The 1,153,433-nt window shown below is 42.6% G+C and overlaps 1 protein-coding gene and 4 non-coding genes across 14 annotated transcripts; 4 read left to right on the top strand and 1 right to left on the bottom strand.

Annotated features, from left to right (window-relative positions):
- Positions 1-179,217: 179,217 nt before the first annotated feature.
- On the top strand, positions 179,218-1,146,468 carry LOC126174926 (liprin-beta-1). 10 transcript variants are annotated; one of them, XM_049921374.1, is made up of 16 exons: positions 179,218-179,338; positions 181,266-181,396; positions 608,725-608,912; positions 1,024,021-1,024,200; positions 1,026,653-1,026,868; positions 1,027,293-1,027,415; positions 1,049,576-1,049,846; positions 1,061,716-1,061,854; positions 1,068,621-1,068,761; positions 1,076,443-1,076,605; positions 1,084,017-1,084,289; positions 1,086,026-1,086,194; positions 1,093,020-1,093,228; positions 1,095,206-1,095,328; positions 1,124,072-1,124,140; positions 1,144,626-1,146,468. In XM_049921374.1, exons 2-16 carry the CDS (start codon positions 181,279-181,281, stop codon positions 1,144,674-1,144,676), a joined length of 2,433 nt encoding a protein of 810 aa, XP_049777331.1. In that variant the 5' UTR covers positions 179,218-179,338; positions 181,266-181,278; the 3' UTR covers positions 1,144,677-1,146,468. The 10 variants fall into 10 exon arrangements, with proteins under 10 accessions (XP_049777331.1, XP_049777330.1, XP_049777324.1 ...); XM_049921373.1 differs by lacking the exons at positions 179,218-179,338; positions 181,266-181,396; positions 608,725-608,912 and adding exons at positions 980,255-980,276; positions 1,022,109-1,022,255; positions 1,022,492-1,023,159; XM_049921367.1 differs by lacking the exons at positions 179,218-179,338; positions 181,266-181,396; positions 608,725-608,912 and adding exons at positions 1,018,032-1,018,736; positions 1,022,109-1,022,255; positions 1,022,492-1,023,159 and having other exon boundaries at positions 1,027,296-1,027,415.
- On the bottom strand, positions 253,079-253,153 carry Trnas-cga (transfer RNA serine (anticodon CGA)). The gene has a single exon. It is a non-coding gene; the product is annotated as a tRNA-Ser (tRNA).
- Positions 253,277-253,351, top strand: Trnas-cga (transfer RNA serine (anticodon CGA)). Its single transcript has one exon. It is a non-coding gene; the product is annotated as a tRNA-Ser (tRNA).
- Trnas-cga (transfer RNA serine (anticodon CGA)) lies at positions 605,596-605,670 on the top strand. Its single transcript has one exon. It is a non-coding gene; the product is annotated as a tRNA-Ser (tRNA).
- Trnap-cgg (transfer RNA proline (anticodon CGG)) lies at positions 758,655-758,729 on the top strand. The gene has a single exon. It is a non-coding gene; the product is annotated as a tRNA-Pro (tRNA).
- Positions 1,146,469-1,153,433: the final 6,965 nt, after the last annotated feature.

Here is a 1,153,433-nt window from a genome sequence, read left to right as displayed (position 1 = left end):
ATTCGACGCCAGATGGTAGCTGGTTGTCCTGTGTAACCAGGTGCCACACAGTCTGGCGACTTGCGTAAACAACGTGCAGTCAAACTGACGGCCGCGGTCAGTTGTCACGTGACTGGGACATCCGAAGGATGCCACCCAGGTGTCGACGAATGCGGTGGTGATGGTCTCGGCTGTGATGTCCGCGACGGTCATTGCTTCCGGCCAGCGAGTGAAGCGGTGCACCATAGTTAGGAGGTACTGCTTGCCTTGTGAGAGAGGAAGCGGGCCAACGAGGTCCACGTGAACGTGCACAAATCGGCGTGTCGCGTCCAGGAAAGTGCCCACGGGTGCGTGGGTGTGCCTCCCAACTTTGGCGCACTGACATGCGGTGCAAGTGCGCGCCCATTCGCGACAGTCCTTCCAAAGCCCGGGCCAGACGAAACGCGCAGCTACGAGCATCGCAGTGGTGTTGGTGCCAGGGTGTGACTGTCCGTGGACACGGTCGAAGGCGTTGCGCCGGAATTTCTCCGGGAGGAATGGTCAGTGCGTGCCAGTTGAGATGTCACGCCAAATCTTCCGTGCAGAGCCAGGGACAGGCACCAGCTCCACTTGCAGGCCGCTGGAAGTGTCGTGACGGAAGCGGTGCAGTTCTTCGTCACTCTCCTGTACTTGGGCGACATACTCAAAGTTCACAGGGGGTGAAATAACGGCACACGCTCGGGACAAACAATCGGCGACAATATTGTCTATCCCCAAAATGTGTCAGATGTCGTTCGTGAATTGCGACATGTACTCTAACTGCTGGAGTTGGCATGGTGAACACTTAGTGTGGTTGTACTCGAACGCGTTTGTAATGGGTTTGTAGTCGGTGAAAATGACGAATTGTCGGGAACTATGGACGGTCGGAAGTATTTCACCGCAAGCAACTCTCGGTCATAAGCGCTCCAAGCACGTTGCGAATCGGAAAGCTTTTTAGAGAAAAAACCGAGAGGCTGCCAACTCCCGCCGACGCGCTGTTGTAAAGCTGGCGTCCACAACTACAGCTATGTCCGCATCATGTACCTGGTGCGCGAGCAGCGTCGCTTCCACGAGACTCCTTTTTGAGTCCATGAAGCTCTGCTCCATTGCGTCTGTCCAATTCACAAGGGTCTTTCCTTTTGAGGTAGGACCTTGTACCGCCTTAGTCAGCAGCTCTTGCATGGCTGCGGCGTTGGGCAGGTGTCGACGATAAAAGTTCAACATGCCGAGGTAACGTAATTCTTTGTGCATCTGTGGACGCGGCATGATCAGTACTGCTTTCACTTTCTCCGGTAGCGGTGTCGATCCGGTGGGCATAATTAAATGGCCAAGGAACTCGATTTCCATCACATCGTTAATAATGATGTCGGCTTCACTCAGGTGCTGAAAGACGGTCGTTAAGTGGCGGCGGTGGAGTTTGGGTGACTTGGAATACACCAGGATGTTGTCGAGGTACGCAAAACAAAATGGCAAGCCCCGCAAGACGCCGTTCAGGAACCGCTGCCAAGTCTGGGCAGCATTCTGAAGACCGAAAATCATAAACAGGCTTTCGAAAAGCCCAAAGGGCGTTACGATGGTAGTTTTTTCAATATCTTTGGGTGCCACCGGAATTTGGGTGTACGCCTTTGTGCAGTCTATCTTGCTGAACACTGCGCAGACCGCCAAGGTGTAGCTGAAGTCTTGAAGGTGTGGGACTGGGTATCGGTCCAGCACCGTTCGCAAATTAAGGGCGCGATAGTCCCCAGACGGGTGCCACGAATTGTCTTTTTTGGGCACTAAATACAACGCCGATGACCATGGGCTTGCCACAGCATGGCCTCAAACTCTGCCTTTGCTGCTGCAAGTCTGTCAGGCGCGAGTCGACGTGGGCGACATGATGTGGGGGGTCTGGGTGTGGTGATTATGTGGTGCACCGTCGAATGTTTGATGTCTCTCGGTGCACCGGCTGGGCGGGTGAGGTCGGGGAATTGTTCAAGAATGTCAGCGTACGATCCGGGGCACTTCACAGGTTTAACGCTGTAGTATGCAGCCTGCCGGCGCTGTCCCGCTATCTTTAAATTCGTTGTCGCGTCGATGAGCTGGCCGTTTGCGATGTCGGCTAGCAGCCCGTAGTCGCCTAGAAAGTCTGCACCCAGGATCGGCTCATTGACATCGGCCACAGTAAAAGTCCACGAGAATGTGCAACGTAGGCCTAGATCTATATTGCGGCTGTGTGTGCCGTAAGTTTTAATAGCGGAATTGTTCGCCGCTGTAAGGCAGAGTACCTCGGCCTGCCTGCGGTCTCGTAACATAGAAAGGGGGAATATCGAGAGGACCGAACCCATGTCGACGAGGTACCTCACGCCTGCCCCCCATTCCACAACAAACAGACGCTTTGATATCACACTGCAGCCGGGTGCGCCTAGGTCCGGTCGCAGCTGGCGTTTGGGTGCGAGCAAGGAGTGCAGCACCTGGTTGTGTCGTCGCCGAAGCGGGTGTGGTACCAGCAGTAGCCGCTTTGTGCGTGCTCTGACATGTGCGGGGTACCGTTGGAGCGGCTGTTGCTGCATTGCCGGCTGCGCGAGCTGCGTCGCCTGTCGCCCGGTCTGCTGCCGCTGCGGCGCGTGCTGCCCTCTTGCTGCGAACGCGCCAACCAGTCGACTTGCGTGGAGAGAGCTGCCACCTGTTGCCAGAATTCGGCGTAACGGTACAGCTGCCCCTACTTGTGTCGGCAGTGCCGTGGTTCAGCCCTTTGTGCATTGGACGGTGCTGCTGCCACAATACTACACAGAAAACACAAATATTTGGAGCCCATAATGATTAGAAAATTATTTTGTATTTAATGTTTTTTTTTTAAACATGCTGAAGTCTGTGAGTTACATAATACACCAAGGAACATGTGGAAGACAATTGGGCCCTAGTTTCCTTTGGTCAGAACACAATAAAAAATGAAACCAATATTTTTCTTGGCCAGTGGCCTTGCCGCAGTGGTAACAACAGTTCCCGTCAGATCACCGATGTTAAGAGCTGTTGGGCTCGGCTAGCACTTGGATGGGTCACCATCTGGGTCTGCCATGTGCTGTTGGCAAACGAGGTGCACTCAGCCCTTGTGAGGCCTATTGGACACTGGTCACGAAAGCTGACAACTGCTGGGAGAGTTGTGTGCTGACCACATGCCCTCTGTATCCACACCCAGTGATGCCTAAGGGTTGATGATGACACAACAGCCAGTCAGTACCGTTGGGCCTTCAAGGGCTGTTCGGATGGTGTTTTCTTTTTTTTTTTTTTTTTAATTACTTTCTTGAACATGCTGCAACCATGTTATAAATGGGTCTACATTCACTGTCTATTATATCAAATGTTTGCTGATAGTAAATATTGGAACTGAGAATAGTTAATTGAAAATAATAATGTATATTTGATACCCTTTAGAAGCAATCCTGACAATTCGTACTGTGGCACAAATCTGTGAGGATATCACACTTAAAAGCGTTGGCTGTAACTGTAATTAATTTATTCAGGAAACTTGGATACATTTTGTTATAAGGCACACCTTCCATTGTTGTTGTTGTTGTTGTAGTCTTCAGTTCTGAGACTGGTTTGATGCAGCTCTCCATGCTACTCTATCCTGTCCAAGCTTCTTCATCTCCCAGTACCTACTGCAGCCTACATCCTTCTGAATCTGCTTCGTGTATTCATCTCTTGGCCTCCCTCTATGATTTTTACCCTCCACACTGCCCTCCAATGCTAAATTGGTTATCCCTCTATGTCTCAGAACATGTCCTACCAACTGATCCCTTCTTCTAGTCAAGTTGTGCCACAAGCTCCTCTTCTCCCCAATTCTATTCAATACCTCCTCATTAGTTATGTGATCTACCCATCTAATCTTCAGCATTCTTCTGTAGCACCACATTTCGAAAGCTTCTATTCTCTTCTTGTCTAAAATATTTATAGTCCATGTTTCACTTCCATACATGGCTACACTCCATACAAGTACTTTAAGAAAAGACTTCCTGACATTTAAATCTATACTCAATGTTAACAAATTTTTCTTCTTCAGAAACGCTTCCCTTGCCATTGCCAGTCTACATTTTATATCCTCTCTACTTCGACCATCATCAGTTATTTTGCTCCCCAAATAGCAAAACTCCTTTACTACTTTAAGTGCCTCATTTCCTAATCTAATTCCCTCAGCATAACCCGACTTAATTCGACTACATTCCATTATCCTTGCCTTGCTTTTGTTGATGTTCATCTCATACCCTCCTTTAAAGACACTGCCCATTCCATTCAACTGCTCTTCCAAGACCTTTTCTGTCTCTGACAGAATTACAATGTCATCGGCAAACCTCAAAGTTTTTATTTCGTCTCCATGGATTTTAATACCTACTCTGAACTTTTCTTTTGTTTCCTTTATTGCTTGCTCAATATACAGAATGAATAACATCAGAGATAGGCTACAGTAACCCTGTCTCACTCCTTTCCCAACCACTGCTTCCCTTTCATACCCATCGACTCTTATAACTGCCATCTGGTTTCTGTACGAATTGTAAATAGCCTTTCGCTCCCTGAATTTTACCCCTGCCACCTTCAGAATTTTAAAGAGAGTATTAAAGTCAACATTGTCAAAAGCTTTCTCTATGTCTACAAAAAAACTTTCTCTAAGTCTACAAATGCTAGAAATGTAGGTTTGCCTTTCCTTAATCTTTCTTCTAAGATAAGTCGTAGGGTCAGTATTGCCTCACGTGTTCCAACATTTCTATGGAATCCAAACTGATCTTCCCCGGGGTTGGCCTCTGTCAGTTTTTCCATTCGTCTGTAAAGAATTTGCTTTAGTATTTTTCAGCTGTGACTTATTAAACTGATAGTTCGGTAATTTTCACATCTGTCAACACCTGCTTTCTTTAGGATTGGCATTATTATATTCTTCTTGAAGTCTGCAGGTATTTCGCCTGTCTTATACATCTTGCTCACCAGATGGTAGAGTTTTGTCAGGACTCACTCTCCCAAGGCTGTCAGTAGTTCGGATGGAATGTTGTCTACTCCCAGGGCCTTGTTTCGACTCAGGTCTTTCAGTGCTCTGTCAAAATCTTCACACAGTATCATATCTCCCATTTCATCTTCATCTACATCCTCTTCCATTTCCATAATATTGTCCTGAAGTACATCGCCCTTGTATAGACCACCTATATACTCCTTCCACCTTTCTGCTTTCCCTTCTTTGCTTAGAACTGGGTTTCCATCTGAGCTCTTGATATTCATAAAAGTGTTTCTCTTTTCTCCAAAGGTCTCTTTATCATTCCTGTAGGCTGTATCTATCTTACCCCTAGTGAGATAAGCCTCTACATCCTTACATTTGTCCTCTAGCCATTCCTGCTTAGCAGTTTTCCACTTCCTGTTGATCTCATTTTTGAGACATTTGTATTCCTTTTTGCCTGCTTCATTTACTGCATTTTTATATTTTCTCCTGTCATCAGTTAAATTCTATATTTCTTCTGTTACCCAGGAGTTTCTACTAGCCCTCATCTTTTTACTATTTGATCCTCTGCTGCCTTCACTATTTCATCCCTCAAAGCTACTCATTCTTCTTCTAATGTATTTCTTTCTCCCAGTCCTGTCAATTGTTCTCTTATGCTCTCCCTGAAACACTATACAACCTCTGGTTTTGTCAGTTTATCCAGGTTCCATCTCCTTAAATTGCCACCTTTTTGCAGTTTCTTCAATTTTAATCTACAGTTCCTAACCAATAGATTGTAGTCAGAGTCCACATCTTCCCCTGGAAATGTCATACAATTTAAAACCTGGTTCCTAAATCTCTATCTTACCATTATATAATCTATCTGATACCTTTTAGTACCTGCAGGGTTCTTCCATGTATGCAACCTTATTTCATGATTCTTAAACCAAGTGTTAGCTATGATTAAGTTATGCTCTGTGCAAAATTCTACCAGGCGGATTCCTCTTTCATTTCTTACCCCCAATCCATATTCACCTACTATGTTTCCTTCTCTCCCTTTTCCTACTCTTGAATTCATCACCCATGACTATTAAATTTTCGTCTCCCTTCACTACCTGAATAATTTCTTTTATCTCATCATACATTTCATCAGTTTCTTCATCATCTGCAGAGCTAGTTGGTGTATAAACTTGTACTACTGTAGTAGGTGTGGGCTTCGTGTCTATTTTTGCCACAATATGCGTCCACTATGCTGTTTCTAGTAGCTTACCCATACTCCTATTTTTTTATTCATTATTAAACCTACTCCTGCATTACCCCTATTTGATTTTGTATTTATAACCCTGTACTCACCTGACCGAAAGTCGTTTTCCTCCTGTCACCAAACTTCACTGATTCCCACTATATCTAACTTTAACCTATCCATTTCCCTTTTCAAATTTTCTAACCTACCTGCCCGATTAAGGGATCTGACATTCCACGCTCCGATCCATAGAACGCCAGTTTTCTTTCTCCTGATAACAACGTTCTCTTGAATAGTCCCTGCCCGGAGATCCAAATGGGTGATTATTTTACCTCTGGAATATTTTACCCAAGAGGACGCCATCATCATTTAATCATACAGTAAAGCTGCATGCCTTCGGGAAAAATTTATGGCTGTAGTTTCCCCTTGCTTTCAGCTGTTCGCAGTACCAGAATAGCAAGGCCATTTTGGTTAGTGTTACAAGGCCAGATCAGTCAATCATCCAGACTGTTGCCCCTGCAACTATTGAAAAGGCTGCTGCCCCTCTTCAGGAACCACACATTTGTCTGGCCTCTCAACAGATACCCCTCCGTTGTGGTTGCACCTACGGTACGGCTATCCATATCGTTGAGGCACGCAAGCCTCCCCACCAATGGCAAGGTCAATGGTTCATGGGGGGGGGGGGGGGGGGGGGCATCTTCCATTACATTTTGTTATAAGGCACAACTTCCATCAATTTGAACCTTCTTACAGTAGTCAAACATAGGTGCACCTCTGTAATTTTTATCCCACCCACTTCCCTCCAGTACCAAATTGACTTGATTCCTTGATGCCTCGGGATGTGTCCTAACAGTCAGTCCCATTTTTTAGTAGTGCTATTAATTTCTCTTCTTACCAAATTTATTCAGTACCACTTTTACAGTTATTTGGTATACCCATATGATCTTCACCATTCTTCTGTAACCCTACATTTCAGACACTTTATTCTTACGCAAATTAATTTTCAGGTTGTGTAAACACCTACTTTATCACCCTAAATGAGCACTGGCATAACAAGATTGAATAGGCATTTTGTTGTGATGACTGATCTGTAGTGTAACCAGAGGATTAGGTTAGGGTGGCTAGGTGACAGTTCTGTTACTTGTGGCCAAGCTGAATGTGAAAGCAGAGTGTTAAGAGTAAAGTATTGTCCCATACCTGTGCAGATAGTATTGTATGGGTGGGTACAGTGGAAGTGGTGGGGGTTTCATTGTGTGTGAGCACTATCTGGTAGGGGGGGATTCAGTTCAATGAATGAGGCCTACTCTAAAGCAGAACTCCAAATCTTCAGTTAGAGAGTCTGCAAAAGATCATACCGACAGCTCATCCCAATATGGCTAATAATATAACTGACTGAAGTGGATAATAAGAAAATCACCCCATTAACAATTAATGCAACTTCTGATAGTGTACTAAGCACACTGCTCAGCAGATTACTGCATACTAAGATGGTCACTCCTTCGTAACAAAAAGGTAGACACACCTGGGGCTGTGTGGCTGCCAAGCTATTTGGAGCTAGATGTAACATATTGATCCATAGAGCAGCATGATATCTATGTTCATGCCATTTTTAGTGCACTTTTTTTTATAAAAATGAATTGGAAGGTAAATTCAGAAAGCACATACGGGATAACAAACAAGTATCTCGTGAGTGCACAATATACATTGTATGTAATCTACAAAAAAGATGCAGTGGGGGAATGTCATACTGTCTTTTAACTACATACAATAAATAGTTCTAGTTTATTTCGTGATAAATAGTTGAGAAGATCTAACTGGTATTATTACATGGCTTCAGTATATCACTGTTTGTTTATATTCCATGCAGTGACTAAAAATTTAAATATTACATTCTTTTGTCATGTTTTCATATTTACTGTTACTGCTACAAATGCATAGACAAATCCATGAAGAAGGAAACAATTACATTTCTTTCACAGGGCAGTATTACAAATGTTCAATTATATTAGTAGAACATTGCAAAAAAGAAATACACAGAATTTGGATGAAAACAAAGAAGTCATTATATGAGAGTCTGCCATAACAAGAAAGGAACAATGATTTTTTTATCGGTGGTTCTGAGCAAATTACTTTCCTGGGAGCATCTGAATTCAATGCAATCACAGAGCTAGCTGCTGTTGTATGTACACAATGTCCTTATAACAGAAGACTATGTATAAAGTGAAGACAATGATGTACTGTTGCCTAAGAATCCACCTTTACCCCTTTGTGGTGATGACTCATGATTACTCTTATATATAAATGTCAGGTCATTAAAAAATAAAATTGGTATTCTTAGTATTCTGTTAGGTGTAAACAGGAAGACTACATTATGTGTTAATAAACACTGGCTCAGTGAAGATAAGCTACAACTGTACATATCATGGGGGATGGTCCTAGCATACTGCGGCATATCAAGCTGGTATCCACCACCTGCTCTAATTACACCCCAACTACTACCAATATTTTTTTCTCTCTTTTCTGTCTCTGAGTGTCTTTTGGTTCTGATTTTCAGTAATATTTGTATGTGACGTAGGCATAAATCTGCCCATTTATTACCTATTTCAGGTTTCATTGGTACAGTTGTAGTCTCAGTATCCGACAGCAAAAATACCATTAGTTTTGTTTAAAACCATGTTAATTAAAAGTTTATCTGATTAAAAATTTTACTGTAGTCAGGGTGTATACGTGGATGAGGAAAGAAAATTCCCGGATTTCCCAGTTAAAAATACACTTTCTCCCAGATGAAAATACACTTTTCCCGTGTTAAGTAACAGTATTCTTTATCTCGGAACTGTAAAACGTATCAATTCTTTCAATAGCTGTGGTGTTATACACCGGCGTAAAACTTCCCAGCACTTTAGAAAATGAAACTCGGGGGAAAAAAACACGTTTTGGAACATTGTCTGATGGGCAGCAACATGTACACTGCATATTTTCGTATTACAAAAGTATAAATTCGAATTCCACCAAACATAGCATGCTACTTTCCGAAGGATTGAAATCGAGATTGCGATGTGCTTTTGTAAGCCAGTCGTAGCTCATGTCAAGCAATCTCATCAGCTGATGACAGCAGATATTCAGAGCATAGGACATGTGATGTAGTCAGCCAATAGCAACATCACTGAAACTTCCTGGCAGATTAAAACTGTGTGCCAGACCGAGACTCGAACTCGGGACCTTTGCCTTTCGCGGGCAAGTTCTCTACCATCTGAGCTACCGAAGCACGACTCACGCCCGGTCCTCACAGCTTCACTTCTGCCAGTATCTCGTCTCCTACCTTACAAACTTTACAGAAGCTCTCCTGTGAACCTTGCAGAACTAGCACTCCTGTAAGAAAGGATACTGCGGAGACATGGCATAGCCACAGCCTGGGGGATGTTTCCAGAATGATATTTTCACTCTGCAGCGGAGTGTGCGCTGATATGAAACTTCCTGGCAGATTAAAACTGTGTGCCCGACCAAGACTTCTGCCAGTATCTTGTCTCCTACCTTCCAAACTTTACAGAAGCTCTCCTGCAAACATCACTGTTAAGTAGCGCGAACACACAAACAGGAAAAGGTAATGGTTTCAATTTATATACATAGTGTTGCTACAAGAAAAGAAAAGCTTTCACGTACAATATTGATCTCTACAATTAATAAGTTGCAAGAGATAAGTTTTCACACATAACATTGATCTTTTTTGTGTGTGTTAGACTTTAAGATACATCACACAAATGTGCAAATAAAATTTTTAACAGCGACATAAATGTCTGATCATCTGGGCTCAAAAATATTCTAAATGGTCATCCTCAAAGATTGATTTTTGAGTGAGAGTCAAATGCTCTGTGATTTAAGAAATTCATCGGACATTCGCGCACAGAGTTCATCTTGTGTAAAAGGAAATTTACTTTACTTGAAAGTAACGCTTTTTAAACAGCCATTCGGAATATTTTCCCGTGACCTGTTAGAAATAGATTTGTTTCAGCAGTTGCGTCAGATGAAAGGCATTGCCACACTTGAGCAGCTATGATGATGCTGCAAGCCCGTACGTTCGTACGAGTAAAACATTAAAAGATCTTACATTATGTCATAAAAGAAACAAGACATTAGAGGATACTCCATGAGCATGGGAATATTGTGAACCATGCTAAAATGCACAATTCGGCTTAAATTGCACATTGGTATGTCCAGATTCAGATGTAAATTTTCTTGTTGCACCAGTACCGTATTATCTCACAATTGGTTCTTTATTATGGCATGATGTCATACGTGGTAGAAGATGAAAACATGAACTTGAAATGTAGCAAACAGTTGAAACTAGCCAATAGTGTGGATTTAAACACTTTGTTTCAAATAAATTGACTGCCTCAGCAGAAAAGATTAATAAAAGTCGAATTTCTTTACCAAACCAACAAAAATAACTTCATTGTTCTGCAAGGTGATTAATGCTTGACCGTCAGAAAGGTGGAAACAAAATAAAATCTGAAACTAATAACATATTTTAGCCTTCCATAATTATGTGAATGTATTTCAATTCACTTGATAGCTCCCGGCCACAGAAATCCATTTTGTTTTCATTTGATGTGAGAGCAATAAACGAAGAGGAAACAGCAAAATCACTTAATGTCAACACGCGTCACGTGGAGACTACCACCTCGTCACTACAACTCAGACTGCTCTGTGCATCTGGTCTGGATCTACGATATTTCCGGACCGGGGCAATATTAGATAGAGTTGCTCCCCCCCCCCCCCCCCCCCCCCCTGCCCTCGAGTATTTAAAAAATCTACTTTTCAAAAATATCTTCATTTTGTAGCGCACATATTTCTGAAGAGTCTGATACAAAAAACATATATGTTTGAGGGAATGTAACACATGTTATAAGTCTGCTGAAGTGCAGTGCCACGCCTCTTCACACAGCATTCTTCCATCGCACGTCTCTGTATTTCGCTCTGTGGAATTAAATCGTGTAATATTTTGTAATGGGTGCCATCAAACTATATTCAGGCCAGTGGAAATTAAAATGTTCTGTGGATTCTCTCCTGCTCCTAATCAGCCGGTCTAACATCTAGCCCCTCTTTAAAAATCTCGCAATTGATACTGGATAAGGTTATTTGTAACAGTGACAGCAAGAACTTGACAGAAAATTTGCACTCTTAATGGCCTATTAGCTAATAACATGCTGTTTTGTGCGACATAAAATTAAATATAGGATACATAAAACGAGTAAAGACAAGAGACAAGCAAGACAGTACACATTTCTTAAATCCTTAAGTCCTAGCTTTTTTTTTTTCTCTCTCTCTAATCTTGCCACAGCTTTATATGGCGTACTTTCCTTTCTGGGAAAGGATTTATTACCTAGCCAAAGTTCATCAATATTTTGCTACATAAAAAAACGAAATGTCATTGTCTAATACCAGAAAAGCTGTTAATACAAATAGTACCCAAGACTGGTGTGGTTTCTTGATCTGCTTACGTGTATTTTGTCACTGTCTGCTAGATAAAACTAAATAGGCCTGCCTAATATTACAGCAGTTGTTACGCACACAAAATAAACGAGACTGTTTTGGCACAAATGGTCATTTTTATAACACAACAGAATATAATTCATGAAATGACAATATCAAATGCCTATTAGGCCTACTACAAGCAAAAAGTTTTATGTTAGGAAATAGTTTCACATTTCATTTGTACACTCTAGCTTCTGAAGCATGAGATCGAAAAGTAGTAATATGAAATTTTTATATAAATTTGGAATCGTCATATTCTTTCATAATGTGTGTGAGTCTCCATTTCTTCTCCTTCCTTGTTCTAACAAACAATCTTGTTATCACTAATTCTGTAACTATTCCTGCCAGTGTCAAAATTTATTCTCTGGTTAACTTCACTAACCCTGCCACAATCACCAGTTTAGTTATATTGCATTTATTTTCCGGTTAGGCATTATTACGTGTTCATACAATGCGTTTTCCGCGCTACTCCCAGAACAGAACCTTAGCGGCTGCTACCCGGGGACTGTATAATTGGCCCTTAGTAATGTAGCGGCCTGGCCAAAAATTTTCTGTCAAAATTTCATTTTATTGGATACACGGTGAAGACAACACATAATCTTAGTTGCCTGTCATTCCTCTTAGTCATTTATTTCCACTTTGGTAGTCTGAATCTATGGAATTCCCTAGTAATCATAACAATGCTGATCATTTGCAAACCCAGTCAACCACATAAAACAGCGATTGGCATTCGCCCTTTCGGCTTTATTCGCTCAGCTCGTGTAGACCGTCCCCTTCTGTCTGCAGGATAGTCCTGGCATAGACATCACTTACACTATGCACACATTCAAAAATCAACTTATGATTCATTCAGAAATCAACTAGAATGTCATCAAAAATGTTCTAATGTCAACAGGGATGCATTCAAAATCATATGAGTAATCGATAGACCAACGTACGCTGGACGCTAGGCGTTTTGTGAAACAAGGTCTTTTTCCTCAACAATATGAACAATATGAATTTGCCCCCCCCCCCCTTCCCAGGGCAGATACCAGATACCCCCGGTTTGCCCCCGCCCCCTACTCCCGGGCCTGTTGCGCATACGTGAATCTGCCAGCTTAGGCGCACCAGTAAAATTTTTCCAGATAGCATCTGGCTGCTTGCTGCTACTGCCACACTTCTATAGCCAGCAGTGGGGGATGGTACTACTCATACGCAAATACACATGTGCATAAGCTCGCTCGCAATCGCTCAAACGAATCTAATGTGAACAGTTGTGACGCCACGCTCATCGGAGACAATTTGTTGTTATGAAACATTGCATTGTCTTTCTAAAGCCTTTGACACATTTTGCTGTTGGCAGATGCTTACATGAGCACTGTGTTTTGTTCTTGTATATGGTGCATTTCCTTTGCAACTTAAGTTTTATTTTCGTTTTTTTTTTTCTCTCGTTCGTGTTTTATTGCAGCAGTATTATTCTGAAGTAGGGAGATACAGTAATATTCTTTGTTAGTGCATTGGTTCTTACCAGTCAAAGTTACAAAAATTTAACTAAAAACTGAAACAATGAAAAATTCCCGGAATTCTAAAAAATTCTCGGGTTTTTCCCGGTTTTCTCCTGGATGGAAAAATTCCCAGGTTTTTCCCAGATCTCCCAGGTCGTATACACCCTGTAAAGTAAATAGCAGTGAAAATATTTTGAGCTAATAAATAGATTTGGTAAGGATGACACCACTCACTGTAAAGACTAGTATTCCTACTTTTCATTAACATAGTTAATATTTTGTGGAAAAAATTAACTTACAAGATAATTATCATTAAAGTTCAGATTTAGACACATTTTACATTGCAAATTTTGACTCTGTGTTTATTAGATTTCATCTCTGAGTGCTGTACTTCTGTTACTCCAGTTTTTATGCACATGGTGGCTTACTTCATTAACTGATTGAGCCATTAGTTATGAAAATTGTGTAATCTCTCATGATGTTCAGTATTGCGCTTGTACCCATAAACGGATTAGTGCCAATGCAGATGTGCAAAATGATTCCATATACTATTCCAAAGTCCTATATCACTACACTTTTTACTAACCAAATTATTATTAATAATTATAGTCTATCCTGAGTAGTATTTTTTTTTTCATATGACATTAAGAAATCCAACAATGGGACCTTGAAGACAATATATGAAAAAGTGAAACCAAAATTGTGGTGGTGTGTACATTTTTGAGCAAACACCATCCTGAACTCATTAAGATTTTCCACTTCATGACTTCAGAATGATGTGCTACTGAAGAGGCATCATAGAAGAGACTACATAAATCAGGTTGGTGGGCTTACAGTACTTGTGCAATACAGTGTCCTTAGTGTGGATGATACAAGCCTAAAAAATGCAATGGAAGCAGCTGCACTGTTATAGCCCATGTCAAAAATCATAACTATATTTTTTTTACTATATGCCAGACACTAATACTGAAGCATTTGGGCAGTCCTTGGAGAAAATTAACCTATTTTTTGCAAAATGGTCTAAGGAAAGTATATATATTCTTGGAGACATAAATACTGATTTAAGACTAAGGCAACCACACAATTTAGTTTTTTACACACACACACACACACACACACACACACACACACACACACACACACACACACACACGTATTCCACTGCCTACCCAACTTACGCGATATCCTTGTCTGGCCCTATTCCACCCCTGCTCCAAACCAATTGTCCCATGGGTCCTATCCTGTAATAGATGCAGAACCTGACTGCAACATGCTCCAGTCCTGCCCCTGGCATCTCCCATCCCATGAAAGGCAGGGGCAAATGTGAATGCAGTCATGTGATCTACCAAGTTATCTGCAACCACTTTCTGTCATACTAAATGGTCATGACCACTGCCAAGTCGTGTGTCCACATGAATGGCCAGTGCCAAACTGGCTAAGAGATAGTTGGATCACCCATTTGCTGAGCATGCCACCCAACATGATATGCTTGCATTCAATGACTGTTTCACTGACTGGATTCTTTCCACCCACACCACCACCCTGATCTCAACATTCCCTGCTCCCACTCCAGCCCTACACACCCTTCTACCCCACCGGCACACTGGCAGAGTCCTTTTCCCTTCTCTACTTTACTCCATTTTCCCCACAGCCCCAGCATAGCCTGCAGATGCTGCAACTAGCAGCTCATTATCCTGTCTCTACTATGTCCCAGCATCTCTCTCTCTCTCTCTCTCTCTCTCTCTCTCTCTCTCTCTCCTGCTCAGTTTCCTTTTTCCATTTTCTACATTTGCCAATGACTCTATACTTTGTATAGGTATCTAGCCCCCATTTGTAATTTTAGTTTTCCAAAATTTGCCTGATGAACTTATAATTGACTTAACAGTAACTCTTACAAGTACATCTTGTATATGAAGAATAAAAATCTTTACATTCCTCATATGATTTGTTTACTTCACGAAATAGAAACAAACACTTCAAGTGTCAATGAGTGCACTGTACAGTACAGCATTTAGTATTGCAGTTTTGGGCAACCTGTTTTTCCAGTTGGAAAGGAAGTTGCTTACAAAATGCTTTTTTTAATGAGCACTCCTCTCATACTTAGTTGTATGGGTAGCCACATTTTATGTTTAGTGCATCATTAGGAAGCTTTTCATCATCATTAGGGATTCTACAGTTGCCCAATGAAAAGCTAACCACACTATGTAACATTACTGACCAGGTTATATTGCTGGTATTCTTTCATAATGCTAAACTTTTGAAGTCTCATTCTCTGAAATTCGTTGAAGATGTAGTCTAGTTCAGTGATGGGCATGACATCATTGATTTAAACTTGAGATTACTTCATACTTCTTAGTGCCAAAACACACAATGATGAAGTTTTACTTGTGCAATAACTATTTTTATAGTTCAAATAGACCAAGTCAGCTACTACACTTGATGAACTCTAAACAGTGGCAGGTTCTTTCTGTGGCGAAGTCATCATCCAAGTCTACAAAAAAGTAAATTTTCAGAAAATAGCATTTGAAAGAACTGTCACTGAAGCTTTGCTAACACTTTAACACAGAGAAGTTATGTGGATGACTACAGACAGATTTTCCAAACAAGTTCATTAAATAATTACACTGAGTGACTGTAACAGTAAGATCTGCTCATATTAGTGACTTTGACATTGAAATGTGGAATGTATGAGTGCACTCTACAGATTTTTACATTGAGATATTAAGATGAAAATAGCTAATCATGACTCTGGCGTGGATAAGTTACTGTAATGACTACTAGGACCAAAATTCCTATTGCTATATAAAGAGAACAATTTTGAAATTAGTGGCAATGACATTATGGGGAAGCAACTAATAATTTGGTTTATCTACGTGATAGATGATTGGGAAATAAAAAAAGTTGGGTGGATTATATATTTATATCATACGCACTGCCATGGGAATTTACCAAGCCTCTTGCAAATTTAACAGGATAGTAGTTGTCTCCATATGCACTGCCATGGTTATTTACCAAGCCTCTTGCAATTTTAACAAATAGTAGTTGTCTCCATTTCTTAATTGTCAAATTAATCTGATAACCAAAGCTATTTTCTAGTTCAGAAAAATTACAGCAAGAAAATTGTTAACACCTACAATTTTATAAACATACTTAAAGGTCCAAATAATAATATTATTTTCTGGGTGTGGAAACTTTAAGTATGAATAACATTTTAATTAATGAATTTTCACAAATAATAAAATGTTTACTGATAGAGTGAAATGAGGGCTTTCAAATAATCTATGTCATTCTGGAAATAAGCAATTGTTAGCTCACAATATGTTCCTGAGCATATGGCTTCTGAATAAAGCAAATTACAGATTTCTCTTGAAAGAACATGTACAGCAAAAAATTAACTATACCATTGGCATTAGCAGAACTCAGTTAAACTGATAGATACTGAATTTTACTGAAACATCACCTAAATAGGAATTTTGGTGCTTTATGTAAATGTGGTACATCTACTACCAACGAAATATGAAAATGAAGTAAGAAAGTAGTCTAAGGAGTAGACTTAAGGTAAATGGAGATACTCGAACTTGCTAAGTTTCAAGTTCCTCATCTGTACAATAGAAGTATGTATTCTGCTGTCCCCACCTTAAAAAAAGGAGTGTACAGTTCTCACATCCAAATTGGTGCATGTCAATCAGTGTTTATGAAGCTACCGTTGATTGCTTTAGCACTGCAGATAATCTAAGTGGATTATGAAAACCTACCAAATTTGGGATATCTTTAACCCAGCACACAGCTGCATGTTTCTGAGGGGAACACGGTATTAAAAAAAAATAATAAAATGCTGTAAAATAATAATAGAGCACTAGTGTACATAGTACACAGATCTACAAAAGCAAACTTTAGAGATTGGCATACAAGGGAAGCAAAATTAATATGAAAAAGGTGGGAAAAAAGTAAGTAAACTATTCATTAATACTGAGGTACTTGCCATAGTTGATAACACATTTATTCCACTGTAATTGCCTTACAATGATCAACGCTTCTGTGGAAAAATGTTGCCAGGTATGAACCTCTTTATCTGAAGCAAAGGGACAGCCATGAATGTCTTTCTGCAGCCCTTTAAAAATATGGAAATCACATGAGGAGAGATTGGGACTTTATGAAGAATATGTGCTTCCTAATGAAACTTCTACAACATACTCTATACAGCCTTGGCAGGTGTTTTATTGGCAGGTTGCTTAAACTATGCTGCAGAGTTTTGTCTGGGAAGCCTTCACACAACCTCCATACAGTCCCAGTCTCTCCTCATATGATTTCCATATATTTGGAGCCCTAAAGAAATATTCTTGGCCATTCGTTTGGTTCACACCAAGAGGTGCACACATGGGTACAATTATAGTTTCGTAGAACACCGTAAACATTTTTCCATGAAGCGATTGACCATCTTGTCTCACAGAGGCATAAATGTATCCACAGCTATGGTGACTACTTTTCAAATACTAAACAGTTAACTTACTTTTTTCCATCAGTCTTGTTTTCATGGAGCTTTCATCTTGTGTACTCTTTCCGAAGTTTTGCATCAGTGTAACCGAGTATATTACAACAAAAAAAAGACAAATGTGATGAGGTTCAGTTCCCATGCAGAGCCAATCACAAAATATTTTATTTCATTCATCACTTTCAAATTATTTTTTAATTATGTTATGTTGACTCAATGCTAAATCTATAATGACAGATCCATGATTAGGTTGGGATTTCTTAATTAACACAAAAATTCATAAGACAGATTTTGTTTATCAGTTTCTTTGGGTGGCAGTGTGCGTAAACACAACTCAAACACACATACCTGACCCCAGTCTCTGGCTGCCAAGGCCAGAATGTTAGCAGCAGTGCAAGACGCTCAAGTCTTGCCTTGGCAGCCATACTGTGGCCATGTCTACGCATGTTGCATTTGTGTGTTGTGTTGTGTGCTGTCTAAATCTAATGAAGACCTGTTTAGCCGAAAGCTGGGTTTGACATTCTTTTTGTTGTGGCTATCTGCGAATCAGTGACTCCATTATATGGTGGGTAGCAACTATCCTTTTCATAATACTGTCAAACATAAATCTTCCTTTTTCATTGCTGTGAGAAGACAAAGCAATCCAGGTACAGTTACTGGCATCACTATTTTAAACCAAACAACTGCTTTTTTTGTTATAACCAGTGCTCGATTTGTGATGGTATGCTACAGCGATACCTCTGGTAAGTTACAGCACTGGTACCTCTTCATTTTTATAAATCAAGCACTTGTCATAACTGTTACTACTTCTACTTGTTTTATTTCTTCCTGATCATGTCACATCCAAAAGGTCAAACCAAACTGAACATATCTAGAAGAAACTGTTGTAAATAAGTGTTCATTTTCATAGCCCATTATGAACTCCCACAGACTGATCAATCTGAAGTTACAAGCAGAAGAGAGGTGATGTGTGTGTGTGTGTGTGTGTGTGTGTGTGTGTGTGGGGGGGGGGGGGGGGGGGGAAGAGAGAGACTGAACACGTGCCAAATAAGAAGCTGTGTATCACTGGCCAAATGTGTTACAATTGGCTCATTATACCTTATTCAAAACATATACACAGTGAATCTTTGATGAGGCTCACGTTGCAGTCCGGCAGAAATTTTCAGATGTCACTAATATACCTAATACAGCTGATGTCTAACAGTTCACAGTAAGTGAATAAATTTTGAATAATTTAATATATTCTAACAAAACATTCAAAATTCCATACAGAACCAATCACAAAATATTTTAATTTCGTGCTTTTCACAGTTTTACTTTTGAAGAAATGTAAGCAACTCAGCCAAAAAATATTATCCTTGGACCTAAAATCATTAATGGATGGATCATTGAACTCTTCTCAAAAGTGCATGCTCTTTGTGGGGATGGGAACAGGGATTGTGAACAACATACACATAAAATTGGACAATACAACATATGTAAAAGACATAATTCTTTTTGCAATAAACAAATTTATTTTACTGCAGTTGTTTTTAACATGTCATAGTAAAAAATCACATTCACTGCAACAGCAACACCAACGCAAGAGATACAAGTGTTATCCATGTCAATAAACATTTTATGACAGTGTGTTTTCACAGTGGAATGTAAACCATTTCATTTTCTTAAAGTGTATCTATGATACTACTACAGACAGTGACATAACATTAATATATTACCAGACACATTAATTTGGCACAGATGGTAAAATAAAAATAATAATCTTGGGTACTGGCTGTTGCCTATCCTTAGCAACCATCCCAGAAAATATAGGGTGGTGGCAGAGAACATTTGGTTGTGCAATCCTGTAGTTACTCTGTTGTGGTACTGGATTTGCAATGTGCTTCTGAAAATAAATCAAAGATATATTGAATGAATTATTGAATATTTTTTGATAGAACCTAGCAGTAATGGAAAGAACTAACATAAGTAGAATAACATCACTAGATGACAAATTAGAATAACATCAGCACATGTCAAATAAGAAAAGAATTAAGTATGTGCTGATCAGTAACATGAATTTTGGATGTAGAATACACCACTCTGTCACGAATGGGGTGCCAATCAATTTCAAATGAAGTACCTAGGAGTAAAAGCTCCTACATTTGAGCACATATTAAATTGTTAAATGGTGGAACATATAATCAGCTAATCTGATCATGTATTGGATTCACATTGCAACTGGGGTGATGCTACGAATTTACCGACAGTCATTATGTAGGTGCGTCTTCAAGGCATTAAGCATTCTAGTAGCACCTTCACATTGTATACATTTACTAATGTGGCTTGACACAAATAAACCATCACAATTTCAAAAGAATAGAAATTTCTTCTACTCATTCATCATACTCTGTACATCCCACCAAGAAGGTGAACAAGAATAGCAATTTCTTCTACTCTACTACCAAGAAGGTGAACCTACACGGAGCAAGTGAAGGTAAACATTAACAAAAAGACAACCAAACATTGCTTAAGCTGTACACTATATTAACAAGAAACTATCGCAATATTGCTTAATGCTAGTTCTGTTTATGCCAGTTAAATGTGTTCTAGTGAATTAGAAAGAAAGCTGCTGCTACTTCAGTTGTATTAGGTAGCTGCAAGATGTGTTATAAGAAACTTAATATTTACTTCATTAATCAAGTATGTTTTCAAAGAAAACAGTAACCTAAATATGTAATTACATAGGACAGTTTACAACACACTACCTGCCATCCACCTAAAGAAGGAATCAAATCCTTGTACAAAGATAATCAGTGGAAATAGTCACTAATGAGATATGTTTTAAATCATCCTTTGAATTTGCTGAGATAACTAATTACTTGTTGTATGTTGGATGGGAAATTCTCAAATATCATCATAACATAGTATATAACTTTGTTAAATCCTAGTTAAGGATGCGAAGTTTACACAAAAATTACATTTCTGTCTTGTATTGATAGTGCAGATCAAATTTCATCTTGAACTGATTTTTTCACAACCACACTACACCTTGACTAAAATAACTCTTTGTTATTTGGCAGTGTAAGTTAGCGAATGGCCATTCTTTCTTGACACCTATGTTCCCGCTATAATGACTGATTTTTTAGGCACCACACAGCTTTCTCAGCTGCAGTACGATGCACAGGATGGCGAGAGCCAACCGTTTCCCTATCCACCATCCCTACTGATGTACTTCCCACTGCTGCTGACAATGACAACAATAAAAGTAATCTGAATGTATGTTTTGCATGTGCAGCTCTTGCTCGTTCTGCTGGAATGATGTATATAATGAACGACCCTGCGCTACCATAGCTGTCTGTCAACCAAGAGGTTATTTTAATCAAAATTTAGAAGAAAACATAATAATTGTTTATCACTAAGTCAGCCAAAGGTTCACAAAAGTGTTCAACAATAGCCACAAAAGCATTTTATTACTATCCCACTAATATAATCTGAGAGATGCTTAAAAAAAATAAAATAAAATAAAATAAACCAAGACCAGTTTTGAATCACTATCATCAGATGTACATATTTATTGCATGTTTGTAGCTTTGTTGTAGTTGTGCAGCTGTGGCCAGGTGTGAACTGTACATACTTCTAACCACATTCGGTGCGTAGGTGTTTCGTTCTCTTGCCATAACTACATAAGCCACAAGAATGCTGCAACTATGCAATAAATATGTACCATCTGATGATAAATCGTTTGTTAATTTAAAACCAGTCACGGTAAATAGAAACTGAAAAATATAACCAAAGGCAACTGGCTGCTGTAAACCTTTACAAAACTTTAAATCTGAACTGAAATTGCTTCTTCTGGTAACTTCTGCTCTAAAGATGGATATTTAACAAAAACCTTGTGTATAAAAAGACTACAATGATTGCTTGCACTATTTAAAAGTAGATGTAAACATTCTGTAACAGTAACATCAGCAGTGACAAAAACCAATATGTTCATTATCATTACTTTTCAGCCAATAAGCTAGCTGGAATCTGTAAATAGCCAGAATGCAACGATAAACAAAGGCACAGAGTGTACAACCAAAATAATCTACACCATTTTGATAGACAGACCAATGGTCCTTGGAACACAGCATTATTTTTAACTAATCAAAACACGCACAAATTATATCCGAAGAACAAACTCAGTTTATATAAAGTGATCTAGTTCTCAATTATAAAAGGTAGATTGACGTAAAGTCATGACTAGACCTGCCTGATTTGACCAGTAATGCCATCAACGTGATGTACACTATTTCAAACACATACAATATGGTGACCAAGACATCACTCATTATACCTGCGAACAAACAAATAGCATGTGAAGTATTTAACTCCAGCAATAGAATAGAACAAACAGAACAACCAAATGAAGAGGACAAACTAAATAAACAACAGTAAGAATACTGACATCACTGCAAATATTCACCCAAAAATCAAGCACACAAAATCCTCAAAACTTAACAAAAAAATTACAAAAATGAAAACTACTGGTGTTGTAAATCTCACGTGACCTATATATCTCAAATGAAGACCTCAATACCAGTAACCCATACAGAACTCAGAAACTCAACACAATTTTCACTTGGGCTACACAGCTCCAACAAGGCCCTCAATACCAGGAACCAACCACTCGACAACATGAGTGTTGCAAATTTCACTTCACCCACATAGCTCAAAGCCCTAGATACAACACATTCACTTACTCTATCTAAACCAATGTTCGCAGTACAACAAACCAAACCATGTTCACATGACTAATATCAGAAATGTATCCTAAACAATGATGGTAAATCAGTAGCCATGATACCTACCAATAACATTCCAACAATTACTGAACACTAACAAGGAAATCCCAAAAAATCATGAAAACTATCACCGCCACCAATTTCAATATACGCAAACAACTTCACCCATTGCAACAAGCAATGAGCTACTCATAAATATCTATATCTTCTTCACCACAAAAGAAAAAAGAAAAATTTTAGATCTCTGACCACAAGGTACACACGGCACTAATATTTCCAGACATAAAAATCAATCCATCAGCCAAAATATCCAAATTCAAAGTAACTCAACAGAAAGCCAGCGCAAATTCTTTCAATACCAACATGAAACATTCAATTCATGTCAAACTACTTACTAAAAACATACAGCACAACAGAGAGCCACCAAATACTACAACACACAATCTACAAACACAATCTTTAAACTCAACATCAAGGCTCACTATGACATTACGAGTCAAAGCAGATGGTTATAGCATCAGCACCTGACCTTGTGCAAATAACTTCAAGTTAGCCTCAGGTAGAAAATAGTGATAAGGCAATTACTGCCAATTGGCAAGAAAACAGGAAGAAATTATCAAGAATGAAACTTAATTACTGTTGGAACATTTGTTCAGAGTTTGCGTCTTTTTGGTACAACCCAGAAAGGCCAGTACTGCCTGCTTTGCACTTAGGAGATGTTTCTCACTGTACTGGCCCACAAAAAGAATACTTTTATTCAATCTGTCCTATAGCATTTCCTTTCTATGCAGCGCAGCTAGATCTAAAAATTGTCCATTCTAACACTGAGATTCTAATACTTACATCCTAAACCATTTACTCATGAATGGTCCTTAATATTAATAATGAAGAGTAAATTTACTAGATACTGATTTGATTTACGAATTTTGTCGATGTCAGGCGAGACATTCATATGCGGAAATACGGAAGCGTCCGATCCCGCCCGTCTGCTTTGACCCATGACGTCACAAATATGGCGGAAATGACCATAAACCACAATTCCAATATGGTGCATATAAAGTCGTTATGTACATATAAACAAATTTAGACACCCACCCCCATACAAAACCACACAAAAAGACGAAAAAAACTGACATCACAAAACTCCCCAAATACCACTAAACACAATATCATCTGGAATCGGACATTTCCCTTGACCTATATAGCTCAACAGCAGCTCCCGATCCTATAAATTAGGATCAAACACTTCCCTTGGCCTATATGTCTCAAAAACTACTCCCGATACCAATACCAACATACACAGCCACACATTGGGATCGAACACTTCCCTTGACCTGCGCACTCTTAATTTTATCCGTCATATCCATTCCTGAACAAAAACAACAACCAATTAATTTTACTAAAATTACCACACAACGTACAGTGAACCACACTAAATTAACCTTAACACAAAATCGTTAACTCACTGAAACGAATTCCACTACAAACACAGCCGACACTCTAACAATTCTGGATAATGAGCAAAAGCAAACTGAGCCCATTACACCACACAAACGAAAACCCTGAACATACCACCAGAGAGCACAACAAACCACAACACGATGACATCTACAAACATGCCACACTCTCAAACCAAACTCCGCGTCGTCATGACGTCACACACGACAACACCCTTACGTCACGGGTCAAAGCCGACGCATGGGATCGGACGTTTTTGTCGACCCTCATATGCTATTTCAGCATCTTATTTTGCAAATGCGAATTTCACACAGTATCTGCAGTTTTGCTGCATTTGTCTTCCTGTTTTAAGCGAGCTTCATCGCTATATACTTCAGTAACTAAAAATAAAGTCCAACAACTCCATTAATTAACATTTCAACATGTTTAAACGAGAGTTACATTTGAAGAAGCCTTCCAACAGCCACTACAACAGTACTAAGTTGCATACAACACACCTATGGAGCTAAATCTGCCGTTTATAGCGTTCATAAGCACAACACTACACATGCAGCTTGAGTAGATATGTCTCAGTAGTAAATAACTCCTATACATTTATACTGCATGCGAAAATACAATATTCTAACCACAATCATTTTAACCGACCAGCTTGTTTGTCTCCCAGAATTCATATGTATCTTACGTTTCCTGTTTTCTCTCCAACAATTTTGTGTTCCGCTTTTCGTCTCTTAGAAATCACAATACCACAAAGCTTATTACTGAGTCCCTACAAAAGTTCCACGTGGCATCTACCACCTCGACGAAAACAATAACAAACACAGATCTTTCTGCCCGCCAAAAATTTCATCATCAAAGATAATACTCGCAACGCCTTCAACTCATGGAGGTAAAAACAATTCTACCTCCATGCTTCAACTGGATGTGATAATTTCTGTGAACTACGTCACTTCCCGGGTTTCGCTGTCGCTACAGTCTAGTCGACACATAACGGATGAAAGAGACTCGTCCAACACTTTCCAATCAACCACAGATGCTAAAGTGACTTGTAGTAGCAGATAATAGAAATCTTCAGGCTATTGGAGAAGGCGATGTTCATCTTCAAGTTACAGGGCTATTACAAATGATTGAAGCGATTTCATAAATTCACTGTAGCTCCATTCATTGACATATGGTCACGACACACTACAGATACGTAGAAAAACTCATAAAGTTTTGTTCGGCTGAAGCCACACTTCAGGTTTCTGCCGCCAGAGCGCTCGAGAGCGCAGTGAGACAAAATGGCGACAGGAGCCGAGAAAGTGTATATCGTGCTTGAAATACACTCACATCAGTCAGTCATAACAGTGCAACGACACTTCAGGATGAAGTTCAGCAAAGATCCACCAACTGCTAACTCCATTCGGCAATAGTATGCGTGGTTTAAAGCTTCTGGCTGCCACTGTAAGGGGAAATCAATGGGTCGGCCTGCAGTGAGCGGAGAAATGGTTGAACGCATGCGGGCAAGTTTCACGCGTAGCCCGCGGAAGTCGACGAATAAAGCAAGCAGGGAGCTAAATGTACCACAGCCAACGGTTTGGAAAATCTTACAGAAAAGGCTAAAGCAGAAGCCTTACCATTTACAATTGCTACAAGCCCTGACACCCGATGACAAAGTCAAACGCTTTGAATTTTCGGTGCGGTTGCAACAGCTCATGGAAGAGGATGCGTTCAGTGCGAAACTTGTTTTCAGTGATGAAGCAACATTTTTTCTTAATGGTGAAGTGAACAGACACAATGTACGAATCTGGGTGGTAGAGAATCCTCATGCATTCGTGCAGCAAATTTGCAATTCACCAAAAGTTAACGTGTTTTGTGCAATCTCACGGTTTAAAGTTTACGGCCCCTTTTTCTTCTGCGAAAAAAACGTTACAGGACACGTGTATCTGGACATGGTGGAAAACTGGCTCATGCCACAACTGGAGACCGACAGCGCTGACTTCACCTTTCAACAGGATGGTGCTCCACCACACTTCCATCATGATGTTCGACATTTCTTAAACAGGAGATTGGAAAACCGATGGATCGGTCGTGGTGGAGATCATGATCAGCAATTCATGTCATGGCCTCCATGCTCTTCTGACTTAACCCCATGCGATTTCTTTCTGTGGGGTTATGTGAAAGATTCAGTGTTTAAACCTCCTCTACCAAGAAACGTGCCAGAATTGCGAGCTCACATCAACAATGCTTTCAAACTCATTGATGGGGACATGCTGCGCCGAGTGTGGGTAGAACTTGATTATTGGCTTGATGTCTGCCGAATCACTAAAGGGGCACATATCGAACATTTGTGAATGCCTAAAAAAACTTTTTGAGTTTTGTATGTGTGTGCAAAGCATTGTGAAAATATCTCAAATAATAAAGTTATTGTAGAGCTGTGAAATCGCTTCAATCATTTGTAATAACCCTGTACTTGTGACGATAACAATAAATAGATAACTGCTAATGATGTTGTGTATGTTCCAAGCCTTGCTTACAACCTACTGTCGGTTAGTCAGAGAACAAGACATGGATTGTATGTATTATTTGACAATGTGCAGCGCGGTTTCTGGAACACCAGTAGCAACTGCAACTCAAATAAATGGTATGTATCGATTAGATGAAGTGCATCATTACGCAAGTGTTGTAGAAATTGACAGTTATGAATTGTGGCATCGAAGACTGGAACATTTGAATTGTGTAAGTATGCATTTATTAAAAGAAAAAAATGGCTGATGGACTGAACTGGACGAACATCAATTTAGATCCATGAATTCCGTGCATAAAAGGTAAACAGTCTCGACAACCTTTTCCTAAAACATCAAGTAGAAGAGCAAAATATCTACTTGACATTGTGCATTCTGATGTTTGTGGACCAATGAGCATGGCTTCATGGGGAGGATCACGATATATTCTCATTTTTATGGATGATCTGTCAATAAAATCTTTTGGTTATATGCTAAAATCAATTCATCGAATTCAAAGCACAAGTAGAAAATGAAACTGGTCGAAAAATCAAAATACTTTGAACAGACAATGGAAAAGAGTTTGTCAAGCAGCGCATGAAGTTATTTTTAAGGATGAATGGAATTCAATATGAAACAACAACTCCTTACACGTGAGAACAGAATGGTGTTGCAGAACGCTTAAATCGGACAATCATTGAAAAAGCAAGATCAATGTTAACAGATGCAGGTCTAAATAGACAATTTTGGGCTGAAGCTGTAAACACAGCAATTTATTGCAAGAATCGATCTCCAACAAAAGCTGTTAAGAATGTCACTCCTGAGGAATTATGGTGTGGTCGTTCAATAAATCTGAGTCATTTACGGATGTCTGGATGTCGAGCATTTGTACATATACCAAAAGAAAAAAGGACGAAATTAGAAGACAAATCTAAGGAACTTATCTTTGTTGGATATTGTGAAGATTCTAAAGCATATCATCTGATTGATCCAAATTCACCAAAGACAGTTGTGAAAGCCTGTGATGTGCAATTCATCGAAAACTCAAAGTGCACTTGTGGAAACAGTATTGCAAACAGTAACCCAACTGACGATAATCGTTCAGACAGTCGTCAACTAGCGCCAGCACCTAACATCATTCAAGAGGTAACTGAACTGACACAACCTGCTGAAGTTCACAGAAATGCAGTTTATCTTGAATTAGCACAAAGTGGCACTAAGAAAACAGTAAATAGCAACATACATAGTCACAAAGAAGTTGCGCAGCCAGAAATGCAACCAGAAATTAGAAAATCATCACATGAAAGAAAACCAAATACTAAATATTTTAATGATGATTTTGCTTGTCTTGTTTGTATTTTTCAACCAAATTCATATGAAGAACAAAGGAATTGTGATGACTATGAAAAATGGAAGGAAGCCTTAGATAATGAATATAAATCTTTACTTGAAAATGAAACATGGATTTTGACTGATTTACCACCAGGCAGGAAGGCAATTAATTAGAAATGGGTGTTCAAGGTGAAAGAAACGTCAAATGGTGAAATTGAACGTTATAAGGCTCGTTTTGTAGTGAAAGGCTATTCCCAAATACCGGGAATAGACTTTGATGAAACGTTCTCACTTCACATCCTGTTAGCTTTATTTGTGGTGATCTTGATGAAGAAGTTTACATTCGTCAACGTGAAGGCTATGGGAAGAACGGGGAGGAAATGAAGGTTAGCAAGCGGAAGAAGGCAATTTATGGTCTAAAACAGGAGTCACGCATTTGGAATATGAAATTACATGTGACATAACATAAAATGAACCTAAAGAATTCAGAATATGATTCTTGCATTTACTTCAGAATTTAGAAACAAAATATACTCATTATAGCTGTTTATGTAGACTACTTGATCATTTTCTCTAATAGAAATAATAGGTGGAAGAAAGAATTGAAGAAAGGATTAATGAATCAGTTTAAGATGAGAGATCTTGGTGAACATAGTTGGTGTCTTGGCATGAGAATAAAACGAAACAGGAAACAAGGGACAATTAGTATTGATCAAAGCAAATATGCAGCAAACATACTCAAGAAATTTGGTATGGAACATTGTAATCTGGCTGGTTGCATATCCATATGAACCTAGTTCAAAGTTGCAAAAATGTGAAAATAAATTGACAGATGAGGAAAACCTTGTGTTACATCGCATTCCTTATCAGCAAGCCGTAAGATCACTACTGTATTTAGCTCAAAGCACAAGACCGGACATCGCATATGCTGTGGGGGTTCTAAGCAGATTCAGTTCTAATTATCAGAAAATCCACTGGGAAGCGGTCAAACGAATTATGCGATACATTAAAGGCACAGTCAATGTAGAACTAACTTTCCGAAAAAGTGGAATAACTGAAATTGATGGTTTCTGTGATGCTGATTATGCATCAGACCTCTATCAGCGGCTATCAACGACCGGCTACATCTTAAAGTTGGCTGGGACAGCAGTTTCTTGGACTTCAAAACAACAACAACTACAACTACAGAAGCTGAGTATATGGCTCTGTCAGCAGCAATGCTAGAAGCGGTATACCTTCAAGGATTGCTTCATGAATTGTGTGTTGCACATAGCGAAAAACCAGTAAGTGCTGTGATAATAGAGGTGCCATTGCACTGAGTCACAATGGTGTGCATCATGCTCGAACAAAACACATTGACGTGAGGCACCACTATATTTGTGATTTAATTAAAACAGGAAAATTCATTGTGAAACCTGTAAATACCGATAAGCAGCAAGCTGATTTTTTGACAAAGGCACTGCCTAAAGGTAAACATCAGTGGTGCTGTCAAGCTTTGGGACTTTCAGAGTTCACAAATTGACATCTCCAGAACTTGTGGAGGTGTTGGGAACATTCCTATTTTACTCTTTGATGTGTTATATGTATGGTAGTTTAATTTTCTCCTTCATCTTTGTTATGTACATCGCTGAATAAATGGTCTTATAGCGTCCCCAGTGACATATTACGAAAAGACAATATTTATAAAGAAGACATTCATAATTTGTAAGAGATTTTTTTCATGTAGCCGTAAAATAATAATTTCTCTGTCCAGGTTTCAAATGCAAAGAAATAATTTATTACAAAATGATCTAAAGAGGTGACAAGAATACACTCTTTTGTTAATTTTTTTTAGTCGTCTTTATTACTTCTTCTCTTGTTTTTCTTGTGTGTCGACGGACATCTTGCGTGTGCTGACAAATGTAAGCATATTTGTATGAGTTAAGCATATAATATACTGATTTAATATTATTGTGCACTTTTAATTTGTAAGAGGTGATCCCGATTTCATGTCCGCCTTCCTTGAATTAACCTGCATTCAAGTAATTTACAGCTCAACAATTGCAGTGGCCGATGCAGCCAACAACGCCATTACGTGGCGATATTAACTTATGAAAAAATTAGCGGAAGCTGAAAACTCGCCCGCTATTAGCATAATATTAATTTTTCTCCACAGCCGCCCGACGTTGCAGAAAATACTTAGCTTTAAGATTCTTATTTTCAGTACCATAGCCGAGACCCAGAGCCAGGACTCTGACTACAATACAATGGTTAACGGAGGTAAGAAAAATACTCTCGCGTGTGTGTGGGCCGCAATTGTAACTAATAACTAAAGATCTTATGCTTTAAGGTGAACTGACTAGCCGAGGAAATTAGTATGAAAAGTTTATTGCATTGTACAACTTATATGCTCATGTTTTAAGATTCAACGAGTCTAACATTCATTAACGTAACGAATAATTTGAAATTAATATTGTTAAAAAGGAGAACTTCAGGAACGCATTTAATCGTAAAATCAAAATTTAAATGAAATATTATTTTTATTAAGGCCCACCACGTAAGTCGGCAACAATCAAATAATAATAATCACAATAATAATATATATATTAAATTACGATGGCCGAAGTTACGCGAGAGTCTCTAAAAATGTGTGTTCCTGGCAATATGGTGTATTGCGTATTTGATTAAAAGGTCAACTTTATAATCTCACAGAGGGCTAATTACAGTCAATATCTAATAAAATGTGTGTAAGGTGGCATGCTTGACAATTAAACAGTTACAAAACTTGGGCTCTCACATGAGCAAACAGAACTCAAGTAGCCACACTCAACTCATTATTAAGACCGAGTTATGTTTATGGAACCGTTACCAAAATATAATTGCCAGCTAGGTCTCACAAAACTTAAGGTACAATGGAAACACCTCCTGAGATCAAACAATTGACCAAAATATGCAATCCACATATCAACAGTTCCTCTTTTAAAAGGAAGCTCTAAACCTAACACACTGTAAATATGTACATCAATACCACTTCAACTTAGGTAGGCTGAGTAGTGATTGGAACTTGACCATTGATGTTGTTATCTCTAACTCCAGGTAACATGAAATCAACTGTTTCAAAATTAAATGGAATGAGGTCATGGTAATAGTACTGCAAATGACCACTTGCAAAATAATACAAACACAATGATACAGTGTCAGATGGGTTAATGCTGACCATGAATATTTATAAGGAAGGATGTTCTTGAAGCTGATGACAAAGATGAAGATGCTTGAAGAGGTCAAACATGCTCCCATTTGCTCAGAATTAAATTGATTTTCAAAACAATGTCCCACACCAGAATTTTGCAGACTAACAGCAGGTGCGCTCCCGCTGACTGGATGTCTCCAACTGAATACATTTATGTTGCTTTCATTAATCACTAATGAAGCACAACCTCCGTGCTTGGGGCAACACAAGACAACGAAACCATGGATTGATAGAAGAGTGTGATGTGGACACAACGCTGACCAACTCAACAGTTACTGTCTCCATTAAGCCACTTCCTCTCCCTCTCTCTCTCTATCTCTCTCTCTCTCTCTCTCTCTCTGTGTGTGTGTGTGTGTGTGTGTGTGTGCATCATATCAGCCACACTCGCAGCTCACATCATGAATCATGCCCTCTTCTCTCGGAATAGATAACGAGTGCAAGAGCTTGACATTAGATATCGAACACAGAACTGCTCAGCATCCCCTCCCCAAAACTCTAACTCCATGGGCAAGGGTTCACTAACACTAGGTGTATTACCCAGACATGCCAGCTGTAATTTGACTCAGGTGAACTCAGCAATCACACTCGGTCTCTTCTTGGCAAACCAGTAGCACGAATGGAGTGGGCACCTGGAGCACATCACAGAGCCATACAAAACTTGGAGTCAACTTCTCTACCCCCACTCACCACATTCCTTGATGTATACCAAGCCACTGACCTTATAATTACCAACACACCTGCCGCAGTTATGCTGTGTTGCATCCCTTTTATGAGCCCACTCTTTATTCATCCTAGCACTAGGCCAATTATCCCTCAGAGACTTCAGAGCGATTTTCTCAGGCAATAGATCTTGGACAGACCAGGTGTCATATAACAGAGATTTGACAGGTTATGCAACATTATAAAAGGTGGGGTCCCTTTACACGTCTCATGGTTAGCAGTGTTAAATGTGAGTTTCAACCAGGGGAAAGAATGATTCCACTTCGTCTGGGACTCAGCATGAAAAATTACTAAGTCCAACATTAGGTTTCTATTAACACATTCTGTGAAGAAGGGTTGAGAGTAATAAGGGGGTGTGGTTGCATGTTTGACTTCATTCTGAAAGCAAAACATTCAAAATTCAGTCAACATGAAGGCAGGCACATTGTCTGTAATCGTCATCCTAGGAGGATCAAACAAGGAAAATATCTTGGTGTGCTGTTGGATGCTTTGTACCACCATTACTCCTCCACTAGGCACTAACTGCGGGAACCCGTTCACCGCAATAAAAATATACCAATGCCCACCCTGGTAGTGAGGGAGAGGCCCTATGTAATCGATGAACAAATGTGCCATGGGTTTCTCAGCCTGGGCACACTGCAGCACCCCTCTGCGGTCATCAGGATTGGGTTTTGACACCTTACAGGCTGACACTGGCTAACCAATTTCCTCACACCATGGTACAGTGATGGCCATCTCAGAGGCTCTAATATCTTTTGGTTCATCTTATAAATCCCAATAAATACCAAAGCTGCAGGGGGCAGATTTTCACTTCCCCATTGTGGCAGTTCCACATGCTTTTATTTTTATTCGGTTGTTGTTTGTGATTGTTGTCCTCGGTTTCTTCATATTGCGTTGGCTGAAAAATGGGTTGTGGATTCCGACACTGACTACTTTAAATGATGTAGCCGATAGCTGCACGGTTACGTTTTACAGTGCTTTAATTTCACTTTGCACAACCTCCAACATTACACAGTTATACAGCCAGAGCACTATTGTTTAAAATTTCCACAAGCCTCATTAATAGTTTGGAAGCAAAACTCCACATACTGCTACAATAGTTTCTTGTTGAACATCTACGAGCAGTAAAATCTACCCACAAAGTTCACAGTTCTTGAAGAATAATCATTTACATATGTAGCAGACACTGTCACTCTTTTTACACACTGCCTAATTGTTTAACACTTGTTCCACAGTTAATTTGAAGCCTTGTTGTTCTAACCAGCACAAGTTACTCATCTGAAACTCGGCCATGGACTGACTGTCTTGTGACCAAAAATTGGGCCCTTAAATATCATTACAATAATTGGTTCTGAAACTACACACTATTCAAAATTAAATTTACAGAAATTACAATTAAAACTTAACTCATTAAGCTAACTGAATACATCGAATAATTGGTTCTTTTTAGCAGTTTCTTCTACTATGAGGGTTATGCCAAATTATTTGTTTAAATCATGGAATTAACAAATATAGTTACACAAACAATACTTTTGACAAAACTGTTTGTGGATTTTCTGGCTATAGTGACTGACCACACACAGAAAACTACAACTTATTACAATCAGGCACTTTTATTAAAGTTTGAATAATTACACAAAACACAAGAAAAACAATACAGAAACTAACAACACACACATCATAAGCTCAGTCCATGAGACCGAGCCAAAGAACAACGAGTCCCCAAAGACCGTTACTCTGCACTTCGCCGGTGGCAGTTACTGGCGGTCTGATCGATGGTTGTCACAGAGGCCCTCGCCCCGAGTGCGGAGCACTGGGGAAGGTGGGCATCTTCCTGTGTTGTGGTATTGTGGGATGCTCACTGTTTGATAGCAGCGTGTGCGAAGAGTCCCTGCTGTCTGTGCAGGGTGGACTAGCGCTGGTATAGTCCGCCATCCAGTGGGGGGGGGGGGGGGGGGGGGGGGGGGGGGGGGCGACAGACTGGTATTAAGTACGTATTGATTAGTAACATGAATTTTGTATGTAGAGCACACCACTCTGTCGCCAATAAGATACAAATTAACATCTAATGAAGTACCCATGAGTAAAATCTTCTACATCTGAACAAATATTAAGTTGTCAAATGCTGAAGCACATATCCAGCTAATCTGATCACATATTGCATCAAATTATAAGTGAGAGTCGGGAGACAGACACTAGTGTTTAACAACTGTCATTTTGTGGGTGCATCTTCAAGGCATTAAGAATTCTCACAGCACCTTCACAATATATACATTTACCAATGTGGCATGACATAAACAAACAATCACAATTACAAAAGAATAGTGATTTCTTCCACTCACTGGCAATAATGACATCACAGCAAAACAAGTATTCACCCAAAAATCAAGCACACAAAGTACTCAAAATTTAACATAAAAATCACAAAAATGAAAACTATTGGTGTTGTAAATTTCATGTGACCTATATATCTCAAATGAAGACCTCAATACCAATAACCCATACAGAACTCAAAAAATCAACACAATTTTCACTTAAGCTACACAGATCCAACAAAACCCTTGATACCACGAACCAACACCTCTAAAACATGGTGTTGCAAATTTCACTTCACCCACATAGCTCAAAGGATACAACAATTTCACTTACTCTATCTGAACCAAAGTTTTCAGTGCAACAAACCAAACCATGTTCACATGACTAATATCAGAAATGTATCCTAAACAACGATGGCACATCAGTACCCATGATACCTACCAATCACATTCCAACAATTACCTAACACTAACATGGAATTCCCGAAAATTCATGTAAACTTTCACCACCACCAATTACAATATACACTAACAACTTCGAACATTGCAACAAGCAATGAGCTACTCATAAATATCTATCTCTTCTTCGCCACAGAAGAAAAAAGAGAAATATTAAATCTCCGACCACAAGAATCACACGCACTAATATTTCCATACATAAAAATGAATCCATCAGCCAAAGTATGCAAATTCAAAGTAACTCACCAGAAGCCAGCACAAATTCTTTCAATACCAACATAGAACCACCAAATACTACAACACACAATCTACAAACACAAAGACTCAAAAACATCAATGCTCACCATGACATTACAGGTCAAAGCAAATGGGTGTTGCATCAGCACCTGCCTGGGTCGACAGAAGCGTCCAATCCCATGTGTTGGCTTTGACCCCTGACGTAAGGGCGTTGTGGTGTGTGACGTCATGACGTAGCGGAGTTTGGTTTGTGAGTGTGGTGTGTTTGTAGATGTCATCGTGTTGTGGTTTGTTGTGCCCTCTGGTGGTATGTTCAGGGCTTTCGTTTGTGTGGTGTAACTGGCTCAGTTTGCTCTTGCTCATTATACAGAATTGTTCGAGTGTTGGGTGTGTTTGTAGTGGAATCCATTTCAATGAGTTAACCATTTAGTGGTTTTGTGTGAAGGTTAATTTAGTGTTGCTTGCTGTAGGTTGTGTGGAAATTTTAGTAAATTAATCGGTTGTTGTTTTCGTTCAGGAATGGATATGACGGATAAAATTAATAGCGTGCGTCTGAGGGAAATGATGGGGAACACCGCTTTGGAATTGATAAAGTTTTTGCAGCTGTTTGATTTAATTGCCGAGGTCGTGAAGAGCTCTATTTGTGGCGAAGAAATTAAGTTGGCTAAAGTTCCGGCGTCTTGGACCAGGGACGGTTATATGTGGCGCTGTCGAAAGGATGACATTTGGCGTTCCATACAGCATGGTTCCTAGTTCGAGAAGTCTAGGTTGGGCATGCACGAGATTGTACTGGTGACTTATTATTTTTGTTATAGATCCCCACACAGTTTTTGCACGCATGAGACTGGTGTGAGTGAGAGAAGTGTGCTTGATTGGTTTTCTTTTTGCCATGAAGTGTGTTCCAAGTTTATTAAGTAAGTTTGGGAAAAGCAAGTATGGGAGGAGTAAGTCTGTGGCTGGTGTCTGGGTGTGGGGGCTATTGTTTCGGCGGGTGGGTGTTCTGAATGTGTTTTTAGGGTTGTGGAAAGGAGGTCTAAGGCAGAATTAGTGGGGTTAATTGAGGAGTACATAGAACTGGGGTCGTCAGTAGTTTCAGATGCATTTTTTTCATATAGGGCGTTGGGTGAGAGGGGATTCAATCAATTAGTCGTTAACCAAAGCTTAGAGTTCAAAAATTATGAGACGGGGGCTTGCACAAATACAATAGAGGGGATGTGGGGGGCTGTTAAGTCAGTTCCTGGAAAGGGTAAGAGGCGCTCTTCCAAACTTCAGTCTCATTTAAATGAGTACTGTTGGCGGAAGAGTGTCCCTGAGGGCTATTGTGTTTTTCAGGTTTTTTTAAAGACTGTTAGTAAAATGTATAGGCCGAAACTGGTTGGTTAGGATGGTTTGGGTAGGTGGGTGGGTGGCTGTGGCTCAGGGTGGGGTGGATGGTTTATTTAGTGTTAGAGTGTTTGTGGGGGGGGGGAGGGGTGTTGTTTTGTGTTTTAGTTGTGGAGGATCTATTTTGTTGAAGTTTTTGTAGAGTTGTAGTGTGTGTTGTTTTGTGTTTTAGTTGTGGAGGATCTATTTTGTTGAAGTTTTTGTAGAGTTGTAGTGTGTGATTGAGATTTTTATATATTGCGTTTGGTTTTTGTTAACGGGTTTTTTATTTTGGGGTGAGGGGGAGGTTGGGTTGGTTGGGGGGGGTGAGTTGTGGATGGGTCAGGTCTTTTTTTTGTTGAGTATTTTTTCGTTGGTTTGGTTGTGTCTGTATGTGTGTGATTGTGGTGGCCAACCTAGTTTGTGGTGCCGGAACTGTTTTGTGGTAAGTTTTTATTTTTTTGTTTTTAGTGTATGTGTTGTGTGTTGGGGTCGAGGAAAGTGTTTTATTGACTTGTGCGACTGGATTGTTGGTATTGGTATCGGGAAATGTTTTTGAGCTATATAGGTGAAGGGAAGTGTTCGATCCCAATGTGTGGCTGTGAATGTTGGTATCGGGAGATGTTTTTGAGCTATATAGGTCAAGGGAAGTGTTTGATCCTAATTTATGTGATCGGGAGCTGCTGTTGAGCTGTATAGGTCAAGGGAAGTGTTCGATCCCAATGTATGGGATCGGGAACAGCTGTTGAGCTATACAGGTCAAGGGAAGTGTCCGATTCGAGATGATATTTTGTTTAGTGATATTTGGGGAGTTTTGTGATGTCGGTTATTTTCGTCTTTTTGCGTGGTTTTGTATGGGGGTGGGTGTCTAAATTTATTTATATTTAGTTTGTCCCCACCCAAAAAACCCCCATTTCCTGCGCTTGTCCCGTTAGTGTCATTAGGCTTTTTGTGGAACGTTTGTGTGTTTGTTTTTTGATGTATTTTCGTCTTCATAATCAAAAAACATAATTCCAGCTTATTAAATCAGCATAAACAGCTATTGGTTTAGAATTTTCAACAGTCTGCAGATATTATAACTCTACCAAATTTTAACTCAATCAATGTGAAATGTCAGCTATCTTTATTGCATCAAAATATTCGAGGACTGAGAAATAAAATTAATGAATTAACTATCTGCATAGATGAATTATAGTCTTCAAACCCAGCTGACATAATCTGCCTCTCTGAACATCATGTGACCACTGGTATAGAACTTTTAAGTGTTACATGGTTTAGATTAGCATTTCACTTTTGTAGATCAGAAATGGAGAAAGGAGGAGTTGCCACATTCATCAGGAACTGTCATAAATTTAAGAACATAGACATTAATAAATTTTGCCTAGAACAGCATATGGAAGCATGTGCAACAGAATTAGAATTTCACAAAAAATCCTTCATAATATTAAGTGTATATCGAGCACCTGCAGGTAGCTTTAATCTGTTTGTAAACCACCTTGAAGCTGTACTGGCCCATTTAACAACCAAAAACAAAGAAATAGTGGTTGCTGGTGATTTCAATGTAGATTTCCTTAAAGACTCTCCCAATAAGAACTCATTTGAGTTAGTAACACTATCATTCAACTTAATTCCCACTGTAAAGTTCCGCACTAGGGTAGCCACTTGCTCACAAGCAGCCATTGATAATATCTTTATAGAAAAGTCCAATGAACAAAATTATATTACAAAACCAATAGTCAATGGCCTCTCAGACCATGACATGCTGTTCCTTCTGTTAAATGTTAATATTGAACAGGATATAAAATCTGTTAAATCTGAGATCAAGAGGGTAATCAATCAGCCACAAATTGATTATTTTAGGACACTCCTCAGAGACATTCACTGGACTGATGTTTACAGCATGCATGCCATGAATGAAAAATATAACATTTTTGCTAATAAAGTGCTTACCTTATTCGAACACTGTTTTCCCTCAAAACTTACCAAGGTTAGAGCAAAGTCTACAAACAATCCATGGATTACTCGAGGAATAGGGTATCTTGTAAAACGAAAAGAAAACTGTATATGTCAATCCGAAACAGTTCTGATGTTGATGCTATAGCACATTACAAGAAATACTGCAAAATATTAAAGACTGTAATACGGATGTCAAAGCAAATATATTACAAGGAAAAGATAGTCATATCAAATAACAAAATAAAGACAATATGGGTTATAGTGAAGGAGGAGACCGGTAGATCCAGACATGAAGAGGAACAAATAGCATTAAGAGTAAATGATACATTGGTGATAGATCTACATCTACATCTACATTTATACTCCGAAGCCACCCAACGGTGAGTGGCGGAGGACACTTTACGTGCCACTGTCATTACCTCCCTTTCCTGTTCCAGTCGCGTATGGTTCGCGGGAAGAACGACTGTCTGAAAGCCTCCGTGCGCACTCTAATCTCTCTAATTTTACATTCGTGATCTGCTCAGGAGGTATAAGTAGGGGGAAGCAATATATTCGATACCTCATCCAGAAACGCACCCTCTCGAAACCTGGTGAGCAAGCTTCACCACAATGCAGAGCGCCTCTCTTGCAGAGTCTGCCACTTGAGTTTGCTAAACATCTCCATAACGCTATCACGCTTACCAAATAACCCTGTGACAAAACGCGCCGCTCTTCTTTGGATCTTCTCTATCTCCTCCGTCAACCTGATCTGGTACGGATGCCACACTGATGAGCAATACTCAAGTATAGGTCGAACGAGTGTTTTGTAAGCCACCTCCTTTGTTGATGGACTACATTTTCTAAGGACTCTCCCAATGAATCTCAACCTGGTACCCGCCTTACCAACAATTAATTTTATATGATCATTCCACTTCAAATCGTTCCGCACGCATACTCCCAGATATTTTACAGAAGTAACTGCTACCAGTGTTTGTTCCGCTATCATATAATCATACAATAAAGGATCCTTCTTTCTATGTATTCGCAATACATTACATTTGTCTATGTTAAGGGTCAGTTGCCACTCCCTACACCAAGTGCCTATCCGCTGCAGATCTTCCTGCATTTCGCTACAATTTTCTAATGCTGCAACTTCTCTGTATACTACAGCATCATCTGCAAAAAGCCGCATGGGACTTCCAACACTATCGACTAGGTCATTTATATATATTGTGAAAAGCAATGGTCCCATAACACTCCCCTGTGGCACGCCAGAGGTTATTTTAATGTCTGTAGATGTCTCTCTATTGATAACAACATGCTGTGTTCTGTTTGCTAAAAACTCTTCAATCCAGTCACACAGCTGGTCTGATATTCCGTAGGCTCTTACTTTGTTTATCAGGCGACAGTGCGGAACTGTATCGAATGCCTTCCAGAAGTCAAGAAAAATAGCATCTACCTGGGAGCCTGTATCTAATATTTTCTGGGTCTCATGAACAAATAAAGCGAGTTGGGTCTCACACGATCACTGTTTCCAGAATCCATGTTGATTCCTACATAGTAGAGTCTGGGTTTCAAAAAACAACATGATACACGAGCAAACAACATGTTCTAAAATTCTACAACAGATCGATGTCAGAGATATAGGCCTATAGTTTTGCGCATCTGCTCGACGACTCTTTGTGAAAACTGGAACTACCTGTGCTCTTTTCCAATCATTTGGTACCTTCCGTTCCTCTAGAGACTTGCGGTACACGGCTGTTAGAAGGGGGGCAAGTTCTTTCGTGTACTCTGTGTAGAATCGAATTAGTATCCCGTCAGGTCCAGTGGACTTTCCTGTGTTGAGTGATTTCAGTTGCTTTTCTATTCCTTGGACACTTATTTCGATGTCAGCCATTTTTTCGTTCGTGCGAGGATTTAGAGAAGGAACTGCAGTGCGGTCTTCCTCTGTGAAACAGCTTTGGAAAAAGGTGTTTAGTATTTCAGCTTTACGCGTGTCATCCTCTGTTTCAATGCCTTCATCATCCCGGAGTGTCTGGATATGCTGTTTCGAGCCACTTACTGATTTAACGTAAGACCAGAACTTCCTAGGATTTTCTGTCAAGTCGGTACATAGAATTTTACTTTCGAATTCACTGAACGCTTCTCGCATAGCCCTCCTTACGCTAATTTTGACATCGTTTAGCTTCTGTTTGTCTGAGAGGTTTTGGCTGCATTTAAACTTGGAGTGAAGCTCTCTTTGCTTCCGCAGTAGTTTCCTAACTTTGTTGTTGTACCAAGGTGGGTTTTTCCCATTCCTCACAGTTTTACTCGGCACGTACCTGTCTAAAACGCATTTTACGATTGCCTTGACCTTTTTCCATAAACACTCAACATTGTCAGTGTCGGAACAGAAATTTTCATTTTGATCTGTTAGGTAGTCTGAAATCTGCCTTCTATTACACTTGCTAAACAGATAAACCTTCCTCCCTTTTTTGATATTCCTATTAACTTCCATATTCAGGGATGCTGCAATGGCCTTATGGTCACTGATTCCCTGTTCTGCACATACAGAGTCGAAAAGTTCGGGTCTGTTTGTTATCAGTAGGTCCAAGATGTTATCTCCAGGAGTCGGTTCTCTGTTTAATTGCTCGAGGTAATTTTTGGATAGTGCACTCAGTATAATGTCACTCGATGCTCTGTCCCTACCACCCGTCCTAAACATCTGAGTGTCCCAGTCTATATCTGGTAAATTGAAATCTCCACCTGAGACTATAACATGCTGAGAAAATTTATGTGAGATGTATTCCAAATTTTCTCTCAGTTGTTCTGCCACTAATGCTGCTGAGTCAGGAGGTTGGTAAATGGAGCCAATTATTAACCTAGCTCGGTTGTTGAGTGTAACCTCCACCCATAATAATTCACAGGAACTATCCACTTCTACTTCACTACAGGATAAACTACTACTAACAGCGACAAACACTCCACCACCGGTTGCATGCAATCTATCCTTTCTAAACACCGTCTGTACCTTTGTAAAAATTTCGGCAGAATTTATCTCTGGCTTCAGCCAGCTTTCTGTACCTATAATGATTTCAGCTTCGGTGCTTTCTATCAGCGCTTGAAGTTCCGGTACTTTACCAATGCAGCTTCGACAGTTTACAATTACAATACCGATTGCTGCTTGCTCCCCGCATGTCCTGACTTTGCCCCGCACCCGTTGAGGCTGTTGCCCTTTCTGTACTTGCCCAAGGCCATCTAACCTAAAAAACTGCCCAGCCCACGCCACACAACCCCTGCTATCTGTGTAACTGCTTGTTGCGGGTAGTGGACTCCTGACCTATCCAGCGGAACCCGAAACCCCACCACCCTACGGTGCAAGTCGAGGAATCTGCAGCCCACATGGTCGCAGAACCATCTCAGCCTCTGATTCAGACCCTCCACTCGGCTCTGTACCAAAGGTCTGCAGTCAGTCCTGTCGACGATGCTGCAGATGGTGAGCTCTGCTTTCATCCCGCTAGCGAGACTGGCAGTCTTCACCAAATCAGATAGCCGCCGGAAGCCAGAGAGGATTTCCTCCGATCCATAGCGAGTGACCACCTGCAGATGGGTGCACCCTGTATCCTTCATGGCATCCAGAAGGACCCTTTCCACATCTGGAATGACTCCCCCCGGTATGCACACGGAGTGCACCTTGGTTTTCTTCCCCTCTCTTACTGCCATATCCCTAAGGGGCCCCATTATGCACCTGACGTTGGAGCTCCCAACTACCAGTAAGCCCACCCTCTGTGACCGCCCGGATCTTGCAGACTGCCACACCTTGAGATGACCTCCCACTCTACCACAGGTGAGGGATCAGCCTCAATGCAGGCAGTATCCCGGGCAACCACAGTCGTAGTTCGATCGGGGGATGCGTGGGACGAGCTGGCCGTCCCCGACAAACCCCCATCCGGACCCCCACAGTGATGCCCATTGGCAACAGCCTCAAGCTGTGTGACCGAAGCCAACACTGCCTGAAGCTGGGAGCGAAGGGATGCCAACTCAGCCTGCATCCGAACACAGCAGTTGCAGTCCCTATCCATGCTAAAAACTGTTGTGCAAAGAACGTCTGAACTAACCTACAGAGAGCGCAAACAAATCGACACAAAATTTAAACAGTTATTAAAATACAAGGTTGCCTAGTAAAAGCAGTAATGCTGCTACTTGCGCACTGCTGACACGCTGCTCGGCGGCGGAAGGAGACTACGCGATTTTACACTATTCAGGTACTAAAACGCGATGCTACAACTATCAAATACTATAATACGCCCAAAATTTATGAATGAAATAATGCAAGTACCAAAAACACGCAAAGGAATTAAGAATTAAACTATGTAACAAATGAGTGAACTAGGAGTATACAACTTGCTGCTGCAGCTGCTTATCCAACGGCGGCAGGGAGCACACTGACTGTGGCCAACCAACACTGGCCGTTCAAAACAAAAACAGAAGACAAACGACTATGCGAATTTACACTACTCAGGTACTAAAACGTGATTCTACAACTCTCAAATACTATAATATTTTTGAATTAAACAATGCAAGTACCAAAAACACGCAAAGAAATTAAGAATTAAACTATGTAACAAATGAGTGAGCTAGGAGTATACGACTTGCTGCTGCAGCTGCTGATCCAATGGCGGCAGGGAGTACAGTGTATAGTGTTGCAGAACTTTTTAATAAACATTTTATAACTGTTACCGAAAAGATGGGGTTGTCAGGTTCGGTAGATGTTGCTATGGAATACCTCAGACCAGAAATTTCAAGCAACTTCCATAATATGAATTTGACCCTCACTACCCTAACAGAAATAATGTCCATCATTAAATCTTTAAAATCAAAAACATCTAGTGGGTATGATGAAATATCAACAAAGTTAATTAAAGAATGTGTTTCTGAGCTAAGTAACATATTAAGCTATCTGTGTAACCAGTCATTTATCAGTGGAATATTTCCTGAATGGCTGAAATATGCTGAAGTTAAGCCACTGTTTAAGAAGGGAGATAAAGAAATAGCATCAAATTTCCGTCCAATTTCACTGTTGCCAGCATTCTCAAAAATTTTCGAAAAAGTAATGTACAGTCAGCTTTATAACCATCTTATCTCAAATAACATACTGTCAAAGTCACAGTTTGGATTTCTAAAAGGTTCTGATATTGAGAAAGCTATCTACACTTACAGTGAAAATGTGCTTAATTCATTAGGCAAAAAATTGCAGGCAACTGGTATATTTTGTGATCTGTCAAAGGCATTTGACTGTGTAAATCACAACATCCTTTTAAGTAAATGAGAGGATTATTGTGTAACAGGTAACGCTGAAGAATGGTTCAAATCTTGTATCTCTGGCAGGAAACAAAGGGTGTTATTAGGAAAGAGACATGTATCAAGCTATCAGGCATCATCCAACTGGGAACTAATTACATGTGGGGTCCCACAAGGTTCCATTTTGGGCCCCTTACTTTTTCTTGTGTATATCAATGACCTTTCATCAGTAACATTACCAGATGCCAAGTTTGTTTTGTTCGCCGATGATACAAACATTGCAATAAATAGCAAATCAAGTGTAGTCTTAGAAAGATCAGCCAATAAAATATTTGTGGACATTAATCACTGGTTCCTAGCCAATTCTTTGTCACTAAACTTTGAAAAAACACACTACATGCAGTTCAGAAATTGTAAGGGGTGTCCCAAGAGTATATGTCTAACATATGATGACAAGAATATAATAGAGGGTATATGCGGATGGATATGTGTGTGTGTGCGAGTGTATACCCGTCCTTTTTTCCCCCTAAGGTAAGTCTTTCCGCTCCCGGGATTGGAATGACTCCTTACCCTCTCCCTTAAAACCCAAATCCTTTTGTCTTTCCCTCTCCTTCCCTCTTTCCTGACGAGGCAACCGTTGGTTGCGAAAGCTAGAATTTTGTGTGTATGTTTGTGTTTGTTTGCGTGTCTATCGACCTGCCAGTGCTTTTGTTTGGTAAGTCTCATCATCTTTCTTTTTAAATATATGATGACAAGAAGATAGAAGAAGTGGACAGTGTTAAATTCTTGGGATTACAGCTTGATAATAAATTCAACTGGGAGGAGCACACCACAGAACTGCTGAAGCATCTTAACAAATCTCTGTTTGCAATGCGAATTTTGTCAGACATAGGGGATATAAAAATGAAAAAGCTGGCATACTATGCTTACTTTCATTCCATAATGTCATATGGGATTATTTTTTGGGGTAATTCATCAAGCTAAGCTAAAGTTTTCCGGGCACAAAAACGTGCAGTAAGAGTTATATGCGGTGTGAACTCAAGAACATCCTGCAGAAGCCTGTTTAGGGAACAAGGGATACTAACTACTGCTTCCCAATATATTTATTCCTTAATGAAATTTGTCATTAAAAATATATCACTTTTTCAAACCAACAGCTCAATTCATGGAATCAATACTTGAAAGAAGAATGATCTTCACAAGGATTTAAAGTCACTTAGTCTTGTACAAAAAGGTGTTCATTATTCAGGAACGCACATTTCCAATAACTTGCCAGCAGCCATAAAAAGCTTAACCAGGGTGTATACGTGGACAAGGAAAAAAAAATTCCCGGATTTTTCCCGGTTAAAAATACACTTTCTCCCGGGTGAAAATACACTTTTTCCATGTTAAGCGACAGTATACTCTTCCTCAGCACTGCAAAATTCATCAATCCTTTGAACGTTTATGGTTTTATATACCGACGTAGTTCTCGGCACTCTAGAAAATGAGACTCGGTGGGGGGGTGGGGTGGGGGGGACGTTTTGTAAGCCAGTCATAGCTCATGTCACGTGATCTCGCCAGCTGATGACAGCATAGGACACGTGATATAGTCAGCCAATAGCAAAATCACTCTTAAGTAGCGCGAACACACAAATAAGAAAAGTTAATTGTTTAAATTAATATACGTAGCATTCACAGATAATATTGGTCTCGAAGATCAATAAGCTGGAAGAAAAGTTAAGCTTCCACATATAATGTTGATCTTTTTTGCGTGTGTTGCACTCAAGATACACACAAAATGTGCCAGTAAAATTTTTAATAATGACGCAAATGTCTCATCTTCTGGGCTTGAAATTCTTCTAAATGGTCATCCTCAAAGAGTTGATTTTTAAATCAGAGTCAAACGCTTTGTGATTTAAGAAATTCATCATACATTCTCGCACATAGTTCATTTTGCGCAAAAGGAAATTTGCTTTGAATGTAACGCTTTTCAAACCACCATTCGCATTACTTTCCCGTGACCTGTTAGAATCAGGTTCGTTTCAGCAGTGGCAGGAAAGCGCCAGATAACAGGCGTAGCCATGCATGCGCAGCTACGATGACGCAGGAAGCCCATATATATGTTCGTAGGTGTGAAACATTAAAAGATCTTACATTATGTCATAAAAGAAACAAGACATCAAAAATGCATAATTCGGCTTAAAATGCACACCCGTATGTAAATTTTTCTTGGAGTACCAGTACTGTATTATCTCATGTTTGGTTCTTTATTATGGCATAATGCCATACGTGCACTTGAAATGCAGCGAACAGTTGAAACTAGCCAATAGTGTGAAATTAAATACTTCGATCCAAATAAATTGACTCCCGCAGCAGAAAAGATTAATGAAAGCCAAATCTCAAACCGGCATCATTGTTCCGCAAGGCGATTAATGCTTGACTGTCAGAAAGGTGGAAATAATATCTGAAACTAATAACATATTTTGGCCATCCGTAACTATGCAAACGTATTTTAACAAAATACACAAAAATCCGTTTTGTTATCATTTAACATGAGAGCAATTGACGAAGAGGAAACAACAAAATCACTGAACGTAAACACAGGTCACGTGGAGACGACCCACCTCCCCACCACAACTCTGACTGCTCTGTGCATCAGCCCCGATCTACGATATTTCTGAACAGGGGCAATATTAAGTAGTGGCGCCCAGCCATACTTCTGTAACCAAAAGCGGGAGAAGATACTACTCATATGTGACTCAACTGCGCATGTTATGAAGCATTGCAGTCTTCCTAAAGCCTTTGACACACTTTGCTGTTGGCAGACACTTGTATGAGCACTGTTTTGTTGTTGTATATGGCACATTTCCTTCGCAACTTAAGTTTTATTTTCGTTTTTTTTTCTCTCATTCATGTTTTGTTGCTGTAGTATTATTCTGCAGCAGCGGGATACAGTAACATCTTTTGTTATTGGTTCTTACTAGTCAAAATCACCAAAATTTAACTGAAAACTAAAACAATGAAAAATTCCCAGAATTCTAAACAATTCCCAGGTATTTCCCGGGTTTCTCCCAGATGAAAAAATTCCCGGGCTTTTCCCGGATCTCCCAGTTGTCCCGGGTCGTATACACCATGTTAACAACCAATGAAATTCAGTTTAAGAGAAGCCTAAAGGATTTATTGGTGGCCAACTCCTTCTACTCCATTGATGAATTTCTCAGTAAAATCAACTGATTTGTGTATTTATATATATATAAGTACAATACAACTTCTGTGCAATTTCAGTGCAGTAATGTGTTCATTGTAAATAAGAATTATAGTAGCTGTATTACATGTTTATTACCTTATAAATAAATAAAAAACTTTTTTATTTTAAATTCAGTGCATTAGTATTTGCAAAATGACTTTCATATAGTGTTCATTAAAAAATGACGATCATTCCACTTGGGACCTGTGGAATGGTACATTAGCTTATTTGTTTTAGTTGTAAATATTTGTCATGTATTGTTGTTTTTCTGACATGTTCCACATCCTGGAGGACCTCCTCACTATCGATTAATTGCAATGAAAGTAAATCTAATCTAATCTAATAATGTGTACGTAATGACTTTATATGCGCCGTATTGAAATCGTGGTTTATGGTCGTTTCTGCCATATTTGTGACGTTATTGGTCAAAGCAGATGGGCAGGATCAGACGCTTCCGTATTTCCACCTGCCCTTGTGCGAATAACTTCATGTTAGCTTCATGTGATGAGGCAATGACTGCCAATTGATAAGAAAACTGGATTAAATTATCAAGAATGAAACTTAATTATTGTTGGAACATTTGTTCAGAGTCTGCATCTTTTTGGTTCAACCCAAAAAGGCCAGTACTGCATGCTTTGCACTTAGGTGATCTTTCTCACTGTACTGGCCCACAAACACAATACTTTTATTCAATCTGTCCTACAGCATTTTGTTTCTAAGCAGTGCAGCTAAGATCTAAAAATTGTCCATTCTAACATCAAAATTCAATACTTACATCCTAAACCATTTACTCCCTAGTGGTCCTTATGATTAATAATGAAGAGTGAATTTACTAGACACTGATTTGATTTACGAATTTTCCGAATGTCAGGCGATACATTCATATGAACCCTTACCTGCTATTTCAGCATCTTATTTTGCAAATGCGAATTTCCCACAGTACCTCCAGTTTTGCTGAATTTCTCTTCCTGTTTTTAGCGAGTTTCATTGCTATATACTTCAGTGGCTAAAAATAAAGTCCAACAACTCCATTAATTAACATCTCAACATTTTTAAAAGAGAGTTAAATTTGAAGAAGCCTTCCAACAGCCACTACAACAGTACTAAGTTGCATACAACACAGCTATAAAACTAAATCTGCCATTCATAACGTTCATGAGTACAACACTACACGTGCAGCTTGACTACATACGTCACAGTATTAAATAAATTCTATACATTTATATTCTGTGGGAAAATATGATATTCTAACTACAATCATTTTAACCGATCAGCTTGTTTGCCTCCCAGAATGCGAATGTATATTACGTTTCCTGTTGTCTCTCCAAGAATTTTGCATTCTGCTTTTCGTCTCTTAGAAATCACAATACCACAAAGCCTATTACTGAGTTACTACATACAAAAGTTCCATGCGGCATATACCACCTTGATGAAAACAATAACAAACACGGATCTTTCTGCACGCCAAAAATTTTGTCTTCAAAGATACTCGCAACGCCATCAAATGGATGTGGTAACTTCTGTGAACTACGTTACTTCCCGTGTTTCGCTGTCGCTGTGGAACATTGATTATTGATTTTGTGTTGTGGTAGACCACCAACAATGTTGCAAAATCAGTCTAAATGCACCTCATGTCGAAACGAAAAGTTGATTTTCGAGAAAAATATATTGATGCGTTTCCAAGTATTAAACGTGGAAGAAAGGAACAAGAGGCTATTTCCAAAGTGTGTGGGTAAGTACAATGCAATGTAGGTATGTAACATTAAACAATGCTGATCATTTGTAGAAAGCATACAACTGAGTATTATAATTGATCAGATTACCCAACTGTACTTGTTTAAAAACTAAGTCTCCCGCAATTTTATTTTCTGGCGATAGTTTTCAGTTCACTTCAGGGACTCACACCTAGTGAGTACGTGGCTGGCGACCACGGGGTCCCGAGCTGAGTCCTGGCATTGCTTCCCCTTACTTATGCCAGGCTCCTCACTTTTATCTTTCCTGTTTGGCCACCCTCGGCCAACTCTTGTTCTTTTCCGACCCTGACGCTATTAGGTTTCGAGGGCTAGGGGTCTTCCATTTCCAACCTATACTTCTACTGAGCTGAATATCTTCCATGATAAGGAGATTACCTTCTATCAATTGCCAATGGCCTTCTAGGAGGGCGGATGAGCGGCTAGAAGGAAGGGCACTCTCTTGCCCTTGGGGTGGGAAACTGCTCCTAAAGGCGGAGGAGCCACAAGGTGGCCAACGGCATAGAATGGAAAAGGCAACAGGAAACTACTCCATTAAAGACCCCGGGCGGGTATCCCAAGTATCAACAGCTTATGATGGAAAGCTCTTTGGTTAAATTCTCCGGAGGTAAAATAGCCCCCCATTCAGATCTTCGGCCGGGGACAACTAAAGAGATACCAAAATCCAAAAGCATTAATGTAAGAAGGATAGCAACATGGAACGTCAACTCACTTCTTAAATGTGGTAAACTGGAAAATTTGAAAATGGAAATGAAACGAATGGATATTGATGTACTGGGAGTCTCAGAAATGAGATGGCCAAACGCTGGCGACTTTTGGTCAGGGGATTACAGAATCATACACACTGGAACAGCACAAGACAATCCCGGGATTGCAGGAGTGGGAATTATCCTCAGTAAAGAGATGGGGTTAAGAGTAAAAGGATTTGTTCAACATAGTGAGAGGATAATTTATGTCCGATTGGAAACTAAACCAAGAGACACAATCATAATCCAAGTATATATGCCAACTACGAGGCACGAGGATGATGAAATCGACATGATGTATGACCACCTTGAAGAAGTAATTGACAGAATTAAAGGAGCTGAAAACCTTGTCATCATGGGAGATATGAATGCCGTTGTTGGGGAAGGTAAAGAAGAGGATGTGGCAGGGAATTTTGGATTAGGATTAAGAAATGAAAGAGGGGATAAACTTGTAGAATTCTGCCAAAGAAATAAACTTTGCATTACAAATACCTTCTCTAATCATCATCCAAGAAGAAGATATACTTGGAAAATGCCTGGTGACATTAACAGATATCAAATTGACTTCATATTAGTGAAGCAAAGATTTAAAAACCAAGTTAAGGACAGCAGATCATATCCAGGCTGTGATGTGGAAAGTGACCACATACTTGTTATGATGACGACTGAACTAAAATTCAAGAACATTAAAAAAAGAAGTACATGTAAATGGGTTTTGACAAACCCGAAAAACGAAAATACACTGAAGCACTATCAACTAGAAAGAGACAAAATACAAATACACAGGGCTGCAATGACATCCAAAGCAGCTGGGAAAAAATAAAAACTGGTATTTTAGAAGCAGCAGAAGAAGTAATAGGAAAAGAAAGGACAGAGAAAAGGAAGGAATGAATCACTAATGACCTACTAAATATGATGGAAGAAAGAAGGAAATTAAAAAATTGTGTGAAGAAGGAAGACCAAGAGAAATACAAGAGTCTGAAAAACAGAATCAACAGAGAGGCAAAACAAGCAAGAGAAAAATACCTTGATGATCTCTGTATTTCAGTTGAGGACAACATGAGCAAGGGAAATATCGACAAGGCCTATAAATGTGTGAGACATTGCTTTGGAGACAGAAGAAACAAGTGTAGGGCTGTCATGGATGAAAATGGCAATTGTTGGATGACGATGATGAAGTTGCAAGAAGATGGAAACAATATATAGGAAAACTGTACAGCGGACCAGACCTGTCTGAAAACATCATGGAAGAAGAAACAGAAGTAGATGCACACAACATAGGTGAACCTATATTAAAGGAAGAATTTGAACTAGTTCTGAAAAAATTGAAAAACAACAAATCGCCTGGTATAGACAATATCCCAGCCGAACTGAAATCTGGAGGAGCAAAACTGAATCAGGAGTTGTATAATCTTGTTTTCAACATGTACGAGCAGGGTAAAATTCCTACAGACTTTGAGAAAAACATTATGATCCCCATTCCAAAGAAGGCAAATGCTACAAGATGTGAAAATTATAGGACACTCAGCCTAGTTACGCACACCTCTAAAATATTAATCTCAATTATCCTAAAACGCATAGAACAAAAAGTCGAAGCTACACTCTCCGAAGACCAGTTTGGATTCCGGAAAGATAGAGGAACCAGAGAAGCAATATTTGCTCTAAAACTAATAATAGAGAAATGACTAGATAAGAACCTGAAAACATACATAGCTTTCGTAGATGTAGAGAAAGCCTTTGATAATGTTAAATGGGATAAGATGTTTGAGGTACTCAAAAAAGTAGGAATAGACCATAAAGATAGAAAAATGATATGGAACCTGTACAGAAACGAGACAGCAGTTATCCGTGGACGGACAAAACAAGAAGAGGTGCAGATATGGAAAGATGTCTGACAAGGTTGCGCACTATCCCCTGTTATCTTTAACGTATACATCGAAGAGGCGCTGAAAAAAGTAAGGGAAAATTCACAGACATGTGTAGTAATTCATGGCCAATGAATAGATATGATAAGATATGCCGATGATATAGCTGTCCTGGCTGAAAGTGAAGAAGATCTTGTAGTCCTACTGAATAGAATGGATAAAGTTATGGGTGAAGAATATAATATGAGAATTAATAAAGCAAAAACAGAAGTAATGGCATGCGACAAAGAAGATCAAGTGAAAGTCCAAGTTCATGTAGGCAATGAACTGCTTGAACAAGTTGATAAATTTACTTATCTGGGCAGTAATATTAGCAGGGATGGAAGGAGCAAGGCAGAAGTGAGAAGTAGAATAACTCAAGCAAAGGCTGCTTTTAACAAGAAGAAAAACATATTAACATCTAAGAGCATCAGCCTTGAAATCAGGAAAAGATTTTTGAAATCATATGTGTGGAGTGTGGCATGCTATGGGTGTGAAACATGGACTCTCGGGACAGAGGAAGACCAGAAGCTAAATTCTTTTGAAATGTGGTGCTATAAATGCATGCTCAAAATAAAATGGATTGACAAGGTCACAAACGAAGTGGTTCTGGAAAGAGCAGGTGAGAAGAGAAGCTTCTGGAGTTTCATTGTTAAAAGAAGAGTGTTATTTACAGGCCATCTATTAAGACATAAAGGACTCCTGAACACAATCATAGAGGGATATGTTGAGGGAAAAGAGGAAGCGGAAGACCACGACTGAGGTACATGGATCAAATCATGAAAGATGTGGGATGTAACACCTATAAAGAAATAAAGAGAAAAGCTGAAAGACACACAGAATGGAGACAAGCTGCCATTGTAGCTGTTGCAAACCAATCCTTGGATTGACCACTACAGAAGAAGTTTTCAGTTATTGAAAAAAATATTTTCACTGTGCCATCAAATTTAGTTTTCAGGGTGAGCTGTCAAAAACGTGTTTTGAGGCGTAAGAATTTAGTAGTTGTGACATTTCGAAACAAAGCACAATAGATTGTGCATGTTTACGCAATACTGTACATAAACTAAAATGTTAATTCGTGTGCTTTTTGCTACAATTTAATCGCCAATGTAGGGAAACGAGCTCTCAATGACCATATGACAAGCAAGAAACACACAAGAGCTGTGAATTCTGCTTCAACTTCCAAACAGTTGACCAGTTTTTTTAGTGCTAATCAGACAGAATCTAAAAAGGTTGCTGCAGCAGAAGAAACATTTGTGTTTCATACAATTCTTTGCCTTGTACATCAAAAATCATTAGGCCTCATGAAATTTTTTGTGATTCAAATGTAGCAGTTCAGTTTTCAACAGCAAAAACTAAAGCTGAAGCAATTGTTAATAATGTTATAGCACCTTTCATGAAAGACAATGTTAAAAATAGTCTCTCAAAAGTTAACTATGTTGGGATCAGTACAGATGCTAGTAATCACAAAAATGTTTCCTGTTCTGATCCAATACTTTGAAATTACACAAGGTGTTCAAATTATTACATTTGAATGAGTGTGACAATGAATTTGGTGATGATACATCATAAAAAGTGGGTTAAATTTTTTGAGGAATGTGTTTCTAAAGAGCTGTATTCAGAGCTGCTTGCTATTGTGCAGTATTATTTCTCCATTCCAGGACATAATGCCAATGGGAATGTTTTCACTAGTGAATGCACAATGGACAGAAGAAAGAAACAGGCTTTAACATCAGTCAGTGAAATGCTCCAAATCCAATAAAACGTGAAAAACACAAATTTCACAGATTTTCGTAGACTGATTCAGAATCAGAGTGAGTTTCTTTCTTCTGTCCAGGGCTCAGAGAAATAGGCCTATGACTGGTTTAAAGCATAAAGTGAAAGATATATATCAATTGTAGCAGCATGATTGTGTACATGTTAATAATTTGTGTTCAGTGCTTTAATTAAAAAGTTATTTAATGTCAATTGAAATTAAATTTCTTCATCATTGACCACTCCTTTATAGACACCATTAATGCTTGGATTAATTTTCCTTGTTAATTACAACTTCTTTGCTGACAGAATTACTGTTTGAATTATGGTAATTATGAAGATTTGGCTGACGTGCAGAAAGGTGAATGGACATTGTGTGGTCTAGGTTTCAACCACATCTTCATAATTATCACTGTAAATTAATGATGAAGATTCAACTGAAATGCAAACCAATGGTCACTTGCACAACATATCGGTCTGTGTTTCAACCACATCTTTATAATCACCGAATTTTGTCATCGATGTTCGTCTTTGGATTATGGCAACCCTATCAACAGGGGTTGACGAGAGGTTCATGAACTTACACCACTTATCGCCCAAACCACCCGTTTATGAGCCAAAAATATCCTTTTAGAATGGGAATCGTTACCACAAAAAATAATACCATATGACCCAATGAAAATAAGCAAAGTAGACTAATTTTCGTGTTGAACGATCACTCATTTCAGATACCGTTCGAATACTAAAAACAGCAGCATTAAGTCTTTGAACAAGATCCTGAACATGGGTTGGTTGGTTGGTTGGTTTGGGGAAGGAGACCAGACAGCGTGGTCATCGGTCTCATCGGATTAGGGAAGGATTGGGAAGGAAGTCGGCCGTGCCCTTTCAGAGGTTCCATCCCGGCATTTGCCTGCAGTGATTTAGGGAAATCACTTGAACATGGGCTTTCCATGACAGTTTACTATCTAACTGAACACCTAGAAATTTGAACTGTTCAGTTTCACTAATCATATGCCCATTCTATGAAACTAAAATGTCAGGTTTTGCTGAATTGTGTGTTGGAAGCTGTAAAAACTGAGTCTTATTCTGATTCAGCTTTAGTTTATTTTCTACAAGCCATGAACTTAGGCCATGAGCTGCACTATTTGAAACTGAGCCAATGTTGCACACAAATCCTTTACTACCAAGCTAGTGTCATCAGCAAACAGAAATATTTTAGAGTTACCCATAATACTAGAGGGCATATCATTTATATAAATAAGATCCCTGGGGCAACCCCCACTTGACAGTACCCCACTCAGACTCCACATCAAAGCCATTCTTAACATTGTGAATAATGACCTTTTGCAGTCTGTTGCTAAAGGAAGAGGTGAACCAGTTGTGAGCTACTCCCCATATTCCGTAATGGTCAAACTACTGGAGCAATGTTTCGTGAGCAAAACCTTAGTTAAATCAAAAAATATGTCTAGTGTTCAAAAACTTTTGTTTAATCCATCCAGTACCTCACAGAGGAAAGATAATACAGCATTGTCAGTTGTTAAATGACTTCTAAAGCTGAACTGTACATTTGATAACAAATTATGTGATATAAAATGATCAATTATCCTTCCATACACAGCCTTTTCAATAACTTTAGCAGACACTGATGGCATAGAAATAGGTATAAAATTGTCTCCATTATCTTTTTCTCCCTTTTTATAAAATGGCTTTACTACTTAGTACTTTAATCGTTCAGGAAACTGACCATTCCTAAAGGAAAAATTACAAACATGGCTAAATATAGGGCTAACATGTGCAGCACAGTACTTTAATAGTCTGCTAGAGAGACCATTAGATCTATGAGAGTCCTTACTCTTCAGTGATTTAATTATTGACTCAATCACCCTCTGTAGAAACTAAATTTTTATTTAATTCAACAGCAATGCTCAGAAAATTATTGTTAAATACTGTACAGTGTGTTAACTGTAAGACGGCAGAGTTGTGAGGGGAGTGTGAGGAAAGGAGGAAGCAAGCATTGGCTGGTGAGGGGAAGGGAGTGGACCCTTTTTTGGGGGGGGGGGGGGACAAGGCACACCTACCAGTTGCAGTGCTGGCACTATAATTTGCGCGTCATGCTTACACGAAAGCAGACGAAAGGCTTCTTCTAACTGTAGGCCTACCGGTAGGGGTTGTTGGCGACTCCCGAGATGGGCCACCAACTGCCTCTTCACTCATTTTGATAATGTTTAGCAGAACTGCACAATAAAAACACGCAGAACAGTACAGCACAAAACAATAACAAAGCAGACGGCAATGGCTACCTTGTACAACACAGTCAGCTACGTAATGTTGGCAGCAGTCTAAACTGCGTGCCTACCGAAGCCTCCCGACGTTTACCGACTTCTACCGATTCAGGACTAGAGAGAGGTCTGCCATCTAAAAGTTTACACACTGTACATATATCTGATTTATCAGTAACTGAAATAGTTTTACTATGAACTCACTTTATATCATCGACCTTGTGCTGCTGATCAGACACTTCCTTCACAACTGATCAAATGGTTTTAATTTTACCCTGTGAATTAGCTATTCAATTTGTATACCACATACTCTTCGCCTTCCTAATAATATTTTTAAGCACCTTACAATACTGTTTGTAATGGGCTACTGTAGCTTGATTGTGACTAGGCAATACTTCTAACATATTGATGTAACTCCCACTTTGTTCTACATTATATCCTTATCCCACTAGTCAGCCACCCGGGCTGCCTTTTACTGCTAGTACCCAATTTAGAATGTTCTATTGGAAAGCAACTCTCAAAGAGCATGAGAAATGTGTTAAGGAAAACATTATATTTATCATCTATTTTATCGGCACTATAAACATCCTGCCACTCTTGTTCCTTGACAAGGATTAAAAAACTCTCTATTGATACTGGATTAACTTTCCTACATAGTTTGTAATTACATGTGACACTTGTTTGAGTACAAAAGTCTTTTAGTGTTATATGTGCATCATGGTATGAAGGGCCATTCATGATTTTACTAACAGAATGCCCACCTAGTAATGAAGAATGAATAAAATTATTGTCTATGGATGTGCTGTTGTTCCCCTGCACCCTAGTTGGAAAAAACACAATCTGCATCAGATCATATGAATTTAGGAGGACTACCAACATCCTTTTTCTTGCACCATAATATATAAAATTTATACTGAAGTCACCACATATACCTAATTTCTGGTACTTCCTACAAAGTGAATCAAGAACCTTCTATAACTTGAGCAAAAATGCTTTGAAATCAGAGTTAGGGACCTATAAACAACAATAAGAGGTTTAGTTTCACTAAATTCAACTGCTCCTGCACAACATTCAAATATCTGTTCAGTGCAGTGCCATGATACGTCTATAGGCTTAAATGGAATACTTTTTTGTGCACAACCACTCCCCCACCCTGCAAGGAACTCCTTGAAAAAACAGCCAGCTAATCTGAATCCTGGTAAAGGAAGCCTCTGAACTGTCAAATAATTTAAGTGGTGCTTCAATATATTAATAATTTTGGGGGTCAACATCTGTAAGCAGTTCACTAACTTTAACTCTAATACCTCTTATATTCTGATGAAATATGCCAATTCCTTCTCTGCTTGGAAAGATGATGTCCTCTGAAGATGAGCCCTTAGTTAGAGGCACTTCCTTGTAGCAGGTATACCTATCAGCTGACTACAATCTAAAAAAGGTGTTGCTCTAACACCAACTACCACAGGAATTTTTCCATTAGTGATTCCACCATCACCCACTACCTTGTCCCCTAGAAGCTTTGCCAGACTTCCCTTCTGATACCTATTGAGGTGCAGCCCATGCCTAGTGAAACTTGATCTACTGATAAACTCAACTGCCACCACTGAAATGTAACCCATGTCCTCTGCCACCAGTGCCTTCTCCAGCCCCATGTTAACATGCCCAACAGCTGCATTAAGATGAGGCTGATCATGATGCTGAAACAGTTGCACGAAATGCACATTAGTGCCACCACTTTGAGTAGCTATCTTGTCACCATCTACATCATATTCCCCATTCCTATCAAGACTTTTCACTGCTCCCTCCTCCGTAAAATTCCTACATAATTCCCCTATGCTGTCAGTCACCTGAGCCAACCCTGCACTAGGCTTCACAATGCTGGTGACCTGGTACCCATTCCCCAAAACTTCCTGCAACTGCTGGCCCACACCTCTACCGTGCGAACTACCTAGCAGCAGAACCATCTTCTTTCTGTTAGACTTTGCAACTGACCTACGCCTCCTAACTGCTGAGGACTGCTGCATGTTCCCTACATCTACAGCTACAGGAGGCTCCTCTCCACTCAGCTCTGACAGCTGGTCTAATCTATTGCACGTACAGAAAATATAACTGTCTGAATACCTCCTCCTCCTAGCTGCCTTCTTGCCAACTGCCAGTTCCCGTTCCCCACCACCCTTCACCCTCCTCAACCTATTTAGTTCCTCCTTTGCGCATTGTAACTGCACCTGAAGGGCACAGATCATATGCTCCTGCTCCTCTATCAACTTATTTCTACTACAGATGCTGCATTCCCAGGAGAGGATCTCGCTAGAATGCCCACTGGCTTCCTCACTGCATTCCCCCCAATCAAAATACTGTGAACAAATCCCACGCTGGGTTACACTATTCATAAACCTATGACAGAGTCCACACTTCTCACTCATGGTAAAATTTTACAGTTACTGAAAAAAAAACTATAAGTCTATGTTACCTGAGTTCAGTTACACCACTAGAACTATTTATAGAACTAACAATAGCAGTCTCAAAATTCTGTCTACTAAGAAAGCAACTACTTGCTTTAATACTACTTCATCACAGTTAATACCAATACCAACTAAACTTCACAAAATTATTAGCTAAAACCAAAAATTCAAGCAGCCACTGGAACACTCAACAAAGTAAAAGCACTGAATGAAAATTTTACTGAAACATTTCACTAGAAACTGTAAGAAATGTCAGCTGAAAACTAAAACACAATATTTACTAAAGGACTTCAACACAAAAACAGTGAGCGAACGTTTCCAAAAGTTTATTAAATCATTATTTCACCACAAACAGCATGAAACACCGCTGAAAACTATTAAATTTAATGGCTGTATAACAGGGCACAAATAATTTTGTCAGTGCTTAGCTTTATAACTGTTAAACCTGCAACTGCACACTGCAAAATGTAAACACAAATCCAGCAAATACCTCATTGCTTACAATGGACAGGAAATTCCAGTGCTTGGACAGTGTAGTTTACCTGCCTCTTACAAATCTCACATTAGGACAGTGAATTTTACTGTGTCAAAGTCAAAAAAACAGTGAGAACACTTTCGGTTCAGATGCCTTTGATTACTTTGGCCTTAGCATCCAGGACAATGTACTTTCCTTATGGGCTTTTGATCTGAAAGCCAATGTAGATAGCTTGCTTACAGAATTTCCTGAACTATTTTCCAAAGGAATGGGAAAAGCTAATAACTTTGTAGTACATGTTACATTGAAAGACAATGCACAGCCTAAGTTTTTTCAGGCCCACCCCGTTCAAATTGCTTTATGAGACAAGGAAGCCACTGAATTGAAAGAATTGCAAGATATTGATCAATAGCTCCCATTCAGCTTAAGCCTTCTGGTCACATTCGCATTTGTGTTGACCTCAAGTCTAAAACCCACAGACAGTAGTTGGAACTTATCCATTACCTCACCCTAAGGAACTCATGGACAGGCTTGGTGCAGGATGTTACTTCTCTGAGATAGATTTGCATGATATCTATTTGCAAATTCCATTGGATGAAGAGTCACAGAAAGTGTTTGTTGTAAAAACACACTTAGGACTGTTCAAGTATTTGCATTTGGCCTTCAGCAGTGCTTCCGCACCTGCCATTTTTCAATGTTACTTGGAACAGCTGACGACAAAAGTGTCATTTTGCTCAATCATCTTGATGATATTGTCATCTCAGGTCCTACACCAGACGCATTGCCAATTTGTGTGCTCCTTTTCGAGTGTTGTCGGAAGCAGGACTCAAGTGTCATCTCGAAAAGAATGACTTTTTTCAAAGTGAACAACAATACTTAGGTCATGTGATAAACAGTCAGGGTGTGTATCCCCTCCAGTATCATTTGCTTGCAATCCATGACCTGCCTGTTCCTCACAATGTGTCTGAATTGCAGTCAGTACTAGGCAAGATGACATACTACACTCAGTTCATACAGAACGCCACTCAGACCGCGGCTCCATTGCATCGTTCATGTTGCAAAAATGTGCCTTTTTTGTGGTCTAAAGATTGTGAAGATGCATTTCAAAAACTCAAAAATCTTTGCGTAGTGACAGATGTTTAGTGCATTTCCAGTAGTTTTGCAAATCGACGCTTCTTCCTATGGAATCGGCACTACACATTCACACATAATTGGTGCACAAGACAAACCTATTGCTTTTGCCTCAAAGTTGTTAACTCAAATTCAGTGCAGTTATTCTCAAATTGAGAAAGAAGCTCTTGCTATTGTGTTTGGTGTGACAAAATTCCGTCTATTTGTATGCTCGCAAGTTCTATTTAATGATGGATCACAAGCCTTTGCAGTCCTTGTTTCATCCATCATAGCCAGTTCCTACAGGCACTGCTTAGAAACTGCAATGATGGGCTTTGTTGCTTTCTCAGTATTGGTATGCAATTGTTTAAAGACCAATGGCAAAGCATGGCAATGCAGACATCCTATCTACCCTTCCAATTGGCCCACACTCTGATTTTGATGCATCTGCCGCATCTTGTTGCCAAATCAACACACAGGATTCTGAATTGCTGGAATCTTTTTCCTTGCACTACAGAAAAATAGCACAGGCAATGGAAGCAGCCCAGAGCTCAAGATTTTGTTGCACTATATTTGCACATCTTGGCTTTGTTCATTCAACAGTGCCCAGAACTCAGTTGTGATCCCATATTTTGCACATCGGCATAGTCTTTCAGTTCAACAGTGCATGATTATAATTCAAAATGACAGTGAACAATCCCGTGTGCTTATTCCCAAAGTGTTGCAAAAGGATGTGGTACGATTGCTCCATCAAGAAAATTGAGGAATTGTTTGCACTAAACAGTTAGCACACTGGCTCTGTACTTGGCAGAGCTTAGGCGCCCACACATTGAACAGATGATGTCACAGTGTCATGCATGTGCAGAGAACCAATCTTCTCCATCACAGACATTTGCAGCTTGGCCTAAGACTTAATCACCATGGCAGCAAATGCACATAGACTTTACAGGACCATTTTGGAACATTCATTGGCTCATAGTAGACTCTTTCAGCAAGTTCCTATTTGTGGTGCCTATGAACACTACCACATCACGTAGCACCATTCAAGTTTTGTCCTCAATATTTTGCATAGAAGGTTTGCCAGAAGTATTTGTGTCAGACAATGGACCACAGTTCACTTCACATGACTCTGAACAGTTTTGTCAATGCAATGGCATTCGTCATTTAATGGGTGCCCCATTAAACGTGCAGCCCAGCAGAGAAGCAGAACGCTTTGTACACACTTTCAAGCAATAGATGGCCAAGCTTTGCACCTCCCACACACGGGAACAGGTGCTGCAACTCTTTCTCACCTCGTATCGCTCCCACCACGAGATGGACCATCACCAGCAGAACTTCTGTATGGCTGCTGCCATTGGACGCTGCTACACTTGCTACTACCACAGCAGCAGATAGTGCCAACAATGGTCCATAAATATTGCTTTGTGTCACACGATCTTGTTCTTTTCAGGGTTTATGGCAACCGTGGGCACTGGGAAAGAGGCGTAATCAAGGAATGCATTGGCTCATACATGTACTTAATTGCAGGTCCTGATCATTTGCTGCACCACCACCAAAACCAATTCGCACATGTCATTTGCCCCATTACTCTGCTGCTTTTCCTTCCCAAGATTCACAGCTAATGGGACCGCGCAGTCTTTGCAGCTGGCCTCTGGTGCCACGAGGGCACCCCAGGAGGACGATGCATCCTCGCCCCACCGTCCCCACTTGCCGACCCCGTGAACCTAGACCCACCATCGCCATCGCCGTCAGCGCCCCAGCACATGCCCTCAGGTCTGGATGTGTGGCCTGGCAGCAGTTTTCCGGATGGTGGGGTATGGTCATGATTTCGCTGTCCTCCACTGTCACGGCTCCTGGCGCATCACAGTGTCCAGCATCTTGCCTCCCTCCTCCCCATTGTTGTTCGGAGCCTCACTACACGACAACAGTGTGGCATTTTGGGGGGTGGGGGGAAATGTGCTGGTGTATGCTGGTGCCAGCAGACCATGCGACATAGAAGTTACAAGAGTATCGATAGAGGCCAACGACAAGACTCACAAGAAACATGCCGCCAATGCCTTCTCAGCCACCACAATCCTAAATTGCTGTCGCAGACTGGAAGGCCAGTTTAAACAGTTAGAGCCTGCCACACCACCTAGTTCAAGTCTGTATGCTGTGGAGTTCCAGCATGTCACCAAGTTGGAGCCGCAGCACATAGAAACCTTATAGTGGACGTAGCAGACTTCTGCAGCATTGAGGCTATGAGGACTATACAGAAGAGAGCTTGTACCATAGCATAGCTTATTAATTGTGTTTCATTGTGAAACAACCAACAGTTTGTAGCAGTATTTTCTGGACTTCACACATTGCAAGATTTCCTTCACTGAATGTTACATCTAAGTCAAGGACATAAAAATGCAGTGTATTTATTGACACTGCTGGTGTAACTGGTGCCAGCGCACCATGTGGCATAGAGATTATGAGAGAATCGATAGAGGCCAACGACAAGACTCACTGGAAACACGCCGCCAATGCCCTCTCAACCACCGGTGTGGACCAGAGGGCCAGTTTAGCCAGTTAGTTCGAGTCTGTTATGCTCCTTAGTTTGAGTCTGTATGCCATGGAGTTCCAGCATGTAAAAAACTGAGAACCTTCTTTAAAAGAATAATATACAAAAGACCAGTAGTAATAACAATAGAACCCAATGTAAAGACACCAAGATCCTGTTAACATCAAACATAATGGCATAATTATGAAATAATTAATGCAAATAGTCACTGTATTGTTACCAATGTATGCTTCATGAAATTTCAATGCAAGGACTGAATTATTACAACATAGTAATTACATCAAGAATGTTACAATTTGTCAAGCTAAAAGCTGTAACCAGTTTTATGACAACACACAAATTTCATTTGTAAGTTTAATTATGTTCAGTTTGAACAATATGTAGAACATTCTGTGATTGTTGGATGTTATATAAGGTGCAGCAGCAGTAGCCATGGTAAGTTAGTTACGTGTTAGTTTTTCGTCAGTATTTAGTCAGTTTTAGTGCAGTATTAGACCAGTATTGTGTTAGTTGTGGATAATATTTGGTGTATGCCTTTGTAGAAATAAATTGGTCAAGGACTAACTCCATTATGTTGACTGCATCATTTTAATAATTACTGTGTCACAAAAGTCACAAGAATTTGGATACCAGCCATGTTTCATTTTCTGAAACATGATACCACCTGTCTGACAAAAAACAGCTATGAAACTTAAATATTCAAGTTTATTCCCAGAAGCAGAGGAACATTATAACTCCACTCTCATGACGAACTGTGTCTTGGGCTCTGACTGGCTTGAACTTGGACTTGTAGGGAATAACAGAATTGAGTCATTCCATGTCAAATCAACACACTTTAAATAAAAATTTTACCTCACCCTCTTAGATTTTGCTGAAAGTTGGTATACTTATAGTGGGTGCTGAAACTAAGAAAAATATCAAATTTCAATTTTTTACCTCAAACCATTCCTGAAATATGGTCATGTAAACTTTTCAAAAACTGGCCAAAAATGTGTGAACGGACGTTTTTTAAATTGCCCTAGGAGCTGCCCTAATTGAGCTAGAGAACTGGGAAAGGTGTCATTTTGCAGCATTTTCATGCTCTTTCCAGTGATAGACAAAAAATAGCTTCTAATTAATAACCTTTTTCTAAATGGTAATTAATATTCTGATTTAATTTTTTTACAAAAAGTACATAATTGAAAATTTTCAAAATATTTCCATAACTATTTCATACTGTTGTAAATCACATGGAAAAATATAAATGTGGGATGATGACGGGTTCATTGTTAAAAAAAAAATTATTCCGGACTCTTGTTTTTCACTAACGGCTCTAGTTTGACCAAACTGATCTTCAAGGTAGTACGTCAGTAGAGGACCGTACACATAGGGCTTGATGTCTGTACAATAATTCAGAGACTGGAGCCATTGTTGAGATGATGTAGTCTGCATTGTTACCTTCTTTGTGTGCCTACAGCATTATTGCGCACTGTGGTTTTAGTGCAAATCAATTGTTACCTCTGTGTTAACCACTCTGTATCTACTATATTTAATAGTTCATTTTCAAGTAAATCTATACATTGAAGGATAGTTTATAAGTGGTTTTTGTATAAATATGGAACCAAGTAAAAAGTGCAGTGCTGTAAGAGTGCAGTGTTGTAATCCATTGAAGAAGTCAAATCATTTTATTAGTGACAGAAAAAAACTGAGAAAAGTCACAACATGGATGCCCAAATTATTTCCTCAAATACTAAGTGGTGCCAAGATTTGTGATAAATGTAGGAAAGATGTAACCAAATTGAAAAATACACCAGAGCCCATCAGTGATGAAAGTGTTGAAGAAGAATCTTCTGGATCAGAGATAATCATCCGAGACCAAGACCTTGACTTCACTCCAACTTCAGTAGCTGTTAAAACATTTAACGCAACACTTCAAGAAGTAGGTGAGTCCCCAATTGACAAGAGAAAACTAACATCTAGGCATTACGCCAAATCAAAAGTGAAGAAAATCTCATCAATGACACGTAAACTTTTTGTTGCTCCTGAGACTTCTTCATCAGATACTGATACTGATGAATCCGTTCTTGAAAATCTTAAAAGAAACTTTAAAAATTCTATAAGTAGAGCAAAAAAACTAATGATTCTTACAAGTTTACCTGAAAAGTGGAGTATGAGGAAAATAATGAGGGAATTTAATGCTCCTAATTACAATGTTCGGCAGTCCAAAAAAATTTTGAAAGAGAAAGGATTCATGGAAGGTCCAAACCCAAAACCAGGGAAGTGTTTACCAACAGAAACTGCCAAACTGTGCATTCATTTTATGAAAATGATGAAGTTAGCAGGGCAATGCCAGGTATTAAAGATTGTGTGACAATTACAGAAACAAGTGGAAATAAAACAAAAATATCAAAAAGACTTATTTTGTGTAACCTTAAAGAAGCTTACAAGCATTTTAAAGACAAGTTTCCTAACATTAAAATAGGTTTCTCTAAATTTGCTGAGTTGAGACCAAAACATTGTGTATTAGCTGGCCGGAGTGGCACACACACTGTCTGCGTGTGCACAACTCACCAAAACATAAAATTAATGATAGAAAATGCCAAAATAAATACAGTAACAAACAGCAGCTTAAACAATTGTAAGTAGTGCATTGCAAAAATGCTTTGCAACCCATCATCAGTTGATTGCAACATGGGAAACTGTGAATACTGCCCAGGAGAAACTGTCATACGTAAAATTTTAAGAGACTGTTTTTCATGAAAACTTAATTGAACAAGTTCAGTTCCAACAGTGGATGTCAGTTGACCGATGTAATCTGGAAATTGTTCAGAAAACTTCTGAAGAATTCATAGATTTATTTTGTAGTAAGATGTCAACTTTGATTCAGCATGACTTCCTTGTCAAGCAACAACGAACATTCCTTAACTCCACAAGAGAAAACCTGAATTTGTTGTCATATGTGATTTTTCAGAAAATTATAGTATAGTTCCACAGGATGAAGCTCAGAGTTTCCACTGGACAAGACAACAGATTATCATTCATCCTTTTGTTATATATTACAAACAGGAAGACAAAATTGAGCATATGAGCTTTGTCTTTGTTTCTGATTGCCTGGAGCACAATACAACTGTGGTTTACACCTTTCAAAAGAAGCTAATTTCATATCTAACAAATAAATTTCAAAAGATTCCAAAAAAGATATACTATTATTCTGACGGTTCTGCCGCTCAGTATAAAAATAAGAAAAACTTCCTGAACATTTGCCTTCATGAGGAAGACTTCAACATAAAAGCTGAGTGGCACTTTTCAGCCACAGCACATGGGAAAGGGCCTTGTGATGGAGTAGGGGGTTCAGTAAAGAGACTGGCAGCTCGTGCAAGTTTGCATAGGCCATACCAAAATCAGATCCAAACCACACGAGATCTATTTGAGTGGGCAGTAGATAATATCACAAATGTTGATTTTGCATATTCCACTCAAGAAGACTACGCTGCTTCAGAAATATTCTTAAAAAGCTGACTTGAAGAGGCATTGACAATCAAAGGAACACAGCAATTTCACCCTTTCATTCCCAACACTACATCAAAATTAATAGTCAAATGCTTCTCAGGTGATATGCAAAGCTGGGAGAGGGAAGTAACTACATCACCAGACAAACTGAAGTTACAAGATGTATCAGGCTATGTCACCACTGTATATGGCAGAAACTGGTGGCTTTGGTACATTTTAGAAAAAACGAAGAACTTGATGAAGTGAAAATAACTTTTGTTCATCCATGTGGACCAGCTAAGTCATTCTCTTATCCTGCACATGCAGATGTCCTGTGGGTGTCAGTTGTGGATGTTCTCACAAAAGTGAATCCATTTACTCTGACAGGGAGAACATACATTCTTAATGAAAGTGATGTAAACCAAACCCAGTCAGCTTTATTAAAATGTAATATGTGAAGTTCCAAGACAATTTATTGGGAAACTGCTTTCAACTTAAAACTTTATTTTTGTCTCAGGTTAGTGTTAATGTATATTTTATAGAAAGTTGTTTCAATATTATTGTTAGTACCTATTGTGTTAAATTTAGCTATGTACAGATACCTGTTACTCAAAAACAAGCATCACATATTTAATTTGTTTAATAGTTCCATTTCAAACATCATGGACCAGAAATATTATGTAAATACTTGTACTTATTCATACTTTATTTCTGTTTGTAGTTAAATGCTCAATTTCTTGTTTTTGTTATATTGGTTAATATACTGTTAGTGAAGTTGTATGAAATCAACTTAATTATAAAATATGCTGATTAGTTTTGGTTTAATAAGGTGATGTTTTGATATTTCTAATACTTTTTTTACTTACTTTTCAGTATATTGTAAAGAAATTCCTGTTTGTTAAAGGTCAATTTGGTCAAACTAGGGCCGTTAGTGAAAAACAAGAGTCCGGAATAATTTTTTTCAACAATGAACCCATCATCATCCCAGATTTATATTTTGCCATGTGATTTACAATAGTTTGAAGTGGTTATGGAAATATTTTGAAAATTTTCAATTATGTACTTTTTGTAAAAAAATTAAAATTAAATCAAAATATTAATTAGTATTTTGAAAAAGGTTATTAATTAGAAGCTATGTTTTGTTGTTTATCCCTGGAAAGAGCATGCGAAATGCTGCAAAATGACACCTTTCCCAGTCCTCTAGCTCAATTAGGGCAGCTCCTAGGACAATTTTAAAAAAGTCCGTTCACACGTTTTTGGCTGGTTTTTGAAAAGTTTACATGACCATATTTCAGGAATGGTTTGAGGTAAAAAATTGAAATTTGATATTTTTCTTAGTCTCAGTGCCCACTATAAGTATACCAACTTTCAGCAAAATCTAAGAGGGTGAAGTAAAATAGGTGTGTTGATTTGACATGGAATGACTCAATTGTGTTCACATTAATATTGTTAGAACTTTGTGCATGTTCTTATTTGTGTGTGGAGTTACTGGTACCAAACAAGTGATTATGAGGTCAGTTGGACTTTCACGTGCGAACATTGCCAACACGCAATGACAGTAGACAGGTCTATGCAGATGGTGCTTCAAAATTTACTGCAACAGCAGCTGGAAAGCCAAAAATGTTTGGAATTGCAACAACAGGAATACACAGCCATATTGGTCAGGGTTTGACCAGAGTGCTGAAAAAGCCCCACAGCATTAACACATGGTACAGGATGCAGTAGAGAGTATTTCAGGAACACCATTTCCATCCCAAGCCTAATTTTTCCACTCACATGTGGCTGCCTGTTATATACCACCATTTTGTGTTTCCCATTATGCCGTAAATAACATTTAGATTTCCAATTCCAGTGCAATTTATTTTGCAGACTCAAGCAAGCAGTGACTTACCTCTGTCTTTTATGATTGACATTACTCTAAAATCTCTCTACTAAATGCTGGCTGAAAAACTAAAAAAAATCAAATAAAATCTTTTATAACGAGAAAATTATTTAGAACTTAATACATTTATATCTTAACATTATTTATTTTATTTGGTCTTATTAACCTCAAAAATGAGATCGGCAACAACCACAAAATGGCTAAGCAGGGATGGCTAGAGGACAAATTTAAGGATGTAGAAACTTATATCACTAGGAGCAAAATAGATGCCGCCTATAGGAATATTAAAGAGACATTTGGAGAAAAGAGAACCATCCATATTAATATAAAGAGCTCAGATGGAAAACCAGTCCTAAGCAAAGAAGGAAAAGCAGAAAGCTGGAAGAATTACATAGAGGGTCCATATTAGGGTGATGTACTTGAGGGCAAAATTATGGAAATGGAAGAGGACATAGATCAAGATGAAATTGGAGATACAATACTGCATGAGGAATATACACAGCACTGAAAGACCTAAGTCAAAACAAGGCCCCAGGAGAAGACAACACTCCTTTAGAACTACTGATAGCCTTAGGAGAGCCAGCCATGATAAAATTCTTCCATCTGGTGATCAAGGAATACGAGACAGTTGAAATATGCTCAGACTTCAAGAAGAATAAATTATTCCAATTCCAAAGAAAGCAGGTGCCGACAAGTGTGAAACTTACTGCACTATCAGTTTAAAAAGTTATGGATGCAAAATACTGACATGAATTCTTTACAGACAAATTGAAAAACTGCTAGATACCAACCTTAGGGAAGATCAGTTTGGACGCCGTAGAAATATAGGAACACGTGAGGCAATACTGATTCTATGACTTATCTCATAAGATAGTTTAAGGGAAGGCAAACCTACATTTATAACCTTTGTAGACTTAGAGAAAGCTCTTGACAATGTTGACTAGAATACTCTCTTTCAAATTCTGGAGGTGGTAGAGGTAAAATACAGGGAGCAAAAGGCTATTTTCAATTTGTACAGAAACCAGATGGCAGTTATAAGAGTTCAGGGGCACAAAAGGGAAGTAGTGGCTGAGAAGGGAGTGAGTCAGGGTTGTAGCCCACCCCCAATGTTATTCAATCTGTATATTAAGCAAGCAATAAAGGAAACAAAAGAAAAATTTGGAGTACGAAATAAAATCCAGGGAGAAGAAATAAAAACCTTGAGGTTTGTTGATGACATTGAAATTCTGTCAGAGGCGGCAAAGGACTTGGAAGAGCAGTTGAACGGAATGGACTGTGTCTTGAAAGGAGGATATAAGATCAACATCAAATGAAATCAGGTGATTCTGAGGGAATTAGACTGGCAAATGAGACACTTAAAGTAGTAAATTAGTTTTGCTGTTTGGGCAACAAAATAACTGATGATGGTCGAAGTAGAGGGGATATAAAATGTAGACTGGTGATGACAAGGGAAGCATTTCTGAAGAAGAGAAATTTGTTAACACTGAGCACAGATTTAAGTGTCAGTAAGTCTTTTTTGAAAGTATTTGTATGGAGTGTAGCCCTGCACAGAAGTGAAACATGGATGATAAACAATTTAGACAAGAAGAGAATACAAGCTTTTGAAATGTGGTGTTACAGAAGAATGGTAGATTAGATTGGTAGATCATGTAACTAATGAGGAGATGCTGAATAGAATTGGGGAGATGAGGTATTTGTGGCACAAGTTGACTAGAAGAAGGGATTGGTTGGTAGGACACAGTTTGAGGCATCAAGGGATCACGAATTTAGTATTGGAGGGAAGCGTGGAGGGTAAAAATCATAGAGGGAGGCCAAGAGATGAATAAACTAAGCAGATTCAGAAGGATGTAGGCTGCAGTAGTTACTCAGAGGTGGAGAGGGTTGCACAGCATAGAGTATTATGGAGAGCTGCATCAAACTGGTCTTTGGATTGAAGACCACAACAACAGTAACCATAGAGCAGAGTGTTCAGTTCATCTTTCTGTTTCTTTTTTCTTGTTTAAGCATTTATGATTTTGAATACAAAGTTTGAATCCCAGACAAATCATTTGCTACTTTAATGGAAGAGAAAGAAAATTTTATTTAATAGAAAATGAAAAATTCTTGCTTTTTCAGTACCATAAAAAATGGCTAAAGTTCTTTGTCATTTCTTTTTTCATATAAGCTGTTGCCTCCATTTTAGCGCACTGCAGATGTTCCATCATATCAACCAAAAATGCAGTCATTTAAAGCCATGTAGTGGCATGTTTAACTGCCTTATGAAGCAACTGTGTTTGAGGCCTAGGCAGCTGCAGTCAGTCAATATGTAGCTTAACTAAAGCTCCATATATAGAGCTTTAGGCTTAATCTAATAGTCACACTCCTAGTGAGTTGTTTTTACACTGAGGACCCTTGTCCATGACAAGAACACTCGCCGGCCGCCAATCCGGCAGATTCGCTGGGTTTGTAGTGACACTTTGTTTCTTATGAGGGCTTGTCCATGGGACGACATGCCAAAACGACCAGCTCGGCTGCCAGATGCACCTACGGTTGCCCACTGCAAAGCCAGCAACCGGACTGTGTGCTGGGTTCTCAGTTGGACGTGTTGGAACATGTCTGCATGTCCACGAGCCGACAGCTCGCCAGGTGCCGGGAGAGTTTGGTCGCGCCTGGAGCTGTCATACGTGCTACCTGTTGAGTTTCAAGATGAATGCTGAACTGAATATTGATTGTGAAGTTTTGATTGCGTTGGTGGATGAACGACCAGTCCTGTGGGATAGGACAACCGAAGAATATAAGGATAGACGACAGACTTTGGAAGCGTGGAAGGATGTGTACACAACTTAAAGAAGATTTTAAAATGCTTGGAGATAAGGAAAGAAATGACATAGGTATGTAGTTTAACTTCATCTCAAATTTATTTTGTTTCATTTTCATTACACACCACATTCCTTCTCTCTATAATATTGTTTTCACATAAAATCTGAATACATTAGGTGAACTTATCTTGCCACAAAATTTTCCTATTTTCAGAAACAAAGTAATTAGCAAACTGATTTCTGATAGTGTTCGCTGACATGCCATCTCGTACTGCTTGTGTACATGGCAGTTCTTGCAGGTCAGAGTCCACATCTATAGTCATATCCGCACACAGAGTATTAAGACCCTCTCCTTTATGGATGACATTTTGTAAATGTTAACAGCAACCTGCACCTGGGTTGGTAATTTCCTTGTCTGGCTGCTGCTAGCCTATGACAAATGGTGTAGGATGATACAGAATGTTGCACAGAGACCATAACTTACTCTCAAATGGCAGGCACACGTGAAGGTATTAGATGTGCTTGGTGTACAATATGATGATCATCTCTTATAATAATCAGATGTGTTTGAATGCAGCCTTGACAACAAGTCTGCCTGCTCTCACATTCCAATCCAGTGCAACATCAGGCCACAGTCACTGTCACTTCCAAAGCTGAATATTGCAAAATTTCATTAGCCAGCAAAATGAAGACCCACGGTGAGGCTTATTTCAAAATATGTTTCCCATAAATCATGGCATCTCCACTCACTGACCACTCAACATCTGATACTTTTCACATTCCTTATATGTCCTACTAGACCTGGTAAAAACACTTAACATGAACGACACTAGTGCACTGTGGTGGCCAGAATTGCAACTCTAACCATTTACATTCCTGCCAGTGGTGTGTATATGTATGAAGTTATATCAACATTTGACCATGTCTTCTGAGTACTTCACTTTTTTTGTTGATCCATACCAGAAATACATGCTGACTTGAACTTGGCAGATTGTTGTGTGTTCTTGTCAAAACATTATATGTATGTTTTTGCCACTGTAGCTGAAAACAGGCTGTCTCTTACCGTCCAGTGAGTGTCTTTGGTTGAAACAGTGGAACATCTAAGGAATTCAATGACACTCTGTGAACTCTCCACCAACTGATTACCCCCCCTCCCCGTATTCGTTAAAATATTATTTGGATTCACAGGTTCACTGATATTACTAACCATTGCTGTTAAAGGAAAGCTTTGACTTGTATATTTCAGGAAGCCCATACAGTTCTGGTGAGAGGCAGGCTCATAGCAAAAGTTCTTAATAATTATGTGTGTTAGAAATGGAACACTGAGGACACTAATCATCATCATCTTATTCTGATGTGAAAGATGGAGAGCTATATCATAACAAAAAGGGTGAACATCATGTTATTGTAGCCCACATGTGGTATATGGCAATAGTGCTGCACTTGTTGGCTGACGTGTTTGGATAGCTTTGTACCCCCTCAGACAAAAGAAGATCTAAAGCTGATGTGAGGAATCAAACTGACACATAAAGAGGGGTACATTATCAAAAGTAATCCACATCTAGTTGCAATTCAGATAAAAAGCATGTCACCTGTAACACACAACTAGGTGAAACATCAGAATACATGCTCAAGAATGATTGGACACTGTACATATGTTGCCTGTTAATGGTGATAGGAAAGTTATAGAAGTCACATAACTTTGGACCGTGTTTGTATGAAGCATTTAGCATCTATAATATTGTACCCTGCCTGCAACTTAATAACATACTATTTTCTTTCTCTATTGAAGTATTAAGATTGAACGGTATAACTTAAGCACTAAGTCAATGAACTGCGCTTAAGTCAGCGAATATGTAAGCCCACAATAATGTGAGTGGCATATCATTATTATCTGTGTTTTGTTCTATATAAGAATACAGGCCCGTCTTTTTATCTCTCCGCTTCTTCTTCTTTAATGGTGCGCCTTTCCAACAGCATCTTACACTATGAAGGACCTATTTTCTTCCATTTTGTACAAATGAACTAAAATTGTATTCCTGTTAGGAATTTATTTAATCATTCCATTATTATCACCAATTGCAACTACTAGTAGGATCTTATTAAGAATACTTCATTCTTTCACTCCAGAGTTGAACTAAGATTATTGTAATTTCCAAGTATTTCGCCGAAATATGGAACAATTCTTTGTTATGTTCAAAACTGTGAGAATTATTCACAAAATGTTAGATTTCAGTACAAAAAAACTTATTTTGTTAAATATTAATTGTTTAATTTGTTGTTGTTGTTGTTGTTGTTGTTGTCTTCAGTCCTGAGACTGGTTTGATGCAGCTCTCCATGCTACCCTATCCTGTGCAAGCTTCTTCATCTCCCAGAATTTATTGCAACCTATATCCTTCTGAATCTGCTTAGTGTATTCATCTCTTGGTCTCCCTCTATGATTTTTACCCTCCATGCTGCTCTCCAATGCTAAATTTGTGATACCTTGACACCTCAGAACATGTCCTACCAACCCGTCCGTTCTTGTAGTCAAGTTGTGCCACAAACTCATCTTCTCCCCAATGCTATTCAATACCTGCTCATTAGTTATGTGATCTACCCATCTAATCTTCAGCATTCTTCTGTAGCACCACATTTCAAAAGCTTCTATTCTCTTATTGTCCAAACTATTTATCGTCCATATTTCATTTCCATACATGGCTACACTCCATACAAGTACTTTCAGAAACGACTTCCTGATACTTAAATCTATACCCGATGTTAACAAATTTCTCTTCTTCAGAAACGCTTTCCTTGCCATTGCCAGTCTACATTTTATATCCTCTCTACTTTGACCATCATCAGTTATTTTGCTCCCCAAATAGCAAAACTCCTTTACTACTTTAAGTGTCTCATTTCCTAATCTAATTCCCTCAGCATCACCCGACTTAATTCGACTACATTCTATTATCCTTGCTTAGCTTTTGTTGATGTTCATCTTACATCCTCCTTTCAAGACACTGTCCATTCCATTCAACTACTCTTTCAAGTCCTTTGCTGTCTTTGACAGAAATACAATGTCATCGGCGAACCTCAAAGTTTTTGTTTCTTCTCCATGGATTTTAATACCTACTCCGAATTTTTCTTTTGTTTCCTTTACTGCTTGCTCAATACACAGATTGAATAACTTTGGGGAGAGGCTACAAACCTGTCTCACTCCCTTCCCAGCCACTGCTTCCTTTTCATGTCCCTCGACCCTTATAACTGCCATCTGGTTTCTGTACAAATGGTAAATAGCCCTTCGCTCCCTGTATGTTACCCCTGTCACCTTCAGAATTTGAAAGAGAGTATTCCAATCAACATTGTCAAAAGCTTTCTCTAAGTCTACAAATGCTAGAAACGTAGGTTTGACATTTCTTAATCCATCTTCTAAGATAAGCCATAGGGTCAATATTGCCTCACGTGTTCCAACATTTCTACAGAATCCAAACTGATCTTCCCCAAGGACAACTTCTATCAGTTTTTCCATTCATCTGTAAAGAATTCGCGTTAGCATTTTGCAGCTGTGACTTATTAAACTGATAGTTCAGTAATATTCACATCTGTCAACAGCTGCTTTCTTTGGGATTGGAATTATTATATTCTTCTTGATGAGGGTATTTCGCCTGTCTCATACATCTTGCTCACCAGATGGTAGAGTTTTGTCAGGACTGGCTCTCCCAAGGCCGTCAGTAGTTCTAATGGAATGTTGTCTACTCTCGGGGCCTTGTTTTGACTCAGGTCTTTCAGTGCTCTGTCAAACTCTTCACGCAATATCGTATCTCCATTTTCATCTTCATCTACATCCTCTTCCATTTCCATAATATTGTCCTCAAGTACATCGCTCTTGTATAGAACCTCTATATACTCCTTCCACCTTTCTGCTTTCCCCTCTTTGCTTAGAACTGGGGTTCCATCTGAGCTCCTGATATTCATACAAGTGGCTCTCTTTTCTCCAAAGGTCTTTTTAATTTTCCTGTAGGCAGTATCTATCTTACCCCTAGTGAGATAAGCCTCCACATCCTTACATTTGTCCTCTAGCCATGCCTGCTTAGCCATTTTGCACTTCCTGTCGATCTCATTTTTGAGACGTTTGTATTTCTTTCTGTCTGCTTCATTTACTGCATTTTTATATTTTCTCCTTTCATCAATTAAATTCAATATTTCTTATGCTACCCAAGGATTTCTACTAGGCCTCGTCTTTTTACCTACTTGATCCTCTGCTGCCTTCACTACTTCATCCCTCAGAGCTACCCATTCTTCTTCTACTGTATTTTTTTCGCCCAGTCCTGTCAATTGTTCCCTTATGCTCTCCCTGAAACTCTGTACAACCTCTGGTTTAGTCGGTTTATCCAGGTTCCATCTCCTTAAATTGCCACCTTTTTGCTGTTTCTTCAGTTTTAATCTACAGTTCATAACCAATAGATTTTGGTCAGAGTCCACATCTACCCCTGGAAATGTCTTACAATTTAATACCTGGTTCCTAAATCTTTGTCTTACCATTATATAATCTATCTGATACCTTCTAGTATCTCCAGGATTCTTCCATGTATACAACCTTATGTCATGATTCTTGAACCAAGTGTTAGCTATGATTAAGTTATGCTCTGTGCAAAATTCTACCAGACGGCTTCCTCTTTCATTTCTTACCCCCAGTCCATATTCGCCTACTACGTTTCCTTCTCTTCCTTTTCCTACTATTGAATTCCAGTCACCCATGACTATTAAATTTTCGTCTCCCTTCACTGTCTGAATAATTTCTTTTATCTCATCATACATTTCTTCAGTTTCGTCATCATCTGCAGAGCTAGTTAGCATATAAACTTGTACTACTATGGTAGGCATGGGCTTTGTGTCTATCTTGGCCACAATAATGCGTTCACTATGCTGTTTGTAGTAGCTTAGCCGCACTCCTATTTTTTTATTCATTATTAAACCTACTTCTGCATTATCCCTATTTAATTTTGTATTTATAACCCTGTATTCACCTGATCAGAAGTCTTGTTCCTCCTGCCACTAAACTTCACTAATTCCCACTATATCTAAATTTAACCTATCCATTTCCCTTTTTAAATTTTCTAACCTACCTGCCCGATTAAGGGATCTGACACTCCATGCTCCGACCCGTAGAACGCCAGTTTTCTTTCTCCTGATAACGATGTCCTCTTGAGTAGTCCCCGCCTGGAGATCCAAATGGGGGACTATTTTACCTATGGAATATTTTACCCAAGAGGACGCCATCATCATTTAACCATACAGTAAAGCTGCATGCCCTCGGGAAAAATTACGGCCTTAGTTTCCCCTTGCTTTCAGCTTCGCAGTACCAGCACAGCAAGGCCATTTTGGTTAGTGTTACAAGGCCAGATCAGTCAATCATCCAGACTGTTGCCCCTGCAACTACTGAAAAGGCTGCTGCCTCTCTTCAGGAACCACACATTTGTCTGGCCTCTCAACAGATACACCTACGGTACGGTCATCTGTATCACTGAGGCACACCAGCCTCCCCACCAATGGCGTGGTCCATGGTTCATGGGGGGGGGATTAATTTAACATTTCTATTTTCATTTCATAGTAGCAATCACACATTCCCAATTTATAAATGTTACAGTGTTTTTTTACTACATTTTTTCTTATGATGCCAACGCCATACAAGATTAAATTAAATCATTCTGAATCTCTCGCTAGGCGATAAGCTAGTTAGAAATTTCCTTGAGATTACAAAAATACAAATTAAACACTATTCAGCATGCTACAAGTCTACTGACCTTCACTTCAAGTAATAAAAGGTAACAAAAAAAAAAAAGAGTAGAATAAAGTAAAAAGTGGCATGTGTGAAACAACTCATTTACTTTTAGTTAATGATAAGAAGTGATAGCTCTAATTAATCTGTGTACCAATAGTTGTGTGTGATATATAAGTAATAAAAATCAAGAATAATTGGGATACATTAAGTTGAAGAAATTCTGCTTAATAATCAAATATTTATTCAATTACTGAATTATTACACATATATGAATATACTTAAGCTTATTTTACATCCATTACAATTTATGCTAGCCAAAGCATAAATTTCCATAATTCATTAATCATATCCACCCATATTTAGAAAATACCGTAGTTAAAGCTTTAGGGTACATCTCATGGGTAGCTGTATCCAGTCTATTAACAGGCCTGTTTTCTTATGTTGGCAGAGAAAGTTAAAGTGTAAACACTTGTTATACAAGTGATGTTTCTCAAGATGTGGAAGAATTGTAGTTATATTCAAGAAGGATTCAAAAATAACTTGTTGCTATGAGGGAAAGAACCTGGCACCATCTATTGTAACACTGAAATAGTGCCATCACTGGCTTTGTTATATCAAAGAAATGTGTAGTAGCCACCAGAAAGATCGCGGGAGGCGCACATTGGCACGGCGCGTCACGAACGGTAGTCGCCGCCAGTAGAGTCCCATCCACCAGAGGGCACGCGAGAATTCGGACGCGACCTCTGCCGGCGTAATAACAAGAACAACAACAACAACTCTGGCAGGACAGGCCGTGCGCAGTCAGTCAACATCGGGCATGCCTAGGACACAGTCCCGGTCTACGCTAAGTGAAGTGCGACGTAACGTGAACTGTGTTACTACAAAATGCATAGTAAATTTAAGGAAAGAAGTCCTGTAAGATAATAGGACAGATCTGTGTTGCACCTTAGAGGAACTTCCAGGTAGCTGGAGGTGCAGTGAAGTAATGTAGTACCATAGTCATATTCGGGAAGTAGTGCATTAGTTTTAAGACAGAAATCTCAGGAGGAAGTGGGACAAAACTACATTGTGCAGTAAAGGAAGATTTAAATAGTTAGTTGTCTAATAGCATATGCAATTAGAGTAAACAAAAGAAAGATGAAACTTATGACAAATAATAGAAATGAGATTACTGATAAACTCTGCACCAGTAATTGGTGACCATTGTTATGTTCACCAGTGTTAATGGTTTATTTTGTAGAAGAGTGGCCTCTGTCTTTAGTGATAAAATGAAAGAAAATGACTGTGTAGCATTGATGGCTGGGAGGCCCCATCGGGGAAGTTCAGCTGCTGAGTTGCAAGTCTTATTTCAAGTGACACCACATTGGGAAACTTTCATGTTGGTGATGATGAAATGATGATGAGGACCACATGACACCCAGTCCACAAGTGAAGAAAATCTCCAACCCGGCCAGGAATCAAATATGGACCTGCTGCATGGTAGACAAACACATCACCATTCAGCTAAGCAAACAGACTTCTTGAGTGGTGTTTGCTGATAGTGAGTTAGTTCACCTTTATTCTTTACTGTGGATAAAACTCAAAACTAGCAGTTTCAAATGTGAAAATTTTATAGGAACCGAGGTGAGTGATGCAAGTGTGATGGTTGGTGTACACAAGTTTTTATAAGTTGTGTTGAGACATGATATAACTGCAGTGAAATGTGTTTGTCATTCCATCCATCTCTGTGCTGAAAAATCATCCAAAGTTCTACCATGCCAATTAGAGTTTCTAATAAAGGAAAGGCATAAGAGGTTTTCCTACATTCCCAAGAGGTTAGTCAGTACAGGGAACTGTACAGAACTATTAATGGAAACTGCACTCTAAACAAAATTCATAGTCTTTGTGGCATGCACTGGCTTTCAAGATTTACAGTTATCAAGACAATTCGAGAACAGTGGGATAAACTGAAACTTCTCCTTTCGCTAGCAAAAAAATGCGGGTCAATGTTATGTGGCTGAGCAGCTGTATAACATAGTAGACTACCCAACTGACAAAGCCTTCTTACTTTCTTTATGAAATGAGCTAAAATCCATTTGCAAAAAGAATGTGATTTTAAAAATTGACAGTACTGAGCCACATAAAATCTTAAAAGATTTATTTCTCCTATTTCTGTGCTTAATGAAAATGTTGTCCCTTCTTAATTAGATCAGCAAAAGATTCTGACCTCACTCAATTTGACTTTCAGAACTACACAATAATATTCCTGCCATTTACTCGGATTATGACATTGAATGTTAAAACCAGAAGAGTTTGCTGATGTACGTCAATGGCATAAGAAATTTTTGACTGTGACATGCAGCGAGCTGCAAAAGCATGTACTAGCAGAAAATATTTCTATTTTGAAAATGACAGTTTTTCATCATTCTTTTGCAACATCACTGCAGAGAGCACACTTCCTTCTGACCATCTCAAATTTCAGCAGACACAGGTTAAATAGAACAGCTGACAACATAGTGTCAATATGGAATAACCATGAAATAGATGTGTAAAAATACATCGGAAACCATACCATTGTGTGCTGAACTTCTAGCATGATAAATATATAGCTGGGAATGCCTGGTTTGATAACATCGCAAACTTTGCCGTAAGAATACTATCACTTCCATGCCAAATTCCACAGTGGAATGTGCCTTCTCTGTTTTTTAATGCCACAAAAACTAAAATTAGAAATAGAAATTCTTTGGAACTGAACAATAGTGTTAAAAATATGCTACTATTTGAAAACAGAAAGATATGCTGTACGAACTTCCAGTCCTCAAGAAAAATGTTGACAAAATGTAATTTATCTATGTATGACCGAAGAAGGATGGAACTGTCACCCAAGGAATCAGCCATTCTGGAGGACTCAGGAGATCTTAAAGCAGCAGGCTTCCAGATGTAAGTTGAGTTTAGTTAATTTCATATCTAAGTTTAAAGGTGCATGCTATACCAGTCCCCAGTACTTTCTCAAAACAAACTAGGGGAAACTTTGGTGTCAATGTTGGCAACTCTGTCTCTATGCTCTGTGAACTGAGTTCTGCTACTGACATTGTTACTACTCACTGCTGTGGCATAGTTTTGGACTTGATGAAACAGTAGTAGCCCATTGTAATCATGATCACTTCTCAAATTTCTTTATTTGTAGTGCTTGTGTATTCTGTCATAATTATCTGCTATTGATAAGGCTGTCAATGGCAACAATGATAATTTAGGATAAATCTTCAATTAAAATTCACAGATCTCCTTCAATAAATACGTTCTTTAATATCTCTTTATTGCTGTTGTTGTTTTTGTTGTTGTTGTTGTTGTTGTTTTCTGTCCTGAGAATGGTTTGATGCAGCTCTCCATACTACTCTATCCTGTGCAAGCTGCTTCATCTCCCAGTACGTACTGCAGCCTACATCCTTCTGAATCTGCTTAGTGTATTCATCTCTTGTCTCCCTCTACGATTTTTACCCTACACACTGCCCTCCATTACTAAATTGGTGATCCCTTGGTGCCTCAGAACATGTTCTACCAACCGATCCCTTCTTCTAGTCAAGTTGTGCCACAAACTCCTCTTCTCCCCAATTCTATTCAGTACCTCCTCATTAGTTACCTGATCTACCCATCTAATCTTCAGCATTCTTCTGTAGCACCACATTTCAGAAGCTTCTATTCTCTTAGTATCCAAACTATTTATCGTCCATGTTTCACTTCCATACATGGCTAAACTCCATACAAATACTTTCAGAAACGACTTTCACACTTAAATCTACACTTGATGTTAAGAAATTTCTCTTCTTCAGAAACACTTTCCTTGCCATTGCCAGTCTACATTTTATATCCTCCCTACTTCGACCATCATCAGTTATTTTGCTCCCCAAATAGCAAAACTCCTTTACTACTTTACATGCCTCATTTCCTAATCACCCGACTTAATTCGATTACATTCCATTATCCTTGCTTTGCTTTTGTTGATGTTCATCTCATACCCTCCATTCAAAACACTGCCCATTCCGTTCAACTGCTCTTCCAAGTCCTTCGCTGTCTCAAACAGAATTACAATGTCATCGGCGAACCTCAAAGTTTTTATTTCTTCTCCATGGATTTTAATACCTACTCCGAACTTTTCTTTTGTTTCCTTTATTGCTTGCTCAATATACAGATTGAATAGCATCAGGGAGAGGCTACAACCCTGTCTCAGACCTTCCCAACCACTGCTTCCCTTTCATGTCCCTCTACTCTTGTAACTGCCATCTGGTTTCTGTACAAATTGTAAATAGCTTTTCGATCCCTGTATTTTACCCCTGCCACCTTCAGAATTTGAAAGAGAGTATTCCAGTCAACATTGTCAAAAGCTTTCATAAGTCTACAAATGCTAGAAACTTAAGTTTGCCTTTCCTTAATCTTTCTTCTAAGATAAGTCGTAGGGTCAGTATTGCCTCACGTGTTCCAACATTTCTACGGAATCTAAACTGATCTTCCCCAAGGTCGGCTTCTACCAGTTTTTCCATTCGTCTGTAATGAATTCGCGTTAGTATTTTGCAGCTGTGACTTATTAAACTGATAGTTCGGTAATTTTCACATCTGTCAACACCTGCTTTCTTTGGGATTGGAATTATTATATTCTTCTTGAAGTCTGAGGGAATTTCGCCTGTCTCATACATCTTGCTCACCAGATGGTAGAGTTTTTTCAGGACTGGCTCTCCCAAGGCTGTCAGTAGTTCTGATGGAATGTTGTCTACTCCCGGGGCCTTGATTCGATTCAGGTCTTTCAGTGCTCTGTCAAACTCTTCACGCAGTATTGTATCTCCCATTTCATCTTCATCTACATCCTCTTCCATTTCCATAATATTGTCCTCAAGAACATCGCCCTTGTATAGACCCCCTATATACTCCTTCCACCTTTCTGCTTTCCCTTCTTTGCTTAGAACTGGGTTTCCATCTGAGCAATCAAGAACACTCGGCATGCTATAAGATGCGGTTTTATTGCTGATGACGCTTTTTCATTAACACCAATAATTATTAACATTAACAGTAACAGTTATTAACATAGACAGCAGTAATTATTCGAAGCAGGCCGCATTAGGAAGAGAATAGTTTGCAAACTACTCTCTTGGAGATAGATCTGTTCAGTGGAAATATTTCAAAACACAAACATATGTCAATGGGGAGCACTGCTGCGACGTTTTAAATAGATAAATATTGAATAAAGAATGCAGCTTCTTGATTTTTGTAGCCTTCCCTCCTGGCAACAATTTCCCTTAAAAAACAAAAAAAAAAGTCGGCCAACTCCAACGATGGGATTTCCACATCTAGAACTACATTTGCTTGTAGTTTTCGTAATTCGGCTGTATATGTGCTCCTGACTCAATAAATTTTGCCCTGCAGCTCCGATACTGTCAAACTATCTGTGTTCTCATCGCACATGATGGTCTCAGGAGTAGCAATATGTTGCTTATTTTTGCAATCAGCGTCACTGAAATACCACAAACACCTATGCAAAGCATAGACCTCTATAAAGTGATCATTATTCTCCGTTCCCCACTTCATATTTCAGTTTGTCTACACTCTGGGAACACTTGTAACCTCAAAATTCACTAGACTCTAGCAACAGCAAAACACGGGAAGTGACGTAGCTCACAGAAGTTACCACATCCATTTGAAGGCGTTGCGAGTATTATCTTAGAAGACGAAATTATTGGTGGGCAGAAAGATCTGTGTTTGTTATTGTTTGCGTCGAGGTGGTGGATGCCGTGTGAACTTTTTTAGAAACTCAGTAATAGGCTTTGTGGTATTGTGATTTCTAAGAGACGAAAAGCGGAACGCAAAATTCTTGGAGAGACAACAGGAAACGTAAAATACATTCGCATTCTGGGAGGCAAACAAGCTGATCGGTTAAAATGATTGTGGTCAGAATATCGTATTTTCTCATAGAATATAAATGTATAGGATTTATTTAATACTGTGACATATGTACTCAAGCTGCACGTGTAGTGCTGCACTCATGAATGTTATAAACGTCAGATTTAGTTGCATAGCTGTGTTGTATGCAACTTACTACTGTTGTAGTGGCTGTTGGAAGGCTTCTTCAAATGTAACTCTCGTTTAAACATGTTGAGATGTTAATTAATGGAGTTGTTGGACTTTATTTTTAGTCACTGAAGTATATAGCGATGAAACTCGCTAAAAACAGATAAATGCAGCAAAATTGTAGATACTGTGGGAAATTCGCATTTGCAAAATAACATGCTGAAATAGCAGGTAAGGGTTCAAATGAATGTCTCGTCTGACATTCAGAAAATTCGTAAATCAAATAAGTGTCTAATAAATTCACTCTTCACTATTAATCATAAGGACAATTAGGGAGTAAATGATTTAGGATGTAAGTATTAGAATTTCATTGTTAGAATGGACAATTTTTAGATCTTAGCTGCGCTGCTTAGAAAGAAAGTGTTGTAGGACAGATTGAACAGAAGTATTCTGTTTGTGGACCAGTACAGTGAGAGAAAGATCTCCTAAGTGCAAAGCAGGCAGTACTGGCCTTTTTGGGTTGTTCCAAAAAGATGCAAACTCTGAACAAATGTTCAGACAGTAATTGAGTTTCATTCTTGATAATTTAATCCTGTTTTCTTGTCAATTGGCAGTCATTGCCTCATCACCATTTTCTACCTGAGGCTAATGTGAGGTTATTTGCACAAGGTCAGATGCTGATGCTACAACCATCTGCTTTGACCTGTAATATCATGGTGGGCCTTAATGTTTTTGAGTCTTTGTATTTGTACAATGTGTGTTGCAGTATTTGGTGGCTCTCTGTTGTGCTGTATGTTTGTTAGTGAGTAGTGTGACATGAACTGAATGTTTCATGTTGGTACTGAAATAATTTGTGCTGGCTTTCTGGTGAGTTACTATGAATTTGCATATTTTAGCTGATGGATTCATTTTTATGTTTGGAAATATTAGTGCCGTGTGTTGTGGTTGGAGATTTAATATTTGTCTTCTGTGGTGAAGAAGATATACGAGGGTCAGTCAAAAAGTAATGCCTCCTATTTTTTTTTCTACGTTTAATTGTCAGGAAATTTAAATGCAATTACATAGGTTGAAAACCACAACATTGAGGATCATTTTGTCATTTTTCAATGTAATCTCCGCCCATCTCTACAGTTTTGGTCCATCTTTGTACAAGGGCATGTATCCCAGCACGGTAAAAATCACAGCTCTGCTTCCTAAGCCATTGACGCATGGATGTTTTGACGGCCTCCTCATCTTCAAAATGAATCCCACGATGAGCTTCTTTTAGTGGCCCGAACAGATGGAAGTCTGATGGTGCCAGGTCAGGGCTGTATGGGGGATGAGGCAAAACTTCCCATCCAATTTTGACAATCTCGTCAGAGGTGTGACGACTGGTGTGTGGTCTTGCATTGTCATGCAAAAGAAGAACATCTGCCATTGATTTTGTTGGGCGAACTCGCTGAAGACGTGCTTTAAGTTTGTTGAGGGTTGTGACGTATTGAACAGAATTTATTGTGCATCCCTGCTCCAAAAAATCAACCAGAATCACACCCTCTGTATCCCAGAAAACTGTTGCCATAACTTTCCCTGCCGATCGCACAGTTTTGAATTTTTTCTTCCTCGGCGAGCTTGTGTGACACCACTCCATTGACTGCCTCTTTGATTCGGGTTCAAAAAAATGCACCCATGTTTCGTCCCCGGTCACAATTTTTTTCAGAAACTCATCTCCCTCCAAACGGAAGCGCTGCAAGTGTTGGGAGGCTATTGTTTTCCTTGCCTCTTTATTCTGATCGGTTAACATTCTTGGAACCCACCGTGCACAAACTTTTGAGTACCCCAATTGTTTAATAAATCGTGATCACACTGCCTTTACTAAGAGAAATAATGCGACACACTTCATCTGCAGTCACCCGACGGTCACCACGAATGATGTCATCAACTTGCTGAATGTTGTGTGGAGTCACTGCACTCACCGGCCTGCCGCTCCGCTTTTCGTCAGTCAACGGTGTTTGCCCTTCAGCTTCCTTACAACGACGAACCCATCGTCTAACAGTGCTGACATCCACTGTCACAACACCATACACCTTCTTCAGTCTTTCATGAATGCGTATGGGCGTTTCACCTTCTGCATTCAAGAATTCAATCACACAACGCTGTCTCAAACGAACATCGATGTCGGCCATCTTACGAACTTCTGCTGTGCTGCCACCTGTTGACACAGAAAGTTACTACTGCAGTGGATTGCAGAAGAAGGTTTGAGGAATGGCGCCAAATTCAAATTTTTCACTTAACTTAATTTCTTTAAGTAGAAAAAAAATGGGAGGCATTACTTTTTGACCGACCCTCGTAGATATTTAAGAGTAGCTCATTGCTTGTTGGGCGAAATTGTTTGTGTATATTGAAATTGGTGGTGGTGAAAGTTTTCATGAATTTTCAGGATTTCCTTGTTAGTGTTCGGTAATTGTTGGATTGTTATTGGTAGGTATCATGGGTACTGATGTACCATCGTTGTTTAGGATATTAGTCATGTGAAAATGGTTTTGTTTGTTGTACTGAGAACTTTGGTTTGGACAGAGTAAGTGAAAGTGTTGTATCTAGGGCTTTGCTTGAGCTTTGTGGGTGAAGTGAAGTTTGCAACACCATGTTTTAGAATGGTTGGTTCGTGGTATCGAGGGCTTTGTTGGAGCTGTGTAGTTCAAGTAAAAATTGTGTTGAGTTTTTGAGTTCTGTAAGGGTTACTGGTATTGAGGTCTTCATTTGAGATGTATAGGTCACGTGAAATTTACAATCCCAATAGTTTTCATATTTGTAAGTTTTTTTGTTAAATTTTGAGTATTTTGTGAGCTCGATTTTTGGGTGAATACTTGTGTGGCGCCGATGAAATCGACACCAACATCGATATGCATTCATCTTTGGACTCTAAGCATTATCTTTGGCTGTTCTGCCATGTTCAGTTCAGTTCTTTGTGATCCTTGTATGTGTTAAGGTTAATAAATGAAGTACTGTTAAAGGGATGTGATTATTGGTGCAACCATCGCAAACACACCCCTCACTGGTGATGCCGAGTTGTAACGTCTTCTGTTTTAGCCGTTTTACTGTGTCCGCGACCTCCGTGTCGGTTATTTTTGCGTGTATTACATTGTAGCTACTGTAATTTCGAAAGTTTGTCCGCCTGAAAATGTACTGTTGTCCCAAGCATATTGCAACAAACGGTGTATTTCTATCGCTGCTCGTTTAGTTTTTATTGCCGTTTCAAATATACCGGTCATTTTTGAAACACCCTGTGAAAACGTTTCAACAGCATAACATTCTATTTGCCAATATTATTGGCTTTGGAGCAGATGGTTGCAATACTATGATGGGAGTTCGTAATTCTGTAGCAAGCAGATTCCGAGATAGCTGCCCGGGAATTTTTGTAATGGAGTGTGTTTGTCATTCGGTGCATATATGCGCAAGCGAGGCGTGCGAGAACCTTCCAAGAGCTTGTGAGGACCTCGCGGGAATATTTATGGTTTTTTCAAACTCAGTGCGAAGAGGCAGGCAGAGTTCAAGGAATTTCAGGTATTGTAGCATTTTATATCTCATAGACTTTATTTTACGTCCGATCGTGTGGAAATAGGCTAAACATTATGTTTTATTCCAGGTGTTTTTAAACTTGGAACCACACAAATTACTACATCCTTCACAGACACCTTGGCTGTCAATGATCACGGTTGTTAGGACAGTGCTGGAAAACTGGGATGCTCTAATGCTGTTTTTTAAACAAAAATGGCTTTCTGAGCGAGTTCTAAGTCCTGAACAAGTTTTTAACTGTTTACATGACTCCTTTGCAAAAATGTATTATATGTTCTTAGAGTGGATTCTACCAAAGTTTACTACTTTCAACGAGTATTTACAGTCTAGAGCAGTAGTAATTGTTGACCTTCATGACAAGATTAGAGCTCTCTACACAGAAATACTTCTGTATTTCATGAAACGCACTTAAATCATGGAAAAAAAATCTCCGTGATGTTGACCCAAAAAATGCAGCTCATCATCTGGAAGATTCACAACTGAATTTGGGTGTGAAAATTCTGAAGAACGTTGGCACACCAGAGATAAAGAATCAACCACATCTTATCAAGGATTTTTATCATCGATGCAGGAACTTTCTTGTGGTGAGTACACCTCGTTTGCCTGATATCATATATAATTTGTGTTTTACTGTTTTCTATACATTTGTGTGTTTATGGTGGCATACCTAATGAGAGCTATTAATTCTCAAATATTACAGACAGCTTCGTGCCAGATCAAATTACGGTATGATACGGAAGATAAAGGGCTGTCCAAACTAGTGGCACTCAAACCTACAAATGCCCTGTCACAAAGTTTCCGAGATAAACACCTTCACTAATGCCTTTAATAGAACTGTTGCCACGTATAATTCCTCCCTCAGATCTCGATTTAGCACAAACTACAGATGACCAGTGGAGGCGTCTCCCTCTGGTTTTGGCTTGTCTCCCAGACTCACTACAAAAGGAACAATCACCGGATAAAGTGTGGAATAAATAACGAACCTGAAGAATTTAAGGAATTGAGCGTTTTCGCTCTCTCAATTTTGAGTTTACCTCATTCAAATGCAGACTGCGAAAGAGTTTTTTGTAAGGTATGTAAAGCAATGAAGCTAATAACTAGTTAATAATATGATTTCATACTTGTCAGGTTATTGAAGTTTCATGTTCAACTTCAGGTAAACCTCATGAAAACCAAAATTAGGAACAGACTCCAAACCAGTACACTGAATAGAGCACTTCTTGCCTCTGAATTCATTAAAGAATGACCAAGAAACAACGGAACATGTGTAACTTTTGAGCCAACACACAAATTGTACGAGAAAATGACGTCGGACATACTTTATAAAACGAAACAGGAAGAAGATGTAGACATCGAATTTGTTTCATAATTACAAATTCTTGTTCATAGTTTTATTCATTTGTAAATAAGGTTTTGCAAAGCTGCGAATAAAAAATTTTCAAAACGAACGAGAATTTTTACTAAAATACGAGAATTTCATGAGCGTTGGTACGAGAATCGCGCTATCTGGATATCACAACCCTGGTCATGAGACGGTCAGTCCATGGCCAATTTCAGACGAGTAACCTTGTGCTGGTTAGAACAACAACAATGCTTCAATTTAACTGTGAAATAAATGTTAAACAATTAGGCCGCGTGTAAAAAACCAATGACAGTGACTGCTCCGTATGTACCTGATTATTCTTCAAGAACTGTGAACTTTGTAGTTAGGTTTCCAGGGTGTATACGACCCAGGTCAACCGGGAGATCTGGGAAAAACTCGGGAATTTTTCCATCCGGGAAAAACCCGGAATTTTTTTTAGAATTCCGGGAATTTTTCGTTGTTTCAGTTTTCAGTTAAATTTTTGTAACATTGACCGGTAAGAACCAATACTCTAATAAAGGATATTACTGTATCTCGCTACTGCAGCAATAAAACATGTAAGAGAAAAAAACGAAAATAAAACTAAGTTGCCAAGGAAATGCGCCATATACAACAACAAAACACGGTGCTCACAAAAGCGTCTGCCAACAGCAAAATGTGTCAATGGCTTTAGGAAGCCTATTTAATGATTCATAACAGCAAATTGCCTCCGATGAGCATGACATCACAACTGCTTACAATACATTCGTTTCAGCAGTTGTGAGCGAGCGCATGTGCAGTTGAGTCGCGTATGAGTAGTACCTTCTCCCGCGTATGGCTACAGAAGTGTAGCAGTTAGCTGTATAAGCAATAGCAGCAAGCAGCCAGATATTACACAGAAAAAATTTTACTGGCGCGCCTAAGCTGTCAGATTCATGCACACGCAGCAGGCCTGGATATAGGGGCTGGGAGCAAACCGGGGTATCTGCCCCTGCCGGCAATTTCTGTGGAGGGGGGGGGCTTGTTTCAAAAAGCGCCTAGCAGCGCACGTCGGTCTATCGGTTATTCGTATGATTTTGAAACGCATCCCTGTTGAATAACAGGTAAGAAAGATTACGTATTATCTTCTCGGTGTATCCAAGAAAATGAAATTTTGGCAGAAAATCTTTTGCCAGGACGCTACACTGGTAAGGGCCAGTTGTACACTCCCCGGCTAGCAGCAGAAGCTCTGTTCTGGGAGTAGTGCGGAAAACGCGCTGTACGAACATATAATAACGCAAACAGGAGAATAAACGGGGGATAACTAAAACGATGACTGTGGCAGTTCAGTCAAGTTAACCGGAGAATAAGTTTTAACCCTGGCAGGAATAGTTACAGAATTAGTGATGACAAGATTGTTTGTTAGAACGAGGAAGGAGAAGAATCGGGTTCATCACACAAATTATGGAAGAATATGACGATTCCAAATTCATATAAAAATTTCGTACTACTACTTTTCGTTCTCATGCATCAGAAGCTAGAGCTTATGAATGAAATGTGAAACTATTTCCTAATATGAAACTTTTTGCTTGTAGTAGGCGTAATAGGCATTTGATATTGGTACTTCATGATTATATTCTGTCGTGTTATAAAAATGACCATTTGTAGTGGAATCTAAGTTACTGTTTACTGTTTTTTGTTTTGTAATCTCTATCTATCTCTAAAATGTATTTTTTTGTAGTGGGACCTAAGTTACTGTTTTTGTTTTGTTTTACGTATTACCATAAATTCTGGCCAAAAGCTTGTAAAATTGACACGTTCCATATCCTGTGATAGTGTCACAACATGGATCACCGGAACAAGAGATAAATAAATAAAAATAAATTGTGCCAAAACAGTGTCGTTTATTCGGTGTGTGTTACAATTCCTGCGATATTATCTAGGAGACAGTGACAAATTACACGTAATCAGATCGAGAAAGCACACCTGTCCTCGTTATTATTAGTATTAATACCTTTTTCTGTATTAGACAACGACATTTGTTTTTTTCATGTAGCAAAACTTTTGACGAATTTTGATGAGCTAATAGATTCTTGCCCAAAAGGAAAGCACGCCATGTAAAGCTGCACTAAGGTTAGTGAGAAAAGGAATGCAAGTACTTAGGGACTGAAGAAATGTGTACTGTCTTGCTTGTCTAATGTCTTTACTGGTTTTATGTATACTATATTTAATTTTATATCACACAAAAGCATTACAAAATGTTACATGGTTGAGTTCCACAGAACAAAATACAGTGACGTGTGATAGAAGAATGCTGTGTGAAGAGGTGCGGCACTACGTTTTGGCACAATTAAGACCAAATAATATGTATTACATTTCCTCAAACACATATGTTTTATGTACCAGACTCTTCAGAAAGATGTGCGCTGCAAAATGGACATATTTTTGAAAAGTTGATTTTTTTTTAATTTTTGGCGTCCTACCTCTAACGCTCAAGGGAGGAGGGGCGCCACTCTCTAGTATTATTCCAGTTCGGAAATATCGTAGATGCGGGGCAGATCTACAGAGCAGTCTTAAGTTGTAATAGGGAGGTGGGTAGTCTCACGTGACCCATGTTTACGTTTAGTAATTTTGCTGTTTCCTTTTCGTTTATTGCTCTCACGTCAAATGAAAACAACCTGATTTTTGTGACTGGGAGTTATTGAGTGAATTAAAATACATTCACATAATTACGGAAGGCTAAAATATGTTATTAGTTTCAGATTTTATTTTATTTTCCCTTTCTGACAGTCAAGCATTATCGCATTGCAGAACAATGAACTTATTTTTGTCGATTTGCTAGAGAAATTTGGCTTTTATTAAGCTTTTCCGCTGAACCAGCCAATTTATTTGAAATGGAGTGTTTAATTCCAGACTATTGGCTAATTTCAATTGATCGCTGAATTTCAGGTCCATTTTTTCATCTTATAGAACGTATGGCATTACGCCATGATAAAGAACCAGACATGTGATAATACAGTACTGGTACTCCAAGAAAACTTGCATCCGTATCTGGACATAGGAATGTGCACTTTAAGCCGAATTATGCATTTTAGTATGGTTCACGAAATTCCCGTGCTCTTGGAGTATCCTCTAATATCTTGTTTCTTTTGTGACATTATGTAAGACGCTTGTTATCTGGCGCTCTCTGGCAACTGCTGAAACGAACCTATTTCTAACAGGTCGCGGGAAAATATTGCGAATGGCAGTTTGAAAAGCGTTACTTTCAAAGTAAATTTCCTTTTACGCAAGATGAACTATGTGCGAGAATGTATGAGGAATTTCTTAAATCACAGAGCGTTTGACTCTCACTTAAAAATCAACTCTTTGACTACGATGATTCAGAATAATTTCGAGCTCAGAAGACCTGACATTTATGTCGTTCTTAAAAATTTTACTGGCATATTTGTGTGATGTAGCTTAAAGTATAACACGCGCAAAAAGGGGCAACATTATATGTGAAAGCTTTTCTTTTCTTGTAACAGCACTACGCATATTAATTTGAACCATTAACTTCTCCTATTTGTGTGTTCTCATTACTTAAGAGTGATGTTGCTATTGGCAAGGAACATAAAGCTATTGGCTGGCTGCATCACATGTCCTATGTTCTGAATAACCGCTGTCGTCGGCTGGCGAGATCACGTGATGTGAGCTATGACAGGCTTACTAAAGGGCATCGCAATCATGATTTCAATGTTTCAGCAAGTAACATGAGGTGTTTGATGGGATTAGAATTTATACTTTCGTAATATGAAAATATGCAGTGTACATGTTGTTGCAGATCAGACATCTTCCGAAAACGTGTTTTTTGCCAGAGTTTTGTTTTCTAAAGTGCCAGGAAATTCTATGCCTGTGTATAAAACCACAACCATTCAAAAGACTGATAAGTTTTACAGTTCCGAGGAAAAGTATACTCTCACTTAACACGGAAAAAGGGTATTTTCACCCAGGAGGAAGTGTACTTTTAACAGGGAATTCTGGGAAAAATCCGGGATTTTTTTTTTCCTCATCCACATATACACCCTGGTTTTCCTGCTCGTAGATGTTCAACAGTAAACTATTGTAGTAGTATGTGGAGTTTCGCCTTCTAAATATTATTGAGGCTTATCGAAAGCTACATAATAGTGCACTGGCCATATAACTGTGTAATATTGGGGGTTGTGCAAAGTGAAAATTAAAGTACTGTAAAACGTAACTGTGCATCTATCGGCTAAACCATTTAAAGTAGTCAGTGTCGGAATCCACAGCCCATTTTTCAGCCAGCCAGTGTAACAATGCAGTATGTTGACACCAAGGAATACTGTGTGAACACAAATTGGTATGATATATGTGGAAGGATTAGTGAAAGTTACTGGCAACTGGAAAATGGTCACACAAATGTGGGCTTTGTGGAGGTCTTTCAGCACCATGATTGGCCCTGAGTAAATACTGCTGTAAGGCATGTTAACACTGAGCTGAACAGGATGCTCCAGACAACGGCAAAACCTCACATAAGTGCTGTTCCAGCTGATGCTATTGGTAAGGGGTGATACACTACACATGGCCTGAACCTAAATAGGAAGGGGAAAGGGAAGTTAGCTCCTCTACTAGCAGATACTGTAAGGGGAGCCACAGTCACACTAGGGATGATACAGTATTGATTTACTGCTATCTCGTATTAAAGTTTTGTCTCACATCATATTAGTCATTTTTCAAATGATAGGCCGGTGACGAATATTGCAGCAGAGATGGCATCAAAAACAATTCTTTCGAATACATATTTCTTTCTGCAGAGGATCATCAGATATATATATATATATATATATATATATATATATATATATATATATATATATATATATATATATATTTAAAAAGAAAGATGATGAGACTTACCAAACAAAAGCGCTGGCAGGTCGATAGACACACAAACAAACACAAATATACACACAAAAATCTAGCTTTCGCAACCAACGGCTGCCTCGTCAGGAAAGAGGGAAGGAGAAGGAAAGACAAAAGGATATGGGTTTTAAGGGAGAGGGTAAGGAGTCATTCCAATCCCGGGAGCGGAAAGACTTACCTTAGGGGAAAAAAAGGATAGGTATACACTCGCACACACACACATATCCATCCGCTGTGTATATGCGGATGGATATGTGTGTGTGTGCGAGTGTATACCTATCCTTTTTTTCCCCTAAGGTAAGTCTTTCCGCTCCCGGGATTGGAATGACTCCTTACCCTCTCCCTTAAAACCCATATCCTTTTGTCTTTCCTTCTCCTTCCCTCTTTCCTGACGAGGCAGCCGTTGGTTGCGAAAGCTAGATTTTTGTGTGTATGTTTGTGTTTGTTTGTGTGTCTATCGACCTGCCAGCGCTTTTGTTTGGTAAGTCTCATCATCTTTCTTTTTAAATATATTTTTCCCACGTGGAATGTTTCCCTCTATTATATATATATATATATATATATATATATATATATATATATATATATATATATATATATAGAGAGAGAGAGAGAGAGAGAGAGAGAGAGAGAGATTTCTTAACGTCATATGAAAAAATACTACTCAGGATAGACTATAATTATTAACAATAATTTGGTTAGTAAAAAGTGTAGTCATCTGGGACTTTGGAATAGTATATAGAATTGTTTCCAGAATGAGAATTTCACTCTGCAGCGGAGTGTGCGCTGATGTGAAACTTCCTGGCAGATTAAAACTGTGTGCCAGACTGAGACTCAAACTCGGACCTTTCGCGGGCAAGCTACCCAAGCAGCTCAGTTGGTAGAGCACTTGCCCACAAAAGGCAAAGGTCCTGAGTTCGAGTCTTGGTCTGGCACACAGTTTTAATCTGCCAGGAAGATTCAAAACTAATTATATTTTTGCTGGCAGATACGGAGACCACAACTGTACCAATGAAACCTTAAATAAATAATAAATGGGCAGATTTATGCCTACACCACATACAAATATTACTGCAAATCAGAACAAGAAGACACGCAGAGACAGAAAAGAGAGAAAAAATTATTGGTAATAGTTGGGGTGTAATTAGAGCAGGTGGTGGATGCCAGCTCGATATGCCGCAATATGCCAGGACCATCCTCTGTGATATGTACAGTTGTAGCTTATCTTCACTGCCAGTGTTTATTAACACTATGTCTTCTTGTTTACACCTCACATAATACTAAGAACACCAATTTTATTTCTTAATGACCAGGCATTTATGTATAAGAGTAATCATGAGTCATCACCACAAAGGGGTAAAGGTGGATTCTTAGGCAGCAGCACATCATTGTCTTCACTTTATACATACTCTTCTGTCATAAGGACATTGCGTTCATACAACAGCAGCTAACTCCTTGATAGCATTGAATCCAGATGCTCCCAGCAAAGTAATTTGTTCAGAACCACCCATAAAAAAATCACTGTTCTGGCAGACTCTCACACAATGACTTCTTTGTTTTCACCCAGATTCTGCGTATTTGTTTTTTGCAATGTTCTACTAATATAATTGAACATTTGTAAAACTGTCCTATGTAAGAAATGTAATTGTTCTCTTTTTCATGGATTTGTCTATGCATTTGTAGCAGTAATAGTAAATATGAAAACATGACCAAAGAATGTGATATTTAAATTTTTAGTCATTGCATGGAATATAAACAAACAGTGATATGCTGAAGTCATGTAATAATACCAGTTAGAGCTTCTCAACTATTTATCATGAAATAAACTAGAACTATTTATTGTATGTGGTTAAAAGACAGTATGACATTCCTCCAGTGCAATTTTTTGTAGATTATGTACAATGTATGTCGTGCACTCATGAAATACTTGTTCATTATCCTGTATGTGCTTTCTGAATTTACCTTGCAGTTCATTTTTATAACAAAAAGTGCACTTAATATCGCATGAACATAGACATCATGCTGCTCTACAGATCAATATATTACATCTAGCTCCAAATAGCTTGGCAGCCACACAGCCCCAGGTGTGTCTATCGTTTTGTTACAAAGGAGTGACCATCTCAGTATTCAGTAAACTGCTGAGCAGTGTGCTTAGTACACTATCAGTAGTTGCATTAATTGTTAATGGGGTGGTTTTCTTATTTACCACTTCAGTCAGTTATATTATTACTCATACTGGGGTGAGCTGTCTGTATGATCTTTTGCAGATTCGCTAACTGAAGCTTAGGAGTTCTGCTTTAGAGTAGGCCTCATTCATTGAACTGAATCCCCCCTACCAGATAGTGCTCACACACAATGAAACCCCCACCACTTCCACTGTACCCACCCATACTATACTATCTGCACAGGTATGGGACAATACTTTACTCTTAACACTCTGCTTTCACATTCAGCTTGGCCACAAGTAACCGAACTGTCACCTAGCCACCCTAACCTTATCCTCTGGTTACACTACAGATCAGTCATCACTACAAAACGCCTATTCAATCTTGTTATGTCAGTGTTCATTTAGGGTGATAAAGTAGGTGTTTACACAACCTGAAAATTAATTTGTATAAGAATAAAGCATCTGAAATGTAGTGTTACAGAAGAATGGTGAAGATTATATGGGTATACCAGATGAATAAATAGGTGGTTCTGAATAAATTTGGTAAGAAGAGAAATAAATAGCACAACTAAAAAATGGGACTGACTGTTAGGACACATCCTGAGGCATCAAGGAATCATCAAGTCAATATGGTACTGAAGGGAAGTGAGTGCGATAAAAATTACAGAGGTGCGCCTAGGTTTGACTACTGTAAGCAGGTTCAAATGGATGTAAGTTGTGCATTATAATAAAATGTAATGGAAGCTGTGCCTTATAACAAAATGTATCCAAGTTTCCTGAATAAATTAATTATGGTTACAGCCAATGATTTTAAGTGTGGTATCCTCATGGACTTGTGCATCTGTACAAATTGTCATGATTGCTTCTAAAGGGTATCAAATATACATCTGTGTCACTATTATTTTCAATTAACTATTCTCAGTTCCAATATTTACTATCAACAAACATTTGATATAATAGACAGTGGATGTAGACCCATTTGTAACATGGTTCCAGCATGTCGAAGAAAGCTATTAAAGAAAAAAAAACACCATCCGAACAGCCCTTGAAGGCCCAACGGTACTGACTGGCTGTTGTGTCATCCTCAGCCCTGTGGATACAGAGGGGCATGTGGTCAGCACACAAATATCCCAGCTGTTGTCAGCTTTCGTGACCACTGTCGCTCTTCTCAGTCAAGCAGCTTCTCAATAGGCCTGACAAGGGCGGAGTGCACCTCATTTGTCAACAGTACTCAGCTGTCCCGGATGGGGACCCATCCAAGCGCTAGCCGAGCCCAAAAGCTCTTAATATCGGTGATCTGACGGGAACTGGTGTTACCACTGCGGCAAGGCCACTGGCCAAGAAAAGCAGTCCCCCGATCTTGTTGGATGGACAGAAAACACACTTGATATTGAGTTTATGGAGGATCCTACTGATTCTGGCAGAAATAGAGCCAGCATAGGGCAGATATGCCACCTTCTTTGCTTCATCTTGGTCTTATTCAGGAATCTGTGGTATAGTGGCTGGTTGGAGTGCCCTCTCAATTTGTCTGTCCATGTATCCATTCTTGGAGAAAACTGTTTTGAGACGTTCTATCTCTGTAGGTAGATTCCCTTGGTCTGACAGGGCACGTGCTCTGTGGGCCAAAGTCTTCAGAACCCCATTCTTCTGTGCAGGGTGGTGACAGCTGCTGGCCTGCAGATATAAATCGGTGTGTGTTGGTTTTCAGTGCACACTGTGGCCAATTGATCCATCTGCTTTCCTCTGGACTAGTACATCCAGAAATGGCAGCTGGCCATTCTTCTCCAGACAACAGCATTGTGGTACTGCCAGCAGACAAAGGGAACTTCACTGTCATCTTGCAGCGGGTGGATTATGATGAGAAAGTACGCCAACTTCTGGAGGACCCTGCATACAGAATTCTGGAGTGTGACCCCACGGATAAGGTGGCCAAGTAGACTAGTGCTCTCTTGAAGGAAACAGGGATGCCCGATAAGATCATCAGACAACTACGGGAAAAAGTGCCAGTGCCACCTAGACTGTATGGTCTACCTAAAATACACAAGGAGGGCGTGCCCCTACGTCCTATTGTCAGTAATATTGGGGCACCTACGTACACAACAGCCAAGTACTTGAAAGGTCTCCTGTCTCCATATGTGGGGAAATGTATTCACCACATCCGCAACTCAGAAGATTTCCTGCAACGCCTCAAGCAACTGCACATCACAGATTCGGACATTATGGTTAGTTTTGATGTGGTATCGCTGTTCACCAGGGTCCCACTGAAGGACTCACTAGAACTGATTGCAGAGAAATTTGACGGTGCTCTGTTGGACCTGCTTCAGTCATACACTGACATCCACGTATTTCCTGTACAGAAACCAATATTACGAGTATACTGAAGGTGTAGCTATGGGCAGCCCACTGTCCCCTGTGGTTGCCAACATGTTTATGGAGAGTTTTGAGGAGAGGGCATTGGAGACAGCCACATTTAAACCCACATGCTTCTTTAGGTATGTGGATGACACCTTCGTGATCTGGCCACATGGGATGGACAGGCTCAATGAGTTTCTTGAACATCTTAACTCATGCCACCCTAATATCAAGTTCACCATGGAACTGTAGAAGAATGTCCAGCTGCCATTTCTGGATGTACTAGTCCAGAGGAAAGCAGATGGATCAATTGGCCACAGTGTGTACCGAAAACCAACACACGCCGATTTATATCTGCAGGCCAGCAGCTGTCACCACCCTACACATAAGAATGGGGTTCTGAAGACTTTGGTCCACAGAGCACGTGCCCTGTCAGACCAAGAGAATCTACCTATAGAGATAGAAAGTCTCAAAACAGTTTTCTCCAAGAATGGATACATGGACAGACAAATTGAGAGGGCACTCCAACCAGCCACTATACCACATGTCCCTGAAGAAGACCAAGATGAAGCAAAGAAGGTGGCATATCTGCCCTATGCTGGCTCTATTTCTGCCAGAATCAGTAGGATCCTCCATAAACACAATATCAAGTGTGTTTTCTGTCCATCCAACAAGATCGGGGGACTGCTGGGGAGTGTCAAAGACGATCTGGGGTTACGAAAACCAGGGATTTACAATATACTTTGTCAATGTGGCATGTCCTACATTGGCCAGACGACAAGAACTGTGGAGATCAGGTGCAAAGTACATCAGAGGCACACTAGATTAAGACAGGTGACTAAGTCAGCCATTGCTGAACACTATCTAGAACTAGATCACGCCATGAAGTATGAGGATACCAAGATTCTAGCACAAACACCCAGATTTTGGGACAGTGTTATAAGAGAATCGATAGAAATTAAAATGGCTGACGATCTTATGAACCGTGACACAGGGTACCAGCTAAGCAGAGCCTAGTATCCGGCTCTGGAATTGTTAAAGGAGCAACGGGGCCAGCTGCAACACTACACAAACAGAAGAACCAGAGACATGGAGATGGAAAACGAGCCCCTGACGGACTGCCAGGCGCACCAGACCGAAGATGGAACACCCAGAAGTGGGACTGGTGGGCGCGGACCACAGAGGGAACATCCAGAGCCGCAGCGGACGAAAAACGGAGCGGCAACGCTCCAACAGGTCGTGGTGAGCGGGCGCGGACCGCAGGGGGAACGCTTGGTACCCCAGACCGTAAATGAAACCCCCAGGAGCGGGTTTGGTGGGCGCGGACCGCAGAGGGAACACCTAGAACCGCAGCGGACGGAGAATGGAGCAGCAACGCTCCAGCAGGTCGCAGGGAATGGGAGCGGACCACAGAGGAAGCGCCTGCAGCCGTTGGTGGAGGGGGAAGGCCATAGGCATAAATACTGGACCAGGTCCACTTGAGGAGCAGTCTCAAGTCGCACCTGATGAAGGTCACGAGCTACGTGACCGAAATATCGTGCAAGTATGACGCTGATATCCGGCAGAACACCCGACAACCCAAGATGTCAAATGGTTCAAATGGCTCTGAGCACTATGGGACTTAACATCTATGGTCATCAGTCCTCTAGAACTTAGAACTACTTAAACCTAACTAACCTAAGGACATCACACAACACCCAGTCATCACGAGGCAGGGAAAATCCCTGACCCCGCCGGGAATCGAACCCGGGAACCCGGGCGTGGGAAGCAAGAACGCTACCGCACGACCACGAGCTGCGGACCCCAAGATGTCATTAGATCGCCGGGAAAGCCTGAAGAGTGGATATATGTTGTCTAATTCTGATAAATGCCTGTTTGGTTGAAAGCTTTGTTTGACAATCTTTTGTTGTGCCTAACCATTAATCAGCGTATCCACTATACAGGGTGTCCCAGCTATCTTGTCCACCCAAAACATCTCTGGAACAATAACAGTTATTGGAAAACGACTTTCACCGATATCAATGTAGGGCTGGTGCCCATGAATGTACACATTTGGAAACATTCTAAAACGAAAGCATATGTGTTTTTTAACACAAACTTATGTTTTTTTAAATGGACCTCCTATATTTTTTCTTCAGCAATCCATAGCATGACAAAGCACATACACAATGGCGTTGATTGCATCGCAATATTCCCATTACATCCCAAGATATTAAGACACGAAGTTGACGCTTGAAATACCCGACATGCGGTGCTAGCGCACGTCCTGAGGCTCAGGCGTGAACCACATGCTGCCCGTAATTGTGATGTGATTCACATGCGTAATCACACTTTCATACTTATCAAGAGGTCCGAAACAAATAATACGGTCTGCTGCCATCCTGCATTAACGTCGTACATTCCATCAGGTATTTATCCCATAGGCTAGGGGTGATGCGGTTCTGTAACATATCTGTGTACCGCAACGTTAGTCACAAAGTTAACTTCACTTATCTTTAATCCATTACTAAAAAGGTAATGCCGTTCAATGTTAAAACTTTACTTTACTGTAGATCTAGCGCAAGTGACAGTTAATCATTCACTCGTAATAGTAAAATTCATGTTGATGGTTTTAGTGAAACGAGCAAGTGGACTAAAAGTTTTACCGTTGTTTAGGTAAAAATGTTTTGATTTGGGAAGTTCAGGTAGGACATAGAAGATGAATGTAAACATGTTTAACCAATTAGTTTTATTATCACATAATTATCAATGTTATGTTTATCTAATGGGTTAAATGACAAATTGTTGCAAACAAATGTTTCTTAACATCACTGGGTAAAATGGCCCTTTGTAGAAACTTCCACTGTGATACCAGCACTACGTACCAAACATTGCGTTCACATCTCATGCTCAAAGTGATGCCCATTGGCTTGCAAACATAGGGTCACTCTGCGGATGAAGGATGCCCTACTTCGTGCTACTGTTTCCTCTTTGATGGCTGTACAAGCATCAATAATGCGTTGCTTCATGTCCTCTGGTGTTGTTGGTTCATGTTGGTAAACAGCATCCTTCACTGCTCCCCAAAGAAAATAATCCAGCGGTGTAAGGTCCGGAGATCGGGCAGGCCACCTAACTGGGCCACCTTGTCTAATCCACCTACCAGGGAACTTACGGTTCAGAAGTCGTCGTGCTCGTAAGGCGTTATATGCAGGGCATCCGTCATGCTGATACCACATGACCATTCTCCAGTTCACAGGTACGGTGTCCAAGAAAACAGGAAGATTGTGTCGTATAAATCTGGAGTGTTGTCTGCCATTTCGGAAACCATTTATAAAGAAAGGTCCGATAATGGTATCTCCAATAATCCCACACCAAACATTAACTTTCCATGAACGTTGATGCTCTACCTGACGGAGCCATTTTGGATTGTCTGCGGACCAATAATGCATATTCCTCATATTGACAATTCATTTGTTGGAGAATGACGCCTCGTCGGTAAAGAGAACATCTGCAAAAAAATTTGGATTAGTCAGAAGTTTTTGCTGAGCCCACCGACAAAATGTTACCCCATTGCGGAAGTCATTTCCATGAAGATCCTGGTGTAAATGAACATGGTAAGGATGAAATTTATGACGTTTAAGAATACGCTGTGCACTTGATTTCGACAAACCAACTTCACGTTCAATTTGACGTGGCTGACTTGAGGATTCACAGCTATGGTAGCGAGCACAGCAACTTCAGCACGTGTTCTAGGACGATGTCGAGGTCTTGGATTTAAGCTTCCCGTTTCACGTAGACAAGATGTGAGACGACCAAACATCCGGCGCGAAGGCGATGGCTTGTCAGGGAATCGTCTTCTGTACAGTCGTTCGGCCTGAACAGCATTTCGTCCACCTACAACAGGGTACAGTACAGGTATGTAGAGTAGGGTAGAAAACAGACATATTAACCTAATAATCATAATGTTCGCTAACAGTTCTATCAACAAACAAGCAGTCTCATAACGTATTTCCCGTCAACGTACATTCTCCATAGATCAACAGCATTTCTACCATATCTTCATGTATGTACATCACATTATACTGTACAGTATAAGTTCTACAACACAACGTTTATTCACAATGTGTACTATTCCGTGCCGTCACGAGATTACTCTGATGCACGACTACACCGGCAAGTGGTGTACTGCACGCCAAAGCAACAACAAATGGGATGCTCGGAGGGTAGTGGAGTACAGGAGTTTGCATGGGTCACAAATCATAAACAAGGCGAAGTGGTAACTGTGGCAGTAGTGGGAACTACGTTGGACACTTGACTGGGTAGAGCCAGGTCCTGCGCGACAGGCACAATGGGTCATATAACGCATTAGATAAACCTTATTTTGGGTGTGCAGGATAAATAAGACAACCTGACTGGTGTACACCGATCGGTACTGGTTCATATTGTGTACGTAGATACGTAAAACGTGCAAGAGGGAAACCATTATGTGCTTATGAGTGTTGATGGCAGCAGACCGTATTATTCGTTTCGGACCTCTTGATAAGTATGGAGGTGTGATTACACATGTCAATCACATCGCAATTACGGGCAGCATGGGGTTCACGCCTGAGCCTCAGGACGTGCGCTAGCAGCGCATGTCGGGTGTTTCAAGCGTCAACTTCGCGTCTCAATATCTCGGGATGTAATGGGAATATTGCGGTGCAATCAACGCCATTGTGTATGTGCTTTGTCATGCTATGGATTGCTGAAGAAAAAATATAGGAGGTCCATTTAAAAAACATAAGTTTGTGTTAAAAAACACATATGCTTTCGTTTTAGAATGTTTCCAAATATGTACATTAATGGGCCCCAGCCCTACATTGATGCCGGTGAAAGTCGTTTTCCAACAGCTGTTATTGTTCCAGAGATATTTTGGGTGGACAAGATAGCTGGGACCCCCTGTATAATGGGTAGCACCTATCCTTTTTATAATATTGTCAAACAATCTTCCTTATTTTATTGCTGTGAGATGACAAAGCAATCCAGATGTAGTCAGTGTGACTATTTTAAACCAGACAATTGCTTTTCTTATTATAACCAGTGCTTGATTTGTGATGGATTACCATACTGATACGTCTGATACAAAACCATTAAAATGATGTTTTAATACATTAATAAAAAACAGTCCATGGTAGGTCACAGTACTGGTACTACTATTTTTTTTACAAATCAAGCACTGGTCATAATGGTTGCTACTTCTGCTTGTTCTATTTCTTCAAGATCATGTCATATCCAAAATGGCAAACCAAACAACATATCTAGAAGAACTAAGTGTTCATTTTCAGAGCCCATTATGTACTCTCACAGGCTGATCAATCTGAAGTTACAAGCAGAGGAGAGGTGATGTGTGGAAAGAATCAAAGGAAAAGAACTGAACACACGACAAATAAGAAGCTGCATATCATTGGCTGAGTGTGTTACAATTGGCTCATTATACCTTATTCTAAACATATACAGTGAATCTTTGCTGAGGTTTCTAGGACAGATGAATATTCAGTATTTTTTCATCCCATTCACATTGCTGGAAGTTATGCAGTCAAAGGACTGGTTCAGTAAGATCTGACTGCATACCCAGAACTTCATGGAATATTTCCTCACAACAAGAGAGAAATGTAGGTTCAAGTCGCAGTCTGGCAGAAATTTTCATGTCACTAATAGGTATTACATTTGTACCTAATACTGCTGATGTCTAACAGTTCACAGTAAGCAAATGAATGTAGAGTAATTGAACATATTATAACAAAACATTCAACATTCCATGCAGAGCCAATCACAAAATATTTTAATTTCATATTTTTCACCATACACACAAATGATATAACATTATGCAATGATTCTGTACTTACTTTCTCTGGGTGGGGATGGGAGCAGGGATTGTGAACAACACACATATAAAATGGGACAATATAACATATGTAAAAGACACAACTCATCTTGCAATAAACAAACTTATTTTACTGCAGTTGTTTTTAACATGTCATACCAAAAAAATCACATTCATTGCAACAGTAACTCCAACGCAAGAGATACAAGTGTCATCCACTTCAATAAAATTATATGACAGCGGATTTTCACAGTGGAATGTAAACTGTTTTATTTTATTAAGGTGTATCTCTGATGTTACTATTGACAGTGCCATAACATTAATTTGGCACAGATGGTAAAATATAAAATAATGATCTTTGGGATATGCCATGGCCTATCCTTAGTAACCATCCCAAAAAATATAGGGTTCTGGCAGAGAACGTTTGGTTGTACAATCCTGTAGTTCTGGTGTGGTACTGGATTTGTGATGTGTTCCTGAAAATAAATCAAACGTATACTGAATGAATTGTCTAATACTTTTTGGTAGAACCTGGCAGTATAGAAAACATCAAACATAAGTAGAATATCATCACTACATGTCAAATTAGAAAAGTATTAAGTATGTACTGATTGGTAACATGAATTTTGTATGTAGAGTACACCACGCTGTCGCCAGTGATATACAAATCAACATCCAAAGAGATACCCATGAGTAAAATCTTCTACATCTGAACAAATATTAAGTTGTCAAATGTTGAAGCACATATCCAGCTAATCTGATCACACATCGCATAAAAATTGTAAGTGCGAAGCTGGAGATAGATACTAGTGTTTAACAACTGTCATTTTTTGGGTGCATCTTCAAGGCATTAAGCATTCTCACAGCACCTCCACAATATATACATTTACTAATGTGGCATGACATAAATAAACAACCACAATTTCAAAAGAATTGTGATGTCTTCCACTCACTGGCAATAATGACATCACTGCAAAACAAGTGAGGGGTGTGTTCGGGTTGATTGCACCAATAATCACACCCCTTTAGCAGTAGTTCATTTATTAAACTTAACACATCCAAGAATCACAAAGAACTGAACTGAACATGGCAGAACAGCCAAAGATAATGCTTAGAGTCCAAAGATGAATGCACATCGATGTTGGTGTCGATTTCATCGGCGCCACACAAGTATTCACCCAAAAATCGAGCTCACAAAATACTCAAAATTTAACAAAAAACTTACAAATATGAAAACTATTGGTGTTGTAAATTTCACGTGACCTATACATCTTAAATGAAGACCTCAATACCAGTAACCCTTACAGAACTCATAAACTCATCACAATTTTCACTTGAACTACACAGCTCCAACAAAGCCCTCGATACCACGAACCAACCACTCTAAAACAACTTCACTTCACCCACAAAGCTCAAGCAAAGCCCTAGATACAACACTTTCACTTACTCTGTCTAAACCAAAGTTCTCAGTACAACAAACCAAACCATGTTCACATGACTAATATCCTAAACAACGATGGTATATCAGTACACATGATACCTACCAATAACAATCCAACAATTACCGAACACTAACAAGGAAATCCCGAAAATTCATGAAAACTTTCACCACCACTAATTTCAGTATACACAAACAATTTCGCCCAACAAGCAATGAGCTACTCATAAATATCTATATCTTCTTCACCACAGAAGACAAATATTAAATCTCCAACCACAACACACGGCACTAATATTTCCAAACATAAAAATGAATCCATCAGCTAAAATATGCAAATTCATAGTAACTCACCAGAAAGCCAGCACAAATTATTTCAGTACCAACATGAAACATTCAGTTCATGTCACACTACTCACTAACAAACATACAGCTCAAAAGAGAGCCATCAAATACTACAACACGCAATGTACAAATACAAAGACTCAAAAACATCAAGGCCCACCATGACATTACAGGTCAAAGCAGATGGTTGTAGCATCAGCATCTGACCTTGTGCAAATAACCTCACATTAGCCTCAGGTAGAAAATGGTGATGAGGCAATGACTGCCAATTGACAAGAAAACAGGATTAAATTATCAAGAATGAAACTCAATTACTGTCAGAACATTTGTTCAGAGTTTGCATCATTTTGGAACAACCCAAAAAGGCCAGTACTGCCTGCTTTGCACTTAGGAGATCTTTCTCTCACTGTACTGGTCCACAAACAGAATACTTCTGTTCAATCTGTCCTACAACACTTTCTTTCTAAGCAGCGCAGCTAAGATCTAAAAATTGTCCATTCTAACAATGAAATTCTAATACTTACATCCTAAATCATTTACTCCCTAATTGTCCTTATGATTAATAGTGAAGAGTGAATTTATTAGACACTTATTTGATTTACGAATTTTCTGAATGTCAGACGAGACATTCATTCCCTTACATGCTATTTCAGCACCTTATTTTGCAAATGCGGATTTCCCACAGTATCTACAGTTTTGCTGCATTTATCTGTTTTTAGCGAGTTTCATCGCTACATAATACTTCAGTGACTAAAAATAAAGTCCAACGACTCCATTAATTAACATCTCAAAATGTTTAAACGAGAGTTACATTTGAAGAAGCCTTCCAACAGCCACTACAACAGTACTAAGTTGCATACAACACAGCTATGCAACTAAATCTGACGTTTATAACATTCATGAGTACAGCACTACATGTGCAGCTTGAATACATACGTCACAGTATTAAATAAATCCTATACATTTATATTCTATGAGAAAATACGATATTCTGACCACAATCATTTTAACCGATCAGCTTGTTTGCCTCCCAGAATGCGAATGTATATTACGTTTCTTGTTGTCTCTCCAAGAATTTTGCGTTCCGCTTTTCGTCTCTTAGAAATCACAATACCACAAAGCCTATTACTGAGTTACTAAAAAAGTTCACACGGCATCCACCACCTCGACGCAAACAATAACAGACACAGATTTTCTGCGCACCAATAATTTCGTCTTCTAAGATAATACTCGCAACGCCTTCAAATGGATGTGGTAACTTCTGTGAGCTACATCACTTCCCGTGTTTCGCTGTTGCTAGAGTCTAGTAAATTTTGAGGTTACGAGTGTTCCCAGAGTGTAGACAAACTGAAATGTGAAGTGGTGAACGGAGAATAATGATCACTTTATAGAGGTCTATGCTTTGCATAGGTGTTTGTGGTATTTCAGTGACGCTGATTACAAAAATAAGCAACATATTGCTGCTCCTGAGACCATCATGTGCGATGAGAACACAGATAGTTTGACAGTATCGGAACTGCAGGGCAAAACTTATTGAATCAGGAGCACATATACAGCCGAATTACGAAAAATACAAGCAAATGTAGTTCTAGATGTGGAAATCCCATCGTTGGAGTTGGCCGACTTTTTTTTGTTTTTTGTTTTTTAGGGGAAATTGTTGCCAGGAGGGAAGGCTACAAAAATCAAGAAGCTGCATTCTTTATTCAATATTTATCTATTCAAAACGTCGCAGCAGTGCTCACCATTGACATATGTTTGAGTTTTGAAATATTTCCACTGAACAGATCTATCTCCAAGAGAGTAGTTTGCAAAACATTGTCTTCCTAATGCGGCCTGCTTCGAATAATTACTGCTGTCTATGTTAATGACTGTTACTGTTAATGTTAATAATTATTGGTGTTGATGAAAAAGCGTCATCAGCAATAAAACCGCATCTTATAGCATGCCGAGTGTTCTTGATTGCTCAGATGGAAACCCAGTTCTAGGCAAAGAAGGGAAAGCAGAAAGGTAGAAGGAGTATATAGGCGGTCTATACAAGGGCGATGTTCTTGAGGACAATATTATGGAAATGGAAGAGGATGTAGACGAAGATGAAATGGGAGACACGATACTGCGTGAAGAGTTCCTACGGAACACTGAAAGACCTGAGTCGAAACAAGGCCCCGGGAGTAGACAACATTCCATTATAACTACTGATAGCCATGGAGGAGCCAGTCCTGACACAACTCTACCATCTGGTGAGCAAGATGTATGAGACAGGCGAAATTCCCTCAGACTTCAAGAAGAATATAATAATTCCAATCCCAAAGAAAGCAAAAAGCTGCAAAATACTAACGCGAATTCATTACAGACGAATGGAAAAACTGGTAGAAGCCGACCTCGAGGAAGATCAGTTTATATTCCGTAGAAATGTTGGAACACGTGAGGCAATACTGACCCTACGACTAATCTTAGAAGAAAGATTAAGAAAAGGCAAACTTAAGTTTCTAGCATTTGTAGACTTACTGAAAGCTTTTGACAATGTTGACTGGAATACTCTCTTTCAAATTCTGAAGGTGCAGGGGTAAAATACAGGGATCGAAAAGCTATTTACAATTTGTACAGAGAGCAGTTGGCAGTTACAAGAGTAGAGGGACATGAAAGGGAAGCAGTGGTTGGGAAGGTCTGAGACAGGGTTGTAGCCTCTCCCTGATGCTATTCAATTTGTATATTGAGCAAGCAATAAAGGAAACAAAAGAAAAGTTCGGAGTAGGTATTAAAATCCATGGAGAAGAAATAAAAGCTTTGAGGTTCGCGGATGACATTGTGATTCTGTTTGAGACAGCAAAGGACTTGGAAGAGCAGTTGAACGGAATAGGCAGTGTCTTGAAAGGAGGGTATAAGATGAACATCAACAAAAGCAAAACGAAGATAATGGAATGTAGTCGAATTAAGTCGGGTGATGCTGAGGGAATTAGATTAGGAAATGAGACACTTAAAGTAGTAAAGGGAGCAAAATAACTGATGACGGTCGAAGTAGAGAGGATATAAAATGTAGACTGGCAATGGCAAGGAAAGCGTTTCTGAAGAAGAGAAATTTGTTAACATCGAGTGTTAATTTAAGTGTCAGGAAGTCGTTTCTGAAAGTATTTGTATGGAGTGTAGCCATGTATGGAGGTGAAACATGGACGATTAATAGTTTAGACAGGAAGAGAATAGAAGCTTTCGAAATGTGGTGCTACAGAACAATGCTGAAGATTAGATGGGTAGATCACATAACTAATGAGGATGTACTGAATAGAATTGGGGAGAGAGGAGTTTGTGGTACAACTTGACTAGAAGAAGGGATCGGTTGGTATGACATGTTCTGAGGCATCAAGGGATCACCAATTTAGTAGTGGAGGGCAGCGTGGAGGGTAAAAATCGTAGAGGGAGACCAAGAGATGAATACACTAAGCAGATTGAGAAGGATGTAGGCTGCAGTAGGTACTGGGAGATGAAGAAGCTTGGACAGGATGGAGTAGCATGGAGAACTGCATCAAACCAGTCTCAGAACTGAAGACCACAACAACAACAAATTGTCAAAGTTTTATAAAGTTCATAACCAAGTGCTATTTCATAAGACGTCAGAGTCATCTGAGAGGTGGTGTGTTTGCATCCCTCGAAATTTGATTGAACATCTTCTGTGGTAGACTCACATTTCATGGGGTCACTACGGACCAGAGAAATGTAAAAGGAAAATCTCGACTTACTGTTATATTCCGAATCTACATCAGAGAATCCATAAATTATTGAGAAACTGTGTCATCTGGCAAAAGGCAAAATCCTTAAACATTTCCTGGACAATTTTTCCAAGCACATAAGACTGTACACAGTGAAATCGTTTTGTGCAAATCCGATAATTTGTCGCATTGAAAATGATTATTTTCCACGATTCGGCGTTCCTGAATCGATCTTGTCCGATAACACTTCAAATTTCACATCACGCCCGTGGCTTGCATTTCTTGCTCCCCATGGAATCAAACAAATTTTGATATCCCGGTTTCTGCCGCAATCGAATCCGACAGCAAGAATCTTCAAAGAAATTAACAGATTTATAAGGACGTACATTCCGAAAAAGCAATCTAAGTGGGTAGACTTCGTAACACCTTTCAAACACATTGTAAACCACCTTCCTCATCTGTCGACCGGATTCACGCCACATGAGTTAATGTCAAGATCAAAAGTAAGGAATGAGTGGATAGACCCCCTTCCAAAGTTACAAGACAACGAATTGGACCTAGATGCAAAAATCAGGCAAGCTCTCATATCATTGACAACGTATGCTAACCTCCGAAAAAAGGCATTTGATAAGAAGGTAAACAGAGTTATCGATTTCACAGAAGCAGAAAAGGTATTAGTCAGGACTCACTTTAAACCATCCCTGTTCTTAAAGAAGAATCGTAAGTGGCAACACATTTATGAAGGTCTCTTTGTGATAATGAGAAAACCACACATCGGTAACTATTTGTTATCTGACCCTGCCACGAATAAAATCAAAGGATTGTTCCACCATCATGATTTATGAAAATTTTATAACGCCAAGAACTGAGTTAATTTAAGCTGTAAGAAAATTCTAAGGTATTGAAGATCAGGATTAACCAATGAGTGACGAGAACTGAACTGGACTGACTACGGACGTTAACCGGTGCTAAAAGGAAACCTTATGTATTAAAACAATGTGTCTGGAAAATAAAATACAGAATACGTTGTAGACAAGTATTTATATGAAAAATCTTTATGTAAACAGGAGGACATGTCCTAGAGGCGATTTCCAATTTTAGTTATAAGTTAGTATGTAAGAAAAATGATGTACTCCAGAGATATTAATTAGCCCCGAGGTACTAAAATGAGGAAAGAGGAAAGAGTGAATAATGCACTTCTCTCGCTAAATAGTAAATATAAAAATGATGATTATGTGATCTTAGTATTAGTAAGTGAAATTTAATCGAGGACAAATTAATGACCTGTTTTGAAAGAAAATACTTAACGTCCAGACAAAGGAGGAGAGTAGTGTGAAAACATTCTATTCCATGACGCTATTCCCTAATTTCAAATGTGAAGTAAATAAGGCACCACCTGTTAGCGCAAAACAGTCGGTAGATTTAACTTGTAAGTTCCAGCACAGTGCTGTGCCAGCGATAAAATAACATCTCTTTGAAGTAAACAGATACCTAGGATAAAGAATGAACAGTTTGATAACGCAGTGCAATTGTCCTAAAATGACCTGACGTTAACCTTACGTAAAAGCGTGATTGAATAAAAAGGAAGTTTATTATATAACGCAAAGTAAAACGAATCCAGACTATAAACCTGAGTAAAAGAACATATGAGTATCATGGTTCATTATGGCAAATTCACGGTACTATAGAGCATTAGGAATACTGCAAATTCACAAGCTAGCAGCAAATAGAATAAGAATCTCGCCCAAGTTTCACAGATCGCCACAGCAGCAAACAACAACACTCTAGTGAGAGGCTTATATTTACAAATGATAATTAATACCCAAATGTGTAATGCATAAACTTGACTTAGTCTAAGGAATGAACAAAGAGCAGTAAGCAAGCTGCAGCAAGATACATATTAGATATACAAGCTTGAAGTGATAGATTTTATTTTTAAGTGCGCACTTGTTTTCTCTGTGATTATTGAATCCCTTTCCTAAGCGCAAATCCTTTAAGACCCTTGATCCTATCCACTCCCCAGGATCAACTTGTAAATATTTATGTGTGCTTGGGAAGTGAGGCACTACCTACAAAAATGAGTAGGTTGGCGACGCGCAAATTGCTTTTGTTTTGTGCAATGTAAATTAAATTTTCGACCTCGTTGAGGAGTAATTTAAATTCTGTCGACGATCCGCGAGTAGGCCCGCTTTGCCCACTTTTTTCCGACTGTTTGTATTTCTACACGAAATCCAGAGGCCGATTTGCTATTTTCAAATCTGTCCTCGAATTTTCTTTAAAGAGAGAGAAATTTTGACATAAATGAAGCACCACTCACAAGTCATTAAATAAGAAGATCATTAAAAATGTATTGGGCCTACAAAATGAATGAGCAAGCGTGATAAAGATTACTATGAATGAAATTAATTTATAAAGGAGATTGGAATGAATTTGGTCAAAGAAAAAGGACTTTTAATAGCTTACCTGAGACTGTAGGCATAAATGGTAAAAGAAAAGACTAATTAAGAAACAATTGTTCTGATTCAAAGTAGTCAATTACATTATTTCTAGATTTAAATGAACTCTTGTAAATTTTAGTATGTAAATCAACTTGTAAACACAGTGTGATGTTATGAAGTGAGAATTTCATCGAATACAACGTTCATGCAGACGCTCACCACAGTGCAAGTGAAGTTGTAAAGGTCGACGATTTTCAGTGGCAGTATTCTACTGCACCATATGTGTGAAAAATTCATTGATGTGTGCAGTGTGTCATAATCAGTGTCATTCCACACATGCAGTTGCAGCGATAGCTACCACTTACCTGTGAATCCGTAACTGGATAGTGGACAGGAAGTGATGTGAGGCAGTTTCGGTGGCACAAGCTCCCTCCAGCAATCTAAAAAGCGAAAAGCCACGACCCGACGAACAAAAGCGACGCACGACACCTCAAACGCGAAATCAACGCTCTGCAAGTAAGCTCGGGTCACGTGCCCACGCAGATTGAATTTCAAGACCGCTCGCAACACTGGAGGCAGACAGCCCCCATGTGACGAAATTATGTAAACGTTCAACCGCCAACAGCAGTTGCTGTGCGCTACATTCTGTAGCAAAAACATTGACACCCAGTACTGAAAACATTTTTGTATGTATCATAAACCTTCTGAGAGATTACGAAGATAGAGAAGTTAGCGTAATTAGTATAATGACTGATTATACACAGAGATAAGTCACAAGGTCACCTCTAAACACTGTTGAAATGTAAACTGTAATGAGAGGTCACGATGAGAATGAAAATAAGCACACGAAAATACGTCAAAGGATCCGATCCTTCCTATATCCCATCCCACATGTACCTAAGATTAGTTTTGGAAGCTATTCTAATATAAGATATTTTATCTGTTTCATAGGTGAAATAATTCGGAGAACCACTCTCGAGCCCTGAAAGTGAAAGATACGGACTTCCTTGTCAAAGCCATCACCAGTGGACGCTCTACAATCCAAGTCTATCATAAATAGTGTATGTGCGACGAAAATAAATGTATAATTAAGTGCGATAACAGACACAGCAATCAACTGACAAGATGATGACAATATAATGAATACAGTCAAAACAGAAAGTTGTGTACCAGTTGTGATAGTCAAATTACTTTTGCAATGATGAAAAATGAAGTGTGACTCTTTTTGCTTATAAATTTTTTAAATATGTGTACTTATAGCCTTAATTTTAAGTATCATCAAGAAAGACTGAATCCATACAAAGACTGATAGAAACACAGAACAAATTCACAATGATCCACCGTCAGTAATTACAAATTGAAACGTTAATTCTTTTATTGTGGAATGAATGTGAAATGAAAACTTTTAATAACCTGTATGTTACACCCGAAAATTACAAATATTCCAATGGGCATGAGGATGAAATTAATACCTTCGGTATTCCTTCCCTCCTCATGGGAGGCAGTGTAGTATTAATAATTTTCGCCTCACAAACATTAATATACGCTCAATAGTACACGCCTGATGGCTTGAAGTTAGCGAACAATTGTAAAGTAAAAGAAATGAACCACTGCATAGCAGCGACAGAATCTATTATTCTTTATCTTTGCCGTTCTTGCGCGGTGCCTGTAAATCTCTATGTACATGTATCGATTAATGATATAAAAAAGAATTCTGTTGTTTCAAGACAAATGAAGCATTTGACGCGTCACCTTTTACTGTTTGTATTCTATGAAAGGCGGACGCGGACTTGTTGCGTTCCGCAACGGTATTTCATATTTCATGTGAAAATATTGAGTGAATATGCTAATTGTTATTTTTCCAATCAGAAAACGTGTAGTTTCTTGTAACTGATTGCGAACAGACAGCATCAAGAGGACATTTTGACTGTTATGTATAAAGTATTTAATCACAATGGTCATCTATTGTAATTTAATATGAAAAGGTACGTAGCATTAAACAATGGTCAAAGATAAGTGTGCTTATTTTAGTAAATTAATCTTGATGTTTCCATCTCCTCATTTACTCAATTGATAATTATTTTGTGTTAGTTCATCACCAGAAATTACGATCACGCTGATGGGCCGAACGCAGCATGAAGCAGAAGGAACATTATTGTTTTCCTATTATTTCTTAACCAACTTTTTTTGTTAATTGTGTAGTGTTGCATTTCTTTTAAAGTCTATAAATCTTCTGGTCCCTTAGTGTTGTTCCGGGTATGGCTAGATCGCGAATATAAAAATGCACATAAATGATAATGTTTCTCTTATTCAGGCATTTAATGCTCAACGTATGTTATAATAGTGTAATCAGTCCCTGATTCTGTTGCCGAGTGGCCCACCAAAATATTCACTTTTTCGACATTAAAAAAAATAAAATAAAATAACAATTCTTTTTCTTTTTGCCCCCCAAGAGCAACGCTACATGTACTGTTGAGAAAATGGTATCACCAGAAGCTTCGATTGCAGCTGTTCTTCGTTGGTGTCCTTTATGGGACCACGGAAACGACTGTCGTCACAACTGATTCATTTTGGACAAGTCACGTGATGAGGTGGCAGCATAATTAAAGACTATAAGTACAGAATGTATTTCATTATTGTCTTATGTATTTCATTCTTCTAAAACGAATGGCGATAATACAGTTTAAGTAGCATAGCTGAGAAATACGTGAAAATCGTGTTTTCTTATGTGGGAAAAAGTTTGAAAGCTGTCTCGTTTGGACAGCTTCATTTGATGGCCTGTTAGAGTTTCGCCCCGTCTGATAAAAGCCTTGCATAGAGCGTTCGATGTCTACTGTATGTTGCTCATAGATACTCAGGGACCCTTGTAGATCAATGACAGTGGTGTGGAGAACATGTATATTTCACAGTATCGTCAGCAAATTCTGGTGAACTTTCTGTTGGCTTCCAAAATATGCTCCACTTAGCGCTCGTTATTCCAAAAGCACGTTCTGTCGTTGTGGTCTGGAGAAACGTCTGTTGAAATATTCACTCCATGAATCTAAAACACATCGACTGTAATATCTGATAAAATGCCTCAACAATGGATATGCCTATCCTCCAATGAACACAAAAGGTAATCCAGTTGATGCTTGCATCAAGCCAAATACACAAGAAGAAAAAAATCACCACCTGCCCTTTCGTTCCTATATACCCCAACATCTATTATTATGAATTTCCCCTGAGGGTCTGGGAGTGCTTATCGTACGACTGAATGAAAATTTTTATAACGATAAAACATTGTGCGAGAATTTCCTGAGCATTTTAGACGAATGTGTTTCCTGTCAACGTCACTGACAGCATTTGGAAAGTTCTCTATGTTATAAAAATGATTTACAGTATTTAGAAAAAAGCACTCTCAGCTGGTGTGGCTGGAGGCAATCCCACAACATTTTGGTAGCTGATTCCACGATACTTAGAACGGTTGTGAATCCTATTGTGAATGTCGCAGCCATGTCTCGAAAACTCCTTCCGGTTTGTAGGAAACTGTAACAATTCTAGTTTCATCAGCTACCGATGGCCCTTAAAAATGACATTATTTCCTTGGAAAGATCTGTAGTAATTGGAATATCAGTTAGATACTGTAATATCCACGACTATATTTTATTCACAACAGTATCCACGACAGCATTGTGTGTGAAATTTGAGCGAACGTTCTCGTGATATTAATAAAAAATGACTTCATCGATACTGAAATAATAACAAATAATTATTGTCAGTGACATAATATAATTTTCTGTGAAAATAATATCTCAGACAATACTCATGGAAAAAGATCATGGAAATCTTCATCTTTGGTTACCTATGATTCTTCTAGAATAATCTTTCTTCTTGCTCGAACTGTTATAGTGATCGGACATGATTCATGTCACGTTATACAGAGGTATGTAAAAACTGTATTATGTTGTAATTGATATTCGAAAAATAGAGTTTCTGTGTGATTGAAATAAATTTTCTTTGTTTAAAGTTTTATTTTATTGTGATTCTCGACAACTGTAGCGCTATTGATCTGTAGCGCTATTGATCTATAGCGCGGTTTATTGGTAAATGCTGAATAATAAGTTATTAACATTAAGAAATATTTTCAAATGTTGATGCATATAGTGAAGGTACAAGAAGATTTAATATATATTATTTGTTAGTAGTAAAACAGGGCCTGAAGCAGAATCGATAAGTGAATGTCTTATGTGAGCCGCTATCTTAGTGAAACATTGCAGCGGCAGTTTTAAATTGATTTTCTATACGGACATAAACGTTGTTGGTCATAATTGCGAAAATAATTGTGTATTCGTGGCCCAGAATCCACTTTGAGGAAATAAATTCGACTTAGATTGTGAATAATTTTTAAATATAGTGCAAATAGCATCTTACGTGATATAAATTCTTATCTGCTGATGTATGAAGCCTGGCTATTTCGTAACAACTTTTACGAAATATTTTGACAAGAAAAATGCATTAGTGTTGTGTGCGTGTAGTACTGTGTGACAAAACTGTTCATTTTGCTTCAAGAAAACTGCTGCCACCTCGAATAACAGTAGCATTAAATTCGATAAACGATCTGCAACTTAGTGCCATTTCTACTGCTTGACAGACAACATTGCTACACGTTCCCAGGTGGAGATTTCTTTAACAAAATAACGATAATTAGCCGGGAAAAGCGGTGTTTAAATAAAACCTCGTGTTACATTGATAATAAGTATCTAGTTTTATTGCGCAACACGCAATCAAACCACAATTCTCGCACGCCCAACGTGGGGCCCTTTTCATGTATCATTGACAATCCGACATGGGAGAAATCACCGTACCTATTTGCACGTCATCTGAAATGTTGCGAGGAACATCTAAGAACAATTAAGCTGTTCTGTCCATCGATGGCTGAAAAAAGGTAGGAACAGATTTCCATTTTTACGGCTTGCGAGCACAAGCACGTAATTGACGTTCGTTGCGTGTATGCTTTTAAAAATTAGCAACAGTTCAGTTGTAGTGACAGCTGCCTTATATATATATACGAGGGGGGACTCAAAAATAACCGGGATTTCTTTCTAGAAAGCATTTACTTAATTGTTTTCAAATACAACCTTAATCTCCTTCGAAGTACTCTCCATTAGCATTAATACACTTGTCCAAACGTTCATTCCAGCGTTCGAAGCACCTTTTAAATTCGTCCTCTTTGATACCTGCCAGCACTTTCATGCCATTGCGTTTTACGTCTTCGACATCTGCAAAATGCTTCCCTCTCAAGTCTCTTTTCATCCTCGGGATAGGAAGAAGCCTGAGGGTGCTAAATTTGGCGAATAGGGCATGTGGGTCAAGGTAGTCGTCTTCGTTGAGGCCAAAAACTGGCGAACGCTGAGAGCCGTGTGCGCGGGAGCGTTGTTGTGATGCAGGAACCACACGCCAGAATCCCACAAAGCCGGATGTCTTCACGACAAACTTCTGCGAAGCCGTTTCATAACCTCCAAATAGAATTGTTGGTTTACTGTCTGTTTTTCAGGGACAAATTCAGAGTGTACGATCCCTTTGATGTCAAAAAAACAGATCAACTTCGTTTTCACATTCGCTTTCACTTGTCGAGCTTTTTTTGGAAGAGGTGAGCCGGTGACTTCCATTGTGATGACTGTTGTTTACTTTCTGCATCGTATCCATAGCACAATGACTCATCAACTGTAATGACTTTGTTGAAAAAATGTGGATCATCTTTGAACGTGTCCTTCATTTCGAGACAGGCTTGAATGCCATGATCCTGTTGATCTCCAGTAGGAAGCTTTGGCACGAATTTTGCTGCCACTCTTCGCATCCCCAAATTGATGGTGAAGATGCGCTGAATTGAGCTCCAGGACAACCCAGACAAGTTCTCGAGTTGATCGATTGTCCTGCGTCGATCTTCACTGATGAGATCACGGCTTTTGTCGATTTTGTCTTCGCTTCGAGCAGTTGAAGGTCGACCGGAACGGAGCTGATCTTCAACCACCATTTCCCCCATTTTTAAACCGAGAAAACCATTCGTACACTTGCGTTTTACTAAGAGCATGGTCTTTGTAGGCTGTCTGAATCATCGCAACAGTTTCTACTGTGTTCTGGCCGAGCAAGAAACAAAACTTCACTTCCGCATCTTGTTCATAACAACTAGCCATTTCCTCGTGTCTCGTCTGTACTGTACACACACTCAAAGAACTGTCAAAGAAGACACACTTCTCACTGTTGGGTGACGCCGCGTGGCAGAATGACTCAGTAGGGCTTCTACTACAACCCTCTGGCGGCGCAACCTGCTACTACAAGTACACGATGTGCAGCATTACTATTCCAGTTACTTTTGGGTCCCCCCTCGTCTATATATATCGTGCAAGATTAGTGACAAACATGGTTAGACCAAAGAAGCAAGTAAGTCGAATGAGCAGGCTAACGCAGAAATGGCATCAGACCTTCAAATAGATCAACATTCGCACACTTCATTGCAAGTACTTGAGAATGTAAATATTGATGATGACAGTTTATTACCTGATATTCCAAGCGAAAATGAAACTGAGGAGTAGTCAACATAAATGGACATTCCTGCAGTTAAACCTTTAGAAGTGAGTGATAATATTTCTACTGGGCAAGGGGCAGAAATTAGCTACTTTCAAGCTATGCCAGTACCGGATATGTCAGCATTATTATTTGAAAAGTTCAATATAATGGAACAGGAATGCGAGCGCAGGGAGCAGGAACGTGAAAAGGAAAAGCGTAGACAAGAAAAAGCTATAGAAAAACAGGAACGTGAACAAAGGGAGCAGGAGCGGGAACAGCAACACAAGCTCAGGGACCAGGAGCATGAGAGAAAATTCATGGAACAAATAAACAATATTTTTATAGAACGAGATAAGGAGATTGTCCAGAGAATTGATCAGGTCTTAGTCGATCGCGATAAAGCAATTACTACTCATTTCAACAAAGAAATCAGTGCAATAAAGGCTAGTATGAAACTGTTGGCAAACATACATCAAGTGAATAATCTTCAAATTGAAGTAGGTAACTTAGAAACCCAGTTCGAAGCTTTGGCTACTACTGTGGAGTCAATACCGAATGACATCCCCACAGAAGTACAGAAACAAGTCAGAATGGAAGTAGCCAAGGTATTAAAGACAGAAAAGCACAATCTTGAAACAATGTCAGCACACAGCAACGAGGACTCTGGTATTGACAGTCAAAGGAACAATGAAAATTTGCCTATGACCTTGTAACAACAACGACTCTGTACTGTTGTAGATATAAGTAATTCTTTTCATCTGATTTTACGATAAACTTGTGTAATTGATGTTCTGATTTCATTTCTTTTTGTTTCATGCCATTATGTTAAGAAAACTGTGAATAAGTTTCAATGTGAATATTAATTTTTATGTCAAATGTCAAGTAATATTGTAATAGAATTGAAATGTAACAGATATTGAAACTGTTGTAAGATGTTTAAAATTGCAACTGTGTGTCTGGTCCATACGTAGGCAGTGTTTTAGGATATGTAGAATGCAAAACATCGGGTGAATATCCGGTCTGTCAGGGAACGATGAAAGGTGGATGTCAGGCGAGCGCGGGAAAATGCGCGTGGGCACTGCACGGCACAACGGGCTCAGTAGTTAGTTGGAGTTTGGTACTGGTTTGAGCAACACCTTCTGGAGCGAGGAGGTTCTCCTGGAAGACATAGCTTCACTGAGCCTCGAGTATGCCATTCCAACGCCCACACAGAATGGCAAAATTCCATAGGCACTAAACGGAAAAGTATTGCTACGCTAAGAAGAATTAAAGTGCCGATACGTCAAGAGCCATAGCTGTGGTTGTATGTGTGCTCTGTGCATCGCCATCTTGCTGCCGCCAACCGCCGCATCGATACTAGCAGGTTGAAACTTTTAGTGCTGTGTTCGTATGGATCAGAGAGTGAACTGTGTTTGGTGTAATAATAACCTCAATTTTACCAGAACTTTTCCATCATTTAATTATCCTCACAACTAACTTAGACAGGGTCCTTTCCAAACATTGTGCAATCCGAGTGTCCCGAAATGAAAATTAAAAATTGTGTTAATAATAATTATTTGCAGAACTAGCTCCATTAGAATGGTGTTTAAAGAAATGTTTTGTTAATGAACCAGTAAATGAATAGCGAAGGTCTAACGAAGTCGAAAGATGGCTTTAGTATTGATATAGTAATGAACTTTATTATTTCTAGACAGATTTAGAGGCGTTTAAATGAGCAGTAAATAAGATGAAAAGAGTAGTAACTTATATACTGGAAATCTTGAATGAATAATAAATTCAGTAATCATTTTTTTTTAAATACAGCGATCATAACAGTTTCAGACCCCCCCCCCCTGCCCTTATTCATTTGAATTCTGAAGTGTTCTAAATTGGTTTGACCAGTAAAAGTTAAAGTCAATGTAAAAGTCCAAATTTATCAGTGTTTTATCTTTATCAAAATTGACATTTTGTGTGTGGCATGAAAGTACAATTTCTAGGGTAACCTATGCCCGATTTTAATCAGATTAATAGACAGTAAAAAGTTTTGTAGTAAACATTATAGTGTAGTGTTATGTATTCATGATTTTCCATATCAGTACAGAACGTGAAACTATCAGTTCAATAGATTTTCTGGTTCTAAAATTCTACTATATTATGCAGTGTTACAACTTGTTGTTTTGCATGAATATATACCAACTTGTATGGGGAAGAAACTCAGTTAATGCCTAATTAGGCTGGCGACCATACTATTGTCACATTAGTAGCATTTTCTGGTTTGCTTTTGATCCGTCCTGACGGTGTGATTGCATTTCGAACTTACTTGACGTATCATTGTTATTACAGAGTGGATGTAAGTCTGACTTGCCACCATTCAGGTACACACGGTCGATATCTATGCGAAAATCCTTTCTCATAAGGTGAATCCCGCTCACTTACCATAGCACAGGCTTTAACGAGTACAGTGTCACGGAGGTTACAACCTCTATTGCAGCGCATGAAAGACCAAGTTTTGACAATCAACCTATATTAGCACAGCATTTTGTTTCACGAAGAAACCCGAATTATGAAGCAGAGTGTACTTGTAATAAAGTCAGCACACTGCCTGCTAATGACAACAACTCCATGCACTTTTAAACACCGCCAATTCCAGGTATTCAACGAGGAGAGTAAAAAGAATATTCATCCTGTCGTTTTTATTAGAAACTTTAGAAGTGTTCTTTCAAAGCCTTGGATGGAGGAACAGAAAATCTAGTTTGTGGTTTCACATATTTCCGGTGACGCATTGCTCTGGGCGCTGAACGCAGCAGAAACATGCAAAACATTTAACGAATTTGAGAAGGCGTTTCTTGACCAGTTCTGGTCAGTGTCGACTCAAGAATGACTAAGAAAGATTTATATAACGCAGAAATATATAACCTGAAGACAGGCTGTTTGAGAAAATACTTTGAAAAATACATTAATATGACACGGTACTGGGATGAACCACTAGCCACACGGGACTTGTTACGAGTACTGAAGGCTAGATTGCCATTAGATATTAGAGAGAAACTCTTTCACGCCACAGATACTGATTTTAAGGAATTTTTATCTGTGATAGATTCGTTAGACTTAGTCCAAGAAGACGCCAGAAAGAATTAGGTATCCTCGGAGCTGAAACAAAATATACCAAAGTCAACAAACTGATCTCGGTCCCTGTAGGCCTTCGCCAGGAGACCGTGACTAAGAATGAAGGCAATAGGTCTATGCAAGAGAATGTTAATATGATTCGCTATCAGGATGGTAAGAAAAATTGAAGATGACCTCTATCAAAAATCTGCCATCGCTGATAGGGAAGAAAAAGAAAGTACTCAGGCAAGTGTCAATGGAACCATCAATAGTGTAGCAACCATTATCCTCCTCGACACAGGTGCGAGTGTATCGGTGATGAACGGTCGATTTTTAAGAAGGGAACGCAAATAAAAAGACTGCCGATTTTGCGTGTTATAGGAGCGCCTGTTATCGGAGCGTTGGGAAAGAAGGCACAAATTATAAAGTACCAGACACAGGTTGAAGTTTCCTTTGGAAATGATAGCGTTATATGCACGTTCCTATTAATGTATAACTTATCAATACCGGTGTTACTGGGTCTTGAGTTTTTAAGGGACAACAACGTTGAAGCTAAATCAGGAGTTCGGTGCGAGCCTTTCTCTGACAAGAGAATTAAATGTATCTGTCGGCAAACAAAAATTGTTGGTGTTAGAGTATGATCACCCACAAAAGTGTCATATAAACCGAAACAATGATGAACCCAATATCATGAGTGACATCAGTGCAACAATAGAGAAGGTGAAAGAGGCAACTTGCATTGACGTTTCACAGGCTGGACAATTAATAAAATTGTTATCCAGATACCATGAAGTATTTATTGATCGACCAGGTATCATAAAAGATTATGTTTATGATATGAAAGTCTATCCCCATAAGATCTATTATAGTGCTTCATACTCAGTCCCCTGGACAAAGAAAAATGAAGTTATGAAGGAAATCCGAAAAATGCTTGATTGGGGAATTATTGAAACATCAAACTCACCATAAAGTAGCCCTTTGTTTGCCATGACCAAAGCAGATAGAAGTATACGTCTAGTTCTCGACGCACGAGACATCAACAAGATTATAGTGCCAGCGCGAACGAGACCTGAAAACCTCGACGAGCAAATTCAGAAATTTTTAGGTAAAAAATGTCTGACTTCAATGATTTGCGTGTTTCATTTTGGCAGATCCTATTATCTAAGGAATCTAGACAATATACTGCTTTTGTGTTTTGGGGGCCGAATCTACCAATTCTGTGTTCTTCCCTTTGGCTTGAATATTAGTGCTGGTGTGTTCATAGCAGCGTTAGATAACGTACTAGGACCCCAGCTATTAGATCAGGTCACAGCATGTGTTGATGACCTTTTGCTAGCAACAGATACCTGGGAAGAACACCTTGAATTAATACAGAATGATCTAGACAAGTTTCTAGCAAGAATAGTAACGGTAAATTTTTAAAAAATCCGAGTTTACTCGACAAGAAATAAAATTCTTAGGTCACATAATATCGCCTCAAGGAATAAGACCAGATCCAAGCAAAATGGAAGCAATTGCTAATTTTCCGTACCCACAGACGAAAAGAAAACAACTCGAAAGTATCATTGGGTTAGCGTCCTTTTTTCGAAGATTTCTGATGACTCAGCAGCTTAACAGCGAAGCGTTACTGAGCCTGTTAAAGAAAAATGCACATTGGTGTTGGATATCGCAGTGCAGGCAAGACTTTGACAATATCAAGGAGGCACTCATTAATGCACCGATTCTCCATCAGCAGAATATGTCAAAGAATTTCGTTATTGCATCATACGCCTCAAATTAAGGGATCGGGGCGTGACTGTTTCAAACTGAACAGATAAATGATAAACTGGAAGTCAAAATGATCGGATTTGCCAGTAGAATACCAACCAAATATAAACGCTCCTACGCAGTGACCGAACTTGAGGCACTCGCTGTAGTGTTTGCTTTTAAAAAATGCAGTTACTATGTATATGGGAAGCATACTAACGTCCTGTGTGATCATCAGGCTTTGAGCTTTATGTTAACTTGCAAGTTACTGCACGAACCTTTAGCCAGGTGGACTGTAGCTCTACAAGAATATGACTTCGAAATCAGGCATGTTTATGGACCTGATAACGTAGTTGCCGACGCATTATCCAGGCTGCAGCGTCAGTTGGAAACTCCACAGAATGTAAGATCTTGCTGGTAAAAGACAAAGCTAATAGAAACATATATCTAGCGTTGTGGAAAAAACTGAAGCAATGCCAAGAAAATGATCCGATGAGGAAGAACATCAAAGACATATTGCGTCAGCAAAATGACAGTGCTTTCCACAGTATTATTAGTTAAGCAACGATATTCTGTTTTACAAATCAGACAATCCCAACAGTAATTGGCGAGTGTGTATTCCGTCAGAACAGCTTGAATATCCAATTTGGTTAAAACATCGATCATGGGGGCATTTCAGCATTATCAAATGCACAATGAAGATAAATCAGTATTGTTACTATCCGAATTTAAAAAGAAAAATACAAGAACTTATAAGAACCTATAAGATATGCCAGAAAGTGAAACCGAGCAGTGTATGCAAGGACACTGAATTGCATCCCACTATTGCACGATAGAGGGGGGTTGAAATATATCCTAGCAGTGTATGATTTGTTTATTAAATATAAAGAAACGTATCCACTTCGAACGTCAACTGCCAACGTTATTGGGAAAAGGTTAACAAATGATTATATCAAGTTTGTCAGATGCCCATCTACTGTAATAACTGATAACGCTACATATTTTACTGCAAAGAGGTGGAAGGACCTTATGGAAGAAGATAACATTAAACATGTTTTTATTTCACGGTTTTCTCCCAGCAGTAATATGGTAGAGAGAACTTTAAGGGAGCTAAACCGGGTCATTCGAACTTACGCCCACAAAAAGCACACTAAGTGGGTAGAATACCTAAATAGTTTTATGAAAACCTAAAATAATTTACCACACATATCAACCTGTTTTACACTGTGTGAACTCATGCCCTGGCCAGCACATTCTCCAAAGCCCTCACCAGTGGCCGAGCAATTGGCTCGTCACAATACACCAGTCACTGCTCTTGATGAACTGTGGTATCGTGTTGAAGCTGCATGGGCAACTGTACCTGTACACGTCATCCAAGCTCTGTTTGACTCAATGCCCAGGCGTATCACGGCCGTCGTTATGGCCAGAGGTGGTTGTTCTGGGTACTGATTTGTCAGGATCTATGCACCCAAATTGCGTGAAAATGTAATCACATGTCAGTTCTAGTATAATATATTTGTCCAATGAATACCCGTTTATCATCTGCATTTCTTCTTGGTGTAGCAATTTTAATGGCCAGTAGTCTACGTTACTGAAATCCAGGACCATGGCATCAGCCAGAGCGCTGTTGTCCAATGCGCTGCGGATCTCTTGGAGGAACAGAGCAAGAAGCGTCTCGCGGGCCCTGAGGAATCATGACGTCACATCATGACATGACGTCGTCTCTCACGCTAGCCAATATCGCTGGTAGTTTTCGAAACGCGGATATTCTTTGAACATGACATGCTAATCCATTGTGGGTGTGTGTGTATAATGGCGGGTTTTGTTATTTGTGTGCGTTAAAGCTTTTCAATAACGGAAAAAAATGATAATACTTGCTGCAAAAGCAGATGTTTGCAGAGGAGAAAGGATAGTTTATATTCCAGATAATGGACGGTAAATAACTTCCGTTAGTAATCTTATAATGCTCAAGAAAAGTAAAGTGTATGGTAAATCTACAGAAATTTCATTCTTTGTGCCTATAGTATTCTGATGCATTATGTTTTCCAGTAAAGTTTCTTTCAATGCATCTATGTTGATTATTTGTCGTAATGGCGTATTCTCATAACAAATGGCTTCGGTATTTAAGTTGCAATCATCGTAACTTTTTCCTGATCAAAAATTGTGTAGTAACTGTATTCTAATGTCAGTAACCTGCACATTTGAAAACTTTTGAACGTTCAAAATCACATCATTCGTCATAGTCAGTATTTTTTTTACAGTAAAATAGGTATAAATTGCAGTGACTGAATCCAGATTTGTGAGTGATGTAATCTGTTTTTGTAATGGATGTTTCAGTTTCTGAAGTGAAAATCCAAAGAAGAGAAGACAGCGAGAAGTAGCTTTTTGTCTGTTTCATGGTTTATTGGCCTATTGGGGAAACTCGCCATGTAAAAAAACGAGTAACGCATCAAGCTTGGTACCTCTATGGTGATGTGGAAATCCGAGCGTTGTTAATAAAGAAATTAATTCAGTGTGTGTGTGTGTGTTTCTTTTGATTCCTTTATCATGTTGCTTATAGTAGACCAAATTTAATTAAAATACCCAGGTGATAATTTCAACATAAATTGGACTATGTGCATAGCTATTTCTAATGGCTTTGCTGCTTCTCAGAGGCAAAGTATGAATATTTACCATCCTCTGGCATGTGCGTTCACTAGTCATTTATGGCAAAAGAAATCACTGACTGAAAGCATAATTTGCTTGGTATATGCATCTGTACAGTCGTGGCTAAAAAGAACAGCTAGAATGCTAATTACTGTTTCAGGAATTATCCTTTACACAGTTAAATATGTATCTAAAAATGAATTCATGAATAACTTTGTAGTCATTTAACCGTTTGGTTTGTAAGACATTTAAATAAAAAATATTTCAGACCCAAAAATAGTCTGGAAATGGCGAGGAATATCAAATATAAGTAAATATTTTTCCTCAGTAAGATAAAAGTGTAAAATTGCTGATACCTGGTTGTTACTATATCATTGCTAGCCCCAACAGAGCAGTTTGCTGTGACCACCGGCACATTCATGCCAGCCAACGGGTTAATACACAAAACAGGGCAGTGCAAGACTTGGTCCGTAATTCTCATTGGTTGAAGCAACTAAAATCAAATTTCTGAGGTGTGCTGGAACTGTGTTATTGGTATATTCCCCAGCATGATTTGAAATTGTTGCATTGAAATGGCACTGACAGTGCGTAATATATTTTGCAACTGAGAAAAGATACTAAAAAATTTATGTGGGAATATATTTCAAAAAACCCTTTCATACCAAACCTGACAGTTATATTGACACACAAGTAAATCCACCTGAATGGCACATTGTGTTATACAACCATTAGCTGTAGGTGTAGAGTAGGTAATTTACACAGAAAACTTTTCATACAAATTTTATTGTAAAGCACACTAAAGTTAAGGGAAAGGTGCAATGCCTAGATGAGATAAACTTGGACATTCAAGAACTGGTTTTGCTCAGATATATGGAAAATTAACTGTAGTATTATATGACATACAACACATCTGAGGTGCAAATTTGTGGAGAGGAGAGATTGCATTGAACCTGTTGTGTATGGTGCACATTTTGTTACAGTGCTGGAATGATGTCATCCAGATTTCAAAATTAGTGGTCTAGTAATGAAACTCTCCTCAGTTTTAATGCACTCCTGGAAATGGAAAAAAGAACACATTGACACCGGTGTGTCAGACCCACCATACTTGCTCCGGACACTGCGAGAGGGCTGTGCAAGCAATGATCACACGCACGGCACAGCGGACACACCAGGAACCACGGTGTTGGCCGTCGAATGGCGCTAGCTGTGCAGCATTTGTGCACCGCCGCCGTCAGTGTCAGCCAGTTTGCCGTGGCATACGGAGCTCCATCGCAGTCTTTAACACTGGTAGCATGCCGCGACAGCGTGGACGTGAACCGTATGTGCAGTTGACGGACTTTGAGCGAGGGCGTATAGTGGGCATGCGGGAGGCCGGGTGGACGTACCGCCGAATTGCTCAACACGTGGGGCGTGAGGTCTCCACAGTACATCGATGTTGTCGCCAGTGGTCGGCGGAAGTTGCACGTGCCCGTCGACCTGGGACCGGACCGCAGCGACGCACGGATGCACGCCAAGACCGTAGGATCCTACGCAGTGCCGTAGGGGACCGCACCGCCACTTCCCAGCAAATTAGGGACACTGTTGCTCCTGGGGTATCGGCGAGGACCATTCGCAACCGTCTCCATGAAGCTGGGTACGGTCCCGCACACCGTTAGGCCGTCTTCTGCTCACGCCCCAACATCATGCAGCCCGCCTCCAGTGGTGTCGCGACAGGCGTGAATGGAAGGACGAATGGAGACGTGTCGTCTTCAGCGATGAGAGTCGCTTCTGCCTTGGTGTCAATGATGGTCGTATGCGTGTTTGGCGCCATGCAGGTGAGCGCCACAATCAGGACTGCATACGACCGAGGCACACAGGGCCAACACCCGGCATCATGGTGTGGGGAGCGATCTCCTACACTGGCCGTACACCACTGGTGATTGTCGAGGGGACACTGAATAGTGCACGGTACATCCAAACCGTCATCGAACCCATCGTTCTACCATTCCTAGAGCGGCAAGGGAACTTGCTGTTCCAACAGGACAATGCACGTCCGCATGTATCCCGTGCCACCCAACGTGCTCTAGAAGGTGTAAGTCAACTACCCTGGCCAGCAAGATCTCCGGATCTGACCCCCTTGAGCATGTTTGGGATTGGATGAAGCGTCGTCTCACGCGATCTGCACGTCCAGCACGAACGCTGGTCCAACTGAGGCGCCAGGTGGAAATGGCATGGCAAGCCGTTCCACAGGACTACATCCAGCATCTCTACGATCGTCTCCATGGGAGAATAGCAGCCTGCATTGCTGCGAAAGGTGGATATACACTGTACTAGTGCCGACATTGTGCATGCTCTGTTGCCTGTGTCTATGTGCCTGTGGTTCTGTCAGTGTGATCATGTGATGTATCTGACCCCAGGAATGTGTCAATAAAGTTTCCTCTTCCTGGGACAATGAATTCACGGTGTTCTTATTTCAATTTCCAGGAGTGTATTTAAAAATAAACATGCCTGAAAAAGGAAGCTGAATTAGGACTTTCAATGAAATTGGCAAAATGTTCTTGTTTTGCAAATTCACTGCGGATGACACTTACAAGCACGGTGTTAGGAGCTCTTATCGACCTTTGTATCAGCCACAGTGAACATGTTGAAGGTTTTAAAGTAACAAAGTAGTTGTTGACATTGAGGTATTAATGGATGACAGCAGGAAACAGCAATGAAATAATGTGAATTACTTAAACCAGGAATTAAACAAGTCTACATAGCTTTGAACACAGCCAAAAAATGGTTGGTTCAAATGGCTCTGAGCACTACGGTATTTAACTTCTGAGGTCATCAGTCCCCTAGAACTTAGAACTACGTAAACCTAACTAACCTAAGGACATCACACACATCCATGCCCAAGGCGGGATTCTAACCTGCAACCATAGTGGTCGCGCGGTTCCAGACTAGCGCCTAGAACCGCTCGTCCAACACAGCCGGCGAAAACAGTCATTTCACACTTCTTATTCACTGCATATTTGTGTGCTATAACTAATACAGCAACCTTTTATTTTCTCATCTTTGATCTGGAACACATGTCACATCTTACTTGTTTTCCTAGAGCAACTCTAGGTTTACAAGATCCACATTTCAGAGTTCCGGTAATTGCTAGTCCTACCTCATGCTGTAAGTGTGGGTTGATAGCTGTCTCTTCAGATATGATCTCATCAACTGCCATTTCAGAAACTTGAAACAAAAATGTGATTATTCAGTTTTCTGTCAGTGATGAATATATCACTAATGTATAGGTATATTCATGATGGTATAGAACAGTGCAGGGCCATCTTCTGGAACACCTGCTGGGTAGACTAAACTGTGCATTTCACATCCAGTGCATCAATTTCTTCATAGGTAGTATCATAGTACACTACTATCTCAGACTTGATTGTTGTGATGCTCAATGAAACAGCATTATGCCTTGAAGACACTAAACTAACAGCCTTCTTAAGTTTTTGAATGAAGGATATTAGAAGTAATATATCCAAAAACAATTAAGTTTTACATTTTGCTGTCAGGAACTCTCTTGGAATCTTTCCTTTTATTATTATTTTGTACATGTGTGGCCTTTTTGTTTCCTCTTCCCAGTTTGACAAGCACATCTGATTTGCTTAATGGGGATATATATGGTTACAAAAAATAAATAAATAAATATGTGGATACAATGCAACCAGCAAACCAAGATCAGCCTCCAAAACTTTATGAGCCTAGGAAATGAGCACAATGATTTGGACATAATAGCATGTTTTAATAAACCAGATGTTTCAGTTATTACTGAGTACTGGTATACCAAAAAAGAATCTTATTATGCACCCATTAACAAAGAATTTCTGCTCATCTTTCAGTAGGGATATCAAACCTTATGGTGATGTTGCAAAAAGTGGCAATAATTGGTGCTCAAAGATATAATTCCTACGTGTTGAAGGTCTTACTCAACTTTCTACGATAAGCTATAGATGAGAAAGGAAACATAATTTTAGATATAGACAGACCTCCATCTGAAATTACAGATTTGTTTTAGCTAATCTCTATCAGTTGTTTGTAGAGAGAGATAGTAAATACTAAGGGAAAACGGCTGGTAATTATGCTGATAATTGTTCACAGTTTAATAAAACCTTATCTAACACAAATCAAGGATGGCGAGTGGCACACACAGATCTAACATTACTGATAGGTAATACGGGGTACCCAGGACTTTGTACTGGGATACTTTCTTTTGTTGATTTGTGTAAACGACAAAATACTGCTCCTCAAATTCAAGGATAGTTCTGTATGCTGATGCTACACCCATTGCATGCAAGTGTAAAGATCGTGAGCAACTACAAAAACTATGAAACTGTATTACAAATGAAATAACTCAGTATTTCTATGAAAGTCATCTCATTGTCAGCACAAGATAGCAGCAGTAACGGATTTTCACCCCACAAGACAGATTTTTAAATTCAGTTGTGCACTGAAACTGATATTGTCATCAAAGAAAACTACTGCTTGGTTACAGTTAAAACTGTCTATATTTAACATGGAAACTAATTACCGTACAAGAACGTAACTTGGTAGCATTAATGTCAAGGACATGGGGAAGAGAAATAATGCAGAATCAATTCAATTGAAACACTTTTAATGTGCTGCTACAGTACACCATACCATTACATAGCAGTACCATTACTGGTGACGGTGATGGAGGCTGTTATGAAAAGCTTGCGATATTATTCAAATCTGATATGGCAAGTTAACAGAACTTTTGATCCATATGAGTAAAATTATTGTGTAAAATCGATAGTGCAGCTTGTTACAGAAGTCTCTTCAGGGCCTTTGGAGTCTTTCACTTACATGTCAACATATTTACTCCCTAATAGTATTTGTTGTTCATAATAGGGGTAATTTTACTCTGTTCAGTGAAATGAACTTGCAAAATACTGGAAGGAAGGTTTACCAGAAGAAATGTCCATGTAGACTATACATCCCTGCCTACGATTCAGAATGGAATTTCACATTCTGATTGAAAGTCTTTAAGAGGTTGCTGCTTGACATCAGGCAGAAAACTGAAAATCCTAAGATATTAATAAAATACAAAGTAAAAAAATTATTTTATTAGCCTCTCCTTCTATAATTATAATTAAATGTAATGTTCTGACTCAAGAATGCATATGATAGTTAACACTAAGGTTCAAATTAACAGGGTTTTAATGTTACCATTATATGTAGGGCTGCCAGTACTCATTGTAAAATTCTGAAATGCTTTGTACGAAGTATGAGAGAAAAACAGTACTTGAATAAAAATACCATTTCTAGCTTTCAGGGTCATTAGTTCCTTCCTCTGGGAAGATGAATACGTTTTGTGACTGGAAATGAGGGGAAGATCACTTAGACCACCCGTATAGAACACTTATGTGACACATTCATGAGTACTGCTCCAAAGTTTGAGATCCAGGTCAGATTTAAGCAACACATTGAAGCAACTCAGAGGCTGGATGCTAGTTAGGTTACCAGTAGTTTCAAACTATGTGCGAGTATTATTTTGTATAACACTGATGAGAAAATTTAGAAGGCATGAGAAATCAGGGCTCGGATGATAGACAGCCTTTCTTCCCTCTCTCTATTTGCGAGTGTAACGGTACCATTTGGTTGTTTGTGTAGTATGTATATACATACAAATACGGAAGAAAATTGTGACTGCCTACTACATTATGAATTAATAGCTGAACTAACCTAAAGCTTCGTGATTTACTTCAAATGTTTTGTACCACTGACACACACTGACAATCTGTGACTTCCATATATAGCAGCCTTACAATTTGGAGATGTCAGTATTGCTTCGATCTATTAATATTCCCTCATTGAGCTCTTTTTATGTTACGATCACATAAACTGGATTTTTGAGAAAGTACACACAGGAAGATGTGATTGACATATAGCTGTTTGTTTACAGAAAAACAACGATCAAAATTTAAGCATATCGGTAACACACACAGGGCAAGAGCACATATCTGGGCAAGAGCACTATACTGGATTTCGCCCCCTTTTCCCTAGAAACCTTGACTGGAGTAATAACTTTATTTGTCTGAGGTCTACATTAGGTTGAAAAGCGATAATTTCGTTGACAGTTGTGGAACACAGCGAATGAGAAATAAAGGTTGTGGTACAGACAGACATGTGTCTTTGCCTAATATTTGTTTGCGGCATATTTAAATGCACTTTCCCACATTTAACGCATTTCTCATAATAAAAAAAATAAAACTACTAGGTCATCCCCAAAAAACATATATTAGAAAATGAACAAGCATCCGACGTGTTTTGATGCATATTACGTACAGATATCGTACACAAACTGGAAAAATGCAATGGGCGTTCCATTACGCATTCTTTACCATATTTGATTCGTTTTTCCGCATTTGCTACTGCTGGTATGGGTTCGTGCTGCAAACGTCTCAGTGGTAGTTAGCCTATATTAGTAAGCTGCAGTTAATGCGTTAAAAACATTTAGACACATTGTCCGCAATGCGTAATATGTGTTATGCTATAAATCACTCTGCCTTTCGACCAATAATTTGTAATCAGTTGGCTTCAATCAATCACGTACAGCTCTAATATGTAACTTTGACTACGATGCGGATTTATCATGTCACCATAATACAGATTATTCGCATTTAAACCTTCTTTCTACATTTTATTCTGTTAACGGAAGCTTCATTCAAACAATCTGGATTGATTTGACAATCCAAAACAACAGCTGAAGGCAAGTCTGTATAAGCACTGTAGCCATTAGCCAACGTGTGACGTCACTTACATCAACAGAGTTGTTTACAGGTCTAGTCACCAGGCAGCGCTGTCACGCTTTCAGCCTTTTTGATGACGTCATGAAGCGATTCCTCGGGGCCCGCGAGACGCACGTAACAGAGCAAGCTGAGTTTCGCAGGATCTCTGTTTGCGGAATCCATGTCGATTTTTATACCGGAGATGTTCATTTTCCATAAACATTATAATTCTTGAGCATAATACATGTTCCGTAATTCTACAACAGATTAACGTCAACGATATAGGTCTATAATTGTGTGGATCTGTCTTAAGGCCTTTCTTAAAAATGGGAATGACCTGCGCTTTTTTCCAGTCGTTAGGTACCTTTCGTTGCTCAAGCGATTTACGATACATTGCTGCTAGAAGGGGAGCAAGTTCTTTCCCATAATCTGTATATAATCTTATAGGTATTTCATCTGGTCCTGAGCCTTTCCACTACTAAGCGATTGTAGCTGCTTTCCGCGATCGGTTATCTCAATATCTGCCATTCCGACGTTCGGACGGCGATTTAAAGGAGGGGCAGTGTTACGATCTTCCGCGGTGAAACAACTTCTGAAGACCGAATTCAGTATTTCGGCCTTCTCTCTGTTGAATATGAATAGATGATTCTGACCCACTTACTGATTTGACATACGACCAAAATCTCTTAGGATTTTTACTCAGGTCGGTTGACAACCTCTTACTTTCAAAATCATTGAGCGCTTCTCTCATTGTTCTCCTCACGCTCATTTTCGCTTCGTTCAGCTTTTCTTTGTCTGCTAGGCTTTTACTTCTCTTGAATCTGAGATTAAGTGCTCTTTGTTTACGTAGCGCTTTTTTAACACGGTTATTAAACCATGGTGGATCTTTCCCATCCCTTAAAACCTTGCTCGGAACATATTTGTCTAGGGCATATTGAACGAAGCCTTTGAATTTTTTTTTTTCCATTTGTTCTCCACATCTTTGTCCTCATCATCGAATATTTGACGCTGACTGCTGAGATATTCTGAAATTTGTATCTTGTCGCCCTTGCTGTGGAAATACATTTTCTTAATTTTCTTAACATTCCTTGTAGCACCCGTCGTCATAGATTCTGTCACAGCATTACGATAAATGATACCTTCCTCTAAGTTAACTGGTTCGGTAAGTTCAGGTTTGTGTGTTGTCAGGAGGTCTAAGACCTTGCCCTCACGAGTTGGTTCTCTATCTCCTCAAGGTAATTTTCGGATAATACATCCAGAACAATGCCACACAATTTCCTGTCTCTGGCACCAGTTTTGATGGCATAACACTCCCAATCTATACCTGGCAACTTAAAGTCACCCTCTATTGCAACAACATGATCAGGAAAATTACTAATGATATAACTGTAGCTATGTATAGGTCCCCATTGGGAAATTTTCAACTATTTTTGAAAAACTTGGATTCTTTGTTGTGCTATCTGTCAGACAAAGGGAAGCAGATTATTGTTTGTGGAGTTTCAAATGGTTCAAATGGCTCTGAGCACTATGGGACTTAATTGCTGAGGTCATCAGTCGCCTAGAACGTAGAACTACTTAAACCTAAGTAACCTAAGGACATCACACACATCCATGCCCAAGGCAGGATTACCTGCGACCGTAGCGGTTGCGCGGTTCCAGAACCTCTCGGCCACAGCGACTGGCAGGGTTTCAATGTTGATGTTCTGAAAGAATCCGATAGAAAGCTTGAACTTGAACTATTACTTCGTTCTTTCAATTTGATGTCAGTTATTGATTTTCCCACTCGGGTGGTACAGGAAAGCAACACACTGATAGGTAATGGTTTCATAGACCAAGATAAATTTAATCAAATAAAAATTTTTCCTGTTAAGAATGGTCTGTCTGATCACGATGCACAGCTAGTTACAGTATGTGATACAGATCCATACAGTAATGCAAAACAGTCCTCCAAAATAGTGCGTTCAATTAACGATTTAACATTTAAAAATTTTAGGGAAAACTTGCAACAGTTAGACTGGGATGAGGTGTACAGGGAACCTGATGCTAATTTAAAATTTAACCTATTTCATGACACCTTTGTGAGCATATTTGAAAACAGTTTCCCTAAGAAAACAGTGTAATATAATTGTAAGAAACAATGTAAAAAGCCATACTAAAGGGATAAAAATATCTTGTAAACAGAAAAGGGAAATGTATCTTATAGCTAGGAGGAGTAATGATCCCGAAACAGTGAAACATCATAAAAACTATTACACTGTATTAAGAAAAGTTATGAAAGTCCATCAGTATGAGCATTATGTCAGAGATTAGTACATCTGCTAAAAAAATTAAAACAATTTGGAATATTGTTAAAAGGGAAGCAGGGCAACTGAGAGCACAGAAAGATTGTATTTATATCAAAATCAATTAAAAGATTTTTAACAAGAAGTCAGAAGTAGAAAACATTTTTAATAATCATTTTTAAGTGCTGTAGAGAAAATATGGTCCAGTTATTCATTAGAAAATACGAGGTGGTAAATGGAAGAGGCAATACCTATGAAATTTGATAAAAATGTAATTCAATCCACCTTTCCTACTGAAATTAAGAAAATAATAGATTCACTCAAAAGTAAAAGCCAACTTGGATTTTATGGTATTTCTAATGGAATTGATGGAATTTCTAACAGAGTACTAAAAGCTTGTTCCTAACAGATAAATAGGATTGTCAGCTACATATGTAGTAGCTCACTTAAACAGGGCATTTTTTCAGATGTGCTGAAGTACACTTAAGTTAAACCAGGGGATAGATCTGATGCTAACAACTACCGGCCAATCTAACTTCTGACAGCTTCATCGAAAATTCTTGAAAAAGTAATTTTTTCAGGAATAGCATCACATGTTTGTAAAAATGAAGTACTAACAAAATGTCAGTTTGGTTTTCAGAAAGGCTTTTCAACAGAAAATTCTAAATTTGCTTTCACTGATAAAATATTAAATGCATTTAGCAGCCAAACATCACCCATTGGGACATTTTGTGATCTCTCAAAGGCTTTTGATTGTGTGAATCATTAAATTCCTCTAGATAAGCTTAAGTATTGTGGCATGAGTGGGACAGTGCACAAATGGCTTAATTCATATTTAACTGGAAGAATGCAGAAGGTTGAAATTAACAGTACCGATAGTTTGCAAAAATCAGCAGAGTCCTCTAACTGGGGAGGTATCAAGACTGGGTCCCTTATTTTTATTAATATATATCAATGACTTGCCTCTCTGTATTCATGAAGATGCAAGACTAGTTCTTTTTGCAGCTGATACAGGCATAATAATCACACCCAACAAGCAAGAATCAGCTGAGGAAATTGTAAATAATGTCTTTCAGAAATTATTAAATGGTTCTCTGCAAATGGACTCTCACTAAATTTTGAGAAAATACAGTTTATACAATTCTGTACAGTAAATGGCATAACACCACTGATAAATGTAGACTATGAACAGAAGTCTGTTGCTAAGGCAGACTATGCAAAATTTCTGTGTGTTTGCACTGATGAGAAATTGAATTGGAAGAAACACTTCGATGATCTGCTGAAACCGTTAGGTTCAGCTACTTATGCTATTAGGGTTATTACAAACTTTGGTGATAAACATATCAGTAACTTAGCCCACTATACCTATTTTTATTCACTGCTTTCATATGGCATCATATTTTGGGGCAATTTGTCATTAAGAGAGAAACTATTTAGTGCACAAAAGTGTGTAATCAGAATAATAACTGGAGCCCACCCAAGATCATCTTGCATACATTTATTTAAGGAACCTGGGATATTGACAGTACCTTCGCAATATGTATATTCACTTATGAAATTTGTCATTAATAACCCATCCCAGTTCAAAAATAACAGCGAAATGCTTAGCTACAACACAAGAAGAAAGCATGATCGTCACCGTTCTGGATTAAATGTCACATTGGCACAGAAAGGGGTGAATTGCGCTACCACAAAAATATTTGGTCATTTGCCAAATAGCATTAAAAATCTGACAGATAACCAACCAACAGTAAAAAGCAAATTAAAAAAAATTCTGAATGACAACTCCTTCTACACAGTAGATGAATTTTTACATATGAAGTAGTAACTTTTAAAAAATTAATTAATGATTTTGTGTAAAGAACACTTATGTTAAAGTAACACACCCCACATCATTACGAAATGTCGTTTTCATGATCTATGGAACAAGGATTAATGTATGTATGTATGTGTGTATGTAATGATATTCTGCAAGTTCTGTCAGGAGTGCTCTACAACTACAGATCCTGACCCAGGTGGTCTATTAAAGCATCTGATCGTCATTTTTTACCGTTCTTTGACACTCAAGTTCACCCAGATTAATTCATGTTTGGAATCCGTGTTAACTTCGCTAGATTTTCCACCGTTGGCGGCTAACTTATCCTTACGATAAACATTCCCGTCTGAACTTCGTATTTCGTTGTCACTGACGTCTGGTTTCAACCAGCTGTCTGTTCTCAACACTATCCGTGCATTATAACCTTCAGTAAGTGATACTAAATCTGGGACCTTTCCTTGGATGTTCCTGCAGTTTTCTAAAATCATATTAATTGCAACGTGGTGTTTACATGCAAACCAGTGACAAGTGAAATAATAACAAGCACAGAGGACTTGCAAGATACAACTAATTTATAACTGATCAACAGTTTAACCCAAAGGCACAGTATTTACCCAAAATTTTCTACAAGTGTCTCTTATTCACAAGGCAGAAAAATACATTACACAATACCTTTCTAATTGAATTAGGTGCAAACAGTTTCATTTAAAAAGGGCACTTGAATAATAAAGGTGAAATAAGTTTCTTTTAAATAGGTCACCTGGGCAAGCACAATAGGACAATTCACATAATTTCCAATTTCCGCTACCCATCAAGTATTTCTCTTTAACACGTACATAAGTTGAACTCCTGCTGCATGTAAGGTATAGTTCAGAACACTAGTCTCCTTCCTTTATGGTTTTGAAGGTAAATATATAAGCAGTATAGCAAATGGAACAGACACTTTAGCATCCCAATGCAGAGGAAACTTGACTTAATCCAAGATGCCCACTCACTGCAACCCGAAGAACTCAGTGGCCACCCTATCGGTTGCCATTTTTCCCACGGCCAAAAGAACCTCCCGTTCCCTCTGGTACTGGTCGGCCAAGGCGCCGCACTCCGGACATCGATTTAGACATGGACTAGGTGCCCGCTGCAGTGTTGCAACAGAAAAGCACAAACACACAGCAACAGCCAAAAGAAACAATGTTAACAGCCCAAGAATATAGTAAGATAAAATTCTGCAAAGACAGATCACATCAAGACAAAGGCAAATTAAAAATGGTTAAAAGAATTAACTGCAGACCTCAAATTTCAAAATATGTAAAATTGCCCCAGCACGAACAGACTAGTTTTAAAAGGGCAACGATATTACAAAGCATAATATTATTACACCAGTACGTCGCAGTTCCAATACAATATTGGCACTCATAAGAAAAGGTAGAAGCTAGTGATAACACGGGTAAGCCCAAGTGCAAAACTAGAAAGCTTCAATGTCTACTTCTTCAATAGATGGCTGTGTGGTACATAGTTCAACTCCACTAGCCAAAATGAATACCACATTGCTCAGCGTCCTGTGTAGAAGACCATGGCCTAGTCACACCTCAAAAACTTGCAATAACAGGTCCGCATCCGCACTCCGAGCCACATACAGCGGTCAAATCCAGCTAACTCCACGCAATCACAAGTTTCACTCTCTGAGCAGCGACACGTACCGGACGTTCCCAAGCCAAAACCCTGTCTGCCCGCCAGCCCACCAGCACCGCCACCGGCCAACGACGCAAAGATAAGTAATGCCAGAGGGAAACAATCGATCCGGGTGAATTGAACGAAGAAAGCGACTGGCGCCAGCGCCTCCCCACGTATCATTACTGTTTTCTATCTCTAATCTGCGAGGTCCAAGATTCTCTGAGGTCACTGTGGCTGATTTAACAGGGAAATCGTCTTTGATCCCAACGGAGGGGTTCTCTAACCTAAAAAAGCTACATATGCATGCCACACGTACTCTGCTACCCTGGTAGCCACTTCCTGCATGTAGTGCACGCCTGACCTGTTAAGGAGAACCCTCTATCTGCACTCGATAGCGGAGGTCGAGAAATTCTCATCCGATATCGTCGCAGAGTCGTCTGAACCTCTGGTTTAGACCTTCCACTCTGCTCCAAACCAGAGGACCATGATCAACTTTGGGTACAATGCTACAAATAGACAGCTTAGCCTCCACCCCGCGTACGTTGCTATTTGCCTTCAGCAAATCATCCAGCCGCCGAAAGGAGCCGTGGATGGCCTCCGAACCCAAGTGCCAGGAGTGATTCGTGCCGACATGTACCACTATACGCAGCCGGTTGCAGCCAACGTGCTCAATAGTCGCCGGCAGGGCCTCCTCCACATCACTATCTTCTCTTTAGAAAATGTGCCGTCAGACATTTGATTATGGAGCACTGGCATCAGTTGTTTGTAAGCCGCTCTGCTTTTCGTAACGGTGAGCACGCGGATAAAAATAAGGCGAAAGAAAAGCTGGTCTTGTGTACCGTGCTGACTTACTGTAACGATTTCTTCGAAGTATTGTTGTTGTGTTGGCTGGAAGGCGTTTCCCAACTGTTATGGAATAATTCCCCATCACAGTATTCTTAACGTAAGCAACAACAGCTAACTGTAGCATTATCACTTTCGAAGAAAATTAGTCAAAGGACCTGTTTGACTGGTTATTTTTGTTTGTTAGCAACAATCCAACAATATTCTCTCTTCTGATTATTTCCTATTTCAGACTTCTGACATTCAGCATCAATAAACATTATTGTTATTTGAAAAAATCTCTTCTAAATATTTTGCTGCTTTATTTCCTAGCTTATTGATCATTTTGTTGGAAACAAGTCAAATATAATCGCAAAAGGATATAATATGGGACCATCAGTTTCAAAAATGTGTTACATCTATAATCATTTTAATAATACGAAAAGGTTTTCTTTGAAGGTACTGTAATCATAAGCCACTTTCAAATTTTAAGCAATAATCTATCTATAACAATAATTAATCTAAAACAAATACAGAGTGGACAAGCATTAGTTCTCCGAAATATAATAATGGCAGTTTAAGAGTTTTACCCTCCCAGCCCCCCCCCCGCCCCCGCCCCCGCCCCCGCCCCTCACCCCTGCCCCTGGAAAATTTCTCCTGACACCCAGTAAAGCATTTAGTGATGAATGATGATGAAGATGTTCCTCGCCCATGAGGGTCGCATACAATTCCGACTTCCCTAAGAGTTAAGAAAATAAACATGAGTAACATGGAAGAAGGTCTTTGATGGATAGTAACTGTTTAAAATATCTTATTAAAAACTTGAGCAATGGAAACTCCAGGTAAGAACATCCCTTGCTCTCCAGCACCTGGAGGAGCATTCCAGTTTATCCAACCGTCTGACATCCTGCTGCCACCTCGCCACTCCACTGTCCACCTCCTATCTTATCCACAGTGTTTCTCCCTGTCCACCCCGTTTCTCCCCATCCACCCCTCATAGCAGCTACATCCTGCCTAGCTGATCTTTTCACCTTGCCATACCCCCAAAAACTCCCTACCAACCCTGCACCAAATCCAAAGCCAGAGCTAGACCACTCCCACAACACTGTTATTAACCTTTCCATCAAAACCTTTAGCTTTGCAGAAGTTTCAGTCCTGTCCAAAGACCTCATCTTTAGCCCTATACACAAATTTGACCTCGCAGTACCTGTCAAAGACCCACTCTCCTTCTCCTGATTCCTGCAATGGAAGAACTTCTTTGCCACTAATCCCTCTACCCAAAACAGCCCTAATCACAACATTGAACACTGCCTCTTCCAGTTCATACCACCATACAACCATGATCCTTCCACCTCCCTTCCCACCTAACCACCCACTGGTCATGTTCCAGGAATTCCTTACCTCCAACTTAGTATCACCATCCTAACCCAGGTCCCTTCTTCAGAATACCATCCTTTCAGTAGAAGAAAGAACAGCCATACACAACCTCAAAACAAATCCTGGCCTAATTATGCTTCTTGTAGACGAAGGTTTCACCATTGTTGTTATGGTTCGCAGTGATTGCCTGGCAGAAGGACTCCTATTATCTGACTCCTCTACCTATTAACTCTGCCAGAGTGATCCCATTCCAGAAGTCCAACACAAACTCCAATCCTTGTTTAAAGCCTTAGGCCCTTCCCAGAATATCTCCCCTGAATCCATTTCCCTCCTCACCCCTATGAGACCCCACACACACACCTCCTACAAGCTCCCCAAAATCCACAAGTCCAGCAATCCTGGATGCCCCATTGTTGGTGGTTATTGTGCCCCCACTGAAAGAATTTCGGCCCTCATTGACCAACACCTCCAACCAATTGCCCGTAAAACTAGCCTCCCACATCAAACATAAAAACCACTTCCTTCACCAACTCTCCACCATCCCCATCCCATTACCTCCTGGATCCCTACTTATTACTGTTGATGCCACATCCCTATGCATTCATGTCCAAGGTCTAACTGCTATTGATTCTACCTTTCCCAACATCCTTCAGACTCCAAAGCCACTGCCTCACACATCTTATTAACTTTATCCTAACCCAAAACTATTCCTCCTTTGAAGAGAAGGTAAATAAAAAAATCCACAGCACAGCCATGGGCACTCACATGGAACCCTCCATTGCCAACATTTTATGGTCCTTGTAGAGGAGAACTTCTTAGCCTCCCAAAACACCAAACCCCTAGTCTGGTTCAGGTTTATTAATGATATCTTCATGATCTGGGCTCAGGGCCGAAACACCTTATCGTCATTCCTTCACAACCTCAATACCTACTCTCTCATCCACTTCACGTGGTCCTCCTCATTCCAGCATGCCACCTTCTTAGATATTAACCTCCTCCTCTCGATTCACACCTCTGTCCACATTTGCATTTTGACAGCTGTCATCATTTTGCATTTTGATAGCTGTCATCTCTTTCACAGCAAAAAATCCCTCCCACACAGCCTGGCCACCCAGGAATGGCATATCTGCAGTGACAGAAACTACCTTGCTCAGAATGCTGAGAGGCCTTCACAGACAGGCACTCTCACCCAGACCTAACCTGCAAACATATCTCCCATTGCATTTCCTCTCACACCCCCAATCCTCCCACCAATCCCAAGAACCAACCACAAAGGAATGTCCCCTTCATCACCAAGTACCGCCCCAGACTGGAACAACTGAACCACATCCTTCGCCAGGGCTTCGATTACCTATCATCATGCCCCGAAACGAGGGACATCCTTCTCAAGATACTTAACACACCACCTAAAGTGATGTTCTGTCACCCATCCACCCTCCAGATCATCCTAGTCCATCCCTATGCCACTCCTAGTCCCAGTCCCTTGCCACAAGGATCATATCCCTGTGGAAGACCCAGATGCAAAACCTGTCTAATCCACCCACCAAGCGCTTCCTGGTCCAGTCCTGTCACAGGTTTATTCTACCGCATCTGGGGCCAGGCCACCTGTGAAAGCAGCCAAGTGTTTGGCAGCTCTGCTAAAATCATTGTTTACCTTTTTGTATTGGTATGACTACCAACCAGCTGTCCACCAGGATGAACAACCACCACCAAACTGCGGCCAAGAGCAAAGTGGACCAACCTGTGGCATGACATGCAGCTGAACATAACATACTTAATTTCAATGGTTGCTTCACTATCTGAGCCCTCTGGATCCTTCCCTTCACCATCAACGTTTCTGAGCTGCTCACACGGGAATTCTCCTCACAACACATTCTCCACTCCCGTAAATATCGCGGCCTCGACCAACAATAATACACTGAGCCCTCAGCCTCCACCCAACCATTTCCACCCCTTCTGTCTTATCGTCTCCTCCTTATTCTCATTCCACCCTTTTTATTTGCCGCCCTCTGCCAATGCATCCTTTTGTCTTTTCCCGCTCTCTCCTGTTTTTGCTCCTTTCTTCCTCACCTACCTGCCCCACAACCTCCTGAGGCTGATTCTTTTGGCATTCTAGTCCCTGCACACTCCACCAGACAGCGTTCATCTATCCTTCAACCGGCACACTACTATCTCTTCCTCTTCCCCGCCGCCTCCAGATTGCTGCTTGCATCCCACGTGATAGATGTATTCTGCCCAAGATGTGTCCATGATGTGCTTGCTTGTGTGTACGAATGGTGTATGTGTCTTTCTTTTACTAACGAAGGTTGGGGCTGAAAGCTTAATGTAAGTGTCTTTTAATTGTGCCTGTAACTAGCAGTCTGTCTTTTCCTGCATTTTTATTAAAAATTTGAGTACACACTATACATGAAGGGCTTATTTCAATAGTGGTACAAGTCCATTACCTCCACTTTTCTGCCTATAATGCTTTTGAAATTAATGATCCAAACAAACAGTAAGAAAGGTTCAGCTCTAGCAAGAAGCCATGTGTTTGAATATTTCTGGTATCTCAACTACAGATTTTTCAGCGCTCATTGAACTAAAGACTCTGTATCTCCAAATGAACAAAAATGGACTTGTACCACTATTGAAATAAGCCCTTCACATGTTCCTTGTACGAATTGAGTTGTATTATAACTGAACTGATCGAAGTTCATATTCATTGCAACACATTTGAACACAAGCGTCACTGTAACACGTTAATCGAGTACAGGCCATATTGGCATTCCACGCAGACTGCTGAGGAAATGGCGTGACGTCATTAGGAATACGGGAAGCGAGAACGCTACATGCGTACCGGTACTGTTAATGCAAGGAATTCCCAAACTCTGTTGAAACAAATACAGCTGATTGTAAGTTATCCTTGTTTCTGACCGTTTTGAAGTAGCCTACTATGAGCGAAGGTAGAAATCACTGAGCTATTGCAGACTGCAAAAATATTTCTCATAAAACTGCGGAAGTTTTATCATCTATTGAGAAATATAGAGAACGGAAATGGGTGTTAATGTAAATAATGTAAGGATTTGTTTGGATCATTTTCTCCCAAAAGATTAGGAACGAGACTTTAAAAAATGAGTTTCTGGGATTGCCTTCTAGAGGAAAATTAAAAGGTGTGCGGTTACAAAAATTCCAAATTGGCATGGAAATGGATTCGAGATTGTCACAAGTAGCAGCACGGACAACGTGCAAGTAATTTCCAGATATTCATATTCTTTAGAAACATATTTCTATGTAAAACTTTTTTGAAACATTGTTAGTGGAACTAACAGCGGTCAAAAAGCACAACTAAAATTGTTAATAAAACAATTAAAATTCTTGACTGCATACAACAATAGATTTTTAAAAAGTTTTTTATGTGGCCAGAACTGTTCTTAGTTACAATTTTTAACATTTCTATGCGTATTCGGTTTTGGAATTATTCGGGCATCGTTTTTTTTACAGCGATTACAAACTTTTCACATAATAATAGTAATAATAAAATAATAGCGCTATTCTAAAATAAATTTGTTTTATTAACAGCTAACATCAGTAAGAGATCGCCGACGAAAAAGGGAAATGCTGACTACTGTAAAAGCCTTACCTCCAAACAAAATTAGATTTTATAATTCGACCAGCAAAGTGGCAGTTCTAGATCTACTCCTTATTGCTGAAGAGGAAAGAGATTAAAAACGAAAATATAACTGCTGGGGAAAGAAAACTACGCTCTGAAAAGAAATAGATTTGCTTCTTCTGCAATAAAACAAACAACAAATTAGGGATAATGTAAACAGACCAGATTCGATCTTTACGTAATGACGAAAACAGAATGAAGACATTGCTAACGCTCTCGTTTTGAGAGATTTTTCACCGAAATCTTACACTTCTTGTGGCAAAAGAACTACCCTTTTTCTTTCAGGTCAACACTTCAGAAATGGGCTAAACAAGTGCGAGCCTGAAATTCTGTAAAAAGCTAAGATAGAAACATTCAAACCTCTAGAGAAAATAGGCGTCCTATGATTTAACGTAATATACACTCCTGGAAATGGAAAAAAGAACACATTGACACCGGTGTGTCAGACCCACCATACTTGCTCCGGACACTGCGAGAGGGCTGTACAAGCAATGATCACACGCACGGCACAGCGGACACACCAGGAACCACGGTGTTGGCCGTCGAATGGCGCTAGCTGCGCAGCATTTGTGCACCGCCGCCGTCAGTGTCAGCCAGTTTGCCGTGGCATACGGAGCTCCATCGCAGTCTTTAACACTGGTAGCATGCCGCGACAGCGTGGACGTGAACCGTATGTGCAGTTGACGGACTTTGAGCGAGGGCGTATAGTGGGCATGCGGGAGGCCGGGTGGACGTACCGCCGAATTGCTCAACACGTGGGGCGTGAGGTCTCCACAGTACATCGATGTTGTCGCCAGTGGTCGGCGGAAGGTGCACGTGCCCGTCGACCTGGGACCGGACCGCAGCGACGCACGGATTCACGCCAAGACCGTAGGATCCTACGCAGTGCCGTAGGGGACCGCACCGCCACTTCCCAGCAAATTAGGGACACTGTTGCTCCTGGGGTATCGGCGAGGACCATTCGCAACCGTCTCCATGAAGCTGGGCTACGGTCCCGCACACCGTTAGGCCGTCTTCCGCTCACGCCCCAACATCGTGCAGCCCGCCTCCAGTGGTGTCGCGACAGGCGTGAATGGAAGGACGAATGGAGACGTGTCGTCTTCAGCGATGAGAGTCGCTTCTGCCTTGGTGCCAATGATGGTCGTATGCGTGTTTGGCGCCGTGCAGGTGAGCGCCACAATCAGGACTGCATACGACCGAGGCACACAGGCCAACACCCGGCATCATGGTGTGGGGAGCGATCTCCTACACTGGCCGTACGCCACTGGTGATCGTCGAGGGGACACTGAATAGTGCACGGTACATCCAAACCGTCATCGAACCCATCGTTCTACCATTCCTAGAGCGGCAAGGGAACTTGCTGTTCCAACAGGACAATGCACGTCCGCATGTATCCCGTGCCACCCAACGTGCTCTAGAAGGTGTAAGTCAACTACCCTGGCCAGCAAGATCTCCGGATCTGTCCCCCATTGAGCATGTTTGGGACTGGATGAAGCGTCGTCTCACGCGGTCTGCACGTCCAGCACGAACGCTGGTCCAACTGAGGCGCCAGGTGGAAATGGCATGGCAAGCCGTTCCGCAGGACTACATCCAGCATCTCTACGATCGTCTCCATGGGAGAATAGCAGCCTGCATTGCTGCGAAAGGTGGATATACACTGTACTAGTGCCGACATTGTGCATGCTCTGTTGCCTGTGTCTATGTGCCTGTGGTTCTGTCAGTGTGATCATGTGATGTATCTGACCCCAGGAATGTGTCAATAAAGTTTCCCCTTCCTGGGACAATGAATTCACGGTGTTCTTATTTCAATTTCCAGGAGTGTAGATGGTAGCGTGTGTTATGACTCATCGGATGATGTAATTTTAGGATCGCCCAACATCATAGTCTTGAAAACAAGCTTCCTTAAAATCAGTTAGCAACACAGGTCAGCTATTTAACCATGATACACATTTAAGCATGATACTTGACATTACGATGGTTCACGTGGCAGTAAGAGGACGAGCTCGGCAGAACGTACGAACGGTGGCACAACTGTTTTCACACCGTTGTGCCTGAGTTGTTAAATACCTACTAAACAAAGAACAGGAAGGAAATTCAATTGAACTGATCAGTGACCTCTTTGACCTTTCAATGTCAATGGTTCCTAATGATGACAAAACATCTCTCCGAAGTGGCTATGACCTTAATTTTCAAAGACAGAAGAATGCACAAAAACGCATCCTCGACGTTTGCCTGCTGTCATTCCAGAAGGGTTTCATAATTTCAGTAAACTGTCTCTTTGGACATAAAGAATGTGGACCATCGCACATCTTGACGTCTAGGCTAAACCAAAACTGTTTGGAGAACTTTTTTCTGAACTTCGTGGCCTGGGAGCATTTTACAACCCAATATTTTCGAAGCGAAAAATAAAATGTGGCGTCCCATATTGGCTGGAAATACAGAAGAAACACCTAATCGGCAAAAACGTCTGTTGTGGAAAGTACCAGTGAGATGCCGTCACATACTTTTCCAATAGAAGATGAAGCTCATCACAAGCGAGTTATGTATTAACATAACTACAAGTATGACAGGTGATTTGGACTGCTCTAATTTCAGCGCACAAGAGCCATATCTGTTGCAGTTTCCTACTGATGAATCAGCACTGATGACAGCGAATCCCAAAATACACTAAAATATCTCGCGGGTTACATAGCATTTAAATGCAAGTACATTGACAGTTTCTTAGGTTCAGTCTCAGAGAAACGTCTTCCGGATTCAGATTGCATAATCGGTAATAACTGGATATCTATCATCTACAGAGGTAGACTCATTTCTCCTTCCAAAGACTGGTTCAATAAAATACAGGAGTTTGGAGTGATATTTTTCAGTTTTCGTGGGCGAAATGTAGCTACGAATGACGGAGTGATGCAAAAGTTAATTTCTATAATAACCTTAAAGTTTCACGAAATATACGACGAAGTAGTTTCTCCCTTTACATAAGGACTAGAACCTTCATTAGAATAAGGCATCTGAATACAATAGCTAAAACATTAAACATAAAAAAGGCTTAGTGCGAAGAAAAATCTTGAGTGAGTTGCTTTGTCATGTTCCTGAACAACGGTAATCAGTATTCATTAACGCTGTAACATGTTCTAGCTCTTAATATTAAGCCGTTGAAGGCGCTATTTACATAACATGCAAGTTTTTATTTCATAATTTTAGATATAATGAAGTTTAATAATATGCATCAGCACTCAACATCACACAATTAATGAGGCTGGTGATAAACTGTTGGAGATTGAACAGTTTCCCAACGACATCATACGTGTTAGCCAATTGCAGCACTACACCCCAGAAATGACCTACCTGATTGCTTCCAGTTTCCTTCACATCAAGCATTGCCACGTTCACTGTTGCCGGTGCAGTGGTAGATTACACTGAGGTGATAAAAGTCATGGAATACCTCCTAATATCATGTCGAACCTCGATTTGCCCGGCTTAGTGAACATCTCGACATGACATGGACTGAAGATGTCGTCGAAAGTTCCCTGCAGATGTACTGAACCGTGCTGCCTCTGTAGCAGTCCGTAATTGCGAAAATGTTGCCGGTACAGGATTTTGAGCAAAAACTGACCTCTATTATGTTCCATAGATGGTCGATGGGTCCCATGTCGGGCGATGTGGATGGCCAAATCATTCGCTTGAACTGTCCAGAATGCTCATTAAACAAATCGCCAACAGTTGTGTCCCAATGACATGACGCATTGTCATCCATAAACATTCCGTCGTTGTTTGGGAACATGACGTCCATGAATGGCTGTATGTGGTCTCCAAGTAGCCGAAAATAACCAGTTCCAGTCAATTATCGGTTCAGTTTGACCAGAAGACCCAGTCCATTTCATGTAAACAAGGAGCTACCGCCAGCTTGCACAGTGCCCTGTTGACAACTTGGGTCTATGGCTCCGAGGGGTCTGCGTCTCACTCGAACCCTACCATCAGCTCTTATCAACTGAAATCGGGCCTCTTCTGACCATGCCACGGTTTTCCAGTCATCTGGAGCCCGACTGGTACGGTCACGATCCCAGGGGAGGCGCCTTAGGTGATGTCTTACTGTTAACAGAGACACTCACGTCTGGCGCCTGCTGGATAGCCCATTAAAGCTAAACCGCACTGTCCTAACGGATATGTTCGTCGTACGTCCTACGTTGTTTTCTGCGGTTATTTCGCGCAGTGTTGCTATTCTCTTATAGCACTGACAACCCTACGAAATGCCGCTGCTCTTAATCATTTGTCCGTGATGAGAGGTAATGCCTGAAATTTGGTTTCCTCAGCACAGACTTGGCACCGTGGATCTCGAAGTATTGAATTACCTAATAATTTCCGAAATGTTATGTCCCATGCTTCTAGCTCTAACTACTATTCCGCGGTTCAAAGTCTTTTAATTCCTGTCGTGCAGTCGTAATCAGGTCGGAAACCTTTTCATATGAATCACCTGTGTACAAATGGCAGTTCCACCAAAGCACTGCTCTTTTATACGTTGTGTACGCGATACTATTCAAATTGAAATGGCTCTGAGCACTATGGGACTTAGCATCTGAGGTCATCAGTCCCCTAGAACTAATAACTACTTAAATCTAACTAACCTAAGGACATACACACATCCATGCCCAAGGCAGGATTCCAACCTGCGACCCTAGCAACAGTGCGGTTCCGTAATGAAGCGCCTAGAACCGCCCGGTCACAGCGGCCGGCAGTTTTATTTCGTTCCGACCGTGATACTATTGCCATTGTATAAGTGCGTACCGCTATCCCATGAGTTTTGTCACCTCTTTGTACAGTTATTTTGCGATTTAATACACGTGTACAAATTTTAAATCACCAGTGCTGACTTTTCCCAGTGAAGTCAAAAAAATTTCCCTGGGAGGTGCCGGAACGCTATTCCGGTGCGTCCCGACCAAAATTACGCATTGCTGCTGCCTACAAGATGGTGAAATGAATGATCTGTGATCGTGGGTCACGTGATCGTCAATTTCCCCAGCCGTTACTGCCAATAGGTGAAATGAAAAGTCTTAGAGGAAAGAGCTTGAACGAAAAGACCCGTAAGACTTTATAGTTTGATAAACTCCCAGAAACATTCAAAGTATTGTAACTGTTCCCAAAGAAGATGTAGGTAAAATGACTCTCATGGCACATCGAATAATAGAAATGCGACAAGTCAATGCAGTTCATCCAACTCTAAAACAGAAGCTGTCATTACATGTAGGTCCTACATTCCAGTTACATAGAGCGTACATTTGAACAGAAGAAATATAATGCCAGCAGAGATAAAGCAGGAATCATATGGACTATTTTGTTGTAGTAGGAACAGAAGCCGATTGAGATGCAATTAAAACTATTGCTACTACCATTGTCATTTTGCTGTAGATTGTAGACCAGAAAAGTGTGCTCATCGTCGTGAATGATAAAATCGGGATACTGAGAAAAACTAGACACAATAACGGTCAAATGTTATGCCATTGATGTTATTATAAGTAATCAATTTCGCTTGACTATTAAAGGTTGCAGCTCAAGCTAAATACTTTTGGTAGATGGATAAGAAGATGTAGCAGCAAAAAATGGTAAAACTAAAGTGGACGATTATACATCCTGTGCTGCGAATGGTTCTCAAATTCCAAGCTATGGTTCAAATGGCCATTTGTAGTCACAAACATTTCAAAAGTGATATTAGGCATCGATTTTGTTCATAATTTTCGTCTTCTGTTTGATCTTAAGAACATAAGATTCTTTGATAACAACATTCAATTAAAAGCATTTATTGAAACAAATGAAAAAGCTAATTCCTTTCTTATCTCCTATAAATAGCCTGTAATTTGTGGAGTAACAAAACCCAATGTGGTGCTCAAGTCAGTATTCATTGTATTTCAATGTCTAGCAGCTCTCCAGTCTTCTGTTAGCCTCATAGATTATACCCACATTAACTACTCCTACACACGCCGAAGCAAGCTTTTCAGTACATGTTAAACCACATTATTCAACTCTCTAAAGTGATTCTATCGTCTGGATAGGATTACAGAACTAGATGGTCACTGACGTGTTTGTTGACATTATCGTTTTATAAATAAGTGTACCATCCCAAACCACTATCCAATTCCACGAATAGGTGATATGTACTTAATCCCTTAGGACAAGAAAATATATTTTCCTAGGTAGACCTTTTAAAAGCTTATTATCAAATCCCATACTTGGAAGCAGATAAACGAAAACCAGAAAAATTATCATTCCATATAATCTTTTTTAATTTAATTTCAGGGCGACAAGAAACAGACTTAACATTTTTCGAAGATTTGTTAATGAATCATTAGTTTTTTGTGTACCGTTTGAACATCTTATTAAATATAGTCTCAATCACATTCAAGTCTGGATGAAGCGCCTCACACAACCTCACATTCCAGGCCATATGTTTCAGGTCGTTATCTTGATAAAACTTCAAATGTTCCCCAATCCGCATGTTTTTGGGACGCTTTTGCAGATTGCCCCCCAGTATTTTGAGGTACTGATTTGGTCCATTTTATCCTCAATAAAAACCAGTTCACAAACTTCATTCGCCAACGTGCATCCCCACACCATTACAAGTCCACCGCCATACTTCACAGTTACTCTTAGATTTTTTCCTTGAAGCTCAGTATTACATCGCAGCCCAATAGTTATCCTCCCATCAAACTGAAATATTTTAAATGTACTCTCGTCAGCAAATGTAACTTCATTCCATCACATATTGTCGTCTCTAACAGGCTCTTTGGCAAACAGCATTCTCTTTCGAAGATTTATTTTATGAAGCGCAACCGAAGTTCTTGGACGTCCCATATGCAGTACATTGTCAATCCTACCTTTCTCCTGCAATCTCCTGATTATATTGGAAACTACACTCTTTGTTATTTGTAACATTTTAGCAGTTTTATGAAAACTTTTGCCTACAGCATGATGAAAAATTTCTAGCTGCGCTGTTCAAACGTGCTCTCTTCTTCAGCAACCCATCATTAGTTCAGCTGTACTTTACCTCGCTGACCGTGGCTCCTCTGCACACGACTTCTGCAGGACAACTGAGTGTGTCGCAATAACTTTTTTGACACACGTTAATGGCGTTTGAAGGTTCCAGGGTCACTATTTCTCCCCTGTTTCCTAAATATAGACATTTTACTATGGTGTTGTTGTCCCTGTCTAACAGGGATATTATCAGTTAGTTTGCATATACACTATTTTCTTTGAATCACAGAGTTAGTGTGTCGCAAAGGCTAGTTTTTAATGAATGCCCAAATAATAATGTGAGTCACTCTGTGTGTCAAGTTACCATACAGAACATTGACTTTTACAAGGTAAAATACATACCAAGACTAAGTCCAGTGGCTCACACAATCATGTACAAAGAGATAACTTCAGACATAGGTGTTCATCGTGAAGAAACAAGCCAACATAGCTGAGCCACCTAATTGCAAAAAAAAAAAAATCCTATGCTACTAAGCTCCATGTTAGTACTGGGGCAACCTGCTTGCAAGTGCACTCTTCATTGTTGCCATATGTATCCAAGATGGCAGCATGCAGACTTGGCAACAGTGCATGACATCATACAAGATGGCTGCCATGACGTCAGCCGATGACGCAAGTACCGTTATCCAAGATGACGGCTTTTGGTGGGAAAGTGCCACACCTCCCTCCCCCAGAAAAACGGTGGGAAGTTCAAATTGCAACAGGATAATGCATCACACCACAGTTGTATCTACTAAACTAAGAAAATTATGAGACGATAGGCCACTTGACCTACCACCGTAACCTTAGTCACCTGACTGCCAACTCCTTCTAGGAACTGGGGCCAAGTTTGAATTTAGGCGGTAAATTAGAATCAGTTTGCGTATCTCTACTAAGGTAAGAAAATGGCGCGAAAGAAAGGGCACCTGGACTACCCTCAGTCACCCAACCGCCACCTCCTCCTAAGGATTCGTGGGGAAATGACTTGGACATAAGTCTTTTTTTAAACAATTTCATACATTATGGCCATCTGGTGTGTTCACCAAGAGGTCAGGACTCCAACTGACTTAATACACAGCACCACCATCAGAGGGCGTTTTCATCCAAGATGGCGGCCATGATGTCAGGTGATGATGCAAGTTCCGTTATCCAAGATGGCGGCGGTGGGAAATTCAAAAAGTGCCCCACCCCCCTCCCTAGTGGGAAATTCAAATTTTGTCAGATTTTCGCTAGTGCTTCACCCACCTAGAATTGGAAGGAAATAGTTAAAGTCTCCACCACAATTCTCAACCGAACACCACGTCCCTTACCAACCCATGTTGGTGGGCTAACGTGTACTAACATGCACTAACATGTACTAATGTGCACAGCGCATGACATCCAAGATGGCGGCTGTGACGTCAATTGATGACACAATTGCCACATCCCCCTGGTGGAAAGTTCGAATTTTGGTGGGAAGATAGGTCAATTGGGCTTTCTCCACTAACCTAAACCCCCCCCCCCCTCCCCTCCACTCCCTTCACCAAGAAAAATGGCGGGAAGTTCAAATTCTAACAGGATAATGCATCACACCTAAGAAAATGATGTGAAAGAAAGGGAAATTTGGCTACCCCCAGTAACCTAAGTCACCCGACCGCCACCTCTTCCTAGGAACTGGCGCTAAGTTTGACGTTTGGCAGTAAAGACTCATGTATCTCTACTAAGATAAGAAAATGGGGCGAAAAAAGGACACTTGGACAACCTCCACTAACCTAAGTCACCGGGCCACCACCTCTTCCTAGGGATGAGTGAGAAAAGGACTCAGCCTGCACTGGGCTGGTGGAGAGAGGAAGGAGTGTACATTATTTATATTGGAACAATTTATTTACAGATGGAGATATTTATTACACTGATACAAAACATACGCTCTGACATGCTTGGAGTCACGTCACAAAGTCAGCAGACCTGCAAACTACTCGTAAATAACGCAACAGACACGATTGCTAATTGTAGACTGTGGAAGTAAAGCATTCCACAGTCTACACAGATCCAAACTACTACACTGAAATAATTTCAGTACAGACCTGCAAACAAGTCCTAAATAATGCATCACACTGATGTGTAGACACGCTCAGTACTCGTAAACTGTCCAAATAGCTCATTGCACAGCCTACAGACCTGCTCACAAAATACTGCAACACACATGCAAACAACATACGCAGGCACCGCCCGCCGCCCCCCTTTCCATTGGACCGCAGAAGAGGCTAGATGCAACCCCAGCGAAGTGATGCGGTCATCAACTGCCAAGCCACGCACAGGCGCATATTTGTGTCCCTCAAGCACGAGGTGGCGGCATCCCCGTAATACTTGACACACCTGAGAAATTCCTCTCAAAATACGTGGTCACCAAGGCGCCATTGATGACGTGATCGGACGGGAGCGAAGACCTATTTTCAAAGTGCACACGCTCCAAGGTGGGCCACGCGAGCGTGTTTTCGACACCGCTGGCGTGAACGCTCCTGTGGTCCGGCGAAGAGCTAATTGCCGAGCGACACTTCAGTAATCCGTTCCAGAATACCACAAGCTGCTTTCCCCTTAGCGTTTTCTAATGGACCACAAGTGACATGGCCACCGTGGCTCAGGTCTCGCAGTGGAATGCTCGTCCTGCTGTCAATATACATCTCAGAGGCTTTTTGCAGATGATGCTGTGGTGTATCGAGAGGTTGTAACAATGGAAAATTGTACTGAAATGCAGGAGGATCTGCAGCGAATTGACGCGTGGTGCAGGGAATGGCAACTGAATCTCAATGTAGACAAGTGTAATGTGCTGCGAATACACAGAAAGATAGATCCTTTATCATTTAGCTACAAAATAGCAGGTCAGCAACTGGAAGCAGTTAATACCATAAATTATCTGGGAGTACGCATTAGGAGTGATTTAAAATGGAATGATCATATAATGTTGATTGTCGGTAAAGCAGATGCCAGACTGAGATTCATTGGAAGAATCCTAAGGAAATGCAATCCGAAAACAAAGGAAGTAGGTTACAGTACGCTTGTTCGCCCACTGCTTGAATACTGCTCAGCAGTGTGGGATCCGTACCAGATAGGGTTGATACAAGACATAGAGAAGATCCAACGGAGAGCAGCGCACTTCGTTACAGGATCATTTAGTAATCGCGAAAGCGTTACGGAGATGATAGATAAACTCCAGTGGAAGACTCTGCAGGAGAGACGCTCAGTAGCTCGGTACGGGCTTTTGTTAAAGTTTCGAGAACATACCTTCACCGAAGAGTCAAGCAGTATATTGCTCCCTCCTACGTATATCTCGCGAAGAGACCATGAGGATAAAATCAGAGAGATTAGAGCCCACACAGAGGCATACCGACAATCCTTCTTTCCACGAACAATACGAGACTGGAATAGAAGGGAGAACCGATAGAGGTACTGAAGGTACCCTCCGCCACACACCGTCAGGTGGCTTGCGGAGTATGGATGTAGATGTAGATGTAGATGTAGATGTAGAACGTTAAACGTTCACACAGCTAAAAGCCTTTGTACGCTTCCGAACACACCATTAATCATAAGAGCATTCTCCTTGTTTGGAAATAGATCACCGTCTAAGTAAAGATGGGGGCGATTCAGAACAATTATACAAACAGAATTCGAAGCACTGCCATACAGAAGAGAAAAAGGTCATGAATTTGCAGTATCCTACAGCTACAAGTCTGGAGACATCGTAATGTCATAGTGGCGGATGAATGACAGCATCTCTGCCAGAGGTGGCTGGTATGCTTCAAATTGTCTCTGAACACTTGCTTTCTCAGAACATACGTCGCCTCCACCTTGTTCAAATCACTTTGTAGACGCTCCTACATCCCGGAACAAAGGCTGTCTTGTGAATGAATCTAGCATTATGATCGGCTCTTATCGAATTTACCCGCCGAATTACTGATGCCAGCGGTGTGGAAGCACCGTCAGCCTTTTTTCCTTACGCAGACGAGACTTTCAGCGGTTATTTTACACAGACCACCATATTACATCGACAATTAAACCCTGCAACATGCCCTATATGTTGTAAAATACGGAAAGACTCTTACTCAATTACAAATCTCGCCCACTGGGGACAAGAGCTCGAATATTAGAACGTGAAACCGACTGGCAGCCCATCAATATATCACCGTGTACCCTACATAACGTCAAATATGGAAAGACTACTACTCAATTGCACTGTTCTCCCACCAAGGACAGGAGCTTGAATATTAAAACGTGAAATCGATCTCCGACCCAGCAATATATCACCGCTTACAGCGTCGATGTAGTAAATATAAAATACGTATCCTCCGCCATAGAAAATCACACCTTTTACATCAGAAAGCCCTCGGTGAATCGAAGGCACTCTCAGAAATGATGTCCAAAGACTGACCCGTTTCCCCCTCGGTAAAAACGCGCTACTATTTCTGGTCCAGACCTGCCTTCTTGCTTGCATTTCTACACCAATCTCCAGACTCTGGGATTACACGAACACAAGTATTTCCGCATTGTTTGCCATATTATTATACCCTTTTCAATGTAATTCTAGATATCAAGAACACAGCAGTAGCCTACCGATCACTCAAGCAACATATTTCTGAAGATACAGACTGGAAATTATTTCTCTACAAATCCGAAACTTTAGCGCTTATCCTGCCTGTGGGGACCTTTGCATGAGAACTCGAAACAAATAGAGCCAACTGATATTTCCACTCTCGAATAGCGATGTTTGTGATTTAACAGATTCCTAATCATCCCTACAATTTACAAAGTAAATGTCCTGTTTCTCATGACTAGAGAACCAGCAAACCTGTCTTCCACATACTAGATGCATGCACAACAATCTATGTTCTCTCAACTAAATAAAAAAGCGAAATGTGGAGAAGTAGTCAACTGAACAATTTACATGGGAGGGGTTAATGGCCCATACTGAATCTCGTCAAATTTCCACATGATCACGAAAGCTATCCAACACATACTAAGTATTAGTGCGCTATTCAGTCGTCTAGACGATGGCAAAGTTAACTCAGATACATCCCTACATGCCAAGACGACGCCTCTGCATTCAGATGGCTGCTGCCACGAACCAGTAACGTGAATCATTCCCACCACAGACCATGCATACACAGAATCATTCTAGAAAACCGGTCACATATATGTTTTATCATTATACTTACAGTGAGCCCGCCAGATCGGCTGTGCAGCCTAACGCATGGCTTTCCGGGTTTGAAGGAGCGGTGAACCAGCCAGTCTGTGGATGGTTTTTAGGCGGTTTTCCATCTGCCTCGGTGAATGCAGGCTGGTTCCCCTTATTCTGCCTCAGTTACACTATGTCGGCAATTGCTGCACAAACAAGTTCTCATCGTACGGGTACACCACCATTACTCTACCATGCAAACATACAGGTTACACTTGTCTGGCGTGAGACGTTCCCTGGGGGGGGGGGGGTCCACTGGGGGTCGAACCACATAATAACCTTGGGTTCGGTGTGGGGCGGCGGAGGGGTGAAGTGGACAGCAATAGTCATCATGGGTTTGTGGACCACTGCAGCTGTGGTGGGGACGGAGCCTCTCTGTTGTTTCTAGATCCTCAGTTACCATACCATACAATACTTACAATTAAATGTTACAATTGCGGTCTCAATTGAACGGCATTGGTCAGTGGGCGAGGTATTGGAAATACACCCTGCTGAAGGCTGTGGCTCTGGAAATGGAAATACCTCTACCTTCCTAACGACTGGACATAGTCACTTACCTTGCACTTATCGGAACACAAACACATACATTATAAGCCCGATGCTCAAATACGAACAAGTCACGAATCCCCCACTAATAAAAATGGTTCAAATGGCTCTGAGCACTATGTGACTTAACATCTATGGTCATCAGTTCCCTAGAACTTAGAACTACTTAAACCTAACTAACCTAAGGAAATCACACAACACCCAGTCATCACGAGACAGAGAAAATCCCTGACCCCGACGGGAATCGAACCCAGGAACCCGGGCATGGGAAGCGAGAACGCTACCACACGACCACGAGCTGCAGACTCCCCCACTACTACTAAGTATAATACACTACTGGCCATTAAAATCGCTACACCACGAAGATGACGTGCTACAGACGCGAAATTTAACCGACAAGAAGAAGATGCTCTGACATGCAAATGATTAGCTTTTCAGAGCATTCACACAAGGTTAGCACTGGTGCCGACACCTACAACGTGCTGACATGAAGAAAGTTTCCAACCGATTTCTCATACACAAATAGCAGTTGACCGGCGTTGCCTGGTGAAACGTTGTGATGCCTCGTGTAAGGAGGAGAAATGCGTACCATCACGTTTCCGACTTTGATAAAGGTCGGATTGTAGCCTATCACGATTGTGGTTTATCGTATCGCGACACTGCTGCTCGCGTTGGTCGAGATCCAATGACTGTTAGCAGAATATGCAATCAGTGGGTTCAGGACGGTAATACGGAACGCCGTGCTGGATCCCAACGGCCTCGTATCACTAGTAGTCGAGGTGACAGGCATCTTATCCGCATGGCTGTAATGGATCGTGCAGCCATGTCTCGATCCTTGAGTCAACAGAGGGGGACGTTTGCAAGACAACAACCATCTGCACGAACAGTTCGACGACGTTTGCAACAGCATGGACTATCAGCTCGGAGACCATGGCTGCGGTTATCCTTGACGCTGCATCACAGATAGGAGTGCTTGCTATGGTGTACTCAACGATGAAGCTGGGTGCACGAATGGCAAAACGTTATTTTTTCGGATGAATCCAGGTTCTGTTTACAGCATCATGATGGTCACATCCATGTTTGGTGACATTGCGGTGAACGCACATCGGAAGCGTGTATTCGTCATCACCATACTGGCATATCACCCGACATGATGGTATGGGGTGCCATTGGTTACACGTCTCGGTCACCTCTTGTTCGCATTGACGGCACTTTGAACAGTGGACGTTATATTTCAGATGTGTTACGACCTGTGGATCTACCCTTCATTCGATCCCTGTGAAACCCTACATTTCAGCAGGATAATGCACGACCCCATGTTGCAGGTCCTGTAGGGTCTTTCTGGATACAGAAAATGTTCGACTGCTGCCCTGGCCAGCACATTTTCCAGACATCTTGAAAATTCCCCTTGGAAAAATTAATGAACTGCTGTGCTGATAAACCTCTTACATTATTTGATTTTCAAACAGCTGAGCAGAACTGAACGTACTCAGACATTTCGCATTTCGCTCTTTACCTATTCTGATCAACACTAAACTGACATACAATATTTTTAGCGCAACGCAATATGGCTTTGAACAATCCCTACATAAGAATGGCCCTGTCTAACAATAACGTATACCTTTCATGAATCACTTACCTCACAAAAATCTTCGTTACTCGAACTACTGCAATACAGCGAGCATCACTACTGCCAGCTAAATAAAAGATTCTAACTACTGAAGGCACTAACTACTGATAGGCATAGTTAGCTAATGAAAGATTTTGATAGGGAACAAACAATTTATTTACCTTAATACTGTTCAAAAGTCATAATATATATAGCATTTCATGACATCCAGTCTTACAAATTTACTGTCTCTGATGGACACACGTCCAGATCATCCGCTCTCAAAACTCCGCCATCTCTCTCCCCACATCCACCACTGCTGGCGGCTGACCTCCAACTGCGCAACGCTACGCGCTGTTCACATCCAGCTGCCCAACACTACAATAGCAAACAACAATGCAAACCAGCCACAGACTGCACACGGCACAGCCAGTGATTTTTATACCGAGCGCTACGTGGCGTTACCAATATAAAAACCTAAACAGCCTACTTACACTCTCACCAATTGAAAACTCTTGATGAACTGTGGTATCGTGTTGAATCTGCACGAGCAGCTGTACCTGTACACGCCATCCAGGCTTGTTTGACTCAATGCCCAGGCGTATCAAGGCTGTTATTACGGCCAGAGGTGGTTGTTCTGGGTACTGATTTCTTAGGATTTTTGCACCCAAATTGCGTGAAAATGTAATCACATGTTAGTTCTAGTATAATATATTTGTCCAATGAATACCCGTTTATTATCTGCATTTATTCTTGGTGTAGCAATTTTAATGGCCAGTAGTGTAATTGACCAATAAATGATTCTGCATGATGCAAAGTAATACTGACCGAAAATCAACGATTGGTGCATGTCTCTTAGGTTTTTCTTGCGAGTGCTACCACTGTGTCTTAGAAAGAGGGACGTAATTGGCCAGATCTTGAAAAAACCCGATTGCAACAACTGCTGTATGTTACTGTCATAAGCGGTCTTGGTTCTACTGCTGCACGCAAGTGTCCATGCTAAAACCTGTACCCACTTTACAAATCAAGGTACGACATTACCTCTGAATGAGGTGGTTTTTCCCAGACAAATACCATAACGGTGATCGTAGGAATGTGTCTTATGAGACCAATATGTAGCTCACGATGGAACCTCATGATAAAATTAACGCATTTTGAAAGTGATTCGGCTAAGGAACGTGGTATGTAAGCGGTATTTGCGACTCACTCACACCGCTCCAGCTAGATAATTCTATAGTATTTGTAGCGCATTCTGTCAAGATACCATATCGGAGGTTCCGCGATATTTCCACCATGTTGTAGGGGACGACTGATAGAGAAGGGGACACAAACAATAGTAGTAGTAGATGATGTGCTGATTGAGGTCGTAAGAAAATGTACAATAGCCTTTCAGATCGCAAGCGTTACACTATCTGCTAGAAATAATGTCCATTATTTGGAATCAAGTCTTTCCATTCAACCACACCTGCACTAGTTCACACCCACAAGTGAATCATATTTCTGGCACTCTCAAATCTCGAAACGAGACACCTTTCTCGAATATGTCTGCTACAGTAAAGTTACAATCTGGTATTAGCCAGTCCCTACGCATCTTGCAACTGATGCCATTTCTACAGCTTTGCGCATGTGTTCGTTCAAATTTAATTCGGAACTGTGCAGAAGTCGGAGAAAGACATATTCACCACCTTCTGCAATCCGTGTAGAAACAGAACGACCTGAGTTAGTGCAACAGGACCGTGTTTTGACCATTCGGCGGAAATGCGCGCAATGTGGTACATATCCAAACTAGATACAGATACTACAGTCCGAAGCAGGCGTCCATTCAAATCAATCAGCTCGACATATTATCATCGTTATTCTCTATATCCCAAGAGAGAAAAATTACGTACTATAGAAGCTCCACTATCTTCATCCGATATAGGAGTCACCTAGGCACCAATGCCGGGCGAAATGACCCACAGCTGCGATGCAGTCCACCACGGAGATAGAGATTTCGCAATACTGAATAGCGCAGTGTGCAGGCCTCCAAGCATTCCTAATGGTATACCCAGTTCCTCACCGAACTTACTCCTCGAACTGCTGCTGCTACTCCCACCTGTGTGACACGATCCTATTAAATATACAGGCACTGCAGAGGACACTTTAAAGTTTGATCACCTATACTCTAGGTGAATGACCATAACCCACAGACTATACTATATCGCATGAGACGCTCCCTCTGGTCCTGTTTATTTGTTTGAAACACTGTTTTCTAACACGCTTTTGTGAAATCCTAAATGTTTCGTTTTTCTGCCACGACTCTGAGGCTTGTGCCAAGTTCTAAACTGTCATGACGGCATTTCGTAGGGAACTAGACGTTGCACAGTGTAAATCATGTTCTTATGGTGGATAGCATAACATACCACACATCGGCTGATATTAAGTAAAAGACAGTTACAACATAAGGAAACTGGAAAAGTTTTACGGCGTTGGCGTAGGTTTCCAAACTACAGTCCAAAGGTGATTCAAGAGCTCTACATGTAGACTCGTCTCTCAAGCTGACGGCATAGCTGACGGCTCTGCTTTCCCTTCCGACTGATTCCTCATAATATTGCACTCATGTACGCGATCAGTGTTTCGGTGCTATCCACCCCAGAAGGTGCTGTTCATCCAGCAAAACTCTTTCCTCAACTCAAACAAGCGATGTCAGTCAATCATTATGTGGTAACTAACAGCGTGCCAGTGCACAGATGGGATGAAAAAGACACCATCGATGTACTCTAATAATAAGCATCACATTTGTTAGCGTGAACAATTTTAGCAATTTTACAGGCTAATGATGTGACAGCATGTTTCCCCAATTTCAATATCATAGCTAAACCACCCCTTCTCCTCTCTGCGAGTATCATTGCGAACATGGATCGGTGACTGTGAGTACGTCCATTCAGTATTTAAGTCTCGAATACATAAATCATCAAAGTCTACCAGACAGCGCTCCACATATTTTCATCACCTCCAGCATAGTGTTTAATTTATGATCTATCTCTCTGCGTATGAGAGTCACAGAGCATTCTCACTGTCTTACGGTAAAATTAGAGAGTGAAAGATCCTCCTCATACTGTCGTTGACCAACCTGCCATGCAGCACCGTTAGCGAATTAATCTGCAACCGACCAGAAGAAGACCGTTCCACTCCACGTTTCGTGAACGAATGGAGCTTTCTGAGTCCTCACCCATCTCGAGATGCGTCCATATCGAGGAGCTTGGCGCTCCTTATCGATGTATAGTAACAGATTTCAAAGTGCCATGATGTAATAGCAGATAGTTAAGAAGAAGAAGAAACGAATGATTTTCATGCGCAATGGAGCTCCAGATGGATGGAGTTCGACGCATTTTTATGTAAATCAACCAAACTGTCATCTCTAAAGTATTGTTCTAGAGTCTAGGATCGGAACCTGGAAGGTATTGGCAAGAGAGAACATAAACACACGCACTCCTAAGGCTGCAATGTTCTGCACTTAAAACGGGCTATAATGTTAGATCTCCTGTGTTTCCGACCTATCAGTTGTATGGGATGTAGCGTTGATAATACTTCATTGTGAGAAATATATTTCAAGCGTATGAATACATCCTCCTTCCTGGAGAGAGGAAGGAATGCACTTTATTTATTTTGGAACAATTTATTTACGGATGGAGATATTTATTACACTGATACAAAATACACGCTCTGACATGCTTGGAGTCACGTCACACAGTCAGCAGACCTGCAAACTATTCGTAAATGACGCAACAGACACAGTTGCTAATTGTAGACTGTGGAAGTAAAGCATTCCACAGCCTACACAGATGCAAACTACTACACTGAAACAATTTCAGTCAGACCTGCAAACAAGTCTTAAATAATGCATCACACGCTCAGTACTCGTAAACTGTCCAAAGAGCGCATAGCACAGCCTACAGACCTGCTCACAAAATAATGAAACAGACATACAAACAACGTATGGAGGCACTGCCCACCGCCCTCCTGTCCACTGGACCGCAGAGGAGGCTAGAAGGAACCCCCACGAAGCGATGCGGCGATCAACTGCAAAGCCACACACAGGTGCACGTTTGGGTCCCTCAAGCATGAGGTGGCGGCAGCCCAGTGCAGGCTGAGTCATTTACTCACCCATCCCTAGGAAGAGGTGGCGGTCGGGTGACTTAGGTTAATGGAGGTAGTCCAAGGTAGCTGTTTTCCTGCGATTTTCTTAGGTTGGTAGAGAAACCCCAAGTGACCTTCCTTTACCGCCAAAATTCAAACTTGGCGCCAGTTCCTAAGAAGAGGTGGTGGTCGGGTGACTTAGGTTATTGGGTGTAACCCAACTGACCTTTCTTTCCCATCATTTTCTTAGGTGTGATGCATTATCCTGTTGGAATTTGAACTTCACACCATTTTTCTGGGGGAGGGGATGGGAGGGGGATACGTCCTGCCAAAATTCAAACTTCCCACCAGGGGTGGGGGGGGGGTTGGCAGTTGTGTCATCAATTAACGTCACGGATGCCATCTTGGATGGCGTCATGCACTGTGCACATTAGTACACGATAGTGCACGTTAGTACACATTAGCCTGCTAACATGGGTTGGTAAGGGGACGTGGCAGTGAGTTGAGGATAGTGTTGGAGACTTTAACTATTCCCTTACAAGTCCAGGCGGGCATGGCACTCACGAAAATCTGACAAAATTTGAATTTCCCACCTGGGATGGGGGCATGGCACTTCTTGAATTTCCCGCTGCTGCCATCTTGGATGAAGTTACTTTTATCATCACCTGACATCATGGCCGCCATCTTGGACGACAGTGCCCTCTGGTGGTGGCGCTGTGTATTAAGTCAGTTGGAGTCCGGAACTCGTGGTGAACACACCGGATGGCCATACAGCATGAAATCAATTAAATAAAGACTTACGTCTAAGTTCTTTTCCCACAAAACCTTAGGAGGAGATGGCGGTCAGCTGACTGAGGGCAGTCCAAGTGCCCTTTCTTCCATGTCATTTTCTTAGCTTAGTAGACATTCGCTAACTGACCTTTATTTACCTGCTAAAATTGAAACTTGGCGCCACTTCCTAGGAGGAGGTGGCGGTTGGGTGACTTAGGTTAGTGGAGGTAGGCCAAGTGACATATCTTCCCGTGATTTTCTTGGCTTAGTATAGATAACCGTGGAGTGATGTATTATCCTGTTGGAATTTGAACTTCCCCCCATTTTTATGGGGGAAGGGGGCATGGCACTTTCCCTCCAAAAGCCGCCATCTTGGAGAACGGTACTTGCGTCATCAGTCGACGTCATGACAGCCATCTTGGATGATGTCATGCGCTGTTTCCAAATCTACATGCCGCTATCTTGTCTTGGATACATCTGGCAACAATGCAGAGAGTGCTCGTAGCAGGTTGCCCCACTACTCATGTTCATGGTGGGGGATGGTAGCATATTGAATATATTTACTACACAGACTATTTATTTGTACAGAAGGCGATGGGTTGTATGAGATTTATATTAAATGGAACACAGAATTACAGAGTTAAAACATATTGCCATAAACACATAATGCAAGAAAATATAAAAGCTACTAATGCTTACTAGGTTGTTGAATGGAATTACAAGTCATTTCGAATTGCTTAAGCTCTAATAGAATAGTCTTTTGTAGAAATATGTATTAATGAAACCATGATACCAATAATAGAACTGTTGCAGACGTTTAAAACACATGTACTTCTTATTAAATATCTTTTCCACTTGCAACTGAAAATACAAATAAATCTATCTCACTTTGGTTTTATGAACTATTTATATGATAGTGTAGCAATTACAGATGCAAGACTTTTTATTGTTTCAATAAACCGTTATTTATATTAGAGACAAACTGTTTTAGAATATTTACGTGCATTTGCTGACAACTAGATGTCCTATTTTTATGGATCAGGAGTCTGTAAGTTGTTGTGTGCATAATTCAACGCTGTCTACATGGGACTAACACAGGGAGAGCTACAACTGAGATACTGTGAGCATGTGGCATTAGACAGAAAAGATATAGTGAAGAGATCTAATTTTGCAGCACATTTGGTTGCCAGAGAGCATGCTCCCCCAGATTTAACATCATAGTTTAAGCTGTTAGATAGAGGTGCCAAGGGCCGATATCTTCATCTCCTCGAAGACATGAAAATATTCTGCAACCAAAACTGGACCAAAAGTGTCCTGCTCAATGAACAGATGATGAGGAATAGCTTCCATTTTTGGGAGTGCTTCATGGGCTGGCTGACTCCCCAAGTTTAAATATGAGACGTCCATTAGTCTACTAGTAAGACGTTAAAACATCTTTGTGGAGCTCTTATGTAGTACCATGAGAGTTGGTCACAATATGAGAACGTTTTAAATACTTTTTTATCTGTGAACATATCTCTTACTAACTTCATCCTCATTGTATCCCTAATGATTCACAACGTCAAACTATGTTTCCAAATGTTTCATAATGTACTGTATTCATCCATTTAGTGGTCATCATCTGCAAATAAATATTTTTAGAACAGTTGGTCTGTAATATAAATATCGGTTTATTGAAAGAATAAAAAGTCTTGAGTCTGGAACATTCTACTAAGATAGATTCATTTGAATTTGAGATGCCAGAGAGCATAGTTGTAGGATTTCGTTCTGGCTTTCAGCCCATGGTGTACAAGACATTTTAGTAACAAGTACGAGTACTCGTATTTTAAATGCGTGCTGCAATTTTATTGATGATATGATGGTTTCATTAACACATATTCCTAGAAAAGACTATTCTATTGGAATGCAGCAATTCGAAATCACTTGTAATCCCATTCAACAACCTAGTTAGCACTAGTAGCGTTCGTATTTGCTTGCACTATTTTTATGGCAATATATCTTAATTCTATAATACTGTATTCTATTTAACATAAATCTACGTGCAGTCTATTTTTCTGTACAAATAAATATCTTATACTGTAAATGCAGTCAATAAAGAGGGCAGTGTTGGCATCAGTTGTAAGTAGCTGGTTCAGTTTGAGTCTTACTTGGTAGTTGGTATGTTCTTCAAGATAAACACCTGTGATTGGAGATATATTTTGTGCAGGGTTATATGAGTTCACTGGACTTAGTCGTAGCTGGTTCAGTTTGAGTCTTACTTGGTAGTTGGTATATTCTTCAAGATAAACACCTGTGATTGGAGATATATTTTGTGCAGGGTTATATGAGTTCACTGGACTTAGTCTTGGTATGTATTTTACCTTGTAAAACTCAATGTTACGATGGTTGTAGCAAAAGTAAGGTTTCCAATGAGCTACAGCCTCGAGGGAAGGTGCTAGTCAAAATCCATAACAGTGACGTGTGCAGTGGTTCCCCCACCCCGACCGCGATTTGCTACGTCACTCACTGTTCGCTTGGCAGCCGTCAGAGGTGGAAGTGCTAATAGCCGCACCCGCCAAGTGCGAGGTTCGAGTAGTAATCCAGTTTCTCTACGCAAGGAAGTTACTGCCCATGGAGATTCATCGACAGCCGACTGAGGTTTATGGTGAAGAGTGCATGTCCGTTTAGCACGTCCGCCAATGGTGCAGGGCTTTTGCTGGGAGTCACACGGAAATTCACGATGAAGAACAGAGTCAAATCTGCCGGTTTTGGATGCAATTGTCCAGAAGATCAACAGTGTGCTGCTCAAAGACCGGAGGGTCACTGTCCGTGAGCTTGTTGAACCCATTCCTGATGCTTGCCACGGCAAAATTGAAAGAACTTTAACAGATACGTTGGGTTATTGCAAAGTGTGTGCTCGCTGGATCCCCCGGATGCTGACTGACGGACACAAGGAGCAATGCCTTGACTGTGCTCGCAAGTTCCTTCAACAGTATGAGGGAAGAGGCAACAAGGAGAAGTTGTTGGACTCTATCACCATGGCAGATGAAACGTGGGTGTTTCATTACACCCCCGAAACAAAACAACAATCTCGTCAGTGGCGTCACTCCAGTTCACTGCCACCAAAGAAATTCAAAAGAACACAGTCGGCAGGAAAGGTTATGGCGACTGTTCTGGGATCGGAAGGGGGTACTCCTCGTCGATTTCATGCAATCTGGAGCGACAATAAACTCAGACAGATATTGTGAAACATTGACCAAACCCCGCCGAGTAATCCAGAATCGCCAGAAAGGACGACTGAAGGAGGGAGTAGTGCTTCTTCACGACAACGCTCGATCCGCGTCACTAGTCAAACAAAGGAGCTTTTGAAGAAATCTGTGTGGACTCTTATGCCCCATACCGCCTGGACTTAGCCCCTAGCGATTATGACCTCTTCCCCAAGCTATAAGAACACATAGGTGGCAAACACTTCAAGAGCGACGATGAAGTTCGAGCACAGGTCACACGCTTCCTCAACGGGTTGGCGGGAGGCTTCTCCAACTTAGGAATACAAAAACTGGAGCACCGTCTTTAAAAGTGTGTCGAAAAAATGGAGACTATGTTGAAAAATAGACAAAAGTGTAAGCTTTTCAACAATGTATAAGTTAATAACAATAAACAATGTTTTCCATTTGTAAAAAATATGGGAACCTCACTTTTGGTACAACACTCGTATCTATTGTAAATTGACACATATGTTTGAGCACTGATCATTGAGGCCTCACTTTGTACGTTTTATATTACATTTGCACTTAAGATAATCACTCTGTGATTGAAATCGATATGCAATAATAAAAAACGGTTTCAAATTTATGTAACTAATGTTTGCAGTATTTCCTGTCTAGTAGTGGTGCACAAAATTCCTAATGGAATCCAATCTAATGGCTCATCCTTGTATGAGAGCTTGAGTCAAACTCACGTCATCCAAATTTGTCTATCCAAACTTAAAGAATGCTGTTCAACAATGAACTAGAGTGTTTACATCTTGCCAGAAGAGTAAAACTGCAAGGCACACTAACACACCAATCAGAAAATTTTCCATTGTTGGCGAACGTTTTCAGGTGATATATGCTAGTCTGGTGGGTCTTCTACCACTCTCTAATAGATTTACTTCCTATTTAACTTGCATAGATAGATTTACCAGCTGGATAGAAATTGTGTCCCTTCAAAATATTGAAGCAGAGACAGTAACTATAGCGCTTTTTACTTCCTGGATTACCATATTTGTAAAAACATAGTTCAGTCTAGTTTGTACCAAACCTTAGCAAAGATTTGTGGCTGTAAACTGACAAGAATGGCTGCATATCACCAACAAGGTGAAAATGAAAGGTTTTACTACACACTGAAGAGTACCATATGACTCATGCTACAGGCAAGTAATACTCATCGCTCTCCTTGATGTTCATTATTCCTTCCGCTGTGAAAGGAATTCTACAGTGGTTGAAATGTTGCATTGTATTTCCTTAAAATTATCCAAAGACTTCTTCCAGGAACCTTATATCATAATGGATATTGACCTTCCTAGAGACTTTCAGAACATTTCCAAAAGGCAATAGGAGCCTCTGTGATCCACAAGGATCTTAAAATTGCTAATTAAGTGTTCTTTGAAAAAAGAGTGGACTCACACAACCAAACCAAGGGGCTTATGAAGTGATTCAGCGTTTACCAAATTACTTTCTTTTACATAATTAACAATGCTTTTTTTACTTTGTTGGCAAGTAAATTTATGAGTTTATTTTGAATATTTCTTGAGTTTTTAGCCACCTTAAATGTTCCTGAAACCAGAGTCAAATTCTGTTATCATTTCGATCAACCATGAAAATGACCATAATTTTCTCGATAGAGCTTATTGCTAGTTCTCCTTAAGGCCTTATTATGTTGACCTAGGTACCTGATGGTGGGTATAATTCTTTTTAGAACCTGACACCAATGTTCCTTCTCTTTTTCCAGTAGTTCAAGGCTAATTTGATCAATAGTATTTTTTTGTTTCAAACGTATCTCACATTCTATCTATTTTTTGTACAGATTATGTGGTTAAATGATTGTTCATGCTCTTGAAGCCCATTCTAAATGAACCCAGTCACAGAGTGCATCACGTGATGGCTTGCTTGAAGGAGATTATAGAAGTTTACAACAAAAACAAAAAAATGTTGGTAGATTTCTAATACACAAGCCATTTATGATCCTTTTTTCTCCACTTGGTATAGTTGTTACTTAAAAATGAGTTGAATTTTTTTTCTTTTCTCATTTAAGAGATACTGAAAATTTACAATTTTAGATGGGCCTTTCTGTACAATTTCATTTATCATGGAGGATGGGCCAAAGGTACAATCTCAAAAAAATCCAGGGTTAGCTAACCACGAATAGGCTAACCACAGGTTAACTTGGAGTAAACGTTGTATGACGCCATTTTATTCTCTGGTTAGTTATTCCTGGAATAGCCCTTCCCATCCAGTTAACTTGGCCAAAAGTCAAGAGCATTTTTGCATATGTCATTTCATATTTAATTAGTCATTGTCTGCAGAAATAGCGTGTCTAATATGAGTAATAAGCATTCCAGATCGCATCACTATTTGCTTGAAGATACTTTTAAGCTAGTAGCTACTATAAACAAGTTCAAGTGTGTAGCTGAAAAGACGAAAACTGCTGCAGTCTCATTCAGTGCAAATATTAATGAAAAACAATTAACTAATTTTGTTGGGTAGTTGTATGTATAACAGTACAACGATTTGTCTTGAAATTAGATAAAGGATCAGGCATTTGTTGTTTCACCAACAAGAGATTATTCTAAATTCCTGAGTAAAATATGGGAAAAAATATACAACAATTCCATTTACAAACAACTTTACATAGATGGATAGAGAGCTACAACAAACATACTTTTTTAAAAAAAAAGAAATGAACTTGTAAATGTTATGCCTATAAAAACTAGCAGAGATTACAGAATGGTGACGCTCTGTGAAACGTAAATTCCAAGTTGCATACAGTAAAATACGCGATTTGATGGAGTTGTCAATAGAAGGACGCCACAATCAGTTCCATTCAGATGAGTCATTTTTAAACATTGTATTGCCTCGAGAACTTCGGGGTAAATTCTAGAGATCCTCGTATTTCCATCGTCTCGAACACGATTATTTTAGAGATGAGTGTAGTAAAGTAGAACTGTGTCTACTGCACCATAATTATGTGTGCGCAGGACGGAAGTGTATTGGACGGATGATCAGCGTGGGTAAGTAGTTACTGAGCTCGCCTAAGAAGTTACACGTCCAACTCAAGGAACAAACGCGCCGTACTCTGTGCGACGTCAAACATTATTGTGTGAAAATTTGAATGTTGTTGAAAGAATAGAAGAGACAATCACTTATTCATTCATTCACTTACTTTCGCAAGGTCCGGATCGTTGTCACGCTATACTTGGAGAGATATATAGACTCTATTTGTGGAAAAAATGAATGTGATAGTTTCACACGGACCAGAAGGTGTCGAGCTTACTAAAATGTTTTAGTTATATGAAAACTGTTATCTGTGATGAAAATACAGTGAGAATGAGTTCAAAGTATTCTTGAGTGTATGGAGTTATTGTAAAACTATAGAAATTTCCTCCAAAACAGCATATTATCTTCAGAGAAGAAGGTGGGCACAACATCACAGCTAGCTATCCTGAAAAGAAGATCAGCAAAGCAACTACAAGTAAGTTCGATAGCCAAGGGGGAGTGTGAGTCTTGCACACCTGTACCACATTGCTACCCATAATCACCGGAAACCCCCAGAACATGGTAGTATTCCATCAAATGTAGCTGTATGGTAGATGGTGTACTACAAGTAGGCACATAATATAGAAGCAACAGCTTTGCGCAATAGTTGGTTTATTGAGTCTTCAACAAACTGTGACAACACAGACATCATGGAGACTGATTTGACTGACGATTCTGAGAGATATTACTGGATAGCTTGTTGTTATATTTACGTCTTAGAACGATTAATTCATTACAGCAGCTGTGTGTTCTACAGAAAGTTCTTTTGCTGAATTTTTTAACACTATTTGTACATCTACTTTTGCAGTTCATAGGCGCATATAAATACTGTTTCTGTGTTGTGGAGATTTTTATTAATTATATTGATGGTACATATAAAGAATTAGATGCCAAGATTTACAATAAACAACCATTATCTTTTTTGTAATACTAGGGTAGAAATGTACCTAAGGCATACATGAAAGTGCAGGCTGCTGTTATTGGATTTCACCCCAAATGTTTGAGGAATAGAAACTACTCCATACATAATTTTTGGCTTGTGCAATCATCTGTAGCAGTTATATGTAATCTGGGAGAGAAGAGCAAGTAACTGAAGGTATGACACCTTCACAGAGTTCTTCCTGCTTTTGTGCAGTCATCTTAACTTAGAACTGCCAAGTTTGTTTTCAGAATACGAATGCCTGTTCGCATATGTGATAAAAGTATCAGAGCTGCAGATAGTGCTGCTTCAAAAGTAGCATAAAAGGAACTAGAGAAGGGAGGGATAACTGTACTGATTAAAAAAAAAGTATTAAGTTCAAAAATGGGATCCAAAATAAATATTAACACAGATGATTTCAGAATAAAAACAAATTAATCCATATAAATTTATTTATTTTATTTTCATTTAATTAACCAGAGAACTGATATAACTAACAAAACTGTCTCGTGTTCATGTTGGCAGTGTCATACACATCCTTTTAATAATCTTATTGCCCGTTTCCTTGCCAGTACCAATGAAAGTCTCCAATGGATAGAAGAAAATCACCAGAGGCAAAATATTTCAGTGTCAATAGTAGTTGGTTCATTAGGAAACAAGGCCTTCTGAAAGAAATAAAAGAATGACATGATACAATTTGTGTGACAGTTCAAGAGAAATTTAAAAACATGTCTGCCAGCCACTCCTTTCAATGTTACGATAATGTCGATTCATTAAATTGCATTAATACTTGTTCCACAGATCATTAATATGACATTTCATAATGATGTGGAAAGAGCCACCTTAACATAAGTTTTCTTTACATAATAAAATTCATTTTTTCTTTTCTTTACTGTTACCACTTCATATCTAAAAATTCATCTATTGAGTACAAGGAGTTGTCATTCAGAATTTTTTAAATTTGTTTTTAAATGTTGGTTGGCCATCTGTCAAACTTCTAATGCTATTTGGCGAATGACCAAAGATTTTTGTGGCAGCATAATTCACTCTTTCCATGCCAAAGTCAGATTTAATCCAGAATAGTGAAGAGCATCCTTTCTTCTAGTGTTGTATCTATGGATTTCGCTGTTTATGAAATGGGATGGGTTATTAATAACAAATTCCATAAGTGAATATCCTGAGGTTCTTAAATAAATGTCTGCAAGGTGATTTTGGGTGGGTTCCAGCTATTACTGTGATTACATGCTTTTGTGCAATGAATACTTTTTCTCTTAATGATGAATTACCCAAAAATATGATACCATATGAAATCAGTGAATGGAAACAGGCATAGTAGGCTAATTCACTAGTATGTTTATCACCAAAATTTGCAATAACCCTAACAGTGTAAGTAGCTGAACCTAACCGTTCCAGCAGATCATCAATGTGTTTCTTCCAATTCAATTTGTCATCAATGGACACATGCAGAAATTTTGAATATTCTGCCTTAGCAACAGACTTCTCTTCATAGTCTATATTTATCAATGATGTTATGCCATTTAATGTACAGAATTGTATAAACTGTGCTTTCTCAAAATTTAGTGAGAGTAAACTTGCAGAGAACAACGTAATAATTTTCTGGAAGACATTATTTACAATTTCCTCAGTTGATTTTTGTTTATTGGGTGTGATTACTATACCTTGTATCATCAGCAAAAACAACTAGCGTTGCATCTTCATGAACTTAAAGTGGCAATTCATTAATATATATTAAGAACAATAAGGGGCACAAGACTGAACCATGTGGGACACCATTCTTGATACCTCCCCAGTTAGAAGATTCAGCTGATTTTTGCAGACTATCGGTACTGTTAATTTCAACCTTCTGCATTCTCCCAGTTAAATATGAAGTAAACCATTTGTGCACTGTCTCCTCATAATACAATACTTAAGCTTATCTGGAAGAATTACATGATACAGTAACTAAAGATTCCTGTTAGCCGAAAGACAAGTACTTACATTCTTATAACAAACAGATAACAATTACTTCATGCTAAATGTGGGTGTGTTTATGTTGCTATTACTAATAACTGAGAAACAACAGCCATATCCTACAGCTTTCTTTAGAAAACTGACTTTCCTGTTAATTTTACTGTGTTAAACTTAGCTTGAGTAAGCATAAATAATTTATATATTTTTGGGGATAATGCTAGGTGGGGGACAATTTTGTCTCTCTGAAGCAGTCCCTAAAAGATGGAATGTTGTTTTTCCACGGGAGATAAGTGCGAACAATATTTTCTGCTAGAGAAGTGGTTGAGTGAACTCAGGACATCAGTGTACTGTCAAACCTTTTGTTAGATTAAACAATCATAAAAAGCCATCAGTTTGACAAATAAATTATACTTCATACAAGTACAATTTGATGTATAGGATGACACTGAAAATTACTGTAAATTCAAGTAAAGTTAAAAACATAGCATACCAGAAACTCTTTCCACACACTACAGCTATGCAGATTCAGTAACGAGGTTCCTATTCTGCTCTTGTAACATGCATATATAACTATTATTTCATGATAAATATGGATGGGCTTACAGCTACGTTCAATAAATATGGAGGCATCACTTTAAAAATGATAACTTTCTTGTTAATCTTACTGTATTAATCTTAGCTTCAGTAAGCACAAATAGTTCACAGGCTTCAGTGAAAAATGGTAAGTGGGAGGCAATTTTGTTGTTCTGAAGCAATAATTGGCCTATGATCCCAATATTTTCACTGAAAGACAGAAAGTTGTTCTGACTCTGCTGTGGCGTTCACAAAAAGGGTCATTCCCCATAGTAAACAGAGTGGATAAATATTTTCTGAAATTGATGTACTGTTGCTAAATGAAACTGAGAAACTTCAGTTTTATCAAAACATTTTGCAACATGAAAAATCATAATGCTTATGGTCTAAAACAGAAAAGGCTGTTAATACAAATAGTACCCATATAACTGGTGTGGTTTTCTGATTTTACTCCAGCAGTTGTAACACACACCAGATAAAAACTATTTTGGCACGAACCGTCAGTTTAATGTGCCTACTTTACATAAATAACACGACGGAATTCAGGAAGTACTGGAATCAAATGCATATTACTACAAATAAACTATTTCTGAGAACAGAGAAATACTTTCACCTGTCCATAACATGCTCCAGTTTCTCATGTAAGTACAAGATAGAAAAGATGAAGTACGGCTTCTTTTGATAAAAGAAATATGGATATAAATTCGGAATCTGTGTCGTCTTACTTTCTTCTCCTTCCTTACTCTCATGAAAAGTTCAGCCACAATCTCTTTTCACCATCTGCATCTGTCACTATTCCTACCATCTTGAAAACTTATTCCACAGTTAAGTTCGCTAACCAACCAAAAATCACTGGTTAAGTTATACCGAGTTTAATCTCTGATTAGGCGTTATTATGGGTTCGTACAATGCGTTTCTTGCTCTATTCGGAGAACAGAACTTAACCGGCTGCTAATCGAATATTGTAAAATCGGTAGGTGAAGTACCTGGGTCCACATTTATGATGATTACTTCACATTTGTTACTACTAGGCCAACTTGAATGTGGGATTCAAGATTCAAGATTCAAGAGGTTTGCAATCAAATGCTTCATGTTCACTTGTATCTAAAGCACTACAAATGAGAGGCTACTGTTAATGCCATCGTCCTTTAACCACACTTTATTGTCACTGTCTGAAGGTGTTGGTCGAGGAAATTTTTCGAAAGCTCCTTTTTGACAGTTCAGAACTGTTCATGTTGCAGCTTTTTCTTGATCTTCTGAGCACCTGAATCATATTTTCTAACTCTGTCTCTGTTGGCACTTCGAACTTCAGAGGACAGGCAAAAACACTGTATCTTCACACAGAGTGTGCACACAACGCGTGAATTGGCGTGAACTGGAAAAGTACTGTACGCTTAAACTGACAACAATGAACAAATAATTCTCTAGGAAACACCTGTTGACAGAAGAATGTAATGCTTGATCGTTAGCCACAACAATGAGTAGAAAAGGCATGGAGATATGCTCAGATACAGTGAATAACGTATCCCTTAATTTACACATGAGCAATATTCATATGCCGACAATAGATATTACTATAGTGCTTCAGTATCATAGCCCCTGGTTCCCTTGATTCCGATGCAGGCATGATGTCGTGGCACAATGGGTATATATAAGGGTCACTCCAAAAGAAATGCACACCATTTTTGTAATAAACACTTTTCATTCTGTATGCGTGAAAGTTTTATAGTGTGTAGATACATCCTTCCTGCTTGTTTTCAAACTTAGTTCAACCTGTTCCCGTGACTGGCGCCATCACAGCATGTCTTCAAGATGTCTGCTACACTTGACGTTCGTCAGAGGCAACGTGCTGACATAGAATTCCTGAGCTGTGACAACAAAACAGTGGGAAACATCCACAAGAGGTTGAAAAAGATGTATGGAGATGCTGCTGTCGATCGCAGTAGTTACTCGGTGGGCAAGGAGGTTATGTGATGAAAGCGGGCACGGCAATAGTGAGGATTTTCCTCGCAGTGGCAGGCCTCGTACTGCAACAACTCCAGACAATGTGCAGAGAGCTAACGAACCACCATAAATTCTGATGTACATGTGACATCATTGAAGAAACTTCAAGCTCAACTGAGTCATGTTCGATCACATCGGCAAAAGCAGGACGTTTAGCTGTAACACGACAATGCACGGCCACATGTCAATCAAAAAACCATGGAAGCGATCACAAAACGCGGATGGACAACACTGACACACCTGCCTTACAGTCCTGACCTGGCTCCATGTGACTATCATCTCTTTGGGAAACTAAAGGGCTCTCTCTGTGGAACAATGTTTGAAGATGATGACTCCATTGTGCACACTGCCAAACAGTGGCTCCAACAGGTTGGTCCATAATTTTACCGTTCGGGTATACAGGCGCTGGTTCCAAGATGGCGTAAGGCAGTTGAGAGAGATGGAATTTATGTGGAGAAAGGATGTATCTACACACTGTAAAACGTTCAAACATGTAGACTAAAAGATGGATTTAAAAATGAAAATAGTGTGCATTTCTTTTGGAGTGACCCTTGTAACTGAATTATTTACACTATATGTTCGTCTGAGCAGTTGGCAGCGGGCCCTTGCGCATGTGCAGACCTGAATTCACAGATGAGTAGTGCCTTCTCTACTTCCGACTACATGTAAAGTGTAGCTGTTAGTCGTATGAGCAGTAGCAGCAAGCAGCCAGATGCTACACGGCAAAAATTTTTCTGGCCTACCCAACCTGCCAGATTCAAAAGGGGGAAGGAAGTCATTCTCGATGTAACCCGTACTTTTCGTGATATTGCTGTTTTGTCTTTGTTACGATTCCTACATCAAATGAAAAAAAAAAAATCTGTGACCGAGAGCCATCAAGTTCTTCAATACATTCCCATAACCACAGAAGACAGAAATAAGTTAGTAGTTTCAATTTCTGATTTTATATTATTTCCACATTATTAGCAATCAACCATTAATCATCTTGCAGACTAATTAAGTTATTTTTGTCGGTTTGCTAAAGAAATCTGTTTCTATTAATCTTTTCCTCTGAAGCAGTCAATTTACTTGACACGAAGTGTTTGATTCCACACTACTGGCTAGTTTCAACTGTTTGCTCAATTTCAAGTGCACATTTTCATTTCCTGGAATTGTATCATAATTAAGAACCAAACATGAGGTAATACAGTATTGGTACGTCAGAAAATTGCCATCCAGAAAACTACACAGAAAAACTTTAATATTAGGTACTTCAGTGAGAATCTGGACATACAAATATGCACTTAGTATGGTTTATGAAATTCCGATGCTCTTGGAGTAGTCTCTGATGCCGTTTCTTTTATGACACTATAAGATCTCTTAATGCTATGTATGTACGAACATTCATAAATATTCACTTAAAGCTGGCCAATCGGGCAAATTTGGTCAGTAGTACTGAATTATATATTTTATTTCAAATGTACTGACAGCTTTAGGAGAATTTTACAAATCTCCCTTCTGTGAAACACATTGTTTCTCAACCACAAGACACTTGTTTGGTACTTTTCAAGGCTTGCCGTTATTTCTTAATTCATGTTGTTTAAATACGTCTTAAATGCATGAAATAGAATTCTGTGGTAAATTAAATTGTAGACTGGTGCCACACCATGTTTTATAGTTTTAACTCCCCACGTGGCTTCATATTTATTCCTAGAGTAAAATATATACTGCCAGTTGTACAGTTTCTTTGCCTCACAGATAACCTTGTTAATATTTTACACATTTTGTCCTTTGTTCTGATGTGGGCTACACGATGAAATGTTTTTTTAATTTTTTGCAAGAAATCTGTACTCCTTCTTAAGGTACTATTTCGCTGCAACTGCCGGCCGTAGCGGCTGGCAGTGACTGCGGGCAGTTGACTACTGCTCGGCAGTCAGCGGTTGTGACGTCATTGAGACTGCCACGTCTCGGCCGCTGCAGAAGCAGTCAAGCAGTTGGCCCGCGACTGCCAGGTGTGTGACGACTGCAGAAATCAACGATGCGCTATGTCAAAGAAAGGTTTTCACGATGGCGACGACGAACAGTTAGTGGAGTATGTGAGCAGATACTCTATACTGTATGATCATAAGCATACAGATTTCAGAAATGTGATGGCAAAGGATAAGGTGTGGAAGAAGATAGGAGAAGCAATGAAAAAAGATGGTAAGTGTTTTGCATATACACATTTATTTATTTATGTTTTTTTTCCTACTGTCACAAATTGTACAATATGGAGGCTACAACTTCTTTCAGTCACCAAACGATTACAATAATAGTCGTTACGAGTAGTAACAATAATTTATTTCCTTTATTTGAGCCTTAGTTCTTTTCCAAGTTGGAATCATTGATTTGTAGGTTCAAAGAAGTAGAATCACCCTGTTTGGGGCAGGGGAATAATGTTCTGTGGTAAACTCACGTCATGGTCAAGTTCATAAAAATCTCGTCCTCTTTTTTTCTAAATAGGCGTCCCTGAGGAGATTGTGTAGACAGCAACAAGCTGTAACGAGTTTATCACATGTATTAGGTTGCAGATTCAGATTTGTGTAGAACACTCGAAATACCTGACACAAAAGTCCTAACGCGTTTTCAGAAACTCGGCGCGCTCGTGACAGTTTATAGTTGAAGGTCGCTTTTGATTATCTTGCTGGGCAGACGAGCGAGTGTAAGTCTTGAGAATATGCTTTCGCAAGTGGAATGCGTCGTCGCCTACTATAACAAATGGCATCTTGATGTCAGTTAATGAAAGCTTTTCATCTGCTGGAAACACGTCTCCTTTCATGATCATTTTCCCCATTGCTGAATTATTAAATATGCCACTGTCTCCTTCCTTCCCATATGAACCTACGTCTATCGCAACGAATTTACAGTTCGCATCAACCAATGCCAAAAGTACTATGGAGAAGTACCCTTTGTAATTCCAGAAAAGGGAACCACTTTTTACAGGACACCGTGTCCTTATATGTTTCCCATCAATCGCAGCACAGCAGTTAGGGAAACCCCAAAGAGTGTAGAATTCTTTCGCGCCTTCCCTGAAAGATTCTCGAGATGGAGGAGGCAGGAAGATAGGTGCCAAGTGTTGGCACATAGCTTTTACTGTTTCACGAACTATGACGCTCACGTAGCTTGGTGATATCCGGAAACCATATCCAAGGGACACAAAACTCTCCCCTGTAGCTAGAAACCTGTAACACAAACCATAATTATTATTAATACATGAAACATAAATAATATGTCTTGTCCTAATTACACAGCTAAACAAATATCGTTCCGTTCTAGGTAACCAGTGTAAGAAGAGATGAAAAGACATCAGAGATAACTACCGGAAAACTGTTCGAAAACAACAACTGCAAACAGGTTCTGCAGCACCAAGTTCAACAAAAAATGGGCGTTGTTCAACAGACTAGACTTTTTGAGAGATGTAGAAAGGGAGCGGTCGTCTTTTTGTAGTGTCCCGCCAAAGGAGCCAACAAGTGCTGAAGGACTGCTATCTGATGAAGACGGACAAAATGCCAATGAAACAGGACCTGACACTCCACAAGCCATTGCTTCCTTGTCCTCTAGTGACACAGCTGCTGCCAACTCTTCCATCTCAGCTCGCAGATCGAGGAAACCACACTGGGATTCAATCAACCAAAGGGGCCAACAACAGTTGGAATTGCTGCAGCGCTTGGCTAATAATCGGGAGCTGGAAGATGATGTGGGGCTGTTAATGAGAAGCATCGCAGTGTCCATTAGGAAACTAACACGTCACCTCATTAATAAAGCGAAAATTGACATTTTAAGCTATGTTACGGGACTTGGCTCGAAATGGCTCTGAGCACTATGGGACTTAACATCTATGGTCATCAGTCCCCTAGAACTTAAAACTACTTAAACCTAACTAACCTAAGGACAGCACACAACACCCAGCCATCACGAGGCAGAGAGAATCCCTGACCCCGCCGGGAATCGAACCCGGGAACCCGGGCGTGGGAAGCGAGAACGCTACCGCACGACCACGAGATGCGGGCTTTACGGGACTTGACAGTTCTTCAGAATCATCTCTTGTGCCAGTACCTGTCAGCATCAGACCGTCCGGCTTGTCTTCCCTTTCATCTCCTTTCGAACGAACTTCATCAGTTGGAGACGATACGAACACTTTCACCCCGTTAATAAATGTCGAACCACAAGCAGGTATGTTACTTTTGAAAATAATAACTAATCATAATGTAAACACAGTATAAAGATAATGTAAAAATAAACAACAAACTGTATAGGCCCTGAATCGCTTCCAAATAAACCTATTATTTTAATAGAAATTGATGTTATTTCATAGAGATACAAAATTATCCATTTTAAACCATTGTTGATGAATATGTATGTTTTATACAGCTACTTACTATAAAGTCACTGCCATTTTTTCGTCGGCTTCTATTGGAATTTGCACTGCACTGGTAGCTGTTCCTGCTATTAACTTCTTTCACCAGACTTAAAACAAAATCGAACTGAGTCTAAAGAAATTTCTGAACCTCTCTTCATCGTTCCGCAAGTGACCGGTTACTAAGTTAGCATAAATTCCTTCACTTTTCCGTGTTTGGAAAATGCTGTGGGGAGAAGATCTTGTAAGCATTGCAATAATTTCCTCTTCTTCTTTCTCGTCCACCAAAAACCTAGAACGATATTAGCATCCACGTTGCGAACTCGCGTCCGTGTTCCTTTCACAGAGGTAACTCACTGAGTGGCGTGGCCGCTGCGGTCAGCAGTCTCAACGAAATACACAGCCAGTGACGGTCGGCAGTTACGGCTGGCAGTTACTGCTCGCCGCTACGGCGGACAGTCGCAGCGAAATAGTACCTTTACTAACGTTTTGCTGTGCTCTGTAGAAGTAAACCTGATTGGAAATGCTACACAACAATAGTGCAGCGTATGACTAAAAAAATCTACGTTTTAAAGTCACCACGTAACAAAATATTAGGATGAAACTTCCTGGCAGATTAAAACTGTGTGCCCGACCGAGACTCGAACTCGGGACCTTTGCCTTTCGCGGGCAAGTGCTCTACCATCTGAGCTACCGAAGCACGACTCACGCCCGGTACTCACAGCTTTACTTCTGCCAGTATCTCGTCTCCTACCTTCCAAACTTTACAGAAGCTCTCCTGCGAAACTTGCAGAACTAGCACTCCTGAAAGAAAGGATATAGCGGAGACATGGCTTAGCCACAGCCTGGGGGATGTTTCCAGAATGAGATTTTCACTCTGCAGCGGAGTGTGCGCTGATATGAAACTTCCTGGCAGATTAAAACTGTGCGCCCGACCGAGACTCGAACTCGGGACCTTTGCCTTTCGCGGGCAAGTGCTCTACCATCTGAGCTACCGAAGCACGACTCACGCCCGGTACGAGTTCGAGTCTCGGTCGGGCACACAGTTTTAATCTGCCAGGAAGTTTCATATCAGCGCACACTCCGCTGCAGAGTGAAAATCTCATTCTGAAAATATTAGGATACCTACTTTGACCCGTAGAGTCTAGTTTTGAAATGAATGTTATGCCGAGAACTACTTCCTTATTTTGCAGCTGCGTCTGGCCACGCTGATTTAGGTTTTCCGTGATTTCTCTAAATCGCTTCAGGCAAATGTCGGGGTGGTTCCTTTAAAAGGGCACGGCCGACTTCTTCCCCATCCTTCGCTAATCAGATGGAACCGATAACGTAGCTGGTTGTTCCCTCCCCCCCCCCCCCCCCCCCCCCCCGCCCACCAAGTCAAGCAAACAAACTTAATTCACATTCCTTATCTTGATACGATATTATAAAACAATTGCTCCAAGAACAGCTCCGTGTGGCTCCTCTCAACAACACGCCGCAGTACTGCACATGGCACTTGGCCACTTCGTGCCTCGCTACACACGAAATTCCCGACAAGAAATGTGACTAAACGCGTATGAACTGAGCAAACACCAACCACGGGCTTTCTACGTCATCGTAGCTGCGCATGCGCAGTAACGCTTGTTTTCTGGCGTTCTCTGGCAACTGCTCAAACGAACCTAAAAAAGTAGTTTCGGAACAAATACCTTACTTTATGTTTACCATTTATCTTTAATAACAAAATTACGGGTGACAGTTTTCAAATACCTTATAATGTTTTGCGCAGGGTCCTGTCCGGTTGCACCGTTTGCACATGTCTAAGGCCATAGGAATCTGTTATTTGGCTCTTCCATCATATCCATGTTGGTAACAATGACGCGTTCTATCCGAGTTTTATATCTTTGTGGGCTGGGCCTTAGTATCTTTGGTTTTTATCTGTGTTGTGTTTATCGCTTCCGTAGATTCGTGTAACGCGTCTTTTTATTTTTGTTTATATAGGGTTGTAGCTTTTTTCGTATGTAAACAGTGCTTCATAGACGTCGCGGCTCGGTAAGTAGGCTGAATGCCAAGTGATTCACTGTCCTACTCGAATAACGTATTGTTTATGTCAGGTGACAGTTGTTGACAGTCTCATGTGAGGTACATAAGTTCCTGTATCTACTCACTGTGACCCGGTCTGTCAGTTTTACTTAGTCTGACACATGTCTTTTTTAAGTTATACTTGTTTTTTCTTTAGTTATAGAATTGTATAGCGAATTGTGATACCTATTGTCCAGCAAGGTATACTTTTACTTTATGTCAATTCTGTGCGTTAAAACATCGACGAATGAAGCCGGCATAAAATTATAGTTTCCTCCCTTTTCTAATGCAAAACATCTTTGAATAATATAGTCGCCACAGGGAAATTTACGTTATTTTGTGGTGGTTAATCATTTTATGATCACTGTTTACGGAAGTAAAATTTTGTTTACTTGCTGTTGTTATTGGTAGATTTTTGTATCATCAATTTTCTTGTTAGAATTATATTTAGATTACAAACACCATAGACAATAGCACGGATGTGTGACCTGTAGGTATCAGTGTTACACTAGCTCTGTAAAACTTAGGTTAACGAAACAAAACCGCCCACAGTCATACGGGATGCATAGTTTGAGTGCGTTACGAAAGAGGACGATGAGCAAGTTGGATCTGATTACTCCTTCATGGATGACATCTTTAATACTCAGCAAGAACTGTTGATAAAATCGTAAAGAAGACGAATGATTGAAAGATGGGCAATGAGATTTAACTAAGTTCTGGGATAATTATGTTGTGATGTCAAACAATATAAAGAAATTCTGTGCAGAACTTGGAGGACAAGAAAATATGTCATGAACCTCTATAAACTAAAATAAAATTGAAATATCCAGCTAGCATAATTTATTGTGTGTTGCTAAGAGGTCTGTAGGATGTCTTGCCCCAAATGTTGGTCATTGGATCCATGGTACTTGGTTTTGATGATGTTTACATACTCGCATCACACTGTAGACAAATAATATAGCTAGAAAGTAAGTTAGTTAAGCTTTTACAAATTCATGTAAGTTATGAGTGGGGAGAAGACAGCAGTCATACTTGCAAAAGAATATCAAGGGTAACATATCTAATGTGGCAACTGAGAGATATAGTTGTTCCTGATATCTAAGGTTGACATATTTTTGACTGTTCCAGCCTCACATTTGTTATGGGCTACTGTTATAAGGGCACTCTTCTTGTATAAGTGTTATATTGTACTGTAGCCCAAGGTGTAAGTTGTATTGGAGGGGACAATTTGATTGCAAGTTGACAAAGTTGTGTCAAAGACTTCAGTCAACCTGTCCAAATCTGTGCTACCTTGTCATTATGAATTAAAGCAATTAATTTAGAGAAACAAAGCACAGAAAGCAGAAACAATAGTTTTTTTCCATAAACTGTGTGACTGTAAAAAGAATGTTAGCAAATTCCAATCATCCTAAATATTCTCTCGGTTATTGTGTTGTGCCAGATAATAAGTACAGATTCAGAAATAAAAGAGAGCGAAACTTTGTTCTCAAAAGCAAGGGCAGAAGAATACCTATATTGTTTGACAGCAAAGCTTTATATTCCAAATGACATATTTTTGATTTATCTTTTCACATTTTGCCTGCTTGTGTTGCTGGCATGTGTGCCTGTGATAAGTACTCTGTAGTTTCAATAGTTTAGAGACTCAGTTGACATTTTATTAATATAAGTTAAATCTACCATGGTTTTGTGTGAGGCATTACCCAAACAATGTGAAGCTTCCTGTCTATTTAATTACTTCATCCACTAAGAAGTAGTGCCTAGTATAGGGTAAGTTGCAGACTCACATGTTTCATGCAGCAATGTTGTCAGCGTTGTTTCTTCCATGCAAAATATCTTTTGTGAGTAAAGCATTCCGTCATAGTTTCTTTCTGAATCAAGATTTCATTTGCCCAACTAGGTGTCAAAAGACAATGGGAAAGGCAGAACAGCATATCGAAGAACAACGAGAAGCGGCCTTGGGCAGTCCACATGCAGAAGCCAGCAAAATGCTTGAAGCTGCTTTGCAGCAGATGGATGGGATCATATCAGGTAACCTTCTGCTTCGTGTATTTATGGACATCACAGTGAAAAGAATCAGAATGGTTTGTTCTGCTGCACTGTAATAAATCTGAAAGAACTTATTGATTGTTGATTATAATTTCACAAGTCAAATTTATTTTACTGTACTTTTTGTGAACCAAAAGTACGCTTTTGGATGATCTGTAATTTATCTGTATGAAACACTGATAACTGACTTGCAATCTTAAACACAGTTTGTAAGATAAATAATGTAATTGAGATCAGCTTTTTAGAAGTTGTTCTAACAAACTTAAATTTAATGAATCTCTGTGCCTACAGTTTGTGAGGTGTTGTGTCTCTGTTGCGGAATCAGTTAAACAAACATTTCTAAGTCTTGGGAAGTACACATTTGTTTTTAATCGTGGTAGTAGCAGTTTTCACTGAAATATTGTTCTTCGTTACCATTTGGGTTTGTAATGAGTAGGTAATCATTAAAAAAGAAGAAAGAACGTACATCAGTACTTCATCATTTACCTTCCAAACTTAACAGAAGTTCTCCTGCATACCTTGTGGGACTACTGCTCATGGAAGAAAGGATATAGAGGAGAAATGGCTTAGCCACAGCCTGGCAGATGTTTCCAAAGTGAATTTTCACTTTGCTATGAGTGTGTGCTGATTTGAAACTTCCTGGCAAACTACAACTGTGTGCCAGACAGTGACACTAACTTGGAACATACACCTTTCGTGGACAGCTGCCCTACCATCTGAGCCAACCAAGCATGACTCATCACCTACCTTCACATATTTACTTGCACCAGCTTTGCCGCCTTCCAAACTTCACAATATCGTACCTTTCAGGAATGCTAGTCCCAGAAGGTAAGATGGAGAAATTCTGCGATGTTTGGAGGGTAGATGGTGAGGTACTGGCACAAGAAAAGCTGTGAGGGCAGGTAGTGTGTTTTGCCCGCAAAAGGTAAAGGTGTCAGGTTCAAATTCCAGTGTGTCTCGCAGATTTAATCTTCCAGGAAGTTTCGAATCAGGCTCACTCTGCTGTAGAGAGAAAAATCATTCAGGAAGTGAAGTTATACATTAACAGACAGAAGCAGCCACTGCTAGCTCCTTCTGTAAATTATACCAACAACAAATTATGACAGGTTGTAATCTACTCATACTTATACACAGGTTTTAGTGGATGTAACGCCAGATATTTTTATATGTGGCACCTTAATATGTACACACATCAGTGTGTTGGTTGTTTTCTCTCTGCGTCGAACAGTCTTCCCACAAACATGTATCATTTACTACCTTGTGTTTTCTGCATGGTCATAACTGCACCACTGAGTGAACTACATGTCAGTATAGACTAACTGTTTTGTCTCCATGTGCCCACACTTCAACATATGAACTGCTGTCCAGGGGAAAATTAGCATTAATGATATGCTCCTGTCACATGTAATTGGAGATACTAACCAACCTGAAACCACACTATTTGTAGAAGCTATGGTTATTAGTCTGCAAATGATGTAAATACTGATATAATGAGTGTTGCTCAGTACAGTGTCCTCAGTCACAAATAGAAATATCTGCACTTATACTCGATACACCCTGTACATACAGGGTGTCTTTCCTGTGGGTTGTCGGATGCATTTTTATGGTGTTTTGGCAGATATTTGGAGTTTAGTTTTTGTTGTATGTAGGTGGAGCCAGCTCAAGTAAATAATGCTCATCGCACCTTTCATGCCATGCCCATTGTTGACAGAAAGTGTCGGTTTGCGTCCCGTTACAAGCAAAATGATTTTTAAAGAGAAATTTTACACACCCATTTAATAGAGCAGTCGCAAATTAGTCTACTGTGATATAAGTGTTTTCGATGTTCATTAACAGAGACAGTAAAACACGAAGAATAACCAGTACTCCAGCATCGTCCTGGCCCACGCTGGTTGCTACCACCCTGCAGCAGTACTGTTCAGTTGCTGCCAGAGTACCAGTTATTCTTCGTGTTTTATTGTCCCTGTTAAGACAGACTGATGTAACAAACATCATACTTAAGTAACTTGGGTCTGCTCAATCAAATGGGCATGAAACTACTATTTTAAAAATAATTTTGTTTGTCATGGGAAACAAACCAATGACTTTCTTCAACACTGAGCATTGCATGAAAGACTTCATGACCAGCATTTGTTTGGGCAGACACCAGCTACAGATTGCAAAAACAAATTGCAAATATCTTCCAAAACACCCAAGAAAACAGACCTGTGGCTCTTATGAGAGACACTATACAGAGTGAGTCACCTAACGTTACCGCTGGATATATTTCGTAAACCACATCAAATACTGACGAACTGATTCCACAGACCGAACGTGAGGAGAGGGGCTAGTGTAATTGTTTAATACAAACCATACAAAAATGCACGGAAGTATGTTTTTTAACACAAACCTACGTTTTCTTAAATTGGAACCTAGTTAGTTTTGTTAGCACATCTGAACATATAAAAAAATATTTAATCAGTGCCGTTTGTTGCATTGGAAAATGTTAATTACATCCGGAGATATTGTAACCTAAAGTTGACGCTTGAAACCTCCGATGTTCAGTTGCGTGTTGTAACAAACACGGGCCACGGTCGGCCAGCAGCATCTGCAGGGACGTTGTTCGAAAATGTCCCACTGGAAACGCGTCGACGTATGTGGTATCAGCATGATGGTAAACCTGCACATTCCGCAATTAACACTAGGCTGACCCTTGACAGGATGTTTGACGGGCATTTCATAGGACGTGGAGGACGCATAAATTGGCCAGCCCGTTCTCCTGATCTTACACCTCTGGACTTCTTTCTGTGCGGTACGTTAAAGGAGAATGTGTACCGTGATGTGCCTACAACCCCAGAGGATATGAAACAACGTATTGTGGCAGCCTGCGGCGACATTACACCAGATGTACTGCGGCGTGTACGACATTCATTGCGCCAGAGATTGCAATTGTGTGCAGCAAATGATGGCCACCACATTCAACATCTACTGGCCTGACAAGTCGGGACACACTCTATTCCACTCCGTAATTGAAAACGGAAACCACGTGTGTACATGTACCTCACCCCTCATGGTAATGTACATGTGCGTCAGTGAAAAAGACCAATAAAAAGGTGTTAGCATGTAGACGTAATGTGCTGTTCCAGTCTCTTCTGTACCTAAGGTCCATCACCGTTGCCTTTAGATCCCTACGTAATTCGGTGCTCTCCGATACACACGATCGAATAGCGGAGGAGTGGTACTCAAGCGGCAACTTTAGGTTACAATATCTCCGGATGTAATTAACATTTTCCAATGCAACAAACGGCACTGATTACGTATTTGTTTATATGTTCAGATGTGCTAACAAAATTAACGGGGTTCCACTTTAAAAAATGTAGGTTTGTGTTAAAAAACATACTAACATGCATTTTTTATAGTTTGTATTAACCAATTACACTAGCCCCTCTCCTCACGTTCACTCTGTGGAATCGATTCGTCAGTATTTGATGTGGTTTACGAAATATATCCAGCGGTAATGTTAGGTGACTCACCCTGTATATGCAGGGAGTAATGGGTGTAAGTGCAGATATTTGTATTGCTTACTGAGGATGGTGTACTGAACAACATTACATCAGTACTTATGTCATTTCTGACTAATAATTATAACTGTTACGAGTCATATGTTTTTAGGTTGGGTAGTACATCCAAGTTAACATGGCATGACAAAAGCGTTAATGTTCATTCCCCTGGGCAACAGATCAGGTATTGAATCATGGTCATAAGGACACATAACAGATGGTCTATACTGACAGGCATAGTCCACTTGATGGCGCAGTTAAGACTGCACAGAAAACATCAGAACGTAAAGTTTGTGATGTGTTTGTGGGAAGACCGTTTGATGCAAAGAAAAAACAACCAACACATGTGTGTGTGTGAGCGCGCACACTCACTCATGTGTGCGCGCGCACGTATATTAAGGTATCACACATAAATATACGTATGTCTATGTAATCAGGAGAAAATCAACTACTGTACTTAGAAAAAGGCACTGCTCCTCCTGTTCTACTATCCAACTTCTGTTTTCATCTGATACTTCAAACCCAGAATTTTTGTAACTTTACGCATACCATCATCAGCTGTTTACATTAGAGTGCTGCAGTGCTTTATGTTTGGCCAATTAGGACTTGTGCACCAAGGGCCATCCGCACATGGCTTTACACTCCACATCTGTTGTCTAATCATATATGTGAAAAACAGAGCATGACCATTCTTTCTTGATGTCTCCCCTATCATAGCCGTACCACATAGCAGTAACCTGCTCTCTCCCTCCGCCACCCCCCCCCCCACTCTCTCTCTCTCTCTCTCTCTCTCTCTCTATCTCTCTCTCTCTCTCTCTGTCTCTCTACATAATAAATAAATAAATATTATTCTGAACTCAAGGAGATGACTGTCCTTTTTAAGGAAAAGAAACATGAAGAACATTATATACTTGGAATTGTAACTTTTTGCACCGTCCACTTGTTTAAAAGAGTAAAAATTTTTTAGTTAATGTTGATCAGCAGTAGATCACTGATGCTTTCTGGATGTAATTAGCTGTGACAATATGCTAATGACATGTCAGCTTTATTAAAGCACTGTTCACTAACTGTGTTTGTTCCTAGGATATGTAAAATACATCCTGCAACTGCAGCAACATTTGGTAGATCCTTTTGATGTCGGTTCCACCACTTTAAAACGTTATCATGTCTGAAGTGCATTAAAATACAGAGATCTGCTGCAGGCAACTTGTCATTCTTCCTGTTCATGAAACACCGGATGGCAATTGCACTGCACTTTAAGGCTCTATGTTAGTAAACAAAAGAGAGATAAGTAATGTAGAACTGTTGTGGAAATTATGAAGGTCTACCTGGAAAAAATGTGTTTTATGTTGATGGTAGGCTATCAGACACTATTCAATAGCTACACAAGAATGATTATGTTAATGATTGCATGTTGTACATGCATAACTTGCACATGTTTGACACTGCTAAGAATTTCCTGCTTTTCATTTTTGTCAGGTGCACTTAGATCACGAAAAGACAGTCAAAGAAACATAGCATGTTTATATTTGGAAGTAATTGAAGCTTTCTCATGTAGAAAATTCAGGGCTTGATTTTTAATATCTTGTACCTCATATTGAAAAATTCATCCCTGTTAGTGTACATCAGAAATCTATCCTTTCCTCACCTCGTATCATAATGGAGCAGTTTTTGTAACTGTAGTAATTAAACTCCTCACAGTCATCGCCATTGACACTGTAGATTTATTTAAGTTTGTGAAACCAAAGAACAATGAACTGGATAGTATATTATTTTTCACCTTTTAATTTATCTGTGGCCTCTTTAAATGGTTTCAGGAAATCTTTGTAATGTATAACTGACATTATTTTCCATCGTTAAAGCAGCAACTTTCTTATGCTGAGTTTGTAAGGACTGTAGCATAGTGTACTGTTTCAGATGATCAGAGGCCACTACACTTCATGTACTGCAGTTTACATTATTTATTCTTGTTGTGATGTTTGGAGCATAATTTAATAAGAAGCTATCTTCATAAAAAGTGTGGCTAAGTGCTGTGTTTGTACAATAATAGTACATGGAAGCCTTTCGAAATTTGCCAAAGCTTTTATTATATTGGAACCCTGGTCAGAGACAAAAATAAAATTATGGAATCTCCAGCAAAATGTTCTGATCTATTTCTTTCTTAATATTTACTCCCACCTTCTTAAAAGTGTCTGGCAGTTTAGTTTTAAACAAAAGATTATTGACAAGAGATCTGTCTGTGTTTATGTAATGTGCAGTAAGCATCAAATAATGTTCCTGATTGTGCAAATCAGTCCACATATCAGATGTTGCGGCACATGTTTTATTAATAACGTTTGTAATAACAGAAAACATTATTCTGTTTCGAATTGCATTAGACTGATCTTCGATGTGTGTGATCGTAGTAGAAGAATGTCACACAACATTTGAAACACTGCTTTTCATTAATGTTTATCTAGGCCTATTAACTCTTGGCCCAGTGCTTTGAAACATACACCAAAAACAGCATGAAGAGGTCTCATATCTTTAACATACACTGTAAAACAATTTGCTGTTATACTACTTTTTTATTACTGCCAGTGTCTCTGAAGGAGCTGTGTCAGTGTGGGATTTCTTACAACTGTGTTTGTTTATGAGTTTTTCCTGATTGGAAACACAATAATGCAGAGTAGTTTAGGTGCAATATGTACCCAGTAAACTTGCTATTTTTGCATACAACCAACGGAAATTTATTCTACCTTGACTTTTAGGCGCTCTCATTTCTTCAGCATATACAAATTGGCTCCAGTCTTACTACACTGGCTCCCTCAAGCAACATGATTACAGACACACCACAAAGGAAAACTCTGTGCTGAATTTAGTCACACACAGATAAAGATATGTTGAACGTCTTCGGAGTCCGACATTATCTTTAATTTGGTCATAGTTCCTATGCTCACCCACAGTAACTGGTGCAGGCAGTCTATCCAGTTAGGCTGTGCTCACCCTGTCTCACATTTTGTGGTCACTCACTTGCTCTTGGAGCACTCTGGTCTACATATGTACGAGCAGTGTCAGAATATTTCTAACACATTGATGTTATGCATAACTTACATTCTTGAATCCAAATATTCTGATAAATTGTGGAAGAGGTGTGATGTAATCTTCAACTTTTATTAAAAATGTATGATGATTTTCAGTATCCTCTCTGATGTCTACTGCAGACTTTTGTACCAGAATATAAAACTCCATTCTGGACTCTAGAGTGGGATGCATAGGCTATATGAAAATTATTTTTTACTTTTAAGATTGTGATTGTGAATTTCAGACTTAATTTTCAATTCACTCTTGTTTGTTGTTGTGGTCTTCAGTCCTGAGACTGGTTTGATGCAGCTCTCCATGCTACTCTATCCTCTGCAAGCTTCTTCATCTCCCAGTATCTACTGCAACCTACATCCTTCTGAATCTGCTTAGTGTATTCATCTCTTGGTCTCCCTCTACGATTTTTACCCTCCACACTGCCCTCCAAAGCTAAATTTGTGATCCCTTGATGCCTCAAAACATGTCCTACCAACCGATCCCTTCTTCTAGTCAAGTTGTGCCACTCTTGTTATGCACTAGAAATACCTTTAGGAAGTATATGTACTGGCATTTAAATGTAAGAATCAACTGTCAACACAGCTGCCACCTTTCAACCTAACCTGGGTGTTGCACTATGCTACAGATCAATCTGATGCCACAGCTAAATTTGACTCTCACCACAACAAAGATTTCATATTTCTGATAAATTGTTTATAACTCTTTCAACATAATAAGTCTAATATTATTATTTTCTGGTATATAGACAGCATGTAGCTAAGGGATTGTTATTATGTAGAAAATGAGGGAAGGACTGTCCACACGTTGTGAGCAATGTGTCATCTGGTTAAGAGCTTGGCATTGAGTGCCTCATGTATCTGCATCTGGTTGCATACTCTGAAAACCACTGTGAAGTGCCTGGCAGAGAGTACTTAGAATTGTGCTATGTGTTAGGATTTCTTCAGGTTCCAGTCACATATGGAGTGTGGGAAGAATGAATGCTTACATTCTGTTGTATGCACTCTGATTAGTCTAATCATATCTTTGATACTATAAAAGGATAGTATGATACTCACTGTGAAGATGACATGGTGAGTTGCAGACACAATGAAAGGACTGTTACACATTAGGCATTTGGCCAAATACTTCTTCACTTCTCTCCCCCACCCCTCACCAGTGCCCTGCTATTCACCCCCCTTTCCCTCTCCACTCCGAATTACTGCTTCCGTTTAATCCAGTTCCATTCTGGTTGAAGTTAGTGGTCATGTGTGTGTGAGGTGTGCTTACTTTGTGTGTGTGCGTGTGCGCTTCCTTTCTGAAGAAGGTTTTGGCCAAAAGCTTAATCTGTAAGTCTTTTTGTTGTGTCTGTCTTCAACTCAACATGTCATCCTTACGGTGAGTAGTAGTCTGTCCTTTTTATGATACAGCTAATCTTATGTTTGTTTCTCTTCTTCTTCCTTTTTGTCCTCCTCTTCAAGTTGTTGTCCCCTTAAGCACTAATAAGGGATCAAGTATATCTTTAATTCTTCACTTAATACTAGTTTTTGAAACTTTGCGAGTAGGGTTTCACAGGATAGAGGCATTATCTCCATCTGCATCTATATTCTGCTAGCTGTCTTGTGCTGTGTGGTAGAGGGTTTTTTGTGTACAGTACCACTGTCATTTCTCCCCTTTCCTGATCTATTTGCAAATGGTACATGGGAAAAACGATTGCTGATAAGCTTCTGCGTGGACCTGAATCTCACTAATATTATCTTCATGGTCTTTTCATGAGATATAAGTAGAAGGAAGCTTTAGATTTGTTAGCTCTTCTAGGAATCTACACTCTTGGAATTTTAACAGTAAACCACTCTGTGACATAGAATTCCTGTCTTGCAGCATCAGCCACTGCCATTGGTTGATAGGGCTTTACTATTTATCTTCTCTATTTACTCTATCAATCCTGTCTGTTACGGATCCCATACTAACAAGAAGTATTCAAATAATGTCCTTTATTGGCGGACTACATTTCCTGAGGATTCTTTCAATGAATCTCAGTCTGGCATGTGCTTTTTTGCAGTTAGTTTAAGATGATCATTGCACTCTAAATCGCTTTGTACATATATGCCTAGATATTTTATGGAATTAAATGCTTCCAGTGATTGTTCTGCAATCATTTAATGTATAATTATGGATCTTTCTGACTATTTTTTTATTTTGAGGGTGAATTGCCACACTCTGCACCAAGTGTCAATCCTCTGCAGGTCTTCCTGCATTTTGCTACATTTTTCTAGTGTTGCGACTTCTCTGTATACAACAGCATCATTGGCCAAAAGCCTCATGGAACTTCTTACATTGTGTACTGTGTCATTTATGTATGTTGTGAAAAGTAATAGACTTATGAAATTCCTCTGGGATCTGCCCAAAGTCTGAAGACTTTGTCTGTTGAGAATGATGTCCTGTGTTCTGTTTGCTAGAAACTCTTCAGTCCAACCACTGGTTGGTCTGATATTCCGTACACTCGTATTTTGTTCAATAGGTGGTGATACAGATCTGCATCAAACACCTTACGGAAGTTGAGGAACACAGCACCTACCTGAATGCCATTATATATTGCTTTCTGGGTCTCGTGGATGAACAGAACAAGCTGGATTTCACATGATGGTAGTTTCCAGAACCCATGTTGAAGCATTTGCCACTCGGCCTTTTCGCGACAGGCTCCGTTAATTCAAACAAAACCTGTGACCATATATGCTGACCACCTTTGTATTCATTCAGTAACCCCTGTTAGTCCTATATGGTAATGTTCCACACACTTGACCTATATCATAAAATGCACAAGTGTTTTGTAAGCAGTCTCCTTTACAGGCTGTCTCCTTTTCCCAGTATCCTACCAATGAACCCAGATATTTGTCTGAGTTAACTGATTCCAGTTGTGATTCACTGATTCGTGGGGTATTACTCTCCTGTAATTTGTGAAGGGCACAATCTTAAATTTCTGTATACTTAAAGCAAAGTGAAGATCTTTGCACTACTTTGAAATCTCATTAAAATATGAGTAGATCTTTGTGCAATTTTTTGGATACTACTTCAATCAAGATAACTAAGTCTCAGCTTTTATATGCTAGGCCATTAATGTATAACATGCACAGCATGGGTCCCAATACTGGGGCTTGCCTGAAGGTACGTTTACTTCTATTAATGACTCTCTGTCCAAGATAATATCTGCATCCTCTCAGCCAATAAATCCTCTTTCCACTGCTAAATTTTGTTTGATGTCTCATATGAATGAGATTATGTTTAATAAAAGTTATGTTTAATAAATGTTTATGTGGTACTGACTCAATCAAAATACAACAGCAGGCTGATTGCCTTGATGCATGGCTTTCACATGTTGCGTGAGAAAAGTTCAATTTTGAGATCTCCTGATCAAAGTTTTTGCTGTTTATGCTGGTTGGTCTGGTGGAAGTCATTCTGTTGGAGATACTTCATATGTTTGAGTTCAGAATGTGTTCTAGGTTCTACAATAGATGGTCATAATTGAGATTGGAGACAGATCTGATTACTGTTGTTTCCAAACACTGGGCACAGTTTTTTTGTTTGAGGGATCTACAGTATGTTATGGTTAAAATGGGAGCCAACTTGGAGGTAAATTATTTGTAATAAACTGGGTTTCCATTGTACCCTGGATGCTTGTTTTATTTTAGCAATTTCAGCTGTTTCTCAACATCACTGATACTAGTACGTACATCCTTTTCTTTACAGTGTTGCGGATATTGAACCAGGACAGTACTTTTTTTATCTTCCTTTGTAAAGGAACAGTAGGAATGAAGTTCAGCATTCCCCCTTCTTGTTTGCTACCCCCAGTTTCCATTCCTGTGTATTTTTGTGAATGTCTGGACATTAAATTTTGTGCCAGTGACAGCATTTACATAAGACAAGATATATATATATATATATATATATATATATATATATATATATATATATATATATATATATATATATATATATATATTTTTTTTAAGAGATCTATCAATAAGATACAGCAACAGTAGCCAGTGAAAGCATAGAACATTACCATTTAGCATTTGTGTCTCTGGAGCCCTATGTTTTGTCTTACAGCTATTGTGGAGTGATTTCCCTTTCATTAGAGGTTTGTTTACAGAAACTATATACTAAGAAGGAACAGAACATATCTTCTCAGTGCTTCGTCGCTGTTCTATTAAACTTGAGGCACAATATCACTTAATGCATCTGACCAAAGATAAATGTTCCTCTTTGAAATATGACACGATAGCCTCTTTATCTTGTTTGATGAACATGTAATTCTAATTCTTTCTGCTTATTTGAAATGCACTTATCTACTTTTGTAATATTTGTTGGTATACGTGCTTCATTTTCACTGAAACCAGTATCAGTGTGGACATACTGAAAAAGGTCGGGTCTATTTGTTGCCATTAGATCTAATATTTTTCCATCATTAGTGAGTGGACTTCTGAACCAGTCATTCCAAGCAGTTTTCAGAGAAAGAGCTTAGTGGTCTTTTCTCGCTTGCCGCTTACAAACAATAACTAACCCAATCCATTATTATCCAAGATTGATTGGTTCATGTCTCTTTCAGTAATAACAGTATGTGTTAGTGGGTTTAAGTGTATCTCTAAAGTTTCAAGTTACATCTGGGACTGAGTATTGTGGTTGATACAGGGGGCCCAATTACGACTTATGGTTACTCTTGATATCAGGTCTTGGTTAAACAAGCTTGCATGCAGCCTCAATTTCCATTTCAGCAGATATGAGTTTTTTTGTCTAGTGGGACAAATACACCACCTCCATTTGTCATCAGCCTATCCCTTTGACATACACTCAGATTTATCTCCAGAATCTCACTCCTGTGTAATTTGGTGTTATCCAGCCCTCTGTATCTGGTATTATATGCTGCAATTCTTTTTAGGAGTACTTCAAAGTTTGTTGGGAATGCTTTGGAGTTTGATCACTAGAACTCTGCTTTATTGCTGTATCTATAGTGAGACTTCTAGAAATTGAAGTTCTAACATAGCTTCCTTTGTTAAAAAATCTTAGTACCTGATGGAAGCAAAATAGAACTAGAGAATATAAGGCATGGCAGTATGTAACAAAATGCAGTAGTGTTCCGACCTTGCAGATGTCTGTTTTGTATAGCACTGAGAACTTTACTTCCTCTTTCGCCCAGCAGAGAAGTATTCTTAAAACTATGCCCTGCATCCAATATCCATTTGTTCAGGATTCTAGAGACTAGCTATAATTGATACCACTGGCTACCCTTGGTGTAAGAGCAAAAATAGTGAATTTCTGTGCATAAATGTAAGGAATCACTTCTTGGCTGAGCCCTTCATTAAATTTTAAACATTAAGGATGAAATATTTGTCAAATTATACAAGTTGACATACAAGTTACATAGCACATAATTTGGAATATTATGTGCTATTAGGAATGGCTTTTGATCTGGTACATATGCATTGCTGATCTTTCAGTAACTAGTGTTAATGTAGAGTAGCTGCAGAGACACTAATGTCATATACTTTCACCAGTAGATACTTTCTGCTGTTTTGGTATCAAATAGTTTACATTCAACAGTGAATGGAATAGCTGAGCTTTCCTTACAGCACAGCAAGTGTCAGCTCTTCATTGTGCTGCTTATTTTCCAGACCATTCTTGTGTAATGCTTAGCAAGCTTTCTTCCCAGATGGAAGTATGAGTGATGTATTGAAATGGGTGAAAGCTGTGTCACAGAAATTTCTGAAAGAGCACACATGTAATCTTCATTAGCTTTACAGTGTGCAAAGGATTTACTGTTAGCTTCATCCAAAATATTGAATTTAATTGTATCATTGTTAGTTACAGGGGACACTAGTTTCTAAAGGTAACCAGTACTCTGCTTTTCATTAGACTGTCCATTCAAATGAGTGTATTGAGAAATCTATATTTGAATCACAGTGAATTGTTAAAGACACTGGATTCGTCGTTGAAATCAGTGATGTTTAAATCATCACAGCAACATACTAATTTAGATCTAATATACATTTTCTGTGGTTCATATAAATACAAATAAATGGCTGTAATATTTCCTTCAGCAACCCAGTGACTGATTTGTTTGCTCGTCTTAGTCATTCTGAGCTAGTGCTGCGTCCTGAATGAGCTTGATTTCAACAGTATGTTAAATTTTAATATTTCTTTCCTTTTCTTTGCTGCACAGTTTGAAGATCGTGCCGAAATGGAAAATGTATTTCTCATTATTTATCATAAACTATTTTGGGTCAAGCTATTCAAATTGATGTGGAGTTAATTTACCTGCTAAGCAAACAAATATAGAGGCAAAACCGATGTGAAATCCTATCTACATTTTTAAAAAAATCATATTTGTTACAATCCCAGAATGAAGTTTTACTCTGCAGAGGACTGTCCACTGATTTAAATTTCCTGGCCAAGTGCTGGACGGGCACTCAAGCCCAGAACTTTTGCCTTTTGTTGGCAAATGCTCTACCAGCTGAGTTATCCAGGCATGACTTGTGATGCACCTCCACAATTTTACTTAAGCCAGCACTTCTTTCATATCTTCTAAACAGAAGTTCTCCTGCCTGAGAGGGGTACTGTCCTCAGTAAACCTGAGAAGGCAGGTTGCGTTTGTGCACAGGTAGCACTGTTGGTAGAGCATGTGCCCATGAAAGACAAAAGTTTCAGGTCTGAGTCTCTGTCTGGCTTACTGATTTAATCTGTAAGGTAGTTTCATACCTAATAATGGAGTTGAACATAGAGTATTTTACAGGGTGTGATCCTGTAGACTTCCTACATCCCTAAGGACCATCACACTCCATCAGTTGTGGTAGAACCTGCAGTTTGGTGTAAATTGTGAACTATGATGCAAATATACATGTTTAAATGAAAAAATTGCTGGAAAAGGGAGTGAAGTTAAAAGAGTGTCAAAATCAAATCTTGGGACTAGACTGAGCTCCAAAGTCCCAGTCGACACCGCATTCTGTTCTAAACCTCAGGAAGGCATTCAACACTGTCATGCACTACTGTTTAGTGAAAAAAATACAGGCTTATGGAAGGTTGGATCAGATTTGTTACTGGATTCAAGACTTCCTTGCAGAGAGAACTCAATACATTACTCTTAATGGAACAAAATTGACAGATGTGAAGGTAATATCAGGAGTACACAAGATAGTGTGATATGAACATTACTGTTTACAATATATGTAAATGATTTAGTGCAAAATTATTGGAGCTCCGTAAGGCTATTCACAGAGAATGTGATTGCCTACAAGAAGGTAGCAACACCAGAAGACTAGCGACTTGCGGAAGGACCTGCAGAGTATTGTTGAGTGGTACAAGGACTGGCAGTTGGTCCTGAATGTAAATGAATATAACATACGGTGCCTACGTAGGAGAAGTACTTCACTGCTCTACAACTTCACTATTGATTTGAAATTTCCAGAAACACTGTCTGCCGTAAATTATTTAGGAGTAACTACCTGGTACAACATTATGTGGAATGGCCAAATAAAACAAATAGTAGGAAAAGCAGATGCAAGACTGAGATTCATAGGAAGAATCTTAAGGAAATGTTATTCATCCACTGAAGAAGTGGGTGTTCATCAGGTTGGGACCCATACCAGGTAGAACTTGTAGACCAGACAGGGAATATCCAACAAGGAGCAGCACGTTTTGCCACAGGGTAGTTTAGTCGGCACGAGAGCGTTACAGAGATGTACGACAGATTCCAGTGGCAGGCGCTACAAGAGAGGTATTGTGCATCACGGAGTGGTTTAGTGTTGAAACGACGAGAGATTACGTTCTGGGAAGAGTCAAACAACATATTACTTCCTCCCACATACGTCTTGTGAAATGACCGCAGTGAGAGAATTTTAGAGCTAATACAGAGGTTTTGCCAATAATGATTCTCCCCACACGCAATCCACGAATCAAAGAGATAGTGATACCAGAGGTGGCCTCCACCACACACCGTCAGATGGCTTGCGGAGCAGTGATACAGATGAAGATATTAGTTTGGGTCATCGCCGAGTCTTATAAGTTGTTGTTGTTGTTGTGGTCTTCAGTCCTGAGACTGGTTTGATGCAGCTCTCCATGCTACTCTATCTTGTGCAAGCTTCTTCATCTCCCAATACTTACTGCAACCTACATCCTTCTGAATCTGCTTAGTGTATTCATCTCTTGGTCTCCCTCTACGATTTGTACCCTCCACACTGCCCTCCAATGCTAAATTTGTGATCCCTTGATGCCTCAGAACATGTCCTACCAACCAATCCCTTATTCTAGTCAAGTTGTGCCACAAACTCCTCTTCTCCCCAATTCTGTTCAATACCTCCTCGTTAGTTACTTAAATCTATATTCGATGTTAACAAATTTCTATTCTTCAGAAACGATTTGCTTGCTATAGCCAGTCTACATTTTATATCGTTACTACTTTGACCATCGTCAGTTATTTTGCTCCCCAAATAGCAAAACTCCTTTGCGACTTTAAGTGTCTCATTTCCTAATCTAATTCCCTCAGCATCACCCGACTTAATTCGACTACATTCCATGATCCTCGTATTGCTTTTGTTGATGTTCATCTTATACCCTCCTTTCAAGACACTGTCGATTCCATTCAACTGCTCTTCCAAGCCCTTTGCTGCCTCTGACAGAATTACAATGCCATCGGCGAACATCAAAGTTTTTATTTGTTCTCCTTGGATTTTAATACCTACTCCGAGTTTTTCTTTTGTTTCCTTTACTGCTTGCTCAATATACAGATTGAATAACATCGGGGAGAGGCTACAACCCTGTCTCACTCCCTTCCCAACCACTGCTTCCCTTTCATGTCCCTCGACTCTTATACGAGGGCAGTTCAATAAGTAATGCAACACATTTTTTTTCTCGGCCAATTTTGGTTGAAAAAACCGGAAATTTCTTGTGGAAGCTTCTTCATCTCCCAATACTTACTGCAACCTACATCCTTCGTCTCGTATAGTTTCATTGACTTCCGACAGGTGGCAGCGCCGTACGGAGCTGTTAAAATGGCGTCTGTAACGGATGTGCGTTGCAAACAACGGGCAGTGATCGAGTTACTTTTGGCGGAAAACCAGGGCATCTCAGATATTCATAGGCGCTTGCAGAATGTCTACGGTGATCTGGCAGTGGACAAAAGCATGGTGAGTCGTTGGGCAAAGCGTGTGTCATCATCGCCGAAAGGTCAAGCAAGACTGTCTGATCTCCCGCGTGCGGGCCGGCCTTGCACAGCTGTGACTCCTGCAATGGCGGAGCGTGCGAACACACTTGTGCTACTCTTCAGAAATTGAAGAAACGACTTCAGCGTGTTCGTAGGCACAAAAATCTGAACGAACTTCTCCTTCTTCATGACAACGCAAGACCTCACACAAGTCTTCGCACCCGAGAGGAGCTCAAAAAACTTCAGTGGACTGTTCTTCCTCATGCACCCTACAGCCCCGATCTCGCACCGTCGGATTTCCATATGTTTGGCCCAATGAAGGACGCAATCCGTGGGAGGCACTACGCGGATGATGAAGAAGTTATTGATGCAGTACGACGTTGGCTCCGACATCGACCAGTGGAATGGTACTGTGCAGGCATACAGGCCCTCATTTCAAGGTGGCGTAAGGCCGTAGCATTGAATGGAGATTACGTTGAAAAATAGTGTTGTGTAGCTAAAAGATTGGGGAATAACCTGGTGTATTTCAAAGCTGAATAAAACAACCCCTGTTTCAGAAATAAAATGTGTTGCATTACTTATTGAACTGTCCTCGTAACTGCAGTCTGATTCTGTACAAATTGTAAATAGCCTTTCGCTCCCTGTATTCGACCCCTGCCACCTTTAGAATTTGAAAGAGAGTATTCCAGTCAAGATTGTCAAAAACTTTCTCTAAGTCTACAAATGCTAGAAACACAGGTTTGCCTTTCCTTAATCTTTCTTCTAAGATAAGACGTAAGGTCAGTATTGCCTCACGTGTTCCAACATTTCTACAGAATCCAAACTGATCTTCCCCGAGGTCAGCTTCTACCAGTTTTTCCATTCATCTGTAAAGAATTCGCGTTAGTATTTTGCAGCTGTGACTTATTAAACTGATAGTTCCGTAATTTTCACATCTGTCTACACCTGCTTTCTTTGGGATTGGAATTATTATATTCTTCTTGAAGTCTGAGGGTATTTCGCCTGTCTCATACATCTTGCTCACCAGATGGTAGAGTTTTGTCATGACTGGCTCTCCCAAGGCCGTCAGTAGTTCTAATGGAATGTTGTCTACTCTCGGGGCCTTGTTTCGACTCAGGTCTTTCAGTGCTCTGTCAAACTCTTCACGCAGTATCATATTTCCCATTTCATCTTCATCTACATCCTCTTCCATTTCCATAATATTGTCCTGAAGTACATCGCCCTTGTATAGACCCTCTATATACTCCTTCCATCTTTCTGCTTTCCCTTCTTTGCTTAGAAGAGGGTTTCCATCTTAGCTCTTGATATTCATACAAGTGGTTCTCTTTTCTCCAAAGGTCTCTTTAATTTTCCTGTAGGCAGTATATATCTTACCCCTCGTGAGATAAGTCTCTACATCCTTACATTTGTCCTCTAGCCATCCCTGCTTAGCAGTTTTGCACTTACTTCGTGGAAAAGTGGAGTATCCAAAGAGTGCGCCTGGCTGCGCTGCTCGTCTCGCAGTACCAGTTTCCTTTGAGAAAGACGGCCGCGGCAGATTTTGCAGTCGGCTGATCGTGTTGGCGGCCGAGTTGACTTTCCCCTCGGTGTGAGGCGAGGCGCGCGTTAAGCCGCAGGCTGGACCCGCCGTGCGGGCAGCGGCGCACAAAGGCAGGAAGCGGAGGGCGGCGCGTGAGCCGCATTGCCTACCCGGCCTCGGCTCCCCTCGGCCCTCGTCCCGGCACCATTCGTGCGTGTGTCGCTGCCGCACCTCGGTGAACGGGCCATCCCAACCACGTCGCTGTTGGCAAATCACGACACGTCGAAGAGAGCGTTGCGGGGAAAGTGTTCTTGCCGCATCTCGTGTCATCTGCAAAAAAACTGGCCAGGTGCGAGTAAGACTCGCGCACGGAGCCTTCCGTACAAGATTAATTACTTCTATACGTTGTTCATCCAGTCCAGGAATCTGTTATCGACTGTGATACTGGCAAGATATCGGTCCCAGGGATTCCAAGATTGTAGAAAATGGTTTACTTTCAGTGACATGAAGGTTGTACACGTGGAAGAGGCTTGGAGAGACTGGAAGGTTTCAGATAGATTATATAATGATAAGACAGAGATTTAGAAACCAGGTTGTTAATTGTAATACATTTCTCGGGGCAAGTGTGACTCTGACCGCAATCTATTGGTTATGAACTGTAGATTAAAACCGAAGAAACTGCAAAAAGGTGGGAATTTAAGGAGATGGGACCTGGATAAACTGAAATAACCAGAGGTTGTACAGAGTTTCAGGGAGAGCATAAGGGAACAATTGACAGGAATGGGGGAAAGAAATACAGTAGAAGAAGAATGGGTAGCTCTGAGGGATGAAGTAGTGAAGGCAGCAGAGGATCAAGTAGGTACAAAGACGAGGGCTAGTAGAAATCCTTGGGTAACAGAAGAAATATTGAATTTAATTGATGAAAGGAGAAAATATAAAAATGCAGTAAATGAAGCAGGCAAAAAGGAATACAAATGTCTCAAAAATGAGATCGACAGGAAGTGCAAAATGGCTAAGCAGGGATGGCTACAGGACAAATGTAAGAATGTAGGGGCAAGATAGATACTGCCTACATGAAAATTAAATAGAGCTTTGGAGAAAAGAGAACCACTTCTATGAATATCAAGAGCTCAGATGGAAACCCAGTTCTAAGCAAAGAAGGGGAAACAGAAAGGTGGAAGGAGTATATAGAGAGTCTATACAAGGGCGATGTGCTTGAGGGCAACATTATGAAGATAGAAGAGGACGTAGATGACGATGAAATGGGAGATATGATACCGCATGAAGAATTTGACAGAGCACTGAAAGACCTAAGTCGAAACAAGGCCCCGAGAGTAGACAACGTTGCATTAGAACGATTGATAGCCTGACAAAGCTCTACCATGTGGCGAGCAGCATGTATGAGACAGCTGAAATACCATCAGACTTCAAGAAGAACGCAGTAATTCCAATCCCAAAAAAAGCAGGTGTTGACAGATGTGAAAGTTTCCGAACTATGAGTTTAATAAGCCACGGCTGTAAAATACGAACACGAATTCTTTACAGACGAATGGGAATCTTTTAGGAGCCGACCTCGCGGAAGATCAGTTTGGATTCCGTAGAAATGTTGGAACACGTGAGGCAATACTGGCCCTACGACTTATCTTAGAAGATAGATTAAGGGAAGGGGAATCTACATTTCTAGCATTTGTAGATTTAGAGAAAGCTTTTGACAATGTTGACTGGAATATTCTCTTTCAAATTCTGAAGGTGGCGGGGGTCGAATACAGGGAGCGAAATGCTATTTACAATTTGTACAGAACCAGACTGCAGTTATAAGACTCGAGAGGCATGAAACGGAAGCAGTGGTTGGGAAGGGAGTGAGACAGGGTTGTAGCCTCTCCCCGATGTTATTCAATCTGTATATTGAGCAAGCAGTAAAGGAAACAAAAGAAAATTTCGGAGTAGGTATTAAAATCCATGGAGAAGAAATAAAAACTTTGAGGTTTGCTGATGTCATTATAATTCTGTCAGAGGTAGCAAATGACCTGGAAGAGCAGTTGAACGAAATGGACAGTGTCTTGAAAGAAGGATATAAGATGAACATCAACAAAAGCAAAACGAGGATAATGGAATGTAGTCGAATTAAGTCGGGTGATGCTGAGGAAATGATACACTTAAAGTGGTAAAGGAGTTTTGCTATTTGGGGAGCAAAATAACTGATGATGGTCGAAGTGGAGAGGATATAAAATGTAGACTGGCGGTGGCAAGGAAAGCATTTCTGAAGAAGAGAAATTTGTTGACATCGAGTATAGATTTAAGTGTCAGGAAGTCTTTTCTGAAAGTATTTGTATGGACTGTAGCCATGTATGGAAGTGAAACAAGAAGAGAATAGAAGCCTTCGAAATGTGGTGCTACAGAAGAATGCTGGAGATTAGATAGACAGATCACGTAACTAATGCAGGATTTTGGATATATATTGTGTTCGACCATTAAGAATTACCTCGAAGGAAACGGTCTATTGACACACACAGTCAACATAGGTTTAGAAAACATCGTTCCTGTGAAACACAACTAGCTCTTTATTCACATGAAGTGCTGAGTGCTATTGACAAGGGATTTCAGATCGATTCCGTATTCCTGGATTTCCGGAACTCTTTTGACACTGTACCACACAAGCGACTCGTAGTAAAATTGCGTGCTTATGGAATATCGTCTCAGTTATGCGACTGGATTTGCGATTTCCTGTCAGAGAGGTCACAGTTCGTAGTAATTGACGGAAAGTCATCGAGGAAAACAGAAGTGATTTCAGGCGTTCTTCAAGGTAGTGTTATAGGCCCTTTGCTGTTCATTATCTATATAAACGATTTGGGAGACAATCCGAGCAGCCGTCTTCGGTTTTTTGCAGATGACGCTGTCGTTTATCGACTAATAAAGTCACCAGAAGATCAAAACAAACTGCAAAACAATTTAGAAAAAATATCTGAATGCTGCTAAAAGTGGCAGTTAGACCCTAAATAACGAAAAGTATGAGGTCATCCACATGAGTACTAAAAGTAAGTCGTTAAACTTCGGTTACACGATAAATCAGTCTAATCTAAAAGCCGTAAATTCAACTAAATACCTAGGTATTACAATTACGAACAACTTAAACTGGAAATAACACATGGAAAATGTTGTGGGGAAGGCTAACCAAAGACTGCGTTTTATTGGCAGGACACTCAGAAAATGTAACGGACCTACTAATGAGACTGCCTACACTACACTTGTCCGTCCTCTTTTGGAATATTACTGCGCGGTGTGGGATCCTTAGCAGATAGAACTGACGGAGTACATCGAAAAAGTTCAAAGAAAGGCAGCACGTTTTGTATTATCGCGAAATATGGGAGAGCGAGTCACAGAAATGATACAGGATTTGGGCTGGAAATCATGAAAAGAAAGGCGTTTTTCGTTGCGACGGGATCTTCTCACGAAATTCCAGTCACCAACTTTCTCCTCCGAATGCGAAAATATCTTGTTGGCACCGACCTACTTAGGGAAAAGCGATCACCACGATAAAACAAGGGAAATCAGGGCTCGTACGGAAAGCTATAGGTGTTCGTTCTTTCCGCGCGCCATACGAGATTGGAATTGTGAAGGTGGTTCGATGAACCCTCTGCCAGGCACTTAAATGTGATTTGCAGAGTATCCATGTAGATAGTACTGAATCGAATTGGGGACAAGAGGAATTCGTGGCACAACTTGACTATAAGAAGGGATCGGTTGGTAGGACATGTTCTGAGGCATCAAGGGATCACCAATTTAGCATTGGAGGGCAGCGTGGAGGGTAAAAATCGTAGAGGGAGACCAAGACGTGAATACACTAAGCAGATTCGGAAGGATGTAGGTTGCAGTAGATACTTGGAGATGAAGAAGCTTGTACGGGACACAGTAGCATGGAGAACTGCATCAAACCTGTCTTTGGACTGAAAATTACAACAATTGTGACTTAAAGTCACGCGGGAGGCAGGCGACCATTATTATAGCAATCAGTAATTCTCCATTTAGGCTGACTAATCTGCGGTTGTTTGTTTCAGATACGACTTGAAACGCCATGTTCATGTGCAGTGAATAGCTGCTGGATATCTGATGGATGAATTCCGAAACGCATCATACGAGCAATAAAATCATTCGCTGCCTGATGTTTGACTTTTACCATAGCCACCTAGTCAGCCTGAATGCAGAACTACTTACCCTTTTAATTTCAATTTTGACGTCGGGTAATAAATGTCAGAAGAACAGTTTTCGTGTGATATAATTACAAATTAACCATTTTCGGATTTTTTCCGTTGCTTGTACTGTGAAACATTGCTTCTTGCCAAATTTCATGCATCGAGGCCTACGGGAAGTACCCTGTAGATTTTGACGAGTGAGTTTGTTAGTTTTAAAATATGTGACATAAATGGCCATGTCTTTAGACAGCATTAACTTACAAGCTTTAATTTTTTACACCACAAAGGGACCATAGATCTCAGTGTGTGACATAAATTTCAATTTGATGCGTGTATCCGTTCCTGAGGGAAAGGTTTTTAACAGTCGGACAGACAGAGGGAAGGGTGGATGGATGGATGGATGGATGGATGGATGGATGGATGGATGGATGGACAACAGAGTAATCCTGTAAGCGTTTCATTTTTACCGACTGAAGCACGGAACCCTAAAAGTGTGCCTGGGATGATCTCAGGAACCACATTGCTGGTGTCCTATGAATGGTGTCCTAATTATTTACCAATGAACGCCCTATTCAACAAAGAATCGGACTCCCGTATACAAAACAGCTTCAAACGTCTGATTATTTTACAAATGGATCAGTGTGTTAAATATTTGACTTCAAGTATGTAGGGAAGAAAAAGTTTAAGAAAGGTTTGGAGTTACGCTTGAAGTTTGTTGGGAATCGCTAAGTTCTCTAATACCCAAATACTGGATGAAAACTGCGCTCGCTGGTGATCCACCGCGTCCCGTACTCGTTCACTGCGGCGCTCGGGGTCACAGCACAAAGTTTTAACGCCTGATGGTGGGCATTAAGTGCCCGAAACCGGCCGTGTTTAAAATAAAAAGAACCTTACAACTGAAGCGGTTTTTTCAGCCTCTGGAATACAGTCAGGATATTTGCGCGCCGTCAGTTACCCTGCTTCCAGACAAACATACAGTTTCTAATTGTATAACATGTCGTACCGTGTTAAATTTGTAACTTAACATTACGTTTCTTAACCGTCGATTGCTAATACCTCGTAAAATTTGCGATTGCAGTTGTTACCAATTCGCTGTTTCCACCAATCTCGTATTGTCAGTATAGGATGTAGAACAGTACATTGTGTGCTTACTTTGTATGTGGCATACCGTTGGAGACCTTATAATTGTAACTCACTAGTGCATAAACTATAAATTATGATGTCCTTTGAATAAAACATGGAGTAGTAGAATTCACTATGATTTAACAGTGTAACATCCCCCTCTCCTTGAGTGTTCTAGGGTCAGTAATTACATGAAATGTTGAAAATCAAATTTTCATTGTCCTTCGAAGCCATTAGCAACCTGCAACTGGAAGTTTTTCTTTTGTATTCCTTTTCTGGTGATTAGAACAATAAGCTTATGTTTAATCCCCCTTTTTTTGTTTCCTCGGCCTGACATAAATAATGTCTTCCCAGGTGTACTGCCGAATTCATAATTCCGTTTCATGTACAATATTTTGATGATCTACCCAGCGTTTCTTCAGGTGCTGCGAGCTGTTAGGCGTACTCACTGCCTGGACTCAAACCAGTTGGTACCACAGTGCTATTTGTAGCCGAGTTCGACACCCGTTTTATGACCATTTATTTTTAAGAGCCTGTTATTTCGTGAAAAGCACATTCTTTCTGCCTCGAAAGGAAACACGACGCGACTCGTATCGTGGTGCAAACGCCAAGTTCCTGGCACAACGTATTTAAGAAGCCTGTTGAAGTAAAAATGTCGGAAAACCTGATAACAATGACAGATCTTGATTAAGATCCCGCCTGCCATCTCATCCAGCAGAGATGGAACCCTTGAGAGAATGTGTATTTCATGGAATAATGATGTGGACTCTGGAAAACACGCATTACATTTTCACGCAATTTGGGTGCATAGATCGTGAAAAATCAGTACCCAGAACAATCACCTCTGGCCGTAATAACGCCCTTGATACGCCTGGGCATTGAGTCAAACAGAGCTTGGATGGCGTGTACAGGTACTGCTGCCCATGCAGCTTCAACGCGATACCACGGTTCATCAAGAGTAGTGACTAGCGTATTGTGACGAGCCAGTTGCTCGGCCACCATTGACCAGACGTTTTCAATTGGTGAGAGATCTGGAGAATGTGCTGGCCAGGGCAGCAGTCGAACATTTTCTGTATCCAGAAAGGCCCGTACTGGACCTGCAACATGCGGTAGTGCATTATCCTGCTGAAATGTAGGGTTTCGCAGGGATCGAATGAAGGACAGAGCCACTGGTCGTAACACATCTGAAATGTAACGTCCACTGTTCAAAGTGCCGTCAATGCGAACAAGAGTTGACCGAGACGTGTAACCAATGGCACCCCATACCACCACGCCGGGTGATAACGCCAGTATGGCGATGACGAATACACGCTTCCAATGTGCGTTCACCGCGATGACGCCAAACACGGATGCGACCATCGTGAAGCTGTAAACAGAACCTGGATTCATCCGAAAAAATAACGTTTTGCCACCCAGGTTCGTCGTTGAGTACACCATCGCAGGCGCTCCTGTCTGTAATGCAGCGTCAAGGGTAACCGCAGCCATAGTCTCCGAGCTGATAGTCCATGCTGCTGCAAACGTTGTCGAACTGTTCGTGCAGATTGTTGTCTTGCAAACGTCCCCATCTGTTGACTCAGGGATCGAGACGTGGCTGCACGATCCGTTACAGCCATGAGGATAAGATGCCTGTCATCTCGACTGCTAGTGATACGAGGTCGTTGGGATCCAGCACGGCGTTCCGTATTACCCTCCTGAACCCACCGATTCCATATTCTGCTAACAGTCATTGGATCTCGACAAACGCGAGCAGCAATGTCGCGATACGATAAACCGCACTCGCGATAGGCTACAATCCGACCTTTATCAAAGTCGGAAACGTGGTGGTACGCGTTTCTCCTCCTTACAAGAGGCATCACAACAACATTTCACCAGGCAACGCCGGTCAACTGCTATTTGTGTATGAGAAATCGGTTGGAAACTTTCCTCATGTCAGCACGTTGTAGGTGTCGCCACCTTGTGTGAATGCTCTGAAAAGCTAATCATTTCCATATCACATTATCTTCTTCCTGTCGGTTAAATTTCGCGTCTGTAGTACGTGTTCTTCGTGGTGTAGCAATTTTAATGGCCAGTAGTGTACATATCAATAAAACTCATATTGCACCAGAGTAATTTGGGACCGCTTTGTGGAATGGGCACGTAAAATTCCGATTTAAAAAATCATTTTCATTGTAACGGGAGACAAAGCGACGCTTTCCTCGACGCTGGGCTTCGCATGAAAGAGGCGAACAGTATTTGTTTGGGCTATGTTCAACTATACTTCACAAAAACGAAACTGCAGATATTTGTCGAAACACCAGAGAAACTGCACATGACGACTGCTGGGAGACACACACTGTACATGCGCAAGGGCAGTCTATGCTTACCTTGCCCAAACGTGTGCAGGAGACAGCATAGAGAGCAACCATCTGCCCCTACTAACGCATTTGGCGACATCCAACAGATGAAAACAGAAAAGCTATCATAGATGTTAAGAGTCTGAATGTTAAGAAATACGCCGGCCGGAGTGGCCGTGCGGTTCTGGGCGCTACAGTCTGGAACCGAGCGACCGCTACGGTCGCAGGTTCGTATCCTGTCTCGGGCATGGATGTGTGTAATGTCCTTAGGTTAGTTAGGTTTAATTAGTTCTAAGTTCTAGGCGACTGATGACCTCAGAAGTTAAGTCGCATAGTGCTCAGAGCCATTTGAACCATTTTTTGTTAAGAAATACGAAGAGGAACTACACCTACATAGATACTCCGCCAGCCACTGTACTGTGCGTGGCGGAGGGTATCCTGTACCACTACAGGTCATTTCCTTTCCTGTTCCACTCGCAAATAGAGCGAGGGAATATGCCTCCGTATGAGTCCTAATTTCTCTTATATTATCCTCGTGGTCCTTGCGCAATGTATGTTGGCACAGCAGAATCGCTCGGCAGTCACCTTCGAATGCCGGTTCACTAAATTATCTCAATAGTGTTTCTCGAAAAGAAATGCAAAAATCTAATGAGAAGTCTTCCGCAAAGTCAAGAAATTACAAGATGCAGGAGAACAAAACGAAGAAATTATGCGAACAATATCACCAGCAGCATCCGAAAATGCTCCGGTAAAGATAATAAAACCACATGCAGACAGGATCCCAAAAAGAATATTTAACTCAACAAAAAAAAGAAAGACGAACCTACAAACTATTTAAACTAACATGAGTTTGCGAATACAAAAGGGAATCGAACCAACTCACCAAGCTGGTTAGCAACGCCAATGAGAATCCCGAACCGAAACATGGGCTGAGGTATGGAGAAACCTTCGCCACAAACAAACAAGTAGGTGCTCGTCACACATTTAGAAATCTTACTATAATGCGGCACACAAACGATCTCCTCTTATCACGAATTTAACATAGTAACAAAGAACAAACTAAAAGCAAATATTTTCATAGAAGAATAATAAAACAAACAAAACTTCCCTAAAGACCCAAACTTCGACGCATGACGTAAAGAAATAGTCAGACAAAAGCTAAAAATACTTTAACAGAGATTAATCGCTCCCACAGAAAAGAAAGCAGCTCTCACAGCTGAAATAACTATCAGAGAAACTGCTCCAACGGTATCATATCAGACGATTACTCAGTTTCCTGTAATAGGCAAATGCTTCGTGCTAAACATTAATGACTGATTCAGCACATTCGCCGAAAAAGCTATCATCATACTGAATTGCCAAACGGAATTCCGGAAGTGGGCTGCTGCTGCACCATCGATCCTATAGTGCAAGTACGTATCGGTGTGAGAAGAGGCCTCAATATTCTGAACTACGCTTCCCAAATGGAAGAAGAAAACACGGCTTCAACATGGGCGGCGTTATCTACAGCGAACAGAACGAGTTGATTTTCACAATATTTGTACAGAATCCATGTTGATTTTTATAGAGCATAGTTCTGGTCTCCAAAAACACTCGTAATGCCAGAGAATGAAACATCTTCCACTATGCTACAACAGTTTCACCTCCAACGGTATAAGCGAATAATTATGTGCATATGTCGGACGATCCCTCTTGAACCCGGAAATATCTGCTCTTTTTTTCTAGTCGCGTGGTGTCCTCCTTTGCTCAAGCGACCCACGATAAATTGCTGTTTGAAAGGAAGTAAGCTACTTTGCGTAATCTGTGTAGTGTCGCACAGGTATCTCGCTTCGTCCTGTTGTCTTTCCATTGCTGAGCGATCGTAGTAGCTTTTGTATTTCGCTATGTCTTATCTCGGTATCTACCATTTCGATGTTGTACAATGATTGAAAGGAGGCAAGAACATACCTTTGGTGTCCTGCGACCCTGGAGAAAACTGCCCCCCGCCCCCCCCCCCCCCCCTTATCCCTGCAACACTATCTTCCTGCAATTTTTGCTGCGTATGATCAAAAAAATTAATTTTAAGTAGATTTCATAAAAAATGAAGCACTGCTGAGCTGACTACCCAGTGAGATTTGATACTAGGATTACTTGGGTTAAGCGTTTAGCAAAAAACATGAAGATTTTCGGTGCTTTGGCATGTGTTAGTTCATTCGCGTTAGAATAACAACAGAACTGCTAATACACAGGTAAGGCCTTACTTTCAGTAGTCTTACGACGTACATGCTTGAGCAGCAGAAGAGAGGGGTCCAACTCGGAATCCTAAAGCAACAACAGCTTCTTTTGTATCTCCCTCTGTTTTGATAAGGGCAAGGGGACGAGTTGTCGGCCGGCCGGAGCGGCCGAGCGGTTCTAGGCGCTATAGTCTGGAACTGCGCAACCGCTACGGTCGCAGGTTCGAATCCTGCCTCGGGCATGGATGTGTGTGATGTCCTTAGGTTAGTTAGGTTTAAGGACTTCTAAGTTCTAGGGACTGACGACCCCAGCAGTTAAGTCCCATAGTGCTCAGAGCCATTTGAACCATTTTTGGGGCGAGTTATCAGATGGAAAACAGCAGTTTTGACAGTTGTTAGAAAATAATCGGAGTAGTTCTCCTTCACACCTCGAAGTATGTACTTTTTTATTTGTAGGATGTGTAGCAGAGAGGTGTTAATTATAAGTTCAAAAGATTATAGATTCGTAATTGATTTTTGTATGATTGCAACATTTGTACACTGAAATCTAGAGCAATCAAAGCAAAATAGCAAAGCCCGTTGATATAGTGGAGTACCGTGCGGTAATTATTTTCTGTATTTGAAGGTGAACAGAGGTGCAACAGACCGTGCTGAGTTGGTGGAAATGTATGGCAACATCACACCTTCATATGACAAAAATAGCATAGAAACCAGGAATCACAACAGAAGTGGCGTCATAGGGGCTCTTAAGATCGGCGTATGAGAATAGAGGTGATAGTGGAAAAGTGAAAATCAGTCATGGATCAGTTTCCAGCATCCTGCACGACATTTTGAACATGGAAAACGTCGCCACCCGCTGGGATTCGCGAGTGCGCACACATTCAGAAAGCCCGCAGAAATGTTGCAGCCGTGTCAGGGCAGTCTAAATCAGAGGTTTCCTTTTGCTATGACGGAACACTTTGAAGATGCTTGTACTTTGATGGAACGCCTTTATTTTGAAGGTTAATAAAACTTTAAAAATAAAAAAAAACTGTTTTACGTGGTGATTTCCAATTTTAAATCATAACTAGTAAAACGGAAGTCATAATAAAATTTAAAAATGTATCGTCAAAATTTCTAAAAAGAAAAACGTCAGTTATTAATAGTTTTTCGCGGAACACTTACTCACTTCCTGCGGAACATCAGTGTTCCACGGATCACAGTGTGGTAACCCTGGTATAGGTGACTTCGTTTGCCGCCTTATCATCATAGACGATTGTATCAACATGACGCCGAGACAAAGGAGCAAGTAAGCAGTGAAGACGTGTGGATTCACTACCGCCGAAGAAAGCGAAGAATCCACCATCATCGGGCAAGATGATGCTAAGTGTTTTATTGGGATTGACTTGGAGTGGGGCCTAGTGCCAACAGATTATTCGTTAAGAGTAAATCATCACAGAAGCATACTGACGAAATATCTTTAGCAGGTTACGAGACGCCGCCAAGACGAAGCGTCGCTAGAAGCTGTCCTAGAAGATGTTTCTGCTCCACGACAACAGCACAGCTCATTTCGCACGTGACACATTCGCCCATCTCACTTTTATGGGATATCATATTGTGCCTCGCCCATCTTATTATACTGATATGTACCCAGTGACTTTTCCACTTTCCTCGGGTGAAGAAATCATTGCATGACAAGCGTTTCTAGAATGAAGGCGACGTGATTTTCGAGGTGGAAGGTTTTCTTAACAGCCAAATGTAGACGTTTACAACCAAGCTCTCCACGAAGTCATCATTTTGGATACAGAGCGTAGAGACAGACTACCACCAGTACCAAGTTTCATGGTCGAAATTTGGTTTTTCGATATGATAATTAAAACTTTGACTACTCGTATACGTCATCCCATCCTTTTCGTGGAGGTTCTACGACACGTCTCCTTGGCAAGGTCGTTTTTCTGTAGCAGATCTAAAAGGAAACAGATTTAAGGTGGTCTGAAGTGTATAAGAAAGGTCTCAGAAAGCAAAGAGAGCTTTATCGCAGATTTTTGAGAAGTCAAAGTCATGTTGACAAACAAAATCTGAACGAAACCAAAATCTGAGTAAAGAGAGCAATGCGTGAAGCGTTAAATCAATTCGAAAGTAAAAAGGGATTTATGGATCGATGTGACAGAAAAGCCTAAGAAATTTCGTTTTCACTTAAAGTCATTAAACGAATCAAAATTAACTACACAGCCGTTCGGCGATAATATCGACACCGAAACGGAAAACGACGGAGTAGGTCGAAATACAGATTTCAGTGTCCTGAAATTACTGCTCTGCGCAGGACCCTAATACGATTCGTACTTTCGATCACCACATGATTCACGAGATGGCATTTACTCGTACTTCACAGAGCGATTGTACCCCCTTCCCCCCCTCCCCCCCTTCTCCACACTAGCAACAGCAGAATGTAAAAAAGAAATTCGTCCCGTGCATATTCTCTGTTGTGAATGGAGACTGAAGAAAAGTAATTTGGCAGTGCTTTTCACGTGTATGACAAGTAACTTCATTCAAAACGCTGTATCAATCCTTCCCGGTTAGTTCCGCTGGTGGAATTTTGCGTTAGAGTATTCGAGTTGGAGAGTTCGATTCCATGTCTGGTGCAATAGCTTTCATTTGCTAATTTTAACCTGTGTGACATGGCACGAATTGGGCTTCTTAATTGTTATACCGTATTTAAGGCGCGTCTTATACAAAGCGCGTACAATTTCTTCGTACTAACACAGAAATGAGAGTACAGTCGTTTTATTATTCCACTCTTTAAGACGTTCTTTGATTTTGAACGTTCACCTGTTTTCTTACGACGCACTACACCTCTCCATGCACCCGGTCTAGTTACGTTATTTGCATCTTGCGTGGAGTATATAGTTGCAGCTTCTTGCTATGATATGGAACGAATCAGACTTACAGTTACAGTACTACTTCTCAGCGAAAAATATGGCAATATACTAACCATTTCCATGACTGACTTCTCTTACACACGCGTATACTGGTTGGTTGGTTTTAAAGGGGGGGGGGGGGACCAAACTGCTTGGTCATCGGTACCACACCAGGGTTTTGTAACTAACGATATCTCTCTCTCTCTCTCTCTCTCTCTCTCTCTCTCTTTCTCTCCACTTATTTTGTGTTACCAGTTAGTTCTGTTGTCCATTAAATGCTTTACATGACTTGGGTTATCATAAACTGTGTTCCTTCCATTCTTCCTTCCCGGACAATAAGTAAACAGAAAATTTAGTTTTTGTGTGTTTTTTTTTCAATCACTTAACTTATACTTTTCAGTTGAAGAAAACCAGTTTACACAAATGGAGTTCCACAGTTTCCCTACTAGTCATCACCTTGCACGTTTCATCGACAGTTTCTTCCCATGACCAACCGCCTCGTGAACAGTGTGGTTGCGTATATACAATTACTGCACCACTAGGGATAAGTGAGTATGGCATAGTAGTAAATACAGTCGAAGGCTGCCAGTTCGATAGTGTGAGGAGCTACATTTTATTTATTTTCACATATTTTCAGTTTCCTTTAATTAAACTTAAAATTATATTCTTATATGTCAGTTGAAAAGCGGAATTATTATATGAAAATTGGGGCAAGAATAAATCAAAACCGCTTTTGTCACGAAAGTGGAAGGACGAGCTCAAATGAAAATAGGCGAAGTCGTTATTTCAAGCAGCAGACGAAATTTACTTACAGTTATGTAACTGAAAGAAAGTATTAACAAACAACTGCACACAGTTGTTGAATGTAGGTATTTGTAACTCTACGCTGCGTCCTCTGCTGTTGAGCAAGCGTGTCAGTGCATAACACATTGAAGTCCAGTGGTAGCTGGCAGAACATGACTTGGCGACACTCTTGTTTTAAATAGTGTTGCGGGCTACCTTTGACTTGTTATATAAATTGATGGAAGAGGGGGCAGAAAGGAAATGGAAGGGAAGGAAATAATGATATCATCTGCCTTAGGACCTTGTGCGGAATCAGCGGCGACGAGTGAAAATGTGTGCCGGACCGAGACTTGAGCTCAGGATCTCCTGCTTATTAGGCAATTGCGTTAAGCACTGCGCCACCCGGACACAGTAGTGTCTATCGCGCATGCGAGGACTATCTCGGGATGCTACCCAGCCGACTCACATTCCCACCTAGCGCCACCTATCTGCAGCCCCCGTCCATGTACTCCATGCTCGCTGATTTTGAATTCTCGCTGGAGGTCGAACGTAAATGTGCAACCACATTGGAGGTTGTAGACTCATTGCCCATCGGGGCGAATCAATTATATGAATGCGTGGTGTCTTTGCTTCCGTTGATTGGCGGAGCTGTCATCTGCACTCAGATGATTCATGTGAAAAGGTTTGCGACGTGATTGTGGCCGCACGACGGGAATTAACAGACTTTGAACGGGGAGTGGTAGTTGGAGGTAGAGGCAAGGGACATTGCATTTCGAAAATCGTTAGTGATTGCAATATTCCGAGATCAACAGTGACAAGAGTGTGGCGGGAATACCAAATTCCAGGCACAACCTGTCACCATGGACACCGCAGTGACTGACGGCCTTCACTTAATGACTGAGAGCAGTAGCCTTTACATAGAGTTGTCAGTGCTAACAGACAAGCAACACTGCATCAAATAACCACAGCAATTGGTGTGGGATGTACGAGGAACGTATCCGTTATGTCTGTGCAGAGAAATTTGGCGTTAATGTGCTATGGCAGTATACGACCAACGCGAGTGCCTTTGCTAACAGCACATTACCTGTAGCACCTTTCTTAAGCTCATGACCGTACCGGTTGGACCCTAGACGACCGGAAAACCATGGCCTGATCAGATGAGACCCGATTTCAGCTGGTATGAGCTGCTGGTACGGTTCGAGTTTGGTGTAGATCCCACGAAGCCATGGACCCAAGTTTCCACTGTGCAATCTGGTGGTGGCTCCACAACAGTGTGGGTTGTGTTTACGTGGAGTGCACGGGGTCCTCTGGTCTGTCTGAAAGGATCATTGAGGAAATGGTTATATTTGGTTACTTGGAGATTATTTGCAGCCATTCATGGACTTCCTGTTTCCAAACAATGTTGGAATATTTATGGATGTCATGTCACTGGGCCACAATTTTTCGCGATTGGTTTGAAAAACGTTTTGGACAGTTCGAGCGAGTGATTTGGCCATCCAGTTCGCCCAACATGAATTCCATTGAACATTTATGGAACATAATCGAGAGGTCAGTTCGTGCACAAACTCCTGCACTGGCAACACTTTCGCAGTTATGGACGGCTGTAGAGGCAGCATGGCTCAATATTTCTGCAGGAGACTTCCAACGACTTGTAGAGTCCATGTCACGTCGAGCTGCTGCACTTCAGTGGACAAAAGGAAGTCTGACACGATATTAGGAGGTATCTCATGACTTTTGTCACCTCAGTGGACATTCATCCTCCAGCGCGAATCTAAAAGTAGCGAGCATAGAGTCCATGGACATGCAGGTGGCGCTAGGTTGGAGTGTGAGTCGGCTGGGGAGTGTGCCGAAATAGTCAGCGCATTTGCGATAAATACTGTGTCGTCCGGATGGCGCAGTGCTTAACGCTACTCCCCAGTAAGCAGGAGGTCTCAGGTTCGAGACCCAGTCTGGCACACATTTTCACTCATTATCGCTGATTCTTCACAAAGTATCGATGCAGCTGATAACATGTCCGAAACACTAGACACCACGTATTCATATAATTTTAATTTATTGCTGAGCTCAACAAACATGCAACATATACAGCAAATAGCGAGCTTGTGTTGTGGCTCTATATGGTTTCTCCTTGGAATGTCTGTGAGACAGACAATCGCAATGCTGGTAGTACATGCATCTAGTAGCTGTACGTTGCTTTCTACGTGCACATGTTCCTACGCAAGTAAAACGTCAGCTTATTGCCAGCCAGTGTGGCCGAGCGGTTCTAGCCGCTTCAGTCTGGAACCGCGCGACCACTACGGTCGCAGGTTCGAATTCTGCCTCGGGCATGGATGTGTGTGATGTCCTTAGGTTAGTTAGGTTTAAGTAGTTCTAAGTCTAGGGTACTGATGACCTCACATCTTAAGTCCCATAGTGCTCAGAGGCATTTGAGCCGTCAGATTATTTCACTTTATTTTCTACTGTCGTTTTATACAGATACCAGTTACAAGATTTGAGGAAGTTGAATCCCGAACCACGTCGCTTGTCATTTCCAACCTACGAGCCCAAGCAGCAGTTTTCTGAAGACATATTTCTAAAAACACTGTACTTCAAACAACAAGGGAACCAGGCGAAAGGTCATCCACACTGTGAAGATAAACTTTAATCCACTTTGGTATTATACGAGGGGCTTTCAGTAAGTAATGAACCACATTTTTTTTCTCGACCAGTTTGGGTTGTAAATATGCGGAATTTGCTGTTGGATTTTGTGGAATATTCCCACTCCCCCCCATAGTTTCATGAAGTTCCGATATGTGGCGGCGCTATACCTTGCCTTCAAAATGACGTCTGTAACAGGAGTGCTTTTCGAGCAGAGAAAGCACTCCGTCTGCAGGCCGCTAGTGGCCCACCGGGACCATCCCACCGCCGTGTCATCCTCAGATGAGGATGGGGATAGGAGGGGAGTGTGGTCAGCACACCGCTCTCCCAATCGTTGTGATGGTTTGGGTTGTAAATATGCGAAATTTGCTGTTGGATTTTGTGGAATATTCCCACTCCCACCCATAGTTTCATGAAGTTCCGATATGTGGTGGCGCTATACCTAGCCTTCAAAATGATGTCTGTAACAGGAGTGCTTTTCGAGCAGAGAAAGCACTCCGTCTGCAGGCCGCAAGTGGCTCACCGGGACCATCCCACCGCCGTGTCATCCTCAGATGAGGATGCGGATAGAAGGGGAGTGTGGTCAGCACACCACTCTCCCAATCGTTGTGATGGTTTTCTTTGACCGGAGCCGCTACTATTCAGTTGAGTAGCTCCTCAGTTGGCATCACGAGGCTGAGTGCACCCCGAAAAATGGCAACAGCTCATGGATGGCCCGGATGGTCACCCATCCAAGTGTCGGCCACGTGCGACAGCGCTTAACTTCAGTCATCTGACGGGAACCGGTGTATCCACTGCGGCAAGCCGTTGCCTTTCCAAGCAGAGAGCTATCATTGAATTTCTTTTGGCGGAAAACCAGAGCATCGCATATATTCAAAAGCGATTGCAGAATGGCTTCGAAGACCTGGCAGTGAACAAAAGCACGGTGAAGTCGTTGGGCGAGGCGTCTGTCATCATCGCCACAAGGTCGCGCAAACGTTACCGATCTCCCTCGTACCGGCCGGCCATACACAGCTGTGACTCTTGCTTTGTTGGAACATGCGGGCACTCTCATTCGAGGAGATCGACGGGTGAAAATCAAACATCTCGCTGCCCGGTAGAGCTGACGCACTCATTCACCAGCTAGGATTCTCAGAGGTGGTTTGCTCGCTGGGTTCCTCGCTGCCTAACTTAAGACCATAAAGAACAACGAAGGACCATCTGTGCGGAATTTCTTGCGCGTTACGGAGCTGATCGTGACAATTTTTTTGCGGGACATCGTCACAGGCGATGAAACATGGGTTCGTAGCTTCTAACCGGAAACAGAACGGCAGTCCATGGGCTGGCGTCACGGCACCTGTCCTCCGAACAAAAAGTTTCAAGCCGCAACCTCAACCGGGACTCTGAAGGCGTTTCTGTTTGATGTCTTCCCTCATGTCGCAATGATCAACTCGGAAATGTGTTGTGCTACGCTCAGGAAATTGTAGAAACGACTTCAGCATGTTCGCCGCCACAAAAATGGAAACAAACTTCTCGTCCACCATGACAATGCAAGTCCTCAGTAAAGCCTGCGCACTCGAGAGGAACTCACAAAACTTCATTGGACTGTTGTTCCTCATCCACCCTACAGCCCGAATCTCGCACCTTCCGACTTCCATCTGTATGGGCCAGTGAAGGATGCACTCCGCGCGAAGCAGTTCGATCATCTGGAGGCTATTGATGCAGCAAGACGTTGACTCTGACGTCGACCAGCAGAGTGGCACCAAGCGGGCATATAGGCACTGCCAGTAAGGTGACGAAGACCGTCGCATTGAACGGAGATTATATTGAAAAATTGGGTTTTGTGACCAAAAGAGTAGGGAATGATATGGTATACTGGTATCCAGAATAAAACCAACCCGCTTTAGAAAAAATAAAAAAGTGTTGCATTAGTTATTGAACGACCTTAATATATTAGTCGATATGGTTTCAGAGAGCGTATACTGTTCTCAGATAGGTTGGTGAAATGCCCTGCAATTCATAACCACATGCAACACTGGTATCCTATTTTGGAGGAATGTACACGGTACTTCCACGCCGGAGGAGATGGCTTCGAATCCCCGACCGGCCATCGAATTTAAAACACAAGGAAAAAGCGAAGTTACGCCTTTTGTGTAGTTGGAATTTGTGACCATCGTGTCAGCTACGACTGCTTTCTGCTGTTACGCGTGTCTAACTCGTCGGTTGAAAAGGCGGTTTTGCTAGAGACCGAGTAGGTGATTCAAGCGTGTACCATACAAACTGACCAACATTCACAACGACACTCAAAAGGAGATGCCTGTCAGCCACAACTTAAATGCAGGCCTGTCCTAAATTCTGAATTTGCAGACACGCACCCATATTTAGCTGACAATCAGGGTACAAACTGTACATCCCGGAGACGTGGAAACACATTTTTATTTCTAAGGGTATCTGCATCAGTTCTCCCTCACAGGAGATTAGTATGTTTTTTTTTTTTAAGAAGTATATTTGTCCCGAGAATAATAGATGTTATGTCCATAAAGCCTATGTTATTTGAAATATTGAACTTGACTATAAAATAGTGTAGTTTTCGTGAGTGGTATGCAACACTGCCTTTCGTCCTGCATAAGGATGGTTTCTTCTGATCATGTACGTGTATTGACATAATTGAAATACAGTCTTTGACTTCTGAATGTGGTAAGGATAAAATAAAGGGACTGAAGTGCTGCCTACAACTTGTATAGAAACCAGGCTGCAGTTGTTAGAGTCAAAGGACATGAAAGGCAATCGTTAGTTCAGAAGGTAGTGAGATAAGGTTTAAGCCTATCCCCAATGTTGTATAATCTGTACTTTGTGCAAGCTTTAAAGAAAACAAAGGAGAAATTAGCAGAGGGAATCAAAGTTCATGGAGAAGAAATAAGAACTTTGAGGTTTGCTGATGACACTGTAATTTTGTCAGAGATGGCAAAGGTCTTGAAGATAAGTTGAACTATAAACGGTTTATCTCTTGAAAAGAGGATGTGAGATAAATATGAGCAGTTGCAGTGGAACCTAGTCAAATTAAGTTAGACGATTCTGAAGGAATTAGATTAGGAGATGAGACATTTAAAGTACTCTAAGGGTTTTACTACTTAGGTAACAAAATAACTGACGACGGTCAAAATAGAGAGGGTATAAAATACAGACTGGCATTGCAAGGAAAGCGTTTTCTGGAAATGGGAAATTTGAAACTGAATATAAATTCAAGTTTCAGGAAGTCTTTTTTGAAGGTATTTGTCTCGAGTGTAGCCTTGTTCGGAAGTTAAACGTGATGATAGACAATTGAAACAAGGAGAGAGTGGAAGCTTTTCAAATGTAGTGCTGTAAACGGATGGAGAAGATTTGATGGGTAGATCGAATAACGAATGAGGAGATACTGAATCGTATTGGAGAAAAAAGAAATTTGTAGTGCAACTCAACTAAAAGATGGGATCGATTGATAGGACACGTTCTGTGGCATCAGGGAATTTAATAGCGGAAGAAAGTATGGGAGGGTAAAAAAAGATAGTGTGGCGAGTAAAAATTGTAGAGAAGATCAAGGCTTGTGAACAATAAGCAGGTTCATGAGGATGTAAGTTTCATTTGTTACGCGAAGACGATGGGGTTTACACAGGATAGAGTAGGAGAGCTGCATCAAACAAGTCTTGGGACTGAAGACAACAAAAGCTAATATTTTATTATACATTGGCTACACACATAGCAGTTCAGTAATACATTAAAAACATCATGAGACCATATTGCTGCATAGGGGCGCCACTGTTGGTTGGTTGCTTTGGTATATAAAGGGACCAAACCACAGGGTGCTCAGTCCCTTGCGCCCTGCGCGACTTCCAAATCGTTCCCATCTCTCGTGATCATTGTTTACTGTTAATGGAAAACTTTGTCAAAGTAGGACTTATAGAGTCGGTTGTTTAACACGTTAAGCACCGGATATTTTTGTTCCAACTTACCGCAGTGCCCGTGCGTTGCATTCCGTCTGATTTGCATGCAGCCCATACAACGCAAGTCCTCAAATCACCTTTCGGTACAGTCATTTGTCAATACAAACCGGTATCAACTTTGCATGGTTTTTATTTTAAACTTTCAGTGTTTGTACATAAAACGTTTCTCCACATTATGAAACAATAATTTGTAATGCATACAGAAGATAACCACTTTTTATAAACTATAATTGTGATGTAATTGCAAACTATGTTGAGCCGTGCTGTAGCTCGCGTTGGTGCTGTTTGTATGTTTCCGTCCTCTGTTGGAGGCCAGACCATATCGTTTAGTTGACATGGTTGCGATTGCTTGTCTTCTTCTCGTGTTGACTGGCACCACTTAGTTTCACAAGCGTTGCCTGTCCGCTAGTGGCAGCAGCGACAGTTATCGATATGTAGTAACTGTGGCTCTATCTTCGGGGCGTTGTTGTGGTTCCTCCGGGTTGTGTCTGTCGGTAGTTCGGTTGGAGACTCAGGAGGAGCCAGGTCTGCGCAGTGCGAGAACACACTGGGACCGCTGGCGGCACGCATGGACTTCAGGATGGAAGGGCTGTGGTCACGAGGGTGCACGACTTCGTCGTAAACCGAATCCAGCAAGCTTTAAGTTGAGTGCATTTGGATTCAAGTAGAGAAACCTACAAATTCCAAATTTCAATCCACATTACACGTGTTCATTACCGGTACCGTTTGTGATGCAGCAAACGTCAATAGCGATGGAAGAACATTTGCGTTGAGTCTGTAGAAGTCGCTACGAGAGCAACCTCCTTTGAAAATCGGTTCATTTGGTTACCTGTCAGTAGGCGGGAAATAATTCAATGTGACATTGTGGAGCGGATGATTTGCCTGCATATTGTGTCATGCCTGCCTCTTGTTATACTATGCCGCTGCGCGTATTATGAATCGAAACCTGGAGAGGTTCTGTATCCACTGATACGTGTCATTTTTCTGTGTGTCTTTGTAGTTTTCACGCAAACGTCTTCTGAAACACCAGAAGTACTTATGAATAACCCTGTACAACATTTCTTCAAAGCTATGGATATCGTCGTCGGTAGCTGATTGTGAAGAGTAAAAGTATAATGAGCATAAAATCGCCGCTTCTAATGTACCTAGTTCCTAGTAGCAACTATTTTTTTACCTTTATTTAAATTTCATATTTATACTTTTAAAAATGTTAATTGACCACTATCAAACCACAGTTTTTAAATAAAAACCTGTTTCTATTACTATTTGCATGAAAACATGAATGTGCACAATAAATTTAAATTTAACACAGAAATGCGATACATCAAGTAGAAGGCCGGCCGAAGTGGCCGTGCGGTTAAAGGCGCTGCAGTCTGGAACCGCAAGACCGCTACGGTCGCAGGTTCGAATCCTGCCTCGGGCATGGATGTTTGTGATGTCCTTAGGTTAGTTAGGTTTAACTAGTTCTAAGTTCTAGGGGACTAATGACCTCAGCAGTTGAGTCCCATAGTGCTCAGAGCCATCAAGTAGAAAATAAAATGCTTTTTATTTCACGAGATTGAATAATAATGTTATTGATAGTGAATTAAGTATGGGTCTGCTTTTCTGCAAGTATACAAATTATTGTTTTGTTTTAACAGTCAAACATGTTTCATCCACAGTTGCGGCATCCTAAGTCGGTTTTGTTCTTTTACTTTTGGGTAATACATACATATATACGTAAAGTAAAAGGGAAAGTGCGTAAATAATTTAAATAAGAACAAAATCCGATGTGCCGTATTTCCTAAACTGAACGTAATCTGTATGTATTTCAGAAAAATAAAAGAACAGAACCCACTGAGGATATCACAACTGTTGTGAAACGTGTTTCAGACCCATCCTTAATTCATTATTATTTTGTGCAAGCACGAGAACTGAGCTCCAAGCTCCAATACGATTATATTATTCATGTATATAATTTTTTTTCATTTAAGAATACCGTATTTTACGGACTACAAGACGCAATTTTTTTCCCAAAAATTGCCTCCAAAATTCAGGTGCGTCTTGTCCTCCAAATTAATATAAAAATGTCGAGTATTTGATTTAAAATTCCCGCGAGTCTTAAAAATGGCCTTATATTCGATGCCGCGGGAAAGCTTTCTCTATCTGGTAACATTGGATTCAACTGGCAGGAGCAGTGCACCGATGCAACGAACAGGAGTTGCGGGGATTCAGGGGTTCACAAACTTGCTAACATTGTCTCCCTCCCCCCCCCCCCCCCCCAATCACAAACTCAGAACACTGTCTAGCCTATGATGCGTCATTGCAGTCTACGGTGGCTGTGAATTGAAAGTGATTTGTGTTGGCAGTAACGGTGTAATTTTGTTGTTAGTAGCTAGTTTCGTAATGGCAAAAATAAAATGTATTCATATGACGCGGGCTATAAATCGTCGTCAGTTTGTAAAGGAGCAGCTGGGCCAGAGGACCCAGTCCATTCTATCCAAATTCTTGATCCATCGCCAGGTTGCACGGTGCCTTTTTGACTAACTGAATCGATGGCTTCTTGGGGTCTGGGCCACAATCGAACCCTCCCTTCAGATATTACCAACTTCACAGTTTGTGAGTTCGTGAAACGGCTTCTGGTGCAGTACACCGCTAAGACAATTTCTCCCTGCCACTATTACACAGCTATGCCCCAAGGTCAGGTAACATGATAGGAGAACAAGGGTTCTACAACACCCCAGCAAATTAGTAACGAAGTCACACGAATGAGTTAAAAGGTTTACTTATCTTTGTGACTAGTTTAATATTGAAGTCTGCAACACTGCTTGTAATACAACACAAAAAAGCCCTCAGTGGCTAAGTGCAAATAATCGTAGGTAAACTTCACAGTGCATAGCAAACGCAATTTATAGCAACTGTCTGTTCACTTCTGAGAGTTCACTAAACGACGTTCCCTGTCTAAGTCAGCCCTGGACGATGATCTATAACCAAGTGGGCGAGAGCTGCTCATCTATCTTCCGAGTAGGCTTCGCCGTTGTCGTCCGGTCGTTGGCGGTACTCGGCCGGCGGTTGGCTGAGGCGAAGTCGATATCTTAATCCCTAGCGCCGCCCGTGGCGCTGGTGGAACTCGCGCAAGTGGCGAATCTCTATGACTCTGGCACCAGTTCGCATCTTTGCGCCTGTAGTGCTTTTGCCCTGGCTGTGTCTTGTTCGGACCACACAGCAAATAGCGTATGCAGAAGAGTGTGGAGGCAGAGTAGCTGAGCTGCATTTCGGCCATCCACCAACAGAAAAAACCATTCGCGATTGGTGGGCTAGTAAAGGAGGATTGAAAATAATGTTGAAGAGGAAATGTGCTAATAGATAACTGAATAGAAAATGGCCTAAACTAGAAGATGACCTATTGAAATGGATTCAAGGTCACCGTCAAAATGGCATAGGAATTAACACAAAAATGATTCAGATACACGCTCATAAGCTAGCGCTACAGTGGAACGTAACAGACTTTGAGGTTGGAGTTGCTTGGTGCTACACCTGTATGAAGCATCATGGACTTAACATGCCAACCGAAACCAAAATATCCCAGGAAATGCCACAAGAGTATGTAGAGATGATATCTTCCATCGCTTTATTATTCAACATCGAAAGAAAACCAGTGTGGACTAAGCCAAATAACGAATATGGACGAAACTCCTCTGACATTTGATGGGCTGAGTGACAGAACTGTTGCCATGAAAGGTGCTTGAACTGTAACTATAAGAACAAGTGGACATGAAGAAATGTGCCACACTGTTTTCCTTTCATGTTGTGCTGACGATGCTAAACTTAATGCAGTGGTTATTTTCAAGCGCAAAACAGTGCCAAAACCTTTTGATAAACCGCCAGGTGGTGGTGTTCACGTCCATTACAAAGGTTGGTTGGACGAATACGGTATGAAATTATGGATTAACAGAGTGTGGGAGAGAAGGAAAGGTTCTCTTCTTGTGCTAGATCAGTTTAATAATTATCTGAAAAAATCTGTGAAAGAGAAATTGAGACAGGCAAATACAGAACTTGCTGTTATTTCGGCAAGACTGACTTCACAATATCAACCTCTTGATGTCCTGAAAAATAAACCGTTTAAAGTGTACATGAGAGAGAAATGGAACAAATGGATGGTCGACGAAACCTAACATGAATTCATTAAAACAACCTACAGTAAAACAAGTGTGTCAGTGGATGAAACAGCCGTGGTCTAGAGTGAGAGAAGACATTATTGTTAAATTTTTGAAGAAGTATGGCATAAATAACGCTCTCGGTGGCAGTGAAGACCATCTTATACAGTGTGTGGCAAAATTGTGTCACGAAATATTAACCCTGAATAGTTGATGCCAGTAGGAATGTATGTAGGTCGACATCACACAATTTTTAAACTAGGGAAACTTGTCGCCACGCGCTCCGATTGGCCGCGGGATTGCCCTGTTGCCAGATGCTCTGGACAATGCATGAGCGCGAATGCTTTGCCTGTTGGAGTTCGTGATGAGTCAAAAATGGCCCACACACTTAGTGGTAGCGCTCCAGCCTTCCACTCAGGGGGGCGAATCCGCCGGGGTCCCGACGGTATGAAATTATGGATTAACAGAGTGTGGGAGAGAAGGAAAGGTTCTCTTCTTGTGCTAGATCAGTTTAATAATTATAGTTTCATGATAAGACGTACCGGGAACAAACCCGTCAACAGCTATTAGTTCGCGTACAGAAAGTCTTTTACAAATTATGTCGTCCCTGAAAAGGGCCTTTTTTGTAGCTAGGACATTGTTTACTTAAAGCAGGTGCTCGAACTGGCGACCCTCTGACGCGACACAAGCTTGGTAACGTCGAATGGTGTTTTGCCGAACTCTTTCAAAGATTTCTGGCATTGTCCTGATGTGATTGGTGGCATGTTGAATGCGATCCATTAATTCCTCTACGTTTCTAGGTGGTTCTTCCAGGGTGGGTGAACTAGAACCTTGAAGAAACCCCACAGGAAAAAGTCCGGTAACGTGAGGCCATGTCCTACGAGCACCTCTGCCAATTACCCGGCCGTCGAAGGGTTCATTTAAATATCCGCACACAGTACGACTATTATGTGCAGGCGCCCCATCATGCTGCAACCACATGCGCAGCCGAATGTCCAGGGGAAGATCTTCCAGCAGGCCAGGTAGAGTTTCTTGCAAAAAGTGAAGGTAATTTGCGCCGGTAAGTCGAGGAGGTAGACGAACCGGCCCAATCAGATGGTCACCCACAATGCCTGCCCAAATGTTGAACGAAATTCGTCCCTGGTGTCTGTAGACGTACGTGACAATTCGTCCCTGGTGTCTGTGGACGTAAGTGACATGAAGATTTCCCGTTGGCCAGTAATGAACGTTTCGAGTGTTGTAAAGGCCATCCCGATGGAGGGTGCACTCTGTCGGTAAACAACACAATCGCGGGGAAGTCGGGATCTCGTGCAACACATCGCAGAAACCACCGGCAAAACCCTAGCCTGTGTTCATAGTCCGCCATAGGATTTAGATCTTGGACAGGGTGGAAACGAAATGGATGCTGGCCGTCATCCTTCAAAACCTCTCAGACTAACCGATGAGTGACCCCCATGTCATGGCCAACAGCTCGAGTACTTGTCGTAGGTGCTTTCTCGAAGCGCTCGAGAACAGTCTCTTCAAATGCGGCATCCCGTCGTGTTCGAGGTCTTCCAGCATCACCATGATATCCCGCTAACGAGCCTGTCTCGCCAAATCGTCGGTGTGGATGGCGTCTTGCTGGGTACCGTTTCTCATACAACCGTCGAACTTCATGCGCATTACCGTCGGCTAGTCCATAAACAAAAGCCATATCTCGTTGTTCTTCAAACGAATACTGTGCCGCCATGCTTACTGTACGACTAAATCGCACGTGACGTGTGTGTGCTCCGAAGCGAAGCTTACTTGTGAATGCCTCTGACGTGAGGTGGAGACAAATAGCAAGACCTATTCGACACGTGTTCGTATCGCGTTGGCGCAGTGAAAGGGCGAGGGACGTTTGTACGTGTGAACCGACAACCATAGAGCTGCTCGTCAACCGACGAACGGCAATAGGGGAATTCCATGGCTAATCGGAGCGCGTGGCGCCATATTTCCGTAGTTTAAAGAAGGTGCGTTGTCGACCTACACAACATTAGTAATTTTGGTTCGTACTGGCATCAGCTATCAAGGGTTAAAATTTCGTGACGCAATTTTTCTCCACCCTGTATATGAAGAAGACAACGATGACGACGCCGAGCAGGAAGAAGAAGTAGTTCTGATGACGATTTTCACGGATTTTGAAGGTCAGTTCGGTTTTATAAACTAAGCATTTTTTAATCTGGGTTTGCAATCTAATAGTAAAAAATGATATTTTTATACAAAATTGCTTAAAAATTATGGTACGTCTTACAGTCTGTAGCGTCTTATAGTCCGTAAGGGATTTCGAAAGAGTGTATCAAATTTTAAATCATTTTCATACCCCCAGTAATTGAAAATCAAAGATGTTATTTTCGTTAAAATTATGAATCAGTAGTTATTAACTACCATTTCGATTTATTAATAAATATGGAATTTAAATAGAAGTGAAAAATAGTTGCTACCAGTGAGATTCGAACTGGGAACTCTACATTTACTAGACTTTTACTCTACCCACTCAACTGCTGGCGTCTGTGCTAGTCAGCTCGAAATACAGGGTGTCCGAAAAGTCTTTCCCTGACTACATAAATTGATAATTCAGGCTAGAAGTAAGATACAAATATGAAACTGGTGTCTAATTGTTTACAAACTATCAAAGTTTTTTCACACATCAGTAAACTTCCACATGAGCACCCTTGGTAGGACGTAGCACATCAAGGCGATATTCAATTTCCGTCCACACATTAGCCAACATCACTGGAGAGATCGATTCAACGACTGTGGTTATCCGTTGCCGCAGCGTTTCAAGATCTGGTACCCGTGTTCGGTAGACCTCGTCTTTGACATAACCCCATAAAAAGAAGTCTAATGTGGTTATGTCAGGAGAGCGTGGTGGCCAAACCGTTGGCAAATCACGACCATCCATCACCCAGGAAAGGTCATATCGACATAGGCACGGACGTCCAAACCCCAATGAGGCGGTGCACCGTCTTGCTGAAACAAGACATCGGGGTGATACTGAAGCAGCTGGGAACAGCATACAGTTGCAACATGTCCAGATACACTGCATATGTGATGGTAGCCTCAGCGAAGAAGAATGGCCCGATAATTCGATCGTGGAATAGCGCGCACCAAACATTCACCTTTGGACTGCCTCTGGTGCACTCCATGACCTCGCCAGGGGGTTGTGAACCCGAAATACGCACATTATGACGATTCCCTACTCCACCGACAAAAAAGGTCGCTCCGTCGGAAAAGGCAATTCGTCTGAGATAACCATCATCGTCCTCAATACGTGATAGAATTTCGACCGCAAAGTCATATCGAAGTGTACTGTCATTGGGCAACAAGGCCTGAACGATTTGCACTTTGTATGTATGAAACAATAAACGTTTGTGTAAACTGTCATGGAGAGAGCTTTTTGGCATCTGTAATTCACGTGAGGCCCTGCGCACCGATTTCTTCGGACTTCGCAGAAAAGATTGCCTTACAGCTTCCACCCTGTCTACATCTACATCCATACTCCGCAAACCACCTGACGGTGTGTGGCGGAGGGGGGGGGGGGGTAGCTGAAGCAGCTGGGAACAGCATACAGTTGCAGCATGTCCAGATACACTGCATATGTGATGGTAGCCTCAGCGAAGAAGAATGGCCCGATAATTCGATCGTGGAATAGCGCGCACCAAATATTCACCTTTGGACTGCCTCTGGTGCACTCCATGACCTCGTCAGGGGTTCTCCCTTCTATTCCAGTCTCGTATTGCTGAGGTTCTTGGTCGACCAGGCCTCGGAAGGTCAAAAACCGATCCTGTGTTCTTGAACTTGTCATACCAGGCTTTAATGCTCTTGACATCTGGTGGATTCCTTCCAAATGTTGTCTGGAAGTGTCTCTGCACTGTGGTTGGTTATCGTGTCTCGTGGTACCACAGGACACTGTGACTTCTACTGATTGGTTAACATGGCTTCTTGGGCACTGCACCTCATCCACTACTTACGTACAGCGAACCTAAAACAGAAAACAAACTTTGATAGTTGTAAAGAGTTCGACAAAAGTTTCATATTTGTATCTTATTTCCAGACTGAGTTATCAATTTATGTAATCAGGGAAAGTCTTTTCGGACACCCTGTATTTTGCACATAACATCGTTCGGAAATCTGTTCTTCAAACTCAGTTTTTTCGGGACTTTCGAGAATATTGCAAAGCGCAGCTTTAAGATTTTGATATCTGGACATTAAGCTTTAAATCCATAAGTATGAAGAAATATAAGAGAGGGAGTCTTTAAGGTCACCTAGTTAGACTTTTTGACTCAAAGCACTGTTGCCGTATTATTTATTTAATCCTCTGAGCGAGGATCTGAATTTCAAAAATAGGCTCGACGCGCCGGGTGCGACACCGGTGTTTTCCCTGCGACCTCCTCCGGCTTCGCTTTGCGATCCGCCTCCGCGGAAGCCAGCTGCCACGGAACTTTGACAATCGGTCCGTGCTGTTCACGAGTGTTTGGCCCAAGTTTGTGGGACGCGGGGCAGCTGCGTCGGTGGGTGGAGGGGTAGGCCATCGACCGACGGCGGCGGCGGCGGCGCCGCGCCCGCAGGGAGGGGGGAGGGGGCGTGCTGGGTGGCAGACGCCGGCCGCGCAGAACGCGGGGCCCCAGTGCTCCAGTGCCGGCTGCTGGCTGTGCCTGCTGGCTGCTGGCGGCGTTCCGTTCGCGGCCGCTGGGCAGCGCGGCGCCGCGCTACGCCGTCCCGTGTGCCAGCCGGACACCTGCTGCTCTGGCCGCGCGCGCCAACACGTGTGCCGCGAGACGCCGAACTTGCACAGATTTCATTTCGGGACGCTAATATCGCGCAGTTCTCGCTCAACTCTGAAAAGCGTTGTCTTTTTTCTCGCTACAGGTAGCCGTGCTTTGTCGGTCGTATTACTGCAATGCAGTGTTTCGTGAATCATAGTTTTAATTAACATATTACAACTGTTCCTCTCTCTCACTTCCCTTTCGGATATACCACCGTTGCGGAAATCGATCTCCGCGAAGAATTAATTTTTTGAACGCTTTCGTTCGTTTAAATTTTGCAGTTTCTCCTTGAATTTTTCAATACTGTGCAAAACATGAATCTTAATCAGAAACTATAAATGAAGAGTTATGTAGGGTGGAGGCAAGCAGCACGATAATCAAGCGGGCGTCCAGGCCAGCAAAATTTTCCAGATAATCGTAGGTCGGCAACGCACCGTTGTGGACCAGATATAGCCACAAAACGGCAGCCAGTCACCGGCGAGGTTGCGGTCGCAAGAATTTTTGGGGCCGCGACAGTAATTTGCAACGTACAAGGAATTGTCGAGAGGGTACGCTGATGTCAAGTTTGTAGCGATGTTGGATCCAGAAAATTCGACGATTTACTGATAAAATTTTATTTCAAAAAGTCTTCCTTTTTTACCATCTCTTACTTGATATTTACTTATCTCCTGTACTTAGAATAAAAGTTCATTCATCCTCACCGTACACTAGTAAAAACTAATACCTCTAGTCTTTAGATTTCGTTATTAATAGCATTGCACCTGACTTTACCACATGTTGGCTATTTTGTTGCTTTGGTGTTACTGCAGTAAGCTTATCGTAGGAACAAAGTAATGAGATTACGCTACTTTTTATTGATTTATTTTTATTTATTTGTTTAACCCGATCAGATTAAGGTCGTCAGTCCTCTCTGCTACTGGACCAGGGATTCACGCATACAGTATCAATTACATCATAGTTACCTAAGAAATAACAATTTTAATATAAGAACTAGTATTAAAATTATCTGGATTGTCAGTAAATTATACTCACTATCAAGAAACGAAGTTAATACAGACATTACTTGTGCTGCTGCTGCTGCTCCTCCTGCTGTCACTAATCGTGGTAACAGTGAAATAATAATAATAATAATAATAATAATAATAAAGTGACAATAATAATAATAATAATAATCGTTATATTAATAACAACAATGATAGTGGCCGATATAAGAAGAATTTGTAAGGATACAAGAGTGATGTTTTCTGATGTAGCGATTCCTGGGAAAAGGAAATTTAAGGAGACTGCTTTGGCTAAGAATACTGGGAAATGAGGAAGATCTGGTTGGAAAGAAGGATATACAACGGTAGTGAGTGCGTACAGGAACAGTGATAATCCTTATTGTTGTTTTACTGGATATGTCATTATCTGTCTACTGAAGCTAGAGGTGTTACTTAAATCTCTAATATAATGCGGGAGGATTTTCCAGGGCTTCGAGAAGGTGACTGAACGATGGAGTGGGGCATAAACGAATTTGCTCTGATGGGGACGGGTGTTTCTGCCGTGTTGGTCACGCAAGAGCGTTAACGCGCAATAAAAACAATACCAATCGACGTTATATAGGTTTATTTCTAGGCAACCAGTTTCGACGTCACTCTACGTTATCTTCAGGTCTAAACTGTGGAGGATATAACAGAGCAATTATTACGTATTGAAATACAGAGCATATTGACTGAAAGAATCGAGTGTTGCATATTACTTTACGTAATGAGTATTATATAATGAATATTATATCAGAGCAATAAATCGTATTAAAATACAGGGCGTATTGCTTAAAAACTGTAAGTGTTACATTTAAATTTACGTAATTAAAAGAACTCAATAAAAACTCCATAATACACCGTAATATATACTATCAGAATTAATTAGTTATTCATACATATTGTAAAATCTACAGTATCTCAATATGTAATTATTGCTCTGTTATATCCTCCACAGTTTAGGCCTGAAGATGACGTAGTGTAACGCCGAAACTGGTTGCCTAGAAATAAACCTATATAACGGCGATTGGTATTGTTTTTATTGAACATTGAACAGCCGTAGTCACATACTCCACCAGAAGATGGAGTTACATTTAAGAGCGATAAGGTCGAGAAGTTGCAGTTTATTTAAATCTCAAACTTTACCCAGTAAATATCACGAAAAGTCCGCCTGTAATGTAATCAACCATTGATAGTAATGTAGAACTTGCTTAGCTTTCACTTTTCTACTTCTTTTCTCTGGCATTATTCCTGTCTTGACAAGGTCGACGTACTATTCATTGGGTTTGGCAGTGTTAGTGGTAGAGACTGGTCAGACACCATACCTGCCGCCACTCCTTGAATGTTTTTGGCAATCAAGGAGGACGTGGTTACCAGCCCGGTATTCAACTGTCTGATGCGAAAAACCGCCTGAAAACCACACCCAGGCTGGCCTGCCCACCGGCTATCCTTGTTCTCGTTAATCCGCCCGGGCGGATTTGATCCGGAGCCGACACACAACCCCGTATTCCGGAAGTGGCGTGCTAACTCGCACGGCCGTCCGAGCCGGTATTGCCTAGCTTTGACAGTGAAACCGAAACCGTTTTCTTCAGCTAATTGAATTAGTAACTGCGCTCTTCAGTAAATAGATATTGACAGAGCCAAGTTAGTTTAAATGAACATATTTCGGCCCGCTCGTTACTGATTGGCTAACATTTTATAGTCGTATCTTCACAACTATGGCTTTACGGACTATGGTCAGTTAGGAAACTTCGTTTGTTTCGACGTCACCTACCCTGATCAGACTTTACTATCACCTTATTTCTCTCCAACCCGTGTTATTGGCATATTTTTATTTGTAACAGTGCCGTAACCCCTTAACCATTAGGTACAAGTACAACAAAAACCTTCTGCCTTCACTATGTTTTTCGCTGTACGATGCATTTCCGAGTTAAAAGTCCGTTCGCAAAAGCTGCATTCAGTACATTTGCTTTTTCTTTTCATTTCCTGTGAGACAAAGAATACCTTCCGTTTGCATCATTCGAATACCTTTCAGTTCCTCCATTCATGTTTTACGGATCTGAAAATTTCTTCAAACATTTGAGCACTCAGAATCTCTGTCATTGTTGTCAGCGTTAATAATATCACCATGTAGTCGGGAAGTGCTGCATTTTGTAGAACAACTTCCATTCTGCCGAATATTTGTGTACCAACATCTTATTTGCAAAGGAACACGTATCAGAGCATTGAAATTATTTTACTCTCCGAGCGGTGTTCGAGCTTAAGCTATCATCGGGGATTAAAACAAGTTATTTCGCGCAGGGATTATCTCATTACGTTACCCTTACAGTGGGAGATAAGTCAACGCCGTGAAGGAACTTTACGGACAAGACATATAACGTACACGCACTTAACATATCTGCAACAGTCCTTCGTAGAAACCACAAAAAATATGCCAAGTGCAAAGCTGGGTGCGGTAAGGTGTCACTCTGGTCGGTAATTAACTTCATGATAACGTTGGTGTTCACGTATCTCCCTGGATCTGCGTGATGTAACGAAATAATACACACCAGATGAAATAACATGACTTATTCCCTGATGATGGGATCAGCTCGAACACTGGTCAGATGACACGTATATTTCGGTACTGAGAATGTTGTTAACCAATTGTCAGAGGTGTGATATTTTTATCACACCATGTTTTGGGACTACATTATCGCAGTATCAAGTGATGTAAAGCATTACGTCGCTGTACTACACATACTGACAACAACATAAAAATGTTTATATCGTCTTGAAGTATAGCATACCTTTAAGCTTCTATGCCATTGGGCACAGTATATATATATATATATATATATATATATATATATATATATATATATATATATATATATAAATGGAAGCAAAATGCATTGTCGACTATAAAACTGTTCCTAGAACGTCTCATATTGTCGTGTTATAGTCTCAAAACATAATTATAAACTAAAGGCAGCCGCTTTCACCTACAAAAAAATACTTCCCTTCAACACATATGTCATTGCCCTCGACGATGTTATTGCTTATCATAAAATATATGAACATTATAGTCAAATCCTAGTGAAGTCTAAAAACCAGACTGGGTGTTGTGTTGTCCTAATCATCAACATTTCATCACCATCGACGTGCAAGTCGCCGAAGTGGCGTCAAATCGAAAGACTTTCACCCGGCGAACGGTCTACCCGGCGGGAGGCCCTAGTCACACGACATAGATGCAGTACAGTAGCGAAGATGCGTGGCACAGTTCGCATCTGTAGGTTTTCAGAGGTATGTGGTTGCAGACGTCTACTCACAGGTCACGCGATTCTCGTACGTAACAGCCTGGTGATCTTTGGGTGCGAAGCTGGCATCTGTTAGCGTACCAAATGCGTTCCATCGATTTCAAATTAGGCCAATTTGATGCCCAAGACATCAACCTGAGATTATTATCAACTACTAGAATAGCTGTAGCACAGTTCTGGTATTATGACAGTAACACAGTATCCTTTTGGAAAATACCATCGGCATCAGGGAAGACATCAAGTATGTCGGTGTGCAAGTGGTGCGTGGCAATGTTCACGTAGTCCACAACTGTCAAGGTGGCTTTGATTATTACCGCACCTGCTATGGAAGCCCGGGTGAATGTCTCCCTGGAGCACTATGGTGCCTCCACTAGCCAGTGTCACCGGTTCGGTGCACGTTTCGAGCAGTCGTCGCCTGGATCAAGTCTTATCCTGACTTGACCATCGACCTAGTGTAACAAGTAAACGTGACACATCCGACAAGGCGACATGTTTCCGTTGATCCACGGTTCAATATTGATGATCCCATATCCATTGCAATCGTATCTGCAATGTCTTTGGGTCAAAGTGGAACACCCAGGAGTCCATTCCTACGGAGACCGTTCTTGAACAATGTGCTGTGACCCGTTTTCTCTGAAACACTTGTGCCTTCAACAGCATTGCACTCCATTATGAGATCTACCATAGATCGCCGCGTATCCTGCTTTGCAGAGCGGGCAGGCCTTCGAGCTTCACGTCCTGAGATGAGGCGTGAACGTCGAACACCTAGTTGACTACTCGTGGTTTCACCATCCTTCAAACACTTTCCACATGTTCCCACTCCCACGATGGTAGCATGCGACAGCCGACCAACCTCGTCATTCCTGGAATGCTGGCCGGAGTGGCCGTGCGGTTCTAGGCGCTACAGTCTGGAGCCGAGCGACTGCTACGGCCGCAGGTTCGAATCCTGCCTCGGGCATGGATGTGTGTGATGTCCTTAGGTTAGTTAGGTTTAATTAGTTCTAAGTTCTAGGCGACTGATGACCTCAGAAGTTAAGTCCCATAGTGCTCAGAGCCATTTTGAACCCATTCCTGGAATGCTCGTTCCCAGGCGCCAGGTCATAACCATCTGCCCTTCGTTGAAGTTGCATGTGTCAGTGGATTGCCCATTTGCGGTCCGTTTATATACTTTTCTTACCTCTTCATGAACCCGTAACATCACCACGAGGCATCCTTTCTTGGGGTGACAGCGGACATGAGTGTATATTCCGTACACTCCATCCTCATTTTTAAATAAGGCAATTAGTAATAAGAGAATCGTAGAATACAGAGCTCAGTTAATCAAATTATTGTCAATTCTCGTACGTTCATTTCTCTTTCTTACACGCACAGAGTCCGTCCAATATTTGTGATTTACCTTAGCGATGAGAAAAGCCCATTCTTGAAGCTGATACACGGGGAAAATTTCACTCTCAGTTAAACTTATGTGATTTATATCTGTTCGATTCTGTTGGGAAAACTTGTTAGCTACGTGAAGAGTGAATGTAGAAATACATTGTGCACGATGTTTTATTTTTGTTTTTATCTGAAAGATTCGAATGTACAGTTACGTGCCACTGTCATAGTTTATCACCTTTTTGTAGAAAAAACATTTCACAGGGCATGCTTTGATTGTCGATTATTGTGACAATTATTATGCCCTTCACCTGATGTATCGGCCAGTATCGAGAGTATGGTCTTATTTTTTTAACGGGTAAAATGATAATGAATCGAAAAAAGTGAGACAAAAAAACTGGAACCTCGTAAAGTTTCAGACTTCGAGTGTTACTCTACAGGATTCGTTAGATATCTCAGGTGATGAAGAATAGCTTCGAGTGACGTTTGCTTCCGCTCTCGTTGCAGTTGTGTTTAAACCTCTTGTGTGTCCACTATCGGTCGTGTAACAGAGGCCACCTTGCTCGCGAACCAGAAGTAAAAATTTCTATAGTATCCATGGCTACATTCCCATTTTATCCTTAAGAGAACGGACGTAGTGCTTCGTTTCTGCAGTCTGGTGCGCACTGCAATTATAGAACTAAGATTGTCGTATGTAGGCGACCGCTTTTTCGCTCGGCTGGTAGTATCGGGGAGCCCAACTGAATTCACGATCGATTCAGATGTGCAAGTTTAGTAGTTTCCTGAAACATAGGCCTATCACTACATGCACGAGTCGTCCTTTAAGTGAACCACTCCCGGTTTCTTCACTTGTTCTCGCCATTTACCTGAAAGTGGGCTGTTGAATCTCAGCTACATAAAAGGAAAAGATGGATCTCATCGGTGGAACGAAAACCATCACATTTAGGGTGAGTTAAATTTCAGATAATTTTATGAGTGTCAAGTAGAAGACAATTCTGTCTCATTTGTGCTCTCACTGTTTTGAACTGCATGTACCGCTGTTATGTACACTGCCTGACGAAAAAGAAGGGAAGCGCCAAGAAGACATTGTCGAATGTCATTGTAACTTTGTAGAGGTGCACGCCGTCGGCCGGTGTGTAAATGATTAGAGCTACAATTCTCTGCGAAATGTGGAATGGTCACCAGCGTGCGTTAGTATTGTTCGTGTTTACATCTACATCTACATTTATACTCCGCAAGCCACCCAACGGTGTGTAGCGGAGGGCACTTTAGTGCCACTGTCATTACCTCCCTTTCCTGTTCCAGTCGCGTATGGTTCGCGGGAAGAACGACTGCCGGAAAGCCTCCGTGCGCGCTCGAATCTCTCCAATTTTACATTCGTGATCTCCTCGGGAGGTATAAGTAGGGGGAAGCAATAGATTCGATACCTCATCCAGAAACGCATCCTCTCGAAACCTGGACAGCAAGCTACACCGCGATGCAGAGCGCCTCTCTTGCAGAGTCTGCCACTTGAGTTTGCTAAACATCTCCCTAACGCTATCACGCTTACCTAGTAACCCTGTGACGAAACGCGCCGCTCTTCTTCGGATCTTCTCTATCTCTTCTGTCAACCCGACCTGGTACCGATCCCACACTGTGAGCAATACTCAAGTATAGGTCGAACGAGTGTTTTGTAAGCCACCTCCATTGTTGATGGACTACATTGTCTAAGGACTCTCCCAATGAATCTCATCCTGGCACCCGCCTTACCAACAATTAATTTTATATGATCATTCCACTTCAAATCGTTCCGCACGCATACTCCCAGATATTTTACAGAAGTAACTGCTACCAGTGTTTGTTCCGCTATCATATAATCATACAATAAAGGAGCCTTTTTTCTATGTATTCGCAATACATTACATTTGTCTATGTTAAGGGTCAGTTGCCACTCCTTGCACCAAGTGCCTATCCGCTGCAGATCTTCCTGCATTTCGCTGAAATTTTCTAATGCTGCAATATCTCTGTATACTAAAGCACCATCCGCGAAAAGCCGCATGGAACTTCCGACACTATCTACTAGGTCATTTATATACGTATATTGTGAAAAGCAATGGTTCCATAACACTCCCCTGTGGCACGCCAGAGTTTACTTTAACGTCTGTAGACGTCTCTCCATTGAGAACAACATGCTGTGTTCTGTTTGCTAAAAACTCTTCAATCCAGCCATACAGCTGGTCTGATATTCCGTAGGCTCTTACTTTGTTTATAGGGCGACAGTGCGGAACTGTATCGAACGCCTTTCGGAAGTCAAGGAAAATGGCATCTACCTGAGAGCCTGTATCTAATATTTTCTGGGTCTCATGAACAAATAAAGCGAGTTGGGTCTCACACGCTCGCTGTTTCTGGAATCCCTGTTGATTCCTACAGAGTAGGTTCTGGGTTTCCATAAATGACATGATACGCGAGCAAACAACATGTTCTAAAATTCTACAACAGATCGATGTCAGAGATATAGGCCTATAGTTTTGCGCATCTGCTCGACGACTCTTTGTGAAAACTGGAATTACCTGTGCTCTTTTCCAATCATTTGGTACCTTCCGTTCCTCTAGAGACTTGCGGTACACGGCTGTTAGAAGGGGGGCAAGTTCTTTCGTGTACTCTGTGTAGAATCGAATTAGTATCCCGTCAGGTCCAGTGGACTTTCCTGTGTTGAGTGATTTCAGTTGCTTTTCTATTCCTTGGACACTTATTTCGATGTCAGCCATTTTTTCGTTCGTGCGAGGATTTAGAGAAGGAACTGCAGTGCGGTCTTCCTCTGTGAAACAGCTTTGGAAAAAGGTGTTTAGTATTTCAGCTTTACGCGTGTCGTCCTCTGTTTCAATGCCATTATCGTCCCAGTGTGTCTGGATATGCTGTTTCGATCCACTTACTGATTTAACGTAAGATCAGAACTTCCTAGGATTTTCTGTCAAGTCGGTACATAGAATTTTACTTCCGAATTCACTAAACGCTTCACGCATAGCCCTCCTTACCGTAACTTTGACGTCGTTTAGCTTCTGTTTGTCTGAGAGGTTTTGGCTGCGTGTAAATTTGCAGTGAAGCTGTCTTTGCTTTCGCAGTAGTTTCCTAACTTTTTTGTTGAACCACGGTCGGTTTTTCCCGTCCCTCACAGTTTTACTCGGCACGTACCTGCCTAAAACGCATTTTACGATTGCCTTGAACTTTTTCCATAAACACTCAACATTGTCAGTGTCGGAACAAATTTTCGTTTTGATCTGTTAGGTGGTCTGAAAGCTGCCTCCTATTACTCTTGCTGAACAGATAAACCTTCCTCCCTTTTTTGATATTCCTATTTACTTCCATATTCAGGGATGCTGCAACGGCCTTATGATCACTGATTCCCTGTTCTGCTCTTACAGAGTCGAAAAATTCCGGTCTGTTTGTTATCAGTAGGTCCAAGATGTTATCTCCACGAGTCGGTTCTCTGTTTAATTGCTCGAGGTAATTTTCGGATAGTGCACTCAGTATAATGTCACTCGATGCTCTGTCCCTATCACCCGTCCTAAACATCTGAGTGTCCCAGTCTATATCTGGTAAATTGAAATCTCCACCTAAGACTAGTGTTGTTACCCGGTCTCGCAGTGTATATAAGGGGTGTGAACAGCGTCAGACGTTGATGATCATTGTGCAAGACACGGAGAAGCTTCTTACTCGTGTGAGGTAGCTTTATCAGCGCCTGACGGAGTTTGAAAGGGACCTCATCGTGGGCCTCCATCTGGCTGTCTGGTGGGATCGTGCAATACCCGGACTTGTGACGCATTCAGATGTGACAGGGCCCGATGTTGGACTGCATGGCAGGCGTGCTCGTTGTCGAGGTTCCGGTCGACAACGCCTGACCATCACAAGGGAGGATCGCCGTATTGGACACCAACCACATCGTAACCCACATCTGCATCTGCAGAGAGCAAGCAGTGGACTCCGTGCAACATTCTGTGTCATCTCGCAGCACTGGTCGGAGATAAGCGGCAGCCGGGGTAGGGAATTGCCGTGCCAAGCGCGGGCTGCCATTACAACAGAGACCAAACGACTGCGACGCATTGTGTTCACCGATGAATCATAGTTCTGCACTATGTTGGACGAGTGCCGTCGGCAAATTTGGCGATAGCCTTTGCAGTAGTCCCGTTCTTCCAGTGTCATGGAGAGGCACAACAGTGTTACTCCTGTAGTCATGGCCTGGGAAGCCATCGGTATGACGTCAGGCCAGTGCTGATAGTGACTAGGGGAATTCTGACGGCACAATAATACGTCACGGACATCGTGCATCGTAAAGTGTGGTTCATCTTTAAAGGAGACCGCCTATAGGACGCTAGTGCGACCTGTTCTTGAGTACTGCTCGAGTATTTGGACTCCGCGCCAGGTCGAATTGAAGGAAGACATCGAAGCAATTCAGAGGTGGACAGCGAGAACTGTTACCGGTAGCATCGATCAACATGCAGATGTTACGGAAATACTTCGGGAACTCATATGGGAATTCCCAGAAGGAGTACGACATTCTTTTCCCGAATCACTGTTGAGAAAGTTTAGAGACCCGGGTTTTGAAGCTGAGTGCAGAACAATTCTACTGCCACCGACATACATTTCGCTTAAAGACCACGAAGTTAAGAAACTTAGGGCTCATACGGAGGCATGTACACAATCGTTCTCCCTCGTACTGACTGCAAGTGGGACAGGAAAGGAAATGACTTATAGTGATACAGGACACCCTCCGCCACACACCGTCGGTAGCTTGCGGAGTATGTACGTAGATGTAGAAAGTGTTACCGCTCATGCGTCAGTATACTGGTGCCATTTTTCAATAACACTGCTGGTCCACAAATGGCACGTACTCTATGAAGTGTCTGCGTAAGTTTAGGTACTCCCGTGGCTAGCAAGATCACCGTATCTGTCCCCGATAGAACATGTTTGGGACAAGCGCGGACATCAACTCCGTCCCAGGATATCAAGGACCAGCTACAACAGTTGTGGGGCAGCCTGCATCAGGGTAATACAGCTTTATGACGCCTTTCCCAAGCGAATCAGTGTACACATTTGGAGCAGAGTGGATACAATGTCATACTGAAAAATAGGCTCATGCAGCCAAATTCTTTGTAATCTTGATTCGGTTTTGTAATCACTGAAATAACGTTACATACCCTGTCAACCCGTGCAGTTTCATTTGGTTTCCTTCTCCCCTTTGGATGCTTCCCATTTTTTGTCAGGCAGCTGATATACATTTTTAATAGATTATCTTTAGTCTTAAATTGTGTTGTTAGAATAGTAATGAGGTCATCTTCGTTGTTGTCCGTGCGTTAACTAAGTCTTATTCCTAGTGAAAAGGACATTAAGTACTGAATTTTTTTCGCCGATGACCTAAATTTATGATTGACTGAAACAAAACTGTGGACTACTTTGGAAAACTATAGTCAGTCAGTTAATGCGCCCTGAATTATTCGCCGTAAGAAAGGCAGGAAACTGTTAAGGCCTTTGTTTTTGGTATACGTAAATACACTCTACTATTCATAAATGGATTTTATGGTGGAATCGTCATGCCGTAAAACTATGTTGTACCTCTTGGCTTGGAATCCAACTGGTATTGATTGTTTCTCCTAGGATTTGTACCGATATAGACTCTACTCACACCGAAACCTGAACTTCTTTAGTGATCCTGTTGGACAGCCACGAGGAGCGATTCGCACACCAAGTCATGTTCGCCCATGTTTTTATCATATTTTGTCTCGACTTACTGTGTTTGACTACAGTCAGGACTTCAATGACCCCTACAGATATCATAGCGCGGCAGTCTACTTGAGGATATCTGCAATTCGGAACATCATGGCTTTGAGACGGAAAAAAAAGTTTTGTCCCAGATACAGAGGAGTCAGCGTTAATGACCAATATTAAGACTAAGAACTAACGCTATATAGATGGATCTACGCCATGGCCGTCCGTGGTGGCCGAGCGGTTCTAGGCGCTACAATCTGGAACCGCGCGACCGCGACCGTAGCGGTCGCAGGGTCGAATCCTGCCTCGGGCATGGCTGTGTGTGATGTCCTTAGGTTTAAGTAGTTCTCAGTTCTAGGGGACTGCTGATCTCAGAAGGTGAGTCCCATAGTTCTCAGAGCCATATGAGCCATTTTCTACTCCATGCAGCGAACACGTGTCATCATTTTTCGCGATTTTACGTGAACCGAATGAGTCTGGGAATTAGCTGGAGCCAGTACTACTATGGGTAGTATATGCCCGTAAATTGATTGCCTCAAAATTCTTACGGTCAGGATTATACAGTTCTTTTGATACAAGGAAATAGCTAATGGATGACTTTTTTATGTAAACAACGTAAGCTCTTAAAAACTGCTCAAAGTGACAAACGTCAGTCTCAACTCATGAATTACAATGACACACAAAATATTCCCACTTCTTCTCTCAAATTCCGCAGCTTGTTTTACAACGAGACTGGATGGTAGGACTCTTATCAACCAGTTCATCTTTAGTTTTCACTTGGTTCCACATATCAACAGTTTCATATAAACCACCAGGAAAAATTAATTGGGAGTGAGGATAGGCATCGTTCAGGTACTTGGTTGTACGGACGTTAATATCTAAGTGGTATGGTGTGCCGTCATATTGAAACCACTTCCTACCGCAGACAAGATATCAAGATATACAGTCCCCAGCAATAATGCCATCATACCTCAAATGTAAATTAGGTAACATAATACACCACACAAGCCGGTGGCGGCGAAAACAGTGCTAAAAAAAAAAAAAAAAAAAAAAAAAATTCAAATGTGTGTGAGTTCTTAAGGGACCAAACTGCAGAGGTCATCGGTTCCTAGACTTTACACACTACTTAAACTAACCTATGCTAAGAACAACAGACACACCCATGCCCGAGGGAGGACTCGAACCTCCGGCGAGAGGGGCCGCACAGTCCGTGACATGGCGCCTCTAACTGCGCAGCCACTCCGCGCGGCAATACATTGCCATAGTACCTCTTGATTTAAGATGAGCATAACATACGGGTTTTCTTCACTTCAGACTTTTCTATTCCGGCAATTGAAAAGTCACTATTACGATCGAAAGAGGCTACGTTCGTGAACAATAAAAACCTACACCTACTTTCTTGCTACCCATTATTAGCCACATACCATATCAATCTCCGCGGCGGGTAACTTCACTTTTACGGGAGTACAAAAAATACGGAGAAATCCTAACCTCCATGTTCACTCAGATATTCCAAGCATCAGCAAAGATAGGCTTCGCTGTTGTCACCCACCGCTAGAAACCGCAAGAATGCTAGTTGGAAACGACTTTATACTAATATCTGCTGGAGACACGTGGCATATTAATGCTGCAACACAACATCTTAAGATGCCGTGCAATCGACCAAGCCACTTGGCTTTAAATTGCCGCGCAAGATTTGGTCGGTCGTTAAACGAAAAAGAACTAACACTGGAAGGTGTGGCGACTCTTCGAGCAGGTAGAAGAAAATAACTTCATCAGGCCGTGACTGTGGCGATGAAAAGCAGACCTTTCGGCGTGTAATTCAAGAATGTCCTCCGAGAGTTTTTCCTGATGATCCAACAGAGATCCAGGTGATGTCGGAGGGATATGTAGACTATATTCGTGGCCTGAATGTTAGTTTGTGGTTTGAGATAATACGCTATACGTTAAATAAGTAAAAACCGTAGAACGTTCGGCTCATCAGTAGCGTGTTGAGTAATCCATGACTACCTTGAACACGGATTTCAAATCGTTTGGCACCGTTGTTACCACACGTTGATAATGACAGCAGTGCAACTGATTTTACCAGTGGTCTCGACTCTTTAGTCTTCCGAGTGTATACATCACGGCAAGTCTGATAGCTGCTTATTGACGGATCTTCTCCCCTACGATGGAGCATCCCTACTTCGACAGACGTAGAAGTAACTTCAGGCGTGTCTAGGAAAGTGTGTTAAAACTCTCGCTGATGATGTATATTAATGACCCAGTAGACAATATTAACAACCACCTCGGCCATTTCGCGAATGACGTTATATTTAATAGATACTGTCTGAAGAAAGCTGCACAAATATTCAATCAGATCTTGGTGAAATTTCAAAGTGGTGCAAAGATTAGTAACTCTGATATTTATGAATCAGTGTTTCCGTCAGAGTTGCACTTCGCAAAACTCAAACATAGTATGCTATAAATACTACAGTATAAGTGAGTCACAGTTAGAATTAGTCAACTCGTGCAAATAGATGAGTTTAACAATTCATTGAGATATGTAATGCAAGCTCACGTAGGCTTGGTCGTAGGAAAGCGGGTGAGGTTCTATTGTAGGATCCTGGGATAATGAGCAGTACCGTGGACATTGCTTATAAACCACTCGTGCGACCCACCTAGAATATTGCTCAAGTATGTGGGACTCACGCCAGACAAGACTTAATTGTGGTAATGAACGTATGCAAAAAAAAGGTAAAAAGGGTGATACGGATGGTCACAGTCTGGTTTACCTTCGGGAGAGCATCACGGATATTTTGAAAACCCTGACTAGGCAGGTAGTTGAAGATAGACGTCCGCTATCCCGTGACGACCTACCTGCGAAATTTCAGTAATCATCTCTTAAGTGATGAGTTTAGGAATGTGCTACAGGTCGCACGTATGGTTCCCATGGGAACCGCGAAGACGATATTAAACTTATTACAGCACGGACAGGGGCATTCACGCAGTCATGCCTGACACGCTGAATACACAGTTGGAATAGAAAGCGGCCGTAATAAGTGGTACAATGGGAATTACCCGCAAATCACGACGCATTGCAGAGTATAGATGTAGATTTAGGTTCCCATCTCTTCAAATTCTTTTGTGCGAACGGTACTTTGGTCATCTCTTTGCGGCTTGATCGACACAGTTGCTATTATGGGAATAAATTTTTTCCTGTTACCATGATGTCTATTGCGAAACTTCCATCCGTACAATCATTCTGCATTCTGAGCGTCAGATCCTGCCGTACTATACATTAAATGCATATCTTCAAGTCCGTGTGACAAGTCGTGGTCCATCTTCGACAACCAGTCGTGAACTTTAAAGAATGCTAAGCTCCATTGTGTACGCGTAAGATTGTACCACCAACTCTGAACCGGTAGGCAGTTGTTTGTAATGAATCATTAGCAGTTAACTGACCTGTGACTCACACGCACTGCTGATTAAATATCTCGTGCCACCTGAAATATTCTTTCCGACCATTCATTCATCACAAAACACACTATTTAAAATCCTCTGCCATGTCTGTATAATTTTGACCCTCAGTTTTTTTATTCATTGTATACACCTCTTATTTGGGGACAAATGGACAAAAGAATCCGGGATAGTATTTGCTCCAGACAAAATCGCTATTGTACCCTGTTACACATTCCTGAAACCACTCACCGTTGCGTGGAACCGATTTTATGTTAGCAGGCTTCTTAACCTGTATGGACCTGTTCTCCATACGCAGTATTTCAGATGAACACACAATAAAAAAGGGATTAAGAAGTATCGTCCTTCTGTTCAGTGATCTAAGGAAGTTGGTTACGTTTCCCATGGACAACATGTGCAGAATAAGTAGGTGTCTCGTCCTGGCGAACCCACACACGTTGACGAAGGTTAAGTGGGACATGTAACACGAGACATGAAATTTAGCTCTCAAGGCTCCAACATGCTGCCGTGAAGCTATGTGGACGAAGTTAACGCGTCTATTAAGCAGTCGTTGACTCTCTCAGCTTACTTTTTTTCGTGTCTGTGAATTTCTAAGCTATAGGCTCTTACATAAAGACGTGAAACGGGAAAAAGGAGAACGAACGCTTTTTTTTATATGAATGGGTATGTTATTCATAATCGGAAAAGGAATCGTATCGAAAAGGAATTATATCTGTCTACTATGTTCGACGGTATAGTTGTCATTAGACCTCGTACCAATTACGTGAGTGACAGTTGTGTGTAAAATATATAATGCATGAGAATACAACCCATTTGATTACGGCAGTATGACACGGTCCAGTTGTACATGGTATATCGTCTTTGAAGTGTAGCAAGCACTGGTCTCGCGGAACAAGAAAGAATTGCGAATACCTCGATTCAGGTAAAATTATTGCTAGAAGTTTCAGATGTTTTGGTCAGGTCTTCGGAGAAAACTTTATGCCTCCAGTTATCTACTATCCATTCCAGTGTCGTTTGGCCCATGGAAACGTGTAGCTTTCAGTATGAAATTTTCACTCTGCAGCGGAGTGTGCGCTAATGTGAAACTTCCTGGCAGATTAAAACTGTGTGCCGGACCGAGACTCGAACTCGGGACCTTCGCCTTTCGCGGGCAAGTGCTCTACCATCTGAGCTACCCAAGCACGACTCACGCCCCGTCCTCACAGCTTTACTTCTGCCAGTACCTCGTCTCATACCGTCCAAACTTTACAGAAGCTCTCCAGCAGACGTGGGGGACTTGAAGTGAAGCTGTGAGGACGGGTCGTGAGTCGTGCTTGGATAGCTCAGATAGTAGAGCACTTGCCCGCGAAAGGCAATGGCCCCTAGTTCGAGTCTCGGTCCGGCACACAGTCTTAATCTGCCAGGAAGTTTCACGTGTAGTTTTGTCTGCCGCTGTGAGCAACGGATTTTTGCGTGATATCCGACTGCATTGGCCCGTTGTATGCCACTCCTTTCACTGTTGTTCGCTCGGAAATTGGTTGAGATGGGCCTGCAGTTGCTGTTAACAGCCAATCCTGTCGGGCTCGAAACCGATTGTCATTGATAAGGCGTGACTCTCGTCTCGTCTCTGTCCTTGCTGGTTCTTACACCCACTGTTTTTGCGCCGAGTTACATCGTTGCACGTCATACGTCGTTCCTCACGGGCACGTTTCGCAGTCCGCGTTGATACACTAACAAATCGGGGAGTTTCATTCACGGTATGTTCTTGAGCACGACTAGACATGATAGCTGTTTTCTGCCATTCTTTGACGTCTCCACGTCGACTCATGTTACTGCGCTGATACCGTACAGCCAACTTGTAAGTACCCACCATTTCTCTGCCATGTACAGTACTCAGTGCTCCTTTAAGTGGATGACCTTGCCTAGCTACCATATATTTACCTTATTCACTTACCGGTAATTCGGTAACGTCACTGAACACCAATATTCGTGTTGTTTAGACTTTAGGGTTCTACTCCGTGATCATTAGAGCCCATACAGAAGTCAATGAAAGCGGCTTCAAATAAATAATCACGTCATAGTTTCAGTTAAAATAAAAAATAAGAATTCAAACAGCTCAAATTTGGGCTATTGGGATGTCTTGATGTGCTGAGTAAGCCTTGACATTTTGTAAGTGCTTGACAACCCATAGGTCGTTCGTTAGTGACGAAACTCAAACGCAGGACGGGGATTTGACCATCTCTTCTCGTGAATAAGACACCAGTGCCTTGATTGCGTCGTCTGGCTCACCCTGCATATAATTGTATTTTGATGATTCTTTGTCACATTGTAATTTTCTACAGAATGGGGTCCAGAAAACACAAACAAAAGTAAGTATTCATCCAGTATTGCTGTTGAGGCTCTTCTTTGTCGCTCTACGATCTCACCTGGGGTATCTCTAATTTATGTTGAAATTGTTTTTGTCTGGTTCAAGGGAATCAACAGAAATTTACCCAGAGGAGCGCCAAGGGTATAAAACTGTCATTTTTTAAATTTAAATGAGTTGATCAGTTTCCACAAGAACAAAATTGTATTACAACAAAATTTTATATTTGACACAAAAAATGTATTATATCTTAGGGAATTAATGGATATCCTTAAATATTTGTTACAGGTGGCTTCAGTAGTGAATAAAAACTTTGTACACCATATTCTTTGGGGGGGGGGAGGAGGTCAAGTACCTCTCTTCTCCCACCCAACCATATCCCTCACGCCACGTTGCCAACGCCTGTGGACTGGTTACTGTACAATTGTTGCACAGCTGCTACTCATTGCCATATAATGTGCGATTTCGTTGAAACCAGTGGACAAGACGTTCCCAAAATTTTACAATGCAGATGCAGCAAAAAATTCCAGTATTTCAGCCTACCCATCTGAAGAAGTGACATTGATAGTGATCTGATCTTCATCCTCGAAATAAAAGTTCAATTTCCTCGCCGGGCGATATTGTACAGTGTATCGTTGTCTTGAAGATTTGTAAAGGGTGTTCGTAAACTTGGTGTCTATTCATTAAAGATAACACTGCATGTTCGTGTTACCTGTGAGTAGTTCTGACTTCCATAGCCTGGCTTGAAAAAATTGCCCACGTTCCTTTCTCTGCAGTTTATGGCAAAATGTTGAATACTACCCGCTGGTCGAAATACAGTTTGTTCTGATGATAGTTTAAACTAGTGTGGAGAATTCGGCACTACTTCTCTAGAATACCAGCCCTTAATTGCTTCATCACGAAATGAGCGCCACGGGTTTCGTAACACTTAAACCCGTATAACCTATATACACTGTGGAACGAATATGACATTGTTAATGAAAATGTTTACCATGCCGGGGGCTCTAACCCAGATCTTCCTGCTCCTTGCGACAAGTGTGCTAAACCGTTACGCTATCTGAGCATCTCTCCATCCCTGATTATACTTTCGTTTCACTGACATCCCCTTCTATAACTTCCGAACAAGCATAGGAAGTTTCCCATTCCGTAATAGGACCGCCAGAGAACAATTATGAGGGTGAGTCGCAGCACGAATTTTTCAGCAATCACATATCATTAATTATATTGCAGGTTCAACATTTCTAGCCAGTTTTAAGTTACATCATTTCAGGTTATTGGATCTTCATTGATTTCATCCCATTTAACCCAAACATTTCAATTCATGTAATACAATTAATATACATTGCATGGAATATGCGCATCTCTTAGGCGTTTTGCAGTGATGCAAATTGCTCACGGTGTGACGTATGCATCGGCATCTAGACACCGCAAGTCATCTTACGGTGTATGGCGAAGAGAATTCCGTGTACTACTGTCACTGTTCTTTTCCCGAGATCGTGTCTGTGTGTGTGTGTGTGTGTGTGTGTGTGTGTGGAGAGAGAGGGGCCCGTAGGAAGGTACAGTCTCGGAATTTTTAACAGTAAACCCCACCGCGCTGGACGACGCTTGTGTTGTAGCGTCTGCCATAGGAGTTACATTAGCGTCTCCATTAAGTTTTAGCGCTTCCGTAACGAACCGTTGGGAAAGGGCCCTGCTCGTCGTTCCCATGACGCATTACGGAAGTTCCCTTCCTTTTCTTTTTTTTTAATATTTCATTTGACAAGTGGCAGGAAAAAAGCAGTGCAGCTTTGCAAATTGCAAATACAGTACATGTCAAATAGTTGTTACGATTATAAATATTCATTCCCTAAACCTCGTATATCTGTGTCTTATGCGTTAGAGCTATACTGTAATTTGAGATGATGTCAGTATTTTAAAGAGCATGTTACATACGAATGTCGATGGAGTTGTTGTAAAGGTTATTCGGAAAAGCAAAATGTACATGGACGCAAACTTCTCTCAAATATTCCATAAATACATATCTATGAACACTGTGCTTTTGTGAAATATAATTTACAAGGGCATAAGAAGTATTGCGACATTCACAATAAGGAGAATTCAAGAATCGTAATTGGTGAAAATGTGCTGGAAAGTATCGGTGATTGAAGCATCCGAATTACACCCGGTATTAATTTCCTCTTCCCCCCGTTAACCATGGACCTTGCCGTTGGTGGGGAGGCTTGAGTGCCTCAGCGATACAGATAGCCGTACCGTAGGTGCAACCACAACGGAGGGATATCTGTTAAGAGGCCAGACAAACGCGTGGTTCCTGAAGAGGGGCAGCAGCCTTTTCAGTAGTTGCAGGGGCAACAGTCTGGATGATTGACTGATCTGGCCTTGTAACACTAACCAAAACGGCCTTGCTGTGCTGGTACTGCGAACGGCTGAAAGCAAGGGGAAACTACAGCCGTAATTTTCCCCAAGGGCATGCAGCTTTACTGTATGATTAGACCATGACGTCCTCTTGGGTAAAATATTCCGGAGGTAAAATAGTCCCCCATTCGGATCTCCGGGCGGGCACTACTCAAGAGGACGTCGTTATGAGGAGAAAGAAAACCTGGCGTTCTACGGATCGGAGCGTGGAATGTCAGATCCCTTAATCGGGCAGGTAGGTTAGAAAATTTAAAAAGGGAAATGGATAGGTTAAAGTTAGATATAGTGGGAATTAGTGAAGTTCGGTGGCAGGAGGAACAAGACTTTTGGTCAGGCGAATACAGGATCATAAATACAAAATAAAATAGGGGTAATGCAGGAGTAGCTTTCATAATGAATAGGAAAATAGGAGTGCGGGTAAGCTACTACAAACAGCATAGTGAACGCATTATTGTGGCCAAGATAGACACGAAGCCCATGCCTACTACAGTACTACAAGTTTATATGCCAACTAGCTCTGCAGATGACGAAGAAATTGAAGAAATATATGATGAAATAAAAGAAATTATTCAGATAGTCAAGGGAGACGAAAATTTAATAGTCATGGGTCACTGGAATTCGGTAGTAGGAAAAGGGAGAGAAGGAAACGTAGTAGGTGAATATATATTGGGGCTAAGAAATGAAAGAGGAAGCCGCCTGATAGAATTTTGCACAGAGCACAACTTAATCATAGCTAACACTTGGTTCAAGAATCATAAAAGAAGGTTGTATACATGGAAGAAGCATGGAGATACTAAAAGGTATCAGATAGATTATATAATGGTTAGACAGAGATTTAGGAACCAGGTTTTAAATTGTAAGACATTTCCAGGGGCAGATGTGGACTCTGACCACAATCTATTGGGTATGAACTGTAGATTAAAACTGAAGAAACTACAAAAAGGTGGGAATTTAAGGAGGTGGGACCTGGATAAACTGAAAGAACCAGAGGTTGTACAGAGTTTCAGGGAGAGCATAAGGGAACAATTGACAGGAATGGGGGAAAGAAATACAGTAGAAGAAGAATGGGTAGCTTTGAGGGATGAAGTAGTGAAGGCAACAGAGGATCAAGTAGGTAAAAAGACAAGGGCTAGTAGAAATGCTTGGGTAAAAGAAGAAATATTGAATTTAATTGATGATAGGAGGAAATATAAAAATGCAGTAAATGAAGCAGGCAAAAAGGAATACAAAAGTCTCAAAAATGAGATCGACAGGAAGTGCAAAATGGCTAAGCAGGGTGGCTAGAGGACAAATGTAAGGATGTAGAGGCTTATCTCACTAGGGGTAAGATAGATACTGCCTACAGGAAAATTAAAGAGACCTTTGGAGAAAAGAGAACCACTTGTATGAATATCAGAAGCTGAGATGGAAACCCTGTTCTAAGCAAAGAAGGGAAAGCAGAAAGGTGGAAGGAGTATATAGAGGGTCTATACAAGTGCGATGTACTTGAGGACAGTATTATGGAAATGGAAGAGGATGTAGATGAAGATGAAATGGGAGATACTGCACTGAAAGACCTGAGTCAAAACAAGGCCCCGAGAGTAGACAACATTCCATTAGAACTACTGACGGCCTTGGGAGAGCCAGTCCTGACGAAACTCTACCATCTGGTGAGCAAGATGTATGAGACAGGCGAAATATCTTCAGACTTCAAGAAGAATATAATAATTCCAATCCCAAAAAAAGCAGGTGTTGACAGATGTGAAAATTACCGAACAGTCAGTTGAATAAGCCACAGCTGCAAAATACTAACGCGAATTCTTTACAGACGAATGGAAAAACTAGTAGAAGCCGACCTCGGGGAAGATCAGTTTTGATTCCGTAGAAATAATGGAACACGTGAGGCAATACTCACCCTACGACTTATCTTAGAAGCTAGATTAAGGAAAGGCAAACGTACGTTTCTAGCACTTGTAGACTTAGAGAAAGCGTTTGACAATGTTGAGTGGAATACTCTCTTTCAAATTCTGAAGGTGGCAAGGGTAAAATACAGGGAGCGAAAGGCTATTTACAATTTGTACAGAAACCAGATGGCAGTTATAAGAGTCCAAGGGCATGAAAGGGCAGCAATGGTAAGCAATGGTTGGGAAGGGAGTGAGACAGGGTTGTAGCCTATCCCCAATGTTATTTAATCTTTATATTAAGCAAGCAGTGAAAGAAACAAAAGAAAAATTCGGTGTAGGTATTAAAATCCATGGAGAAGTAATAAAAACTTTCAGGTTTGCCGATGACATTGTAATTCTGTCAGAGACAGCAAAGGACTTGGAAGAGCAGTTGAACGGAATGGATAGTGTCTTGAAAGAAGGATATAAGATGAACATCAACAAAAGCAAAACGAGGATAATGGAATGTAGTCGAATTAAGTCGGGTGATGCTGAGGGAATTAGATTAGGAAATGAGACACTTAAAGTAGTAAAGGAGTTTTGTTATTTGGGGAGCAAAATAACTGACGATGGTCGAAGTAGAGAGGATATCAGATGTAGACTGGCAATGGCAAGGAAAGCGTTTCTGAAGAAGAGAAATTTGTTGGCATCGAATATAGATTTAAGTGTCAGGAAGTCATTTCTGAAAGTATTTGTATGGAGTGTGGCCATGTATGGAAGTGAAACATGGACGATAACTAGTTTGGACAAGAAGAGAATAGAAGCTTTCGAAATGTGGTGCTACGGAAGAATGCTGAAGATTAGATGGGTAGATCACATAACTAATGAGGAGGTATTGAATAGGATTGGGGAGAAGAGAAGTTTGTGGCACAACTTGACTAGAAGAAGGGATCGGTTGGTAGGACATGTCCTGAGGCATCAAGGGATCACCAAATTAGTATTGGAGGGCAGCGTGGAGGGTAAAAATCGTAGAGGGAGACCAAGAGATGAATACACTAAGCAGATTCTAAAGGATGTAGGTTGCAGTAGGTACTGGGAGATGAAGAAGCTTGCACAGGACAGAGTAGCATGGAAAGCTGCATCAAACCAGTCTCAGGACTGACGACCACAACAACAACAATTAATGTCCTGAGAACTTTCTATTGTTGAACCAAGGTTCACAAATTATAAACCTTATAATGGCTTTTTGTCTCGAAGCATATCATTCACCTTAATAGATATAGCTAAATTGTGGTAGTCTTTCCAATTCATATTTTATTTTTTCCTCGGTCCTCTGGTTACACTCTAATTTAGTAACTGATCTGTGACGGAAAATTCCTGATGCTGTTACAGACCTTGCTACCTGATATTCATGTTCATTGGGAGAAATTCCCGAGTGTGGGGGATCCAAATGAAAGAATAGATAATTCTTGTACGCGTCACTATAACTATAATTTCTACTGTATATTTGTTCCTATCGTAGTTCCACTTTGGACGTTCTGTGACTTCAATAACACGTGATATAACTGCAATGTTGTGATGTTCTGTTTGATTACCAAATATTCGTGCTTGTTTGACGGCTATTACATCTGCGATGTAAATTGTTTCAATTAGATTCCATATGAACGGAAATTACAATGGAATGCCTATTTCACTTGAGTTGCATATGTGTTCTGTTGACATTGAGCGTTAGGCAGTGCGTCATTCTGGAATAACTATAGTCTGGTTTAGATTAGCAGACATCTGACGTTTAAGATCCAAAGTTGCGATTTTGTTACGTAAAGTACTATTGCCATCACATCTCTTCGCTCTCTGAGGTCACGGAAAATCTAAAAAAAAATGTCATGTACAAGACCTGTGCTCCATTTATGGTACAGATTTCTCTAGTTTTTATAAGCGTATCAAAAATCTTCTCTTGATTTTAATTAGTGCTAGATTAACGGTTTATTGTGAAACAGGCGGAGTTTTTCCATTCGGGAAACAGCTCTAATTGTATCATATTTCGAAAACTATTGAACTCACTGAAGTACAGGATTATTCATAAGCATACACATCGTAAAAACTTTTGCATCACCCCGTTTCCCAGAACTCCTGAAGATAGACATTGACTGTGGATATTGTATCACAGACACAGTCCCTTTGACTGTTCAGAAATGTCACTAAACCTGCCCAAAGATGTAAACAACCATGCATCAGGAGCGCCTGTTAGACGGAGGGGGTCCGACAGCCGATCAGTTCCAGTCATTCCACCACGAAGGAGGTACACGGCTCGTGTCTTCTGTACTTCATCCATGCCTAGACTGTCAATACTGCGGTTAGATCGCGTCCGCATTGTTACTTTGTGCCAGGAAGGGCTCTCATGAAGGGAAGTGTCCAGGCGTCTCGGAGTGAACCAAAGCGATGTGTTTCAGACATGGGGGGGGGGGGGGGGGGGGATACAGAGAGACAGGAACTGTCGATGAGATGCCTCGCTTAGGCCGCCCAAGGGCTACTACTGGAGGGGATGACCGCTACCTACGGATTAGGGCTCGGAGGAATGCTGACAGTAAAGCCACCATGTTGAATAATGCTTTTCGTGCAGCTACAGGACGTCGTGTTACGACTCAAACTGTGCCCAATAGGAAGCATGATGCGCAACTTCACTCCAGACGTCCATGGCGAGGTCCATCTTTGCAACAACAACAACATGTAGCGCAGTACAGATGGGTCCAACTACATGCCGAATGGACTGCACGTTCTCTTCACCGATGAGTGTCACATATGCCTTCAACCAGACAATGGTCGGAGACGTGTTTGGAGGCAACCCGGCCAGGCTGAACGTCTTAGACACACTGTCCAGCGAGTGCAGCAAGGTGGAGTGTCCCTGTTGTTTTGTGGTGGCATTATGTGGGGCCGACGTACACCGCTGGTGGTCATGGAAGGCGCTGTAACGGCTGTAGGATACGTGAATGCCATCCTCCGACCGATAGTACAACCATATCGGCAGCATATTGGCGAGGCATTAGTCTTCATGGACGACAATTCGTGCCCCCATCGTGCACATCTTGTGAATGACTTCCTTCAGGATAACGACATCGCTCGATTGGAGTGGCCAGCATGTTCTCCAGAGGTGAACTCTATCGCACATGCCTGAGCTAGATTGAAAAGGGCTGTTTATGGACGATGTGACCCGCTAACCACTCTGAGGGATCACCGTTGCGGAGTGGGACAGTCTGGACCAACAGTGCCTTGATGAACTTGTTGATACTATGCAACGACGAATACAGGCATGCATCAGTGCAAGAGGACGTGCTAATGGGTATTAGATGTACCAGTTTGTACATGAATCTGGACCACCACCTCTGAATGTCTCGCTGTATGGTGGTACAACACGCAATGTGTGCCAGAATGAGATTTTCACTCTGCAGCGGAGTGTGCGCTGATATGAAACTTCCTGGCAGATTAAAACTGTGTGCCCGACCGAGACTCGAACTCGGGACCTTTGCCTTTCGCGGGCAAGTGCTCTACCAACTGAGCTACCGAAGCACGACTCACGCCCGATACTCACAGCTTTACTTCTGCCAGTACCTCGTCTCCTACCTTCCAAACTTAACAGAAGCTCTCCTGCGAATCTTGCAGAACTAGCACTCCTGAAAGAAAGGATATTGCGGAGACATGGCTTAGCCGCAGCCTAGGGGATGTTTCCAGAATGAGATTTTCACTCTGCAGCGGAGTGTGCGCTGATATGAAACTTCCTGGCAGATTAAAACTGTGTGCCCGACCGAGACTCGAACTCGGGACCTTTGCCTTTCGCGGGCAAGCGCTCTACCAACTGAGCTACCGAAGCACGACTCACGCCCGGTACTCACAGCTTTACTTCTGCCAGTACCTCGTCTCCTACCTTCCAAACTTTGGAAGGTAGGAGACGAGGTACTGGCAGAAGTAAAGCTGTGAGTACCGGGCGTGAGTCGTGCTTCGGTAGCTCAGTTGGTAGAGCGCTTGCCCGCGAAAGGCAAAGGTCCCGAGTTCGAGTCTCGGTCGGGCACACAGTTTTAATCTGCCAGGAAGTTTCACGCAATGTGTGGTTTTCATGACCAATTAATCGTGCGGAAATGATGTTTATGTTGATTGCTGTTCCAGTTTTCTGTACAGCTTCCGGAACTATTGGCACCGAGGTGATGCAAACCTTTTTTTGATGTGTGTATATAGGAGATATCCGAAGAGTAGTGTGTGAAAACTAGAGACAGGGAATAGACAAATATCAGTGGCTAGAGGATCTCCCCAAGTTTATAACTCACATTACAGGTGCTCAGTACGGGTATCGTTTTTGAGTCGGTTAACTTCAGTATGTGCTTGCGTTCACAACCACTTGAGCCTGCTTTGGACATCTGTTCACTGAGTTGCCTATCCGCAGGCTAGAACTGATTCGTTGCGCCAGTATGGAGCGGGAGGTTTCTCTACACACCTGTCCCTAATGCACCTATCCCACGGCGCGCATTACAGATCGAAACCTGGAGCGATACTCTATTCACTGATATGTCATTTTTCGATAAGTCTTTTGAGTTTTCGTGCTGTCGCCTTCTGAAATCTCAGAGGTACTTGTCAGTACTTCGCAACAGCAAGTAAATCCTACTAGAAATGCCGTAAAAACTCCGATGTCACTTATGTTGCAGCGCTCTGTAGCCCATCTATACCCCTCTGTTGACTACTTTCATGGCACCCGCAAGTATACGTTACACAAATCTACCGCAACGACTAACTGGGTTCTGGTACGCGGCGGAAGTGGTAACATAGTGGTAGCTGACTGTGGTATATTGATGGCGTGTGTTGTTCAGCTCAGTGGCTGCCAGATGCAAATTAATCAGAATCTCATGTTGCTGAATAGGCGAAGAAGCCACCAACTTGGCCTTATACAGTGACAGAAAAAAGAAGGAATTATCGAAACGGGACAGAAATCGGAAGATTTGATGTACATGTACAAAGAAACAAATGATTACAATTCCAGAAAAATTGAACGGTGTATTCAGGAGAAAGAGTTTCACAAACTAAGCAAGTCAGCAACGCGTTGTTTCAACGCTGGCCCTTATGCAAGTAATTATTTGGCTTGACATTGATTGATAGACTTGTTGCATATGCCTCTGAGGGACAACGCGCCAAATTCTGTCCAATTGGCGCGTTAGATCGCCAAAATCCCGACCTGATTGGAGGGCCCTCTCCGTGATGCTCCAAACGTTCTCAATTGAGGAGAGATTCGGTGATATTTCTGGCCAAGGTAGGTTTTGACAAGCACGAAGACAAGGTGGGAGAAACTCTCGCCGTGTGCGGGTGGGCATTACCTTGCTGAAATGTAAGCCGAGGATGGCTTGACGTGAAAGGCAACAAAACGGGGCGTAGAATATCGTCGACTTGCCGCTGTGCTGTAAGAGTGCCCCAGATGACTACCAAAGGAGACCTGCTGTGAAACAAAATGGCACCTCAGGCCATCGCTCCTGGCTGTTGGACTCTATGGCGGGAGACAGTTTGGACGGGGCGTCTTCAGACACGTCTTCGTAGGTCATTGGGACTCATCACTGAAGACAATTCTACTCCAGTCAATGAGATTCCAGGCCGAATATTGCCCATACCACGGGCTTGTTGGTGCGTAGAGGTCAGTGGTAGTCGGCGCAAGGGGCGCCGTAAGCTCAGCTCCCTTTCTGTGAGCCGCCTATTCGTGGTACTGAAGGACCAGTTGCACGTCGAATCGATGATAATGATGAATCTGAGGCTCTGAATGCCTCTCTGACGACTGCTCAGTTCTCACATTCTGTCGCCTCTCTAAATCGACAGCTTTCTTGTCGAAGCTGTGTTTCTTGACGCTGTGCCCGGCCGTCTTTCACCCATAACTGCTAACATCTTCGAATAGTGGCATCGCTCCCATTCAAAAGTCGAGCAATTCGCCCATTAATCCAACCGTCTGCGAGGCATAGTTACTATCGAACTGAGTACACGGAATGAAATTCGCAAAGACTTTATGCCCTGATATAGATATACCTCCCGTTTACTATCTTTACCAGCTGCGCAGTGAAATTACGATAGTATGTCATATATTCACCCATTGGCCGCCGAAGTTGACGGTTTTTAAATTTTCCTCCGATACCTCTGTATCAATTTGTGACCAATTTGCATAGCTGATTCTTGGCGCGTCGATGTGTTTGAGTGTATTTTAAGAAGATACACACATGCCAGACACCAGCCCCAGCAATCTCTCCGGCACGAAAATCCGTAATTCTAGTAGTTCACAGTGATGACCTTCTGGAAGCCCAGCTTTTAAACCCTCGCGCGCACAGGTTGTTTGTCACTCGCTCCACCCCACTGCAGCCGCGTAATGCCGCAGCGTGAAGTCTTTCGAAAACTTTTTAGAGAACACATGCAGTTCTACGTGAAAAATACCAAGCACTGTGAGAACGTAATACATCAACCTCAGGCACAAACACGGCGAGTTAGAAGAAAGGTACAGGCTTTGACGGGTGATAGTATTAGTGATTTTGAACAAAAAACTTCAAATGAACACACACCCTTTTGTTAACGGTATCCGACATAGAGCATTTTGAAAAACACGGGCGCCAGTCGCATGTCTTCCTTCACCAGCACTGACACGCGAATACAACCAAAGCGGCACTAGGCGACGCAGTGTTGTCTTTAGTGACGATTTCAATGCGCGCTTCACTTGCACGTTCCGCACGACCAGTGATACAGTTTTGTCAGTGAAACGTATCCTGGGCTTTGGATCGGTCGCCGTGTAGTCATTTCTTGGCCACAGATGTCACCCGGTCTTACTCCATTAGATTACTGTTTGTGGGGTTGCCTTAAGAGCGAAGTCTACAAGCGCGGAGTGGGTTCAAAGGAAGAACTTACCGCTCGTGTTCTACGAGGTGCATACAAGTTCTAAAACCTCCAATTTTTTTTCTCCGGACTGGAAAGAGATAGAAACATGCGCATTGTTTTAAAATGAGGCCGCGTTCATTGTCAATACGTCCCAGAGATGCCCGCACCGTACGGCAGATGGAATTTTACCGCCAGCGGCGAGAATGAGAACTGTTTTAAATAGTTAAAATAGCGACGTTTTCCTTACTTGAACAGCGTGCAATCATTCGTTTTCTGAATTTGTGTGGTATGAAACCAATTGAAATTCATCGACAGTTGAAGGAGAGAGACATGTGGTGATGGAGTTATGGATATGTCGAAAGTGCGTTCGTGGGTGCGACAGTTTAATGAAAGCAGAACATCGTGTGACAACAAACCGAAACAACCTCGGGCTCGCACAAGCCGGTCTGACGACATGATCGAGAAAGTGGAGAGAATTGTTTTGGGGGATCGCCGAATGACTGTTGAACAGATCGCCTCCAGAGTTGGCATTTCTCTGGGTTCTGTGCACACAATCCTGCATGACGACCTGAAAATGCGAAAAGTGTCGTCCAGGTTGGTGCCACGAATGCTGACGGACGACCACATGGCTGCCCGTGTGGCATGTTGCCAAGCAATGTTGACGCGCAACGACAGCATGAATGGGACTTTCTTTTCGTCGGTTGTGACAATGGATGAGACGTGGATGCCATTTTTCAATCCAGAAACAAAGCGCCAGTCAGCTCAATGGAAGCACACAGATTCACCGCCACCAAAAAAATTTCGGGTAACCGCCAGTGCTGAAAAAATGATGGTGCCCATGTTCTGGGACAGCGAGGGCGTAATCCTTACCCATTGCGTTCCAAAGGGCACTACGGTAACAGGTGCATCCTACGAAAATGTTTTGAAGAACAAATTCCTTCCTGCACTGCAACAAAAACCTCCGGGAAGGGCTGCGCGTGTGCTGTTTCACCAAGACAACGCGCCCGCACATCGAGCTAACGTTACGCAACAGTTTCTTCGTGATAACAACTTTGAAGTGATTCCTCATGCTCCCTACTCACCTGACCTGGCTCCTAGTGACTTTTGGCTTTTTCCAACAATGAAAGACACTCTCCGTGGCCGCACATTCACCAGCCGTGCTGCTACTGCCTCAGCGATTATCCAGTGGTCAAAACAGACTCCTAAAGAAGCCTTCGCCGCTGCCATGGAATCATGGCGGCAGCGTTGTGAAAAATGTGTACGTCTGCAGGGCGATTACGTCGAGAAGTAACGCCAGTTTCATTCATTTCGGGTGAGTAGTTAATTAGAAAAAAAATCGGAGGCCTTAGAACTTGAATGCACCTCGTAGATGGCTGTGCTCAGGTAAAGCACCGTACGAATGAACTCAGATCAGCAATCCAGCAGCTGCAACCCAATAGCTGTGAAATGCATTGCAGTTGACGATGACCTGTTTTAACATCTCTTATGGGGAAATGTATACAATTAAACAAAATGTTAGATCACAGTGTTTCATTTACTATAACCTGCATTTGTCCTGTTCCTCATTATATTCAGTAGTTTCTTTGGAAACTCATAAGAACAGGACATATGTTCGTATCACGTTTTTTTGTTCAGAAGCCCTAGTACTATCACCTCTCAAAGCATGTACCTTTCCTCCTGACTCACCATGCTTACGTTCGGTATTAGTTTACCAATATTTTCTTACTGTTATTCTGTAGCTTTATATGCCTCAAAATAAAGTTGAATAAACCTAAGCGACTGAACAATTCTTATGAAATGAAGTTAATGATTTTCTATTTTACAATTTAATCATGACAATCAATTTGGAGAATAAATGTTTTTTACTCCAGTCTTTGATCACAATATGAATTTTTTAGACGATGACCGGTTTCAGTCCGTAATGACCATCCTCAGATCTTTTTTACACCATGTCCTAAAGTGATAAGGCCATGGTGTAAAAAAGATCTGAGGATGGTCATTACGGACTCAAGCCGGTCATCGTCTAAAGAATTCATATTGTGGTCAAAGACTGGAATAAAAAAAAAAAAATTTGACAGTATTGGATCATTGTTTGTATACGCGACCATGTCGCAGTTGGTGAAACTTTGGAGAATAGCTTGTCACCTGAAAATGTACTTCACTTTAACAGTGCCAGCTTTAAAATCCAAAGAACATAATACAAAACAGCTATGTTGATAATTAAATAGCGCTGCGCTACTTCTTTAATGACACACTCATTCGTGTCATTCATTTACGCGCCCTTTATGAATCGCAACATAAAAATGTTCAAAGCAGAGAGATCTCTGGCACCAGCGCAGGTTAGAAATAGCCCACTTTGACGGAATGATGTTTCACAAACATCTTACTCTACTGTTCAGTACTTTGGGCTCGGACCTTAAGCGGATGTAGTAGGACGTAGCGAGTGAAAACCGGTGCGCGCGCAGATTTAAAAGCTGTACTTTCAGGTCGTAACTGGGTACTATCAGAAAAAAATATGGTCGAAATTTCAGCGCGAGATCGATTGCTGGGACTGATATCGTGCAAGTGTGCTTTTTTTAACGTAAAATATGAGGTGAAGGTGGTGCTGTTACCTTGTCAGTGCGGCAGACATGTGCGACTAACAAGTGCGTGCGTGACGGATGAGTGGTGGTTGTGGAGTGCAGTATCGCTTTCGCCAGGAGCGCCGGAGCGGATGCGTCGCGCGTACACAACGGGCACGCCGCATTGTGTGAGCTGTCGATTGGCGGCAGTCAGCCGTCAGCGCCAGCCGCTTATCTGTGCTGCCGACAGGTGGCGCCTGTGTGTACCGTGCTGTTCTGTGCCGCGCTGCCCAGCGCGCATCGCTTCACCGCCCACCTCGCACGCCGGGCGCCGCGCGGGGGTTGTGAGAGCTCCCGAAGCGGATGCCGCCCACGGCACTCGCCACGTTCTCTCGTTTGGGGTCGCCAGGTCACACACGGCCGTCGCTACAGGTCAGCTCTTTCACATTGTGCGCGGGCGGAGGGAAGCTATCACAGTCACCATGCCTCCCAAACCCCTAAAAGGACCGTACGCTACGGGTAATCATAAAGCTTTAATCGTCATCTCTAAAAAATCAAATTACAGCCACGAAAACCTTCAACGTGACGCATTTTTCCCAATGATGGATCACCTGGCAGAGACTTCGGTTGTAAAAGTCTTCACTTTGGTTGTTCAGCAAACGTTCCACCTCCAAAATCACCTCGTCGTCATCCTTGAAATGCTTTCCACTCCGTGGTCTCTCCACGCGACGAAAGGGTAAAAAGCACTGTGTGCCATGTCAAGAGAATACGGAGGTTGAGCAAAATTTGCTAACCCAAAGAAGCAGCATGTGTGGCTATTATCTGTGCGAAGGACTTGCTTCTTCTTGTGGAGCAAAAACGCCTTCGTGGGCACGTTTCCTCGGCGCTTCGTCTTGACAACTTCCCGTAACTTTCTCAGGAGATTTCGGTAGGTTGCTCCTCTGACGGTTTGCCCCGTTAAGGACATGAACTGAATCAATGGCAAGCCTAAGAATTACGCAGCATCATCTTTCCTGATGATAGTTCGTTCTTTCCTTTTTTCACGATGTCGAGTCCACTTGTTTTCACTGTTTGCTTCGCTCCTTTGTCTCGGTGTCGTAATGATACCCTCAACCCTCCTTCATTGTGATTGCCTGGCTAACGAAGTCATGTACTTTTGCCGTACACAGCTACAACATTGTCGCTGCTGCCTCGGTTCGGCGGGGTGCTTCCTTCACTGTAAGCAGTCACGGAACCCAGCGGTCGACGACCTTTACCACAATCAAAATGTCGTGTAAGACGTTGAAAACTGACCGATGATTGATTTTTCATTTTTTCCATTGTGGCTTTTATTGAAACACGCCTGTCTTCGAGCACTAGTCCCCCTCGTCCTCCCATTTCTCTTACTGTTCCCAGTCCTTCATAGAGGTTCGCTTTATCACTTCTACCTTCGTCATATTGGAAGAGTCTGTGCCACAAACCACTCTGTAATATGATTGTTGTGCATTGTTGCCGTGCATTTCTACTAACTCTGAATTGAATGTTGCAGCATTTTCCCATACAAACTTAATAAATTACCTTACGGAACTCCACTTTTTGTTTCGGCTCCTCAATTGGTGTGGTAATTTCGTTGTGTACCACAATTGATTACATATAAATGCAAATAAAAATAGTTCAGTTACTGTATTTTTTCGAGGCAGTGACTTTTTTTTGTTATATGCAATCATGGGTCACACTGAGATGCCCACACGGAAGTGGAGTTCCTCATGATAGTTCGTGTTAGACATTTGTAGGGGAACAACGCTGCAACAATCAGTTGAGAGTGTAAATGCACGGCACCAGTGCTCCACCGTATTAAAAAGTGGTTAGGTGACGTATATTCTTCCAATGTGCTTAGGAAAGCCTGAATGACGAAGACAGAAGTGGCAGCGCTTACCACTATGAAGAACTGTAGATAGAAAGAGAAATAGGGGCCCCTAGTGCTCAAAGACTTCCACATTTCAATCAAAGCGATAATGTAAAAAGTGAAAAGTAATCATGGATCAGTTTTCAACATCTCGCACAACATTTTGAACATGGTAAAAGTCGTCGCCTGTTGGGTTTGGCTTAAACGATTTCAAGAAACATATTTGATTAACAAGAAAAGTCACAAACACTCTGTACAACGACGTCCCTTGAGTAAACGTTTCTCATATCTGCCCACGACCTTTACAGTTCCCGTGTCGTAGTCAGCGGCCGCCAGTCCATAAGCCAGTTGTTCCCTTCATCCTTTACTACCTCGGCATCACTCGCAAAACGCTTATCGTTCGGGAACGAGTTGAGTTTCGGGGAAAGATGAAAATCGCCAGGAGCAAGGTGCGAACTATATAGTGGACGAACCAAAATTTTCCGTCCACCTTAATCCAGCGAGCCTGTGGTCGCAGCAGCAGTGCAGAGGCGGGCGTTGCCGTCAAGGAGCATATCGCGATAATGTATTCCGAGCGTACGTGTTCCTATTGCATGTCGAATTTTCTTGGAGCGTCACGATCTGCATTCTTCGTCATACCTTTTAGCGCGAAATTCACTAAGACAACAGTCTTATGATCCTAAAAAAATGTTCGCCGTGAGTTTTCCCTTTGAGTTTTTTGTGTAGTGAGGGATGATGCCACTCGGAGTTTGGAGCTTGGTTCCTGGGCTGAAGTCAGACACCTATGTCTCTTTAGCAGTAACAGTTTGATCGAGAGAAGCATTTCGATCTGAGAAATACCGCGTCAGAAGTGTCAATGCTGTAGCCATTGTTTGTGTTTTTCGTCGATCACTCAGTTGCCAGCGGACCCATCACGCGCAAAATTTGCTACAGCCAAGCTGTTCGGACACTATTTCACCAATCAGAGAACTAAAGATAGTTCGGTAAGATATGCCTGTCTCGGCTAGGGTTACGCGTCTGTCTTGCACGATTTCCTTGTTCGCTCTATTCCTCAAATCTTCTGTTACGAGTGACGGACGTGAGGGAGTCCTTTCATCGTGCGCCAGTTGTTCGCCGATTGTTGAACGTTTCGTACCAATTTCTCCGTTTTATTTCGTTTCTTACTGTATTGCCATACACTTTCTGTATTTGGCACTAAATTTCTGCAAGTTTCTGCTGGTTAGCATTCAAAAAACTGGCCTCAGAGCCAGCGGATCTTTGTATCTGAGTTTAATTTTTAACGACAACAAAAAAATTTGGAATTGCGCCTCATCGCTAAAGATAACATTCCTCCCAAAATTGTCATCCACATTTTAGTTTTCCGATACCGAATTGATGAATTCGCGCCCGGCGTAAGTGGTAGGCTCAGTGTAGTTGTTGCACCAGTTGAACATCGTAAGGGTGTAGATGGAGATCCTTAGATGGAGATCTTCAACCATAATTCGCTGATTGGTGCTTCCCAAAATTTCAGTTCTTGTGATCTGCGGCGAATGGGGGTTCGGAAACTTTGGACTAAACTCTCGTTTGCTGAGGCAACATTTTATCAAACCGGCCAGTAGGATGTCGCATTATTGTCATATCGTCAGCTTCTGAAACATTTTCCTCAGACTGTACAACTTTTTATTCGTCGAATCGTCGACGAATCGGATACGCTCCACCGTCCGAAAATTTTGTACAGTTTGCGAAATATCTCCAAAGAACTTATATTTTTAATAAGTTGGGACGATAAAGCGTTATCCGACGGTAAAGCGATTCACTTTCACAAACCGCAACACCTCTAAACAATATCTGATTAGTAGCAAACGTTGCTAAGCGGTCGGAACGAAAACGGCACGCAATTTAAATTCTGCATTTTTATTGGGACGTCGTGTGTAATTCATTACTAGAAGTGAAAGAAACGTAACAAGTCCTAGAACTGACCAGATATTGAACCTCGAACTTTAGGATTTGTTATCTGATCCACTTAGTGAATCATCTCTATGGAGCTCTTTATTACTCAGTCGACAGTTATTAAGATATTGATATCAAAGAATTTCATTTCCCTGGAAGGGGAAGGCAAACATAACTGCCACCACTCATTTTCTGCACTTTCGTTTTGCATCTTGTTTTATGTTCTTTCGACAAGTACGCTTTTGCCGTGAACAGATAATAGTAGCGCCGATGGCTATTTCCGTTGCACGGGCGTTGTTTACGTTCGCCGACAGTGGGATGTACTCTGTCTTTGCTTTTGTCGGGCGTTTCTTTCTTGCGTGGAATACCTGGCGGCCTTCGTTAACCTCGACCGTCTGTCGCGGGTACAGCTGTTCAGCTCTCGTGAATGCGAGCTGTGTTGTCGCTTGGCCCATTCACATGTCCCACACTTTGCAGTCCACGGAGAAGCACGTATTGTCACCATGCCGTGGCTCTTCTTTTCCCTCGAATTGCGTACAAGGAGAAAGTTTGTACGCATTTAATCGTGGAAACGCCTGGGTATCTAGAATGTTGTGAACGACCTAACCAATCGTTAAAAAAACATTCTCTCGCCACATATGGAGCTATGTATGCAAAAAAATGCTGCAGTACAACATGAAGACTGCATGCTTGCATTAAAGCGGCGGTTGAACTTACCGAACATCTGCTTATAGGATGGACAACTCTGTCTACAGCAGCCGGCCGGAGTGGCCGAGCGGTTCTAGGCGCTACAGTCTGGAACCGCGCGACCGCTACGGCCGCAGGTTCGAATCCTGCCTCGGGCATGGATGTGTGTGATGTCCTTAGGTTAGTTAGGTTTAAGTAGTTCTAAGTTCTAGGGCACTGATGACGTCAGAAGTTAAGTCCCATAGTGCTCAGAGCCATTTGAACTTTTTTTTCGTCTACAGCAGAATTATAAGAAAGTGAAACAAAACGAAGTGGGACCTGTGTTCATATACAATTATGAAAAGACACACGACCATAGTGGAATTTATAGCATCGCTGCCTTTGGTGTGGGAGGTCCTCCGGTACCTCCTCAGATTTTTCTGAGGTATGGAGACCTGGAAGAGGGTCCACAGCCTCGTGAGGCCAAATGATGACTACTTGACTAAAAAAGCAGTTTCATCATCCGGAGTCATCTGCTGGCAATAACGGCTGGAGGGGTTGGCAATATGCTGATCACATGTCCCATGATCATAGGGGTGCTCCTCGTATTGCCCTGTAGGCAGCAGTTGACCAGTCGGAACAGGTTGTTTTATGAATTCGACACACCTACCGGGTACCGTGTAACACTCCCTTTCCCCTTTATGACGGCAGCGAAGCTCATAACATGGACCCCAGGAGATAGCACGATTTCCGCCAGCGACTCACGGTATTTAGACGGATCTGAGTCCAAGGGCGTTCATCTCGCTCTATGATGATGATGATTATGATGTTTGGTTTGTGGGGCACTCAGCTGCGCGGTTATCAGCACCCGTACAAATTCCCAATCTTTGCTCAGCCCAATCTCGCCACTTTCATGAATGATGATGAAATGATGAGGACAACACAAACACCCATTCATCTCGAGGCAGGTGAAAATCCCTGACCGCGCTGGGAATCGAACCCGGGACCCCGTGCTCGGGAAGCGAGAACGCGACCGCGAGACCACGAGCTGCGGACATCTCGCTCTATGGCGTTCCGTACTTCCTCATATGATTGATGTCGTGTGTCGGGGCGGTAGAGGAACGGAACACAGGCATCCTCATGCCCGTAGTTCCTTAAAGTATTGTGGTATTACTGGGGAGCGATGGGGCTGACCCATGTTCTTTCTGAAGGTAGAGGAAACCTCAGAGGCGCTATGGGGGAACAAATTTATAAATACACATAGTCTGGCGGTAAGTTCCTGTATCGTTCGCCGGTGAGAGATAACGGCGGACACATTAGGAGTACAGTTTAATCCTAAACCAACATCGCTTACCGCGAAAATACCATCAGCAACTGTTTGAATAGTGCCCTTTTGGGAAGTGATGAGCATCGCATCATATGGTTTTCGACTCACTCGTGTCCTGCCATCGCCGACCTTTTTCCATGCTTAATGTGTCTAATGGCGGTGGTACTATGTCCGTGCCATTCTGTTTGCGTTCGGTGTGTGGTGAGCAGAGCTAAACGGGCGGGGCGGTAGTTTCTGTACCCCATAAATATCGTGCCTGCTCGCTGCTTGTATTAATCGTTCACTCGCAAGCCTTATTTATACTAGACGAATGAAAGTCAGCATAAGCGAGCAACGATTCGCAGACAGTTGGCTAGTGTTCAGTATCATTCTCCAGTATCTATGAACTAGCGTTTATACAGGAGGGAACGGAGGAGAACACGAAACAACGGACATAACGTCCCAACTCAGCAAACGCTTTTTGGAGAAGGTATTATGGACCGAAACAAGAAAAAAAGGTCCTGTTAATATGAACTCTAAAATGAATGCCGTAAGAGCTGTGGGCCCTTTCTCAGTGGAAGAGATGTGTTTCAAAGCAGCCAAGATGAACCAGTACTTATAGTTCTTAAGTTATGCGCTTTGCAATCCTTGTTAACTTTACTTTTTTTGTTTTGGTCCATACTACTACTAAAAAAATATGGAGTACAAAGAGCTTGCAGTACAAGAGACGTGTTTCACGTTACCGAAGATGACCAAGTGGTCGTAGCTGTTACGGTATGCATTGAAGAGGCCGTTTTTGGCATCCATTTTTTTCTTCGTTTCGCCCACACTACCGCCTCTGAGAGTTGCCTGCCTTAACAAGCTTAACAGCAACAGTACAAGTACATGTATTTCAGTGTCAGAAGTATCGGAACAATTTTCACTTGTAACTTTCGACTAGGTCTCTTCCAGACCAGGGTCCCTTACCTCAAATTGATACAAATACACTTCTCATCCCTGAAAGCTTGTAACTTCGTCACGGAATCACCCTGTATAATATTTCTCTTACCCACAACTCTGTGTGTTAGCTCTGCTTTCATTTACGAGTACATAGACGCCCTGAAACAGACGCATCTGCTATCTAAGGTTAACTAGCTTGGCTGCACAGAGAGAGATGTGGGACCGAACGAGGCCATTCGACTTCTATGAACACAGCTACTCCTGTCAGTCATGTCGCCTATAGCCTTCGTAGAGTAAAGAATTAGTAATTGTTCAGTCGTGACTTAACGAATGGCTAGCTGCACTAAGGCCCTCCTAACTGTAGTTAGAGTACGCGATCATATTCGGCAGTGACCCCTATCATCAAGACGCTGTTGCACATGACACCTTATTCTGGTAACTGCGGAATAGATCCCGTACTATATGCACCGTTCCGTAGATTTTTGTGGAGCCTTATCGAAGAAAGCTGTGTATCATTCAGCAGATTACGAGAGCTTTGTGGTTACTTCATCTGTGGATGAAACAAGAATAAGAGGGGTGAGATCAGTTTCGCATTAAAGGAAATGCACTGCACGCAGGAAGTCGCTCCTTGGGAGTAGAGACGTAGACGAATGCTTTCTCCGGGCTGACCTCGTGTGGCGCCGTCGGATGGGTCGGCGCGACGCGCTCCCTGCGGACTGCGGTGATTCCTCTGGCGGCAGCCCCGAAGAAATGGAGTGCGAAAACATGGCTGCGCCCGAGGATTCCCGGCGGCGCCTAAGGCAGTGGCATGGCGGACGTGAACCGGGACGACCTCAGACGCTGGCGCAAGGGGCGGATGCAGCTACGTCACAACTGCTGGCCTGTCTCTTTCCCGTGGTTTCAAAGATAAAATTACATTAAATTCGACATTATACATACTTAATATCTCCTCAAGCAATCACGTTTCAGCGACCAACATGCTGTTCACCTACATCATACTCTGCAAGCCACCTAATAGTATGTAGCGGAGGGTACTTCTCGTATCTCTAACTGAGCCCTTCAACCCTGTTCCACTCGCGAATAACACGTAGAAAGAATGACATCGGTAAGCCTCTGTATTGGCTCTCCTCGTGAGCATTATGTGAGACGTAGGTGGCGAGGAGGGGGGGAAGTAATGTGCTGTCCGACTCTTCCCAGAAAATGCTCTCTCAAAATTTCGGTTGTAAATCTCTCCGTGATGCACAACGTCTGTCTTGTGACGTCTGCCAGTAACTCCGTCGCTCCAGCTAAACGATCCCGTGACGAAACGCATCTCTCTTCGTTGGAGCTTCTCTGTCTCTTCTATCATCCCTACCTGCTAGGGATCCCAGTCAGATGAACAATACTAAAGAGTCGGTCGAACAAGCGCCTTATAAGCCGCTTCCTTCGTGGATGAGCTACATTTCCTTAAGATTCTTTGTATGAATCTGAGTCTGGCACCTACATCTCCCATTAATTGTTTCGTGTGGTCATTTCACTTAACGTCCCTCCGTATAGCAGGGATTCTGTTTATTGCCCAGAAATTATGAAAATATTACAGTATCTGAATGCTTGTAAAATTTTGTCTAAAACTATTTATGCACCTGATGATTATGTTTGCAGTTTCCTCTTAAACGCATCTCTGTACGTATGTTGCGTCAGTGAAATTTAACTACACATTCTTACGGTCCTATTACCTTACAGTTCTTAAGGTTAGAAATCTAATGAAATATGAACAGTTTGAATGACTTTAGGTGAAACGAGTTACTTCTTGTATGGACAGTGTCAAGTGATATACGTACTATACCGAGTGTAAACAAACAGCGTCAGAGACTCCAGTGTCAGTGCCACGTATGACGTCAGGCTGTGAATCCAGAGGGTATTGGCATCTTAGGGCTACTGACTCCTGCCAGAATGAGTGAGTGGAGTTAATTGCGTTCTAACGGCGCAGAGTGTATCCACGAGAATTACATGCCCCCAAGAACACAGAAAGTCCTCGCAACAACGTGCTGCAGCTCGATTATAAGCCACCATTCGTCATATAATAAAATCCCGCACCTCCTTTTCCTAGTTATCCGGAAGTGAACAATTACTTTCCTAACGATTGGATAGTTGGAATAGATACTCTGCATGGGTTGCTTGTTCCCGTGACTTAAATCCTGTACACCTTTTTTAAAAAACTATAAATTGACAGAACAAATTCTCACTAGTATAGCATTTTATTGTAGTATAAGAGACGACTACGAATGACTGCAATATGGAGCGTTTTTATTTGTGATACTGGTACGTCGAAAAAGCAGGATGACTGACGTAACGACAGTACATGATCAGCCGAGTGCCAGAATATCCGTTTCTCTAAAACAAGGTAAATCTCGTTCTCACAATGCAAAGTGTGGGCCTAAGTGGAAAGGCCATGAATTTCATCGAGGTGAAACAGTTGGCCTTGCTACGATTGTGGAAGTTAGAACAGGAATAGTATATGTTACCTATTGTAGGACAGTCTAATCATGAGAACTCAATGATGAATATGTAAGTATGTATGTACTACCGTACATAAATAATTTCTTTTTGACCTTTTCCTATGAGCTCATAATGTAGCTTACAGGTACTGAAAATTACCACTTACAATTCTCTAAAACAAGCAAGAAATGATAGTCTCTTTCAGGTGTCAGTATAGGCAAGAATATCTTTTATCGGTAACTATACGGGGTGATCAGACACAGTCTGAGAAGCTTGTAAGGGGGTTGTAGGGTGGGTTGCGCTGAGAAATAATTGTTAAGAAAAAAATCGATATGTTGCACCGATTCCAAGTTAATTAACGTTGAAGTTAGCAAACCAGGCCGTTGAACGCACAGATTCAAGCGTCCTGATAGAACTAGCGTCAGTTGCTTTCGTAGCGCACGACACAGCTCAGCCTTTGGCTCGGGTTTGATCCTTACTACCGCCCCATGTCCAATTTTTGTATCGCTCTCTTTTAGAAAACGAAACGAAGAATACTTTGGCGGCACCGTCTATGGCGGGCCGCTTGAATTTGCGCTCATAACCGCCTGATTGGCCAAATCCAATGCTAATTATCTCGGAAACGGCACAACGTATATAATTTTTTTAGTAATTATTGCTGAGCACAACTTTCACTACTACGCGCTTACAAACTTTTCATACTCTTTCTGATCACTCTGTGTATTCGATAAGATTTTAAATTCCGAAGTAAGAATAACGGAATTAAGGTGTTAGAATGGGATGTTAAAGGTCACGAAACCTGTACTCAGAAAGGCTATAAAAGAAAAATACGCTTATTTTAAGGAACTGCTAAATTGTGTGTGTGCTAATATTTAACGACTTGCCTGCAGCGGTTTGAATGCAGCCATCTTCACTTTGTCTTTTATGGTTGTCAAACAGTTGGATAAACAATACGTGTAAATTACAGGTATTATATTTCTCGTTGGGATTAAGGTAATTCATATGCAACGTATTGCCAACAACATCGATACACATCATATACCTGCTGGCCCCTTCGTTTACTGCAGCGGTCTGTACATGTTGTAGTTGTTACGCTGGCCGTAAGTTTTTATTTGAGCAAACGAGAACCGTCGGTAGCCACAGGCTCATGTGCTTTCCAAAGGGCACTTGACCGCTGATGTCACCTCCACAGGCGAGATAGCGGATATCCGGTTGCTGTTCAGAGGCCGTCGCCCTGCGCAGCTGCTATTTGCAAAATGTCTGGCCGCCCTGTGTGACACAGCTTGGAGAGACAGCACGCAATAACGTTCAGATCACATTCCCTAGGCATTAATACTTCCTACAGAAGGCGAGAACGACTGTTAGATAAGGGGAAAGTTACTGGAATTTTGTTAGAAGGACATTGGGAAGAGAACTGCAGAACAGTATGTAATTTACGGTACTGAAATTCAGGAAAACTTGTTGTAGCTCCATATGGAGCTCTTTTGCCTAATTGAGTACGGATTCTAGGAGTGATTTCCGCTTGAAACCAAACTCTTTTCGTGCACGATACTCTTTTTGGTACAAATTTGCAGTGACCCGTACGGAATATCGATTAAAGCTATGACTGATGAGTATTTCTCATCTCCGTACATTCATATTCCGACAGATTATGTGGTGGCAGCTCTTACTACATAAAGATAATGATGAATTTTTTTTCAGACTGTCGTATTCGTTTGGCAGGAGCTGTGTGCTGATATAAAATGCCTTTGAGAGGTTAGAACCTCGTCGAGGACCACAGTCAAGTACTCTGTCACCAAGTTCCGCCACAGTTGTGTGCCCTGCTATAGAGTCAAGAGTTTCGTACTGATACCAACCCCAAGACTGTGGCCGGGACGTTCCTTGCCATATTTTTTGACGCATACGTACTCACATCAACAAAGAATGCTGAAAATCTCCTGTAGACTGTGTGAAATTTTTAATAAGACCTACAAAGTGCTCGTTTCGCTCAGTTGGTAGAGCATTGCCCGTGAAAGCAAATATTCCGATCGGTGTCCTAGTTCTAACACATTTTCAGATTCTTAAGACGGATGTTGTAAGGTATAACGAATTATATTGGCCTAGGCCCAGTCGTGATTGGGAATAAGTGTAACCTTGGGCGTGTTGCGTCGAAGTAATCGATCACGTTTTATCTCTGGCAGTAGTAATTTACACAGATAAACTCAGTAGACGTACCTGAACGGTAGAAACACCAAAAAGAGCGGAGAAGTACACAGACATCACTGACGCGAAAAGTAGGCTGATTGCCTTACGTCCTTCCTCTCATCCCTCCCCCAAAGTGATAATATCTCAATACGTACAGTTAAATAAGAAACGACAGAATCAATGGGATCTGTTTTCCTCTGAGTCTGACGTAGAGTTTCTGTCTCAGCTTTTATGTTTACCTTACATATAAATTCACTGATATTTGACGTGTGACCAGATCTACAGTTGGTGATACTGGTGGAGATGCGTGTTTTTCAGCTGTGTGAGCTATTCACACGTCCTCGATGCCTCCTCTCAGTCCTTACTCCTCAGAGTTCCGCATAAAGCCGAGTGCCAGCATACTGCAAACGCTTTTCTAGCTTTTATACTGTTTCTCACCCTCTGTTCTTAATCGATCTGCGTCCCCTTGCGTCACTGACCTGTGGATCACGAGAGTGGAACTTCTCATCTTGCCAAGCTTTCGAAGATCTCTCCGGTCACTGTAAATTAACTATACTGTTCTCATTTTTCGTTGTGGTATTTACTGCTCAGTGCCACTACAATGACTACATACAGATGTTTGTTATAATTATCATCCCATCATATCTCCATAGCGAGGAGAAAAGTGATCGTTAACTACCGTCTCTCAGTATGGAACAATATTAAGGTGAACGAATTCTTTGGTCATAGTGCCCCCTAAGATTATTTTTGTAATAATTTATTGTGTAACATATGATATCTGGCCTCCCTCCATGAACCATGGACCTTGCCGTTGGTGGGGAGGCTTGCGTGCCTCAACGATACAGATAGCCGTTTCGTAGGTGCAACCACAACGGAGGGGTATCTGTTGAGAGGCCAGACAAACGTGTGGTTCCTGAAGATGGGCAGCAGCCTTTTCAGTAGTTGCTGGGACAACAGTCTGGATGATTGACTGATCTGGCCTTGTAACATTAACCAAAACGGCCTTGCTGTTGTGGTACTGCGAACGGCTGAAAGCAAGGGGAAACTACAGCCATAATTTTTCCCGAGGGCATGCAGCTTTACTGTATGGTTAAATGATGATGGCGTCCTCTTGGGTAAAATATTCCGGAGGTAAAATAAACACCCATTTGGATCTCCGGGCAGGGACTACTCAAGAGTACGTTGTTATCAGGAGAAAGAAAACTGGCGTTCTACGGATCGGAGCGTGGAATGTCAGATCCCTTAATCGGGCAGGTAGGTTAGAAAATTTAAAAAGTGAAATGGATAGGTTAAACTTAGATATAGTGGGAGTTAGTGAAGTCCGGTGGCAGGAGGAACAAGACTTCTGGTTAGGTGAATACAGGGTTATAAATACAAAATCAAATAGGGGTAATGCAGGAGTAGGTTTAATAATGAATAAAAAAAATAGGAGTGCGGGTAAGCTACTACAGACAGCATAGTGAACGCATTATTGTGGCCAAGACAGACACGAAGCCCACGCCTACTACAGCAGTACAAGTTTATATGCCAACTAGCTCTGCAGATGACGAAGAAATTGAAGAAATGTATGATGAGATAAAAGAAATTATTCAGGTAGTGAAGGGAGACGAAAATTTAGTAGTCATGGGTGACTGGAACTTGACAGTATGAAAATGGAGACAAGGAAACATAGTAGGTGGATATGGATTGGGGTTAAGAAATGAAAAAGGAAGCCGTCTGTTAGAATTTTGCACAGAGCATAACTTCATCATAGCTAACACTTGGTTCAAGAATGATAAAAGATGATTGAATACATGGAAGAATCCTGGAGATCCTAAAAGGTATCAGATAGATTATATAATGGTAAGACAGAGATTTAGGAACCAGGTTTTAAATTGTAAGACATTTTCAGGGGCAGATGTTGACTCTGACCACAATCTATTGGTTATGAACTGTAGATTAAAACTGAAGAAACTGCAAAAAGGTGGGAATTTAAGGAGATGGAACCTGGATAAACTGACTAAACCAGAGGTTGTACAGAGTTTCAGGGAGAGCATAAGGGAACAATTGACAGGACTGGGCGAAAGAAATACATTAGAAGAAGAATGGGTAGCTCTGAGGGATGAAGTAGTGAAGGCAGCAGAGGATCAAATAGGTAAAAAGACGAGGCCTAGTAGAAATCCTTGGGTAGCATAAGAAATATTGAATTTAATTGATGAAAGGAGAAAATATAAAAATGCAGTAAATGAAGCAGGCAGAAAGAAATACAAACGTCTCAAAAATGAGATCGACAGGAAGTGCAAAATGGCTAAGCAGGCATGGCTAGAGGACAAATGTAAGGATGTGGAGGCTTATCTCACTAGGGGTAAGATAGATACTGCCTACAGGAAAATTAAAAAGACCTTTGGAGAAAAGAGAGCCACTTGTATGAATATCAGGAGCTCAGATGGAAACCCAGTTCTAAGCAAAGAGGGGAAAGCAGAAATGTGGAAGGAGTACCGTATAGAGGTTCTATACAAGAGCGATGTACTTGAGGACAATATTATGGAAATGGAAGAGGATGTAGATGAAGATGAAAATGGAGATACGATATTGCGTGAAGAGTTTGACAGAGCACTGAAAGACCTGAGTCAAAACAAGGCCCCGAGAGTAGACAACATTCCATTAGAACTACTGACGGCCTTTGGAGAGCCAGTTCTGACAAAACTCTACCATCTGGTGAGCAAGATTTACGAGACAGGGAAATACCCTCAGACTTCAAGAAGAATATAATAAAATCCAATCCCAAAGAAAGCTGGCGTTGACAGATGTGAAAATTACCGAACTATCAGTTTAATAAGTCACAGCTGCAAAATACTAACACGAATTATTTACAGACGAATGGAAAAACTGGTAGAAGCCGACCTCGGGGAATATCAGTTTGGATTCCGTAGAAATGTTGGAACGCGTGAGGCAGTACTGACCTTACGACGTATCTTAGAAGAAAGATTAAGGAAAGGCAAACCTACGTTTCTAGCATTTGTAGACTTAGAGAAAGCTTTTTACAATGTTGGCTGGAATACTCTCTTTCGAATTCTAAAGGTGGCAGGGGTAAAATACAGGGAGCGAAAGGCTATTTACAATTTGTACAGAAACCAGATGGCAGTTATAAGAGTCCAGGGGCATGAAAGGGAAGCAGTGGTTGGGAAGGGAGTAAGACAGGGTTGTAGCCTCTCCCCGATGTTATTCAATCTGTATATTGAGCAAGCAGTAAAGGAAACAAAAGAAAAATTTGGAGTAGGTATTAAAATCCAGGGAGAAGTAATAAAAACTTTGAGGTTCGCCGATGACATTGTAATTCTGTCAGAGACAGCAAAGGACTTGGAAGAGCAGTTGAATGGAATGGAAAGTGTCTTGAAAGGAGGATATAAGATGAACATCAACAAAAGCAAAACAAGGATAATGGAATGTAGTCGAATTAAGTCGGGTGATGCTGAGGGAATTAGATTAGGAAATGAGACACTTAAAGTAGTAAAGGAGTTTTGCTATTTGGGGAGCAAAATAACTGCAGATGGTCGAAGTAGAGAGGATATAAAATGTAGACTGGCAATGGCAAGGAAAGCGTTTCTGAAGAAGAGAAGTTTGTTAACATCGAGTATAGATTTAAGTGTCAGGAAGTCGTTTCTGAAAGTATTTGTATGGAGTGTAGCCATGTATGGAAGTGAAACATGGACAATAAATAGTTTGGACAAGAAGAGAATAGAAGCTTTCGAAATGTGGTGCTACAGAAGAATGTTGAAGATTAGGTGGGTAGATCACGTAACTAATGAGGAGGTATTGAATAGAATTTGGGAGAAGAGAAGTTTGTGGCACAACTTGACTAGAAGAAGGGATCGGTTGGTAGGACATGTCCTGAGGCATCAAGGGATCACCAGTTTAGTATTGGAGGGCAGCGTGGAGGGTAAAATCGTAGAGGGAGACCGAGAGATGAATACACTAAGCAGATTCAAAAGGTTGTAGTTGCAGTAGGTACTGGGAGATGAAGGAGCTTGCACAGGATAATTTAGCATGGAGAGCTGCATCTAACCAGTCTCAGGACTGAAGACCACAACAACAACAACAACAACAACATGATATCTGGTAGTATATTCACTTGTCGACTAGCGTGTGGCTGTTAATGTTTCCCCAGAAGTGAAATGTTGTAGCGTTAATGTGACATTGTTTCTGTTTTTCTTAGGACGAATCTTTGGAATGACGGCTACTGCGTAGTAGCGAAATATTTTACGAAATGCGTGCGGTCTTTCACACCATCTTGAATCCAGTATGACAATCATGGAGAGAGTTGGAGAGACTTTGCCTCGCAAATTTATTTCTCTATAGGATACAAAAAAATACCTTTTATCGCGTTGTTGTTGTAATAGACTTTTTGTGCGTTTTCCCATAACTTAATGAGTAAATAATAAATCTGTTAAATGTGGTATCCGTACTATTGTTTGCATGTACTTTACATTGACTGTGACTTGAAGGGCGCGCAAGAGAAAAATTGATTGCTTCTATCGCGTAGCATACTCGTGACAACAGGAAGTAATATTTTCTGGGGGACAGACATCGGCGTGATTATCTCACAAGGCGCCTGATTACACCCATTCAACTCCCAGAAATAGCAATCACTACATTGGCACGGCCTGAACGGGAAATGGACTTCCGTGCTTGGTCTCTATTCTTTTCATTTCTTCTGTAATTCTGATTGTTATGGGCCTCTCATGCTGTAGTCATGATAATAACCCATTCGCGTGCGCGCGCGCGCGCGCGCGCGCGCGTGTGTGTTTGCACCTGCAAGTTAAAATTACTGATGCTTAATTCTCGATTTTTGCAGACCTACCTCGAATTAATCTGTTACGCGGCAAAATTGACACAGAGTGTCAAGTTTCTTACGAACTCTCCTCTCTCTCTCTCTCTCTCTCTCCCTTCCTCTCCCCCTCCGTCCCCAACTGTTTGTGTGAACCTGGTTGCATTCTGTCTCTTACCCGCTCCACGTGTCTTTACTTCGCGTTTCTTACTTTTCATAGGCGCTTGCAACCAAAGTCAAGCCATTGTTCGAAAAAGAACGAATTCGTTGAATAGCAGTTTCGTCCCACCGGAAGACAAATATCTTTCGTTTTCTCTATTTTTATAGACTGTCGATTGCTGTAGTCCTCGTATTGAGTTCCAGAATGACATTTTCACTCTGCAGCGGAGTGTGCGCTGATGTGAAACTTCCTGGCAGATTAAGACTGTATTGAGTTGTCGGAGTATTGGAACACCAACAACAAGATTTAAATGACAGCCCACGGATGTACTGCCCTCCATAAGTTTGGAAACAACATGCTGTGTATTACAACAGAGCAAGATGGAAGTGATCTATGTGAGTTATTGGTAACTATGTGAGTTATTGGTAAGAATACGGAATAGCAAGCTCAAATAACGGTTAATAATGACACGTACAGTATTGTACACAGTAGTATTGCTCCGTTTTATGTAAACAGACGTTACCTGTCCAAGCAGTTCTACTAAACACACCAGGTGCCGCGAGTAGACCGCATGTCTATGTAGAGAGGTACGTTGTTTACATTTCTGTTCACTTGTAGGTGGGTTTGCATAAAGGTAAAACACGGCGCGAAAGTAACTGAAAATGGCCCCAAACTGCCAGATCCTCAAGAATCACGGGGGATGATAATCACTTTGCACCAAGAAGGCAATAGTGTCCGACAAATAGCAAAGAAACTGGTGATTTCCATCAGCGGAGTTGTCAAAACCATACACCGTCATCGAGAAACAGGCTCCTTTGGAGATTGTCCTCGCTTAGGAGCCCCCAGGAAAATATCAGAACGCCGGGAAAAGTATTTGGTAGTGACCAGTAAACGAAACAGATTAAGAATTGTCCGTGAATTGACTGCTGAACTAAACGCAACGAGGTATACACCGGTGAGAGAGACAGCAGTGAGACGACGCCTGGTAGACAACAACCTCCGTGGCTATGTAGCTGCAAGGAAACCACTGTTGCGCCCTGTTAACGAGAAGAAAAGGCTTTAGTGGGCTAAGACACACCAACATTGGACAGCGAGGGATGGGGAAAGAGTTTTATTCACTGATGAATCCAAGTTCGAAATATTTGGAAGTAAACGCCGTCAATTTGTACGCCGGTTACCCCATGAACGCTTGAATCCTCAGTGCGCAGTTCCAACTGTAAAGCATGGAGGGGGCTCTGTGATGGTATGGGGATCCTTTGGAGGAAATAAACTCGGAGATTTGGTGAAAATAGATGGAAAAATGAACCAAAAGGGTTATCATGACCTTCTCCAGAGACATGGTAAGACATCTGGTTTGTGTCTTACTGGGAAAGGGTTTGTCTTGCAGCAAGACAACGACCCGAAACATACGTCTCGCTTGTGTTGAAACTATGTGAATATTGAAAAACATGGAATGGCCGCCCCAATCCCCTGATTGTAACCCAATCGATCTGCTTGGGATGAATTGGACAGGAGGATCCGAAAACGGGAAATCATGAGTGGATCACAATTGTGGGAGGTCCTGCAGCAAGAATAGAGATTAATCCCAACTGAAACCTGGCAAAACTGACGCAGCGCACGCCGAGAGTGTGCAAGGCAGTGATGAAAGCAAAGGGTGGCTATTTGGAGGAATCGAAAATTTAATTGTTGCATCTTCCTGTGTAATATTTAAGCTTAATAAACATTTGGAAAACAACAAAATGGATTTTTATACTGTATTTCCTTTCCATTGTCTATAATTACTAGGTGTTCCCAAACTTATGGAGGGCAGTGTATACAGGGTGATCCATTGATAGTGACCGGGCCAAATAGCTCACGAAATAAGCATCAAACGACAAAACTACAAAGAACGAAACTCCTCTAGCTTGAAGGGGGAAACGCTGCCGTAGGTCAACCGGATATCAACTGCGTTTTTCTTAAATAGGAACCCCCATTTTTTTTATTACATATTCGTGTAGTACGTAAAGAAATATGAATGTTTTGTTGTACCACTGTTTTCGCTTTGTGGTATATGGCACTGTAATAGTCACAAACGTATAAGTACGTGATATCACGTAACATTTCGCCAGTGCGGACGGTATTTTCTTCGTGATACATTACCCGTGTTAAAATGGACCGTTTACCAATTGCGGAAAAGGTCGATATCGTGTTGATGTATGGCTATTGTGATCAAAATTCCCAACGGGAATGTGCTATGTATGCTGCTTGGTATCCTGGACGATATCATCCAAGTGTCCGGACCGTTAGCCGGATAGTTACGTTATTTAAGGAAACAGGAAGTGTTCAGCCACATGTGAAACGTCAACCACGACCTGCAACAAATGATGATGCCCAGGTAGGTGATTTAGCTGCTGTCGCGACAATTCCGCACACCAATAGCAGACAAATTGCGCGAGATTCGGGAATCTCAAAAACGTCGGTGTTGAGAATGCTACATCAACATCGATTGCACCCGTACCATATTTCTGTGCGCCAGGAATTGCATGGCGACGACTTTGAACGTCGTGTACAGTTCTGCCACTGAGCACAAGAGAAATTACGGGACGATGACAGATTTTTTGCACGCGTTCTATTTAGCGACGAAGCGTCATTCACCAACAGCGGTAACGTAAACCGGCATAATATGCACTATTGGGCAAGGAAAATCCACGATGGCTGCGACAAGTGAAACATCAGTGACCTTGGCGGGTTAATGCATGGTGCGGCATTGTGGGAGGAAGAATAAATGGCTCTGAGCACTATGCGACTTAACTTCTGAGGTCATCAGTCGCCTAGAACTTAGAACTAATTAAACCTAACTAACCTAAGGACATCACACACATTCATGCCCGAGGCAGGATTCGAACCTGCGACCGTAGCGGTCGACCGGCTCCAGACTGTAGCGCCTAGAACCGCACGGCCACTCCGGCCGGCTGGGAGGAAGGATAATTGGCTCCCATTTTATCGATGGCAATCTAAGTGGTGCAATGTATGCTGATTTCCTATGTAATATTCTATCGATGTTACTACAAGATGTTGCACTGCATGACAGAATGGCGATGTACTTTCAACATGATGGATGTCCGGCACATAGCTCGCGTGCGGTTGAAGCGGTATTGAATAGCGTATTTCATGACAGGTGGATTGGTCGTCGAAGCAACATACCATGGCCCGCACGTTCACCGGATCTGACATCCCCGGATTTCTTTCTGTGGGGAAAGTTGAAGGATATTTGCTATCGTGATCCACCGACAACGCCTGACAACATGCGTCAGCGCATTGTCAATGCATGTGCGAACATTACGGAAGGCGAACTACTCGCTGTTGAGAGGAATGTCGTTACAAGTATTGCCAAATGCATTGAGGTTGATGGACATCATTTTGAGCATTTATTGCATTAATGTGTTATTTACAGTTAACCACGCTGTAACAGCATGCGTTGTCAGAAATGATAAGTTCACAAAGGTACATGTATCACATTGGAACAACCGAAATAAAATGTTCAAACGTACCTACGTTCTGTATTTTAATTTAAAAAACCTACCTGTTACGAACTGTTCGTCTAAAATTGTGAGCCATATGTTTGTGACTATTACAGCGCCATCTATCACAAAGCGAAAAAAGTGGTCCAATTAAAACATTCATATATCTTTACGTACTACACGAATATGTAATATAAATGGGGGTTCCTATTTTAAAAAACGCACTTGATATACGTTTGACCTATGGCAGCGCCATCTAGCGGGCCAACCATAGCGCCATCTGGTTTCCCCCTTCAAGCTAGACAAGTTTCGTTCTTTGTAGTTTTTTCGTTTGACGCTTATTTCGTGAGATATTTGGCCCGGTCACGATCAATGGACCACCCTATATATATGACGTCTCCTGGAAAACTGTATAAAAAATTAATCTGTACTTGAGGTGTAAGTGTGAAGTGTGTAAGTCCCGTAAGATTTCACACACATTAGAACATTTGTGACGTGTAAAGAAAGTACAAAACTGACTGTATTTCCGTAGATAAAAACCGTAGCTAATACGCCAGATATCTATAAAATCTACAACTCATTAATATGATATTTTTGTGTTAAAAATGTTAATAATGTATGTATTTTAGCATCAAAGAGTAACTATACAATGTAATGACATTTTTTGTAACCGTGGACATCTTTTCTCATTATGGTTAAAAAAGACTTGATTCAAAGATTGAATACTACTTTTCGCTCTGCCGTTGAAGAATTATATCGCATAGCATTTCTTACGCTCGAAGTATTTGATGTACGTATTTTCTTTTACAATATACAGGGTGTTTCAAAAATGACCAGTATATTTGAAACGGCAATAAAAACTAAACGAGCAGCGATAGAAATACACCGTTTGTTGCAATACGCTTGGGACAACAGTACATTTTCAGGCAGACAAACTTTCGAAATTACAGTAGTTACAATTTTCAACAACAGATGGCGCTGCGGTCTGGGAAACTCTGTAGTACGATATTTTCCACATATCTACCATGCGTAGCAATAATATGCCGTAGTCTCTGAATGAAATTACCCGAAACCTTTGACAACGTGTCTGGCGGAATGGCTTCACATGCAGTTGAGATGTACTGCTTCAGCTTTTCAATTGTTTCTGGATTCTGGCGGTACACCTGGTCTTTCTAGTGTCCCCACAGAAAGAAGTCACAGGGGTTCATGTTGGCGAATAGGGAGGCCAATCCACGCCGCCTCCTGTATGTTTCAGATAGCCCAAAGCAATCACACGATCATCGAAATATTCATTCAGGAAATTAAAGACGTCGGCCGTGCGATGTGGCCGGGCACCATCTTGCATAAACCACGAGGTGTTCGCAGTGTCGTCTAAGGCAGTTTGTACCGCCACAAATTCACGAAGAATGTCCAGATAGCGTGATGCAGTAATCGTTTCGGATCTGAAAAATGGGCCAATGATTCCTTTGGAAGAAATGGCGGCCCAGACCAGTACTTTTTGAGGATGCAGGGATGATGGGACTGCAACATGGGGCTTTTCGGTTCCCCATATGCGCCAGTTCTGTTTATTGACGAAGCCGTCCAGGTAAAAATAAGTAAACCAAATGCTGCCCACATGCATATCGCCGTCATCACTCCTGTGCACTACATCGTTAGCGAATGTCTCTCGTGCAGCAATGGTAGCGGCGCTGAGGGGTTGCCGCGTTTGAATTTTGTATGGATAGAGGTGTAAACTCTGGCGCATGAGACGATACGTGGACGTTGGCGTCATTTTGACCGCAGCTGCAACACGGCGAACGGAAACCCGAGGCCGCTGATGGATCACCTGCTGCACTAGCTGCGTGTTGCCCCCTGTGGTTGTCGTACGCGGTCGCCCTACCTTTCCAGCACGTTCATCCGTCACGTTCCCAGTCCGTTGAAATTTTTCAAACAGATCCTTTATTGAATTGCTTTTCGGTCCTTTGGTTACATTAAACCTTCGTTGAAAACTTCGTCTTGTTGCAACAACACTGTGTTCTAGGTGGTGGAATTCCAACACCAGAAAAATCCTCTGTTCTAAGTAATAAACCATGTTGTCTACAGCACACTTGCACGTTGTGAACAGCACACGCTTACAGCAGAAAGACGACGTACAGAATGGCGCACCCACAGACTGTGTTGTCTTCTATATCTTTCACATCACTTGCAGCGCCATCTGTTGTTGAAAATTGTAACTACTGTAATTTCGAAAGTTTGTCCGCCTGAAAATGTACTGTTGTCCCAAGCATATTGCAACAAATGGTGTATTTCTATCGCTGCTCTTTTAGTTTTTATTGCCGTTTCAAATATACCGGTCATTTTTGAAACACCCTGTACATAAAAAGTGAATGTCTCCTATTCTTATTCAAAACCTTCCCCTACGAGTGAAATATTTACGAGAAAATAATTATTTAAAGTGAGTTGTGTAGAAGATTGCCCATCAGGCTTTCTTTTGTTGTAATGGCTCATGGGCGGCCATCATGTGGAATTTAATTAAAATATTAAATATTGGGCGTCACTCTCAAGTTAACACAATAAATACTTCAAATATTGATGATAATTTTCAACCATAAATATTTGCAAAGTTCATTTGAACAGAATTTTTACGGAAGTGCATGGACAGCTTTAACTAAAGTTGACAACAAGGCTTAGGTTTGCTTCCAGATATCTCTGAGTTTGCAATTAAATTTATCGCTGTCAAGGAAATGCTTAACCTAAAATGAATCCAGTGTGATATCAATGAAATTAATTGTCGTGAGTACAAATTCTTTCGCTACGTACGCGGTTACATAGCCACTGTCTTTGCAAAAATTACGTAATTTAACGTGCAATAACAGTAATTGTTTCATGCTGCTTCTGCTTCTCTTTTAGCTAGCCGCAAGTTTTGATAACTTAATTAAACCATTACAAGCAAAACTGTGCCCATTTTTGCTAATACACACATCAAAAAAGTTTTGCAACACCCCGATTACCAGAACTCCTGAAAATGGACGTTGACTGTGTGATATTGCATCACAGACACAGTCCCTTTGACTGTTCAGAGATGTCACTAAGCCCGCCCAGAGGTGTTAACAACTATGCATGAGCAGCGCCTATTAGACGGAGGGGGTCCGACAGCCGATCAGTTCCAGTCATTCCACCACGAAGGAGGTACACGGCTCGTGATGTGTGAAGTTCAACCATGCCTAGACGGTCAGTACTGCGGTTCGATCGCGTCCGCATTGTTACTTTGTGCCAGGAAGGGCTCTCATCAAGGGAAGAATTCAGTCGTCTCGGAGTGAACCAAAGCGATGTTGTCCGGACGTGGAGGAGATACAGAGAGACACGAAGTGTCGATGAGATGCCTCGCTCAGACCGCCCATGGGCTACTACTGGAGTGGATGACCGCTTCCTACGGATTAGGGCTCGGAGGAACCCTGACAGCAACGCCACCATGTTGGATAATGTTTTTCGTGCAGCCATAGGACGTCGTGGTACAACTCAAACTGTGCTCAGTAGGCTGCATGATGCCGAACTTCATTCCCGACGTCTATGGCGAGGTCCATCTTTGCAACCACGATACCATGCAGCGCGGTACATATGGGCCCAACAACATGCCGAATGAACCGCTCAGGATTGGCATCACGCTCTCTTCACCGATGAGTGTCCCATATGCCTCCAACCAGACACTCGTCGGAGACGTGTTTGGGGGCAACCCGGTCAGGCTGAACGCCTTAGACACACTGTCCAGCGGGTGCAGCAAGGTGGAGGGCCCTGTTGTTTTGGTGTGGCATTATGTGGGGCCTACGTACTCCGCTGGTGGTCATGGAAGGCGCCGCAATGGCTGTACGATACGTGAATGTCATCGTCCAACCGATAGTGCAACCATATCGGCAGCATATTGGCGAGGCATTCGTCTTCATGGACGACAATTCGCGTCCCCATCGTGCATATATTGTGAATGACTTCCTTCAGGGTAACGACATCGCTCGACTTGAGCGGCCAGCATGTTCTACAGACATGAAGCCTATCGAACGTGCCTGGGATAGATCGAAAAGGACTGTTTATGGACGACGTGACTCACAACCACTCTGAGGGGTCTACGCCGAATCGCCGTTGATGGGTGTGACAACTTGTGGATAGTATGCCACGACGAATACAGGCATGCATCAGTGCAATAAGACGTGCTACTGGGTATTAGTGGTACCGATGTGTACAGCAATCTGGACCACCACCTCTGAAAGTCTCGCTGTATGGTGGCACAACATGTAATGTGTGGTTTTCATGAGCAATAAAAAAGACGGAAATGGTGTTTATGTTGATCTCTGTTGTAATTTTCTGTACAGGTTCTGTAACTCTCTGAACCGAGGTGATGCAAAGCTTTTTTTTGTGTGTGTATTCGTGTCTGCTAGCAACCTTGATTATCATCGGCGTATATGTAAGCCGCAACAATCCCGACTACGATTCCCCCCCCCCACACACACATACACACGAGACAGACAGAGAGAGAAAGAGAGAGAAGTGGTATATTGATAGACAGAGAGCTGTAGTGAAGAACATTTAAAAGAGGTGAAAAAAATGTGCAACCACCGAGGCTTGCGGCAACTTCTTGACTATTTTCCTGGAAGTGTCTGTCTCCGTTCTTCATTCGGCGGCTGTTTCTTGTTTCTTTTACAATCAGCTATTTAACCAACATCTTCTGCTGACATTCTTAACAATAAACATTCATTGCTCGTCAACCGCTGGCAGAGAAGAGTAATTCTTTGAGGAAATTCAGATTATTAATCCACTTGTCATCGGCCGGAAAGCCTGAAACAGACGTCTGCATGCACCATGTGAAAGAAAAAAGAAAAATAACTTCTTCAATGGAACTTCAGATTTCATAGAACAGTGTATTTTTGTATCGTAGAAAAACTACAGCGTGAAGTTCCAAAAGAGAATAAAAGTAGTATGGAATGTGGATGAGCGTAATAAATCTATTAATTTTTCGGTTCTGATGACTCACAACGCCCTCCCAAATAGCCGAAATTTTTTGTGTTCTTTGGATATAGTCTCCAGACAAGATAACTCGTCGTCGTCATGAAGTGACCGGTGACCATGAGTTGCTGACTCATTCGTGGATGCTCCTACCTCTATCAGTTTTGAACCTTTTTGCTCGATCGTGTAGCGTTTGGGAACGGACGGCGTGAGGACCACATGATGCAGAATCGCAGATAGATGAAGGGAATGGTGATGAGAACATATAATATAATGAACAGTCCCCTTGGCGTTTCAGTTCTCAAGACTTGTCAAGCCGCCAAGCAGGAAGAATTGACGTGTCTATCGGTGGAGCGTGAGGTTTCTAGAATCTGTAGTCCTGCTGGAAAAGTTTCTAGCTACAGATGCAAGCTTAACGTCAAAACTGCCGTCCTGAAAACAGACTTCACGCTTAGAGATTATCTGTCCAATCCATACCACATAAAAGTGGACAGCGAACAGCTACTTTTCCTAGCAACCAAAGATGAAAATCACGCAGCGTCAATGACCACGGAAGAGGTTAAGAGCAGTTTTAGCTGCTGAACGCGAGGAAGTCTTGAGGATTCGACCTTGTTTTCACTTCCATGCTGAAGTAGATGCTGCAGGTCGCCGGCACATTGCAGCCATATTCAGTACAGCGTTTACTTCAGGCAGACTGGACGTCCCCAGAAATTTATAAAAGAGGGTACATGATTCCATTTTTGATAAAGTGATTGGTTGAGCTTGAGAAGGTGTCGTGCCCCCAAGAAATAATTTTGAGAGGAAGTGCACAAAGCTTATTGTATCTTAAACGTTTGATAGTTATCCAGTCAATATATTTTTTGGGTAGGTTCCTGCTATGACTTAAAGGTAAGCATATTTCATTAATGCATTCAAAGTACAGACTAGTTTGCTAGGGTTTGCGTCATTCTTTGCCGGATGTTTGACGTTATCCTGAATGGAGAACTACTGATTTTATAATAACGGCCGTTTGTCTCCTGCATGGTTTTATGTCACATTTATGTTACTGAAATTAAAAATTCTCGAAAATCTTGGAATCCATGGGACCGATATCTTGCCAGTATCAATGTCGGTAACAGGCAAAAATGGCCGAGAGTCTCGATTTCCTGAATGGATGAACTGTGTACAGACATAATTAAGTTTGTACGGAAGCCTCACTTAGCGAGTCCTACTCACACCTGGCCAATTTTTTACTGATGCTGCAACTGAGGTGCACAGTGCAGAGAGACCGCCCTACTTTTCATCGACAGATCATAATCTTGAGTGCTGATATGTCTTCTTCACTTTATCAAGCTGTTTTTGTACCGTATTAACAGCAGTATAAGGAAACGACAGAGAAAACATTAGGTACTCTATTTCAGCAATGTTCCGTGAATATTCACATCCCCCGAGACTGCAGAACAACATGGAAACCACCGCCATGATTTTCCGTGAACTACCTGATAACCAAACAATGTAGTGTTTACTAAAGCTTGTGTTACCCATTACATGCTGTTGAGTAGTGTCGGAGACAATCATTTCTAGAAATTATTGAGAATTTTGAAAGTCATAAAAAGTCTTCTATTCCCCTCCCCTTGCGGACGCTTATGCTCAGGTGTATACCCAGTAGCCTGTAAAAACGCGGAGATTCTGACAGTCCGTAAGCAGGGAAAGGATCCGTGATATCCAAACAGCCACTCATCATTTAACATGATACCAGCGCTGTCTGTGATCTTCGAGTGACTGTACCCAAAATGATCGAAGCAGCACGTACTATAGCCAAAATATTTTCATGTGTGGAGCCGTTTTGATTGTGGCGCGACCGTTCAATTACACATGATATGTTCAGACCAGCAGAGGATGCCAAGAAGACCGTGGATCGCAGAGACTACATTGTAACTGTGCTGCTAGACAGCCAGCGCTCTTTTTCCATTGCCCTGTACTAGGACCTACTTGACAGGCTCCCATAGCTGGATGTGCTGTCACAGGTCAGGTTACTCCGCTCTTATCTAGAACGGCGGGAGTCCAACCTCCATGCAGAGTAAGTAGTGTCGTTTTGACGCAACATCCTCGCAGGTACCCTAAAGACGAGATTCGTCGAACACCCATGACATGGACGAAGCAGGTGGAATGGATTAGTCTTATGAACCTTCCCGGTGGATCGAAACTGTGTACCGGGACGGGACTCGAACCTGGGGCTTTTGTCTCTCGCGGGCAAGTGATCTACCGACTGAGCTACCAAAACACGATTCACGACCCATTCTCACAGCTTTTACTTCCGCCAGTACCTCATTACCTTCCTTCATTGGAGGATCTTGGTATTACGTTCGACAGACGTTTAACTTTGTGTTCATACGTTGAGGACGCCTGCGACAAAGCAGTGATCGTCCGAGTCAGTCGTATCCAGTCAAGAATACACTGAGTTAATTGCGTCCAGTCCAGAATCGCAAATCAGCACTGTCACCGCATGTTGAACTGGCGACCTTTAAGACTTTCCTGCGATATACATGTATCTATTTATTCATTTATCGTACGGCTTTTTAAACACAATATTATATATAATACAAACAATAACATATGTAATTTACAAATAGACATCTAAATTTTTAGTATAATAAAATGCGTCGTTGGTTGCCATCAGGAAATCGTCGAAAGTTCGATGACAGGCCCTGTTGGGATATTCTATAACAATGCAACGAACAGTTTGCCTGGATGCTCAACAACTGCATTTTGGAGATAAACAATCTACGAAAAGAGTCAATGCTTCTACCATGATTAGTGTGTATTCTGTTAAACGTTGTCCGTGTTTTGCCCATCGATTAAAGCAGGTGGTTTCTTTCTTACTCAGGACAAGTTCTGAAATGTGGAGGGCAAGCATCTGTCCAATCTCGTCCCCATGAGTGTGTTAAGTTGAACGCAGACGTGTCCAGTTTCATGTATGGTTTCCTTGATTGCAGCAGGTTCTTTTCTAGGATAGCTGCATCGTGATGGATAGGGAGTTTCGGATTGTCTTGTATGCGTTTAAACTCGCGGAGTACAGCAGCTTTTCGTCGAAGTCCAGCGGGTGGAATGTGGCTCAATACGGACAGCCATTCGATGGCGGTTGATTTTCATGTACCACTGACAATTCTCATTCCAGAGTTTGTATGTGTGCACTATTGAGCCATACAGGAGCACCGTCTTCCGCAGTAGAGTAGACCAGTCCAAGTGCTCAAGTTCACAGAGTTTCAGCAGCGGAGCCCCAGGTTCCACCGCGCGGCTTTGTTGGATGTTGTTCCTAGTTCGATTCTCCGCAGCGGTGTTTTTCAGATGATTGTCGTAGCGCAGTGTCTGGTCCAATGTAACCTTTAGATGTTTTGGGTGTGATTGTGGTGAAGTCTCTGTCACCAAAATAGACCTGGAGCTGTATGTTCGCTGCTCTGTAGCACAAATGAAAGCAAACCGTCTCTGTCTTTGGTGGGATTTAGTTTCAGTCTCCATCTTTGAAAGTGTGTTCCCATTATCGCCAGATCGGATGTTAAGATGGCTTCCATTTCTTCAAAGAGCTGACAACACTGGTTGCCAGACAATCTTCTGATCTCCTGGCCAAAGCGCATGATAGCATATGATGCCAGACAGTGATAAAGTATGTAGCTGTTATAAAGGATAGCCGGCCGCGGTGGCCGTGCGGTTCTGGCGCTGCAGTCCGGAACCGCGGGACTGCTACGGTCGCAGGTTCGAATCCTGCCTCGGGCATGGGTGTGTGTGATGTCCTTAGGTTAGTTAGGTTTAAGTAGTTCTAAGTTCTAGGGGACTTATGACCTAAGATGTTGAGTCCCATAGTGCTCAGAGCCATTTGAACCATATAAAGGATAACGGTGCAGAACAGCTCATAGGACGACTCCAGAAAATCCAGAACCGGGCCTTAAAGCTTAATCTGCAACACCACGAGGGTACAAAACCGAAGGTATCTTGTATATGAGGTGGGAGATGTCTAGATATCTATGAGAAAGCTTCAAAGAAATACCGCGTGTAGAACCGATAATTCCGGACGGCTGGACGTAAGGTCCGCTGGCGCACCAGGAAACGTTGGACACACTCGATGCACGAGAAAATTTGTGCCATTAGAGAAAGTTCGTCATACTCACAAGAAAGAAAAGGAAATAAGAACAGTCCTAAGATAAGAACACCAACGAATAAAAGAATAATAATAAGGCTTAGTCTTCGACTAAATTCTAGGGTTCAGTGCATTCTAGTGATCTCTCCCAACAGCAGTCAAGGAGTACATGATGATGACGAATTATCGAACTATGATGCCAAAACCGGCTAATTCTCCGAGAAGATACGCGTAACGATGAAAGATGCAGTCAATAGACATTTCGGGCCGTTGAACAACAGTGCAGCTCGTATAGGATGAGACTACTGTGTACATCGTTTGTTAGGAGTCACTATCATGCGCCTTTATCAGAGGACGCCATAAAAACAAAATGGAGCGTCAGGCGTGCTTCAGCCACTTCCTGGTCTAGGACGATGTCCCAGCATGAAATTTACTATTTTGCTTATAAATCGAAAACACGTTTCTCAACAGTATACAAAATTAATTAGGTCTCTTCAAACTACAGAAAAGGGCCATGAGCGTAAAACCAAAAATTAGTAATTGCTATCACCGTAATGATCAGTTATGTACATAAAAAGTAACCTTGGTAAGTACTGTACAGATTTCTCTGTTCATGACCATGGGACAAAATAGAATAAACATGAGAATCAATGCGACATTTTCCTCCAAGCCTAAAGATACGAGAGATTTCTAAAACGAACTTATTTAAAAAGGCAGTTAAAAAGCATCTTTCTGCAATGAGTTCTGTAAAGTGAAGTATTACTTTGGTAACACAGAGTAGGGGTTTGGTAAAAGATGGAACACAGGTTAATAATAGTAACAATAATAATAATAACAATAATAATAATAATAACAACAACAATAGTAATAATACATCTCTGTCACTTTACATCACGCGTTCGCAATAAATTGTTCTTCTTTTCTGGATAACCTCACGCCGAAGCTCTGCAATCAATAATACTTAAACCTACACTTTACTAACTCAACATTTTACTCACTGTGAATGGGTACTGACTCACTTTTTCAGGAAAGCAAACGGGAAGTTGGGGTACACAAAATCGAAATCAAACACAGTCACTGTGATCCAGATGTCAGCTGATAATGTGTCAGTGATCGATATTGAGATATGAATGAACACTAGCTTTATACATCATTAAATAATTTCTTTGCAAAACCGTATTGTACGCTAGGGATAAACCTAATGAAGTTGCGCTGTTACAAAAGACTAGCCTGTTATTCTGGAGGATGGAGACTCTCGTCTCATCTTGATTCAGGTTTTCCATTGTTTCCCTAAATTACTTCAAGCAAATGCCGTGAATGGTTCCTAATAGAAGACCACAGCGAACTCCCAGTACCATCATTATCAAACTAGACCTGTATGTAAAAGCCAGTATACACATAAATGACTTTTTTCCCTTCTTCTTAAACTGTAATGCCATGACATGTTTAATATGGTTGTGATAGTGAGCTATAGATGAATACTACTACTACTACTACTACTACTACTGCTACTACCACCACCACCACCACCACCACCACCACCACCACCACCACGCCTTATGCAATAGGGCTAATCTTAGGCATGCAGTATTCCCGTATGAAAGAAACTGAAGAGATCAAAGAAGTTCAGTAGAGAGTGGGACGTGTTACCAAGGCGCTACCAACTTCGGTCAGAATACAACAGAAGTCTTAAAATGGAGGAGGAGGAGAAGAAGAAGAAGAAGAAAGTGATGGTGCTAGAGGAGGAGGACGGTGAGGGGGACGGCGAATATGCCAAGAATGACGAAGCAAATTAAAATCTGGTGACCTGCAACTCGTCGATCGTTACCCTTAGCAAAGCAGAAGACGCGGGGATGGGAACCGAACTGTGAGGATTTGTATTCTAAAGCTTTTTCACACAAGAAATATTAAATACCCTGCCACTGTGTAGACGCCTTGTTGATTTAAAAATGCAGGGCATAGAAAGAAGTACTTCTGGTACTGAATAGCAAATGAGGTCGATAGAATGAATAAAATATTCTCTTGCTTTTTAGAAGCCGCACAGTTAAGGGCAAAGGGGCGCAAGAATAGCAGCCAACCGTATTGGGTAGCTAATGAGATTACTGAAAAGGGTGAAGTTTCTACTAATAAAATTCTGTTTGTCTTTCGAACTTGTATTCAGAATAAAACAGGACGTAGTTATTCGCTGGGAACACACCTGAGATATGAGGAGAATACCTGGAATGGGAGATCTTACAGATCCATGTTTTTGGTTTTCATTCCATGATATTGTTCAAGAAATTATGAGCGAAATGGAGACGAAAATGCTTTAACCGTCAGTAGAGTTTCGCGTAAAGGTAATTGTTCATAGTGTGTGAGCGGATAACAAATATACTTTTTTTATTTTTATTTTTTATTTTTTGGGTCGGGGGCAGGGTTAGGGCAAAAATAGCTGAGGTAACAAGCGCCAATATTGTTTTAAGATGCCATTTTTTAGCATCCAGTAAAATAAAATACCCACGTATGAGGTACGTGGTTAAGTGTAGAAATTACGGTACAGAGCCGTTACTGCCTATGGGAGAGGCGTAACTTCGAATGTAAAATTTATGGATGACGTATCCGATACAGATCTGGTGACCTCTCAAGATTCCTGGGTGTGACTGATTAATGGCGCTTTCGGGTGTACAGCAGAGTTATAGGTTCGAGCCAGTTGGAGCATTGACAGCAAATACGCATAACAACAAAGCTCTCAGCTTCTGAAGAAGATGGCCAGATCGGTCGTCGAAACATCGTGCTTCATGGACACAGTATTTTGTGTTTATGTGTAAGACTGTGGTAAGCAACTACTGATTTTACAATTTACCGGTTTTTAATGTACTGTTGATTTTCTGTATAGTGCTCGGAAACGGCTCGAAAGCAAACCATTAATCATTCCATTGGTATTCGAGAGGAGCTGTTGGTGCCATGGATCCTCAGCCGAGAAACCTAGCGCAGCTGGCACGGCACTGGAGTCGGCTGTACCTTTAGTAAGAAACAATGTGAAATTATTATTAGAGATGGCCAACGGAAGACTTAGATTTGCTGGAAGGCTTCAGGGAAAATACAAGGTATATGTAAAGGAAATCGCGTGCACGATATTAGTGCGACGAGTTCTATTGTTCCAGCATTTAGTGTCCTTATGAAGCAGGCGTAATAAGAGACGTCGAAGAAATTCAGAGAGGCGCTGCTAGGTTGAGAAAGGTCGGTGTATTCCACACGAAAGTGCAGCAGAAATGCTCGAGGAACTCATGTGGGACTCCTTGGAAAAAGACAACTCACCTCCGACGAAGGCCTGTTGGGTAAATGTACAGAACCAGTGTTCGAAGAAGACTGTACAATCATTATGCTGCCGCTGCGTAAATCTCGCGTCGTGAAGTTCGTAAAAATAAGCCAAGAGAAATTAGGACGATACGGAGGCACAGTTTTTCGCTCAACACGTGAATCTAATAGGAAAGAAAGCCGATAACACTGGTACTATGTTCTCTCAATGCATTTTACAGTGAATTGCGGAGTTAACGCGTATATGTAGAATTTATAAAGTTTTTTGTGTTCTTACTTTACGACCGCCCCCCCCCCCCCCCCTCAAGAACCATGGACCTTGCCGTTGGTGGGGAGGCTTGCGTGCCTCAGCGATACAGATAGCCGTACTGTAGGTGCAACCACAACGGAGGGGTGTCTGTTGAGAGGCCAGACAAACGTGTGGTTCCTGAAGAGGGTCAGCAGCCTTTTCAGTAGTTGCAAGGGCAACAGTCTGGATGATTGATTGATCTGGCCTTGTAACAATAACCAAAACGGCCTTGCTGTACTGGTACTGCAAACGGCTGAAAGCAAGGGGAAACTACGGCCGTAATTTTTCCCGGGGGCATGCAGCTTTACTGTATGATTAGACGAAGACGTCCTCTTGGGTAAAATATTCCGGAGGTAAAATAGTCCCCCATTCGGATCTCCGGGCGGGGACTACAAAAGAGGACGTCGTTATGAGGAGAAAGAAAACCTGGCGTTCTACGGATCGGAGCGTAGAATGTCAGATCCCTTAATCGGGCAGGTAGGTTAGAAAATTTAAAAAGTGAAATGGATAGGTTAAAGTTAGATATAGTGGGAATTAGTGAAGTTCGGTGGCAGGAGGAACAAGACTTCTGGTCAGGTGATTACAGGGTTATAAATACAAAATCAAATAGGGGTAATGCAGGAGTAGGTTTAATAATGAATAAAAAAATAGGAGTACGGGTAAGCTACTACAAACAGCATAGTGAACGCATTATTGTGGCCAAGATAGACACGAACCCCACGCCTACTACAGTAGTGCAAGTTTATATGCCAACTAGCTCTGCAGATGACGAAGAAATTGAAGAAATGTATGATGAAATAAAAGAAATTATTCAGATAGTCAAGGGAGACGAAAATTTAATAGTGATGGGTGATTGGAACTCGACAGTAGGAAAAGGGAGAGAAGGAAACGTAGTAGGTGAATATGGATTGAGGTTAAGAAATGAAAGAGGAAGCCGTCTGGTAGAATTTTGCACAGAGCATAACTTCATCATAGCTAACACTTGGTTCAAGAATCATAAAAGAAGGTTGTATACATGGAAGAAGCATGGAGATACTAAAAGATATCAGATAGATAATATAATGGTAAGACAGAGATTTATGAACCAGGTTTTAAATTGTAAGACATTTCCAGGGCCAGATGTGGACTCTGACCACAATTTATTGGGTATGAACTGTAGATTAAAACTGAAGAAACTGCAAAAAGGTGGGAATTTAAGGAGATGGGACCTGGATAAACTGAAAGAACCAGAGGTTGTACAGAGTTTCAGGGAGAGCATAAGGGAACAATTGACAGGAATGGGGGAAAGAAATACAGTAGAAGAAGAATGGGTGGCTTTGAGGGATGAAGTAGTGAAGGCAGCAGAGGATCAAGTAGGTAAAAAGACAAGGGCTAGTAGAAATCCTTGGGTAACAGAAGAAATATTGAATTTAATTGATGAAAAGAGGAAATACACTCCTGGAAATTGAAATAAGAACACCGTGAATTCATTGTCCCAGGAAGGGGAAACTTTATTGACACATTCCTGGGGTCAGATACATCACATGATCACACTGACAGAACCACAGGCAGATAGACACAGGCAACAGAGCATGCACAATGTCGGCACTAGTACAGTGTATATCCACCTTTCGCAGCAATGCAGGCTGCTATTCTCCCATGGAGACGATCGTAGAGATGCTGGATGTAGTCCTGTGGAACGGCTTGCCATGCCATTTCCACCTGGCGCCTCAGTTGGACCAGCGTTCGTGCTGGACGTGCAGACCGCGTGAGACGACGCTTCATCCAGTCCCAAACATGCTCAATGGGGGACAGATCCGGAGATCTTGCTGGCCAGGGTAGTTGACTTACACCTTCTAGAGCACGTTGGGTGGCACGGGATACATGCGGACGTGCATTGTCCTGTTGGAACAGCAAGTTCCCTTGCCGGTCTAGGAATGGTAGAACGATGGGTTCGATGACGGTTTGGATGTACCGTGCACTATTCAGTGTCCCCTCGACGATCACCAGTGGTGTACGGCCAGTGTAGGAGATCGCTCCCCACACCATGATGCCGGGTGTTGGCCCTGTGTGCTTCGGTCGTATGCAGTCCTGATTGTGGCGCTCACCTGCACGGTGCCAAACACGCATACGACCATCATTGGCACCAAGGCAGAAGCGACTCTCATCGCTGAAGACGACACCTCTCAATTCGTCCCTCCATTCACGCCTCTCGCACACCACTTGAGGCGGGCTGCACGATGTTGGGGCGTGAGCGGAAGACGGCCTAACGGTGTGCGGGACCGTAGCCCAGCTTCATGGAGACGGTTGCGAATGGTCCTCGCCGATACCCCAGGAGCAACAGTGTCCCTAATTTGCTGGGAAGTGGCGGTGCGGTCCCCTACGGCACTGCGTAGGATCCTACGGTCTTGGCGTGCATCCGTGCGTCGCTGCGGTCCGGTCCCAGGTCGACGGGCACGTGCACCTTCCGCCGACCACTGGCGACAACATCGATGTACTGTGGAGACCTCACGCCCCACGTGTTGAGCAATTCGGCGGTACGTCCACCCGGCCTCCCGCATGCCCACTATACGCCCTCGCTCAAAGTCCGTCAACTGCACATACGGTTCACGTCCACGCTGTCGCGGCATGCTACCAGTGTTAAGGACTGCGATGGAGCTCCGTATGCCACGGCAAACTGGCTGACACTGACGGCGGCGGTGCACAAATGCTGCGCAGCTAGCGCCATTCGACGGCCAACACCGCGGTTCCTGGTGTGTCCGCTGTGCCGTGCGTGTGATCATTGCTTGTACAGCCCTCGCGCAGTGTCCGGAGCAAGTATGGTGGGTCTGACACACCGGTGTCAATGTGTTCTTTTTTCCATTTCCAGGAGTGTATATAAATGCAGTAAATGAACCAGGCAAAAAGAAATACAAAAGTCTCAAAAATGAGATCGACAGGAAGTGCAAAATGGCTAAGCAGGGATGGCTAGAGGACAAAAATGTAAGGATGTAGAGGCTTATCTCACTAGGGGTAAGATAGATACTGCCTACAGGAAAATTAAAAAGACCTTTGGAGAAAAGAGAACCACTTGTATGAATATAAAAAGCTGAGATGGAAACCCTGTCCTAAGCAAAGAAGGGAAAGCAGAAAGGTGGAAGGAGTATATAGAGGGTCTATACAAGTGCGAAGTACTTGAGGACAATATTATGGAAATGGAAGAGGATGTAGATTAAGATGAAATGGGAGATATGATACTGCGTGAAGAGTTTGACAGAGCACTGAAAGACCTGAGTCGAAACAAGGTCCCGGGAGTAGACAACATTCCATTAGAACTACTGACGGCCTTGGGAGAGCCAGTCCTGACAAAACTCTACCATCTGGTGAGCAAGATCTATGAGAGAGGCGAAATACCCTCAGACTTCAAGAAGAATATAATAATTCCGATCTCAAAGAAAGTAGGTGCTGACAGATGTGAAAATTACCGAACAATCAGTTTAGTAAGTCACGGATGCAAAATACTAACGCGTATTCTCTACAGACGAATGCAAAAACTGGTAGAAGCTGACCTCGGGGAAGATCAGTTTGGATTCCATAGAAATATTGGAACACGTGAGGCAATACTGACCTTACGGCTTATCTTAGAAGTTAGATTAAGGAAAGGCAAACCTACGTTTCTAGCATTTGTAGACTTAGAGAAAGCTTTTGACAATGTTGACTGGAATACTCTCTTTCAAATTATGAAGCTGGCGGGGGTAAAATACAGGGAGCGAAAGGCTATTTACAATTTGTACAGAAACCAGATTGCAGTTATAAGAGTCGAGGGGCACGAAAGGGAAGCAGTGGTTGGGAAGGGAGTGAGACATGGTTGTAGCCTATCCCCTATGTTATTCAATCTGTATATTGAGCAAGCAGTAAAGGAAACATAAGAAAAATTCGGAGTAGGTATTAAAATCCATGGAGAAGAAATAAAAACTTTGAGGTTCGCCGATGACATTGTTATTCTGTCAGAGACAGCAAAGGACTTGGAAGAGCAGTTGAACGGAATGGACAGTGTCATGAAAGAAGGTATAAGATGAACATCAACAAAAGCAAAACGAGGATAATGGAATGTAGTCGAATTAAGTCGGGTGATGCTGAGGGAATTAGATTAGGAAATGAGACACTTAAAGTAGTAAAGGAGTTTTGCTATTTGGGGAGTAAAATAACTGATGATGGTCGAAGTAGAGAGGATATAAAATGTAGACTGGCAATGGCAAGGAAAGCGTTTCTGAAGAAGAGAAATTTGTTAACATCGAGAATAGATTTAAGTGTCAGGAAGTCATTTCTGAAAGTATTTGTATGGAGTGTTGCCATGTATGGAAGTGAAACATGGACGGTAAATAGTTTGGACAAGAAGAGAATAGAAGCTTTCGAAATGTGGTGCTACAGAAGAATGCTGAAGATTAGATGGGTAGATCATATAACTAATGAGGAGGCATTGAATAGAATTGGGGAGAAGAGGAGCTTGTGGCACAACTTGACTAGAAGAAGGGATCGGTTGGTAGGACACGTTATGAGGCGTCAAGGGATCACCAATTTAGTATTGGAGGGCAGCGTGTAGGGTAAAAATCGTAGAGGGAGACCAAGAGATGAATACACTAAACAGATTCAGAAGGATGTAGGTTGCAGTAGGTACTGGGAGATGATGAAGCTTGCACAGGATAGAGTAGCATGGAGAGCTGCATCAAATCAGTCTCATGACTGAAGACCACAACAACAACAACAACTTTACGACCAGTGGGGCAGCCCTTGTATACCAGTGTTTGAGATGTTACTACAGCACATGGCATTTTTAATTGTTACTGCCTTATATGTTCGTTGAAATTGTGTGGGTTGCTCTTGCATCTCAGATGTGAAAGTTGTTAGTTCAGTTACAGTATTACGTCAGTCTGCGAAGAGTTTTACTGGAAAGTAAACAGCCATACGATCTTAATGATACACTCTGTTAGGACACAGGGGACACACCCTGGCGGCAGCTTTTTCGTTGATTAAAATAGTTAACTTCCTAACCCTTTCCTTTCCTGTTCGAAAATTCGTCATTTCAAAAAACCTTTTCCGTTGGTACCTTTCAGTAAGTATATCAAACTGACGAAATTCGTGCTCTGAATAACGCACGCACCTCCTCACTGGGAGATATGCATGATTACGTAGGCATCAGACGCCTCCAAGCTCTAGAGAGGAGGCAAGCCTCTGTAATCCTGCCATAGAGAATTCTGAAACGAAGTTAAATCAGTAGATACATAACAGAGCATCGCTCAGTTTAGTCAGGGCACGGTAGGAGATGTCGTAATTTCTTCTTCTTTGGTATACCTGTCTTGTGACTGGTTTCCGCTGGACGGTCTCCACTCTCCTCTGTCCTGTGCGTCTTCTTTAATCCGCTGCTAACTTCACCCATTTTTAATCTTATCCAGCATTTCAAGTCGTCTCCTTCTTCGTCTTCCTGTTTCCTCGGCTGTCTTTCCTTCATTTACACTTCGTTGCAGCCAATTTCTTCGCAAAATGTGTCTCAGCCAAGATATTTCATCACTGTTATCATTTCTACTACTTTTCCTTCTTCTCCTGTTCTTGAAGTACTTCTTCATTCGTCATTAAGTGAGTCAGTTTCACTTTAAGCATTTTTCTGCATAACTACATTTCGAAAGTGGTTTCCCTGTTACTTAAGGTAAATGGTTTCTATTGCAAGGCCGCGGCCGACTTCCTCTCCCATCGTTATCAAGCTACATATATAATTAATTATGTAAATACGTGTATTTATGAAGTTTGTCTCTTGTTCTTAAACTGTAGTACATGTTCTATACGTTTGTAAAAATGATCCTCGGCGACTGAAACTACTATAGTTACAACTACTGTTACTATTCCTAATTCTTTATGACAGTCTATAGTTCGCCGAATCTCTTTCTTATTTTTGTCGGCATTCATTTGACGTCAACAAACTTTTCGCCGTTTCGAAAGCTCTTTTAACGCAAAGTTATTCACTCCTTATTTCCTCCACACAGCCTTAATTTTCTATCATCAAACTTCCTAATTGCCGAAGAGATACTACTAAAGTTTTTGTTGGTATTCAAACAACGAACAGCGTTCCATGCTCTTTTCCCAATTTTACTTTCCTGTCCATAATAAATTGTAATTCTTCTTTTGATTCACCAACATTGTTTGATCGTCTGCATACTTTATTAACTTTATCATTTCTCCTTCTGCTATTATGCCACTTTAATTCCTTGTCTAATACATACCTTTTCCAATACCTTCCTCATCTGTTTCCTAATCGCACATTTCCTTTATCAGTACCATGTCTATTCTGTTACAGCAACATATTTCCAGGTCTTTGGGAAAATATTCCAGTGAACTGTCAAACGTCTTTTCCCAGTGAACAAAACATGTATTTCCGTGTTAACTTCTACCATTCTGTGTACCATCATCCTCAGACATCCAATTGCATTTCATATTCATTTTATTTTCCTAAATACAAACTGATTCCCGCACTCCCACTTATATTTTCCTCAATTTTTCTTTCTAATCTTTTGAGTAAAAGTCTACGCGTGACCTTTCTCTGTGACATATAAAATTAATTGTTCTATGTTGTTTAAATTCTTTGCCATTGTATTTGTTTGGTAAAGGGACTAAAATAATTCTCTCTGAACCATCAGGCCAAATATCCTCGTCATATATCTCTTGCTCCATTTCCGAAGGTCTAATGTGCTTCAGCTGTCACATTTCAATACCTGTAACCTGCAGTTCATTTCGTCAGATTCTAATCCATGATCCAGTCTTAGTGTGATCTTCATATAATTTTTCAACACATTTGTGCTCCTTTTTTACTTGTTCGCCTCTTCTATGCATACTATCGTCTTTCCATTTTTATTGAATATATCCTGTTTGCCCACTTTTTTTGTGGATCTTACTTATCTGTTATATAAATTGCGTTTAGGGTACCTTGCTTTTATAGTTCTGTCTCTTCACTGTTGTTTTTTTATTATTTCCTCTCTAGCATGATCGGTTAATCTTTTAGTTTATTATTCAGCTGTCTGTACGGTTTTTCTTCTGTTTTCCTCCCGTTTCCTCCTCATTTTTAACATATTTAATGTAACCCATTATCTCCTGCTCTTTTCCTTTTATACTTCTTCGGTCTCATCTACTAAAAATTTCAGAATCATATTTTTAATCATATTCGTTTCTTCTGATAAACTGGTACTTTTCTGCTGAATTTTTGAGTTTTCCCTCAGTGATTTGAGAGTATACACTAGATCGTCCAGTGGTTAGCTGAACCAAATTCCGTTTACTTCCCAGTAATCTTCTTTTAATATGCTTCATCTTTTTTCGTATCTCTAGCGCTACAAAACTACGATCTGCTCTAGGAAATGTTTTCGCCAATTTGATTCTGTTTTAAAATCTTGGATTGATTGTAATTAAATCTATGTAGGATACTTATGTTATCGCTGTACAATCTCAGTGCAACCACCACCACCACTACCATCATTTCATCATCACTATCCATTTGACGTCCAAGTGGAAGCTAGCCTAGAATTTCCTTCGTCCATTTACGTACTGTCCATTTACGTGTCTGTGTGCTCTGTTCACTTCCCGTTCATTTTCATTACTGTCGTAACAAGATCCTTCTTTGCAGTTTGTTTCCTTGTCTGACTGTTTGTTTTGCCTTTCTCTCATAGCAATTCCTAACGTGTACTTCCCATTTCTTTAGCAACTCTTGTTTTTTTTTTTCACATTGAAAATCTAGGTCTTACTGTGACAGCTGGCAATACACACTAGTTTTATGCCTAGCGCAACAGTCATACCGGGAACTTAGTACGGAAAACTGTGTTTAGTTTACCGGAAGGAGTCCAGGCCATTTTTGATTCTTTATTTAGTTCTTTTGCTGTCCGTCCACCCTTTGTCTACGACTGCTCCAAATACAAAAGGATACTGGCTTTCTGACTTCACTCAGAATTGGTACTGTTTCCTTTTCAACGTGATTATCCAATTTAGTCACATTATTATTGTTGTCGATTTTGAGACCATGGTGTCAGACTCGCCGTGTTGAGAACATCCAGTATTTACCAGAACTAGGAGCAAACAGTTCAGTGTCATCAGCCAGACGGAGGTTATTCAAGTGTGTTCCGTTAATATGTATTTATTTCTGTTTTTCCCTGTATACAGCTCTAAATTCCTTACTGAGGTCTGCTGAGGACAACTTTTGTAACATGAAATCTCCTTGTGTGACTCACCTTTCAATTTTGAATTTCCCGCTATCCTGATGATATCGACTGGAAATTCTAATACTGAAACGTATATTCCCGAGGTAGTGCAGATATTGTTCAGATTTAGTCAAAACATTTCTCAAAATCTGTCAACTTCAGGCAAGGTGTTAATTCATACTCATTAGTCCATTCTATGGTTTCATTCAGCAGCTGCTGATGATCAGTTAGGCCACGTAGACTACTTGTGAAACAGAGCAATTACTGCACTGTTACAGTTTCGGAAATTGTCTGCCTTGGGAGACATTCTGTAAATAATCTGAAAGTTCCTTTTTTATTACTTTTTCTCCAGTTTAATATTTGCTAGAGAAACATATTCTTGACCCTATCCTTCGTCCATTCTTCTAATGACATTATATAACTAATAAACACTAGTACCGATATATCATTTCCAACATTAAAGAGATCATCTGCTAGAATACATCCTTAGCCATCAATGAATCTGCAGTTTGGTAAACATTGTAGAGGATTATCTACAGTAGGAAGGTTAGAATGGATGCGGGCTCTACTAGATTTAGATAAATAAGCTGGCACAGGGTAGACTAGCGTGAAGATCTGCATCAAACCAGTGTTGGGACTGAATACGACAACGTATTAATTATACATAATTCGGATTCATCTCTCGAGCAATACAAACATTTAAATAAATACTCTCACCGTTTTTGTTACTGCATCATCTGCATCATAACTGATGAAATATGATATTTACGCAACGTAATTTTTTCATTTTGTTTTCTTCATACTCGTGTTTTTTTTTTAGTTGTGCTTGATAACATTTCGACTGTATCTTCTCATATTCTCTTGATGACAGTTACTATGCAAGAATACAGACATCCAAGGAACTCTGGCGTAGCAATAGGGCCACTTACAATCCCGTCCTTGCCTACAGGACGCGAAGAGTTTCGCGAATAGGTGATCAGTGCTAAACTTCAGGAGAGCTATGGTCACAGCTGACTCAGTCCATGCTTGAGTGCTTACGAATCTTTTGGATCGACACGACGGGTTGGTATCCCGGTCACGTGACAGTGGAGCTATCAGGTTGTTGCTGTTATTTAGTAGCCGCGCAGTCTTTCTGCCACTCGCAATCTGTTCAAATCTAGTCTAGTCTAGAGGGCTACAGACATTGACTCACCACGTTACCTACTACGCAAGTCGATAGGAATCTATCCTATTTGTTCACCAACAAGCAGCCTATCAAGACTGTTACCCTACAGACTTTAACAATTGCATAGTGTTACCTTTCGAATTCGACTTAGGGAACCATCAAGATTGGTCTTCTCAATCGTCAGTGAAATGTAACTAAGGGTATTTCCTCTTCCCTTCCCAAATTTCTCAGTAGTGTCGTATTTTGTGCACTACACTTATCGCATTTAATGCCCGATCTTTCCACCTTAAATGCCAAAATTCATGATAGGACAACAAATCGTAACACGTTAGCAGCCGAGTAATCCGCTGAGTCGAAAAGCGGACGCATACCGAATTTGCCTTCTTTTTATTTTACGATTTTCAGTTTTGCGGTGCTGCAGGAGAGGGAACCTGGGACAATGGTTTGAATTCGCTGCATTTAATAAGTGAATGATAAAACGATATTTTTTTGTATGAAAAAATAAATGGAAAATTTGGTTTATGATTATGACATCTGGTCTCGAATTTCGTAGACATGCGTTATAATCTACAGCAAATTACAACAATTGCTAACAGTTTTAGGGTGTAACCGCTCTAAATTGAAGTATTTTATGCGAACACTTCAGTATAGTGAAGTAATGATTAGAAAGAAATGAAATGTAGTCCCAGCATCCACTTTGATGTAAAGAAACGGTTAACTGTACGGAGCAATTCTTTAGCGCTATACGGCTTTAAATCACTTGAAGCCGCTACCTCCTACGATACGTTTTTACTGATCGTGCTACAAAATCAAACTTGATGCGTGTGTGTCTCAAGAACATCATTCCAGGTGTTTCAGCTATACTGCTTCATAATTGAATTTTGCGAGAGAGAAACATATTCGATGAACGGCATGTCTGGGATTAGCGAAGCTGGGGAACAGTCCACGTGTGTCATGCGGAGGACAAATCTGGAACATTCCTTACAACACGTGGAGAGACGTTGCCCAATTCGAAAAGAGCTCCGAGTACTAGATGAATCGTTAGTACCACTAACGTTCTGATTCGAAGACATTTGGCTGGACACAATGTCCCCAATTGCGTCTCATGCCATAACGCTACATTCGTTCGGTATAACACCGGATAATACTTCCTGCGCGATGGCATTTATCCCCCTCCCCCCACTGCTTCCTACGAAAATTCAGTCATGTCCACAGCTGATAAGGTTCAAATTCACACATACATACTACGGTTCTCCAGCACTTGCAAACCAATGATTTTCGTAGACTTACTGAAGCTGGAACAAAAACTTCCAGGTTTGCATATTGGGCAGTGAGATTTAATGTAGTAAACGCCGACGCTCAGGACAATAGTTCCATGACGAAGACCGTTATTCGTCCGAGACATTTAATACATTACTGGCCTCAATATAAGTTACACTCTCACTCTTAAGTTTGAAGGGAGAAAAAGAGAAAGTCTTGTTTATTGAGACATAGATCTTGCCTTTCCTGTCTGTCCGCAGCTCGTGGTCTCGCGGTCGCGTTCTCGCTTCCCGAGCACGGGGTCCCAGGTTCGATTCCCGGCGGGGTCAGAGTTTTTCACCTGCCTCGAGATGACTGGGTGTTTGTATTGTCCTCCTCATTTCATCATCATTCCTGAAAGTGGGGCGATTGGACTGAGCAAAGGTTGGGAGTTTGTACGGGCGCTGATAACCGCACAATTGAGCGCCCCACAAACCAAACGTCATCATCGTCTTTCGTGTAGTACAAAAGAAAGTACCCTAACTTCAGGTTCGAGATATTTCTCAGCTTTTTGCCTTCTGTATTGTTTTCTGGATGAAACAATAATTTTCAGTTTATTGTACAAAGCAGTCCAATGCCACGGATTAGATTCGCTCGTTCATTACTTTTTGCTGCTTCACTTTTAGACTACATTATCCGTAACAGATAACTACGATTTGAAATTTGTGCGATAACTGCGCCAAATTCCAATGTTTAATGGTGAACTTGTTTCGACGATACTATGTATTGGAGAAAACCAAATTTTTGTCTTCCGTTAGAGAAAAAATGTGCCTGTCTCGTCATATACAGTAATGAAGCGTCACCAACCACAGACGCTCACATTGTTACCTAATATTCAACGATTAATTTCCAAATGCTAGCAACATTGTCGCACCATTTCAAACTAAGGTTCTAGCATCACGGCTTATAAGTCGTACCCTAATTTTTCATGGCTACATTGAGATGGAAAAGTGCGGCTTATATTCCGGCTAATACGGACGTTGTCCGTCTGGTCATTAACAGAAGTGAGGCGCGAGGGCTGGTACGGCGGGATGAGTTCTGTCTTCCTCATGCAGTGCTGCAACTGTATATACATGCCATGTACTTCGTGACGGGCATCTGCCATCCCTCGAGAAGTTGTTATAGCGCCCCCAAAGGGCTAGGAATTGCTTCTTCATTAATTTCAAAACAAAGAAATAAATATACACCATCTGACAAAAAAGTGAAGCACCCTGAAGCCGGTTGGATATCAATGCAATTTAGTACACGTCCACTCTATCAGCGAGTATATAAATGATTGAAGTTGCAATGTGACAGTTGTAGCAGCCACTAGAGAGCATTAGTGTTGATCGTGTTCATCGTTGTTACCAGGGCTGGTAGGGTATGTAAGAGCGTGAACTACATCACATGTTGAGTGAAAACTGTGACGGACACACAAATGCCGGGTACTCATGTGGATCAGTGTTATCACCACCTGACAGGGTTTGAAAGAGGCCTCGTCTGGTCGGATGGTCGAGTCGCACAGTATCCAGATTTGACTTCATTCAGATGTGACAGTGATCCGATGTTGGACTGCATGGGAACGTGAAGGTAGGCAAACGCCTCGTCAAGACTCCGCTGAACTGTATGTCACTATCGCAAGGGAGGGTGGTCCGCCATATTGTGCACCAAGCACATCGTAACCCCTCCACATCCACGTCTGCCATCCGACAACAAGTAATGGACTCCTGCTACATTCTATGTCGTCATGCACCGCTGGTTAGAGACTAGCAGCAGCCAGACTAGTGAATTACCGTCCCTTGCGCAGACTGCCGTTAATGCCACAACACAAACTGATGTGTTTGGAGTGGTGCTGTGACGGAGAATCGTGGTCTGCTGATGATTGGCGTTGCATTGTGTTCAGCTTTCAATGATGAGTTGCACTACTCCGCATTACCGTCATTCCTCCAGTGTGTAGGAGAGGCACAGCAGTGTTACTCCTGGCATCATGGTGTGGGGAGCCGTCAGGTGTGACGTCTGATCATGACTGGTGGTGATTTAGAGAACTCTGACATTACAGCGGTACTCATGGTAATTCTGCGCTCCGTGTGTTCCCTCTCAGCCGACAGTATCGTGAACATGCGTGGGGCCACCTTGGACGTCAACTATGCCCCTGTGTCGATATCCAGGATAACTTTTTTTTTTCAACCGTGTATAAACGAACAGACAGAAAGTCGCAACACAGCATTCGCAAGACAGTACTGGCTCAGAGTCTTCGTGTTTTTACCGATTTAGAACTAAAGAGCCCAATGAGCAAAAGAAGTGTACAAACAGTAGTTCTAACTGATGATGTAATGATGGTGTAACTGCTAAAGGGAATAGTCAAAATGATTCAGATGGCTCTAAGCACTATGGGACTAAACATCTGAGGTCCCCTAGACTTAGAACTACTTAAACCTAACTAACCTAAGGACATCACACACATCCATGCCCGAGGCAGGATTCGAACCTGCGACTGTAGCAGCAGCGCGGTTGCGGACTGAAGCGCCTAGAACCGCTCTGCCACACTGGCCGGCACGGAATAGTCTGTTGGATCAAATGTTCAACCACTGCAGATTAAGCAACTTTTATCAGTTATCAAAAATAAACTTCCAGTGGAGACGTCTTCCCTGATGAGAAATACCTATACAGATAGCATGTAGACTCTCTGCATGACTTATACTCACCAGGTGTCTCAGCAAACCACAACAATATTTAACCATTTTTCCCCTTGTTTGGTGGTAATACTTCCAAGAAAAACGTTTCTCAGACGTGCATTTTTGGAATTTGTCCAAATGATTGTGCGCACGCCTGTGATGTGACATTTTTAGACAATGCTGATATGCTTAGTAAGAATCACTGTGCTTGATTATAATGTGCATCACAAAAGACCAGCATTTTGAAACCCCATAATTGCCTCCCCCATTGCGACCTGAAGTTTGAAATGTGATTCAAAGGTGCCTATAAACTTGCTCTGTAAAGGCGCAACGGCTTGGCACTCTTTGTCGTCACTCAGGGGCTCGGCGAAGCTTCAAACAGCAATGTGTCGACACATACAAATAAAAGGCCAGAGCTCAGAAGCTCATGTGAGCTGTAAGGTGGGTTGAGGATGTAACATTGGCACCAAATTGACCACAGTTCTGCCGAAGGCCACTGTGAAAGTGTCGCACGATGGAAAGATAGTCACAGCTTCTCATACCCACATTTCACCTCTTCGTTTGACGCCTCTGCGGTACAGGTCAGAACTGCGACGCCTAGCGTTTAAATCACGCTGTTTTCTTATGGGTGGCCGAAGAAAACATTTCAGAGATACCACCGTTCAGAATCGACACGAAAAGCCTCAGGAGGTGGCATAGAGGGCGTCAATGAAACCACTTCCCTATGGGCGTTCATTTTCACATATTTCGCGCACGGAAACGACAGTTTGCAGTGTGATGTACAACAAGACGACGTTCTTGACAAATTTCGCCACTGCTGTCACTCCCCTCCCCGGACGATTCAACCCTGTTCTAAGGACATCGTGGGGCTGCTACTCCATTGAACGTGATCTCAGTCCTTTGGAGTGTACCGTGGCCGCAAATTTTTCTTTCGTATGTAGGCACTAGGCATCGTTCAAAACCATTCGACGAAATCTGAACGTGACCCTAAGCATGAAAGGGTGTTTACGCTTTTTCATTCCTCCTTTTACGCCCCCTCCTGTGCCGTGTTCACTGAGGGGTGCTACACTGGCACGCTCGTTAATTAAATGACAAATGATCCGTCTAAGACACCCCAGTTCGCAGCGCACTTGCTGCCAATGTAGCACCTTTGTTGGACACTGTAAAAATGTTTCTGCATAAAGATGTTCATTGAGCAGGACAGGCAACACTCTCAACACTGGTACCTGCTGATCGCGTAACAAATCAGAGAGGTTGGCTTGTATGGCCGGACTCGCATTCGGGAGGACGACGGTTCAATCCTGTCTCCGGCCATCCTGATTTAGGTTTTCCGTGATTTCCCTAAATCGCTTCAGGCAAATGCCGGGATGGTTCCTGTGAAAGGGCACGGCCGACTTCCTTCCCCATCCTTTCCTCACCCGAGCTTGCGCTCCGTCTCTAATGTCCTCGTTGTCGACGGGACGTTAAACACTAATCTTCTCCTCCTCCTTGTATGGCCGGCAGGTAGAAATCGGCAGAGGGATGTCTCAGAACAGAGGCATTTTTAAAGTGCCCAACAGAGGTGCGCAGGTGGCATCGGTGGTGCTGCTGAACTGGTGGGGTCTTAAAGGGACTTTTTGCCAATTTATTCGCCTCCGTTTCAGTGTCGCACTCCCCCGTACACACGCCACGGGAGGGCACGAAAAAAGAGGGATGAAAAAGCACAAACACCCTTTTCTTCCTTCTGACTTCGTTCAAACTTCTTGGAATGGTGCCGGCCGAAGTGGCCGTGCGGTTCTAGGCGCTGCAGTCTGGAACCGCGAGACCGCTACGGTCGCAGGTTCGAATCCTGCCTCGGGCATGGATGTGTGTGATGTCCTTCGGTTAGTTAGGTTTAACTAGTTCTAAGTTCTAGGGGACTAATGACCTCAGCAGTTGAGCCCCATAGTGCTCAGCGCCATTTGAACCATTTTTTTTGGAATGGCTTTGAATGGTCGCTAGTGGTTCCACCCTGAATAGCGAAACAATACTTACTGTCAAACTTTACTCCAAATGGGTGAGAAGATTTTGAGTGGTGTTGCAGCGTCGCGATATCCTTAGAAAAGTGTTCAATCGTCAGTAGTGTCAGTAGTCGCAAAATTCGTCAAGAAGTTGTCCCGCTGTACATCTCACTTCAGACTGTCTTTTCGAGCGCGAAATGTGTGGAAATTAACGTCCCTAGGGAAGGAGCGATTTCATTTATGCCCTTTATGCTACCTGCTGTGTGATTTTCGTATCGATTCTGAACGGCGGTTGAGTTCTTAATGTTTTCCTCCGTCACCAATAAGACACCCGCGTGATTTCAAGACCAGACATCGCGATTGTGACCTCCATCACAGAGGCGTCAAACGAAGGGATGAAATGTGGCTATGAGGGGGTGTGACGACGTTGCCATCGTATGACACGTCCACGGTGACGTTGGCAGAATTGCGGCGAGACTTGGGGATAGTGAAATATCATTAACCCACCTTGCAGCTCATATGAATTTCTGACCTGTGGCCTTTTTCTCGCACGTATTCGCCGAGTCCGAGAGTGACGTTGCACGGCGCCAAGCCTTTGCTCCATTACAGAGGAATACATTATATGAATTCGCAATTGCGAATAAGGACAACCATCAGCTGTAGAATGGAATGGCGACAGTGAAAATCTGTGCCAGACCGGGACTCGAACCCGAATTCCCGCTTATTGCGAGCCTTGCCATTCGTCTATCCTTTCACGACCCACGGCCTGACCCAAACTTCCATATGTCTTCAACCATGCATCTACGACCTCTAATCGTACATCCATTATGTATATTCCCGGCAGGTCAGACGTTGTACTTGGAAGTCGCTTGCCTGGTAACGGCAGATAAATACGATATTGCAGTGCCTGTGTTATTCTGATTACGATACAAAGTTCCTTTGTACGTGTATGCATGTCCAAAGGAGCTTTGCATACTAATCAAAATAACACAGGCACAAAGTTTGAGTCTGGCCGTGAGTCGTGCACGGATAGCCAAATAGAAAGGCGACCGCTCGCAATAAGCGGGAATTCGGGTTCGAGTCCCGGTCTGGCACAGATTTTCATTGCCGTCATTCCATTCTACAGCTGATGGTTGTCCTTATTCGCAAATGAGAATTCATTAACGTATTTCATAACGGCCGTAGTCGCCGCACTGCCTGTTTCTTTGTGCATGAACGCCTGTCCAAAGGAACTTTGCATCGTAATCAGAATAACAGAGGCACTGCAATATCGTATTACAGACGAAGGTTGCAGCCACCTTTGAGTCAAATTTCAAACTTCTACCTCGCAATGGGAGACAATTACGGAGTTTAAAAAAAAGTGATCCTTCAATTGTTTTACGCAGAGTATATTAATAGGCAGGCATTCGTCTCGATATCATTTTTTTCTCTGTGAGTTTCAGGTTGCGTAATAAATATCATGTTCGACGTAGAACGTCGTTTGCAATTGGAAACGAAAGATTGTTCTGCAAACGACCAACCAAGAGAAATAATCAGAACGATTCTCAATTTTACTGTTACCGTTGGTTACTCGTGTGAAATTAAATGGAGCCAGAAAGCGATCTCTTCCAGCGAATCACCAGTGAGGAATGCGTTTAAATACTGGCCAAATATCGCGTTACAAACGCTGTGCCGGCCGGTCACTGTCACTTCCATTATATTTGTGATGCCTTTTGTTATCATGAACCCTTTCTAAAAATGTGTGTGTACGGAATGATAAAATGTAGTTGGAACAGAGAACGTAACAGTGGGAATCAAGGTTGTCTGGCGTGTTTGTAGACATACAGTAGCTGAATGCAGAATGCTGTCACGTAAACCAGTTCCGCTTTTTGAACGCCGTTCTGCGTACCTGTGTGGCTGGCATTAATTATCTATTAGTTAGAATTTCAGGTCAAAACCAAGCCATCAGTGGAATCATCTGCATTCCCGCATGTGTCTTCTGTCCGGAGTTGTTCTTTTTTATATTAGGAGTGTTTAGTTTTCTTCCATACATTTCTAAGGTGGACAACCTTCTTTCCCACATCATTTTTTCCATTTCCGTTGTTTGTTGACCATAAGTCCCTTACACCTTCGTTTTGCGTTCTGGAGAAGATTACGTTAAGCCCAAGTCCATACTTATATGAAATTGTAACCACAAGCTCGCGTCATATTTTCTGTTGGTTGTGTGTGTGTCTACGAATCTTTGTTCCTCAATTTTATTCATCACAGGAAGTCATAAATGGGTCAAACACAAACGGTTTCTTAGCTTGAAACGTTTTCTTGAATTTCAAACACGAAATTTATCGCATAACTTTTATCTCCTAAATCTTATCTACAGTGAATGTCTTCCTTTATTAATTTTTATCTGTATGTGAAATGGTCTTGTTTGATTTTGTCTTATGCCTATGTTGTAATTTGGATGAAATATTTTTTAACCGATGTGTTAAAGTGTAGGTACATACCATGTCTTTTTATTAATTTTTATCTGTATTATAAATGGATTGTGTAGTCATTCGTATGAAATATTGTTCTAACCAATGTGTTAAAAGTTTAGATGCATACCACGTTTCTCCATAAAAATTTGTGGTTAGATTTTGTCATATGTATAAAATTTTAGATGTTTTGCATCTTCATGTTTTACATTCAGTTTATATTATCCTTCACTCCTGAAAATTGTATTTTCTTCCTCTTATTTTAAATTAACGTGGATTTTCGTTTGATATGGCTTAATTGATTTTAATTACATGGATTGATCTGTAGCTTGTATTACACATGTTTACGTTTCTTCAGTGGATTGTAAAATATTTTATTTTTTTACATTTCTCAATCTTACTTATCTGTTACTTTACATTTTATTTTATTGGTGTTTTTCAAAATCTCAATCAACTGTAGAACTATTAACTGTAGTTTTGTAATCTGATTATCACATAATTATTTATGGCAATTTCTTTGGATTCGGTCAAGACTGTTGTCTTTGACCTTGAAATACATTGCCTTTTTTGCTCTACATAAATTGTTGTCCTTGTGTTAGTGTGCCATCATGTTTTTATCTTGTTACAATTTTCGAATTTATATTATCTTGGCAATTGTGGTTTCGCATGATAATTTGTATTACAGCATGTATGACAGGTGATACATCTGCGATAATTTTCGTGAGTTTTTTTGATCGATTTTACACAGTTTCTGTTTTTTTATTTCGTTTGGCATTGTCACATTGTCCAGTTTTGTATGTTGTATAGCTGCCGTTGATGATGGTTCAGAACCGAAATCGGTAGCAAAATAAAATAACGTTTTTACAGACAGGGTAGTTTCACACATTTTTTAAAAATTTATACAGACATTTGGCGATCGTCTAAGCAAAATGTTCACTTTTCTTTCAGCCGTACAAATACGCCTATCAACTTTCGTTCATGTCGCACAGCTCCTTCTTAGTGTTGCGTATTTTTCCGTCTGTGTATTTAGCATTATTTTGGGAATTTTTTCGACGTACATTAAACATCATCTTATACAGTCCACTGCACGTCTCTACTTTCAGCACTCTGCAGTTTTGCTGAATATGAACAGCTAATGAAAACAATATCAGAACTGCATGACCTGGCACAAATTGTAAAACAAACAATTATTGGCCTGAAATTACAAAATGGATGTTTCAGTGTCGTTCGTTCCGCGAAATGCTCTCGTGCTTTTAATCATACAAATATTGTCTGATGTTCTGGCAGTCCGCCGCTCGTGGTCTCGCGGTAGCGTTCTCGCTTCCCGAGCCCGGGGTCCCGGGTTCGATTCCCGGCGGGGTCAGGGATTTTCACCTGCCTCGAGATGACTGGGTGTTTGTGTTGTCCTCATCATTTCATCATCATCCAGGAAAGTGGCGAAATTGGACTGAGCAAAGGTTGGGAAATTGTACGGGCGCTGATAACCACGCAGTTGAGCGCCCCACAAACCAAACATCATCATCATCATCATCATCATGTTCTGGCATGAGTTAAAGAGGAATATTTGCTTTGCAACTGTGCAGCTATCAAACATTCGAGAAGTGTTGATATTTGATAACACCGAACACGGTAACGATAAATATTCAATTTACTTTGTAATTTCCTGACATGGAGTACAATCGCGGAAATTGCTTTCGCACTTCTCTGGGAGTCACTGACATGGAGTTCGAGTTATTACAGTAAGAAACTATAAAACTGAAGTATTACTTTTTTCCCTTCATTGCCGTGTGCTGATGCATGCCGCCCAAGTGTCACGTTACACCAGCACTGACGGGGACAGAAGTCTTTTTCTTTATTTTCGTCTTTGCAATGGTGGGCATCGTTAAGACTAACTTTCGTTGAGCAGAAATACTCGGTGGGGCGTTATCCAATCTGATGTTGCAAGCTTGATAACTTTTCTAACCTTTTTCTGTATTTAGCTATTTTCGTTCATCGAGTTTCATACAAATGAACCAGAAGTCTAAATAAGAGACAGCAGCAATTTACGTGTATGAGGGCGTACAGTTAAATAGTGCCTCGGAATTTTTTATTCTGTTCTCAGTATCGATTGGGGTATCACATGCCATGCATATTATTCGGTTGACTTGCCCGCTTCGCTGACGCAAGTTGCCACCCTCTACCGCTGGAGGTCTCTGAACTGTAGCATTTAACGTGGTGGAGTGTAACTTACGTATGTCGGTTCGTGAGAGTACCTCAGAAAACTGGAACCACGAATTCGAAGAGTTCGCCCACACATGGAGTACCCTCTTCTTCAGCATGACAATGCCAAACCACACACGAGTGCTGCGATATCTGCAACAGTCCGACCCTTGGGTTCACTGTCATTGATCATTCTCCATACAGTCCCGAAATAGTCTCAGCCATTTTCACGCTCCCAGACTTTAAAAGAACACTTCCGAGAACTTTACTTTCGTTGTGATACAGCGGTGCAAGAAAGGTGAGATATCAACTAACTGGTCTCTCGTTGGTAGAAATGCGTTCGTCGGCAGGGTGACTACGGTGGGAAATAAATAGTGGACGTAAAGAATAAAGATGTACAAAGGTAATAAAGGTTATCGTCTTTACAAAGTTTTAAGAGTTTTCCCATAAAAAATACCGAGGCATTACTTTGCATCACGCCCTCGTACTTTTGACATTTAATTAATTCCTCCCAAGCTATTTTAGTACAAAACTTCCTGGCAGATTAAAACTGTGTGCCGGACCGAGACTCGAACTCGGGACCTTTGCCTTTCGCGGGCAAGTGCTCTACCGACTGAGCTACCCAAGCATAACTCACGCCCCATCCTCACAGCTTTAATTCCGCCAGTACCTCGTCTCCTACCTTCCAAACTTCACAGAAGCTCTCCTGCGAACCTAGTCGGTAGAGCACTTTCTCGCGAAAGGCAAAGGTCCCGAGTTCGAGTCTCGGTCCGTCACACACTTTTAATCTGCCAGGACGTTTCATATCAGCGCACACTCCGCTGTAGAGTGAACATTTCATTCTGTTTTAGTACAAATTGGAGGTGAAGTACTATATCGAAAGACAGGTTGATTTAGTACTCAAGCCGTGAACCAGTGAAGTGAGAAATGACAACTCTTCGCGTGGAAGAGAGGTTTTTCGTGTCGCAGTAGTGAATAAGTTCTTATTACGCGCCTGAGAACAACTCGAAGTCTTTAGGGAATTTGAGCGAGGAAAATCAAATGAAATATCGGAAGAATGGTTGTTTTCAAGACAGTTAATGCGATCGTAACGGGCGGCTGTTTGCATATGTTGACATTTCTGACAGGTATTTCAAACTGAGAGGCTACGATGATTGCCGCGCGGGATTAGCCGAGCGGTCTCAGACGCTGCAGTCATGGACTGTGCGGCTGGTCCCGGCGGAGGTTCGATTCCTCCCACGGGCATGGGTGTGTGTGTTTGTCCTTAGGATAATTTAGGTTAAGTAGTGTGTAAGCATAGGGACGATGACCTTAGCAGTTAAGTCACATAAGATTGCTACGATGATTCATCTGTTCAATATGGAATATAGGTCTCACCAAGTCGTCTTTCAGAACAGTTTTTTTGCGTTGTTATCGCAACAGATCTGTAAATACTGGAGTCTTGGATCATAGCGGCCGACCGAAGATCCACAACGTCCTCCATACCTGTGTGCGGTTTTGAAAATGAAGTGGGTATTTTTCACGGAGCTGCTCAATCTGCCATTATTCCTGCGTTTTCAAACTGCAGAGTTCAAGGAATTTTTTTTCTTTTTTTTGTTCTGAAGTTTAGTTGGGCGCTAATGTTGATGGTTTGGGGAGAAGGGGGTGGGAGCTATTAACTAAAATCTGATTGTCCTCAGTGTGATGCTACCAGAACGGTAGGGAACCACTTCGGTAGATAAAGTTACAGTCATTAATAATAGCCGCCTAGCTGCGCGCGATCGCTTTTAGAAAACGTTATTTCGATACTTTCGACCGTGTATGAGGTATCAGAATTGCCTACGTTATGTGTTTTACTGTTCGTATGGGTGCATCTGTGTTTCCTTTATTTCTGAAGAACACTCGTCGAACAATAACAATGCCAGATTTGTACGCAAAGATATTCTTTGTGACACATCTTTCTCGCAACTCTACAGTGTGGCATGGTGCGAAATTCTTTCGGAAATCTGGGAGGGCATATCCTTCTGTTTATCTGCATCTATAGGGGGCATACGTACGTTCACTTTAACTTCGGAATTTGTCATGTGTGACATGTGATGCCATAGCTCAACGATGAACAGTACGATCATCGGAGACTACTGCGCAGTTCAGGTAGGACTTTCACGTGCGCGAGAGATTCGTCTGTTGAGCCGTTCAGCTGGGCAGTCCCGTCCGGTGATCGCTCAGTTCGGACAGCAGGTCGCTTGAACCTAACCATCAGCACCTCCGTGTAAGATATAGAACATGCGCCATATTGAAATCGTGTAAAAAATTTGGCCACATATGAGACTTAGAAAAGGAAACTAATAACCTTCGGTCCGCTTTTTGGAAAGAATTGAAGAAGCAACGGAATTGGAAAGACACAGCTGAAGCTCTCCTTTTTCTGTCACCCATTGTCATTTCATCGTGGCACACACTGTACTGATAGCCAGAACTGAGACCGTAACAGAGGGGAAAACAGATTATATTTTACACGTCATCAGTTTAGATAGCTTTACAGATTTTTACTGGAACATATGTTGTGATCTTCAGTCCGAAGACTGGTTTGACGCAGCTGTCTGTGCTATTGTGTCCCTGCACGCCCCGTCATTCCAGCACAACTACTGCAACAACATGTGTATGAACGTTCTTACAGTATTGAAGCCTTGATTTCCCTTTGAAGGTTTTACAAGCCCACTTTCCCTCCACCCTCTTCTTCCCGTCTCTCCACTAATAAATTGACGATTACTTGGTGCCTCCTATCAACCGATCCCTCCTTTTACTCAGTTTCTACCATAAATTTCTTTTTTTTCCATTTCCATTCATTACCACCTCATTAGATATTCGACCCACTTATCTTATGCATTCTTCTATAACACCGAATTTCGAAAGCTTCTGTTCTCTTTTTGTCGGAAGTGTTCGTAGTCCACCTTTCCCTTTCGTCCAAGGCTATACTCGATGTTACTAACTCCTTTCTTTCAGAAATGCTTTTCTTCCTATTACCAATCCGCATTTCGTATCCTCTCTAGTTCAGCAGTCATCAGTTATTTTTGCTGCTAGCAAAACTCATCTATTAGTTTTCGTCTCTAGTTTCCTGAACTAATCGGCTCAACATCGCCTGATCGAATTCAAGTACATTCTCTGACGGATAACTGTATAGTTAAACCGAGGGTGTGTTGTCGCCTTATGACTTGCAAGTTGTATGTGGTGTGCATGGCTTTATGTGTACTTGTGTGTGTGTGTGTGTGTGTGTGTGTGTTTGCGTTTGCTTTCGCGCACAGTTAGAGAGAGAGAGAGTGAGGGTGAGAGATTTGGGCTTTTTCTTTTAAAAACAGCAATTTAATAGGCAATAAAATGTGAGATTCTTGTCCTCGATTCGAATCGTGTTCAGAGTTTAACTGGGAAATACCCTTTCCTGCCGGAGTCAGAGGTACAAATATCCACTGGAAACTTGTATCAAAATCGCTGCTGGCTGAATAGTGGTATTGAACATGGGCAACGATAACCGTCACCCAGATAGAAAGAACGGCGGAACAGTGGGTGAGCGGAGAGCGCGAGACTGGCGGCTGTTGTAGACGGCGGGCAGGGAGGCTCACAGAGGCGCAGGCAGCGGCGGCGGCGTCAGTGTTAGTGGGGCCTTATCTGGCGCCGCCCCAGGCCAAACACCGGACGCGAGCCGAGCCCGCGCACAATGCGCGCTGACCAGATACTGTGCGGCCAGCGGCCGGCGTGCTGCCTGGCGGAGCGGGACGCGGGAGGCGGGAGGGGCCCTCGCCACGGCTCTGGCCGTCTCGTCCACCTGCTAGAAATCAGCGGCAGCACCGCTTTCACACTGTCAACAGTTGCCTGACGTACAGGACCTCCTTCACACCAGTTGCCGCTTCTCCTTTCAAACGAAGATCGCGCTGCTGAATTGCAAAAGCGACTTCTTCATATACCGGGTGATCAAAAAGTCAGTATAAATTTGAAAACTGAATAAATCACGGAATAATGTAGATAGAGAGGTACAAATTGACACACATGCTTGGAATGACATGGGGTTTTATTAGAACCAATAAAATACAAAAGTTCAAAAAAATGTCCGACAGATGGCGCTTCATCTGATCAGAATAGCAATAATGAGCATAACAAAGTAAGACAAAGCAAAGATGATGTTCTTTACAGGAAATGCTCAATATGTCCACCATCATTCCTCAACAATAGCTTTAGTCAGGGAAAATGTTGTGACCAGCACTGTAAAGCATGTCCGGAGTTATCGTGAGGCATTGGCGTCAGATGTTGTCTTTCAGCATCCCTAGAGATGTCGGTCGATCACGATACACTTGCGACTTCAGGTAACCCCAAAGCCAATAATCGCACGGACTGAGGTCTGGGAGGCCAAGCATGACGAAAGTGGCGGCTGAGCACACGATCATCACCAAACGACGTGCGCAAGGGATATTTCACGCGTCTAGCAATATGGGGTGGAGCGCCATCCTGCATAAACATCATACGTTCCAGCAGGTGCTTATCAGCCAGACTGGGGATAATGCAATTCTGTAACATATCGGCGTACCTCTCACCCGTCACGGTAGCAGTTACAAAACCAGAATCACGCATTTCCTCGAAGAAAAAAGGCCCGATAACGGTAGATGTGGTAAATCCAACCCATACCGTGACTTTCTCGTCGTGCAATGGAGTTTCCATGACAGTTCTAGGATTTTCGAAAGCCCAAATTCTGCAGTTGTGGACGTTGACAGACCCTCGGAGCGTGAAATGAGCTTCGTCGGTCAACAACACGTTACTCAACCAATCGTCATCTTCCGCCATCTTTTGAAACGCCCACACCGCAAATGCCCCCCACTTCACTAAATCGCCAACAGTTCATGATGCCGATGGATTTTGTACGGATAACATCAGAGGGTACGCCTCAGTGCCAACCAGACAGTAGTGTATGGAATGCCGGTGCGACGTGCGACTGCACGAGCTCTGATTTCCCCATGCATAGACGAACCCACCACAGTCTCCAATTTCTTCCTGAACTGTGTCAGCAGCATGACGCCTTGTGCTCGGTCAGCCACTACGGGGTCTATCGTCTAAACAACCAGTGACTTCGAACTTCGAAATCATTCTCGCCACAGCTGCATTTGTCAACGGACCTTTACCCGTCCGAATCCCCTTCCTATGGCGATACAATCGTAACGCTGAACTAGCACGTTCCCCATTCTGATAATACAGCTTCACTAAAAGCGCCTTTTCAGGTAACGTCAACACGCTGCGACTGCTAGCGCATCTGATTTTCTCTCTCGTTACAGCTCCTTTTATACACGATGGTCATGCGCAGTCACTGACGTTTTGCTGTCCAGCGTCATCTGTCGGACGTTTTGTAAACTTTTTTTTTGTTCTAATAAAACCCCATGTCATTCCAAGCACGTGTGTCAATTTTTACCTCTCTATCTACATTTCTCCGTGGTTTATTTAGTTTTCAAATTTATACTGACTTTTTGATCACCCTGTACATACAGCCTCTGCAAACCACTGTGAAGTAAGCGGCAGCGTGTACTAATATTGCACCACATACTAGGGTATCTACCCACCGGCCTGTATAGCAACGCGTTTTAGCAGGCTGCTTCCGGGATCCGTGGAGGTGCGGCGGCTCCGAATCGAATACGCAGACCGGATTACAGACGGGTGTGCCACTCAGCTTCGATGTGGTTTTTATATGGTTTTCCGCATCCGACTTCATCAATACAGGAATGGTACACAAGTGCCACCTCAGTTACATGATCCGAAAACATTTAGAAAACGTTTGCACAATTCCATGCAGATAACACGTCTTCCTCCCAGGTGGGGAGACAGGGTGAAGGGGTTGGGGCTAATGGGGTGGCGAAAGGAAGGGCATACGGCTACCTCCTAAAATTAGCGACCGCGTTCCAATAGAAACCATGCTGACCCCACGTATACGCGGGACAAAGGCAAAAGAAGGAGAAATTACGATATTTTCCCGTTCTAATCGAGTATGGAGCACGGGAAGAGTGGTTGCTTAAATGCTTCTCTCTGTGTCTGCACTGTAAACTGTCTTCATTGATAAACCCGTTCCGGCCATATAAAGCGTAACTGAAGTATGTAAGCAGAGCGGACACAGACGGGGGATCACCCTAGCGAAGATGTGGGCTGCAAATGGAGAAATCCATTTAGATAAGCGACTTTGACAAAGGGCAGATAAATATTGTGCACAGCCTATGAATGGTACCTCGAAAACGGCGAAGCTGGTCGAATGTTCACTGCTACTTTCGTGAGAATCTACGGAAAGAGATAGGACAGTTACACTACCACTAGGTGCTAAAGTATCGGACGTCCACGACTCTGCACCGAACGTTGGGTTCCGAGGCTTGTCTGCTCTGTAAATTAAGATAGACGGTGATCAGTGGCATCTCTGCCGAAAAAGCACTATGCTGGTGCACGAGCAAGTGTTTCGGAGCACGCCGTTCATCGCACATTGTTGAACATGGAGCTCCGCAGCAGACCACTCTTACGTGTTCACATGTTGACCCAACGACATCGTCAGTTACGATTGCACCTGGCCACGGGATCATCGGGATTCGACCGTCGATCAAAGGAAACGTGTCGGCTGTTCGGGTGAATCACATTTTTTCTGCACTAGGTCGATCATCGACTCCACACACGCCATCATCGAGACGAACGGCGGCTCGAAACGTGCAGCGCACCACGAACGCAGGCTGGTGGGAGCAGTATTATGCTATGGGAGACATTCTCCTCTGTTTGCACGGGACCTGTGGCAGTGATCGAAGACACGCTGACAGCTGCGAACCGCCTGCATCCCTTCATGCCTGATGTCTTCCCTGATGGCGATGTCATCTTTCAACAGTATAATTGTTCGTGACTCGGAGCCATAACCGTGCTACAGTGGTTTGAGGAGCGTTGCAGTGAACTTACGTTGATGTCTCGGCGACCAAATTCGTATGATATAAGTCCTTTAGAACTCATCTGTTACGCTATCGGGCACCATCACAGCGTACGCAAATCAGTGGCCCGTTATTTGCGCGAATTTCATGACCTGTTCGTAGACATCTAATCCCATATACCCACAAACCTACGAACAAACTGTCGGATTCTGGATACTCAGAATTCATTTCGTTCCAGAGATGGACAAACAAGCAATGAAGCAGGTAGTGATAATGTTTCGGCTCATCACTGTAATCTTGTCTTTGCTATCGCTTTCGGAGCGATTCATAGGGGGCTGATTATATTCCTATATTCCATATTACTGGTCTTTGAAACTTTTACAGTAAGCTTCTGCACATATTTTCGGAACATATTACATTAACATTGCAAACGATTGTTAAATGACTATTGTCAAACCAGTGCTGAAAGCAGCATGTAAAGTTACGGCATTAACAAAACGAAGAAAAAAGTAACAATTTCATTTTAGGCCTAACATTTCGGTAAGTAGGAGAGCTACTCTCTCTCTCTCTCTCTCTCTCTCTCTCTCTCTCTTTCTTTTTCTCTCTCTAGGTCGGATCGATTGCGAAATTAAAACCACAGTGACAAACCAGTGAAGTTTAGCGCAGATATATTACTCAGTTTGTAATAGTTTTTACTTGTGAGCGCACAGTGAGCACAAAAAGATTACTACAACAATAGTGTCTCCCACCACGTGTGAAGCGCGTGGTGTCATGCGATTTCTTCCTGCTGAGGCGTTTCTCCTGATTTCGTGTAGCCCACATAACGCAACTGGTGTACATGACAGGAAAGTGCGGCAATGGTACAGGAGATCTGGAGGAGAACATAGACCTTCTTGATGCAGGCAGTCAGGGAAGGAAGCAAGTGTCAAACGATGAGCTTGTTCAGCGAGTGGATCAGGCGATTCGAGAAAATCGTCTACGAAGGGCAGTGCGCAACAAGCGAAGAGAAATGTCATCAGGCATTGTCCTCCAGCTGCGACAAAGACCATCCTGCAGCATTTTCTACGGAAGTGTTTGATCACCTTCTTGCACTTGGCTCCATCTGTTTTCATCTCTCTGCTCGCGTCAACCGCTCACTATGAGGACAGCATTTTGGCACGGCCGGCCGGAGTGGCCGTGCGGTTCTAGGCGCTACAGTCTGGAACCGAGCGACCGCTACGGTCGCAGGTTCGAATCCTGCCTCGGGCATGGATGTGTGTGATGTCCTTAGGTTAGTTAGATTTAATTACTTCTAAGTTCTAGGCGACTGATGTCCTCAGAAGCCATTTCAGCATTTTGGCACAGGCAACGAGCTGCAGACCAGTATAGGCAATTGGCGGAAAGCGAAGGCGGCTGCCTTCTGTGACGAAGGTATTGGAAAGTTGGTGCAGTACTGCTATAAATGTCTAAGCTGGAGCGGTGACTGTGAAAAGAAGTAGCTGGTAGATGTAGATAAGTGTTGCAAATAAAACATTTTTGATTTTCGCTGTGGTTTCCATTTCACGGTACGACCGACTAGCCCTCTACATTTAAAATATTGTTGAGAAGTCCTGATTAATTAGATGACAAATTGAAGAAAACATCAGTTGTACTGCACGTAAGACAGCAACACGAACTTCAGTATATGATATTAAGAGATATATTTTTTTTAGAAATTTTCACATCTTATTCGACAGAAAATAAAATGAACTGACTGACGATGGTGAAACTTCACAGAAAGATGTACTGATGTTAAAGAATCACTTGTGTTTACTCAAAGCAGAACCCTGTTTCCGTAATTATATTTGTCATAATCAAATTCCAGCTTTTCTTGTGGAGGTTAATGTATCCAATGTACGGCCGACATCCTTTCTTGAATTTCCCTGAACCGAGCTTTTTCTCCGCCTTTGTAACCTCGTCGTCGACGGGACGTTAACCTTGATCTTTTCCTTCCTTCATGTCTTTTTACTTAACCAGTGAAAACTTATCTATTGTCCTAGGACGACGATGAGTTACAGAAGGTGGTTAGCTATTGCTGGTATTATAGTTCACTTCCTTAATCACACAACCTGCTCACTCATAGTTATGGTTGCTTCACTATTCCTAGTGGAAACATGCCACAACTGTCTCCATCAAGCTAGTGGAGCATTGTAGTAAGTAATGGGCTTCAGCAAGTACGCGTACCTTCGCGACGCGCGACGGCGCCCAATCCTTTTGCGTCGGCGTCTGCCTAACCGAGATGCTTCCCCTGACTTTCGTCCTTTGGGCTCAGATTTTATTTTCTTCGTTACTTTAACCCTGCACGGGAGCCACTGCCTTACCATGCATGTAAATATTACTTCAAGAATAACACCTACTTACAGGTTATGTGTATTGTCTTTCCACTGAGTATAAACATCAACAAACACTCACCTTCATTTTTAATAAAGCGTATGTTTACTATTGTCCTGTATTACAAGAGGCTACTCTTTCTGTGATTGTTGTTATATAGGAGGGATATGAACTGCTGACACACTCACCTATTTATCCGTATTCTTTTTTAGTGTGCGCTGTGGCGTCGATTCAGTCCAGTAAAGTGTCGTTATCTCAGTCACCACTCTGGAGTTGAAGAACTTCTGAAGCCATGTGCGTGAATTTTCAAGTTCTCTTCCTCTTGGCGCACTGCCGCAAGTGCGTTTCGTCTTGCGCAAGACAGACGCTATGCGGATACGTGTCGCCTCGAGAGGATTTTTGTGACATAGGCGGAAGACTTCCTCGCGAAAGACATACTTCAGGACATCAAGAGTTTTGGCATAACGACGGTGCTGTGAAGTGCAGATGGAGGATCAGTTTATTTCTTGTGCTGGATTTCGGGAGTCGTGGTCGTAATATCGCGGTGCTGGAGCAAGTCCTCGTGTTCTCAGTTAACGATCGTCTCCCAATAACAGAGTTCAGCTGAAAACTCTTACTGCACGCCGCACTCCCTGCCCTCCGAAAATCGCCCTGAATGTAGAACTGATCACTGTGGTTACCTGCTTGACCAACCTGTAGTGTAGTTCATAGCTCACGGCGAATAGTACAGTCAGGATGCAACTTTACGCCCCTATATCACTTTACATACTGTGTGAGCCACTTTCCTTATAGGGCGCAGCATGCCTTACACCATTCTGGGTAGCTCCCTTACTGCCCTACGCACAAATGGAGCGATAGGAAAGTGACAATCCACTAGAATTAGTTCCCAGAGACGATACTAAATTTTGCGAAAGATTCGTGAAGAACGGGGATGAAATCTCATTCTAGCTAGCTTGATAGATATTTTCCGTGTTTTCCATAAATGATTTCATTAGGACTCAGTGTTGGATCATACTCCAACCAAGCTAGTTCTTGGTCTCTTTAAGACCCCTGCTTCGATTGGAGTGGAGGAGTGACAACCGTCCTTGTAACAACTGTGTGGTAAGGAGACCTGACGAATAATTAGTCACGCCGCTAGTACCGTGTAACACCGCCTCTGTCCTTGATATTGGCCTGTATTCGGCCCACAAGTTTCTTCAGGTATACCATATCCAGCTGAAGCCACTCTTTGATGGTGGGATCCAATACAGCTACAGAATTACGGAGATGTTCATTGCTACGTTCACCTGTTGTTCCAAATAGTAGCAGAAATTGTCTATAGTATTCAGATCGGGTGATATAGCGAGCTAGTGGAGGTGCAGTAGGATACCTGAGTGTCCATCAAACCTGCAACATAAATGTGGAGCCTTGGGAACACTGCTGTTGTCATCTGGGAAGAATCTTGGTCGATACGTGTGCCCGCAGCACACACATCATGAAAATGTAGAAGAAATGATGACACTAGCCCACCGAGAATGTAGAAATCGAGTTCCCGGTTCACGTTCACTGTAACCTGAGTGAGTGAGTGATCGTCACTCTTTGTACGAAAAACACCGAAATGTCACAGAACCATCTACAGCCGGAACTACACTCTGCGAATTAAGCGCGTTTTTATGTCCGCCGGTACACTCGAACTGTTGAGTTGTTAAAAAGAGGCGAAATCACGACTCATCGGACGACACTATACGCCTCCAGTCAGCTACTGTTCAATTTCTGTGTTGTTTGGCGCGTAGGACAGCCCACGTTCATACACCAACAAATTGGGCACCTTTATTTACGCTGTTGTCATTGGTAAGTCGAAACACGATAGCCACGTTCCGCCATTCCATCGGGTTTATTGCATACAATCTACTAGCACGCACATACCGCATAACGACCACGACTTTGGATGGTCACATAACTGCCTGGTACCAGTGCTAAACTGTTCACATTCTTTCAAAGTGGCCAGTGAGCTCTTTTAAGGTGATGACTCAAATTTTTACATTGAGTTTGTAATTGAATAACACACAGCTACCCGTCAGCGATGACCTAACACCTGTAGCGCTGACGGGCTACGGCATCACATCGCGGACTACATCGAAAGCGTCGAGACAAATTCCGATTCATGACTGCTGAACACTCTTCCACACTCCGGAAATTTAGTTGGAGCTGAGTACAAGGCGCACACGGATATAGTCAGTAGGACAGAGGTCAGGCTTTATTATATCACTGGCACAGTGCGAGAGCGGCGTGGTGCAATATCCGTAGGTAAAGTGGCATGCGATCTGAAAGTAGATTTGTGTATCCTTCGCTCGTGGCAGGCGATGATTGACGTATTAGAGACAATTTCGTCCCAAATAAGAATTCCCGATTCGAAAATACCTCCTCCACTTGCCTGAACGATGCAGTGTAGGCAAACAGGTTGCATCGCGTCATGTGATTTTCGTCGCACTCGTTCCTTGGCGTTGGCGTGCAAATGTGTTCCGCAACGCATCAGTCCAGGTGACTTTTTTCATGGTTAGAGCATCCAGTGCCAGTGATTCTGGACCAGGGAGAGTGTGGCATACTGTCACATTACGCTTATGGAGCGTGAACTGCAGGAAGGGGGGCGGTAACTGTCAGTGCTGCAGGTCGGGTAGGTAAGCGAAGTGACCGGGGGTCGTGGGACTTCCCGCGGCTGGTCCGTGCAATCATGCGTGTAGCTGTTGGTGAAGACACAGTGGCGACTACAATGAAAGGAGTATAAATTGGATATTGAATTTTCAGGGACACTATGTTACAGACCGTACCAATATCACACAAAAAACCAAATACATCATAAAAATAGAGAGGATGAAACGAGCTCATTGCAAGTTTAAACATGATTCTATGAAAAATATTAAGAAAGTTACAACTGTTTTTAATTATGAATATTACACTGAACAGTAGAAATTGTTAGCAATTAAGCCACCAGAGGGAGTATCAAACGAAAGCTGAAGACATAAGCGAACACCAAAAAAGAGTAGATTTCAAATCTAGTATTTGTATAAAAAGTTACTGACTATTTTATAGAAGTTGGATATCCAAATGTGCTACAGCCAGAAATTCCCCACGTGCTACGCGTAGTATGAAAGCAGCATGAGTTACATAGGTCCTCACCCAAGTATCACAGTTACCTACAATTAATTATTAGATAGACTAGATATTTATTTATGTAAATGGCCATTAATAAAAGTTATATTAAATCGCTATGGAAATGCGAATAATAAAGATATTTGCATGGTAGAAGATATACGTGTCTAGAGGACAGTAGGGCTCATTTCTTCCAGCTGGCCATGTATATTTTGAAATTTTAACGTAACCATTTCGTATTATTAAACTGTATGTAAGTATACTTTGGAATTTTGCTAATACATGGGTAATACAGTATTGGTTTTGTAATAAGGGGCAGTATGGGCGGAGGAGCAACATCGTCAGTTGAATGCTGTGGGTTTTTGTCGGACTTAGGATATTTGACAGTGTTTTCGATGGTTGTGCGTGGTGGTTGAGTTTGAGCGGCCATACGAATTTTATTTACGGGACTTGAGGCAGCTGAGAACTTATTTTGCTGTAGTTAATATTAAGACTCTTGTGTGATGGACTTATTTTTGTTTACACTGTGATTATGTAGGATAGTGAACTTTGGTTGTATGTCGCGATTAATTGTGAGAAACTGAGCTGTAACACTTACAGCGTTTACTTTAGAATTTGATGATTAATGGGCTGTTAAACATTGCAAGCACATGTTGCATTTACATTGGTCTGCTGCACTACTTTAGTAAATCTGTATCTTTGTTTTCATCTGAATCCGCAAATGTATGATCTATTTGCAATAGACATTATTAGATACAAACAAAAATTGTTTCGACAAAGTTACGTATCTTATAGGACTTATCCGTGCAGTTTATTTGTTTACAAATTGTATAGTAAACGTACCTACCACATTATAGCGATATAATGGCCAGTTCTTAAATAAACTCACTTACATAAACGGACGACTAATCTATTCGACAGTGAAGCAAGCCAAACTAACAGTCTAGGTTGTTAATTGCTCAAAACGAAAGCAAATTTTAAAATCTCCCATGCAGTCGTAACGAGGATTTGAACCAGTTATCTACATACAGTACAGGGTGAGCGTCACCATGTCCAGTAATGAACCGCACAACTTCATTGATTGTTTGGCTCCTCTCATGAACACAGCAACCGATTTAGACCAGTCAGCGTCTCTTTTTAAGAAACCATCGGCAACAGATTCGAGATACGGGTACCGCAACGTCCTGTCGGCTTACTCTCAACAGAAACTAAAAACGCCTCAGATGGCAGAGTGCCTATATGACCTCAAGGTGGTACATCGAGTGACAAAGTGTTACGTTTGAGGAGCGGCAAAGTGTTGCGATTTAACACCACTCCCGCGTCATATTGTCTAGTTTTGATTGAATACTTGTTGGATGCTACCGTCAGCACTGAAATCTGTCAGCCTGGGCAGTTGAATGCCACAGCAGACAAAGGCAAAGTGTAATAGTATTCGGGCGCATTGTATACAACATGCTGTCTCGACACATACAGCGTGAATAGCATAGTGTCTGAGGTACTGCCACCCACCAAGCGCCTCCACGTTGGCCATATTTCAGCAAAACAGTAACCATTCACACGTGACGAAGAACTGTGGGTATCACTTCTTCTTTGAGCAGCACATTATATTTCAGCAGGACAATACCCAGCCACACATGACGAAGAATTGTGGGTACCACTTTTTACGTGGCTAGGATATTAGCCATTTTTCAGCAGGACAAGGCTCAGTTAAACGTGTGAAAGAACGATGGGTACCATTGCTTCCGCGATCAACGTAGTAGCGTAGCTTCTCCCCAGTCGAGCACGTCTGGGAACTGCATCTCCTCCTCCTTTGACTTGTCCCGTTTCTTTGCGGGATCGTCATTATTATATAGCCTGAAGCAATGTTAGTGACAGTTGGTGGACGGGTGGCCTTCCTGACGGCAGCACTACCACCGGAACGGAATCTGTGTTCCCCTCTGCCTACATCAACCGTAAATCTCAGGTTCAAGTTTGAGAACGTGTTTATAAATGTTTTAATAGCGAGCAGGTATGTGAGGTGGGACGAGGATACCAACACGGTATTTACCTACTAGGACGTGGAAAACCACCTAAAAATCACATCCTTTCTGACCGACTCACCACCCCGTGAGGCGAATTCGATCCGGGACAGGCTCGCTTCCCCGAATCCCGGAAGAGGCGCGCTAACGCGCTCGGCTATCCGGGCAAACATGTCTGGTATATGGTTAACCACATATTTGTTCGACATCCTGCAGCACCACTGACGATATTTTATGAACTCTCATTCGAACCCATAGAGAGATATTTCCCAGAAACATATTCTGGTTCCCTTTGGTACCTTGTTTGAAGGCAGTTCTGTGATCCTAATCGTTTGTATGATGTCATATACCTAATCTGTAGTATAAAGAACATTTAAGTCAGGTGTATCCTTCTTGGTGCTGCATTTTTTCGCAGCCGTCATCGTGCATTTTAGCGCTTAGAATTTTTTTTCCCCTTCGATACTTTTCGTTTTAAATCTTATTTATGTTAAGCAGGACATTTGTTTTTATACGTATATTCTATGCAATACTCAAGTTCTGATAAAATTCTCTCGAGCTCCCAACTGCGTAACGTGGTTTAAAATCCACGAGCTTTCGGCCGAGTACTCCTCGGCCATTGTGAAGTTGTGACTGTCTTTCGGTTGCTGCTACGATCTTTACATAACCGCGCCACGTTCTGTGACGTCACTTGTGCTCGCTTCAGCGCCATATAACGTAATGTTTTCTTTGCGTGCCCACCTTCAGCCTTCAGATGGACGGGTTCCAAGCTGTGTTTAGCTGTAGGATGCCGTCTTTATTGAGGGCATTGTCACAAATTTTTATCTCGACCGCTTCTTTAATTGCTATCCCATAAACAACTGGTCCGTGTAATAACTGATGTCTCTTCGAACAAAACACGGTGTCCGTTTTCTGGAACCTGCTCCAATGCTGCTGATTCCTCGGGATCCCAAAGGCGGAAGCATCTCTCGTGTTCTACACAGCGCTGTTCAATAGAACGCACTATCTGCCCGACATAAAACTCTCCACACCCGTATTGTCGAAGTTTTGTTGGAGCCCTGAAGACCGAATCGATTTTATGCCTCTTTAGGAGTCGGCTAATCTGCCCACGGGCGAAGGCGACCTCTTTAGGAGTCGGCTAATCTGTCGACTGGCGAAGGCGAAGTTTCTGGTAAACACTGTGGCTGAGACACCAACTTGCTGTACGGCGGACGAGGACATCAAAAAACGGCAAGACACCAACGGTTTCTGTCTCCAGCGTGATCTTGGTGTTGTCAAGAGTGTTGTTGATGTGGTCCAAGAATTCTACCGGATTTTCACATCCATGAGACCGGACGACGAACGTCTCAACGACTTAATGATAAAATCAACTAAGCTTTGCGGGAGTCGTGTCTAGCGCTCCATACACAGGTTGGCTACAATTGGAACTAATGGACTCCCCATCGCGACGCCTTCCGCCTGATTAAAATATTCTCCATCATACAAAAAATATAATGACATCAGAGTGTATTTAAATAAACCCACAATACTTTGACATCACAGAAGGGAGCACGGCTATGTAAGGACGATAGCAGCAATTAAAAGATAGTCACTACTTGACAGTGACCGAGGAGTACTAGGCCGAAAGCTCAGTACAGAGCGCCACGAAACCATGCGTTCATATAATACTGAAGTTCTGTTAAACTAATTTCCAAAAATCTGCAAAGCTATCCATTTCAAATTTTTTCCTATTACTTTTTTTTTTTTTTTTTTTACTTAGCAGTTTTCAAGCTCCAGTCGTAGTGACTGGGCTTAGTATTCCCTTATAATTTTTGTGTTTTAACGTTCTTAACCTATCTGGTTCGAAACTAAGCATTTGTGGATTTCCAACATGCTGGGTTGTATGTTTGTCCTGCAAATGTTCATAGAATAACAGGGTTTCGATATGTGTGTACCCATTCTTAACATGATTTACAAGCTGTTACGGAATATACTGTTTTATTTGCAAATCTCAACTTTGGCTGTTTTCTACGTCAAACTAAGGATTTGCTTGCAAAAAAAAGCACGTTTCGCTAGTAGTCTGGAGTCTTGCTTTGACGAACTCTGTGGTAGAGTTTCAACAGTAAAATTCGTGGCCCATTATCATTTGGTGCTAAAATCTTTATGGGCCTAAATGTCATCGTAGTAACTGACGAAGATTTGGAAGAAACAAGAAGAAAGATTAGGTTTGGGCTGTCGAGCGCCTTAGACAGTATTGACGTTGCGCAAGCTCAGTTTATGATGAACAAAAGTTACAGAACTGACCGTTGCCATTTTTGAGCAATCTTCCCAGCTTTCGCCTCAAGCGGTGTCGGAAAATCTGGAAAAATATTAATCACGCCAATTTGATCATCTCCTCTGCAGAACAAGAGTTCACCTACTGCACCACCTCACTCAATTTTACTCTCGTTGTTGGATTTCACAAAGAAGCGAAGGTGGAGCGGTAAGATATTACGAAGTAAGTGCGACGGCTGCGAGTAATTGCGAAGCGCTTCCCCTGTGGTCTTTAGATATGCGGTGTGATTTGTTCCGGCGTATACGGTGCTTCAGGGTGCAGCTCGCGCAGCTGATGCCCCTTTGAGGCCACCCTCTTCCGAGACACGGCTGCCTCTCGCCACGGGCGCGCGGCGCTCGCTAAATCCTCCAATACGTCAGTTTCATGGCTCAGAAAATCCCTGATATCTTTCTCCATCTGCCCCCGAACGGCAGACTCGCGTCGCGTGGTCCTTATTCCCAGTAAATCGAGACTGCTTGCAGGGAAACAGACGAGTGGGGCAAGAACAAAAAATGGTTCAAATGGCTGTGAGCACTACGGGACTTAACATCTGTGGTCATCAGTCCCCTAGAACTTAGAACTACTTGAACCTAACTAACCTAAGGACATCACACACATCCATGCCCGAGGCAGGATTCGAACCTGCGACCGTAGCGGTCACGCGGTTCCAGACTGAAGCGCCTAGAACTGCACGGCCACACCGGCCGGCGGGGCAAGAACAGTTCGTCGCGCTACTGAGGTCTAGTTTCTCGATAATTATGAGGTTTGAACTACACTGCTCAAAAGATTGAGGCAACTCGTGAATCAACGTCCTGTACGTTGTTAACTCTGTTTTATTGCGTGGCTTGAGATCTTCGCTTTCAGTGTAGGCAACAAATAGTCATTCGCCATCTGTTGGTTTTGTTATGCAGTACAATGTCAAGTGAACCCTCAGAAGGAAGTGAGTACCGGTATCCTGGTGTTTTCTAGTGAAGTTCACAGATGGCAGTTCTCATATGTGGGCGTTGTAGTCAACCACACCGATGCAGTGCGACATCCTAATGCAATGCAAGTTGCAAGGGCGGTCTGTTTGACCTAAAAAGGACGGACTTTAGGTCGTGTTGCTGCAGATGCCAGTACCTCTCCATGTGTCATCTATTGGTTGTGGACACGCAACAGGGAAAAAGGTCAGTGCAGAAGGCGAGGTCGACAAGGTCACCGATGCGTTACAACCTCACGTGAAGACCGATATCCAGCCATCTCTGCGTTGCGGCGTCGTACGGATACCGCCAGACCACTGCAAGATGGTCTCAGAAGGGCTGCCGCAGCCGCTGTGTCCGATCAAGACTGTAATGAACAATTACGTGAAAGGACCTTACGACCCAGGCGTCCTGTTCGAGTACCCCGCTTGACACTCCATCATCTTGCAGCTCGTCTTCGGTTTTGTCGTTCCCATGTCAACTGGTAGCTGCGTTACTGGTGAAACGTGTTATTCACAGACGACTCCAGATATCCTCTGACGCAAGCTGGTGACCGTATTCGTGTGTGGAGACACGCGGTGAGCGGTACCGGCCAAACGTTGCCCAGGAGATCGACAAATTTCAAATGCTCTTTGTTGTGGGGAGGCTTCAGTGTTGACTGCCATACGGATGTCGTCGTCGTCCATGGTCACCTTATCGCCATCATTAAATCGAACAGATCGTGTTGGACCGTATGGTAGATGTTGGGCCTGTGGTGGCCCTGAATGGCAGGGCCTACACGGCGGGCCTCAGCAGCGATGTCTTGCGAAGCATGGACATTGAAGTAATGCAATGGCCGACGGTGAGTCCCGACAGAAACCCCATCGTACATATGTAGGACATGCTTAATAGACGCGTTCGTGATCATCCTGTTCCATTGCAGACTTTCCAAGAACTCCCATTGAAGAGTAGAAACGGATACCACAGGGTAACCTCCGTAGACTTATAAGGACCATACAGGTGTTAGGCAGTGATAAACGCTTACAGAGGGCATACACGTTATTAAAGCTCTCGACGTCCAGTGGAGAGCACCCAAAATCAAGGGATGAATGATTGTTTTCAACACCTGTCGGACATTTCAGTTCTTTTACTTGTGTACTTAATTTGTGAAAGATAAAGGTATAATTTAGAAATATATCCCCAGTCCTCGGTAGAATAAGGCAGACGCCCAAAGTCATGTGCACCTAATTTTCTTGAGCAGTGTATTTTTATAAGTCTCTTGAGGTGACACAGTTTGCTGTGACAGTCAGTTAAGGCCACAAGTTTCCACAGAGTGCTTTTTTCGCTTAGGTACAGTATTTTCACCAACATGACCACAATCACACATTCTAACTATATGAGGGTACTTCTTTGCAGCCTGGCACTCTTTGCCAAATGAAACAAGAAATTATTTTTTGTTCGTACGTGCAGTTACGAGTGCTTGTGTTCTGTGCGTTTTGATACGCACTGATGGGCCAAAAAATTACGGCACATTAATTTTGAAATAGGAACACAGGGTTTTGAAAGTAATCTTGAGTCAGTGAAAGTTTGAGTTGTCCGGAATAACAAAGACAATCAATGCACACGCGCCCGAAGTTCATCAATGATTATGTACTCACGTACATTACAGAAGGCGTTCAAGATGATGGCCACAACATTTAATAGAGGCTTAACCCACACAATACGAGGAGCGCGCAGACTCATTCCTTCAAGCCCTAGCCAGCGACGGAAGACGTACTGGCGCACTTCCCCACACCCCTTCGCAGTGGCTGAGGGCGTGCCAGCTCGCTCATGGGCCTTCACTTTTAGGTTTATTTCGCTCCAAGCCTGTCCCCTGCTAAAATCCATGTGTCTTGTTAGTGATTCTGAAAGGCTTAGAGAACCACGAGCACGTCATCGTTTTCCAGTATTCATTGCAGTTGGCTTCCAGTAATTGTGCAATATCGAGGTGACCAGAGCACATTAGTAATATTTTCCATGAATACTTTCCGTCCTACTTAATTTCGGTGAAGAGTCAAACATAAAGTCTTGCTATGCAAGCCCGCGATGCAGGTCAAAAACACCCTCAGGGACGGCGGGCGCGCGGGCACGTACTCAAGTCATTGAGAAGGGGTACGGGAGCGCACTGGAGTGGCATCCGTCTCTGGCCAGGGGTTGGAGGAGCGTGCTGGTGCGCTTCTCGTATTGAATGGGTTAACATCTTCACAGAAAATTCTGGCGCACTCTGCAACCACACTGGGTATCGCACGAACCTTGTCAGACGCTGCAAGTATACCGCTGAGAAGTGTTTCTTCGTTGGGAACTGGTGTCAGAAAAGAACTTCCTCGATAAAGATCCTGTATCTCACTCCTTGAAACGTGGTGGTGGCGGCAAGAGTATGGTGCCATGTGATTGTCGATATAATCAATCCATACATTCAGCGCAAACCGCTGCTGGTGGTGGTGTTCAGATGGAACACGAGGATTGTACCGCACCAAGATTTGGCTATTACGACAATTAAAGAACCGTTGTCTGGTGAATTGGTCTCGTGTGCGAACAGCACGTTGCATAGAAAATTGGGCTCATTCTCGTAACACTGAACAATTCATTCACAAAACCGAGCTCTTTGTCGGAAATCACCCACACCAAAACCCTGAACTCGCTGGTGATAACAGAGGAGCAACTGGTTCTCATGCAAGAAACTCCATGTGTTTTAAGTAATAATAATTATTACGAAATAAGGTATAAAATATTGTACGTCCCTCATGATTAATACCGAAAGATGTTTCTAAACCTAATTTTGCCGCAGTAATTATTAGTAAAATATTTTTGAATCTTGCAGACATGAAAACTGCCCACGGATAATGGCAAAGGCACGTTGAATTATGTTTTGGCATGAAAAAGAACAACTGTTTGCAGAACTATTTAGTGTCATACATTGTAAAAAAAAATAAGCCCCATCCAAGTCCACCAGAGCTGACGAATGAGAATAAACGGTTGTTGATTTTTTCCTCATTACAGACCATAGTGGCTTTATAATCTAAGTATCTGACAGTTATGCAGAAGAGGGAAGAAAGCGTTAGTTCACCGTCAGACCAATCGTGGGTGCCCAGTGCGCTACCACCAAAAGAGATTCAAACCATATGTCGTAACCAGTGCGTGCGTCACTGAGTGAACGTGATTACCTAAAGCGGTTTAATAGATCTTACCAGTTACCTTTCCTTATGGGATTTCGATCATAGTGTTCTTTGATACCGCTACATGATTGGCCAAATCAATCCAAAGCCTCCGTCACACTACACAGTTATAAGAAGACTATAAATTTCTGCTGGCGTGCACGACACATAAAAACATGTTGGTAGGAAAGTGTGAACTCGTTAGGTCACTTACCATGTTTCTATTCGTCAATGGAGAGCAGGTTTTACACTTCTTGCTGCACGGGATCCCTTCTAATTCTCCCGGTTTAAGAGAAATTGAGCAATAGCGAGGCGCTGAGTGTGGGCTGAGGGTTGTTGGAAGTGTGGGCGTGTTTGACAGTAGCCTTTTTTTTTTTAAACTAACAAATCGCGTAACTCTCAAGTGACATTAATAGAAATGCTTGGCAGTTAATGTTAAAACAAACAGTATTTTGCGCAGAAATAATTTTACTATTTTTAAGTAATTCTTACTATTTCTAAGTAAGAATTATTTCTGGGCAGAACGCTGTTTATTTTAACATTAACTGCCAACCATTTCTATTAATTCACTTGAGAGTTACGCAAATTACACTCCTGGAAATGGAAAAAAGAACACATTGACACCGGTATGTCAGACCCACCATACTTGCTCCGGACACTGCGAGAGGGCTGTACAAACAATGATCACACGCACGGCACAGCGGACACACCAGGAACCGCGGTGTTGGCCGTCGAATGGCGCTAGCTGCGCAGCATTTGTGCACCGCCGCCGTCAGTGTCAGCCAGTTTGCCGTGGCATACGGAGCTCCATCGCAGTCTTTAACACTGGTAGCATGCCGCGACAGCGTGGACGTGAACCGTATGTGCAGTTGACGGACTTTGAGCGAGGGCGTATAGTGGGCATGCGGGAGGCCGGGTGGACGTACCGCTGAATTGCTCAACACGTGGGGCGTGAGGTCTCCACAGTACATCGATGTTGTCGCCAGTGGTCGGCGGAAGGTGCACGTGCCCGTCGACCTGGGACCGGACTGCAGCGACGCACGGATGCACGCCAAGACCGTAGGATCCTACGCAGTGCCGTAGGGGACCGCACCGCCACTTCCCAGCAAATTAGGGACACTGTTGCTCCTGGGGCATCGGCGAGGACCATTCGCAACCGTCTTCATGAAGCTGGGCTACGGTCCCGCACACCGTTAGGCCGTCTTCCACTCACGCCCCAACATCGTGCAGCCCGCCTCCAGTGGTGTCGCGACAGCGTGGATGGAGGGACGAATGGAGACGTGTCGTCTTCAGCGATGAGAGTCGCTTCTGCCTAGGTGCCAATGATGGTCGTATGCGTGTTTGGCGCCGTGCAGGTGAGCGCCACAATCAGGACTGCATACGACCGAGGCACACAGGGCCAACACCCGGCATCATGGTGTGGGGAGCGATCTCCTACACTGGCCGTACACCACTGGTGATCGTCGAGGGGACAATGAATAGTGCACGGTACATCCAAACCGTCATCGAACCCATCGTTCTACCATTCCTAGACCGGCAAGGGAACTTGCTGTTCCAACAGGACAATGCACGTCCGCATGTATCCCGTGCCGCCCAACGTGCTCTAGAAGGTGTAAGTCAACTACCCTGGCCAGCAAGATCTCCGGATCTGTCCCCCATTGAGCATGTTTGGGACTGGATGAAGCGTCGTCTCACGCGGTCTGCACGTCCAGCACGAACGCTGGTCCAACTGAGGCGCCAGGTGGAAATGGCATGGCAAGCCGTTCCACAGGACTACATCCAGCATCTCTACGATCGTCTCCATGGGAGAATAGCAGCCTGCATTGCTGCGAAAGGTGGATATACACTGTACTAGTGCCGACATTGTGCATGCTCTGTTGCCTGTGTCTATGTGCCTGTGGTTCTGTCAGTGTGATCATGTGATGTATCTGACCCCAGGAATGTGTCAATAAATTTTCCCCTTCCTGGGACAATGAATTCACAGTGTTCTTATTTCAATTTCCAGGCGTGTATGTTTGTTAATAAAAATAAATGAAAAGCACCAGTTTGCTTTTGTTCTACAATATTACTTTTATTGCTAATCGGTTTTCGGCTTACAAGGCCATCTTCAGACATTTACTGAGTATTATCACCAAAGAAGTTAAATGTTAGCAGACAACATTGGAAGAGAAGTAACACATCTAGAGTGAAGTAGAAACATACAGTGAGTAACATCTTTGCAATGAAATGGCAAAAACTGAACAGTGCATAAATAACAATGGAGTTGACAGGAAAACCTTTAGCACAAAATAGGAATAGCATGCCTACTTAAGTTTCTATTAATAGACAAAACTAATAAAATAAGATAAAAATAGTACTAGACAAGGCTGCATCAAGAGGTATGAAAAATGTGCCACTTAGCACGGCACAACTACAACGAATGTTTTCCTTATGCACTCTGTCTCGTACTGTTCTCGTTGACTCAGGGTCCTCTATTATACTACTGACCATTAAAATTGCTACACCAAGAAGAAATGCAGTTGATAAACGGGTATTCATTGGACAAATATATTATACTAGAACTGACATGTGATTACATTTTCACGCAATTTGGGTGCATAGATCCTGAGAAATCAGTACCCAGAACAAACACCTCTGGCTGTAATAACGTCCTTGATACGCCAGGGCATTGAGTCAAACAGAGCTTGGATGGCGTGTACAGGTACAGCTGCCCATGCAGCTTCAACACGATACCACGGTTCATCAAGAGTAGTGACTGGCGTATTGTGACGAGCCAGTTGCTCGGCCACCATTGACCAGACGTTTTCAGTTGGCGAGAGATCTGGAGAATGTGCTACCCTGGCCAGCAGTCGAAGATTTTCTGTATCCAGAAAGGTCCGTACAGGACCTGTAACATGCGGTCGTGCATTATCCTGCTGAAACATAGGGTTTCGCAGGGATCGAATGAAGGGAAGAGCCACGGATCGTAACACATCTGAAATGTAACGTCCACTGTTCAAAGTGCCGTCAATGCGAACAAGAGGTGACCGAGACGTTTAACCAATGGCACCCCATACCACCACGCCGGGTGATACGCCAGTATGGCGATGACAAATACGCGCTTCCAATGTGCGTTCACCGCGATGTCGCCAAACACGAATGCGACCATCATGATGCTGAACAGAACCTGGATTCATCCGAAAAAATGACGTTTTGCCGTTCGTGCACCCAGGTTCGTCGTTGAGTACACCATCGCAGGCGCTCCTGTCTCTGATGCAGCGTCTAGGGTAACCGCAGCCACGGTCTCCGAACTGATAGTCCATGTTGCTGCAATCGTCGTTGAAATGTTCGTGCAGATGGATGTTGTCTTGCAAACGTCCCCATCTGTTGACTCATTGATCGAGGCGTGGCTGCACGATCCGTTACAGCCATGCGGATAAGATGCCTGTCATATAGACTGCTAGTGATACGAGGCCGTTGGGATCCAGCACGGTGTTCCGTATTACCCTCCTGAACCCAACGATTCCATATTCTGCTAACAGTCATTGGATCTCGACCAACGCGAGCAGCAATGTCGCGATACGATAAACCGTAATCGCGATAGACTACAATCCGACCTTTATCAAAGTCGGAAACGTGATGGTACGCATTTCTCCTCGCTACACGAGGCATCACAACAACGTTTCACGAGGCAACGCTGGTCAACTGCTGTTTGTGTATGAGAAATCGGTTGGGAACTTTCCTCATGTCAGCACGTTGTAGGTGCCGCCTCCGGCGCCAACCGTGTGTGATTGTTCTGAAAAGCCAATCATTTGCATATTACAGCATCTTCTTCCTGCGTCGCGTCTGTAGCCATGTCATCTTCGTGGTGTAGCAATTTTAATGGCCAGTAGTGTAGAATATTATGACCAGAAGTTACTTTCATCTTATAGTTTTCTTCCCTAATCGTCATCGCTGAAAAGCCGCCTGAAAATTTAATTGTGTTGGTGATCGTAGTCACGTCTGTTGGCTTGCCCTAGTCCACGTTGTTCAGATTGCAGCAATTATGAAACGGCTGTCCTTTCAATTTTATTAGGGATTCGTTATATCTATATACGAGGGCTGCCCAGAAAATAATGCACCGCGGTTTTTTTTTCTCAGCCGAAAATAGTGCTACGAATGCGAAACGTTACGTATGTATTATTTGAAGTGTTCTGAGTGAGCGCGCCAAGTTTTCGTCACTTTCGACAGATTGCGCAGCTGCAGTACAGTTTCTAAATGGCGTCTGTAGGTGATTTACGTTATAAGTAACTTGCCGGCATTGAATTTCTCATTGCAGAGAACGAAACTGTGGGGAATATTCACAAACGCTGGTTCAAAGTCTATGGAGCATTTGCTGTCGACAGGAGTACAGTTAGTCGCTCACTAGACACGGAGGGTGAGGTCATCAGAAGGCGGTTCGGTGGAACTTCACGATTTGCAGCTGTAGGGGAGTCCATCCACAGCTGTCACACCCGACACACCTGATGTAGCCCTCTGGGACTTCCACTTGTTTGTTTGGGCCATTAAAGGACGCCATTCATGGAGGACATTTTGACGACGATGAGGAGGTGATTCACACAGTGAACCACTGGCTTCGCCACCAGGACAAGGATTGGTACCGACAGGGCATAAACACCCTTGTTTTAGCACTGGAGGAAGGTCATACGACGGGATGGAGATTACGTGGAAAAATAGGGTGTGTAGATAAAACACCGTTCTTTCGTGTGTGCAATTCTTATTATGCTCGATAAAGAATCGTTGAAGAAAAAATGCGGTGCATTACTTTCTGGGCAACCCTCATACGTATAATCATTGTTTCATGCACATAGGTCACACAGGCTCACATTTTAAAACAATATATTCGAAACGTCTATATAATCATTGTTTCATGTACATGGGTCAGACAAGCAGAAATTTTGAAACAATATATTCGAAACGTCTCAGACCCCGAAAAGTGATAGCTCACATAACGCATTTGCCGATCACTTAGTAGTCCACAACCACTTTCCAACTAAATGTGACTAGGATCTAAAAATACTACAATCCAGCCAGAGCGTACATAAGAAGTATACCATAGATGAAAACTTCCACGTACTACAAAAGGCAATAGCAGAAGAAAAACAGTTACTAAACTAAATTATGGCACATTAGACAGTTGCACACCAGGGAAACTAACATCCCGAAAAGTAAGGTAATAACCACAGTAAACACAAAAACATATTTGGGTCTAATTTTCCTAACAATAATTAATATTTGAAACAAGTCTGTATTTTACACACCTGAAGAGAAGAACCCGGTGGTGATGGCACAAAGGAGCCGAAAATTTTTGGCCTATTAAAACGTGTGTTTTTCGTAATAGGCGGATTTAAATGCCCATACATCACAGTTGGCTCTCATGCATGTGTGTGCACGAAATGCACTTTCAACACATTTTCTGAAATAGTACTCCGGCTGGAGTGGCCGAGCGGTTCTAGGCGCTACAGTATGGACCCCGCGACCGCTACGGTCGCAGGTTCGAATCCTGCCTCGGGCATGGATGTGTGTGATGTCCTTAGGTTAGTTAGGCTTAAGTAGTTCTAAGTTCTAGGGGACTGATGACCTCAGAAGTTAAGTCCCATAGTGCTCAGAGCCATTTGAACATTTTTTTTTTTTTTTGGAATAATACACACAGTGCTTCATATTCTTACAAAACTTCTTAGCAGTTTGTTGTTCCTCAGCCACAAGACCGCAAGATATTTGTATATAAAAAAAATCGTGTTTATCAGTTCTGAAATACAGTAAACAGACTTCTTGTGCGCTTTCGATATTTGCGTTTTCACTGAAGACTCCAAGCAGTAATGTGTTCGTTGACGGAAGTTTGAATTAACCAAGAAACGCAAAGTAAGTCAATGGAAACACGTGGTCGCCCACATGCAGAAGTATTAGTCGTAATAACAGGCAAGTTTCGGACCTATTGTTACTACTAACGCGGCTGTTGTATATTGTGGTCGAATAGCGTTTATTGAAAATAGATCAATATTGTGAATCGTTTTGACTTCATAGCGTTGTGGAAATTCTGTAATTCTTCTTTTTTCCTAACTTTTGCCCTTTATACTTTAAATTTTAACGTTTCACCGAGAGTTTTGCCTGCTTCGTGTCGCCCGTCAGACTTGCACTGTTGTTACTTTACGAAAACTCGGCGTTAGAGGAGCAAAAGACGCACGTAGTTTTATGGTTTTCGGAGCTTTAGACTCATGAAATTCCAAATAGTCTTTCTGGTACGGTTGACACAAGAGGATGAAAAGGACAAGAAAACTTACGTAGTGTCGTGGTAAAGTAGGAGTTCGCGAAAACTTTTCTGTGAGTAGAAATACACAGCCAACAGTCACCTGAAACCCAGGAAGTTCATTCACAGACTTCCAGGAAACTTATATACTTGTCGAACACCGCATATGTCACGAACGTTTATTCATCAAGTGCTACGAAACTGTTCGCGCCTGAACGCATAAAACGTGGAAACGGGTTGTTTACTGAAATCAGAGAACATGACACACCGCTGCTGTCATTTTTTCTAACGAAGTCACATTTTATCCATCTCCTGCAGAAAAGAGAAATAGTACTTGGATTTTAGAGTCTGACCACCCGCAGCCTATACCAGACCCCACTAAATTCGTATGTAGCATGTATCGACGTCGGCAGTTTTGATATTGTAGCCGCTTTCTGTTCTTTTTTCCGATACCTTGTGTGTTTATGTGTTAATAAATAGCCGCCTTTTGTTATTGTAAAGTTACATTAGACAGATGCTTCCACCAGAAATAGAGAGAATTTAAATCGCAACTGAGGGTAGATACATCCACATTGAATGACTGTTACCTTTTTGTGGCTTTTGTGGACGAGACAATGCCCCTATCTGAGTTCCCGCACTTCACCGGGAGCTTGCGTAATAAACGGTGGCTCTGTTAAAAGTGGCCCGCCTCCCCTTTGAATGCGAATGAAATATTTCAAAGTCTGAAATGAACTGCTGAAACAGTGGGCAGTTTTATGCAATAATCGGTTGTTACATTCTGCTGTCAGTATTTCAGTTTATTTCGTCTGTGAAGTTAGACGTTTCTCTTTCGGCCTGTAAAATTACTTTCTCGATAGAAGAAAGAATTGTAATTGCGGTATCATATATGAAGACAGGTTCGATTAAGGAAACTCGCTAAATTTTCTGCGTCAGGTATCCGGATAGAGGACTGCCAGCTAAGAGAGTAACGCAGGGTCTGTATAAAATCTGGCGCACATACGGATCCGTGCAAAATGCTAAACGACAAAGAATTCCTTTATTTAGCGCACCAGACTTTATTTAAGATATTCACTGAAGAATTATTCAAATCCCAAATAAGTCTACACTTAAATTGCATCTGGAGGAGTTGCCAGTGGCTATCGAAAAGTCTTAATTTGAAGCCGTATCGTGTGACGGTTGTGCAGCAGTTATGGGAAGTTGATAGAAACGTGTAGATTACTGCACGTGGCTTTTGAATAACAATAACGTTGCTTTGTTTAACCGTTTTCCTTACATCATTAGTGATGAAACATGGTTTCATCTTTCCTGTCATGTGGATTCACAGCACACGAGGTACTGGACAGCGGAGAATCCTAACACTGTGTGTCAGCAGCCACTCCATAATGAAAAAATCGGCGTTTGGGGCGGTGAACGGGAACGCGTATCATTGGACCGATATTTTTTGGGACTTTGGGACTTAACTTCTGAGGTCATCAGTCCCCTAGAACTTAGAACTACCGAAACCTAACTAACCTAAGGACATCACACATATCCATGCCCGAGGCAAGATTCGAACCTGCGACCGTATCGGTCGCTCGGTTCCAGACTGTAGCGGCTAGAACCGCACGGCCACTCCGGCCGGCTTCAGCACTACGTCTCTATAATTTCACTTCATTTCCCTTATACTTATAGGGGCTGACATTATATGCGGTACCCTCTATAAGATCGGATTTCCACTGGAATGAAAACTTCTTAGCAGACAGAATTCAGCATGTGATTCTTAATGGCGAGAAATCGTCTCATGTGAAAGTAGGTATGGGGTTCAAGAGGACTGTTTCTGTTTTCTGTGTACGTAAATGATCTTATGGATACGTTGGCAACTGTTTCCGAAGCACCCGTAAGACTATTCTCTGATGACATGGGTAATTCGCAAAGCCAGAACATTCATCTTCATCTACATATATACTCTGCAAACCACTGTGAAGTGCATGACAGAGGGTGCGTCCCGTAGGACCAGTTATTAGAGTTTCTTCCTGTTGTGTTCACATATGCCGGTCGGAGTGGCCGAGCGGTTCTAGGCGCTTCAGTCTGGAACCGCGCAACCGCTACAGTCGCAGGTTCGAATTCTGCCTCGGGCATGGATGTGTGTATGTCCTTAGGTTAGTTAGGTTTAAGTAGTTCTAAGTTCTAGGGGACTGATAACCTCAGCTGTTAAGTCCCATAGTGCTCAGAGCCATTTGAACCATTTTTTTTTTGTTCATATATGGAGCGCGAGAAGAATTATTAATTAAATGTCTCTGGTTAAGCTGTAATTAATCTGATCTTATCTTCACGATCCCTATGGGGCGATATGTTGGGGTTGTAGTATATTCCCAGAGTCGTCATTTAACACCTATTCTTGAAATTTTGTAAGTCGGCTTTCTCGGGATGGTTTACATCTGCCTTCAAGAGTCTGCCAGTTCAGTTTGTTCAACATATCTGAGACGCTCTCCCACACTTCGAAAAAACGTTCAATATCCTCTTTTAGTCGTATTTCGTATGAGTCCCACATACATTAGCAGTATTTTAGAATGGGTCGCATGAGTAATTTATAAGCAATCTACTTAGGAGACTGATTGCATTACCCCGATATTGTACCAATAAAGGTAAGTCTATCACTCGCCTTATCCACTATTCAGCCCATGTGCTCATTCCATTTGATGTCCTTGCAACCTGTTACACCCAGGTATTCAGCAGATTCCAGCTGTGACCCATTGATATTATAGTCATGGGATACTACGCTTTTTCGTTTTGTGAAGTACACAATTGTACATTTCTAAACATTTGAAGGAAGTTGCCAGTTTCTGCATTGCTTTGAAATCTAACCAAGATTGACTGAATATTTGTGCAGCTTCTTGCAGAGACTACTTCGTTGTAGATAATTGCATCATCTACAAAAAGTCTGAGGTTAGTATTAACGTTGTCCACAAGGTCATTAAAATACAACATGAACAGCGGGGGTACGGACGTTCTTCCCTGGAGCACACCCGAAGTTATTTCTACATTTGACGATGACTCTCCATCCAAGATAACATACTGTGTCTCTCCTGCCAAAATATCACCAGTCGAGTCACAAATTTCGCTTGGTACCTCATATTATCGTGCTTTCGACAATAAGCGGAGATGTGGTACTAAGTGATATGTTTCTCGGAGATCAACAAATAGTGCATCCCCGTGACTGCCTTGATCCAAAGCTTTCAGTATGTCATTTGATAAAAGTGTAAGTTTAGTTTCACGTGATCGATTGTAGCAAAGTGAAGGAAAACACGTAGATCGACGCTTCGTACAGGAACTGCTTGTTGACGCAGACAAAGATAAATGTAACTTATTGTGCTTCGGTACTTAGAAAGACTCATTATTGTTCGATTGCACAATCAAACCTCCATCACTGGAAGCAGTAACAACCGTAAAAAATAAATCCAACAGCGATCTAAGCCTACAAAATCACAGTTTGACTTACTGTTGAATATTACTTGTTAGTCTGGTAAAGTTAACAGGTACGGTTAATAGAAGAAATAAAGAGTATCCGAAGAAGAGAGTTGCATTTTATTAGGCATTCGTGTGGTAAGTGCGGAAAAGTTACGACGGTGGTCGTCCAACTTCATTGGCAGACGCTACAATATAAACGTAGTGTGTTGTGGAGAAGTTTAATGGTGAGATTTCTAGAACAGAGGTCCCCAAGAAGACTCGACTATCACTTTCTCTCACGTACATTCCGAGAAATGACAACGACGCTAAAATCAGAGAAAATTCGAGCTCATACGAAACCGAAGGAAAACATGGGAAGAAAAAAAACTGAAACGTTCGAGACGTGGTGCCAAAGAAAGATGATGAAAATTTGGAGGACTAATAAGATAAGGAATAAAGTGGTTCTCAGCAGACTCGGCTAGGAAGTGAACATTGTGGAAAACACTGATAGGGAGTAGAGGCACGATGAAAGGACGTGTTGAGACTTTAAGGAGTAACTTCCACTTTACTAGAGGGAGCTGTAGAGGTAAAAACTGTAAGTGAAGACGGAGATTGGAATACATTCAACAAGTAACTGGGGACGTTGGGTGTAAGTGCTACTCTGAGGTGATGAAGCTGGCACGGGGAGGACCGTATCAGACCAGCCACACGGCCGATGAAAATAAAATAAGTACGAAAACCCACCGACAGTTGTTCTTCCGTGTCTCCATTCACAAGTGGAACGGGAAATGGAGAAATAATAGAGATATCTTAAGAACCCTTCGTCGCAACATCGTAAGATGGTTTGTCGAATATACAAGTAGATGTGGAGATCTCACTGCAATAAATATTCGCATTGGCGCGAAACAGCAGATACTTAAATATCAAAAACCCTTTAACTTACTGTTAAATTACACTTTTGGACATGCCTTTGTCGCAGCGGTGAAGGAAACAATAGAATTTTATTATTTTATCCATCTTCAGTAATTGTACTTCTGTTCGTCGAATTTATCAGCAGCCAGTTGCACAAAAAAGAAGTTTTGTTTCAGGCACCTAGTAACCGTATTCAGAAGACTATACAGAAAAGTGTACCACAAATAATTACAAGTTAAATAAGAATATTAAAGTTTAAAAAAGAAAAGTTTTTAAAACTTTAAAGATGAAAATATGGTGTCTCCTTACAATTATTGCATTATTAGCGAGTAAGCAGGTAGATGGCAGCATATTCCTGTCGTCCTAAAAATACAAGAACCACATGTAATACTATAATAAAAGCATAATGCAAAAGAGCTTTTGAATACTTACATGTGGATAATAGTGCCTATAAAAATATGGTACAGTGTAAGGAAACCAAACAATAAGTGCAGACATCATGCCAGAACTGGAGCTAATCAGCTAACGACATGTGTATCTTGATGTTGGTCTCAGGGTAGGTGTAATTGTACGATAAAATAATGAAACAAAAACTTAGGCATCTGTAGTCGGCATAAGGCGTAAACGAAAATGTAAGTGCACATGAGCAACGTATTACGCAATGTACAGGGCTATTACAAATGATTGAAGCGATTTCATAAATTCACTGTAGCTCCATTTATTGACATATGGTCACGACACACTACAGATACGTAGAAAAACTCATAAAGTTTTGTTCGGCTGAAGCCGCACTTCAGGTTTCTGCCGCCAGAGCGCTCGAGAGCGCAGTGAGACAAAATGGCGACAGGAGCCGAGAAAGCGTATGTCGTGCTTGAAATGCCCTCACATGTCAGTCATAACAGTGCAACGACACTTCTGGACGAAGTTCAACAAAGATCCACCAACTGCTAACTCCATTCGGCGATGGTATGCGCAGTTTAAAGCTTCTGGATGCCTCTGTAAGGGGAAATCAACGGGTCGGCCTGCAGTGAGCGAAGAAACGGTTGAACACGTGTATCTGGACATGCTGGAAAATTGGCTCATGCCACAACTGGAGACCGACAGCACCGACTTCATCTTTCAACAGGATGGTGCTCCACCGCACTTCCATCATGATGTTCCGCAGTTCTTAAACAGGAGATTGGAAAACCGATGGATCGGTCGTGGTGGAGATCATGACCAGCAATTCATGTCATGGCCTCCACGCTCTCCCGACTTAACCCCATGCGATTTCTTTCTGTGGGGTTATGTGAGAGATTCAGTGTTTAAACCTCCTCTACCAAGAAACGTGCCAGAACTGCGAGCTCGCATCAACGATGCTTTCGAACTCATTGATGGGGACATGCTGCGCCGAGTGCGGGAGGAACTTGATTATCGGCTTGATGTCTGCCGAATCACTAAAGGGGCACATATCGAACATTTGTGAATGCCTAAAAAAACTTTTTGAGTTTTTGTATGTGTGTGCAAAGCATTGTGAAAATATCTCAAATAATAAAGTTATTGTAGAGCTGTGAAATCGCTTCAATCATTTGTAATAACCCTGTATAAAAAACTAATGACAAATAAAGTAAGTTAGTGCAACCGACATGTGGCGCCATGGGATGGATGGGTGGGAAGTTTAGGAATGAATATCCGAAACAGCTATAGTGAGATAAGTAGTGTGCTAGCAAGGAACCTATCAGCGGCGGTAAAGGAATGAAATTTCTTTTGTGCAACAGGTTGCTGATTATTTCAACAAATACAGCGTGAGTCAGGAGTAAAGGTACACGCTTTAAAGGGTGATAGTATTGCTGTTTGTGAATAAAAAAAACTTCAAACGAATATGTGCCCTTTTCGTAACCGTATTTGAAAATCACGGGCGTCAGTCGCATGTTGTTCTTCACCAGCACTCAGATGTGGATACAACGAAAGCGACAATAGGCTACGTAGTGTTGTGTTTACTGACCGTTTCATTACGGCCAGGGACACAATACCTCACTGAAACGTATACTGGGCGTCGGTTCGGTCGTCGTGGAATCATTTCTTGGGCCATCGAGGTCATTCGGTCTCACTCCATTACATTACTGTTTGTGGGTTTGGCTTAAGACCGAAGTCTGCAAGCGCAGAGTGAACACAATCTCGCTCATAATTTACATGCGTGCTCAAGTAAAGGACGGTACTCTTGAGCTCAGAGCAGCTGCAACTCTTAAGAGTTGAAAAATTGCAGTTGATGGTGGATTTTTTGAACATCTTTTGCGAGAAAATGTACACAGTTAAACAACATTAGATAACAACATTGCATTTACGATCACCTGCAGGTGTCGTATTACCCATTATTTTTATTAGTTCCCTAGGAAACTGTCCAGAACAGGACGCGTGTTCATATGACTTTTTTGTTCGGAATCACTAATATTACCCCCATTCAAAGCCTGTACCTTTCCTCCTGGCTCAACCCTTACAGTTTTACCGATTGAGCAGAATTAGTTAAGCTTCGGCCGAAAGGCTTGTCATGGGAAGTGTGTCCATATTTTCGGGAACACGTTGAAAAGTGAATGATTGATTTATAGCTTTTTACTGCAAACTTATAGGATTTTTGTTTAAAATAAGGGAGGTATTTGTCGTCAACCCCTGTCCTAAGAGGTCATCGTCACCATCGAAAGAGATGTTTGCTGCTCGGAACACGGGAGGCCACGGCCGATCTCCTCCCCCATCGTTGTCCAGTCCAGACCTGTGTTGCGTCGTCAGTGATCTCGTCATCGAGGGAACGTTTCACTCTAATCTTCCTTCCTTCATTCTCGAACTACACACTTTACTCGGTGCGCTGGGAAGCAACTAGGTTCACATTTCATCTGTTTCTCTCTTGGTTGTTTCACTTGTCGTTTAAATTATTATGTGGGTTGGTTTATTTCATATTGCTTTTATTTACTGGGAGGTCATCAACACGGCGTCATACGTTCTAACATAAACAACACCAATATTTTATTTGCTGTGAAGCTACCGAATTAATACACAAGAACTAGTCATAAACTTTTAATTAAAACCCGAGAAAATCAATCTGCGATATGTAACTGGTTGCTTGTGTTAGTCATCCTGCACATATTCACCAGTCAGTACGACACATTTTTCCCAACCATGGATGACCTGGCTTAGAACTTGTTTTTAAAAGTCTGCATATTGGCTGTTCAAAAAATGTTACATCCCGAAAACGACGACATCAGTAGTCTGCCACGCAATGATTTCTTCATCTGACGAAAGAGGAAGTAACCACTGGGTACCACGCCTGGAGAATACGAAGGGTGAGGTAAAATTTGATAGCTCAGAGAAGCAGCGTGTGAGGTTCTGCTGAGGCCATGTGGAACCTAAACAACCTGTTGGACAGATGCCCAAGTCGCTTCGTCTTGACAAACTTTCGCTTTGGCAGGGGAATTCACTACTCTGATCGTATGAGCAGTTCCAAAAAACATTCAGTATCACCTTGTCCGCTGATGGTTAGGTCTTAGCCTTTTAAGAAGGGGGTGAGCCCATACAGTAGTTTCACCTCTTGCTTTCTTATTTTATCTCAGGGCCTTAGTGATACACGCAGCATGTTCGCTGTTGCCTAGGTTCGGCGGACGTTCTGAATTGATGTGAGCAGTCCGGAACCCAACGGACAGCGAGGTTTGTTGTGTTCAGAATGTCGAGCAAGACGTTGAAAACTGATCCACGATTGATTTTCAAATTTTTCACGGTCGTCTCGATTGTGATACGCCAGTCTTCGAGCAGCAGAGGCTGCAGTTCTCTTGCGACTTCGTGTTCTTCGCAGGGAGATCGTCTACCGCTGCCTTCCTCGTCATTCATACTTGTCTGAGCACAATGGAATCGTCTCCGTCACCTGAGCACAGTTTCATATGCTGATGCATTGTTACCGTATATATCCACCGACTCAGCATAGCTTATAGAGCCTATAGATAATTTTGGAACTGGGGCAGCCCAGTTAAAGTAGTTATACATAATTATTTGACCATTCATAGAGTATAACACAGGTGTTTAAATACAGATGTTAAAACTTTTCAAATACAAATCTCAATGAAAAGTCTGCAATAGTTGTATTATTGAAGTCTATTAGAGTCTCTAATCGACTTCAACAGAGATGGAAAGTACCAATTCAGCTGTAAGGTTCTTCTTATTTTCCAGTGATTAAACCACGACCGGTTTCGGACTCTTACATGCACGTCATCAGGAGTGATACTAAAAATAAACAAGAACCGAAGATGACAATAATTTTTACATCCAGTAGTACATATGAGAAAACAAAAAAGAGGTTTCATATAACATTTAAGAAACCAGCGGCCGTGCTGGGTGCGGTAATACTAAGTCAGTGCCAAAGTGACGCCAGACAATACAACGGACGACTGCCTGAGTAAATAAATATCCAGTGAACACCAGGACACTTACACTGTGTGCTTTGACCCCGAGCGACGCGACGTACGAGTATAGGGCACGGTGTACCACCAGCGAGTGCAGAGCACGGCGTAGCGGGAAAGCAGACTAGTAAACCAGAGGGGCCAAAGTACTGCCATCTGTTGCGGGAAGAACAACGCGGAGCCAGCTAGCCCGGCCGTTCAAAATTTGAATTAGTGATTTACATGCAAAACGCAACAAAAAGAAATATTACAAGAAAGTTGCATGAAAAGCGCTAAAAGTACATTATGAATGGTAAAGGAACATACTGAACAAAGCCAATACAGAACTGTACTAAAACTCTTAACTATAAGTCAGTGACTTAAAGCTTATGTATGAACCATAAAACACAATAAAAAATTTTCTCTCCTTTCCATGAGCGGCATGCAAATTTTGAATTTAGTAGGGACGCATATGGTGACGTGGAATAACGTGCCAGAGGCATGAGTTAAAGCAACATACACATGTACCACTCCTATTCAAAAACCTCTCTCTACTAAATAAAATGGAAAGTAGCTAAACGTTAAAGTCCACACTGACAAAAACTCCTATACCAATGTACAGCTAGGCCGGCCGCGGTGGTCTAGCGGTTCTGGCGCTGCAGTCCGGAACCGCGGGACTGCTACGGTCGCAGGTTCGAATCCTGCCTCGGGCATGGGTGTGTGTGATGTCCTTAGGTTAGTTAGGTTTAAGTAGTTCTAAGTTCTAGGGGACTTATGACCTAAGATGTTGAGTCCCATAGTGCTCAGAGCCATTTTTTTTTTGTACAGCTAGCAGCAACAGCACTAAAAGGACACCTTTTAAGTAGGAACAATTCAAAAACTGGTAAATAAAAGCCGGCAAGTCAACAAGACTTACGTAATATAAGAAGTGAGATAAATTTTACAGCATGGATGCAAATTTTTTTTAGTGAAGAGTCAGATACTGACGCACAATAAAGCGCCATAATCATAGGATAAAAAATTCAAAATATGCAAACTTCTATTAAAAAAAGAACATTTTACATCTATGTAAAATAGAAACTGGGTGAACCTTGTTTTCGACCGGCCTTAGTGGGCGAGCGGTTCTAGGCGCTTCAGTGTGGAACCGTGCGACCGCTACGGTCGCAGGTTCGAATCCTGCCTCGGGAATGGATGTGTGTGATGTCCTTAGGTTAGTTAGGTTTAAGTAGTTCTAAGTTCTAGGGGACTGATGACCTCAGATGTTTAGTTCCATAGTGCTCAGAGCCATTTGAACATTTTTTTAACCTTGTTTTCGCCATTGCTTTGGTGGCACTTAATTAGGCTTAGATACAATACGATATACGCCTGTTTCCTATACTGAGGACTTCAAAGTCCACCCACTTTCTCTTTTACGTACCTGTAAAATGTGCTCTTTTAAGAGAAGTTTGTATATTTTGAATTTTTGTATCCTATGACTACGGCGCGTTATTGTGCGTCATTATCTGTGTCCTTACTAAATTAAAATTTGCGTGTTGTTTGTGATGTAAAATTTGTCTCACGTTTTATCGTACGTAAAATTTGTTGAATCGCCAGATTTTAGTTAGCAGTTTTTGAATTTCTCCTATTTTTAATGTGTCGCTTTAGTGCTATTGCTGCTAGCTATACATTGGTATAGGAGTTTTTGTCATTGTGGACTAAAGGTTTAGCTACTTTTCAATTTGTTTAGTAGCGAGAGGTTTTTTTTAATAGGAGTGGTGCATGTGTGTTTTCCTGTAACTTATGACTGTGGCACGTTATTCCACGTCGGCATATGCGTCCTTACTAAATTCAAAATTTGCATGCCACTCATGAAAAGGAGAGAAAAATTTTTAGTGTGTTCTACGGTTTATACATAAGCTTTAAGTCGCTGACTTTTAGTTAAGAGTTTTAGTGCAGTTCTGTATTGCCGTTGTTCAGTGTGTTCCTTTACCATTAATAATGTACTTATAACGCTTTTCACGCAACTTTCTTGCAGTGTTTTTTTTTGTTGTCTTTTACATGTAAATCACTAATTCAATTGTGAACGGCCCGGCTAGCTGGTCCCGCGTTGTTCTTCCCGCAACAGATGGCAGTACTTTGGCCTCTCTGGTTTACTAGTTTGCTTTCCTCTTCGTGTACGCTACGCCGTGCTGTGCACTCGCTGGTGGAACACCGCGCCCTATACTCGTCCGTCGCGCCGCTCGGGGTCACAGCACAAAGTGTAAGTGTCCTGGTGTTCACTGGATATTATTTACTCAGGCAGTCGTCCGTTGTATTGTTTGGCGTCACTTTGGCACTATTACCGCGCCCAGCACGGCCGCTGGTTTCTTAAATGTTATATGAAACCCCTTTTTTGTTTTCTCATATGTACTACTGGATGTAAAAATAATTGTCATCTTCGGTTCTTGTGTATTTTCAGTATCACTCCTGATGAAGTGGATGTAAGAGTCCGAAACCGGTCGTGGTTTAATCGCTGGAAAATAAGAAGAACCTTACAACTGTAACGGTACTTTCCATCTCTGCTGGAGTCGATTAGAGTCCCTAATCGACTTCAATAAATACGTCTATCGCAGACTATAGGACCTTTCATTGAGATTTCGATTTGAAATTTTTAACAGCTTTATTTAAACACCTGTGTTGTACTGTATGAATGGTCGATCAGTATCATGTTATAACATAAATTCACGTAAAATGCAGAAAACAAATTACCACTCTATACTCCTCTTCATGAGCGAGCTGTGCCACTTTGTTTGGGCTCTTGCAGGGGCATGATACGGCGCTATTGTTCGGAGATCCAAGTGAGCATCAGGAGTGCAGCCTGCACCTGCAAACACACCAAAAATGAATTGCGTGCGTTAAATTGTTCGATATGGTAATTAAAACTTTATGACTATACCGTGCAATGTTCGTAAAGACGCTATCACCTCCAAATACTTTTAGAAAGCAACTATTTAATGCTGTAACCGGATTGGGACTACCATAATGACTAACTTTTCCAGTTACGTTAATATTTATGGCGGCACTATGTTCTGCGCTCCTGCACTGCACTGCACTGCACTGCACTAATTTTGCGCCACTTAACATCTTGTTTTGATAGCAAAAACATGCTAATGTGCCTGTATTTGATTCATACAAGGTGAGATAGTTTTGTACACTTAACATACGTTCCAGTGGGCGGCGCTTTGTCCTGTTTGAGTTCTTGCGCTTTTTCTGGCCTATACAGAAGGTGCAGAAACAGAAACATCATACATCTATTTAAATAAATCACTTTAGCATATTTGCACACTTGTATAATCGTATCTAAAGCTTTCGGCTAGATTGAGCCACAGGTAACTCCGCGTCACTACATGCTGCTGTCACGTAAGTTGGTGGAAGCGTATTTTGCTTATCTGCGATGCCCCGCTGTGAACAGTCTCTCGACATCTGTCGCAAGCCAGCACGATGGGAATCGCCAAAGCGCTATAACCGGTGTAAAAGGCTCACCACTGCGCCTCGATTCGGCCCCGGCAGAGTGACTGCTATCGGTAAACACGGGGCGCCGGCGTGTAAACAGGCGCCTTCCTACTGTTTGCCCTAATTACCGCCCTCTTCCCGCGGGCGCTGTTTGCCAGCACTGGCTGGCTCCGTCGCCGACGCAACCGCGTTGCTGGCCGGCCCGCTGGCTCGCGCGAGCGGCGCGCCCGGTTGCGATATTGGACTGCTGCAGGCCGTGGAATATTGAAGCTCTTTATTCGCCGGCGGCGAGAAAGAGAGAGCGAAAATGGTCCGAGATGAGAATAGTTTTAAAGATTTCCCTCCCGGTCCGCACACTCTTTCTTTTTGCTCCCCTCTTGCTTTTCGACGCGTTGAACAAGAGGAGTAGAATGAAACTTTTTGTGAGACAGAGTGCTGCTGCTGGGAAATCCCTCGGATGCTTGCGCCCGGCTCCTTCGCTCCTTCCCGCGCCAATTCTTCCCCTCCCCGAATCACCATATCCGTTTTCCGTTTCACTTTCTGCCACCTAGCACTGCTGCGCTCTCCGAACATTTATTTAACACTTGATGAGCCTTAATTTCTAGCGAGTTCATACAGTTCGAACAGTGTGGCGCTCCGCTAAGGCAACAGAAACGTATTCGATCTTATAGAACTGTTAATCTATAAAGGTCTCACAAATAACTGCTTTATATTATTCAAAATGGTTCAAATGGCTCTGAGCACTATGCGACTTAACTTCTGAGGTTATCAGTCGCCTAGAACTTAGAACTAATTAAACCTAACTAACCTAAGGACAGCACACACATCCATTCCCGAGGCAGGATTCGAACCTGCGACCGGAGCGGTCGCTCGGCTCCAGACTGTAGCGCCTAGAACCGCACGGCCACTCCGGCCGGCGCTTTATATTATTAACAGTATTGGAGAAGAATGTGGAAAGATTAAAATTAGCACTGTCGAAAACCGCTAATGAGGTGCTAGGGAAAAGTACAGTATCAGACTGCGAAATATGGGGTACAGAAATAGCCAGCAGCGTTAAAGAAAAACAAAATGCTTATAACACCTATTTACAAACAGAGACGAAAGAAGCCTGGAAAATATACAGAGAAGAAGTAAACAAGTGTATAAAAAGATGACATAATGAAACTTGTCAAAGATCCTTCGCTAATGTTGAACATAACGTTCCAGGCCGGCCGTGGTGGCCGAGCGGTTCTAGGCGCTACAGTCTGGAACCGAGCGACCGCTACGGTCGCAGGTTCGAATTCTGCCTCAGGCATGGATGTGTGTGATGTCCTTAGGTTAGTTAGGTTTAAGTAGTTCTAAGTCCTAGGGGACTGATGACCTCAGCAGTTAAGTCCCATAGTGCTCAGAGCCATTTGAACCATTCCAGACAACATTACACAGCGTTTAAATTTATGAAAATCAGCAAACCAATGGGAACAACATTATAGAAATTTATGGTATGATTATTATGGTATAGTATGGTTACTGTGCAAGGTGTTTTAGCTGACCCTACCAACAGGTTGTATGCCACCCGAAACGCCTTCATATGCCACGTGCAAGCTTTTCATGTTCTCTCACTCACTTTGGGCCAACTATTAGTCCTAGAGGAAAAATGAACAAAACCTTTTTGTAGAAAATTTAAAGTAGTTGAATTTCTTACTACGATACATTTTCGCTCGAGACAGTAATTTTTGGGTTATTCAAGAAAAACATCCACAAACGACGATCAACCTTCTTGAAAACTCGTAAAACGTGGTCTCCAGTGAAAACATATCCCAGTACAAAATTTAGCTGCATTAAGTTTACTACAGAAAGATTGTGCTCATTTTTTCTGTACAACTAATAGTTTGCACGTAGCATACAAGAAAATAAGAAAACCACACATGTGGTCTGAAAGTATCGGGGGGTTACATATAACCCATTGGTAGGGGCAGCTGAATCACCGTGTATAAAAACTGGTAATAACTCTGTAGATCAAAAAGGTGTAAAAGAATTAAAAGGAGCCCTGAATGTATCAAAAATAGAAAAGCTAGACGGAATTGACGCTGAATTAATCAAATACCTAGGAATCGTTTTAGAATTTTGCTTACTCTATTTCTTAAATGTCTGTTGGAAGAACTATTCCACAACAGAAAAATGGAACACAGCTACATTTATTTCTATATTTAAAAAAAAGCCGTAAGAAAGATATGGAAGTTATACAGCAATAACTTTACTAAATTCCAGTTGAGAAAATTCTTAATCAAAGAGTGCAAACCATTGCTGCCGTAATAATTTCAGAACAACAATCAAGCTGTGTGTAATAACACAAATTATAGAAAAACATGGGGGATTTGGCTTAGAAACTGATGTAGCATTTACCCTTCATGAGGAAACCTTTAGTAAGGAAAAGACACTACTTTTATGGAAAATATTAGAACTAAACTGTTTCCCTAAAAACCTTTTGATACCATAAAGAGTCTATATGTAAATACAAAAATAGTTGTAAGTTTAGGTTCGAAAATAACGGATGAAATTTTAATAATCCGAGGTGTTCGACAACGGTGTAGATGATAAACTATCTATCAACCACTTTATTTAATTTGTATATTGATGACTTAACTGTGAAGTGGAAAAATGAAATACAGTCAGGATTTGAAATAGGATCTAGCGAACCATTAAATACTCATTTGCATGCTGATGACCAGATAATTGTAGAGGACACAGAAGATAATTTGCAAAGAGCAGTATATAGATTGAGCCAAAACGCGTTATATCACAATTTAAATAAGACAAAGATATTGGCTTTGAAATGGAAGGATCCAGTTAGAACGAAAACAGTAAGTGATAGAAAATTTAGAAGTAGTATCCCATCTCTGTTATCTAGAACCTGGCATTTGTTTTAACTGTGAGAGAGAAGAATAAAATTAAAACTGCCTCCGGAACTAATGGAATAACTTTGTGAAGAAAAGCAAAAACGAAGCAAATGAAATTCAATAAGATTTTGGCTGTACCTACTCTTGTGTATAGTTCTAAACAACGAACTGTAACTAAAAAAGAAAAAAAATCACGTATACAGGCAGCAGAGATGAAGTTCATGAAATGTGTAAGGGGATGTAATTAGGTGGATAAAATAACAATCGAAACAGTAAGATCAGATTTAAAAATCTTTTAAGTTAATGACAACCTAGAAGAGAGAAGAATGAAATGGCAGAATATTGCTGATAGAATGATAGAAAATGGATTGGAAAAAAAAAAAATAAAATCTGCCGACTGGAGAGAGAGAGCCTCGTAGGAGATGAATGGATTACAGAGATTGGAACAGATGACTCTAACATCTAATCCTTGGAAGGAAATGATGATTATATCAGTAACTGAACGGTCATTGTGGCAGACTACCAGGCGAAGAACTGGTTCAGTTTCACGGATTTTTCCATAGTAGAAGGACTAGAATGGGTTGCATGTTGCCTTGTGCGACAATTGAGGGATGGGTGCAACTTCAGAAAACTGACAACGGCTGGGGGGAGTTGTAATGTGCCCAAATGCTCTTCAATCTACACATACATGTATACTTCACAATCAAGTCATCAAATGGCGGAGGATGCTTCTGGTACCACTAACAATTCTTCCCTTCCCTGTCCCATTCATGAATGAAGAACACCGTCAGTAAACCTCCATATGAGCTCCCGTTTCTCTGATTACTTGTCATGCCTGTTTTGCGATGCATATATAGGACGAATTAATGTTTTTTCCGGCTCTTCTTGGGACACTCGCTTTCAGAATGTTTCATGATGATGATGATGATGATGATTACTAAAATGTAGTGAGACGAGTGTTGATATATGTCACAAAACTATTAAAATGGAAACTGCTGATGAAAGCTTAAGAACGTCTACTAAAAGCTAGGACGGGCGCACACACACACACACACACACACACACACACACACACACACACACACACACACACATACGAGAGCCCATACATAAGGGGACAGTGCTCGGTTCGGAAGTGGGTCAGGGCCACCTCATCTCGCCAGAGTGACCGTCATGAGGAACGCCAGGACTGATTAGTTAGTTTGACCAATCACAGCTTATTGGCCGTTACTACCAGCCACTCCTCACTCCTCCTCCCGCAGTTCCGCGACTCATCAGCAGTGACAGCCTGCAGGGGAATACCACATTGTCTAGAGCCATGTTCCCTGCAGGCCTCCTGGTGGCTTTGTCTCTTCAGTTCCCCAAATTCCCATGTGCCATCGTACCCAGCAGAATGACACCCTCTTGTCCTGCCACTGTAGGTCATACAGTTGGTAATGTCTGAGCTGGACCATTTTCTCTGCTGTGTACATGTGCGGCATCGATAGTAGGTTACTGCGGAGAAAATGAGAAACTGTTTGCCCTTAAGACGCCTCATCTGCTCCAGTGCCTTCAGGATGGCATGGAGCTGTACTGTAAATACAGTGAAGATACGAGGAAGGCAAATCCGGAAGACAGAGTCGGGAATACTAGTAAATGGCCAAGGGAGTCCCTGCGTTGTGAACGATCTGTGTGCACAGGCGTCTGTCACTGTAGTTCGTTGAGCAACTCCGCAACGCTCTCGCGCTTCTGAACGATCTCTTCTGTTAATCTAAGTTAGTAAGTTAGGGCTCTTGCAGTGTACGAGTGTTTATGTGTTCATTCTAATACACGTCGCCCGAGACAGTTACTCCGAGGTGTTTTACAGTTGTTACTGTTTCCAATTGTTTATCGCCGTAACGAGTTGCTTCGTCTATTTATGCCCAGTACGTTTCATTTATTTATATCCTCTGCTCCTCCATACAGCATTGAAGTGACGTTACTGGCGGAGGATGACACGGTGGTCATTCAGCATCCCGTTGTTTTTAGTGTCTGATCTCGATGTTGGATGTTGGATCGTTTTTTAGTATCAAGATTGCCTTAATAGATTGGAGGTCGGTGTTAATAGCTACTAACATGGACGTTTTGAATCCTGGTAAGTAGCTCACATTTACCTACGTTGTAGAGGTTCCCTTGAAGCCAACAGAGAATCTGCTTTACTAAATAAGTAGCTGTGTTGACACCAAGGACGCTGAAGTGGCCCTAAGTGGATATTGCAACTTGAAGGACCTTGACAGGAAAGGAATTTGTTCTTAATGAACGGGACAAATGAGGATCTGCTCAAAGGAGAGGTAGCAGATCTTACGAGGTGCATTCAAGTTCTAAGGCCTCCGATTTTTTTTCTAATTAACTACTCACCCGAAATCGATGAAACTGGCGTTACTTCTCGACGTAATCGCCCTGCAGACGTACACATTTTTCACAACGCTGACGCCATCATTCCATGGCAGCGGCGAAGGCTTCTTTAGGAGTCTGTTTTGACCACTGGAAAATCGCTGAGGCAATAGCAGCACGGCTGGTAATGTGCGGCCATGGAGAGTGTCTTTCATTGTTGGAAAAAGCCAAAAGTCACAAGGAGCCAGGTCAGGTGAGTAGGGAGCATGAGGAATCACTTCAAAGTTGTTATCACGAAGAAACTGCTGCATAACGTTAGCTCGATGTGCGAGTGCGTTGTCTTGGTGAAACAGCACATGCACAGCCCTTCCCGCAGGAAGGAATTTGTTATTCAAAACATTTTCGTAGGATGCACCTGTTACCGTAGTGCCCTTTGGAACGCAATGGGTAAGGATTACGGCCTCGCTGTCCCAGAACATGGACACCATCATTTTTTCAGCACTGGCGGTTACCCGAAATTTTTTTGGTGGCGGTGAATCTGTGTGCTTCCATTGAGCTGACTGGCCACGTCTCATCCATTGTCACAACCGACGAAAAGAAAGTCCCATTCATGCTGTCGTTGCGCGTCAACATTGCTCGGCAACATGCCACACGGGCAGCCGTGTGGTCGTCCGTCAGCATTTGTGGCACCCACCTGGATGACACTTTTCGCATTTTCTGGTCGTCATGCAGGATTGTGTGCACGGAACCCACAGATATGCCAACTCTGGAGGCGATCTGTTCAACAGTCATTCGGCGATCCCCCAAAACAATTCTCTCCACTTTCTCGATAATGTCGTCAGACTGGCTTGTGCGAGCCCGAGGTTGTTTCAGTTTGTTGTCACACGATGTTCTGCCTTCATTAACTGTCGCACCCACGAACGCACTTTCGACACATCCATAACTCCATCACCACATGTCTCCTTCAACTGTCGATGAATTTCAATTGGTTTCACACCACGCAAATTCAGAAAACGAATGATTGCACGCTGTTCAAGTAAGAAAAACGTCGCCATTTTAAGTATTTAAAACAGTTGTCATTCTCGCCGCTGGCGGTAAAATTCCATCTGCCGTACGGTGCTACCATCTGTGGGACGTATTGACAATGAACGCGGCCTCATTTTAAAACAATGCGCATGTTTCTATCTCTTTCCAGTCCGGAGAAAAAAAATCGGAGGCCTTAGAACTTTAATGCACCTCGTATGTCGAAAGCCTGCATTAACGGACGCAAGAAAGATGTTTTGCCATGTTCCTCTAATTCGTCTGTCCAGTAACAAACTAAGCTTAGAATCAAACAGCCAGTTTCCTATAAATGGTAAAGCTACTACGGCATGTAGCTTTTTTTTCACCATTAGTGATATGAAGACATGGTGATGGGCTTAGATAATTAAACCGATGATGCACACTTGCAAGCAGTTTGAGGTGAAGCTGCAAAGCAATGTGCAGGAGCTTCAGGGTCTAAGCGTTATCGAATCACACTTTGCATGTGTTTCTGCGGAATGGTAGTCTGGATTGCTTCTAACAGTGTCTGGAGCCCAATTGTATTGACTACTGGACAACGATGACGACAAGATCTGTTGTATTCAACATGGAGCGTTTCTGGTGAATTACATTATCAGAGGAGAAACAGTAAAATTCCTTGCAACATTGTAGTTGGCTGTCAGAGTGATGCAATAAAAATGTAGGAATGTAGTAGTTTGTCTATCAGAGTACCAATTTCCTACGACACCCACCGGTACCGCAGACCAGTTCGCAAAATATTCGAAAAATATGATGCTTGATAATGTACTCTGAGGCGTAGCGTTCTCCTCTCCAAAATGTCCCCCCCCCCCCCCCCACTTCGCCGGCCCCTTCACCCCTCTTCACAAGCACACAACACACACAAAATTCCTGATCGTCAGAACACTGACGAGGAGTGCTTTACACATAAACTCATCCATTCATGTGTGATTCATATGGTAATCGGTAAAATGTTGGTGTATCCAGTGATTTCTGCAAAAATACAATATTATTATATACTGAAAGTCACGTTATCATTTAAATCGACTGGAAGTCTGATACTACTTGACTTAAACCAGTGCGTTTCTGTAACTTCAACAGATTTATTTACACTCATTAATTTTAATTTGTGTACTTGTCGGTTATGTCAAAGTACCTATCAGTACTACGCTTCCGCCGTAACAGTTTTCGGTCTGTTGACTATAATAATCAAGAATTTCAGGTATCTCGGTGAAATTAGACCAGGCAAACCAACTGACAAAAAATACCTATAACAAAAAGTCTATGAGTATAGGGGCCAAGTTCCGACATTATAATACAGTTGTAAAACCTGAGGGCTTATATGCGTCCGAAACTTTGACCATGAATAGGCAAGGTCAAACGGAGCGGTTGGAAAAGTGAGAGCGTAGGATATTAAGGAAAATCCTAGGTAATAGATGGGTTGATGGACAATGGCGAACCAGAGCAGACGAGGACTTGTACAGCAAGACGATTGCTATCTTACGGTCATCTCATGAGGAGGGACGGTGACCGACTAACAAATAGAATATGGGGTTTCATCCAATCGTTTAGGCCGAGATGGTTCGTAGAATATCTTAGGCAGATTAGTATCTCAGAGGGAGAAATCCTGACTGGAACAAATTTAGAAGATTGGTGAACAACTACCAAGGTTTTAAAATGGCATCAACGTCCAAAAGACGGAGAGTATCTTTGTTCGAAGAGCATAAACAGGTACTTCTTGGTGGGCTCAGAAGATACTGGTAGTAAGTCAAAGCTGGAACAAGAACAAGACTTAGACACTAAAATGAAATTGGTTGTTACCATGCAGTCCGTAGAGGCTCAACTCGAAATTAAAAAAAAAAAAAAAAAAAATGCTGAACATTTTTCCTTCTTCGGACCGTAGCGAGATTCAAAGATGAAGTTTCGCTATACATGCACCTTGACGAAAAAAAGCAACTGAAATATATCGAGAGAAAGTGGCGGCTGGGAATCCAGTCCGCTAAAGCCCACTAATATTACGACAAAACAGGTGTGTGAATGTGATCCAGGTGGAGGATGTCCACGTGCCGAAAGCAGCTGGTCTTGGGGTGAAATTGTTTCATCTGAAGCACCATACTTTGTTCAACATACTCTACTACACTTGCGCTGTCGTCAGCATAAATAATGAGATATCTCTCTCGCCTTGGTTTGCTGAGGTCTACTCCCCCATCTGCTTTGTATGACAGCAAGATTCTACTCTTCTGCAGAACTTGGTGTTCGATCTTGGATTACCCTGTCTTTACGCTCTAAGTCTAATGGTTTACATAGTCCGACACGCGGTATGTGCCTTCATAGTAAACTTCAAGCTTCGTAGATATCCATTAACTTCGCCGACTGAATGCTCACTGACTTCCAGAATCCTAACGTTAAGGGCGATTGTTAGATTTCAGAACTGATTTTTCACCTTTTAAGCAAGAAAATTATCTTCTAACGCGAACGTAACCGCAGCTTGAGTATTGGCAACAGTTTGTGAATAACCATTGGTTACTTATTCCGAGACAGGTCATTAAGAAACACAGTAACTATTAAAATCCTGTTCCTAGGTGATGTGCTGCATTTTAATGCAGAGTCACTTCACTATTGCCCTCGAAATTCTTGTTGAGCAGAAACTGAACGACCAGTATATAAGATTCACATTGGAGCTTCACTTGGGGTACATGTAGCCCTAGCGGAGTTAACAGTATTAAATTGTCGTTGACATTGCGATGAAGTGAGAAATTATATATAGATACTTAGTTGCGCCAAGTATGCTCCCTAACGGCAATTTTTGATGCTAGGGACGATTTACCTAGAAGCTAGTTTAGCAAGCTGATTACAGCAATGACCGGTCGCAGGTTCGAATCCTGCCTCGGGCATGGATGTGTGTGATGTCCTTAGGTTGGTTAGGTTTAAGTAGTTCTAAGTTCTAGGGGACTGATGACCTCAGATGTTAAGTCCCATAGTGCTCAGAGCCATTTGAACCATTTTTCAACAGCAATGACATTCACAGGAACTGCTCGATTGCGCGATCATTGGCATATATGCATGCAGTGCATCGTCGGCCCATTGATTGTCGTTTCCGTTCGAAGAACCCTAACATGTCCGCAATGGTACCAGCAGCGACGACATTTCTAGCGACGTGGTCATCTTCTGTTTGAAAAACGGTTTCATACACCAGCTGCTTCACAGGGCGGTGCTGCTTGCGAATGAATCGATGTGTTTCCAACCATATGTACACACAGCAGTTTTTAACAGTTTTAAATGTCAGCAAACATTCACAGTCGGCGACACCGAGACAACAGCTTACGTCAACGCCGCTTATAAAATGTTTCTTAACATTACAAGCTGATCTCAGAGGTCATATGTTCCTTGTGGAAATATATTTGTTTTGATGTACTCTACCTTCTGTATCAATTTGAAATAGTCTGACTTCGCAGCACGATTCGTCGATTGTTAGAATGTGAGGAATCGCACTGCAAGTCCGAGTGCGCGAATTTTTCTTCACGATAATACAAGAGTAGCATCGCGAAAGACAATGATCCGTCTATGGTATGTAGTTTTAGATATACGATTGTTATAAGTTCAGACGGTGACAGGACATTTGGAACCTATTGTGTAACAGTTAATTAAGAAAAAGTCGGCTTGAAAGACCGGATTGCTGCTTCTACACGCTCCAGTGGTGCCGTAAACATGTATTTTGTACCTCTTTAAAGCGCAGCATAATCATCTCGTCACCCATTCTGAGGCGTCGTAATAGCTATTCGGCGGCTCTGCGTCACTAACAGCTCCATATGAGCCCGAGAGGCGGCGAGAACTGTCGCGCTCCGGCTTAGAATCCGCCGCTTGTTTGCAGACATCAGAAGGCGACGGCAGCTGCACAGCCCGGCTGTTTGCCCTCTGACGTCTTCCCCTCGCGCCGGCGCGGCCCGTGTTCGCGCAAGTGCTCCGTTTGTTTGAGTGTATAACAAGCCCTGCCGTTATCAGCGGACGCGCACACTTGTAGCGAGCAGGAGCAGGGCGCGAATTAACGGCTGGAGATCCAGACGTCTGCTCCCTTTTGTTTCTCCAAGTCAGGCCGACAGACAATAGGGCCCCAGTCTCAGGTTAAGAGGCATTCTTGTTAGGCTCCCTGCCATTGTGGGACGGGGATTATCGAGAAAACGAGAAGAGGACGCTAATAATGTTCGGTAAATTAAGTAGAGGCTGCAAAAGACTTACGTTTGTGTAGGCCGGGCTATTGTTATATCTTGCTGCGAATGTGAAAAGACAGCTTATTCGTGTTCTCGTTATATTCTGATTGTGGGGCGGCGGTTGGAAAATTTATTTCTATTGTATTGTTGCCGTTCTCAACACAGGCTCTCTAACTACAAAGTTGGCAAGCAGAAAGTGATTAGCAAAAACGTGGTGCCTGTAATTAAAGTACACTGTGCCCACTCTGATGGAGAAATAAAGTTATTGGTCATTGAAGTTCATTACTCTGAGGATTTACGATGTCCGGGATTCATAGAAAATGCAGTTTACTATAACAGTTTTCACTATATTCTGAAAACGATAAAGTGTAAAGTTTCAAATAAATGTTTAACCATATCAATGCTACTATCAGCTATTGTACTATCAGAGCTGTTCAGAGTCTATTGCGCGGATCCTGTTATCCCTAGATAACGAAGCTGTTCAATAATCGTTATCGATGTAAATGTTCAAAGTGAATGCTCGCCAAAATTTGATGTTAATACTCTTCAAACGCCATGCTAGTAATGATAGGTCTGTCCTGCGGCGACACGTGAAAATACGACATACGCAAACTGAGAATAAATCACTGGAGTCGGTCCGCAATTAACACTTTACCCCAATGCGGGCAGCTTCTGACAAGGAGTGCGCTGATACGAATCTAGAAGAGAACTGGGGCCTGACTCTAGCTCGCCGCGCTCTTATTTATATAGCCGCGGTGCGGACCGCCGAAGGCGCAGCCGACAAAATTTGCCTTCCTGACCAGCCGCTGGGGTAGTAAAGCACCACTTCAAGTTACTAAATAATTAATTGCTTTATTCGCTGAAGGCCAATGAAGCTCTCATTTAATTGTGGTATTAGCAAACGGGTAAGTATCTGTAATAAAATTCTGATGTGGCTAGGTTAAATACTTTTGGCGAGAGAATTATGTTAGTTGCACTGCGGGCTGCTAATGAGCTCTGAACTTGTCCTTTGGAGAGACGCTACAGCGATAGTTTTATAGCTACCTTCTGGAAACTTCTCACATCGTGGTTATCATAGCGTATCTCCATTCCGCCTAAATCTAAACATCCTAGCTTTTTCTAATCACTTACTTAATCTATCTTGCTTCTGTAAAGCAACAAACAGAAAATCATGAATTTCAACCAAAATACTACTTGGTGAGATCCAGCGTGCTGTTTCCATTACCATTAAATTACAATGAAAAACGAATCCGAATATAAATTTTGAAGTTTCTAGCTCCTTCCTGTTGCGCCGATGATTTTTACGTAAAACGTCCAAATTTCGAAAACTGTTAAAGTTACTAAACTGAAATTTAACACATTATCATTTTATTATCATTCCTGACATGCTATTAACTTTTCAGGTTATTTACTTTACTTTTAAGGTATTGCGCAACATTCGTGATGTCACAGCTAGTTACAGCAGACTAGGCTCGCACACAATGGAAAGCGTATGAATTCTATATGGCGTGAGTAGGCTGCTTCCCTACATGATGATCTTGGTTCAAAATGGTTCAAATGGCCCTGAGCACTATGGGACTTAACTTCTGAAGGGTTCTGATATCGAGAAGGGTATTTATACCTGCAGTGAAAATGTACTTAATTCATTAAATAACAAATTACAAGCAGCAGGTATTTTCTGTGATTTGTCAAAGCCATTTGACTGTGTGAACCACAACATCCTTTTAAAGAAATTAGAATCCTATGGTGTCACGGGCAGTGCTGCAAAATGGTTCAAGTCATACCTCGCTAACAGGAAGCAAAGGGTGTCAGTGCAAGGGACTAAACCAACTCACTGACATTAAACTTCGAAAAGACTCACTATATGCAATTCAGAACCTGTAAGAGGTTTCCACCCAGCATATGCCTAAAGTATGAAGAAGAGCAGATAGAAGAGGTTGACAGTCTTATATTCCTGGGATTACAACTTGATAATAAATTCAGTTGGGAGGAGCACACCACAGAACTGCAGAAACGCCTTAAGAAATCTGTATTTGCAATTCGAGTGTTAGCAGACATAGGCGACATAAAAATGAAAAAGCTTGTATACTTTGCCTACTTTCATTCCATAATGTCATATGGTATAATATTTTGGGGTAACTCTTCAAGTCAAACAAAAGTTTTCAGAGTCCAAAAGTGTGTAATACGTATTATTTGTGGAGTAAATTCACGGACGTCCTGTAGAAACCTCTTCAAAGAACGGTATACTAACTATTGCCTCTCAGTGTATTTACTCCTTACTGAAATTTGTCCTAAATAATATATCTCTTTTTCCGTCAAACAGCTCAGTTCATACATACAATACCAGGAACAAAAATGATCTGCACGAGGACTTAAAAGCACTTACTTTAGTTCAAAAGAAAGACTTACTAGTGGCCAACTCCTTGTACTCCATTGACGAGTTTTTCATTCAAAATAAGTGATGTATTGTATATACTCATACTATTAGTACTGTTATTTCAGCTTAAAAAAATCATGTTTACATTCATACTATTAGTATTGTTATTTCAGCTTAAAAAAAATTGACATGTTTCACATCCATGAGAATCTCCTCCGCACGGATCTATGGAACGAAAAACTAATCTAATCTAATCTTTAGTCTGATTTTGGCTGCTTGTTTCTATAATTCTGTAATTTGCTCTTTAGAATTATCCAGTAAGTCGGTAATTAACACCATGTCATATGCAAAAGCTAGGCGACCTATGGCGATTACATCTGGATTTCTTCCTTGATGAACAGCTTTAGTATTGATGATTTTTTACGGTCGCAGGTTCGAATCCTGCCTCGGGCGTGGATGTGTGTGATGTCCTTAGTTAGGTTTAAATAGTTCTAAGTTCTAGGGGACTGATGACCTCAGATGTCCCATAGTGCTCAGAGCCATTTTTTTAAATTCCTAACAAATGAAACATTTACTTTGGATCGCAAGTTTTCTCATTGACAACGTCAGCAAACTTTATTCAATGATTTGACTAGCCTTTTCCTCGTGGTTTTGCTTATGTATGTGTTCGACACACATATTGCAGACACCTTCTCTTCTCCCTCTCAGCATCCACCTCTTCTGCTGTGTCTGTCCAGCTCATCCACTAACCTCTGTCTGTCTATCCTCTCCTCCCCACTTTCTGTGTGTTGTTATCTCCTCCTCTTCATCTCTTTGCCCAATTCCTCCACATGCACACTCTGCCCATATTTTCCTGCCCCCCCCCCCCTATGGTCATATTCTTCTCCCCCTGTCTCTTCCCATGTTTGCCTCCCTCTCTTGACCTGTCTACTACCCTTCTACATCTTCCACCTGCCTCATGTATCTCCCACTACTCCCCTGTTTCTGTCCATTCCTTCCTCTATCCATATAAGTCTGTCCCCAGACATGCCCAGTGCCACATGCAGCGCCTGCAATACAGATCAGTGAAGCTGGCCAGTACTGCTATAACAACACCCCTGTCATGCCGGACAGGCTACACACCAGGGGCTTGAAAATCATTTATTTACCCCAGTTGTACAGGCTACCATACGGAGTGGGTCGATACTACTCCAACACAAGACCCCTGTCATGCAGTGGAGGCTTCATGTCGGGGCCTGGAAAACCTGTTCTTGCCCCTGACATGTAGGCTGGTCTCCAAAGGAGGTTGATTTAGCAGTCCCTTACTGTTCCCACACAATATGCCTGTCATGCAGGGCACCCTGTATGCCAGGGGCAGGAAAAAACGTTTATGCCTGTATCTCCACTCTTATTGGAGCTAGAAGGTATAAACCCCACCCTCAGGTCACACAAGTGGTATCAGTACCACTCTCGACCTGTTACTAAGTCATCATCAGATGATTCCGATACAGTGTTCGTCTCATTGCATTAGCTCATTTGGTACAACTAGAACTGTTCCTTCTAGTAATCAAAAACAAGAAACAGGCTTTTCTGTAACTTTGAAAGATAGACGATATGAAACTGTAGGTCAACAGAGATCAACCTGAATTTCCTCATGCTTCTCTTTCACTCGTCTCTATTCCCTACTCACCGTAGTGCTCTCCAATCCATTCCCTTCTCATTCTTCTTCCCATTCCTACTTCGCCGTTTTCATTTCTGTCGCCTTTTTTTCACCTACACCTGCGCCTCCACGAGCGTCGTTGAGATGGCGACGGCGTTATCAGTTCCTTCAGGGTCCTTATCTGACATCCATCTATCGAAGAGGCACACAGCCCTGTTTTGTGTAAGGCATTTCCACCTGCTCAGTGGTCGTATATTGTGCCTCAAGTAAAAGCTCGAGCGCAGAGATGAATTACGCGATTAAGAACTCTTGTGAAGCCAGTGCCGGGACCGTGTTTTTGTTTGGGCGCTGGGGTAGTTGTTTTCTGGCGGCTTGGCTCGCGCCGCCCTATTTCCTGGAGGGCTGTGCCGGCCTGGATTGCCCCTGTGGTAATGGAGCGGGGCAGTTGCCCGGCTAATGCGGCCGTTTCTTGCGTGCGCGCCGCCTGCTGCGGACACTCTACTTACGGCGCAGACGCCGGCGCTCTCGGCGTTTCACAATATTTGCTACCTAATTATTAAAGCTCATGAATCGCTAACAAGGTGCTAGGCTACGACAAGCTGTCAGTAGTTTCTGTACGTGAGGCAAGAGAGTATAGAGCAGGACGGTACAGGCGACATATGTCTCTCTCTCTCTCTCTCTCTCTCTCTCTCTTTCTTTCTCTTTCTCAGTGTGTCCCCTCATACAGAGTCCTCTATTTTACATGATTTGTGATTTTCTTTTTATTTTCAACTATGAGGCCGGATGCCCTTCTGTCGCCGCATACGTCTGTTATACCTATAGAAAGGATGTTTCACAATACCTCTGACAGGCTTCTAGCGATTGTAAAAGGTACTTAGTGGATAAAGTTTTGATGAGGAACTCAATTCGGGAAATGTACTTCAAGTTTGAAGATTGGATTAGTTTCAAATCCTCAGTTTCACAGTACGCATACAGTGAAGACAACGACATGGGATATCCGCTCTACAGATTCCCGGTACTCTTCTACTTGAAAAAAGGAAGTCCTATTTAAAGTCGAGATTGCGGCGCCTCTGCGGTGCACCACATTCAACCATCCTCGTTGCGATCATACCATGGTTGGTTCTTTTTTTTTTTCAGCAGTTCTTGTAGTCGGACGAAAATGGTATGTGATGTCATAATAACGAACAGAAACTGACGGCGTTGCCCTCTTCTCAGTTCTTGTGCGTACCGTGATACGAAAGATTTGATAGTGAGCGATCTCCAAACTTAGTTTACGCTCAAACGGTACATTTCCTTATCAAAACTTTGTCTACCAAGTACTCTCTACAGCGCTAGAAGGCTCTAATAGGCGTTGTGGAACGCTGTCTATGGAAGGTGTCCCATTTATCTTTTTGTCTTGACCTACTGATATAACTGTTTGTCCAGAAGAAAAATAGCAAAAAAACCCTAGTTTTATTTGTTACGAAATATGAATGGCAGTATGTCTTTTTTAATTACCTTTCTATGTTTTTTATACCATAATCCACTACGTCTCCTGAAAGCATCACAGTCCACCATTTACGTAAAAATGACGTTATTAAAAGTGTGCCCAAGCACAAGATTGACTTTCGTTTAGTGGAATACAGTGCATGTGCCGGGAATAAAGGTAGTGTACTATTTAAAGAAGATGTGTTCCTGTCCATATCTGCGTAACGAACAAAGTTACAGGAGGAGCAGTCATGTTCAGATGGTTTAAATGGCTCTGAGCACTATGGGACTTAACATCTGGGATCATCAGTCCCCTAGAACTTAGAACTACTTAAACCTAACTAACCTAAGGACATCACACACATCCATGCCCGAGGCAGGATTCGAACCTGCGACCGTAGCAGTCGCGCGGTTCCGGACTGAGCGCCTAGAACCGCTCGACCACAGCGGCCGGCAGCAGTCATGTGGCTACCTGTCCCTCTGGTAGCTAAACAAGATTCCGTTGATACATTTTTTTCTACTTTGCTCCTGAATAAAAAGTTATTTATGGTGGTCAAGACAAATGAGACACCGTTTACATACACTGATCAGACAGAAAATTATGGCTACCTACCTAACAGCCGGTCTGTCCATCTTCGGCACGGATAACAGAGGCGACGCGTCGTGGAATGGAAGCAATGAGGTTTTGGGTGCTCGCTGGAGGGAGTTGGCGCCACACCTGCACACACGAGTCACCTAATTCCCGCAAAATCTGAGGACAGGGTGGTGAGCTCTGACGCCACGTTCAATCACATACCCCATGTGCTCCATCGGATTCAGATCTGGCGAGTTGGGGGCCAGCACATCAACTGGAATTCGCCGCTGTGCTCCTCGAACCAGCCCATCACACTCCTGGCCTTGTGACATGGCGCATTATCATGTTGGAAAATGCTACTGCCGTCGGGAAACATAATCGCCATGGAGAGGTGTACGTGGTCTGCAGCCAGTGTACGATTCTCCTTGGCCGTCATAGTGCCTTGCACGAGCTCCAAAAAAATGGTTCAAATGGCTCTGAGCACTATGGGACTTAACTTCTGAGGTCATCAGTCCCCTAGAACTTGGAACTACTTAAACCTAACTAACCTAAGGACATCACACACGTCCATGCCCGAGGCAGGATTCGAACCTGCGACCGTAGCGGTCACGCGGTTCCAGACTGTAGCGCCTAGAACCGCTCGGCCACCCCGGCCGGCGCACGAGCTCCACTGGACCCATGGATGCCCACGTGAATGTTCCCCAACCGCCGTCAGCTTGTTTCCATCCCACAGTACAGGTGTCAAGAGCTGTTCCCTTGGAAGACGATGGATTTGCCCCTCTCCCGTAGGCATGATGAAGAGGGTATCGCTCTGCCACTGCGCCAACGTCCAGAGCTGATGGTCATGTGCCCATTTCAGTCATTGATGCCGATGTTGTTGTGCTAGTATTGGCACATGCATGGGTCATCTTCTGCGGTATGTATTTCCAGCTTTGAAATGTAATGTTAGTTCCGCCACAGTTCGCCTCCTGTCCTGTTTTACCAACCTACGACGTCCGACGTATGTAATAAGGTGTGGCCGCCCAACGCCACGACGTCTGGACGTGGTTTCACGTTGGTTTCGCCCTCTGTTGAAGATGCTCACCATAGCGCTCCTCGAACACCCCACAGGCCGTGCAGTTTCTGAAATGCTTGTGCTGAGCTTCCGGGCCATCACAATCTTCTTTCGGTCAAACTCAGGTAGATCGCGCGTTTTCACTTTCTACACACTGATATTACATGCACCGTGCTTGTGTCTGACTAGCAATCATTCCTCGCCAGGTGACGTTGCTATCGCCATGGCGGGTTTATATCGATAGTAAGTTGGTGGTCATAATATTCTGGCAGATCAGCGTAAACAGTGTGTCTCTCCTAGGCGTAGCCGAGCGCATTTTCTCTGGTGTTTCAGCTGATAACCGAGCGAGGTGGCGCAGTGGTTAGACACTGGACTCGCATTCAGGAGGACGACGGTTCAATCCCGCGTCCGGCCATCCTGATTTAGGTTTTCCGTGATTTCCCTAAATCGCTCCAGGCAAATGCCGGGATGATTCCTTTGAAAGGGCACCGCCGACTTCCTTCCCCATCCATCCCTAATCCGATGAGCACGATGACCTGGCTGTCTGGTCTCCTTCCCCAAACAACCCAACCCAATCAGCTGATAATTGCAATTTAGTTTTTGCATTGTGTAGCTGCAGTCAGCCTAAACGAATAGTGGGCATCACATCTTTCATGCGACGTCCAGTATCGACGGAAAGCTTCGGTTTGTTTCCCGTTACAAACAAACTGCGTTTTAAAGCGGAATTTTACGTGCCCATTCAATAGAGCGATCCTAGTTTAGTACTAGTACCATATTCGTTTCCTGTTTGTGTATTAGCACTCGCAGTAAAACTTAGAAAATAACTAGTACTCTAGCAGCGACGTCTCTACTCTGGCCCCCTGACTGCTACACACATACAGAAACGCTACTGAGTCGCTGCTGGATCGGTGTTTATTCTTCGTGTTATGTTGTACCTGTTAATACATATCGAAAAACTAAACAAAAAAAATGACGGGCTAGACTCATTTGGGAGCACTCTATCTGCCGGACACGTAAAACTCTGATTTAAAAATAATTTTTGTTTTTAATGGGAAACAAATCGACACTTTCTGTTGACACTGAGCGTCGCATGAAAGACGTGACGAGCAGTAACCCTTTGGGCTAACTCCAACTACACAACGTAAAACCGAAAGAACAGAGGAAATATGGGGGGCGGGCGCCAACCCTCAGGCGGCCACCATGTTTTTTCCAGACCGCCTATGTTTGCTCAGTTACCTAGCGTTGCAATGACAAATGCAGTTACCGACCAAATGAAACAAAATATGATGTGAACAATTGACACGAAAGCAGCACCTCTCTTGATACTTGGTATGTGGACAAAGCAGATGTCATTTCTGTACGGCTATAAATTTGGTATACAGTATGAAGCATAGTATACGTGTAATGAACATCAGGAATGGACAGGGAGGGGAAGTCGTGTACGACATCCATGTATCGTGTTGAAAATCGCCTAAAAACCACACACAGGCTGGCCCGTGTACCAGACCAGGAGTCGCTAAACCGCCGCGCGGATTCGATCTACATCTAGCGCACCTCTCTATCTCGCAAGTTAGCTCGCTGCGCGATAAGCTGCATCAGCAGTCAGGCATACTCCATTCCTCTGTCAAATAATTTTTCTTTGATCTGTATCACGTCGCTTCAGTCAACACAACCAAAATTAAAAACATTATAAACTAATGTACCAGGGTGAGTCAAATGAAAACCTTAAATATTTTATTAAATATTATTTATTGTGCAGAAGTGGTACAAAGCTGTATCACTTTTCAACATAATCTCCCCCACGCTCAATTCAAGTCCTCCAGCGCCTACAAAGTGCATAAATTCCTTTAGAAAAGAATTCTTTTGGTAGTCCGCGCAACCACACATGCACCGCGTGGCGTACCTCTTCATCAGAACGGAGCTTCTTTCTTCCCATTGCGTCTTTGAGTGGTCCAAACATATGGAAATTCGCTTGGGGCAAGATCTGGTGAGTATGGTGGATGAGGAAGACACTCAAAATGCAGGTCTGTGATTGTTGCAACTGTTGTACGGGTAGTGTGGGGCCTTGCATTGTCATGTTGCAAAAGGACACCTGCTGACAGCAATCCACGTCGCTTTGATTTGATTGCAGGCCGTAGATGATTTTTTTAGGAGATCTGTGTGTCATGCACTGGTGACAGTGGTCCCTCTAGGCAAGTAATACTCCAAAATGATGCCTTTTTCGTCCCAAAAGAGTGTCAGCATAACCTTCCCTGCTGGTGGTTCTGTTCGAAACTTCTTTGGTTTTGGTGATGAGGAATGGCGTCATTCCTTGCTCGTTCTCTTCGTTTCCGGTTGGTGGAAGTGAACCCAGGTTTCGTCCCCAGTAAAGATTCTTGCAAGGAAGCCATCACCTTCTCGTTCAAAGCGCCGAAGAAGTTCTTCACAAGCGTCAACACGTCGTTCTCTCATTACAGGAGTCAGCTGCCGTGGCACTCATCTTGCAGACACTTTGTGAAACTGGAGCACATCATGCGCAATGTGGTGTGCTGACCCATGACTAATCTGTAAACATGCTGCAATGTCATTCAGTGTCACTCGGCGGTTTTCCTTCACTATGGCGTCAACTGCTGCAATGTTCTGTGGAGTCACAACTCACTGTGCCGGACCTGGACGAGGAGCATCATCCACTGAAGTAACACCATTTGCGAACTTCCTACTCCATTCGTAGACTTGCTGCTGTGACAGACATGCATCACCTTACTGAACCTTCATTCGTCGATGAATTTCAATAGGTTTTACACCTTCACTACGCAAAAATCGAGTACCAGAACTCTGTTCTTCCCTAGTGCAAGTCCCAAGTGGGGCGGCCATCTTTATACTGATACTGCGACGGTATGTGTGCATCTGCACTATGCTGCCACCTACAGGCCATTCTGCACGCTGTTTGTAGCACGCTAACCAACTTACAGAATAATGGCGCGAAATTTCGATTTGTTATTACAAATTTAAGGTTTTCATTTGACTCACCCTCGTACATACTAGTTATTTATTAATTATTTAGCATATGGCAGAAAAACAGCAAAATGTTCGTAGTCATGAAAAAGATAAGTAATCACTTTATTCATCTAAATATGTCCTCTCGTTAGAATTGCACTTATTGTGTGTTCTCAGAAGGCTGTACAGCTTAACTTGAGAACGGCACTTTCTTCAACATTTGCCGGAGAAGTAAGGAGTGCACGAAGAAATGCCTTTCTTCTCTTATGCGTTCTGTGACTTTTCTTGTCTCAAAGATTTGCCGCTTAGATCCAAGTATTGATTGCTGTAATATAATGCATCGATTTTTCTCCATAAAAAGCACCACATCTTCCTGAATGGTCCCATTAATCGCAATCGACGAAGTGCGAGCTTCTAACCTAGCGAGGTGGCACTATGGGAAGACAATGGACTGGCATAGAGAATGGCGGCGATTCCATGTTAAGTCGTCCAGATTTATGATTCCTATATTTTCACTAAATCGCTTAAGGCAAATGCCGGGATGGTTCTTCTGAAAATCACACGGCCAATTGCCGTTCTCATCCTTCGATAAAACGTACCCGTCGTCGATGGGACGCTGTACTCGGATCTTCCTTTTTTCCTTTATACGTTTCGAAATGATGGCTGTCACACGAATTGCGTGGTTGAGCGTGTGTTCTGATTCTGATTTCTATTGAAGACTTAGGAATTTGCTTGGTCGACAAATCGATGTTGCAATGAACGTAAACCGTATTGGAAGAAACTAACAGTAACTATATCGCTTGTTTTCTGGTTGTTTAAACTAGTGCAGATACTAGCCTCCCATTTGTAGAGATAGATACGATAACACTTGCAGACCATCTGAATCAGTATATCGTAACATGTTTGATATTGGAATAAATTAAAAACTTATCTTTCTTTGTTTCGCTTACGCCATAGTCACGCAGCAATCGCAGGGTCGGCGTGGTTACAACGGATTTGGCAGTGTTAGTGTTAGGGATGGCCGGATGCCCTTCCTGCCGCCACCCCGTACCCCCGAGGAAGGAATCAGTGTACCCCAACTGTCTGCATCGAGTGTAAATCGTGAAATAGTGCGAAGGTGTTTCAAATGTCTGCGACGTGTGTAACTGAGGCGGAACGTGGGGTACTAGCCCGGTATCCACCTAGCGGGATGTGGAAAACCACCTAAAAACCACATCCAGGCTGGCCGGCACACCGGCCTTCGTCGTTAATCTGCCGGGCGGATTCGATCCGGGGCCGGCGCGCCTACCCGAGTCCAGGAAGCAGCGCGTTAGCGCTCTCGGCTACCCTGGCGGGTAAATTACAAACTTATCTCTAGATCACATATTACGTAGTCTGTCACCATAACTGTTTTGGGGGATTTACCTTGAATGGTTATATATTTTAAAGCTTTCGATTGTTACAACATTCATCTTCATGAAGATTTCTTTGAACATCACAGTTCTCTGTGAAACTTGAGTTTCTCGCGACGTATAAAATGTTCAGATGACTTTCGGACGTGCAGCCGGGTGACGTCTTGTGCACCAGTAGAAATGTCGGCGGTTGTCGAAGGCGTCACCTGGCTACGTGCCCCGAACTTATTTGGACATCACAGTTATCTGCTAAAGTGATTGTGTGTAATGTGAAATGCCACAGGTTTACTGCGATGTAAGAACTGGTTCTCCCTTACAGTAACGGGGAACGAAGGACCAGTGTGGAATAAACAAAATTGAATTTGTTATTTTCACTTAACGATGTAAGTGGCAGAAGTGAAGTGATTCCAAGGACGACAGAAAAAAAAGAAAAGAAAAGGGAAGTTAATGAGGTGATAGTCAACAATTCGCTTTATGAAAAATTTTGTTCCATAACACCAAGAAGAAAAGGTATTATTTAGTGCCGCATTTGTCCGTTTAATTGTGCAGCCTCAATATAAATTTTAAATTCATTTTGCCATCAGAGTACATACAATGACAGCGACGTCCTAAATGTGTGTGGCAAAGATGAATTCTTCGCCTTGGCAGAGCAGAATACCCAAAGGCAGCGTACTTGGTCGGAGAAACCTGATGTACTTTCCGGTCGTTTCCAGAGGTTGAGCTTCAATGCGACGACATCTGCATTTTCCTGTGTACTCCAAAATCCACTGTGTAGCACTTGGCGCATATACTTCCCACCAGTATTATCGGATTTTTTTCTTATTTCATTTCCGTGTTTACCTAAGAAAATGACTGTCTATATGCGTTTGCACGCGTCCGAATCTCTTATACACTCCTGGAAATTGAAATAAGAACACCGTGAATTCATTGTCCCAGGAAGGGGAAACTTTATTGACACATTCCCGGGGTCAGATACATCACATGATCACACTGACAGAACCTCAGGCACATAGACACAGGCAACAGAGCATGCACAATGTCGGCACTAGTACAGTGTATATCCACCTTTCGCAGCAATGCAGGCTGCTATTCTCCCATGGAGACGATCGTAGAGATGCTGGATGTAGTCCTGTGGAACGGCTTGCCATGCCATTTCCACCTGGCGCCTCAGTTGGACCAGCGTTCGTGCTGGACGTGCAGACCGCGTGAGACGACGCTTCATCCAGTCCCAAACATGCTCAATGGGGGACAGATCCGGAGATCTTGCTGGCCAGGGTAGTTGACTTACACCTTCTAGAGCACGTTGGGTGGCACGGGATACATGCGGACGTGCATTGTCCTGTTGGAACAGCAAGTTCCCTTGCCGGTCTAGGAATGGTAGAACGATGGGTTCGATGACGGTTTGGATGTACCGTGCACTATTCAGTGTCCCCTCGACGATCACCAGTGGTGTACGGCCAGTGTAGGAGATCGCTCCCCACACCATGATGCCGGGTGTTGGCCCTGTGTGCCTCGGTCGTATGCAGTCCTGATTGTGGCGCTCACCTGCACGGCGCCAAACACGCATACGACCATCATTGGCACCAAGGCAGAAGCGACTCTCATCGCTGAAGATGACACGTCTCCATTCGTCCCTCCATTCACGCCTGTCGCGACACCACTGGAGGCGGGCTGCACGATGTTGGGGCGTGAGCGGAAGACGGCCTAACGGTGTGCGGGACCGTAGCCCAGCTTCATGGAGACGGTTGCGAATGGTCCTTGCCGATACCCCAGGAGCAACAGTGTCCCTAATTTGCTGGGAAGTGGCGGTGCGGTCCCCTACGGCACTGCGTAGGATCCTACGGTCTTGGCGTGCATCCGTGCGTCGCTGCGGTCCGGTCCCAGGTCGACGGGCACGTGCACCTTCCGCCGACCACTGGCGACAACATCGATGTACTGTGGAGACCTCACGCCCCACGTGTTGAGCAATTCGGCGGTACGTCCACCCGGCCTCCCGCATGCCCACTATACGCCCTCGCTCAAAGTCCGTCAACTGCACATACGGTTCACGTCCACGCTGTCGCGGCATGCTACCAGTGTTAAAGACTGCGATGGAGCTCCGTATGCCACGGCAAACTGGCTGACACTGACGGCGGCGGTGCACAAATGCTGCGCAGCTAGCGCCATTCGACGGCCAACACCGCGGTTCCTGGTGTGTCCGCTGTGCCGTGCGTGTGATCATTGTTTGTACAGCCCTCTCGCAGTGTCCGGAGCAAGTATGGTGGGTCTGACACACCGGTGTCAATGTGTTCTTTTTTCCATTTCCAGGAGTGTATTTGTCTAACCGCCCCTACGCCAGGCATACTTTGGTAGCTGCAGAACTGTCGCACATTGTTTCTCGAAAACCGGTTCTCTGAACTTCCCGCACACAGTAACATCAGAACAACGTCGCCTTTTTTCTAAAGATTTCCGTTGAAGTCTAATTCGGTTGGGGAGGGACTTATGAAACCGCTGTATCTTCTCCTGAGGCAAACTGACCAACAACTGTTGTAGCTAGTTCTTCATATCCCGGATTCCGGCTCTGGAACGGAGTTGAAGTCGAGACTGGTCCCAGACGTGTTCTGTCGGGCACAGACCTGGGGATATTGCTTGCTACATGAGTACCTCAACATCGCAGACAGTAAATAGATACATGTGCCATGTGCGAATGAGCCTTGTCCTGTTGAAAAAGGCTACCCCCGACACTGTTGATTGAGAGTTAACATACGATGATGCAGTATGTCGGTTCCCTCGGTACTACCAGCCGTGAGCAGGAGTCATACCGATAGCTTCTCACATCTTGACGCCAGGAGTAACACCGCTGTGCCTTTCCAAAACATTGGAAGAATGAGACTTCTACCCAGATCGCTGCCATAGTCGCCGACGATGGTCATCCGTGCAGTGCAAACCGGCATTCATCGCTGAACGTAATATGACGCCATTCGTCAGCAATCTATGCTTCCCATTCACTGGACAACTTCAAACGCAGCCGTTTGTGTTTTGGTGTTAACGGCAGCCTACGCGTGAGACGGTAATTCCCTTGTCCGGCTGTTGCTAGTCTCCTACCACAGGTGCTGGAATACAGAATGTTGTAGGGAGTCCATTAGTCGTTCTCGGATGGCAGGTATGGACGTGAAGGGGCTACGTCGGGCGTGGTCCACAGTTCAGCGATCCCCCCTTGTGGTGGTCAGACGTGATCGCTAGGAACCTTGGCAAGGAGTATGCCTGTCATCACGTTCTCAGACAGTCTCGGACTTTTGCCACATCCGAATGCCTCACAGATCTGGATATTGCAGAATTCGACCAGTCGGCTGAATGGGACCCACACTGAGATCTCCTTCAAAGTTTGGCAGGTGTTAACGCTGCCACACATGCGTTCACGGCATCTCCATGACTTTCACAGTTATGGTACATCTGAAACTCTTCACGGCTTTTATAAAACATACAAGGCCTGCTAACAACAGGAAACACGAACAATACTCCAGAATGAGATTTTCACTCTACAGCGGAGTGTGCGCTGATATGAAACTTCCTGGCAGATTAAAACGGTGTGCCGGACCGAGACTCGAACTCGGGAAGGTAGGAGACGAGGTACTGGCAGAAGTAAAGCTGTGAGTACGGGGCGTGAGTCGTGCTTGGGTAGCTCAGCTGGTAGAGCACTTGCCCGCGAAAGGCAAAGGTCCCGAGTTCGAGTCTCGGTCCGGCACACCGTTTTAATCTGCCAGGAAGTTTCACGAACAATACTAATGCACTCGGGTCGACATTCCACCTGTTACAGAAAACATTTACATATCCGTCGGTGGTCTGTGCGTGTACGAACTTACGCTGACATCCACTATGTCTTCTGGAAGCTTCAAAATTTTTGCCATGCAGTGTTTATTCGGAACAACAGCTTCTTTGGAGTAAATTCAATGTTAATTTCGTTCCTTTTGATATATACGCAACGCAGTATAATGCACCAGGTTGACTTAGACATGAAAACTGCAGGTGGCGACTATTGGGAGGCGTGACAGATGGTCACTATAGCCAACCAAGGTCGTGCACGCAGCTAATATGTTTAAGGATAGCCGGGTATCCGCTACACGGAAGTCTATCACAGCGTCTCCATTGTATCCATCCGCAACTAATATCCGGCCAACAGATTGTTGAACTGTCCTCCCCTTGAAACTACCTGGTAGAGTAAAATTGTATGCCAACGGAGAATATACAGAATGACTACTTCACTCTGTAGCGAAGTGATGATGATGATGATGATGATGAGCGTATGGCACTGTTGGCCGGGAGGCCCCATGCGGGGAAGTTCGGTCGCCGTATTGCAAGTTCTTTTTAGTTGACGCCACTTCGGCGACTTTGCGCGTCAGTGATGATGAAGAACACACAACACCCTGTCATCACGAGGTAGAGAAAATCCCTGGCCCCGCCGGGAATCGAACCCGGAACCCCGTGCGCAGGAAGCGAGAACGCTACCGCAAGTCCACGAGCTGCGGACTGTAGCGAAGTGAGTGATGTTTTACAACTTCCTGGCAGATTAAATCTGTGTGCCGGAACCTTCTCCTCCACTGTCAGTGCTCTGTGAGAACGGGTCGCGATTCGTGTTTGGATAGCTCAGTCGGTAAGAGCGTTTATTGTGAATGGCAACGACGTTCCGGGATCGAGTCCTGGTCCGGCTCACAGACTTAATCTTCCAGGAGGTTGTAAAACAGCACTCACTTCGCTACAGTGTGAAGTAGTCATTCTGTATATTCACCTTCCTTCAGCCGTTTTGCTACCGACCAGCCGTTATGTTCTAACTAAGAAGAAACAGAGAACAAAAATAATGTTTAATGTGAATTTCGACTGTTTTACAGTATTTATCTTGCGATCCGGCCTTCGGCTTACAAGGCTATTGTTTAGAGACAAATGCATATTCTCGTCAAAAATTGTATTATACAGGAAATTACGGGGAAAAACGCTGTAGCTGATTTATGCGTGTAATTTTAAGCCGAACGTCCGTACACCGCTTAAATAAAAAAAAAAAAAAACACAAATACACAATCTTCTGTTTTCCTTCTCGTTCGGACGACTAGAAACTGTTCTCAAATTCTAGTTGTAATCTGGGCGGATATCTTTTGCTGTGTCCCAGTAGAAGCCCTTCTGATTGAAATTCAGGACGGTTATCGAGCTTATAAGCCCTGCCTACCAATTCTCCTTGATCACACGTAATGAAATGCCGCCGTCTGTCTACTTACCATCAACGAGCGCGCCCCACTAACATAAGATTCTTTTAAATAGCTCGTGCAGGGAGGGAGGCGCAGTTATTGGCCATCGGCTTTTGACTGCGAGTTTAACTGCGCTCTGGAACCGACGAAAAGTTGGAGCTATTGATTCCGCCATCTCCGCCGCACCTCCCGTGGCTCGCAGTTCCGATAAGCGCCCGACCCGCTGATTGGTTTTCCCTTTGCGTACAGAACCTTGACGTCTCAGTTCCGATACTCTGCCCAGGAGCACATTCTTCACTATAAGGATTAACTTTTGCCCTGCGTAAAAGTAGTTGTCGAAGAGGATCGATTGGGTTTGGAGTATTTATGCTTTTGAATTTGACTTTGCTTGAAATGGCTGTTAGCCTTTCTTCATTAAAAGTCACACGAGGTTAATCAGAGCCCCGTATTTCTGCGTATTAATAACCACCGGTACAACAGACTTACATTAGAGATTCCAAAGTATTGCAGTATGTTTCCTAATTTTGTATACTATTCTTGGAATGACTATTCTAATAGTCGTAAATAGTGTGAGACGTTCAGAGACTACAGCGATGCCCTCACTGAGTGCTGTCTGGTATTGACCGCTGTTGGAAACAACGCAGTAATGTTTATATGTGCCATTCACATCCGCTGTTATGTCAGATCCCCATTACTATGAAATGTATTCCTTTGAGGACCGTTAACTGTTGATATATGGTGGCATATAGCTCCAGACAAAATGTTAGCCAACTCTATGTCGTGAAATTTATTGGAACTTTTTCGAGACGAGCATGTCCTGGGAATCTGAGGACATAGAATGCTACGTTGGAAGTTTATTTGTGAATCTTTCATTCTTCACCAGTTTCCTTCTGTACATCTCACTGCCCAGTTATACAGGGTGTTACAAAAAGGTACGGCCAAACTTTCAGGAAACATTCCTCACACACAAATAAAGAAAAGATGCTATGTGGACATGTGTCCGGAAACGCTTAATTTCCATGTTGGAGCTCATTTTAGTTTCGCCAGTATGTACTGTACTTCCTCGATTCACCGCCAGTTGGCCCAATTGAAGGAAGGTAATGTTGACTTCGGTGCTTGTGTTGACATGCGACTCATTGCTCTACAGTACTAGCATCAAGCACATCAATACGTAGCATCAACAGGTTAGTGTTCATCACGAACGTGGTTTTGCAGTCAGTGCAATGTTTACAAATGCGGAGTTGGCAGATGCCCATTTGATGTATGGATTAGCACGGGGCAATAGCCGTGGCGCGGCACGTTTGTATCGAGACAGATTTCCAGAACGAAGGTGTCCCGACAGGAAGACGTTCGAAGCAATTGATCGGCGTCTTAGGGAGCACGGAACATTCCAGCCTATGACTCGCGACTGGGGAAGACCTAGAACGACGAGGACACCTGCAATGGACGAGGCAATTCTTCGTGCAGTTGACGATAACCCTGATGTCAGCGTCAGAGAAGTTGCTGCTGTACAAGGTAACATTGACCACGTCACTGTATGGAGAGTGCAACGGGAGAACCAGTTGTATCCGTACCATGTACAGCGTGTGCAGGCACTATCAGCAGCTGATTGGTCTCCACGGGTACACTTCTGCGAATGGTTCATCCAACAATGTGTCAATCCTCATTTGAGTGCAAATGTTCTCTTTACGGATGAGGCTTCATTCCAACGTGATCAAATTGTAAATTTTCACAGTCAACATGTGTTGGCTGACGAGAATCTGCACGCAATTGTGCAATCACGTCATCAACACAGATTTTCTGTGAACGTTTGGGCAGGCATTGTTGGTGATGTCTTGATTGGGCCCCATGTTCTTCCACCTACGCTCAATGGAGCACGTTATCATGATTTCATACGGGATACTCTACCTTTGCTGCTAGAACATGTGCCTTTACAAGTACGACACAACATGTGGTTCATGCACGATGGAGCTCCTGCACATTTCAGTCGAAGTGTTCGTACGCTTCTCAACAACAGATTCGGTGACCGATGGATTGGTAGAGGCGGACCAATTCCATGGCCTCCACGCTCTCCTGACCTCAACCCTCTTGACTTTCATTTATGGGGTCATTTAAAAGCTCTTGTCTACGCAACCCCGGTACCAAATGTAGAGACTTCGTGCTCGTATTGTGGACGGCTGTGATACAATACGCCATTCTCCAGGGCTGCATCAGCGCATCAGGGATTCCATGCGACGGAGGGTGGATGCATGTATCCTCGCTAACGGAGGACATTTTGAACATTTTCTGTAACAAAGTGTTTGAAGTCACGCTGGTACGTTCTGTTACTGTGTGTTTCCATTCCATAATTAATGTGATTTGAAGAGAAGTAATAAAATTAGCTCTAACATGGAAAGTAAGCGTTCCGGACACATGTCCACATAACATATTTTCTTTCTTTGTGTGTGAGGAATGTTTCCTGAAAGTTTGGCCGTACCTTTTTGTAACACCCTGTATATGAGTTAGCACATTGTATGAAACGTCTATAATATTTTTGGTGTACTTGTTAAAGCCTGTCTAAATTGTTACGAAAGAAATTGCTACTAATCAGCTGACTGGCTGTTTTGCCTCGTGAGGATCTCAAATGCTGCAATCGAAGAACGCTGAATCGTGCGCACCCTACTCAGGCTGATAGTCTTAGACATAAAGCCTGGCGGTCAGTGAAATTGTTTACTTAAGGCGCCAATGAAAGTGGTCACTCTTCAGAATTCTAAGCCTGACATCTGCACTGCGGAAGTATCTGGACGAAGTGTTGTTTTCCGTTAGAGCTGTTGTAACATGGTCCAGTGGTAAACGCGGCGCACCGTAGACTCAAAGTTGCGATTTCATGTCCATCGCTTACTTTAATTTTTTAAATTGCATTTCGTTTGCCTGCTAAAGTATCAGCTTGTTGGAATCTCAAGAATTTGCTTCACTACTTTACCATTCAGTGATAGCAGAATCTTTCAGAAGCACAGCCGTGAAAGAGCTCGTGGCTGTGTGAAGACGAGAACAGTTTTACGTTCTAGAGTTTAACCGAACTATGCAACCACGATACACGCTCTGAACTGAGCGTACATGAGATGGTCAGAAAAAAAAAAAAATAGCAACACATAGGTACCAAATTTTTCGGGCGACGGTTTTCCAAAAGTGCCTGTACTCTTCAATACATTTCTCTTGAGTGTTGGCGGTTCTGTTGAGGAGCAGGAGGAGGAGGAGGAGATTAGTGTTTAACGTCCCGTCTACAACGAGGTCATTAGAGACGGAGCACAAGCTCGGACTAGGGAGGGATGGGGAAGGAAATCGGCCGTGCTCTTTCAAAGGAACCATCCCGGCATTTGCCTGAAGCGATTTAGGGAAACCGCGGGAAACATAAATCTGGACTGCCGGACGCGGGACTGAACCGTCGTCCTCCCGAATACGATTCCAGTGTGCTAACCACTGCGCCACGTCGCTCGGTCAGTTCTGTTGAAAATTTGTGGAAATTGCATATTTTCATGTACAATTAACGTAATAGTGTATTATATTTATAACAAGTATCACTCGGAATTTTTAAAAATGGACACAAAGAGTCTCGACCGCAAAAACATTTATTTTGGTGGTACCTGTTTCGGTCAGTTTCTGACGATCCTGAGACTCTCATACTGAAATACGGAGGTAAAATGGATTTAGAGGAATGTCTGACAACATGTAAATACATCAGATATAACAAATATGTTATATTAAAAGAATAAATTATACCCATGACGGTAGGCGGTGGCAGCGAATGGAGTGGGTGTTGTAACTCCACGAACGTCATCTGTTAAGGACAGCAACGCAGCTGTTGATTGAATACACGATGCTCCGCCCACTGCATACCGAATTACGTCAGCGATAGCCATATAATGTTAAGAGAGATGCTCTAGACAAGTGACTATTCTGATAGTACGACTTTTCATTAGGAATCCAGGTTATGATGAGCACAGACTTTTACTAAGTCAATTTATTGATCACCGTTTATTGCAGGAAACTAGTCGTTGGAGTAAAATGTTTACGATATGCACTGAATCAGTAGCCAAGTAAAGTAATACTGTATGCTATTCGCACATTAGAAATCAGTGTCACCATCTTTAGACCCTATAGACTTGCATTGAATATCATTTAATAATGGCGTTCCTGTGGCGGCGTAGAGGAATAAATTCTTGCGGCATTAGGAAAGTGTTATTGAAAAAAAAATTAAGAGGGTTAATAGTGTGTTACGACGCCCTAAACTATGGCAGAATCGATATGGTAGACGTCCTGGCTTTCTGCACTGCACGCTGTCATTAGCAGGTTGATTAGTCGGCCTTGATGTCCCAGTGCTACCACCAGTATGAGTAGTTGGACAGTACTGCCATGTTAGTGCCTACGTGAGACATGCGTTCGTGTCTTGACACGTGTATTTAACGATCTGCGCTTTCACTACGCGGTGTTGCCCGTTTTTTCTTCTTCTTCTTTTCGTTTTGGCCGTTTGCGGACCACGGTGATTCGGATCTGCTTTTCTCCTTCCGGTTTTTATCCTTGCCCATTATTCTTTTTAAACGTTATAAGTTTCAACGTTCTTCCTTCTTCTGACCACCATGTTTTTGCCCTGGATGTGAGTCTGTCCTGGACATCTACGACAGCCTCAGTTTTTTATTCTAAAATCCCGTGTTGTGAAGTCTTGTGCTTGTATTATAATTTCTTACAGGTACCTTAGTACGCCTTGATTAGAACGTACTTTTTACTCCTGTTGACCAGAAACTTCAACAACCGATGTGTCAAACTCCCTAGGACGCACTGTAGGCTGTGTTCGAAGAACTTTAGTCCTCCTATTCCTGGGTAGACAGTTCGTGGTTCGCTTCTCTTCCATATTGATCGTCTTCTGTTCTTCAAGGTCCCAGTTCCTCACTTTGTTGGATTCACCTGCCTTTTCTTCTTCTTTCGTTTATGTTTACCGAAGCTCTAAGAAGTTCACTTTTTCTGAAACTGTTTCTTTATTCAGTTTTTTGCATCTGTCTACTGCAAAGATAGTGTCACGAACTAATTAACTTCTTTATTGATTTAAAAGCTGGTGGTTATTAGATGATAGATGTTATAAGCAGCCGGCCGGTGTGGCCGTGCGGTTCTAGGCGCTTCAGTCTGGAACCGCGTGACCGCTACGGTTGCAGGTTCGAATCCTGCCTCAGGCATGGATGTGTGTGATGTCCTTAGGTTAGTTAGGTTTAAGTAGTTCTAAGTTCTAGGGGACTGATGACCACAGATGTTAAGTCCCATAGTGCTCAGAGCCATTTGAACCATTTGTTGTAAGCATTTGTAAATAACCGACGAAGATCACAACAAGACACTACTGGTATTCTTCCCTCACTATCAGACATTTCGAGCAAATTCGTTCGAAAATGACACAGAATTGAAGCTTAAATTATTGACGATGTTGGATTCATCAGAAGTGGAATGTTCAAGGCATTGCTCGTTAGTTATTAAATGATGCTTTCGAATAAAACATTTTAGAGGAAAGAAAGAAAATTTAAATCGGCACATCTGAAACAGAATTACAGCGACGCTCCTCCCGTGGTATACACGCGGCGCGCACTCGTAAGTTGCTGGGTTCCAATCCACGTCTAACTTAACGCACTTAGATTCGCTGATTTAAGTTTAAATTTTTCCATTCGAATGCGGAGTCGTTGGTTCTACATGCCACGGCCACCTCTCTGCCCATCGTTGTACACTTCCCACTTCGTCACTGCCTTCAATGACTTCGTCTTCGATTGACGTTAAGTCTTAATGCTTCTTCATACCTTCTATCTCACCGCTCCCCTCCCCCTCCCGAGCACAAATTCGGCACTGCCTCGCTGGAAGACCGTATTTTACGTGGATGAAAATTTCCAGTTTTTAGAACGGCGCCTGCTGATATAAATTTCAATAATACTGTGAATCTATGCGCCGGGCCGAGATTCCAGTAGGGATCACTCACTTTTATTTGCTAAGAAGATTGTCGTAGGAGGTTCATCAGGGAACCTATCGTATAATTCATCTGCCGTACTGACGAATTTGGGATGCATTTTATATATTTGGAGGACGATGTCTGGGTTATATGATCAGCAGAAGGAGAGGGGCTGGATGATATCCTTTGTTGCGGGATGGTAAGCTGTTCACCTATTGAAAGGGCTACTTATTTCCGTTGCACTAACAGTTCAAGGCACAGTATCGAAGTGGGTAATTTATAGGCCTGTGACCACTTTATAAAACACAATAAATGTCCGTGTGTTAAGTTGCGCAAAGCTCATTCAAGATTACAGTTTCTTCTTTCATCTTTATGTTTGGTCCATTATTTGTACTTAGTACTTGACGTAGTGGTTTTTGTGTTAACTTCCTCCCAAAATCTGTTCGTGAATTCACTGTGTTTTGCGTTTTCCTTCCATTCTTCTATTACTTGCCAGTTTTCATTTTAGGCTTCTCTCTTCTGTGAGAATACTTGATTCATTACTACAGTTTTGTTCCTAAATCTAGACAATTTTTTGTGTGTTATTTATTTTATTTTATTTATTTATTTATTGTTCCGTGGGACCAAATTAAGGAGAAGTCTCCATGGTCATGGAACGAGTCAATACATGAAATTATAACACGATATTAGAAACAGATAAAATGAAATATAAAAAAAACATATTCAGGTGACAAGTCGTAAGTTTAAATGAAGAAAATCAACAATGTAACACTGGAATTTGCAAAACATATTCAGGTGACAAGTCGTAAGTTTAAATGAAGAAAATCAACAATGTAACACTGGAATTTGCTTAATTTTTTAGCTCTTCCAGGAGCTCCTCGACAGAATAGAAGGAGTGAGCCTTGAGGAAACTCTTCAGTTTAGACTTAAAAGAGTTTGGGCTACTGCTAAGATTTTTGAGTTCTTGTGGTAGCTTATTGAAAATGGATGCAGCAGAATACTGCACTCCTTTCTGCACAAGAGTCAAGGAAGTGCATTCTACATGCAGATTTGATTTCTGCCTATTATTAACTGAGTGAAAGCTGCTAACTCTTGGGAATAGGCTAATATTGCTAACAACAAACGACATTAAAGAAAATATATACTGTGAGGGCAATGTCAGAATTCCCAGATTTTTGAATAGGGGTCGACAAGAGGTTCTCGAACTTACACCACATATAGCTCGAACAGCCCGTTTTTGAGCCAAAAATACCCTTTTTGAATCAGAAGAATTACCCCAAAAATAATACCATACGACATAAGCATATGAAAATATGCGAAGTAGACTACTTTTCGTGTTGAAGTGTCACTTATTTCAGATACTGTTCTAATGGTAAATAAAGCAGCATTTAGCTTCTGAACAAGATCCTGGACATGGGCATTCCACAACAGCTTACTATCTATCCGAACGCCTAGGAACTTGAACTGTTCCGTCTCGCTTATAATATGCCTATTCCGTCTTATCAAAATATCGGTTCTTGTTGAATTGTGACTTAGAAACTGTAAAAACTGAGTCTTACTGTGATTTAGCATCAAATTATTTTCCACAGGCCACGAACTTATTTCATGAACTACATCATTTGTTACTGTTTCAATATTACACACAAGATCCTTCACTATCAAGCTGGTGTCATCAGCAAACAGAAATATTTTTGAATCACCTGTAATACTAGAAGGCATATCATTTATATAAATAAGAAACAGACAGTGGCCCCAGCACCGATCCTTGGGGAACGCCCCACTTAACAGTGCCCCATTGGGACTAAACATCACTACCACTCTCAATATTGCGGAGAATTACCCTCTGCTTTCTGTTCTTAAAGTAAGAGGCGAACCAATTGTAAGCTACTCCCCTTACTCCATAATGGTCCAACTTCTGCAGTAATATTTTGTGGTCAACACAGTCCAAAGGCTTTGTTAAATCAAAGAAAACACCTAGCGTTCGCAACCTTTTATTTAGTCCGTCCAAAACCTCACAGAGAAAAGAGAATATAGCATTTTCAGTTGTTAAACCATTTCTAAACCCAAACTGAACATTTGACAGCAAATTATGTGAATTTAAATGCTCCAGTAACCTTGTATATACAACCCTCTCGATAACTTTAGCAAACACCGATGGCATAGAAATAGGTCTAAAATTGTCAGCATTATCAATGTCTCCCTTTTTATAAAGTGGCTTCACTACCGAGTACTTTAATCGGTCAGGAAACCGACCACTCCTAAAGGAAAAGTTACAGATATGGCTGAGAACTGGGCTAACATACATAGAACAATACTTCAGTATTCTGCTAGATACCCCGTCATATCCGTGAGAGTTCTTGGTCTTTAGTGATTTAATTATTAACTCAATCTCCCTCTTGTCAGTATCATGGAGGAGCATCTCAGGTAACAGTCTCGGAACACTTTTTTCTAAGAGCGCTATATGTTGGGACTAGGTTTCTATTTAGTTCACCTGCTATATTCAGAAAGTGATTATTAAATACTGTACATATATGCGACTTATCAGTAACACGGACATTCCCACTACGCACTGATTCTATATCCTCGACCTGTCTCTGCAGACCAGCAACTTCCTTTACGACTGACCATATGGTTTTAATTTTATCCTGAGACTTAGCTATTCTATCTGCAAACCACATACTTTTTGCCTTCCTAATAACATTTTTAAGCACCTTACAATACTGTTTGTAATGGGCTGCTGCATTTAGATTTTGACTGTTTCTAACGTTTTGATATAATTGCCATTTTGTTCTACAAGATATTCTTATCCCTCTAGTCAGCCACCCAGGCTGCCTGTTTGTGCTAGTACCCTGTTTTAAACGTTCTAACGGAAAGCTACTTTCAAAGAGCATGAGAAAAGTCTTGAGAAAAGCATTATATTTATCGTCTACTGTATCAGCGCTATAAACATCTTGCCACTCTTGTTCCTTTATAAGGTTTACAAAGGTCTCTGCAGCAACTGGATCAGCTTTCCTGAACAGCTGATGACTGTATTTAACACGTGTTGCAGCACAAAAATCTTTTAAAGTTAAAATTTGTGCATCATGATCTGAAAGGCCATTCACCTTTTTGCTAACAGAATGCCCTTCTAGTAATGAGGAATGAACAAAAATGTTGTCTATGGTTGTTCTACTGTTCCCTTGCACTCTCGTTGGAAAGAATACGGTTTGCATAAGATTATATGAATTAAAGAGGTCTACCAGCATCCTCTTCCTTGCACAATCACTTATACAATTAATATTGAAGTCACCACATATAACTAACTTTTTGTATTTCCTATAAAGTGAACCAAGAACCTCCTCTAGCTTTAACAAAAATGTTGTGAAATCGGAGTCTGGGGATCTATAAATAACAACAGTTAGAAGTTTAGCTCCGTTAAATTTAACCACACCTGCACAACATTCAAACACCTTTTCAGTGCAGTACTTTGAAACATCAATTGACTCAAATGGGATGCCGTTTTTCACATACATGGCTACTCCCCCACACCGTAAAGAGCTCCTCGAAAAGCTGCCAGCCAACCTGTATCCTGGTAAAGGAAGCCTCTGAATTATCTCCTTAGTTAAGAAGTGTTCAGATATACCAATAATTTCAGAGACAACATCTATAAGCAGTTCACTAACTTTATCTTTAATACCTTGTATATTTTGATGAAATATACTAATTCCCTCATTACTCGGATACCTAAGCTTTGTCAAAAGTGATTCCCTTGTTAGAGAGACTTCCCTTAAGCAGGAATACCTATCAGCTGACTTCAATCTAAAAAAGGTGCAGCTCTAACACCCACTACTGCAGGAATTTTCCCATGAGTGATCCCACCAACCCCACCTAAGCTGTCACCTATAAGCTTTGCCAACCTCCCCTTCCCATACCTGTTGAGGTGCAGGCCATGTCTAGTGAAACCCGTCCTGCTGATAGACTCCACCGACACCACTGAAATGTGACCCATGCTTTCTGTCATCAGCGCACCCCCAAGTCTCATGTTATTACGCCTGACGGCTGTATTAAGATGAGGCAGATCGTGACGCTGAAACAGTTCCACGAAATGCACATTCGTGTTGCCAGTCTGAGTGGCTATCTTTTCCAGGTCACCATCTATGTTATACTCCCCATCCCTACCAATACTATTACTATTATTGTTTCGACATAATTGGTTCAAATGGCTCTGAGCACTATGGGACTCAACTTCTGAGGTCATCAGTCCCCTAGAACTTAGAACTACTTAAACCTAACTAACCTAAGGACATCACACACATCCATGCCCGAAGCAGGATTCGAACCTGCGACCGTAACGGTCTCGCGGTTCCAGACTGTAGCGCCTAGAACCGCATGGCCACTCCGGCCGGCTTTCGACATAATTGTACGTCTTTTTTACAAAGTAAAGAAAGCTTCAGATATTAAGTTTTTATTGCCTTGATCGCAAGTAGACACACGGATTACTAGTTTCGGGAGGGCTAAGTTGCAAGCTTCAGATCTGCTAGGTTACAAAAATTACAAAAAATGTTATACTGCTGCGCGGGATTAGCCGAACGGTCTCAGGCGCTGCAGTCATGTACTGTGCGGCTGGTCCTGGCGGAGGTTCGAATCCTCCCTCGGGCATGGGTGTGTGTGTTTGTCCTTAGGATAAGCAGTGTGTAAGTTTAGGGACTGATGACCTTAGCAGTTAAGTCTCATAAGATTTCACACACATTTGAACATTTTTTTTTTTGTTACACTGTTGAAATTGTAATCGTAAATTAAGGATTTCATATAATTTCTTCGTGACGCGCTCTCTGTGTACAGGTTGCGAAATCATACTGTGCAATAAACCGCACGTTTGTATTTGTAGCATCGTAAGAGACTGTGAAATCGAAATAAAAATTAAATTGTCTTTACATTAGTTATTACAGTAAAGATACAAATTCCAATATACGCCTAAGATAACATTACCTCATGATGAAAACAGAGAAAATATCAAAAACTATAAATGTATCCTCGTGGCAATACAGAATCATACAGATGTGGCACATCACGAATTGCCGCCTGTGTGTGAGTTGACTGGCGGCTACCATACTGCCGAACACCAGTTGGGCTAATAGAGTTATACAGAGGAGTACCACCAGACGGCGGCAGCGGTCTCATGAACAATAATAAATATTTTCTAGGTTTTTTAACAATATGTACTTACACGTAACAGTGTACGAGAGAATGCATTGTGAATCATTTAAAATGGAAAATAGTACAATGTCAGTCGTATAAAACGAAAAATAAATTGGTAATAATATTTCATCAATTTTTAACGTCGAAGAAATGATTTCCAATAAGGCCGTTAATATTAGACATTTGTTAAAGGCTGAATGAACGGCGTCAAGTGGCACACAACATAGATAAGTCTTAAAATCGTTCACTTTATAGGGCTATGGCAGAATGCCTACTTTTACGAGTTGTAATATCATGTATTATACTGTTGGACTCACAGTTGAGGTCATATTGAAATTTGCTATTTAGTACTGTTTTTCATATTTGTTTAATTGTATGCATCGATACACAAAACATGGCATAAAAGTGACAGAATCTTGGCATATTAAAATAATGGATCTATATATATCGGAACAACATGCCGTAACGTAAGATCAGGGTTACTGATTTAAGGCGGACTGTTACGTATTTGACAATGAGTACTCACCTACAAATTTTCTTATACAGTGATAATACTGTGAGACCTACAGAATTGTTGAAGACAATATTAACACATTTCGTTTCTCTCTTTTGCAGGTACGGTGTGCGAGACCGTTGCTACAGTCTGCTTATCCTGCCGCGTTCTTCGTGCCTCACGACTGTGGGGTAGGATAACGGTAGACCTATATCCTGCTTCTGATAATTAAAACATCGCCTTTTCATTATTCTTCAGTTTCGCGCATTAAGACTTGATCAGAAGCTGTATCAGTGCATGTAATGTAATTGTCACTGGACAGCCCCATGTATTTTATTAAACTAAAAACGTCTCAGGTAAAAAATTACAATGTTTTACAACTCTTTCATATGACACCAACCTAGAGTGATTCCTCCACAGCTGAGCTTTCTGTTCATCTTAGGGATGAACATGAGTGAAACGGTGCTTTTCTTTACTGATTACTTCAAATCTTGCTCTGGCGTCACCCCACATAATAAAACCGAGCTATATGCTGCTGTGCTTAACACGTTGAACTTTTTCCGAGAGGTGTGCGGTTCAAACGTTAGGAACAGTCAAATGAAAACGAGACAGATGGAAAAAAGAAAGTAAACTGTTTATTATTTCAAAAGTAATCGCCGTAACTATACACTTATCTCACCTTGATGCAAGATCGTCAGTGTTTGCGGTTGCCTACGGAACCATGATTGTATGCAGGCGTGCACCTTTGGAAATCGCATGGGAAGAAATCGGGACTGTACGGAGCATGTGTAACAGCTTCGCAGCGAAACTTCTGCTGTGTAGTCGAAACAACCGTGGCAGACTCTCTCCCAAACCAATTTCCATATTTTTGGAGACTTGAAGGAAGACATCCGTAGGCGTCGATGCGCTTTGGACGAATAGATAAACGACTGGGTACAATCATGATTCCGTAGGCAACTACAAGCCTTTCTCCATGAAGTCATTGAAGGCATACGTTAACAGTTATGGCGATTAGTTTTGACATAATAAACAGTTAATTTTTTTCTATTGCTCTCATTTTCAATTGACTATCCCTAATATACACTGAGCCATCCTGATTTAGGTTTCGCATAGTGTTCCTAAATCGCTGAAAACTGAACGTAGGGATGGTTCTTCAAACAAGCGAACAGCTTTTTTGCTTGCCTATAGTGACCTCGACATTGACGGATCGTTAAACTTTAACCTCCTTTTTCCAAAATAACAAAGGAAAAGTGACGAACGAGCAATAGGCGCAAGACAGGCTAACTGTGGGACTACCCAATTAGATCCACGCTGTACCGAGACCGTAGTTTCTAAAAAAAGAACATTACTACAGGAATGTCCGCAGCTCGTGGTCTTGCGGTAGCGTTCTCGTTTCCGGCGCACGGGTTCCCGGGTTCGATTCCCGGCGGGGTCAGGGATTTTCTCTGCCTCGTGATGACTGGGTGTTGTATGTTCTTCATCATCATTTCATCATCTTTGACTCGCAAGTCGCCGAAGTGGCGTCATCTAAAAAGGACTTGCAATACGGCGGCCGAACTTACCCGCATGGGGCTTCCCGGCCAACAATGCCATACGATCATTTCATTTCACTACAGAAAAAATAACAATTCTAAATTAAATGGCGATCTGAGATGAGTGCCTCGTCATTCAACGAAATGACCTACAGCACGTCGACATAAGTCTTCCACCCTTTGGGAGACTGGACTGATATTGCACGACAGTTTTCAAGCGCAAAACAAATTCTGTGTATGGAAGAACGCACCCTTATCTCTCAATACGCGCTTTAAAAAATGGGACAAGGCTGTATGAGTTACGATCATTTGTTATCGAAACAACAAGGCCATCAACATCTCCAATTATGTCTGGATATCGTGAAATCTGACAAAGCTCATGGCGTTGTGGTAATGACACAGGGCTCTTAAAACGGAGGAAGGAGCTCAAATCCTATCCTGTCCGTCCTGAATTAGATATTCAGGGATTTAAGTAACCATTGATGGCAAATACGGAATGAACCTTTAGCAAGGTCACGACTTGCTTCTTGCTCCTTCCTTCTCCATCCGAGTTACTAACTGTCTCTATAGCCTGAACAAATTAACTTTGTGATTGGCGGAGCGCAGTGGCGTTCGGCCGTGTTGACCCAGCACAGGCAGAGACTGCATACGAGTATACCGAGAAAACAAGCAACACAGTGAGCTCGTGGCGATTGGGAAAGAATGGCGATTGCCTAGCGGCTCTCTCTGCCACCTCGACTCTTTCGAATGTCATTCACAAAGTTATTTGATTGGAAATGTAATAAATGCGATATTGATGGGACACTTTTCGTTCTCGTTGAACGTGAAATCTGAAATTAAAATTCAAGATGGTATCCAAAAGTCAACGAAATTTTAATTTTACCCATAATTGGTTATGAAAGAAGTGGAATACCACCAGGGGGCAAGTGGGTCAGAGCTGAATTGTGAGTGTATTTCCATTGTTGTGGATGTACGGTTTTTCTATGGCTGACTCGAAAGAACAGCTTGCCTGTATAAAGCTTTGCTTTAAACTCGGAGAACCCACTGCAGAAACGTACCAATTGATGAAGCAAGCTTTTGCAGAGACTTTTTTGTGTCTGAGAAGACTTAGATTGACGAAAGTGTTTCAGAAACGGGCGATCATTTACTGGCATCGCACCAGAAGTTATTCAGAAAGTGGGGGATTTGATTCTGCAAGATCGTAGACCGTCTCTGCATCACTTTGCGAATAAGGTATGATACCTATGAACGCTTTCTGTCAAAAGAATTGAACATGAAAATGATGACGGTGAAGTTTATGCCACAGCTGTTTCAAATCGATGAGAAGCAACATCGCGTGAAGGTCTGTGAGGGACCTAAACAGCTGAATCAAGACGACACAACTTTCTTTGAAAGGTTGTCATTGGTGAAGAAAGTTGAGGTTATGAACCTCAAAATAAGCGCCAGTCTTCCATTGAGGAGTTATATCGCGATATTTTTAGACGTCTGAGTGTTAATGAAGGACGTGAGGAGAACAAGTCCACAGAAGCGGCGTACTAAGATCTGAGTATTTCACCATGACAATGCACTACGATTTAATGCCTACACTATCGAGGAATTTCTTACTAAATGAATATGACTTGTTTCCCACGCGCAGTACTCAGCTCGCTTAATCGTACCTGCGTTTGACTTTTTCCTCCTCAGGGTGAAATCTAGTTGAATGAAGCTGAAGAATAGACAGAGTGGAACAGACTCAAGCGGAATCGAAGATGATACTGAACTCCATGGCGAAAAAAGGCATCCAGGATCTATTTCAAAAGTGGAAAAATACATGAACAACTACATAAATATTCTACAAGCCACTGTATGGTACATGGCGGCGGAGATATAGTATTGTAGCTACTAATTTTCTTTTCTACACATATAAAAAAAGTTTTGCATCAAAATGGTTCAAATGGCTCTGAGCACTATGCGACTTAACTTCTGAGGTCATCAGTCGCCCAGAACTTAGAACTAATTAAACCTAACTAACCTAAGGACACCACACACATCCATGCCCGAGGCAGGATTCGAACCTGCGACCGTAGCGGTCTCGCGGTTCCAAACTGCAGCGCTTAGAACCGCACGGCCAGTTTTGCATCACCCCGGTTGCCAGAACTCCTGAAGGTAGACGTTGACTGTGGATACTGTATCACAGACACAGTCCGTTTGACTGTTCAGAGATGTCACTAAACCCGTCCATAGATGTAAACAAACATGCATGAGCAGCGCCTGTTAGACGGAGGGAGTCCGACAGCTGATCAGTTCCAGTCATTCCACCAGGAAGGGGGTACACGGCTCGTGGTGTCTGTAGTTCATCCATGCCTAGACGGTCAGTACCGCGGTTCGATCGCACCCGCATTGTTACTTTGTGGCAGGGAGGGCTCTCAACGAGGGAAGTGTCCAGGCGTCTCGGAGTGAACCAAAGCGATGTTGTTCGGACGTGGAGGAGATACACAGAGACAGGAACTGTCGATGACACGCCTCGTTCAGGCGGCCCAAGGGCTGCAATGGATGACCGCTACCTATGGATTATGACTCGGAGGAACCCTGACAGCAACGCCACCATGTTGAATAATGATTTTCGTGCAGCCACAGGACGTCGTGTTCCGACTCAAACTGTGCGCAATAGGCCGCATGATGCGCAACTTCACTTCCAACGTCCATGGCGAGGTCCATCTTTGCAACCACGACACCATGCAGCGCGGTACAGATGGGCCCAACAACATGCCGAATGGACCGCTCAGGATTGGCATCACGTTCTCTTCACCGATGAGTGTCGCATATGTCTTCAACCAGAAAATCGTCGGAGATGTATTTGGAGGCAACCCGGTCGGGCTGAACGCCTTAGGCACACTGTCCAGCGAGTGCAGCAAGGTGGAGGTTCCCTACTGTTCTGGTGGCATCGTGTGGGGCCGACGTACGCCGCTGGTGGTCGTGGAAGGCGCCTTAACGGCTGTACAATACGTGAATGCCATCCTCCGACCGACAGTGCAACCATATCGGCAGCATATTGGCGAGTCATTCGTCTTTATGCACGACAATTCGCGCCCCCATCGTGCATATCTTATGAAGGGCTTCCTTCAGGATAACGATATCGCTCGACTAGAGTGGCCAGCATGTTCTCCAGACATGAACCATATCGAACGTGCCTGGGATAGATTGAAAAGGGCTGTTTATGGACGACGTGACCCACCAACCACTCTGAGGGGGCTACGCCGAATCGCCGTTGAGGAATGGGACAATCTGGACCAACCTGCCTTGATGAACTTGTGGATAGTATACATGGATGCATCAATACAAGAGGACGTGCTACTGAGTATTAGAGATACCGGTGTGTACAGCAATCCGGACCACCACCTCTGAAGGTCTCGCTGTATGGTGGTACAACATGCAATGTGTGGTTTTCATGAGCAATCAAAAAGGCGGAAATGATGGTATGTTGATCTCTATTCCAATTTTCTGTACGGGTCCCGGAACTCTTGGAACCGAGGTGATAAAAAACTTTTTTTTGATGTGTGTATTACATTAGTGTAGAGCGCGAGAGAAGTATATCTATATTCCCACACAGTCGCCCTAATCTGTAGTGTCCTATTCTCTTGACACCTATGCGACGTGTACTAGCACACTTGTACAAATGATCAGACAGTCGTCCTCGAACACAGTCCTCAAGCTTTATACAACAGAGTTTCGCGACAACTGCGTCGTCTTGCTTTTCTGGCTTTCCCTTTATGTTTCCTGAACATTTATGTTACACTTTCGACCGCTCACGATACTAACAGTGCATCTCCGAATTCGTTGCATATATGTTCCGATGCCCACTTGCTAAGAACTCCAGAGACTGGAAAAATACTCAAGCGTTGCTCGCACTAGCGTCTTGTATCGTTTTCAGCCCCGAGCACATACTAAAAATACAACTGGACTACTGTTGTGTTAATTGCTGTGTGATAATGCTAGTTAACAATGAACGACAGTCAAAAAATTTTTGAAATCATAATGAATTTTTTATAGATAGTCTCATATTGTAGGTGAGGGCTTAGGTAGGACGATTACACACACAACTTTGCATGTTCATGTTGCCTTATTACCAAAAAAATTACGCATATTCCTCATATTTACTGTAAATTTCAAAGGAGTTCTGAATGCACCCTTGGTATTCAAAGTTTCAACAATTGTAAGTAGATAATTCCAAAACATTAAATGAAATTACCCTAAAAAATGTTTCAAACTTTTTTTTTTGCGTTTCCTGATATTACAACAAGAATCAGTGTTAAGTTAATATTACTTGCCCTAATGATGGAAGGGAAAAAAAACAAAAAAAAAAAAACACATCATCTAAGACAAACAAAGTTGGCGTATAGTCCCGAGGTATCGTATTTGATTCTCAGTAGTTCAAAGCTTACAAACCCGTTATAACACTAATTTGCCGGCCGCTGTGGCCGAGAGGTTCTAGACGTTTCAGTCCGGAACCGCGCTACTGCTGCGGTCGCAGGTTCGAATCCTGCCTCAGGCATGGATGTGTGTGATGTCCTTAGGTTAGTTAGGTTTAAGTAGTTCCAAGTCGAGGGGACTGATTACCTCAGAAGTTAAGTCCCATAGTGCTCAGAGCCATTTGAACCAAGCCATTTGAAGAAGGGATACGATTCCCTTTACGAATGCACCACGCTCTCTCAGAAACATTCCAATAAATGTAAGACTTCGATTCACCTACTTCAAAACTGAGGTTACGTGATCGTTCTATGTCGTACCGCTTCGATGTATACGGTCCCAAGGGGGCTATTTCAAAGTCGATAATGCACAGTAAGATCTTGGTAATTCATAGTAGTTATAATTAATAACATCCAATGAATGAAATGAACTCAGAGCCGTCGAGAGCCTCTTTGCAAACGTACCAAATGCTACAGTCAACGCAGCGTTGTGAACGAACCTCTGCGCAGCGTTTGCCGCCGATCGGCCGTGACAGGTGCTCGCGTTGGCTGTAGAGCACGCCTGTGACCGGCGCTGGCCTGTGAGGTGCCGCAACAAGTTGTCAGCCGTGGCAGATTAATGGCCCACACAGGCGGCAGGCGCCTCCACCGGCTCCATTAATTGCTCTTCCGCCGCCAAAGGAACTTCTAAAGACCTGCCGCTCCTATGGGCGCGCGTGATTTATTGCATCGCTACACAGGCTGCCGCTGGCAGCCGCTTTTATTCAGCCGAAACTCGAGTTCCGAGTGCAAAGTTAGCCGAGCAGATCGGCAATATTCATTCGTCATTGGATTGTTGTAGCTCTGCCACACGCAGGCCTTCAAAATCGACTGCCTATCGTGTAAATGTTTTATTTAATTTCTGTGCTGAAACGAAGCGTCTAGTACTACAGTTTTGCCGGTCATGATTTGGTTGGTACAGCAGCTGCGGTAAATAGCAGTACTTCGAGGGAAATACCGAGGTCATCCGCAATTGGGTACTGTGATAATTCACTGGCGAAACTTGAAAATTTGTGCCGGAAGGGGACACGAATCCGGATTTTCGTCTTTACGGGAGCGGCCGCCTTAACCTTTTGGGCTATCAGAAAAAAAAGGTTCAAATGGCTCTGAGCACTATGGGACTTAACATCTGAGGTCATCAGTCCCCTAGAACTTAGAACTACTTAAACCTAACTAACCTAAGGACATCACACACGTCCATGCCCGAGGCAGGATTCGAACCTGCGACCGTAGTAGTCGCGCGGTTCTGGACTGAAGCGCCTAGAACTGCTCGACCACCGCGGCCCCGGCTGCAGCGATGACAGAAGGGGTATGACAAGTGAGTCTGTCCTAGCCGATTGCTGTTTTTCAGTAACACCCGACCTTCTCGAAACCGTTTATTCCACGCAAACACATGTACACGTGCCATACTGTGTTCGCCATACAGAGCAGAAATTCAAACATGTATTTCACTTCATGACCTCCTTGCGCAGTCAAAAACTGCACTGCACCTCACTGTTCCTCTTACCCGGTCTCCACAGTGAAGTCTACGCACACACAACTCGCTGACCTTACGTCGAGCACCGAATAGCGGTGAACGTTCGCTCTATTGCTTTCTGATTCCCAATACAGGACACTTCTACACACACACACACACACACACACACACACACACACACACACACACACACACACAACCTATGAGTTGCCAACGTCCGCACCTTTCGCGTTAGACGCGCTGAACATTCATAAAACCGACAAACTGCAGGGACAAATTCCTGATTGGAAATGGAGAAAAAAAGGCCCAGTCAACATGTGCCCGGAAATGCATCGTTGCCACAGTAGATGGCGCTAACGAATGACAGTTCTCCTGCCACGTGCTGTGTTCCTTGTGTGTTGCAGACTGAGAGACTGACGCAGCGTACTGAAGGCAGCAGATTCGTCCGGTATTCATGTCGGGAACAAGCCGAGATTGTGTTTGTGTACGGGCAAGCAGATCGAAATGGGCGAGAAGCAGCACCGATATACCAAAACAAGTACCCTCACAGAAACAAACCACGTCACACAACATTTCAAACCCTTTTTGGGCGTTTGTATGAGCGTAGGTCCTTTCAAACAGACGAATGTACAGGGAGGCGGCAGACTGTGCGTACACCAGATATGGAGCTTGTACTAGGGTTCGTCTCAGCATCCTGTAGAACCCGGTTTTGCAAGTCTGGTGTGCGCACAATCCGCCGCCTCCCTGCACGTGTGTCTGCCTGAAAGGTCAAATGATCACACAAACGCCCAAAAAGGGCCTGAAATGTTGTGTGATGTGATTGGTGCCTGTGAGGTTACTTGTTTTGGTATAGCCGTCTTACCTCTCGACCGTTTCCATCTGCTTGGCCGTACACAAACACGACCTCGGTTTTTAACCCTACTTAAATAACACACCATTCCGCTGTTCACAGTACGCGGCGTCGTTCACACAGCCTTAAACACACAAGGAACACAAGGAGCCGTGATCAGAGGAACGGTCATTCGTCAGCGCCATCTACTGTGGCAACGTTCCATATACGGACACATATTCATGGGATCTTTTTTCCTCCATTTCCGTCAGCAATCCGTCCCTGAAGTTTGTCGGTTTTGTTAATGTTCACCCTATATAGTCTTGTCTCGTTTTCATTTGACTGCCCCTTATACGAGGGTTGGGACTTTAATAGTGGCGACTATTTATTTACAGCTCGTACAAAATAGATACGTGTTTCAAAGTTTTACTGACCTTCAAAGTAGTCACCAGCTCTGTTCTAACCCGTTGCCAGCGATGTGGTAGTTGTAGGATATTCTTAGCAGCGCCAGTTGTGTTGAAGTTCGAGCGGCCCGGTCTATTGCCCGACGAATTTGTAGCAGTTCTGAAGCGAATGCCGTGAAGTGTTTCCTTCAGTTTAGAAATCGAGTTGAACTCACGAGGGCTTAAGTCAGGGGAGTGGTATAGCACTTAGCAGCCCCAGCAGTCGAACAAGTCAGTAACAGCTTGCACTGTACGTGCTTGAGCATTGTCCTGCAAAATGATGGTCAGGTCCTGCAGAAAGTGTCATCACCTCTGTCTCCAAGCTGGTCGTAGGTTGTGTTCCAAAAATAAACATTATAGAGACGGAAGTGATGACACTTTCTGCAGAACCTGACCATCATTTTGCAGGACAGTGCTCAAGCACGTACAGTGCGTTACGAATTTGTTTGACTGATGGGGCTCTGCTAAGTTCTATACCATCTTCTGCACTCCCCTGACTGAAGCCCTCGTGAGTTCAACTCGATTTCTAAACTGAAGGAAACACTTCACTGCCTTTGCTTCAGAACTGCTACAAATTCGTCGGACAATACACCGCGCCGCTCGAACTGTCATAACAATTGGCACTGCTAAGAATATCCTACGACTTCAACATCACCGGCAACGGGTTAGACACAATGCTGGTGACTACTTTGAAGGTCAGTAAAAGTTTGAAACACGTATCTCCACAATTCTAGCGTTGAGTCCTGCCTACGTTAAAGTTATTCCTGCTCAAGTGACGAAAGTCCGTGTCATCTTCCGCGTGACATTGTCAGCCAGATACTGTCCTCCATTTGAGGCGGCCTGTTTTGAAAAGGAGGCTTGTGACGCCATTTCAATATTTATTTAAACGTCGCCTCCTGTATGAAACTAGCTGTCCGAATCGAAGTATTTGCACCTGCTGCTTCGTCTTGGCAGAATTAATGCAAAAGTTGTTTAAAAAACGCTGAAAAATAATTGAAGCAGTGAACTTATATAATCTTTTATGAGACTGGGTCATGGAAGCTTTCCTCATTAAACTTATCTCACTCCAAACGATGGGTAGCTCCGATTTTCACTAAATGTTCGTGAAGCAATTTTTGATCAGAAAACTTAAGCTTAAAATTTGAACCTCACGGTGACATCTGATAGATAGACTAATATAAGTAAAATGATAAGAGTGAAAAAGGATGGAAGAGAACTTTTTTAACACAAATCTTTAAAAGCGCTTGAAAGTATTTGTTTGGAGTGTAGTCTTCAATGGAAGTAAGACGTGGACAGTAAACAGTACACACAAAAATAGATTTTGGAATATGGTGTTAAAGTCAGGAATTTCGTATTCCGGACGAGATTTTGAGTCGTTTCAGGGGCCTTGCGAACGCTACTTTGACGGCCACTTTGTCGGATGCCGCGTCGCTTTCCTACACTTCAGTGCCCGTCTCAAGGTTGAACACCACTCGTAAAGTGCTCGGAAAAACGAAGTAAGTAGTGAGCTTGGAGCTGATGAGACATATTTCTTCTCTTCACGTGAAAACTGGTCGTTTTTCCTGTTTCAAGTTCGTAATGTTACGAACAGAGAACGAGACAGTGGCCGGTCGCTGTGGCCGAGCGGTTTTACGCGCTTCAGCCTAGAACCGTGCGACTGATACGGTCGCAGGTTCGAATCCTGCCTCGGGCATGGATGTGTGTAAAATCCTTAGGTTAGTTAGGTTTAAGTGGTTCTAAGTTCTAGGGGACTGATGACTTCAGATGTTACGTCCCATAGTGCTCAGAGCCATTTGAACGACACAGTGTCATCGGTATGAATGCGAACTCTTACGGCAACTGTGACTTTTGTTCCCATAGTCTATTGATGTCTAAAAGTTACAATACTCATCCAGTTGTTCGTGGATCTGTGTACATACAAATCATATTTTTGTATAATTTCGCTTTCAAGCTGACCTCACACTTTGAAGCTGCAACTTCGTAGAATCCTACGTTAAATTTTAGGTGGCTGTATGGGTGTGTTATTTCTTATGCCGGAGTTAAACCCTTGAATGTAAATTGCAAATGATCAGATATCCTGCAGAATTTCAGCGTTCAACGTGACATTTGGATTAATGACGCATTCAATTTTAGTTACATTGAAAGTACTTAACGTAATACGACGCAGTAACTGGGATGTTGACATCGTTGTTAACTACGTCGTCGTTGTCAATATGGATGCGATCTTTTGAACTCTTATCTCCAAAATGTCATAGCTATAATCGGCGCTGATACTGTAGGATACTGCAAGACAGCCTAATAGGATAGACACGATCTCAAACATTCATTAAACAGTCCAGATTCAGTATCTACTGAATCTTGAAGAGCCTAATAACTTGGTACTTTCCAGAATTCCCACGGCGGGAAAAAAAAAAGAATCAACCGTCTGTGGCGTTCCGAAATTCCATGCAGAATGCAACATATGTCATGCAACTAAGAAACTGATGGAGAAATTTTCTTTTGCTTCGATTGGGAGCAGATAATCTCCTGATAATTGTTTTCGGTAGTCAAATGAGGAGTTTTGTGTATCCTTTGATTGCATATTTGTAAAAATAATCATGGTAACTAGTGAAAAAATATAAGATAAGTAATTTTTATTTAATATCGGGCCCTACTGGAAAATAAACAACAATAATTGTGACTATAGGCTTTTCTAGTAAAAACCAGTTATCTAAACTGAGAATTCAATCGATGAGTGTAACGGCAGCAATCACTCTTTTTTTTTTTTTTTTTTTTTTTTTGTCTTTTAGTCGACCGATGTTGTCCTTACATTTTTAAGACTTTAAACTTTTAAAACTTTCTCAGTGGCAAATAAGGATAGTGTAATAGCTTCAGAACCAGCCGAATTTGTTGCTAATTCTACATTAAGTTTTTTTAGATTTTTTCTCCCCTGAACAGTATATCATGCCATTCCTTGAAACTTTCCAAGGAGCCTGAAACTGCAGAAAATTCAATACCCATTTGTTTCGCAAGCTTTTCAACTCTTTCCAGCAATAAATTTCCTGATATGGAAGCGTTCTGGGACCTAGCTTGTGTGAACCAAGCGAACAACATAGCCTCTGCATTTAATCAAGTAATAGCCACTCTAAATGCTAATAAGAACTTTATTAAGTTCACGACCGGCTTCGGGCCTTATTCAGCCCATTTCCAGGTGTATCTAAAACTCCCATTGTTAACGCGTAAAAATGTGGGCCATAAATGTTTTATACTAGCGAACCCGGCGATGCTTCGCAATCGATACGTACGTATGGGAATTGTAAGTAAAGAAAGCCCAACGTCAACATCTTGCTGGTGCTGGGCTTTATGTACTGTTATTGCAAACGAAACCGTGATTAAAACAAATGGGAAAATCGGTTGTGATCATTGATACACAGGGAATGAGAGAAACCTTCCCAGCTACTGGATGTGTGAGGATAACAGCTCAGTGACATTATTACGTACAGTATCAGTTCGTGGAGCGATATTTCATTGTGTGTGTGTGTGTGTGTGTGTGTGTGTGTGTGTGTGTGTGTTTTTGCAGTATATTTCACTTACTTCTGTCGATTTCCCAATTACCTTCACTCTGAGGGCCTGCACTAAGTAACTTCTCGTGTCACTGTTTACAAGCAACAGCAACAGCCCTTCACTAAAACTGTTAATTTAAGAAAACTGTCAAAGACTGAAAACTGCAACTGAAGGGGAACTAGTTAAATGAATACACAGTTCTCTACAATTGAACTCTGTTCTCTCTCTCAAAAATAATCAGACGACACCCCAAACTCACTTCCCCGCCCCCTCCCCCAAAAAAATTACAATATTTCACGTAGTATTAGTTAATGGTAGGCATAACCTTAACAAGTCCAATCGCAAATTTTCGAATTAAATAATTGTTCTACATTAAGTTCTGTTGCTTGCAGATGACAAACTGTGAAACAAACAACTATACTGACTTACAGGAAATCCGCAGCATGTGGTAACAATGTATATACATAAAATCTTAGTCCGCAGATCGTGGTCGTGCGGTAGCGTTCTCGCTTCCCACGCCCGGGTTCCCGGGTTCGATTCCCGGCGGAGTCAGGGATTTTCTCTGCCTCGTGATGACTGGGTGTTGTGTGATGTCCTTAGGTTAGTTAGGTTTAAGTAGTTCTAAGTTCTAGGGGACTGATGACCACAGATGTTAAGTCCCATAGTGCTCAGAGCCATAAAATCTTACCCGTTTTTCAGTTATGTAAATAATGTCTTTATAAACTCCAATTCATCTATTTAGTAGTAGTGGAAAACATTTTTCCTGTTTTATTGAAGATAATTTAAAACCCACTGATGATATTGTAACTTCAGAGAAACATGGTTGGCGAATAAAAGAAAAATAAGAAATTGTGTTTTGCTCAAGGCGGACCCTCTCCAAAAACAAATCCAAAGCTTAAGTATGTACACTATAGATACAGAAAGAATATACAGTATAAATTACAGTGTGCTGTTGAGAGACAACGTCTGTGATAAAAAAAGTGGTAAAAGTGTGGTGGACTTAAAAATTTATGTGCCAAACGATATCTTGAGTAAAATAGGCGTGTCATGAATATCAAAGTTGTAGAATCCGATACATTAAAAGTACTGGCCTGCGTTACATTAATGTCGATATGCAGCAGGATTTTGGAACATACATTGTGTTCGAACATTATGAATTACCTCGAAGAAAACCGTGTATTGACACACAGTCAACACGGATTTAGAGAACATCGTTCTTGTAAAACACAACTAGCTCTTTACTCGCACGAAGTGTTGAGTGGTATTGACAAGGAATTTCAAATGGATTCCGTATTTCTGGATTTCCGGAACGCTTTTGACACTGTACCACATAAGCGACTTGTAGTGAAATTGCGTGCTGTTGGAATATCGTCTGAGTTGTGTGACTGGATTCGTGATTTCCTGTCAGAGAGGTCACAGTTCGTAGTAACTGATGGAAAGCCATCGAGTAAAACAGGAGTGATTTCTGGTGTTCTCCAACGTAGTATTATAGGCCCTTTGCTGTTCCTTACCTATATAAACGATTTGGGAGACAATCTGAGCAGCCGTCTTAGGTTGTTTCCAGATGACGCAGTCGTTCATCGACTAGTAAAGTCAACAGAAGATCAAAAGAAGTTGCAAAACAATTTAGAAAAGATATCTGTATGGTGCGAAAATTGGCAGTTGACCCTAAATAACGAAAAGGGTGAGGTCATCCACATGAGTGCTAAAAGGTATCCGTTAAACTTCAGTTACATGATAAATCAGTCAAATATAAAGGACGTAAATTCAACTAAATGTCTAGGAATTACAATTACGAACAACTTAATTTGGAAGGAACACACAGTAAATGTTGTGGGGGAAGGCTCACCAAATATTGCGTTTTATTGGCAGGACACTTAGAAAATGTAACAGATCTACTAAAGAGACTGTCTACACTACGCTTGTCCGTCCTCTTTTAGAATACTGCTGCGCGGTGTGGGATCCTTGTCAGATAGAATTGACGGAGTACATCGAGAAAGTTTAAAGGAGGGCGGCAGCACGTTTTGTATTATCGCGAAATAGGGGAGAGAGTGTCACCGAAAGGATACAGGATTTGGAATGGACATCATTAAAACAAAGGCGTTTTTCGTTGCCGCGAAATCTCATCACGAAATACCAATCACCAACTTTCTCCTCCGAATGCGAAAACATTTTTTTGACGCCGACCTACATAAGGAGAAACGATCACCATGATAAAATAAGGGAAATCAGAGCTCGCACGGAAAGATGTGGGTGTTCGTTCTTTCCGCGCGCCATACGAGATTGGAGGTGGTTTGATGAACCCTCTGCCAAGCACTTAAATGTGATTTGCAGAGTATCGATGTAGTTGCAGACGCTGATGTGCCTTTAAGAAGACTTATATACATACACCCATGTTCGAAACTTCAAATTGGGTGCTTTAGCAATAAATGGCTAAAAATATTTTTCTTAAATGTAAATGTGTAAAATATTTGCAGTGGACGGAGCAGCCAAGTCAAGTGTGAATTTATGTCTTCTAGCAGGCAAAAGTTGAAAGCATACGGAATTGTAGAGGACGCATGCGTTGTTTCGTCCGATATAACGGCCGAAGCCGGTCGTGGGCTTTATAAAGTTGTCTTTTAGCAAATGGGGCGGCTTTTCATCAGTTGAACATACAGTTGCGGAATCAGCACCCTCCGGTCCGCCTCGGTAGCTGAGTGGTCAGCGCGACGGAATGTCATGCCAAGGGGCCCGGGTTCGATTCCCGGCTGGGTCGGAGATTTTCTCCGCTCAGGGACTTGCTGTTGTGTTGTCATCATCATCATCATCATCATCATCTCATTCCCATCGACACGAAAATCGCCACAGTGGCGTCAACTCGAAAGACTTGCACCAGTCGAACGGTCTACCAGACACGATATTTCATTTCAGCACCCTCTGAATGTAGAAAAACTAATAATTGTCTCTACATCTTTGTGTTCAGCCATTCTCATAAGTTTTCTTTCTGGCTCGAAAATACTGCGCTCAGACATCTCTGTTTCTAGTTTTCATGGACAGTGTAGAATTAACAGTGGTAAGCTCTGTACAGAGTTCCGTTTTCAAGCTCCATTTTTCAGTTAACTACCTTAGATAACTCCATTTTAAGCGGAATAGCGAATCGTTTTTGTCCTGATTTTCCTGTCATTGCGCTTTGAAAATAAATTTACGTTGTCCATAGAAAAATAAATAAAAAATAACGATTTTGACAGAACATTCACTGACCGCGACACCCCAGTCACAGATAAGATGTAACATAGCAACAGTAGCAACCCTAGTTTATATGCTTTGTGAATTTTGTTATACTGGCATTAGACCCTGATCTAAGTTATTTTTGTGTGTCGTGAGTTTCGCCTCCTAAGCCATAAAGACTCAAGTAGCAATTTCAAACTGCAATAAGCTCAGCAAGCCGAAATGTTTGTACGAGGGTAAGTCAATTATTATCTGCAGTTCAGTTATATTTTTGTTTATTTTGATAGTACTGTCGTTTTACGTTGATGACGCAATCTTTGTATATTTTTTGTTATATCTTTGCAATTTTCAAGCTGCTAGGTTAGTTTCGTTATCGCTGCCGTGCTGTTAATCATGGCTGCTCGCTGTCTATTTGCACAGAAGAGCAACGTTCAGTGATCCGTCTTTTGTGATCGGAAGGCGTATCAGGGGCCGAAATTCATCGTAGACTTTCGGTACAGTACGGGAACAGTGTTTTTCCACGAAGGAGTGTCTACGACTGGATTGAAAAAATCCGAAATGGTCGCACAAGTGTTACGCACGATGAAGGAGCAGGACGACCGTTTACCGCCACAAATAAAGAAATCATTGAGCGTTCACGTGAAATGTTCTGTTAGACAGACGATTAACTATTTACGAAGTGGCACATCGTCTACAAATTAGTCACGGCTCTGCCTACGACATCATCCACAACAGACTTGGATTTCATAAAGTTTGTTCAAGATGGGTCCCAAAACAACTCACACAGTTGCATAAACAACGCGCTTGGACATCTGCAAAAAACATTTGAATCGCTATGGTAACGAAGGGGACAACTTCTTAGACAGGATCATTAGTGGTGACGAAACATGGATCCATCATTATGAGCAGGAGAGTAAACGGCAGGGTATGAAATGGAAAAATCCAAATTCGCCGTGCAAGAAAAAGTTCAAGACCCAACCGTCCGCAGGGCAACTGACGCTTACGGTTTTTGGCACGCACAAGTACTGGAACATTATGGGGAAAGGGGCACAACAATAAACAGCGTACGTTACTGTGAGATGCTTACTGCCAGGCTAAACCCTGCAAATCGAAGCAAACGCCGTTGCTGTCAAAAGGTGTTGTTGCACGATAATGCCAGTCCGCATACTGCTGCCCACACTGCTGAAACGCTCCAGAAACTCAACTTTGAAGTACTGGATCATCCTCCATATAGTCCCGATCTTGCCCCTTCTGACTATTACTTATTTGGTCCACTCAAACAGGCATTAAGGGGCCGTCGATTTCCCTCCAACGGAGCAGTGAAAAAAGCGGTGCATTCCTGGCTCGCAGCTCAACCGAGAACCTTCTTTTATGAGGGTATATTTGATTACAATAAAATTTTATAACTACTTTGCGGAAAATAATTGACTTACCCTCGTACGTATCCACGTAGTAGGCGGGTCGTTACGTTACCCGACCGCTTCCTAAGATCGTCCGAACATGTGTTGTTGGGCTCGTGATGCGGAAGAGATGGCGCTGTTTGTTTTATTTAACTCTAAGACCCACAACTTATCTACTATCAATCCTTCTTCCTTTTTGTTTAAGTTGTTTTTGTGGTTTCTAATATCTATGGCCTATCTGTAAATCTTAGCAAAGTGACAGTGGAATCGTGATGAAACTGTAGTATCGGAGAAACTAGTTCGGTAGTTCATTGGTTCCAGTGCATGATCTGTTACTGCCGTTTTACCGGTGTTGCCCAGAAGACAGTTGCTCTTATCTTGTTTAAGCTGAATGTTAATGCTGGTTTTAGTATTTCCTATGTACAGCTGACCGCATGTGCAAGGTATTTTTCATATTCCTGATGTGACAAGCGGCGGGCAGAGATCCTTTGCATTATTAAAATATTCACGCACCTTTCTTGTCGGTTTAAACACTGTGTCATTACTTTGTCTCCTTAGCATGTTGCGATCTGTTTTTACGAATGGAAGGGAAACTTTTCCTTCATCCGGTTGTTTGTCGGAAGAATCCCCATATTTTTAAGAGGTAGTGGTCTATTTATATCTCTGTCAGCATTAGTAGACGGAACGTTAGGCAATGAAACACGCCTTACATCACGGTGTAACGGCTACGGAAATAAAATCGCCAAGGATGCAGATACCAGCCAGGGCCGGACAAAAAGGCCTTCCGTGTTTCAAAAGATAGTTCCAAACAAACAAATAAACAAAGATACGAAAAACTACTTCTATTTGTGAACAGCAAATACTATGCCATTTTAAATTACTAAGTTTTAAAAATTATGTCCGGTAAATGACGTCTTCCCGAAAATTTTCCCAAGTTCTTCGTGTCATTTCTGGTAAAATAACAGCCACTTCCTGGGTTATTGCCCCCTTACGTGCTTGCAGGTTTGTTTGGCGATTTCAGTAACCTGCAGCCTTTAAATGCCCGAGACAAAAAACACAAAGTGATGAATCGGGTGACCTTTGGAGCCAGGCGATGTCTACTCGCGAAGAGGGAAGACGTTGAGAAAACAAGTGTCTCAATTTCTAGAGAACGCCGAGAAGTGTGAACTGTGGCTCCGTCGTATGAACAAGACTTCTACCTCTTTATGGTCCCTAACGAACTGGTTTAACTTGCGTCTCTAGCATGTGACAGTAGGAATTTGAATTAACCGTTACCGTTACGCCGTCTTCTTTGAAGAAATACAGACCCCACACGAAAAATACAGCAACGGCGCAGCAAACCGGCCCACAATGATGGCGAAGTGGTCGTTGGTAAAGTTCCTGAGGGTCTTCTGGTGCCCAGTATCGGAAAAACCGTTTATTTTCAGTACCTTACAAAAGGAAGTGGGCCTCATAAGAAGAAATCAAAAGAGCGCCAGGCGGAATGTTCTGAAAAAATTCCTCACACACATATCGGCGAGTTTCAAAATCTTTCTCACTTAACTCTTAGGTAACAGTCATTTTGTAGGAGTGCTTGTGAAGATCTCTGTGCAGATGGTGCTGTTAGACAATCCCAGGTCAGGTGCATGTTAAAAGCGCTGAACACTTTGGAGATTGCTGAACGGACGCTCTGTCATATGCTACATTTTCCAGCGTTGTTACTGTCCGTGGTAGGCTTTTAGATTTTCTTTTCCGTACAGAACCTGATGCTGTGAAGTTTTATACCCAAATTCAAACAGATTTTCTGTCAGGAACAGAATCTTGTCGGCGACTTTCGAACCTAATGAGAAATGATCGCTGAGTAATGATCACCTAGCCAAGCCATTCTGGCTGCTGAAAATGGCACGTATACAGTTATCGACTGATACCTTCTCCTCATCAGTATCTCAGTCAGAACATAGCGGCCTCTCCACAAATGGGAGGTCTTCTTGCCTGACCCTATATAACCATTGTTTACTTTGCTCGACGTAACGAAAAAAATAAACCACTACATCGGAGTGACATAGCGAATGCAGAAAGCAGATATACTTTCAATCAGAGAGGCGAAATGTTCTCGTCATAAACGATTTTTGTTGTTGGTTAAAAGAGTAAAAAGTATGTAATTACCTCGTGTTTTGTCGTAACCGATGTTCTGTGTTAAGTTTTTCATTTTAAACGTTTCTCACTGTAGTCGTCTGCAGGACACTGTTCTTTCTAGACACTCGGAGTTTCATTTTAGCAGCAGGCGGCTGATCTTACTTGTTAACTGTAGAAGAAGGCGCCCTTCGTTGTGTGCGCCGAGTCCGTCGAGTGTGGGCGCCGACCCACTACAGCCAGTGGCCAGCGGTGAGTTGGTCGCTTCTCCTCGCTACCTCTGGCCACTCTGGCGAGCGGAAGGCCACGGCGCAGGTGGTCACCGCCCACGCCACCACCGCCGTCGCAATTGTCAGCTCACGAACGCGAAGCGCTAAGCGACCACCTCCTCCCTTTAGGCTTCGTGCGTCCGCCGCGCTGACCGCAGCGCACAGTAGTGCGGGAGGCGTGTCCCGTGTCCCGACACGTCAGCCATTACACTCGCCGGCAGTGGCAACGCGTCTTCCCGTCCGGGCCCCTCTATGCGGCCGTCGGCAACATGTCTCGTCGCTTCTTTAGAGCACTTTTCTGTAGTTCTCGCGGTAAGTAGCACTCCATTTACTACAATGGTTTCTGAGTTAGCGAAGTTGGTAGTACGTAGTGTGTGAGAAAAGTAATGAGACTGATTTTTTATCTACCAAAGTTTTTATTTTTTCAAACAACAATATTGTCCCTTCAAAGTAGTTTCCTTCGGGAGCTAGGTAACATATCGGTCACACTCTTTTCCTGAGTACAAAAGTGACGTCCTTTTAAGACATTTTTCAATTTCGGGAAAAGAAAAAGGTCTGTAGGATACAGATCAGGTGAATAGTAGAACTGTGGACAAACAGGAATGACTTTTGAGGTCAAAAATTCCGTGATGGAAATAGCCGTGTAACATGGGTTTTTAGAACCGTTTTGCCATGTCTCGTGTGCAAATCTTTGCTTAAAATTTGATGTGCGCTGTAAGTTTTTAACGGGTCTCCCACCATCCTTGTTAAATGTCGCTCTGACCTCACAAGAGCACGCAAACGTTCGACATTTTCGTCGGCTTTTGAAGTTGTAGGTCCAGCTGAGAGAGGTTCATCTTCAACGTGTTCTCGACCGTGCAAAATTGGTTTGCGCCAGCGAAAAACTTGTGCTCTTGATAAGGTATATTCCCTATAAGCCTATTCAACTTTTCGAAGGTCAACTCGCGGGTTCCCCAAGTTCAACACAAAACTTGATAGCATATCTTTGCTCTAAATTCTGCTGCTCCATTTTCCTTTTTTTTAAAAAAAAAAAAAAAAAAAAAAAACCGACTTCATAGATGGCGCTCTCAAAAATCACGTGATGGTTGTACTGAGCTGAAACTCGGGCTGAGCATCGGAGAGGGATGGATACACAAGTCTACTCAAGTAAAACAACTTATCGTTGCCAGATGGCTCGCAGTGTTCTCAGTGTCATTACATTTCTTACACACCACATAACCCGGCCAACATCCTAACCTCTCAACTTTGCTTCAGTACAGGTTTTGCATATCCTCCAACAACTTATCCTGATTGTGAGGTTGACCCGGAAGCTAAGTATTTTATTATGATGTAAGCACAGGTACGGATCTATCGTTCGGTTCTGAGGAGGTGGCGAAGAAGGAGTTGGTCGACGGGTCACAGTTTGTCACATTCTAACTCATCACGGAAATCAGGTGCCTGCGATGATGATGAAGATGATAATTGGTTTACATGCGTGCTTAATACGAGGGTTGGAACTTTAATAGTGGTAACTATTTATTTACAGCTCGCACAAAATAGATACATGTTTCAAAGTTTTAATGACCTTCAAAGTAGTCATTAGCATTGTCTATAACCAGTTGCCAGCGATGTAGGATACTCTTAGCAGCGCCAGTTGTGTTGACAGTTCGAGCAGCGCAGTCTATTGCCCGACGAATTTGTAGCAGTTCTGAAGCGAATGCCGTGAACTGTTTCCTTCAATTTAGAAATAGAATTGAATTCACGATGGCTTAAGTCAGGCGAGTGCAGTATGTGGTTTAGCACTTAGCAGCCCCATCAGTCGAACAAATCAGTAACAGCTTGCACTGCACGTGCTTGTGCACTGTCCTGCAAAATGTTGGTCATGTCCAGCAGAATGTGTCATCACTTCCTTCTCTAAGCTGGTCGTAGGTTGTCTTCCAAAAATGAAACAGGTATCTATTTTGTACGAGCTGTAAATAAATAGTTGCCACTATTAAAGTTCCAATCCTCGTACATCGCTTTCGTCGAAAATTTAAAAAATATGTGTGTCATACTGTTAATTTAAGAACTATAGAAGCAACAAAGTCATAACTTTAACAGCATCAAAATGTACACCGTATAAAAGCGAAGTCTGCACTTATCATTTTAGTATTTCACTTCGCACTTAGAATGTGAACACAGGTAGGTTTGCACACTGGGACTAGAGAGCTTCTAATTCAGGGGAATAATGTTTCTTTCAGTCATTTTCCCCTTCGTTAGGGAAGTCAGTCTTTGTTATTTTTTCGTGGTTTTGTGTGTGTGTGTGTGTGTGTGTGTGTGTGTGTGTGTGTGTGTCGGGGGGGGGGGGGCAGTGTCAGTACTTTTCTTCTTGGCTTACTCAACTTCCTGCCGTTTTTTCTGTCCTACCTGTGGCCTTTGGAACACTGCCGTGTGTATTGTCGGCAGCAGGTATGTTCCATCCGCGTATTTACTTTAGTAGAATTTCTCCGTAGGTAATCAGAACGCAAGCCCATCCCATGGGCAAGAAACTGTAAAGTGTCCTGTGTTGAAAAACACTTGCTATTTTCGAGTCAGTTACCGTGCTACTTCGTAATCAGAAAGATGCTGAGAAATTTGAAAATTACGATATGTACTAATATAAGCACTTTTACAAATATGTGTTTTTGATACATGTCATGACCTCAGTGACTTTTCCTTGGATCCGCGGATGCGTCATTATAATACACGCGAGCCAGTGGTGCTGCGATTTCTCCTAAATTGGTACATTGAGAGTCTGATGGCAGTCGGAGCGGTGAGAGTGAGAGAAAACACTATGAACAAACAAATTGGCCCTATCGGATGTTGGGTGTCAAGAAGCTACGACTAAGGGCTGCGACATACGCAAGAAACCAACTTCAGGTAAAATAGGAAAAAGTTAGAGAGAGAAGATGAAGAAAGAAAGAAATGGGGGACTGAGACGATCTCATCAATGATATGTGCTCCGCTCTTATTGCAGAGACCATGAAGGTGTTTCTTCGTGTACTATTTGCAGAAGACTTCATTAAGGTGCTGCGCATGCAGGCAGCGAGTCATGAGTGTACAGCTCACTACTCATCGTGGGAGGGAGCGTTCCGGTAGCGACGCCAACGTGCAGACTATACTCCACAAAAATACAGGACTGCTTTCTTGACAGGTGATTCGTTGTTTAAGTTGAAAACTAATAGCACTCATTTAGTAATAAGCCAGGATCTCCATCTGTCCATAGATCAACTGCGAAAGACATCCTTTCGGACGATGTACGATGTATAAGGTGGTACACTACTGGCCATTAAAATTGCTACACCAAGAAGAAATGCAGATGATAAACGGGTATTCATTTGACAAATATATTATACTAGAACTGACATGTGATTACATGTTCACGCAATTTGGATGCATAGATCCTGAGAAATCAGTACCCAGAACAACCACCTCTTGCCGTAATAACGGCCTAGATACGCCTGGGCATTGAGTCAAACAGATCTTGGATGGCGTGTACAGGTACAGCTGACCATGCAGCTTCAACACGATACCATAGTTCATCAAGAGTAGTGACTGGCGTATTGTGACGAGCCAGTTGCTCGGCCACCATTGACCAGACGTTTTCAATCGGTGAGAGATCTGGAGAATGTGCTGGCCAGGGCGGCAGTCGAACATTTTCTGTATCCAGAAAGGCCCGTACAGGACCTGCAACATGCAGTCGTGCATTATCCTTCTGAAATGTAGGGTTTCGCAGGGATCGAGGGTTGGGTTGGGTTGTTTGGGGGAAGAGACCAAACAGCGAGGTCATCGGTCTCATCGGATTAGGGAAGGACGGGGAAGGAAGTCGGCCGTGCCCTTTCGAAGGAACCATCCCAGCATTTGACTGGAGCGATTTAGGGAAATCACGGAAAACCTAAATCAGGATGGCCGGACGCGGGATTGAACCGTCGTCCTCCCGAATGCGAGTCCAGTGTGCTAACCACTGTGCCACCTCTCTCGGTCGCAGGGATCGACTGAAGGGTAGAGCCTCGGGTCGTAACACAACTGAAATGTAACGTCCACTGTTCAAAGTGCCGTCAATGCGAACAAGAGGTGACCGAGACGTGTAACCAATAGCACACCATTCCATCATGTTGGGTGATACGTCAGTATGGCGATGACGAATACACGCTTCCAATGTGCGTTCACCGCGATGTCGCCAAACACGGATGCGACTATCATGATGCTGTAAACAGAAACTGGATTCATCTGAAAAAATGACGTTTTGCCATTCGTGCACCTAGATTCGTCGTTGAGTACACCATCGCAGGCGCTCCTGTCTCTGATGCAGCGTTAAGGGTAGCCGCAGCCATGGTCTCCGAGCTGATAGTCCATGCTGCTGCAAACGGCGTCGAACTGTTCGTGCAGATGGTTGTCTTGCAAACGTCCCCATCTGTTACCTCAGGGATCGAGACGTGGCTGCACGATCCGTTACAGCCATGCGGATAACATGCCTGTCATCTCTACTGCTAGTGATACGAGGCCGTTGGGATCCAGCACGGCGTTCCGTGTTACCTTCCTGGACCCACCGATTCCATATTCTGCTAACAGTCATTGGATCTCGACCAACGCGAGCAGCAATGTCGCGATACGATAAACCGCAATCGCGATAGGCTACAATCCAACCTTTATCAAAGTCGGAAACGTGATGGTACGCATTTCTCCTCCTTACACGAGGCATCAAATCAAAGTTTCACGAGGCAACGACGGTCAACTGCTGTTTGTGTATGAGAAATCGGTTGGAAACTTTCCTCATGTCAGCACGTTTTAGGTGTCGCCACCGGCGCCAGCCTTGTGTGAATGCTCTGTAAAGCTAATCATTTGCATTTCACAGCATCTTCCTCCTTTCGGTTAAATTTCGCGTCTGTAGCACATCATCTTCGTGGTGTAGCAATTTTAATGGCCAGTAGTGTACATCTGTTGATGCGTGTTTACAGTCCTTCATATCATTTGATATAGTCGAGAGATTGTACAGGTGTGTAGGTATGTCATCTTTGAAGGGTGTGTATTTTTGTAGGCCGTTGCAATGGTTTATCATTCCGGCAGCCAGTAAAAAGATCGGCACATAGTTCATTTTTAGTAAATGCGGAGTAAAAAGCATAAGAACTGAAATACATAAACGTCTGTAACCAGTCACTTTATTTTTGTTTCAAGTGCGTATTTCGAAGGATCTCAGATCGCTTATCATGTACATTTACTTATAATTAATTTGACATTACATGTCTATTTTGTGAGTCCGATAATTAGCGACTTTGATATCCTTGCCAGACATTGTACGAAAGAGCTCACAATTATTGTCGCACCTTCGATGGCGCTAACAGTGCGACACACCAGATGCCGTGGTAAGTGCCGCTGTCGTCGCCAATCCTGGGAAAATATCCTAGCAGTGGTTTGTAAATAAAGGAGCCAACCTTGTAGGTTACAGTCAGCCTCGTCCACCCTGTCTTCGCCAATGCAGGATGGACCCCTGCTTCCTCCAAATCCTGCAACGATATGCACTCCGCCTTTCTTTCCATAATCGACTACGTTCCATTCTGCATTCGCCATCCCATTAATCACGACATTGCAGTATCTGTGTTATTCCGACTTAGGAACACTGCATCGTAATTCGGAATAACACAGGCACTACGTATCGTATTTATCCTTCGACGACGGGCAAGCAACTATCAAATAAAATACGAGCATCTCGCCTGTATGGGATTCGTATACATAATGGATGTGCAAGTTGTAGAGTCTTAATTGACATCATATGGAAGTTTGGGTCTGGGCGTGAGTCCTGTTGGATAGTCTAATGGTTAGGTGGCTCTCGCGACAAGCGAGATATCCGGGTTCGAGACCCTGTGCGACACAAATTTTCATTATCATCATTCGGGGCCTGCTGCCGTACCTTCATCAGTACGTCCCGTCTTCCCTCCCTTCATCTCTAAACCCACCTGTCCATCTCTAAACCCTCCATGCCCTTGCATACTGTCGCCTTCTCCACCCAGGCCAGGAAGTGATCCCTGAAATCCATTTCTTCCAGTCGTACCCCACACTCTATCCTACCCATTTCACACCGTCCCCGATGTAGGCTCCAACACACCATTTCCTTGACTAACAACCATTCCACTTTCCACTTGTAAGTAGTTTCCCACAAAGATATCCCAACACCCGCTTCCGTGTAATATCCTTCCCAATACTTCTTACATCTCAATCCCTACCCACAGCTACCAAGGAACCCCCACCATACTATGCTTATAATAAAGAGAATGTACACATCACCAACATCTTGTCATAACCAACGTCCCCATCACCATCACCAGCTACTCATATAACCTTCTACCTATTTTTTTATTGTAATTGGAAAATTGCGTAGTGCCTTGTCGGAAAAGTGACGAACTGGTTCGTGCCAGTTGTCAGAGGTGTATTTAACGTGAATACTATCATTACTTTCTTTCTACCCATCTTTTCGGATCCTCGCTAAGGAAAAAGCTTGTTATCTCTTGGAGTGCTCTTCACTTGTTTACTTGTAATACCGGTATTGGACCTTGTGCTACGGACTGGTCATCACTGGAAGGTTCCTACGCCGGATTTATCGTTAGCTGTGCGTCTGTAGACTTATTATTGCTGTCATTGCGTGTCTCTGCACCCGTTCCTCTGCAACTTCTATTGTAAAATTCTAATAAGCTCGTGTCAGTACAAGCACAAAAGTAACAGGCTGCTTTCCTTAATTGTATTCACACCAAGCACTTCACTTTTTTATAAACCGGAGTGTCCTTGCAAGGCAAAATCGACGTGAATGTGACGTTAGTTTACAATAAATACACCTCACTGTAGTGGTACAATTCTCCGAAAACCCTTAGTGAAAGCGTAATTGCAGTGCCTTGTTACATATTTGGGTAATTCAGTTGACACTCATAACTGACACTGTTAGTTCTACCGAAAATGTTTGCATTCAAAATTAACGAACGACTTAACGTTCTTCCAGTTGTTTTTTGATAACCAGAGTATCCTGAAAGCTATGGCTTTTAATAATGCAGTAGCTGCTGTCATTGCCGTCCACACCGTGTAACCGCAGCAAGATGAATTTCTAGATTTCACAATTCAGTTGGGAAAAAAGAAAAGAGAGAGAGAACTTTTATTTTTCTCTTAGAAGCATGCAGCGGAAGCTGAATACTGAGTAGCGTTGTGCATTTTGCTCTGAACTAACGAATCACCTGCGGGCTGTAGAAAGGAATGTGACGCCAGCATTCACAACTTCTTGCTTCCTGCAGTGATTACCGGAAAATTATTGTGCAGTGTACGAGCGTGGAAAAGGAACGTCCGGCCTTGGAAGAACACATTCTTTCCGCATGAGTACGGTTGTGTACACTCAAGCACGCATCACTGTTTTTCGTATTATTCACGAAATCAGTTCCTATGTATTTATTAAGTTTCGAAAGCACTACATACTTTTTCTAATTTGCAGAGTAATTACGCGTCTTTATTATTTTTATTTCCCGCTGTTTAGTAATGGAATACGTAGAAATGAATCAGTGTAATAACGATTTCGCGAAAAAATTACTTTCTACTTCTGTCAATTTTTATTACGTTAAAGTCATTGGTTTGTTGCGTTTCGTCAACACGATAGCATGTCGAGGTATCTACACCACTTATTTGAGTATGTATTACCAGAATACATAGTGATTTAAGAACTGCAACATCATCCAACTGTCTCAGGTGTTAGAGAATATATATATTTAAAAAAATTGCTATGGCAGCATACAACGAAGAAGCTGTGCATGCACATGAGGAAGACGGCATGTCGTTGAAAATATCGTGCCTGCTTAGCCAAATAAAATGTGACTGTTGCAGGAAATTCTCACCGTTGTAGTAGAATCCACTGTTAATGTCATTTCGATTAATCGAGCAATTTCTGTTTCTACTTCTATTTCTTTTCCGTTCTCTCTCTCTCTCTCTCTCTCTCTCTCTCTCTCTCACACACACACACACACACACACACACACACACACACACACACACACGACTCTTTCATTGCCTTTGATACCCGTTAGTAGATGATGTTACTTTAACCTCATGCGGCCCACGAATTTAAGCACTCCTGTTCAGACGAGCACGTGCCGAAAAGTAATGCCTCTGCAATTATTATGTGAAAACTCCTAAAGCTTTTGAAATAAAACTTATTTATTAACATTTTACATCTTAATTCTTCACGTGCCCATATTTATTTCTCATAGTCACCCTGCCGATTAGCATATTTTTCCCAAAGAGAGATCTGTTTGTTGATAAAGTCACTGTAGAATCTCTGACTTCGTTGATGAAGCCACAACCGCACCTCTGCATGCACCGCTTCATCACTGTTAAAGTGCAGTCCTGTAAGATGTTCCTGAAGTCTTAGCAACTGACGAAAATTAAATGGGACTGTAAGGATGATCCATGGCAGTGAACCCAAGGCGTTGGACTGTTGCAGACGTGGCAGCGCACGCGTTTGGTCCAGCGTCGCCATGCTGAAGGAGAGGGTGTTACATATATGGGCTAAGTTCAGTGCGCTTAAAAACCCGACTGCAGCACACTGTTTCTCACGCACAGACACAGTTTGTTACACACCGCCGTGAATTCAGAGACATTACTTTTCAGCACACCCTCGTATATGAGCTATGTGATTACACCGAGAGCCGCGGTGGTCTAGCGGTTCTAGGCGCTCAGTCCGGAGCCGCGCGACTGCTACGGTCGCAGGTTCGAATCCTGCCTCGGGCATGGATATGTGTGATGTCCTTAGATTAGTTAGGTTTAAGTAGTTCTAAGTTCTAGGGGACTGATGACCACAGATGTTAAGTCCCATAGTGCTCAGAGCCATTTGAGCCATTTGTTAAAGTGAATGCCAGCGTGGAACGGCCTATTTCCTCCTCCGTCCTTAACCTTTTCCTCGATGGGACGTCAAACCCTTATCTTTTCCTTACTTGTTGTTGAGAATGAGATCTACTTATTGTTTATTTTAATTGGCACTAAATCGAGCCCCCACTAATGACGTGGATTCTCTAATGGTTCGAATGGCTCTATGTGACTTAACGTCTGAGGTCATCAGTCCCCTAGAACTTAGAACTACTAAAACCTAACTAACCTAAGGTCATTACACATATCCATGCCCTAGGGAGGATTCGAACCTGCGACCGTAGCGGTCTCGCGGTTCCAGACTGTAGCGCCTAGAACCGCTCGGCCACACATGCCGGCGTGGATTCTCACTCCACAACTCCGGCGGATATTCTTCTCTCTTAGTCGTTTGTTCTGCAGAGTTGCGGGTTCGTAGCTTAATATGTATGTTTGAGGTGATCAGGTTTATAAACAAGAAACAAAATCTTCGAATAATATTGGTTTATTACTTTTCTATTCATAAACAGCAAGAGAACGATGCACAGAACGGCTGAAGTATAGTGTTGCTACATTCAGCCTAGGAGAAACCAGTGCAGCGGCATCTTGTAAACATTCGCATACCTGCCTCAGTGGTTCACGGGCGTCGTGCCGAATAATGTTGTGAAAGCTGCACAGTATTACAACGAGACAGCTGGTCGTCATCCGCAGGTGCTTACTGACGTGTTGCTACAGTGGCCCTCCAATATATGCACTGGCTCGCTAGAAAAGAACACGGCAGGGAGTGGGACTGTAAAGGCATCGTAGACGAGTCATAGGGGATATCGATAGCCAGAACTTCTTGCCGGAGAAACATGCCACGGTCTCCGAATGCGCAATGCGAGAAGAGCGCGGCCGCAAACCCATGTTGATGACATGTCGACGTCCTCTGGGATTCGTCTACGATGACGTTCATAGCCCCACCCCTTGGTGCGACGTGATTTATCACCCAAAATTAAGCGCTGATTAAATTTAACCTTGTTGGTGGCTAATAATTCGTATGTTCAGTGCGTCGAAACGACACTGGGAATCCCTCAGAAATTACCGGTTCTGGTGACATGCCATTTCTGTTAGTAATGTTTTTATTTAACTCCGTTGGGGTGGAACTGACTAAAAAGTCACAGAACTGAAAATAACTAGACAAATGCCAAAATTATCTTGCAGAATGTTGTCATGATGAAACTTATCATGATATACCTCAGATGATTGCATTTGACCAGAGGATTACAAAACTGTAATTGGATTTCGTCTCGGAAAAGTATTATTAAAGGTGTTGATATCTTAAGTGATGTTTTAAAAAATTAATAGCGAATAAAACAGTCTTTTAAGGAGAGCTAGTCGGCAGAAGACGTTTCTAAAAAAATGTTAAAAATAAGATAAGCAGTGATCTCATATCGGGCTTTGGAGACTTCATTGATGGAAGCTGTCCTCCGCAAAACCTATCACTCGCTGGCAAAAGGCGGTGGTTCTGACTTCCAGTGCGTGTTGGTAAAGCTGGGGATAATTTGTAAAACAGAAGTGAAATATAGAAATTTTAATCACACGAAGAAAGCCGATAAATGAAATACACTCTAAGACGAAATAACGATACATCACGAAGGAATTATCCAAATGGGACATAAATCGGTAGATGTGATGTACATGTAAAACAAATGATTACAGTTTCAGAAAAAATGGATGATTTATTCAAGAAATTCAGCCTTTCTGCAAGGAGTTATTCGGCTTGACATTGTTGCATGTCCTCGTGAGGAATATCGTACCAAATTCTGTACAATTGGCACGTTAGATTGTCAGAAACCCGAAATGGTTGGACAGCAATGCGTTTAATGCTCCAATCGTTCGCAATTAATGAGAGATTCGGCGATCTTGCTGGCTAAGGTAGGGTTTAGAAAGCTAAGGCAGGGTTTAGCAAGCACGAAGACAAGCAGTAGAAATCCTGACCGTCTGCATGCAGCCATTACCGTGCTGAAATGTAAGTGCGGGATGGCTTGCCGTGAAGGGCAACAAAACAATATCGTCGACGTACTGCTGTTCTGTAAGGGTGCCGCGGATGACAACCAAAGGAGTCGTGCTATGAAATGAAACGGGATCCCACACCATCACTCTTGGTTGTCAGGTGGTGTGGGTGGCAGTAGTCAGCTTGGTATCCCACCGCTGTCTGGGGCGTCTGTAGACACACCTTTGCTGGTCATCAGGGGTCAAGTCGAAGCGGGGCTCGTAACTGAAGACAATTCTACTCAAGTCAACGAGATTCAAGTCAAATGTGCCCCACGCCACTGCAAACGGGCGTGTTGGAGTACAGAGGTCAATGGTAGTCGGCACAAGGGGAGTCATAAGCTCAGTCCCCTTTCTATGAACCGCCTGTTAATGGTCCTGAAGCATGAGCTGCACGTCGAATCGATGATAATGATGTATCTAGGGCACTGAGAGCGTCTCTGACGATTGCCTCTCGTCTCACTAGGTTGACCGCTTTCTTCTTGACGCTGTGTTCGGCCATGGTTCAACCATTGATGCCAACGTCGTGGAATACTGGCATCGCTCTTATTCAGATGTCGAGCGATTCGTCGATTACACCAACGGTCTTCATTGAGCCCAACTATACTTCCTCCTTCACATGCTGACATCTGTGTATAATGTTCACGCGCCTGTCTGCGAAGCGTAGCTACTGTTCAAATGAGTAAACGATAGGGAAATCGCAAAGACGTTATGCCGTGGTATCGATATGTCCACTGTTTACTACCGTTGTCAGCTGCGCCGCGCGGGGTAGCCTCGCGGTCTAGCTGTCTTGCCACCACAGTTCGCGCGGCTCCCCCCCCCCCCCCCCCCCCTCTCGGAGGTTCGAGTCCTCCCTCGGGCATGATGAGTGTGTGTGTTGTCCGTAGCGTAAGTTAGTTTAATCAGTGTATAAGCCTAGAGACCGATGACCTCAGCAGTTTGGTCCCGTTGGAACTTAACACAAATTTTCTTCTCAGCTGCACGGTGTAATTACGCTGCACCGTCACAAATTGATCCATCGGCTGCTAAATTTTACAGTTTTGCATTTCCCGTCGATGCCTGTTTGAATATCAGTTTGTAACCAGTTTGCAAATTTGCGTAACTCCTTTGTGGTAGGTCATTGTTTTCCCTCTTAAGAGTGTATAAGCAAAGCATCAATATAAAGGGGACAAGCCATTTTGTATAATAGCCAAAAGTGACTGTTAGAACATCAGAACCAATTTTTAGTATATAGGATTTAGGTTATGACGAACAACGTTGTTTTCCGTATAAATAAATTTTCCTCAAGACACTTGAGTCTCACCTTTATCTACGATAATGATGAAAGCTGATGAACTGAATTAAAGTACGTGCGGTGACCGGGACTTGAATACGGGTCTCCTTGCTTAATAGGCAGGAATGCTAGCCATTACACCACCACAGAACTACAGCTAACATTGCTGCACGGACTACCGAAGTCTAATGCCCGACCCACATCAAAATTCAATCCACATCTTCAGCTTATTTTCCCCTTCATAGAACGTCACTATTGCCGAGGCTTCCAGCATTGGAGTAGCACCCCAAGTGTTTTCATTTTAACCAATCGATCACGGATTTATGAGAAGCGCGGCGAGGTAAATAGACTTTTTTCACAAGAAGTCATTGTTGGAACAGTCAGTTTGCTCTGGCATCTTCTCTCTTCAATTAATCTCAAGGTTTTTCATCAAATAGCGACTTCGAATAACAGATCTGTCGTATAACTTGAGATTGAGCTTTAGGTTACGAAAGTGTTTAAAATTGTGCAATCACTGCGGCGTTGAAGAATGTTAGAAAGAAGTTAGGCATCAGTTCACCGGTTATGAGTATATTCGCGAGCGTGTATGAGAGAGAGGGGGGAACAGAGTACGATTTGGAGCACTACCAGTTTTAATGTTTCTGTCTATAACAGGGAGGCGCAGGGTTGTAGTCGTTACCGAGGCTTGCGCGAAGGAGCCGGAAGGAACATTGGACTGTGAGCCCGGAAGTGGACTGAGGTGAAGTGAAGTGAGCGACGGTCCGTTATAGCCGGCGCGGCGCCGGCCGCAGCACGTGTACCGCGGGATGAGTCCGCGCGTGGCTTCCGGCGCGGACCGGCGCCGCCCCCGGTCGGCGCGGAGGCGGCCGTAGCGCCATGCCGGGAAAGCCGGTGCCGGCGCCGCCAGCCCCCGCCGCCGCCGCCGGCGCCGCCCCCACGGCTAACTCGACGACGTCGCCGTCGCCGCCCCACGGCTGCGGCTGCGGCTACTGCTGGGGCGCCGCCTGCCGGCACGCCACGCGCTGGTGGTGGCTGGCGCTCTGCACCGCAGGTGAGTCGCCGCCGCGCTGCCCGTACCGCAGGCCGGCTGCACGTCGACCGGTTCTAGGATCCAGATGTGACTCCCACGACGGTTTTTTAAACTTTCGAAGTATTTATGTTACTGAACATAGGGGCCTGCATGAAACGATTAAATGCTGATTAGTACGAGTTTTCTAAAATGTAGAGGACGTAATGGAAGAAAGTGTAGATGGCCAAAGTTAGTTGGATTTGGCAATAAATTGACCCGCCTATACTTCCACCACGACTGTCAGCTACCATTCCATTTGTGGACAATATTCCAAAAACATAATGGAACTTTGACATTGATCTGAAGTTTTCTTAAGCGCTTTATGAAGCCTCATGAGAGTAAAAAACCTAGTCAATGCATAAATCAAACAGTGTGATGCATCATCGAAATTATAAATACACTGAAAGATTCTAGGATAGAGTACCACATACATAGTTTCAAATGGCTGGCCTAATACGTTCTTCAGTTTCATCCATCTCAAATACATGGAAGAAGCCTGGAGATACTGACAGGTTTCACATAGATTATATAATGGTAAGACAGAGATTTAGGAACCAGGTGTTAAATTGTAAGACATTTCCAGGCGCAGATGTGGACTGTGACAACAATCTGTTGGTTATGAACCGTAGATTAAAACTGAAGAAACACAAAAAGGTGGGAATTTAAGGAGGTGGAACCTGGATAAACTGACTAAACCAGAGGTTGTACAGAGTTTCAGGGAGAGCATTAGGGAAAGATTGACAGGAATGGGGGAAAGAAATACAGTAGAAGAAGAATGGGTAGCTTTGAGGGATGAAATAGTGAAGGCAGCAGAGGATCAAGTAGGTAAAAAGACGAGGGCTAGTAGAAATCCTTGGGTAACAGAAGAAATATTGAATTTAATTCATGAAAGGAGAAAATATAAAAATGCAGTAAATGAAGCAGGCAGAAAGAAATACAAACGTCTCAAAAATGAGATCGACAGGAAGTGCAAAATGGCTAAGCAGGCATGGCTAGAGGACAAATGTAAGGATGTAGAGGCTTATCTCACTAGGGGCAAGCTAGATACTGCCTACAGGAAAATTAAAGAGACCTTTGGAGAAAAGAGAACCACTTGTATGAATATCAAGAGCTCAGATGGAAGCCCATTTCTAAGCAAATAAGGGAAAGCAGAAAGGTGGAAGGAGTATATAGAGGGTCTATACAAGGCCGATGTACTTGAGGACAATATTATGGAAATGGAAGAGGATTTAGATGAAGATGAAATACGTGATATGATACTGCGTGAAGAGTTTGACAGAGCACTGAAAGGCCTGAGTCGAAACAAGGCCCCGGGAGTAGACAACATTCCATTGGAACTACTGACAGCCTAGGGAGAGCCAGTCCTGACAAAACTCTACCATCTGGTGAGCAAAATGTATGAGACAGGCGAAATACCCTCAGACTTCAAGAAGAATATAATAATTCCAATCCCAAAGACAGCGGGTGTTGACATGTGTGAAAATTACCGAACTATCAGTTTAATAAGTCACAGCTGCAAAATACTAACGCGAATTCGTTACATACGAATGGAAAAACTGGTAGAAGCTGACCTCGGGAAGATCAGTTTGGATTCCGTAGAAATTTCGGAACACGTGAGCCAATACTGACCCTACGACTATTCTTAGAAGCTAGATTAAGGAAAGGCAAACCTACGTTTCTAGCATTTGTAGACTTAGAGAAAGCTTTTGACAATTGTTGACTGGAATACTCTCTTTCAAATTCTAAAGCTGGCAGGGGTGAAATACAGGGAGCGAAAGGCTATTTACAATTTGTACAGAAACCAGATGGCAGTTATAAGAGTTGAGGGACATGAAAGGAAAGCAGTGGTTGGGAAGGGAGTGAGACAGGGTTGTAGCCTCTCCCTGATGTTGTTCAATCTGTATATTGAGCAAGCAGTGAAGGAAACAAAAGAAAAATTCGGAGTAGGTATTAAAATCCATGGAGAAGAAATAAAAACTTAGCGGTTCGCCGATGACATTGTAATTCTGTCAGAGACAGCAGAGGACTTGGAAGACCAGTTGAACGGAATGGACAGTGTCTTGAAAGGAGGGTGTAAGATGAACATCAACAAAAGCAAAACGAGGATAATGGAATGTAGTCGAATTAAGTTGGGTGATGCTGAGGGAATTAGATCAAGAAATGAGACACTTACAGTAGTAAAGGGGTTTTGCTATTTGGGGAGCAAAATAACTGATGATGGCCGAAGTAGAGAGGATATAAAATGTTGACTGGCAATGACAAGGAAAGCGTCTCTGAAGAAGAGAAATTTGTTAACATCGAGTATAGATTTAAGTGTCAGGAAATCGTTTCTGAAAGTACACTCCTGGAAAATGAAATAAGAACACCGTGAATTCATTGTCCCAGGAAGGGTAAACTTCATTGACACATTCCTGGGGTCAGACACATCACATGATCACACTGACAGAACCACAGGCACATAGACACAGGCAACAGAGCATGCACAATGTCGGCACTAGTACAGTGTATATCCACCTTTCGCAGCAATGCAGGCTGCTATTCTCCCATGGAGACGATCATAGAGATGCTGGATGTAGTCCTGTGGAACGGCTTGCCATGCCATTTCCATCTGGCGCCTCAGTTGGACCAGCGTTCGTGCTGGACGTGCAGACCGCGTGAGACGACGCTTCATCCAGTCCCAAACATGCTCAATGGGGGACAGATCCGGAGATCTTGCTGGCCAGGGTAGTTGACTTACACCTTCTAGAGCACGTTGGGTGGCACGGGATACATGCGGACGTGCATTGTCCTGTTGGAACAGCAAGTTCCCTTGCCGGTCTAGGAATGGTAGAACGATGGGTTCGATGACGGTTTGGATGTACCGTGCACTATTCAGTGTCCCCTCGACGATCAGCAGTGGTGTACGGCCAGTGTAGGAGATCGCTCCACACACCATGATGCCGGGTGTTGGCCCTGTGTGCCTCGGTCGTATGCATTCCTGATTGTGGCGCTCACCTGCACGGCGCCAAACACGCATACGACCATCATTGGCACCAAGGCAGAAGCGACTCTCATCGCTGAAGACGACACGTCTCCATTCGTCCCTCCATTCACGCCTGTCGCGACACCACTGGAGGCGGGCTGCACGATGTTGGGGCGTGAGCGGAAGACGGCCTAACGGTGTGCGGGACCGTAGCCCAGCTTCATGGAGACGGTTGCGAATGGTCCTCGCCGATACCCCAGGAGCAACAGTGTCCCTAATTTGCTGGGAAGTGGCGGTGCGGTCCCCTACGGCACTGCGTAGGATCCTACGGTCTTGGCGTGCATCCGTGCGTCGCTGCGGTCCGGTCCCAGGTCGACGGGCACGTGCACCTTCCGCCGACCACTGGCGACAACATCGATGTACTGTGGAGACCACACGCCCCACGTGTTGAGCAATTCGGCGGTACGTTCACCCGGCCTCCCGCATGCCCACTATACGCCCTCGCTCAAAGTCCGTCAACTGCACATACGGTTCACGTCCACGCTGTCGCGGCATGCTACCAGTGTTAAAGACTGCGATGGAGCTCCGTATGCCACGGCAAACTGGCTGGCACTGACGGCGGCGGTGCACAAATGCTGCGCAGCTAGCGCCATTCGACGGCCAACACCGCGGTTCCTAGTGTGTCCGCTGTGCCGTGCGTGTGATCATTGCTTATACAGCCCTCTCGCAGTGTCCGGAGCAAGTATGGTGGGTCTGACACACCGGTGTCAATGTGTTCTTTTTTCCATTTCCAGGAGTGTATTTGTATGGAGTGTAGCCATGTATGGAAGTGAAACGTGGACGATAATTAGCTTGGACAAGAAGAGAATAGAAGCTTTCGAAATGTGGTGCTACAGAAGAATCCTGAAGATTAGATGGGTAGATCACATAACTAATGAGGAGGTATTGAATAGAATTGGGGAGAAGAGGAGTTTGTGGCACAACTTGACAAGAAGAAGGGACCGGTTTATAGGACATGTTCTGAGGCATCAAGGGATCACAAATTTAGTATTGGAAGGCAGCGTGGAGGGTAAAAATCGTAAAGGGAGACCAAGAGATGAATACACCAAGCAGATTCAGAAGGATGTAGGTTGCAGTAGGTACTGGGAGATGAAGAAGCTTGCACAGGATAGAGTAGCATGGAGAGCTCCATTAAACCAGTCTCAGGACTGAAGACCACAACAACAACAATAAACTTAAATCCTAGTTTCAAAACATCAATTGCAATTAGAATTAATGTGATCTGTTCATTTATCGATAGAATATGTGGCACTCGCGGCCAAACAATCTCGAGTTCTTGTTTCCGGATATACTAGACGTCATACTTTTATACCTGAATCACTGCCTGAACCGCAACAGCTTGCAGTATGAGCAGTACATGGCTTACATTTGTTTTTCTTAGTGGCAGGCACATTAGTAGTTACAAATGAGCCTTCGCCTGTTTACCGATGGTTAATGTACGCATTCCTTAGTTTTGCACTGTCATTGGCATCAGCACCGTTAAATAAATTGTGTATCTGCAATCCCGGAGTAACAGTGACCAGTAGTAAAGTAATCTCGAAACAGAAAAATCACGCACGTGACCCAGAAGTGGTACTATAGTGACAGATATATACATGTGAACAAAAAGCTAATTAGTGGTCTATTTTGAGAATTAATGGAGTAACATCCATGATATAATGGATAACATCAATCACTTTACATTAAATGATATGATGCATTTTGCAAAACCGACATTAATACACTTTTTCGTATACAACTATGAGTCGCAACAGTTTCGCCAGCTGTTACGCAAGAAATTCAGAACAACATGGCGCCATTCAGCGTATATTGATGGAACTTTACCACCAAAAAATATGTACTGAACACCCAACTGAGGGGCCAACAGAGAGCTGTAAAACTCTTGATGTAGTAGAAGTAAACACGGTGTTCAAAGTATACTCGGTTTAAGGTGCTGCGCTGCTTAAGGCTTTCCATCAGTGTGATAGGTAGACGCTGCTCACGCTGTCCATATTATTATCGGATGGTGCCACTTGCGGTCTGTCTGCACATCCCTACCCCTCTCTCTTCGAAGAATGGATGGATGGATGGATGGATTGATGGATTTTAACGGACGAAACTGCCATGGTCACTGGTACCTCCATACTGGGTAAGTCAAAATCTTTGGAGAAAACCATTCGATTTTAAACCACAAACAAAGATGGGTAATAAAAATAGGGCATAGGATTGCCATGAGACGTGTTACCAGTAAATTGTTAAAAGAATCAAAGGATAAAAAGGCGTGGTAGACGTCAACCGACAGCCCATTGGGGTTTGTCACGCGACACGAGGCATTCCCTCTATCTTTTCCCGCGCCGCATCCGACCAGTCTCCACCGCCCACATTGTAGCGAACCAATAGAATCGATACATCGGTTATGTAAAGAAGGAGCGGTAAAACATCTTAAAAAGAAGTTAATACATAGGTAATATTAGAAGTTAGAAGATATGTCAGGGCTTGAACCAGCTCTCAGCCCGGGGCAGTCTGAGGCTGCCCTCCTTCTCCCCCATCCCCCCAAAGCTGAAAATGTGGCGGAAGTCGACCATCCACCCCCATCCGACAGCCATAACAACAGAGGATTCGGATAAAAGAATACCATCAGCTCTGCCAGATAAAATTTTAAAATCTGATTCGCCGCCTGGACATTGCCAGCTAGGATTTCAGGGAATGATTTAGCCAGTTGCGGGGCTCGTCGTAGAGCGACACTCCAATAGGATATGGGCCAGCGCCAGGGTGGGGGCCGCAACTACAGTGGGCTGGGGCAGCTTATAGAATGTGTCCCTGGATCATTCTAGCGTGACCAGTCGCAGACGCCAGAGGACTGTGGATTCACGGGGAGATGGTCGAAGGTAAGAGCACCACTGTGTTGTACACTTTTTGATAGTCTCTACCTTATTGGTTGTGGTTGAGTATGGTCGCGACACTCCATTCTCTTCCAGAACGTCAAGAGTCGGTTATATAATGTCGTATGCATTTCGGATCTTGCTATCTTTGTTTCCAGAGCATCTCCAGTGGCGTCCGTGCCGAGCTGACCCACGAGTTCCCTACCTGGAATACCCTGTCACTGGGACAGCAGATGAAACTTCAGTCTTTCCGTTGTCGTAGGTATCAAAGGGGAGCACTTGAATGTACGTTACCAAGGGATGCCGGGAATAACAGTGGATTATAGCCTGTAGCCTGCTTACTGCAGATTAGGAAAGATGCATGTGATTGGCAACAAATGTAGTCAATAGCGTGTGTGATCACTTCCAATTGCGCTGTAGTATTGCTCGCTGCTCCTGGTACTTGCAGCGGTGTAGCCCGTTCAGTCTTCAACTTCTGTCCAACCGTATAAACGATACCTGAAATGAGTTGCTCATCGACTTCCGAGTGGAACAATTGGTAGAAAACCGAATGGTCTCTCTTCCTATGAACCAACAGAAGGATCCACGTGAATTGTTGGTAAGACGTGCACCATGAAGGTGTTTGCGATTGCGACATAATTAGAGGTTTAGGAGGAGGTAAGCAAAAGGAACAGATAGACTGTAGCTGGGCTGATACCAGAATTTTGGACTGAGGCCACTTTTGGAAGTCTTTCTTCCGAATCATTAAAGAGAAGGTATCAATTTAAACGTAGTAGATGGCTACGGACGAGTTTGGCGTAGATGAGGAGATAGTCGGGGAATCCCCGCGTCTACCAGGAGGCCATTTACGGGGCTCATGCGGAAAGCACCAGTCGCAAGCCTGATCCCACAGCGGTGGTCCTAGTCCGTTTGTGTGGTACTGCTCGACTCTGATGCATCCCGTTTGAGTCCTGGTAGTGAAATAAATTTGCACTACCAGTATGTGGCCGACGAACCGTGGGGAGCTAGTGGCGTACTGTTCCTGATCAACAGGCTCGATGCCAGTGTCCTGGGCTCAAACCCAAATTTCTCCGCAGTGTCTAACGGAGTGAGGGCGTGAGACACTGCTGCTGGTGATTGTTCCGTTGGCAGTTCCCTTGACGATATTCGTAAGGTGCAGGCTATGTGCTAGCAATAGGTTTCACCTTCGCCGATCCCATTGTCCAGAACAACACAAACACACATTGCACTCTATAAACACTCGTCAGTCATCCGCACGATGTACATTTCACACGTTATAACGTATTGGAGAAAGGTAAGTACAAACAATCCTGAGTGGGGACCTTTCGCGTCCTGGTGGTCGGCGGTTGAAGTCGTTCAGACATCCTCATTGAGATTTTTCGTTGTTTCTCTAAATCACTGGAGGCGTATGTTGGTAGAGGACGTCGTCCATGTTGCCTTGTTGCAAACAAACTGATTTTCTGACTCAAGGTACTTGACATAGCTGTAAGATGCTGCACGGCTGAGTGAACAACACATCTGTCCTCTTGGCTGCTAGTCGCGAGAGGCCGTTCAAATCTGGCGTAGTGATCCGATGACATTCGTGAAATTCCGACTGACGTGAGCAAAAAAATCTTGGTGAGATTAACTGCACTGTCGACAGGTCATAATACTGTTCGCTCTAGATTTCCGACACGTGGTGGTAGACGTTTCTGCTTCTTACGCGAGATTATGAGAAACAAGGTTCTAAATGCAATATCTGAATGCGCAGCATGGTGAGTAATCTTCTTTCAATAGCATGTCAAGTCAAAGTAGTTCCATACTGAGAGAATGAGCATAGGGGAGCAGATGCAAGAAGGCTGCAATGCCGTTCTGCAAGGTGCTACGGGAGGTGGTTTGCCATTGGCTTCTTCCGACCTGTTGTGAAGTGTCGAGCGTGTATCTTGTGTCGTGTGAATGACTGTGATGACTGCTTGTACAGTGTAGTATTGGGTTTGTGTTGTTATGGATGCGGGGATAGGAGAGGGTGAAACCCGATGTCGGCACGTAGCATACTCCTCTCGAATAGCACCAAGGGGCCGCCGGGCTTAACGTTCCCACCCGACGGACTGATCACCACGCCTTCACTTCATGACACTGCAAACGAGATTGGAATTTAAGCAAGAACTTTTGGAAAGACTGCTGATTAGGAACTTTACAACCTCGCCTCCCCTTGCCACCCAAATACTAGCATTGAAAATGTTTCACTATCAGGATTCGGAATGGTTTACTTCCTAGTCGAGTGCCAACGAAGAGGCGTGCGTTAGCTACCTCGGTTGTGGACGACCGTTGCCAGCGATGTAGGATACTCTTAGCAGCGCCAGTTGTGTTGACAGTTCGAGCAGCGCAGTCTGTTGCCCGACGAATTTGTAGCAGCTCTGAAGCGAATGCCGCGAAGTGTTTCCCTCAGTTTAGAAATCGAGTTGAACTCACGAGGACGAGGTGGCGCAGTGGTTAGCACGCTGGACTCGCATTCGGGAGGACGACGGTTCAATCCCGTCTACAGCCATCCTGATTTAGGTTTTCCGTGATTTCCCTACATCGTTTCAGCCAAATGCCGGGATGGTTCCTTTGAAAGGGCACGGCTTATTTCCTTCCCCGTCCTTTCCTAACCCGAGCTTGCGCTCCGTCTCTAATGACCTCGTTGTCGACGGGACATTAAACAACACTAACCTAACCTAACCTCGGTTGTGGATGTGGGTTGATGTGGCATGTAGATCACTTAATTCTAATTTGACTTTTGTTACGTCCTATCTTTCTGGGGTTGTATTTTTAATGAACAGCAGAGTATGCACCTGATAACTGCCAGAAGACCTGTTTGCTGACCACATGCCCCTCCATATACGCATCCAATGACGCCGGTCGATGGAGGATGAGACGGCGGTTGGTCGGTACCGCTGGGCCTTTCGAGACCTGTTCGGAGAGAGAGAGAGAGAGAGAGAGAGAGAGAGAGAGAGAGAGAGAGAGAGAGAAAGGGAGAGAATGTATTATTAAGAGATTGCGAGTTAGGATTGAAAGAAAATCAGGACCGAATTATAGCAGCTGAGAGAAAAAGGGGTGTTTCTTAATCAGAGAGACTGCTGTGCACTGTTACCACAAAAGACAACGGAATGTCCTCTCTGTAATGGCCTGGCGGCAGACTAGGCGATTAAACGCTAAAATGTGTCATCATTTGCCCGTGTTCCGCAACTGATGCAAGAGCGAGTAATTCAGTTGCGAGAATTTGTAGCGTCGAAGAAGTCGCTGCGTCTTTTCCCTCTCTGACTTTTTTTTTAATTTTTTTTTTTACCCTACCGAGTTGCTTCTCCTGAAACACGATCACCAAGTGTTCAGGGGCAGCTTTCCTGAAACGCACTAATACGTCGCAGAGCTTTCGGCGCAGGCGAGGGAGGCGCCCCGGCGTTTTATTCGGCGGGATAAATGTGCTTTTAACTCAGTTACAAGGGCGAATGGAAACTTGCAACAGATAAGGAGGCGGGTGAGTGGGTTTAGGGGGTGGCGGCGGGGGAGGGGGCGTACGCAATATCGCTAACGACTGCAGGCCTGGCGGTCCGGAGCGGGGCCTAACGAGCAGCGGCGGGCCAGATTGCCGGCTGGATGAGCTGCGCGGACGCAGACGCGGCCGGGATGACGGCCTCTGGCCGGGAGACTGGGGCCCGCTGTTGCTGCTGCTCCTGCCCCTGCCCCTGCCACCGCCCCTAATTGCGCCGGTTTCGATCCCCGCGTCCCAAATGGAGGCACTCCACGGCGGGACTGCGCGCGCCACCAAAGCTGACGAGTTCTCCCAAAAAAATGCTGACGCGAATTGACAGCACGACACTTGTCAATTAATAATCGTAGTTGCTCGAACTCTGTACTGATGACAGCCTGTGGGGCGCTGGAGCAGTGCTGTTGGAAATTTGTGACTCTGGAGTTACGGATAGACCCGAATGTACACGAAGGCCAGGTAGGCTGCGAGGCGAGATTGCGCAGTTGTTAGCAGACTGGACTCACATTCTGGACGACGACTGTTCAAACGTCCGTCTGGCCATCCCGAGTTAGGTGTTCTGTTATCTCCCTAAATCGCTTAAGCCTACTACCTGGATGTTTCCTTCGAAAGGACACGGCCCATTTCCTTCCCTAATTAGAGTTTCTGCTGCGTCTCTAATGACCTCGTTGTCAGCGGGACGCTAAACACATTTTTTTGCTGCTGACATAGCGTTTTGTTCATTGCTGAGCTCAGTTGGAGGGCAACTGTTAGTGTCGGTGGTCCCAACTGCGCTTCTGTTGTGAAACAAACGCTCGTTGCCCTTTAAGGTGCAATGTTGGTTGTTCGTAGCAGGGTGCTAATAGTGTTAGAGTTTTCTGCTCATGTTCACCACTGTTTTAAGACCTTCCGTCGCGTAAAATGAACCCGTTGCAGTAGGAAAGAATGTCAACAACGAAAACCAGTCACGGCTGTAACGTTACCGGCATCTACAAGCGTAGTCGCGGCAAATGATTCCGGCCGCCATAAGCAACTAACAACTGCCACCTGAGATAGCATAGCGATTACACAACGATGCATAGAATAGCAGGCATGACCAACCTTATTCTCTGATTGGTGGTTACTATGGTAGCTCTCCTGTAAACCACTAGCTATCAATCACTTGGTCATTCTATTCCAGGTATTGTTGTGTTCCCCATCGACGATGAGCTGCATGACGACGCTAACGCGGTGCACGAAACCGGAGAACTAATGCACGATGAAGCGGAGGTACCGTTCAAGCTAAAAGATATCGCGAGTGTTTTGCAAGCCTGTAAATGCAAATCCGAACCGTCCTATCTGTAGTAGTAACATTAACGAAAAAATGGCTCTGAGCACTATGGGACTCAACTTCTTAGGTCATTAGTCCCCTAGAACTTGGAACTAGTTTAACCTAACTAACCTAAGGACATCACACACATGGATGTGTGTGATGTCCTGCCCGAGGCAGGATTCGAACCTGCGACCGTAGCGGTCTCGCGGTTCCAAACTGCAGCTCCTAGAACCGCACGGCCACTTCGGCCGGCTAATATTAACAGTCTATGCGAAATTTTAACTTCGTTTAGTGAAAGCGATGGCGGTGGTGAAATATATGGCGACATTGATGGCAGAGCTGGGACTGGAAAAGACGTTGTTGTTGGTTTAGATGCTCAAGAGGCATTATAGAAGACCTCTTGTGATATTCGCATGAAGTTTCCAGCATTTGCAAATGAGTAAAGAGAGGAGGACAAAGCTGGTGATTAGAAAAGATACGAAGAGTATGCGGAGTAAAAGACAGAAAGAAGCATTAGTGAGCAAGTGGCAGTGTGGTCGTTGTAATAAAACTGTGAGTTAACGATGCGAACAGTGAAAGCACAGCGGCCCGACGAATTGGATTACTATGATGCTACCCGAGAAAAACGCAGGCTGTTGTTTTGCGAAGTCATAACGAGAATATTCAGACCACAAAAGCGTCTTATCAAAACTCTATCCGACTGCTCCGATGTAGTTTCCCTTTTAACAGCCGAAAGCTAACTGTAAACAGAACTTTTTGAGTGCCAAGTCCGTTACTCGTTTCTTTTAAGTAATTCTGTTATACATTAAATTTTTCGCACTGTGGAATATTAATTTTGTAGGCTGATTGAGGTGTCTGAATGTCTGTGGATGAATGGCAGCTCAGTTCCTCAACAGCCGAAACCACAGGTGGTAGTGATGTAGGACACTGGGATCTGTGGCGAAGTTGCATTTGCTTTCTTCTGAAGTTCAATTAGGGACCACTCCATAATCACGAAAAAACACGCTCAGTCTGTAATACCTCCTGCGTGCTTCACTGGTGGCAATACACATCATGGGAGCTGAGATTCTCCAGGCATTCGCCAAGCCCAAACTCTTTCACGATCCACAACGGAGTATAGCATGATTCGTCATTCCTGATCACTTGGTTCCTGTCACCCATTGCCCAGTGGCGCACTCTTTACGCCGCCTTAAGCGTCGCGTAGCGTTGACTACGCCCTCCCTACCTCCTATTGTACACGCAGATCTACTTGTCGTGACATCGAATGACTAATTCCGCATTGCAGAGTGGTGTCCTTAGTGCCTCGTCCGTCATGGTTTATTGTCTTTCCAAGGTAGCCTAATTCCTCTGTTTCGTCTGCTCCATGGCCCCCTGTTTTAATCTTAAGTTCATCGCCAATCTTATTTCTGCTACTGCTCACTTGTTTCGTTTTTCTTTGGTTTTCTCTCAATCTGTACCCTGTGCTCTTTGGACTGCTTATTCTATTCAGCAAGTCCTGTAGTTTTTCCTTACTTCACTGAGGATCGCAGTGTCATCAGCGAATCTTATCACTTATGTCCTTCGATGCTGTATTTTATGCCACCCTTCTATTATCGTCGTTCTTTTTGCAGGTTACAGGTTGAACAATAGTAGATGTGATAATGGCCTCATTTCGCAAGTTTCTTCAGGAGTGCGATACCCAGCTGAAACTCTCTTCGACGATTAGACGCCTGACGTGCCAAACAGCGCGTATGTTCGTTTGAGTAGCTGAACCAAAGAGTCCCTGATTTTTTCTGTGTTTAAGAGCAGGCAATTTAGTGGACCAGTTGACGTGCGATGGGATACCAGCGTGTTCCTTAAGCCACGAAAGAATGCATGTTGCCCTGCAAACACAGTTGTTGTAGACTCGGAAAGTGAAAGTGATCACAGCAAACTCAGTACGAAAATGTAGAAGAAAAGGGATACAATTGATCACCGAGGACGCAGGAATAAACAACCGGATCCATGTTTACGGCTACCCTGAACAAGTGAGGCCGATCATGGAACGGAAAACACTTTCAAAACGTTGAGTTAATTTCTAGTAGGTTAAATGTCTGATACGGTCATTGGTGTACTCCATGTCTTGCATCATTTGAAAAGAAGTGTAATTGCAAGTCGTCTGAACACACGATACGCCTCCCGTCAGCTACTCCAGTTTCTGTGTTGTCTGCCCACTGAAGAAGTACATCTTTGGGTGCTGCTGTGGGCAGTGGCCTTTTGCTAGGTATCCGACTCCAAATGTCCATTGCATGAAGTACCTTTCGTAGTCTTTGCTCGGAAGCTGATTGAGCTGCATGTTGATTCATTGATAGCTACAGTTCCTCATGGGTTTGGAACATATTGTCATTGGCCTCTACAGTCCTTGTTGTTTAGGATCTTCTACGACCACTGTTCGTACGCCCGTCACATGACTACGATCCCTTATTCACACTGTCGCATCAGCAATTAAGGAGTTGTGCAACATAAACGAAAGTTGCCGCGCAGGGTAGCCGCGCAGTCTGAGCTGCTTTGCACAGTTCGCGCGGCTCCACCCGTCGGAGATTCCAGTCCTCCCTTGCGTATGGGTGTGCGTGATGTCCTTAGCGTAAGTCACTTTAAGTTAGATTAAGTAGTGTTTAAGCCTAGAAACCGATGACCTCAGCAGTTTGGCCCCATAGGAACTTAACACAAATTTCCAAAAATCGAAAGTTGGGAGGCGTGTTTCTACATCTGAAAGATGATGTGTAGTAGAGATGGGCAAACTGAAACACATAACTGTTTCGAAACAAATGAAACAGTACAATGTAATGTTTCGAAACGCTGTTTCGAAACAGTGAAACAGTTTGTGTTTTTCAGTAGTATAGGCCTTCACATTATACTTGAGTGTCTACTGTATAAATATTGTCATAAAAACACAAATGAGGTGCGAGACCGCCAATCGTATCGCAGAAAGTATGAAACTTTCACTTAGGCGTCTTTGCAGTTCAATATTTCCTGTAGCAAATGCGCTGCTTTCGTGTCATGTGACTTTCATACTTTCCAATTGGCCGAGGCCAGACTAAATATGTTTGACATAACAGTTTTTACCAAACTCGTTTCTCTGTATTCTAGTGCATAAGTTTGATAGATTTTATGAGTGATAATCTGTATGCGCTCTTGAAAAGGCATATCATGAGATATAATTTATTGAGCTAACATTCTGGGAAGCGAGGCACTGAATTAACATTTATGAGTGTGCCACTCACACTTTTACTACTCACAGTTAAATTTTCCATTGTTTGTCACACAGAGCAGGATGCAAAGTGACTGATGCACACAGATCAAAAAATTACCGTAACAGACTGGAGGATATAGCACAATGGTCAAGTATGTCAGTTTCTCATCAAACATTCCCTCAAGTACTCACAGCAAGTAGATATATTACCATTTTATTATAAACTTCCCCAGGAAATCAGAGATGAAGTCACGTTGCTGTTGAAATCCAATTTTAACACAGTATCTGAACGCCAAAAACAAAAGTATCGAAGTACTATTGTTGATTTGCCTGAGAATTATTTATCATACACAAGTATCAAGATGCCTATAGTGTCATAACCAAACACAGCACATTTACAAAAATAAACACAAAAACATATACATACACAAATCAGATAATTATTCTCAATCACATAAACGAATAAATAACATACTCAAAAATAAATTAAACTCACTGAATGGCGAGCAAAAACGTGTCTTCTGTGTGCAACAAATTTGAGACAAATGTTCTTGTAAGGTAGCTACATGCACAATTTAGTGGACTAAACAAAATACAATTAAATATAAATTCAGTGTACACGGTCCAGAGAAGAACAAAATCAATTGAAATTTTACTGTTTCATTTCTGAGTAGATCTGCTGTACCTGTTCTAAGTTGTAGTTCAGAAATATCATTTTTGATACTTTTTCGCTTGAAAGACGGGATCGTCTGTCTATTATTGTTTGCCCTTGGTTTGAAAATATGCGCTCACATGGAACAGAGGTGGCCATAATATACAAAGACGTCGTTTCATTATTTCAAACAGTGTAGGAAACAACACATGATTTTCTTTCCACCACAGCAATGGATCTTGTGATCTGTGTATCAGTGGCATCTTCATATATTTATCAAGCTCGACTATAATTGCAGCACGTGGATTGTCTACACTTCGGATCAAGCCTCCTACAACTTGGTCAAAATCTTGACAAATGTTGCCCCTGCTGTAGGTGAATGTGCTCACCACAACTGGTTTGGCTGGTAGTGGATTTTCTGTAGAACACCGAGTGGGTTTCTGTAGTATTGCACAGCATTTGTTAATTATGCCATCTTTTGTTTCTTTTAATCGATGCCCAGCTTTTGGGAAACCATGCTCCCTGAAGCGAGGATCCAATAATGTTGCTTCACAAGCAATTGCTTTATCAGCAAACTTTTGAACGAGGCGGGTACAGATTCCGTCCTCACGTTTAGAAATTACTGTGTTAGTGGCTTCATTGCTCTGATCTGAGTTTTTCAGTCTCAGACAATGACTTTGTAAATTTCTGTTGTGACTTGTTCAAAAGGAGATAGTATTTCACAAGATTTTTCAATAACTGACCAGTCTTCATTGGACAGTTTTGTTTGTGAATCCACACTGAGGATGGCGAGGGTGCTTTGCAAAGGCTCTTTGATTTTCAAAAGCCTGTCAAACATTTCATACGTGGAATTCCATCTCGTAGGGGAATCTTGTTTCGGTGTTAAAATAGGGGAACCCATTTGCTTCTGAATATTGTGTAATTTCTCAAGTGCTTGAGGACTTCTTTTGAAAAATTCCACTATTGACTTCACTTTTGCCCTTGTGTCTGTAATTGGTTCAAGGCTTGCTTGTACAATTAAATTCAATGTATGTGCAAAACAAGGTACATGCCACCATTTGCACATCATCACTGCATTCACCATATCAGGTGCATTATCTGTAGTGTAAGCTACAATTTTATTGGTAATACCCCAAGTTGAAGTCACATTTTGTAATTCACTGGAAATGTTTTCTGCTGTATGCTTGTCATGTAATTTGAAACTAGATAAAAAATATGACTTCAGATTGCAGTTTTCATCAATGAAGTGAGCAGTCACTGCAATATAATTCTCATTTTTCACAGATGTCCATCCATCATTTGTAATGCAGATGTAGGATGCAGCTTGCACTGCAGATCTTACTCGCACTAGTGTGCTGTCGAACACTTGAGAGAGTAAACTGTAGGAGAGTGTTTTTCTACTGGGAGGTACATAGTTTTCATTTAATAAATAAGTCATTTTTCTAAACTCTACACTTTCAACTACATTAAATGGAAGGTATTCTTTAACAACAAGTCTTAAAATCTGTTCGTCTATTTTGGCTCGTTTGGATGAAGGCACTGGTCTTGATGCAAATCCAGTAATCTTTGTTTGTCTACCACACCTACCCAGAACTGAACAGGTGGAAGTGCTGGGTATTTCTTGCACAGATTGTTCATCTTGACGCACAGGCACTGAAATGGCAGATTCCTGAACAGTTGCTGTGGAAACTGAACTGGCGTCGTCACTGCCCAGATTTATAAAAACTGATTTGGAACGAGTTTCACTTAAATTAACTGTTGGATGCTTATGTCGTAAGTGTCTGTTTAAGCAAGAAGTTGAACTACTTTTAAACGATAACACTGCCGAGCGGAAGTTACATTTAATTTTCTCAGGATTTATCTTCATAAAATAATCCCACACTGGGCTTCGTAATGTCATAGCTGAAGACAGAGGAACCAACACGAACGGTACTGGAAGCGGGAACAAACTGCAGAAACAACGGCTACGCTACTGGGATTCCCAAATTTCTTTAGTATGGATAATATATACCCGGCCTGCTAACATCCATGCACACAAAATAAATCTTTGTGGAGAATAGGCACATTGACTATAGACTCATGAATAAAGCCACATCATTCGAAAATATAACAAAATATAAAAGAAAAAATTTTTTGTCCCTCAAGGTGTTTCAAATCATTACTATAAATCCACCACGCTTCCCAGCCCTTCCCATTCACCATTACATCATCAATGATCCGTCAATCACATTGCTTGTAAAAGTACATCCAATTTACGTATATGTCTAAAAACTGCCAATCTACGCATTTTTTAATTCAAAATGTTTTAGGTTTACTTGCGTTTTTTAATGTGATTACTGTACATGAACAGAGAAGCATATGTTATAGGAGATGTGTAATTTAACTGAATGTTTTTCACACTTTTATTATTTTGAATGCGAATAGTGTGCTTTATTTTATTGTTTGTTAACGTTTATAAAGCTCGGAATTAGAAACGAAGCTTTATTTTCGTAAATCTTAAGCTTAATGCTGGTGTGTGTCAAAAAGATTTCGACGCTCTTGAAAGAGTTTGATGAAGTAGTATATTAAACGTATTTCTGTATCTGTGCCGTGCCCGAATCTCGTCCGAGACAAAGCGAAATGAAACATCACTGTTTCGATACAATTAGTCCGTCCCAAGCACAAGTGGACTGAAACAGCGCTATTTTGAAACAACGATACAGTTTCTGTGGCTGGCTCGACATCGAATCTGGTTCCGTTATCCGACACAGCGTGGAATGAAACAGTACTGTTTCGAAACAGTGAAACATAGCAGTTTCGAAACACTGAAACAATTCCACGTATCGATACACTGTATCGAAACCTAGAAACAGTGGCCAAGTCTAATGTGTATTCAGATTTCGTACCAGTCGTATAAGAGTGGCGCTAGTAGCCCCACGACAAGGATGCACATCAGATTTACTTAAAATACACGCTGTAACGGTCGTGAACATTAGTTACCTTTAGGTTTGGACGTGGTGAGTTGATGTTAGTCAAGAATGCCTTCAACGCGACAAAGACACCTTTATCGACTACTCACCGAGTTTGAACGAGGTCGTCTAATGGGGATACGAAGAGCTGTGTGTTACTTCTGCAACACTGCAGAAAGACTTAAGAGGAATGTAGCCACTGTACATGATAGCCGGCAGCGGTGGTCACGAGAGTGTACGATTGCAAGAAGACCGTGCTCCCGACGGTCACGTGGTACTACCGAGGAGGAAGAACCACCGTGTTCGCCGTACGGCCGTGGCGCATCGCACTGCATCTACACAGTGACGCAACGAACTGTTACAAGTTGATTATTTCAAGTCAGCTCCAAAGCAGACGCCCTGTTGCGTTCATTGCACAGACTCCAGACCTCAGCCATTTGCGACGTCAGTCGTGTCAAGCGAGAGCTCATTAGAGGGCAGGATGGAAGTCTGTTGTGTTTTCCTGATGAAAGCTGGTTCTGCCTCGGTGCCAGTGATGTCCGTGTGTTGATTAGGAAGAGGCTATTTGAGGGCCTGCAACCAACCTGTCTGCGCGCTAGGCGTGCTGAACCTACACCTGGAGTTATGGTCGAGGGTGCGATTTCGTATGACAGCAGGAGCACTCTCCGTGTTATCCCACGCATCCTGACTGCAAATTTGTACGCCAGTGTGGTGATTCGACGTGTTGTGCTGTCATTCCAGGTGGTGTTTTCCAACAGGTTAACGCTCGCTCAAATACCGCTGTTGTAACCCAACATGCCCTACAGAGTGTCAACATGTTGCCTCGGCCTACTCGATCATCAGGTCTGTCTCCATTCGATAACATATGAGACATCATCGGACGAGAACTCGAGCGTCATCCACAAACAGCATTACTGCCCCTGTATTGACCGACCAAGTGCAACAGGCATGGAACTCCATTCCACAAACTGACTTCCGGCACTTGTACGACACAAAACGTGCACGTTTGCATGCTTGCATTCAACATTCTGCGGTTACACCAGTTATTAATTTACCAGCATTTCCCATTTGCAATAGCTTATCTGGCGCTTAAATTAACCTGCGGTCTTCCGATGTTAATCACTTAAATACGTTACCTAGACAAATGTATTCACGCAATTTCATTACTGAACATCAATATTTTTTTTTTTTTTTGGTGTTGCGATTTTTTTTCAGAGTATGTAGACAAAGTGGATGATCTTTATCGATACACCACCAAACAGACAAATTCTATTACGGTCTGGCCGTGGGCTCGTTCAAATACGATAGCTCCTTCCTGTCATTTTTTCACTTTTCTAGGCACTATTTCTATACAACCGGCGGCCACATACACATCACTTCGCTGTCATAACTTACGTTGGTTGTGGAGATTCACATCTCCGCATGGTTACAATTCTAGAACATCAACACCGCTCGAAATCGCTGCGTTCGCTGTTTTATTGAGATAGCAAATGCTTTCTTCTTCTTCGGTGAGCTTAGTCTTGTGAGAGGCGATCGCCGCAGTGCTTCCGTAAACAGGGTACCTTGTGTTACCCCGCAGGGCTGTGATGTTTGACATGATGCCGCACGACAGAGAGTTGGCGTATGAAAGCATCTTCGTAAATTCCGTTACATATGAGGGTACGGCATTGGCCTCCGCGTGTGGTGCACTTTTAGTACCTACTTCAGCTTTTGACTATGTGTGTTAAGCGACTTATCACTGCTTCTTCAATAGTGTAAACCCCGAAGATGGACGGCTGTAGATGCAGCTTAGTGTTACAGTTCACCACTCCTCATACAACTTTAATAATTCGTTATAACCAACCATTATTGAGGCTATTGCCCGTAATAACTTCTGTTTTAGTAATTGCATGCTGTTTCGGTTATCAAATCATTATGTTCTCACACATGCGGATGAAAAACATGCACTGCACCTGTCTGTGATTGTCTTAACTCTGTTATGTGCGTTTTCCTCGGTAATGAGTCTGCATAGCAAAGCTAACAGAGCCAGGATTAAATTTCATCTGGCTCAAAGGAAATTGTTTGGTATACATTAATTAAAGGCTTGTTAAGAAAAGCATCAATTGATAGTCATCATCGTCATCTTCATCATGATCATATTTCATGTGCTAGGCCTCGTACCTGTTCTGCCCAGCATAGTCATGGCTCTCTGAATTTCCAATAGAGATGTGTATCCTAACTAAAATTACAACTTAATGTGCGTTTGTCACATTCCACTGTATCGTTTGCACACCGGCTATGAGTGATCCCTCGGTTAAGACAAGAGGACTGACTACATCTCGACGTGCCGACAACTGGTATAGTTCGCACGTGATGTTGAGAAATTCATCTCCAAGGCGTTGAAGCGCCAATTAAAAGTCATTTTAAACAGTCTGTTACTCAATTTCGACAGAGACGATGGAAACAGCCAGCTGTTTCAGAAAACTACATGTATATAAATAAGGAAATATTTCAGTCTTATCTTAGCGGAATACAAAACAGTTGCAGCACTTACCACTCTCTCCGCTGAGAAGGCACTTAGGTGACATCTGTGGTTCTGGTGAAAATCGACGTAGGATGACACGGAATAATGAGAACACGTCACGTACAGATTGTATTCAGTATATGTCTCGCTTCACAAGCTATTATGTTGATAGAACGCTGGGATACATTCTTTGTTACGCTAGTCATGTCGAATGATAAAATGAGCCGAAAAACCCGAATCAGGTACCATGTTTACCGACGGATACCACGCATTTTAAATCTCGCTTCTACCTTAAACATTCGTCAGTGTTTTATGTTTTAGTTGACAATACCAACTGAAAAAATCTTAGTTTTCATATTCTTTGTATTCTGCTAACAATTACAAAACAACAAAATGACTTGCAAATGGGCTAGAATGGTAATCCCTCTTTAAATGAAGTTACGTGGTTGCAGATTTCTATTGTGTTTTAAAGCTTCACGAGCAGAAGATATGTAAATGCTTTAGCAGTAGCGAAATGAGGTCTTAACACCCGTTAAGTTATGTAGCGTTGCGGTTGTTAATGGAAGCAAAACTAAAGAAAAATCAAGACACGTTCATAGGATTCGTCGGCCTGAAAAAAGCGCCCGACAATGTCAAATTGTCCAAGATGTTCGAAATTCTGAGCAAAATAGACGTAAGCTATAGGGAGAGACGGCTAATATAACACATGGACAAGAGCCTAGAGGAACTAATGAGAGTGGAAGACCAAGAACGATATGTTCGGAGTGAAAAGGATGTAAAACAGGGATGAAGTATTTTGCCGTTACTGTTCGATCTATACATCGAAGAAGCAATGACAAATAAAAGATAGGTTCAAGAGCGGAATTAAAGTTCAAGGAGAAAGGTGCTGAATGGAATGAACAGTCTAATGAGTACAGAATATGGATTTGAGAGTAAATCGAAGAAAGGCGACAGTAATGAGAAGAAGGAGAAATGAGAACAGCTAGAAGCTTAACATCAGGGTTGATGGCTACAAAGTATATGAAGTTAAGAAATTCTGTTATCTAGGCAGCAGTATAGCTCCTGACGGACGATGCAAGGAGGACATAAAAAGTAGTCAAGCACAGGCAGAAAGGGCATCCCTGGCCAAGAGAAGTCTGCTAATATGAAACATAGCATTTAAATTGAGGAAGAAATTACTGAGAAAGTACGTTTGGAGCACAGCATTGTATGGTAGTGAAACGTGGACTGTGGGAAAACTGGAACAGAAGAGGATCGAAGCATTTGCGATGGGGTGCTGCAGATGAATGTAGAAAATTAGGTGGACTGATAAGGTAAGGAATGAGGAAGTTCCTTGCAGAATGGGAGAGGAAAGGGATATGTGGAAAACACTGACAAGAAGCAGGGACAAGATGATAGAACCTTTGATTCAGGGAATAACTTCCATGGTACTAGATGGAGCTGTAGAGGGTGAAAACCCTAGAGGAAGACAGATACTGGAATACATACAGCAAATAATTGAGGACCTAAGTTGCATGTGCTATTCTGAGATGAAGAGGTTGGCACAGGAGAGGAATTCGTAGCGGGTCGCATCAAGCCAGTTAGAAAATACATGAATTTAAAAAAAAGTTACGTGATTGTGGTCATTGGCAAAGACCGCAGTGGATGCCCAGAGAACATCGACCACATGCTGATTGTCATGAAATCTCTCTTACGTTTTAAGACTAGTTTGGTGCTTCATTTTTTACTACCGAACACCCTTTGTAATCCGCATTTATGTCCTAAAACTTATTCGAATAGTTTTTGCCCTAAAGACAAGATGTCATTAAAAATATATCACTTTTTCAAACCAACAGCTCAGTTCATGGAATCAATACTACAAATTAGAATAATCTTCACAAGGATTTAAAGTCACTTAGTCTTGTACAAAAAGGTGTGCATTACTCAGGAACACACATTTTCAATAACTTGCCAGCAGCCATAAATAGCTTAACAACCAATGAAATTCAGTTTAAGAGAGGCCTAAAGGATTTATTGGTGGCCAACTCCTTCTACTCCATTGATGAATTTCTCAACAGAACTAACTGATTTCTGTGTACAATATTACTTCTGCACAATCTCAGTGCAGTAATGTGTTCATTGTAAATAAATGTGTGTGTGTGTGTGTGTGTGTGTGTGTGTGTGTGTGTGTGTAAGTACAATCTAACTTCTGCACCAGTTCAGTGCAGTAATGTGTTCATTGTAAATAAGTATTTGTTTTAGTTGTAAATATTTGTCATGTATTGTTGTTTTTCTGATATATTCTACATCCTGGAGGACCACCTCACTACGGATCAATTGGAATGACAGTAAATATAATCCAATCTAAATACCTATTTAGCTTCCTTAAGGCTCTTTGGTTACTACCTGCATATTCACCTTTATCTTCGGAGGAAGTTCCCTGGAAATCCTCTAAATACCAGCTCATCTTAATTTTTAGCTTTCCTTGTGGCTGAAAGAACGTTTTAGCTGAATTACCGTTCCGCTGCCACCAAACTTTGAAAGTTGTTATTGACGCTTAAGAGTCTTCCAAGCGTGTGGCAGAATCTCTCCGTACTAGCCTTACACCAGTAAACAAATTTTATCCGGTGAAAAAGTTCTCTTTCGCACGAAGCTGTTATAAACTGCTTCAAAAGGCGCCGTTCCGAGGTAGAATTCACGTAAATCATTTAATCTCTTGTTTGCTGTACGTTTCAGCCCACAGCCTCCAGCGTGACACACGTGGTTGAACTTCTAATAGTGTTGCACGGGACAAATGTGCATGACCCTATGCCAGTTTCGTACGAGTGTATTATTAACGCCCTTCGATTGTTGTGATCGAATATTGATTCACGACTTTTCAGCTTTCCTTTAAACTTTCGCTAAGACATGTCACTAGATTTATTCCATCTCATGTAGTATGAACGTAATTGTATTTGTACGCTGTTCACACGTTTTTTTGGTATTCTTCACGTATGATGTTTTTGCTTAAAATGATTTGTTTTTACAGTACGTGTCTTTCCTTACAGTAGCTTCTCATGCGCGACATTCACATCTCCGTTCCCAAACCGAACCTGCCTCGAGCCGGATCTCGTTTTGTTTAGTTCCTCCCATTCTTTCTGTCATACACGTCGATAAATATTCTTTAGGGTCTATTTCCAGTCAATTATTTTGGGCGGTAGGGCGTATTACACCTATTACATCGGAACCATCTCTCATATTTTCAATTTTGAGGCCATGAGAGGCCTTTTTTCGAAGTGCTATCTTTGCTTCTATAACTACATAGATAAATGTCAAGCTGTAGTTTATGTGGTGTATTAGGAAGGTTGTCTCCAACACGTTTCTTGCCCCTTTTCCTATTATCTGAATGGATTTAGTCTGTGATACGCGTTTGCACGTACGTTATTATATTTGCTGTAATCTCTCAAATTATGTTGCTGTCATCTTTGCACAATATATGTATGGACCAGACTTCCAACATACATTTTAAAATTTTATTTATGTGGGGGTCCAGAACTTCAACTTGTTTTGTGAATGAAAACATGGTGCAGGTAGGCTGTATTGCTTCTTTATAATCTCTGCGATTGTCCAATTCCGACCGCTGATCATTTTCAAGCACGTGTCTTAAGCTTCCAGCTTCATTTTACTTTATAGTAGGTCGCAGGTACATGTCGACAGAAATACATCTTGCTTCTGTGCGTATGTGCCACATACGCGTAGAGGCAAGTTGTATTCCTGTCGATATGTGTTAGTGATATAATGTAAAATGAAGCTGGAAGCAAAATACGTTCTTGAAATTGGCCGTGTATGTGGCATGTACGCACGGAAGCAAGATGTGTTCCTATCGACATGTACCAGTGATATAATATCAGATGAAGCTGGAAGTTTAAGATAAGTGCTAGAAGATGACCAAGAGTCGAAAATGGCCAATGGAATAGATAATAAAAAATTATGTAGCCTACCTGTACCATGTTTTCATTCACAAAATTTCGCCATGCAATCAGTAGTGGGTTACAGAATACGTATACATGTAGACGTGGGTCAGTTATTCTAGTACATACTCTAAGAAGGAGAGGTTCCGATATTTTAAAAATAGCCCTTCACGGCATATGTTTGGCCTCTCATGTAAGAGTGGACGACCTCTCCGTTGTGCGAATGAGCTGCACCCACTATAAAGTCCACTAGACGGAGCTTCGAGTCAGCTATTAAAAAGTTCCCAATAAACGACGTAAATGAACGAAGAGGGAGTAGTTGGTCGCTGGAAACATTGGCTGAAGCCCCACTGGATGATGACTCCACATCATTATCCATTCCTGCCGCATGACGTTTCAGTTTTAGATTATTTCTCAGATACGCCTGCCAAAACTTCCACCGCCAGCAGTAGCAAGCGTTATATCACTGTTGTCGTCTTTCAGAAACATTTGAACGCCGTGAAAAAGAGTACGTCCTTGTGGTGGGGATGCATGGAAAAGAATGTGATGAAACTTTGGGATGGGAGGATAAAAGACAGGCGGTAAGAGTCAACGGTCGGTAGTACTTAGATACCAAGATCATGCAATACTATTTGGAGGCGATTTCAACGTACTGAGTTTACACTGGAACCTTTATGGATTCACTGGAGGAGGTGCAGACAGTCTTGCCAAGCACTTTTGAGCACGTTTTCCGAAAACTGTGTTGAGCAGCTAGTTGGGCAGCCCGCACGCTTGGAGATACCCGGCCCGTTTGCAGCTACAAGGTCTAAGATCTTATCGATGACGTCAGTATGGAGATAGGGATTAGTGATCATGATGTCATTACAGCACAGCGACTATGGTTACGAAATAATTCTGTTAAGAAACCTAGGACAGGGTTTCTGATAGAAAGAGCAGACAACCAGTTAGCATCTCACTTAGGCAATGAATTTAAATCATTTAGTTCCTGTATGCTGGACATCTAGAAATTAAGGGCAAATTTTTAACAGATTGTAAATCCTGCTCTGGACAAGTATTTGCTTAGTAAATGGATTAAGGACGGAAAAGACCCACCTTGGTTTAGCAACGAAATTTGGAAGATGTTGAGGAAGCAAAGGCTGTTACACTCTCGCTTCAAAAGAGAATGCCCAAATGACGACAGGGAGAGGTTAGTGGAGATTAGTGCGTCTTTGAAAAGACCTGTGCGCGAAACATATAGCAACTACCATCGTCATATCTTAGCACAAGATCTGGTCGAGAACCCGAGAAAATTCTGGTCCTATGCAAAATAAGCGTGTCTAAGGCTTCCATCCAGTCACTCATTGACCCGTTTGGTGTGACAGTTGAAGATATCAAAACGAAAGCCAAAGTTTTAAATTCCGAGTTTAAAAAATCGTTCACGCAGGAGGGTCGTACAAACATACCGTTGTTTGACAATCGCACAGAGTCCCGTATGGATGACATATTAATAATCATCCGTGCCGCAAAGAAACAATGGATAGAGTTGAAAACAAATAAGTCTCCAGGTCCGGATGGTATCCCAGTTCGGTGTTATAAAGATTACTCTACAGCATTGACACCTAACTTAGCTTGCATTTATCGTTCAGTCTGGAACCGCGCGACAGCTACGGTCGCAGGTTCGAATCCTGCCTCGGGCATGGATGTGTGTGATGTCCTTAGGTTAGTTAGGTTTAAGTAGTTCTAAGTTCTAGGGGAGTGATGACCTCAGATGTTAAGTCCCATAGTGCTCAGAGCTATTTGAACCATTTTTGCATTTATCGGAGTCTCTCACCCAGAGTAAAGTCCCAAGCTGCTGGAAAAAGCGCAGGTGACTCCTATATATAAGAAGGGTAAAAGAACGAACCTGCAAAATAACAGGTCGGTTACCTGCAGAATTCTAGAAGATATTCTGAGTTGAAATATAATAAATTTCCGAGAGATCGAAAAGCTTCCCCTTTTCTCACATGAAGTACTGTAAACTATCGACTAAGGGCAGCAGGCAGATTCCATATTCCTAGATTGCCGAAGAGCATTTGACACGGTAGCCCCAATGCAGACCGTTAACGAAGGTACGGGCATACGGAATTGGTTCCCAGATATGAGGGCTGGCTCGAAGACTTCTGAAGTAGTAGAAGCCAGTTTGCTGTCCTCGACAGACAAAAGCTATCGTCTGGAGTGCCCAAGGGAAATGTGAGAGGGCCGCTATTATTTTCTGTATAAGGAAATGGTCTGATGCACAGAGTGGGCAGCAGTCTGCAGTTGTTTGTTGATGACGTTGTGGTGTACGGGAAGGTGTAGAAGTTGAGTAACTGTAGGTGGATACAAGATCATTTAGACAAAATGTCTACTTGGTGTCATGAGTGGCAGCTGGCTTCGGTTGTAGAAAAATGTAAGTTAGTGCGGATGAGTAGGAAAAACAAACCCGTGATGCTCGGATACAACGACAGTAGTGTCCTGCTTGACACAGTCATATCGTTTAAATACCTGGGCGTAACGCTGCAAAGCGCTATGAAGTGAAACGATCATGTGAGGATTGTAGTAGGGAAGGTGAATGGTCGACTTTGGTTTATTGGAAGAATTTTGGGGAAGCATATAGAACACTAGTGCGACGCACTGTTTAATACTGTTCATGTCTTTCGGATCCGCACCAGCTCGATTAATAGAAGACATCGGAGCAGTTCAGAGGCATGCTGGATTTGTTGCCTGTAATTTCCAACAAGACGCAAGTGTTACGGAAATGGAGGGAAGGCAACGTTCTTTTCGAGGAACACTATCGAGAACCGGCATTTGCGGCTGACTGCAGAACGATTCTACTGTCTACATACATTTCCCGTCAGGACCACGAAGAAAAAATGCAAGAAATTAGGGCTCATACGGAGGCATATAGACAGTCGCTTTTGCCTCGCTCTATTTGCGAATGGAACAGGAAAAAAAACGATTAGTGTTGGTACAGGGTACCCTCTGCCAAGCACCGTACAGTAGCGTGCGGAATATGTATGTGCCGGCCGGGGTGGCCGAGCCGTTCCAGGCGCTACAGTCTGGAACCGCGCGACCGCTACGGTCGCAGGTTCGACTCCTGCCTCGGGCATGGATGTGTGCGATGTCCTTAGGTTAGTTAGGTTTAAGTAGTTCTAAGTTCTAGGGGACTGATGACCTCAGAAGTTAAGTCCCATAGTGCTCAGAGCGAATATATATGTAATTGTAGATGTAAAGGGCTGGAAAAAGGTGTGTAACGTATACCGGGTGAATCACCCACAGCTTGCACCCCTTTTATTTCATGAAACGCACAAGATATCTAAACGAGCCATACCTGTGTCACGTGTTTCCTCACAATGGGTGCAGTAGAAGAGACGTTTGTAGAATTTCTTCTCCTGATGGCGGGACATTGGTTTCCGGCGCCGAAACTATTTGACAACACATGTGATATCGTTGAAGTCCTCTTCAGAGAGTCTTGTCACTGTTAAGGAAAAAGTACGAAATCGGTATTTGTAAAAAAGGGAACAAATTCGATTTCATAATAAGGTTAAATACAATACAGGTGCGTCAGAAAATTCACCGCGACGATTTCCCACCGGGATGCTCAATACCGCCTGTTAGCATTACACGTGACCCGCTAAGGAAAATATACAGGGTGAGCAGTAATAAAACCGAGAAACTGCAGGGACGGATTCTCTGGAAATGGAGGAAGAAATGGGCATGTGTCCGGCAATGAACAGTGTGCGTATAACGACAACAGATCGTCCCATAACGTAGTGCAGAGCTGGATCGCATCTACAACAGATGTTCAAACTGGTCTCCATGGGATGCAGTGCCAGGCAGGATACACATAATCGTACTTTGGCTTACACCGTGTTGGCGGGACACTTGCCTGGAGCTTGTAGTAAGAGTTCTTCTCAATATCCTGTAGAACCTGGTCCTGCAAAACTGGTGTACGCGCAGTCCGCCGCCTTCTCGCATATTCGTCTATCTGACAGAACGCATGATTAAACAAACGCCCAAAAAGGGCTTGAAGTGTTGTTTGGTGTAGTTGATGCCTGTGAGGGTACTTGTTTTGGTATAGCCGTGCTGCCCATGACGGTTTCCAACTGCTTGGCCGTACACAAACACCACCTCGGCTTGTTCCCGACAGGAATACCGGACCATTCTGCTGTTTACCGTAAACTGCGCCAATCACGCACCCTGCAACACACAAGGAACACACTGCACGTGGTCAGAGGAACTGTCATTCGTCAGCTCCGTCTACCGTGGGAAAGAGGCATTTACGGACACATGTTCATAGGATCTTTCTTCCTCCATTTCCAGTCAGGAATCCGTCCCTGCATCTTGTCCGTTTTATTGATCTTCAGCGTGTACAAACAGAGCAGAAACGTACGAGGACGCATTCTACCGACGACACGGGCCGCAAATGGCGAAATCGGCTGATGTGAGGAACCTTGACAGAGGACAGATTGTTATGGCCCTGCGCCTTGGAACAAGAATCGTGCAACTGGCGTAGGTGGTCGGCTGTTTTAACGTAGTACTGTCGTGAGCATCTGCGGGAACTGATTCAAGAGCGGTGAAACCACGAGTAGACAAGATGTTCAACGTTTACGCCTCGTTACAGAATGTGAAGTTTGATGGCTTGCCCATTCTGTAAAGAATAGATGGCTTTGTGTGTAGCAGATATGACAAGAGAACACAGTGCTTGTGCGGGAACAAGTGTTTCGGAGCACACGGTTCAGAGGAAATTACGATTGCAGTGGGCACGGGATCATCAACACTGGACCGTGGATCAATGGAAACGTTTCGTCTGACGGATGAATCACATTTATTGTTACGCCAGGTCGGATTCGCTGTCATCCAGACGAACACCTGCTCGATACGCCACGGAAGCAGTCCGGTGGGGCATTATTATGATATGGGTGACTTCCACGATACCTGTGATAGTAATCGAAGGCATCATGAGAGCTGTAACATTATTGCGGAGCCGCTGTATCTGTTAACGCTTGACGTCTTGCCCGAAAGCGATGGCATCTACCAGCACATTGGTTTGAGGAGTACTGACGTTGATGTCTCGGCCACTAAACTTGCCTGAACTGAATCCGGGATGGTCTGAATCTGGGATGCTATCGGAAACCAGCTGCGCGCCCAAGACTACGTGACTTCATCTACATCTACATTTTTACTCCGCGAGCCACCCAACGGTGTGTGGCGGAGGGCACTTTACGTGCCACTGTCGTTACCTCCCTTTCCTGTTCCAGTCGCGTATGGATCGCGGGAAGAACGACTGTCGGAAAGCCTCCGTGCGCGCTCGAATCTTTCTAATTTTACATTCGTGATCTCCTCGGGAGGTATAAGTAGGCGGAAGCAATATATTCGATACCTCATCCAGAAACGCACCCTCTCGAAACCTGGACAGCAAGGTACACCGCGATGCAGAGCGCCTCTCTTGCAGAGTCTGCCACTTGAGTTTGCTAAACATCTCCGTAACGCCATCACGCTTACCAAATTACCCTGTGACGAGACGGGCCGCTCTTCTTTGGATCTTCTCTATCTCCTCTGTCAACCCGACCTGGTACGGAACCCACACTGATGAGCAATACTCAAGTATAGATCGAACGAGTGTTTTATAAGCCACCTCCTTTGTTGATGGACTACATTTTCTAAGGACTCTCCCAATGAATCTCAACCTGGCACCCGCCTTACCAACAATTAATTTTATATGATCATTCCACTTCAAATCGTTCCGCACGCATACTCCCAGATATTTTACAGAAGTAACTGCTATCAGTGTTTGTTCCGCTATCATATAATCATAGAATAAAGGATCCTTCTTTCTATGTATTCGCAATACAGTACATTTGTCTATGTTAAGGGTCAGTTGCCACTCCCTGCACCAAGTGCCTATCCGCTGCAGATCTTCCTGCATTTCGCTGCAATTTTCTAATGCTGCAACTTCTCTGTATACTACAGCATCATCCGTGAAAAGCCGCATGGAACTTCCGACACTACCTACTAGGTCATTTATATATATTGTGAAAAGCAGTGGTCCCATAACACTCCCCTGTGGCACGCCAGAGGTTACTTTAACGTCTGTAGACGTCTCTCCATTGAGAACAACATGCTTTGTTCTGTTTGCTAAAAACTCTTCAATCCAGCCACACAGCTGGTCTGACATTCCGTAGGCTCTTACTTTGTTTTTCAGGCGACAGTGCAAAACTGTATCGAACGCCTTCCGGAAGTCAAGGAAAATGGCACCTACCTGGGAGCCTGTATCTAATATTTTCTGGGTCTCATGAACAAATAAAGCGAGTTGGGTCTCACACGATCGCTGTTTCTGGAATCCATGTTGATTCCTACAGAGTAGATTCTGGGTTTCCAGAAATGACATGACACGAGAGCTAAAAACATGTTCTAACATTCTACAACAGATCGATGTCAGAGATATAGGTCTATAGTTTTGCGCATCTGCTCGACGACCATTCTTGTAAACTTTAACTACCTGTGCTCTTTTCCAATCATTTGGAACCTTCCGTTCCTCTAGAGACTTGCGGTACACGACTGTTAGAAAGGGGGGGGGGGCAAGTTCTTTCGCGTACTCAGTGTAGAATCGAATTGGTATCCCTTCAGGTCCAGTGGACTTTCCTCTGTTGAGTGATTTCAGTTACTTTTCTATTCCTTGGACACTTATTTCGATGTCAGCCATTTTTTCATTCGTCCGAGGAGTTATAGAAGAAACTGTAGTGCGGTCTTCCTCTGTGAAACAGTTTTGGAAAAAGCTCAGTGCGTGGATAGCTGGTACAATGTACCTACAGGAACATATGCAGTAGTTGAGAATCGCTGTTGTATTGCATTCCAAAGGTGAACCAAAGCGCTATTGTCCGCCGCTCGTGGTCTCGCGGTAGCGTTCTCGCTTCCCGAGCACGGGGTCCCGGGTTCGATTCCCGGCGGGGTCAGGGATTTTCCCTTGCCTCGAGATGACTGGGTGTTTGTGTTGTCCTTATCATTTCATCATCATCCAGGAAAGTGGCGAAATTGGACTGAGCAAAGGTTGGGAAATTGTACGGGCGCTGATAACCACGCAGTTGAGCGCCCCACAAAACCAAACATCATCATCATCTCAAAGCGCTATTAAAGAGCTTATCAGCGTGTTTTGGCTCGTGACTGTATGGTTGCAGGGAGAACTCATTCCATATTGATGTGGACGTCTCAACAGCGTGCAAGTGATCCAGATCTAATGGCATGCCTGTTTACGGGACGTCTTTCCTCTCTCCTGTTCCTTGCAACATGCACCTGACCTCTCTAAGGGAAGCCGCTTACAGCGCCGACGTAAGTCAATGTGCGCAGGAACGCCGCGGCGTGCCGTATCAGCAGCAGATGCTTGTCTGCGGGGCTGGTGCTCTCACGGCGGCGTTCCGCTAAGCGCTCCATCGCCGGTGCCGGGCTCTCAGCCCCGCAAGCCGCTCCTGCTGACAGCTCGCGTAACTCGCGCTCCCCGTGGGACGGGCGCTGCGCTGCCTCGCAAGCCGCGACCCTTCTGGGAATATGCCGCTGAGTGCACTGCCGAGGTCGCCGCCACCGACTTCCGCCGTTACTTGTCACGCGACCTGCAACGCCAAGTCTTCAGTTTGTCAGTTTTTCCTAGAGGATACCTGTGCGAAGTGTGAAGTTCTGAGTGTCACCTTGAAATAATCCCGTGTACCTGTATAACCTGGCCCTTCGGTAAATACTCGCACTTCTCAACGATGACTCACTTGATGGACACCATGGTCGAAGACTCTGTATTTAGGCTGAGCAGCAAAGGTCCCACCTCGAAAACGGTCTCCCCGCACTGGAAATGCGTGCCACACATCTGAGAATATTGGATGGCGAGGCAAAATTTGATAGCCCACTGAAAGAGTTGAAAGCAAGTAAGTCGCCAGATCCTAATGGAATCCCAGATCGCTTTTACGTAGAGTACTGTACAGCACTGGCGCCTTACTTAGCTTGCATTTATCCCGAATCTCTCGCACAGAGCAAAGCTCCAGGCGGCTGGAAAAATGCGCCGGTGACTCTTGTGTATAAGAAGGATAAGAGAACAGACCCAAAAAATTACAGACCAATAACTTTAACGTCGGTTTGCTTCAGAATTCTTGAGCCTGTTCTGAGTTCGAATATACACTACTCGCCATTAAAAGTGCTACACCACGAAGATGACGTGCTACAGACGCGAAATTTAACCGACAGGAAGTAGGGGCTGTGATATGCAAATGATTATCTTTTCAGAGCATTCACACAAGTCTTGCGCCGGTGGCGACACCTACAACGTGCTGGCATGAGGAAAGTTTCCAACCGATTTCTCATACACGAACAGCAACTGACCAGCGTTGCCTGGTGAACCATATTATTGCTACGCATGGTGATTATGTGGAAAATATCGTACTATAGAGTTTCCCAGACCGCAGCGCCATCTGTTGTTGACAATTGTAACTACTGTAATTTCGAAAGTTTGTCTGCCTGAAAATGTACTGTTGTCCCAAGCATATTGCAACAAACGGTGTATTTCTATCGCTGCTCGTTTAGTTTTTATTGCCGTTTCAAATATACCGGTCATTTTTGAAACACCCTGTATTTAGGCATAATGTTGCAAAGAAATATGAAACGGAATGAGCATGTAAGGATTATAATAGGGAAGACGAATGGTCAACTTTGGTTATTGGAAGAATTTTTAAGACGGTTTGGTTCATCTGTAAAGGAGACCGCACATAGGACGTTAGTGCTACTGATTGTTGAGTACTGTTCGACTCTTTGAGATCCGTACTGTGTCGATTAAAGGAAGACATAGAAGCAATTTAGAGGCGGTCTGCTAGATTTGTTATCGGCAGGTTCGAATAACACCGAAGTATTGCGTAGATCCTTTCGGAAGTCAAATGAGAATCCCTGGACGGAAGGTGACGTTCGTTTCGAGGGGTAGTATCGAGAAAATATATTTGGAGGCTGATTGCGTAACGATTCTACTGCCGCATATGAACATTTCGCGTAAGGACCATGAAAATAAGGTACGAGAAATTAGGCCACATACGCTCTGTTTGCAAGTGGAACAGGAAAGGAAATGACTAGAAATGGTACAAGGTATCCTCCGCTACGCACCATACGGTGGTTCGCAGAGTATGTATGTATGTAGATTTAGATGACGTATGTTTAACAAAAGAGACTACGGTATCTAGATATGAGGAGGGCGAATGTCAGGCCAGACTTACTATAAGAATTGTAAGAAAATATAATTCGCTTTTGAAGAAAAGATCTTACAAAACGCTTGTTCGACTAATTCGTGAGAAGTTTTCGTCTGTCTGGGGCCCTTTCCACACTAGATTGGCAGAAAAATAGAAAATGCACTGACTGAACTGGAAAGTGTTGCACATTTAACATTTTGACCGAAATCTTTCAAAAACCTACTCCAGTATTTCCATGCCGGTGAGATATGGTGGTTAAAATTTCATTATTACCATATGCGAACTTATTTTCGGTACAGAAAAATAGCGTTCTCTACAGACGAAGCCGGCCGCGGTGGTCTAGCGGTTCTAGGCGCTCAGTCCGGAGCCGCGCGACTGCTACGGTCGCAGGTTCAAATCCTGCCTCGGGCATGGATGTGTGTGATGTCCTTAGGTTAGTTAGGTTTAAGTAGTTCTAAGTTGTAGGGGAGTGATGACCATAGATGTTAAGTCCCATAGTGCTCAGAGCCATTTGAACCATTTTTTTTCTACAGACGAAGAATGGTGTTGGGTATGTCTGACATTACTGGAGCTTCTCGGGTGATGATCACAGCACACCATGCGCACGTGCAGCTTATCGCCTTCTCTGAAAAAGTTCTGATCATTAGCGTTAAGGGTCATGGGCAGCAGATTGCACAGACCCTTGGCTATAGTCCAATGACTGTTGAAGGAGTGATGGCGACATGGATACAGAACTACAGTGTGGCAAGAATAACAGGTACGGGTCCATCCACAAGGTTACAACACGAAAAGACGGCAGAATTGTTGGACTTGTTCCAACGAATAGATGGGTGACGATAAGTGAAATCTAGAGAACATATTATTCGAAGCTGGATTGAGATCTTTAGTTGCCATTCGTCATTTATTGCTGATACTATACCACAGACAACAAATTCTTTGTGTAGAGCTACAATCGACTGGAACACTGAGCGACATTCTGTGGTGTTCAGCGGTGTGAGTGCAGCTTCTGCCTGAGGTGGTCAGATCGGTGTCCCGAGACGACCTGGTGATATATCAGAAGAAGCAGCGATTTTCCAGTCTCGTACCTAACTCCTGGATTCATGTTGCAAGCACATATAGGATATGGCAACAGGTTTGATTTCGTAATTGTTGAAGGAATACTGAAGGATCGCCAGTATGTGACAAGAAAGGTAAACCGTGTTGTCATTTTTGATGACGAAGTTACCAAATGACATATTCTAGAATTATAATGCAATATCCACACTGCAGTTCATACCGCAAAGACTTTTAGGGATGCACTAATGTTTGACTCGCCTACGCGAGCTCCTGATGTGTCTCACGTAGAGCATGTCTGGGATGCGATGTGGAAACACATACTTTCATACTAGCCTGAAGCTAGCAGTGTTCATGAACTGACACAGCGTGTTTTCAGGCATGGTGAGAAGTTCCCTAAGACGATGTTTGGAGGCTCTATGCTTCCAAACCTCAACAAATACGAGTGTTTTCGTACCTGTGGGGGCCACAGGTATGCTGACGATGGGCTTCAGTTCCATATGAACTGTAAGTTCTATAAAAAAAATACCCATTACGTGAAGAACGTCTCCACAAACCAAGACAAATATCTGAGTAGTGCTTCATGATATGACACTATCTCCGTCAGTGTATTACAATTGGGAGATGCACGTTTCGTCGCAAGCTTGTTTAGTCGGTTTGAGTGACGTTCTAAAAATTGCGATGGGAGACAGTGCAAGAAAGACTGTGCATCGCGGATACACCTCTTCACAAAATCCCGAGAGACAACAAACAGTATTATTTCCTCCAGCCTGCACCCCACGTTATGACCAAGACGCTAAAGGTTGAGAAATTCGTGCTTATAGTTTGGGTTCGGGGAGGGGGGGGGGGGGGTTGACTGATAATTTTGCCTGCCTTCTATCCATTAATGGAATAAGGAGGAGGAAAATAATGGTGAATAATACTGAGTATAACGAGCACTCTCCGCGACACAATGTATGGTGGCTTGCATAGTACAAACGGTGAAATACGTCAGTGTAATGTAGAGTATTTTGAGTCACAGGATCGATTATATTATTACGTAAACCCTCCATCTGCATGGTCTTGATGGTGAAGTGTTGTGTGTTTGTCCTGATACTTTATCGGACCACGGATAGAGGGCTGCAGTGACGCGCGTGGAGCAGTCCCCGCGCAATCAGATATCGACAGCTCCGTGCTGATGGCACACTCTTCAGTGTTGATGTGCTCCACACATTAGCCATTCTCGCATATCTCCTTGTGTATTTCATTGAGGTACTGCGGTACGTAGGTGTTGCTCCTCGTATTCAGTGTTTATATGGTTCAAATGGCTCTGAGCACTATGGGACTTAACATCTGAGGTCATCAGTCCCCTATAACGTAGAACTACTTAAATCCAACTAACCTAAGGACGTCACACACATCCATGCCCGAGGCAGGATTCGAACCTGCGACAGTAGCGGTCGCGCGGTTCCAGACTGAAGCGCCTAGAACCGCTTGGCCATTCCGGCCGGCCTCAGTGTTTATGAATTGAAATAAAGTTCTGTAGTACTGAATGGTTCTGAAAAAAGGCGCTAAAATCAAATAGTAACCATGTGAGTTTAGTTTCTTGTTTTGAAGTAGATTGGGTACTTCAGGTATGAGGTAATTAGGTTTGAGGCGTTGCGTCTACTCCGACAATTTTAGTCTTATTTACGTTCACTAGCTTTTTAAAATCAGGATACACGAACATTAATGATTTACATTTATGGACGCATAACTACAGTACAGCAGCCGCGTACGTACATGTATCACCGAAAGCCAAATTGCTTTTAAGCACGAGGTGTTAACGTGTCATTTCGTGACATACAACAAATACTCGAAAGGATAATCACCAAAGAACAGTTCTTAACGTCTTAGACTATTTACGTGTTAAGAATATCACCACGGGCAAACTACCTTCTCAGCAAATAATTTTGTTCCGGCCTGCTGGGATTTCGCTAGCGGTTTTATGATAGTAGTTTTATGCGTTTCAGTAACATGTTATGACAAAGGCGTAAATCGGGTGGCCAGGAAATCCAGAAAATAAAGCTGTAGGTCGAAACAAAACCGAAACTGCCGATGTTACGCAAAGGACAGTCAACATGACACGTGAAACTTACATAATCTCGTGAAGAAGCTATCTGCGCAGAACTTATTCCTAACCTGTTCCTATCTTTCGTTTAATATTCGCCCCCTTTTCGCGGAACAGCCCTTCATGATGATTTTGTCCCTATCACTGATGATGTGTGTTACTATAATTAGTTGTGTTCCTGTAGAGCGTGAGAATTGTCCTTGGGTGTTGTATGCTTTCGTAAGTCGGGTAATTAGGGGTTCACAACCCACCTTTGCCAACTCACCGAATAACCCATATACATCTAAAGCAGTTGCTTGTCATGGCTTCATAAAAACACGAAATGCGATTGTATTTATACGTATAATTTAAACAAAGTGACTAGGCACCGAAAATATTTGCCTCATCTGGGACTGTCCAAAAAATCCAAAGTCAAATATATACTGCAAATTATAGAGTCGGTGCAAAGTTCAAAGTTACGCCATAATAGTCGGTGTCTTTGCCTCATACTTCGCACATGATATGTTAAGTTCAAAGAAAGCATAGGTTTCCATAGGTAATTGATATTTTTCACATTATATTCTTATTCTGCATCCCATTGGCTTAACTGTAGTGTCTTACCTAACTAAATCGGACGCTGACAGTCCCTTTCAGTCTCAGTATTAATTGGTGATTTATATGAAAATGAAATATTTAACAGTTTATTATCTGCATCTGACTATGTACGCATTGGAGGTAAAGCAGAATCTATGTTTTTCTCTCTCCGTGTTGGTTTCAGTGGTTTCATTAATTTACTTCTAGATTCAAAATAAACATTTGGAGGAATAAAAATATTAACACGGTGTTACTTGCGGATGATCAAATTATCATACAAGACAGCGAAGGTAAATTACAAATGACATTACATAAACTAAATGAAGTAAGTGTAATCTACAATCTGACTACATCTATAAATATAATTAGAATCATGGCCTTTTTGAGGTATTCACTCAGTACCAACAAAAATAATCCTCAATAATGAACCGATATAACAGGTAGCGCATTTCATGTATTTAGGATGTGGCATATCACATGATCAAGATATGGATATAGAGAAAAAAACTAATTGGAAAATTTTTGTGGTAAGGTCTTGTGGGACCAAACTGTTGAGGTCATCGTTCCCTAAGCCTACACACTACTTAATCTAACTGAAACTAACTTGCACTATGGACGACTCACACATCCATGCCCGAGAGAGGACTCGAACCTTCGACGGGAGGAGTCGCACGGATCGTGACCACCGCATATATCAATAACAAGAACACTTAAGGATAAAACAAGTAAGGAGCCGCAACTGAAATTTGATGAAGTCGTGGCAATCCGTACTTTATTAAAAGGGACAGAAAGTTGGAAGCTGACGAAGAAAGATTTACGGCAAGTAGAAACTTCGGAAATGAAATGCCTAAGATCTGTGAAAGGCTGCACTAGGGAAGACAAAATTAGAAACGAAGTAATAAAGGAAGAAATAGGAATCCAACCAATGACCCAAAATCGAGTCCAAAACAAACAAAGATTGAGAGAACATGTACTTCGTATATTGACACACAGACTTCCTAAGCTAGCAATAGATTGTAAACAGCGGGGCAAGAAAAGTTTGGGAAGACCGGAGGTGGGATGATGAGACCGGAACAGGCGCTAGGCCTAACCCTGGAGTGGCAGAAGAAGACGAACGAGGAGGAGGAAGAAGAAGATTCTGATTATTACTTAATTTAGATAACAGATTCGTACTTAACAAACTATTGGGAGTAAGTACTAAACCATTTGTTGTCGAAGTATATAAATGTTAAAGGGTACATGGGTCACTATAGCATTCAAAAAGACAGATAGGAATCAGTAAACTTTATAATAATCAAAACTGACGTAGTTAAACGTCCCTGTTCTTTTACTTGATACAAATGAATAATCATTTCCAGCCGGCTTTTGTATGACTCTTGGCTTAAACCTTCGTCACAATACGTCGAGATTCATAAAATATCTGAAGTTCCTACTAGTAGGCTGTGTGACGCTTGATATGTTACGACGCTGCCTTACGCCGGCAGCCACTATTGACTGTTCGCTACTGCCTCTCTATTCGAGAGCGACATGTCCACAGAATGCGTGTTCACTGCTGTTCTCTACTTCACTTGGCAAACGTGACCATACAGTGACATATTTTGCCACTTGATAAGACCTGTTCTGGCCTCAGACTATCTGAAATGGCCACAATTTAATAAAATCCCAATAATTACTATGATGTTCACGGTATTGCGTGGATATCTAGCATTTCTCATTCGTTTTTTTGGTTCTGTAGCGGATAAATTCGTGACATGTGCATATTGTACACTGCCATCGAACTGATTTGTAATCAGTACCGCCATAGGCCGAATATAATTTCATTTGACTGACTAATTTTGCTCACAAGACGCCAACATCTCCAGATATTCATTGCCCTGGCGACAACGCGTTAGAAGTTTGAGGCACCACTTCGTTGCATCTGATGATGGTAAATCAAATAATACATAACTTGTGGTGGTGTACCTTTACTAGTACGTAAAGTCATCGGCATGCTTATGACTGTTATTGCACTAATCTTAACAGAGTGCCACGTTCCCGTTTGCAAGCAGCGGTGTCAGGCGAACACCCTTCATCCTGTCCACTATTATGGCGAAATGGAAAATAGTTGAATAAAAGGATTTTAATGTGTCTGCGATGATCATAACTTGCGTTACACTATGAGAGCAACTGTCTATTAGTAGAAGGGGTTCTGAAAAGTAATGCCTCCGAAATTTTTATATGAAAACGCCTAAAGCTTTTTAAATAAAACAGACTTTATTAACATTCCATATCTGTATTCTTCATGTCTACACATTTGCAGCCCTCTGACTCTAGAGTCTCCGAATTATAGCGTGTAACATGGTGGTGTGTAATGTAACTGTCGGTGGGTGAAAAATAGCGCGCTGTAATCGAGTTCGTCCACACATGGAGCATCCTCTCCTCCAGCACGTCAATGCCAGATCAAATACGAGCGCTGTGACATCTGCAACAATCTGACGTCTTGGCTTCACTGTCATCTATCATCGTCCATACAGTCCCGACTTAGTCCCATCCAACTTTAATCTGTTTCCAAAACTTAAACAACACCTTCGAGGATTTCACTTTGCTAGTGCTGAAGTGGTGCAAGTAGACGTAAGGTTATGCCTTCGTCAAGGAAGTCAAACATTCTGCAGTGACGGTATCAACAAACAGGTGTCTCGTCGGGAGAAATGTTTTCGTCACTGGGGTGATTATGTTGAGAAATAAATGTGTAGACACGAAGAATAAAGATGCAGAATGTCAATAACTTTAGTTTTATGTAAAAAGCTTTAAAATTTTTCACGTAAAATTTAGGAGACATTACTACTCAGTACGCCATCGTAGATGAGAGTAGCTGCTCAGTGAGTAATTTTTTAGAGCGCACTGGATGACGCGCAGCCGCAGGGGATCGCGAATGGGTCTGCTTCCACTGTCACCACACACCGCCACTTCCCCTAGCCACGCCCACACTTAATTTGTGAGGGAACCGCAGATGGAGTCTGGGGCCTACACTCCATTACGTTCACAAAGCGCGGCATTCCCAAGCGACCGGGCCTGCTTGCGGCACGGCATCGGTTGTCATGATAAGTACTCGCCAGGCACGAGTTAACGCTTGAGGACTACTCGTGCGCGGGAATTGTCGAGGACGCATCTACGTTCCTTTGGGAGAAGAATGTCGCGTCTCCTTGCTGATTAAGCGTTTGCTTGATAGCGTACAAGGAAAGTTCTCGTTAGATGGTGATATCTTGGTAGCTCGTTTCGATAGAACCAATATAGGAGTGTGACCAGTTGAAAATAAGGCCGAAACGTGTACGCCTTTAAATTTCCTATTTTACTATGACGGTATTTCGCGTAATTAGGCCTACATCTCCATTATCAGTGTTCCAGTGTACTCTCACCATGCATTACCAGTAATTCGATTCGCATAATGTGGCAGATAATAAAATACAGGCTGGCAACAGCATGAAAAGCATTTTTGATAAAGAGAAATTTAACATTGCATATTAATTGAAGTGTAAGAAGACTTCTCTGAAGTTAGAAGACTTTCCTGAACGTATTGCCTGTAGGGTAGCCTTGTACATAAGTGATACGTTGATGATAAACGTTAAGACAGGAAGGGGATAGTAGTTTTCGAAATGTGATGCTACAGAAGAAAGCTAATGAATGGAAATTTATGGCGTAACTTGCTTGAAAGAAAGGATAGGTTGATGGGACACACACTGAAGCGTCAAGGAATCGTAAATTTGCTAACGGACGGAAGTGTGAGGGGTACAAATTGTATATGGATACCAAGGCACGACTGTGATAATCAGGTTCATACGAATGTAGATGCTGTAGTTAAGCAGAGATGAAAATGCCTGCACAGGTCAGACTAACGTGCAGAGCTGAAGCAATCGAGGTCTCGGACCAAAGACAACAACAGCAACAACCTCTGGAAGCAGTTACTTCTATAAAATATCGTGGAGTATGCATACTGCGCGATTGCAAATGGAATGAGTACATAAAAACTTATTGCGGGTAAGGCAGGTGCCAAACAAATTCATTCGAAGACTTCTCAGGAAATGTAGTCCGTCAGTAAAGGAATTAGCTTACAAAACATTCGTTTCACTAATACTTGAATATTACTCGCCAGTATGGGATCCGTGCCAGATAGGCCTGTTGGAGGGAAGAGAGAAGATCCAAAGAAGGCCACTGCGTTTCGTGACAGGTTCATTTAATAAGCACGAAAGCGTCGCAGAAATGACATCGAATTCCATTCTCAGACACAACAAGAGATGCCTTCTGCATTACGATGTGGTAGATAGATTCGAGCCCTCGCGGACTCTTCGCGACTGGAACAGGAAACGGGGGAAGTGACTAGTTCACGAACTACCCTTCGCCACACACTGCAAGGTGGTTTGCGGAGTATAAATGTAGACGTAGAACAACAGCAACAGTGAAAGCGATGTAATTATTCTGATACAAGTATTATGATGATTTATAGATTTTCAGTTGTATCATCTGTTGATGAACAGAATTCTCATATTTAAGCATATAGTTTTTGCTTACATTCATTATCACGCTCGTTGTATTTAAACATATGAAGACAATGCAGCGTACAGACGCTGAGATCTTTTCTGGAAAGCGTGGGACTTCCTCTTAAAAATCTTTTGCGTCATGCTGGTAATTACCCCATGTATGGAATTACATGCTTTTCATTATAGCCCTTGCCCGCCTCTGTAATTCAGTGGTCAGTATGTGTGGCTAATATGCGGAGAACCCGGTTCGATGCGTGACTGTGCCAGGAATATTTCCTTGGTGGGAAGACTAGAACGGATCTCACTCAGCCTCTTGATGCCAACTGAGAGGCTACTTGAGTAAGAAGTAGCAGCTCCAAGGTTTAGGAATCAGCCCCGCTCCAGAAAGCATCCGGATGATGCCATTTGCAGAGGATGGTACGGCGGTCGGCAGGTTCCGAGATCGTGATACTGTTGGATCTGGTATTAATGTAATAACTCTCGTAAGTTAAACTCACCGTCAGTGTCAAACTGGCACGCCTGATGTGTCATGGCAGTGAAGTGATGTGTATGTGCCAGTCGGTTTTGTGGAATCAGCGCAAAAAGATGAGTCACCGTGGGCACGTGATAGAACGTCAGAAAGAAGCTATCATGTTTGGAAGTGCCCATGAAGACACCCTTAATGAAGTTATCCAACGTGTCTACATGGAATAGTCTTCCATTCGTATCCTTCTAATGCGACATAGCAGTGACTGTAAGGAAATCTTTACCGACAGCGACCAGTGACAAGTATAAGGCCTTGTCAATGATAGTCGGTTTCAAAGTTGACTGAAATTGCTGCTGTCAGTGACTGTAAGTCCATCTCCACAAGTTTGCGAGCGAACATTGCGGAGGGAACTGCATGCAACGGACATTTGGAGTCAGGTGCCTGGAGATGACTGGGTGTTGTTGTATCGTCTTCTTCATCATCATAATTCATCCCTATTACGGTCGGAGGAAGACAATGGCAAACCACCTCCGCTAGGACCTTGCCTAGTACGGCGGTGCGGGTCTCCCGCATCGTCCCCTACGCTCGTCGGACTATGGGACCTCATCATCACCAACTCGCTGAAGAAAATTTCTCACAGCGGCACACAAAGACACACGTCTTCAGTGGGACAAACAACGCAGAAACTGGACAATGAGTGATGGGGTGTACTGTGGTCCAGTGAATCGCCATTTAACGTTTTCTTATAGAATGCAAGGCATCGATTTCAGAGACAGTCCGATGATACATTGAATGCGGAGTGTATGAAGGGTGTAATCAGGCTGGAGGTGATACAGCGATGTTTTTGAGTGATTTTCATATCAAGACTTGAGGCCACACGTTGGAAATATCTGCAAATATAAACCAGGATGTTTGAATGCATGGTCTCGCGGAGATAAGAATTATAAAATCTTCTCGCGCTTCCAGCCATGTCAAGTAGTTAAAATGCGACGAGCTTTCGACCGAATGTCCTTGGCCATTGTGAAGTGGTAAATGACTGCCGAGCCACCGTAGCCTCGCCGTTATATAGCCGCGCTGTTGGCTGTGACGTCACTGATGCTCTCTTCCTCGCCAAATACAGGCGGGACGTTACCATACGGTAATGTTTTCCTCCCGCCTCCGTCGCGCCCGCGTCGACCTCGCGATGGCCAAGTCCAGGCTGTGCTGTCCTGCAAACTGCTGTCCTCATTGAGATGTTTTCAAAAATTTTTCTTTCTAGAACTTCTTTTGTAAAGCTTTCCCAAAATCCATTCGTCTTCATAATGACAGATGTTTCGTCGAACAGATTGGGGTGTCGATTTTCTTAAGCGTGTTCTGCCACGGATGATTTTTCAGTATAGCGTAGGCACAAGCACCTCTCGTGTTCCGTCCGCCGTTGCTCTACTGTGCATACTGTTTGGCCGTTGTAGTAGCAGCTACATTGACATGGTATCTTGTGCACTGCAGACGTTCTGAGCCGTAGATGATCCTTCAAGGACTCATAGGTTATCGTATTTTTGCTAGGGCTTGAACTCTGATGAAATGTTGTGTCTCCTTAGGAGCCGCCTAATCCTTCCCGACACTGTGCCACAGAAAGGCAAAAACGCAAGTTTCGTGCGCTCTTTTTCGGTGGTGTTTTTCCTGCGTGTCTCACCAGAAATGACCTGTAGCAGCTGGCGATAATTGTAGCTATTTTCCCGCAAGACTTTTCAGATTTGGCTTAGTCTTAGTGGGGAGGTTTTGAGCGTCTGAAATGACTTTTGCACGCTGGATGACTATCTTCAAAACGTCATGTTTTTGTGCTGGGGGGTGGTGGCTCATAGCGTGCAGAAACCAATCCGTTTGTTAAGTTTCCTGTAGATACTGTGGCGGAAGTTCAAAAAATGTTCAAATGTGTGTGAAATCTTATGGGACTTAACTGTTATTACACACTACTTAACCTAAATTATCCTAAGGACAAACACACACACACCCATGCTCGAAGGAGGACTCGAACCTCCGCCGGGATCAGCTGCACAGTCCATGACTGCAGCGCCTGAGACCGCTCGGTTAATCCCGCGCGGCGTGCCGGAAGTTCCATCTGCTTTTCGGTGAATGAGGACGTCAAAATAGGGCAGTGCACTATCTGTCTTTACTTCCATCATAAACCTTATATGGTCGTTCTCATAAACGGCACACTATATACAATATTATGGGCCTGTAAACTGATGAACTGCCTGTCGTTGTGCCTTTATTCACATAACCGAGCCACTGGGACCGTCCATTGGACTCACGGTCGATATTACGGGGTTGTCTGGGGTGCCATGGTCGCCCCCTCCAGACGACCCTGTGTGTGATGTCTTCCGCCGGTCTGTCCTAGTCTTCTGTTTCCCCTCAGGACCTCAAAAGCAAGCAGAAAATCGTGAGAAGGTTATTATCTGCAGACAGCGTAAATGGTATACCTCTGCTCTACCAAATCGTTGGATCGTCCACATGTAAACATTCGGTAAAATCAGCTGGCTGGTGGGTAATTCGTAGACTTACTCTCTATGATGATATATTTAAACGTGCTTGGTTTGAGAAATAGATAATTCACTAGAAACATACTTGCCAGCCGTCGTTTATCTGGCTCCTGCTACCAAATAGATCTTGGACAACATGCCAAACGTCTATTTTGAATTCGTGGTGAAAATTGCGCTGTCTCCTCCATGTAAAATCATCGCAGCGACCATAGAATAAATAAAAAAATAAGAGGAGCAGAAATGTCAGCTTCCATTGGCTTTTAGACTATTTACTTTAATTTGCACAGGGAACCCAGCCCAGCTGAACAGTTTGGCTCGCACCCTTCAGTTTCACAGGTAAATGGACTACCGAGTAGACAGGCCGTCTGAAAACTGTAACGAACATGCCGGCCGGGGTGGCTATGCCGTTGAAGGTGCTACTGTCTGGAACCGCGCGACCGCTACGGTCGCAGGTTCGAATCCTGCCTCGGGCATGGATGTGTGTGTTGTCCTTAGGTTAGTTAGGTTTAAGTAGTTCTAAGTTATAGGGGACTGATGACCTTAGAAGTTAAGTCCCATAGTGCTCAGAGCCATTTGTAACGAACATACGGATATGAGTAAATACATAAGAATTTATTATTAACAAGACAACCACAACAAGCACTTCTTACGATAAATGTTTGTCTAGATGTCACTGTACATTGGATGTAACAGAGGCCAAGTCACTAAACCAAATTGAGACGGGGGCAAAATGCATAAATCTAACCTGTCTCCTTATTTCGAATACTGCAAAAGCCACATTAGCACATGGACGAGTGGTAGATATTTTACAACGTGCCTAAGCGCTTCGTACCTGGTTCCTTCTTGCTTTTCCCAGTGCCGACTAAAGGTTTTGTCCTGTAATCTAAATTAGTTGTGGTTGGGAAGACACTTAATGAGATCCAAGCTTTAACTAGCAAGGTCCAAATATATTCTGATAATAAAACACTTACAGTTTTACGGTACATTGCCGCAACTAACATATCAGTAAACGACGTAATCGCCCACTGGCACTCCAACCACGCACTCCGTTGGAATATATTGTCGAAACATTAATCACTCAATTCAAATGTTTTGAACACAAACACATCCGCTGTTCAGGTGCGTTGCTGTGAATTCACACGAGTGGCATAGTTCTTGCAGATAGTATTGATCCGTTCTGATGGTTTTGCTAGTTATTTTCACAGTCGCACACGCAGCCGATCGGGACGTGGGTGTTTGATGATTCAGCGCTGTGATATCCGAACGAAAAGTATCTGCGCTCGCGATTTTTCATCAAACCGATTAGATCTCTCTCTCTCTCTCTCTCTCTCTCTCTCTCTCTCTCTCTCTGTTCACACCGATATTTGTTTCTGTAGACGCGGCAGCGACACTACACGATACGCTCATCACGGAAGCTAAGCCACCACTCTCTGCGCTCGCCAGAGAGGCGATTATCGATATCGGCGTGCTATATAGGCAGCGATACGACAATGTTCTTACAAGGTAATTTGCAGATGTCGGTATCCAGGATCCGCCGGATACAAGGGCAGCAGAGCCCATCATTCCTGCATTCTGGTCTTTGCCGGAGCTCTGCAGTGGCGGCAGGTTTATGACAGGTGGCTAAGCGGTAACTGGTGCGCTTGATGCACCCGTGAGATCACGGGGTAGTTGAAGACCACGCCGGTGATAGGGCCGCGAACATGTGTCTGTCTGACTGTCCGAGTTCGTGTCTGTGTCTACCGTGAGGCAGCCCTCGCAGGTATCACTGACCGTCTTCACAGCCGTATCGTTGCTGCCGGATACTACAAAAACAACTTCTGTGGCCGAAGCAGCACAATTCGTACTCCAGAGACACTCGTTGATCCAAATAATCCCGAACGTTTTCTATGAGGGTATATCGGGTGTTTTACCATCTCAGTCGAGGTACGTTATTATCTCAGTGCTAGAATGTTCGTCAAACCAGGAACGTATATGTGCAGCAATGAACGAACGTATACGAGTATGCGCAGCTCTGATCGTATATGTGCAGCACTGTCAACACGGATATGTGTCCACAACAGGCAGACGTAGAAGAAAGCGCAATATTTAGTCTCTGATAAGTCTGAAATATACATTGTAATTCATGTTCACAGTAATGTGAATGAGTGGGCCCAAGTCATGGCATGAGAAACGCCCCAAAGCGTCGCAGAATCACTTCCGGCTTGAACTACACGCCCTACACATTCCAGGTGAAACGCTTCATCGGGTCGTCGCTGCCTTTAATCATCTGAAAAAAAGGTAGAATCACGGCTCAAAGGATCACACTACACGCCTCCAGGCCCTGCTGCTGTTTGCACTGCTCAGTACATTTGTTTTTTACGAGGTACCCTTCAAAAGCCTGTGTCTTGCGGTTTCGCTCACAGTGTTCTCTCGGAAACTTGGTGAAATGGATCTGTATGTACTGACAGCAGTAATTCCTGTTAGGTGTGAAACTGACTGTTCTTGAAAAGGTGTGACATGTGTCACCGGTTCTTGTGATTAAGGTATTTTAACAGCTGTTCTTGCGCCTTTTAAATGGCTGCGAGTACTTCACCATCCCTTGTATGCAGGGTGGTCCATTGATCGTGACCAGGCCAAATATCTCACGAAATAAGTGTCAAACGAAAAAACTACAGAGAACGAAACTTGTCTAGCTTGAAGGGGAAACCAGAAGGCACTATGGTTGGCCCGCTAGATGACGCTGCCATAGGTCAAACGGATATCAACTGCGTTTTTTTAATAGGAACCCCCATTTTTTATTACATATTCGTGTAGTACGTAAAGAAATATGAATCTTTTAGTTGGACCACTTTTTTCGCTTTGTGATAGATGGCGCTGTAATAGTCACAAAGGTACAAGTACGTGGTATCACGTAACATTCCGCCAGTGCGGACGGTATTTGCTTCGTGATACATTACCCGTGTTAAAATGGACCGTTTACCAATTGCGAAAAAGGTCGATATCGTGTTGATGTACGGCTATTGTGATTAAAATGCCCATCGGGCGTGTGCTATGTATGCTGTTCGGTATCGCGGACATCATCCAAGTGTCCGGACCGTTCGCCGAATAGTTACGTTATTTAAGGAAACAGGAAGTGTTCAGCCACATGTGAAACGTCAACCACGACCTGCAACAAATGATGATGACCAAGTAGGTGTTTTAGCTTCTGTCGCGGCTAATCCGCACATCAGTAGCAGACAAAGTGCGCGAGAATCGGGAATCTCAACTGGTCAAGAGTACTTCGAAACCCGATAGCTCTGTCAAATCTCACCGTCGACCTACCTTGCGTATAACCAACCGGCACATACAAACCGTAACACTGTCATGACTTAGGTCATTGCTGGAAGGACACAAAGCCGCCTCGTAACAGTCCTACATTGCAGCGCTCCAAATGACCAGTGTATTCTTTTAAGGGCGGTGACTGATGTTTTTTTCCGGCCAGCTTAGTTGTAGATGCTGCGGGGGAAGAAGTTTTCATCACTGGAATGTGGCCAACAAGGAAGAAAGCGGAGGCGGCCTTCAGCTGACGTTCACTACGCTGTAAGCAAACGTTGGGACAAATACGTTTTGGCTTCTGTCATGTGTTGTTTGGCCAACGTGAGTTTGACGATTTTCCTGACGTTTCGCCACCACGGTTAATTGGTATTCTCATAGCATCTGGTGGTGGATTGGAGTCGAACTCGCGGCCACACTTTGTCTCTCCGGAACACCAACGTCCAAGCGCTTTTCCGTTGTCATTGCGCTGCGGTTTCCCTCCCTCCCCCTTTCGACCAGTAACGGTCGTACGCAGCGCCACGGGAATCCAGGATCACTTCACCTCGGGACTTTCTTTTTCCTTCTTGTAGCTATTGTCATTAGACTTATGTGTTTTATCCCCTGCCGTCTTAAACGTCTTGGTTTGGTTTGGGTGACTTGGCCTGTGTTACATTCAGCGTACGGTGACCACTTGGCAAACATTTATCGTAAGAACTGCTTGCTGTTGTTGTCTTGTTAATTATAATTTCCCCGAACGAGCGGATTTGACGCTTTTCTCTGCAAGAAGCTCTGTTTCGGCGAATTTTACTATGTGGTCAGTGTCTCTCAGCGTATGTTCCGCCACGGCTGACTTCTGAACCTGCCCCAACCTACAATGTTGCTTATGCTCGGTGATTCTGGTGTTGATTGAATGTCCAGTCATTCCGACATAGGCTTTCCCACATGAACATGGTATGCGATATATTCACGACATTGCAAGAGGATACTTACTTTCCTTCGCCGATCTGAGACACTCTTTGATCTTTTGTGTCGGTTTATAAATAATCTTTACGCCATGTTTGCACAATGTACGGCCGATTCTGACCGTCACTGTGGGAGTGTATGGCAGAAAGGCCGTAGCCGACATTTTTTTTTTCGCCCGATGTTTCATTTCGCCGAGTGATAGAGCCTGTGACACTTCTTACGTGTCCGCAGCTCGTGGTCGTGCGGTAGCGTTCTCGCTTCCCGCGCCCGGGTTCCCGGGTTCGATTCCCGACGGGGTCAGGGATTTTCTCTGCCTCGTGATGACTGGGTGTTGTGTGATGTCCTTAGGTTAGTTAGGTTTAAGTAGTTCTAAGTTATAGGGGACTGATGACCATAGATGTTAAGTCCCATAGTGCTCAGAGTCATTTGAACTTCTTACGTAACAGGTGGAATACTCATTGCTCTTCAGAAACCTTTATGGTTGTTGCATCTTTCGTCTGAGGTACTGCGGCTATGATTTATTAGTGTTTGCCGCGCTACGATCATATTAATCATGCGTCTTTGCTGGCTCGGGTGATGATTCGACTCCTTGTGCAGATATTGGTCCATGTGTGTCTGTTTTCGATACACGCAGAGCACGCGCTTTGTGAGACCGAACACATGGTAAAATTCGCTGACACGGAACTTCTTTCTGTACAGAAGAGCTGTCAAACCCGCTTCTTCAGGTTAAAGATGTAGAAATACACACACATGACAATAGCTTCAACAAGAAAGAAAAAAGTGTCAGCGGTAATCACCACGGGATAGCCCTTGGACATTGGACCGCCAGTACATAAAATCTGCGTCCGCGAGCTCGACTCCAGTCCACAACCAACAATGGATGGTGAAGCTTTGATAATGCCACCTACTGGTGCTGGCTAAACGTTAGGAAAATCATCAAAGAAACGTCGCCCAAAGAATCCGATACAGAAGCCAATAGGTAATTCGTAAACTTCCTGAGTTAAAAACCCACAATGTCTTATGAAATGTCGGCATATGACATTGTTGATAGTGATGTTTGGCGGTTAGGGACGGTGAGGCTAGTCTTTCCCCTTGATGCTTCTAGAGAAGATGCAAACTATCACCCTCCTCCAATATTTATTTACAACATCACAGATACGACATGAAACATGTCATGCACTCACTGAGACTGTCACACATCTGTCACTCTTTAAACGTTACCACCGATGTCGCCAGTATTAATGTTTACGAATGGCTATGAGAGACATAGAAAGGAAGTCAAGAGATCATCTCGATGGTACGCCGTCTGCAGCGTACCATTTCGTTTACATTAATACTTAGTTTATCGGGGCATCTGTAGAATGGAGAAAAAGAACCTTATGATAAAGTCGGAGCTCGATAGTGGGCACCGAATCGAGCAAAATTTTCAAAGTAATCATAGGTCGGTAATGCACCGTTTGTCCGCGAAGAGAATTTTACCTAGAAGGAGGGGAAGTATGACATACATACATTCACTGTGCAGTCATGTTCATGTGACCACCTGACAAAAACCAGAATATCTATCTTTTGCAGATGGCATGGCGCCACATCTCTGTCAGTACCTTTCATCTGAGATGTGGAGCCATGCCGACTCCAGTGTTGTTGCGGTGGGTTTATCGGCTGAGGATCCATGGCACGAACAGCTCGATCGAGGTGGTCTTACAGATTTTTGATGAGATTTTAACCTGGAGAGTTTGGTGGCTAGGAGATTACAGTAAACTCATCCTGGTGCTCTACGAACCCCGCACGTACATTCAAGAGCTGTGTGGTACGTAACATCGTCCTGCTAGTAGATGCCATTGTACCGAGGAAAAGCAAACTGCATGTATGGGTGGACGTGGTCCCAAGGACAGATGCATGCGTGTCTTTTTCCATTGTTCCTACCAGAATGACGATATCGCCCAGGGGATGCCACGAGAACATTCCCAGACCATAACGCTCCGTTCTCTGGCTCGGACACTTCCGACGATTGTTGCAGGGCTGTACAGGCCAAAGGCCATGTGTCAGATGGAGAATAAAACGGGATTCTACTGAAACCCGCCTGTCGCCACGCAGTGGACGTCCAGTTGCGCTATTGGCGTTCGAATTCCAGCCTTCGTCGCTAATGGACAGCAGTCAATATGGATGCATGAAGTAGGTTCCTCCTGTGGAGGCCCATACTTCTCAACGTTCGATGAACGGTCGTTGAGGAGAGATTGTTGGTAGCCTTTTGGTTCATCTGGTCCGTCAGCTGCTGAACAGTTGCACTTCTGTTCGACCGAACATGTCTCCGCAGCCGTCGTTCACCTCTGTCGCGTGTGGCCTACGCTACACTTCGGAGCTGGTTTTGGGTAGCACGATTTTGCTGTGCACGATATATTTTAACCAAGTCGGCATGCGAAAAGTTTATAAACTTAGGAGTTTCGGAAATGCTTGCACCCTTGGCCTGAAAGCCAACGATCATGTCGTTTTGGACGTCAAATAAATCGCTGCTTTTCCGCATTACGACAACGAGTGCAGTGTTTTGCACGCCCCCCCCCCCCTGTCCCCCCCCCCCCCCCCACGCTTTATATACCCTGCACTGCTTGTGCTGCCAGCTGTCGTCGGTAAGTGGTTTTTGCACGCTGACGTAGACAGGCGGTGGCCACATTAATTATTTTAAACAAACTGTATCTTGCAGCTGAACGGAATGGACAGTATCTTGAAAGGAGGGTATAAGATGAACATCAACAAAAGCAAAACGAGGATAATGGAATGTAGTCGAATTAAGCCGGGTGATGCTGAGGGATTTAGATTAGGAAATGAGACACTTAAAGTAGTAAAGGAGTTTTGCTATTTGGGAAGCAAAATAACTGATGATGGTCTAAGTAGAGAGGATATAAAATGTAGACTGGCAATGGCAAGGAAAGCGTTTCTGAAGAAGAAAAATTTGTTACCATCGAGTACAGATTTAAATGTCAGGAAGTCGTTTCTGAAAGTATTTGTATGGAAGTGAAACGTGGACGATAATTAGCTTAGACAAGAAGAGAATAGAAGCTTTCGAAATGTGGTGCTACAGAAGAATGCTGAAGATTAGATGGGTAGATCACATAACTAATGAGGAGGTATTGAATAGAATTTGGGAGAAGAGGAGCTTGTGGCACAACTTGACTAGAAGAAGGGATCGGTTAGTGGAACATGTTCTGAGACATCGAGGGATCATCAATTTAGTATTGGAGGGCAGCGTGGAGGGTAAAAATCGTAGAGGGAGACCAAGAGATGAATACACTAACCAGATTCAGAAGGATGTAGGCTGCAGTAGGTACTGGGAGACGAAGAAGCTTGCACAGGATAGAGTAGCATGGAGAGCTGCATCAAACCAGTCTCAGGACTGAAGATCACAACAACAACAACTTGCATTTATTCTTTCGTCTAAGGCTTTTTCTACCAAAGAAATATGTTTAATATTTTTTGCAAGTGCCTGCATATTTTTAATTAATCTTCAGTCAGATTTGAGCTAATCGTGCAATTTACAGCTATCAAAATTAGTGCTGAAGAGCGTTCAAAAACCTCATCATGCTCTCGCTTCTATGTCAAATTTACTGTAGAAATGAACCATCTGATGGTGATCTTTGAAACGATCATTATCCTTGACTGCTCTGGATAGTCATAAAACAATCCATTTCACTTGGTGAAGTAGGCGACTTAACGCGACTGCAGCAGCAATGCGCTCGAAATTAAACTCGGTGAGGAGGTAAATTTTATTGGCAAGAAGGGTACGAGCTGCAGCTGTTCCCGCGAGAGGCAGGTCGCCGGCGAGGGGGAAATGCCCGCCTGAGCGAGTGCGCACGTGACGGCTCGTGCTCGGCACGGTGGTTACTGCTTTCTCGCCGAGTCATCGATCGCTGCTCGTTACTGTCGCCCGCGGTGCAGCGCCGGGAGGAAGGGGGGGCTTTTTCAGAGCTCAGAGCTTGAACCTCGGGAGAGGCGGCCGAACCGAGTTCAGCGCACTGGACAGACGCTGCGCTGCGCGGATTGGCAGCAAGGGAACGGTGGTTTGGGGGAGGGGTGGGGGGAGATGGTTAGGAGAGAAGAAGAGTGGCGGTGTAGCGGTGGGTGGACGCCCGCACTGCGTGCCTCTGTAGCAGCAGCACTGCGGCCGAAAAAGATCCCGCTTTAATTTCCTGAGGGTGGCCTCCCCAGCCTGAGTGACAGGTAAATAGACTGTGTGTGTGTGTGTATGTGTGTGTGTGTGTGAGAGAGAGAGAGAGAGAGAGAGCGTTAGTGTGTGTGCGTGGTGCGGGAGCAGCAGAAGTGGCTCCTAAGCACACAGAGGCACACGCTGAAGGAAGTTGGTTGCACCTACAGTGAGCATAATTTTAAACAAAGTTAATGCTTCCCAATATCTTGAGAGATTTAATAATGTTTATTGTTAGCGGGATATGGTGATCGCGTTTGAACTTTTAAAATACAACTGTCACTAGAATGTGTCATATTGTTTTGAAACATTAGCTATCTGTGTTGCCATTATTCGCTTTGCTTTTCTATCTTTTATGTTGAGATGTATGTTTTAATTTTGAGTAGCAATTGCCACAGAAGTCCTTGGACCCCCCCCCCCCCCCCCCCCCACACACACACACACCCCTTTCTAAGTTTTGTGCGGTAAGCGAAGGCAGACGCAAGGGCCGATAGGGGGAAGAGGGGGTCCTGTACCGCATAACGATACGATTTGCTCCGGATCGTGTGGAACGCTCGCTGGTTGTCGTCCGTCACTGAGTTGGCCAGTGACTTGCTACAGTGTGACTGTTACGAACCGTCATAATTGATGATGACCACTGTCATCAAAGCATTGTTGTCTCTAGCTTTTGACTCTGGATGCAGCCGTTTTGCCTGCAACGACATCTGAAGCGGAGTATTTCATGCTTTGGCATCGGACCACCCCTGATCTGTCGCCAGTCAAACGCACCACCATTGCGCGTCTTGCCCACCACGAATTCGACTGTCACGCCCACTGTCAGTACAAGAGCTGACCACATCCCAGTCACGTGACACGTCGAACTCTTCGACTCACCGCGGCGACATCTCGCCATACCCTTAATTCAGTTAACTGAGTACTCTCTTAATGCTGTTTCGGGTCGTTAAATGACCAGAATCCACTTGTTATAAAAGCTATCGACGCATTTCGGGAGTGGACCACCATCGATGTTAGTAGCGTTACAGTTTGACAGATACTTTATATCGAGTTTGTATTTGATATTCTGAGGATCAGCGTTGCCCGATACGAGGCATTTAAGTTTTTATAACAAGTGGATTCTCCTTATTTAGCAGATTTAAGAACGTGTTAAGTTAGTGGTTGCAGGAGTCCGGTGCTATCTTGTGTTGTAACTTAAAACTCCTAATTGAGTTATTCTGTAGTGTATGTCCCCAATCCATACGTATAACGATCCTGCGACTGCAGTCCTGCATTCAGTTCATTCTACAGTGCATATTAGTCTGTTTTCGCTCATCCCTTCATGCAGTTTAGTTGTACACCGCAGCCCGTATATTATGTCAGAACTCTTTTGCTAACCTTTTGTCTAAGATAGTGCTGTACTCGGAAGGAGAAGCTCAAGGCGATGTAGTGATGTAATAAATCCGGCTTCCGCTGTACACTGCTGTGGTTATCTGTCTGCCCGTACCTCTTCATTTAGATTTTCGCCGGAGAGCATCAGACGAGCCCCGCAGAGGGTTTCGTAATGAACGCCACGCCGACTGCTCCTACAAGTGCCGCCAAACCTGAAAGAAAGCCTAGTCTTTAATGAACTCCCTGCTAGCGATGCGTTAAACAGTAATTAAGCAAAGAAAAGCGCTGTAGATGAGCCGTTATCGATCGGACACTTCATAGCCCCCTACCCAGCACCAAGCCACTATTGCTCTTCACTCCCATCGAGAGGTGTCTTCATCGGTAAAGATTTGCGGAAGCTTTTGTGCTCGAGAGAAACAGTTCACATTGCGCACGCCGGTTGTAAAAAAGAACTCTTTTCATCTTCTCTGTTTCATCGACGAGTTTTGTAACGTAGCTACAACAAATAAAGCCTATGTTCGTCTGTGAAAATGGACTCGATAAGCAACCTGAGCTACCAGTAATCGGAATGTAACCTGCATAACACTGTGTGCGTGTTGTATGAGTGTCAGTTTCGCTGTTATTTACCCCTTAACAGGTCGTTACATGAAAAACTTAATACTAACATTTCGATATTCTATCCGACTGCGTATTTGAATATGAAAAATTACAGGAACAAATGAACGAATAACAATGAAAAGCTGTCTGACAGCGTATTTGAATAAGAATTTACAAGTGATGCAGAATCTGGCTTGTGCAGCGGAATTTACTGGATTAGAGTACATGATATGCTACGGTGTGTCAGTGTCTCTGTTTTGGCCCTAATTTTGCTCTCACCTCTTTAGTTCACTGCCGTTTTTCAAGGAGTTTACAGCAATTCGCAGCAGCATGCAGCAGCAGCGGCTAAGGCTTATTGTGACTAAGAATGAATTTAATAAAAAGGAGTTTCTTGTGTCCTGTTAACTGTCGGCCGCTGTGGCCGAGCGGTTCTAGGCACTTCAGTCCGGAACCGCGCGCCTGGGGCATGGATGTGTGTGGTGTCCTTAGGTTAGTTAGCTTTAAGTAGTTCTAAGTTCTAGGGGACTGATGACCTCAGATGTTAAGTCCCATAGTGCTTAGAGCCATTTGAACCATTTGACTATTGCAAACTCGGACTAACAATCAGGAGCCTAACCCTGCAATTGCGCTTCACGCTATGCTTGTGAATTTTACCTTGAATTCCATCTTCAAGCGTAGGTAACCGATCTAAATCTCTCCTGGCCATATAAATGAAATCAAGCCTTGATTGTGGCAAGATCTGCCATCACCGGCGTGAGGGCAGCGTGACACGTCTTCTTTCTGCGAGCTCTTGACCGACACTACTGAATTCGTTTCACAACAATGCATAGAATCGCGCTTCCATGTTTCGCCCTAAGATTGTTTCTATCGATATCTGAATGCTTACACAACGCAAAGAATAGCGTTAAGTTGGCTATATTGTTTTCAGTGTAATGGAGAGTTCTGACACACTCCTTACAGTTTGAAAGGGCGGTAGCGTATATTTGTAATCAACATATGTCCTTTCGTTGGTCAGTTTGTGGACATCATTGCACTATCGTATAGAGTCAGATTATCATTATGCTTTCCTTGAATTTCTGTGAAAAGCGAGTCAGTCTCATTGTTAGTCGTTTTGATCTTGGAGAATCTCACATAATTGACGTTCAAGCCCTAGTGCAAGGACGTTGCCAAACGGCGGGGAAGGTTCTGGTGTCAGACTCACTCCAATCATCTAAATGAAATTACACACGGCGTAGTTGTCCTGTAATGAAATTAAAAGTTCTTTCAATTTTTAATCAGGTGACGAAAAAGGCTCCGAATTCTCGATAGTCAAGAAGACCATTGATAGATTTACGCTAGCCAAGACCAACTCCTATACATTCTTGGCCTTCTTTGAGCGTAGTTGTTGTTTGTTAATCAGTTCCGTTCTTTCTTGCACTTTAATTTAATGTAAGTGCTGTCGTTAATTGCTTTTGTGCTGTATGCTGCTGCGGTAGTTTCTGATTATGTGTAAATGTGTAGCATAAAGGAAGAGGAAAACCACTTTTGATTCCTCCACTAGCGTTCAGGTAAGTTAAAAATACGTACGCAGTACTGTAATAGCCTACTTACCTACCTATAGCTGTTTAATGTTAGCACTGGAGTCATTATTAGGAGACTGGTAGAACTTTGAGGTTGCAATATTTCACTATCCCACAAGGCAGCAGAGCGCGGTAAACATCATTCCAAATAATGTTAAACTCAGTACATAAAAATACACCTGGATTCACCTGTGTCGCCCAAAAATTGCGCTGATCAACAAAAATGTTGCCCAAATGGCAATCGCTGCATTTCTTTAAAAAAATTGCGCAGAATTCTAACATTTCTTGCCCAAATGACAAAATATCACGCAATCCGCTCACGCGGGCAGTACTCGATTATGAAGTCCAATTCCGATACGGAACGATAGGGAAGGTTTTTTGGAGAGCGGCAGGGGTATGTAATGACAGCACATTCTGTATTTGCTCTCTTATAGAAGATTTTTTTAGTAGGTTGCTAGAAATCGTCTGAGCTGAGTGCGCACTTCATCCCCCCCCCCTCACCTCTTTTGTTCAGAATCTATCTTCATTGTTGTAATACTATAATAACCGAAGCTTTTTCAGATGTTCTAAGAGTGTATGCAAACTGTAATGTTTTTAAGTTTTAAAAATGATGATATAAATAATAATTTTTTCGTTGCTTTTGTAACAATACGTATCTTGGTTTGGCGAATATTTATTTATTTCTCGGGCAGACAGTATTTAATCTTAATGTTGGTTTGCGTATGATTTCGACAATATGAGTAGCACGACGATATTTACGTTGGAGGGCGGCTACAGATGTTCATTTCGTACTATGAATTTGTGCATACAGATCACAGACACACTGCACGAGATTGGCAATACCGTATACTATATCACTTGTATCACTGAAGCTAGTACTTCTGAATCGAAATATGGCGGTGAGCACAAAGACTTGTAAACAGCTGTTTATATACTGATAAAACAGTCGTAAGAAATGGGGTAAATTGCTGTAACTATGATACATTTAGAGTTTTGACATAATGGTCAATACGTGCGTTGTGTTTGGCTGTAATTTTTCGTACATCAGCCGGAAGATACAAGGAATGCATCTTATTTGAAATAACGGCTGTGTTTAAATAATTTATGTATATTTTAAGGGGTTTAATCTAGTATTACAGACGTAGCGTAGTGACGTGTTTTCAACCAGTTTTGATGAACTTCGACTTATCTTCTAATAGTACGCTCATTATGGACGTTCTCCTCGTAAAAGAACGTGCTATTTATTGTTGATAAGAAGTGTCTTCATTCATTTGCGTGTTCTTACAAAACTGCAGCCTGCTTTAAAAGGGTATATATGCAACTTGTTCGCATAACACGATTCTACACTGTATGTGTAGAACTCAACTAATACGCAAATATTTTCTCAACTGCAGAACTTGGTGAGACCACCTCGTAAGGCTAATAAAGCCACTTGTTTCAGAAGATCGTAGTAGTACCATATACAAATGTACTGACTTCGCCACATTACCTCACCCAAACGTCATGCATCATTAAAAAATTTTACTACAAGAACGATGTTCTACTATGAAAAGTCTTACTCGTAATATCTTTGGAATAGTGAGTCTAACCGTCACAACGCCAACGTATTTGTAAATAAACGTCATGTAAACAACAGTGTATGCTGAACATCGTAGAGAAGTTTATTAGCCTCAAAGATTGTACAGCCATATTGCCATAGAAAAATACAAACCCATTTATGAAGTCGCATACAGTAGAAGTCTAGTTGAAATCAATGAGTGAATCAATGTCTATATCCCAAAACTGTAACAGTGCGGTTTCTGGGCCTAATTTTTGACTCCAGGTTGTCATGGTTGCCACACCTACGTGACTTGAAAGCCAGAACGCTGAAGGCACTGAACATCCTCAAGTGCCTCAGCCACAGGTCTTGGGGAGCGGACAGGGCGCGTCTCCTTCAGTTTTATCGAGCTTTCGTGCGCTCACGGCTGGACTATGGCTGCACAGTATATGGGTCAGCGAGGCCGTCTTATTTGCGGATCCTTGACGCTGTTCACCATGCTGGGATTCGACTGGCTACGGGTGCTTATCGGACCAGTCCCGTACCCAGCCTCTGTGCTGAGGCTGGCGAACCGCCACTTACCATCCGGCGGCAGCTCCTGCTGGTGCGCCAAGCTTGTAAGTTACTTGCAGCTCCCAGCTCGCCTGCTCACCATCTTGTTGCCCATCCACCTCTAGATCGCCTTTTTTCCCGCCGTCCCCGGGCTACGTTTCCGTTTGGGATCAGAGTGCACCGTGTGCTTGAGTCCCTCGGTGTGGAGTCTGTACAACCCCAACTCCTGGGTTTTAACCGCCTGCCACCCTGGTTACTGAAGAGGCCACGTGTGATTTTAGATTTATTGCAGTACAAGAGAGATTGCACTCCTGCCACCGTTTTTAATGCAGCATTTTCTGCTATTTTATCTGAGCACCACGACTATGTAGCTGTTTTTACGGATGGGTCGAAACAAGGGGATTCCGTGGGTTGCTCAGTTGTTTTTCCGGATCGTGTCCTCAAGGTCCGCCTGCCTCAGACTTTTACTGTCTTTGATGCAGAATTATCTGCGATCTTGCGGGCACTGGAGCCGATGAGACTTTCTTCCTCTCTTAAATTTCTTGTCTGTTCCGATTCACTCAGTGCCCTTCAATCATTGCACCATTTGTATCCGGCGGATAAAGTAGTCCGGACCATCCAGGATGCCCTCCTCCGACTACAGCGACTGGGGAAGGTTGTAGCTTTCTGCTGGGTTCCGGGGCATGTCGGCATTGCTGGGAATGAAAGGGCAGATCTCGCAGCCAAGGAGGCGTGTCTTGATCCACACGTATCTCAGTGTGCTATCCCGTTGCACGCACTCACCTCGCTGTTGAGCTCCCGAGTCATGTGTCGGTGGGAGGATGAGTGCCTGGAAGTGACTGACAATAAGCTCCGTCTAGTCAAGCCCACAACGCGTGTGTGGTGTACTTCCTTTCAGCCCCATCGACGGGACGAGGTTCTCCTCACTCGGCTTCGAATAGGCCACAGCCCTATGACGCATGGCTTCCTGCTCCGGCGAGAAGACCATTGTGTGGTGCTTGCGGCGTCCAGGTCACTGTGAGCCACATTTTACTGGATTGCGTTTTATTTTCTGACCAGCGGGCCTCGGCTGATTTGCCAGCGGACCTGCCAACTCTTTTAGGCAACACTCGGACGAATGTGGTTAAAGTTTTACAGTTCTGTGCCTTGTCAAATGTTTTTACAAAGATTTTAGGGAGAGGATTTTAATTTGCTCACTGTGTGACAAGCTCGCCCATCTTTTATGTAAGTGGCCAGCCAATGACACTTTCCTGTGTCATTCTCGTTGCTGTGTTTTCCCTTCCCTTAGGTTTTACTTTCTTATGTAGTATTTTCCCTCTTTTCCTGCTTTCTTTGAATGTGTTTTTCAGTTTTATTAGGTCTCTCCACATTCGTTCCTTTCAATGTGTGTCAGGGCGCTGATGACCTCGATGTTGAGCGCCCATAAACCCCAACACACACACACACACACACACACACCAAAACTGTATCTCATAGTATTTGTGCATTCCGTTTTGTTTTATGCTTGTGTAACACCAAATCGGCTACGCCTCGATTCTCTTCTTTTTTTATTTTCCTAGGATTCAATTCCATAGTGTTCTCTGCTACAAACGTACGTTACCATTTTCTCAAATTAAGGGCTATGTTTCATACTAGCAGACTGTTTCTCAGCGAGGAATGCCCTCTTTGCATGTGCTAGTCCGCATCTTACATCATTTTCTTTCGTCCGTCATATGTTGTTTTACTTAAAAGGTAGCAGGATTTCTTCACTTCGTCTACGCCACAATGCCCAATGTTGATATTATGTTTATTGGTACTAAAAAAAAAAAAAAGAAAGATGATTGGGTTTAACGTCCCGTCGACATCGAGGTCATTAGAGACGGAGCACAAACAAGGATTGTGCCAAGAATGCGGAAGGAAATCGCCCGTACCCTTTCAAACGAACCATCCGTGCATTTGCCTGGACCGATTTAGAAAATCGCAGAAAACCTCCACCTGGATGATTGGACGCGTGTTTGAACTGTCGTCTTCCCTAAAGCGAGTCCAGTGCGTCAACCTCTGCACCACCTCCTCGATTTTTATCGCCAGTATCATGTCTGCTTTTGTTTACTCACAGTCCATATTATATGCTCATTAGGCCATACCATTCAACACATATTGTAATTCTTCCTGACTTTTATGGAAGGTAGCAATATTATCAGCGAATGTTATCATTGGTATTCTTCCATCATGAACTTATATCCTACTCTTGGATCGTTCTTTATTTTCGCCATTGCTTCTTCGACGTACAGGATTGAATAGTAGGCAGACTCCATCCCTACGTTTCACAAATTATAATCCGAGCACGTTTCTTCTGGTCTTTCATTCTTTCCATCTTGTTTTTTGGGCATGTTGCATAGTACCCATCTTTTTCTATAAATTGCACCTATTTTTCTGAGACTTTCGAACAGGTTTCACCATTTTACGTAGTTGGACGCCTCTACTAGATCGACAAATCCTATGAACGTGTCTTGACTTTTCTTTATAGTCTTTTTTTCCGTCATCAAGCGGAAAATCGGAACCACCTCTCTGTTACCATTACCTTCTCTAAATCCAAACTGAGAGTCATCCAACATATCCTCAGTTTTCTTCCGTGACATGGCGCCTCTAACCGCGCGGTCTGAGCATTTTCCACATTAACCGAACGGAGATTGTGAAAATTACTCTGCCCCCTCCATTTGATGGTCCTCCTTGTAAGTAGCCATTCGGTGATACTCGTTGGCCGGGGAAAATTACTGTAATTGCGCAAAATGATGATTTAGTTTTATGACTTGTTAATTAGAGATCCTTCCTGTCTCAGATTATTATCATTGAGATCGAATTTTTGTGGGCAAATATCGAATATGTGGTTGAATTGTCAAATTCATTTTATTTGACTCTGTTTCTTTGTGATAGTAACTAACCAGTACAGCCGTTATGGCCGCATCCTGACCTTGTAGACCCTCAAAAGGTTTCTGCGTTAGACCCAGCCAGTGTCGCCGATGAAAAGACAACGCTAGTGCCTCTAGTAAAGCTATAAAAATGGCTCGCACCGAAGTTTGCGTAGTCCTGCCCCTCAGTTTCCGTCGATGGTTACTGAAGTGCCGCTCCTACCACTTAAACCCTACCACTACTATTGTAATTTAGTATGCTTTTACCTAAATAACAGAAAACCCTGTCTCTATGTTGCCACATATAACCCTCTTACTAAATTTAGTTTAGTTTCCAAATAAGGTACACTATGGGAGGATAGTCCTGTTAATAGGAAAAGCTAATCAGTAGAGTTACCGTTTTTACAGGATTTGACCGTGTGTTGTGTCTAATGGATAAGTAAATCAGACTATTCAGTTCTTTTCCTAAGATCTTACCCAACGGTTGAAAAGAAACGCAGTATGAATATCATTATATTGAAGCTAGGGCAATTCAGTTCCAAGTTCATTTAGTGGTTTAGAATATGTACTAACGGTCGCCAGCCAATCCAGGCAAAGAAACGGTGAAGTATTGGAAAAGCAGAAGTTTGAATTTGGCCTATTTTCTTGCTACTATTTAAGTTGCTTCTTCACATAAATATTACTCCACGTAAACAATGTTGGTGCAGACATTGGGATTATTTGACTACTACATCCTTAACATTACGTTTATAAAAGAGAAAAAGCCCAGTAGATAACTTCAAGAAAGCTAAAAAAATTGGCCAGGGGGGATCTTCAGAAAAGCACTTGTCACAACCAACAAACTTAAATACTAAAATACTTAGATACTAAGGCACACACTTCTTATACTGAACATTTCACTTCAACAAAACATCTTTCTTACTGGAATTTACTTTGAAAAGCTATTACTCTTTCAACTAACTCTATAAAGTCATTTAACAGATTCTAGTAACTTTGCTTAACTCTAACTGAATTTTTCGTAAACAAACATTTAATGTAACACTTTGCAAAGCTAAGAAAACTTAATTCAGTTTACACTCTTCCACTACTGAGACGCCGGCCGATGTGGCCAAGCGGTTCTAGGCGCTTCAGTCCGGCTGAAGCCAGAGATAAATTCTGCCGAAATTTTTACAAACGTACAGACGGTGTTTAGAAAGGATAGATTGCATGCAACCGGTGGTGGAGTGTTCGTTGCTGTTAGTAGTAGTTTATCCTGTAGTGAAGTAGAAGTGGATAGTTCCTGTGAATTATTATGGGTGGGGGTTACACTCAACAACCGAGCTAGGTTAATAATTGGCTCCTTTTACCGACCCCCCGACTCAGCAGCATTAGTGGCAGAACAGCTGAGAGAAAATTTGGAATACATTTCACATAAATTTTCTCAGCATGTTATAGTCTTAGGTGGAGATTTCAATATACCAGATATAGACTGGGACACTCAGATGTTTAGGACGGGTGGTAGGGACAGATCATCGAGTGACATTATACTGAGTGCACTATCCGAAAATTACCTCGAGCAATTAAACAGAGAACCGACTCGTGGAGATAACATCTTGGACCTACTGATAACAAACAGACCCGAACTTTTCGACTCTGTAAGCGCAGAACAGGGAATCAGTGATCATAAGGCCGTTGCAGCATCCCTGAATATGGAAGTTAATAGGAATATAAAAAAAGGGAGGAAGGTTTATCTGTTTAGCAAGAGTAATAGAAGGCAGATTTCAGGCTACCTAACAGATCAAAACGAAAATTTCTGTTCCGACACTGACAATGTTGAGTGTTTATGGAAAAAGTTCAAGGCAATCGTAAAATGCGTTTTAGACAGGTACGTGCCGAGTAAAACTGTGAGGGACGGGAAAAACCCACCGTGGTACAACAACAAAGTTAGGAAATTACTGCGAAAGCAAAGAGAGCTTCACTCCAAATTTAAACGCAGCCAAAACCTCTCAGACAAACAGAAGCTAAACGATGTCAAAGTTAGCGTAAGGAGGGCTATGCGTGAAGCGTTTAGTGAATTCGAAAGTAAAATACTAGGTACCGACTTGACAGAAAATCCTAGGAAGTTCTGGTCTTACGTTAAATCAGTAAGTGGCTCGAAACAGAATGTCCAGACACTCAGGGATGATGATGGCATTGAAACAGAGGATGACAAGCGTAAAGCTGAAATACTAAATACCTTTTTCCAAAGCTGTTTCACAGAGGAAGACCGCACTGCAGTTCCTTCTCTAAATCCTCGCACAAACGAAAAAATGGCTGACATCGAAATAAGTGTCCAAGGAATAGAAAAGCAACTGGAATCACTCAGCAGAGCAAAGTCCACTGGACCTGACGGGATACCAATTCGATTCTACACAGAGTACGCGAAAGAACTTGCCCCCCTTCTAACAGCCGTGTACCGCAAGTCTCTAGAGGAACGGAAGGTTCCAAATGATTGGAAAAGAGCACAGGTAGTCCCAGTCTTCAAGAAGGGTCGTCGAGCAGATGCGCAAAACTATAGACCTATATCTCTGACGTCGATCTGTTGTAGAATTTTAGAACATGTTTTTAGCTCTCGTATTATGTCGTTTTTGGAAACTCAGAATCTACTATGTAGGAATCAACATGGATTCCGGAAACAGCGATCGTGTGAGACCCAACTCACTCTATTTGTTCATGAGACCCAGAAAATATTAGATACAGGCTCCCAGGTAGATGCTATTTTTCTTGACTTCCGGAAGGCGTTCGATACAGTTCCGCACTGTCGCCTGATAAACAAAGTAGGAGCCTACGGAATATCAGACCAGCTGTGTGGCTGGATTGAAGAGTTTTTAGCAAACAGAACACAGCATGTTGTTCTCAACGGAGAGACGTCTACAGACGTTAAAGTAACCTCTGGTGTGCCACAGGGGAGTGTTATGGGACCGTTGCTTTTCACAATATATATAAATGACCTAGTAGATAGTGTCGGAAGTTCCATGCGGCTTTTCGCGGATGATGCTGTAATATACAGAGAAGTTGCAGCATTAGAAAATTGTAGCGAAATGCAGGAAGATCTGCAGCGGATAGGCACTTGGTGCAGGGAGTGGCAACTGACCTTTAACATAGACAAATGTAATGTATTGAGAATACATAGAAAAAAGGATCCTTTATTGTATGATTATATGATAGCGGAACAAACACTGGTAGCAGTTACTTCTGTAAAATATCTGGGAGTATGCGTGCGGAACGATTTGAAGTGGAATGATCATGTAAAATTAATTGTTGGTAAGGCGGGTACCAGGTTGAGATTCATTGGGAGAGTCCTTAGAAAATGTAGTCCATCAACAAAGGAGGTGGCTTACAAAACACTCGTTCGACCTATACTTGAGTATTGCTCATCAGTGTGGGATCCGTACCAGATCGGGTTGACGGAGGAGATAGAGAAGATCCAAAGAAGAGCGGCGTGTTTCGTCACAGGGTTATTTGATAACCGTGATAGCGTTACGGATATGTTTAGCAAACTCAAGTGGCAGACTCTGCAAGAGAGCCGCTCTGCATCGCGGTGTAGCTTGCTGTCCAGGTTTCGAGAGGGTGCGTTTCTGGATGAGGTATCGAATATATTGCTTCCCCCTACTTATACCTCCCGAGGAGATCACGAATGTAAAATTAGAGAGATTAGAGCGCGCACAGCGGCTTTCAGACAGTCGTTCTTCCCGCGAACCATACGCGACTGGAACAGGAAAGGGAGGTAATGACAGTGGCACGTAAAGTGCCCTCCGCCACACACCCTTGGGTGGCTTGCGGAGTATAAATGTAGATGTAGATGTAGATGAACCGCGAGACCGCTACGGTCGCAGGTTCGAATCCTGCCGCGGGCATGGTTGTGTGTGATGTCCTTAGGTTACTTATGTTTAAGTAATTCTAAGTTCTAGGGGACTGATGACCTCAGCAGTTGAGTCCCATAGTGCTCAGAGCCATTTGAACCATTTTTTTGAACCACTACTGAGACGTTATTTCGTTACTACAGGATTTAGTCAGTCACACTTATACATCATTATTTACACAAAAACAATTTAAATGGTGTCTCTTTATATTAACTTGACACTACATAAGTCTGTAAAACAGGATACTCGGAGTAATTTAACACCAAGAAGTAAACATATATAGGTATATATTAGGATGAAATGACAGGATGAACTAGTTTCTTTCTTTAAAGTTCAGGAATGATTATTCACTAATAAAATACAATTTAAATTAATGGTTTCACGCGGTACAAAAGTAGAATACCAAAAAAATCTTATCTGGTGGCTGTAGGCTTGGGTGTGGCGCACAATTGTGACGGCTACACTATCCACAGTACGGCCTGCAAGTATCTCGCTGTATGGGCTTCATTTCTTTTCTTGGCGTTGTTCAGTTTTACATGCAGTAGCCCAACAACTCGCAGTTATGCCGTAAGCCGTTTGCAGTCTTCATCCGAGGCATTTTTGTGCAAATTTGCAGGCAAAGCTTCTCCTACTCCGCGAGGGTGTATGACTTATTCCCGCCCTTGCTCTAGGTAGCGCTCCAATTCGCCCTTGCCACCTTTTCCACTCCCCAGAGCCACTTTCGTTTCAAACAAAAGCTCTCTGGCCTTTACATAACACCTATTTCTTACGTTGTTCCCAAGTGTGACCATTTCGTACAGTTGTCTAATTTACGTCAACATTAACAGTCTATACACAAAAGTATTTTTAAATACAAAATGTCATCAGAAAATTATTTAACGTAATAAACAATTTACACAGTATTTTACATACATTACTTACATACAGTCCAAAGAACTTCAACCTCCAGTATAGCACACGTTGCTTTACATATACAGAAAATGTAGTACCAATATGCGAAAATTTTAAAGCAAAAAATAATAAAAAAGATTTAGATGAACCATAAACAAATAGTGTTATACACTCTTGCTAGCGGTTTCTTCTTGTGCCCAAATCTCTCCGGTTAACGATACATTTGATTGTCTATCGAGCGAACTGTTTCGAAAAGATACCGTCAGCCAGTATTTACGTTTCACTGCTTCCAAATTATGCATGCAGATAGACCCTGTGCAACAACAGAACCATCTCACCGGAAGGCAGTTTGTGGTGGCGCTCGGTCGCCGAGTTAATCGGATCGATTGCTGTCGGCGAAACATTTCATAGTCCGAATATAGAGAACAGGGGAATAGACCCGTAAGAGTTCCTAATGGTCGGATTGTGGTACACGACGTTGTATGTTGCGTTCTGAACTTACGTGTAGTGTCTTGTGGAATAACAGCATACTAAATTGATTGTGGTGCTTTATGCGTCACGGGGACTTTAAATTTGGCGATACCTTTGCTGCTATTCCTTTTGAGTAAGCCAAGCGCCAGCGTCGGATCTCGCTCTCTCCCATCGGATTCAGTACTCGTCCATAGCAAATAAAGAACAACACGTCACCTTACAAGCATATGTAACAGTCATTCACGCTTGGCAGTTGATTCATTACTTACAGTCGAATGCTGGCAGTCATAAACGATATCCAAAAGTCCATACCGAGGAAGCGATATTGCATTCCCGCTTAAGTCAAAAAGCCCATTGAGTGCGCGCGATTTTACTTCGTCGCTTCCGTCGTATTATGGACTGTAACAAACATCCTTGAAATCTCAAAATCGGGATGATCTAAGTCGTCTTTGCGCGGTCGCGGTATTGCTAGTTTGTATGGTGTGTGTGTGTGGGGGGGGGGGGGGGTGATGTCTTTAAGGAAGTGTACCCCATTACGGTGCTTGATCGGCGCTCCACCTACCGAGGGTTTAAAATTTCCTCAATCAGCGCCTGGCTGTTCACCTGACGAAATACCAGCAATTGTCGAAGACGTCTCGCGGCGACATTCCCGTAAGTTGTTGGAACATTTTATCCGCCTGGATAAACTCATGTTTCAGAATACTTGTAAGCTCTAAACGAAGTACCGAGCGAGGTGCCGCAGTGGTTAGCACACTGGATTCGAATCGTTGAAGACGACTGTTCAAATTACCGTGGTTTCTCTACATAGCTTGAAGCAAACGGCGCGATAGTTCTTTTGAGATGGAACGACCGATTTTTCCTTCCATAATCCAAGCATGTGCCCCATATCTGAGGACCTGGTACAGTGGGCTGTTAAACATTAATGTACCTTCCTCTTTCCAGCTTCGCGCAGAGCCGGTCATTCCAGGCTGAACGAGCGTATTCTTTGGTATTGAATGAGGTCATAATGTATATGCCACACCGTACCAGCTATTTTATCGTAATTTTTGCACGTGGAGACATTTGCTGTGTGTTGCCACGATGAGCCTCGAAAGAATTAGCAGGTTCAACAGATTTGGCACCATTCCAGGTTTACTTTCGCATACGAAATGCATCAATGTCTGTGTTTCAGCTTTTTGTCTAAATCGGTTTGGTACACTGTATTATAATTCTAGTTCATGAGTATATATACACTGCCTGACAAAAAAATGAAGCACTCGGGAGAGGAGAAGAAAACGAAATGAAAGTTTGGGGACTGAGAGGTTGATAGTTAGGAGGCTGGCAAATAGTAAGGTGCCAGGAATCATTTTGATCAGGAAATTAGCATGAAGTTTTATTAGCTTAGCCTTCAACTCAAGATAACAAACGTAAAACTTCTTTAAAAAGTACATCCACATTTAATGATAAAATAACCTTTACTTGATTCAAGTTAAATAATATCTGTAAGATTAATAAACAATAAAAGGCTTTTACTAGGTGAATAAATCAATTTTTACTTACTGAAATTTAGGAAATACTTCTGGTTGACTGGTATTGAGAGAACCAGGCCACTGCAACCTTGGAATAGTAATAACTATTAGTCAGAATAATAAATAATACAGAACTGTAACAGGGAGAAAGAAATATCACTGAAAATGAGCATTTAGAACATTAAAATAACAATGTAAACAACTGATAAAATCTAGCTACCAAAACAGGGAAGATACCAGTTACGTAATTTGAAACACGTAATGATTACAGCAAATATACCAAGAAAAGTTATGGCTAAGCGCTTCAGAAACTGTGTTCTGCATTGGTGCTCCCGATTATATAACTTAAGATGAGCGAAATGGTTGTAAAAGGTCTCCAGCTAAGGTGATGATTTAAAAGATTTGCAGTTCTCATCCGTTATCATTCGACCCGGAGAGAGATCATTATTCGCAATAAACAAAATCAGTCAACACACGTATATAAAATATGAATCATAACAAGAAGCATTAACTGAATGTTCAGCGCCACTTTCTGGGTGAGATCTGCAGAGACAATTGTGGTAGAAAACCATTAAATCCTCTCCTGAGGCAAGCGGCCCCACAGCTATTGTAACTGGTTCTTGATATCCTTCATGCTGGCAGCTGGGACAGAGTTGACATTCGTGTTAGCGCTACACATGTTCTGTTGGGGACAGATATGGGGATGTGGATGGCCACAAGAGTATCTCAACATTGGGCAGACGTTTCATAGAGACATGTGCCATGTGTGAACGAGCATTGCCGTGTTGAAAATTGAGACCACGATAATGTCTCATAAGAGGTTACACTTGGGTACGCAGGACGTACATGACACACCGATGTGCGATCATAGTACCCTGAATCACCTGCCGTAATCTGAAGTGAAACCTAATGCCTCCCCACACCATTACGCCGGGAATAACACCACTGTGGCTCTCCAAATCATTGGAAGAATGAGACTTCTCCCTAGGACGCCGCCATACTCGCCGACGGTGGTCATCCGAATTAGTGCAGAAAAGCGAGTCATCACTGAATACAGTGCGACGCCGTTCATGAACAGTCAGTGCTTCCAGGTGACGGTACCAGACTTCGCTGTATGTGTTGTGGTGTTAACGGCAGCCTAAACATGGGACGTAATTCCCTAGTTGGGGTGCTGCTAGTCTCCAGCCAGTGGTGCAGGACACGTAATGTTGCAGGGAGTGCGTTACCTGTTCTGGGTTGTCAGCCAGCAGTTACGATGTGCTTGGTACAGTGTACGGCCATCCTCCCTGTGTTGATCAGACGCGGTCGACCGGAGCCTCGACGACGACGTATACGCCTCCACTCGCCTTCCCATGCAGTTCAGCGTCAGGTCATTGGTGCATCTGAATGCCCCAGGAAGATGGATACTGCACGATTCGACCAGACCCGCAATGAGGCCCCTGTCACACTCTGTCAGGTGCTGATGTTGCTGTCTCACACGAGGACGTGGTACCTCCCTGTCCTTCAATAACAAAACAAAAACAACAGTAATGGACTCTGACGGTCGCTCTACCTGTAGATGGTGTGCACGTGTACAACGTTACATTGATACCCTACCATGTCTTCATGCCTCACCTTTTTCTTCAGGGAGTGTAGAAGCAATTTTCCGTGGGTTCAGGTTATTTCCCTTGCTCTGTCAATTGTGCTAAGTGATGATAGTTACCATACGCACGTGTTAGTTAGTGCCCATACTGTCTTAAATATGTGTTGTGTACAAGTAGCAGGGACTATTCTTCAAAATATATAACTATCGTTTATTTTCGCTTGTTGTTGATGTTGTTTTACTATTTATGCATAAATAATATAACATTCATATGCTTACTGTAGTCAAGCCTTGGTCTCCTTTTGTATGACGATTCCTTGATGATTCAGGATGTATCCTGTCAACCGATCGCTTATTTCCAACTTGTGCCGTAAATTTCTTTTCTCCAGAATCCGATTCAGCACCACTTCGTTATTTATTCCATCTTACCATCTAATGCTTAGTATTCTTCTGCTGCAACACATTTCAAAAGCTTCTGTTGTGTTCTTCTCCGAGCTGCTGCTCATCCACTTTTGATTTCCATATCAGACTACATATCGTACAAATACCTCCAGGAAAAAGTTCAGATCGTGTTTTATGTTAAGAAATTTCACTTTTTCAGACACTTTTCTTCTGTTGCCACCCTGTTTTTTAATCCTCCCTACTGCGAACACCTTCAGTTGTTTTCGTTACCGAATAGCGAATCTCGTCCACTACTTTTAATGTCGCACTTCGTAACCTAATTCCTTCAGCAACGCCCGATTGCTTCGATTACAGAGTAGTATACTTGCGTTACTTTCCTTGATACTGATCTTTAAATCTCTTTGAAGCGGTGCCGTACTCAGAAAACTTTTGCGTCAAAATATCCATTCTGTTCAGTTTATCGGCAAAGGTAATTTGCTGTCTCCGTGAGAATTGCGATTTCATTGGCATACTCAAAGCTTTTTAATTCTTCTTTCTTTAATTATTTTGCCAAATTTGTCTTTGGTTTATCTCATTGCTTGCTATGAAGTACATGTTGAATAGCCTGCAACTCTCTTTGCCTCTTATCTCCCTCTCATGTCCTTTGACTGTTGTAAATGCAGACTGGTTGGTGTACAAGTTGTAGTTACTATATCTGTGATAAATTGAGAACTCCAAAGACTGTGCTCTAGTGAACAATGTCAAAAAAAAAATTATAAACTTTTCAATCTATCTTTTAAAGTAAGTCATAGAGTGAATAATGCCTACCATGTTCCTATATTTCTCTGAACCATAAATGATTTCTGTCAAACGTTCCATCGTTAAGCATGTAATTCCTTTTTGTGTTTTGCAACCAAGTGTCACTAAACTGATGTCTGGGTAATACTCGCATCTGCGAATAGTCGCCTACTTTGCTTTTGGAATTATTACATTCTTCTAGTCTGATAGTAGTTTACCTACCTCAAAGTTTCCACGTATGAGATGGTTATAACTGAAGTGCAGCTACTCACAGAGGTCCAATGTGGACTGTAATTATCATAGCGCAGTAAAACATAGTAGTTACGCTAATGCGTTAATGAAGGACTAATTTACGCTAGAAAAAAAAAAGTTCCAATTTTGCCCACCAGGAGCAAATGTGGCGCTGTGAATGCAAGAAAGACGTATATGTAATGGATTAGGAATGGGACGTGAGCAGAAAAGGTCAGTGAAGTGATAAAGGCATGGTGTTGCTTTCATTATTAAACGCCGCTTTCACCGTTTGTTGAGTATGAGCATATTCCCACTCAATAATGTCTTATGGAAAAGTTTCCTGGGGTAACTCACCACTTAGACATAAAGTATTGATTGCACAAAAGAGAGCAGTGAGAATAATTAGTGGTGTTCACCCAAGGACATCATGTAGGCACCTTTTCAAGGAATTAGGTATTTTAACTGAACCCTCAGAGTACATATATTCGCTAATGAAATTCGTTGCAAATAATCCATCTCAATTCGCGAAGAACAGTGATGTTCATACGTACAACACTAGAGGGAAAAATGACCTTCCCTACCCGCTATTGAAGCTGTCAGTTGCTCAAAAAGGAGTGCATTATTCAGCAACAAAAATCTTTGATCATTCGCCCAACAACATAAAGTGTCGGGCAAGTAGCAGATCAAGTTTGAAATCTAGCTTAAAATCGTTTATTTTGGACAATTCCGTCTACTCCATGGACGAGTTTCTGTTTCAGAAATGGCAAAAAAATTTACCTCTAAATGTAGTTGCATGTGTAGAACTAAAAATTTAAGTAATATTAATATCAGCACTATTCATGTGGGTGTATATATATCTTTTAATCTGACTTGTTCCACATAATATCGAAAAATAATCGGGAAAATGATATACGGAATCGTCGTCGTCGGCTGATACACGTATCCGAGTTTTCATTTCTCTCCTGAGATTTCCTTTGTCATGGTTCAGGCGTGGAATTGTCGTTGATGGCTTAGCAATCCAATCCTAGCGTGGAACAGGCGGCCACAGACATTACAGTTGATGGAAGGTGGAGGACGTGGCTGAGCCTGGAGGAGTTTACGTCTCCGGAGTTTGTCATTCTCCATTCTTCGACGTTCCAGCTCAAAGTTTTGAAGAGCATTTGAGGAAACTGAGCGCCAGCGACTTCGATCTTCTGCTACTGTGGACCAGTTACTCGGATCGATGTTCAAGTTTTTCAGATTTTTCTTATACTGATCGTTATAACGTTTGAGAGGGGCACCTCGTGGCCTTTTACCTATGCTCACTTCGCTGTACACCATTTGGCGTGGAAGTCTATCATTTTTCATCCGCTGGACATGTCTGACCCATCTGAATTGATGCCCAATGATAGAGCTTCCATGCTATACATTTTTGCATTCTCAAGAACAGCCGTGTTGTATATGAAGTCATCCCATTTCAAGTTCATGATATATCCTAGCTTCTGTTGGTTGAAGCGTTCTAATTTCTTCAGATCACAGCAATATATACGGAATATGACATAACTAAAACTAAACTGGAGATGTCGACGAGATTCTGTACAGTACGAGATTTGCACCTGGTGGCCAAAATTGGAACTTATTTTCTTTCCAGTATAAATTGGTTCCGCATCTCTGTGAGTAGCTGCACTCTAATTATAACCTCCAAGTATCGCCTGCAACTGTTTTGCTATGGCTTGTGATCCCGAGGGTCTCAATAATTATGAGGGATTGTCTACACTACGTGCCTGTATCACCTTGGGTCTCTCAGTGCTCTGTGAAATTCTTTTCGCAGTTTCATACCTCACTCCACATCTTCCACTTAGTCGTAGGTAACACTTAAGTAAACAGTAGCGAGTGCTTGGGACAGCTGTAGCGTTGCGTGGCTCCGCCCCTCTCCGCATGGCAGTCGGACGCCCACTGTTTCTAGGCTGCGCCTGCAGAGCCGCAACACACACGATCCGCTCGCGACGGTCTGTTACGTGCCAGCAGCTGCCGCGCCCGGACAGTCGTGACACGACCCCACGGCGACAGCTCTTGTCCCCGGGTCCACTCCGCTCTGGGTGGCCGCGCAGGCCGCTCCTGGTTCGGGCCACCGCAACACACTGCATGCTTGCGTGGCCGTCATTGAGCCCGACAGCTCTCCCTGCAGCTTCGATCGCCTTTAGCGCACGCACTGAGATATGAGAAGCGGAACGTGTTGCTCCTAAGTGTCAAAACTGACCTTTGTCGTAAGAATGAAAAACCAATATATCTTTCTTTGTATATAACTTGTTTTATCCAAAAACTGAAAAGGTGTTCTGATACTAGAGAAATATGTTGATCACCGCAAAAAAATGACACAAATTAGAAAATATTAGGAACGTTCAGTAAGTAGTGCAACACTTCTTTTTCTTGGCCAGTTCGGTTGAAATATAGCGGAATTTGTTTTGGGACATCGTGGACTAGTCCCGCTTCAGTCCCTATAGTTTCATGAAGTTTCGATAGGTGGCCAGGCTGTACGTAGCCTTCAAAATTGTGTCTGTAACAGGGGTGTATTCCAAGCAGACAGCTATCGTTGAGTTTCTTTTGGAAGAAAACCAGAGCATCGCAGATATTATATGCGCTTGTAGAATGTCTACGGAGACCTCGCAGGGAACAAATGCACGGTGAGTCATTGGGCGAGACATCTGTCATCATCGCGAAAGGGTCGCGCAAACCTTCCGACCTCACGCGAGCGGCCGGCCGCACACAGCTGTGACTCCTGCAGTGTTGAAACGTGCGGACACACTCATTCGAGGTGATCGTGCGATCACAGTCACACGTGTCGCTTCTCAGCTGGAGGACTGCTGCCCGATGGCCTGGATCTCGCACCTTCCAGCTTCCATCTACCGGGTGATCGAAAAGTCAGTGTAAATTTGAAAACTTAATAAACCACGGAATAATGTAGATAGAGAGGTAAAAATTGACACACATGCTAGGAATGACACGGGGTTTTATTAGAACAAAAAAAAAGTATTGCTAGACGCATGAAAGATCTCTTGCGCTCGTCGTTTGGTGATGATCGTGTGCTCAGCCGCCTATTTCGTCACGCTTGGCCTCCCAGATCCCCAGACTTCAGTCCGTGCGATTATTGGCTTTGGGGTTACCGGATGTCGCAAGTGTATCGTGATCGACCGACATCTCTAGGGATGCTGAAAGACAACATCCGACGCCAATGCCTCACCATAACTCCGGACATGCTTTACAGTGCTGTTCACAACATTATTCCTCGACTACAGCTATTGTTGAGGAATGTTGGTGGGCATATTGAGCATTTCCTGTAAAGAACATTATCTTTGCTTTGTCTTACTTTGTTATGCTAATTATTGCTATTCTGATCAGATGAACCGCCATCTGTCGGACATATTTTGACCGTTTGAACTGTGGCGAAATAAATAAAAAAAAGTAATTGATTTTTTGAAAAGAGGAAAAATTATGGATATGGAACTGTAAATTTAGAATTTTTGAAAGGCTTTTTTACGGACTGTATTGACCGGCTTGAATGCGAACAAATTCAGTGCTGTGTGAAATTTGCCTGTAATATAATTTACCATTCCGATTAATTACATTTTTGAATTCTACGTCATTGTTGATTTATTCAGAGGTCTCACCTTAGGCGTAGAATTCGTCCTTCTGCCACAGTATTAATTCATTAGTCGCCATCGATGTTGTTCTCTTTGTTGACCGTGTGTATCTTCCTGAGTCGTCATCGGTTCACTTCACGAAGACGGTGGAAACCAAGGAATACAATGCTACGTCGCTTTAAATAATTCTCGTTAAAACTTAGATACTTCTCACTATTTTTTATTCAGAACACAATAAAATTTGCTCTGCTCGTCGCACAAACCATAAATACTAACAAGATGGCTGCCTTTCCGCACACACCAAAAATTACGTCCATCCCCTACAAGGTAACAATCGAAAGTGTCTCTTAACTCCTTCTTGGAGTATGAAACAAAAGAGAATCCAATATGAACATTACAGAGATCATATTCTACATCCCTCTCAATTTAATCTTTGGCGCAGCCTTTAAGGTATTGTATGTCTCTGCGTCGGAATGTGTCATTACAGTATTTTTTTGGTTCTAATAAAACCCCATGTCATTCCAAGCATGTGAGTCAATTTGTACCTCTGTATCTACATTATTCAGTGATTTATTCAGTTTTCAAATTTATGCTGACTTTTTGATCACCCGGATTTGGCGCAATGAAGGATGCGCTCCGAGTGAAACAGTACATGGATTATTTGGAGGTTATTGATACAGCAAGACGCTGGCTCCAACGTCGACCATTGAAACGACACAATGCGGGCATACAGGATCTCTCAGCAAGGCGGCGTAAGGCCGTTGCATTGAACGGAGATTATGATGAAAAACAGAATTTTGTAGCCGAAAGAGTCAGGAACAATATGTTGTATTGGAATCCTGAGAAAAACCCGCTTTCAGACAAAAATGCGTTATTTGTTGACGTTCTGAGTCTCATACCAGCAAACTGACTGGTTCTAAATGCCAGTAAGAAAGCTTTTACTGTTTCATTCTTGCAAACAAAAAAACAATAACCAGCCACTGGTATTAATGTTGTTTTCACAAATAGCGCCGTTATCAGTTGCAAGCCGGCAGGTTGATCTTCAGACAGCTGTTCTCATTTATGTTACATTTATTGTTCTTTACGTTAGTTTTTGGCTTTTTTTCGAACAGCTGATGTAAACAACAAATTTAATATAAACAATCAGACGTGAACAGCCGTGTTAAGATGAACCTATCGGTTCGAAACTGGTATCTGCGCCAATTGTGTAAATAATTAGCATTATTGCCAGTGTTTGGTTGCTATTTTCTTCTTTGCAAGAACCAAGTCGTATTTTATATTTAACTACTATCTCCAAAGTGTCATTTTTTGACAAAGTAACGGGAAGAAGTTTTTGCTTCTCAGTGCCATTAATATTGAGTTGCTGTGACTTTTTTCTAATAATACAAACACAGAAATACAGAATTAGGATTTAGCTAATAGAACTAATGTCAACAAAAACGTCTTCCTACATAATTTTAATTTTGGAACTCCAGAGGGAAGCATGGATTGATACAAAGACCTTGCGCCATCTACAAACTCATATTTGAAAGACTTTTTCCTTGGTTTGTCATCTGGATCAAGTCTGGGGACATGCAACATAGTACAGAGAACACAACAGCACTGAAAACGCATATTTTGAAAAAAATTGCGCTTAAAACGGTTTTCATTTCTTCTCTTCATATATTACGTGCGCGTCTAGTAGTGTCATTGCTTACTGGATATTTCGTTCAGTAGTCATCTGAGGCAAAGAGAACCATAAAGGGAGAAGCACAGAAACAAAGACTTGAGAAAAATAGATATTTGTGAAATCAAATTTATAGCGAAACCACTAGTCACATAGGGCGACATCTTATAAATCCTACAAAAAAATAATCTACCCACTTCGTTATGAAATGTTAGTTACTATTTCAGATTATATATGTTGTTAATGTCCATTCACAAAATTTCCATATCTAGGCAAGACACAGTTGAATCTTTTGACTATTGTAAAGTCTGTAATTAAAGTGAAATTACAGTCAGTATGTTTTCCAGGAGAAATGTTCACAAAAATTACTAATGAAGAACATCTATAGCTACATGAATACTCTGTAAATCACATTTAAGTGCCTGCCAGAGGGTTCATCGAACCACCTTCACAATTCTCTATTATTCTAATCTCTTATAGCGCGCTGAAAGAATGAACACCTATTTCTTTCCGTACGAGCTCTGATTTCCCTTATTTTATCGTGGTGATCGTTTCTCCCTATGTAGGTCGGTATTTTCGCATTCGGAGGAGAAAGTTGATGATAGGAATTTCGTGAAAAGATTCCGTCGCAACGAAAAACGCCTTCTTTTAATGATGTCCATCACAAATCCTGTATAATTTCAGTGACACTCTCTCCCATATTTCGCGATAATGCAAAATGTGCTCTCCTTCTTTGAACCTTTCAATGTACTCCGTTAGTTCTATCTGGTAAGGATCCCACACCTCCCAGTAGTATTCTAAAAGAGGACGGACAAGCGCAATGTAGGCAGTCTACTTAGTAGATCTGTTACATTTTCGAAGTGTCCTGCCAATGAAACGCAGTCTTTGGTTAGCCTTCCCCGCAGCATTTTCTGTGTGTTCCTTCCAATTTAAGTTGTTCGTAACAGATGTTACGTGCGCTCGTAACAGATATTAAACGAACCACACACGCAGTTATGACCTGTTCCAACACTTCATGGTCCTCGCTATCATCATATTATTTCTGAATCTTGAGTTTCAGATAAAACTGCCGATAACACCTCCGTTTATGAAGCATTATTACTACGTACATGATGTAGATACTGAATTATGTTGTCAACCCTAGACAACAATTAAGCATCACAGAGCAACAAAACTATAGTTTGTGCTTTGGGCCCTTGTGGAATTGAATATACGAGAAATCGGTGGGACAACTTTTCGTGGATGTTCATATGTACAGTGTGGAGCTGCTGACATACAGACACAAATAGAGCTGGTTCACCAAAAGCTCAACACTCGACAGCGGATTCATAATTGCTGCAATCTCAAAATCGACGACGGTGTGCGTTAGGTCCTTATGGTTATCAGAGACTCGTGTCAAACGTGAATATGATATCGGTTGATATCCTTCTTGAGTCACTGATAAGTTCTGCCTCGTGATGAGGGTGTCCTTAGTTGGTTGCATAATCAAGCTTACGAAACATCTTCGAATGCTTTTTGTGTGTTTCCCGAGCCGCGCCTGCAGTAACTACTCAAACAAAAATTAAATCCTTACTGTTACAACGTACGTAACTGTAAATTAATTGTAAACAACTGAAACAAGCAAAACTAGCTTGTGACAGGAGCTGTCAATACCTGTGTTTCAAACGCAGGGGGCGAAACAACGAATACGAAGTCGCTCGTGTTGCCGCGTACGGAGACTGTAGGTGTATTAATTCGTACCCTAACCTACCAGAATCCTTGCCAGATACATAGAATTGACGGAGGGCACCGAAAAAATTCAGAGAAGGCCAGCTCGTATTGTGTTATTGCGCAATAGAGGAGAAAGTGTCACGGATATGATACGTGAGGTAGGGTGGCAATCATTGAAACAAAGAAGTTTTTCGTTGCGCCGAGATATTAGCACGAAATTATAATCATAAACTTTCCTCTCCGAAAGCGAAAATATTTTGTTGACTCCCACCCATATAGAGATATAGGACCCTCGTAATAAAATAAGAGAAATCAGAACTCGCACGAATATTACGAATAATTTCTAAAAATGATACCACATGATCACAGCTGACTAAGTAAATATGAGTAAAAATGCAGATGTGTAAAGAAATGCATATTTTGAATCAATTTTGAGTTGCAGCCTAAGGAGTCTGTTATCTTACATCAGAACAACATTTTATTACTCATGTACAAATAAGTCTTCCATTTGAAGCAGTACTGTAATAAGTATAAGTAAACTGAATACTAGCAACACATCTCTGATCGACAAATTCAGCAGAATTGTATCACACATTCACATCGCAGAGTTGTCAACAGAATAACTATACGTGATGTAGTGAACATGATGTAGAGGAATGAAGATGAGACTGTTATGACAATGTTATCACATTGTTTCGTTTTTTTTCTTTTATGAGTGTTGTTTTCTTTACAGGAAGGAGAGAGGGTTATTGACTTTATCGCGATCAGGAGGCACAATCGTATCGCCTACTACTATGGCATTGTTTATCCGCTTGGCGCATTTTCATTGTCTTCCCGGCTGGAAGGCAAAACCGGTAACAGCGTGACGGACAGAAAACCAAATTTCTTAAAATTTTCTTTGTTTCCAGCAGAATTTTGTCGCCCGACATATTTGGACGGGTTAGGCGATTCCCTTTTCCACGTATACGTCAGAGCCGCATCTTCATTTACCGTTGCCAGAGAGTTGTACAAACGACTCGGCGCTTTGTTGCTCCTCAGGCGCCCGTTCAGACTATCCACAAACTGTCGCGCCCGCGGAGAGTAGATTCAGTCTTCCGACGTGTGCATCTAGTAGTAACTTTCGAGTCACATGGGGCGCCTGGCATTTGCATGAGGAGTCTAGAGGTGGTCACGAAAGGAGCCACCTCAAGATACTACGATTGTCAAAGCGTTGCAGATATGTGAAAATTTGAAATACTGAGAAATTAAAAAAAAAAAGAAACATCAGCCGTCAGAGTTCTTGCCTAGAATATGATCGATCACTTTCTAAAACAAGATTCTCGGCTACTCGTTAGGGTAAGAAATAAAACTAGTGACTGCAAGTAAAGAGCCAAAAAACGTTCTTACTTCAACTTGAGGAAGAAATTATAAGCATTAGCAACGTGATGTGAAAAAATTCATAACACTTTCTCAAGGTGTACAGCTGCGTGCGATGTTGTTTATCGTGTAAAATAAAACTTTTGCAACTTAAAAATAAAATAGTATGAGAGATGTGAAGGTTTTTTCCCTGAATAGTGAATAAAATCGCAGCTCATGAATTGGTGTGTGTTCTTTTGCACCTCATAGAAATTTCCAAGCATAAAGTTGTGAAGGAATAGTACAATTAATTCTGCAAACACTGACACGTCACTACTGGATTCTGACAGCTGCTAACACGATTTATTTGTGATTGTTTCCGTGCCCTGCAAGGGGGCACAGACTCGCATGGAACTGATCACGAAAGTTTTTCCAATGTCTCGCATTAAAAACAACGAGAAACCTTAGGCAGTTACTCAATTGCCGAACCTAATTTACTGTCCTCGGGAAGTACCGCACCTCCCCACAGTGCCATGTTATTAGAGACTACAAAAGGCGGTGTATAGTGATCCTCTTGTCAGGTGGGAGACGTTACGTTTGCCCACAGCTAGCGGCCGTGCCTCTTTGAATGTACCGGTTCCCGTAAGATCACCAAAGTTACGCAATACCGGGCGTCGCGGGTACTTGGATGGATAACCGCCAGGGTACGTCATGCGCAGTTGGCAGTTTTCCCATATCCTTTCCGTCAAAGGGGACGACCGCAATATTTCACGGAGTGGGTGCACCTGACACTGTTGAAGATGATTCATCCGTTGGACGGGGACGTTACGCTCGGTGACTCCTTTGGTGCTGCTCGAGAGGAGTACTCTAGGCTATGCGCTGCCGCCAGGTTTCACACTCTTCGTCATACAATGCAAACATGACACCTCACTACACCCGCACTCAAAGCAGTCATCTACACGGATCAGAAACACTTGAAACACACATCTCTCACTTCGCGAAGGGTAGGTAAAACCTTTACAATTAGGCGGCTGAACATGTCCCTCGGAGTCTCCCAGCAATCACAACATACGCCTTTATCTTTACGTTTATGCCTCTCACCCCCATCATATCCCTTGTGCTTGTATTCGAGAGTGGTAGGGACAGTGGCGCCTCCAGGTTATATCTCTCTCTGTTTCATTCTCTTAAACATCTGCACCGTCGACAGTTTTTGCACGAAATAAATTCATATTACTTCGCAGTCGACTTGTATCGAATAGGAATTTGGGATGTATGTATTCCCACCAACATTCATGAAGGAGTGTGGCGTACGCCTTAGTTTAAGTAAAAAGACAGAAAGATATATACTAACCATGAGCAACCACACGCTAACTCTGAGTGAAAGGCAGTATAAACTCAGGAACTAAATGGAAAGGGTACCAAATGACACACAGAGTGATACCTTCCATTTCACTCTCTTTTTCTTAATAATGAAACTCCAGTCACACATTTATGAGTGTCGCCATTTTCCTCGTAGCCTTATGTTGAAATTGTGTTATGCGTATGATGTTCCCTGACTCATATTTTTACAGCAAGCTGTAGCGTTGTCGTTTTAGAGACCTTTTGTATTCTCATCAGCGGCTTTATTAAGCGGTTGATGCTTGCAGCCTACATCTTTTGTTGGTTGTGTAAAATTTCAGAGCTGCCACAGAAACAACGAACTCCTGTCGTACACCTTTTTTGTAACTCTTCTTTTTTGATAACGGTGTACAACGGAAACATAAATTGCTTCCCTTTTATGTTTGAATATTTGCTGCCGGGTTACGCATATTCCCTCCTTCGGCTTGCCATGTGCCTATCTATTCGCCTGTCTTTTTTATGCGTTTTTTTCCTTGCTTTTCGTTTTCATTCATACTAGAACTCTATTCTGTATAAAATGTTCCTATATGAAATGTTACAAGAAACATCACCACTGACTCGGAAATACAGGTTTGACTGTGAATAGCCATTTTTTGCTTGCCACACGCTCTGCAGCTTAGAAATTAACCTGCTTGGACGCTATTACGCTTACTACATTTACAAAAAAGGAGTTTTCAGGATATTATATTTCAGCATACATGAAATTTAGCAAACTATTGCTTCATTTCTTCCTCGTTTTTGTAAATCTCTTATACCAAAAAGACGATGTATTTTCATGTCATTACCTTGAACCCTGCTGAACTTGTATCTTACGGATTACTTCTTTATATCCAGGGTATATACATTCGTTTCTTCCGTATTGTTACTTCCTATCAGACCAATTGTGTAATTGGATTGAAGAGTTCCTAGATAACAGAACGCAGCATGTCATTCTCAATGGAGAGAAGTCTTCCGAAGTAAGAGTGATTTCAGGTGTGCCGCAGGGGAGTGTCATAGGACCGTTGCTATTCACAATATATATAAATGACCTTGTGGATGGCATCTGAAGTTCACTGAGGCTTTTTGCGGATGATGCTGTGGTATATCGAGAGATTGTAACAATTGAAAATTGTACTGAAATTCAGGAGGATCTGTAGCGAATTGACGCATGGTGCAGGGAATGGCAATTGAATCTCAGTGTAGACAAGTGTAATGTGCTGCGAATACATAGAAAGATCCCTTATCATTTAGCTACAATATAGCAGGTCAGCAACTGGAAGCAGTTAATTCCATAAATTATCTGGGAGTACGCATTAGGAGTGATTTAAAATGGAATGATCATATAAAGTTGATCGTAGGTAAAGCAGATGCCAGACTGAGATTCATTGGAAGAATCTTAAGGAAATGCAATCCAAAAACAAAGGAAGTAGGTTACAGTATGCTTGTTCGCCCACTGCGTGAATACTGCTCACCAGTGTGGGATCCGTACCAGATAGGGTTGATAGAAGAGATAGAGAAGATCCAACGGAGAGTAGCGCGCTTCGTTACAGGATCATTTAGTAATCGCGACAGCGTTACTGAGATGATAAACTCCAGTGGAAGACTCTGCAGGAGAGACGCTCAGTAGCTCGGTACGGGCTTTTGTTGAAGTTTCGAGAACATACCTTCACCGAGGAGTCAAGCAGCGTATTGCTCCCTCCTACGTATATCTCGCGAAGAGACCATGAGGATAAAATCAGAGAGATTAGAGCCCACACAGAGGCATACCGACAATCTTTCTTTCCACGAACAATACGAGACTGGAATAGAAGGGAGAACCGATAGAGGTATTCAAGGTACCCTCCGCCACACACCGTCAGATGGCTTGCGGAGTATGGATGTAGATGTAGATGTTCCTTAGCGTATCAGAGTTTTTTTCGGGGAAGTAAAGCAAATAAGTTGTGCATGAATTTAGTAGATTCAAAAATTACGAGCATGGCGGTGGAAGCAGTAGAAGAAAGGGTTACGGGAGAAAATGTGCTTGATAGTAGAAATGAGAGACGAAAAAGGCTAATTAAGTTCTGTAGTAAATTTCAGATGGTAACAGCCAATAATCTGTTCAAGAACCATAAGAGGAGGTGGTATACTTGGAAAAGGGCCCAGAGACAGGGGAAGAATCCACCTAGATTACAGCATGGTCCGGATCACAATTTCTTAATGACTGAAGTTCGAGAGAATTGCACGGAGGAATCATTGTGAAAAGAAGTGGGATACTGTAAGATATGGTTACAGTGAGCAGTTCATTTGAATAGTGGGCATCTCTGAAAAGAGCAGTCACAGATGAGGGAAAGAGAAACATAGGTACTAGGAAGATTACTGCGAAGAAACCTTGGTAACAGAAGAAATATTTCAGTTGATCGACGAAAGAAGGAAGTACATAAATGTTCAGGTAAAGGGGAGAATACGTTAATATAAATCACTTAGGAATGAAGTAAGTAGGAAGTACAGGGAATCCAAGCGAAATGGCTGAAGAAAAAAAAAGTGAAAAAATCAAAAAAGAAATGGTTGTCAGAAGGGCTGACTCAGCGTATAGAAAGATCGCCGGCCGTAGTGGCCGAGCGGTTCTAGGCGCTACAGTCTGGAACCACGCGACCGCTGTGGTCGCAGGTTCGAATCCTGCCTCGGGCATGGATGTGTGTGATGTCCTTAGGTTAGTTAGGTTTAAGTAGTTCTAAGTTCTAGGGGACTGTTGACCACAGATGTTAAGTCCCACAGTGCTCAGAGCCATTTGAACGTATAGAAAGATCAAAACAACCTTCGGTGAAATTAAAAACAAAGGTGGAAACATTAAGAGTAAAATGGGAATTGCACCGTCAAACGCAGAGGAGAGTGTGGATAGATGAAAAGAGATCAGTGAAGGCTTCTATGAGAGGCAAGAATTGTCTGATGACCTAAGCAGCAAATTAACCCCTGACTGACGGAAGAGAACACCGAAAGCAGACTAGCACTGGCAAAAAGGGCATTCCTGCCCAAGAGAAATCTACTCGTATCAATCATAAGCCTTAATGTGAGGAAGAAATTTCTGAGAATGTACGTTTGGGGCATTGTGTCGAAGTGAATCATGAACTGTGCAAAAACCGGAACAGAAAAGAATCGAAGAATTTGAGATGTGGTGCTACGGAAGAATGTTGAAGATTATGTGGACTGATGAAGTAAGGAATGATGATGATGTTCTCAGAATCGACGAAGAAAGAAATATATGGAAAATACTGAGAAGGAGGAGGACAGGATGATGGACGTGTTACGGGATCAGGGAATGATAGAGAGAGAGAGAGAGAGAGAGAGATAAGATTTCAGGGAACGTATACCATCTCTGAGGATAGTGCACCTTCACTGTCCCATTTACTGAAAGTGGATTACTGATTCCAGTTCCGTCAAACAATACACATTGACTAGGGATAGTGCGCTATCACTAGTGAATGTATACCTTCACTGCCAAGAAGTAAGGAATGTGAACCATGGCTGTAATAGCAAAACAGTCGTACTTCGAAAGTTGCGTTTATCACCTGTAGTTTGAAAACATTGTGATATTTTGTGCAATTCATTTATTGCAGCAAGGACGTGCATCTTGGCACTTTGAGTTGCACAAAACATTGTTTTTGCAAAAGCATCTCAGAGTCTGACATATTTGCTGGTAGTTGCATTTGAAGAATCCCTGGCCGCTTCCCAGTGCAACTGTTTTCCCTGTTGGAACTTTCTCCTCCGAGATTATTCTTAGAGGGTAAGTACTGAACTGGGACCTGAAACAAGAAGTTGCAGTTGTAGCCGCCGTGGCATATCGTATCATCCCCTCCATAATTATGGAGCCGTTCGTTAAGATTTGTGCAGCTAATGAAGAATAGCGCTTAAAAGATATCTGTACGAACTTCACTGATTCAACTATAGCTGCACTGATATGGACCGTAACTGCACTATTGTCATCCACAGTTGCAATACTGTAAACCGTAACTGCACTACTGTCAACCTTAACTGAACTGCTGTGTAACATAACAATGACGAGCTGACAGTTACATTCATGCTGATTAGTGATAGCATTGTTGGACGCACCGTTAATAACCCGGGAGCAGCGTTGGTACACCTTCACTAGTGGATAATATGCTACTGTACACTTTCCCTAGCCGAGTACAGTGATGGTTCACATAAAAAGAAACAGTTCTTTGTGTTACAAAAATATCATCAAAGTTTTATCAAATGGCTCTGAGCACTATGGTACTTAACATCTGAGGTCATCAGTGCCCTAGAACTTAGAACTACTTAAACCTAACTAACCTAAGTACATCACACACATCCATGCCCGAGGCAGGATTCGATCCTGCGACCGTAGCAGTCGCACGATTCCGGACTGAAGCGCCTAGAACCGCTCGGCCACCACGGCCGGCAAAGTTTTATCTCTGGCAATGTTCAGGACGGCTTCCAAACTGCCGTGTGGTATATCCTGGTTCAGAGATGTTGCTAGAAATAATCTTCCGTTTACATTAATACTCACAATGATGGCAGCAGCTCTTCTGGAGTGTCTGTCATTGCCTCATACGCCCAACGCTTCATCTCCCCATAGGAAAGAAATCATAGGTGAATAACATCTAATAATCATCACACGGCAGTTTGAAAACCATTTCTGAACATCACTAGCGTCGGAACCTTCATGGTCCCAAGTGAGGAAACTGTGCACCTGTAAAAAAGTATTTCCTTTCGTGTCCTCTGAACACTCTAAAATTTTGTAAACGTAGTTTTGTTCTTTTTACAACGTGTATTCGCTGTAGTATTGTTTACCACATTGTAAGCTGTTTATGTTGTAGACAAAAATAATTATTACTTTTTTTGCAACAGAATTTCACGTTTTTAACCAAACATGTTTCATCTAATTGGTTTGATCATCAGCAGTGGCCTACAAAGGAAATTAAGGAAGTAATTGTTTTCCTTAACTATAAATATTTTGTTCTGAGATGCGTAGTGTTTCAAGCAGCACTTTTAGGTTAATGCGAACATTATTTAGAATTTTTAAAATGTTTTCCTTTAAGCTCATGTTAAAAAAGCTGTTACGTACACTAGACACGATTTTACGTGGATGAACGAACGTCCATCGCAAGATTGCAATGTTGATTCGTTTGACCGAGTAAATACGTGGAATCCAGTGTGCAGATGAAAGCTCGCATATGTGTTTCTGTGAATCAGAGGAAGGGAGGGCGGGATGGGAATTTGCGCAAGAGAGAGAGAGAGAGAGAGAGAGAGAGAGAGAGAGAGAGAGAGAGAAAACTTTCCTCTCGTACTGTGTCCGTGCGCACATGGACACTTGCCGAGCGCAAATCGATAGTTAATTCGCCGGGACTGGCTTTGCCTATGTCCTTGTGTGTCAGCGCGCGTTTCATGTAGTCTGCCCAACTTGCGATAGAGGCCGTATTGCTGTGGCTGAGTGTTACTCAACCACTCGTGTTTATTAATTGCAAGCCACTATTCAGGTACCTTTGGGTCGCCTACAGTACTATCAAAATTAAAACTTGCTGCATATCAGTCACAGTCAAATTAATATGTTTCGCTTAGTTTGGTGATCGAAGTAATCGTATCATAAATATCATGTGGCCAGTAAGCCTGGTGGTTGACTATTGGCTATAGTTAAAAATTAAGTACCGTGTGGCGCTAAGGTTGATGTATGTGTCATTACCGAACGAGGTGGCGCAGTGGTTAGATCATTGAACTCGCATTCGGGAGGACGATGTGACGGGTCAAATCCGCCTCCGGCTATCCTGATGTAGGTTTTCCGTGATTTCCCTAACTAGCTTTAGGCAAATGCCGTGATGGTCCCATTGAAAGAACATGGCAGATTTCCTTCCCCTCCGTCTCTAATGACCTCGTCCTCGAGGGGAAGTTAAACACTCATCTCCTCCTCCTCCCATGTATCATAGTGCTTGCTCAGCGTAAAGTAAAATAAAATCGAAAGTGAACGTATCACTCTGCTGCGGAGAGTGCACTGTGTTCAAATGTTCAAACTGGCTGTTAGATTGAAATTGTGGCAGAAGTGATTCTGTGAAGCGGACCATGAGGCGCGTTGACGGCTCAGTCAGTTTCTAGTCACGGCATGGCACACAGTTTTAATTTACTAGTGAGTTGCATTGTGTTGAGCGAGCTAGGTGGCGCAGTGGCTAGCACACTGGGCTTGCATTCGGGAGGACGACGGTTCAATCCCGCGTCCGGCCATCCTGATTTAGGTTTTCCGTGATTTCCCTAAATCGCTCCAGGCAAATGCCGAGATAGTTCCTTTGAAAGGGCACGGCCGACTTCCTTCCCCATCCTTCCCTAATCCGCTGAGACCGATGACCTCGCTGTCTCTTCTCCTCCCCCAAACATCCCAACCCAACCCCAATGTGTTGAACGTTTGATAATAATTCATCATCAGCACTACGATATGAAATTAAAATTACCATTTTGATCATCACCACATCATCCCCATCATAATGTGTCCTATTATCTTCTCCTCCTCCATCTTTTACGTTTTGCAGCATTAAAAATGTATCTTGATGTCGTGTGTTACCTAGATCTGCTCCACATATTAGCCTTTCGTGCATTCGTAGATCCTTCTAAAGCATCATTTATTATGCAGTCTGTTCTCATTAAACGATTCAGCCAACATCTTTCCCTACTTTTGATTGTACATATTAACTGCTTCACCCCGTTCACCCTTTTTAACACCTTTGCATTTACTTGTGTTTTCCATTCTAGTTCACATCTGTTTGTCATGTTCTCTAAGACTTCTACGCTCACGTAGTCGCACTGTCTGCCTTTCAGCACTGTATAAGAAGGCACACCACTCGACACCAACATGAAAACATTGAAAATAGGCCCAATTGCTGTGCGCAGTTAGACAAGGGCCAGTAAACAGCTCTTGCCCTCGATTCTTTAAGAAATCGATCTTCCGTATATAAAATACCTTCAAATGTTTTATCTCTTTACAAATAAATTAACGTGTAGACATTAAGCGTTTAAGAGAGAAGAAGTTTATAAAATGTTTGAAATTATGTTTAACGTTTAATGGGAGCCGCCAAGTGCTGTCTTTATCAAGCAAAAGGTAGCTTTTCACCCATCACGGTGTTTATGACGCCGCATCTACTGCACTGTGTGTCGTACAATTATAAAATTTTGCAGTTGCATTCAGTGGTACAAGGGTCACTCCAAAAGAAATGCACACTATTTTTGTAAAAATACGGTTTTCATTCTGCATGTATGAAAGTTTTACAGTGTGCAGATACATCCTTCCCGCTTGTTTTCAAACTTAGTTCAACCTGTTCCCGTGAGTGGCGCCGTCACAGCATGTCTTCAAGATGGCTGCTACACTTGACGTTCGTCAGAAGCAACGTGCTGTCGTAGAATTCCTGTGCTGTGAAAACGAGACAGTGGGAAACAACCACAAGAGGTTAGAAAAGGTGTATGGAGATGCTGGTGTCGATCGCAGTACAGTTAGTCGGTGGGCAAGCAGGTTACGTGATGAAAGCGGGCACGGCAATATTGAGGATTGTCGTCGCAGCGGCAGGCCTCGTACTGCACAAACTCCAGACAATGTGCAGAGAGTTAACGAATTAGTGACTGCTGACAGACGCATCACAGTGAACGCATTGTCACGCTTCATTGGAATAGGGGAAGGTAGTGTTTGCAGAATACTGGAAGTGTTGGCGTTAAAAAAGGTTTGTGCCAGGATGTTGACAGTGACGCACAAACAAGAAAAACGGTATACAGCGAACTTTTGGAACAGTACAAGAATGGTGGAGATGAATTTCTTGGAAGAATTGTGACAGATGATGAAACATGGCTCCATCATTTTTCACCAGAGACAAAGAGGCAATCAATGGAGTGGCATCATGCAAATTCACCCAAGAAAAAAAAATTCATAACAACACCTTCTGCTGGAAAAGTTATGACTACGGTGTTTTTCGATTCCGAAGGACTCTTGCTTATGGACTTCATGCCAAGCGGAACCACCATAAATTCTGATGCATATGTGACGACACTGAAGAAACATCAAGCTCGAATGAGTCGTGTTCGACCACATCGGCAAAATCAGGATGTTTTGCTGTTACACGACAATGCACGGCCACATGTCAGTCAAAAAACCATGGAAGCGGTCACAAAACTCGGAGGGGCAACACTGAAACAGCCGCCTTACAGTCCTGACCTGGCCACATGTGTCTATCATCTCTTTGGGAAACTGAAAGACTCTCTTCGTGGAACAAGGTTTGAAGATGATGACTCCCTTGTGTACGGTGACAAACAGTGGCTCCAGAATTTTACCGTGCGGGTATACAGGCGCTGGTTATATGATGGCGTAATGCAGTTGAGAGGGATGGAAATTATGTGGAGAAATGAAAATATTGTTCCTAAAGGATGTATCTACACACTGTATAACTTTGAAACATGTAGAATAAAAGATGGATTTTATAAAAAAAATAGTGTGCATTTCTTTTGTAGTGACCCTCGTACGTTTGAACACTGTCTGCAGAGTGTTGCGAATAGAGTTAGTAGTACTAAAGAAGTAATAAATCAAAGCATCATGTCTGATGCGGACGCTTGACTGCATGAACAACGAAAATGTAGTACGCGATTAACTTTTTGTTGGTTGGAGGTGTCAGCGAGAGAAATTTTCGTAAACGTTTAAAAGTATGTGTGTAGTTCGTTGGAAGTCGCTAGGTACTCTCATTCTCCCTCATTGGATGAATGCAGTTTGGCTGATTTGTTCAACGTGAATTATGCTGCCTCAAGACATAAATTTGTGTTATTGTGATGAACCTCTAACATATGATACTGCTTCATAGTGAACAGATTGTGACAACATTCCAAATGTTTAAATTCGGTCAATAATTATACGAAATACTGAAAACCAAATTTGCGTTGCTTCCCCCCTCCCAGAACCTCGTCAGACAGGCACCTTGCAACTGCGACTTTGCACCTCTACTCGAGTAGATTGTTAAGAAAGACGAAGGCTCATGCTCGGTGGACGTACTCCAGACGTAGGAGGTAAACCGCCTTCACGCACCGGCGTAAGCGACGAACTGAGCTGTCGCAGCGGTGCTGCCATGAGCTCGACGCTGTTATTGGCCTGCCGTGGATGGACAAGCCAGTAACAATTGCGTCTACAGTACACAATAACCAAGAATGGTCATTTAAGACGGTTCAAGGCTCAGACTTCGGTCATCACTGCCACGTCAGAGTCGGTGCTGTTATTAGGTTCATTTAGATTTGTAGCAGCCTGTTCCAACTACATAAACTAAATTTAAAACTCTTAATGCATTTTGAAACTGTCTCTCAGTTCATTGTTCCGTTTTCACTACATTGTATCAGGTTAATAACAGAAGTTACTGGCGTTCTTAGTGGAGTGCCATTACATTCCACAAAGAAAATTTAGATACTGACTTCCATGTGTTTTAGCAATGTCGTCAAGCATCTCTATTTTAACTGTATAAATCTTACGTATGTTCTGAAAGTGGTGTGCTTACTGTTACTATTGCAGTATTATTACTAACATTTGTACGAATGTGAGATCTTCCAACGCTTGTTACGAACAGAGTTGTGAATTGGGCATTTTGCTACGCCTCAATTTTATAAAGCTGTTTTCCGCCTACAAACACAGGGGAGGGAAAGGTCATTCTGTTGGGCACCAGGATACATGGGAATTTAAAGAGACGAATTATCAGATACAGCAGGCAAAGAGGCGCGTAGGGATAATCAGATGGTTCAGTGTGTGTCCTACAATCTATCACCTCGCTGTTCAAGTATAGAGTCATACGTAGATGGTAAGGAGAATGATAATAAGCTTTTTTTATTTTTCAATGTAGTCTCCTTGTAGGTTAATGCACTTGGTCCAACGATGTTCCCGTGCCTTGATCCCTCCTCGAAAATGAGTTTCCTCCAGGTCTGCAAAATAGTTGACAACTCTGGCTATCAATTCTTCGTTTGAAGTGAATCTTCGTCCACCAAGAAAAATTTTCAGTTTTGGGAAGAGTTGGTAGTCTGATGGAGCCATATCAGGTGAATAAGACGGGTGTGGCAACTATTCATACCTTAGTTCGCGTAATTTTGCCATGGCGACGGCACATGTGTGCGGGCGGGCGTCAACAGTGGCAGCAACCACCTTACAGATAATTTTTTCATTTCTAATGGTTCATGGTGTGGGTTCCTGTAGTCATGTCCTAGTTCATGAACCACGGGCAACGTATGAGTGGCCAAGTAAGTGGTCCCGACAGTCGGGATACCAGTTACTTTGGAATAAGACTGGGCATCTCGGACATATTCTGAGTCGTGGTCACCTTTGTGCTCATACGGCAAAGACTACCAAATCCACCGGCTAGTCCCTCAGCCGTTAGGGGTAAAACCCAATGGGACTCGGGGCAAGTAAGGCTAGCAACCTGCTTCCCTGGTACTTTAAATATGATGCTGGCAACAAGCAGAGCAAAATGCCTCAGACCTTTGGAGGTGACGGAGTCCCACCTCTAACTGACAAACCAGGGACTCCTAAGATACGACTTGGCAAACAAATGGTAATGAGATGGGGAGCTATTAATATCAATGGGGGCTACTCTGGGAAGAAGGTAGAGCTGGCAGAGGCTGCAAGTAAGATGGGGCTGGACGTTTTAGCTGTTAGTGACATTCGGGTAAGGGGTGAGAAAGAAGAGGAAGTGGGAGAATACAAGGTCTACCTGTCAGGAGTCAAAGCAGGAATAGCACAATGGGGTGTAGGGTTTTACATCAGGAAAGAAATGGAACCCAGCGTAGTTGCAATAAGGTATGTAAACGAACGACTGATGTGGATAGATTTGACAGTGTCTAGCAAGAAAATTAGGATTATGTTAGTATATTCGCATTGTGAAGGGACAGATCAAGATAAGATGGATAGTTTTTATGAGGCACTCAGTGATGTAGTTGTTAGAGTAAAGGACAAGGACAGTGTTCTGCCCATGGGTGATTTTAACGCCAGGATTGGAAATCGAACAGAAGGGTATGAAAAGGTTATGGGTAAATTTGGAGAGGATATGGAGGCCAACAGGAACGGGAAACAACTCTTGGATTTCTGTGCCAGTATGGGCTTAGTAGTCACAAGCTCCTTTTTTAAACATAAGAACATTCACCGGTATACTTGGGAAGGCAGGGGAACCAGATCTGTCATTGACTATATAATAACAGATCAGGAATTCAGGAAGGCTGTGAGGGACACACGTGTATTCAGGGGATTCTTTGATGACACTGATCATTATTTAATCTGCAGTGAAATTGGGATTGTGAGGCCGAAAGTGCAGGAGGTCAGGTCCATATGTAGGAGGATAAGAGTGGAGAAACTTCAGGATAAGGAAATCAGGCACAAGTACATAACAGCGATCTCAGAAAGGTACCAGTTAGTTGAATGTAGTCAATTACAGTCATTGGAAAAGGAATGGACAAGTTACAGGGACACAGTACTAGAAGTGGCTAAAGAATGTCTTGGAACAGTAGTGTGTAAAAGTAGGATGAAGCAAACAGCTTGGTGGAATGATACAGTCAAGGCAGCCTGTAAAAGGAAAAAGAAGGCGTATCAAAAATGGCTACATACCAGAACCCAGGTAGACAGAGAAAGTTATGTTGAAGAAAGAAACAAAGCCAAACAGATAATTGCAGCATCCAAGAAGAAATCGTGGGAAGACTTTGGAAACAGGTTGGAGACTATGGGTCAAGCTGCTGGAAAACCATTCTGGAGTGTAATTAGCAGTCTTCGAAAGGGAGGTAAGAAGGAAATGACAAGTATTTTGGACAGGTCAGGAAAACTGCTGGTGGATCCTGTGGATGCCTTGGGCAGATGGAGGGAATATTTTGAAGAGTTGCTCAATGTAGGTGAAAATGCGATCAGTAATGTTTCAAATTTCGAGGTAGAATGGGATAGGAATGATGATGGAAATAGGATCACATTTGAGGAAGTGGAAAAAATGGTCAATAGATTGCAGTGCAATAAAGCGGCTGGGGTGGATGAAATTAAGTCGGAACTCATCAAATACAGTGGAATGTCAGGTCTTAAATGGCTACACAGGATAATTGAAATGGCCTGGGAGTCGGGACAGGTTCCATCAGACTGGACAAAAGCAGTAATCACACCAATCTTTAAACATGGAAACACAAAAGATTGTAACAACTACAGAGGAATCTCTTTAATCAGCGTTGTTGGTAAAATCTTTTCAGGTATTGTTGAAAGGAAAGTGCGAGTATTAGTTGAGGACCAATTGGATGAAAATCAGTGTGGGTTTAGGCCTCTTAGAGATTGTCAGGACCAGGTCTTTACCTTACGGCAAATAATGGAGAAGTGTTATGAGTGGAACAGGAAATTGTATCTATGCTTTATAGATCTAGAAAAGGCATATGACCGGGTTCCTAGGAGGAAGTTATTGTCTGTTCTACAAGATTATGGAATAGGAGGCAAACTTTTGCAAGCAATTAAAGGTCTTTACATGGATAGTCAGGCAGCAGTTAGAGTTGACGGTAAATTGAGTTCATGGTTCAGAGTAGTTTCAGGGGTAAGACAAGGCTGCAACCTGTCTCCACTGTTGTTCATATTATTTATGGATCATAAGTTGAAAACAATAGACTGGCTGGGTGAGATTAAGATACGTGAACACAAAATAAGCAGTCTTGCATATGCGGATAACTTAGTTGTGATGGCAGATTCGATTGAAAGTTTGCAAAGTAATATTTCAGAGCTAGATCAGAGATGTAAGGACTATGGTATGAAGATTAGCATCTCCAAAACGAAAGTAATGTCAGTGGGAAAGAAATATAAACGGATTGAGTGCCAAATAGGAGGAACAAAGTTAGAACAGGTGGACGGTTTCAAGTACTTAGGATGCATATTCTCACAGTATGGCAACATAGTGAAAGAACTGGAAGCGAGGTGTAGCAAAGCTAATGCAGTGAGCGCTCAGCTACGATCTACTCTCTTCTGCAAGAAGGAAGTCAGTACCAAGACTAAGTTATCTGTGCACCGTTCAATCTTTCGACCAACTTTGTTGTATGGGAGCGAAAGCTGGGTGGATTCAGGTTACCTTATCAACAAGGTTGAGGTTACGGATATGAAAGTAGCTAGGATGATTTACAGGTACTAGTAGATGGGAACAATGGCAGGAGGGTGTCTACAATGAGGAAATCAAAGAAAAATTGGGAATGAACTCTATAGATGTAGCAGTCAGGGCAAACAGGCCTAGATGGTGGGGTCATGTTACACGCATGGGAGAAGCAAGGTTACCCAAGAGACTCATGGATTCAGCAGTAGAGGGTAGGAGGAGTCGGGGCAGACCGAGGAGAAGGTACCTGGATTCGGTTAAGAATGATTTTGAAGTAATAGGTTTAACATCAGAAGAGGCACCAATGTTAGCACTGAATAGGGGATCATGGAGGAACTGTATAAGGGGGGCTATGCTCCAGACTGAACGCTGAAAGGCATAATCAGTCTTAAATGATGATGATGATGATGATGATGATGATGATGATGATCTAATTCTTCAGTTAAAATGTGATATACTCTTCCAGAAGACAACTGGCAAGCGTGAGTAATTTCATGCACTTTTAATTGGCGATTCTCCATGACCATTTTGTGTACTTGTGCAATGATTTTTGGAGTAGCGACACATCTTGGCAGACCACTGCGCGGATCATCATCTAATCTCTCCCGACAAAATTTAAATTCATTTGTCCACTTTGCAACTGTTGAATATGAAGGATCAGAGTACCCCAGTGTATTCTGGAATCGGCATGAATGTCCTTTGCTCTCATACCTTTCCTTACGAAGTACTTAATCACTGCTCGAATCTCGATTTTTTCCATCTTCGCAAATCACTACGCGGGGATAACAGAGCCACGTGACCGCCACAGCTCTCTCCCAACAGCACTGACATGACACGTGTTTACAGGCAAAAGTCCAATGAATATCACGTGAAGAACTCTTTGCGCAAGCGCTGAACTATCATGGTCATTGAGAACTTTTCAAACCACCCTCGTATGTTGTACGGCTTTTAAGATTCTGCGAAATATCTGACTTGCTTCTTAAAATATTAGGGAGCAGTTTTTGTGTGTTGTAGGAGGGCCATACAATGTTTTTTCTAAGTGATCAGCTAGCCTTTCTTGTTTCCTGTGTCGTTATGTTAGACAATTTGCATTATCTATGTTTTCTAGAAATGTTTTACAAGATCTGTCCAACTTTTATCTTACAAGTTGCGTGACAATGTGAATGAGCGGATGGTCATTAAATGCAATTTTAAGCAAGTTTGTATTTTACCGCTTTTTAATGTCTTAGACCTTTCAACCACTTTCGCGTATAATTATTTTAGTAAGGCCACCCGTTGTTGAGCACTAATAACCTCCTCTCCCCCTCCCCCCTCCACGCTAATAACTCCCCTCCACACACACACACACACACACACACACACACACACAGCTTCAACGCCTATTTGTTCGTATAGTGTATCATTTTGTGCCATGTTTCTCCTGTTGCCTTTGTCAAGCGTTTTGGTAACATTCGGTGGAAATTATTTAATAATTGTGTTTAACTGTTGTTTTTGCGCCGACAGTAAACTGTAAAATAAAAAGTTCCTAGCGCAAGCGTAATTCACTTACATTACAAGCTGTTGAAAAACCTCTCAGTGTCAGCAGTGACAGCAGATGACAGTGCGTATCCCATTACAGTATGTACTTCAGAAACAGCTTCCAGCAGAAAACGATTTTGTATCTAGTGTTTAGTGGTGTATAATGGTCGTTGCGTTTCTAACGTAACGGCGCATCATATCCAGAATACGTCAGGCACCTAGGGACAGTGCCATTTTTGTCCAAGTGTGACGCTCTGGGGCAGCTATAGATAGTTATCTCTTTCCTTGATCTTTCGCTGGCTTCTGGTGTGAAGTGCGCTTGACATCTGAACTAGAACGATATTTTACATCTTCAGCTGACATGCAGGGATCGACGCCATCCCCAGTCCATTCCATCTTGACAGCTTTCACAGCAGATATTAGAAACTAATATCTTTGCTCCTAACTCCTATACAAAGTTGTCGAACACCCCACGACCGTCCTACGATAAGCGAATGTACAGACCGCCCAAGAAGAGGACCTTTTGGCCATCAGAAATTCACTATTTGTATTCTCGGCCAGTCAGGAATCTAAGCTGTTAGTAGTGGCAGAAAATCAATGATATCCGCAATAGTGGACGTTACGCAGACTTAACTTTTATGGAGATGGCTTTAAATGATGCTGGGACTTGTGTCTTTTCTTCTGTTGCTGCAACAGCCTCGATGTCGTACAATTCGTTCAACGATCCTCTCTCTTTCAGTCACGCAACGGGAGGTTGTCCTGTGTCACGTGGTCTATGAATAACGTTTGCGTGCACTCACACACAGGCACACATAAATCCTCTGTACGCGGTACATCGCAACAATCATACTGCACTGCAGTAGGCATCTTGCAACTTGAGAATCACTGTCACAAGAGTGTTACGTTTCACTACTTGTAGCTTCTCGCATTTCCTACATGACTTTTGACAACGTAAAAATCACAGTTGCCGGCCTCGCGAGCCGTGACGTTATCAGTGTAGTCACATGGGGAACAAATTAACACATACCTGTGTCACAGGTTTCGTCGCTCGAGATCCCGCTCAAGGACAAGTTTAACGAACCAAAGTCTACAAACGACGTCAAACACAAATTAAGTATTAAATAAACAGACTTTAGATTTTGGAGAACACTAAGTTATTAAGAAGCCTCCCTTAGAGCAAGAGCTGCATCGGCAGGATGTCATAATCCTCGAGAAATTTAGTATGCTGGCAGGATGTCGTTCACTTTAGCTCTGTCAGATTGGGTTGAAATGTAAATCTAACTCTAGTTCTTATAGCCACATCTATTTCTCAGATTTACGCTTAAATGAGCATGTATGTACTAGGAACTAGGTGGTTGTACTAGGAACTAGGTGGTACCCAAAAGTTCGCGAAATTTGACTTTCGTACGCAAACGGTTACGAGTACACTGAAATGGCGCTAGATATGTCCCGATACATCCTTTTTGAATGATAGTGGCTAGTAGCTGGCACCTGAGTGGTTTCATTAATAGTTGGTGAGCATGTTTTCCGTTGTCGTATTTTAAAGAATTTACATATTTGCGATGACTGACCTGAAAGAGCAATGTGTCTGCCAAAAATTTTTTTTTCAAACTTGGAGACACTGCTGCATCGATTGTTGAAACAAACTGTGGGGGACAACTCTTTAGGTGAGTCACATATCTACGACTGGTATGAGCATTTCAAAAACGAGCGAGTATTGCCTGATGGTCGGCCTTCAACTGCTATCACTTCAGAAAATGTTCAGAAAGTAAAGCTTCTTATCCTGGAGGGTCGCAGAACGACCATCCAAGAACTCAGCAGAACTTCGGGAATACTAAGTACATATGAGCGTGATTTGTCGGAATTGAAAATGAGGATTGCAGCGAAGTTTGTGCCACGATTACTTCAAGGTAATGAGAACAAATTTCGTGTGAAAGTCTGCAGGGAACTTAAATTAGTGCTTCAAGAGGACTTGAATTTTGTTTCAGATATTTTAAGTGGTGACGGAAGTTGTGATTTTTAGGCATTTCTGACGCATTTGAAAATGCAATTCTCGGTTTTGCCTCCGGATAACATAGGGGGAGTCCCACAAGATTTGATCGAATAAACTGATCTTCCGGCGGTAGTAATTTCCGTCGTTATTGCAGCAAGAGGCGACTGCAGCAGTGGCGATTACTACTTGAAAATATCGAACAGTTGTTTCGATGAAATATAGTGGGACTTGCACTATTTTAAGCGGCGGCAAGCCCAAGAAGTGTACGTGATGAAAGTTTTGTTTATGATTGTGATCCGAAATTGAGCAGTATCGCCGTAATGGAAGTCTTTCGTTACGTCGGCCAAATAACGCTGAACAAATCAAGACCAACTTTGAGTTCTTGTTGATTTTTTTTTAGACTAGATTGTTAATAAAGAGTTCGTCAATAGAGAGTTCTATTGCGATGTTGTAATACGTTTGAGGGAAGGACATGAGGAGACGACATACACAGAAATAGCCTACAAATGACTATGTACTCCACTATTAGAATAAATTTGCTCCCACGGGGACGTAGTTTGAAAGTGACAGACAGAACAGATCTAGGCTAGGTGTGAAAATCTAAATATATTTCGAGAACATTTTTGGACATCACCTTCTGTTTACAGTATTGTTCTGCCCCGGTGGAAACACATTTTCTTCACAGTCACTTTGCCTGCCTCGTTAATACTTGGTGCTTGTAATTACCTGCTGATGAGGGTCTAGCAATAATTTGCTAACATCGACTCAGCTAACTTTCGCTGGTACCTTTTCTCATTTTTTCTTCTTTCTTGTGGAAGTATTCCCCATGTTTGTCATTCCTAGCACCACAGTTCTTCACGGAGAAAGCAAATAAGATTGTTAGAAATGTAGGTTAAACAATATGTTACACCCAAGTATCTCATAACAGGACTGTACAAGACTTTGCACTGCATCCTTGTCGTATTCTGCATTGTCAGATCCAAGGAAGTTAATGAACAAGCTAACTAGTTGTCGCCTGTGAGAATATTAGTTCAAAATGGTTCAAAGGGCTCTGAGCGCTATGGGACTTAACATCTGTGGTCATCAGTCCCCTAGAACTTAGAATTACTTAAACCTAACTAGCCTAAGGACATCACACACACCCATGCCCGAGGTAGGATTCGAACCTGCGAGCGTAGCGGTCGCGCGGTTCCAGACTGTAGCGCCTAGAACCGCTCGGCCACCCCAGCCGGCAGAATAGTAGTCATCTGTTCGTTATTGAACAGTAGCGTGTCTTCAGACCAAGGAAAACTGACTCGTTTATTTTAACCTATGTAAAAAAATATTGTGAAGTCCTGATTTACATGAATAGCAAGATAAGCAACCCTGTTCCAAGCCAAATAGTAGTAGTCGATATGACATGAACGGAAATATGTCACTTAATTTGTCATAGTTAGCTCTGTGTAAAAATTGTTTCATCTTGTAATAAAATCCCTCCATGTAGACTAGATAATTGAACAAACAGAATTAAGTTGCAGTGTGTAGGAGGGCAGCCTTTAGACAAAGTCAAGTCTGTTTATTTTGTAGTGAATTTTCAGAGCTGTCGTGAGACGCTGTTCATCACTCCAAAATATCATTTAATTTATTTTGTTACAAATTTTAAGAATGGAGCACGTCAGCTAAGTAACAAGTTAACATTCGTGGTTGGTCAAGACATTTCCACTGCTGTAATTCGAATTCCAACAATGCCGCAGGGTCTTTTAGGAAATTCGAAATATGTTACCAGTAATTCAACTGCCACTGGATTATTTTGTATTGCTTTACAGATTCTTCTTTTTACCGAAAGAGCAGAACGAATGCTTGTCACTGATACCTCACTTCCCCTTTTCAGGGATCTCGAGAATTAGTCGGAGATTTTCATGGTGGTTTTTGTGATCAGAATCTTAGATTCAGTACGAAACAATTGGTTTTGTTCAAATTGAATAGTGTGCCCTAGGATTCATGCTGATGCTGCTAAAACAGGTGGAAACATCGGAATTTTGAATCGCTTTATTTTTTATAACGACGTAGGTATTTGAAAACATTACATGGAATCGACGTCTATTTGTGAAAGGAGAGGGAAGCGGAGATAGAAAACATAGTGCTTTTATCGAAAGCTCGCCTGCTGTATTCCCCGCCAGAGCTTTAATTAAATTTTTGAGTTGCGTGGAGTGTATCGTTTTTTAATTAACTGCGTGGATAAACCCAGAAAAACACTCTTCCTGTTTTTTATTATTACCTCCTATTCGGATGCACACCATCTCCTGTAGCGGCGAATATCTAACTATTCCATTTTGAATACTGGACGTCTTTTGTTCCACCCTTTGCTTCCGCGCAGAACAACAGTACTGAGTGTTACATTTGACTAATAGTGATACAAATAACATATTAACCAGTTAATAGAAGTCTATTGCCGCTAAAGTGAAGGGTAATTTTGCTGGTCATTCGCAGCTGCAGTGATACGCCCACTTCAAGGCATCAAATCAGTAAAATGAGTCATGTGTTTAGCTGCTCATTCATGTGTTTAGCTGCTCATTCGATCTAAAGCCATCGTACACTGATACTGATTTATGAACGACACCGTTGAATTAGTTATCAAATGGCTCTGAGCACTATGGGACTTAGCATCTATGGCCATCAGTCCCCTAGAACTTAGAACTACTTAAACCTAACTAACCTAAGGACATCACACAACGCCCAGTCATCACGAGGCAGAGAAAATAAATTAGTTATCAAATAAGCTCAGCCGGCGCATTTGTACTAGATTCATTCGGCAGGAAGTTTTCTCTTTCGATTTTCGACGAAATCGGTAACAGTAACTTTCCATGAAATTTATCGATATATTTGCTCCTCTTGCGCATGTGAACTAGACTGTAAGGCTGCCTATCATTTGGTACCAACGAATTTAGGGCCTGAGGCGAAGCGGAACGGTAAAAAATCTTCTATAGAACGTATAACGCGTGTGAAATTGCTTATTTCTGTTGGTGAGAGTATCTCAATGTATGACAACTATCTTTTCATATAAGCCTACATTTAGTAGCCTACTTATATCGCAGTTGATCATTTGTAAGAACAGTTTCGTTTTTCCCTTTTTTTCTTCAATACAGCGCAGTTTTGTATTCATCAGGATAATTACACTTGCATTACTTCGTTATTAGATTACGCTTTAAAGTTAACCCAGCCGTTCCTAAGCAGGTCTCGGTAGCTAAACGGCGCGCAGAGATCGTCGGATTAGGAATATTAACCGGCCTCTCGCACCGGGGTTATTCATAGCTGCCTAGTTGTTAGTGATAAATGACGAATACCAGCTCGTAATTCACAATTAGTTTCCCTTTGAAACAGAACTAAAATGAACGGATCCACTGCTGTAATGATTTACCGGGTCCTGGTGCATAAAACCTTTTTACTATTATTCGCACACCCTGACAGAATGCTGCGTTCTACTGGTGAGCAAAATATGAGAATTTATGTGTTGGGTACCGCGTGTATTCGTTTACCATTCGCCTTCTATTTCGAAGCGTGTAATCGCAACTTCCCATGATAACACTCGTAGTTAATGTGCGGCGTGTGTTCTCAGCTGATTAAGTGGGTAAATGCTTCCAATACTGCATTATCATTGCGGTCCAACAATATTTCCCCCTTTCTTCCAAAAAAGACTGATTTGGTTTAGCATCTTCAGAAATGATAAGAAAGGGTAACATTTAGATTAACTTTTGATTTATGAATACTTTAGTGCCGGTTCCCCGATAGGTGTCCTCTATCTTGTAAGAAGTCAAATCGCGTATCTCAAACGGTGGGACTTGATGCAACTTACGTTCGTATCTTGTCCATGTACCTAAACCAGGAAGTGAAATCGCTAACAACTCTTAGCAGTGATTATAACATACGAATTGCTTCTTCTGCACCTGTGTTTTCCACAGTCACTTTTAGTCTCGCCTCAGATTGTTTGCTCTCAAGATGCCTTCCCTATTTTTTCTTGCTTCGAACCAGGAAATCACCGCTCCAGCGGAAAGTATAGTTTGTTCTGGTGCTCAGCTGTGACATGTGGTATTTCACATACAAAAATGTTCTAGAGCTTGAAAGTCCGGTAAGTGCCAAAAAAGAAATATAAGGACATGTCCAAGGACACACAACTTAAGAGGTTCAGTAAATAAATTGTTTATCTTCTTAGATAACTGCAACTTCGAGTTTATCTTCTTAGACAACTGCAACTTCGAGCGGCGCAGAACATCTCATGACATTAATATATACACACGCAATAAAGGCTTTAGTCGGATTTGTGTCTTATCGCTTTCAGACAGACTAGTCAGCAGAAGTGAAATTTTCGAATTGTTTCATAAGACTGATTGCCCTCCGAAATTTCTACCTAGCGATGGGGCGCTGTGGTTAGCACACTGGACTCGCTTTCGGGAGTACGACGGTTCAAATCTGCGTCCGGTCGTCCAGATTTAGGGTTTCCATAATTTCGCTAAATCGCTCCAGGCAAATGCTGGGGTATTTCAGTTGGAATGGTACAGCTGATTTCCTTCATCATCCTAGAAACAATCCGAGGTCGTGCTCCATCTGAAATGACCTCGATGCCGACGGGCATTAAACCATATCCTACTTCCTTTTCCGATCCTAAGTTGCTTGCTACGGTCTGCATTCCATGAGAATGTGCAAGCTGCCGTAGTTTTTTAACGGGAAATAGTCTCGACGCTTTCCCATGAAGAGTGGCGTCAAACAAGGCGGCATTATGACTCCCACAGTTTTCGGCATATTCTTCTCCTTGCTTCTGGTATACGCTTTTGGAGACTACAGTGAGGACGTATATATTCACACAAGAGCCGTTAAGAAACATGGCATGTCTCCTGGTCCCAAAGTAAAAATCGAAGTGACAAAGGAGATTGCGCATGAGCTCGCGTATGCTGGCTATGTTGATTTGGTTACCCACATTGAATTGCAGGTAAATCATTCCATGCAGTTACAACTCTGACAGAGTTCATCAATCGTAGTGGCTGGTGACTGATGGCGGGTCATTGTCTCAATGTTTACTGTAGGTGAGAGCGAATAGCCTGTTCGGGTAGCACGAGCAACATTCGGTCTTGTATTGTTGAAAGATAACGTTACGTAGACCTCGAAAATATGACAGGGCCACTGGCCTTAACATGACAAATGTAACGCCTGCTATCCAAATTACCGTCTATACGAAACAGATGCGATAGTGTTGTGTAGCCAGTGGCGCCCTGTACCATCACGTCAGGATCTGGGCCCATATTATGATCAAGAATGCAGTCTGGCGTCGTTTGCTCTCCTCGGAGTCTCCACACTTGGATAAGTCCATCATGATGGCGTACGCAGAAAGGGACTCAGTGAAAAGACGACGGGGTCCCACTCCTGTATCCAGTGTTGTTGGTCTCATCACTGTCGGCGCGCCTCTCCCTATGGCTCCGTCAGAGGAAGCCGCAACAATGGTCGCAGTGCTGACAGTCCATGATGCACCATTGACCATATAGATACTTGTCTTGCTGCAAACAAGCCCGTTACCTGACCCACGCTACGTGAGTGGCTGCACGATCCTGAATATCTGAACGAACAATATCTCTGTCCTCTTGGGCGCTAGCTGCGTGTGGCTATTTGTATCGTGTGTGGCGCTGAGTAGGGCGCAGACCTATCGATCCCATAATCGCATGACGGTTGTGGGGGCCCGACAAACACGGACACCTCAGAACGATAAACGCTTTCTCTGTATGCCATCACTTTCCCACTGTCGAAGTAAACGTGTTGGTAGACGTTTCTCCTTCAAACACGAGTCATAATTCACAGGCAACACTTCACTCCGTTCGGTAACACACACACACACACACACACACACACATACAACATTTTAATTTTTGGCTGGCACAACACTCTCAACGAAGTCTCAGAAATAAATTAATATGGCTCCAATGCCTAAGTTCCGACGAAGGTTTTCGGGAGGTTTCCCTTGGTTGTAAGGCGAACGCCGGAACTGGTGAGCCGCCCCCTCTCTCTCTCTCCCCCCCCCCCTCTCAATTTTTATTCCCAATTGGGATCCCCCATCTGCTTCATTATCAGCCTATCTGATAATTGGCTGACTAGAAAAGCGACTCATTAATGGGCCGGATCTCGAACAGCCCATTCCACTCCTTGGAGTAAGGAATGGCGATAATAATAATAAAATTTGTAGATACTAGTACGAGGGCTCCGTACAAATTTATTTATGTATATAAACATTTCACCCATTTCAGGAATCGAGGATCTCGACAAGTTTTGCCTGTTATCGACATTGATACTGGCAAGATATCGGTCCCAGGGATTTCAAGACTTTCGAGGATGTTTTAATTTCATGTTTGAAGTCGGTTGAGAAATTACAGAAGAAATATTTTTTCGTATCATATAATTACAAATTAATAATTTTCTGATTTTTTTCCCTTTACTTATACTGTGAAACCTTTCTTCTTGCCAAATTTCATGATTCTGCGTCAATGGGAAGCACCCAACAGCTATAATGAGTGCGTTTGTGGATATCAAAATATGCGACATAAATGGCCGTTATCTTTTTGATGGGATTGACGTAGAAGCTTAATATTCTTTCTCAAACAAAGAACTATAGAATTTAGTATGTGACATAAATTTCAACTTGATATATCTACTTGAGAAAAGGGGGTTTTAAGAGACAAACGGACGGACGGACGTACAGACAACAAATTTTTTTACCATTTGAGGTAACGAATCCTAGAATAAGTCATAAAACGACCTTAGTGAGAAAACGTCTGTGTAATCTTTCCTAATATACAGACTTTAGGGGGCGTTACTCCTACGAACGTTGTGTAGTTGCGTTGAAATACGAACCATTTGTATATCCAAGTATGTACTACACTCCATGTCATTTTGATGTTTGACGTCTGCTGCCTTCATGGTGTTGCAACTGAAAAGTCAGCAGTAGAAATCAGTGTGTTGCTGCATCATTCTTCAACCTCGGACAGATGTCTATGCAAACCGAAGTCCACAATTTCGGATAGGTATATATATCGTAGATCAGCGGTTATCAACGGACAAAACTTGTAGGAACTTGTTCCTAACGGTTAATTTTGGGATGAATGTGGTGCACCTCCCCCACCGCCCACCCTCTCTCTCCCCCTACCCCACCCCTCATCCCTACCCACGCGCACACAATCTGTCAACTGAGTGAACGTGCAATATTATGCGCGAGACGGACAATCGAAAGCGCCACTCGGAAACATCTTCAGTACTGAAGCACTTCATTGAAAACGTCACAAAGCTTTAATCTTACATCACACATTCCCGAAGCACGCGAAGGTTCTCTGTTCCCGAAGTACACGAAGGTTCTCTATCAGATTTCGCAGAGCATAGGAGAAGAAATGGAATGGCCAGAGTCTTGAATGTGTTTGTGCTGGGCTGAATGGGGAGTGTAAATGTTTTACAGCTAGAGAACCGAAGTACCACCGTACCATTAATGCTGCAATCGTGAAGTTAATTCTGCTGCCATAAAAACGTTCGTATTTCATTATCAAGAGTGAAATATCGCAGGATTACGGCCATCTCATATAACGCGGCGCGTTGCGCGCTATCTTGCGAGACACGGAAGTCGGCTCTGCCTGCCGCGTTAATGACCACTAGCCTCGTACGCGTTTTTTATTTAAAAAAGTGGAGCCCCTCCACGTCCATACTTGCATTGGACCGTTACAACAAGTTCTACCGTCACCTCTGCGAAACGGTTACTTGCTTTCGAGAAGTCACTACACTATGCGAGTGTGCTCTTTTCTTCATATTCTGGGGGCGTTCACCCATGAATATGGTCCGATCTAGGATACAATAGAAAGAAGAATTTTAGAGATAGCGGTTTGGAAAAGGGAGGGAAAAAAGTTCGACTGCTTGCCTTGCAAGGAAACTCCGCGACAGTATGGGCGGATGGTAGCTGTGCTTACGAATTGTGCTGCTAGCAGCGATGGTTAATGCGTGTGTGCTAGAATTGTTAGCAAAGGTTAAGTTACTGTTATGTCTAGGCACCTCAGGGGTCTTAGCACTGTAACGTGCCACAGTCACCGTCGGAGAGACTGGTTATAAAATCGACTACTCATTGATGAAGGTTTTTTTTCTGTTATTTAGGAGTAGCGGCCGGCGGTGCGAGTATAAGCGTAGCTGGCAGATCACTCAGATCTGCTGGAGTACAGGGGCTCGCTAACGTCATTTTGTCTGCGTCTTTGGGTCTGTATTTGCTGCAGGTGGTCAGTTTTGCCCTACGAAATGGTGCTTTTGGACCGTTAGGTTTCCATTTATAGTTCTGATCCCAATTCCTCATATTCGGGACGAAGGAGTTATTTGAATGTCTTGAGTTCTTTTGTTGTCGTGTTGCGAGTTTCTTGAATACCGCCAAGAGAATTTAGCGCTGGAATTCCTTATACACGTTCAGGATATGTATTTATCGTGGAGCGCTGATTGTGATTCGTAGAGCCGTGTTCTGCAGGCGGCGCAGATGCGTTGGAACTGCATATCCCCCGTCTGAAGCTGTTTGTGTTACCAGCGTTCTAATGGGACTCATGTACTTGGACTTCATGTGGCTCAGTCGGCCATGTCCAATACAACAGACACCACCCAGGTAAATACATATCTGTAAGAGAACGATACTTGTTTCATGGACGAGGAACACTACAATCCGGCGTCCGGCAAGTGTATAATGTGGTGGCCAATAGTACGAGCTCGACATGGGTACACTGCACATGTCGTAAAAGGCAACGATTTTATTCTACATCATAATAAACATATACATTTTCCCTTTTAAATTTTTTCTGGGATGGAAATTAAAAATTGGCGCACCCCACTGTTCTGACCAAAATGTGTGTGTGTGTGTGTGTGTATGTGTGTGTGTGTGTGTGTGTGTGTGTGTGTGACAGAGAGAGAGAGAGAGAGAGAGAGAGAGAGAGAGAGAGAGAGAGATTATTAAGGTTTAGTGACATCCATGAGTTAGATGTTCCAGTACTTCTCGTGATCACGCTGCTTGCCGTTCCCAAGATAACACCTACCGCTTGTGGAACTTCGCGTTGATTGCCGCCTGCTGATTGGGAAACTGAGGGTCTTGCAACACCAGTACATTACGTACCAACTCAGACTGCCAGATGGCAGCCTGCAAGACTTCAGTCGAATAGCGGCCGTGGTGACGAGCCGAACCGAGCCGACAGCTGGAGTCAGCAGAATTCCACCGTGTCATTGGCACGAGATGTCAGCTGAGGCTGACGAGGAGACACTGAGCTGTAAATCTGAACCAATGACTGTGAACACGCTAATCACGTGTTATTAGCGCCAGAAAATGCTCTACAGGTCCACATCGCCATGCTGACAACGTAGAGCCCCGCGGTCTAAGGCGCCATGTAAAGAACTGTGCGGCCCCTCCCGTCGGTAGTTCGAGTCCTCCCTCGGGCATGAGTGTTTGTGTTGTTCTTGGCAAAAGTTAGTTTAAGTAGTGTGTAAGTATGGGGACTGATGACCTTAGCAGTTTGGTTCCTTTGAAATTCACACACATCTGAACAAAGTAGATGTGTCGCCGGTTGTGACCCCCTACAATTTGGTGACCTCACATGTTGCGGTTGGAAAGTCTACATCGTAGCAAAACATGCAAATAAACACACAGAAAAGAAAAAGAAGGCCCGACAAAAGCTGGGGAGCAAACAAAGAGATGAATTTGGACAGTAGGAACAGCACAACAGTGCTTGAAGCGTAAACCGAACAAAGAAATGCCAAGGAACCCAAATTAGCTCCTTCTTTTGCGGAGGTAAAATAATGCCTATAACGAAGAGGGGAAACACCATTGTTTCAGATGACAAAATTAGTGGTGAACACCTTAAGTACGTCACATCGTATAACTATCTTGGGCTAATATTAAGAAACAATGTGAAATGGAGTGATCACGTAAAATCAGTGTTGGGTGAGGCTAAAGAAAGACTTGGATTTGTTGGAAGGGTTCTGGGAAACTACAATTCGTCTGTAAAGGAAATTCGCTACAATAGGCTAGTGCAACCGTTTGTAAAGTATTGTTGCAGTGTTCGGAGCCGTTATTAAGCAGGATGAGAACAGGTATCGAGCGAATTCAGGGTCAGAACACTGGGTCGTAACAGGTCGGTATAGTGTATACGAAAGTGTGACAGAAATGCTCGAGGAAGTAACATGTGAATCTGTGCAAGAAACCCTGTTGTGTAAATTTGTAGAACCTGTATTCCAAGAAGATTGTGCGACCATAGTGCAGGCACCGTCGTGTATCTCGCGCAGGAATAATAAGATTAAAATTAGAGAGAATAGAACACGAACAGGGGCATCATTTTATCGTGAAACACAGCAATGGTTTATACCGAAAACTAACAGTAAAAGAAAATTATTACATACAGAAGTCTACGGTGGAAGGGAGAAAACACACACACACACACACACACACACACACACACACACACACACACACACACAGAGAGAGAGAGAGAGAGAGAGAGAGAGAGAGAGAGAGAAAAGTCTTCAAAACTCCCGCTACAATTTTCAAAACGTTCTCGCAATATGTGATACATTTTCGCGACACACGCGAACAGCAAGCTGGTCTAATGGTTTAGACTACGAACAATATGCAAAAGTTATGTTTTTCTGTGTTTAAAAGCAACTGCAAGCCAACCGACGAACATGAGTACATGACAAACTACGTACAAACCTAGTGCACACCAAAACAGCATCCACAACAATACCGCAGTCCCAGTAATATAATGCTGACGTTTATAGGTTCACTTTCTCATATTTTTCCTAATAGCCACTTATACTGTTGCAGGTGACAGGCTGTATGCCGAAGAAACGGCAACTAAACACAGAAAATATGCCCGAAACAGCGGCAACAAGAAAAAAAACCATGCTGTGACTTAAAGTGTAACAGGTATTATGAAACCATTTACAGAACACAATATTCGCAACCAAACAGTACACATGTAATAAAGTTTTACTATGAAACTTCCTGGCAGATTAAAACTGTGTGCCGGACCGAGACTCGAACTCGGGACCTTTGCCTTTCGCGGGCAAGTGCTCTACCATCTGAGCTACCCAAGCACGACTTGCGCCCCGTCCTCACAGCTCTACTTCTGCCAGAATCTCGTCTCCTACCTTCCAAACTTTACAGAAGCTCTCCTGCGAACCTTGCAGAACTAGCACTCCTGAGAGAAAGGATATTGCGGAGACATGGCTTAGCCACAGCCTGGGGGATGTTTCAGAATGAGAGTGAGTCGTGCTTGGGTAGCTCAGATGGTAGAGCACTTGCCCGCGAAAGGCAAAGTTCCCGAGTTCGAGTCTCGGTCCGGCACACAGTTTTAATCCGCCAGGATGTTTTAAAATGTTCATAACGATGCTATTTTTTGCACTTTTTGGAATTAGTTTGGGAATAAATAAATAAGAGACATGTGTTTTGCATCAAGGCGGACTTCCAGTATTGTTGGCATGTAGACAATTTTCCCTCGCGAAACACACCAGCGGAACAGGAAAGAAAATCTGTAATATTGGTTCGTTGTACCTTGCGCCGTGCATTGCACAGTGGCTTGTGTAGATGTAGATGGACCTAAGGCGACAGCTGATATAATCCAGCTATAACTCTCTAGATCGGGAATTGAAAATAGTTTTGAAATAGAAGAGTATTCTCGTGCAGGTAAGGCAGGCCCTACTTTTGGCTAGGTAAGTTGTGCCGCTGCCTGACTGCCCAGTACGCACGTCGGCCCAGCTGGTGCCTGCTGCGGGAAGTTGGCCCCTCCAACTTTCTCTGCTGCGCCGCAGCCGCCACCGCAACCCCTGCCCCAGGCAGCCCGGCAGTGCTGCGGTCTCTCCGCGCGTTACGGGCCGCCACTTTCTTGTAGGCGACCGGTGAGTTGCTGCAAATAAGCCGATACTTCTTTAGCACTTGGCCGAGTCACGTGTATCCTATATCCGGATGGCGAGAAACATTGTTGGGGCAACTACTTTCCCTTGCCCGTGATTGAATTAAGTATATTTTGCAGCATCATAAGCAAATTCCCACAAAAGTGTACAGTTAATTCGAAATGATGATCCAAATCATCTTGATGAGTAATTGCCTTTGGGCTTGAAGCCGCTGCATAAAATATACAGGATGTTTCGAAATTTCTACAAAGGCTCCTGAAAGTAATGATACCCTATTGAATTCTGAATGAAAAACGCACTGTCAAATCCTACGATGCATCGCTTGGCTGTGAAAATGCAAGGGATGTGATGACGCTGTAAGAGAGAAGACAGACTTCAAAATATGTGTGATATCTGTTCTTTCGGACATGTGCTAAGGAACAGACGCCGCACATATATACATTGTGTTAAAAAATTCATGTCCAAACTAACGACGATGAAGACGGAGACGAAAATAAATTTCGTAAAGCAACCACGTGTTGGAGTACTGAGTGTGCAGGTGGTTATTGCGTCTGATAGAGAAGAAAACACTGCTAAAAGTTTTTCTACTATAGCACAATAAATACTTAAACTGAGCACCCCTCAGCGCACAGCCGGTATCGACTTAACAAGGAGTCCCGTGTTCGCTTGAAAATGCTTGGTGTGTTCTTGTGTGGCTGCTGCAAAAGTTCCTGGAACCACTTCCGCATCAGAGTCAACAGGGGTAGAATACACCTCGGCTTTCGTTCAGCCCCAGAGAAAGAAGCCGGTCGCAGGTTCGAATTCTGCGTCTGGCATGGATGTGTGTGATGTCCTCAGTTTAGTTAGGTTTAAGTAGTTCTTAGTTCTAGGGGACTGATGACCTCAGATGCTAAGTTCAAAATGGTTCAAATGGCTCTGAGCACTATGGGACTCAACATCTTAGGTCAGAATTCCCCTAGAACTTAGAACTACTTAAACCTAACTAACCTAAGGACATCACACACACCCATACCCGAGGCAGGATTCGAACATGCGACCGTAGCAGTCCCGCGGTTCCGGACTGCAGCGCCAGAACCGCTAGACCACCGCGGCCGGCTCAGATGCTAAGTCCCATAGTGCTTAGAGCCATTTGAACCCCAGAGAAAGAAGCCTAATGGTGTGAGGTTCAGGGATCTTGCAGGTCTTCCTCGGTCGATCCACCTATAGCCAAAGATTCTGGTTAATACTTCTCGGATTGCTTCTGCAGTGTGCGCTGAGGCCCCATCATGCTGAAACCACGTCGTACTAAATGGTTCAAATGGCTCTGAGCACTATGGGACTTGAGGTCATCAGTCCCCTAGAACTTAGAACTAATTAAACCTAACTCACCTAAGGACATCACACACATCGATGCCCGAGGCAGGATTCGAACCTGCGACGTAGTGGCCGCGCGGTTCCAGACTGTAGCGCCTAGAACCTCTCGGCCACTCAGGCCGGCCCACGTCCTACTACTTGCGGCTGGTCGGGGTTTAATTTCTCGTGACTATTCGTCGTTGTCACTGTGCAGGCTGCAAATTAAAATTCACCTACCTGAGAACGGCGTCTGCTCAATGTCCCTTCACTCGGCAGCGTAGATACTTACAAGATGATGTAAAAGTAGCGTTGATAAAAAACACCACGTAATATCTACAATTACTGAGGCCGCGCAACTCTAGTTACGAAAGAAAGTTCTGTAGAAATACTGTCATCCGATTTTATCGGGAAGTAAGAAAATGGATTAGCTTCTTGGAAATAATGTCCGAGCCCGCATCTCGTGGTCGTGCGGTAGCGTTCTCGCTTCCCACGCCCGGGTTCCCGGGTTCGATTCCCGGCGGGGTCAGGGATTTTCTCTGCCTCGTGATGGCTGGGTGTTGTGTGCTGTCCTTAGGTTAGTTAGGTTTAAGTAGTTCTAAGTTCTAGGGGACTGATGACCATAGATGTTAAGTCCCATAGTGCTCAGAGCCATTTTTGAAATAATGTCCGAAATTTCCACACAATAATGTTTATTTTGTCCTTGATAACCAAAGAAAAGGTGAAAGGTACTATTCAGTCCACATTTAAACTATTGGCTACTTCCTTTCTAGTTCACGGTTCATACACACACTTCACACGCACAGCAGCCAGAAATCTGAAATCTGTCCATCCCCGAACCAAATTAAACAAAGTTTTCACAGTCATTAATTTCACCACTAATATGACTTATTACATTCGGTCCTTTTTGTGGATTTCTTAAAAAGAGAGAGAGAGAGAGAGAGACTGCTTGCCAAAAATGCTCAGTAGTTAAATACTGAAACATGCCATGTGAATACTATGGAGGCCAATATTTCACACGCGAATATCTGTCTAACAGATTTAGTCAAAACCTCTGAAATTTCGCCGAACAGTCCTCAACAACAACTGCTGTCGACCTAGCTCACCAGTAACTCAAACACTAAGTAATTCTTCATCCTACACAGTATTTTACTGGCACTAGTAACGTGACCGTCCGTGTTCAAACCTAGCGAGTGACTCCCTTCTCACAGCCTCACTCCCAGTGTAACTATCAGGTAACGAGCGGGAACCGTCTCAGTTCTGATTGGCTGACCATACTGACTGCCGATCAGAATACTCGCTCATGATCTTCCTCGCGCCAAAACTGGCTTGCACCAATCTTTAATCACAGTCGCATTTGCGTCAATGTGACATGTATATATTAATGTTTAATAAACGAAAACGAAAAGACAATAATTCTGGAAATGTTCTTTTGATACAGATTTTACTCCAGCTGACTTTCTGGCTGCTCTGTTACAATAGCAATCACACCAAGACATACATCATCAGCAAAGTGAGTAAACCCCCTAGGATCATTTTCCCACGACAGGCTTGTGCAACTTTTGCACGTTACTTAAGACGGCATATAATGCAATATTGAAATTTGACTGATATCCCACATACACACTCTCATTTACTCACAGGCTCACATAACACACAATAAAATAAATATTGATTTTAAGAGTTCTTTCTGAAGTTATTCTAGATTCCATGCTACGAAAATTGTAAGGTATTTGAAATTTTTAAATTAAATTTCAATTAAATTATACTATACCCTGATACTTCAGATGAGTATTTCAATTCACAACCAGAAACAAGTTATAAATGTTCCCAGGTGAATTTCCTTTCTGAAGTGCAGTTTTTCTAAATTTGAAGTAAATTTTTCTATCTCCGAAAATACGCCCGCTAGAAATCTGAGATTTTCACCCCGCCTTTATATTAATAACGAAGTGCAGTATACATTTTTTTAAGGCGATTATACAAAAACTACTAGCCTTTCTTTATATTCTTACAGGTGGCGAATGTACGCGTTCAGTAAGAGATAGCCGGCCGCGGTGGTCTCGCGGTTCTAGGCGCGCAGCCCGGAACCGTGCGGCTGCTACGGTCGCAGGTTCGAATCCTGCCTCGGGCGTGGGTGTGTGTGATGTCCTTAGGTTAGTTCGGTTTAAGTAGTTCTAAGTTCTAGGGGACTGATGACCACAGCTGTTAAGTCCCATAGTGCTCAGAGCCATTTCAGTAAGAGATATTGAATAGCTTCCCCACGACAGGCAGTGACAGATGCACGTATGTCTCCCAGGTAGTCCGCTAGATAGCAGCCCCCGAAGTTACATACAGCAAGCTATCCTAAAACAAACGTTCGCTCGGAACAACTTGCGACGCTACATACTGTCTTCTGGTCCGCCGCTCGTGGTCTCGCGGTAGCGATCTCGCTTCCCGAGCACGGGGTCCCGGGTTCGATTCCCGGCGGGGTCAGGGATTTTCACCTGCCTCGAGATGACTGGGTGTTTGTGTTGTCCTCATCATTTCATCATCATCCAGGAAAGTGGCGCAATTGGACTGAGCAAAGATTGGGTAATTGTACGGGCGCTGATAACCACGCTGTTGAGCGCCCCACAAACCAAACATCATCATCATACTGTCTTCTGCCTTCAGACCGCAACGTAAACAAAGTACATGTCCCGCAGTTCTCCCCATGTGCTCCATGTTGACACTGCGACGGTCATGCAGGCACTAACGCTACCCGCTGTTTACTGACTCAGCGTCGAAGAGCATGACATCACAGCAGCTTTTTCATTTTCCTCTGTAGATTTTCTTGACCGTGAGAGAAATTCATTCTAGTTCGGTCGCCTAGTGTGTAGCACTACAGATAAAACGACTGGCGGAAAATGTCCCAGTAGATGATATCCTCGAGAAAGAGATTAATGCAGATATTAAAACTATCGACAGTCAACTCGAAAAACATACGGATTTCTCTATTCCGTTCACAGATTTGGATATGAATAACGCGATAAAATCTCTTAAACTGAGGAAAGCCGCCGGTCTAGATGGAATATTCCCTGAATTCATCAGACACCTGGGCCCCGCCGCCCCATGGCTTAGAACCGAGCGGGGTGGCGCAGTGGTTAGACACTGGACTCGCATTCGGGAGGACGACGGTTCAATCCCACGTCCGGCCATCCTGATTTAGGTTTTCCGTGATTTCCCTAAATCACTCCAGGCAAATGCCGGGATGGTTCCTCTGAAAGGGCACGGCCGACTTCCTTCCCAATCCTTCCCTAATCCGATGAGACCGATGACCACGCTGTCTGGTCTCCTTCCCCAAACCAACCAACCAACCAACCCATGGCTTAGACAATTCTACTGTGACATCATGAACACCAGCTGGGTTCCCAATCAGTTCAAGATAGCCAAAATCCTCGCAATCTTAAAACCAGGAAAGCCACAGGATGACCCAGCTAGCTATCGGCCAATAGCCCTATTGAGCATTTGCTACAAGCTATTAGAAAGACTGCTGTACAACAGAATATATGACTCCATAGATAGACTAACTCCTGCAGACCAGGCAGGATTTAGGAACAAACGGAGCGGCTGTGAACAAGTCCTTTTTCTTAACCTCTTACACTGAGTCAGGCCTTGAAATAGCCCAAAAAACCTGTGTGGCTTTTGTGGACCTCTCGGCCGCCTATGATACCATCTGGCTCGACGGATTCATATCAAGCTGAAAAAAGCGATCCCCTGCCACCAGACAATTAAGCGTCTGGAAAACATGTTGAAAAATCGCTACTTCAGAGTGAACGTAGCTCAATCTACGAGTAAATCCTACACAATAAACAATGGGCTCCCACAGGGATCAGTGTTGGCTCTCCTTCTCTTCAACCTATACACGAACGACATGCCAGCAACTAAATCGCAAAAATTCTACTGTGCAGATGACATTGCAATAGCCATTCAGAGCAAGACATTCGAAGAGGGGGAAGCAACTCTGTCAACGGACCTTCAACTTCTTAACCAGTATTATACGAAATGGAGACTCTGCCCAAATCCAAATAAAACTGAGGTAAGCGTATTCCATCTGAACAATCATGAGGCAAGACGAGAGTTACAAGTAACATTCTGCAATTAGCGATTGACGCACAACAGCCATCCAAAATATCTAGGAATCACTCTTGACCGGTCACTAACCTGTAAAAAACACGTAGGTATAACCAGTCAAAAGATAAAAAATCGAAATAACATATTAAGAAAGCTGACTGGAACCTCTTGGGGAGCTCAAGCTAACACCCTACGCACCGCAGCACAATCTCTTGTTTACTCGATGGCAGAATACTGCGCCCCAGTCTGGTACAAGAGCACACACACGAAGAAAATAGACGTCCAGCTTAATACCACCATGAGGATTGTCTCAGGAACTCTGCAATCAACTCTATTTCCCTGGCTTCATGCCCTTTGCAATATAGCTCCTCCCTCCCTCCGAAGGCAACAAGCAGCTATCCTAGAATGGAAGAAAATTAATGACCCCTCTGTCTCTGAAGATATACCTATCCGAAAAAATATTGGACCATCTATCAACTACCTGCCTAAAATCCAGGAAACCTATAAGGGAAGACGAAGTCCTCAAATTCCCAGAAAGGTACGAAATAGCAAGGGAATGGAGGCAATACTGCTCGCTGAATAATCACCATCTTCTCATCACTGAGTTTGATCCTTCGATACCGGTGGAAGGAATGCAAATTCCCAGAAGAACTTGGTGCAGATTTAATCGTGTGAGGACTAACTACGACAGGTGTAAGGCCATTCTCCATAAACGGAAACTCACTGATGACCCACGATGCGACTGTGGCGCAGAAGAACAAACAATCCATCACCTGATCTTCGAATGTCCTGCGAGGAAGTTTGAAGGAGAATGGAGGGATATCATGAATGTTACTCCACGTGCTGTTCAGAGGCTGACCTGCTTAGATGTCGACTTTTAATAGCTGCAGTGACTGTCTCCCTAATCTTTCGCATATTGTTGTTTGCAATCAATCATTTAATAATATATTTGTAATTTGCTTATTATGTTAATGAATGGTATGTTTGCAATTTTACTCTGTAGATGCCATACGCTAAATAAAATAAAATAAAAACATCACAGCAGCGTACATCAGCCTAACGTTTGGTGTAACAACTTTAGACACAGTGACTTTTATCTGCCCCACCCATGTATTAACTACGCATGGTCAGTGCTCACACAATATGGATTTCCGACATATGGTTGCTTTACGAAATATATTTCTTTTTGTCTCCTGCATCATTCTTGTTAGTTGGGGCACTGAATTTTTGAACACCCTTTATATGGGCCTGACGGTGAGTAATGATGCCTTCATTGCGGATGCACGCTGCGTTCGAGTTCTCGAGGGAATTAAGTGAAGATGTCAGCAGTGAGGGTAAGTGACATTGGACGCGTACGGCAAGTTGAGAATTCGGGTCGGACGGAAAGCGTGCTCGGATAGCCGAAGCGATTCTGGCGACCACTCGCTTAAAGCCGGAAATCCGACACAAATTTTCACGTGGATTTATTGCAGTCCCCGATTGCGGCTGAGGTCTGAGTTTCTCTTAATTCACTTATTTAAAAATTTGAAGTCACGAAGTTAATTTCACCTTGTAGTGTATATATCCATCTTCAGCATTAACGTTTACACTGGTGTGCAAAATGAGGACGAAAATAACTTTCGGATGAGTGATCAGAGCAAAGTGTCGTAGTTCGTTGAAACTCGGACACAGAAAGAACTGCTACAGTACAGTACGCAAGGTAACTGAAAGAAATATGCAATGAGAGGAACAGAAAAGAATTTATTCAAAAACAATAATCACATCAAAGTGCCTGCGATTCGTAGTGGTCCCCCGGACATAAGAAACGGCGGAACACGATCCGTAATAAGGTTTGTGATGATGACAACGACGGCAATGCGTGCTGTGCAACGTGCTGTCATGCTGGCCGCAAGGTTGGTAAGGAGTTTTATGGTGGTCGGCCGGTGTGGCCGAGCGGTTCTAGGCGCTTCAGTCTGGAACCGCGCGACCGCTACATTCGCAGGTTCGAATCCTGCCTCGGGCATGGATGTGTGTGATGTCCTTACGTTAGTTAGGTTGAAGTAGTTCGAAGTCTATAGCGCTGATGACCTCAGATGTTAAGTCCCATAGTGCTCAGAGCCATTTGAACCATTTAAGTTTTATGGCGGGGCTTTGCACTTCTCCAGGAACGCGGTTGACAACTGCAGTGTGATCGTTAGTGTATGTGGACGAACTGCGATACATCTCCCAAACGCATCTCACAAGTGTGCGGTGTGACTTAAGTCGAGGGAACGGGCGGGCCAGTCCATTTGCTGAATATCGTTCCAAGAGCTCTTCGTCCATAAAAATGCGTCGCTGAGAAGACGGACAACCGGAAGGAGGACAAAATTAAATGTTCGTATGGCATATTTGACCAGGAGTCCCCTTCGGTCGCCTGGTGCAAGTGTTTTTACTTGACGCCACTTCCGCGGCTTGCGCTTCGACGATGTGGGGAAATGATGATGAAGTCATTATACAGGCATACTTCCGAGAGAGAAAATCTCCGATCCGCCTGGGAACTTAACCCCGTACCCTGTGATCGAGAGTCAACACCTCGAAACACAAAATCACGAGATGCTGACGGAAGGAGTACAGTGTAACTATAACGCTGACCTGGCCGGTGAGTTTACAGCGTTGTAAGATCAGGTGAGAAGCCGACCTCGGGTAAGATCAGCTTGGATTCCGTAGACACGGAACACGGCTCATCTTAGAAGATAGATTAAGGAAAGGCAAACCTACGTTTCTAGCATTTGTAGACTTAGAGAAAGCTTTTGACAATGTTGACTGGAATACTCTCTTTAAAATTCTGAAGGTGGCAGGGGTCAAATACAGGGAACGAAAGACTATTTACGATTTGTACAGAAACCTGATGGCAGTTATAGGAGTCGAAGGGCATGAAAGGGAACCAGTGGTTGGGAAGGGAGTGAGACAGGGCTGTATATTGAGCAAGCAGTAAAGGAAACAAAAGAAAAATTTGGAGTAGGAATTAAAATCCATGGAGAAGAAATGAAAGCTTTGAGGTTTGCAGATGACATCGTAATTCTGTCAGAGAGAGCAAATGACATGGAAGATCACTTGAAGGGAATGTACAGTGTCTTCAAAGAAGGATATAAGATGAACATCAACAAAAGCAAAACGAGGATAATGGAATGTAGTCGAATTAGATTAGGAAATGAGACACTTAAAGTAGTAGATGAGTTTTGCTATTTGGGGAGCAAAATAACTGACGATGGTCGAAGTAGAGAGGATATAAAATGTAGACTGGAAATGGCAAGGAAAGCGTTTCCGAAGAAGAGAAATTTGTTAACATCGAGTATAGATTTAAGTGTCAGGAAGTCGTTTCTGAAAGTATTTGTATGGAGTGTAGCCATGTATGGAAGTGAAACGTGGACGATAAATAGTTTGGACAAGAAGAGAATATAAGCGTTCGAAAAGTGGTGCTACAAAAGAATACTGAAAATTAGATGGGTAGATCACATAAATAATGAGGAGGTATTGAGTAGAATTAGGGAGAAGAGAAATTTGTGGCACAACTTGACTAGAAGAAGGGATCGATTGGTAGGACATGTTCTGAGGCATCAAGGGATTACCAGTTTAGTATTGGAGGCCACCGTGGAGGGTACAAATTGTAGAGGGAGACCAAGAGATGAATACACTAAGCAGATTCAGAAGGATGTAGGTTGCAGTAGGTACTGGGAGATGAAGAAGCATGCACAGGATAGAGTAGCATGGAGAGCTGCATCAAACCAGTCTCGGGACTGAAGACCACACCACCACCACCACCACCACCACCACCACCACCAACAACAACAACAACAAGATTGGGATGTCATCACGCCTATCCAATATTGTCTCCCCCCAGCTTCATAACACGTGTATCACAAAAAGGATCATATTCGGCAGAGCTCCTACATGCATTAAGAGTTTCCACCTTTCCAGCATTGTCGAACATAAAAGAACGTGATTGGCCGCTCTTGCAGCTTTTTTTACGATTCAAGGTTTGTCACAGAGACGTGATTTGCCGCATAGCTCTTCGTTATTCCACAGTCACCGAACTACTATGTAATATGATGCTGCATTATTGCCCTACAGTTCGCAAACTTAGATTTGATTGTTGCAGCGATGATATTCAATTTCAGAAAATTCGGACGATACCTCACTTTTAAGAACGAGAAGAGCCATTTTGTTTCGTCTGCTATGGCGACGGCTACGGTAATGTGTTGCTGGGTATTTCAGTGTACAGACATGCACCAGCAAACAAACTTAATTAGGTAACTTCATTTTTTGAGATGTAATTAAAACTTTAGAGCACCTCTTATATTGCTGGTGCTCCTTAAAAGAGATGTACGTAAAATGACGGCTCTTGTCGGCGGCGCGGCCAGTGTGTGCGCTGCGGACTGCCGGCTTAGCTGGGGCCGCGCTGCGACTATAGCCATTACTGGGGAACAAGTTCAGCGGAAGCAATCAGCACGGACAAGGGTGCCGACTGCCGACCGCTCTGCCCGGTCGATATGACATTCTTCGCTTAAGCCGGCGAGCGCGCGGCCCTGCGCCCATGTCTGCTTTCTCACCACTAGCCGATAACACATCCTTGATTCCCGCCGTGGGACCGTTGCACTCTTTAACAGCCTGCCTGCTAAAAAGTACCCGTCCGGCCATTTGACTGCATTGTGCGTTTCCTGATGGATAAAGTGCTACAGAGAGAGTTGATTCGATTAGAAAATTGACTCGATACATTCCTACATCAACAGACGACAAACTTTGGTATAAAGCATAGGTGTACAGCAGGTGGCCCGCGGGCGGAATGGACCCATGATTGGTTTTAGTCAGCCCCGCGGAGGAATTCGTGGCAGAAAAAGCGAGGCGCTCGCATTGTGTTACGTTGGTGCATAAGTTCGTAATGTTTTTGTTCTACATGTTGGTATTCCGGTTGCTATGGGTTAATGTATCGATTGTCATTTTTATTTGTTGTTCACTGTTGCTATTTGAGTTTACATATTGTCATTTGGAGACAGCGAATGGAGCAGTGGCTGCTAGAAAACGGAGTGCCAGATGAAAAAATCGGAACATTTCCGACATATTCTTCTGTTTGAGTTCAATAGAGGGGTGACATCAGCGGAGGCAGCCGGAAACATTTGCGCCGTGTATGGGGATAATGCCGTTGGACATTGGGCGGCAAGAAAATGGTTTCCTCGTCTCAAGAGGGATCGTTTTGACATTAGTGGCGCTCCGCGCTCAATAAGACCTCCGGGCTTCGATGAAAATCGTTAAAATGCATTAGTCCACAATGAGCCACGTCATTGTGCTCGAGAACTGGCAGATGTGATGAACTGTGATCATTCCACCATCGTGCGACATTTGCATGCAATGTCCAAAAAGGTCCAAAAATCGGGTGTGTGGGTACCGTATACCCTCAGAATCACAAAAACCAGCGGGTGGTCATACATGCATCTCTGCTTGCTCGTTATCAGATGGCTCGTGAACAACACCGACCATTCCTGTCCTGTATTGTTACTGGTGACGATAAATGGTGTCATTGTGCTGCTTAAGGAAAAGAAAGAAATGGTTCAGCCCAAACAAAGACCTGTGCGCATCAACAAAAGATAATGTTATGCATCTGGTGGTACAGGGCTGGTGTGGTGTATTAAGAAGTGCTTCCCCGAGGTGTAACCGTGACATTTATTGTCAACAACCGAGGCGTTTTGGAGACGCAATGCATGAACAACGACCAGGAAGATTGCGTGAAATAATGCTACTCCAGGATAACGCCTGCCCGCACTCTGCTAGACTGACAAAAGCAGTATACAGGAGTTGAGTTGGGAAGTCATACCGCACCCACAGCATTCAGCTCATCTTGCGCCCCCAGATTTTCACCTTTTCCGGTCTCTATTGAACAATCTTCGAGGAACATCCTTTCCGGATGAAAATTCGCTCAAAACACGATGAGTTCTTTGCCTCAAAATCACGTGATTTCTAAAGTCGCGAAATCGAGAAGTTACCCCAGCGTTGGCAGACTTGTAAATAGCGAAGGAGAATATATTATTAATGACTAAAGTCTCTGTTTTGTGTATCTGTTAGCCGGCCGTTGTGGCCGAGCGGTTCTAGGCGCTTCAGTCTGGAACCGCGCGACCGCTACGATCGCAGGTTCGAGTCCTGCCTCGGGCATGGATGTCTGTGATGTCCTTAGGTTAGTTAGGTTTAAGTAGTTCTAAGTTCTAGGGGACTGATGACCTGAGCAGTTATGTCCCAAAGTGCTCAGAGCCATTTGAACCATATTTTTCGTTACACCATCCGTTAATTTCGTAGAGCTTGTGAGAAAATCTTCTCAGTTTACGTACACTATGTCTTTTGTCTCGGCGCCTACATGAACCCTGCGATAGGTGTGAAGAGTTCTCCAAAGGCAATACTTGTACTTAGCAATAAAAAAAATGGTTCAATTGGCTCTGAGCACTTAACTTCTGAGGTCATCAGTCCCGTAGAGCTTAGAACTACTTAAACCTAACTAACCTAACGACATCACACACATCCATGCCCGAGGCAGGATTCGAACCTGCGACCGTAGCGGTCGCGCGGTTCCAGACTGTAGCACCTAGAGCCGCTCGGCCACCCCGGCCGGCCACTTAGCAATCGAGCTCGTTTATAAAAACTGCTCAAAGGAAGTTTTGCAGCACTCTCGTAAATTGCATAGTAGTTTCTCTGATCGGAAACCTTGTTCTCAATACTCATTCGACCAACTGATGCTGGGTAAAACTCAGTACCATACTGCTCCACGTCGCGCACTGTGACTTGATTTGGTCTCCTTCAAATGTTACCTAGATGAAATGAGTTATTCTTGTTCTTACATACGTGACTCAACATTTCGACAAGCTGTACGCTTAGTTTAATTCAACAAGCAATTGTAAGGAATAAAAGCTCAAGTAATCGGAAAGAGTCGAAGTACACTGCCAATATTTGCAGTTCAGAGAGTAGCGTGTGCGAGGTACTTTATTTTTCATTTCGGCTATATCACGGCAGAACCAAAAATTGAAGCGTTGTCGACGCATTTCTATTGTAATAAAAATAAATTATTCGGGGAATATTTGACATTCTTACTCATGTAACAAACAGAAAATTAATGTTGTTTTCAGTTATAATATGTGCATGAAGTCATCGTTTTTTGTTACATGTATTCGATTTAATTTGAATTCCATTCTCTGTGATGTAGAACGCTTTGTAGACTAATTTTTATTTGCAGCTCAACGGTGGAACACTACATGAAGCAAGTATGTGGTAATTGTCGAATTTATAGTTATCTTGTTACAGTAAAAAGGTAAAGCAAACAGTTTTATCAAATCTGCCCTTATTTATTTTTTTAGTTTTGTTCGACCCCTGTGATATTCCTATTCCATAATAAACTACCCTGAAATTCGCAGGGAAATCTGTAAAACATGAAACGAAACCAGAATGGTTGCTCCATATAAATCACGTGCAAACATAACTAAGGCAAACTTCGCCACGCATAAATATAGTAATGGCAAGTACCTCAGTCTAATAACTACCCATGTCTTCAGCGAAACGTTGGCCTAAAAGAGCATTCAAATATTCTTTGAAATAGTATCCATTTTACGGATTCAAATGCTTGTATAGTTTGATAAGGATTGTTTCCTATTGTTACTGCAATCACCATAATATTCTTTGTTATTTGATTTAATAATTTATATTTCTTTATGGGTCACTCCATCTCCTTTCCATTGATTATGAAGTTGGTAGCAGCCCTTTTGCTGACATTATTCCATTTTTTGAGTTATAATTTGATTCTTCATGTTACCCACAAAGCCATACTCGGTCAGAATGGTAGCATCGTTGTATTTACGCATGAGAAAAAGGTGCTGGTGGTGGTGGTGGTGGTGGTGGTGGTGGTTAGTGTTTAACGTCCCGTCGACAACGAGGTCATTAGAGACGGAGCGCAAGCTCGAGTTAGGGAAGGATTGGGAAGGAAATCGGCCGTGCCCTTTCACAGGAACCATCCCAGCATTTGCCTGAAACGATTTAGGGAAATCACGGAAAACCTAAATCAGGATGGCTGGAGACGCGATTGAACCGTCGTCCTCCCGAATGCGAGTTCAGTGTGCTAACCACTGCGCCACCTCGCTCGGTATGAGAAAAAAAAGGGGGGGGGGGAGAGATGGACACAATAGTAGCGCGCGCTCCAGCATTCTAGAAAGTGGAGCACTGAAAAGCGCGAGACTTCGTGGCCTGTCAATTCCCCTACGTCTATTGATACCGTAATATTTATGGATCCACGTTTCATCTAAATAAATAACGTATAGTGAAACTTCACTAATTCCGACTAATTGGGACGACTCTCCGCCCGAATTATTGAAGAATTATAGAAATATTTTCCAGAACGTAGTTATCTGAAGCTATAGTTATGAGTATAAAATACAGTGTATGTGGTGCTTAGAGGAAAATAGATGGACTGTAATATTATGTGAAATGCTGTAAAGCAACAATCGAATGATACAACAATCATGAACAAGAGGCTTAAACAAATTAAGGTTAAAATACATGTTACGTTAAATGCAATACAGTACCTTACGTTAAACAAGTTTGATGCACAGTTACACATGCCTGTGCGCCGTCATGTGACGCCGGCCGGAGTGGTCGTGCGGTTCTAGGCGCTACAGTCTGGAACCGAGCGACCGCTACGGTCGCAGGTTCGCATCCTGCCTCGGGCATGGATGTGTGTGATGTCCTTAGGTTAGTTAGGTTTAATTAGTTCTAGGCGACTGATGACCTCCGAAGTTAAGTCGCATAGTGCTCAGAGCCATTTGAACCATTTGAACGGTCATGTGACGCATTAACTCCTGCTGCTGCCGGACGCTCGTTGGCTTTTTCGATTACTATATTCCCGAATATATGGACAGCAAAATCAAATTGCGTGTTTATGGTGTACCACCTCATTTATGCGACTGGACTCGTCATTTTCTGTCAGAAAGGTGACAGTGAGTAGAAAATAACTGGAAGGCATCCACTGAAGCCGAAGCGATATCTGAGGCTCGCCAAGGAAGTGTTAACAGGCTCTCTGCTGTTTTTAATTTAAATAAAGGATTTAGGTGGCAATCTAAGAAGCGTACTTAGGTTGTCTGCTGATGATGATGCTGCCCTTTACTGTCTACTAACGTCATCAGAAGATCAATACGAATTGCAATATGATTTAGAGAAAATTTCTACATGATACGAACAATAAAAAGTGTGACGTCCTCCACTTGATTTTTTTTAAAAAAAATCTGTTGCATATCGGTTAATAAAAACACACAAATTTAAAGGTTATCGATTAAACTAAATACCTTGCGATTATATTACGAACAACTTATACTGGATCCATCACATAACAGAAGTGGGAAGGCGAACCATAGCCTGCGTTTTGTTAGCAGAAGTCCTAGAAATTGCTACAGATGTACGAAATGGCTATAGACATACTAAAGAGACTGCCAACACAACGCTTGTCTGTCCTCTTCTAGCGTACTGCTGCTCGGTATGGGCTGCTTGCGAGGTAATACTGACTCCAGGACTTCAGATACAAACAAGGGCAGCTAATTTTGTACACTACTAGTCATTAAAATTGCTACACCACGAAGATGACGTGCTACAGGCGCGAAATTTAACTGACAGGAAGAAGATGCTATGATATGCAAATGATTAGCTTTTCAGAGCATTCACACAAGGTTGGCGCCGGTGGCAACACCTACAACGTGCTGACATGAGGAAAGTTTCCAACCGATTTCTCATACACAAAAAGCAGTTGACCGGCGTTGCCTGGTGAAACGTTGTTGTGATGCCTCGTGTAAGGAGGAGAAACGCGTAACATCACGGTTACCCTTGACGCTGCATCACAGACAGGAGCGCCTGCGATGGTGTAGTCAACGACGAACCTGGGTGCACGAATGGCATAACGTCATTTTTCGGATTAATCCAGGTTCTGTTTACAGCATCATGATGGTCGCATCCGTGTTTGGCTACATCGCGGTGAACGCACGTTGGAAGCGTGTATTCGTCATTGCCATACTGGCGTATCACCAGGCGTGATGGTATGGGATGCCATTGGTTACACGTCTCGGTCACCTCTTGTTCGCATTGACGGCATTTTTGAACAGTGGACGTTACATTTCAGATGTGTTTTGACCCGTGGCTCTACCCTTCATTCGTCCGCAGCTCGTGGTCGTGCGGTAGCGTTCTCGCTTCCCACGCCCGGGTTCCCGGGTTCGATTTCCGGCGGGGTCAGGGATTTTCTCTGCCTCGTGATGACTGGGTGTTGTGTGTTGTCCTTAGGTTAGTTAGGTTTAAGTAGTTCTAAGTTCTAGGGGACTGTTGACCATAGATGTTAAGTCCCATAGTGCTCAGAGCCAGTCTACCCTTCATTCGATCCCTGCGAAACCCTACATTTCAGCAGGATAATGCACGACCGCATGTTGCAGGTCCTGTACTGGCCTTTCTGGATGCAGAAAATGTTCGTCTGCTGCCCTGGCCAGCACATTCTACAGGTCTCTCACCAGTTGAAAACTGGCACGTCACAATACGCCAGTCACTATTCTTGATGAACTGTGGTATCCTGTTGAAGCTGCACGGGCAGCTGTACTTGTACACGCCATCCAAGCTCTGTTTGACTGAATGCCCAGGCGTATCAAGGCCGTTATTACGGCCGGCCATAGGTGGTTGTTCTGGGTACTTATTTCTCAGGATCTATGCACCCAAATTGCGTGAAAATGTAATCACATGTCATTCTAGTATAATATACTTGTCCAATGAATACCCGTTTATCATCTGCATTTCTTCTTGGTGTAGCAATTTTAATGGCCAGCAGTGTATTATTGTGAAATTCGTGAGTAAATGTTACTGATATGGTAAGAGTGTGCATGGATTTGATTAAAACAAAAAAAATTTCGAACTCTCACTGTGCTGGAGTAAGTTGCGTCAGCAACTCCTGTTAGTCAATAGAACGAGCAACCAGTCCAGAATTGAAAATTTTACTTTTTATTCACTCGATGACCAGTTTCGGGCCGAGACCCATTTTCAAATCATCGTAACATAGACGAAAATGGTTTTTCCAAAGACATCAAAAATATGCAATGAACAGTTACAGCGAGTGAATAAAAAGTAAAATTTGCAACTTGGGACTGGTTTTTCGTTCTACTGAAAGAAATTTTCGAAGTGGCTAGATCTTTCCACCTAGTTTCTCCTGCGAAGTGAATATATTGGGAGAAATGACCACTGTGATATAAAGTAAGAGAAATCAGAGCTCGCGCGGAAAGGTTCAGGTGTTCATTTTCCCACGTGCTATTCGCGACTAGAACGATTGATAAAATAGTCTGACAGTAATTCGGTGAACCCTCGACCTGTATAGAGGTAAATGAAAATCACAGAAAGCACGCCCTCCGTGGAATGAGATAGTCGGGAAGCATGGCTGCCGTGGCTGGTGCGGAGGGTCGGGGTGGTGCGACCGAGAGCCCTTGGCACACTCCCGCTCTCGTTCGCGAGTATTGAACTGGGCCTGCGATGGGAGAGCAGCTGTCAGGACCAGCCGCTGTCTGCCTCCCTGCCGAGGGCCGATATCTTTGCCGTCCACTTGTCTCGTCCTGCGGCGCTCGTGTCCGAATGGGGCGGTGTTGACGGAGCGGCTCGTACGGTTAAGGGCATCACAATATGTAATTCCCATTGCACCTATTACTGGTGCAAGATGAGGTATCATGTTTTCGTAATCTGCCCTGCCCTGTCACGATCGCCTTTTATTGCAATTTTTCATGGTGAACGTACGTGACTAATGTTTGGCAGTCTATTGCAGAATTACACTACTGGCCATCAAAATTGCTACACCAAGAAGAAATGCAGATGATAAACGGGTATTCATTGGACAAATATAATATACTAGAACTGACATTGAAATCAGTACCCAGAATAACCACCTCTGTTCGTAATAACGGCCTTGATACGCCTGGGCATTGATTTAAACAGATCTTAGATGGCGTGTACAGGTACAGCTGCCCGTGCAGCTTCAACACGATACCACATTTCATCAACAGTAGTAACTGGCGTATTGTGACGAGCCAGTTGCTCCGCCACGCCACCATCGACCAGAAGTTTTCAATTGGTGAGAGATCTGAAGAATGTGCTGGCCAGGGCAGCAGTCGAACATTTTCTTTATCCAGATAGGCCCGTACAGGACCTGCAACATGCGGTCGTGCATTATCCTGCTGAAATGTAGGGTTTCACAGGGATCGAATGAAGGGTAAACCCACGGGTCGTAACACATCTGAAATGTAACGTCCACTGTTCAAAGTGCCGTCAATGCGAACAAGAGGTGACCGAGACGTGAAGCCAATGGCACCTCATACCATCACGCCGGATGAGACGCCAGTATGGCGATGACGAATACACGCTTCCAATGTGCATTCACCGCGATGTCGCCAAACACGGATGCGACCATCATGATGCTGTAAAAAGAACCTGGATTCATCCGAAAAAATGACGTTTTGTCATTCATTCACCCAGGTTTGTCGTTGAGTACACCATCGCAGGCGCTCCTGTCTGTGATGCAGCGTCAAGGGTAACCGCAGCCATGGTCTCCGAGCTGATAGTCCATGCTGCTGCAAACGTCGTCGAACTGTTCGTGCAAATGGTTGTTGTATTGCAAACGTCCCCATCTGTTGACTCAGGGATCGATACGTGGCTGCACGATCCGTTACAGCCATGCGGATAAGATGCCTGTCATCTCGACTGCTAGTGATACGAGACCGTTGGGACCCAGCACGGCGTTCAGTATTACCCTCCTGAACCCACCGATGCCATATTTTGCTAACAGTCATTGGATCTCGACCAACGCGAGCAGCAATGTCGCGATACGATAAACCGCAATCGCGATAGGCTACCACCCGACCTTTATCATAGTGATGGTACGCATTTCTCCTCCTTACACGAGGCATCACAACAACGTTTCACCAGGCAACGCCGGTCAACTACTGTTTGTGTATGAGAAATTGGTTGGAAACTTTCCTCATGTCAGCACGTTGTAGGTGTCGCCACCGGCGCCAACCTTGTGTGAATGCTCTGAAAAGCTAATCATTTGCATATCACAGCATCTTCTTCCTGTCGGTTAAATTTCGCGTCTGTAGCATGTCATCTTCGTGGTGTAGCAATTTTAATGGCCAGTAGTGTGTTACCGTTCACAGGTGGCTCCCGCAAGCGAGTTAGTAACTTTTAAGCGCCTCAATTACTACAGTCATTAAAAAACTCCATCATCTAATTTGCCTGCATGCAAATGAAATGACTGAATATCATCATTGACCAGAAGACCCTGTTTTGATAGTTAAACAAACACAGCACAAGTCTACTAGTATTTCAGTCAGCAGTTTACGAAGGGAAGACATAAATATTTCACTATCACCATGAAAGAAAAATCAATCTACGGTCATGAAACTTTATGATGTTCTTCAGTGCGACACAATGTCCCCAGTAATGGACGACTTGTCGGATACCATGGATCTAGAAGTTTACACCTCGCAAATTACCTGGTCGTCAGTTTGAAAACGCCTGCCATACAATTGTTTCTTCATCGTAGAAAAGAATAATAATCCATTGGGTATGACGACAGGAGAATACGGCGGTTAGGCAAAATTTGACTACCCTATGGATCAGCATTTGACTTACCACGCCGTTCCGTTTTGACAGCCTCCCAAATATTCGTCAGTGGATTTCGGTAACACAAAGTCTGTCCAAAAAGTTCCGAAACATTTTATTCTTGGGGTGATACTGGAGTCAGCGCAACAACTGTAAACAACAGATATGCATTCAACCGATCAGCTGTGAGTTGGCAGTGAATGTGCGGCCCTAGTGTGTCAACTTTGTTGTGGCATAAATCGCATTGCAGCGGTATCTCTAACTCGAGTGTTCAAGACATCCTCCAGAATGTTTTGAAGAAGAGAAAAGTTTGTCCTACACACCTTGACTCCTGAACAAAAACAACGACGTGTGGATGCCTGTCGCGAGTTGATTGAAATTCATAACGCGAGCAGTTCTGTTCTGGAAAAAAATCATAGCAGATGACAAGATTTGGTATTATCAATAGGAACCTACCACAAAACGACAAAGTGCAGAAAATCACACCAAGGGTCAATGCTTTGACAACATAACTGACATTCAAGCAAATGTGACGCGCAGGTTGACTAGCATCCCAAAGAAGGAGTTGTCTGACTGATTCACCTCGTTATGCGAACGCTCTGTGCGTTGCATTTGCAATCATGCTGGAGGAGGGTGTGTAGAACATTCGAAGTATTAAAAACACTATCTATTTCTTCTCTATTTTTTACACGGTCTCTAAACATTTCGATTCAAAGAGTATGTTTCTAAGACGAGCTGCACCTAACGTGCATAATCTGTGCAATCCCAGAACATATTGAGCATCGCCTTGACCAATGACGGTTGGGCCTCCGGCATTTTCAACAGTGGTGAATGTACATGTTTGTACTGATAGCTTTGCTCCCTTGTCTTGGGGCCAGAGTGACACACCCAGCATGGTAACCAGATGGCTAAAGAAGAAACTTGGCTGTTGCCTCGCTTCGGCGGGCTTCTTCAGTGGGAGTTGGCAGCCCCGGAACCAACGGACCGAGACTTCAGTCATGTTAAATATATGATGCAAGATATTGAAAAGTAACCCATGATTGATTTTCAATTTTTCCACTATCGCTTTGATTGTCGTACGCCGGTCTTCGGACACCAGACTCTCTACATCTCGTACGATTCGCGGTTTTCCTCAGCAAAATGTTGTGCTGCAACCTTCTTCGTCATTCGGACTTGTTTGACTATACTGGGAGCATCTATCTCATCTAACCACTGTGCCGTAACATTATGCATTGTTGTGTTACTCTTTCACCAACTCTTCATGAATTGTTGCAACGTTGTTTCCTTCAAATGCAGAAAACTAATTATAGCACGATTCTCCAATTTCTCAATGTGCTGCGCCATTTTGATTTGTCTCCTCAGCACACGTGCACGGGACTGTGTTGCGGTGATTTCAGTACGTACGAGGACTAAAGACATGCAAAGTAAGTTTATTTTTCTAGGTGGTGATTGAAACTTTTTGATTACCCCCCGAACGTACCGTTTGCAGAACTACACGTTGCCTTTTTTCGGTCTGGTACTCTGTTGAGCGCCGAACTCCAACATGTTTCCATTTTGCAGAAGACTCACTAGCGTTGGTAGGTAAGAGGGGACTATTCCTAACCAAAACTAAAAGCAAAATACTTTATTTTGGATACGTTGACCATACGGTCTCGCCAGTTCCGCAGTGCGATCTGTATGCGGGTGGGATTGCATAATCTGTGTACGACCGTCAGAGTCAGCGGATGAATGAAGAAGATCGACTAGGAAGAAGAAGTGGAATAGGAGCACACTCTTTTCGTTCTTCATGCTTGAATTGCTCCTTCGGAAGGGCATCTAGCTAATTTATCAATGCAGTATCGTATTCGATTAGACTCCAGAAGAGAGACACTCCATCAACTAGTTTAGACCGAGCGAGGTGGCGCAGTGGTTAGACACTGGACTCGCATTCCGGAGGACGACGGTTCAATCCCCCGTCCGGCCATCCTGATTTAGGTTTTCCGTGATTTCCCTAAATCACTCCAGGCAAATGCCGGGATGGTTCCTCTGAAAGGGCACGGCCGACTTCCTTCCCCATCCTTCCCTAATCCGATGAGACCGATGACCACGCTGTCTGGTCTCCTTCCCCAAAACAATCAACCAATCAACTAGTCACCCCGTGAATTTATAGGCCGAGTTGCAAGTGAGTTCCACTATACATCGGCGAGACATGGTGACCTGTTAATATTCGCCCAACGGGACGCAAGTGACCAATATACTGGAATGGAAACGATATATCGGACTACAGTTTGTACAGACATTATCAGCATCCATTCGTCGATCTAACACTATCGAGATATCACTCATACCGATATATGTTCCCGACTTCTTGGCAGTCTTAAAACAACGCTTCCTGTTTCGTACTTTGTATAAACGTTCAAGATATCTGAGTTTCCTATAAATCTGATATTGCGTGGTGGATGGATCCATTATCCATCAGAAATCATTCAATCGGTAGCTCATCAATTTCTCTGAAGCCAGTAATGACCCTCGATCTGTTCAGTTTTAGTGTTCAGTCAAGTAATTTTTAACCTAAATTCGTCATGAAGAGTTCTTTGCCAGATAAAAAGGCTTCTTGCCGTGCCGTCAGATACGGAATATCATTGGAATCAGAAAGATTCTAAGGGATCTTTTAGTGATAGGATTATCAGATATTGTTTCCAGTTAACACAGCGAAGGAAGTGGAGCGACATCATGACGTGTTACAAACCGTGACTCGCAAGGAGACCACACTGCAATGGTTTTTTTGTAATTTTTAATATCTATGGTGAAGTTCAACTCTAATATGAATCTTCCTCAGCAATTCAATACCAATCACAAAAATTCTCGAGAAAACTGTCTTTGAAGTGTTCCAAGCGCCTTAATACCTTAAACTAAGCTCTATATTTCAGCAATCAATGTGGTACTGTGGTAGAAGGCTTACTTGCCACGTAGGTGGCCTGGGTTAGACTCCATGTTGATGCAAGTATTTAAGCAAAGGTCCACGTTTTACGAGCATTTCTGCTAAATGTAAAATTTATAAAGACTGATAATCGCTGGCTCACTGGTTCGAGTCTCGTTTCGGTCGTTGTTTCTTTGTTTTTTCCTTTCAGTTTGTGTAGCTATGTAATTTAAGTATAAGAGCCATCAAATGTATGTTAATTAACACACATTTAATTGTCATTTTTATGAAAGATTCACGTCTTCTTTCTAATTACATTTTGCACATAAAAATCCAATCCTCATTGAAGAAAGAATTTCATAAAAATTGTTTGAATTTTAAAAATTCAGATCAATTTTTTTTCATCTTCATGTATGCACGCAAATGCTCTAACATGCACCCTTATTTAAAAAACTTCCAATGTCTAAGAATTTAACCCAAGCCAGCCACGTGGGATTGGTGCATTCTACCACAGTGGAACACTACCTACTAAAAAGGAAAACTAACTTTAGGGTGTTAAAGGCTCTCGGAAAACTTATGTCGATTTCCTTGAGAATTTTTTAGTTACATCGAAGTGTTTTTGCTAACTAATATTTGAGTTCTGAACTTCATTTTCCATAGATTTTAAAAATTACAAAAATGCGGTTGCCGTGTGGTCGGTCACCTTGTCAGCAGGAATATCTTTCACATCCCGTCTTCGGCTGTTTGCAGATGACGCTGTCGTTTATCGACTAATGAAGTCATCAGAAGATAAAAAAAAACTGCAAAACGATTTAGGAAAGGTATCTGAATGGTGCGAAAATTGGCAGTTGACCCTAAATAGCGAAAAGTGTGAGGTCATCCACATGAGTGCTGAAAGGAACTCGTTAAACTTCAGTTACACGATAAATCAGTCTAATCTAAAAGCCGTAAATTCAACTAAATACCTAGGTATTACAATTACGAACAACTTAAATTTGTAGGAACTCATAGAAGATGATGTGAGGAAGGCTAACCAAAGATTGCGTTTTATTGGCAGGACACTTAGAAAATATAACAGATCTATTAAGGAGACTGCCTACACTACGCTTGTCCGTCCTCTTTTAGAATAGTGCTGCGCAGTGTGGGGTCCTACCGGATAGGACTGACGGAGTACATCGAAAAAGTTCAAAGAAAGGCAGCACGTTTTGTATTATCGCGAAATATGGGAGAGAGTGTCACAGAAATGATACAGGATTTGGGCTGGAAATCATTAAAAGAAAGGAGTTTTTCGTCGCGACGGAATCTTCTCACAAAATTTCAATTACCGACTTTGTCCTCCGAAAGCGAAAATATTTTGTTGACACCGACCTACGTAGGGAGAACGATCACCACGATAAAATAAGGCAAATCAGAGCTCGTACGGAAGCTATACAAGATTGGAATAATAGAGAATTGTGAAGGTGATTCGATGAACCCTCTGCTAGGCACCTGAATGTGATTTGCAGAGTATCCATGTACATGTAGATGTAGAAATACCTGTAGCTGTGAATTTCAGAACGGTCCTTCCAGAGCGTTGCGTCTTCTGTCTCAACTAAGAAACTGTTAGCAAAGTCTGCGACATTATTAGTCTACTAGTATACTCCACTGTTGCAACAGGAAATAAAAAATTGGCTCTTTTTCTGAGAGTCACGCTATTTTTGACACATTTTGTAAGTCTTTCCACAAAAAGCTTATTGTTGCATTGGTCATTTTACGCCAGTATTGAATTGACGGCATTTTTAGTATCGTTCCACTGAGGCAAAATTAGATACTTATTAAAACTTTAATAATGTACTGTTTGTAAAGTCCGCGTAATGTTTTCAACTCAGAACAAGATTTTCTCTTTGATATTTATATTAGTATAGTTTTAGTGTACTTAACCACCTCTGTAATTTTTTTGTAATTGTAAAAGCAGTGAAAATGCTCTAAATTCCTTCACTTAAGTTATGCGTAAATCAGTAATGACTTATTTCTCGTGAAAAAAATTGAATAAACATCTTCTTTTAAACGTAAAAATAAATTGCAATTCAGAGCAACATTACTGCTTATCTCAAAATACCGATACTGTCCTGGACAGCTAATCGTTTCAAAGAGCTGCAAACTTGCTAAACGCAAGAGAAAGATAAGAGAGCTGATTGAAATAGATGAAAGTCTCACTGGCATTACCGATGACGTCGACAGGCATTCGTTGTTCTGTCTCCGTTTAACAGCCACCTTACGGACTGACGATGCTAGCCCGGGCGTCGCATCAGACGCAGCAACCACCATCTGCATGTGTACTCCACAAGCCACCTTGCAGGTTGCTGCGCCGGGTTCTTGGGCTTCCACTGTCGTCACCTTCTTCCTTTTTCCTGATCCCTTGTATTTGGGAAGACTGACTATCGATAAACACCCGTGGGTGTTCGATGTCATTTCATTATTCCTGTCACGGTCGATTCGCGAGATGTGTGCGGGAGAAAGTAACATGTTGCCTGGTTCTTCTTGGAACGTACGCTCCGTTAAGCAGAACTCTTCTCTGAACAACATCTACCAAAAGAGTTTGATGACCACCCTGACGATCTCACTCTTTATTACTGGTACCTGTGACCAACGCGCCGCCATTCTTTCTATATTTTCTGTCTTCAAGGCTCCTAGACTGACGAGCAATACGCAGTTATCGATCGGATGAGGCCTGTACACTACTTCTTTCAAGGGTGAATTGCACGTCTTTAGGATTCTTCCAAAGCACTTTGGTGTGGAACACGATTTTTCCTTGTACTACTTTTGTCTAGTGGTCACATTTATGTCTGACAGCCATGGGTATTGTGAGATTACTAATATTTCCAGTGATTTACCACCTGTGAGACAGTAACAGTTCTTTCCGCCCATTTCATCGTGATATGTTACACAATTTAGCGTTGAGGGTCACCTGATAGTCCTGCACCAAGCGTTGTCCTTTACGTGTCGTATTACTTGTTGCCACAATTGTCTGGCCTTCCGTCTTTCCTATACACAACAGCATCATCTGCGGAGAGCCTCACTGAACTTCAAACGCTGTCACATCTAATTTTGTTCACTAGGCGACAACGCGGAACTACATCGAATACCTAAGGAAAGTCAAGGAACGCGATACCAAACTGGGCGCCATTGTGTATTACATTTCAATTGAAGGAATACGACGCAATTTATTTCTAATGCCGCATTGCTTTCCGGGGGAACTATGTTACTTCATGGCTTCAGCTTCTGCTTCCACCTGACTCACCAATTTCGACTAACGTAACAGAGATAAAAATTACTCCTATTGTAAGCTCTTAGCCGCCACTTCACTCCTGCCCCACTAACATCATCAAGTTTTTATCGTGACCAACGTGAAAGAGGATGCCCAACGGAAAGCGTCTGCACCATCACTGGATCAGCAGTGTTGTGTAACATAAATCGATCACCATAAATTCCGAAAACTGCGACCGTGTGAAAGCCAGGTATTGACTGCCAGGTAGATCCCATGCTGTGTGACTTCAACAAGCCGTTCATTACAGTTTAACACAGCAGCCTGATGAACAAAGAACAAACGTACGGAATATCAGGTTACTTTTATCATTGCGTCGAAGAGGTCCTATCAAATCGAAAACAACATGTTATTCTTAGCAGAGAGAAATCTTCAGATGTAAAAGGAACATCAGGAGTACCGCATGGGTTTGTTATAAGACCACTGTTTTTCTCAATATTTACTGTTATGCGGTCCAGTCACATTAATGTGACCACCGCCTATGTTCGACGTCAACGTTCAATATCCACTCACACACGACAGGCCGGCCGTTGCGGCCGTGCGGTTCTAGGCACTTCAGTCTGGAACCGCGTGACCACTACGGTCGCAGGTTCGAATCCTGCCACGGGCATGGATGTGTGTTGATGTCCTTAGGTTAGTTAGGTTTGAGTAGTTCTAAGTTCTAGGGGACTGATGACCACAGATGTTAAGTCCCATAGCGCTCAGAGCCCTTTGAACCATTTTTGAACACACGGCAGGTGGCAGCACTAGCAGTGGAGGGTATATGAAGCGTGTCGGGGGGGTGGGGGGGTGGGGCGGGAAACAGTGCAGTCGTTGTCGTAATGCGGAAACGGAGGGACTTATCAGACGTCCATAAGAACATGATAATTGGCTTTCGGGCAAGGCTGGAAGCATTTCGGAAACGGCTAAGTTTGGGAAAAGATACTGTATATGGCAAAACAGCGCTCCCCAAAACCGGCGCCGAGGCAACTGTGGCGCCCCACGGCTCATAGACAAGGGAATGACGGCTGTGGATGTGTGTACGAGCGCGTGGTCGTGCAACTGTTGAGCAACTGGCTACCCAAATGAACCAGATGGCTACCAACAGTGTGCCCCCGGCGACTGTTCAGCGAACGTTGCTGCGTATGGGCGCATGCTGACTGCTGTTCATCGGCGACGAACGCTGGAATTCGACGTCCACTGAGTGGCGATAGGTGGCTTTTATCATGTGAATCACGTTTTATGCTCAGTCGGACAGATGGTCTGGGCAATTGTGTTCGTAGCATTCTCTGGGTGATCTCGTCATTCTGGAAGGCACAATGGACCAACACAAATATGCATTACTCTTGGGGAGCACGTCTACCCCGACATGCAGTTTATTTCTCTTCGGCACGATGGCTTCTATCAGCAGGACAATGCAACGTGCCACACAGCTCGCAGTGCACATGCGTGGTTCGAAGAGCACCAAACTTAGATCACCGTACTCCCCTTGCCACCAAACTCCCCCTACTTAAATCCAATCGAGATTCTGTGGGCTCACCTCGATCGGATATTGCGCCACGGATCCTCAAACGAGAATCCTAGCGCAGTTGGCCATGGCGCTGGAGTCGGCTTGGCTGCATATTCATGCCGGTACCTTCCAGAACCTTATCGGCTCCCCTCCTGCACGTCTCGCAGTGGTCCGCGCGGAAAAAGGTGGTTAAGCTGACTATTGACATGTGATCACATTAATGTGGCTGGACACTGTAAATGACTTACTGGTTAACGTTCAAATGTGTGTGAAATCTTATGGGACTTAACTGCTAAGGTCATCGGACCCTAAGCTTACACACTACTTATCCTAAATTATCCTAAGGACAAACACACACACCCATGCCCGAGGGAGGACTCGAACCTCCGCCGAGACCAGCCACACAGTCCATGACTGAGACCGCTCGGCTAATCCCACGCCGCTGGATAACGTCATTGAAGTTTCATGACGCTTTCACGGATGTTTTTGTTGTACGCAGGAGATGGCAAAGCTTGAAAATTGTAGCGAAATGCAGGAAGGCCTGCTCAGGATCGGCGCTTGGTGCGTAGAGATGCAATTGACCCTCAACCTAAAGAAACGTAACGTACTGTTAATTCAGACAGAAAAATCCATTATTGTATGCTTATACGATTTCAGAACAATCTCTGGTAGCAGGCACAACCTTTAAGTATCTGAGCGACAACATAAAACAATACTTCATGATTTTAAACATGGCTGTGGCAGCAACTGTTAAAATTCTTCACAATAAAGGATGACAGCCAAAAACAGTTGCAAGATAAAATTTATTAAAATTCTTGACCAAGGTTTCGGTACATATAAATATACCTTCATCAGAAGTAAAACTACTAAAATTACATCATGTAATGGAGAATAATAAAAACAATTATGCCAAAGGCGTCGTCGGTAATTAAAACATCATCTCCATTTGTACAACATGTGTAATGAGCACAGGGTCAAAGCGAACAGTAATACTGTTCGCTTTGACCCTGTGCTCATTACACATGTTGTACAAATGGAGATGATGTTTTAATTACCGACGACGCCTTTGGCATAATTGTTTTTATTATTCTCCATTACATGATGTAATTTTAGTAGTTTTACTTCTGATGAAGGTATATTTATATGTACCGAAACCTTGGTCAAGAATTTTAATAAATTTTATCTTGCAACTGTTTTTGGCTGTCATCCTTTATTGTGATAAAACAATACGTAGGTAAGATGCTAGACTGTCATTCATTGGAAGAATTCTCAGGAAGTGCTGTCCACACAGAAAGGAGATAACTTATAAAACCCTCGTTCGACCAAAACTTGACATTGGGTGTCGGTATGGGATCCGATGTAGGTAAGACTGATAGAGGAAATAGAGAAGAGCCAAAGAAGAGCAGTGCTATTTGTCACAGGTTCATATAACAAGCGTGAAAGCGTCACGGAGTTGCTCATCCAACCTCAGTGGCAGACGTCGCAAGAGAGGCGCTCTATATAACAGTGAGGTTTACTGTTAAAATTCCGAGAACGTACTTTCCTAGAAATGTAGACCAATATATTGCTTCCTTCTACATGTACCTCGGTAAGAATTAGAGGTATTGGTGGTCACACAGAGTCTTACTAACAACTGTTACTCCCGCAGGTCATTCGCAACTGCGGTATGTGGCAATGATATGCAAGGACCATCCGTCATACCCATGAAGTGGTTAGCGATATACAGATGTAGATGTATATGCATAATAATGTTATACGGCATGCGCAGTTCTGTACTAGAAGTGTGTTGTAGGGAATGTTCAGGTACAGGAAAACCAGTGCTGTATGTTTGGTGATTTTATTCGTAGGTGTCATTTTTTCAGCAAATGTAGTACATACTTTACAATAAAATTCAATCGTCAGTTGCTGAATTGGGAAATTTATTTCGCTTAAATAGTAAGAATATGATAATAATAATAATTTTTTTGTCGTGTGACTAGGGCCTCCCGTCGGGTAGACCGTTCGCCGGGTAGATTGTTTGCCGGGTGCAAGTCTTTCGATTTGACGCCACTTCACGGACTTGCGCGTCGATGAGGATGAAAATGATGATGGTTAGGACAACACAACACCCAGTCCCTGACCGGAGAAAATCTCCGACCTAGCCGGGAATCGAACCCGGGCCCTTAGGATTGACATTCTGTTGTGCTGACCGCTCAGCTACCGGGAGCGGACAACAGCAACAACAACAATAATAATAATAGTAAGCGAAATGAACTTTGTAAATATGCAACTGACGACTGAATTTTATTTTGAAGAAACGGTGTGATTGAACAAAGAATAACAACTGGCTCGAGAAAAGATCGTATATGAAGTGGGGCTGTGCCCGCAACGTAGAAAATATTGGGACCTATAACAACGGGTTTAACGAGAGGACAAAATCAGCCATGTGTTACAAAAACCGTGAAAAATCAACAACTGCAAATCTTGAATGGAACAATCACATTCTTAAGGGTAAACGAAGTGGCACACTTCAGTTCGTTAGTAGAATAGTGAGAAACTGCTGGGAGGAATAGAACGGTCGTACGGTTTATATTGAAACACAGTTCTTTGAGAGAGGTAGTCGCGTGCTTCATCTAAAGGAGACTTTAAGCGTGCCCAGAAAGTCAGCATAGGTTTGGTTGACTCGCGGAATAGCTTTACAGAGATGCCGAAAAATGAGCTGCAATCTACAAAAAATACGTCTTTCAAGAAGATAGTATTCATGGAGTTTATTTTCACCGAGGAATTTAAAAATTTCTGCGGGTCTTTGCATACCAGTCATTAAGCTGACGTGCGAAAAAGATTTGACCATTACAACTCACACGGGCTCTCTTTAAAAAAAATATAATCCTTGTATCCGTGAATGGATACACTCTCCGTGTTTCAGTGATAGTTGGAAACTTAAAGCAAATACGTCACAAGTAGTTAAATTATTATAAATTTCGATTATGTACAGGACATAAGTGTGACAACTTGAGCTATTCTCAGCTAATGTAGAAGTAAATAAATAAGCGTCAAACAATCCATTTAAGACACAAGTAGGAATTTGTATGCTCGTTACATAAAAGAAAGAAATAGGGAATGCCTACACATTTTCATGAAATTTACGTGTTATAAATATTCGTGTTTATGCTGGTGGTTAATTCACAGTTGGCTATGTTAACGGTAAGGGCAGGACATCATCTGCTCTGGAGCCGACAGATCAAGCCTTCCGTCTCAGTATAATCGCATTACACCAAAATTCTTTTAATATAACGTAATTTAAAACATATTTAATCAGCGCCATTCGCTTTATATCAAAAGATCTTCTATCCGAGATAAATGGTGTGCCAAGTTATTTTCACGTTATTGGCATTATACCCGTTCTTAGGGAACAGGAAATATTTTCTCTTTCCTTACAGATCTTTGCGCATCGAGAATTATTGGAATAGCGAAAGACATTCCAGGGTTCTATAGACGGCAAAAGCGGAGCCTTTGCAGTTTTCGCGACACAAAATTACGTTCTTTGAAACTAGTGCAGAGGAGTCGTTCAAAGAGAAATCCAGCATAAATCCGATGGCTTCTCAATTCAACTCCTTTGTTTTCCTTCAGCACGCTCGGAACGCTCGGTATCTCAAAAACACTGCAGTCCCTCCCTCCATCCCTTCCTCTACACTCCTTCCATTCGTCTTCGTTTCTTCTGTGCTCCCTAATGACCTCCGTCTCCCACGGCACATAGACGCACGTCTTTTTCTTCTCAACTCTGTAGATGTTTAAATTATCATCTCGTATTCTCAAATTGTTTAGCTTCTTTTTCAAAGTTCATGGGCGGGCCTCAGGCTGAGCGTATACAGGGAAGCAGGCTTAGACCATAGGTGCTTATAGACTACTTAAGCACTTACCCCAGCCGTGTCGAGTTTTGGAACCAACCAAGTCAGACGCTGAGTGAGTGAAATAAAGCCTAGTCACTGCCATTACGTGCTATGCGAAGCGAACGGTTACAATTTTTCTCATTAACAGCTGAAACCAAAGCATTGATGATATGAACTGAATAACCTACTGCATTAGTAAACATGTGTAGCACTACAGTTAACGTAATAACTGCGGATTTTCTGTATTTTCGTGATGTTTCCGTCGGTGAAAGCGTTATAAACAGCGTTGTAAACATTGCGTTTACAATTCTTGCTCTGTGTGATGTTCTACAAGCTACAGAAATGTTTTCTTCAGTGAAGTCCCCTTTCTTGCTATACTGTGCATCATTTGGTTCATCACTTCCACGGGAAAATATTAGTTTGGCTGGAAGCATTTATGTCTCAGTTGATATTTCAAAAATTCGTGAGAGATGAGTATTGTATTATAACCAGAAATGACATACGATTTTATCCATCACGTAATGGCGATAAAACTACGAGCAAATGCATCTGACACTTCATTCTTCGATGCAAAAAATGAAAGTATGTATTTCTCTGAATTGCCAGTTTCTCCTTTTTTTATTCTTTAGGTGCTAAATGCAGAGGAAAGTAAAACAAAATCTTGCACCGCAGTGGTTTGTTTGCTTCCGATAAATTTCCGCACGTACATTTGAGATATACCATATACGTAACGACCAGTGTAATGAAATACGTATTAACAATTCACAAAAAAAAACAAATAGAAGATCATTCACATTCACTCAGTAATGATATGTCTCCTTAGCTTCAGTCTGTGTATGTTTTGATCTCGAAAAATCTTCGAAAATTTTTTAATTCGAAAACAGCCTTTGTGTGCTACAGAATGTTACTTCATTTCACATTTTTCTGTACATTTTAAACGTCGCACAAGACTTTACTGTTATAATAAAAATCCCTTACCAAAAGTTTAAAAAATGTTGTTGTTTATTGAAAATCCTCCTGCGAAGCACTTCCTCCTGTCGGATGACCGAGATGTCGTCTCGGTATAATGTCTTAATGCATGGTCCATGTCGTCTATGGTCCAAGGGTTGGCCAATGCCAGGAAGGGCAGCGCAGGTCACGGTGGCGCTAGCAGCACTGCTCCCTTGTTGATACAGTAATGACAAACATTTACCATAGTTACATTTGTAAAATCTGTATATCTTTTTCAGAAGTACGAAAATAATTTTCATTGTAGATACAGCAACAACTGAATTAACTTACCAGATCAAGTAAGTGGTTAATAAGAAATGGGGTACTGCTATACCTTCTAGTTGAAGAGGAGGGGGAGGGGGTGCGGGTGTTTGAGCCATTTCCAGTACGTGAAAAATTTATTGTAACATTTCGCGCAAGGGCTCGTTTCGAATGTGTTAAAAATTTGGGTGAATGAGTTTTTTGGTAGTTTCCAAACTGCTTTTGAGTATTCAGAAAAGTTTAGAAAGTAAAATAAAGCCTGCCTGCAAGGCGGTAAGATCGGCAATGGTAATAAACAGTTATTTGTCAGGAAAGGCGGTAAGAGCTGCAATGGTAATAAACAGTTAGTTGCCAGGAAAATCGAAGTCATCACATAGTAGATATGACAGTTTAGGAGCTGATATCCAATTTTGCCCCGTGCTGTGAATGAGATACAGAACTGAAATAAACACATTCCACGGTAAGAAAGAGTCCCGTACTGACGATGTCGTTACAGGATGGAAGTACCACGAAAGGGCAGTACTAATTAAATTTTTGTGGGGCAGTAATAATTGTAAATAATCACTAAAAACAAAAAAAGGTATCAAAATAAAATTTACGAAAAAACTGACGCCACTGGAATATAAACTTACGCCTTGGGCAGCAGCCCGGTCATGGAGATGGGTCGAGACACTCTCACCGAAAACAAAAAATAATTCAAAATTTACTGAAATATGCCGCCACGTACCTCTCAGACGTGAACCATAACCACCTCTGGCGCACATTCCCGAATGAGGGCTCTACACGCCATTCTAACGTAGGACAGTAGCCGTATTTGAGCCATCTTGGATTTTTCTTTTTGCACAATCAGTACTTGGAAAAATTACCGAAAATTGAATGGAAACTGTGTTAGGCATGAAACAAAGGCCTCAGAACGATAACACAAGTAGGTTTAAGTTTGAGAACAGGGCAGAGAAAATTAATAACAGGACCTTGTAAGTAGGTGAAACGGGCGCTGAAGCGTGGATAGTGATTATGTCGAATGGCGTGGTAGGTCAAGATGAGAATTTTTCATCCCTCAGAACACTGCTACACGTCATCTGTAGTTTGCCCACTCGTTCTGGTTGTTATGCTCCGCTTGATGTTATCTCGATACAGAGAGAGAGAGAATCGTTAGCTTTCCCAGTTGATCAGCAGTTACCAGTAAATGGCCATTTGGACACTGCTGTTCCCAGGCACGCAAGAAATGTGATTCTGAAGATTATTGGACAGATTCACAGAAACAGGTAGGTAGTCTCTGAAGGGAACTTAGGATATGACGTCGCGTCGACGACAGAATCGTTGGAAACTGAGCACAACGGACTAGACAGCGACGGAGAAGGAAATTGGCTGCGAACACTTTCAAAGTATCATCGTGGCTTTAGCCTGACTTTATAGACAGAAACGGCTGGCCTAATAAATCTAGGTGGTTAGATGGAGATTCGAGACCACCTGCATACAAAGCTGTGTAACACTACCGTTTGGATTTGTTTTTGTCGCGACAGCATTTATCAATGAGGGTCTGACACAGCTACCCCCACTGACCATTTTCTGACTTTACCGAGCAATAAAATGTTAATTAAGTCTCTTCTTACTATGGATGCATCGATAGTTCACGAACCGAAATTAGCTTTGCTTATGATACTGAGGCATATTCAGTATCATAACGCCTCTGCGGTCAAAACTAAAAATTATTGACGATAGAATTGTTACGTGAACAATAGGTTCTTCAGAGTCCCTGCTACAGAAGGAGGTGATAAATATTCTTGCCGCAAAGTTTTTCCACCCCTAGCAACAGGCTGGACTGGGGCACGGCCACCGTTACTTTCGCATCTATTGGACCCGTCCAACCTTCACTTTTGGTTCTGACGCATAACGCTGACTTGTCACAAAGTAAAGCTTGTTATATTGATGCCAGTACTCCAGATTAACCTGAGCACTGAGCGCAACACTCGCAACAACATTACTGCGAGAGGACTCAACTTAGCGGAAAAAGCCAGGCCAAGTTAACATTAGCACAAAGCATTGCAAATATTGTCTACTGAGGTTAGCAACTAACGCATACTCGCACCAAAAATGTTGAAGTAATCTTTGTGTGGCATTAGTATTTTATGTAATTAATGGTCAATTAAATAAAAACAACGTGTGGCAATCGATCAAGTTGTATACGAACGCATGGTTTCGTGGCCAAAGGAACTGAGTCACTTACGGAATGTATTCAAGGAAAACGACTACAGCAGCCAACTTTCCAAAAATACCTAAGCAAAGGACCCCGAGGAGGACTCGAAGAAGCTTACGTTTTTGTCGTTCTGTGGCTCAATAACAGGAAAGATTCGTCGACTCTTACAGAAACATAAAATGGATTCGATCTTCAGGTCTCCAGCAAAAATTCGATAACTCATGAGGCCTTTGAAAGACGATGTAGGCCTCAGAACGCCAGGAGAATATAAAATATCATGTGCAGTTTTATGCCGGACAGATTCTGCGTACTAGTGTGTAGAACATGAGAGAGGCTTTCGCTGAGAAATCAGCGGTAGCAGCTCACGCTATAGAAAACAGACATCGTATTACATTTGACGCGACATTCGTTATTACACGGGCTAATAGTTTCTGAGATAGTGTAGTAAAAAAACCGATCTAGACAAAAATTTGTGAGAACATCCTCAGCAAAGACGGCGGGCTGCACCTAAGCATGGCTTGGGACCCGGCAAACGGGTGGTTGTAGCGAGCGCGGCGTGCGCGCAACAAACACATTACCTTATATGGCCCTAGAGCAAGCACCAGTGACGTCACAGAAGGCAGCGCGGCTGTAGAAAGCTAACGGTTTTTAAACTACTTGATGCGGCTGGAAGCTCGAGAGAATTTCATCAGATAAAATTATCGTTTACTTTTCAAGCTGGTCACAGACCCATAGGGAATTTAATGTCGGCTACGTTTCCACTTCTTCTTGACACTAAGGTTCACTCCAACAGGTTCCGTACATGTTCTGAAATTGCTTCCCATTAAATCCTTAGTAAGAAAGTTTGTAAATAAGTGGAATTTGTGTATTTAGCAATGACATTCGAGAATATATCAGCTATTTAATGTTCCATACATTTCGAATGGAGATCTATACAAGATGTTTCAGAGTTTTTGCATCAAACGTCTGCGGTTGGTAAATCGCATCATGGACAATAACTTTTGTTAGAGGCAAATTGTTCGCTCACACTTCCCGGCGACGCTAGGTGTCTGTTCATTATTGGTTATTCCCCTGAGAGGCAGCAAGGCGTATGCACTCTTTGGGATGCGTATCCAGTGTGTGTTGGCTATAAACCATATGCTTCCTGTGAAAGTGGGTAGGCGGAACAAAACTGAAGTTTCTGATTTGCTTAGAGACATGCATGATTAAGATTTTCTTCATCTTCTACTTTACCATTGATTGCCTTAAAATATTCTTTGTTTAAAGGGTGAATATTTCTTTGTTTAAATTCTTGTTGAAAATCACTATCAGATTACAGGATTATAGGTAACACACAGTCCATACACACGCCACAGATTGCCGACGACCTGCCGCGTCTCCTGTGCGTAACCAATCATAAACGGACGCCTAGCGTCGCACGGAAGCATCAGCGAACATTTTGTCTCTAACAAAAGTTGTTCCTGAAGGCGTGAACTATTACCCCTAGATGTCTGATGCAAAGACTTTGAAGCATCCTGTATTCAATGGACACAGCAAAGTACTGAAATGGATCTCCGAGCCGGCCGCGGTGGTCGTGCGGTTCTAGGCGCTGCAGTCCGGAACCGCGGGACTGCTACGGTCGCAGGTTCGAATCCTGCCTCGGGCATGGATGTGTGTGATGACCTTAGGTTAGTTAGGTTTAATTAGTTCTATGTTCTAGGGGACTGATGACCTAAGATGTTAAGTCCCATAGTGCTCAGAACCATTTTTTGGATCTCCGAACCATCGCTACAGTTCTTTGAGCAATCAAAACACGCCCTCCAGAAAGTCTTTGAATTTACATGAGCATTTTTCCAAGGTTGTGGTGGTGGTGGTGGGTGGTGGTGGTGGTGGTGGTGGTGGTGGTGGCGGTTATCTTCCTCTGTACAACGTAACTAACACCTGTCTGATCACTACAGCTCAAACTTTCGCGAGATGGAATAACTTGTAATCTTATGTATGTGGTGTCTGTTCTTTCGGACACTTCAGTGCAGATGCACATCACGCGCGAACTCGTGCGGGAATCGCGGAAATACTGCGAGTAATGAGAATTACGGGCGAGGGGCACAAAATCAGTAGTGGGTTAGTTGAGAATTTGGGTCTGACGGGAGGCGTGCTAGGATAATCCGTGCTGTTGATATGACCACTGTGTCTGGATGGCGCAGTGGTCAGGGCGTTAGCCTCGTAAGCAGGATATCCAGTTTCGAACCCCAACTAGACAAAAATTTTCCCATTGATTTAAGTCAGTGCCCACTGGCAACTAATGTCATTAATTCCTTTGTGTCTTGACGGGACATCTCAAAGAAGGCAGCATGTCGAGACAGCGTCTGAATGCGGCCATATGAGCTGGCGTACATGCCCTTATTCAGGTTCTTCTGCGGGCCTGCACCCTGCCTAAGGACAAATTAGTGTTGTCCTACGCAGACGGCCGGGCTTCCGCCCACTTCTGACACAGACGCCTTCTCCAGCGTCTCTTCCACCACTCTGCCCCACCGACAAACATTCTGATTGGAGGTCCTTCACACGGCACTTTCACTTAAATACATTGACTCCTTGCGTCGTTCAGGTTATTACAAGAATTTACAAATTATTTCCTTAGGTGGATAAATCATTGTTTTCCGGGGGCCTAAAGGTTTAACGGAAGAAAGAAAGTCGCATAGTCTGAATTTGCTCTTTAGTGTTTCCACCTTTTAGTTGTGTTGCACAGTTTCACATAAGAAAAACCTTTTTTCTTTTTTTAAAAATTAGTCTTATGTATTATCATAACAGAAGAGTTAAACCTGTCGAACTGTGGCCACATCATTAACTTGTTATATCTGTTGAACACCAAATACGAGCTTCAGCCCGAACAAAATGATTCAACTGACCAAAGAAAATACATCCACTCATCAACAGTACATCGAGCCACACCATACCAGTCCTGATTCGCACACTGCGGCGTGTGGCAGAGAGTACGTGTTGTACGAGAATCATCCCTAGCAAGTTCAGAAAGGACGTATATTGTCAGTCTAAACAGCAAGGATTGTCAGCACGAGCAGTTTCCCGCCGAATTTGCGTACGTCACAGCCAACGTCATTCAAAGATTCAGCTTCTGTCGAGAGATACAAAACACTCAGGCTCTGCGTCGTAACAATCGCCCCGCCCGCGATGACCCCCCCCCCCCCCCCTCCACCGCGCAGTAGATAATGACTTGCAGGCACGTCGTGGAGAATGCAACAGATAAGTCTTCTCTGTGGGCAAATGCAGTTTAATCCATACATAGTCAAAAGGTTTTATAAAAATTTTGTGGTAACATCATCTAAAAAATTGTACAGTACGCTTGTAGCTGCTAATCCTCATTAATTGTGGGATTAAGGTTCAACCGGGGTCGCAATAATGAATCGCATCTTCATGTTAATTTGGCTGGCTTACATTAAGCTATTAAGCCAGTACGTTGGGAGATCGTATTGGCTTAATGGTTTAACGCAATCCAGCCAAATTAACCTGAAGATCGCCTTCATTATCGCGAAACCGTTTGTATCTCGATTCCACAATAAGTGAGGATTATCAGCTACAAGCATACTGTACGGTTTTTAGATTTCACCATACATTTTTTTAAAAGAACTGTTAAGGATGCAACAGAAATGTGTTCTTCTTTTTCGGAGGGACCTGGGAGGGTTCTGTCAATCCAGATAGTACGCAACTATATGTATTTAGCATCTAAGCGACCATTAGGAACAACAGATATTCTCTCAAACGCCGTGAATCAAGACAGTCAGGCAGATGCAATATTAACAGATTTCCGAAAACTGTTTGACTCTGTACCACACCGTTTATTGTCAAAAGTATGGCCGTATGTGGTAACAAGCGAAATTTGTGAGTGGACTGTGGATTTCTAAGTAGGAAGGACGCACTGTATTGACTTAGATGGAGCGTCATCGACAGTCGTAAATGTAACTTCATGCGGTCCTCAGAGAAATACGTTTGTACCATTGTCGTTCGTATTGTGTATTAATAGCGTTGCAGACAATATTTATAGTAACCTCTGACTTACCGTATCATTAATGAACTACCGTCTGAAAAATTGCAAAAATATTCAGTCAGATCTTGGTAAAATTCTAAAGTGGTGCAAAGATTAGCAAATAGCTTTAGATGTGCAGCAAAGTAAAATTACGCATTTCACACCAAAATAGTATCCGGTGATTATAAAATTGTGAGTCACAGCTTGATTCCATAAAATGATTCAAATAGCGGGTCCAATAATTTGTAGGGATGTGAATTAGAACGTCTGTATTAGTTCAGTTGTAGGTTAAGCTGGTGGCCGGCCGTGATTTATTCGCAAGATACTAGAAAAAATGCTGTTGAATATTGCTCCAGTGACTGGGACCTGTACCAGCTAGGACTAGCTGGAGATATTGAAAATATCCAAAGAAGAGCAGCTCGGACGGTCAGAGGTTTGTTTGGTCGATGGGAAAGCATCGAGGTGCCATTTTTCCTGCACTGTGCTGCCAGGGGCGCCTCCAGAATCGGCCCGGAATCTCATTGACTGGAGTAGAAGTTTCTTCGGTGATGAGCCCTGATGATCATCTACGACGTGCCTGGAGACTCCTCCGACGGCTCAAAAACCAGGAGTGATGCTCTAGGGTGTCATTTCATTTTACAGCAACACTCCTTTGGTTGTCATTCGCGGCATCCTCACAGCACTGCCGAACTTCGACGATATTCTTCGCCGCATTTTGTAGCCCTTGTGCAACCCACCCTCGACTTATATTTCAGCAAGATAGCGCCCTCCTGTACACATCAAGAGATTCTACTGCTTGTCTTCGTGTTAGCCAAACTCTAACTTGGGCAGCAAGGTCGCCGGATCTCTCCCAGTTGAGAACATTTGGAGCATTTATGGCCAGGGCCTTCCAACCAGCTCGGGGTTTTGACGATCTAACGCGCCAATTGGACAGAATATGGGAAGACATCCTTCCAACAACTCTGTCACTCAATGCCAAGCTGAATAACTGCTTCCATAAGGGTCAGAGATGGACAAAAGCTTCGTTGACTTGCTCAATTTGTGAAGCTCTTTCCCTTGAATAAATCATCCAACTATTTTTAATGTACTTAATGTGGCAGCAAATGTCAACTCTGTGTTCAGTCTAGTTTTGTTTCTGCTTATTTGGTACTGAAGAGAACATTGGTGATCTAAATCTGTTGAGAAGGCCCTGCAGCAATGAAAAACGCCTTTGTTTTAATGACTGCCACCTCAGTTCGTGTATGATATCCGTGGCACTCTCTCCTTTATTTCGCGAAATCCAAAACGAGCTACCCTTGTTTAAACTTTTTCGATGTCCTCCGTCGATTCTATCTGATGCGGATCCCACACCGCACAGCAATACTCCAGAAGAGGGCGGACAAGCGTTATGTAAGCAGTCTCTCTAGTAGACCTGTTACATTTTCTAAGTGTCCTGCGAATAAATAACAGTCTTTGGTTTTCCTAACCCGCAGCATTATCTATGTAATCGTTCCAATTTAAGTTATTCGTTATTACAGTCGCTAAATGTTGAGTTGAGTTTACAGCCTTTAGATTTGTGTGATTTATCGTGTACTTGAAATTTAGCGAATTCTTTTTGGTGTTCATGTGCATGACTTCACACTTTTCATGATTCACAGTCAATTGTCACTTTTTGAACAAATATGTTATCTAAATCATTTTGCATTTCGTTTTGATCATGACTTAACATGACGGTAAATACAACATTAAAAGCCGTGCGGTCTAAGGCGGAGGTTCGAGTTCTCCCTCGGGCATGGGTGTGTGTGTTTGTCCTTAGGATAATGTAGGTTAAGTAGTGTGTAAGCTTAGGGACTGATGACCTTAGCAATTAAGTCCCATAAGATTTCACACACATTTGAACATTTGATTTGAACAACATCATATGCAAACAATCTAAGAGGGCTGCTCAGATTGTCTCCTGCATCGTTTATGCAGACCAGGAACAACAGAGGGCCTACAATACTTCCTTGGGCAACTTCTGTTTTACTCGATGACTTTTCATCAGTTACTACGAACTATGAACTTTCCGACAGGAAATCACGAATCCAGTCGCGCAACTAAGACGACGCTCTGTAGGCACGCAATTTGATTAGAAGCCGCTTGTGAGGTACAGTGTCGAAAGACATATGGAAATAAAAAAAAAAAAAATGGAATCAGTTTGACGTCCCCTGTCGATAGCATTCATTATTTCGTGAGAATAACGAGCTAGTTGTGTTTCACAAGAGCGATATTTTCTGAATCCGTGTCGGCTGTTGGTTGCTAAATCGTTCTCTGAGGTGATTCAGAATGTTCGAGCACAGTATATGTTCCAAAATGCTACTGCAAGTCGACGTTAGTGATATGGGTCTGTAATGAAAGCTTGTGTGCCGTGTATTCCGTACTACGGCAGTGCAGCCCTACACACGCGCCTGCCGTGTGCTGTTAACTGTGTGACACACAGCTGTTAATGTAATTTGCGGCTCCCAGCCTTTTTTGCTTTCACTTTGCCTCGTGCTTCGAAACAACGAAGTTATCTCGTTAATAGATGGCGTTTTGAAAGCATTAACAGATTAAAAAGAGAGTGGGAGCTGAAAGAAAGACAGAACAGTTTTTTCAAGTTCCAGCATTTAATCCAGGGATTATGACGACTGTTCGTTATACATGTACGTCTGTCCGGCAGAATCCTTTGTATAGTAGACATTTTTCTCGTGTGTCCTATATACAGCCGCGCACAGAACAAAAGAACTTACATAAAGAAATCAATTGTAGGAATTCTTTCTTCCGAAATCCAGTCCGACAATATTTCACCATTTTAAGGAGGACTTGACGCTCCTATGTCTCAGCGAGGTAAAGATGTACGGTATAACATATATGACAGTGGGGAATGAATCTATGTGAACACGTCTGCGTGGATGCCATCTTAACAAATACAAAAGAGAAAAATTTATTTTGAAAGAATTGTATTACCGCTTGACCTCTTGACAAGTTCTCTGTTGAGTTATACAGTCATACGCTAACTTCGGGTTGTTCTTCACGCTGAGAGAAAATTGTAAAGAAAATTTTAAAGTATGTTCTGCGTTCTTGGGTATGTAAAGTGTTAATTTGCGTGCGGCTTTCGTCACTAATTATTCATGATCATTGGCGTGCTCTCTGTAGCGAACCAATGTATGTAATTTTTTTTTCATACTGGAGGCGTAACAAACAAGGTGGAATGACGCAGTCTCTGGAATTATTACTTAATTGCTTCAACTGGTTTATTTATGAAATGTATGAATAATTTAATCCTTTGTCTAAAGAGCGAACTCGCTATATTTGGTTTATGCAATTCTTTTTTGCTGCACTTCGAGCTTGTGTGCGTTACTGAAGCCCCAATACAGTTCGACGATAACATGGGAAGTGTCCTTCAATATTAGTAGACACATCTGTTCATTGAAATGTCGTTTCTCGTCTCTGGCATGACACTGTATTCCATAAAATGTAGCTTGACAGAGTCTCGCGGACTATTCTACCGTGTTTTTGCGTCAACTGAATTAGGTCGCCACGAGAACGTGGGTATACCAAAAGCCAAAATTCTGATCAGGTAAGTTGTGTGTTGAAATATTATTCGAGATACAAATGTGCATGCGGGCAGAAAAATTCATGAAGAAGACTGTTTTGTGCCTTTGCTCTTACATAATATGTGACAGATCTGTGTAGTTTAATGTTGCATTCCCATGCAGCGTCTAAGACTAAAAGATAATGATCGTGAGGGCACTCAGGATCGCTGCTGTGAATGCTATTCGAATGAATTCACAGTTACATCCACGTGCACCGGGATGAAGTTAAATTTGAGGGAGAAGAAGTGAACACAGTGAGGTTTGACGGTGACATCGTAATTTTGCCAGAAAAGGCAAAAGTCTTGGAAAGTCAGATGAACAGAATGAATAGTGCCTTGACTAAAGAGTATAGGATGAATACCTATGAAAATAAAAGAAGGGTAAGGGAATGTAGTATTATTAAATCAGGCGATGCTGAGGGAATTAGATAAGAAAATAAGACTGGAAAATAATTTTGGAAATTTGTGATAAGGTCTTACGGGACCAAACTGCTGAGGCCATCGGTCCCTAAGCTTACGCACTACGTAATCTAACTTGAACTAACTTACGTTAAGGACAACACACACACCCATGCCCGAGAGAGGACTCGAACCTCTTTGCGCGGCTGACTGGAAGAGTACTGTTGATCAAAAGTATCCGGACACCCTTACGTAATGCGGAATTAATCACTAGACATCAGGAGAGGTGGGCCCGCCTGTATAAAAGAATTTTGGGAAGCATTGTGTTGTCAGTAGAGGAGCAGTAACGGCAGACTGGGTTGGCCAGGGGAGCTCAGCGACTTCGAAAGCGGACTAGTCACAGGATGTCACCTGAGTGACAAATACGCAAGTGACATTTCAACACTTATAAAGCTGCACACTTCGACTATTGACCTCGTAAATCTGCGCACGTCGATTGTTTGTGATGTGATTGTGAAGTGGAAACGCGAAAGAACAACGACAGCTAAATCAAGACGTAGCTGACCTCTTGCACTGGCAAAGAGAGACGAACGGGCACTGCGGAGGGTGGTTGTAAAAATCGCATGAAATCAGAGGAAAGAATCACTGATGAGTTCCAGAGTGCCACCAGCAGTCCAGTCTGTAGTCAGTGTTAAGTGATGCTTGAGATGACGTAAAGAGCGCGCCACTGGACGTTCAATGATTGTAAACGAGCGATTTGGAGTGATGAATTAAGCTATACCCTGTTGCAACCTGACTGAATGGTTTGGGTTTGGCGACTGCCCGGAGACCGTTATTACCATCACGATTTTAGTGCCAACAGTGAAGTACGGCAGAGAGAGTCTTACGGTACTGTGTTCTCCGTGGTTAGGGCGTGGATCCCGTTCCGCGCTTAAGAAAACGCTAAATTCGCAAGGATATGAACACATTTTATAGAATTGTGTACTGTGCGTATAACTGTGAAGACGCTAACTGTGGCAGCTTGACAATATACCCTGCTATAAAGCATCATCTGTGATGCAATGGTTTGTGGGCAATAACGTTCTTGAACTGGACTGGCCTGCCCAGGGTCCCGACCCATACACAGTGATACACCTTTGGGATGAGCTCCAAACCCAACGTTACTACCTTTTGTGCCATTCCTCTACAGATATTCAGACACCTCATTCAAGGTGTCCCCAGCAGAGTTCAAGCCGTCATTTTGTGAGCGGTGTACACGTCCCATATTACTGTCCACTAATTAAATAACTTTCGATCACGTAGAGCAGTTGTCTGGAGTGCAACGTTGTGCGGTCGTCAAGCAAACAGTTCAGAAAAGATGAGACTAGAAGCTTTTAAAGTGTGGTGCTACGAAAGACTACTTTAGAGTAGATGGATAGATAATTCGGGTAACTAATGAAGGAGATACTGAATCGAATTGGGGAGAAAAAAATTAGTGGCACAACTTGACTATTAGGGTATATGCTTGGTTATCAAGAGACCGTGGATTTGGCAATGAAAGGAAGTGCGTGAGCAAGTTTGGATACAGAAAGCAGGTTCAAATGGCCGTAGCTTGCAATTGCTATACAGAATTGAAGCAGCTTGCACAGGCTTGACTAGCTTGGAGAGCTACGTAGCGCTAGTCTTCTGACTGAAGGCAACAACACATACGTACTCCGCAAGTCATTCTAATGGCTCTGAGCACTATGGGACTTAACATCTATGGTCATCAGTCCCATAGAACTTAGAACTACTTAAACCTAACTAACCTAAGGACATCACACAACACCCAGTCATCACGAGGCAGAGAAAATCCCTGACCCCGCCGGGAATCGAACCCGGGAACCCGGGCGCGGGAAGCGAGAACGCTACCGCACGACCACGAGCTGCGGACACGCAAGTCATTCTATAGTGCATTGTGGATATTGTCCTATTCCTCTGGCTAGTAGTTGAGCGACCGCGGAATGACGGTCTGTATGTCTCTATATGTAACCTGATGTGTCTTACTGTCATGACCCCTATTCTAGATATACAATATAGCGAAGAGAGCTGTCGCACCTTTTTCGTGAAATACTGCTTCCCTAAATTTAATGGACAAGTTTCGTGAGTTCCCTTTTTTTCCAAAGATTCCCCTTCTAGAATGAGATTTTCACTCTGCGGCGGAGTGTGCGCTGATATGAAGCATCCTGGCGGATTAAAACTGTGTCCCGGACCGAGACTCGAACTCGGGACCTTTGCCTTTCGCGGGCAAGTGTTCTACCAACTGAGCTACCCAAGTACGACTCACGACCCGTTCTCACAGCTTTACTTCCGCCAGTACCTCGTCTTATACTTTTCAGACTTCACAGAAGCTCTCCTGCGACGCTACAGTTCACTTTCGTAAGGAAGTACGATCGTAGCAGATCTTCCCTGAATTTGTTGGCTGTCACGCTTATTCTGTAAGAACTCCAAACGCTGGACCTATACTCGATAGTTTGGCGTATATAGGGGGTAGATAAAAGTTTGGAAACACCAAAAACAACACATTACCATGCCTAATACCTTGTATCAAACCCGTTGGCATTCAAAACAGTTTTCAGTCGTCCCGAATGGATAAATACAGGTCTTTTGCGGTTCTAAAGGGCTTCTTACACCCGAAACCTCCCCTTAGAAAAATTTATGAATTGCTGTGGTGGTAAACCCCTTACTTTATCTGATTTTCAAACAGCTGAGCAAAACTGAACGTACTCAGACAGTTTTCTCTTTATTTATTCTGATCATCACTAAACTGACACACAATATTTTTAGCGCAACGCAATCTGACTTTCAATAATCCCTACAAAAGAATGGCCCTCACTAAGAATAACCTATACCTTTCATGAATTACTTACCCCACAAAAATCTTCGTTACTCGAACTACTGCAATACAGCGAGCGCCAATGCTGCCAGCTAAATAAAAGATTCTAACTACTGAAGGCACTAACTACTGATAGGCATAGTTATCAAATGAAAGATTTTGATGGAGAACAAACAATGTATTTACCTTAGTAATGTTCAAAAGTCATCATATATATATATCAGTTCATGATATCCAGTATTACAAATTTATTCTTTCTGATGGACATACGTCCAGATCGTCCGCTCTCAAAATTCTCCATCTCTGCCCCCACATCCACCACTGTTGGCGGCTCACCTCCAACTCTGCAACGCTACGCGCTGTTCACATCCAACTGCCCAACACTACAATAGCAAATATTCCAACAATGCCCACCAGCCACAGAATGCACACAGCACAGTCAGTGATTTTCATACAGAGCGCCACATGGTGTTACCAACATAAAAACCTTAACAGCCTACTTACACCTTCTCCCTGCAAAATACTGAAAAGTTCAGCTAACGATGACGGATGCGGATAGCGATCACGCACACTTCTCTCCAGAGTAGACCACAAAGGCTCAATAATATTCAGATCTGATGACTGCGGTTATCAAGGCAGAGCGGCAGTTCACCCTCGTGCTCACTAAATCAGTAATGGACGATACGAGCTGTGTGGAGAGGGCCCCTGTCTTCTGGAAACTGATCATTACCGTTGGGGAACAAATATTGTGTCATGGGATGGACCTGATCAGCCAAAATGGTCACATAACCTGTGCCAGTCATGCGACCTTGCAGCGTCACCATGGAGCCCGTCGAATACTCCGATATAGCTGCCCAAATCATCATCGAAGCCCCGCATTATTTTACTCTTGGCAGCAGGCTGTGTGCACCGTAGGCTCGGTCAGAAGTTGCAAACAGTGTGAAGAAAGACTGTTCGAACCAGATGACTTACTTCCAGGTTTTATGGCTTCGGCACCGTGTTTTCCCGGTAGGGGCATTTGCATCTGATCACTGCTTTTGGGATTCCAACTTTCTCTCAGTTGTCTGCTTATGAAGCTTCCTTCGGTGCTGACAGGGTTCACGAGTGCGACATTCAGTTCTGCAGTCACTTGTGCTTATTCTTCGTCACAGTCGCATTCAGTGGCCGCCGGTCCCGATCACTCAACACGCACTTTCGTCCACATTGTGAATTAGCGGATGGTTTTTCTCCGCTTTCTCTGTATGCGGTATGAATCTTCGACACGGTGCCTCATGAAACACCAAGCACTTCGGCTACCTTTTTTACGGAAGCAACCACCCTACGAGCATGAGCAATCTGCCATGTTCGAATTCATTGAGCTCCGACATAATGCACTCACAGGTACCCAGAACACTGTTTGGCCCACGACTGAGGCCGGCCGTTGTGGCCATGCGGTTCTAGGCGCGTCAGTCTGGAACCGCGTGACAGCTACGGTCGCAGGTTCGAATCCTGCCTCGGGCATGGATGTGTGTGATGTCCTTAGGTTAGTTAGGTTTAAGTAGTTCTAAGTTCTAGGGGACTGATGCCCTCAAATGTTGAGTCCCATAGTGCTCAGAGCCATTTGAACCATTTCCACGACTGATACTTGCAACGTATTGAGGACATTACGCAGATGCCGTTCGTGGTCAAATGCAAAATCGCAACCTGCAGGCTTGGCCAGTATACGTATGCACTTACGTTCAAGCAAGCATTTCTCGTTGTTTTTGTTATGCATTTTGGTACGTATTTCTGTAAAAAATTTTATATGAATTTTGGTTCAAACCATTGTGTCTGTATAAATACGTTTCTGCTTGTGTTCACATTTTTAATGTAACAATGTGTTATTAATTTAGTAAGTCACCTGATGATGGTACATGCTCGGAACGCGTCATGAAAATAAAGGAGTTCCATTAACATCAAATGATTACTTTTTACGACCTATCAGCTTTATCAGAATCGCAATGAAAATCGTTAAGAAAATCGCTCCCCTTACTCACGCCCATGCTTTACTTTGAAAGTAAAGAAATATTTCTCGCGTTGTTTCCATGTTTTTGTCCGACCCCTGTATGTAGGCGGTTGTCTTCACAGGGGCATTGCACTTTCCCAGAACCCTTCATCACATCTAAGTCTTACATTCGCTTTCCCTGCTAAAGGTATTGTGTGTTCATGGCATCTCATATTGCTTCGTAATGTTACCACTAAAGCTTATACGACTTAAAAGAGATCCAGCGTTTAACAGCGGATTCTGTTAGGTTTATTTTCTTTATTTTGCAGTTATCGTCGTTGAAAGGGAGCTGCCAATTATCGAGAGTCGTCCGGAGATTTTGTCCTCATACTGTGGTGGTCATCTGGAAATCTGTAGGGACAAGTGTTCGCCGAAGTGTTTCATTTGCTGTGTAAATACGATACCAAGTTTTCAAGGGGCAGGAGGACAGGAGAAAATTTCTCTGAATGCGGGGAAAGTGAGTTATTGTGCTGTATTGAGTTGATCGTTGCAGATTAAATCTTCCTTTTTCATGGATTCGGTACGGCAGACAGGCACCTTTTAGCTAGAAGGAAGAAAAGCTTTCGCGGAACTGACAGTTGAGCTTGGAATCCGCTTTGATAAATGGCACTCAGAACTTCGAGGGTAGGAGCTTACTGTTAGAAGTGCATTTAGCGAACTTTTTCGGTAATAACCGGCAGCTTTGTGGAGTTATGCGACATTCTCATTCAATGGCACCTGCGTAAATTGCATAATCGAAGGTTTTTCAAAAATTGTAAATTACGAAACAGATGATGTCGCACATAAACGGTGACATATATATTATTACAGACTGTGAATCTTCTGATACGTATCAGGTGAATTTCGCATAAGAGACGGAAACTCCTAAACTGTTAGCCTGCGTCATTCTTCGTATCATCTCTATCACAATGTATCAATGAGGATTATCAATGAGGGTTTTTTCTGGTTTGCCCAGTATAGCAGTACTTTCTTTTGCAAGTTGTATCGTTAATTACCGTGGTGTGAAGATTATATGAAGAATCCGAAAAACTCGGAAAGAAGCCTTTATTTTACTCAGAGTGAAAAATTTTGCTATGAGGCCGAGTTTACGTGCGGATTTTTTTAAGTGAGATGATGCATTCAGGCTTCTGGCATCGAGCAATGACCTAGCCGTCTGCTGGTCTCTGCAAACAAAGCCTATAAGACGCTATAGCCAGATCTTAGAAAGTAAGTGGCAGTGCTGTGGTGTGATTCAGAGTGGTCAGGTGGGTTATTCGTGAAACTCAGAGCAAGTGAAAAATGGAACTATAGTGCTACCCTTCACTGTCCGTGCTATTCACCTTTCCAGAGTAATCACAGAAATATATGAGAAACGAGGATTTTCTAACTATACTGCACTTCAAGAAGTTCGAAACTGCGCTACTGATCTTACAGCCACGCATTTAGCTGCTGTGCCTAACGAAGTAACCTAAAGATATTACCCTCCCAGTAAACATCGGTACGTCCAAGAAACGATAACGATGACTACGCTTAAGTTCTCTGCTGAACCAGTTACTGTCTGGGACTCATTTGATGTAAACCATCAGTATTAGTCACAGGTTTGTTTAAGTCTTGGGATAGCTTCAGAGATAGAATAAAAAATCATAATTCCCAGACGTCCAAAATACAGACGTAAAGTAACACACATTAAAAAATCTCCTCGCAGCAGTATTGTAGTTGTTAGGTAGTTGCTTTGGAGTAGGACTTTTTTTATTTTTCAAGCTGGATGAAGTAAACATTTAGAAAAAAAGAAAGAATCTTGCCCCCAATACGTAGTGAAACAAATATAATCTAAAATAAATGGGTGACATTTTATCATAATAGAATCTGCCGTAACTTTACATGAAGGTTTGCACCGCCTCTGCACTAACTTCAGTTACAGTCATTCTGTATCCTATATCCCTTGAGCAAACTGATACCATCACACCTGAAACAGTAGTACGTAGCTCCTCTTTTTTCCCCGATGGCGGCAACGAGTTGTGGCATCAGCTTCACGAGACACCAGAAAATTGAGTAGTATTCTGATGGATGACAGTTCAACCTCGGCCCATGGAGATGGGGCGTAGCTGGGTAAAGGTTTGAGCATGTTAGTCAGTGGTCTCCTACGTCCGTATCTGCATTTACATCTGTACTCCGCAAGACACCTTACTCTTTGTGGTGGAGGGTTTGTTTATGTAGCAGTGTCTCTTCCCACTTTTCCTGTTCCAGTCGCGTGTGCTTTGCAGGAAGAACGATTGCTGGTAAGCCTCCGCGTGGACTCGAATCTCTGTAATTTTATCTTCATGGTCTTTTCGCGAGGTATGCGCAGGATGCTGCAATATATTGGTTTACTCTTCCAGTAACGTGCGCTATCGGAATTTTAGCAGTAGATAATACCGTGATGCAGAATGCCTTTCTTGCCTAAAGGTGCTCAACAGCACTAAAATGGATAACCTCGAGCTTAGAAAAACAGTGTGATTTCCGTAAAGTCTTCATTGGGTAATGCTGGCAACTTGGGAGCGACGAGGTAGTTCATTGTCGTGAAGAATGTACACATCGCCTCCGGGTTTTTCTAGGCGAACTGCAACACAAACGGTCAATAGGTTCGTGTGCCGTTCACTTAGGCGGACATGTCAGGGTCTCCATTTTATGCCATATGAATATCGACCACTGGAGAATGTCAAGACCCGTACCTGGTCGTTGCCTGTTGGCCAACAAAATGCATCACCTTTTGTTGGTTTCGACGTCCTCGTACTTTGAAATCGGCTTGGGCAGACTTGTACCGCGTGTCATCAGTCAAAGCGACTTTATTCCATGCTTCTAGCGTCCAACGGCAGTGTTTGTGTTCCCCTGGAAATCTCTGTGCCCTGTGGCTTGTGGCATAGATTTGGGTAGTAATTTAGGGGTAGATGGGCCACTCTGCCGTAAATTACAGCGGCCCGTGTATTCGCTGTCACTATCAGCCCTAGCGATAGAAATGATGCAGTGGTTAGTACACTGGACTCGCATTCGGGAGGACGACGGCTCAAATTCGCGTCCGGCCAACCTGATTGAGGTTTTCCCTGATTTCCTTGAACCGCTTCAGGCGAATGGCGCCATGGTCTCCATGAAAAGGCGCGGCCGATTTCCTTCCGAAGTGTTAATCTACAATTAGAGCCTGTGCTACGTCTCTAATGACGTCGTTACGGACGGGACGTTAAACCCTACCGCTCTTTCCTACTATCCGCGCTGGTCGATGGTGAACCCTGTTGCGCATGACAGTTCACTTTATCGCCGACAGTTTTCTCCGAATAGAAGTGCACACAGTACTGCTGTGACACAGTGGCGAGTGAAATTTCCGGCGCCTACGCTACCTCGGAGATGGAGCCGCATTAGTCTAGAGCCCACGAGATGGCCGCTTCAGAAAGCACAGTTGTCCTGTGTATTGTTCACCCTGCGCTCGACTGTCGTGCCAACGATCACTATAGGATCTGATCACTTCCCAATAACTATTCCATGCGCTCTGTATCAAAAGCAACAAATATCTCCAATTCAAGCCGGCCGTGGTGGCCGAGCGGTTCTAGGCGCTTCAGTCCGGAACCGCGCGACTGCTACGGTGGCAGGTTCGAATCGTGCCTCGGGCATGGATGTGTGTGATGTCCTTAGGTTAGTTAGGTTTAAGTAGTTCTAAGTTCTAGGGGACTGATGACCACAGATGTTTAGTCCCATAGTGCTCAGAGCCATTTGAGCCATCTCCATTTCAGTTGGTCATAATTCAATTAATCTCTTGAGTCTGTAACACTTTCACTTAGTTCTGTTTATGTTGCGATACCGTGGAACAATAAGAGTCCGAAGACCCGAACGACAAAATGTTGCTAGTTGTAATGGACGCGACAATATCTCGGCAAACGGAATACGTTTTGCCTATGCTATTGGTCCAGATTCCAATTCTGTGTCTCCGCAACGCTTGAGTAGTAAACGCTTGTACAAAAACTCTCCAACACTAAAATCAGGTCGGGCTCCAACCAACATTACTTTCACTTTCTATGGCTCCCTTCTCTTCTTCACGTTTGACTGTAGCCTATAACGCTTACTGATATAACACTGATCCGTCACATATTAAAACTCGTTGCATTCGTTCTACTAGTGCTGCTACTGCTACTGCTGCTGCTACTACTACTACTACTACTACTACTACTACTACTACTGCAAATTAACATGAGCACTGAATATGACACATTCGACAACCACCCTGGAAGAGGTCTCTCGATTCCATGGAACAAGTCGACCCAATTGATATCGAATAAAACATGGTAAATACTACCTGTTGAGGTTAGTAATTAATGTCTCCGAATATAAATATTTGTAAATAGCCATCTGTGTTCCATCACTATGTTCCGGCGTAACTACAAGCGCCGGCACGAAGACGAAGAACGCAAGAGCAGAGAAGGCTGTGAGACGACGTCAGCCAATAGCCCGCTGACTAGGGCCGCACCACGAGAGGATCGGCCTCTGCAAGAAGAGACCATGAGCGCCGCTCCTGCCACTCTCGGCTGCACAGTACTAGACCGACACAGTAGTAGACCAGCACTACGATAGCAGTCATTAGTGATCCATATCCATTACTTACGAGGTGCATTCAAGTTCTAAGGCCTCCGATTTTTTTTTCTAATTAACTACTCACCCGAAATCGATGAAACTGGCGTTACTTCTCGACGTAATCGCCCTGCAGACGTACACATTTTTCACAACGCTGACGCCATGATTCCATGGCAGCGGCGAAGGCTTCTTTAGGAGTCTGTTTTGACCACTGGAAAATCGCTGAGGCAATAGCAGCACGGCTGGTGAATGTACGGCCACGGAGAGTGTCTTTCATTGTTGGAAAAAGCCAAAAGTCACTAGGAGCCAGGTCAGGTGAGTAGGGAGCATGAGGAATCACTTCAAAGTTGTTATCACGAAGAAACTGGTGCGTAACGTTAGCTCGATGTGCGGGTGCGTTGTCTTGGTGAAACAGCACACGCGCAGCCCTTCCCGGACGTTTTTGTTGCAGTGCAGGAAAGAATTTGTTCTTCAAAACATTTTCGTAGGATGCACCTGTTACCGTAGTGCCTTTTGGAACGCAATGGGTAAGGATTACGCCCTCGCTGTCCCAGAACATGGACACCATCATTTTTTCAGCACTGGCGGTTACCCGAAATTTTTTTGGTGGCGGTGAATCTGTGTGCTTCCATTGAGCTGACTGGCGCTTTGTTTCTGGATTGAAAAATGGCATCCACGTCTCATCCATTGTCACAACCGACGAAAAGAAAGTCCCAGTCATGCTGTCGTTGCGCGTCAACATTGCTTGGCAACATGCCACACGGGGAGCCATGTGGTCGTCCGTCAGCATTCGTGGCACCCACCTGGATGACACTTTTCGCATTTTCAGGTCGTGATGCAGGATTGTGTGCACAGAACCCACAGAAATGCCAACTCTGGAGGCAATCTGTTCAACAGTCATTCGGCGATCCCCCAAAACAATTCTCTCCACTTTCTCGATCATGTCGTCAGACCGGCTTGTGCGAGTCCGAGGTTGTTTCGGTTTGTTGTCACACGATGTTCTGCCTTCATTAAACTGTCGCACCCACGAACGCACTTTCGACACATCCATAACTCCATCACCACATGTCTCCTTCAACTGTCGATGAATTTCAATTGGTTTCACACCACGCAAATTCAGAAAACGAATGATTGCACGCTGTTCAAGTAAGGAAAACGTCGCCATTTTAAGTATTTAAAACAGTTGTCATTCTCGCCGCTGGCGGTAAAATTCCATCTGCCGTACGGTGCTGCCATCTCTGGGACGTATTGACAATGAACGCGGCCTCATTTTAAAACAATGCGCATGTTTCTATCCCTTTCCAGTCCGGAGAAAAAAAATCGGAGGCCTTAGAACTTGAATGCACCACGTACATTGACATTGCATGTAGTGAAGGACATTTATTGTTTGCGTGTTGCCCATCGCTTGCGACACGTTCTTGTAACACAAATTTATGTATTGTCTGTCTTCTTTATTGCATTAAAAACTATTAATGTGATTTGCTTGTATTGTTCTATAACATTCCGAGAACGGAACATGCTTTGGGCACCCTATACGAGACGAGTGGGCAGGACTCCACACATTAATTAAAGCGACTGTTCTAATTAAGTAAAAAGAGCTTCAGGTAGTTTGATACTGTAATAGGTTACTTTTCTGACTACTCACAATCCAAGTTAAAAGTTTTTAACTCAGTCACTTTTCGACATCACAGAGAAGGCAAGTCGACTCATACAGACTCGTTATTCGTGCTGTTACTGTTCTCCGGTAACTCTATGGTAAGAAAGTTTGTGATGAGTGAAATTTTCGAAGTTTGCAATGACGGTAGAGAATATGTCAGTAAATTGATTTTCCAAACATTTTGGGTAAAAGAAAACAAAAAGAAAAGTGAACGTGGTGACCAGTATGAAAAAGTTCGTAATACAAATTTGTGCTTATGTGTCGGAAATAAAGTGGTAGTGCGACCTCCTGACCAGACAAGAGGAAACGCAGATCACAGCGAACCACAAGTAATTTGCTATATACATAAAAAATGGTCACGTGAGCTGTTTGATAATCTAAAAATAACAAAACTGTATCGTTATAGATCCCACTGAAGATGCCTTAGAGCAAGAAAAAGCCGAAACGCGTCTGAGAAAACATAAATTAAGTTGCAGCAAAAAAATGCGGTTTTATTTAGAAAACAAGAACTTCTGTGCTTGCTGCGGAGGATGGCCGCGCAAACAATCTTCTGAGGGAAACTTGTTTTGTTCAATGATTACTTCAGTTCAAAAAATGGTTCAAATGGCTCTGAGCACTATGGGACTCAACTGCTGAGGTCATAAGTCCCCTAGAACTTAGAACTAGTTAAACCTAACTAACCTAAGGACATCACAAACATCCATGCCCGAGGCAGGATTCGAACCTGCGACCGTAGCGGTCTTGCGGTTCCAGACTGCAGCGCCTTTAACCGCACGGCCACTTCGGCCGGCGATTACTTCAGTTTTAAAATAGTAACTAAGAATACGACCATGTTATTAACAGTTTTTCGCGGAGCAGTGATTCACTTTGCGTGGAACACCTGTGATCCGCGGAACACATTTCGATGAAATCCCGCTCTAGAGGCTAGGCAGATTTGGTAGAATACCTAAAACCCCTTTGAGGTAGGCTGCCTCTGACTACGGTTGTTAGTGCGTTGCGCGAATTCGATTCGAGTTGGGCTTACCTCTCCGTCTTGCAAACGAGCGCTCTACACGATACGGAATACGAGCAGATCGACATTAGATATTTGTTAGTTTTTCACTAGTTTTGCGCAATAAATTATTTACGAAGATTTCCGGGACTCACTACAGTCGCCTGAGATTTTGTCTCCAAACAACTTGGAACATTTTGTGTCTCGTTTCCTCGCGGCACTAAAGTGATCGTATTTACTAGCTACTGAGTTTTTCACATCACAGGTCGATAAATAGAATTTTTTCCTCAATTCGGGTCTTGTTTTTTTAAAACGATACGTGCTGCAAATTAATGTGTTCTCGGGCACATTCGTAATTTAATTTTGATTTTCGTCACTGAAATTCATTTTATTCATTTCCAAAATTGGTTGAAAATTATGTAACAGTACCTTGTGAAACACAGTTTTCCAGATTTGAATGAATTTAAGAGTAGCAGCGGTGTTGACAGAACACAATACAATTCGGATATCGTATGCTACAGGCGAGCTGCAAGCTTTGTGTGGGACTGTGGTTGCTGAGGCGGCATATTGATTGCCGTCTGCACACAGAGGCCTAGCAGGTAGGCGGGCAGACACGTCACGCCACACGACACGACACGACACCACACCACACCACACCACACCACACCACGCCGCTCTTCGCCTCTGCAGTTGCCTCAGTAGCACACGCCCTCTCCAGAGGACCGCCGCCAAGTTGCGGTGGTAAGGCTCTGGACCCGCATTCGGGAGGGTGGCATTCATTTCCCTGATCGGCCATCCACATGCAGGTCTTACGTGAAGAATCTTTCACAGCAAATAGTTGGGTGGTTCCCATGCAAAGGACTCACAGGCTTTCTTCGCCAAACAGAGCTTGCGCTGTAATGACCGTTGATAATCTTCTCGTAGCTATAAGCATATTTTTTACGTCATGTGTTCACAGTTAACGCTGATCTTCGAAAGATGTATTCATAGATAATACTGGTGTCCGAAGATGTATGAATGCGTTTCAATTTTATGTACCTATGACTTTTGCGTAATAATGAACTATGCAACATAAACTTACAACCTACGCTATTTATCTTTGACCACCAGTCAACCAGTAGCTTCGGTGCTATATTTTCAGATCAAGTTCACATGTATGACTTATAGATATTCTGTAGCTCAATTGTTCTGTGGTTGGAAAACATGTTTGCTGTTTGCCACATATTTTATGAACTTGTCCTTATCTACACGGTGGGACACCCAGTTTAATAGATTTTGACCGTGGCTTCACTTAATAAAGTATAATTATACCCAACATCTAAGTAGTTTTACTTTTATAGTTATTGAAATGAAATGTCGTGTGGCTAGGGCCTCCCGTCGGGTAGGCCGTTCGCCTGGTGCTAGTCGTTTGAGTTGACGTCGCTTCGGCGACTTGCGTGTCAGTGGGGATGAGATGATGATGATGATGATGATTAAGACGACGCAACACCCTGTCCCTGAGCGGAGAAAATCTCCGACCCAGCCGGGAATCGAACCCGGCCCCTTGGTATGACAGTCCGTCGCGCTGACCATTTTTTTTTAAATTCACAAAAACAGTAACAAAACTGGCTACAATGAAATGACATAAATAAGGTGACAGATAGTTGAAGTCATAAATTACAGCATTCAAAGAATGAGTCTTTAGCAGTAGCACAATTTAGCACCTTCACTGTCACCTTCAACTGGTGGCAGTTCAGCATTCAGCTACCGGGGCGGACTGATAGTTATTGATCGCACATTGGAATGGCATAATGGTGTTAAATTTTGGTGCTTCTCACTTTCTATGCTTTTGTACAAATACTTTTTCAGTGTTGTATTTGATAACAGGTTAAAACCGAAATCACTATAGTGATATAAAATAAAGAAGTTTGTTCAGTCAAATGACGGAAGTATCATTCAAACGTTTAATGGCCCTGTCGCCTACGGAACATCAAACGTTACACATCTTTCCTTTTCTAGGGCATCGCTCATGACCTGATGTAGGTGCCACATACCACGGAGGAAACTTCTAATACTACCCAATATTTTGGCTTTGGAGCGGGATAAACAGTACTTTCTCCGTTAAACGCTGTCCATCTAAATGTTAACCATAGCTAAATTACTTTTGCTCAGCGACCGAAAACGACATGGCATCTGTTAAATCGTAGAAGCTATAGTAGATGAGGACTAGAACCGAAACACTTCCGAATGTAAAACAAGAGAGAACAAGAGAGCTCCGTACCCAACTGAATTTTTTGCGAAGCACATTGGTAGTGTGATACAGAAATGGTCATTCGAGGCAAGTGAAATCATGTAGACATTCTAACACTGCTGTGGTAGCCGAATCGGACACTTCAGACTTAGAATCCTAAAGTTACGTAGACGTGCGTGCCGATTCCAAGCGCTGAACCGTGGATTCACATCTGTAGCTGCCACTTAAGCTGACCGCTAGTATAAGAATAAGCAACTCTTTCAAGATCTATTAAGTCGTAAGTTTTTTCATTGCTTGTGTTGTATAAACAGTTATTACTGTATGCAAAATATATAAAAAACCAATCTTTGCTTGTGTATAAATAGTCTAATATTTCAAACGGGAATATTGAGAGCAGACAGCCATTTCTGTCATTTCCTTCATGTTGTTGTGTTGTTGTGGTCTTCAGTCCTGAGTCTGGTTTGCTGCAGCTCTCCATGCTACTCTATCCTGTGCAAGCTTCTTCATCTCCCAGTACCTACTGCAGCCTACATCCTTCTGAATCTGCTTAGTGTATTCATCTCTTGGTCTCCCCCTATGATTTATACCCTCCACGCTGCCCTCCAATGCTAAATTTGTGATCCCTCGATGTCTCAGAACATGTCCTACCAACCGATCCCTTCTTCTAGTCAAGTTGCGCCACAAGCTCCTCTTCTCCCCAATTCTATTCAATACCTCCTCATTAGTTATGTGATCTACCCATCTAATCTTCAGCATTCTTCTGTAGCACCACATTTCGAAAGCTTCTATTCTCCTCTTCTTTAAACTATTTATCGTCCACGTTTCACTTCCATACATGGCTACACTCCATACAAATACTTTCAGAAAAGACTTCCTGACACCTAAATCTATACTCGATGTTAACAAATTTCTCTTCTTCAGCAACGCTTTCCTTGCCATCGCCAGTCTACATTTTATATCTTCTCTACTTCGACCATCATTAGTTATTTTGCTCCCCAAATAGCAAAACTCAATTACTACTTTAAGCGTCTCATTTCCTAATCTAATTCCCGCAGCATCACCCGATTTAATTCGACTTCATTCCATTATCCTCGTTTTGCTTTTGTTGATGTTCATCTTATACCCTCCTTTCAAGATACTGTCCATTCCGTTCAACTGCTCTTCCAAGTCCTTTGCTGTCTCTGACAGAATTACAATGTCATCGGCGAACCTCAAAGTTTTTATTTCTTTTCCATGGATTTTAATACGTACTCCGAACTTTTTTTTGTTTCCTTTATTGCTTGCTCAATATACAGATTGAATAACATCGGGGAGAGGCTACAACCCTGTCTCATTCCCTTCCCAACCACTGCTTTCCTTTCATGTCCTTCGACTCTTATAACTGCTATCTGGTTTCTGTACAAATTGTAAATAGCCTTTCGCTCCCTGTATTTTACCCCTGCCACCTTCAGAATTTGAAAGAGAGTTTTCCAGTCAACATTGTCAAAAGCTTTCTCTAAGTCTACAAATGCTAGAAACGTAGGTTTGCATTGCCTTAATCTTTCTTCTAAGACAAGTCGTAGGGTCAGTATTGCCTCACGTGTTGCAACATTTCTATGGAATCCAAACTGATCTTCTCCGAGGTCGGCTTCTATCAGTTTTTCCATTCGTTTGTAAAGAATTCGCGTTAGTATTTTGCAGTTGTGACTTATTGAACTGATAGTTCGGTAATTTTCACATCTGTCAACACCTGCTTTCTTTGGGATTGGAATTATTATATTCTTCTTGAAATCTGAGGGTATTTCGCTTGTCTCATACATCTTGCTCACCAGATGGTAGAGTTTTGTCAGGACTGGCTCTCCCAAGGCTGTCAGTAGTTCCAATGGAATGTTGTCTACTCCCGGGGCCTTGTTTCGACTCAGGTCTTTCAGTGCGCTGTCAAACTCTTCACGCAGTATCATATCTCGTATTTCATCTTCATCTACATCCTCTTCCATTTCCATAATATTGTCCTCAAGTACATCGGCCTTGTATAGACCCTCTATATACTCCTTCCACCTTTCTGCTTTCCCCTATTTGCTTAGAACTGGGTTTCCATTTGAGCTCTTGATATTCATACAAATACATTCATACATTCTCCAAAGGTCTCTTTAATTTTCCTGTAGGCAGTATCTATCTTACCCCTAGTGAGATAAGCCTCTACATTCTTACATTTGTCCTCTAGCCGTCCCTGCTTAGCCATTTTGCACTGCTTGTCGATCTCATTTTTGAGACGTTTGTATTCCTTCTAGCCTGCTTCATTTACTACATTTTTATATTTTCTCCTTTCATCAATTGAATTCAATATTTCTTCTGTTACTCAAGGGTTACTACTGAAGGGTTACTACTAGCCCTCGTCTTTTTACCTATTTGATCCTCTGCTGCCTTCACTATTTCATCCCTCAAAGCTACCCATTGTTCTACTGTATTTCTTTCCGCCATTCCTGTCAATTGTTCCCTTATGCTCTCCCTGAAAACTCTGTACAACCTCTGATTCTTTCAGTTTATCCAGGTCCCATCTCCTTAAATTTCCACCTTCTTGCAGTTTCTTCAGATTGTGGTCAGAGTCCACATCTGCCCCTGGAAGTGTCTTACAATTTAAAATCTGGTTCCTAAATCTCTGTCTTACCATTGTATAATCTATCTGAAACCTTTTAGTCTCTCCAGGGTTCTTCCATGTATACAACCTTCGTTCATGATTCTTAAACCGAGTATTATCTATGATTAAGTTATGCTCTGCGCAAAATTCTACGAGGTGGTTTCCTCTTTCATTTCTTAGCCCCAATCCATATTTACCTACTATGTTTCCTTCTCTCCCTTTTCCTACTCTTGAATTCCAGTCACCCATAACTATTAAATTTTCGTCTCCCTTCACTACCTGAATAATTTCTTTTATCTCATCATACATTTAAGCAATGTCTTCGTCACCTGCAGAGCTAGTTGGCATATAAACTTGTAATATTGTGGTAGGTGTGAGCTTCGCGTCTATCTTGGCCACAATAATGCGTTCACTATGCTGTTTGTAGTAGCTTACCCGTACTCCTATTTTTTTTATTCATTATTAAACCTATTCTGCATTACCCCTATTTGATTTTGTATTTATAACCCTGTATTCACCTGACCAAAAGTCTTGTTCCTCCTGCCATCGAACTTCACTAATTTCCACTATATCTAACTTTAACCTATCCATTTCCCTTTTTAAATTTTCTAACCTACCTGCCCGATTAAGGGATCTGACATTCCACGCTCCGATCCGTAGAACGCCAGTTTTCTTTCTCCTGATAACAACGTCCTCTTGAGTAGTCCCCGCCCGGAGATCCGAATGGGGTACTATTTTACCTCCGGAATATTTTACCCAAGAGGACGCCATCATCATTTAATCATACAGTAAAGCTGCATGCCCTCGGTAAAAATTACGACTGTAGTTTCCCCTTTCTTTCAGCCGTTCGCAGTACCAGAACAGCAAGGCCATCCTCGGGAAAAATTACGACTGTAGTTTCCCCTTTCTTTCAGCCGTTCGCAGTACCAGAACAGCAAGGCCATTTTGGTTAGTGTTACAAGGCCAGATCAGTCAATCATCCAGACTGTTGCCCCTGCAACTACTGAAAAGGCTGCTGCCCCTCTTCAGGAACCACACGTTTGTGTGGCCTCTCAACAGATACCCCTCCGTTGTGGTTGCGCTTACGGTACGGCTACCTGTATCGTTGAGGCACGCTAGCCTCCCCACCAACGGCAAGGTCCATGGTTCATGGGGGGAGGATTTCCTTCATAACCAAGACAAACTTAGCCAGAATCGCCGCGCGGGATTTGCCGAGCGGTCTGAGGCGCTGCAGTCTTGGACTGTGCGGCTGGTCCCGGTTGAGGCTCGAGTCCTCCCACGGGCATGGGTGTGTGTGTTTGTCCTTAGGATAATTTAGGTTAAGTAGTGTGTAAGCTTAGGGACTGATGACCTTAGAAGTTAAGTCCCATAAGATTTCACACACATTTTTTTTAGCCAGAATCGTAGAATTGGATCTATTCGCAGTTTATTTATTTTACGACCCGTAAAAATATGAAGGCGTAGTGCGTATTTGAGTATTTTTATGTTTGAGGATCTTTTAATGTCTGAAACTAGCGTATTTGGAGTGGCAGAAGCCATTCAGAGCAGTAACAGCTGCAGCAATGAGAACAGATGGTAACCCACTATCGAAATAATCAGATGTGTTTCCCATTATCGGGGTCATGCAACAGTTAACTAATATTTTCATGGGTGGTAGATTTATATCTAGCTGCCGTATAAAAGCAGTGTTATTTTTTAATTGATATGGACGAATAATGAAGGAGACCTGCACATTCATTATAAGAGGAGGTCCTATCTGAGCAGTTCCACGCAGCAACACGGACATGAAACCTGTATATTCATACTGACTTTTATCAAAACTAGTCGGTTCTTATAACAATAGTTACGTTGTTGTTTCCCAGTGTCATCTGAAGTTTAGCAGCACATTATTGAGGTAGTTTCAGTAGGATTAAAGCTTTGTAACAGCCTGTATTAGCTACGGTTGTTAGCTATTTGCAAATGCGCTGTATAGTGTAACTTCACTGCAGTAAGTCTAAATCGCCTATTTATTACTCTGCTTATATTGAATGTGTATTTACTTGCTGATTGTAGCATGCAAGTGGCAAATGAATGTTGCGTTTCTGTCTGACTAACGAACCTGGCAATGCTCCGCAGTTGCTTAGTATGTATGGGAAACTGACGTACGCCCTAATCTCCGTCTGTCCAGTCTCCCCGTCCATCTCCTCCTACTGTCCTTTTTCTCTGTGCGTCATCTCCTCCTCCCTCTCTCTGTTGTTCTTCTCCTCCCGCCTCTATCTGCCCATCTCGTCCCTCCCTTTCTCTCTGATTTTGGGACTTGTTTATTGGTTTTGCAAAGGAAATCTTGATTGGAAACTGAAGTCTCTTAAAATGAATAGGAAAATCGGTTGGGATCATTGGTATACGGGGTGTGAGAGAGACCTCTCCACATGCAGAATCTGTGAGGATAGTAGCTTCAGTGATAATATGTTCATGGTTTTAATCTGCGAACGGGTAGGACTGCATATTATCGGATGATTCAGATTCTGTAATAATATTCTAATCGTAAGCAATAGGTCATTAATACAACACTCCGGTTTACTGTTAAAACCGACTGCGACGAATAAAACGAATCAGCACATTGTTGGTATACAAATTTTATTTGAAATTACACAGTAAGAGAAAGAATACCTGCAGGGGAAACAATTTCTCGAATGGTTTAAATGACTTGATGTCGTAGCTAAAATTTGCGAGAAAGAAAACTAAACCAAACATTTTGACAGCACAGTACAGTATAGAATTCTTTTTTCTCACTGTCAGTTTTAACAAAAATGATATGTATTGTGTGTGTTTTTTTATTTAAAAACTATGTAGTCTATGGCCGTCCAAACTATATAACAGTATCGTGTGAAAATTTGAGGGAAATCGGTGAAGAATTTTTCGAGGTTTTTGGTAACACCTTTGAAGTATGACGTGTTTATGCAGTTGCATAGATATACAGTTTCCTCTTTATTGTAGTCTGTCTCCAGCCGAACTTGTAGTAGATAATTGTGTTAAAATTAGAAGTAAATCAGTCAAGAACTTTTTTCGAGATTTTCGGTAAGGATGTTTCACCTGTATGTAATGTATAGATGTTTATATATAATGTATTCTGTGACCGTCCGAAACTTTATTAGAGTACGATGTAAAAGATTTTTGCTAACTAGTTTTCCCATTATATAGTAAGTTATATACATTTTTATACCATATATACTAAAAATATATAGCCCATGTCCGTTTGAATGTTTATTAGAGTACCGTCAAAAAATTTGAAATAAATCTGTCAAGAACTTTCCGAGATTTTTGCTAAAACATTTCGCCTTTGTATAGTACAAATACGTTTATTTACTATAAATTAAAAAATATGTATATGTATCCTCTTCTTGCCCGAACATTTATTAGAGTATGGTGTAAAAATTTAAACAGAGTCGATCAAGAACTTTTCGAGATACTTTATAATAATGTTAAACAACGATTTATCTTTATATAATGGTATAAATGTAGATTTATGGATTTATATTTCAGTTGCCTTTTGAATATAATCTGTTTTCAGCTGTAGGTTACAGGATAGAGTACAAAAATGTTAAAACTGTTGGTGCTGAATTGATATCTCCAACTGCATCACATACGTGTACACCCCGCAAGCCACCGTAAGGTGTAGTGCGGTGGATACTGTTAGTATCCTCTCATTTCGTCTCTTCCCCAGAATGGTGCGTACCAAGGGCGATTGTTGGAAAGTCTCTGCATGTGCTCCAACTTCTCTCTTTTTGTCACCGTAGTCATTTCGCATGATGTATGTCGGAGGGAAGTAATATACGAATAGCCGCGCGGGATTAGCCGAGCGGTCTTAGGCGCTGCAGTCAAGCACTGTACGGCTGGTCCTGACGGAGGTTCGAGTCCTCCCTCGGGCATGTGTGTGTGTGTGTGTGTGTGTGTGTGTGTGTGTGTGTGTGTTTGTCCTTAGGAGAATTTAGGTTAAGAAGTGTGTAAGCTTAGGGACTGATGACCTTAGCAGTCCCATAAGATTTCACACACATTTGAATATACGAATCCAAAACGTGCAGGCTTTCGTGCCGACAAAAGGTTCAAGGTTGTTGGGGCACGTCGTGTTCCTCTTCAAATTTCTTGGCAATCAGCGTTTCGACCCCAGAAAATCTGGAAGAAGCAGAGAGATCGAAAAGTCGATTTTGAAGAAGGAATTTGAAGATGAACGGAACGGGGCTCAACAGTCTCGAAGTTTTTACCTTCAAGGAAGTAATATGTTGCTAGACTCTTCTTGGGACGCACGCTCTCGGTACTTAACAGTAAATCTCTCCGTGATGAACGGGACAGCGTTTGCTGTGTATCTCCATAATGCTCTCGCGCTTTGTAAGTGATCTGTCGATGAAACTCTCTGCTCTTCGCTTGATCCTTCTATTAATCCCACTTCGCAAGGTCTCGTACTGATGAGCTGTACCAAGTACCGGTCAAACGAGTGATTTGTAAACCACTTGTTTTGTTGATGAATTGCATTTCGTTATAATAATTTCAGTGAATCTCAGCCCGGCATCAGTTCTTCCTACATGTAGTTTCATGTGGTCATTTCCCTCTGTATCACTTTCTGTGTGGAATTGAGAATGTCTTCTTGTTGTTCAGCTGAAACATTTTCCAAAAAAGTTGTGTAATCTGTTTGTTTCCACTCTACGGCATGAGTTCACATGCGACTATTTTGAGTTATTAAGCGTCTTTCATTTTTTCCCACGAAAACGTGGCTTCACCTGTAAGTACTTTTAATGTTGTTATTTAACTAGTGACAAAACTCCAGTTGTTTGGCAGTTTCCAGTGTGGTAATGGGCGAGCAGTTTGCGTACTTTTGCTTCGCTGTAAAGGGTTAAACGGTAGCGCTCCTGCGCCACCTTACGGGAAGCAACCTCTACACATATTTTGAGTAGAGGAGGTAACAGTAAGTGAAGTGAACAAATTTTGCAGCGGCAGCCTCGCTTTAGGGTGTAGGACCTCGTGCATAACATTGGAACGCAAGCACACGTGTGTAGTAAACTACTCGTCGCTGCAAGCAAGTTTAAACTTGTAAGAGACACAGCTCAAAGCAAAAACTGTCGGGCACCAATTCACTACGTTCGCACTCAGAAAGGGTGCTGACAACGAGACTGTTCTCTACTCTAACTCCTTCTCCTCTTCCTCTTCCTACTCCATCACCACCACCACAACCACAAAACACCACCATTATTTTAGTCGTCATCTTCTCTCTCTCTCTCTCTCTCTCTCTCTCTCTCTCTCTCTCTCTATCTCTATCCCTCACTCGCTCCTTCACTCCACACACGCACGCACAGACACAAAAAAAAACTCCGTTGCCTTGCCAGAAAAAATTGCAGCACTTTTGTTGGAGAGCGTTATCTACATCGAGTGTCGCGAAATACGCGAGTTTATCTTGCATCTTTTTTGTTACTGAATGCAGAAACGGCCGTTTCCAGATATCTCCCCAAAGAAGAGGCGCGTTGCCTCAAGCTGTGCGCCGTGCGGCGGACTCAGAGTTCTACGCCGGCCTTCAATCTTTGTCGGGGCAACGTGTGCTTTCTCATTTGACCTCGCGTTCGCTCTCGCATCTCTCTCTTAGGGCTTAACGTTCCTCCATTCTACTGTCTACCTCTCCATCTCCATTCACACTACATAAAATTTCGTATGGTCGAGGGTACCTCGCACCATTATTTTTCCGATCACTCCCTGTCCTATGTTCAATTGTTTTCATCTTACTTCTCCTATTAGAATAACTTAAGAAAAACCTAAGGAACTGCGTCTTCGACCTTTTGCACCAACTGTTTCGTCTTGATACGGATTCCAGACAAAGCAGCACCTTAAGTGTCGTGTAACCTACCCTTGCTGATATAGATATACAGCTCACCAGAATCCTCCGAATGAATCTCAGCTGCCTCCATTAACAGAACTTCATCATCGTTCCACATTTAAACCGGTTTCCCTGGTGTCACCAAGGTGTTCAATGACAAGGACTTAACCTATTTCACAGAGTGTAATTATCTATCTCTGATGTTATGCTCAAACAATGTGGAGTATTTTCCTCCGTTCTCCACCATGCCCTTTACAGTGACAGTATGTAGATGTACTTCCATGAGCTGCTTTTTAATTTTCTAAGTTCCATTTCAGCTGCATATATTTGTTTCGTAACATATTTGAAGCCAGACAACTGCTCTCTATCGAAAATGTTTACTGGTTCCACCTGAAAATAATCGCTGCATGCGCGCATCTTGTAGTCTCAAAGCGCGTCCATGATTATGAAACTACTGTACATAATCATACCAGTATTGGTTCAAGTGTCAATAAATCAACAACCACTTGGATCCCTCGAATAGAGCAAGCATGTAGAGTACTTTCTGGTGTACATTCCACATCGTGTCGACCTAATGCTAGTGTAAAACGAGAGAGGAGAAGTTCTAGATGTAGGCAACGTTAAAGGTGCTTCATTTTGGATAGATTTTACATTTTTAACCTTTATTAAGAACTATAAAACTGGTCGCAAAACAATAATTAATGTCAGTTATTTCTATTCGAAAACGAAGATTCATAAAAAGTTCGTAAAATAGCACTAGAAAACAAAGATATGCAAAAATGGGCCTTCCCTAAAAAAATTAGAATGTTTTAATAAAACTGAATAAAACGATGCAGAATTGTAGACTAGTCTATAAAAAGCAACTTCTGTATTTAAACTTTTTAAATGGACGTCAAATTAAAAATTATCTACAGAAAAATGACTCTTTCGTCCGCGAAACTAAGTGTGTCTTCGCCTGGGACTTAATACATATAACCCATATTTCTCCTTTAGCCTCTTGAGAGAATTTTTCTTCACAAAAGACGCGAGTTGCATCACTCGAGTACGGTGTACCGAGGGTCATTATCGCTGTCTGCAAGGGGAAGGTCGTAGGAGTCTGAATAGAATCATTTCATGAATTGAATTTTCATTTTCTGAAGGCCTTCCGTCTTCCCAACCGTGTCGCTTAGACGGCGTCCAGCAGCGGAAAAATGCAACCAATCTGTCCTTGACAGCACTTTTGTCAAGCGACTTGGTCAACCACTTCTTGTACGGCATTCCTTTGCTTTTTGTCCCGATTGGTGGCTCTCCCCTCAACGTTGGGGACAGGGGTACATCGCTCGGAGAAACTGCATTTGAAGTCCACAGGAAATATCGCGCTGTTTAAACAGGGGCCCATATATACGACAGTCCACCTAAGAAAGGTGGTTGCTGTCACATGTAACCTAAAGACGTACTTCCAAAAGTGACTTAGTATCTTATTACCAGATCTCTCCGTGAAATATCTTTAAACAATCCGTAAGTACATGAAAAGAAACCGATTTCACACACCTGTTAAAATTTGCAGTTAGGAACAAACACCAGTTAGCGCAATGCGTTACTTGAAAGAAATGTTCCAACTGCTGAGTTCCATCTTCTGCCAACAAATGGCACCGTTTACAGTCCTGGCCGTCAGTCAGCAGCACCTCCCGTACCCCCTTGGGAGGGGTTCGTACACTCCTGGAAATGGAAAAAAGAACACATTGACACCGGTGTGTCAGACCCACCATACTTGCTCCGGACACTGCGAGAGGGCTGTACAAGCAATGATCACACGCACGGCACAGCGGACACACCAGGAACCGCGGTGTTGGCCGTCGAATGGCGCTAGCTGCGCAGCATATGTGCACCGCCGCCGTCAGTGTCAGCCAGTTTGCCGTGGCATACGGAGCTCCATCGCAGTCTTTAACACTGGTAGCATGCCGCGACAGCGTGGACGTGAACCGTATGTGCAGTTGACGGACTTTGAGCGAGGGCGTATAGTGGGCATGCGGGAGGCCGGGTGGACGTACCGCCGAATTGCTCAACACGTGGGGCGTGAGGTCTCCACAGTACATCGATGTTGTCGCCAGTGGTCGGCGGAAGGTGCACGTGCCCGTCGACCTGGGACCGGACCGCAGCGACGCACGGATGCACGCCAAGACCGTAGGATCCTACGCAGTGCCGTAGGGGACCGCACCGCCACTTTCCAGCAAATTAGGGACACTGTTGCTCCTGGGGTATCGGCGAGGACCATTCGCAACCGTCTCCATGAAGCTGGGCTACGGTCCCGCACACCGTTAGGCCGTCTTCCGCTCACGCCCCAACATCGTGCAGCCCGCCTCCAGTGGTGTCGCGACAGGCGTGAATGGAGGGACGAATGGAGACGTGTCGTCTTCAGCGATGAGAGTCGCTTCTGCCTTGGTGCCAATGATGGTCGTATGCGTGTTTGGCGCCGTGCAGGTGAGCGCCACAATCAGGACTGCATACGACCGAGGCACACAGGGCCAACACCCGGCATCATGGTGTGGAGAGCGATCTCCTACACTGGCCGTACACCACTGGTGATCGTCGAGGGGACACTGAATAGTGCACGGTACATCCAAACCGTCATCGAACCCATCGTTCTACCATTCCTAGACCGGCAAGGGAACTTGCTGTTCCAACAGGACAATGCACGTCCGCATGTATCCCGTGCCACCCAACGTGCTCTAGAAGGTGTTAGTCAACTACCCTGGCCAGCAAGATCTCCGGATCTGTCCCCCATTGAGCATGTTTGGGACTGGATGAAGCGTCGTCCCACGCGGTCTGCACGTCCAGCACGAACGCTGGTCCAACTGAGGCGCCAGGTGGAAATGGCATGGCAAGCCGTTCCACAGGACTACATCCAGCATCTCTACGATCGTCTCCATGGGAGAATAGCAGCCTGCATTGCTGCGAAAGGTGGATATACACTGTACTAGTGCCGACATTGTGCATGCTCTGTTGCCTGTGTCTATGTGCCTGTGGTTCTGTCAGTGTGATCATGTGATGTATCTGACCCCAGGAATGTGTCAATAAAGTTTCCCCTTCCTGGGACAATGAATTCACGGTGTTCTTATTTCAATTTCTAGGAGTGTGTATTTACACCTGTAACCGTTTCTAAACCTCGTCCTCTGCTCGTTAACCATGACAGTCACTTCGCTAAGCTTTAATAATTGGCGCGTGGTACAAGAAGGCAAGAAAAAGAAAGGAATGGTGGCATTGCTAAGAGGTTAGTATTATCGTACAGAAACACTACATGAATTAAATAGCTACATTAATATCAGGGTGTATAAGCATGATGTCACTCGTTGTATCCTAATAAATGGTTGAAATAGGTGGATGTTACAAATCCAACAATAAAGCGATCATTGGAAACGCCTTGTAATGGTTTGAATCGATGGCAGACATGTAGAAAAAGTACCTGCGCCGGATGACAGTGTGGCATCAGAACTTATTCTCTTGTCCACGTTCCGTTGCAAATGTTAGGCGTTCGAGCTCTGTTACTGTGTGGATGAAAGAGTAGATGACTTGACAGGAGGGACAATAAGCTACAGTCTTTGACACCACACTACGCAGCCGTGTTTGATTTTTTTCGGGTCACTAAAACACGCCAAAGTTACTCTAGTCAGATTCAAGCTAGTGCGTTGCCCTGTGGCGTGCAGCGTCTTTTATGTATTGTATACGTGTATAGGTCTCTCCATCCCTTTGTTTTGCTAGAGACACGGTTTTTGACAAAAGGGAAACCTTTATGTTATTCACAAATTTGACTTTTTTGTAATGGTGTGCTGAGAAAAGGGCGCTGTAATATAAGTTAGCAGGCCAGACTGTTGAAGGACTGCGAATGTTCGAATTTTTGAAATTGTATCTCCAATTCCCCATGTGTTTTAGGTGGCTGTTTTGCCCAGTTTTCGAGTGTCTTGCATTCGTAATCTGTAAATGATTGACATGTCATAGTTATGGTAACCTTAATTCTTTCCGTATGGGAAAGTGGGGTAAGACCGGGTAGTGGGGTGAAACCAGGTACCGTTTTCCTGATGCCACTACTTATGCCCTCTGGTGGAGAGACACAAAATTACACACCACTAGTCGAGAAGAAATTGCTGTTTTATTGGCGTGTTGGTCGCTGTTCAGTTCACTGCGTCTGTGAACGTAAGTTTGTTTCACGGTATCAACTGAGTAATGTTCTTTTGTTTACAAACTGCGATTATTTTATACACAATACACATATAAAAACACTGTTTAGCCAGAAATATTTCATGATTAGTAAGTATTCATTTTTCAATGGCAAACAACAGGGATTTGCTTCAACAATAGTGTGCTTTGGTTTTGTTTTTATAACCTCTACACTCGGGGTAAGGTGGGGGTACATTAAGTGGGGGCAAAACCGAGCAGTACCCGGTCAGTCCTTCAACAATGATTCTGTGGATGAAGACGATAAAAACAATTCATACGTCAGATGCTTGTATTGTGACGACGCATTTTCAAACTCAGATGGAGAAGATAGGATTCAGTGCAAAAAATGTCTTTTCTGGGGCCACAAAGACTGCAGTGGAGCAGATGACGGGGACTGTTACTTTACGTGTGAATTTTGTGAATAATATCGTTAGTTAAATTGTATTTCAGTAATCAATTCTGCTGCTTTTCTACTGAAAATCTTGTATTTCTATGGTCACATAAAGTTATTATGTGTACCTGTTCTACCCACTAGTGGGGTAAAACCGAATGATTTGACTTTTTCTATAATAGAACCTCTAATTAAAAGAAGTACTGAAGCTATGACTTTTCAGGGCTGATACATTGCATCCACTCAAACAATTATTGTTTTTTCTAAATTTACAATATGTAGGGTAGCTTAGCTCCAGTCTTACCCACTTTCCCCTACTTCAGTTTTCGGGATGTGCACTTCGACTTATAAAGACTCCTTTCTTACTAGGCTAATTACTGTTTAGCTCTACAGGGCCTTTATACTGAAATGTTTCCCCACACACCTAGTATTGTCTTTCTATGTGTGTGAGTAACTGTATGTTCACTGTTGTGGGTAAATACATACAGCGTACACAGGGCGGTGTGTGAAACTGATAGCGATTACACGCTTCCGCTGTTGTAGAAATCTGCTCCAGATGCTGCGGATACCGTGTTGAGCTGAAAGTGGTAACCAAAGTACGGAGAAATATTCTTCGGGGCTCTGTTGCATAGCAATCAAATTGCTTTCAGTTCTGAGAAATGTCCAGTTACTATTGTGGATTTGAATGATCCATGAAGTGACTTCTTTTCCGAAGAAAACATCGAACTATTTCACTAGAACTGAACGCTCCCGTCGGAACTGTTCTCAGCTGGTGTTTATTAGTAAATCACAATAGCAGTATATCGCTGGGTGTATAATAAGACGTACCTTATTGAAATGAACAATATTTTATTGTTCTATTAACTGATTTCGTTCCATATGCACTTATATTTTACAATGTGAATCAAAAACTCGCAGTGGCGTCGATTTTTTACATCCAAGAATGGCTCTCCTCCCCTCAAATTACTCTTAAAAAGAACAAAAAAACTCTATATCCTAAGAATAATTATGTGAGCACTGACTGCCACAGAGTAATAAACATTATCTTTGTCTCTCTCTCGCACTGTCACAGCAAGTTACGCTGCATGATACATCATAGACTTTTAAAATAATGTTTCCTTCGTTGTAAATAAGCACATGAGAGGAAGCGAAAGTGTGGAAGTACGAGTGATGTATTTTAAAATTCGTATCATGAAATTTAATATTTAACCACACTTGTCTTCTATTTCTTCAGTTAGGACGGTTATAACCAAACGCCCACCACACGAAAAATTAGAACCAACTGCCATAACATTTTAACTGTAGATAATGTATACTACATTTCAATCCTGCCATCACTTTACGTGGACTGTGGAAGAAGTCACCGTTTATAAGAAAAATGGAGCTAACGATAAAGTTTTACAGCGCTTTACGGAACTTGCTACACGAAAGGAATGAAACCTTCATGACCACCGTGACTGCATTTTTACATACTTTCCGAATTTACTTCAGCAGAATGTGAGGACGGATTGTATAGTACGATCATTCATTCCATAACTGTCCAAATGACCTTGACTTACTACGATATAAGGTCTGTTTTTTATTTTAAAAAATGTGCAGATTGTGTAACGAAATTGTGCCTTAAAGTCATTACATTCACAACACCCTTTCTCATATTCATCATGTAATCAGCATCACTTCTACTATACACAGCAGCTGTGCCGGAAATATGAATTAAGCAATGCCACGTAACAGTATCCAAAGGGATTATGCGTTCTGTACTAAGTAAACTGCTTCATATGAAGCCTGTAAGTACATTCATCTTTAGGAAAAAAAATACAGAACACCTTGAACGACTAGGGATAGGACGTTCACATTAGAGATAGGAAATTCACATTCACAGGACCAGTACATTAGTGTATTTCGCAGAAATAATCAGCTTTTGAATCATGTCGGCCCGCGTGTTCAAGGTCAACATCGATATCGCGGCGCCACACCACCTACGGATAAAATATGGTTGCGGCTCTTGTTGTCGCTATAAACCGAAGGTTACGGATCACGGTGACGTGAGCAGACCTGCAGGATGTCTCGCAGACGAATGTGCGAACCGTACCATAATATTTCTTCTTCTGTAGTGGTCAATCCAAGGATTGGTTTGCAACAGCTACAATGGCAGCTTGTCTCCATTCTGTGCGTCTTTCAGCTTTTCTCTTCATTTCTTTATAGGTGTCACATCCCACATCTTTCACGATTTGATCCATGTACCTCAGTCGTGGTCTTCCTCTTGGTCTTTTTCCCTCGACATATCCCTCTATGATTGTGTTCAGGAGTCCTTTATGTCGTAATAGATGGCCTGTAAATTGCACTCTTCTTTTAACAATGATTTCCAGAACCACTTCGTTGGTGACCTTGTCAATCCATTTTATTTTGAGCATGCGTCTATAGCACCACATTTCAAAAGAATTTAGCTTCTGCTGTTCTTCTGTCCCGAGAGTCCATGTTTCACACCCGTAGCATGCCACACTCCACACATATGATTTCAAAAATCTTTTCCTGGTTTCAAGGCTGATGCTCTTAGACGTTAATATGTTTTTCTTCTTGTTAAAAGCAGCCTTTGCTTGAGCTATTCTACTTCTCACTTCTGCCTTGCTCCTTCCATCCCTGGTAATATTACTGCCCAGATAAGTAAATTTATCAACTTGTTCAAGCAGTTCATTGCCTACATGAACTTGGACTTTCACTTGATCTTCTTTGTCGCATGCCATTACTTTTGTTTTTGCTTTATTAATTCTCATATTATATTCTTCACCCATAACTTTATCCATTCTATTCAGTAGGACTACAAGATCTTCTTCACTTTCAGCCAGGACAGCTATATCATCGGCATATCTTATCATATCTATACCATAATATTAGTAAGTTTGAAAAAGGGCGCATTAGTGGCATGAGAGGATGAGATGCTTCTATCCTGGAAACTGTTGCTCATGTGGGACGAAGTGTTTCGGTGTAGTACACGAGTGGTTGGGCCAGGCCACAACACCCAGATTACCGTCCAGGAAGATCCACTCTTCATCCGAATGACATTTCAGGACAGATCTGCGTTCTCCTCGGTTATAGCGCAGCAGTGGAACACAACGTACTGAGGTGACAGTCCGTCGTCGTATGGGTTACGTGCGCGTTGTCCACCTCTCCGCCTACTTTTGACGGATGTCATGCTAGACGGTAATAGTGTGTGAAGCGTTGTTTGAAGATGATGGCCGCATTTTGATTCGGCGCAGCCAGGAGGAGCGACATCACAGTGACTGCATTCGCACAAGACATACAATGCCAACTCAAGGCTTTATGGGTGTGGGGTGCTATTGGGTACAATCACAAATCACATTAGGTGCGTGTCCAGGGCGCTGTGACCAGAGTAACCTACGTAAATAACATCCTGTGACCTGTAGCCACATCCTTTCTGCACAACAGCCCAGACGCCATTTTTCAGCAAGACAGTGCACGATCACATGTTGCTGCACGAACACATGCCTTCCTGGTGTCACAGACTTCAGCCTTGTGCCCTGGCCCGCCAGATCACTAGATTAGTCACCAATCGAAAATGTGTGGGATATGCTGAAACGACGGGTGCAGCTCTGTGACTCAGTGCCAACCGCCACAGATGATCTTTGGAACCAGGTGAATGCAGCATGGATGGCTATATCACAGGACGCCATTCGCGCCGTATGTGCGTCGATGCCATCGTGCGTGGAACAAGTTACTGGGGCTCATGGCGGGCCTTTGCATTTTCGGAGCATGAGTGTAGCTTTATGTTTGTTTTCTGCAATCTGATAGACAACCTTATTGGGAATACTGTAACTGGAATGTATTCTTACCAAAAAGATATATATGTACATGTGTAAAAAAGTCTGTTTTGTGTTAAGAGTTTCACCTGGGTTAAGTTTGCTAATAGCAGGTTGAGAGTAAGTGAAGGACAGTAGGTATTCACTGTAGCGAGGTGGGAAGGCGAGGACGAACTTGCGTCGATGAAAAAGTAAAACATCTGACACTCTGCACTGTACCCTGTAACTGCATTCAGCAGCGAGGGAGCTGTGTGACGCAGCAAGCTGCTGGCGTTTCAAGAAGTAATTTTTCCCGACGTGGAATGCCGTCTGATAGTTGTCTGAACGGGATTGTGCTTGTTCTCAGTACTACAAGTATTTTATTGAACTAGAAAGTATATTTTGTAATTCGAATTACGTGTTAGCTTGGATAACTACTTCCAGTTCTTGGAAGGGTACGAAGATTATTTTGTTTCTGCAATTAATTCACAGTTAATAGGGTTCTGTACCGAAGTGACACTAAATTTCGACGTACTTCTCATTTACCTTAAAGAAATGTCAAAACTAAACTGTCAAAATATCGACAACAACATATTTTTACGTTTCGTAAGTACAAGGACTATTATACTTACCGAAACATGGCAGAAGGACTTTGCTTAAAAAAAAAAAAAAACTAAACTCCGTCAGAACAGGCCTCGGAAGGCCCAACGGAACCGACCGACCACCGTGTCATCCTCTGCCGACAGGCGTCGCTGGATGCGGATATGAAGGGGCGTTTGGTCAGCACACCGCTCTCCCGACCGTTGCCAGTTTTCATGACCGAAAAAGACTATACTATAGATGCAGCATGTTCCTCACATCCAACTATACGTCACTTCATAATGGTAATGAACCGAATCAAGCCTGTCGTGTAAAACATTAAAAAAGATATATTACATTATTGCTACTGGTTTAGAGCTTCATTTCCATAAAGAAGATTAAATCACTACGAAAAATACTCGCGAAGTCTTCCGCGCCCCTCATATGCAACGACCGCATTCCTTTCGTAAGCCACATTATTGTTCCGCGACGACGTTGCCACAGTCTAACGTAACAGTCACGACAGTCCATCTCTTTTTTGCTGCTCACTACGACAGCAGCGCACCAAATGACCAATAAGTAAGGTTCGCAGAAGAGCTTCTGTAAAGTTTGGAAGGTAGGAGACGAGATACTGGCAGAAGTAAAGCTGTGAGGACCGGGCGTGAGTCGTGCTTCGGTAGCTCAGTTGGTAGAGCACTTGCCCGCGAAAGGCAAAGGTCCCGAGTTCGAGTCTCGGTCGGGAACACAGTTTTAATCTGCCAGGAAGTTTCATATCAGCGCACACTCCGCTGCAGAGTGAAAATGTAATTCTGAATAAGTAAGTTGACTATTGCGTTCAGCGGGATCTTGCGAAAGCGGTCGTAATTGTTTATATTGCTTTGTAGAATGGCTTTTACAAACAGTAGCGTCTATGGCGTAATAAATTACAGCAACAACAAGAAGAAGTAATCAAATTTGTCTTTTTTTAGGTTTCCTAAGGACCCTGAGAGGTATGGAACGGTAGAATACAGAATAGTTCATTTACTTTTCTCTCGCGACTTACACATGTTTACTGAATACTGTCGTTTTCTCTTAAGAACAAAAAACGCCAAGTAAACGGCAGAAGACCTGACCTTTGCAAAAAGACATCGTATATCTTCTCAACAGCGTGAAGTTTTCTTCACTGTGCTTTCAGTCAAATCAGTGTATGTGGAACGTTGGAAACTCGTACGTAATGCAATACGTACATTATTCGAAGTATAAAATAAGTTACGACAAATCTGTCTGAAGGGTAAATCACACAGACGTGATAAAAAAGCGGCAGAAGCAAAAAACAATGTTTTCCAAGATAGGAGACCCTCAATTCCACAATTGTTGTTACATCTGAACCACAGGCGGCAAGACACTTCAACACACTCGGTCTTGAAGCAAAAGTAATTAAATTTACAGAATTATTCGTGTATCAGAAAGTTGAGTGAGATGTAAGAATTTGAGAAACATTAGTTAACATACAAAATTGTTACGTATAAAGAAGAGTGCCCATCGTAATAAAAACAGGCAACAACAGAATTACAGAGGGGTCAAAAAAATGTATCCACTGTTTAAAAGCCCATAACTTGTAAACTAATTGACGGAGTTGTCTAATTTTTTGTGGAAGTGTAGCTTAAAGTCCAGCTTAAAGATATCACTGTACGTGTTCGAAATGGTCACTATTAACATCCACACACAAACGATGCCGCCGAACTGCAGCACGATCTACTGACTGCAACGTGTTCAGTTGGATATTTGGACATGAATGTACGATGGGTTCTCGAAGTTCATCCAATGTGATTGGTTTTTGTCGATGAACGACGTCCTCTAGTGTTCCCCAAAGGTAAAAGTCCAGAGGACTTAGGTCTCGGGAACCTGTTGGATACTCCACAGCACCTCTACGGCCTATCCATCTTCCTGGTAGATTTTCGTCGAGATACGCCCTAACACGACTTTGGTAGTGGGCTGAGGCACCATCTTGTTGAAAGTAAACTCTTCCGTCTCCATACAAGTCTCTGATGGCCGATAAAATGGACGTCTGAAGCTTCTGAAGGTACACCTCACCGGTAACTGTGCCGTCAAAGAAGAATGGCCCAATCAAGCCCCGGTAAGACAACCCACACCACACATTTACTCCTGGCAAATTCACGGCTTTGTCTACATGGACGTTCGGGTTTTCGGCGGCCCAGTAGATGCAATTGTGGCGATTTACTGTACCACTGAGTTTCAACTGTGCCTCATCAAACCACCCAATCATCTTTGCAAACACTTCATCGTTGCGCACCATGTTAGTAAACCACTCGCAGTAATCCATTCTACGATCTGGGTCATCCTCGTTAATTGCGTGTAACAATCGTGGGATGTAGCACTTCCACATTGCTGTCTTCAAAATTCGCCGAACACTTGAGCGACTCACTCCAGTTTCACAAGCACACTGTCTTACAGACTTCTGTGGTGAGCGAAGCTGGACTTGTTACTGTTACCGGTCGTCCAGATCATTGTTTGTGTACATCTTAAACACGGCCTTCGGCTTCAAATTTGTCTCGAATGCGACGAATCGTTAAACGTGTCGGTGGCTCTGTTTGATACTCATTTTGCCATTGCCGTTGAACCTCATTAATGTTTTCGTACTTAAAATACCACTTCAAAACTGACTTCCTTTCATCGAATGCAAGCCTTGCGCCAGCCATGTTTACTCGAGTAACTAGGTGCAACTAAGAACAAAACACAGACTATCTGGAGACTGTCATGCGACAAAACAAAACAACGCGATACAACGCTTGTGTGGTGATTGCCGGAACTATACAAAGATGAGACAACTCCGTCAATTAGTTTGCCAGTTATGGACTTTTAAACAGTGGATACATTTTGTGGACCCTTCTGTATATGCATCTCTCGCGTGAAATGTGTTCATATTTTGTTGCTTTCAGCGGAGCAAGCTGCAATTATACACATAATTATTCGAAAGTATTTCTTCACGAATAAATTGTAGCTTATGTCAGTAAATGATAGAGATTTTTACATTTATTTGACAATCATTCATATCTTCTGATATTACACAAATTCTTGAAGGATAAGTAAAAGAGAAAGTGGACAGCATGATCAGCTCACATACAGAATCCATCTAACCAGACAATTGATCGCTGGCTTCTGATCCCAAAAATTACGTGGACAAAAACCTGTCTTTCTGGCAAAAAGGGGTAAAGCACCTGAAGATTTTCGTCATGTGGCTGTAGGGGAGCGTCCAACCCATTTTAGGAGAAACCTACTGGACGTGCCGTCATTGTAGTAGCAAAGCTGCGGACATATTGTCAAATACCACTTTGCATAGACCCATGTTTCAGAAAATTTCATGGCAAGTAATTGTGAACAGTCATTGTAACAAGAGAAGTAAATGTATCAAATAAATATGACATATATTGAAAAGTTGTTTTTGTCATTTAACTCCAAGGAAGGGCAGTGGGAAGAATACTTCCCACCTTGTTGTGTGACCTCACTTTCACAGTTGGAACAAATTTGATACTCTGTATGATAAATATACGTATCTGTTAACTACTATCTGCTCTCCATTCATTTAAAAAAACTGCTCAATAATTTTGCCCACGAAAGGATTAACTCAGACTAGCCGTGTGGCAGTTCAAAGATAACCACCGGCGGAAGATGTGTTACAGTGCCTCGTCCACGTGTGAGCGGCACACAAACAAGGGAGACATTTTCCCCGGCTGAAATCGTATTTTGTGAAATTGTTATGACTGCGTTTGTTGTTTAACACGTGTTCGGTGTGTTGCAGGGGCGCGCCTGGAGCATACGGATGTGACGGCAGGCTCACCGCCCAGCGGAGGCGGCGGGGGCAGCGCGGCGGTATCGGAGGCGTTGCAGCAGCTGGTGGCGGCGCTGCAGGCCGCGTCGCCGACCCCTCCGCCCCCAGCGCCGGACGCGGCCTCCCACCAGCTGCTCCTGCACTGGCTAACCCAGCAGGTAGGCAAGCCAGCGGCACGGCGCCTCTCTTCTCGGAAGCACGTAGCAGCTCGTAGATCACAGAGCGGCCAAGACCACGTAAGGAGACCGTTTGGTTGCCTTATCGAGCGAGTCGGCGCAGCTAAGACATTGGACTCGTGTGTGCTTTAGGGGCGGCCAGCGGCTAGGTTATCAGCTGCTGGATCCTATTCGGCATCCTCCCATCCACCTCGTACTCTTTTATGGCTTCCCTAAATACCTTAAGGTAATTGCCGGACAGTCCCTTTGGACAAAGGACTCGACCGATTTTCTACCCCCATCCGTCATCAGGCCGAGCTTGGCTTCGTTTCTAAACATCTACTCATCGATAGGACGATGCACCCCAATCTTTCTGATTCACGTTCACTATCTTTATGTCATCTGCACACTAACGCCCTCCAGTCATCTCATCCTCTTTTAACATCTATCCATATCACAGCATTAGGGACAATCGAGTAAATTAGTAGTCACTATAAGCAAGGCTAAAGAAAAATCAAGACACTTTAATAGGATTTGTCGACCTGGAAAACACGTTCGACAATATAAAATGGTGTAAGCTGTTCGAGATTCTGAAAAAAGTAGGGGTAAGCTATAGGGAGAGACGGGTCATATACAATATGTACAACAACCAAGAGGGAATAATAAGAGTGGACAATCAAGAACGAAGTGCTCGTATTAAGAAGGGTGTAAGACAAGGCTGTAGCCTTTCGCCCCTACTCTTCAATCTGTACATCGAGGAAGCAATGATGGAAATAAAAGAAAGGTTCAGGAGTGGAATTAAAATACAAGGTGAAAGGATATCAATGATACGATTCGCTGATGACATTGCTATCCTGAGTGAAAATGAAGAAGAATTAAATGATCTACTGAACGGAATGAACAGTCTAATGAGTACACAGTATGGTTTGAGAGTAAATCGGAGAAAGACGAAGGTAATGAGAAGTAGTAGAAATGAGAACAGCGAGAAACTTAACATCAGGATTGATGGTCACGAAGTCAGTGAAGTTAAGGAATTCTGCTACCTAGGCAGTAAAATAACCAATGACGGACGGAGCAAAGAGGACATCAAAAGCAGACTCGCTATGGCAAAAAAGGCATTTCTGGCCAAGAGAAGTCTACTAATATCAAATACTGGCCTTAATTTGAGGAAGAAATTTCTGAGGATGTACGTCTGGAGTACAGCATTGTATGGTAGTGAAACATGGACTGTGGGAAAACCGGAACAGAAGAGAATCGAAGCATTTGAGATGTGGTGCTATAGACGAATGTTGAAAATTAGGTGGACTGATAAGGTAAGGAATGAGGAGGTTCTTCGCAGAATCGGAGAGGAAAGGAATATGTGGAAAACATTGATAAGGAGAAGGGACAGGATGATAGGACATCTGCTAAGACATGAGGGAATGACTTCCATGGTACTAGAGGGAGCTGTAGAGGGCAAAAACTGTAGAGGAAGACAGAGATTGGAATACGTCAAGCAAATAATTGAGGACGTAGGTTGCAAGTGCTACTCTGAGATGAAGAGGTTAGCACAGGAAAGGAATTCGTGACGGGCCGCATCAAACCAGTCAGTAGACTGATGACCAAAAATAAATAAATAAATAAATAAATAATGGTTATGCCTGGCTCCATAGCCGATTCGAATTCTGGCGCTGCACACTTTTCACTGTCAGTATTTGGTCAACAAGGGGAGGAGAGGTGGTGACTTAAACTGTCTGATGACCAGTCTTTGCGCCAATATCTCTGATTAAATTCCAGACCTCTCCGCAGTGTGTCATGAAGTGAGCGCAAGTTAATGGTGATTCGTCCGTCGGCTGAAGACGTTAAGCTCTGCAGTCCCTTGGTGCTAGTAGGCTATATGCTGGCACAAGTTTCACCTTAACCCTTCCCTCATTCACCCCACCGTAGCTTTACATGCACTCGCCACAGTCATCCACATGACAGACACACACATTTGACTCCTCATAACAGGTCGAAGGGAGGTAACGGCAAGCCACTTTCACTAAAACGTTACCAGAACGGCCTTGCAGGTTTCCTGCATCTGCTCCCTTACGTTGATCCCCTGACTATGGGACTACTTTGACTTTGGCTAGCGTTTGCACCGAGTGATTCTATAAACAATGCCTGTTGGTTAAAGCGGGCAACTTGGAAACAGACGGAAAGACCGACTATTGTTTGAGTTGGGTTGGGTTGCTTGGAGGAAGAGACCAAACAGCGAGGTCATCGGTCTCATCGGATTAGGGAAGGACGGGGAAGGAAGTCGGCCGTGCCCTTTCGAAGGAATCATGCCGGCGTTTGCCTGGAGCGATGTAGGGAAATCACGGAAAACCTAAATCAGGATGGCCGGACGCGGGATTCAACCGTCGTCCTCCCGAATGCGAGTCCAGTGTGCTAACCACTGCGCCACCTCGCTCGGTGATTATTATTTGATTCCACGATTACCGAACAAGCATTAGAAGCAGCCACATCCATTAAAAATACGTAAATATGCGTACGGAGCGACTTAAAGTCGAGTAACCACATAAAACTAACTGGAGGTAAGGCAGATGGCACACACATTCATACGGAGAATCTTCAGGAACTGTACTCCACACACGAAGGAGGTAGCTTACAAAACCCTCATTAGACCGATACTTAAATATATACCTTCTCAGTCTGGGTCCTTTATCAGAAATAATGGATTGAGAAAATAGAGAAAATCAAAAGAAGAGCCGCGCCTTTCGTCACAGGATCGTTCAGCAAGCGGGAAAGCGTGTCGGACATGCTTATCCGTCGTCTGTGTCAGACACTACAGAAGAGGCACTTTGCATCTTGGTGTAGGTCACTGATAAAATTCCGTGAGCATAAGTTATGTGAATTATCCGGACACCCCCAGAAACATACGTTTTTCATATTAGGTGCATTGTGCTGCCACCTACTGCCAGGTACTCCATATCAGCGACCTCAGTAGTCATTAGACATCGTGAGAGAGAAGAATGGGCTGCTCCGCGGAACTCACGGACTTCGAACGTGGTCGTATGATTGGGTGTCACTTGTGTCATACATCTGTCCGCGAAATTTCCACACTCCTAAACATCCCTAAGTCCACTGTTTCCGACGTGATAGTGAAGTGGAAACGAGAAGGGACACCTACGGCATAAAAGCGTACAGGCCGAGCTCGTCTGTTGACTGACAGATACTGCCGACAGTTAAAGACGGTCGTAATGTATAATAGGCAGACATCTATCCTGATCATCACACAGGAATTCCAAAGTGCATCAGGATCCACTGCTAGTACTACGACAGTTAGGCGCGAGGTGGTAAAACTTGGATTTCATGGTCGAGCGGCTGCACATAAGCCACACATCACGTTAGTAAATGCCAAACGACGCCTCGATTGGTGTAAGGAGAGTAAACATTGGACGATTGAGCAGTGGAACAACGTTGTGTGGAGTGATGAATCACGATACACAATGTGGCGATCCGACGGCAGGGTGTGGGTATGGCGAATGCCCGTTGAACGTCATCTTCCAGTGTGTGTAGTGGCAGTAGTAAAATTCGGAGGCGGTGGTGGTATGGTGTGGTCGTGTTTTTCATGTAGGGGGCTCGCACCCCTTGTTGTTCTGCGTGGCACTATCACAGCACAGGCCTACATTGATGTTTTAAGCACCTTCTTGCTTTACACTGTTGAAGAGCAATTTGGGGATGGCGATTGCATCTTTCAAGACGATCGAGCACCTGTTCATAATGCACGGCCTGTGCCGGTGTGTTTACACGACAATAACATTCATGTAATGGACTGGCCTGCACAGAGTCCTGACCTGAATCATATAGAACGCCCTTGAATGGTTTGGAACGCCGACTTCGTGCCAGGTCTCACCAACGACATCGACACCTCTTCTCAGTGCAGCACTCCGCGAAGAATGGGTTGCCATTCCCATAGAAATTTTCCATCACCTTATTGAACGTATGTCTGCGGGAGTGGAAGCTGTCATCAAGGCTAAGGATGGGCCAACACCATATTGAATTCCAGCATTACCGATGGTGGGCACCACGAACTTGTAAGTCATTTTCAGCCAGGTGCCCGGATACTTTTGATGACATAGTGTACCTTCATAGAAGTTTCAACCTACCTATTGATAGGTCCTACGTACAGATTGGTTATAATTAAACTTTCGCTTCTTGAACCAGTGTAGACTTTACAGGGATGATGGTTGACTGTGCGCTGCAAGAGTTTCGTTGTCAGTTGTGTTAGTGTCATGACTTGCTGTTAGACGCCGGTATTGGTACGGCCACATGGGGTTGAAACACAAGCATCGGTGTTCATTACACTGGCAGTCAACATGGGTCTGGACAAGGGGAGCAGGGCTTCACTCGTAAAACTGCTCTATTAAAACAACAACAATAGTGCTGCTGCTCTTCGCGAGTGTTGACGAATTAAAGGAACGTGAAAAGGTCCTCTTTCCGGACCGGAGCTGAAGAACATGATTCGGATTTTGCAATTAATTGGTGATTTGGGAATCACTCGTGGGAGAGGCCGACGACCAATTGAACCACAAATTGTTCTAGAAGCTACTGTTGCCATGGTAATGAATGCTGGACGCAATGTGCTATCTTCAAACAGTGCACGAATTGTGTCACGACAGCTTAACATTCCAAGGTTATCCGTTCGAAAGGTGCTGCGAACAACTGTGGAATGGTATGTCTGGTGACGTTCCAGGCTATCGTCGATGCAGGTGGCCGTTATATTTAGCAACGTTCTTAACCAGAAACGTAAACATGGTACGCAATTAAGAAATGTCACTCTCTCATGTGGAAGTTGAAATGTGTTTCTTCGAATGGGTTTTTCGTTATTTTTGTGCCGCATCAGTAAATGTTTCCACAAAGTTTCATTGTCCTGCGATCACTCCTTTTTCTTGGGGGCCCCTTAGGTCTAGCGAAAGTTTAATTATAACCATCCTGTACATCTCGTGAAAAACCGTGAAGATAAGGATAGAGGTGTTAGAGCTCAAACGTACTGCATACATAGACACAGGGACTCTCTCTCTCTCTCTCTCTCTCTCTCTCTCTCTCTCTCTAGCACAAACGTCAGCGTTGCGGTTGCGCGATTCTCAGAATGTTCAGAGCCAGCTAAATTTGTGTAGGCAAGTATCAGTCTGTTTACTCGTTGTCAAAGGATGTGATATCAACGTGTGAATGGTTTCCATGAAAGGATTTGATCATACCTACGTGTCGGCTCACGTAATACGTGTTGTTAGGTAGGACGTGTGGCATGTAACCGGTTTGAGCTTCTGCCTTTCTTTGTTGAAACAAATTGTTTGGCTGAAGTAAGTGGAAAATAATACTGAGTATGGCACGTATGCATAGCGGATGACAGAATGAAGATTAGAAGTATCGAATTCGTGGAATATAAGTTTGTGTTAGACAATAATGTGGTAGTAAACCGGCTGTAGCCTAATTTAAAGAAACTTTCCAACATGTGCATCAGGGAAGCCATGGAAATTACAAAACAGTGGCGAGGCGGGTCTGAATACACTGCTCCCGAACACAAGTCTTGTGCGGCACGTCGCTCTCACACAAAGACACAATTAATGGAAATTCAGATGCCCACAACTGGAAACAGTTCTCTGCCTCTAAAAACACAACTGTCGGAACTGAAGCGCTACCACCCGACGTAAAACTTACATGCTCGGGCAACTTCATCGTGGGATAATTCTGTCTCCATGTAATTTTTGTGATATCACATCCATCCTACTGCTGTCAGCTCTTCCTGAATTATTTATTTTTCTGCTACTTTGAGATGGTCCGTCAGCAGGAAAATGAAGTAACAATAATTTACATAGTTGCTATATCCAATTAGTTTGCTTCATGTTCATTCGGTTCATTAGAGGATATGGTTGGTAAGGAATAGTTACTAAATACGTATTCATGATCGCGATGTGGCAACAAGGAATCAGCGTATCTTATGGGTTCATGTTGAAATAACTGGTATTTACGAGACTTGTAGCATTTGGTTTTATTTATTTTATTTTATTTTTTAGTACTGCTATGGGTTTATCATTTTACCTCTAGATATCACGATAGTACGTCGGTGATACAGAAAAAACGTTCTATATAAATCTTACTGAATTATACCAGAGATTTTTGTGCTCTTATGCTTATCCATTTGGAAATAAACTACTGCATGATAGTCACATTTATTCGTAACTAATTCGTTAGTATTTATGCATTGCGATAAGTGAAGTCGTTTATAAATTTTTATTATTTTTGCAACAGTCCTGTCAGTTAACGAAGACATATTGAATGAATACCATTCAGTGGTGAGCCTTCAGACATTCTTCATGTCATCCTTGTATTCTTATCCGTAATATAAACGAGTGACGTAGTTAACATTTAAAGTTGTTGATCGTAGGTCGGTAACGTTCCACCTCGTTCGTATAGCACCATTTCCGTTGTTTCGCGATTATTTAGAGCATATGCCTACTGTTTATTTGTCTCCAGGTCGCGTTTCAAAGATTTAAACCTCCACCATCAGGTGGATTTACATTTGTTAGTATGACATGCGTGTGTGTGTTGTGTTACGATTTTTTTGGAGGAACTTGAGGCACTATCTCTAGTGGTCACAGGTTCCTTCCACTGCCGTGACACGCCACATGTATACTGTCATATTTGTTTACAAAATATGACTATACATGTGATGTGTTACAGCAGTGAAAGGAACCTATGCCCACTAAGGATAGTGCCACAAGTTCCTCCAAAAAATCTTAACACAACACAGACACACATGTCATACTAACAAATGTAAATCCACCCGATGATGGAAGCTTAAACCTTTGAAACGCGTCGTGGAGATAAGTAAACAGTGACTGGCAACAGTTAATTTGTTCTTTCACTTAGCCGGCCGGAGTGGCCGAGCGGTTCTAAGCGCTTCAGTCTGGAACCGCGCTACCGCTACGGTCGCAGGTTCGATTCCTGCCTCGGGCATGGATGTGTGTGATGTCCTTAGGTTAGTTAGGTTTAAGTAGTTCTACGTTCTAGGGGACTGATGATCTCAGAAGTTAAGTCACACAGTGCTCAGAGCCATTTCAACCATTTCTTTCATTTAATTCAATAACAGCCACGGTGAAGGCTAGCCTAAAATGCTCACATTTAAACTTGTGCCTACTGTTAAGTATCTAAGTGGCCGGTCCATGGTTTTTGAGCCTGCAACGTGTTCCCATTTTCAGGACTTTATCGTTTACGGCACTTCCTCCGAGATACCTATATGCTATAGACATAAAAATGCGAGAACGTTCAGAACATAGCTTTTAGTATTGGCTTCTGCCATTCACCACATATGTTGGCCGCTATTGTTCGCGGAGTTTGAACTTCATTTATGTCTGCACCTGAGACTCTCAGGAATACTGCACGAGTATAGAACCTGATGTAACTGACTGAGACTTGCTGTGGCAGAGAATCAATGACAGTATCTTTCTTTATTCTTATACGTCTACCATTACTTTCTGCATTCTTTCATCTGAGGTGCTGAAGCATTTATTTTCTATTTGGCTTGTAGCATTAAATATAAAGGCATTGTACGGTGACATCTCTCGAAAGAGCTATTATTTCACGGCTTGCTTTACGAAAATTTCATTGCATTTACGAATTAAGACCCAGAAAAAGGAATCCAATTTTTGGGAGGTAATCTCTGCATACGGAGCGAGACAACCTATGTTTATGCTGAACGAACATTAAGATCCTACCTACAGAAAATAATAGGATATCATTGGGTTAAACTGGAATGAGATTTGGTTCTAAGGGTTTTCGCGGCATTGTGGGAAACGATGTAATATTTTTGTCCAGGAGGACTGGCAGTTTCAGTTTTGTGCAAAATTTGCGTTTTCGTCTTCGTTACGCGCACCGAACCGAGGTCTGAGGTGAGCCCGCTGCGTGGGTCCAGTCAAAACGTGCTTTAATACCACTCCTGGCAGATGACTAGGTCAGTAATCGAAAAGTTTTGCACAAAAAAAGGAGTCGTCAACCCACCTGGACATGTAGAAACACATCGGAGTGACATTGCATTCTGTGCCCAAAAATCTGTATTTAGGTATTAGCCTATTCCTGAAATAGTTCAATGCAAACCTCTAGAGGTGTCTTAAGTGATGGCAAGTGCTAATGCTTTGTTATATTAGGAGTATCACTACAACGTGTGCCATCTTCGCTATAACTACTTTAAATTTGATATATTCATTAAGCTTCTTGTATATCTGCAAATAGTTTCGTTCGAAGTTGAGCTCAGCCTTTGCTCTTCTTTCTTTACGACCTTCGAAATTTACATTTCTTTATACCGTCACGCGAGTAGCAAGTGGTATTTCCTTTCCGCCATAGAGGACTGCTGCTCAAACCTGGCACATTGCGCCAGGTCTTATGGGGTATTGGTTAAAGGATCTTCAAGAAGAAAATTCTCACGAGAAAGTCCATAACAGCATCATGACCAGTCTATTCATTAGGCAGATCTTACGCATTCGTTGTTGATTTTTATTTAACTGAGAAAGAGCCACATGTTACCAAAAAGTGGGAAAAAGCTTCAGGGTTGAGCACTTTCAAATTTTGTTTGCTACAGCGCAGTTTAACAAGTAGGTGTTAAGCAACTGAACATTCAAATCAGTCATAGGACGCTAACGAATAGTGTGGAAACGAAGGATGAATTTTGTGAGAAATTTTCCCAACTGCAAAATGGCTCTAAGCACTATGGGGCTTAACATCTGAGGTCAGCAGTCCCCAAGACTTAAACTACTTAAACCTAACTAACCTAAGGACGTCACACACATCCATGCCCGAGGCAGGATTCGAACCTGCGACCGTAGCAGTCGCGCGGTTCCAGACTGAAGCGCTTAGAATCGCTCGGCCACCGCGGCCAGCTTTCCCAACTGCAGTTGGTTGCTCAGCACCTCCATATATTGTTCAGTATACGTCTTACATCGCTTAACGTAATGGTATTTTGTATTGATAATGTAATGTAATGAAGGTCATATCTCTGTGTGTAGTGTCTCCGATTGGTAAACTGTACACAAAAAAAACAGTTGTAATGATTACAAGCGTAATCGTATAATTTTTTTCATTGTAGGTGGGATCGTAACCGGTTGCATTCAATATACATGGGCTTTCTTCAAAATTAAACTCACTGGTTTCCGTTTTCTCAAAAGTCTCATCAGAGAGCCCTTTTTGGCGAAAGATGTCACTAACACGTCAGCACGAGGAACGAGTCACAGCTTGTCCACCCACGTCTCCTCCAACACAAAAAGCAAGTCCATGTCACGGGATATCTTAAAGATTACGCCTTTCCCCACCCGTCGCAAAATAACGCCTACATATCAGAAAGAGCTTATGGGACGTAATTCCCCCGCAGCCAACCTCCATTGTGCTTCCCAAAATAAATGTTACTTTTTTTTTGTATTGGCAGCTAAATTAACTCTCATGTACACCCAAATCATTCGCTGAAATGTCTAGCGACATAGTGAGATGCACGGCATTGTTCTTTTCTAAGGTGTCGGAAACAAAGTTAAACAGGGAAATCCAGATTTAAATCCCCTATACCGAATGTTGCTAATAAAACTGCAACAAAAGTTGAAGCCACATGTAAGAATTTATTGCATATGTAGTGCTCTGCAGCATGCAGTATACGGTACGTCCCTGGAGGAATGGTCAGTATTCAGGGATATGACAGGAACGATCATTCGAAGCAAAAAAAAAAAAGTCTAGTAAACATGGGCTCTAAAATGCATACCTTAAGAGCTATGAGCACTTAATCTTCTACGAAGCAAGTGCTCGTAGTTCTTAAAGTATGCTTTTCAGAGTCCATGTGTAAATAGGCTGTTTAGGTTTTTATGTTAGTAACGCCACGTAGCGCTCTATATGAAAATCACTGACTGTGCTGTGTGCAGTCTGTGGCTGGTTTGCATTGTTGGAATTTGCTATTGTAGTGTTGGGCAGTTGGCTGTTAACAGCGCGTAGCGTTGAGCAGTTGGAGGTGAGCCGCCGGCAGTGGTGAATGTGGGGAGAGAGAAGGCGGAGTTTTGAGAGCGGATGATCTGGACGTGTGTCCATCAGAGAGAGTAAATTTGTAATACTGGATATCATGAACTGATATATATATTATGACTTTTGAACACTATTAAGGTAAATACATTGTTTGTTCTCTATCAACATCTTTCATTTGCTAACTATGCCTAACAGTAGTTAGTGCCTTCAGTAGTTAGAATCTTTTATTTAGGTGGCAGTAGTGGCGCTCGCTGTATTGCAGTAGTTCGAGTAACGAAGATTTTTGTGAGGGAAGTGATTCATGAAACGTATAGGTTATTGTTAGTCAAGGCCATTCTTTTGTAGGGATTTTTCAAAGTCAGATTGCGTTGCGCTAAAAATATTGTGTGTCAGCTTAAGCACAGTCATTTATAATTTTTCTAAGGGGACGTTACACATGTTTACTAGATTTTTTTTCGTGTGTGTGTGTTTTTTTTTGTACAACAACGTCCCAAAATATGGAAAGCAAAGAGCTTACAATGGAAGAGATTCGTTTCACAGTTTAGAAGATGAAGACGTGCGCATAGCTGTTAAGGTACGTATTTTAGAACACATGTTTACTATAATTTCTTATTTCGAATGAGCGTTCGTATCGTATCCCCTAAACTTGGAACACTCCTCCTATAACACCCGTACACGTTAGGCTTACGTATAAACATACTTTTTCAATGTAAAAATTAGTTACTCACTTTGGAAAATATAACACGTCTTCTAATTTACAGCGAGGAACAGTCTCATAAGAACTGAACAACGTGATCAGAAACGATGTTTAAAAGGAAATAAACTTAATTAAAATCTCAGTTCGCCGGCCGTTGTGGTCGAGCGGTTCTAGGAGCTTCAGTCCGGAACCAAGCGGCTGCTACCTTCGCAGATTCGAATCCTGCCTCGAGCATGGATGTGTGTGATGTCCTTAGGTTAGTTAGGTTTAAGTAGTTCTAAGTCTAGGGGTCTGATGACCTCATGTTCTGTCCCATAATGCTTAGAGCCATTTGAACCATTTTTCTAATCTCAGTTCGACAGAAGTTAGGAGTAAAGAACCATAACAGACGCGATGAACAATTTCTTTTTTCTTCCAAGCTGGTGGAGGATGTAGAAATGTAGCTGCTCGTGGGGGATAAAAATATAACGTTTTTTGAGGTTTATTTATTATATAAAATATTATTTGCGATCGATTTCTAAGATTCTGTGCTTCATCATAATTTTTGCTTGATTGAATCGAAACCCTAAGTGATGTAGTTTTCGGTTATACATAGCATTATTTCAGCCCCATGTACTTCCCCTATTAAAAAAATGACATTAATGTACCTAATTACAATTCAACAGATTTGAACGTAAATAGAATTGAAGTGCGTGCCCAAATACCTTCTGATTTACGTACGCACGGGTCGCGATTTTATTAAGCAAAGGGTGAAGTATGATAGCTTCGAACTTTATCGCATATATTTTTACATTAATACTGGTAAAGTACAAAAGTGATTTTTTGTGAACAGTTGACTAATTCAACTACCAGGAATTAAACTGTAGGCGAAGGTTTCGTGTCATACAAAGTATAAAAACAAATTTAGTTGAAGATCATAAACTGCATTAAATATCACCTCTACTGAAGAATGCAAACACAAGCAAAAAATTGTGCTACCGAGTAATAAGTTGTGTAAAAACTGTCACTAATGACCCTTGTATATATTAATTTGTCCAATATGCCGTCAGGAGCAATGACCTACTAATTCGTAAGTTGTCTTTTCTTGGATGTATTTTGCTATCCTGGTAAACGAGGTTCGTAGAGTTTCACGGTCAGAGTCAGTTTCTGTAATATTCTTCTCGGTTGTAGACTGCGTCATAGTATAAAATGTACCACCGTTTCAGCTGTTATTGGAAATGTCCTTCATCATACGCAGGCGAATGTTATGTCAAAAGTAGCTCTTGTGTTGCAGACCTTCCTTAACTCAAAGTTGCTTTATCTCCTTGGCCTATATAATTCACACGGAATTGTTGCGTTCGACACAGAAGTAGTTGGTAAGAGTGCTGGCAATGGAATAAATTTTCATCAGCAGGGTTTGGCGTAGTAGAAATCCCGGAGTTTATTTTTTGCCCTGTAGACTATGCACCAGTGCCTTATCTTAAATTTGGAATTTTGTCATATGCTTTTAACGACTATATGAGGAAATTAACCAAGGCGGCCCCTTGGCGCATTACGAGAGAAATATGCGCCATCTCCGTGTTTGAGTCTTCCAGACAAAAAAAAAAAAAAAAAAAAAAAAAAAAAAAAAAAAAAAAAAAAGGCCTTGAGCACTATGGGACTCAACTGCTGTGGTCATAAGTCCCCTAGAACTTAGAACTACTTAAACCTAACTAACCTAAGGACATCACACACATCCATGCCCGAGGCAGGATTCGAACCTGCGACCGTAGCGGTCGTGCGGTTCCAGACTGTAGCGCCTTTAACCGCTCGGCCACTCCGGCCGGCTTCTTCCAGACATCTACGCACCATATTCACATAACACAATATGAACACAGTACTGGTACTCATTTCTGTACTTGGACATATCACGCGGCATCAGCAGATCAGATGAGGCAAATGTTCTTTCGCTTGCTAACTATGCAGCGAAGTGGAATACAGTGGTAGTCGCCAGTAGCTCTTGATCAACGTGGGACTAACTTCACGATATTGCACAATACTACGACCACCAAATTTTAGCTGTTCCCTAACTGTATGAGGCACTTCACTCCGCCGAAACTTCGGCATTTTGTGAACATTACTTCTCCACGTAGTCAGCGTGGTGTGGCGACGTTAATGGACTGTTACTTCCGTGCTCTGGTCAGGGCCCAGCTGAATGCGGCATTCAGCTGGTCGAAATAGCAACATTAACAACGTAGCACGCTTCACATCGCAACGCGCGAGGACCTGAGCGATGTGTGAGATTATTGGGCCGAGAAATGTAGGGAAGTATCCGCCAGGCGCAGCGTATGCGTGACAGTGTGAGAGGGACAGAGAGAGGGAGATGGAGTGGGAAAGGGAAAGGGAGAGGGAGAGAGAGAGAGAGAGAGAGAGTGAGTGAGAGAGAGTGGAAGGGGCGGGGTGACGGAGGGAGGGAGGCAGGCAGGCAGGCAGGCAGGTCTACGCATTTCCGGCGTGCTTGCTGCCGTGGCATCGGGACAAGCCGCTTGTCGTTCCACAGTTGCAAACCTGCCACTGCTGGAGCTGTATCGTGTCGATCTGGAGGTAGGACAGCGCTTTATTCACACGAATTCTGCGTTGCTGCTGTTCCGCTCATCGCTGGAGAGGAACGGCCCTCCAGCAAGACAAACTGCAGGATTTGGTTTCTGTGCTTGATGTTTTCTAAATACACAACTAGCCATTAGAATTGCTACACCATGAAGATGACGTGCTACAGACGCGAAATTCAACCGACAGGAAGAAGATGCTGTGACATGCAAATGATTAGCTTTTCAGAGCATTCACACAAGTTTGACGCCGGTGGCGACACCTACAACGTGCGGACGTGAGGAAAGTTTACAACCGATTGCAAATACACAAACAGTAGTTGACCGGCGTTGCCTGGTGAAACGTTGTTGTGATGCCTCGTGTAAGGAGGAGAAATGCGTACCATCACGTTTCCGACTTTGATAAAAGTCGGATTGTAGCGTATCGCGGTTGCGGTTTATCGTATCACGACATTGCTGCTTGCGTTGGTCGAGATCCAATGACTGTTAGCAGAATATGGAATCGGTGGGTTCAGGAGGGTAATACGCAACGCCGTGCTGGATCCCAACGGCTTCGTATCTCTAGAAGTCGAGATGACAGGCATCTTATCCGCATGGCTGTAACGGATCGTGCAGCCACGTCTCGATCCCTGAGTCAACAGATGGGGACGTTTGCAAGACAACCATCTGCACGAACAGTTCGACGACGTTTGCAGCAGCATGGACTATCAGCTCGGAGACCGTGGCTGTGGTTACCATTGACGCTGCATCACAGACAGGAGCGCCTGCGATGGTGTACTCAACGACGAACCTGGGTGCACGAATGGCAAAACGTCATTTTTTCGGATGAATCCGGGTTCTGTTTACATCATCGTGATGGTCGCATCCGTGTTTGGCGACATCGCGGTGAACACACTTTGGAAGCGTGTATTCGTCATCGCCATACTGGCGTATCACCCGGCGTGATGGTATGGGGTGCCATTGGTTACACGTCTCGGTCACCTCTTGTTCATTCGGGAGGACGACGGTTCAACTGTTCAATCTCCGGCCATCCTGATTTAGGTTTTCCGTGATTTCCCTAAATCGCTTCAGGCAAATGCCGGGATGGTTCCTTTGAAAGGACACGGCCGATTTCCTTCCCTCACCTGAGCTTGCGCTCCGTCTCTAATGACCTCGTTGTCGACGGGACGTTAAACACTAATCTCCTCCTCCTCCTCCACCTCTTGTTCGTATTGACTGCACTTTGAACAGTGGACGTTACATTTCAGATGTGTTACGACCCGTGGCTCTACCGTCCATTCGATCCCTGCGAAACCCTACATTTCGGCAGGATAATGCACGACCGCATATTGCAGGTCCTGTACGGGCCTTTCTGGATACAGAAAATGTTCGACTGCTGCCCTGGCCAGCACATTCTCCAGATCTCTCACCAATTGAAAATGTCTGGTCAGTGGTGGCCGAGCAACGAGCAACTGTCTCGTCACAATACGCCAGTCACTACTCTTGATGAACTGTGGTATCGTGTTGAAACTGCATGGGCAGGTGTATCTGTACACGCCATCCAAGCTCTGTTTGACTCAATTCCCAGGCTTATCAAGGCCGTTATTACGGCCAGAGGTGTTTGTTCTTGGTACTAATTTCTCAGGATCTATGCACCCAAATTGCGTGAAAATGTAATCACATGTCAGTTCTAGTATAATATATTTTTCCAATGAATAACCGTTTATCATCTGCATTTCTTCTTGGTGTAGCAATTTTAATGTCCAGTGTGTAATAGTAGCGGATTCAGTCATCTAGCTGGAAAGGGTTCGTTTCTCGTGCACAGTGCTGTCTTTTCTTTTCCATGTGTGATGCTTTAGATGTAAAAGTGTAAGACTAGCTGTTATGAGTGGAAGGTGCGTATGTGGGTGTTATTTTTGTTTTATTTGTGGCCACCGGAGAGTCGTAAGAGAACGAACCCAGTACCTACAGTCAGCCTTGACTTCTCGAACAGCGGAAACATATCCAACGGACAGAACAAAACAAACGTTGTAATTAGGTGTTCCTCAACGAGACACTGCAGAGGGACTCCGAATTTAACACATTTCGACAGCGAATTGTGCACCACCACATCTTTTCATGTAGTCGCCCAAATTCTGATGACACACATTCCTTTTTCATTAGGATCTGAACCGCGTTCAACTATGCACACCACCGAGCTGTCTTGCGGAGTTGAGAGTGTCTGCCTGACTAATTCATAGACTTGTCGTTATGTGCAGTATTCCAGGAAATGCTTCCTTACTTTATAATAAGTGAAAAATATACAAACATCAGGATGTGAATAGTGTACATGAGTAGTGTACAAAAGACGGACTCACGAAGATCAATTACAAAACATGGGTGTATGAAACCGCAACAGTACACATGTCTGGTTAAATCTCAAAAACTTGTCGTCACCCAAATTTGACATCAAGCATCGACACCTAAATGCTTGGTGTTTCCTTCTTCGGACTGTGCCTCCTCCTAACGAAGCCGAATATCAGCTTCACTTTACGTTTATTTTCTTTTGTAAGTGAGCAGAGCCCGGTTTTACAAGATACTGTTGAACGTTTAATGCCGATACGCAGAACTGATTTTACAGCTTAAGCATCTTGCATAAAATATTGTATGGGGCATCAGTTCAAGCAATATTACCCGTCAGTACTACAGTTTGTGATGCGGCAGATACCCTATCTGATGTTTCTCGCCAGATTGGCGTCATTATATACAACCACTAGTCAGTAGCTTCAGTACGCGGGATATCAACTCAGGAAGATTAGCAAGTAAGGGTGTGATGAACTAACGATTTTTAACGAAGTCCTAAGAGAAAATATCGCGAGACGGCAGACCTGGGAGGCGATGAGGGTATGCAAATGGCCCGCTTCGAGAAGTCCGCTCACCTGGGAATCGGTAATCGTTTTTCCATCTTCCAATTTTATCTGACGATCTCACAGCTAATTTAGAATGCCAGCAGGGACGGTCGGATAGAGGTAACGCAAATTAAACCTTCGCATCAAACAGCTTATAGTGCACGACTGCTTTAGTGGCGTGTAATTCATAAGGAAATATACACGTTAACGTCCAAACTCCAGACTATGACATGGTTTTCATGTGGTAGAAACTGTTCACTTCGTCAGCAGTTGCCTGTAGAGAATAACATTTCCTTTTCCCGCAGAAATGTCAGTCCTTCATGGAAGTTTTAAAAATGCACTGTCTAATCGAAAGTATCAAGGCACCTATTAAAGTCCGTCTGAATAGGCCTCGGAAGGCCCAACGGTAGCAACCGACCGCCGTCACAGGCGTCACTAGGTGCGTATGTGGAGGACATGTGATCAGCAGACCGCTCTCCCGGCTCTTGTCAGTTCACGTGACCGGAGCCGATAGTACTCAATCATGTAGCTCCTCAATTAGCCACACCAGGGCTGAGTGCACCGCACGTACTAACAGCGTTTGGCAGATCCTGACGGTCACTCATCCAAGTACTACCCAAGCCCGACAGCGCTTAACTGCGGTGATCTGTCGGGAACCGGTGTTACCACTGCAGCAAAGCCGTTGGCACCAAACGCCTCTTAGTGGACATTAATATGTGGTGCCTTCACCCTTCGCCTTTATGACGGCTTGAATTCTGGTGGTGACACTTTCAGTGAGGTGTCTGAATGTCTGTGGAGGAAGGGCAGCCTTGTCTTCCTCAAGAGCCGAAAGCAGAGAATACGTGTAATGTATTCGCAGCTACGAATGTAGACAATCATCAACTTTATAATGGAATTACGATAGTGAAAATTCGTGACGGACCGGGACTCGAAACCGGATTTTTCGCCTATCACGAGTGGTCGCCTTACGGCCAGACTCAGACTTCCATATGTTGTCAGCCATGTGTCTACAGCCTCCACTCGTACATCCACTATGCATGTTGCCGTACAGGGGAGACATTTTACTTGAAAGTCGCTTTCTCGGTAACGGCACATAAATACGATATTGCAGCACCTGCATTATTCCGAATTACAATTCAATGTTTCTTCGGACGCGCATGCTTGTCCGAAGGAACATTGCATCGTAATTCGGAATATCGCAGGCACTGCAATTTCATATCGAAAGTAGAGGAGGTTGGACACTGGGGTCCCCTTTATGTCGGCACTCTGGGCATACCAGTTCATTTCAAGAAAGTTATTGCCCCAAACCATTGCCTCATAGATGATGCTTTATGCAGGGTGCATTGTCTTCCTGGTGCAATCATCGTCTTCGAACTGGTCCTCTACCGCGCGCAGTATACAATGCTGTGGAATCTGTTCAGAAGCCATTCCTTACGCGAGATAGGGAGACCACACACTAACCACGAAAAACAGCCCCTACTGTGAAACCACCTCCTCCCTTCCTCACTGTTGGCACTACACATGGCGGCAGATAACGTTTTCCAGGCGTTCGCCAAGCCGAACCCTTCCATCGGATTGCAACAGGGCATAGCGTGATTCATAACTCCAAATCACTCGTTTTCAGTCATCCACTGTCCAGTGGCGGCCTTTTCACAGTACCTCAAGCGTCGCTTAGTTTTCACTACGGAAATGTGTGGCTGAGCCGACCGGGGTGACCGAGCGGTTCTAGGCGCTACAGTCTGGAACCGCGCGACCGCTACGGTCGCAGGTTCGAATCCTGCCTCGGGCATGGATGTGTGTGATGTCCTTGGGTTAGTTAGGTTTAAGAAAGTTCTAAGTTCTAGGGGACTGATGACCTCAGAAGTTAAGTCCCATATTGCTCAGACCCATTTGAACCATTTTTTTGTGTGGCTGATGAGAAGCTGCGCAACCATTGTGCCTTGTTCTTTGTAACTCGCTACGCAAAGTCATTGTGCTAGCTGGACATGGGCGGCTTGTAGGACTTTGGAACTCACGAGTGATTCATTGCACTGATTTCATGCAATTTTTTGCAGCCATCCTCGGCACAACTCCACGGTTCCTGTCCACCATTACCTGACTTCTGCCTGGTCTTGGTTACGCTGTGGCTTTCCTTCGCGTTTCCACTCCTCAGTCTCCAGCAGTCGACTAGGGCAGGTTTAGAAATGTTTAAATGTCCCTGATGTGTTTGCTACTCATCTGTATAGTCCATGATCGAGGTCACTGAGCTCTCCTGACCATCTCTTTCTGCTGTTATAGCTTCTCTAGTGGCTGATCCTCCTCTCAGAAAAAGCTAGTGTTCAGTTCCCCATTACAGATGGTTGTCCAGATTCTTTTGGTCCGATAGTGCATATACGAGGGCGAATCAAATGAAAACCTTAAATACTTTTTTAAATATTATTTATTGTGCAGAAGTGATACAAAGCTGTATCACTTTTCAACATAATCTCCCCCATGCTCAATGCAAGTCCTCCGGCGCTTAAAAAGTGCATAAATTCCTTTACAAAAAAATTCTTTTGGTAGTTCGAAATGGTTCAAATGGCTCTGAGCACTATGGGACTCAACTGCTGAGGTCATTAGTCCCCTAGAACTTAGAACTAGTGAAACCTAACTAACCTAAGGACATCACAAACATCCATGCTCGAGGCAGTCTTTTGGTAGTCCGCGCAACCTCTCATGCACCGTGTGGCGTACCTCTACATCAGAACGGAACTTCTTTCTTCCCATTGCGTCTTTGAGTGGTCCAAACATATGAAAATCACTAGGGGCAAGGTCTGGTGAGTATGGTGGATGAAGAAGACACTCAAAATGCAGGTCTGTGATTGTTGCAACTGTTGTATTGGCAGTGTGGGGCCTTTCATTGCCTTGTTGCAAAAGGACACCTGCTGACACTAATCCACGTCGCTTTGATCTGATTGCAAGCCGCAGATGAGTTTTTAGGAGATCTGTGTATGATGCACTGATGACAATGTTCCCTCTAGGCAAGTAATACTGCAAAATGATGCCTTTTTCGTCCCAAAAGAGTGTCAGCATAACGTTCCCTGCTGATGGTTCTGTTCGAAACTTCTTTGGTTTTGATGATGAGGAATGGCGCCATTCCTTGCTCGCTCTCTTCGCTTCCGGTTGGTGAAAGTGAACCCAGGTTTCGTCCCCAGTAACGATTCTTGCAAGGAAGCCATCACCTTCTCGTTCAAAGCGCCGATAAAGTTCTTCACAAGCATCAACACGTCGTTCTCTTATTTCAGAAGTCAGCTGCCGTAGCACCCATCTTGCAGACACTTCGTGAAACTGGAGCACATCATGCAGATTGTGGTGTGGTGACCCATGACTAATCTGTAAACATGCTGCAATGTCATTCAGCGTCACTTGGCGGTTTTCCTTCACTATGGCGTCAACTGCTGCAATGTTCTGTGGAGTCACAACTCACTGTGCCGGACCTGGACGAAGAGCATCTTCCACTGAATTCCCACCATTTGCGAACTTCCTACTCCATTCGTAGACTTGCTGCTGTGACAAACATGCATCATCGTACTGAATCTTCATTCGTCGGTGAACTTACATAGGTTTCACACCATCCCTACCCAAAAACCGAATAACAGAACGCTGTTCTTCCCTGGTGCAAGTCGCAAGTGGGGCGGCCATCTTTATACTGATACTGCGACGGTATGTGTGCATCTCCACTTTGCTGCCACCTACAGGCCATTCTGCACTCTGTTTGTAGCACGCTTACCAAGTTACAGGATAACGGCGCGAAATTTCGATTTGTTATTACAAATTTAAGGCTTTCATTTGACTCGCCCTCGTATAATTTGGGAAGAGTGGATAGTAAGTAAGTAATTAAGTAAGTAATACATCTTTGCATTTCTCAGATGATATGAGCTCTGTTGAAAGGTAGAGACCATGTACATGAAACAGAAAATGTCTTAAAGATAAAGAGAAAGTCGAAACTGAAGGAGAACAGAACAAAGAGAATTGAGATGCAATAGCGGAAAAGGTGACGGAATTCTTCTATGTAGTAAGCTAGGTTACAAAGAAGGCTCGTAGCATCTGAAATGCGTTGCTATCGAAAGATGTGAAAATTAAATGGACAGAGTATGAAGTGAGGTGTTAAAAGATTAGTTGAAGAAAGACGTCTATGGGAAGCTGTTACCAGAAGAAGGAAAAGATTAAGGGATATTTGCTACGGCACTCCGGAACGGGCAATTGGCGCTGCAAGGAGCAGTGGAGAGGCAGACCAATACTAGAACACGCCAAACAGTTTGTAATGTTGGGTGTAATGACTGCCTAGAGATGAAAAGATCAAAAGAATGAGTATTAGCAACCGAGGCACGATACCCTTACTCGATGATTCGAAACCCACTTCTCAGGAATAAGAGTCCAACACATTAACCACCATACCACCCTGCTGCTTCTTCTTCTCCGAAGGTCCGTTGAGCAGTCTCGCTCGTCCTTATGGGTCAAGCTTTTTCAGCATTAAAGCATGTGGTCACCCATCCAGATTTTTGCATAAAATACGCTGAAGTACAAGTACGAATACGCCACGTTAGCTACGGAAGCCATAGACGTCTCGCGTTATGCATTCTCTGTGTTTGGTTATCGGGATCCGCCATATTATAGGAGTACTCTCCAATGACTTTTACAAACTTTTTTCAGTGTATGCCATTTCCTTTCGTAACCTTAGGACTGGTCTTTCTCTGTTGATACGGATGCCTTACATTTTGCCATTTGTGAGTAAAGCCGGCCCTGCGTTTCTAATGTACAGCGCCCCGTGCTATTTCGGAGTCGCGTTTTTCTGTCGTTGTCACGTGCACACGACACAGCGAGAACAACGTCTCTTGCGCAACGGCATTCAAAGCTGTTGCTGAAGGAACAAAGCGCTCCTTCCATCAGGATTCGCTGACTGCGGTGACGTCTTCGTGGAACAAAAACAGCGGCATTTCTCGAAGGAACTTTTGTGAAACCGTTATCTTCATAAGGCAGCACAGCCGCCGTCTAGGTGTAATACGCCTCAACATCGACCGGGTTGGCTCTGTAGTGTAGCGAATTATGTGAGCATTATTAGAACAGTATTGGCTATTTGCACATACTACCCACATAATCGGGTCAAGGGTAAACAAAGGGAGCTAGAAGGTGATGAAGAATGGTACAAACGCGAATACCAACACGCATAAAATTAAAACTGGCGTGACATAGTATGGGAAGAAATCTCTTGTTTAAGAAACCATTAGCGTTAATTACCTTTTTGTCCCGAAGTCATTAAAAAAAGTTTCCGTTGCCATCGCTGAGGCGATTCTTGAAGCACGCTGGGCGTATTTCACAAAGTTCGGCGATGGGATAATTCCCAAGCCGACCCGCGTCAGCTTCCTACACATCTGTGCTTCAGAAATAGTTGGGGTAAGTGTAGCCACTAGCCAGCCCCTCTAGAACTGTGCGTCAGTACTGAACAGCCATTGTTGCGCTGTTGAAGTGTACTACTTACTACAGATAAATGGTAAAAATTAAATGGTGGATTAGTATATATTTGAAGAATTAGTATAGAAAATAGTCGTCGAAGACGCTTACGAGTGAACGCTTACGACATTGAGATATGTGCTGCGTATTTAAGAATAGCTAACTTCATGATGGGAGGAAAAGTAGATAGCCGAATGGTGTTTTGAAAGCCAAAGTGCTCAAGTAGACATGGCGGTGTTGGCTGCGGTCCGCCCTTGTCTCTCACCGATATTTGAGCGGACCTACCCAGCCATAGGGAGACTTACAATTTAACCTGGACTCAGAAGCGTCCACAATAACAAACTTGTCAGAGCTGAAAGGAGCCGCTATACACCTTCTTTCCTCCTTCGCTTTCTCGTACAGCGCTCACCGATCTGATGAAAGGACAGGTGCGACACACAAGCGGCCAGCGCCAATTGCCAGGACGCCACTCTTCTCGATAACTAGCCGTGCATATGCCTGGCCGAGAACCGTTCCCAAATCTCAGATACTCTTTTGCACCTGCTTCAAAACTTGATCACAGTAGCAATTTATAGTTTGTCCAGGGGCAGACAAAACGTATAACAGTTTGCTGAGACTACATTCAGCTTTTTGCATCGGAGGAATTATGGTAAACCCTGAAACCAAAAGGGCTATGCTATATCATAGGTCTTGCTCATTTATACTTCCTCTGTGCACCCAAGTGCAACAACTAGAAAAAGAAAATATCGTTTTCTATATTAGAAAAGACAGTAAAAACGTGAAATTTCAAGATAGGAAAGAGTTCATCTCCAGAAGCTGGCTTCTCGATCTCTGTAGGATGCAGTAAAGCGTAACATGCAGTCACCGGTTCGGCAGGCCAGTTGTCATCAATACATTGCAACCTGTCGGGCTTGGGAAGCGAAGACGGCCTTGTTTCAATCCTAGCTTGTTGACAATCGGTTTTACAGACCAATTTGGAATTAATTTTGGGAGCCTTCTCAAATTTACCTAAAATGTTAGTCTTGGGATGTATTTTACACAAACAGTTAAAAAATTAGCTTATTATTATTATTATTATTATTATTATTATTATTATTATTATATGCATCAATTGCAGTAATACACATTTAGCAAAACAAAGAAATATATATAAAAATGAACGTGTGAAATTATATATAGTGCACAAGTTTTAAAACGGCTCAGACTACACTCGGATGTTGATGGACTCGATCCAGCGGAGTGCCTCGTGGGATGCTTGATGGAGCTTCTCAATGCCACCAGGGAAGCGTCTGATTGGACATTCATTCACAATGTGGCTCATTGTTTGGGTGTCACCACAGTCACACACACTGTCAATTTAAAAGCCCCACTTGTGCATGTTGTATTTGCACCTACCCTCTTCAGTCCGATATCTGTTTAACTGCACCCACACCTCCCTTGGTTGGTGGAAGCCTGGAACTGGAACTGTTGGATTGTCTACAAGTTCGTGGTTTCGGGTTCTTGTAGCTTGCCACTCACGTTTCCACTTTGCATTCTGGTTGTGTCCTGTGGATAGCATTTGGACTCCCATTTAATATCCTGGTGTTCTAGATTTGAGGCGTTTCCTGGGCAGTGATAGCAAATCGTCATAAAGAGGGATCGAATTGTTTTCAGAAACTTGCTGACAGAGGTTGTAAAGAGCAGCCTTTCGACGGAGGTCTGGTGGACAGATGTTTGAAAGCACTGGTAGCCAGCAAGTTGGCGTAGACCGGACTATACCTGAAAAAGTAGCTTAAAAGTGTATTTACGTAAGTTGTAATTATGTAAATAGACTTCAAAAATATAACACATGCAAATAATGCAAGAAATCCATTAACCTGATGGTTTCTTTTAAGCTTATTTTCTGTATATCCACTTTGAAGAGTGTTCCTCAGTGGTATTCTTTGTTATATATATTAATACCCGCAGAATATTTTTTGGTTCTGTTTCTATTTCCAGTTTTAGACTTTTAATTTTAATTGTCAAGCCTAACGTTAATGGTATAAAGACAAATTTTTTGTTAATATTTTTCACTTCTATTTCCTAACAAGTTGAATAAGCTGGGTATAATCGTATACAGATGTAATTTAGGATCTCTTAACTCAAAAAATAAGACTCCCGTAATTATATTGGTAATTCATAAAGATGTGCTTTGTGTACCTTAATGAAAGGTGCTTATCCATAGGTATCAAAGTAAGTATTGTAACTTAAAAAAATGTTGAGTGGCCAGGTGTCACTCCGCCGAGATACAATGTTTTGCGTAGCGCCTGTGTAATTCATGGGACACAAAACGTCTTCAGACCGACTGAATCAGCTATATTGCAAATGGCAATTTTAGAATCTGGCCCTATCTTGAATAACTTTTTGCAGGCGCTCATGGTTTGGTGTAGTTGGAATGGAGTGATGAAAAGAATTAGAGAAAACAGAAAGAGGCACAAGATGTCTTTAAACAAGTCTAGACACCTTGCAGGAATTAGTGTCTTCCACTGCCTGATGAAGTCATCACTTCCACAGATGTGGCTAGCACAGAAAAACCCACATCGCTTTCTGGTGGAAGTTCTGGCGCGGATCAACGTATTCACATGCATTAGTTTTCAAATTTCTCAGCAAATTTTCGGATATTTAATATCGTGAAAACTAAAGAGTCTTGAAAATGGCAAAGAGTTCTAGAAAGTGATTGTATTTAACAGAATAATGTTACAAGAGACGCACTGTGCACCACGGAGAGGTTTACTATTAAAAATTCGAGAGAGCGCTTTCCGGAAAGAGTCGGACAACATATTACTTCATCCCACATACATCTCGCGAAATGACCACGACTAGAGAACTCGAGAAATTAGAGCTAATGCAGAGGCTTACCGACAATCATTCTTTCCACGCCCCATTCGCAATCGGAACAGGGAAGAGCGAAATCGATTAGTGGTACGAGAAGTACTCTCCGCCACACACCCTCAGGTGGCTTACAGAATATGGTGTAGATGTAAATACTTCTCAGTGCTCGCATAAAGGCTAGCCAATGAGGATGGGCTTGCAGCATGACCGGCTGCAGATAACATAGCTGGGTAACGGCGTCCATTCAGTGACTGGCCATAGCTGCTGCAAAAAAAAAAAAAAAAAAAAAAAAAAACATTGCGATAAATTACGTGAGTGGCAGAACCGACAAATCATAGGAAGTTCATTAAAGCTGGTCAGTAGTATTGTTTAGTATTAGCATTAGTGCAATGATATTGAACGTGTAGGGATAAGAATGAGAGGTTGTGCAGTAATATTGAGCATATAAAATAATTCTGAAATAGACTACCGAAAAAAGTCAAGACCCTAAAGGACTGAGTTCAGTGGCAGTGACACCAGGATAAATAATAAGTGTTTGCTGAAGGGTTGTAATGTTAATGATTGATTTGTCACAGTCTTGGGCGATCAGATAGCGCCCAAGATTCCTGTGCGCCCTCTGTTTTTACTCTATAGGCAGTAACTGTGCTGAGTTTAAGAGATGAACAGAGTTTGTAACATTCATTCTAGGGTACAGTCATGCCCTTCCGACGAACAACTTCTGTCGTTCGAACCGGATCGCATTTTGGCCTCCGGCAACTTGATGGACGTAACGACAGCGTGCTGCACATGGTGGCTACAATGTATCGTTGATGCGTCCCTCCATTCAGAAGTGATCTTTGGAACATCACAAAACTCATAGACCAGGTTCTCGACGTCCGAAAAGTGCATACGCCTTATGCGAGCAGCAGTGGCCGACCGAACATCATCCTGGCATATGTTGGACCTGCTGTATCACTGGCATATGTTGGACCTGCTGTAACATAGGGGACCATTGGGAATAGTCTTGCTGCAGGAGGATTAAGATCAAATGTGTGTGTGGCCAGGCTACCACTGACACCACGACGCCACCAAACGTGGCTACTCTCGTGTTGTGGAAGAGTCGACCTGGGAGTGAAATAGCGCTCTGTTGTCTTAAGTGAAGAGAGAAAGTTCTGTCTGTGTGCTGTTGATGGACATGTGTGTTTACTGCGTAGGCCTGGCGAGCGACCTATTCTGGAGTGCTTTCGCCCACAAGAAACAGGTCACAAACCAGGCTTCATCGGGCGGGGGCCAACAGTTACATCCTGCGGTCAGACTTTGGGTTTCTCCAGGATAAAGTAACCAGCGCCCCGTACATGGCACAGGTTGTTGTCCCTGTGCTGCTGCTATTTCTTCGACAAGAAGGTTATGTTCTTTTTCAGCAGGACAATGCTCGTCCACATACGGCAGCTGCGACGCAACGTGCTCTTCGTAGTGTACAACTGCTGTGACCAGCAAGATTACCAGCTATCTCGCCATTTGAACGTATGTGAGACATGATGGAGAGGGAACGTACAATGCAAAAACCATTGCCAAATTGCGAGAAAAGGTGCAATATTCGTGGGAGAGTCTATCGCAGGATGCCCTTTGGCAGCTTCATAATCGTTTGCATACAAGAATACACGCTTGTGTTGTCGCCAGAGAGGGATACACTGTCTATCGATGCGACTGTTTGGACGCCCTGTACTGTGACTTGCGTTTTTCATTTGTTGTGAATCTGTTATCGTATACACCTACAACGATGAACTACCTGTCACATCAGAGCTGCTGGTCCTGATTTACGTAAACGATCTAGGTGATAATCTGAGCAGCCCCCTTAGATTGTTTGCAGATGACGCTGTAATTTACCATCTAGTAAAATCATCAGACTGTCAATTCCAATTACAAAATGATCTAGAGAGAATTTCTGTATGGTGCGAAAAGTGGCAGTTAGCACTAAACTAAGAAAAGTGCGAGGTCATCCACATGGGCACTAAAAGAAATCTGATAAATTTTGGGTATACGATAAATCGCACAAATCTAAGGGCTGTCAATTCGACTAAATACCTAGAAATTACAATTACGAGCAACTTAAATTGGAAAGACCACATAGATAATATTGTGGTGAAGGCGAAACAAAGACTGCACTTTGTTGGCAGATCACTTGGAAGACGCGACAAACCCACTGAAGAGAAAGCCTACTCTACACTTGTCCGTCCTCTGCTGGAATATTGCTGCGCAGTATGCGATCCTTACCAGGTAGGATTGACGGAGGACATCGAAAAAGTTCAAAGAAGGGGAGCTCGTTTCGTGTCATTGCACAATAGGGATGAGAGTGTCACTGATATGATACGCGACTTGGGGTGGCAGTCACTGAAACAAAGGCGCTTTTCTTTGCGGCTAGATCTATTTACGAAATTTCTATCACCAACTTTCTCTTCTAAATGCGTAAATATTTTGTTGACACTCACCTACGTAGGGAGAAATGATCATCATAATACAATAAGAGAAATCAGAGCTCGAATAGAAAGACTTAGGTGTTCCTTTTTCCCACGCGCCATTCGAGAATGGAATGGTAGAGAAGTAGTATGAAAATGATTCGATGAATCATCTGCCAGGCACTTAACTGTGAATTGCAGAGTAACCATGTAGATGTAGATATAGATGTAGAACAAAATGACGTCTTTGAGGGCGTTGCATTTTTTTACCGGACGTGTATATTGCGCTACCAGAGAAATACTGTGTCGGCTGTTGGTAGTGTCGACTGTATCCTTGTCGGTCTCTCAGGTGCTACCTTGTAGGATCTCTCGGCTTATTTGTGCTCGCTGTTCTGTTTATCTACAAAAATAAGTGCAAAATAAAAACATCAGGAACAAAGATCATTCGTATTAGCATTCATCGAAATTTACAAATCGTTGTTGGTATTTTGGGATGTTAGGGCAGATGAGTATAAAACTGGAAAATTAAGAGTGGTTCTTACGAATTGTTGCACACTTAATAAAGAGGAAAGATCTTTTAAAAAATTAATTTCTTAAGAACAAACTCCAGGAAGGAAAGTAAACGAATAGGAAAATTTTGTATTGCAGGCATCCTCAGCTGTACATTTATGCCTCGATGAAAAAGACAGTCTCTTCTGTACGACAAATATTTGTTTATGAACCATCTATTTTCGTGGTGTTAGAGAGCCGCATCTTCAGGGACACACATTTATTTCATAACTTAGTTAAAGCAATAAGGTTATGTGCTATTTCAGCAGAATGATGGTACAGGAATACATATTTATTTCATAACTTAATCTAAGCGATAATGTTATGTGCTTCTTTCAGCAAGTTATCGGTGGAACTATCTTATGAAATAAATATGTATTCTTGTAGATGTGGCTATAACGTCTATCCCCATCTAACCAGTTGGTTTATAAACAAGTAGTTATCGTACAGCTGAACCAGTCTTTGTCATTAAAAACGAATAAGAGCCTCAAAGAAGCTTTTTGTTTTTGATCATTGCGGATAACCATTTCCAGTAATGTATCAGTGTTGGAACATGAACTCGTAAAAAGTACTGATTATCATTTCTCTCTTTCAGTCTGTTTTCCGTTAACAAAAGCGGTCGCGAACTGTATTCAAAACATCTTTCGACGCAGGGATTGTAATAAGTGACTGTAGGAGTTTTTTACTATTGCTTCTGTGAGTTGTTTCGAAATGAAACGACTGGAGCAGTATGTACTTTTCATATAAATGTATTAAATTTTAAGCCCATTTATGCTTGTTATTTGGGACTGTAATTTGTTTTAGGCATGTTGAGTTCGTGGAAGTTTCGAGATGTGGGATTGTGTCTGGCAAAAATATGGAATTGCTTTTAGATATAACTCATGAAATGGTGGGTACTTGAGTTCCAAAGTGAAACCACAACCTTGAAACAACTGATTGTTTACTTTTTGCCATTTTCTTATTGTCTTCTTTGCTTACTATGATAATGAGGGATAATCTTGGAAAAAATTTAAAGTTGTATTCCAAAGTGAAACCATCATCTTAAAATACTTTTGTTTACTTCTTGCCAATTTCTTCTAGCATCCGTTGTTTACTATGATGAGCAAAGACAATTCTGTGAAAATTTTAAAATTAATTCCTTATGTTATTGAACACATAACTAATGAGGAGGTATTGAATAGAATTGGGGAGAAGAGGAGTTTGTGGCACAACTTGACGAGAAGAAGGGACCGGTTGGTAGGACATGTTCTGAGGCATCAAGGGATCACAAATTTAGCATTGGAGGGCAGCGTGGAGGGTAAAAATCGTAGAGGGAGACCAAGAGATGAATACACTAAGCAGATTCAGATGGATGTAGGTTGCAGTACGTACTGGGAGATGAAGAAACTTGCACAGGATAGGGTAGCATGGAGAGCTGCATCAAACCAGTCTCAGGACAACAACAACATGTTATTGAAACATTTACTTCTCTAATTTTCGGATAAAAGCTTTCCAGATCTTGTATTTCTCGGGGATTATAATATCTTGGTAGTGGTGCTAAAATTACGTTTTGTGAACCAATATAAGTAGTTTTTTGTACGAGACATTTTATGTATTTATTATTATTATTATTATTATTATTATTATTATCATTATCATTTTTGGCACCACGCAGACTTTAATCCTGGATCCGTGCCTGGCCGCGAACCATTTGAGCCCGGTCGAAATCGTAAGAACCGCAACGTTAATGGGAGATAAGATGTTTCGCCTTGGAATTATTTGTACTTTCATATAGCTTTAAAACAGCACCTAGTAGAAAAGTACGGAAAATATGTAATTCATTTTTGTATTAATATGATAACGGTGCGCTACTTTAATAAAGTTTAAAGAATGAACGCGTTTATCGGCCCGTCACATTTTGTGCTGTTCCGCGCACGGCCATTAAAAACGGGGTCCAGGGCACAGATTTCATTAACAGGCTGCAAATCCCCGCGGACATAAGCGATTGCTTCCAAAAACTGTGCCGACAAAATGCGTGGCCGGCCGGCCGGCCGGCCGGCCGGCGAGCTGAGGCGGATAATTGCGCGCATTGTGTGGCTAGTGGTAATACGCGATTTGCGCGGATATTGCGGCCGTCTAATTGCTGGCCTGCTACACTCGCCACCCCGCCCCGCTCAGCCATCCCATCGGCGGCGCATTATGGCTGCAGCTCAGCTCTGCCCGCTAGCAAAGCTGACCCAGTTCTCAAGCGGCCACACCACCCGCTACGGCTATGCCGTCCACTGGACGTCAACACAGGCCGGCGGTGGCTGTGTAGGCCAACTGCAGCAGATGTCTGCCTGTTCCCGCAATTTCTCTTGGCTAACGAGGAGCACACGGCAAGTGCCATAGCCCGATTTCCCAGAAAAAATGTCTCTGAGCACTATGGGACTCAACGTCTGAGGTCATTAGTCCCCTAGAACTTAGAACTAGTTAAACCTAACTAACCTAAGGACATCCCACACATCCATGCCCGAGGCAGGATTCGAACCTGCGACCGTAGCGGCCGGCGATTTCCCAGGAACTTCGCTCTGTGGAAGAGGGGTCAAAATAAGGGAACACGTGTCTCGGCTTATCCGTAGATAGTGACCGTTTCTGAGAAAACGATAGTAAAATTTTTCCGCGTAATTTAGATATCCTTTAGCGCGCGCTAATCTCTGGTGAAATCGTGTAACGATGGCTAGCGTTGCAGCCTCTCACTTTTGCGGACCGCGTGCAAAACCCATTTATTGATTTTTTAATTTTTTTTATTTTTAATTTATGTTCCAATGTCTGCAGAAGGTTACTACTCGAATGTTTATAATAAAGTTAGGTAATGCAAGGGCGTTATATTAATTGTAAAATTACAACTGGATTTCACAATGTCGTAATGGGTCAGTCGAAAAGGACTTTACAAATTTGGAATTGAGCCGTGTGGCTCGGTCAGCGATATTCCCGCCGTCGGTATGGGTCATCTTTCCGTTGGTGTGCGCAGAGCGCGGGGTGGCGCCAGCTACCGGGCCGATCGGGAAGCGTGGGGTAAGCTCTAGCAAGTAGCGGGGATTTTGCTTTGGGACGCCTAGCAGCAACGTCGTTTGGGAAGTCTGGCGGACAGTACAGGCGTCGTGCGAGGCAGCAGGAAGAGCACATCTAAAAGGGGCTGTTTAACCGGGTGGCGGCGCCGTAGAAAATATCGCCGGCGTGGAAGCAGTCACGTTGCTGGGAAGCGGTTGATGTATTTCGCTTCCTGCATCTCTCCTGGCACCGGAATCTGTGGCGGCTGGCTTTGTCGAACAAGCAAGAGGGTGAGGGCCTTCCTTGTGCTGTTGGTACTCCTACTGAGTCTGTCCTCGAATGTGTTAATTTCAACTTGCTTAGTACGCAAGGTTCTAGTGAGAGCTGTATGTGATGTGATGATTAACATTTACTAGGGCCTGGAGAGCTGATATATTCGTGGATTGCTACTTCCGGCCGGAGTGGCCGAGCGGTTCTAGGCGCTTCAGTCTCGCACGGAGAGACCGCTACGGTCGCAGGTTCGAATCCTGCCTTGGGCATGGATGTGTGTGATGTCCTTAGGTTAGTTAGGTTTAAGTAGTTCTAAGTTCTAGGGGACTGATGACCTCAGAAGTTAAGCCCCATACTTCTCAGAGCCATTTGAACCATTTTAGAGTGCTGTTGACAGTGTTAATCGCCATTGAAAACAGTTTGGCTGGTCTTTGTCTAATGTATTTATATCACACGACGGAATTAAGCTGGCCAATTGCTCTAGATATACATGGATAAAATTTTCCCTGGATATATTTTGCTGCGAATTGCAATAACATTACTGTTACGTTTCTGTCTGAAGTGATAGTGTGTCTGAGAGACACGTGTCTAATTCTAAATGAGTAGTTTCATAAATTCTTACAAGTTACTGAGAGGCCAGTTGTTATTGTGTGTTTAAATAGTTTGCAACTGATTCTATTGTTGGAAGTACAAAAATTTCTTCAATGACAATATGTGGATATGGGGATTAATTCTGATTTGATGTTGCCTGTCCTCTGAATTATGTTGGTAATACCAATTACTGCAGCAAGGAAAGACTACATTTCCTCGTTAAATTTTAGTAAATTGTTCTTCGTGTTGATCATAGTTTTTGAGTAAATAATTTTTAACTCATTTCACTAAATGTATAATAGGCCATAAGTGCCGTCGTTTATGAATACTTAAACTTGGAAGTAACTTGCTCTCACCTAAATTGTAATTTTGAAAATGTGTTGATGGTTTTATTTGTTATTTGTCGTGTTTAAATGTGCCAAATAAATGTTCAGTGCATTTGTCGATGGTGATTGCATGATGTCACTTGATCCAGTCCTACCACCCCACAGCCTATTGTGCTGAGCTTGTGTCGTTGTTGTTGTTGTGGTCTTCAGTCCTGAGACTGGTTTGATGCAGCTCTCCATGCTACTCTATCCTGTGCAAGCTTCTTCACCTCCCAGTACCTACTACATCCTACATCCTTCTGAATCTGCTTAGTGTATTCATCTCTTGGTCTCCCCCTACGATTTTTACCCTCCACGCTACCCTCTAATACTAAATTGGTGATCCCTTGATGCCTCAGAACATGTCCTACCAACCGATCCCTTCTTCTGGTCAAGTTGTGCCACAAACTTCTCTTCTCCCCAATCCTATTCAATACTTCCTCATTAGTTACGTGATCTACCCATCTAATCTTCAGCATTCTTCTGTAGCACCACATTTCGAAAGCTTCTATTCTCTTCTTGTCCAAACTATTTATCGTCCATGTTTCGCTTCCATACATGGCTACACTCCATACAAATACATTCAGAAATGACTTCCTGACACTTAAATCTATACTCGATGTTAACAAATTTCTCTTCTTCAGAAACGCTTTCCTTGCCATTGCCAGTCTACATTTTATATCCTCTCTACTTCGACCATCATCAGTTATTTTGCTCCCCAAATAGCAAAACTCCTTTACTACTTTAAGTGTCTCATTTCCTAATCTAATACCCTCAACATCACCCGACTTAATTCGACTACATTCCATTATCCTCGTTTTGCTTTTGTTGATGTTCATCTTATATCCTCCTTTCAAGACACTGTCCATTCCGTTCAACTGCTCTTCCAAGTCCTTTGCTGTCTCTGACAGAATTACAATGTCATCGGCGAACCTCAAAGATTTTATTTCTTCTCCATGGATTTTAATACCTACTCCGAATTTTTCTTTTGTTTCCTTTACTGCTTGCTCAATATACAGATTGAATAACATCGGGGAGAGGCTACAAACCTGTCTTACTCCCTTCCCAACCACTGCTTCCCTTTCATGTCCCTCGACTCTTATAACTGCCATCTGGTTTCTGTACAAATTGTAAATAACCTTCCGCTCCCTGTATTTTACCCCTGCCACCTTTAGAATTTGAAAGAGAGTATTCCAGTCAACATTGTCAAAAGCTTTCTCTAAGTCTACAAATGCTAGAAACGTAGGTTTGCCTTTCCTTAATCTTTCTTCTAAGATAAGTCGTAAGGTCAGTATTGCCTCACGTGTTCCAGTATTTCTACGGAATCCAAACTGATCTTCCCCGAGGTCGGCTTCTACTAGTTTTTCCATTCGTCTGTAAAGAATTCGTGTTAGTATTTTGCAGCTGTGACTTATTAAACTGATTGTTCGGTAATTTTCACATCTGTCAACACCTGCTTTCTTTGGGATTGGAATTATTATATTCTTCTTGAAGTCTGAGGGTATTTCGCCTGTTTCATACATCTTGCTCACCAGATGGTAGAGTTTTGTCAGGACTGGCTCTCCCAAGGCCGTCAGTAGTTCCAATGGAATGTTGTCTACTCCAGGGGCCTTGTTTCGACTCAGGTCTTTCAGTGCTCTGTCAAACTCTTCACGCAGTATCGTATCTCCCATTTCATCTTCATCTACATCCTCTTCCATTTCCATAATATTGTCCTCAAGTACATCGCCCTTGTATAGACCCTCTATATACTCCTTCCACCTTTCTGCTTTCCCTTCCTTGCTTAGAACTGGGTTTCCATCTGAGCTCCTGATGTTCATACAAGTGGTTCTCTTATCTCCAAAGGTCTCTTTAATTTTCCTGTAGGCAGTATCTATCTTACCCTTTTGAGATAAGCCTCTACATCCTTGCATTTGTCCTCTAGCCATCCCTGCTTAGCCATTTTGCACTTCCTGTCGATCTCATTTTTGAGACGTTTGTATTCCTTTATACCTGCTTCATTTACTGCATTTTTATATTTTCTCCTTTCATCAATTAAGTTCAATATTTCTTCTGTTACCCAAGGATTTCTACTAGCCCTCGTCTTTTTACCTACTTGATCCTCTGCTGCCTTCACTACTTCATCCCTCAAAGCTACCCATTCTTCTTCTACTGTATTTCTTTCCCCCATGCCTGTCAATTGTTCCCTTATGCTCTCCCTGAAACTCTGTACAACCTCTGGTTCTTTCAGTTTATCCAGGTCCCATCTCCTTAAATTCCCACCTTTTTGCAGTTTCTTCAGTTTTAATCTACAGGTCATAACCAATAGATTGTGGTCAGAGTCCACATCTGCCCCTGGAAATGTCTTACAATTTAAAACCTGGTTCCTAAATCTCTGTCTTACCATTATATAATCTATCTGATACCTTTTAGTATCTCCAGGGTTCTTCCATGTATACAACCTTCTATCGTGATTCTTAAACCAAGTGTTGGCTATAATTAAGTTGTGCTCTGTGCAAAATTCTACCAGGCGGCTTCCTCTTTCATTTCTTAGCCCCAATCCATATTCACCTACTACGTTTCCTTCTCTCCCTTTTCCTACACTCGAATTCCAGTCACCCATGACTATTACATTTTCGTCTCCCTTCACTATCTGAATAATTTCTTTTATATCATCATACATTTCTTCAATTTCTTCGTCATCTGCAGAGCTAGTTGGCATATAAACTTGTACTACTGTAGTAGGTGTGGGCTGCGTATCTATCTTGGCCACAATTATGCGTTCACTATGCTGTTTGTAGTAGCTTACCCGCACTCCTATTTTTTTATTCATTATTAAACCTACTCCTGCATTACCCCTATTTGACTTTGTGTTTATAACCCTGTAGTCACCTGACCAGAAGTCTTGTTCCTCCTGCCACCGAACTTCACTAATTCCCACTATATCTAACTTTAACCTATCCATTTCCCTTTTTAAATTTTCTAACCTGCCTGCCCGATTAAGTGATCTGACATTCCACGCTCCGATCCGTAGAACGCCAGTTTTCTTTCTCCTGATAACGACGTCCTCTTGAGTAGTCCCCGCCCGGAGATCCGAATGGGGGACTATTTTACCTCCGGAATATTTTACCCAAGAGGACGCCATCACCATTTAATCATACAGTAAAGCTGCATGCCCTCGGGAAAAATTACGGCCATAGTTTCCCCTTGCTTTCAGCCGTTCGCAGTACCAGCACAGCAAGGCCGTTTTGGTTATTGTTACAAGGCCAGATCAGTCAATCATCCAGACTGTTGCCCTTGCAACTACTGAAAAGGCTGCTGCCCCTCTTCAGGAACCACACGTTTGTCTGGCCTCTCAACAGATACCCCTCCGTTGTGGTTGTACCTACGGTACGGCTATCTGTATCGCTGAGGCACGCAAGCCTCCCCACCAACGGCAAGATCCATGGTTCATGGGGGGGGTAAAAGTTGAATTCCATGCTATGCTGACGCATCAGGAATGATACATAAATTTATTGAGGCAATTTACAGAATCAGTAGATATATCATTTTGTAACAAACAAACTCGAGTTTCACATAAAAGTGTCAAATGATGCGGCCAACATCCCACCGGTAATCAATTTCTTTGCACACTCGTTGAAGCAAATCGGGTGTAACTTGTGCCACGGCAGCGTAGATTAGATTTTGCGGCTCGGCTAAATTATTTGGCAGGAGAGGAACATACGCACTGACAGTTTTCTTCATCAAGACGAAAGGGCCGTACAATTTTAATTTGCTAAGGGCACAAAACACATTCTCACTCGTTGGCAATAATTTCGCAGCAAACCGCGCACAGTGGATCACTTTTCCGAAAACTGGCACCTGCAATTGATTATGAATCAAAGTACACTACAGGAATTTCACCTAAGATAATTTCAAATAACTTTGTCGTCCATTTGCTGTTTTTTATTCGTTCACCAAACATACAATTAGTAGACGTATAAGGACAACGTTATTTCAGTATGCATTGGGAAACATTCGTGTGGTAATTTTCTACAGACGCAGGTAAATAAATGAACAATAAGATAAAAATATAATCGGCTTTCGAACATGGGGCGCAGAAGCATCAAGCTGCAACGCTAACCACTGTGCCACCACTTCGGTTGTGCTATTTACTTGCTAAAAGGCACGTAAAGTACATCGAAAACTTTGACCTTTTCTGTGAAACGGACTGGTATCTACTGTTGAGCCGAGACGTAGATTCACATATTTGGACCCGTTTCCACCGAGCGATGTTTCTAGGAAATTACGTTTTGGCACCTGCCGTCTTCTCCTCATAAGCAAGCTCCTAACATAAATATTGAACAGAGATTTCCTACACATCTGAACATGAAACCACCATTTTGAGAATGGGAATATACGAAATGTGCGAGAAAAGTAATGAGACACTTTTTTAAACTACCAAAGTTTTTAATTTTTTAAACAATATAGTCACCTTCAAAGTAGTTCTCTTCGGCTGGTATACACGTGCGGGGTCGTTGTTCCCAGTCTTTGTAGCAGCACTGAAAGGCTCCAACTGATACCACATTTAACATGTCAGCCGCATTTTTTTGAATGTTCTCCAGTGTCCCAAAATGACGTCCTTTGAAGAATTTTTCTTCAATTTTACTAACTTACGGTCATACAGGACTCGAGAGTCCATTACCGCAGCAACGTATTTTAGGAAAAGAAAAGCACCACAAGGACTCAAATCAGGGGAATGGCATGGGGGGGGGGGGGGGGGAGGAGGTGTTGGTATGCTGCGGAAAAGCAGGGATGCTTTTTTAGCCCAAAAATTCCGTGATAGAAGTGACATGGGGCTACGTCATCATGCAGCATCCACTTGCCTGCAATGTCCGGTGTCTCACGATTCACCCTTTTCCTTAGCCTTCCAAGGACATTTGATCTTTGGTTTGCTTATTCGAGATTTTTTTGGTTGAGGAGATGTCTCAGTGCGCGACTCCTCACTTTACCACTTTGTACCAGGATTGTCCTCGAAAATCCAGGATTCGTCACCTGTAATTACACGACTAAACTGTTCGTGGTCACCTAGCGAGATGGCACAGTGGTTAGCACGCTGGACTCGGATTCGGGAGGACGACGGTTCAAACCCGCGTGCCGCCATCCTGATTTAGATTTTCTGTGATTTCCCTAAATCGCTTGAGACAAATGACTTGCCGTCATCCTGATTTAGGTTTTCTGTGATTTCCCGAAATCGCTTCAGACAAATGATGGGATGGGTCCTTTGAAAGGGGACGGCCGACTTCCTTCCCAACCCTGTTCTAATCCGACGGCACTAATGAGTTCGCTGTTTGGTCCCCTCTCCCAAATTAACCAACCTACCTGTTCGAGGTCATTGGCAATCTTCTCATAACGATCAACGCATACGTTTCTTCGAATGCTCTTCCGCGCAGTTGCGAGGTTTTTCGGCACCATTTTGCCACAAACTTGCCATAAACGTTACGCATGTACAAAATTTGTCACAATTCGATGTTCGGTTAAAGCGTGTAACGGGTCACCCGTCATCTTTATTTTTAAGCATCGTTCTAATCTCACAAGAGCACGCACACGTTCGACGTCTTCGTCGGTTTTTGAAGTTGAAGGTCTCTCTGAGCGAGGTTTATTTTCAACGTGTTCTCGGCCTTCCAAAAATTGTTTGTACCAGCGAAAAACTTGGTCCTCTTCATAAGGATTATTCCCCTCAGGCCTGTTTCAACTTTTCAAATGTCACACTCACGTCTTCCCCAAGTTTAACACAAATTTGATGGCATAATGTTGCTCTAAATTCCGCAGTTCCATTTTCGTAACACACAATTTAAAAACACAAATACCCTGGTGGAACTCTCAAAAATCACGCGGTAGCTATATGGAACGGGAACTCGGACTGAGCATCCGGAAGGGATTAACGCAAAGGTCTACACAAGGAGAACGACACAGCGTTGCCACATCGCTCGCAGTGTTGTCAGTCTCATTACGTTCCTCATACTCCTCGTACAATCATAAAATAGAAAATTTTGCACCTATCATGTTACTGAATGGTCCCTTCTTGCACTTCCTCCCCTGCTATTGCTATAAATTACGCCACGATTTTAATGAAAAGTTGTAACAGAACTCTTCTCCGTCCCGCCACTAATCTCGAAATCGGCGGAAAAACTAATGTACGACGCACATACGAAATTTAGGCAAATCCACTACATCGCTACGTGTGAAATTCTTCGTAGAGTGGGCACAGAGTAACTTTTCCCGTTTTGACTATTTTTCGACCTGACTCTCTCAAGAAATATGTAAAGGTTTCTTTAAATTACCGCTACCAGTCACAAACTTTGTCAACTAGTGTTACTTATTTATTTAGCGACATGTTTCGATGGTTAAACCTCATCTTCAGGCTAAATGGCATTACAAAAACAACTGTACAATAAGGTCATACTGATGTAACGTAGACTTTTCGTAAATGCTGTGGTCATCCTCTGGAAGAAGAGAAAACTTAGTAAGAGGCAATGTCACTTTGGTAGCTGGACTGATGTTTGGACGAAAATATTTAGTAATGGTGACTCACTTTGTAAAGTATTTCGTCAACCTACATCTGTAATACAATAACAAGACGTGCAGAAGACATGTAAACATCTGACACCACATAGATCGACAAATCGATGGTCAAAACGAAATCAGCTGTATATCTACCGCCTACTTGTCCCCTGCACTACAGAACTGTTTGTGATCGTGTTCCAAAGTTACTACTATGTTAGTGACAATTTGTGAACGGTGACCAAGAGAGCCACGGAAATGGAAACACCGCAACGCATCACAACGAGACTGCCACGCCAGAAGAACAAAGTGAGTGACCGTTTCAAAACATTTTCGTGAAAAAGTAAATGCAGCTTCCAAAGTGACATCGCCTAGTTTTCTCTTTTTCCACAAGATGACCACAGCATTTACGAAAATACTATGTAACATCAGTATAACCTTATTGTGGCTCTAATAACTGTGGGATTTAACATCTGAGGTCATCAGTCCCCTAGACTTAGAACTACTTAAACCTAACTAACCTAGGGACATCACACACATCCATGCCCGAGGCAGGATTAGAATCTGCGACCGTAGCAGCAGCGCGGTTCCGGACTGAAGCGCCTAGAACCGCTCGGCCACAGCGGCCGGCTGATCTTATTGTAAAGTTGTTTTTGTAATGCCATTTAGCCTGAAGATGAGGTTTAACCCTCGAAACATGTCGCTAAATAAATAAGTAATACAATAGTCGACAAAGTTTGTGACTGGTAGCGGTAATGTGAAAAAAAGCTTTACATATAACTTTTCCCGTACCTGCGTGGACGGTGCGCGGTTGAGCAAAGGTCAACGATACTGCTGTGGAGCGGGGGGGGGGGGGGGGGGGGGTCCGTTGTGACAGACCACCGCGCCTTGTGGGGGGTGCAGTTGGACCTTAGCGGCCCTCGCCCGCTCAATATTTATTGCACAATGTTATTGCGCAATACTTATGGCCGGGACGCGTCAGCTGTAACCAAAGATCTTGTAAAAATAACTGGTCTCCCGCAAGGACGCTGCAGGCGTGCAACATTTTGAACCGTCGACTGTGATGGTAAGCCTCTGGTAATTGAAACGGACTGTAACTTGAAAGGACACAAGTTATACACTGTCCAGTCACATTAATTGACCATCTATCAAAAGCCTGAATAACCACCTTTTGCAGTGCGGATCGCTGCGAGACGTGCAGGAAGAGGGTCAGTGATGTTCTGGATGATACCGACAGGGATGTGGAACAATGCCGACTCCGGAGCCGTGGCCAGCGGCGCTGAGTTTCTTCGTTGAGGATCCATGCCGCGAACAGGCCGACCGAGGTGGTCCAACAGATTCTCAATTGCGTTTAAATCCGGGGAGTTTGGCGGGCAGGGAATACGGTAAACTCGTCCTACACTAAGAGCTGTGTGAGACGTTGATTTTGTCCTGCTGGTAGATGCCATCTTTCCGAGGAAAAAAGAAACTGCATGAAGGGGTGAACATGGTATCTGAAGGATAGATGCGTACTTACGATGATCCATTGTGCCTTCGACAAAGATGAGATCATTCAGTGTTTGGCACGAAAACATACGGCAGACCATAACACTCCGTCCCGGTTGAAGAGTGTTTCCTTTCAATGTTTCACGCCGTACAAGCAAACTGCCATTTGTCCGATGGAACATATAACGTGATGCATCTAAAAAGGCCACCCGGCACCATTTGGCGGGCGTCCAGTTGCGATATTGGCGTGCAAATTCCAGCGTTCTTGCTTATGAACAGCAGTCATCGTGGGCGCCTGAACGAAGCGGCTGCTGCGGAGGCCCATACGTAGCAACGTTTGCTGAACAGTCGTTGAGGAGACATTGATGACAGCCCCGTGGTTCATCTGGGCGGTCAGCTGCTGAACAGTTGCACGTCTGCTCGCTCCTACAAATCTCCGTAGCCGTCTTCACCTCTGTCATCCGTGGCCCGTGATGCACCACAGTTACCTCGGCGACCGCTTCGGATAGCATTTTCCCATGCACGGTATACTTTAACCGCAGCACTACCCGAATTGTTTACAAACTTAGCCGTTTCCGAAATGCTTCCATCCATGTCCCGAAAGCCAATGATCTTGCCCTTTTGGACGTCAGATGAGTCGGCCAATTTCCACAATACGGCAACGACTGGACTGTTTTCTGCGTCTCTCAACACACTTTATATTCGTTCCACTGGTAGTGAAGCTACTTGCCGTCTGGTTATTTCACGTTCACGTCGAACAGAGGCGGTGGTCAGATTAACGTGGCTGTACCGTATATGTGTTAGTGCATCTATACAGTAATTGTCAGTCCTAACTGTACTCTCTAAACATATTAGTGTAAGTCAAGAACGATGGTAAAGAGTTGTGCAGCGTTTCATTGCATGAATAGTTTCATGAAAGGAACCAATATTAACTTTCACAGTTATGTGGATATGTTTACATCTTTCATATTAGGGTCTCTCCGAAACTCTCAGAACAATGATCGAAATCGGATATCAAAGATCAAGTCTGCTTTACGCTGTTCTGTCGCACTATTCTTCTTATAGATACGTTATTACACACTTCACCAACATTTTCAGAACAATCGGAGACATGTTTCCTCTATGAAAATTACCTTCCTACTCGTTGACAATTAGAGTCCATAGTCAGTCTACCGTCCCCAGAACACGGAACCGCGCTCTTTTCCAGTTGCCTGAGTCAACTACAGTAAGTGTTGCTGCAGCCGTCGCATAACTAGATACTTCCCTTCTCGGCAACTGATGAGCGTTTAATTAATTTTATTATTCTGATAAATGCTGGTCTTTAAGAATACCAGACACACTTTAAATAGTAATATATCTTTACACATCTGAAGGGCTGAAGAAAAGGTATTACAATATAAATGCCGGTTGTTAAAATAACTTCAATTTAGTGTAACTGACCCACTTTTTGATTGCACAACATTATTCACACCTCCATACGTATTTAATTACAGTTTTAAGATTAATTCTTCGTGTATACTCTTCGTTCACAGCCCACGACTCATTCTGGCGTGTACCAGCTGTATTTTATTAACCAAAAGCAACTTACAATGACAAAAAACTTTCTGAAATTTTTGCAATAACATTGTCTCACTTCTGCTGATTTCTCATTACGTAGCAAGAAAGATTTGACCTACAACACTTCTTTGAGAAGTATATAATGTCTAATTAGTGTATCAGGAAATTATTATTTATGCAAGACTGAAATTTTCGCGTTTCTGGTAAATTTGTGTATATGAACAACAGCTGAAGTTACGAAATTGAGACATGAATTTGGATATAGTAATACGTTTGAGAATGTGCTGCAGTGCTTTATAAGAGTTGATGTACTGGAAGGAAATTAATTCAAAGGTTGGTCTATTATTGATTGGCTCGATAGGCGTACACATAGCGTGGAAACTTATTCTCTGTAGCTACCTCTCTGCTCAGAAGATTGAAAGATCATCAGAGTTGCCTGTTAGTGAGTGATTAACATCGCTACGCCACGCCACCTGTAACCTCCCCCTCACTTATCGACCTTAATGACAGTGAAAAATTAAACCGCGTGTACCTAATGGAAATTTGGAAAAAGCAATCGTCACCGAAGTTAAGCTGTCGGTAAAGAGGGAGGAAAGGGTTACATCTAAATGAAAGGAAAAATGCAAGTGAAACTGGTGGAAATTAATTTTGAAAAGGGGTAAAGTTAATAAAGAAAGTAAATGTGCAGCCGTTACGTTAACAATTAACTAGCGGTAATTAGATATTTGAGATTTGGGGGAAATTACGGTCGCCAGTCCTAAGGACAATTACTATAGTAACTGAAAAAAGAAAGGTTATTACACATATAATTAGCACTAGAAGTGTGGCAACTGAAGGTTGACACGTGTAGTGTGAAAACTGAAAGTTTGTCAGAAGTAATAAATTTCGCTACACTCTGACTTAATTTAGCAAAAGAATCAATAAAACAGGAAAATCGAAAGTTAATTTAGTGACTGAAGTTAATAGTGAGCTTTCTTTCTGAAGCACATCGAAATTCAGTAAAATACGGTTAGTCTTGGACTACCTCAACAATCATTTCAAAAGCTACTTGAATCTACGCAATTTAGAAAGAAGAGATTTAACTTTGAACTTGAATTAAATAATTATGAACAATTAACAATAGTAAAATTTAGTACGTACCAAGCTGAGCTGCAGTCACAGGTAAGCTAAAATACGGTAACAAAACTCGCACTCTTAATTCGTGCTTGTGTAATCTAAATATTGTAGCCAGCTATGAATACCTTAACTGAACTTTGAAATTAAAGCAGTGAAATGCTATATTATTATTTTAATGCTGGCGTTTGAATTTCAACGACACTCGGGTTCATTCCGGAAAAGCAAGGGACCCTGCTTGGTAATGCAACTGGGACAATGAGCAACAAAGGTTCATGCTAAGTTGCTGTAATTTTGCGAGGCAAATGTAACAATTTTAAAAGCTGAGGTCTGTCATACAGTTCTTAAACTTTACGTGCTTCCAGTCTTCCTTGTTGGTTGATTGAAGGTTTGAAGCCGTCGATCGAGGAGGTGGCGACAGTCACTCATTGTCGGCCGTCGCTGTTAACAGAAGCTGGATGTTGGCGCGCCTTCTTCTCGACACGGTCACCAGGCGAAACGGGCTCTTGATGTGCGCCAGCTAATGCTTCCCGTCCGCGACACCATGTCAGAAACTATCATCGCGAGTCGAGCGCAATTACATGCTGCCGAACCCCGAAAGCGCGGCAACTTGCAGGAGCGTCACACCACACACCTGCTCCACTGCACTACCGCAGCCAGACTCTCTCTGCTCTGCCCGCGCTCTACGCGGCAGAGTTAACACTACCAAAGATCCTACACACTTTGATTCTTCACACGACCTATCGATGTAATCGTTCGATAGCAGTTTTCCCTAGGCAAGACCCAGCGTAAAAATGCAAATAATATTTACGAAACAAACCAATTATACATCGACATAAATATATATATATATATATATATATATATATATATATATATATATATATATACAAATAGTAAAACAATTACAATATGTAAAGACACAGAAACGTCATATATTCAGGTAACAAAAATAAGGAAAAAAATTATAGTACAATAGATGGAAATAGGAGGATATGCATTTCCGGCGTTACACGTGCCCCACATTGTCTGAGGATGTTCGTGTGACCTAAACAGACTCAGAAAATGTCCCAAAAAAGAAACAGCGGAAATGCATATGCTCAAAACATCAACAAAATTTAGCATTCGCCTAATTAACCATAAACCAATTTTTAGACGATAATAATTGAGTGGAGACACTGCTAATCTTATTCCACTCTGTCATCTTGCACAAAATAAAACAGATTGACAACATATTAAAATTCACGGAAAACATAGAAAATGGTTTAGCTACTCCAAATTCGTAACACTATCAAGAAATGGAATACTATTTACAAAATTAATCAGAGTACATGGTCATAAAAACAGGGAGATCAAAATACGCAAATTAATTATTAATTACATAGAATACACATTTTATATAACCTTTTCATAATTAATACTCTCGCCATTAAAGTCCACTTAATGCTAAACAAGAAAATAATATTCAGCAGATCGAAAAAACCATAAATATTGACAGTAGAATTCTTTCAGCTGTCCAGGAAGAAAAACAATTCCGCCTTCCGTACCCGCAAGTACAAAGAATGCCGACAGCGGCACAAGAGCCGACAGCGGCTTCGCCTCGCAAGTATTGTTGCGCCCGCCTGTGCGGCACGCTTGATCTCACTCGCCTGTGTAACGGCATTTCCAGAACGTCCGTTTCACTTAATTCTTTCGGAAAAACTCACTCCCGGGTAATCTCAAGGTGTCCATTAACATTATCACAGTGGATAACTCGACACTGTCCATTATCACACGCATGTACTAGCCTGAAACTTAAAACAGCGTCTAAGTACATCGGCAATGACTAGTAAATCACATATTTATGAAATCTTACAGCTATTTACAAAATCATATTTACATTCCTTAATCTACTGTGACTCAGCTGAAAACTTAAACTAGCAGCTTGGATTTTTCAGTTGATTAGATCATGATTAAATTTATTAAAATTAAATTGATTAATCAAAATTAATTACTTATTAATTACAACTTCTTTAATGACCTCTTGGTCAGGCATAAGCATGGCAACCTAGCAAATCCTTAAATCTTACATTCTATATTTACATACTGTATAAATTACCAATCTGTGGTATTAATCAATCCTAGGTTGGTACAATTTCAAGTCTACAGTGTTCCGTATACCTAATAGTTTTACAGAGATTGGATACTCTAAGCAATAAGCATTTGTGTGAGGTATACCAATGACTTTATATGGTCCATTATAAACAAACTTAAATTTAGAGATTTCATGGTCTATCTCGCTCGATTTCTCATGAGCTTTTACAAGCACTAAGTCTCCGATTGCAAACTTAGCAAAACGCACTTTAGCGTCATGACGACGTATGCGAGCATCGGCTTTTAGCTTCATTACTTCTCGCAAACGATCTTTTTTCACACCAATACTAATGTAAATCCGTGGAGGGAATTTGATTATCTCTTCCAATTCACTTTCTACACTTTTGTCAATGCCGAAATTCCTCACGTTACGGCAGTTCAAAATCATACCTACATCAATACCATCCGACCAGTTAACAATGTGTATAGGCTGGTATTGCCTATGCGCACCGTCCCCTGCCTCGTCAAAGCTAACTACTATTGTTTTATCTTGTGACGTACATGTTAAAGTTTTGCTTTCGCAATTAATCACTGCACGGTACTTTAACAGCCAATCTAACCCGATAATTACTTCCTTAGTTAAGTCTGGCACGACGACAAACTCTTGTTCAAATCGTGCCCCACATATCTCGAAGTGGACAAAAATCTGTTTTGTGACCGGTTTACTGGCCTTCCCAGTAGCACCGTTAATTTTCACTCCTGTTACTGGCATAACTACGATGCCAGGTCTGTCTTTCAGTAACTGAAATATTTTTCCAGATACACCACTCCATTCTGCACCGGTGTCAATCAACACGTTTAGTTGTAGGCCGTGCATATTAGCAGACACTACTATCTGTCTACACTTGTCCTCGACTGTTTCTTTATTTTCCCACAGTAAATTCTCGTCTATATCCAGGTCATTCCAGAAAAAGCCATCCGGCTTTGATCCTAAATCCGGCTTATCTGGCGGCTTTTTCAGCCTCTGTTCACATACAGTTTTAATTTCAACACGTTTGTCCTGAGGCTTAGTCTGTAGCTTCGCCTCCAATAACGAAACCTTTTCCTCTAACTCGTCAACTAGTGAGTGTTGCTTTGCTATCAATTCACTAATTGTCACCTTCGTTGATTCCTCTTTAGTCAGATTGATCTCATCTGCCAATCCACCTGGAGAAATGTGCCCAGTAGTATCTGCAATTACTTCCTCTAGATCTGCGCAACCCACACTGTTATCGTCTGACCGTATAATGTCAGCTCTAACCTCATACACGCTGTAATCTATGTGCTTTTCTACCAATAGTGTCCGGCTACCACTAAAATTTTCGTAATCTTTCTCCTTAATACTCTCGCAATGTTTAAACTGGAGGTTTGCGTCGGATGGGTCGGCTACTTCTACCACTACAACTTTCGGTAAGGTCTGCCGGTTCGGGCCAGAACTTTCCGTTACTACTTCAACATCTAACTCCTGCGGGACGAAACACGACGAATCTTGCTCGTGCTCCCCATTAACATCAACTGTTTCTAGTAAAGTCTACCGGTTAGGGCCAGGACTTTCTATCATTTCACAAACACTATCTTCCTGCGGGACGAGACGCGGAAAATCCTGCACGCGCTCCCCATAAACACTTCTCCCATACAGGTCCCTATAATCTCTTAGTTCGTCGTATAAGCGACCGAACTGCCTTAACCAGACCTCATCCCTCTCTGCATCCCCTCGCTCGATGACGGACGTGTTATCCGACATCTTACCTTCTCTCAACAATTGCGAATCATTCTTAAACTCAATCTCCATTTCTGCTGTGGGTATTACAGCTACCACTTTATAATCGATTTCCGGAACACTACTTAAATTGTTCTCACTGACAGTGAATGTACTTCCTACTGCCGTGTATACAGCTGATCTACTACTTGTGGGCGCACTCCTTTCTCCTAACACTGGCACACTCTCCCGCCGTTGATTATTCCACACGGAATTTTCGTAACGACGACACCTGGGTTTTCTCCTGTTATTGGGCCGCCAAAATTTCTCCACGCCCGGTCGGCCCCTCACCGGCGCGGCTAATGGTTTCCCTGTCTCGTCCCAGCAGATACGGTCCCCGGTTGCTACTGAGGCGGCTGATCATACCCTCTGGCGTTATTACTATTCTGTGAAGCCCGTATCACGTTAGTACGATACTGGTTTCCGTCATTCCTGTTATTATTTGCATTGTACCGATTGTTATTACGGTCCGAACCATTATTGTTATTGCTGCCATGGTTGCGGTATGCATTATTCCCATGGTTATCGTTGATGTGGTTGCTGTGGTACCCGTTGTTGTTACCACGGCCTCTACCACTGTCGCGATTATTGCGCCAATTGTCCTCGTCCTACACTCTTTCCAGGAAATCATTTATTGTCCTGTAATTGCTTCCTACGTAGCGTTTTGTATCACCTGGAAGCTTTTTGTAGAGTTCCCAGACTATTTCGGATTCCGTGCGGCGATCACGCAAATATTCCAACTTGCGGATCCAGCCCTCACAAAACTCCTTCATCGAACCGCGAGAATTGGCATCGAAAGGCCTCGATACGACAAATTCGCGCCAGACACTTTGCTGTTTTTGCTCTGACCAGTATTCAACCAGAAACAAATTTTTAAACTCGTCAAAAGTCAGGTGCGTGATGTTGACGTTTAAGCCCCAACGCTTGGCATCACCAGCCAATACGTCAATAACCGCATTACTTTTTCTCTCGTTAGTCCATGATCTGGGTAAAACTCTTTCACAATTTTTAATGAAATCCGTCGCGTGTGTACCGCCTTTTTTCAAGGGGTCGAACCGCTCCTCTTTCGTCAACAATTCCGAACTATGTGCACAGATTGGCGCATAGCTCTGTTTTTCGTCAAGTTTCTTTTCTAATTCCGACACTCTCGTAATTACTTGGCAAGTGGTTGTCGCAAGCGTTTCTACTTCCCTTTTTTTCTCTTCGCAGGTATTAGCGTGCTTCGTCACTTTGGTATCTACTTCGGATACTAAAGCCTTTAAAGTTGCCACCTTCTTTTGACCCTCTTTTTTCACTAATTGAATTTGTTCCGTCACCTTATTTTCGATGATCGGATCAACTGATTCTCCTACACTTTTCTCGATTCTGCTAATTTCGGAATAAAAACGAGTATTTATGCTCGCAATTTCCGCCTGAACGCCTATCATTTCCTGTTTAAGATTACCGATTTCGGTATTAATCACAACAATATCTTCTTTGTTTTTATCAACTTTTGTGTTAACAACTCCAACATTGTTGTTAACAACATTAATAGCTTTGTTCTGACTGTCTAGCTTTCGTTCAATTTTTTCGGACTGAGCTTCTTGCTTGGCCGATTGACTCTTGATTTCGTTAATCAAAACATTCAATAAATCAGTTAAATTCCCGGAAACTACCGGTTTTACTTCCGTAGCGGCTTCCTCTTTAATTGTCCCCCCGTATTCGTCATCAAGGGATTCACATTTGATTTTCACTTCCGATTCCGAAACATTTTCTAAAGTGTGGAATTCCATTTCTGCTCTTTGTTGCGTTTCGGCGGTCGCGTCTTCCATGCTAGCCGCCTGTCCCTGAACAATGGGTACCGCGGTGCGCGTTTCCCACTGTTCGACCGATTGTTCCTTATCCAAGTCTACCAAATTTTGGTAATTGTTGCCTTCACTCATTTTAATAATTTTCAATATAAATGACAAATCTCAAATCTAATTAGGATTACTCCCGCTACTTATTCTCGCTGACGTAACGGCCTGTACGTAACCAGTACTTTGTTACGTGATTTGCACAGTGCAAAATTCGTGTCCAGAATAACCTCAAATCTGAAGATTGTCCTGTCACCAGGTCGCCACGTGTAACCTCCCCCTCACTTATCGACCTTAATGACAGTGAAAAATCAAACCGCGTGTACCTAATGGAAATTTGGGAAAAACAATCGTCACCGAAGTTAACCTGTCGGTAAAGAGGGAGGAAAGGGTTACATCTAAATGAAAGGAAAAATGCAAGTGAAACTGGTGGAAATTAATTTTGAAAAGGGGTAAAGTTAATAAAGAAAGTAAATGTGCAGCCGTTACATTAACAATTAACTAGCGGTAATTAGATATTTGAGATTTGGGGGAAATTATGGTCGCCAGTTCTAAGGACAATTACTGTTGTTGTTGTTGTGGTCTTCAGTCCTGAGACGGGTTTGATGCAGCTCTCCATGCTACTCTATCCTGTGCAAGCTTCTTCATCTCCCAGTATCTACTGCAACCTACATCCTTCTGATTCTGCTTAGTGTATTCATCTCTTGGTCTCCCTCTACGATTTTTACCCTCCACACTGCCCTCCAATGCTAAATTTGTGATCCCTTGATGCCTCAAAACATGTCCTACCAACCGATCCCTTCTTCTAGTCAAGTTGTGCCACAAACTTCTCTTCTCCCCAATCCTATTCAATACCTCCTCATTAGTTACGTGATCTACCCACCTTATCTTCAGCATTCTTCTGTAGCACCACATTTCGAAAGCTTCTATTCTCTTCTTGTCCAAACTAGTTATCGTCCATGTTTCACTTCCATACATGGCTACACTCCATACAAATACTTTCAGAAACGACTTCCTGACACTTAAATCTATACTCGATGTTAACAAATTCCTCTTCTTGAGAAACGCTTTCCTTGCCATTGCCAGTCTACATTTTATATCCTCTCTACTTCGACCATCATCGGTTATTTTACTCCCTAAATAGCAAAACTCCTTTACTACTTTAAGTGTCTCATTTCCTAATCTAATTCCCTCAGCATCACCCAACTTAATTTGACTACATTCCATTATCCTCGTTTTGCTTTTGTTGATGTTCATATTATATCCTATATACAATTACTATAGTAACTGAAAAAAGAAAGGTTATTACACATATAATTAGCACTAGAAGTGTGGAAGTTTAGAAAGAAGAGATTTAACTTTGAACTTGAATTAAATGATTATGAACAATTAACAATAGTAAAATTTAGTACGTACCAAGCTGAGCTGCAGTCACAGGTAAGCTAAAATATGGTAACAAAACTCGCACTCTTAATTCGTGCTTGTGTAATCTAAATATTGTAGCCAGCTATGAATACCTTAACTGAACATTGAAATTAAAGCAGAGAAATCGAATGATGCTGGCGTTTGAATTTCAACGACACTCGGGTTCATTCCGGAAAAGGAAGGGACCCTGCTTGGTAATGCAACTGGGACAATGAGCAACAAAGGTTCATGCTAAGTTGCTGTAATTTTGCGAGGCAAATGTAACAATTTTAAAAGCTGAGGTCTGTCATACAGTTCTAAAACTTTATGTGCTTCCAGTCTTCCTTGTTGGTTGATTGAAGGTTTGAAGCCGTCGATCGAGGAGGTGGCGACAGTCACTCATTGTTGGCCGTCGCTGTTGCAGAAGCTGGATGTTGGCGCGCCTTCTTCTCGACACGGTCACCAGGCGAAACGGGCTCTTGATGTGCGCCAGCTAATGCTTCCCGTCCGCGACACCATGTCAGAAACTATCATCGCGAGTCGAGCGCAATTACATGCTGCCGAACCCCGAAAGCGCGGCAACTTGCAGGAGCGTCACACCACATACCTGCTCCACTGCACTACCGCAGCCAGACTCTCTCTGCTCTGCCCGCGCTCTACGCGGCAGAGTTAACACTACCAAAGATCCTACACATTTTGATTCTTCACACGACCTATCGATGTAATCGTTCGATAGCAGTTTTCCCTAGGCAAGACCCAGCGTAAAAATGCAAATAATATTTACGAAACAAACCAATTATACATCGACATAAATGCATAAATATATATATATATACAAATAGTAAAACAATTACAATATGTAAAGACACAGAAACGTCATATATTCAGGTAACAAAAATAAGGAAAAAAATTATAGTACAATAGATGGAAATAGGAGGATGTGCATTTCCGGCGTTACACACCTATTCTTAAATTATTCTATGAGGTTAAACAAAAGAAAAGGAACTGGTGCTACCAGGTTGTAGCTTTCGTAAACTTGTGGTCCTTGTCACATCGTATAAATGCCTAGCTCTGACTTACGAAACGGTGTAAAGACAGATGAACATACGAAGTCGTCTGTGGTAGGAAAAGTGAATGTGCGGTTTACCACGTGTAGAAGTATGAAACCGGAATTTCCTATAGATGCTGCTAGCTGTTTCAAACCCGTAAACATGTCAAATTTTGTGCCTACGAACTACGATTTGCGGGCAGCAATAGTTTTCAGCTGTCATTTGAAGAAAACTGCTGCAGAATCGTATGGAATGCTTGTCGAAGTTTTTGGCGAACACGCTCTTAGGAAAACACAGTGTTTCGAGTGGTTCAAAAAATGCAAAAGTGGTGATTTTGTCGTGAGAAACGACGAGCGCGGGAAACCATCGAAAAAGTCGAAGACAGCGAATTGCAGGCATTATTGGATAAAGATGATACTCAAACTCACAGGAACTCGCGGAACAATTGAATGTGACGCAGAAAGTCGTTTCTCTTCGATTGAAAGTAATGGGAAAGTTACAGAAAGTGGGGAAAATGGGTTGCGCATGAATTGATTGAAAGACAGCAAACAAATCGAAAGACCTCTTGTGAAATGCTGCTCGCCAGATTCAAAAGAAAGTCGTTTCTCCGTCGAATAGTGACTGGTAATGAAAAATGAATATATTTTGAGAAGCCTAAGCCTCGTAAATCATGGGTGAATCCAGGCAAACCATCGACATCCATTGAAAGACCAAATCGCTTTGAAAAGAAGACAATGCTCTGTGTTTGGTGGGATCAGTAGGGTGTCATCTATTAAGAGCTGCTAAAACCTGGTGAAACCGTTAAAACTGGTCGCTGCCAGCAGCAAATAATCGATTTAAATGAAGAATTACGTAAAGAACTACCGGGATATGGAAAAAGGCAACACGAAGTCGTATTGCTCCCATGATAACGTCCCATCACACACAGCAAAATGGGTAATGGAAACGATCGAGGCGTTGTTAGGAAATACTAGGACACGCGGCTTATTCTCCAGACTTGGTTTCGTCCGATTACCATCTATTTGCATCGCTGGGACACACTCCCGCTGAACAACGGTTCAGTTCGTATGAAAATATACGAAAATGGCTCGCTGGCTGGTTCACTTCAAAAGAAGAAAAGAGTTCTTTGGCGTGGCATTCATAGTCTACCGGATAGGTGGGTGAAATACATAAATAGCACTGGAGATTATTTTGAATAAAATGTTGCTTATCAGTTGCAGACAACAGACGTGTAATTATTACAACGAAATTCCGGTTTCATACTTCCACTCCTGGTATATTTGTTGGGAGCATTGTGGGAAAATTCGGTGAACTTTATAAGATATTAAAAAGTGTCTGAAGCTGCTTTTCATTAAGTGTGAAATGCTGTACCAAACAAGACTTAATTTCTGCGATAACTTGTTATCTAAGTAAAAGAAAAAGAAAACAGTTTTCGAGATGAAAAGCAGAAATTCCATTGTTTGTACCATGTGTCTTGAGTATGGATCATCAAAATAAGACACGATAGATTAGCTGCAATATGAAGAGACACAATCGTATCATCCTTACTAAGTACTCGTATGTAGTAGGACAAGAAGTGGATACTGTTGATACCAAATAAGACTCTGCAATTCAGTAGTTCACTGTGTGTGTGTGTGTGTGTGTGTGTGTGTGTGTGTGTGTGTGTAAGTGCGCGCGCGCATGCATGCATGTAGACGGTGCGGTTCGCTTAAGGCCAAATGGCCAAATGATGTCTTCAACAAAGCCAGGCCCGAATTTGTTCCTCCTTATCGTCAAACGGAGCTACTTCAAGTGACATCTACGTCAACTGGACAAGAAACCCCAAATCTCCTTTCGTGGCGAGTTAGGGCGGTCGGAATGACCTGTGACTTACTTGAAGGGGTAGCACTGTGAATTATACATATTACAACGTGTTAAAGAACACGTTTTGTGCGGAATCGTGTCTGTAGAATGAGTGTTAAGACGCGTCTATATTGGACGCATTCGAATGAACATGGAAGCATGTGGCCTCTTGACAGCAACGTAAGAATTAAGTCACTTTTCTCGTCTAGACCCCATGAGAAACCATACTGTGGCTTTCTTGGTTGGGTCAGTTGGTTAGAGCATTGCTTTCGAGAGCTAAAGAACCTGGTCCAAGCTAGATCCGTAGAAACATTTCGCATGCTACCAAGCTGTAGAACGGTCAGAGTCGCCGTTGGAAATATCACACACACATCACACACACACACACACACACACACACACACACACACACACACACACGACGATCAGTAGCGTTAGATGTGGAATGCTGGAGACAACATTCATGTGGCAAAAAGCTGTTGCCGAGAGGTTGGGAACGAAGGTGGTAGATACTTATACGTCGACACTATTTTCACAAAGGTAACACGAAAAGGAAACCATTAGAACTGTTTTTCAGCCGTCGATCACGACACCCCAGAGTGAACGAAGAACACCATAAAAAGTAGTTACTTGCAGACGGTTATCTGACTATATGATCCGATGAGTGTGCGTCAGTGAAACAGCAGGAAATACATGATTAATATCGAATACAGTTGCGCTAAGTATATTTTACAACATCAAAAACTGAAGGTTATTTCGTCGATTGCATCATATACAGTTAAAATTATAACTGTGAGGGACAAGAGTTTTCACTGTGATCCATGTTGACTCTTTGATTGTCCGTCACTTTGACGAGCACGTTCACTTGTTCTGATTTGACGGCAACGATGTCGGCAACAGATGTCGCGTTATTTCTGTAATTTATCAGCCTGAACAGCGGTACGCTGTAGCTGGGTGACGCACCACCATTCACATACACCAGCAATAGAAACGCTCGATTTGCTGTAGGGATTAATGCATGGAGTCAGTAAATTAAAGGATGAAAGCTGTATTTTATTGACTTTCGCGTTGTCACGGAATTTGTTTGCAGGCGCAAACTAAAATGTGATCGGTTTTATCAGATTCCCATGGTAACAGAAGTGCACTGACGGCCAAGTGTTGATATCTACAGTGATATATGAGATCGTAGCTGCGGTATTTTCGGTGACACCTCCAGTAACCGTCCTAATAATTGTATAAACTCTTACATATGTTTATTGGAGTTATGTTGAGACTTGTCTATAGCACAAGTGGAATGTTATACAGTTGACAATATTTTATGCAAATCTCAGAGCCATTTTTTCTGTAATTATGTCACGTTTTACATGTATATATATTAATTGACTAGTGCTTGGCTAATAGCTATGTGTACATAGTAGTAAGTAGATTATCATATGTATACTTTGTATTGCGTAGTTACTTGAATTAATGGCGAGAGAACATTCTATTGTTATCGGTTGTACATTCTTACATATTATAAAAATGTATGTATTTGTGTATGTTTCACGTCTCCTCCTAACCAATGAATTTCAACCAGACTTAACTATACGTATCCCTTACTATCAGGCAACCGTTGCTGTGGGGGTAGGAACCACCTACCTTACTTATTGTTTGTTCAGGAGATATGACGCTCTAAACAATGAGATACGTGAAAAAATGCAGAATCAAGCATGACGTTTAAATTTAGTACTACTTTTCTCGTGACTCCACACGTAACACATTTTGCAGACTGTATCCACTTATGCCACTGAAGGTACCTACAAAATTATATCATTGTATTACACATAGATCAAGAGATATGTCATATACGCTGAGATTCGTGAGAAAATGGCACGTAGTGCAAGAAATAATACATTTAGTCTTTACTACAAATACATTCCTTCAGTCGCATCAACATAAGGAAATCTCTGACACTTGACAGCACTTTTGACAACTTCCAGCTGCGAAGCGCTAACGACTGTAGGCGAAAAAAATAGCCTTCTATAGAGCTATGATGTGGCATCGCTTCTGGACATGTAACTACAAGATACTGTCTATAATCAAGTTCTTAGTTAAATAAACATTACAGAAAATTTATATTTTGCGTGCTATGTTTCGTAATTGGTGAAATCTTGAATACCATGTTTCTCTTCCATGTGGTGTGTTCGGGTACTGTTACGTGCTAGAATGAAGATGAAGCAGCTCCTGATGCATCAGGAGTGCTACCTACAAATCCCTCTCAGAAAAGATCCACAGAGAGGTTAGGAATTTGTTACAAAACATCCTTCACCCAAAGTCTGTACGTCATTTAATGTGTACGCCATGCTTACAATTTGAAAATCAGTTGACTGCTGGACACACTACTTCTGAAGTGGCAGAAACTGGACGAATTCATGCTGCCAGTGCTTTGTGTTTGACCACTGCCACTAGTAATAATAATAATAATAATAATAATAATAATAATAATAATAATAATAATGTGTACAACACTATAGTAGGCACTATGTAGCTATTGTTGTGTTGTTGCCGGCCGTAGTGGCCGAGTAGTTCTAGGCGCTTCAGTCTGGAACCGCGCGACCGCTACGGTCGCAGGTTCGAATCCTGCCTCGGGCATGGATGTGTGTGATGTCCTTAGGTTAGTTAGGTTTAAATAGTTCTAAGTTCTAGGGGACTGATGACCTTAGATGTTAAGTCCCATTGTGCTCATAGCCATTACTGTTGTGTTGTGCTGTCAGTTTATCTTTCCAGACTGCGTAATGAAATAATTTCTGGTCCATTACAAGAGCTATCTACAATTCGGATTTGAAAGTTTCATGACACATTTAGCATTTGTTACGTTTGTATATCGTTTATACTATTATAAATGTACGAAACACACAAAAAGTATGAGTAGTATTTGGACTATGAGTGGAGTATGTGAAGATATTGTTCATACATTCGTTTCACAATCTGTAAACACTGCATCGCATCACACATTAATGGCAGAATTTGAAAAACAATAGTTATCGGTAATTTATATGAACAATATTAGACTCTTAAAAATTATTTATTTTATGGCCTTCATTGGACCGCTGTAGTCAAAAATACAAAGTTATAAACAGGTTGTTACACAGGGATACAATTTGGCTCAACAATAACTTAATATGATATTTAAGTAATATAATTATTAGCGTTTATTTTTGTATGAAAGGTGTTTTGCTCTTCTGTCTGCGCAATATTTCTTCATTCTTGCAGATATTTTCTTTCTTTCTTCATTTGAGACCACTCTTCCTGTACTCCTTTTATTGATTTTCATTTGTAGTCTGGTTTGCGGGTCTTGCAGTATTCTGGTTTTCTCTGTCTTGTTTTTTTTAGGTCATCTACTGTAATTTGTAGTTCTTTTATATTTTCCTTAATTTCTGTGATCCATTTAATGTCGTTCTTGCTATTCCACAATTTTTGTATTATTTTTTTACTAATTCTGTTTTCTGGAGTTCTCATCAGATGTCCAAAGAATGAGATGCGTATCTTCCTGATCGTGCTCATGACTGGTTCTATTTTCTTATATACTGTTTCATTTGATGCTATTCTCCAATGTCCATTTATTTTGTACTGTTTATTTATACATGTCCTAACTATCCTTCTTTCTATTTTTAGTATTCTGTCAATTTCTGCTGTATTAGTTGTTTTGAAGATAGTTTCAGCTGCATACGTTATTTCTGGTTGTGTAACTGTTTTATAGTGTTTTAATTTTGCATCTATAGATAGGCTTTTTTGTTGTATGTAGTTTTGGTAATGTAATTTGCATAGTTCAGTTTTTTTTATTCCATTCTGCCATGATGGCTTCTCATTTAGATTGTATGTTATTATTTCGCCTAAATATTTAAATTTATCGACAATTTTGATTTCCTGTTCTCCTATTGTAATTTTGTTTGCAAGTGGTGGATCAGTTAGCATAATCTCCGTTGTTTCAAATGATATTCTAAGGCCTACTTTCTCTGCTATTTCTTGTAGTGATTTCACTTGTTGCCTGGCTTCTTAAACGGTGTTGGCTAGGAGAGCAAGATCATCAGCGAATCCCAAGCAGTTTACGCTAATATCATCTTTTGCACTTCCAATTCTTATCATCTTTGGATTGTCCTTGTACCATACTCTCATTATGTATTCCAGTGCACAGTTGAACAGTAATGGTGATATGCAGTCACCTTGTCTTAAGCCTGTTTTTATGAGGAATGGTTCCGAAATTTCTCCTCTAAACTTCACTTTTGATTTGGTGTTGGTTAGAGTGAGTTGTATTATTTTAATTAGTGTTGGATGGAGCCCTAGATTTCTTAAAATTTTTAATACTGAAGGTCTGTGGAGACAGTCACATGCCTTCTTAAAATCTACAAATGTTATTGCCAGAGGTTTGTTCCGTTTCTTGTAGTATGCCATAATCAATTTTAAACTAATTATCTGCTCTGCACAGCTTCTCCATGGTCTGAAACCTCCCTGATATTCCCCTAACTCCTGTTCTAATTGCTCCTTGATTCTTTCACATAGGATCTTAGATAAAATTTTGTATGTGCAATATAAGGAGAGAGATTCCTCTGTAGTTGTCTGGGTTGCTTTTAACTCCCTTTTTGTGTAGTGGGTGGATGATAGCTGTGGTCCAATGTTCGGGGAATCGTTCTGTTACCCAAATTTTTGTTAGAGCCATGATAATAATAATAATAATAATCATCTTTTAAAAATAATTTAGTTTCTACCCCTCAGAAAATTTCATTTTACCTCTGTGGCACAATACTCCCATGTTTGGAACCATTGGTCTCCTCTTCGCAGTGTGTGGAGGAACCGCAGTTCCACGGACATTCCTGTCAAAAGCTCCAGTGTCATCTCATTTGGGCTGTTAACAAGCGACCTGCATCAGACACTGTTGCATATATTCTGGCAGGAGTAGTATGGGAATTGCATCCACGTGTTCCATTGTAAATTGTGATTTTGATTCGCTGGCGATAGCGCAAGTGGTCCAGCGGAGCACAACGGATAAGTTGTTTCACAGCATCCGCACAATTTCGAAAAGGGTGGTCCACAGTTGGTGACAAATGTCCTCCCTGGACTGCCACGGGTTCTCCTCCTCTAGCCGCTCGACGTGGCCTGGAGACCGGGCACGTGCGGTGTGCCGGCTGCAGTATCGTGCTCCATTATGTGCGGTCGTCGACGTCGCCGCCGCCGCTTTTTAATATATATCTCTCCGCGGCGTGCGTCAGCGGTCCCGCTACTGAACAAAAGCCCCTCCCGCTGCCACTCCCCCTCCCCCTTCCCCTCCCCCTCTTGCTCAGCGTCTCGCGCGGTGGCGGGCTCTCTGCAACGTATTCAGATAATTCAGCCGCGGGCATTAAAAAGGGCCGACGCCAAAACGCACGTCCGTGCCGCAGCGCTAGTTGCCTACCGAACGGGGGCGTCCGCCCGCGCGTGCTGCTGCTGGCTTAGGTTTCATCGTTAACTTCCGCTTTCACGCCACCCTTTCAGCTGAGTTTCGTTCCCCTCTCTCCTCTCGTTTTATACGTTTTCTTTTCATTTTGGCACCGGGTGTGGGTTTTTTGCGGTAGAGATTATTTTCACTTACTGGCGAGAGTGAGGTGTCTTTCTTTTTTTTTATATAAAATTGTCTTCTTTTATTAGTCCGCCATCTCAGAGCCACGATACGATACGATACGACCATTATACGAATTTTTCTTATATGCTGGTTTTTATTTCTCTCGAGCCAGATGTTTTTCAGTTGACTGTATAACGTTCATCTAGCCATTTGGTTCCAGTTTCTTGTTTGTCGTCTCGGAAAATCATAATCGTTTCTGGAGCCGGCCTGAAGATGTTTCGGTTTTTTGTGTCTTCTGGTCGCTTACGGAACTGGTCTAGATATGACATAAAGTTGATGTACCAGGATGTTATTCTTGGCTGCGAGTCAAATTATGACTTTAGCCGGGTGTGTGTGTGTGTGTGGGGGGGGGGGTTATTAGCCTTCAACAACAATGTTATCAGCGTCCTTAATAAAATAAGTGGATGGTTCAAATGGCTCTGAGCACTATGGGACTCAACTGCTGAGGTCATTAGTCCCCTAGAACTTAGAACTAGTTAAACCTAACTAACCTAAGGACATCACACACATCCATGCCCGAGGCAGGATTCGAACCTGCGACCGTAGCGGTCTCGCGGTTCCAGACTGCAGCGCCTAGAACCGCACGGCCACTTCGGCCGGCAAAATAAGTGGAAACGATTGTAACTGAAGCGTACGAGCGGCGTTCCATATTGATTTACACTTTATTTTTTCCCATCATTCATGTTGCGTCATTTTACTCATCGTTACAGTTGCAAAGTTAGATTCCCGGCTGGGTTGGGGATTTTCTCTGCCCGCGGACTGAGTGTTTGTGTTGTCCTCGTCATTTCATCATCATTCGTGACAGTGGCTATATTTGACTGTTAAGAAATTGGTTCGAAAAAGTTGGGACTTTGTACGGGCGCTGATCACCTCGCAGTTGAGCGCCTCACAAAACAAACATCATCAAATATAACCGTAAGTGGCAGGATAGCCACCCTATACAGTACAGCCCAATTTCCCAACAGCTGTCTTACGTGAGCGAACAACATGGAGTGTGATAATCAACGCATAGGACGACTTGGTTATTAGTCGACCGGAATACAATAGCACCTGGGAGTGAGGCTTTTTCTTCGTTCGGCTTATCGTGAGTTTTTATCGTGATATTTTATCGTGATATTTAACGAGTATACGCTGAACCATTTGATAGTATATGCACAACTGTCTTGAAATCATTCACAGTGCGATGCGTTTTCCTTAGTCACCGCTGTAGTTGTTTACTGTACCGTCACCGCGTGTTCCCGACGACGACCATGAGAGGCCAAGTGCAGTAATATCGTGGTCGGATAATACTGTGGAAGAAGAGTGTAAACAATGCAGATATTCACGGGTGATTGATGGCGGTGTGTGGATATTGTGAGCCATCACAAAAAGTGCTCTTGCAGCAGGACAACGCTCGTCCCTATACGAGTCGGAAAACCATGGCTGCCGTCGCTGAAATGGAGATCCAGGCACAGCGAGTGACATTCATCGTATTTTCCTGACTTGGCCCCTTGAATTTCAGTAGGCCCTCCTCGAATCATAGTGTTAGGGCCTGTCGCACACGCCACAGGACAGCTGCTCGCAGTTCCTGGCAGTCCGCAAACGATAATTCTTCGTGTGTGCCCATTGCGCCTATAAACTTCCCTGTTTTAGAATTATTTCTTGTTTAGATTATTTTTAATGTTATTTTCTCTCACCCCCTCTCCCTCTCAACCCCTCTCCCTCTCACCCCCTCTCGCTCTCACCCCCTCTCGCTCTCACCCCCTCTCGCTCTCACCCCCTCTCACTCTCACCCCCTCTCCCTCTCACCCCCTCTCCCTCTCACCCCCTCTCCCTCTCACCCCCTCTCCCTCTCACCCCTCTCCCTCTCACCCCCTCTGCCTCTCACCCCCTCTGCCTCTCACCCCCTCTGCCTCTCACCCCCTCTGCCTCTCACCCCCTCTCTCTCCCCCCTCCCCCTCTCACCCCCTTTCCATCTCTCCCTCCCTCCTCCTCTCACCTCCTCTCCATCCCTCCCTCCCCCTCCCTCCCCCTCTCACCCCCTCTCCATCCCTCCCTCCTCCTCTCACCCCCTCTCCATCCCTCCCTCTCCCTCCCTCCCCTGTCGCCCCCTATCCCTCCCTCCCCCTCTATCACCCCCTATCCCTCCCTCCCCCTCTTTCACCCCCTATCCCTCCCTCCCCCTCTCACGCCCTATCCCTCCCACCCCCTCTCCCTCCCTCCCTCCCCCTCTCACCCCCTCTCCCTCCCTCCCCCTCTCACCCCTTCTACCCCCTCTCCCTCCCACCCCACTCTACCCCCCATACCTCCCTCCCCCCTCTACCTTCCCCTCTCACCCTTCCTCCCTCCCTTGCTTGTTCTAATTCTATCAGCAAACATTTCGCAGTGGTGATGAGACACTCGTGTTAAACTCCTTTGTTCCACCCTTCATGTCTGAAATTTCTTTTTGTGGTTCCAAAAGCTATCTGCAAGTTAAATTGTTATGGTACTACTTACGCCATATTAATGTATTTTGTGATATTTGAGAATGTTTTGTCATTACAGCTGTATCGTCTAATAAGCTAACAGTGAATTTTCTTAGCCCCTAGCGGATTAAACGGTCCCCCCCTAGATTATGTTCTTAGCGCCATTCTTGTAGCTTCCCCCCCCCCCCCCAAATACTTTAGAATTCTCTTGATAGCTCCTCGTGTAGCTCTTCTGAGGTCAACTTCGTTTCCTTTATGAAAGTAGCACTAGTCATAATCTGATCAACTCGTCTCTTCTGTTCCTTTGGAGACTCCATCCGTCAACCATCCCCACAGGAGAAATCTGTGTGGGTAATAACACACGTAACTCACATCGGTGTTCCAATAAAGACCAACGTACCTTTGTGGAGACAAATTTTTAGGAACGCTTGTGTGTAAATGTATGTGTCATACCATACCAATTAGCTGATTGGGGCTGTAGTGTTACTGCATTGCCTTACATGTCCAATTTGTCCAAAATACAATCTCCCGTCAGTATTGGAAGAAGTTCTTTGCGTACAAGGGTGAGTACGTTCTTCCAGCACGACGCGGCCTATCGATGCACATACTAGTCTTCAGCAGACACATAGTATAAACCTAAGATCCCCTGGAAGATAGATATCCAGAAAGAGTTCATTTCAGATTTCAGCCTGGAAAATGTAAACGCAAGAGACGAATCGATCGTTCAGGTTGTAAATAGTGCAGCGCTAATATTGTAACATCAAGGCGACCTTGAAGAAATCCACATGGTACTGTCAAAAGAATTCGAAAGTACATTGAAGTCAGTGGTACCATTTATGAAAATCAACATTGAACATTGCTTAACACCTTGTGTGAGTATTTGCTTGGGTTACATTCTGACAGCTGTATTTCTGTAAGCAATAAAAATTGAACACATGTTTATGAAATGTTTTATTCGAATTAGTCTATGTAACTACCTCCAAAAACATTTCCTGTTCCCCTGAAATATACGTCGCGGACATAAAGACCACGTTAAGTCTTGTTCCATTTGGCAATGAACTCTACGTTCTTTGAAGCGCAGGTTTATTTCATTCCTTCTCGTTACAGCCCGTTCATCACCATCTTCTTACGGAAGAGATCCTTGTCACAGATGTCTTCGGGTTTGATGTGTAGGAGTTCGAGGTCTTGAGTATTTCCAAACCATGGCATTGTGGTATTAGGGTGTGAATCAACAAAGTGGAACATCATCATAGTCAACTGGTTTCTCTCCTTTCTTTTGAGGTGAACGTAAAATCGTACATATCTTTCGCGAATTGAGTCTGTAATTTTTTTCAGTTTTACCGCAGACTTTATTGTTGGATGCCAGTCTTGTAATTGTATCCCATTGTTTCACTAATGATTCTGCGCTCATTTTTCTCCATTTCTTCGAGGAAGTCTTTATTTGCATTTAGGGATAGTGCCTCGGCTGCATCCGTAAATACTGGCATCAGAACCATTTCATAGTGCTGCATCTTAATGTTTTGTGGAAGGCATTCTCTGCTGCAGATCATATCTGACGTTTGGTAGGCTATTTCAAGTTTAAATATTCGTTCCTTAAGTGTTTCCTTGTCCTGTACGTTTTTCATAATGATATCACATAGGTACTTTAATTCTTCTATTTCACTTATGTCTCTATATTTGACCGGAGTTTTGCGGGGGGATATCTTTGATGGTAGTCATTCTTCTGTTTTTTGAAATTCTGTCTACAGGTCACAGTTCATTCGCCGGTTTCTTCTAATATTCGATTTGAATGCTATCAGTTTCTACGTCGTTTGACAAAAAAGCTACATCACTGGCAAAAGTTAGTCGGTCTGCCATGATTCCATTGGGTTTCGTTCCAATTCTCGCCGAGCTATAGTTGGTTTCCATCAGTCTCGTTCGCCAAGACCTGATGATTTTTTTCAAAAACAAATTTGAAAAGCATCGGAAATAGCCCATCGCAATGTCTGATTCGTTTTGCTCTCAGAGGAATCTGAGAGGCATCCTAGAAATTTTATCTTGGGGTTTGTATTCCTCAAGATGGCTCTAATTAATGCCAGCACTTTTAAGTCAACCCTGAATGCATTAAAGAAGTTTAACAGGACTTCACAATATGTTGAATTGTGGGCTTTCTAGAATTCCACGAAGACTGACATGTACTGTTTACACGTGGAGTGTAATACCTCGTGTGATTTCGGGATTATTAATCTGTTAGGCTTTTGAACGGTCTTTCGTGAAGCCTCCTTGGTATCCTCCTGTTTGACGCTCGACTTGGATGTGAGAGATTTCTGTAGTTTCCCGGTAGTCGTCTGTAGTTGCTGATGTTTTCCACGTTTGGTGTGCAGCGAGTGGATGAGGGCTGTTTTCCATTCTGCAGCCATGGTTTCCTAAATCCATTTTTTTAAATTTTTTGTTACAAGATTGCAACTGATTTCTGAGTGTCATGTTTCTACAGTTCTGCAACTGCTGAGTTCTCTCCAGGCGCTTTGTTATTTTAGAGACTAACAATGTGCCGCTTGATTTCGTCTGTGGCACGTGGCCTGGAGTCTGTGCACCGGAGAATGGTTCATTGGTCTTGACTGTGCTTTTGAGTTTTATGACAATTCAGATATTTCTTAAAGTAACCTGCTAGAATGGCACAATTTCCTCGTTTGAAATCGCCAAAGTACCATCCTTTCGATGAAGGCGCAGCGATGGCGGCTTAAAGCCCATGAATTTCTTTTTAAAGTTTATTTAAGAGAATACTATAAACCTGTACTAAGTAACCAAGAACTGATGACAGAAAGCTGAGACGAGTAAATAGAATCGTGTGGTAATAAACTAGATACATATTGCCACCGTATAATTATACGGAAGGCTGTTGTTTGCGTTAGACCACGTCGCGTGGAGCGGGCTCGTGTAACCGGGAGTCGCTGCGGATGAAGTACCGCCTGCTGTCGCGATATGCCGCCCCGCCACGGACCAGTGCTGAGGCCCCCAGGGGGAAATTTTCCGCCGAGCTTATAGCGAAAGCATAATCGGATTTGCTTAATTAAGTGTAGGACGGTGAAATGGAGCGGCCACCAGTCGCCTATCATAAAAGTTAGCGGGGTTAAACGCCGTCGCTGTCGGCTAATCCCAGAGTTCCATTTTATGGAGCTAGCCTGCCGTGTAGACTACCCGCTGAGCGTGACAGCCGAGTGGGAAGTTGGCTCGCAAGGAGCGCCCGACGTGTCTTCCTACCTGCCCTCGTTACTGTAATTAAAGAAGTTGTGACGAGAGCTTTGTAGTTTGGCGTCCAGCATTTTTAATCCTGTTTCACAGTTCAGATATCTTGTGCTATATTCTCCGACTACGGAAATAATCAATACGACGTTTTACTATCTACTGTTAGTAATTACATTTATACTGATTAACCAAAATAGTAAGATCATTGTCCACCATGAGAGTGAATACCGCCTGCTGGCGGCGACATGTGGTCCATCTGACGACAGAGTACAATGCTGGTGCATGCACAAGTGATTCGTAGCACTCCGTTCAGCGGTTGGACGTAGCGCTCCGCAGCGGGCTGTGACATCTTCCAGCAGCATGGGGTGCCATTGGTTACACATTCGATCCCTGCAAAACCCTGCATTTCAGCAGGATAATGCACGACCGCATGTTGCAGGTCCTGTACGGGCCTTTCTGGATACAGAAAATGTTCGACTGCTGCCCTGGCCAGCACATTCTCCAGATCTCTCACCAATTGAAAACGTCTGGTGAATGGTGGCCGAGCAACTGGCTCGTCACAATACGCCAGTTACTACTCTTGATAAACTGTGGTATCGTGTTGAAGGTGTATGGGCAGCTGTACCTGTACACGCCATCCAAGCTCTGTTTGACTCGATGACCAGGCGTATCAAGGCCGTTATTACGGCCAGAGGTGGTTGTTCTGGGTACTGATTTCTCAGGATATATGCACCCAAATTGCGTGAAAATGTAATCACATGTCAGTTCTAGTATAATGTATTTCTCCAATGAATACCCGTTATAATCTGCATTTTTTCATGGTGTAGCAATTTTAATGGCCAGTAGTGTAAATAAAATGCTCTCCCGTGCTATATTTATAATAGTTTGTCGTTCCGTTCTAAAATCTTCCACAGAGTACGCTGCATATTTCACACTTCAGCTGGCTGGCCTGTAGTCGCTGAACAGTGCGAAAAGATTCGAGCGTAGTTATAGCTACTCAAATACAAAGATACATGCTACGACTTCTGAAGCTGCAGTATTAAAAGATCACACGACGACGACCCCTTTGCTGGGTCTCACGCTGCTTGCAAAACACACACAATACTGATCATATTCTCTTTTATGATGTTTTCTTGCGTATAGTGCTACGTTCATTGCGTTCAAAACTAGATTCATCGTGCCCAACAAGCGACAATGACCATGTGTAATTCACAGATACTGTTCAGTTTTGCAAGTGAAAAATAAAGATCTCAAGCGAACGGAGAAACCTTGTGGCTTATGCAACTCGCATGTCGCGGTCAGCGTGCTGGTTGCCGCACTAATGTTGAATGATTGATGCTATTGGCTTCTCACCAACTATGGAACTTAGGTGACGGTTAGTAACGCGACAGTAAGCCTGCTGGGGAAAACGATTTTAAAAACTCGCTGTAATGCATACAATCATATGTGACGTATTGTTCGTACGGGGCGAAATGTGGGGCGTGGGAAACCGAACAAGTCGGGGAGGCAGGCAGGCTGTGTGTTCCCATTCTGACAGTCATTACGGGAGCGGCGTTCGTTAGACCGGGTGATTTGGGATGCGTGCGCTGAAATTTCGTGGCCGGATTACCCGAGCGGTATGCGATCGGAAATCTTTATCGGAATTTATTCCACCATTTTATTTCGTTCGGAATGCCAACAGCGAAATAATGCCTCTGTTAGGTTCTTTTATTTTTTTCTTTCGTGTGTGTGTGTGTGTGTGTGTGTTTGTATATATAAACAAACGCTCTCTCGGCGAAAGAAAAAGACTGGACACAAGGAAGTAAATACAAGTAATCCATTGAATTATAGATCAGTGTCACTGACATAATTACTGTTCTTTTGAAGTACAGCTGACTCTTTATCCACACGAAGTAAAGGATGCTATCGACAGCCGTTCTGAAGTTCATTCCCCGTATGTATATTCTTAGAAGAATACTGAAGTATATGCTTTGGTCCGCAGCTCGTGGTCGTGCGGTAGCGTTCTCGCTTCCCACGCCCGGGATTCCGGCGGGGTCAGGTATTTTCTCTGCCTCGTGATGACTGGGTGTTGTGTGCTGTCCGTAGGTTAGTTAGGTTTAAGTAGTTCTAAGTTCTAGGGGACTGATGACCATAGATGTTAAGTCCCATAGTGCTCAGAGCCATTTGAACCATATATGCTTTGAAACTCGGTTTTGGCTACTTTTGTGTTTAAGTTTACGTGAGATAAAAGGGTTTATTAGAATACAAACCAGTTGAAATGTGCCAGAATTTTATTATGTTCCTCCAGAGGGCCTGTGATTTTACACCAGCCCTCTTTTTACACGCTCGTGTCCGTTGTTAGATGTAGTATGGGTCCTATACATTTTACTAGTGTTACAGTATGAAGCTTGCAAGTATTTTGTTCCAATCCATTTCGTAGACAATATGCAGTTTCCCTGTATTGCACAACAGAATCTACGCCTCATTAACTGTGTTACCAAAATTAACACCCATTATTAATCACGACATCAAAGGAAATATTAGATGCAGCTTTAGACTTTTCGCGCAGACACTAATATAATGTATAACACATGCGTAATTACATGTGTATTTGTAGATTATGTTCAGTTCGTGGCGAAGTGCTACATTCTGCCTTTGCAGATAGCTGTTAGTCCTATTCGATTGTTGATGGTAATGAATCGCAGGATTTTTGAAACTGTATGTACGATTACGAAATCCATGTTGGTTACGACAAAACGCTGAGAAAGTATCCTTTGGTACTATGACAGGTAGCTCGTTATGTGGGGCTCTTGTTCTGTGGACCAATTCTTCTGTCTTTTTCATGAATGTGTGTTACGTTTACTATTCTCCAGTAACTGAAAACATTTCTCTACTGTAAAAATTGTCGGTAAATAACAATTAACAGCGACTCTTATTGACTTTTAAATCCCATGTAGAACCTGACAGCAATGCCCGCTTGCCTTGGAGATTTCAGAACGCCGCTGTTTCCTTGCTTGCCGTTAATTACTTCCTTTTTTTTATTCTTACTCTGGTCCCTTTTGAATAATTTACATAATAATGCTGCACTGCACGAACAAATAAATTCATCTGGTGGCATCAAGTAACAATCTGAAACATTTCAGGACATTTGAGGTTCTTGTGAACAACGAAATGTGAATATGTAGTTTCGTCAAATTTCGCAGTACTTTGGGTTGCAGTGGAAAGGGGAAAGGTTTTAGATAGCATGTCAAGGCGTCTTGACTTCAGTATTCACAGAAATGTATGATCTTGCAACCTCGCACTTTTTGTAATTCATCTGGTAACTGCCAATTCCCTATTGGTCGTTGGCTTTTTTGAGAAGGGGGGGGGGGTGTCGAGGGAAGTGCAGAGATAAGAGTTCATGTGACTTGAAGCTCTGGCAACGCTTTCGTTATTTGAAAAACTCAAGTTACACATTGATCGGAATGCACTACGAAGAACGCCCATTCGTGTTTAGTGCGAAAAGTGCTTATCTGCGGAAAGCTAGCTGTTAACTGTTTCATGGTTTAGCGGATTCTGATTTGTAGTTTATGTGCCTGTATCGCCTAGGTATAGCTTTTCCGTACTATCATATTCTTTACAAAAGGCCCATGGGGCTTTAAGAATGAGGAAACAAAGTTAACTAGCTGTTCGTACTATATTTGCGTGAACAAAGAATTTAACTACATACCTATATGCATTCTGGAAACCAACTGTGTCGTGTTTCTAAAGGAGGTCCCATAATATATTAATTCAATCCACATCAGCGATGTACAGGGTTTAGACAAAAATATGGGAAAACAGCGAGAAATACGTACTTGAAGATACACTGAGGTGACAAAAGTCAGGGGAGGCTCCCAGTATCGTGTCGGCCCTCCTCTTTCCCGGCGTAGTGCAGCAGTTCGACGTGGCGTGGACTCAGTAAGTTGCTGAAAGTACACTGCGGAAATACTAAGTCATGCTGCATCTATAGCCGCCGATAATTGGGAAAATGTTGCTGCTGCTGGAGTTCGTACGACCTCTCGATTATGCCTCATAAATGTTCGATGGGATTCATCTCGGACGATCTGGTGGCCAGTGCTCACACGAATTGTCCAGAATGTTCTTCAAACCAAATGCGAAAAATTGTGCCCGGTGACATAGGTGCATTTCCATCCATAAAAATTCCATCTGTCTCTATGCTGTTCGTTTTTGGAACACAACCTACGACCTGCTTAGAGACATAGGTGATGACACTTTCTGACCATCATTTTGCAGGACAATGCTCAAGCACGTACAATGCAAGCTGTTGGTGATTTGTTTGACTGATGGGGCTGCTAAGTGCTATACCACCTACTGCACTCCCCTGACTTAAGCCCTCGTATGTTCAATTCGATTTCTAAGCTGAAGGAAACACTTCACGGTGTTCGCTTCAGAACTGCTACAAATTCGTCGGGGAAAACACCGCGCCGCTCGAGCTGTGAACGCAAATGGCACTGCTTAGAGTATCCTACGACTTCCACATCGCTGGCAACGGTTTATACACAATGCTGGTGACTGCTTTGAACGTCAGCAAAACTTTGAAACACGTATCTATTTTTTACGAGCTGTAAATAAATAGTTGCCACTATTAACGTTTCAACCCTCGTACATCACAAAAAGCAAGGGTAAAAAAAAATCTGAGCGACTATGTAGATAGCGAATCAACTAACTTTTTTCAAATGTTTCTCTTATTTGTAACAACTATTGTAAATTCCATATAAGTGGCAAGTTTTTCAGAGCCTCTGTTCAACATTTTCCAAGAAGACAACAGTTCAAACCCGCGTCCGGCCATCCAAATTTAGGTTGTCCGTGAATTTCCGAAATCGCTCCAGCCAAATGCCGGGATGGTTCCTTTGAAAGAGCACGGCCGATTGCCTTTCCCATTCTTCACATAATCCGAGCTTTTGCTCCGTCTCAAATGACCTTGACGTCGCCGGGATGATAAACCCGATCTTCCATCCATCCATCCTTCATCATCTGCAACGAAATAGAGTATAAAGCGTAGTCAGTAATTTAAAAGTCGGTAATACTCAGTATAGATAAAAAAATGTGTAAGTGATAACTTTATGTTAATAATATAATCCACAGAAAGTGTAGCACCTGTGTATTCACATTATTTGTGAAATTATACTATAATAATATCCTCCTACCGTATTGTGATTTAAAAAACAAATACTGTGACTGATGATTTGCATGTATGTAATGGAAGAGGCACAATACCTGTAAGCAAACAGAGGAAAACAGCATTTCTGACTTAAGCACGTAAAAAAATCCCAGAATTTATTTTGTCCAGTTTTCCGATTGCAGTGTAACCTCAAAAAGTCGACTACAGTGCAAAAAAGGCGGAGAAACAAACTGCAAACATCACGCAAAATAAATATTTGCACCTGAAAATGAGAATAAATTCTCGAAACGCGTTGTGCTAAGTATGAAAAAATACCTAATTGGTGTAGTCATTTAAATCATAATCAATAGACTACGGTACATGTACGCATCTTAGTGTTTTCGCAGCGCATTCCATGATCCATTAGATTTCGGGCGTTCATCCCCAGCAAACCTGTTTCTTCAACTGATATATCGGCCATAATCTTTCCGGCACCTCCGAGTGAGTCAACAGACTAAGGGTACCGTTCCTTCTGCTGGATGTACACCGTAAAGTCGATGTCTTGCGCGGATTGTGGACTGTGACTAACACATCGGTCATGACCTGCGAAACGAAGTTAAACTTGTCACTACTCCAAATCTGATAAGCAAATATCTGGGGTTATTTAACAAGTCTCAGGAAGATACCGGGGTATGACCACTGGAGTAGAATATGTACCCCATATATCGCCTTCAGCTGGCTCCTAACAACACTGGCCAGCAATTTCCACAAAATTCGAAATGAAAAAACTGACGGAAAAAACACCAAACTCCAGTTTGCATAGAATCGGATGTAATTTTTTGGCTTCAGTTAAGTCACGCCAAGTCTGCTTCGTTCACTGAACATCACCTCCAGCTAACTTCTTCGTTGTAAGAACACTGCTTACGCAGCACGTGTGCGCTCACAAGTGCCTAGAAAAAGGGGGAAGACGAAAGGGAGACCGGGAGTTCCACCGGCCGACATGTCGATTCGACGAGCTCAAAACTGCTCCACGAACGTATTTAACGTTTAGCCCTTTCAGCCACTCAGACTCACAAGCAAAATGTAGACATTTTCATTGGCTACTTCCTCCTCCCACAGATAGCGGTCTTCTGTAAAGTAGTGGTTCCACCCAGGACTTTCAGTTCTTTCCAATTTGTGCTGGAAAATGCCGCGCGGCATTAGCCGAGCGGTCTTGGGCGCTGCAGTCATGGACTGTGCGGCTGCTCCCGGCGGAGGTGGTTAGAGTCCTCCCTCGGGCATGGGTGTGTGTGTGTTTGTCCTTAGGAGAATTTAGGTTAAGTAGTGTGTAAGCTTAGGGACTGATGACCTTAGCAGTTAAGTCCCATAAGTCCCATAAGAACAGTCCCGTTTGAACATTTTTTTTGTGCTGGAAAACACCTCCCTCATGGAAGGTCACAAATCCTTAAACCAGCGTAGTAGGCGCAGACTAATCATTTAGAGGGATTAGGGAAATATCTGCGCGTCATTTTCAGCCTGAACAAAAACGTCTGTCCTTTCGACTGCGGAAACAAGCTGTAGCGTCCACAATAGCAAGCAGGACGAGCACGTAGGCGCGCTTAGGAAATGATACACTGATGTGAGAAAACGTTATGACCACGTGCATAACGAAGTGATTCACCCTTTGAACGCAATATAGTAACGATCTGCTTTGCTTGTATTCGACGAGTTCGTGGTAGGTTTCCGGAGGTGTTTGGCTCTGGGTGCCTAGGCACAGGTCATGCATTTCCCATAAATTACAGACTCGTGATTTGTGGGTCATCAGTCCCCTAGAATAGCAACTGAGATAATACTGGCCTGTCCAAAATTCGAAAAAGAATACTGGTATCGACAACTACTGTTGAGGAAAAGTAATACTAGATTAGGAAGTCCCGTTACACACTGAACCTTGTTTTGCAAGTTCTAAGTTTCAATCTGATGGAGGCAGTAACCTAAACGGCGTAATAAATGAGAAAATATATTACGCGACCTAGACGACTTTAGTCACAAAAAGGATACATTATTAAGGTCCGGCGCCAGTGAAGGAGCATCTGGGAAACAGAGAAACTGATAGGCTGTTAATGTGCTGCTATCATCAGCGGTGAAAGCAGGAGCTTACGCGCGTTAGTATCTCAGATTTGTCCCATCGGGTTCAGATCATGCGAATTTGGTGTCCAAAACATCAGTGTGAGTTCAGTCACATGTTTCTCAAACCAGTGTAGGAAGATCCTGGCCTTGTGACACGGACAGTTATCGTGCACCTACTCCTGCTTTCACCGCTGATGATAGCAGCACATTAACAGCCTATCAGTTTCTCTGTTTCCCAGATGCTCCTTCACTGGCGCCGGACCTTAATAATGTATCCTTTTTGTGACTAAAGTCGTCTAGGTCGCGTAATATATTTTCTCATTTATTACGCCGTTTAGGTTACTGCCTCCATCAGATTGAAACTTAGAACTTGCAAAACAAGGTTCAGTGTGTAACGGGACTTCCTAATCTAGTATTACTTTTCCTCAACAGTAGTTGTCGATACCAGTATTCTTTTTCGAATTTTGGACAGGCCAGTATTATCTCAGTTGCTATTCTGAAAACTTTCATATAATTTTATACACAGTATGTTGTATTTCAAGCTAAAATTTATGAACAGGAATTACTTTATAAAATATTTTACTTTCGATGTTATAATCGATAAGTACTAGTTCTGAATGTACTGTTAAAATTACTTTTTTTAGAAACATTTGAAATTACGAAATATTTGCACACTAAAATTTCTGTCATTGATCACGTAATCCTGTGCTATTAAAAAAAAAAAAAAAAAAAAAAGGTTCAAATAGCTCTAAGCATTATGCGACTTAACATCTGAAGTCATCAGTCCCCTAGACTTAGAACTACTTAAACCTAACTAACCTACGGACATCACACACATCCATGCCCGAGGCAGGATTCGAACCTGCGACTGTAAAAGCAGCGCGGTTCTGGACTGAAGCGCCTAGAACCGCTCGGCCACAGTGGTCAGCTTGTGCTGTTTTCTAGGTTTATTTCTGGATTCATTTATGAAATAATAATCTAAATTAATAATGTGACGAAAGCTACTAGGAATTCATTTGCGAAGAAAAATTGTAAACCCTTTGGAATATTGTTTTTTCCGTTGAGTATGACAGCAGTAAGCTTGCTTCTGATGTTATTGGACGTATTTTTGTATAATAGATGCGAACAATGTAATTACGGCTTTGTTAATGTGAAAAGTGAAAAGACTGTAGGATATACTAAAATGTGAGAAAATATATTTACGTAAAAAAAAAATTCTGCAACAACCATCTTCAAATTTATGTAGTTCTCATCAATCGTGAGGAGGTGATGTGAGGTTTTCAGCTTCAAGAATCAGACCCTTAGACAAGAAGAACTGGGGCCACCTCGACATGAAAAGCTAAATAAACTTGAAATTTTATTGTAATCTTCACTCCTCTCAAAATCTTCATAAAGACTTTGCTTATTAATTACTTGGACTCGGCATTGTTTAATGTGGACAATAGCTGGAAGAAGGAAGGAGAGGGGAGATTACAAGTGCCTATATTAAAAATGTATGTCTAATCGCAGCGTCTCGATTTTAATACTGACAGTGAACTTTGTTTTGAAAATTAAAAGTTTCGATCTAATCGAGGCAGTAGCCTAAACGGCGTAGTAAATGAGAGAAGCATTCGAGACAGTTTTGTTCGTAAAATATTCACCATGGTAGCGGACTCATACAGGGAATGTATTTCCTTTATTAATAAATCGGCCTTTTATCAAAGTCGGTTACGTCAGTAGATTTCCCCACTTGCTATCCATATCGTCGGCGCAATGATTCTCCATTCGTTTCTGCCCCACATATATGTGAGGGGCGTTACATGTTGATTTAAACTCTTTTTTCCCATTATTCATGGTGCTCCAATTGAAACATCGTTACAGTTCCAAGTATATCGTGATTTGGTCTAATTGTAAGGGACAGGACAATCACTATTAGTGTAACCCCAGCTTAGTATTGCTGTCATTACGTGAGTGGACAACCTGGAGTGTGATCATCAGTGACAGCGATGACTCGGCTTCTGTGGAAGGAGGGTGTAAGCACTGCGGATATTCACAGGCGATTGGTGGCAGTGTGTGGAGAGTGTGCATCGTCGCGAAAAAGGTGCTTTTGCAACACGGCAGCGCTCGTCCCCGTACGAGTCTGGAAACCACGGGCACCGTCACTCACATGGGGTTCTATATATTGACACACCCACCGTATTCTTCTCACTTGGTCCCTTTTGATAAGCACCTGGTTGGTGCTGTGAAGAAATCTCTGCGCGGCTATCATTTCGCCGATTTCTAGGAATTGCGAGTTGTAGGGGCCAAGTCAGCGGAATACGGTTGAAACATCCCCTTAGAAAAATAAATGAATTACTGTGCTGGTAAACCTCTTACGTTATTTGATTTTCAAACAGCTGAGCAAAACTGAACGTACTCAGACATTTCTCTCTTTACTTATTCTGATCATCACTAAACTGACACACAATATTTTTAGCGCAACGCAATCTCACTTTCAATAATCCCTAGAAAAGAATAGCCCTGACTAACAACAACTTATACCTTTCATGAATCACTTACCTCACAAAAATCTTCGTTACTCGAACTACTGCAATACAGCGAGCGCCACTACTGCCAGCTAAATAAAAGATTCAAACTACTGAAGGCACTAACTACTGGTGGGCATAGTTAGCAAATGAAGATTTTGATAGAGAACAAACAATGTATTTACCTTAATAGCGTTCAAAAGTCATATGACTTTTGAACGCTATTAAGGTAAATACATATATGTATCAGTTCATGACATCTAGTCTTACAAATTTCGTTTTTCAGACGGACACATGTCCAGATCGTCCGCTCTCAAAACTCTGCCATCTCTCTTCCTGCATCCACCACTCCTGGCGGCTCACCTCCAACTTCCCAACACTACAATAGCAAATATTCCAACAATTCAAACCAGCACAGTTAGTGATTTTCATACAGAGCGCTACGTGGCGTTACCAACATAAAAACTTAAACTGCATACTTACACGGTATGTGTTGCAGTACCAGGAACCCCATTTCAGCGATTGCAGCCGTGGTTTTCTGATTCGTATTGGGAGAAGCATTGTCGTGTTGCAAGGGTACTTTTCGTGACAGTGCACACTCTCCACACACTGCCTTCAGTCACCCTTCTTCAACAAAAACCGCTTCAACATCTACATCTACGTGATCACTCCGTTATTCACAATAAAGTGCCTGGCAGAGGGTTCAATGAACCACCTTCAAGCTGTTTCCACTCTCGAACGGCACGTGGAAAAAAACGAGCACTTAAATTTTTCTGTGCGAGCCCCGATTTCTCTTATTTTATCGTGATGATCATTTCTCCCTATGTAGTCGGTTGCCAACAGAATGTTTTCGCTATCTGAGGAGAAAACAGGTGACTGAAATTTCATGAGAAGATCCCGTCGCAACGAAAAACGCCTTTGTTTTATTGATTGCCACTCCAGTTCACGTATCATGTCTGTGACACTATCTCCCCTATACAAAAGGAGCTGCCCTTCTTTGCACTTTTTCGATGTCACCCGTCAGTGCCACCTGACGCGCATCCCACGCCGCACAGCAATACTACAGAATAGGGCGGACAAGCGTGGTGTAAGCAGTCTCTTTAGTAGACCTTTTGCACCTTCTAAGTGTCCTGACAGTGAATCGCAGTCTTTGGTTTGCTTCGTCCAGGGCTGCCCTTGATGATCACACTTCACGTTGCCCGCACATGTAGTTACAGCATTTGGGGTACTGGGTTGTACTGTGCAGAAATTACACTTCTCGTGATTGTCCTGCCACTTATAATTAGGGCAAAGAGCTAGGTACTTGCAACTGTAATGGTGAGTGGTGGGGGAAAATGAGGTGTAAATCAGTATGGAACGCCCGTCGAAGTTACCTTACGGCGACTCGTGTTCGTAGTGCCGCTGCATCTCGCGGAAAGCAATGGTAGCATTATCTTGGCTCATCAGTGTAAGTCCAGCACCTTCGGATGTTCAGCGCTTCAGTGAGCACACACATTGTGGTTTCCAATAATCCAGACGGAACTGCTTTACTTCTTTTCTTCATCATTGTCAACATGGTGTAAACGTTCCTGTAAATGCTTGCGACATAACCGATCTGCGGAGCATTTAGGGCGTAGGCAGGCTTACTGCGGCCTGGGACGGCGTCCGTCTGTCCTTCTCCTTTCCGCCTCCCCGCGCCTGTTGCTCGGTCGCTGCGGACTGTTGGGTATCGACCAGCGGACTGGACTGGAGTGGACTGGGCGCGGGCGGCGACAGCTCGCCATTAACTGGTGGGCCTACCTGCCGCCGCTCCCGCGTAATTGATGGCAGCACTGGCTGGCGTGTCGGCCGTCAGCCGCCCGTAATTAAATCATCCCGCTGGCCGCCGCACTGCCAGCCCGCTTCCGGCCCGCCGCTATCGCTGCCGCGCTTCCGGGGAGCCCCCAGTCCCCAACCCCAGCCCGGGGAGTCCCCGATCCCCACCACCGGAAGGACCGCAACTCCGGCCTTGCACTCTCCAGCCCTGATTTATGCTTCCCCTAACTTTACTGAATCACTACAAACAGGACTTGTGGGTCATTTGAAACAGTGGTGCTTCAGGTCTGTACTCAAAAGTACCGCTTGTCGCTAGTAGTCATTTTACATTCTTCGTATCTTGATTACAGTTTTGGCGTAAAAATAATTCGGTACGTGAGTAGTTTTACATACTGTTACAATTATTGCAGATGTCATGGCCGCCACAGGGCACCCCTGGAGCAAAGCAGTACTTGCGCGCAAACAGATAGGGAACAACAACTCCTTAACCTGAGTGATGGAAATCGAAGAACCATCCGCGGTTTTTTTGTTGACAAAACAAACGTGTATCGTGTGTTGTTATTCTAGTTGCTTTTGTTGTCTGCAGATTTGATGCAGCTCTCCATGCTAGTCCGTTTGCACAACCCTCGTCATCTCGGTATAACAACTACAAAAGTATCCGGACACCTGGCCGAAAATGACTTACAAGTTCGTGGTGCCCTCCATCGGTATGGTGTTTGCCCACCATTTGCCTTGATGACAGCTTCCACTCTCGCAGGCATACGTTAAATCAGGTGTTGGGACGTTTGTTGGGGAATGGCAGCCCGTTCTTCACGGAGTGCTTCACTGAGGAGAGGTATCGATGTTGTTCGGTGAAGCCTGGCACTGATTCGGCGTTCCAAAACATCCCAGAGGTGTTCTACAGGATTCAGGTCAGGTCTCTGTGCAGACCAGTCCATTACAGGGATTTTATTGTCGTATAACCACTCGGCCACAAGCCGTTTATTATGAACAGGTGCTCGATCGCCATCCCCGAATTGCTCTTCAACAGTTTGAAACAAGAAGGTGCTTAAAACATCAGTGTTGGCCTATGCTGTGATAGTGCCATGCAAAACAACAAGGGGTGCAGCCCCCCTCCGTGAAAAACACGACCACGCCATAACACCACCGCCTCCGAATTTTACTGTTGCACTACACACTGGCAGGTGACGTTCACCGGGCATTTGCCATACCCACACCCTGTAGACCGTGATTCGTCACTCTACACAACGTTTTTCAACTGTTCAATCGTCCAATGTTTACGCTTCTTACACCAAGCGAGGCGTCGTTCGGCATTTACCGGCGTGATGTGTGGCTTATGAGCAGCCGCTCGACCATGAAATCCAAGTTTTATCACCTCCCAACTAACTTTCGCAGTACTTTCAGTGGATTCTGATGCAGGTTAGAATTCCTGTATGATGGTCTGGATAGATGTCTGCCGATTACACATTATGACCCTGTTCACCTCCCGGCGGTCTCAGTCAGTCAACAGTCGAGGTCGGCGCGTACGGTTCTGTGCTGTGAGTGTCCCTTCCCGTTTCCACTTCACTATCACATCGGAAACAGTGGACCTAGGGATGTTTCGCGAACAGATGTATGACACAGGTGAAACCGAATCACCTGACCACGGTGGAAGTCCGAGAGTTCCGCGGAGCGCCCCATTATGCTATCTGACGATGTGTAATGACTACTGAGGTCGGTGATATGGGAGTACATGCATTAGGTTGCAGAACAATGCACCTGATATGAAAAACATGTTTTTGGGGGGTGTCCGAATACTTTTAAGCACATAGTGTACATCAAATTAGACTTGCTTATTGTACTGAAGCTTTGTCTCTCTCTACAATATTTATCCCCCACACTTGTTTCTATTGCTAAACTGACAATTCCGTGATGCCTCACGATGCGCACTATCCACTCATCCCTTCTTTCCATGAAGTTGTTTCTTAAATTTATCCCCAGTTTGGTTCGAATGGTTCAAATGGCTCTGAGCACTATGGGACTTAACATCTCAGGTCATCAGTCCCCTAGAACTTAGAACTACTTAAACCGAAGTAACCTAAGGACATCACACACATCCATGCCCGAGGCAGGATTCGAACCTGCGACGTAGCGGTCGCGCGGTTCTAGATTGTAGCGCCTAGAACCGCTCGGCCACTCCGGCCGGCCTCCAGTTTGGTCCAGTACCTCTTTATTGATCATTTATCTGCCCCATATGATCTTCAGCAGTCTTATGTTACATCACATTTCGAAATTTTATACACTCTTCTTGTCTGTTTTGCTTATTGTCCATGTTTTCACCTCCGCTACACTCCAAACTAGTAGTTTCAGAAAGGACATCTAACTTTATATTAGGCGTTAAAATATTTCTCTTTTTCAGAAACGCTTTTCATGTTGTTGCCAGTCACTGTTTTATGTCGTCTCTCTTCTTGAATCATCGGATCATCGCCAGTTATTTTGCTGCCCAAATGGCAAAACTGGTGTACTGTTTTACTGCCTTATTTCCTAATCTAATTCCCTCAGTATAGCTTGATCTCATTGATCTACATTTCATCCCCCTTGTTTTATTTTTGTTTACATTTATCTTGTAAACACTTTTCAGAACATTACCCAATCCGTTCAACTTATCTGCCAACTCCTTTGCCATCGCTGACAGAAATACAACATTCATTAACAGAAATAACTCTTTTGGTGTCAAGCATATGATGGGTATATGTAAAATTTTAATTATCACCTCGAAAAAATGAGGTTACGCAGGTAATTTCTCCTTTGTTTGCAGGTATATGTTTGCAACCCTGATACACACTGAAACCCCACGCCAGAGACCTGTAGCAAACCGTTACAGGGGCGTAAATTGGTTAGCAGCAGCGGCGGAAATGCAGCTGTGTCAGTCCCATGCAATTGACTTTTTAGCTGTTATTTATGTTAGAGATATCTGACCTCGACCTTATTTTTTCTTAAATAGCAAACGATTTGGTAGTAGACGTCTTTCCTAGCATTCCCAGAGTGTTACTTAACAGTACCCTTTTCTTTCCCTAACTCGTCTTTACCTCTTGGAATGCAATGCGTATTTAGTACCACACTATATTTTCCCCATGTATTAAGCTAGACGAGTACCAAAAATAATCGAAATTGCTTCAGGCATTCCAGAGCTATATTTTACATGTCATCCGTTCAGGACTCACGAATTAGCCTAACGAAAACCACAGATTCGACACTAATATCGCTCGAGTTCGAATGTTTTTCCTTGTCACCCCCATCAAAAACGTATGTACCTCAAAATGGGTTAGGTATAAGTTACTGCAACAGTAACTTCTCCAGATAGTAAGTCATATGCTAAGATATTTTGTCGAAACTGCTCCAACCGTTCGAGTGTTACCTTCATCTGTCATCTCATTCCCACCACCACCCCTGCTCGTATTGGTGTTAATTATCAGTCACTCCGAAAGTATTTTTCCTAGCTGCAATTGTTGTGGTCTTCCGTTGTAGGGATGACATGCTCTCTACACTAATCCCTCGTGTGCAGGCCTCTTCATCTCTGCAGAACAACAGCAACCGACACCCATTTGAACCTCTTTACTGTCGTCATGCTGTAGTCTCCCTGTAAACGTTTTAGCCTCCACACTCTCCTCTGTTCCCAAATTGACTATTCGTTGATGCCTCTCGATTGCCCTTTTAACTGATCCCTTCTTGCAGACAAGGTGTACCACAGCGCTCTTTTCTACCTAGTTCTGTTCAGTATCTAGTCACTAGTTAATAGATCTACCTTATCTCCAGTCACGTATTCAGGTCTTAGCTGTTCGACGAACTTGTAATGCACGTATTGAGTAAAAATTGGAATGCGCTTTCAGCTGTATGATGCCTGTCCCCATAATGCCAGAGATCTCCACTCTGTTTAACTGTCCGATACTAGACCGAATCTGAATTATAATTGTAAATATCGTAGTCTGCGTCCGTAGTTGAGTGGTCAGTGTCGCTGCCTTCTATGCTGGTGGACCTAGGTGCCATCCCCGATACCTTTCAGATTTTACTGAGGTAGGGAGGTCTGGAACGGGGTTCACTCAGCCCTTGCAAGGCCAAAGGAGGAGGTGCTCGAATAGAGAAGCAGCAGCATTATCAGGGTTCATCTACTGGCAAAAACGGCTGAAGCGTTTGGAGACATACTTCTCACATGTCCCATAGCCATAGATCGCACCTCAGGTCGCAGATCAGGTCTAAGGCCTAATTCGTGAGTGATGTTGACGTTAATAGCATTGGTTGCTGTATCAGTTTTAGACTACAAATCCAAAGGTCACGTCCTCCGTCGCTCCATGGAGTTTGTCTGTCATTTTTCACGTTTCTCTCTTCTGACAATGATTGCTGTGTGTGAAAATCAAGTCGCACCGTTGTTCGGAGTCCACTGTAAATTGAAGGTCTCGTTATAACTAACTGGCTTGGTAAGTCAGTTCAAGGTCGGAGGAAGGCAAGAACAGACCATTACATTAATTGTAAAGCACTGTGGTTTTCAAACCAACCTTCAGGATGTGGATAACGTATCAGTCCCACATTGGTCCTAAAAGCTACAGAGAAAACACTTAAATATGGATCTGGACGATCGTTATCTTTCCGTCCTTCGCAACGTAAGCTCAGTCTCTTAATTTGCGTTTACATACTTACTTCGCAAGCGACCGTACAGTGCATGGCGGAAGGTACTTTGTATCGGTGCTAGTCATTCCCTTTCGTTCCACTCGCAGATGGAGCAAGGGAAAAACGACTGTCTCTGTGCTTCAGTATGGGCCATTTTGTCTTACAAGCTACGGCTTGTCTTTTCGGTCCCTATGTCAGATGCTGATTTCTAAGCTCTCTCAGTATTGTTTCGCATGAAGAACATAGTCGTCCCCCAGAGTTTCCCATTGGGTTCACGGAGCATTTCCATAACAATCGCGTGTTGATCCAACCTGTTGGCAACAAATATAGCTTTACACCCGTGATTTGGCGAAGACTGGGTCGCGCAATGATTTCTACATGACCTTTATAGATAGCTGCACTTGGAATTCAGTAGTAGGAAAAGGAAGAGACGGAAAAGCGGTAGGACAATGTGAAAGGGACGGAATGAATGAGAGATGAAGCCGCCTGGTAGAGTTTCATGGCATAATTTAATCCTCGCTAATACTAGGTTTAAGAATCATGAAAGAAGTCTGTATATGTGGAAGAGGATTGGACACGCTGGAAGGTATGGGATTTATTGTAATACAGAAATTTCGGTACCAGATTTTAAACTGTAAGGCATTTCCAGCAGCAAATGTGCACTCTTGCCATAATTTATTTGCTATGAATTGTATATGGAAACTAATTGCAAGAAGGTGGCAAATTAAGTTTATGGGACTTGTACACCTTAAAGAAGAAGAAATTGTTGTGAGTTTCGAAGGGTGCATTAGGCAATGATTGACTACAACTCAAGAAAGAATACAGTAGAAAACGAATGGATAGCTTTGAGAGAAGAAGTAGTGAAGGCATCAGACAACTACGTAAAAAGTACTGAAGTCCACAATAACAACAACAACAACAACTAATTTCACTGCAATCCTCTTAATAAACCAAAGTGTACCATTCGTCTGCCCTGGTACATACCTCACGTGCTCTTTCCATTTCTTGTCGCTTTGCAACGTTACGCCTAGATGTTTAATCGATGCGGCTGGGTGAGGCAGCACACCACTAATACTGTATTCCAACATTACATAATTGTTTTTACCACTCATTTGTGTTACCTATCATTTGTTCACATTTAGAGTAACCTTTCATTCTTCATACCAAATAGAAATTTTGTACAAGTCATCCCGCATCCTCCTACAGTCACTCAAAGACGACACTTTGCCATGCACTACAGAGTTATCAGCAAACAGTCGCAGATTTGCTGCTCACCCTGTCCGTCATTGTGAGTGTATCTAGTGAATCATGAAACAGCACTGCTGCACTGTCCAGTCACGTTGAAATGAAATTAAATGTCGTGTGGCTAGGGCCTCCCGTCGGGTAGACCGGCCGCCTGGTGCAAGTCTTTTGAGTTGACGCCATTTCGGCGACTTGGATGTCGATGGGGATGATATGATGATCAAGACAACAGAACACCCAGTCCCTGAGCGGAGAAAATCTTTGACCCAGCCGGGAATCGAACCGGGCCCCTTTGCACAGCATTCGGCCACTCAGCTATCGGGGCGAGACGTGCGGGAAGAGAGTCAGTAAGGTTCTGGATGGTACTGACAGGGATGTGGAGCGTGCCGACTACAGTGCCGTGACAAACTGCGCTAAGTTTCTCGGTTGAGGATCGATGGCGCGAACAGCCCGATCGAGGTGGTCCCTGAGATTCCAGATTGAGTTTAAATCCGCAGAGTTTGGTGGCCAGGAGAGTACATTAAATTCGTCCTGTTGCCCATCGAACCACGCACGTACACTGCGAACGGTGTGGTACATTGCTTTATTCTTCTGGTAGATGCCATCGTGCCGCGGAAAAACAAACTGCCATCTACATGTCCGGAAGGATAGATGCATATTTGTTTTGATCCTTTGTGCCTTCCAGAAGGAAGAGGTTACCCACGGAATGCCACGAAGACATTCCACAGACCACGGGGTTCCCTCCTCCGTTCTGGACCCTTTGGTTTCAGACGTTTCACGCCCTACACGCCAACAGCCATCTGTCTGATGGAGCATAAAACGTGATTCAACTGAGAAAGCCACCTGTCGCCGCACAGTTGATATCTAGTTGCGGTATTGGCATGCAAATTCCAGCCTTCGTCGCGGATGAACAGGTGTCAGCATAGGTGCATGAAACAGGTGCCTGCTGCGGAGGCCCAAGCTCAGCAACAACGGTCGTTGAACATACACTGTTGGTAGCACCTTATTCGTTTGTTACCCAACAGTTCTACGTTTACATCCATACTCCGCAAGCCACCTGACGGTGTGTGGCGGAGGGTACCTTGAGTACCTCTACCGGTTCTCCCTTCTTTTCCAGTCTCGTATTGTTCATGGAAAGAAAGATTGTCGGTATGCCTCTGTGTGGGCTCTAATCTCTCTGATTTTATCCTCATGGTCTCTTTGCGAGATATACGTAGGAGGGAGCAATATACTGCTTGACTCCTCGGTGAAGGTATGTTCTCGAAACTTCAACAAAAGCCCGTACCGAGCTACTGAGCGTCTCTGCTGCAGTCTTCCACTGGAGTTTATCTCAGTAACGCTTTCGCGATTACTAAATGATCCTGTAACGAAGCGCGCTACTCTCCGTTGGATCTTCTCTATCTCTTCTATCAACCCTATCTGGTACGGATCCCACACCGGTGAGCAGTATTCAAGCAGTGGGCGAACAAGTGTACTGTAACCTACTTCCTTTGTTTTCGGACTGCATTTCCTTAGGATTCTTCCAATGAATCTGTCTGGCATCTGCTTTACCGACGATCAACTTTATATGATCATTCCATTTTAAATCACTCCTAATGCCTACTCTCAGATAATTAATGGAATTAACTGCTTCCAGTTGCTGACCTGCTATATTGTAGCTAAATGATATGGGATCTTTCTTTCTATGTATTCGCAGCACATTACACTTGTCTACATTGAGATTCAATTGCCATTCCCTGCACCATGTGTCAATTCGCTGCAGATCCTCCTGAATTTCAGTACAATTTTCCATTGTTACAACCTCTCGATATACCACAGCGTCATCCGCAAAAAGCGTCACTGAACTTCCGGTATTATCCACAAAGTCATCTATGTATATTGTGAGTAGCAACGGTCCTACGACACTCCCCTGCGGCACACCTGAAATCACTCTTACTTCGAAAGACTTCTCTCCATTGAGAATGACATGCTGCGTTCTGTTATCTAGGAACTCTTCAGTCCAATCACACAATTGGCCTGATAGTCCATATCCTCTTACTTTGTTCATTAAACGACTGTGGGGAACTGTATCGAACGCCTTGCGGAAGTCAAGAAACACGGCATCTACCTGGGAACCCGTGTCTATGGCCCTCTGAGTCTCGTGGACGAATAGCGCGAGCTGGGTTTCACACGACCGTCTTTTTCGAAACCCATGCTGATTCCTACAGAGTAGATTTCTAGTCTCCAGAAAAGTCATTATACTCGAACATAATACGTGTTCCAAAATTCTACAACTGATCGACGTTAGAGATAAAGGTCTATAGTTCTGCACATCTGTTCGACGTCCCTTCTTGAAAACGGGGATGACCTGTGCCCTTTTCCAATCCTTTGGAACGCTACGCTCTTCTAGAGACCTACGGTACACCGCTGTAAGAAGGGGGGCAAGTTCCTTCACGTACTCTGTGTAAAATCGAACTGGTATCCCATCTGGTCCAGCGGCCTTTTCTCTTTTGAGCGATTTTAATTGTTTCTCTATCCCTCTGTCGTCTATTTCGATATCTACCATTTTGTCATGCGTCCGACAATCTAGACAAGGAACTACAGTGCAGTGTTCCTCTTTGAAACAGCTTTGGAAAAAGATATACCTCGTAGTTGCACATCTTTTCGCCCGTACTTATGTCCGGTCATCTATGGCCCGTGATACAGCACTGTTGTTCTGGTTTCGAATAGCGCCATTTTGCCACACACGGTACACCTTCACGGTGGCACGCTAACAGTGCACAGACTTAGCCGTTTCGGAAATGCTTCCACCTTTGGGCCCGAAGTAAGCCCTTTTGCACGTCAGATAAATCACCCCGTTTCTGCATTACGACACCGACTACTCTGGAATCCGCGTCGACCCGACAAGCGTTATATACCGTCCACGACTAGTGCTGCCACCTGCCATCTAAGACTGATTATTGCACGTTGACGTCGAACATACGCGATGGTCACATTATGTGACTCGACCGTGTATAGTTACTGTAAGAAGGTATAAGTGCCGAAAGACTTACGCTCGCGAAGTAATTAGTGTACGTACGAATTGAACCGAGGTCCGCTGTCATTCAAATTGTGGTTGCCTTTAAAACGGCAGCATTACCTTTAAATAACACGGAGCAGCAGACGGACAGCGAATTCTTGGCGGACGCCGCTGAGGCATCGACTGACCACTGACCTATGGCGTGCTCCGGAATTAGCAGGCGGCCTTTGTGGCCGCTAATACCTCGCTTTTGTTTTTGCTAGCCGTCGCGCCGGCTGGCTTTTTATTTGGGAGCCGGCCGGGCGCCCGCGGCCTGCCCAGCCGGAAACACAAAGCCGGCGGCGCATTTCAGCGGAAACGCGCGCGCCAATTAGATCTGGCCAGGCGCGCAGGCGCAGACGCGCCTCCCACTGCGCTGTCCAATGAATTATTTGCGCTGTTCGCCACGCCGCGGCGCTGTTTCGCATTCGGGTCACGTATTCCGTATTAACGACAGTGTCAGCTGAGAGCCGTGCGCGCGTGCGAGTAAACGTACGGGGTCAGGAGCCCCCACGCAGGTCCACGAGCTTACCACCTCCCTCTGTTTAACCGTACACTCCACTACAGGTGCAATCAATAGACACTGGCGCTTCCCTCCACCATATCATTGAAGATAGGCAGCTCATTACGGATGTCGAGACCGAGGATGGACGCCGGCCGGTGTGGCCGTGCGGCTCTAGACGCTTCGATCGGGAACCGCGTGACCGCTACGGTCGCAGGTTCGAATCTTGCCTCGGGCATGGATGTGTGTGATGTCCTTAGGTTAGTTAGGTTTAAGTAGTTCTAAGTTCTAGGGGACTGATGACCACAGATGTTAAGTCCCATAGTGCTCAGAGCCATTTGAACCATTTTTTGAGGATGGACGACGAGCTGAAACGCAAATGGACATCGTTCGAGCGTTCACAGTCATATACACTTCCCTACGAGCGACAGTACAACATGTATGTAGGAGTCCTATTTGACCTACCTGTCTCTCGGAACCCTCAAGAGATGCCATGCTCTTGTCGGAAGTACTTTGGAAGGACTACGAGAGGCTATATTACGCTGTACTCCCAACAAAACGCCAGGCCCTGACGGACTCCCTCATGAATTTTACAAAAGGTTTTTTGATCTTATGGGACCAATGTAGGTCAGGATCTACAGAGAACTCCTGAACCCCGATTTTCAAGTACCATCTGAATTCACTGAGGGTCTGTTGATTCCGGTGCCGCAACCCGGAGGAGGCTGTCGCCCACTTCATTTTCGACCACTGACAATGCTAAACACCGACTTAAGCTGTTGACACGTATCCTCCCTGAGAGGCTCAGATCTACGGTAATGGCGGCCATGCACACTGATCAAACCTGCCTCTGAGGCAACACTAATGTGTTTACGACTTTGAGCACGTATAGAGACGTGATGGCGCTGATGCAAACATGCTGTCTCCACGGCGCTCTTGTTGCGCTGGATTTTGACCACGCTTTCGATCGCGTCGAACATAGTTTTCTGCGTGCAGTTCTGGAACACATCGGTATCCCGCGCATGACGACATCTGTTGTTCTTCGCTTGATCCATGGAGAGGTCACGAGAATTATGGTTAACGGCTATTTGTCCGCCCCCGTCCATATCAACAGGTCCGTCAGACAGAGTTGTCCTCTTTCTGCCATGTTATTCTCCATTGCCCTCGAACCAGCTCTTCACGGACTGCGGAGACGCTTGTAAAGGCTTAGCCTCTGCTCTGTGACCTTTCGATGTGGCGCGTACGCCGATGATATGATGTTCTCAGCACGGACTGGTGACGAAATACGAACAGCGCATTCCTGGCTCCAACAGGCTGTGTGATCAACCTCCGGGATCAACCGCTATATGGAGACATGAGTGCAGAATTGGATGTACCTCTGACAAAAGTCTCAATGCTCAAATGTTTAGGGATATCGCTCCATCGACAAATACAACGTACGGCGGCCTTTACTTACCGTAAGGTCTTACGACGACTCCGCATAGAGGCTCGCCTCAACAAATTTAGATACTTGGAAATTTTGCATCGCACTCAGTACGTCAGTGTGTACCTGGCTTTTTAACTTAACCATTACACCCACGTATTACCGATGACAGACACGATGGCTTCCAGGATAAAGGCAGTGTTCGGACACTTGGTGAATGCTGGTGCCGTTTTTAAGATCCGTTTTGTTACTTTTACTTTAACCTTCCACAAAGGAGGTGTTGGACTCACTCACGGCAGTCATAGAGCGTTGGCGCTGTACCTTCGCTCAGTGCGGCGACTCTGGCTTTTACCTACAGACGATCTTCATGGCAGCCTGATAGCAGAGGTGGCCCTACACACGCTGTGCCCACCGGTACCCGTTTGACATTTGTCGCCCTCGCTATCACATATTAGGACGTTTTTCGTGGAGCACAGCTATATGTTGGGGGTTTTACCAGAGACACGGAATCCGACAGCAAAGATTTATTATACTGTTCTCCAAAGCTGGCAAACGACGTTGTACGACACCACCCCCCGGTCGACTGGATGTGTTTTTAGCGAACCATCCACGCGCCCTTCCTGTGCGGTCGATGTATTATGTGGTCATTAACTAGAAATTTCCCACCCGACGAAGGCAACATGCCATTCACCTAACTGACACCCCATGTGCCCCCGTTGCGCGACGGTAGATACGGACGAACACAGACCGAACTATGGCGCCGCACGCGAGTGCTGGAAACTAATCCGCCAGGTACTGGCTTTCCTCCTACGCCGCCCCTATGTTTGGATTGTGCGCTGGACCTCTTTCATCCCGACGCCGTCTATTCCCCGATGACCCGGATGAATGCGGTCAATTGGGTACAAGGGATAGCGATACACTACATGTACCGCGACGGCGAAGAGGAAGTTGTGGCACTACATGATCGACGAGTCCATGGTCTTAAGAAACAGAACGCAAAACCGGAACCTTTTTGTTAATTATTTGGGATCGTCATTCATGGACCTACCGCCCAGCTGGTGTGTACCGGGTGTGAGAAGAAGTTGACTTGCAGATATTTCCACGATTCCCCGACGCTAACAGAAACAGTCTCTGACTGTGTGCAGCGGCCCCGGACACTCCGACTCTTGATGACTGGTGATGCCCATTGTAATGACGACCGTCTCTTACTTGCCGCCCGCTTCGATAAGGTGATCCCAGTGGGTAAGATGGCCCTTTTTAGTTCACATTACAGTCATAACTTTTGGCGTACGGTACCCTTGTTTTTGTTGCTTGTTATATTAAAATAAAAAAAAGTGTTGGTGCGCTTCGGTGGTAGGACGGGGGAGACATCGTGGACAGACCTCGGAATTCGACCCCTGCCCGCCTTGCCTCCTCCCACCTGCCGCTGACGGTGCTCATCACAGAAATAAATAAATAAAAACAAAGTAAATAAATAAAATAAAAAATAAAAAAAACATAAAAAATATCTTGGTAGGCGGACTGTGTTCGATTTCCGCGCTATCCATTTGTTTTAAATTTAGTGTTCCGTTTCCGTATACAAGAGGTAGAAGAAATGAAGTAATTACCAAAAAAGTGGTCAGCGCGGAAAAAAAGTGGCAACGTACTTGCCTCCCATGCAGCGGGCCCGGATTTGATTCCCGGCCGGGTTGGAGATTTTCTCCGCTCGTGGACTGGGTGTTGTGTTGTCCTCATCATCATTTCATCCTCATCACCGACACGGTAGGCGCCCAATGTGGCGTCGACTGAAATAACACTTGCACTCGGGGGCCGAACTTCCACGGATGGGGCCTCCCGGCCAACAATGCCACACACTCATTTCATTTCTCATACATTTTTGAGGGTAGCGCGCTTCGCTCTCCATCGTGGATATTTCGATGTCCTGAATTATATATTCACGCTCACGTGCATCGGGTGAATCACTCCCCTCCTTGAATCACAACTGCAGCAGCCGATTCGATCGATTTTTTCTTCTACGCACAAACACCTGTTACGACTCCTGAAATGGCCGGCCGGAGTGGCCGAGCGGTTCTAGGCGCTACAGTCTGGAACCGAGCGACCGCTACGGTCGCAGGTTCGAATCCTGCCTGGGGCATGGATGTGTGTGATGTCCTTAGGTTAGTTAGGTTTAGGTAGTTGTAAGTTCTAGGGGACTGATGACCTCAGATGTTAAGTCCCATAGTGCTCAGAGCCATTTTTGACTCCTGGACTCCTACACGTCACACCCAAATATACTCGTAAATTGCCTGTTTTTTCCTAACAGAAACAACTAATTCAGAGTGATACCTACACAGAATGGCAGCCACACAACAGTGTTGCCACGATTTACTTACATTCTTCCTAGATCACCGTTTATATAAAGTGATGTTAATAACTGCCGTTGGTCTCCCCGAAAGTGGCGGTTTAGATGTCCAGACTTGATATTATTTGGATCATATAAAATTCATTTCAGAATAGAAACAGTCCTTGAGGCGAAATTATATAAGTCAATGACGCGTTTCATCCTTTTGGGGCATCATCAGATTGTCTATAAAACCAAGAAACTAGTCAATTAGTTACAAATGGAGGAAGGGGCATGATCCTGTCTTTCACGACTCAGTAAATAAAATGAATTGGAAGTAGTAGAAACGTACGTAAAAGCAGCTGGATATAAAACCCCTCCGTCATACAGCCGTTTAAAATGGAAACTGTTTGCAACACCAACTGGAAATCCATCCGTCATAAAGACATATAAAATGCATACTAAATCTAGTTAAAAGAAAAGAAAGCGGCCAGTGCATGATCAAGAAGGTGCAGAAAGGTGGAGGAAAAATTTCACCGTCTGTAGCACGTTACTTTGAACATACCAGCCAACACCACCACAATAGTACAAAATAGGGCCATGCTTACAAAATAAATCCGGTATGTGCCGCACGCATCACAATGACTATTTGGCATGCCCACAATACTCTAATGTGACATATCAAGATGTAAACACTGCGTTTAGTGTGGCAAGAGGTGCCCAGATGCCGCGCATGATCGACGTGAGGCTGAAGCTAATACGTTTTTCACCAAAAGCTTCCGATTTATGCCGATTTCTATCAATTGGGGACTTGAGAGAAAAAAATTGCTGTTTCAAAGTATTTGATTAAACAGTCAGTGAAATAGGAAACAGGTGTCACACCATTCTTTTGAGTTAAGTTTCCTGTCGGGAAAGCTTTAAATGAGAGCTCTGTGTCTTATTTTTAAGAATATGCAGCAGATTTTGGTGTCAAATATAGCAGAAATATGGACAGCTGAGCTAGTTTACGATGCGGCAGCTTTAAAATTCCAGTACAAGTAGCTGATGAAGAACACTGACACAACTTCCCATTTGGATCCAGAATGAAATTTTCGCTGTGCAGCGATGTATCTGCTGATACGAAACTTGCTGGCAGATTAAAACTATATGCTCTACCGACACTCCAACTCGAGACCTTTGCCTTTCACGGGCAAACGATCACCGACTGAGATACCGAAGCACGACAGGACGCTTCCTCACAGCTTTACTTCCGCCAGTACCTCATCTCCTACCTTCCTAATTTCACAGAAGTTCTCCTTCGGAACTTGGAGGACTAGCACTGTTGGAACAAACGATATTGCGGAGACATAGCTTAGCCACAGCCTAGGGGATGTTTCTAGAATGAAATTTTAACTCTGCAGTGGGGTTTGCGTTGATATGATCAGTCAGTAGAGCACTTGCCCGCGAAAAGCAAACGTCGCGAGTTCGAGTCTCATGCCAGCACACAATTTTACATTGCCTTGAAGTACCCATTTGGATAATTTGAAGTTCTTTTCCAAAGTGTGGATTGCTTATCCAAATACTGAGATATCTTTTACGATATTTATAAGAATTTAAGTGACTACATCAATACTCCGAGATATACCTTACGGCGCGTGCCGGGGGGTACCTCGCACCACTACTACTCATTTCCCCTCCTGCTCCACTCTCAAAGTTCTTCGAGCGTCCTATCCTTAATCGAATTAGAGGCATCCTCGAAGAAAAGTTCACCCTTCAACAAGCTGGCTTTCGACCTGGAAAGTCGTGCTGCAGTCAGATAGGCCTACTGAACCTCACTCAACACATCGAAGATGGTTTCGAACAGGGTAAGATAACAGAAGTTGCCTTTGTCGACCTAACAGCTGCATACGACACTATCAATCACAGGAAGTTGCTGAGGAAAATTTACCAACTCACCAAGGAATACCAACAAACATCCGTTATTGGTACTCTCCTGCAGAACAGAAAATTCCAAGTCTCTCTTCATGGTAAGAAGAGCAGATGGCACGTACAAAAGAGTGGCTCACCTCAAGGCAGTGTGGTCGCCTCTGTGCTCTTCAGTGTTTATACTGATGACCGGACCATAACGGAAAATTCCAGGCTTTTCATCTATGCTGACGATACAGCAGTGGCTGCTCAAGCAAAGACATTTGAAGAAGTAAAGTTGACTTTTGCGCTAGATACGCTTGGTTCCTACTACAAAGCTAATCATCTAAAGCCAAATCCCAACAAGACTCAGGTGTGCGCATTTCACCTGAAGAATAGAGAAGCTCGGCGGGAACTGGACGTTACATGGCAAGGCAAACGACTGGAGCATCGTTCAACACCAGTATATCTGGGTGTTACCCTTGACCGAACTCTGTCCTTCAAGAAACATTGCTATAACACCAGACTGAAAGTTAGTTCACGTAATAACATTTTCAGGAAGCTCACATCCACCGCCTGGGGGTAACACGCAGCTTTTGTACACTACTGGCCATTAAAATTGCTACACCACGAAGACGACGTGCTACAGACGCGAAATTTAACCGACAGGAAGAAGATGCTGTGATATACAAATGATTAGCTTTTCAGAGCATTCACACAAGTTTGGCGCCGGTGGCGACACCTACAACGTGCTGACAAGGGGAAGTTTCCAACCGATTTCTCATACACAAACAGCAGTTGACTGGCGCTGCCTGGCAAATGCTTCAAATGGCTCTGAGCACTATGGGACTTAACATCTATGGTCATCAGTCCCCTAGAACTTAGAACTACTTAAACCTAATTAACCTAAGGCCATCACACAACACCCAGTCATCACGAGGCAGAGAAAATCCCTGACCCCGCCGGGAATCGAACCCGGGAACCTGGGCGCGGGAAGCGAGAACGCTACCGCACGACCACGAGCTGCGGACGTTGCGTGGTAAAGCGTTGTTGTGATGCCTCGTGTAAGGAGGAGAAATGCGTACCATCACGTTTCCGACTTTGATAAGGGTCGGATTGTAGCCTATCGCGATTGCGGATTATCGTATCGCGACATTGCTGCTCGCGTTCGTCGAGATCCAATGACCGTTAGCAGAATATGAAATCGGTGGGTTCAGGAGGGTAATACGGAACGCCGTGCTGGAACGCAACGGCCTCGTACCACTAGCAGTCAAGATGACAGGCATCTTATCCGCATGGCTGAAACGGATCGTGCACCCATGTCTCGACCCTTGAGTCAACAGATGGGGACGTTTGCAAGACAACAACCATCTGCACGAACAGTTCGACGACGTTTGCAGCAGCATGGACTATTAGTTAGGAGACCATGGCTGCGGTTACCCTTGACGCTACATCACAGGCAGGAGCGCCTGCGATGTTGTACTCAATGACGAACCTGGGTGCACGAATGGGAAATGTCATTTTTTCGGATGAATCCAGGTTCTGTTTACAGCACCATGATGGTCGCATCCGTGTTTGGCGACATCGTGGTGAACGCACATTGGAAGCGTGTAATTCGTCATCGCCATACTGGCGTATCAGCCGGCGTGATTGTATGGGGTGCCATTGGTTACACGTCTCGGTCACCTCTTGTTCGCATTGGCAACACTATGAAGAGTGGACGTTACATTTCAGATGTGTTACGACCCGTGGCTCTACCCTTCATTCGATCCCTGCGAAACCCTACATTTCAGCAGGATAATGCACGACCGCATGTTGCAGGTCCTGTACGGGCCTTTCTGGATACAGAAAATGTTCGGTTGCTGCCCTGGCCAGCACATTCTCCAGATCTCTCACCGACTGAAAACGTCTGGTCAATGGTGACGCGCAATTGGCTCGTCACAATACGCCAGTCACTATTCTTGATGAACTGTGGTATGGTGTTGAAGCTACATGGGCAGCTATACCTGTACACGCCATCAAAGCTCTGTTTGACTCAATGCCCAGGCGTATCAAGGCTGTTATTATGGTCAGACGTGGTTGTTCTAGGTTACGATTTCTCAGGATCTATGCTCCCAAATTGCGTGAAAATGTAATCACATGACAGTTCTAGTATAATATATTGTCCAATGAATACCCGTTTGCCCATCTACATTTCTTCTTGGTGTAGCAATTTTAATGGCCAGTAGTGTATTTGGGGTCGTCATTCACGGACCCACCGCCGTCCGTTGTATTTGTCGATGGAGCGATATCCCTAAACATTTGAGCATTGAGACTTTTGTCAGAGGTACATCCAGTTCTGCACTCATGCCTCCATATAGCTTGATTTTCGGAGGTTGATGACACTGCCTGCCACCGCACTGTACTGTTTCAAGTTCGAGTGAAGGTACGAAGCACAGTTTTCATCTGACGGGAAATTTCAGATTATCGCATACTCCTCTGCAGAGTGGAAGATCCATTCTCGAGCGATCCCTTTCTATTTCCTTTTCAACATCCCACATGTTATTCAGTGCAAAGCATTTGACTGGCTGTCATTCTTGTTGTACAGGTGCTTCATTTTGTCAGGATAGGATCGCCGCTCCCGACTGCAGAGCATTAAGTCCTCAAGAGGTGGGACAAGTTGCCGGAGGCAGGGTTTGCTATCGCAGCAGAAGCAGCAGCGGGAAGGCGAGCAGGCGGCGCCCGCCCGCGGGTGGTGGTGGCGCAGCTGGCAGCCGCCTGCGACTCGGGGAGCGCGGCAGCCCCCGGGGCAGATGCGAGGCCCCATTAATCATCCCCGTAAGCCCCTCGACGGATAATCTGGCTCCTCTTCCGCCAGAGCACTGTCTCGGGCTCCTTCCGTGCCGACTTCATATTGCTAGAACGATACCCAGCACTGTTCGAGGATCTAATTACAGCACGTGTCATTGGTGTCATTCCAACAAACTACTCACTTACTTCATAATCTTCGCTATCATCCATGTCTCCTCACCAGTCAATAACGGGTACACATGATAAACGAACGCTTTTAATGAACGACTGTAACTCACAAACGTACATGCTGCTACTCGTACATCAACTACCTTGTGACAGAGACATATTTTATACATATTATATGCAGATACAGCGTGAGTTGTAAATTTCTCGAGCCTGCAACATGGAACTAACGTGTGTGTGTGTGTGTGTGTGTGTGTGTGTGTGTGTGTGTGTGTGTGTGTGTGTGTGTGTGTGTGTGGTTTGAGGTTTTCGGGCGCTAAACAGCATGATCATCAGCGCCCAAACGCATAGAAACAGGAACACATGCGGTGAAGGGACGAAGACGGACAGCGAACAAGGAGAACGGAGAACGGCTAAAAACACAGACCTGACGCAGTTCCAAATACTCAAAAGGTTCAAATGGCTCTGAGCACTATGGGACTTAACTTCTGTGGTCATCAGTCCCCTAGAACTTAGAACTACTTAAACCTAACTAACCTAAGGACATCACACACATCCATGCCCGAGGCAGGATTCGAACCTGCGACCGTAGCAGTCGCGCGGTTCCGGACTGAGCGCCTGAACCGCTAGACCACCGCGGCCGGCCCAAATCCTCACATAGAGAGGCAAAACAAGAGGAGAAGAAACGCACTAAAAAAGGAAAGGAAACACAAGGAAAAGAGAACAGAAACCGAAGTGAAACAAGTAGGTAATCGTGACTTGCGGACCTCTTACCTAAAACCTGGGTGAGCCAGTCACCCAGCAGCACATTAAAATCCTCTCCCTAAAATCCGAGGCAACAAATTGGACAGGACACAAAACCGTAAGACCTTAACCACAGTCGTTGCGTCGTCTTGCAAAATAGAGGGCAAATCCGGTGGCAAGGAAACCACCGCCCTCTGGTCAGAGAATAAAAGACAGTCAAGTAAAATGTGGCGGACACTAATCTGGACGCCACAAGCACTGCAGATTGGGGGGTCCTCCCACCGGAGTAAAAAACCATGCGTTAAGGTACTGTGCCCGATGCGGAGGCGAGTGAGGAGAACCTCATCCCGCCTATGCAATCCATAAATGGTCAGGGTCCGCAAGATATGAAGCATCAGCGCATGTAATCAAGGCCACATTAGTTAGTTGGCAAGTTAGTTACATGTTCTTTAGATTCATTTGAACGATTCTTTTACACTTTCGAGGATATGTACCTATCATTAGTGTCAAAATTAATGAACACATTATTTTTTTAGTCCTCCTCATGCAACTAAACTTGCAAACAAGTTTTTTTGTGAAACTTCCTGGCAGATTAAAACTGTGTGCCGTACCGAGACTCATACTCGGAATCTTTGCCTCGGGACCTTTTCCTCTCTTCCAGGAGTGCTACTGCTGCAAGGTTCACAGAAGAGCTTCTGTGAAGTTTGGAAGGTAGGAGACGAGATACTGGCAGAAGTAAAGTTGTGAGGACGGGGCGTGAATCGTGCTTGGGTAGCTCAGCTGGTAGAGCACTTGCCCGCGAAAGGCAAAGGTCCCGAGTTCGCCTCTCGGTCCGGCACACAGTTTTAATCTGCCAGGACATTTCATATCAGCGCACACTCCGCTGTAGAGTGAAAATTTCATTCATGTTTTCTTTTTTTTCTTTTTTCTTTTTTATTTTATTTTCTTTTACAGGCTACCGGGTTTTAAATAGAAATTCGTCCATGGAATAGGAGTTGTCCAGGAGAAACGATTTTAGGTTATATGTAAAACTTGCTTTGCTATTTGTCAGTCATTTTATGTTATTGGGCAAATGAGCAAACATTTTTGTTGCTGCTTCTTGAACTCCTATCTCAGTTACTTACAGCTCTAATCATGGATAATAAAGGTCATTTTTCCTTGTAGCGTTGTAGATATGATGAATTATTTATGACTAATTTCATCAGCTTATGTATGTACACAGCATGTTGTTATCAACGGAGAGACGTCTACAGACGTTAAAGTAACCTCTGGCGTGCCACAGGGGAGTGTTATGGGACCATTGCTTTTCACAATATATATATAAATGACCTAGTACATAGTGTCGGAAGTTCCATGCGGCTTTTCGCGGATGATGCTGTAGTATACAGAGAAGTTGCAGCATTAGAAAATTGTAGCGAAATGCAGGAAGATCTGCAGCGGATAGGCACTTGGTGCAGGGAGTGGCAACTGACCCTTAACATAGACAAATGTAATGTATTGCGAATACACAGAAAGAAGGATCCTTTATTGTATGATTATATGATAGCGGAACAAACACTGGTAGCAGTTACTTATTTAAAATATCTGGGAGTATGCGTGCGGAACGATTTGAAGTGGAATGATCATATAAAATTAATTGTTGGTAAGGCGGGTACCAGGTTGAGATTCATTGGGTCCTTAGAAAATGTAGTCCATCAACAAAGGAGGTGGCTTACAAAACACTCGTTCGACCTATACTTGAGTATTGCTCATCAGTGTGGGATCCATACCAGATCGGGTAGACGGAGGAGATAGAGAAGATCCAAAGAAGAGCGGCGCGTTTCGTCACAGGGTTATTTGGTAACCGTAATGGCGTTACGGAGATGTTTAACAAACTCAAGTGGCAGACTCTGCAGGAGAGGCGCTCTGCATCGCGGTGTAGCTTGCTCGCCAGGTTTCGAGAGGGTGCGTTTCTGGATGAGGTATCGAATATATTGCTTCCCCCTACTTATACTTCCCGAGGAGATCACGAATGTAAAATTAGAGAGATTAGAGCGCGCACAGAGGCTTTCAGACAGTCGTTCTTCCCGCGAACCATACGCGACTGGAACAGGAAAGGGAGGTAATGACAGTGGCACGTAAAGTACCCTCCGCCACACACCGTTGGGTGGCTTGCGGAGTATAAATGTAGATGTAGATGTATTGTAATGGCTCAGTTACTAAGCCTTGCAGCCGGCCGGGATGGCCGAGCGGTTCTAGGCGCTACAGTATGGAACCGCCCGCCCGCTACGGTCGCAGGTTCGAGTCTTGCCTCGGGCATGGATGTGTGTGATTGTCCTTAGGTTAGTTAGGTTTAAGTAGTTCTAGGGGACTGACGACCTAAGAAGTTAAGTCCCATAGTGGTCAGAGCCATTTGAACCAGTTGAACTAAGCCTTGCTCCTCGAAGAATTACCTACATGACGTCCTCGGGTGAACACCACACATTATTCTTACTGCTTGCTTTTGTGCAACTGCTGTTTCCCAGGTGGTGAGGTACCCCAGATGCATGGGGCACAGAATGTCTGAGGCGGCCGCGGTGGCCGAGCGGTTCTAGGCACTTCAGTCCGGAACCGGGTGACTGCTACGGTCGCAGGTTCGAATCCTGCCTCGGGCATGGATGTGTGTGATGTCCTTACGTTAGTTAGGTTTAAGTAGTTCTAAGTTCTAGGGCACTGATGACCACAGATGTTAAGTCCCATAGTGCTCAGAGCCATTTGAACCATTTTGAACAATGTCTGAAGACGGAAAAGCGCTCGATTTTCCAACGACCTAATCCATTATTGTGAGTAAATCAATTTTTCAAGATCGGTACTGTATGAAAGTGAGAGGGAATAGATGGAGGCCACTGCAATTTTAGCTAAATCCTTTTGAGGATTAGTGTATATAATTTATCCACATTTGCCATGTTGTTGCCGGAGAGCATCCGTTTTTCTTAGTCTTTAGTCTTCTGATTGGTCTGATGCAGCCTGCCACGAATTTCTCTCCTGAGAGTAGCACTTCCTCCAGAGCATCCTCAATTGTTTGTTGGATATTTTCCGAGCTGTGTCTTCCCCTACAGTTTTCAAGCTGGACAATCTACAGTACGTATATTCAACCTTTGCTTACGTACCGCGCATCTTTTTTTTATCTCTGTTAGCAGTAAAATTTGTGCTCGTTCTCCATTTCTACAGTAATGTTTATTTATAAAGTTATATGTTATAAAATTTATAAATCAGAGTGGCTGCAAGTTAAAGCATATAATATTAATTACTTACCATATTCTTTGTCAAAATTTTATGAAAATATAATGAAAATATCTTTAACCCCAACTGCTTACAGCCCACCACGAAAGCTGGTACGCTCACTAGTGGGCAGTAGGGACCAGGTTGACTACCCCTGCTCTGCGGCATTTTCAAGTTTCATGGACGTTATTTCTTGATGTCTTAACACATGTCATGTCAATCTGTCCCTCCTACTTGTTGCTGTTTTCCACGAGTTCCTCTCCTCTCATCGATTCTGCGGAGAACCTACTTGTTTTTATCATATCGGTGTACCTAATTTCCAACACCCCAATAAAGCATCTCGAACGTTTCGATTATCTTTTTTTTTCCGGTTTTCGCACAACCCATGATTCACTTCCATTCAGTGCTCTGCTCCTCAAATTCAGACTGATGTTCGATAGTGGTAAACTTTCTTTGGGTAGAAATGCCATCTTTACCTGTTTTAGTCTACCTTTTGTGTCTACATTGCCTTCATTCGTAAGGTTTTACTTTGCTTCCAAGATAATAGAATTCTTTCGCTTCATTCATCTCGTGGTCACCAAATTTGGCTTTAAGTTTATCGCTAATCTCATTTCTGATCGTCGTCATTATTATTATTATTATTATTATTATTATTATACAAATTTGGCCGTTAAAGACCGTGAAAACAGTTATTTCTTGCGCTTCTGGGAAGTCTTCTTTCTCTCAGTCCACACTTCTTTCATTCTTGCGCTGAAGGCGGCTTTTCTCTCTTCAGACCATTTCTTAATTTTCACACCGAAACCCGTGAATGAATTAAGTTTTTTTCTAAAAAGGTTTCTGTTAAATATTGTTTCCTGACCTATGTCCATTTCTTTTAGATCTCTTTCTGTGTTGATAAACCATAAATTTTTATTTTTTAGATTTGCGATGTACGAAAATATTTGTTTTGTAAGCCTATTCGGGTTCATCCTCATGATGTGAGCATAAAAGGAGCATCTTCTTTTTCTAATTTCGTCTGTAATTTTGCTGCACTTCGTATACACTTCTTTGTTGCTTTTTAGTCTGTATACAGGCTTTCATCTGTTATTTTCCTGTGTCCAAGAATTGTCCTCACAATTCTTCTTTCACGATTTTCTATCTGTTCTGCGTATGTAAAATTTGCCAGTGTTTCTGATGCATATAGTATCTGCGGTCTAATAACAGTCTAGTAGTGTCTGAGTTTAATGTTTTTGGATATACATTTTTTTGAATACATTTGTCTGCAGTAGTGAGTTGCTGTCTCTAGTTTTTGTATTCTAGCCCTGCGGATGACCTTTCGCCACAGGCTGAATTAGTTCACCAAGATATTTAAAATGTTCAGATACCTGTATTTTCCCGTATTTCGTAGTTATTTTCTTTAGTGGATTTTTGATATTTGTAATGATTTCTGTCTTTTCAAATGAAATTTGCAAGCCTGCTTTTTCAGCAGTTTCTTTAAGTAATTCTATTTGTTTTATTGTGTCTTTTTGTGTGTAAGCTAAACAGGCGAGATCGTCAGCGAAGGCAAAATAGTTGGTTTCAATGGCTTTGTAGCACTTCCCTCCAATTTGGACTTTCTCGACTCCATGTTTTTGCGTGAGTTTTCTCCATTCCACTATGACTTTATCCAGAACACAGTTGAAGAGTACCGGGGACAGCGCATCTCCTTGTCTGACGCCGGTTTTGACCTCGAAATGCCGTGAAATTTCTCCTTGGAATTTTACTTTTGATGTTGTATTTGTTAATGTTTCTTTGATTATGGTGATTGTTGTTTCATCTATTTCATATTCTCAAAGTGTTTTGATGAGTGTGTCCCTATCGATTGAGTCATAAGCTTTTTTGAAATCAATGAATGTTATGAAATATTTCTTGCTCCTTGTAGATAAATAGTTCATTGTTGTTTTGAGGTTAAAAATTTGTTCGGCGCACTTCCTGGTCTGAAGCCAGCTTGATATTCTCCAAGTTTTCCCTCTATAATTGGTGATACACGATTGAGCACGGCTTTTGATAGAATTTTGTATGGGACTGGGAGAAGCGATATTCCACGATAGTTGTTAACATCCCTTTTGTCACCTTTTTTAAACAAAGAGTGAATTAGGGCAGTTTTCCAGTGACTTGGGATTTTCTTGGTTTCCCATACTTGTTCAAGTTCTTTGTGTAGTGCTTCTACTGATGTTTCTCCCCCAAGCTTGAGCATTTCTGCTGTAATTGTGTCTTCTCCACATGCTTTCCTGTTTTTGAGATTTTTGATTATGTTTGTGATTTCCTCTCGTGTCGGAGGTGTTGAATGTGTTGGTAATGTTTCTGGTTGCGTAAAACTGAGAGTCTGGATGGGTGTTTGGCAGTTTAGGAGTGTCTCAAAATATTCAGCCAGGATTTCACAGTTTTCAGTATTGTTGGTGACGAGAGTCTTATTATTTCTCATAAGGTTTAGGCAAGGGGACTGGTATCCTCGGAGTTTCTGGTTGAATGTTTTGTACCAAGCTACCGTGTTGGATTTCTTGAAATTCTCTTCGATTGAGTCCAGTTGTTGTTTTTCATATTGTCTCTTGGTGTTGCGAATAGTTTTCGAGGCATTCTTTCTGGCTTGCTTAAATTCATCAAAGTTGTTTTCAGTTTTATGTGAGTTCCACTTTTTCCAGGCTTTAAGTCTTTCATGCAGAACTTCATTACAGTTGCTGTCCCACCACGGGTGTCTCGGTTTGCTCTTTTTTGGAAAGGTTGTTTCTGTTGCCTCAATCAAGTTGTTCTGAAATTCTTGGAGGTTTTGTGAAGGGGAGAATGTCTTTAGTTTTTTCTGAAAATCCTTGAGGTTAGAGTTGGACTTAAGGTTGTAATTTCTCAGGGTTGTAAGATCAAAATTTATTTTATTTCTGTTTTTATATTCACCGTTTCTGCTTTTCTGTTTGTTTTGTGGGATCAGTTTAGTTTTTATTTTCGTGAGATAGTGATCGGAATCGAGGTTTAGAGATTTTCGGACACATGTGTTCAATATTTCTTTTTCACATTTGGAGGAGATGGCAACGTGATCTATTTGAAATTCTCCGATACTCTTTATAGGAGATACCCAGGTTTTTTGTTTTCTGGGAAGATGTTTAAAACGTGTTGACATTAGCTTGAGTTTAAACTGCTTACAGAGCATAATTAACCTTTCTCCATTTTTGTTGGTTCGTTTGTGTGCGGGAAAGTTGCCGACAATATCGCGGAATTTCTTTTCTTTTCCAATTTGAGCGTTAAAATCTCCTAGAAGTATTTTTGCATTGTTTTCTGGGATTTCTGATATATGATCCTTAAGGTTTTCCCAGAATTCATGTTTATTCCCTATTTTTAGCATTATTTTTGTCATTTGTGGGAGCGTGATTATTGATTAATGTGTGGTAAACTTTCTTTGGGTAGAAATGCCATCTTTACCTGTTTTAGTCTACCTTTTGTGTCTACATTGCCTGCATTCGTAAGGTTTTACTTTGCTTCCAAGATAATAGAATTCTTTCGCTTCATTCATCTTGTGGTTACCAAATTTGGCTTTAAGTTTATCGCTAATCTCATTTCTGATCGTCATCATTATTTCATCTTTCCTCGGTTTACTCTCAGTCCGTTGTGCTTGCTGATTAGTGTGTGCACTCCATTTAACTTGTCCTGTAATACTTCCTGACTGACACTGAATATAGCAATGACATCAGCGCAACTTATCATTGCTGTCCTTTCACTCTGAATTTTAATCCCATTCCTGGACATTTCATTTATTTCAGTCATTGCTTCTTTGATGTATAGATTGAACAGTAGGGGAGAAACACTATACCCCTCTTCCTTTCCAATCCGAAGATTTGCTTCGTGACTTTACATTCTTATTTTTTCCTCTTGGTTCTTTTCCATCACTTATCTTTCCCTTTAGGTTACACCTTTTTACATTGTCTAACTCTTACTCTAGATCATAAAATCCTATGAACGTGTTGTAGTTGTTTCCTAGGTCTTGCATCCATTATCAAGTGCAACTGAGATCTGTCTCTCTCTTGCTTCTGCTTTGACTATAAAGTTTATATCAGACAGTGCTCACACTGTGTTTATTTATTGATTATAGCGGTTTCGACTAGTCAAGTCAATATCAATAACCTATAATTTTCCTTGTCGATGGCTGCGTCACAGTGTGGTAGGAGTGAACATGTCCTAAAGGCTCCTGTTAGAGGACTTCTAGCCGGCCGGAGTGGCCGCGCGGTTAAAGGCGCTGGAACCGAGCGACCGCTACGGTCGCAGGTTCGAATCCTGCCTCGGGCATGGATGTGTGTGATGTCCTTAGGTTAGTTAGGTTTAAGTAGTTCTAAGTTCTAGGGGACTTACGACCACAGCAGTTGAGTCCCATAGTGCTCAGAGCCATTTGAACCATTTGAAGAGGACTTCTAATGAGTGTATTATCATTGTGTTGTAATGTCATTTTCCTCTTCTTCCTCAGGTGCATGCGGGAAACCGGATTCAGGCTGCAAATTAATGAATCATAAGGAACTCACCATTTCTGTTGCCTAGGTGTCAGCGTTCCCGACCTTTGAAAATAAGGTCTCGAGTTGGAATAGTGGTAGGCCAACCAGATTGTTACGTGATGGATAATTCTGAAAGTGTGTCCTCTTCGCCTCAGTCAAGAATCTTCTAAACTGGCGTCAAATCCCAACGGTTGCACGGTATCCATCATCATAACTTTTTTGGACCGTTGTCAAACTACTGAGCGCATTAGAGCAGACGATATTGCATCCGTCGATGTTACGATAAGATGGGGGAAAAGAAATTGCGGCTACCGGAGCTCATTTCCATTGAATAGCGGAGCACCGAAGTTTTCGTCGAATGCGGATGACGGAAACGGTCCCTCATTTAAATAGAATGCCGGGGTGGCGGTGGCGTCCGCTGCGGGAGAGTGTGACTCTGACTCTTGGGGAAAAGGCGGCGCGCATCGTGGAGCGCCGAAGCATCGCAGCCGGCAGTGGCGTCCCGGAAGGCCGCTAATTGGGCTAACGAGGCTTCCGGCCCCGCGAGGAGCTGCCGAAGAGGTCGGCCGGCGCTCTCTGCACGCCGCGTCCCACGCAGCAAAGGGAGGTCTCCAAAGTTGCGGCTTCCTCACTGGGAACAGCGGCAGACCTACAAATATGGTAGAGGCTCCTTCTCGCGAGGGTTGAACAAGCGGCTCGCAGAAAACGGGAAATAGAAAGGGGAGCACCAAAATAAAATTATTCAGTCAGCAGCGAGGACAATGCTGTTTCGACTTTATTTTACATTACTGGCCATTAAAATTGCTACACCAAGAAGAAATGCAGATGGGTAAACGGCTATTCATTGGACAAATACATTATACTAGTACTGACATGTGATTACATTTTCACGCAATCTGGGTGCATAGATCCTGAGAAATCAGTACCCAGAACAACCAACTCTGGCCGTAATAACGGCCTTGATACGCCTGGGCATTGAGTCAAACAGAGCTTTGGTGGCGTGTACAGGTACAGGTGCCCATGCAGCTTCAACACGATACCACAAGAGTAGTGACTGGCGTATTGTGACGAGCCAGTTGCTCGGCCACCATTGACCAGACGTTTTCAGTTGGTGAGAGATCTGGAGAATGTGCTGGACAGGGCAGCAGTCGAACATTTTCTGTATCGAGAAAGGCCCATACAGGACCTGCAACATGCGGTCGTGCATTATCCTGCTGAAATATAGGGTTTCGCAGGGATCGAATGAAGAGTAGAGCCACGGGTCGTAACACATCTGAAATGTAACGTCCATTGTTCAAAGTGCCGTAAATGCGAACAAGAGGTGACCGAGACGTGTAACCAATGGCACCCCATACAATCACGCCGAGTGATACGCCAGTATGGCGATGACGAATACACGCTTCCAATGTGCGTTCACCGCGATGTCGCCAAACACGGATGCGACCATCATGATGCTGTAAACAGAACCTGGATTCATCCGAAAAAATGACGTTTTGCCATTCGTGCACCCACGTTCGTCGTTGAGTACAACATCGCAGGCGCTCCTGTCTGTAATGTAGCGTCAAGGGTAACCGCAGCCATGGTCTCCGAGTTGATAGTCCATGCTGCTGCAGACGTCGTCGAACTGTTCGTGCAGATGGTTGTTGTCTTGCAAACGTCCCCATCTGTTGACTCAGGGATCGAGACGTGGCTGCACGATCCGTTACAGTCATGCGGATAAGATGCCTGTCATCTCGACTGCCAGCGATACGAGGCCGTTGGGATCCAGCACGGCGTTCCATACTACCCTCCTGAACCCACCGATTTCGTATTCTGCTAACAGTCATTGGATCTCGACCAACACGAGCAGCAATTTCGCGATATGATAAACCGCAATCGCGATAGACTGCAATCTGACCTTTATCAAAGTCGGAAAGGCGATGGTACGCATTTCTCCACCTTACACGATGCATCACAACAACGTTTCACGAGGCAACGCCGGTCAACTGCTGTTTGTGTATGAGCAATCGGTTGGGTACTTTCCTCATGTCAGCACCTTGTAGATGTCGCCACCGGCGCCAACCTTGTGTGAACGCTCTGAAAAGCTAATCATTTGCATATCACAGCATCTTCTTCCTGCCGGTTAAATTTCGCGTCTGAAGCACGGTATCTTCGTGGTGTAGCAATTTTAATGGCCAGTAGTGTATATTTTATTGGTGGTTACAATGTCTGTTTTTATACATTCTGTGTATCTTCACATGCACGCGTGTCTGAAGGTACTGACACTGTTCTGACGATTACAACTGTGATACATTGTACGAAATGAATTGACGTTGGAATCATCTGTAACGCATCTATGCCTCGACAGGCTGAAACGACGGTAAAAAATATTTTTCTCTCCCCGTGCTAGCGAAATGTTTGTGGACTCGGTAACATGTTCCAAGTTTGGATCGGTCTAGGCGTGCTGAGATAGCCGAATTGTTTAGGGTGACCGCTCACGATGAGCGGCAAATCCGGGTTCCCGGCCGGGCACGAATTTTCATGCATCACAAATAGCTGACGTCTATCCGGATTCGCAAAACTCGTATCCATTTCGTATATTTTGTATCTGCTGCGTTACTGGTTTATCTGCCCTCTTGGTGAAAATAATGAATTTTATGTTTGTACGAGGTACGCCAGAAAAGTAATGGTAATTTTGTAATTTCGAGTGTGCGCTTAGTCTCGTTCCGGCAATTTTTTCTTTATTGTGGTGGTAAACATCTTTCAAAAGTATGTGTACAGTATTAACCGTATCGAGTATTTCGCCTGTTGTCTGCTGTCCAAAAGGTTTCATGTATTTTGGAAGAGGAAAGTGTCCAAAAGCGGACTCCCACTTTGTTTTTGATTTTTTAAAATAGAAAATACTTGACAAGTCATGTTTTAGATATATGTAATATTTACTTGATTTTCACTGAGGTAACTAGAAGTCATGGTATGCCTCCTAATAGCGTACCGCTTGTACTTGGCATATTGCAGCAATTCGACGTGGCATGGATTCAACAAGTCGCTGAAAGTCCACTGCACAGATATTGAGCCAAGCTGCCTCTATTGCTGTCTATCATTGCGAAGGACGAACTGATTGCGAAGGACGAACTAACCTCTCGCCGTCCATGGTGGCCGAGCGGTTCTAGGCGCCTCAGTCCGGAACCGCGCGACTGCTACGGTCGCAGGGTCGAATCCTGCCTAGGGCATGGATATGTGTGATATCCTTAGGTTAGTTAGGTTTAAGTAGTTCTAAGTTCTAGAGGACTGATGAGCTCAGATGTTAAGTCCCATAGTGCTCAGAGGAATTCGAACTAACCTCTCGATTATGTCCCGTAAATGTTCGATGGGATTGATGTCGCGCGATCTGGGTCGCCAGATCATTTGCACGAACTGCCGAGAACGTTCTTCGAACCAATGGCGAACATTTGTGGCCTGGTGGTATGGTACATCGTTCTTCGGGAACACGAATGGCTGAAAATAGTCTCCGTGTAGCTGAACATAGCCATTTCCCGTAAATGATCGGTTCAGCTGGACCAGAGCACCCAGTCCATTCCATGTAAACACAGCCCACACCATTATGTAGCCACCACCATGTTGCACAGTGCCACCACCATGATGCACAGTGCCAACTTGGATCCATGCTTTTGTGGGGCCTGCGCCACTCTCGAACCCTACCATCAACTGTTACCAGCTGAAATCGGGACTGACTGATGACCAGGCTACTGTTTTCCAGTCATCTAGGGTCCAACCGATATGGTCACGAGTCCAGGAGACGCGCTGCAGGCGATGTCGTGTTGTTAGCAAAAGCACTCGCGTCGGTCGTCTGCTATAGCCCATTATCCCCAAATTTCGCCGCAGTGTCCTAAGGTACACGTTCGTCGTACGTCCCACATTGATTTCTGCGGTTATTTCACACAGTGTTGTTTGTCTTTTAGAAGTGACAACTCTAACAAACGCGACTGCTCTCGGTCGTTAAGTGATGGCCATCGGCCACTGCGTTGCCTGTGGTAAGAAGTATTGCCTGAAATTTGGTATTCTTGGCACACTCTTGACACTGGGATCCGCAGATTATTGAATTCCCTAACGCTTTCCGAAATGGAATGTCCCATGCGTCTAGCTCCAACTACCATTCCGCTTTCAGAGTATGTTAATTTCAGTCGAAAACTTTTTAACATGAATAATCTGAGTTCAATTGACAGCCCAGCCAGCGCGCTGCTCTTTTATGCCTTGTGTACGCGGTACTACTGCCTTCTCTTTTGTGCACATCACGATCCCACGTCTTTTGTCACCGAGCGAGGTGGCGCAGTAGTTAGCACCCGTCACTCGCATTCGGGAGGACAACGGTTCAAACCCGCGTCGGGCCAACCTGATTTAGGTTTTCAGTGATTTGCCTAAATTGCTTCAGGCAAGTGCCGGGGTGTTTTCTTTGAAAAGGCACAGCCGACTTACTTCCTTACGCTTCCCTAATACGATAGGACAGATGACCTCGCTGTTTGGTCCCCTTCCCCAAATCAACCAACGTACCAATCTCAGTGTATAATGTTATGCACCATTTACATTTTACCCTCAGAAAAATGCAATGTAAAGTTAGTATGAAAAAACTTAGTTTCAAAATTAGCGAATTTGCAAAAAAAAGTTGCCAAAGTCGGAAGTCTTGCAAAAATCATCAAAATAACGCTAAACAAAATTACAACGAGGTACCACATTTTACGGACTATAAGACGTACCTTACTTTATGAGCAATGTTTTAAATAACATTTTTACCGTGAGTCGTGCTTCGGTAGCTCAGTTGGTAGAGCACTTGCCCGCGAAATGCAAAGGTCCCGAGTTCGAGTCTCGGTCGGGCACACAGTTTTAATCTGCCAGGAAGTTTCATATCAGCGCACACTCCGCTGCAGAGTGAAAATCTCATTCTGGAAACATCCCCCAGGCTGTGGCTAAGCCTTGTCTCCGCAATATCCTTTCTTTTAGGAGTGCTAGTTCTGCAAGGTTCGCAGGAGAGCTTCTGTAAAGTTTGGAAGGTAGGAGACGAGGTACTGGCAGAAGTAAAGCTGTGAGTACCGGGCGTGAGTCGTGCTTCGGTAGCTCAGTTGGTAGAGCACTTGCCCGCGAAAGGCAAAGGTCCCGAGTTCGAGTCTCGGTCGGGCACACAGTTTTAATCTGCCAGGAAGTTTCATATCAGCGCACACTCCGCTGCAGAGTGAAAATCTCATTCTGGAAACATCCCCCAGGCTGTGGCTAAGCCATGTCTCCGCAATATCCTTTCTTTCAGGAGTGCTAGTTCTGCAAGGTACGCAGGAGAGCTTCTGTAAAGTTTGGAAGGTAGGAGACGAGGTACTGACAGAAGTAAAGCTGTGAGTACCGCTCGTGAGTCGTGCTTCGGTAGATCAGTTGGTAGAGCACTTGCCCGCGAAAGGCAAAGGTCCCGAGTTCGAGTCTCGGTCGGGCACACAGTTTTAATCTGCCAGGAAGTTTCATATCAGCGCACACTCCGCTGCAGAGTGAAAATCTCATTCTGGAAACATTTTTATCGTTTTTCTTATTATATTGCAAAGCCAGACTATAAAAAAATCATAGTTTATGAAACCGAACTGACCTTTAAAATCCATGAAAACCTTGGTCTGAACTTTTTCTTCTTCTTCCTCATCGTTGTCCTCTTCATAAATAAGATGTATTTCACAGCGATCAAGAGTGTTACTTATGCCGCACGTCTTGTAAGATTTAATATTAATATCCTCTCTTACTCTAGAAAAATGTTTTAAATGTGTGTGAAATCTTATGGGACTTAACTGCTAAGGTCATTAGTCCCTAAGCTTACACACAACTTAACCTAAATTATCCTAAGGACAAAGACACACAACCATGCCCGAGGGAGGACTCGAACCTCCGCCGGGACCAGCCGCACAGTCCATGACTGTAGCGCCCAAGACCGCTCGGCTAATCCCGCGCGGCCTTACTCTACACCACGACTGTTTTATCTACTGACACACTTGTTTCATTGTAGGACGTTCTAAATCTCCCTTCGGCGTAATATACGTTGGGTTTCATCCATCATCATTTGTTCGAGTCTCATATACTCTTTAAATAGTTTATTTATCGAGACCTCAAGAGGTTGCAGGTGTGAAGTAAGTCTTCCCAGAATAACAGCTAGCTCTGTATTTCCGTGACTCAGTTTCTCTTTCACAGAATTTTTCAAATGGCTGCTAAATTGATCTAGCACAAGAAGAGAACTCTTCTTCAATAAAGCACCTTTCCTTTCCTCACACACTCGTTAATTCATAATTGCACACTAGCCTCATCCATCCAATCGTCCTGTGCATTGTTTTTCGTTTGAAAATGTTCATTGGATTAAGTTGAGTACCGTTAAGATTTAATCTTGTTAGAGAGGCTCCACTTTCCTTGATCAGTCTTCCCCATTATCTTCTTGGAATCTGCAAGAGAATAAGGGCGTTAATATATGCAGATTTTAAACATGAAAAACTCAGGGGTGCAGTCTAAGTAACTGAAGGGGTCCAGTTGACGCGATTAGAACGTAAATTTTGCTAACAGAATAAAAGTTTAACGAAACTTTTAAATGAAAAGGTTCAGTCAAAAACATTAAACTTAACTCCTACTATTCAAGAACACATATAGGTTGAAAAGCTTACCTCCCAATATCCAGGAGAAATAACGAAAAATGTAGAACAATGCAACAGCTTTTTCGATTGCTAAAACATGTTTTGGCGAAATGATGAGTAACAAGTGACCCGGGAGACTACGAGGTGCATTCAAGTTCTAAGGCCTCCGATTTTTTTTCTAATTAACTACTCACCCGAAATCGATGAAACTGGCGTTACTTCTCGACGTAATCGCCCTGCAGACGTACACATTTTTCACAACGCTGACGCCATGATTCCATGGCAGCGGCGAAGGCTTCTTTTGACCACTGGAAAATCGCTGAGGCAGTAGCAGCACGGCTGGTGAATGTGCGGCGACGGAGAGTGTCTTTCATTGTTGGAAAACGCCAAAAGTCACTAGGAGAAAGGTCAGGCGAGTAGGGAGCATGAGGAATCACTTCAAAGTTGTTTTCACGAAGAAACTGTTGCGTAACGTTAGCTCGATGTGCGGGTATGTTGTCTTGGTGAAACGGCACACGCGCAGCCCTTCCCGGACGTTTTTGTTGCAGTGCAGGAAGGAATTTGTTCTTCAAAACATTTTCGTAGGATGCACCTGTTACCGTAGTGCCCTTTGGAACGCAATGGGTAGAGATTATGCCCTCGCTGTCCCGGAACATGGACACCATCATTTTTTCAGCACTGGCGGTTACCCGAAATTTTTTTGGTGGCGGTGAATCTGTGTGCTTCCATTGAGCTGACTGGCGCATTGTTTCTGGATTGAAAAATGGCATCCACGTCTCATCCATTGTCATAACCGACGAAAAGAAAGTCCCAGTCATGCTGTCGTTGCGCGTCAACATTGCTTGGCAACATGCCACACGGGTGGTCGTCCGTCAGCATTCGTGGCACCCACCTGGATGACACTTCTCGCATTTTCAGGTCGTCATGCAGGATTGTGTGCACAGAACCCTCTGAAATGCCAACTCTGGAGGCGATCTGTTGAACAGTCATTCGGCGATCCCCCAAAACAATTCTCTCCACTTTCTCGATCACGTCGTCAGACCGGCTTGTGCGAGCCCGAGGTTGTTTCGGTTTGTTGTCACACGATGTTCTGCCTTCATTAAACTGTCGCACCCACGAACGCACTTTCGACACATCCATAACTCCATCACCACATGTCTCCTTCAACTGTCGATGAATTTCAATTGGTTTCACACCACGCAAATTCAGAAAACGAATGATTGCACGCTGTTCAAGTAAGGAAAACGTCGCAATTTTAAGTATTTAAAACAGTTGTCATTCTCGCCGCTGGCAGTAAAATTCCATCTGCCGTACGGTGCTGCCATCTCTGGAACGTATTGACAATGAACGCGGCCTCATTTTAAAAGAATGCGCATGTTTCTATCTCTTTCCAGTCCGGAGAAAAAAAATCGGAGGCCTTAGAACTTGAATGCACCTCGTAGTGCATCTTCTCCAGATTGGTTGAAGCCTAAACTAAACACAAGTTCAGGAGAAAGCAGAGCCAAGAGACCACGGTCCGCTTTAGGGGGAGAGGGGCGGGGGGCGCGAGGAGTCCAGTTTAGGGGTCTTTACTCTGGTGACGACGATTATTTATTTTGTATAAAAATGGATCACATAATTTGTATTAAGTTAAACACAGTATTACTTTTGACGAGTCTCTTGTGAGCAAACCAAGGGTTTGCGAGTAGTATAAGCGTTTCGAAAAAGGCTGTGATGATGGTGAATATGAAGAGTGGCCTGAACGCCACAGTGCGTCATCAACGGATGAGACGGTGGAAAAAAGAAATGATTACAAGCCATCGCCGAATCACAATCAGAGAATTCGCTAGTGATGTTGGCATATCGATTGGCTCATGCTATGAATTGTTTTCGTATGGTTTGGGTATGAAACGTATGATTGCAAAATATGCTCCGAAATTGTTGAATTTCCGATAATAAACAATGTTGAATGGAAGTTGTTTACTATTGTGACAAAATAAGACACCTACAGCCCTCTTTGATCATATCAACCCGTACCGCATCAACAACAGCCTGAAGTTGGCGCATTGAAGCGTTGAAACTGGTTGCAACAAAATAAAATAAAATGATAAGGACGGCTGTAGGTTTTTTATTTTGTCACAAACATAATAAAGCGTGTAACCTTTCAAATAAAACTGCATCATATTCTTTAAGTTTCTTGATTACGAACTGAAAAGTATCCAACAAAACAAAAGTAAATCAACACTGAATGTAGGAAATGTCGTGGGAAAGCCGTAGGCTGAAATATCACAAAATAGATTTTTGGAGTCATTCCTCAGAATTTTAAACGCTTTGAAGGGTATTTAACACAGGGCTTAAACAAGTAAGAATAATCATTATGCAAGTAACGATGTTTTTGTTCAGATTCCTTCTTCATTGCATTGTACGTAAAACACAATTATCTGATTCAGGAAATTCATTCATTAATTTGCTATAGATTTCGGCCACTGACCATCATCTGCCGCGAAAAACTGCCAACTGCAAGTCACATTTCTGTCATGTTGTACCGTACAATTGTATTAACTATCAGTTTCACGAGTAATAATGAAGAAGAACAAGACGTCAGGAGCCTTTTCTCCCGCGCACGCAACAGGAAACTGGCCACATGTAGTCAGGACGTAGAACTGTTCTTCTATATTATTAGTTTATTACTCATGAAATTGACAGTTAATACAATTGTATTGTTCAGAATGATTGACATGTGACTTAGAGTACCCAATTTTTCGCGTCAGATGGTGGTCAGTGACCGAAACCGGTAGCAAACTAATAAATTGTTCTAAAGCAGTCAAGTGTCATGAATGTCCTGAAACATATATCCGCTGCTGACAGTTACCCAATTAAAAAAAAAAAACAATTTGACTATTATCTGAGCTATTGCGTTATGTCTCAAACATGTTTCAACGCAGTTGCGTCACCCTTAGCGGGTGATCTTTCTTTAGTAATCTGATTTTTTTCGGTAACTACTTACAAGACGTATTATGCTGATGGCTAAATACCATATTCGTAAATATTCTCATCTTGTATTATAACGTGCAAATTTTTTCTGTCGTAATGGAAATATAAATAAAAAATTTTGGCACATAAGAAAAGCAGAAACTTATCACATATATACGAATTACCTTGTGGGCTGCATTCAGTCGATAAATACTGGTTATTATAGAATTTTGTTATTCCATCCTTAACTGAATCCAAATCAGCCTATCTAAACTTCAAGAGTCGTATGCAGATCTGGCGTTTACAGTGAAACTGTCAAAAAGGATGATGAGTCTGTCGTCACATCAGCCGATCCAGATGGCTGTATTTGCTCCAGGCTGTTTAAAGACTACTGTAAACCGTGCCCATCACTTATTCCTTTTAGTAGAAGGCATGTTCTGCGTGAGACGTGTTTTACAAACACAGTGGCTTTCAGCGCAGAGAAAAAGCTGAGGGGATGGCGGATAGGTAGTAATGTTGCCTCCTGACCGGGGAACATGAACGCTTAATTCAGAGATTCGCCGTGCTTCACCATGTTTACTTGATCTCTGACCTAAATATTTTTGAGGTAACTCCGACGTATCCGTTTAAAACTCCAAGAAAGAACTAGGATTATAATGTATGTCACGCTGAGCTACTCGCTGACGTGGGATACACGAAAAAGGAACACATTTCGTTTTCATAGCTAGATCAGATTAAATCATTTCAATTTCATATTTCTGTCAGTGGTGGGCTTATTTTCCAGTTCTGGTTACGAGGGCGTGCGGAAAAGTAATGCTTACGATTTTTTTATGTTAAAAGTGTTAAAGCTTTTTAAATAAAACAGACTATTTTAACATTCTACGTCTTTATTCTTCATGTCTGTGTATTTACAGCCCTCTGCTGCTACAAGGCTCCTAATTGTAGCGTGTAACATGGTGCTGTGTGACGTAACTGTGTCGGTTCGTGAGAAACAGCGTGCTGCAATCGCGTTCGTAATTCTAAGAGTTCATCCACACATGGACCAACCTTTCCTTCAGCATGGCAACGGCAGAATACACACAAGCGCTGTAACAGCTGCATCAATGCGACGCCTAGGGTTCACTGTCACAAATATCCCCCACACTGTTCCGTTTCCAAAAACCTAAAAAACACCTTGATAATGAAGAAACGGTGCGAACAGTGGTAAGGATGTGGTTCCTTCAGCAGAGTCAGATAACCTACATTGATGGTATCAACAAACTGGCCATAGGAGAAATGTGCTAGTCGCCAGGGTGACTGTTGAGAAATAAATATGTAGACATGAAGAATACAGATTTGGAATGTTTATAACATTTGCTTAGTGTAAAATGCTTTAAGAGTTTTCACATACATTCGGAGGCATTTTGTTCAACAGGCCCTCGTGTATCCTCGTAATGGCAATGGTCATACGCTTTTACGTCATTGAAGATAACAATAACTTACGTCTGCCGAAAAGGTAACTAGCCAGTTCCGTACAGTGAGTGCAGACATATGCAACGGAACACTTGGGTGTTAGTAAATAGTTCAAATTTTTTCACAAAAAAGTAGGTATGCGGACAACGACAGGAATGATAACTGAAGTTGGATCATTGGTGCATTCAAAATATTACCATTTGTTACCAGATGGACACCTTCTTGGAGACGGCCTGACGTTTACACGGTAAAGCCTTTACTGAATGTGGCAGCGCCTCCGCGTAATGTGAAAGCGGTCGCTGAAGTCCGTCAGAGCGTTCCTCGTTCAGCATCAGATACATCTGAAAACAGTGAACTTACTCCCCCTCAAGCCAAGCGGCATGAAGTAGCACATCTGATGCCGACATTCAAACAGCGTAAGTTAATCTACAACAAACAGTGGTACAGCAAAAATTAATCTACAAGAAAATCCCTGCAGTTCTCATTCCAGCTGCCCTCCCCCCTTTCCCTTGCTCCTCTACAATTCTCATGTTTGTGGGTGGCCATTACGAAACGAAGATGCTGCTGGTCAGATAACGTACGTACTCTTTACACTGCAGTCAGCAAATTATATTGTGTAGTGTAATTCATCGCTACATGAAACGTCTTTCCATTATTGTGAAGTCCTACGGTATTGTTCTCTACTACTAAGTCATGTGAGACAGTTTTTTCAGTTTCTTTGTTAGACGTCTGTTCGGCCGTAGAAGCCAAGTTCATATTCCACATGTCTTGAGATGTAATAAATTAAGAGTAGGAATAGAAAACAGTGTGATGTTTCTTCTAATGGTGGCGATACAGGATTGGCGTGTTTGTTTTTTTTTTTATTATTTTATTTTATTTTTGTAAGGGGGGTTTTAACGATACTTAACCTCTGGGGGTTTAAATCTGTTGCCTTTTTGTTCAGTACAGCAGACACCCTCTTCACTGTGACTTCTTCAGCATAACGGTGTGTACATCGTACTTCCGATCGAACGAGATACCACACTTATTGTCTGTAAATCACTTCAGACGAATGGGAGACGATTTGTCTTCCAAAGGCCCGGCAGTTTTCCTTCACCATCCTTATCCTATACGAGAGTACCCTTCATCTCTACGTGACGTCATCCTCAATGGGACGCTCAACCTTTCGTTCGTAATCCGCATGAACTGCTCTCCACAGGAACCAGTCACATACGTTTGATGTTTGCGTCAGGTGTGGTATCTGCCAGGGGAGGTGAGGGAGTTCGGCAATTCCGGTCTTCAAAATAAGTCCTAAAGCAAAACAGTGTGTATGAGGGCACTCTCCAGTTGTAATAAGCCTTGACATACAGCGCGCAACGGATCCGCTGTACAGTGTGATTTTTATAATCATTACTATAATCTGTTCTGGAAAATTAACTGTATGACCGCCAGAATAAATCCTACAGCCAAGTAATTGGATTTAGACAGTTATACACAAAAGCTTTCTTTGGCGAACATCTGATACAAACCAGACTTCTTATAAATAAACTGAAGGCACTTATTACCGTGCTCCATGTGCGTCGTCCTTTACATCGGGTCAATGCTGACATAGCCATCTTATTTCATAAGCTGATTGATTACTGATTTAAGTTCCATCCTTAATTCGTTTTTCTGCTGCACTGTTCTCCGAACTACTTTAGGAGATCTCGCACGAAAGAAACGAGACTGATAAATTTGTGTAGTTGACGGATCCGTCCATTTAATCGCAGTTGTCTTCAAAATAGGATTTATTAGAGTCCACTGCTCATTTCTTCAACTGCTCAGAACATTTCTCTATTTCCTTTCTCAAGAAACAGCATGGGATATCTTCCTTTTTCACCTCAACTTTTTGCACCGTCGCAAAAGAGGCTCATTTGTCGCAGACTTGCTTCTCGAAATAGGAACATCGCACTGTGCTCTGGCGTGTTAATAAGGTGGATGTTTAAGGACCGTGATTTTTTTATCAGTCAAAACTTGCTTCGCTGTGAAACAATTGAGGGTCAGCACATTGTACTGATGCTAGATCCATCCGTCCCGCTACAACTGAAATCGCACTTGCCGGCCGATGTGGCCGAGCGGTTCTAGGCGCTTCAGTCCGGAACTGCGCGACTGCTATGGTCGCAGGTTCGAATCCTGCCTCGGGCATGGATGTGTGTGATGTCCTTAGGTTAGTTAGGCTTAAGTAGTTCTAAGTTCTAGGGGACTGATGACCTCAGATGCTAAGTCGCATAGTGCTCAGAGCCATTTGAACCATTTTTGAAAGCGCACTTTTCCATCCTTTCTCGCAGTTTTTCCAAAAATTCTTTACCTGCATCTGTACTCCGCAATTCACCGTACGGATGTGGAGAATTTCGTGTACCATTGGCGCTTCTCTCGTTTACTGTAACAGTCGCGAAAGTCGGGCGTGTAGAACATCTACTAGTCTCCCTGTGAGGCCACATCTGTCAGGTTCTACATTTATGACTTTTTCGCGAGATATACGTAGGCGAAACCCGTTTATCGATTGATTGTTCTGGGAACTTACGCTCACGGAAATTTGACACTCAAGTGCAGCATGTTGCACAATGCATCTTTTGTAGCGCCTGTGCCGCTATCGCCTTACTTACGACCCTGCGACGTAAGGTGCTCCTCCTCTTTTAGCATTTTCTGTTTCCTGTAACAATCCTGTCCGGTAAGGGTCCTAGACTGAGGTCCGCAGCTCGTGGTCGTGCGGTAGCGTTCTCGCTTCCCACGCCCGGGTTCCCGGGTTCGATTCCCGGCGGGGCCAGGGATTTTCTCTGCCTCGTGATGACTGTGTGTTGTGTGATGTCCTTAGGTTAGTTAGGTTTAAGTAGTTCTAAGTTCCAGGGGACTGATGACCATAGATTTTAAGTCCCATAGTGCTCAGAACCATTTGAACCTAGACTGAGGATCAGTGCTCAATTATCGACCGAAGTAAGGTTATGAAACTTGAAACTACCTCCTTCGTTGATGGACATTTCCAAAGGATTCTTCCAGTGAATTAGTGTCTCATCTGCCTTTCGTATAATTAATTTTATGTGGCCGTTCTAATTTTAATGACTCCATAGAACTTCGAATGAGCTTTCTCCGATAGTGAGGAAGACAATACAATCCAGTACATGGACTGGTACTTGGTCTGGGCCGTTCATTAATCCTTTGCAAAGGATCATAATAAACCTCTTTTCTCCGTAATTAGTCAAACTTTTCGCCACCATTTTTGTATTCCTTTATTAACATTCGGAGATCACCATTTTGGTAAGTGAGCGACATTTCAGAAATATCTCTTACACCGAGTAATTGATCTTTTCGTATTGCTTCTCGAACGTTTGCAATGTTTTCCTCGATTCGTGATATGCATCGCCGTCCTACTCAATTTTCACCTACGGCGGAACCCTGTCTTCAACACGCGCACGCGATTAACACTAGCCTCCATAAGTTTTAGAGAAGTTCTTCTTGCTGCTTTTTAAGCTTCCTAAGAAATCTGCTGTTCACTTTTAGCACGCCTAATCTTCCTGCTGGCTGCACGAACACGCCTGTAGTAAACTCCTCGTCTACTGCCATTCATTTAATCGAGTCTAAGAAAGTTGTCACAGCTTAACGATACAATACATACAACATAAATATTCCATCACCATGACACGTGTGTCGACACAAACAGCTCCTTAGTCGCGCCAGAAGACTGGCTTCTCTATTTATTCCATGTAGATTGGATATCGTCCAATACATGGCGTCGACAACACTGAAGCTCTGTACGTAAGTTTCTGAACACTAAAACCATTTTCTGTGTCCACAATAGGCTGCCAGAAATCTTTTATGTCGATGAACTTTATTCGTTCATGCATTACGTTACTGGCTGGTTCAAAAATGGTTCAAATGGCTCTGAGCACTATGGGACTTAACATCTATGGTCATCAGTCCCCTAGAACTTAGAACTACTTAAACCTAACTAACCTAAGGACAGCACACAACACCCAGCCATCACGAGGCAGAGAAAATCCCTGACCCCGCCGGGAATCGAACCCGGGAACCCGGGCGTGGGAAGCGAGAACGCTACCGCACGACCACGAGATGCGGGCGTTACTGGCTGATTTCAGCCTATTGCCAATTTCAAATGTGTGCAGTATCAAACATCAAAGAGCTAATACAAAAAGGAAAACATACTTTGAAACGTACAAGTACTGTTACATTACTTAAATTTGCGTCAGCGAAACGAGTGTCTTCATGTTTAAAAACTATCAAGTGCTTCATGGGAACTAACTTATCCATGTATGCACTTACACTGATCTATAGCTTTCAGTCATTCAATCCGTCTAATCCTTGTAGAAAGGTAGAGTGTCGCTCGTTTTGTGTCGCACTGTGCAAGTCCATGACTATATAGACCGTACGCTGTTAAACAAGATACACACTAACATCCTTCACTGCGCCAAAGGGCAATCGAAGAACACAATTGATTAGTACTATTACAAGATGAGCCTACTGTTTGCAAGCTATAATTACGTATATGCGTTTCCTCAAAATATGATGCTTTTCAGTACAATTACTGTGTGCTTTTTAGTCTTGAATGTTGCTATGTTTTCGCATCCATTCTACATTGTGTAAGGGCTCTAAAGGTATGAGCTATGTGTTTCATTTCTCTTTCTCTCTGTCACCGTCACTGTCATGTGCCTATATCACTGTTTTTTGTCTGCTCTGTTTGCTACTTCCCCCGCCCTCCCTTCTCCCCCTCCTGCCTAATCCCCCAGAGAACGGAAACTGTACCGCATCCGCCTGTATATCACTCCCGATGGGGAGTACATATAAAAATGAGTCGGTAGACCGTAAACCCAGCGAAGCATGTTTGTGCTATGCGAGCTTCCCTGGGTCTGAATTTTTACGATGTTTTTTATGATATGGTGCAGGAGAAGACTCCCAGGTGCCTCGTCATCACATCGTCAGGTGTGCGTCCACTCTGCCCGAGCTATTACACTGCACACCTCCGTCCGTTCCCGTCTGAAAACTTGGACCGGAAAACTCGCGCCTTTCTGGTTGTCACGTGGGAACACGTAATGGAATTACATTTGATTTGCTAGCATCGGGTGTACACGAAGTTTTAATTATCACATCGAAAAACTCAAGCGGCGACAATGAAACATGAATGCAGTTCTGCCAACATGAATGACATGACGGAGACCTTCGTTGTGCACATCTGCATGTTGGCAGTTCAGGAGACGTTCCCCCTCGACAACCACCTCATCATCATTCTGGATACAGCTGCCACACTGTCGCTCCTTCATCCGAGAAAAGAGGAAGTCACAGGGGTCATGGCAACAAAATACGGAGACTACAACTTCATCAAGAGATACTCCTGGGACTCTAGGAATCCGCATGGGTTTCGAAAAAGACGATCGTGTGAAACCCAGCTCGCGCTATTAGTCCACGAGACTCAGAGGGCCATAGACACGGGTTCTCAGGTAGATGCCGTGTTTCTTGACTTCCGCAAGGCGTTTGATACAGTTCCCCACAGTCGTTTAATGAAGAAATTAAGAGGATATGGACTATCAGACCAATTGTGTGATTGGATCGAAGAGTTCCTAGATAACAGAACACAGCATGTCATTCTCAATGGAGAGAAGTCTTCCGAAGTAAGAGTGATTTCAGGTGTGCCGCAGTGGAGTGTCATAGGACCGTTGCTAGTCACAATATATATAAATGACCTTGTGGATAGCATCAGAAGTTAACTGAGGGTTTTTGCGGATGATGCTGTGGTGTATCGAGAGGTTGTAACAATGGAAAATTGTACTGCAATGCAGGAGGATCTGCAGCGAATTGGCGCATGGTTCAGGGAATGGCAATTGAATCTCAATGTAGACAAGTGTAATGTGCTGCGAATACATAGAAAGAAAGATCCCATATCATTTAGCTACAATATAGCAGGTCAGCAACTGGAAGCAGTTAATTCCATAAATTATCTGGGAGTACGCATTAGGAGTGATTTAAAATGGAATGATCATATAAAGTTGATCGTCGGTAAAGCAGATGCCAGACTGAGATTCATTGGAAGAATCTTAAGGAAATGCAATCCAAAAACAAAGGAAGTAGGTTACAGTATGCTTGTTCGCCCACTGCTTGAATACTGCTCACCGGTGTGGGATCCGTACCAGATAGGGTTGATAGAAGAGATAGAGAAGATCCAACGGAGAGTAGCGCGCTTCGTTATTGGATCATTTAGTAATCGTGAAAGCGTTACTGAGATGATAAACTCCAGTGGAAGACTCTGCAGGAGAGACGCTCAGTAGCTCGGTACGGGCTTTTGTTGAAGTTTCGAGAACATACCTTCACCGAGGAGTCAAGCAGTATATTGCTCCCTCCTACGTATATCTCGCAAAGAGACCATGAGGATAAAATCAGAGAGATTAGAGCCCACACAGAGGCATACCGACAATCCTTCTTTCCACAAACAATACGAGACTGGAATAGAAGGGCGAACCGATAGAGGTACTCAAGGTACCCTCCGCCACACACCGTCAGGTGCCTTGCGGAGTATGGATGTAGATGTAGATGTAGATGTGAGCCCCCTTAATGGCGTAATCTACGCATTCCAGTCACATTAATGTGACCACCGCCTGTGTTCAACCTCAATGTGCTGTAACCACGCACAAACGGCAAGGTGGCATTACTGTTATTGGAGGGTATATCAAGCATGTCGGAGGAACGCGGAAGTCAGTGTAGTCGTTGTCGAAATACGTAAACGGAACGATTTATATGACGTCCAAAAGGGCATCATCATTGGCTTTCGGGCAAAATGTGGAAGCAATTCTGAAACGGCTGCGTTTGGAAATTGTTGGCGCGCCGCTGTGGGTAAAGTATACCGTGCATGGCAAAATGGCGCTATCAGAAACCGACACCGAGCCAACTGTGGTGCTGACGGGCCGTAGATGACAGGGTTGAATGACGGCTATGGAGATATTTGCGGGTGATTAGACGTGCAACTGTTGAGCATCTGGCCGCCTAGATGAACCAAGGAGGCGGCCGGAGTGGCCGAGCGATTCTAGGCGCTTCAGTCCGGAACCGCGCGAACGCTACGGTCGCAGGTTCGAATCCTGCCTCGGGCATAGATGTGTGTGGTGTCCTTAGGTTAGTTAGGTTTAAGTAGTTCTAAGTTCTAGGGGACTAATGACCTCCGATGTTAAGTCCCATAGTGCTCAGAGCCATTTGAACAATTTTTTTGAACCAAGGACTACCATCAGTGTCTTCCCAACGACCGTTCAGCGACCTTTGGCGAGGATGGGCCTCTTTCGCAAAGTTGGAAATTTGCGGTAAGGTCTTATGGGACCAAACTGCTGGGGTCATCGGTCCCTAAGCTTACGCACTACTTAATCTAACTTAAACGAACTTACAGTAAGTACAACACACACACACCCATACCTGAGGGACGACTCGAACCTCCGACGGGGGCAGCCGCCCGGACCGTGACAGGACGCCTGAGACCACGCGCCTCCCCTGCGCGGCCTTCAGTTACAGCACCTGACTTATGCACCCATGATAACTGTTGTCCATCGGCGACGAAGGCTGTAATTTACACGCCAGTACCGCAACTGGATGTCAACTGAGTCGTTACAGATGGCCTTTTCAGACGAATCACGTCTTGTACTCCACCGGACATACGGACGTTGGCATGCTCGGCGTCAAACGTCGGAAAGCTAACACCCTGCAACAACCGTCGGAAGCATCGGGGCCGGAGGAGGGAGCGTTGTGCTTTGGGAAAAGTTTTCGGATATTGTTTGGGTTATCTCGTCATTATGGAAAACAAGTATGCTTATATCCTTGGGGACAATGTCCATCCCTACATGTAGTTATTTTTCGTCGGCACGATGGTATTAACTAGCAGTACAGTGCAACGCCTACGCAGCCCACAGTGCACGTGGGTGGTTCGAGGATGAGTTTAGCGCACTACCCACCCAAATCCCCGGATGTAAACCCAGTCGTGAATCTATGGGACCACCTCGATCGGTCTGTATGCGCAATTTATTCTCAACCGAAACGCCAAGCGCAGCACGGCATGGCTCCACATCCCTGTCGGTATCTTCCAGAACATCAGTACCTCTCTTCTTGCACGTCTCGCAGCGGTCCGTGCTGCAAAAGCTGCTTATTCAGGCTTTTGACAGGTGCTCACATTTTTGTTAGTGGACACTTTTATCGCATCACAGCAGTCTAAAAAAACAGCATCACGTTACACTATGATGGTTGGTTCTGAACTGTTTTCTGAGTGGGAATCATAATGATACACTCAGTACTCGCCAAGGTGGTTAGGTGGCTAAAGAAGGCATCTAGAATTGGACTGACATTGCTGCAACATTGCCGCTGCTGCCTCCATTCGGGGAGCTTTTTGAATGAGTGTGGGCGGTCGCGGAATACAGTGAGACGGCAAGCTCTGGCATGTTCATAATATGGTGCGATAAGTTGCAAACGGAGTCATGACGGGTTTTGGCGTATTCTGGTGTAGTATTGATTGTGATACGCCGGTGTCCGAGCACCAGGACCTCCGTATCTCTCGAGATTCCCGGTTTTTTTTACGGAGAGATGGTTCGCCGCTTCGTTTATCACCATGTAGAATTGTTTGAATAAACTGGCAGCATCTGCGTCAATTAACCAGTTTGTCGTCACCCTCTGCCTGGGGCGTCTCCAGATATGTCTTCGGCCTGGAATGTCATTGACTGGAGTAGAATTGTCTCGACTGATAAGCCCCACTTCGAACTGAGTCCCGATGAGCAGCTAAGACATAGCTGGAGGTGGACCGGACATCGGTGGGATACCAGCCCCTCTATTGCCAACCATACGACCCGACAGCAAAGGGTGTCGGCCTGGGGAGCCATTTCGTTTCATAGCAGGATCCCTTTGGTTGTGATTCGTGGCTTCCTTACAGCACACCGATACGTCGACGTTATTCTACTCCCCGGTTTGGTTTTTTTTTTTTTTTTTTTTTTTTTTTTTTCTTAAAATCTCCATGGCACGCTAGCCTGAGCTGACGTTTCAGCAAGATAATGCCCGCCTGCACACGGCGATAGTTCCTGCTGCTTGTCCTTGTGCTTGCCAAAAGCCTACCTTGGCCATCAAGGGCGCCGGATCTCTTCCCAGAAGAGAACGTTTGGAGCGTTATGGGCAAAGCCTTCCATCCAGTTCGGGATTTTGACGATCTAACGCGCCAGTTGGGCAGAATTTGGCACGGTATCCCTCAGGAGGACATACAACAACTCTGTCGATATGTATATGAGCAAGAAGTAGACCAAAGCGTTACTGACTTGTTCAGTTCGTAAAGCTCTTTCTCTTGAAAAAATCATTCATTTTTCTGAAATTGTAATTAATTGTTTGTATGGACATGTACATCACATTTGCCGATTTCCGCCCCATTCGAATAATTCCTTCGAGACGTGTCTTTTTTTCTTAGTTGTATAATGAATAATATCAAATAATTTTCGTCACGTTAAATTTGACTTCTGCACAAATTCAGTACAGTAAAGTGATCAGCGTAAATGTGTTGGTAACTGCTTTCTGTTTGAAGATGTGACTGCAGTACCCTAATAATTATCTTGGGAAAAGTTTTGGTTCTACCACTTAAATGAAAATATGTTTCATAGTTTTTGGACTTATGAAACATCTGTGAGGATCTATGGAACCAACTTAAGCATTTTTAGTGTGTATATATAGTTTTTGACATGTTCTTCATCCTCAATGCTCTCCTTAATAACATCTATGGAACAAAACGTATATCAAATATAAAAGAGTATTACATATACATGGTAAATCGCGTGTGTATGGAATATGCCTTTTTAAGAATATTTTCAGACTTTCCATAAAATACAGATTGGTCTTCACTAGCTGGTGTCGACATCTTCTAGTGGAAACAAGCTGTCTGTATTGCAGAATAATAGTCACCACCATCTGCAAATATGCTGAAGTAACTGATAACAACGTTCGATTGCGTCTGATTAGACGAGTACAGTTGTAAGGTTTTTTTGTATGGTAAATGGTAAAACCCGTTGGAAAAACCGGAAAAGGTGTTCAAACTGTCCGTAAAGCTCGTATTGTTTCGACTTATAACTTGCGGATTCTGGGTAATGTCATTATGTTAGCTAGAGAGAGAGAGAGAGAGAGAGAGAGAGAGAGAGAGAGAGTAAAAATGCCCTGGCCTATATACTAAAACACACTGTTCCACCTGTACCGTAGTCGGGATTGCAAACGCATGCTTATGTGGTGGTGCTTGATTCGAAGGTTGCCAGTTCTACACCTGTGGCGAAACAAATCTCATTGCCAGCGAAGGGACGGAAGATATTAAAGTCAAATTCGGACATCATACACCAACGTATTCGGTTACATTCCACAACTCTCTGTAATACCCCATAAAGTGCAGGCTGTAACACAGTTTGTGGTCCGTCTATCCGATGGGGACCTAAATTTTGGCGACCCTCTTGGTGCTATTCGAGAGTACTGGTGTATATTCTGCGCCTGTGTTTCGTTCTTTGATCACATCATCATCATCATCATCATCATCATCATCATCATCATCATCATGAACAACAACAACACAGATAAAGTTACGTACAGGAAAGAGTTACAGTTATGACATTTAACACGCATGTCACCCATAGGCCACCAATCAGACCTTAAGACACACGAGTAAATAAGTTTGTGTCAATAAAAACGCCTTTTGCAAATCAGTATATTTAATCACATATATACGTTTCAACTTTAAAGAAGGCATCCTCTGTTGGTGTTCTTTACTATTACATTGATGTTAAATTTAAACTAGCTTACGTATACGTTTTAACGTAAATTGTTAGGGTACATGTAGTTTAGCATCTCATTTTTTGGCGACTGTACTACTTTAACTTAGGTGCTAACAAGTTGAAAGTCGCACTTTTTCCTTTATTTTGCATGTTATTAACATGGTCAAGTCAAAATTTCCGTATTTCACTGAATCCATTGCGTTTATTAAGAACATGAAATCGGGAATGTGTGCACCACATACACAATTAAATATGACACCAAACACCAAGAACAACACAGAAAGTTGTGCTTACTTCTACAGGGACGCCAAATACACAGAATATGAAAAGAATATGCACATGGAGGTTTGGACTTGGACGTGTTAATAATACACAGAAGAACGAAAAAAAATGGACGTGTTAATAATACACAGAAGAACGAAAAAAATGCGACTTTGAACCTGTCACCGCATGATTGAAACTTGTACGGTCTTCAAGAAATGAGACACACTTTTAGCTGAAAGTAGGCTTGCATTTTACGTTAAAATTCGTATGTGAGATGCCGTAAATCTAATAAGGGTATATGCAAACCAAAGCAGTGTAACATTATGGGACACCCACTGATAATGAGAGTTTATAAATGCGACACACGTCTGGGTGATTAAATACGTTCAATTGCAGGATGAAAAAGGCGCTGTGTTCTTTTATAAATTATGTAGCAGCTACGGAAAATGGACATCACAGGAAACCTAAGTACATAAATGACTCATTGTTCTTAACCCAGCATCGAAAGCAGAGAAGAGTTTTTAAAGGTCAGTATTTCAGAATCAAAGTTGAAAATAATCCTATTAGAGTTATTTCTTAGTTATAAATCGTTCCAAAAAGCGTATATTATAACGTACAAAAACTTAATGATGTGTCTGTTTAGCTCCATTCGTTAGGAGATTGAAGAGTCCTCGCAGACAGAAGACAACACGTCATTCTTAACGGAGATAAATGTTTGGCTGTACTCACAAACGAGTGTTATACGACTACCAATATTCACAATAGGTCTGAATAACTTAGTAGCAGCTCCGTGAGGCTCTTCGCAATGATGCTTTGTATGCAGTGAAGTTGCAACGCTAGAAAGTAGTAGCGAAATGCAGGCAGAACTGCACTTAACATAAAAAAAACTTAGCGTCTGTAGCATAAATAACGGTAAGACCCATTATTGTATGATCACAGGATTGTCAATCAATCATTGGGGGGCAGTCAGACCCATTAAATATCTCAGAGTGTCAGTACAGATCGACTAAAACTGGAACGACGAAATTAGACTAATCACTGGAAAGGCAGGAGAAGATAGTTTACAGAATCCTCTTTTGACCGATACTTGAATATTACCCGTGTGTCAGGGACTTTTACCAAATAGGCCCGTTTGTAAAAAGAGACGATCGAAAGAACAGCAGCGGGCCGGCGTGGCCGAGCGGTTCTAGGCGATACAGTCTGGAACCGCGCGACCGCTACGGTCGCAGGTTCGAATCCTGCCTCGGGCATGGATGTGTGTGCTGTCCTTACGTTAGTTAGGTTTAAGTAGTTCTAAGTTCTAGGGGACTGATGACCTCAGAGTCCCATAGTGCTCAGAGTCATTTGAACCATTTGAAAGAACAGCATGTTTTGTCACAGGTTCGATCAGTAAGCGCGATAGCACCACGAAGATGCCCATGAACTCCAGTGGTAGTTGTTATTGTATTAAACTTCCGAGAGCGAATGTTCTTAGAAAAGTGAACCAGTATATTGCTTCCTCGTACGTACACATCGCGAAAATACTACGAAGGCACGATTAGAGAGACTCGAGCTCGCGCGGAGGCTTATCAATAACCCCGTACTTCCAGCGCACCATCCACTATTGGGACAAGAAAAGGGGGGCGAGGGGTGACCTAGTACCCTCTGCCACGTACCAGAAGGTAGCTTGCGGACAAATGGAGATGTAACTGTAGATGTAGATGTAAACGGAGATGAAGATGAAGCCATGAGAGTCCGCCCCTAATTCTAAACTGTCAGTACTTTCGCGTGAAGACTGAAGAACTGACACGGCGGCGGGACGTATGCAGGTCACGCGTAGGGCGTTTTCACATTTCGCTGGAGTGCGGAGAGCGCTTCTGTTAGACCCATAAATCATTAATATGGCACTACCTACTTTTATGTTGCCCCTTTCCTTTGCGGGTGGACGGTCGCTCGATGGCATTCAACCATGTGGAAACACCCCACCCCCTCTACTTTCATCCCCCTTTCCAGCCCTTGGAGCATACTCTACGGTAGCCGCCACATCTCAGCAGCGCCACTGAAGAAATTCCAGCGTGTTCTCAGTATCTCTCAATACCTCTTAGGTGTAGTGCGGGTCAGAGACGTTGAGGGTCTTTCGTATTATCTCACCTCACCTTATGTTGCTTCCTTACTTTCCGTTTCCCTCTCTTCCTGTGTTCTAAAAACAATCATCGTCGAGGGGATTGGAAGAAAATTCAGCGCCCAGATTTTTAGTTGTTTCCCATTCGGTTCTTCAAAACCAGAATACGGTGTCGTATACTTCTTTGTCCCTCGTGCTTCAAATTTTACATCCCATTTCAGTTGAAAGGGATAATAGAAGCTATGGTGAACCTAAAAATCTAGAAAGGCAGCTTGCATTGTTATTTACACTGAGTTTCAGATGCACTGTTGTCCTGCTATTGTCAGATGGCTGAATATCAGCTTTTCAACCATCTACTCCACGAAAATTGGAAATATTTCATGCACATTTGCACTTTGTACAGTGAGCTTGCATCGTTTGCTACGCGAATTTCTCACTTTTTTGAACATATTTTAGCGTAAATTTATCTTCCTTTGTCCATGTATATACTGTGTCTTGCGTTACATGAAAAACCTTGATACTTCACAAATTATTCAAGCTATAATAATACTGTTATTAAGAAGCAAAAGCACACAAACGAATTAGTAAATAGAACGATGTACCTTTCGTAACGCCATTCTGAAGCTAATGGGAAGAGGAATGCAGTCATCTAGATTTCTGTGTGGTTTAGAGTTTACTGATTGCGGTAAAAGCTATTGGGTTGCTGTATAAGTTGGTACCTTTTTTTGATTTGCATGTTGGCATTTTGGTTGCTATGGATTTATTTATCAATTGCCATTTTTATTTGTAGTTCACTGTTGCTATTTGAGTTGACATACTGTCATTTTGTCATTTGTAGATAGTAAGTAGAGCTGTGGACGCCAAAAAGACAGAAGACTTGGAGGGTTTCATAAAGATCGTTTAAACACATTAATCCACAATGATCCACGTCATTGTACTCGAGAACTGGCAGATGTGATGAACTGTTATCATTCCACCCACCATCGAGCGACATTTGCATGCAATGGAGAAAGTTCAAAAATCAGGTGTACGGGTACCCCATCTTCAATGCCAAAATCACAAAAATCAGCGGCTGGTCATATCTGCATTTCTGCTTGCTCGTCATCAATTAGCTCAAGAACAACACCGACCATTCCCTATCACATATCGTTACTGGTGAAGAGAAATGGTTTCTTTATGCTTACATGAGGTAAAGAAAGGAATGGTTAAGTGCAAACAATACAGCAATTAATCGTACAAAGACCAGCCGCATCCTCAGAAGATGTTATGCATCTGGCGGAACAGCGACGGTGTGATGTATTACAAATTCCTTCCCCAAGGTGTAACCATTACTGCTGCCATTTACTGCCAACAACTGAGACGTCTTGTGACGGCGTCCAAGAACAAAGACCAGGAGGACTGCGTGAAGTGAAGTGACGCTACTCCACGATAACGCCCACTAGCATCCTGTTAGACTGACGAAAAACGCTATGCAAGAGTTGGGTTGGGAAGTCACTCCGCACCCACCTTATTCACATGATATTGCGGCCTCGGATTTTCTCCTTTTCCGCTCCCCATCGAACATCAAGGACTTCCTTCCCGGATGAAAATGCGCTCCGAACTTGACGAGTTCTTCGCCCCAAAATAAAGTTATTTCTACAGTCACGGAAACGAGAAGTTACCCTAACGTTGTCAGACTGTTGTAAATTGTGAAGGAGAATATATTATTGATTACTAAAGTCCCTGTTATGTGTATCTGTTGTGTTTATTAAACTTACGGAAAAACTTTACGAACTTATGCACCAATCCAGTATAATGTTTACTTGACAGTAGAAGTGATGTCATCAACCATGATCCTTTCGCTTAAAACAGTCCCTATACATTCTTGAAATTTCATTGCAGACAGTGAACATCTTTGTTCATTTACTCTCTTCTCTCCCGCACCCCTCCCCCCCCCCCCCTACTGCCACCAACCCCTCCCCAAATGCCATTAGAAAAAATATACGGTTCCACGATTCCATTGAGAAAGAAAAATGTACATATTATATTTTGTTTGGCCGATATAAAAAGGCTAAGCCGTCCTTCGAAGACGTTTAAGATGCGTAACACACTTTGTATTTTTTACTTGTCAATATCCTTCGAATACGAGTGGTAGTACCCAGGTCCCTTTCACCCACTAGTGGACGTTTCAGCTTTCATACTGGGCGGCAGGTGGTGTGGTTTAAAAAAAAAAACTTTCATTAGATTTACACAAACTTTTGACGTAAAGCGTTTCTAAGTATTTATTATGGTATGCTTTAACTTGCTGTGACTCCGCATTATTATTTTAATAAAGTAAAGTTACTTACCAACTTTATAAACCACCATTACTGTGGAAACGGTGGGCGGTTAGAAAATTTTACTACGAACACAGATGACGAAACTGGGCGGCAGGTAAAAAGGATTGAACACCCTTGATCTGTACGAAACTTTTCACTGCTGACGTACAAGTGTAACTCTAACAAAATCTACGATACTGAAAATTTTTTTCTTCAATTTCATTATGATTGTATTGAGGAAGGTGGAGGTGTCGCTGAGGGAAAGAGTGTTTCTAGTTCTCCGTCGACATCATTACCATTAGAGCGCAGTGGATTCTGTACTATCACTAGTGGTACAAGGTCTGTTCAAAAAATTCCGGAACATTGGTAATTTCGCGACAGTGGTGTGTTGGAGAGAAATGCTGTTGGCATCCCTGCACACGTCTGCGTTTAAATGTTTAACTGCCGGGAGTTTCATTGTTGTTCAGTGCTGTATTGTGTAGAAAGTTGTGTCGCATAGTTTGCGAATTTCGAGATGGCAGATTTAGAGGGGTAACGCGTCATTAAATTTTGCGTGAAATTGAAGAAAACCTTTACAGAAACACACCAAATGATGCAGGAAGCCTTCGCTGATGAGTGCCTAAGCTGTACTTGGTGTTCACACGATGGCCGGACGGAAGTTAAAAATGACCCTCGTTCAGGATACCCTTCGACGTCTACCGACCACGCTCATGTCGAGAACGTCAACGAAATTGTGTGTGCCAATCAAAGACTGACTGTCCGAGAGATTGCAGAAGAATGTACTATTTCAGTTGGATCATGTCATGAAATCCTGACACCACATCTTGGAATGCATCGTGTTGCCACCAAGTTCCTCCCGTGGCTCATGAGTCAAGACCAGGAAGACCTTCGCCTCGGAATCTCTGAAGAGCTTTTGGATCGCACAAATGACAACTAGATGGTCCTTAAGAGAATCATAACTGGTGATGAGATGTGGGTCTACGGTTATGATGTTGAGACCGAGACCCAATCTTCACAATCGGTTGGGAAACGTTCTCCAAGACAAAAAAAAAAAAAAAAAAAAAAAAAAAAAAAACAGCTCGTAAGGTCATGTCAAATGTCAAAGCCATGTTGATAGTTTTCTTTGATTTTGAAGGAGTAGTTCGTCATAAATTCGTGCCACAGTAACTGTTAATCGATGGTACTATCGGGGCGTGTTGCGACGCCTGCGAGAAAATGTGAGATGGCAACTGCCTGAAATGTGGCGAGGCAATTCATGGCTCTTGCATCATGATAAAGCACCCGCACATTCATCCCTGTCGGTGCGTGACTATTGCACAAAAAATAAATGACTGTGCTGCCTACTCTCCAGACCTGGCCCCTGGGGATTTTCTTTTATCTCCAGAGTTGAAACTCCATTGAAAGGATGAAGATTTGCAACGATAGACGAGATAAAAGAAAATTCGCAGACGGCTCTTTGCGCGATGCATCATGAGGCGTACCAAGACTGCTTCAGGAAGTGGCAACGGCTTTGGGAGCGGTGTATCAGTTGTGGAGGAGAGTATTTCGAAGGAGACCACGCACAGCAACTAAAAGGTATGCGTGGAAAAAATTTTCAAACGAAGTTCCCGAATTTTTTGATCTGATCTCGCATCTGTCTGATGTCAGTAGATGAGGGGGTTTGCTTCTTACATGAGTTAATGGAATGCACGGGAGCAGAAACATACCTTTTCTCTTAAGGCTGACGAAATCTAGACGTATTTTCATCTTATCGGGTTTTAAACAGCCATATCATTATGCTGTAGAAATTTGGAATATGGATCTTATGCTAGCGTATACTGTTATTGCAAAGTGGAGTATTAGTGTGTGGCTGAATAATTGGATGGTCAGATAGCATCGATAAAACACTGATAATGGTACCGGAGTATGGACTACTACATACTATCAAACTACCAAATACGAATAAGAATAGTAACAACAGGAAATTAATGCGCAGTAATGATACCGAGACCGGAGAAATTTAAAAGTATTATAATAACTGTTGTATAATAATGTACGTATATGGAAATGTACTTTATATAATGTGTGACATTCATAATGTTTTGTTTAGATATAAAAGGAACAGATGGACAAATGAAGAATTCTTAAAGACATGAGCTGCCTCAAGCCAACAACGTCCATAATCAGCTGACACCCACGGGCTTTCTTTAAATACATTAGTCACCATTTGGGTATCTTGATAGCATTAATGTGACCAATGTAAACACTTATTGTAAGCTGATTTTCTGTTTGATGATGGGGGCACAGTACATTTACTCGTTTTCTGACGAGTAAGTTGAAGGTGGAGAGGAGAGAAAGGAAAGGAGAGGGAAGGAACTGACGATAGCAGCTGTATCGGGACTTTATGCGCTATCAGCGGTGACGGGTGAAAATGTGTGCCGGAGCGGGACTCGAACCCGGGACCTCCTTACTAGGCAGTTCCGTTAACCACTGTGCCACCCGGACACAAAGTTTATCGCAAAAACGCGGACTGTGTCGACACACCCCCGGTTGAGCCACTCTGCTACCTAGCACCACCTATCCGCACTCGCCGTCCAAGTCATCAACGTTCACTAATTAAGATTCCTGCTGGAGGTAGAAGGTAAATGTCCATCCGCACTGAAGCTTCTGGATTCATTGCCCATAAAGGCGAATCAATAATATGGATGTGTGGTGTCTGTTCTTTCGGACACGTCCGGAAGGACGGACACTACATACTCATAAAATAAGTTTGTTATTAGCTTTTAAACACAAATATGTTTCAATTTTTTCTCTTGTTCCACATGCATGAGAACTGTTTCATTTAGTATCTGTGGAGGGAACATAAGTATATCTCTCTCCTTTGTAAATATTTATTGCCGGCCGTTGTGGCCGCGCGGTTCTAGGCGCTTCAGTCTGGGACCGTGCGACCGCTACGGTCGCAGGTTCGAATCCTGCCTCGGGCATGGATGTGTGTGATGTCCTTACGTTAGTTAGGTTTAAGTAGTTCTACGTTCTAGGGGACTGATGACTTCAGATTTCAAGTCCCATAGTGCTCTGAGCCATTTGAACCATTTGTAAATATTTATTATGTTTTCCTGATTTTTTGACATGTACTACATCCTTCAGAATCTCCTCTTTTTGGATATATTGAAAAAAACGTGCAAGTACTCTAGATTTTCTCGGCGTAATTGATTAATGGTGTACTGCCAGGTATATATTCAAGTTATTGTTTCCATTTTATGCCCAATATTTCGACGATCACCCCAGTCTTCTTCTTCAGGTGTTGCGAGTTTCGCTGTTATGGATACTTGTTGCCTGGACTTCAACCAGACTGTGAGGTACTGCTGACTCCTGGCATCCGATACGCCCTTTGATACTCTTTTGTTTGTCAAATCCTGAACTGATATTCCTTGAAACCCACACCCTCTTAACGTTTTCCAGCTCTGGTGGATGTGATGGCCGGCGATATCTTAATAAATCTAGTGCCCAACTCTTAGTCTTGTATTAATTGAAACTTCCGTCCCTGTTTATTAGATTTCGCAATATCTTTATTTCGATAGATTCGTTAGTTACTCTGTTCCAGAAACTCGTCGTATTCAGGATTATATTTGGGGCAGTGCTCTACGACAGATCATTTGCTTGCTCGTTTTAATCACATATCTCCTCGATTATTTTAATAGTCTGCGTCACGTAATACATCTACATTTATACTCCGCAAGCCACCCAACGTTGTGTGGCGGAGGGCACTTTACGTGTCACTGTCATTACCTCCCTTTTCTGTTCCAGTCGCGTATGGTTCGCGGAAAGAACGACTGTCTGAAAGCCTCCGTGCGCGCTCGATTCTCTCTAATTTTACATTCGTGATCTCCTCGGGAGGTATAAGTAGGGGGAAGCAATATACTCGATACCTCATCCAGAAACGCACCCTCTCGAAACCTGGAAAGCAAGCTACACCGCGATGCAGAGCGCCTCTCTTGCAGAGTCTGCCACTTGAGTTTGCTAAACATATCCGTAACGCTATCACGGTTACCAAATAACCCTGTGACGAAACGCGCCGCTCTTCTTTGGATCTTCTCTATCTCCTCCGTCAACCCGACCCGGTACCGATCCCACACTGATGAGCAATACTCAAGTATAGGTCGAACGAGTGTTTTGTAAACCACCTCCTTTGTTGATGGACTACATTTTCTAAGGACTCTCCCAATGAATCTCAACTTGGTACCCGCCTAACCAACAATTGATTTTATATGATCATTCCACTTCAAATCGTTCCGCACACATACTCCCAGATATTTTACAGAAGTAACTGCTACCAGTGTTTGTTCCGCTATCATATAATCATACAATAAAGGATCCTTCTTTCTATGTATTCGCAATACATTACATTTGTCTATGTTAAGGGTCAGTTGCCACTCCCTGCACCAAGTGCCTATCCGCTGCAGATCTTCCTGCATTTCGCTGCAATTTTCTAATGCTGCAACTTCTCTGTATACTACAGCTTCATCCGTGAAAAGCCGCATGGAACTTCCGACACTACCTACTAGGTCATTTATATATATATATATTGTGAAAAGCAGTGGTCCCATAACACTCCCCTGTGGCACGCCAGAGGTTACTTTAACGTCTGTAGACGTCTCTCCATTGAGAACAACATGCTGTGTTCTGTTTGCTAAAAACTCTCCAGTCCAGCCACACAGCTGGTCTGATATTCCGTAGGCTCTTACTTTGTTTATCAGGCGACAGTGCGGAACTGTATCGAACGCCTTCCGGAAGTCAAGGAAAATGGCATCTACCTGGGAGCCTGCATCTAATATTTTCTGGGTCTCATGAACAAATAAAGCGAGTTGGGTCTCACACGATCGCTGTTTCCGGAATCCATGTTGATTCCTACAGAGTAGATTCTGGGTTTCCAAAAACGACATGATACGCGAGCATGCAACATTCGCATGGGATGTGGTACACACCGTTGCACTTGGAGGTAGATGTATAGTTAACGACGGGGGCGGAGAGAGGAAAACAACTAAGAAAATTTCCTGTGCGAAACAGAAATTAAGGCGGTGGAGAAAGTACTTCTATATCGGTTTGTCGAAGCGGCGTGCGCGCCTCTGCAGCCAAGGGGGCGGCCTCTTTCATCCGACGGGATCTGTTTGAGAGGATTATCTGCAGGCGTGGAATCGCGGCCACGCGGCCCGATGTGATTTGACTACCTTTCCGGGGAAAGCGGATGCGGCTACGGCGGCCCAAAATCTGATACAACATCGCGCCGAGCCGCACCTCGGCGTGCTGCGTTCGGTGTAAAATCGCTGCCGCCAATACAGTGGGATAGGGAGGGGAAGGGGAGGGTAGGAGGAGGCATGCCGCGTCGGGGTGCCCATGAGAGGCGCTCGGCTTTAGACGCTAAATTAATCAACATCGACCGACGCGGCGGCGGCGGCGGCGGCGGCGGCTGGCGCTCTGCTGCTCTCTACTGTCAGTCTCCGCAGCCTCCGCCTCCGCAGCTGTCCGCCTTCCTTGCCCTCCCTCCCTCTTCTCGCCGCTCCCCTCCGCGCGTCATCCCGCCCCTCCCCTGTCTCCTCTTCCCGTCCTCCGCCTCTCGCGTTCTCCGCCTCCCACGACCGTCATCATCATCGTCGTCGCGGCCTCCTCCCGAGCTTCCGCAGGCGCGCGGAGGCTCCATTTAATTGAAAGCAGCGCAGGGCTGCCAACGTGACGGGCGGGCCGCGCGAGTCGCGAAACGCGCGGCTGCTATGCAACAGCTGACACACACACACACACACACACACACACACACGGGACATACGTGATACCGCCGCAAGTTCGTAGCACAACATCGCTACCTTTTTACTTTCATTCCACTGGCTGACGATATATTTCTTTTTATTCCGCGTGGTGAAATCTGTGGCTCACAGTTTCTCCGGATGGGATGTATGAAGTCAGATACCGCCGTATTCGAAATTCATTAACAGAAACTCGGTTTTACATTTCCATGGCGTAAATACTGCCTAGTTTAACACATGTCGGCGTGTATCCTTACCAGCGTTTTTCATATTGCTACGAACTGATTATTTCTCGTTGCCAGTTTACATAATTAGTACCGATCAGCCTAGCAATACCGACTACCATACATTCTGCATTTAGTACTAGTCCGTTTCGATTATTTTTGCGTCAGCATGTTCTCGCTCGCAACCATCTACATCTACATCTACATGGATACTCTGCAAATCACACTTAAGTGCCTGGCAGAGGGTTCATCGAACCACCTTCACAATTCTCTGTTATTCCAATCTCGTATAACGCGAGGAAAGAACGTTCATCTGTATCTTTCCGAACGAGCTCTGATTTCCCTTATTTCATCGTGGTGATCGTTTCTCCCTATGTAAGACGGTGTCAACAAAATATTTTCTCATTCGGAGGAGAAAGTTGGTGATTGGAATTTCGTGAGAAGATTCCGTCGCAACGATAAACGCCTTTCTTTTAATGATGTCCAGCCCAAATCCTGTATAATTTCAGTGACACTCTCTCCCATATTTCGCGATAATACAAAATGGGCTGTCCTTCTTTGAACCTTTTCGATGTACTCCGTCAGTTCTATCTGGTAAGGATCCCACACTGCGCAGCACTATTCTAAAAGAGGACGGACAAGCGTAATGTAGGCAGTCTACCTAGTAGATCTGTTACATTTTCTAAGTGTCCTCCCAGTGAAACGCAGTCTTTCGTTAGCTTTCACCACAGCATTTTCTGTGTGTTCCTTCCAATTTAAGTTGTTCGTAATTGTAATTCCTAGGTATTTAGCTGAATTTACGGCTTTTAGATTAGACTGATTTATCGTGTAACCGAAGTTTGACGAATTCCTTTTAGCACTCATTTGGATGACGTCACACTTTTCGTAATTTAGGTTCAACTGCCACTTTTCGCACCATTCAGATATCTTTTCTAAATCGTTTCACAATTTGTTTTGATACTCTGATGACTTTATTAGTCGATAAACGACAGCGTCATCTGCAAACAACCGAAGACGGCTGCTCAGATTGTCTCACATATCGTTTATATAGATAAGGAACAGCAAAGGGCATATAACACTATCTTGGGGAACGCCAGAAATGATTTCTGTATTACTAGATGAATTTTCGTCAGTTACTACGAACTCTGACCTCGCTGGCAGAAAATCACAAATCCAGTCAGATAACTGAGACGATGTTCCATAAGCAAACAATTTCACTACAAGCCGCTTGTATGGTACAGTGTCAAAAGCCTTCCGGAAATCCAGAAATACGGAATCGATCTGAAATCCCTTGTCAGTAGCACTCAACACTTCATGTGAATAAAGAGGTAGTTGTGTTTCACAGGAACGATGTTTTCTAAACCCATGTTGACTGTATGTCAATAGACAGTTTTCTTCGAGGTAATTCATAATGTTTGAACACAATATATGTTCCAAAATCCGGCTGCATATCGAGGTTAACGATATGGGCCTGTAATTTAGGTGATTACTCCTACTATGTGACCAGATGTGACCTGTGCAACTTTCCAGTCTTTGGGTACGCATCTTTCGTCGAGCGAACGGTTGTATATGATTGTTAAGTATAGAGATAACGCATCAGCACACTCCGAAAGGAACCTAATTGGTATACAGTATGGACCAGAAGATTTGCTTATATTAAGTGATTTAAGTCGCTTCACTACTCCGAGGATATTCACTTCTACGTTACTCATATTGGCAGCTGTTCTCGATTCGAATTCTGGAATATTTACTTCGTCTTCTGTTGTGAAGGCATTTCGGAAGGCTGTGTTTGGTAACTCTGCTTTGGCAGCACTGTCTTCGATAGTATCTCCATTGCTATCGCGCAGAGAAGACATTGAGTGTTTCTTGCCGCTAACACACTTCACATACGACCAGAATCGCTTTGGGTTTTCTGCCAGGTTTCGAGACAAAGTTTCGTTGTGGAAACTGTAATAAGCATCTCGCATTGAAGTCCGCACTAAATTTCGAGGTTCTGTAAAAGATCGCCAATCTTGGGGATTTTGCATCTGTTTAAATTTGTTATGTTTGGTTCGTTGTTTCTGCAACAGTGTTCTAACCCGTTTTGTGTACCAAGGAGGATCAGCCCCCTCGTTTGTTAATTTATTTGGTATAAATCTCTCAATTGCTGCCGATAGTACTATTTCTTTGAATTCAAGCCATATGTGGTCTACACATATATTATTAATTTGAAATGAGTGGAGATTGTCTCTCAGGAAGGCGTCAAGTGAATTTTTATCTGCTTTTTTCAATAGGTATATTTTTCGCATATTTTTGGAGGATCTGGGGATTACAATATTCAGTCTCGCTACGACACCCATGTGTTCACTAATCCCTGAATCGGTTTTGATGCTCGTTGTTAACTCGAGGTTATTTGTTGCCAAGAGGTCAAGTGTGTTTTCAGAACCGTTTACTATTCGCGTGGGCTCATGAACTAACTGCTCGAAATAATTTTCAGAGAATGCGTTTAGCACAATTTCGGAGGATATTTTATGCATACCTCCGGAATTAAACGTGTATTTTCGCCAACATATGGAGGGTAAATGAAAGTCACCACCAACTATTATCGTATGATTCGGGTACGTGTTTGAAATCAAACACAAGATTTGTTTGAACCTTTCAGCAACTGTATCATCTGAATTGGGAGGTCGGTAAAAGGATCCTATTATTATTTTATTCCGGTTGCCAACAATGACCTCTGCCCATAGTAGCTCACAGGAAGTATCTGCTTCAATTTCGCGGCAAGTTAGAAATAGTTTAACAGCAACAGACCCGCCAACGCCAGCCGTGTTTAGCCAATCCTTTCGGAACACCGTTAGGTTCTTCGCAAAAATTTCGGCTGAGCTTATATCCGGCTTTAGCTAGCTTTCAGTGACTATAACGATTTGAGCATCAGTGCTTTCTGTTACCGCTTGGAGCTCTGAGAAAAACACAGCTACGACAATTTACAACTGTTATACCAATGGTTCCTGTATCTACGTTTTTCCTCTGTTCAGCCTGCACCCTTTGTGACTGAAGCCCTTCTTGTGTTTTTCCGAGACCCTCTAACCTAAAAAACCGCCCAAACCACGCCACACAGCCCCTGCTACTCGTGTAGCCGCCTCCTGCATATAGTGGACACCTATTCAGCGGAACCCGAAACCCAACCACCCTTTGGCGCAAGTCGAGGAATCTGCAGCGTACACGATCGCAGAACCGTTTGAGCCTCTGATTCAGATCCTCCACTCGGCTCTGTACCAGGAAACCAGAAAGAATCCCTTCTGATCCAAAGTGACACACATTATTACCGACGTGAGCAACCACCTGCAGCTGGCTGTACCCTGTGGTCTTCATGGCATCCGGGAGGACCCTTTCCACATCTGGAATGACTCCACCTGGTATGCACACGGAGTGCACATTGGTTTCCTTTTCCTTCTTGTCAGCCAAGTCCGTAACGGGCCCCCTAACGCGCCTAACGTTGCAGCTCCCAACTACCAGTTGCGATTGCCCGGATCTTACAGGCTGAGTGGTTTCCTCTGAAACGGGGCAGGCGGCAGCATATGGTTCAGCGACAGTGTCAGCCACAGATAACACCTGGAACCTGTTTGTCAGACAAACCGGGGAGAGACCTTACGTGCGGCCGCCTGGGAAGTCTTTCGCCGCTTGCTTCCCACTCGACCACAAGTGAGGGGTCAACCTCAGTGCGAGCAGTTACTGACTGGGTTGACCACCGGTGAGGACCGATCGGAGGACTCTGACGTGCTGGACGTCCGTTGGATCCCCACGGCCGGCCAACAACAGTGGTACCCATCCACTGGAGCCTCAAGCTGTGTAATCGAAGCTATCGCAGCCTGAAGCCGAGAGCGAAGTGTCACCAACTTGGCTCTCATCCGCACACAACAATTGCAGTTCCTGTCCATACTAAAGACCGTGGAAAACTAAACTATGCAGATAAACGGACTATCGGCACGTGCTGCGCAACTCTACTGCAGACCCTGATGAAAACGCAGGAACTGGGTCTAATAATACGCAGATATTCAAAAACCTAACTACAGAAGCACTCAGGTGAGACTAAATATTTCGCCCCTGATTAGGAACTTGTAATATGTCACAAAATCGGTTTACTTTCCCACGCAAACGAAAACGCGACGACTGTGGCTATTAGATATTAAATTGACATGCAGAATCTCAAGAAACTAAACTATTAAAGCACACAGATGATATAATAAAATTCACTCCTGGTTAGGAACTCGTAAATGTCAAAAAAGCGGTTACTTCCCTGTTGCTGCGTCTGTCTCGGTCGGCTACCATCATACTCGTAAGAGTGAAACGTCGTTGCAACTGGCACCGAATTTAGGAATTTACAGTAATATCGGTTCTCTTTTCGATTGTTTTTACATAGGACTCCCTTCCCACATTTACTTTCGCTCCAGGGAGTGAAATATCATCAGAGACTTTACCAGTGAGCGTAGCAAGACCTAAAACTATGAGTTTGACGCTGACATCGCTCGCCTTCGATTATTTCTCATATCACCTCCTCCCTACCCTCGGCCGCTTTCCTAGCGGTATTAAGGGTGTCCCACCTCCACATTATTGTTCTGAGATAATAGTCCGTAGTGCACTAACAAGGGCCCGCACCGACACGTCATCACCGATTCGTCCAAACTTATGATATGTCCAGGACTTGGCCAGAAATCGAAGTGACAGAAGTGGGACCCCTACAAAACCAAGCGGCTAGGAGGAAAAGAAAAATAGCATTCTTTGGTGCAAGTCGACACGGCTTCAGACATTTACGTCAGGGTGGTTTCCAGGTGGCCGTGGCGCTGCGGATAGAGTACAGAACGGTTACCAGAGTCTCATGGGATCGAATCACTAGTCGGACAGCTTTTTTAAAATTTTCAATATTTACGTTATTTAGTCTTCAAATAAACCGAAATAGTGCTCAATATATTGTATTTCTTAATATTTTCATAAAAGGCGTAAAAGGGGAAGGGGAAGGAAAATTTCGGATTATAATTAACAGCACCGACGAGGACTCGGCCAATATACAGGGTGTTACAAAAAGGTACGGCCAAACTTTCGGGAAACATTCCTCACACACAAATAAAGAAAAGACGTTATGTGGACATGTGTCCGGAAACGCTTAATTTCCATGTTGGAGCTCATTTTAATTTCGCCAGTATGTACTGTACTTCCTCTATTCACCGCCAGTTGGCCCAATTGAAGGAAGGTAATGTTGACTTCGGTGCTTGTGTTGACATGCGACTCATTGCTCTACAGTACTAGCATCAAGCACATCAGTGCGCAGCATCAACAGGTTAGTGTTCACCACGAACGTGGTTTTGCAGTCAGTGCAATGTTTACAAATGCGGAGTTGGGAGATGCCCATTTGATGTATGGATTAGCACGGGGCAATAGCCGTGGCGCAGTACGTTTGTATCGAGACAGATTTCCAGAACGAAGGTGTCCCGACAGGAAGACGTTCGAAGCAGTTGATCGGCGCCTTAGAGAGCACAGAACATTCCAGCCTATGACTCGCGACTGGGGAAGGCCTAGAATGACGAGGACACCTGCAATGGACGAGGCAATTCTTCGTGCAGTTGACGATAACCCTAAAGTCAGCGTCAGAGAAGTTGCTGCTGTACGAGGTAACGTTGACCACGTCACTGTATGGAGAGTATTTCGGGATAACCAGTTGTTTCCGTACTATGTACAGCGTGTGCAGCCACTATCAGCAGCTGATTGGCCTCCACGGGTACGCTTCTGCGAATGGTTCATCCAACAATGTGTCAATCCTCATTTCAGTACAGATGTTCTCTTTACGGATGAGGCTTCATTCCAACGTGATCAAATTGTAAATTTTCACAATCAACATGTGTGGGCTGACGAGAATCCGCACGCAATTGTGCAATCACGTCATCAACATAGATTTTCTGTGAACGTTTGGGCAGGCATTGTTGGTGATGTCTTGATTGGGCCCCATGTTCTTCTACCTACGCTCAATGGAGCACGTTATCATGATTTCATACAGGATACTCTACCTGTGCTGCTAGAACATGTGCCTTTACAAGTACGACACAACATGTTGTTCATGCACGATGGAGCTCCTGCACATTTCAGTCGAAGTGTTCATACGCTTCTCAACAACAGATTCGGTGACCGATGGGTTGGTAGAGGCGGACCAATTCCATGGCCTCTACGCTCTCCTGACCTCAACCCTCTTGACTTTCATTTATGGGATCATTTGAAAGCTCTTGTCTACGCAACCCCGGTACCAAATGTAGACTCTTCGTGCTCGTATTGTGGACGGCTGTGATACAATACGCCATTCTCCAGGGCTGCATCAGCGCATCAGGGATTCCATGCGACGGAGGGTGGATGCATGTATCCTCGCTAACGGAGGACATTTTGAACATTTCCTGTAACAAAGCGTTTGTAGTCACGCTGGCACGTTCTGTTGCTGTGTGTTTCCATTCCCTGATCAATGTAATTTGAAGAGAAGTAATAAAATGAGCTCTAACATGGAAATTAAGCGTTTCCGGACACATGTCCACATAACATATTTTCTTTCTTTGTGTGTGAGGAATGTCTCCTGAAAGTTTGGCCGTACCTTTTTGTAACATCCTGTATTTCGAGGAAAGGATTGTAAGGCTTACATGACAATTTCATGCATAAAATTAGATCGTTTCATTATTCTACAGTTGATGCTTTACAGATTCTGGAGCTTTACTCATCGTAAAACTGGAGAAGCACTAATTTTCTAGGTATCTTGGACACAGTATAAACACAGCATTTTTACAGCTACATGGTTGTTTTAAAGTTTCTGTAGAAATACAAACTTGGTTCGCATTCATCAGAAGTCCTCTCTCATCGCACAGTTTGCAGCAAACGACGAGTAATGAAACTAATGGCATACGAAGTCCTGTACGCTTTAATTACCAAGCCAGTCTTCAGAAGTTACTTACGGAGTCCTCGTGGACGCTGTAAGCAAAATCCGTTCTTGCAAATATACACTCCTGGAAATTGAAATAATAACACCGTGAATTCATTGTCCCAGGAAGGGGAAACTTTATTGACACATTCCTGGGGTCAGATACATCACATGATCACACTGACAGAACCACAGGCACATAGACACAGGCAACAGAGCATGCACAATGTCGGCACTAGTACAGTGTATATCCACCTTTCGCAGCAATGCAGGCTGCTATTCTCCCATGGAGACGATCGTAGAGATGCTGGATGTAGTCCTGTGGAACGGCTTGCCATGCCATTTCCACCTGGCGCCTCAGTTGGACCAGCGTTCGTGCTGGACGTGCAGGCCGCGTGAGACGACGCTTCATCCAGTCCCAAACATGCTCAATGGGGGACAGATCCGGAGATCTTGCTGGCCAGGGTAGTTGACTTACACCTTCTAGAGCACGTTGGGTGGCACGGGATACATGCGGACGTGCATTGTCCTGTTGGAACAGCAAGTTCCCTTGCCGGTCTAGGAATGGTAGAACGATGGGTTCGATGACGGTTTGGATGTACCGTGCACTATTCAGTGTCCCCTCGACGATCACCAGTGGTGTACGGCCAGTGTAGGAGATCGCTCCCCACACCACGATGCCGGGTGTTGGCCCTGTGTGCCTCAGTCGTATGCAGTCCTGATTGTGGCGCTCACCTGCACGGCGCCAAACACGCATACGACCATCATTGGCACCAAGGCAGAAGCGACTCTCATCGCTGAAGACGACACGTCTCCATTCGTCCCTCCATTCACGCCTGTCGCGACACCACTGGAGGCGGGCTGCACGATGTTGGGGCGTGAGCGGAAGACGGCCTAACGGTGTGCGGGACCGTAGCCCAGCTTCATGGAGACGGTTGCGAATGGTCCTCGCCGATACCCCAGGAGCAACAGTGTCTCTAATTTGGTGGGAAGTGGCGGTGCGGTCCCCTACGGCACTGCGTAGGATCCTACGGTCTTGGCGTGCATCCGTGCGTCGCTGCGGTCCGGTCCCAGGTCGACGGGCACGTGCACCTTCCGCCGACCACTGGCGACAACATCGATGTACTGTGGAGACCTCACGCCCCACGTGTTGAGCAATTCGGCGGTACGTCCACCCGGCCTCCCGCATGCCCACTATACGCCCTCGCTCAAAGTCCGTCAACTGCACATACGGTTCACGTCCACGCTGTCGCGGCATGCTACCAGTGTTAAAGACTGCGATGGAGCTCCGTATGCCACGGCAAACTGGCTGACACTGACGGCGGCGGTGCACAAATGCTGCGCAGCTAGCGCCATTCGACGGCCAACACCGCGGTTCCTGGTGTGTCCGCTGTGCCGTGCGTGTGATCATTGCTTGTACAGCCCTCTCGCAGTGTCCGGAGCAAGTATGGTGGGTCTGACACACCGGTGTCAATGTGTTCTTTTTTCCATTTCCAGGAGTGTATTTGCCATTCTAAATCTTCCTTTGCCTTCCCTTTTCATACCTCTTACGAAAATATTAATAAAATATTGAAACGTCCCCTTTGTACAATTATACAGGACTGTGCTTAAACTGACACACAATATTTTTTTTAGCGCAACGCAATCTGACTTTCAAAAATCTCTACAAAAGAATGGCCCTGACTAACATTAACCTATACCTTTCACAAATCACTTACCTCACCAAAAATCTTCGTTACTCGAACTACTGCAATACAGCGAGCGCCACTACTGCCAGCTAAATAAAAGATTCAAACTACTGAAGGCACTAACTACTGATAGGCATAGTTAGCAAATGAAAGATTTTGATAGAGAACAAACAATGTATTTACCTTAATAATCATAATATATATAACAGTTCATGCCATCCAGTCTTACAAATTTCAAAACTCCGCCATCTCTCCCCCCACATCCACCAATGCTGGCGGCTCACCTCCAACTGCGCAACGCTACGCGCTGTTCACATCCAGCTGCCCAACACTACAATAGCAGACAACAATGCAAACTAGCCACAGACTTCACACAGCACAGCCAGTGATTTTCATACAGAGCGCTACGTAACGTTGCCAATAAGAAAACCTAAACAGCCTACTTACATAGCCCCCATGCTCCCCACAAAAAATTTTACAAATTCTTTTGGGCAGTGGCCAATACAGATTTGAAAAAAATTTTCATAATTACAATAACAAAGAAATCAAATGCACACACTTATCGATACAATGTTGGTCAAAAGCTAAAATTTTCTCACAGTACATAAAGACAGTCCTGATCATCCATCACAGTAAAATTACAGTGTTTTTTTTTCTCAAAGTCTGAGTAGTAAAAGAGAATACACACGGAAGTAGTGGATTTCCATGCAGTCTTGAAGAAGTAGTGTTGTCCTTCCAACGGAAAGACAGTGCTGACTCTTGACATGCTGACAGGTAATGGGCCACAACAGAGCAAACCCACAGCAGAGTCAGTCGAGGTTTTGAAGAATATTGGTAGGTAGGTGATCAGAGAGCAGACCCACTGTAGTCCTGGTAGAAATAATGGTATTGGTGGGTCATCAAGATGCAGAACGACTGTAGTCCTTGTAGAGATGGCCAGCAGCCATCTGCTGTGACTGTGCAGGTGCAAAATCACCATCGAAGAGTCTTGCGGACAATATAGCAAGTCCATAAACAACCACTTGTGCACTCACAAAGTTTTTGGAATTGTCCTTAGAACCAGCAATGCTGTTAATCAGTCTCTTGCTGAATTATTAACACACATGCAAACACTATCAGTCCCTGCTTCTCACATATTGTCCGTATACTATGACCAACAGAAACGTGTGCAGTGAAATGTAACTTACAAGTTACTTAATTTGATGAACTGGTGTCAATTTCAATTTTATAACATAAGAATATAATAACAAAGGTACAAAATACATCATTAAAACATAATAATACAGATAACATTTGTAGTAATACAGGCTTTACAAAATAATAGAAATAAACGTATACATCAGTGTTACAGGAATTATGAGATAAGTAAATACATAAAAGATCAGAATAACTTTTGAAACATCAACTTTACACATAAGCATTAAAACAAAACAGAATAAATAATGTCTAAGCATATTTACAAGGTAAATAACATATTATTAATGCCAATTATATTTGAGGATAACAGTATTCCTCATCATAGTGAATGTAGCTTAGTATTAGAAGAAGAAGAAATTCTATGAAACTACACAGAGACAGGAAGAAAACAAATACACAAGGGTACACAAACACATAGTGGTATAACACAAAAGGAAAGGACAGGGTTTGTTTTCAGTGTAACATTTGGTACTGCAGTCCAACCCAAAACTTCATTCCATAGATCTTTCGTCTTATTTCAACATTTGTTTCCACCAAAAAAATCCTGTTCAAGCATGCTTTCTGTATTTATATGTTCACATATTTCTTACCTCATTATTTATTTTCCATTATCTTACTTCATCATTTATTTCCAAGAAAATCCTACCTAAACCTGTTGTCCCTAAACCCTACTTTTTTGGTTCATATCCACTTTCAAAATACTGTTTTGGCCAAACCATTTTCTTATAGCCTCTCAATGTATTTCTTCCAATCCATCATAGTTAGTTTCTTATATAGTCTACCCCCTCTTAAGCTAACTTAAATCTACTGATCTCAGATGATGAACTGAGGGACAAGGCAATGCAGCAGCACAAAACAATTAACACAAACATCAATGACAAAAAATTCAAATTGGCAAAGCAATTGCAATATTACAACTAATATAAGGCACTGTGCAGCAAACAAGAAAAATAAATCCTTAGTAAAACTGGCTTAACAGAGTAATACAAAGTCAAATTCAGTAACACTATGCCTGGCAAACAGCAGCAGCAATTGCAATAACTTATATCTAAACATGACATAGCTCAAGCAGAAAAAATATTACAGTAAAAATGGCCATTTTTAATACGTATGTCACATCTTAACACTAGAGTGATGCATCACAAAAACGTACGCTAGCAGATAAGTTACCAAATCGTAAAAAAATTATTTATGCAATTCCTGTGAAGGGAAATGTCTATTTATGTGCCCTCGTTTTCTTGCAAGTAGATCATAAATTTATAATTGACTGGATCTGTAGGCATAAAATAACTATATGAGTACATCTATTAAATTTTATTTTAACCAATGCTGCAGTGCAGCTAGAAACTAGATATTAAACAAAATGAGCAAATATATATATATATAAAGCGTTTGAGCGTATCGTATTTGCGATGCTTTCAACAAAGGAATGTCAATAGCGAGGATAATGGCCTCTTTTTTTTTTTTCTCGACCTGTGCTTCCGAAAGGCACACACTAATGGCTTTTTTTCCAGGCGACTGTCGCACAGCTGGGTGCCCACGACTCATTACGTGAAGGTGGTCACTTAACTTTCTTACTGAAATATTTACGACACCAGTTTGCATTACAGTGACAGTCTCATATAAAAATTTCACAGGTCGAGAATTTGTGTTGCAAGTGTGTAGAAACAAAATCCTATGAATGTAACAGTGTGCAAAAAATTCTTGCCTGCATTGCGATACATTCACGCATTTACACACATTTCATAACTCTTAAAGTATGATTCTTGGTTTCCAACATCCTTTATCACAAGTCATAGTCCCTAACCACTACTCATTATTCCTTACCTTATTACACATATACATATTCGTCGCCACTTCTTCAATATTTCATCTTAATAAATATGTAGCATAATCAAATTCCTCATATAACATCAGCTTATTGATCATAAACATACCTCAACAGCATAATACACATCGTCGTCGTAAAAATAACAACATAACACCTCATGTCAAAAGTGTCATCTGCCTCAAACGTACTTTAAAAATCGTGATCCCATACCAAATATATCATTCAAAGCTCTCATAATATCACAATGGGTCCGAAAAAATATGAACAGTTCACAAAGTATTGACAAAATACGATTTCGTAAGTGTGAAGTTATCCAACGGTGTAATTACGTAAACATCTGTCACTGCCGTAGTAAAAAAGTTTGTCTCTCTCAGTTAAATGATCAGATAGCTGTGTAATTTATGTGTTAGAGAAATATGGTACCGATGTGTAAAGTTGTATAAGCAAATACCATATTAGCTAGGGCTCCTTGTGCTTGCCAAACACATGGTACACAAAGTAAGCGTGTACCCCCCTGAGGATTAATGTAATTATACCTTCAGGTGTTACAGATTACAGCAATGGAATGAAATGTATCACGGAAAACCTTTGTATCATTGTACTTCAAATATCTTTAAAAATAAATGATTTAAGTACAAAATTAATCACTCAAATACGTATCCTGTAGCGCTAAATGTGCGTCTTGCTGTAAGATAATCGAAGTGTCGTAGTTATCGTCCTCCGAAAGCTAAGTTCAGCAGAAGCCAATGTTCTTACCTCATGATACACAAAAGTGAAATGCTTTGCGTATAGATATCTTAGTTATTACGCTTATTGCCGTGATGAGGAAAGTACTGTGCTGTAACGTATTGTTGTCCTACAGAAAAGGCTGTCTCCTTGTAGCTATAGCACAAAAGTTACTACTAAAACATGTTTTACTTTACAGAAGAATTCAGAAAAACTGTGCAGATATAAAACAGATACACCGCAAAAGCAACATTGTAAATTGTCACTCATTAGTAGCGTTGTGATAAAATCGTGTAGCTGTCACATAAACTAACCACTGTGTCCTCTGGTATTTCACAGAAGGTGCTTTAAATCCAGAATGTATTTTCAAGTAAACCAAAATGTTGCATTAAAATCTCATTAGCAGTACTGGTAAATGTTCTAAGTATGTGAGCCTTATAGTCGTTACGTAATTGTGCAACTAACAAGCAAGAATGTACAAATAACAACATTGTGTCGTCTGTTCACTATAACAATGCATTCATAATTTCTGTTGAAATAAGTTATCTTGGTTCTTGACTGGATATTTAACTTCAAACATTGTTGCATATTAACAGATTCTAAGTCTGACAAAGCCTACTAGCAATGTAAAGTGAAAAGTTATATGGCAAAAACAAAGTTAAAAAGCAGATTATCTTTCAATAAACGGTTTTACATGTGCAATGTGGTGTAAACCTTTACTCTTCCTAGTATGCAGAGTTTCAATTTCAACGCAATTATGTGGTATACGTCGGATTCTGTAAGGTCCATTGTAAACTAGAAAGAATTTGTGACTCAAGTGTTTCTTCTTATGTGACAATGAATGAGCTTTAATGAGAACTTTCTGACCAATATATAATTTCTTTGCATTTGCTTTACCGTGTAGTTTTCTCCTTTTGTCTGCTGCAGATTTTATATTTTTAATAGCCAAATCAATTATGTCTTTGTGTCGAAGTTTACGTGTATTCGGGAAAGGTGCAAGCTCTCTGATTCTGTTCGGTGGTTCTTCATTCTTCAGTACAAGAGTAGGTGGTAAAGCAGTGGAGTCATGAGGCATTTCATTCAGCACGTTTTGAAATAAGTGTAAATATCTGTCCCAATGCTGATGCTTTTTGTGACAATAAAGTCTGCAAAGCTTATTGATTTCTTTCATAATCCATTCGGAGGGGTTACAATGTGGTGAGTACAATTAAGTAGAAACAGGTTTGATTTTATGATTCCGAAGGATGCGTGACCAAACAGCAGATCTGAATTGCAGTCCGTTATCCGAAATGACTTTACTAACGTGTCCAACTTCACGTAAGAAATTTTTAACAAAGGCGTTGGATACAGACCGTCCAGTGGCTTTACGTAACGGTGTGAAAGAAACAAATTTTGAAGTAAGTTCAACAGCGACTAGAAGGTACGAAAATCCATTAGATGTTCTGACAAGCGGTCCCAAGAGATCAACAGCAGCAAATTCTTTTAATTTAGAAGGAATGATAGGAAACAGCGGAGCACGATGGGAGATAGTAGATGGTTTCGCCTTTTGACAAAGTTTACAAATAGACAAGACTCTTCGAATTCGCTTTTCCATATTGTTAAAATAACAAGTCGTTTGAAGAACACGATAACATTTTCGTAGGCCAAAATGTGCGTAGCTGAAATGAATGTACCAAATGAGCTTATTAACAAAATCGTCAGGAATGCAAAGTACCCATAGCTTGTCATCAACAATGCAGCGTTTGAACAGTATGTTGTTTCTAACCAGATAATAATGCCAAATCTGTGTGTGTGTCTTTTCACGCCATTTGCTCTTGATGTCTTTCCAAATCGGATCTTTATCTTGTTCATGAGCAATGTCCTTTAAAGATGTGGTGATGAAGTTTTCAAAGGCGACTTTCTGAATGTAAAGAATACTGAAATTTTTCTCGAGGTTGCCTTCTGTGTTACTTTTCTCAAGCCCAGCCGGTGCGCGTGACAGTGCGTCCGCAACAATGTTCTCCTTGCCGCGAATATAGACTATTGTGAAGTGGAATTCTTGCAGAAACAATGCCCAACGTTTTAACCTGTCATGATTTAATTTTGAAGACATAAGAAATTGTAATGCACGATGATCACTGTATACTTTTACGTTCTTACCAGAAAGAAAGAAACGGAATTTGTTAAATGCCCAAACGATAGCTAAAGCTTCTAATTCAGTAACGGAATAATTTTTTTTCAGATTTTGTTAGCACTCGGCTAGCAAAAGCAATGGTTTTCTGAATGGTAGTGTCATTTTCTATGGCTTCTTGAAATAAATGGGCACCAAGACCGACTTTAGAAGAATCCGTGCTAAGGCAGAAATCTTGTGACAGATCTGGATGAGCTAGTATTGGCAGGTTAAGAAGCGATTCTTTCAAAGAATTGAATTCGAACTGTGCTTGTTCGTCCCAGTTCCAAATAGTATTTTTTCCAGTGAGAGAACAAAGTTTTGGTGTAGCAAGAATTTGCATATTCAGAAAACGACGGTAAAATTTTACGAGACCTAGAAAACTGAGGACTTGTTTTTTTGTGGATGGAACTGGAATGGCTCTGATTGCTTCTAACTTTTCAGGATCCGGCTGAATGCCTTCAGAAGAAATAGTATGTCCCAAAAACCTCACCTTTGACCTACCGAATTCAGACTTTTCCAAGTTAACTGTAATTCCATATTCTGCAAAAATACGTAACAAACTGTTGAGGATGCGATTATGTTGTTCCCATGAAGCTTCTGCTATTAGAATATCGTCCACATATAAGGTGATGTGACGTTTTAAGAACTCAGGTAATATGGAATTTAGCCCGCGAATGAATGCTGCCGAAGAATTGTTCAAACGAAAAGGAAGTTTCCGACCGCATTCTTACAGCTGGTTCATTCTCCAAGTAGCCACACATAAATTCTAACCTGTGCTCCAATGACCAGTTGGGAGGAAAACAATGAGAGAATTGAAGAAAAGGCAAAGGTCCCGAGTTCGAGTCTCGGTCGGGCACACAGTTTTAATCTGCCAGGAAGTTTCATATCAGCGCACACTTCGCTGCAGAGTGAAAATCTCATTCTGGAAACATCCCCCAGGCTGTGGCTAAGCCATGTCTCCGCAATATCCTTTCTTTCAGGAGTGCTAGTTCTGCAAGGTTCGCAGGAGAGCTTCTGTAAAGTTTGGAAGGTAGGAGACGAGGTACTGGCAGAAGTAAAGCTGTGAGTACCGGGCGTGAGTCGTGCTTCGGTAGCTCAGTTGGTAGAGCACTTGCCCGCGGAAGGCAAAGGTCCCGAGTTCGAGTCTCGGTCGGGCACACAGTTTTAATCTGCCAGGAAGTTTCAATGAGAGAATTGATGGAGCCACGCTTGTGGATGAATGTCGTTGGCAGAATTCTTAAACGTTTTGAATTTACATGTAGTAATGAACAGCTTATAGTCAAAATCATCGTGTCGGCGAGTAGCATATCGGTCATTGTTACGTCGTGTCGGCGGTTCCATCTCAAAATTCGGTGCACCTTGCCAATTTCTTTCATAAATTCCGAAATGCCCTGTGTTATTATTTTGTGGCTTTTCCGTATTTATAAGTTCCTCTTCCCCTCTTGGAGCGCGAGTGTCCTCTGAAATATGTAATTCTTGTATTACTTGTGCCAACTGATCTTGTACTTCCCGGATTTCTCTTTTGTAGTGTATATTGATTTGATTTTGATTGAATTTTCTAATTTGTTCATACTCTTCAGTGTCCGTGAAGGCTACAGGTCTTGTGTCATTCAGATCATCATCTACCTTTGTAGATAAGTTAGTGAACTGATCTGAAAGTTCGGCTACTTTATCCGATAGTGAAATTATTTCCTCTGTGTGTTTTTCTGAACCAAGTTTCAGAGTGTCCATTTGTGTTGAAATCGTATCTACTGTGTCCTTTAAGTTTTCCTGAGATTTTGCAAGTTGCATAACCGAATCGGTAGATGCAACTGAGTCAATTTTAGCTTGCAAGTTGACGTGATTTTCATGAACAATAGTTTGCAGTTCTTTTATGGCTGCTTCGTGATTCTGTGATGCATTTTCATGACGCGAAAAATTAGGTTGGAAATGCTCACAAATTTGTGCTTTTACGTCATTACAGACTTTTTGACATTTCGATTCGATGTTATGTAACTCAGTAGTTAAATCTTCACGTGTTTGTTCAAGCGTGGTGTCTAACTTTTGAAGATTTTGTTCCATTGTGCCTAACTTTTGAAGCCTTTGTCCCATTTGTCTCTGATTTTGTTCCATTTGTTGCATTTATTGCAATAATAATGTATTAGTGTCTGGAATCTGTTTCTCTATGCTTTTTGGCAGTGCATTTTCACCGGCAACATTCACATTTTGACAAGCAGAAAATGTGTCTTGACTAATTTGAGAAAACGGTGAGGACCCAAAACCAAAGTCTACAGTATTTGCAATATTGTGTTCTGTCATTTCGGATTCCTGAGGCGAGCTGTTGCCGACCGATCGATCGATAATGCTTCCTTGTTCATTACCTGTTTCACTGTCTACACCATTATTTGCCGCCCGCTCCATTTCCCTATGCACAATTACCAAATTACTACTTCGAATGTCTGTTAATTCACTACACAGTGGTGCTGATAAGCTACACTCGTCGTCACTATTATTTCTCAGTTTACTTTGGAGCCTAGTGTTACGTTTTTCACACGCCATTATTGTCACAATATTTCACACGATAACACAGAAAAGCACAATTTGAAGAGCAAAAATAAGAGAACACATTAATATAGCACTGAAAATAATATCTAGTTAATTGCAGCTGCGAAACACTTGGTGCAAATCTACATGCATGCCACAACTGTTTTACAGTACAACAATGAAAGACTGCAACTACAAAGGAGATTCTCTCTACAATTACGCGCTAGCAATAAACAATAGCTACACCAATTACACAAACTAAAAGAAAAAAATCAGAAGATTCCAGTGAGGTGTCCTCGGCTAAGGGTCGACATATGAAACGTCCCCTTTGTACAATTATACAGGACTGTGTTTTAACTGACACACAATATTTTTTTTAGCGCAACGCAATCTGACTTTCAAAAATCTCTACAAAAGAATGGCCCTGACTAACATTAACCTATACCTTTCACAAATCACTTATCTCACCAAAAATCTTCGTTACTCGAACTACTGCAATACTGCAATACAGCGAGCGCCACTACTGCCAGCTAAATAAAAGATTCAAACTACTGAAGGCACTAACTACTGATAGGCATAGTTAGCAAATGAAAGATTTTGATAGAGAACAAACAATGTATTTACCTTAATAATCATAATATATATAGCAGTTCATTCCATCCAGTCTTACAAATTTCAAAACTCCGCCATCTCTCCCCCCACATCCACCACTGCTGGCGGCTCACCTCCAACTGCGCAACGCTACGCGTTGTTCACATCCAGCTGCCCAACACTACAATGGCAGACAACAATGCACACTAGCCACAGACTGCACACAGCACAGCCAGTGATCTTCATACAGTGCGCTACGTAACGTTGCCAATAAGAAAACCTAAACAGCCTACTTACAATATATTGATCATTTTTTCGGTGTATTTTAAGTGTAAGTAAAGTAAAAATTGAAATTAAGAAATACTGTCCGTAGGGACTGGTTGTCACAATCCTCGGGTCTCCGTTCTGTATTTACTCTTTCCACTGCGCTAACAGTTCATGCCCCGCCCGACTCGCACCAAAACTGCTGTGTGTGTGTGTGTGTGTGTGTGTGTGTGTGTGTGTGTGTGTGTGTTTTTCCCTTAACGCTTGGCTATCTGGAGCTCCCACTTCTATCACTGTCATTTCTGACCAAGGCTTACGTGCACTGTTAATGTAGACGCCGGTGACGGCGAGTAGGCGTAGTCCACCTGTAAGTATTGTTGAAAGATCTCCACGCGTTCCGAAGTTATGCAGATATATTACCCCTCTTCACTCTGCTACGCCCATATCCATTATTAGAACTACAATGTTCTAGTCCCACGGTAGTTTTTTGTCTTGCAGATAGTAAGTAAGAGAATTACGTCATAAGATTTTATTTATTGCCTCGAAAACGCGAACAGCGACCTTGAAAATTGATGGTGCAGGTATTAGTCCTTCGCTGAAGATTTGGCGGAGACCTTGGTTACAGAAGACTGAATTTTGACTGTTCATTCTAGAAATGTCTGCTACCCAATAGGTTCTTCATCCGAGGAAACAGTAAGAAATCAGTGAGTACCATGTCAGGAGAATAGGGGTGTGAGGCAAAAGCAGCAGCGTTTACGACTGCCCTGTTCATAAGAAGCTGAAGTGTTGTGAAGCGAAGAGATCCCTCAGACAGCTTCTCACGATGCTTCGTCTTGACTGTTTCACGCAGCATCGCCAGGAGAATCCGATGGTGTGCTCCTGCCTAGGTTTGCTCCTTACGACCATAATCCTATAGCACCACACCAAGGCTGCCCCAAAGAACATCAAGCTTCAATTTGCTCGACGATAGTTCGGTATCCATTCCTTTGTTGTCTCGGGTCCATAGCGATAGTCCACTGCGATTAGAAGCATAAGGAAGTCATTTGGATTGGCCTGACGTAGCTACAGCATTTCCTTTCCGGTTCGGTGGGATTTTGAAATAAGTGTGACCACTCGCGGAAACGAGCGAGCGGCGAACATTGTTATGTTGGAAACTGATTCGTAACTGATTTTAGTTTCAAGGAAGGAGAGGCACACAGCAATCAGTCGCAATCCCGTTAGTTTTTATTACTCTTGCATATCTAGATTTCGATTATAAAAAATCATCTTCAGTGCTAAAATACAAGGAAGTAACAGAATCAGAATTAATTTATTTTATGTACAACAATAAGTAAAACACGTTGTTATTCATTAACAGCTATCTATTCTGGTCAACATGTCACCGTACGCTCTTACTGCTGTATAAGCAAAAGGAAACTCAGACGATTGTTTACAGCAAGTACAGCAGCCTTGGTATACGTCATGTAGTGCAACTAACGCCGTCTTTATTAAAAATTAACTAACAGGGTTTCATTTCAATACGACAGTTTAAAACCCTCCTTTTTCATTTCTAAAGTGATGTTACAATTTTGTATAGCACAGTTGTATGAACCTATTAATGATAATTTGCATAGATTTTGGTGGATCGCTTCACCACTTATGACCAACCACGTTGTAAGTTGGCATTTCTTGAATATATCAATGTGATGTGCATATATGCTTGTTGATTTTAGATTTTTTTATGGGTTTTAAACTACTGTAGTGAAATTAAAATCCTTTAGTTAATTTTAACATAGTGGGCTTTACTTGCGCTACTTGACCTAATCTAAGGCTGCTGTACTGTCTTATTTTTTCTTTTTGAAAACGTTGCTTACGTTGTGGCTCTCAGTCAATAGTGCCCAACCTGCAGGTAGTTATCCCTAAGGAGTAAAAACAAAAGTTTTTCTTGTGTTTCGGTCACCAAACTACATTTTTAAAAGATTATTACTATTATCATTATTTCGTAAGACTGTAATATTCATTAAATAAGTTATTAATAATTAGATTTTTTCAGATACTAGCATTAAACCGTGACACAATATACCGAACGTTATGGCTTGTGAAACGAATGTATGAACATCATCTTCGTCACAAAAGCCACCCGTTAGACACATTTTGTACTTTGTACCATGCATCTCTGACAGTAAATTTGAAAGATACACATCACATATGCTCAAATATCTCATGAAAATGCCGTCTCGGAGTTATAGGTAGTTTTCACAGTGGACCAGAAATTGCTTCATTTTTCACTTTGGAAGAGATAAACGAACTAATTGGCAGCACAACACAACAGTACTTACGCTGTAGAGCGTAGACACTATTATTATTATTGGTTCTGGTCATGCATAAAGCATTATCAGTCTGAAGTCTTTCAAGTTTTGCCAGTTCAGAACGAAAGAGCCTAGTAATCAAGTGGTTTACAAATATTGTCTATCCTCAGTGTGAGGATAGACACTTATGAGTTGTAGGTAGCACTCGCCATGCACTGAGAATCTTTTGTTCAAATGTGTGTGAAGTCTTACGGGACCTAACTGCTAAGTTCATCAGTCCCTAAGCTTACACACTACTTAACCTAAATTATCCTAAGGACACACACACACACACACACACACACACACACACACACACACACACACACACACACACACACACACACACACACACACACATCCCCGACGGAGGACCCGAACCTCCGCCGGAACCAGCCGCACAGTCCATGACTGCAGCGCCCAAGACCGCTCGGCTAATCCCGCGCGGCGAGAATTTCTTCATCATTCTAATCATTCTATTAAAAAAAGGTTTGTTACAAATTAACAGTACCGATCGTCCCATTGACTTATTAATTCATGGTTTAATGAAACACTAATAGTTTGATAAAAACTAATGTCATTTATCTTTGGTCATTTTCAGCATTAAAGTGTTCAAAGAGAAAATTCTTTTTCACTCTAAAGTTTAGTTAGGTGCTAATATCCATGATGGCAAGGACCTGGGGGTTGCTGGGTTGGAGTAGTGGCTAGTATCTGATTGCACTCGGGGATTAATGGTCTTAGAAAGAATGGGAATCATCATTTGTCTAAGTGCTGGAACGGTGAAGACGCTTAAGTCAAAATGGCCGAGGTATAAAGTAGCTGAAAATTAAAGTGTTTAATTATTTTTTCCTTCTCGGAAAACTTAATTAGCGTATTTTAAGAGAATTTATTTTTCTAATTCTACATCCTCAAAGAAATACAGTTTTTTTAGTTGGACTTTTTCCTCTGATTGCACTCTAAGGCGAGTCGATTTATATTTATTTCCTGTCGTATGACTGAAATCATGTCACTGTACTATCATTCCGCAATCTGCGAAGTCTTTATATCGACAGCAGAATATTCAAGTGGAACTATCCACGTAATTGAACGACAGTAGTAGCTGTCGTCCAGAGAAAAATGTAGCGCACAAAGAAATCATGAACAGCGAGAGCTTGCAAAGAGGATCTGGGGTAGTAACGATGCCACTTGAGTTCTTGGAATTGCCGCCGATGTGGATCATGTTTCCTAATTCCTATCGTATTGCGTGACATCAGAATGCAATGTGAATTCGATGTCCATTAAGCGGCGTAGAACTCTCTCCGTGTACACCGATCGGATTTCTATCACCGATAGATTTGTTGCAGTCAATAACAGTTCGACTGCAGCACGTGGCGAATATCAAATGACCACGTGCTACTAGATTACTATTCGCTTGTGAATTTTTTTATCTTTCACGAAAATGCAAAGAACAAAATACTGAAAGTAGAGTGCAATGGTGCGACAACATATATGAAAAATATTTGGAAAATGACGGTGATCTGGATTTCCAATAATAAACATTATGGCTGTTACGATAGCTGTCACTTTCTTGATCGGATCAGATTGTTCCACTGTCTTGCTTTAAGGCTTTTACCTTTGATAGTTAGTTTGCCATCACTTTCCGGCCGCGGTGGTCAGGCGGTTTTAGGCGCTTCAGTCCGGAACCGCGCGACTGCTACGGTCGCAGGTTCGAATCCTGCCTCGGGCATGGATATGTGTGATGTCCTTAGGCTAGTTAGGTTTAAGTAGGTCTAAGTTCTAGGGGACTGATGACCTAAGATGTTAAGTCCCATAGTGCTCAGAGCCATTTGAAACATCATCACTTACCTTGCAGTGAATTCATTCCGGTGCCAATTTTTGTCTTGATTTTTATGTCTTGGTTCTTCGATGTCCTTCTATAAAATCTCATTTAGAATTATTCAGTGTTGTTTGTGTCTAAATTCACCCCAAAAAATTCTGGAACAGTCATAAGTTCATGAAATTTAAATCTCGCTCCTCTCTGGCTCTTTAAAGATACTTAGTAACATCCAACTGCCCCTTTCATCTGGTACGCATCGTTACCTTAATTTAAAGAAGCCATACACAAAATAAAATACTGTGGCTCATACTGTTATGCTGGAAGTTTAGCGTGCCAATTGCAATCACGAACTATTTTAATGTAATGATTACATTCATAAATTATTTCGTAGTCCAAAAATCAAAGTATCTCACTTGTTCTAAAGTTACACAATGCCATGTTACACGTTACAATTCTGAGCCCTCTAACGGCGAAAGGCTGTAAATGTGTAGGCATGAAGAATAAAGATGTAGAATCTTAATAACGTTTGTTTTATTTAAAAAGCTTTAAGAATATTAACATAAAAATTCGAAGGCATTACTTTTCAGCACGACCTCGCAATTAAAACTTTTTTCATATACGTTCTTATTACCGTAGTATAGGTTTTGCCTTTGGCCAGGCATAGTGTAACCTAAAGAACGTTACGTTCTTAGATATGTGATATTCTTGTGGGTGAATACTCTCAGGAAATTTATCAAGTCCTTACTCAGTTTTTGCAGTGTGTCACGAAAATAAAGCAAACAATAAATGAACTATTAAGAAGACAAATAAACGTGAAAATAATTGGTTAACCTCCGATGTTAGCAGATGCCGCCGCCGTCACTTGTTCTCACGCGTGGGCCGTCTTCAGCACAATCGCGATTTTAAAAGTCTTTAACACATGGCGCAATCAATTGGTCATTGACGTCACTGACCTAGTTGCGACGTGGCTGAAGTCTGATCTACACTCTGACATGTGACGCACATGCACCACCAGTAATCGGGTTTCAGCAGAAAGGCGCCCGTGTAAACTGGACTTAACTCACACTTTAGCCCGAATGACGGCGGCGACGCGTTGTCGTAAGGACTTCACGAGGCACGAAAGGCGTTTTGGAGCCGACCTCCGCTTCATCTAAGGAAGATTGGGCGGAGTTATGTACAAGGCACACATACACTGAAGCGCCAAAGAAACTGGTATAGGCATGTTTATTCAAATACAGATATATGTAAACAGGTATAACACGGCACTGCGGTCAGCAATAAGTGTTTGGCGCAGTTGTTAGATCGGTTACTGCTGCTAAAATGGCAGGTTATCAAGATTTAAGTGAGTTTGAACATGGAGTTATAGTCGCCGCACGAGCGATGGGACACAGCACCTCCGAGGTAGCGATGAAATGCAGATTTTCCCGCACGACCATTTCACGAGTGTACCGTGAATATCAGGAATCCGGTAAAACATTGATTCTCCGACATCGCTGCGGCCGGAAAAAGATCCTGCAAGAACGGGACCAACGACGACTGAAGAGAATCGTTCATCGTGACAGAGTGCAACCCTTCCGCAAATTTCTACAGATCAAAGAAATATCAGCAATAAGGTCTTTCGGAGCCGAAGGCGCACTCGTGTACACGTGATGACTGTACGGCACAAAGCCTTACGCCTCGCCTGGGCCCGTCAAACCGATATTGGACTGTTGATGACTGCAGATATGTTGCCTGGTGCAAATGGTTCAAATGGCTCTGAGCACTATGGGACTTAACATCTGTGGTCATCAGTCCCCTAGAACTTAGAACTACTTAAACCTAACTAACCTAAGGACAGCACACAACACCCAGTCATCACGTGTTGCCTGGTCGGACCTGTCTCGTTTCAAACGGTATCGAGCGGATGGACGTGTACCGTTATGGAGACAACCTCATGAAACCATGGACCCCGCATGTCAACAGGGCACTGTTCAAGTTGATGGAGGCACTGTAATGGTGTGGGGCGTGTGTAGTTGGAGTGATAAGGGACCTCTGATACGTCTAGTAACGACTCTGACAGGTGACACGTACGTAAGGATCCTGTCTGATCACCTGCACCCATTCATGTCCATAGTGCACTGCGACGGACTTGGGCATTGCGCCACCCCACACATCCAGCAGGACACTGCGCCACCCCACACATCCAGAACTGCTACAGAGTGGTTCTAGGAACACTCTTCTGAGTTCAAATGTTTCCGACGGGCACCAAACTCCCCAGACAGTAACACTGTTGATCATATCTGGGATGCCTTGCAACGTGCTGTTCAGAAGAGATCTCCATCCCCTCGTATTATTACGGATTTATGGACAGCCCTGCAGGGTTCATGGTGTCAGCTCCCTCCTGCATGATTTCAGACATTAGCCGACTCCATGCCACGTCGTGTTTCGACCCTTCTGCGTGCTCGCCGGGGTCCTACACGATATTAGGCAGGTGTACCAGTTTCTTTGGCTCTTTAGTGTATTTCGCCTGATGGCTCCCATATGCCTGTGCTTAGTGTTATCTACTGCGTGAACACGTATAGTGATTTTCTTTTATACATTTCGGTTGCGATCAGGAGGAACAGTGTCTTGCTGATGGTGAATGTCGCTTGCTGACTGCGGTAGGCATGGTTGGATTGTACGTTCCTGTTACCGTTCGCCACAATGGAATGGTCCAATCCGACGTGTCGAAACCTGCCCTGAAATATTTCATACAGGCAGAAACCGAAAAAAAACAGTATCCAAATTTTAACTACTAAAACACACTGTAAGTACTTTTTTAAAAAATACTGAAAATGTCAAATTCGTTGCTCGCCAGGCGGCTAGAGGAATGTACACGCCTACCGTGGTTGTACTAGGCAGTGCATGTACAACGCGGGGGCACGTATTAATGGTTGACGGCACATCAGTAAACAGACGCACGCAATCGTAATTTGTAAGCGAATTTCAGTTTCCTTTCATAGCTTTCCCGACAACTTGTTCACAGTTACTGTTCGCTCGTATTTGCAAGTCATTTAATATTCCTAATAATTAGTAGTTGCCTTTACAGTATAGCAAAGTGTTAACAATGAGGATAAAACTGAATTTATTTTTACTGTGTTTTCTTCGCTTATGCTTGCTATTATCATCTGTCTTTGTACAAGTTCCAGAGTTTGACAGTACTGTGGAATCCATTTAATGTTTTCAACATTGCAAAGTTGAAATGTGAGGAACGTGGAATACAATCGAAATCACCTACTTCTCCTGAAGATGTACATATGTGTTATTTAGTAGCTAATGCCTTTGACATTTTGATGTCAACATTTCGTTATAAATTATGAAAACGTTAGAATAATTAGAAAATAAGTCTGACAATTCCGTGGACTGTGTTTCTAACTATGATTGTTGTTCTAATTAAAGTCCAGAACAAAAATACAGTGCTTCTTTAGCACAAAGAAGACATTACTGTAATAGTTCCCAGTACGAAAAAAACGCTGTAAATTGTCTTGTTAAAGGAAAGAATGAGAAAATGCTTTATAATGGAGCAGTGTGCAAAACCGGTTAGTTCCTAAAATATGAACGTGCATTTTATAATTGGAAGAAAGGTATATACGGACTACGAAATACGCGCCGAAATGAAATTCGCAAAAGTGTGAAAGAGGAACTGTTCTGAAGATTCAGAACTGCTCGTGATAGTGTACCGTCACCAAGGGAGGTCTTCGAGACTGGGCCACCTGAATTGCAAGTGAAATGAACATTACTAATTCCCACGGTTCTTCGGCATAGTTACAGATTCAGCAAATTATACGAAAAAGGAAGTCGCTAAGTCAACTAAAGCTGCATAGGAGATGTCATTAATAAGTAGGTCGATAGAAAAATTCTTAGCCGACGTAAGACAAAGCTTCTTGTTATACCCCAAAATGCTGTGTACAAAGTCAATGTGTCAGTTTTCGTGGAAAAATTGCGTGCAAACCGCACTTAACCATTTCGAGCAAAAAAGACAGAGTCACATTGCAGTCGATAGAGGTTAAAACACATTCGTACACAACAGTGCAGTGATAAGTATCAGTGGATTACTGTTTCCACAGTTTGCATCTGTCTTCAGGAACCTCAAGGCACATTTGGACCAAAAATTTAAAAAACGACTGTTTAGTTGCAAAAATCATGTAACCGATATAGCAATACCTGGAAAATGGAGGGGAAGAAATTTCAACATTACATCTGAAGCGTCTTCTAAACAGTTGCAGAAAGTATTTTATTGCTTATGTTGGCCTCTTGGCCTGGACCTAACGACGTCTATCTCAAAATGGCCCTGAGCACTATGGGACTTAACGTCTATGGTCATCTGTCCCCTAGAACTTAGAACTACTTAAACCTAACTAACCTAAGGACATCACACAACACCCAGTCATCACGAGGAAGAGAAAATCCCTGACCCCGCCGGGAATCGAACCCGGGAACCCGGGCGTGGGAAGCGAGAACGCTACCGCACGACCACGAGCTGCGGACCGTCTATCTCATTAGATTTTTTTTTTTTAAATTTGTGGTGAGATCTTTCGGGACCAAATGTCTTTAGAAGGACGACGAAAAGACTGTTAATATAATTTGGATTTTTATGCGGAACTAATAGTGTGATTCAGGCTCTCGACGAAGAGATTTCTCGACAGTATAAAGGATTTTTCATAAAGTCGTCGGACAATATAATTTCCGATAGCTCTTTGTCATTTGAGGTTTTGCTATAAGTCGTTGTCAGTAAAACTTTTCGGTGCATGTTACTGCGTATGTCGTTACAGTGCCAACGTTTCAGCCACTGTTGCAAGTAACTGAAACGTTGGTCACATACACCAGAAGTGTTAGACGCATCAATTGACAAATTTCGTCCGGTCTAAATTTCCCCTGAGAGATTACTTCCACTTTCTTCCCTGTCTGAATCGTCAGCTCAGGGGACCTTTTTTCAAACTTTGTGTATTTCTATTTGGTGACACAGGAAGTATTCGTCTGGGCTGGTGGGTTTTGAATGCCATAGCGAGGAGATGGTTCTGAACATGATTGCTCACCGCTCGTTGTTGGTCGTCTTAGCCGTAACACGACCCGTGTCATCAGTACTCTGTACAAGGACTGCTGATATTTTTAAAAATATCGGGACTCCGATGTATCGATATTATTATATCAGCTGTCGAAATATCGAAGAAAAGTATAGATATATCGACAGAAAAAGATATCTAACGTACCGGCCTATAAAAATATCTGCTGCACGTTGTAAATATACTGCCGGTATATTTAAGTATTGATTCATTAATATATATTCCGTTCATCAACAAGCTAGCAGCCTGTTTATCCCCCTTAGAGCAAGAATTGAGAGAAAAACGTTCACACTTGGCGATATGCACTCTGCTGGCAATGGTAACTGTATGTATGTGACACAATAAAAGATGTCCGATGGGTTCGTCGTTCCGTTGCGCCACATATCGGATTTGTGCGGAACACTTCATGTCGACTTCCCCCTTTTTTCGCCGGCCGGAGTGGCCGACTGGTTCTAGGCGCTACAGTCTGGAACCGCGCGACCGCTACGGTCGCAGGTTCGAATCCTGCCTCGGGCGTGGATGTGTGTGATGTCCTTAGGTTGGTTAGGTTTAAGTAGTTCTAAGTTCTAGGGGACTGATGACCTCAGATGTTAAGTCCCATAGTGCTCAGAGCCATTTGAACCCCCCTTTTTTCATTTCTACAAACGTCAGCAGTTGTCGTGTCAAAACCGCGTGGTGAAGTTAAACGATGCAGTTTCTGTTGGCAGCGCCGAGTGCCGATTACGTCAGCATTTCCCGTCACACGTCGCTGCTCACCGCTAAGACCAGTCTTGTCGTTTATATTTTTGATCACCATTTTCAGCAACTGTCTTTGAAGAATGCCAGTGTGAAGAAATAGCACATTAGATGCGTTAATTTTTTTTACGAAACTGGTGTGCTATTTCTTCACATCGGAATTCTTGTTGTTCCATTCACACCGCCACCCCAACGCAACTGGTGTGCTAGTTCTTTACATCGGAAATCTTGTTGTTCCATGCACACCGCCAGTTTCGTTCACACCGCTAGCCCGCAGTCCAGTCGAACTTCTTCTCTGAACCACCTCTTCTTGCTTCACACAGTCAAAGAGAAAGACTGGACGTGATGAAAGCTCAAAGACTAGTAAGACACCTTCGCACAGTGAAACTAAAAAATTTCCTTCTACAATTTCAAAAGAACAATTTCAGATGTTTCGGAAAATTTCCATAAAAATAAAATATAAAATAAAAATATCAGCACTCGCTATAGCCATTTCTATATCAATATATCGGAAAAGAATATCACCGACATATATCAATATCTTTTGGAAATAATATCGATATTTTATCAACAGGCCTTTTCTGAACGATAGCTGACAGGCAACGGCGGCTTCTCCAGAATCGTGTCAGTCACCGCACGACTTTGAGACACTGAGACAAGATCCCACTGGCCGCACACCTCGGAGCGTTTCCTGCATCGGACACCTGCTATCCGGCCGCAGACAAATGCACTGAAACCGCGCCCCTTGCCTGTTTTTTACGATCGACTGTTTCGCTGACAGCCAGTGCACAGTCTAATAACATTCCAGTCGCAACATGCACCAAAGTTTTTCCTTTATCGTAGCCACAGGAGTAATTTCTCCCCAACATAGCAGCTCACCGTGGTAGAGGTGCTCAATAAAGTGTAAGTAGAGCGGTGTAAAGCAATGTCGCTCGTTCTGTGATAGCTTCTATCCGCTTCTCATACCAGAGAGCGGCGCATGGTATAGGTGCGGAGTGTGAAGCGGATCGAGTTTGGGGTTTTGATGAATCTCTTTGTGCAAATTTGTGAAAGTGAAACCCATTCAGCACCTTACCCCTCTACACAGTGCATATACCACGTTGGCGGAAGAGAACCATTTCAGTCACGTTGCGGAAGAGAACCCTTTCAGTCATGTTAGTGGCATAGAGAGCAAGCGCAAGTCGCGTGGGACATGGCGCCACTATTTTTTGCCCAATTTAAATGCTCTTCCAGAGTTACACCCAGATCCTTCAACTCTCTCTGATATGTTACTGGGATACTCTCAAGTTGAATGGGAGGCATCTGATCGCGGAATTCTGAACTTATTGATTTCTATTGGGATACTAAGATCACTTGCAACTTCTTTGCATTTAGTTTAAGCCCTAGGTTTTTCGCCAATGTTACCACTAAAGACATCTCATCATTCATCTGAGCAATCACAGTCGTTATATGATCAGGTCTGGTACAGCTGCAGGTCGTCGGCATAGAACTTATATTTGTAACAAGACAAAAAGGTTGAATGGCATTGAGATACAAGGAAAACAAAAGCGGGCCTAAGACTGACCTTTGTGGCAGTCCTAAGAGAATATGTTTCCAGGAAGATTTTTGATTCCACAGAGAACACTTCCCTATCTGTTTTTCAAGCAGCTTCCAGTGCATTATTTGACAAATTTAGCTGTCGCATTCTTCTGAACAGTATCTCAAAGTTGACAGTTTCACAAGCTTTGCTGAAGTAGTCGAGACAAGAAGAGAATGGAATCTTTTGAATCTGGAGCAATAGAATAACGCTGAAGATCAGGTGGGTAAATCGAGTAGGTAATGAGGAGGTACAGTATCTGTTGGGGAAAACGAAATTTGCCGCTCAACTTGACGAAGAGGTGGGATCGGTTGATAGGACGCATTCTGAGACATCGAGGTATCGTGAGTTTGATATTGGGGGGGGGGGGGGAGGCATGGTTGTGAAAACACACTTGAGCTCTTAGCAACAAATAATCCTGACCTAATAACAAGCATCAAAACGGATACAAGGATTAGTGAAGTTGTTGTGGCGAGACTGAATATTGTAATCCCAAAATCCTCCAAAAATAAACGAAAAATACACCTAATCGAAAAAGCAGATAAAAATTAACTTGACGCTTTCTCCTCTCCTTCCAAATTGACTGTGTAAGTGAAGCCAGATGTGGCTCGAACTCAAAGAGATTGAGAGATTTATACCAAATAAATTAACAAACGACGGAGTTCGTCCTCCTTGGTACACAAAACGAGTCAGAACACTCTTCAGAAACAACGAAAAAGATGCCAAATTTAAACGGACGCAAAATCTCCAAGATTGGCTATGTATTACAGAAGCTCGAAGTTTAGCGCGGACTTCAATGCGAGATGCTTTTAATAGTTTCCACAACGAAGATTTATCTCGAAAACCTGGCAGAAAATCCAAAGAGATTATGGTCGTATGTGAAGAAGGCTAGCGGCAACACACAATCAATGCCTTCTTTGCGCGATTGAAATGGAAATACTATCGAGGACAGTGCTGCCAAAGCAGAGTTACTAAAAATAGCCTTCCGAAATTCCTTTACCAAATAAGATGAAGTAAATATTCCAGAATTCGAATCAAGAACAGCTGCCAGTATGAGCAACACAGAAGTTGGTAGATATCCACGGAGTAGTGAAGCAACTCAGATGACTTAACAAAAGCAAGTCTTTCTGTCCAGACTATATACCAGTTAGGTTCCTTTCAGAGTATGATGATACAGTAGGTCCATACTTAACAATCATATACAACCGTTCGCTCGACGAAAGATCGGTACCCAGAGACTGGAAAGTTTCACAGGTCACACCACTTTTCGAGAAAGGTGGTAGGAGTAATCAACTAAATTACAGTCCCGTATCATTAACGTCAATATGCAGCAGAATTTTGGAACATACATTGTGTCCGAACATTATGAAATACCTCAAAGAGAACAGTCTATGGACACACAGTCTTCACGGGTCTAGAAAACATCGTTCTTGTGAAACACAACTAGCTCTTTACTCCACGAAGTGTTGAATGCTATTGACAAGGAATTTCAAATTGATTCCGCATTTCTAGACTTCCAGAAGGCTTTTGACACTGTACCACACAAGCGGCTTTTAGTGAAATTGCTTGCTTATGGAATATCGTCTCAGTTATGTGACTGGATTCGTGGTTTCCTGCCTGAGACTCACAGTTCCTGGTAATTGACGGAAAGTCATCGAGTAAAACAAAAGTGATTTCTTGCGTTCCCCAAGGTAGTGTTACAATAGGCCCTTTGTTGTTCCTTATCTGTATAAACGATTTAGGAGACAATCTGAGCAGCGGTCTTAGGTTGTTTGCAGATGATGCTGTCCTTTATCGATTAGTAAAGTCATCAGAAGATCAAATCAAATTGCGAAACTATTTAGGAAAGATGTAAGTGTGGTGGAAAAATTGGCAATTTGTAACGCCGGAAATGCATATCCTCCTATTTACGTCTATAGTACTACAACTTTTTTTCCTTATTTTGTTACCTCAAGATATGACGTTTCTGTGTCTTTGTATATTGTAATTGTTTTACTATTTGTATATATATGCATTTATGTCGATGCATAATTGGTTTGTTTTGTGAATATTATTTGTATTTATACGCTGGGTCTGGCCTAGGGAAAACTATGCTATCGAACGAATACATCGATAGGTCGTGTGGAGAACCAAAGTATTTAGGATCTTTGGTAGTGAACTCTGTCGCGTGGAGCGCGGGCAGAGGGAGAGTCTGGCTGGGGTGGTGCAGTGGAGCAGGTGTGTTGTGTGACGCTCCCGCGAGTTGCCGCGCTTTCGGGGTTGGGCAGCATGTAATTGCGCTCGACTTGCTATGATAGTTTCTGACACGGTGTCGCGGACGGGAAGCATTAGCTGGCGCACATCAAGAGCCCGTTTCGCCTGGTGACCGTGTCGAGAAGAAGGCGCCCCAACATCCAGCTTCTGCAACAGCGACGGCCGACAATGAGTGACTGTCGCCACCTCCTCGATCGACGGCTTCAAACCTTCAATCAACCAACAAGGAAGACTGGAAGCACGAAAAGTTTTAGAACTGTATGGCGGACCTCTGCTTTTCAAACTGTTCCATTTTCGTAACTAAATTACAGCAACGTAGCATGAACCTTTGTTGCTCATTGTCCCAATTGCATTACCAAGCAGGGTCCCTTCCTTTTCCGGAATGAACCCGAGTGTCGTTCAAATTCAAACGCCAGTATCATTCGATTTCACTGCTTTAATTTCAAAGTTCAGTTAAGGTATTCATAGCTGGCTACAATAATTAGATTACACAAGCACAAATTAAGAGTGCGAGTTTTGTTACCGTATTTTAGCTTACCTGTGACTGCAGCTCAGCTCTGTACGTACTAAATTTTACTATTGTTAATTGTTCAGAATCATTTAATTCAAGTTCAAAGTTAAATCTCTTACTTCTAAATTGCGTAGATTCAAGTAGCTTTTGAAATGATTGTTGAGGTAGTCCAAGACTAACCGTATTTTACTGAATTTCGATGTGCTTCAGAAAGAAAGCTCACTATTAACTTCAGTCACTAAATTAACTTTCGATTTTCCGGTTTTATTAATTCTTTTGCTAAATTAAGTCAGAGTGTAGCGAAATTTATTACTTCTGACAAACCTTCAGTTTTCACACTACGCGTGTCAACCTTCAGTTTCCACGCTTTTAGTGCTAATTATATGTGCAAACCTTTCTTTTTTCAGTTACTATAGTAATTGTCTATAGGACTGGCGACCGTAATTTTCCCCAAATCTCAAATATCTAGTTACCGCTAGTTAATTGTTAACGTAACGGCCGCACATTTACTTTCTTTATTAACTTTACCCCTTTTCAAAATTAATTTCCACCAGTTTCATTTACATTTTTCCTTTCATTTAGATGTAACCCTTTCCTCCCTCTTTACCGACAAATTAACTTCGGTGACGATTGCTTTTCCCAAATTTCCATTAGGTACACGCGGTTTAATTTTTCACTGTCATTAAGGTCGATAAGTGAGGGGGAGGTTACAAACTGATCCTAAATAACGAAAGGTGTGAGGCCATCCACGTAAGTGCTAAAAGGAATCCGTTAAACTTAGGTTACACGATAAATCAGTCAAATCTAAAGGCCGTAAATTCAGCTAAATACCTAGGAATTACAATTACGAACAACTTAAATTGGAAGGAACACACAGAAGATGTTGTGGGGACGGCTCACCAAAGACTGCATTTTATTGGCAGGGCACTTAGAAAATGTAACAGATCTACTAAAGAGACCGCACGCATTACGCTTGTCCGTCCTCTTTTAGAATACTGCTCCGCGGAGTATATCGAGAAAGTTCATAGAGGGGTAGCACGTTTTGTATTATTGCGAAATAGGGGAGAGTGTCCGTGAAATGATACAGGATTTGTGGTGGATACCATTAAAACAAAGGCGTTTTTCGTTACAGCGGTATCTTCTCACGAAATTTCTATCACCAACTTTCTCCTTTGAATGCGAATATATGTTGTTGACGCCGACCTACATAAAGAGAAGGGATCATCATAATAAAATAAAAGGAAATCAGAGCTCGCAATGAAAGATACAGGTGTTCATTCTTTCTGTGCGCTGTACGACATTGGAATAATAGAGAATTATTATGAAGGTGGTTCGATGAACCCTCTATCAGGCACTTAAATGTGATTTGCAGAGTATCCATGTAGATGTAGATATAGAAAAATATTAGGGGGGCCAAGGAATGAATACGGCATGCAGGTTCAAATGGGTGTAGGTTGCGGTAGTTACGCAGAGATGAAGTATCTTGCATAGGACAGACAAGCATGGAGGACTTCATGGGATTGGTCTTTGGACCGAAGACGACAACAACACACATTCGGAAACCCGACAGCCTGCCGCCAAGTACGACATCAGCACTGAGGTCCGTAGACTCTCGATCTACACGGGAGTGACCTGCTGTCGAGCTTGTTATGGCCTCTTGTCTCACAGTGTCACTGCTACATAAAGGCCATGGTGTGTACACGACGTCTGCTGCTCCATACATGAAGTAGTGTACCGATTGCCAGCAAATTTTCTCTGTGGATAAGCACGCCTGAGACGCTTAAGAGATGAATACCATCTTGTACAGTGGTTTATAACACTGATAGACACTGTGTAATAGTATGAGGTGTCGTTGGGTGACATGAGCGATCCAGCGGATACTATCGACAGCGACTTCTATTACTAGGGTAATTGCAGAATTCGAACGGTACAGTTGATTCAGTGCATATCTGTAGTTATATTCTAATAACAAAATGAACAGGCGTTCAGATTTCAGGCTTCTAACCGCTTGTGTATAGGAGTTTTTAAAAAGAAACAACCACGCAAACCACTCGTTTGAAAGAGGCCTTCCGCCCTTCACCCTAGACTTTCTACGTGGTTCTTAGGTTCTGACGAAAGATGTTCTACTTTTACGTACTGTAAACGTTTTGTCAGTGTGGCAGAGTACATGAGCCGATTACGTGGAATGCGGCCCGATGTTTGTGGCTAGCGCGCATCCTCACACTGGATGCTCCCGTCAACGCCGACTCACGGTGCTCCAGATTGCGCTGAGTCAGACACAGAGAAGAGTGTGGGGCTGTGCGGCGTCTAAATCCAGCACCGTGCCCTGAGGCCTCCTCATCGCTTCTGTGGAGTCAGGGACGGCTGCGAATGACGTCAGAAAGAGGCCAGCGAAGTACCTAGCGCAGATAGCGCCCTGCGTTTGTACGGCCGCCAGGAAATTTACCGAAGGACTGAAGCTACAATACAGACGTATTCAACAGGTGTAATTTTCACATTGGACTTATCTCACTGGGCAAAAAGCCACACACTCCCTCCTAGCATCCTTAAAGGACGATACTGGTTCGGCCGGCCGAAGTGGCCGTGCGGTTCTAGGCGCTGCAGTCTGGAACCGCGAGACCGCAACGGTCGCAGGTTCGAATCCTGCCTCGGGCATGGATGTGTGTGATGTCCTTAGGTTAGTTAGGTTTAACTAGTTCTAAGTTCAAGGGGACTAATGACCTCAGAAGTTGAGTCCCATAGTGCTCAGAGCCATTTGAACCATTTGATACTGGTTCGCTTTGGAATGCTGTAAACAGTATAGAACTGGTAGCGGACTTAATGTGAGCATCTAGTACTGACGTAAGACATGGCAGTGAAGTGGCGTGTTTGTACTTCGGTTATATGGAATCATTGCAGTACCATGGTCGACGTAGTAGTCTTCACGGAAGGATGGAGTTGTCTTGTGACAGCCAGAGCGAGAGCACCAGCAGCAGCGAGTACTGTTTGTATAAAGCGTTTATTTTGCATTTTGTTTACGACCTTCCACTAAGGAAGGGATTCTATTTGTGTTTATCTGCTCTGCATAGTAACTAACAGTTCTTGATAAAACTTTACGTAGTTTTCGTGTTAGATTTCTTAGTGTTTTCTTGATCGTTTAGAACAGAAAGCGCCCTAAAACCGTCTTTGTTTGTTTCGCGGCCGTTAGCCACTAGTCACTTGAATCAGCAGTTGTCTTGTGACAGCCAGAGCGAGAGCACCAGCAGCAGCGAGTACTGTTTGTATAAAGCGTTTTTGTACTTATTTGCTGCGCTTAGATTTTAAATAGTTTTTCTGGGAAAACCTAGCGTAGTTTTCGCGTCTCGTATTTCAGTGAGTGTTTCTTGATTATCAGAGTAGCTCATCAGAAGATTATCTTGGGAATTTGTCACCGTATAGGGTAGGGTAAACATAGTCATGTGTAGGGACTGTGGTTGTTGTGAGCGGACGCAAGGAGAATTGGCCACTCTTCGGGGGCAGGTGGAGGCTTTGTCTGTGAGGCTCATCGAGCTCGAGGCGCAGGCGTCGGCTCGTAGTGGCGTTGGGGCAACTGTGGTGAGACCTATGCCTACTTCGGTGGCCTTGGAATCACATGGAACCCCTGATGTCGCTGCGTCTTCCGGCAGTGAGCATCTTACCGGTCAGCCATCACTCCAGGGTGAATGGCGGACAGTGGTGGGCTCGCGCGTGCCTGGCCGAAAGGCGAAGGTGGGATCTGGCCGCGTGGCAGCTGCCTTACCCCTTTCCAACAGGTACGGGGTGCTTCCTAGTGGTGATGACATCGTTTCCGAGCCACCACAGGATGCCTCGCCTGTTGGGCCAGTGGCCGATTCTCCGGCAAGGTCCCGACAGTCACAGAGGGCGGGCCTATTAGTTATAGGGAGCTCCAACGTTAGGCGGGTTATGGAGCCCCTCAGGGAAATAGCGGGTAGGTCGGGGAAGAATGCCAGTGTGCACTCGGTGTGCCTGCCGGGGGGTCTCGTCCGTAATGTGGAGGAGGCCCTTCCGGCAGCTATTGAACGCACTGGGTGTGACCGGCTGCAGATAGTAGCACATGTCGGAACGAATGACGCCTGCCGCTTGGGTTCTGAGGCCATCCTTGGTTCCTTCCGGCGGCTGGCTTATTTGGTGAAGACAACCAGCATCGCACGCGGAGTGCAAGCTGAGCTTAATATCTGCAGCATAGTGCCCAGAGTCGATCGCGGTCCTCTGGTTTGGAGCCGTGTGGAGGGTCTAAACCAGAGGCTCAGACGACTCTGCGACTATAATGGTTGCAAATTCATCGACCTCCGTTATTGGGTGGAGAACTGTAGGGCCCCCCTAGACAGGTCAGGCGTGCACTACACACCGGAAGCAGCTACTAGGGTAGCAGAGTACGTGTGGCGTGCACACGGGGGTTTTTTAGGTTAGAGGGACCCCCCCCCCCCCCCCCCTTGGGCGAAACGATAAAATACCTGACGGCTTACCAGAGAGGACATTATCATCGTTGATAAAGAACGTCCGTCCTCAGAGACCAAAAACAGGAAAAGTTAACGTAATATTGGTAAACTGCAGGAGTATCCAGGGCAAGGTTCCTGAATTAGTATCTCTTATTGAAGGAAATAGTGCGCATATAGTATTAGGAACGGAAAGTTGGTTAAAACCGGAAGTGAACAGTAACGAAATCCTAGACACAGAATGGAATATATACCGCAAGGATAGGATAAACGCCAATGGTGGAGGAGTATTTATAGCAGTAAAGAATTCAATAATATCCAGTGAAGTTATTAGCGAATGCGAATGTGAAATAATCTGGGTTAAGCTAAGTATCAAAGGTGGGTCAGATATGATAGTCGGATGCTTCTATAGACCACCTGCATCAGCAACCGTAGTAGTTGAGCGCCTCAGAGAGAACCTGCAGAACGTCGTGAAGAAGTTTCGTGATCATACTATTGTAATAGGGGGAGACTTCAATCTACCAGGTATAGAATGGGACAGTCACACAATCAGAACTGGAGCCAGGGACAGAGACTCTTGTGACATTATCCTGACTGCCTTGTCCGAGAATTACTTCGAGCAGATAGTTAGAGAACCAACTCGTGAAGCTAACGTTTTAGACCTCATAGCAACAAATAGACCGGAACTTTTCGACTTCGTGAATGTAGAAGAGGGTATCAGTGATCATAAGTCAGTGGTTGCATCAATGACTACAAGTGTAATAAGAAATGCCAAGAAAGGAAGGAAAATATATTTGCTTAACAAGAGTGATAGGGCACAAATCGCAGAATATCTGAGTGACCACCATCAAACGTTCATTTCTGAGGAAGAGGATGTGGAACAAAAATGGAAAAAATTCAGGAACATCGTCCAGTACGCCTTAGATAAGTTCGTACCGACTAAGGTCCAAAGCGAGGGGAAAGATCCACCGTGGTATAACAATCATGTACGAAAGGTACTACGGAAACAAAGAAAGCTTCATCATAGGTTTAAGAGTAGTCGAATCATAGCTGATAAGGAAAAGCTGAACGAAGCGAAAAAGAGCGTAAAGAGAGCAATGAGAGAAGCATTCAACGAATTCGAACATAAAACATTGGCAAACAATCTAAACAAGAACCCTAAAAAGTTTTGGTCATATGTAAAATCGGTAAGCGGATCTAAATCCCCTATTCAGTCACTCGTTGACCACGATGGCACCGAAACAGAGGACGACCGAAGAAAGGCAGAAATACTGAATTCAGTGTTCCGAAACTGTTTCACTGCGGAAAATCGTAACACGGTCCCTGACTTCAGCCGTCGCACGGACGCCAAAATGGAAAATATTGAAATAAACGATATCGGAATTGAAAAACAACTGCTATCACTTAGTAGCGGAAAAGCATCCGGACCAGACGAGATACCCTTAAGATTCTACAGTGATTATGCTAAAGAACTTGCCCCCTTTCTATCAGCAATTTATCGTAGATCGCTGGAAGAACGTAAAGTACCTAGCAACTGGAAGAAAGCGCAGGTCGTTCCCATTTTCAAGAAGGGTCATAAATCAGATGCGAATAATTATAGGCCTATTTCGCTTACGTCAATCTGTTGTAGAATAATGGAACATGTTTTGTGTTCTCGTATTATGACGTTCTTAGATAATACAAATCTCCTTCATCATAACCAACATGGATTCCGCAAACAGAGATCATGTGAAACTCAGCTCGCCCTATTTGCCCAAGAAATTCACAGTGCCGTAGACACTGGCGAGCAGATTGATGCCGTATTGCTGGACTTCAGGAAGGCATTTGATACGGTTCCGCACTTACGTTTAGTGAAAAAAATACGAGCTTACGGAATATCGGACCAGGTTTGTGATTGGATTCAGGATTTCCTAGAAGAAAGAACACAACATGTCATTCTTAACGGTTCAAAATCTGCAGATGTAGAGGTAATTTCGGGAGTACCGCAAGGAAGCGTGATAGGACCTTTATTGTTTACAATATACATAAATGACTTAGTTGACAACATCGGTAGCTCCGTGAGGCTATTTGCAGATGACACGGTTGTCTACAAGAAAGTAGCAACATCAGAAGACTCGTACGTACTCCAGGAAGACCTGCAGAGGATTAATGCATGGTGCGACAGCTGGCAGCTTTCCCTAAACGTAGATAAATGTAATATAATGCGCATACATAGGGGCAGAAATCCATTCCAGTACGATTATGCCATAGGTGGTAAATCATTGGAAGCGGTAACGACCGTAAAATACTTAGGAGTTACTATCCGGAGCGATCTGAAGTGGAATGATCACATAAAACAAATAGTGGGAAAAGCAGGCGCCAGGTTGAGATTCATAGGAAGAATTCTAAGAAAATGTGACTCATCGACGAAAGAAGTAGCTTACAAAACGCTTGTTCGTCCGATTCTTGAGTATTGCTCATCAGTATGGGACCCTTACCAGGTTGGATTAATAGAAGAGATAGACATGATCCAGCGAAAAGCAGCGCGATTCGTCATGGGGACATTTAGTCAGCGCGAGAGCGTTACGGAGATGCTGAACAAGCTCCAGTGGCGGACACTTCAAGAAAGGCGTTACGCAATACGGAGAGGTTTATTATCGAAATTACGAGAGAGCACATTCCGGGAAGAGATGGGCAACATATTACTACCGCCCACATATATCTCGCGTAATGATCACAACGAAAAGATCCGAGAAATTAGAGCAAATACGGAGACTTACAAGCAGTCGTTCTTCCCGCGCACAATTCGTGAATGGAACAGGGAAGAGGGGATCAGATAGTGGTACAATAAGTACCCTCCGCCACACACCGTAAGGTGGCTCGCGGAGTATAGATGTAGATGTAGATGTAGATGGAAATGAGTTGTCGTATTTGGACGTACCCATGTTCACATTGTGAATGTAATTGCACGATTTGTTGTTGTATCCACGCGGACTGTGTCTGCACGGAATGATCACCAGTCACAGCTACACTATGTGATCAAAAGTATCCGGACACCTCCCAAAACAGACGTTTTTCATAGTAGGTGCATTGCGCTGCCACCTACTGCCAGATACTCCATATCAGCGACCCCAGTAGTCATTTTGCATCGTGAAAGAGCAGAATGGGGCGCTCCGCGGAACTCACGGACTACGAACGTGATCAGGTATTGGGTGTCACTTGTGTCATACGTCAGTACGCAAGAGTTCCACACTCCTAAACATCCCTAGGTCGACTGCTTCCGAAGCGATAGTGAAGTGGAAACATGAAGGGATACGTACAGCACAAAAGCGTAGAGGCCGATCTTGTCTGTTGAGTGACAGAGACCGCCGACAGTTGAAGAGGGTTGTAATGTGTAATGGGCAGACATCTATCCAGACCATCACACAGGAGCTCCAAACTGCATCAGGATCTACTGCAACTACTATAACAGTTAGGCGGGAGGTTAGTTGGGAGGTGATAAAACTTGGATTTCATGGTCGAGCGGCTACTCACAAGCGACATATCATGCCCGTAAAGGTCAAACGATGCCTCGCTTGGTGTAAGAAGCGTAAGCATGGGACAATTGAACAGTGGAAAAACGTTGTGTGGAGTGTCGAATCACGGTACACAATGTGGCGATCCGATGGCATGGTGTGGATATGGCGAATGTCCAGTGAACGTCATCTGCCAGCGTGTGTAGTTCCGACAGTAAAATTCGGAGGCGGTGGTGTTATGGTGTGGTCGTGTTTTTGATGGAGGGGGCTTGCACCCCTTGTTGTTCTGCGTGGCACTATCACAGCACAGGCCTACATTGATGTTTTAAGCAGCTTCTTGCTTCTCACTGTTGAAGAGCAGTTGGGGGATGGCGGTTGCATCTTTCTACACGATCGAGCATCTGTTCATAATGCGCGGCCTGTGGCGGAGTTGTTATACGACAATAACATCCCTGCAATGCACTGACCTGCACAGAGTCCTCACTTGAATCCTATAGAACACCTTTGGGATGTTTTGGAGCGCCGACTTAGTGCCAGGCCTCACCGACCGAGGTCGATACCTCTCCTCCGTGAAGAATGGGCCGCCATTCCCCAAGAAACCTTCAAGCAGCTGATCGAACGTATGCCTGCGAGTGTGGAAGCTGTCATCAAGGCTAAGGGGTGGGCCAACATCATATTGAATTCCAGATAGCGATGGAGGACACCACGAACTTGTAAGTTATTTTCAGCCAGGTGTCTGGATACTTTTGATCATATAGTTTATGTAACACGGTATAAAAACAGTGGTCGTAAAAATATTCTATCCGACAGGGATTTGAGCCAAGCTCAACAGCAGTTGCTGCTGTTAGTGAATGTAGGTCAGTCTCAACAATTCTACATGATCCAAAGTCAGTATTATTCTAGGTTAAAGTGGCATTATGGCCACATAGGGTGATATGAAATAATAATTTGCCTAATTCTGACTGAGTGAATATCCATTATAGCAAGTACTGCAGGTTTGCGGGATAATCGTTATTAGAGAGAGAGAGAGAGAGAGAGAGAGAGAGAGAGAGACTGATTAGCTGAAATAGGCTTCATTGTGCTCAAGTACCTGAAGTACCTGCTATATTACCTGCTCTATTGGCTGACCCCGTTTTATAATCGAAGACTGCTGCGAAATTGGTGACTGTCGACAGGTCTTGCGAGTATGTAATAGTTAATGCGACAAGATGCTGGAAACGCTTTAGAGAAATGGTGTTAGTATTCCGTTGTATCAGTGCACAGGAAAAACGCGAGGTGACTTGCGATAAAGTCTGATGTTTGTCTCTGTCGGGGAAAAAGTGAACGAAGGGGCCACTAAACAACGGTTTACAAGACTGCGAGGCGATGAGGGGCTCTTTCTTTCACGTTCTCGTATTTAGGGCTGCTAGAAGTTTGTATTACGCCCTCCTGCAGACTAAACAAACAACTCCCAAATCGTCCCACCCTTCTCTTCAGCAGTAAATGTTCTCTCTCACACCACTAAAGACATCAACGCGTTCCTAAAGTGTCTCCACAAGTCGATGATTATCTTGGAACCAAACTGAGAATATTAAATATGTACCTTATGATGCAGAAACTACGACAGTAATGGAAATTTGTGGTAAGGTCTTATGGGACCAAACTGCTGAGGTTCCTAAGCTTACGCACTACTTAATGTAACTTAAACTAACTTATGCTAAGGGCAACACACACATCTATGCCCGAGGGAGGATTCGAAACTCCGACGGGGGGAGCCGCGCGGACCGTGACAAGACGCCCTAGACCGCGCGGCTATCCCGCGTGGACACCTACAACAGTAATTGTATTTCTGACCAGTAATATTCTGATGGGGGGTGCCTATGGGTTCCTTCCTGCCAGCTATTAATGACTAGCGCCGACTGCGGTTAATACAGACTATGTCCGAATTTGACAAGACCTTGGAAGAGATTGATGCTGTGTGACATCACGGCTTCTGTGATTCTTTCATTTCTCCAGGCGTATTTTATGACGAAATGAATCTCCTGAATCAGCACATCTAAAGCTCATCTGTTTCTTTAGATATGTGGATGATACCTTCGTTATCTGGCCACATGGAAGAGATAAACTGGCAGACTTCCTCACACATCTCAACTCCATACACGAGACTAGTAAGTTCACCATGGAGATCGAAACGGATGGGATGCTCCCTTTCCTAGATGTTTTGATTAGAAGACGAGCTGACGGCACTCTGGGCCACAGCGTGTATAGGAAGAAGATGCACACTGATTTGTACCTACATGCGGATAGCTGCCACCACCCGGCACATAAGAATGGCGTGCTCAAAACTCTTGTACACAGAGCTCACACCATCTCCGACGGGGACAGTCTCCAACAAGAACTGGACCACCTGAAGACCGTGTTTCGGAGGAATGGTTACAAGGAAGGGCAAATTCGGAAGGCTCCACATCCCACACCTGCAGCACAGGCGGAAACTGAGGATGAACCTCAGGAGGCCGCAGCCTTGGCTATTATTCCGTTTTGTGGGGCCTTATCCGGAAAAATTGGACGCATTTTACGTAAACATCAAGTGAAAACCCACGTAAATCAGGGATTTATCAGATACCTTGCCAGTGCGGTAGTGTATACATAGGGCCGACTATTCTTACCATTGAGGACCGATGCCAAGAACATCAACGGCACACCAGACTGCAACAGCCCAGTAAGTCGGCAATCGCTGAGCATTGCCTGTCGTAACTCCACTGCATGGATTATGACCAAACCAAAGTCCTGACACTGACTTCAAAATACTGGGACTGTGTCATCAGAGAAGCCATAGAGATCAGAGTAAGGGAGCCACAACTAAATCGTGACAGCGGTTACATCCTCAGCAAGGCGTGGGAAACCGCGATCACCCGGATTAAGAAGAAAAACGATATTTCCCAGAGTGCACCGACTTTGGGGGAGGAGGGAAGAATAACGAGAGCGGTGCCTGCCGACTCTCCTGAACGAGAAGACCAAGGACGCAGCGCCCAGACGGCGGGAGAACGGACGCTGTACCTGGACCGCGCGCGACTCATAGGAAGCGCCTGAGGGAGGAGCGGGAGGGGGGATTGTCCTATATATACATGGTGCCGGCCCACAGTGGCCAGACCACTGCACAGGAAAGTTCCGTTCAGGTCGAACAGGAACAGCCACTCCAGTTCCTCTCTAAGATTTGGGCGTTCATAAAGTCCCTCATTTCACCAGCCTTCCTTGAAGGCATAACCCAGCTATGCACCAAAATAGCAACAGCCCCAGACCTAATCTCTACAATCTCAATACTCGCCACCAACATCCTACCACTGCTCTCCAATGGCAAATGAAGATGAGAAGCAGCATATCACCATCGCCATCTGGATTGCAGATGGCATCTATCACGACAGGTTTGAGCTTGAGATGTTCTTGGATGATCATGGAATCGATGTAGCTCTCCTCAGTGAGTCACATCTAACCCCAGACGACACCTTTCAGGTCCGCAACTACCAACTAATTAGGACGGACCGTCCTAACAGACAAGGTGGCAGTACAGGTATCCTAATAAAACGGCGCATATGCCATCGCCAGGTACCTGTACCAAGACTCATTAACACAGAGGCAACAGCGGTAGAAGTTGTTCTCAACAACCGCCCCACACACCTGGTGGCAGTATACCATCCGCCAAGCACGACACTATTTCCTCACGACCTGGACGGTCTTCTGAACGGCAGTCACAACACAATAGTAGGAGGGGACCTGAACGCCAAGCACAGGGCATGGGGTTGCCGCACCACGAACACCAGTGGAAATCGGTTATTAAGATACCTTGATGACCATCTGACAATGCAGGTCGTCTCTCCAGACGAGCCCACTCACTTCCCATATGATTCAAGGTGTCGACCAGACATACTTGACATATTTCTGTTAAAAAATATCAACCTGGCAACCACCACAGAAGTTGTCAACAGTCTAAACTCCGATCACAGCCCTGTGGTACTCAGATTTGAGGGAGATCAGGACGTACCCAACAACAGAATACACACAACACTGTACACCGACTGGGAAAGATACAAGCAACTGGTTGCCTTACACATCCCAGACCATGCACCAGACATGCCAACCCATGTGGAAATTGACCAGGCAATAGAGGAATTTACCAACATCATCAAGGCTTGCGGAAAGGCTGCCACCACCAAAATAACACACAACAATGGGCGATCCAACCTGCCCCCAGATCTAGCACAACTAATTTCGGACAAAAACCGCACGCGCAAAAGATGGCAGACCTATCGAGACCCCCAGGATAGGAGACGCATGAACCAAATGTCCCATGAAATACGGACCAGACTGAAACTCCAGAGATGTTCCAGGTGGGAACAAAGTCTTCAGGCAGCTGAGAGTAATCCTGAAAAGTTCTGGGGGATAATAAAAGCTAGGCGGCAACCCCACAAAGCCAACAGACCACTACACGGGCAGAATGGCTTGGTATACTCACCGGAGGACAAAGCGACTGCCATGTCAAACACCCTCGAACTCCAATTCCAGGAGAATGTCATAGAGGACGACGAGGACGAAGCAGATGCCCTGGAACAGCGGGTAGAACGACACCTCCATCGCAGACTTCGCGCCAGGTACGACACGACCTTCGAACTGACCAGTGAGCTTGTAGTTGGAGCTATCATCAGGCGAATCGGCACTGCAAAAGCCCCTGGTCCTGACAACATCAAACCACCCTTCCTTAAGGCCCTCCCCCAACCAGCAATCTCCCATCTCACTGCCATCCTAAATAATTGTCTTACTGCACAGTGTTTCCCTTCAACCTGGAAGGTTGCTAAAGTAATTTCAATCCCGAAACCAAATAAAGATCACCTATTCCCTCAAAACTATCGACCTATCTCCCTGCTCAACCACCTGTCTAAGTTACTTGAAATCCTCATCCAAAACTCCCTACTACAATTCCTATCTGCCAACAATATCCTTATTCCTGAACAATTTGGATTTCGTGCTGGGCATAGCACAACACAACAAGCCATTCGTCTGGTGGAGCACATCTGCACAGAGAAGAGCCAGGGTAACAGCACAGCTGCCATTTTCCTGGACATTGAAAAGGCGTTCGACCGGGTTTGGCATGGCGGTCTGCTATACAAACTGTCGAAGATGAATTGCCCACTTCACCTGCTTAAAATAGTCCACTCGTTCCTGGTAGAAAGGAAATTCTACTCTACAGTAGATAGCGCAAACAGCGAGCTAAAACAAATAGAAGCAGGTGTCTTACAGGGGTCTGTGCTTGGCCCCCTCCTATATCTACTATACACCAACGATCTGCCTAAGGAGCCGGGCGGTAACGTTGCCCTATACGCAGATGACACTGCATTATACCACAGTGGCAGAAACATCAACTATCTAGCTTACCGCCTACAACGACACCTAGACAAGGTGACAAAGTGGTGCAATCTGTGGAAAATAAAGATCAACGCAGACAAATGCCAGACCATCTTATTCAGCCACAAAATCAAACGCCCCGTAGTGAACATCACGCACAACGACCAGGTACTACCCTGGAAAGAAGTAGTTACCTACCTAGGGCTAAAACTGGATAAAAATCTGACATTCAGCCATCACATCAGAGAGGCCAGAAACAAGGGCTCCGCCCGGCTCTTTCAGTTATATCCACTCCTTAAAGGCAGGGGACTCACAGTACCTGCCAAACTCAAAATTTGGAAAACGATCATCCTGCCAGCCATGCTGTACGGTTCAGAAGCGTGGAGCGTGGCAGCAGACACCAACCTCAAACACTTGGAAATCATCCAAAACAAAGCCTTCCGAATTGTTGCGGACGCTCCGTGGTTCTCGAGCAATGAGGAGATCAGAGCAATGTTAGGACAGCCCTCATTCTATCATATCATAAAACAAAAATCACTAAAATTCTATGAATCATCCAATGCATCACCACACCAACTCACCAACTCTCTGGGAAGGGATGAAAACCCTGACCAGAGAGCACCAATCACGACCATCCATCGCCAATTCAGGCGTTAGTCATATGAATTCATGCGCAAACATACACGTACATCATCATCGAAGCCGCCTCCACTTACATCATCTACCCAGGGGGAAAAAACGACCCCTAGCCAGTACTGTATAACCACCGAATCCGCACCACCAAGTGTCATTTCGCAAGACAGAGCGTTTCCAAGGACGCTGGTTCTTCAAACACATCATGGGTACAGACCCAGCCATTTCATGTCGCCGGTCAGTACATCAGCGCACCTGATGATGGCAACTTGGTTCATTGCCGAAATATTGTGTCCCATGCACACCCAAGATTTATTTCGTCATCACAGCTCCTCTTCCACCTACATCTAATAGAAAGTTTTATACATTTACGTACATACTCTGCAAGCCGCCGTATAGTGCATGGCGGAGGGTACCACTTCGAATCATTTCCTGTCGTGTTCCACTCGCAAATAGAGCCTCTGTACGAGCCCTAATTTCTCTAATCTTATACTCCTGGACATTACGAGAAATGTACGTTGGCGGTTGTAGAATCGTTCTGCAATCAGCTTCAACTCCGGTTCTCTAAATTTTCTCGATATTGTTCCTCGAAAAGACCGTCACATTCCGTCCAGGGATTTCCATTCGACTTCACGAAGCATTTCCGTAATACTTGTTTGCTGATAGAACCTACCGCTAACAAATCCAACAATAAGCCAGTGAATTGCTTCGATGTCTTCCTTTAATTCGCCGCCCAGTGTGGCCGAGCGGTTCTAGGCGCTTCAGTCTGGAACCGCGCGACCGCTACGGTCGCAGGTTCGAATCCTGCCTTGGGCATGGATGTGTGTGATGTCCTTACGTTAGTTAGGTTTAAGTAGTTCTAAGTTCTAGGGGACTGATGACCTCAGATGTTAAGTCCCATAGCGCTCAGAGCCATTTGAACCATCTTCCTTGAACTCGACGTGGTTGGGATCCCAAACACTCGAACAGTTCTCGAGCAATGGGTCACAGTAGTATTCTATACGCCATCTCCTTTATGGATGAGTTACACTTTCCCAAAATGTCTCCCAATGAAACCCTCCGCCTTTCCTACTACCAACCTGACGTGCTCATTCCATTTCATACCGCTTTGCAACGTTAATCATTGTCACTGTCAAGCTGCACGTTACTTTTGCTTTATTCGAACGCTGCAGGATTGTTTTTCCTACCCATCGGCATTAATATACTTTTTTTTAACATTTAGAGCATCACACCAAATAGAAAATCTTGTATACACCTACCGTCACTCAACGACGCCATCCTCCCGTAAACTGCAGCGTCATCAGAAAACATCCGTAAATTGCTGCTCTCTCTGTCCGATGTACGAGGGCTTGCTCAAAAGTAATGCCTTCCAATCTTTCATGTGAAAACTCTTAAATCTTTTTAAATAAAACAACGTTATTACATTCTACATCTTCATTCGTCATGTCTTCATTCTTTTCAGCGCGCTCTGTGTATAAAGAATAAGAGTGATCCTATCATACTTTTCTGGGGCACTCCTGACAAAAGCCTTGTCTCTGAATTCTCGACGTCGAGGACAACGTTCTAGGTTCCATTACTTAAGAAGTCTTCGAGCCACCCACATATCTGAGAACGTAAAGCGTCTACTCGAACCTTCTTCAACAGTCTACAGTGGAGGACCGTGTGTCCAGCGCTTTCCGGAAATGTAGGAATGTGGAATTTGCCTCTTGCCCTTCGTCCATGTTTGTAGGATATCATGTGAGAAAAGGATAGGTTAAGTTTCGCACGCTCGATGCTTTCTAAATCCGGGCTGATTTGTGAACAGAAGTTTTTCTCTGTCAAAGAAATGTATGATATTCAAAGTTGTACGTTTTTACCATGTGCTGTTGACACTATAATAGCGCACTTTTTCCGATTTTGTCTTATTAAAAAGTGTTTGCTTCATTGAAGGTTCGTACTACCACCCATTGCTTCCTTAAAGCAACCTATAGGAACATGTTATAGAAATATTTAATGATAACATTCCAAAACAGTTTTCGTTGCTTAAGTTCTGCTCGGTTTATTTTTCAACCGTGATTATGGTACTATAGCAGCTCTATTTCGTCAGTGATTACACTCTGTTTTAGCCACAGGTGATAGCACCAGTTAGCTCTTGTCCACTGAACGGTCGCAACTACATACAAATTACGTGATACTAGGCTAGTCACAATGTGTTAACTGTTACTATGTGTTTGTTAACTGTGAATCGCGAGAAAAAAGTTGCGTAATTATTATTATTATTTTTTATTTGTTTGCAGGTACGTGTATGCAGTCCTGGCAAAGAGTGAAATCTTCGCACCGCAATGGTCTGCTGTTGATAAAGTGGAGGTCGGTCGCACCATTTTCTTTTAGATCTTCTACCTGCATGCTACGGTACTGAGGAGCAAGGATTTCAGTTTTCACCAGACCTGAAAACATGCAGACAAGCAAACTTCAGTTTTTCGTTGTGATAAATAAAACTTTATGCTACCCCCTCTACTCACCTACACAAAAAATCTAAAAGTATACGACCTCATTCGATTTAGCGATTTAGCTGTTTCCAAGTGATAATATTGTGTATTTGGACTTGCTCGTCTACTGAGAGTGGGTTCACTGTGTTAACACATGATTACACTGTCAACAGGTGGAGAAGTTTTGCAGACACCCTTTGCCAGTAAGAAAGAACCGTAGGAAATCTATTTGGGATGGTCGTTTGGGTGCTGGAAACTGGCTCCTCTTGAGAAAATACAAACACGAAACCTTAGTAACGGGGTATTATCGCTATCTCATTCCTATGACCTATTTTGCCTACTACACAGTGAACATGTGTTTCAAACCGAGCTGAAAATATTTACGAGGTCATAGTTTGGAGCGTTTCGGGCAAAACGTTCACATTTATATGTATAAGCTGTGTAACTCGGCACTCAGATTTCTCATGGTTCAGAAATTTTAGACAGACGACAGAATCTGATTTCTCAGTGTGGCCTTAATCTATCTCAGCCGGTTGACACAAGCGTTTGTGTCGCCGCCGCGTGTCTTTGATTATGGTGGATTTAAGGTGTTTTTGGTTGAAGTATCAGTCTCATAAGTACTCAAGCATATCTGTTATCAGTGACCCTTTTGTGTTGGGAGAAATTCTCATCGCCTTACTGTGCCAGTCTTCGACAATTTTGCCGCGTTAAGTCGGGGAATTCTTTGCCTTCTTCAACAGTCTTTTTCCTCAGTTTTGAAACAAATTGTGCGTTAATCATTCTACTGCATTAGAGTATTTCTATGTTAATTTATCTTATTCAAAATTCAACGCTACGTAGACGTCCAAGAGTTACCGCAAATCTTCGGCCAGAATGGCATGACGTCTGTGAACTTTAGAATTCGTATCTGTTGCTTCATTACTTTTATTTCGGTGAGTACTGGATTAAAAAGCGCACTCGTTTCATAAATGTGTGCCTTGATGCTGTTGGCCGCCCAGTTTCTATCATCTGTGAATCATGCGAGTGAAACAGAAGCGACAAGGACAAAGAGGAAGCTGCACCGCGCGTCGGGAGTGCTGTGGTAAGTTACCTGTAGCACTTGAGGTAACCCCTCCACCTCGCTCATGCAATGTTGCCAACGAAAGAAATGAGGGGCGCATTTTCTGCTTCCTGTTGAGCCCAGTAAAAGGTCAAGTCTGGTATACAGCGCTGGCTAGTGCTTAACCGAGTGCATCGTTCTGTAGCAGTTCTCTAGCGTACTGTTTGTTCCGCCTTGAAAAGAACCTCATGAACCTTAGAGAAAGGTATACTCAGTGACGACTACACACTACAAGACCGTCTGTTATAATTTCTAGGACTAGTTCTGGCATGTAGAGTGTTTCAGCACATTTCGTCACTCAGGACGAGCGCAGAGAAACGATGTTCCTCACCTAGGACGAGCCCAGAGAAGCGATGTTCCTTGCACAGTGATCACTGTCCGTGGATATATCTGTTTACTTTCTTTAGATTAGAACACTTTAAGACTGTTAAATTGTATGATTTGAAGATAGCGTCCGTATGTAGCTAAAAGATGATTCGGATTTTGCAGTCTCATTTAATTCGGGAGTGATAGCTTGGTTCACTGTCTTGCTGATGCCACAGGTAGTGTGCAGGGTGTTGCAGGCGAACAGTGATGCGTGGGATCGAATTGATAGTTCTTTTGCCATTTGCTGGTAAGGAACGACAGTAAACGTATCATCTGTAGCAACTGTACCCACACGCAGACACCTGCATTGCCTTCTTGGACAGCGCCCAGTTCGCAAGCAGAATCCTTCACCTCGTGCGAGGTTCACCTTGCTCCTACCCTCAGTATTGGGCGTCTCAACAGTTCAAACGACATACCTTCCTGCTTTTAAGTGCCCCCTGAGAGTGTTCCCGCCTCTAGGCTATCCTCTGTGCCGTTTCAGGTGCAATAAATAGCAGTATAAATTTGGGGCGGAAGTTTCTGTGCGGTGTTTTTTTACACACACTTCCTATCGTTGTGAATGGTAGGAATGGAGCCAGGTAATGATTTGCTATTACAGATAGATTAGCTTCTGGCTGTAAACATGGTTTTCAATTCCTTTATTGCGTAAATAGATTATGCAATAAAGAAACTGAAGCCATCTTCTCAGCCAGAGGCTGATCAGTTTATAATTATAAAAGTGTTTTATCCTTTGGCTAAGAGACGTGTTTGGATAGTACGACTACCCAACGGTTGTAGTCCAGAATTGCATTCGAGCGTGATTTGTGCACTGTGGCCAGTGCATCAAGCTGACAGCGTTCTTTCTGACAGGCAACTGACAGTGGTAATTATCGCCGAATGCTGGTATGATACGATACCGCATTGGCAGAATGGCGCTGAGGTGGAGCGTCCCGTACGTCGGACGCCCACGGTCTGTCGACAGTGAAATGCGGTGATACAACGCGGCTTACCCATCCTGCAGTCGACTTCGTCGCCGACTGCTTGTGTACATAGCCTAAGAACGTCCCAATCAGTTCTTTGAGTGTGTGTGTTTGGCCTGAAATGGCTGCATTCTGTGCCAATTGAAAAGGGAGATTTTACTCCAAACAAGTTCGCCACTGCCCTGTATGAAGTGAAGTGAAAAAATGTAGAGTAGAACAGTTTTAATAAAATCAACAAAAATTTTAAGACAGTTCACCTCTAGTAGAACTTGTCTCACATTTTGTGATATTAAAAGAAACTTATCCTGTTACTCACTGCAGTAGCATGTCGATTTTTTTGTTAAATAAGACGTACACTATAAAACTAGAATTATATGTTTTGCTAATTAAGAGTACGGATTCTTAAATGTAATGTTGAAATGCTATTTATTGTCCTAATAATGGTATAGTGTCGAGATGATTCTCATAAACAGAATGGTGCCGATATCCTTTCGCGTCATTATTCAGTTTCGTCTCTATTGATCTCGATGTCAAAGAGGTGGTAAACTGAAACCTTGCAAATAGAATCTGCTCCTACGTGGATCAATTACTTTGACTCTGAGCCAAAGTGTGTCATCGGTAACTGTAACTGTACCAGTATTCATTCATCAACTTGAGTCGTATAAAGAGTCTGAGAGGCCTCGCCTGGCATTCGGTTATACTTTTCTTTGCAGAACCGAGCCAGACGGTTTAGGCATTAAGAGACTGAACTTATATTTGGGAGGCTGTCAGTTCATACCCCTATCCGGCCGTCCCGATTTAGGTTAACTTTTAATTTCCCTACAGCGTTTAGTGGTTCCTTCTCCATCCCCAAGCTTATAAGTAAAGTTGGTTTGAAAGCTACAATGCTTTATTTCACATGGCTTTGTTACAGGTGGGATGCCCTTGCCTTCCTCCAAGTTTTGAGCTGATTCACCAGAGCAGTTACAAGGGGCGGTATTGTTTAATTCGGACTGCGAACCTTGTTGCAGCTTAACGTATTTTACATACACAAATTATTGTCAAATGTGAAAGAAGTGATAAGTGACAAAAAAAGTTTCTACTACCAAAGCGAAATCTTTGGCTTTACCAAGTGGCACGTAACCCACTGAGCCACCAAATTTCGTCAGCAATGACCTCGACTTCGACGGGATGCAAAATCCTATTGTACCTTTATTTTTGTTAGCAGTTTCTCCTTATGTGTAGCACCTCTTTTTACGTTGTGAAATTTTGATCTGTTGGCGAAATTTGTTTCGTTTGACAGGAAAGTCTCCGTTTGGAGCGTGTTCGGTTTCTTTGTTGTGTCGAGAGCCGTAGAGCTGGGCTCTGTAGGATTGTCTCTCTCACGAGATGGACCGTGCCGGCTGCAGTGTGCCGGATCGTATAGGCCTGCGGGTCGGCCGTTGAAATATGGCGAGCTCAGCGATTTTCTTCACTTGCCCCGTCGCGAGCCGAGGGTGCGAATTCTGATAAGGGTGAGGGTAAGGGCGGCGCCGGGCCGTGAGTTAGGGCCGCGCGAGTGCGGCCTGCCGATAGCCGGCGCTGCCTCGCCGCGAATACCGCAACCGGCTGCCGGCCACGACCTCCACTCTAGAACAGTGCCAAAGCCAGGGAATGACTGCCTTTTGTGTGATAAACAAGCATTTCCTGACGGCGGCAAATAAACAGGGTTCGATCAAGATCAGTCACGACTCTCAACATTATTTTTAGGGTTCCGTAACTCATCGGTAAAGACGAAATCCTCACAGGATCACTTTGTTGTCCGTCTGCCTGTGTAATTGACTGTTAAAATCCCTTTGCCTCAGGGACGGGTACTTGTATCATGTTGAAATTTATGTCGCATACTAAGATCTAAACTGCCTTGATGGCGTAAAAAGTTGGAGGTTGTAAGGGAAAGCAGTCGAAAGATACGGCTCTTTATGCCACATATTTTGACACTCGCTAACTTACACCATAAAGCCTTTAGGGAAATTTCTGGTAGGAATATTTCACTCTACAAGTAAATGAAAAAATCCTAAAATTATTAATCTGTAATTTCAGGGAAAAAATTTATTTTGATATTTGTTATTCGACTTGAAATTCGAAATTAAACATTCTCGAAAGTCTTGGGGTCCACTGGACCGATACTGTGCCGGTATCAATGTCGATAACAGGCAAAAGTCGTGTCTTCGTTCTGGACTTCCGTACTGGATGAACTGTCTGCAGGGTGGTCCGTTGATCGTGACCGGGCCAAATATCTCACGAAATAAGCATCAAACGAAAAACTACAAAGAACGAAACTCGTCTAGCTCGAAGGGGGAAACCAGATGACGCTATGGTTGGCCCGCTAGATGGCGCTGCCATAGGTCAAACGGATATCTACTGCGTTTTTTTCAAATAAGAACTTCAGATCATTGGCATTTCAGCACCGCAAAAAGTGCGTAGAGTTAACACTGTCTACATTCTAGCTGCAGACTGTTCGGAAATTATAAACTTCAAAGACTTAGAGGCGAGTGAGTACATAATAGTTTGAATAGGAACCCACGACCGGAAATGAACCGTTTCCATTCTATGACACTTTCAGTTCAGATGTATAACGCGTCCGCGTTTAGTGAGGGAAACGAAAACTCTCAGAGTTGCCTGACCTGGTTTGCAATAGGGTAGACAGGATGACGTGCACTACGTCAGACTGTGGCCTAATGTCAACGTCTGCCTTGCTGCGAGACCTATTCAATGTCTTTGCGTCTCCGTTACTGTAAACACGGTTCAGTACGCATGTGTGGGATGTATAGCCATGCTCCACATGTATAGCGAAGCTCGAGGTAACGGAAGAGCCCGTAGTAAGCTCTATCACGAACGTTTTCCGCAACGTAGCACGCCATCGCAGAAACTTTTTTGCCCAAGTTACGCTGCGGCTCCGAGAAACAGGTACATTCACCGTGAGGAGGCAGGACTGTGGTGCTCCACGGCAACGCCGCACGCCCGAATTTGAAGATGATTATCTGCATCGCGTCGAGGAGAACCCGTCAACGAGTACTAGAACAGTTGCGTGCGCGGTGGGGGTTAGTCACAGTATTGCCTGGGACGTTCTGCGTGAGCAGCAATTACAACCGTACCATTTATAAAGGCAACATGGCACGGTATAGTGATGGTTGGCGGTAACGAAGGAATTTTCATAGGCAGCAAGAGCTTATAACTTAAAGAATAATTGATAAAACTATAAATCCTGGATGAACGTGGAATAATCACAAATACGAGTATTTGAGGCGTGAACTCCAAACATTTCTTTTGCAGACTTGATAAATTAAAAACTGCTGTCACATGGAAAACGTAACTTTGGACTTTCAAGTTGGGAAAAGCCTGAAAATGCCAGAGAAAGCTATTGATGACACAAATCATCCTAAAAAGGAGGAAAATTAAAGGTACTGTACCAGTTTCAAGAGAACAAAAATAATTTCGAAAAAAGTGGGCTGTTTTATTCCTTACGGAAAAAAAGGAAGGAATAACAAACCTTGTTCCCGCCTTTTTAGTTTGACGCAACTGGTGTGCGCTGTAGAGCTGTTGTTGTTGTAACCGCTCTTCTTGTCCTTTAATAACGCTAACGGCGAAGTAAACAACACGTTTGTTGGTGCATTTTCATCTTCAGCAGTATGTTCGAGTGCCTCGCGTTCAGTCGCTTCACGTAGCAGCAGATAGGTATCGTCAGTTGAGGCGAACGACTGTCTCTCTGCATGGTAGAAAGAATGCAGAATGGATGGCTGTTAACGAAAATATTGGTTATCACGATGTGTGTACCGCCTGACGGTCGCCTGTGTCCACACAGTGAATCTGTGCGCGTGCACTCTCCGTAATGAAGCGGTCCCAGAATGACGGCCGCGGGAGTCTACTTTGTTTCTCGTTTGACGACTCGCCGGCGTTCCACACTGTAATGTTCAGCATACGCTTTCAGTTACGGTGTATGCAATCCGAAGTTTGCAAACAAAACGTGTGACAACAGACAGCTTGATACGCGAATGAGCAACAAACATATTGATGTAAAAGGCGTTTGCTTTCAAAAATAGGAGCTACAGATCGAAGTCTAGCGCAGCGAGTGCAGTGAGAAAGTAAAATTCCGTCCTTCATTTCGAGGAATGGAAGCGGTGGGGCATACTGACTTATCACGTTGTAAGGTATTGCTCAACAATAAAGAACGAAGGGTCGAAGTGTAAAAGACGTTTAACAAATTCTAAAGCGTTTTAACAAGTGAAAACAATGTTGAAAAAGGTGTGATCCAGAACCCACTTCTTACGCCTTAACAGCTAGGGAAGTGTCCAAATATTTTAGATTTTTGTTGCTTTTTGTTTCTTACTGTGAATACTATCACTAGGGCTGTGCTCATATATCACTTCGAAATTTTATGCGTAAGTTACGTCACATCATTTCACACGTGTTACGCGCTATATAAAAACCGGATTGGCTGTCGCAACCACAGAGGATACAAACGTTTTTCCATACTCAATTCTCCGGTAAGTGCTTCCCCTGCCCGTTTTCAGGCTTTACTATTACTAGGATGGAAGTCATACCCAAACTCCTGCAGCAACAGTCGGTGACAATGCTGGGATCCTACATTACTGCCGGCCGGGGTGGCCGAGCGGTTCTAGGCGCTACAGTCTGGAACTGCGCGACCGCTATGGTCGCATGTTCGAATCCTGCCTCGGGCTTGGATGTGTGTGACGTCGTTAGGTTAGTTAGGTTTAAGTAGTTCTAAGTTCTAGGGGACTGATGACGTGTGGAGACATTGGGTGGTTTCAGATAGATTATATAATGGTAAGACAGAGATTTAGGAACCAGGTTTTAAACTGTAAGACATTTCCAGGGGCAGATGTGGACTTGACCATAATCTATTGGTTATGAACTTAGAGTAAAACTGAAGAAACTGCAACAGCAAAAGGTGGGAATTTAAGGAGATGGGACTTGGATAAACTAAAAGAATCACACGTTGTAGAAAGTTTCAGAGAGAGCATTAGGGAACGATTGACAAAATAGGGGAAAGAAATGCAGCAGAAGAAGAATGGGTAGCTTTGAGGGATGAAGTAGTGAAGGCAGCAGAGGATCAAGTAGGTAAAAAGACGAGGACTAGTGGAAATCCTTGGGTAACAGAAGAAATATTGAATTTAATTGATAAAGGAGATAATATAAAAATGCAGTAAATGAAGCAAGCAAAAGGGAATACAAACGTCTCAAAAATGAGATCAACAGGAAGTGCAAAATGGCTAAGCAGGGATGGCTAGAGGTCAAATGTAAGGATGTAGAGGCATGTATAACTAGGGGTAAGATATATACTGCCTACAGGAAAATTAAAGAGATCTTTGGAGAAAAGCGAACCACTTGTATGAATATCAAAAGGTCAGATGGAAAACCAGGTCTAAGCAAAGAAGGGAAAGCAGAGGGTCTATACAAGGGCGATGTACTTGAGGACAATATAATGAAAATGGAAATGTAGATGAAGATGAAATGGGAGATATGATACTGCGTGAAGAGTTTGACAGAGCACTGAAAGACCTAAGTCGAAACAAGGCCCCGGGAATAGACAAAATTCCATTAGAACTACTGATAGCCTTGGGAAGCCAGCCCTGACAAAACTCTACCATCTGGTGAGCAAGATGTATGAGACAGGGAGAAATACCCTCAGACTTCGAGAAGAATATAATAATTCCAATCCCAAAGAAAGCAGGTGTTGACAGGTGTGAAAATTACAGAACTATCGGCTTAATAAGTCAAGCTGCAAAATACTAACACAAATTCTTTACAGACGAATGGAAAAACTTGAACAATCCGACCTCCGGGAGGATCAGTTTGGATTCCGAAGAACTGTTGGAGCATGTGAGGCAATACTGACCCTACGACTTTTCTTAAAAGATAAATTAAGGAAAAGCAAACTTACGTTTCTAGCATTTGTAGACTTATAGAAGGCTTTTGACAATGTTCACTGGAATACTCTTTCAAATGCTGTAGGCTGCATGGGTCAAATACAGGGAGCGAAAGGCTATTTACAATTTGTACAGAACCAGACTGCAGTTGTAAGACTCGAGAGGCATAAAAGGGAAGAAGTGGTTGGGAAGGGAGTGAGACAGAGTTGTAGCCTATCCCCGATGTTATTCAATCTGTATATTGAGGAAGCAATAAAGGAAACAAAAGAAAAATTTGGAATAGGAATTAAAATCCATGGACAAGAAATAAAAACTTTGAGGTTTGCCGATGACATTGTAATTCTGTCACAGACAGCAAAGGGCCTTGAAGAGCAGCTGCCGGGATGGGCAGTGTCTTGAAAGGAGGATGTGAAATGAACATCAACAAAACCAAAACGAGGATAATGGAATGAAGTCAAATTAAATCATGTGATGCTGAGGGATTTAGATTAGGAAACGAGATACTTAAAGTAGTAGATGAGTTTTGCTAATTGGGGAGCAAAATAACGGATGATGGTCGAAGTAGAGAGTTTATAAAATGTAGACTGGCAATGGCAAGGAAAGCGTTTTTGAAGAATAGAAATTTGTTAACATCGAGTATAGATTTAAGTCGTAGGATGTCTTTTCTGAAAGTATTTGTATGGAGTGTTCCCATGTATGGAAGTGAAACATGGTTTAGACAAGAAGAGAATAGAAGCTTTCGAAATGCGGTGCTACAGAAGAATGCTGAAGATTAGATGGGTAGATCACGTAACTAATGAGGAGGTACTGAACAGGATTGGGAATCTGTAAGAGATGAATACACTAAGCAGATGCAGAAGGATGTAGGTTGCAGTAGTTACTTGGAGATGAAGAATCTTGCACAGGATAGAGTAGCATGGAGAGCTGCATCAAACAGTCTCTGGATTGAAGACCACAACAACAACACTGAAGTTGGCAGTGAGCAGTTCTGTTTAGTGATCTCAGAGAACTTGTGGAAGCGATACAAGATGTAGTTAAGTGTCCTACTCCGTAGCACAAGCAGACTCGAGGGACAGATAAATAGTTCTTGAGGAAACTGTGATTGAAACTGGTGTGCGATGGTCTGTAGCCTGTTCAACAAAGGCACTACCAAAGACACTATATTCTGAGTGAGCTCTGCCTTGGACCTGTAATGGACTACTGCCATTCTGTGTCCCCAGGTCCCTAACTTAAGCTCTTACTTTTCGTAGGAAATAAGTTGCTGTGCTTCCACAGTGACTAATCGTGAGCGGTCTCCTTGGCCAAAATATCTTCCATTTGTCTTCCTTAATGCTGCATTGTGTCTTTATATAGCGGAGGCTTATCTCCTGTTGGTGACAATGGAGTAATGTTAGCAGTTTTTGTTAACGCAGGGAGTGTGGTTATTGCCTCTTCCACTGTACACACTTTATGTGATGAAAATATCCAGACACCCCCCCCCCCCCAAAAGCATACTTTTTCGTATTAGGTGTATTGTGCTGCCACCTACTGGCACGTATTCCATATCAGCGACCTCAGTAGTCATTGGACATCGTGAAAGAGCAGAATGGGGCGCTCCGCGGAACTCACGGACTTCAAACGTGGTCAGGTGATTGGGTGTCACTTGCGTCATACGTCGGTACGCGAGTTTTCCACACTCCTAAACATCCCTAGGCCCACTGCTTCCGATGTGATAGTGAAATGGAAACATGAAGGGATACATATCACAAAAGCCTACATGCCGACCTCGTCTGTTGACTGACAGAGACCGCCGACAGTTGAAGAAGGTCGTAATGTGTAATGGGCAGACATCTATTCAGACCATCACACAGGAATTCCAAACTGCATCAGGATCCACTGCCACTACTATGGCAATTAGGCGGGAGGTGAGAAAACATGGATTACATGGTCGAGCGGCTGCTCATAAGCCACACATTACGCCGGCAAATGCCAAACGACGCCTCGCTTGGTGTAAGAAGATTAAACATGGGACGATTTAAAAGTGTAAAAACGTTGTGTGGAGTGACTAATCACACGGTGCACAATGTGGCGATCCGATGGCAGGGTGCGAATGCCCGGTGAACGTCATCTGCCAGCGTGTGTAGTGCCAACAGTAAAATTCGGAGGCGGTGGTATTGTGGTGTGGTCGTGTTTTTGATGGAGGGGGCTTGCACCCCTTGTTGTTTTGTGTGGTTTTATCACAGCACAGGCCTACATTGATGTTTTAAGCACCTTCTTGCTTCCCACTGTTGAAGAGAAAATTGGGGATGACGATTGCATCTTTCAACGCGATCGAGCACCTGTTCATAATGCACAGCCTGTGGCGGAGTGGTTACATGACAATAACATCCCTGTAATGGACTGGCCTACACAGAGTCCTGATTTGAATCCTATGGAATACCTTTGGGATCTTTTGGAACGACTCAGTGCCAGGCCTCACCGACCGACACCGATACCCCTCCCCAGTGCAGCTCTCCGTGAAGAATGGGCTGCCATTCCCCAAGAAACCTTCCAGCACCTGACTGAACATGTGCCTGCGGGACTGGAACTGTCAGCAAGTCAGGTTGGCCAACACCATATTGAATTCCAGCATTACCGATGGAGGACGCGACGAACTTGTAAGTCATTTTCAGCCAGGTGTCCGGATACTTTTGATCTCAATAGTGTACTATTCAAGATAGCATTGCTGATCTAGAAGCCTGTAATATGATAACCAATTCTTTCATTTGTTGGCAATAATATTTGATACTCCGTAGCGTGACTGCCGGCTCTGGTATTAAAATATTGATGTCTTACGATTGCATAAAACTTTCCTTTGCTTATGGGAATAAGACCCCATCAGTTTCGTCCGCATCTTACCTCGTTTTGTAAATCATAGATGTAGTTGGCGAGATAGCATTACTGCATATACATAATTATTTTCAGATCTAGTCTACTAAAAAAATGCAAATTTTAATACCGCAATCATTTTGCATTTACACAACCTCGTTTTGTCGCCTTTGATTCATAATTGTAGAGCTGACGTTTGTTATCTTAGAGAGACCAGAATTTGTAATCATTAATTGATTTCAACCACTTCGACTTTTTTTTAGCGCATTATACTCTACTTTGAACTAGAGATGGGCAAAACTGTTCTTTTCAGAGATTGGATCAGAACTGTTCACTCCCTGAAATGAATTAGCTCTTTTTCATGACTCACCACTCATTTACAATAGAAAATAAATGGAAGGCACATTGCCCTTTAAACTTGGTTTATTCCAGTACTATACCTGTATTTTGATCTTATTTGATCCTATTTTGAAGTAACACAGATAATGAGTAAGAATTTTGTATTGTTTATTGAAATTTCCACGATATGACAAAGTTTTTGATTATTGATTTATTTTGCACTATCGTGGTTTCTTGGGTGATCGGAAAATGTTGTAACTTGAGATTTACATTAACAATATATTTGGCTATAATGTATTAAAATTTCATTAACCTCATACAAATACATCGCAAGCCATGTATTTTTAAAGTGAACGTTTCCTTCCGAAGACGCCTAAAATCGCAAAATCCGTACCAGAATAACACAAAAAATATAAATTTGACTGTAAAACGAAAGTGCTGCATATAGCCTTACGCAGAATAAAACAAGGAAAATATTGGTGTATCACATTTTGCGATACGTTTATCGGTTCGCTCGTAATTAAAGCGTAAATTCGAGTGTCCATAATAAAAATCCTATAGTAAGAGGAGTCATCAGGAACCTAATCTAATCAGTTTAAACAAATAAAAATAAAATAAAAACAATTGATGTGTACATAACATAATAATGTAATATACATAGCGGTATTACTACGAAGAACAATATCCAGTAGGGACGAACTCCAATGCAGAGGCGCTGAGTCGAGCAGGTCGAGCCGCGAGCTGTATTACTGTGTGAGCTGAGACCGCAGAGACCAGAGTGACACCTGAGTCGCTTTGCTCAACGCTCTGGCTAGAGTCGAGATGGTGGGGTGAGCGTCGAGCGGGCGAGTTCCGAGGGTGGGGGGAGCGGTGAACTCACCCGCTCCGAGACAAATCGTCCATTCCCTTGCGAGCAGGTTGTTGCAAGTAGTTCCTATGTTATCCGCTAGGTGGCTCTCTGTCCTGTTGCTCGCATCAACTGCCCAGAGGGCAGGACGTGCGACTGAAACGATCGCCGACAGAGTGCGATGCTAAGTTAAGCTGAGCCAGACACTGCGCGCGGCAGACGACGCACAGAGACGGCTCGGCGGCATATGTGAAACACAAAATCCAATGGGGCACTGCACAATGCAGGCAGCCAAGGTAGAAGCAGGGCAGAGGCCGGAGCTGGCTGTGTTGTGTGGCATGCACTGTGCTCTGACCAGCAGAGGCGCTGCTGATATGCTCCCTCTCTCTCACCCTCTCTCTCTCTCTCTCTCTCTCTCTGCCGTGGAAACGTTTGGAGCTACCGTTCTTTTTTTCTGAATCACTGATTGTTCACTCCTTTGAAAGATTCAACTCTATGAATTAGTTCAAGAGCGGATCCCCCATCTCTACTTTGAACCCCATCAACACTGTGGGTCACCTGCCTTGGGCTGGATGCAGTCTTCCAGTTCACGCCTTTGAGCACATCACACGGGGCTTCAGACTGTCACTCACTCCTGGCATTTCCCGCCAAGCTCTGTAAGCTAGTGTCCACGATGCGATGGTGTCGAGACGAGCGCTTTCGAGAGTAAAACTTGCAGTTTCAGCCGTAGGGTTGCAGGGGAGATGGAAGTCTGTCCACTTTGTTAGAGTACGCATTTTCATTTGTAACGAATCTGATTAAAACTTGGAAGTATTTTCTTTTGTTCGGTTCACGCCTCTGCTATTTATTACTTCTAGTTTCTGACGATACAAAATCACTTCCCTAAAAGTGTCAGAGCATGAGGCTGTATGGAAAAGCAGCAGGGTTCATACTGTGTTTGGCATACCAAGTTATAATGAAATATAGTCCCATTCGTTGTGATTAAAAATGTATTAGTCCGATGAAGAAAAGTTCATAGCGTCACACGTACGTGTTAATGCGCTGACTGGAACGCGTGTACGCATTGACTGTCAGTTCTTATTTGAAATGCACATGTTGTTCTTACTTTCGTACTGAATTTCGGAAGTTTGATGACAGTGAGTGTTGTGATCTATAGAAAGTGAAGAGTGAAATTGTAGAAGTCGAATATTTTCGGCACATTCTTTTTAAGTAATAGAACCTACTGCGTTGTCCCGACGGCGAGTATTAATCACAGAAAATGGTATCGTCAGAAGTACCCAAGGGAAGTATGATAGGGCCACGATTATTCTCTGTATAAATAAATGATCTGGCGGTCAAGGTGAGCAGAAATCTGCTGCTGTTTGCTGATTATGCTGTGTACAGAAAGGAGTCGTCGTTGAGTGACTAGGAGGATACAAGGTGACTTGGACAAAATTTCTACTTAGTGTGGTGAATGGCAGCTTCCTGTAAAAGCAGAAAAACGTAAGTTAAAGCGGATGACTAGGAAAAACAGTCGTGCAACATTCCAATACTTCATTAGTAGTGTCGTACTTGACACAGTAACCTCGTTTAAATATCTGAGCGTAACACTGCAAAGCGATATGAAATGGAGTGAACATGTGATGGTTGTAATATAGAAGGCGAATGGTCGACTTCGCTTTATTGGGAGTATTTTAGAAAAGTATGGTTTTTGGAGACTGCGTTTAGGACGCTAGTGCGACCTATTCTTGAATACTGATCGGGCTGCTAGATGTTACCGGTGAGTGCGAACAATGCGCAAGTACACTACTGGCCATTAAAATTGCTACACCACGAAGATGACGTGCTACAGACGAGAAATTTAACCGACAGGCAGAAGGTGCTGCGATATGCAAATCATTAGCGTTTCAGAGCATTCACACAAGGTTGGCGCCGGTGGCGACACCTACAACGTGCTGACATGAGGAAAGTTTCCAACCGATTTCTCAAACACAAACAGCAGTTGACCGGCGTTGCCGGGTAAAACGTTGTTGTGATGCCTCGTGTAAGGAGGAGAAATGCGTACCATCACGTTTCCGACTTTGATAAAGGTCGGATTGTAGCCTATCGCGATTGAGGTTTATCGTATCGCGACATTGCTGCTCGCGTTGGTCGAGTTCCAATGACTGTTAGCAGAATATGGAATCGGTGGGTTCAGGAGGGTAATACGGAACGCCGTGCTGGATCCCAACGGCCTCGTATCACTAGCAGTCGAGATGACAGGCATCTTATCCGCATGGCTGTAACGGATCGTGCAGCCACGTCTCGATTCCTGAGTCAACAGATGGGGACGTTTGGAAGACAACAACCATCTGCACGAACAGTTCGACGACGTTTGCAGCAGCATGGACTATCAGCTCGGAGACCATGGCTGCGGTTACCCTTGACGCTGCATCACATACAGGAGCGCCTGCGATGGTGTACTCAACGACGAACGTGGGTGCACGAATGGCAAAACGTCATTTTTTCGGATGAATCCAGGTTCTGTTTACAGCATCATGATGGTCGCATCCGTGTTTGGCGACATCGCTGTGAACGCACATTGGAAGCGTGTATTCGTCATCGCCATACTGGCGTATCACCCGGCGTGATGGTAGGGAGTGCCATTGGTTACACGTCTCGGTCAAGTCTTGTTCGCATTGACGGCACTTTGAACAGTGGACGTGACATTTCAGATCTGTTACGACCCGTGGCTCTACCCTTCATTCGATCCCTGCGAAACACTACATTTCAGCACGATAATGCACGACAGCGTGTTGCAGGTCCTGTACGGGCCTTTCTGGATACAGAAAATGTTCGGTTGCTGCCCTGGCCAGCACATTCTCCACATCTCTCACCAACTGAAAACGTCAGGTCAATGGTGGCCGAGCAACTGGCTCGTCACAATATGCCAGTCACTACTCTTGATGAACCGTGGTATCGTGTTGAAGGTGCGTGGGCAGCTGTACCTGTACACGGCATCCAAGCTCTGTTTGACTCAATGACCAGGCGTATCAAGGCCGATATTACGATCAGAGCTGGTTGTTCTGGGTACTGATTTCTCAGGATCTATGCACTCAAATTGCGTGAAAATGTAATCACGTGTCAGTTCTAGTATAATATATTTGTCCAATGAATACCCGTTTATCATCGGCATTTCTTCTTGGTGTAGCAATTTCAATGGGCAGTAGTGTATTATTGAGATGTTTCGTCAACTCAAATACGAATCTCTCTAGGAAAGATGACGTTCTTTTCAAAGAACACTGTTAAGAAAAATTAGAGAACCGGCAATTGAGGCTTACTCTAGAAAGATTCTGCTGCTGCCAACGTACATTTCGCGTAGCGACCACGAAGTTAAGAGAAATTAGAGCCCCCTCGTAGGCGTATAGATAGTCGTTTTTGCTTCGTTCTGTTTGAGAGTGGAAGACGATAGGAAATGACAGGTAGTGGTGCAGTTACCGTTCACCATGCACCGTGGGGTGCCTTGTGGAGTATGTTTCTAGATGGAGATTGTTTCGAGAGAATACATCCCAGCTGTCTTATTACGTCGTCGTCGACGGACCGTCAGCACGACCACTCTGTACCGTAGGCTGCGTGTTAAAGCGGCCGGCGCTGCGGGTCAGCTGTGGGCGTGCCCCCGGCCGCTTTGAAGTGGCTCACACACTTCGCCGCCCATACGAGCTGCCCAACGCCGCGGCCCGTGGGCGACGCCGGCGGCAGGACGCGCCACCCTCAGTCCACGCGCCGTCCCGGCTGCAGCCGCGTCTTTCCGCTGCTCGCTTCTACTCCGTTGTCCAACCCGGTAGATCTGCGGTTAGCGCATTCCTCGAGTGCTCTACGCCCTAGCTGTCAGTGGTGCGCCACGTGCACGAAGGAAACTGTGTTTCGACTTCTCATTTCAGTGTTTCAAGGCTATGGTGAGGTGCGTCGTAGTAAGGGTGTTAATTACACCTGTAATCGTTGAGTGGGTGTGCCTGCTCGTGCGTCTGTGGCTACTGTGTTCGCTAGAGCTGGTGTCCGGGGGAGAGAAGTTTGGAGTCGTGGGCTTTCCGACCGTGGGCTCTGCGATCCGTAACGTGGTGTTTCCGACCACAGACATTTTAATCGTGCGTTTCCCGACCGTCACAAGAAGTCACAACAGTGGGGCAAGCTCTGCCAACCGTTTTGTAATAAGAACATCCTTCCACATTTTACCAGGCTTAGGACTGGCTTTGCGCATAACATACAGGCACAACCATTTTATATTTGTTTTCATTTTTTAGTATAACCTTTTTTATTTCTACAACACTACTGCAGCAAATTATATCTTTATTTATTTCAAGTTTCTGCTACCAGTCACTTTTTATTTTATGCTTAATCTAACATAATGCAACGCGTTTCGAACATGTTAGTGTGAAAGGCTTTTGTATGACAGTTGATCACTTACAATTTCATCATCCTGCTGCATCACTTGCATCACTGGTGTAATGGTGGAGCTGTTGATTGACATTACACTATTGCACATTATATTTTGTCACTGATTGCCAATGTAATTCACTGCACAAATTGCTCCGATGTTATACACACAACGCAAAATGGCTGACTGTAGCATGTGAGTCTGTATCGGTTTTCGAGGTTTTGTATCGATATTCTTGGTACTGACAGATTTGTAGTCAATTATTTACATTGACATATCTTGAATCTGTTGAGTTAGAACATCGAAGCAATTTGTGCAGTGAATTACGTTGGCAATGAGTGACAATTATAATGTGCAATAGTGTAATGTCAATCAACAGCTCCGCCGTTACACCAGTGATGCGAGTGAAGCAACAAGATTATGAAATTGTATGTGATCAACTGTCATATAAAAGCCTTTCACACTATTTTCGTAACACATAACTGATGCAAATCTATCTGCATTCTATACAGGCTGTGATATACATAGTCAACCACAAAGAAGAAAACCAGCAGAAGACATCACTGATTTCGATTTCTAGCCATACACTGCCCCTTTAGTTTAAGACTGTTTATTTTTAAGTAACATTTCTCTATGTATGTATGTATAAACGCCCGAAGATGGACAAAACATGTTCGAAACGCGTTGCATTATGTTAGATTAAGCATAAAATAAAAAGTGACTGGTAGCAGAAACTTGAAGTAAATAATTATCCCACACAGTCACGGTTCGCAAACATAGCCATTATGGCTGAAAATAAATGATAAATTGTCTTATTTTACGAATTTTTATTTTTCTCTTAATTTTTGTGAGAAATCCAGAGATTTTAAACATCGTCTAAACTCTCTCAAGTCGTTTTATATACTCTTGTAATGTCTTTTAACCTTTTGTCAAGATGTATTTTTTTCCTTCAGCTTATTTATCTGAAAGTATACGTTCGGATGTTGAGAAGTTTAGTTTCCTTTCCAACCTTCTAATTGCACATCTACATCTAAGAGAGCGTTCATGTTCGTACGTCGCTGGTTAAAGACATTCCACACCAAGATTTTCCGTCCACTGATTGACAATATAGTCTGCGAATTTCGTGTTTTCTCCACCGGGATTTTCCTCCCTTCTTAAGCTTCATCAACACTGGTGGAAGATGTGCCACTGCAGCACACATGCGGCTAAACAATCGCACTTCTTCTCTATCCTTGTATTCCTCCGTCAGTTCTCCTTGTATTTTCTTCCGCAGATATTGGTTGAAGTGAAAATAGCAACCGGAAACGGGTGTTTCAGCAGTCCAGAAAAAAGTAAGTCATATGTATTTTGACTTTTGGCTGGGAACAAAGCATACAGAACGCGAAATACAATCGTCTCCTCATCTGCACTTCCGATGTCAACGTGCATGGTGCACAACTGTTTTTCCAACTGTCTAATTTCTCGTCCAAAAAACACTTCCGTTTTCACACAGGAATTTCTCCGCCGCTTCACAACCGAACACCAGGATTCTTTTGTCAGGAACATACCCATCGTCAGTATTCTGAAAACTATTAGATTCAGTTAATTTGAAAATGTCTTCACTCAGTTGAATCTCGGAACTAGTACGAGGCTTCGGGGTCGTCCCAGTCGCTTCCCTTCTCGCTTTACATAAAGCAGTGTTAGAGTTCTCATAATTTGTCATACTTGCAACGAAATCAAAACCTTTATCTTTCAGAACTTCATATTTCTCTCTAAAAATGTGGAATACAACCACTGCCTTTTCTTCGTGGACTCTTTTACTGCTGTTATGCATTTGTTTCTTAACCTGCATATCTGCCTCGTCAGGTGGTCGAGAATGTTGCTGTTCAGCCACGTTTCTCTAATTTTCCATTTTTAAACCCCCTCGGTGCTTACTCTGTTCAGAATTCACGGAAAACCACTTCGTATACTCATTCTCCGGGCACCCGGCAGCAATGATCGTCCTTGAGTTGAATCCACGGTTTCCCTTCCGTTTTTGTAATGACTTCCACCATTACTCAGCCAACACATGCGTTGCTGGTGAACGACTGGCGTGAATCAACAGTGGGGAAGGCTCTGGTCGGAAAACTGATTGCTCGACATCCCGCAGTAACTGCGGCACCTACGGTAGGTTCGGAAGCACCACGGTCGGAAAGTCCACGTAGCCATAAGCTTCTGTCGTGCCTGGAGAAAAAGTGCCGGTCTCCCCTTAACCCTACTAAATGGCTGCTAATGTTTTCCAGCACTTGTAAGTAAACCTTGGAAAACTGTGTCAGGAACCATCTTATTGAGTGCTGCTGTTACGAGCTGCAAATGGTCAGTGGAAATGTTTGAATTCTGTTTCTGAGGCAGGTTGGGCCGCAAGGCTTCAGTATTAAAATAACTTCGTATAGCGGTTTTGGAACTAGTAAAATCGTAGGTCTGCCGACAGCCCTCACGAAGGTTGCAGGTTTGTCGTGGGTCCTGTGGGACAGAGAGGGTGTTTCAAAACAGTGTTGAGTGTATCATGTTGGAGTGCGTGGTGTTTACGTATCCGTAAAATTGTTCTGCCTGTGCGGAAAGCTTCAACAGCGCTATCGCGCTTCCGTGCACTTGCTTGGGAATCGGCTCTCTCATTTTTCGTTATTCTTGGCGAGTGTTGTGGGATTACACGTATTGTGTTTCCTAAACAGTAAAGCTTCATACCAGTGCGTGGAGCCATTAGTTAGCTAAAAGACAATAAATTCCCCACGTTACAGTGCATATTTGGAGTGCAGTGTTAGAAAGGAGAACAGCAGACCGTATCCTGTTTTGTTTGTGGAGGAGGCGATCGGCAACAGCTGCTAGAAATCAGTAGTAGATGGTATAGTGACTGTTTGCGGTGCTGGTATTTGCGGTATAGTGAGTCTTTTAAAAGTAGCTGCATTAACATAACGTTTCGTGTTCTGGACTGTTAATATGAATCTTGTAGTCAAGTTTGATGAAAGGAGCCTTTATACTGTTCGGATATGTCCCTTATAGTTTATTTAACAGTGTTTTGGGAATAGAAGGTGTTACCACTACCTTGCCACTACACTGGTGCCAAAAAGAAAACTAGGCGTCTTGTTTTCCCTGAGTAGCAGCAGTGCTCACGCTGATATCAGTGTCTGCATGTCTTTTTCTTTTCTTTCTTTTGCTTGTGCCGTTATTCCCGCGGATGCACAGAGTCGGCATGGTTAATCGGATGTGGCAATGTTAGTTGAAGGGGTGGCCGGATGCCCTTCTTGCCGCCACCCCGTACCGCACGGGAAGGAATTAGTATACCCCAACTGTCTGCGACTAGTGTAATCCATGGAAAAGTGTGAAAGTGTTCAGGTGTCTGCGAGCCGTGTAACTGAGGTGGGAATGGGGACCAGCCCGGTATTGACCTGGGGGATGTGGAAAACCGCCTAAAAACCACATCCAGGCTGGCCGGCACACCGGCCCTCCTCGTTAATCCGCCGGGCGGATTCGATCCGGGGCGGGCGCGCCTACCCGAGTCCAGGAAGCAGCGCGTTAGCGCGCTCGGCTAACCTGGCGGGTCGATATCAGTGTCTGCACGTAACTGAACATTAATGCAGTTTTCTGAGTCTGTATTAGAGAACGAAACATTTTAATTGAAACAAATTACGTATATTACAGATTTCGTGCTCTTTTCATTCTGAAGAAAAGTCTAAGTGTTTGTACTTATGTTTCGGTAGTGAACATGTTCCGTCTTTCGCCGATAGTCAACATTGTTTGCAAACACTGGAACCTTTCCCCGAGAAGACTTGCATTTTTTCCTTGGCCACACGACTCGTTAGTCCTAAAAAATTAAACTGCTCCAGAGCAGGCTATGAAGACCCAACGGTACCGGCTGGCCGCCGTCTCATCGCCAGCCCACAGGCATCACGGGATGCGGATACGGAAGGGCGTGTGGTCAGCACACCGCTCTCCCGGCCGTATGTCAGTTTACGAGACCGGAGCCGCTACTTCTCAATCAAGTAGTTCCTCAGTTTGCCTCACAAGGGCTGAGAGCACCCCACTTGCCAAAAGCGCTCGGCAGACCGGATGGTCACCCATCCAGGTTCTTGCCCAGCCCCACAGCGCATAACTTCCGTGATCTGACGGGAACCGGTGCTACCATTGCGGCAAGGCCGTTGGCGCTCATTAGTCCTATCCCGCAGAAATAAGAAAATTTTGGATGGCCACGTTTTGTCTCTTGTTCCTGTCAATCTTTGAAATTAAACGTGCGCGACTTGTTTTAACTAGAACAAGTGATAAAGTTTTGGTTCCGCTGCGGTCGCCAGCTACACTTCTCCTCTGAAAGCAAAGCTACAGACATTCCAGTGACGTAAAAATGTGTTCTCTTCAGTGCATGAGATACGTGGAGGTTACTCAATCCGCAACACTCCTCTCATAGCGGCAACCGAGGATAGCTGACAGATACAGTTGGTATCCGGAAAGCACAGGTACAGAACACACAGGATATTATTGAAGCATCGTATTTTTGTTGGCGTATCTGAATCTTACTATTTATTCAGCCCGAACATCCACGCTAAGAGGAAACTTGTTTGTACTATAGGCAATGAAAATGGGTGTTCGTTGCACGTTATACGCTGGCATGACAGGGCGGCACTAAAACGGAAATGTGGCAACAGAGTAAGAAATGAAATTTATTAACAGAAAGTTACAAACTTTACTTAACTTTGTTATCAGTTTGCTGTCTGGCACTTGATGTCCTGTACCTAGTACAATGGTTCAAACGGTTCTGAGCACTATGCGACTTAACTTCTGAGGTCATCAGTCGCCTAGAACTTAGAACTAAGTAAACCTAACTAACCTAAGGACATCACACACATCCATGCCCGAGGCAGGATTCTAACCTGCGACCGTAGCGGTCACGCGGTTCCAGACTGAAGCGTCTAAACCGCACGGCCACACCGGCCGGCTTACCTAGTACAATGAAATCTAAATAACTTTGCTGTCGTTTGGTTGTCTATGACATTGTCACTATGAGCGAAAGTAATTATGCAGACACTCATGATTGCCTGTTTGTATTATTTCGTAAACAGCGCCTGCTAAGTCGTGACTTGTCTTCTGAATGGAACTCGCGGAGCTGTGCTATGTAGCGTAATTACAGGAAACGCTGGCACAGTAGGAACGGCTGAGCTGCAGAAACTGAACGGAGCCGGCGGCAGGCACTTTACTGCTTCCTCTTTTCTGCCAGTCGGCAGAAGGATCTCTCTCTTCGCCAGTGCTAGGCGGGAGCAAGGTAGTCCGCGGTTGACGGCGCTCTCTTTGGCGGCTGGCAATGCTATTGCCGGACGAATACAACGCTCTAATGAACGTGGCGCGGAAGCAGAAAGTAGTTCCGATTAGCGAGTGCCATCTGGAGGCTGGTGCTTGGAACTGAGAGGCGCCATGTGTGTTGTCCCTGCGTGGTGGCGGCCTCTCGTGTAGCTCTTGAGCCTGGCACACTTCACTTATCATATTAACTTAATCATAAAACTCTGCAGACTGCTATTTCAATCCTTTTATTATGACCTCATGAAACTCAGCACTACTTTCAAAAGTCTTTTCATCCGTATGATACACCACTTGAAATAAGTTACGGTCTTCTTGAAGCATAGATGAACCAGATCTTACCACTCAGTGGTCGCGTGCATCAAATTCACAATGCGGACAGATTTTCTCAGCATTTTCTAATAGCTGGACACAGTTTTTGTCACTCTCTCCACAGACATGAATAATACAAATATGTCCACGAGTCATAAATGTGACGAAAAAATTTAATGCTTCTATTGTTTCTCAAAATAATAATTCCCTTGGTTATTTTGAGGAAAGTTCAAGTTCTGTGCTATTACCTTCAGTTGTCACGTATCCCCTGATGTGGAGCCACCAATACAAGTTACATCGCTCGTCAGAATGCAGGCCAGAAAATTCTCTCTTTCTCGAACTTCTCAGAGGAGGGATCAGGTCTCCTTCTCCCCATATTTATATTTTTCCTTGTTTCACTAAATCAGTTCGAGTGAGGGGCGGTGCAGCTTCTGTGTAAAAATAGTGCCCGATTTCTTTTCTTTTTCCTACCAAACTTTCTTTATATAAAGACCGTGAAATCGACTAGACTGATAGGTTGTGTCCATCAAATGCACTGCGCAGACAGTCGTAATTTGTAATAGTGTTTCCTCCAGACATAGATGTGACGAGAAATGTTTATACTGTTTCCAAAGATAATGGCTACGTTAGAAGAAGGTAGGCTCTCTGTTCCGGAAATTACTGTTTTCTGTAATACAGATATGCACTAACGATCTCTCACTTATGTTTCAGAAAAATATTGATAGTACGGGGAATTTCCTATAGCCCATCATTTTCAAATTTAGCTGTTTAAGATTTTTTTATGCAGATATGTATACATATTTGCTTATTGACCACATGTATGTCTAATCGACGAAGAAAGTAGATTACCGTTCAATTTTTTTTCGAAGGAATCATCCTATGATGCTCCTAACCTGGTTTAGGGAAACGACGGAAGAGATAAATTTGGATGTCGAGTTTAGATCTGAAGCCTAATGTTTCAGCATGCGAGTACATTGCTTAAACCACTGTGGCCTCCTCGCTCAGTGAAAGTGGCGACGTTACTTTCGGAAAGGTGTGGCTAAAATAGACTTATAGTTTGAGCGTGTGTCTACGCCCACATGGCTTCCACACAGCAAGTTTGCGAAGGCAAAAAGAGTAAGAAAATCATTCAAAGTTTCTCTTGGTGAGACACATGGAGTTTATCTGTGTCATTTACAGTTTTTCACCTATAATAGTTTTGAAGCGTGTGGGGACGTTATGCATGTAAGAAGCAGCGTACCTATCGACATGTGAACATGGTGAACTCGTTACTAAGAAACTGCAGAATGTAAATAGAACTTGTCACTTTATTTAGAAAAGTGGAACTCCCCCCCCTTCCCATATGATACTAATAACAACGGAAGACACTAGGAGGCCGCAGAAAGCTATTGGCATATTCTGTAGCCAAGTGTAACACAAACACGTTTGGTAGGCAGAAAGGCAGTCAGACAATTCAGGGATATCACTGTTACTACCCTTCTTGGTCGGCTTGATGTACAGATGTTTCCTAAGAGCATGCAAAAATTTAAAAGGACACAGAGGATGCTCCACTGAACAATTTGAGGTAGGGATCCTGGGGTCGAAGAAACCAGCTTAAGGAGTTAATAGGAATAAAATCACACTACTGTGTACTTTTTTATTTACGTTAGTTAACTGCAAATACCATCAATGATACAATGAAAGTACCATTTGTACTGTATCTTACAAAATGTGCTAAAGCTGACGGTCATATCTTCACTGCAAGCATGCCACCGGCTAACAAGATTCTGATGCACTATTGCCAAATATTAATGGTGTGTTTCGAATCATATCACAGACAGATACAATTCTGGCAACTAATTCCATCTCTGTATCCACTGAGGTCTCATACAAAAGCGACTTTGGATACCTCATAGGAAATAATCAAAGGGATTCAGATTAGGCGACCTCGCAGGCCAAGGAATAGGGCCTCTCCTTCCAATCCAGCCACCAGTAATACTGTACCGGTACCGCTCCATCGTAGTATGCTGTACGTCTCTGAATAGCACTGAGTAATGAATGGGTCTGTCGTCGATTCATAGCACATTCTGTAACGGTACAATGTAAATAAACACAGCCACCTGATGGGCAAGTAAAGTAAACAAAACCTGCATCATGACTTCGTGTAATCACGTTCATCCTCCTTGTTTCTTTGCAGGAAATAAAGAATGTACATGTAAATAAACAGCACAGTACGTGTAAACTTGTACGCATGATAGTTGTAAATAAGCTGGAAAAAAGTATTGCTAGACAAAGCGGTGGACAAGTTTACTTCCATATCTCCTTAAGCTGCCACAAATTGTTCAGTGGAGCATTTATGACCTGTTACATTTTTGCACTCTTTTACGGGAACATTCTGTATACGCTCGTTTATGTTATGGTGTATACAAGGAAAGCGTTTCTAAAGAAGAGAAATTCGTTGACATCGAGTATTGATTTAAGCGTCAGGAAGTCAAAAAATGGTTCAAATGGCTCTGAGCACTATGGGACTCAACTGCTGAGGTCATTAGTCCCCTAGAACTTAGAACTAGTTAAACCTAACTAACCTAAGGACATCACAAACATCCATGCCCGAGGCAGGTTTCGAACCTGCGACCGTAGCGGTCTTGCGGTTCCAGACCGCAGCGCTTTTAACCGCACGGCCACTTCGGCCGGCGTCAGGAAGTCGTTTCTGAAAGTATTTGTATGGAGTGTGGCCATGTATGGAAATGAAACATGGACGGTAAATAGTTTAGACAAGAAGAGAATAGAAGCTTTCGAAATGTGGTGCTACAGAAGAATGCTGAAGATTAGATGGGTAGATCACATAACTAATGAGGAGGTATTGAATAGAACTGGGGAGAATGGGAGTTTGTGGCACAACTTGACTAGGAGAAGGGATCGGTTGGTAGGACATATTCTGAGGCATCAAGGGATCACCAATTTGGTACTGGAGGGCAGCGTAGAGGGTAAAAATCGTAGAGGGAGACCAAGAGATGAATACAATAAGCAGATTCAGAAGGAAGTAGGCTGCAGTAGTTACTGGGAGATGAAGAAGCTTGCACAGGATAGAGTAGCATGGAGAGCTGCATCAAACCAGTCTCTGGACTGAAGACCACAACAACGAAGATTCTTAAACAGATGAACTTAATGATACGAAGGTCGTAGATTTTGAAGCGATACCTTTCCTTGTCTACTATCACTCGCTACAAACTTGCGGTCAGTAACACATTTCTTTCTGAAAGCAGGTTTATTTTATTCAGGATTCCAATACATCGTGTTATTCCCCACTGTTGTGGCTACAGAACCCTATACTTGACTATAACCTCCGTTCAGTGCGACGGCCTTACTCCACCTTCCTGGGAAGGCCTCTACGCCCGCCTGGTACCACTCTACTGGTCGTAATCGGAGCCAGCGTCTTGCTGCATCAATCACTTCCCCATCATCCACGTACTGCTTCCCGCGAAGTGCATCCCTCATTGGGCCAAACAGATGGAAGTCTGAAGATACGAGATCGGGGCTGTAGGGTGGATGAGGAAGAACAGTCCAGTGACGTTCTGTGAGCACCTCTTGGATGAGGCCTTTGCTGTCATGGAGAATATGGAAAGCATGTGTCACACTCGTATCTCTGGTTAGCGATGGTATGGAATTTACGTTTTGCAATTCAGTTGCATTTATCATCTCCGGCGCTGCCAACAATCTTGATATTCTGGTAGCTTTCCTGTGAGCTGCTGCATAAAGAATTCCGTCTGAACTGTTAAACGTGTTGACTGTTTTGTAATTATCTGAAAACAAGTCGGCATTGTGACCTTTCCGTAGCAGACCGATGTTTTCTAAACGTTACGTAGCGAGGAAGAGAGTCGCTTTTTTGGCTGTCGTCAGATTAGAGTACTCCCGTGTTAGATGTTCTTTGGTAGTTTTTCTTTGATGGCTGGAGACGCAGCGGCTTGTGTGACCTGATGTACGCGCCTCTCGCTCATCGCGCACAGCAATGAGTTAGGCGGCGCGCAGTGGTGCCAACCGCACTGCTTTTATCATTATTTCTTGCTGCATTACTTTGGTGTTGTCGCCGCGGTTTCGACAGCCTTCTCTTTTCGTCGTAGTCTTCATTAGCAACTGTTTATATTATGTATTTATTGTCTACCTATGTTCTATGAAGACGAAAGACATTACCACGTGAATTTAAAATATAGAGAACAATAACTACTCGATGTTACGAGATAATTAGCTTAGCGCCCGCTTCTTGGCACGCGTTCGCGTAATAATTGCGACAAAAATAATATATATTAAGCCCAACGAAAAATTAATCCATTAAAGAATAGTTTCTTTTTCTGTGCAATTCTGACAAAACCGATTTGCCGTGCTGACAGTTAAATACCTTTCATTTAGTTCGTAAATTGCAATACCTTTTAAACCTTTCACACTAATTAAGGTCATTGAAAAGTGCTCTTTTCTGAATATACTTTCAAACAAAAAACGATTTGGTAGCTGGAGTCATAGATGTTAGTTAATCCTGCCTTTTTGAGTTCTTGTAGCGACGTTTCCATAGAAACTTTCATCCACTAACATATATTTCTTTATTTCTACCCGAGAAGCCTAATACAAATTTTCATACATTTATATTCAAAAATGCATTCATAATTAAATATTTCCATTAAAACTTTCATCCCCTATTTTCCCCCTTAGAGATTAAATTTCCAAAAACACTGAAATATGCATTTTTTTTATTTCTAACCGAGAAACCAAATACAAATTTTCATAGGTGCTTTGATAGAATATTGTTTTCATAAAACTTTTCATTTCCTATTTCACCCCCTAAGGGGTCGAATTTCCAAAAATACTGAAACACATATTTTTTTATTTCTAACTGTTAAATAAGATACCAGTTGTCATAGATGTAGCTTTAAAAAACTTTCACCCTCTATATCATCCCGTTACGGGTGGAATTTAAAAAAATCCCTTCTTAAGCGATCCTTCCAGTATAAGATCAATACCCTAGTCATATTTTAAGTTGCTGTCCATAGCGGTTGGAGCTGGGCGATGACGAGTCAGTGAACAAGTCAGGCTATTTTCTTTCATGTATAGAGAGGTACGGTACAATTAGGATTTTTCATGCACCGTTGGTTCACATCCGAAGCTAGAACTTAGAACTGCTTAAACCTAACCAACCTAAGGACATCACACACATCCATGCCCTAGGCAGGATTCGAACCTGCGACCGTAGCGGTCGCACGGTTCCAGACTGAAGCGCCTAGAACCGCTCGGCCACACCGGCCGGCCTCTCTTCTCTTTGTCAGGTAGCTGGTGACTGATTCCATGTATGAACCCTGGCCGTCCCTCCAACCAATGGTTGATCAAAACGCTCTTTTTCGGTATTAACGATCTTGAAGCAGACGATCTTCCTACATATTTTTGCAGTTGTCTCCATTGATACAAAGCATCTAATTTTGATATGCAGTTTCTTAGTTCTTGTGCTGAACTTTCGCTTTTCTCCAGTAAATCAACACGTCGCGCCCTTTGACGGACAGCTAATTTAAACTCCTGCAGATTCAAAAAGAAAACTATTAGTGTTTCGTCTGTAAATGAAATAAAATCATTATACGAGTCCGAGATCATTGTAACTAGTCAAGTAACTGCCCATCTTGATCGCTATTATATCTTTATTCTAAAAGAATCCACAGCTATCATCAGAATCACAGTTTAAAACACGATACGCCGCATCTTGTCAGTTGCATCATTGGAATCACATTTAAAAACTCGATACACTGTATCTCGTAGTTACGCGTACTCTTGTACCATGACTAGTGCTGTTCAAAACAGCACAGCAATAGTCATGATAGAAGTGTACGTGTAACTGACGAATTACGGTGTATCGAGTTTTTAAATGTGATACTGATGATGGCTGCGGCCGAAACGCTTTAAAGTGTATTAGAGGAAAAAAATTATATAATAGCAATGAAGATGGACAATTGCTTATACTATAATGTTTCATTGACAGATGGCAGTTTGCTTCCTGTTATTTCAAGGAAGTAAGTTAAGTTTATAGACGAGTCAGTCGGATGCGACCGACCGCCGTGTCATCCTCTGACAGTGGCGTCATTGGATGCTGTATGGAGGGGTATGTGGTCAGCTCGTTGACGGGTTTTTTCACCTTGTAATTGCTACTGATCGGTCGCGTAGCTCCTCAGTTGTCCTCGCGAGGTTGAGTGCATCCTGTATCAGCCTCCTACCAGGGAAAAGTCCTCTGCAGTACCGGCAATCGAACCTAGGTGCCCCGCTTGGCAGTCAGTACCGCTGACCACCCATCTACGGAGTGGACTCGGGGGGGGGGGGGGGGAGGCGTAACACACCTACAGTGAAAAAGAGACGGTCCGGATTGAATTGTAAAAGCGAACGGACCAGCTCGTTCTGCCCTTTCTCTATCTGTCTTGGAGTCACTGGCTCGTCATCATCCAGCTTGTGTGATCTGTGACGTTAGAACACATTTAATTAAGAAGACTGAGGTAAGCAAACTGCCTAAATCGGTTAATGAATGAATTTGTCATGCAGCTGTAATAATGTGCTAAGTTAATCGTTTTATTTTTGTGGATTTTCTGAATTGAAGGCGAAGGGGCACATCTACCCCGTACCCGTTATTTTTACCCGGAACGGAACAAAGCTGGGAGTTAACACAATAATTTTTCAAAAATTTTAAAAATTGCGTGATAATAACTACACTAATGGGCACGTTATTAAGTTCACCGGAAATATAATTACATTGTAGAAGTAAGGGCCTTCTGTTTGGACTTTCTTATCCTTATTTTCGTGTCGTCCTCCAAATTTTTGCAGTTGTGTTCTTTTTGGTGTTCTGCAAATGTTAGAAGAGTTGAATTATACTTTTCGAGTGTCTAACGGTATAGTAATATTCGAAAAAGCGTATATATATATATATATATATATATATATATATATATATATAATATATATATATAATATATATATAATAAGGAATTCTGCCACTGAAACGTTTGCTGTACGTACTCATACTGCCGTCATTCCGGTGCCCACTACTCTGCAGTGACGATAGGTGTTTAATCGCATCCACGAATAAGTGATTACTTGTGATGAGTGCATGCGAGCTAGTTGCTGTAACACTGGCGAACTCTGTGTTGCCAGTCGTCAGCTTCAACGTCTTCATTCTGGTTACTAACAGTCCTCAGAGTTGTTAATTCAGCTGTTGCCTGTAACAGAGCTCACTTTCTGGATCATAATCACATTGTATGATTCCCCTCCCCCCCAGTTTATTACTGTTTCACCAGCAAATACTACGCGGGAAGAATGATTGTGTCTACGCCTCAGTACATGCTGCAATTTCGCTTATTTTTTTAATTATCATGGCCATTCAGTGAAATGTTTGTGTATAATTAGTGATGTATAGTTATCTGTTTTAGCAAACCAAAGAAACATTTCTCAGGAATGAGTCACTGATGTATAATTTTCGAATTGTTTCGTTGATACTTGCCATGGTATGTGTTACATCGATTACTACTTTCATCTTTGGCCTCTGCGGAGAACACGCCCAAATATTTCATTATTTAACTAATGTATCCAGTGTGACGTAAGAACCCACTTGGTTTGAGTTGAACAACACAGTGCGATGCTTTATTATGTAGGATCCTAAAGTTGATAGTAAACTGTCGTTCCGCTGATGTGAGAAGCAACTAACCCAGCCACAGGAGGAAACTATGGCGTAATGCCGATTCCAGAATTCTGTGCAGTGGTCGGGGTTTTGCTACGTCAAGTGCCAAACAAATCGTGAGAGTAACCAGTCCCATTGGCTTGAATGTTTGTACCGATCGACGGGTTACTAAATAACCTTCCAAGAGAACTGCTTTGTGATTTAAATGAGTTGTGTCAGACTTGTAAAATTAGAATTCGGGATCCGGCCTTCTCCAAGTTTAATCGTACTTCTTCCTATACTTTCAGTTCCTGCAAAACACTCTGCATATGAAAACTGCGAAGTTTCGATGTCGTTTACATCCACTTGAACGGTTGGTTTCTCCAGTAGGTTGTGTGTGTGTGTGTGTGTGTGTGTGTGTGTGTGTGTGTGTGTGTGTGTAGGGGCTCAATGGCGAGGTCTGTAAGGCAGCGCTAAAATGATCATATGTTCTAAAACTCCCAGGTAAAACACAAGTAAATCTACATCTACATGGACACTCTGCAAATCAGACTTAATTGCCTGTCGGAGGGTTCATCGAACCCACTTTCCACTAAGTCTCTATTATTCCACTCTCGAACAGCGGACCGAAAAAAAGAAAACCTCTATCTTTCCCTTATCTTATTATGATGATAGTTTCTCCCTGTTTACCTTAGGGTCAGCAAAATATTTTCGCATGCGGAGGAGAAAGTTGGTGATCGAAATTTCGTGAGAAGATCCCGCCGGAACCAAAAAAGCCTTTGTTTTAATGATGTCCACCCCAAATCCTGTATCATGTCCGGGACACTCTCTCCCGCCGGCCGGTGTGACCGAGCGGTTCTAGGTGCTACAGTCTGGAACCGTGCGACCGCTACGGTCGCAGGTTCGAATCCTGCGTCGGGCATGGATATTTGTGTTGTCCTTAGGTTAGTTAGGTTTAAGTAGTTCTAAGTTCTAGGGGACTGATGATCTCAGAAGTTAAGTCCCATAGTGCTCAGAGCCATTTGAACCAGTTTTGAACACTCTCTCCCCTATTTCTCGATGATACGAAACGTGCTGCCTTTCATTGAACTTTTCCGATGTACTCCCTTAATCCTATCTGGTAAGGATCTCACACCGCGCTGCAGTACTCCAAAAGAGGACGGACAAGCGTAGTGTAGGCTGTCTTTAGTAGATCCCTTCTTCTTATGAGTATTCTGGCAATAAAATGCGTACTTCGGCTCACCTTCCTCACAACATTCTGTGTGTTCTTTCCAATTTAAGTTGTTCGTAATTGTAATTCCTAGATATTTTGCTTAATTTACATTCTTTAGATTTGATTGATTTTATCATGTAACCGAAGTTTTAACACTCGTGTGGAAGACCTCACACTTTTCATTATTTAGGGTCAGGACAAAATTTAGGGTAAGACAAAATGAAAACTAAAATAAGTGAACAGGAATTGTGGATGGTTGATGACTTACAAACTAAATAGATGAGTGAGTACTCTAATAACGCATTAAAAACGTCTGAAATTTTAGGGAACAAGCCGGAGATTTCCAAAACCTAAATTCGTATCTCGTTCGCGTCATTGTCAGTTAAAATAGAGGGCAAATCAGTCGGTAGATGAGCTGCTGCCACTTTTTTTAGGTTAGGTTAGTGTCAGAGCAAAAAATACAGTCAACAAAAATATACCGCATAGTGATCTAGTACGACGCAGTACCACACAATGGAAGGTCCTCTCAGAGGAAGAAGCCACGCGTCAGAGGGCTCTGTCCTGTGCGAAGAAGAATGAGAAGGACCTCATACCGTGTGCGTGGCTAGAAGGAGTTACACCATAGCCGACGTCTCCAATAGGCCATGGCCATCAAGAAACTATGGTAATTTCAAGCAGGTATTTCTCCTCATTTCTTGTACTCTCACACCTTCTCAGTCAATAAGATACGTGACATTTCTTCATTTTACTTACGCTGCTATGGAATTTTGTCGACATTGATGAACTGGGTTGCCACTCCGTCTCTGCATAAACTAAGTACCGAATTTCGAGGTCAGCGTGTCACGTTCCTATAGCTGTAACTATTCGATCATAATTATTCTGTGCTCATCGTTCTTTTTTACATAACGACGCCATTAGCAATCGTTTGGGGGTGCTGGAGGCAGTTGTTACTGCCGACTGTTGGAGGAGCGCTGGTGCGCGCGACATTATCAGAGATGCATGTTGCGAGACGTGGATCATTAGCAATATTAATTGTCGTCCGGAATATTGCAGCCATTGCAGATTCAGAGAATTGGAGCGCATTGAGGTGAATGTTCTCCCAACTTTTAAGCAACTTTTGCATCTAGTATTTGCCTATAACCAGTGAAGCATTCGACGCTCAAGTCGCCGAAATGGCTTCAAATCGAAAGACTTGCCCCCGGCAAACGTTCTATCCCACGGAAGGCCCTAGTCACATCACATTTACATTTATGTACCAGTGAAGCATGAAAGATTTTGGATGCCATGGAAACATGTTAGCAACTTGAATAACTGAAAAGTGGGTAATGAAATTTTCTTGATGAAAAATGGGAGGTTGGTTAGGAAAGTTTGGTAAAAAGTAATAATCGGCATTTTTATAAGAAATGTGCAATGTTTTTATCATCGTAAACTGTGGAATCGGTCCAATGAATTTCTAATTTTTTCAGCCCATTGTATAAGGAAATTTTGTCAAACCCTGAAAAACAGTCCATTTGCAAACGAAGACCTCCTTATTTCCCTTCAAACCAAATAATTAAGTTAGGGAATAGGAAAAATTCGCAACGAGCTATAGCAAGCCAACAAGGTTTATGAGAAACCAGTAACAATTCCATGTGATGCAGTCTCCAGATCCTGACCACCGGTGCAAGGGCCCTAGTAAAGGAAACAGATTCTTGACGGGCAGTCATTTTCAGTTTACATTCTGCTCCGTTGTCAATCTATCCTGTACACAGGCTGAAGTAAGTTCCCAAATTAACGCAGTAACTCATTCAAAATTAGTGGCTTTATAAGTCTTTACTATGTATTTATACATATTACGATCCTTTCACCTGATATACTCGTATTCCTCTACACCATTTCTCCATATCTTTATGGACACAGGAAACTGTCTCTCGGAATTGCCTCGTTATCGAGTCAAGTCTTACAGCCCTGCAGGTCCATTTTGAGTTTTGAGATGAGGTCTTGTCCCGAGGTGTCCGATCTGCTGAATAAGGCATATGGCTGAAAGCTGAGACGTGCTATGCGTTGTCGTGCAGCAGGAAAAAAATCGCTAGAAGGAAAGGTCTGCGAGTATTTGGATTCAGGCGATAAAGTCTGTAAATACATCCTGAAGTCATTATGTGCTGCCATCTGGAGGCACGGACTGTTTGTGAGCGGTGCCACCGTTATCGGAAAATATGATCAACACACACTTTAATCTCAATGTTTCCAAGCTCAGTCTTTTCATTCCTTGGGGATGATTCTCAGACAGTTTGAGAAGCCTGATTTTTGTTTCTGTATCTCGGCGAGTCTTTACTGCTGAAAAATCAGCATTACTGCGAAATTTAATTGGTTCGCGTTGCTCCCCCTCCTCATCCATCGCCCGATTGTGACACACACACACACACACACACACACACACACACACACACACCTCCTCCTCCTCCTCTTACTACTCCTCCTCCTCCTCCTCAGTATCATCATCATGTTATATTAGACAATACCTCACACTACAACAACAACAAAGTTAAAGTGAAATCCCCTCAACGTGGTTGTTGTATGGAGTTCAAACTACCTAGTTAAATATCTGACAGATGATGTTCATGGTCTCAAAAAAAGTCCAGGAACTTACGGATCGCACTGTGTAAAGAAGCACGTTGGGGTTTCACTTCATGGTTCTTTTTTTGTCCAAGTAATTAAGTTCTTCGAGGAATACAAACATGCCACCATTCAAGCCCCTCTCCCAACCTCTTTGTAAGAAATTATCACGCCATATTCGTCCAATTCAGTATGTATCACACACTCTCCATTAATATTGCAGCACATACATGACGTTCCTGGCTTCTTACTAGAAACATATTTCGTATCCTTACAGGAAACACCAGTTTCCCAGAATTTTGCCAGCGAATCAGTCTTCCTGTTGCTTCACCCGCTACTGAAACTACGTGACCATTTCAGTGCAAAACTGATTCCAGTCGTCCCAAACAGAGGCATGTAGCGCGGTGGTAATAGGAGGGATGAAGTTGAGGTCGCTGTAAGATCATTTTGATTTAGGTTTTCCGTTGCTATGCTTATTTGACAGTCTCTCTCTCTCTCTCTCTCTCTCTCTCTCTCTCTCTCTCTCTCGGCAACAGTGAAGACATTGTCAAAGTCTCAGACGTGTCAGACAACTCTTTAACTTTATGTAGAAACGGGGAGTTGTGTTCAGTTAAATTTCAGTTGTCAGCTTATATCACTACGGTCGCGCCTCAGAGATTAATTACCGAGTTTTTTCGGAATGCCTCCGGGAGTGGTTTTGTTACTGGAGCACTTTCCGGCAGATGTGGAAATTAAACTGTAGGTTATGTGAATACACTGGCTTTCGACGCCTTACTTTCTTTCATTCACATCTCTACTGTTTACTTTCCCACGGTGGTGCATTGTCCAGCATTTACGATTCGCTGCTTGTCAGCTAGTATACGGTCCATCGGACTGTACCGCTTGGCGTTGTTCGGACCGGTGGCTGGTGGAGACCCAGTGCTTTCAGGCGGCCTCGTGTGGCAGCACTGATCGGCGGCCCAGCGGAACACACTAGTTAATGTAATCTGACGGGCCTGGCTGGAGCGCTACACGTTTTTACTCTCACAGCAGCGCCACGAGGCGCGCTCGGTCCGCGTCACGTCAGCACTGCTTAGCGCAGCGCGGCCCCTGTCCACGCGTTTATAACGTTAGCCTCACTCCCGTGTGGTCTATAACCTGCCCTCGTTCCCGGTAGAGGATCGACAGGCACCCTGTCCGAAAACACAAGCAGCTCCAGAATTCAGGGAAATGTAGCGCAGCGCTCTTCACAGCCGAGATGGAATGCTGACTCTGCAGAGGATAATAATTTTGCCAAGCGTAGGTAGACAAGCAGTATATAACTGAAGTTTAACTGAACACAACTGCTCGTTTCTACATCAAGATAAAGAGGTATCTGACGCCTTTACGCGTTTGAGAGTCGGACAATATGTTCGCTGTTGCCGAGAGAGAGAGAGAGAGAGAGAGAGAGAGAGAGAGAGAGAGAGAATGTCAAATAAGCATAGTAACGGAAAACCTAAATCAAAATGATCTTTCAGCGACCTCAACTTCATCCCTCCAATTACCACCGCACTACATGCCTCTGTTTGGGATGACTGGAATCAGTTTTGCACTAAAATGGTCACGTAGTTTCAGTAGCGGGTAAAGCAACAGGAAGACTGATTCGCTGGCAAAATTCTGGGAAATTGGTGTTTCCTGTAAGGATACGAAATATGTTTCTAGTAAGAAGCCAGGAACGTCATGTATGTGCTGCAATATTAATGGAGAGTGTGTGATACATACTGAATTGGACGAATATGGCGTGATAATTTCTCACAAAGAGGTTGGGAGAGGGGTCTGAATGGTGGCATGTTTGTATTCCTCGAAGAACTTAGTTACTTGGACAAAGAAAGAACCATGAAGTGAAACCCCAACGTGCTTCTTTACACAGTGCGATCCGTAAGTTCCTGGACTTTTTTTTTGTAGCCATGAACATCATCTGTCAGATATTTAACTAGGTAGTTTGAACTCCATACATCAACCACGTTGAGGGGATTTCACTTTAACTTTGTTGTTGTAGTGGGAGGTATTGTCTAATATAACATGATGATGATAATGAGGAGGAAGAGGAGGAGGAGGTGGTGGTGGTGGTGTGTGTGTGTGTGTGTGTGTGTGTGTGTGTGTGTGTGTGTCACAATCGGGAGATGGACGAGGAGGGGGAGCAACACGAACCAATTAAATTTCGCAGTAATGCTGATTTTTCAGCAGTAAAGACTCGCCGAGATACAGAAACAAAAATCAGGCTTCCCAAACTGTCCGAGAATCATCCCCAAGGAATTAAAAGACTGAGCTTGGAAACACCGGGATTAAAGTCTGGAAACTTCCTGACAGATTAAAACTGTGTGCCAGGCCGAGACTCGAACTCGGGACCTTTGCCTTTCGCGGGCGAGTGCTCTACCGACTGAGCTACCCTAGCACTACTCACGCCCCGTCCTCACAGCTTTACTTCTGCCAGTACCTCGTCTTCTACCTTTCAAACTTTACAGAAGCTCTCCTGCGAACCTTGCAGAACTTGCACTCCTGAAAGAAAGGATACTGCGGAGACATGGCTTAGCCATAGCCTGGAGGATGTTTCCCGAATGAGATATTCACTCTGCAATATCCTTTCTTTCAGGAGTGCTAGTTCTGCAAGGTTCGCAGGAGAGCTTCTGTTAAGTTTGGAAGGTAGGAGACGAGGTACTGGCAGAAGTAAAGCTGTGAGGTCGTGTCATGAGTCGTGCTTGGGTAGCTCAGTTGGTAGAGCACTTGCCCGCGAAAGGCAAAGGTCCCGAGTTCGAGTCCCGGTCGGGCACACAGTTTTAATCTGCCAGGAAGTTTCATATCAGCGCACACTCCGCTGCAGAGTGAAAATCTCATTCTGGAAACATCCCCCAGGCTGTGGCTAAGCCATGTCTCCGCAATATCCTTTCTTTCAGGAGTGCTAGTTCTGCAAGGTTCGCAGGAGAGCTTCTGTAAAGTTTGGAAGGTAGGAGAAGAGGTACTGGCAGAAGTAAAGCTGTGAGGACGTGTCATGAGTCGTGCTTGGGTAGCTCAGTTGGTAGAGCACTTGCCCGCGAAAGGCAAAGGTCCCGTGTTCGAGTCTCGGCCTGGCACACAGTTTTAATCTGTCAGGAAGTTTCATATCAGCGCACACTCTGCTGCAGAGTGAAAATCTCATTCGTTACAGTCTGTGTTGGTCATGTTTCCTGATAACAGTGACACCGCTCATAAGCAGTCTGTGCCTCCAGATGGTAGTACAAAAAGACTTTAGGATATATTTACAGACTTTATCGCCTGAATTCAAATACTCGTAGACCTTTCCTTCTAGTGACTTTTTTTCCTGCGTTTACGACAACGCATAGCACATCTCCACTTTCAGCCATATATCTTATTCAGTAGCTCGGACACCTCCGGACAAGGCCTCATCTACAGGCCCAACCAGCCATTGGTACCGATCGACCGTCGCGTCATCCTCCGCCAGTGCCGTTATCGGATGCGGTATGGAGGGGCCTGGAGTCAGCACACCGCTCTTCTGGCCGTTGTCAGTTGTCGTGACCTGGAACTGCTACTACTCGGTCAAGTAGCTCCTCCGTTGGTATCCCGAAGCTGAGTGCTCCCCGTTTCAGTCCTCCCACCAAGGAAATATCCGAATACAAGTCCTCCGCACGGCAGTCAGCCGCGCTGACCAATCAGTTACGAAAGTGGACAGACAAACAGTGGGATGTTATTATATAGAGGCTGCTGTCGTGGTGAATAATGTGACTTTAGAAATTTCCTGCAGATTAAAATTGTGTGCCGGACTTGGACTCGGTCTAGGACCTTTGCCTTTCGCGGGAAAATGCTGTACCGACTGAGTTATCCAAGCACAAGTCATAACATTCCCTCACAGCTTTACTTCGGGCAGTACATCTCCCACCTTCCAGACTTCACAAAAGTTCTCTTTGTGTACCTTTCCAGACTATCACTCCGGGATGAAAGGATGTTGTGTAGTTTACAAGGTAGGAGATGAGAACTGTCAGAAGTAAAGCTGTGAGGGTAGGCCGTGAGTCGTGCTAAGAAAATTCAGGCAGTAGAGAACGTGCGCGTGAAAGTCGAAGGAGCCAGGTTCGAGTCCAAGTCCGACACACAGTTTTAATCCGCCAGCAAGTTTAAAATCAACGCACGCTGTACTGCAGGGCGAAAATTCAGTCCGGAATGTGGTTCTGTCTTATGTACTCCAAAGAATTTGCGCTATGGAGTCCCGTCCTTTACGAACAAAAGTTCTTCTGCATGTTTCACCGGACGAGGTAGCGCAGTGATAAGACACGGGACACATATTTTAGAGGAGGACAGTTGAAATCCGTAGCCAACCATCCAGAACAGGGTCTCGAAAGATTTGCCTAAATCGTTTAAGACACTTGCTGAATAGAATGAAATTTTCACTCTACAGCGGAGTGTGTGGTGATATGAAACTTCCTGGCAGATTAAAACTATGTGAACGGACCGAGACTCGAACTCGGAACCTTTGCATTTCGCGGGTAAGTGCTCTACCAACTGAGCTACCCAAGCACGACCCACGCCCCGTCCTCACAGCTTTAATTCCGCCAGTACCTCGTCTCCTACCGTCCAAACTTCACAGAAGCTCTCCTGCGAACCTTGCAGAACTAGCACTCCTGGAAGAAAGGCTATTGCGGAGACATGGCCTAGCCACAGCGTGGGGGATGTTTCTAGTATGAAATTTTCACTCTACAGCGGAGTGTGCGCTGATATGAAACTTCCTGGCAGATTAAAACTGTGTGCCAGACCGAGACTCGAACTCGGGACCTTTGCCTTTGGCGGACAGGTGCTCTACCAACTCAGCTACCCAAGCACGACTCACGCCCCTTGGGAAGCAAGTTTCACGTGCTGAATAGTTCCCTTGAAAGGCCACGACCGATTTTCTTCTCTCATCCGAGATTGTGCTTCGTCTATAAGGACCTTATCATCGACGGGACGTTAACTCTCTTCTTACATCCTTCTTTTCAACATGTTTCTACACATCTGCGTCATTTTCAGGTATTAAATTCCACTTTACACAGATTGACGGGCAGACACTGGCCTACAGTTGAAGTTTCCACACGCCTCACTTATGTAAATGTTAATCATGTTTTGCTTCATGATCTGCAGTTTTCAGAACCTACGTCATTATTTACAGCGGAAGTCAATAACGGAAGCCATCCGAGACAGACCGTTTCGACTCCTGACGCCGAATGATATTAGTTTCACCAGAATTCATCGGGGCACAATGTTTACCGCAAATGCGTGGACTATCTCGTCACGCTCCCAGTCCGACTCACAATCCCAATCAACGCCACCTATCCACAGTCGCCGTCCACGCCCACGCCCTTCATGCTCGCTAATTTTAGACTTCCGCTGGAGGTCGAACGTAAATGTGCACCCGATCTGGAGTTACAGGATTAATAATTGTCAATCAAGACGAATAGATTATATGAATGCGCCGTGTCTGTTCTTTCGGACATGTCCGACTGCCGAAATAACAGACATCACGAATTCATATAATTTGAGAATTACGTCCGCTGTGAAATGTTTGGCATAGTTTCGTGCATTGACACTGACAGAGAGAAGCAGAAGATGTACGACTAATCTCTTCCCACGCTGCCTGGTTGGCAGAGGAGCAACGCGTCTGCATTAAATTTTACGTGAAACTCAAGAAAAGGTTTACAGGAATAAGGCAAACGATGCAGGAAGCCTACGCTGATGAGTGCTTTAGCCGTTATCGGCGTTACGAATGGTTCACACAGTTTAAAAATGGCCGGACGGAGTTAAAGATATCCCTCGTTCAGAACGCCCTTCGACGTCTACCGACGACGCTCATGTCAGGAATGGCAACGAAACTGTGCGTGCCAATCGAAGACTGGGTCTTCGAGAGATTGCAGAAGAATGTAACGTTTCAGTTGGAGCATGTGATGAAATCCTGACACAGTATCTTGGTCTTGGAATACATCGTGTTGCCGCCAAGCTCGTCCCACGGATCATGAATCAAGACCAGAATGTCGTTCGACTTGCAATCTTTGAAGAGCTTTTGGATCGCCCAAATGTTTCATAAGAGAATCATAATTGGTGATGAGACGTGAGTCTACGATTATAATGTTGAGACCAAGGTTTAATCTTCACAATGCGTCGGGAAAGGTTCTCCAAGACAAAAAAAAAACTCATCAGATCAGGTCAAATGTGAATGCCTTGCTAATAGCTTTTTTTTTTTTTTTTTTTTTTTTTTTTTTTTTTTTTTTAGCTTTGAGTGATTAGTTAATCATGAAATCGTACCACAGGGACAAACTGTTATCGAGGGTACTATCGGGACGTGTTGCGACGTCTGCGAGAAAATGTGAGAAGGTAACGGTCTGAAATGTGGCGAGACAATTCATGGCTCTTGCATAACGATAGCGCACCCGCACATACATCCTTGTTGGTGCGTGGCTATTGCACAAAAAACGAAATCACGTTCTGACTCATTCCACGCATTCTCCAGACCTGGCCCCTACGGACTTCGTTTTTATTTCCAAAGCTGAAACCCTCTTTTAAAGGACGAAAGGTTTGTTACGATAGACGAAATAAAAAGAAAAAAAATTGCAGACGGCTTTTTACGCGATCCAGCAAGAGGCGTACCAAGACTTCTTCCGGAAGTGGGAACGGCTTTGGGAGCGGTGTATCGATTGTGGAGTAGGGTATTTCGAAGGGGACCACGCACAATAAGTAAAAGGTAAGCATAGAAAAATTTTGTGGAGAAAGTTCCGGAATTTTTTGAACAGACCTCGTATCTTTGGAACCGGAATTAACGGTACTGTGGCAACGGCGCACCCGCTTAGCATACATCAGCGCCCACCAATTGCCGATGCTGATGCATATTCCCAAGAGACTGCTGTGGCGGTAAGTCGGCTGTGCGTTGTCGCATGTGAAGAACCGTGAAGTGCCATCCACCGTCTTAACTCAAGAGTCCTCGACGTCTAAAAACAGCTACATTTCACCTTCCACTTTCAAACCAGGAGAGTGTATCTTCACGTGTCCCTGCTCCTGATTCTGCTGTTTGCGCCGCTCCGGGCGCAACCGCCTATCAGGAAAAAAGCTCCGGTTTTCCGCCAGTTGCGTGAAAACTGCAACGTTTAGTGAATTATCACCACAGGTGTCTCCAGACGGGGGCCAGCCAGAGCACATCTTCCTCGCCAGTTTGCTCTAGAAATTCCCGTCTGATGTCAGTAGGCAATGTGCCAAACAGGGCGTTGCATGCTCCTCTTCCCACTGCGTAGACCCAGACATTTCAAGACTTGTCATTTCTTACCATAAATTATTAGCTGGCACCCATCACTTTGAGACTACGGTGGCCAGCCTTCTTCGGAACCGAACAGTGCTAAATAACTGGAACTCTCAGTTAGCTTGATTGACACTTTAATTCGGTGAGCCCTCTCAGGTGGCTCCTTGAAACGCGTAAGACGGAACAAAGCCTCTGAATGCCGCATTGTCCCCCCTGTCGTTTTCGAAGCACTGTGCGAACTGAGCGGTTCTCACGCATTTGTAGAGTAGAACTGCAAGCTTCGACCTACGACCACTGCAGTTTTATCAAATACATTTTCCAGCATTAAATAGCGTCATGAGACTTACAGCGTAGTGAAAATAAAGTGTCGTGCCCATCGTCAGTCGTGACGAGGAACAGATAAATTTAGCGTATAAAGGGAAGGAGGGAAGCCAGACGGCTTGTAACCTTTTGCTTTCAATTTAACAATTAAATACCTTCTGCGTGGCGCTCGGGGTCAGAGTACGAACACGGATGATAGCCTGAAACCGGTCGTGTTCTAAATAAGAAAAACCTTACAGCTGTAGCGATATTTTCAACCTCTGGTACCTCTTGAATTCTTAATGTTAATATCTTCCTTAATGTTGCATTCTTAATGTTGACAGAAGGTTGTTTTGACTTTTTTATGTGCTGAATCTGTCTTCCAAACAAGCATTTCTTTGTTAGTTTCTTCACATCTTTACTGCAGTCAGTTCGCTTTAGTTTCCCAGCATTTCTTGCTTATTTCATTTTTAAGTGACTTACATTTCTGTATTCCTGCATTTTCCCGATCATTTATGCGCTTCCTTCTTTCGTCGATCAGTTTAATTATTTCTTCTGAGCCGGCCGGTGTGGCCGAGCGGTTCTAGGCGCTGCAGTCTGGAACTACGCGACCGCTGCGGTCGCAGGTTCGAATCCTGCCTCGGGCATGGATGTGTGTGATGTCCTTAGGTTAGTTAGGTTTAAGTAGTTCTAAGTTCTAGGGGACTGATGACCACAGATGTTAAGTCCCACAGTGCTCAGAGCCATTTGAACCATTTCTTCTGCTTCACAACTTTTGTTTGAAGTTACCTTCCTTGCACCTACATTTGTCTGTATAACTTCTGTGATTGCACATTCTAGAGGTCTCCAGTCCTCTTTAAGCGATCTGCCTGTTGTGTTCAGACCCACGTCATAATTCGTCAGTACTTCAAAATTCCACGTCTAGCCACGAAACAGGTCCTCCTGGCAATTCTCTAAAACTAAACCCATCATTACTACCTTTCCTGATGCCAAACTGATCGATGTGTAATAGATCGTCGTCGTCTGTACAATTTTGGCCCTACAAGTTTGGGACAGCCTCTAGTTGGGCGATCGCGCACCCCGTGTAGGATGACAGCTCTAAGTGGGATCAGTCCTGCCAGGATTTGACAGTGCCGGTGCTGGGGTAGGCGGACAGATCTTCGCCTGGCGCGCTGCCCTGGTGCGTTTGGCCGGCTCTCGTTGGCGGTCTCGGGGGAGTGGTGGGGATATGTTGGGGCCGGGGTCATGTGCCAAGTGGATGACAGTGTGCGCTGCGCCAGGCCGCGACGCGCCGCGCCGCTCTCGTATTTTCGCTCGTGTTTTTCTCGCCGCTAGCCTTCTTTTGTCGTTTCTTCTGCCGCGCGCCCTCCTCCGGCCGCTCTAGTTTGCTCCTCCGCCGGAGGGAAAATCAGAATGCGGCAACGACCGCCACTCGGCCAGTGTATTCCGCGGTAGCCGCGAGCGCGCGCGCCGCCCAGTCGCACAGACGTGTGTGGGTCAGCGCTCCACCTGTGGGTGCTACGTCTTCCGGTGTGCAGTGGACGCAGCCGGCGCCAGTGCCAAGTCGCCACTGCGCATGCGCGGTAGTTACACTGCCGCGTGACTCGTTGGAACTGCTGCTCAGTGTCGGTGCCTGTGTAATTTTTTTGAAGTTGCAAGTGTTACTTACAAAAGTGCATCGTTTTCTACAGTTTACGCCAGTTATTCCAAAGGAATAATTTCGTACTAATATCCTTCTCTCATTTCGTTTACATTGTTTCTTTCGTGTTTTTCGAAAGGCTTTATTTTCAAGGAGTCAAGGCGGCTGTGGGTAGCAAAACTGTGTACTTATACGATTGCGTCAGTTCCTGATGATGAACTCACCATTGCGGCGGAAACGTTTCATTACGAGCAGGATTCCCATGAGGAGCTTCGTGAGGCATTTCCAGTTTAGTTTCTCAGATGGTCGGTCGATGTCGGTTGACTGCGTAGGCTAGCTCTTTCATTGTGACTTTTGTAACTCAGGTGAAAACCACTACACATCTTCCGAGTGGAAAATTAGAGCGCTCACAATGGGGAACTTTTGACATTGATCGGTTTTTCTCTCATTTCAAATCACCACTTATCTCTTTTAACAGCGCCAGATACTGTAAACGCGGAAGTGTGTCCCAGTGACACGCATTTTCCTTCAAATTTTAGCGATACCTTTTCGTCGATTCACACGTAACTTGAATCAGCATTTTTCTCTGGACTTTGCACTATTTTGAAGTTGTTAGCCTGCTGCAATTTGCGAAACCACAAATTACTATTCTGGCGTCTGTGCTGTCGCGCCAGACGCATCCGCTGGCGGAAAGTAACAAGCGAAGTGGTTGTTTTCGATTGTCGCTGGTAGGCGCGCTGGCTCCGTATGTGCCTGACAGCTGCTGAGCATCGCACTTAATTGGGCGGCATCTGAGAGCGGGCCGAGCCGTGCTGTCCTCTCCGCGGCGGGCAGTGAGTCCCAGTGCAGTGTATTTCTGGCCGTGAGTAACGCAGCGCGCCGGCCACTGCCTGCCGTCGTGTCTTACACGGCGATGAGAACAAGAATACTATTACGCGACTTTGTCACACAGTATGCCAACTGGGAATCGTTTTCAAACCCGCCGCCGTCGTCTAGAATCTGAGACAGGCGAGAAACGTGCGACAGGCACGGCAGCAAGTGGAGCCGTGCGTGAGTGGCAAACGTCTCAATACCGCCGGCGTCTAGCTTGTGGCTTCAGGAACAGAAATTAAACTCATCTTTCCACTTTAAAGTGTTCGGATTCTCTGTTAGGCAGCTCAGTAAGACACCGCACTCTCCTCTTACTTCTTCCAGACTTTGTTCTCTCCTTTTTTCTGCTAGTTAAGATTACTTCGGTTTCGTCCAGTATGAGTAGCATGTTTTTCAGATCAGCGTTCGATACGACACATTTCGGCACCCTGTGTGTGATGTTCAACTTGTTGGTTCGAGCTCCTAAGTGACGTGTGCAATAGAAAATAATCCAGTGATTGACCGTCGGAGGTAGTGAGCAGTGGTTAAGTCCTCTTCCAGTGGTGTGCAGTGCGCTGTATTCAACTAACTGTTGAGTGCGAGGAGCAGAAGAAAGTGCTGACGTCGTAGTCGCCAGCTCGCTTTGTGTCGCATCCGGTTGCAAGTGGCTGACGAGTGAGACGAATACCGCATTGCGTGTTTGGAGTGTCGATGCTGTCGGAAGCGGCGGACGACATGGATTCATACGCGGCCGACGAAGAAGTGACGTTTCTGCTACGCCTGCGGCCGACGCCGTCGCCGCCCGTGCCGCGTCGTAAACCCAGCTACGCCGGCATCGGGGTCGGCGGAGGCGGGGGCGGCAGCAGGCCCGGTTCGGGGGTGGGTCCGGGCGCAGGCTGGGACGTGTACATCGAGCGGCGCGGCTCGTCACCCGCCTACTACCAGCAGCAGCCGCTGCAGCAGCTGCCCCCTGCCAGCAACGGGTGGGGATCTTCTCCCGCGTTGGGCGGCGCCGCCCCCGGATCGGGGTGGGACTTGACGGTCGAGCAGCCGGTCCCGGGGCCGCCCCCCGGCGTGTTCTACCGCCCCCAGCCGCAGCGGCCGCAGCCGACGTGGGAGCGGCGCGCGTCCTCGCCCGCAGCCCCCGCCTACTTCTACCAGCAGCAAGCGCTGCCCGCCGCCGAGGTGCCCTCTGCCTCCTGCTGGGAGCGGCGCGCCTCTTCGCCCGCCCCCGGCTGCTACTTCCAGACGCAGCAGGCGATGCCCGTGCCGACCGCGCCGCCCCCGACGGAAGTGCTGGGGGCGGGCGCGTCGTGCTGGGGAGGCCCGCGGGCCGCCGCCCCCTCGGCCGCTGAGGAATACCGGCCTACCACGGTCCGCGCGCCGACGCCGCCCCCGACGTCGCAATCGCGGCCACCCAAGCCGCCACCCAAGCTGCGTGACGCCGTGCGCCGTATGTCCGCCCCCAGCCCCCGTGCCAGCCCTAGGGTCAGTAGCTCAGCCTCCAGCAAGTGTTTGCCCTCACTTTGCTTGCCCGTTTGCATGGAAACACCTATAATGCCGACACTCGCTTAACTTTTACAGCACTTTCAATCTTGCTTATGGAAGCACGCCTTGTAATAACAAGCATACAAAGCGCATAAAATTCACTTGACAATAAAGAGTTGGGTAGGACATATTGAATCGTGCCAAATTCGCCCATTAAGCATTATGCAGGCTGGTTAGAAAGCCTGAAAAATTTGTAAGGGTGTTACAAGATAGTCTGTACTGGGAAATAATTGTGAAGAAAACAGTTCCATACTTAGTGCTATTTCTGAGTTATTAGCACCGAAGTTAGCCAATCACGCCGTTACGCGCAAATTCATGCGGCCCGCCAGACCGGAAACAATTGGTGTCAGTTGTTCTAATAGCGTAGATCAGTGTTGGCCAACCTGGTCCCTTCCACCCATTAGTGGATGGTTCGAGGTTTTTTGGTGGGTGATAGGCGATAGAGATTTTAAAGACATCTTCGTTAGGTTTTCGTAAAATTTTCACCTGAAGCATATTAACACCTTTGGCGACACCTTCTCTGGAAGCCCGTTAGAATATGCGCCCGCAACAGCGTGACTAGCGAACTTAAATGCTAATTAACTGTTTTCTAAACAGTTACTTCTCAGCAAAACCTACCCCCAACACTCTCACAAGACTGTTCTGACCACCCTGTATATTTCAATAAGGTGCGCCCCACAGCTTGTAACTATGTGAAGAACGTCGTGATTTACTACCAAGAGATGCTGATAAAATTTCTTTGTTGAAAAACCAGTTTCGGTTCACTGTCCATCGTCAGTTCATAAAAATATTTACAACTTTACGCTAAGCAATAAAATTAATAGCGTAAAATAATGAAATCCATAATTCAGTGACGACTTCATGGATTTTATTATTTGGTGCCACTGATTTTATTGTCTGGTATGAAGTTGTTAATATCTATAATCATTAATCGGAAAAATGTGTGTGTGTGTGTGTGTGTGTGTGTGTGTGTGCGCGCGCGCGAGCGCGCGCATGCGTGTGCGTACGTGCGCACGAAATAAAAGCATTTTAAAAACAGCAGATACTTTAACTCCATGAAAAAACAGTAAAATGGTCCTATTAACTTGTGTGCGTCTTCACATTCAGTGTTCTTGAAGTTCTGCTGATACAGTTGAACCCACATATTCGTTTCCTGTGCATCCTCGTCTTCCATCGGCTGTCAGAACCATGTCATATTACTTGTTTTTCTGCATATTTGCCAGGAAATGCTTATCACATATAGCAATGTACTGCCTATTGGCTGTTATTGTAGCAGTGACATAAAACCATGTCATCCATAATCTAGTGTATTTTCCATGCTCATAAGGTTTTGGTAGTAGTGGAACAACAGGGGCATCAATGCATTTTGTTAGTGCAGGTTGCCTACATCAGAGGCAGTTATGCACTCAGAGGCGAACCTATTGTTCTCTTTGGATTGACAGGTACATAACCTATTGTTCTCCTGTGATGGAAAGGTACTTAACCTATTGTTCTCCTAAAAGGATCCTTCCTTTTGATTGACAGGCACTTAACCTATTGTCACCCCGTCCCCTCAGGAAACCTCCATCCTTCCCTCGCTGCTACAGGTACACTTTCAGGTCTGAGTGATTGGAATAGCCCCTCCCACTCTTGTCAGTTTGATTGACTGCTTAATTAAATTGGTAAACTAATTAACCTCACCCCCTCTGGTAAACCCTCTCTTCATCCACCCTCGCCCCAGAAATTTGCAGGAAAAAGACTCAGTTGATCGGTCATTTGGAGGGAATTCCGTTGCAGTGTGTGGAATATTGGAAATATGTGGTAAGGTCTTGTAGGACCAAACTGCTGAGGTGATCAGTTCCTAAGCTTACGCACTACTTAAGCGAACTTAGACTAACTTACGTTAAGGATAAAAAACACACACACACACGAGGGAGGACTCAAACCTCTGATGGGGGTAGGCACGCAGACCATGACAAGGGGCCTCAGACCATCTGGCTACCCTGCACGGCGTGGAATACTGTTTAGACACTTTAGACAATGTATAGAATATTATTAATTATTTATGGCAGTGCATGGAATATAGTTTATTTATTTAGTTAAAGAATTTGTCCAGAAATCGATTGCTGTGTATGGAATATTGTTTAAACAATTTAGACAATGTGTGGAATATTGTTTATTTAAACAATTTAGGGAATTCAATGCTGTGTGTGGAATTATGGAAACTGGTGGCCCTTCGGTGGAGAGGAGGGATCTCATAACAGGAAATTGAATGGTATATTGATTATTTATTAAAAAAAAATCAGTTTGTGGGATTCGATTTCTCTTGCTCACCATTCTCTGCTGTTTGGAAACATGTATCTCTTGTAAGAAGTAATCACATGGGGCAAAGATGTTGCATAACCTAATGTGCAGCAATCTAAAATTGGCTCTGAGCTCTGAGCACTATGGGACTCAACTGCTGAGGTCATCAGTCCCCTAGAACTTAGAACTACTTAAACCTAACTAACCTAAGGACATCACACACATCCATGCCCGAGGCAGGATTCGAACCTGTGACCTTAGTGGTTGCGCGGCTCCAGACTGCAGCACTCTACTCTGGGTGTCTTAACCTAATGTTCGGCCCTTTGTCGGCACTTAACCTATTGTTCTGTTAAGTGGTTTTCCATGTCACCCCCATTTCCTTAAACTATTATACTGCCTATGATATGAAATTAAGTAATTAGTTATGTCCTCCCACCATTTTCTTCGAATTTCACATGCTTTTGAACTCAATTTCTGGCCCATTGTTCTTTGTCACCTATCTATTTAAACTATTGTACTGCATTTTACATAAAAATTATGCAAATTAACCTAGTCTTCTGTACTTAACCTGTTGTTCAGCTCCATGTCACCCATTCAACACATACCCTGTTCTTTACTATTGTACTGCTAACACCACGTTGATATAAAAAATTTATGTAAATTAATTAAATCGATATTCTTCACAATGCATGCTGTAGCCTTTTTTTAATTCTCAGCGTCCTATTGGTCAGTGAAATCGGTGAAATATAGTTTAAACAAAAGATCGCCAATAAAAAAACACATCCCGCCGTCCCCTGTCTACTGGACCACACAGGACACTATTGCTCACACTCCCAGGAGTCACGGTGCACCGGCGGCCCCCATGAAGTGACGACCCAGCTGTCAGCTGCCGAATCATGTGCAGTTGTCGGTTCAGGTCCCACAGGGATGAGGCAGTGACATCCCTTTCATACTGGACACCCGAGGGAAATTCCTGTTGAAATACGTGTTCACCTAGGCACCGTTGCTGGTGCAATGGTGCAGAGCTGTGGGTCCAGAGCTATAAAAATCTGTTCCAATGCTTCCCAGAATAGCACAGGGTGCATTGTTCCTAGCGATCCTAACGGGACATGCGAGCTGCATCTAGGCATGCATCCATACTTACCTGCCCAGCTGACACATCGCCACAAAATTTTCACGTAGCGACCGGACCTGTTTCGAAAATTGCTCAGAAAAGCACTGATTGCATTCTTCACAATGGTGCTAACGAGACATCACGAATTCCCTTCCTGGAAATCGCGACATCCTGCTGTCAACAAACGTCTCAGAAACATTAAACGATCTCACTGCTAAAAGCCTTCATCATGTCTGTGCACATTCGCGAAAACACCATAAATCATAAAATCATTTTTGTTCTTTGGAAAGAGAGCACTGTCTAAGCACAGACGGGCGGGACATCGGAACAGTTACGCAAACAGAATTCGAAGCACTGTCCTACAGAAGATAAATATTTGAGAGAATTTTAGGTATCCTAAGTTATTGGTTTAGAGATGTCCTAAAGCCACAGTGGCGGATGAGTGATGGCATCCCCACCCGAGAGATGGATGGTCTGCTTCAGCTTGTCTTTGAACACTTGCTCTCTCAAAACTTTCCGTAGATATGTTGCCTCCATCTTGTTCGAAACAATTTGTAGCCAATCCCAGCACTAAGGACGTCTTGTTAATGAATGGAGCATTGTGATTGGATCTTACTGAATTTACTCTCCAAATTACTGATGCTGCTGGTGTGGGAGCCCTGTCCGTCTTTTTTTTTTTGCTTTCTGAAGACAAGACTTTCAGAGGCAAAACTATTTGTACAGATCACCAAATTGCAGTGACAATTAAACCTTACAAAGTGGCCTACAGATCGTCAAATATGGAAAGACACTTACTCAATTACACTTCTCTGCCACTGAGGACAGAAACTTGAATAACAGAAACTTGAATAACAGAGCGTGAAACCGATCTCCAACCCAACAATATATCACAGCATACCGTGTCGATGTAGTAAACGTACAATTCGTATCCTGTGCCATACAAAATCGCCCCTTTTGCATCATGCATATAGCTATCGACCACAAGACACTCATACATATACTGCGAAGACAGACAGCATAATCACATGCACCATAGGTACTCTCCTCGGTGCACCTTAGTCGTAAATTTTCTACTTTTTACTTAGCTGTCGGTTTCACTATTACATTACATTGTCATCAGGCCTGTTGAAAAAAGTAGATCGGATTAAATCTAATTGTGTGTAGTCGTTCTGGAAGCCACATAAGATAACCAGTGTCCGCTTACCTGTGATGTAAACAAAGCGCCGGCCGCGGTGGTCTAGCGGTTCTGGCGCTGCAGTCCGGAACCGCGGGACTGCTACGGTCGCAGGTTCGAATCCTGCCTCGGGCATGGGTGTGTGTGATGTCCTTAGGTTAGATAGGTTTAAGTAGTTCTAAGTTCTAGGGGACTTATGACCTAAGATGTTGAGTCCCATAGTGCTCAGAGCCATTTTTTTTGTAAACGAAGTGATCACTTTGTGCATATGCCGAAATTATCACATCTTTTACATCAGAGATGTGCGGAGAACAGACAGTTGTGTTAAATCTGACGAGCCGGCCGGCAGCTCCAGGAGCCCACTGCATCTAGTCTGCCAGCATTAAAGAAATTGTCAGTTTAAACAGGGAGGTAGAATGATAACTCCAATGTCGTTAAGGAAGAAAGAAGTAAAGAGTTTAAGGTCCCATTAACTGTGTTTTTTAGAGACGATAAACAAGTTCGGATTGGTTTCTTTTGAAGCCCCCAGCATTCCCCTTACCCGTTGAGGAATAAAAAGAAAAGGTGAATCATGATTGCTAGACCGGAATGTGAACCTCAAGACTCTTGAATATGAATTCCTCTTGTGTTAACCGCTGACCATCTCGCTCCTTCCACTCAGTTTGATGATTCTCATCGTGACATCTACCGTAAAACTGTCCATGGCGACTGTGTTATTCGTTGTTATAGAAATTTTCAACTCACTGATAACAGTTGTACACATTAAACAGTCGTTCCCTGGAGAATAAGACATCATCCGTAAACAACATGAAACGTGAAAAATTCACATTGTTTGAATGCTGACAATAATCTCCTAGCGCCCAGACACAAACAGTTACTTGCCTTCGAATATTTCAATATGAGATTTTTGTACATCATATGGCTGCAGGCAGTTTTCAGTGAAAACATCCTAAAAAGTTGATATTTCCTAGTTCAGAAGCTCGTTCTCTGATATTTGTTGAATGGTTGATTAGAAACGTTACAGCTCACAAACGAGTCATGCGGTCTTCAGTTTGATGCGCTCCGCCAAGAATTCCTCTCCTCCAACTTCTTCATGTTAGAGTAAAATTTGCACACTACGTCGTCAATTATTTGCTGAGTGTGTTCCAGTCTCTGTCCTCCCCTATTGTTTTTAGCTTCTACATCACTCTCTAGTACCTTGGATGCTATTCTCTGATGCCTTAACAAATGCCCAGTCAACTTGTTCCTTCATCTTGTCAGTGTTGTTCCAGATGTTCCTTTCTTCGACGATTTTGCGGAGAACCGCCTTACTACTTGTTTTATCAGTCCTTGTAATTTTCATCATTCTTCTGTAGCACCACATATCTAACACTTCGATTCCCTTCTGTTCAAGTTTTCCCACTCTCCGGGTTTGACTATTACACAATGCTACATTCTCAGAAATTACTTCCTCAAATTAAGGCCTATGTGTGCTACCAGTAGACTTCTCTTGGCCAGGAATGACCACTTTCCCTGTGATAATCAGCCTTTTATGCCCTCTTGCTTCCAAGATAGCAGAAATCCTTGTCTTCGCCTACTTTGTGACCACCAAATTTGATGTTAAGTTTCTGGCTGTCACATTTCTACTACGTCTCATTACTTTTTCTCTTTTTACGGTTTATTCTTAATCCATATTCAATAATCATTAGACTGTTCATTCCATTCAACATACCCCATAATTCTTCCCCACTTCCGCTGAGTATAGAAATGTCATCAGCGAATATTATTTACATCCTTTCACCCTAAATTTTAATCCTACTCTTGAACCTTTCTTTTATTTCCGCCGTTGCGTCGTCCATGAATAGATTGAACAATAGGGGTGAAAGACTAAATCCTGTCTTACACCCTTTTGAATCCGAGCACTTCGTTCTTGGTGTTTCACTCTTATTACTCACTCCTGGCACTTGTATATTTTGTATGTTACCCGCTTTTCCCTATAGCTGAAGCCGATTTTTCTCAGAATTTCAAACGTCTTGCGTCAGTTTACATTGTCGAACGCTTTTTCAAGGTCAACAAATCCTATGAACGTGTCTCGATTTTTCTTCAGTCTTGCTCCCATTACCAAGCACAACGTCAGAACTGCCTCTCTGTTGCCTTTACCTTTCCTAAAGTCGAACTGATCGTCATCTGAAAGATCCTTACGTTTCTAATTCCATTCTCTTGTCAGCAACTTGGATGCATGAGCTGCTAAGCTGATTGTGTGACAGTTTTCGTACTTGTTTGCACTTGTTGTTTTCGGAATTGTGAGGGTGATCTTTCCGATAGTTTGATCGTACATCGCCAGTCGTGCAGATCGTGTACACCAACTTGAATAATCGCTTCGTTGCCATTTCCCGTAATGATTTTAGAAACCCCGATGTAATGTTTCCTATCCCTTCTGCCTTATTCGATCTAAGCCTTCCAGAGCTATTTTAAATTGTGCTCTAGTATTGGATTCCTTATGTCATCCATATTGACTTCAGTTTATTGTTCTATCAAGTCATCAAATAAGTCCTCCCCCTCATTGATGCCTTCAGTTTAATCTTTCGACCTACCTGCCCTCTCCTCTCAGCCAATTCGGAGAAAACCGCCTCGATAAACGCAGCCAACCCGCTCCTCTTTACTGGAAAAAACTTACCTTCTCATACATGATTAGGTTTCCTTTTATGGAGTCATCTAGAAGACAGATTTCAGATGATGAACATAAATAGTACGTTTCACTGGACGTTGGACTCTCCTGTCTTTATCTGCTTAGAAGAAGAAGTATGAGGGAATTACAATCTTTAAAAATTCTGTAATTTTATTTAAATTGATTGAATCCATATGCAGTGATAATCGAAAATGTCTGCCAGGACCAGAACTCGAACCTGGATTCCTGGTTTCGTATTACCTTTAGGCTACCCAGGCGCGTCGTTTGGTCAGACCCATATTGTAAGTATCACTGGTCGCTTCGTACTATTTGCCGAACACCTTTATACCGATATTCTTCCATCACCTGAGCACCTCTGCAAAGCAGATAGATTCTAGCTCTGAAAGCGAAAATCTTGCCGTGCCATGGTCTTCAGGTTAAAACAGTAAGAATAATAATGGCACAGAATCCATCAAGATGTTCTGTATAAATCATCTTGTGAATGTTGCAGTTCTTTTTATTTCCATCCTTGCTAAGAAAATCGGTGAGGATTTCGCCTTTGCAAGACACCTTTGTAGTTTTCTTTTCAGCCAGCTATGTTTCAGCACTCTCTTGTGCTATGCCCAATGGGTTCGTTTATTTTCCTTCTCACGTGGAGCTACTGGATATTTATGATAGTAGTTTGAGGTCTACTGTGAAATATACAGCTTGTCATGTGCAGACAATAAAACGAATTTTGTTATAAAAGTTTTGTTATAAACGTTTTGCTCTTTGCAGGTAACAAGCTGTTGACTGCGCAGTATAAAACGACAAACGAACCCATTGAGCACGGCACAGAAAGTGTTGAAACATATCCGGGTGACACGGGGTCCGGGGTTCGATTCCCGGCGGGGTCAGGGATTTTCACCTGCCTCAAGATGACTGGGTGTTTGTGTTGCCCTCATTATTTCATCATCATTCATGAAAGTGGCGCGATTGGACTGAGCAAAGGTTCGGAATTTGTACGGGCGCTGATAAACGCGCAGTTGAGTGTCCCACATACCAAACATCATCATCATCATCATCATCATCATATCTGGGTAAAAACAAAAGTACAAAGATGTCTTTCCTCTCCAATGTTCTGTATTGTTGTATCCACGACTGTATGAGGCCGCAGCTCCAAATTACTCGTTCTTATGTGTATATACAATTTTGCTTCCAAACGTGTGAATTAATTTCTATTGAAACAAATTTTCTACGGTACTAACAGATTTAAATGAGCATTTGTGATCGGTTTTGTATGAAAACTATATTACGGCATGACTTAGAAATTATTCCACCTTTGAATTATTCTCCCATATTCCGTATTTACCACTTTGGTGTCAAATGAAAGTTTTCTCATGATGACTTAAGTATTGAGTTTAGTGTGGAAAGAGGCATCTTTCGCATCTTTGTCTCGGATGAGCTGATTCTCTTTTGAAATACGTGTGGTAAATAAACTGGCGAACTGGCTTAAAGGTGCAGCTTTCTTTATGCACTGCAGTTTACTGTCTCGTGACACTTATTTATAGCTAGTCAACACCATTGATAATCTAACGAAACACTACTAAAATTACCGGGAAGAAGGATACGATACTTTTCTAATTGTCAAGACTTTCGTATAAACTTTCGAACTGTCATGACGTTCCGTAAGGAGGTAGTAAGACACTCATAAATCGAATGATACGACCTCCACAATATTTTCGATCTCGATTGTATTGGCGGTTGCCCAGGTTATTACTTTCCAAATTTCATACGCACGTACTATAGTCCAAAGAAAAGCATAGGTACAAACCTTAAGACGAACTGGGTAAAAATTCGAACCTCTGGATTGCTATTTCGAAAACGTAAGCACAAGTCGAGACGTGTCCTGCAGTGGTTAGGACACGGAATTCGGAACAGGAAGAACGACGACTCACATTCCCGTCCGATCACAGTAATTTAAGTTTTCATGGTTACCCTAAATCACCTCAAGCTAACGGTGGAATAATTCTGCCAAAAAAGATCACGGCCGATTTTCTCACCAATCTTTTCTGGCTTCGTGACTTACTTGTCATCGCACTGATGTTCATTAGACGTCAAACTCTAACGTTTCTGATATTGTGTGACTGTGGGGTCAATCCAAAAATATGTTAAATCAGTATTTTGCGCTAGTGTGAATAATAAGTTAATTTTCATTATTCTATAACAGTTAATTTTCATTTTTCTATAACAGTTAATTTTCATTTTTCTATAACAGTTAATTTTCATTTTTCTATAACAGTTAATTATCATTGTTCTATAACAGTTAATTTTCATTGTTCAAGACGTCTGAATCTAAATGCATCCTCTTGAGATGCTTTATTCTAGCTCCAAACAATTGGACTCGGTTCTCCTCCCAAGTTTTCTCAAACTTTGGTGGATTACAGACTGAAATCCTACGTTTGGAGTTCTACAGTACTGAAACATGATGGAGTTCAGTGTTAGTGACGGGAATGTGTGCGTCAGTAAGTATTTTGTAGAACGGCTGCTGGTGCCTCACTGTAACGGGACAATAGAGCAGCAGTCCGCAAGGGGTGATAATAGCTCGCTGAGAGCAACAAGTCGTCGAAGTGGCCTTTGTGCAGCTCACAGCAGTCGACAATGGGCAAGGACGGTGGCCCTTCAGACTTGTAAAGTCTCACTACTTCGACTGTCGCCTCCGAATTTCGTGTCTGCTCTCTGGCTTCTGCGTTGTCAACGACAGTGGCACTCACTTATATTTTGTTATACGTAACATTACCTGAGTGATTACATATTTCAGTTTCTTCTTTTTGACAGAGAAAAGGAGAAACAATTGGTCAAAATATTCTTCTTGAGTGTGGCCCTACATGGATGTGAAAACTGACCAGTTTTCACATCCATGTAGGGCCACATTCAAGAAGGAAAACAGAAAAAACTTAGAAGCGATGGAAATGGGGCCTCGGAGAATGCTAACGAGGAATACCTGGACAGATGAAACCCCTATGAAGATTTTCTGAAAGAGATCAGCGAGTAGAGAATTCTCATGGCAACTATCCAAAAAACGAAAACGATACTGTTTGGACATTATTTGAGACACAAAATTTTCTAAGAGACTTGTTGGAATGAAAACTTTTGGAAAGAAAAAAAATGGTTCGAATGGCTCTGAGCACTATGGGACTTAACATCTGAGGTCATCAGTCCCCTAGAACTTAGAACTACTTAAACCTAACTAACCTAAGGACATCACACACATCCATGCACGAGGCAGGATTCGAACCTGCGACCGTCGCGGCCGCGCGGTTCCAGACTGCAGCGACTAGAACCGCTCGGCCACACCGGTCGGCATGGACTTACAAAGGGAGGAAATAATTTTATTAATGAACCACAGTAATAATAATAATAATAATAATAATAATAATAATAATAATTTGGAGTAGTGAAATGGAGTAACACAGACCTAGAAGCACTCAATACAAGTACACGATCACAATGCCACAAACATAGAATACATCACATACATTCAGCAACTGAAAGATTCACATTAAGCAGAAAGGAAGGAGAAAGGGGATTCATTGACATAAAAAAACCTACATTATGGACAGGTAGACAATTTAATAAAATTCTTTCTAGAATGAGCAGAAACTAGCAAAATACACAAAGCAATCACTCATATAAATACATCGGCTACACCACTGCAATTTCATAACCACTTCTACAACCCTTTAGATCACATAACATCAACAGATACGAAGAAAGTAAATTGGAAAAAGAAAACACTACATGGCAAGCACCCGTATCATCTAACACAGCCACACATCGATCAAGACGCATCCAACACATGGCTAAGAAAAGGCAATATATACAGTGAGACGGAAGGATTCATGATTGCAATGCAGGATCAAACAATAAACACCAGATATTACAGCAAGCATATTATTAAAGATCCCAATACCACAACAGATAAATGCAGACTCTGCAAACAACAAATAGAAACAGTAGATCACATCACCCGCGGATGTACAATACTAGCAAATACAGAATACCCCAGAAGACATGACAATGTAGCAAAAATAATACATCAACAACTTGCCATAAAACATAAACTAATAAAATAACACGTTCCCACATACACGTATGCACCACAAAATGTACTGGAGAATGATGAATACAAATTATACTGGAACAGAACCATTATAACAGATAAAACAACACCACATAACAAACCTGACATCATACTCACCAATAAAAAGAAGACATTAACACAACTAATCGAAATATCCATACCCAATACAACAAATATACAGAAGAAAACAGGAGAAAAAATTGAAAAATACATCCAACTGGCTGAGGAAGTCAAGGACATGTGGCATCAGGATAAAGTTGACATTATACCGATTATACTATCAACTACAAGAGTCATACCGCACAATATCCACCAGTACATCAACGCAATACAGCTACATCCAAACGTATATATATACAACTACAGAAATCCGTAATTATTGATACATGTTCAATAACCCGAAAGTTCCTAAATGCAATGTAACATATACCGTACAGTTAAAAGGAAGTCACGCTTGATCAAGGTCCGCGTCACTTTTATTTTTGACCAGACATAACGTCTGAGAAAAGAAAGAATAATAATAATAATAATAATAATAACGAAATCCGTCACGGTGTCCACCATCCTTCTGAAAGTTACAAGGGGCACACGTCAAGCACAGTGCATGAAAGGTAGAATGCATTTCTTGGCATCACAGGACACCTATCCGTCAAGAGAGGGTTGTGCCCCAGCAATGTAGTGACTGGTTTCGCAGGCGTCTTGCAGCCTATATGGTATGCTGTGGTGTGCTATAAGCACGAACATGAACACAGAAATGAGCCAGGTGTCCGTCCCTATGGGGACTCGCGGTCAGTGCCCAGCGTCCCGTACTGTTTAGCTCGAAGCAGGAGAAAGCAGCACCGCTCTAAGTTTAGCCGGCAGCCATTCTCTGTCGGTCGCTGGCCCGTGATTCCTCGTTCCCCAACTTTATCCACTCCCTGAACTAGCCTACAAGATTGTTGGTGAGATATTTCTGTAAAATGCAGGTGGGAGTGAATGGAATTGAATTGTAAGTAGGTTAAGAATTTAACGTTGCGTCGACGTTGAAGTTGGGGAGGCGTTCAGTAAGTAATGCAACACATTTTTTTTCTAACCCAGTATCGGTTGAAAAAAAAAATCGAAATCGGTTATGGGACATTGTGGAACATTACCGCTTCAGCGCCTTTAGTTTCATGAAGTTTCGATAGAGGGGTTATACGTAGCCTTGAAAACGGCGTCTTAAAGGAGGTGTGTTTCAAGGAGAGACCTGTCATTTACTCTCTTTTGGCGGAAAACGAGAGCATCGCAGATGTTCATAGGCGCTTACAGAATATCTACGGACACTTGGCAGTGAACAAAAGCACGGCGACTCGTTGGGAGAGGCATCTGCCATCATAGCAACAAGGTCGAGCAAACCTGTCCGATCTGCCGCATGCTGGCCGGCCGCACGCAGCTGTGACACCTGCAATGTTGAAACGTGCGGACACTCTCATTCGACCTGATCGACGAATTACAATCAACCACCTCACTGCACTACTGGACGCCTTTGTTGGCAGTACTGACACGCACGTACAGCAGTTGGGGAACTCAAAGACGTGTCCCCGCTGAGTTCCTCGCCACGGAACAGACCGTAAAGATCTTCCATCTTTTTAGTCCACTGAATGACACACTCCGCGGGAAGCAGTACGTGGATTATGGGGGGATTATTGTTGTAGCAAGACGTTAGTTCCAACGTCGACCAATAGTGTGTGGTGTCATGCGGGCATACAGGCCCTCCCAGTAAGCTAGTGCAAGGCCGTTGCAGTGAATGGAGATTATGTTGAAAAATAGGGTTTTGTAGCCAAAAGAGTGGGGAGTAATATGGTGTATTGGAATAATGGTTCAAATAGCTCTGAGCACTATGGGACTTAACATCGTGAGGGAAGTGGGCCTCAGTTGACTTGCCGTAATCACCGCGCTGTCTCCTAAAGTGATTTATTGAATCTTAATATTATCCCGCATCGGGATGGCCAGACAAAGATTTGTATTCCGCTCGTTTCGCATTGGAATCCAGTGTCCTAATTATCGCATTACTCGCCTCGGTGAATTTCACTGACATTGCCGCCAAGGGCGTGCATAATAAGTGATGTAGTCGAACTCATTAGAACACGTCTAAGTACTGTACCGGTAATTTTTATAGCATTTATAGATCTAGAGAAAGCTTTTCACGGTCTCGGCTATACTACCTTCTTTGAAATTCTGACGGTAGCAGGGGTTATATATATTATCTGCTGCTTGTACAGAAACGAGACTCTAATTATAAGAGACAAAGGACATGAAAGGGTAGGCGTAGTTAAGAAGGAAGTGAGACAGGGCTGTAGCCTCGCCCCGATTTCCTTCAGTCTGTATTAAGCAAGCTGTGAAGGAAACGAAAGAGAAATTTGGAGAGGGGATTGAAGTTCATGGAGAAGAAATAGAAACTTTCAGGTTTGCGGATTAGATTTTAATTGTCATAGACGGTAAAGGACCTTGAAGAGTAGAACGAATGAAATGCACAGGACCTCAGAAGACGCTGTAAGATAAATATCACCAACAATAAAACAAGTGTACAGAAATGTAGCCGAATTAGTTGATTATGATGTATTAGATTAGAAAATGAAGCACTAGAAGTAGCAGATGAGTTTTACTTTTTGCGCAGCAGAGTAACTGATGATGGCCAAAGTAGGAATGATACGAACTGGTAACACGAATAGCATTTCCGAAAACCAGGAGTTTGTTAACATCCACTATAAATATGTGTTACGAAGTCTTTTCAGACGGTGTTTATGTGGAGCGCGGCTTTGAACGGAAATGGGGCTTGGACGATAAGGTCTGACAAGACGTGAATAGAAGCCCTTGCAATGTCGTGCTACAGAATACTGTGCAGAATTAGAAGGGCAGATGGGGTAACTAAGAAGGAAGTACTGAATGAAATTGTAGGAAAGAGGAAGTTATGACACAACTTGACAAAAATACGACAAAAATACGACACATCCCGAGGCATCAGATTGGTAATGGAGGTATATGTGGGGCGAAAACCTAAGGCTTGCATACAATAAGCCGTTTCTGTTGGATGTAGGCTGCAGTAGTTACGCAGAGGTGAAGAGGCTTTCACAGGAAAGACTAGCGTCTGGAGCTGCAGCGAACCAGTCTTCGGACTGAAGACAACAACAACAACAACAGCAGCAACAACAACAACAACAAATAATAATAATAATAAGAACAATAATCGCCGTCATCGACTAGTGAGCTGAAGCTCATAACTGATTTTTTACTTCACAAATTTCTCTTTTTATTTAAACATGAGAGCCTGGACAGGCGCATGGCTATAGCGACGTTAGAGGAAACCGCTGTCACCAGTGCAGATTGGAGGTGAATTGATTGATGTAAAATGTGTGTCCAGATTCCCTTTATCTGTATTTGATTATCTCTTGACAAGTATTTATCGAATAAATTCTCTAGGAGTGTACATATTCAACACAGATCGTGACACAAGGTTTCAAGAAAAAGCTTGAATCTTTTTTCCAACCCGGTTTTCCAGTGGAAACAACTAGTACACAGTATGAAAAAACTGTACATGCAGTCCCACCCTGCCTGTATCAGCAGGGGCGGTGACTATTTTTGTACAGGGAAGATAATCACCAAAGTGGCAGATAGAGACCTGAGTCTTAAAAACTTCCAGTAAGAAGCTACAAACCAAAATAGGTGCCAACTGCAGGTGGTAGCACTATTAGACAACCAGTAATAGTACTCAACATTTATTCTCACTGTGTAAGGTTGGATGGCCTCTGTAAATCTTGTTCTAATTGTACAGGTTTTTCCTCAGTAGCGTTCTTCGAAAGTCCACCTTGCAAATTATAGCTGTAAGTGTGTGTGTGTGTGTGTGTGTGTGTGTGTGTGTGTGTGTGTGTGTGTGTGTGTGTGTGTGCGGTTTTGTTTCTACAGCATCTCACGTTAAACACTGAAGCCAGTGATATCTTTCAGTTAAATGGACATTCCACTTCAAAGCGACGGAACATGTAAAGAACTTGTGAATCTTGAAGAGAGTGGAGGGAAAATGGCAGGAGAAGGCTCATTAAGGGGATGCTGGAGAAGCAGCAGCAGCCTGTTATACGAAATTACTCATAAGTAGGCCTACCTGTAAGTTTTTCAATAGACGACAGCGCGAGAACTACAAGAAGACATACAGAAAATGTACACTTGTCAGTGGATAGAGAACCTCTCCAAGTTTTCAGCTCACATTACAGATGTTCAGTTTGGGCGCGCGTGTGCTACATGCGTGCTTGCGCAAAGACACCAGCTGCCTTTGGAAAACTATTCAAGCGTGAACTAATTTGATGCAGATGATCTGTCTACATGTTCTGACAAACACACGCCCTAGAGTAACTGGCGTGCATTACGGAACGAGATTTGGAGAGATCCTCTAACCAATGAGAAATGTCATTTGTTTGTAATTTTTGTAATTCTCGCGCCGCCGTCTTCTGAAACCCCGTAAGTACTTATGAACAACCCTGTACTTTTGTAAGATCGATCGTTCAGTATTCCGTTGTATTTCAGATTCTTGATTCACTTGGACTACTGAAGAAACTGTGGAAGTTCAAAGAAGAGTTACTCTGTTGGAGATAAAAGTTGTTAAGAACAGTGTAGCAGTCATTTTTTCCGCTGAGGGTCTCTGACTTAAATACGCACATCAGGATAGGACTCTCGCGGGAGAAGAAGTTACAAGCACGCAGAATGTGCTCCTGTACCTGTGTATTGAGCTGTCCCTAACCGCTGGAGAACCTCTCGTGGGATGAGGGCCTGAGAGCTGTTGATAATGCACCGTCCACCGGATATATTCTCTAAACTCGCTGGCTCCGATGGTGCTGTTGAAGAGGGGTAACGTGTTTTACTCCCTTCATTTTCTTATCGACAACACGGACTGAACGCTACAGCGCTCGACGCTACACTCACGACTCAACCATATTAAAAGGGAAGGAAGGAAGTTCATTGTTTGGCGTCCTGTAGACGATGAGAGCATTCGAGACGGAGCACAAGCTCGGGTTGGGAAGGTAAATCGGCCTTATTATTTCAAGGTAATCATCCGGGGTGGCCGGACGGAGATTGGAAGCACAGTTCTCCCGAATAGGAGGCCAGTGACTGACCGCATCGCACGCTGACATTAAACAGTTTATACTTAAAAGACAACAGCTGTATATCGCGACTAGAACTTTCAATAGTCACGAATGAAGTAAATCTGTTCTAGTAGAAAGTTGGCCCTATTCCTTTGGCTGTCTTACCTAACGACATCGCATTATCGTCGTTGATGTTACAGCTTCTTGTTCTTAACCCTCGCAATACCAATTTTACAGTTTTGAAAAAAAATTATTCTTTTTAGTTAATTAGCCTAACAGATTCCATAAATGTTTTAAATTTTTCAGTTAAACTTAACCTAAAAATTTAAGTTTTAGCAATAGATGTCACTTTCTCCAATGAATGTCACATTCAACATTTTAGGTTCAGGACCTCACTTGCGCGTCAGTATCTCTTCAACATGATTTTTGTGAGTTAAAGTCAACAACAATTAATTAAATTTTTATTTTTTGTGGTGGTCTTAAAACAGCCCATCTGTGGTATTACACGTTATTGAAAGTGCGTTGACATTGCTAAGAGAGTGCTAAAAGATATTTTCAGGTCCCGAATCCTCTTACACATAAGTACCTCTTTAAAAAGTATTTTGGTAATATATGTCAACAACAATTAACAATTTTTTCCTTTTTTTGTGGTTGTCATAAAGTACCCCCTTCTTGGTAATACGCGTTATGGGAAATGTGTTGCTATTGCTAGGTTAAGCTAGCCGTTCTTTGGTAGCCACGAAAAACAGTTGCGCCGTGGTGGTATTGTACGGACTAAATTGTGGCGGGACATCAAGAAACCAAGTGACATTCACGGCGCGCTAATACGAGGCTGCTTAGTGTGTCAGTAAAACAGCCCATGTGATCAGGGGTCTTGACTGTAGTGGTTAATGTACCAATTTGGCGGACATTTTTTGGGAAAAAGCGACAGTCAGTCTTTGGAGACAAGTGTATGGTGTGTCATACATACCTTTTTATTTCTTTTAGACACAATCACAGAATACAATTGCACTCATTACCGGTTTCGGCCATACAGTGGTCATCTTCAGATATGTAGACTGTCGGTAGATTTAAATTTAGCGGAAAGCTCTGTTAACGTTTTTACTGCTGTCTCGAAACAGAACATTCCATTCGGTGGCATACTTGAATAAAATCTGTTAGTAGTTAAACTCCTGATAACGATCGCGGGAACGGTTGTCAAAAGCTTAGAGATTTTATTTGAAATCACTCGGTTCGAAAACCGAGTTTTTATTCGAGCTTTCAGTTACTTAAATCTAACGATAGTTCGCACATCGTGTATGGTGCAGGAATATTTGTTTGGGACGAGCTGCAATATTATTGATTTGTTGTCAAGTTGGTATTGATTGTAATCATGCACTATGACTGTGTCTACAAGAAATGAAAGAGAACTGTATTTGGCGGACAGTATTAGAGACGTGGGTAATACTATATGTGTTTAGACCATTGGCAGATCGGAGGTCGGTGACGGTGCGAGTGGGCCAGGAACTGAATATTTCGTCGTTTCATAGCTGCGGACGACATTCCAGGATGGAGAGTGAGTTCAGTAGCACTTCAGACCAGAACGACCTGTACTCCAGGATCATTATTTTGCCTTAAATCACGATACATCCAGCTAGCGCAATACTTGTTCTGTCTAGAGATTTGCATTGTTTAAGGCCATGCATGGGTCACATTACCCGTGTCAGATAGTGCGCCGTCAACTTCGGGAGATTGCTCTGTATGTTCAGTGACACCCTTATACGCGTTGCCCTCTCACAAGTCACAATTTGGCTCAGCAGACAGCCTCAAGAGTGAATCTCGTCGTCGGTTCGTCTTGCGTGCTCTTCACGCACACGACTCTGAAGATGAACCGATATAACGGCTCCAGTGTTAGTGTCTGGAGGACTCATGTTAACAACACTGCATGTATTCCCCAGGCGTATTGTGACGACTGCGGCTTGCAAAAGGTAAATCCTACGACTGCATGTTCATTACACAGTGAGGCGACAAAAGTCATAGGATACCTCGTGATATGGTGTCGGACCTCCTTTTGGCCGGCATAGTGCATAATGCAGGACTCAACTAGTCGTTGGAAGTCCCCTGCAGAATTATTGAGCCATGCTGCCTCTATAGCCGTCCATAGTTGCAAAAGTATTGCAGGTGCAGGATTTTGTACGCGAACTGTCCTCTCGATTATGTCCCATAAACGTTTGACGTGATTCATATTGGTCAATCGTGTGGCCCAAATCATTCGTTCAAACTGTCCAGGGTTTACAAGTAGCCAAACCTCACCATATGCAGTCAGTGGTCGGTTCAGTTAGATCAGATGATCCAGACAATTCCATGTAAACACGGCCCATACCATTATGGATCCACCACCAGCTTGCACTGTGGCTTATTCACAACTTAGATACATGACATCATGGGGTCTGCGCCACACTCGAACCCTATCATCAACTCTTACGAACTAAAATCGGAACTCATCTGACCAGGCCAAGGTTTTTCCAGTCGTCTGAGATCCAACGGATATGGTCATGAGCCCAGAAGAGGCGCTGCAGGTGATGTGCTAAGAAAAGCACTCGCACCAGTCGTCTGCTGCCATGGCCCGTTAACACCAAATTTCGCCTCACGGTCCTAGCGGTAACGTACGTCGTACCTCCCACATTGATTTCTGCTATTATTTCCCGTAGTGTTGCTTCCCTGTTAGCGCTGCCAACTCCACGCGAACGCTCTGCTCTCGGTCGTTTAGTGAAGGCCGTCGGCCACTTAAGTTGTCCTTCGTGAGAGGTATTGCCTGAAATTTGGTATCCTCGGCACACTCTTGACACAGTGTATCTCGGAATATTGAATTCCCTGAGCGCTTTACGGAATGAAATGTCCCCTGGATCTAGCTCCAACTACCATTCCGCGTTCAAAGTGTGTTAATTACCGCCGGGTGGCTATAATCATGTCGGAAAACTTTCCACATTAATCACCTGAGTACAAGTGACATCTCTGCCAATGCACTGCCCTTTTACACCTTCTGTAACGCGATACTACTGCCACCTGTTTGTGTGCATAAAGCTATCCCGTGAGTTTTGTCACCTCAGTGTGCATTAGAGCCGGGTTCCATCTGATTTTTGATAATACCTGAAAGCAGTGCTCGCCAAGCCTGATATACTATCACCTACGATGTGAAAATATCGTGCGTTTCTCCCTCTGCGGACTTAATGGGAATCAATATTTACTGGACGGACTAAGCCTAACATTTGGAGCGCTAACATCGTCACCACAGGCCCGTGTTCGCCACCAGTGGTCGCTTGTCCAGCAGTGAGAGACGTTGCCGCAAGCTTTACCGGTTGGCCTGATCAACGATATGGCGAGCTGTTGTATAATCTTTATTGCCATCCGAGGGCTCATACTTTGTGTTTATATTGTGTACTAGAGACAGTCGTGAAGTTACAGTTATCAATTCAAAATAATCTAGCTCTGACCATTAAACTTCGTGCCATTGCTACTCCTTGATTCCTTCATCTAGGTGAGAAAGAAGAAATCTGTAAGTGCCGTGCCAGGAGAATTTGGGGGCTGAGGCAAAATTTGATAGCTCAGAGGAGCAGTATATGCGACTTTGTCCTTTTCGGGTTATTTTCTTTGCTTCTGTGATAAGTATGGTTTGTTAGCATCGCACTATCGCAGTCGGGAAAAACAACGTTATGTTGTAATGATTGGGCCTTCGCCTTTGCCGGCAGTGATGAATTCATACGTTTACTTTTTTCCTTTATTGGTGATTTCGCAACAGAAGAAGTCAGTAGAACTAGCCTGACCTAGCTGCAACATTTCCGCTTCGGTTCGGCAAGTTTTTTGAGTGGGTGTGGGTAGTTGCGGAAACCAGCGGGCGCCGATATTTGTAAAGTTCTAAATGTCATCCAAGATGTTGAAAACCGATCCATGAGTGATTGTCACTTTTTGCACATTAGCTTCGATGGCGATACGCTGGCTTTCGAGCAGCAGGACGACGACGTCTCTGGTGGTTTCCGAGTCTTCACAAAAATGTGGCCTGCTACTTAGTTCTCCGGTATTCAGACTCATTGACCACACTGGAAACGCTGCTATGCCTAATCACTATGAGATATGATGAATGTTGCCGTACAGTTATTGTTGTAGCGTTGTTTCCCTTGCCGGCCGAAGTGGCCGAGCGGTTCTAGGCGCTACAGTTTGGAACCGCGCGACCGCTAAGGTCGCAGGTTCGAATCCTGCCTGTGGCATGGATGTGTGTGCTGTCCTTAGGTTAGTTAGGTTTAAGTAGTTCTAAGTTCTAGGGGACTCATGACCACAGCAGTTAAGTCCCATAGTGCTCAGAGCCATTTAAACCATTTTTTCGTTGTTTCCCTTCAAAAGCAGAACAATAATTACGGTACGATGCTCCATTTTATCATTGGACAGAGCCGTTTTACTAGGGACGTTCAATAAGTAATGCAACACATTTTCTCCTGTAAGCAGTTTAGTTTTATTCGGAATTCGAATACACAATATTATTCGCCACTCCTTTGGCTGCAAATCCCTATTTTTCAACATAATCTTCTTTCAATGCGACAGCTTACGCCTCCCTACTGGGAGAGCATGTATGCCCGAATGGCATCTCTGTACTGGTCGACGTCAGAGCGAACGTCTTGCTGCATCTACAGGGTGAAAAGTATTTAAACCTACAAACCCTGGGAGGTTGTAGGTGACATCAAAACAAATATTTTTCCCTAATGTCATTTTTTCCTATGACGATTATTTAAACTGGTGGAGGACATATTACGCTCTTCAGCTGTTAGAGGCCGTATTACGATCTTCAGTTGTTAGAGGGCGTATTATGCTCTTCAGTTGTAGACAACTGCTGTCCACCAGTGTAGTAGTGCATTATATGTGTTTACTAATGGAGCGATACACCTGGAGTGAGTACACTGATACGGTTGGTGCGTACTACGCAGCGCACCACAACGGGCGAGCTGCACAGCGGGTTTATCAACAAAAATATCCTAATCGCCGTATCCCGCATCATGCGATCTTTGCTGCTGTATACCAACATCTGCGTGAGACCTGGTCATTTAGCAGATTACCTGGACAGGGACGCCGTCGCACGGTAAGAAAGCTGCAATTTGAGGAAGCTGTCTTACAGCATGTGGAGTGGGATCCTTCAATCAGGTCTCGTGCAATTGCACGTAACATGGGGACGAATCAGACAAATGTAAGAACAGTCCTTTGAGTACAATTGTTACGTCCATTTCACTTACAGCGTGAATGTGTGGGTCGGTGTTGTTGGGGACTGTTTAATTGGGCCGTATCTTCTACCTAGGCCATTAAATGGCAGGCACTATTACAATTTTCTCGCTAGAGCATTGCCAGAATTGCTGGAAGACGTCCCGTTCCCTACAAGACAACGCATGTGGTTCCAACATGGCGGGGCACAGGCACATTTCAGTCGTCGTGTCCGTCGATTCCTGGACCGACGGTTCCCAGAAACGTGGATTGGCAGAGGTGGTCCTGTACCATGGCCTGCTCGATTCCCAGATATTTCCCCTCCGGACTTTTTTGTGTGGGGAGAGATGCACAACCTTGTTTACGCAACTCCTGTTGCATCTGAAGAGGATCTGGTTGCCCGGGTAGTAGCAGCAGCAGGAACAATTCAGGATACTCCTGGGGTTTTTGCCCGTGACAGACAGAACATGATCCGACAGTTTAACCTTTGTTTTCGTGTCAGTGGAGGCATTTTTGAAAATCTGAAATTGAAATTGAGTTGTGGTAATGTGTTGCCTCTTGGTCATAAAAAATGGAAAAGGGTTTGTTGGTTTAGTTAATTTGCCACCAGAGAAATCTTCCTCTAACGGTTTAAATATTCCTGCCGGCCGGAGTGGCCGTGCCGTTCTAGGCGCTACAGTCTAGAGCCGAGCGACCGCTACGGTCGCAGGTTGGAATCCTGCCTCGGGCATGGATGTGTGTGATGTCCTTAGGCGACTGATGACCTCAGAAGTTAAGTCGCATAGTGCTCAGAGCCATTTTAAATATTCCTCATAGGAAAAAAATGACATTAGGGAAAAATATTTGTTTTGATGTCCCCTACAACCTCCCAGAGTTTGTCTGTTTAAATACTTTTCACCCTGTATAGCCTCTCCATCATCCGCGTACCGCTTCCGCAGAGTATATCCTTCATTGGGCCAAATAGATGGAAGTCGGTAGGTGCGAGGTCCGGGCTCTAGGGAGAGTAAAACTCGTGGCTCTTTATGGTTTCCTGTTAGGCGGCGAGGAAGGCAGTGGCCACACACCTTTGAGGACCCTAACTGGTGGACGAGTGTGTCACTACTACCAACAGTAACGTCCAGTTGAGCAGGAAGTCGTTTGATTGTGATCCGTCAGTCACCTCGAATCAGAGTGTGCGCTCGTTCCAACATTGCAGGAATCACAGCTGCGTGCGGTCGGCCGGCACGCGGGAGATCGGACAGGTTTGCGCGACCTCGTTGCTATGGTGGCAGACTCCTCGCCCAACGACTCACCGAGCTTTTGTTCATTGCCAAGTCTCCATAGACACTGTGCAAGCGCTTACGAATATCTGCGTCGCTCTGGTTTTCCGCCAATAGAAACTCAATGACAGTTATGTTCTAGGGATGCGCCTCCACGACAAAGGCCATTTTGAAGGCTTGAATAGCGCCGCCACCTATCTTAACGTCACGAAACTATGGGGACTGAAGCGGGAATATTCCACAATGTTCCACAACTGACCGGAGCGAGAAGAAAATGAGTTGCCTTATTTACTTAACGACATTCGTATTTTGGGACCTGTAGCGGCGTGCTACGGTTATGTGGCGCGAAGATATCAATGTACCAGCCCTGCAGACGTGCACTATAAAGAAAGAAAGAAATTAGTCACGTAATTTTCTTTTCGGAGATAACTGACACTTTGTGGCTGTTCCCGTATGGCACCGGAAGGAGATTAAACGCGATAGGTGGCATTCTCTGCCCTCTGTTCCCTATTCGCCCTGTCACGTGGACAAGGGGAGGGAGAAATCGCTGCGGTAGTTGCCCATGTAATGACGCTGAATTTGTGAACGCATCAAGTAATCACATTTTTTTAATCGTGAATTTCCTCCTTTATTCGTATGGGAGGAAAGATGGATCCAATGTGGCTTGCAGTACTGATCACGACCATGTAGGTAGGACCTACCTTGTAGGTAGTTGGACACGTAGCGCTCGCACTAGAGACTCAAGCAGATGCTGCTCACGTCCGGAGCAGCACCGTAACGCTTATTGGGTTTCCGACCTTCATCGCTGCAGCGTCGGCGATCGTAATAGAGGCAGACGATTCCTTTCCGAGCAGCGTGCACGTATTCTTTCTGTAGGCAGACCATTCCTGGGGCCGCGCAGGAGCGTCGTGGTAGCGACTGGCTGTTCTCTCCGGCCATTCGCGGCACAAAGTGCCATTGTAACACCTTTCCGCGCCAGTGTTCTGCGGATTACGCGACTTACGACGCCCGTAATAATGCGCGGCCGCCCTCGCTCTTGTGAAGGATTTAATGGATTTCGCGTTTTGAGCACCTAGCAGTTCTCGACGGTTTAGGGCCGCGAGCAGGCGAGCGGCGAATGCCGTCCTGGCCGTCAGAGGCAGATGGCACTCAAATTTCTGCAGGCGCCTCTGCTGACTGCAGGGGACCAGCGTGAGGCGCGGGAGAAACATTAACGACAGCTCTTCTGAAGCTCTATTGTTTCCTAAGTTTCTGCTCTGCTCTCTGTGCTTGCTAGAAATAAAGGCTTTTGCGTCCGAAAGATCATCAGGGACAAAATTACTTCAGGTAACTGTAGCTGCGCAAGGCAGATTTACTTTTCATCAGTTTTTTTTAGCTACAATGGCAGTGTCATACGGAGTTTGCGAGCAGCTACAGGAAGAGACATGCTCCATTACTTCTTAACTGTCATTGAGACCATAAGATTGCTTTGCTTCTGTTTTCTTCATGCCTATAACATTTGAAGGACAATCCGCGGACATGATCTTCCTAAGACAGTGCGATGAATTTTTCAAGTACACTATGAAATGGACATTGAAGGTTGCTGACCGCTGTTAAGCATTATGCATTTTTTGCTTTTATTTGACTTCCGTATTCATTTTCAAACTGAAATTTAATTACCAAATATTGAATCATAATTTTCTAACAAAATAAAAATAAACCCTTTATTTTTAATTAGTAATCGTATGCAAACGTAAGTAAGTATTCATAAAACATTAAAATTTTGTATTCACATTTTGTTGCAGTTAGTAACTTAAATGAAGAGATATTTTACTAAAAAATGAGTGAAAATTTGTTAATTGACATTTCTGATTGCTAATAAATATAGAACTCAAATAGAAAACAAATAAAATGCTGCAGACTTAAACTTTCCACCACTCGGATGGAGTTACTGATTTTCCTCCCGGTTACTGAATCATTTCAGGGGAATGTCGTTAGGATATACTGACACTTCTGTCATTAAAGTGTTACAACGTTTATTTATTTGGCTCTACTGTTTCTGAAGTCGCTAACACGCACTAATGGCAGACAGTAAGAATATTGGTAAATGAAAAATTCTTCTTTCCTCGTAGCCAGTCTCCGGCTGAACATCTTGGTTGCCAAATATGTGTCACACATTTGAGTAGCGTCTAAAAAACAGGAGAGAGACAAACATTTAATGAGATGGTTACCTCTGAGTTTGATCTGCCTGCAGTTTTCCACACTGCAGTTCGTCTCGCAGATTATGTTTCGCTGCTTTTCGATCATGTTTCCCAGCAGAACATATAACATTCGCCTGGGTCGTTGACCATTTTATGTTGTAAAATAAACTAACGTGACGGCCGCTGCTGCCAGTTGCCTTCGTCATGGTTGTAACACCCACAGTTACTGCTAGCTTTGCTGCCAGTGACTGCTCTGATACTACATAGTACCTCACAAGGACGCTTGTAGCAAAGAAGTCTTCTGAGGTTGAAGAGAGCCTTCAGTCTTACAGCATCAGGTGCAGGCTCGGCTCCCACTGTGTAGCATCGTATCCAGAGTCAGTCGCGGTCCTTTGATGTGGAGCAGAATGGAATATTCTCGCTGAAGCGGGAATATTTCACGGTGCCCAACAACAAATTCCGCATTTTTCCAACCGAAATTGTCCGGGAAAAACGTGTTGCATTACTTATTGCAAACCCCACGTTTACGAAATCCTTCCTCTTAGGCCTCGCGAAAGGATCACAAGAGAAAATACGATATATCGAGGCAATATGGTGGCGTATCAGCAGTCGATCTTCCGACGCACCATTCGCGAGTTTAACAGGAAAGGGGGAGAAGAGGGCGGGATCAGTTAGTGGTATCAGAAGTACCTTCCGCTTGCGGAGTGTATACACTATTTGATCAAAAGTTTCCGGACACTTGGCTGGAAATGGACTTACAAGTTCATGGCGCCCTCCATCGGTAATGCTGCAATTCAGTATGGTGCTGTCCCATCCTTAACCTTGATACAAGCTTCCACACTAGCCAGGTGTACGTTCAGTCAGGTCCTGGAAGGTTTCTTGAGGAATGGAAGCCCATTCTTCACGTAGTGCTGCACTGAGGAGAGGTATCGATGTCGGTCGGTGAGGCCTGATACGAAGTCAGCGTTCCAAAACATCCCAAAGGTGTTCTATTGGATTCAGGTCAGGACTCTGTGCAGGCCAGTCCATTACAGGGATGTTACTGTCGTATAACCATCCCGCCACATGCTCGAACAGGTGCTCGATCGTGTTGAAAGATGCAGTCGCCATCCCCGAATTGGTCTTCAGCAGTGGGAAGCAAGAAGATGCTTAAAACATCAATGTAGGGCTGTGCTGTGATAGTGCCACGCAAAACAACAAGGGATGCAGGCCTCCTCCATGAAAGGCACGACCACACGATAACACCACCGCCTCCGAATTTTATTGCTGGCACTACACGCACTGGCAGATGGCGTTCAGCAGGCATTCGCACCCTGCCATCTGATCGCCACATGGTGTACCGTGATTCGTCACTCCACACAACGTTTTTCCACTGTTCAATGGTCCCATGTTTACTCTTCTTACACCAAGCGAGGCGTCGTTTGGCATTTACATGCGTGATATGTGGCTTTTGAGCAGCCGCTCGACCATGAAATCCAAGTTTTCTCACCTCCCGCCTAAGTATCATAATACTTGCAGTGGATCCAGATGCAGTTTGGAATTCCTGTGTGATGGTCTGGATAGACGTTTGCCTATTACACATTACGACCTTCTTCAACTGTCGGCGGTCTCTTGTCAGTCAACAGACGAGATCGGCCTGTACTCTTTTGTGCTGTACGTATCCCTTCACGTTTCCGCTTTACTATCACATCGCAAACTGTGGACCAATGGATATTTAGGAGTGTGGAAATCCCTCGTGTAACGTCCGCCGCTCGGGGTCTCGCGGTAGCGTTTTCGCTTCCCGAGCACGGGGTCCCGGGTTCGATTCCCGGCGGGGTCAGGGATTTTCACCTGCCTCGAGATGACTGGGTGTTTGTGTTGTCCTCATCATTTCATCATCATCCAGGAAAGTGGCGAAATTGGACTGAGCAAAGGTTGGGAAATTGTACGGGCGCTGATAACCACGCAGTTGAGCGCCCCACAAACCAAACATCATCATCATCAATCCCTCGTGCAGACCTATGACAGAAGTGACACCAAATCACCTGACCACGTTCGAAGTCCTTGAGTTCCGCGGAGCGCCCCATTCTGCTCTCTCACGATGTCTAGTGACTACTGAGGTCGCTGATATGGAGCACCTGTCAGTAGTGGCAGCACAATGCACCTAATATGAAAAACGTTTGTTTTTGGGGGTATCCGGATACTTTTGATCACATAGTGAATGTGTATAAATGATATAGTCTCTTTTCATGGTCTCCGGAACAGGTGTATATGCCGCCTACATCACAGCCTCGTCGTATTGATTAAGGCAGACAGTTTATCTAAACTACAAGAGATCATAGGTTCCAGGGAAAAATAATAAGTAGAACTTTCTAAAGCGAATACTTGTTTAATGCCATCGAACTGGTACATTGAACGTTCGAAATGGCGCATTGTCCTTCTCGTTTCAGGCATCTGAGAAGACTTAAATTTCGATAATATTAAGCATGATTCGAATATGATTACTCTTCTATGTGGACGCTGACCTAACAGGAAGTTGGAGTCATGAATACTTTCGCAGTGAGACGCTATTTATCGTCAGAAATGTTCAAAAACAGTCACAAATTATTTGTCAGTTAACATGCTACGTCCATGAAAATTGTTAATCAATAGAGATTTGTATCTTCTTTATAGAAACAAATATTACGTCATTTTATGACACGTGTCATTCATTAAGTTCATCTTTTGAAAAACTAAAGATATCGAAATCTGAAGGTCCTGATTGACTGTAATAAAAACAAGTCAAAGTTTTCCGAAGTACTTTCTACTGGCGTAACTGATACAAAGTCTGCAAATGAGAAGATATTTTTGGCTTGACTTTCGACATACGAACTTTCAGTTCAGTTAGTGGGTTCTTGTAACGACAACGTCGACTGCTTGGTAATATCTAGAAGAATCGGATCTAGCTTATCCTGCAAGACTGGAGACACCTGTGTAGTTGTTGTTTCTTGAAATGGTTTTATGGAAAATTTGCATTTTTTGTCATTTTCTTTGTAAGAAATGTAGCGGCAGCAGGACAGTGTAACAAAACATTGTCGGACCAAGAGGTTCCTACAAAAGAGCGGTGGGTCACTGAATTTTTCCCGTGCTGAAAACAAGCTGCGACTTCTAAATACATAATCACTTGCTTGAAATTTTAGGAGACGATACAGTGTTTTATGAATCCAGTAAAGTAGTACGATGTTCGTACCGCGGACCACAACCATTACTGTGCTCTTCAGTGGTAGTGGAACGCAGATACCTAAGACTCGTTCCATGCATTGTTACTCAACTTTTTCCGCTCACAGTGAATAATGTCTTGATCAACTCATTCGTGCATATTAGAAGATTACAACCTAGGGACTTGTAGCTGGAAAAATGCTAGAAACACTGGATCGGCGCCACGAACTGTCGTTCGGGCTTCGGCTTATAATGCTATCACCACTGTCTCACCCGCTGTCCAGGAAAAGTTTCAGCCAGATAGGCTCCAGACCTTGACTTTAATGCATAAGGGTAACCATACGGCCGTTTGACCTGTACGTACAAAGCGCTAATCAATGTATTCCATACGTTATGTGACATAGTTTATTTTTGTGGGTATTAACATCGACTCAAAATTGACTTTTTTATTGTTGTTGTGCATTAATATTTTTGAAAGTAAACAGTTTAGTTGTACTTCTTTTCGAATTTGATGGTACACTTTGTTTTGACATGAAATTTAGGGTACGTCTGCTCAGTCTGCTTTAATTCACGGCTATTAATTGGTTGTAATCCTGCCAGCCTGACCTTAATTACACTGGCGCTATAAGCTACAGGCGGACCCTGCAAGCTGTACATTAACTAGCTCGTTAGCTATAACTAATTGAAGGTGACTGCAGGGATATTAGGACTTAACACTGTTCGTGTATAACGGTGATACGTGGAATATGTCATTGCTCGCTACGTGTTGTGCGACGTTGCTTCTCGCTGGAATGTCATCCAATGTACATCTCGGAACAGGATAATTCTGACTTTTAGAATTCACCAACTGAGAATGTGCTGACCTTCTACCTGTAATTCGTCGTGAATACTAGAAATTTCGGTTTACAAATGTGTTTTCACTTAGAAAAAGACTTCAGCCCAGATTCTCGGTTGCATTTCATGGTAGTTAGTATCAAAAAGTATGATATCGCTATTTTTATTTTGAAACCTAAAATCCAATACATACGTACATACATTTGTTCGCATGAAAAAGGAACTCCCTTGTTACAATAATAAATTAGTGTCAGTAGAGGTAGATTTTCTTGGTAAAAAAAAACTGGTTGTGATTACAGGATACTTGCACCCTTTCACGGAACAACTCACAGTCTTATGCGCAAGGTAGCCACTTGTTCTACACAGAGCTCTGCTGACGTTTGGTATGCCCTGGAGGTTCAACGAAGAGCGGCAGATTTTTCTAGAATGTTTTGCTCTTTGGGGATAAGACACTGTTTAAACGTTTACGATCCAACCTAACACGTCGATACAATTTTTGGCGATTTGGGGCGATACATCGTCGCATCTGTACTAGGTTACCACTTGAGGAGCAGACTCTGCTGACATCATTCTGTCCTCTTCCCGTTTCGTATCTTCCCGACGGTCCGGTAAAGAAACGGCAAATAACAAATATTCAGCAAAATATTGAGACTTACTTAAGCCTGTTATGCAGTTGGCATTGGTAGTGGAACGGAAGCTTACAAATTGTTCTCATTAGCATTTTGACGATTCGTAATGGACTCTGTACGACCGTTGGAGAAAAAAAGGAAATACTCTGCGATCAGGCCCAGAGAAGTACGCGACGCTGATCGGTCCCCGTGTCAATTTCTGCCATGGGACGCCGTGTGAGTGCGGTACGGAGAAGCATGGGATCAACTCACCGCACTCCCGGCCGTGTCAGCTTTTCCAGATTTTGGACGCATTACTACTCGTTCTGCCAGCTCCTCATTTGGCTTCACGAGACAAAGAGAATCCCGTTCAGTCCTCCCACCAAGGAAAAACTCCTGGCAGTAGCAGGAATTGAACCTGGGTCCTCCGCATGGCAGTTACACACACTGATCACGCAACTGCAGAGGCGGGCAAAGAGGAAAAAATTGAGAGTATTAGTTGATGTGAAACAAAGAGTGTTCCAGACAAGTTTAGCCCCATCGTCGTCGAACCACACTTGCTCAGAGTCGACATTGTGTACACAAATGAAGAAGGTATCTTTGTTAGAAAATGTAACTTCGGTGTTCATTTAAAAAGTCCACGCGATCGTTGCCTGTACATCAACTTTGGTAAACAACCGTAGGTTATTTTTTTAAACATTACTGAGCCATCATGTTAGCAGATCTGATCGCTTATTGTCTGGAGTAAAATGCTTAATTTTTGTTCGCAGCAGCGAATACATCTCGTGTATTTCAGAACGGCTCTAACCGCCGCAGTGCCTGTTCCGTCGGACATGCATACGTGTCGGAAGGAACATTGCATCATGCTACTGAACAACACAGGCACAGCAATATCGTATGTATCCGCCGACACTGGGCAAGCTGCTTTCAATTAAAATGTCTCTCCTGCATAATGGATGCCCGAGTGCAGGGCGTACATACATGGTTGACGACATGTGGAAGCCTGGGTCTGGGCATGAGTCATGCTTCGGATAGCCTACTCGTAAGGCGAGCGTTGGCGATAAACTGGAAATCCAGCTTCCAGCACCACCACTAACTTTAGTTTTTGGTGGTTCGACACGAATTGTCATTGTCGTCATTCCATTATACAGCTGATGGTTGTCCATATTCGCAACTGCGATTAGAACTAATTTAAATAAAACTGTGTCCGATGTTACGTGATATATACAGAGTGTTGAAAAAAGTGTCGAATATTTTAAGATTTGGCAATATGGCTCGAAACAAGAAAAAAAAAGTTAAGTAAACATGGGCTCTAAAATGCATTTCTTAAGAGCTATGAGCACTTGTTTAGTAGAAGACATGTGTTTCGCCGCAGCGAAGATAAACAAGCGTCATAAGTGTTAAGGTGTACGTTTTAAATCACATGTTTGCAGGACTGTTTTTTCTTGTTTTTGTCTGTAATACCACCTCTGAAAGTTTGTCGGTGGAGTTCAGGTTCATCCTGCATACGCCGTGCGTACTCCTTTTGGGATATTCGCTTTGGGGGGTTTTGTGGGACGAAGTAGAACACGAGTTGCTGCCTCCCATTTGCGTTGTGACCTGTTCAGTTTTCTGATACAAGTGGTGAACAACATATGAGCTGGAGATTTTCATAATAGCTCTACAAGAAGTAGCATGGTCGTCAGTGCACACAAATGAATGTCAGTTTAAACTGCCCACCAAATGAATCTGTCTGTGGCAATGAATAAAATAGCAATTCCTATTGCGGCCTGACGGAGTGGCCGAGCGGTTCTAGGCGCTACAGTCTGGAACCGCGCGACCGGTTCGAATCCTGCATTGGGCATGGATGTGTGTGGTGTCCTTAGGTGAGTTAGGTTTAATTAGTTCTAAGTTCTAGGGGACTAATGACCTCAGAAGTTAAGTCCCATAGTGCTCAGAGCCATTAGCCAATTCCTATTGCGAACACGGATGCGAGAAACGGTGTTAAATTCATTTAGGTGACAATAATTATATTTGAAAAGAACCTACTGACGCAAGAAGCTACAATAGTAAATAGAACCAGTGCATTTCTTTGATGCTTGAGAAGTTCTTAATCAAGTTTTGCTGTAGGGTGTACGCTTCTTTGACCACCCGCCTTGCTTAAACGCGACTTATTCCTGGATACAAAGTTAATGATCACTTACCTACCGCAATTTTTACCAGTCGAGAGTTTTGAGGATCGCATAGACTCGGGGCTATGATGCTGTTTCTGGTGCGTTCATCGTGTCATTGAAAGCTGTCGACATTGTTGGTCTTCAGTTTGTGACTCTGGTTAGTAATTGTAAAAAACAATATTTTCGAAACCATGTTTGCTCTCTGATGCTATTTGTGTCTCATTACGTTTTCAGTTCCTCGTCTGTGTTCAGAGAGCTCGCTCAGGGAGGAATGGTTTTCATATGTTGTTACTTTACCCTAATCATACTTGTTGCAAATTGAGTGGGCACTACGCTGCAGTAGCCTTTGTTCACTACTGCTCTCGATACACGTGACGCATTGGCTAGAACCAGTACGCACCTCATCGTATCGCATGCTGCAAACCAACCCTTCACTTCACTGTATCGACTGTCTAATTGTTTGTACAAATGGTACTGCCATGCCGGCCGCGGTGGCCGAGCGGTTCTAGGCGCTTCAGTCCGGAACCGCGCGACTGCTACGGTCGCCGGTTCGAACCCTGCCTCGGCCATGGATGTGTGTGATGTCCTTAGTTTAGTTAGTTTTAAAGTAGTTCTAAGTTCTAGGGGACTGATCACCTCAGATGTTAAGTCCCATAGTGCTCAGAGCCATTTGAACCATTTGGTACTGCCACCCTTACATGGTGGACTGTTATATGTCCGCGCTGTGTCAGTAAGTGTAACTGTATATAACCTCCCGTCTCTAAGTTCCAGCTTCTATTTTGTGATCTTTCTTCTGTACACACGAACTTTAAATGTGCAAATTACAAACATTAAATGTCCCAATTAGTGTTCATTGTAAGGCGAGAGATTATCCGACGAATCGATCACGTGACAACTCGTTATAAGTCACCTCAAACTTCCTAATCTCTCTTCTTCTTACGGCTATTGAGTGAAATATGTGATGGTGACATTCGAATGGTTTATATTGTGTTACATATACCTTTTATATAAATTTCCCCAAACAATGTTTGTCCCCTTCCGATACAGGGCGATTGCAGTAGCAGCTCACCTACCTCATATTCGTCTAACGCCAAATAAATATATAAGTAAAGTAGCAATGAAGAATAGGCCACACATCTACATCCTCTACGAGCTTATTTTCAGATACGATATCTTTTCCCCCAATAAAATGGGAGTTGTCCAGTTTACATTCAACCAGTCATTTTATGTGTTTCTTACGTATCACCTCTTACTAGTTATTGATGTAATTTTCAGTCAGAAGACTGATTTGATGCATCTGTCCACGCTAGTCTACCCTATGCCAATTTCTTCAGCTGTGCGTAACTACTGCAACCCCTAGCCATTTCAGCCTGCTTTATGTACTCAAGCCTTAATCTCCCCCTATACGATTTTTGGCTTCCCCCTCCTGACCCCACCCCAAGCAAACACATTCCATCTTTTCCAAATTAACAATTTGCAGATGCTTCAGATTGTGTTCTTTCAATCGATACCTTCTTTTAGTAAAGTTGTCCCGTAAATTTCTTTTCTTCCCTTTTCGATTCATTGGCACCTCGTTAGTTATTCGAACTACCAATCTAATCTACAGCATTCTCCTGTAGCACCGCCTCCCAACATTTAAATTTATATTCGCTTTTAACAGTTTACCTTTTTAGACGCGCTTTTCTTGCTATTAACAGTGTTATTTTATAGTCTCTGTACTTTGACCGTCGTCACTTATTTTGCTGCCCGAATAGCAGAACTCATCTACAACTTTTGGTATCTTATTTCCTAATGTAATTTCCTCGCAGTCGCCCGATTTAATTTGACTGCATTCCATTACCAATTTTTACTTTTATTGATGTTGATCTTGTATGTTTTCACGACATTATCCATTCCCTTCATCTGGTATTTAAAGTCCTTTGCCGTCTCTGCGCGGATTACAGTGTCATCGACAAACTTCAGGTTTTTTGTTTCGTCGTCCTGAACTTTAAGCCATTGACTAACTAATATTTTTCCCCATAGTGGATGCTGTATTTACTATCAGCCTATTTTGTGTTACACACTTTTCTCAAAATTATATTTTTTTTTCGATAGTAATTTTTTATAAGTCTATCTTTTACTACTTACTGAAGTGATGAGGAACGAAGATAATACTCTTTTAGAAGTTTCTGTTGATGTAGTATAGCCGAAAAAATACAGGCAAGTGCAACGCCACTAGACATTCCTCACACTCATACCGTGTATCACGTTTTTTCTTCCTCCCTTTGCACACTACACCTGAAAACGATTGCTTATAGCTCACAAAATATCGAAAGAAATAGTGTGTGTTATACACCACTAAATAGATCGACTTTTCAGCTTTCCAGTTGTATATAACTTGCCATGCCATCTATTAACAGAGAAGAAGAAACACTAAGAAGAAGCTATATCTGCTCGGCCCGTCTCACAATCGACTGTGTAATAACGAACTTGAAACCTGCGGCCGGCTGAAAGCCGGCTATATAAACCAATGGGATAATCCACTTTGCATATATATCTTAGTTTCCGTTACTGATTTCTGCATTTGCCGATTGAATAGCATCGGGGATAGGCTGCAACACTCTCTCTCTCACTCACTCCTCAAATACTGCTTTCTCTTCATGACATTCGACAGTTATAACTCGATTCTGGTTTCTATACAACCTGCTACCTTCAGAAATTTAAAATTTAAGTGATATATATTCAGCGACAAAGTACTGATGTACTTTTCTCTCCATACTCATAAACATTACCTTATATCTAAGTCTTTCTGAATTTCCCATCCGGGGACACTGTCCTCTAGACCAGCGTCGTCTTTAATAAACAATTTTGTGGTTTTTCACACTGCCTGACTTGTGAATTCTGACTTGTGTTAAGATTTGTACTTTCTGTTCTCATTGTCGATAATTGTAGTGTTTGGACACCTCTTGCACGTCACTGTAGCTGCGAGTCCTTCTTCTTGCACGTCAGTACAGCAGAGGCTCTTTCTAAGGACAGTTCGCGGAGCGATCCGCCGTGTCATGAAGGTGGTGGCGGGGCGGCCGTGAATGTTGCATGAGTTACGGCTGCAACAGGTAGTGTGGCCAGCAACAGGTAGCCAGTTAGCCGCCTCCCACGGTGCTGACCCACTTTGCGTGCTCTCGCCACGGGGCTGTCACTAACTGGTTCAAGTTGTGTCGATGTTGATCCACTGACAACCCGTTTCTTCTGACTATGGCCGATTCCGAGTGTGCGAATGTTCTGGAGAGATTAATCGAAGACACCTGCTTGTACTCTCATAGGGTGAAAGATGCAAAGGGCACTGGTATGAATTGCCGTTCTCCGTATTTTTATTGGACTTGACATTCCATTTCCACTTCCTGACGACACAATTTCCTGGGAGAACGAACCGCTCGTGTCTCTCTGTCCGGAAGCAGGCGGTGATAAAAAGTGGGTTACCACAGCAAAAAATGCTATAAAATTAGTTGTGGGGAGCAGGTTGGTCTTCTATCGGTGTTAAAACTATCATGCAGAGATAATGAAGTATTAAAATTAGCGGAAACAAAAGACAAAAAGCTTTCTAATTTGTCGGGTGAGCGATAATAGTGTATTTTGCGTGAATATTCCTGTATTTCACACAAGACTCCGGTAATATGGACAGGAAAGGATCAGTGGTGGAACCATGACTTCTGTTTCACTGCAGTGTTTTCGAACACTATCTCGGCGCATGGCTACCTAGCCATAATAAATGTAATTGATAAAATAAACAGCCAACCAGTTCGCAGAATTTGCTTAAAACTGAAAGCTTTCGATACTCGCTGTTAGTTCTTCTTCGGAAGTACATGCTGTTACATTGGTTACATTAAAACATGTTACACGAACCATGAGCTAGTCACCTCAAGTCACATGCACTACTATAATTAAAATGTCAATTGACATACGTGTGGCTAGTGAAGAGAGGCAAACACCGACAGTTCCAACCCTAGGACTGAAACTTCCCTCCTCATCGTATACACCCGTACGGCCCGATCTCAACTACTGTCTTAATTTGCTTGAAAATCCGAAAAGTTCCTGCTGTTGAACTGGCGTTTATTTGGTAATAAATATGCAGCCAATCGCTTTTTTACGATTTATTCAACCATGAACATGTTTTCGAGCAACTGCAGGCTCCTAAAACATAAAAACCTTTCGAATTCATAAATGTTTCGTCACCGATTACAAAATTTCCGTAATTTCCGCCCGCAACACCAGCACTGCATCTAGCTACACTTAGTCCACAAGATAATGTTTCTGTAACACCGCCATCTGAAGATGAGCCTGCGGTGGCTCGAAAACATGTTCATGGTATCGTAAAAAAGCGACTGGTTGCATATTTATTACCAAATAAACGCCAGTTTAAATCACAGTCGTAGTTGTCATCCACAATGGATATACTGAAATTCTCGCTGTTGGTTCCAGCCAGTACGTCGTCTTGCATCGAGAACACGAAGCATTGCACATAATTAACACACGGCTTCGCTGTTTGTTTGCATCCATTGTTTGTTCTGTCATACAAGAGCGAAAGCAACTAAAGTGTGGAAACTGTACCTATTCACACTGAAGGAGTGGAAGCCGGTCAGTGAAGTCGTCCATATAGCCTTTATAATAATTGGCTGTTGTTTCTGAGACACGCCGCGTGCAGCACGCTGCCAATAGCGACATGAAAATACGCATGTAACTGCTTTTTATTGTTCTGCCCACACAAACGACCGGCCCTCGCTTAGCTCCCGTATTTATACGTGAAGGACTCGAGTGTCTTGAGCTTTGCCAGACAATCTGTTTCGCACTGGTCTAGACGTTACATAAATACCTCTACACTGTACTTATTTTTCAGTAACTGGGACACCCGCCAAGGCCCAACGGCTTAGAAGCCTCTTTCGTAGAGAACTCTGGAAAACTGTGCGGATATTACTGAATCGGAAGGCAAGAACAATTCTAGTAGAATAGTTTCTTCTGGAGAACACTCCAATTTTGCAACAACCTATTGACCAGTTTATTCTCATACTAGCATCTGAATCTGTACATTTTAAATTGTATTCATATACTCCTCTCAAGATAACTCATTCATTTTTACACGTGTTTCAAGAGGGTGTTCCACTCTGTGATTTTTTACGCCATCGCTTTTTCTGCTCTGCCGAGAATGTTGCACATTGACGGAATATTCCAATTGTACTCTGTAGCCCCTGGCTTAAATACCTTTTGGATTTTACTAACTTCAGAGTCACAGGTCTAGCTGCCTTCCCCTGTTATTCTCAAATTGGGTTAGCACTCCCTCTGTAAGTTACATTATTGTACTATTTATCTTCTCAATCTCATGCCCTAACCGTTCCTCCTTTGCCTTCACAATTCATGTTCAAAAATGTCATCGGCCTGGCAACTACATTCTTCTTCAGCGTGTACAAACGCTTTAAAACTCTGTCAAGTAATTTCTCCCCTGTTTGCAATTTGTGCCTGCGAACTTCTGACCTTAAAATGTGTCTGTCTGTGTGAAACGCAGCTCTCTCTGTGTTCAACACGACACCTAGTAAAATTATACACCGGCGCGCGCTTGGTACCATGTTCCTGACTTCCGGAAAGCGTTCAACATAGTTCGACGCTGTCGCTGAGCGAAATGGGAGCATTCGGAATGTCGGACCAGCTTGGTGATCGAATTGAAGTGTTGTCAGCGAATAGAACATCGCATTGTCATTCTTAACGCAGAGAAATCTTGAAATGTAAAAGTAACTTCGGGCGTAACCCAGGAGTGTGTGACAGACCCGTGGCGTTCACAATATATCTAAATGACGTAGGGGATGACGTCGAAAGCTCCATGACACTGTTAGCGGGTGATGTTGAATATAGAGAAGCTGCACACCAGAAAATTGTGTAGCGAAATGCAGGAAGCCCTACAAAACAAGGACGCCAGGTACAGAGATTGGCGACGACGCTCAAGGTAAACGAATGTAACGTACTGTGCATAAATAAGGAGAAAGATTCGATATTATGTTATTGCAGGTTGCCTAACAATCACTGGAAGCTGTGTCATTCATGAAATTTGTGTGAATATTCGTACAGAGCGATTTAAAGTGGAGGGACTAGGTGAAAGTATAAAAACGTAGGCGTCTGCGTCCAGTTAACATGGGAGTTTTCTGGGTATGTTATCACGTCATATTATGAATAACTATCAGTGACGAAACCAACCAGTAGACCGAGGAGAAGGCCACTGAAACTTGTGTCCGAATCATTAGTTTCATAAGTGATAAATTTTTGCAATGACGTTGTACTATACCCAGAAAATCATGTAACATGAAAGTAATCGTAGGAAAGGCAGATCCCAAACCGATTCACTAGAATAATCGCCTGAAAGTATAGTACACCCACGAAAGAGCTAGCTTACCCAAAATCCACGTTCCGTCACTACTTGAGTATTGTTCTTGAGTCTGGGAGACTTACCAGATAGCTTTGACAGAGAAATTAAAACAAGAGCAGCACTTTGCGTCACATATTTGTTTGGTAAGCAAGAAAGCGATACGCAGATGCTCATCCCACGCTGTGGGCAGACGATACAAAAGAGGCGTTGCGCATCACGGTATGCCCTACTGTTGTAATTTTCAGGGCGTTTGGTCCTAGAAGAGTCTTACAACACTTTTATTTCTTGTACGTACATCTCGTGAAAAGGCCATGACGGTGAAGTTAGAGGGGTTCAAGAACACACTTGCGCTTACCAACAATCGTTCATCCCGCCCGCCATTGGCGACTGGAATAGGAAAGAAGGTGGGAGACCAGTGGTAGGCAAAGCACTCTCTGCCACATATCAGAATGTAGAGTACAGCGTCTTCATGTGGATGTAGTGGTAGATGCCTCCCTAAGCAATGATACAGTGTATAAAATTTGAATGACGTGCGCGTTCTACTGTCCAAAATAACAACGACGTGCGTTACGAATACATGTTCCCGGGAAAACGCTAGTCCGTACTTGCATTACGTTTCCGCAACGCTCTCTCCTCTAAATGAGTGACTGTACTACTAAAATATGCTGTGTATGCTACATATTTCGAAATAAGCACTCTTGATATAATTACACTCCTGGAAATGGAAAAAAGAACACATTGACACCGGTGTGTCAGACCCACCATACTTGCTCCGGACACTGCGAGAGGGCTGTACAAGCAATGATCACACGCACGGCACAGCGGACACACCAGGAACCGCGGTGTTGGCCGTCGAATGGCGCTAGCTGCGCAGCATTTGTGCACCGCCGCCGTCAGTGTCAGCCAGTTTGCCGTGGCATACGGAGCTCCATCGCAGTCTTTAACACTGGTAGCATGCCGCGACAGCGTGGACGTGAACCGTATGTGCAGTTGACGGACTTTGAGCGAGGGCGTGGGCATGCGGGAGGCCGGGTGGACGTACCGCCGAATTGCTCAACACGTGGGGCGTGAGGTCTCCACAGTACATCGATGTTGTCGCCAGTGGTCGGCGGAAGGTGCACGTGCCCGTCGACCTGGGACCGGACCGCAGCGACGCACGGATGCACGCCAAGACCATAGGATCCTACGCAGTGCCGTAGGGGACCGCACCGCCACTTCCCAGCAAATTAGGGACACTGTTACTCCTGGGGTATCGGCGAGGACCATTCGCAACCGTCTCCATGAAGCTGGGCTACGGTCCCGCACACCGTTAGGCCGTCTTCCGCTCACGCCCCAACATCGTGCAGCCCGCCTCCAGTGGTGTCGCGACAGGCGTGAATGGAGGGACGAATGGAGACGTGTCGTCTTCAGCGATGAGAGTCGCTTCTGCCTTGGTGCCAATGATGGTCGTATGCGTGTTTGGCGCCGTGCAGGTGAGCGCCACAATCAGGACTGCATACGACCGAGGCACACAGGGCCAACACCCGGCATCATGGTGTGGGGAGCGATCTCCTACACTGGCCGTACACCACTGGTGATCGTCGAGGGGACACTGAATAGTGCACGGTACATCCAAACCGTCATCGAACCCATCGTTCTACCATTCCTAGACCGGCAAGGGAACTTGCTGTTCCAACAGGACAATGCACGTCCGCATGTATCCCGTGCCACCCAACGTGCTCCAGAAGGTGTAAGTCAACTACCCTGGCCAGCAAGATCTCCGGATCTGTCCCCCATTGAGCATGTTTGGGACTGGATGAAGCGTCGTCTCACGCGGTCTGCACGTCCAGCACGAACGCTGGTCCAACTGAGGCGCCAGGTGGAAATGGCATGGCAAGCCGTTCCACAGGACTACATCCAGCATCTCTACGATCGTCTCCATGGGAGAATAGCAGCCTGCATTGCTGCGAAAGGTGGATATACACTGTACTAGTGCCGACATTGTGCATGCTCTGTTGCCTGTGTCTATGTGCCTGTGGTTCTGTCAGTGTGATCATGTGATGTATCTGACCCCAGGAATGTGTCAATAAAGTTTCCCCTTCCTGGGACAATGAATTCACGGTGTTCTTATTTCAATTTCCAGGAGTGTACAATCAATTGTATTAGTGATAGCTTCTGAGGTGGAGAATATTTTCTTCTTTTTTTGCATTTGACCAGCGGCGCACAGCCCTCCGTCACATTTACTTAGTATCATCCTTAATTATTCTTAAATGGTTCAAATGGCTCTGAGCACTATGGGACTTGACAGCTGTGGTCATCAGTTTCCTAGAACTTAGAACTACTTAAACCTAACTAACCTAAGGACATCACACACATCCATGCCCGAGGCAGGATTCGAACCTGCGACCGTAGCAGTCGCACGGTTCCGGACTCCGCGCCTAGAACCGCGAGACCACCGCGGCCGGCAATTATTCTTAAAGGATATTGTATTATGCACTTCCGTAATTGCTATTCATAGAAAGATTGTGTTTCAATAAAATAATAAATGATTCGTACATGACACCACTAGAAACTAGTCATTAAGTAATTATAACCCCCCATTTACCATATTAAAAACGACTAGCGCATCACACAAAATATTCACACATCATGTGCGCAGTAAGCCTGTACCTAGATATGGGTTGAACATCACATTTAATACTAGCTTATTCCGTAGGGATGACAACAACTCTGCAGCTGGTGTTGAAAGGGGAACCCTTGGTTAACCGGTGCTCGGATAGAAGATTTTTTTGTGGCTTGCATCTGGTACTCGAGATTAATAGATAGTTCACGTCTCCACCTTCTTGTATAAATTAAAAAACAGAGATTCCTTCAGATATACGTAATAGGTGGATAGGGGATTTGCCATGATTTAAGCATATGCTCATAATCTTTGTTGTGAATCGTCTGCTTGTTTTCGAACCGGTAAAACAAGGAGACAATGCTATTTTAGTTTGTAGCCGACCATAATACACTCATTTTAAGGTCTTGGTCGAATGCTATAGCTCCAGTCATTTCTAGTTTTTTAATTGATTAATCTTAACATTTCTTGGTAAGTAAGTCTGTCATGTAGCATTTCGCGCGTAAGTTCATTGCTCGCTTCACTAACATTTAACTGTTTCATTTTAGAAGATGCCACTGTGGCCTGCAACCCCCAAGAAATTTGTTACTATTCCTGCTTGCTTACTTGTAGCGACTTCTTTACTAATGTCTAGAATCATAGGCGACACACTTTTGTTTCAATTTGATTTTTTGAGGCTTTACAGTACACTCAGGAAATCGGCTAATATCACAATTCTGCTCGTGTACAAAATTGTCGTATTTTACCGCATTCCTAATTGCGAAGGCTTCGCATAGTTGATCCTTGCTTTCTTTGGTAGGAAATATAGGGCCTGATAATTTTCTGCAGGGCTGTATGCTGCGCATTGTACTTTGTCGCCGTCGACAGTCCTCGATCCATCTGTATAAATAATCGTCGTCGAATTCGAAAAGACGGTATTTAGCAAAATGTCTTCAACTGTGGAGAACATTAGATGTATATTATCTAAGATTGGCATGTTTCAACTTAACGGGTCTAGTTATTCTGGTAAGATTTCATATTTCTGTATTCTATTTTCATACAAGGTCCACCAGTCAAGAGATTTCATAATTACTGGCTGTCTTCAGTATGCAGTGAAATAGTTACTTTATTCGGTGTCTGACAAATACTTTATTAATCTGTCAATTGAAGTACGTCCTGTCCCGTGGGGGAGAATGAGCGCTGCCATACAGAACGAGAATGGGATAGCTGAAAGTGTCGCGTGACTAGGATGACATCATACCTTGTTTTCATCACCGCCGTGACAGTTGTGTGCTGGCTACACAAAATGCCCGATGTCAACTCACTTTATCGCAGCTAGCTCGTAGGTTCACGAAGCTTAGGACACTCCACTTCAGTATTACCGCGAGCAAACGGCTTCCGACTTGGTATCACGCTAAGAACCACCGGGAGACCTCGATCGGGCAAAGCACCCACTCGCAGAGTCAGCCGCCATGGGCAGCAGCGTGCTGATGACGGGGTCTCCGTCTGTTGTGGTGCCTTGTAGCAACGGGTCTACGGCACGGTAGACCAAAAACACTCGCCAGCTCGCTGTGGGACAATAATCAGTACCAACATTTCATCTGTAAACCACCGCTTTGCTGTGGGCTACTGGAAATTTGCACACCTTAGATTCAGCTCCAGCTGAAATCCGTGACTTGTAGGTAGCGGTTGTAGATCAGGATGGTCCCTAAACAGCTTTGTTAATTCGGTGAGACCATGCCAAAGAGGTAGGGAACTGTAGAGAGGCAACGCCGTGACGACAGTGAACCACTTGGAACATCGTCTTGCCACATTTCATGTCGTCAAACCAAAGAGGCTGGTGTACGGTAGCAGTAAATAATGTTTAAAATAACTACGAAATAACAACAGCTCTTAACGTTGAGCAGTTACAACCAGAAATTACCCCTGATTATAGCGGGCGAGCATTTCACAGTTATATCACCAGACTATCTGTTGCGTGGCTTCAAATGTGAGAAGACACGGTCTGCAAAATTCAGTTAAGGATGAGTCTGATCAGTCTTAGTGTTTTATAGCACGCACTTTTGCACGCAATAGATACGTCAAATACAGAAAAATATCAATTTCTATAATCCACAACTATAGTAAAACAGAGGGCTCAGAGACAAACGTTCTAGGAAAAATTTACTTTTATATAAATTGTATGTAGTGCGTAGTTAACATTCATTTGAATTTGAAGTAAGTGAAATGAACTTCTATACACTGCACATATATAAAAATCACACTCATGAATTACTTTACTACAACCAAACTCAGCCAGCCTGTCAAGTATACAATGAAATTGTTTCCTGATCTTGAGTTTATGTAATTAATTCCTAAGACACTACTCAGCTGAAAGTCTTTCTCCTGAATCATTCTATCAGCTTCTCGATATCTAGATCCAATTTTTTACAACATGGCTTCCCATGTGCATTTGGATACCAATATTCAGTAGCGTAGGGCAATTAAAACGAAGAGATCCCTCAAAGATTGGAATTTATAATTTAATAAAACTTGTTAATATTTGTTCATAGGTAATTACCAATATTTCTCTCTCTCTAATCCATATTTTATAATGTGACTGCACACTTCATTTAAAATTTAACAAAGTGCCACAACAATTATTGGAGTACTGCCTATCACATCTGTCAAAAACTGAATCAATTGCTTTAAAATAGCTGTCACTGTACAGAAGGACTTTGTCATTTGACATTTTAATTAAATTACATACTTTATATTGATATAGGGGCCATTCATGTATTGCACTGATCTATTGTATGTCGTATTGTGATCAGATACAGGCTAGAAGCCTTGCAGTCGAACATAGTGTCTAATAAATGTAGAGCATGTAATTGCAATCTGGGACTATTTCTTTTCGTCTTCTCTTTACTAACTTGTTTAGGGTAAGTTTATGAATGTTGAACACGTCAGAAAACAAAAACTGGATAGCTCGTAACTCAGAAAGTTCTTTTTCTTCGCTCAGCGCTGCTTTTATATTTACCGGTATCACGGTTTGTGGCAAATATCTCCTTGCAGTTATCACTGTGTGTGGGTAGAGCACAGAATATTGCGGTCCGCAGCGCAAAATGTCACTGTGTTGGGGTTAATAACGAAGTCATCGAGCTCCATGTAGTTTTCATTGACTGGTCCGCAGCAGAGCGAGTCACCAGTAATTGAGAGCAACAACCCGCTACTGAAATCGGATCTCTAGTTGAAGCTGCTGTTAGTCATAGATGTAATTGTGACGATTAATCCGTAAAGGCAGTTAACACACTGACATTACTCGACAGTATAAATTACTATAACATGTCCCACAGTTTACTATGTTTTTTGTCGAAAAATTGAATGCAGAGATCTACTTCCTCCAGTTTGCTAAAGTCCCCCTGTTTTTCAGTATAAATTAACCGCCGTACAACTGACAAGGTAATCCTAAAACATTATAATTATATGCAATTTTGTCATATGATGACATGGTTGGAGACTCTGGCTGTATGCCGTGCGGTTCTAGGCGCTACAGTCTGGAACCGAGCGACCGCTACGGTCGCAGGTTCGAGTCCTGCCTCGGGCATGGATGTGTGGGATGTCCGTAGGTTAGTTAGGTTTAATTAGTTCTAAGTTCTAGGCGACTGATGACCTCAGAAGCTAAGTCGCATAGTGCTCAGAGCCATTTGAACCATTTGTACTCTGGCTGTTATTTGAAGACAGACGTTGATGGTGTTGAGACAGCAACCAGCCACAAATTTATTTTCAATTCCTTTATTCAGTGGTACCGTTACCGGTTTCAAATCGTTATGATTCATCTTCAGACGGTTTTCATGCTTTCATTACATGTGGTATGTTTACAGATTAATTGTCCTAAAATATAAATAATACATAATTACAAGTACGCCACACAGATGGTTGCGTTACAGATTTTCATTGGATGTGACTTACGTGAAATGTCGGTTTGGAGTATTTGTTTTCATTACATTCGTCCAACAGATGTGAATACACTCCTGGAAATTGAAATAAGAACACCGTGAATTCATTGTCCCAGGAAGGGGAAACTTTATTGACACATTCCTGGGGTCAGATACATCACATGATCACACTGACAGAACCACAGGCACATAGACACAGGCAACAGAGCATGCACAATGTCGGCACTAGTACAGTGTATATCCACCTTTCGCAGCAATGCAGGCTGCTATTCTCCCATGGAGACGATCGTAGAGATGCTGGATGTAGTCCTGTGGAACGGCTTGCCATGCCATTTCCACCTGGCGCCTCAGTTGGACCAGCGTTCGTGCTGGACGTGCAGACCGCGTGAGACGACGCTTCATCCAGTCCCAAACATGCTCAATGGGGGACAGATCCGGAGATCTTGCTGGCCAGGGTAGTTGACTTACACCTTCTGGAGCACGTTGGGTGGCACGGGATACATGCGGACGTGCATTGTCCTGTTGGATCAGCAAGTTCCCTTGCCGGTCTAGGAATGGTAGAACGATGGGTTCGATGACGGTTTGGATGTACCGTGCACTATTCAGTGTCCCCTCGACGATCACCGGTGGTGTACGGCCAGTGTAGGAGATCGCTCCCCACACCATGATGCCGGGTGTTGGCCCTGTGTGCCTCGGTCGTATGCAGTCCTGATTGTGGCGCTCACCTGCACGGCGCCAAACACGCATACGACCATCATTGGCACCAAGGCAGAAGCGACTCTCATCGCTGAAGACGACACGTCTCCATTCGTCCCTCCATTCACGCCTGTCGCGACACCACTGGAGGCGGGCTGCACGATGTTGGGGCGTGAGCGGAAGACGGCCTAACGGTGTGCGGGACCGTAGCCCAGCTTCATGGAGACGGTTGCGAATGGTCCTCGCCGATAGCCCAGGAGCAACAGTGTCCCTAATTTGCTGGGAAGTGGCGGTGCGGTCCCCTACGGCACTGCGTAGGATCCTACGGCCTTGGCGTGCATCCGTGCGTCGCTGCGGTCCGGTCCCAGGTCGACGGGCACGTGCACCTTCCGCCGACCACTGGCGACAACATCGACGTACTGTGGAGACCTCACGCCCCACGTGTTGAGCAATTCGGCGGTACGTCCACCCGGCCTCCCGCATGCCCACTATACGCCCTCGCTCAAAGTCCGTCAACTGCACATACGGTTCACGTCCACGCTGTCGCGGCATGCTACCAGTGTTAAAGACTGCGATGGAGCTCCGTATGCCACGGCAAACTGGCTGACACTGACGGCGGCGGTGCACAAATGCTGCGCAGCTAGCGCCATTCGACGGCCAACACCGCGGTTCCTGGTGTGTCCGCTGTGCCGTGCGTGTGATCATTGCTTGTACAGCCCTCTCGCAGTGTCCGGAGCAAGTATGGTGGGTCTGACACACCGGTGTCAATGTGTTCTTTTTTCCATTTCCAGGAGTGTACATGTATTCACATTAATTAACAAATAATATCTATAACTACCCCAAAATTGTGTCGAAATCTCAGTCAATAAAATCCTTTCCCCAGTCTGCTCAGAACGGAGCAGATTGATATTACATAAACACAGTTCTAAATCTTATTGATTGAGAGAGTTCCAGCGCAGCTTTCTAGTTCGCCAACGACGTCTGATTTTTGGCAATTTGAAAAGTGTGTTACATACACACATCAAAAAAAGTTTTGCATCACCTCGATTCCGAGAGTTCCGGAACCTGTTCAGAAAATTGGAATAGAGATCAACATAAACATCATTTCCTCCCTTGCTCATGAAAACCACACATTGCATGTTGTACCACCATACAGCGAGACCTTCAGAGGTGGTGGTCCAGATTGCTGTACACATCGGTACCTCTAATACCCAGTAGCACGTCCTCTTGCAAGGATGTGTGCCTGTATTCGTCGTGTCATACAATCCACAAGTACATCAAGGACCAGATTGTCCCACTCCTCAACGGCAATTCGGCATAGGGGTGGTGGGACACGTCTTCCATAAACAGCCCTTTTCAATCCATCCCAGGCATGTTTGATAGGGTTCACTCTAGTCGAGCGATGTCGTTATCCTGAAGGCAGTCATTCACAATATGTGCACGTTGGGAGCGCGAACTGTCGTCCATGAAGACGAATGCCTCGTCAATATGCTGCCGATATGGTTGCACTATCGGTTGGAAGATGGCATTCACGTATCGTACAGCCTTTAATTACCATCAGCGGCGTACGTCGGTCCCACATAAAGCCACCGCAAAACATCAGGCTACATTCGTTGGACAGTGTGTCTAAGGCATTTAGCCTGACCGGGTTGCCTCCAAACACGTGTCCGACGATTGTCTACTTGAAGGCGTATGCGACACTCGTCGATGAAGAGAACGTGATGCCAATCCTGAGCGGTCCATTCGGCATGATGTTGGGCCCATCTGTACCGTGCTGCATGGTGTCTTGGTTGCAAAGATGGATCTCACCATGGACGTCGGGAGTGAAGTTGAGCATCATGAAGCCTTTTGCGCACAGTTTGAGTCGTAACACGACGCCCTGTGGCTGCACGAAAAGCATTATTGATCATGGTGGCATTGCTGTCAGGATTGCTCCGAGCCATAATCCGTAGGTAGCGGTCATCCACTGCAGTAGTAGCCCTTGGGCGGACTGAGCGAGGCATGTCATCGACAATTCCTGTCTCTCTGTATCTCCTCCATGTCCGGACAACATCGCTTTGGTTCACTCCGAGACGCCTGGACACCTCCCTTACTGAGAGCCCTTCCTGGCACAAAGTAACAATGCGGACACGATCGGCCGACACACACACACACACACACACACACACACACACACCCACACACACACACAGAGAGAGAGAGAGAGAGAGAGAGAGAGATTCACAGGCAGGCACCCGCGCGCGCGTATCTTGTTTGCGTTCTGAGCTGTTATGAAAGCATGGTCCGATAGTACCAATTAATGTATTTTGTTCGCACATCTAGAGTTCCAGAATCTCTGCGGTTCGAGTTTGCTGTCTTCGACAACACTCACCTTGTCAGTTCTTCGGCAACGCTCGCCTTGTCAGTTGTTGCCGATACGAGGTAACAGCCGGCCGTAGTGGCCGAGCGGTTCTAGGCGCTACAGTCTGGAACCGCGCGACCGCTACGGTCGCAGGTTCGAATCCTGCCTCGGGCATGGATGTGTGTGATGTCCTTAGGTTAGTTAGGTTTAAGTAGTTCTAAGTTCTAGGGGACTGATGACCTACGCAGTTAAGTCCCATAGTGCTCAGAGCCATTTTGAACCATTTGAACGAGGTAACAGTAAACAGTTCGGTTGTCCTTGTCGTTTCTACCAGAAAAATGTTGGATGTATTTACTTTTAGTCAGTAAACGGCAGAGGATCAAAGATTCATATGCTTTGCTTCTGGATTTGCCTGCTGCAGAGCAGGCATCGTGTTAGAAAAACATCTCTCGTGTTTAGTGACTTCTTCTGCTTTCCGTGCTTTCTCTCTTTTCTCCCAAATTTTCCCCTCTTCTCTCTCTGCTGCTCTTTTACAACTCGACCAGATACATATTTATTTAAAAAAAAACTGAAAGAGAAGTTGACTCAATGTACAATCATTTCTGAGAGCTAGTAATTTTATACATTTCGTAGTATCAGAATATGAAGAAAGAAATTTTCGCTGCAACTAAAGAGCTTTTCGTTACAAGATAAAAGAATATACACTGCTAGGCATTAATATTGCGAGATCGTGAATTGCTACAAACGTCGCATTGGCATCAAGTGTATCATATGGTTCGATGAACAGATGGTTAGCATTTCAGCGTGAATTTGAATGCTGATAGTTTGCTAGTTTGAGAGCAGAAACGTCAACCAGCACGTGTCACAATTCGACAGGAGCAGGATCGTGGCCTAGCGAGGATGCAATTGTTATCGTTCTGCAGTTTTGCAGTGGATTGGGACCGGACGACCGTCATGCGAATACGGGATAAATGCTATGTTTTGCTTTACTATGCTATTCTATATCTTGAGCCTGCCCGGTTGGCCATGCGGTCTAACGCACGGCTTTCCGGGCGGGAAGGAGCGCCTGGTCCCCGGCACGAATCCGCCCGGCGGATTTGTGTCGAGGTCCGGTGAGCCGGCCAGTCTGTGGATGGTTTTTAGGCGGTTTTCCATCTGCCTCGGCGAATGCGGGCTGGTTCCCCTCATTCCGCCTCAGTTATACAATGTCGGCGATTGCTGCGCAAACAAGTTCTCCATTACTCTACCACGCAAACATAGGGGTTACACTCGTCTGGCGTGAGACGTTCCCTGGGGGGTCCACCGGGGGCCGAACCGTACAATAACCCTGGGTTCGGTGTGGGACGGCGGAAGGGTGAAGTGGACTGCGGTAGTCGTCGTGGGGTTGTGGACCACTGCGGCTGCGGCGGGGACGGAGCCTCTCCGTCGTTTCTAGGTCCCTGCTTAACATAACATAACATAACATGCTATATCTTAGTGGCCTCACGCGACTAGCGCCCGATAGGACAATCATATTGTTCGCTCGGCCGTTCTGGATTGTACAGTTACTCCACGTAGTTGGTGCCAGGAAATGATCTTTTCCGTAGGAAGACAAGTAGCCACTCGGAACGTGCGACGGCGTCCACGGACTGTCAGCGTGGCGACCGTTGTTGCGTCCTCCTTTAACGTGGCAGCAGGAGGAGGAGCGGCGATAGTGGTGCGCTCCACGACAACACTGGGCTCAGGAGTGCCATCGCGTGGTCGTCTTTTAGAGACGAAACTAGGTTCTGCGTATAGCATCAAAATTTGCACATTATTGTATCGCAGTTCCGAGGAGAACGAACGTTGCCAGATTGGATTCATCTTCGTCATGCGGGCCCGCCCCCTGGTTTGTTGGTACGTGGAGCTACTGGGTGCACGACATTACTTCCTCTGTTCCGCATAGCTGGCAATGTGACGTCTTAAGATCGGTGGCAGAGCCTTACCTGCGAGGTCTCAGTAACGTTATCTTTCTACCAGACAACGGAATACCACATGTTGCCTTTCTGTACTGACCTAACTCGATACAGAAGGTTGCCCTGATCTCTCACCCTTTCAAACATATGCTTACAGCGTGGCAACAGTCGTCAGCATTTATTGCCGTAGAGCTGAAACAGCGTGTAGTGGCGTACTCATATCTATCACCCGAGCTTTGTTCGACTCGATGTCTTGGCGAGTCAGAGTCATTCTTGTTGCCAATAGTGGCAGCTCCTTGTGCCAAAGTTCGTACTCTGTATACCACAGATCAACGTCAAATTGAGTTAAGTATTCTTCCGTTGTGGAAACGTGGAATGAGTTAACCTTCGTTATTTGCTATCCACCCTGGTGTAACAATTTCGATGGGCAGCAGCTTATTTTGTAAGGGGGCCAGAGTGAATGTTTTGTTGCAAAAAAATGGCTCTGAGCACTATGGGACTCAACATCTTAGGTCATAAGTCCCCTAGAACTTAGAACTACTTAAACCTAACTAACCTAAGGACATCACACACACCCATGCCCGAGACAGGATTCGAACCTGCGACCGTAGCAGTCCCGCGGTTCCGGACTGCAGCGCCAGAACCGCTAGACCACCGCGGCCGGCTGTTTTGTTGCAGTTCAGTAACGGATTGGCTGCGTGGGAGAGGATAGAGCGCGAGTGGGAGGGGGCCTTGGGCAGAGGTTGCCAGCAGGCTGCCCGGCCGAGTTGCGGAGTGGATCGCCGCCGGATTACGGGCCAAGGCATCCGCCTGCGAGCAAGGCCGCTGCTGCTGAATATGTCCGGCGGGCTGGCTTTATGAGGGGCGGCTAATCTGGCGCATGCCTCGCCGCGCTTCTGTGTCGAAACGTGCCGGCAGCGCGCGTCGCGGGATTACCCTCCGCCCTCGTCGGCCTCTCCCTAGTGTTATCAAACAGTCCGATTACGTATGGCGTACACATCATTCCGTCTTCTACTTTAATGGAATTAGTAATAACTCTACAGTGAATCGAGATAAATCATACATCTACACCTATAATCCTAAAACAACCTTACGGCGTCTGGTAGCACTATCATTCCTCCTCCTTCTCCCCCACCCCACTCCCGCTTTGCTGATCCTTTTGCGAATGGTGAGTGGCAAGAACTACTGTCGATAATCTTACGTATGAGTTTTCAATTTATCAGATTTTCTCGTCGTGTACGTTTCGCGAGACACTTGTTGTTATGGTCTTCAGTCCAGAGACTGGTTTGACACAGCTCTCCATGCTACTCTATCCTGTGCAAGCTGCTTCATCTCCCAGTACCTTCTGCAACTTACATCCTTCTGAATCTGTTTAGTGTAGTCATCTCTTGGTCTCCACCTACGATTTTTACCCTCCACACTGCCCTCCAATACTAAATTGGTAATCCCTTGATGCCTCAGAATATGCCCTACCAACCGATCCCTTTTTCTTGTCAAGTTGTGCCACAAACTCCTCTTCTCCCCAGTTCTATTCAGTACCTCCTCATTAGTTATATGATCTACCCATCTAATCTTCAGCATTCTTCTGTAGCACCACATTTCGAAAGCTTCTATTCTCTTTTTGTCTAAACTATTTATCGTCCATGTTTCACTTCCATACATGGCTACACTCCATACAAATACTTTCAGAAAAGACTTCCTGACACTTAAATCTATACTCGATGTTAACAGCCCGCATCTCGTGGTCGTGTGGTAGCGTTCTCGCTTCCCACGCCCGGGTTCCCGGGTTCGATTCCCGGCGGGGTCAGGGATTTTCTCTGCCTCGTGATGGCTGGGTGTTGTGTGCTGTCCTTAGGTTAGTTAGGTTTAAGTAGTTCTAAGTTCTAGGGGACTGATGACCATAGATGTTAAGTCCCATAGTGCTCAGGGCCATTTGAACCATTTTTTTCGATGTTAACAAATTTATCTTCCTCAGAAACGCTTTCCTTGCCATTGCCAGTCTACGTTTTATATTCTCTCTACTTCGACCATAATCAGTTATATTGCTCCCCAAATAGCAAAACTCATTTACTACTTTTAAGTGTCTCATTTCCTAATCTAATTCCCGCAGCATCACCGACTTAATTCGACTACATTCCATTATCCTCGTTTTACTTTTGTTGATATTCATCTTATACCCTCCTTTCAAGACACTGTCCATTCCGTTCAGCTGCACTTTCAGGTCCTTTGCTGTCTCTGACAGAATTACAATGTCATCGGCGAACCTCAAAGTTTTTATTTCTTCTCCATGGATTTTAATACCTACTCCGAATTTTTCTTTTGTTTCCTTCACTGGTTGCTCAATATATGATAGGAATTAACATTCGCCCGGATAGTCGCGCGCGTGAAGAGGCCACGTTCGGGATTGGGGAAGGTGCGTCGGGCCCGGATCGTATCCGCCCGGTGGATTAACCGTGAGAGCCGGTGTGCCGGTCAGCCGAGGAATGCTAGTCCCGGAAGTTACGCAGTAGACTCTCTGTGAAGTTCGGGTGATATGAGATGAGCTATTGGCGTAACTGTGAGGCTGTTCGTAAGTCGAACTCGGTTAGATCAGTTGGTACAGCACTTGCCCGCAAAGGCAAAGGTCCCGGCACACAGTTTTAATCTACCAGAAAATTTCATTTAGAAAAACGTTTGCACGCTTTCACGTGCGATAACACTACAGGCAGACAGCTGTTGGTGGTACACGATTTCATCGCTAAGGGGGAGGGACGATAAGAGGAACGATATCCGCCCACCCACTACCACTAACATTGCCAAATCCAATTATTAACACGCCGCTTCCGTGCAGATAAGGAATATAGGGCAGGAATCAGAAGATATGTTACGAAGCAATATGCTGCCCGAAGTTTCGTGGAATGTACTCTCGGAATTTCAACAGTAAACTTCTCCGTGATGCACACCGCCTCTCTTGCAGCATCCCCCTCTGTAGTTTGTTTAGTGTCGCTATAACGCTCTTGTGCCGACTACATGATCCCATGACGAACCGTGTCGCCCTATGTTGGATCTTCTCTTTCTCGACTATTAATTCAAAGTGGCAAGGGTCTCAAACTGATGAGCGGTCCTCGAGAATCGGTCGTACATGTGCTTTGAAAATCATTTTTTTCGTGGATGAGTTTCGTTTCCTCACGTTTCTTCCAGTGAGTGTCAGTCTGACATTTTCTGTAATTCTGTTTTTGTGGTCATTATATTTTAGGTCGGTCTGGAAAATTGCTCCTAGACATTTTACGGCTGTTATTCTTTTATCGTTAACAGCTTAAGCCCACAGAAATCGATCTCTTCGCTTATTTATGCTCAGTTACGCTCAGGATCAAGCACCAGTCCCTACACTATCATAAATCCTTTAGATGTCTTCCTACGTTTCGTTACAGCCCTCTGGAGTTACAGCCTTTCTTTAGACACCACTATTGTTAGCGTGAAATATAGGTGTAGATGACTTCGCTATGTTCGGTCCTATTTACCGAGAATGAGTTATGTAGAAAGAGTCGTCTGCCTTTTGAGGAATCAGTCTGTAGTAAACTGCTCGTCTCTCTGCCACTGAGTTAATAAAGCAAATTGGAACTTCGTGCAGAGTAAGGATATTGTTCAAGATCAAAAACCTGTGACGCCACTATCCAACGCGATAAATCATTCTAAGTAATACTGACAGTTTCGTCTTTTTTGGTGACTTAGTATACCCTAAGCGGAGAGTCGCAATTATCATTCTCAGATGAATCGACGGAAGACAGTTTCATCGTCACAAATAACAAATATCGTGATTTTGCCACAAAAAATAATTGCACGAATACTGCCAAGAAAATACCGTGGGTAAAAGTTACTTTGTATTTTTCCAACATCCTGGCAATCCCTGTAGTGATCCTTTGGTCCAGTCGGAGTTGACTGCTCTCCCTTTGTAACAGTGCCGAAGTGGACCTGCTTTGTATCTCTTTCTTTGGCGTAAATATGATTCTGGTCTGGTCTAGACCTTCTCAAAATCGTTTTATGCAACAGTAAAGCTATTCTGGAACGATTTCTCTCAAAAATACGATAAATTAAAGTCAAATTCAAAAAATATTCTATCGGAATAGCTCTCTCTTCAACATATTTGTCTGCAGTTCACTGTAATCGATTCTCCGACCCCATTATAATACACAGAGTCTACTGAAACAGTCAACTCTTTCTTAGCAGTTACTGTCACTCTGATTTGAGTCGTGTCCTGTCATGCTTGTCGTTCCTGATGATTTTATACACGACTTCAGAAGTGCTGTCGTGTTGTTCTAAATGTTTGCTGCTACTACTACTTCTACTACTACTACTACTACTACTACTACTACTACGTGAGCAGTTTTTTTTTCGGCCACGAAATGGAAATCACAGTGAAAATCTAAATGTTTTATTTGCAACATTTAGCTACACGTTCCAGCTACTTCCCAACATAGTTGTCGTTCCGACTTACGCACGTGTCAAGGCATTGTACCAACTTTCCATCGCCCTCGTCATAGAAGGCAACCTCCTGTGCTTTCCGACAGTTCTTGTGTGAACAAAGAGATGAAAATCAGAGGGAGTCACGTCCAGGCTCTATGGTGGGTGATCAAACACATCCCATCGTGGGTGCAACTGCCATCGGCGGGCATGCTGAAGACACTGCGCAACACGTCTGCGCAAATCATCGATTTTTCACTGTGGTTTCAATTTCGCGACATATCGAAGTTTGAAGGGAAAAAAGCCCCTCGTGTTTCTACTAATACTACTAGTATTATTATTATTGTTATTTTTCAGTATCATTATTTGTGTTGGTAAATGCAGTTACCCTCCTAATAATATCTCAAACGTACATAACTGAACCAAATACATGTATGGAAATTTGGAATGCTTCGCAATACTTTTTGGTTCGTGGAGTGCTTGGCGTGGTTAAGTAAAACAATAGATAAAAATACGATTTGCTTTGTCGGATTATATCCAGCTTTGTTTAACGCCTAGTTCACTACACAGCATGTGTTCGCAGCACTGTAAATAAATGAACCTTGCGTTTGTTTGGAAGAAGTTGGCATTACTTGGGCAGCCGTACGCGGAAGCATCCCTTTTTTTTAGAGGCTGCCCTGTCGGCGGCGTCCTCAGATGTTCCCCGCCCCCTGCTTCTTCTTTTACACGGCTCCCGTGTTCATTGGCCGACAGCGTCGACGTTGTTCCGCTAGGATGGTGACAACGGGCCTTCTGCTTACCGTCTCTGCCGTGGCCCGCACCCGCCAGCAGGCTTTGCTACCTTGGCTTCGTCTATTGCGTGTCTTACTTAATTTTTGATTGACGTCCAGTGTTCCCCTAAAATGACGCGCCCTTCCATATCACGAACTGCGGGTTTAGTTTTTAGTTTCTAAAATTACACTCAGTGCGTAGTTTGGTAGGTTTGATGACATCGTTTCACACAGTCTTCATTGACATTTGGTAAGTTTCTCGACAGAAATATAAACAGCATTCTATACAAGGTGGTATCCAAAACTATCCTTAATTTGAATTTTGCGGAAAAATAGTTAGCAGTGCGCTGAAATACCGCTTGGGATGTCTCTAGGGATACATCGTGATTCAGTCAGTTTGGCAAGTAACTACAGCCTGAGTAGTTTGGTCAGCTGTTGAACAGTGTATTTCGACGGTCCATATTTATTCTACAGTACTCCCACAGCCCCCCACCCTTTCAGCCTGATGCACTCTGTGGACGCTGCAGTTTTTCCGGTGCCTTCAAGTAGAACTCATGTGATAGATTGTCAAAACATTTCTCAGCAGAGTGTCATGAGCGTGACGACGTTTCACATGTTACTTCGGAAATTAAGAAACAGTTTGGCGGAGACAACTTAGAACGTTTCAAAGATACATAGTCGTGCGACAAAAGGACCCGTTTCGTCAGCTTTTCACGTCGTTTCTTGTTAAGTGTTCCTTTAGCTGCTCGAGGAGGGTAGCTTAGACTCCACCCACGAACATAACACCGCCCCAGAAAAGGGATGTCGTGACTATTCGGACGATTTATGGCGCCGAAGTTCTTCAATCGGAAGAAACCACTGTGACGCCGTTCCTTTGACTTTTCCTTAATTTTAGGATCATAAATATGTTGCCATAATTCATCCTAATCCTTCTGGAGCATAAAAATTAGTTCTTGGGAGGTACCAAATCGTGTTTCTTGCTTTCACTATTCAAAGAACTTGGAATCCACTTCCCTGAGAGATTACTCCTCCCTAGGATATTGTTTGAATGAAACTAATATGTTCCTGAGGTGTCTGTCGGTAGTCACGAGGTGTCTGTTGACGTTGTGGGCGGCACGTAGTAAACTGACCTTCAACAGTGAAATGTTGAATCTTGAAACTAGATAACCAGCTTTTGTCAGTGCTGTAGCAAGGTTACTTTCCCCTTAGCTTTTTCACATCTCACTGTGAATTTCCTTGGCACAGTTTCACTGAAGAATCAGCCACCTCGACGCTCTGTATCTCCACAGATGTGAAACTTGCTTGTGCCTCTGCCATTTCGTATTCTACCTTTACTTTAAAAAATTAGTAAAAATATGCGATATTTATACAGTTACACAACAAAATATCAAACTATTATATGTTGAATGTATTCCAATCCGTGTGTTTCTTTACAGTTTTTATCCTCTGCAAGCCGCTCTAGTACGATGTAAGTTATTCCCTAATGTCTTAAGACATATCCTGTCACCCTGGCTTCCTCCTTGTCAGTATTTTCCATGCATACCTTTCCTCGCTGATTCTGCGCAGAAACGCCTCATTCCTTACGTTACCAGTCCACCTAATTTTCAACCTTCTTATGTAGCACGACATTTCAAATGCTTGGATTTTCTTCCGTTCCGGTCTTTGTCTCTGCGTTTGCTTTTTATGTCCTCCTTGCTCCATCCATCATGGGTTACGTTGCTGCGTAGGTAGCACAATTCCTTGACTTCGTCTTCTTCGTGATCACCAACTTTGGTGCTAAGTTTGTCGCTGCTCTCATTTTTTGCTACTTCTCATTACCTTCATCTTTCTTCGATTTACTCTCAATCTATGTTCTGTACTCATTAGACTGTCATTCCATTCAACAGAGCCCGCAGTTCTTTTTCACTTTCACTGAAGACAGCAAGGCCATCAGCAAATATTATCACTGATATCCCTTCACCATGTGTTTCAATCCCACTCCTGAACCTTTCTTTTATTTCCGTCATTGCTTGTTCGATCTATAAATTGAACAGTAGAGGCGAAAGTCTACATCCCTGTCTTACACCCTTTTCAAACAGAGCACTTCGTACTTGGTCTTCCACTCTCGTTGTTGTGGCCGTGTGGGCTGAGGCGTCTTGTCACCGTCCGCGCGGCGCCCCCCGTCAGAAGTTCGGGTCCTCCCTGGGGCATGGGTGTGTATGTTGTCCGTAGCGTAAGTTAAACTTAGATTAAGTAGTGTGTAAGCTTAGGTACCGATGGCCTAACCAGTTTGGTCCCATAAGATCTTACCACAATTAACAATTTTTTCTTATTGTTCAAAAAATGGTTCAAGTGGCTCTGAGCACTATGGGACTTAACTTCTGAGGTCATCAGTCCCCTAGAACTTAGAACTACTTAAACCTAACTAACCTAAGGACATCACACACATCCATGCCACAGGCAGGATTCGAACCTGCGAGCGTAGCAGCAGCGCGGTTCCGGACTGAAGCGCCTGGAACCGCTCGGCCAGAACGGCCGGCTTTATTGTTCATGTACATATTTTATATTAGCATCTTGCTCTATAATTTACCCCCATTTTACTCAGAAATTCGAACGTCTCGCACCGTTTTACATCGTCGAATGCTTTTTCGGAGTCGACAAATCCTAAGAACGTGTCTTGATTTTTCTTCAGTCTTGAGTCCATTATCAACCGCAGCATCAGAAGTGCCTTTATTGTGCCTTTCCGTTTCCTAAAGCCAACTGACCGTCATCTAACACAGTCTCAGTTTTCTTTTCCACTCTTCTGTATGTTATTCTTGTCAGCAACTCGGATCCATGAGCTGTTAAGCTGAATGTGCGACAATTCTCGCCTTTATCGGTCTTGCTATCTTCGGAACTGTGTGGGTGATGTTTTTCCGAAAGGCTGATGGTATATCGCCAGTCTCATACGCACTACAGACCAACATTAATAGTCGTTTTGTTGCACTTTCCTCAGTGATCTTAGATATTCCGATGGAATGGTATCTATCGCTTCTGCCTTATTCGATCTTAAGTCTTCCAAAGCTCTTTTAAATTCTGACTCTAATACTGGATCCCTATCTATCGACACTTGTTTCTTCTTCTGTCACGTCTTCAGACAAATACTACCAATCGCAGAGGCCTTCAACGTACTCCTTCCACGTGTTTGCTCTCTCCTCTGCATTTAACAGTTAATTTGTACACTACTGACCATTAAAATTGCTACACCACGAAGATGACGTGCTACGGACGCGACAGGAAGAAGATGCTGTGATATGCAAATGATTAGCTTTTCAGAGCATTCACACAAGGTTGGCGCCGGTGGCGACACCTACAACGTGCTGACAGAGGAAAGTTTCCTACTGATTTTTCATACACAAACAGCAACTGACCGGCGTTGCCTGGTGAAACGTTGTTGTGATGCCTCGTGTAAGGTGGAGAAATGCGTACCATCACGTTTGCGACTTTGATAACGGTCGGATTGTACCCTATCGCGATTGCGGTTTATCGTATCGCGACATTGCTGCTTCCGTTGGTCGAGATCCAGTGACTGTTAGCAGAATATGGAATCGGTGGTTTCAGGAGCGTAATACGGAACGCCGTGCTGGATCCCAATGTCCTCGTATCACTAGCATTCGAGGTGACAGGCATCTTACCCGCATGGCTGTAACGGATCGTGCAGCCACGTCTCGATCCCTGGGTCAACAGATGGAGACGTTTGCAAGACAACAACCATCTGCAGTAACAGTTCGACGACGTTTGCAGCACCATGGACTATGAGCTCGGAGCCCATGGCTGCAGTTACTCTTGACGCTGCATCACAGACAGGAGAGCCTGCGATGGTGTACTCAACGACGAACCTGGGTGCACGAATGGCAAAACGTCATTTTTTCGGATGAATCCAGGTTCTGTTTACAGCATCATGATGGTCGCATCCGTGTTAGGCGACATCGCAGTGAACGCACATTGGAAGCGTGTATTCGTCATCGCCATACTGCCGTATCACCCAGCATGATGGTATGGGGTGCCATTGGTTACACGTCTCGGTCACCTCTTGTTCGCATTGACGACGCTTTGAACAGTGGACGTTACATTTCAGATGCGTTACGACCCGTGGCTCTACCCTTCATTCGATCCCTGCGAAATCCTACACTTCAGCAGGATAATGCACGACCTCATGTTGCAGGTCCTGTACGGGCCTTTCTGGATACAGAAAATGTTCGACTGCTGCCCTGGCCAGCACATTCTCCAGATCTCTCACCAACTGAAAACGTCTGGTCAATGGTGGCCGAGCAACTGGCTCGTCACAATACGCCAGTCACTACTCTTGATGAACTGTGGTATCGTGTTGAAGCTGCATGTGCAGTTGTACCTGTACACGCCATCCAAGCTCTGTTTGACTCAATGCCCAGGCGTATCAAGGCCGTTATTACGGCCAGAGTTTGTTGTTCTGGGTACTGATTTCTCAGGATCTATTCACCCTAATTGCGTGAAAATGTAATCACATGTCAGTTCTAGTATAGTATATTTGTCCAATGAATACCCGTTTATCATGTGCATTTCTTCTTGGTGTAGCAATTTTAATGGTCAGTAGTTTAAGTTCCTGCTGGAAGGCACCGCCCACCCTCTCCTATTGTTTTGACTCTTCGGAAGAACTAGAGAATCAGAGACGAAGAACTAGAGAATCAGAGACGAATCTCAGGCCGCTCTTATTTACTCAGCCCCTGCCCTCGTGCAGCAGACGGCTGGCCCTGCCCTGCCGACCAACATGTGGACTCTTCGTCGCGCTCCACTGGCCGCATCTGTGTAGGCCGGTCGCCGCTGGCGGGGCGCGCGCTCGCGGCTATCGATTGCGTGCTGTGCGCGCTGCGGGCCACGCAGCCATGCGTCCGCGTGCCAGACGACACCTGTGCACGCCGGCTGGCTGCTTAAAGGGAACTTCTCCCCGACCCTGTCTACCTGCTGCTGCGAGCCGAAGGGAGGCACCAGTGTTTATAAGCCTACATTCTGGTGAAGAAGTGTGCAAGGCGGTTCTCGTCCCTTTCTGCACTGAGTGGGCAAAAGTCATGGAAACGCACTGGATGTGTTCCGGGTCATCGACTGCTAAAGCCAATGTGTGACCGTACAGTCTTGGTAGAAATGGGTTCTTGAGAGCCAACATCCTAATCGGCGCCGATCTAACAGTAGACACTCTCGTGCCACGTATGGCTCTGCGAGTTGACGTCCTTTCGTGGAAAAAAAGAGAGAGAGAGAGAGAGAGAGAGAGAGAGAGAGAGAGAGAAGGAGAAATGGGTCTGAGCAGTATGGGACTTAACTGCCGAGCTCATCAGTCCCCTAGAACTTAGAACAACTTAAACCTAACTAACCTAAGAACATCACACACATCCATGCCCGAGGCAGAATTCGAACCTGCGACCGTAGCGGTCGCGCGGTTCCAGACTGTAGCACCTAGAACCGCTCGACCTTTTCGTCCGGCTCCTTTCGTGAAACACTTGCGTTTGTCCTCTGCGGGTGTTAACTCGTGTGCATACATTGTCTTTGGGACAATCTAGGGAAACCGAATTTTAGTATAATCTCCCATACGTTATAACCCATGGGTGTTGCACCATCATCCCACGTTGAAAGCCGGTTAACTCGCGACGGACTGCCTTGTTGACTACACACCTGTTTGCATCAGACTTATAAGATATTGAGTTTACATTAGCGCCGTACCTCGCATCTAGGCACAACATTCAGGCTTCATAAATGGCGCATCTTGAAGTGGGACAAACCTCCTCGTTACTCTTACACACTACTTTATATGAGGTGCGAAGATAATCGGACTGTTCGTCATACATTCTCTTCTCTTTTATCACCTTGGATGAGGTGACAGAAGTCACGGGATAGTGATGTGCATATATATGTGTGTGCCGTAGTATCGCGTACACAAGATATGAAAGGGCAGTGCATTGGCGGCGCTGTCATTTGTACTCGACGCAGTTAGGGCCACACGAAGGGAATTAAGACTTTAAACGCAGAATTGTAGTTGCAGATAGACACATGCGACATTCCATTTCGGAAATCGTTAGGAAATTCAATATTCAGAGATCTGCAGTCTCAGGAGCATGTTAAGAATACCAAATTTAAGGCATTACCTCTCACCACGGTCAACGCAGTGACCAGCGTCCTTCACTTAACAACCGAGAGCAGTTTGCGTAGAGTTGTCAGTGCTAACAGACAAGGAACAATGCGTGAAATAGCCACAGAAGCAACTTAGGGCGTATGACGGACGTATTAATTAGGACTGTGCGGCGAAATTTAGAATTAATAGGCTAGGACAGCAGACGACGGACGCGAGTGTCTATGCTAACAGCACGACATCGCCTGCAGTGCCTCTCCTGGGCTCGTGACCATATCAGTTGCAGCCTAGACGACTGCAAAACTGTGGCCTGGTCAGATGACTCCCGATTTCAGTAAGTGCGAGCTGAAGGTAGCGTTCGAGTGTTGAGGAGACCACACGAAGCTATGGACCCAAGTTATCAAGAAGCCACAGTGCAAGCTGATGGTGGCTCCATAATGGCGTGGGCTGTGTTTACATAGAATGGACTGGGTCCTCTGATCCGTCTGAACCGATCATTGACTGGTAAATGTTGTGTTTGGCTGTCTGGAGACCATTTGCAGCCATTCATGGAATTCATGTCCCCAAACGTTGGATTTTTTTTTTTTTTTTTTTTTTTTTTTTTGTGACAATGCGCCGTGTAACCAGGCCACAATTGTTCACGATTGGTTAGAAGAATATTCTGTACAGTTCGAGCGAATGATTTGGCCACCAATATCGTCCGACATGAATCCCATCGAACATTTACGGGACATAATCGAGAGGTCAGTTCTTGCACAAAGTCCTGCACCGGCAACACTTCCGCATTTACGGACGGCTATAGAGCCAACTTGGCTCAGTATTTCTACGAGGGGCTTCCGAAGACTTGTTGAGTCCATGCCACGTCGAGATGCTGCACTTCACCGCTCAAAAGGAGGTCCATCACGATGTTAGGAGGTATCCCATGACTTTTGCGACCTCGGTGTATATCTCACCTAGCGTTAGTGAGACAAAAAGATACGTAATGGCGCTTACCGAGAAATATGGAGAATCAATGTTACCTCGATCAGCAGGCGAATAGAATGAGACAGTAATATTGGTACGATGTACCCAACGCCAATCACTGTACAATCACTTAGGAAGTATTAATGTAGATGTTGCACGTTGAACCGAAGTCGCACGTCTTATAATCAGTTATGATTCTAGACTGCAATTCTAGAGGTGTAAAATTCTATTAAGGCCTAAAAGAGTGTTCTTTAATTATAGCTTTGAAGGTTACCGTCATTAAGCCACTGAAGTCTACTTAGTGGGTAGCAGGGCTCAAGATCCCGTCTGACTATGCTGTTCTTGATTTTTCGTGGTTTTCTTTAAGTTCCACATGACGTGATGTTAAAAAGTTCTTGCTTGCCTTTCACAGGTTCATATTACGTTCAGAACCGGGACTCTAAGCAAAATACTTGCCTTTTGCTGGAAGTGCTGTACCAATTGGATTACCCGAGCGCGATTTGGGCAACGACTTCAAGCTTTATCTAACCACAAGTTCGTCTCAATTCGTTGCAAAGCATACACGTAGGAATTTTTTACGCATCCCATGTCCACTTCATCAGTGCGCCGAGCCATTTTGTTTTGGCTTATCTGGCAAGATGCTACGGTACTGTGGCGCCGGGTATTTCAAAACGTGTCAGGACTACACAAATTACCTTGAAACATGCGAAAATTGAAGCACGTGACTTTACTTTTTTTAGGAGATAATTAAAATTTTGACTCCTCTAATAGTGTGCCAAGAATAAAAGCTTTTAATTTTAATTACTGCACCAAGCCTGTGATTAAGGTAACTTTTGTGGTATATGCATTTTCCGTGGAGTTGCTTCATATCGCTCCATGAGGCGTCTTCAGCTGGTAGACCGCAGCCAACTGTTTCTACACGTGTATTTCGCAAGACAGCGAAAGTGTATAGCGAAGGTTTCATGTTGTCTCTCCTTCTTCCTGTTCCATCCGCAGGTGATGCTACACCTTCAAACAAACTCGAATTTCACTATATTTTTCCCCTCGTGATAATTACCCCATACAGTTTTTGGCCGAGGTTATAAGCTCCTTGCCTCTTACTAGAACGTGGAGTCTCATGTCGAGAGCTGAACTTTCCACGATGTGCAGTGCCCTTCGTGCTTGGCCTGAATTGTCCATGAAACTGTAATTGATTTACTTTGCTCAGGACGGCTGTTAGCGTTGAAATTTTCATTAATATGTATTGCTTAAAATTTTGAGCAACCTACGTATTCGCTGACTGCTTTAACTGTGCGATATTAAGTGTTTTAAATATTGAGTATGATTTGCATCTTCAAAGTCGATGGAGCGTAAATTAGCAGAGGACCATATAACACTTCTTTGAAAGATGATGTTAAAAATTTCTTTTCCTGCTGTCTCCCTAATATGATTAACTGCAGCGCTTGTGTAATCTCTCCGTAGTCTTTCGCGGTGGCATACCTGGATGTAATCAAATTAAGATAATATTCTCGTTTTGCAAGCCGCATCAGTTGAGATCAAATTCTCGAGCTTTCGATACCTGTCGCTTCCTGCGCGTGCATTAATGCGGCCCATATCTGGAACGTTTTGTACATTGCTGCCTGGCGTGTATAGATGGATACCTTTCCTGTCCGGCAGCCAGAAATTTTCCAAGGACGTTGGTGGAGTCAGCTGTCCAAAACTCAAGAATTTTCTCTCAGTTCATGAGGCTTGAAACCTGGGAACATTTAATTTAGTTGCGTCGTCTCCAAAAACTTCGCTTCAAGTGTATTTAGTGGAAGGTCAGTCAGGTATATACGAGATAAAGTGAACACAAAATTGAATCCTGCTTGTTCCTATGTGTAAATTCTCTACAGTCACTAAAAGTTTCTCTCCCTCCAGTTCTGTTTGATTTAATCAGCACACTAGTTTTTGCATCATTTATTTCAAGTAAGATTCCACGGAGTTGTTTGTAACAGCATTAACTTAAGGCTTAAGTTTTTATGAGAGACTGTAATAATCTGCACAATCGAATGCTTTCGATACACACAAAAGATATGTTCGTATTTGAGCCTGTAGCCAAAACACCCGCTATGTTCATCCAATTCTGAAAAGTCACTACATGCGACGCAATTTGCAGAACAAAATTGAATTTCTTGAACCGTTTTTGCTGTCTTGTAGGCCGTGACCGCCTTTCTAGTTGATAAAACACTAGTTTTCCGAGCGTCAGTTGTTTTCCACGAATGGTGTCTGTAAACCACTTGTTGCCTTCTCGTGAACAAAATGAAGCCACGTATTATATTCTTATTATGTTTTTCAGTGAGGAGGAAATGTGATTTCATAGAGTATGATTTTTTTGTGGATGTCACTGAACTCATTAGGTGGAGGAAGAGGAAGAGATTATCGACGAAGAGGTGTTTAAAAATCTTTTCATCGCCAATTAATGCTTCCGAAATTCTTTTATGACACCCACACAGATCACGCGCATTTTAGAAAAAACTGCCAGGTGATCACTGGTAAAATGTTATTGTACTCCAGCTTTTTGGAGATTCAAGATGTCTGAATGAATTCAGAGTCGGTAAAGACACACTGATAGTTCTATGCACAGAATTAGCGAATGTTTCCACACCAGCCATAGCTTTTGTGCGAGTTAACCAACACACTAAAAAGTTAATAGCAATTTCGCAATCCAGTCACTACTCAGATCCGGTGAAGTTTTTACACGGAACGAAAATCGACTGTAGGAGCTGAAATCTGGCCGCCAAACCAGTATCACTAGGATGAATGTTTTGTGAAATCGGTTTTGCGGAAAATCAAATTTAAGAACTCGTGTAAGCATAGTGATTTTAGCGCCATGTGCTCATCAGTAGTTCAGAATTAACAGCCGGAGTATTGTTGAAAGGTCTGAGGCAACATTTTTGGATAAATGTTTCTGGGTTTCTTGCCGCGTTATGCATTTTTCAACGACTTACTCTGACTTACTATTTTGCCTTGTGTCACGTTAGTCTGTAGTCGGTCGAAATATGTCATGGAGACATCACGGAGACACGGAAGTTCCTTGTCCTATTAAAGATTATGGTAGTATCTGTGAGAGGGGAACATTACTAGTGATGCTGATTTTGTTAGGCGTTACGGGTTGGATGAGTCAGATCATTCCTCATTAGTCTTTCTGCATCGGGAGGCGGTTCCCACACACCATTAACAGTATAGCCTCAAGCTAAAGCTATGTAAACTTTAAACTCAGCGGCTTCTTAAATGAGGAAATCCCAATAGGTAGACGTGTTGGGTAATATAATCGTTTCAACAAACATGAGCGTCTGTTTGCCAACAACAAATTATCAAAACCGTCATACGTAATATGCCGTCGGTTCTCTGTGCAGCATTGTGAAATCGTGTGTGTAGATTGACCAAAATACCTCCTACTGCAATGATGAGGACTTATATTCTACAGAAACACTGAGAACATTTCTTGTGAATGCGATAGCGGACGGAAGCAGCACTGTTTTAAGTAGGCTGGCCTTGTATTCTGGAGAATGGTGGTTCAAATCTACATCCAGCCATCCTGATTTAAGTTTTCCGTGGTTCCTTAAATTACTACAGGCAAATGCTGGTATGCTTCGTACTACAAGGCCACGGGCAACTACCTGTCCCGTTTTTGTCAAACTGTATATGTAGATACGTAAATATTTGCATACCTGAATTATGTTACACGACGACGACGACGACGACGACGACGTACGATTTCAGAACACTGTCCAGAGCACTTACACCACATGTCGACAAATATGCTGTTGCCGAATGAATCCTCATAAATATACGATCATGTGTGATTAAATGAAATTCTTATTGCTTCCATCTACGTATTGAGATTCTGTCATCAGAGAATCTGTTCAGATCAGAATCTATACCTACAACTTCAATCAGACATCAGGTTTATCCTTAGTAGTGCGTGGACCCGGCCGCTTGATGCCGATAGACTACAGAAAATTAAGCTGAGTTATCCTCCAATTAACGAAATTTGCATCGCTACTAACGTTACCCCGTCATAGGTTTCTACATAATCTTAAGCAGCAAGTGAAAGTTCCATAACTTCGTCACATAATTCGACCGACTGCATACTAAAGTACCACACGTAGAGTTGTAAAAGCCGCGCGGTTTCAGGCGTCATGTCACTGATTGCGCGGCCCCTCCCGTCGGAGGTTCGAGTCCTCCCTGAGGCATGGGTGTGTGTGTGTCGTTCTTAGCATAAGTTAGTTTAAGTAGTGTGTAAGTCTAGGGATTGATGACCTCCGCAGTTTGGTCCCTTGGGAATTCACACACATTTGAACATTTTTTAGAGTTGTAAAACTACGTTAGTCTGCCAAAGGTAAGCGTACACTATGGTTGTTTTCCTAGTTGAGTTGGTCATTAAGGTCGTACCCTCGTTACCTGTATGTTCGGTGTGTTGCATACCTAATGGGCGTTACCACATAGCGATCGCTTTCTTTACGTATGCGATCAGTGTCTTACTGAAGTCCCCTAAAACCAGAAGCAGTGAACTGTATAGAAACTGTAGTTATATAAAGGGCCAGAGAGTCTACGGAAAATTTTTGTTGTGCATAGTTACACTCCTGTCTGTTACTTACGAGTAAACAGTGTTCATAGCAAAACTGAATTTGTCAATGTTTAATTCAGGTTTTATTCGAAAATTGTTGATTCATAATGTGAAGCAGAGGGATGCTGTAGTAGAAATATAGAAAACAATACATATTTATCATGTAGTGCTAGAAAACACAATTTCCTCAGCAAAAAGGTAAAATAAAAAAAAACGCAAAACAAAAATATATCAAACGTCACCTCAATACCACGTCGCACTTACGCAAAACATATTTATGTTGGTCTTAAACACCTTTCGCATTTATCAATAATAATACGAAACGCTTGTGTTTGATCATGATGATGAGCGTTCTATTGGATTGGGTACAAAATAACTTCAATAGTTATAAATATTTTTAATGTTTGTGGATATAAACTGTACATGCATCAAAAGCAATTGCTTTTGTTACATAAAAGCGCAGTAGTTATGCGATCAAATAATTTTTATTATTTAAAAATGCAACGACCGAACCGTAGTTTTGGTAGAGCGGAAGTCTAACCACAAGGCGTATTAGTGCGACAGTTAATTCCTAACGACGAGGGCAATGGAAGTCTTTGTAAGCTTGGGTTTATAAACAAATCTGACGCGGCAAGGGATCCGAGAAATAAGGAGAGGACTGCCAATGATCTTTCCAGTGCGGATGCACACCACCCTGGAACTATCATGGGAATCGTCAAGATGCCGCGAGTAATGAGGCCAATGCGCAGGCGTTACTACATTCCTAGTGTGTGGATAAGTTGAGAATTTGGATCTGGCGGGAGGCGTGCTAGGGTAGTTTGTGCAGTTGCGCTGAGCACTGTGTCCGGATGGTTTGATGGTCAGAGAATCTGCTTAGAGAGCAGGAGACCAGGTTCGAATCCTGGCCCAACAAAAATATTCTACTTTTCCCATTCATGTAAATCAACACTAACTTGCAGCCAGTGTCTGTATTTCCTTTTTGTCTATATATTTATGCTGCTGTGTGCTTTTACGGTCCACGGCATTGGAGAGTATCTTGTCGGATGTGGTAGCGGCGTCCGGAGATAGGAAGGCTGCCGCTGGGCCGGCTGTGGTTTAGTAGAGCGGCGGGCGAGCGGTAGCGAGGGCGGCAGGTGGATTACACGGAGCCCTAGGGCACCACTCGTCCGGCGGCGGCGAGCCCTCGGCACGAGGCGGGAGGCGGCAGGGAGCGCCGTAATTGCCGCCGCACCCAACTTGGTTAATTACCCGCCCGCTACAAGGCCCCGGCACAACTTCGCCCGTCTTGCGAAAGATTCTTGCCGTCCTTCCGTCTAAGCGGGCACGAGGCGCTCATAACTCTCACCTTGACACACTGCAGCGTCCCAGCGCCTATGGTGGCACATACACACCCTAAGGCCCGTATTGCACTGTAAAATATCTTTGTCGAACTTCTTTGGTCCATCTCCTTCACTGGTCGTAAAATTTGTCGTCATACTTGCTCAGAAATGGATGACGAAGATTTAAGGGTCGTACACTATGTGATCAAAAGTATCCGGACACCCCCAAAAACATACTTTTTTTCATATTAGGAGCATTCTGCTGCCACGTACTCCATATCAGCGACCTCAGACATCGTAAGAGAGCAGAATGGGGTGCTACGCGGAACTCATGGACTTCGAACGTGCTCCGCGGAACTCATGGACTTCGAACGTGGTAAGGTGATTGGGTGTCACTTGTCTCATACGTCTGTACGCGAGATTTCCACGCTCCTAAAGATCCGTAGGCCCACTGTTTCCGATGTGATAGTGAAGTGGAAACGTGAAGGGACACGTAAAGCACAAAAGCGTACAGGCCGACCTAGTCTGTTGACTCGCAGAGACAGCCGACAATTGAAGAAGGTCGTAATGTGTAATAGGGAGACATGTATCCAGACCATCACACAGGAATTCCAGACTGCATCAGGATCCACTGCAAGTACTGTGACAGGCGGGAGGTGAAAAAACTTGGATTTCATGGTCGAGCGGCCACTCATAATCCACGCACCATGACGGTAAATGCCAAACGACGCCTCGCTTCGTGTAAGAAGCGTAAAAATGAGACGATTGAACAGTGGAAAAACGTTGTATGGAGTGACGAATCACGGTGCACAATGTGGCCATCCAATGGCAGGGCGTGGATATGGCGAATGTCCGGTTAACGTCATCTGCCAGCGTGTGTAGCGCCAACAGTAAAATTCGGAGGCGGTGGTGTTATGGTGTGGTCGTGTGTTTGATGGAGGGGGCTTGTACCCCTTGTTGTTTTGTGTGGCACTATCACAGCACTGACTTATATTGATGTTTTAAACACCTTCTTGCTTCCCACTGTTGAACAGCAATTCGGGGGTGGCGATTACATCTTTCAACACGATCGAGCACCTGTTAATAATGCACGACCTGTGGCGGAGTTGTTACACGACAATACCATCCCTGTAATGGACTGGCCTGCACAGAGTCCTGACCTGAATCCTATACAACACCTTAGGGAGGTTTTGGAACGTCGACTTTGTGTCAGGCCGCACCAACCGACATCGATACCTCTCCTCAGTGCAGCACTCCGGGAAGAATGGGCCGCCATTCCCCAAGAAACCTTCCAGCACCTGGTTGAACGTATACCTGCGAGAGTGGAAGCTGTCATCAAGGCTAAGGGTGGGCCAACACCATTCCGAATTCCAGCATTACCGATGGAAGGCGCCACCAACTTGTAAGTCATTATCAGCCTGGTGTCGATACACTTTTGATCACGTAGTGTATATACTGACGGAGAAAAATCGCAAAACCAAAAAATAATTTGTGCAGGTAACATTATTTAAGTGATTAACATTGCAAAATCACAATTTAACCTAAGCGCGACATTGCAAATGTGAAATGCTGGTGCGTTTTAGCGGGTGTAACTGCCAGAATGTTGAATGCAAGGATGCAAACGTGGATGCATTGTTGTACAGGTGCAGGATGTCAGTTTGTGGGATGGGTTCCATGCCTGTTCCACTTGGTTGGTCAAGACAGGGACGGTTAAAGCTGTTTGTGGATGACACTGGAGTTGTTGTCCGATGACGTCCCACGTGCGCTCAAGTGGAGACGGATGTGGTGATCAAGGCTGCCGAGGCAACATGTCGACATCCTGTAGAGCATCTTGGGTTACAACAGCAGTATGTGAACGACCATTATCCTGTTAGACAACACCCTCTGAAATGCCGTTCATGAACGGCAGTACAGCAGGTCGAATCACCAGATCGACATACAAATTTGCAGTCAGGGTGCGTGGGATAACCACGAGAGCGCTGCTGGTGTCATTCGAAATCGCACCCCAGACCATAACTGCAGGAGTAGGTCCAGTGTGTCTAGGGCGCAAACAGGTTGGTTGCAGGCACTCACCAAGTCTCCTCCTAACCAATAGAAGACAATCACGGGCACCGAAACAGAACCAGCTGTCTCCAGAAAACAGACCGGAAGATCTGCCCTCCAATGAGCTCACGCTTGATACAACGGAAGTCGCAAATGGTAGTGATTTGGGACCAGTGGAATGCACGCTATTGAACGTCTGGCTCGGAGGTTCCTCGAAGGAACCGATTTGTAACAGTTCGTTGTGCCGCTGTGATACCAGCTGCTTGTCAGTCAAACTCAGTCGGGTGTTGATAAAGGCGTCTTTGTCGCCTCAAAGACATTCTTGAATAACACAACTCATCACGTCCAATCTGAAAGGTAACTAACGATCACAACCGTTACAGCGTGAGTTTAACGCAAACCTGATTTGCATCCTCTTATGCGACTGGCGCGAAATTTAAATAGACATCATCTTTCAGTTGTTGAAACACGCGTACCGGTTTTCATTTCCGTCGCACAAGACAACTTGGTGTTGCGGCTTTTTCCGTCACTGTACAGTTACGTAGGTTTCTGCAGCCGGAGTCAGTTGACATAAAAATTTTCTGGGTATCGTACCGCGTCAAAATGTAAAATTCTGTAATTGAGAAACCAACGTTTCGACCACTGCTATAGTGGCCTTCCACTGGGCCAACTGTTGTGTTTTAGCTGTGCAGAGCCTCTTATATTTCGTCATTACTGCTTACCGAGAATAACATTGTCACAGTTCTAAAAAGGTCGTTGTTGTAATAGAATTGGTAGTTTGAAGAAAGAAACAAGAGCCAAAACATCGATTCTTTTTTTTTTCAGAAAACGTGTGTTAGCGTAGACATGCACATTATGAGCTATTAAAAGGGAACGAAAACCACTCATGTGGCGGCTTAATCGGACTTTGAAATATTCGTTAGTTTGAAGAAGGGAACATATCCCAGTTCAGAGTTCGTCCACCCTCAACGTTGTGGTTGCTCTAACAACTGGTCTTTGTGTCTGCTGTTCATTTGCTTAAAACCTAGTGACTGCAGCGCATCAGAGTGCGTTTGATGTCTGACATCTGAGTTTAGATATTCTTCATTAAAGCGAAATGATTAACAGTTATTCATCTGGTAACTATTCTAGATGGTTTAGAAGTGTGTTACTTTGGCGCAGCAACATCAGAGAAATCTCTGGAAATGTCGATTTCTAAATACGGGAAGTTAGAATGCTTCTTACCGAAACGTTATTTAACCGCATCTGACTTCATTGATGATGTTGTGAAGAACACCTTCTTGCTGCAAAAGATCGAGAGTTCCCACATTCCAACAGAAAAGGCGTACATACAAGAAGATCAAGGATGTATGCGAGATAGTTACATATATTCCATATGAATACAGACACACTTGAAAGTCTGCGACATCGCATTATTGAAGTTGTGAATTCGATAACGAGAGACCAGCTGCTTCCCGTGTGGCAGGAAAAGAGCCACCATTTTGATATCTGTCGTGTAACACACAGTGCTCACATTGAATGCATAAAAAGTTGGACTTTTCTGTTTCCAGGAACGCAGGAATTGTGTTTCTATCTTTTATGGTCTAGAAGTAATAAATGTTTGAAATTTATTCCTTTTTTAACAGCCCTGTATTTGGGGTGGTCTGTCCTGTCGTAGCTGCCTCACCCTGTATGTTAAAACAACAAAATATGCGGAGTACTTATAGCCAATCACAATAAAATAAATAAATTAATAAATAAATTATGTAATGGAAAATGGAGGGACAGATAGAACAGAAATTTGCGAAGAATCTGAGAAATGGGAGGCTTAGGTGAAGTTTAGGAGAAGGGAAGTATTTATTTATTTCAATCAGATGTTTGTGCGCCAGATGTTTATTGATATCCGGTATTTCCAATGGCTGAAGCTATTGGCCTACGTTCGCTGAGTAGAGGACATGGGATTGTGATTGGCAGCTGTGACCTTCACTCGGTACATGCTCAGCAAATATGGAATTAGGACTTTGCTAACTTCGGTCTTAATATTTTCATTTAGGCCTACCTTACCACTGCTGTGTCAGAGATGTCATTTACTTGTGTTTGCACTGTACTCTGAATGTGTGACATCAGTATTGTTAATCAGTATTGTAACCTCTTTCATGACTATAGTCAGTTATAAGTGTTTATGGTGGCCTTGTTAGTCGACAACCGGTTAACGAAATAAATTATTTTTGCGCTTTTCATTCGTAATTTTGAAGTTATTCTCTCTAAAAGCAACTGAAAAATCAGTGAACATGCTTATTAAAGTCTACCATTTTCTGCCGATTCCGCAGAATACGCTGAGTGATTTTTGGCAGTAAATCAGTATATCACCATTCTTGATACCCTAGTGCGTTTCACGGACAAGGATCTAGCGTCAATCTTCCATTTCTCGTAACACATGTTTGGATTATTTCGAAGATACGCCGATTCTTGCGAAAGGCAGCTGATCTGCTTTCGAAACATAGACAGGCCTACAACTACTAGTTTTCAAAAAAATTCATTTCAGCATAATTATGCTGCAGTATGTTGCACATTGCAGCGTATTAAATTGTTGAGCTTTCAGCCAGATTATACGTAGTCATTATGGGGTTTAACATTTAATTACCGGTTCATTTAATTGTAATTTAGCTGAGCTATCGTATGAATATGTATCAGGCAACCAAACGACACACATTAGGCGAGGGCAACAGCTACATTCCGCAACCACGGCGACTGCGCTATGCAAATGCTTGGAGTTACGAAACACAGCCGGCTTAGTGGAATGCCGTCCGGCAATCTCGCAGAGGTAATTCGGACGCCGGAGCGCATATGCGGCGGAACCTCCTTTAACCTGCTTGCTTATTGCAGGCGTACAAACTCTGAGGGGTCCTTTTATGCGTTGTGTAGGCAACAACGCCGCGCAAATAAGACCCCTAAAGTAGAGGCAAAACTTTTTCGCCGCTCAGGTCCATACTGCAATCACTGCAAGCGGTAGATCCCCGTATCAGAAAGTCTATTGTAATTTATGAAACCGAAGGAATCGATAACAGCCATTCACTTTTTTCCCCTCAGTGCCGTGTCCAATCACTGCTGGTCCGAGTTAAGCCGCTCCTGGGGTGGTAGCATATAACTATTAAAAAATCGTGCAGTTACGTCTGAAAAATTCACATTGTCTATTTCTTACGGAGAAATTATTTCTGTGAAAACATTAAGTTGTAAATTTCTCTATGAGTTATTACATAAATCGCCTGGACAAACGCTCTCTACACGTATTGTACAGATTGAGCTTCACCTTGTTTTAAAATTCGTTCACCAACCTAGGAAAATCCGACACAATGCAGTCGACTTTCGCCTTTAGAGACGATTCAGAACTATTTAATTTTTAAAGATTTACTTTCAATCGTAAATATCCATCCGAATGAACTATTTATCGAGTTCAGTGTGGATTATTTATGTTTCCCAGCGCAGGCAATGTAGAATCTGTCAGGACTAAAACATTGTTTTGCTCACCGTCCGTAATCTACACATCACATAATTAGCTAAGTCGACTGAATCATTACGGGCATGCTGCGAATTGTCACGGTTAGTGTATCTCCTCCTGAAAATGGCAGGAGAGAACGCATTCCGAAACATCACTGACACCCTGCAGATTGAGGCAGTAGTAACCAGAGATGTTTTCATTGATTCCTTTTTGTTTTCAATGAGCTGTAGAGAAAGAGAGTGGTTAAAGAAGCATGTAATTGAGCCCAAACATTTTACTGTCGGGTACGACAGTCTTGCAGCTAATCCACTAAGAAATCTCATATCGCAACCCAGACGAGGTGCATCATTGGTTACGTCTCGTGCCACTTATTCGTTATGAGAGGTGGGAGCGGGGTTCGGATCACCGTCCGATCGTCCTGAGTCAGTTTTCCCGTCATATTCCTAAATATCTTTATACGAAAGCCGGAACGTTTCCGTTCCCTGTGCTGTGTTGCGTGTCGGATGGCTACGGTCTCGTCCAACTTTGGGGACACGAGGACTGTCTTGTCGATACAAGAAATACCATGCAAATCATTGCCACAGTGGAGAAGCACACTATTACCTCAAATGATTTCATGAACTACTCCTGCAATCAATTTTAAGCGAAGTTAATGGTCCAAGCCAAAACGTTCTAAAAATGTCCCGCACTCGGCGCAATTGCACTACCCCTATAATAAATTCCTGTAAATACAGCTCTCCAGATAGCCGTTGAACCCACACACGCCCATCTTAGAAACAGAACATGTGCTGATCGCTAACAGATCGATGGCGATATTGCGTTTAGTTCATGTAATCAGCGACTTCTAGGCAACAGCATGACCATGAAACAGTCTTTTGTCGCCTCTAGACGTGTAGTTCTCTATCATCTCTGTATCTGAGTCGCAACGGAGGTGCTCTCCAGTAACTGAAAAGAATATCCAATACGCTTCAGAGTTTTGTAGTCCGTGTCAGTTAACCATACGAAGGTAACCCTACCTTAGCAGGATTGCTTTTGTTATTATTCTGATGTTTCCACTTCACATTTTCCGTAACAGTGGACCTGCACGTACGAGGGGGATTCATATGAAAGCCTTCAAAGTGTAATAAAACTGCTAGCAGTTGTGCCATCGATTTGTCAGGGGGGACGAGGTACCGTTAGGTTTCAATAAATGCTCAACAGTTGGCAGCATGTTGTTGTAGCATATAAAAGAAAGATGTGTTAGTGGAAAGACGGTCACACTGTTCTTAACTTTCACAGAGTTGGAGGGGCGATCTGTGATACGTTTTTGAATAGTGAAGCTGTTAAACCTGTGAAACTGAATCGCAGAATGAAAGCACATTCTGGTGATTTCTGTGTGTCCCTGCAGCAATTGTATGAGCGGTGCAGACAATTTTAAAAAGGCGTAATTTCTGTGGAAGGTGCCCCGCCTCCTGATCAAGCAGTGAAAGAGCTTGTCAAGGAAAACAAGTGTATTACTGTAAACGAAATGGTCACTTTTTTGGATATTAATGTTGGTTCAGCACACAATATTGTCCTTGATGTGCTACAATTCAATGAAGTGTCTGCAAGATGGGTGCTGCATCAGTTCACTGCTGAATTGAGAGATCGCCGCGTCTGTGTCAGTGAGAAACTTTTGCACCATTTCAAGTATAGAGTTGTTACAGGTGATGATGATACGGGATGCAGTATCACGAACCTGAAACGAGGAGACCGAGCAAAGAATGACACTATAGCTCTTTACCGAGGGGGGAAAAAAAACCTCCGCACTCAACCGACGGCAGGAAAGTCATGCTCAGTCTGTTTTGAGATGCAAAAGAGCAATTTTAGAGCATTACATGGAAAAGGAGATAAACGTTGAAATCATTGTCGTCCTGAGTTACGAGGAAACTACGAGGACTTGTGACCACAGGTGTTTTATTTTGCAACACGACAGTATTCTCGTCCCTATTCTGCCCGTTCAACAGTAGCAACAGCACAGGATTTGACATTTGAATGTCTCTATCACCGACGTTATTCACCAGACCTCGTGCAGGGTGACTTTCATGTTTTCGAACGGCTCAAAAAAGTGCTTTACGGCAAGCATTTCAGAAGGGATGAAGAGGTGAAAACTGCGGTGCACGAGTGGTTGCATTCACATTTCACTTACTTACTGCGTTGGCCACACGAACCGCAGTCGGTCTTTGGCCTCACCAATCAGCCTCCTCCAGTGTCCTCGGTCCATGTATTCTTCTTCAGACAGCCCCAGCGTACTCAAATCCTCCCTCACCTGATCAATCCATCGGAGTCGTGGTCTTCCCCATGGTCTTTGGCCTCTAATACCTTCCTCCACTACCTGCCTGATGATCTCGCCTTCTCGACGCATTACTTGTCCATACCACTTCAATATTCTTTCCTTGATCACTGCCATTATGTCTATCGACTTATATAGCTCCTGCAGTTCACAGTTCTTTCTTTTTCTCCATTCATCTCCATCCTTCACTGGCCCAAAAATCTGTCTGAGGATGGCATTTCTTTCCATCTTTTTGGTGATGGTCCAGGTCTCTGCTCCATATAAGATTACAGTTTGTATTATTGTCTAGTAGATCTTGGTCTTTGAGGGAAGCCGGGACTTTAACAGCTTTCCCAGAGCAAACCTTGACCTGTTTCCTACTTGTATTCGTGCGGTAATTTCCTGGTCTACCTCATTCCTTTCATTGAGTATAGCCCCAAGATATTTAAAATCTTTTATCCTTTGAAAGACTTCGTCCTCCACGTTCAGGGGTCTGTCATCATTTTCTCTGCTAACTACGAGGTATTTTGTCTTATACATATTCAACTTCAGGCCTGCTCTCATTGCCTATTCCATTAATGTTCTTGTCGTCTGAACCAGGTCTTGCTCTTTCTCTGCTATTAAAACTACATCATCCGCACAGGGCAGGATGTTGATCCTTATTCCCAGTTGTATTCCTATCTCAAGGCTTGCTACCTCTCTCAGGGCTCTCTCCAGTACCAGGTTAAACAGAAGAGGATAGAGGCAGTCTCCTTGTCGCACTCCAGTCCTCACCTTGAACTTCTTTGATATGTTTCCATTTATTTTCAACATGCATGTTGTCTCCTGAGTGCATATCTGTGTCAGTTTTATGAGTTTCCTGTGAATTTGAGCCCTTTCGAGTTCTTGCCATAATGCTTTTCTATTCACACTATCATATGCTTTTTGGACGTCCACAGAAAGGCAGTGAACATTTTTGCGGAATTCCCAGTTCTTTGCTAGCACCTGCCGCATTGTATGTAAATGGTCTACAGTTGACTTTCCCTTTCTGACACCTGCTTGTTGGAATCCCAGTACTTTCTTGACATGTGGTCTTAGCCGCTTCAGTAACAACGTGCTCAAGATCTTATAAGCTCTAAATAGCAGTGTGATTCCTCTATAATTGCTACATCTCATTGGGTCTCCTTTCTTTACTACAGGGCAGATGACAGACTCCTCCCATTCTTCTTGGATTCTTTCCTTCTTCTAAATTAAGCGCATTAGGTGGTGTAGTCTCGCTTGTAGAGTAGTCCTTCCCTCCTTCAGCATCTCTGCAGGTATGCCGTCTATTCCTGGTGCCTTCCCCCTCTTCAGCAGTTTTATGGTCGCTCTTACTTCTCCATGCTTGGTAGTTCATACTCCCCCAATGGTACAGCATCTCTATGATTCTTCTTCTTCATTTTCTGATGTAGCGAATGGTTCAAATGGCTCTGAGCACTATGGGACTTAACATCTGAGATCTTCAGTCCCCTAGAACTGAGAACTACTTAAACCTAAATAACCTAAGGACATCACAAACAACCATGCCCGAGGCAGGATTCGAACCTGCGTCCGCAGCGGTCGCGCGGTTCCAGACTGAAGCGCCTAGAACTGCTCTGCCACAGCAGCCGGCTCTGTTGCAGCACTCCTGGTGTTTACAGCCACATTCAGGAGTTTTTCGAAGTTGTTTTCCATTCCTCCATAGCTTTCGTTTCATCTATGATTATCTGTCCTCCTTGATCTCTGATCAAGTCAATCCTTGGATTGTATCCTTTCCTGAAGAACCTGACTGTCCTGTAAAAGTCCCTTGTATTTCCTGCTGTTCGGTCTTCTTCTGCCAGTTTTATTTTACTGTTTATGAACTCTCGCTTTTCGGTTCGAAGGACTTGTCTTGGTTCTCTAGCTGCTTCCATGTATCCCAATCTTGTTCTTTCAATACTGTTCGTTTGTCAGTCATAACAGTTTCGCTGCTTCTCTCTTGATTGCATCTCTACTCTTTTCATTAAACCATCCTCTGCTCTACCTCCTTTTCTCCATTGGTTTCAGCACCTCACTTGTAGCATCTTTTAAACCTGTCTTGATTTTCGACCAAAACTTGTCACTATCATCTTCGTCTTCTTCTTCTATGGAAGCAAACCTGTTTCCAATTTCAAGTGCATATCTTTCCTTAATGTGGTCCTCTTTCAGTAGGTCTGCATTTATTTTCTGATCTGCTTCTCTTCTCCTGCTGTTACAGCTTTCTATCGTCTCCTGTGTGGCTGTCACCACAAGGTAATGGTCTGATCCTATTTCTGCACCTTTTTGAGATTTTACATTCTGAATAGCACTTCTGCGTCTGGCATCCACAAGTATGTGGTCTATTTGGTTCTGAGTCTCTTGGTGGTGTGACTTCCATGTTATCTTAAGGAGGTCCTCACGAGGAAAGTAGGTATTCATAATTCTTCTTAAGTTTTTTGAAGCTGCCAGATTGACTAATTTCATTCCATTGTTGTTAGAGGAATCATGCAGACTGTGAGGGCCAGCGTAAGGTCTCAAAATATCTTCCCTTCCTACTTTAGCATTGGCATCACCAAGGGAAACCTTCACATCGTATGATGGTGCATCTTCATACACTGACTCTAGGTCTTCGTAGAAACTGTCTTTTTCACTGTCATCTTTATTTTCTGTAGGTGCATGGAATGAAACCAGAGTTACTTTGTAGAATTTTCCTTTTATTCTTATCCGGCATATTCTTTCATTAACAGCCTTGAAGTCCATGGTATTTCCCCTTAACTCTGTTGGCTACGGCAAAGGCCACTCCAAACATGTTTATCTTCTTTATTTCTGCTGTAGAAGTAGCTATACCACTTTCTTTTTGCATTCCTTCTCCAGGCCATCTCATTTCTTGCAGTGCCACTATGTCTAGCCTGTACCTATTCACTTTTCCTGGTGAGAATAGTGTTGCAAGTGCCACACTTCACTCTATATATGTTCCGTGATCTCCTGGCATTAACCTTTGACTTGCTGGGGTCGTTTCCATTGTTCCGTACCGAATCCGAGGATATTTCTTGGTGTTTCGTAACAGTCATCTTTTTTACGGTGACCCCACGCCCAACCCCCAACCTGGAGGACCACAAAGTCCCATTTAATCTGGATCATCACTTTTGACCTATCTGGTGTGGGAGACCCTACTAGTAGCAAAGCTACCTCCCAGGTATCCATGCACTTCCGAAGCGGTGGAATAGTACATCACACGTCGTGGGAACTAGGTCGCCAAATGATATCTGTACCGTTTCTATATCATGTCATTTGCATAATAATAAGTCAGTAAGGTGTTCATTGTACTCGCCCTCGTACATATACGAATATGAATATAATGGAAACAGTAAATTACTTTTAAAATTATAATTCATTATCTACACGCTGCACATTCGTCGGCGCTTACAACTACGTGTCTTACCTTAGAAAAGAGTCGGTTTGGGAGTCTGCATCGATTGACCTGCCTTTTCTTCAGACGTCCGCCTCCAAGTAGAGTACTGAATCGCTGTAGATATTTCATGCAGCTGAAGAAACCTGAATGCGACTAACACAATTCAGGATTAAGACTCTGCCTGAAGACGACGGCGTGACCATCGAAATGCTTATTGGGTCACAAAAAAGTGACTCAAGCAGAATGTTGTTTTATGCGTCTTTTGCACTCGGTTGCAGACATCACAGTAGTGCGTTATGAAAGAAATAGTATTAACTATGAATTAAAGATAAGCATTTTTTGAAACGCATATTTTTATCATACATCTGGATGGAGGGCAACGCCAAGAATAAGACAGTAGCGGATTTGGAATGTTGCCTTCCTGTGGTGCAGTGACGCTGCGTCACTTACTGCCACCATTTAAATCAGTGGTAGGTGCATGGCACAGGGTGTGTTACTACAAAATCTTCATAAGTGCAATATTTAACATTTTAGTCATTGACATGAGTAGTATGTAGAACACTCCTAGATTTCTTTCACATGATAGGTACTTTTATATTTTCGCGAAGACATTCTCATGAGATAATCGCATTCTTTGCGAAATCAGGTTATGCAATGTTCTAATATTAATATGTGTGCTGTTCTTCTGTTCACGCTTGAGATCGGCTGTTAGTCAGATTGGTACATCCACACACTGCAGTATTATTGCGGGATACATAGTAAAGGCGTACATCAAGTGGATCCCTTTAGTATTTGATCTACAGATCCCATGAAGTTACCAATATTTCGAAGTCTTCAATTTGCTTTATTCACAAATGAATAATTTCTGCTTCTGGTGGATAGTTGGTTGCATGTGATCTCTGTACAAGTATTCATTCCAGTCGTGACTCGCTATGTTTGCCGCGTATCCTGAGTGAACTGCACAGTTGCAGGTATTTTTCTGCATTTATAGCCAGAGGCTCGGCCCTGTATCATTTCGGCAAATTGTTGTTCGTTTAAGAGCGACGCGTTTTAGGTATACATCTACGTATATTGCAATATTCGTAGAAATTTTAGGATTCTTACAGATGTGGACCAACTCTGGATATCGAGAAGGATGGAAGATCAAGGCTAGTGTGGGAAGACAGACGTATTTGAGTTACAAGAAACTTTCGAGGACATATCGAAAATATACTAATGATGTAACGTTTGGAGAAAAACTATAGAATCAGCGTAATTTTCCAGACGAGCATTAAGTAACTGGTAGTAAAACAGACTGAGTAATTCTTTTGTTTGTGAAATGTGAATGCAGCCACTGAATAATTAAGTGACAAGTTCGATTTTTAATAATGGGCAGCCAATGGGGAAAGTTGAAAGTGGCAGCCATAGCCTACTGCTAGAAATACCAGCAACCGACTGGAATGATTTGATTATTTGAAGCGAAGGGAGATTTTAACGTCCGAACGGCATTCCGGTCATTAAAATGTGGTTCATTAGCCCATCTGCAAGATAATGCGTGACCGGATTGACTGTGCCAGTTGAAAGAACAATTGTAGCATTCATTAATGAAACGACAGTAAGTCGAAACTACAAAGTGACCAAAATAAGGCTGGGCTGTAAAATATTTTCAGGAAGGTTGACACGGGGTTGACCTCTGTTACATCACAGAAGATATACCATTTACCCACTCAGTTTCGCGTTGCAAAGTATGTTGTAGTTTTGTCAAACCACTTTTAGTCTTACACTTCTGCGCAAACATTTCCGCAGACCTTTCCAACGAATTGTGCGTCGCGCAACACGCGACAATGAACACGCGCTGTTTTATTGTGAGCACAATTTTGTGTTGTATTCAACTGGTCACTGAATATGACCCCTTTTGTCACTCAAGCGGGAGATGCGGAAGTGCAGACAGATGACAACAACCGGTTGGTGCATCAGAATTACGGTTTTCAGAATTCTCTGCGATGGGCAGTTTCCGGTTCATTAACAAGAATCAGTTCCACCGTAGTTTTATAAATATTTTCCGGGAGAGTTTTATTTTGCCCACCCTGCAGAATAGCCACTTGGAGTTTTCAACTCCATGTTCGTCGGAATCCTGTTTCAGCAGCGTAACGGCTGCGACACATTGAAAAATGCTGATACCTAAGACTAGCCAACGATTTCTTGTGACTAAGAAAACTAATCTAAAGTGGGTAATAAGTGCGCGCAATCGTCTGAGTTGACACAGATGTATTCAGTAGCGTTAGGATCATGTGAAACTGTAAGCCAAAGCACCCGTATGTCAAAGAGGAATTCGTCAAACCACACTGTCACAGCCCAATACTGAAGATATGTTGTCTTGCTGGAGGCACAGCTGTTTAGAGTGGTAAGTAGTCAACAACCGTGTGCAGATAAACTGATAGTAAGTACTTGTGTCGACTACCAATGGGTTGCGAAGCGAGAGATACAAAGTGTCCTGTTTCATACAACGTCAAGTACCACAGTTGGGTGTACCACAAGCTCCTGAACTGTTCCCTTTGCAAGACTGTTCCATTGCTTCATATGGAGTTTTCAACTGTCTGGCAATAATTATAATTACTCATCATATCTCCAGTGTAGAAGTCTTCGTACTAAGAGTATCATTCTAATCCTTGTGGATCCAAATTAGTGATTGGAGGAGAAAAGTTTTTGGGAAGCGATATGTTCGCAATATAATGTAAAGACAGTTATTAATGGTAGGCTCTTCACTCGTCGTCGTCATCGTCGTCATTTGATATTGAAACGATGGGTAATCTATTGCGCTGGGGATCAGGTAACCGTTGCTAAAGCCCAAGATAGCGGGTAGCAATATCTGTCATTCGCATAGTGACTTCTACCCCTCGGAGCAACGGTGTTTACCTGACATATCCGAGTCGTCTAGGCCCACAGAAAGCACTTTCCTACACGATTTTCGATGTGGAGCGCTCTGTGCGTGGCCCATGTTATCTGTTCTCTACAAAATTCACTGAAGCATGCTTTAGTCGTCCTGCGTTCGTTCATTAATCAGTTGGTAAGTAGAGAGAGTCCGAAATAATAACGATGGTAAAACATATCAAAAGGACCAATGGTCTGTTTAAAATAGCACAAATGTTAAATTCAATAGCTCTTTAGTGCACGTGGCACATTGACGGTCAAGGAAAGCTCGAATTTAACCTTCCGTCGTCATTACAGAGGGTGCAAAAAAAATTTTATTTCATGAAACAAACCCTGCACTCACCGTCAGTGATTTTGGGAAGTCATCCAAAAATTAAATCAGCATTAACGAACTGGAGTTTAAAGTGCACGACTCCAGAATAGAAGTGCGGTATTTTAAGCAGTGTAGCACCTCGCGTAGTCATGAAAGGAGACAAAATAAATCGGTGAATCTAATTCATCAACATTTCATAGTAATTGTCTTGTTCGCAAAATTTAGTAACAAGGTTTATCGGTTTCAACTGCTGAGCAGCCGTCATCAGCACTTAAAAAAGAGCAGAAAAGACAGAAAAATATAAGAAAGTGCGTACATTAGAAGAATCATACCTATTGAACTTGCTACAGAGTAACGTGTCACACTGATGGTCACAAAATACAAACTGCCTAACTTGCTTCTGCTTCACACATGTAACGGCGAGATTAAGTTGAAAGAACCAAATAAGTATAAAATAGAGACGTGGAAATAAATGACAGAGCCAGTTTTGTGAACTCACTTACAATTCATAATCTAAAATCCAAAAGATTTTATTTTTAACAGGAGAAATACACTGAAGAGCCAAAGAAACTGGTATACCTGTCTGATACCGTGTAGGAACCCCGCGAGCACGCAGAAGTGTTGCAATACGACGTGGCACGGACTCGACTAATGTGTTAGTAGTGCTGGAGGGAACTGACACCATGAATCATGAAGGGCTGTCCATAGATCCATACGAGTACGAGGGGGTCAAAATTTCGTCTGCTAAGTCCTCTCTACAGCCCCTAGAAGCTTTCAAAATGGTTCAAATGGCTCTGAGCACTATGGGACTCAACATCTGTGGTCATCAGTCCCCTAGAACTTAGAACTACTTAAACCTAACTAACCTAAGGACATCACACACATCCATTCCCAAGGCAGGATTCGAACCTGCGACCGTAACGGTCACGCGGTTCCAGACTGAAACGCCTAGAACCGCACGGCCACACCGGCCGGCTTCTAGCTTTTAACAGGAGTTATGAAACACCCTGTATGTCCGTCGTGGCAGGGTAAGTCGCAGTCCTCCACCGGTTCCTTAACCTACAAAAGGAGCATTTGTAGCAGTGTTCGACAATCATAGGAAGAATCACAAAGGTTTTAGACAGACCTGGAGAAGTGCCCAGGTACTCCAGTGGTTAAGGCAACTGATTCCAGTAGCTTGTAAGGGGTCCGTAGGCCCTTACTATAACTTTGCACCCGGCACAGGTCGATAGGGCGAACAATCGATTGTGACGCGTTGCGAGAGCGAGTGTCGAGATGCGCCAGTGTGGTTGGCGGGAATGGTGTGTGTGTGTGTGTGTGTGTGTGTGTGTGTGTGGAGGCCATTATTGGAAACTGAGAAGGGTGTCACCATCGCCGTGGTTAGACCCCTAAATAATAAATAAATACCGGGAAAGTGATGAAGTGTCTATATAAAAGTGATCAGTGACGTTACTAGTGCCGATATTTAGTTTCGCTTCTATCGCGCCGGCCTAACCTTGGATTGCAGTGTTGGATGCAGTGATGGATTAGCGTGTGACGATAATGGCAAATGAAGAAAGCCTGTGCTGAGATTAGCCGTAATTAGATATGTATGACGAAGGCAGTGGCTGTCTCCTTTTTGTGTTTTGAGAAGAATATAAGTTCGTAATTAGTAAAACTGTGTTGGTGTTCCTTATTACCATACATTCAGTATTATAGTGTGGAACAGGACGAACTGGAAAGTAACAACTTCCGTAGCAGTCAGTTCCGATTAGCAGCCCCATTAGGTTCACGGTCATGTTACTAATAAATATTGTGCTGCTATTCGATCAGATCAGGTCGGGATAAAAACGGAGGTGTTACAAGCTGTTTGGCACAAATTTTCGTTAGTCGAGGCCTAGTCATGAGATTTTACACGACGTCCCGTTCATATCCACTTAGCCCGGTTGCAAAAGAATGGGAAAAGTATTAACCTAAAGTGGTGTAGGAAAACAAACGGATGAGCGGAAGGAATTGTGAGCCACACTGCTTCAGAATTCGTGTTCAGCGCGTTAATCACTTACCCGTGTACACTGAAACGCTTCCCCAGCGACAGTCGGTGCCGTGTTCCGGCTGCGGAGTGATGTCTAATCAGCGCCATACTAGAATATTTGTTGAATGCTCTTCCAGACTGAGGCGCGGCAGCAGCCCTGTACCTGCACATTAGCGCAGGGCTGCCGGTATTTGAGAGCGGCGCCAGGCGGCTTTGTTGCGACAACACTCGCAGCTGTGGCGGCTCGCGTTTCAGCCTTTGTGTGTGCCCAGCCGGCCGGATGTTTACGCGACGCTTCCCTTCCCAAACCAGTTGACGACGCTCCACTCCATTCCTAACTGCGTTAAAGAGAACCAATTCCCAATTGCCAACAGGGGAGAGCGTCCTCTGGCTCATTAGCGTTCCTTTGATAGGTGCCACACAGTGCCCTCGTCTTTACATCGACTTTTGACTAACAGCAGAATCATTTGTTGCTATGTTTTAATAGTTTCAGGGACATGAAAGAAAGTCTAGCATAATTTGTCTGTTCGAGAGTACACATAGGATTCTATAAATTTACAATTTCAGATAACTCAATAGAAGGAATTTATCCCATACATACAAATTTGAAACCAATCTTCGCTCAGAAACGAGCAACTGGTACATAATTTTCCTGTGAGCCACACTGCTTCAAAATTCGTGTGAGCGAACAACTCGTCCTCGTTGCAAAAAAATCAGGACAACATAAACACTGGCATAGATGTTTCGTTGTCCGTTCTTTTCCACATTTACACTGTGCTGGCCCTTGTAATTATTCCCATTTAACATTTTTTATTTTCGATTTGCCAGCCTCTATTTGTAACCTGTTCAGTGATCACCCTGTGGCCCAGTCCACTCCACGTTGTCTCGGGGTTGTAAACATTCTGCTCGCTGCTCTTCTGTTTGGGGAAGACTCATTTTACTGCCCACAGTTTTTGTCTAGCTTTATTGGCTGATGTATTTAGTGCTCATGAAAAAAGGTCTCCGTGCACTTCAGCCTAGGTCGTGATGGAGTAAGTCGATGCAATGAGTGTAACTCATTTTCTTCGACCTTTTTCCTTTGTTTTCAGCGTTTGCGTTTACTTTCCGGCGCATGACAGGATGAATAATGCGTGCCATGCAGTATAATTTATCAACATGAGTTGGTTTCATTAAGGACTATGTATCTTGTGGGAAGGTCCGATGAGCCGACCAGTCTGTGGATAGTTTTTACGCGGTTTTCCATCACGGCGAATGCGGGCTGGTTCCCCTTATTCCGCCTCAGCTACACTATGTCGGCGATTGTTACGCAAACAAGTTCTCCATGTACGCGTACACCACCATTACACTACCACGCAAACATAGGGGCTACACTCGTCTGGTGAGAGACGTTCCCTTGGGTGAGGGGGGGGGGGGGGATCCACTGGGGGTAGAACTGCACAATAACCCTGGGTTCGGTGTGGGGCAGCGGAGGGATTAAGTGGACTGCGGTAGCCGTCGTGGGGTTGTGGACCACTGCGGCTGCAGCGGGGACGGAGCCTCTCCGTCGTAACACACAATACAAGAACTATGTATACATCCTTCGGATTCTCACCACATTGAGCAGGCATATTCACTAGCACAGGAACAGAGTGCTATATCAGAAGTAGGGATCATCTGGTTTGAGCATCACAATTACTACCAGCAAGCTTCCTGATGATGTTGTTTCAGCCTGTCGGCTTACGTTTGGTATTAAGGCAGTGCCGCCGATGAGTGAGTGAACTCCAGGGTATATGCGTTTAAAGCAATACACGAACTCCATCACTTCCCAAATCACTTGTAGTTTTGTTCCTGCCTGTCTGTTTTGTGAGTGGAAAGTGCAGCCTTTAAGTTTTGCGTGGGTTTTGCTTCAGGTGGTTCTTGTTATAATAATCAGAAAACGTTTCTAGTGCTGCTGTCAGCCCTTGTTCTGGTTCTTCAAAATAATCTGTCTGTACAGTCAGCATATATGAAACTGTTTCATGGATTGGGCCTTGGCTGATCATTTGTACAAATGCTGAAGAGCACCGGTGACAACACACTCCCTTACGGTAGATCATTTCTTTGGGTTCTCCAACGGCTGTCTCTCCTTGGAATTCAACACACATTGTGAAAATGATTTAAACCGACAAAGTCTGGGAGGTTGCATTTTCAGTGATGTCATGTTTTCCCGTGAGGATTTTTTAAACGGTGAGAATTTTTTCTGGATGAAATTAATGAAACCAACAAACTCTGGGAGGTTCCATGGGACGCTGAATACACTATTTCTAACGTGTGTTTCTGTGAGGCACCTTTGTACCAGGACAACAAATCTTACTTGCAGTAGACAAAAAGTAACGCAAACAATTTTCAATTCTTTATTACCAAGAGACAAGAACATTAATATAACAAAATTACTTCAGTTGCAGTACAGGTTCAAAAATGCTTCCATTGATTTGCAAACGAAGGTTCCAGTGACGGTACATGTTCTTTCTAACACGATCAAAGACTGCATGAGTGTCCCAAGTTTCTCCTGCTGCTGCTGCTATGCACACAACCGAACCTCTTGTGATTCAACTGCGGTTTTGTAAACAAGGTTACGCATGTCTCACCATACCAGAAAAGTCCAGAGAAGGCCATGGTAGGATCACCTCTACCAATGCACTTTTTCTGGAAACTGTCGGTTCAAGAATCGACACACAAGACGACTGAAATATTCCGGCGCCCCGTCATGCTGGGACCACATGCGCCATCTTGTAACGACTGGCACGTCGTCCAGCAATCCTGGCCATCCTCTGGCGAGGAAATTGTGATAATGACTGCCATTTAATGGTCTAGATAGGAGATACGGTACAATTAAACAGTCACCAACAACACCTGCCCACACATTCACGTAGGACCGCACTTGATGAGCGCGAGTAAGTGTGTTATGTGGATTAAACGCACTCCAAACATGTGAATTGTGGATGTGGAAGACACCATCGCCATGCAATAAGCACCAACCACATCATTGTATTCACTCCAGGTGTATCAGTGCAGTAATAAGTAAGTGCTGTGCTGGGTCAAAACGCAGAACTAAATTTGATTGTGAAACAACTAGTACAACTGAAGAGTGAAGTACGTCCTTTACGGGTGCGACCGGAATCGGTACAACAACAAATCAATCATTACAACTGAAGAATGAATATTTCCTCTACCGGATTAAATGACGCTCACAGTAAATTGTGATATTAGAGGAAATATTTGTTTTGGTGCCCCTAGCAATCTCCCAGGGTTTGTCAGTTTAACCACGTAGAATCTGAGATTGTGCAGTAAGGTGGCAATTATTTTAGTGCAACTATAGTTCTGGGTCAGAACGTAGTTCTTGTAAGGCATTATGCGGTGTTGGACTGTATCGTAAATGTCACTGAATCATATATTGTTGAACTAGCGCAGTAAAGCGCTTGTAATAACGAAGACATTCCATACTTAAAGCATGCATCCGCACTGAGTGATTATGCGCTTCAGCATATAACATACGGAGTGAGTCGAGTAAGATGTAACATCATTTTTATGTGGTCAACGGATCGTGATATGGAAACGAAGTCTCTGACAAATAATACAAGGGAGAGGGGAACGTAATTTTGTTGCATATTGAGTCCTCTTGTATTAACGAAGATACAAAAGCAGCAGAAACGTGCTAAAATTGAGAGGCAATTGTTGCTTTTAGTGGTCTGCCGGGCGCTGTTGGCAAGTGGGCTGCACCCAGCCCTTGTGAGGCAAAACTGAGGAGCTACTTGATTGAGAAATAGCGGCTCCGGCCTCGTCAACTGACGTACTGACAGGAGAGCGGTGTGCTGACCACACGCCCCTCCGTATCCGCATCCGGTGACGCCTGTGGGCTGAGGATGGCACTGCGGCCGGCCGGTAGCGTTGGGCCTTCCAAGGCCTGTTCGGACGGAGTTTTCTCCTATTATTGTCAGTGGTTTCCGAATGACGGTTACATCGGGAAATTCACTTGGGAGAACCTAGGACGGCAGCGGGGTGGAAGGGAGTCGAGTGATCAATATGAATAATTATAAGACAACTAATCAAAAGAATAAGAAGGCCAGAAGGGTGCCAGGGAGCTGTGAGGGAGCGCAGGCAGTAGGAGTTGGTCTGATGTGGGCTGCCCGGCGGTGGATGGCGAGTGTGAACTCCAGCGAGAGGCTATAGCGATGTAATCAGCACGGCGGAGTATGTTGGCGGTTTGCTAGGGGTGCAGAAAGCGGACAGAGCCTATCTTTGCAATGCAAGGAAGGGTGTCGAAGAAAACTCGCTGTAGTTAATTTATGGGAGAAAGGAAGCAGTTATGTTCGGGGAGGCAACTTATTTTTCTGTTATTGTGACGAGCTTCCAAAAGTGAAGGGATGGAGTCGGAAACTACGAGAATAATGGGTTGTTGCGAAGTAAACTGCACCAATTGGGTCTATCGAGCCCAGCTCCTTCATTGTATCAAGGCTTCCTATCGTTTATTTGGTCCATCAAAAGCTTTTAATTGAAAATGAGTACGCAGATAGATTTGAAATAATTTTCCTAAGCACCCTCTGACACGCTAAGAGTTAGCTTGTATTATACTCCTCTTTTCAAGAGCTTTGCACTGTCATTTAAAAGAGCGTATTTGGGTTGAAACAAGAGGATTAAACATAAAACAATATTACTTGTCCTTTGGCGCATTGTCATGTACCGAACGTTTCGTTTTGTATCTTGAACCATTCCCGAATTACAGGGCGCGTTACGTCTTACGCGACTCATCGTGGTTTGTGTGTGTGTGTGTGTGTGTGTGTGTGTGAGAGAGAGAGAGAGAGAGAGAGAGCGCTTTCCATCGGTTCATGTGCACAGTGGTACAACATTATCCGGGAGGAATGTGTTACCAACATTTTACCACTTGTCGGTGAGCCGCGAATTTTTACAAATCCTGAATCAGTTAAGCATAAGGAACAATGGTTTCAGAATATAATTTCCACCTCGCAGAGGATTAGAAATTTGAATATATGTCCTAAAGTAGTTCAAATGTTTTTTCAGATCGACGTCTGAACACAGATCTGCAACTCATCTACTTGACATCTTCTTCTGGATAAAGACCTGCTTTAGAGTTGCTCACGCATTATGGTATTCAGCAGTCGCATTCACGTTGCTACTGCATCTTTTATAATGCCATCCACCCACCTGGTGAAAACTTTCACTTCCTAATGATTTTCTCATTAAAACTCCTTGTCTCACTGCCATAATTCTAAACTGTTAATGCAGATTGATTGTACACTTTATGTTTCAGATTCGTAGGAAAAGTAGTTTCGAAAAGCGTACTAGAAAAACGCTACACACCATTTTTAGTGTTCTGTTTATTTCTTTTGGTGTTCATCTGGGTTAAGCTCAACTAAATAATTACCTACGTTGTAGTCTCGTTCTGCCACACAGTATACATCGTCCGCCCAAAATGTTCCGAAACTAATTTTATTCCTGGCGTATAAGCGACGCCAGCGCAGTAAATACATTAGCAGCTTGAACTAACACCATTCCTGCAAACAACGGATGTGCATGCAGTCAGTCAGGTGTGAGCAGGCAACGTTAGGTAGTGGACATACGGCCCTAGTGTCAGCGTAGTCAGAAATCGTAATGCGGCAACATCTATAAATCAGGTGTTCAAAATATCCTCCAGAATGTTTTGAAGGAGAGAAAAATGTGTGCAAAGTTTGTCGCGCACACCTTGACTCCAGAACAAAAGTAATGAAACGTGGACGCCTGCCGCGACTTGATTGAAATGCAAAAGCGAGCAGTTCTGTTCTGGAAAAAATCATCACAACTGAAAAGAATTGGTGTTATCAACACGACCCTACCACAAAACGACGAAGTGGTGAATTTCAGATGAAGAGTCAACGCTTTGACAACATAACTGAATTTGAAGCCAATGTGTCGCACGAGTTGAACAGCATCCCAAATAAGTAGTTTTCTGGCAGTTTCACGTGGTTGTATGAACGTTCTGAGCGTTGTACTCGAGTGAGTGGGAACTTACGAAGTTCTCACTCTTGAATTTCTTTGTTGTAACGTAGTTCACAACCGTTTATTTGTTGTTTTCATTTCTGTGAGGGGTCTATGAGGGACCTCGCCTGCTCTCACTATTCATCACATTTACTTGCGACAGTAATATATTCTTACCACATCACTCATATTGTGTAACAACTGTATAGTATGACAATTGCCAAGACTACAGAAGGAGAACAGACACGTCAATGATCGGACAGAAAGTTCATAATTTTGTGAAAAAAAAGTTGGTCACGAGGTAGCTTTTAACACGGATCTCTCGCGTTGCAGTCCAACACCATGACCACACAATCACGACGGCACGATTCTTACAGTTCGGTTGCATATCTTGAGCTTGGAACATTCTCTGTTTCTATTTTGCTTCCGTTTTTCACAGTTCAGTAACCTTCTTCCTGTTTTTATGCTTGATCTACGTTCAGTTTTTGACACACTATTCACTGGCTCATTTTCCCACAAAATCTGATGGGGATGTGATGGGGAGTCTCTCTTGTAAGCATGACAAGCCAAGCACCCTGACCACAAAGTAGGGTCTGTTGCCCAGCATTTCGAAGAAAGTCAGATTTGTTGGACTGGTCTGTTCAAAACCCCGACCTGAGCTCCATCGACCAATTGTAGGGCAAAACATTGTTGATTGCATCTCAGAGAAGCTCATCCAAAAACTAAAGAACTATTCATCATGGTTGAGGGTGAATGGAAACAATTCCAGCATTAAGTGAATGAAACTTTGATGGAAACTCTTCCCCTGCAACTAATGTTATACGTTTCTAGCCGGACTCCGTAATTGCCAATTGTTCAACATTTCGCTGGCGTTGAGAATCTTTTATAGACAGGTACGTCTCGTTCGCAGTCGTGATTTAATTTACGGGAAGATGGCAACACTTGACAGTATTATTATCTAAGGGGCAGTAATTGGTATGTAGTATGTTCAGTGACTGGTGTTGATAAATGAATGAACAGTGCAGCACTACCTGTTTACAGTATGAAATAACTTCTTTACGACGATGTATGAACAAAATATAATTGTACATTAGGGATACTTCGAATTTTTAACAGACTGGCCTTGTATTTGGAAGGATGGAGTGTGGCGTACCACTTCTATTGTTTAGCTATCTAAATAACGAAGTCCACGTACAGCTGCACCATCACGACTTCCGACATGGACAACGAGATATAAAACTAAAATTACTTGTCTTTCGTTCTCTTGTATCTAGTGTACACAGACATTTCGGTGCATGGTGGAATACAACAACACAAAATACCTGTAAACACTTAAAGAGAAAAAGGCTTTTCTTGTAATTCCCAGCTGCATTCCTTAACTCATATTGAAGCATGAATTTCAGTAACACTCTTAGAAACTCCTAGATTATCACAGTAACAAAAAATTACGTGTCCTTCAGTCTTCTGTCCAACAGAATTCCTTCCTTCCACCCATAAGTTAACAATGGCAAGTTTTCTTCGGCACTTTACCTTGCACTGCGAAGACTGCGTGTCTCCGCTTTTCGTCGCTCGCAACCTCTTCCATCGTGCTGATTACTCACTCTCTGCGGTCTCTCTCCGCATTCGTCATTCACCCTCACGCCACCCGGACCAGTGTATTCCTGACACACTTTTGTCATTTTTACTCTTTTGATAGTTCAGATAAGTAGATATATTGCTCACTCGACTCCGTCTGAGGTCTTCCCGTGTGAATTTTCCGATACAGTCGTGGTCTGGAAACCACAGTCTTACTTTAAAAAAGCAAGGCAACACTTTGCAGTATACGGTCCACATCCGTGAGGTGTTCACAAATATATTCGATGTTCCCGGACTCCTATGGTTCCATGATGACGCTAGACATCGCATAGGCTTCGTAGCAAATATTACCATGGACGACACACAGGTCGTTCTTTTCACCGTTGACAGTTACCCAGAGAGATGTTATTTTGTGTTCCTGAGGTAGCAGGTTTTTCCCATTCCACATCAGCCTAAGAATGATAAGTACTGAGTTGACTTATTCCACCCGTCAAAACTATCACAAGAAACTCTCATCCCCACCCTGTCATCCTGTGGTTTAATACTGGACTCGCATTCGGGACGACGACGGTTCAATCCCGCGTCCTGCCATCCTGATTTAGGTTTTCTGTGATTTCCCTAAATCGCTACAGGAAAATGCCGGCGGTTCTAGGCGCTACAGTCTGAAACCGTGCGACCGCTACGGTCGCAGGTTCGAATCCAGCCTCGGGCATGGATGTGTGTGATGTCCTTAGGTTAGTTAGGCTGAAGTAGTTCTAAGTTCTCCGGGACTGATGACCTCAGAAGTTAAGTCCCATAGTGCTCAGAGCCATTTTTGAAAATGACTAGATGGTTCCTTTGAAAGGCCACGGCTGGCTTTCTTCTCCGTCCTTGCCTAATCCTATGGGACCGATTACCTCGCTGTTTGGTCCCTTCCCCCAAATCAACCAACCTGTGGTTTATGTTTTTCGCGGTTTTTCCAAAATTACTTAAGTCAAATGCAGGCTTGGTTCATATTGCAGGGTAGGAAGAATGAAATTGAACTGGAGGATATTCGTGAGACTTAACTCGAGATTGACTGAGAGTAGCGGACGTGTTTAGTGACCCGTTGAATGCAACACAAAGTGATGCTCACGATTAAGCAGCGCGTATTTGTTGTCGAGCATTATAAGAAGCGCAGTTCTTGGAAAACATGTGCGGAACTGGTGGCGCAAGAGGTTAAGACTGATTTTTTTTTGCGAAATCTACACTCAAGTGTGCAATGCAAAAGTTAGTGGCAAAATGGTGCGAAACGATGACCATTTCTATTATCTTCAATGAGATTCATTAACAAGGGTCAGTCCCTCCTCAGTCTTATTGTAAATATTTTCCAGAACACTTTTATTTTGCCCACCGTGTATATTGCTGTGGCCGGTTTCCAGTCCCATCCCTGTCGGACTAGACCTGTAAGTATATAAATGCCGCTGTGCAGGTTGTTACACTAATCTTGACCTCCCCAAATAACTTTTTGTCCAGAAGCAAAGTAAAACTGGAAACACTAGAAAAACACAAGCCAGCAATTACTGTTCCGCTAACTTACGTTCTCAATAGATGAGTGGCATTTCTACCTTATCTTCGTTAGTGTACTTTGTATTCACCCAAACTTTCTACGGGAGATGGTTGATTGGATTACAAGAGTGCATTTTCCTTGTGATTCCATGTACTTACTGTCAATTCTAGCAAGTCATCGTGTCACGTTACCCGGGTACCTGCACTGTCTGCTGGTAATGGAGAGCAACACCCATTTTGTGTTACTTCTTTAATAATTTTATTTCATTTGAATACATTTTGTAACAGGTCTAGAGGAGACTAAGTGTATTACCGATTAAATAAATAAACTAGTAATGTGGGAGTAGGACTCGCACACTGAGGGTTGCGTACAGACTTATTTATATTATACAGACAGTTCATCCATTCCGGGAATCAAGAATCTCGGCAGTTTTTCCCTGTTATCGACATTGATACTCCGAAGATATCGGTCCAAGGGATTTCAAGAATGTTTTAATTTCAAGTTTGAAGTCGGATAACAAATGATGAAATATTTTTATTGTAGGATATAAATACAAATTAACAATTCTCTGATTGTTTTTCATTTACTTTTACTGTGAAACTTTCTTGCCAAATTTCATGATTCTAGACCAACGGGAAGTACCCCATAGATTTTAATGAATGAGTCTGCGCGTATCAAAATATGTGGCATAAGTGGCCGTATCTTTTGATTGCATTGACTTAGAAGCTTCAATTTTTTACACCGCCAAGGGACCGTAGGCTTTAGTAAGTGACATAAATTTCTACCTGATACATCCACCAGTTCGTGAGAAAAATATTTTTTACAGTCGGACGGACAGGATAACAAAGTGGTCCTAAATGGGTTCCGTATTTACTGAGCGAGGTACGAAACCCTAAAAATATACGGTGCTATTTAAAAATTCCGTATTGCTCTTCATATTTTCGCAACGAAAAAAGCTACAAGAAAGGGTGTCATGTTGATTAATATTTCCATGGTACTCATTTTACTAAGGTTTGAAGCTCCTCTTTTCTTTCTTTCGTGTTTGCGATTTAAAATCTGGGTGGTTTTGGAAATCAGCCCTATGCAAACACAGTTAGTGTTTCGACGCCAATGTGTCATCTTCTGTGGGTCAAATTTTTATTTTGTGTAAAGTACAATATCACATTTGTAATAATTTAACTGCTGTAGGGCTAAGAAATACAGTATTTGCGATTTGCTTCGTTTTGTTTGGACACACACCTTAAAATTACATGGCCAACTGAACTGTATTATTATACATCAATTTTAGTGCTCGTTTTCGTCGATTTTTTGACAGCATGTCATCTGCAACCTAGCCATGAAGAAAATTATTGCGTATTTGTGGAGAGCTGTTTCGAGGGTAGAGGTTATGTACGTTTCTGTACTTACATTTTCCGTCCTGTTTCGTGTCCCTGGTTGGTGTCTCAATCAGCTGTTGTTTAGTGCATTGCTTTCATTCAGTTTATCACATGCACTTACACAAAATGTGGCGAAATGTGATCTGCACAGACACTTCTGACAACACACTGAATGAGAGGAAAGCAATGCACTAAACAGCAGCTGATTAAGACACCAACCAGGGACATGAAACAGGACGGAAAATGTAACTACAGAAACGTACATAACCTCTACCCTCGAAACAGCTCTCCACAAATACGCAATAAATTTCTTCATGGCTAGGTTGCAGATGACATGCTGTCAAAAAATCGACGAAAACGAGCACTAAAATCGATGTATAATAATACAGTTCAGTTAGCGATGTAATTTTAAGGTGAGTGTCCAAACAAAACGAAGCAAATTGCAAATACTGTATTTCTTAGCCCTACAGCAGTTAAAGTATTACAAATGTGATATCGTACTTTACAAAAAATAAAAATTTGACCCACAGAAGATGACACATTGGCGTCGAAACATGTACGGGTAAATATAAAAGTACACTAATTGTGTTTGCATAGGGCTGATTTCCGAAACCACCCAGTTTCCATGGTAGCTAAACAACAATGGCTTGTGGACAAAGAGTAATTTGGTGCGGTCAAGAGAAATGGGACACACAGTATATGAATTACGTTTTTTGTTCTTAAACTGTGATAGCACGACATGTCAGGTACCATTGTACAAGTGATCCATGCAATAAAACAACAACAACTACTACTACTACTCTTAGTAATATCTCGAAGTATGTCATGATCAGGGGTGCACAAGAGCCCCACGGGCTGGTGGCCTGGCGGACGAGCATGCCGTATCGCATAGCTGGCGGCCCCTCGGCTGGGCCCATATCTCGCTTTTAATGAAGTGTCATGTTTGCAGGGAGGAATGCGGCGGCGCTGTGTGCCGCCCCCCACTCTGAGTGAGAGAGGGGCGGCCCGCCTCTTGAAAGCCCCTCGTGTAAGGAGCTGTCTGCCGCCTCTATCCGCGCTGACAGTGTCCAGCGCTACGCATTACGCGGCTCAGTGTGCTCTCCGCCCCCGTCAGGGCTTTCACATGTTTCAACTCGGCCGAAAGCCACGATCAAATGTTGATCTGGTGGGCTCCCAACTGCTTCGTGTGGGTATGAGAACTGAGCTTTGCATTATTTCCTGGACTCTTTATGGCACAATAAATCGCGTCTTAATTGGAAGAATGGTTTGTCCATCATATTGTGGTGGAGGCAGTGTGTGTCCTCCCATGCGAGCATATTAATCAGTCTGGGCATGTGACACGCTACATATTTGCTAGGAATTCCAGCCGAGCCAATGTACGACTTTCTACTGTCACTTAGACAAAGTTTTAATTCAGATGAAAGACATATTAAATGACAAGAGAACTGTTCAGGCCTTGAAACTCCGAATGCACGACCGGAGGTCAACATATTTTATTTCTTTATTTAATATTTTTTGCAGAAGCATAGTTCACTAATTGCACAGGATATACAGTTCACTAATCATGTGTTAGAAAGAACGGAAGCCCGATTACCTGAAAACAAATAACAGGGAAAGTTACTGATCAGTAGTGTCACTTCAGCAAACAAAACTGACGAGAAGATCCAGAAAATGAAATCGTGATAGACGCAAAACGACAAAAATATGGCGTGAAAAATGAAGACCCGAATAGGAATTCGTTTCTTCACATGTAAGTTCTTCGTTATCACTTTATTCTAGAACTTATTACTTCTCAGAGACCTTTAAAAAGTTCTTTGTATCAGCCTGAAACCCCTGGAGATAGTGGCGTACGATTAAAACGTAAAAGGAAAAAAAGTGGTTAACAATACAAGATTACAGGTTACTTTAAGCGCGAAATATAAAAAATGTGAAATGCTGGTACATTAATAACCAGTGTAACCGTTAGAATGTTAAATGCAAGCTTGCAAACGTGCATGCATTGTCTTATACGAGTGCCGGATGTTAGTTTGTGGGATGGATTTCCATGCGAGTTGCACTTAGGCGGTCAGTACAGGGGCGGTTAATACTGGTTGTCGATGACGCCGGAGTTCTTATCCGCCGACGTCCCATATCTTCTCGATTGGAGTGGAGACAGATGTGGTGATCGAGCAGGCCGAGGCAACATGTTGACACTTTGTAGACCATGTTGGGTTACAACAGCGGTATGTGGACGAGCGTTATCCTCTTGGAAAGCACGCCCTGGAATGCTGCTCAAAAATTGCAGCGCAACAGGTCGAGTCTCCAGATTTATGTACAAATTTGCAGTCGGGGGAAGTGAGTGCCCCTGCTGTCATACGAAATCTCAAAAAAAAAAAAAAAAAAAAAAAAAAAAAAAAAAAAAAAAAAAAAAAGTTCAGATGGCTCTGAGCTCTATGGGACTTAACTTCTAAGGTCATCAGTCCCCTAGAACGTAGAACTACTTAAACGTAACTAACCTAAGGACATCACACACATCCATGCCCGAGGCAGGGTTCGAACCTGCGACCGTAGCGGTCGCGTGGTTCCAGACTGTAACGCCTAGAACCGCTCGGCCACCCCGGCCGGCACGAAATCTCACCTCCGATCATAATTTCAGGTGTAGGTCCAGTGCGTCTAGTACGCAGACGGTTTGTTTTCAGGCCCTCAGCTGGATTCCTCAAAAAATGGCTCTGGGCACTATGGGACTTAACATCTATGGTCATCAGTCCCCTAGAACATAGAACTACTTAAACCTAACTAACCTAAGGACATCACACAACACCCAGTCATCACGAGGCAGAGAAAATCCCTGACCCCGCCGGGAATCGAACCCGGGAACCCGTGCGCGGGAAGCGAGAATGGTATCGCACGACCACGAGCTGCGGACGATTCCTCCTAACAAACACGCGGCCATCACTGGCACCGAAGCAGAACCAGCTTTCATCAAGAAACGCAACAGATCTCCACCCTGCCCTCCGACGATCTCTTTCTTAACACCACTTAAGTCGCAAATGACGGTAGTTTGAGATCAGTGGAATCTACAATATAGGGCGCCTGGCTCGGAGCTGTCCTTCAAGTAACCGATTTGTAACATTTTGTTGTTTAACTGTGGTGCACCAGAGCAAATTCGCCAAACAAGATGGTCTTACCTCTCGGTAGTGCCACCTGGCCATCTCTAGCTACATCTTCTTGCGCTCGTAAATTCTAATGACCACCGCTGCCATCAGTCATGTACATACCAGCCAAGTCTTTATGCAGTATCGCAGAGGATACACCCAGCTTCTCGTAGCCCTCTTGCATGACCTTGTTCAACCTCAGGGAGGTGTTGATGATGGCGCCTTGTCGCCTTAAAGGCATTCTTGACTGACATCAACTCACCATGTCCAGTCTGAAAAGTAAGTAACGTTCACAACCGTTACAGCATGTATTTATAGCAAACCTGATTAGCATCCCTAAATTTGAATATAATTCGTCTTTCAAATACAGAAATACACCTACCACTTTCATTTATGTCACACAACTTGGTGGTGCGATTTTTTCCGCCAGTTTATTTTCGGTAAAGTACCATTAAAATCTAACAACAGCATGCATTGTTAAACTGACATAGTTTTTTGGCTTTATTTATCTACAAGCACTGATCGAAAACGAGAAATATTCTGAAGTTTTCTATAGGTGTGGAGGTATTCAGGTAAAAACTGAAGGTAGGAAGAGAGAGAAATCCGAATAAGTATGAAGTATGGAAAACAAATCTAAAAAAAAAAAACCGTAATCTTGGTCCTAGCAATAGCAACACACTAGCTGTCTGAAGTGAAAAGTATTAAAATGGAATAGTACCTGTGAAATCCTATGCTCTTCCATGGCAGTAAACTGGATTGTTGAAATAAAGGATGCTTATGGTTAACCACAGCTGAAGATGTGTTGGACTTGCTGATCTCGAATCGGGTGGCCGGACTCAGTCACTAGTATCATCCAAAGCTCCACGGGAGGAGTACCCCTAAAATTTTCCATTTAACTCCCCGTGCCTCCCAGTTTCTGTCAATAGCATGCCAGCTAAGCGACCACTGACAATTTGACCTTGTTGGAAATCTGGAATATTCGATCCGACAGCGGGTAAATGTGACAACTCTAGACTGCTCTAGAACTGGCGACTAACTTCTGTTCTGGCGCCCTTTTTGCTAGTAAATATAAGTTGCAAGTGACTGCCAGAACATTGTCCTTCTAGGAAAACTAGCGTCATTGTGGCTATTTTACTTACATCTGGTTTTCATATGAGCATTTACTTTTGCTTCCGTTACACGACTGGCTGTACATAGAGATTTCCTGTGGTGAAGGAATATTGAGAAAGAGGTTCCAGATTACAGAGAAAAGGCCAAAACAGAACCGACTGGTGGAGGCAACATGTTAGATGTGCAGATCATTAAGGCACACCAACTTTTTAATGCCCTTAGCGTTGAACGGCGAATCGGTGTTCATTAGGCCGTTACGTCACTCAGTACGGCTGTGAATAGGCATGTAAAGAAAGGTAGGAAGAAATTTATGATAATCAGAGTGACAAGGAACAGATTTCAGATTACTTCGTCACCACTTCGTGGTCTTGCTGTTGGTTTTGCTGACCCTCGAGCATGGAGCCCTGTGTCGCAGGTTTTCTCCACTCGGGACTGGTTTAAGTATTGTCTTCATCAGCACGACGCCCAAGTCGCCGAAGTGGCGTCGTATAACAAGACATCTACCAGGCGACCCATTCCCCAGATCGGGACTCCCGGTGATCTACGCCATACGCACATTTCACTTCGTTTGAGATTACCTGAGTGGTTAACATGAAAAATTCATATCTAGGACCGAAAATGTTGGACGTCAATAGACGAGGTTCGAGAGCATTGTCCAATAAGCCTTAGGAATGTGCCGAGGAAAGTTGTGTAGGTTGGGAGAGACTAGCCATGGTTCTAAAGCCGCGTTAGAAAACCTCTACGAAATTTAATCGTAGCCAAAGCCGCACATACAAACAAAACGAAAACAAAATTAAGGTAAGGAAAGCCATGCGTGAAGCAGTCAACGAATTCGAGAGTGAAATTCTATCTACAGACTTCACACAAAAACATAAGACGTTTTGGCCATATATTAAATCAGTAAACGGATGCAAGCCATCTGTCCACTCACTCTGCGACCATAACATCACCGAAACGGGTGATGACAGAGAGAAAGCCGAAGTACTAAACGGCTTATTCCAGAACTGTATAACAGGGGAAGCTCTTACTGTGCTTTCTCTTTGAATTCCTTACACGTACCTCAGAAGAATGACAGATATCGAAAAAAGCTGACTACGGCCTGGAAAAGCAACTGAAATCGCTCAACAGAGGAACTGACGGGTTGCCAGTATGATTCTTCGTAGAATGTGCGAAAGAACTTGCTCCTCTTCTAACTGCAGTGCTACGTAGGTCACTGGAGAAGCGGATCGTAGCTGGTGATTGGAAAAAAGCAGGTCTTTCCCATTTCCAAGAACTGTCGTTCAGCACATGCACAGAATAGTAGGTCTGTGTCTGTGACATCGGTCTGTTGTAGAATTTTAGAATACGTTTATCGTCGTGTATTATGTCGCTTATGGAGACCCCAGAATCTCCCTTGTGGGAACCGCACGTATTCCGCAAACAATAGTCGTGTGAAACTCGGCTCACTCTGTTCGTTCACGAGATCCACAAAGCCGTAGATACCGGCGCCTAGATGGATGCCATGTTCTTGACTTACTTAAGGCGTGCGACACAGTTCCGTACTGGCCCCTAACGGAGAAAATAGGAGTCTATGGAAGATCAGACTATCTGTATGATTGGACTGAAAAGTTTCTAGGAAGCAGAACACAGAATTTCCCTCTCGATGGTGACAAATCTTCAGCTTTAAACAGCAACATCTGGCGCAGACCAGGGGAGTGTTGTAGGTCCATTGCTTTTCACAATTTTATAATTGACATAGTAGACAACATTGGAAGCTCTACGAGGCTTTTCGCGGATGATGCTGTTGTACACAGAGAAGTCGCAACCCTAGAAAATTGCAGCGAAATGGAGGAAGACCTGTCGAGGATCAACGCTTGGTACAGGGAGTGGCAGTTGATCTTCAAAATAAACAAAACCCTCATCCGACCGCACTTGAATATTACTCGTCATCCTTACCAGATAGGATTCGTAGTGGAAATGCAGAAGATCCAAAGAAGACCAGCGCGTGAAAGCGTCACAGATCCTCAACCAACTTGTTTGGCAGATGCTACAAGAGGGGCATGGTTTACTGTTATAATTTAGAGAGCGTACGTTCCTAGGAGAGTCAACCAATATATTGCTTTCTCACTCGTATATTTAAATACCATGAATGTAAAATTAGAGAGGCCGGCCGCTGCGGCCGAGCGGTTCTAGGCGCATCAGTCCGGAACCGCGCTGCTGCTACGGTCGCAGGCTCGAATCCTGCCTCGGGCATGTGGATGTGTGTGATGTCCTTAGGTTAGTTAGGTTTAAGTAGTTTTAAGTCCAGGGGACTGATGACCTCAGATGTTAAGTCCCATAGTGCTTAGAACCATTTGAAAATTAGAGAGATTGAGCTCAATGGAGGCTTACAAACAATTGTTGTTCCCGCGAACCATGAGTGACCGGAACAGGGAAGGGGGAAGTGGCTGCGGTGAACACAGTACTCTGAAACACACATCGTATAGTGGCTTTCGGAGTGCAGGTATAGAGGTAAACTGTGGTGCAAAACTTTCTTTGACGGATAGTTTTTGAAATACGCGAAAGAAACGTTACAGAGAAATACATACAAGCTTCTGTGACATTAAAGTGACCACCACCTATGTCTGACGTCAACGTGCAGTAACCACTCACAGGTGGCATCACTAGCACTAGAGGGTATATTGAAACGTCCCCTTAGAAAAATTAATGAATTACTGTGCTGATAAACCTCTTACATTATTTGATTTTCAAACAGCTGAGCAGAATTGAACGTACTCGGACATTTCGCTCTTTACCTATTCTGGTCAACACTAAACTGACACCCAATATTTTTAGTGCAACGGAATCTGACTTTCAATAATCCCTACAAAAGAATGGCCCTGACTAACATTAACCTATACCTTTCACAAATCACTTAGGTCACAAAAATCTTCGTTACTCAAGCTACTACAATACAGCGAGCGCCACTACTGCCAGCTAAATAAAAGATTCAAACTGCTGAAGGCACTAACTACTGATAGGCATAGTTAGCAAATGCAAACCAGCCACAGACTGCACACAGCACAGCCAGTGATTTTCATACAGAGAGCTACGTGGCGTTACCAATATAAAAACCTAAACAGCCTACTTACAATATAAAGCGTGTTGGTGGGACGCAGACAACAGTGCAGTCGTCGAAATGCGGAAACGGAGCGATTTATCTAACGTCCAGAAGGACGTTATCATTGGCGTTCGGGCCAAGGGTGGAAACATTTCCGAAACGAAGTTTGTAAACTGTTCGTGTGCCGCCGTGGTTAAAGTATGCCGTGCATGGCAAAATGGCACTATCGAAAACTGGCGCCGAGATACCTGTGGTGAAGCACGGGCCATAGATGACAGGGTTGAAAGATGGCTGCAGAGGTGAGTACGAACGAATAGACGTGCAACTGACCGCCCTGATGAACCAAGGGGCTATCAACTGTGTCTCACCAACGACCATTTAGCGAACGTTGCTGCGTATGGGCTTCCGCGGCAGGCGCCTGGTAGTTGCACCCATCGGCGACGAAGGCTGCAATTTGCAAGGCAGTACTGCAGCAGCACGTCCACTGAGTGGCGACTGATGGACTTTTCAGATGAATCAGGTTTTATGCTCCATTTTACAGATAAACCGTAAACGTGTATGCCCTGAATCGTCTGAAAGCAGAGGGTACAGGTCGGAAGCGGGAGCTTTATGGTCTGGCGAATTATTTCGTGGCATTTCCTGGGTAATCTTTCCAATGTGGAATGGATCAACAAGTATGCATCTATCTTTGGGGACCTTGATGCAGTTTGTTTTTGCTCTGCACGATGGCATTTATCAGCAAGACAATGCAACGTGTTAGACAATTCGCAGAGTACCTGCGTGGTTTGAAGACCACCACGATGAATTTAGAATACTTTCCTAATGTTGTGTACAAAATTCCGCGTAGTCAGCGCGTACACAACTTTCCCACTAGAGCGCGCCCCGCTAAGCACAACAGCGCAGGCGCAGCGCTCGTCCGTCTCCGCACTATGAGATGGCGCTGTCTTAGAGACGGACCAAATTCTGCTTCCGCCGATCCGCGTATTAATATGTAAAGCAGCCAATGAGATTTCTGCTAACGTAGAACCTTTTCTCCTCGCGGATCACACTCGCGCAGTGATACCTGAACGCTCGAGGTATTATAACGAGTGTACAGACCTCCGATTAGTCAGTCTGCATTTATCTGCACCAGTCTGCATTAGTCTGTAGTCAAGTTTCAGTCCGCGCCTGATAAGATTATCATATTCCTGTACATAGCCATGAAGAGAAATGTATAGACACTTTGTCAAGTATCAGAGATCTGTGAGAATAAGATTAACGTACCAAGACCAAAGGAACTTCAGATTGTCAATTGTAAACAGCATCCAGAATCAAGTTACGTAATGTCTATGATTTTTATTATTTTGATAAATGTGTGTGAAAATTAATCAAGTTCTGTTTAAAGTTGGTCACCGTCAATCTGCTACTCTAAGCGTGCAAGTGGTATTTCTATCGTCTGACCTAACGGCAGAAGATAAACACGCCACGATAAGACCACGAGACACATTGCTGACACTCGCCTACTTCGTTAGAGCGACAAGTCAAATAATCTGATGGTGTGTGTACCGAAGGTCTTACAGTACGCACACCACACCTAACCACCAGACTCCCCAGATTGACACCCGATCGAGAATCTGTGGGACCACTTCGATTGGGCTATTCGCGCCATGGATCCTCAACCGAGAAACCTAGCGCAGGTGACCAGGACACTGAAGTCGACATGACTCCACATCCCAGTCGGTACCTTCCAGAACGTCAACTGACACATCTCACAGCGGTCCGACTGCAAAAGGTTGTTATTCAGGCTTTTGATATGTGGTCACTGATACCTCGCAACAAGGGTCGGGATAATTTTAAGGGAAAACACGTGTAAGGTGCACCCACGTATTTCGTCATTTGTCATTTCATGGAATACAGGTTATTACTTAACAACAATTATTATGATTACAAATTAAAAACTTGTTAAGAGGATAACAACGTTCACAATAATTTAAAGAACTTGAACTGTAGCAGTTCATTAATAACTAAGTGTAACAATTTATACCATTAAGAACGGGGCTTGAAACCAGAAATATACAGTCCCCAAATACAAGTAAGAAGTCACACCAATTATGTGTGATTGTAAGCCGGTTCAAATAACTGAGTACAAATTACTGCAACTAAAGATACTAAAAATTGCCAAGCACCTTAAACAAAAAGACTACGCCATCCAAAAAGACAGTACAAAAAGGATAACAAGTCACACCACTGAATGTGGCTGGTGGAAAGCTTTTAACAACCCATAAACCTTATTAAAATCCTTTAAGTAATGAAATACACTACCCTAAAATACGAGAAAAACTGACAAGGCATACAATTTAAATGTGACTCCCACACACAAGCAGAAACATTGAAAATGTCCCTTAAATAAATATACAGTTCGCAAAATACAAGATAAACTGGGAACATATGCAATTTGAATGTGACTACCAACTGTTACGCACCAGCATAACCATTAACAGTAACCCTTAAATAAATATGCAATCCCCCAAAATGCAAGAAAAAAGTGGCGGGTTGCAGTGGACGCCCATCACAGCCAACAGGTAACAAGCATGCAAGTTTCACAATGAATGGAGTCAGCTAATGACTGTGTATAAAAAGAAAAAAAACTCAACAGTTTATACTCATAAGTAAAGGGCTTTAAAACTTAACACGCTGCAGAAGTAGCAATAAGGGTGCAAGGTTTAAAAAAGTAGTTAAGGAGCAAGTATAGTGACAAGGAACTTCAGACTTGCGGAACACAGTTCAATGCTTATGTACTTACTGGATTCACAATATTGAATAGATCAAGAGTCCCGGAATTAATTAACGACGTTCTGCCGTGGCACGTGTCAGACGATCAAATTTACATCATTTGAGCCTACGCGAAACGGATGGTAGAGGTGTCAGATTGCAGGCCGACCTAGACGTCGTGCAACGACGGAAGTGTCGCCACAGCAGAAAGAAAACCAATGTCTGCTATGGGCCCAGGAAATAGGAACGCGTCGTCCGCTGCCAGAACTACCCTGCCAACACACAACAGAATCTGCCCACATAAGGCTACAAACGAGGACGTCTAGGCTGTAGACAGTATTAACTTATTCCGTAAGTGATTACACATACACGTTACAAGCTTACCACTCCTTAAAATTAATTGAAAAAAAAACAAAGTGAAATATTTGCTTCTGCATATCCAATGACTAGGGCATACTCATCTGTAGAAGGTACCTGGCCTTCGACACAGACTGTGTTACAATTTCAATTTCGTCAGTTCAGTTTACAACAGAGAATGCTCATGCATTTGCATGGAATATGGCCAGGAACAAAGAATTATCATCAGTTACATTGTCCGATGACCACCCACACAGTCACTCGGAGGCACGTTAGTATGACAGGTCTAATTAAAGGTGAATACAGATGTCTTACGATAACAAGTACCAATAAAAAAACAACACTCAACTACACACAGGTGTGAAGGAGGCGTGACTTCCAGGAATCCAAGAAGGGCGTTATTGCCTCCAACCCGTACAGGTGATCTCCCAAATACCATAAAATTTAAGCTTACAGAGTTGGTCGGGAACTTGTTGACCAGGTTGCACGCGGCCTCAGCTGTTCTTCCCTCTATCATTCCGTAATCCAGCCGGCAAAGCTTACCTCCGACTGATTTAACTACTCGGGACTTCTCGCCCCAAAACCAACAACTTGCTAGCCACACAACCTCCAGTTACCTGTCGGTCCCGGGGCCCACCAAAAACCAGCAACACACCCGTCGGCCAAACACCCCAGATCCCGACAAACGATCAGCATCGATATCGTAGGCCAAGTAGTTAGTGACGCCAGCGGAGTACCATGCCGTCCAAAATCAAACCCACCACGGCTCAGTCACATTAATGTCACTGGACAGTGTAATACGTAAGTGATACGAATAGAGACATTTTAGATAATGCCCGTTAAGGCGGTTCTCTCTGTGGTGGCCTCACAAGCGCTCTAGTGTTATCGCGCACGCCTCTGGAAAGTGGGACAGGGAGGAAAGGGCCGCCCTCTCCCGCGCCATCCTGCCACGCCGGCAGCTGTAGGCGCGGAATTCGTTATCCAGGGAGACCGGACGGACAGGCCGAGCCGCATGATGGATGAGCTCCCCGCGAGCCGCGTGCAGTCTGCAGGCGCCACAACGCGGGCCTCCTGACGCCCGGAGAGCTTTCCCTCTCCTCCCGAGTGCCTATCGTCGGTAGCCGTCTTCTGTAACACGCCAGCACACTCCTTTCTGCTGCTCGTATTGTTGGTGTAAAAAGTTCTGAAACTTTCCTATTGCAGCTGATACGCTTTTAGTGGTCGAAATTTTTCAATATGTGAGTGTATTATTAAACTGCATTCGAGTGCGGCGTTTACGAAAGTAATAAAGATGGATCACAGTATCTTAAACTGCAAGATTGCGGTAGTTGCAAATTATATAGAACGACTAGCTGAGTACCTAGCGAGCCGGCCACTAGTGCCCGAGAGGTTCTAGGCGCTTCAGTCTGGAACCGCGGGACCGCTACGGTCGCAGGTTCGAATCCTGCCTCGGGCATGGATGTGTGTGATGTCCTTACGTTAGTTAGGTTTAAGTAGTTCTAAGTTCTAGGGGACTGATGACCACAGATGTTAAGTCCCATAGTGCTCAGAGCCATTTGAACCATGTCCTCCTTCCCCCTCCCTATGCCTATCTCTCTCATCACCCCCTTTCTGCCCATCTCATACACCCCATCTTTCTGTCCACGTCCCCCTACTCTGCGTCCACCTCCTCCTAGACCTCTATCTGTCCGTCTCCCCTCCTTCCCCTCTATCAACCATCTTCTCTTCCCTCTAATTCCTCCTCCTCCTCCTCGTCCCTCTGTCTGCCCAGCTCCTCATCCCGCCCTCTCTTCCTAACTTCTCTTCCCCCCCTCTTCCTCTTCAACCCCTCCTCTCACCTCCCTCTGTCCGTATCCTGCTGCCCTCTACCTGTGTCCATATCCTTCACCCCAGCTGTCCGTCCATCTTCTCCTCTCCCTACGCTGTTCACGTTATGACGCTCACCCTCCAATGGATGTTTTACCTTCATAGCATTTCTTTCAAGATCGTTAACAGATATGTGTACCAAATTTCATTGAGTTGCTCCAGGGGTCTAGGATGAGATTTTTCCGGGGTTAGTATTTCACATGTATTTGTACGCATATTTCACATCTATTTCTAGCGAATTTCGCCCTGCAGTTTAATTTCCACACAGCTCAATGTTTAAGACGTTGTACCTTCTGAACTACGGGTTGTGCAAAAATATAATTTTGCAAGTACATCTGGTGGTACATGTGACTATTGTCTGCGAAATGTGTTGCGAATAGATTTAGAAGTGAATAAGTAATAAATTAAATGTCCTTTACTTCACGTCTACAGTCAGAAATTTTTATATCTTCAGACTACTGGTTTCGGTCTATAATGACCATTTTCAGATCTGTTTTATAAAAACCCTGTCCTTATATACTATAGCCATAGCGACATCGTCAAATGTTAATATGTCTTGCAAGAGGCTGCAGTTTTTCATGCATCTCTGTATTTGACGTCATATCTCCTGAACCCTGTGTCGTACAATGATATATTTTCGTAGGTACCTTGAACGGCATACGTCCATTACTGTCTGCAAAATGTGTCGCGAATTCAGTTACCAGTAAAGAAGTAATAAACTAACACGTCATGCTTTATGCGGCAGTTTTATTGCACGAGCAGCGAAAATGAGTTAGCGATTAACTTTTTTCCTTTCATTATTTTGCGGGGGTTCTCAGCGAGAAAAAGGTTCAAATGGCTCTGAGCACTATGGGACTTAACTCAAAATGGCTCTGAGCACTATGCGACTTAACTTCTGAGGTCATCAGTCACCTAGAACTTAGAACTAATTAAACCTAACTAACTTAAGGACATCACACACATCCATGCCCGAGGCAGGATTCGAACCTGCGACCGTAGTGGTCGCTCGGTTCCAGACTGTAGCGCCTAGAACCGCATGGCCACTCCTGCCGGCGGGACTTAACTTCTAAGGTCATCAGGCCCCTAGAACTTAGAACTACTTAAACCTAACTAACCTAAGGACGTCACACACATCCATGCCCGAGGCAGGATTCGAACCTGCGACTGTAGCGGTCGCGCGGTTCCAAACTGTAGCGCCTAGAACCGCTCGGCCACCTCGGCCGGCGAGAAAAAGGTTCGTAAAGATTTGAAATTATGTGTAAAGTGTGCTGCAAGTCAATAAGTGCTCTCATTCTGAACTACTGGATGACTGCAGTACGGATATTCGCGTATCGTGGGCTACACTACTTTTTCACTCCCACCCCTTTGATAGGTAGGTGGTTTTTAGTTCCATAGCGATTCTTTCCAGACAGTAAGTGATATGTGTACGAAGTTTGGTTGCAATCGGTTTCTCTGGTTTAGGACGAGATGTGGAACATACGTAGATATATCCATTTTTATAATATCTTTGTATTAGGAATGCCAGCCGCGAGATCGTTTTTATAATATCTTTGTATTAGGAATGCCAGCCGCGAGATCGTAAAGAGATTAGTCATAAATATTTACTGTAAGCAAAAACATGCCTGTGGACCACGGGTTATTCACATACAATTTACTAATAACTTTTGTTGAGGAATAAATAAATAAATAATAATTTGTCCATTATCAGTTATAAAGTTGTCAAGGTCGCTTATATCGGGAGTGCTATGAGACAAACGGAACTGGCAGGCGGACTCTGAGCTGTAGCGCATTTTACCGGGCAAGGATCAGGCTGCTGTCGGCTCAGCGGAAGGAACACTGCAGGCGGCTGGCAGAGTCTCGTGGCAGCGTCCAAGAGGCCGACTGCGCCGTCTCGATCACATGCATTTACAGGACAATATTTTCACATTCTCCAGAGCCCTCTCCCTCGGCGTGGTCATACACTCGATTGGCTAGCCTATATTCTTCTTCCTGCCAATCAAAACTGTTTTTCATCGTCCTTTTTAAATGTTGTGCGCACCCACAATTCCGATGGGTAGACGAACACACGCAGATCTTATTGTGGCTATAATTGCTTCACTGATCAGGCGCCATGTCTCCCGTTAACAATAGATATCCTGTGTTCTGTTCATTTGTCATCCCTTCCTCCTCCACTGTTGAAGTCCCTTTATTCCAGTGCATTCTTTTCCTGCTTTTAGGAAAAAGGGGGGGGGGGGGTTGTTTGTGGGAGAAGATCAAACAGCGAGGTCATCGGTCTCATCGGAGTAGGGAAGGACGGGGAAGGAAGTCGGCCGTGCCCTTGCAAAGGAACATCCCGGCAATTGCCTGGAGTGATTTAGGGAAATCACGGAAACCTGAATCAGGATGGTCGGATGCGGGATTGAACCTGCGTCCTCCCGAATGCGAGTCCAGTGTGCTAACCACTGCGCCACTACGCTCGGTCATTCTTTTCCACGCTCTTGTTGGCAAGTGATCATACACATCGCCAAAAGACATTAACAGCAATCAGCAAACCGCATCTCGCATTTCACATGGCGTCTCACGTCCCGCAGAGGCATCCAGTTGTCCCTCCACTCCTTGATGCGATAACATCTCCCTTATACTTAAAAACACAAAAAACATTCCCCAACATTAAACTAGAAGAAGATTTGATACTGGTCGAGGAATTTACTTTTGTTTTTCCGGCTTGTTGATAGGGAGAATTGATTAGGTACCAGCTGACGGTCTGGTTTATGCCGAAGTTCAGCTGGGGCTTAGGGAAGGACAAACCAGGAAATCAAATTAATATTTTATTTGAGCTGCAGTGAGAGTTGAAGAAAATGCTGTGGCAAGAAAACAGGTTGTAGATGAAGATGAGACAGAACACACAATACTGCGAGAAGAATTTGACAGAGCACGGAAATATCTAAATCGAAACAAGCCACCTGGAGTAGATGGCATTTTCTCAGATTTGGTGAGATTCTTGGGAGAGCCATACATGAGAAAAGTATTTTACCTGGTTTGAAAGACACATGAGACAGGCGCAATACTCTCAGACTCCAAGGAATATATAATAATCCCAGTTCCATAGAAGACAGGTGCTCACAATTGTGGATATTACCGAGCCACCTAGGTTGTAAAATACTAACTCGAGTTATTTCCTGAAGAATGGAAAGACTGTTAGATGCTGATCAGGGAGAAGATCACTTTTGTTCTAGTTTGTAGACGTAGAGAGACCTTTTGAAAATGTTGACTGGAATACTTTCTTTGATATTCTGAAGGTAGCACGAAGCACGAATAAAATACTGGAAGCAAAAGGTTATTTACTACTTTTACAGAAACCAGACTGCAGTTATATGAATTGAATGACACGAAATGAGACAGTAGTTGAGAAGAGAGTAAGACATGATTCTAGCGTCTCCACGATTGCGCATTCACTATGCAGTAAAGGAAACCAAATGAAAAATCTCGAAAAAGGATTACATTCCAGGAGAAGAAATATGAAGAGTTCTGGAGTTTTCAGCGAAGTGACTTCGTCGAAATGGCGCGACGTTTCGGTTAGTGTCACTTCCATCATTTTCTGGCGAAAGATACAGACGGTGCCCGTTGATATGGCGCGACACCCCGATGGGTATCATCCACATCGTCTTCTAGCGTAGTGTCGAGACGGCATCTTAGTTACTGGTATAGCTATAGCCGCTGCAGTTCCGAAATATCACAGGAAGAGCACAAGCGCCTGTCATTTCTGCCATTTGTGTGACACCTCGTTTAATGTGATAAAATACAAATGTATTACCGTTCGTATGTGGAACAACCAACAACTGCAAATATTGCAAGAATCCTTAAAAATGTATGTTAAAACAGTCATCTGACCATCGCAGATTATTAAAGGTCTAAGTGGCTCGTCAACGATCCTTTGGGACTGTCTACGCATGGCGTGTACAACATTAAGTGGGAGTATGGGGCGCGGAATACCTGGCAAATAGAATTGTGTTTTGGGACAGCCTAATAAAGGAAGCCATCCAATTCAGGGCTAACGATAACCTCGTAAACAGAGATAGTGGCTACGAGCTAAGTTCTGCTTGGGACTTGTTATTGGCCATAATACGCTGCGAGCTCTCGCAACCGAGGGACATTCATATGGCACGAGGTGTGAAGCCTGACCGATCTCGCCGGGACTCAGAGCGGCCTCTTGCCGCTTTGAGGCGCCGGGAGGAGTTGGGCCGCCGTGCTACGCGCCTACATCAGGATCACCGAGAACCCATTTCCATTCTCCGGCTCGAAATCCTAGAACTTTATGTTGGTACAACTCTCCGAAAAGACAACGAGGTCATAAAAAATTGTAAGGTTTGCCGATGACTTTGCAATTCTGTCAAAAACAAGAAAAACACTTGGAAGAGCAGTTGAATGGAATGGAGTTGTCATGAGAAAAGTTTACGATTAGAATACCAACAATAGTAAAGCAAGCATCATTGAATGCAGTCGAATTAGATCATATAGTACTGAGGAATTAGATTAAGAAATTACACACTGAAGGTAGTAGGCGACTTTTGTTATTTGGGAAGCAAAATATGTTTGGTATAAATAAAGAGGATATAAAATGAAGACTGACGAAAGCAAGAAAAGCTTTATGACAAATGTCTATGCTACCATCTACACTGAAGAGCCAAAGAAACTGGTACACGTGCCTATTATCGTATAGGGCCACCGCGAGCACGCAGAAGTGCCCCAATACGACGTGGCATGGACTCGACTAATGTCGGAAGTAGCGCTGGCACCATGAATCCTGCAGAGCTGTCCATAAATCCGTAAGAATACGAGGTGGTGGAGGTCTCTTCTGAACAGCGGAAGTGTTTAACCTCAGAAGAGTGTTCCTGGAGTCGCTCTGTAGCAATTCTGGACGTGTGGGTTGTCGCATGGTCCTGCTGGAATTTCCGAAGTCCGTCGGAATGCACAGTGGACATGAATGGATGCAGGTGACCAGACAGGAAGCTTACGTACGTGCAATCTGTCACGTATCTAGACGTATCAGGGGTCACATATAACTCCAGCACAACATGTTCCAAGGCCTACACCAGCTTGAACAGCCATGGATTCATGACGCTGTCTCCATACCCGTACACGTCCAACCGCTCGATTCAATTTGAAACGAGGCTCGTCCGACCAGCAAGTGTGTTCCCAGTCATCAACAGTCCAATATCGGTTTTGACGGGCCCAGGCGAGGCGTAAAGCTTTGTCGTGCAGTTATCAAGGGTACACGAGTGGGCCTTCGGGTCCGAAACCTCCTGTCGATGATGTTCCGTTGAATGGTTTGCGTGCTGACGCTTGTTGACGGGCCAGCATTGAAATCTTCAAAAAATTGTGGAAGCTTCCACTTCTGTCACGTTGAACGATTCTCTTCAGCTGTCGTTGGTCTCATTCTTGCAGGATCTTTTTCCGGCCGCAGCGATGTCGGAGATTTGATGTTTTACCGGATTCCTGATATTCACGGTACACTCGTTAAATGGTCGTACGGGAAAAACCTCACTTCATCGTTACATCGGAGATGCTGTGTCCTATCACTCGTGCACTGACAATAACATCACGTTCTAAATCACTTAAATCTTGATTACCTACCATTGTAGCAGCAGTAACCGATCTAACAACTGCGCCAGGCACTTGTTTTATATAGGCGTTGCCGATCGCAGTGCCGTATTCTGTCTCTCTACAAATCTCCGTGTTTAATTACGCATGCCTATACCAGTTTCTTTGGCGCTTCAGCGTGATACAAATGTGTTAGGAAGTCTTTCTTGAAAGCATTTGTCTTGAATGTAGCTTTATACGAGAGTGCAACGTGGGGTAGTAAAGGCCACTGACAAGAAGAGAACTGAAACTTTTGAAATGGGGTCCTACAGAAGAATGCTGAAGTAAGTGGGTGGATTGAGTAACAAATGAAGAGGTACTGAATCGAACTGGTGGGAAAAGAGCTTTATGGCACAAATTGAGCGAAAGAAGGGCTCGATTGGTAGGACATTTATGTGAATTTAGTAGATGATGTAAGTGAGGGGGGAGGGGGTAAAAAGTATAGAGGCAGACCAAACAAGTTGAAATGGATGTGCCGGCCACGGTGGCCGAGCGGTCCTAGGCGCTTTAGTCCGGAACCGCGCTGCTGCTACGGTCGCAGGTTCGAATCCTGCCTAGGGCATGGATGTGTGTGATGTCCTTAGGTTAGTTAGGTTTAAGTAGTTCTAAGTCTAGGGGATTTATGACCACAGATGTTAAATCCCGTAGTGCTTAGAGCCATTTTGAAATGGATGTAGGTTGCGGTAGCTGCGCAGATATGAAGAGGCTTTTACAGCATAGACTAGCATAAAGGACTACATGGAACCAGACTTCGGACTGAAGACCACAAACAACAACAACATGCAGTGATACGTGCTTTGTTGACAGGAACGCTGCCATGTTCATAGAAGACAGGGCAGTTTCCAAAGTATCATTCCAGTGTGGTACGCAAGCTACTATCTGAAATGTTCTCAAATGTACCTGCATTAATTTTGCGACATGTCGGAACTAATCGAATGAGTCGCGAACAGGAATAAGAGATCTAGACCGTCACATCACCCTCACTTTATTTACAATGGGTTTTGTAATTTGACAAGCATTTTTTATATATATTTTACACCCATTTCATCCGGTTCTTGATGGGCACGTAACTGGAAATCACCAAACTCAGAAAACCATGTATAGTAGACATGATATACAGCAAATACGTGTTGTCTGAAGGACAAAGTTAAACAAAAATAGAGAAAAATGTCGAAGTTCAAGCATACTACCTGATGCCTGTTGGTGCAGTTCCGGGAGTCTGAATGACAAGCGCAGACATTTGCCACAAAAAGTGCAATTGTACTATTTTCAACCCCTGAAAAGTAAGTGGAAATAACATGTATATACAGAACACACAGACACAATAAAACATCATTATCCCAAAGGGCATAAGTAATGCAAAAAAAGGAAATGTGGAATACTGTATTTTACGGACTGTTAAGACACACTTTCTTCTTCGAAAAATTACCCCCCGAAATTCGGATCGTCTTATACTCGAAAATAATATAAAAATATCCAGTGTCTGACTTAAAAATCTCACCAGTCTTAAAAACAGCCATATATTAGATGACGCGGGAAACCTATCTCTATCTGTCAACGCTGGATTCAACTGGCAGTAGCAGTGCACCGATGCAACAAGCATGAGTTGCGGGCATTCACAAGCTCGCTAACACTGTCTCCATCACAAAAAAATGGTTCAAATGGCTCTAAGCACTATGGGAGTTAACAGCTGAGGTCATCAGTCCTCTTCTCCATCACAAATCCAGAACGCTGTCTAGCCTATAATGCATCACTGCAGTCTATGGTGCCAGTGAACTTGAACTGAAAGTGATTTGCGTTATCGGTAACAGTACAATATTTTTGTTTGTAGCTAGTTTCGCTATGGAACAAAGTAAAAGGTATTCATATGATGCGGGCTATAAATTGAAAATAACAGTACATGCAGAAGAATATGAAAGCAGAGCACCCGAACGGCACTTCGTTCCTTCCATCAACAGAAGAAAAAACTATTCGCAGTTGACGGGCTGGTAAAGAAGAACTGAAAAAAATTAGGAAGGATAAATATGCAGATAGAGGAAGGAGTTGGTTGTTGCTACAGGTTTTGAAGTGTCATGGGCTTAGCAAGCGAACCGAAACCAAAAGATCCCAGAAAATACCACAAGAGTACGAAAGGAAAAATTATCTTACCATCGGTTTATTATTCAACATCGAAAGAAAACTAGTGTGGAATTAAGGCAAATAGCGAATATGGACGAAACTCTTCTGACATTTAATGTGCCGAGTAACAGAACTGTTGCCATGAAACTATAAAAACAAATTGACATGGAAAAAATGCGCTACACTGTTGTCCTTTCACTTTGTGATGATGGTACTAAACTTAATCCAATGATCATTTTCAAGCGCAAAACAATGCCAAAACCTTATGAAATACCGCCAGGAGTTGTTCAAGTGCATGATACGTGTTTTATGGACGAGGCTGGTATGACATTTGAAACATTCTGTGAAAGAGAAAAAAAATGGCTCTGAGCACTATGGGACTTAACTTCTAAGGTCATCAGTCCCCTAGAACTTAGAGCTACTTAAACCTAACTAACCTAAGGACATCACACACATCCATGCCCGAGGCAGGATTCGAACCTGCGACCGTAGCGGCCGCGCGGTTCCAGACTGTAGCGCCTTTAACCGCTTCGCCACCACGGCCGGCTGTGAAAGAGAAATAGAGATAGAGAAATACAGAGCTTGCTGTTACTCCGAGAGGACTGACTTCACAATTGCAACCTCTTGATGTTTTGATAACTAAACCATTTAAAGTGTATATGAGAGAGGACTGGAACAAATGATGATAGATGAAAGCCAACATGAATTCACGCCGAAGGAAGCTTTAGAGTGACTTATAATCAAAGAAGTGCGTCAGTGGATAAAACGGTCGTGGTCTAGAGGGAGAGAAGATGTTATTGTTAAATGTTTCAAGAAGTGCGGCGCAAGTAACACTCTCGTTGGCAGTGAAAACCGTCTTACATATGAAGAGAACAGCGATGACGACGAAGAGGAAGAAGAAGCAGAAGAAAAAATAGAAGAAGTAGTTCAGATGGCGATTTCCAGGGAATTTAAAAGTCTGTTCGGTTTTATAAACTAAGGATTTTTTTATTGTGACTTTGCAGTCTAATAACAAAAATGGTAAACATGCTATTTAAAAAAATTACTTAAAAATCAAGGTGCGTCATAGTCCATGAAATACGGTAATAGCATAGAGATACCTGGAAATCAACATTGCATGTAGGGTCAAAATATCGTGCTACCCAATGTCACAATGCCACAAGACACTCATTTCATAATCATCGGTCCGCATCAGAATTTCACGCTATGTACTGTGACTCATCACTTGATAAAAAGTGATCGCAATGCCGAACAGACCAATGAAGGCGTTGGTTTCACTACGCGTCACGCATTCGTTCTTATGGTGATTGATTTCTAGGCAGCTGCAGCTTGCGATTGGTGAGACCTATCGCCTCTTGACGAATTACGTGAGCTACAACGGAAGTAGTCTACAGGGAAGTTTCGCTACTTCACTGTTTCGTATAATACCATTTTGAGCAGTACAGTAATCAGTTGATTTTTTGTGCCTACCAGAAAAATTAAGATCATTGCGTTCGTAACATTATCACATTCCAGCACAGCGAGAAGTCAGTGCGGTGTTAGGACTCATCAGTTCCCTTGTAAACGCGTTGTCAAATAAAACTCCTTTACCTTGTTGACTTACTGTGCCTATAGTTATGTTAATAGTTGAATATAGGATACACAGTGGTAGAGCGAGAGAGAGAGAAAGCTGTCAGTCCGGCAGCAAGACGGTATTATGTGTCTGAAGACCGTAGCGACTGGGGCGTTACAAGCTGTCTGCTTCCGCCGATGCGGCAGCTGGCTACCTATATTGTGGTGTTGTGCGCCTGCAGCCTGCCTTGTATTGCGGACTGAACGCCGTTGGCTATGGCCCGAAACTGCGGGCGCCGGAAAGCTTCTCACATATTGCCACCATTTGAAGTTGGTTCCAGACGGCAATTCAGTCGACAGCAGCTTCTGCCGCACCCCGCGGACGCTATATTGATCCTGTGTGTGTGTGTGTGTGTGTGTGTGTGTGTGTGTGTGAAATTGGTGATGGTGACGTAGTGAGATAGTGAAATTACACTGTTGACCATTAAAATTTTCAACACCATGCTGGCGGCAAGCAACAACCGGCATATTGACATGGGTCAAAATACGTGTGGTAGAAATAAAGAGGATATAAAATGCAGACTGACAAAAGAAAGAACGGCTTTCTGAAACATATGCCTATGTTAGCATCTAATACGAATGTAAGTGTTAGGAAGTCTTTTGTGAAAGCATTGGTCTCGAGTGTAGCTTTATACGAGAGTGAAATGTGGACTGTAAAGAGCACGGACAAGAAGAGAAACAGCATGTACATTCTGTAACTAAGAACAAATGACGCAGCAGCTTTCTCATCCATACATCACACCAGCGGAAAAATGCTTATCGGAGCACAAAAAATGCGAATATGTTCCTGCCTCTTTAAAAGACTGACTGAAAAGTGGGTCACCAGCTGCCTCAGTGTACCATTCTCAACACCTTTAAAAACTTTTCCAAATATTTTGGCTTGTCGTTAATACCCATATACTCCCACTTGCCCATTCTCACTCACTCATTCAGCCCAACTTACTATCGTTATCTCTCTGTCTCTAACTGCCGCTGTCTTCTGTCTCACAGTTAAATTCCCTTTCTACTACTGTCTCTTCTCAATGTCACGTCTCCCTCTTGCTCTTCTTACTGCTATTATCTCATTCATTTCTTCCCATTGCTGCTGTCTCTTCTCACTGTCACTATTCCTCTCTTCCTCGTTATCGTTGTCATAGAGTCTGTCTCTCATTGTCACCGGCTCTCACCCACATCCATTTTCTCCTTCTCTTCTTCCTCTCCCAGTGGCACAGTCTGCTTCACTCTAGTCTGTCATTGTCAACTATGTTCCATTGGCAATGTGCCCCTCTCTTTCTCTCACACTGCCATTGTCTCCTTCGCTCTTTCTGTATCACAACCACTGTTTGCTATCTTCCCGTATTTATTACTTTTCCGTCTCTTTGCCACTGCCACTGTCTCCTTCTCTCGCAACATAAAAAAGTCCGCCCCCCGGTAGCTGAGTGGTCAGCGCGACAGAATGTCAATCCTAAGGGCCTGGCTTCGATTCCCGGCTCGGTCGGGGATTTTCTCCGCTCATGGACTGGATGTGGTGTCCTAATCATCATTATTTCATCCCCATCGACGCACAAGTCGCCGAAGTGGCGTCAAATCGAAAGACTAGCACCCGGCGAACGGTCTACCCGACGGGAGGCCCTAGTCACACAACATTTTTAATATAAAAAAACACGACATGTTCAAATGTCAAAATTGTTAGCCAAATTTTTAAAGGTGCTGAAGAAAGTAGACTGAGGTAACTGGTACCCCACTATTCAGTCAGAGTCTTTTGAATAAACAGGAACATATTCGTATTTTTTGTGCTACTATGGAAGCATTACTTTACTGCTACAGCAGGGCATGTCACTCTTTTGAAAAGAACTTCATGAGTGTATAAAATTTTAAGAGTTCGCTTGCGTGAAATTGAAATAACGAAGAACTGTATAATTTTACGCCTCGGTCCGTATATTATATGCACAAAAATTTTGCATGTGATTCAGTACAACAACATGGGGTTCGCAGAACTATTCTGATGATAACGGCGGCACTTTAACAGAATATCTCTTCATGCTGCGTCACTTTATAAACTATGTTGTCACCACAAACCGGATTTTACGTACATAAGTAGGTTGACTTTGAACCACCACAGCTGGGAAACGGATAGAGATATCACCAAAATTTTCAAGGTTGTTCGAGACCGAGAACTTGCCAACAAATCGTAAAAATTTCAGCAATTTGCTGTGCTTAGCCATGCTGGACTCTGCGTCTCGGTTTTGGTACTTAAAAACTATGTTTTTCGGATTTCTCAACAACCGCCCATGAACTATATGGTCCTCCATAAGTCCTTAAGGCGCCCCGGAGGGAAAAAAAAGAAAGGAAAAAACCGTCCATTTCCCTAAGCTGGAGGAAATATATAATATTCAAAAACTGACCGTGTACTGTAGGATAGTTACAGTAAGACGATCCGTTGGGTATACAAATGGTCCCTAGCCCAAGGGCTAACCAAAACACTTGACCTTACTTTTCTGTCACCAATAGAAAACGAGGTATGAGCTTTTTCACTATCGGCGTTTTGGCTGGATCAAATGCGACTTAACTCCTGAGGTCATCAGTCGCCTAGAACTTAGAACTAATTAAACCTAACTAACCTAAGGACATCACACTCATCCATGCCCGAGGCAGGATTCGAACCTGCGACCGTAGCGGTCGCTCAGTTCCAGACTGTAGCGCCTAGAACCGCACGGCCACTATGGCCGGCCGGCGTTTTGGAACATAGGCCTATTAAGTGGCGGCGGGTGTAGCCGAGCGGTTCTAGGCGCTTCAGTCTGGAACCGCGCGACCGCTACTGTCGCAGTTTCGAATCCTGCCTCGGGCATGGATGTGTGTGATGTCCTTAGGTTAGTTAGACTTAAGTAGTTCTAAGATCTAAGGGACTGATGACCTCAGCTGTTAAGTCCCATAGTGCTCAGAGCCATTTGAACCATTTGAACCTATTAAGTAGCGCATGCTGTGGCATGTGTACCGATTTGCGCGTTGTTTGTGAGAAGATCGTGTGTGTGAAATCTTATGGGACTTAACTGCTAAGGTCATCAGTCCCTAAGCTTACACACTACTTAACCTAAATTATCCTAAGGACACACACACCTATGCCCGAGGGAGGACTCGAACTTCCGCCGGGACCAGCCGCACGGTCCATGACTGCAGCGCCCTAGACCGATCGGCTAATCCGAGAAAATCGTGTTTCGTTTCGTGCAAGGAGAAGAAACGTATGAAATCACTTACCAGAATTTGATAACGGCAGGATCATGACCTACCGAGACTCTAGTATATTGTTCCGCGATATTGCTGCTCGCGTTGGGATTACATGACTTTTGTGCGAAGATGAGATCGACGGATTCAGGAGGCCCATAACGCCATGCAGGATCTCACCGATGCCACGCGTCTAGCACCAGGAAGGACAGACATATTATTCGCTCTGCCGTGTAGGTCCGTACGACACGTCACGTTGCCTGAGTCAGGAAATGGGTTTTGCACGCAGCAAGAAAGGTTTCCATAAAGACTGTACGACTTTCCCTGGAACACCACAGACTGTTAGCAGCCATTCCTTTGACGTGGCAACGACCCCGCTGTTCACAACCTTAGGAAGTTAAGGTATAGTGAATCATTAGCAGAGTCTGTAATGTTTCTTAGGCCGACGACTAAACAGATACTCTACACAAATGTTGTCAAGATTTGAAACCGTCGAGTTCCTTCTTTTTTTTCTTCTAGCATCTTGCAAATTTTTTTGATCTGAAATAGAACGAAATGGACTGGTAATTCCATTTGGTTCTGTATCTGTAAGACCTTCGTGCCAAATAGCACTGTAGTGTTTCTTCTGTGTTACACCGTAAATTTCTGACGATTGGTCATAATAAAATACCGATATTTCTAGGTTTCACGCGAATGTATGTATTTTTATCTTGAGTTTCTAGATATATATTTTCCTTTAACTCGGTCTTTCAGTAACATTACTTCTACTGTGCCGTTAACAGTTGGTAGCTTTTGCTTTAAACTTCTATTTTAACTTTCGATTTACCAAAGTGTTGTTGTTATTGGTGTTGTTCAGTTAATGAACTTTTTTTCCCATCGTACTCATATATGAATGTTACATCAAAATAAAATGAAATGCAGTCCAACGAAAAGTTGCCATCACATTGTCTTGTTCTGTGTAATGATGGGGATATGATGACCACAAAATCATGCATCCTAAGCGTGAAAGATGAAGATGAAATGGGAGATACGATACTGCGTAAAGAGTTTGACAGAGCACTGAAAGACCTGAGTCGAAACAAGGCCCCCGGAGTAGACAACATTCCATTGGAACTACTGACGGCCTTGGGAGAGCCAGTCTTGACAAAACTCTACCATCTGGTGAGCAAGATGTATGAAACAGGCGAAATACCCTCAGACTTCGAGAAGAATATAATAATTCCAATCCCAAAGAAAGCAGGTGTTGACAGATGTGAAAATTACCGAACAATCAGTTTAATAAGCCACAGCTGCAAAATACTAACACGAATTCTTTACAGACGAATGGAAAAACTAGTAGAAGCCGACCTCGGGGAAGATCAGTTTGGATTCCGTAGAAATACTGGAACACGTGAGGTAATACTGACCTTACGACTTATCTTAGAAGAAAGATTAAAGAAAGGCAAACCTACGTTTCTAGCATTTGTAGACTTAGAGAAAGCTTTTGACAATGTTGACTGGAATACTCTCTTTCAAATTCTAAAGGTGGCAGGGGTAAAATACAGGGAGCGAAAGGCTATTTACAATTTGTACAGAAAGCAGATGGCAGTTATAAGAGTCGAGGGACATGAAAGGGAAGCAGTGGTTGGGAAGGGAGTGAGACAGGGTTGTAGCCTCTCCCCGATGTTATTCAATCTGTATATTGAGCAAGCAGTAAAGGAAACAAAAGAAAAATTTTGTGTAGGTATTAAAATCCATGGAGAAGAAATAAAAACCTTGAGGTTCGCCGATGACATTGTAATTCTGTCAGAGACAGCAAAGGACCTGGAAGAGCAGTTGAACGGAATGGACAGTGTCTTTAAAGGAGGATATAAGATGAACATCAACAAAAGCAAAACGAGGATAATGGAATGTAGTCGAATTAAGTCGGGTGATGCTGAGGGAATTAGATTAGGAAATGAGACACTTAAAGTAGTAAAGGAGTTTTGCTGTTTGGGGAGCAAAATAACTGATGATGGTCGAAGTAGAGAGGATATAAAATGTAGACTGGCAATGGCAAGGAAAGCGTTTCTGAAGAAGAGAAATTTGTTAGCATCGAGTATAGATTTAAGTGTCAGGAAGTCATTTCTGAAAGTATTTGTATGGAGTGTAGCCATGTATGGAAGTGAAACGTGGACGGTAAATAGTTTGGACAAGAAGAGAATAGAAGCTTTCGAAATGTGGTGCTACAGAAGAATGCTGAAGATTAGATGGGTAGATCACATAACTAATGAGGAAGTATTGAAGAGGATTGGGGAGAAGAGAAGTTTGTGGCACAACTTGACCAGAAGAAGGGATCGGTTGGTAGGACATGTTCTGAGGCATCAAGGGATCACCAATTTAATATTGGAGGGCAGCGTGGAGGGTAAAAATCGTAGGGGGAGACCAAGAGATGAATACACTAAGCAGATTCAGAAGGATGTAGGTTGCAGTAGGTACTGGGAGATGAAGAAGCTTGCACAGGATAGAGTAGCATGGAGAGCTGCATCAAACCAGTCTCAGGTCTGAAGACCACAACAACAACAACCCTTCATTCGCCTACTCTCACGCCCCCTCTCCTTACACACACACACACACACACACACACACACACACACACACACACACACACACAATATATTTTTAGATTAGTTTTCCTTACGTATCAGGTGTTATTTCTTTTCAAAATTGTTATTGTTGTCTCTCATGTCCATCTCTATATGGTGCGCAAATTAGCAGTTTGATGCTAAATAATGAAAAGAGTGAGGTGATCCACGTGAGCGCTAAAACGGATCCGTTAAACTTCGGTTACATGATAAATCAGTCAAATCCAAAGGCCGTAAATTCTGCTAAATACCTAGGAATTGCAGTTTTGGAAGCTTTAATTGGAAAGAACTCATAGAGAATGTTGTGGGGCAGGCGAACCAAAGATTAAACTAAAGAGAATGCGTTCACTACGCTTGTCCTTCCTTTTTTGAAGTACTGCTGCGCGGTGTGGGGCCCTTACCAGGCAGGATTATTAACGGAGTACATCGAGAAAGTTCAAGGAAGGGTTGCACGTTTTGTATAATGGAGAAATAGGGGAGAGAGTGTCACAGAAATGGTATATGATTTGGGGTGGACATCATTAAACAAAGGTGTTTTTCATTGCGGCTTGATCACTATCTTTCTCCTCCGAATGCGAAAGTATTTTGTTTACGCCAACCTACATAGGGAGAAACAATCATCATAATATAATAAGGGAAATCAGAGCTCGCATGGAAAAATTTAAAAGTTCGTTTTTTCCGCCCGCTGTTTAGAGAATTATTTTGAAGGTGGTTCGATGAACCATCTGCCAGGCACTTATGTGTAATTTGCAGAGTAGCCATGTAGATGTAGATTTCATCGAGAAAATAAAATTGGATCTAATACAGCATACGAAACTGACATTTCTTTCGCATCAGCTGCAGTAGAGAACAAGTGATAATATTGTTATGAAATAATGAAACTTACTGTTACAACGACTGACGGAGTGTATATAAGGCGCGTCCTTTATAAGCTTTCCGTTTGAGGAGTTTTGTGACATGTTCAGTGCTGACCTTGCCATTAGACGTGGTTAAGGCGCTGGGCTCCCGTTCGGAAGAAAGGGGGCTGATATCCTTGTCCAAGCATCCAATTCGTCTATGGTTCCCCTCAGTCTTGTCCAATCCGAGTATGTGCTCTGTCTCTAATGCCCCGTCGTCGACGGGATGCTAGTATTTCAAAGATGAGCCCTCGGAGTTCGTGGCGGATGTCAGTTGCAGTGACGAGGTAAATTCTTCCCAGAGTTTGTGGAACGGAAGAACGCGTGAATTCCCGTTAACAAGAGATAACTGGTACTCTGCTCTGTCGGCGAGGCTCTTAGCGGCGTTTCTCATCAGTTTCAGAAGCTGTGAAGTTTCTGCCCCCCCCCCCCCCCTCCCCCCCGCGGGAAACATTTAGAGAAAGTGCGTTGTGCGCTGTTGGAACAGATAGCAGCCAGTAGTCTTGAGCAGCTACGTCGTCCGATTCCAGGTCATGGAAATCAGAAGATGACTGACGTAACATGCAAATCATACACATAAAATCGGTCGTTATACCGATGCCGATTATTTTAATCTTCTAGCAATTTTCATTTCAGTTTTAGTTTTGGTCTTCTTACTCAGTTTCATTAATAAGGAGACCGTGAAAATGCAATGTGCACTATCTAAAATCATTTACACTCTGATATGCAGCTTCAATTAGGCTCTGTGACTGGATATTCCTGATGGTTTCGCGCTCCTGAATAGTGATCATTTATTGGACATAACTAATTATTAGCAAATACTGTGTTTTACAATCTGCAAAAGGTGATGCTCTCTGACTCACTCTCCAACAATGCTCGTCGTTCATTGAAACTCACCATTTGTTACGCCTTTTTTCATTTCTTGTAATTCTTGGAATGGTATTTAATAAGTGCGTTGGCACATCTGCAATTTGTAGACTTTGTTTTTGAACTTGATATCACATTCACGTGATTTGTATATAGGTAGTATCAGCGCCTCGGTGGGTGTGGGGTCAGCGCGTCTGACTGCCATACAGTGGGCCCGGTTCGAATCCCGGCTGGATCGGAGATTTTCTCCGCTCGGGGACCAAGTGTTATGTTTTCCTCATAATCATTTCATTATCAACGACAAGCGAATAACCCCATGTTGTTTCAATCGAAAAGACTTGCTATTCGGCGGCGGAACATCCCCAGGCGGAGATTCCCGGCCGTCGTTTAATTTTTATTTAGGTAGTGGTCAGGCATATCTAAAGCATAAAAAAATGCCACAGAACGTGCCAACTGAAGTGAAGATAACGTAGTTACCAGTGGTACACAGTAGTCAGTCCTGTTTTTTTGTTGATTTGCACGGTGAGACTATGGCTATGTGAAAAGCACATTAATTATTGCAGAAAAATTGAATACATCAAACAGCCACTGTTAGCAGCAGCTGATGTTATTGTCACTTTATTGCAAGTAATAATCTGTACTGTACTTAATATCGGCCATTTCATTTAAAGCGATCTTCTCTGTTTCTTCTGCAGCCGCCAGTTGGTGTACTTCACGACTGTACAACATCGTCAACTTTATCAGCGTAATAAGAATAAGTTTTGTCGAAGGATTTGTTTCTCTGTTAAAAATAAGTACCTATTTAGAAATCATTACTCGTTGAAAAAACAGCTAGCTCCCTTGACGTGTGATATTTGTAAATTTAGGCGCACGAAGAGTTCCGTTTTTCTAGGTTGCCAGAACTCACTAGATACCGTAGCACACTACCGACTGATATTGAAGGTATGCAGAATCTCCACAAGTATATAGGTTATTCTTATGTCAGATGCTTATCAGTAATCAGTACACCCAAGGATGGGCGATAAGCCGTTCATTTTCTCAGTTTATATAAAAGATCTATCAAAGAGCAGGCAACAGACTCTCTGATTATTCTTTGAATTTTATGTTTCCATTAGGGTATCATGCTTGTCGAACATCTGTAAGAAAAATGAAGAGACATGTACCTAATTAATGATTTCGTTCCTAGCTGTAGTTCAGCAACTGCAGAATATTTCACCAAAGGTAAAAAGGCAGTCGTCAGCTGCACAGCTTATTAATTTATATTACGTTATTATATTACATTACAGTATTAGCTTTTAACGCATTGGCAGTGAACTCAGTTAAATGTAGCAGAGGTAATTGTACGAGGCATGTGGAGTAGAACGAACACACAAAACCCGTTAGTGATTTGTACCTTCGTATGCATCTGAGTGTAGAAATAATCACTATTTTAATCTTTTCTCGCGAGTGAATTGAGGCTAACAACCTTTACTAAAATAATTTCACAAGTATAGCGACGCCGCACCACAAAGGACGAGGGAACGAATGTCCAGTATACACTGCTTGTAATTTATTAACCTTGTCTAGAGTTAGGACGAGATTTACCGGACGAGATAGTAGTCACCTCTTAAAACAGAGCACTGGTCGTTTTGTAGCTCCACAGATGGTACCAGGGAGTCACGTGACCCTGTATAGCTGACGTTAAGTCGTGGCCCACGAATAATACGGGCCCTGGAAACGAAGTTGCGACGTCGCAATTGTCGGCTTGTCCGCCACACTTCGCTGACGCTCGGCTCCGTGAAGGGCCCACGGGAAATAAATACGTTCTTTTTGAAAAAAATATTGGAAAAATCGGCGATCGAAATATAATATTTGAAATTAATTATAACAGCCTATATCGCAAGCCACGTTTATTAAAAGGTGACTGGTTTCGATCATGACATGATCATCTTCAGACCTTCAACCTTATTGATGCACAGTGACTGTGCTGAGCTACGGTAGTCAGCTGGTTTTCGTATATCCATCCTTTTGACTGGAGGTCTTGGGGACCACGGCCGTTCACTATTGTAAGAAATTGAAACGCTTGTAGCCGTCCTTATGAGTTTATTTGCCGTGTAGCTATCAGTTTCGGCGCTTCAATGCGCCATCTTCAGGCCGTAGGCGATGCTGAAAGGTTTGTCAAATGGCTCTGAGGACTATGGGACTTAACATCTTAGGTCATCAGTCCCCTAGAACTTAGAACTACTTAAACCTAACTAACCTAAGGACATCACACACATCCATGCCCGAGGCAAGATTCGAACCTGCGACCGTAGCAGTCCCGCGGTTCCGGACTGCAGCGCCTAGAACCGCAAGACCACCGCGGCCGGCCGAAAGGTTTATCACGATCCGTATATACACTGTGTCAGTGGCCGACATAACTGGTTTACGCAGACTACCTTTAACTGTGGTGTCCGCACTTCAACCATCAACTGCCAACTGACTGGAGAAACATTCAAAATATAACATCCAAAGATATGTGTCAGTAGTCGTAGAAGGAACTTAACCGACAGGAACATAGGACGGATGTCACGTACTTTCAATACTGTCTGTCTGAAACCGAAAGGAAACTCTGTTGTCGGTGAATGCGGCTCCATCTGAACTAGTTTACGAGCGAACATTGCGGTGGGAACTACATCCAATGGCCGTTTTGGGTCTGGTATTTAGGTAAAGGCCGTTGCTCACAGCCGCATGTCTTCTTCGGGCCATACAACACAAAAACTGGACAGCAACTGACTGAAGACATGCACTATGGTCCGATGATGGCGAATATCCATGTTTTCAAACTATCCAAGGTGCCGAGTGCGCCAAAGGCCCAATGAGGTGTTGAACCAGCAGTGCGTGGTGGTGTACTTCAGGCCTGAGGTCGTTCCGTGATGTTTCGGGAGCTTTTTTTTTTTTTTTTTCGTACCGTGGCTTGATCCCCGTCGTTCAGTTGACAGTGAACATGAAACGAGGATTGTTGTTTTTTCCTGACGTTCTCGTCATCCAACTGTTTCTCTTTGTTCGGCATCATCAGGATGACTTTGCTGTGGACACTCCGATCTTTCAAGATGATAACAGCCGTGTTCAGATAGCAGCAAACCTGCGCTCCTTGATTGATGAAAATTGAAGCATTGGTGAAATGAAATGAGCGTGTGACTAGGGCCTCCCGTCTGGTAGACCAGTCGCCTGGGTCAAGTAATTTTGGTTAACGCCACGTCTATGATATGCATCTCGACGTGTATTAAAAGATGATGAAGGCAACACAACATCCAATCGGTGAGTAGAAAAAATGTCCGACCGGGTTGGAAATCGAACTTTTTTTTGTAACCATATATATTTTTTAAAATTTTTAACAACGATACATTTTTAAAACATTTATTTCTGTTAAGATATATAGGGTGTTACAGAAAGGTACGGCCAAACTTCCAGGAAACATTCCTCACGCACAAAGAAAGAAAATATGTTATGTGGACATGTGTCCGGAAACGCTTACTTTCCATGTTAGAGCTCATTTTATTACTTTTCTTCAAATCACATTAATCATGGAATGGAAACACACAGCAACAGAACGTACCAGCGTGACTTCAAACACTTTGTTACAGGAAATGTTCAAAATGTCCTCCGTTAGCGAGGATACATGCATCCACCCTCCGTCGCATGGAATCCCTGATGCGCTGATGCAGCCCTGGAGAATGACGTATTGTATCACAGCCGTCCACAGTACGAGCACGAAGAGTCTCTACATTTGATAGCGGAGTTGCGTAGACAAGAGGTTTCAAAAGCCCCCATAAATGAAAGTCAAGAGGGTTGAGGTCAGGAGAGCGTGGAGGCCATGGAATTGGTCCGCCTCTACCAATCCATCGGTCACCGAATCTGTTGTTGAGAAGCGTACGAACACTTGGACTGAAATGTGCAAGAGCTCCATCGTGCATGAACCACATATTGTGTCGTACTTGTAAAGTCACATGTTCTAGCAGCACAGGTAGAGTATCCCGTATGAAATCATGATAACGTGCTCCATTGAGCGTAGGTGGAAGAACATGGGGCCCAATCAAGACATCACCAACAATGCCTGCCCAAACGTTCACAGAAAATCTGTGTTGATGACGTGATTGCACAATTGCGTGCGGATTCTCGTCAGCCCACACATGTTGATTGTGAAAATTTACAATTTGATCACGTTGGAATGAAGCCCCATCCGTAAAGAGAACATTTGCACTGAAATGAGGATTGACACATTGTTGGATGAACCATTCGCAGAAGTGTACCCGTGGAGGCCAATCAGCTGCTGATAGTGCCTGGTCACGCTGTACATGGTACGGAAACAACTGGTTCTCCCGTAGCACTCTCCACACAGTGACGTGGTCACCTTGTACAGCAGCAACGTCTCTGGCTGACATTAGGGTTATCGTCAACTGCACGAAGAATTGCCTTGTCCATTGCAGGTGTCCTCGTCGTTGTAGGTCTTCCCCAGTCGCGAGTCATAGGCTGGAATGTTCCGTGCTCCCTAAGACGCCGATCAAGTGCTTCGAACGTCTTCCTGTCGGGACACATTCGTTATGGAAATCTGTATCGATACAAACGTACCGCGCCCGTGCTAATCCATACATCAAATGGGCATCTGCCAACTCCGCATGTGTAAACATTGCACTGACTGCAAAAGCACGTTCGTGATTAACACTAACCTGTTGATGCTACGTACTGATGTGCTTGATGCTAGTACTGTAGAGGAATGAGTCGCATGTCAACACAAGCACCGAAGTCAACATTACCTTCCTTCAATTGGGCCAACTGGCGGTGAATCGACGAAGTACAGTACATACTGACGAAACCAAAATGAGCTCTAACATGGAAATTAAACGTTTCCGGACACATGTCCACATAACATCTTTTCTTTATTTGTGTGTGAGGAATGTTTCCTGAAAGTTTGGCCGTACCTTTTTGTAACACCCTGTATTTCTACAGTTGGTAAACATTACTGTCGTTTTTCTATAGTTTTTCGTTTGTATATTCTTTTCTTTTGCATTTGTCTCTTATTGATGTTCCTAGAACCCTTTTCAATGGTCATTTGTCGTCTTTTTTGTGGGTCAACAATTGCAGAACATGCATAATACTTTATATCGATCGTCAACAAATTGATTATGAGTTCAGATCTGTGCATGTGATGCACTTTGTGGTGCTACGGGCACGATGTGCATGCGGGTTTGATATCTTCCTGTAGTCAGCACTGTTAGGTGGGACAGTATGGGATAGAACATCACCATGACAGATAGAGCAGAAGTCGGAGAAATTTTTACATATACTACAAACTAAAGCTAAATTGAGGAAGAAAGCAAAAATAATATATTACGGGCCCCACACATGGCATTCTGCCGCGCTGACCACTCAGCTGTGGAGGCGGACGGAATAGCGGTTGAAACGTAGCAGTCGATACATCCGCAATCTGATAGCTGTATGGTATCCAGTCATCAGTGACTGGCTTCAGCTGGATATAGCATACTTGAAGAAACCTGTAGACTCTCTTCCTCGCTGGGTTGAGACGGGTATCAGCACCAGAGGCGGTTTTACACGGCATTAGTGTGATAATGACTCCTGGGGGCGTCGTATTTTTTATCCGGTATGCTTACCTTCGTACTTGATATTGTTTACCGCGCTGAATGCCCAGTTCTAATCGGAACTGCGTGCAGGCCGGAGCAGTGGACAACAGCTGGTGGCGGTAGAGGCGGGCGGGGGGCCCTAGGCGTGGAATGCGATGGCTCGCCTCGCGAGGCACGCGAATGAATAGCGGCAGCGGCAGAGCCAGAGGCCAAAACGCCTTTGTGGGCCACTGCGGGCCTCTGCCTGTGCCGCACGCACCCCGCACACCCACGTCTACCGCCCTTTGTCCCGAAAGAGGCTCAGCAGTTCCTCTACGGCTGCTCGATGCCTCTTTCTCTCCCTCTTCCTGCTTTCCAAGAAACTCTCGCGCTTGCCACCCTTGTCTCGTCGAGAAGATACATGTGTGTGAAGGTTGTGCCGAGCAACAGTTGTGGAACCTCGAACTATAAAGCAAGCAGAATCGTCTCCCCCCCCCCCTCTCTCTCTCTCACACACACACACACACACACACACACAGTGAGATTTTCTATCAATATGACAAGCGCGTAGTTCACAGCGCAAACACTAGATGTCAGAAGCTCTCTGTAAGGAGGTGGCACAAGTCAACGCGCTGAGTGTCTCTTTGATTGTCCAGTAAAAGTGGTCATTACGCCACAACAACGCGCTTAGTGTGTAGTATGGTATGCAAAATTTTCCAATGCCTTGGAGGGCCAGCGAGTTTTCAGACGTTGGTACATCGTTAGGTGTGTTCCATCACATCGATACATTGTTAAATGTTCTTAGAAAATGGATGAAAAGTGTCTCACACAGGCGGATGGCAGCGTTGTAGAAACGGAAGAAAAAATTGGCCAAGCTGAACTACATAATTTGGGGAAGCGGGAATTCACATGTCTCGTACGAGCTATAAAGAGCCAGCCTAAAGTGAATGTGTGGTTCGGAATGGCCCATCAGAAAGTAATCGGCCCAATCTTTATTGTGGTGCAGACAGTTCCGTCAATTACCATGAAATAATCGAGCAGTATGTGGCCCTTCAGTTACAAGAAGATCGGATACTTGACACCATTATCTACCAACAAAGCACCGTTCCACCGGGCTGGGTTCTCACAATACGGGAACAATTAAACCAGATGCTCAAGGATCGCTGGTGTGCCCGTGGTGGACCTATCCCATGGCCTCCTAATAGCCCCGACCTAACGCCTACAGATATTTTTGTGGGGCTATGTCAAGTCAACAGTGTAAGCACAAAGCTAACTGACCTGCTGAGGCAGATTACAGCGGCCCTTCAGCAAATCGCCCCAGATATGCAATGAGCCACGTGGCGCAACATGGACGCCAGGAATGATACGTGCCGCATTCGCAATAGTGGACATGTTGAGTACTGATGTGCTGTTACACAAACTTCAGACACAATCTCCAGGCTCTCCTGCGCTTGTTGTAGGCCTATCTTTAACAAGCAATAAACTTGGGTAGTTTCTTGTATACAGGGTGGTCCATTGATAGTGACCGGGCCAAATATCTCAAGAAATAAGCAGCAAACAAAAAAAAACTACAAAGAACGAAACTCGTCTAGCTTGAAGGGGCAAACCAGATGGCGCTACGGTTGGCCCGCTAGATGGCGCTGCCATAGGTCAAACGGATATCAACTGCGTTTTTTAAAATAGGAACCCCCATTTTTTTATTACATATTCGTGTAGTACGTAAAGAAATATCAATGTTTTAGTTGGACAACTTTTTTCGCTTTGTGATGGATGGTGCTGTAATAGTCACAAACGTATAAGTACGTGCTACCTCGTAACATTCCGCCAGTGCGGACGGTATTTGCTTCGTGAGACATTACCCGTGTTAAAATGGACCGTTTACCAATTGCGGAAAAGGTCGATATCGTGTTGATGTATGGCTATTGTGATCAAAATGACTAGCGGGCGTGTGCTATGTATGCTGCTCGGTATCCTGGACGACATCATCCAAGCGTCCGGACCGTTCGCCGGATAGTTACGTTATTTAAGGAAACACGAAGTGTTCAGCCACATGTGAAACGTCAACAACGACCTGCAACAAATGATGCCCAACTAGGTGTTTTAGCTGCTGTCGCGGCTAATCCGCACATCAGTAGCAGAAAAATTGCTCGAGAATCGGGAATTTCAAACACGTCGGTGTTGAGAATGCTACATTAACATCGATTGCACCCGTGCCATATTTCTGTGCACCAGGATTTGCATGGCGACGACTTTGAACATCGTGTACAGTTCTGCCACTGGGCACAAGAGAAATTACGGGACTATGACAGATTTTTTGCACGCGTTCTATTTCGCGACGAAGCGTCATTCACCAACAGCGGTAACGTAAATCGCTATAATATGACTATTGGGCAACGGAAAATCCATGGCTGCGACAAGTGGCACATCAGTGACCTTGGCGGGTTAATGTATGATGCGGCATTATGGGAGGAAGGATAATTGGACCTCATTTTATCGATGGCAATCCAAATGGTGCAATGTATGCTGATTTCCTACGTAATGTTCTACCGATGTTACTACATGATGTTTCACTGCATGAGAGAATGGCGATGTACTTCCAACATGGTGGATGTCCGGCACATAGCTCGCGTGCGGTTGAAGTGGTATTGAATAGCGTATTTCATGACAGGTGGATTGGTCATCGAAGCACTATATCATGGCCCGCACGTTCACCGGATCTGACGTTCCCGGATTTCTTTCTGTGGGGAAAGTTGAAGGATATTTGCCATCGTGATCCACCGACAACGCCTGACAACATGCGTCAGCACATTGCCAATGCATGTGCGAACATTACGGAAGGCGAACTACTCACTGTTGAGAGGAATAGCGTTACACGTATTGCCAACTGCATTGAGGTTGACGGACATCATTTTGAGAATTTATTGCATTAATGTGGTATTTACAGGTAATCACGCTGTAACAGCATGCGTTGTCAGAAATGATAAGTTTACAAAGGTACATGTACCACATTGGAACAACCGAAATAAAATGTTCAAACGTACCTACGTTCTGTATTTTAATTAAAAAACCTACTGTTACCAACTGTTCGTCTAAAATTGTGAGCCATATGTTTGTGACTATTACAGCACCACCTATCACAAAGCGAAAAAAGTGGTCCAACTAAATTTCTTTACGTACTACACGAATATGTAATAAAAATGGGGGTTCCTATTTTAAAAAACGCAGTTGATATCCGTTTGACGTATGGCAGCGCCATCTAGAGGGCCAACCATAGCGCCATCTGGTTTCCCCCTTTAAGCTAGACAAGTTTCGTTCTTTGTAGTTTTTTCGTTTGACGCTTATTTCGTAAGATATTTGGCCCGGTCACGATCAATGGACCACCCTGTATAGTGTTTTACTTTTCTAACATCTCGAACGGATCACCCTGTACTTCAGTATAGTAGTGTAGGTGTTATAGAATTCTTTAGTATTTCACTCAAGTCGCTGGCAACAAATATATGCCAGAGGAATAGCTGAGGAACAGGCAAAGCAACAACAGTCACCGTGAATGGCAACACAACTCCATATCGACTTGGGATAAACTATAGATGTGTTTCTGAGAGCCGGCCGCGGTGGCCGTGCGGTTCTAGGCGCTGCAGTCCGGAACCGCAGGACTGCTACGGTCGCAGGTTCGAATCTTGCCTCCGGCATGGATATGTGTGACGTCCTTAGGTTAGTTAGGTTTAAGTAGTTCTAAGTTCTAGGGGACTGATGACCTTAGAAGTTATGTCCCATAGTGCTCAGAGCCATTTGAACCACCATTTTTTTGTTTCTGAGACTTCGTCGCTCTTCGAGAACATCAGCCTACCGCTCTAGAGCAGACGTAGCAGATGGCGGGGTAATTTGCAGCGTAGACAAGATTTATTTAATTTCAAACAAAAGTTAGAAAATTGCAGACTGTTTACAGTGTTTGTTCGTTATTCTGTTCATCCATAAGTCTTTAGCGCTCTAAGAAATACAATTGTGTGCTTGGTTTAAACACAATATGTGCAGCACCAAAACTCTTTCAAATCGCGATAGGTCCGTTTTTTCCCCAACTGCTAATGTAAGTAGTAACTACACTCCTGGAAATGGAAAAAAGAACACACTGACACCGGTGTGTCAGACCCACCGTACTTGCTCCGGACACTGCGAGAGGGCTGTACAAGCAATGATCACACGCACGGCACAGCGGACACACCAGGAACCGCGGTGTTGGCTGTCGAATGGCGCTAGCTGCGCAGCATTTGTGCACCGCCGCTGTCGGTGTCAGCCAGTTTGCCGTGGCATACGGAGCTCCCTCGCAGTCTTTAACACTGGTAGCATGCCGCGACAGCGTGGACGTGAACCGTATGTGCAGTTGACGGACTTTGAGCGAGGGCGTATAGTGGGCATGCGGGAGGCCGGGTGGACGTACCGCCGAATTGCTCAACACGTGGGGCGTGAGGTCTCCACAGTACATCGATGTTGTCGCCAGTGGTCGGCGGAAGGTGCACGTGCCCGTCGACCTGGGACCGGACCGCAGCGACGCACGGATGCACGCCAAGACCGTAGGATCCTACGCAGTGCCGTAGGGGACCGCACCGCCACTTCCCAGCAAATTAGGGACACTGTTGCTCCTGGGGTATCGGCGAGGACCATTCGCAACCGTCTCCATGAAGCTGGGCTACGGTCCCGCACACCGTTAGGCCGTCTTCCGCTCACGCCCCAACATCGTGCAGCCCGCCTCCAGTGGTGTCGCGACAGGCGTGAATGGAGGGACGAATGGAGACGTGTCGTCTTCAGCGATGAGAGTCGCTTCTGCCTTGGTGCCAATGATGGTCGTATGCGTGTTTGGCGCCGTGCAGGTGAGCGCCACAATCAGGACTGCATACGACCGAGGCACACAGGGCCAACACCCGGCATCATGGTGTGGGGAGCGATCTTCTACACTGGCCGTACACCACTGGTGATCGTCGAGGGGACACTGAATAGTGCACGGTACATCCAAACCGTCATCGACCCCATCGTTCTACCATTCCTAGACCGGCAAGGGAACTTGCTGTTCCAACAGGACAATGCACGTCCGCATGTATCCCGTGCCACCCAACGTGCTCTAGAAGGTGTAAGTCAACTACCCTGGCCAGCAAGATCTCCGGATCTGTCCCCCATTGAGCATGTTTGGGACTGGATGAAGCGTCGTCTCACGCGGTCTGCACGTCCAGCACGAACGCTGGTCCAACTGAGGCGCCAGGTGGAAATGGCATGGCAAGCCGTTCCACAGGACTACATCCAGCATCTCTACGATCGTCTCCATGGGAGAATAGCAGCCTGCATTGCTGCGAAAGGTGGATATACACTGTACTAGTGCCGACATTGTGCATGCTCTGTTGCCTGTGTCTATGTGCCTGTGGTTCTGTCAGTGTGATCATGTGATGTATCTGACCCCAGGAATGTGTCAATAAAGTTTCCCCTTCCTGGGACAATGAATTCACGGTGTTCTTATTTCAATTTCCAGGAGTGTAAATACCAATAAAATCCGTGACATCAAGGCAGAAAGTATTTTGAAAGTTCACACCAATGCGTGCGTAGTATACTGATTATTGTTTTGTCCAATGCATTGCCGTATATAACAGGGTTGTTGTCGAGATTTGAAGCCTAGGAAGCGGCAGAAGGGCGTAGACAAAAGAAAAGAGGATCAAATGGAGCCGCGCGGGATTAGCCGAGCGGTCTAGGGCGCTGCAGTCACGGACTGTGCGGCTGATCCCGGCGGAGGTTCGAGTCCTCCCTCGGGCATGGGTGTGTGTGTTTGTCCTTAGGATAATTAAGCTTAGGGACTGTTGACCTTAGCAGTTAAGTCCCATAAGATTTCACACACATTTGAACATTTTTTTGAGCAAATGAAAAGGTAAGTGACTTCAAAAGAAAGTTTTGTTACGAAGTTGACTACTCAATGTTAAAATATTTCTTATCCTGACGACATGTTTTGGGCTGCTACGAATAGAATGGAATATTTTAAACTTTGACTTTTGTCATTATCTGAAGAAATCGGTGGGGATAAAAGATAGGAAACGAATAATGCTGAAAAAGAAACTGAAGGGGAATGAGCGTTCATTATTTCTAGCAGGGAGACTTCTTAGGGCTTCGACAATTCATCGAAAATTTATATGACCTTACTATAAACAGATGTAGCAACAGATCATATACCTGACACAAATGCTGTCAGTTTGATACACCCCACAAAATTAGTAAAAAAGACTTAGTACCTTCTGAAACAGCCTTACGAAGCTGAGGATGAGGAGTGTGACTGCTTGGAGGAGGGACCTGGATACCAAGTGCTTTGAAGAGGATTAAAAAAAAGCATTTTCTAAACAACAAAAATGTATTATTAAAGTAACAAGTTTAATTAAAATTTTGGTTGCACTCTTTATAAAGATTGTTTAAAGATGTTATGCCTAATTAAAATTTTGAATGAATGCTAACAGAATAAATGCAAATTTCTCATACGAACTGTGTGTTACCATTAAACCATAATTATTCATTTTGATTATAGTGCTTATAATGCAGATGGAACATCTTCGTGTTTCTTTGTACCATTTATTATTGCTCAAAATAAAAGTTAAAGAATAAATTCTTGAATTTTTGTGGGTATATTTGGTTCAAAACATGAAATGAGCGTGTCGTTGGTGCAAAATCAAATAAATATACAGATTCCAAAAATTTTAGTAGCAGCTGTGCCTTCAAATAAAGAATGAGATTTTTTGTGCTTATCCCATTTTTTTATATTCAGGAATATTAATAATTTCTCATATGCAAATTACCCATTATTATAAAACTTTACTCGAGGAGTGTTTGGTCTCCCCTGTAAAATTTTTCTGTCTAGACTCACTGCGTTTTGAAAAGTCAGATGCACTCATTATAACATTGGGGCGAGAATGGTGGTCCCAACGTATGTCAGTACCGGTTCCCGCCCGTAACGTCAATGCGCATTGCTGTATTTTGAGGTTTACCCCACACAACTGTGGAAGCGCTTCGCTTTTCACTCCCATACAAAATATCAGCACGTCAGGTAACACCGTCAACACTGAACTGCAATTCATGGAACAGAACACGATCGACATTTTTTGCTTTCGTGTGCTACTGCTATTACTATTGGTGCTTATATATTTTTCTCTCTGTAAACGTCAATGTAATGACTGTTATGTAAAGGTTCTAGAAATTTACCATGGCAATAAAAAATTCTAACGTATACGCTTGTATTTTATTCATACATAAGTCAGTCGAGGACTGCGAGGAGGAAGTGAAAGAAATGCATCTACCCTCCGCCGCACATCCAACACTCAGAGAGCGTAGATGTAGGTGTATCTGTTGCAATGTAGCATCCCCACAGTCTCAGTTGATATATGGTATACAGTAAGGGAAGATATTCCACAGTACTAATTAGATAAATCTTTATTGCTTGGTATGTTATACTCTAGCACATTTCAAAGCAAAGAAGATTGCTTAGTAAGATGTATTTTATGACATGGTACCCTTTTATCGTTGCCGTTGAAGGACGTAGTGTTAAGCTAAGCCATATAACAACAGTTGTGTATATTGGCGCATTGAGCTATCAAGTGGCATTTTGGTTAGTAATAATTGAATACTTACTCCAAAACAGTCAAATCCTAATCCCGATTCGTCCAGTTTCAGCTCTTTCGTAATTTATCAGGAGAATACTGAGGTGATTTTACGATGTTATAGTCTGTCCTCGCATTTTTATGTTATTTTTTTACCGGTCTCAGCTTACATTATTGTTTCCGACGAAGTTGTATGATAGTGTGATCCCTTTTTCCACCCCTTGATCTTCCTCTCCGTCAAGAAATAATCCAGTTTGAATGCCCGGCCACGATTTTTGTTATACTTTATTTACGGATAGTCTGTTCCAGCTGTCTGCCTTGCTCCAAGAGTCATTATGGCAGGCCAAGTTGTGTTACGTAATGTTTAAGACACTAGAATAGTGTTCTTGACGAGCGAGGCTGAGATCCTCATCCAGCTATCCCGATTTCGATTTTCTGTGACACCCCTAAATCACTTGAGCCGTAATCCACGGTCGGATTCCTTTTCTATTCTTGTATTCCTTGTTTCTTAGAAACACGTTGTTCACAGACAAGATTCATACAGAAGTAAGAGACAGTGGGTTATGTATCTCCATTGTTCCAGCTATATTTTTTGCGGGTAAAAACCTTTTAGAATGAGTAATGTACTCATCTCTTTACAAAAAAAAAGTCATATACGGAGCATCCAGTGCCTTGGTAGGTAACGCACATTCACGTCATAAATTTACGTCATTTCTTTATTTTTGAGGAAACTACTGTAAGAAATGGAAAAGTTAAATTTTTATGTGCGTATTTCATATCCAAGTGTCGTAGCTTTCATGTATCCGCCTGAAAGCACATCGTAATTCACAACACACTGATATATTCGTCCACTTTCGCGCCGATCTTGTCTAATTATATAAATATATCTCTTATTGTGGCTGCGTGGAGTGTATCGCGATATCTGTTGTTCTTGTTCAGTAACCCGTTTCGAAGCAAATTTTTGAACAAGTTTTTTACGATTATTTACCTCTGGCTTGTAAGAGCACTTCGTTCAACTGAAAGCTATCGTTTCGGGAAAATTCGCAACAAAAGGAAGCAAACCGCCGAAGTGTATCTACCCAACATACTTTTTTGTGTTAGAAACAGCTAGTATGTACCCAACATACTTTTTATGTGTTAGAAACAGCTAACGATAGGCCGTGTAAAGACGTCAAATATTCTCGGTCTTCCGTTTATTTCCAGCCAGATGCCAGCCACGATACAAATCTTTCTACTGATCAGTTAGCTGTTTGCAGTTTCATTTTCCGTAAGAACTGTAAAGAAAAGAGGCTCCCATAGGGAGTTAACGAGGACTGAAGTCATTTTCTGGGGGCTCCCTGGCCTTAAGGGAGAGTTTCCCAACTGTCCGAATGGGCTGGCCCGCCAGCCGCGGCTGCTGGTCGATCTACACCACTGGCGCCGTCCTCTGGAGCCGCCAGCCCTTCGAACAGTTGGCACCAGCGCGGCAAGTTGGCGTTTGAGGCGGAACATCAAAAGACTAGTTCCGGCACCACTGAGTCTACCACAGGAGTTCTGCCTCGCCTGCCTGAACTAGGATCCAACAGCGGAAGGCCACGAGTGCTCGCTACCGCCGACACTGGGGGCGGCAGCAACAGCAGCAGCAGCTATTGACCACTTTACACGGCGCTCGTCTGTGCAAAAGGAGTGTACATTGATTGAGCATTAGTCTAGTTTCATACTTACACAGCATCAGGACGCAGAAGCTATTATCGAATCGTAGATTAGTAACCTCAAGGTCTTAGAAATTTGTTTTCAACTAAATGGACCGAATTTGAAAATATCCAAGACTCACATGATGCAGTTTAAGAGCAAACAGTAAATGTGTGAGCAGATGAAGATTATTCACAACCACAATGTCGAAGAACTTTATCAAATTCTTAGGAACAAATTTGGATAAAATTTTGAGCTGGGAGGTACGTACTGAGTACCCCTCTAGCAAACTTATCTACTATATTATCAACCGCAGCTAACATGAACGCACGAAAAGCAGCATATACAATTTACTTTCAGTCTAATTTTAGGCGTAGTATTATTATTATTTTTTTTTGGAGGTGGGGGGGGGGAATCCCTTCAACATAGTGTGGATGGAATTATTACCCTTTTATGTACCAAACAGGAGTTATATGACGGAACTTGAAAATAATATGTTGACGACCCACCTAACTTGTACACTTGGCGAATGGGTAAAAAGATTCTTCTACCTTGCCCGATTTAGGTTTTCTTGTGTATGTGATAATCACTCCCAAAAAAGTGATGATAACATAAGAGTTTGTCACATAAACTGCCACAAATGAATGCAACAGTTTCACAGTCGCACAGTTTTCCCTGTGCTCTGTCAAAACATATGTTTTTAACGTTTTCAAATTTTTCCGTGTGTAGGCCGTCAAATCCTGCATATGTCCAAGCAAATCTGAACATGTCCTGGAATTTTGGAGAGCGAAGTTGATTATGTGTGAGTGCCTGAACTTTGATAATTGACACACGATCACGTAAACAATACTGCTCTGTGTACCTGTTCAGCTTCGCAAAATCATAGAATCTTTTCACAGTTACCTCGCATCGGCCGAACGGACGGACAGATAATAATTGTCTGAAAATAAAAAATTAAACTTTTCACTCGACTTGAACCAAGGACCTCTCGTTCCACAGCTGCTCACGCCAACCACGGGACCACGGCGATCCTTGTTGTTGCCTATCTTACGCATGGGCTACTCAGTTTGTATATTTTACTTATTTTTTTCATAGTTCCACACAACTTCTTCGTGTTTTCTCGATTGATCTGTGTTCAGTTTTTCAAGGCCTATCCACTGTGCCAACTTATAACTAAATCTGAGGGGGGTGCGATGGGGAGGTATTGACCATCACATCTGAAACACCCTGTATATTGCACGATTGCGATTTCCAGTGAAGATAGCTATCAAAGAAAGTGCTATTTTGTCCAAACAAAGCCTCTGTTAGACCCTCAGCTGTTTTTAAATATAAGGAAATGGAGTGTTCCACGCCCTATGTTTCCTTGCCGTGAAAAATCTGTGGACAATGTGTAACCAGGCGCCAAAATGGATGGCGCCACACAAGGACTGCCGACTTACTTAAAATAATAAAATCACAAACCGAAATTAATACCAGGGAAATAAATACATGGACCAACAGCCCTGGAACTGAAAAAAAGTCCATTCCGAATGTCTGTATAAATGGGAAGGAAGGCAGCTTAAGAACTAAGAAATTCTCCATAATCAGTTTTATTCAAAACTTAGTCTAAACAGTTAATTCAACTGAGTACAATCGGCGTAATACACGTGCACAGTTAATCGTTTGTCAGGCGATGTGGCAATCTGGTGTGTTGTGTTACGTGTACAATAGCGTCCAATCAGACACGCATCCAAATGTTAAACTTACCAGAGTGAATGGCTCTTTGCTGTTTCCTTATGTCGGTTGTCAGCCATTGCGCAAACACACACACACACACACACACACACACACACACACACATGATAAGAATACCTGACTGGACTGATTATCAGTAGTCTGGGATCGATAGAACAAGTGCTTTGTAACACACTTCCTTCGAGTATGAATTAGATTCCTGTTTTAAAAGATTACGGAACCGAGTGACAAAGTACGAACGAGAAAGCATAGTTGAAAGCTTGGAATTTTATAAAACAAGGACAATCGGAGTCCAAAACATAGACCTGCATCCAGCAATGCCAGCAAAGTGATAACACTGCCCCTCAGTGTTAATTATTGTGTCGTATAGCGGACATTAATTGAGAAAACTATTACTGGCGGACAAGGAGTCAGCCAGTCTGAAAACGGAAAACTTAGACTCTTGGAAACAAGACAGGTACCGTTTCCGTGGATACAGCACTTAAAAAAAGCGTTTTATCCTTATGCTGTCGTAACTTGCGATGAAAAGCAGTTGATCATATCAGAAAAGAGTGCAGTAATTACTGCATGTAACACAAATGGAAAGTCGCTTGTGCGGAATAATGTTCTCGAAAAGGCAAATGTCCCAAATTCACGTCCCAGTCCGGCACACAGTTGTAATCTGTCAGGAAATTTCAAAAACAATAATATTCTCACAGAGGATTTGACGTTAAGTGACTTGCCGCTTGAGGAGAGTCTCGCTTCAGCTGCCAGACGGTCAAAACTTCCACAGCAGTGAGTGTCTCGTCTGTATGTTGAGGCCCCCGTAACGAGCAAACTTGATTGACGAACGCGCCCTTGCCTAGCCACAGATTGTCAAAAAAGTGCGTAAACGTATGAACAAAGGTTGGCAGTTTAACCTCACTTTGAAGGAGACGCTGTTTGTGTCCGTGAGTTTTTCGACAGCAATGAGAATGGCCACAAATGCAGACAAAGCAGTCCTAGCATTGACTTTGGCACTGTGTTTAAAGAACAAGACGCTACTCCCGGGAATGGCGTAAAATCGAGACATCAGCTTTCTTCAAACGGACAATTAAGCATTTAAAAAAGTTGTTAAGTCCCTCTTAAAAGACCAAACTTGTCTGTCAAGTTCATTACGGGTAAGTCAAACAAGCTGTACACGTACTATAAAAGCCTGTCAGGTTAACCTTATTTTTGAAGCAGATGGTTTTCGTGTGTGATGTATTTTGACACTAGTGGGAACGGCTACAAATGCAGATAAAGCGTTTCTAACATCACTCTGGCACTGTGTTTACAGAAGAACAAGAAGAAGAAAACAAGACGATGCTTGGCCAGGAAATTGTTTAAATTTAGAGAGATATATACTCCTGAAAACCTGTTAATGGAAATGTTACATTCAGTAACTGATGTCTGTATCAGCTTTCAGCGGATGGACAGTGAAACGTTTCAAAATTTGTTTTAGAGATACTTCGCTCTCAGACTGAAAAAGAAGACGCAAGTATACGAAAATTTATTCTAGTCTTCTTGTTCCTCTAATGATAGTTCATTAAAATACCACAACGTTGGATCATGTAGCCTACATCGTCCGTAGAAGAACCGAAGAACTTCGATTTATGTGATACTTCTTCCAGTTTTGTAATTGTCAGCGCTATTTTGTTCTTGTCCTTGATCGTAGTTTCCATAATTGTAGAAACTCACCATGCAGTGAGATAAATTATAAAACAATTTTTTACTATACATATGCGGCGAAACATCGACACAAACAACGTCCGCAATCATGTCAAACTTTCCGTCTATCAAAATTTCTCGCGAACACGTAAAACAAGACGTGTGCTTGACAAACACATCAAGCAGCACCGTACACGGTCAAGTATTTGGCAAATATTGTTAACTTCGACAAAATGTTTGATCGTTTACGGGGGCTTGTAGAGTGAGGTAATATTATGTCAGTTGCTACACTGTCCTGAGGATCGCAAGTGAAACCCGTTTCTGCAGGACCCCCGCTCAAGCTGCAACGTTCCCGGTGCCGGTGGCACCACACGGGAAGCCTAGAGTGCAGCTGGTCCCCCCCCCACCTCCAGCAGCTGGATCCCCATGACTGGCAGGCGTATGGGCGCTCGCTAGACTGTGGAGATGCCCGGTTCCGATTGGCCCAGTGCGGCACAAGCGCGCCCATTGAGGTTTCGGAGGTGTGCGGCGGAGCGTGCTGTGCACCTAGCGGCACGGCGCCGTGGGCGGCTAATAGAGCTACTTGTTGTAGTGCGACCGCCTCCCCTCCCGGCCGCTGCGCTGGGCGCCGGTCTGGCGAGTTGCACTAAAAAAGGCAGGCGGCGCAGCGCCGTCAGTTTGGAGGCAGCTGCCGGTGCCGCCATGTGCGAGGTGCAGCAAGCCGGCTGCCGCGCGCTCGCCGCCGCGCCGACACCCGGTTCGTGACGCGTGTTCCTAGTGCCAGTGTTACATGCTACTGCGGTGTCCTAGTGCACGCCAGCCAGGCATCATGTGTGGTGAGGGGTCACAGTTGTTGAAGTCACCTTTCCAGCTAAATCGGGCAGTCTAGAAGGGAGTGCACGTTATCCGATGTACGAGAGTGGTGCTGCCGTAGCGTCTTCGTATCTGATGTGACAAATGCCACATTTGTAGAACAAACACAAGACGTTTTCGGGGGATAGCAGACATACTGCGAGAAAAGCTAGAATGGGCAGATCCCAAGGCAAAACATCGTATAAATAGATGCTCCATTTTCAACAGTGACCGAGATTATCTCTTCGAAACAGTAAGGAAAGGGGACCGGCTGGGCATTACTAAATCTTCTGTCATTTTCCCTTTACAATATTCGTAATTAAAGCAAGTTTCTGGAAACGTCACTTGGAGTCAACTGGATTAATGGTATGCGAATAGCTGTATGTTTGCGTCCATCGTCATCCGCGGCTACATACAGGAATAATTATAGCTAGTAACCTTTTGAGACTAGTTAAGCACAAGAGTTTTGGGTAACCTCCTGTTTCTGCAAAGCTGTATGTCGTACTTACTGCTTCGGAAACAGTGTCAACCATTAGTTTGTAATGAAAGATGATCATCAAACTTTCAATGCTGATTTTTTTTTCACGGAAAATGCAACAGTTTAACATAACGAAGCATGCCCCAGAAACAGTAATACACGCAAAAAATATGTTAATTTTTGCTAGCTTTAACTGTTTTATAAGGGCACTGTATGTGTGTGACCCAGACGATAGGGATAATTCTGAATCTTCCATTTTCTCGTGTGACTGATGGCATTTCTAGTTGTTCGTACGTCAGATATGTTTTAACTGTAATTGTCTCGTGTAGGTACAGTGGGTGCGTATGCAGCGTAATGTCATGTTTGTGTTGCTATTGATGATTATGAAAGAAGGGAATTAGGTGAAGATGCTCATAGCATACTATTTTCGAATAGCACTAAAGAGGCTGGCAAGTTCAGGCCTCCGTCTGACGAATGGATCACCCTGCACAGACGTAGGGGTCGTACTGTGGGTAGGTCTGTAATTTAACTCACCGCTTTGCGTAGAGCGTTGCGAACTTGACGACACGAGCTCACCCCCGCCTGTCCGCCAGATACTGACGGCGAAAATGTTTTCACCAGCAGGATTCGAACTGGCTGTTTCAGAGTAGAGAACTCGGCTACAGACTGCGGTAGGCTCACAGTGACACTACAACCGCAAACATAGTAGCACATAATTTGTAATAGGCAATAATATTTCGATGCTACCACAGACAGACACGTAACATATGAATGTTTTCTCAACAACTTTGGTGCATTTCGCACTTTTTGTAGATAGGTGATGTCGTGATAACCAGATCTGGTGTCTATAGTCTTCTGTAACTGTCGCACCAGGTCCGAGTAACAATATGTAACTTATTTACACGAGTTGCTAAGTGCATTGAATTTGGTGGTGACCTTTCTAACAAAAGTTGTGCAGAGATGTTGATTATAACACACATCCTTCGCAGTTTCAAATAGTTGTATGAAGGGAAATCATTGAGATTAAGAGCATTTCTATGTGATGTTTTCTTCATTACAGTGACCGATCGTGTCACCATGGAAGTAATTTCCTTCTTCTCTTAAAACTCTCTGTACAGTGATAGGAAAATAAATGATATTATTGCTATCCTTGTAGGATACCCCTAGTGCAGTTTTTATCTGTCTCCTTTGTTTTAGCGTCGTTACTTCAAACCGGGAAATTTCCAGTTGTGGTGGATAACTGGAATGAAATGCTTTAATCATGCGACCAGCATAACATTCAGCTGTTACTTATACTGAATTCCTTGATGGTACTCAGTGGTGGTAATTCTGTGCTGAAATTTGCGCTTCACTCTGTCCGCAGCTCGTGATCCAGTGGAAGTATTAACCACAGAGTCGTTGACTACTAATCAGTACGTCCTGGGTCCCGGGTTCGATCTTATAAATATAAACGAGGCGGCACGGTAGCTCAGCGTATTCGGTCAGGGGACTGACAACCCTCACTAATAAAAAAAAACTGATGTAATTTGAAAGACGTCATGCGACATCCGCACAGTGCCACTGACGTAAAACGACGAAGAAACAAATCGAAAGAAACAAGACAAAAAAAGAAGTTCGCGTCGCTGCCTCTAGATCGCGGGGTCCCAGTTTCGATTCCCAACCTACCCGGAGATTTTCTTCGCTCGAGGTCTAGGTTTTCTGTTGTCCTTATCATTTCATCTGATCTTCATGTCAAAGACGCGCAAGTCGCGGAACTGGAGTCAAATAGGAAGGCTTGCTGCAGACGACCAAACAACTTCAAACGCGGTCTCCCGCCCTGTTATACCGTTTTTGCTTCATTGTGACTATACTCCAAGATATTAATTGTGATGGAGATGATAACACACTCTCTGCACGTGTCCGGCGGGCGGCTGAAACCACCTCACACTGCCGACCGTCAAACAGTCGCGAGACATTCCATTGCCTTCACGCTTAGCATTTGCTCTGAGCACGATTATTCTGTATGACGTCTACGAGGTTTTTGTGTTGGTTGCTACCTTGTTGATGAACATTTGGTTGTAGTTATCCTGTCAACCTTGTATATGCTGCAGATGGCGTTTATCTGCATGATCGTTGTCCATCACTTTAACCAATTGGTTAAATCTGTAAAGAACGAAACCCGATACTTGGTAATTCTCCCCCTCCGCCCTTGCCCCAAATTAATAAATAATAAATTTTAGTCCCAAAGTATAGTTGTCGAACAATGACAAAGGAACTTTAATTCACGAAGTTCAAACTGTCTATCTCTCCCGTATTTAAGTGGCTGTTTTTCTTCGTCGTGGCTTGACGACTAAGTAATCAGACTAGTAGCCCAGAAGTTCGTTGCTGGGATTTTTTCTGTCTCTATAGATTCTTTCGCTCTGGCAGTGATTTGTTAAACGCAAAGTTCCACAACGGTTTAGACTCCACATAGAACTCCAGGGCCCCCTACAACTGGCTGGGTTAAGTCAGTTCAAAGTTTGGAGGAAGACAACTGCATACTCTCCTTCAGTAGGGCCTTGCATAGTAAAACACAGCCTTGGGATGAGGTCAGCTTTACCTTTTATCTCCTCCCGCTCCCCCCTCTCATCCGCCCTTCCCCTCCCATCCTCTCCATCCCCACCCCACTTGACCCAGCGAGGTGGCACAGGGGCAAGGCATGAGACTTGCGTTGAGGAGGGTGGACAACTCTTCAAATCCCTGTCCTGAAATCCAGATGTATGTTATCCCAAGATCACTCGTGGCGTATGCGTGGATCAATGTCTTGAAAATGGCGTAAGATATTCCCTTTCCCATGCGCTGAAAAGGACGCAGATGATTTCCATGTCCTATTCTTGCTATATCCGAGCTCGTACTCCGTCTCTAACGACCGCGTCGTCGACGGGACGCCTTGCTCCGCTTCTCCACACCTCTCGACCCCTATTCAGGCTTTGAATCCTCCTTTACTACGGCGACTTCTTCGCAGTTTAGAGTCCAGCTGGGATAAGTGTTGAATTTCAGTTAGTGCGTCTTTTATGTATGTTATGTGTTTCGTTCTTGCGCTTTCTTCTACGCCACTTAGTTGTTATATACAACTGTGTTCCACTTTCTGTCGGCAGCGGACAACGTGCCTCATGGTCATTTTACTCCATAGGACATTCATAATTTTTACAGAATACATTTCAGCAGCTGGACTAGATTAAAAATATATATAATATGCGCTTATGTGCCATAAAACCAACCTTTGAATACAATTGAATCTGATACACTGTTATTCGGATATGTGTTGAAAGAAGAAAAAAAAACGGCTGGTTGGAAGAGTCTGATTATTAGAACAGTCATTCGAGCCGCACCCGGCATCTGTCGTGTAATATACGAATAGTGAAAAAAGTTGTACAAGTGTGCCACAAGGTAAGGTATGAATCGTACTGAAACATGCCAGTCGGAATTGTAGAGCTGTGCGGCTTGAAAACGAACATATTTCGATATTTTGGCGAATCAGGCCGGCCGTTCCCTCGAACACTGCAACAGAGTTTGACATTTTTTTGTAACAGCTGTAATCAGCCACGGGCGGTGAGGACCTAACTGCTGGAATGAGGAACGTCTGCTTTAATGGCCAACAGATGTTGCGACTGTTGCCACACGCGATCGCTGTAACGGGAAGCTGTATGCCCGCGATAGCTGCTACAGAAACTCATATAAAATTACGTCCTCGAATTACTCTGCTGCGCCACGCACTTGTATCTGACGCAGAATATTGACCGTTGCGATGAGCGAAACATTATTGTGCGGATTTATATTTTTTTCGTTAATTATTTGATTTTGCATTTTGATTTTCCATTGAATTGATGGTCAGTATAAATGAAGCGCGATCACACATTTAGGGACATAAGGATTCTGCACTGAACTCTCCAGGATGAAAAATGGCCTTGGACGAAGCCACATGGTATCTTTTAAAGAAACTGTGTTCCCTACATCTGATTGCTCCGTTATCATAGCAGGAACGTTTTAGAACCATTATTATGCTACGTGTTATTTAGAATATAATTGATGTTCTTGCCAGTACAAGGCTATAATGTTAAAAATGAAGTTCGACACGCGGATTGTTCATACACAGTGTGGGATATCATCTAGGAAAAATACTGAGTCTGTAAAGTCTTATTCTCATTATATAGAATATCTCTTCCAGAGATAACAGCATTCAGAAACAAGTTTTCATGAGAAATGACTATAATTTTGTAGCACAGCGTATTTACACAGACGGAAAAAAATCACATCATGTAGAAGAAGTTGCGCCACATAAACGAAAGCTGGAAGGCGTGTTTGTACATCTGAAGATCTCTATTCAAATTTCGCACAGTCGCAAAAGAGTGACATAAGTAGCGCCACTAAGAGGTTTGCAAATCATGTTTGCTTTAAAAACACGCTGTAGCGGCCGTGAGCGTTAGTTACCTTTGAGACTGAAAGCGATGCGTTGATGTTAGTTAAGGATGCCTTTAAGGCGACAAAGACGCCATTATCACCATCTCACTGAGTTGGAACGAGGTCGTGTAATAGGGCTATGAAGCTGGATGTTTCGTCTGCGATAATGCGCAAAGACTTGACAAGAATGTAGCCACTGCACATGACTGCTGATAGCGGTGGTCACAAGAATGTACAGACGCAAGAAGACAGGGCTCCGGACGACCACGTGGCACTTCCGAGAGGGAAGACCGTAGTCTTTGGCGTATGGCTCTAAGGCATCGTACTGCATCTACAGCTGCGGTTTGAACAGCAGTTGGTACTGCTACAAATCGGTTATTTCAAGGAGTGCTCCGAGTCAAAAGCCCTGCAGCGTGCATTCCACCGACTCTAAGCCACTGCCATTTGCGACTTCAGCGTTGTCAAGCGAGAGCTCATTGGAGGGAAGTTGGAGGGAAGGATGATGGTCTGTTGTATTTTCTGATGAAAGTCGGTTCTGCCTCGGTGCCAGTGATGGCCGTGTGTTGGTTAGGAGGAGGCCAGTTGAGATCCTGCGACCAATCTGTCTGCCTGCAATTATGGTCGGGAGTGCGATTTCGTATGAGAGCAGGAACACTCTCGTGGTTATCCCGCGGACCCTGACTGCAAAACTGTACGTCAGTCTGGTGATTCGAACTGTCATGCTGCCATCCCTGAACAGCATTCGAGGGGGTGTTTTCCAACAGGATAATGTTCGTCCATATAACGCTGTTGTAACCAAACATGTTCTTCAGAGTGTTGACGTGTAGCCTCGGTCTGCTCGATAACCAGAGTGTCTTCTACTGAGCACGCATTGGATATCATCGGACGACAAACCCAGTCATCGAAAAGAGCCTTAACCGTCTCTGTATAGACAGACATGGAGCCCCATCCCATAAAGTAACGCCCGGCACCTGTAGAACACAGTGCATGCACATTTGCATGCTTGCGTTCAATATTCTGGTGGTTACAGTGGTTGTTAATGTACCAGCGTTTCACATCTGCAATGCATCGTACGAGCACAGATGGGTGACAGGTTGACTACATCTGAGACTAGGGGTGTAAACTATTGGAGGTTTGGTTTCCACTTGGTTCTGGCTTTGTCCTCTTGTGGCATTTTATGAGATTTTCGTCTTTGCATAGAAATCTCAGTTAATATCGTGGCTGGAATTCCACATTTAACTCTGCTACCATAATCCAAACGAATGTTGAATCATTGCCCTCTTAACAAGGTTACAGCGTGTCTTCTCCCTCATCCGTGACACAACGCAATAGAAGATATGAATACAAATGCGTGTACAGCAAATTACTTAATCCTTTGAAAGGATATTATATTTTATACTGAATTGTAAACGCTGCTACCATTAACTATTGGTACAGTCATTGCTCATACTGGTTCTGGAGAAAAATTCCATCAGTCAATGACAGGCTGTACTTTGCAATGCATCTGAGTTTCTCCATGCCACGCCAGTTGGCATAAAGTCGCTGCTGCTGTTGCCCAGCCATTAAAAGAGCAAGGATCCAAAGATAGTATAATTATGACAACGTACCCTGATGGAATGCTGAATGTTACACCACGAAAGATCAGTCCAATAATCATCAAAATTTGTGGAGATAATCATCATATAACCTGTATTACATGTTTAAACTTTCGGAACTGATATCCATCATCTTTATCAGTGTGAGATGTTACCCTGGTAAGGACGAATATTCTTCGGTAAGTTGCGGCATGAAAGCAAAAAGTGTGTAGGAATGTCAAGGATCCGTCCATTCCTCAATGCGTTTTTGATGTGAACTGCAGTATGGTGTCTTGCGTTATCTTTCTGGGATATGTCATTTGGTACCCTGGTCAAACAGGATATGGCAGTGGGATTTATCATTCTTTCCACGTACTGGCAAGCATTCAGACTGCCTTCAGCAGCTACCGAATCAGTCTTGTTTCATCCAGTAGCTCCTCACACCGGGATTTCAGGATTTAGAGAGGTATGGGTGTCGAAAATTGCTGCTTCCTGTCATCTTTCACCAGGTCTTCTACGGGGATGTAGGCGTCAACCTAACCAACACAAACAGTCCGTGTCTCAGTTGGTGCTTCTGTTATCTGTGGTGTGGCAAATGTTGCATGACGACTTGTGTTGTCTACCCAGATTGCAGTAATTTACTCGGGATAGTTCGTAGGAACCTAGCCCGAATTTCAGCTATTGTCATCCGTATGTCGTCAGCGCCTGTTGAACAATCTTATACCGAGCGAGGTGGCGCAGTGGTTAGACACTGGACTCGCATTCGGGAGGACGACGGTTCAATCCCGCGTCCGGCCATCCTGATTTAGGTTTTCCGTGATTTCCCTAAATCACTCCAGGCAAATGCCGGGATGGTTCCTCTGAAAGGGCACGGCCGACTTCCTTCCCCATCCTTCCCTAATCCGATGAGACCGATGACGACGCAGTCTGGTCTCCTTCCCCAACCAACCAACCAACAATCGTACGATCTTCTTGTGGTGTAGTCCTTATGGAAGGAGCTGCGCCTACTCTCCTTGATACACTGTTGTCCCGAGTTCCTGAGTCCATTGTGTCACCACAATTCCTGCAGTCGTTGCCCTACAGCCGTCTGTGCGATCTGTCTGTATGATGCTCCCATGTCCACGTTAGAATGATTCGACCCTTCTCAAAGTCCAAAATTCGGCGATAAGCTACATTGCACGTCCTCTGTTGCGATCTCCACTTGCAACTGTTACGTTAGACACACTAAATGGACATCGGATGCTCACGTCATTCGTCATCTGTAGGAATGACTCTTTTCTGTACTGAAAATACGGAAACTAAGTTCGCACAAGAGTGACACTTTAAGAGGGGTAGGACGTCAAACGGACCGACTTGGAGCAGGAGAGGCACCAGAGGACATTTTAATTTCCACTGTCTATACTTTGACAAAAAAAAAAAAAAAATCATAAAACTTTGTCAGCATGACCAGGAAGGATTCAGAATTCACACTCATAGCAGTGGAAGTTCGAAAACATAACGAAATAATTTTTTTTACATGTGAAATTTCATCATTTTTTTCACTTACTAATGGCAGTATTTGTTGCTATAGGTCACTTTTCTTCATAAGTAAGAGAGATTCTTCGATGAATTGTGCACAGCATACAAACCATACTTAAAAAACGCAGCCATTATTAAGTGAAAAAATGATGAAATTTCACACGTAAAAAAAAATATTTCGTTATATTTTCGAACTTCCACTGCAATGAGTGTGAATCCCGAATCCTTCCTGGTGATGCTGACAAAGTTTTATGAATTTATTTCTAAAAATATAGACACTGGGAATTAAAATGTCCTGTGATGCCTCTCCTGCTCCAAGTCGGTCCGTTAGACGTCCAACCCCCCTTAAGCGACATAGCCCACAGACATGAAACACTGGAATAGCAGTTTTGGTATCGGTCGGCATTTCATACATGGTGCAACGTTTTCCATTTCCATTAGTGTCAGAGAGCAGTACTCATGGAATCAGTCGTGTTACCACCTTATGACGGAGAATGTTCTCTGAAACGCCTTATGGAAAAAATTGAAGTGTTTATTGCAGTGATCGGTTACGATGTTACTGTGTTTCTGCCGCCCTGCAGATCAAATTTAAACACCTGGCTGGCACAGTGTGCATTTGTTGAAGGCGACAGTGACGAAGTAGCCACGTTTGGAGGATCGCGTGTTCTGTGAGAAAACAGTGCGTCAAGCGCAGCATGTGGAGAGAGAGGTGTGGACGCGCCCCGCGGCGCGGAACAGAGGCCTGGGTGTGGCGGCCTTGGCGCCGAGCCGCCGACGCGCGCTCTGTTACCTCAGCGGAGCCAACGCGAATTCCGGCGTCGGCCGGACGTGGGTGGCCGTCCCGTGGGCCGCAGGCTGGCGAACTCGGCAACTGGCCGCCCACCCACCTATACAGCGCGTTGCGACACACCTCACCTCCTGCACTTCCTACCGCGTCGCGTCCGTGGCACGTGGCGTGCGATCCGCTATTCCAGAGTTCGCCGTCAGTAGAACGTCTCGACTGAGAGAGTAATGCAAATTGCTGCTATTCCAAAGCCTTGCCTTCAAGCCCTCTCAGAGTACTACCCTGCTAGTTGAATGCAGTGGCCGCCATTTTGGAGGTATTTCATCTACATCTACATCCATACTCCGCAATCCACCATACGGTGCGTGGCGGAGGGTACCTCGTACCACAACTAGCATCTTCTCTCCCTGTTCCACTCCCAAACAAAACGAGGGAAAAATGACTGCCTATATGCCTCTGTATGAGCCCTAATCTCTCTTATCTTATCTTTGTGCTCTTTCCGCGAAATGTAAGTTGGCGGCAGTAAAATTGTACTGCGGTCAGCCTCAAATGCTGGTTCTCTAAATTTCCTCAGTAGCGATTCACGAAAAGAACGCCTCCTTTCCTCTAGAGACTCCCACCCGAGTTCCTGAAGCATTTCCGTAACACTCGCGTGATGATCAAACGTACCAGCAACAAATCTAGCAGCCCGCCTCTGAATTGCTTTTATGTCCTCCCTCAATCCGACCTGATAGGGATCCCAAACGCTCGAGCAGTACTCAAGAATAGGTCTTATTAGTGTTTTATAGGCGGTCTCCTTTACAGATGAATCACATCTTCCCAAAATTCTACCAATGAACCGAAGACGACTATCCGCCTTCCCCACGCCTTGTCCCACTTCATATCGCTCTGCAATGTTACGCCCAAGTATTTAATCGACGTGACTGTCAAGCGCTACACTACTAATGGAGTATTCAAACATTACGAGATTCTTTTTCCTATTCATCTGCATTAATTTACATTTATCTGTATTTAGAGTTAGCTGCCATTCTTTACACCAATCACAAATCCTGTCCAAGTTATCTTGTATCCTCCTACAGTCACTCAACGACGACACCTTCCCGTACACCACAGCATCGTCAGCAAACAGCCGCACATTGCTATCCACCCTATCCAAAAGATCATTTATGTAGATAGAAAACAACAGCGGACCTACCACACTTCCCTGGGGCCCTCCGTGTGATACTCTCACCTCCGATGAACACTCACCATCGAAGACAACGTATTGGGTTCTTCGAGCCACTCACATATTTGGGAACCAATCGCATATGCTCGTACCTTACTTAGGAGTCTGCAGTGGGGCACCGAGTCAAACGCTTTCCGAGGAAAGGCATCCGTCTGATACACTTCATCCATCGTTCGCAAGATATCATGTGAAAAAAGAGCGAGTTGCGTTTCGCAGGAGCGATGCTTTCTAAAGCCGTGCTGATGCATGGACAGCAACTTCTCTGTCTCAAGGATATTCATTATATTCGAACTGAGAATATGTTCGAGAATCCTGCAACAAACCGATGTTAAGGATATTGGTCTGTAATATTGAGGATCCGTCCTTTTACGCTTCTTATATACAGGCGTCACTTGCGCTTTTTTCCAGTCGCTCGGGACTTAACTTTGGGCAAGAGATTCGCGATAAATGCAAGCTAAGTAAGGAGCCAATGCAGTAGAGTACTCTCTGTAAAACCGAATTGGAATCCCATCAGGATCTGGCGATTTATTTATTTTTAACCCATTCAGCTGCTTCGCAACCCCAGGGATCTCTATCACTATGTCCTCCATGCGGGAATCTGTACGAGACTCAAACGGCGGTATGTTTGTACGATCCTCCTGCGTGAGATGCTAAATTTAAAATTTCAGCTTTTGTTTTGCTGTCTTCCGTTACCAGGCCAGACTGGTCAGTGAGTGACTGGATGGAAGCCTTCGACCCGCTTACCGATTTTACGTAGGACCAGAATTTCCTTGGGTTTTCAGCAAGATCTTTTGCTAAGTTATGACGGTGGTAATGGTTGTATGCTTCGCGCATCGCTCTTTTTACAGCAGCACGAATCTCTGCTAACTTTTGCCTGTCCTCATTCTCCCCATCATCTTTCTTGAACCGCTTATCTTGAAAGCATGCAACAGTCTACTTCATCCAAAAATAAGTTTCGGTTGAAGGCCAATTACACAAATTATGCAGCGCACGATAAATAGTCTTTTGTCTACACTGCCTTAAGTGACGAAAGTTTAATTACAACTATGCTATATATAATTCTCTTAAACCACTTACTGAAATTTTTTTCTTATTGTTAGGAGTCCCAGTCATGTCTCATTGTTAATGCTTTCGCTTTTTGACTGTTACGTATTTTCTTCTGGATATACAGGTGCAATTACGGCTTTTTAGCTCTTGTGAGGTCATGCTGCAGTTAACATACATCAGTACACAATTACATTATAATTATACCATAAAATTCTTACCGAGAATACTGTTCAAGGTAACATACCATTTTTGTTCTTTCTATCGTAGTACATTTCAAGACCTTCAAATTCATTAGTTGACCCTATGGGAGTCGTAATGTTGAAGCTAATTGTGTCATTTGTTAGAGCACGAAGTGCATTTGTCACGTACATTGCCAAAAATTTTAAACAAGGACCAAAGATAAGTCTACTTTGTGATAAGTAAAATATGTCTTGGGCGGTTTTCAGTAGCGTTATTGGTAGCAGGCTATCTGGTGTATGAAGCCCCTTTCATTGTTATTACAATGATTAATCTATGGGGATAGTTTTTCATTGAATATAATGGGAAACATTAATTTGTTTCAGTTCTTTGTCAGGTTTGTCGGTGTGCTGTGGCCACTATTTATCTTGAAAGGGGGTAACAATCAACTTCAACCAAAAAGAAGTTCCTCTTGAAGGCCATGAGGAAGGCTGATCCAGTCAATCTATCAAATTTTTTCTGCGTTCCTCGGTGTACATATATTACTATCTGAACGCGATGATTATCACACTGGCAAACGAAAGGCGCTGCTTCGATTAGTAAGGGTATATTATTCAATTATCTACAGTGTTAATTTTGATAGCGATTTAAGCTAATGGCATGAGGTCAAACTGGAAAAGCAGACCCTGACTATCATTCCACCTCCACCGACTGTTGTCGTAGCCACAACGCAAATAAATACCTTTCACGAGGGTTCCAGTAGGTCTACTCTGGTTCTCGGATGCTGTGCCGTCTGTTGAGTCTCTTCACCCCATCAAACTTTTTTCCACTGCTCCACACATCAACCAAGTAGTCGTCTGTGCCACTCCAAACAAAGTCGCGCATTCGTTCTTGAGATCAGGGACTTTTGTGCAGTAACCTGATCATAATTCCTTTGTACATCACTTTCTTGCAGTAACTAACAAGAATATTTGATGATTGGCTCACACAATACAGATTAGAGCTCAGAACTCCCTGTCGATTCATTTCGTAGGCCAGTCGGACCATCGATTCAACGCTACCTTTACAGTCCCATTCTACAATAACTAGGCATGCTGTGGACGGTATATATGCACTGCAGTGATCATAAAATGTGTCAGATTTACAAAGAACTTTGTCAGTATGAGTGTACTCACCAGCATCACGTTCCACCCCATCTGGCCTGAATGCATGCGTTGATAAGTAGGGAAGGGTGTCATAGAGTCGTTCTGTTCTCTGCTGGGCCGCACGGGATTAGCTAAGCGGTCTTAGGCGCTGCAGTCGTGGACTGTGGGGCTGGTCCCGGCGGAGGTTCGGGTCCTCCCTCGGGCATGGGTGTGTGTGTTTGTCCTTAGGATAATTTAGGTTAAGTAGTGAGTAAGCTTAGGGACTGATGACCTTAGCAGTGAAGTCCCATAAGATTTCACACACATTTGAACATTTTTTTTGTTGTCTGCTGAGACAAGCTGGTCCACTATTGTTGTAACTGTTCCTTCATATCGTGGATATTGGCATTGGGATGGAGGTGACGTCTGAGCCGGTACCACAGATGCTCTACCGAGCGAGGTGGCGCAGTCGTTAGCACACTTGACTCGCATTCGGGAGGACGACGGTTCAATCCCCCGTCCGGCCATCCTGATTTAGGTTTTCCGTGTTTTCCCTAAATAGCTTCAGGCAAATTTCGGGATGGTTCCTTTGACAGGGCACGGTCGACTTCCTTCCCCATCCTTCCATACTCCAATGAGACCGATGACCTCGCTGTTTGGTCTCTTTCCCCCATATCAATCCAATCCAAACAGATGCTCTTTCAGGGACAGATCTGGGGATTTTGCTGGCCTAGGGAGTATCTCTACATCACGCAGACAGTTCATGGAGACATATGCCACTTTTGGACAAGTATTGACCTGTTGAAAAATGGCTCCACGATACTGTCACATTAGAGGAAACACACGAGGACACAGGGTGCCTACGACATACTGTTGCGCCGTCAGAGTTCCCCAGTCATCATCACCCACGACCCGAAGTCATACTCGATGGCCCCCAAACCATACGCCAGGAGCAACACCGCCGCGCCTCCCCAGAACATTTGAAGAATGCGACCTCTCCCCCTGCCGCCGCCATATTCGCTGACAATGATCACCTGGGGTAGTCCCGGACTGTGATTCATCCCTGAAAAGAATGCAACGACATTCAACCTGTCCATGCTTCCAGGTAACGGCACCACTCAAAGGCAGTCGTTTGTATTGTGAAGTTAACAGCAGCTTACATATGGTACGGTTATTTCCTACTCCAAATGATCTTAGTCTGCAACCAATGGCTTGGGATGACACAGGTTGTTGCAGGGAGTCCGTTACTTGTTCTCGTATGGCAGGCACATGTGAATATTGCATGATTCGACCAGCTGGCCAAATGGAGATGGACAATGAGATCCCATTCCTACTCTGTCTGGTGCTGATGTAGCGTACTTGTGTGAGACAGCATCATGTCCGTGTCCTCCATAGTGATCACTCAAGGTCTGAAGCTGTTTACGCCCCTCGTATACCTCATCAGGTATAATAACAGGCGCTGAACACGAAGAACACTTATGAACTCGTGTGGCTGTTCTACCTGTCAGAGTGAATTACAACTCTGATGATTTACGTACCATCCAATGGTGTGTACATGTACGAAATTACATTGATATCCGACCTTGTCTTCTGGGTGTTTCACTTTGTCAGGCAGTATATATTCTTTTTCGAAGCTTACCAATAGAATGCCCGAACCAGTGGAGTACCTACTGCTCGGTTTCGATAGGACTCATTCAGTTGTTTTCCGAATACACATGTTGACTTTAAAGTTCTCTTTGCATTGTTCATATTCTTGCTTACAAAGGGAAGATCGTATCCAGATTGGGGCACGACACGGCAGTTGCCTTCTCACTCCCCACCCAAAGCCCCTAGAAAACGAATCTTCGGGAACCAAGCTCCATCCTTCCCGCCAAACAGATGGACATATTGGGTAATTCAGTACCAGTTTTAGAAATCCGTAACTAGTAATGCATATTGACTCGTAGCAAGTGTACCCAGCACCGTGAAATCCCTAAACAATTTCGTCATTCACAGCGAAACTATCACTTGCCCCCCCCTCCCCCCTCCAAGCTTAGGTGCTGTGTACGTTCTTGTACTCTGAGGTACATAGTCGGACTTTACACAGAGATCGTTCAGTGACGTATTCGGAGACTTCCGGTCATTTCCCTAATCTATTACAACTGTTCATCGTCTGGAAAACTTGCGCATCTATTTTGCTGGGCCGGTAAAATATTCCTCACGGTTCATAACCAAGGCAGTCTTTTTGACGCATCTTGCAACATTACGGGACATTCAGCGTGTTCTTTTAAATTGCAGTAACGCGCACATAAGCTAGTGCAACAGCTGCAGCAGCCGAGTGGCAGAGAGAAGCGCGGCGTATCCTCCAGGACGTGCCCCCCTGAGACTGGGGAGACTGCCGGCTGAATGGTTTTTTGCTACTGTCTGCAGCCCAGCCCAGCCCGGCAGCTGCGCGTCCCGTATTCCACAGCTGCTCCCCCTCCCACCCTTCCCGACAGCTGGCCACTGGTTGCCGCCCACGACTTCGCCGCTTGGGCCAGTCTCCGGCCTTTTAAACCGTTCCGTGGCGCCCACACGTCTGTTTACATGTCCAACACTCCGCGTACTTCGCTGCTAACAGAACCCGTGATTTTACAAGCGCCAAGCGTGACGTCCATCTCAGTGTCTTCGTTAATGAGCAAGTGTAACAAAATATTCTCGTCCTACACAAAATTTCGATTTCATATAATAAATGGCACCCTATTTTAAAATGTACACGTACAAGAAAATCTTCTCATCCACATTGATGGAAAAAAAAAATCGCAACATGAAGGAGTTGTGCGACATAAACGAACGTCGATAGGCGTGTTTCCACATCTGAAAGATGATGATTAATGAACGTTCGTGCCAGTCACCAAAAGAATGACGCTATTAACGTCCTTATGAGAATGCAAATCTTGTTTGTATTAAATAACGCTATTCGGCGTATGGCTCTGGCGCATCATACTGCACCTACAGCAACAATTTGAGCAGCAGTTGGCGCCACAGTGACACAACGAAGTGTTACAACTCGGTTACTTAAAGTACAGTTCGGAGACAGACGCCCTGTAGCCTTCATACTGATCCCAAATCACCGCCATTTGTGACTTCAGTGGGGTCAAGCGAGAACTCATTGGAACGAAGGGTGGAAATTTGATGTGCTTTCTGATGGAAGCTGATTCGGTGCCAGTGATGGTCGTGTGTTGCTTAGTGTTTTCCAACAGGATGTCGTTTATAACCCAACATGCTCTACAGAGTGTCGACTGTTGCCTTTTTCTGCTCGATCACCAGATCTGTCTCCAATGGAACACATATTGGACATTGTCGGACGACAACTACAGTGTATTCTTCAACCAACATTGACCGTCCATTTATTGACCAACCAAGAGGAACAGCCATGCAGCTTCTTCCCAGAAACTGACATTCGGCTGCTGTCAACACAGTGCATGGACGTTTGCATCTTTGCATGCAACATTCTCGCGGTGACACTGGTTATTAATTTATCAGCATTTCACATTTGCAATCGCTTGCCTCGCGCTTACTTTAACATGTGATCTTGCAATGTTAAACACTTAAAAATGTTATCCAAACAAATGTTTTCCCGCAGTTTCATTATTCTTCATTAATTATTTTTTGATGTTGCGAATTTTTTTTCCGTCGGTGAATTAATCCAGCTGGGTAAGTTTTTCGGACTGATGAGCAGTACCCAGTCATCGGTCGAACAATTGTTTGATGAGCCACTTATTTCCTGAAGGTTTTAAATTTAAGACTCTTCCTCTGAAACTCAACCTACCATCTATTCGTTGTATCACTTGTTTATGTCGTCGTTCTTATTTAGGTTGCTTCGGAGCCAGTACTATTTCTACTGATTTATAATTAGTAGTGTAATAGAGGAGCAACCTGCCCGCATAGCCGTGAGTGTTTAGGCGCCGTTTCCGAGACGGGTAGGTGAGCCAGCCCCAGATCGAATGCACTCGCTGGATAAACGACGAGAACTGGTGTACCGATCAACCTGGTTGCGATTTTTAGGCGGTTACCCACATCCCTGTAGGTGAATACCGGCTTGGTACCCAACTGCCGCCGCACTTACGCGATTCGAAACATTTAGAAAAGTTCCGTTCACTTTAAAGTGAACAACACAACACGCAGACAGTTGGGATACACATATTCCCTCTCCGGGGGTGAGAGGTATAACGGGGTGATGATAGAAAAAACATCCGGCCACCCCTTAAACTGGCAATCCCCAATCCGTTAATAACGATGTCGACCCTGCACCGATGCGGGATAGAGGTACAAGCGAAAGAAGAAGAATGTAATCGTACACCAATGGATCTCCTTGCTTGTTTAAGCAAAATACTTTACATTTATTTACGTTCAAAGTCTACTGCCATTCCCTGCACCAGTCATCTATGCTCCGAAGGTCTTCCTCAGTTTCACTAGAGTCGTCTGGTGTTGCAACCTTCGCATGTCTGCGAATAGCCTCACGCAGCCTTCAACGTTATTCATTAGATCGTACATATATATTGTAAACAGTGACGATCCTTCAACATTCACTTGGAGTACTGACTAAATTACCTTCAAATGTGTCGATAATTTCCGTTAAAAATGATGTGTTGAATTTTATCTTCAAAAAAGTCCGTAATATATCACAGTTCAAGGCTATTGCAGAATTATTATTTTGTTTGTAAGTGGCTTTTCAGTACATGGAAAACATAAAAATGATTTGAGTGAAACATTTTTAACCACGCATCGCAAGACATAATACACATACAGCATTCGTAGCCTTGTAGTTCCTCAGACGATACAACAGCAACTAAAACAGAGTTGTCGAAATCAAATCGCAGATTCTTTAATTGGTCTTTTTCTCGAGCATGTACAAAGTTACCGAAAAGCACGGCACGCTACGCCTTAATATGGCGTAGTCCATAGAGCTATTACGCTACTGTCAGTAACGCCAGAGGCTATTCTAGGAATTGCAGTATCATGGAGACATGTGAGTCTCAACTCACAGTAAGGATAGAAGCTGCAGTAGTGAATTAAAATTTGTGCCAAGGCACAATTCATTACTTCAGCTCCTATCCTTATCGAAAATAAAGTTGAGACTCATCTTTCTCCAGGAATGTGCAATTCCATCTGATCTAAAGATCACCTAAGCGTAACGTACAGGCAGGATTTCCCCATTATGTTCAAAGCTGGGGAGCTGTTCCAATGTCGGACAGCGTCGGCAAAACTGGCAATTTTAGAAGGTGAAAATAGGTTGAAGGCTTGAAATGGGGTTTTTGTTAGGGAGGGCGTTGGGCTAGGGTAGTCCGTGCAGCTGTATGAGCCACAATGCCACTGTGGTGAAGTGGTTAGCATGCTTAGTAAGCGGGAGACCTGAGTTCGAGTCCCGACCTCAGCACAAATTTTAATTAATTACTTCAGCTTCTGTCCTTGTCGAAAACACTATTTATCTATTTATTTATTACAGAATATGCGCAATCTGAAGTTTCCTGCATGAAGGTCTTCCACGTGCCAATGAAGACAGTTGTATGGGGCGAAAATTTTCTTTCAGTCTCTCATTACTCCGTGGGCTCATCAGCAAAACACTTCTTTTGTGAATTTCCCTTTTTTTTTCTAAAAGATTTTGAAATTTTTTTACACTGTTAGATAAATCGAATTTTTTTCATCATACTTGACTGACCTTGTCAAATTAACTTACACGGCACTTCTCTGCTTTGATTATGGCGGCGCTGTGTAAGGACCTGCGCCCTCTGCATTACCCCTGCGGCATGCGCGTCTGCAGCGGCGCTGCTCAGTACGGGAATAGCTCTGGCGAGTTTTTCGCTCGCGTCCGCGGCTGATGTTGGCAACGCCGCGGCACGGCCGTCATGACGCAGGCTCCAGAAGTGCGCGGGGCGGGCCAGTTTCCGAGGCGCCTCGGCCAAGTGCCTGCGCACTTCCTAAGGGCCCCGGGGTACCGCGGTACGGCTTCTGGCCATGACTTCCGTGCTCCAGGTCACGTGGCGCCTCAGCCATTCCCACGGGGCGCGCGTCGCCGGTGAGTCTTCCACCTCTCGCGACACAACTTGTGCCCGAGCTCATCCTCCGAGTCCCGGTAAGGGCACATCCCTGCTGTCCCCCCTCTCTGAAGTTCCAGCTTCGCACTTTTCGCTTCACTGGTAGCCTAAAGCCGTCGGCAGACGGATCGTGCATTCTGACGTTAACGTTGAGAGCGCCTAGTTTCTGACGTCATAGCGTGGAAAAGTCACGTCGAAGAGTCTTTCCGAACGTGCAGAAATCAGGTCAGATAATCTGACCCTGCAGTTGAACGTAGACCAGTGAGATGGAAGATCGACACCTACTTCACAAGACGCCATCTCTCTTCAGTACATAATCGGGAGACCCCATATTGGTTTTCAATTGAAGCTTATATTTGATGAGTTTCATATCAATGTCTGCCGTCTCAAAGCACCGGGAAATTGAGTATCTCTCGAAAACCTGTCGTTATTTGTACGATTTGTTATAATAAAATGACGGGATACGTCATATTGCTGGTTAAAGAATTTTCAAATTGCAACTTGCACGGTAGGAAAGTATTCCGTTTCAAGGCAACGGCACACTGAAGATCCAAAACTCATAGTTCCTGTTATAATTACATAAAAAAGGTAAATGTCGTGTGACAAGGGCCTCCCCACGGGTAGACTGTTCGCCAGGTGCAAGTCTTTCGATTTGACGCCACGTCGGCGACTTGTACGTCGATGGGGATGAAATGATGATGATAAGGACAACACAACACCCAGTCCTTGAGCGGAGAAAATCTCCGACCCAGCCGGCAATCGAATCCGGGCGCTTAGGACTGATATTCTGTCGCGCCGACCACACAGTTACCGGGGCGTTATAATTACATGTCAGTTAATAACATATCTGCAATATCTTTCAAGAAATGGTAGGATATAAAGTGTGGTTGTATGCTATAAATCGTTAGTGTAGCGTAATGAGTAGAGACACAGAGTTGTAAGGTAATGAGTGGTGTGTTGCTGCTTCGCATCTCACTACATCAAAATATAATTTTTTGCTCACCTTTGCATTTTCTAAGAAATTTTGCTACTTTCTTATTAATTTAACATAAGTATAGTCTGCAGTATTCGGTGTTACGTAAATCTAAGTGCTCTGTCTGAGAAGCGAGTTTATTCGATTTGTTTTACCTACAAGACTGCTTGCACTACTTGCAGTAATATACAAGTATTTTGAACTTTCTTGTTTCAAGTCTAATATTTCACACATTATAAAGATTGTGCAGCAGAGCAAGAACAGTGATCAAGTATGAATGACCTTATGGTTTCACTAAGAAGTGAGAATGATAAAATAATTTCTTTATCTTATGTGGAGAACTGTTGTACATCTACATCGCACTATTTGCTATGAAAATTTCCTTATTGACTGGACTTGGTACTTTCCTTTTTGCCTTGTAGCATTTTATAAAAAATGGTTCAAATGGCTCTGAGCACTATGGGACTCAACTTCTGAGGTCATTAGTCCCCTAGAACTTAGAACTAGTTAAACCTAACTAACCTAAGGACATCACACACATCCATGTCCGAGGCAGGATTCGAACCTGCGACGATAGCGGTCTCGCGGTTCCAGACTGCAGCGCCTAGAACCGCACGGCCACTTCGGCCGGCTAGCATTTTATAGATAGTGAAGTTTTTATTTACAAATACTACAGACGGATCAACATGACTAACATTTGGACAATGGAGGAAAAGTGCGTCTTTTGATAGAGTTCACCTAGCAATTTCACGCCCTTCCATTTCGTGAACAGTGTGATTTGAGAACGTACAGCAGCTGCTACGCTGTGCGCTACGATCGCGTATAATGTACACCATGCTGAGGCACACGTACCACATTCACAAGCCGCTCGTTTCTGATCGTTCAGCAGCGTGAACTCGCCACGCTCAATGTTGACGTTCGAATGCAAGGTCCGCCTGCCGAAGGCGTAAAGGGTTGAACACAGACTTGTTTAACTTGCTAACGTGTATCGTGGTGGTTCTCAAAATCTGTATTATACACTGCAGATCATTGTGAAGTGCATAGCAGGCGTCACTACCAACCCAATCACTTATTACCGTTAAATGCTTCTGCGCGCGTTCTAATTACTCCAATAGTGTCTTCCTCGTCCCCGCGGGAGCGATGCGCAGGGGGCTGTAGTATATTACTAGATTCCTCATTCAGTACTGGTTCTTGAAACTTTGACAGTGGGCTTTCGCGGGGTAGTTTGCTTTCTTCTTCCAGCGTAGGCCAATTCACCTTATCATCATCCCCTTGACACTCTCCCATGCGTCAGATAAACTGGTGACTATACGTGTTGCTTTCCTTCGTATACTGTCAGTAACCCCTGTTGTTTGGAATGGGTCCCACACAGTTGAGCAAGATTCTAGGATGAGTCGCCCCAGAGTTTTGAATGTAACATTGCATTTTCCCTGTACACTACCTATGAATCGAAGTCTGCCATCTGCTAAATCTTCGATTGAGCTCACTTGATCATTCCATTTCATCTCCGTATAAATTGTGACACTGAGGTATTAGTATGGCTTCATCGATTCCAATTGCGACTCATACATAATATGATATGGACATAGGAGACTACGTTTTCTCATTTTGTGAGGCGCAAAATGTTCTATTTCTTAACATTTAAATCCAGTCATTAATGATACAAATCACTTTTAAAAAATCTTAGAGATTTCTTATAGCTACAAAAAACTTTCTGGGGAGGACAACCACAGCTCAGAGACAGAGACATTATGAAAGGCTATCGGCACTATTCTTTCCTTTACACATTGGAGTTCCTTTATAATGATTAACTTGTAGATGTCATGTATAAGCGTAGCTAGTCACACACCCCATCAGCTCAAAAAAGTTTCGACACTGGATTAATAGGAAACAGAGAAACTTTAAGACAGTTCTTTGGGATATCAAATTGGCCTGAATGCGGTTATGTCTCATGTGAATTTCTGCGCTTTATCGTTTTGTGGTAGGTTTATATTGATAATACCAAGTTTCTTCACCCGTGATAATTTATTCCAGTAAAGAATTTTCAGTGTTTTGCATTTCAGTCAAGCCCTGGCAGGCGCGCACATGTTGTTGTTTTTATCCAGATGTCGAGGTCTGCAAGAGACACTTTCCTCTTCTTCAAACATTCTGTAGCACGTCTTGAACACCTGATTTACAGATGTTGCTACATTGCGGTTTGTGACGCAAGAACGTGGACACCTTAGCCTACTACTAACACTGCCAGTTCACAACTGACTGTTCGAATGCACACTGATTTTTACAGCGAAGTTGTTTGTTCAAGCCGCCACCACATTTACACGCCAGGAATAAAACTGGGTTGGCTGCGTACGACGTGTGTGCACGAACGCTGTACGAAAATAAAAGGGCGGAGCTTTCTCTATTTATTTCACTCACAGGTACGACGAGTACATAAAGCGATTTAATCGCGCTGTGAATAGGAATTATCAGCAGCTTTCAGTCAATCTAGTTGGCATTTCTGAAGCAAAGATGATGTTAACTGTTGGTCTGTCTCTTTGGGTGAAAGCGTTTCGCGAGTTAACTAATTACACCATTTTGATTAATCATCGTGGAACAGTGGCATTGATATTTTAGTTAGATGAATGCCGACGACGACGATTTATGAAGATCAGCCAAAGTGCTTCGGTGGAACAATTTCCGATCCAAATAAAGCAGGGGCCGTTGGATTCGTGACTACGGTAACACTTTACTTGTCTGAGTGGAGGGGCACTGATTTAAATAGATAGTGACAGCTTCCATTGGCCGGCCGTTGTGGCCGAGCGGTTCTAGGCGCTTCAGTGCGGAACCGCGCTGCTGCTACGGTCGCAGGTTCGAATCCTGCCTCGGGCATGGATGTGTGTGACGTCCTTAGGTTAGTTAGGTTTAAGTAGTTCTAAGTCTAGGGGACTGATGACCACAGATGGCCGGCCGAAGTGGCCGTGCGGTTCTAGGCGCTGCAGTCTGGAACCGCGGGACGGCTACGGTCGCAGGTTCGAATCCTGCCTCGGGCATGGATGTGTGTGGTGTCCTTAGGTTAGTTAGGTTTAACTAGTTCCACGTTCTGGGGGACTAATGACCTCAGAAGTTAAGGAAACCTCTAGTCACACCTTTAATGGGCTCTCATGGGAGTCAATGCAACGTTACATCAGCTGCTGTTTAATTCATATTTGAATTACTGAAGATATGCGAAGACTGTTCTGTACAAGGGAAACAGTCCATGAAAAACATCCCCGTGATCACAGTGAACGGCTAATACTACCTCACACCTGTTTGTGTTATCAATCACGAAGAGCGTATTTCCCCAAAAATCACTCGATGTAGTTTTTTCCTTGTTTTATTAAAAAAAGGGTTGGGTGAATTCCAGCTGCAGCTATCTGCCTTTGTCACTAAGGGAAGGCTTCTTTCTAAATGTGGAAGAGCGGACGACTGTTTGATTCTTGCTCTTTCCGTATATGACTCCAGTGTCTCAGCCACTGCGTCACCACACTCCATGACATAGTAGCTCACTGTGCAATACCAACTTACTTTGTGTTTTATTCGTGACTAACTGTTTCTTCAAGAGCACTAGTATTTTAACACCCCAGCCATGACATCCTAGCCGGCCGAAGTGGCCGGTGCTGCAGTCTGGAACCGCGAGACCACTACGGTCGCAGGTTCGAATCCTGCCTTGGGCATGGATGTGTGTGATGTCCTTAGGTTAGTTAGGTTTAACTAGTTCTAAGTTCTAGGGGACTAATGACCTCAGAAGTTGAGTCCCATAGTGCTCAGAGCCATTTGAACCATGACATCCTACTTATAATATTACCGGCAAAGGACCTTTTACAGCTTTCAGTACACGCTCGACAATTCAAGCAACTCCCTTTCCCGGTATCTATTGTGTACTGTCTGACCTCGTCATGGCCCGGAGAAAATACATTCACTTCAGAAAAAATTGTGCTAGTTGACAGATATCTTGTGTTACTTAGTTTTACTTTACAGAGCTGTAAAATGTCGCTGACAGTGGTAGGAAATTCAGTACTTACTGTCGGTCATGTAAAAGTGTGTTGTGCTTCACAAAGTGTTAGACTATTTGAAATACGGGTACCACCTTCCACTCATTAACTAACCACTTTCCAAGCCTTTACCACACTGAAAAAAGTGAACCTGTAATTTATCTAAACGGCAAGCTCTTCTCGTTTTCAAAATAGTGCTGCTGTCTTCAGATCGCCGATATTGTACACCAGACTGCTTCATTGTGTTCTTCAGTTCATTATCTTACGATATTCGCGCTAAGAAACTTTCATGCCCAGATTCATTCATTTCATAAGGCCTCATTTTCACGGATAGTGAAGGTCAAAGAGAAAAGTTTTAAAATTTTGTACTTACGTTCGTGGAACACATTGTGAGCTGTATATGTTATAAAACGTACGTCGAGGCTGTTTGACTGTTTGACGTATTCTGGCCATGTTGCGGTAGTACACCTGAATTCTGGTAACGTATTTGAAGTGATCTCTCAGGTTTTTCTCGGCATTCCTGAAATTGGAGGATTGTGAACTTTGTTATAGACGAAACTTCATTGGAAGAAATCACACACTGATTCACACCTTGTATTTGCCTATTGACTTTTCCAGATAAATAAAATTACATCTCATGATTCATAAGCATTCCTTGTCATACACTCTTATTCAGTCACTTATAACTCATGATGAAAGACTACCTAATTACTGGAGCATTAGTTTCCAGTTCATCAATCTCATTTTGCGCAGAATCGAATGCAATTGCTCTGACAGAAATTTCCTCATTGTTTGGATGTTAGTGCCTGTAACTCTTGACTGACTTTCCTCATTGATTCGTGTGGGCTGCAGGTGAACGGAGTATACCTACACCTATCTACATTTGGCTCACCCCTTGCGTCCGTTCTCATATTATAGAAGCTTCATTTGTCTCGCAAATGTTTGTACCTCCATCGATATTACTAACTGAGGAGGAGCACGACCTGTAGACATCTATTAGTCCATAGAATAACAATAATACTATCTGCTCGGGCATATTAAAGCACATTCCTGCTAAGATCGGTCGGTAAGGCACCACGTTTCTCAAACTACAATATAAAGAAAGGAAGATTAGGATTTCATGTCCATCAGAAGACGATACGAAGCTCTTGATTAATCTGGAAAGAATAGCAAAGATAATCGGCCAAGTCATTAAAAAAAAGCCGCCAAACATTCCCATTAGTGTAGTTAGAGAAACAAAGGAAAACCTAAATCATGTAGCTGGAACTGAGAAGTAAACCGTACTACTACGACTCACGAATCCCGTCTCTTAAACATCGCATCACCTCACGCTGCTCCAGAATACACCTTTCTCACCACATAGAATTTTCAGACTCTCTCCAAGAGATGGTGAATTCACGTAGCTAAGTGTTATGTCCGCGAAGATAGATATAAAGTCATGTAATAATTTTGAATCACCCAGTATCTTTGTTTCCAGTAAGAAGAATGGAATTCTCCTGTATAAAACAGATACATATTTCTGATTACCTTACTAGTGAGATAACGTCCTGAAGTTTGTTGGAAGTCGCCAGTTGCTTTCATTATCGAACACTGGATGAATATTATCTGGGTAATTTGCTCTCCGTTTCAAGCAAAGGCTAGTTTTTCTCTCATCTCAGTGTTTATGACTCATATCATGAACTGTGTATTGTACAATGGTAATTTTGCGGGTACAATCTGTGGTATGTATGGACGCTACCTGTAAAATTGTTGCGAATAGAGTTAGTAATAATGAAGCAGTAAATTAAAACATCATGCCTTATGCGGCAGTTTTACTGCACGAACAGCGATAATGTAGTAAGGGATGAACTTTTTTTCCTTTTATCATTTTGTGAGGGGGGGGGGGGGTTGCCAGGTGCCAGCAAAAAAAAAAAAGTTTCGTAAGGGTTTGAAATTATGTATGATGTTTTGCCAAAAATCGCTAAGTGCTCTCATTCCGTAATGAGTATAGTCCAGGTATTTGCACGCGGTGAGTTACGCTGCCACGTCTTACACTGAGGTGACAAAAGTTGTGGGGTACCTCCTAACATCGTGTCGGTTCTCCTTTTGCCCGACATAGTTCAGCAACTCGATGTGGCATGGACTCAACAAGTAGTTGGAAACCCTTTGCAGAAATCTCTCTATAGCCGTCCATAATTGCGAAAATGTCGGTGCGGTGCAGGGTTTTGTGCACGAACTGATCCCTCTATTATGTTCCATAAATGTTAGATGGGATTCATGTCGGGTGATGTAGGTGGTCATATCGTTCACCCGAATTGTCCAGAGTGTACTTTAAATCAATCGCGAACAACTGTGGCCCTGTGACACGACGCATTGTCGCCCATAAAAATTCCATCGTTGCTTGGTAACATGAAGTCCGATTGGCTGCAATCTCCAAGTAGCTGAACATAACTATTGCCAGTCAATGATCGGTTCAGCTGGATCGGAGGACCCAGTCCATTCTGAACACAGCCCACACCCTTATGGAGCCACCACCAGCGTGAACAATGCATTACTGACAACTTGAAAACGGCGCTCATCTGACCAGGCCACGGTTTTCCAGTCGTTAGGGTCCAACGGTTATGGTCACGAATCCAGGAGAGGCGCTGAAGGCGATGTCGTGCTTTCAGCAGAGGCACTCGCGTCGGTCGTCTGCTACCATAGTCCATTAACGCTAAGTTTCGCCGCACTTTCATAACGGATGTATTCGTCATACGTCCCACATTAATTTGGGCGGTCATTTCAGATAGTGTTGCTTGTCTGTTAGCCTGTTACACTGACAACTCTAAAAAAAGAACGCTGCTGCTCTTGGTCTTTAAGTGAAGGCCGTCGGCCACTACGTTGCCCGTGATGAGAGGTAATGCCTAAAATTTGGTATTCTCGGCGCACTCTTAGCTCTGTGGATCTCGAAATATTGAATTCCCAAATGATTTTCGAAATGGAAAATCCCATGCATCTATCTCCAAATTCCCTATCTCCAAATTCCATTCCGCGTTCAAAGTCTGTTAATTCCTGTCGTGCTGCCATAATTACGTCGGAAAACTTGTCACATGATTTACTTGAGTAGAAATGACAGCTCCGTTAATGCACTGGTGTTTTATACGATAGTATCGTCATCTGCGTATATGCATACCGCTATCGCATGATTTCTCTCAGTGTATACACAGTTTCTAATAGTAATACTTAAACGTTTAACATAGGATTCTATCTCTTAATGAATAGTTTATGACAGCCTTTTAAATTTTTAAATTCGGTCAATAAGTTTTAGGTCATACACCCCGTACACACATTGCGTGACGTCTTATTGATTACGGAAGAAAAACTTTTCTTGCAGATACGTATGATACACGGAATGATGACGCACCAATTTTCTGCTGCCTTGTTGACTCTACAATGAACAGTAAATTTTCTCAGTGCCAAGCCAATCACAAAACAAGTAATAATTTACGACACATGTGCCTTTCCAATAGTTATTAATATGTCCCCACAAGTTTCGAACCGGACGATCATTCTGACATCATTAATACATCATTATTCTAACTACACTCCTGGAAATGGAAAAAAGAACACATTGACACCGGTGTGTCAGACCCACCATACTTGCTCCGGACACTGCGAGAGGGCTGTACAAGCAATGATCACACGCACGGCACAGCGGACACACCAGGAGCCGCGGTGTTGGCCGTCGAATGGCGCTAGCTGCGCAGCATTTGTGCACCGCCGCCGTCAGTGTCAGCCAGTTTGCCGTGGCATACGGAGCTCCATCGCAGTCTTTAACACTGGTAGCATGCCGCGACAGCGTGGACGTGAACCGTATGTGCAGTTGACGGACTTTGAGCGAGGGCGTATAGTGGGCATGCGGGAGGCCGGGTGGACGTACCGCCGAATTGCTCAACACGTGGGGCGTGAGGTCTCCACAGTACATCGATGTTGTCGCCAGTGGTCGGCGGAAGGTGCACGTGCCCGTCGACCTGGGACCGGACCGCAGCGACGCACGGATGCACGCAAAGACCGTAGGATCCTACGCAGTGCCGTAGGGGACCGCACCGCCACTTCCCAGCAAATTAGGGACACTGTTGCTCCTGGGGTATCGGCGAGGACCATTCGCAACCGTCTCCATGAAGCTGGGCTACGGTCCCGCACACCGTTAGGTCGTCTTCCGCTCACGCCCCAACATCGTGCAGCCCGCCTCCAGTGGTGTCGCGACAGGCGTGAATGGAGGGACGAATGGAGACGTGTCGTCTTCAGCGATGAGAGTCGCTTCTGCCTTGGTGCCAATGATGGTCGTATGCGTGTTTGGCGCCGTGCAGGTGAGCGCCACAGTCAGTACTGCATACGACCGAGGCACACAGGGCCAACACCCGGCATCATGGTGTGGGGAGCGATCTCCTACACTGGCCGTACACCACTGGTGATCGTCGAGGGGACACTGAATAGTGCACGGTACATCCAAACCGTCATCGAACCCATCGTTCTACCATTCCTAGACCGGCAAGGGAACTTGCTGTTCCAACAGGACAATGCACGTCCGCATGTATCCCGTGCCACCCAACGTGCTCTAGAAGGTGTAAGTCAACTACCCTGGCCAGCAAGATCTCCGGATCTGTCCCCCATTGAGCATGTTTGGGACTGGATGAAGCGTCGTCTCACGTGGTCTGCACGTCCAGCACGAACGCTGGTCCAACTGAGGCGCCAGGTGGAAATGGCATGGCAAGCCGTTCCATAGGACTACATCCAGCATGTCTACGATCGTCTCCATGGGAGAATAGCAGCCTGCATTGCTGCGAAAGGTGGATATACACTGTACTAGTGCCGACATTGTGCATGCTCTGTTGCCTGTGTCTATGTGCCTGTGGTTCTGTCAGTGTGATCATGTGATGTATCTGACCCCAGGAATGTGTCAATAAAGTTTCCCCTTCCTGGGACAATGAATTCACGGTGTTCTTATTTCAATTTCCAGGAGTGTATATCTAAATTTCAAGACTTTAGTGTTAGGATGTTTGTGAGCTGTTTCCTTGGTTCGCTTGTGTTATTTGTGAGCTATTTGTTGCCTAATGGATGACGGACAGATAGATACGTTGTTGGTGACGTCTGCGACTATTTTCTGAAATTTGCACACCATCGTTCGTATTCTCTTTCAGACACTTTTTACCACCGGTAATAGTTTTGCAAGACGTTATATGTGTCATAAGTGTGGAATAATTTCGAGAGTTAGAGCGATGTTGTTCACAGAATAACCTTTGTTGCAGTGGCGGCCGCAGAGCCATTCCATTGGCGGTACAAAATATAGTAAATTAAAAAAAATCACTTATTATTACAACGGCGCTCTTCTTACGCACAGTAAGAGTTTCATATATCGCTGGATTTCGAGAGAGAGAGAGAGAGAGAGAGAGAGAGAGAGAGAGAGAGAGAGAGAGAGAGAGAGAGATAAGGGGGTGGGGGTTGCTTTAGCTATCTTTTTCTCATGTCTGCATGAGAAATAAAACGTAACAACACTCCGTAAATCTCTCTCGCACACACAAATATGCGCGCGCGCCGATATCAACCGCGGGATTCTTCACTGCTCATAGGGAAAGTGCAGACACTTTTGCGTGACAGTCATAAGTAGAAGGTGTTTTGAAATTATAGTTGCGCAAGTTACCGGTAGAGATGGCGCCCGAACAGTTTATGTCTTTTCCTTTCTACTGCTTGTTGTGACTGCTTGTTGCTTGTCTATTTTGTCTATATTGTGAATCCAGTTCGAGCTTAATGTTGGTTTTGCTTAGAAGTGAAAGACTCAGAAGATTATTTACGTGTCGCTTTGACATTTCATGTACTTTCATTTTAACCATATACGCCTAATAACAGTTGTTCCGGTCTTGCACCAGTAAACAAGTCCCCAAGTAACACGCAAGGAAAACAGAACACAGCATCGTTTTCGTCACAGCTACAAATACAATTGTTCTTCTAGTAAATTTCCGGATTGAATTACGGAATCAATTTTTCGTTTGTCGCTGCAGAGTCAGATTCGGTAGTGGTCTACTTAGTGTTTTATCTGAATTTTTCACTGGGGTCCTGTCGCAAAATGGCGTTTTTTTAATCATTCACTTAGTTTGTTCATGTTTGTAACTTTCACAGTCAACCGAATTTTCACTTAAAGGAAACACACTGCACAGTGCTATACTTCTTAATTGCCGGACCTAACAGTGGCCGGCCGGGGTGGCCGAGCGGTTCTAGGCGCTACAGTCTGGAACCGCGCGACCGCTACGGCCGCAGGTTCGAATCCTGCCTCGGGCATGGATGTGTGTAATGTCCTTAGGTTAGTTAGGTTTAAGTAATTCTAAGTTCTAGGGGACTGATGACCTTAGAAGTTAGGTCCCATAGTGCTCAGAGCCATCTGAATTTGAACCTAACAGTGAACTGAACCTCATTACACGAACGTGACGAACATAAAGAGAAATACTACACTGTTGTTTTGAAAACAGGTGCTCATCACGTGATGAATACGTTAGTTTTTTGTTCTCCATCGAAGCATGTAGAAACCAAGAGCCCGACCATTTACACAGCGCTTACGAGCGCAGACGGTGTCGGTCTGGAGTAGGCTCCAAACGTTAGAAAACTTCAACAGCGCGCGCGGCTTAACGCGCCTCTTCAAATCAGAGAACACATACAAGGAAACAATGTTCTATGTGCATTCGTATAGCTCTGTCTTTCTCTTTCATACAAGTGGTTCCACGGCACAGCGGTATTACCCCAGCCGCCCTTGGTATGTTGTACTGACCGTAGCGTATTTTCAGTGCGAGGTAGACTTTAGGCCACTGTTTCTATGTTTCGGTACATTGTATCGATACGTGGAACTGTTTCAGTGTTTCGGAACGGCTGTGGTTCACTGTTTCGAAACAGTGGTGTTTCATTCCGCCCTCGTCTCGGATAACCGGACCAGATTCGATCTCGAGCCAGACACAGAAACTGTATCGTTTTTCAAAATAAGGCTGTTTCAGTCCACCTGTGCTTGGAACGGACTGATTGTATGGAAACAGTGATGTTTCATTCCGCTCTGTGTCGGACGAGATTCGGGCTCGGCACAGGTACTGAAACACAACATATCACTTCATGAAACACTTCAAGAGTGTCGAAATCTTTTTGACAAGCAATAGCATGAAGCTTAAGATATCCGAAAATAAAGCTTCGTTTCTAGCTCACTGTCCTATTTCGAAATGGCGTAACATCTGCTTTATAAACACTAACCAAACAATAAAACAACGCATACTATTCACATTCAAAATAATGAATATGTGAAAATCATTCAGTTAAATTACACTTTTTTTTAATAACATACGCTTCTCTATTCATGTACAGTAATCATATTAAGAAACGCAAGTGAGCCTACAACATTTTGAATCAAAAAGGCGTAGAGTGACAGATATTAGACACCCCCCAGGGGGTCCACAACTCTTTTGTGGATACGTGCGTAGTGAGCACGGGACCCCGAGCTAATGTGGCCTTCCTTCCTTTCCGGGCTGCATACCTTCCCTTTCCGCATCCTTCCCCATCCCTATCTTCGCCCCTCCTCCCCTCACCTCTGGCTCTTTCCTTCCCTTTCTCCCCATCTGGGAGTATGGTTTGTGCCTACGTCCGGAGACGGACGCTCGTAAATGTACTGCATTCTTCGCCTTCCTTGCTTTTATGTCTTCTTCCTTCCTTTGTCCTTCTCTTTTCCTTACCTCTTCTCTTTCCCTTTTCTCCGCTGCGGCGTTTGAGACCTCTCTTCTTTCCTTTCCCTTGATCTTTCTTCCTCCCTGTGCGTGTCTGAAGGCCGACCCACGCCTTTTGTGCGTAGCCGGTGACGGGGTAACGCGTAATTCCCCGCCCCGGGTAGACAGGTAGGACACGTACGTACCCCCTGGTAACGGCCAGGCCCAGGGAGGGGTGATTACCCGAGCTGATACCTTCCGAAAGTGCCGATTGGTCCCTCCGTCCGTTTGTCGGGAGGTGTGACCTGAGGTGTGAACAATCACCTAAGGCGGGAGTGCCCTCAGAGAGGGCCCCCACAAGGGAGGAGCGCGCCATCGGAGACGCCGGTAATCATGGGGGATTCTTCCGCAATGGTTTCCTCACCTTCCACTATGTCTGCTCACAAACGTAAGTATACTGAGTCTCAGCCACAGACGATTCTTCCATCGTTGCCACAGTTCCTTGTTGTTTCTCGGTCTGATGAAGGTCACGACTTCTCCACGGTCAACCCTTTCATTATTCAGAAAGGTGTCGACGCAATTGCAGGTCCTGTAAAGTCTTGTTCCAGATTACGGAATGGCACCCTGTTGTTAGAAACACACAGTGCCCTCCAGGCACAAAAATTGCTGCGTACTTCTCTGCTCCACACCTTCCCTGTCCGGGTGGAACCGCACCGTACCTTAAATTCCTCGCGTGGAGTCGTTTATACACGCTCCCTCGATGGATTGTCTGACGAAGAAATTCAGCACTATCTGTCTGACCAGGGCGTCACGGCAGTTCATAGAGTTATGAAACGGGTTGACACGAACATCATTCCAACCCGCACTGTCTTCTTGACATTTGATAAAGTTCAACTCCCATCGAAAATCAAAGCAGGCTATGAGATAATTTCCGTTCGCCCTTACGTCCCAAACCCTACGCGTTGCTATCGATGTCAGCGGTTCAATCACACCAGCCAGTCCTGTTCCAATCCGGCCAAATGTGTTACGTGTGGCAAGGAGGCCCATGAGGGTGCTTGTCCACCTCCATCCCCTCGCTGCATCAACTGTATGGGTGACCACCCGGCTTCCTCTCGAGATTGCCCCGTTTTTAAGGACGAAAAGCTCATCCAGGAAATAAGAGTGAAGGAAAAGGTGTCGACCTTTGCTGCTCGAAAATTATTCGCCAGTCGCAAGCCCACCGTGCCTCAGACAGGAAAATACAGCACTGTCCTTGCTTCTCCTCGGCCAACAAAGGAGGCGGCCACGCAGACTTGCGACCTCACCTTTAGTGCCACGGTCGTCAGATCGGCCAGCGCAAAGCTCGCTCGTTCAACCTCACCAATTTCGCCTGCCCACTCTATGGCTCACCCTTCGTCGGGTTCTGCTAAATCTCGTGCCCAAAAGTCGGACGCCAAGTCTTCGAAAAAAGAGCATACTCGTGAAGAGTTTTTACGTACCGCAACTTCCCAACCATCGGTTCCTCCTTCATCTAAACATCATTCTTCCAAGAAGGCTACAAAGAAACCCAGTTCCTCTCCTTCTCCGCCAAGGCGTGTCCCATCTACAGCACCACCTGGCGGAAATCGCCCTCGGCCGTCTTCTGTGTCGCCGAGGCGCACTGCTGGTGGCCGGTCAACCGGCCGATCGCTGGTGGCAGGAGCTGCTCCTGACCAACCTATGGATCAGGATCTTCTGCCTTCGGCTGACTGCCATTCCATGCTGTCGGTCGCTAGCTCCGAGCAGTCTTTGACTTGACAGCAACTTTGGTCACATTCCTCCATTTTCTGTTCACCCCATGTCCATTATCCACTGGAATATCCGCGGCATTCGAGCCAATAGGGATGAATTGTCGATCCTCTTACGATCCTACTCGCCGGTCATCTTCTGTCTTCAGGAAACAAAGCTGCGTCCCCATGACCGCTTTGTTCTCCCTCATTTTCAGTCCGTCCGATATGATCTCCCCTCTGTTGAAGGCTCTCCAGCCCATGGAGGACTCATGATTCTTCTCCGTGATACTCTCCATTATCACCCAATCCCCTTAAACACTTCCTTCCAAGCTGTCGCCGTCCGTCTTTCACTTTCCGGATACACGTTTTCTCTTTGTACTGTATACATTCCATCGTCCACACCAATGGCACGAGCTGATCTCCTTCATCTTCTTGGTCAGCTTCCACCCCCCTATTTGCTGGTTGGGGACTTCAATGCCCACCACCCGCTTTGGGGATCTCCACATCCTTGTCCACGTGGCTCCATATTGCTAGACGTCTTCCACCAAGCGGATCTAGTTTGCCTCAACACTGGGGTCCCCACATTTTTGTCTGCCTCCACGACAACTTTATCTCATTTGGACCTTGCGGTCGGTACTGTTCCGCTAGCTCGGCGCTTCGAATGGTTCGCCCTTGATGATACACACTCGAGTGACCACTTTCCATGTGTCCTCAGACTGCAGCCTCAACTGCCATATATGCGCCCGCGACGCTGGAAGTTTGCCCAAGCCGATTGGACACTTTTTTCGTCTCTCGCGACATTCGATGACCGTCGCTTTCCCAGCGTCGACGATGAGGTCACACACATTACCGACGTTATCCTTACAGCTGCGGAACGTTCAATACCGCGCACCTCCGAATTGCCCCGGCGCCCCCCAGTTCCTTGGTGGAACGAGGCATGCCGTGACGCAATACGTGAGCGGCGACGTGCTCTTCGCATTTTCCGTCACCATCCTACTTTGGCCAACTGTATCCGCTATAAGCAGCTCCGTGCGCGATGCCGTCGCGTCATCCGCGATAGCAAGAAGGCAAGCTGGCAATTCTTTATTAGCTCATTTAACACCTTCACTCCCTCCTCGGAAGTTTGGAGTCGGCTTCGACGGTTCTCAGGCGCGCCTAGTTTCTCCCCGGTCTCTGGGCTCACTGTCGCGCATGATACCTTAGTGGACCCCGTCGCAATTTCTAACTCGTTGGGTCAGCACTTTGCTGAGATTTCGAGCTCTTCAAATTACCCGCCAGCGTTTCTCCCGAAGAAAGTGCAGCGGAAGTGCGACCTCTTGCTTTCTCCTCTCAAAATCACGAAAGCTACAATACTGTTTTCTCCATGCGGGAACTCCAACATGCCCTCTCATCTTCTCGCTCCTCCGTCCCAGGACCAGATGGTATCCATGTCCAAATGTTGCTGCATTTATCAACCCCTAGTCTGCGTTACCTCCTTCGCCTTTATAATCGCATTTGGACCGACAGTACCTTTCCCAAACGGTGGCGGGAAGCTATTGTCGTTCCCGTTCCGAAACCTGGAAAGGACAAACATCTCCCCTCTAGCTATCGTCCGATTTCTCTCACGAGTAGTGTCTGTAAGGTTTTGGAGCGTATGGTGAATTACCGTTTAGCTTGGTGGCTGGAATCCCGCAGTCTTTTAACACCAGCCCAATGCGGATTTCGGAAGCATCGTTCTGCAGTTGACCATCTTGTTGCTCTCTCCACTTATATCATGAACAATTTTCTCCGGAAACGCCAAACGGTAGCAATATTTTTTGATCTGGAGAGAGCATACGATACCTGTTCGAGGACAGGCATCCTTCGCACACTGTTCTCTTGGGGCTTTCGAGGCCGGCTGCCCCTTTTTCTTCGCGAATTTATGGCAGAGCGCACTTTTAGGGTGCGGGTGAACACTACTCTCTCTCGTACTTTCTCCCAAGAAAACGGGGTACCCCAGGGATCCGTGCTGAGTGTTGTACTGTTTGCCATCGCCGTAAATCCAATTATGGATTGTCTCCTTCCTGATGTCTCGGGCTCCCTCTTTGTGGACGATTTTGCGATCTACTACAGCTCTCAACGGACCAGCCTTCTTGAACGACGTCTTCAAGGATGTCTTGATCGCCTCCACTCGTGGAGCATCGAAACCGGCTTCCGTTTCTCACCCAGTAAGACCGTTTGTGTCAATTTTTGGCGACGAAAGGAGTTTCTTCCGCCCTCCTTACATCTAGGTCCTGTCAACCTTCCGTTTTCAGACGTCGCTAAATTCTTGGGTCTTATGTTTGACAGAAAACTGTGCTGGTCCTCCCACGTTTCCTATCTTTCGGCTCGCTGTCTGCGATCGCTTAACACCCTCCGTGTCCTGAATGGTACCTCCTGGGGAGCGGACCGAGTGGTCCTTCTCCGCCTCTATCGCGCCTTAGTGCGCTCAAAATTGGATTACGGAATCATAGTCTACTCCTCTGCTCGGCCGTCTATTCTTCGGCGTCTCGACTCTATCCACCACCGTGGATTACGTTTAGTGTCTGGAGCTTTTTACACTAGCCCTGTGGAAAGCCTTTATGCTGAGACTGCTGAACCTCCGCTGTCCAATCGGCGAGCAGTCCTCCTGAGTCGTTATGCTAGCCATCTGTCTTCCATGCCTGCTAATCCAGCCCATGACCTTTTTTTCGACGCCTCCTTTGATGTAGGGTATGCAGGCCGCTCCTCCTCCCTACTACCCCCGGGAGTCCGCTTCCGTCAATTGCTCCATTCTCTTTCCTGCCGCTTTCCGAAAACCTTCTTGACAACTTGGGGTACAGCACCGCCTTGGCTCCGTCCCCGGATCTGCCTGCTCCATTTCCCAAGGATGGTACCCCTACACTTGTTTATCGTCGGGCATTTGCTGCTCTATGTGCACAAATGACGGACGCCACATTTATTTACACCGACGGCTCGAAAACATCATTAGGTGTAGGGAGTGCCTATATTGTTGGCGACACCCCAAATCGCTTTCGACTTCCCGACCAGTGTTCGGTTTATACTGCGGAGCTTTACGCTGTTCTCCAGGCTGTCCACTACATCCGCCGCCATCAGCGGATACAGTACGTTATCTGCTCCGATTCTCTCAGCTCTCTCCTCAGTCTCCAAGCTCTTTACCCTGTGCACCCTCTGGTCCACCGGATTCAGGACTGTCTGCGCTTGCTCCACCTGGGGGGCGTCTCGGTGGCGTTCCTCTGGCTCCCGGGACACGCTGGTATCTGTGGGAATGAGGCGGCCGATATGGCGGCCAAGGCTGCAGTCTCTCTTCCTCGGCCAGCTATTCAGTCGCTTCCCTTCACCGATCTACGGAGCGGTTTATGTCGCCAAGTTGCTCATTTATGGCATGCGCATTGGTCAACACTTCCCCGTAATAAATTGCGGGAAGTGAAAGCCCTTCCTTGCGCTTGGACCTCTTCCTCCCGAACGCGTCGTCGGGAGGAGGTAATTTTAGCTAGACTCCGGATAGGGCACTGTCTTTTTAGCCATAGACATCTTTTAAGCGGTGATCCTCCTCCACTCTGTCCCCACTGCTCTCAGCCGTGGACGGTCAGACACATTTTAATTGAATGCCCCTATTTTAATCCGTTACGCTCCCGTCTACAGCTATCGCCTGATCTATCGTCGAGTTTAGCAGATGACACGCGCTCAGCCGACCGCGTTCTCCAGTTTATTAGTGACAGTGAAATGACGTCAGTCATTTAAAGTTTTTTTGGGGGGGACAACCACCCCCTGTCTGTAGTGGATTTTTAAGCATTATTTCTACTTTTAGTTTCTCCAATTTTATGAGTTTGTTCCCATTGCTGCTGGTTTTCAATTTCGGTTTTTTACTGTCTTAAGTCACGGGCTGGGCGCTAATAACCATAGAAGTTTTGCGCCCTAAAACCACAAAAAAAAAAAGATATTAGACATACACATAAATTTGATGTAGGTATCATTGCAAGCAATCTGTTTGACATATCACTGATAGTGTAATGGTGAACGTGAAGGGCTGGGAAGCATGGTGAATTTATAGTAACGGTTCGAAACACCTTGAAAGGCAAAATTTTTTCTGTTATATTTTGTTATTTATTCGAGTTATTTGGCGTTATTTGTGAGTCTATAGTCACTGTGCCTATTATCCACAATGATTCCCTTATGTGCATGGAAATTAGCAGGATGGGTATATTACCCATACTAACGGAATGTGGGAATCCCAGTAGCATATCCGTTGTTTCTGCAGCTTGCTCCCACCTCCAGTTCCGTTCGTGGTGATTCTTCTGTCTTCAGCTGTGGCTGTCCTCAGCCAATTGAAAAGTATGAAAGTCACAAGACACGAAAGCAGCGCATTTGCTGCAGGAAGTACGAAACTGCCAAGACGCCTAAGTGATAGTTTCATACTTTCTGCGATATGATCATCGCTCTCGCATCTCATTTGTGCTTATATGGACATTCTTATACAGTAGACATTCAAAATGATAAAATGTGTAGGTTTATTAGATTACAAAACACAAACTGTTTCAATGTTTCGAAACAGCGTATCGAAACATTGCATTGTACTGTTTCATTTGTTTCGAAACAGTTACGTGTTTCAGTTTGCCCATCTCTAGTGTGAGGCAAAGCGGATGTTTGGGTGTAGGCTTCCCAGGCCGGAGCGGCATGACGACTGTAAAACAAGAGACAGAAGTCGGGAAAAAGTTGGTGGTAGGGTGGGGGGAGGATATAAAGGTAAGGGAATGGAGGGGCCGCGCGGGGGGGGGGGGGGGGCAGGCGACGGACAGCGGGAGGCCCTGTGCGGGCCGCGTCACGCACGTTGTTCCCGTGCGTGTTCAAACCGAGAGGGCAGAGCCGCTAAATATAACCGCGCGGAAGCTCTCGCGGCCAGCCGCCGGGTCGACGCTGCTCAGTCGGCATCGGCAAGGCGCTCCGCCGCGCGTCGCACGCCTCCGCTGTCACCTCCATCAGTGCCGATCGCTTGCGTCATCGCCGCCCGACAGCAAGCGACGCCCACGCTCGCGCCGCACCGCCACATTCGAAACGCCTCGACGGACCACTCGCTTTCCGCTTCCGCGACACTGCTCGAACTACCGGCTGGCGCAAATGCACGTGTAACGACGCAGGTCCTTGCGTTCTTAAACGACGTGGAGACCAGGTTGCACACTAACCTGGTGCGAAATGCCCATGCGACGCTCGAGTTAATTTGGATCTATTTGTGGAGACACCACCCTCCCACCACCACATTTCACTGGAGGAAAAAGAATTGCGCCAGTCCACACCAACTTGGATCTGCGATCTCATAAGAACACCGCACGCTGAGAAACTGGTACGGCGTGCAGAAGACACGAGCACCCGTGTACGGAAATGTCCGAAGGCACAGCGCGCGCGCATTTGGCTGCGCCAGCGATGTCGCTCAACCGCGCTCGGCGCCTCACCGATGTGCATCGACGCTCTTGCGAAACCAAACACGACCGAGACCACGACCGCGACGGTCCCGATGACGACGACCACGACAGTCTGACAACGAGCAGCGATGACGAAGGCGGCGATCACAGGAAGGCAGAAGGCGACTGGCAGCGACGCAGCACGGGCCCCGGCGCCACCGCAGGTTTCGCACATTCCGCCTCCTCCTCCGCCTCCAGCGCGAGGTCACTTCGCACACCCACCGATTGTTCCACTAGACAGAGCTCGACTCATCTAACTCGCATCACCCCTAACATTCACTAAACCGTTTAAAATATCGAAACGAGGCATCTGTCAAATAGTAGTATTCAGGGAATAAGTATTTTCACTACTCGACGTTCTAGATAGTTATTCAATTACTGTACCATCATTGTATCGAGGATTGTGTGAGAACTCCGAGACTGTTTCGAAACAGATCGATAAGACAGCCACATTTTCGTTAAATTAAAGGTGTATTTTGCTACAACTAGTTTCAAATCGAAGCCCATTTTCAGGTGGCAACATACATATCTTAAGGAAACTTCCTATTTTTCGTATCAAATAAGGTGCTCCTTATATATAACAACAACGAGTACAATTTTCGCGCAATATACCTTGCTAAACATGTTTTACCATCCACTGTTTTATAATTTTCATTAAAAAAAGTTCTCTAACTTCATGACGAAACTGTAAAATTTGCGTTAGGTGTGGCTGCTGCCCTCTGAAGATAGACGTGGAACAGCAAGTTACGGAAGAACAGCCCGTTCAGTTAACGAAAAGTTTTAGTACCTCGTCTCATTGGTCTATTCTATTTATCAACTTAGATATAGAAGTAACGTTCACACTGAAGCTGTTCTCAATAAAACATGTAAATTTCCTATCCAAAGTCTGCTAACACATCACTGCTCCGCTGTATTAGCCTAATTTCCCTGTAAACATAGCCCAACATGGCTGAAACGAAACTGCAGACTACAGCAGCAGAACCTCGACACCACATGAAGCCGTCTTTTTTTTTCTTTCGAAAAGTCTTGCAAGAAACATTGACCTGCGGTATACCATTTTAGTTTTCTTTTTCACGAACTGTCGATGGTATTTAAAAATGTACCTCGTTTCAGTATAATTCATTTTAGGTTCAGTATAATCGTAGATTAAAATAAATCTCACAAGTGTTAAATCATACAGGAAAATACTCACCTGCTTCCGTACTATCATATACCCAAACTTTTGTTTCGATATCCATAACATCTTACGAAACATGGAGAAAGTAATGACGTCACAACTTGGAAGACGGGCATATATAAGCTGTCACGTAGTCATATTGGCGAGAAGAAGCATACTGATCAAATATTCCTTTCGAAAACACGACTGCGACTTTCAAAAAAGGAATTTCGGTGACAGTGGTAGAAACTCAGCGCACAGTCAATTCAAAGTCGATGTAGTAAAATATCTTTTTTGTGACTCTTTGAACTTCCCTCCTTCTAACAAAAGAGTACTAGAATCGAAGTAGTGCACTTCGTTAATTACACAAGTTGTTGCACATTTAAATAAAAATATTAAACCTCCGATGTTGCAGCATGTGTGGATTAGATGACAGTCCTAACAGTGTGCTTGGTAGACTAGTCTTTAAAGAGTGGCCGCACACTGCATTTTAAACAACACGCATTTCACAGATTATGTAAGAGGAAAAAGCGTATCAGTGCTACCTCTCCCATTGCTGTAACATTTATTGATGAACGTTAGAAGAAGAGCAATGATACGTCGTACAGATTGGTTGCAACTAGTTAGAAACCAGATAATTGATTTAATTATTCTGCACATTATTATTGAAACTAGTTTTTTTATTTCGTATTCCTCTTCATCCGAAAAAATCGACAAAGTTTTGTTTGTTGTCGGAAATGAATCGTCCACGTATTAGCCCCCAATAATTATCTCTTGATATTAACGGGCACCGCTCTTTAGTGTTAACTTTGAGAATTCGTGTCTAAACTGTAGTTGTTGTTTTCATAATGAATGTTTCATTCTAGCAGAGTGTGAGATCCTGACCAATTTTAATATGTTCGGAAGTGTGTTATTTTATTTACGGGTGATAAACGTAATCGGCCAGTGCAAGTTCAATATTAAAATCATTGATATTAAATCTTCGTCCTTTTGCCAAAGTGGCAATGCAAGTACAAGTACGACATGCACTTTCCATCAGTCAGAGCTCACCACTTTTTTCCTTTATTGGATTTTGGTGTACAAATTGCAAGCATTTCCAACCTTCACTGTTCGTATAATAAATTGCTGTTTAGCTGGAAACACGAAGGAGCAGTTAAAATGCTTGCAAGTATACTAAAACATTAGTTTTTTTAAGTTTTCATTAGACACTGTCGTGCCTCACCTATCTTTCCAGGAGTACTGTTGAATGCTTGTTGCACACTCTCGGCTCACATCGTTGAACATAGCAGCAACATTGACGTTGTGGGAATTTGTCTTACAAATTAGTGTTTATAATTGGAAAATCGAAGTGTCAAGGCAGGTTTGTCCGCTGGCGCTGAATCCATTACTTCTCGTGCATTTTTGTTACATGCTGATCACGACGTTCACTGTGTGAAGTCTCTAAGCAAAATACGTCGCAGATCTTTCATTTATTTTACACAACGATTGTTTTTGTTAAGAAGTGGCACATTATTTTTGAAGCTATTCCGTTAACGAAGCATAGATGCTTTTAATCTTTGGCTGAGACAGCCTGGAACTGAACTGGATCCCTGCCAATATGATAGTTTAAGAAGCTCTCTCGAACAGTTCTGTCTTGTTTGTAAGTGCACTGATAGTCGTTGCTGGTCAGGACGATGAAGAAGCGTGCATTACCAAAAGGAGGGCTTCATCCAGCCATTTGTGCATTTATGTATACAAAAATGGGTTTGTACCACACCTTTGGTTTTCTGCATCTGACCATTCCAATGATTTCATCGTATTTACGACATATTCCCATGAAGAATAAGAGAGGCATTTGTATCTAAATTTGGAATTTGACAGTTGTTGCAATTGTGTTACTCACTTGCACCACGCTACATTGGTGGTTGTGCATTTTGGTGGGGGGGGGGGGGGGGGGGGGGCGGGCGGCGACATCAGTTCACCCACAGTTTGATGACTGCACCATGTAAACAAAATTTGGTGTTATTTCCTATTATATCGAAAAATGTGTTAAATATATTTAATTGTCCTCGTTTTTCTTCCATTCTATGCTCGAAAGTGTGTCACAGTCCCTAATTTACAGTCCACTGCCGTAATTAAAGTACTTTCTGCTTGAAATGTTTTGTGTATGGTGTGTGTAATAATTATTTATTTCGGCGTCAGAAATTATTCAACTCTGAACCACATGCAATTGTTGAAGAGATTAGAATTCCCTGTACCATTGGAAGTAGACCTGCACAACAGTTGTATTAATTATCATGGAAACTATTTCAGAAGTGGTAGGATGTTAGGAAAATGCCAGTAATTTAGTAATAGTAAGAGATTATTTGAAAACGTACTTAGTGGTTTCTGATGCTACCAGGTGGCGATGACTCAAGCCCAGACGATGAGTCTACACTCAAGTGTGGAGCTGGACAGTCACATTCAGACTCTTCCCATTCCAGCTCGTCCTCAGAACTTTCATCCTCATGCTCTTCTGACGAAGACAAACAGAAGCAGTCCCACCAAGGTGGGCCATTTAACTCATGTGTGAAATACAAAATCATTCCTTGCTTGTAAAACTACATTGAAAATAACGAGTTAAATTGGCTATAACCTCTTTTTGAGAAGATATGCTGTACTTGTAATTATTTGTTTCACATTTTCATTGTAATCTTCTCTCCTGAATGTCACAGAACTACCATTTGATAGTTATTAAATGTAGTAAATAAATTAATCTGATGGGTTACTTCTTGGGTTTGTCAGATCAAAACACAAAGGGCTGCAGAGAGAACTTTCATTGGATGAAGAACTCTTCAATACCTGTAACGAGAGAAACTGAAGACAGTTGTCTTTTACAAAGTAAGGAAGCAGAAAATGAGGAGAACCACAGTTTCAGCTACATCCAGATAGAACCATGTCGAGGTATACAGAATGTAGAAAGTGATTTTCGAACCCTGGAATCACCTGTACACAGAGGCAAGGACATTTCTAGCACTCCAGACTTCAGTAGCGTGAATGGTCCTACACACAAACCGCCACTGCGAGGTTCGGCACAGAAACTGCCGCCCCCATCAGCCTCCCCCTCCGATAAAGGTGGCAGCCTTGACCGCCGACGCAAACGTTGTGATCGATCTACCCGTGATTCCAAGTGCCGGTCATCTGCAGCTCTCCGATACCGATCCCCCTCACCACAACAACGTCTACCAGCTTGCCACGGATCTGTGCACCATGGTTCTTGGTGTGACCTGTCAAGTTCACACTGCCACCTTCACAACAGTCACGGATGTAGCTGTGCTCATGGCATGCCTACACCTCAGATATGCCCATGCCGCAGTTTTTGTGCTTGTCATCTGTGTTCTGGCAGTCAGCCTGATCTGTATGGAGCTGTCCATGGGTGCTGGCATGGTAGCCGGTCAACACTTACCAGCAAGGTTAGGAGATTACGGTGCTCCATTTGTTTGTTTCCAAGTTGTGTTAAGTGTTTACAGTGGTCTAGATGGCTCACACTTTTGTGGACATAGAGTTAAACACTACCTTTTCTAACATTCATTTCTTCAGTTTCCACTGTCTCCTATTTCATGTCGTCCTGGTATTAATAACATTATGTTCCAGAATTATACTTCTATTCATTCTAACCTGGCATGGTGATGCATGCTGTAAATTATCCTTACCTTTTTTGTATTTAAGTGTTTTAAAAACTGACATACATACAAATAGTGTAATCAGCATCCCTTGTTTTGTTGTATATTTTGTATATTGTGAAGCAAAGTGAGCATGCATAAGAAATTTGTTTGTGTCTACAGTAAATGCATTACAAATACTTCTTAAAAACAGCTCTCTCTCTCTCTCTCTCTCTCTCTCTCTCTCTCTCTCTCTCTCGCTCTCCCTCTCCCTCTCTCTCTCTCTCTCTCTCTCTCTCTCTCTCGCTCTCCCTCTCCCTCTCCCCCCCCCCCCCCCCCCCCCACACACACTCAACATAAATCACCTGTGTGATAATAATTCATTACATTTACTTATAATGACATATCCTATATTTTCACTTTAATAAGCTATATCTTCTAAATTACATGTCAGCATCAAATGTAGAAGACTATCAACAATACATTTGGTACTATATCATCAAATTTCCATGGTCTCACAGTCTGGAAACATAACATTTAATATCTCTAAATATATCAGAAGTGAACAAAAATTAACATTGTATTTTATTGTCTCTGTTTCATTTTTTCTTTTAGCTAGACCATCAAACAATAAAGTAAACATCTCGTTAAAAAATATCTTATTATTGACAGCCCCCAGGAGAAGGAGAAGAGAGAATTCGAAAACTGGAAGCAGACAAGGAGTCGCTCCAGTTACAAGTGAGTGTTCTGACGGAGCAGATAGAAGCCCAGGGTGACAAGATAGCAGATTTGGAGAAGACATTGGATGAAAAACGGAAGCAGTTGGATAACAGCGAGAATCTTTTACAAAGGGTAAGCCAGAAAAAAAACTGTATCTTTCTTTATGATATAGGCTAGTGTTGTCAGTCTTCTGCAGTATTTCTAGGTATCTCTGTTGGGTAAGTAACAGGAATTCCCTTCTCTGCTTAAGTTGTGTATGGTTTTTGAAAGCAAATGAGGTTATCTATCCTTCATAACTGGCTGAATAACCTTCTCTAGTGACTAAAAATCTCGGTTGGATGTCATTAGTGGGAGTCACCTAAAAAATCATTGTGCTGTCCAAAGCAATATTTGAATTTACTGTTTTGAAATGTATAAATGCAGAATTTTTACACACAAAGGTGTTTGTACGATAACTTTTAGATTTTCAGCAATATTTACACTTTTTCAAAATGTCTTGCTATAATCATTAGGTAATTGTGTATTTAATGCCATGGTGTCAGACAGCCACTTGATTTAAGAATTAGTTACTTTCATACCTGGATTTTCAGCATACGTAACCTCATTCAGTGTTTTGTAGCATATATTTGCAACCCATATGTTGGTTTGGCTTCTCATAAATAATCTTCGGATATGACTACAACTGTGGTATGGCTATCTGTATTACTGAGCCACCCCTCAGCGGAAAGGCTCATGGATGTACATACAATAACAAAACTTTTGTTTTGTGTTTAAGGAACATGCAGTGAACTATGTACAGAGTGACTCACTTTGCTCACTTCGTGACCATAATAAAGTAGATTTGACTGAAGTGGTACCACTGAATTTGAGAAAATAAATAGAAAGGAAGGTGCCTGATAGTTGGAAATCAGCTCTCCCACATAAGAAATGCTCTAGAATTGATGTTGATAATTAAAAAGGTGTCTTGCTTTTATCTATAGCAGAAGATTATTTCCAAAACCATATTGAAACATAGAAGGGAGGGGGTCATGTTCTGAACAGATGCTTCATATCAAGAAATTAACTGAACTAGCAAAACTAAGGAAAGAGACTTAAATTTTTTAGACATCAAGAAAGTGTATGGTCTTTCAAACATGCAGTCATATTAGTATTGTGAGAGGAAGCATTCCACAGTAGATAGATTGTGCGTGACCAGTAATGAAGCAAATTGCTGTTATTTTGATGATGACAAGAATAGTATCCAGTAGTAAAGGCGGAGATGCCTCATTATTAAGAATGTGATTATTGTTAAGACAGATAGGAACTTTTGAACAGAGGACTGCAGGTTATATTTACAGGGAAAAGGCAATCAAAAGAGGGCCTAAATACAACAATGATCAGAATTAAAAGTATATGCATATATTGGAGAAAATGCGTAGTACAAGACTATGTTTATTTATTAATTGAATGTTAAGGAATGCTATGTGTATTAGCAACTGCTTGGGTTGGCAGTCATGTGTATGAGGTGTGCTTGCTTGTGTGTATGAATGGTGTGTGCTTCTCAGTTTCACTTTTGCTGAGGAAGGCTGTGGCTCATAAATTTGTGTAAGTGTCTTAATTGCGCCTGTCTGCAACATAATGTGTTTTCTTTACAGTAGAACATTGCACAGAGAATTGGAAAACAAGTGTGCTACATGATATTTTATTTTAGTATATAAGCTTATTTTGGCGTTATCGCCTTCATCAATACATGTCCTGACATTGTAGATAGACATATGTCAACCTTGAGTAAATCATAATTGCTGTGTTTAGTTGTTGGTTGCAATATTATTTTCAGCAACAATTTAAATTTGTTTGAGAATTTGCTGTTGCACTTATAACATGTTTCTTACTATCTGACAGTTGTAGAAATTAAAGTTTGACGGCTGGTTGTTTTCTGTTTTCCAATTCTCTGCGTAATGTCCTACTGTGACATAGTGTGTGCTGCAATTTCTACAGTAAAGAAAATGTCTTCTTCACAGTAAGTAGCAGTCTGTTTTTTCCTACATTGTTGATATTCCTATGTGGATTTACCATTGTTTGATTTTGTGTATTAGTATGTCATTTAATACTAAGAATCTGTATCCACAATGGTAAAATCTTACAAGGGACTGCAAAATTAGAGGTTAAATTAAGCATGATACACTTACTACATATTGTAATTTTAATATTTAATGCTGTATTTTAATATTTAATGCTGTATTTCCCCAATAACTCAAAAATGTATGCTTAGGATTTTTCTGTACCATATGTTAAGGATTTATTCGATGATACGTGTGTTCAGAGTATGAAAAGAATGGCTGCTTACAAGTATCTGTTTAAGTTTTTAATCTAATAATTTTAATAATTTAAAATTTTTTATTTAATAATATATTTAAATTATCCTTTATGGTTTCATTTCTTGTTGTGATAGCTGGGTGTTCAATTTATTCTTTATGGTTTCCCTTCTTATTGTGATAGCTGGGTCTTTGTTTTCTTCTTTCTTTTATTTTATATTTCATTCATCCAAACCCCAGAATTTACTTTTCTTGTTTCATATAGTAATACAATTACTTTTACTGTGTAGGAAATGTTGACAAGGTCATCCCTGGAAACTCAGAAACTTGAATTAATGTCCACTATATCAGATCTCAAGTTACAAATGGCAGCTCTTGAACGAGAAAACATAGATTTACGAGAGCGACTATCGGAAGAAAGGCGTCGAAACAAACCACCTCTTGCACCACGGGCTGCTGCTCATGCCACTTCCACACCCATTGGTTCACCAGCAGCGAATATGCAGGTAGGTATACATACCTCTCAATGAGGAGCAGTATTAGTTGATAAATGTTAATGCACTTACATCTTTTATTAGTGCTAAATTTTGTTTGGCAGCAGAATTAAGTTTAATATAACACATTGTTTCATTTGTAGAATCATTCTCACAGCTGTTCATTTTGTTGTACAACTAAATAGATAACATTTCATAATACAGCAATGTGACAAATTTTATTTGCAGTGATGCATGACTTCTTTTCAGTTTTAGTTAGAGCTTCTTTTAAGAAACAGTACTTTTAGAATTTTTATGTTGGTAAATTGTGCAAAAAATGATGCAGGAAGTACTTTGTACTAATCTAAATTGTGGAAACTTGTACAAGCTTGGTAATGTGTAACGAGAATTAAGTTTTGCTAATTGAACTGAAATGGAATGCAATACCGTTTTACAGCAGATACTAGTTGGGGCATCACCTTCACCAAGTCCAGTTTCGTCCATGTCTGATGGCAGTCCACGTCGCATAGGAAGTCAGTCAAATAGCGGAGAAGACTACAAGGATATACCCCCTCCTAGAGTAAGCATATCTCTTCCATGCCTGTTATTATACCTCCAGCAACACCAATGAATTTCATCTGAAGGGCTCATCTTCTTTATTTATGCTTAAATACTTCCAGTAAATAAAACTATTCTTCTCTGGCTATTTCATTTCTTTTATCATGATGGGGGTGATTGTTTGACAGTGTTTTTTCATGGCTCTCCTAGGAATGGTGGCAGTTAGTTTCGTTTCCTACTCACTTTCGAGAAATGTGTACCTCATGATTGTAGAGAAAAACAAATAGTTAGTGGAATGTTTAGGTTCTGGAAGTAGATTCATGACAGAGATTCAGCTACATCTCCTTTGATCTTTATTGGAAGAGATTACTATTAAGTACACATGTAACTTGATGAGGACCCAAGGTTAGTTTGTGGAATTATATGTGATAATGTTCTGTATCAGAAAAATATTCCTCTTACATATTTTAAAAGTGGAGGTGGTCTGTGAAGCGCGAGTCTTCTTGAAACCTATCAAAGCTTGATAGGATAAAGTAGGTAGCACTTCGATGACTTTATAATGCAGAAGTTTGTTATTTTAATTGTGATGGTTTTGTTAGAGAAAATAATTTCTCTAAACGTTAGAAACTGCTCTGAGTGTAGCACACAGAGAGATTTTCCCCCCTTTCTGTTCATTAAAGGAGCAGAAAGATGAGAAATTAACGACATAATTTTTTGTGTACTGCAAACTTTGCAATACGTGTCTGCTGGTATTGGTGTGGTACAAAATGATTCTGGAACACCTGTCTTACTACAGAGCAGTCTCCTTTATTTTGTAAAGGAAATGGTGAACCACAGTGGAAGATGTTTGCACTTTTTTGGGAAAAATTTTACCAACTTGGCTTGAAATCAGCTGACAAAAAAGCAGAAGACAGAAACAATTACTATATGTCAGTAATGACTGCAACAGTATCATGAAGAGCAGGTTACATCTCTCTCTGAAGATGAAATCTAGTGCCACCATTAATTCTGTAGTCCAAATTAATAAGAATAGCTAACAGTGGCAGTAGTGTCAACAAAAGGAAGTGACAGGAGGTGGTGGAGAGGACACAAGGCTCAAGTTCTGGAGGAAGTCAATGACACACTATTGGGGCAGTAATTTTTTCAGTTATTGGGCTACAATCAGTACTCTCTCCCCTGTTCTGAAGTAACATTGGGCAAACTGATGTGCATGCAGGAACACGAATGGCAATAGGTAGCTCTTCAAGGTATCTCCCTACAGGCTAAATAAATATACCTGTGCAACCAATAAATTGTAAGCTACAACAGTAGTGTTACACATCAGTTTTTGCTGTATCATAATTTCTGTATCCCCTGAGAACTCTGCAACAGTCCAGGAAACTACCTTACAAAAAATGTGAAGTACCCAGAAGAGCAGGAGGAAATGAAATGGAACTTAACAGGTTGAGAGAGTATGTGATGTTATTAAAGTGATACAAAATCAAATCAGATTTACAAAGAAGTTGGCAGTATGCACCCACTTAGGTGAGCTAGTCTACAACTGTTGTTAACTGGTCCTTGATATCCTGTACAATGGTGCCGGGGCAGAGTCCAAGATGGTTATGCTGTGTATGGACAAGCATTATGCTGTTGAAAAATGGCACAGTGATACTGTTGCATGAGAGGTAACACATGAGAAAGCAGATGTCCGTGAGGTATACTGCAAGAGCTCCCTCAGTCACTATCAGCCATGCCCTGAAGTCTTACTGATGGTTTCCTACACCATGATGCCAGGACTAACTCTCTGTGCCTCTCCAAGGCATTGGACCTTGTCTTGTGGACATTTCACTTTTGTATGAGGCAGTGTGTATGGAGGGAAATTCTAGTGCGCATCACTTCAGAAGGCAGTGTAGCTGTGGAGGATTCTGTGCATCAAACCCTGCTGACCAAAGGCAGGCAATGAAATTTAATCTCTCTCTGGACACATTGCTGGATGTAGATAACTGCTGTCCTCTAGACTATTACATGGCCATATTTCAGTGACAATAGAAATCCAACAACAATTTATAAAGCTTTGCAACATAGAGCATGACAATTTGAAACAAGAGTATCTACTTACCAGCAATTTAAAAAGGAAGAAACAGATTCTGGGATTACCTTCACACAAACCTGAAAATAGTTAATTCTTGTGCTTTTGGAATTTTCAGAGATTATTTAATCTGAATAAAGTTGGAAATGATAAGGCTGTATGTATAGTTTCTGAAGATTGGAAGAGTCACTTCAAATCTTTTATCAGAAGAGATGCAGGATATAGGAGATTATTAGAAGATGACAATGGAGTGACAACTGGGATTAAAATTTCAGGGTACTACTAATAATGAGCAACAAGACAAAATTTAAAGCAAAGAAGTGAAGCAAAGAGGACAGCTTAACTAAAAGCAAAACAAAAGACTGTAATGGAAAAGCCTTTGAAGAATACAAACATATAGAAATGCTCAGCATCATGGGGAATGCTATAGCATGTATACAAGAGGTTGAATATTCAAGTCCTTGCTCCCCCACTCCCTCCCATCCCCTCTCAGCTGTGCGCACATGCCCCCCCCCCCCCCCCACACACACACACGATGTGCAACTATATCCTCCTGACACCATGGTCATAGGGATGTGGTGTGAGAGCAAACCCAAGTATTGATACACAGGGGGACACTGTCATAGATGGATTTTAGTGGGCATTGGGAGATAGTAGTAGACCACTGAGAAAACTGTGGATAAGGGTCCATAAATATGCATAACTACAGTGGAGCATGAAAGAGAAAGAGGAGTTATTGGTGTCAGTAATGTGGAGGCAGGAAATAGGGTGGGAATATGCAGAGTTACATGAAAACAGTTTTCTGGGCCAAAATATGTTTTAGAGGGACAGTTGCCATCTATGCAGTTTAGAGAAGCTGATGTCACCAGGAAAGATCTATATAATATGGGTTGTAAATCACCTCTTGAAATTAACTATTTTGAGTTGAGAAACTAGGTGTGCCACGTGATGCAGTAACCCTTGCCCACTATTTGGCAATGTTCATTCTTACCAATGGACTAATGGTCATTGCACATGATCTTGTAAAATTCTATCCACTTGTTACAGGAAAGATGAAGTATGACATGTATTTCAGACTTGGTTCTGAGTCATGTAATAGGGTATACCATTGACTGGATTTGAATAGGGACTCCCTTCCCTTCCCTTCGCTTCCTCAGTCTTAGCTTGTGCTCAGTCCCAAATAGTTTCATTCATGTCAGGCTTTTAAACCCTACCCTCTCCTCCTCCTCCTTTTGGAGTGGGTTACGCTATATGTTGCATTGGATAGATATTGAAGCTGAATCTTGCACTCAAGAATGTCCCTTGTGGCCTGGGATTGTAGGACGACTTACTCGACGAGAGCTCAGGATATTCATATTTATTTATTTATTTTATTTGTTTTATTTATTTTTTTTTTTTTTATGGGACCTGCCTTGAGCAAAAGACATTTTTTTTTCATTTTTTAACTGGTTTCACTGAAGTTAGTCCATAATCAGTGGGTTTTTCTTTTCTTTTCTATTGAACAACAAGGAAAATGCTCTTTACTGCCTGTACATATATAAATTCGAGTTTTTAAGGAAATATTCATGAATTTGAGAATAGGCAAGATTTTTTTATATATGCCTTGTTACCACATGCTGTGATTTTTATTTTTTGAATTACAGAGGCAGCTTCCCCTTAATGCACCAATGTCCTCAAAACCGAATGTGTGTGTGGTGGATGATGATAGCTGTTAGCATACAATATTGTTAAGTGTGGGCATGTTTCCAGGAAACACTGTGGCTGAGACACCCCATTTGTTTTACAGTGGATGAGGATGTCAAGGAAAGGCGCAGTGCACCATCAGTCTCAACCTCAGTCGAGAGCTTGATATTGTTGTGGATATTATTGATGTAGTCCAAAAATTCTCCCAGCTTTTTGTATCCATGAGACCAATCAAGAAACGTGTTATTGACATCATGATAAAAGCAACTAGGCTTTGTAGGAGCCATGCCCAAGGCGATGTCCTCAAAGTGCTGGTTGGCTATAATTGGAGCTAACAGGCTTTCCATCACGATGCTGTCCATCTGATTAAAATATTTTCCTTCATACAAAAAATACGAGGACATCAGAGTGTGCTTAAATAAATTCACAAGGGTAGTGTCAAATGACTGGGAGAACAGATCTGGGGAATATTGGATGGGAAAGCACAAGAATAATGAAACCACATCAGACCTGACCATAATATCTCCTCCTCCAAGAGGCAGGCATGCATTTAATTTGACTGATGAAATTAGTTGTATTCTTGATATGGTGAACACGGTGACCAATGTGCAGAGTAAGGAGGCTGGCCAGATGTTTCACTATCTTAAAGTTGGCGATCCACTGGTGCTCATGATGGGACATTCAGGTGTGTTCTTCTTGTGAACCTGCAATGTAGGTGGTAGAGGTGCACAAAGGACGAAATTTTTAATGACACTCTCTTCCAGTGAAGACCTCTTGAGAAGCTCCGACATTCGTCATTATTCTGGATGTCAGGTCCCTTGATAATTTTTGATATGTCTCCTCCTCCAGTATCAACCAAATCTTCACATCATAGTTGGCTCATTCCATGATGGTGGTTGCATTGCCTGTGTCAGCTGACAGGAGAGGCATGGCACATGCATTGATGTTTCTCGTCATGATGTTGATAATGGCACATTCTCTAATTTTCTGCTCTGAGCCATGCTGTTGCTGCGAAAGGCGGCTGAAATTCCCTTTCTGCTTTTCTTTGGTTGTCTTTTGTGATGACATTTGTTGTGCTGCTGTGGCTACATCAATTCATTCCCAATCCAAAGCTGAGAGGAATTCCATCAGCTGCAGGCAGATGGCCATTAGCTTGTGTCTGTCTGTGTCCAACTGCTTTCTGGTCTTAAAGAAGTCTGCAACAATCATCATCTTGTAATCCTGACAGCTGACGAGGTCAATGCAGCCATCATAATGGAATGAGCGACTGTGATGTAAAGGTTCGGTTGATGCTGTGGGAAGAGAGATATAAAAAATTATCAAGGGATCCGACTCCAGAACAATGAAGAAGATTTTGGAGCTTCTCACGAGGTTTTCACTGGAAGAGAATGTCATTACGAATTGCCTCCCTAGGGCCCCTCGACCATCTACATTGTATGGGCTTACAGAGGTTCAGAAGAAGAACACACATTTAGTTCCCATTGTGAGCAGCGTGGATCACTGTTTTACAGACTTGTTAAACATCTGGCCAGCCTTCTTACGGCAGACATTGGTCACCGTGTACACCATATCAAGAACATGACTGACTTCAATATTATGAGAAGGAAAGCTGCTACTCACCATATAGTGGAGATGCTGAGTCGCAGATAGGCACAACAAAAAGACTTTCACAATTAAAGCTTTTGGCCAATGGCCTTTGTAAACAATACACACACACACACACACACACTCTCTCTCTCTCTCTCTCTCTCTCTCTCTCTCTCTCTCTCTCTCTCTCTCTCACACACACACACACACACACGCTCACACACGCATGCACACACGCACACACACACACACACACACACACACACACACACACACACACAACTTACACTCAGGACTGTTGTTTTGGGCAACTGAAAACCAAACTGCGAGCAGCAGCACCAGTGCATGATGGGAGTGGTGACTGGGTGGGGGTAAGGAGGAGGCGGGGAGGGGGAGGGATAGTATAGTGGGGATGACGGACAGTGAAGTGCTGCAGGTTAGGCAGAGGGCAGGGGAGAGGTGGGGAGGGGGGGGGGTAGTGGAAAAGGAGAGAAATAAATTTAAAAATAAATAAATAAAACTAAAAAGACTGGGTATGTTGTGGAATGATGGCTGTGTAGTGCTGGAATGGGAGTAGGGAAGGGGCTGGATGGGTGAGGATAGTGACTAACGAAGGTTGAGGCCAGGAGGGCTACAGGAACGTAGGATGTATTGCAGGAAAAGTTACTGTTTGCACAATTCAGAACAGCTGGTGTTGGTGGGAAAGATCCATATGGCACAGGAAGTGAAGCAGTCATTGAAATGAAGGATATCACATTGGCAGTATGTTCAGCAACAGGGTGGTCCACTTGTTTGTTGGCCATAGTTTGTCGGTGGCCATTCATGCGGACAGACAGCTTGTTGGTTGTCATACGTACATATAATGCAGCACAGTGGTTGCAGCTTAGCTTGTAGACCACATGACTGGTTTCACAGATAGCCCTGCCTTTGATGGGACAGGTGGTGTTAGTGACCGGACTGGAGTAGGTGGTGGTGGGAGGATGTATGGGACAGGTCTTGCATCAAGATCTATTACAGGGGTATGAGTAATGAGGTAAGGGATTGGGAGCAGGGGTTGTGTAAGGATGGACACGTATATTGTGCAGGTTAGGTGGATGGCGGAATACTACTGTGGGAGGGTTGGGAAGGATAGTGGGCAGGACATTTTTCATTTTAGGTCTTGACAAGAGGTAATTGAAACCCTAGTGGAGAATGTAATTCAGTTGCTCCAGTCATGGGTGGTACTGAGTTACGAGGGGAATGCTCCTCTGTGGCCAGACGGTGGTTGGAGTGGTTGGAGACTGGAAAGGTAAAGCACAGGAGATTTGTTTTTGTACACAGTTGGGAGGATAATTAAGCTCAGTGAAGGCTTCAGTGGGACCCTTGGTATATTTCGAGAGGGACTTATCATCGCTGCAGATGCGACTACCATGGGTGCCTAGGCTGTATGAAAGGGACTGACTTCATAAGTTGAATTAAATACCTCCATCTTGGAGGAGGAGATATTGTGGTCAGCTTGGCTGTGGTCTCATTATTCATGCGCATTCCCATCCAGGATTCCATGGACCTGCTGTCTCAGTTATTTGATGACACCAATGTGGATTTATTTAAGCACTCTTGGAAATCATATTTTTTGTATGATGGAGAATATTTTAATCAGACAGATAGAGTCACAATGGGGAGCCCAGTAACTCCAATTGCAGCCAACCTGTGTAAGGAGCACTGTAAGGACATCACCCTGGACACAACTCCTGCAAAGCCTTATTGGTTTCATCATTACATCAACAACAGGTTAATTGTCTTCTCATGGACATGAAAATCTGGGAGAACTCTTGGACCGTATCCACAACGACAAATTCACAATGGAGGTAAAGATCAATGGAGCCTTGCCTTTCCTTGACATCTTCACATGCCATAAAGCAAATGGGTATCACAGCCACAATGTTTAACGGAAACTCATCCACATGGACCAATATCTGCACGCTAACAGCTCTCACAGTCTGTCGCAGAAACGTTCTATTCCAAGGTCCTCGCAGAAACGTTCTATTCCAAGGTCCTCGGTGCATCAAATGGAAACAATCTTTCGCTGAAAACCTGCCGAAGCCACTGAGACGCTTACAGAAAGTATTCAAGGAAAATGGCTACAACAACTGCCAGATTTCGCAAGCCATCTTTCTGAAATCATGGAAGCAGAAGGTCGCCAACTAGGATTTGAAGAAGCTTCCATTTTTGCTATTCTGTAGCTCAGTAACAGGAAAGATTTGCCGGTTCCTAAAGAGGCCTAAAATCAATCCTGTCTTCAGGGCTCCAACAAAAATTTGACAACTCAAGGGGCCTGTGAAAGGTGATGCAGACCTCAGAATGCTAGGAGTATATAAAATACTGAGTGCGTGTGGGGAGTTTTATATCAGACATGCAGTGTGTACTATTGAACATGATGTGCACAAAACAAGAGATGCTTTCACCTTTGGTACCCTCAGAAATCAGAATTAGCAGAGAATGCTGTAGAAATTGGGCTTTATATAACATTCAAAGAGAGATCAGTTATTACACGGACTATGAGCTTCTGGGATAGCTTAATTAAAGAAGCAATTGAGTTAAAAATTTGTGACAACACCCTCAATACAGATGGTGGCCTACAGCTAAGCACGGCTTGAGACCAGGCCATGGGATGGTTGAAGTGGGCATGACATGCGCACAATGAAAACATTACTCTACATGATGTTGGAGCAGGCACCTGTGACGTCACAGAAGGTAGCAAACAATCACCACTTGACACTGGCCGAGGAGTACTAGGCTGAAAGCGCATTTATTTTAAACCACTTGACGTGGCCGGAAACTCTAGAGAATTTTATCAGTGCATATCACCATGAAACTATGCACTCATACAGTTGTTTCCATTTCACAGTTTGTCATCTGCAACTACTATGCATAGAACTTAATGTAGAAGTTATTTACGTCAAAATTTTTATGGTTGAGAATGTTGTTGTTAGGCCTAACATTAATTAATTCTGTGTGGAAGAGTGTGTGTGTTTGCGACTATGTATGCAATATGTTACACTTTTTCCCCACTATCTTCACTGTGAAAAACTGCAGGATATTTCACAGACTTTGTGGGGTGGCAGAAAGTGGTGCAGAGAGATGTGGTAAAGAACTGAAGGATAACTGTCTTCCTTTCAGGGCACATTGAAAAGTAGTCAAAGTCCTGATTAATAATGTGATTCAACTGCTCCAGTCTGTGATGCTATTGTGCAATGAGACGAGTGCCCTTTTGCAGCAAGTTTAGGTTTAGTTGGTGTATTTGGAACAAGCGAGAATTTAGCATAAACAAATTTTTTTGTGAACTAAGTTTTGGGGCTTGTCCTCACATCTGACAGACCTAGTGTGGGCCAAATTGAAAGCAACCAGTGATCAAAGATGTGTTTCTAACTTTGAGAACGAGTTTTCATCACTTCAAAAGTGATTGTATCACTTGCAAAAGTCGTGGCAGTAGCTGTTTGATTATTCACGAAGTATCGTATTTATCAGTTACCTGGAAAAGGCTGGACTCGCATTCGGGAGGACGACGGTTCAATCCCGCATCCGGCCATCCTGATTTAGGTTTCCTGTGATTTCCCTAAATCGCTCCAGGCAAATGCCGGGATGGTTCCTTTAAAAGGGCACGGCCAACTTCCTTCCCCATCCTTCCCTAATCCGATGAGACTGATGACCTCGCTGTCTGGTCTCCTTCCCCAAATAACCCAACCCAACCCTGGAAAAGGTAATGTGTCATGCCCCTGTGTTGTATTTTTCCATGAAAAATTTGATCAAAATTTGAGCTCCTTTGTTAAAAAAAAATTGTTCTTTCATTGCACGTCTGCAGCAGCCATAGCCAAAAATATAGGATTGGAATTTGTAGCCCCTTCTTGTTTACATTCGTATAATTTTTTGCCATGTGAACATTGTGAAAAAAGTTTTTGGTGAGACATTTGTTCATAATCATGATGATAATGTTTGTTACATGTATGAGAGGGACAGAATGAATTTTTTTCATACTTCTTATCTTCTAAATTACTACCTAAGAACTTTTTCTGTCTCAGTAATTTTTTCTAATGTGTGGTGTTGTGTAAGTACACAAGTGACAACACGTCAACTTTTTTTTTTGAATTGACACCTATTCTTGTCTTCTGCTTGAATCTTTCTCCATTTCCAGAAGGTTTCTGTTACTTCATTCAGTTTTATTACAAACAAGATGATACAGTCTCAGATAGTTGATAATTAAGTTTAAGTGTCTTTTTTTGTTTTATTAACTTTTGAGGAAGAAGGAAGAAATATACCACTTCTCAGCAGGTTTGCTTTAGTGCATGATGACACTACTGGGACTGTTAACTTTTGTGTATGTAGTGTTTATCTCTTATGCATGTAAATTACCACTTGCAGTATTATTAATGAATTTGTTTGTACAGAATGTAAAAAGCATGCTATAGTGTTACTTTTATGCAAATTTTGATAATTGCTATGATTATATGAAGTAACAGTTGTTAAGAAAACAGTGTCATACATTTTCTTTGCTGTTAATCAAACATTCATACTTACAGTGACCAATGTCTTCTTTACCCCCTTCCTCCTGGCTTCTCTCTCCATTTAATGAAATCATGTGCTATTCATACTGCAATTGTCTGGAGTAATGCTATATAGTATGGGTTCTGTACCATATAGGATTGATGGTGGACATCTAAAAATTTCAAAGAAGGGTAGCTCATTTTTGTTTTACAGTGCAATTGAGGATAAAGTGTAATGGATGTCGTAAGCAAATTTGAGTGGCAATCATTTTAAAAAAAAAAAAAAAGGAGTTTTTCGTTGTGGCAAGAGATTTTCACAAAAATTCAGTCACCAACTTTCTCCTCTGAATGCCAAAATATTTTGTTTGTTTCCACATAGATTGTTATGAAATAAGAATAATCTGAGCTCACACAAAATATTTAGGTGTTCAATTATCCCATGATGTGCTAATTGTGAGTGAAACAGTAGGGAAATAGCCTGAAAGTGTTACTATGAAACCTCTGAAAACACGTAAGTGTGAATTGCATGGTCATCATGTTGTTTATTTGTTTGTCCAAGAATCATTGTAGTACATTGTTTGTACATTTCATGTAGGACAGTGGTAAACCTAGTTTATTTACAATACAGTAGTCATTTTGACATCATTATTGACAATAAAAAAGCATTATAATGTAGGTTGGTGTACTACATTGCTTCTACAAGTGTAAAATTTGATAAATGATGTTCACTTATAACGAAGTTCCATTAATTCAGACAAAGAACAGAAGAAGTGGTCAAGAAGGAACTATTTTAACTTTATTTTAAATGCATTTAATGTTGGTATGCATTTTAGGTCAGAAGGCAAATGGTTATATAGCATAACTCCAGTATGATACACTGCTCTTTTACATAAGTTTGTATTTACTGCTTTACTGTGTTAATGTGTAGGTTCATCTTCTGCCTAATTTCATGTGTGTGTATATCACAGTTGTGTCTGAAGAAATTTTGCTTTTCTAAGATGCTGCCTGTTGTGAAAATTAGTATTTTGTACATATACAAGCAAAGCAGTGGCAATATTTTGAGAGTCTTAAAAGGGGTCTACAGGAATCCTTGCATTTAGCTTTTTTTTATCACCCTTATGATCTTTTTCTTTATTTTAAATGCTTTTGTAGGATTTGTGGAATTTCCCCAAAAAAATGATTCCGTACATAAGTAGCGACTGTATACTACAATGGTACATTGTCAGCACTGCTGAGCAGCTTTGTATTCTGAGTGGGGAACCTAACAGCATGTTTGTTGTTGTTGTGGTCTTCAGTCCTGAGACTGGTTAGATGCAGCTCTCCATGCTACTCTATCCTGTGCAAGCTTCTTCATCTCCCAGTACCTACTGCAACCTACATCCTTCTGAATTTGCTTAGTGTATTCATCTCTTGGTCTCCCTCTATGATTTTTACCGTCCACACTGCCCTCCAATACTAAATTGGTTATCCCTTGATACCTCAACATGTCCTACCAACCGATCCCTTCTTCTTGTCAAGTTGTGCCACAAACTCCTCTTCTCCCCAATTCTATTCAATGCCTCCTCATTAGTTATGTGATCTATCCATCTAATCTTAAGCATTCTTCTGTAGCACCAGATTTCAAAAGCTTCTATTCTCTTTTTGTCCAAACTATTTATCGTCCATGTTTCACTTCCATACATGGCTACACTCCATACAAATACTTTCAGAAATGACTTCCTGACACTTAAATCTATACTCGATGTTAACAAATTTCTCTTCTTCAAAAGCGCTTTCCTTGCCATTGCCAGTCTACTTTTTATATCCTCTCTACTTTGACCATCATCAGTTACTTTGCTCCCCAAATAGCAAAACTCCTTTACTACTTTAAGTGTCTCATTTCCTAATCTAATTCCCCTCAGCATCACCCAACTTAATTCGACTACATTCTATTATCCTTGTTTTTCTTTTGTTGATGTTCATCTTATATCCTCCTTTCAAGACACTGTCCATTCCGTTCAACTGCTCTTCCAAGTCCTTTGCTGTCTCGGACAGAATTACAATATCATCGGCAAACCTCGAAGTTTTTATTTCTACTCCATGTATTTTAATACCTACTCGGAATTTTTCTTTTGTTTCCTTTACTGCTTGCTCAATATAGAGATTGAATAGCATCGGGGAGAGGCTACAACCCTGTCTGACTCCCTTCCCAACCACTGCTTCCCTTTCATGCCCCTCCACCCTTATAACTGCCATCTGGTTTCTGTACAAATTGTAAATAGCCTTTCGCTCCCTGTATTTTACCCCTGCCACCTTTAGAATTTGAAAGACAGTATTCCAGTCAACATTGTCAAAAGCCTTCTCTATGTCTACAAAAGCTAGAAACATAGGTTTGCCTTTCCTTAATCTTTCTTCTAAGATAAGTTGTAAGTTCAGTATTGCCTCACATGTTCCAATATTTCTACGGAATCCAAACTGATCTTCTACGAGGTCGGCATCTACCCGTTTTTCCATTCGTCTGTAAAGAATCTGCGTTAGTATTTTGCAGCCGTGACTTATTAAACTGATAGTTCGGTAATTTTCACATTTGTCAACACCTGCTTTCTTTGGGATTGGAATTATTATATTCTTCTTGAAGTCTGAGGGTATTTCGCCTGTTTCATACATCTTGCTCACCAGATGGTAGAGTTTCGTCAGGACTGGCTCTCCCAAGGCTGTCAGTAGTTCTAATGTAATGTTGTCTACTCCTGGAGCCTTGTTTCGACTCAGGTCTTTCAGTGCTCTGTCAAACTCATCTTCATCTACATCCTCTTCCATTTCCATAATATTGTCCTCAAGTACATCGCCCTTGTATAGACCCTCTATATACTCCTTCCACCTTTCTGCTCTCCCTTCTTTGCTTAGAACTGGGTTTCCTTCTGAGCTTTTGATATTCATACAAGTGGTTCTCTTTTCTCCAAAGGTCTCTTTAATTTTCCTGTAGGCTGTATCTATCTTACCCCTAGTGAGATAAGCCTCTACATCCTTACATTTGTCCTCTAGCCATCCCTGCTTAGCCATTTTGCACTTCCTGTCGATCTCATTTTTGAGACATTTGTATTCCTTTTTGCCTGCTTCATTTACTGCATTTTTATATTTTCTCCTTTCATCAATTAAATTCAGTATATCTTCTGTTACCCAAGGATTTCTACTAGCCCTCGTCTTTTTACCTACTTGATCCTCTGCTGCCTTCACTACTTCATCCCTCAAAGCTACCCATTCTTCTTCTACTGTATTTCTCTCCCCCATTCCTGTCAATTGTTCCCTTATGCTCTCCCTGAAACTCTGTACACCCTCTGGTTTAGTCAGTTTATCCAGGTCCCATCTCCTTAAATTCCCATCTTTTTGCAGTTTCTTCAGTTTTAATCTACAGGTCATAACCAATAGATTGTGGTCAGAGTCCACATCTGCCCTTGGAAATGTCTTACAATTTAAAACCTGGTTGCTAAATCTCTGTCTTACCATTATATAATCTATCTGATACCTTCTAGTATCTCCAGGCTTCTTCCATGTATACAACTGTCTTTCATGATTCTTGAACCAAGTGTTAGCTATGATTAAGTTGTGCTCTGTGCAAAATTCTACCAGGCGGCTTCCTCTTTCATTTCTTACCCCCAATCCATACTTACCTACTACGTTTCCTTCGCTCCCTTTTCCTACTGCCGAATTCCAGTCACCCACGACTATTAAATTTTCGTCTCTCTTCACAATCTGAATAATTTCTTTTATTTCGTCATACATTTCGTCAATTTCTTCATCATCTGCAGAGCTAGTTGGGATATAAACTTGTACGACTGTAGTAGGTGTGGGCTTTGTATCTATCTTGGCCACAATAATGCGTTCACTATGCTCTTTGTAGTAACTTACCCACATTCCTATTTTCGTATTCATTATTAAACCTACTCCTGCATTACCCCTATTTGATTTTGTGTTTATAACCCTGTATTCACCTGACCAGAAGTCTTGTACCTCCTGCCACCGAACTTCACTAATTCCCACTATATCTAACTTTAACCTATCCATTTCCCCTTTTAAATTTTCTAACCTACCTGCCCGATTAAGGGATCTGACATTCCACGCTCCGATCCGTAGAACGCCAGTTTTCTTTCTCCTGGTAACGACATCCTCCTGAGTAGTCCCCGCCCAGAGATCCGAATGCTGGACTATTTTATCTCTGGAATATTTTACCCAAGAGGACACCATCATCATTTAACCATACAGTAAAGCTGCATGCCCTCTGGAAAAATTACGGCTGTAGTTTCCCCTTGCTTTCAGCCGTTCGCAGTACCAGCACAGCAAGGCCGTTTTGGTTATTGCTACGAGGCCAGATCAGTCAATCATCCAGACTGTTGCCCTTGCAACTACTGAAAAGGTTGCTGCCCCTCTTCAGGAACCACACATTTGTCTGGCCTCTCAATAGATACCCCTCCGTTGTGGTTGCACCTACGGTACGGCTATCTGTATTGCTGAGGCACGCAAGCCCCCCTACCAACGGCAAGGTCCATGGTTAAGGGGTGGGGAGTGTGTGGGGGGGGGGGGAATTCAGATTCATATTTAAATTGTTTAGGTGCACCTCCCACTTCAGATCTGCCTGAACTCTGTTTTCACAATCGAAGGAAAAAATTTTCCTTCGATTGTGAAAACAGGGTTTGGAGTACAGTGGTTTTGCGCGGTGTGGAAGTTAACTGCCACAGTTTTTTCAGAAATTGTGATTAGCCTATTGGTCCTGAACCAGTGCATTAAGATATGCATAACTGATATTGCTGCCTCTTGCAGATTTTCCCCATCATGTATTTTACTAGCCAAGTCATTTATATACAGCAGAAACAGAACAGGTCCCAGAACTGACCCTTGTGGGACTCCATACTTGATTTTCCCCTTGTCACTGTAAAAACTAGAAATTTTTTTGTGTTTCACTATCTTTGTGTTTTATTTCTGTAATCTGATGATGATTACTAAGGTACAACTGGAGCCACCTTTCAGACTGGCCTCTAATTCCATAATTACTTAATTTACGCAAGAGAATGCCATAATCAGTAACATCAAAGGCTGTATTTAGATCCAGAAATATCCCAGATACATGTTGCATAACATCCACTGCTTTTGCTACTTCATTTAAGAAGGCAAAATTTGTCATCTGAGTTGACTTTCTAGCTCTGAACCCATGTTGCACATGTACGTGAAGATGTTTCACGTACCGCTATGATTCCTCTAGTTTTCCCTTCCAGTAATAAATGGTGAATGAAACAATTACTGTAGTTACGCTTCTCTGTGGGCTTGAATATCTCTGATTTTACCTTTAAGGGCATTTTTTGATATATAGATATAAATGGGAGGAAGCAATATGTTGTTAGACTCTTCTTGGAAAGAACACTCTCAGAATTCTAATAATAAATGTCCTTGTGTTGCAAAACCTTTCCTTGTAGCTTCTACCACTGTAGTTGAGTATCTCTGTTACAAAAGCTTTGTAAGCTACTTGTCTGATGGATGAAGTATATTTCCTCAGAAATCTTCCAACAAATCTCAGCTCGGTACCTGATTTATCTACAGTTTAATGCAGTGACTCCACTTTTGGTCACCCTGGACAAAGAAATACTCATAAGTATCTTTGGGGTACCAGAAAATTAATGAATAAAAACCACAAGATGTACAGAAAAATGACAATTACCAGTGGATAGAGTGCCCTTCCAAGTTTCCATTTGTAATCACACAATGGCGTAGTTGCAGAGGGCGTCACTAGTAATGAAACATGTCAGAATATGCAGACAAATCATCCACCTCACATGCATCAAATTAGTTTGGGCCTGCAGACAGGCAATCAGATTAAAAGATTTCAAAAGGGGGCTGCTGTTGTTGCGCATGTGCACATATTTCACACACATATTAACATTTGCCACATCATAAAAGTCACCCATATTCAGCACCTGTAATGTGAGTTAAAAATTTGGGGAGATGTTGTATCGACTGTTGCATCTGTTTACCATATGTCTTGCTGTTTTCAGGGAGTCGTCTTCTGAAACCCCATACGTACTTATGAGTAATACTGTATTCTTACATATTTAGGATCTTCACTGTTTACAGTGATTGTTTGCCAGTCATTTAATTAGGCAATAATGTGTTTTATGCATCTGTAAATGCTATAAATTATATCTGTTTATGTCGAAGGTGACAGCCCACCCCGCCACCAACTGTTGATTCTCTGCATGTCTTCTTGCATTTCACTATAATTTTCTGACACTGTGACTTCCCAATATACAACAGTGGCATTCACAAACTGCCTCCTGAGGCTTCCAACTTTATTCACTGGGTCATTTAAGTATATTGTGAATGTAATGGTCTTATAACTCTCACTTGTGTTGTGCTCAGAGCTTCTTTCATCTGAGAGAATTTCTCCCTGTTAAGAATGACTTGCTGTGCTTGGAAGTTTTTAACCCTATTACAATTCTGGTATGCAAAAGGTAGTTGTCACCCTCGTCCCTCAGACACCTTACTGAGTGACACTATGGAGCTGTATCAAATAAAAGTCAAGGGGTAAAACCTGAGAATCACAGTTGAATCACTGTCTACTGCCTTTTGGATATCACAGAAAGACAAAACTGGATGGCACAAGATCACCGTTTGCAGAGTCCATGTTTATAGATTTTTGGTCTCCAAAACAGCCATAATACATAGCATTAAACATGTTTCGTCAGCCTGTAATTAGATTCCAAAACCCCAATTGAAAACAGGAATGATCTACATTTTCCCTATCACCTAGACCCTTCAGTATCACACAGACCTGCAGTAAACCTTTTATTTTTTCTTGCCAAATTACAACTTTTTTTGATGAATCGCCTGGATGCTGAATTCTCGTTGTTTGACAGTTTGTTATAAACGCAATCCTGTTATGAAATGGTTACTGTATTGTAGGTAAGATGAAGCTTTCTGAGTGGTCTAAGAAGCTAGCTGAATATAGTAAGTAATATATGTTAACTTTTGAATTATTGAGTAAAAAAAGTAAATAGCTACTCATAGCATAAGACAGAAATTAAAATTGAAAAATAAATGAACTGTGTTTGAATTTCTGAAGTCAGATCATGAAATGAGATTATTTGTTCTTCATATGCTGTCCATAGCCACCCAGAGTACTATGGTATGTACCACCCTCTTTACCCCTCCAACACACTTGTCAAACCCTAGCTCAAGATTCCTACCCTCCAAATGACACTTCTTTAAAACTTGCCCGAAGCAACCATTCACAAATTCCAGTCCCAATACTAACAAAACCAACAGTATGAAAGGCAGGACCATGTGGGAGACTACACATTATTTAATAGTTGACTTATGTTCACTACTTGTTTTGTTTTGACAAATGTTCACAACTTTTTTTTTGTTGAACTCCACCTTATACACAAATTTTCTAAATTCACTCAACAGGGTTTCAGAGATCCCCATGGAAGTTCTCTGAGAGTTTTAATAGATTATTCTGACCTATTATGATTGGAGAAAACGGTTTCTGAGTTTCTTGACATCTTGTATCAGACAGGCTTGATATGGGCAACGACCAGCAGAACAGTACAGAGCAAGCCATGCTAGAGTCTTGTATACAGTTGCCTGAATAGATAAAATGCACTTTCTAAGAATTCTCCCAACACATCTGCCTTAAATTTACCTTTACTGGTACGGAAACGACATTTTCATTCCATTTAATATCACTTGGATGTGTTTGTCTAGGTATTTAAATTGTGTGGCAAGATCCAGAAATGGGAGCAGATGTCTGTTAATTTCGCTACAATGGTGCTTTCACAGTGCAGGTATAGAAAGTAGGATGATGGAATGCAGGTGGAAGATGTTCTTGTCATGATATACTTTGTACTCTTGAAATACTCTTCTTCTTCTTTCTTGGCTCTACAGCTCATGATGAGCCTTGGCCTCTTCTACAATGTCCTTCCATCTCTCTCGGTCCTTTGCCAATACTCTCCAGTTTCTATAGCCCATCTTCCTAAGATCTTCGATTACTCCATCTTCCCATCTGGCTCTTGGTCGACCATGTCCTCTCTGCCCTCCTGGCTTTCCTTGTAATATTCTTTTTGGTACTTCTGTATCATGCATGCGAGCCACATGTCCCGCCCACCTCAGTCTGGATGATTTCACTATCCTTCTGATGGATTGGTCTTTGTATATTGTATACAACTCATGGTTGTATCTCCTCCTCCATCTCCCTCTTTCACAGATTGAGCCGATAATTCGTCTAAGTACCTTTCTTTCAAATGCATCCAGTGTTTCAATATCTTTAGTTGTTAATGTCCAGGCTTCAGAGGCATATGTAAGCACTGGTCGTATAAGTGATTTACACATAATTAATTTCATGGTACGAGTCAGGAGCCTTGAGGATAGAAGTCTTGTTAGGGAAAAATAGGCTCTGTTGGCCAGTATAAATCTCTGCTTAATTTCAAAGGAGGTATTATTTAGATGTGTAACTGTCGAGCCCAGATACTTGAAATGTTCAACTCTCTTAAATGTATAATTGCCCATTGTTATTGCATTTGGCATATTTTCTCTATATGCTTTTCCAGCTGCCATATATTTTGTTTTTTGTTCATTAATAATTAACCCCATGTTCCTACTGACCTGTTCAAGAGCTGTAAATGTCTCTTCCATTGCTTTTTGTGTTCTTGCTATTATATTTATGACATTTGTGTAGGCCAGTATCTGCACTGATTTATAGATCGTTCCTCTGTTCAGAAGATTTGCGTTTCTCATCACCTTCTCCAGGGCGGCATTAAAGAGAAGGCATGCCAATGCATCCCCTTGTCGCACTCCATTATTAATACTCAATGTGTTGGACGTCATTCCTCCTATTCTTACACTACCTTGTGTTTCGCTCATTGTCATTCTCACCATCCTTACCAACTTTCTAGAGATACCCAGTTCATCTAGAGCTTGATATAACTGCTCTCTATTTATGCTATCATAAGCTGCTTTGAAATCTATAAAGAGGTGATGCGTGCCCACTCCAAATTTATTTGTTTTTTCCAGGATTTGTCTTAAGGTGAGTATTTGATCTATGGTTGACTTCCGAGGAAGGAATCTGCATTGGTACGGCCCCGTCTCCCTCTGTATGGTTGGGAGTATTCTGTCGATTAGTATATTAGAGAGTATTTTATATCCCAAAATAAGTAGTGTGATCCCTCTGTAATTGCCACACTCCATCTTATCTCCTTTCTTATATATGGGACATATGATACCCTCTTTCCATTGTTGGGGCATTTTATCCTCTTCCCATATTCTGGTGACCATTTTCAGAAGGCTTTGTACCAGCTCTCTGCTTCCTGCTTAAACAGTTCTGCTGGAATACCATCTGTCCCTGCCGCCGCCTTCCCCCCCCCCCCCCCCCCCTCCCCCCAATTTCTTCCAGGCAGTTTTCACATCTTCTATATTTGGTGGGGTAGTGTTGTTGTCTGGGTCCTCTTCCCCAATGGTGTCTGTTGGGTTCTCTGGTATAGTTATTCTAGGGTTGAGGAGACTATCAAAATACCTGTGCCATCTTTCGCATATTCCCTTCCCTTCACTTATTATATTCCCTGTATCATCTTTTATTAAGCTTGTTTTTCTACCAAAAGGCTTCCGTGCTGCATTCACCTCTCTATAGAATTTTCTTATTTCAGTTTTGCTTCTCATGAGCTCAATTTCCTTGACACTTGCTTTAATCCATTCTCTCTTTTTCTTTGGTGAGTCCTCTTCTCAATCCTCCATTTTTCTTTGTATTCTTCTACTATCCTCCTCGTACAGTGTGATCGCAGTGTCCTTCTATATGCTTTGTTCTTTTCTTCAGTTACTATTTCGCATTCAGTATCAAACCATGATGGTCTTACTTGTCTTGTCCCAATTCCAAGTATTTCTCTTGCCGATGTCTCCACAGTTGTGTTTATCGCTTCCCACTGATCTTCAATATTGTTTTATTCTCCAGCATTTTCCAGAATCCGAGTTATCTTCCCCTGATACTGTTCTCTTACTTCCACTGATTCTAGAGTTGTTATATTTTTGTGCCCTGGGTCGGTCTCCTTTTGCTGCGTTAGATATCCTTGCCCTCACCCGTGCCCATACCAGAAAATGATCTGTATCTATGTTTGGGCCTCTGAGACTCCTCACGTCCAATAGGTCCGATTTGTGTCTCAGATCTATCAACACATGGTCGATCTGGTTTACTGTGTTTCCATCCAGTGAGTTCCATGTTCCCTTATGAATTTCTTTAGTTGGGAACAGTGTTGATCCTATTACCATATTTCTAGATGCTGCAAACAGTATAAGCCTTGTTCCGTTATCATTACTTGTTGCGTGTTTGCTGTGGGGCCAATTATTGGTCTATATTTCTATTCTTTCCCCACCTGAGCGTTTAGGTCTCCAGCTATTATTTTAAGATGATGCCCTGGGCACTCATCATATACTCTTTCCAAAGATTCATAGAATACTTCTTTCTCTTCTTCTTCGGATTCTTCTGTTGGTGCATGGGCATTAATTATGGAGTAGGTAAAGAATTTCCCCTTTATCCTGAGTGTTGATAATCTTGGACTAATGGGTGTAAACCCTATTATGAAATGCTTTAATTGATGATGTACAACAAATCCTGTCCCCAGCTGGTGATTTCTTTCACTGCAGCTATAGAATATCTTCGCCTCTTTCTTTTCTAAAACTCCACTCCCTGTCCATCTAATTTCTTGTAGTGCTATTATACTTTGCTTCAGACTCATTATTTGATCCAGCATTACTTTCAATGCTCCTGGTTGATATAGGGATCTCACATTCCAAGTACCAATATATAGATCTGATCTATGCCTTATATTTCTCTTCTTCCTAATTTTCCCTCCTTTATTTACTTGTATTCCATCCTCTTTGTCCTTTTCCATGCCAGGTCCGTCTTCCTTCATCCATGCGACTTTACTTTGTAGAAGTTTTGCAACATTTTTTTTTTTTTTTTTTACGGAGTAGGCTGTCAACCCTGTGTCCAACCCCTACCAGGGGACGGATGATTTTTAATCAGGGTTTTCTTCCCTTAACCTTTGGAGACCCAACTCCCAACTGCAAGGCAGCAGTTATTGTTTTGCTAGTTTCGTTCCGCCCTGGGTATTTTATTTCCCCAGTGTCCACCATATCTGGTGAACATTCCCCAATCCGCCACCTGGGGAGGCGTCCGATGGGAGACTAGCAACTCCACACGGGACTCTTGAAATACACGATCCCATAATTAGAAAAATAGTTTTCCATAAGACAGATTACATCTGTCAGGATAAGTCTCCCGTTACTAATCGCTAAATATCAGTGAGGCGAGGCAAAACCTTGATGACCTGCATGGTTTTTCTTTGATTTTTGTATTTTCAGTTTTGTGAGTCAATAATATCCCAGGCAAATGAGCAGTACTAAAGGGTGGGATTCCCTGATAAACTACGCCCTCCCAGGACTATTACAATGACTCATCATGCGTTTTTTCATGTTCTGTAATATAATTCATGTGTTTTTTTCTGTCTAATAATAATGAATACTTTTGTAGGCATGTGATTTATCACTGATGATATGCTTAAAAAAAAGTAGGGATTTTCATGTGCTGCTCATTACTGTGCACTTGCTTATGTTGAAGGTTAACTGTTAGTCACTGTGCTTACCACAACTCTTTGAAAGTGCCTTTTATATTATAGTGTTTCTTACAGGAGTTAAATGGAGTCACGCTGTTTTGTGGTGGGGCTATCTTTTGCCTTATAACAAGGACACCTTGAAATTCCTGATGAATTTTGTCTTTTTTATTATGTGATAACAGATCCACTTGTCATCTGTTGTAGTGCCATTTTTGAAAATTCATCTTTAGGAGATAGATCTCTGACAAAATCAACCAACAAGTGCATATTGACATTGAATAGGGTAGGTTGTGGAATCCTCTACACAGAGAACAGTCATTTTTGTAGTTCCCATGGAAATGCAACAGCTAGGAAATGAGTGGTAACAGAAGGAGCAGGAAGCTTGGAGGAGAAAGACACTCCACAGGACTTTACACAAGTCACAGATTGGCCTATTCCTGGGCCAATTGCACACTAATTCAATAGAAGCTTGACTGTTGTGTACCAAGACACTCTACAGAAGGCTGTGTGTGTGTGATCAGTGGTGGAAAGTGTTAGCTATTATGGAAAAAAGCAGCACTATGAATTCAAGCTACTGTATTCAGCTATTAATGTGAAAGGAAACTGAATACTTTACTGTCTGTCTGACATAAGCAAGTAAAGTGCTTTAATTAGTTTGTTATTGGTTTTTAGTAACTGATTTGATTTCCCATTACAGACACCACCAGCAAACTACCGACGCAAAGTGGATCACTATGGCAGCCTTCCACGGCAGCGATCTCTTGGAGCTACTATTGGAAGTTCTGGTGGTACCAGTGGGTCTGCTACCGCACCTGTTCCCCTCAGCCTCAGTTCTGTCACCATGGATGGTGTAGCCGCAAGGAAAGGCGTCGCCTTTGGTAAAGGACTTGGTCTTTCATCGTTGCTACATTTCCAACAGGCCAGGCGGAGGGTCGGGGGCGACAAGAGCTTCTCGACACCCAATCTAGGTGACCTGTCTAAGTGACTGTCTTCTATGAGCACGATAACTGAAGCTGCCACTGCAGATCAGTCTTCAGTACTTGCCTGAATGCCTGGCTCACTCACCAGCATGCCTGTTACGTATGTCTGCTTGTCTGAGGCTGCTTGTACAGACAGATTATTGTTATTGGCAACACTTTAGAAGACGGGCACTCACTGCATAATTGCCTAACATAGGGAGATAATTTTTAGTATTAAGGCAATAACTGCCTACAGAACTTTGTAAGAACTGACTAAACTAGCATGCATGAGGGGAAGGTGTATATGTCTGTACATATGTGTTTTTACTTCGCCTCAAAGGAGTCAGTAAGTACGGTCCACTATATGATTATGGCATAGTCTTTTCTATATAATGGCAGTGACAAAAACTGTTTTATCTGGAGGGGGAATGTAGTATAAAAACAGTTGCTCACATTAGTTGTTTAACTAGTAACTGTGCTCTTGTCCAGTACTTCAACATTTTTTAACTCCCTGTCACACATCCTACCCATGTTGTCTGATAAGGTCTTAATGTCCATTTCTCTATCCTTTTCCATGTGATCCAATCACCAAACAGTATATTCATATTTAATTGAAAGTAGCCTCTCTTGTTCAAGAAGCAATGAGTTTTTAAGAATTTTTGCTATTTCCCATTTGAAACCACAATGATATTTACAAATTATCGTATTTCAACTCATTTCTCTGTAGCTGAGTCTTGGCTAATATCTTCATTAATTACACCCTTCATCTTTTGCAGCTGTGTTTTATCAGCTAGTATACTACAACTAATGTCAAAATTTGTGGTTGATATCAGTATAGTTTTCTTAGTGCTGGCACCACTCACCCCTAAGGTGTGATGTGAAACAGTGTTCATTTTTTCCTGTTGTTCAACTCTCTTGCTATGTTTTGTATCATATCACCTTTTAAATCTTAAGAGAGAGATGACATAATAGTTAGTTTGTTGGATGTGCATTTAGGAGGATCAGGTTCAAATCCGAGTCCAGTCATCCAGATTTGAAATTTCTGTGTGTTTTCCTAAACCAGTTAGAGCAAATGGTGAGAAGGTTTCTTTGAGAAAGATGGTGGGCAGTTTCCTGTCAGTCCCTTTATTATCTGAACATCTGCTCCATTTGCAATGACCTCATCATATATGGGGTGTGAAACCTTTACCTACTGACTTTCTGATTTTTCCCCCATGAGATTCACTGCTGTTACCTAAATTTATATTTTCAGTGTATGTATGTTGTTCAGCAGTTTGCCATGCTGTCCATTTCTTTATGTACTGCAACCACTATGGCATTTTTTTCTAGCCACTACAACTTTGTCTTATTTTTTCCTTTTATGATTGGCTGCAGTAGCTGGTACTTCTGATTTCACATGGGATGATACTAATAAGATTTTTTTTTTTAACACCTATGAATTTTCGTGTAACTGGCACAAATGTCTTTTACATTTGTGCTGTCCATACGATTTTGAGACGTTGACAGCAGATTGTGATGTTATAGTATACTATTTAATACAGTATAATTTAGAATTTTCAGTGGGATCACTGAATAAAGTCTTTGGCTTATCTACACCACAGGGTTCATGATCACACTTTTGCTGTCTGTTTCATTCAGTAAATATTTAAATTATTTTCCGCTGATCATATATTCGGGAAATTAAAGTTTATTTGGTTGGATATGTGGTTATAATGAGTAAATAATGTTACACAACAATGTAGTTAGTAATTTAATATTTCCACTAAATTTTAAGTCAGTGTTACTACAGCCCCCATGTAGTGTTTCAAGATAATTATAAATTTTAAAGAAACTCAAAATTGCAAAATAATTCAAAGTGCACATATGAAAAAACACAAGTCCAACCAACTGCCAGATATGCACTATTGTGTTAGTGTTAAAGGCCCAACTCACAGTGTTCATGGAAAATCGCAAGTGCCCTCAGTCACACAAATTCTGAGTCCCAATATTCAGACACTTTCAGCGTGCCCCCTTTTATAGATGATAGCTGGGTTTCCTCCTAATTGCGACAAGCAACTTGTATGATTGTTCACCAGTCTGATTACAGATTTTATCCTTACGTGCGATCTTAAAACTGAGTATACCTAAAGATGTGCACTGAGATGCTGATTAAAATGATGTGCCATAATAAATGATTGGATGAATAGTTTGTCAGAAATTGTAATTAAAATGAAAGACACTTTTCAAATAATTATAACTATAATCACTCTTGATGGACTGTGTCTTGAACATTCACACATAAGTAGCACAGCAGTCTTATTAGGAAATGAGCTACTGTTTCTGCTGGTGTCATCCATATTCATGTAGCTCTGGTAAAATTTACATTATGAACAAAACTGTGCAAAATTCTAATTAATTATGCAAAAATGGGAAGTTAACACTGAAAACTTACACTCTAAATGTTTTTCATAATGTGTGGTTACGTTTTCCGACACAAACTGCAATGCTGTTTGTGTATCTGTTTTGTAAAATTAGTTATGCTGACTTTAATTGTTTAATTCAGACACTTCTTATTGAGTAATTAAGTGCATAAACAAATATGTTGGTAGTTCATATGATTCGCCTTGACAAGGTGCTTCTATTTGATAGGTCGATCTTCTCTGTGGCTTATTCAGTATAGATGTTAGTACTCATATAGCAATAAGTTGTTACTGATGACTGTTTCACCTGTTAACTAATTAAATACTTCATTTCCATAGTCAATCTATATGTCAAAATAATGGTGTCGTTTATGATTTGGTGTTTCATGGTCTGGTGTATGTTTAGTGAATTATGCTTCTTAAGCACAAATGTGTATTCTGATGACTGTCTTTGTGTGAACTGCTAACAACATTTGTGACATCACTCCAGATGTCCTGCCACTGCTGCCATGCTTTGATGCCATATTTACCAGACTCCCGTCAAATGTCAGAGCGATGTGCACATGACTGTCCATGCGATCAAACCTAAATAAGCCACCTTGGAGCTCTTTTCAGTATGTCTTGTCACAAGATCCACATATAAAATGTTACTAACATGAGAACTTTCAGTATTTGACCTCCTGTATTATATATTGGTTCCATCCAGATATAGCATTTTAAAAATCAGATTAGGAGATGTAATTTTAAATCTGCATTAGTAAGAGCATTAGTATGAGCAAGTTATAATTTATCTCTGTATCTGATCCATGAACTGAGCTGAGCTGAGTGTCTATGAGCTACTAAAAGACAAGGTGTCGTTTGTGAATAGACCCGATTTAATTCTTATTCACCCACAAAATTTAGGAGATATTGATATTTTACACAGCTTCCCATAATTATGGTATCATCCTAATACTGGATGTTATTTATCCAAACTCCATGAAATTGTGCCTCAGGTTTAATATCTGTCAGTTCTTTTTGAAGTGTTTGCTATGAATGAGTTGTGAACAGTAGGAGCACAGCTGTTGGATGTAAGTGTATGATGCATCATTTTCTTTTATCTGAGCTGTCTTGTTTCAGTACAGATTTTACGAGTTTTAAAAATGTTAGTTAATGCCTTTAAGAATATCAGTTCAGTTACTGGGTTCTACTCTGTCAAATACCTCGTCATACGTACAAAACACACTTGAATTTGCCCTCTGCTCTTAACATCTGTGTCTAATAATTGTGTTATGACAGTTACTTGTCTTCTAACTAAACATTTTTCAAAACCAAATTGAGAATCAACAAGAAAACTTGTGGTTTAATTTTTCCTGGAGGCTTTCACAAACATATTTTAATGGATAAAAAAGAAAACTTTATGATGTAGGATTTTGTGAATAATTCTGAGAAATAGTTAGAGCTTGGCTCATAAGCACTTGAGATCATGACCTTCACATGTCTGTGCATTTTGTTTTTATATGGTAATACTTTTTTTGGTCAGTATTATAAAAAGGAAAGTTGCTACTCACCACATAGTGGTCACATGCAAGCACAACTCACACGTGCGACTGCAGTCCTCGATGGCCTAAAGCTTTATTTGTGTCTGTCTTTTTTTATGCCTGTCTGTGACTCAGCATCTAGCAACTGTCCTTTTCATAATATTGTTACATTCCATTCTTGGTTTTCCATTGTTTGATTACTTCTTTTGTCACGAGTTTAAACAGTTCTACTGTGTTTTCAATTTTAAACTTGTCATAAATTGCCAATAAAGCAGGTACACTGCAATGAGTAAATCACTCACATTGCGAAATAATGTTCGAGCCATTACCACATACATCTTTCTCACGCATTGCTCAATTCTTTTCTTAGCATTTTTTTTTATTTTAGTGTCAGTGAGTGAAATGTTAACAAAATGTGGCTCACTGTTGAAATAGCTTAAACATTTTTTATACAAAAGTACCAGATCTTAATTTAGTGCATTAACTTTGTTTATGTTGTTACTTATATTAAAAATACACAAAAAAACCACAGAATTACCTAAGATGTAGTGTAAGTGCTTAGCACATTTATAATAGTAGCAAATTGCAACATTTGCACAAATCATTACCATTTTAAAACTGCAAACTTTTAATTACATTGCATGTGCATGTCTCACCTACACAGAATCAATCTATAATTTGCATAGTAAAAGGAATAGGTAAACAGAATCATCGGTCATTTCTGTTGCATGTGGAATCATCATGAAGGTACCATCTGAAAAGCATGATGGATATTCCACAAATGTCTAGTAGTTACACAGTGTAGTTATCATTTTAGATCACTATAGGAATATTTGTGACTGCAGTAAATAGCTGTAAGAATTTTGTGTAATGTGATATTACAGAGTTCCTGGTGTATGCTGTGCCAAAGATCGTCAATTTGAATCTATTAACAGAGTGACACAAAATATCGGCGGGCTTTTTGTGGAATAGTGTTATTTCAGACTTAATCAGTGGCTGACATCTGACAGATTGGCGGGATATGGAAGAATGATATATATTGTACAAGGCATGTCCGAAAAGTCAGTACAATTTGGGGAGGGGGGGGGGGGGGGAATCATAAAACTATTTTTCCACGTAGTTGCCACCACTGTTCAGACATTTGTCATAGCAGGAAACCAATTTTTCTATGCCTTCTCCATAGATAGACGCCATTAGTGAAGATAGCCACTGCTGAACACGTTTTTGCATTATCATTACTGTCAAAATTCCTTCCTCCAAAATTCACACTTCAAGTGCAAGAACAAGGGGTAATCGAGAAGGTGTGAGATCGGGCCTGTCGGCAAGTGATCAAACTGCTCCCAACCAAATTATTGAATAAGGTTTGGAGTGATACCAGCAGAATGAGGATGTGGATTGTCGTGAAGCAATACAATGGCTTGACTGGAAATTCTGTGCCTTTCTTATTAATTGCATGCTGAATCACTCTGTGTTTCACACTATGGTACCACATTGATTATTTCACAACTGGGAAGGAATTCAATAAGCAACATGCTGTGTCTGTCCCAGAACAAAGTGAATAATTTTTTGTGCTGACAGCATTGTTTTGACTTTATGTTTTTTGGAGGATTGTGAGTGCTGCCACTCCTTTGACTGTTGTTTTGATTGGAGAGTGACATAATGACCAAAAGTTGTGTCATTAGTCACAGTTCTGTATAAGAATTCATCCCCCTCATCACCGTATCAGGTAAGAAATGTCCAAGCATTGCCAAGTTGCTTCATTTTGTGGACATCCGTAAGCATTTTTGGAACCCAGTGGGAACACAATCTGCAAAAATTTAAGCAATTCGTGATAGTCTCATGCAAAACAGTTTTTGAAACTTTGGAAACTCATCACCAAGCATTTTTAATGTGAACAATTTGTTTTGTCCAGTTTTTTTTCATTCACTTTTTCAACCAAACCATCATTGACAACAGGAAGCCACCCACTCCGTGATTCATGATGAACATTGTTTTCCCATATTGAATTGTCTCATCCTTTTTCTGACCATTCCATCAGTCATTACATTTTTGCCCTAAATCTCTAAGTTGACTATGAATTTCAAACTTTCATTACCAAACACTGAAAAAAGCTACGAGATACTCCAGTGTATTTACAAGGTGATTAGTTTACCACGTGATGTATTTTATCTTTTTTTGCTGTTGTAAGACTAGTACTTTCTTTTCTGTTAATATTTTTTTGTTTTATGTCACACTGCACAATTACATCACTATCAGCCCAAGATCTGTGACTTTTGTGAACCAGGGCAAAAATTTGATAGTTGCATCCCCACTGCCTCCCACTCGAACATTTCAGAGCTGTTTTGTTTGTCATCCTAACATTCTTTTTTTTTCCAGAAAATAAAAAAGAGCCCTCACAATTAATATTGGCTGGGATTATTTGTGACTGGGGAATAAGAACTGTTCAGAAAATTTGCACTCTTTATTGCCTATTAGCTAATAACTTCCTCTTTTGCTTGTCATAAAATTAAATATAGGAAATGTAGGACCAGTAAAGGCAAGAGACTAGCAAGACAATACACATTTTTTTAATCCTTAGATCCTGGCATTTTTTTTTCTCTGAAATCTTGTTACAGATTTACACCCCCGTGCTTTCCTATTTGCAAAAGAATTTAGTACCTCATCAAAAGTTTGTTCAACATTTTGCTACATGAAAAATCAAAATGTTGTTGTCTGATACTGAAAAAATTGTTAATATGAATAGTACCCAAGACTGGCGTGGTTCCTTGATTTGATTACATCTATTTTGTCCCTGTCTGCTAGATAAAACAAAATAGGCCTTTCTAATATTGCAGCAGTTGTAACATACACTAAATAAGTGAGACTGTTTTCACACAAATGGTAATTTTTATCTACCTCATTTACATAAATAACATGACAGAATATAATTGACAAAGTACCAATATCAAATGCCTATTATGCCTACTACAAGCAAAAAGTCTTATGTTAGGAAATAGTTTCACATTTCGTTCATACAATACAGTTTTTCAAGCATGAGATCGAATAGTAGTAGTAGTAGTAGTAGTACAAAATTTTTATATAAATTTGGAATCATCATATTCTTTCATATAAATTGTGTTATGTCCCCATTTTCCTTCCTCATTCTAACAAACAATCTTGTCATCACTAATCCTGTAACTATTCCTGCTACTATCAAAACTTATTCTCCAGTTAACTTCACTAACCCTGCCAGAATCACCAGTTCAGCTGTCCTGTATTTATTCTTTGGTTAGGTGTTATTAAGTGTTCATACAAAACATGTTCTTTGCTATTCTGAGATCAGAACTTAAGCAGTTGCTAACCGGGGAACATACAACTGGCCCTTAGTAGTGCAGCAATCTGGCAAAAATTTCATTTTTGTGAATACATCGAGAAGGTAATATGTAATCTTTCTTACCTGTTATTTGTGTTAGTTGTTTATTTCCATGCTGGTAGTCTGAATTTGTGGCTCTTGCTAATAATTATAACAATGCTGATTATTCACACCCAAAATCAATCCCATAATAAACAGTGATTGGCATTCACCTGTTTGGGTTTATTTGGCTCAGCTCATATAGCCCTGTCCCCTTATGTGTATGGGAAAGTTTTTTATTTGTTGATGCAGTGGGGGTTCCTCTGACAGAGACATCATGTAAACTATGCACATATTCAAAAATCATCTTAGATTCATTCAGAAATTAACTTAGAATGTGTTCATAAACCTGCAGGGACGCATTTCAAAATCATATGAATAATCGATAGACCAGCATGCGCTGGATGCTAGACGCTTTGTGAAACAAGGTTCGTTTCTTCCAGAATATGAATCTGGCACCCCTCTGAAATTGCTGCATGGGACAAATACCACAGGTTGCCCCCCCCCCCCCCCCCTCCCTCCCCTCTCCTCCCTGCCTCCCAAGGATCTGGGCCTGACCAATATGGTGCAAACTTCTGATGTACAGAAGCTGTTGGTTTTTCCACAGGAGAGTCAGACAGCTAGCTAACATAAGAACTGTACATGTCCACAGTGCATTCTTTCACAAATTCATCACCTTTCATTTAAAAAGCTCTTTAATATTAGTATTCTCTGAAGTATTTTGTGAGTTGTTAATGGAGCCACTCTAACAACTCAAATTTCCTGTTGATAATTACGGTTTTTTGGGGGGGGGCGCATATAAAAATTTTCAATTGTAAGTAAAATATCAAAATGTGCACTTTTTAACTAAGAATATCTTCTTAACTTTTTAGGATTTAGAGCTGCACTTGTTCATTAAAAAGTACAGAATTTCTGTCTGTACTTCTGAGTGTAAGGAAAATCAGTCCATAGTTGTTACACTGGTGTCCAATATTAAAGCAACAAACCTCTATTTCCCTGTCCTGTGTTTAATTCATGATATTATCATACAACTGTGGACAGATATCTATACAATTGTGTTCTGCATGGAAGACGGCATTCTGGTCAACGGACGACGATGCCAACGATGGCATCAGGGTACCTCTCAAACAGGGTAGTATTTGCTGAGTATTTCCACATCCACAAACGCTGTGTACACAGTCACAACCACAGTGCAGTATGACATGGAGGAGATGCCTACCAGATTTCCTGTTGTGGAGGGCCATAGAAAGAATGGAAGCAGGAAAGTCGCAAACTGATGTGGCTCAATGGCTTAATGGGAATCATTCTGTTGTTTCTCAGATTCGGTGACAGTTTATAGAGACAAAAACTGTATCACAAAGACCAGGGCAGGGCCGATCACAAGTGACATCAGGAAGAGATGACCATTATTTGGCTGTAAGGGCTTGATGGTACTGCCTTAGTACTACAAGGCTACTGGCATGTGACTTGGCAGCTTCCACAGGATGTTTTGTATGGAGACATACGGTGTACAGAAGGCTGTGGCAGAGTGGCCTTTACTGTCTGGGATTTGCTCTGTGTGTATCTCTGACGTGTCTTCACAGAAGTAAATATCTAGAGGTAGTGTTCAACATTCCATCTGGACATTTGAGCAATGGGCCAGTGTTCTTTTTGCAGAAGAGTCCCAATGTTATCTGGAGAGTGACTCTCAAAGAATGTGGATCAGGAAGGAACATGGAACATGATTTCGGGACCCAAACATTGTGGAAAGACACCAGTATCGAAGAGGATTCCTAATGGTGTGGACAGAGATTATGTTGACCAGTCAGACATCTCTTCATGAAATTGTACGGGTGAATTGGCGAGGCTTAACTGCTGTCAGGTGTTGTGATGAGTTCTTGGGACCTCATGTGTGGTGGTTGCGAGGTGCTGTGGGCCCAAACTTCGTATTGATGGACAATAATGCTTGACTGCATACAGCACGGGTGGTTGATGTTTTCTTGGAAATGGAAGATATTGCATGCATGGTGTGGCTTGTGCACTCTACCTATTTGAATCCCATAGAGCATGTCTAGGATGCAGTAGAGAGATGGGTTGTATCATATCAGCATCACCAACCCCTCTCCAAGACTTGCGGACAGCTCTGCAGGAAGAATGGTTGTTATTGCCTCAACGTGAGGTCGATGACATAATTCAAAGCATACCCATTTGTCGTCAGGCCTGTATTGCTGTCAGAGTTGGTCACATCCCATACTGAGAACATTAACCAGTGTGTCAGAATGTGTGCACAAATCCGTTAACTTGAAAAAACGAAGAACATGTTTGTCTACGATTATGCATGTTACATTGTGTACATTCTGTATTCTTCACATTGTTTCTTCATTACTGTCACCAGTTTATGCTGTTTTGTGGCAAAATAAACACAACTTTGCAAAAGTTCCATTTGTTGCTCTAATTTTGGACACCAGTGTACTTAGCAACAGTATTTTCAGAATGGGTTTTCATTATGCTGCAGAGACTGCACCAATTTGTAGCTTCGTGGAATGTTAAAACTGTGTTACAGACTTGGATTTGAAACCAGAATTTTGTCTTTCATGCAGGTGTTCTACTGACAGAGCTATCCAAGCATGACTCACAACTTGCCGTAACTGCTTTATTTCCACCAGGAGAGGAGGTACTGATGGAAGTAAAGCTGTGAGGGAGGGTTCAGAGGTGTACCTTGATAGCTTGGTCAGTAGAGCACCTGTCCACATAAGGCAGTGCCTAGGTTTGAGTTCCTGTTTGGAACACAGTTTTAACTTGCCAAAAAGTTTCATTCTAATTTGATAATCTATACCTAACACTGAATACTGGTCATGGTCAACGCAGAAAGAGCTCCACAATAGACATATTTGTATCGAGGTTATATAGAAATGGACCTTATTCAATTGTCAAAGTGAAATGAGTGTGCTATATACTGAGTGCACAAAGAGACGAATTTCTGAGACAGAGCAAAAAAGCTAGTAATCATTGATGACAAGTCTATGAACCTATTACTCATATGTATCATATGCAAAGTCATGTGTTAAACTTCTGTCACCTGTATGTTCTTACGCATTGTCATCTGTGTAGCATTACCAACATCCTCCTGTGTCGCTCCCATCCCCTCTGCCCATATAGAAGTTTATTGTTCAGCAAAAAGTTTTGCCATATCAAGTATACTCCAGGATGCTGCAGTCAATGGGGCAATGATGATTGTAACAAAAAGGATGTAAATATTGGACATGGCATTGGTTGCGTTAAGAAAAGCTTAAGATTTGAAGTTTAATTTTCGATCTCAGTATTTATTTATAATTATGTGTCATAATTGCAGGGAAAAGCTGAAACTATTGTAGTCATGATTCTAGATGGTTGTACACATTACCAAAGCTACAGTAATCCACATAGTGGAATAATAATGCAATGGTTAGCGTTCTTGATGGGAGACTTGCAGCTCTATGAGCATTTTTCCCATGGACAGAGGTAAAAAAAATGGTCCTCTTGAACTTGCAGAGGAAAGTGAGAAGCTTCTTAAATGAAAAGACATGGCCATTAATGTATAAATCACCAGATTATGTATAATTTACTCACCAAGCAGCTGCAGGAGAACACACACACATAAAAAAAAGGTTTTACTTACGCAAGCTTTCGGAGCCAGTGGCTCCTTCTTCTGGCAGAAGGGCTAAAGGGGAAATAAGAGGGGTGAAGGGGAATGAACTGGAGCAGTTTAGGAAAAGGGGTTGAGTGTGGAAAAGTCTCTCACAACCCTGGGTCAGGGGAGACTTACTGGATTGGATGAGAAGGAAAGACTGATAGTGTCCCCAACAATCAGTCTTTCCTTCTCATCCCTTCAGGTAAGTATCCTCTGACCCTGGATTCTGGATGAATTTTCCAAACTTAACCCGTTTTCCTAAACTTCTCCTGTTCCTTTCCCTTCACTCCTCTTCTGTCCCTTTCAACCCTTCTGCCAGGAGAAGAAGCCACTGGCTCTGAAAGCTTGCACAAATAAAACCTTTTTTTATTCTGTGTTCTCCTGCTGCCGCTTGGTGAGTAGATTTTTTACCTATTCAGTTACATTTATTGTCAAAAATTGATTATTTTCTTTGTTAGATTATGTACAATAGTCATTTACACATGCGCTAACTGAAACACAGTTCTGAAGGCCGAGAAACCTACAGTTGTTGACCACTTATTTTCTGTCATTGACTGCAAATGTGTTTTCATGGCTGAAGTGTATGTGTACATAGGAAAAATACTTTCAACTTTTTGAGAGATTTCTTGCTTGGGTGAGAAACAAAGAAAAGACACTTCTGTGGTATTTGCCATCCTGTACACTGTTTTGATTATATGGTACATGATGTACATCTTGCACTTGTGTCATTCTTGGGTATTGTCATGCTCTGGGTATTGTCATGCTCCAATAATAACCCCGCATGCCCTGCATATTCCAGAGCATGATGACATGGTGCATGCATAATTTAGATTTAAATAAATTACCTTTGTAGATTAACATAATATATTACTTTCATATAAAAAAAATAACTTTGTTCTGTTACACATCTTGTTTCTAGCTGATGCTGAGAGGGTTGTGATTGAGGATTCACATGTAGAAGAAGAGGAGGAAGAGGAAGATGTAGGCTCAAGCTTGTCACCACAACAAAGTCCACTCCAGGCAACCAGAAACAAAGGAATTAAAAAGATATTTGGCAGGTATGTTTGCCCAGTTCCTAAATGCTAGAAATTTCTGTTTTTCATTTTTCCATCTTGTTCTTACAACATTTTGACCAAAACTAGTTATTTATTTATTGATGTCTAGCAGATACTGTTTCTAACAAAGCTAAAGACTGAAAGAAAAACTTGCAAATCTGTAATTTAAGAGGAAAACATAGTGCACAGAAAAATAATTAAATGCTGCAGTAAAATGTAGTGCCTGATATCCAGATTCAACAGTAACTGAAAGTGTGTCCCAGTTGTAGCTTCTGGAGTGTTTAAAAATTCCTTCGTCAGAAAAGGAAGAAAGATAAGAAGAAAGAAAGAACATGATGAGCATAATTCACAGTTGTTGGACGGTAGTAACACACTCACGAGGAATTGAATTGGAGGCAATCTAATATAGTAACATATAGCACCCCCTTTTACTCTGGTGAAAACTGTGACACATCATGAAACAAAATGTGATACTGAATTGCAGCCATCGAGATCTGTAATTGCTCAGCCACCATTGACAACTCAAGAGAAAAGTTGGAGCTGGGTCAAGAGCATTCACACCTCACTTGAACAGGGGAACAGATGAATGTCTGCATGTTGTAGGAATGTACAGGGTGTTTCAAAAATGACTGGTATATTTGAAACGGTAATAAAAACTAAACGAGCAGCGATAGAAATACACCATTTGTTGCAATATGCTTGGGACAACAGTACATTTTCAGGCAGACAAACTTTCGAAATTACGGTAGTTACAATTGTCAACAACAGATGGCGCTGTGGTCTGGGAAACTCTATAGTACGATATTTTCCACATATCCACCATGCGTAGCAATAATATGGCGTAGTCTCTGAATGAAATTACCCGAAACCTTTGACAATGTGTCTGTCGGAATGGCTTCACATGCAGATAGGTGTACTGCTTCGGCTGTTCAATTGTTTCTGGATTCTGGCGGTACACCTGGTCTTTCATGTGTCCCCACAGAAAGAAGTCACAGGGGTTCATGTCTGGCGAATAGGGAGGCCAATCCACGCCGCCTCCTGTATGTTTCGGATAGCCCAAAGCAATCACACGATCATTGAAATATTCATTCAGGAAATTAAAGACGTCGGCTGTGCGATGTGGCCGGGCACCATCTTGCATAAACCACGAGGTGTTCGCAGTGTCGTCTAAGGCAGTTTGTACCGCCACAAATTCACGAAGAATGTCCAGTTAGCGTGATGCAGTAATCGTTTCGGATCTGAAAAATGGGCCAATGATTCCTTTGGAAGAAATGGCGGCCCAGACCAGTACTTTTTGAGGATGCAGGGACGATGGGACTGCAACATGGGGCTTTTTGGTTCCCCATATGCGCCAGTTCTGTTTATTGACGAAGCCGTCCAGGTAAAAATAAGCTTCGTCAGTAAACCAAATGCTGCCCACATGCATATCGCCATCATCAATCCTGTGCACTATATCGTTAGCGAATGTCTCTCGTGCAGCAATGGTAGCGGCGCTGAGGGGTTGCCGCGTTTGAATTTTGTATGGATAGAGGTGTAAACGCTGGCGCATGAGACGATATGTGGACGTTGGCGTCATTTGGACCGCAGCTGCAACACGGCGAACGGAAACCCGAGGCCGCTGTTGGATCACCTGCTGCACTAGCTGCGCGTTGCCCTCTGTGGTTGCCGTACGCGGTCGCCCTACCTTTCCAGCACGTTCATCCGTCACGTTCCCAGTCCGTTGAAATTTTTCAAACAGATCCTTTATTGTATCGCTTTTCGGTCCTTTGGTTACATTAAACCTCCGTTGAAAACTTAGTCTTGTTGCAACAACACTGTGTTCTAGGCGGTGGAATTCCAACACCAGAAAAATCCTCTGTTCTAAGGAATAAACCATGTTGTCCACAGCACACTTGCACGTTGTGAACAGCACACGCTTGCAGCAGAAAGACGACGTACAGAATGGCGCACCCACAGACTGCGTTGTCGTCTATATCTTTCACATCACTTGCAGCGCCATCTGTTGTTGAAAATTGTAACTACTGTCATTTCGAAAGTTTGTCTGCCTGAAAATGTACTGTTGTCCCAAGCATATTGCAACAAACGGTGTATTTCTATCGCTGCTCGTTTAGTTTTTATTGCCGTTTCAAATATACCGGTCATTTTTGAAACACCCTGTACTTAAAATCATTGTAACCCACTTTGGGACTGGTGAATTGCTTGCTCAAACTACAGATCACCTGTGGAGTTTTTCAGTTGAAGAGTAGCTCTCAATCATTTGCTGATATCAATTCTATCCGGTGTAAACACTCACTCACCTTGAGGATACCATCACCTGCTTGGACAGAACGTTTTTGGCAAAAGGAATGCTTTCGCTTTCGCTTGTGTAATTCTTGTGTTTTGCTATATGTGTCTACCAGTTGGTATTGCACCTCATCAGTCCAGGTGATATTTATCCATATTTATTATAAACACCACTCAAGAATTGTGCGTGAGACCTGTTCGAACTGGCCGACTGCTGCCTACAAGGCACAACGAACAATGATCTATGATCGTGGAACATGTGATCAGCATGTTGCCAATCCCTCCATCTATTATTGCTAGTAGATGAATCCAGATGACGCCACTGCTTCTTTATTGATGCAGCTCCTTACTTGGCCTCATGAGGCTGAGTGGACTTAGTTCCAGACCACCTTATCTCAGGAAAATGTGAGGAGGCACCGAGAATCAAACCCATGTTCTTTTGCATTGAAGGTAATAACATGAACCGTCCAACTATGGAGGTGGTAATTTTTTTTTCCTTACCCATATTTTGAGTATCTAATTCATGCTTTTGTGCGTATGTGGCAATCTCTGCATGTTGTGAGCAAATCTACACATTTTTGGTGGTATCCTATAGCTAGAAGGTGGTTCTGTGTTATTTGGACATTAACCACTTGTTATTGTTCAGCAATGAGTTGATGAGTGATTTGTTGTACTGTGGCTCATCTCTGCTGTTACAATCCATTACAGTCTGCAGCAACATCTGTCATCAACACACTATTGTCCATGGCAGTCGATTTCTGTTAATCGAGGTACTCATTAATGACATATAATGTAATTGGAGGGATAAAAAATTCACTCACCAAGTTGCAGCAGGCGAAAATACACATAGAGATATTGATATTGACATTTGCAAGTTTTCAGAACTAGTGGCTCCTCCTTCTGGCAGAAGGGTTTAAGGGAAAGGAAGGGGGATGAAGGGAAAGGACTGGTGATGTTTAGGGAACGGGTACAGTTCGCAAAAGTCACCCAGGACCCTGGGTCAGGGAGACGTAACAAATAGGATAACAACTGGCAAAATATATACTATCGAAGGGAGAGCCACCTGTGAAATGACAGATGTTGTGTACCAGCTGTTATACAAACTGTTCGGCCTTTGTCTTGGTATGTCTACCACCAAGTTATCAGTTAGGATAAGTGGGCATAGACAGAGAGTATATTGCCAACACACAATATCCTGTAACAGAGCATGTTCTGCAACCAGAGTTGTTCAGATTCTTCCAGCCTGCCTGCCCCTGTCTCTGCTGCAACCATTAAAACAGCTCAACCTGGTTAAAGCGGACCAACTTGGGAAGAAACATGACTACAGAATAGCCAGGTACACGTTTGCATAGGTAGTTCCACTGCAGCTCGTTTATCATAACAGTTGGAGCAGCAAAATGAATGTACCAAACTTAAAGGAGATTGTGGAGAAATCAAAAATTGGGGAATGTATACCAGCCATGAAACAGAGCCCAGGCATGTCATAGGTAAAGCTTCAAATAAATTGGTAGGTGTCTTATTATACAAATTGTGTAAAACATTACTAAACACTCATTCGAGAACTTCGAGAATGTTACGACATGTTTGTAAATTTGACCATCAGTTTCCACACTCCATAAATATTTTGAAACAGGACAAAGACTAAGTGGCTGACAAGTTTTTGGAATATATGCTAAGGACTTGAGGACATTTACCAGCACATAGGCTTTCTAAATTTAGGGCTAACATGGATTGAAATGGAAAAAAAATATGGGTTGTGGATATTAAAAACTACATTCCGGTGTTACACAACATAGCATGAAGAGAGCTTAGTATGAAAGAGAAACTTCTTCCTTCAAACATGTGCTTGTTAGATTAACATAATATGTGAAATGAGTTTCATGTTTGCTAAAATGCATTTGGGGAATTAGAATGAACTATTGTGGCCACTTAGAATGAATTCAGCGAACCTGCAATACACATCCTATCCTATAAGGAGGCATTTAAAATTGTTATAACTGTGTTCATATTTGGCTGAAACACATTAAGGTTATCTTACTTTAGTTGGTAAAGGCTCTTGACTTTCAGAGACAATTCAGCCTATTACAGAAAATGTATTAGAGGTGACCTGATGATAGTTCGAATTGAGAATAGCTAGTACTAGTCGAAAGAGGGTGAAGTTGTAGAGAAACCCATTTCCATCAAAGTAATTTATTTACTTTATTAATTATCTATTAACCCCAAAACACACTGAAAAGGAAAAAAAGGGATAAATAAAATACACAATTTTCTGGACTACAATGACTGAAATTGAATACACATAGTATATTGGGCTTCGTCTTGTGATACTCAGGTAAAAGATCAACAGCGTAGGAAAAGATTGCTACTTACCGTATAGAAGACATGTCAAGTTGCAGACAGGCACAATTAAAAGACACTTAAATAAGCTTTTGACCACAGTCTTCATCAGCAAAAGAAAGACACACACCAATTCATACACACAATTGTGCCTGTCTGCAACTTGACGTGCCTTCTTTACAGTAAGTAGCAACTGTCTTTTCCTACATTGTTGACATTCCTTCCTGGAGTTTCCATTGGTTGATACTCAGGTAAAAAACATCCAAACCATACTCATAACACTACAGTGAAAGCACACAGCACAAATGGGCATGTAGTTTAGCACAGTGGGAAGACAGACAGGCAGGCAGGCAGGCAAGCAAGCAAGATTCCTGTAACCTGCACAGGTTGCGCACAGCTTGGCTTGGATGGGAGTGGAGAAGCTTGCTCATTCTGCTGATAGTGTGTGTGCAGCTTGCCTGATTGGCAAACATGGAGGGTTAAAAGCAGAATGTGTACACCACTGTCTGCAGCATGGCAGTCGTGATCTCAGTGCCTGTTTCACCTTCCATGCCATCTAGATTCTTCTTCCTGACACCAGCCTCTCAGAACTCATCAGGTGGAAACTGACAATACAGTATGTTCTTGGTTCTTGCCACCCACTTGGCCTTAATTTATGTGATTTTCCTTGGTCTCAGCTTTTCTTCTCAGTAACTATCCCTTTCTTTACTCCCAATTTGTTTTCTATATCTGCTATTTTGTGACCTGTCTATTTTTCCCCACCTTTACCATAGATTATGCACTTAGCTTTCCACTCTTGCATGACATTTTGTCAGTATCTCTGTCTTTACTATTACCTTATCTTCAACCTTTAAGCTCTCGGGTTTTCAAATCTCATCATGTGCAGTCCCCAACAATCAGTCTTTCCTTCTCATCCCACCTGGTATTTGGTCCTTGACTCACAGTTCTGGGTGACTGTTCTGTAATTCTCCCCGTTTCCTAAACCTCACCAGTCCTTTTCCGTAGAAACTCCGAAACACCTGCATGATATTGGGAAGGAGGATTAAAACTGTTTTCTGCTGCTGTACTGTTCATATTATGAGACCCTACATGCAGTGACAAATGTAAAATGGTCCCGGCGGAGGTTCGAGTCCTCCCTCGGGCATGGGTGTGTGTGTTTGTCCTTAGGATAATTTAGGTTAAGTAGTGTGTAAGTTTAGGGACTGATGACCTTAGCAGTTAAGTCCCATAGGATTTCACACACACTTGAAATGTAACAAAAAATGTCTGACAAGTATATAGATAGTGAAAAGTTTTACTGCACACCTGGTGTAAGCTCATATCACTTATCTGCTCATCGTGATCACTGAATCTAAAAAATTGAGAGTAGGATGTGCATTATAACATAGTAATTAACTATTCATTGCAGAGTTGGGACAGTCTCACATGATACAGCCAGATATACAGTGTTTGCATGCTCATTGTGATAGCCTTTTTATATTCACTAGGTTTTGTTAATAGTGGGATAAATAGAATGTCACTGAATTGATTTCCATTACCAAATTTAACAGTACTTCCAATATTTCTGTTTTGTTGGTAAATGTGACTAATGAATTTTACTTAACTGCTTTGTGATGTAACTTATTGTTAGAACTTGTAACGAACTTGACTCATCCTTTTCTGTACTTGCATACAATATGACACCAGTGATATTATGTCTCAAACTGTCACCTCCACTACTAACACAATATAATTCCACTGTATGCAGGGTATGTTTTGATGTTCCATTTGCACAAGTTCTTGTCTTTTCCTACCACTTTCCAATTGCTATGCTCCACTATTGTTCTCCAACTACACCCTGAACAACACTGTACTTGCATGCTGTCAATACAGAAAGGCAACACACGTTCTGCCTGCACCCACCTAGAAGTTTCTGTGTAAATACATTAAAAAGCATTTTTCCTTGGATAGTGCAATAAAAATTCAAACTCAAAGTTGGAATAAGTGAAACCATAATATTTTTAACATGTTCAGGGCAAAGAAGTGGAGTGAGGACCAACATTTTCCATTACAAATCAGACAGTAACAAAAGTAACACAAGCTGACATCAGCTTTATTTTATTATTTGCAGTATATTCATGACAACTGCTTACTACTAAATATTTTACAGGATGAAACGTAGTGGATCAGGCAATCTAGAGGACCTTCCAATTCCATCTTTGATGACAGATGGAGAGTTTCGGAGGGGAGGTGTGCGTGCTACTGCTGGTCCACGGCTTGGCTGGAACTCACAGCCACCTCCTCCACCATTGTAAGTACCTGATTGTACTGCTGGATATACTTACTACAATGGTTTTCACTTTTGTGTTTCATGTATAAGCTTATGTTATTTTGCTTCTGTAATTAGGCAAGTTTCAAGGTAGTGTATACAAGTCTTTTTGTTTTAGTTCATCAGGCAGATGCTAATAAAATAATTAAGTCTGATAACAGTATTTTATTATTGTTCCTCTTTGTTTTTGGCTGTGGCTCTTAGTTTTTATATAAGCCATATTTACACATGTGGTTAATCAAAACACTGCAATGTAACTGTGAAAATTTCTTCATTGTGTCAACAGGGAGTGGCTAATGTTGTATTATTCCCCTTGCACTACACAACAACCTGTGCAGCAGGTGCTTTGATGTACACATACTAAAAGGAGAACTCACTGAGCTTGATCCCACAGGACATGTCTGATATTTGTCTGAAAGACCTACACTGTAGTACCAAAACATTAAGACCACTACCCACCATGAGACTGAATGCCACCTGGCGGCATTGCAGGTACAGTAAGGAAAGTATGTAAGTTGAGCAGACATGAATGGGGAATCATTTAAGCAACAACATGGGTTCAGATGAGTAATTCACTGACATAAATGACTTCTACTGAGAGCGAACAATGGAAAATGCAGGATGGTATAACGATAATAGTATGTAAAGAATAGATTGCTATGTGCTAAATAGAGGGGATGTTGAGTCGCAGACAGGCCCAACTAAAAGACTGTTAAACATACGAGCTTTTAGCCAAAAGACCTTCTTCTAAAGTAGACAACCATACATATTCACAGGAGCATAATTCATACACAAGACCAGTGTCTCTGGTTACTGAAGCCAAATTGCAAACAGCTGCACATAATGGGAGAAGCAATCTGGGTGGAGTGGGGAGGGCGAGGGATAGCAGGGTAGGGGTGGGAGATGGTAAAGTGCTGCTTGTGGGAGCATACAGGCTGTTGTATTCTTGTCGCCACTGTAGTGTCCTCATTGCCACTGCAGAGTCTTGTACCATAGAAATCGAGGGAGAGGATGTTGTTTGGTGGCCGGTACTGTCTTCCTACAACACAACTGCACACATATATTAACAGGGTTCTGTATTTACATAAACAGGAAGCTACTTAATTTCAAGAGTCCATGTGTTGTGGTACAAGCTCTTCACTAATATTCCATGTTAACCTCACTGCTGCTGAAATACAAGTTCCGCTATGCGATGAATGACAAATGCTGGACTAGAATGCGAGTTAGTGTGCCAGTGAGTGTGCTAGTGACTGAGACTGAGGACCTCCAGTCAGCAGCGGTGATCTAAATACTTGCAGTCGAGAGGGTGTTGGCGGCTTGTATGTCTTAGGCCTCTCTCCTGATAGATGCGCTTGATCCACATCTACTACCGATCTTCTTGCTACATCATTGCTGACTGAAGTGTTGGCGACAGCTTATGCCAGCACACAGGCATTTGGTGGGGACAGGATAGGGCAGCTAGATGAAGTCATGAGGTTAGGTGAGGTGGGGAAGGGGTGAGTGGAAAAGGAGGAAATAAAGAAGGGGAAAAAAGACTGGGACCATTGGTGGATTTGTAGTGTTGTGCAGTGCTGGAGTGGGAGCAGGGAAGAGGGTAGCTGGATGAAGGACAGTGTCAACCAAAATTTGAGACCAGGAGGGCCATGGGAACGTTGGATGTATTGTAGGGAAAGTTCGCACCTGTGCTGTTTAGAAAAGCTAGTGTTTATAGGAAGGATCCAGATAATGCAGGCTGTGAAGCAGTCATTACAGTGAAGAGCATAGCATTGGGAAAACATAGCGTTGGGCAGCATGCTCAGCAACTGGGTGATCTCATGGCATCAATTTGTTGGTCACCACTCATGTGGGCAAACAGCTTGTTTATTGTCATGCCCCTGTAGAACACAGTACAGTGGTTGTAGCTTAGTTTGTAAATCACATGAATGCTTTCACAGGTAGCCTTATCTTCAGTGCTTGTAACCAGACTAGACTAGATGATTTAGAGGGCAAGTCTTGCATCTAAGTTTTTGAATATGACCCTTGAGGCAAGAGGTTGGGAGCAGGGGTGGATTGGTGATGGACGAGGATATTGGATAGATTTGGTGGCCAGTGGAATTTCGGAATACCTTTTCTTCATGGTCCTTAGGTGAAATGTACATTGGCGACAGTAGGATTGTTTTGCAGTCAGCTTTAAAACCCGTGTCTCTAAATTTTATGAGTAATGTTCCTCAAAAACTTCACCTTGAGTTTCATAAGTATCTCCGTAATACTTGCATATTGATCAAACCTACTGGTTACAACTCTACCAGCCTGCATGTGAATTGCTTCAGTGTTTGTTTTAATCTGACCTGTTTGGGATTCCAGCAGTACTCAAGAGTACTAGTGTATATACAGTCTCGATCCACACTTCCCTAAAATTCTCCCAACAAACTAAAGTTGACCCTTCATCTTCCCCACTACAGTCTTTACATGCTCATTCCATTTTATGTCACTTTGCACCATTACACCTAGATATTTAATCGACCTGATTGTGTCTAGTAGCACACTGATCATCTGCGTTAATTTACATTTTTCAACTTACCAAATGAGAAAGGGTTGGTATGTTGATAGACACAATAAAAAACACAAACACACACACAAACATTCAAGCTTTCGCAATCCCTGGTTGCTTCATCAGGAAAGAGGGAAGGAGAGGGAAAGACGAAAGGATGTGGGTTTTAAGGGAGAGGGTAAGGAGTCATTCCAATCCTGGAGCGGAAAGACTTACCTTGGGGGGAAAAAGGACAGGTATACACTAGCGCGCGCGCACGTGCACACACACACACACACACACACACACACACACACACACACACACATCCATCTGCACATATACAGACACAAGCAGACATATGTAAATGCAAAGAGGTTGGACAGAGATGTCAGTCGAGGCGGAAGTACAGAGGCATAGATGTTGTTGAATGACAGGTGAGGAACATAGGTTGGTGCCAGTGGGAAGTATGCAGATAACCCGGATGGTGTAACACTGCGCCAAGATGTGCTGGCCGTGCACCAAGGCATGTTTAACCACAGGGTGATCCTCATTACCAACAAAAACTGTCTGCCTGTGTCCATTCATGCGAATGGACAGTTCGTTGCTGGTCATTCCCACATAGACGGCTTCACAGTGTAGGCACATTAGTTGCTAAATCACGTGGGTGCTTTCACACGTGGCTCTGCCTTTGATCGTGTACACCTTCCGGTTTACAGGACTGGAGTAGGTGGTGGTGGGAGGGTGCATGGGACAGGTTTTACACCGGGGGCAGTTACAAGGGTAGGAGCCAGAGGGTAGGGAACCACCTACCTTTCCAGCAAACAGCTGCAGATTGCTGCTCACCCTGTCTGTCAGGTCATTTATGTATACAGAAAATAATAGTGATCCTATCACAATTCCATGGGGCGCTTCTGGTGACACCCTTGTCTCTGAATACTTGCCATCGATGATATTGTATTTTAAGAAGTATTCAAGCCACTCACATATCAGGGAACCTATTACATATGCTCGTACCTTTGTTAACAGCCAGCATTGGAGCACCATGTCAAGTGCTTTTCGGAAATCCAGGAATATGGAATCTGCCTGTAGTCCTTCATCCATAGTTCACCATATATCATCTGAGAAAAGGGGAAGCTGAGTTTCACACCAGTGAAGCTTTCTAAAACATGCTGATTTGTGGACAAACGCTTTCCATCTCAAGGAACTTTATTATATTTGTTCAAGAATTCTGCAGCGTACTGATGTTAAGGAGATTGGTCTGTAATTTTTGGGGGTCAGTTCTCTTACCAGTCTTATATTCAGATGTCACCTGTGCTTTTTTTCCAGTCGCTTGGGACTTTGCACTGGTCAAGAAATTCATGATAAATGCAAGCTAAATATGGTGCCAGTGCTGTAGAGTACTCTTTGTAAAACCAAATTGGATTCCACCCGGACCTGGCAACTTACCTATTATTTACTCTTGCAGTTACTTCTCTATACAGGGATGCCTTTTACTACACCTTCCATACATGAGTGTGTGCTGTGGTCAAATGAAGGTATGTTTGCACTATCATCCTGCTTGAATGATTTCTTAAGTGCAAAATTTGGTCCCTGCTCATCATGTAAGTTAGCAGCACTGCCCTTCTGTACTGCTGCTCATTGATACAGCTATGACGCCGTCTGCTGCTTCGATGTCCCCTTGTTGTTATTGTGACTGTGTAGCATCATCTTCTTTCTTGTAAGTCTCTCTGGTGACTCGAAATGGGTGGGTTCCATTCAATTATCTGCATATACCAATGCACTAAGTTTTCATTATCTTTCAGTATATGGTCTTTCACAAAATTTCTCTCAACCACGGTTTCTATGTACTATGGCTTTTGAACTGTTTTCCTGGCACAGATGCAACATGTGCAGTGGAGTAGTTCATTTTTATCCTTTTACCTGCACCTATCTGTGAACTCATTGCAGCAGATAGCCGTAGGAAAGCCAAGCAGAAACCTTCTCTACTGCAACTCGCACCAGGCTGCATACAATGTAACTATTCTAAAAATTGGGAAAAGGTCTTAATTTTGAATGAAAGGTGGAAATACTGGCAGAACTTCGGTATATTCTGAAGTTTAGAATTACAGGTTCACTGCCAAGCCCGTGCTAATCCTAACACAGTCATGCACAAACCCTTTCATTCACATTAGCAAATTTATGGTAATATATTTCCCAAAATCTGAACAGCCACTAAACACAGATTGTTCTTAAATGAAAATGCTCAGCACACTATTAAATTTATCAGTGTGTAATGCATACAGGTTTTTGCTCAATATGCCATGCAGAATTACTGTCTTTTCTCATATACAAAATTACTTAAAAAATCCATACTTTCTAAAAAAAACACACTGGAATAAATATGGCTTCACTTTAAAGCACTTTTGATGCATGTAGCACAACTAAAACTGGCAAATCATAACTTACTTCGGATCTCATACTACACATGACCATACCATTGAAATGCTGGGCTCCAACTGCCTAGACTGCTGTAAGCATTCTTTATCTCCAAGAGAAAAGATGTGCGAAGAATACTCTGTTCTGATTGGTGAGTTTTCTTTAAGGCCAATAGAGAATCAGTATTCTCCAACGATAGTCCGCACTTTTCGTGAATAACCAATCAACAAATAACAAACTTTCGAACTGTAATTTTTCCTGAAATAAATATTTAATATTCTGATATTTTGTTTATACTTTATGTTATTAACTATTTTCATTTACACTCAAATAGCTTTCTTTTTACCATAAACTTACTTAACATATAATGATACAAAATTCCCTATCGTCTGCATTCACACTGTCTTAAAACTTGTTCACACGACAGTGTTCATTAGTAGAACAATGATCTACATATGTACTTTAGATCACATTCACGCATCATTCACACTAGTAAAAGCATATACAAAACTGTACAAACATAAATAAAAAAAGCCTTCAAGAAATAAACACAAAAATTCACAAAAACATTCTCTTGACCTGTTTCTTGAATGTCTCTGTCTGCTACTGTACTGTGGTGGATGTAAATTAGAATTACATACTCAACTGAACCCGCTTCAGACCATGCATGCATGAGTCATTCTACCGATACACAAGCTCTAAACAGGAGCAATATAAGGCACCACGCCTCACAAGCACCGCTCCATGGACACATGCTACTGGAGTTAGTATTGTGATATGATGGACATTTAGCTGGACTTCATTGTATAACATTTTTCCAGCAGTTCTGAAAGAGTTATTGTACTAGAGGGACAAATTCTTAAATAATTTAACAATAAATAAAACAATGGAAATGGAGCTCTGTAAATAAGCACTTTTACAGAAAAATAGTAATCAGAAATACAACTGAACAGGCTGACAGAATCCAGAACATTCACATGTGTACCGTATTTACTCGAATCTAAGCCGCACTTATTTTCCAGTTTTCGTAATCCAAAAAACCGCCTGCGGCTTAGAATCGAGTGCAAAGCAAGCGGAAGTTATGAAAAATGTTGGTACGTGCTGCCACAACGAACTTCTGCCGTCGAATATATGTAGCGCTACGCAGGCATGCTTTGTAGGCACAAAGATAAATACTGGCACCAAAACCTCTGCGTCAGTAAATAAATTAAAAAAAAAAAAAAGTGGAAGACGAGCTTTTTTTCTCCGCCGCGAGTTTCGCCCACTGCATTTTCATACATTATCCAACGAACTAAATACAAATTCCGTATTGTTCATTTTCGAATGTAGCACAATTTCAGTGTATTATGAAAATCTGACTGGCAAGACTGTTTGGGATGTTTGTCAATATGGCCAACTCTACATTCTGAATTTTTTCCTATCTGTGAGAAGAGATGGTTGCTAATAGGAACCTGATGAAATATGAATCACATACAGTATTCTCTTCACCATAAGAATAATACGAATATAAACATTTTGCCATGTATTCTTTCGTGTTTGCTGCTATCTCATTTAAATCCTGTCTGCCTAATAAACTACGAAACTAGAGTGAGACAACAGCAAACGCGGAAGAATATACGTATCGTGTCATGTTTATATTCGTATTATTCTTACAGTCAGAAATGAAGCACGACAAGTGACTAGATTTTTAAATCTAAGATGACTCTAATTTCTGTGCAGAATTTGATGTAATAAAGAAGCGGCTGCAAAGATTTTCAAATGGGGAAAAAGTTTCGCCTAACTCTCGTTCAGAACATGTTCTATCATACGCAGTCTATTATTTGATTCTTGTTGATCATTATCAAAGTAAGCAGCAGTGTAAGTAACAACAAATAGCAGTCTCTTTCCATTGTTTCGCTAATGAGACGATTCCTCTCTCTCTCTCTCTCTCTCTCTCTCTCTCTCTCTCTCTCTCTTTTTTTTTTTTTTTTTTTTTTTTTTAAATTGTACGCGGCGGTACAAGCAAGCCATGCCGCGTGCCGCGACAGGCCGTAAACACGCACTATCAGAATGCGACAAATAATGCATGACGCAGTGCAGTAATGCATTTTCAGCTTAAGAGTGACGCAAACACCTATAACAAAGAAAACGGCGTTTATCAGATCAAAGCAAAATAAGCAATCGATTCAAAACAGACGAAGCACGTGAAAAAGGAAGGTACCCGTATAAATACGGACGGAGCGCCTGACGCATAGCAATGGCTACGTGGTAAAGCTTAACTGCTAAGCTTACGACGCGAACCAAACTACTGTAGCTGTATCGTCATTCATTCGACCTAAATTGTGTCTCATATTACAATGGACCAACTTCATTTCGATTTGGAGGTGCGGCCTAAAACTTTTCTCTCCCCTTGAATTTCGAGTCTCAAATTTCAGGTGCGGCTTAGATTTGGGAATTTTTTTTTTCCTTTATTTCGAGTCTCATTTTTCAGGTGCGGCTTAGATTCGAGTGCGGCTTAGATTCGAGTAAATACGGTAGCTTTATTTTGAATATTACTGGTAAGAGTAAGTTTGTACTTTTGTATATACTAATGCTTTCTCCTAGATCTCTGTCTCATGGATTTTTCTGTATAACAGGCCGTCTTCATTTTCATGTAGTTCTAGATTTATTAAGTTTGTGTGTCACAGAGGGACACAATGTTTTAAACTGATGCCAGTTCTGTGTTTGATAAAGTGTAACTGTGGTTTTATTTTACAGACCTGATGGACCTTTTGCTCAATGGGATAGTGACTCCGTTGCCCGCTGGTTGACAGAAATGGGCTTAGAATGCTACGCTATTGAGGCAAAGCGGTGGGTGAAGAGTGGTGCACAACTGTTGGCTGCATCACAGCAAGAGATTGAAAAGGAGCTTGGAATAAAGGTTAGGGTTTTCACAAATTTTTGTGATTAGAATGTGGGTACCATAGCAGCAGAAGCTCTGGACAGGAAAATGAATGAATGAAGTTGAATTTTGCCATTGAGATATTTCATGAAGATTAAATAGTAAACATAGAGACTTTATTTTAGAGTTTATCAACATCTTGATTTAAATGGACTGTACAAATTCTTATTAATGATTACTCAATTTTCTACTTAATTGACTGGGAAAGGGAGAGTGGGTACAGTTATAAGCCACATGCTTTAAAAATAGAAGACTGAAAAGCTCAGTAACAGAGACAATTGAAAATCTTTGTTGTTTATTTTCAGAAAGATATCGCAAGCAAACATTCAATTCATGCAGTTAACTTCATTAGTTATTTTGAATCCTACTTACTTTTGGTACCCTGACATAGTTTAATGTAACTACTAAGTTTTGAAGCAGAATTAATGCATTGTTTAGAAACATCATCTAGATTTCTAGCTAGTTGCGGTAAAACAGAGCAGAATGATTTGTGCATGTGTAGTTCCACCCAAAGTTTATGAAGTTCTTATTTACCAAGTGAGAATCAGTAGTAGCAAAGAATTTATTTTTGGTTGTGTCATATATTTTCCAGTTATTTCTTAGTATACACTAGTGCTACCAGTGCATCTGTTAAAAAGGATAAATATATAAAACATGTATTCGTGGTAGATTTCAAGATAAGAAACCAAAGAATGATACTGAAAAAAAAGATAAAAAAAAAAGAAAAAGTATCTTGCTTTCTATCCTTCAAGCCTACAAAAGAAAACAACCATGTAAGCTAAGACATTGCTGACATACACTCCTGGAAATGGAAAAAAGAACACATTGACACCGGTGTGTCAGACCCACCATACTTGCTCCGGACACTGCGAGAGGGCTGTACAAGCAATGATCACACGCACGGCACAGCGGACACACCAGGGACCGCGGTGTTGGCCGTCGAATGGCGCTAGCTGCGCAGCATTTGTGCACCGCCGCCATCAGTGTCAGCCAGTTTGCCGTGGCATACGGAGCTCCATCGCAGTCTTTAACACTGGTAGCATGCCGCGACAGCATCGACGTGAACCGTATGTGCAGTTGACGGACTTTGAGCGAGGGTGTATAGTGGGCATGCGGGAGGCCGGGTGGACGTACCGCCAAATTGCTCAACACGTGGGGCGTGAGGTCTCCACAGTACATCGATGTTGTCGCCAGTGGTCGGCGGAAGGTGCACGTGCCCGTTGACCTGGGACCGGACCGCAGCGACGCACGGATGCACGCCAAGACCGTAGGATCCTACGCAGTGCCGTAGGGGACCGCACCGCCACTTCCCAGCAAATTAGGGACACTGTTGCTCCTGGGGTATCGGCGAGGACCATTCGCAACCGTCTCCATGAAGCTGGGCTACGGTCCCGCATACCGTTAGGCCGTCTTCCGCTCACGCCCCAACATCGTGCAGCCCGCCTCCAGTGGTGTCGCAACAGGCGTGAATGGAGGGACGAATGGAGACGTGTCGTCTTCAGCGATGAGAGTCGCTTCTGCCTTGGTGCCAATGATGGTCGTATGCGTGTTTGGCGCCGTGCAGATGAGCGCCACAATCAGGACTGCATACGACCGAGGCACACAGGGCCAACACCCGGCATCATGGTGTGGGGAGCGATCTCCTACACTGGCCGTACACCACTGGTGATCGTCGAGGGGACACTGAATAGTGCACGGTACATCCAAACCGTCATCGAACCCATCGTTCTACCATTCCTAGACCGGCAAGGGAACTTGCTGTTCCAACAGGACAATGCACGTCGGCATGTATCCCGTGCCACCCAACGTGCTCTAGAAGGTGTAAGTCAACTACCCTGGCCAGCAAGATCTCCGGATCTGTCCCCCATTGAGCATGTTTGGGACTGGATGAAGCGTCGTCTCACGCGGTCTGCACGTCCACCACGAACGCTGGTCCAACTGAGGCGCCAGATGGAAATGGCATGGCAAGCCGTTCCACAGGACTACATCCAGCATCTCTACGATCGTCTCCATGGGAGAATAGCAGCCTGCATTGCTGCGAAAGGTGGATATACACTGTACTAGTGCCGACATTGTGCATGCTCTGTTGCCTGTGTCTATGTGCCTGTGGTTCTGTCAGTGTGATCATGTGATGTATTTGACCCCAGGAATGTGTCAATAAAGTTTCCCCTTCCTGGGACAATGAATTCACGGTGTTCTTATTTCAATTTCCAGGAGTGTATATTAAGAAATAAATAAGGACCCACAGAAAATGGCACATATGTACTGAACTAATCAGCTTCAAGTGATTTTTGAAGTCTGAGTGATTTTTCAAATTTTATGTGGAGTTGTGTACAAACTTTGGGTGTTGCCGCAAGCAAACTTTGGGAGCAGTTGCAGACTCCTACAGCTGAGTGGTCAGTGCGCCTAATTGCCATGCTGAGGACCTGTCTTCGATTTGCGGTATTGCCTGGGATTTTTCCTTGGTTAGAGAACTGGAATTGGGTTCGCTCAGCCTCATGATGCCAATTAAGGAGCCACTTCACCGATTAGTAACTGCTCCAGCTCACAAAAACTGATAGTAGTTGGGAGTGATGTGCCAATCCCCTACACCCCTCTTTACTGCATCTAGACCACCATTGGTGGATGTCGATGGATTCTGTCGATGGAGTTTTACTCTCTGGATGGAGTTTAGGTTTACAGTTGCATACTTTGGGAGCAGATGCGAGCACTGAGAGTGGATCGGGTGCCAGGAATGGGTGGTAGCCAGCTTGGATACTGCTGAAGTGTGTAGGATCCCCAATAGGTCAGATCAAAGGAAGACACCAAAGCAGTTCAGAAACATTCTGCTAGACCTGTTACCTGTATGTTTGATCATCAAGCAAGTATTACGGAAATGCTTTGTCAACTTAAATGGGAATTCCTGGAGGAAAGAGATTCTTTTCATGAAGCACTACTGAGAAAGTTTATAGAAAATAGGGTTTGTATGGAGACATATAGACAGTTGTTTTTCTCTCGCTGTGTTTGTGAATGGAATAGGTATGGAATTGAGTAGTAGTGGTACAAGGTGCCCTCTGCTATACATTATATGCTGGCTTGTGGAGTATGTGTGTACATGTAAATGTAGAATTGCCAGCTTCAGCAGGAGTTGCCAACTTATATGAAATCAGGATACAGATAAATATCCAGGTGCATGAGGCATTCTTATGCACAGTAAATAATGCGAAAAAACCCACTATTAGCTAAAGTTGGAAGTCTCATGATCTGTTACAAAAGTCAGTTTTGGGCCACCCATGAAATAATTTGTGCTGTTTTACTGGGACATAAAAAAGGTAGAGAGAAATCAACAGAAATTTTGGAAGTAGCGTGTACTGTAACATGCAAAATAGTTTTCGTGCAGCAGTGCTTGTTTAAGAAAATAGAACCATGTAATCTAGTGCAAATTATTGTTTTAACATCACCATACTACTTGGTGAGTTGTGGAAACTGAGTATTAGAGGAACTATCTATGAACTGATAAAATTGTATATCCACAACAGGAAACAGTTGGTGCTTCTTAAAACACATAGTGTGTCGTTCAGATGTGAAATTAATAATATCAGAATAATTTTAACTGAAAATCACAAAATAATTTTAACTGTAAATCCTTTTCACTCTCCATACAAGTTATTTGTCTTCCTCCAAAATAAATAGGCAGTGAATGTATTTAAAGCTCATAGTAATAGGTAATTTGCAAGCAGCCTGTTGATGATAAAAAATTGTAACAGCTGCAAAATGTGTTAAACTGTTAAAATTTGTTATTAAGCCCAAAACTTGTCATTCATAAATTGTAAACCTTAATATTTTTACATGACTTATTCAGAAGAGTAATCTTTACAATGCCCTAAAATTATGTTATTCCAGGATTTGCAATGATTATTCAGTATTGATAAATTGTATTTTTGTTGTAATATTACTATTATATTTTTATGATGCCACATTTTAATTAAGCCCCTCCTCATCCCCCCTCATCATTTCTTACCACATTAGTGGCTGCACGTACCACCTGTTTCGACAATTATTTGAAGTTAAATGAACCACATGATATTGTCTAGCAGTACAGGTTAAGTCATTTTTGAGAACTTAAATTTAAAATTACGTGGAAAATGAAACAATTTCATTTTCATCTGAACCTTTTTTCAAACTATTTTATTCTGTTATAGTTTTCATAATCATTTTTTAAAAGTGGACAGGAAAATGCATAGCAAAATTTTATTGGCTACCAATATATTGGTGTGAGCTGTACTGAAGCAATGTGGAGTAGCAGTAGATGTCGTTGGCTGGTGTGCCGCAGGTTGCCATTCCAAGTCCGAAGGTTCTTGAAATGTCTTGTTTTGTAATGTGTGTATATTGTTGTTGAATTTCAAGTCTGCATAAATTGCAACACTCTCTGTCCAACAGGCAGTTCTGTTCAGTTTGTACTTTGGTGTCCTTGATGACATACTTTCAATGCTAAATGTCGTATTTCATTGATACACTGCTTTCGGATTTAGACTTGATTGCAGTTACGATGCGACAGTATTAATTTTTATACATCTTTCAATGTAATATTCTGTTTTGTATAAAGCAAAAGCATGAAGTAACATAACAAGGGTTAGCAGGAGCCAAATGGAAGTTAATACTTATCCAATATAGCCAGTAAAAGTCAGTCAGCATTGGGAGATAGGAGGTTGTGGTATTAGAGTACACAATGTCGGTTCTTCAGAACACAGTGTGTCTAGGAATTAAGAACTCTTTGGATTTTAAATTGCTCACCACCATCATAGCAGTAACAGAATGAAGAGAGTATTACATTTTACATGAAGAATTAACCATGAGTAAGTTTAATGACACATAGCTATTGCATTTGTTAATTACTCACTAAGAAAGTGTATGTCTGGACTATTTTGTAAAGAATCCAGATGATTCTGTGTGTCTTGTTACTGTGTATGAAACTTCCTTCCATCCCTAAATTACAGAAAGGAAACAGTGGTCAAAGCTGTGAATGGAAACAGGTCATCATGCACAAAATAGTCAATTCACTTCATCTGTGGGAATGATATATCTATAACACACAAACAGTCATTTTTAGCATGTTGACAGGGCAGTGAAAGTTCTCATGTAACAATAAGAAGTTCTGATGATGTTTTGACTTTGAAATGTACATGGCGTAGTAAAAATTCCATAAAGACAGCAGGTAAGTTTTATTATTAGTTTGCCAGTGATGAATTATCTTTCGTACAAACAAGTGATGATGAATGAGCCTAGTTATGGTAGCTTTCTCGAAAGTGATTGCAAAAAGTTTTGACCACACACAAAAAAGATGTAAAATTTGATGTTTTCAAAGAAAGTGTAATGACACAGGTAAAACTGTAAGCTGAAGCATAACAAGAAGGAAGCACCATAGCCAAACCACTGTTGTGTTGGCTCAGTTAGTACTTTTTTAATGATTATGATCAAGAAAATTTAAGAACTCCATTGAATTAAGTGCGAAGAATGTGAAACCAGCAGAAACCAGAAACATTAGACAAGAATGGTGTGTTTCTTGCATTGAGGATACATATTTAAAGAGGGATACACTCATGTTTGGGTGAGTGGAGGGGGAGAGATGACTATACATGCCTGCAAGAAGAATATTGAAAGCACACGAGTTTGCATGACAGTAACATTTGCAGAAAAAAAATTATTTAAAAACGTTGTTGTAAATGAATCACATAAAACACAACCATTGCACAAGAGAAATCCATGGAGCACTTAATTCCTTTAACTGGAACTTAGTAAGAAAAACACTTTTCTGGATACTGGCAAAGTCTTATGACATAACAAAAAGATAATGGAAATACAAGAAATTCGTAATACAGTGAGAAAAACGTTTATTTGATTTTTTAATAAAACTTTCTTGAACATGTGACCACATAGTCATGTTCTTTCAAAGGACTAGTGCCAATTTCAGATTTTATTAAGATAGAGTAACTTCATATTAGCAATAGAACCTTTTAACAAAATGAATGATCTCTATTCTTGATTAGATGGCACAAGTGGGAATTCAAGGACTGATATCTTTTATTGATGTTAGTTTTTATTTGAATTCCTACTGACAGGACCAACATACAAACTTGAATGCACGACAGTCTGACTAGGAGTAATGACTTCGTAACAGGACCAACATATGGCCCTAGCAGCGTGATACAGTTCAGCAATGTCTACATCATTGTCTGCAGAGCTTACAGCTGCCAGGGGAGATAAAATAACCAACAATTGTATTTCAGAGACTCAGAGCAGTTGTCTGTCTGCTTTATACTCAGTGTGCATGTCCTGCTAGTGTAGATAAAACCCTATTCATTGTGGAGTCAGCAACATGGAGGTGGGGCTATGAGTGAGTGGTGGGATGTGCTTTTCACAGGTGAATCCTATTACAGGTTACAGAATTATTCTTGCTATAAATTCATCTCAGTGGAAACGCCTTGGAAAGGGACTAGTATGGTGGTAGTGTGACCCTGGTGTGGAATTACATGAGGGTTGATGAGTGTTTGCAGCTTCACACTTTTGTTAGTCATCAGATAAATACTGTTAATGACCATAGGAAAAGATATTATGTACTGCAACTACGTGTTTATTTTTTCAGATGTGGAGTCCATTCACATTTCCTTCTCATGGACAGTAATTTCTATCTACTTTGAGCTACTCTAGACAGTGAATTTCACACAAGTGAAAGAAGTTATCAAATACAAGTAGTCAGCGAGGTCACTAATTAAGAATCCTACAGAATGTGTTCAGGATACACTGGAGAGAGAAATCGCAAACAGGCAGCTGCCAACAAGGATTCACCCTGTCCTTCACTGATTGGCTGTTGATAGAGTTTGTGAAACACATCTTAGAGGGCACATTTGCCAATTATTATCTACCATAGGTCCTATCAGAGGTCCTATGCCATTGCCTTCCTCTGACCTTCAAACTGTTTTACCCAGCCTGTGAAATCTATTTGACATTTGTGAGATTTTGTGAAGGTCATTTTGTGATGAGCACTAAAGCTAAGGAAAGTACTTGGTTGTTCAAAAGTTCCTGGTATTGTAACATTAATTTCATTTAAATTTTTGTAGAAGTATGAAGTACATTTTCTGCAGACAATGACTTTCCTAGTATCGAGAGAGAGAGAGAGAGAGAGAGAGAGCACACATTTAACTGCACTTGGCAGAAATACATGAAATGAAAGTAGAAGTAAAACTAATATTGGAGAAACATTAATTTTTGTCCATTGTTAGTGAGAGATCATGAACATTTGACATAATATGAAACAGACTATATACATATCACTGCACTGAGAGAGATTTAGGTCTCCTGTCAAATGCTTTTTGTATTAGAGACACCACAAATATTACTGTTCATGTTACAGAACCCACTGCACCGAAAAAAGCTGCTGTTGGCACTGGCTTCAGTATCTGAGAGCCCTGCTGCTCGTGCTGATCCCCTGCTGGCAGCAGCTGGGCACCTAGACTCTGCATGGGTTTTGCGGTGGCTGGATGATGCTGGTTTGCCTCAGCACAAAGAGGTATTCTTAGCAGCAAGGGTGGATGGCCGCGTGCTTCACCGGCTTGCTGAGCAAGATCTTGCTTTGCTGCATGTTACTTCTAGCCTTCATGTTGCTAGTTTACGGAGAGGAATTCAGGTGAGTTGAAGTGCCTTAGAAAAGAATGTACTGTTGTCATAATGAAGTACTATGTACTCATAATTGTTCTGATTCCTTCCAGCAAACCACTAAGTACTTTTAGTTAATGTAAAATACAGGAAAAGATTCTGTTGCATAAAATCAATCAACATTTCACTACTTGGGCTCTGACAACCTACAATGAACACATGCAAATTTGTGTAGCACTATAACCTGAAGCTATAATTGGAATGTCTTGAAACACTGGTATTTATTAATTTTTTACTATAACATCAGAATCGGTGCATTAGACCCAAGATGTCAGTTGAATCTGGACTTCTGTTTTGTCAAAGTGTAGTCTTTTGGTGAAGTTTACCTTGTAATATCCCAAAATTACTTTTTGGACCCTATTTTACTGGATAAAATCCATAGATGTTTTGATGCTGGTCCGAGATTGATCAAGGTTTCAGTAGCATTGAATGTATCAAAGATTGTCATTTCAAGGTTTTTGCAACAGTGTGGAACCCAGTAAATGTTCTCTATAGCAAATATTAGTTTGATGAAATGCAATCACTTTATGACAGGACCGATGTGTAGACCTAATGACAGTTTGACAGAGTAATAACTTCACAGCAAGACCAGCTTATGGCTACAAAATTATTGTGCACAGAGATTACAGCTGGCAGAGAAACTTCAGATAGCCAACAGATGCAGGTCAGGGACTCAGAGCATTTGTGCGTCTGCTTATATTCAGTGCCTGTGTCATGCCTATAGTAGTGCAGAGACAACTCTTTCTTCATAATGGAATCAGCAGCACTGAGAAGGGGTCATGTACTTTTAACAGATGAATCCTACTTCAGTTTACAGAATTATTCTCGCTGTAAATTCATCTGAATGGAAACATCTTGGAAAGAGACCAATATGATCGTAGTATGGTCCTGGTGTGGAATTAAGTCATGCTTGATGAGCGTTGCAGCTTCACACCTTTGTTAGTGGTCACATAAATACTGTTAGTGGCCATAGGAAGAAGTATTACGTACTGCAGCTACATGTATATTTTTTCAGATGTGCAGTTGGTTCAGATTTCTTTTTCGTGGACAATAATGTCCATCTACTCTGAGCTAATCTAGTCAACGAATTTCGTACATGTTAAAGAAAGCATCAAATACAAGGAATAGTCAGCAAGGTCACTAGTTAAGAATCCTACAGAATGTATCCAGGATACACTGGAGAGGGAAGTTGCGAATGGTCAGCTGTTAAACAAGGATTCATCCTGTCCTCCACTGATCAACAGTTCATAGTGTTCTTGAGCCACATCTAAGAGGGCACATTTGCCAATCATTATGTACTATAGGTCCTATCAGAGATGTTATGCCATTGTCTTCCTCTGTCCTTTAAACCGTTTTACCCAGCCTATGATATGGGGACCTACAATTTAAGATGAACTCTGAACCATGGTGTAGCTTGGCATTTTTCACATTAAGAAACATTGCCAGAGGTGAAAGATGAGAGATAACAATCCTAGATATTGTTAGTAGTTTTCACTCTTTCCTCCATTGTACAAACCTTCATCTGCTGTTATTTTACTTTTTAACCTACTAATCCACTTTCCTTAATATTTTTTCATCGTTTGTAACTAATGAATTTTTTATTGTCCAATGCATCCATCAGTTATTTGTTACTGTTCCTAGGATGTAACACTCTTTGAAACATTAAATTATCCGTTATTAATTTTGTAATAATGTTGTTGTTTTCAGGTTCTAAGAGATCATAACTTTGAGCCTGATTGCCTCAAAAGAAGATCATTGCCAGATGAAAGCAGTCAACCAACACCACAAGAAGTTGCTCTGTGGACAAATCATCGTGTCATGGAGTGGTTACGTGCTGTTGATTTGGCTGAATATGCCCCTAACTTACGTGGTTCAGGTACTGTAGATACAGAGAATCTAAGCAGAGTTTCATTAATGGAGAATTCCATTTGTAAGAGACCATTTTGCAGTAACTTTAATATTGTTTATTTCTTTCTTGCCCTAAAAAATTTCTAATTTCTATTTTATTAGTTGCTTTAGAGCTAAGAAGGAAGACAGCTCCTCTAAAAAGCTTAAGTTTGTACTTCCATAGTAGGTACGTCTTGAATGTCTTATTGTATACCACATGGGGAGAGATTGCAGTGTTCATTTGTTATAAACTTCCATCAGTTCCAGAAAGCCGGCTTCATACTGAGAGGGATCATAACAGGACAGTGCTGAGATGTTTCAGTGACCTGCTGAGATGTTTCAGTGTCCAAGGTCATAGCTGATGTTCCTTTGTCGTCACTGGAAAAACACCAACTCTGATAGTGACTATGAATGAGTGATAAATTTCCTCCCTTTTCAAAATTGGAAAGACGTTAGCAAAAAACACACAGATTCTTCAGTCTCACAGAACAGAGGTTCATCTTCCAGTTTCCTTTTAAATTACGTAGTCAGAAGTCGAAGCTGCTAATAAAGTAAAGATGTCATTGATGTAAAGGTTAGTTTGAATACTGTAGTGCTGTATTATCATAGGAGTGAGGAGGGCACTCACCAAAAAGCAGAAGTTTTGAGTCTTTGAGAGACTCACACAAAAAGGAAAGAAAACTTGTTAGCTTTCAGAATGATGCCTTTCTCAAGTTGGAGTACGCACACACACACTTATGCCCCTACCTAGTGCTAGCTGGATGCACAATGCCAGGATTGCAGCTCAGCGGCTGTAAGAGGGTGCAGTGAGTTGAGGGAGGGAGAGAGGTAGCAGGTTAAGTCAAGGGTTTGGGAGTGGGTAGCTAGTGGGTCAGAGGGGGGCAGCCAGTTTACTGGCTAGGTATAAGGGAGGCAGTGTCGCTGATGCATAGACTAGGGATGTGACGCAGGGCATCTGCCATTACTCCTTCCCACATTCCTAACCAGTAAACTGGCTGCCTCCTTTCGAGCTGCTAGTGACCCCTCTTCATGCCTCAGAAAAACAAACACTCAAACGTGAAACTTTGGGGCCAATCATGTGTTATATTCCTACTGTATCACATTTCTTATATGTGTGAGGCTGCATAGAAATTGGCTTGTCTTTCCTTTTTAATTTTATTTAATACGTTATTTATATATTTGTGTTTTGCAGAACCGTGCTGTTGTAACTTGTACCGTATAGCCAACAAACGTTTATTGAAATCAAAATTAGCATTCTGTAACAACAGATTAAATTGTATAGTACTCCACAAAAACAAACAACAATAGTTCCCAACTGAAATTAATGTTAAGGCCAAGCACAACTATCACATTTTGCACAGATATTGAAATCATAATATTAAGCACTGTTCCAAGTAAGTCTTACGGTGCTGAAAATCACCATCTCAGCAAATAGAAGCAATAAATGGAATTGTTATACCAGCTCATGGAGTGTAGATAATTGGCCCATCATCCAGAAAATTGGAAAGTTTGGCAGTAATTATCCAAACCCAACTGTGAACCAGGGCAGATAAATAACAGTGGTGATCGTAATTTTCTTTAGAGGCTTAGTTGGGTAATAGTAGAACTTCGCTAATCCAACCTCACATAGTTCGACACTCCAATTAGTTTGACCATCCCATTTCCAATGTTTGTTTACGTAAGCAGGCCATTGCTACAGTCAGGACTATACTTGTCAATGGCTATCATGTACGAAGTGGGTCAGTAGATAGTTGTCCATTGCTAGGTGTGATAGTTGTCCATTGCTAGGTGTGATAGTTTGGTTACTTTTAGTATGAAGTAACTTATTTCTAACTCAATCAATAAGAATTATTGTGCACACATTTTTTTCTAAATTAGTGACGGTTTTCCTCTTATTTGTTAAAATGTGCAAAACTAAATTATGGCACCAGCTAAACACAAACATGTGATGCTGTCTTTACAAGTGGACATTAAGCCCAGAGACATGAGTGAGTGAATCAATGCAGCTGATGTTACTACACAGCAGGAACATAATTAATTGATGACCAACTCATTGACAGTGTAACTCGAACAACCAATGAGAATGAGAAAGATTATGAAGACAATGAACCTACAGCTCGAGTATCACATACAGATCTTGAAAATGCATTTAATATAGCCCTTCAGTACAATGGACAAAGCTCTAGGTCTACCCCAATAGACATTTTGTGGATTAGGAAATGGCAGAATATAGCGGTAAAATCAAAGTTCTCATCTACCAAGCAAAAGGGCATTACAGACTTTTTAAGACCAGAAGACTTTTTTATACCTTGTGATTTCCCATGTTTTAAAGTGTTAAATGCAAATCAGTTGTGTGTCATTGCAGTATAGTGATAAAGTATTTACACATGTCAGACTTTCACTTACAGTAAAATTATATTACTGTAAGATACAGGTTTTTCTTTTCATTTTGTTACTGTCTTAATATGGATCAATACTTCAGACAGTATTTCCAGTTGAACATTAAAAGTTGTATTGTACTGTGTTGTGATACGTGCTCCTCTGATAATCCTATCTTTTTTGTGTCCATACCATCCCAGTCCCATAGGGGATGAATTAGTGAGGTTCTACTGTAGAAACCAACAAAGAAAAAACTGTGAGTGAGCCAGCTGCTGTGTGGCCTTATATGCCCCAACGCAGAGTTTCATGTGACCGATCTGTGATGACAACTTCCCTGTTAGAGGCATACTTGCTGGAAGTGGTTGGTGCTACACGTATAGATTCGTGCATGTCTTCCATTTGCTTGTGTGGAATGACTTACTAAACAGGCAGCATTGAGTTCACTCTAAATGCAGGTAATCGTTGTATGACAAAATCATTTCTTGTGTGGACCTATGAAAACACAGTCCAGTATCTAGGTTTGGTCAGCTGACTCACGATCAAGAAAGGCTGAGAGAAAAGGCCTCTTGATGAAACATTGTGCCCAAATTTACAATAACTATCACAGTTAAACTGTATATATAACTATGGAGTAAATTTTCTAGTAAAATTCTAAGCTGCCCACTGGAATCTCTTAGTGGAAGTAGAGGCTTCCCAGCATGTCAAAATGGTTAATATCAGAGGTTGCAGCAGCAGGTTGACTTTGCTGGCACTGACAGCCCCACTTGATAGCATGTTCCACATCAAAAGAGATTTACTAAATTAGAACATTCAGTTTCAGTAAAACTGCTAAGCAACTGAAATTTAGTTAGGATGTGCGGTGTGAAGATAGTCAAACTTCATCATTATGTGTGATTTATTATTATTTAAGAAATTGAAACTATTAAGGTATCAGATAGATTATATAATGGTAAGACAGAGATTTAGGAACCAGGTTTTAAATTGTGAGACATTTCCAGGGGCAGATGTGGACTCTGACCACAATCTATTGGTTATGACCTGTAGATTCAAACTGAAGAAACCGCAAAAAGGAGGGAATTTAAGGAGATGGGACCTGGATAAACTGAAAGAACCAGAGGTTGTACAGAGTTTCAGGGAGAGCGTAAGGGAACAATTGACAGGAATGGGGGAAAGAAATACAGTAGAAGAAGAATGGGTAGCTTTGAGGGATGAAGTAGTGATGGCAGCAGAGGATCAAGTAGGTAAAAAGACGAGGGCTAGTAGAAATCCGTGGGTAACAGAAGAAATATTGAATTTAATTGATGAAAGGAGAAAATATAAAAATGCAGTAAATGAAGCAGGCAAAAATTAAAACAAATGTCTCAAAAATGAGATAGACAGGAAGTGCAAAATGGCTAAGCATAATGGCTAGAGGACAAATGTAAGGATGTAGAGGCTTATCTCACTAGGGGTAAGATAGATACTGCCTACAGGAAAATTAAAGAGACCTTTGGAGATAAGAGAACCACTTGTATGAACATCAAGAGCTCAGACGGAAACCCAGTTCTAAGCAAAGAAGGGAAAGCAGAAAGGTGGAAGGAGTATATAGAGGGTCTATACAAGGGCGATGCACTTGAGGACAATATTATGGAAATGGAAGAGGATGTAGACGAAGATGAAATGGGAGATACGATACTGCGTGAAGAGTTTGACAGAGCACTGAAAGACCTGAGTCGAAACAAGGCCCTGGGAGTAGACAACATTCCATTGGAACTACTGATGGCCTTGGGAGAGCCAGTCCTGACAAAACTCTACCATCTGGTGAGCAAGATGTATGAAACAGGCGATATACCCTCAGACTTCAAGAAGAATATAATAATTCCAATCCCAAAGAAAGCAGGTGTTGACAGATGTGAAAATTACCGAACTATGAGTTTAATAAGCCACAGCTGCAAAGTACTAACACGAATTCTTTACAGACGAATGGAAAAACTAGTAGAAGCCGACCTCGGGGAAGATCAGTTTGGATTCCGTAGAAATACTGGAACACGTGAGGCAATACTGACCTTACGACTTATCTTAGAAGAAAGATTAAGGAAAGGCAAACCTACGTTTCTAGCATTTGTAGACTTAGAGAAAGCTTTTGACAATGTTGACTGGAATACTCTCTTTCAAATTCTAAAGGTGGCAGGGGTAAAATACAAGGAGCGAAAGGCTATTTACAATTTGTACAGAAACCAGATGGCAGTTATAAGAGTCGAGGGACATGAAAGGGAAGCAGTGGTTGGGAAGGGAGTAAGACAGGGTTGTAGCCTCTCCCCGATGTTATTCAATCTGTATATTGAGCAAGCAGTAGAGGAAACAAAAGAAAAATTTGGAGTAGGTATTAAAATCCATGCAGAAGAAATAAAAACTTTGAGGTTCGCCGATGACATTGTAATTCTGTCAGAGACAGCAAAGGACTGAAAGGAGGATATAAGATGAACATCAACAAAAGCAAAATGAGGATAATGGAATGTAGTCGAATTAAGTCGGGTGATGCTGAGGCTATTAGATTAGGAAATGAGACACTTAAAGTAGTAAAGGAGTTTTGCTATCTGGGGAGCAAAATAACTGATGATGGTCGAAGTAGAGAGGATATAAAATGCATACTGGCAATGGCAAGGAAAGCGTTTCTGAAGAAGAGAAATTTGTTAACATCGAGAATAGATTTAAGTGTCAGGAAGTCATTTCTGAAAGTATTTGTATGGAGTGTAGCCATGTATGGAAGTGAAACATGGACGGTAAATAGTTTGGACAAGAAGAGAATAGAAGCTTTCAAAATGTGGTGCTACAGAAGAATGCTGAAGGCTAGATGGGTAGATCACATAACTAATGAGGAAGTATTGAATAGGATTGGGGAGAAGAGAAGTTTGTGGCACAACTTGACCAGAAGAAGGGATCGGTTGGTAGGACATGTTCTGAGGTATCAAGGGATCACCAATTTAGTATTGCAGGGCAGTGTGGAGGGTAAAAATCATAGGGGGAGACCAAGAGATGAATACACTAAGCAGATTCAGAAGGATGTAGGTTTCAGTAGGTACTGGGAGATGAAGAAGCTTGCACAGGATAGAGTAGCATGGAGAGCTGCATCAAACCAGTCTCAGGACTGAAGACCACAACAACAACAACAACAACAGCAACAAGAACAAGGGGAATTACATAGAAACAGAATGTGATAGAGACAACAACATATAATGCCTGACAAAAAAAGTGAAGGATCCAAGAAAACATGGTCGGATGTCAGTGTAACTTGGGCTGTTATACCTGTCACAGATAACTACAACTCTTAATCATTTACATACCTGCTGACGGTGTGTACACGTACAAAGTTACATTGACACATGACCATGTCATCTCCTGGGTGCGTCACAGTTTTTTGTCAGGCACTATATGTTGCTGTCTCCATCACATTCCGTTTTTATATAATTCTCCACATTGTTCTGAATTTTTTTAAAGGAAAAAAACCACAGTGATTCACTATGTACTGGAGTCACCTTTTCGACTTCATGGGAAGTCTCTATTTTTACTAACAGATTCCACTGAGCAGCTTAAAGTTTGCTATAAAATTTGCTCTATAGTTATTTATACATTTTAATTGTGATAACTATTGTAGATTTAGATACAGTGTTTCAGCAAAAGGCCTTTCCCCCCCAATCTTTGTGACTGTGAGTCAGCACTCTTCAAATGTCCAAGTTCATTAATTCTTCTTGCTGATGATTTAGTTCATTTGTACCACCACTTCTGTTACACCCTAAAGCTTCCATCTTCAACAAAATCTAAAGGATTGGTAACTGGATACTTTGTTTGACTGTTTCAACACATCATTCAATGTGATGATGAACAGGAGTGGTGGACGAACAAGTCAGTCTTGAAACACACTTGATGTGGTGGAAAGTGAAAATCCAGTGCAATTCAAACTGAAAGATAGTGAATCCCCTGAATTGGGCACCTACACTGCAGCAATGATCAAATGTGCTAATTTAATGCGTCTTGGCTGTGCTGCACTCAACTGTAGTGCTGATTGTCAGTAAAATGACTGATATTTCTTCAGCCATGTGATAAACCAAATTATTCCATTCATGTTCATGACAGGAGTGTAGTCTCTCCAATGCAGCAGCTATTTCTTATGACTGCAAGACTCTCATCTTCACATACCTGTTATTCATACCTCTCTAAACTTTAAGTGGAAAGGAGAACATTGACTGAAGATTCAACCTCACAAACACCTTGTATTCTTGAGATCATATCATCAATCTGTGTTACTGAAGCTCTACAAAACCAAAAACCAACAACTAAAGATTAAGCGTATGTCTGTGTCGCTACTGATTCATCTTTCTAGATGACCTATCTTTCTTAATGTGTTAGTGAGTAAATAATAACTGTTGTATGCAAGTGAAATTCAATTTCTCCATAGGTGTCCATGGTGGCCTAATGGTCCATGAGCCACGCTTCACAGCTGAACTGCTGGCGAGCTTACTGTCCATTCCACCAAGCAAAACATTGCTGCGACGACACCTCAACACGCATTTCAAAGAACTTCTGGGGCGTGATTGTATACAAGAGAAGAGGGAAGCTGAGGCGACCCTTGGTTATGTCCCACTTTCAGCTACAACCAAAGTTAAGGTGAGGTTAAATAAATATTATATATATGTGATTGTTGGCTTCTGTGGCCATTACCATCTTCAATAAAATGTATCCAGGTGTATGACCACATTGTCATGTTGCCTTTTATGACAGTGTCTTGGCTTCTGTTACATGTGGCTTTTCATGACCCTGACGAAGACCATTTGTAGCAGTGAGCGAAACATTGACTTAACGACATAATGATGCACCGGAAAGATTTTATTGAAAATATTATAATTCTTTCTTGATCACGCAGTTACTGACTTGAGAAATTTTCTGGGTTTTATCTTCTTTTCAGTTCATTGTATAAGCCTCTCATTATTGATGTATTTCCATGGCTTTATCCTATCTCCAACAGCAAAAGATTATACAGCAACTTAAAAAATGAGAACAACTGAAACTCTATGAATACGAATTGGGAAAGACATCCAGGTTTCAAAATTTGGAGTTGAGATAAGTAAATGGTAAAGAAAAGATGTTCAAATAGTATACAATAGGAAAAGTTACAAAATATTTCAAATGGTTTGTTTTTATAGCAAGGCATCAAATGTATTTACATGCATTTCCAAGATTTTTGTAGTTTTTTATCTCCATCTTTTGCCATATCTGTCAAAATTTCTTATTAGGCAAAACAATGTAGAATTACAGAGCATATGTAAACAAAAATTGTTGTCAGATTGTTTGTTGTGTACTTTTTTCACAGATTAAGGCAAGTTTTGAAATAAGATAAGCTACTCATAGAATTGAAACACACTTTTAAAAAAGTAAAAAGATGGTTATAGACTGACATGGTTTCTCATCATATTGAGATACAGATACGAGGAACGAATATGGATGCAAATTATCCCACGAAAGTTTACTGCCAAAGTTTCAAAACTCCGTATAATGCGAGGAATACATTCTACAGCCCCCTACACATCACTCCTGCCAGAGCTGTGAAGACAAGATTGTAGTAATTACAGACATGATGCTCTGGGAGGTACCCTTAGTGGTGCATTTCAGTTGGTTGCAGAGTACTGATGGAGATGTAAGTGTAGAATCTAGCCATTTCACTGATATTTCTTACTCCATCAAAGGCATAATCACATGTGAAAGCAGCTACATCGTATATCAACTTTTCCACAATCACTGTGCATTATTTCACATGGGTAAGAGCACTAACTGATTGTCCACTTGCACGAACGTGCGGTGTGACCGTTGATATAAGGCCAGCTGAACAACCTTATTTTAGAGGATTCTCCCCAACACAATGTAATTGACTTCAACGGCTTCTTCATAACTCAGGCCGTTTGTATTTTCCCCACCAACACAAATGATTCCAAGTTACACATGTGGGAACTCTCCGTGTAAAGTGTACTGCATTAAAGTAAACCTTCATCTCCTCCCCCATCCCTTCCTAGTCTCAATGTGTGTACTCATGATCTCCCATTTACTTTCTCTCCCGTTGGTCACCCACACCACTCAACTTACACCAGGCACTCATTTTGCCATTTTTCTTTTCTATTTTACTCAATAACAGCTCTTTACCCGGGATGGTTTTTTGAAAGGATGCAGTCGATTGCTTTCCCCATTCTTACCCAATCTGAGTTTGTGCCCTGTCTCCAATGACCTCATTGTCAACAGGATGTTAAACCTTAATCTTCCTTCCTTACTTGCAGCCTTTCTCCATCTCCTATGCTGTCTCCTACTCTTTACCCTTCCCCAAGTACTACCCATTTTTGTTCTCTGCATTCCTGCCAGCATGCCTATCTGTCAGCCTGCTCTTGCAAGCTGTAGCTTTCTCCTACTGTCAGACAGCAGCATTACCAAAAGCTAAGTATTTTCCACAATTTCTATGTGCATATCCGATGTTCAGCATCTCATCTATTGGGACAGTTGTGGCCTGTTTTCTTATTTATATTACATTACACTTAATAATGACAATTTGTGTTTGATGGGACGTTTGATTTCATCACATGATATTGTTGTGTATTTCAGCTTGCCAAGAAAAGCCAATTCACTCTGAAACGCAAGAAGTCAAAATCAGAACTTGACTTTGGAGATTTGGTGTGCCCAATGGATTCTGCCAAGCAAGGTGAAGCATCCCATGGTGATGGAGCTGTAAGTTTTCTAACAATACTAACAGTTACTAACTAAACATGTCCATTAAGCATTATCTGCAACAATAAAGCAGATTTTCTTTTTGGATAAATGTTTCTAATTTAAATGACAGTTATGTTTTTGTTAGGTTTATACAGAAAAGCTTCTCTTGAATGAGGACGACTCAATACAAAGTCAATTATGTAGTAAAAAAATCTAAAAATATGAAGAATTTAATTAGTGTTACTTCAGTGGCAAAATAATAAAATATAGAAATTGTTGTAAAGTTATCAGTTCCACAGCAAATTACTAATTTTGGTGAAAAAATTCATGGGACTACTCATTGATGATTCTGTTGGCTTAAGGGGTCCATGAAATTATTCTGCTCATTTTTTAAATTTAAATTTTTTATATTATGTCTGAAAGTTGCTAAATATGTGGATGGTTGGGCAGTGTTATGGTTTATTTCCCGACAAAAACTGTGAAATTGTTATCATGAGTACCAAAGATTCTTGCATCAGTGTTATTACTTAGTATGTTTCAAAGCATCAAAATGATTTCTTTATTCAGTCTCTTTCTGGAACATGTTGATGCAGCTCTCCATGCTAGTCTATCCTGTGAAGGCCTCTTCATCTCTGAATAACTGGTTCAACCTGCATCATTGTGAACCCACTTATGTCTACTGTATTCATGCCTACGTTGTTCTCTACACTTTTTATCCTCCACACTTCCCTCCATTACCGATTGGACTTTTCCTTGATACCTCAGAATGGGTCCTATTAACTGGTACTTTCTATTCATCACATTGTATCATAAATTACTTTCTTTTTCAGTTGAGTACCTTCTTATTTGTTATTCTCTCTAGCCATCTAATCTTCTGTAGTAATACATTGGAAAATCTTCTATTCTTGTATGAATGACTTATTGTTCTCATTTCTGTTCTATACTAGTTACATTCCAGACAGATACCTTCAGAAAATATTTTTGAAACTTAAATTTGTATAAAGTGTTAACAAAGTCCTCTTTTTTGGATATGCTTTTCTTGCCATAGCCACTCTGCATTTTATATCCTCTCTACTTCAGCCATAACCAGTTACTTTGCTGCCCAAACAGCAAAACTCATCTACTACTACAAGGGCTATCCACAAAGTACATTATGTTTTGGAATTAAAAATAAATAAAGTATTGGAAAATTTTATTATTATTATTATTATTATTATTATTATTATTATACAAATTTGGCCATTAAAGACCTTGAAAACAGTTATTTCTTGCGCTTCTGGGAAGTCTTCTTTCTCTCAGTCCACACTTCTTTCATTCTTGCGCTGAAGGTGGCTTTTCTCTCTTCAGACCATTTAGTTCCACAAGTCTTCTTAATTTTCACACCGAAACCCGTGAATGAATTCAGTTTTTTTCTACAAAGGTTTCTGTTAAATATTGTTTCCTGATCTATGTCCATTTCTTTTAGATCTCTTTCTGTGTTGATAAACCATAAATTTTTATTTTTTAGATTTGCGATGTACGAAAATATTTGTTTTGTAAGCCTATTCGGGTTCATCCTCATGATGTGAGCATAAAAGAGCATCTTCTTTTTCTAATTTCGTCTGTAATTTTGCTGCACTTCGTATACACTTCTTTGTTGCTTTTTAGTCTGTATACAGGCTTGCCTTGATCATCTGTTATTTTCCTGTGTCCAAGAATTGTCCTCACAATTCTTCTTTCACGATTTTCTATCTGTTCTGCGTTTGTAAAATTTGGCAGTGTTTCTGATGCATATAGTATCTGCGGTCTAATGACAGTCTGGTAGTGTCTGAGTTTAATGTTTTTGGATATACATTTTTTTGAATACATTTGTCTGCAGTAGTGAGTTGCTGTCTCTAGTTTTTGTATTCTAGCCCTGCAGACTGGATGACCTTTTGCCACAGGCTGAATTAGTTCACCAAGATATTTAAAATGTTTAGATACCTGTATTTTCCCGTATTTCGTAGTTATTTTCTTTGGTGGATTTTTGATATTTGTAATGATTTTTGTCTTTTCAAATGAAATTTGCAAGCCTGCTTTTTCAGCAGTTTCTTTAAGTAATTATATTTGTTTTATTGTGTCTTTTTGTGTGTAAGCTAAACAGGCGAGATCGTCAGCGAAGGCAAAATAATTGGTTTCAATGGCTTTGTAGCACTTCCCTCCAATTTGGACTTTCTCAATTCCATGTTTTTGCGTGAGTTTTCTCCATTCCGCTATGACTTTATCCAGAACACAGTTGAAGAGTACCGGGGACAGCGCATCTCTTTGTCTGACGCCGGTTTTGACCTCGAAATGCCGGGAAATTTCTCCTTGGAATTTTACTTTTGAGGTTGTATTTGTTAATGTTTCTTTGATTATGGTGATTGTTGTTTCATCTATTTCATATTCTCAAAGTGTTTTGATGAGTGTGTCCCTATCGATTGAGTCATAAGCTTTTTTGAAATCAATGAATGTTATGAAATATTTCTTGCTCCTTGTAGATAAATAGTTCATTGTTGTTTTGAGGTTAAAAATTTGTTCGGCGCAGGATCTTCCTGGTCTGAAGCCAGCTTGATATTCTCCAAGTTTTCCCTCTATAATTGGTGATACACGATTGAGCAGGGCTTTTGATAGAATTTTGTATGGGACTGGGAGAAGCGATATTCCACGATAGTTGTTAACATCCCTTTTGTCACCTTTTTTAAACAAAGGGTGAATTAGGGCAGTTTTCCAGTGACTTGGGATTTTCTTGGTTTCCCATACTTGTTCAAGTTCTTTGTGTAGTGCTTCTACTGATGTTTCTCCCCCAAGCTTGAGCATTTCTGCTGTAATTGTGTCTTCTCCACATGCTTTCCTGTTTTTGAGATTTTTGATTATGTTTGTGATTTCCTCTCGTGTCGGAGGTGTTGAATGTGTTGGTAATGTTTCTGGTTGCGTAAAACTGAGAGTCTGGATGGGTGTTTGGCAGTTTAGGAGTGTCTCAAAATATTCAGCCAGGATTTCACAGTTTTCAGTATTGTTGGTGGCGAGAGTCTTATTATTTCTCATAAGGTTTAGGCAAGGGAACTGGTATCCTCGGAGTTTCTGGTTGAATGTTTTGTACAAAGCTGCCGTGTTGCATTTCTTGAAATTCTCTTCGATTGAGTCCAGTTGTTGTTTTTCATATTGTCTCTTGGTGTTGCGAATAGTTTTCGAGGCATTCTTTCTGGCTTGCTTAAATTCATCAAGGTTGTTTTCAGTTTTATGTGAGTTCCACTTTTTCCAGGCTTTAAGTCTTTCATGCAGAACTTCATTACAGTTGCTGTCCCACCACGGGTGTCTCGGTTTGCTCTTTTTTGGAAAGGTTGTTTCTGTTGCCTCAATCAAGTTGTTCTGAAATTCTTGGAGGTTTTGTGAAGGGGAGAATGTCTTTAGTTTTTTCTGAAAATCCTTGAGGTTAGAGTTGGACTTACGGTTGTAATTTCTCAGGGTTGTAAGATCAAAATTTATTTTATTTCTATTTTTATATTCACCGTTTCTGCTTTTCTGTTTGTTTTGTGGGATCAGTTTAGTTTTTATTTTCGTGAGATAGTGATCGGAATCGAGGTTTAGAGATTTTCGGACACATGTGTTCAATATTTCTTTTTCACATTTGGAGGAGATGGCAACGTGATCTATTTGAAATTCTCCGATACTCTTTATCGGAGATACCCAGGTTTTTTGTTTTCTGGGAAGATGTTTAAAACGTGTTGACATTAGCTTGAGTTTAAACTGCTTACAGAGCATAATTAACCTTTCTCCATTTTTGTTGGTTCGTTTGTGTGCGGGAAAGTTGCCGACAATATCGCGGAATTTCTTTTCTTTTCCAATCTGAGCGTTAAAATCTCCTAGAAGTATTTTTGCATTGTTTTCTGGGATTTCTGATATATGATCCTTAAGGTTTTCCCAGAATTCATCTGTTTCTTCCCTATTTTTAGCATTATTTTTGTCATTTGTGGGAGCGTGAACATTAATTAATGTGTATTTTTTATTTGCACATCGAAAAGTGAGGAAAGATGTTCTCGATGATGTTGACCAAAAATGTTCGACAGAGTTCAGAATTTTTGTGTTTACAGCAAAAGCTGTGCCAAGCTGAGGGCATTTCTTCATTACAATTTTTCCAGGTTTTCCTTTAAATATTCTGAATTTGTTTGATTCAAATGTGTTTACATCAGTGAAGCGAGTTTCTTGTAGCGCCACAATTTGTATGCCTTCCGTGTGTAACTGGTCTGTAAGGTGCTTAAGTTTTCCCACTTTGAGAAGGGAGTTTATGTTGAGAGTTGCTATGTTGAAGATTTTTCTAGGTTTAATCTTGTTGGATTTGCATGGTGTTGCAGACTCCCCAGAATCCATGGGTCTGCTTGCGTCGTTGCCGACGGTGGATTGGCCACCTGGGGTAGTTTCGTTACTGAAAGACATTTCCATCATGTGTTAAGATTGTAACTGTTGAAATTCTTCAAAGTTGGGGAGATTACTTGCGTAACCCACCAGGAATACGACTAACGTTGTTAGCGTTAGAAGGTTTTCTTGAAACAGCCGCCTCTAACACGTGGAACAGACGCTGCCCACAAGCCGCCCAATCTGGGTACAGACGCTTGCAGTTATAGATTTTTGGTTCCTCCGCTCTCTCAGCCGTTGGGAGTTAAAAATTCCTCATCCGCCTATGAGACCGTTGACTGGTTTTCACCCGTAACCCTAGGCAGGGGCCCTCACAGGGTGCTACCATCCGGAGCCAGATGGACCCAGGTTTTTTTACGAGGTTGTTACTCCTCCCCCTCCTCCTCCCTCATCACTTGTAAGATGAGGATCCGGGCTTGGGACCGGCAATGGCAGAGTTAAAATTTTTTTATTATATGCAGATGAAAGCCACACTTCAATACTACTTTTCTACATAGTTGCCATTTAAATTAAGGCACTTATCGTAGCGATGGACAAGCTTGGAAATTCCTTCATCATAACATTCGGCTGCCTGCGCCTTCAACCACGTGGTTACCTCTTCTTGAAGCTGCGCGTCGTCATCAAAACTCTGCATAGCCAACCACTTCTTCATTGCTGGGAATAAGTGGAAATCGCTCGATGCCAGGTCGGGACTGTACGGCGGATGAGGAAACAACTCCCACTTAAAAGATTCGAGAACTTCACGAGTGGCATTTGCCGTGTGGGCCTGGGCGTTGTCGTGAATCAGCAAGATCTTTGAGCCCAACTTTCCCCTGCGCTTGTTTTGTATTGCTCTTCTGAGGTTGTGCAGAGTTTGGCAATGGAGACTTTATTGTAGTGCCTCTTTCCAGGAAATCCACAAAAATTGTATTTCTACCGGGTTACTGATTAACCACGTGGTTGAAGGCGCAGGCGGCCGAATTTTACGACGAAGGAATTTCGAAGCTCGTCCATCGCTACGATAAGTGCCTTAATTTAAATGGCAACTATGTAGAAAAGTAGTATTTAAGTGTGGCTTTCATCTGTATATAATAAAAAAAAATTCCAGTACTTTATTTATTTTTAATTCCAAAATGTAATGTACTTTGTGGATAGCCCTCGTATTAATGTCTCATTTCCTAATTGAATTCCCTCAACAGTACATGATTTAATGTGGCACCATTCCTTTACCCATGTTATACTTTTGTTGATTATATGATGAAAATCTCTTTTCAACATTCTATACATTCTGTTCAACTGCTCTTGTTAAGTCCTACACTGTCTCTGACAGAATTACAACATATTTAAGGTCAGAGTCCACATCTGCCACTGGAAATGTCTTACAGTTTAAAATCTGGTTTCAAATTCTCTGTCTTACATTATGTAATCAATCTCAAACTTTACTGTGTCTGCAGGGCTTCTACATGTTTATAACCTTCTCTTGTCATTCTGAAACCAAGTGGAAATGGCAATTAAATTATGTTCTGTGCAAAATTCTGACTGGCAACTCCATCTTTCATTCTTTTCCCACAGTTCGGGTTCTCCTGTTTCCTTTCCTTCTATTCCTTTCCCTGCTACTGAATTTCAGTCATCCATCACATTTACATTTTCATCTGCTTTTAAGTGTCTGAATAATTTTCCTTACCCTATCATACATTCTTCATCATTTGCAGAGCTAGTTGGTATATAGACTTTCACTCTTGTGATGGTTGTTGGCTTCTTGTTTACCTTGTGTACAATAATGTGTTCACCATACTGTTCATACTGCGTTCCCATTTTCTTATTCATTGTTAGGCCTACTCCTCTGTTGTCCCTATATGATTTTGTATTGATAGCCTGTTCTGGGCTGACCAGAACTATTCTTGCTGCTACTGTACTTCATTAATTCCCATTATATGTAACTTCAAACCTGCCCAGCTCCCTTTTTTAAATTTTCTAACCTATCCACCTGATTAAGGGGTCTAACATCCCACACTCTGACCCATAGAATACCAGTTTGTATTTCCTGATGAAGGCATTCTTCAGAGTAGTCCCTGCTCAGATACTCAAATGGGAGACTATTTTATCTGAGGAATATCTTACCCAAGAGGATGCCATTGTCATTAAACTATACAGTAGAGCTGTATGTTGTCAGGGAATACACTGTCTGACGCAGAAAAGGATGAGAAAATGATATGAAATTTCACAGGTTGAGACTGTATCAGATGTTATTTCAGTGATAACAAAATAGAATCAAATTTATAATGAAATTGTCAGTATGACACCTGTTATCAGTATGACACTGCAGGCACTCTGATCTTGATGCATAAACTGTTCTGTTGGAAAGAGTGTTGTAAAGTCATTGTATCCTCTCCTGAGGCAAGTTGACTCACAAACTATTGTTACAGGTCCTTGATATCCCAGATACTGGCACTGGGGTAGAGTTGTCTGAGATTTTTTCACGTATGTTCTATCTGTGGCAGATTTGGAGATCTTGTTGGCCACGGGAGTACCCCAGCATTGCAAAGACAGTACGAAAACACATGTGCCTCATGTGGAGAAGCACTGTCCTGTTGAAGACAAGTGCCATGATAATTTGCATGAGAGGTAGGGTGACTGTGATGTGTACTGCTCTGCTATCAAGAGTAACATCAATCACTACCAGCTGTGATCTGAAGTCACCATGACACCAGAAGAAACATCATTGTGCCTCTCCAAATTATTGGAAGAGTGGAACCTATGCACTACACTCACAGACAATGGTCATCTGGGGTAGTGCATAACCATGATTAATCGCTGAACACAGTGTGTTGAAACTGATCAGCCATCCGGCGTAACTCCAAATGCAGCTGTTTGAGTTTTGGTGTTAATGGCAGCCTACAAATAGGATGGTTATTCCTTAGTTTAGCTGCTGCTGGTCTCTGACCAATGCTGCTGAATGACACAGAATGTTGCAGGGAGTCCATTATTTGTTCTCAGATGGTAGGCAGAGATCTGAAGTGGTGACAGTGTGTTTGATGCACAGTACGGCAGTCCTCCCTTATGGTTGTCAGACATGGGCGACCGGAATCTTGACAATGAGTATGCTTGTCCTCATGGTCTCGTGCAGTCCAGCATCAGGTTACTGTCACATCCAAATGCTCCATAAATCTGGATATTGTGTGATTCGGCCAGCCAGTCAGGTGGAGATCCACAATGATGCCTCTTTCAAACTCAGTCATGTGCTGATTATGCTGTCTCACGTGAGTACGCAACATCTCCATGTCCGTCACAGTGATAATTCAACGTGTGATGCTGTCCTCACTCCGTATATACCTACCAGCCCTGGTAATAGCATGAAACACGAACAACTCTAATGCGCTCTGGGGGGCCATTCTACCAGTACAGAGAATTGGAGCTCTATAATATTTACATGTCCACCAATGGTGTGTGCATGTATGAAGTTACATTGACTTCTGTCCATGTTATCTGAGTACTTCATTTTTGTCAGACAGTGTATTTCTACTGTAGTTTTCCCATGCATTCAGGCATTCACACTACCAACATAGCAAGTCAGAAAAGCATCAAGGCTTGAATGTTAATATTATACACGAGGAAGAAGTAGTCTCTTCAAAGTGTTTATATCTAAAAGATCTCAGTGGGGAGGAGGTTAAAAATAAAAACAAGGAGGAGGGGGGATAAAACATGTAAATAAAGGAGGGGAACAACTTGGTAGTTACTTTCTCCGAGCGGGTACCATAGTTGTACAAAGTTTCTAAAATGTGACATTTCTGCCATCAACTAGAGTAGTATTGTTTATTTTCCACTATAGCCCAGTTTTGGCTACTGTGATATTTTCAGAGAAGAGGTTGTTGTTACCTACAGTATTGACAGACACCAACAAAATTACAAGAGGTGACTGTTCAACAGTACACTGAATATTTACTTCATGTGTCTGAGAACAAGGCACCAAACTGCCCAACCACCAGCAGGTGGTGGCAAACAATTTACTGGTGTATTGGTAAATCTTCAACTCGTGTAATTTTCTCATTTTTGTCAGTATTTATGTAACTATGGTCTGTTCTTTGTAGCTAACCCTTGAAAATGATACAATAACCAAAATTGGCTTTTAGTGGAAAATAAATGATAATTACAGTTGATGGTGAAAATGTTGTCAGTTCAGTTACCTACTTACTCATACTGTTCATGATGAGAATTAAGTATCTGTCTCAGAATTATTTGAAGACCTGTCTAAAAACTGCAGACCTTTCCTTGCTCTCTTTTCAAGTGAGTGTAATCATATTCCAGGTAGTCCACTCAGTATAATTACTCTCTTTGTGAACTTGTAAGAATTACAAAACATAGATTTATTTCAATCTGAAGTAGGATCATACTGTTTGTTGGCTAAATAAAGACTGAATTCCAATTTTATAAAAATTGATTTCTCTTTAGGGCTGTACTGTTCAGTATTCCACTTTTGAGAAAGATGTAATCTTATGGGTAATTGATAGTACTTTATAATTTACCCAATTCTTTTATATATGAATCTTCATCTATACTCCATAAACAACCACATGATCTGTGGTGGAGAGTACTTTGTGTACCAGTTTCACTTTCCCCTGCTCTGGGAAGAAAGATTGCTGGTAAACCTTCATGAGGGGCTGAATCTCTGTGATTTTATCTTCATGATAGTTTCAGAAGATACATATAGGAGGAAGCGCAATATATTGTTTGACTGTTCCAGGAACACACACACACTTGGAACTTTTAACAGTAAACTACACTGTGATGCAGTACACCTCTCTTGCAGTGCCTGCCACTGGAGTTTGCTGAGCATATCCATGACATATTCATGCTTACTGTAATAAAACATGCTGCTATTCTTTGATTCATTTCTATCTCTTCTATCAGTCCTGTCTGGTACAGATCCAAGCAGCATTCAAGTATTGGTCAAATGAGTGTTCTGTAAGTTATCTCCATTGCTGATGGAATACATTTCCTAAGCATTCTTCCAGTGAATGTAAGTCTAGCATTTGCGTTACCTGCAATTAATGTATGTGGTCTTTCCACTTAAGGTCCTAGGTATTATATGGAAGTAACAGTTTCCAGTGAAAGATATGCAGTTGTGTTGTTATACAGTAATGAATCTGTCAATGAATATGGGATACATTACATTTGTTTATGTTGAGAGTCAGTTGCCACTCCCTTCACCAAGCATTGATTCTATGCATGTCTCATTTCATTTCAATCTTGTGGCATTGCAACTTCTCTGTATACAGCAGCACCATCTGTGAAAAGCCTCTTGAGACATCAGGCATTACACATTAGGTCATTTATATGTTGTTGTTGTTGTTGTGGTCTTCAGTCCTGAGACTGGTTTGATGTAGCTCTCCATGCTACTCTATCATGTGCGAGCTTCTTCATCTCCCAGTACCTATTGCAACCTACATCCTTCTGAATCTGCTTAGTGTATTCATCTCTTGGTCTCCCTCTACGATTTTTACCCTCCACGCTGCCCTCCAATACTAAATTGGTGATCCCTTGATACCTCAGAACATGTCCTACCAACCGGTTCCTTCTTCTTGTCAAGTTGTGCCACAAACTCCTCTTCCCCCCAATTCTATTCAGTACCTCCTCATTAGTTATGTGATTTACCCATCTAATCTTCAGCATTCTTCTGTAGCACCACATTTCGAAAGCTTCTATTCTCTTCTTGTCCAAACTAGTTATCGTCCATGTTTCACTTCCATACATGGCTACACTCCATACAAAAACTTTCAGAAACGACTTCCTGACACTTAAATCTATACTCGATGTTAACAAATTTCTCTTCTTCAGAAACGCTTTCCTTGCCATTGCCAGTCTACATTTTATATCCTCTCTACTTTGACCATCATCAGTTACTTTGCTCCCCAAATAGCAAAACTCCTTTACTACTTTAAGTGTCTCATTTCCTAATCTAATTCCCCTCAGCATCACCCAACTTAATTCGACTACATTCTATTATCCTTGTTTTTCTTTTGTTGATGTTCATCTTATATCCTCCTTTCAAGACACTGTCCATTCCGTTCAACTGCTCTTCCAAGTCCTTTGCTGTCTCGGACAGAATTACAATATCATCGGCAAACCTCAAAGTTTTTATTTCTACTCCATGTATTTTAATACCTACTTGGAATTTTTCTTTTGTTTCCTTTACTGCTTGCTCAATATAGAGATTGAATAGCATCGGGGAGAGGCTACAACCCTGTCTGACTCCCTTCCCAAACCACTGCTTCCCTTTCATGCCCCTCCACCCTTATAACTGCCATCTGGTTTCTGTACAAATTGTAAATAGCCTTTCGCTCCCTGTATTTTACCTCTGCCACCTTTAGAATTTGAAAGAGAGTATTCCAGTCATCATTGTCAAAAGCATTCTCTATGTCTACAAATGCTAGAAACATAGGTTTGCCTTTCCTTAATCTTTCTTCTAAGATAAGTTGTAAGTTCAGTATTGCCTCACATGTTCCAGTATTTCTACAGAATCCAAACTGATCTTCTCCAAGGTCAGCTTCTAGCAGTTTTTCCATTCGTCTGTAAAGAATTCGCGTTAGTATTTTGCAGCTGTGACTTATTAAACTGATAGTTCAGTAATTTTTACATCTATCAACACCTGCTTTCTTTGGGATTGGAATTATTATATTCTTCTTGAAGTCTGAGGGTATTTTGCCTGTCTCATACATCTTGCTCACCAGATGGTAGAGTTTTGTCAGGACTGGCTCTCCCAAGGCCGTCAGTAGTTCTAATGGAATGTTGTCTACTCCCGGGACCTTGTTTTGACTCAGGTCTTTCAGTGCTCTGTTAAACTCTTAACACAGTATCGTATCTCCCATTTCATCTTCATCTGCATCTTCTTCCATTTCCATAATATTGTCCTCAAGTACATCGCCCTTGTATAGACCCTCTATATACTCCTTCCACCTTTCTGCTTTCCCTTCTTTCCTTAGAACTGGTTTTCTATCTGAGCTCTTGATATTCATACAAGTGGTTCTCTTTTGTCCAAAGGTCTCTTTAATTTTGCTGTAGGCAGTATCTATCTTACATCCTAGTGAGATAAGCCTCTACATCCTTACATTTGTCCTCTAGCCATTATGCTTAGCCATTTTGCACTTCCTGTCGATCTCATTTTTGAGACGTTTGTATTCCTTTTTGCCTGCTTCATTTACTGCATTTTCATATTTTATCCTTTCATCAATTAAATTCAATATTTCTTCTGTTACCCAAGGATTTCTGCTAGCCCTCGTCTTTTTACCTACTTGATCCTCTGCTGCGTTCACTACTTCATCCCTCAGAGCTACCCATTCTTCTTCTACTGTATTTCTTTCCCCCATTCCTGTCAGTTGTTCCCTTATGCTCTCCCTGAAACTCTGTACACCCTGTGGTTTACTCAGTTTATCCAGGTCCCATCTCCTCAAATTCCCACCTTTTTGCAGTTTCTTCAGTTTTAATCTACAGTTCATAACTAGTAGATTGTGGTCAGAGTCCACATCTGCCCCTGGAAATGTCTTAGAATTTAAAACCTGGTACCTAAATCTCTGTCTTACCTTTGTATAATCTATCTGATACCTTCTAGTATATCCAGGATTCATCCGTGTATACAACCTTCTTTTATGATTCTTGAACCAAGTGTTAACTATGATTAAGTTATGCTCTGTGCAAAATTCTACCAGACGGCTTCCTCTTTCATTTCTTACCCCTAATCCATATTCACCTACTATGTTTCCTTCTTTCCCTTTTCCTACTCTCGAATTCCAGTCACCATGACTATTAAATTTTCATCTCCCTTCACTATCTGAATAATTTCTTTTATCTCATCATACATTTAATCAATTTCTTCATCATCTGCAGAGCTAGTTGGCATATAAACTTGTAATATTGTAGTAGGCATGGGCTTCGTGTCTATCTTGGGCACAATAATGCGTTCACTATTCTGTTTGTAGTAGCTTACCTGCACTCCTATTTTTTTATTCATTTTTAAACCTACCTCTGCATTACCCCTATTTGATTTTGTATTTATAACCCTGTATTCACCTGACCAAAAGTCTTGTTCCTCCTGCCACCGAACTTTATTAATTCCCACTATATCTAACTTTAACCTATCCATTTCCCTTTTTAAATTTTCTAACCTACCTGCCCGATTAAGGGATCTGACATTCCACACTCCAATCCGTAGAACCCCAGTTTTCTTTCTCCTGATAACCACATCCTCTTGATTAGTCCCCGTCCGGAGATCTGAATGGGGGGCTCTTTTACCTCTGGAATATTTTACGCAAGAGGATGTCATCATCATTTAACCATACAGTAAAGCTGCATGCCCTCGGGAAAAATTATGGCTGTAGTTTCCCCTTGCTTTCAGCCGTTCGCAGTACCAGCACAGCAAGGCCGTTTTGGTTAGTGTTACAAGGCCAGATCAGTCAATTATCCAGACTGTTGCCCCTGCAACTACTGAAAAGGCTGCTGCCCCTCTTCAGGAACCACACGTTTGTCTGGCCTCTCAACAGGTACCCCTCCGTTGTGGTTGCACCTACGGTATGGCCATCTGTATCGCTGAGGCACGCAAGCCTCCCCACCAACGGCAAGGTCCATTGTTTCATTGGGGGGGGGGGGGGGGGGGGAATATACATTGTAAAAAGTAATGGTGGTGTAACACTCAATTGTGGTACACTTGAAGTTACTTTTACATCTGAAGATTTCTGTCCATTCAGAATGACATGCTGTGTTACATTTGCTAGAAACTCTTCATTGCAGTTTAATATTCTGGACACTCGTATTTTATCGATTAGTTGGCAGTACATAATGTACTGAATGCCTTCTGGAAGTTGAGAAACACTGCATCTATCTGTACGGCTGTACCTACTACTTTGTAGGTGTCGTGAATGAGCAAAGTGAGCTGGGTAGTTGTTTTTGAAACCCACGTTGGTTGCCACAGATGGAATTTTTGGTCTCCAGAAATGTCATAATACACAAGCATAAAAATGTTTCAAAATTCTTTTACAGACTGACGTCAGAGATATAGGCCTACAGTTGTGTGTGTCTGTTCAATGACCCTTCTCGAAAATGGCAGTGACCTGTGCCTTTTTTTCCAATCAGGAGGAACACTTCATTCCTCCAGTAACCTGTGGTACACTGCTATATACCGATGTAGAATTGAATTGGTATCCTGTCAGGTCCAGTGGCCATTCCTTGGTTGAGTGATTTCAGATTTATAATCTGCCTGATAGCTAACATTTTTAACATAATTTCTCAGCAAAGAAAGTTCTGTGTGGCCTCGGATAGTTAACGGTGTAGGTGATCATTTGCATTTCCGTCTAAGCAACAGTTTATTCCACTTAAAAGAATTCTTTCTGTCTAACATCTGTGCTGTCTTGAAATTAATGGACAAGTTTTATATTATTTCAAGTCCAGTTTTTTTGTCAAGCCTTCTTTCGTGTTCTTCAGTTGCTGTATTTTCTATTTTCTGGGCATAGTGTTCCTTCATCCAGCTTACTTGTAATTGACAGTGGTGAACAATAGACAAACAGTTGTAAGTGCTCGTTAGCTAGTTTTTTCAGATGGTTCAGGAGTACTTTCATTTACAAATGTCAACATAGATCCTGGTACCGAGAAGATGGTATTCATTCTTCTGGGAGTACATTCACATTGGTGTCGCAGGTAAGGTTGTTTAAATTTTGTGTCACACTAAAAACATGGTGCTTGGAAAAATGCTTCTTGTTAAAAGATTATTGTTTTCATAGTTTATACCTTTAACAGTGAAGCTTCAAACCTACTGTCATTGTTATAAATAAATAAACCTATTTATCTCTCACAGAAAAATTATTATTGAGTTTGTTTCTGGTAGTTTATAAACTAATGTTCTCATGTTATATAACATAAAATACCATATGTAAATGTGAGGCTCTTTGTTATTTAACAAAGAGATAAGTGAAACCGATGAATAGGAACTGTATCAGAGAAACTGTACCATTCTCTTGTGTGTGCAGGTGAAACATAAGCACAAATTCATGACCACATGAATCCTGTTATTGGGAGGTCTGTTTTAGAGACAAGTAATTTAAGAAAAGTTTCACAAAAACCACAACATATTTATTGCACTAACCACCTGTCAGTTAGTATCCTATTTACAAAGTCAAGAGTTCCATTGTTTATCAACACTCCACAGACAATGTTTCTCCTTAGCAAGACTGTAATGGTACTAGGGAATTGAAAATTTACTTGCCAAGACACATAGGGAGACTGTGAATTTGGTAGATACATGGAAGATGATATGTACGAGCGTGAATGGTGTCAACAACAAAACTGGATGCAAAGGAGGAGAGTTGTAAGGAGAAATTGTAATGTGGGCCCTGATTCAGTTTCTGACACATTATCATTAGAATTTGACAGAAGAAAGTCATTTACGCCATGTCTCCGAAAATTATGTAAGGTTTTACTCTATAGCTGAAAGAAACAGAACTAGAGTATGTCTGAAATACATAGGAATTTAAAACTTCAGTTCTAAAAAGGCGGAATGAATTTTTCACTCTGCAATGGAGTGGGTGCTAATATGACACTTCCTAGCAGATTAAAACTATATGCCAGACCGAGATTTGAACTCGGGGATAAAACAGCAATTCAGGTCAACAGATTTTCAAAATGCTCATTATCTTTTCTGGACAAAATTAGTAACAGTAATGAAGGAGATTATTAACAGTGGAACACCAGCCAGGACAATATGCTGCATGTATTTATGAAAAAGAGGTGGATTAGAAATATCTGTGACACTTCCGCTGAGCAGAAGGATGTTTCAGTAACCTTTACGTACCCACAGGGCCCAGAAAATTCATTGTTTTTACCATCAAGTGGTGACATGTCCTGTGTTTTGTAACAGCTCATTATTGCAGTTATCCCAGCACCAACAGTGATACCGTCTTGTCAGAAGTTTATGTTAATGAAACCTGTAAAAAATTCAAGTATCTGAAGGTAAACATAAGCTTAGGATCCTAAAAGAGACCTCTTTTAGCTTTGTCCTCTGCCACTTAAAAGAAATATATAATCAGGTTTGGCATCCTGTGTAAAGAAGCCCTTATCTGGCTTGTGAACCTGTGGTAAAGAAACCCACCGGTGGTTGCTGTTGCGCTGTTATCAGGCATGGCTCCTATGGTGATGGAGATGATAGTTTTTTCACTTTAAAAGAAACCAGTAGTGATTGAGCTATAGCAACACATTTACAATTTTTCGTCAGCTCACATAAATCGCAAACCGTGCAAACACAAAATATGCTATACTTTAAACTGGAAGTTATTAGCTCAGCACTGCACAGTAGAAAGATGTACTCAAAAATCTCTATAATACGAATCCTTTCCAAAAATGTGAGGCTGGTTGCTATGAACTTCCCCCAAAAACTTACATTATGTGACAGTGGTGTACAACTTGAAGGCAGTTTGTGTGTGTTGCACCAGTTATGCAGCAATTTTACTGTGTACAATGATGTCCAGTGTCTTAGTAATGTACAGTTAAATTCTGAAATTTATAACTAATTTAGTTCTGAAAGCAGAAGTTAGCAGAAAAACTGGCTGAAATGTGTCATGATGAGTCATGACCAAAGACATCCCATTTTTTTAAGTTCCTCGAGTTGTTCTGTCTTTCCTAGTCATCAGTACTTTATTACCTTCCCCAGAGAGTACATCCAATTTAATTTGAGTACCAGCAGAATATGGGCATTTTTTAAATGCACCTTTACCTTGTCATCATTTTTAGGGCCTTATATGCTTGCATTGTGAAACCAAGTCTAGTTTTTTGTGTTTTTCTGCAATGCCATTTGTAAAAAAGCAGTGTTCTCGACCCAAAAATAAATATAAATATCTGAAGATGGGATGCCCAGGCATTTTGAAATGTCATTATGGAAAAATAAACACCTATAAAAGCAATTGGCTTATTTAAACTGGTTGTCACTTGACAGGTAGCAGGTTGCGTGGCTCTTACCACTAATAAACCAATGGGGAGCCTGGCACTACTTCTGCGCTGCCTAAGACATTGTGCCAGCCATTCCTTAGTGAGCCGTTGGAGTGAGAGATTTGGGTTACTTTCAGCTTCACATACCTTATGGGGCAGACCAAGATTGCACCCTCATAGGAATCTTTCACACAGGCAGTGAAGGAAAATGACATTGTTCCCTGGTTAGAGAAACTTGAGATACAGTTTGACAGTAACTTGACAAGGGAAGAATTATTATAATTGCCTCCCTCAAATTGCCCCCTCTATGCAATAAAACATACTTGGGTTCACGTTAAATATCAAATTGCCGCAGAAAATAGAAACTTTGCATTGATTGAAGTTGATAGCTTTTGAAGGAGGCAGTTGAAAAAGTGAAACCACAAGACTGGCAAAAGGTAGTGGATTATGTGAAGGGAGTGATACAGGAAGCATGGAACAACTGAAGGTATGTTACAACAGTTTATCGAAGACTTGCCTGTCACTATGATCAGCGACACCGATAGTTCCACTAACTCTGTCTCTGACTCTGAATTGAGCAGTGTCTTCCAACTGTGTTATTAGTGTGTGGTGTATAGTGTACTTTAATGAACACCTTACTTCCATTAAATCTTGTGTAAATTTGTGACTTTATTTCAATCGGTTTGTCTTTCCTGCTGTGGGACTACGGGATACTGTTCAGCCATCTCCCGTCACTCCTTGTGGTAAGCTAGGCTGCGTTTTAAATATGTTTCATTTTGTGCTGACACCAAGATTTTATTTCATATGTGAAATAGTTTCCGAGATATGGAATGATAAAGAAGGAAGCTTCTCCGGGTGTGAATATTTCTCTTGTTTTAATATTCAGTGTAACAGAGAGCCTAATTAAAATTAAGATTTTTGACGTGCTTATAGATATCGCTGAGAGCGATACTATATGTAAATTTCAGAATTTTTACATTATTTTTGTAGGAGATATAGACACTAAACTTCATTCTTGTTGTGAGTTAAATACTGACACAATTGCATTAAAAAAGCCATTTTCAGAAGCATATTTATAAGAAGCGCATTGCAGTAAAAAAATTTTAAAAGATCCACTGTTGAGTGAGATATTTTTCTATGTTGTTGTTGTTCTTGTTGTTGCTGTTGTTGTTGTTGTGGTGGTGGTGGTGGTCTTCAGCCCAGAGACTGGTTTGATGCAGCTCTCAATGCCTGTGCGAACTTCATCTCCAAGCAACAACTGCAACCTACGTCCTTCTGAATCTGCTTAGTGTAATCATCTCTTGGTCTCCCTTAACCATTTTTACCCTCCATGCTGCCCTTCTATACTAAATTGGTGATCCCTTGATGCCTCAAAACGTGTCCTACCAACAGATTTCTTCTTCTACTCAAGTTGTGCCACAAATTCCTCTTCTCCCCAATTCTGTTCGGTACCTTCTCATTAGTTAAGTGATCTACCCCTCTAGTCTTCAACATTTGTCTCTAGCACCACATTCCAAAACCTTCTGTTCTCTTCTTGTCTAAACTATTTATCGTCCATGTTTCACTTCCATACATCGCTACACTCCATACTAATTCTTTCAGAAAGGACTTGCTGACACTTAAATCTATACTCGATTTTAACGAATTTCTCTTCGTCAGAAATGCTTTCCTTTCCATTGTCTACATTTTATATCCTCTCTACTTTGACCATCATCAGTTATTTTACTTCCCAGAGAGCAAAACTCATTTACTACTTTGTCTCATTTCTTAATCTGATTCTCTCAGCATCACCTGATCTAATTTGACTACATTCCATTATCCTCCTTTTGCTTTTGTTGATGTTCATCTTATATCCTCCTTTCAAGACACTGTCCATTCTGTTCAGCTGCTCTTCCAGGGTCTTTTCTCTCTCCAACAGAATTACAATGTCATCGGTGAACCTCCAAGTCTTTATTTCTTGTCCATGGATTTTAATTCCTACTCCAAATATTTCTTTTGTTTCCTTCACTGCTTGCTCAATATACAGATTGAGTAACGAGGATAGGCTACAACCCTGTCTCACTCCCTTCCCAACCACTGCTTCCCTTTCATACCCCTCGACTCTTATAACTGCCATCTGGTTTCTGTACAAATTGTAAGTAGCCTTTTGCTTTCTGTATTTTACCCCTGCCACCTTCAAAATTTGAAAGAGAGTATTCCAGTCAACATTGACAAAAGCATTCTCTAAGTACGCAAATGATAGAAATGTAGGTTTGCCTTCCCTCAATCTATGTTCTAAGATAATTCGTAGGGTCAGTATTGCCTCATGTGTTCCAACATTTCTATGCAGTCCAAACTGATCTTCCCCAAGGCCGGCTACTATCAGTTTTTCCATTTATCTGTAAAGTAATCATATTAGTATTTTGCAGCTGTGACTTATGAAACTGATAGTTCAGTAATTTTCACACCTGTCAACATCTGCTTTCTTTAGGATTGGAATTATTATATTCTTCTTGAAGTCTGAGGGTATTTCACATGTCTCATACATCTTGCTCACCAGATGGTAAGAGTTTTGTTAGGGCTGTCTCTCCCAAGGCTATCGGTAGTTCTAATGGAATGTTGTCTACTCCCAGGGTCTTTCAGTGCTCTGTCAAATTCTTCACGCAGTATCATATCTCCAATTTCATCTTCATCTTCATCTACATCCTCTTCCATTTCCGTAATAATGACCTCAAGTACATTGCCCTTGTATAGACCCTCTGTAAACTCCTTCCACTTTTCTGCTTTCCCTTCTTGGCTTGGAACTGGTTTTCCATCTGAGTTCTTGATATACATACAGGTTGTTCTCTTTTCTCCAAAGGTCTCTTTAATTTTCCTGTAGGCAGTATCTATCTTACTGCTAGTGATAATATGCCTCCTCATATATACATTTGTCCTCCAGCCATCCCTGCTTAGCCATTTTGCACTTCCTGTCGGGGGATTGTATTCCTTTCTGACTGATTCATTTACTGCATTTTTATGTTTTTTCCTTTCGTCAATTAAATGCAGTCTCTCTTCTCTTACCCAAGGATTACTACTGGTCTCGTCTTTTTACCTACTTGATCCTCTGCTGCCTTCACTATTTCATCTCTCAAAGCTACCCATTCTTCTTCTTCTGTATTTATTTCCCTTGTTCCTGTCAATTGTTCCTTAATGCTCTCTCTGAAACTCTCTACAACCTGTGGTTCTTTCAGTTTATCCTGCTCCCATCTCCTTAAATTCCCACCTTTTTGCAGTTTATTCAGCTTTAGTCTACAGTTCATAACCAATAGATTGTGGTCAGTGTCCACATCTGCCCCTGGAAATGTTTTACGATTTAAAACCTGGTTCCTAAATCTCTGTCTTACCATTATATAATCTATCTGAAACCTTCCAGCATCTCCAAGCTTCTTCCACATATACAACCTTCTTTCATGATTCTTAAATCAAGTGCTAGTTATGATTAAGTTATTCTCTGTGCAAAATTCTACCAGGCGGCTTACTCTTTCATTACTACCCCATTCAATATTCACCTACTACTTTTCCTTCTCTTCCTTTTCATACTGTTGAATTCCAGTACCCCATAACCATTAAATTTTCATCTCCCTTCACTATCTGAATATTTTATTTTATCTCATAATACATTTCTTCAATGTGTTCATCACTGGCAGAGCTAGTTGGCTAATATACTTGTACTACTGTGGTAGGCTTGGGCTTAATGTCTATCTTGGCTACAATAATGCGTTCACTACGCCTACCCACACTCCTATCTTTTTTATTTATTATTAAACCTACTCCTGTATTACCCCAATTTGATTCTGTAGTTATAACCCAGTATTCACCTGACCAGAAGTCTTGTTCTTCCTGCCACCAAACTTCACTAATTCCCACTATATTTAACTTTAACCTGATGATAAATAGTTTGGACAAGAAGAGAATAGAAGCTTTCGAAATGTGGTGCTACAGAAGAATGCTGAAGATTAGATGGGTAGATCACATAACTAATGAGGAGGTACTGAATAGAATTGGGGAGAAGAGGAGTTTGTGGTAAAACTTGACAAGAAGAAGGGACCGGTTGGTAGGACAAGTTCTGAGGCATCAAGGGATCGGAAATTTAGCATTGGAGGGCTGCGTGGAGGGTAAAAATCGTAGAGGGTGACCAAGAGATGAATACACTAAGCAGATTCAGAAGGATGTACGTTGCAGTAAGTACAGGCGGATGAAGAAGCTTGCACAGGATAGAGTAGCATGGAGAGCTGCATCAAACCAGTCTCAGGACTGAAGACCACAACAACAACAACAACAACAACAACAACCTACCTACATGATTAAGGGATCTGACATTCCACGCTCCAATCCGTAGAATGCCAGTTTTCTTTCTCCTGATAACGACTTCCTCTTGAATAGTCCCCGCCTGGAGATCTGAATGGGGGACTATTTTACCTCCGGAATATTTTACCCAAGAGGACGCCATCATCATTTAACCATACAGTAAAGCTTCATGCCCTTGGGGAAAATTTCGGCTGTAGTTTCCCCTTGCTTTCAGCTGTTTGCAGTTCCAGCACAGCAAGGCCGTTTTGGTTAATGTTACGAAGCCAGATTAGTCAATCATCCAGACTGTTGCCCCTGCAACCACTGAAAAGACTGCTTTCCCCTCTTCATGAACCACATGTCTGTCTGGCTTCTCAACGGAAACCCTTCGTTGTGGTTGCACCTACGGTATGGCTATCTGCATCGCCGAGGCATGCAAGCCTCCCTACCAACAGCAAAGTCCATGGTTCATGGGAGGGATATTTTACTAATCAATGAAAAATTTGTAGCTGTGAGAGCAGTGCTTTTGAGATATGATGTGATAAGTTTGAAGCTATTTATGAACAGGGAAATTTAGTCTGTTTCAAAAAAGAATTACTGTAATTCTTTCCCTAATTAAAGTTAAGAACAAATTTTTGATATGTTGAGAGACACTTCAGTGATCTAAATTGTAAGTGAATTTGTGATTTTTCCATTGAGTTTTGTGGAAGATAGAGACTTTTAAGTGATCTTCTGTCACCATGGAGAGTGACGCACTGTGACAGTAAAAGACTCTAATTCATTATAAATTTCCCTCAGTTTTAACAGTTGGAGCGTTCTAATATATTCACAATAGACAAGAATTATTTACTAATGTTAATATGAAAATTTTTGAAAATATGTCACAGGTGGAGCATAATGCCGGATTGAAACCGGTTGTAGGCTGTCCATTGCCCACCCGAGATTTACTATATCAGTGCTCAGATCCTTGTATCAAATTTATGTAGCCTTTCTTCTAATCTCATGCCTCTTTTGAGATTCAGGTATCTAATGGCCATCTCCAGTTCCCTTTTACCATCAGGTCCACTAACAAGCAGCAGTATATTTATTCAGTAGGTAGTTACTAATTCAGTAGGTAGTTACTAACATGTCAGCATAAAAATTCTGTCACATAGAGCAAAGGGTACAGGCGTGCTCTGTCTCACTATTTTATGTTGTCAGGTGTCATTTCTGCAGTAGCATTTATACAAGCAATATTGATTCTATACCATCCTTGGTGACTTTATTACTCTGCCTCCACACATTGGTGACAACGTTGGTGCCGAAGTGACCGGTAGTTAAGACACAGCATCCATACATTGGAGCCAACGTTCAGTTGAATTCATGTAGAGTCAACATAAGCATGTGTAACAAACAGATTATGGCTGGTGAATTTGTGGTTTTGAACAAGAATAATTATGTTCCATAATTGGAAAACAAAAAATGAAAATATGAAAAAGAAAATGGTGTAGGCAATGACTACAACACATACATACAAATACTCCAGTGTCTGACAATGACCAGTGTCATTGTCAGACAATCTGTTGTGCACGACATTCAGAATAAAATGACATGGTTTGGAAAATTCAGTTTAGGATCAGTCTTCATGTGGTTTAATACATCGTTTGCTATACATAAGATAAATTCAAAGCAGAAAAATTCCAAAATCAGTTAGGGATACGTGCAGCCCACAAGTTTCAGAGAACAGCATTAAGATAAAAACATTCCAAAAAAGTTTGTAGAAGTAGTATAAAGCATATGATTAAAGTTCTATTCGAATACGAATAAACTGTGTGTTATGTGGATTGTATATGGAAATTCTGACTCATAGATCAGATAGATTATGACCTAACCCAACCAGCCAGTTGAATATACAATGTAGTTTATGGGTGATTGAAATTAATGCTTAAGACACTACCTAGCTAAACTAGATTTCTCTTGAATTAATTTATCATTTGTTCATTATATAGATCCAAACTTTGCAAAATGACAACAGTACTCATGTACAAAAGAATACCTATATTGCATTTCGTAGAGTAATTTGCATTTTTTACTTTGCATACTAAAGGCTCATACTATAATGTGAAGTTACAATTTAAAGCAAATAACTATCTGCTCATACGAAGTTACAGGCCTTTCTGTCCATAATCCATATTTTCTAATGTGAAAACATATTTCATTCAAATTTCTAGACATCAACAAAAACAATTATTAGAGGAACATCTATTGCAACTGTTTTAAAAACCGAATCACTTACTTTATAATATTCATAGAAAAAAATACATAATTCACCATATATTCCATCCAGTAACTAAATTTCAGTCACAGCAAAAACTAACTACTTTATGCTCCTGACCTTTTGGAAATATTAATGCCTAATGGAAGTCATAGTGAGTATTCCCCATTATCACAAAATTCTCGGAATATCTTAAGGTGTAAGGGATATGGCAAGAACTTGGATGAAACAAGCTTTATTGAAAGGTAAACAAATACATCAGTGTACACAAAACACACCACAGTTACAGAACACATTGTAAACATATAATCAAATCTTTTCTTGGATAAGTTCATGTTTTTATACCCTGAACCGGTATGATTCTGAAAAGAGATTCAGCAGTTGTGTATTTGGTTGCCATGCATCTGAGGTGACTTGCGATTTTTGCGCATCCTCATAGAAGGACTCCACAAATGTATTTCTTGCTGGTAAAGTTCCAAAAACTCAAGAACTTTCATGTTACTGCACTGATCCTGAAACAGTGTGTTTTCGGATATCTCATCTGGAAGTACAACTGAAAAGCGAAAACCGTAACAAACAAATTTGGTGCCAGTGTGTGGTCGGCATATTGGTAATTGGCCCAATGCTCTTTGATGTTTGGTCGAAAGACAGACAAGCAACAGGGCAGCACCAATACTGTGGCCAATGTTGGTTCCAATGCCATTTCATTAATCCACACATTGGACCAACACTGTTGGCACCAACATTGGCCCCACTGTGTGGACCTGGCCTCACAGTTGCAAAAGACAGTATTTAAATTATGCTACTTGTTCACCATTTGTGTATCAGCAATGGGAATGCTTTTAAGTGCACTATGAGCTTGTGTGCAGCTTAATATCTGTAGCCATTCATGATCATTTGAACAGAATAAACCCAAAATAATAATAGCAATAATAAATAATGTTTCCTCAAAAGTTCAATATTGTATGGACTGGACTAGAATCAGATAGGAAGACAAGGTTATGACTTCTTTCAGCCATAGCATGTAATTAGATTCACACTACTAAAAATCCCTTCACATAACCCAAACTTTTTGCCATACCTCTTAAATGTATGATATACCCCCTTACTCTGTAGCTTTTACTTTGAATAATACTAACATTCATATAAGCTGCCAGATTACAAATCCAAAGATCTCGGTTTCAATCCCTGGTCGCATCAGTGTTTTTGTCTTTCATTTATCAATTCTTTTATCACTGGCAATGTTTGTTAACATGAAAAATGCTAAGCTAAACTGTGGTTTGGAGTCCACATTGAACTGTTGATCCCCCTGGCTGACTAGGTAAGTTAATTCAAAGGTCAAAAGAAGGCAGCAGCATACCAATTCTATAGGGCCATGACTAATAAAACCAACTTTTGGATTGATGAAAGCCTTACCAACCCAACTCTTACCCTATGAATGGCCTGATTGATCTTCTGCATTCATAATACCGTGACACGTACCTCCAGCCCACCCCTGGTAAAATGTGCATAATCAATTTGAGGACAGCCTGTAGTAGCAATCAATAAATTTACCAACAACATACTTTCATGTTTTGCCAATTGCTTTACATTCACATGACTGTTCTAATCCACAAAAAACTCAAGGGTGACCCTTTACACTGACCCAGTGGTCTATTTCCAAGCATGCCATGAAACTTAGCTGTTAGGGACCATTGTACTACTTCATTACTTTCACCATTTGGACTGTCTTCAATAACAGTGCTTCCAACAACTTTCCCAAATTGACTAGATCTCTGTTTTCACTAACTCCTTTCCCTTGTTTACTCCATTCTCATTGGCCACTTCTTTAAGTCCCATTTTCCACTTTATTCTATATTATTATCTCCTCTGTATCATTAGTGCATGTTGTATTTTTTTTCCTAGTATGTGATTTTTTTTTTAATATTAATGCAGCATGTATCTCCAAATTTCCACCACCTATCCCCTCGCAAACATCCTTTATTTATCTGTCTTATGCTGTGTATCATTTAGTTTATTTGCACCCTGATATTTAGAGTTAAGCTTTTTGTCTATCTGTTACTAACAGCTCATTCATTACTGATACTCGTGGAATCTGAATCACAGGCCTAGTTCTTGCTATTGATAAGTAGAAACTACTCTTCTGCTGCATTTTTCCCCATTCAGAAATGCTGTATGTTTTCATTTTTAACAGTTGATGGCAGAGAGATATGGAACCAACTTGGCATTTGCCTAAACAAGTGTGGAAAACTTCTATAAATTGTAAACAGATTGAACTGTGAATCAAACAAGTAATCATTATTTTGAAGAGTAGATTTGATCCAAGTCTGACTCACCTTTCTGTCTTGAAGTCCAGCTTGGTTTTGGCTTTACAAACTTGTTGTTATTGTAACATTTCTACATGGAGTATTTTGCACAGAACTGACCTCGATCTGTTGCAACAATGTAACACTGTATGTTGAGATGCAAGCAGTGCCAAGAATATTGTCACATAATTTGTGTTGTCTCTGTTTTTATTATTATTATTATTATTATTTTATATCAGGGTCTTTCTGTCAGAGACCAACCATTACAGTGTAATGGTGGAACTAGACTGCTTAGCCCTAACTGTATTATGATTGGTGGGAGATTTTTTGGATGACATAGTGGCATCCCTACATGCACTACCACTCAGTACTATGAAGCACTCTGGCGTCTTGTGTTCAGAAGTAATAGACTGTATTTCTACAGAAGCAATCCATCAGCTGATAAGAAGTTCCTCAACAGAGTCAGAAGTACAGTGCATGCAGACTAGCCACATAATATAATAATAATAATAATAATAATAATAATAATAATAGTGATGATGATGATGATGATGATGATGATAACAACAACAACTTAAAAGCAAGATGGCCTACTTCAGTTAAAAAGAACTGGAGAGTCAGAGTATCTTTTATTAAAAAATGTCATTTTATGATTCATTATAGTATTATGCATATAATACATAAGCAGGAAATGAAAGTAGATGATGTCACTGTTGCATGACTTCATTCATATTCTCAGTATTTTTCACTCTCTAATTGTTCTGTTGAACAGCAATAATATATGCATTTCGTAATACACAAGTGGGTAGTCCAGCAGATAGCTGTTTCCTTTCCATTCCTTACTCTTCTTTTCATCTTTAACATCTTGCTTTAATTTCTTTCTTCTTCCTTGTACTGTGGTGTAGTTATTATAATTTATAAGAACTGAACAGCAGGTCATGGTGAATGACCCTTTATTGCCAAAACAGTTTAGAATTTTCAACTAGTGATAAGTTGCTTGCATAAGAGTGCCGTAAAATGTTTTATCTTCAGTGAGTGTGCTTACCATGATTGTTGGAAGAGAATAGTTATTTCTGAAGTATACAAAGGCTACAAACATACAAGTAGAAGATGCAAAATGTACTAATTCTACATTATTATTATACACTATAGATACAATAATTCTCAAGAAACAGTAATTTTGCAGATACTTTTTAAAAGTACAGTAATTCATGGAAACCTATTGACCTTAGTAATCAATGAAATGTATTGCAACTGGAGGTGCTGTTTCATTACTATGTTGTTATTACTGCTGCAGTTGCAGGATGTCCCTGTATCTTATGATAAGCATGGTAAAAATTTATCAATTATTATCCTTTGTTGAGAAAAGATTTTGCCTATAATTAATATCTGACATAAGGGAGATAGAAGTGAAAAAAACAGCGGTATATACAAATTACTGTGGATATAAAAAAATTATCACAAAAAATTGATGTATTATATGTAATCAGGCAATCCTTCAAACAAGTAAATTTTCCCCAGTTCGGTCTACCACTCCCGTTTTTTGGAACTTCGTTCGAAGTTCATCAACATGACTTTCATTTATACAGATGGCTCTAAGACCAATGACGGGGTCGGGTGTTCCTTTATTGTCAGGGCACAAAGTTTCAAATACCGGCTCCATGGCCATTGTTCGGTCTTCACAGCTGAGCTCTTTGCCCTCTACCAGGCTGTTCTTTACATCTGCCGCCACCGACATTCTGCTTATGTCATCTGCTCCGACTCCCTGAGCGCCATCCAGAGCCTCAGTGATCCGTACCCAGTTCACCCTTTCGTACACCGGATCCAACGCTCTCTTCAGCAGCTGGTGGACGTCGGTTCTCCGGTTAGCTTTATGTGGGTTCCTGGCCATGTCGGTATCCCTGGGAACGAAGCTGCAGATGCCGCGGCCAAGGCTGCGGTCCTCCAGCCTCGGACAGCTTCTTGTTGTGTCCCTTCGTCCGATTTTAGCAGGGTCATTTGTCGGCGCATTTTATCGCTGTGGCATGCCGATTGGGCTGCACTTACAGACAACAAGCTTCGGGCCTTAAAACCTCTTCCTGTGGCTTGGACGTCCTCCTCACGCCCTTCTCGGCGGGAGGAGGTAGTTTTGGCCCCGTTAAGGATTGGACACTGCCGGTTCAGCCATCGCCATCTGCTGACGGCTGCGCCAGCGCCGTTCTGCCCATGTGGGCACTTGCTGACGGTTCGACACATTTTAATGTCCTGTCCAGATTTTAACACACTGCGTCTAGATCTTAACCTGCCAAGTACTTTGGATGCGATTTTAGCGGATGACCCACTGGCAGCTGCTCGTGTTCTTCGTTTTATCAATTTGACAAACCTCTCTAAGGACGTTTGATGATGCTGTTTTTTGTTTTTTAATCCTATGCCTGTCAGTCTGTCTTTTATCGTGTTTTCCCTTTTAGTTGTTGTTTTGTTGTTTTAAACTTGTGCCTCGCGGTGCATTCTTAACGTAGTCAGGGCGCTAATGACCATTGAAGTTGTGCGCCCTAAAAAAAAAAAAAAAGAAGAAGTAAATTTTGAATATTGGTCTGTATAAATTTAAGAAAGTCTTGGGATAATTTATTTATAAATTACAGGAAATGTGGTAGTAATTTGTCTCATGACAGTAATTTGTCTTGTCTTTGATACCCTGAGCTTTAAAATAAAGAAGTAGGTATGATGTCTTCACTGTTATTTTTTTGTGATAACTTTGCATCCTTTTGGGAGGTTTGGTGTAACAGAAACTAATGATTAATTGGTGTGATTTATTTGTAATTACCTGTTAAATAATTGTTATTTTTACTCCTGCAAATTCTGCTATAACCATGCCATACATTTCTCATATGAGAATGAAATGTTGTATTTGCTAATTAGCAAATGCTGTAATACATGCTTGGACATGAAATTAGGCATTATCTTTTGTACAAACACCAAGGTTTCACAGTTTCATAACAATAATTTAAATCTATTATATTGTGTAGAATTTTAGCACGGGGTTATGTGCTTATTCTAAGAATTGCAAAGTAACTGTGTATTAGTATCAGAATACTGATAACCATAATTTTGTAACTTCGTGGCAGATCAAAACTGTTTGCTGGATCAAGACTTGAGCTTGGGATCTTTGCCTTAATATTTCATTTGTTTTTCCTGCAGTAAATATAACGGATTTTTGTAGGTATTAACTAGAATTTTTAATATGAGCCTTACTGAGACTGTGTTGCAAGATTAGACATAATTCAGAATAATGTCTGTCTTTAAGTCTGTCAGGTTTAAAACAGACCCAGGAATATTATGCCTGCAAGGAAATTCTGTGCAATCTTTAGATCATTTCCTACTATAAAGAAATGTATCAATTGTATTTTATTTATTATTTTATGAGAAATGCAGAGCATTGCAGTTTTCTTCTACCCAAATATTTGAAAAGGGGGGTCGGGGGGTTAATTCTTTAAGCAAAATATATGCATAAGGTTGTATATCTGGTCTCTCTTACTGACTTCCATTTCATTTTGGCAGATGAAAATGAACGCACAACAAAAGGCCGGGGTTGTCTCTCAGGTCACTGATGCTCAAGGCACAGTTCTGGTAAGTTTACAAAATTAACTGGAGAGTTTTTCAATTATGTTGTATTAATTTAGTTTTCATGTATTTTCTTTGGTGTGTTTTACTAATATTGGAGATAACAAGATTCACCCAACAGTTTAACAAACAAACATCTTTTGGATGTATGATTTACATGAGGTATGTCATTGTTCTAAGAGCTGTATAAACAATCATGATTCTCGCAGTTATGTAACTCTGATACTCCTTAGTCTTTTCCTCTTTGAAGAAACCTGAATGTGTGTGTGTGTGTGTGTGTGTGTGTGTGTGTGTGTGTGTGTGTGTGTCTTTCAATCTCCATGTAACTATTACATCCAATGTCTGTAGAGTATTCCGTCAAGTGGTCAAATTTTAGAAATGGTTCTCACTCGACCACCTCACACTTTGTTCAGATTTGGTTTGCAGGTTTGCTAAATGACCAAATGAAAATTTATAGAGTTCTAGCTTCCAAATTTTAATATTTTATGTCTATGGATCTCATTCAGTGAGGGACGTGCAGATGTTGCAGTGATGCTTTGAAAATTTTAACCATGTTTGAAGTACCGTAAGTCAGTATGTAATTGCTATAAAGCTGGAAAACTTGGGAAGGTAGATGAACAGTTGGCATTGTGCAGATTGTGTACATTTTATGAAATTTGGCTCACTATTTTTGCTCCTAGTGCCAATCAAAATTGTCAATAAATTTTGTCATGAGAAAATTTCTCCCAAGTTGAAGGAAATTGATCTCTTCATGTAATTGGTTTAAACCTCTCCTTTTCTGACCTTATTACAAGTAGATTGTTTATAAGATCTAAGTTTTATCAATTTCCAAAGTAAGTGATTTCAAAAACCCTTTTATCTCAGATGAGATACCTGACCCATACTTGCTATAACTACTGTTTGAAAGGGCACCCTTTTCTGGTACTAAACATGAAATTTCCATGATTGCTTTACCCAGTAAAGTTTATCATGCAAATGACTATTGGGGTCACTCCGGAAATATGGACATAAATATGGAAAATAAATTTTTAACAAACTTAGTTCCCTCTCACATTAAATAGGCACTAAATTTCTACATTTTATAGCTATCAATTTCTCCCAGAAACAAGAATTTGTGAGAATATAGCTTGTTGAACGTGAGCTATAGAGATCCACAAAACATTTTAGAAATGTTTGTAATGCTTGTATGTTGGTAGCCCTGTTGTCTGGACTCCTTTGTCTTTGAGGATGAAGTCGTTGCAGTAATAATTAACTACAAGCTATTGCAACAAATGTGAAACATTAATTGTTTTCTGAGGTGCCTAATTATAGTTACTTTTATAAAACCAAGAACTGACAACCACTCACCTGTAGCTGACTCTGTGTTGCATAAAAGCATGCAACAGAAAAGATCATTTGTATTAGCTTTTGAGCTCTTGCTCTTTCTTTAGTGTAAGTACACACATTCATACATACAACCATACTTACACCCAAATATATGTAACTGTGGCCATGCCTGGACTAACCGTTCGTTTTTGAGAGCAGTTATTTGTCTAGGAAGATGGTTGGTAGAAAGGATGCACAGGGCAAGGAGCGCACAGTGTGAGGCAGGTCTTTTAACAGCTAACTCACTGGCTTCTCAACATCATCTTTCCACAGCTGCCAAGAACCAGCTACAAAGGAACACTAGTCTAATCACCCAGTATCATCCTGGACTGAAGCAACTAAACCATCTCTTCTCCAGGTCTGTGCCTATCTATCATTGTGCGTGGAAGTGAGGAACATCCTAGCCACAATACTTCCCACCCACTTAAAGTGACATTCCACTGCCTGCCCAATCTACACATCATCTTGGTCCATCCGTCTGCCACTCCCACTCCCAATGGAAGATCCAGGAGCAAGACCTGCCTGATTCATCCACCCAGCACATCTTACTCTAGTCCCATCACAGGCTTACCTTATCCCAGTAGAGGCTGCACCACCTGCAAAAGCAGAAATGTCCTGTAACAGTGGTACTGCAATTTCCACTCAGCATTTTATGCGAGCTCGACAACTTACAGTTAGAGTGGCTGGACACCCCCAAACCACAGCCAGGAGCAGAACAGATCACTCAGTGGCAGACCATACTACTGAGCACAGTAGAGCACAGTATTTTTGGTTTAAATAGATATTTCATAACCCGTGCCATCTGAATCCTCCCTGCCATTACCAACTTTTCAGAATTACGTAGACAGGAGCTATTCTTACAGTGCATCCTTCAGTCCCATAATCCTCCTGGCCTCAGTGTCAGCTAACCCATTTCGCCCACACCCTCTACCCTACAGTCTCTCCTTCCTGTGTTCTGTCACCTGTTTCCAGTGCACTCCCTATCATCATCATCATTATGCACTACGTGATTTCCTGGTGTCCTTGTGTCGCATTCCCATCCTGTCTCCTGCTGCTTCTCCCTCCCACAGTTCTATCTCGTACACCTGCTACCTACCTCCAAGCCATCAGCCACCCTTCCCCAACCCTCTATCTCTTTCTCCCCATCTCTTTTTCTCCTTTCATTCATTCCACCCAACACAGCCCTCACTCCAGTCTACCTGCCGTATTGCAGTCCCAGCATTGTATGTTCAGCTGGTATGATATTCAGACCATATTAAATATTATGTACATTACAGAGGCTATTATCTAGATTACCACTAGCTTTTTGATTTGCCAAGGTCTTCATTATGTACATATTGCATGCCTCCCTATGTGGAAGTGCAAAAAGAAAGAAAAAAATTGTGATATATTTCTTGTCAAAATGACATACTGTTTCTTGTCAAAATGACATACTGTTTCTTGTCAAAATCACATACTGATATGTAAATGTTTTTTGCCGATATTATGCTGGAAACTTATTGCACATACTGTATATCCACTGGTTGCTTTCGTGGCGAGCATCTGTTCTTATTTGTGTAGTACTTTTCTACAATGCTTTCAGATTAGATTAGATTAGATTAGATTAGATTAGATTAATCCTAGTTCCATGGATCATGAATACGATATTTCGTAATGATGTGGAACGAGTCAATCATGTTTCACTTTGAATTAGGTTTAATGTGAGACTAATATTGTTCAATGTACTAATTAAATAGCATCTTGATGTATGTATGTTCCTTACTGAAGATCAGTATGTTATATTTGCAAAAAATATCACGATATAAACACAAGATGGCTGTAATACAAGTGCTCTTTTTTCAGAGAATGTTCTGCCACTCAAAGATGTTACATACTGACGGAATATCCATTTGCATGATATCAAACAATGGAAAATTCAGGATGGAATGTAACAATTCAATGAAAAGGGTAATTGCTGCTAACCATATAGTGCATATGCTGAGTTGCAGAAAGCCACAACAGAAAGACTGTAGGAAAGTTAGCTTCGGCCAAGAAGGCCTTTGTCAAAAATGGATGTCACACACACACACACACACACACACACACACACACACACACACACACAAATGCAAATCAGACACATGACCACAGTCCCTGGCAGCTGGAGCCAGACTCAGCATCTTCACTATATGGTGAATAGCAACTATCCTTTTCATTGTATTGGTATGACTCAAACACTGTTAGCTCAGACCAGCAACAGCTATTCCTATTATAACCTGCACCAGTTAAACCTCCTTCAGTTCAAGTAACAGAGAGATGTTTTGCCCTACAAACTGTGTACAGTGGGAGGACTGTGACATCTATAGTAACTGCTGTCATTACACTGATACTGAACCATCCACAATTCTTTCATGATGTCTTGTACCTCGCCTCACTATTACTGTCACTTGTCCACGATCATCACAAAAGTTCTTCTCATCATAATTCTAGGAGGAGGAACAGAGTGTGGCTCTAGCTACCAGAGACTGTGGTCATGTGTGTATGAGTTGTGTTTGCATGAGTGTATGCGTGTATGTATGTTGTCTGTTTTTGACACAGACCTTGTTGCATTAAAGCTAACTTTCCTACAGTCTTTCTGTTGTCCCATTCTGCGACTTAGCATCTCTGCTATATGGTGAGTACCAACTATCCTTTTCATTATATTGTTACATTTGTATGGTATATGTTATAATATATGTTACATGTTATAATACCCCCCCCCCCATGAACCATGGACCTTGCGTGCATCAGTGATACAGATAGCCGTACCGTAAGTGAAACCACAACGGAGGGGAATCTGTTGAGAGGCCAGAGAAACGTCTGGTTCCTGAAGAGGGGCAGCAGCCTTTTCAGTAGTTGCAGGGGCAACAGTGTGGATGATGGACTGATCTGGCCTTGTAACACTATCCAAAACGGCATTGCTGTGCTGGTACTGTGAACGGCTGAAAGCAAGGGGAAACTACAGCCGTAATTTTCCCCAAGGGCATGCAGCTTTACTGTATGGTTAAATGGTAATGGCGTCCTCTTGGGTAAAATATTCCGGAGGTAAAATAGTCCCCCATTCAGATCTCCAGGCGGGGACTACTCAAGAGGATGTCGTTATCAGGAGAAAGAAAACTGGTGTTCTACGGATTGGAGCGTGGAATGTCAGATCCCTTAATCGGGCAGGTAGGTTAGAAAATTTAAAAAGGGAAATGGATAGGTTAAAGTTAGATATAGTGGGAATTAGTGAAGTTCGGTGGCAGGAGGAACAAGACTTTTGGTCAGGTGATTACAGGGTTATAAATACAAAATCAAATAGAGACAATGCAGGAGTAGGTTTAATAATGCATAAAAAAAAATAGGAGTGCAGGTAAGCTACTACAAACAGAATAGTGAACGCATTATTGTGGCCTAGATAGACACTAAGCCCATGCCTACTACAGTATTACAAGTTTATATGCCAACTAGCTCTGCAGAGGATGAAGAAATTGATGAAATGTATGATGAGATAAAAGAAATTATTCGGGTAGTCAAGGGAGACGAAAATTTAATAGTCATGGGTGACTGGAATTCGAGAGTAGGAAAAGGGAGAGAAGGAAACATAGTAGGTGAATATGGATTGAGGTTAAGAAATGAAAGAGGAAGCCGTCTGGTAGAATTTTGCACACAGCATAACTTCATCATAGTTAACACTTAGTTCAAGAATCATAAAAGAAGGTTGTATACATGGAAGAATCCTGGATATACTAGAAAGTATCAGATAGATTATATAATGGTAAGACAGAGATTTAGGAACCAGGTTTTAAATTCTAAGACATTTCCAGGGGCAGATGTGGACTCTGATCACAATCTATTGGTTATGAACTGTAGATTAAAACTGAAAAAACTGCAAAAAGGTGGAAATTTAAGGAGATGGGACCTGGATAAACTGACTAAACCAGAGGTTGTACAGAGTTTCAGGGAGAGCATAAGGGAACAATTGACAGGAATGGGGGAAAGAGATACGGTAGAAGAAGAATGGGTAGCTCTGAGGGATGAAGTAGTGAAGGCAGCCGAGGATCAAGTAGGTAAAAAGACGAGGGCTAGTAGAAATCCTTGGGTAACAGAAGAAATATTGAATTTAATTGATGAAAGGAGAAAATATAAAAATGCAGTAAATGAAGCAGCCAAAAAGGAATACAAACGTCTCACAAATGAGATCAATAGGAAGTGCAAAATGGCTAAGCAGGGATGGCTAGAGGACAAATGTAAGGATGTAGAGGCTTATCTCACTAGAGGCAAGATAGATCCTACAGGAAAATTAAAGAGACCTTTTGAGAAAAGAGAGCCACTTCTATGAATATCGAGAGCTCAGATGGAAACCCAGTTCTAAGCAAAGAAGGGAAAGCAGATTGGTGGAAGGAGTATATAGAGGGTCTATACAAAGGCGATGTACTCGAGAACAATATTATTGAAATGGAAGAGGATGTAGATGAAGATGAAATGGGAGATATGATACTGCGTGAAGAGTTTGACAGAGCATTGAAAGACCTGAGTCGAAACAAGGCCCTGGGATTAGACAACATTCCATTAGAACTACTGACGGCCGTGGGAGAGCCAGTCCTGACAAAACTCTATCATGTAGTGAGGAAGATGTATGAGAAGGTGAAATACCCGCAGACTTCAAGAAGAATATAATAATTCCAATCCCAAAGAAAGCAGGTGTTGACAGATGTGAAAATTACTGAACTATCAGTTTAATAAGTCACAGCTGCAAAATACTAATGCGAATTCTTTACAGACAAATGGAAAAACTGCTAGAAGCCGACCTGGGGAAAGATCAGTTTGGATTCCATAGAAATGTTGGAAACGTGAGGCAATACGGACCTTATGACTTATCTTAGAATAAAGATTATGGAAAGGCAAACCTACGTTTCTAGCATTTTAGACTTAAAGAAAGCTTTTGACAATGTTGACTGAAATACTCTCTTCCAAATTCTAAAGGTGGCAGGGGTAAAATACAGGGAGCGAAAGGCTATTTACAATTTGTACAGAAACCATATGGCAATTATAAGGGTGGAGGGGCATGAAAGCGAAGCAGTGGTTGGGAAGGGAGTCAGACAGGGTTGTAGCCTCTCCCCGGTGTTATTCAATCTGTATATTGAGCAAGCAGTATAGGAAACAAAAGAAAAATTTTGTGTAGGTATTAAAATCCATGGAGAAGAAATGAAAACTTTGAGGTTTGCCGATGATATTGTAATTCTGTCAGAGACAGCAAAGGACCTGGAAGAGCAGTTGAACGGAATGGACAGTGTCTTGGAAGGAGGATATAAGATGAACATCAACAAAAGCAAAATGAGAGTAATTGAATGTAGTCTAATTAAATCAGGTGATGCTAAGGGAATTAGATTAGGTAATAAAGTAGTAAAGGAGTTTTGCTATTTGGGGAGCAAAATAACTCATTATGGTCGAAGTAGAGAGGATATAAAATGTAGACTGGCAATGGCAAGGAAAGCGTTTCTGAAGAAGAGAAATTTGTTAACATCGAGTATAGATTTAAGTGTCAGGAAGTCGTTTCTGAAATTATGGAAGTGAAACATGGACGATAACTAGTTTGGACAAGAAGAGAATAGAAGCTTTCGAAATGTGGTGCTACAGAAGAATGCTGAAGATTAGATGGGTAGATCATATAACTAATGTGGAGGTATTGAATAGGATTGGGGAGAAGAGAAGTTTGTGGCACAACGTGACTAGAAGAAGGGATCAGTTTGTAGGACATGATCTGAGGCATCAAGGGATTACCATTTTAGAATTGGAGGGCATTGTGGAGGGTAAAAATCGTAGAGGGAGACCAAGAGATGAATACACTAAGCAGATTCAGAAGGATGTAGGTTTCAGTAAGTACTGGGAGATGAAGAAGCTTGTACAGGATAGAGTAGCATGGAGAGCTGCATCAAACCAGTCTCAAGACTGAAGACCACAACAACAACAACAACAACATGTCACAATAGTGAAATAATACGTAACAAGTAATAGCATTTTACAATGAAAATAATCAGTTATTGATAATATAATGTAAATGAACAATTAAAAAGAAATACTCATCAAGAAGTGGCAGGGGAACACATACAAAAAAGTTGCTGACAACTATCCAAGGAGTGCGCATGCCCGTGGGAAAAAAATCTTCACAATACTGGTTGACAATGCTGAATTGGTTTCTAACAAGAGGGTTACTCAACATATACAGGCCTGAAGATGGCATAATGTAATGCCAAAACTGGTTGCCTAAAAAATAAAACCAAAACAAGGGCTGTTTGTACGAAACAGAGCTGGGATGGGGGACGGCGAAAAATAGACAAGTCAGAAAATGAAAGATGTAGAGAACTGAAATGGAATGAAGAAAGGAGTAGTTACTGTGAATAAATGCTTAGACGGAAGGAATTAACGCAAATTAAGGCCAGGTGGGTGGCGAGAACCAAGGACATGTTGTAGTGCTAGTTGCCACCTGCGGAGTTCTGAGAAACTGGTGTCTGGGCGAAGAATCCAGGTAGTGCGTTGGTGAAACAGGCACCGAGGTCATGACTGTCATGTTGTACAGTGTGCTTTGCAACAGTATATTTTGTGTTGCCTGTATACACTCTCTTCCTATGCCCATTTATCTTGACTGGTAACTGGGTGGTAGTCGTGCCGATGTAAATGGCTCAACATTATTTACATAACAGCTGGTATATAATGTGTCTTTTCACAGGTGTGTCTCCCTTTGATAGTATTTGTTTTTCCAGTTACACGGCTGGAATAGGTGGTGGTAGCAGGGTGCATAGGGAAAGTATTGCACCAGGGGCGGTCACAGGAGTAGGAGCCATAGGGTAGGGAGACGGATGCAAAAGGAGCACAGGGTCTGGCAAGGATATTGCAGAAATTGAGAGGGTGACAAAAAGCTGTTCTAGGTGTGATGTGCAAAATCTTTGACAGAATAGATCTCATTTGAGGGCATAATTTTAGGAAGTCATGGCCTCGTCGAAGTAGGTGATAGTTGCATTCAAGACTGTGACAAGCTGTGTGCTCTGAAGTTGTTTTTTGGAGGGATCAGCAGTACCAGGATTGTATGTGATGGCCAGGAAATCTGCTTTTGGACTAGGCTGTTGGGATAATTACGTGGCGTGAAGGCTGAAGTGAGAGTGGTTATGTATTGCTGTAAAGTGTCTGCATCGGAACAAATATGTTTGCCTGAATGCCAAGGCTGTATGGGAGGAAATGTTTGACATGGAAAGGTTAGCAACTTTCAAAATGTAAGTACTGTTGTTTGTTAGTGCCATCCTTTCCAGGTCAAACATTCCCTCCCATACAGGCTTGTCATTTGAGGCAAATGTGTTTGTTCGGGTGCAGACTCTTTACAGCAATACACCACCACTTTCACTTCAGCCTTCAGTAGACATAATTATCCCAACAGTGTAGTTCAAAAGCAGATTTCCCAGGCCATCACGTTCAATCCTGGTACTGCTGATCCCTCCAAAAAACAACTTCGGAACACATCACTTGTCACCCAGTATTAACCTGGTCTTGAATGTATCCATCAGCTACTTCGACAAGGCCAGGACTTCCTAAAAACATGCCCTGAAATGAAATACATTCTGTCTGAGATTTTGCCCATCACACCTAGAATAGCTTTTCATCACCCTCCCAATCTCTGCAATATTCTTGCCAGACCCTGTGCTCCTTCTGCCCCATCTCCCTATCCTATGGCTCCTACCTCTGTGACTGTACCTGGTGCAAGACTTGCCCTATGCACCCTGCTACCACCACCTATTCCAGCCGTGTAACTGGAAAAACAAATACTATCAAAGGGAGAGACACCTGTGAAACGACACATCATATACCTTATATATATATATATATATATATATATATATATATATATATATATATATATATATATATATATATATATATATATAGAGGGAAACATTCCACGTGGGAAAAATATATCTAAAAAGAAAGATGATGAGACTTACCAAACAAAACAAAAGCGCTGGCAGGTCGATAGACACACAAACAAACACAAACATATACACAAAATTCTAGCTTTTGCAACCAATGGTTGCCTCGTCAGGAACGAAGGAAGGAGAGGGAAAGACAAAAGGATTTGGGTTTTAAGGGAGAGGGTAAGGAGTCATTCCAATCCCGGGAGTGGAAAGACTTACCTTAGGGGGAAAAAAGGACAGGTATACACTCGCACACACACACACATATCCATCCGCATATACACAGACACAAGCAGACATTTGTAAAGGCAAAGAGTTTGGGCCCAAAACTTGCAAATTTAAATACTTTTATATGTGTGTTCTCCTGCCACCAGTTGGTGACTAGATTTTTTTATCTATCCAATTACATTATATTTTCAAGGAAGTTATGTTGCTGCACCTGGGCAATGGGGGGCACCAACTTCCTGATACAATTTTTAACACTGTGTGAAACAAAATTTTAAGTATGTACTGACTTTATTAAAAAAAAATTAAAAAATCTTATTTGTAAAATGGGGTTTATTGTATTTTGAAGTCAGGAAGTTACTTTGCTACATTGTGTATAAAAGTGTGTTGTTGCACTTTGTAGTCACTATGTGATCTGTTTGGTAAAGTTGCTCAGAGAAATGTCTTGCTTTTAACTTCTGTCACTTCATTTAGCATCAGCAGTGGAGACAGCCCATCTTTTTTTTTCTTTTTTCCTTTTTTTGCAAGAAATACACAATTTGCTTTTTTCTATTTCTATATATAGTCTTATGTAGGACATAATGAAGATACTGGCAGCTCAACAAACTACTGATAATCTAGTTAAGAGTCTTAGTAATCTGTCTGTGGATGACAATGCATGGTTCAAATTTATTCCAAAAAGCGAGATGTAAAAACATGATATCTCACACTCTATTGCTCACAAAGATATGGAGTCAAGTATTTTGGGTGACCCTTGGCCTTTTAACTATTTGTATACTTACCAGAAGAATGGACATACTGTAGCTGTCCTACAGTACAGGGTCAAAATTTAAACATTACACACTTCCTCCAGCCCAGGCAAATTGAGCAAATCGATTGGTTCTTTTGCATTAGGTGTTGTTGGGGGTGGACCTTAGGTGGCTTATAAAAGCACCATTTGTTTTTGGGCACCTTCTGATAAAAGATGTAAATGTAGTTTTAACTGATGTAGTGAACACATTGAAAGGGTTGTAAGGTCACCGAACTATATTTTTAGTCAGCATTTATTCACCATTAAAACTTTGATGCCACTGTCTCTGTATAACAAACACTTCACATCTATACAAATATGCCCAAAGTGCTACTGCAGTAACAAAATAATTACTAAACAGGGTTTAAACATGCAAAAAGAACTTAAAATGACTCCAAATTACATAAAAGTGGAAAAACTATAAATTCAGTAAAATATTTGCAATAACATTTTTACTCTTCTAAGATACAAATCATAAGCCAGGCCTTTTTGATGAACTACGATAGATGAGCAACGTATCCAGAAAAAATGTAAAGCAAGCAGTTTTGCATATTTATTTGTTGTTTGTATTTTTCAAAGTATATCAATGTTTCTGATTATGTAAATAAATTGTGAGAACTGTACTGACTACAGAATTTGTTTTAACTAATCAGCACACCCTGGCTCTAACATGGAAAAAGAAGGGAACCAGCTGAAAAATGTTCCTGTTGGAGCACAAAAAATATCAATATGTCCCTCTTTAAAACACTCTGACCGAAAAGTGGGGAACCAGCTGCCACAATCTTAATTCCGCCTTCCTCACCAAAAATTTTGGCACAGAAACACATTCTTGCTTTTTTTGTGCTGAAAGAGGGTAGCAGAGAGACTGTGATGATGGGAGAGAGACAGTGGCAGTGAAATGTATTTCGAGTGAGAAGATTGCAAGACGTACTCCACTCATCATATAAATACAAAAGTTTGTATAAATATGCACTTTTACTGTATACTGGGGATTTTAAGAACTGACGAACATCAAAGGAGTGCTACAAATGTAAGTTCCACGAGGTGTATTTTAGCTATGTATATTTTTACTTGTGACAGTTTTGTAATTTTATTTTTGACAAAACTGTGTGGAATATGCAATATACTCTCCACTAAGATCTAAATGTTGTTGCTGTTGTGGTCTTTCAGTCCAGAGACTGGTTTGATGCAGCTCTCCATGCTACTCTATCCTGTGCAAGCTTCATCATCTCCGAGTAACTACTGCTACCTACATCCTTCTGAATCTGCTTAGTGTATTCATCTCTTGGTCTCCCTCCATCACTAAATTGGTGATCCCTTGATGCCGCAGAATGTGTCCTAGTAACCGATCCCTTCTTCAAGTCAAGTTGTGTCACAAATTTATCTTCTCCCTGATTCTGTTCAGTATCTCCTTATTAATTACGTGATCTACCCATCTAATCTTCAGCATTCTTCTGTAGCACCACATTCCGAAAGCTTCTATTCTCTTCTTGTCTAAACTATTTATTGTCCATGTTTCACTTCAATACATGGCTACACTCCATACAAATACTTTCAGAAACGACTTCCTGACACTTAAATCTATACTCGATCTTAACAAATTTCTCTTCTTTAGAAAAGCTTTTTTTGCCATTGCTAGTCTACATTTTATATCCTCTCTACTTCGACCAGCATCAGTTATTTTGCTCCCCAAATAACAGAACTCATCTACTACTTTGTCTCATTTCCTAATCTAATTCCCTCAGCATCACCCGACTTAATTTGACTACATTCCATTATCCTCGTTTTGCTTTTGTTGATGTTCATCTTATATCCTCCTTTCATGACACTGTCCATTCCGTTCAACTGCTCTTCCAGATCCTTTGCTGTCTCTGACAGAATTACAATGTCATCAGCAAACATCAAAGTTTTTATTTCTTCTCCATGGATTTTAATTCCTACTCCAAATTTTTCTTTTGTTTCCTTTACTGCTTGCTCAATATACATATTGAATAACATCGGGGATAGGCTGCAACCCTAACTCACTCCCTTCCCAACTGCTGCCTCCCTTTCATGCCCCTCGATTCTTATAACTGCCATCTGGTTCTTGTACAAATTGTCAATAGCCTTTCGCTCCCTGTATTTGACCCCTGCCACCTTTTGAAAGAGAGTATTCCAGGGAACATTGTCAAAAGCTTTCTGTAAGTCTACAAATGCTAGAAACGTAGGTTTACCTTTTCTTAACCTATCTTCTAAGGTAAGTTGTAGGGTCAGTATTGCCTCACACGGAATCCAAACTGATCTTCCCCAAGGTCGGCTTCTACCAGATTTTCCATTCGTCTGTAAAGAATTTGCGTTAGTATTTTGCAGCCGTCACTTATTAAACTGTTAGTCAGGTAATTTTAACACCTGTCAACACCTGCTTTCTTTAGGACTGGAATTTTTATATTCTTCTTGAAATCTGAGGATATTTCACCTGTCTGATACATCTTGCTCACCAGATGGTAGAGTTTTGTCAGGGCTGGCTCTCCCAAGGCTATCAGTAGTTCTAATGAATGTTGTCTACTCCCGGGGCCTTGTTTCGATTTAGGTCTTTCAGTGCTCTCTCAAATTCTTCACGCAGTATCACATCTCCCATTTCTTCTTCACTTACGCCCTCTTCCATTTCCATGACACTGCCCTTGTATAGATCCTCTGTATACTCCTTCTGCTTTTCTGCTTTCCCTTCTTTGTTTAGAACTGGTTTTCCATTTGAGCTCTTGATATTCATGCAAGTGGTTCTCTTTTCTACAAAGGTCTCTTTAATTTTCCTGTAGGCAGTATCTATCTTACCCCTAGTGATATATGCCTCTACATCCTTACATTTGTCCTCTAGTCATCCGTGCTTAGCCATTTTGCACTTCCTGTCGATCTCATTTTTGAGACATTTGTATTCCTTTTTGCCTGCCTCATTTACTGCATTTTTATATTTTCTCCTTTCTTCAATTAAATTCAATATCCCTTCTGTTACCCAAGGATTTCAACTAGCCCTTGGCTTTTTACCTACTTGATCCTCTGCTGCTTTCACTATTTCATCTCTCAATGCTACCCATTCTTCTTCTACCGTATTTCTTTCCCCCATTCCTGTCAATTGTTCCCTTATGCTCTCCCTGAAACTCTGTACAACCTCTGGTTCTTTCAGTTTATCCAGGTCCCATCTCCTTAAATTCCCTCCTTTTTGCAGTTTCTTCAGTTTGAATCTACAGGGCATAACCAATAGAATGTGGTCAGAGTCCACATCTGCCCCTGGAAATGTCTTACAATTTAAAACCTGGTTCCTAAATCTCTGTCTTACCATTATATAATCTATCTGATACCTTTTAGTATCTCCAGGGTTCTTCCATGTATACAATCTTCTATCACGATTCTTAAAGCAAGTGTTAGCTATGATTAAGTTGTGCTCTGTGCAAAATTCTACCAGGCGGCTTCCTCTTTCATTTCTTAGTCCCAATCCATATTCACCTACTACGTTTCCTTCTCTCCCTTTTCCTACACTCGAATTCCAGTCACCCATGACTATTAAATTTTCGTCTCCCTTCACTATCTGAATAATTTCTTTTATTTCATCATACATTTCTTCAATTTCTTCATCATCTGCAGAGCTAGTTGGCATATAAACTTGTACTACTGTAGTAAGCGTGGGCTTCGTATCTATCTTGGCCACAATAATGCGTTCACTATGCTTTTTGTAGTAGCTTACCCGCATTCCTATTTTCCTATTCATTATTAAACCTACTCCTGCATTACCCCTATTTGATTTTGTGTTTATAACCCTGTATTCACCTGACCAGAAGTCTTGTACCTCCTGCCACCGAACTTCACTAATTCCCACTATATCTAACTTTAATCTATCCATTTCCCTTTTTAAATTTTCTAATCTACCTGCCCGATTAAGGGATCTAACATTCCACGCTCTGATCCGTAGAACGCCAGTTTTCTTTCTCCTGATAACGACATCCTCCTGAGTAGTCCCCGCCCGGAGATCCGAATGCTGGACTATTTTACCTCCGGAATATTTTACCCAAGGGGACGCCATCATCATTTAACCATACAGTAAAGCTGCATGCCCTCTGGAAAAATTACGGCTGTAGTTTCCCCTTGCTTTCAGCTGTTCGCAGTACCAGCACAGTAAGGCCGTTTTGGTTAATGTTACAAGGCCAGGTCAGTCAGTCGTCCACACTGTTGCCCCTGCAGCTACCGAAAAGGCTACTGCCCCTCTTCAGGAACCACACGTTTGTCTGGCCTGTCAACAGTTTCCCCTCCGTTGTGGTTTCACTTACGGTACGGCTATCTGTATCACTGATGACACAAGCTTCCCTACCAATGGCAAGGTCCATAGTTCACGATCGGAACTTGATGTACAGTGAAAGTGAAAAAAGTTTTCAAATGATCTGAAGATGACAGTCTTGTCTGTCGAAACCAGTCAATGAAAAACAGTTTTGAATGTGACACAGTGGGAGCAAAAGAGAGAAACGATGGTGAAAATGAAAAATACAGATCAGTGGAGACCATACTGGGACTTGGGGTGATTTTTAGGTTGTAAGTAAAGGGGAGGACCTACATGGTCTGAAATTTTAAGCACTTGGGTATAGGGGAAAAAATAAATTGCGGGTCCCCTAGAATATTCAACCTCCCGCGTTACAGTGGAGACAGTGGCAATGGGAACGAAATAGGAGACAGTGACAGTGGGATACACTGTAAATCAGTGGGAGTAAAAGGAAACAATGGCAGAGAGAGAGGTACAAAGAAAGTGCTAGAGAGGTGGAGATGCTGAATATGGAAGCTTCACTACAAAGAAAGACTGGGTAAAAGGATTTAGAACATTCTGTGTTAAAAGAGGATGAATATGTTCACATGCCAAAATTTATGGTGAGGAAGGCAGAATAAGGATTGAGGCAGCTGGTTCCCCACTTTTCCGTCAGAGTCTTTAAAAGAGAAACATATTCACCTTTTATGTGCTCCAACAGGAGCATTTTATAGCTTGTTTAAATAATACTTAAGTGGCTGGTAGGGCTTACTGCCTTAAGATGAGCACTAGTGACTAAATGTCTCTCTAATAAATTAGTGTTTGTTGTTGTTGTTGTTGTTGTTGTTGTTGTGGTGGTCTTCAGTCCTGAGACTAGTTTGATGCAGCTCTCCATGCTACTCTATCCTGTGCAAGCTTCTTCATCTCCCAGTACCTACTGCAGCCTACATCCTTCTGAATCTGCTTAGTGTATTCATCTCTTGGTCTCCCCCTACGATTTTTACCCTCCACGCTGCCTCCAATACTAAATTGGTGATCTCTTGATGCCTCAGAACATGTCCTACCAACCGACCCCTTCTTCTGGTCAAGTTGTGCCACAAACTTCTCTTCCCCCAATTCTATTCAATACTTCCTCATTACTTATGTGATCTACCCATCTAATCTTCAGCATTCTTCTGTAGCACCACATTTCGAAAGCTTCTATTCTCTTCTTGTCCAAACTATTTACCGTCCATGTTTCACTTCCATACATGGCTACACTCCTTCCAATACTTCAGAAATGACTTCCTGACACGTAAATCTATACTCGATGTTAACAAATTTCTCTTCTTCAGAAACGCTTTCTTTGCCATTGCCAGTCTACATTTTATATCCTCTCTACTTCGACCATCATCAGTTATTTTGCTCCCCAAATAGCAAACTCCTTTACTACTTTAAGTGTCTCATTTCCTAATCTAATACCCTCAACATCACCTGACTTAATTCGACTACATTCCATTATCCTCGTTTTGCTTTTGTTGATGTTCATGTTATATCCTCCCTTCAAGACACCATCCATTCCGTTCAACTGCTCTTCCAAGTCCTTTGCTGTCTCTGACAGAATTACAATGTCATCGGCAAACCTCAACGTTTTTATTTCTTCTCCATGGATTTTAATACCTACTCCAAATTTTTCTTTTGTTTCCTTTACTGCTTGCTCAATATAGAGATTGAGTAACATCGGGGAGAGGCTACAACCCTGTCTTACTCCCTTCCCAACCACTGCTTCCCTTTCATGTCCCTCGACTCTTATAACTGCCATCTGGTTTCTGTACAAATTGTAAATAGCCTTTCGCTCCTTGTATTTTACCCCTGCCACCTTTAGAATTTGAAAGAGAGTATTCCAATCAACATTGTCAAAAGCTTTCTCTAAATCTACAAATGCTAGAAACGTAGGTTTGCCTTTCCTTAATCTTTCTTCTAAGATAAGTCGTAAGGTCAGTATTGCCTCACGTGTTCCAGTATTTCTACGGAATCCAAACTGATCTTCCCCGAGGTCGGCTTCTACTAGTTTTTCCATTCGTCTGTAAAGAATTCGTGTTAGTATTTTGCAGCTGTGACTTATTAAACTGATTGTTCGGTAATTTTCACATCTGTCAACACCTGCTTTCTTTGGGGTTGGAATTATTATATTCTTCTTGAAGTCTGAGGGTATTTCGCCTGTTTCATACATCTTGCTCACCAGATGGTAGAGTTTTGTCAGGACTGGCTCTCCCAAGGCCGTCAGTAGTTCCAATGGAATGTTGTCTACTCCCGGGGCCTTGTTTCGACTCAGGTCTTTCAGTGCTCTGTCAAACTCTTAACGTAGTATCGTATTTCCCATTTCATCTTCGTCTACATCCTCTTCCATTTCCATAATATTGTCCTCAAGTGCATCGCCCTTGTATAGACCCTCTATATACTCCTTCCACCTTTCTGCTTTCCCTTCTTTGCTTAGAACTGGGTTTCCATCTGAGCTCTTGATGTTCATACAAGTGGTTCTCTTATCTCCAAAGGTCTCTTTAATTTTCCTGTAGGCAGTATCTATCTTACCCCTAGTGAGATAAGCCTCTACATCCTTACATTTGTCCTCTAGCCATTATGCTTAGCCATTTTGCACTTCCTGTCTATCTCATTTTTGAGACATTTTGATTAATTTTTGCCTGCTTCATTTACTGCATTTTTATATTTTCTCTTTTCATCAATTAAATTCAATATTTCTTCTGTTACCCATGGATTTCTACTAGCCCTCGTCTTTTTACTTACTTGATCCTCTGCTGCCATCACTACTTCATCCCTCAAAGCTACCCATTCTTCTTCTACTGTATTTCTTTCCCCCATTCCTGTCAATTGTTCCCTTATGCTCTCCCTGAAACTCTGTACAACCTCTGGTTTAGTCAGTTTATCCAGGTCCCATCTCCTTAAATTCCCTCCTTTTTGCAGTTTCTTCAGTTTGAATCTACAGGTCATAACCAATAGATTGTGGTCAGAGTCCACATCTGCCCCTGCAAATGTCTTACAATTTAAAACCTGGTTCCTAAATCTCTGTCTTACCATTATATAATCTATCTGATACCTTTTAGTATCTCCAGGGTTCTTCCATGTATACAATCTTCTATCACGATTCTTAAAGCAAGTGTTAGCTATGATTAAGTTGTGCCCTGTGCAGAATTCTACCAGGCGGCTTCCTCTTTCATTTCTTAGCCCCAATCCCTATTCACCTACTACGTTTCCTTCTCTCCCTTTTCCTACACTCGAATTCCAGTCACCATGACTATTAAATTTTCGTCTCACTTCACTATCTGAATAATTTCTTTTATTTCATCATACATTTCTTCAATTTCTTCGTCATCTGCAGAGCTAGCTGGCATATAAACTTGTACCACTGTAGTAGGCGTGGGGTTCGTGTCTATCTTGGCCACAATAATGCGTTCACTATGCTGTTTGTAGTAGCTTACCCGCATTCCTATTTTCCTATTCATTATTAAACCTACTCCTGCATTACCCCTATTTGACTTTGGGTTTATAACCCTGTAGTCACCTGACCAGAAGTCTTGTTCCTCCTGCCACCGAACTTCACTAATTCCCACTATATCTAACTTTAACCTATCCATTTCCCTTTTTAAATTTTCCAACCTACCTGCCCGATTAAGGGATCTGACATTCCATGCTCCAATCCATAGAACGCCAGTTTTCTTTCTCCTGATAACGATATCCTCTTGAGTAGTCCCCGCCCAGAGATCCGAATGGGGGACTATTTTACTTCCGGAATATTTTACCCAAGAGGACGCCATCATCATTTAATCATACAGTAAAGCTGCATGCCCTCGGGAAAAATTACGGCCGTAGTTTCCCCTTGCTTTCAGCCGTTCGCAGTACCAGCACAGCAAGGCCGTTTTGGTTATTGTTACAAGGCCAGATCAATCAATCATCCAGACTGTTGCCCCTGCAACTACTGAAAAGGCTGCTGCCCCTCTTCAGGAACCACATGTTTGTCTGCCCTCTCAACAGATATCCCTCCGTTGTGGTTGTACCTACGAGACGGCTATGTGTATCGCTGAGGCACGCATGCCTCCCCACCAATGGCAAGGTCCATGGTTCATGGGGGGTAAATTAGTGTTTATAAGATCATAATTCTTAACCTCTGTGCGTCGTTGCAGCAAATGCATTTAACATCTATCATAAACCAGTAACAGAAAACCAGTAGCTAATATGACTAATAATTATTTTGTAACAATATTGTGAAAAGGAAAGTTGCTGCTCACCAGTAGCGGAGATGCTAAATCGCAGATAGGCACTACAAACAGACTGTCACAATATAGCTTTTGGCCAGAAGGCCTTCGTCAGAATTAGGCGGCAAACACGCACACACTCACACAATCGCAACTCACACATGCATCTGCAGTCTCAGGCAGCCGAGGCCACACTGCAAGCTGCAGCACTGGTGCATGATGATGGGAGTGGCGACTGGGTGGGGGTAAGGAGGAAGCTTGGGCACGGAGTGGTAGGGATAGTAGGGTAGCCATGGTGGACAGTGTCATGCTGTTGGGGAGTGTGGAGGGACTAGGTGGAAAGAGGGTATGGCAGCTAAGTGCAGTCAGGAGGTTAGATGATCCCTGTGCTCCCCAACAGTATGTCGCTGTCCGCTACCCCTACTCTATGATTCCTCCCCCTCCCCGCTCCAGCCTCCTTCTTACCCCCACCCATTCGCGAATCCCATCATGCACTGGTGCTGCAGCTCACACTGTGGCTCAGTTGCCTGAGACTGCAGTTATGCGCATGTGAGTTGCATTTGCGTGAGTGTGTATGTATGTTTTTGCCGTCTGATTCTGATGTAGGCCTTCTGGCCGAAAGCTATATTTGTGACAGTCTGTTTGTCATGCCTATCTGCGACTCTGCCATTTCCAGTGTATGGTGAGTAGCAACTTTCCCTTTTACAATATTATTACCTTCCATCCTGGATTTTACATTTTTTGATTTCATGATTATTTTGATTACAGTTTCATTTGTGGAAATGGTAATTGATAGGTAAGATGTGCACTGGAATGGGGTGGGCAGGCCACATCCCTCATATCATTATTGTTATATAAGGGCTGTACATATGGTGTGGCATTTGTCATGGCAAGTGGCTCAGTACTAAAGGGCATATTCTGACTAAACCAAAACTATCAAAATTGCCTTTGCTCATGAAAGTGCTTGTTGCCATATCATGCTATGTCAGTTTCATTTGAATGCAACATGCTCCTGCTTTGAAGCCAGAGAGATGGTGGGAAAATTTGATTCAAGACATTTATGTCTGCAGAATTCTGTTTTATTTCTTTTTTAAATTTTTTTATTATAAAAATTAAAGAAGTTGCTGTCAAGTTTATGTATTATTCTTAGTAGACATGACTGCCAAATACTAGTCATAGCACCTGTAATAACATGTCACTTCAGTGAGCATGTTGATTTGGTTGAGCATGATGTTATGGTTAACTTAAGACAGACATTTCAATATCAGGCATTTTGAAAGAAACCTCCCATTCTATAATAGGAAACTGACATTTCAAAAAGGGATCCCACATGGCTGCAATCATTGTGATAATTGTATTTGTTGAGTTAATCGGAATTGTGTGTATTCTGTTTCTACATAAAAATTTTAAGAAATAAATTCACTTTGGACACTCGCCTTACCCCCATCCTCCAGTCTCCCCTAATAAATATATCTTTTACTGTACAGGGAGAAAGTGTCCTTTGTTCCCCTGATATTACACTATTAAATTAAAATTTATTTTACCTTGCAATATGTGTGTGTAATAGTCATCATGCCATTGTGGTTCTGTCACTGACAGGATTTGTACTTAGATGTACACAATAATTGTGTTTCAGGCTCAACCTTCGAGAGACTCACCTCAAGGTGATCGAACGAGCAACGTATGAAATTGTATGAGGAAGCTGATGTTGTTTTCATCAGAATACTGTCCTGCTTGGCTGCTTCAGGAATGTACATTGTTTGGAGTGGAAACAACTGGTGAATTTTATCTATTATGTTGAAGATAGTATCAGTTGCTAGGAAGGAAAAATGTTCCCACATATGTACATTTCGTGTGTAATTTCATTATTGCCTTTTCTCATGCCCCCACCCCCCCCCCCCTTTTTTTTTTTTTTTTTTTTTTTTTTTTTTTTTTTTTTTTTTTTAAAAGTTCATGGCCATTAAACTTCAATGCAGGATGAAACATTAAGTGACTTTTGATACAGATTAATTAAGTTTTTTACAATATGAGTGCATATCACCATTATACTTACGTTGGAAATAGGTTATTAAAATTATGTATATTTTTGCACAAAAGTTTTCAATTTTGTTATTATTTGAAATAGAATTTTGGCAATGTCAAGACTATAACCAAGTACTTATGTAGCCCTAAGTTTTGTAATTTTATGATTATTTCTCAACTTACAATATTTTGCAAAAGAGAGAAGAGGAAACATCACATTTTTATTCCTAACTCTCATTAATTAAAAACCATATTTTCAGCTCATTGTAAAGTGTACTAACCCTAAAAAAAAGGGCCAGTATGAATTGGTATTTTTTATATTTTGTGAGATTGTTAAAGAACCTCTTTTGTAAAAATATTACAGACACTTTATGAAGCTACCTCAAGCTCATTGTTAGACATTTATCAGTTTAATGACAGATTAAATCATTAAAGGTATGCAGAATACATACATAATATATTCACATGAATATAAAAAATCTTGTATGTACCTGCATATTGAATTTTCTAGTCCTTTTGACCCTGAAGGATTTTTGTACTTTTTTCCTAAAGGCATTTTGTTGAAAGTATGTAACAACAATTTTGGCTCTGAAAAATGTTTATGCAAAATAATCCTGTAACATATTGTTTTTAATTCTGGGACCAATGTACTAGGTTTACTCAGGCATGTGGAAGAATGTGTCAAATTCTTGTTGTAAGTACTATGTACAGGTGAGAGTGTAAAAAGAAAAAAAACTGATGTCTTCCTTTTATGTGCATTATTTCATCAAACTGCACCTTTATTAATGTCATGTTGAATGTGTCTACTGTATTTAGGCACTATCATGAAATGTTGTTATAATAAGTCATCAATGCCAAGAATAATTTTATTGTATATATGTGTGTATGGCCATGATTGAGGCTGATGTTAATTCACTTGTGTATGTACTATAGCTCTAAAAAATAAATGACTATCAGATTGTGTAGACCACAAATGAAAAAAGTTACTCTTATATCAGTGCAGCAAGCTGAAGAAGTGTCTCATGCCATGGTTGGAAAAAGGTACACCATGTGCTGCAAATTTCCACTGCAATGCTTCTCTAAAATACTTGTATGGTAGTCCTTTCTTTGATTGACACCCATAAAAAATTAAAGTAACCCTCTGAAAAACCTTTCACTCGCAGAAATATGACATTTATTATGTTTGAAGTAAGATATGAACCTGTCATGGATATATGATGTTGGTAGCATGTGAATGCCCTTTAAATCAATGTGTTCTCTCTGTATTTAAATTACCTATTTACACAGTTTGCTACAGAATTTGTTCTTTATGCTGACTACAGCGTCATATTTCTGGACTTTTGGAGTATTTAACGGTTATCTTGTTATGTTCAACCATTGTGCATAGTGATTCCCATGAGTCGGAAGAGTTACATTGTTGTTTAATGTAACAGTATTAAAAGCTTTTACAAAAAGTCCATTGGGTAAAAATTAGTCACTTTCTCCTCATCAGTGTGTAACAGTTTCGTGAACCTTAATAATAACTACTATTCACTGTGGCATGGACTGTACATTGTCTTTTGGGTGTAGGAGATATCAGTTTCCAGCCACTTCTTTTACAGCTCACATAATCAGTCAGGTTCTGTGGCTATGGCCCTGACATTTGTCACAGTGTTCTAGACAGTCCCATTATTGTCAACAGGGTTCAAAAGCAAGTACTTTGTGAGGCAATCAAGACATTTAATGGCTCCAGCTAGTTCCTTGTGTCTTGCAATCACTTAACCTGGTAGGTGTGAATATTTCTATCTCTGAAGATAACATTGATAATGATAAAAGTTATTCTCTTGGATAAGATGACTGTGAAAATGGCAAAACCTCATTGCCCACCAACTTAGTGTAGCTATTCTGTTGCAAAGTATCTCTCACGTATACCAAAGGACTAATTATTGCAAAATACTACCATAGAATATCAAACAACCTCCAACTTCCTCTCTCTTTTTCACTTTGTCCTGCTGGAATGCTTCTTGAGGTTTATTATGAATGAACACCATGCATCGGTCATGTATGGACAGATATGTCATTTTTATGAACAATTATCACTGTCCCATTCCTCCACACTCTATTGTTGAGAAGAACCAAAACATGTAATGTACAATGTTTTCCATTGCCAGTATACATGATCGATAGTTCATTGCAATACACTTGTGATATCTGGAACATACTTCACTAGATGACTTGTATCTCTGAAGTGAATCACCCTCAATTTGCCACATCAATATTGTGCTCCATATTATACATGATGAACAAATCAGGATTTGACTGTAAAATGTGTGTGAACACTACACATGTACTCTCCCAATTCTGTATCATTCCACACCATATAAAAGGGCTTAGGTTACTGTTAACTCTTGACATGCGAAGTTACTTTTTTATCCAATGAGCTTATGGATTGTATTATTAACCACATGTAGTATAACTGGCTGTGAAAAAGAGAGGCAAATACTATGAGTCGCTGTGAAAAAGATTGGCGAATACTACGAGTATGCCAAAGATGGATTTTTCACGAGGAAGATCACAGAAATTGGAAAATATGGTGGAATTTCTGGTACGACAGACTACTCCACTGAAATGACAAAACGTTTATTCCTGATAAGTGGAGAGGGAGGGGTGGGGGTGGGGGGGAGTTCATCTTGGATCTGTGGGCCAGTGAGTGTTAGATGGAAGAACATGCTAAAGTGGATACAATCTTACAGATCACACCTTATTTCAGTCCATCTCAGTACCATGAGGCTAATTACTAAAGCCAGAATCTAAAAAAAAGGAGACATAGATAAAGAAAAGGAGACATAGATAAAGAGAAGAATATTCTTTTCCACAATTTCAATCACTTGTCTTCAACCTGTGATGCCTTTTGATAATGTGTAACACTGACATGCACCATGCAAAATTTCTGCAGTATTCCAGAATGCAAACTAACTCAGTAATCAATCAAGTAAAATAACACTTACAAAATCATCTGACCAACAATAGGTGAAACTCAGGATGTGGATGTAACATCTCATTTGCAAACTAGGATGCTGTCTACTCCTTTTTGCATGTAATAATGTTCAGTGGTTACAGTAAGAGTTCGGACAGTTCCTCTTTCCTACTCAGTTTCTCTTAGTCATTCAACTGCTTCTCTGTGATTTTACTTTCATTCACAAGATGGAGTTTCTTATTTTTTATTTTTATTTTTACGTCTTGCCTGAGGTCACTTTCCCACAGGATAAAAGCAAATTTTGAACTCCTTTAATAATGGATCTCTTGATCTGGAAATTTAATGGCCATGAAGTTTTGGAAACTTTTCATTCTTAGTATTTCATCATAATAAAAGGAAGGAAAAGTTGGTGGGTTTTAATAAAGAGATGTTGCTTCTTGGATACATGGGTAAGCCTTATACTACAGATAAAAAGGTTTGTCTGTCCCAACATTTTCTGGTCACTTATTCTTCTTTCAATAACTGTACATTGTATGTGTGAAAAACGTCAAGTTGCACTGTGGTTCGGAGTTCTTGTTATACTATAACTTCCTCTGTAACTGGTTAGGCAAGTCAGTTCAAAGATCAGAGAGGGTCTAGTAAAACAGTGTGATGTTCAAAACAATCTTTGGGTTGAGGACAGCTCCTCCTTTTTTTAAACAAAAATTGTAACAAAAAATATTTAGTTCATTTTTTCAGGTGTTCTTTGCTTTCAAATGACAAAACTTGATTTTACCTTTTCATTAACTAGATGATAGTGAAAATTTGTTTTTGTTGCATCATAATTCATTAATGTTTTGTCATTTCTCTTTATTCATTACTGTACTTGCTGTTGCTGTAGTTTGTATGTATGTGGCAAATACCGACTGCCACTGTATTTCTTTCTTCATAGAAACTATAGATGAGTTGATATGCATGGAAGACAAGTATCAGTATCATTGGATTGTATGCATCTTTATCTTGTAAATAAGTCATCTTGATAATTGTAGAGTTGCTACAGTAATCCATGATTTCTCTGGCTGATGGTGGATGAAGTTCACTATAAACTTTTCATTGTTCATTTTGTAAATCAATTTCAACAAATAGAAACTAAAAAAAGATAATCACTAACATGCAAGTGATGGTGGGTGGCACGAAGGCACACCTGAACGATAAGAAAATAGCACTATCTTCTGAGTTTTGGCTTTTACAATATTGCACTAATGCTAGAAAAAGAGCTAACAAGGGCAGCAAACTAGTACAATATTCTGGCTTTTAAGCATGGCTGTGTACTGTCCACCATTCACCAGTAGTGGTTGAGTGGTTAACTTTCTCACTTTTTTTTGCCCTCATCATAGTTTCCACACCATAAAATGTTTTCCATATCATATACAGATACTGATACTAATGTGTAATTTATAACTCAGATGTTGTCACTTGTGAATAAACTGTTTCATTGTAGGCTACACTCTACTGCACAGTAAAATATTAATTATTAAAACAGAAATTAGCACAAGAAACCATTTTACAGTTATGTAAACTAAATTGCGCAGCCTGAAGTTAGATACTTTTATTTGGTAATAGAAAGGGGTAAAAATGTTAAGGCTCCACAATAAGTAAAACATAAGCAGATACTTACAAAAATTTAATCATATGTGGATTTCAGAACAGGAAAAAGTAGAACACATATGGAAAAGAGCCAACAGAGAATGTATGATACAGAAAAAAAAACTGTGTACATGTAGTGGAAGAATGTAATTAGATGACAAAGGTGATTCTGATTAATTACATTAAATGAAGTATAATTTAAATGTACACAGCTATGTCGTTTGTAGTCAGCTGAGACAATGTAGCCATGCAGAGGTGTGGGGGGGGGGGGGGGGGTTGCACGTGCGTGTGTGTGTGTGTGTGTGTGTGTACTCTATAGCTATTTTAAAACATCACCAGAAAGCTATCAAACTCCTTCTCATTCTTACTTATGCTGATCAAACACAAGAAGAGAAACATGTGCCTACATCTCTACGTACTTCGTTCGGCCTCCATATCATATTACCCATTCGTAACAAATTATAGAAAGAGTTGCTGCAGTCCAACACCATATTTCATTGGAAGCTGTTTTAAATTGATTTCTCTTTTACAAATGTGCAAAAAGTGTGTTGTGAAATTGTGTAACAGGAGTTGATATAATTAAAGAAATATCCCTTAATTTTTAAAGAACAAGATGTTTCATATGTTTCAAGAAATATACCCAGTGTCACAAAATAGGTAAAATTATAATGGTTGGAAATAATTACTATTTGTGGCACATGTAGCATATAGGAATGGAGCAAGATAGAGATGAAAATGATGAAAGGGATACAGTAATGAAATTCTTCTTTCCATCAAAAATAAGAGTCACTGATTTGTTCACTCACTGTGTTTCATAGGTCGTATCAAGGAGAAAACCAACAGGGCTAGGAAATAAATCAAAGTATATGCTAACATAAAAATTTACTACATACATTGCATTAACAATAAACAGTCACTATGATGCTTAGTAGTGCTTGCACCTGTCACATGTAACCCAAGAATTTAGAAAGAGTGCCAATGCTTCAAGAGGGACAGAACAGCCATGCTTTCTCAGTTGGTCTAAATAGCTACAGTATTGTTTATGTTCTGTTAATAACTTAATATTTACCTGACTAAAATTGTATTTTTGACAGAAACTAGTTGCCCGCAGGTGTATGTATAGAGATCTGTTTAAAGTACATTACTGCAAGTCGTGCAGTTATACAATGTACACTTTAACTTGTCATAAAGCTAACAGAAATTTTCAGTCCATGAATTTAGATACCATAATCAGATAATTTGTAGGAGTGGTAGCTAATGAAGTATCTTTTTAATTTTATTTCTTGTTTTATCTTAGATGAGAGCTTGCTGAATGTGTGTGCACCAGAGTACCTAACTCGACTCTGAACACTAGACAAAGCAGCCAAGTCTCCATGAAAATCATTTGCCTTGTGTTGCAAATTGTAGTAAGATGAAGCTGATTTTTCTTACCAGGAACATGGACCATTAAGGAATACAAATGTGGGGTGGTTACGGTAAGAATTTCAAGAGCCTCAGAGAGATCTCTGCAAGTTGTTCAGTTATCTACTTTACACAATAGTCTAACAGCTCACTTCATCATCATCATCTTGGACAGTTTCCAGCCACTGGCTGGGTCTGTCGGGAACACGAGCCTCTCCATCGTGTTCTGTCTTTCCACCATTCCCCCTCTTCCACCTTCGTCCAGTTCTCTCCTCTTCTCATCACACATTCCTTCACTCCCTTCACCCATCTATCCCTTGGTCTTCCTCTGGGCCTCTTCCCCTCCAGTTGCAGATCAAACATCCTCTTTGGAATTCTTCCCTCATCCATTCTCTTCATATGTCCATACCACTGCAGTCTTGATTTTTCTATCCTGTCCTGTACTGGTTCCTCCTTTAGTCTTTCCCTCACATACACATTTCGCAATCTGTCTCGTCTTGTTACACCCAACTTCAACTGGAACTTCATTTCACTAGCCTGTATTCTACTTTTGTCGCTTTCGTGCATTACCCATGTCTCACTTCCGTATGCCAATATGGGGACAAAGTAGGTTCGGTATATAATTCCCTTGGATTTCTGTGGCACCTCCTTGCTCCAAATAAGCCCCCTAATGCATTTGTAGAACTGCCCTGTTTTTCTGCACCTTTCATGTATTTCCATTGCGTTTCCCCCTTTACTTTCAATCACGCTTCCCAGGTACTTGAAGTTCTCTACCACTTGTAGTCCACAAGTTATATCCACATTTGGCCTATTCTTCTTCCTTGTTGTGACGATTATTTCACTTTTCTTTGCAGAGAAATGCATTCCATATTGTGCTGCCGTTGCCTCCCATGCATCTAACTGCTCTTGCACCTCCTTCTCGCAATTTCCCCATAACATCAGGTCATCGGCAAAAAGCACTGCTTTCATTTTATGATCTCCAATTGCATCTGATACTTGCTGTAGGATTTCATCCATAACAATAATAAACAATAAAGGCGAAAGTGCACTTCCCTGTCGCAGCCCATTTTCCAGCTTGAACCATGCAGTACGTTCCCTCCCCACTTTCACACAACTCTCACTTCCCTCATACATTTTTCTGACTTTTCGTGTTATCTCTTCATCTATCCCTTTTGCGTTCAGCACATTCCAGAGCTTGTCCCTACAGATACTGTCATACGCCTTCTCAATATCCAAAAAGGCCATGATTAAGTCCTTCCCGTACTCATAGTGCCACTCCTGCAGTTGCCTTACCGCAAATATGGGGTCCGTTGTTGATCTTCCCGGTCTGAAACCGTACTGCTCTGCAGTCTACTTTCAATACTGCTTCTTATTCTCTTCTCCAGGATCTTTTCATAGATTTTTCCACAGTGGCATAGCAGGGTGATTCCTCTGTAGTTCTCACATCTCCTTTTATCCCCTTTCTTGAAGATCGGGACTATAATTCCTTTCTTCCAATCCTCAGGAATTCTGTTCTCCTTCCACACCACCCTCAGCACTCTGTATAGCCACTGGGTTCCTACTTCTCCTGCTGCTTGTATCATATCCACTGTCACTTCGTCCCAACCTGGTGCCTTGCCACCTTTCATCCTCTTTATGGCTTCTTCCACTTCATTCCAAGTTAGATCATCAATTTCCCCACTATTATAATCGTCTGCTGCCTTAGGCTCTCCATCGCTGTTAGTTACCCGCTTGGCGGCATTCAACAGATCTTCAAAGTACTCCTTCCAGATCTTTTTGAGCTCATGCATTTCCTCCACAACTCCGCCATTATTATCCATGATCCTCAGGCACTCGCTTCTGTCGTTTCTCTTATTTCTTACCATGGTGTAAAGTACTTTTTTGTTCCCTTCACTGTCTTCTTCTAACATTCTTGTCCATTTTTCCAACCACTTCTTCTTCTCCGCCATTACTATGGTCTGTGCCGCTTTCTTGCTTTCCTTATATTTTACCCTAGCTTCCTCTGTTCGGGTCTGGAACCATTCTCTGAAGGCTTTGTTCTTTCGAAGTACTGCCTCTTTACATATGTTGTTCCACCATGGGGTTTCCCTACTTCTCCTCTTTGTGCTAGTTCTTCCGCACACAGTCTCAGCTGCCTCAACTAGAGCCCTCTTAAAATCTCCCCATTCTTCTTCCACTGTTCTCTGATCTTCCTTTGGCAGCTTCTTCCTGATCAGTGTCTGGTACTGGGTCCTCCGTTCATCCTCTTTCAGCATCCATGTCTTCAACCTTTTCTCCTGTATTTCTGTTGCCCTCCTATCTTTTTTCTCTCTCAGGGTGGCTACCAACAGCCGATGGTCACTGTCTAAGGCCTCAGATGGAATGACCTTAACATCTGTGAGGCTGCTCATCATCTGCCTATCCACTAGTATATAGTCTACTACTGAAGTTTGGGACCAG

The sequence above is a fragment of the Schistocerca cancellata genome, chromosome 3, assembly GCF_023864275.1.
Source record: "Schistocerca cancellata isolate TAMUIC-IGC-003103 chromosome 3, iqSchCanc2.1, whole genome shotgun sequence".
Classification (NCBI taxonomy): Eukaryota; Metazoa; Arthropoda; class Insecta; order Orthoptera; family Acrididae; genus Schistocerca; species Schistocerca cancellata.
The sequence above is the reverse complement of the archived record's forward strand: the minus strand, read 5'-3'. Positions and strand labels throughout refer to the sequence as shown.

Coding starts and splice junctions, on each gene's coding strand:
- LOC126174926 (XM_049921366.1), top strand. CDS start 1,018,493: ATGTCCGAAGGCACAGCGCGCGCGCATTTGGCTGCGCCAGCGATGTCG. Junction 1,024,201..1,026,652: donor GCGAGAATCTTTTACAAAGG/GTAAGCCAGAAA, acceptor TTTACTGTGTAG/GAAATGTTGACAAGGTCATC. Junction 1,093,229..1,095,205: donor CAGCTACAACCAAAGTTAAG/GTGAGGTTAAAT, acceptor TGTGTATTTCAG/CTTGCCAAGAAAAGCCAATT.